Consider the following 1,153,433-nt stretch of genomic DNA (forward strand, 5'->3'; position numbering starts at 1 on the left):
CCAGGAGGGACCTTACCTGCCTCCTCGGTGTCCGATCGGCCACTGACTGCTCCATGCCTGAGATCCAGGCAGGAGCAATCAAGCGCTGATAACACTGATCACAGGCGTGTTAATACACGCCAGTGATCTGTGTAAAAGATTAGTGTGTGCAGTGTTATAGTCCCCTATGGGGGCTATAACATTGCAAAAAATAACTAAAAAAAAGTGTTAATAAATCATTTAACCCTTTCCCTAATAAAAGTTTAAATCACCCCCCCCCTTTTCCCATTAAAAAAATTAAAACTGTGTAAATAAAAATAAACATATGTGGTATCTCCAAGTGCGTAAATGTCCGAACTATAAAAATATATTGTTAATTAAACCGCACGGTCAATAGAGTACACTTAAAAAATTCCAAAGTCCACAGAAGCTACTTTTTGGCCATTAAAAAATGAATAAACAATGATCAAAAAGTCAGATCAAAACAAAAATGGTACCTCGTAAAAACTTCAGATCATGGCGCAAAAAATGAGCCCTCATACATCCCCGTATGCGGAAAAATGAAAAAGTTATAGGGGTCAGAAGAGGACATTTTTAAACGTATAAATTTTCCTGCATGTAGTTATGATTTTTTCCAGAAGTACGACAAATTTAAACCTATATAAGTAGGGTAACATTTTAACCGTATGGACCTACAGGATACTACTGTGTCATTGTAATCGAAATATGCACTGTGTAGAAACGAAAGCCCCCAAAAGTTACAAAATTGCGTTTTTTCTTCAATTTTGTCGCACAATGATTTTTTTTCCATTTTGTCGTGGATTTTTGGGTGAAATGACTAATATCACTGCAAAGTAGAATTGGTGATGCAAGAAATAAGCCATAATATGGATTTTTAGGTGGAAAATTGAAAGGGTTATGATTTTTAAGGAGGAAGGAGGAAAAAACTAAAATGCAAAAACTGAAAAACCCTGCGTCCTTAAGGGGTTAAATTACTCACCCACCCCTCTCAGGTATGAATAGAGAGCAGTTTTCATTTGGTGTAATCACTCTCACACTCACACTCTCTGGTCACTAGAAGTTCAACATGGTGCCTTATGGCACAGAACTCTCAGAGAATCTGGAAAAATACTTCTTGTTCTACATAAAGATATCCTAGAATAAAAGAAAATTGCCAAGACCCTGAAACTAAGTTGCAGCATGGTAAGCAAGACCATACAGTGCTTTCACAGTACAAGTTCCACTCAAAACAGACCTCATTATGGTCAACTAAAGAAGTTGAGTGCACATTCTCAGTGTCTAGGAACATAGATTACTGGAACCATATCCTTTAATTTGCTGAAACAGAAATAAATATATTTGGTTCCGATGTTGTCAAGCATGTGTGGTGAGAACTAGAAATTAGAACAAATACAAGTGTGTCTTGCCTACAGTCAAGCATTAATGATGGGAGTGTCATGGTCTATTCCTGCAAGCTGGCAATGGGGAGCTACATTTCATGAATGGAACCATAAATACCAACATGTATTGTGACATACTGAAGCAGTGCATGAACAAAGCATGATTGTGAGCGTCTATAGTGGACAGCAAAAATGTATTTTGAAACAAAAACACTCTCTAGTTTTTTTTTTATTGTTGCTTTCTAATAGGCCTTTTCTTTGTATTATATATATACTACTATTCATTTTAGTGACAATATTGTCTTGAGAAGCTCCAGTTGTTCAAATGATGTGGTAGCTCATTAGCTTGTCAGTTCTAAAAATGGATACTGCTTTGAAAAAATATGCTACTACTTTTTGCATATGCTTTACTACCCTTGGCTGCTAATGTGCATCAGGATCCTCTCACACTACTGACATAAGAGTATCATACAAGCCACCAGTTAAACAACACAGTTTCCTTTTGGAAAAAAAAAAGGCATAGGCCGGCATTTATCATTGTAGGTGTAAGTGAAGCATTTTTCTACACCTTTTTGTGTGCTGGTAATGTGTAGGAGCACCAAATGTATTAACCCCTTAACGACGCAGGACGTATATTTACGTCCTGCGCCCGCTCCCGCGATCGCGATCCCACATCATATTGCGTCGGTCCCGGCGCTCATCAACTGCCGGGACCCGCAGCTAATACCACACATCGCCGATCGCGGCGATGTGCGGTATTAACCCTTTAGAAGCGGCGGTCAAAGCTGACCGCCGCTTCTAACGTGAAAGTGAAAGTGACCCGGCTGCTCAGTCGGGCTGTTCGGGACCGCCGCGGTGAAATCGCGGCGTCCCGAACAGCTGACCGGACACCGGGAGGGCCCTTACCTGCCTCCTCGGTGTCCGATCGCCGAATGACTGCTCCGTGCCTGAGATCCAGGCAGGAGCAGTCAAGCACCGATAACACTAATCACAGGCGTGTTAATACACGCCTGTGATCTGTGTAAAAGATCAGTGTGTGCAGTGTTATAGGTCCTATAACACTGCAAAAAAAAATGTAAAAAAAAAGTGTTAATAAAGGTCATTTAACCCCTTCCCTAATAAAAGTTTGAATCACCCCCCTTTTCCCATAAAAAAAATAAAACAGTGTAAAAAAAATAAAAATAAACATATGTGGTATCGCCGCGTGCGTAAATGTCCGAACTATAAAAATATATAATAAATTAAACTGTACGGTCAATGGCGTACGAGCAAAAAAATTCCAAAGTCCAAAAAAGCGTATTTTGGTCACTTTTTATACCATTAAAAAGAATAAAAAGTGATCAAAAAGTCCGATCAAACAAAAATCATACCGATAAAAACGTCAGATCACGGCGCAAAAAATTAGTCCTCATACCGCCCGGTATGTGGAAAAATAAAAAAGTTCTAGGGGTCAGAAGATGACATTTTCCTGCATGTAGTTATGATTTTTTCCAGAAGTGCGACAAAATCAAACCTATATAAGTAGGGTATTATTTTAACCGTATGGACCTACAGAATAATGTTAAGGTGTAATTTTTACCGAAATATGCACTGTGTAGAAACGGAAGCCCCCAAAAGTTGCAAAATGACGTTTTTTTTTTCGATTTTGTCGCACAATGATTTCTTTTTCCGTTTCGCCGTGCATTTTTGGGTAAAATGACTAATGTCACTGCAAAGTAGAATTGGCGATGCAAAAAATAAGCCATAATATGGATTTTTAGGTGGAAAATTGAAAGGGTTATGATTTTTAAAAGGTAAGGAGGAAAAAACGAAAGTGCAAAAACGGAAAAACCCTGAGTCCTTAAGGGGTTAAATGATTGCAGTGCATTTCATAAATTTTGTGCAGGTCACATTTTCAGAAATTTTACTCTTCACATACACCAAAAAGCTAAGCTAAGTCTGGGCTGGTGTAGTTTAGAGATGTTTCAGTAGCTTTGTGCCTTTTTTTTTTTGTGCCTTTTCATAAAAAGGTGCAGTTCATAAAACCCTTCCATATCATATGTATTGCCAAAATCAGTGGATTATAACTCAAAATCAGCAGAAACATGTAAACCAAAAGGCGCAAAAAAGGTGCAAATAAACCCTGCTTGCTCCTTTTTGTGCCTCTTCTAGACACAAAAAACTGTCTAAAGACAATGATAAATGTCGGACATTGTTCTTTTAAGGGGATATTATATTTAACTTGCAACAGCACTATATATATATATATATATATATATATATATATATATATATATATATTACATTACATCTTACTTTCACTCTTTCGTAGAAGGAGATTCATTACAAATAACCTTTGTTTTGGTACACAAGAAGAGTGATAACTCTTTAAGGCTGGAATTCCACTTGGTTTTGTTTACAGCAAAAAAGCACCAGAAAAAATGGCGTTGCAATTTCCTGCATCTGACATTTTTTCTGGCATTTTTGCATTTGAGTTGAAATTGCATTTTTTGCCCCTTTGGCATATTTTTTTTTTTTTTTTCAAAATGTGTTGGGTACAAAAGAAAAAAAAAAAAAAGGATGTAGTAGGGATGGGAAAAAATTTTAAGGACATTTTTATTTTTTATAATAAACTTGTAATTCATTTTTAATAAAGTGTGTATGTGTGTTTAATTTTTTTTTCTCTATTTTTTTAAAAAATATTTTTAAGGTAGTACTACCACTCCCAGCATGGAACAGACTGTTCCATGATGGGAGTAGTAGTACCTGTACTAATAGACATATCGCCCAGGGTACCAATCCTGAGACCCGATGCGATCTTCCATAATATACAGAGATGCGGAGCGGCTCTATAAAGCGCTCTCATCTCTGCTTTGTGCCAGCCAGTGATGTGAATAGAACATCACTAATTCATATTTTCCGCCCAGAGTGGGGATTGGCAGAATGATGGCAGCCAATCACAGCTCTCAGCGGGAAATATGAATGAGCGATATTCTATTCACATCACTGGCCGGAGTATAGTGCAGAGATGTGAGCACTGTATAGAGCCGCTCCACATCTCTGCAATAGATAGGATGATCACAGCGGATGTCAGCAGTGATACCTGCTGTGATCTGTCCTAAACTGCAGGTACTACTACTCCCATCATGGAGCACGCTCTGCTCAATGTTGGGAGTTGTAGTACCTGCATTAATAGACAGATCACAGCGAATGTAACTTCTGACACCTGTTACGATCTGTCTATTAACCCCTTCCCGACCTATGACATACCTGTACGTCATGGGTGGCAAGGTGTTCCCGACCCATGACATACAGGTACGTCATGAACATTACTGCCGCTACTCACGGCATCCCGCAGCGCCCGGAAAGATGGTGGCTATCACTGATAGCCAGCCATCTTACCGTGCGACCACGGGGGGTTTCATCCCCCACCCCCCGCAGCGATCGCTGCTATCAGCTGGTCAAATCTGACTAGCTGATAGCAGCGTTTCCCTATGAAAATACTTAGCAGCGCGGTGTGTGAGTCCTGATCACGGGGATCGGGACACACACCGCTCTGCTAAGTGTCCCTGACCCGTCCCCCGGCGTCACTTACCCGTCCGAGCGGTGTCCCGAGCGGTCCCGGCGTCCTCCATGCGGTCCCGGCGGCGCTGCTTCCCGGAGGTGAGTTTCCGGCAGCAGTGCGGCATCTTCATTGGCAGCAGTGAGATCGCCGTAAAGCGATCTCACTGCTGCCTCTGGGAGTTTCAAAACTGCAACTCCCAGCATGCCCAGACAGCCTTTGGCTTTCTGGGCATGCTGGGAGTTGTAGTTTTGCAACATCTGGAGGTCCTCAGTTTGGAGACAACTGTATAATGGTCTCCAATCTGTGCTCTTCCAGATGTTGCAAAACTACAAATCTCAGCATGCTCAGTCTGTCCAGGCATGCTGGGAGTTGTAGTTCTCTAACATCTGGAAGAGCACAGATTGGAGACCATTATACAGTGGTCTCCAAACTGTGGACCTCCAGATGTTGCAAAACTACAACTCCCAGCATGCCCAGACTGCCCAAGCATGCTGGAAGTTGTAGTTCGGCAACATCTGATCCTTCAGATATTGCCGAACTACAACTTCCAGCATGCCTGGGCAGTCTGGGCATGCTGGGAGTTGTAGTTTTGCAACAACTGGAGGCACACTAGTTGGGAAACATTGTCCGTTTCCTAACTCAGTGCCTCCAGCTGTTGCAATTGTTGCAAAACTATAACTCCCAGCATGCACTGACAGACCATGCATGCTGGGAGTTGTAGTTTTGCAACCGCTGGAGGCACACTGGTTTGGAAACACTAAGTTTGGTTGCAAAACACTTGAAAGTTTATTACTTAACTTAGTGTTTCCAAACCAGTGTGCCTCCAGCTGTTGCAAAACTACAACTCCCAGCATGCACGGACCGCCAAAGGGCATGCTCGGAGTTTGCAACAGCTGGATGTTTGCCCCCTCCCCCCAATGTGAATGTACAGGGTACCCTCACATGGGCGGAGGTTTACAGTGAGTGCTGCAAGTTTGAGATGGCGCAAATTTTGCGCTGCAGCTCAAACTCCCAGTGGCAAACTTGCTGTGAACCTCTGCCCATGTGACTGTACCCTAAAAACACTACACTACACTAACACTAACCTAAAATAAAAAGTAAAAAACACTACATATACACATACCCCTACACAGCCCCCCTCCCCCCCAAAAAATGAAAAACGTCTGGTACGCTACTGTTTCCAAAACGGAGCCTCCAGCTGTTGCAAAATAATAACTCCCAGTATTGCCGGACAGCCATTGACTGTCCAGGCATGCTGGGAGTTTTGCAACAGCTGGAGGCACCCTGTTTGGGAATCACTGGCGTAGAATACCCCTATGTCCACCCCTATGCAAATCCCTAATTCAGGCCTCAAATGCGCATGGCGCTCTCTCACTTTGGAGCCCTGTCGTATTTCAGGGCAACAGTTTTGGGACACATATGGGGTATCGCCGTACTCAGGAGAAATTGCCTTACAAATTTTGGGGGGCTTTTTCTTCTTTAACCCCTTATGAAAAGGTGAAGTTGGGGTCTACACCAGCATGTTAGTGTAAAAAAATAATTTTTTTACACTGACATGCTGGTGTTGCCCTATACTTTTCATTTTCACAAGAGGTAAAAGGGAAAAAAGACCCTCTAAATTTGTAATGCAATTTCTCCCGAGTACGGAGATACCCCATATGTGGGTGCACAGTGCTCTGAGGGCGCACAACAAGGCCCAGAAGGGAGTGTGCACCATGTACATTTGAGGTGATTTGCACAGGGGTGGCTGATTGTTACAGCAGTTCTGACAAACGCAAAACAATAAATATCCATATGTGACCCCATTTTGGAAACTACACCCCTCACGGAATGTAATAAGGGGTGCAGTGAGCATTTACACCCCACTGGTGTATGACAGATTTTTGGAACAGTGGTCTGTGAAAATGAAAAATAAAATTTTTGATTTGCACAATCCACCATTTCAAATATCTGTCAAACGCCAGTGGGGTGTAAATGCTCACTGCACCCCTTATTAAATTCCATGAGGGGTATAGTTTCCAAAATGGGGTCACATGTGGGGGGTCCACTGTTCTGGCACCATAGGGGCTTCCTAAATGGGACATGCCCCCCAAAAACCCTTTCAGAAAAACTCACTCTCCAAAATCCCATTGTCGCTCCTTCCCTTCTGAGCCCTCTACTGCGCCCGCCGAACATTTTACATACGCATATGAGGTATTTCCTTACTCGAAAGAAATTGGGTTACAAATTTTAGGGTGATTTCTCTCCTTTTACCCCTTGTAAAAATTCAAAAATTGAGTCTACAAGAAAATGCGAGTGTAAAAAATGAAGATTTAGAATTTTCTCCTTCACTTTGCTGCTATTCCTGTGAAACACCTAAAGGGTTAAAACACTTACTGAATGTCATTTTGAATACTTTGGGGGGTGCAGTTTTTATAATGCGGTCATTTATGGGGTATTTCTAATATGAAGACCCTTAAAATCCACTTCCAACCTGAACTGGTCCCTGAAAAATTACGATTTTGAAAATCTTGAGAATTATTGGAAAATTGCTGCGGAACTTTGAAGCCCTCTGGTGTCCTCCAAAAGTAAAAACTTGTCAATTTTTTTATGCAAACACAAAGTAGACATATTGTATATGTGAATCAATATGTAATTTATTTGGAATATCCATTTTCCTTTCAAGAAGAGACTTTCAAATTTAGAAAAATGCTAAATTTTCAAAATTTTCATGAAATTTTTAGATTTTTTACCAAGAAAGGATGCAAATATCAGTGAAATTTTACCAATAACATAAAGTAGAATATGTCACGAAAAAACAATCTCGGAATCAGAATGATAAGTAAAAGCATTCCAGAGTTATTAATGTTTAAAGTGACAGTGGTCAGATTTTCAAAAAATGCCCAGGTCCTGAAGGTGAAAATGGGCTGGGTCATGAAGGGGTTAATGCAAGCACTACAGCTCCCAGCATTGAGCAGAGTGTGCTCCATGTTGGGAGTAGTAGTACCTGAAGTTAAGGAAAGATCAAAGTGAATGTCACTCCTGACACCTGCTGTGATCCTTCTGTATAATGTTTAGATGTGGCTGGCCGTTCTTCTATGGTCCCGTGCACTGACGTATATATACACCTATTCAGATTTCCCACAGAGTTGTGATTGGCTTGAACCATCTGGCCAATCACAGCTCTCTGAAGGAAATATGAATAGGTGTATAAATACAGCAGTGCAGGGGACCATAGAAGAGCGGCCGGCCGCATCTATAAATTATACAGAAGGATCGCAATGGAACCCGTCCTTTTCCCTTAATATGTAACATACACATTATGGGGAACACTACAGGTGAGCCCTAAGGTCATACAGGGACTTAACCAGAAAGGACTGTAGGAATGTTTCCCATACTAGGACATCACAGTACATTGCCACACTGAGAGAACATAAAGGTAGCACATGGAGTGTTTGTCCTGTATTTGTGCATAAAGTACTGCCTTGTGCAAGACAGACAACTCTTGGCAACTTCCAAAACCTGTTCCAATTCTTCATTGCAAAGGAGGCTGAGAGATAAACTACACTGACAGATTTCTATCATTATCATGTTAGCCTTAAGTAACTCAACTGCAGAAAAAAATAAAAAAAAGTAAATCAATAAATGTATTACTTCTGTCTGCTTAAAAATAACTTTAATACGGTTTAGCAATGAATTGGCATGCAAATAAAGAGCTAAAGCAAATTGAGAATTAAGCAGATGAAGCATCACTGCCCAGCAGACAAGTAAAGACGTATAAAAAGTAATTGTGGCATTCACATGTCCATATAGAGAAACAAATCGACTATTTCCTGAAGAAAAGAAGCTTGAATGATTAACAGTGAAGCGGCCTTTGTTGTATTCTTCTACAAAAGCTGCTTTTCTCCGGTGAGAGACTTGCATATGTATAATACATCTCCTAATACACTGTAATATCACATTAAAAAGAGAACATTTAATCTACACTTTTGAAGTGCACATCAAAGAACACTGATCTTAATACTTCAGAATTTATTTCCCTTGACGTGTGTGATAGTGTGAGCTAGTTCAGCTTGACAAATGTACTTTGGAAAAGAAACAATTTACAATGAATCTTGTGTTCCTATTTATGATTTGAATGTTAATAATCTACTCTGACAGAAATGCATTGATTTCTTTCCATTCCAACAAACATATAAATTACACTTTACCAAGGCCCTGAACACCAATGCAATTATGATATAATGAAGCATATAATGTAACCAGACACAGTATTTGAAACAATACTTTCTATTTTAATAATATGTTTCTAAATGGATTGCAGAATTCAATAGAAGAACTGTTAGAGCATGACGGTAGTTAGTACAGCTTGTAGGATTTTCAAATCATTTTATTTAGATTATTTTTCAGAATTACATTCTTTTTCACAATGCCTAAATGTATGTAGGTCATGGTAATTTGGAGTTTCTTTTTGAACTTCAGTAGGTCAAATTACATAATTGTCTCATCATAACATTATGACATACTTCTAGGATATGCCACCAATGTTCAACTAGTCTGACCACTTTGACCTCCTTCTCCCAATTACTTAAATAAAGTAGAAGAGTTAAGAAAGTGTGTATCACTTTACCTTCTGTATTTTTATATTTTTTTTTATTAGTTGTTGAAGGGTTTTTAAGAGTTCACTGAGTGATCCTATCATTGACACTGTCTGCTAGACCCCTAAGAATAAAAAGAGAAAGGATTTAAATAATGTCAACAAAATAATATATATCATTTTTTATATTTATCAAACTATAACATGATACCCATAGAGAGAATTGGCATTAGATTAGGCGTTTTCATGTCCTTAACACTAGGAAAAAATATTTTTATAGCTTTCTATACAAGGAGAACTGCAGGGATATCAGAAAAAATAACAACGAATATCCACAATCATCAAAAAATAATAAGACAAGTGACATGATTTCAGAAAAGAGCTGCATTCTGCTGACTGGATGCCTTTTCATTTCATTAAAATTCTACTGTCTGTCTATCTATACTTATCAAATAAAGCTTGATACCCTACAGTTATAATTCTCGGCTGCTGTAAAACAATAAAAGAAATAGAATCTACCTTTCTTCTTAATTTAGCTGGTAGTTACATTACAGCTGTCAGAAGGGAATATCATACAGCTAGTAAACAGGAAAAGATTGATCAAAACTGAACTGAACACCATGAAATCAATATACTCAACTATGTCCTTGGTTATTTTTCGCAGAATTTAAAAATACACTATGTGCCCTATACAGTATTTCACGTTAGTTTTTATTGAGGACCTTATTTTCACGCAGTTGTGAAATAAAAAAATAAAACATATCATGCTTACTTGGTTCCTTATCTTACATGTCAGGGATCTTATGGACCGTTCTCATTTCCTTAACCCCTTCCGGCAAATGAACGCATATTTACGTCCACTGCAGGCTTTCAATGTATAACGCACGTTCAGCAGCTGAGCACGCGTCATACCAGGTGGGTCCCGGATAATTCCGATGTCTGGCAAGTTGATTTCGGCATCTAAATGCTGTAAATCCTATTCCCGGCTACCTCAGTGGGCTGATCGGGCTGCCACGGCGAAACCGCAGCATCCCGATCAGCTGAAAGGACAACAGGAGGTGCCTTACCTTCCTCCTCGCCGTCTGATCACTGCTCTAATGCTCCAGTCAGCCATGGCAGGCTGGAGAAATAGAGCACCGATAACACTCATCAATGCTATTCTATGGAGCAACATTGATCAGTGTATGCAATCTAAAGATTGCATGTTATAGCCCCCTATGAGGACTAAAAAAAAGTGAAAAGAAAAAATATATTAAAAAATATAAATATGCATTAACCCCGTCCCTAATAAAAGTTAAATTCACCCCCCTTTTCCCATTTTTCTAAATATATATATATATATATATATATATATATATATATATATATATATATATATATATAAAAACTCAATGTGTGTGTGTATGTATGTATGTATGTATGTTCCACAAAAACGTCCTAACGGCTAAAGATATTAACATGAAACTTGGCACACATGTTACTTATATGTTAACAACAAGCATAGGATAGGTAATTTAACCCTTACTCACCCCCATTTGCCAGGGGCAGGGTTTATGTTTAAAGTCCCATACAAGTCAATGGGAAATATATATTACTGCATAACTTCCAAATGGCTGGATATATTTCGATAATACTTGGTCACATGTGACTTATATGTCCACTTAAAATATAGAATTGTTAATTTAACCCTTAACTACCCCCATTTGTGAGTGTCAAAGTTTTTGTTTAAAGTCCCATGCAAATCAATGGGAAATGTATGTTCTCACATAACTTCTGAATGGCTGGAGATATTTCAATACTGGTACACATAATACGGGTCGAGATAGGAGGTCGGGATAGGAGGTCGGGATAGGAGGTCGGGATAGGAGGACGGGATAGGATGACCTGGATAGGAGGACGGGATAGGAGGATGGTATAGGAGATCAGGATAGGAGGACGGGAAAGGAGGACGGGATAGGAGGTCGGGATAGGAGGTTGGGTTAGGAGGCCGAGATTGGAGGTCGAGATTGGAGGTCGAGATAGGAGGTTGGGATAGATGGATTGGATAGGAGGACGGGATAGGAGGACAGGATAGGAGGACGGGATAGGAGGACCGGGATAAGAGCATGGGATAGGAGGACGGGATAGGAGGACAGGATAGGAGGACGGGATAGGAGGACCGGATAGGAGGACAGGATAGGAGGTTGGGATAGGAGGTCGAGATGGGAGGTCGAGATAGGAGGTCGAGATAGGAGGTTGGGATAGATGGACTGGATAGGAGGACACGATAGGAGGATAGGGTTGGGGGGACCGGGATAGGAGGATGGGACAGGAGGACGGGATAGGAGGACTGGACAGGAGGTTGAGATAGGAGGTCGGGAAAAGGAGGTCAGGAAAAGGAGGTCGGGATAGGAGGATGGGATAGGAGGACGGAATAGGAGGATGGCATAGTAGGACGGGATAGGAGGTCAAGAAAGGAGGACAGGATAGGAGGACAGGATATGGGGTTGGGATATGACAACAATATATGAGGACGGGATATGAAGTCAAAAGCTTCCTCCTTTGTTTATTTTCCTCCCCAACAAGGATTAGAAAGGAACAAAGAAGTATTAAGCTAGTAAAACATAAACGTGGTGCATAAATGTCTGAACTATTAAAATGATTATTATTTAACCCGATAACGACCATGGACGTCAATGGCCCTTAACGGGGTATGATGCGGGCTCCCAACTCGAGCCTGAGTCATACCGGCCGGCGATCACCACGATCAGCTATTAACCATTTAGATCGCTGCTGTCAAAGTTGACAGTGGCATATAAAGGTGCCTTTATCCTGTCCCTGGTGGTCCAGTGGGGTGGATCGCCCCCCCACACCGCAATCGTGGTGGTGATCCACTGCTGGTGGCTCCGATGCTCTGAAGGAAAGAAATTAATGAAACACGATCAAAAGATAGTAGAAAAACAAAAATGGTTAAAAAAAAACTAAAGATCACGGCACAAAGAATGAGTTCTCATAAATCTCTATAAGCGTAAATATAAAAAAGTAATAGGGGTCCGAATTTTTGTTTTGATCGGACTTTTTGATCACTTTTTATTCATTTTTTAATGGTATAAAAAGTGACCAAAATAAGCTTTTTTGGACATTGGAATTTTTTTTTACGTGTACGCCATTGACCGTGCGGTTTAATTAATGATATATTTTTATAGTTTGGACATTTACACATACAGCGATAGCACATATGTTTATTTTATAACCAGGATAAGGACAGATCTGTTACGCCGAGCACTCCGGGTCCCTGCTCCTCCCCGGAGCACTTGCGGCGTTCTCCTCTCTGCAGCGCCCCGGTTAGACCCACTGACCGGGAGCGCTGCACTGACATTCACGATGGGGATGCGATTCGCATAGCGGGACGCGCCCGCTCGCGAATCGCATCCCAAGCCCCTTACCCGTCCCGGTCCCCGGCTGTCACGTTCTGGCGCGCGCGGCTCCGCTCTCTAGGGCGCGCGCGCGCGCGCCAGCTCTCTAAGATTTAAAGGGCCAGTGCACCAATGATTGGTGCCTGGCCCAATCAGTCTACTAGCTTCCACCTGCTCCCTGTCTATATAATCTCACTTCCCCTTCCCTTACTGGCCGGATCTTGTTGCCTTGTGCCAGAGAAAGTGTTTAGTGTTGTCCAAAGCCTGTGTTCCAGATCTTCTGCTGTTGCCCCTGACTACGACCCTTGCTGCCTGCCCTGACCTTCTGCTACGAACGACCTTGCTCTTGCCTTATCCCTTGAACCGCGCCTATCTCAGCAGTCAGAGAGGTTGAGCCGTTGCCGGTGGATACGACCTGGTTGCTACCGCCGCTGCAAGACCATCCCGCTTTGCGGCGGGCTCTGGTGAATACCAGTAGCAACTTAGAACCGGTCTGCCGACACGGTCCACGCCAATCCCTCTCTGACACAGAGGATCCACCTCCAGCCTGCCGAATCATAACAGTAGATCCGGCCATGGATCCCGCTGAGGTGCCGCTGCCAAGTCTCGCTGACCTACCCACGGTGGTCGCCCAGCAATCTCAGCAAATTGCCCAACAAGGACAGCAGCTGTCGCAGTTGACCGCCATGTTACAGCAACTTCTGCCACTGCTACAGCAGCAACCATCTCCACCGCCAGCTCATGCACCTCCTCCGCAGCGAGTGGCCGCTCCTAGCCTCCGCTTGTCCCTGCCGGACAAATTTGATGGGGACTCTAGACTCTGCCGTGGTTTCCTGTCTCAATGTTCCCTACATATGGAGATGTTGTCGGACCAATTTCCTACAGAACGGTCTAAGGTGGCTTTCGTAGTTAGTCTTCTGTCTGGAAAGGCCTTGTCTTGGGCCACACCGCTCTGGGACCGCAATGATCCTGCCACAGCCTCAGTCCAGTCCTTCTTCGCTGAAGTTCGTAGTGTCTTCGAGGAACCAGCCCGAGCTTCTTCTGCCGAAACTGCCTTGCTGAACCTGGTCCAGGGAAATTCTTCTGTAGGCGAATACGCCATCCAATTTCGTACCCTCGCCTCAGAATTATCTTAGAATAACGAGGCCCTCTGCGCGACCTTTAAAAAACGCCTATCCAGTAACATCAAGGATGTGCTGGCCGCACGAGAGATTCCTGCCAACCTGTATGAACTTATCCATTTGGCCACCCGCATTGACATGCGTTTTTCTAAAAGACACCAGGAGCTCCGCCAGGAAAAAGACCTTGATCTCTGGGCACTTCTCTCACAGTATCCTTTGCAATCTACCCCTGTGCCTCCCGCCGAGGAGGCTATGCAAGTGGATCGGTCTTGCCTGACCCATGAAGAGAGGACTCGCCGTAGGGATAAAAATTTATGTCTGTACTGCGCTAGTACCGAACATTTCTTGGTGGATTGCCCTATTCGCCCTCCGCGTCTGGGAAACGCACGCACGCACCCAGCTCACGTGGGTGTGGCGTCTCTTGGTACGAAGTCTGCTTCTCCACGTCTCACTGTGCCCGTGCGGATTTCTCCTTCTGCCAACTTCTCCTTCTCAGCTGTGGCCTTCTTGGACTCTGATTCTTCTGGAAATTTTATTCTGGCCTCTTTGGTTAATAGGTTCTGCATCCCGGTGACCCGTCTCGTCAAGCCGCTCTACATTTCTTCGGTCAACGGAGTGAAGTTGGACTGCACTGTGCGTTACCGCACAGAGCCCTTGCTTATGAGCATTGGTCTGCATCATGAGAAAATTGAATTTTTTGTTCTGCCCAACTGCACCTCTGAAGTCCTCCGCGATCTGCCATGGCTCCAGCGTCAATCTCGTACCCTTGACTGGACCACCGGGGAGATCAAGAATTGGGGTCCTGCTTGTCACAAACGATGCCTCACATCTGCTCATCATAGCCCTCTTCCTGGTGACACTCTGCCCCGTGACAAGCTTTACCCTCTGCCCCCCCTCCCCATTCCCACTTCTTCTGGATTACCGGCCGCTGATGTAGCTACCCAGGACTTCTTTTTGTTCCGGAAGGAAACTCAAGACGCGCCCTTATGTTCTCGTCTCATTTGAAGGGACAAGGAGACAAAAAGAGGGGGAGACCTAAGGGGGGGGGTACTGTTACGCCGAGCGCTCCGGGTCCCTGCTCCTCCCCGGAGCGCTCGCGGAGTTCTCCTCTCTGCAGCTCCGCGGTCAGACCCGCTGACAGGGAGCGCTGCACTGACATTCACGATGGGGATGCGATTCACATAGCGAGACGCGCGCTCGCATCCAAAGGCACTTACCCGTCCCGGTCCCCGGCTGTCACGTTCTGGCACGCGCAGCTCCGCTCTCTAGGGCGCGCGCGCGCCAGCTCTCTAAGATTGATTGGTGCCTCAATGATTGGTGCCTGGCCCAATCAGTCTACTAGCTTCCACCTGCTCCCTGTCTATATAACCTCACTTCCCCTTCCCTTCCTGGCCGGATCTTGTTGCCTTGTGCCAGAGAAAGCGTTTAGTGTTGTCCAAAGCCTGTGTTACAGATCTTCTGCTGTTGCCCCTGACTACGACCCTTGCTGCCTGCCCTGACCTTCTGCTACGTCCGACCTTGCTCTTGCCTTATCCTTTGTACCGCGCCTATCTCAGCAGTCAGAGAGGTTGAGCCGTTGCCGGTGGATACGGCCTGGTTGCTACCGCCGCTGCAAGACCATCCCGCTTTGCGGCGGGCTCTGGTGAATACAAGTAGCAACTTAGAACCGGTCTGCCGACACGGTCCACGCCAATCCCTCTCTGACACAGAGGATCCACCTCCAGCCTGCCGAATCATAACAAGATCCCAGTGGGTGTCACTCCTGCAATCATGTTTCATCCCTGAGATGCAGAGTGGCTTTCTCCTGCACTCGCATCTCTGCTCTGTACTCCAGCCAGCCACTCACCATTCATACTTACCACTGAGAGCAGGGATTGGCTCTCACCATCCGGCCAATACCCACTCTGGACAGAAAATATGAATGAGTGATTTGAATTTCTATTCACATCACTGGCTGGCCCGGAGTTTAGTGCAGAGATGCAAGCGCTGTATAGAGATGCTCCACATCTCTGCTATATTATGCACAATCACATGACTGTTCCCCTGACTGTTCCATGATGGGAGCTGTAGTACCTGTACTAATAGACAGATTGCCCCGGGTGTCACTCCTGATGCAATCATCCTATCTTTTGCAGAGATGGAGCGGCTTTCTCCTGTGCTCACATCTCTGCACTATACTCTAGCCGGCCAGTAATGTGAATAGAATTTACATCACTTATTCATATTTCCCGCAGAGAGCTGTCATTGGCCAGATGGTTCCAGCCACTCACAGCTCTCTGCAGGAAATATATATATATATATATATCGATGTGACCTATCTATGCTCAATCCCTTTCTGGTTTTTGTGATTTGCTCTGATTCTTGCATGGACTTGGTATTCTGATAAGCGGCTATACTATTAAGATGTCTTTACCTCCGGTGGGAGGTACTGCGCCTCAAGGTGCTGCTGCTACAAGCACCTTTACATATTCTGAACAGGATGCCACAAGAATTTTGGGTACGGTGCACAGAACAGCCACGTTCCTGAGTGTTCCATGGATTGAATTATTGCGGAAGAAATGGGATGGAGAATCCAGATGCCTAGTGACTCTAGAGTTACATTTGGTGACTATTGGCAAATATTTTTGTGAGCAAAGAATCCCGAGAGGAATGCGCTCTCACCTCAGCCCAAATTTCCGCATAATGACTCTTTTCACCATAAATTTATCCAGATATCAAATAAATATGCTTTCAATGTCATGTTACTTAACATGGAATTTCTGCAATCTGAAATTGAAAAAACCCAGACGAAATGTGGAGTGGAGGAACAACTTAAGACTCTCCTTACACCTCAAGATTACCAAGATTCAAAAGAGAGGCTGGCAGCTAGACTTCTGAAACATCAGCAAGAGCTAGAGGAAGCCAAGAGAATCAAATGGAAAGGGCTACGCCTGGCAATCCCAAGTCCACCAACAACAGGACCAGAGAGGAAGGAGACGTCGCCCTAGAGCAGCACAGTCCAACACAGCCCCCCAGTGTTTTGCTTCATCTGGGGCAAAATGGACAGAGTCAAGAGGACTGTGATGTACAAGGAGCCCCGGAAGGGTGGGAAGGGAATACCCGATATCCCCACTTTGCTGAGGGCTTCCTTTGCATGTGTCACCGTGCAGCGGACTCTTGTTGAAAAGACTGGCTCAGCGGGCAGGTCCATGTCTCGCTTATTTCTCATGCCCCTCTGGAGACAGCTGGGCTGGGACAAGTGGGACAGCTCCATCCCTTACAACTGGAACACTCCCTAGTTCTACGGGGATGTTGTCCGGTTTGTGAGGGAGCACCAGCTGGAAGGACTGAAACCCGACCTATGGAAGCCGAAGACAATCTACAAGCTCATCCGAGCTAAGGACTTGACCGAGCTGGTTCCGGGACTCCCCGCAGCCACTGCAGAGACAGTTTGGAATAATGTGGCCTCAAAGCGGCTTACCAATGGACACAAGGACTTGTCGTGGATGTCCGTCAAGGGAGGACTCTCTCTCAGATCATTCATGCATGCCCGCAACCTGTGCCCAACCCGGTACTGCCCCGGTGCCCCTACGTGGAGGAAACATCTTTTCACGTGTTTTGGCAGTGCCCCTTTGCACAGGGTCTGTTGGACGCCCTGGAACATGAACTCAGAGACTCTGTACCCAGGAGCTGCCTATCGTACCATTCGGTGCTTTACGGTCTGTTCCCTGGGACCCACGACGTGGAGGCCATCCAGGAGGCCTGGCGCCTTATGAACTGTTTTAAGGACGCAGTGTGGCTTGCCAGGAACCGCCTCGTGATCAACAGGGAAAACATGTCCGTCCGGGACTGCCGCAGGTTCATCAAGAGCCTGCTTAGAGACTATTCCATCTTGGACAGCCCGGCCGTTGATGAGGAAGAAGAGGAGTGAAGACCCCTCTCCTTCTCCCATGTCTCCCTGAAGATACAGCCCAGCAGTTTTGCCCTGTGATCTGCCCCCTCCCCACCCCCACATAGTCGCCCACACCCCTACCCCGATCACAGATTGTATTGTTTTGTTGTTCGATCTCTTGTACTTTTTATTACAGGATTGAGCGGAGTGTTAGAGTAGCATGATGTGCGATGTATAGCTTAGGGAACCTTTGCTGTGTATTGTACTGTCATGCTTTGTGTGACTGTAATTTATTGTATGACTTGTAATGACTGAACGGACAATAAAGCTCTTTCAATCCACGCACACCAGTGTTTTATACACAACCGAAAATTCACAAAAATCTGCAGAGTCCCCCCTGGGGGACCAATTGTCTCCAGGAGGGACTCTATATTTTCCCCTATTGCAGTGTATCTCGATAAAGTGTTACGTGACTTTGCTATCAATGCTCAATCCCATGTAAAGGTTACTACAGATTTTCTCCACAAGATTATGTCACTAGAGTGTCCTGCGAACACTATACTAGTATCATTTGATATAGTGAACCTATATACCTCGATCGATCACGATGAGGCATGCAGGCGGTAGCCAAAACTCTGCAAAAGACTGATATGACGGAGGGAGCCCGTTCCTTTGTTCTGGACTTATTGGGAATCATCCTCAGACAGAATTATTTTCTGTTTGGGGATGACTTCTATGTCCAGAACAGGGGAACGGCCATGGGCTCTAACGTGGCACCTAACTACGCTAACATCTACATGACCGAGGTGGAAAAAGCACACATCTATCTGTCCCCCCTGTTCAGACATGTCCGGACGTGGCTTTGTTATATCGACGACACGTTCGTGGTCTGGACGGGGTCTGAGACAGAGTTAGATGGGTTCTTTGAGGCCTTAAACAATATCTACCCAGAATTGAGATTCACCATGGTACATTCAGTCAATTCCTTACATTTTCTAGACACCAAGGTTGTCCTTCGTGGGAATAGACTTACTACAGATCTATTCACGAAGGAAGCATACAGGAACAACCTATTGGCCTATGATAGTTTTCATCCTAGGCCAATGATACGTTCCCTACCCTGGAGCCAGATGTTGAGGGTGAAACGTATCGTTTCGCCCCCCGAAAATCCGGAGGGTAGACTTGATGAGATGTGTGGTAAATTCCAGAATAGAGGGTATCCACAAAGATTGTTACAACAATATCGGTCTAATATGGAGGTAAAATCTAGAGAGGAGACATTTCAGATCAAGGAGAGGTATACCTGCAGATCCTCGTTTGTAGGCTACCTAATACAGTGCCCTTGTGGACTGTATTACTTGGGGGAAACCACAAACGAGTGTCGGATCAGATTGAATGGACATAAATCGTCTATCAGAACAGGCAAAGTGGAATTCCGAAGCATTTCCTTGAATTGGGACATAATGTTAGTCAACTAAGATTCAGGATTATAGACCATGTCCCTCCCCTTAGGCAAGGAGGAGACAGAGAAACAATTTTCAGACAAAAGGAACTTAGATGGATCCATAAGTTGAATACGTTACAACCACATGGCTTGAACATCGATTTCAATTTGAAACCGTATATGTAAATTTATTCTTGTTATTTTTCATTTTTTTCTTTTCTTCTTTCTTTTTTCATTCAGTTTTTTCGTTCTCTTTTCTTTTTCTGTTTTCGGCACTTTTCTCGGCCTCCCCTTTTTCATTTGTGTTTATTATTTTATTATTATATTTTTTTCACTTCTATTTTAATTTTTTATTTATAATTTTTTATTTTTTATTTTTATTTTGTATTTTCTTATATTTTATTTTTTATTTTTCATTTTTTTATTATTATAATTTTTTCTATATATATTTTATTTTTCATTTTTATAATTTACAATTTTTTTTTATTATTATTATTTTATATTAATTTTTGTTATTTTTTATATTGGATTTTTATTTTTTATTATTAAATTTTTTATTAATTTTTAATATTTTTTATTTTTGCATTTATATTATAGATTTTTTATCATTTTTATCATTTTTTCTTTTATTCTTTTTTCCTCTCTCTCTCTCTCTCTTTCACTTCTATTTTTATTTTTTATTTATTATTTTTTATTTTTTACTTTTTATTTTCTTATATTTTATTTTTTATATATTTTTTTATTTTAATAATTTATAATTTTTTATTTAATTTTTTAATTTTTTATTATTATTTTTTTATATTCATTTTTGTTATTTTTTATATTGGATTTTTTTTATTTTTTATTATTAATTTTTTTATTAATTTTTAATATTTTTTTTTTATATTTTTTTATTTTTGCATTTATATTATATATTTTTTATCATTTTTTATCGTTTTTTCTTTTGTTCTATCTCCCTCTCTATTCTCTCTCTCTCTCTCTCTCTCTCTCTCTCTCTCTCTCTCTCTATATATATATATATATATATATATATATATAACTACATTCTTATTTGGCCTTGGTCTACTCTCTAGCCAAAAATTAGTTAAATCACCTGAAAAGACCTAAAAAAAATTGCTATCCACTGACAAATCCCATCCAATATGGGATTTCTTTTTTTTCCTTATTCTTTTTCCTCTTCTCTTTCTTCCTCTCTTTCTTTCTTTTGTTTTCTTTCTTTCTCTCCTTTCTTCTCTCTTTTCCTTTTTTTCTTTCTTTTTCCCTTTTTTTCTTTATCTTCCCCCTTTTTTTTCTTATCTCTCTTTTTTAAGTGTATATTCTCTCCCCCTTTTTTTCTCTACTGCTTTCTTATTTTATACTTTAAAACCGTATCCTGTTCAGATATTAATATTAACAACATCAAAGACGTGAGGTGTTAATTTTAACTATGTTTTTAATCTTTTTTAGCTACTGCACTTTGACACTCCAAACAACTGGAGAAGCCTGGACTAAGGGGACTCCGAGGATTGAAACAATATCCATTGTCCACGTTCACACTAAGAGGCGGTTTTGTCCTGGAGTCTTATTTCCGGACCCTGACAGACATAACAGGGGTTTTTCTGACACGGGTGTTAGCCGTATGCCAGCAAGATCTCCCTGTCTGTTTCAGCACGGCTGCACGGAGCGCTGGTTAGCACGCGCACGGTGAGTCATAGGATGACGTGAACTCCGGGCAGCTGCGATCATGTGAATACATGATGCACAGCCGCACTAGGAATATTTATTAGCAAGACCACGATATACGGATCCCGGAATTTTACATGAAAACCCGCAAGTGAGTGAACATCGATCTATAAAGAAATGATATCGGAGTCCCCACCTCTCTGTCACTCCATTTGTTTGGTTCCTTTTTTCACTGTTTATACTATTTTATTTAGATGTTTATAGCTGTTTGACAGTTCAGTGTCACATGATCTTAATTCCAGCCTATGATAAGTAAGAGGCTGGCTTAGCAATGATGATGTCATAGTATACACCTGTGTTTTCACCTATCACGTATCTGTGTTACCTATTTAAGGCATTTGTATTCACATTTATATCGTGCTTGAGAAAGGCTTTACAGCCGAAACGTCGCATTGTAATGCTTGTATGCAATAAAGACTTTTAGCCTGCAAATTAACCGGAGCTTGTGACGGGTGCTGTTTCCTGGAGGGAGAGGTTGTTCTTATCCAGCATAGCAAGCTGGGGGAGACCAGGCACCGCACATGTGACCTATCTATGCTGAATCCCTTTCTGTTTTATATATATATATATATATATATATATATATATATATATATACGGCATATACTCACACTCCAGTGGGACCAGAGAAGAGCGATCGGCAGCCCTCATCTATACATTATAAAGGACGATCACATCGGGTGTCAGAAGTGACACTCGCTGCGATCTGTCTATTAATGCAGGTACTACAGCTCCCAACATGGAGCAGAATGTGCTCCATGTTGGGAGCAGTAGTACTTGCAGTTAAGGACAGATCACAGCAGGTATCACTCCTGACATCTGATGTGATTGTCCTATCTAGATGTGAGAAAGCCGCCCCGCATCTATACCTTATACAGGACAATCGCAGCTGGTGTCAGGAGTGACACCCGGGTGATCTGTCTATTAGCACAGGTACTACTACTCCCATCATGGAATCATCTATTCCTTGCTGGGAGTAGTAGTATTACCTAAAAAAAAAAAAAAAAAATGAGAAAAAAAAGTGAAACACACTCACACTTTATTAAACACATTATTAAAATACATTACTAATAAAAATTTGCCTTTATTCGGATCAAATCAATTTTTTTTTAATTATGCGATTTTTCAAAAATTCACTCATCTCTAATGTTCATGTTTTCTTTTTTCTTTTTACATTTTTTTATTTGAAAAATGGGAAAAGGGGGTATATTTAAACTTTTATTAGGGAAGGGGTTAATGCATATTTATTACCTTTTTTTAAACACTTTTCTTAGTCACAATAGGGGACTGTAATATGCAATCTTTAGATTGCATACACTGATCAATTTTGCTCCATAGATAAGCATTAAAGGGGTACTCCGGCCCTAAGGCATCTTATCCCCTATCCAAAGGATTGTGGATAAGATGCCTGATCGCGGGGGTCCTGCCACTGGGGACTCCCAAAATCTTTCATGCAGCATCACACGATCATCAGCCTCCGGAGTGAACATCGCTCCGGGTCTGATGACTCACGATGACGGGATGGAGTATAGTGACGTCACAGCTCCGCCCCCGTGTTATGTCATGTTCCACCCTCTGAATGCAAGCCTATGGGCGGGGGCGTGGCGGCTTTCATGCCCTCGCAGTCCTTTCAGTTTTGCCACGGCAGTCCCAATCAACCTGCTGAGCTAACCGGGAACTGGATTTACAGTATTGAATGAGGCATCTAATGGGTTAATGCCAGACATCGGGCCGATCGGCGATATCCGGCATTAGCCAGACATGCTAATAGCAACCGGGACCCACCAGATATGAATGATACTAAGCTGCTGAGTGCGCGTCACACCCAGAGAGCCTGCGGTGAACGTAAATATACATCAATTTGTCGGAAGGGGTTAAACCTTCCTGACATGTTTGTTTTAGCAAAAACTGTACAAACATACAATATCCCAACTCCACCTCTTCCATTCATATTTTGGGAGATGGTGAATCTTGAAAGAGCTGATAATAAGTCCCCTGCTTTTACGTACTGTCTAGGAATTCATGGATGGTTTCAGAGGAATAGCAACCCCCCTACCCTCACCCCCCCCAACAAAAAAAATCAAAAAATAAAAAAAAAATCATTGAGCAAAGAGGAGCTTAATGGTCAAGAGACAGCTGTTTTGCAGTTTTCAGTGATATCAGATATTTTATAAGATATGTGGACAATAAATTCATAATTTGGACCAATACAAAAGAACATTTTAACGTAGGGGTTTCAAACTCAAGTTATCTGGGGGCTACTGGAGGTAGCGGCTGGGTGAGGCTGGGCCGCATGCTTCCCTCACATATAATGCCCCCATCATGCGCCCCTCACATATAATGCCCCCATCATGCGCTCCTCACATATAATTCCCCCATCATCCGCCCCTCATCATCCACCAGCAACACCACCCCCACCAACAGTAGAACCCCCATTATCCACCAGCAACAAGCTTTAGCACAGATTTCTCACATTAGGTAGCCTTAGCACAGATTCCCCACATTAGGTAGCCGTAGCACAGATTCCCCACCTATACTGCGCTACTTAGAGTGCCTGCGGGAACTTCCTGGCAGAGGTGTGCGCTATAAGGGACGTCACTCCCTGTGCGCACCTCCTCCAGGAAGCTACCGCTGGCAGATGTAAGTGGCAGTTTAGTGACGGGGCAAGACTGGTTGCCCTGTCATATGTGCAAGGGGTCCCATGCAGCAGTGTTTGCCAAAGTGTGTGAAGCCTTCTGGCATTTAGCCCTGATAATTAACATCTGTTCTTAACTGCATGTCCTGGGCGTGGGGCGATACAAATTCCAGGTCTCCCGTGCGGGCCACAAAATGTCATTTCGTGGGCCGCAAATGGCCCATGGGCCAGTAGTTTGAGACCCTGTTTTAAGGAATTTGTTTTTATCTAAATACCCAGAATTCTGCAAATATATCCCTTACCTCCTGTTTCAATAAATCTGGTATTGATTTTTGAAATATCACCATATTTGTGGAGACTAATACTCAATACGAGGTTGCAAAAACTCTTCTTTGTACCTTCACCAGGACAGTTGTGAAAACTAATTTACACGAGGTTATGCTGTACATACCCTGAAAGAGAGAACCCTGAAAAAAAGAATGAAAGATACTTTACTTTTTCTTTTAAAAGGTTACTCTACCAAAAAAACATCTTATCCCCTATCCTTTGGATAAGATGTCTGATCACGGGGGTTCCACCGCTGGGGACCCCCGCAATCTCTGGGCCGGCAGAGGCGATGTCCAGAACACAGAAGCTTCTGGCTTCTGTGTCTGTGACATCACGCCATTCCCCCTCCATTCATGTCTACGCCTTCTCCCATAGACATGAATGGAGGGGTGGTGGCTGTAGTTGCCAGTAATCCAGCATGGAGCATTACTAGGGTGCCGCAGCAGAAATCGCTGGATAAGGGGATAAGATGTTTTCCGGCGGAGAACCCCTTTAAGTATAATGTCATGGTAGATGTAAAAAGAAAAATTCTAAAACATTGGCCCTCATTGACTATTGTAAACCCGACATGTTTTGTCGGGTTGTGTACCAGAGATTCTGTCTGCGCCAGATTTTGCGCCAGAATGGAAAAAACCCCGACTAACTCTCCATTTTGATAAGAAAACCCAAAAAATGGGCGTGGCTGCCGAGAAAAGTGGGCGTGGTCACTGAAAGGGGCATGTTCCTGACATTTTCACAAAAACACAACATATTTACTAAGGTTTCCACAGAAAATGTGGTGGATTTGAGCTGAGGAAAACCCTACAGATCAGAGCATGTGTAAAAAAAAAAGCAAAGTGTAGGGAAAGTGCCAAATGTAGGGAAACTTTACTAAATACCGTGGAAAATAAATTGTAGGGAATTAAAACCTACAAAGAAACCTGCACTCCACTCTTAGTAAATAAGCGTCATTGTCGCCTGTAAGAAGCTGATCCTGCTGTTCCTGAAACAGCAAACTTGGATCCTATGGTCTACTTTAGGAGAAGTACCTCTATTAAAATATTCTACTTTGCAGTTCATTTTCAGATAGAACAACTAAAAAGAGATGGCATCATAAATGTGTTAGATGCCTGTATTTTAAGAATTTTTTGCAAGGAAAATGACTTTCTATAGGTGGGGAGATGGTTTATATTGAATGGCTCATCACATGTAGGTCTGATCACATAATCTATTGCATCACTTGGTGATTTTATGTAGGTTCCACCATCAGGAAACTGTTTATGAGATTTCAAGAGCACTTAAGATCTGTATGCATGCAAGTGGGAGCATTTTAACTCATAGAACATTTATGTTTAGTACTTGGTGGCTATATTAGTAGCCTCCAATTATTTGTCATTGAATATTACATCATTCAAATATCCCCAATAGAAGAAAAGAATTGCTTAGGAGAGAATCCATGTGGATTTTTGCTTTTGTGCTACACTGGTTTAGGCTGAAACTAGGGATGAGCGAATTTTGGATAAAATTACTGATATCATTACAAAGTAGAAATGGTGGCACAAAAAATAAGCCATCATTTGGCTTTTTAAGAGTTATGATTTTTTAAAGGTAAGGAGGAAAAAATGAAAGTGCAAAAATGGAAAAACCCCTGGCCTCAAGGGGCTAATTCCCTTCTTGGCAAGTGTCACTTGCACTAAAAAGGGTGGCCCGACACAGGAACCTCTCCCTATTTCCACCTACAAACACTGCCATTTCCCAGGGTTTTTAGGTGGAAATATTGAGAGTTTCAGTGTGGGGATGCCCTTTTTAGGGCAAGTAACACTTGCCAAGAAGGGAATTAATAGGGCGAGAGTAGGGCCTTATAGGGGAATTTTTTACCCCACCTGCTGCAATGGACAACACATTGTTCCCTTCCACCTTTTCGAGGAAAGTGTTACTAAATTCAAAAAGGGTGGCGCCACACAGGAACCTCTACCTATTTCCACCTAAAAACCCTGAGAAATGGCAGTGTTTGCAAGTTGTAATAAGGAGAGCTTCCTGTGTGGGGTAGCCCTTTTAACAGGCGAGTAACACTTTCCAAGAAGGGCCTTACAGGGGAAGTTTTTACCCCCGCCGTTTACAATGGACCATACGGTGTTCCATTTCAGCTTTTAGAGGTCTTTGCATCACATCAATACTTGGTGGTGTAGATGGCACATGGTGTTTTTTGCACACCTTTCCTTTTGTATGATTTCAAAAAATTTGGGGTCCATATATTTTATCCTAACAAAATTATTTAAAGTTTTGTTTTACGTAATGCATATCCTCAATACTCACTTGTGCACATAAACACTTTTACAAAAGAGACCGTTTATTTTTTGCCTACCTGCCTAGGCTACTGTTCTGATCCTGCCACCCGCCTGATGACAAGTTCTCCTTTTTTTCAGCCACCTTCGTCACTGGGTACTGGTATTTCCACTCACCGCCCCACTATGTCCCCGGGTCACTTTCAGGACTCCATGTGCTACCATATGTTCTCCTCATTGTGCTGCCAGCTCCAGGCTGTCTCATACTGCAACCATATATTCTCCTCATGCTGATTCCACCTCCAGGTTGTCTCATACTGCCACCATATGTTCTCCTCATGCTAATGCCAGCACCAGGCTGTCTCATACTGCCACCATATGGTCTCCTCATGCTGCTGCCACCTCCAGGCTTTCTCATTCTGCAACTATATGGTATACTCATGCTTCCGCCACCTCCAGGCTGAGTCATTCAGCCAATATATGGTCTCCTCATGCTGCCACCAACTCTAGGCTGTGTCATTCAGCCACTATATGGTTTCCTCATGCTGCCGCCAACTCCAGGCTGTGTCATTCAGCCACTATATGGTCTCCTCATGCTGCCGCTAACTCCAGGCTGTGTAATTCAGCCACTATATGGTCTGCTCTTGCTGCTGCCAACTCCAGGCTGTCATTTAGCCACTATGTGGCCTCCTAATGCTGCTGCCAACTCTAGGCTTTGTCATCCAGCCACTATATGGTCTCCTCATGCTGCCGCCAACTCCAGGCTGTATCATTCAGCCACTATATGGTCTCTTCATGCTGCCGCCAACTCCAGGCTGTGTCATTCAGCCACTATATGGTCTGCTCTTGCTGCCACCAACTTTAGGCTGTGTCATTCACCCACTACATGGTATCTTCATGCTGCCATAAGCTCCAGGCTGTTTCATTCAGCCACTATATGGTCTGCTCTTGCTGCCGCCATCTCCACGCTGTGACATTCAGGCACTATATGGTCTGCTCTTGCTGCCGCCAACTCCAGGCTTTGTCATTCAGCCACTATATGGTATCCTCATGCTGCCACCAGCTCCAGGCTGTTTCATTCAGCCACTATATGGTCTGCTCTTGCTGCTGCTAGTGCTGGGCGTGAATATTCGCATTTCAAATTTTTATTGCAAATATTGCAAATTCGCGAATTTGCGAATATTGCGAATATAGCAAATATATTCGCTATATTTTCAGAATTACGAATATTCGCATATTCCTTCTTTTAACTTGTGGGCCAATTAGAATAATGCAAATACACTTGTCAGAGTTTACCAACAACATCTATAGCAACCAATAGTAAAGTTGCCCACCCCCTCACTGTTTTCTTCCTCGAATACGCAAATATAACGAATATGTGAAATTTGCGAATATAGGAGGAATATTCGTCTATATATTCGCAAAATATCGCAAATTTGAGTATGGCCAATGCCACTCATCACTAGTTGCCGCCACCTCCACGCTGTGTCATTCAGCCACTATATGGTCTCCTCATGCTACCAACACCTCCACGCTGTATCGTTCAGCCACTATATGGTCTCCTCATACTGATGCCACCTTCAGGCTCTGTCATTGTGCTGCTCTGCGACAGTGATTCTAATAGCGATGCCGGTAATCTGCATGTCATACTGAATAACAGTATTATTTCACTAACCCATCACACACACCCTATGCGTGTTAAAGCAAGGAAAAGTGTTCTACACCCCTATTGAGGCTCTCTGTAGGTTTTTAATACAGATTTGATGCAAATAAATTTGGACCGAAACAAATAAAAATTTTCTAAAATTCGCTTATCTCTAACTGAAACCACTGGAATGAATGTGTTGCTTTTCTACACTAAGGGGGAGATTTATCAAAACCTGTTCTGAGGAAAAGTTACACTGTTGCCCATGGCAACCAATCAGATTGCTTCTTCCATTTTTCAGAGGCCTTTTCATGAGTGAAAGAAGCGATCTGATTGGTAGCTTTGGGCAACTTAGCAATTTTTTCTCTGGATAGGTTTTGATAAATCTCCCCCTATGTGAGTATATTTGTGTTGGAAGTCAACACAGTTTATAGTTATGTATTGCTAAAGCTTGTCTTTAACTATTATAAATGTACCTTATTGTTGCCTATTTTTTTGTATTTGCTCTTATAGAAAAGGTTGTGTGATCAAGCAGCATAGCTGTGAAACAGCTGTCACCAGACCAGCGAGATGTTCAGAGATCCTGTCTCCCTATACCTTAGTCCCCCATTTAAATGGTTGCTAAATAAAAGTCTTTAACATTTTTACTCAATAATCTGATAATCACCACGGTGATTTGTTTTTGTTTATTATACAATAAAAGATTATGGTGGTCATGTGATTTATCATGACCACTTCTTCGACTTCCCTTAACTTTTGCACAGGTAAGGAAAACACACAATCTTTGTGCAGATTTAACTACTTGTATTCACAAAGAAATGGGGCAGCAGTCAAAATAATGTGAACACAATCATTTTGCATCCTGTGGACATTGTGATGAGGGTATCTATTGTTTACACTGTGTATACATGGGCAGCCAAGGGACCTTTAAGTGCACTGTTATAGTTTTGTTAAAGGTTTAATGGCATAACTTCACAGTTTAATGTCTTTTAGCATTTTTGTCTGTAAAGCAACTATAAAAGGGTACTCCACTGGAAAACATTTTCTTTTAAACCAACTGGTGCCAGAAAATTAAACAGATTTGTAAATTACTTCTATTAAAAAATCAGCCGATGTATACTACAGAGGAAGTTCTTTTCTGTTTGAATTTCCTTTCTGCCTGACCACAGTGCTTTCTGCTGACACCTCTGTCCATATTAGAATCTGTTCAGAGCAAGCGAGGCTTGCTATGGGGATTTGCTCCTACTCTGGCCAGAGGAGTCAGCAGAGAGCACTGTGGTCAGACAGAAAGAAAATTTGAAAAGAAAAGAACTTCCTCTGCAGCATACAGCAGTTGATAAGTACTGGAAGGATGTTTAATAAAAGTAATTTACAAATCTGGCACCAGTTGATTTAAAAGAAATTGTTTTCCAGTGAAGTACCCCTTTAAGGGCCAGGATTTAGCCCCTTTAACCCCCATTCCACACACAAATAGACACTGCTGTAGAGACATAAATGACTGGGATGTACGAGTGCTGAGTGGAATTAAAGAAATAACGATTGGTGACCCACAGACTCCATATTGGCTCCCTCATCTGTCTCCATTGGATTTACACCACTAGACAATAAAAAACTCTAAGTTTACTCTAGATATAAGCATAACTACTAGGAATCATTTTTACATTTTTCTATCATATTCAATGGAACAATGTACAATGTTAACTTGAAGCAATACATTTCATGCATGTGTTTGCATAATTGTCGAGAAAATAATGTTCGCTTTTGTGCATGGGAAATGCCCCCCACACACTGTTTATGATCGCAAGTAAATTTATTTTTCTATTATATATTGCTTCATCCTTTGCGTCGATCACTAGAGAATTTGTAAGATACGTTAACCACCATATTTCTTACAATGAATCATTTCAGTTAGATACAGTACACTGAATTGAAAATGTCCTGCTTGTGAATATATAGGCCTGAAAGACAGACAACTACAAGGTGAATGTAAAGAATGTGTTTTATGCTGGGCAACATGACATTTGTAGCAAATCTTACAGGTTTCTAATTAACAAAGGCACTACATGTGTCATAGGGCACAGATCTCTAAAAGACCCCCTCTTTAAGAAGGTCATCGCTTATTCAGACCAGATTTGTTGTGACAGATTTTCAGGTCATTTATATACAGCAGGTGAAATAAGTACTGAACACATCACCGTTTTTACTAAAGAATGTTTTTATGAAACAACACTACATAGGAATTCCAGGTCTTTTTGATGTTCTCCACAAGTGGTCCTTGACTTTTGAACAACTCTAGTATTATTATTTTCACTCCTCTTGTCAGAAATTGTGTGAAGAGCACTGGTTGAGGCCACTTTATGGTGAAATTATTGATGTTCCACTCCCATATTATGGCCAGAACAGTTCTTACTGGAACATTCAAAAAACTTAGAAATGTGCCTGTAGCCAATGCCAGTGTTATGTTTTGCAACAATTAGGTTGAGAGGGTCTCGACATTTTTGCTTTTACCCATCATGAGATGTGTCTTGTGTGACACCATGGCAATAAAACCTTTTTGTAGACCATCAGTTGGGACTTAAACAGCTGATATTAATTTGCACCGATAAGGGACTGGACTGCGTTTTAATTACTGATAAATTTCAGCTGTTTTTTGCACCTCCCTTTCTTCATGTGTTTAAGGCCACACCCATAGAAGACTACTTTTCAGGGTAACTTTAGGTGGTCATTTCAAAGTGATTTCACTGTATTAATCAAAATATACTTCATTGAAATAATTTCAGCAGAATTAATTCAGGATAGAAATTAATTCATATACCCATTATATTCAAAATCTATTTTTACAAAAAAAATATGTATAATTGTGACGTGCAACTATTTATGAGATAGGGTTCGCTTGTCAATGGTCATTAAAAATATAATGCTCAATTTAGATTCCCAGTGGAGCACACACTAAAACTTGCAATAAGGGGTTATATAGTAGCTTCTATAGAAAAGAGGAGATTAAGGCGAGAGCTTCTAGCCAAGGGCATTAGTGAACAAAGGCTAATAAACTCTAAAATCCTGCATTTGAACCCCATAGTTACTACATGTTCCTTTAGAGTGAAAGCTTTAGTTTTAGAGCAGATGCCTCTAACATTGAAAGAGCAAAACAATCCCATAAGGTGGTGGGTGGTTAATGAGGCAGTGGGTGACAATAGCAGGGAGAAACGGAAGATGCCTAATAGGAGATTGAAGGTAAAGTCAGGGTCAGTCTGTGCTAGGTCTTGTATGACCGATAAGGTGGCATATAGAAGGAGGGAGTGTAAAGCTAAGAGTTTCAGAGAGATGTTAAGAAACAATAAGGAGACCCAAACATCTGGTGGAAGGAGTTGTTGAATGTTAAAGTGAGGTGGTAACTTCATGTGGCTAGTAGTAACAAAAGCAAGCCATATTGTCAGTATCTTGTCTTGTAGTAGGTCAAAAGGTCTGGCAATGCAAATCTTCCATCTATTTTTTTAAAGGTGATTTGGCTTTAAGGAGTACTCTGGTGGAAAACACTGTTTTTTAAATCAACTGTTGCCAGAAAATTAAACAGATTTGTAAATTACTTCTATTTTAAAATCTTAACCCTTTCTAGTACTTTTCAGCTGCTGTATGCTCCACATGAAGTTCTTTTCTTTTTTTATTTATTTTCTGTCTAACCACTTTGCTCGCTGCTGACACCTCTGTCCATGTCAGGAACTGTCAAGAGCAGGAGTTGTTTTCTAGGGGATTTGTTCCTGCTCTGAACAGTTCCTGGCATGGACAGAGGTGTCATTAGAGAGCACTGTGGTCACACTGAAAATAAATTAAAAAATAAAAGAACTTCCTGTGGACCATACAGCAGCTGAAAAGATTTTTAAATAGAAGTAATTTTCAAATATGTTTAACTTTCTGGCACCAGTTGATTTAAAAACATTTTTTTTCCACCAGAGTACATTTTTTTTATTCCTCCATAGAAACATAGAGAAAAGTCATCTATCAGAATGTATTACAATGCATCTAACATAATGCTTCCATTCTACCAATACACACAATATATGATAAATATAGTTTGTGCAGGTGTTTTTTTTTTTTTTTTAAGTTGTCCTAAATACATCATTGGGGTTAGACATAAGCCTTATACCTAGACACTTAATGCCATTTGATGGTCATAAGAAAGCGTGAGAAGGTCATACTTTTTTGGAGTTCGTGTGTTTTGTTTGTGTAAGCCTGGCTGGTGGTATTGCCACAAGTTGTTGATTGGTGGTAGTTTTAGCCAGCGAACAACTGCCTATGGTGAGCTGGATGAAGTTGTAGTAGCCAGTGGAAAGCAGGTAATAGTGGACTAGTAACAGTTGTAGCCAGCGGACAACAGGTAGTGGTGGACTGGTGGTAGTTGTAGTAGCCATTAGACAGCAGGAATTGGTGGACTGAAAGTAGTTGTTGTAGCCAGTGGACAGCAAGCAGTGATGGACTGGTGATAGTTGTAGTAGCCAGTGGAATACAGGTACTGGTGGACTAGTGACAGTTCTAGCCAGCAGAAAGAAGGCAGAGGTGGGCTGGTGGTAATTGTTGTAGCCAACGAACAGCAGGGGATTGAATTAGTGTTTGTTGTATCCAGCGGACAACAGGTGATTGAAATAGTGCTGGTTGTAGACAGCGGACAGCAAGCATTGGTGCTTGCATAGAGTTGTATTTCCTAAACTTGGATCTGGTAAGGTAGAAAATACTTTCCACAGAATTTCCGCAGATTACCGGATAGATACAGCACCACCTGACTGTACACTTTACCTTTTGAGCTTACAAATGCAGCAGAGTTGCCGTCATCTGCGCCTAATTATACAAGCAAGCCTATATCTCATACATTTGACATGTTCTGGCCCTACCTCAGCTCCACTCTACATCGCTGACAGTACCACTGCCCTCCCGATCTGTACACACCACCATATTGTCACCTGGTTTCCACATCCTGTCCAACACAACATCATCATCAAACTCCTCCTCATAGTCTCACCACTCCTCTCAGCTCCTTGCTTTTCCTGAGCATATTCACCATGATGCCTTATAATATCACCATCAGGCCTACCACCAACAGTCCCACTATTGCTATACTTGGCTATTGTTTCCATCACCTCTGCAACACACTGCAAAGGCTGACTGTCCTCACACAACTCCTCCTTGTGACAATTATTTCACTTATCACTAGGTGAGTAAAGCAATTATAGACATAATTGAACAGACCATCTAGAAAGGCTACTTGCACAGCACCATAGAACTGTAAACAATAAGGAATCCACTGACATTTGGTTCAACTTCAAATCATCAGACTCCTTGTCCTGAGATGAACGAGAAAGGGCCAAATAAGTCCACAGTGGTGGTATTTTTCTCCAAAACAGTACAACTTCTGAATGGAATACTTTTGCTTGCTGCTTTTATTACCAACAGGCACCTGGCTGCTGGTGCTACCTGTACTAGGAATGACCAAATGGGTGGTGCCCATAGTGTTGGTTCTTCCACTAACATGCTTATTGGCAAAGGACATGGCAGTAGTGCTCTTTCCTCTACCCTGTCCTTGTGCAACCATTCCATTACCTGATTTTTCTTGATTTTTGAGGTTAGTTATCACTCACCAACTAGTCAAAAGGTAAAGAGACTACCAGTCAAATTTCACTCCCACTACTAGAAATGCAGATTTTTGTTAAACCTAGCTAAAATGCTCTGTTTTAGTAAAACCCAGAAAATACAGGTACCATGACATAAATGGACTAGTTAAATTTAACTCACACAGCTAGAAATGCTCTGTTTTTGCATAAATCCTGAAAATACCGGTAACATGCAGGTCAGCCAACCACACAATGCTTTTCTTAAATTGCTTACTGTTGTAATGTGCTAACTCTTTATGGGCTTCTTAGTGCAGTCACACTGCTGGGATTTGTAGTACAGCAGAATCACTAGACACAGTAATGCAAACCAGTCAAGGCCACTGCACAATGTTTTGCTCAAATTGTATTCTATTGCTGGGCTACAGTGAGTTATGTGTGTTCTTACTGCTCATCTTGTCTTATTTTTCCCTAGACCAACCCATTGCTGTCTCCTAATTGGCCTGGGAGCCTGATGCAAGCAATGATTGGCTAACCTGCAGTCATGTAATTTTGCTAGAAGCTGCAAAGCATTCTGTGCTACTCTGATGTCATCTTAGTGTTCCTGCTTTCTCATCTTATGCATTCAGGCATCAAAGCACTATGGGGGAGATTTATCCTGGGATTTAGAGTTGTTGTTTTATTTGCTAACAAAAATTGCACAAAAAGTTGCACGTGCACCCAAGCAAATATTTGTGTGACTTTTGTGGGTATGTATAACATATCAATCAGCCCTACCTAAGCAATTTTCAGTTTTCACTTTGCAGTGGTCAGGAATTTATGAAGTGCGAATGTCGCACATAGGCCAAAAAAGTCACAGACTCCCCTTAAAAAGTTGCAAGTCAAAGCCAGGTCATACCTGGTTTACAATATAGGTAAAAGTAGATCCCAGCACACAAGAATCTTGATGCAAATCTTGATAATTTTTATTTAACCCCTTAAGGACATAGGGCATATCCATACGCCCCCGTTTCCAAGTCCTTAAGGACCGAGGGCGTATGGATACGCCCTGAGCATTTCCGGCCCCCACCGCTAGCCGGAGGGGAGCCGGAGCCGGATGCCTGCTGAAATCGTTCAGCAGGCATCCCGGCATATCGCCCAGGGGGGTCATTATGTCCCCCCATGTCGGCGATTGCCGCAGATCGCTGGACAATTCAGTCCAGCGATCTGCGGCGGATTCCGGGTCAATCGGGTCTCCAGTGACCCGATGACCCGGAATTACTGGCTGATCGGGGCTGTCATAGATGTCCTCGAACAGCCAGAGTCTGCAGGGGTGAGGTGGCACTGGTCCCCCCCCCCAATGTGAACGTACAGGGTACACTCACATGGGCGGAGGATTACAGTAAGTATCTGGCTGCAAGTTTGAGGTGCGGCAAATTTTCTGCTGCAGCTCAAGCTGCCAGCGAGAAACTACTGTGAACCCCCGCCCGTGTGACTGTACCCTAAAAACACTACACTACACTACCACAAAATAAAATAAAAAGTAAAAAACACTACATATACACATACCCCTACACAGCCCCCATCCCCTCCCCAATAAAAATGAAAAATGTCTGGTACGCCACTGTTTCCAAAACGGAGCCTCCAGCTGTTGCGAAACAACTACTCCCAGTATTGCCAGACAGCCACTGACTGTCCAGGCATGCTGGGATTTTTACAACAGCTGGAGGCACCCTGTTTGGGAATCACTGGCGTAGAATACCCCTATGTCCACCCCTATGCAATCCCTAATTTAGGCCTCAAATGCGCATGGCGCTCTCACTTTGGAGCCCTGTCGTATTTCAAGGCAACAGTTTAGGGTCACATATGGGGTATCGCCGTACTCGGGAGAAATTGGGCTTCAAATTTTGTGGGGTATTTTCTGCTATTACCCTTTTTAAAAATGTTAAATTTTTGGGAAAACAAGCATTTTAGGTAAAAAAAAAAAAAAATTACATATACAAAAGTCATGAAACACCTGTGGGGTATAAAGGTTCACTTAACCCCTTGTTACGTTCCCCGAGGGGTCTAGTTTCCAAAATGGTATGCTATGTTTTTTTTTTTTTTTTTTGCTGTCGTGGCACCATAGGGGCTTCCTAAATGCGGCATGCCCCCAGAGCAAAATTTGCTTTCAAAAAGCCAAATGTGACTCCTTCTCTTCTGAGACCTGTAGTGCGCCAGCAGAGCACTTTTCACCCCCATATGGGGTGTTTTCTGAATCGGGAGAAATTGGGCTTCAAATTTTGGGGGGTGTTTTCTGCTATTACCCTTTTTAAAAATGTACAAATTTGGGGAAACCAAGCATTTTAGGTAAAAAAAAAATATTTTCACATATGCAAAAGTCGTGAAACACCTGTAGGGTATTAAGGTTCACATTACACCTTGTTACGTTCCCCGAGGGGTCTAGTTTCCAAAATGGTATGCCATGTGTTTTTTCTTTGCTGTTCTGGCACCATAGGGGCTTCCTAAATGCGGCATGCCCCCAGAGCAAAATTTGCTTTCAAAAAGCTAAATGTGACTCCTTCTCTTCTGAGACCTGTAGTGCGCCAGCAGAGCACTTTTCACCCCCATATGGGGTGTTTTCTGAATCGGGAGAAATTGAGCTTCAAATTTTGGGGGGTATTTTCTGCTATTACCCTTTTTAAAAATGTAAAAATTTTGGGAAACCAAGCATATTAGGTAAAAAAAAAATTTTTTTTTTTACATATGCAAAAGTCGTGAAACACCTGTAGGGTATTAAGGTTCACATTACCCCTTGTTACGTTCCCCGAGGGGTCTAGTTTCCAAAATGGTATGCCATGTGTTTTTTTTTTGCTGTTCTGGCACCATAGGGGCTTCCTAAATGTGGCATGCCCCCAGAGCAAAATTTGCTTTCAAAAAGCCAAATGTGACTCCTTCTCTTCTGAGACCTGTAGTGCGCCAGCAGAGCAATTTTCACCCCCATATGGGGTGTTTTCTGAATCGGGAGAAATTGGGTTTCAAATTTTGGGGGGTATTTTCTGCTATTACACTTTTTAAAAATGTAAAATTTTTGGGAAACCAAGCATTTTAGGTAAAAATTTTTTTATTTTTTTTACATATGCAAAAGTCGTGAAACACCTGTGGGGTATTAAGGTTCACTTTACCCCTTGTTACGTTCCCTGAGGGGTCTAGTTTCCAAAATGGTATGCCATGTGTGTTTTTTTGTTGTTCTGGCACCATAGGGGCTTCCTAAAGGTGACATGCCCCCCAAAAACCATTTGACGCTCCTTCCCTTCTGAGCCCTCTACTGGGCCCGCCGAACAATTAACATAGACATATGAGGTATGTACTTACTCGAGAGAAATTGGGTTTCAAATACAAGTAAAAATTTTCTCCTTTTTACCCCTTGTAAAAATTCAAAAATTGGGTCTACAAGAACATGCGAGTGTAAAAAATGAAGATTTTGAATTTTCTCCTTCACTTTGCTGCTATTCCTGTGAAACACCTAAAGGGTTAATACACTTACTGAATGTCATTTTGAATACTTTGGGGGGTGTGGTTTTTATAATGGGGTCTTTTATGGGGCATTTCTAATATGAAGGCCCTTCAAATCCACTTCAAACCTGAACTGGTCCATGAAAAATAGCGAGTTTGAAAATTTTGTGAAAAATTTCAAAATTGCTGCTGAACTTTGAAGCCTTCTGGTGTCTTCCAAAAGTAAAAACTCATAAATTTTATGATGCAAACATAAAGTAGACATATTGTATATGTTAACCCAAAAAAAAAATATTTTGAATATCCATTTTCCTTACAAGCAGAGAGCTTCAAAGTTAGAAAAATGCAAAATTTTCATTTTTTTCATCAAATTTGGTGATTTTTCACCAAGAAAGGATGCAAGTTACCATAAAATTTTACCACTAAGTTAAAGTAGAATATGTCACGAAAAAACAATCTCGGAATCAGAATGATAACTAAAAGCATTCCAGAGTTATTAATGTTTAAAGTGACAGTGGTCAGAATTGCAAAAAACGCTCCGGTCCTTAAGGTGAAAAAGGGCTCGGTCCTTAAGGGGTTAAGCATGCTTAAATAAAAATTATCAAGATTTGCATCAAGATTGTTGTGTGCCGGGATCTACTTTTACCTATATTGATCTACTTCGATCCACGAGCACCTCTAGTACCAGTGCCGACCTCCTCTTTACTCTTATATCTGGTTTACAAACTTGCCTTTTGACAGAATTTTTTTTTAAAGTCACAACTGCAACTTTGGGCAACTTTTTGCAAAGCTCCGCTCCCCGGCCACCCGCCCGCATCTACCTCCCACCCGCTAGAAGGACTACAACTTTTAGCATGCCCTTACAGTAAGGACATGCTGGAAGTTGTAGTTGCCACAGCTGGCTGGGGGGTGGGGGTTGTGGGGTAGATGCGGACGGGTGGCTGGGGAGCGGAGCCAGCCGGTTGACAGAAATATGTAGCTACGGCATAGTAATTTCATATTTCCCTGGCAGAGCCGTGATTGGACAGGACCATGATTTTGTGGTATTTTTTTGCATTCTTCCTGCAACATCCTTGAATGACATGATCATAGAATTTCATGATTGACAATTGTGGCAGGTAATGTAGAACAGAATACAACTCAAACAAAGAACACATACACTAAAACTTACTATTTTGGACAAAAAATACATGTTCAATAAACGTGTGGCTTTTTCTGTAGTACTTTTCCAAGCCAAAAAAATCCACAAAAAAGAATGTAACAAATCCCTAGTACTCTATGTCTTCATAGCACACCTCCACAATTGTTCATAAATCATATGTAATCCTTTCTGTTTATTTAAATCAGCTGTCGGAGCCTGTACTCTTACACAAAAAAAATGAAATCTCATTTTTATCTAAAGCTTTTGTTCCTTCATGCCCCATTTACCTTTATTTCCCATTTAACTTAAGTATGCATTTTCAACTTTCTCTAGGGTGTGCTAAAAGAATAGCTTTAGCTTCCTAACAAGGTCTATTACACTCCAGTTTAATGGTTCTTACTATTATTCACACTGTATTTACCTTTTAGGGCAGCCAATAAAAATGTTCTATTTTACTAATTGTTCGTGCAAATTAAATATCTAATGTACCAATATATACAGAGTAAAATATGGTGCAGTGTCCTTTGAGGGTGTTTTAGAAAATTGTACAAATACTTATTTAGATGTCCTTGATAAAAAATTCAAAACATAAGGCCAAATTACTAAATATTCTTTAATGCAAACTACAGTAATGAAAGCAAAAGGCAAACAAGGTGCTGGTGAATTGGCTCAAAACCATAATAAAGGTCAAAGTGGGTGAAACAAACCCACAGCACCCCTTTTTCCCCCTCTCTGCACACTGACCTCTGCACAGATCAAAGTGTTTAGAAAAGTTTCCCAAACAAGAGTAAGCCCCAGACTACATCTATATCTACATATGTAGCTGCTGTAACACACTTACTGAAGTTTTGTTAAAAGCAGCTTGGAAAAGACGGCTGCCCCAATAATCATGTGTAATACATAGAATAAAAAAATCCACAATCAGAAAACAAAAAAGCAATATGTATCAGATATTTGGTCAAAGTACACACTTTGACCAAATATCTGATACATATTGCTTTATTGTTTTCTGATTGTGGATTTTTTTATTCTATGTATTACACATGATTATTGGGGCAGCCCTCTTTTCCAAGCTGCTTTTAACAAAACTTCAGTAAGTGTTTTACAGCAGCTACATATGTAGATATAGATGTAGTCTGGGGCTTACTCTTGTTTGGGAAACTTCTCTAAACACTTTGATCTGTGCAGAGGTCAGTGTGCAGAGAGTGGGAAAAAGGGGTGCTGTGGGTTTGTTTCACCCACTTTGACCTTTATTATGGTTTTGAGCCAATTCACTAGCACCTTGTTTGCCTTGTGTACTAAATGTGTTAACCAACCAAGTCTGACTGCTTACTCCGCTACATCTATATATTCCATTAACTCCTTTTATTTAACCCGTTAAGGACCCAGGGTGTACAGGTACACCCTGACATCCTGCGACTTAACCCCTTAACGACAATGGACGTAAATGTACATCATGGTGCCGGGTTACTTAATGCACCATGACATACATTTATGCGCCCCCATGACCGCGAGCACCGGTCCGGTGCTCGCGTCATGCGCGGCAGGTCCCGGCTGCTATCCCGCCATTAACCCCTCAGATGCCGTGATCAATACAGATCACGGCATCTACGGCAGTGCGGTACTTTGAATGGATGATCGGATCACCCGCAGCGCTGCTGCGGGGATCCGATCATCCAGCATGGCAACCGGAGGTCCCCTCACCTGCCTACGGCTGTCTTCCGGGGTCTTCTGCTCTGGTCTGAGATTGAGCAGACCAGAGCAGAAGATCACCGATAACCCTGATCAGTGCTACTGTATGCTCTATGCATAGCACTGAACAGTATTAGCAATCAAATGATTGCTATAAATAGACCCCTATGGGGACTTTTACAGAGTAAAATAAAAGTAAAAAAAATGTAAAATAAAAATGTAAAAAAATTAGAAAAATCCCCTCCCCTAATAAAAAAGTAAAACGTCTGTTTTTCCCATTTTACCGCCCAAAAAGTGTATAAAAATAATTAATACACATATTTGGTATCGCCGGGGCATAAAAGTCTTATCTATTAAAATATATTGTTAATTATCCCATATGGTGAATGGCGTAAACATTAAAAAAAAAGTCAGAAATTGCTGCTTTTTTGTCACATCTTATTCCAAAAAAAATTGTATAAAAATATTTAAAAAAGTAAAACCTGAGCAAAAGTTGTACTAATAAAAACTACAGATCATGGCGCAAAAATTAGCCATTATACCGCCCCATATACGGAAAATAAGAAAGTTATAGGTGGTCAAAATAGGGCAATTTCAAACATACTCATTTTGTTAAAATGGTTTGAGAATTTTTTTAAGCGATATAATTATAGAAAAGCATATATCATGGGAACCATTTTAAAGGAAAACTGTCAGCCTGTTCACCCACACTAAACCTATACACTGTGTTATAGTGCGGGTAAACAGGAGTCCAACAAGGGGTCACTTACTTAAATATGTCCAGTAGGTCCTGAGATATGTCCCCCAGAAGATCCTCTACTGAATTCAGCGAATCTTGCACAGGGGATGGGGCTCCACCTACACAATTTACATATTCATTGTCTGTAACTCCACTTCACCAGGATGTGGAGTCACAGACAATGAATATGTAAATTGAGCGGGTGGAGCTCCATCCCCTGTGCGCGATTCACTGAATTCTGTAGAGGATCTTCTGGGGGACATATCTCAGGGCCTACACCCTTGTTGGACTCCTGTTCATCCACACAATAAGCAAGTTATTAGGTTCAGTGTGCGTGAACAGGCTGACAATTTTCCTTTAATCGTATTTACCCACAGAAGAAAGAAAATATGTAATTTTTACCGGAAAGTGTACAGCGTAAAAACAAAACCTTCCAAAATTTGCTAAATGTCATTTTCTTTTCAATTTTCCACCATAAATAATATTTGTTTGGTAGCGCTGTACATTTTATGGTAAAATAAGTTATGTAATTAAAAAGTACAATTGGTGACAAAAAAACAAGCCCTCATATGGGTCTTCGGATGGAAATATAAAAGAGTTATCATTTTTAGAAGGCGAGGAGGCAACAACGAAAATGCAAAAATAAAATTGTCTGGTCCTTAAGGCCAAAATGGGCCTGGTCCTTGAGGGGTTAAGGACCCAGGGCATACCTGTATGCCCATGGCAATTCTGGTCCCCGACCCTGAAAACCCCTGGGACCCCCATGTCGGCAATCACCACGAATCGCCGATCAATTCGATTCCAGGTCAATCGGGTCCCCGGTGAAATGGAAAAATGGGTGATAGGTGCCGTTAGACACGGCACCTATCACCCTTTAGCAGCAGGAGATAGGTGGCACTGGTTCTTTGGCCGTTAACGGTCGATGAATATGGACGCTTGCTGTGGGGGTGTCCCTAATGGCACCCGCTCTACCGCTACTCCGGATGGCGAGAGCGGGTGCCGGGAGTGTATACCTGTAGAGAGGGCCCCTGATCCCCAGCATCGGCAGTGGGTTCGGGGCTACCGGAGAGGAAACAGCAGCGGCAGGCAGGATCCGGCGTGTGCAGCAGGAGGAGGTAAGGTTGGCCTCCTGCTGTTGCTTAGCAACAACTCCCAGCATGCAAAAAAGGGCATGCTGGGAGTTGTTGTTATGCAACAGCAGGAGACACAACTACAACTCCCAGCATGCATTTTGGTAGTTTGTGCATGCTGGGGGTCGTAGTTATGCAACATCTGGAGGCACATTTTTGCTATGAATATGGTAAAGGGTAAAACACTACATATACATATACCCCTATACAGTTAAAATGAAAAGCATCTGGTACGGTACTGTTTCCAAAACGGAGCCTCCAGCTGTTGCAAAACAACAACTCTTAGTATTACCGGACAGCCATTGACTGTCCAGGCATGCGGAGAGTTTTGCAACAGCTGGAGGCACCCTGTTTGGTAAACACTGCTGTAGAGTAATTTGGGTATCAGAGGCAAGTCTAATTCTTGCATCTGGGTCCGTCCCTATGCAAATCCCTAGTTTAGGCCTCAAATGCGCATGGCGCTCTCCCACTTCATAGCCCTGTCGTATTTCAAGGCAATAGTTTAAAGCCCCATATGGGGTATTTCAATACTCGGGAGAAATTGCCTAACACATTTTGGGGGTCTTTTTTTCCTTTCACCCCTTATGAAAATGTAAAGTTGGGGTCTACTCCAGCATATTATTGTAAAAAAATTAAATTTTTTACACTAACATGCTGCTGTTGCCCCATACTTTTCATTTTCACAAGAAGTAAAAGGGAAAAAAGACCCCCGAAATTTGTAACAAAATATCTCCTGAGTACGGAAATACCCCATATGTGGACATAAAATGCTCTGAAGGCTCACAACAAGGCTCAGGAGTGAGAGCACCATGTACATTTGTGGTGATTTGCACAGGGGTGGCTGATCATTACAGCGGTTCTGACATTTTGGAAACTACACCCCTTATGTTACATTCCTTGAGTGGTGTTGTTTCCCAAATAGTGTGCCATGTGGGGCTTTTTTTTGCTGTTCTGGCACCATATGGGCTTCCTAAATGCGACATTCCCGCAAAAACCATTCCAGCTAAATTTGCTTTCCAAAAGCCTGATGTGACTGCTTCTCTTCTGAGCATTGCAGTGCGCCAGCAGTGCACTTGACGTCCACACATAGGGTATTTTCATACTCAGAAGACATGGGGTTACAAATTTTGGAGGGCATTTCTCCTCTTACCCCTTGTAAATTAAAATTTTTGTGAAAAAGCAGCATTTTAGTGAAACCTAAAAATTCATTTACACACCCAACTTTTGCGAAAAGTCATCAAACACCTGTTGCTTTCCTCGAGGGGTGTAGTTTCCAAAATAGTATGTCATGTGTTTTTGTTTTGCTGTTCTGGCACCATAGGTGCTTCCTAAATGTGACATGCCCCCCTAAAACCATGTCAGAGAAACTCACTCTCTGAAATCCCATTGTCACTAGTTCCCTTCTGAGCCTTGTAATGCACACACAGAGCACTTGACATACACATATGAGGTATTTCCTTACTCGAGATAAATTGGTTACAAATTTTAGGGGGACTTTTCTCCTTTTACTCCTTGTAAAAATTCAAAAACTGGGTCCAAACGAAGATCTTGAATTTTCTCCTTCACTTTGCTGCTATTCCTTTGAAACACATAAAGGGTTAACACTCTTTCTGAATATCTTTTGGAATACTTTTAGGGGTGCAGTTTTTATAATGGAGTCATTTATGGGGTATTTCTAATATTAAAGGACAACTGCAGTGGTAAATATTTGTATATGCCCGTGCCCGGGCCTCAAAAATAAACAAAATAAACTCATACATACCTTCCTATGAGCCCCCGTTGGTTCGGCACAGGCCACACGATCCGGCAGTGCTGACGTAATTCCACTTCCTGGGGACGGGGATGCCGCAAAGCCGTCGGCGTATCACCGGTCGTAGCGATGTCCCGCCCCAGTCGGTGATAGGCTGAGCCCACTGTCATGTAAGAAGCTCTGGCCGTCTCCTTACATGACAGTGGGATCAGCCTATCACAGGCCGGGGCGGGACATCGCTACGACCGGTGATACGCCGACGGCTCTGCTGCGTCTCCGTCCCCAGGAAGTGGAATGACGTCAGCACTGCCAGACCGTGAGGCCTGTGCCGGATCAATGGGGGCTCGTAGGAAGGTATGTATGAGTTTATTTTGTTTATTTTTGAGGCCCGGGCACAGGCATATATAAATGTTTACCGCTACAGTTGTCCTTTAAGGCCCTTCAAATTCCCTTCAATACTGAACTGCTCCCTGAAAAATTCAGATTAAAAAAAAACTATTTTGTGAAAAATTTGAAAATTGCTGCTGAACTTTGAAGCCCTCTGATGTCTTCCAAAAGTAAAAACATGTCAATGTTATGGTGCAAACATAAAGTAGACATAATGGGGGAGATGTATCAAAGGATTTAGACTGGTATTTCCTGTCTAAATTTGTCTCACAGAAAGTCGCAGTCTAAATATGTGCGACTTTTCTGCGACTTTTGCTGTAGAGGATTTTTAGAACATGATGCATGCAAGTCTATTTTAGACAGAAATGCATTGGAAAATGCATTGGTGCTGAATTTATCAAGTGCGACTTTTGTGCGACAAGTCGCATCTGTCCAAAATACGCTGAAATGTCAGACCATGTTGGAGCAGGTCTAAATGCAGTTAAAGCTGTAGACCCTGAAGTCTGAGCACAGAATTTATCAAGGGCTGTGAGACCTTTGATAAATTAGGAGCACAATAGGCAGGAGACTACCACATACGCTGGTCTATAAGCATACCCAGAATAGACTAGATTAGTAAATGTCCCCCAATGTATATGTGAATAAATAAATAATTTATTTGAGATGTCCATTTTCTTTATAAGCAGAGAGTTTCAAATGTTAAAAAATGCTAAACCTGTCATCAAATTTTTTAATTTTTCACAAAGAAATGATGCAAGTATCGACAAAAATGTACCACTAACATAAAGTAGAATATGTCATGAAAAAACTATCTCAGAATGAGAATGAAAAGTAAAAGCATCCCAGAGTTATAAGTGACAGTGGTCAGATGTGCAAAAAATGCTTGGGTCCTTAAGGTGAAAAAGGGCTGGGTCCTTAAAGGGTTAAAGATCAGTTTTATTAATAAATGGGCACTGTCAGATTCAAAAACTGTTTATATATAGTACATAACATAATATCGGCAAAACATTAACCTTAATAATGTATTTCATTTAAAAAGATATCCTTTCTCTTATTTCTAGAAATCATGGCTTATAAAAAACACCACTAGAGGTCTCCATAAAAATAAGAATATAATACTGTCTTGCTGTAGCATCATCTTTGTCCCAACTGGAGCACAGGCTGGGACAAAGACTTGTAAATGGGGTCAAGTGCACAATCCTGTTCTTGTCTAGCAGACTCCTGTATAAAATATGAAAGGAGGGGGTTACAGAGCAGCCTATAGTGATTGAATATATAGAGCCAACACAGCACACTCTAGGAGGAAGTGAATATGTGGTGAGTGAGGGTGGGCACAATGTTTTATGCTGTATGCTTTAAAGAGTACCTGTCACAAAACTAAACTTTTAATATATTGTTCCTTATGTAATTATAAAACACTTTACTATTTACTTGCTGTTAAAATTGTCAACCTTTATACAGTATGTTTTTAATGTGATTTAAAAAACTGCCACTAGGTGGCTCTGTTCTGTTCCCTGCTGCAAGTCTAACAGTTAATTTGGTCTCCTCCCACCCTGGCAGGAGACCAAACTTAGGAAATGTGTGTGGGGCATTGGCAAGCCACAGCTCTCGCAGGCTTCATTGACGTGATGCCTGCTGGGGAATGTCCATTTTCTCCTGCCGCAAGCTCACACAATGTAAGCAAGGGGAAAGGTAAAATATAAAAAAAATTAGAATAATAAAAAAAATGGGGCTACAAGAACATGTTAGTGTTCAAAAAGGATGTTTTGAGTTTTTACCTCCACTGTGCTGCTATTCCTGTAAAACACCTAAAGGGTAAACAAATTTCTAAATGTCATTTTAAATACTTTGAGGGGTGCAGTTTTCCCAATGAGGTAAATTATGGGGGATTTCTAACATAAAGACCCTTAAATGCACTTTAAAACTGAACAGGTCCCTGAAAAATTCAGATTTTGAAATTGTCTTGAAAAATTGGAAAACTGCTCCTAAACTTTGAAGCCCTCTCATGCCTTCAAAAAGTAAAAACATGTCAACTTCATGATGCAAACATAAAGTAGACATATTGTAAATGTGAATAAATATATAATTTATTTGGCATGTCCATTTTCCTTACAAGCAGAGAGTTTCAAAGTTCAATAAATGCAAAATTTTCAAATTTGTCATGAAATTTTGAATTTTATTTATAAAGAAATGATGCAAGTATTGATGAAAATGAACAACTAAAGTAGAACATGTCATAAATAAACACTCAGAATTGGAATGAGAGGTAAAAGCATCCCAGGGTTATTAATGCATAAAGTAAGACAGGTCAGATTTGCAAAAAAAAAGGCACTGGTCCTTAAGGTCAAAATGGGCTTGGTCCTTAAGGGGTTAAAGGTCTTCCATTTAAGAGAAATGGATTACTGGAAACTATAACTATGCCTACATGTTCACAAAATACATGCTTTTCATTTATGGATCACCTCTGTAGAGCCAATCAAATCACAGAAAATAGCAGTCAGAGAGAAGGACATTCCCAGAGGACCCACAATGTAGGTCCAATGTAGGTCATGGTGTCCTAGGACTTAGCGCACCATGGCATACATTTACCTCATGTACATGAAGCAAACGCAAGAGCTGCACTCATTTCATGCTCGGTGGTTCCTGACTTCAATCAGTGGCTGGAAGCATGACACTAGAGATGTCACGAATTGTTCGCCGGCAAACAGTTCCCAGCGAATTTAGCATGTTCGCGTTCGCATCGCCGGGCGAACATATGTGAAGTTCGATCCGCCCCCTATACTTTAACATTGCAGTAAAGTTTGACCCTGTGAGTCAGAGTCAGCAGACACATTACAGCCAATCAGCAGCAGTCCCTCCCTTCCCTATCCTCATTCAGCATGCTGCAGGCTTAGGAAGTGGAGGGTCAGAGAAGCTGCTCCTGCTGTATAGGGAAAGCGATAGCTAGGTTGCTGCTAGGTGGTGTATTTACTTTACTTGTATTTACTTCTAAAGCACTAGTGTAACATCTGCTTTAAGGACAGCACCCAAAAAAGCCCATTTTAGGGCTGAAAGATATCAGTCCGTGTGTCTTGCAACAGCTGGAGGCACCCTGGTTGGGAGGGAACCGCTGGTTAAAAGGTGTACTCCAGTATAAAACTTAAGTTCCTTCAAGCAACTAACTACTACAGTATTCAAAGGGCTGAAAGATATCAGTCCGTGTGCTTTGCAACAACTGGAGGCACCCTGGTTGGGGACCACTGCTTAAAAGGGGAACTCCGCTGGCAAGCTTTTTTTCTTTAAAGCAACTAACTACTGCAGTATTCAAAGGACTGAAATATATCAGTCCGTGTGTTTTGCAACAGCTGGAGGCACCCTGGTTGAGGACCACTGCTTAAAAGGGGAACTCTTCTGGCTAGCTTTTTTGCTCATTGTCACACTAGTGCAAATCACATTTGGTGTGACAGTTGTGAAAATAAAATAAAAAACACCTTTTTGCTGTTAAATAAAACCAGTCGTCACTGTCAGTTCACGTCACAGTTGCCAGTTTTTTTGCCTGCAGGGCAAATTGTGTCACCCTAGTGCAAATCACATTAAGTGTGACAGTTGTGCAAATAAAAATAAAAAAAAACCTTTTTTGGCTGTTAAATAAAACCAGTCATCACTGTCAGTTCACGTCACAGTTGCCAGTTTTTTTGCCTGCAGGGCAAATTGTGTCACCCTAGTGCAAATCACATTAGGTGTGACAGTTGTGTAAATAAAAAAATAAAAAAAAAACTTTTTTGGCTGTTAAATAAAACCAGTCGTCTCTGTCAGTTCACGTCACAGTTGCCATTTTTTTTGCCTGCAGGGCAAATTGTGTCACCCTAGTGCAAATCACATTTGGTGTGACACTTGTGCAAATTTTACCAAAAAAAATGACAGGCAGAGGAAGGCTACCCCGCAGGGGCCATCGTGGTGCTGGGATTCCCTTTGGCCATAGAATGGCCAGTGTTCAGAGGCCACATACCCTGAGGACTTAGTTGACTGGCTATCACAAGACACCCAATCTGCTACAGCTTCCATTCGTAACCTTGACGCACCATGCTTCTCCACCTCTAGCTTAGCTTCGGGCACCTCTCATGCTACCACTTGCCCGCCTGCCGCCACCACCAACAGTAGCACCACAGGAGCTTTACTTGATCTGTCAGAGGAGTTATTTACACATCAGTTTGAAGACATGAGTGATGCGCAACATTTATTGCCAGAGGATGTAGTTAACAGGAGTATGTCTCAGTCAGGCAGCATTACACACATGGACGTACGGTGTGATGATGATGTTGTACCCACTGCTGCTTCCTTTCTTGAGGTGTCAGATAACGGTGAAGGTGTTGATGATCCAAGAGAAGAGAAAGAAATCGGCAACTCACCATTCAGCTGTTATGTTCTTCTTTTATTGAAGCATACTCACATGAATATAACAAAGGGAGAGGGCAGTGGGGGGATAGTGATATGCGACCGAGCTCCTGTTTCGCACACTAAGTGTGCTTCCTCCGGCCATGTCTATTCCTATCTGTGCTCCATATATATACACAGGTGAGTGCAATGATCATCCAATCACGTCTTCGGATCACAGTCATGTGTCCGACTGACGTGAATAGGGTGAAGGTGTGCTCTGACTAAAAACATGCTGATAGTTCAGTCCTATCGTTTAACCCTATGTTGCCTGTTGCGTGCGTCTTTAGTATCCATAGAGTTTCTGCACGCAATAGTTTTTGGTCGGTGCGCTCAAATTTATTTGATTTTACTCGCTCCAAACCCAAAAACCGCAGGACTTCTGCATTATTACCATGCGTTTCTTTTACGTGGGCTTGCAGACGTGATGCGCCTGGTCTCCCAGTACGTATTGCATACATATGTTCTCTAATACGTATCTGGAGTTGGCGTTTTGTCTGCCCTATGTAAAAGAAATCGCAGGGACATAGGATAGCATAAATAACATTTTTGGTGCGACAGGTAATGAGGTCCTGTATTGTGTGTTGTACGGGTCCCAATCTTATATGTTTAGTTTCATGGCTATATTTGCATTGATTGCAATTTTTGCATTTATAATTACCTTTTGGTGTGATTTCATTTAGCCATGTATTTTCTCATGTTTTTTTACTGTTTGTTCTGCCTTTATTAATAGTGTCTCCTATAGTGATGTTTCTTTTGTATGTTATACAGGGTTTATGTTTAGCTATCTCTTTCAGATCTTCATCTGCCTCGATCAGAAACCAGTTTTTTCTGATTGCTCTTTCCACTGTGGAGTTCATTGGTGAGTTCTGGAATGCAAAAGTGAATCTTTCCCTTGTTACTACTTCTTTGTTTTGTGATTTTTTTATCTTTTAGTAACTCTGCTCTATTTAGATTATCTGCTTTCTCTCTGCCTTTTTTAATGATATATTCTGGGTAGGCACGTTGTCTAAACCTGTTCTCTAATTCCTCTGCTTTCTTTTTAAAGGTGGTCTCATCACTATTATTACGTTTTAATCTGACAAATTGTCCATAGGGGATGTTGTGTTTGACACTATGCTTGTGTGAGCTGTTAAAGTGTAGCAGTGTATTCTTAGCTACAGGTTTTCTATAGCTTTCTGTGACTATAGTTCCTTCCTTATTTATCAATTTCAAATCTAGAAATTCTAAACAATTTCCACCATAGAGGCTGGTGAATTGCATGTTCACTGTGTTGTTATTTAAATAAGCGACAAATTGATTAAACTCTATTTCTGTCCCATGCCATGTAATTATGATGTCATCCACATATCTGTGGTATGATTTAATATGATGGAGAAATGGATTATCGTTACTGTACACATATGTATTTTCAAAGATTCCCAGAAACAAGTTGGCATAAGTACAGGAGACCGGGGTGCCCATCGGGGTCCCGGTCTCCTGCTTGTACCACTGTTCCCCTGATAGAAATGTGTTGTTATTAAGAATAAGCGCTATGCCTTCTGCAATGAACTCTATTATACTTTCTGACACTCCTGCCAACTTCAATATTTCTCTGATAGCCTGTATACCCGCATTATGTGGGATACGGGTATACAGGCTAGTGACATCTATGGAGCATAGCTTGTAATCTTTTTCTATATGCATGCTATTAAGGATCTGCAACAAATGTTTAATGTCTTTTATCTGTGACAATAAAGATCCCTGTAAGGGATTGAGCATCCAGTCGAGGTACTGGGACAGGAACTCCGTCGCTGAGCCGATCCCGGCAACTATTGGCCTTTCTGGGGGTCGGCTCAGCGACTTGTGTACCTTAGGTAGGTGGTACCATCGTGCAGGCTTTACATTATCTGGTAATAGTTTCTCAGCGTTTTTTTGTGACAGCACATTTTTGCTTACATATTTGTGTAAGAATGATTTAAGTTTGGTGAGGGTCTTAGATGTGGGGTCTGCCGGCAAGGGGGTGTACGTGGTGGCATCAGCTAACTGTCTAGCAGCTTCCTCATTGTATTCTTTGGTGTATTGTACCACCACACTACCTCCCTTGTCGGCACGTATCACAGTAAGGTCCTCTCTTTTCTTCAATTTTTTAAGGGCTAGATTTTCCTGTTCTGTGAGGTTACAGGGTGGAATAGGATGGATGATGGCTTGTATATCATTCATGACGGCTTTAGTGAAGGAATCAATATTGCTACCCTGTATCACAGGGGAGGAGAATCTTGATTTTTTGCCTTTCCTAAATTGCCTATCTTTCATAAATTCAAAGGATATACTCTCACTGACATTGTCATCAAACTCAGTAGCCATCATTCTAATATTCTCACAATCCTGTTCACTCAAGTTAGGAGGGAAGAAACCCAGGGGGCCTATAGTGATCTGACTATCACCATCTGTAATATGTTGCTGGTGCTGAAAAGATTTATTAGCAAAAAACTTATGCAAGTTAATGTCCCGAATTCCTCGAGCCAGATCAATTTCAAATGCCACTTCATTGAAACATTCTGTGAGTCCAAAGTTCAGTCCTTTAGATAATAAAGAAATGGTGGCGGCATCTAATGGATCATCTGTAAGATTAATCACATTGGAGGTCAGTTCTTGGCTCTCCAGTTGGCTGCTCTCTTCTTCTTTTGTTCCTGTATAGGGGGGTCTGAGTCCACATCTTTTAGTGTTAGTTCTCCCTCTCCTTGTACTTTTCCGTCTAAAGGGACCTTATTGTCTAGATTTTTGTTCTGCTCAGGCAAATTATTCGTTCCAAATCCTGTAGCTTGTTGTCCCTTATCTTCACTGTTAGCACTTCTTGTCTTTTTATTTCTGAATTTGTTCTTTCCTGGTTTATTGTCAAATATTTTATTCTGCCATGTAAACTCTTCTCCATTGTCATAGTCTCGTTTGTCCCTTATGAACTTATCTCTTTTCTTAATCTTAAGATCCTCTTGTGTAGTTGTTAATTTTTCTTTCAGTTTGGCTAGATAGCGAGTAGCTTGAGCTTGTGGGGACCTCTTAATATATTCCATCTTGGCTTTGTGCAGTTGCTCTTTTATACCGTCATGTTCTATGCGGTTGCGTGTAAGAACTATTTGTAATAGTTTGGAGGCATGCTCATGATGGGCCTGTGTCCAGGCTTTGACAAAAACTTCGTCATCTTGAAACACAACAGGTGGCTTGAACGTACGTAAACCCCATGGGACTCTGTCACACTGGACATAGGACTGTAGTGAGTGTATTGTCCAAAAAGATGCTATCTCTTTTTCAGACAGAGTAGTGATGCGATATTCTAAGGACTTGATACTGATCATCTCAAGATCATCCTTCATATTGCAATCAAGGAAATATCCCCCCACATTTTCTCTCCCTGTGAGTAGTGCTACTTCCAACTCTTCCAACATTCCGTTCTCGTCCGTTTCCATGTTTTGTGGCTTTTTCTGCTCACTCAAGCTGACTGGCAGGTCAGCTACGCGTGCTCTGTGCTTAGAGTAAAAGATGCAAGTAACAGTTCATATAAGAAGTAGCACGGCACTGCGGTATTAGTGGAAATAAACGTGTTGGATATGCGTTGGTGTAGCTAGATGCTGCTGGTTGTGCTCTGACTATGTGTCCGTGGATGCCACGTGGGTGCCCGCTAGAAGAAGTTGCCTGATGAAGCTGCGCATGCGCAGCGAAACGCGTTGCATCTAATAAATCCATTGATTTTACTTGGCTGCCTGATGGTTCCTCTCTGCGCCAGACAAACTCCTGACTCCCTGGTCATTCGGTTTTGATTTTACTCTTACCTAGGAGGGATGCAGTGGACCTTCTTCTATATCTCTTCTGCACTTTACCTTGTTGTGTGTGGGCGCACAACCAACTTTGGTAAGCGGCTTGGGAATTACCGTCCCCTACCCCCACCAACAAGATCTACTGATCCCGCACATGAGGCGCCTTCCTCCCTCTCGCTAGAAGAGGGGGAAAGTTCAGATGGGGAGACAGAGAGGAGGAGGAGGAGGAGACGAGTTGGAAGCAGGGGGAGGTCGTCACAAGGAGCTAGTGGCACAGTTAGACAGCATGCATCGGCACCCGGGGTAAGCCAGACGGGACGCCAATCAACTCATGCTGTTGCCACCACCAGAATGCCGTCATCGCAGAGCTCAGCAGTGTGGCATTTTTTTTGTGTGTCTGCCTCTGACAACAGCGAGGCCATTTGCAACCTGTGCCAGAAGAAACTGAGTCGTGGGAAGTCCAACACCCACCTAGGCACAACTGCTTTGCGAAGGCACATGATGTCACATCACAATGGTGACACCGCCACAACTTGCAGGCAGGCCTGCTGCCACCTCCTCTACTCCTCCTACTCTTCCACAGCTGCGTCTTGTTCCACATCACCGGCACCCCCCCAGCTCCCCAGGTGCTATTCCACATCCCGGATACGGCAGTGTCACGCCATCTTGGGGTTTACTTGCCTCAGAGGAGAGTCACACCGCACCAGCGCTCCTGTCGGCCCTGAACACACAGGTGGGCCAGTGGCTGACTCCGCACCAACTGGAGACCGGCAAGGTGGTTTGTGACAACGGAACAAATTTGTTGGCGGCATTGGGGTTGGGCAAGTTGACACATGTGCCGTGCATGGCATATATGTGTAATCTGATTGTACAATGCTTTGTGCTCAAGTACCCAGTACAGGATGTCCTGAAGCAGTCCAGGAATGTGTGTGGCCATTTCAGGCGTTCCTACACGGCCATAGCGCACTTGTCAGATATCCAGCGGCAAAACAACATGCCAGTGAGGCGCTTGATTTGTGACAGCCCGACACTCCTAATGTTCGACCGCCTGCTCCAACAAGAAAAAGACGTCAACGAATATTTGTATGACCGGAGTGCTAGGACATCATCTACGCAGCTGGGAATTTTTTTGCCACATTACCGGAGGCTCATGCACAATGCCTGTAGGCTCATGCGTCCTTTTGAGGAGGTGACAAACCTGGTCAGTCGCACCGAAGGCACCATCAGCGACATCATACCGTTTGTTTTCTTCCTGGAGCGTGCCATGCAAAGAGTGCTGGATCAGGCAGTAGATGAGCGTGAAGAGGACGAGTTGTGGACACAATCACCACCAGAAACAGCCTTATCAGCATTGTTTGCTGGACCTGCGGCAACGCTAGAAGAGGATTGTGAGGTAGAGGAGGCAGAGGAGGAATGTGGCTTTGAAGAGGAGGAGGAAGACCAACCACAGCAGGCATCCCAGGGTGCTCCTTGTAACCTATCTGGTTCCCGTGGTGTTGTACGTGGCTGGGGGGAAGAAGATTATACCTTCCCTGACATCAGTGAGGACGAGGAAGGGGACATGAGTAGCTCAGCATCTGTCCTTGTGCAAATGGGGTCTTTCATGCTGTTGTGCCTGTTGAGGGACCCTCGTATAAAAAGGATGAAGGAGAACGACCTGTACCGGGTGTCCACGCTAGTGTTGCTCACGAATATTTGCATTTCGAATATTCGCAGCGAATATCGCATATTCGCTAATTCGCGAATATTACTAATTGCGCGCTAAAAATTTGCTATTACGAATATTCGTCTTTTTTTTTTAAACTGAGCACATTGTAGGGATCTCCTTCGACTGATAAATGCAATGCTTGTATCATTAAAGACCCAGGGATGAGACTGTGAGGCGAAAGGTTTATGCATGCGAATATTCACATTGCGAATATTCGCAATACGAATATTCGCAATGCGAATATTCTTTGAAATTCCGCCCTACTTATGCCTGTGAGCCAATGAGAGTTCTGCAAGCACAGTTGTCAGACCTTAGCAATGTCCCTAGCAACCAATAGAAACTTGCTGGCATGACCAGTATATAACATCACTCCCCACCAGCATTCCTTTGTAGATTCACATGGTAGTTTACAGAGGAGAGTGTTTCTGTGTTTTTGCTTGCGTCCTTTGTGCCTTGTATCCTCTGACAACCAATTGCTTTTTTAAAAGCAGAAGAAAACCCAATCGTTTTTTTTTTAAACAGAAGAAGCACAACAGAAGAAGATAACACAGTGATAACTCTCTGAGTACAGATAATGTAGTAGATGTGACCTGCAGTCCTATGTAACACCACATATAACACAGTGATAACTCTCTGAGTACAGATAATGTATAGATGTGACCTGCAGTCCTATGTAACACCACAGATAACACAGTGATAACTCTGAGTACAGATAATGTATAGATGTGACCTGCAGTCCTATGTAACACCACAGATAACACAGTGATAACTCTCTGAGTACAGATAATGTATAGATGTGACCTGCAGTCCTATGTAACACCACAGATAATAGTGATAACTGAGTACAGATATTGTATTAGAAATGACCTGCAGTCCTATGTAATACCGCAAATAACACAGTGCTCCTAAGTGAGAGCGCCATGCGCATTAGAGCACTAAATTAGGGAATTGCATAGGGGTGTACATAGGGGTATTGTACGCTAGTGATTCCCAAACAGGGTGCCTCCAGCTGTTGCTAAACTCCCAGCATGCCTAGACAGTCAATGGCTGTCCGGTAATACTGGGAAGTTGTTTTGCAACAGCTGGAGGCTCCTTTTAGGAAACAGTGCCGTACCAGACGTTTTTAATTTTTATTGGGGAGGGGAGGGGGGCTGTGTAGGGGTATGTGTATATGTAGTGTTTTTTACTTTTTATTTTGTGTTAGTGTAGTGTAATGTAGTGTTTTTAGGGTACAGTCACATGCGCGGGGGTTCACAGTAGTTTCCCGCTGATAGTTTGAGCTGCAGCACAAAATTTGCTTCAGCTACAAACACATTGTAAGCCCCTGCCCATGTGAATGCACCCTGTACATTCACATTGGCGGAGGGGGGGGATGCAGCGAGTTGCATGCAGGGAGTTGTAGTTTAGCAACAACTGGAGGCACAATGGTTGCAAAACACTGAGAGTTTGTTACTCAACTCAGTGTTTCACAACCAGGGTGCATCCAGCTGTTGCAAAACTACAACTCCCAGCAGGCATGGTCTGTCAGTGCATGCTGGGAGTTGTAGTTTTTCAACAGCTGGAGAGACACTGTTTGGGAAACACTGCTATCTGATCTTATATCATAACTTTTAAAATAGTCTAAAATGCAGTTAAATATAATGAAATAGTGGTGAAATTACTTACACAAAACAGCAGTTTTTCCTCACTTGGTGAAAAGTTACTCCCCACCATCTTCGCTTCGCAGGGTAGCAGAAAATCGCGATGCGAAAAGCAACTGGCAAAGATCCAGGAAATGATCTCTGTTTTCGCATGATGTCATAGCACGTATGCGCAGACGAGAGAAATTTCACAATGGCAAAATATCGCAATGGCAAAATTTCGCAATGGAAAAAAAACTCACAAATATCACGAATATTCGAATTTCACGAATATGGGACGAATATCGCGAATTTGAATATGGCATATGCCGCTCATCACTAGTCCACGCTACTAAGACCTCCGGTATCAACATAAAGTGCCTGACATGTTACCGCATAACAGCAAGGCGGAAAGGATTCAGCAGGTCCAAAATAAATTAAGAAGTATGCTGTACACAGCGTATAAGGGTCATGTCACAGCACAACAAGGATCTAACAGGGGAAGAGGTGAAAGTAATCCTCCTCCTACCACGAACACGCCGGCAAGGACAGGAAGCTGTACAGACATGCTGTTGATGGAGGACATGCAGAGCTTTTTAAGTCCTAAGCATCGCCACAGCCCTTCAGGGTCCACCATCAGAGAACGACTTGACCAACAGGTAGCAGACTACCTGGCCTTAACTGCAGATATCGATACTCTGAGGAGCGATGAACCCCTTGACTACTGGGTGTGCCGGCTTGACCTGTGGCCTGAGCTATCCCAATTTGCGCTCGAACTTCTGGCCTGTCCCGCTTCAAGTGTCCTGTCAGAAAGGACCTTCAGTGCAGCAGGAGGTATTGTCACTGAGAAGAGGAGTCGCCTTGGTCAAAAAAGTCTGGATTACCTCACCTTTCTTAAGATGAATGAGGGATGGATCCCGAAGGGACTGACACTGGGCGATACATTTGACTGAACAAGGCCTGATCAGATGAGCTGCTTTGGGCTAAAAATGGTCCACACGCTGCTGTATTTGAACTCTGAATGCCGGATGACTTGCATGACTTATCCGCCACCAACTAGGGTTCAAGCTGCAATGTTTTAGAGCACTTTCTGCATGGCGAAACAAAGAATTTTTTATGGCCGCTGCTACAGCAGCGGCTGCGACAATACCAAACTTTCCAGCCAGGTGTACATGCCTAATTTTTCTGGCCTCTGCTGCTGCACTTGTTATGGTGCTGCAATTTTTATGGCCGCTGCTACAGCTGCAACAATACCAAATATTCCAGCCAGGTGTACATGCCTAATTTTTCTGGCCTCTGCTGCTGCATTTTTTCTGATGCTGCAATTTTTCTGCCCGCTGCTACAGATGCGGCTGCGACAATACCCAATTTTTCATCATTCATGTGTATATGCCTAATTTTTCGGGCCTCTGCTGCTGCACTTGTTATGGTGCTGCAATTTTTCTGGCCGCTGCTACAGCTGCGGCTGCGACAATACCCAATTTTTCATCCATGTGTACATGCCTAATTTTTCTGGTACTCTCTGCTGACATCTCTGTCCATTTTAGCAATCATGGATATTAGATGTATGCTAAGGGTAGCTTGGTGGCTCAGAGTTTAGCACTGCTGCCTTGCAGCGCTGGGGCATTGGGTTCAAATCCCACTATGTGCTGCCTAAAGGGGAATCTTATGTGCTGCCTAAAGGGGAGCTCTAACTATGTGCTGCCTAACATGGGGGAATCTGTGTGCTGCCTAAAGGGGGGATCTAACTATGTGATGCCCAAAGGGGGCTAAAGCACATTATTCCAAACCATTGAGGAATGTTAGGTGATTTATGCCCTTTATGGATTAAAACCAGACTCTGCATCAACTATGTAATTTTCCATGGGAGTTTGGATCCCACTCCGGCACGCCATAGTCCAGGTGTTAGTCCCCTTGAAACAACTTTTAAATCACTATTGTGGCCAGAAAGAGTCCCTGTGGGTTTTAAAATTCGCCTGCCCATTGAAGTCAATGGCGGTTCGCCCGGTTCGCAAACTTTTGCGGAAGTTCGCGTTCGCGGTTCGCGAACCGAAAATTTTATGTTCGCGACATCACTACATGCCACCAATGGCAGACATCAACGTTCATGCTGTTGTGTACTATAAACCCTATAGATTCCATGAGCAATGCTGATCACTGAATTTATGGGCAACATGTAGGTGTAGACGGGTTTGAGTGGGCTCATCGAACCCCAAAATGCAATTACTCTGATGAGTACAAGTGGCTGCCAGAGGTCTCTGTCCGAGCTTCTGGTGTGCAGGATGGCCGATCATCTTGTGCAGCCTGCAAAGCTAGGCTGTACAAAAAGATTGACGATAGTACTGATCAGTACTATGATATTACCTGGTACTAAACAATACATATTATACACAGGAAAAAAAATTAACTGGGGTCAGAATAGGGACATTTTTAAACATAAATTTGTCAAAAAAGTCTGACTGTTTTAAAAATAGAACAAAAATAGACAAGCATGTAAACACATATTTTGTTTTAATTGTATTGACCCACAAACAATAAAGTTAACAAGCTATTTTAACCATAAAATGCACTTAGTAAAACAAAAAAAAAATCTAAACACAAAAAATGTGCAATATTGTACTTTTAATATCTTTTTTTTTCTATCTTGTCTCTCTTTTTTTTTTTCCCTTGGCTATACATAAAACTTCTTTGTCTATACAGGGGGCTTACTACCAGCCACCCAGCACAACAGTCAACATTTGTGTTACTCACATAGGTTACAATGCCCCCTTTAAAGGCTAAAATCCTCTAGATTCAAACTCTCATTAATGATGCAAGTTTCTCAGAAGCTCCCTTGCAGACTCTCACCTAATTTAAAGATAAGTGATAATCTGTCTTCAGCACCAGTGCTGATCTGGGCTAGTCTTAAACCAAAGAGGACGGAGATGAAAAGTCTTACTTCCAAACCTGCCTTTCATCACACAAAAATCCAGTTCCAATAACAGTACTTACCAATATCTCTAGCAAGCTATGTATTGCCAGAGATTTTACCCATTTTCCAAATTTTCCATATTTTACCCGATCTTCTCTGGATGAGATATATTCTTGCTAAAACCTTTTATCCATATATAAAAGGTACCTTGGGGTAATATAGAAATCCTTGATGACCATTACTGTCACTGACTCACAATATATGTACAGTTATGTTGTAAGAAGACATAAAATGAAACTAAATTACTTATTTCAACTTATTTTAAACTATTTCAATAAAATGCAATATTTCATTTTTTTTTTTTTTATAAATAATTTACCTTGCTCCATTAGGTCACTACTCAAAATGATTGCTCTTTGTGTAAAGTTGTACTACAGTGTCAAGTGCATTAATTTGGCAGAAACGTTAATGGCAAAAATTGGATCTTTTTATATAAAAAAGGTAATAACTGTAATTTGCCCCAACTAATAATGAGTTATGACTAGCAATCAAGTATATAAGTGCAAAGTTAAATATTCTTATTTCTGGAGTGCATCACTGAAGTACTCTCATACCAAAATAGATGTGTAAAACCCAGAGGTGCATGTGCCAATCACTGTTCTTGAATAAGATAAATGTTCATTTTTCTGTATAAAATCAAGATACTGCTATATTTTTGTATCAGTGCTGTAGTATTGCAACAAAGTAGTAATGAGTTTACATGGTAAATGCTAGGGGCAGTGCTTCGGCCATCCATCCTGGCCGTGAGTGCCCCCTCTCTCCTGCCTCTACTGGTCCCGGGACTTGCAGTGCGGACCGCACCCACACACGTGTCCCGGGCGTTGTCCCAGGCATTGTTCTGTTCGGCCATGAGCGCTCCCCGTCTAGTGTCTGCGGCGGCTCCGGGACTCGATATCCGGGATGCGCCCGCATGCAAGTCCTGGGCATCCCCTTTCCTTCTTGTTGCCCCTTCTGTTCTACTGCTCTGCTTCACCAGTGTGTGCATCCCCTTCCCTTAGAGCATGCGCCCACCGGCATTGCCAGATTTAAAGGGCCAGTACACCCATAATTGATTGTCTGCTGGGCGGACTCTATATTAGTACGCTGCCTCCCTGTTATGGTGCCGGATCTTTGTGCTTAGTGCCCTAGAGAAAGCGTTACTGTGAATGTGCCATTTAGTGTTCCAGACCTCCAGCTTGTGACCTGACTTTGCTCCTTTGCCGCCTGCCTCCTGACTCGTGTTTCAGACCTCCAGCTTCACCTGACTACACTTCTTTGCTGCCTGTCTGCTACGTCTGACTACGCTTCTTCTCTGTGCCAAGTTACATCTGGGCAACCTGTGTGGACGGATTGTGCCAGGGGTAGAGACCTGGGTGTCGCCTGCCGCAGCAAGACCATCCCGCTTTGCGGCGGACGCTGGTGAAAACCAGCGGCACCTTAGACTCCGCTCCCTGGTACGGTTCAGTCATTGTCCACACAGGTCAGCGGATCCACTTCTCAGCTGATCACGGTAAGACCGTTACAGCATAGATTTGTAGTAAGAGGTTGACATACTGTATGTACATTAATTACCAAACATATAAAAAGTTAAAGAAAATAGTATATAAAAAAAATACATAAAGAAGTATTCATATGTGAATTTTTCCGGCATACTCAAGTGTTTCAGGTGCTAATGAAAGCCTCTCCACTATGTTCTCTAATCCATCAATGTAATCACCTATTTAGGAAGTTCAAGACTCCTGGGCAAAGCTTGCTAGGCAAAATGCGTCGTAGGTGTGGTGGGTAACTGGAGTTGGGGGCAATACCATTGTTGGCTGTGAAACTCTCCAAGCTGTTTCTCCCAACTTTAACCCCTTAACGACCATGTGCCGTTAAGGTGGTATGGTGCGGGCTCCCAACTCAAGCTTGGGGCCAGCATTAATAGCCAACATGCGGCGATCACCACGGCTGGCTATTAAACGTTGACGGCGGCATCTAAAGGTGCCTTTATTCCATCCCTGGTGGTCCAGTGGTGTGGATCACATCCCCCCGCAGTGCTATTGCGGGGGGGGGGGGGGATCCACTGCTGAGGTTGCTTGAGGGCTTACCTCATGTCCTGTGCCGGCTCCGGCGCTCTGAATGATAAAGCCAGTCAAGCACAGAGCACACAGATCAATATGGTTTTATACAACCACATTGATCTGTATGAGGAATCAAATGATTCCTCTTAAAAGTCCCCTAAGGGGACTAAAAGTGTAAAAAAAAAACACCCTTTTCCCAAATTCCAAATAAAAAATATATAGAAAAGTGGAGCGGATGATCCGATCACAAAAAGTGGAACATCTGAAGGAGCGCAGACCTAGTAAATTCGATTCATCACAAACTTCTCGGCTTGGCAACTGCCGAGCCGAGAAGTTTGTGACAAATTGAATTTACTAGGTCTGCGCTTCTTCAGATGTTCCACTTTTTTGTGATCGGATCATCCGCTCCACTTTTCTATTGATGTGCTGGACCCTGCTACCCAGAGCCCAGAGGAACCTGGATGCTGCGACTCCTCTCTAATTTCTAAGTGACTGCAGGTGTTATGCTCTGAGCATAACACCGTAAGGTAAGGGACCACCCTGCTGGCCCATTTATCTAACCATTTACACACAAAGTTATCTTGTTTACCTGCACGAGGTGCGCACCGTTCTCTTTCTTGTATTCTAAATAAAAAATATATAAACATAATAAAAATAAACATATGTGGTATCGCCGCATGCGTAAATGTCCGAACTATAAAAATATATTGTTAATTAAACCGCACAGTCAATGGCGTACCCGCAAAAAAATTCCAAAGTCCAAAATAGCGTATTTTTTATCACTTTTTATACCATAAAAAAGTAATAAAAAGCCAGATCAAAACCAATTTAAACTTCAGATCACGGTGCAAAAATGAGTCATCAAACTAACCTGTACGAGGAAAAATAAAAAAGTTATAGGGATCAGAAAAGGACAATTTTAACCCCTTAAGGACCAGGCCATTTTACACCTTAGGACCAGAGCGTTTTTTGCCCATCTGACCACTGTCACTTTAAACATTAATAACTCAGGAATGCTTTTAGTTATCATTCTGATTCCAAGATTGTTTTTTCGTGACATATTCTACTTTAACATAGTAATAAATTTTGTTGTAACTTGCATCCTTTCTTGGTGAAAAATCCCAAAATTTGATGAAAAATTTGAAAATTTTGCATTTTTCTAACTTTGAAGCTTTCTGCTTGTAAGGAAATTGGATATTCAAAATATTTTTTTTATTCACATTTCTAATATGTCTACTTTATGTTTGCATCATAAAATTGACGTGTTTTTACTTTTGGAAGACATCAGAGGGCTTCAAAGTTCAGCAGCAATTTTCCAATTTTTCACAAAATTTTGAAACTCGCTTTTTTTCAGGGACCATTTCAGGTTTGAAGTGGATTTGAAGGGTCTTCATATTAGAGATACCCCACAAATGACCCCATTATAAAAACTACACCCCCCAAAGTATTAAAAATGACAATCAGTAAGTGTTTTAACCCTTTAGGTGTTTCACAGGAATAGCAGCGGCTCAGAAGCGAAGGAGCAACAAGGGGATTTTGGAGAGTACGTTTTTCAGAAATGGTTTTTGGGGGGAATGTTGCATTTAGGAAGCCCCTATGGTGCCAGAACAGCAAAAAAAAAAAAAAAACATGGCATACCATTTTGGAAACTGTACCCCTCAGGGAACGTAACAAGAAATAAAGTGAGCCTTAATACCCCACAGGTGTTTCACAACTTTTGCATAAGTAAAAAAAAAAATGTTTTCACTAAAATGTGTGTTTCCCCCCAAATTTCACATTTTTACAAGGGTTAATAGCAGAAAATACCCCCAAAATTTGTAACCCCATCTCTTCTGAGTATGGATGTACCCCATAAATTGGCCTTAAGTGCACTACGGGCGAACTACAATGCTCAGAAGAGAAGGAGTGATATTTGGCTTTTTGAGAGCAAATTTTGCTCGGGGGGCATGTCGCATTTAGGAAGCCCCTATGCTGCCAGGACAGCAAAAAAACAACACATGGCATATCATTTTGGAAACTAGGCCCATTGAGGAACGTAACAAGGAATAAAGTGAGCCTTAATACCCCACAGGGGTTTCACAACTTTTGCATATGTAAAAAAAACTTATATTTTTTTCACTAAAATGTGTGTTTCCCCCCAAATTTCACATTTTTGCAAGGGTTAAATAGAAAATACCCCCAAAATTTGTAACCCCATCTCTTCTGAGTATGGAGGTACCCCATAAGTTGACCTGAAGTGCACTACGGGCGAACTACAATGCTCAGAAGAGGAGGAGCACCATTGAGCTTTTGGAATGAAAATTTGTTTGGAATGGTAGTCAGGGGCCATGTGCATTTACAAAGCCCCCCGTGGTGCCAGAACAGTGGACCCCCCCACATGTGACACCCATTTTGGAAACAACACCCCTCAGAGAATTTAATAAGTGGTGCAGTGAGCATTTACACACCACTGGCGTTTGACAGATCTTTGGAACAGTGGGCTGTGCAAATGGAAAATTAAATTTTTCATTTTCACGGATCACTGTTCCAAAAATCTGTCAGACACCTGTGGGGTGTAAATGCTCACTGTATCCCTTATTATATTACATGAGGGGTCCCTTTTTTCCAAAATGGGTGTCACATGTGGGGGGGTCCACTGTTCTGGCACCACGGGGGGCTTTGTAAATGCACATGGCCCCTGACTACCATTCCAAAAAATTTTCATTCCAAAAGCTCACTGTATCCCTTATTACATTACATGAGGGGTGCAGTTTCCAAAATGGGTGTCACATGTGGGGGGGTCCATTGTTCTGGTACCATGGGGGCTTTGTAAACACAAGTGGCCTTCAATTCCGGACAAATTTTCTCTTCAAAATCCCAATGGCGCTCCTTCTCTTCTGAGCATTGTAGTGCACCCATAGAGCACTTTACATCCACATATGGGGTATGTTCTTACTCAGAAGAAATTGGGTTACAAATTTTGGGGGGCTTTTTTTTTTTTTTCCCTTGTGAAAATGAAAAATTTAGGGTGACACCAGCATTTTAGTGAATTTTTTTTTTTCATTTTCCCATCCAAATTTAATGAAAATTTGTCAAACACCTGTGGGGTGTTCAGGCTCACTATACCCCTTGTTACGTTCAGTGAGGGGTGTCGTTTCCAAAATGGGGTCACATGTAGGTATTTATTTTTTGGGTTTATGTCAGAACCGCTGTAAAATCAGCCACCCCTGTGAAAATCACCAATTTAGGCCTCAAATATACATGGTGCGCTCTCACTCCTGAGCCTTCTTGTGCGTCCGCAGAGCATTTTACGTCCACATATGGGGTATTTCCGTACTCAGGAGAAATTGCGTTACAATTTTTTGCGTTACAACAGGCTGGTGTAGACCCCAACTTTTCTTTTCCATAAGGGGTAAAAGGAAAAAAAGCCCCCAAAATTAGTAGTGCAATTTCTCCCGAGTACGGAGATACCCCATATGTGGCATTAAACTGTTTCCTTGAAATTCGACAGGGCTCTGAAGTGAGAGCGCCATGCGCATTTGAGGACTAAATTAGGGATTGCACAAGGGTGGACATAGAGGTATTCTACGCCAGTGATTCCCAAACAGGGTGCCTCCAGCTGTTGCTAAACTTCCAGCATGCCTGGACAGTCAGTGGCTGTCTGGAAATGCTGTGAGTTGTTGTTTTGCAACAGCTGGAGGCTCTGTTTTGGAAACACTGCCGAACAATGCGTTTTTTTCTTATTGGGGGGACAGTGTAAGGTGGTGTATATGTAGTGTTTTACCCTTTATTATGTGGTAGTGTAGTGTAGTGTAGTGTTTTTAGGATACGTTCACACTGGCGGAAGTGTACAGTGAATTTACCGCTAGGAGTTTGCGCTGCGGAAAAAATTTGCCGCAGCTCATACTTGAAGCAGAAAACTTACTGTAAACCCGCCAGTGTGAATGTACCCTGTGAATTTCCAAAAGTATGACAAAATCAAAACTATATAAGTGGGGTATCATTTTAATCGTATGGACCTACAGAATAAAGATAAAGTTTCATTTTTACCAAAAAATGTACTGCGTAGAAACGGAAGCCCCCAAAATTTACAATTTTTACAATTTTTCTTTAATTGTGTTGCAAAATTTTGGGGTAAAATGACTGATGTCATTACAAAGTAGAATTGAAGGCACAAAAAATAAGCCATCATATGGATTTTTAGGTGCAAAATTGAAAGGGTTGTGATTTTTAAAAGGTGAGGAAATTCTTTTCTTTTTGAAACACAAAGCTGTCTGCTGACATCATGACCACAGTTCTCTCTGCTAACATCTCTGTCCATTTTAGGAACTGCCCAGAACAGCATATGTTTGCTATGGGGATTTCCTTTTACTCTGGACAGTTCCTAAAATGGACAGAGATGTCAGCAGAGAGCACTGTGCTCGTGATGTCAGCAGACAGCTCTGTTTTTCAAACGGAAAAAAATTTCCTCTGTAGTATTGAGCAGCTAATAAGTACAGGAAGGATTAAGATTTTTTAATAGAAGTAATTTACAAATCTGTTTAACTTTCTGGCACCAGTTGATTTAAAAGAAAAAAAGTTTTTCACCGGAGAACCCCTTAAGGACCGAGGGTTATTCTGTTTTTGCATTTTCGTGACACCTTATCTTTATCCTGTAGGTCCATACGATTAAAATGATACCCTACTTATATAGGTTTGATTTGTAGTAATCATAACTACATGCAGGAAAATTAATACGTTTAAAATTGTCATCTTCTGACCCCTATAACTTTTTTATTTTTCCGCGTATGGGGCGGTATGAGGGCTCACTTTTTGCACTGTGATCTGAAGTTTTTAGCGGTACCATATTTGCATTGATAGGACTTATTGATATATAAAAAGTGACCAAAAATGCACTAATTTGGACTTTGGAATTTTTTTGCACGTACGCCATTGACCGTGCGGTTTAATTAACAATATATTTTTATAATTCGGACATTTCCGCACGCAGCGATACCATAGATGTTTATTTTAATTTTTATTTACACTGTGTTTTTTTATGGAAAAAGGTAGGTGATTCAAACTTTTAATAGAGAAGGGGTTAAATGACCTTTATTCACTTTTTTTTTCCACTTTTTTTGCAGTGTTATAGCTCCCATAGGGACCTATAACACTGCACACACTGATCTTTCACATTGATCACTGGTTTCTCATAGGAAACCAGTGATCGATGATTCTGCCGCTTGACTGCTCATGCCTGGATCTCAGGCACTGAGCAGTCATTCGGCGATCGGACAGCGAGGAGGCAGGTAAGGACCCTCCTGCTGTCCTGTAAGCTGTTCGGGATGCCACGATTTCGCCGCGGCTATCCCGAACAGCCCACTGAGCTAACCGGCATACTTTCACTTTCACTTTAGACGCGGGGTTAATAGCGCGCAGAACCGTGATCAATGCCGCACGCTATTAGCCATGGGTCCCGGCCGTTGTTAGAGGCCGGGCTCGACCCACTATGACGCGGGGCCACAGGGGTTAAGGACACATGACGTACTGGAACGTCATGTGTCCGCTCCCAATCTATAACGCGAGGCCACGGCCTCTAACAACGGCCGGGACCCGTGGCTAATAACGCGCGGCATTGATCGCGGTGCCGCGCGCTATTAACCCTTTCAAGTTGAACGCCGTGTCTAAAGTGAAAGTGAAAGTATGCCGGTTAGCTCAGTGGGCTGTTCGGAATAGCCGCAGCGAAATCGCGGCCTCCCGAACAGCTTACAGGACAGCAGGAGGGTGCCTACCTGCATCTTCGCTGTCCGATCGCCGAATGACTGCTCAGTGCCTGAGATCCAGGCATGAACAGTCAAGCGGCAGAATCATCGATCACTGGTTTCCTATGAGAAACCAGTGATCAATGTAAAAGTTCAGTGTGTGCAGTGTTATAGGTCCCTATGGGAGCTATAACACTGCAAAAAAAAGGGGAAAAAAAGTGAATAAAAATCATTTAAGCCCTTCCCTATTAAAAGTTTGAATCACCCCCATTTTCCCATAAAAAAAACACAGTGTAAATAAAAATAAAAATAAACATATATGGTATCGCCGCGTCCGGAAATGTCCGAATGATAAAAATATATCGTTAAAGGGGTACTCCGGTGAAAACCTTTTTTCTTTTAAATCAACTGGTGGCAGAAAGTTAAACATATTTGTAAATTACTTCTATTAATAAATCTTAATCCTTCCAGTACTTATTAGCTGCTGAATGCTACAGAGGAAATTCCTTTCTTTTTGGAACACTGATGACATCACGAGCACAGTGATCTCTGCTGACATCTCTGTCCATTTTAGCAACCATGCATAGCAGATGAATGCAAAGGGCCTTGGGTTCAAATCCCACTAAGGACAACAATAATTAAAGTGTTATTATTATTATAATAACGTCAGCAGAGAGAACTGTGCTTGTGATGTCATCAGAGAGCATTCCAAAAAGAAAAGAAGATTCACAAAACAAGATTCACAAAACACAGCTTGTTGATTGTACAAAACATTGCTGAGATCAGGGATAGGCTGCCCACTCCTAATCGATCACATCAGGAATGATTATTAAGGCGAGGCTAGCATGCTTCTCCTTTCTGGCATAGAGAGAGTCATCCCTGGATTATACAAGCATCATAAGATGTTATTGAAAAAAGAAAAAAAATAATGATTCATCAGGCATAATGTTCTAGGTCAGGTAGAATTAAACTTACATATAGTAGCACTGGATAAGCACCGCTCTGCTATTTACATCAGCCGGAGTTTACATGTGGAGACGAATACTTGAATATATGCAACAATGACCGGCACACAGTGTATGCCAAATATAAGAGATGAAAGCCCTTACAGTAGCAGAATCAATCGCACTATCAAGGTATCATGGGGAAGATGTAACCACGTCTTTAACCCTCAATTGACCAACAACTTTAAAGCACAACACTAGTACATAGAAACATAATACAAAATACAATGACCAAGTCATAGACCTATATAAATATATGTATCTCTTATAAAAAAAAAAGAGTACAAATGATTCACATGATTCACACCTGAGACAATCTTTAATGATGATCCGTTCTACTACCTGACTGCATCACTCTTTGTAGACCCCAAAAGGGGTACTACGGCGCAAAGACATCTTATCCCCTATCCAAAGGAGTATTGTGACATCCCAACTCCTCCCCCTTGTGACATTACGCCCCGCCCATGAAGTCGTGACTTCACGATACTCAGACCCCCATGGTTGTGAGGCTACAGAGATGGAGCGATCATCGCTTCATGCAGCTGAGACAGGTGGGTGCTCCTTAGAGATTGCAGGGGTCCCCTGCGGCGGAACCCCCGGAGATCAGACATATTATCCCTTATAAGGGCTGGAGTACCCCTTTAACCCTTTACCCTCTTCTATAACATTAGAAGTGATGGAAGAGGTTTAGAATGACATGTCAATCCTTTAACAGTCTGTAGCAATGCCTTGGTAATGGCCAGAAATGCATGTATTTATATAGGTCTATACATTTGTATATTTGTTTTGTATTATGTTTTTGTTTCTCTGGAGTAGTGTTGTGCTATAATGTATTTGGTCAATTGGGGTTAAAGATGTGTTTGGGTCTACTCCCAAGAAACCTTGACAAAGTGTCATACGACACAAAACAAATGCGGTGTTCTCACTAATCCTCCCATCTAAGATCCTACTATTGAGCAATAAAGAAGCTGTTTTACTTCCAACTATCATCTCCGGGTGCCGTGGATTTATTTACTGTAAGTAAGGTAGGATTAAAGGGGTACTCCACTGGAAAACATTTTTTTTTTTAATCAACTAGTGCCAGAAAGTTAAACAGATTTGTAAATTCCTTCTATTTAAAAATCTTATTCCTTCCAGTACTTATCAGCTGCTATATGATCCACAGGAAGTTCTTTTCTTTTTGAATTTTTCTTTCCTTCTGTCTGACCACAGTGCTCTCTGCTGACACCTATTATCCATTTTAGGAACTGTCCTGAGCAGGATAGGTTTGCTATGGGGACTTGCTTGTACTCTGGACAGTTCCTGACATGGAAAGAGGTCTCAGCAGAGAGCAATGTGGTCATAAAGAAAGGAAATTCAAAAAGAAAATATTTTCCTGTGTACTGATCAGTACTGGAAGGATACATTTTTTTTTAAATAGAAGTAATTTACAAATTTGCTTAACTTTTTGGCACCAGTTGATAAAAAAAAAAAATGTCTTTCAGTGGAGTAGCCCTTTAAATGACAGCAATTAACCTGTCATTGCCACTTTGAAAAAAAAAATAAATAAAAAAATAAAAAACCTAGAGACATGTCAAAAGTTTTTAATTGGTCTGTGTGTCAGGGCTGTGACTCATCACAATCAGGAGATTGAGTGGGGAGAAATACATGGCAGACCTTTTTACTTCCCGGCTCGTAGCAATCTTTGCCTCACGGCTTCATAATCTCACAGCTTCTCATAACTGTGATTGGTTGTTTCAAGGCAGACAGTTTTGGTTTCAAGCTGATTGATAAATCTGGGCCAATGCCTTTTCTGATGAATGCATTCTTCTATATTGCATTTTCATGGTAGGGCTAACTGATTTCACTCGGAGGGAGTGGCATTTTCAGATAGTAAATCAAGTCTGCGGCTTTTGACACTGTGAATCACCAACTCCTCCTCAGTAGTCTCCGCTCCATCGGTCTCAAGGACTCTGCTCTCACCTGGTTTTCCTCCTATCTCTCTGGCCGCTTCTTTAGCGTCTCGTTTTCTGGCTCTACTTCTTCTCCTCTTCCCCTTGCTGTCGGGGTTCCCCAGGGATCAGTCCTGGGTCCTCTACTCTTTTCCCTCTACACATCCCCCATTGGAAAAACAATCAGTAGATTTGGTTTCCAGTACCACCTCTACGCTGATGACACCCAACTCTATACCTCCTCCGCCAACATCACCCCTGCACTCCTACAGAATACCAGTGACTGTCTCTCTGCCGTCTCAGACATCATGTCCTCTTTATATCTGAAACTAAATCTTTCTAAAACAGAACTTCTTGTCTTTTCTCCATCAACTGATACTGTACCTAACCCTGACATTTCCATCTCGGTATGTGGTACTACCATAACTCCCGGGCAGCAGGCTCGTTGTCTTGAAGTTATACTTGACTCTGATCTGTCTTTCACTCCCCATATTCTGTCTCTTTCACGTTCTTGTCACCTGCATCTCAAAAACATTTCAAGAATCTGCCCGTTTCTCACTACTGAAACTGCTAAAACTCTCATTATTGCTTTGATTCACTCCCGCCTCGACTACTGTAACTCCTTACTAATAGACCTTCCTTTCTCCAAACTCTCTCCTCTCCAGTCCATTCTTAAAGCCACAGCCAGACTCATCTTCCTCTCCAGCCGCTACACTGACGCCTCCTCCCTGTGCCAGTCACTACACTGGTTACCAATTCAGTCAAGAATACAGTACAAAATCCTCAGTCTCACACACAAAGCTCTCCACAATGCTGCACCTCCCTACATCTCCTCTCTCATCTCTGTCTACCATCCTACATGTTATCTCTGATCTGCTAATGACCTCACACTAACATCTTCTATAATCTGAACTTCTCAATCCCGTCTCCAAGACTTCACTCGTGCTGCACCGGTTCTCTGAAATGCTATCCCTCAATCCCTCAGACTCAACAACAACATCCATAGTTTCAAATGTGGCCAAAAAACACATCTCTTCAGACAGGCCTATAACAGTCTCTAATTGGCCTCAACATATCCCCAACATATCCTCAACATATCCCCAACATATCCCCAACATATCCTCAACATATCCTCAACATATCCCCAACATATCCCCAACATATCCCCAACATATTCCCAACATATCCTCAATATATCCCCACACCTCTTGTTTGAATAGTTATTGTGTAATTTTATGTCTGATACTTGTCTTTGTTTGTACCCCATAATTGTAAGCGCTGCGGAATCTGTAGGCGCTACATAAATAAAATAAATAAGTCAGAGATAGTGCTCAGCTCGCATGCGAGACAGTTGTCAGCTGGACACCACTGTATATAATAGGTTACATATGTCTGTCTGTATCTTTGTGTAATAAATAATATTTTCACATATTGTTCTTTCATATATTGGGTTTTACAGTAGTGAATGGTTATGTACCAATATAATTTATGGACAGGGCCTGTCCCATTTACATTAATTGTAGATACTACTGGGCATTCTCTGTAACATTTTCAGAGGTCATTTTACAAGCAGGGAAGATGCTGATCTTTGCTGTAAATAGTGGTGGATTTTGTGTTTTCTTTATATTGGCGTTACCTTTCCCCATACTCATTGGTTGTGTTTAGAATAAAGGGATTACTGGGCAATTATCTGTACAGAACAGTAATTCTCAGCTTTGTTGTAGGCCTAGTGACTAGAATAGAAACTGCAAGATGTAAGGATTATACTACTTTATGTTAGTGGTAAATTTTTGTCGATTCTTGCATCATTTGTTGGTGAAAAATTCCAATATTTGATGAAAAAATAGAAAATTTAGCATTTTTCTAACTTTGAAGCTCTCTGCTTGTTAGGAAAACAGACATTCCAAATAAATTATATATTGATTCACATATACAATATGTCTACTTTATGTTTGCATCATAAATTTGACATGTTTTTACTTTCGGAAGACATCAGATAGCTTCAAAGTTCAGCAGCAATTTTCACATTTTTCACAAAATTTTCAAAATCGGAATTTTTCAGGGACCAGTTCAGTTTTGAAGTGGATTTGAAGGGCCTTTGTATAAGAAATTCCCCATAAATGACCCCATTATAAAAAAAATGAACCCCTCAAAGTATTCAAAATGACATTCAGAAAGTTTGTGGTACCCTTTAGGTATTTCACAGGAATAGTAGCAAAGTGAAGGAGAAAATTCAAAATCTTCATTTTTTACACTTGCATGTTCTTGTAGACCTAGTTTGGTAATAGGAGAAAAAGCCCCCCAAAATTTGTAACCCAATTTCTCTAGAGTAAGAAAATACCTCATATGTGTATGTGAAGTGCTCGGCGAGCACAATAGAGGGCTCACAAGTGAAGGACCAACAATGGGATTTTGAAGTGTGAGTTTTTCTGAAATGGTTTTTGAGGGGCATGTCACATTTAGGAAGCCCCTATGGTGCCAGAATAGCAAAAAAAAAAAAAAAAAAAACACATTTCAAACTATTTTGGAAACTACACCTCTCAAGGCACATTACAAGGGGTCCAGTGACCTTAACCACAGGTGTTTGATGACTTTTCATTAAAGTCTGATGTGTAAATGAAAAAAAAAAATCACTAAAGTGCAGTATTTTTTCCCCAAATGTACCATTTTTACAAATGGTAATGTGAGAAAATGCCCCCAAAATGTGTAACCCCATCTCTTCTGAGTATGGTAATACCCCATGTTAGGGCGTAACATTATCTGTGGGCGAACTACAATGCTCAGAAGAGAAGGAGTCACATTTGGCTTTCAGAAAGCAAATTTTGCTAAAATGTTTTTTGGGGGCATGTCGCATTTAGGAAGCCCCTATGGTGCCAGAACAGAAAAAAAAAAACATGTCCTACTGTTTTGGAAACTACACCCCTTAAGGAACATAACAAGGGATACATTGAGCCTTAACACCCCACAGGTGTTTGACGACTTTTCGTTAAATTAGGATGTGTAAATGATTATTATGATTTTTTTCACAAAAATGCTGGTTTTCACCCAAATTTTACATTTTTACAAGGGGTAATAAAAGAAAATGCCCCCAAAATTTGTAACCCCATCTCTCCTGAGTATGGAAATACACCATGTATTGACGCCAAGTGCTCTGCTGCCGCACTACAATGCTCAGAAAAGGAGGAATGCCATTGAGCTTTTAGAGAGAGAATTTGTTTGGAATGGAAGTCAAGGGCCATGTGCGTTTACAAAGCCCCCCATGGTGCCAGAACAGTGGACCCCCCCACATGTGACCACATTTTGGAAACTACACACCTCACAGAATTTAATAAGGGGGGCAGTGAACATTTACACCCCACTGGCGTTTGACAGATCTTTGGAACTGTGGGCTGTGCAAATGAAAAATTACATTTGACCACTGTTCCAAAAATCTGTCAGACACCTGTGGGGCGTAAATGCTCACTGTACCCCTTATTACATTACATGAGGGGTGTAGTTTCCAAAATGGGGTCACATGTGGGAGGGTCCATTGTTCTGGCACTATGGGGGCTTTGTAAACACACGTGGCCTTCAATTCCCGACAAATTTTCTCTCCAAAATTTCAATGGCGCTCATTCTCTTCTGAGCATTGTAGTGCACCCGCAGAGCACTTTACATCCACATACGGGGTATTTTCTCACTCAGAAGAAATGAGGTTACAAATTTTAGCGGGCATTTTTTTCCTTTTTTCCCTTGTGAAAATGAAAAATTTAGGGTAACACCAGCATGTTAATGTAATTTTTTTTACACTAACAGGCTGGTGTAGCCCCCAACTTTTCCTTTTCATAAAGGGTAAGAGGAGAAAAAGCCTGCAATTGCTCTTGAGTACAGAAATTCCCCATATGTGGCCCTAAACTGTTTCCTTGAAAAACGACAGAGCTCCAAAGTGAGAGAGCGCCATGCACATTTGAGGACTAAATTAGGGATTGCATAGGGTGGACATAGGGGTATTCTACACGAGTGAATCCTAAACAGGGTGCCTCCAGCTGTTGCTAAACTCCCAGCATGCCTGGACAGTCAGTGGCTGTCCAGAAATGCTGGGAGTTGTTGTTTTGCAACAGCTGTAGGCTCCGTTTTGGAAACACTGCAATACGATATGTTTTTCATTTTTATTGGGAGGGACAGTGTAAGGGGTGTATATGTAGTGTTTTACCTTTTATTATGTGTTAGTGTAGTGTTTGTAGGATACATTCGCACTGGCGGGGGTTTACGGTGAGTTTCCGGCTAGGAGTTTGTGCTGAGGCAGAAAATTTGCCGCAGCTCAAACTTGAAGCAGGAAACTCAGTGTAAACCTGCCCGTGTGAATGTACCCTGTACAAACCTACAACTGTTTCAAAACTACAACTCCCAGCATGTACTGACAGACCGTGCATGCTGGGAGTTGTACTTTTGCAACAGCTGGAGGCACAATGGTTGGAAAACCTTCAGTTAGGTTATGTTACTTAACTCAGTATTATCCAACCAGTGTGCCTCCAGCTGTTGCAAAACTACAACTTGTGGGATTTGTAATCAAGAAAAGAAAAGTCAAATAGGAAATACTAGTTCACAGAAAGCTAGCCACAGTATTATGGTAATCTTACAACATAGCCATTTAGCCCCAAGACAAGCGCAGACCCTTTCTACGCATGCCCATTACTGCCTGCCAGGTACGTACTAAAATCACCTTATGGTAAATAACACCTTTAAGTGATAAGACCTGAGGGCGTAGCCATACGCCCTCCATCCCCAACAAGTTAAACAATAGGTAATTTCCTCATGACACTTTTTCTTTTACCCGCCCCCCTTCTCTACGGGGTATGCTCAGTTTGTAGACCCCAGAGTAGTCTTCAGTTGGCAGCAAAGTTCATATATAGAGTAATCATCTATATTAACAAGAGGTACTGCTTTTAAAAATGCTGAAACAAAAGTATATATACTGCACACTATAAATAGCTGCTATGCTACCAAAATCCACAAATTAATATTTTATACACACAGTGATAATAACCAAAAACTGTACTGAAGCAGACCTGTTGTACAAACAAAAACAAAACAAATACATATTAGAAATTGGAAACCACGGGAACAAGAAGGAAGATTCATCAAAACGTCTGCAGAGAAAAAGTTAACCAGTTGCTTATAACAACCAATCAGTTTGCTTCCTACACTTTTTTTAAAGGCCTCCCCCCAATGTTTGCATGCAAATTCAATTGGAGATTATTAGGGAAATTTTTCCTGTGTAGAGGAAAAGTGGTGCAGTTGCCAATAGTGACCTATTGGAAAGCATATTTTATTGTTTAGAGGTTGTTTTAAATGAAAGAAGTGATCTGATTGGTTGCCATGGGTAACTGGACTTATCTTTCTTTACACAAGTTTTGATAAATCCCCTTCTATCTGTGTAGATCATTTTCTATCCCCTAAACTGGCGCAATCTAATTGGTTGCCATGGGCAACTGAACCACTTTTCCTCTATACAGGTTTTGATAAAACTCTCCCTATACTGTTTCCTTATTCCCAATTCTGGTCGACATAATTAGGCCTAATTTGGCAATTTACTGCACCCAGCACTGATTTATAACTGTGGAAGCTCGGAGATGAAATAATAGGAAACTCCATTCAGAAGTGATCCAATTTAAAAAGCCTAAATACCTCAAGACATTCATGTAAGAATATGTTCACATGATGGAACATCTGTACAGAAAAATAGAACCGTTCTGAAATGCGCCGTCTCATAGATAGCAATGCATTTCCTTGCAGAATCTGCAAACATAATACAGTGGGGCAAAAAAGTATTTAGTCAGCCACCAATTGTGCAAGTTCTCCCACGTAAAAAGATGAGAGAGGCCTGTAATTTCATCATAGGTATACTTCAACTATGAGAGACATAATGAGAGAAAAGATCCATAAGATCACATTGTCTGATTTTTTAAGAATTTATTTGCAATTTATGGTGGGAAATAAATATTTGGTCACCTACAAACAAGCAAGATTTCTATCTCTCACAGACCTGTAACTTTTTCTTTAATCTGTTGGGGACAGAGGACATACTTGTACGCCCTCCGCCTACTTCCTTTCTATAATGCAGGGCCATGCCGTGGCCCCGCATCATAGCGGGTCAGATCTGGCATCTAACAGCAGCGGGGACCCGTGGCTAACAGTGCGCGGCACTGATTGCGGTGCCGCACGCTATTAACCCTTTAGATCATTTAACCCCTTCCCTAATAAAAGTTTGAATCACCTCTTCCATTAAAAAAAAAAAAAAACTGTGTAAATAAAAATAAACATATGTGATAATTCTGCGTTCAGAAATGTCCAAATTTAAAAAAATATATCATTAATTAAACCGCACAGTCAATGGCGTACGCGCCAAAAAATTCTAAAGTCCAAAACAGCATATTTTTGTTCACTTTTTGTATAATGAAAAAATGAATAAAAAGAGATCAAAAAGTCAGATCAATACAAAAATGGTACCGATAAAACCTTCAGATCCCATAGGCGGAAAAATAAAAAAGTTATAGGGGTCAGAAGATGACAATTTTAAACGTATACATATTTCTGCATGTAGTTATGATTTTTTCCAGAAGTACGACAAAATCAAACCTATATAAGTAGGGCATCATTTTAATCGCTTGGACCTACAGAATAAAGATAAAGTGTAATTTCTAACCGAAAAAGTACTGCATAGAAACGGAAACCCCCAAAAGTTACAAAATTGCATTTTTTTCTTCAATTTTGTTGCACAATGATTTTTTTTTATTCGTTTTACCGTAGATTTTTGGGTAAAATGACTGATGTCATTACAAAGTATAATTGGTGGCGCAAAAAATAAGCCATCATATGGAATTTTAGGTGCAAAATTTAAAGGGTTATGATTTTTAAAATGTAAGGAGGAAAAAATGAAAGTTCAAAAAATGGAAAAACCCTCCGTGCCCAAGGGGTTAAGAGTCTCCGCTATCCTCCACTCATTACCTGTATTAATGGCACCTGTTTGAACTTTTTATCAGTATAAAAGACACCTGTCCGCAACCTTGAATAGTCACGCTCCAAACCCCATTATGGCCAAGACCAAAGAGCTGTCGAGGGACATGAGAAACAAAATTGTAGACCTGCACCAGGCTGGGAAGACTGAATCTGCAATAGGCAAGCAGCTTGGTGTGAATAAATCAACTGTGGGAGCAATTATTAGAAAATGGAATACATACAAGACCACAAATAATCTCCCTCTCTCTGGGTCTGCACACAAGATTTCACCCCGTGGTTTTAAAATGATCACAAGAAAGGTGAGCAAAAATCCCAGAACCAGATGGGGGACCTAGTAAATGACCTGCAAAGAGCTGGGACCAAAGTAACAAAGGCTACCCTCAGTAACACACTACGCCACCAGGGACTCAAATCATGCAATGCCAGACGTGTCCCCCTGCTTAACCCAGTACATTCAATCGGTCTGGATTCAAGGAGAATGCCAGCTCCATGTGGAGCAGGATACAAAAGGAATGGAGATCAGATCAAATCTGATATTTATATATATTTTATATATACTAGGGATGCACCGATATATCGGCGGCCGATACATATCGGCCGAAAATAGCTGTTTCGGGGAAATGCCGAAACAACAAAAAATGTGCCGATAATGACCCACCTCCCCTGCCCGCCCACAGCACAAGTTGCAAACACTGCCAGTGGAAGAGGAACTCGTGGGGGGTGCAGGGGGGGCCGGGCGCAACATCTGGGGGGGCGCGCTCTCCGGGATAGGAATACTTCTTTTTATGTGCCCGGGCCGGCTCCCGTGTGTGGCTGCAGGCGGGGGCCGGCCAGCGCATATAAAACCTAATACTGTATACTAAAAACCAGGGGGCCTCCAGCTGTTGTGAAACTACAACTCCCAGCATGCCCGGACTGGCAAAGTATGTTCGGGCATGCTGGGAGTTGTAGTTTCACAACAGCTGGAGGCCCCCTGGTTTTTAGTATACAGTATTAGGTTTTATATGCGCTGGCCGGTCCCCGCCTGCAGCCACACACGGGAGCTGGCCCGGGCACATAAAAAGAAGTATTCCTATCCCGGACATCCCTGTGTCCCGAAAAATCTTTTCGGGACATAAGGATGTCCGCCGGTCACTCACCATTCCCCGGCGTCCTCCTGCGATCCTCCTTCGGTCCTTCGCTTCTCCGCTTCTATGGTCGTACGCACGGGACGTCACTGACATCCCGTGCGTACAACCATAGAGACGCAGGAGGACCGCAGGATCGTCGCAGGAGAACGCATGCCGGCCGGGGCCTAGTAAGTGACCGCAACATCTTCTTCAGTGTTCCGGTCACCGCTCCTCTGGTCCCGGCACCTACTGCTATGGTACATAGGCCATAGCAGTAGATGTGACCCCGGGCCGGAGGAGCGGTGACCGGATCACTGTGGGGACAGCAGTACAGACATACAGCCTCCAGCCATACACTGTATATGGCTGGAAGCTGTATGTCTGTGGGGTGGGGGGAAGCTGCCTACTATTGTGGGGGAACTGCTGACCTAATGTGGGGGGAGCTGCCTAATATTGTTGGGGGGAGCTGCCTACTATTGTGGGGGAGCTGTCTAATATTGTTGGGGGGCAGCTGTCTACAAATGTGGGGGGGCTGCCTAATATTGTTGGGGGGGGAGCTGCCTACAAATGTGGGGGGAGCTGCCTAATATTGTGGGGGGAGCTGCCTAATATTGTTGGGGGGAGCTGCCTAATATTGTGGGGGAACTGCCTACTATTGTGGGGGAGCTGCCTATTAATGTGGGGGAGCTGGCAATCTAATGTGGGGGAATCTAATGAGCGGAGCGCTGCATTTTACCAGAAGACGGGGAGAAGTCATTTTCGGTTTCGGTATCGGTTTATATACAACTTGTTTCTTTTCTGTTTATTGGTATAATCTTTATGTATTTTATTCATTCCAATGTATTTAATTTTTTTTCCATGCTATGGATGCACTTCTCGTGTATGTTATGGTGACTATATCGTTATAGATTTGCATGCATTTGCATACATGCATGCACACCTATTTTCGCACGTGTGCATGTATGTATGCATTTCACTCTGAGTAAATACAATTCATTACTTTTTGTATTTTTTTTTATATTTGTCTGTCCATATATGTTTTTGATTTATGTTTTTGATATGTTTCTCCTGTAATTGTTATATAACATTACTTATTCCAAATGTTTCCTCTCCCTTTCTTGTACCGACGTAACAAACTAGCACTCCTATAAAATACCAATTCCCTGTCATGCCTGATGAAGCTGTTTTCCTGCAGCGAAATGCGTTGAATCTTGGGAATTAAAGTACATTTATTTTGTCTAATCTCCATTCTTTTTGTATCCTGCGCCACGTGGAGCTGGTGTTCTCCTTGAAGCCAGAACGATTGAACACCTTGCCTAGTCATATGGTCAGATGAAACCAAAGTAGAACTTTTTGGTAAACACTCAACTCGTCGTGTTTGGAGGAGAAATAATGTTGAATCCAAAGAACACCATACCTACTGCGAAGCATGTGGGTGGAAATATCATGCTTTGGGGCTGTTTTTCTGCAAAGGGACCAGGACAAATGATCCGTATAAAGGAAAGAATGAATGGGGCCTTGTATTGTGAGATTTTGAGTGAAAATCTTCCATCAGCAAGGGCATTGAAGATGAAATATGGCTGGGTCCTTCAGCATGACAATGATCCCAAACACACCGCCCGGGCAATGAAGGAGTGGCTTCGTAAGAAGCTTTTTTAAGGCCTTGGAGTGGCCTAGCCAGTCTTCACATCTCAACCCCATAGAAAACCTTTGGTTCTTAAAAAATTCTTTTATGTGATTGATGGATTTTTTTTCTCGTTATGTCTCTCATGGTTGAAAATTAAAAAATGAAAAAAAAACTATGATGAAAATTACAGGCCTCTCTCATCTTGCACAATTGGAGGCTGACTAAATACTTTTTTGCCCCACTGTAAACATGTCTATTCTTTCTGTGAGAATTATATAATAAAGGAATTATATAACCAGTCCTCAAGGATAGTGAAAAGAAAAAAAGAAAAAGAAAAAAGGGAGAAATAGCAGGGAAAAATAGCAAGGGGGAAAAGAAAAAAGAAGAAAGAATAGTAATTGACAGATAAAAAATAATAATACACCAGATAAAATGTCTAAAATAGTTACTAGAATAACTAAAATTATTAAAATATAGATAAAGAATACCTGCAAAATTAATAGCTTAAACAATGATATACAATGATACCTATATAAAAATATAGTTTGGCAATTATTTGTACTTATTTTTTTATAAAGCATAAGCATTTAATACCTGAGCAAGGGCCCTGCCCAGGTGTTTTAGTATTTTTCCTATCTAATTAATAAATGTATATCATTGTTTAAGCTATTTATTTTGCAGGTATTCTTTATCTATATTTTAATAATTTTAATTATTCTAGTAACTATTTTAGACATTATATCTGGTGTATTATTATTTTTTATCTGTCAATACTATTCTTTCTTCTTTTTTCTTTTCCCCCTGCTGTTTCTCCCTTTTTTCTTTTTTTTTTTTCTTTTCACTATCCTTGAGGACTGGTTATATAATTCCTTTATTATATAATTTTCTATAGATTTCGTGGTCTTGGGGTAATTAGACCATATCAGTTAACCTCAGGCTAGTTATTGATTGAGCTGCGCTGCCCTTTATTCCATTTTTTATTCTTTCTGTGAATCAGAATTTCTGTGGGAGAAACATCTGGTGCTGAAATTTTGCCATGTGTTCAGTGCAGCAGAATCCCCTTGAAATCAATGGGACCCTGCAGCAGCGGAATTCCGCAGAAGAATTCCTCTCCGAAATTCCCCTGTGCAAACATAGCCTAAGGGTATAGTTGGTATTTTGACCTCATGGGTGTTTTCCAGAAATTTGGGTGCAGAATTCATTTAAATATTCTCACCATAAACTGTATGTATAAAAATAATACAACCATATATTATACACATAAATAATGTACCTATAAAAGTTGCATCTAAATAACTAGGTTACCCTTAGCAGTATCATGGTTCACATATGCTTTTTTTTTTCTTTGTTGACCTGTTCAATGAAAACAGAAGCATCAAAATGTCAGGGATCTATTTTTAGGTAATTTAAAGCTTAAGAGAACATATAGATGAAGAAATATTTTACTTGCCATTTTCAAGGCATGTGATGTATTAAATGTCAGTTTAAAGTTTGTTCATGGTATATAACATCTTAAATGTCAAGTTAAAGTTTACTATATCTGTATTTATAGGTTTTTTGTTTAATTCAAAGAGCAAAAAACAAGATTCCAACATTTTTGAGTAATCTACAGTAAATATATAATAGTTGGTTGCATGTGTCATGTAAAGAAGATTATGACGCACACTTGAAAAAGACAAACAGTCAACAGAAACAAAATGCTTTTTTAACTAGATATTTGCACAATCTAAATATCCTGTCATTTATTTTATTATATCTCGTCTTTGTGTATTTGTTACTTCTTCTAATAAAGGAATGTAATTGATAATGGACACATGCCCCTCAGACATTCTGGCACTCTCTATCAGTACTGACTGTATTAATGTGTTACAACACACCCTATTGACAAGGGTGATGATAAAACACAGTGGTCAAATTGGGAAATAATAGGGTGATTTGTGTTATACGTTTTTTCTTCCACTACTAAGCTGAAAATAAGTAATAAAAAATACACTTTTTTTTTTTTTTTTTTTTTTTTTTTTTAGAGAACTCTGCACTAGCTTACCAATGAAGTGGATTCCTTGGGGCTGGCACATAGCACCGCTCCTGGGGAATCTAAAGGGGTTCTCCACTGCCCTGTCTTCCGGAGCTCTGCTGGCAGCATCCGGAAGTTTATTACTCCGGACGCTGTGTGCGGGCTTCCGTGTTCTAGGCCGCCCCCTTGTGACGTCACGCCCCCTCAACGAAAGTCTTTTGGAAGGGGGAGCGACCGCCCCATATACTTTCGTTGAGGGGGTGGCCTCGAACACGGAAGCCCGCACACAGCGTCCGGAGTAATAAACTTACAGATGCTGCAAGCGGAGCTCCGGAAGACAGGGCAGTGGAGAACCCCTTTAACAGTATGCTTGGGATGCATAAGGTATCTTTAACTTAGTGTATCTGTGGCATGAATTACCACAAGAATCTACAGTACACAGCTCTACACAACCTACATTGTTGTGCCAGTATGACATTTTTAAAGGAAAACTGTCAGCCTGTTCACCCACACTAAACCCAATGCACTGAGTTATAGTGTGGGTAAACAGGAATCTAAAGATGGGTCACTTACTTATATATGTCCAGTATGTCCTAAGATTTGTCCCCTAAAAGATCCCCTGCTGAATTCAGTGGATTGTATGCAGGAGGTGGAGCTTTACGGGTCAATTTTCTTATTCATTGTCTGTGACTTTACATCCTAGTGAAGTGGAGTCACAGATAATGAATATGTAAATTGGCCTATGAGGTTTCACCCTCTATGCATGATTCACTGAATTCAGCAGAGGATCTTATGGGAGACATATCTCAGGATCTACGGGACATATTTAAGTAAGTGACCCCTCGTTGGATTCATGTTCACCCACACTATAACCCAGTTTATTGCATATACAGGCAGGTAGTGCAGGTGACACTTATCCCAACCATACTTACCTGGCCCCGTTCCATTCTGGTTCTCCCGCCATCTTTCCTGTTTTTTCCGGACCGACTTGGAGCATGGGAGGAGCTTCGTGAGGTCACTGCTGTTGTTTGCTAACAGCGGGACCCAGCAGAGAAGCAGCAGCGGATACGTCACCAAGCTCCATCCATGTTCCAAGTCTGCCCGGGAACGAAAGATGCTGTTAAAGATTGTGGGAGAACCTGAGCACGGAATGGGACTAAGTAAGTATGGTTGTCATCAGTGTTACCTGCACTACTGACAGGTTAGTGAAAGCATAACTAATGACAGATTTCCTTTTACACTTGCTACTTTCAATAAAGTAGCAGCACTGCCATGCGGAGAGGAGTAATTGAGAACTAGAGATTGTGAGGGCCCCCGAGATTATTAATGTCCTTTATGAGAAACGCAAAGTAGTAAGGAAAATAGTTAGACCATTTTCTGTGGCTTGGCATGTGCTCAGTGGAAATAGCACTAGAGATGAGCGAATCGAAGCTGACGAACCCAAATTTGTTACGAATTTCATGAAAAATTTGATTTGCAACAAATACGAATATCGCCGTGACTCTATCACGCAAATCGCTTCATTAAATTTCATTTACTGTGCTCCAGGCTCCAGGGCATCTAAAATGGCAGATCCACATGTCAGTACATGGGGCAGGGAACGCTGGGAAGGCGGGAAGGCAGATAGGCAGGATGACCCTGAATCACATGCAGGATGCAGCCTATCAGCAGCCAGTCACCGCTGTAATGTCACAGCCCTATATATATTTGGCAGCCATATTCCAGCTCGTCATTTCATTCATTACACTGCAGAGAAATAGGACGGACATCAAATGTTTTTTAAGCGTACTGTAGAGCATTTTTCTGCCCTGTTGGTTCCACCACAAATGGTCTGCTGGTTATACTACTGTGTAGACTGAATAATACATACCCTGTAGTCCATTCCTTATAGTCTGTGAAAGAAGGCAATTTTGTGTTTAGTACACAGTGACTGTGTGCTGCCGCACTGTTGTGTACTGCTGGTGTTGTGCAAAAATAATTTTTTTATGAGTACTGTAGTGCATTTTTCTGCCATCATAAGTGCATACCACATACTTACATCTAAGGAGTGTACTATTTTGTGCCTGTTAATCTGTCAAGTGCCTAGATACTGTGAAAGAACAGTCAAAAGTAAACACCTGCTGCTTTTCTAGACAAACACTGTTTTATGCATAGTGAAGCGTTTTGTACTCCTCTCATATACAAACTAAGTATGTCAGGCAGAGAAGTGCCAGGACGTGCACAGAGGAGTGGCAGAGGCCTAAATTAATCAGGCAGAGGTCACAGTAGACTAGGGGCGAGTGGCAGTCAGAGTCGCAGCTAGAGGCATGCTGCAGCCAACTCCAGGCTGGGCCATTCAGCCACTATATGGTCTTCTCATGCTTCAGCCACTATATGGTCTCCTCATTTTGCCACAAACTCCAAGCTATGCCATTCAACCACTATATGGTCTCTTCATGCTGCCACAAACTCCAGGTTGTGCCATTCAGCCACTATATGTTCTCTTCACGCTTCAGCTACCTCCAAGCTGTGCCATTCAACCACTATATGGTCTCTTCAGGCTGCCACAAACTCCAGGCTGTGCCATTCAGCCACTACATGATCTCCTCAGGCTTCAGCCACCTCCAGGCTGTGCCATTCCGCCACTATATGGTCTCATCATAATTCAGCCACCTCCAGGCTGTGCCATTCAGCCACTATATGGTCTCCTCATGATTCAGCCACCTATAGGCTGTGCATTCAGCCACTATATGGTCTCCTCATCATTCAGCCACTATATGGTCTTCTCATGATTCAGCCACCTCCAGGCTGTGCCATTCAGCCACTATATGGTCTCCCCATGCTTCAGCCACCTCCAGGCTGTGTCATTAAGAAACTATAGGGTCTCCTTATTCTGTCACAAACTCCAGGCTTTGCCATTCAGCCTCTATATGGTTTCCTTATGCTTCAGGCAACTCCAGGCTGTGTTATTCACCCACTATATGGTCTCTTCTCATGCTTCAGCCAACTCCAGGCTGTGCCATTCAGACACTGTATGGCCTCCTCATACTGATTCCACCTCCAAGCTCTGTCATTGTGCCACCATGTGACATGTGACTCCTTGTTATATTTGGTCCTTTGTACCCACACGCCGGGGCCCCAGACACTAAAACTTGGGAGTTAAAATTTCTATTTCAAAATCTTAAATTTCTATTTCAAAATCTTAAATTTCAATAATCTCCTCATGTGCCATTCAGCCACTATATGGTCTCCCCATGCTTCAGCCACCTCCAGGCTGTGCCATTCAGAATCTATATGGTCTCCTCATTCTGCCACAAACTCAAGGCTGTGCCATTTAGCCACTATATGGTCTCCTTATGCTTCAGCCAACTCCAGGCAGTGTTATTCAGCCACTATATGGTCTATTCTCATGCTTCAGCAAACTCCAGGCTGTGCCATTCAGCCCCTATATGGTCTCCTCATGCTTCAGCCACCTCCAGGCTGTGCCATTCAGCCACTATATGGTATCCTTATGATTCAGCCACCTCCAGGCTGTGTCGTTGAACCACCCCTGAGAAAGTTGCCCCTGTGTGGCAACGGAACGCGCGGGGACTCTGGTGACCCCATCCAACCTCCATCTGGCCTGAAATGTCTGTTTCTGTATGGTAACTTAGGTTTATGATTTTCCATCCCCATAGATTCATTGTCAGTGACCACCACATGGTAGTATATAGCACTTGCATTGGTCCTGAATTGCATGGGCACATTATGTATTGATAATTATTTGGTTGCTACCTACATGTGGTATACAGACCTGACATACAGTTGATTATTGTATTACTGAGGACGGGTGTCTGTTTAGGAGAGGGGGTTCATGGCCCATCCCCTAAGTTGTGTGCTGGCTTTAGTAAGCCAGGGATTTTTATTAGACATGTGCAATTCGGTTTGGCACGAATGTCTAATTTACCAAATTTTACCGTTTTCAGGCATTCGGACCGATCCAAATGCACGAAAACATATTTTGAACATTCCCGAATAGCCACGATAATACGAATAGCAAAATAATGAATGCATTCATTATTTCCCGAATGCATGCGGTAAATAACGAATGCATTTGTTATCCATAAACGAACGTAAAGAATTCATTCTAATAACAAAGATAATAAAAAGGATACATATACAGTTTGATTTTTCGGATACATTCGGTATTCGGGTACATTCGGTAAATCTTTTTATTCTTTTTTGGACTTTAGCGATCCTAAAGAATTACGGAGCTACCTTTTTTATAAAAATTTCGTAGGGTACCATAAAAAAATAATAATAAAAAAGATACAGTAGTGATGGAAAATATTGTATCTAACGAAATGTATCTTTTTTATTATGAAATGTTTATTAATTTTTAAACAGGGATCAATTTATGTGAGCGGGTAAATCACTAAAAATGTAGCCGGCAATAATAAAAATGTAGTGTGTCTGTGTTTTTCACTTTATTTATTTTTCATTTTTTTAGGTAGTACTACTACTCCCAGCATGAAACACACTCTTCCATGATGGGAGTAGTAGTTACCTGTACTAATTGACAGATCTCCGGGGTCACTTGCGATCCTCCTGTATAATGTATAGATGCGGCGGCAGCTCTTCTATGGTCCTCTGCACTCACGTATATATACACATATTCATATTTCCTGCAGAGCTGTGATTGGCCAGATGGTTCCAGCCAATCACAGCTCTCTGTGAGAAATAGGAATATGTGTATAGATACGGCCGTGCAGGGGACTATAGGAGAGCAGCCGCCGCATCCATACATTATACCGGAGCATCACAGCAGGCGTCAGGAGTGATACCCACAGTGATCTTTCCTTTACTACAAGTACTACTACTCCCAACATGGAGTACACTCTGCTCCATGCTGGGAGCTGTAATACCTACACTAATAGACAGATCGCATCGGGTGTCAGAAGTTACACTCGCTGCGATATGTCTATTAATGCATGTACTACAGCTCTCAGCATGGAGCAGAGTGTGCTCTATGTTGGGAGTATTAGTACCTGCAGTAAGGGACAGATCCCAGCGGATGTCACTCCTCCTGACACCCGCTGCGATCGTCCTTATGTGAATGTCAGGATCAGCTGTTCTCAGGGCTACAGAGCCAGGAGAACAGCTGACACTGAGCCGTAGGTATTCATCGTATATCTACTGCCCAGCAAGAACTTACAGTGAGCCTGCAATGTGTATACAGTATACACATTGCTGGCTCACTTAACCCCTTGCTGAGCTGTGCGCTATGCGCAAGCCCAGCAAGGAAAGAGTTAACTTACACTGCTGGACAGTGTAGGTTAACCCTTTGGGCGGTATACACTATATACAGCTATCTATAGATAGCTGTATATAGTGTACACAGAAGACGAAGTCCGCTTACTTCCCTCGAATCCCGGGCAGGTCCATGTAGCTCTGCCCCCTAGCGATGATGTAATTAGGGGCGGAGCTACAGAAGGGAACAAGGCTAGTTAATCTGAAGCTCTGTTTTCATTCTCAGCACAATACCAACCAAACAGCAACAGCCTGACATTACCAGGGTGGGCGAGGACCATTGTTACTGGCCCTCCCCAGCCTAAATAACGCCAGCCTGTTACCGCCTAGGCCCAGGAGCGCCATTTTTGACTCTTCGGGCCTGTTGGTACCGGCTCTTCCCGGCACCCCTGTGGCTGTGGGTACTGGGGTAATAATTGGGGGTTAGCGCTAGCTGTTTTTGGGGCTAACGCTAAGCCCTGGCTTAGTAATGGATTCAGTGAATAAGACCAGCTTCCACTACTAAGCCTGAAAATTCTATAAAAAAAAACACAACACATTGGAAAAATTATTTTATTTAAAAAAAACACTCCCCCACAGCCCTCGTTACCCATTTTATTAAAAGAAAAAATAATAATAATCCGCCGTAATCCATCGTATCCGCAGTAATCCTCTGCATACACGGATCTGAAACGAGAAGAAAAAAAAACTGAAAAAATTGGTTATGACTTTTTTGGTGCTATCCGCTGGGGAGAGCACACATGATGCAATGTCTACCCAAACATGGAGCCACCAATTGGTGCAAAACTACAACTCCCAGCATGCCCAGACAGCCTTTGGCTGTCTGGGCATGCTGGGAGTTGTAGTTTAGCAACAGCTGGAGTCTCCCTGTCTGGGTAGACACTGCCAGAAGGGTCTGTTCACATTATACAAAACGGACAATGTGAACAGAGCTTCAGATTAACTAGCCTTGTTTCCTTCTGTAGCTCCACCCCCTAATGACGTCATCACTAGGGGGCGGAGCTACACTGACCTGCCCGGTACTCGGGGGAAGTAAGCGGACTTCGTCTTCTGTATACACTATATACAGCTATCTATAGATAGCTGTATATAGTGTATACCACCCAAAGGGTTAACCTACACTGTACAGCAGTGTAAGTTAACTCTTTCCTTGCTGGGCTTGTGCATAGCGCACAGCTCAGCAAGGGGTTAAGTGAGCCAGCAATGTGTATACTGTATACACATTGCAGGCTCACTATCAGTTCTTGCTGGGCAGCAGATATACGATGTATACCTACGGCTCAGGGTCAGCTGTTCTCCCGGCTCTGTAGCCCTGAGAACAGCTGATCACGACATTCACATCAGGACGATCGCAGCAGCGGGTGTCAGGAGTGACATCCGCTGGGATCTGTCCCTTACTGCAGGTACTAATACTCCCAACATGGAGCACACTCTGCTCCATGCTGGGAGCTGTAGTACATGCATTAATAGACATTAATCGCAGGGAGTGTAACTTTTGGCACCCGCTGCAATCTGTCTCTTAATGCAGGTACTACAGCTCCCAGCATGGAGCAGAGTGTACTCCATGTTGGGAGTAGTACTTGTAGTAAAGGAAAGATCACTGCAGGTATCACTCCTGACACCCGCTGTGATGCTCCTGTATAATGTATGGATGCGGCGGCCGCTCTCCTATGGTCCCCTGCACGGCCGTATATATACACAAATTCCTATTTCTCACAGAGAGCTGTGATTGGCTGGAACCATCTGGCCAATCCCAGCTCTGCGGGAAATATGAATATGTGTATGTATACGTGAGTGCAGGAGACCATAGAAGAGCTGCCGCCGCATCTATACAAGAGGATCGCAAGGGACCCTGGAGATCTGTCAATTAGTACAGATAACTACTACTCCCATCATGGAAGAGTGTGTTCCATGCTGGGAGTAGTAATACTACCTAAAAAATAAAAAAAAAAGTGAAAAACACGCACACTATACATTTTTATTATTGTCGGCTACATTTTTAGTGCTTTACCTGCTCACATAAATTGATCCCTGTTTAAAAATAAATAAACATTTCATAATAAAAAAAGATACATTTCGTTAGATACAAATTTTTCCATCACTACTGTATCTTTTTTATTATAAATTTTTTAAGATACCCTACGAAATTTTAATTAAAAAGGTATCTTCGTAATTTTTTAGAATCGCTAAAGTCCAAAAAAGAATAAAAAGATCTACCGAATGTACCCGAATACCGCATGGATCTGAAAAATCAAACCGAATACCGAATGGATCCGAAAAATCAAAACCGAAAATATTACCGAATCGAATAAATTTTCCAAAACGAAAAAACGCAACGAAACTAAACGAAAAATGTTCTAGTGCACAAGTCAAATTTTTATGTTTTTAACATATCTTTTCATGCTTTAACATATTCTCCTGTGCAATTGTTTGTTTTTTCATGTATTTTGTACCAATAAAATTTCTAAGCATTTACATTGGGTGTGCTGCCATTTGTCAGTGATGGCTTTTTCTTTTTCTAGTGTTCAGCCACTATATGGTCTCCTCATTATTCAGACACCTCCAGGCTTTGCCATTCAGCCACTATATGGTTTCAACATGCTGCCACAAACTCCAGGCAGCCATTGAGCCACTATATGGCCTCCTCATACTGATGTCACCTCCAGGCTCTGTCATTGTGCCGCCATGTGACATGTAACTTCTTGTTACATTTGGTCCTTTGTACCCACACGCTGGGGCCCCGGACACTAAAACTTGGGAGTTAAAATTTCAATTTCAAAATCTTAAATTTCTATTTCAAAATCTTACATTTCAATAATCTCCTCATGCTTCTGCTTCAGCCAACTCCAGGCTGTGCCATTCAGCCACTATATGGTCTCCTTATGCTTCAGCCAAATCCAGACTGTGTTATTCAGCCACTATATGGTCTCTTCTCGTGCTTTAGCCAACTCCAGGCTGTGCTATTCAGCCACTATATGGTCTCCTCATGCTTCAGCCACCTCCAGGCTGTGCCATTCAGCCACTATATGGCCTCCTCATACTGATTCTACCTCCAGGTTCTGTCATTGTGCCGCCATGTGACTCGTTGTTACATTTGTTCCTTTGTACCCACACGCCGGGGCCCTGGACACTAAAACTAGTGAGTTAAAATTTCAATTTCAAAATCTTAAATTTCTATTTCAAAATCTTTAATTTGAATAGTCTCCTCATGCATCTGCAAACTCCAGGCTGTGCCATTCAGCCACTATATGGTCTCCCTATGTTTCAGCCAACTCCAGGCTGTGTTATTCAGCCACTATATGGTCTCCTCATGATTCAGACATCTCCAGGCTTTGCCATTCAGCCACTATATGGTCTCCACATGCTGCCACAAACTCTAGGCAGCCATTCAGCCACATTATGGCCTCCTCATACTGATGTCACCTCCAGGCTTTGTCATTGTGCCGCCATGTGACATTTGACTCCTTATTACATTTGGTCCTTTGTACCCACTCGCCGGGGCCCCGGACACTAAAACTTGGGAGTTAAAATTTCAAAATCTTAAATTTCAATTTCAAAATCTTTAATTTGAATGGTCTCCTCATGCTTGTGCTTCAGCCAACTAATTGTTACTAATATTGTTTCTAATAGTGATGCCGGTAATCTGCATGTCATACTGAATAACAGTATTATTTCACTACCCCAGCACACTCCATATGCATGTTAGAACAAAGCAAAGTGTTGTACACCCCTATGGAATCTCTCTGTAGGCCAGAAATAGCCATTTTTTTTCTGATAGATTCACCATGAATAAATTCAACCCGAAGCAATTTTTCAAAAGTTCTCTCATCTCTAAACAGCACCATAGGCCTGATATGACATAAATATGTAAATCCACAATATATACACAGAGAACTATAGTCCCTTTTCACTGCTCAAATCCATATAAGAATTGCGAGCCCAGCCATCAAACACAGGTACATAAACTATATCATGAACTACAGTAATTTTACAGCCTCTGTAGCATAGTAAAAAAAAAAAAATGGAATACCCTTTCATTCCTTAACCAAAGATTATTAATCCAATGGAGTTCAAACAGTCCTTCTCCATGTTAGATGGTGAACCTACCTTGAAATTACCTCTTGGAACTGCCTCTTATTCAATATGTACACATTCAACCCTAATTTACTATGCAAACACATCCTGGGTAGACTTCATTGCAATGACCAAAGAGATGCTTCTGCAAAAATCTTCAATTATTTTAAAACATTCCAGTCCATTTTGCAGTCTTACACATGACCCATTTAACCCCTTAAAGAGGTATGCCAGTGGAAAACATAAAAAAAAAAAAAAAATCAACTGGTGCAGGAAAGTTAAACAGATTTGTAAATTACTTCTATAAAAAAAAATTAAAAAAAATATCCTTCCAGTACTTATCAGCTGATGTTTGCTCCACCTTTTCCTTCCAGTACTTTTTAGCAGCTGTATGGTACAGAGGAAATTATTTTCTTTTTGAATTTCTTTTTTGTCTTGTCCAAAGTGCTCTCTGCTGACACCTGATGCCCATATCATGAATTGTCCAGAGCAGGAAAAAATCCCCATAGCAAACATGTGCTTCTCTGGACAGTTCCTGATACCGACAGAGGTGTCAGCAGAGAGCACTGTGGAAAAGACAAAAAAGAAATTAAAAAAGAAAACAATTTCCTCTGTAGCATACAGCTGCTAAAAAGTACTGGAACGGTAAATATTTTTTTTTATAGAAGTAATATGCAAATCTGTTTAACTTTCTGGCATCTGGTTAATAAAAAAAATAAAAAAAAAAGGGTTTCCACCAGTGTACCCCTTTAAGTACACAGCACATTTTTGCCTTGAAGACACATCCAGGTTTCAATTTTGCATTTTTGTTCTTTCTTCCTTGCTTTTAAAGAAACATTATGATTTTATTTTTTTCATCCACCGAGCTATATGAGGGCTTTTTTTTTTTTTGACCAATTGTACCTGTAATAACACCTTTCATTTTATCATAAGATGCACAACAAAGCCAAACATTTTTTTTATACTTTTTGATTTATTGGGCTGTATGAGGGTCCACTGTTTGAGCTGTGATGTAAAGTTTTTATCGGTACCATTTCTGATTTTATAGGACTTTTTGATTGCCTTTTATTCAATTTTATCTGGCATTTGATTTGACCAAAAATTTGCAGTTTTGGCATTTGGTATTACTTACGTCTACACAGTTCCCATGCGGTATCATAAACATAATATTATTTTAATAGTTCACACATTTCTTCATGGTTATATGATTATACCAAATATGTTGAGTTTCTTTTATTTTTTTTTTATTAGAGAGGGGAGGGTAATTAATATTTTTTTAGAAGGATAGGTTTTTGTAACTTTTTAAAATATACATTTTAGATGTTTTAAATCCCCATAGGGAGATCTTAAAGGGGTTGTCCAGAATTTCAAAAAAAATGGGTGTCCCCACGGTGTGTGTGGGTGGTATTGCATCTTAATTCGAAGTGAATGGAGCTGAGTTGTAATTCCACACACAACCTGAGGAGAGAGGTGGTGCTGTTTTTGTAAGAAATGATGGGCACCTGACCTCCCAAATTCTACCTGTGATCCCATTTAGTAATTTAATCAGGAATCAGTAATAATCAGGAATTTACACTGTTTAGCTTCATGTCAAAAGATCGCCTCAGTGGAGTCTTTGCAACTTAAACACCAATGATATTCATAAGTAAAAGTTTACAGTAAAACGAAAATGTGCTATTTTCTTCAGTAGCTTTAAAAGAATAAAAAAAAAAATTTGTAAGATATTTTTTATGTGGATTTCTATTTTAATAATTTCTTTTGAATTCAGTGATATGAAGCTAAACTGGGAAAGCCAAAGTGGGAAACACAATGTAAAATTATTGTTAAGTAAAAAGGTGGTACTAGTTGAAATATAAGAAAGATAGATTGCTTTTCTCATTGATATTATTCTTTTTCTCTGTTATGGCTTATATCATGTAGTATGAGACCAAAGGGGTAATGTTAGTCCTTGAGGAGAGCTTCATAATGACGTGTGAAGGCTTATAGACTATTCATGCTCTATTGGAAATTCTAGGTAGAGAGCTCTTTCACTACAATTTTCACTTAAAGTCAGTGTTTCATTCCAACTAGGAGTGTTAAAAACTGATTGGGAATGTATGCTAAGTCAAAAATCTGTCTTACAGTAAAGAATACCCATCTGCAGAAAGCTGTTTCTGAGTTATTGACCCTGGTCTGTAAAGAACATGGTGCTGGATGGAGGCTTAATCGGTGTGGGACCTACATAGAAGTGTGGGGGCTTCAAAGGGGTTATCCAGGAATAGAAAATTGCAGGTAATTTCTTTCCAAAACTGTTCCCTGTCTGTCTCCATTTTGGGTGTGGTATTACAACTTGGCTCCATTCACTTCAATGGAACTGAGCTGCAGAACCACACCTAACTTGGAGACAGACGGGGAGGAGTTTTGCAAATAAATTGCTTGTGTTTTTTGGATAACCCCTTTAAGGCCAATAATTTTGAAAAGAAAGATTATGAATAGCAGTTCTCTCTTTACTGGTGAAAGGTAATAACCCTGAATCAGCTTGGCACAAATTCCCTGTCACATTCTAATACTTACTATAAGAGACTGGAATAAAACACTTACTATAAGAAAAAGCTACCTGGGAAATGTGGCATGGGAGATCTGCTTTACATACCTTTTCTTCCCATGTAGTATGGAGTCACATGGCCTTTATATGTCCTTACAGCTGCCTTTGCAAGGTGTTGCCATACATATAAGCATTTGTCAGGAAGAAAGTGTTTCCAGGCACCTTAGTTGTTTTAAAAAAAAATGTTTTGTTTCCAACATAATATCAGTACATGAAATGTATCCTTAGAATCATTTCCGTAACTTGTATTGTAGATGTCACACCTCAGTTTTCTTTAAATAAAAATATTAAAAAACATTTGTTTTATTTCATTACATAGTCTTCCAGCTGTGAAACAAACAGAAACTGACAGTATGATAAATATTGTAGCATTTTAATATAAAATGTTTCTTTTTACATAGTCTAGATAAAGCTTTTCGATTGCTTGCCATTTGTGTAAAGTTAAGTGAGTTTGTCTGTGTTGAAATTTTCTCCTCCGAACATTTCTGCCAAGCTTTTAAATTGCGGGCCCCAGTCACTTAGGAAATCATAATCCTGATCTAGCTCCATACTTGGCGATTCTATAGAGCTGAGTGATTCAGCTACAGATCCAGAACCTTCATATGCATATGTTGCTAGTGAGTCATATGGTGGAGCATTTGGGTCAATATCATGCTCTTGCAGCCTTTCATTGATGAAATCTCTGATGTCACTATTGTATTCTGCTTGTGGTTTATGACGAGGTAAACACAAAGGTTCAGGCTTTATGTCTCTACGCCCCTTATTGTCTTCAATTACCTTTGGATTTCTTAGGGCACCAATGTCAAAGGCCTGAGTGTCTTCTTCTCCACCTCCTTCATCGTCATAATGGATTACGTTATCTCTTATGTCTTCTTTTGAGGTCATCAGAGCATCTTTCTTCTTCTGCCTTCTTAATGCTACATAAAGTACCACTATAACTAAAGAAAATGAAAACTTGTTCTATTAATTATGTTTTGTCACTAAAACAATGTTTAAACTTACATAAAGTAGAAATGCTTTAAATAGTTTTTTTTAGTCTTAAAATGGGCTGGCATTCTAATAGCATTTAACTCCCATCATCAGAAAAGCTGATAAATACAGTATTGCTGTGGATATGACCACTGGGATTCCCTAAATTCTCAAAAATAGCTAGCTACCTAGCTACACATTGTAAAGGAGCATTATTGCTTTAGTATGTTCATTGCTCTACCCACTTCGCTGGCATTCCCATTACAGTAAATGAAGTGGTAACTACACAAGCAAACTATTCCTCCATTTAAAAAGGACACTTGGCAACCCCCATTCTTGAGATAATTGGAGGTCTCAGCAGTCAGACCATCACAATTTTTTCACCCAGCTTGTGGATAATAATTTTTTTTTTAAATAAATTGTCAGCCCATTAAAATAAACAAAGCCTAATCATTGTATTATTAATAGAAATCTGATATATTACAAATATACTGCCATGGTTTATCGCCTGATCATTATAAAGACTTTTACTCTGCTTGTCACAGGAACAGTCCGAAGCATTAGAGGTTTGCTATGGGGATTTGCTCCTACTCTGTAAAGTTCCTGAGCCAAGCAGAGGTGTCAGCAGAGAGCACTATTGTCAGACAGAAAAGAACAACTCAACTTCAGCAGCTGATAACTACTGGAAGGATTAATATTTTTTAATTGAAGTACTTTACAAATCTGTTTAACTTTCTGGAGCCAGTTGATATAATTAAAAAAAAGTTTTTTTCCTGGAATACCCCATTAAGTGTTTGGCACATTATTTACCCTGACACTTGATACCCCTACTCTGACTTTCCCGCCTGACACTTAACTCTGAAAACTGATTTTGATACCTGAATCTGCCACCTGACATTGACCCCTGATGCTGACATGTAGCACTAACAACCTACCTCTGTGCAGTAAAGTAAGTCAAAGGTGAAGGTCAGACATTATGTCAAAGGTGAGAGTGTGTCAAAGGTGAGAGTAAGACATCATGTAGATTTGTAATCCAAACATCTTGCAGTTTATATCTGCTATTTAGATTACAAACTCAGATGATTTCTGACTTTTACATCTGGTTTTCTTTGTTGGTCAGAATCTGTATAAGTATAAGATACACTGTAAACAAGCTAGCTATGTTTCAAATTACAAATTCAAATGATGTTTGACTTTGACTTTTGGCATTCCTCAGTGGTGAGATGTCCGCATAAGTTGTCAGAGTCAGGTATAAGTGTCAAATGTAAGTGCCAGGGGTCAGTGTTACTCATCAGAGTCAGATGTCAGTTTTAGGCGTCAGAATCAGATGCCATAGTCACATGTCAATGTTAGCTATCAGATTCAAAGTTACATGTGATCTTCAGAGATCAGATTCAGGTATCTAAGTCAGGTGTCAGGTAGCTTAATTCTGACATTCAGGGGTCAGAATCAGATCAGGTGTTGTCAGCATCAGGGTGAAAGTTAAGGATCTGGGTCAAAAGTCAGTCTTAGGTGGCAGCATCAGGTATATATATATATATATATATATATATATATATATATATATATATAGGCATCTTTAAGTGGTCCTCCTGCTTATTAGCAGCTTACAATGGGTCACTACTTTTTGGGGGGACCCAGCTTGACTTATGCACTACATGATCTACTTTTCAATTGACTGTCTAATATGTAATTCCACAAAGTCTTTTTTGCCAGACCGAAATTTACGGTCAGTCACAGCTTTCTCTAAAATTGTATAGGGAGTTTCTGAATTCAAACTTTTTGGTGATCAGCAAAATAGAAATAGATAAATATAGTATACTTTTTTGTTAGGAGAGAAATCTTACCTAAAAGAATAATAATGCACAACAAAATAGCTATCAAAGCACCAGTGCTTAAACCAACAGGTAAAAAAATTGCTTCCACATTGCAGGAGAGTATAGCCCCTCTTGAGTCACATCTGCATACTCTAATAGTCAATGTGCTTGTACTGCTTTGGATAGGGTAACTGCTGTCCTCCACCACCACTGGAAGGAGATAAAACTCTTTATCTTGTCGACTGTATCCATGTCTCTGTGCTTCTATACCGGCTGAGTTATCTATAAAATAAGAAGACAACAAATTCAATAACTTCTACACTGAGATAAAAAAAATATAACTAAACCATCTATGATGTATATTATACATTTAGCATATAACTTAAAACTTTGTAGTTGTCAATTGTAGCAAAAATCCCATCTTATTTATTTCAATTTCTTTTCATTTATTAGAACATTTCTACACCTTTATTAACCCTTTAAGGACACAGCCCATTTTGGCTTTGAGAAGGAAATTTTCATTTTTGTGTTTTTGCTTATTCCTTCTTGCCTTCTAAGAGCCATAACACTTTTATTTTTTCAGCTACAGACCCATATACGGGATTGTTTTTTGTGGCACTACTTGTTCTTTGTAATGAAACCTTTTATCATAAAATCTACGGCACAACCAATAACTTATTATGTATGATGGGAAATGAATAAGAAATTTAGCATTTTTTATATTTTGCTATTTTTGTTGTTTTGTTTTTACACAGTGCACTTTATGGTAAATCTGACATGCTCTCTTTATTCTGTGGGTAAACATGACGAAAATGATATCCATGTTTAAAGATTTACTATTATTGCACTACTTAAAAAGAACAAAACAAATTTTTTTTTACAAAATTTGTATGTTTAACCCCTTGCCACAAAACACCATTTATAAACGGTGCTGTGGCATGGAAGGGTTATAAAAGCGAGCTTAGGAGCTAAGCGCACATCATACCCGCATGGTCCCGGCTGCTATCAACAACCAGGACCCATCGCTAATACCGGACATCACTGTTTAGGCAGATTGCTAACATTAACTCTTCAGACGTGGCGATCAAAGTTGATTGGTGCGTCTAAAGTGAAAGCGAAAGCTTCCCGGCTTCTCGGGCTGATCAGGACCAATGCAGTAAAATTGCGATGTTCTGATCAGCTAGGACACATCAGGAGGGTACCTTACCTGCCTCCTGCACGTGTGATTGACAATTGATTTCTCCAAGCCTGAAATCCAGGCTTGAGCAATCAACCGCCAAAACACTGATCAATGCATTGCAATGCAATGGCATTGATCAGTGTACTGAATCAATGTACTGCATGTTATAGTCCCCTATTGGGGCTATAACATTGCAAAAAAAAAAAGTTAATAAAGATGATTTAACCCCTTCACTAATAAAAGTTTGAATCACTCCCTTTTCCCATTAAAAAAAAAACCTGTGTAAATAAAAATAAAAATATGTGGTATCCCCGTGTGCGTAAATGTCTGAACTAGAAAAATATATCATTGATTAAACTGCACGGTCAATGGCGTACGCGAAAAAAATCCAAAATAGTGTATTTTTGGTCACTTTTTATACCATAGAAATGAATAAAAAGCAATCAAAAAGTCTGATGATTAAGAGAAATTAAACCGATAAAAACTTCAGATCACAGTGCAAAAAATCAGCCCTCATACCGCCCCGTACGTGGAAAAATAAAAAAGTTATAGGGGTCAGAAGAGGACAAATTTAAACAAATAACTTTTCCAGCATGTAGTTATGATTTTTTCAGAAGTGATGCAAAATCAAACCTATAAAAGTAGGGTATCAATTTAATCGTATGGACCTACAGAAAAAGATAATGTGTCATTTTTACTGAAAAATGTACTGCGTAGAAACGGAAGCCTCAAAAGTTACAAAATGCCAAGTTTTCTTCCATTTTGTCGCACAATGATTTTTTTTTTCATTTTGCCGTAGATTTTTGGGTAAAATGACTGATGTCATTACAAAGTAGAATTGGTGGGAAAAAATAAGCCATCATACGGATTTTTAGGTTCAAAATTGAAAGGGTTATGATTTTTAAAAGGTAAGGAGGAAAAAAACTTAAGTGCAAAAATGGAAAACGGCTATGTCTCTAAGGGGTTATAGTTGTCCTCTTCTGACCCCTATAAATTTTTCATTTTTCCATATGTGGGGTGGTATGAGGGCTCATTTTTGCACCGTGATTAGAGATGAGCAAATTTTAGAAAAATTTGATTCGGACGATTCACAGAAATTTCCCCAAAAATGTGTTTTGGTCCGAATTTATTCTTGAATCCCTATTAAAAACGTATATTTCTGGCCTACTGAGAGCCTCAACATGGGTTTAGAACACTTTGCCTTGCTGTAACACACATAGGGTGTGTGCTGGGTTAGTGAATTAATACTGTTATTCAGTATGACATGCAGATTAGAGGCATCACTATTAGAATAACTGTAGCAGAGCATTAAAATAACAGAGCCTGGAGGTGGCATCAGTATGAGGAGACCATATAGTGGCTGAATGAAACAGTCTGGAGTTGGCAGCAGGATGAGGAGACCATATAGTGGCTGAATGACACAGCCTGTTGTTGGTGGCATCATGAGGAGATCATATAGTGGCTGAATGACACAGCGTGAAGGTGGTGGCAGCATGCAGAGACCATATAGTGGCTGAATGACACAGTGTGGAGGTGGCGGCAGCATGAGGAGACCATATAGTGGCTAAATGGCACAGCCTGGAGTTGGTGGCAGCATTAGGGGGGCCATGTAGTGGCTGAATGACACATAGTGGAGGTGGCGGCAGCATGAGGAGACCATATAGTGGCTGAATGACACAGCCTGGAGTTGGCAGCAGAATGAGGAGACCATATAGTGGCTGAATGACAGCCTGTTGTTGGTGGCATCATGAGGAGATCATATAGTGGCTGAATGACACAGCGTGAAGGTGGTGGCAGCATGCGGAGACCATATAGTGGCTGAATGACACAGCGTGGAGGTGGTGGCAGCATGAGGAGACCATATAGTGGCTGAATAACACAGCCTGGAGTTGGCGGCAGCATGAGGAGACCATATAGAAAAAAAATTACACTTTTTAGGGGTAAAATGGGGAAAAGGGACAATTTACATTTTTATTGGCAGAGGGGATTTTTCCTATTTTTTTTTACTTTTTTTCCTTTTACTTTTACACTTTAATAGTCCCCATGGGGGACTATTTATAGTAATCATTTGATTGCTAATACTATTCAGTGCTATGCATAGGGCATAGAACTAAACAGTGTTATCGGCTAACTTCTGCTCTGGTTTGCTCGATCTCAGACCAGAGCAGAAGACGCCGGGAGATAGACGGAGGCAGGTGAGGGGACCTCCGTCCACCATTACAGATGATCGGATCACTGTGGCAGCGCATGCATTTTTCTGATTGCACTCGCAGATGCCGTGATCTGTATTGATCACGGCATCTGAGGGGTTAATGACAGACATCTGCATGATCGCGGATGTCTGCCATTACCGGCGGGTCCCTGGCTGCTATCAGCAGCTGGGAACTGCCGTTCATGAGCCGAGCATTGCTCCGATGCTCGCGGTCATGTACAGGACATAAATGTACGTCCTGGTGTGTTAAGTACCACCGCACCAGGATGTACATTTACGTCCTGCATTGTGAAAGGGTTAACAGGAACTAAATGGTACACCACTTAGATTTATGTATGTGGTATGCACTTATGAGGGGAGTTCAAGGCACTCCAGTATGCCGCTTAAAACAGTATATGTCTACAACACCAGCAGGTGTGCACTTTTGGCTGGCCTTGCAATGTACTAGGCCTTTTAGACTTTAACAGGAACTAAATAGTACACCACTTAGATTTACGTATGTGGTATGCATTTATGAGGGGACTTCAAGGCCCTCCAGTACACTTAAAACAGTATTAGTCTACAACACCAGCAGATGTTTACTTTTGGCTGGCCTTTCACAGTTTCTCACTCCCTTCAGTGCTTGTAGGCTGGATTTGGGCTTGAGGTGAATCACTGCTGTAATACATCCAAAAATGCACTTTCTCTCTCACTCTCTCTCTTTTCTATATCAGTGCTTATAGGATGGACTTGGGGTGAATCGCTGCTGGCAGCCTGCTGTAATACACCCACTGGTGAATGTTCTCTCTTAATCTCTCTCTCTTCCCTATCAGTGTTTGTAGGCAGGAATTTGGCTTGAGGTGAATCGCTGGTGTAAAAATGTTTTTCTGTGTCTCTCTCTGTCCCACTTTCTCTGCAATAGAATGCTGGAGTCACTATCTGGAAGGTGGCTGCCGATTATATAGGGCTTTGACATCACAAGGGCGACTGGCTGCTGATAGGCTGCATGCTGCACGTGATTCCGGGTCATCCCGCTGGCCCTTGTTCCCGCCTTCCCATAATTCATTGCCCCATGTGCTGACATGTGGATCCGCCATTTTAGATGCCCTGGAGAAATGGAGTTTAATTAAGCAATTTGCGCAATAGAATCGTGGCAATATTCACATTCGTTGCGAATCAAATTTTTCCTGAAATTCGTAACAAATTCAGATTTGTCACATTAAATGCGCTCATCCCTAATTGACATCTCTAGTATTCATTGGTACCATTTATGCATAAATGACTTGACTTTTTGATCAATTTTTCTATATTTTTTTCTGGGATATGATGTTGACTTTGCAATTTTGGACTTTGTTTTTTTTGTTTTACGTTTACGCTGTTCACCATATGGAATCATTAACTTAATATTTTAACATATTGTACATTTCCGCACGCGGAGATACCAAATATGTTGATTTATTTTTTACTTTTTTATTTTGAAAACTTGGAAAATAGGGGAATTTCTTTTTTGTTGGGGGAGGGGCTTATTCACTTTTATTGAAACTTTTAAAACTTTTTTCACTTTTTAAGTCTTTGCAGGGGACCATTTTTTAAAAATCTTTAGATTGCAGATACTTATCAGTGCTATGTATTTGCAGATTCCGCAGAAGCTGTGATCAGTATTGATCACGGCATCTGATGGGTTAATGGACGACATAAGCATGATGTCCCTGGCTGCTGAATGTAGTTGGGACCAGCAGTTTATGGTGTGAGCACAGCTCCTGTGCTCGCTTCATAACCACTGCAGGACTCAGTGTACAGATATGTCCTGGTGCACTAAGTACCAGGTGCCCAGTACCCTCTATGAGTTAAATTATATAACATTTTATATAATCAAATTTGTCATGCTCAATAATAAGTACTATCAGTTTAGGTCCTCATGCAAGGATTTTCCTTATCCGCAGTATAGCTTTTGGCTCATGATTTTGGCTCAGATTTACTTCAGGTTTCTCCTGTATAAATTGGAGGGGTGAAATCTGCAACATAAACACCACAGGTCAATTGTAAGGTCATATTCTGCTACATATGGATAGAAATGAGCAAACCAAACACATAGAACCCGAGTTTGGTCAGAACTTTTCTAAAAGTTTGATTTGGCTAGAATGTAAAATTTGGGCTGTTTGGTTTTGCAGAACCTGGTAAAATAACATCAGCCACTTAGCAGAAAGGAGGAGGAAGGATCAGATGACCTCAGAAAATGTATTTTAAATAGCTCTCTCAGTCAATTAGGAGGCAGTATAGGGGTGATGTCAAAGTCACTGTAAAAGTCTATGCTAATAACTTCAGCGCCCATTTTAGAGATAGCAGGTGTTAGGTGAAGATCTCTGTGAGGGACACTAAGCAGTGAACAACACAGATAGGAGTAGGACCACACATATGCAAACATTTATTAAAGCAGCACTGCAGAGATCATTCTGCATCTGTTCTGTTAGTGTGAACTATTTTTAATTGGAATAACTGTGCCAGTTGTTTTGACTTTTGTGTGTAGAGAGGGGTTTGTTTAATTTTTGTGCACTTTCTAGAATGTCAATCATGTTGCCATGCCCAAAAAGGGGAATATTTTTTCACAACCTGTAAAAAGTCATTGCTTCTTCAATTTCCAGGCATAAAACCTATTGCTCCTCCCAAAGAGCGATCATTTTTGGACCACTTGGAAAAAGCCAATGCATCTAAACACTGACATGCATATATCTCCAAAAGTGGATAATTTTGTGTCAATTTCAAAATAATTTCAAAAAGCATAATCCACTAGTGCAGTATTTTTGTCCCAACTGTTAGTTACCACCAGGTACCATCCGTTTACCCATAGCAATATATGTTTACTTAACTTTAAAATAATTTAGCCATTAAACAGCTCAGAGATACATATATACACTCCTAGGTGACTTAACAGTGTTATCCAGTGCTTCTAAGGCTCTTAGACAGTGTTATATTTAGTTTTTTTTCGGCGATTGGTGAAGTACAGATTCAGACAGAACTAGTTCAACGAACCAGCAGAACCAAAGTTTTGAAAAGATCCCTTATCTCTACATAATGTTTTCCTAATTTTCCTGGATTGGGCTTTAACAGTAAGCAGCCTAAACCCAAACATGAAACATGCACCTCTGGGCATCAGCAGGAAGCACATATCCACAAATTGATTCTAGAGAAGTACAAATGCCTCAGGAGTCTGAATAATACTTCATGACCTTGACCATAGTACTACTTCAATAAAAATCCTCTATGCTTAGAATGTTAAGTTATTTAGGACATAGTCCTTTAGCCCTCATCTTTGAGCAGTTTGTCGTGTACCATAATAATCATAAGCAAAGGCAGTTTTTTATAAACCCTAAAATTCCTTTTATTTTACACACTGCAGTATAAACTTATATGAAAGATATCTAGGCATAAAACATTTTATGATCGATATCTAGACATAAATTTTTTTTGGAAAGAATGGACATTGTGGAATTTTATTTATCAGTTTATTATCTTTCATGATTCAAAAAGAATCCCCATTAAAAAATAATTGTATCACCATTTTGTATCTTTTCCTATTATTTCTATAAAGTATATTTATTTGTCAAAATTTGAAATAAAGATTCAAGTCTATAGATTTTGTTGAATGCATTAGATGTGCTGTGTTAGGGAATAAATCTGACATCACTCCAGCAGTGTGTGGAACCATCTGTTATTTGTTTGTTCCGTCAATTGCTAATGCAAGTGGCTCTTGCAGAATATAAAATGTATGTAATCATGAGGCTTACTTTTATAGTCATGGATGGTAAAATTGGGATTTGTCAAACCATCAGGTGGCAGTCTGAAGGAAAATTTCTGCCCTGTAGGTGACATATCTCTGTCAACAGCACCAATAATTTGGATGATCTGAAAGGAGACAAGTAGACAGAAATTATATACTGGTCACAACATTTTTTATGTAAACACTTTGCACAATAGGGTTCTGCACACAAAAAGAATATTTATGCTAGGATTTATAAGCTTTTAGAGGATGAAGAAAATGACAAAGAAGAAAGACAAGTCAGTGGAAGTGAATTTAAATTCCATTTACAGAACAGCCTTGATCTTCAGTGAAACCAATAGCCATAACACCTCTAAAAACAGAACAGCCGGTCACCATTTACAATAGAAGAAAGCAGATCAAATCTTTAAAAACAACTGTTATTTGTCTCATTTATTCTTATTAATAACTATCACTTATATTCATTTAAAGGTTTATGATTTGATGAAAATACATTTGCAATATTTCAAAGTTTAGTACCACAAAGGTAACATGCAGTATCTAACATAAGTGACTTTTTTTGTAAATATTTTATTATATATTTTCATGTGACAACACTGAGGAAACAACACTCTGCTACAATGTACACCGGGCGGGGACCGTAGTGGGATGCCTACTGAAATCATTCAGCAGGCATCCCGTGCAAATGCCTGGGGGGGGGGGCCCTGAGATCATGTCATCAATTCAAATCGGCGATTTGGATAATAGGGATGACAGAGCTGTCAGAGACAGCCCCGATCATCCTAAAGGACAGGAGCGAGATGGCAGGGGTGCCACCTCCTCCTATATACTGCGATTGGCCGGTGAATCGCAGGGCAGGTGCGCAGGGGGGGGGGGGTTGACAGTTCATTTCCCCTGTTCTGCCCGCCCCGAGAAGTCCAGGCAGAGCAAGGGAATATGGAGGCGACGGCTTCAGGGGAGGCGTGGCGGGGGGACTGGCAGCAATTACCTGAGATCACGTGGGGACCGGTGGCAGGCAGCGGGGAACGACGCATGCAAGTGGATGCAGCTGCGGCGGTGGTGTCAGACGCAGCAGGGAAGTTCGCCGTAAAGTAATCTTCACTGCTGCTTCTAGGTGTTTCAAATCTACAACTCCAAGCATGGTGGGAATTGTAGTTTTGCAACATCTGGAGTGCTACAGTTTGGAGACTACTATACAGTGGTGTCCAAACTTTAGCCCTCCAGATGTTGCAAAACTACAAACCATGCCAGGACTGTCCAGGCATGCTGGGAGTTGCAGTTCAGCAACATCTGGCCCTTCAGATGTTGCCGAAGTACAACTCCCAGCATGCCTGGACAGTTTGGGCATGCTTGGAGTTGAAGTTTTACAACATCTGGAGGGATACAGTTTGGACACCACTATAAAATATTTTGCAACAACCGGAGGAACACTGGTTGGGAAACATTGTCTGTTACCTAACTCAGTGTTTCACAACCAGTGTGCCTCCAGCTGTTGCAAACTATAATTCCCAGCATGTACTGACAGACCGTACATGCTGGGAGTTGTAGTTTGTAGTGTGCTGGAGGCACACGGATTGGGAAACACTGAGTTAAGTAACAAATTCTCAGAGTTTTGCAACCAGTGTTCCTTCAGCTGTTGCATAACTACAACCCCCAGCATGCACCGACAGCCAAAGGGCATGCTGGGAGTTGTTGTTTTGCGACAGCTGGAGGTTCCCCCCAAGGGAATGCACAGGGTACATTCACATGGTCGGTGGTGTATAGTGAGTTTCTCGCTGCACGTTTGAGCTGTGGCAAATTTTCCGCTGCAGCTCAAACTCACAGCGGGAAACTCGCTGTAAACTCCTGCCTGTGTGAATGTACCCTAAAAACACTAAACTACACTACACTAACACAAAGTAAAAAGTAAAAAACTACATATACCCCTACACAGTTACATCTCCCACCTCCAATACAAATTTCAAACGTATGGCACGGCACTGATTCCAAAACGGAGCCTCCAACTGTTGCAAAACAACAACTCCCAGTATTGCCGGACAGCCATTGACTGTCCAGGCATGCTGGGAGTTTTGCAACAGCTGGAGGCACCCTGTTTGGGAAATACTGCAGTAGGATAATTTTGGTATCGGAGGCAAGTCTAATTCTTGCATCCGGGTCCATCCCTCTGCAAATCCCTAATTCAGGCCTCAAATGCGCATGGCGCTCTCTGACTTTTGGAGCCCTGTTGTATTTCAAGGCAACAGTTTAGGGCCACATATGGGGTTTTTCCGTACTCGGGAGAAATTTCCTTACACATTTTGATGAAAAGGTAAAGTTGGGGTCTACTCCAGCATGTTATTGTAAATAAAATTACACTTTTACACTAACATGCTGGTGTTGCCCCATACTTTTCATTTTCACAAGCGATAAAAGGAAAAAAAAGACCCCCAAAATGTAATTACACCCCTCATGGAATGTAACAAGGGATATTGTGAGCCTTAACACCCCACAGGTGTTTGAAGAATTTTTGTTAAAGTTGGACGTGAAAATGAAAAATTTAATTTTTTTAAATAAAATGCTGGTGTTATCCCAAATATTTCATTTTCACAAGGGGTAGAAGGAAAAAAAATCCTCCCAACATTTGTAACACCATTTCTTCTGAGTATATAAATACCCCATATGTGGACGTAAAGTGCTCTGCTGGTGAACTACAATGCTCAGAAGAGAAGCATTTGGCTTTTGGAGAGAGAAAGTGTCTTAAATTGAAGGACATGTGTGATTACAAAGCCCCCATGGTGCCAGAACAGTGGACCTCCCCCACATGTGACCCCATTTTGGAAACTACACCCCTCATGTAATGTAATAAGGTGTGCAGTGAGCATTTATGCCCCACAGGTGTCTGACAGATTTTTTGAACAGTGGTCTGTGAAAATGAAAAATAAAATTATTCATTTGCACAGCCCACTGTTGCAAAGATCTGTCAAATGCCAGTGGGGTGTAAATGCTCACTGCACCCCTTATTACATTCTGTGGTCACATGTGGGGGGGGGGGTGTTCTGGCATCATGGGGGCTTTTTTTTAAACGCACACGGCTCCCGACTTCTATTCCAAACAAATTCTCTCTCCAAAAGCCCAATGGCGCTCCTTCTCTTCTGAGTATTGTAGTTCACCCGCAGAGCACTTTACGTCCACATATGGGGTATTTATATACTCAGAAGAAATGCGGTTACAATTTGTGGGAGGATTTTTCTCTAATTACCCCTTGTGAAGATAGTACATTTGGGGTAACACCAGCATTTTAGTGAAAAAAAAATAATTTACACATCCAACTTTAACGAAAAGTTGTCAAACACCTGTGGGGTGTTAAGGCTCACTGTACCTCTTGTTACATTCCTTGAAGGGTGTAGTTTCCAAAATAGCATGCCATGTGTTTTTTTTGCTGTTATGGCACCATAGGGGCTTCCTAAATGTGACATGCCCCCAAAAACCATTTCAGCAAAATTTGCTTTCTAAAAGCCAAATGTGACTCCTTCTCTTCTGAGCATTGTAGTGCGCCTGTAGTGCACTTTATGTCCACACATGGGGTATTTACATACTCAGAAGAGATGGGGTTACAAATGTTGGAGGGCATTTTCTCCTATTACCCCTTGTAAACATTAAAAATTTGGGGAAAAACCAGCATTTTTGAGAAACAAATATTCATTCACACATCCAACTTTAACGAAAAGTCATTAATGTCTAAACCTTGGAAACAAAAGTGACTACACCCCTAAGTAGAAATGTCCAAATTGGGCACAATTAGCATTTGTTTTCTCCTCAGTGTCGTGAGACTCATTAGTGTTACAGGGTCTCTGGTGAGAATGGGGAGCAGGTTTCTTAAATTTCTCAATTCACACTCTATACTGGTCACTGGAAGTTCAACATGGCACCTAATGGCACCTGACTCTAAGTGTCTAGAAAAAAATAAAAGAATTTTTGCTCATTATAAGGTTGGCCTCGGCTATAAGAAGATTGCTAAGACCCTGAAAGGAATCTACAACACTGTGGATTAGACCATATAGGACATGGTCATGTCAAAACACACCACACCACGGTTGACCACAGATATTGAGAGCACATGCTCAGCATATGACATATGACTGTTGCCAGCATTGCTGCAGAGCTTGAAGGGGTGGAATTAGGGAGGTGGGGGAGTCAGCCTTTCAGTGTGCAGACCATATGCACCATATACTTTTAATATCGTTCTGATGGTGTCAAGTGTGTGTTGCAGCAACCAAATGAAGAATACAAAGACGTGCGTGCCTTGCCAACAGTCAAGCATAATGGTTGGAGTGTCATGGTCTGGGGTAGCATGATATTTGCAATTTAGATTGGGAGCAACATTGGGGGTACAGGCCAGTGTGAGTGAACCAACTGATTTCCTGCTGTATGACTGGTAAAATGTACACATTACTAGTCACCAACACGATAGTTGTTTGTGGCACCCAAATCTAATGTTGTAGAGCCCAAGTAAAGTCTTTTAGTGGAGAAGGGACTCCCATGCTCTAGTTACTAAACAATTAGCCAGTAATGCTTATGGCAGTAGATTTTTTGGACCAGCAAATCTGTCCGACCTGTTGAAAGTAACCCAGTATATTCATCACCAAATTACTTCTGAATACTTGTTGGTCTGAGTGGTCTGTGTCTGGCTAAGAGTCATTCAGGCCAGCAACATATGTTACAGGAGCAATGACTATATTCTGTTTCTATGGAAAATATGCATTGAGCTCCTTTTAAAGGTGTCCCTGCTCCTTGCAAAGGGTACTGATAGCATAGGGTGCTTTGCATTAGACATAGTGCGCTAACAATAAAGTTGGTGCATGCTACATCTTTAGGTAAATGGTTTTAAAAGAGTCAGTAATAGGACCATGAATCCTTTTGTAAATAATTACCTGTTACTGTTAATAGTCAGGGATAGTTATGTATACACTGCATGTTTAACATACTATATAAAAGCATATGATATATGCACTATACATAAGTCAACCGTTTTCTTGTTACAGAACTCCTTTATGGTGAGCCACAATACCTAATAACATCACCATTTTGAGCAGGCAGCCACAGTGGGAGGTGCAAGTTTGTCATTTTGAAGAAAAAGTAGAGGAAATGTAGACTACTGAAGAGATTTAATCCTCTGTTTCTCTTCTCACAAAGATAATGTTAATGTACACAACTCATCCAGGATGACATTTTACGAATGCAGTACCTAGTGTCACTAACTAACAAAGGAGTTATGACACAATTGAGCAATATTTACCATCTCCTCTGCTCACCAGGCACAACAATACATTTCTGAAAAGTGCGATACAACAGAACATCAAAACTTTGTCAGGAGGAAAATCTGTGTACTTACAGATAAATAAACAAAACACAGACAAAGCACCCTAGCTGTGGGGAGGGGGATTACTGTGAATTTGCCCCTATGTGCTCCCGAGGTATAAGTAGTGGACCTTGTACTGCTATTACAGCAAATAAACTACACATTCCAAAATAGAAAAAGGCTTTAGCAGATCATGTAATCAAAATATCACTTTATTGTTGACAAATACAATAAAAATTACACACATCATTTTTATTGGCATTTTTTTCTGATGTTTTTGCATTTGAGTGGAGATTGCATTTTTGGCCCCTTTGGTGTTTTTTTCAAAATGTGTTGGGTACAAAAAAAAATGCAGTAGAAATGGGAAAAAATTTATTTAACGAAAAAAAAAATAATAATTAACTTTTAATTAATTTTTAATAAAGTGTGTATGTGTGTTTCACTTTTTTTCTAATTTTTTTAGGCAGTACTACTACTCCCAGCATAGAACAGACTGTTTCATGATGGGAGTAGTAGTACTAATAGACATATCGCCCCTGGTGTCAGTCCTGACACCCAATGCGATCGTCCATAATATAGCAGAGATGCGGAGCGGCTCTACACAGCACTCGCATCTCTGCTCTGTACTCAGACCGCCCAGAGTGGGGATTGGCTGGATGGTTATAGCCAATCACAGCTCTCAGAGGGAAATATGAATGAGCGATGTTCTATTCACATCATTGGCTGGAGTATAGTGCAGAGATACGAGTGCTGTATAGAGCCGCTCCGCATCTCTGCAATAGATAGGACGATCACAGCGGATGTCAGGAATGATACCTGCTGTGATCTGTCCTTAACTGCTGGTACTACTACTCCCATCATGGAGCACGCACACTACATTTTTATTATTGTTGGCTATAAGTTTGGTACCCTACGAAATTTTATTAAAAAAGGTGTCTCCATCATTTTTTGGGATCGCTAAAGTCCAAAAGAGAATAAAAACTGCCGGAAAAAAAAAACGCCAAAGTTGAAACCCACATGGCGTTTTTCTTGCCGTTTTTTTACTCCCATAGACTTAAAAGAGTGGATAAAAGCCACGATTTCAGGGGAAAAAACACCATAGGCTCAACATGCTCTGATTTTGAAAAACCGCTAAGGAGCTGAAAAGTTTCCAAAAAAGAGTGAAAAAACGCCAAAAGGATAAAAAAAAATGCCAAACTGGAAACGCCAAGGGGGAAAAGAATCTTGTGATTTCTCATTGATTTACAGCTAACATCTGGCCGCAGCATTTTTTGCCCAAAAAAATGCCATGCGGCAGAATTGACGTTTTTCTTGGCATTCCCCCCCCACCCCAAAAAAAAAAACAATTGGAATTTTAGCCTAAAGCCTTTTTTTGTCGGTCTTCTTCCTGATTTTTGTGGTCACACCGCAGCTAAGCTAATTGCCGATTACAGCAATATCCTGCATCTTTCAGTGATAACCTAAGCAACAGTGTGATGTATTGGGCCCCAGCACAAGGAAAAAGATCTGGTGCCACTGGCTGAGGCAGGACATCAATGTGGCTGGTGATTGGTTGAGTTACAGTGTACCAAGTTGAACCAGGAAGAAGCTAGAAGTAGAGGCTAGGATAAAGAGGCATCGGGGAGCACGAGGAAATATATATATTATATATATATATATATATATATATATATTTTTTTTTTTTTTTTTATGTACTTAACATGCATTATTTCTATGTTCAGTCAGTAAAAAAAATGGTTTTCCATCAATTTTGTTTAGATTGCATTTCACTGTAAAAGACTTTCTGTAGAAAAAGTAGAGTTCGGTGAAAATGATTATTCATTGTTTAAGTATAAATATTCTATAAATAACTACTTAAATCTTAATGAAATTTACATTACCTGTCTTGGCTTGGCATTTTCACATACTGATGTTTCATATGGCACTGTAACTTCAGGGGCAAATTCATTAACATCCAGAACATTTATGATGACATTGACTGAACTGGTTAACTGGGGATTACCTGTAGAAGACAATTCAAGTATAACGAAATGAAGAAAAAAAAATTCCTTTTTCAAATAACATGTTATTGCATATTTGACACACTGAATGATTGTTTACCTGATCCCAACACACACACACATACTGGCACTAGATATGTTTTCAGAACCCTGATAACTGCAATAATGTCTTACTATAACATTTTTTTCTATCATTCGAGTTTTAATGGATAACTGAAAGTGATAAGAAATATATAAGAAATATGCTAAAGTGTATTAAAAGCTGGGACAAAGTCCAATAAGAGAGAGTGGGACTTGCTCACTCCTGTCTGAAAACAGAGAGGAGGGGGTTACAGAGCAGCCTTCAGGGATTGGTTGAAGGGACCCAGCACAGCAGACTCAGGGAGGAAAATGAGTCATGCAGAGTAAGGGCAAGAGACATGACCCCTTCAAAGCACAGGATGAAAAACAAAGTAAGCATCAAAAAGAAAGTATCCATGATACAATTATAGGTGCTAGACACATAAAAATGGCATATATATGATCTGGATTAAGTAATAAGTAACATATAACTTTTTGTAGGATATGACAGGTACTCTTTATCAGCATATATTTTATAGTGGGGATCAAAAGTTTGGGCACAAAGGTAAAACATGTTATCAATGTGCATAAAGAAGCCAAGGAAAGATGGAAAAATCTCCAAAAGGCATCAAATTACAGATTAGACATTCTTATAATATGTCAACAAAAGTTAGATTTTATTTCCATCATTTACACTTTCAAAATAACAGAGAACAAAAAAATGGCATCTGTAAAAGTTTGGGCACCCTGCAGAGTTAATATCTTGTACTGCCCCCTTTGGCAAGTATCACCTCTTGTGAACGCTTTTTGTAGCCAGCCAAGAGTCTTTCAATTCTTGTTTGAGGTATCTTTGCCCATTCTTCCCTACAAAAGTCTTCCAGTTCTTTGAGATTTCTGGGCTGTCTGTCACGCACTGCTCTTTTAAGGTCTATCCATAGATTTTCAATTATGTTGAGGTCAGGAGATTGTGAAGGCCATGGCAAAACCTTCAGTTTATGCCTCTTCATGGATGTATAGTGATGTCAATTCATAATGTGACTGTGAGGTGATATAAAATAAAATGGAATTTGATCTCACTGTAATAGTTTTTAGAACATTACACAGCATGATTGTTGAAACAATAGAGAATAGGTCTAATGTTGTTATATTTTATGTAAGGTCCTGTTTTTCCAGATATGGAATAGGATAATAGATTAATGATGATGTTAATAATTAATTTTCATATATAATTCCTTGATATACTTACCTTGGTTACTAACCAATACTTACCTTAGTTCTGTTGATGAGTGATATGGTTTGATGAGTGGAAAGAGGCAGTGAGAGTAAAAATATGACCGGAAAGCCATAATACTGTCCCTGCTCCAACAGACTACTATGCAGAAATGAAGAAAAAAATGAAACATCATTGGTTTCTCAAAGATGAGTGGAAAAAAAGTGTTCACAAACCTGCTATGTCTATTGGAGTATTTTTCCTTATATCTATAAGACAGCCGGCAGACAAATCTAGTTTGCAGAAATTTAGACTAACACTTCGCGCAGCGTAGTCTGCACAGTCAGGTATAGTGACAAATTTTAATCTAACAGTTCGCGCAGCAGGATCTGCGCAGTTAGATATAGTGGCAGTATTCTAGACTAATAGTTCGCGCAGCTTAATCAGCGCAGAAACTGTATATTATTTACTAACAGGTTGCGCAGCCTAGACTTGCACATATACGTCACTGTAACTCAGCCAATCAGTACCTTAAATGCCCGTTTTTAGACTATCAGTTTGCGCAGGGTATTCTGCGCACATACGTTATTCATTGTGCTCAGCCAATTACAGTACTGAACTCTCTCAACCAATCAGCTATGGAATAGAGTGTCCATTGCATTATTAACTTACGCAGCTGTTACTGCGCAGCTACGTCATCGCTATTCCAACCAATAGGTTAAAAGGTAAATAAAACATAGCACCGGCGCATGGAGAAAGTGTTAGTGCCGGGTAGATCTATCAGCTCATGCAAGTAGGTTTGCGCAGCTACGTAGAGGACATCCCAACCAATAGTAAAGGTAAGGGTATACATCTGAGGATTGATTGGAGATAAAAAGTGTCCATCATTCTGACACAAATGATTGTTTTATTGGACCTGATGACACTTAAGTTTGTGATTGGATCAATGAATGCCAATCATGCTGAGCACCAATGGAATGTTTGGTGAGATCATTTCCTGTGATGACATCACTAAAATAGGAGGTTATAAATACCCAAACAGAGCTCTATCACACGTCATTGACCCTTTAGTCCTTGATAAAGCCACAGCTTGTGGTGAAACGTCGGGGAGGGTGATGTGTGTTAGGTTTTAATCACTAGTGGACACTCCAGTACATTGTTGTGGACTGCAGCCATAACAAGATAATAATATAAGCATGCAGTGACGTGCAGCACAAAAGATCAATACTGGCTGGAGATATGTCCATTATATTTTAACTTTTTTAAGTTGGCAAGAATAAAAGTTATGTTTTAGGTACTCTAGTTATTAGTGGGTGGTAAACCAGGGTTTCAGGGATCACTCAGTGATCAATTGTAAATAATATTTGTGGAAATTAACCCTCCACCGATAGGTCCAGTCCTTATAACCTACTCTTCATGGGTGAAATCCCCCGTGGATTTCGAGGTGGGTTTAGGATCATTATCCATTTGTAGATTCCATCCTCTCTTTAGCGTCAGCTTTGTCACAGATGGCATCAAGATAGCATCCAAAATTTGCGGAAATTTTATTGAATCCATTTTTCCTTCTACTCGTGAGATGTTCTCTGTGCCACTGGCAGCAATGCAACCCCAAAGCATGATTGATCCACCCCCATGCTGAACAGTTGGACAGAGGTTCTTTTCATTAAATTCTGTTCCCCTTCTTCTCCAAACGTACCTTTGCTCATTCCTGCCAAAAAGTTCAATTTTAACCTCATCGGTCCACAGAAAGTGTTTCCAAACTGCATCATTCTTGTCTCTATGTTCATTTGCAAAGTTCAAAAGCTGATTTTTGTGGTGAGGACGTAGAAGAGGTTTTCTTCTGATGACTCTTCCATGAAGACCATATTTGGACAAGTATCTCTTTATAGTGGAATAGTGTACCACAACTCCAGTGTCTGGCAGATCTTTCTGGAGGGGTTGTGCAGTCAAACGTGGGTTTTTAATAGTTTTTCTCACAATCCTGCGAGCTGTTCTGTCTGATATTTTTCTTGGTCTTCCAGATCTTGCTTTAACTTCCACTGTTCCTGATGACTGCTATTTCTTAATTACATTCTGAACAGAGGATATTGACATCTGAAAACATTTTGCTATCTTCTTATAGCCTTCTCCAGCTTTGTGAGCGTGAACTATTTTCAGTTTCAGATTTCTAGACAACTGCTTAGAAGAACGCATGGTGCTGATTGTTGGGGCAAGGTCAGATGAGTCTGGGCATTTAAAACCTTTGAGATTGACATCACCTGGTCTTCCCAGATGATGATTGAGAACAATCCATGACACTGGCAGGTCTCAGCTTTGCAAAGGGGGCAGTGCATGCTATTAATTCTGCAGGGTGCCCAAACTTTTGCAAATTCCATTTTTTTGTTTTCTGTTATTTTGAAAATTTAAATGATGGAAAAAAAATCTAACTTTTGTTGACATATTATAAGAATGTCTAATCTGTAATTTGATGCATATTGGAGATTTTTTCCATCTTTCCTTGGCTTCTTTATGCACATTAATACAAATTTTTACCTGGGGTGCCCAAACTTTTTGATCCCCACTGTATACTGGTAGACGGAACATGTTCTATTCATTTCCATGGGAGCGTCGATGATGCCCGAGTGCATCTTCGGCGCTCCCATAGAAATAAATGAAGCATGTGCCATCTATCGCACGCGCGCCTCAATGAGAGCTGGAGTGCCATACCGGAGATCATGCAGGGGGACCAGCGGTCTTACTACTTGTGATCAGTTACTTATCCCTATTCTGTGAATATGGCATAAGTTAATTTTGGCTGGAGTTCCCCTTTAATTACTAGTGCTTGGGTGGCAGTCTAGATTTCATTTTCAGATAAAAGTGGTACTCCGGCGCTTAGACATCTTATACCCTATCCAAAGCATAGGGGATAAGATGCCTGATCGCAGGGGTCCCGCCGCTGGGGACCGCCGTGATCTTGCACACCGCACCCCGTTTAAAATCTGTCCCCGGAGCGTGTTCGCTCCGGGTCTGATTACTGTCGATCACGGGGCCGGAGCGTTGTGACATCAAGGCTCCGCCCCGTGTGACGTCACACTCTGCCCCCCTCAATGCAAGCCTATGGGAGGGGGCGTGACAGCTGTTAAATGGGGTACGGCGGAGTACCCCTTTAATTGACTTTGGTGAATTATTTTTCACCCTTATACACTTTAATTCTATTTAAAGGGGTATTCCAGGCAAAAAAAAATGTTATATATCAACTTGCTCCGGATTTGATTTGTAAATTACTTCTATTAAAAAATCTTAAACCTTCCAATAGTTATTAGCTTCTGAAGTTTTCTGTCTAACTGCTCAATGATGATGTCACGTTACGGGAGCTGTGCATGATGGGAAAATATCCCCATAGGAGTTGCACAGCTCCTGGGACGTGAGTCATCAGAAAGCAGTTAGACAGAAAACAGCAACTCTACTTCAGAAGCTAATAACTATTGGAAGGATTAAGATTTTTTAATAGAAGTAATTTACAAATCTGTTTAACTTTCCGGAGACAGTTGATTATATATATATATATATATATATATATATATATATATATATATATATGGATATATATTAAAAAAGTTTTTGCCTGGAATACCCCTTTAATTTACAAATTTCTAATAACATATATAGGGTTAAAAATTATTTTCAGAATACAGTGCCTAAAATGCAGTATTTCACACTCTGTTGCACCACAACTCCTAGGTGTGATAATCTGAAGAAAAAAAAGGATTCACAATATTTACTGAAGAGGCTAGAACCTGGCAAGTGATAACGTCTGACAGAACCAGCATACCACTGCGCTGTCGCATGCAGATGAAGCTACTGCCTGCAGGAGTCTTTAGTTTTCTATGACTGTTTTGCCTTTTCTGTATATGTGATTCTAATAGGAATCAAATGACACCTCCACAGACATCTAACATTGCATAAAGAGTAAATCCCATCTGTCATAATCATGAATATTTTATAGTTATGAAAATAATTTCAGTCTGTGACTGTCAAGTATGGTTTGTGAACAGAAAGTATGTCAGTAAAACACTTGGCAAATCCATACTAAAACTTCTGACACATGCAATAATATCTTCATCCGGAGGCAAAACATTGCATTAATATTTAGTTGGAAGTGTTGTGTTAGAATTGCCTTTCAGCTGTATTTTTAGAAGGATTACATTCTTTTGTCAAGTAACATTTGTGTCAAGGATCACTTAAATGTAACATTTCTCTCATTGTAAAACAAGTTCTAAAGTTCATGCAAAACTGCAATAGTAGTTTTCCAAAACAAATGTGATGAAATAGCATTTACCGTCAATCATAGATGCCCTACAGCAATACAAGATGCCTAGGCAAGGCAGGCCTTTGAACATTAGGCACTCAAGTCTATGTTTGTTAGAGGCTGTAAGATGTGTGCTTGTTTATGGTGCTATTTTCATAGTTGCAAATGAAGCTCTGAGAAGATGAATTCTCACATTGAAAAACAAGATATAAGAAGCATCTCGCATTTCAATACTAAACTGTCAGAACAAGCCATCATTTCATAATAAACAAATTTATGAGATGTTTCTATCCTTATATTTTCAATCTGTTGGTCTATTTAAATAGCATGTAGTCTGAAATGAAAAAAATAAAATAATAATAAAAAAAAAATACTAATACTTTAACTTTAAAAGGGTTTCCTATTAAAAGTTATTTCCTATCCAGTAGATAGGGGAAAGGTTTTACCACTGTCTGGTCCCTATGGCTAGGCAATAACTTGTAGCCTTTGGGTAAGCCTTTGGTATAAATTACTAGATATAACAGAAGGTCTGAAGTGTTTAAAGGGGTACTCCGCCTCTAGACATCTTATGCCCTATCCAAAGGATAGGGGATAAGATGTCAGATCGGCGGGGTTCCATTGCTGGGGACCCACGGGATCTCCGCTGCGGCACCCAGCTGTCACGCCCCCTCCCATAGACTTGCATTGAGGGGACGGGGTGTGATCTTCAGCCCCCGTGGTCGGGATGGACTTAGCTTGAGGACCTCCAGCGGTCCCCAGCAGCGGGACTCCGGCGATCTAACATCTTATCCCCTATCCTTTGAATAGGGGATAAAATGTCTAGGGGCGGAGTACCCCCTGCTAAATTCTTTAAGAGCTGGAATTAGCACAAAATAGAGGAAAATAACTCTGGTGTTGTCCGCTGGGCCTGAAGTGATGATGTTGCATTTTTCTTTAAGACTAGTCGCTGGCTTCAGAGGTCTCTATTTGCATTATCACATGTGATTGGTTAGGCCAGTGACTTGCTGCATAGTCCTGTGAACAATGATCTATCAAACTGTCTTAGGGCCCATTCACACAATATATTTTCCAATTAGAATTCTACTCCGGAATTCTGCTTGAAAATTCTGATGCAGCAGACTTACAATGTTGTTAAAGGGGTGGAAAACTTTATTTTTTTTTTTTAATCAACTAGTGCCAGAAAGTTACACAGATTTGTAAATTACTTCTATTAAAAATTCTTAATCCTTCCAGTACTTATTAGCTGCTGAATACTACAGGGGAAATTATTTTGCTTTTGGAACACAGAGCTCTCTGCTGAATCATGAGCACAGTGCTCTCTGCTGACATCTCTGTCCATTTTAAGAACTGTCCAGAGTAGGATAAAATCCCCTTAGCAAACATATGCTGCTATGCAAAATTCCAAAAATGGACAGAGATGTCAGTAGAGAGCACTGTGTTCCAAAAAGAAAATAATTTCCTCTGTAGTATTCAGCAGCTTATAAGTACTGAAAGGATTAATATTTTTTAATAGAAGTAATTTACAAATCTGTTTAACTTTCTGGAACCAGTTGATTAAAAAAAAATAAAGTTTTCCACCGGAGTACCCCTTTAACCCCTTCCCGACCTATGACATACCTGTACGTCATGGGTGGCAAGGTGTTCCCGACCCATGACATACAGGTACGTCATGGATATTACTGCCGCTACTCGCGGCATCCCGCAGCGCCCGGAAAGATGGTGGCTATCACTGATAGCCAGCTATCTTACCGTGCGACCACGGGGGGTTTCGTCCCCCACCCCCCCCAGCGATCGCTGCTATCAGCTGGTCAAATCTGACTAGCTGACAGCAGCGTTTCGCTATGAAAATACTTAGCAGCGCGGTGTGTGAGTCCCGATCACGGGGATCGGGACACACACCGCTCTGCTAAGTGTCCCTGACCCGTCCCCCGGCGTCACTTACCCGTCCGAGCGGTGTCCCGAGCGGTCCCGGCGCGAGCAGCATCCTCCAGGCGGTCCCGGCGGCGCTGAGTCCCGGAGGTGAGTTTCCGGCAGCAGTGCAGCATCTTCATTGGCAGCAGTGAGATCGCCGTAAAGCGATCTCACTGCTGCCTCTGAGAGTTTCAAAACTGCAACTCCCAGCATGTCCAGACAGCCTTTGGCTTTCTGGGCATGCTGGGAGTTGTAGTTTTGCAACATCTGGAGGTCCACAGTTTGGAGACCACTGTATAATGGTCTCCAATCTGTGCTCTTCCAGATGTTGCAAAACTACAAATCTCAGCATGCTCAGTCTGTCCAGGCATGCTGGGAGTTGTAGTTCTCTAACATCTGGAAGAGCACAGATTGGAGACCATTATACAGTGGTCTCCAAACTGTGGACCTCCAGATGTTGCAAAACTACAACTCCCAGCATGCCCAGACTGCCCAGGCATGCTGGAAGTTGTAGTTCAGCAACATCTGATCCTTCAGATATTGCCGAACTACAACTTCCAGCATGCCTTGGCAGTCTGGGCATGCTGGGAGTTGTAGTTTTGCAACATCTGGAGGCACACTAGTTGGGAAACATTGTCCGTTTCCTACCTCAGTGCCTCCAGCTGTTGCAATTGTTGCAAAACTATAACTCCCAGCATGCACTGACAGACCATGCATGCTGGGAGTTGTAGTTTTGCAACAGCTGGAGGCACACTGGTTTGGAAACACTAAGTTTGGTTGCAAAACACTTGAAAGTTTATTACTTAACTTAGTGTTTCCAAACCAGTGTTCCTCCAGCTGTTGCAAAACTACAACTCCCAGCATGCACGGACAGCCAAAGGGCATGCTCGGAGTTTGCAACAGCTGGATGTTTGCCCCCTCCCCCCAATGTGAATGTACAGGGTACACTCACATGGGCGGAGGTTTACAGTGAGTGCTGCAAGTTTGAGATGGCGCAAATTTTGCGCTGCAGCTCAAACTTCCAGCGGCAAACTTGCTGTGAACCTCTGCCCATGTGACTGTACCCTAAAAACACTACACTACACTGACACTAACCTAAAATAAAAAGTAAAAAACACTACATATACACATACCCCTACACAGCCCCCCTCCCCCCAAAAAATGAAAAACGTCTGGTACGCTGCTGTTTCCAAAACGGAGCCTCCAGCTGTTGCAAAATAATAACTCCCAGTATTGCCGGACAGCCATTGACTGTCCAGGCATGCTGGGAGTTTTGCAACAGCTGGAGGCACCCTGTTTGGGAATCACTGGCGTAGAATACCCCTATGTCCACCCCTATGCAAATCCCTAATTCAGGCCTCAAATGCGCATGGCGCTCTCTCACTTTGGAGCCCTGTCGTATTTCAGGGCAACAGTTTTGGGACACATATGGGGTATCGCCGTACTCGGGAGAAATTGCCTTACAAATTTTGGGGGGCTTTTTCTTCTTTAACCCCTTATGAAAAGGTGAAGTTGGGGTCTACACCAGCATGTTAGTGTAAAAAAATAAATTTTTTACACTGACATGCTGGTGTTGCCCTATACTTTTCATTTTCACAAGAGGTAAAAGGGAAAAAAGACCATCTAAATTTGTAACGCAATTTCTCCTGAGTACGGAGATACCCCATATGTGGGCGCAAAGTGCTCTGAGGGCGCACAACAAGGCCCAGAAGGGAGAGTGCACCATGTACATTTGAGGCGATTTGCACAGGGGTGGCTGATTGTTACAGCAGTTCTGACAAACGCAAAACAATAAATATCCATATGTGACCCCATTTTGGAAACTACACCCCTCACGGAATGTAATAAGGGGTGCAGTGAGCATTTACACCCCACTGGTGTATGACAGATTTTTGGAACAGTGGTCTGTGAAAATGAAAAATAAAATTTTTGATTTGCACAGTCCACCGTTTCAAATATCTGTCAAACGCCAGTGGGGTGTAAATGCTCACTGCACCCCTTATTACATTCCATGAGGGGTATAGTTTCCAAAATGGGGTCACATGTGGGGGGGTCCACTGTTCTGGCACCATAGGGGCTTCCTAAATGGGACATGCCCCCCAAAAACCCTTTCAGAAAAACTCACTCTCCAAAATCCCATTGTCGCTCCTTCCCTTCTGAGCCCTCTACTGCGCCCACCGAACATTTTACATACGCATATGAGGTATTTCCTTACTCGAGAGAAATTGGGTTACAAATTTTAGGGTGATTTCTCTCCTTTTACCCCTTGTAAAAATGAAAAAATTGGGTCTACAAGAAAATGCGAGTGTAAAAAATGAAGATTTAGAATTTTCTCCTTCACTTTGCTGCTATTCCTGTGAAACACCTAAAGGGTTAAAACACTTGCTGAATGTCATTTTGAATACTTTGGGGGGTGCAGTTTTTATAATGGGGTCATTTATGGGGTATTTCTAATATGAAGATCCTTAAAATCCACTTCCAACCTGAACTGGGCCCTGAAAAATTAAGATTTTGAAAATCTTGAGAAAAATTGGAAAATTGCTGCGGAACTTTGAAGCCCTCTGATGTCTTCCAAAAGTAAAAACTTGTCAATTTTTTAATGCAAACACAAAGTAGACATATTGTATATGTGAATCAATATGTAATTTATTTGGAATATCCATTTTCCTTTCAAGCAGAGACTTTCAAAGTTAGAAAAATGCTAAATTTTAAAAATTTTCATGAAATTTTTAGATTTTTTACCAAGAAAGGATACAAATATCAGTGAAATTTTACCGATAAAATAAAGTAGAATATGTCACGAAAAAACAATCTCGGAATCAGAATAATAAGTAAAAGCATTCCAAAGTTATTAATGTTTAAAGTGACAGTGGTCAGATTTTCAAAAAATGCCCAGGTCATGAAGGTGAAAATGGGCTGGGTCATGAAGGGGTTAATGTTATTCTGCTGCACCATTTAGACTATTGTTTCCAAGACTTTAAAAGCTGAACTGTGTGGGTGCTTTGGTGATAAATCTGCCCAATTTATGTGACATCATCACTTGCAGTCCTAGCAGGAAACGTAGCTGGTTTCTGTTTGTTCCACCTCTTGCACAATTTTCTTCAGACAACCCTTTTAATATGTAATATCTGCACAGCTCAGCTTTTGTATCTTCACAAACTCTGGTAAAATGTAAACTGAGGTGTTATGAGCGAAGGAAACTGTTTTTATTTGAGGCAGATTAAAAATTCTGGGACATTGATGTAAGAAAACCTATAAAAGTAAAGGTCAAGATAAAAGATTAGACCAACTGGCAGAAATAACATTGTGGCTCCATTTAGTTCTAAGTCAATCTGGCATTTTAGTTGTTGGTTGAGTTGCTCCTGCTCCGACCTCTCGTTTAGAAGCAGGGAGAAAACATTGCAATGGGGGGACCAAAAGGAGTGACATGGAAGCTGTGGAGGACCTGTTAGGTAAGCATTAGTTTTTTTTTTCCTTTTTTTTTACGGCAGCCCCAGCATGATAGATAGGTAGATAGATAAATAGACAGATAGATAGATAGACACCAAACTATTACTCTTCATGTGCAGCAACTTACAACAAAGCATTGTGGTAGTATAATTCCAGAATGTACTATTTTCTTAATGTGATTATCTATAAATCTACAGTTTCACTGGTAGGTTGACATGTGCCATATATACTCGAGTATAAGCCGAGTTTTCCAGCAAGATTTTTCGTGCTGAAAACGCCCCCCTTGGCTTATACTCGAGTGAACTCTCCGCCTGTCAATCCCTTTCAGTAGTCTTCAACCTGCGGACCTCCAGATGTTGCCAAACTACCACTCCCAGCATGCCCGGACAGCCATCGGCTGTCCGGGCATGCTGGGAGTTGTAGTTTTGAAATATCTGGAGGTCCAAAGGTTGAAGACCACTGCGGCCTTCGTCATCATCCAGACCCCCCTTTAGTTTTCTACTCACCTCCCCTCGGTGGGAAGGAAGGGTGAGCTGGTCCGGGCCATCTATGCTGCAGGGACCGTCCGGTGGGGAGGGTTAGTCGTTCCGGGCTGAACATTTTCACCGGGAGGCCTTCTTCTCCGCTCCGGGCCCGGCCCCGGTCTAGTGACGTTGCCTTGATGATAACGCACAGGGACGTCCCTGCACATGAATGTCCCTGTGCATCGTTGTCAAGGCAACATCACTATTCCGTGGCCGGGCCCGGAGCGGAGAAGAGGGCCCCCCCCCCGGTGAAAATGAACAGCCCGGAACGACTGACCCTCCCCACCGGACGGTCTGGATGATGACGAAGGTCGCAGTCGTCTTCAACCTGCGGACCTCCAGATGCTTCAAAACTACAACTCCCAGCATCCCAGGACAGCTGATGGCTGATCGGGCATGCTGGGAGTTGTAGTTTTGCAACATCTGGAGGTCCGCAGGTTGAAGACCACTGAAGGGATTGGCAGGCGGTGATGATGAAGGGGGGGATGATGACGAGGGTGATGATGACGGGGGTGATGATGACAGGGTGATGACGACAGGGTGATGACGATATGGTGATAATGATAAGGTGATAATGACAGGGTGAGGATGACAGGGTGATGATGACAGGGTGATGACAACAGGGTGATGACGATATGGTGATAATGACAAGGTGATAATGACAGGGTGATGATGACAGGGTGATGATGACAGGGTGATGACGACAGGGTGATGATGACATGGTGATGATGACAAGGTGATAATGACAGGGTGATGATGACAGGGTGATGATGACAGGGTGATGATGACAGGGTGATGACAACAGGGTGATGACGATATGGTGATAATGATAAGGTGATAATGACAGGGTGATGATGACAGGGTGATGATGACAGGGTGATGATGACAGGGTGAAGATGACAGGGTGATGATGACATGGTGATGATGACAAGGTGATAATGACAGGGTGATGATGACAGGGTGATGATGACAGGGTGATGATGACAGGGTGATGACGACAGGGTGATGATGACAGGGTGATGATGACAGGGTGATGATGACAGGGTGATAATGACAGGGGGATGATGACAGGGGGATGATGACAGGGTGATGATGACAGGGTGATGATGACAGGGTGATAATGACAGGGTGATGATGACAGGGTGATGACGACAGGGTGATGATGACAGGGTGATGATGACATGGTGATAATGACAAGGTGATAATGACAGGGTGATGATGACAGGGTAATGATGACAGGGTGATAATGACAGGGTGATAATGACAGGGTGATGATGACAGGGTGATGATGACAGGTTGATGATGACAGGGTGATGATGACAGGGTGATAATGACAGGGTGATGATGACAGGGTGATGACGACAGGGTGATGATGACAGGGTGATGATGACAGGGTGATGATGACGGGGGTGTTAATGACGGGGGTCTGGATGATGACAGGGGGAATGATGACATGGGGGTATGATGTATTTCCCACCCTAGGCTTATAGTCGAGTCAATAATTTTTCCTGGGTTTTTGGGATGAAATTAGGGGCCTCGGCTTATATTCGGGTCGGCTTAAACTCGAATATATACAGTAAATGTGTATTGCTGTTAGGATGAGTTATTTTATTATAATAGGGCTACAATATCCCATACAACCGGTAAAGTGGGGCACAATTGTTCTTTGTAATCTCTTAAACATTTTCAGATACCTTTACATAGATGGTGTAGTAAGAATCATTTAACAAACAACTTATTGTGCATTTGATGATATAATACTTACTAATTTTACTTGCAACTATTGATATGTTAAATTGTGCAGTGCTTTCTCGGTCTAGTAATTCATTTGTTGCGATAGTTCCCTCAATTGTGTCAACAGCAAAAGTATTTTCCATATTACTTTTTTCATCAATATAGTATCTGTCAAGTAGAAATAGTTAATTCAACATGTTAGTCCTTACATCTGAAACTACTGTACATAACAAAACATTATAAATTAATGCATCACAAAAGGGAAAATGAAGCATTACATGTTCCTTTTGGACTGTCATGTAATTTAGGCATGCAGTGTCATTCAGAGATGGAGAGGTGACATAGCTACATAGCAAATAAGGTTGGAAAAATACAAAAATCCATCAAGTTCAACCTATAAACCTACTTGATCTTGGGGGAATGAAGCAGATAACAATTCCCTCAAATGCTTTATATTTCAATTCTAATGTTGCCAATATAGGAGGGTCCTAACCAAGGAACCTTTTTGTTAAAACTAATCTAAAAATGGTTTTCCACGGATATGTTTACAGTAAAGATTCTCCACCATTCACTGGGACTGCACGAAACTTCACCATTATCATTAATTACAATGTAGCCATGGGAAATTCTGCCAAAGAAATGAACGTGTTAATTATTTTAGGAAGTCTGGAATCCTGAATTTTTAAGGCAGAAAATGTATCTGTGGGAATGTGTTCAGTGTACATGTACACTAAAGTTAGAATCGTGCAACAGAATCTTTGATTCTGTAGTGTGTACATACTCTAACTGATAGCAAATACTGATCAATGCTGTGGTCTATGAAGTGAGCACAGCTCCTGCACTCGCTTCATAGCCAGGACAGGACTCAGGACGTATGCCAAGTACCTGGCAGCCCTGTGTCCTCTTAGGATTTAATTTAGGTGAAAAGTATGGACAGATGCATTTTCCTTTAATTATTAATGTGTTCCCATGTATTAAATAAATCCAATCTATGCAAACTTATGACACAGCTAGTCTGCAGTTTGGCTACCAACAAAAATACTAAATCCTTTAAAAGGGTGGCTCTCACTTAACCCCTTAAAGGGGTACTCCGGTGGAAGTTAATTGGTGGCAGAAAGTTAAATAGATTTGTAAATTACTTCTATTAAAAATCTTAATCCTTCCAGTAGTTATTGGCTGCTGACTACTACAGAGGAAATTCTTTTCTTTTTGGAACACAGAGCTCTCTGCTGACATCTCTTTCATTTTAAGAATTGTCCAGAGTAGGAGAAAATCCCCATAGCAAACATGTGCTGCTCTGGATAAAGTGACAAAGTGACCAAAAATACACAATTTGGGATCTTTTTTTATGTGTACGCCATTGACATTGCGGTTTAATTAACATAATGTTTTTATGTTTTTTTTATGGGAAAAGGTGGGTGATTCAAACTTTAATTAGGGAAGTGGTTGTTACGCCGAGCGCTCCGGGTCCCCGCTCCTCCCCGGAGCGCTCGCTACACTCTCCTCACTGCAGCGCTCCGGTCAGATCCACTGACCCGGGGCGCTGCGATACCGCCTCCAGCCGGGATGCGATTCGCGATGCGGGTGGCGCCCGCTCGCGATGCGCACCCCGGCTCCCGTACCTGACTCGCTCTCCATCGGTCCTGTCCCGGCGCGCGCGGCCCCGCTCCCTAGGGCGCGCGCGCGCCGGGTCTTTGCGATTTAAAGGGCCACTGCGCCGCTGATTGGCGCAGTGGTTCCAATCAGTATCTTCACCTGTGCACTTCCCTACTAATACCTCACTTCCCCTGCACTTCCTTGCCGGATCTTGTTGCCATTGTGCCAGTGAAAGCGTTTCCTTGTGTGTTCCTAGCCTGTGTTCCAGACCTCCTGCCGTTGCCCCTGACTACGATCCTTGCTGCCTGCCCGACCTTCTGCTACGTCCGACCTTGCTTCTGTCTACTCCCTTGTACCGCGCCTATCTTCAGCAGTCAGAGAGGTTGAGCCGTTGCTAGTGGATACGACCTGGTCACTACCGCCGCAGCAAGACCATCCCGCTTTGCGGCGGGCTCTGGTGAAAACCAGTAGTGACTTAGAACCGATCCACTAGCACGGTCCACGCCAATCCCTCTCTGGCACAGAGGATCCACTACCTGCCAGCCGGCATCGTGACAGTAGATCCGGCCATGGATCCCGCTGAAGTTCCTCTGCCAGTTGTCGCTGACCTCACCACGGTGGTCGCCCAGCAGTCACAACAGATAGCGCAACAAGGCCAACAGCTGTCTCAACTGACCGTGATGCTACAGCAGCTACTACCACAGCTTCAGCAATCATCTCCTCCGCCAGCTCCTGCACCTCCTCCGCAGCGAGTGGCCGCTTCTGGTCTACGACTATCCTTGCCGGATAAATTTGATGGGGACTCCAAGTTTTGCCGTGGCTTTCTTTCCCAGTGTTCCCTGCACTTGGAGATGATGTCGGACCAGTTTCCTACTGAAAGGTCTAAGGTGGCTTTCGTAGTCAGCCTTCTGTCTGGAAAAGCTCTATCATGGGCCACACCGCTCTGGGACCGCAATGACCCCGTCACTGCCTCTATACACTCCTTCTTCTCGGAAATTCGAAGTGTCTTTGAGGAACCTGCCCGAGCCTCTTCTGCTGAGACTGCCCTGTTGAACCTGGTCCAGGGTAATTCTTCCGTTGGCGAGTACGCCGTACAATTCCGTACTCTTGCTTCAGAATTATCCTGGAATAATGAGGCCCTCTGCGCGACCTTTAAAAAAGGCCTATCCAGCAACATTAAGGATGTTCTGGCCGCACGAGAAATTCCTGCTAACCTACATGAACTCATTCATCTAGCCACTCGCATTGACATGCGTTTTTCCGAAAGGCGTCAGGAGCTCCGCCAGGATATGGACTTTGTTCGCACGAGGCGTTTTTTCTCCCCGGCTCCTCTCTCCTCTGGTCCCCTGCAATCCGTTCCTGTGCCTCCCGCCGTGGAGGCTATGCAGGTCGACCGGTCTCGTCTGACACCTCAAGAGAGGACACGTCGCCGCATGGAGAATCTCTGCCTGTACTGTGCCAGTACTGAACACTTCCTGAAGGATTGTCCTATCCGTCCTCCCCGCCTGGAAAGACGTACGCTGACTCCGCACAAAGGTGAGACAGTCCTTGATGTCTACTCTGCTTCTCCACGTCTTACTGTGCCTGTGCGGATATCTGCCTCTGCCTTCTCCTTCTCTACTATGGCCTTCTTGGATTCCGGATCTGCAGGAAATTTTATTTTGGCCTCTCTCGTCAACAGGTTCAACATCCCGGTGACCAGTCTCGCCAGACCCCTCTACATCAATTGTGTAAACAATGAAAGATTGGACTGTACCATACGTTTCCGCACGGAGCCCCTTCTAATGTGCATCGGACCTCATCACGAGAAGATTGAATTGTTGGTCCTCCCCAATTGCACTTCCGAAATTCTCCTTGGACTACCCTGGCTTCAACTTCATTCCCCAACCCTGGATTGGTCCACTGGGGAAATCAAGAGTTGGGGGCCCTCTTGTTTCAAGGACTGCCTAAAACCGGTTCCCAGTACCCCTTGCCGTGACTCTGTGGTTCCTCCTGTAACCGGTCTCCCTAAGGCCTATATGGACTTTGCGGATGTTTTTTGCAAAAAACAAGCTGAGACTCTACCTCCTCACAGGCCTTATGATTGTCCTATTGACCTCCTTCCGGGCACTACTCCACCCCGGGGCAGAATTTATCCTCTGTCCGCCCCTGAGACTCTTGCCATGTCTGAATACATCCAGGAAAATTTAAAAAAGGGCTTTATCCGTAAATCCTCCTCTCCTGCCGGAGCCGGATTCTTCTTTGTGTCCAAAAAAGATGGCTCTCTACGTCCTTGCATCGACTACCGCGGTCTTAATAAAATCACGGTAAAGAACCGCTACCCCCTACCCCTCATCTCTGAACTCTTTGATCGCCTCCAAGGTGCCCACATCTTTACCAAACTGGACTTAAGAGGTGCTTATAATCTCATCCGCATCAGAGAGGGGGATGAATGGAAAACGGCATTTAACACTAGAGATGGACACTTTGAGTATCTGGTCATGCCCTTTGGCCTGTGCAACGCCCCTGCCGTCTTCCAAGACTTTGTTAATGAAATTTTTCGTGATCTCTTATACTCCTGTGTTGTTGTATATCTGGACGATATCCTGATTTTTTCTGCCAATCTAGAAGAACACCGCCAGCATGTCCGTATGGTTCTTCAGAGACTTCGTGACAATCAACTTTATGCTAAGATAGAGAAATGTCTGTTTGAATGCCAATCTCTTCCTTTCCTAGGATACTTGGTCTCTGGCCAGGGACTACAAATGGATCCAGACAAACTCTCTGCCGTCTTAGATTGGCCACGCCCCTCCGGACTCCGTGCTATCCAACGTTTTTTGGGGTTCGCCAATTATTACAGGCAATTTATTCCACATTTTTCTACCGTTGTGGCTCCTATCGTGGCTTTAACCAAAAAAAATGCCGATCCCAAGTCTTGGCCTCCTCAAGCGGAAGACGCCTTTAAACGGCTCAAGTCTGCCTTTTCTTCGGCTCCCGTGCTCTCCAGACCTGACCCATCTAAACCCTTCCTATTGGAGGTTGATGCCTCCTCTGTAGGAGCTGGAGCGGTCCTTCTACAAAAAAATTCTTCCGGGCATGCTGTTACTTGTGGTTTTTTTTCTAGGACCTTCTCTCCGGCGGAGAGGAACTACTCCATCGGGGATCGAGAGCTTCTAGCCATTAAATTAGCACTTGAGGAATGGAGGCATCTGCTGGAGGGATCAAGATTTCCAGTTATTATTTACACCGATCACAAGAACCTCTCCTACCTCCAGTCTGCCCAACGGCTGAATCCTCGCCAGGCCAGGTGGTCTCTGTTCTTTGCCCGATTTAATTTCGAGATTCACTTTCGGCCTGCCGATAAGAACATTAGGGCCGATGCTCTCTCTCGTTCCTCAGATGCTTCGGAAGTTGAACTCTCTCCGCAACACATCATTCCTCCTGACTGCCTGATTTCCTCTTCTCCAGCCTCCATCAGGCAAACTCCTCCAGGAAAGACCTTCGTCTCTCCACGCCAACGCCTCGGAATCCTCAAATGGGGTCACTCCTCCCATCTCGCAGGTCATGCAGGCATCAAGAAATCTGTGCAACTCATCTCTCGCTTCTATTGGTGGCCGACTCTGGAGACGGATGTCGTGGACTTTGTACGAGCCTGCACTGTCTGTGCCCGCGATAAGACTCCTCGCCAGAAGCCCGCTGGTTTTCTTCATCCTCTGCCTGTCCCCGAACAGCCTTGGTCTCTGATTGGTATGGATTTTATTACTGACTTACCCCCATCCCGTGGCAACACTGTTATTTGGGTGGTCGTTGATCGATTCTCCAAAATGGCACATTTCATCCCTCTTCCTGGTCTTCCTTCAGCGCCTCAGTTGGCTAAACAATTTTTTGTACACATTTTTCGTCTTCACGGGTTGCCCACACAAATCGTCTCGGATAGAGGCGTCCAATTCGTGTCAAAATTCTGGAGGGCTCTCTGTAAACAACTCAAGATTAAATTAAACTTTTCTTCTGCATATCATCCTCAATCCAATGGACAAGTAGAAAGAATTAACCAGGTCTTGGGTGATTATTTACGACATTTTGTTTCCTCCCGCCAGGATGATTGGGCAGATCTTCTACCATGGGCCGAATTCTCGTATAACTTCAGAGTCTCTGAATCTTCCTCCAAATCCCCATTTTTCGTGGTGTACGGCCGTCACCCTCTTCCCCCCCTCCCTACCCCCTTGCCCTCTGGTCTGCCCGCTGTGGATGAAATTTCTCGTGATCTTTCCATCATATGGAGAGAGACCCAAAATTCTCTCTTACAGGCTTCATCACGCATGAAGAAATTTGCGGATAAGAAAAGAAGAGCTCCTCCCATTTTTTCTCCTGGAGACAAGGTATGGCTCTCCGCTAAATATGTCCGCTTCCGTGTCCCTAGCTACAAGTTGGGACCACGCTATCTTGGTCCTTTCAAAATTTTGTGCCAGATTAATCCTGTCTCTTACAAACTTCTTCTTCCTCCTTCTCTTCGTATTCCTAATGCCTTTCACGTTTCTCTTCTTAAACCACTCATCATCAACCGTTTCTCTCCCAAACTTGTTTCCCCCACTCCTGTTTCCGGCTCCTCGGACATCTTCTCCGTCAAAGAGATTCTGGCATCCAAGAAGGTCAGAGGGAAAACTTTTTTTTTAGTTGATTGGGAGGGTTGTGGTCCAGAAGAGAGATCCTGGGAACCTGAGGACAATATTCTAGACAAAAGTCTGATCCTCAGGTTCTCAGGCTCTAAGAAGAGGGGGAGACCCAAGGGGGGGGGTACTGTTACGCCGAGCGCTCCGGGTCCCCGCTCCTCCCCGGAGCGCTCGCTACACTCTCCTCACTGCAGCGCTCCGGTCAGATCCACTGACCCGGGGCGCTGCGATACCGCCTCCAGCCGGGATGCGATTCGCGATGCGGGTGGCGCCCGCTCGCGATGCGCACCCCGGCTCCCGTACCTGACTCGCTCTCCATCGGTCCTGTCCCGGCGCGCGCGGCCCCGCTCCCTAGGGCGCGCGCGCGCCGGGTCTTTGCGATTTAAAGGGCCACTGCGCCGCTGATTGGCGCAGTGGTTCCAATCAGTATCTTCACCTGTGCACTTCCCTACTAATACCTCACTTCCCCTGCACTTCCTTGCCGGATCTTGTTGCCATTGTGCCAGTGAAAGCGTTTCCTTGTGTGTTCCTAGCCTGTGTTCCAGACCTCCTGCCGTTGCCCCTGACTACGATCCTTGCTGCCTGCCCCGACCTTCTGCTACGTCCGACCTTGCTTCTGTCTACTCCCTTGTACCGCGCCTATCTTCAGCAGTCAGAGAGGTTGAGCCGTTGCTAGTGGATACGACCTGGTCACTACCGCCGCAGCAAGACCATCCCGCTTTGCGGCGGGCTCTGGTGAAAACCAGTAGTGACTTAGAACCGATCCACTAGCACGGTCCACGCCAATCCCTCTCTGGCACAGAGGATCCACTACCTGCCAGCCGGCATCGTGACAGTGGTTAAATCACATTTATTAACTATTTTATTACACTTTCTTTTTGCAATGTTATAGCCCCCATAGGGGACTATAACATGCAATATCTTGATTGCAGACACTGATCAATGCTATGCTATAGCATAGCATTGATCAGTATTATCAGTGCTTTGCTGCTCCAGCCTGGATCTCAGGTGTGGAGCTGCAGAGCGACGATCAGATGGCGAGAAGCAAGGTTAGAAGTCTCCCGCTGTCCTCTTAGCTGTTTGGGATGCCGCAATTTCACCATGGCGGTCCCGAACAGCCCACAGAGCTAACAGTTTTCTCCCGTTTTAGATGCTGTGATCAACTTTGACAGTGGAGTCTAAAGGGTTAATACCGGACATTAGCTCGATCGGCGATGTCCGGTATTAGCTGCGGGTCCTGGTTGGTGATAGAAACCGGGACCTGCTGGATATGAAGCGTGCTCAGCCCCTGAATGCGCTTCACATAGCAGGAGCCGGTGCAGGACGTAAATGTACACCGCCCTTAGACATCTTATCCCCTACCCAAAGGATAGAAGATAAGATGTCTGATCGCGGGAGTTCCGCCGCTGGAGACCCCTGCAATCTCAGCTGCGTCACCCCAGACATCCGGTGTACAGAGCGAACTTCGCTCTGTGCCGGATGACCTTTGATGTGGGGCGGAGGCTTGTGATGTCATGGCCATGCCCTCTCAATGCAAGTCTATGGGAGGGGGCGTGACATCCATAGACTTGCATCCCCCTTGCCCCCTCCCATAGACTTGCAATGAGGTGGCATGGCCGTGAAAACACGAGCGGGGCATGACTGTGATGTCACGAGCCTCTGACACTGCACCGACACTCTAAACGAATGCCGGGTGCAGCAGGGAGATCGTGGGGGTCCCCAGCAGCGGGACCCCAGTGATCAGACATCTTATCCCCTATCCTTTGAATAGGGGTTAAGATGTCTAGGGGCGGAGTACCCCTTTAAGCATCAAGCTATCCGTAGAACATATTAAAAAGGCAGAAAGTGGAATACCCACCCAGCGAATCTTCAGAATTTCAGCTTTATTTCGTAACTAGCAACACAGATGACACATTGATATGTGCAGGGTAGCAATGTTACAGGTGAGGCAGGGAACGAACAACAAGAGTGGGCTACAAATGTTTGACATCGGACTGACACTTCCTCAGGTAATTGTAGCCTGCTCTTGTTGTTTGTCTCCAGCCACAGCTGTTACATTGTTCCCCTACACATAAACTCAACATTCTGAAGATTCACTGGGCAAGTGCTCCACTTTCTGCCTCTTTTCCATATTTTCGATGACAAATAAACAACCACCAAAAGTTTCACGACAGGTATAAAACCATTCGTACATGTCCGGATAAATGACTAAAAATTCATTATGAAAAGTGGAATAAAATGGAAAACATAGTACATGAAGTCCAATGTATTAGGCAAATATATTACTAGCAAATTAGCCCAGAAGATATAAATCCTAGCTACAAGTAATTTGTTCCAACTGGCCTTATCTGTTTGTTGGCCCACGAGTCTTTCTGTGTATGGACTTACCAATTATTCAAATGACTGTCTATAGATACCTTGGATTTTTTTTTATTTTTGTATTATTGCATTACTCTTATTTTGATCTATTAGGTATATGTATTGAACAAAAGGTCTTTAGCTCTGAGTGCTTCTTCAGCTTTCATGTTTTTCTTATATATTGCAGGCGGCTCTGTCTTGTTCAGTCTAGCAGCATCTCTCTTTTCCTGAACAACCTTCTAAGCCAATTCATGACCACATCAAAGGTCAACTTCAGAAGATGTTTTGGGGAGTAGAAAGAGGAGCTGGAGACTGAGACATCAGACAGTCTGCTGGTTTTCTCTCAGAACAGGAAAGAGCAAACTGTAATGTATATGAAAACTTACAGTCTGTAGAAGAACAATGGAGCAGATATTTTACACCTTTTACATCTCAATAAGTGCAACGCAATAAAAATGCATTCATATGTGTCCATAACCATTACGTCTCCTTATTAAATAATTATTTTTTTCCTGTGAATTGTTAAGCATCAACCCAGATGTTTTTGTAATATTAAGCAGCAATACCAGCACATGGTTTTCAAGTCTTTACAGTATGCCACCTATATTCACAGTAAGGCTGTATTCACACATGGCAGATTTGTAGCAGAACATCTGCAATAGAAAATTAGTACCATACATCTAAGTGGGGTTGTCTGCAGAAAGCAGATGGATGGAGATGCCCTAAGGGCTGCTGATGTGTTTTGATATGATATGCCGGATCCTTTAGCACTGGGAAAAGAATATATGGAAAAGTACTGTCTTCTTTCTACTTTTTTCCGGTTTCCTTTTTTATTTTAGATTTTTTATAAACTTTAATGTATTAAACTATTGTGTTTTCCAATGACTTGAAGGTCGGTTCTGAAGTTATTGAAATATAAAAAGCGTATAAAAAGTAATTCTTTTGAACATATTTTTATGATAACCTTCAGCCAGCACCAAGCGCGCTTCAGTACAGTAAGCATTATTTCTTATTGCTCTATTTTTATAACAACATTTTTTGTTTCTAGGCTGCAATTTTCTCAGCAGACTTTTAAAAATAGATTGTATTTGAACTTTAATTAAAAAGGTTCTCGGTAGGTGACCATCACTCTGAAGAATAATCATTAGAAGGAGCCATTATTGAACTCGGGGCTCCTCTATATGCTCGGAGTCTAAGCAGTCTATATTTTTCTCTTGTGTAGACTATTAATTGTATTCATTTATCTAGCTAGCTCTATTTACTTGGAGGATGGAATATAATGGTAATTTTTTCTTTTTTTTAAAGTCATTTGGTCAATTGTTTGTTTTAGTCGGTACTATTCAATCAGTTCTATGTCTCTTAGATTACAACTGTTCTAAAGACATATTACACAGTTAAATAACCATTATCATATAATTGGTAATTCCCCTTTAGGCCGATCTCACACGAGTGTAGCACGAACGCATATCTATGCCTATATTACAGCCACAAATACCAATCTGACTGTGGGTCCAATGATCTTTACAAATGACATCATAGGGATCTAGAATACTGTTAGGTTGTGTCATAGTTGGGCTGGGACATAATACGGACACAGAAATATGCTCTTACTGCAGCTGTGTGGGGCAAAAATTGTAAGAAGAAATCATAAGTCTAACATATGGATGTATGTCTTCATGGACGTATGTCTTTTTTCAACCATACTAACTATGTAACTATGTATATATTACTCTTTGCAATTTTTAGTTACATATATATTCATTTATTGTTTCTCCTCATGGAAGTAGGGATTGAAAAGTATACTGTATTTATATATTGTAGTAGAACTGGATGTAATTTATTCTGAAGAATAGTGAGATATAGTGTGTATTTCTTCACAGCTTTATAGAGTAATTTTAAAACATACAGTATAGAAAAGGTGATCAGAGAAATAGATATAAGAATGAAAATAGGGCTACTCTTTGCTATACTGTATGTCATCTAAACCCAGTAGTTTATGAACCAAGATAAAAAATATGACAACAAATGTAATCTATAAAATGCTGTGCTCCTTGAATCTTTACTAGCAGAATATTAAGCACCAATAAGCCCATTGGAATGAAAACATAGCTCTAGTCGCAGCTGAGATGTGAATATATCCTGTTTTCACAAGATAGATTTGCTTTGCTCAATATATTGTTAAGTAGAAGTTACCACGGTGGGCACCCCAAAAAGGACTTAGACTGTCCATGTCTAGAACTCCACATTTCACCTGGACTATTTTGACATCTTTATCTCCTCCCAGGAGCCTATTTAAGACTTTTCTTACAATGCAGCACCATGTGGCTCTAGATCTGGCCCCCCACAGCCAGCACCATCTTCCTCCTGGCCTGATTTTTTTCTGTGGCCAGATGGAGCCCTCCCACCTGCCATCTTGCTTGCCTGGTACATGTGCCCCTGCTCTCCCAATACACATTGGCAGTCTATAACTAGTAGAGGAGAAAGCCTACTACTGTCTGCCTCTAGTTACTAGCTACCTGCAGTACCTGCATTGCATTTACTCACTCACACGGGTCCAGTCCTCTGCTTGTTGCCAGCTCTCTGTACCACCATGTGATTCCTGATTTCTTAATTTTACAGACAAATAACTTATTCTCATGAAGTGGATTCCTTCCAGTATGATTCCTTCCAGGGAAGTGGATTCCTTCCAGTATGATGATTCTCGTGTGACATTTCAGAGTGAAGAAACGAAAGAAGATCCCATTTGGTTTGATGTTTCTACACTCGGGCATACATATCACTATTAAGGATAATACTGATCATAAAGATAAATGCTCTGACCTGGACATTTTATTTCTGAAATAGAGAATTGGGACTTCAAGTTCAAGAAATGATGTCCCTACCGACAATTTATTTTCCATCTCTGTTGGAATGCAACATTCCGAAGAAACAACAAGCCAATAAAATAAATAGATGCCTCAAACCTAAAACTATCATTAGAGAACCTGCTTAAACCCACTCTCCCCAGGGGGAGAACACTTGTCTCCTTTCTATTAAATGGTCTAATTACCACCATTATGTTCTCTGAAGAGAGTGATACTGCTCTGTACTGTACTCTGTTTGGAGGTACTTTGCTAAGGTTATACTTGTTGTCTGACATTATTAGGTTACTTAATGGTCATACTAAGGGATTTCTCTGTCCCTGCATAGCTGGAGGGGAGTATTTTTCTTCTCATCATTTATCATAAGAAACTATAATTATGGTAACTGTTACTTTTGACACATAACTAAGCTAAATGGTGTCAAATCTTCGCTAATTTCAAGATGAAGTATGCTTAGCTGTTTAGCTTAGCTGACCTAATAGTCAGTGCTTTCATTTTTGTTAGTCACTAATGTTTGTTACCAGACCTTTATTCTGGGTCTTGGGGTTCTAGGACTTACCAACAAAATATCTTTCTTACCATATCTCTAGGACAATGAAATGTTTTTTTTATAGCACTCTACTGAAAATGTGATGTTTAAGCTGTGGCATGAATCCTATACTTGCGCAGTAAGTCTGCCGACACTGGGCCTCATTTACTTAGAGTGTTGGGTTTTTACTAGTGGGAAAAGTTGTTTCAGACTTGCAGGATTCCTCTCTATTCACTATTGGGAAAAGTCGGGAACATTTTCCGACCAGCATTTTCCAGGTGGATATTTCCAGCCATTTACCCAAAGGATTTTCTGAGAATTCAATAATAAATCAGTCAGGTTGTGAATCCGCACCCCTTTTTGGGCCAGGCACGCCCCCTTTGTGACAGGCCATGCCCCGTTTTCGGCTTTTCACAGTGCAATGTCGGGTTTGTCAGATTTTCCAGGCGCACACTGGCGCACACTGGCGCAGACATGTCTCAAACACTCTGAGCCAAAATAACCAGACAAAAACTGGTCGGATTCAGCTTAGTAAATGAGGCCCACTGAGTTTCTGTTTCATTACTTAATCAGCTTCAGGAGCAGGAGCCTACAGGAGGATATTTACATAAAAAATTTGGTGCAAATTTCACACCAGCTCTTTTAAACATAATACTATATATATATTATATATATATATATATATATATATATATATATATATATATATATATATATACACAGGTTGGGCCATTTATATGGATACACCTCAATAAAATGGGAGTGGTTGGTGATTTTAACTTCCTGTTTGTGGCACATTAGTATATGTGAGGGAGAAAACTTTTCAAGATGGGTGGTGACCATGGCGGCCATTTTGGAGTCAGCCATTTTGAATCCAACTTTTGTTTTTTCAATAGGAAGAGGGTCATGTGACAAATCAAACTTATTGGGGATTTCACAAGAAAAACAATGGTGTGCTTGGTTTCAACGTAACTTTATTCTTTCATGAGTTATTTACAAGTTCCTGACCACTTATAAAATGTGTTCAATGTGCTGCCTATTGTGTTGGATTGACAATGCAACCCTCTTCTCCCATTCTTCACACACTGATAGCAACACCGCAGGAGAAATGCTAGCTAGCACAGGCTTCCAGTATCGGTACTTTCAGGTGCTGCAGAATGGGCAAAACAAAAATTGGAACAGGACCCTCAGTTTATGCAGAAGATTTTGTTCAGTGATGAGGCAAACTTTTATGTGAATGGTGAAGTTTTTTTGGTGAAATTTTTTTTTAAATCAAACAAAAGGAAAGGTATGCAAAAATCACCATGTGCCACCTACACCACCAAGTATTGATGTGATGCACAGACATCTAAAAGGTGGAAGGGAACAATGTATGGTCCATTGTAACTGGTGGGGAGGAAAATTTCCCCTGTAAAACCCAACTCTCGCATTATTAATTTCTTTCTTGGCAAGAGAAAAAGAGTCGCCCCACACAGAAACCTCTCCTACACTGCCACTGGAAATAGGGAGCTTTTCCTGTGTGGGGCTGATCTTTTTAGAGCAAGTAACAAGAAGTAATAGTGCAAGAGTGGGGCCTTACAGGGGAATTTTTTACCCCCACCTGCTACAATGGACAATATGTTGTTCCCTTCCACCTTTTTGAGGAAAGTGTTACTCGTCTTAAATAGGGTGGCCCCACACAGGAACCTCTCCCTATTTCAACCTAAAAACCCTGGGAAATGGCAGTGTTTGCAGGTGGAAAAAGGGAGAGGATTCTGTGTGGGGCCGCTCTTTTTAGGGCTAGTAACACTTGCCAAGAAGGGAATTAATAATGGGAGAGTTTGGCCTTACAGGGGAAGTTTGTACCCCCACCTGTTACAATGAACCATAGATTGTTCCCTTCTGCCTTTTAGAGATCTTTGCATCACATCAATACTTGGTGGTGTAGGTGGTATATGGTGTTTTTTTTGCACACCTTTCCTTTTATTAAAAAAAAAAAATTGGGTACGTATATTTTATCCTTAGAATATTATTAAAAGTTAAAGGGGTACTCCGGTGAAAACCTTTTTTTTTTTTTTTTTTTTTAATGAACTGGTGCCAGAAAGTTAAACAGATTTGTAAATTATGAAGAAAGCAGGTAGATGCCAGCGATTAAGAAACTTCACCTTTATTGGAACCATATAAAACCATCGACACGGAGAGACTTCAATATGACAAACATTTAAAATTCCAGGAGTCAGCGCCAAGCATGACGCGTTTCAGGTCATGTGACCTTTCATCAGATGCATGGTGGGAAGCAGAAGGGTAGGGGAATAAATACCAGCCTCCTAATGGAACAGGTGAGTAGCTTGTAACACAGGGATTAACCATATCCGTTCCAGAAACAATGTGGAATGACGCTCTGAGTGAATGTTCTGCTAAATTGATTAACGTCCTGGTTTTATCCCAAAAGGAATCACTTGTGCAAGTGAAATTGGATAGAAAAAAAAACGTAGGAATTTCTTTCTCCGCATGCTGGTACCACTCTGCTGTGTGAACATGACTCTAAACTAAAACAAAATATAGCGAATCTCGAACAAATCATTAAGGAAACCAAGAAAAGTACATTTCAAAGGGACTTGCATGATCATCAGTCGAATAAAGTCTACGCTTGGGGAGTTGGGACAAGTTCCTTCCATCCCGTTCGATTTTGAAAAAAGGTGATAAACCTGGTTATCACCACAAGAGATATCATCCTAGAAACCAACAGGTTACCTTCAGCTCAGCAGAATCGGAGGCTTCCGATACACAATCCGATGCTTTGGATCTTACAGCTTCAGACGAACGTCCTGTCTCTAATTTAAGTGGCTTCACCAATGATTCTAAGAGATCAAAAAACGCAGGCGGAGGGGGGGCCACAAACACAAATCCAAGAAGGTCCGCCAGAGAGTTCAAGAAGCGTCACAAGTAAGCCAAAATCTGGATGTGATTGTTTTGAATTATATATTAACTCAGAATTTCTTTAAATTTCAGGATCAGTATTATGTTCAGAGGACGGGCGCCTCAATGGGGGCTAAATCCTCCCCTTCAGTGGCAAATATCTTTGTCCACTGGTGGGAGATGCAATATATATTTTCTGACATCAACCCTTTCTTTTCCAACATTGTTTGGTATGGAAGATACGTTGACGATGTCATCATAATTTGGTCGTCGTCAGAGCATAATGCTTCCTGTTTTGTTGATTATGTTAACAATAATCCTCATAATTTATTTTTTACATCAACCTGGCACAGATCCGTCACTCCATTTTTGGATATTTTACTTGACAGCAGACAAGGACGTGTTCACACTTCCACATACAGAAAATCGACTGCAGGCAACACCATTCTGCGCGCAGAGTCATGCCTCCCAAAACACACGGTTTTAGCCGTTCCGGTGGGAGAGCTGACTCGTGCTCGCAGAAATTGTTCCACAGACGAATCTTTTCAAATTGAATCGGATAACATTTTCCATCGTTTGGGTCAGAGAGGCTACCAGCCCTGGTGTCTGAACAGAGCCAAACGGAAAGTTTTACAAAAATCTAGAGATAGTCTTCTCACACCAAAACCCAATCCAACATTTTCGAATATGTTATCGAAGCCTACCTTTACAACTACTTATAGTCTAGAATTTAACAGTGTTAAATCCATTATCAACAAATATTTACCTATTTTATGTCAGGATACTATCCTTAATAAATATTAAAAAAATGGCATACATTTTTGGAGCAGACGGGCCCCCAATCTAGGTAATATTTTATCCCGGAGTGCTTTGCCACCTGCCTCTGTTGCCAGCTCTCGTTCATGAATTAAATTAAATGGGTTCTTTAAATGCGGTTTACCCAGATGCGTTGTGTGTGTGCATGCTGCCAAGACTTCTACGATTTCAATTCCCGATTCGAATTCTATACCGATTAAATAATTTATCAATTGCGAATCTACTCACGTAATTTATAAAATAGATTGTAATAGCTGTAATGTCTTTTACATCGGCAGCACTAAAAGAACCTTGAAAAAACGCATCCAAGAACATCTTAGAGCCATTGGCAGCGGTTCTTACACTAACGCATCAAATGTTTCTAAACATTTTAAAAATGTCCATGACGGTAATGTAGCTAATTTTTCTTTCTCGGGTATCAAAATAGTTTGTTCGCATGACAGAGGTGGAGACCGCATCAAATCATTACGCAATAGGGAAATCTTTTGGATTTACTCTTTGCGTACATTTCAACCACATGGGTTAAATTTAAAATCAGACGTCATTCTTCATTACTAAATAGTTTTAGGTTGCCATTGATATTTCATACATATTTGTTAATTAAGTGTTTTTTGCAACCTTTTTTTCTCCCAATTTACATTTTGTGTCTCCCCAAAAATATATAGGTTTCATATATATTATTTGCATTTATTTTATAACTATGTTATATGTGCTTTACAATTTATGATTTAATACCGGTTATGTTTAGCAGAAGGGTGCCTCTACTTCTGGAACGGATATGGTTAATCCCTGTGTTACAAGCTACTCACCTGTTCCATTAGGAGGCTGGTATTTATACCCCTACCCTTCTGCTTCCCACCATGCATCTGATGAAAGGTCACATGACCTGAAACGCGTCATGCTTGGCGCTGACTCATGGAATTTTAAATGTTTGTCATATTGAAGTCTCTCCGTGTCTATGGTTTTATATGGTTCCAATAAAGGTGAAGTTTCTTAATCGCTGGCATCTACCTGCTTTCTTCATATCCTTGGAGGATTACATTGCCGTGCGGTGGCCGGGTGAGCTGACTACTTCTCTACTTTGCTCTTTAGATTTGTAAATTACTTCCATTAAAAAAATCTTAATCCTTCCTGTACTTAATAGCTGCTGAATACCACAGCGGAAATTCTTTTCTTTTTGAAACGCAGAGCTGTCCTCTCTGGTGACATCTCTGTCCATTTTAGGACACCGGAGTACCCCTTTAAGTAAGTACCCCTTTAAGTTTTACCTAATGCATATCCTCAATACTTACTTGTGCACACTAACATTTTTACAAAGATACTGTTTTCTGCCTACCTGCTTCAGCTACTATTCTGATCCTGCCACCCACCTGATGCCACACATCTGATGCCAAGTTGTCCTTGTTTCACCCACCTTTGTCACTGGGTATTGCCACCCACCACCCCACAACGTCACCGGGTCACTTTAAGGACTCCTGATGCTGCTGATGCCACCACCAGGCTGTCTCATTCTGCCACCATATGTTCTCCTCATCCTGATGCCAGCTCCAGGCTGTCTCATTCTGCTACCATATGTTCTCCTCATGCTGCTGCCACCTCCAGTCTGTCTCATTCTGCAACTATAGGGTCTCCTCATGCTTCTGCCACCTCCAGGCTGTGTCATTCAGCCACTATATGGTCTCCTCATGCTGCTGCCAATTCCAGGCTGTATCATTCTGGACTATATGGTCTGCTCTGACTGCTGCCAACTTCAGGCTGTGTCATTCAGCCACTATAGGTTCTCCTCATGCTGCCGCCAACTACAGGCTGTGTCATTCAGCCACTATATGGTCTCCTCATGCTTCTGCCACCTCCAGGCAGTGTCACTGTACCACCATGTGATCTCCTCATGCAGCTGGAACATTAAATAAAACTTTTTAGGTTCATCTATTTGAAATCTTAAATTTAAATGTAAAAAAATATCTTTAAACCTTAAAATTGTTAGGCCCTATGGTCTCATCAGGCTGTTGCCACCTCCAGGCTGTGTCATTCAGCCACTATATGGTCTACTCATACTGATGCCACCTCCAGGCTCCTTCAGTGTGCCGCTCTGTGACAGTGATTCTATTAGCGACACCTCTAATCTGCATGTTATACTGAATAATAGTATTATTTCACCAACCCAGCACACACCCTATGCGTGTTACAGCAAGGCAAAGTGTTCTACACCCCTATTGAGGATCTCTGTAGGCCACAAATAGCCATTTTTAATACAAATTTTCAGTGAATAAATTTGGACCGAGCCAAATTTTCCAGAAAATTTGGTGAATCGGCTGAATAGAATGTTTTCTAAAATGTACTCATCTCTATTGGCTACTGTACCTTGGGCCTGTGGTCAACTTAATCTGCAATTGACTGTGTCCCATATTCGTTTCTGAAAACCTCTGAAACAATCATACATTTTTAATTATATGATATCTGCAGGGCTTTTAGAAGGTATATGCTTAACTTTGATATTCAGCATTTTGGCAGCCTCTGATCTCACAGAGCCCAATTGCACTGTTCTAAACACCCTAGACCTACATCACATGACATTGCCAATACTGCTCAAAGTGGGACACCAGTACGGCTAGTGATTGGCTGGGCACAAAGGGATGTACAATCTGCAGCATCGAGAAGTTCAGCGGAGAACAGGTCCTGCAATATTGGAGGCTGCAGGGGAGTGAGGGAGGTAAATTTTATTTTATCAGGCATCCTGAACACATTTCTTAAAAAAAAATAAAAATGTTAATTAATTATATGTACAGCCTACAAGTAGTGATAAAAATAACTAAAAAATCCTGTTGTTGGTGTTTAATCTGTCTGTGTGATTTGCAGAACACCCCTATTTTCTCATCATAAAGACGACTTAGCTTTCACACAGATACTCATACAGGTCATATGCATTATCTGACAGTGGGCATTATTGTGGTAATTCCCCGTGTACCCCATCAGGCTCTCCGTCCGTCTGTGAACTTCACATTCATTCAAAGAAAAGACACAACAAACAGCTCAGTCTTCTCCATGGTAGCAGATTAGCCCAGCTCCCACTTGAATGCGGCCAATGCTTTTTATTATTATCCATAGTAGTATGTCAAATCCCCTCTAATGTGTATATTAAATAAAACAATAGGTGACATTTAGGTGGTTATGTAAAATAACATTATTTTATAAAATCATGGTTATCACATTTTTATATTCTCTTTTTGTTTTATTTTATTTATTCCTTTGGCCAAACTTCTTCTATTTTTTTTTTCTAAATATAAATATCTGGCTTCTATTCTGCACAATCTGTGGAAACAATCTTATGAAGAAATTAAATAAATATAGTCAAACAACCTTAATACCACGTGGTTTTCTTGTTTCTATATGCCAGTTTAAAATAATCCCTTTTTTCTCATGCATTTGTCTTCTGTCAATCACTAATTTAACCACTTAAGGATCAATGACGTCCCAGGACGTCATGGCGTTTTCCGGTCACTGCCACTCGCCGGGCAGAGATCGGAACTGGATGCCTCCTGAAATGCTTCAGCAGGCAACCAGGGCAAGTGCCGAGGGGGATCATGTAGGCCCCCCATGTCGGTGATTGCCGCAAATCGCAAGGGAAATCGCCCTTGCGATCTGAGGTCATACCGGGCTGATCGGGTCTCTGGCACCCGACCCTCCGGTAATTTTGCATGATCCCGGATGTCACAGACAGCCAGGACCATGCTGGAGGCTAGAAGTGAGGTGGCAAGCCTGCCACCTCCTCCTATCCCCTGCGATTCTTCGGTTAGCTAACCGACCAATCGCAGGGGGGGTTACTTCCTCCCGCCCTGCCCGACCCCTGGAAGTCCGGAGAGGACGAGAGGAAGACCAGAGGATGCAGCGGGGGAAGGGGGAGTGCTGGGGCCCGGCCCTGGTACTTACCTCGTCCTTGAAGACCCGGATCCCGGGGATGAAGACGGCGGCGACAGGTGAGTGGATCTTCAGCCGCGGTCGGGCCCTTTACAGCAATGCATGTCGCCATAAAGCGACATGCATTGCTGTATTGGGACCCTGTATACTACAACTTCCAGCATGCCCAGACAGCCCTTGGCATCTGGGCATGCTGGGAGTTGTAGTTTTGCAACATCTGGAGGTCCACAGTTTGGAGACCACTGTGCCCTTCCAGATGTTGCAAAACTACACATCCTCAGCATGCCCTTACTGTCCAGGCATGCTGGGAGTTGTAGTTCTGTAACATCTGGCCCTTCAGATGTTGCAGAACTACAACTTCCAGGATGCCTGGACAGTTTTGGCATTCTGGGAGTTGTAGTTTTGCAACATCTGGAAGGGCACAGATTGGGAACCACTGTATTAGTGGTCTGCAAACTGTAGTCCTCCAGCATGCTGGGAGTTGTAGTTCGGCAACATCTGGCTCTAAAGATGTTGCTGAACTGGCTCTAAAGATGTTGCCGAATTACTACTTCCAGCATGCCTGAGAATGTTTGGGAGTTGTGGTTTTGCAACAACTGGAGGCACACTGGTTGGGAAACATTGTCTGTTTCCTAACTCAGTGTTTCACAACCCATGTGCTTCCAGCTGTTGCAAAACTATAACTACCAGCATGCATTGATAGACTGTGCATGCTGGGAGTTGTAGTTTTGCAACAGCTAGAGGTTCCCCCCCCCTAGTGAATGTACAGGGTACACTCACATGGGCAGGGGGCTTACAGTGAGTATCAGGCTGCAAGTTTGCAATGCAGCAAATTTTGCGTGGCAGCTCAAACTCGCAGGGGAAAACTCGCTGTAATCCCCCGCCCGTGTGACTGTACCCTGAAAACACTACACTACACTACACTAACACTAAATAAAATAAAAAGTAAAAAAACACTACATATACACATATCCCTACACAGCCCCCCCCCCTCCCCAATAAAAATGAAAAACGTCTGGTACGCCACTGTTTTCAAAATGGAGCCTCCAGCTGTTGCAAAACAACAACTCCCAGTATTGCCGGACAGCCGTTGACTGTCCAGGCATGCTGGGAGTTTTGCAACCGCTGGAGGCACCCTGTTTGGGAATCACTGGCGTAGAATACCCCTATGCAAATCCCTAATTCAGGCCTCAAATGCACATGGCGCTCTCACTTCAGAGCCCTGTCGTATTTCAAGGCAACAGTTTAGGGTCACATATGGGGTATCGCCCTACTCGGGAGAAATTGCCTAACACATTTTGGGGGGCTCTTTCTCCTTTCACCCCTTATGAAAAGGTAAAGTTGGGGTCTACACCAGCATGTTAGTGTTAAAAAAATAGTTTTTTTTTTTACACTAACATGCTGCTGTTGCCCTATACTTTTCATTTTCACAAGAGGTAAAAGGGAAAAAAGACCCCCAAAGTTTGTAATGCAATTTTTCCCGACTACGGAGATACCCCATAATGTGGGCGCAAAGTGCTCTGGGGGCGCACAACAAGGCCCAGAAGGGAGAGTGCACCATGTACATTTGAGGTGATTTGCACAGGTGTGGCTGATTGTTACAAAAAAAAAAAAAAACACATGTGACCCCATTTTGGAAACTACACCCCTCACGAAATGTAATGAGGCGTGCAGTGAGAATTTACACCCCACTGGTGTCTGACAGATCTTTGGAACAGTGGGCTGTGCAAATTAAAAATTTTGTACAGCCCACAGACACCAGTGGGAGGTAAATGCTCACTGTACCCCTTGTTACGTTCCTCAAGGGGTCTAGCTTCCAAAATGGTATGCCATGTGGGGGTTATTTTGCTGTCCTGGCACCATAGGGGCTTCCTAAATGCGACATGCCTCCCGAGCAAAATTTGCTCTCAAAAAGCCAAATATGACTCCTTCTCTTCTGAGAATTGTAGTTCGCCCGTAGTGCGCTTCAGGTCAACTTATGGGGTACCTCCATACCCAGAAGAGATGGGGTTACAAATTTTGGTTGGTATTTTCTGCTATTGACCCTTGCAAAAATGGGAAATTTGGGGGGAAACACACATTTTAGTGTTTTTTTTTTTTTTTTACGTATGCAAAAGTCGTGAAACCCCTGTGGGGTATTAAGGCTCACTTTATTCCTAGTTACGTTCCTCAAGGGGTCTAGTTTCCAAAATGGTATGCCATGTGGGTATTTTTTGCTGTCCTGGCACCATAGGGGCTTCCTAAATGCGACATGCCCCCAAGCAAAATTTGCTCTCAAAAAGCCAAATATGACTCCTTCTCTTCTGAGCATTGTAGTTCACCCGTAGTGCACTTCAGGTCAACTTATGGGTTAACTCCATACCCAGAGGAGATGGGGTTACAAATTTTGGGGGGTATTTTCTGCTATTAACCCTTGCATGAATGTGAAATTTGGGGGGAAACACACATTTTAGTGAAATTATTATTATTTTTTTTTACATATGCAAAAGTCGTGAAACACTTGTGGGGTATTAAGGCTCACTTTATTCCTTGTTATGTTCCTCAAGTTGTCTAGTTTCCAAAATGGTATGCCATGTGTTTTTTTTTCCTGTTCTGGCACCATAGGGGCTTCCTAAATGCAACATGCCCCCCAAAAACCATTTCAGAAAAACATACTCTCCAAAATCCCCTTGTCGCTCAGACATACACAGACATATGAGGTATGTGCTTACTCGAGAGACATTGGGCTACAAATAGAAGTATACATTTTCTCCTTTTAACCCTTGTAAAAATTTAAAAATTGGGTCTACAAGAACACGCAAGTGTAAAAAATGAAGATTGTGAATTTTCTCCTTTATTTTGCTGCTATTCCTGTGAAACACCTAAAGGGTTAAAATGCTGACTGAATGTCATTTTGAATACTTTGGGGGGTGCAGTTTTTATAATGGGGTCATTTGTGGGTTATTTCTAAGATGAAGACTCTTTAAATCCACTTCAAACCTGAACTGGTCCCTGATAAATTGTGATTTTGGAAATTTTGTGAAAAATTGGAAAACTGCTGCTGAACTTTGAAGCCCTCTGGTGTCTTTCAAAAGTAAAAACACGTCAATTTTATGATGCAAACATAAAGTGGACATATTGTATATGTGAATAAAAAAAATGATTTGGAATATCCATTTTCCTTACAAGCAAAGAGCTTCAAAGTTAGAAAAATGCAAAATTTTCAATTTTTTCATCAAATTTTGGAATTTTTCACTAAGAAACGATGCAAGTATCGACAAAATTTTACCAATAACATAAAGTAGAATATGTCACGAAAAAACAATCTCGGAATCAGAATGATAGGTAAAAGCATCCCAGAGTTATTAATGTTTAAAGTGACAGTGGTCAGATGTTCAAAAAACGCTCTGGTCCTAAGGTGTAAAATGCCCTGGTCAAATACGTACATCACATGACTCCCAGGAATCTGTTGTCAATCACTTAACTCAAATTAATGCAGTTTACATCACATTCAGACCTGGAAATGTATGGCCAAAACCCGGTGAGTACAATTTATTTTTAATTCATTTTCTGCTATTTTAACGCCTTAAAGGGGTACTCCGGTGGTCAATGTGTTTTTCCGTTTTTGACTTACCCTATTTGTTTTGTTTCATTTCTATTCTTGTTGTTTAGCCTACTCTATCTCCGTTCTTTGTTGTCTTTTTATCCCCCACTTTGTTTTCCTATTTTTGCTTCTATTTCCTGTTTCTTGCTGTGCTGAAAACTACAAATCCCAGCATGCCACATGCCTTGTAGGTTTGGGGCGGCTCCTTTTTTTTTGTTTGTTTGTTCCGCCCTTTACCCACCCTACTATTTTCCCGGGTCAGCCACCTTATACACAGCACACTAATATAATCAGCCTTGGTTGGGATACACTGGCATACCCAGCATGTGTCATTAAGGAGTCTTCAGTCTGTGGTATAACACCAGCATGCTGCCCCTGTAGTCTCCTGGGGGTTGTAGTTCACCACACCTCTGTAGGGCATACATTAGTGTTTCCCAACCAGGGTGCCTCCAGGTGTTGCAAAACTACAACTCCCAGCATGATCTGACAGCCTTTGGGCATGCTAGGAGTTGTAGTTTTGCAACAGCTGGAGGCACACTGGTTGGGAAACACTGGTGTAACATGATGTGTATGCTGAATAGGCTAGAACAGTGTTTCCCAACCATTGTACCTCAAGCTGTTGCAAATCTACAACTCCCAGCATGCCCAAAGTCTGTCCAGGCATACTGGGAGTTGTAGTTTTGCAACAGCTGTAGGCACACTGGTTTGTAAACTCTAGCATACACACACACACACAAAACAGGGACTACAACTCCCAGCATGTGTCATTTAGGAGTCCCCCCCTCCCCCTTCACATATAGGGGAGATTTATCAAAACCTGTGCAGAGGAAAACTTGCCCAGTTGCCCATAGCAACCAATCAGCTTGCTGCTTTCAGTTTTATGAAGGCCTGTGAAAAATGAAAGAATTAATCTGATTGGTTGCTATGGGCAACTGGGCAAGTTTTCCTCTGCACAGGTTTTGATAAATCTCCCACATAGAGATCATTCCCAGTATGAGATTTATTCCCCTGCAGTCCATACATCCCCAGCCCGTGCACCTTCTCATCCTCCCCTTCAGATAACACTTATCTTCTCTGTGAGGTCCTTCTCCTGTGCAGACCTGCGTCCTTAGAATACAGAGCATGGGGGAGGGGAGGTGAGGAGCTGTGTACTCAGCTGGATGAGATGAGGGGGCGTGGCTTATTCCTCTCATGCCGAGAGAGAGAAAAAAAAGCTGTTACATCTTGTCCACAACAGACTCAGAACTGTGGACAACAGTAAAAGAAAACCCTTTGAACTACAGAACTTCCCGCCTTACAAACAGAAAAACACACACATGCTGCCAAAACATATAGCACATGTATATTGCAAAAAAACTAAACTTACAAAGAAGATGCCATATAGTCAAAAAAATTAACCACCCATTTTGGCCTTAAAAGGGTATTCCAGGAAGAAACTTTTTTTTTTTTTAACCACCTCCCTCAGAAAGTTAAACAGATTTGTAAATTACTTCTATAAAAAAAATCTTAATCCTTTCAACAATTGTCAACTGCTGAAGTTGAGTTGTTGTTTTCTGTCTGGCAACAGTGCTCTCTACTGATATCTCTGCTTGTCTCGGGAACTGCACAGAGTAGAAGAGGTTTGCTATGGAAATTTGCTTCTAAACTGGGTGGTTCCCCATACATGTGTCATCAGAGAGCACTTAGACAGAAAAGAACACTTAACTTCAGCAGCTCATAAGTACTGAAAGGATTAAGGCCCACATTTATAATTGTAGGTGTAAGTGAAGCATTTTTTTACACCCTTTTTTTGTGTGCTGATAATGTGTAGGAGCACCAAATGTATTAAATGTTCACAGAGCATTTGATACATTTTGTGCAGGTAAACACTTTCTGAAATTTTTCTCTTCACATACACCAAAAAGCAACTCCAGGTCTGGGATGGTGTAGTTTTAGACACTTTTCAGTGGCTTTGCGCCTTTTTTGCGCCTTTTTACAAAAAGGTGCAGTTTATAAATTTCAGTCCACAGCATACGCTAAATTGTTTTCGAAACGGTGGGTTCCTGGCCGCTGATAGCAGCCGGTACCTGCCACGCATGACGCGAGCACCTGCCGCACATGGCGCTTAAATGTACGTCATAGCGCGTTAAGTACCACGGCATCATGACATACATTTACGCCCATTGTCGTTAAGGGGTTAATGTTAGTTACATTTTGTTGTACTAGATTAGAAAACATTGCATGCTTTACATGCAACCATTATTGCTACAGTAGTGATCTTATTAGTCTAAATGGGGATTTTTTTTATTTTGATGTTAATTTATTTAAAATCTATATTTCTTAATACATTACCAATACATACCAATGCTTTAATTCAGATCTAATTATCTTCTCTGTTTAACATTCACCAACACAGATCATATAGCTTCACCAACAAACAGCCACACAGCTTTTCTAAACTACAGACACTTTACTTTATTCAGTCCCATTGATTCATACAGTAGGAAAACTACTCTCCTTCTCACCTCTCTTTATTAACTGGATAATACTTTGAGCTATATACTTTTGTTCACCACATCAGGATATTTCTGTCAATTACCCTAGACATTCCATAGACTATTTTAACTACCCATCCCCCTATTAGGTTCCTCTTACTTGAAGGTATTTTTCTAACTTTTAAATTAACTTAACATATTAGCTTTCTGGACAACAAAATACTTACAGTTATTTGTCTACTTAAGTTACAATATCCAAACCAGAGTTAGAAGTCTAGATATTTAGAGAGATAATTGACAATCATACTCAGCAACATGAGTTGTAATTCCCAGGCAATAAATCACTTTACTAATATCATATTTCACACTTTGTGCAGCAGTCCCCTTTTTCCCATACCTCACTGGATGGTTCCCGTCCAACTCTTGGACACCTGGATCCATGTATACCCTCATAGCTCCAAAAACTTCAGGAGTTGATCAATCTCCCAACTATGTTTATCAAACTTTCGCAAAAAGTCCTGACAATGTTTGTATTGTCCACCAGACTTCCCAAAGTTCCAATAATCCCACCTGCCAGACACAGTCCCGGCATACCTAAAGTACCCTGTCAACTTTATAGTTTGATGCTATAGTACCCACCAGACACAGTCCCGATAATCTCAACCGCCAGACATACATTATAGTCCCAGTAAACTCTACACTACCCTGTAGACTCCATAATTCTGGTTGACGCTATAGTACCCGCCAGATATTGTAGTCCTGGTAAATTCTTTTTTCCAATTGCCCACCAGAGGGTTAAAAGCATCCTACCATGGCAATCCCCTTAAAATTCTTTGTTTTATAGACCTGCTACACCTCTCACTCAATTATTGTAAACCAGAGCTTATTGTGAAATCCTTCCTGTACATTCGACTGCATTCAATCATACAATTTCATACACATCATACCATGGCACTAAGCACACTACACATACATATACATCAAAGACACATATCACATTTATACAGCATCACAGAACAGACATCCTAATCCCATTGTGCTATATAAAAACAATACAGAACCCAACATGGACAAGGAGGAAACTATTTGTTACAAGCATTTGCCTTACCGATACACTTCCTATGCCGTTCCAGGTCATCCATATTGGGGTTCCTTATCGATTGCCCCTATAAACACAATGAAATCCCGGTATGGCCCCCTCCGAAATGTTTTGACAATTCCCTGTGTACCCCATCAGGCCCTTCATCCGTCTGTGAGCTTCACATTCATTCAAAGGAAAGACACACAACAAACCGCTCAGTCTTCTCCATGGTGGCAGATTAGCCCAGCTCCCACTGACTGTGGCCCATGCCATTTATTAATGTCCACAGTAGTATGTCAACCAATGGGATGATGGTACAATGACATGATGTGTTCCCATTAACAATACAGCAGATTAAGCAGTTTAGACAAAACCATCTAAGGACAGACAATACATGTGTAGCATCTTCTCTTATTGGAAAGACAAACACAGCTTTTACGATAATGTCTCAATACAACAGCAACAGACAACTCTGGAACTCAGAAGAGTGGACAAGACTATTCTTGGAGTGATGTATCAGCTCTTCATCTCTCTAGGTGTAATTACACAGAGCCCATTGTGTATTTATATAATGAATTATTGTTTAAACATAAATATACAAAATTACCATGTAATCATGACCTGCTGGTAAGAGACATAATCATTTGCATAATCATTTCTTACATACAACTCTTATATTTCATAATCCTAGTGGGAGCTTTCACTTTCAAGTGTGAACTGGAAGTAACAGGATGTATTCTTATGATACCATATTTATACTAGAAGTAGAAAGTAAAGCAACAGTTAATAGCACATTGGTATGTAAGAACTAATCATAGTTACCTAACAGGACTGGATCCTATGTCTAGATCCTGTGCTGTCACAGCTCCTATGATGGTGCCAATAGGTGTGTCCTCATACACTTCCATGGTGTAGGATGGTTTACTGAACACCGGAGGCTCATCAACATCCAGAACGTTTATTTTTACAGTAGCAGTGTCTTTAAAGGGTCCCACTGAGTTAAAGTGATAATCTAGATGGACATTGGAAGCCTCGACTTTAAATGTGTAGGCTTTTTTTGTTTCAAAGTCCAGAGGCTGAAAAATAAAATATAGTATTCAATAGCATTCCTTTTAAGCTGTAAAACCTGACTTGACTCATTTACAATATAGAAGGAAGGATGATTTCTGTCACTGTACGCAATCACAAAACTTTAGAACAATCACTTTGATTACTAGTGCAATGGAAAAACACAAAATATTCTTATATTAGCATTAGGAAGCACAATGTTCCCAAAGTGTACTGTGGAAGGCAATGCAAACATTAAACCAACATAAATAATTCTTATCCAAGAGGGACATCTAGTGGCGATTATAAAAACTACATACTGACCCTTTTCAAGTTCTAATCCTTTTAAAAAGAACAGAAAACAATACTTATTACACTTCTTTTTGACATATGAATCATAATGCAGAGGTTTCAGAATAGAACCTTGACATACTTTCTGGCATTTTGGTTAGTTATGTCAAACCATAATCTATCTCAAAGAATTTTCTTTACTGAATCAAAAATACAAAAGAAAAAAAATCCGGGAGCGGCCTCATTTTTCTTAGTTAAGTAAGCGTATTCACTTATGTCATTAAAAAAGGAATGTGTATAGTTTGAAGATGAATGGAATGTCCTCTCTCTTGTTTTTCCTTTTTGTATCTTTTGTGTTCTGAATCAAAGTATGTTTTTCTGGACAAGCAGCTCAAGATGTGACGCAAAAAATATTCGATATCAAGACCCCAAGCAAAAAATCTGGATTTATCTTACTAAGAGAATGTTCAACCATCTTTTTTACATCATAATAAATCCACATATAGAACAAAATACAATGTTTTATAGCGGAATATACTGGCTTCATAAAACAACAATCCACAATTAATGGACTATATTTCCCAAATAAAGCAAAGGATAAAAATATGGAATCACTCACTAAGGAAACTGAGATAGTACCAGAGTGATGTACTATAACATTGTGTGAGCGTGTTCAAATGTGCTGTTACATTTTCTATGAGATTTACCTTTTTTAGGATTAAAATTCCTTCTTGTGTATAATTATCTGTTATGATATCAAATAGATTCCCACCGTCTCCAGGAACAATATTGTACTCAATTTCGGCATTTTTTCCAAAATCAGGGTCCACTGCCCGTATTCTCCCAATGGGTGACCCAACATGTGAACTCTCTGGTACTTTTAAATGAAATATACCTGGCAAGGACAGATTACAGGAGAAAGAACTGTTAGACATTACACAAATATTTAATATTTAATATTATTAATTGCTACAGAGGAAGGACTCCGAGCCCTCAAATCGTTTTTACTGCTATTAAGAAGTAAGCAAATTCCAGGAGTTCCCTTACCTGGTAGAGAGTTCCACTTTACTTGTCAAGTACACTTGGAAGTTGGTCATAGAACCAAGAAACAACCTCATGGAATTGGCTAAAATATTGCACTCAACCCCTAGACATCTTATCCTCTATCCAAAGAATAGGAGATAAAATGTCTGATTGCGGGGGTCCTGCCACTGGGAACCCCCATGATCTCCCCTGCAGCACCCTGTGTCATCTGCTGCATGGAGTGAACTTTGCTCCATGCCTGATGAGGGGCGATACAGGGGACCGCCCCCTGGTGGTGTCACACCCTTCACCGTCTTTGCAAGTCTATGGGAGTGGGCATGATGGTTATGTGATGTCATGAGGGGGCGGGACCGAGACATCACAATACTCCGGCCTCTGTATTGCCCATCATATGGCACGGAGTGAAGTTCGCTCCATGCAGCAGATGGAACAGGGTGCAGCAGGAGAGACCCCCGTGATCCAAGATATCTAGGGGTGGAGTACACTTTTAAACTTCCAAATAAATTCCTAAAATGAACAGTGTGGTCTAGAGCAGCATTGTTCAAGATGAGAGTTACAACTACCAGCCCGTAAGTCATTGCTATCTGTTTTGGGCATTGTTGGAAATAAAGAAGCTGATTCATCCTGGCTAGCTAAGAGTATGTTCAAACAGGCAGATTACCTGCCGGTTTTGCTAGTTTTGACTTCAATAGGTCAGCAGAAAATCTGCAATAGAGGCAGATTTTCAGATTGTTCTTCAGACGCATTGAAGTCAATGGTAGCAAAATCCACCCGTGTGAACATACCCGTAAGTGTAAAAATGGACCAGCTGCATAAGATGCCTCAATGATAGAGCATTGTGTCCCTTCCCACTGTTTCTTTTCCCACTATGAATATATATATATATATATATATATATATATATATATATAATGGCAGTGCTGTGATAGAGACTAAGAAAAGTCAATAAGAATGGTTGTCCCTTTTTCCCACTTTTTATCAAGCCTTTCCAGTCTAGCCAAGCCTTTTTCCTGGTGCTAAGCCTGGCTGACCAGCTTTTCTTCCCTGCTATCTGATGGAGGGCAGGATCTGTTTTCTACACATTGGGGGATATTTATCAAAGTTGTCTATGTCCCGCATCAATATAGACCAAACTACAGAGGGTTAGTCTGGTCTATTGTGCACCTAATTTATCAAATGGCGCACGGCTCTTGATAAATTCTGTGCACAGACTGCATGATCTATGCTTTAGTCTATATTTAAACCTGCTCCAGCATGGTCTGACATTTCGGCGTACTTTCAGCCTATGCGACTTGTCGCTGAAAAGTCGCTTTTGATAAATTCAGCACCAATGCATTTTTCAATGCATTTCAGTCTAAAATAGACAAGCATGCATCATGTTCTAAAAATCCTCTAGAGCAAAAGTCGCAGAAAAGTCGCACAGATTTAGACTGCGACTTTCTGTGCGACAAATTTAGACAAGAAAAACCAGTCTAAATCCTTTGATACATCTCCCCCATTGTCTGGTGAGGCCTTAGTAGAGGAGTTATAGAATCTAGATTTACTTTATAAGGGAAATAAAATTTGCTCATTTGTTAATCAAAACCTTTTATCTATGACCAATTAACCTTCAGTACCATGTTTCAGCATAGGTGGAAAATAATAGCAAGTTTTTTAAGTGGCAAATTTGTTTAAGGAAATGTATTATATTTAATAGAGTATATCTATATTATTGCAAGTGCTTTCAAACATGTATTTATTTATTTTTTAGCCATAGTACAGGCAGAATCATTATATTTGACCTGTATATTGCAATAACCGTCTGATTCCATGTAAACTGAAGGGTTTGTTCACATGTTAGAATTCCCGTGCGGAATTCCACATTGGAATTCCGCATAGCGATTAATTTTAGACATTGATTTCAGTGAGATTCTTCTGCACTGTGCACCAGGTGTTTCTAGTGAGGAAATTCCGACTCCGGTGTCCGTAGGAAGAAAGTCCATTCTTTCTGCGGATTCCGAATGCATTGCTGTCTATGAAGCTGCGCATTTCATGCCGGTGCCCACCGTCTGCAGAATTTCCGCATATAGATTTTCCGTGTGGACATTCTGGGGTATGAACATAGCCTAACTATTCACCATTCTCCGTCTCCACAGCTATGAATCTGAGGGATGGGTCCTCAACACTTGCTCAACCTTATTTACAATGAACAATGGGATATTTCCCACCATATTCATTTTAAAAAACAGTATGACTCTAAGGGCTCATTCACAATACAGAATCTACACCCAGAGATTTTCCAGGCAGAAATTCCATCTGTAGTGGACATAGGACTGGTTAGAAATGCACAGTCTCCATAAACAACAATGCATTTCCAAGTGGTCTCCAAGTATGAACATTTTTACTCTTTTAGAGGAGTCTCCAACAGGCAAATTCCGTAGTGTGAATTGTGCAGCAGAATCCCATAGAATCCCATTGAAAACAATTAGTGGCTGCTGCACTGCATTTTCTGCAGAAAATATGTACTGTGAATGGGCACTATGTTACATTATAAACATACTTTCATCTGAATTAAATAACTAGTGTTAATTTATTTAGGTCTATTTTGAAGGCTTTATTGCTTTAGAGAAATCAATGGACATATACATTCACCATTGCACATGAGGACCTTAATATAACTTACCTAATACTATCTTTTTCATGCCAAGAGATGGAAGATGGTCCAGCACTTTGTAAAATGCAGCTTTATTGTAGATCACAATAATCTGATCAACAATAAAGCTGCATTTTACAAAATGCTGGACCATCTTCCATTTCTTGGCATTGCTGGATGCTTAGCCAGGTAGAGCACAAAGAGGTGAGCTGGACTTTGTTCTCACATTTGCATTATCTTTTATATGACCTGGAGACATTTGAAAAAAAAAATCTTAGAACCCAGAGGTTGAGGCCTCATCAAATGGCAAAACAAAGGGGCTGCAGTCTAAATGTATACTGAACTTGTGCACAATACACCCATTTGGCATATCCACAGGTATGATATAAGTGTTAGATAAACGCAGGTCCCACCTCTGGAATCCTCAACTATGTCAAGATGGGGAACCCCTGACCCTCTCCATCCTGTTTGTGGTGCCAAAGGTGGTTAAGAGGCTGAAAACAGTTGAACAGAGCTGTTTTACTTTAAAGGGGTACTCCGCTGCCCCAGTGTTCGGAACATTTGGTTATAAATGCTTGGAGCGAGCGGCGGAGGTCGTGACATCACAGCCACGCACATTATGACATCACACCACACCCCCTCAATGTGAGGTGTGATGGCCACCAAGCTCCCTCCCATAAACTTGAATTGAGGGGGCGTGGTGTGACATCACGAGTGGCGTGGACCTGATGCACGACCCCCCTCCGCCCGCACACAGCGTTCTAAATGAATGACGGGTGCTGCACTGAGATCCCAGCTGTGGGACCCCCCACGATCAGACATCTTATCCCTTATCCTTTGGATAGGGGATAAGATGTCTGAGGGAGGAGTACCCCTTTAAGTGTGCATAGAAGTCCCCTAGGGGGGGCAAATAAAGGGTTAAAAAAGCCAATAAAACTTACAGATAACTAAGAAACAAGACAAGGCTTAAAGCTACACAAACAGGTCAGAACCACAAAGGCTATGGCTAGAACAGAAAAGATACAATTGTGAACAGAGACACAGATAGGACTAATACTAGAGCAAAGCTGAATGGAACTGAAACTGAAAATCAAGGGCCAGACTAGAAGGCTGAGGAGGATAGAAATACCCCTCTTTAACTGCTGATTGGCCTGGGCCTGTAACTCTTACTTGACCAGAGAGAAACATGCATAGTCTAGCCAGGTGCAATTGTTACAAAATTAAGAGCAATAAATAAAAGTCTGACTGATACAAAAACTAAACCAGTAAAACCTACAGATCACAACACAAAACATTGCCATCATACATACCTGTTTATGGAAATATACAAAAAGTTATAGGGATCCGAAATAGTAAAAAATAAGTTTAAATAAGTAGTATAAATAAGCAGTATAAATAGCAGTTTAAATAAGTTTTTTTTTGTTCTGCTAAAAAAAACTGGAAAATAGGAGGGAAACTATACAATTTGGGTATTGTTGTAATTGTATAAACATATATCATGAAGAAAAAACATGGAAAACAATAAAGTTATAGGGGTTATAGGAGTAAAAGAAAAAAAAACTAATAAAACTAATAAATAAAGAGTGAAACTATATAAATTGGGTATTGTATGATCAGATTGACTGTACAGCAAATTGTGAAAAAATAAGCTACCCGCTAATTTACAAAATTGCATCCTTTTTTATTTTATTTTGCACCACAATTATTTATTAATTTTTAATGTAAACATTAGTATAATGAGTGATGCCATTATAAAAGGTCATGCAAAAAATAAGCCCATACATGGACCTGTAGATGAAAAATGGAAAAAGTTGTGCATTTTAAAGGGCAAGGAGGGAAAAAAATGAAAATGCAAAAACAAAAATTTTCGGCATCATTAAGGGGTTAATGGGAGTTGTGCATGTAGTGTAGAAGCATTAGCTATAAAATCCCCATCATTCCTTGAGTTATGTAAACAGCACTGCTCAGGGTTTTGAAACTCTCATTAAAGTGAAGTGGAGTTTCGGGTTTCCCCGTCATCTCAAGCTGCTGCAAGCAAGTTGGATAGGGTTCCTTATTCTTGGGATATGTACCACAGGAAAGGGGATAAATGTCTGATTGTGGGTGGTCCGATCGATGGGACCCCCTGCAATCTCCTAAACAGGCCCGTTCAGGAGATTGTGGGGTGTCCCAGTGGCCAGACCCCCTGCGATCAGACACTTATCCCTATCCTGTGGATAGGGGATAAGTTACTTTCCGCTGCACAGCCACTTCAAGCCAATTTCCTGCATAAATCATAGCAATTGTTTCAGTTGCAGCGGCCACCCCATTCTGCTAAGTCCCAAATACTTATATGGGTTTCCAATTTATAACAAGATAGGGGCTAACTATTTGATCATAGGGTGTCCTACCACTGGGGCCCGGCAATCTGAAGAACATGGACGCCAATCTCCTGTTCAGATTGCTCCACTGCTCCATTCATTATCTACCGGAAATAGCCTAGTACAGTGTTCAGCTGTCTCCACAGCTTCCATAAAGAATATATGCAGCAGTGAAGTGCAAGTGCAATCCGCTGCTTCATTCTAGTGGGAGACTTGTTTCCCTCTTCTCGAGATTGCAAAGGGTCTCAACAGTAGAACGTCACATAATCAGATTCTCTCTCTCCTGTGATAGGGGATAACTTTGCAAATTGGGAAAACCCCTTTACATGTAAATTGTAAACAATTTGTTAGAAGCTCATAGTATCATGATGGTCTCATATTCTCATATACTGCATTTATTTGTTAGTGTATGGAATAGTGTGTGAAATAATACCACATTCTGCAGTGGCCATATACGTAGGAGGACTGAGTCTTTTTAGGTTTTAAAGTAAGTAAATTCAACATCCATATATTATTTAAAAAGTCTGGAAACTACCCTGATAATTCACTAAAGGGTGAAATTAACAAAGACACAGATGGTTGTGTCAGCCAAATAGTATACTATTGATTCCAGAGAAAAGGCGAATATCCGGCTCCCAGTTAAAGATAAAATCCAAACATTAATGAAAATTCCTTAAAAGCATAAAGGTGGAAAAATAAAGAAAACCAACAAAAGGTAAAAGCACAAACGGAACTCCAACGCGTCTCAACTTCTCAATAAGTCTTACTCACATTACTCTGGCACAGCATCAAGTTTAAATATACCGGCACTGGACACGTGACACACATTCTGAAGTGTATGCCCCTATAATGATGTCATCATTAATTATCAACATCAACACTACAGAATGTGTGTCACGTGTCCAGTGCCGGTATATATAAACTTGATGCTGTGCCCGAGTAATGTGCCATGAGTACGACTTGTTGACAAGTTGAAACGCGTTGGTTTTTGTTTGTGCTTTTACCTTTTGTTGGTTTTTCTTTAATTTATTACCTGTATGCTTTTAAGGGATTTTCAATAAAGTTTGGATTTTATCTTTAACTGGGAGCCAGATATCCGTTTTCTCTGGAATCCCTGCACCTAGAGAACCTGGCTCTGGTGCTTTCCTCCGTGCTTCCAACATGAGATGTGTGCTGCTACCACTGATTGATCCATGCTGGAGGGGTAAGCTGATCTATTTATATATTTTTACCGTGTGATTTAGTATACTGTTGTATAAGACATAAAAAATATTGAAAAGTGTTGAGCTAAAATATTTTAGTATCTTCCCCTTTACTATACTGAAGATTTATATCATTCTTGATCAACTTGCAATATACACTATATTCTTGATGCAAACCATGTCAGCTTCTTAAATATTCCAGGCAGACATTGCACCAAGTATATGTTAACCTTGAGGATCTTACATCCTCATACATCATACGGTGCGACCTTGGTTATACATGCTGATATTTAATTTGGTATTCTGAGGAAATGGAGCATGGGATGTCATTAGCCAAGCAAAACCCTGAAATAGAGGGAATTGGAACATATGTGAATGATAATGAAGAATCTGATCATTATTATTAGTATTGATATTAGTAATGTATAGAATACATTTGTTTTTGCAAAATGGATTGATTTACTTTATAGGCAAATTATCCCTTATTGTACAGAACAAGGAAGCAGGGAAACCAGTCATAGAAATTTAGAGACTTTAAAAGGAGTCTGTCTGTATGTGATAAGGTGTCCAACCCTACTCACCAGATCACCAGAATAAAAGGTCTGCTTCATCCCTTTCATTATTATTAGACACACTGTGGCCCATCTATATGACTGTCTGTGTAGGATATTGCAGCTCATTCCCTTTTAATTGAATTGAACTAAGCTGTATGGCCAGACACAACGAAGATTGCGCGAATGGACTATGCATGTGTAAGAAATGAAGTGGATATGGCACTACAGACCCTTCATTTTGCTAAGTGACAGGGGCCCTGGTAACCAGACCCTCACCAATGAATTAGGATAATATTGTTGCTTTATGGCACTGAGGTCTATGGTTTAAATTGAAACCTGGGCAACAAATGGATGGAGTTTGTATGTTGCCTCTATGTTTTCATGAGTTTCCTCCCACAACCCAATTAACATACTGGTAAATAAAGCTGGCCAATCTGTGAAGGTGTTTTATATAGAAAATTAATATTGGGAATCTCATATAGGACAAAGACTCACATGAGTGATGGCAATATCTGTACATTGATGAGGAATGTGTTGGTTTTATGCATGCAACAGAATAGATAAAGTGCAAACAGCAGGCATCTATTTATCAGCTGAAGCTGCCAAGTAAATTTCTTACACATTCTGTACCACCAACTTAAAAATTATTTACTGAATTAAAGGGGTACTCTGGAAGCTGAGCTGCAATGTCAAATATTGGGCCCTGGCACCAGAAAGATGGAGGCCATGGCTCTATATGTTATAATGCTGCTCACAAAATGCATGTCTAAGGGGCTGTTGCTGTCCTTTAAATACATAATGGGGAGAGAAATGTTCAGCCACATGCTTCTCTCCCGGACATGCACTTAACAGGGTTATAAATAAGGACTGAGACCTGGAGCCATCTGTAACATGTCAAAAGCTATTCTAAATCACAGTAACACTTTAAGTAATAAGAAAGTATTCAGGTCCTTATCTTCAGTGGTTGGGTTGTATAGTAAAAGGTGACATCTGAAAGATTACATGGTGAGGGGCTAGTCAAATATAAGACAGTAAATGGTTGTGTGGGTAAGAATGCTTAATGTACACTACTGTCAATCAAATTGTTCAATTTGCTAAATTTGAGATACGTACAGTAGCAGTAGAGTCTTAATTGTCTGTTATACAGGAAATAAGTTTTAGATCACTGGGGCCCCCTGTGATCCCCTGTTCAGAGCCCCGGCTCTTCCTTGGAGTGGTGCATCATGAACCCTGCATGAAGCGGGGGCTGCAAAGCCCTCTCCATATATCTCTATAGGAAAGCGAAAGAAAGCCAAAGGGGGGGCATGGCGGCCCCTGCTTCGGTCAGGGGTTGTGACGGGGAGAGCCGGGCCTCCATACAGGAGATCGCGGGGGGCCCCAGTGCTCCAACCCCCCACATTTTAAAACTTATCCCCTATCCTTTGGATGTGGGATACGTTTTTTTTGTATGGCATATCCCCTTTAAAGAGGTATTTTATCTCCCAAAAAATTAGTCATGTGCCCCAATCTCCTGCAGCTCCTGGTTACCACTGCTCCCCTGTGACATTTCATTCTTACTGAAACTGCCCACTTACCCAATCTCTGGCCACAGAGGTAATGTGCCTTAGCTAGTAATTAGCTGATCACACAGTTCCTGCAAGGAACCATCTAAACAGCAGCTGCATGCTGTCAGAGCAGGTAAGTATGGGTTCTTTTTTTTACCATCCTGAATCACTTACAAAAAAAATGGTGCTAGAATACTCCTTAAAAGCTGGACATAAACATGATATTTTGTTTTCTATAAACATGATTTTTACTGTTTTCCGACAAGCTAAAAATAATAATAATCAGATATGTTGCATATTAGTTGTGTTTTGAAGACTATGCGATAAACACCTGTTTGGCTGTTATAACATGACACCTTCAGGGGGGGTTTCATATTTGTGGCTGATTTAATTTTCAAATCTGTTTAATAAAAATCACAGTAGGGATCCTATTGGTTGCTTGTGGTGACACCTCTAGTGTTTGTTTGAAGTAGCTTTTATACATTAGGGCCTTTATACATCTAAACTGAGTGTAAATGTTCATTTTTTGGGTGTAAAATAATGCTCAGTTTATATCCATGAGCAAAATTTCTAAAGGTCTGCCTACACGATTGGTCAATGAAGCCTATCCATCCTATCCAAATTCACAAAAGATAGAAATAATGCTATGTGAAATACTAGCCAAGAGTTGCAATCATACTGGGCTAAATAAGCCATTAATTTAGAAAGTATCATTGTTATACTACAATAATGTGTTCAGACATATCATTCTGACTGAATAGTGTCACAGATATCGTCAGGGGAAAGTTCTGATCTGCGGGTCTTTGAGGTGCATAAAATAAAAAAGATGAATGTAGTTTCAAGAAAAGGGCCTCAGGTTATCAATGATTTTGAAGTAAACTAGATAATCAAGAATTAAAGAAAACTTCACATCTATTCCATTAGTGCCTAATACATGCACCATATAAAGGGCGCATTGTATCTCACTTTTCTCCATATAAAAGGTCATTCAAATATGGCTTATGTCACGCTCCAGCACAAATTATGTTTTTTTTTTATCATTTGCATTTTGAAAAGGAGTAAAAGACAAAAAATACTATGTACACTGTGTGATAGCCTGGGGGATGTAGGGTATGGGGAGTGTAGCTGTGCAGTAATTAACGGGTGCTTGTTAACCCTTGCTATTCGTGATGCCAGGGTGGGGGGTCCTCAGTAATACTTGTCTTACCACCACCCTTCCCAAGAGCGATAGGGAGGTAGAGAAGAATAGATTGTCCACAAGCGGAGAGTTTTCTGAAACAGTATTAACTTTTACTGAAGGTTTTCTGCAAGCTCCAAAACATAACAGTCTTTAAGCATAACAACGGCTTTCCTTGGAGATTGACAAAGGTTGTGACTTTAACATTTAGAGTCTTTTAGTACTGTGCGTTGTTCCACTGGATTTAGGGGATCTAGTTGCGGTCCAGTAGTCACGCTAGCATTAGCGGGGATCAAGATTTGAACTCACGGTTTTGGTTCTGCTGAGGCCGGCAGGTTTTTGAGGCCTAGTGGTCTTTGAAAGTTGTGCAGAACCATCCTGCTAGTCCGGCATCCACGAGAGCAGCAACCCAAGAGAGCCATAATTGTACGCAGCTCCCTTATATGGGCAGGGGCTGGACTAGTGCTAATTGGTCCATACTGATGTCAATCACCATTACAAAGATTTGTGGGTAACACGTGACCCAAGGACCTCCTAAGGTCCTCCAACATACCATAGAGGTGACTAGCATGGTCACATGACCGAAGGTCCTGCGAGGCTAAACAAGGTAAGTACTATACATTACTATAAAATATATATAATTATTAAATATATACACATATTATCATTAGAGATAGACTTGAGGAGAGGCAACTAGGGGCTGTACCACCTGAGGAACCCTACCTGAACGTAGTTACTCTAGTTACTCTGACTTTGGGGACCTCTACGCTAGGTATGGTATGCAATACGGTACCGGGACACCACAACTGCTTATCCCCCTGCAGTTTATGTCACTATTACACAGCAGTAGTTTGTGTTAGTATTTGTACGAAGATGCTGCTATGTGAAAGTGGTCTCAAAAAGGATTGGCCTACAATGAAATATTGCATTACTCTTTTAGATTGTGAAAAACATAACAATATTACATTGAAATCATTAAAAAAAAGCTTGTGATTATTGAAGTTCTTTGAAAATAGAGGAATCATTTGCAACATCTAAACCAAGGGGATGGCTTGAAAATGTGTTTTGATGTTCTAATGGTGCTCCTGCCAGCAGGATATGGCCGAATATATCGGGACCGCTTCTCCGGTGACTTGTTTGCAGACTATCATGATCTGAAGTCCCAAAGACTTGTTTAGGACTTTCAACAACTCTGTCTAAAGATTGTGATAGTCTGTAAGCAATTAGAGAGATCAGAAGCAGTCCCGATTTTTTGGTCATATCCTGCCGCCAGGAGCAACAGAATTTTAATGGAGCAGAAGTCTCTGTCTTTTTTTTCACACATCTATTCCTGGGTATATACTGTATTTACTCGAGAATAAGACGAGTTTTTCAGCACAATTTTTCGTGCTGAAAACACCCCCCCCCCCCCCCCCTTGGCTTATACTCGAGTGACCAAATATAAACGTTTCTGGCTTTAGCTGTGAAGGGATGGTCCCGGCTGTCCATCTCCGCCTGTCAATCCCTTCTCAGTGGTCTTCAACCTGCGGACCTCCAGATGTTGCAAAACTATAACTCCCAGCATGCCCGAACATCCAATGTAATACATTTGGTGCAGGTACACAGTTTTCAACATGTGAATTAATTGAGTGAAAAGTCGTGCACCTCCTCCACTTTTCATGAATACCCCCCATTGTGTTTAAAGGGTATACTATGGGGCAGGTTTCTAAATTTATAAACATACCAATTTGCTGAGAGTTCAGTGTAAAGTGTGTTGCACAGATAATTAGGCTTGTGTTTTATTAAGAGGTCTTGTACCCGTCATTTCAAAGGATTCTTAAAATGCATAGTGTTGTTAGATTAACCCTTAAAGAGTGATTGCAAGGTAGTTTTAGTTCTGTAGTGATGAGCGGCAGGGGCCATATTCACATTTGCGGTATATCACAAATATATGGACGAATATTCGCATATATGCTATTTTCATTCCCTTTTATCTATTTTCGTTCCCTTTTATGCCATGCAAAAATTTGTAATGAAATTTGCATAGTGCGCATGTGTGAGTATATCTTTCACCTAAAAGAAGAGAGGGATCATTGTCCTCTAGAAGTGCCGATATTTGCAAATATTTGCATATATAAAATATTCGTGCTCCACACTGACTCACACAGTAAATAATATTGAAGCCTTCTTTGGACCACAAGCTGGAAGCAGGGAGGGATGATCACTTTTTTTTTCTTTTTTACACGGGACACATCATTGTTGTGATGTGTACCCTGAAGAAAAAAAAGAATATTCACCATCACAAATGTATATTGCTATATTTTAAATATTTGCGAAATCACAAAGTGCCGATATTTGCTGTAAAAAATTGCATTTCGAATATTTGCGCTCAACACCACAAAAAGGTTAAAAATGAAAGTGTAGCCCCTTTAAAAAATGAGGAGGAAGAAATTATAGACAGGGATCATAAAAAGAAGCAAATATATTAAACAAATTCTTCTCCATTGTATTCACCGAGGAAAATGAAATGCCAGGTGAAATACAGCAAGATAAAGTTAACTCCCCCGTACAGGTCACCTGTCTAACCCAGGAAGAAGTACAGTGCCACCTACAAAAAATCTAAATAGACAAATCACCAGGTCCATATGGCATTCATCCGCCGTGTTCTAAAGGAATTAAATGGGCACTGTCAGATACAAAAACTTTTGAGATGTTGTTAAGCATGCCAATAGGTTTTGCAATTGCTTTTATTAGAAAATGTTCAGTACTTCCTACTGAAAAAGCCAGTAAAACAACTGCCCCTCCCCCTGCCTGCTTGGACACATACTAGTCCTGCTGTGTCCATGCATCATCACCTATGTCATGGACACACTACCTTGAAATCCTCCCACTGTTAGCTTGTGTCCTGTTACTTTCAGTAAGGACAAGCTGGGAGTTGGAGTTTTGCTAATGCTAGGGGAGATGTGAGCAGACAGCATACTGAGGGAGGGAGCAGAGACCTGCACAGTGAGGCCACTCCCCATTCCTTTGAGAGGAATTCAGACTAGTGAGCTTAATTAAAAATGTAATAAAAAAAAAAATAAAGGTGCTAGACACATATATAAAAATTTGATGTACATAGTCAGGATAAGGTACTGAATGATGTATTTAAAAAAAAGGTAGTTTTTTTGGCTCTATCAGGTACTCTTTAAGTAATGAAGGTTCCCCAGGACTGGCGCATAGCAAATGTGGTGCCAATATTTAAAAATGGGTCTAAAGGTGACCTCGGTAATCATAGGCCTGTTAGTTTAACCTCTGTTGTATGTAAATTGTTAGAGGGTTTTCTAAGAGATGCTATTTTGGAATATCTTGATAAAAATAAATGTATGACTCCATATCAGCATGGCTTTATGAAGGATCGGTCCTGTCAAACTAACCTGATCAGCTTTTATGAGGAGGTGAGCTCCAGACTGGATTAGGGGGGAATCGCTGGATGTTGTTTATCTGGATTTTTCCAAAGCATTTGATATGGTTCCACATAAAAGATTGGTGCATAAAATGAGAAGGATTGGGCTGGGGGAGAATGTGGCAAGTAGGTAAGTAACTGGATCTGTGATAGGAATTGGGTCCTGTTCTATTTAATACAATTATTAATGACCTTGTGGAGGAATTGTATAGTAAAGTAGCAATCTTTGCAGATGATACTAAACTGTAAAGTGGTTAAAACAATAGAGGACAGTGCACTGTTACAAATGGATATGGATAGGTTGGAGGTTTGGGCTGGGAAATGGCAGCTGAGGTTCAACACTGATAAATGTAAGGTAATGCACATGGGGAGGAAAAATCCAGGGTAGAATTATGTATTAAATGGGAGAACACTTGGGACGACTGATATGGAAAAAGACTTAGGAGTCTTAGTTAACAGTAAATTAAGCTGTAGTGACCAGTGTCAGGACGCTGCTGCCAAGGCAAATAAAATCATAGGGTGCATCAATAGGGGGCAGAGATGCCCATGACAAATAAATAATTCTACCACTGTACAAATCACTAGTCAGACCACACATAGAATACTGTGTACAGTACTGGGCAGAAAGATTATCCGAATTAGGGTTATTTAGTTTAGAACAAAGAAGGTTTATGGGTGACCTAATAACTATGTATAAAGATATCAGGGGACAGTGCAGAGATGTTTTTTTTTTACTGTAAGAGCAGTGAGACTATGGAACTCTCTGCCAGAGGAGGTGGTCATGGCGAACTCTGTAAAATAGTTCAAAAGGGGTCTGGATGGATTTGTGGAGAGTAATAACATTGTTGGTTATGGATACTAGATTTATAGGGACAGAATCAGGAAGGAATGTTTACCTCTAGTATGAGGTTTTTTTTTTTTGCCTTCCTCTGGATCAACTCAGTAGGAACTCATTAGGGTTATAGGTTGAACTTGCTGGCCTCTGGTCTTTTTTCAACCTTATGAACTATGTTACTATGTTAATAAGTAGAGGACATGTGGAGGGAGAAGAGTTTGTTAATGCACTTGTTTTGTAAGGTGCTGTTTAAGTAGAAATAAAAGAACTAGCATCAATATAGCAAGGAATAGGTTACACTGAGTACTGTGCTGCAGCTAAAGACAAGCCTGCAAACTAAAGTAAGTGGAGAGCAAAAAATTAGAAGCAGCACATTGTGCATACACCAGCAGTTTCAAATCAGCAGCATCAAATATGGACAGGATACTGTATGTGTGAATATACCCTTAGGATGTGCAAACAAAGAGAAAGTGTGTACACACTCAACGCAAGGAACATGTCGAGATGCTCTGGGATCCTGGGATGGACGCATGATAATAGCGCTCAGAGGCAAAGACGGCAGTTGCCTCTGAGTGCTATCATCATGCGTCCATCTTAGGGTCCTGTTACCCGTGACCAAGTCCCTGTAGCATCTAGACACGTTCCTTGCGGTGAGTGCGTACACACTTTCTCTTTGTTGCATATTGATTCTTTATCTTAGCGTATGCACCCCGCAGGTGTCATTGATATTGGATTGCTGAGGCTGACTGCTGATCACTATCTGTGTACTTATGTGGATTCCGTTCAGTGTGCCCTCCTGTTTCCTCTTTGATGTTGTAATACCCTTAGGATGTGTTCACATGTTGCATATACGTTGGAGATTTGTTGTGGATTTTCCCAATTAAATTCAATAGGGAAGTTGAAATCTGCGGCAAATCTGAAGTTAATCTGCAATATATAAACATACCCTTCAGAGAGTCCTACACCTCTTATGAGTGCATACAAAAGAGGCATGGATGCTTGTGACAATAAACTAGTTTTGATTCTACACACCAGACCACCAGACCATACACAAAAACTGAAAATGATTTTAGATATCTTAACATAAGGAGAAATTAGAGCATATGAAGAAGATTGCCATATTAAAACAGTTATAAAACTTTGAAGAATTCAGTTTTGGATCTAATTACAATGTACAATTATATTAATGGAGATCAGTCTAATATCATATTAAATTAATCAACTTAAAAACCCAATGAGACTATGAATAGGATATTATATACAACAATTAGTTTCCTAAAGTCACCTTCTGATTCCTAATAGTCCTGGGGATCGATAGCAATAAAACTTAAAAACAAAAATACTGTTTTATTTTGAAGAGGTTTTGTGAATATTGGAGTGGTTTTTTGGTGCAGAAAAGGGCCAAAAACCCTTCATCCCCACATATTATTTTGAAACCCCTGGTTGTGCATTTTAACCCCTTAAGGACCGGGGGTTTTTCCGTTTTTGCATTTTCGTTTTTTGCTCCTTGCCTTTAAAAAATCATAACTCTTTCAATTTTGCACCTAAAAATCCATATTATTGCTTATTTTTTGCACCACCAATTCTACTTTGTAATGATGTCAGTCATTTTGCCCAAAAATCTACGGTGAAATGGAAAAAAAAAATCATTGTGTGACAAAATTGAAAAAAAAACCCACTGTTTTGTAAATTTTTGGGGCTTCCGTTTCTACGTAGTACATTTTTGGCTAAAAATGACACCTTATCTTTATTCTGTAGGTCCATACGATTAAAATGATACCCTACTTATATAGGTTTGATTTTGTCGGACTTCTGGAAAAAATCATAACTACATGCAGGAAAATTAATACGTTTAAAATTGTCATCTTCTGACCCCTATAACTTTTTTATTTTTCCGTATATGGGGCGGTATGAGGGCTCATTTTTTGCGCCGTGATCTGAAGTTTTTAACGGTACCATTTTTGCATTGATAGGACTTATTGATCACTTTGGAATTTTTTTGCGCGCACGCCATTGACCGAGCGGTTAATTAATGATATATTTTTATAATTCGCACATTTCCGCACGCGGTGATACCATATATGTTTATTTTTATTTACACTGTGTTTTTTTTTTTATTGGAAAAGGGGGGTGATTCAAACTTTTAATAGGGGAGGAGTTAAATGATCTTTATTCACTTTTTTTTTTCACTTTTTTTTGCAGTGTTATAGGTCCCATAGGGACCTATAACACTGCACACACTGATCTTCATCATTGATCACTGGTTTCTCATAAGAAACCAGTGATCAACGATTCTGCTGCATGACTGCTCAGGCCTGGATCTCAGGCACTGAGCAGTCATTCGGCGATCGGACAGCGAGGAGGCAGGTAGGGGCCCTCCCGCTGTCCTGTCAGCTGTTCGGGATGCCACGATTAGCCGCGGCTATCCCGAACAGCCCGACTGAGCTAGCCGGCAACTTTCACTTTCACTTTTAGCCGCGCGGCTCAGCTCTGAGCGCGCAGCTAAAGGGTTAATAGCGTGCGGCACTGCGCGCTATTAGAGGCGGGTCCCGGCTTCACTATGACGCTGGGCCCGCCGTGATATGATGCGAGGTCACTGTGTAACCCCGCGTAATATCAGGAGAGCAGGACCAAGGACGTACCGGTACGTCCTTGGTCCTTAAGGGGTTAAATACCATAATAAAAACTGCTATACAGTGCCTTGGAGCTGTATGTCAAATAAATGCAAGCAATGATTGAAGAACCAAGGGTCATGTGATCTTGCTGCTAACTGAAAGGTATGCTGGGCTTCCCGGACATCAGCTCAGTGGTCCTAGTACTTCTTCCAATAATTTAGGTGGCAAAACTTTATGTGTTCCTCATCCCTTCTGCTATTATTACTGCCATTGCCAGGCAATATTTTAAAAGCTCGGTTAGCCGCTGTCATTCCAAAGTTTTGAGCGAGACTTGGTTTGCTCATCTCTAATTTCTTGTGTGATGTGCATCACAGTAAAAAATAAATAAATACATAACATATTCATGTATGGTTATTATAAACATAGCTATGGGGGGTGGGATACTATTAATGACATCCACACATATTGATTAAAGAGGGTGCTGGTAGGTAAAGGATCCTTGTACAGATTCTGCACCACATTGTAGTATGCTGATATCTATGTCTCAGAATACACCACCTAAATAAATCCATTAAAACAAAAAAAAGAGGAAAAATAGGTTTGGACTTAACACTTACTTTTGGGAAATCTGGGTGGATTGTCATTGACATCAGTAAGCGTTATATTTACAGTTGTAGTGCCTGCCAAGCCACCCAGTTGTCCTCCCATGTCCTTAGCTTGGATAAGAACTTGGTATTGTTCCTTGACTTCTCTGTCCATGTTTGGTAAAGCTGTTCTGATGACACCTACCAAGGAAAAGTTAGGAAATATTTAATTCAATAACCGCAGTAAGACGCTATAAGAATCATTCTTATTAAACAGTAGGTATTCTTTAACTCCCATGGAAAACTTTTTTTTTTCTTTTTTTTAATAAACTGGTGCCAGAAAGTTAAACTTATTTGTAAATTACTTCTATTAAAAAAATATTAATCCTTCCAGTACTTTTTAGGGGCTGTATAGCACAGAGGAAATGCTTTTCTTTTTGGATTTATCTTCTGTCACAACCACAGTGCTCTCTGCTGACCTCTTCTGTCCATTTTAGGAACTGTCCAGAGCAGCATATGTTTGCTATGGGGATTTTCTGAGGCTCTGGACAGTTCCTAAAATGGACAGCAGAGGTCAGCAGAGAGCACTGTGGTCGTGACAGAAAAGAAATGCAAAAAGAAAAGCATTTCCTCTGTAGTATACAGCCCCTAAAAAGTACTGAAAGGAATAATATTTTTAAATAGAAATAATTTACAAATCTGTTTAACTTTCTGGCACCAGTTGATTTAAAAAAAAAAAAATTATACGTTTTCCACGGGAGTACCCCTTTAAAGCCGGAAAACTGTGTTATAGTGTGCTATAAATTTAAATAGATTCAATGATTGTCATTTACTCATATAGTAAAAACATATTGCAGTTCTCTGTTTTGACTTATTGGATCCCTCTACATTCTCGCCATGAGTCAGTCTCTTTAAGTTCTGATTTTGGATGGCTTGTTTTAAATTTGAGCTGATATGAGCTGAATGCTGTATTTAGCTTATAAACTATTTATTATTATTTTTTTTCTTTTATAACCATGTAATGAAATGATATGGCATAAGAAAATGAATAAAAAATGAAAGCAAGCTGTATTTGGCAAAATATATTTTGAAGGCAGCAAACTCTCTCTCATTCAGTATAAACAGTATGTATTCATAATAATGAAGCTTATTCATTGGAAATGGAGGTATAAAAACCTGTCATTTTAATATTAAATATAGCAATGTAAAAAAAATCATATGCTTATAAATGAGATTGAATCTGATACGGAGCTACTGATAGTTTGTGTGAGGATTTAAAAGAATGTTTACACATATTTGGAGGATTTTAAATGCACTTTTTATTCAGAAATGAAATCGTACTGACTCACTGAATGAGGTTAATATATAATTTCTACTGCCAAAAGACTGGGGGGGGGGGGGGGGTGTCAATCTGCTAGGGAGTAAAGCTTGTTTTGGAAGTAAAGCTTGTTTTGGTAAATGGTGGGGGTCTCTGACTAAATGTCTAAAATAAGCTCTGACTAAATGTATGTGTGAGATATAAATAGTTTTTTTTTAAATGACAGTCAGGGTCCAAAGGATAGGGGATATGTGTCTGATCATCGCAGGGGGTCTGATCGCTTGGACCCCCGGGATGATCAAACACATATCCCCTATTCTTTGGATAGGGGATAAGGTGTCCTGCACCACATAACTCCTTTAAGACCTTTAAGACCCTGGTGTGGTTCTCCGTGGTGGCCATTGTTTCTGTGGTGCTTTGTCTGTGGGGTGGGGTGGCCCAGAGCCAGGGGCTTGGTCGGGCAGCAGTGGGGCTGCTTGGCCACTGGGTCGCTCCCCCTGTGGGCATGGTGTCTCAGAGGCAGTGGTTGCCGCCCGGTGCTACGCCAGTGTCAGGTTAGGGACCCACTCTGAATAGGTGGGCTTGATGTGGCGAGTGGGCTTGCACTTTTTGATCAAAATGTATACTAACAACCTGTTAGTTTTTTTAAATTATTCTGAAAAGCAATTAAATCAAAATACAAATGGTGGATGTGCAGCTATGTTTCTCTATTTGTGTTGCACTTACATTTTTTTTTCACTTTTTGTTATTTTGTAGACTTAAAATCAAGTTTTTCCCCATCATTCTGCCCTCGAAACCCCATAATGACAACAGTAAAAAAAACAGCTCTGTACGTTTGGCGGCAATAACAGCTTCAAGTATTTTAGAATGCAATGCCACAAAGTTTGTACACTTGGATTTGTGGATTTTCAAAATTTTTCAGAAAGTAGTATAGAAGAATTCCGCACTCTTCTGCATTCCATACAAGACATTTCACTGCAGCGAAGTCCGATTGATTTCAATGGGATTCTACTGCACTGTTCACATGGCAGAATTTCCACGCCAGATGTTTATGTCACGGAAATTCCAATGCCAGCATCCGCAGAAAGAATAGACATGTCTATCACACAAGGAAATGCATTACCGTCTATTAGATGGTGCATTTCTGAGCGGTCTTAGCAGTTCCACTCTCAGTGGAAGGTCTTTACAGAAATTTTCCATGCGGACAATTCACCATGTGCCCGGAGCCAGGGGCTTGGTCGGGCAGCAGTGGGGCTGCCTGGTCACTGGGTCATTCCCCCTGTGGGCTTGGTGTCGCGGAGCCAGTGGTCGCCGTGGGACCCACTCAGACTAGGTGGCCTTGACGTGGCAAGTGGGTTGTACTTTTTGATCAAAACGTATACTAACAACCTGTTAATTTTGGAAATTATGCTTAAAAGCAAGTATATCAAAATACAAATGGTGGATGTGCGGCTATGTTGCTGTTTCTCCATTTTTGTTTCACATTTGTAGTCTCTCTCCCTTTTTATAGCCAGCACTCCACTCCACCCATTTGGCCCTGTTATTTTTAATTAGCAGGAGACTGCATATGGGATTCCTCCTAGCATTTTCCCAGCCCTCTGGCAGGGAGCACATGGTAGGTGTTCACACTTGACGTTGCTAGTGGGCTTGTACTTTTTGATCAAAATGTATACTAACAACCTATTAGTTTATGAAATTATGCTGAGAAGCAAGTAGATCAAAATACAAATGGTGGATGTGCAGCTATGTTTCTGTTTCTCAATTTTTGTTTCACCATGTGAACATAGCCTAATAATCTTTAATGTTGCTGTCATCTCAAAATAACTCAATACACAGCTAGTAATGTCTAAACCTTGAATACAAAAGGGAGTATACCTCTAAGTGGAGATGTGAAAAGTGGGCCAAAAGTATCAATATTTTGTGTGGCCACCATTATTATCCAGCTCTGTCTTAAGCCTCATGGGCAAGAAGTTCACTGAAGCTTCACAGATTTCTACTAAAGTCTTCTAGCACTTGATGATGATGGCACCACAGAGCTAATGGATGTTAGAGACCTTGCACTCCCCATCTTCCATTTCTGGATGCCTCACATATGCTCAGTAAGGTTTAGGTCTGAAGATGTGCTTGGTAGTCCATCACCTTTACCCTCAGCTTCTTTAGCAAGGCAGGAGTCAACTTCAAGTTGGAGTACTGCCCTGCAACCCAGCCTCCCAGGGGAGGGGATCTTCCTCAGCTTCAGTATGTCACAGTACATGTTGGTATTCATTGTCCCCTCAATTAACTATAGCTCCCCAGTCCCAGCAGCACTCATGCAGTCCCAGACCATGACACTCCAAACAACATATTTGACTGTACGCAAGACACACTTGTCTTTGTACTCTTCTCCTGGTTGACACTACACACATTTGACGTCATTTGATTCAAATACATTTATTTTGGTCTTATCAGACCACATGACTTGGCTCCAGTAATTAATGTCCTTAGTCGAATTGCCTTCAGCAAGCTGTTAACAGGATTTCTTGAGCTTTATCTTTACAAGAGGCTTCCTTCCCGGACAACAGCAATGCAGACCAATTTGATACAATGTGCAACAAATGTTCTGAGCACTGGCAGGCTGACCTTCCACCGCTTCAACCTCTGCAGCAATTGTGGCATCACTCATATGTCTATTTCCTAAAGACAACCTCTAGACATGACACTGAACATGTGAACGCAACTTCTTATCCATGGCAAGGCCATTTCTAAATGGAATCTTTCCTGTGAAACTGATGTATGGTCCTGCTCACTGCAACTCAGATTTAGGGTATTGACAATCATCTTATAGCCTAGGCCATCTTTATGTAGAGAAACAATTCTTTTTTTTATTTTTTTATTTTTTTTGATCACCAGAGAGTCCTTTCAGTGACCAGTATTAAAGAGTAATAAAACCATTTACACCTGAGATCTTGTAAAACTAACAAGTCACATGACATCGGGGAGGAAAAATGTCTAACTTGGTCCCATATGAACATTTCCCCTTAGGGGTGTACTCACCTTTTTGCCAAGGTTTAGACATTAATTTCTTTGTGCTAAGTTATTTTTAGGGGACAACAACATTAAACACTGTTATACAGTCTGTGCACTCACTATTTTTCATTGCAGAATAGTGTCATTTCTTTAGTATTGTCACATGAAAAGATATAATAACACATTTACAAAAATGTGAAGGTGGAGTCACTTATGTGAGATACTGTATATGCACCATATGTAATGCACCACATTGTTTTCTTTTTTACTGTGCCTTTCTACAAAGGAATGCTATATTTATATTTATTAATACTATAATGCATTTTATTTAAGTGGAATGCAACTTCCGCATTTGTGACATGCCCCCTCCATTCATGTCTATGGGAGGGGAGCGTAACGGCTAGTACATAATCATCACGTCTCCTCCCATAGAGGTGAATGGAGGGGGTGTAGCTGCTGGCATCGCACCAATTGACTGGGGTGTCGTAGCGGAGATTCCAGTGGCGGGACCCCCGCGATCTAACATCTTATCCCCTATCCTTAGGGGATAAGATTTGTGCAGCAGAGTACCCCTTTAACCTCTTGGGGACCCAGGGCATACCTGTACGCCCTGCACCTGCTCGGGTCTGTCCCGGCGGTTAACGGTAGCTTGAACCCATGACTAATACTGGACATCACCAATCGTGGTGATGTCTGACATTAACCCTTTAATAAAATGTAAAAAAATACATCCTGGCAGCTCAGTTTGTCTAAAACCATGATGTCCTGATCAGCTGAGGACCCTACCTTCCTCCTTGGCATCCTGAGATCCAAGCTTGAGCAGTCGACCACTGATAACACTGATCAATGCAATGCTATAGCATAGCATTGAACAGTGCTGGCAATCAGGCAATGCATGTTAAGTCTCCTATAGGGCTATAACATTGCAAAAAAAAAAAAATTTAATAAAGATGATTTAACCCCTTCCCTAATAAAAGTTTGTCACCCCCTTTTCCCATTTATAAAAATAAACTGTGTAAATAAAAACAGAAATAGAAACATATGTGGTATTGTCGTGTGTGTAAATGTCCAAACTATCAAAATATATTGTTAATTAAACGGCACGGTCAATGGCGTACACATCAAAAAAATTCCAAAGTCCAAAATAGGGCACTTTTTATACCATTAAAAAATCCATAAAAAGCGATCAAAACAAAAATGGTACCGATAAAAACTTCAGATCACGGCACAAAAAAAGGAGCCCTTATTCATTACCGTATGCGGAAAAATAAAAAAGTTATAGGAGTCAGAAAATAAATTTTTAAACGTATACATTTTCGTGCATGTAGTTATGATTTTAAGTTATGACAAAATCAAACCTATATAAGTAGGGTATCATTTTAACATTATGGACCTACAGAATAAAGAGAAGGTGTCATTTTTACCTAAAAAATGCACTGCGTAGAAACGGAAGCCCCCACAGAAAAGTTGCTGAGAAGAGGAGGAATCATACAAAATGGTGTACAGAAGTGATTTACTACTTTTTTGCTATGATGAATGTGTTGCAAAAAAACAACGCAAAATAAAAATTTAATAACTTTAACCCCTTAAGGACTGAGCCCTTTTTCACCTTAAGGACGCAGCCCTTTTTTTTGCAATTCTGACCACTTTCACTTTATGCATTAATAACTCTGGGATGCTTTTACCGATTATTATGATTCAGAGATAGTTTTTTCGTGACATATTCTACTTTAACACAGTGGTAAATTTTCGCCATTACTTGCATCCCCAAATTTCATGAAAATTTTGAAAATTTTGCATTTTTCTAACTTTGAAACTCTCTGCTTGTAAGGAAAATGGATATTCCAAATAAATTATATATTGATTCCCATGTACAATATGTCTACTTTATATTTGCATCATAAAGTTGAATTGTTTTTACTTTTGGAAGACATCAGAGGGCTTCAAAGTTCAGCAAAAATGTTCCAATATTTCACAAAATTTTCTAAATTAGAATTTTTCAGAGACCAGTTCAGTTTTGAAGTGGATTTGAGGGGTCTTCATAGTAGAAATACTCCATAAATGACCCCATTATAAAAATTGCACCCCCAAAGTATTCATAATGACATTCAGATGTGTGTTAACCCTTTAGGTGTTTCATAGGAATAGCAGCAAAATGAAAGAGAAAATGCAAAATATTCACATTTAGGAAGCCCCTATGGTGCCAGAACAGCAAAAAAAAAAAGAAAAAGGAAATTACATACTATTAACACCCCACAGGTGTTTGACGACTTTTCGTTAAAGTCGGATGTGTAAATGATTTTTACATTTTTGCAAGGGGTTATAGGAGAAAATGCCACCCAAAATTTGTAACCCCATCTCTTCTGAGTATGGAAATACCCCATGTGTGGACATCAAGTGCACTGCTGGTGCACTACAATGCTCAGAAGAGAAGAAGTCACATTTGTTTTTGGAAAGCAAATTTTGCTGAAATGGTTTTCCGGGGGCATGTCACATTTAGGAAGCGCCTATGGTGCCAGAACAGCAAAAAATAGATGTTTGACATATTTCCGCTAAAGTTGGACAGGAAAATGAAAAAGTAGATTTTTTTCACTAACATGATGATGTTACCCCAAATTTTTTATTTTCACAAGGGGTAATTGGAGAAAAAGCCTCCCAAAATGTGTGACTCCATTTCTTCTGAGTATGGAAATACCCCATATGTGAATGTAAAGTACTCTGTGGGCGAACTACAATGCTCAGAAGAGAAGGAGCGCCAGAATTTGGTGAGAGAATTTGGTTGGAATAGAAGTCGGGGGCCATGTGCATTTACATAGCCCCCAATGGTGCCAAAACAGTGGACCCCCCACATGTGACCCCATTTTGGAAACTACACCCCTTACAGAATTTAATAAGGGGTGCAGTGAACATTTACACCCCACTGGCGTTTGACAGATCTTTGGAACAGTGGGCTGTGCAAATGTAAAATAATTTTTTTTATTTACACGGACCACTGTTTCAAAAATCTATCAGACACCTGTGGGGCGTTAATGCTTACTGTACCCCTAATTACATTAAGTGAGGGGAATTGTTACAAAAACGGGGTCACATGCGGCGGGGGTCCACTGTTCTGGCACTAAGGGGGCTTTGTAAACACACATGGCATTCAATTTTGGACATATTCTCTCTCCAAAATCCCAATGGTGCTCCTTCTATTCTTAGCATTGTAGTGCGCCAGCAGAGCAATTTACATCCACATATGGGGTATGTTCTTACTCGGAAGAAATGGGCTTACAAATTTTGGGGGGCTTTTTTCCTATTCTCCCTTGTGAAAATGAAAAATGTAGGCTAAGACCACCATTTTAGTGAAAAACATTTTTTTTTTCATTTTCACATCCAACTTTAACAAAAATTTGTGAAACACTTGTGGGGTGTTAAGGCTCACTATACCCCTTGTTACATTCCATGAGAGTGTAGTTTCCAAATATGGCCACATCTGGTTATTTATTGTTTTGCATTTATGTTAGAACTGCTGTAAAATCAGCCACCCCTGTGCAAATCACCAATTTAGACCTCAAATATACATAGTGCGCTCTCACTCCTGAGCCTTGTTGTGCGTCCGCAGAGCATTTTACGCCCACATATGGGGTATTTATGTATTCAGGAGAAATTGCGTTACAAATTTTGGGGGTCTTTTTTTTTCCTTTTACTGCTTGTGAAAATTAAAAGTATGGAGCATATTAGTGTAAAAATATATTTTTTTTACACTAACATGCTGGTGTAGACCCCAACTTTACCTTTACATAAGGGGTAAAAAGAGAAAAAGCCCCCCAAAATTTGTAACACAATTTCTCCTGAGTACGGAGATACCCCATGTTACGCCGAGCGCTCCGGGTCCCCGCTCCTCCCCGGAGCGCTCGCTTCACTTTCCCCGCGGCAGCGCTCCGGTCACGTCCTCTGACCCGGGGCGCTGCGATTCCGCTGCCAGCCGGGATGCGATTCGCGATGCGGGTAGCGCCCGCTCGCGATGCGCACCCCGGCTCCCCTACCTGACTCGCTCTCCGTCTGTTCTGTCCCGGCGCGCGCGGCCCCGCTCCCTAGGGCGCGCGCGCGCCGGGTCTCTGCGATTTAAAGGGCCACTGCGCCGCTGATTGGCACAGTGGTCCCAATTAGTGTGTTCACCTGTGCACTTCCCTATATCACCTCACTTCCCCTGCACTCCCTTGCCGGATCTTGTTGCCTTAGTGCCAGTGAAAGCGTTCCTTGTGTGTTCCTTGCCAGTGTTTCCAGACCTTCTGCCGTTGCCCCTGACTACGATCCTTGCTGCCTGCCCCGACCTTCTGCTACGTCCGACCTTGCTTTTGCCTACTCCCTTGTACCGCGCCTATCTTCAGCAGCCAGAGAGGTGAGCCGTTGCTAGTGGATACGACCTGGTCACTACCGCCGCAGCAAGACCATCCCGCTTTGCGGCGGGCTCTGGTGAAAACCAGTAGTGGCTTAGAACCGGTCCACTAGCACGGTCCACGCCAATCCCTCTCTGGCACAGAGGATCCACTACCTGCCAGCCGGCATCGTGACAGTAGATCCGGCCATGGATCCCGCTGAAGTTCCTCTGCCAGTTGTCGCTGACCTCACCACGGTGGTCGCCCAGCAGTCACAACAGATAGCGCAACAAGGCCAACAGCTGTCTCAACTGACCGTTATGCTACAACAGTTACTACCACAGCTTCAGCAGTCATCTCCTCCGCCAGCTCCTGCACCTCCTCCGCAGCGAGTGGCCGCTCCTGGGATACGCTTATCCTTGCCGGATAAATTTGATGGGGACTCTAAGTTTTGCCGTGGCTTTCTTTCCCAATGTTCCCTGCATCTGGAGATGATGTCGGACCTGTTTCCCACTGAAAGGTCTAAGGTGGCTTTCGTAGTCAGCCTTCTGTCCGGAAAAGCCCTGTCATGGGCCACACCGCTCTGGGACCGCAATGACCCCGTCACTGCCTCTGTACACTCCTTCTTCTTGGAAATCCGAAGTGTCTTTGAGGAACCTGCCCGAGCCTCTTCTGCTGAGACTGCCCTGTTGAACCTGGTCCAGGGTAATTCTTCCGTTGGCGAGTATGCCGTACAATTCCGTACTCTTGCTTCAGAATTGTCCTGGAATAATGAGGCCCTCTGCGCGACCTTCAAAAAAGGCCTATCCAGCAACATTAAAGATGTTCTGGCCGCACGAGAAATTCCTGCTAATCTACATGAACTTATTCACCTAGCCACTCGCATTGACATGCGTTTTTCCGAAAGGCGTCAGGAACTCCGCCAAGATATGGACTCTGTTCGCACGAGGCGTTTCTTCTCCTCGGCTCCTCTCTCCTCTGGTCCCCTGCAATCTGTTCCTGTGCCTCCCGCCGTGGAGGCTATGCAGGTCGACCGGTCTCGCCTGACACCTCAAGAGAGGACACGACGCCGTATGGAGAACCTCTGCCTGTACTGTGCTAGTACCGAACACTTCCTGAGAGATTGTCCTATCCGTCCTCCCCGCCTGGAAAGACGTACGCTGACTCCGCACAAAAGTGAGACAGTCCTTGATGTCTACTCTGCTTCTCCACGTCTTACTGTGCCTGTGCGGATGTCTGCCTCTGCCTTCTCCTTCTCTACAGTGGCCTTCTTGGACTCTGGATCTGCAGGAAATTTTATTTTGGCCTCTCTCGTCAACAGGTTCAACATCCCGGTGACCAGTCTCGCCAGACCCCTCTACATCAATTGTGTAAATAATGAAAGATTGGACTGTACCATACGTTTCCGCACGGAGCCCCTTCTTATGAGCATCGGATCTCATCATGAGAGGATTGAACTTTTGGTCCTCCCCAATTGCACCTCGGAAATTCTCCTTGGACTTCCCTGGCTTCAACTTCATTCCCCTACCCTGGATTGGTCCACTGGGGAGATCAAGAGTTGGGGGTCCTCTTGTTCCAAGAACTGTCTAAAACCGGTTCCCAGTAACCCTTGCCGTAACTCTGTGGTTCCTCCAGTAACCGGTCTCCCTAAGGCCTATATGGACTTCGCGGATGTTTTCTGCAAAAAACAAGCTGAGACTCTACCTCCTCACAGGCCTTATGATTGCCCTATCGACCTCCTCCCGGGCACTACTCCACCCCGGGGCAGAATTTATCCTCTCTCTGCCCCAGAGACTCTTGCCATGTCCGAATACGTCCAGGAGAATCTAAAAAAGGGCTTTATCCGTAAATCCTCCTCTCCTGCCGGAGCCGGATTTTTCTTTGTGTCCAAAAAAGATGGCTCCCTACGTCCTTGCATTGACTACCGCGGTCTTAATAAAATCACGGTTAAGAACCGCTACCCCTTACCCCTCATCTCTGAACTCTTTGATCGCCTCCAAGGTGCCCACATCTTCACTAAATTGGACTTAAGAGGCGCCTATAACCTCATCCGCATCAGAGAGGGGGACGAGTGGAAAACGGCATTTAACACCAGAGATGGACACTTTGAGTATCTGGTCATGCCCTTTGGACTGTGCAACGCCCCTGCCGTCTTCCAAGACTTTGTCAATGAAATTTTTCGTGATCTGTTATACTCCTGTGTTGTTGTATATCTGGACGATATCCTAATTTTTTCTGCCAATCTAGAAGAACACCGCCAGCATGTCCGTATGGTTCTTCAGAGACTTCGTGACAACCAACTCTATGCCAAAATTGAGAAATGTCTGTTTGAATGCCAATCTCTTCCTTTTCTAGGATATTTGGTCTCTGGCCAGGGACTACAGATGGATCCAGACAAACTCTCTGCCGTCTTAGATTGGCCACGCCCCTCCGGACTCCGTGCTATCCAACGCTTTTTGGGGTTCGCCAATTATTACAGGCAATTTATTCCACATTTTTCTACCATTGTGGCTCCTATCGTGGCTTTAACCAAAAAAAATGCTGATCCCAAGTCCTGGCCTCCTCAAGCAGAAGACGCCTTTAAACGACTCAAGTCTGCCTTTTCTTCGGCTCCCGTCCTCTCCAGACCTGACCCTTCCAAACCCTTCCTATTGGAGGTTGATGCCTCCTCAGTGGGAGCTGGAGCTGTTCTTCTACAAAAAAATTCTTCCGGGCATGCTGTCACTTGTGGTTTTTTCTCTAGGACCTTCTCTCCAGCGGAGAGGAACTACTCCATCGGGGATCGAGAGCTTCTAGCCATTAAATTAGCACTTGAGGAATGGAGGCATCTATTGGAGGGATCAAGTTCTCCTGTTATTATCTACACCGACCACAAGAACCTCTCCTACCTCCAGTCTGCCCAACGGCTGAATCCTCGCCAGGCCCGGTGGTCTCTGTTCTTTGCCCGATTTAATTTTGAGATTCACTTTCGTCCTGCCGATAAGAACATTAGGGCCGATGCTCTCTCTCGTTCCTCGGATGCCTCTGAAGTTGAACTCTCTCCGCAACACATCATTCCACCTGACTGCCTGATCTCCACTTCTCCTGCCTCCATCAGGCAGACTCCTCCAGGAAAGACCTTTGTTTCTCCTCGCCAACGCCTCGGAATCCTCAAATGGGGTCACTCCTCCCATCTCGCAGGTCATGCGGGTATCAAGAAATCTGTGCAACTCATCTCCCGCTTCTATTGGTGGCCGACTCTGGAGACGGATGTTGTGGACTTTGTGCGAGCCTGCACTATCTGTGCCCGGGATAAGACTCCTCGCCAGAAGCCCGCTGGTTTTCTTCATCCTCTGCCTGTCCCCGAACAGCCTTGGTCTCTGATTGGTATGGATTTTATTACTGATTTACCCCCTTCCCGTGGCAACACTGTTATTTGGGTGGTCGTTGATCGATTCTCCAAAATGGCACATTTCATCCCTCTTCCTGGTCTTCCTTCTGCGCCTCAGTTGGCTAAACAATTTTTTGTACACATTTTTCGTCTTCACGGGTTGCCTACGCAGATTGTCTCGGATAGAGGCGTCCAATTCGTGTCTAAATTCTGGAGGGCTCTCTGTAAACAACTCAAGATTAAATTAAATTTTTCTTCTGCATATCATCCCCAGTCCAATGGACAAGTAGAAAGGATTAACCAGATCTTGGGTGATTATTTGTGACATTTTGTTTCCTCCCGCCAGGATGACTGGGCAGATCTCCTCCCATGGGCCGAATTCTCGTATAACTTCAGGGTCTCTGAGTCTTCCTCCAAATCCCCATTTTTCGTGGTGTACGGCCGTCACCCTCTTCCCCCCCTCCCTACTCCCTTGCCCTCTGGTCTGCCCGCTGTGGATGAAATTTCTCGTGACCTTTCCATCATATGGAGAGAGACCCAAAATTCTCTCTTACAGGCTTCATCACGCATGAAGAAGTTCGCGGATAAGAAAAGAAGAGCTCCCCCCGTTTTTTCCCCTGGAGACAAGGTATGGCTCTCCGCTAAATATGTCCGCTTCCGTGTCCCTAGCTACAAGTTGGGACCACGCTATCTTGGTCCTTTCAAAATTTTGTGTCAAATTAATCCTGTCTCTTATAAACTTCTTCTTCCTCCCTCTCTTCGTATCCCTAATGCCTTTCACGTCTCTCTTCTCAAACCACTCATCCTCAACCGTTTTTCTCCCAAATCTGTTCCTCCCACTCCTGTTTCCGGCTCCTCGGACATCTTCTCGGTCAAAGAAATTTTAGCTGCCAAAAAGGTCAGAGGGAAAAATTTTTTTTTAGTGGACTGGGAGGGTTGTGGTCCTGAAGAGAGATCCTGGGAACCTGAGGACAACATCCTAGACAAAAGTCTGCTCCTCAGGTTCTCAGGCTCTAAGAAGAGGGGGAGACCCAAGGGGGGGGGTACTGTTACGCCGAGCGCTCCGGGTCCCCGCTCCTCCCCGGAGCGCTCGCTTCACTTTCCCCGCGGCAGCGCTCCGGTCACGTCCTCTGACCCGGGGCGCTGCGATTCCGCTGCCAGCCGGGATGCGATTCGCGATGCGGGTAGCGCCCGCTCGCGATGCGCACCCCGGCTCCCCTACCTGACTCGCTCTCCGTCTGTTCTGTCCCGGCGCGCGCGGCCCCGCTCCCTAGGGCGCGCGCGCGCCGGGTCTCTGCGATTTAAAGGGCCACTGCGCCGCTGATTGGCGCAGTGGTCCCAATTAGTGTGTTCACCTGTGCACTTCCCTATATCACCTCACTTCCCCTGCACTCCCTTGCCGGATCTTGTTGCCTTAGTGCCAGTGAAAGCGTTCCTTGTGTGTTCCTTGCCAGTGTTTCCAGACCTTCTGCCGTTGCCCCTGACTACGATCCTTGCTGCCTGCCCCGACCTTCTGCTACGTCCGACCTTGCTTTTGCCTACTCCCTTGTACCGCGCCTATCTTCAGCAGCCAGAGAGGTGAGCCGTTGCTAGTGGATACGACCTGGTCACTACCGCCGCAGCAAGACCATCCCGCTTTGCGGCGGGCTCTGGTGAAAACCAGTAGTGGCTTAGAACCGGTCCACTAGCACGGTCCACGCCAATCCCTCTCTGGCACAGAGGATCCACTACCTGCCAGCCGGCATCGTGACACCCCATATGTGGTTCTAAACTGTTTCCTTGAAATATGACAGGGCTCCAAAGCGAGAGAGCGCCATGCGTATTTGAGGCCTAAATTGGGGATCTGAATCCGCCACAAAAATACCCTACGGCAGTGTTTCTCAAACAGGGTGTCTCCAGCTGTTGCAAAACTCCAAGCATGCCTTGACAGTCAGTGGTTGTCCGGCAATACTGGGAGTTGTTGTTCTTCAACAGCTGGAGGCTCTGCTTTGGAAACAGTGCCGTAGGGTATTTTTGTGGCGGATTCAGGAACATTGGTTGCGAAACACTTAGCATTTGTTACTTAACTCAGTGTTTCGCAACCAGTGTGCCTCCAGCTGTTGCATAACTACAGCTTCCAGCATGTACAGTCTCTCAGTGCATGCTGGGAGTTGTATTTTTAATTTAGCCAAACAACAATACGGCAAACAATAAGCGCCGTATGTAGGTCCCGGGGGTACCAATATATAGCCAAAAACAAAGAGACCCACAATACTAATATTATTTCAAAAAGTATAACAATCTTTATTAGACAATAAAAAGACAGACAATTTAAAAATAATTTAAAGGCAGAGGATGACCTTACGGAGGAGACAACAAGTGCCAGTGGACCTGGTATGGGTGATGTAGGTATTCAGTCAAGAGCATACATAATGTAAGACTTGCACGGCTGCACACTTATAATATCGTAAAAATAGATATAATATCTAACATATATTGATATAACATAGGGAGCAGCAATGCGATATCACAAACATGAATAGGGACCCAAAATGGGTGATACCTAAAGAGACTACCTGTCATATACCCAAAGGCCAGGAACACCAAGCACCAACACCCCAACGCACGTTTCGCGTATGGGCTTCGACAGGGGGCGTGTGACTGAATACCTACATCGCCCATACCAGGTCCACTGGCACTTGTTGTCTCCTGCGTAAGGTCATCCTCTGCCTTTTAATTATTTTTAAATTGTCTGTCTTTTTATTGTCTAATAAAGATTGTTATACTTTTTGAAATAATATTAGTATTGTGGGTCTCTTTGTTTTTGGCTATATAGAGTTGTATTTTTGCAACAGCTGGAGGCAGGTACGTGCACACATAGGGTTCAAAGGGGGCTTCAGCCCCTGCCCTTTTTCGCCCTTGCTTCTTTAATGCCGTTTTTTTTTCCCCCAAAACTGGTAGACAAATTGAGTCTGCTCACTCTATAGAGGTGCTACCTCTCTGCAGGGGTCAATTGTATAGCGCTGGCACTGGCAGGGAGATGGTCAGCTCCTTTAACAAGCCACCCCCCCCCTCCTCCTGTTCTGTTGCTGAACGATCTCGCACAGTGTAACTTTGTGTCGGCTGAGTCTGCAGGGACCAGGAAGCAAAGTGTCCTGCCGAATAATCCATTTACTAAAGTATTCCATGCACCCAGCCAGCTTCCTATAAAAGTGAGTGTATTCATATATAGTGTGCAGATGTATTGTGTGAACATGTCTGTGTAATGTCTGTTACAAGCCTTTGTGTATAGTGTGGTGTGTGCACTGCATGTATATACACATGTATGATATATGTGTGAGTATGTGTATGTAAGTGTGTATATGTATAGTATTTTATGTATGTTATATGCAGTGCTGTATCTGTCACTAGGCCAACAAGGCCCAGGATTGATGCAGCACTTATTGCAGTCGTGGTCACAAATCGCATGGCGCCCCTGAAGTACACTAATGTTTGTGTATATAAGTTTTTATATTTGTCTGCAATCAGTGTTTCCCAACCAGTGTGCGGCCAGCTGTATTGGCTGTCTGGCCATTCTGGGAGTTGTAGTTTTGCAACAGCTACAGTCACCCTGGTAGTGAAACACTGATTTATGCAGGTATGTGTATTTATCAATGTCTCACAACCAGAGTGCCTCCAGCTGTTGCAACTGCTGAAAGCACTCTGGTTGGGAAACACACAGACACACACACACACACACATACATACATATTTATATTCAGGGATGTGGGACTCCTATCACCCGACACCAGGGACATACTACTAGTGGTTGTAGTAGAGCTATGTTTCTTTACATACTGGTGGTTGTAGTAGAGCTATGTTCCTTTACATACTGGTGGTTGTAGTAGTGCTATGTTCCTTTACATACTGGTGGTTGTAGTAGTGCTATGTTCCTTTACATACTGGTGGTTGTAGTCATGCTATATTCCTTTACATACTGGTGGTTGTAGTAGTGCTATGTTCCTTTACATACTGGTGGTTATAGTAGCGCTATGTTCCTTTACATACTGGTGGTTGTAGTAGTGCTATGTTCCTTTAAATACTGGTGGTTGTAGTAGTGCTATGTTCCTTTACATACTGGTGGTTGTAGTAGTGCTATGTTCCTTTACATACTGGTGGTTGTAGTAGTGCTATGTTCCTTTACATACTGGTGGTTGTAGTTTAGCTATGTTTGGGTGGAGGCGGGGGGGGGGGAGTATGATTTTGAGGAGATCAAACATATAATGGCCTATAACCAAACCAGTGTTTCCCAACCAGGGTGTCTTCAGCTGTTGCAAAACTATAACTCCCAGCATGCCCAGACGAGTTTTGCAACAGCTGAAGGCACCCTGGTTGGGAAACTCTGAATCAAACATTCCCAGAACAAAATAAAAGAAGAATAGAACTACAGAAGTTATTTTTTTCACGTTTGTGTTTTCCTCCTCACATTCTAAAAATCATAACGTTTTCAATTTTCCACCTATATACCCATATAAGGGCTTGTTTGTTTGCATCAGAAATCGTACTTTGTAATGACATCAATCATTTCACCACAAACTCTATGGCAAAACCAGAAAAATATTTGTGGGGCAAAAGAAAAAACAAAACAGCAATTTTGTAACTTTTGGGGGCTTCTGATTCTACACAGTGCACTTTTCAGTAAAAATTACACTATATTCTGTAGGTCCATACGATTACAAGGATAAGATAATTTATATAGGTTTTATTTTATTTTTCTACTTAAAAAAAATTATATCTACATGCACCAAAATTCATGGTTAAAATTGTCATCTTCTGACCCCCTATAAGTTTTTTTATTTTTCAGCATATAGGGCGGTATGAGGGCTCATTTTCTGCACCGTGATCTGAAGTTTTTATCGGTATCATTTTTGTTTTGATCGCTTTTTATTAAAAAAAATTATATTATAAAAAATATGCAGTTTTTTATAGTGCCTTTTTTTATTTGAGCCCCTGCCCTCCAAAATGTGTGTGCACGTCCCTGGCTGGAGGCACACTGGTTGCGAAACACTGAGTTAGGTAACAAACTTGGTTTCACAACCAATGTGTCTCCAGCTGTTGCAAACCTGCAGCAATCAGCATGCATTGACAGTCGAAGGGCATGCTGAGAGTTTTAGTTTTGCAACAGCTGGAGGCACACTGCTACAACTCCCAGCATGCCCTTTGGTAGTCTGTGCATGCTGGGAATTGTAGTTATGCAACAGCTGAATGCACACTTTTTTATGGGAAAAAATGTGCCTCCAGCTGTTGCACAACTACAACCCCCAGCATGTACAGACTACCAATGGGCATGCTGGGAGTTGCAGTTGAAACTCTAGCTGTTGCAAAACTACAACTCCCAGCATGCCCTTTGGCTTTGCATGCTGCACGTGTTGCTAAGAAACAGTAGGAGGTGAACAGGCCTAACCTCCTGCTGTACCCTGTCGCCGGGACCGATCCTGCTACTCCTGTCGCCACCACCGATGCTGAAGGGACCTGCGCCGGACCAGGGCAAGGTAGGAGACCCCCGCCGGTGCCAATCTCCGCTCGCTGTCCCAATCACCACCCAGCAGGTCCGTGATTGGTTGGTCATTCCGACTGATCAATCACGTGATCATGAGGTGGCACCCGTGCCACCTCACTCCTGCTGGGTAAGGGTGAATGGGACTGTCTCGGACAGCCCCATTCACCCTTTTTTTCCAGGTCACCAGAGACCCGATTGACCCGTAATAGCGGCAAATCGCAGGTCTGAATTGACCGGCGATTTGCCGCGATCTCTGACATGGGGGAGGGGTCTCAGGACCCCCCTGGGCGATATGCCGGGATGGCTGCTGATAGATATCAGCAGTCATCCCGTTCCGATCACCGCGTCCGGAGACGCGGTGATCCAGGGAAGTTGCGCCGTAAATGTACGGCACTGTGCGCTAAGTACTTCTTAGCAGTGCCATACATTTATGGCGCTGCTCCTTAAGGGGTTAAAACTCGTTTTGTAAAGACAACAATGATAAATCCCATAGATTTTGTCAAATAAATGACTTTATTTAATATGCCATAAAGAATATAAAAACATGCAGTAACATTGCTGTACCTGTTTTAGGATCAATAGAAAAATATGGTTGTCCCTGAAGAATACTATAAACCACTCTGGCACTGTTTCCATATGTAGGATCATCTGCATCAGTTGCTTTAACCTGAAGTACGTAGGCACCTGGAATGAGGAAATAATATTAATATATGCAGAGTTGTTATTTTACATGATTGTAGATTAGCAGAAAATTGCATAAAATTATATAAAAAGAAAAAAAAATAAGGTTAAAGCATTTCTTTTTATGGCTACTTTGTGCAGCCATGCATTTTCAGGAAAAAAAAAAGAAAAATAAACAGTATACACTCTTTCACATTGCATTTGGCACATTGAAATGAATGGATCACGTGAGTGTACGTTTTTTCTCTTTTTTTTTTTTGGGGGGGGGGGTATATACAACATGCATAGCTTACTTTCAGGTGTGAACCAAGCCTAAAAATAGACATGGGTCTGCACAGAAATCAGTCAAACAAATTATTACCTGTATCAATAATGTGCTACAATGGTGAAAATTAAGGCTTTATTTGCATAATGTCTTTTTATACGCTTTTCTCTATAGCAACAAGCCATGTAATTAAGTGTAGTGTTGGACGCAATTGTTAAGTTGAAGTGTGAAATATTTTTAACACCTAAATCATTGTACTTTACACGTTGATACTGTGTTAATATAATGATCTGAGAAAGCTGCAAACACTAAACTAGGCATTATTTTCCGAATTATGCTACAGTAGCTAAATGCAACATAATATATGGCTATACCAAGTTCTGTGTGCATTTTTTTTTGTTTATTACAGTTTAATTAATTTGTCTTAACATGAGGATTAAAATGTAATTATAGAAATTGCTTACAATAAGAGCATTTTTACAGTCTACACAATTTATCAGTTCTTTAGTATTTTCCATTTCATTCACTATTTTAATTTGAAGACATTAAATAAACAATAAATAAAAGAATATAGGGGAGATTTATCACAACTTGTGTAGTGGAAGAGTGGAGCAATTGCCCATAGCAACCAATTAGATTGCGTGTTTCATTGTCAGAAAGGCCTTTGAAAAAATGAAAGAAGCAATCAGGTTGGTTGCTATGGGCAACTGCACCACTCATTCCTCTACACAGGTTTTGATGATATTCCCCTATCTGTTAATAATCTAATGTATGTTATCCCAGGCACACATGCACACACACATATATACAAACACACATATGCACACATACATACACACACACTAGCACACATGAACATACTTCTATTTAAATCAGTTAGCATTTGACACCAAGTTCAGACTACGGAATTTCCGCCTGCAATTCCGCTTTGAAATTGCAGGCGGAAATTCCGCTTGCTAAAATGTATAGTGTAGTGAATGGGTTTCCGTTCACAAATTCACACTTCGGAATTTGTGAAGCCGAATTTGTGAATGGAAAATCAGCTTGGCAATTTCTGCCTGAAGAAAGGGGTTGCTCTTTCTTCAGGCGGAAATCCGTACAGAACACATTACAGTCTATTGGAGACTGCAGTGTCCGCGCGGTCCTAGCGCTGACTGATTCATTCAGTGCTTGCCGCACTCGGAATCTCCTGGCGGAAATTTTCTGCCCGGAGATTCCGTAGTCTGAACCTAGCCTAAGAGGAAGGTGATAGTCTACATGACAACACTTCACCCAACAGTACAGGAAATGTCATTAGTCATCTTAATAAATGTTTTACCTCAGGCTTGTTTTTTTTACCTCAATCTCATGGAAATAAGATCTAAATAAATGCTATACTATACAGTAGAATCTTCCAAATAGCGGACACTCACAGGAATAAAAAAGTTCCACTATTGGGAGATGTCCCCTATTGGGAAAAAAAGCTTAAACATTTTTCTAAATTACAGAATATTGTTCTGTACTCACTCCAGAGTGGAATTACCTAGAAAACATGATAAAAAGCTAAATATAAATAAATAATTTTGCACTGTAATAAGGCTTTAAAAAAAATCTCAACAATATAATTAGTTTGGAAAAGTTATGCCAAATCATTCCCCCCACAATGCCAAATCATTATGTTCTTCTTACTTCTTACCTGGCCAGCAGGCAGTGATGAGTGACGCTCCTCTGCACTTCACTCAGTGAGGACAGTGACGGCCATGAGCTGCGTAGCTGCCCAAAGTGACAAGTGACGCTCTTCTGCGCTTCACTCAATGAGGGCAGCTTCTGCTGCTGGCAGTGATGAGTGATTCTCCATGCATCACTCGTCATTTCGGGTAACTGCCGCTGCTTACAGCCGTCACTGTCCTCACTGAGTCAAGCGAAGAGGAGGATCACTCATCACTGCCTACTGGCCAGGAAAGAAGTAAGAAGAACAGGAGGATAAGGGAATGGAAAAATGATTTGGCATGGGGAAATAATTTGGCAAGGGGATGAGGGAATGGGGGAATGATTTGGTATGGGGGGGGGGATGATTTGGCACGGGGAGGGGATGATTTGGCACAAGCGGTGTGCTGGGGCTGCTATAGGGGGGTCCAGCAGTGTCCAGGGCCCCCTGGAAACCTGGGGCACTTACTGGGGTATTGGTTTTACCGCCCTGATGGCAGCCCTTTGTACAAGGTAGGGCAGCACATAAGCCTGTTTGTCTCCTATTGGGTGTGTTTTGTCCCCTATTGGGAGTGTTTTGTCCCCTATTGGGAGTGTTTTGTTCCCTATATGCTGTGTCCATGACCTCTTTTGGCAATGTCCTCTATTCAGAGGGTGCAAATATATTAAGTCCTATGGGACTCTGCCAGGGAATTAAAAACTGTCAGCTATTGGGAGGTGTCCCCTAATGGGAGGTGTCTGCTAAGGGAGATTTCACTGTATATTGATTTGTTTGTTACGTAAAATGGTGAGGCATGAATATAACAAAATAAAAACTTGCCAGGAAAATGAAATACACAAGTGAAATCCACTCCAGGATAAAATCAGACAAAGGATAAATCATAATAACCTGTGATAAGTTAGAAATCAGACTCATCTTGACCCACATGTGTACTTTTTGTGGGCACATGGCCTTTATTAGGTTTTACATTGTGTTTTTAATGCTTAAATTAGTTATCTCTCCAAAATCAACTTTGTATAAATAAATAGCCTGTGTAAGATAAGCAGCTATGCCTTTTACTTGCATTTTTGATTCTACCTGTGTTGTCCTAAAAAGTCTTTGTGTGATCTGTAACAGCAATATAATACAGACGACACATCGCCATGGGGGGATGTGGGTATGGGGGCGCAATTTGCTTAGCCAGCTTCAGTGTATGAATTCAGGCCCATCCCCAGAGTGGTGACTTCTTCAGCACCCAAACCATGGTCCAGTCCCTGTCCTGTGATGGGTCAGACATGTTCACTCCCCTTCATTGAATTATGTTATATATTCAATTCGCAAAGTGGCCGCAGCCTTGAGTGGTGACAGGTGGACACATTCATACACCAATAGGTAAGCACATATGGGGGAGATTTATCAAAACCTGTGTAGAGGAAAAATTGACCAGTTGTACATAGCAACCAATCAGATCGCTACTTTTATTTTTTTTCCAGAGGCCCTTTTCAAAATGAAAGAAGTGACCTGAATTTTTTCATGTATGCAGTCTTCTTCTTTATTTTTAGGTTAAAAAATAGATATATATCTCTGGTATATAAGAGAATAATTAAATGTGTTTAAAGAAATTGAAATCTAGACTGTATTCATATTCAACTTTAATATAAAAATATTAAGGAAAAGTTAATGTGACCGATAACATCGTAAATTCTCACATTCAATTTTCTGAATGAATAATGGATTTAAACTTAAGGAAGACTTGAGAAGTCTTGACAAAGTTTAACTAATGTGACTATTGTTTTATGAGCAGCCAAAAAAAAAAAAAGTAAATAAGCATTAGCTTTCTAAAGAAAAATGTCCATGGTCATAATTCAGATGTGGTCTAACATTTTGTTCTGCTTGGTTTTATTTACTGCATAAGAAGAAGTTGCATGAATCAGGGTACCAGCTCATTAGTTTTCACGTTTCATTGAACGGGAGGCCTTGCTCACGATCCATTGCCTTAGTAATGTCAATGGTAATTTCATCTTTGGTTTAGTGCACTATATATGTTCATGGTTTTATGCATCTATAAAGTAAGATTTTGACATTGCCCTTGTAGGCCTTAACATAAAAATATGAACCATGAACAACTAACAGTAATATTGTCTGATGGAACTGTTGCTTAAGCTTGTTCTGTTGGAATTGTAAAAGGGAAATTTTTCACCTAAGAATAATGACCTAGTTTAAGGTTTCCTCACCATATTGTCCTAGTAACACAGGCCTGTCTGCATCATTAATATCTTTAGAGACAGACAAAATCACAAAGCTATATCACTCAATGACTCAGAGCTCTACATAATGATGATGCTTTTCTTTGCCTCCACAGAAGGCCAGCCTGAGCTATTGAGTTATTTATTTTAGTTTTACACTCAATTGGTACATTACTTTTTATTTTCTTATTAACTTTGTCTTGTAGTAGTTTACCTTAGAGAAAATGCATGAAATGCAAATGCAAAATAAACACAAGCAACCGTACAATATAGAAGTGTTAATCATTTTTTTTCCTACGCATGCAAAAACACAAGTTACAATGGGAAATTGTAGTGTCCTGGGAGCATCTCGGAGTTGCAAAAGTAAATAGTTGTCATGTGAATGAGGAGTAAGTGTCTAAATTTGTACCTGAATTTCATGAGTAAAACTTGTATAGCCTCCTATTTTCTGTGACACATACCTCTGCATACATTTTGTTATTATGGATGTGCAAGGGTTAACATTTCGCAATTTACTGCCACCTCTGGTGTACTATATATGTAAGGATGCATAGAACATTGGTCACATGAGTCTCCTCAGCTATATTATGTAACAGACAATAGGTGTAGATACGCTGTGTCACTAAACCAGTTTGGCTCTCAGACCTAACTTTGATCTTGACTTCTACTGTTAGAGGGTACCAAGTCACTCCACAAATGAGGTACTGGTGTTGATTGCTGCTAGCCCAATGGATCAGATGGTACAAGTGCATGTCACCTGTGAATCAGACAGGTAGTCATAGTCCAAGTCATATACAGTGACAAAGGTACCCAGGGATAAGGTAGGTATGTAGTCAAACACAGGTGGATGGTCAAGGCAGGTGGAAAAGGATAAGCAGCTGTCGTCAACAATAGAAACACAAGTAACACACACACACACATATATATATATATATATATATATATATATATATATATATATACACACACACACATATAAGTGGGCTAGGTATAGGTATTAAAGGCCAGCAGTAGAGTCAGCGAAACAGCAGGGGTAAGTGCTGAGAAGCATTACAGTTTACATGCAGAAACTACAAGGAGCTTCTAAGAGAGGAGGTTTACAAGTCCAACCCCTTTGCCCAGAGGGCTCATAATAGTCTGGTCTAGTTTAGGATAGAGTACAGACTTGCCTGTTTGCTCTCTGCTAGCAGTGGCGGATCCAGGGGGGGGGCAACGGGGCAATTGCCCCCCCCCCGAGATTGCTGCCCCCCCCCCCCCGCTCCCTAGCATGGTGGAGCCGAAGCTGTAAGCTCCGGCTCCACCATTCACTAGCCTTACACACACGCTGTGCACAGTGTGTGAGCTGCGGGGACGAGATCCACTAAAGGCCGGCGCGATGACGTCACATCATCGCGCCGGCGCCTGGAAGACCCGTCCCCGCGGCCTGCATACTGTAAGTAAGGGTATGCTCAGGGCCCAGGGGATTAGGGAAAGAGGATATGCGCCACTGTTTGGAGGAGGGAGGAGGAGGAGGAGGGGGGGGGGTCAGAGAAAAGGGAATATTTAATGAGGGTCTGCAGGGCAAAGCACAGGGGGCATTATATGTGAAGAGCACATGACAGGGGGGCCCCCTGTCCTGTGCCCTTCACATTTAATGTCCCCTGTGCTGTGCCCCTCACATAGTGCCCACTGTGCTGTGCCACACATATAAATTATATGTGTGGGGCACAGCACAGGGGGCATTATATGTGTGGGGCACAGAACAGGGGTCATTATATCATATAATGCCCCCTGTGCCCCTCACATATAATGCACCCTGTGCCCCTCACATATAATGCCCCCTGTGCTGTGCCACACATATAAATTATATGTGAGGGGCACAGCACAGGGGGCATTAAATGTGTGGGGCACAGCACAGGGGGGCATTATATGATATAATGCCCCCTCTGTCCTGTGCCCCTCACATATAATGCCCCCCTGTGCTGTGCCCCTCACATATAATGCCCCCTGTGCTGTGCCACACATATAAATTATATGTGTGGGGCACAGCACAGGGGGCATTATATGTGTGGGGCACAGCACAGGGGGGGCATTATATGATATAATGCCCCCTGTTCTGTGCCCCACACTTAAAATGCCCCCTGTGGTGTGCCCCTCCCATATATTGCCCCCTGTGCTGTGTCCCTCACATATAATTCCCCATCATGCGCCCATCATATATAATGCCCCCATCATGCGCCCCTCACATATAATGCCCTCTGTGCTGTGCCCCTCACATATAATGCTCCTGTCATGTGCCCCTTACATATAATGCCCCCATTCTTTGCCCCTCACATATAATGCCCCCATCATGCGCCCCTCATATATAATGCCCCCTGTGCTGTGCCCTTCACATATAATGCCCCCATCATGTGCCCTTCACATATAATGCCCCCTGTGCTGTGCCCCTCACATATAATGCCCCCATCATGCGCCCCTCACATATAATGCCCCCTGTGCTGTGCCCCTCACATGTAATGTTCCTGTCATGTGCTCCAAACATATAATGCCCCCTGTGCTGTGCCCCTCACATATAATGCCCCCTGAGGGGACAGGACATGGGGCTTTATATGTGAAGGGCACAGCACAGGGGGCATTATATGTGCGGGACGCATGATGGGGGCATTATATGTGTGGGACGCATGATGGGGGCTCTATATATGAGGGGCGCATGATGGAGGCATTATATGTGAGGGGCAAAGAATGGGGCATTATATGTGAAGGGCACAGCACAGGGGTCATTAAATGTGTGGGGCACATGACAGGAGCATTATATGTGAGGGGCACAGCACAGAGGGCATTATTATGTGGGGGGAACAGGACAGGTCATAATTATTATATGTAGGGGCACAAGATGGGGCGTTATTACTATATGTGAAGGCACAGAGGGTTTTGCCTTTCAGAAGTATAGTGTATATTATGAGGAATTTCTGGGGTGGTAAGTTTTTTAGGGGCCACAATACATTACGGTATTTTACTCAAGAGGGTGCACTGCACAGCAAGTTATATTCAGAGAATGCACTGTGTGGTAGTATTAGATTTAGAGGGCACAGTGTGTGGTAGTATTATATTCAGTGGGTACAGTGTGTGATAGTATTATATTTAGAGGGTGCAGTGTGTGATAATATTATATTTAGAGGGTGCAGTGTGTGATAGTATTATATTTAGAGGGTGCAGTGTGTGATAGTATTATATTCAGAGGGTGCAGTGTTTGGTAGTATTAAATTTAGAGGGCACAGTGTGTGGTAGTATTATATTCAGAGGGTGCAGTGTGTGGTAGTATTATATTCAGAGAGTGCAGTGTGTGGTAGTATTATATTTAGAGGGCACAGTGTGTGATAGTATTATATTCAGAGGGTGCAGTGTGTGATAGTATTATATTCAGAGGGTACAGTGTATGGCGGTATTGTATTCAGAGGGTACAGTGTGTTGTATATTCAGGGGGTACAGTGTGTCAGAATTGTATTCAGAGGGTGTGTGCCAGTATTATATTCAAAGAATACAGTGTTTGGCAGTATTATAATAATTATTGTTTTCATATAGAGGATCAGAATGCGCTGACATAGTGAGGAGACATCTGGGCATCAAGTTCTGCAGAGAGAAGATTTAGCTGGAACAAATCCTGGTGGTATGTACCAGCTGAATTAGATAAGGAAAGACTATAGAGAAGATGTCACCTGTAATCACTGATATCATTGTGTATTCTCCTCACTATAGAGAAAACGTCACCTGTAGTCACTGATATCATTGTGTATTCTCCTCACTATAGAGAAGATGTCACCTGTAATCACTGATCTCTATAGTGAGGAAAATACACAATGATATCAGTGATTACAGGTGACGTCTTCTCTATAGTGAGGAGAATACACAATGATAAGACGTCACCTGTAGTCACTGATATCACTGTGTATTCTCCTCACTATAGAGGAGATGTCACCTGTAATCACTGATATCATTGTGTATTCTCCTCACTATAGAGAAGACGTCACCTGTAATCACTGATATAATTATGTATTCTCCTCACTATAGAGGAGACATCACCTGTAATCACTGATATCATTGTGTATTCTCCTCACTATAGAGAAGAGGTCATCTGTAATCACTGATATCATTCTGTATTCTCCTCACTATGTCCCATCAGAGCTGGAGTTACTTGTAAGTTCTGCAGTTATGTTGGGGGAAACAACAACTCCCAGCATCCCCTTACCACTGTTTAGGTCATACTGGGAGCTGTAGTTTTAAATGGTAAAAATTTCTTTAGCACTTTCCCATTCTGTGGTAATTGGTATATTTGATTATTATTCTGACATATGAGCATGGCCTAAGAGTCTTAAACAAGGTTAGGACTGTATGATATATTTAATAATATTGTAAGTTCCGTAATCTTATTTTCTGTCTGCCAACACAAAATACTCTAATAGTGCCCCTCCCGAGACTCGACTCTGGATCCGCCCCTGTCTGCTAGGTTACACAAGAAGAAAGAGGGAATGGCCTGGTCCAAGACATGTTTCCAGTTAAATAGTTTATCCACTATAATGTGATTTTAGTATGTACCTGCCAGACAATAATGGACATGCTCAGGAAGGATCTGTGCTTGTATTGGGGTTAAGGGTTGTGAGATTACCATAACGCTGTGGCTATCTTTTTGTGAGCTGGGTATTTCCTGTTGGATTTCATTTTCAAACTACACATCCCATATTTCCTTGTTTGCAAGTTTGAGGTTACTTTCCTCCCTCCCACACATCAGCCACCCCACCTATTGAAACACAAATGAGTTGCATTCCATTCAAAATGCCAGTGTTTTCTAACCAGGTGCCTACAGCTGTTGCAAAATTATCTCTCTTCCACCCAGCGGTCGCTCCACCCATTGAAGCAGGACAGGCTTCCATTGCACACCGAACTAGTAATGTCACATCTCAACATACTGCAACCTGGGAAAACCCGAGACCTGAGTAATTTTGTATGCAGTTAAAATAAATATTGGGGTGTAAATCGCATAAGAATTGTGAGACCACAGTCACACAGGTACAGATACTATATTATGAACTACACTAACTTTACACCCCTGTAGCAGAGTCAAATAAAAAAAATTGTGGAATACCCCTTCAAAGCCTGCTACAAGTGCTTAAACAAATATTGTCTATGCCAGTGACCCTACATCCAATTCCATTTGCTAGAATTTAACCTTAGTCAGCTCTGGGTTAGTCACTGTGATCTGGACACCTTGTAGTGCTCAGGAGGTTTCACACAAGAGTGTCTGCAGTCTACAGTGAAAGGACATTCACATTCATCTCTTAAATCCTGTTCCTGCTCAGAAGATGGAATAGATGAGCAAGGACTATTTTGCAAACATTTAACTCTATGTGGGCTTTGAGTCAGAATTGGTGTTGTGCGGCACATCACAGTCAATTTCAATGTGTGTTCTGTGATAAGGCATTGTGTAGCACTTAACCATGGGTAAAGTCTGTTTAAAGAGTACCTGTCACCAAATTAAACTTTTAATATATTGTTCCTTATGTAATTTTACGACACTTTGCTATTTACTTACTGTTTAAAATCTCAACTTTTATATGTTTTAAATGTGATTGAAAAATGGCCACTAGGTATCTCTGTTCTGTTTCCTGCCACAAGTCAAACAGTTAGTTTGGTCTCTTCCTGGCCTGGCAGGAGACCAAACTCAGGAAGTGTGTGAGGGACTTGGTGAAGCACAACTCTCACAGGCTTCAGTGATGTCGCGCCTGCTGGGGAACGCCCACTTTCTCCTGCCAGGAGTTCACACAATGTGAGCAAGGGGAAAGGTATGATACAGAGCTTTTTAAAGCTCGGAAACATGTTTAATGTCATAGTGAACAGTTTTACCTGTGTGCTGTATCGAGTGAATTCACAATAAAGGTGTTAATACTTTCAAGTGCGGGATCATCTGTTGTGTTTCTGGTCTTGTGTGCACCAAGCTGAGTGCAGATCTGCACAAATCAGTGGGGAAGGTGAGCTGAACTGTGTATATATTGTGCCTATTTAGCAGTATGCAACCATATGCCTGTCCTGTAGCATCCTGTTGTTGTCCAGATCCTTTTTTTCTTTATGGAACAGAAAAATTTGACATTTTACATTTCCCAATTTGGTTAAAAGAAAATCCTGGAAATTGTCAAACAAGCAAAAATTGATACTCTTAATCATGACAGATGTCCCATTAGAAAAACTAATAGATGGAAACATGATATATTGCTTATCTATTAATGATATTACTCAATCTATAATGAATTATTTTAGTATACACTGTATTATTTATTACAAAATTCAATCAAAAAAATATTGGAAAAAAAAAAACAATGGATGGAAAAAAATAATCAAGCAGAACTTTTTATAGGATAACCAAAGATGATGTGAACAGACCCAAATTGCCAGAAAAGACCTTTTGGCTATTTTGATCTAATTTGTATTTTCCTCAATATGTGCTGCTTGATTTCATTTTAGATGCGCTCCTCTGTCATAGCTAAAAGGACTGTAGGGAGTCCATATGTTTACAAGGTCCTCTAACATGTAAGTGAACAGCAATGTATGTAGGGGTTTAGTGATGTCTCAAAACAATAACATAAGAAACATCTGCTAGACAGAGATATCTCATAAAAAAGATATACACTTTTGATTGGAGGTTAAAAAAACAAAAAAAACTGGCTTGGGCTAAGTTCACGCTGCCTCTGGGCTCTGCTAAAGGAAGCTTTGTCACTTTTTTTACTAAGAGTCGAGGAACGTGCTCTCAAATCACCCAAAGTGCTTGAAAAAGTGCAAAAGTGTTAAACAAAAAAAAAAAAAAAATAATAATAATAATAATAATAAAGTGCTATTGCAAGCCCTTCTCCGACAGGAGAGAGGCCCCCCAACAAACCTTACCCTTCGCCTCCAGACCAAAAGGTGCCTGCAAGGTTCTAGGTTCGATGTCCCTTTTTGCCAAAGCTACTAAGGGACCACAAATGCTCCCGGCATCCCCCTTGGGGTTAGCCAAGGTATTTGCCTGCAGAGCCGAAAACGGTCGGTACCCTGCCAAAGCAGGAGTACCTGGGGTTTTTACAGGGAGGTGAGGAACCTTATGGCCACACACACCTCCCCTAGACCACTAGGAGGGACACCCAGAAGGGTTACAGCATCCTAACAATCCTGTGAACACACAGCACACAAAAAGTGACACAGTGACAAAAAAATAAATAAGTTAATGTGTGCAGAGTGGCATGGCTTAACAGAGCCTGGTATGAATTTAGGAGAAAGACGGCATGAATTGGGTGACATGTGCAACAGAAATGGTGCCACTTTATTGAGACCTGCAAAGTAAGCAGTCACTAGTTGACTATGTTCTGGTCATCAAACTGAATAGCATATATACATCAAGCACAGTGCACTTTGAAAGTGTGAAAGAACTCTAAGGTGTTGTCTAATGGTGTGGCATCATTTGAAATCTATCTTGCATGTGGGACAAAATGACATACAGATGGTGGAAACGTTGTGAAACGGCTGTAACTGCAGCTGGTTATGCTTGCCTGGCATCCCCATCTTTTATTTTCTGCACCTAAAATAAAAGAAGTAGCCATGGATTGTTCAAGCTGAAGTGAGTGCCTCCCCCTTTTTTCTTATCAAATGATAATTTGAAATCTACCTGTTTCATCCTCCATACTTTATACTGCAGTTATGATTGCTTAGTTTGGCTGATCAGTATGAGCAGTATATCTACTTTTAAAGACTTATTTTTGGGAGAGTACATTTAAATCTATTATATACTTCTTATCCATATATTCAAACAAAAAATCACAATAAAGGAGCCTTGAAATTCTTTTTACTAGTGGAAATGTCAGGGCTGAATAAAACTACTCAGAACGTGACATTTTCTTAGAGTGACCTCAGAATAGTGAGTCATTTTAAGCTTAACCTTATATTTTACGGGTTAAATTAGAACAAAAAAAAATATTTATCCAAACATTAATGTTACACCCAATGGAATTACATCTAGTTGTTGTGGTAATGGACAACATTTATAAACCCAAAATGGAATATTTACCCTTTTCAGCGTTTGGAAGTCTATTTTTATTGAAGGCTTTATCTGAATAAATGATAGCAGATTATTGTAATTTACTTCTTTCTGTCATAGTGTACTCGGAATGTCATCTGTTCTGACAGCGTTCAAGGTTACAGAAATGCCCTGCCTTTTATCAATTGTTTGTATTATTCTACAGTACTTTATAATCTTTATTTGCATGTGGTATTTTGTTCCTACATTCATTGGCCCTGTCAATGCTCTGCTGACAATGTGCCCTTTGTAAAGCATCAGCCTCAAAACAGCTCAAGCATTTGTAACACTTGATAAATCATTTAACATTGTATAAAATCAGAGAAATGTGCTTTCTGGCAGTTTTATGTTTGTATCTATGAGTAAAGGACATGACATTTTATGAAACGATAAACTGTTTTACAGAAACGGCTCAACTACAGCAATGAATTATCAGGGAATTAACCAGCAGAGCACTGTTAGATATTCAATAGTACATTAGTGCAAAGGGGAATAAATAGTAAGAAACTTCGTGAGTCTGTAATGAGTCTGTATTAAATGTATAGCAATGTAAGACCAGCAGATGGCAGCAATCACCTTTATAGGCTCTGTGCTACAATACATTCACCATTATCAAACCATTCTTACAGGGTCATTACAGTAGACTAGTTATTGGTATAGTTGTTAGGATCACTTAGATAGGTAAAAAGATTTGTAAGATTTAATATAGTCATACTCACAATGAATATAAGATAGGCATTCAAATAAATAATAAAGTTGATAGATAAATACATAGATAGATAATATGCAAAGAAGCTAATTAATATTACACCTGGTGTATATATATATATATATATATATATATATATATATATATATATATATATGACAAGTAAAGGCGACTGAAGTACACAATTTTAGTGCAAAATAGAACTGTGGTTTATTCCGTGAACAGAAGCACTGGCTTCTGTTCACGGCATAAACCACAGTTCTATTTTGCACTAAATTTGTGTGCTGCAGTGGCCTCTACTTGTTGGATTTATCTTGCACCCGGGACCAGGGCCCCTGAGACGTGCTTGCACCTACTGGACGTTTTCTTGGCCATGCTGCTTCCTCCCTATATATATATATATATATATATATATATATATATATATATATATATATATATATAAGGAAGATCAGGGCAGCACTCCAATAACGTGAAAAAAGGTGAATATTCCATCAAAACAATGTGCAAAACAGCAGCGACGTTTGATCCTCTCCAGGATCTTTTTCCTGGAGAGGATCGAAACGTCGCTGCTGTTTTGCACATTGTTTTGATGGAATAAAATTCACCTTTTTTCACGTTATTGGAGTGCTGCCCTGATCTTCCTTTTTTATATTTGGATGGATCGTTGGACTTGATCCTTTTACAGGTTGCCTGCACCTTTTCTTTTACATATTTTGGATTTTAGAGTGCTGTTGCTTTTCTGCTTATATATATATATATATATATATATATATATATATATATATATATTTTTTTTTTTTTTTACAAGAATGAAAAAAACAAATGACTAGAGTTAATGGTTCCATTGCATAAAAATACATTATAGGAAGTATATATAGAAGTGGTGGACAACATAGTGTATTCTTCATAGGCCATTTAATGGGTTATAATATTTGTTGTAAAATAAAAAAATATATAAAAAAAAATTAAAAGAAAGAAGAAATTATCAAGCATTAAAGGAGAACTCCGGAATATAAAAATTGTCGCCCATACTGCCGGCAGTAAAACAATAAAGATGTACATACCTTCATCCGTTCCCCCGGGGCCTCCGGTAACCGGCTCCGGGCTCCGCCGCGATCCACTTTCTGGTTGCTGGTGGTCGGATGAATCAAACTGCGCTCAGCCAATAACCAGCCGCAGCGATGTCCCGACTCGGCCGGCGATAGGCTGAGCGGCAGTGTGAAAACGTTTCAGGACACAAAATTCTTCACTACACCGACACCTGCTCAGCCTATCGCCGGCCGAGTCAGACTTCGCTGTGGCTGGTGATTGGCTGAGCGCAGTATGATTCATCCGACCACCGGTAACCAGAAAGTGGATTGTGGCGAAGACCAAAGCCGGTTACCAGAGGCCCCGGGGGAGCGGAGAAAGGTATGTACATCTTTATTTTTTTACTGCCGCCACTATGGGGGATAATTTTTATGCTCTGGAGTTCTCCTTAAAAAATTTTTCTTTAACACGAAGAGTGCCAAATCACAGAGCAATATCCTGCAGAATGAAGAATTACAAGCCAACCTTTATCTTACCTCTGTTTGCTGTGAATTTGAATATGATCTAATATAGTCTAGACTGTTCTAGTTAAAATCAGGTTTGAGGTTTCCAGTTCAATACAAAGAAGCATACTTTGCAGAATGAGGCGATAAGCTGCATTGTAACTTTGTGCTTACACACTATATTATTTACAAGAACTTTGCTTGTTGTTGACAAATCTAAACAATATTTAAAAAAAAAAAAAGACTTTCCAGAAAAAGGCTCCTTTCTTCCAAAAACAGAGCCATACTTGCCTGTGGGTGGTGTGGAGCAAAGCAGCTAAACCCCATTGACGTGAAGCAGGCTGATCTGTAATATCTCACATATGAGGTGGAGATGTGTGGTGCTATTTGGAAGAAAACATCCATGTCTTCTTCAAAGTGTACTCCGGTGGAAAACTTTTTTTGTTAAAATGAACTGGTGCCAGAAAATTAAACAGATTTGTAAATGACTTCTATTAAAAAATCTGTATCCTTCCAGTGCTTATTAGCAGCTGTATGGTACAGAGGAAATTATTTTCTTTTTGAAATTCTTTTTTGTCTTGTCCACAGTGCTCTCTGCTGACACCTCTGTCCATGTCGGGAACTGTCCAGAGCAGCATAGATTTGCTATAGGGATTTTCTCCTGCTCTAGACAGTTCCTGGTACGGGCATCAAGTGTCAGCAGAGAGCACTGTGGACAAGACAAAAAAGAAATTCAAAAAGAAAAGAATTTCCTCTGTAGCATACAGCTGCTAAAAAGTACTGTAAAGGTAAAGATTTTTTAATAGAAGTCATTTACAAATCTGTTTAACTTTCTGGGACCAGTTCAGTGGTGTCAGAAACTCCACCGGAGTACCCCTTTAACCCTTTTGAATCCCTTTAGAAAGCCAGGAGTGGTTTTGAGAGAAATGGGAAATATTAAATGGTCACTATGATTTGTAACTTTTTTTTATTTGATATAGTAAAGGTAAAATTGAGCAACTTTCTAATGTATTTTCCTAAGACAATGATATTGTACGATATTTTTGGGGATCAGAAGTCTTCCTCCTGTTGAAAATGCCATCTACCCCCTGCGGAATATCTTCAGTAACAGATAAAGAGGGCAGAATGTAGAAAGATGGGGAAGTGAGAGCTGTTCTTTGTGCATGCTCCTGATGTGCTCTCACTGTCTGAGTAAGGCTATGTTCACATAGCGGAATGTCCGTGCAGTATATCCCAGTGGAATTTTATTGCTGCCAAGTCCCATTGATTTCAATGGAATTCTGCTGCACTGTGCACGTGGCAGATTTTCCACGGCAGATGTTTCTGCCACGGAAATTCTGATTCCGCTGTCTGTGGAAAGAATAGACTTGCCTATTCTTTCTGTGGATTCTGCTTGAAAATGCATTGCCGTCTATGAGATGGTGCATTTCTGAGGGGTCCTAGTGACCATTGGATCACTGAAATGTATGGAATGTTTGCAAATGTTTTGCTGTCTAAACATATCCTAAAGCAGAGCAGCAGAACATGTGGCTGACAACCCCTAGTGCACCTAGTGATCACCTAAACACTGCAAGAAACAGGTATAGGCCTATGTACTGAAAAAAAAAATGTCAGTAGTGGAAAAGCTGGGTGAGGTGGCAGTGATAGATACTTTTATAGCTGGGGTGCTGTACATTACATTAGTTTATCTTGTCAGCTGCCACATAACTAAAGCCCTCCTCTCTAAACAATCATATGGATCTACCAAATCTATATAAGTTTGGACACACTTGAGGGACAGTAAGGGCCATGTTAGCCCGAGCCAAATTGTAACGTGGCACTAATTTACAGAGCTTGGTAACCATGTAGTGAGGGCCGCATGAACGATCACTGGATTACAGCCCTTTGCTCTAAGTCTACAAATGAGCATTTGCTTGTTTACTGGCTGGTCACGGGACCCATTACACAGGGCAATGCCGACCTGTTTGTCTGATAATTGCCCTGTGTCATAGGGCTCCAAAAAATTAGAGAAAATAGGCCATACTTACTGGTTACTGGTACAGGGCAGTTAAGGCACCTGTTCCTATTATGATGCAGATCAGCCACAATGTTATATAAGGGGAGGCAGCACAAGTACAAAAAAATGGTGAACAACCACTCACACCCTACTATTCATGAGGGGGGTAGCTGCTTAGTATTATAGTTTCACAGAGATAAGGCAATATATAGGTTGCCAATTACATGATAATGTGTAGTGCACCATGCTGGATCATATCCTATTAATAATGTCCATAATATTCGATCAGGCGGGCTGTCCAGCATCTACTATGTGTACCCCACAAAGCACTGGCCCTTTGGCTCCCCTAGCATCACAGGCCCAGACCACATCATAAAAACATATACGCTCCATATGATAAACATTAGTGATGAGCATATTTGTCCTATATTCGTGAAATTTGCACATTCAATATATTTGTGGTTATTTTCACTTTGCGTTAATGCGCACGTGCGTACGTGCATGCGGGACTGCGTCATGTGACATTCGTATTAAAATGTGACTATAACTATCTACCTATCTATATTATCTATCTATTTATTTCATATCTATCTCCTAATATTCTTGGTCTATACAGAAGTGATAATGGGTCTAGGACACTTTGCATTTTGGATATTGTCATGTCATATTCGCAAATATTGTCACTATTTATCTAATTTTAGTGACGATATTTGGGAAAATTCGCTCTCCAGTCTAATACAGTAAATAGTATAGGAGCCTTCTTTAGACCACAAGCTGGAAGCAGGGAGGGATGAGATCACTGTGATGTGTTCTGTGGGGGGAAAAGAATTATGAATATTCGTAATTGCAAATATATAGCGCTGTATTCGCCATATTTGCGAATATAGCGAATAGGCGAAATTCGCGATCAATATTCGAGCTGTGAATATTTGCGCTCAACATTAATAAACATGAGTTACTAGTTGATATTTTGGCCAAAATACGCAAGCTCACAACCCACATCAAGGGTCCTCAGTCTCTTAAGAGTCCCTATACAAACATTACAAAAATTCACAGAAAAACTTACAAAAATCACCCAAAAAAATTATAGGAAATAGGGCCCTAAAGAAACAGATTGTCTCTACTGTGTAGTGATGGCATTCTCCCGAGGCTTAGGAAATAATTAAAATAACAATACCAAAACAAAAAAAATGGTAGTGCTTAGTATCAGTGTACAGCATTGTTTCCCAAGCCTTCGGCTGTCCGTGCATGTTGAGAGTTGTCGTTTTGCAACAGCTGGAGGCACCCTGCTTGGAAAACACTGCTGTACAGTTTTTTTCTTCTTCTCAAATTACAGGTATACATTAATAAGGAACTTCTTCCTGATTCTCCCTGCATGATTTACTTCCAAATATGTTTCAAAAAATTTCCTTCAATAGCTGTGTGTGTGAGAAATGACTCTAAGGGTGCGATCACACGCTATTACTAGCAGCGTGTTTTATGCTGCGGGAAACCTGCTGCGAGTCACACTACCATTGATTTTAACCCCTTAATGACGCAGGACGTATATTTATGTCCTGCACCGGCTCCGGCAATATGAAGCGGGGTTGCGCTGCGACCCTGCATCACACCGCGTCGGTGCCGACACTCATCAACAGCCGGGACCCGCAGCTAATACCACACATCGCCGATCACGGCGATGTGCGGTATTAACCCTTTAGAAGAGGCGGTCAAAGCTGACCGCCGCTTCTAAAGTGAAAGTGAAACTATCCCGGCTAGTCAGGCGCCGATAACACTGATCACAGGCATGTTAATACACGCCAGTGATCAGCATAGGAGATCAGTGTGTGCAGTGTTATAGGTCCCTATGGGACCTATAACATTGCAAAAAAAAGTTTTAAAAAAGTGTTAATAAAGGTCATTTAACACCTTCCCTAATAAAAGTTTGAATCACCCCCCTTTTCCCATAAAACAAATAAAACAGTGTAAAAAAATAAAAATAAACATATGTGGTATTACCGCGTGTGTAAATGTCCGAACTATAAAAAATATATCATTAATTAAACTGCACGGTCAATAGCGTACGTGCAAAAAAATTCCAAAGTCTAAAAAAGCTTATTTTTGGTCACTTTTTATACCATTAAAAAATGAATAAAAAGTGATCAAAAAGTCCGATCAAAACAAAAATCATACCGATAAAAACTTCAGATCACAGCGCAAAAAATTAGTCCTCATACCGCCCTGCACGTGGAAAAATTAAAAAGTTATAGGGGTCAGAAGATGACATTTTTAAACGTATAAATTTTCCTGCATGTAGTTATGATTTTTTCCAGAAGTACGGCAAAATCAAACCTATATAAGTAGGGTATCATTTTAACCATATGGACCTACAGAATAATGATAAGGTGTCATTTTTACCGAAATATGCACTGCGTAGAAACGGAAGCCCCCAATAGTTACAAAATGGCATTTTTTCTTCGATTTTGTCGCACAATGAATTTTTTTTCCGTTTCGCCGTGAATTTTTGGCTAAAATGACTAATGTCACTGCAAAGTAGAATTGGTGACGCAAAAAATAAGCCATAATATGGATTTTTAGGTGGAAAATTGAAAGGGTTATGATTTTTAGAAGGTAAGGAGGAAAAAATGAAAGTGCAAAAACTGAAAAACCCTGAGTCCTTAAGGGGTTAAAGGGTCCACAGACAGTCCGCAATAGTGTCAGATTTGCCGACTGTCTGCGGACCCATTTAAATCAATGGTAGCATAACTCACAGCGGGTTTCCCACAGCGGAAAACTCTCTGCTAGCTACTAGCATGTGAACGCACCCTAAGGCTTAGTTTTTACATAGGATTTTGGTTAGCATTTTAAGGCAAAACCAGGAGTGGATTCAAAACACAAAAGTGTGGGGGTCATATTCAAAATTTTACATAAAAAAAATGTCGCGTTTTGTGCCAAAATCTTGGCGCGAAAAGTTTACATCAGTTATTTAAAGTATTTTACATGAAAATTATCCAAGGTTCATGCTAGTGATAAATTTGTAAATTTGATGTTTTACATGATATTTTCAAAAGGGGAGAGTCCATTTTACATAAAACATTTCACACCAGCTTTATGCAAGTGTAGAAATCACAGAAATGGTTGTAGTTTATTTATTTATTTATTTATTGGGGAAAGGTGTTATTTAGTCAATTACTGAAAAAGAAATAATTATTATTGGAAAATGTTACTTAAAAAAAGAAAAAAAAAATCATGGTCACTGTAGCTGAACTCACCTTTAAGCCCTAGAAATGTTTTATTTATAAAGTTATCATTTGTATGAGCACTAGTAATCAGGGAATATTACATGAGATGCTTCAGGCAGAAATTGTCGATTTTGGCGCCAACCTCAGCAACTTTGGCGGAAGAAAATTCAATATGGCGTCAACAAAAGAAAACGGCATAAAATTTGGCAATTTTTGGAGCAAAAAAATTAAAATAAATCTAAAGTGGCATGAAAATGAACTCCCACATATTTTCATATTTTCAAAGTTTTAGAAAATTTCCCCTGGTGTATGTGTGTTTACAATACAGCGCCTGAATATCTATAGAATTTGCGTTGCTATTCCAAATGTAGCTTAATGAATGTGTTTTTCTTCTTTCTAGATGTCCAAAATGCTATTAAGCAACTAGTATCTTCCGAGGGTTACACAAGGTTAAATATTGCAGCCCACGTTGTTATATCATACAATTTAATTGAGTCAATGTCCACAATGTACTTCAATATCCAGTAATTATGTTTCAAGGAGAGAGCAGGGCTCTGGTCCATCTCTATTCCAGGATGTGACTCCAGCACAGGCTCTTATGTATAGATGTTGTGTTTCTGTCATGTATACATGTATACATTCACAAGGCTGTATCAATAATGTAAGTTTAGCAAGCAGCTGATCTTTCTGCCACATGAGATGAAATATTAAAATACTCTATGTACTATAGCAAATGTAACATTTTGTTGTTTTACCTGCCTTCTATTATTTGTGTTAAAGGGGTACTCCCACCCTAGACATCTTATCACCTATCCAAAGGATAGGGGATAAGGTGTCTGATCTAGGGGGTCCCACCACTGGGGACCCTCGCAGTATTGCATGCGGCACCCACCTGTTTTTTGTCCGGAAGCGCTGGAGGGTCTGAGTCGCGACTATGGAAACGGAAGTCCGTGACGTCAGGACTCCGCCCCCATGTGATGTCACGCCCAATCCCTCAATGTGGCCACGCCCCCTCCCATAGACTTGCATTGAGGGGACGGGCATGACATCACATGGGGGCGGAGTCCTGACATCACGGACTTCCGTTCCCGTAGTCGCGACTCAGACCCTCTAGCGCTTCCAGACAAAAAACTGGTGGGTGCCGCATGCAATACCGCAGGGGTCCCCAGCGGCGGGACCCCCGAGATCAGACATCCTTTGGATAGGGGATAAGATGTCTAAGGTGGGAGTACCCCTTTAAAGGAGTACTGCAGCCATAGACACTTATCCACTATCCGCAGGACAGGGCCTGTAAGTGTCTGATCACCTGGGGTCCAACCGCTGGGACCTCCTGCGATGTCCTGTACAGGGACCTGGCATTACTATGGCTCTGTACAGCTTCTGTGCATGTCCATACAGCTCTATGGGAGAGGCAGGGATGGAGGGGGCGTGTAGGCCGTGGCGTCATCCTGTGGCAGATATGCCTCCTGCATGGGAGAGCTGCTGCACTGCTGCAGCGCCGGAGCCCCGTACAGGAGATCGTGGGACCCCCTCCCCCGTGCTTGGGACACTCATCCACTATCCTGCGGATAAGTGTCTATAACTGCAGATATCCTTTAATAGTTATTGTTGTATAATGTATAGGTTATTATTCTATTACTATGATCATCAGAAACTATCTTGTTATGATTATAGATAGAAGAGAATTAGAATGTGAAAGATGACCGTAGGAATAAAAATAAATAAATATAAGCAAGAAGAAAGCGTTAGCTTTAAATATAGTTTAACCTATTCACCGACAACCCCCCCCCCCCTTGCAAAATATTAAAACAGTTAAGGATCCATATAGTTCCTGTTCACCATTAATGCGCAGCCTAAGTAACTGTGCCTATACCATCACCTGCAGGTGCCAGCTATGTCATACTGTTGACACCCGCCTGCAAAAGCTGGATGATAATTCTAACCAATTAAACCCTTGGTAAATAGGGTAGGAGTAAGACACTACATTGTTTCTAAAAAAAGGAAATAAATAACAAAAACATAGCTGCACTTACTGTTGTAAAAAATACTAATATCTCTGTAATTAACGCAAACATCGTTATCCAACTATTATTCCTATTTCTGATATGCTAATATATGGCTCATTTTCCGTTTGGGTGGAAATCTACTTTTAAGTTCCTATAGACATTTCATGCAATCTTCTGCCAGGTCACCTTGAACTCTATGCTTTTTTAAACAGATGAGTCTCCGCTTTCATCCCTGTACTTAAATTTTAGTGGTAGTCCTGCATTTTTCTGGCTCAGTTTCATTCAAGTTATCAATTATGTAAACTTAAAATTTTATCTGAAAACATCAAAGTTTCTTAGATATTCTTAAGGTGCATGTTTTGGTATTTTTAAGAGGTCGTTGGTTCAGCTATCTTTTCTGAGTAAAAGGGTGGCTTATTATTTGGTGATGTTCTGTGAATGAGACCTCCTCTTTAGTGAGTGTACATATTGTTTATTTTTTTTTATTTTTTTATACAAACACATTTAGTATTATATTTTGTTAAGAGCAATGTTGTTTTCTTGGAAACTAGGGATGCAACTTAAGTTGTTGCAGAAAATGCAAATACATGCCCCAGGGAAGGAAAGCCTGCCAGTGGTATTCCTAGCCCTAGGAATGGTTGAAAACCATGGTGGCAAAACAATCTATTGACTTACTGCCCTACCACATGATCAGTAGCTAAGCCCCAGATCCTATTGTAAATTTGATGTGAATTTATTCTTGTCAATGTGCATGCTGTCCAATAAGAATCAGATTTTAACAAGCATTCAACATATTAAAGCATATCTGTCAGATCCCACAAAGAAAAGAAAAAAAATTATGTTACTCAGTACCTAATCCTGACCATGTTCATCTAATTTCTATGCCTCTATTATATATATATATATATATACATAGTGATGCTCGCAAATATTCACAATGCAAATTTTATTCGCGAATATCGCATATTCACGAATTCACGAATATTCGCGAATATAGCACTATATAATCGCAATTACGAATATTCGTTTTTGTTTTTTTTAACAGTACAAATCACAGTGATCATCCCTCTCTGCTTCCAGCTTGTGTGGTGTAAAGAAGGCTCTAATACTACTGTGTGAGACTGGCGTACGAATTTTCGCATATGCAAATTTTCATTGATGCAAATTTTTGCATATGTAAATTTCCGCATATGCAAATTTTCATTTATGCTTAATTTTGCATATGTTAATTTTCGCATATGCAAATTTTCGCATATGCGAAAATAAAACGCGACTATTACGAATATGCAAATTTAGTGAATATATGACGAATATTTGTCCATATATTTGCGAAATATCGCAAATTCGAATATGGCCTTTGCCGCTCAACACTATATACAATAACTGAAGAGAATTTACTTGCACTCACCGGTCTAGTGGTAGTCTGTGTTCCAGATTATCCGTGTGCTGGGAGATGCATGGATGAGGGTGCTCAGAGGCTAACAGACATTTTTGCGCACAGCCGCGTGCGTCTTCCGGCCTCACTAACATCACTGCACCTTTTGATTATATCCGGTCTGGAGGAAACGTCATCCAGGTAGGCGTATTATATAAAAAAAAACATATATACTTTATTAAATCTCAATATATTATTTAATATTGAAAGAAAAGGGTTACTATAATTCTTATGAACATATATGGACTGAGTTGTGTTCATAAGAATTATAGTAACCCTTTTCTTTCAATATTAAATGATATATTGAAATTGAATAAAGTATATACATATTTTTTTATATAATACGGCTACCTGGATGACATTAGCGAGGCCAGAAGAAGCGCACGGCTGTGTGCAAAAACGGCTGTTAGCCTCTGAGCACCCTCATCCATGCGTCTCCCAGCACACGTATAATCTGGAACACAGACTACCACTAGACCGGTGAGTGCAAGTGAATTCTCTTCAGTTATTGTATAAGAAACACTGTTACTTTGTGTCACTTAGCACCACGACAGTGAAGAGTAAAATAAGCAGCTATGGCCACTGACACTGCATATATATTCCACCACCCAATATTATACGAATGGTAGGAAATTGAGCAGTGCCCTCCAAATTTTTGACAATTATAATATATATATATATATATATATATATATATATATATATATATATATATATATATATATATATATCTTATACTTTATGTAGAGATACGTCACTCTCAAATAAAGTTGTGGGTGCAGGAGTAGGAATCCCAATCATTAAACTGTTATGTAGATAGGACTTCGCACACCATTTTTTGAATCTAAATCAAGGTAGCTTTTATTTGAAATCCAAGACAAAGATATGATGTTTCGGTCCACACTGGACATTCCTCAGACCGGATTGCTGCGGAGGTATAAGCATAGAGGTCGGCATATAGCCGTGCAAAGTAGGTATCAGGAGGTGCGACCTATAGTCGCTGGCCAAAACGTCATATCTTTGTCTTGGATTGCAATTAAAAGCTACCTTGATCTAAATTCATAAAGTGGTGTGTGAAGTCTTATCTACATAACATGGGCACAGGAAGTTCCTTTCTTATTGAATTTATTTTCTGTCTCACCACAGTGCTCTCTGCTGACACCTCTGTTCATGTCAAGAACTGTCCAGAGCAGGAGAAAATCCCCATAGCAAACCTCTCCTGCTCTGGACAGTTCCTGACATGGACAGAGGTGTCAGCAGAGAGCACTGTGGTCAGACAGAAAATAAATTAAAAAATAAAAGAACTTCTTCTGTAGTATACAGCAGCTGATAAGTACTGGGAGGATTAAGATTTTTTTTTATTTTTTTTATAGAAGTAATTTACAAATCTGTTTAACTTGCTGGTACCAGTTGATAAAAAAAAAATCCACTGGAGTACCCCTTTAAATGTCATATTTTACAATTGTATCTGTTTTGTAAAGTGAATCAGCTTTTTTTGTGGTTTTATCTTTAGTTTTTTGACTGCAGCAATGTAGACAAAGTAATCCCAGAAGACGGTAATAGGTTGTCTCTTCATAAAATCGTATCAATTATATATTACGTTTCATCCGTAACCACATATATATTTAAAACAGAATCTCTTGAACATATGCACAGAATACAAGCCAAGGTTAAAGGAACGTGTCTGGCAAAGAAACATTAGCCCTATGTACTCTGTATAAATGTGTACATCAACATCTGCTGCATCTAACATATTGGCTAAACAGGCTCAGCACTAATAATATAGTAGCAGAAAAGGAAAAAGAAAAAAAAAACTAACAAGGGTAAAGAGGAACAGAATGTATATATAGTCTGTCAAGGGGAAAAAAGAAAAAGCTTTTTATCAAATGCAGGAAGGTAGGAGGGTCAGACGAGAGCCATTCTCACTATACATACATATATATATTTTTTTTTTTTTTGTCAAAGTAAAAATGAAGTGCACTATAGGTGGAAGATGGCAATATGAAGCAAAAAGTATGCAGACACCCCCATGTGAAACAAAGCCTCATAATGCCTAAATGTAGAGTTATAAGAACCAACCTGGCGTATGAGTTTAGAAGATTGCCAAAAGATTGGATGGTACATTGGTACCTTACAAAGTGGGTGGGCACAGGAATAAGGGAGGTTGAAAGCATAAATGGTAGAATCAATGAGTTTTAAGTGTAAGTTTCTTTCCATTTCTCATTATGGACATGGGTCTTACCAGAATATGTTTTGGGGCATTAACCCCTTAAGGACTCGGTGTTTTTCAATTTTTGCATTTTTTTTCCTCCTTACCTTTTAAAAATCATAACCCTTTTAATTTTCCACCTAAAAATCCATATGATGGCTTATTTTTTGCGCCACCAATTCTACTTTGTAATGACAAATCTACCATGAAGTAAAAAAAAAAAAAAATCATTGTGCGACAAAATAGAAAAAAAGAGCAATGCCATTTTGTCACTTTTGGGTCCTTCCGTTTCTACGCAGTGCATTTTTCGGTAAAACCTTCCCTTTTTTCTGTTGGTCCATATGATTAAAATGAAACCCTACTTATATAGGTTTGATTTTGTCTTACTTCTGGAAAAAAAAAATCATAACTACATGCACAAAAATAAAAATGTAAAAAAAATCCTCTTCTTACCTCTTTAACTTTTTTATTTTTCCGCATACGAGGGCTCATTTTTTTGCGCGGTGATCTGAAGTTTTTATCAGTACCTTTTTTGTTTTAATCTGACTTTTTGATCGCTTTTTATTCATTTTTTATGGTACAAAAATTGACCAAAAATACTCTATTTTGGACTTTGGACTTTATTTTACGTGTACGCCATTAACCATGCAGTTTAATTAATTATGTATTTTTATAGTTCAGACATTTATGCAAACTGCGATACCCCATGGCCCAGATTTATCAAAGAATGTCTACGGCAGAGCTATTTTCTCACGTTTATTTGGGTGGTGGGTTTGATTAGCGTGCCTCTTATTTATCAAGAAGGTGCAGCAGGATGATGAATTTTGCTCAGTTCTGCTGTGGGTGGGAAAAGCTCTACCACATACACTTTTTCTAGGCACTTGTGAGGGAGGGAAGTAGACACTTTCCCGGGTCCTGAATTTGGCAGGCAAGGAGTTTTTACTTACTTTCACAGAGCTGCCTAGACATTTTTACTTGCTTTTTAGACGCTACAATCAAATTTGATTGCGGTGTCTAAGGGGTTAAAGCCAGGCATCACTGTGATCGGTGATGTCTAGCATTAGAGATGGGTCCTGGTGGCAGATAGCCACCAGGACCACCCAGCTATGACCTGCGTTTAGCTCCTGAGCGTGTGTCATCGACGGGGAGAGGGACGCTGTCATCAACAAGAGGTTAAAGGTTGAATTATAGAAGGTAGAAATTATTCTCATGCCTACTGGTCGGTGGTGTAGCTTTGCATCTAAAAAAGTATCTTTGCGCTCAAAATAGCAACTTTTGACAAAAGTCGCAAATGATAAATACGTGACCACTGCATGGTCAAAAAGAAAAAGTTCTACGGGTAGGCAAAAAGAGTAAAACTGTCTATATCAAAAGGCACATAAAAGTCTCAAAATATGCTGCTTTTGCCTGAACTGCGCCTAAACATGGACAAAAAAATGCTCTAAAAGCAATGATAAATCTCCCCCCACCCCATATGTTTATATTTATTTTTATGTACATAGTTTTTTTTTTTTTTTTTTTATGGGAATTCAGTGGTTCTGACTTTTATTAGGGAAGGGGTTAAATAACATTTATTAGCACTTTAACATTGCACACACTTATTTCCTACACTGATCACTGCTATGCATTAGCATAGCAATGATCAGTGTTGTCGCCGCTCTACTGCTCCTGCCTGGATCTCAGGCACGGAGCAGTCATTCGGTGATTGGACAGCGAGGAGGCAGGTAGGGACCCTCCTCATGTCCATACAGCAGATCGGAACACTGTGGTTTCATGGCAGTGGTCCTGATCAGCCCGGCTGAGCTGCAGGGAAGGTTTCACTATTGATCACAACATCTAAAGGGTTAAAACAGGGCATCGCCGCGATCAGTGATGTCCGGTATTAGCCGCAGGTCCTGGCAATTGTTGGCCACTGGGACCAACCTGATATAACGCGGGAGACTGCGCAGGACGTAAGTACACGTCATTAAGGGGTTAAGTTAAAAAAAAGTCTTAGACAATGTTATCCCTATTGGCTTATTAGTAGATGGAAGGAGTAAGTACTTAAGAGAATAATAGAGAATAGCTATGGAAATAGTCTCTTGGAGAAAGCAAAAAGGAGTCCAAATAATTAGGATAAGCTTACTTTGTGATGTCATGCAGCTTAAAAGCAGAGTAAGATTGGAAAAATGGAAGGAAGAAATCCCATAGAGTCCCTAGTTCTGAAAGATGATACCATCAAAATTGAGTAGGGTGTAATAGATCACCAAGTTTTTAACACTCAGTCAGTTTTCCCCTAAATAAAAAAGTTTGCGTGTACACTCTAGAATGTCTGGGTTATTCCATAAAAGAAGATGTTTGGAATATTGGTCAAAAAGATCTTTGAGCTTCTTTTTGTACAAAAATACTTGATGGATGGCGGCAAGAAGGAAAGTTGTCCATGTAAGATGGTAATAAGATCCCAAGGATGGGCTAAGGTCTTTCAACATTTTCTGAAATAAATTAATAAATGTGGTATGTAAATCGAATATATACACAGACATTATTATATCTATCCATGTTAATTGTATATTGGGAAAATTGAAAAGGAGGGTAATAAAACGTATGGGGTGCTCTACCTAAAAAAAAAAAAATAATAATAATATAGTCAGCAAACATGGCAATTGAAATCTCTTTTAAACCAAGTAAAATACACCCCAAAAAAATATCTGAGGTAGTAAGAAATCTTGTTCAAGGTCCCAGTGCTATAAAGGTGCAGTAAAGGTGATGACATACATCTTGAGCCCTCTCTTGTAAGTGAATGACAGATGGTCACCAGATGACTGGTGTATAAATCCTCGTCTTGGCCAAAGTAGAAATGTGATTTAAAAGGGTATAAAGACTTCTGGAATTTGGATGGCAGCAAGCACCAACCCCAGAAAGGCCAATTTACATTATCAAATACATTTTTAGTACAAAGAGTAGAGCTGTGAGCGGTTGTCATGGTTAAATCCCTCCAGTTTCTATCTCACATAGTTTTGCTCGCGAATATTCGCAATACAAATTTTATTCGCGAATATCGCATATTCACGAATTCGCGGATATAGCACTGTATATTCGTAATTACGAACATTCATTTATTTATTTTTTCAGTACACATCACAGTGATCACCCCTCTCTGCTTCCAGCTTGTGTGGTGTAGAGAAGGCTCTAATGCTACTGTGTGAGACTGGCGTGCGCATTTTCGCATATGCGAACATTTGCACATGGTAATTTTCGCATATATACGAATTTTCGCATATGCGAAAATAAAACGCGAATATTACGAATATGCGAATTTAGCGAATATATGACGAATATTCGTCAATATATTCGCAAATATTCGCGAATTCGAATATGGCCTATGCCGCTCAACACTAATCTCACACAGATTGATAAATCTGGACCAATTTGTCTGCCTGCTGTTCTTGAAGAAATATGAAAAAGCCTCCAGGAAATCCATCTGGTTCCTGGACCCTTGGGTTTTTTTAAATTACAAATGGTATCTTTAATGGTGTCTGGGGAAAAAGATGCATTAAAGGTCTATTCATAGGTGCAGTATTCTGAGCAGATTTTATGCACAGGATTTGAAGCTTAATTCAGGAGGGACCCTCCGGCTGTCTTGTAAGCTGTTCAGGATGCCGCGATTTCGCCGCAGCTATCCCGAACAGCTCCCTGAGCTAACCGGCATGCTTTCACTTTCACTTTAGACGCGGCGTTCAAGTTTGAACGCTGCATCTAAAGGGTTAATAGCGCGCGGGACCGCGATCAATGCCGCACGCTATTAGCCACGGGTCCCGGCTGTTGTTAGAGGCCCCGCATTATAGATCGGGAGTGGACTCATGACGTAACGTTACGTCATGGGTCCTTAACAGGTTAAATATCATATTTTACAATTGTATCTGTTTGGTAGAGTGAATCAGTTTTATAACTTTATGGAGCCAGTTGATATGGAAAAAATATTGTTTTTCATTAGAATAATCCTTTAAGGAAGTGTTATTGTTCTGCAGAAATTTGCGGGAGAGTGACATGCTGTAAAAGAACTGAGTATAGCAAGGAGAAGGTGACCTTCATATAGGCTCCCAGGTATACAAAGGAATTGGATACCTGGGTGACTATATGGAAATCATCTTCTCCTCTTCTTTATACGCTCCAGGTAACTGGCTAATCTATAGATTCTACATCTGCCCCCACTTTTTGTGGGGGAACTAATTGTGTTTTTTAGGGTAACGCACAAGGCGCCTTTCTGGACCTTCTCTTCTTCTACTTCTAGACATGCTGTAAAAGAGTTTGACCTACAGAAGAATAAGGAGGAACAGAATAAAGCTAGAAATGAAAGTGGCCTTGTCAGGATTCGGCAAGCTGGAGGTGGATCCTCTGTGCCAGAGAGGGATTGGCGTGGAGGGAGCGGCGGTAGCAACCAGGTCGTATCCTCCGGCAAAGGCTCAACCTCTCTGACTGCTGAGATAGGCGCAGTACAAGGGATTAGACAAGAGCAGAGTCGGACATAGCAAAAGGTCAGGGCAGGCAGCAAGGATCGTAGTCAGGGGCAACGGCAAGAGGTCTGGAACACTGGCTAGGGATACACAAGAACACTTTCACTGGCACAATGGCAACAAGATCCGGCAAGGAAGTGCAGGGGAAGTGAGGTAATATAGAGAAGTGCACAGGTGAACATGCTAATTAAAAGCCATGCGCCAATCAGTGGCGCACCGGCCCTTTAAATCGCAAAGAACCGGCGCATGCGCGCCCTCGGGAGCGGGGCCACGCGCGCCGGGACAGCACAGAATGGGAGCGGGTCTGGTAAGCGTATCGGAATGCCCATCGCGAGCGGGCGCGTCCCGCATCGCGAATCGCATCCCGGCTAGGGACATTATCGCAGCGCACTCGGTCAGCCGGTCTGACCGGGGCGCTGCGAGTAGGAGAACGCTGTGAGCGCTCCGGGGAGGAGCGGGGACCCGGAGCGCTCGGCGTAACAGTACCCCCCCTTGGGTCTCCCCCTCTTTTTAGAACCTGAAAATTTATAGATAAGGTCCTTGTCAAGGATGTTGTCCTCAGGTTCCCATGACCTCTCCTCTGGACCGCAATTCTCCCAATTTACAAGAAAAAATATTTTACCTCTGATCGTCTTGGATGCCAGAATTTCTTTAACCGAGAAGATGTCAGAGGACCCGGAGACAGGAGTAGCAGTAACAACCTTAGGAGAGAAGCGGTTAAGGATAAGTGGTTTAAGGAGAGAGACACGAAAAGCATTGGGAATACGGAGAGAAGGAGGAAGAATTTTTCTAAGAGTACAGCTCCAGCTCCCACCGAGGAGGCGTCTACCTCCAGTGAGAAGGGTTTAGATGGATCAGGTCTGGAGAGTACGGGAGCAGACGAAAAGGCAGTTTTGAGGCGGTTGAACGCCTCTTCCGCTTGAGGAGGCCAGGACTTAGGATTGGCGTTTTTCTTAGTTAGGGCCACAATTGGGGCCACAATGGTGGAAAAATGTGGAATAAATTGTCTGTAGTAATTCGCAAACCCCAAGAAACGTTGGATAGCTCGGAGTCCGGAGGGGCGTGGCCAATCCAACACGGCTGAAAGTTTGTCCGGGTCCATTTGGAGTCCCTGGCCAGAGACTAAGTATCCTAGGAAGGGAAGAGATTGGCATTCAAAGAGACATTTCTCCATCTTAGCATATAGCTGATTGTCCCAGAGTCTCTGAAGAACCATGCGGACATGCCGGCGGTGTTCTTCTAGGTTAGAAGAAAAAATCAAAATATCGTCCAGGTAGACCACAACACAGGTATATAGTAAATCACGAAAAATTTAATTTACAAAGTCCTGGAAGACAGCAGGGGCGTTGCAAAGCCCAAAGGGCATAACCAGATATTCAAAGTGTCCATCTCTGGTGTTAAACGCGGTCTTCCACTCGTCCCCTTCCCTGATGCGGATGAGATTATATGCACCTCTTAAATCCAATTTGGTAAAGATGTTGGCGCCACGTAGGCGATCAAAGAATTCCGAGATAAGAGGCAGGGGATAGCGTTTTTTTATAGTGATTTTATTAAGACCGCGGTAATCAATGCAAGGTCGTAAGGAACCGTCTTTTTTGGAGACAAAGAAGAACCCTGCTCCGACAGGGGAGGAAGACTTGCGGATAAATCCCCTTTTTAAATTCTCTTGGATGTACTCCGTCATGGCAAGTGTTTCCGGAGCAGACAGAGGATAGATCCCGCCCCGGGGTGGAGTGGTACCAGGGAGGAGATCAATAGGACAGTCATAAGGCCTGTGAGGAGGCAAAGTCTCTGCTTGTTTTTTGCAAAAAACATCAGCATAGTCCAGATAGGCCTTGGAGAGACCTGGTATCGGAGAAGACATAGGGTTTTGACTGGCAGGACTGGGAGCAGACATAAGGCATTTTTTTGTGGCAAGAAGTACCCCAGTTCTTGATTTCCCCGGTGGTCCAGTCAAGGGTAGGGGAATGGCGTTGCAGCCACGGTAGTCCAAGAAGAATTTCAGAGGTGCAGTTAGAAAGTACCAGAAATTAAATTTTTGGGGTCCGATGCACATTAAGAGGGGTTCTGTGCGGTACCGCACGGTACAGTCCAATCTTTCACCATTAACCGAGGCGATGTAGAAGGGTCTGGCGAGACTGATGACTGGGATGTTGAACCTGTTGACAAAAGAGGCCAAAATAAAATTTCCTGCAGATCCGGAATCCAAGAAGGCCACAGCTGAGAAGAAGTTAGAAGAAGAAATCCGCACAGGCACAGTAAGACGTGGAGAAGCAGAGTTCACACCTAGAGCTGTCTCGCCTTTATGCGGAATCGGAGTGCGTCTTTCCTGACGTGGAGGTCGGATAGGGCAATCTTTCAAGAAGTGTTCGGTACTGGCACAGTACAGGCATAGGTTCTCATTGCAGCGGCGTGTCCTCTCTTGAGGTGTCAGGCGAGACCGGTCTACTTGCATGGCCTCCACGGCGGAAGGCCCAGGAACAGATTGCAGCGGACCAGAGAAGAGAGGAGCCGGGGAGAGAAACCGCCTCGTGCGAACAAAGTCCATATCCTGGCGGAGCTCCTGACGTCTTTCGGAAAAACGCATGTCAATGCAGGTGGCAAGATGAATAAGTTCATGCAGGTTAGCAGGGATTTCTCGTGCGGCCAGCACATCTTTGATGTTACTGGATAGGCCTTTTTTGAAGGTCGCGCAGAGGGCCTCGTTATTCCAGGACAATTCGGAGGCGAGAGTACGGAATTGGATGGCGTACTCGCCTACTGAAGAATTACCCTGGACCAGGTTCAGCAGGGCAGTCTCGGCTCGGGCTGGTTCCTCGAAGACACTTTGAATCTCCGCAAAGAAAGAGTGTACAGAGGCAGTGATAGGATCCTTGTGGTCCAAGAGCGGTGTGGCCCATGACAGGGCTTTCCCAGACAGAAGGCTGACCACGAAAGCCACCTTTGACCTTTCAGTTGGAAATTGGTCCGACATCATCTCCAAATGCAGGGAACATTGCGAGAGAAAACCACGGCAAAGTTTAGAGTCCCCATCAAACTTGTCCGGCAATGATAAACGGAGGCTGGATGCGGCTACTCGCTGCGGAGGAGGTGCAGGAGCTGGCGGAGGAGATGGTTGCTGAAGCTGTGGTAGCAGCTGCTGTAGCATCACAGTCAGTTGAGACAGCTGATGACCTTGTTGCGCTATCTGTTGCGACTGCTGGGCGACCACAGTGGTAAGGTCAGCGACAACTGGCAGCGGGACCTCAGCGGGATCCATGGCCGGATCTACTGTCAGGATTCGGCAGGCTGGAGGTGGATCCTCTGTGCCAGAGAGGGATTGGAGTGGACCGTGTCGGTGGACCGGTTCTAAGTTGCTACTGGTTTTCACCAGAGCCTGCCGCAAAGCGGGATGGTCTTGCAGCGGCGGTAGCAACCAGGTCGTATCCATCGGCAACGGCTCAACCTCTCTGACTGCTGAGATAGGCACGGTACAAGGGATTAGACAAGAGCAGAGTCGGACGTAGCAGAAGGTCAGGGCAGGCAGCAAGGATCGTAGTCAGGGACAACGGCAAGAGGTCTGGAACACTGGCTAGGGATATACAAGAACGCTTTCACTGGCACAATGGCAACAAGATCCTGCAAGGAAGTGCAGGGGAAGTGAGGTAATATAGGGAAGTGCACAGGTGAACATACTAATTAAAAGCCATGCGCCAATCAGTGGCGCACCGGCCCTTTAAATCGCAAAGAACCGGCACGCGCGCGGTCCCGCTCCCGAGGGCGCGTGCATGCCGGTTCTTTGCGATATAAAGGGCCGGTGCGCCACTGATTGGCGCATGGCTTTTAATTAGTATGTTCACCTGTGCACTTCCCTATATTACCTCACTTCCCCTGCACTTCCTTGCCGGATCTTGTTGCCATTGTGCCAGTGAAAGCGTTCTTGTGTATCCCTAGCCAGTGTTCCAGACATCTTGCCGTTGCCCCTGACTATGATCCTTGCTGCCTGCCGGGACAGCACAGACGGGGAGCGGGTCTGGTAAGCATGTGGAATGCGCATTGCGAGCGGGCGCGTCCCGCATCGCGAATCGCATCCCGGCTAGGGACATTATCGCAGCGCACCTGGTCAGCGGGTCTGACCGGGGCGCTGCGAGTAGGAGAACGCTGTGAGCGATCCGGGGAGGAGCGGGGACCGGAGCGCTCGGCGTAACAGGCCTAAATAGTCTGTATTTAGGGTTAATCAGAATATGACCATGCGCATCACAACGAGACTAAATATGGTGAGGAGGTCGTTAAGTTGGCTAGTGGTCTACTGGTCTTTTGTCTGAACTGAACCAAAAATGTCCCATTTATTAATTAAAAAAATAAACCTACACATCCATACTGATCAGTAAACCTACCACACTTCTTATTCATCCCACACGGATGTAACTGAAATATTTGTACATCTCACCTCCCAAAAAGTGATCAAAGGGTCACATGTGCCCCACAAATCTACTTGATAGGGCTTTGTAGAACAAAGCTTTACAAATGTATTTAAAAAATATATAGCACTGGCGCACTGTAAGACTTTTTTTTGCAGCCTAGATACAATGGAGTGGATCCCTGTATTTCCACCCAAAAAGAAAGTTAAAACTTATAAGAAAAAAGTATGTATTGGTGCATTTGGAGGTGTGTGAAATAAACTAACTAATATATCACTTATAAATAGAATATAAAAGGTTCCTACCAGATCAATATTAGAGGTACGGCACTGTGTATTCCACCTTCTTGATAGCGATAGTTGTACCACTTCAGTGTGAAGTTCCGTTCACTTCATAAAACTCTGGTATCCTGCAGTGATTCCGATAATTGAATGAAGCTTTAGTAGTCCTGTAACATGTGCGGAGTATCGGGAGAGCAGGGAGCCAAACGCTGGGAGATCTTGCTCCGGCCGGAAGCGTCTCACCGGTTTGCTTCCCTGCTAATACAGCGCAAAGACGTGACCCAAAGAGCTAATAGTGACATCACTACTGGTAAAGCCTAGGGCCAAAAAAGGATCTGACACGTTTCTGATAAGTACGCTTTCTTTCCTTAGAGATCAATGGCTAAGCTGGGTCACGGCTATTTATACTCAGTTCTTCTCTTTTCCATCAATCATACAGACAAAGCTCTATATCTTCCTTTCATTTCATCAATTCCACTAACTGGTAATTATACCTTATATAGAGAAATTAAACAGCAGTGACTGCAAAAAAGCGCACCTAAAATGCACCTATATTGAAATGAAGACTGAACAGCCTCCAGTCAAAGTTATTTCCAAAATTGAAAAAATATAGATATAAAAAAGAGGTTGCCAAAAATTACAAAAAATGGCTCCAAAAATATTCAGTTTGTATATTTAGACATATGCAAATAGTTCAAAGTCAGTATTTAGACCGAAGGGGACCAATGAATTTAAATGAAAAAGCCCCATTCACAGGAAATTTTAATAAAGTTATGTGTTTCAGAATATGGCATTGAAAAAATTACAGCACAATTGATGATGCAAAATTGAATTAATAAAACCACAACTTCCCTGCTGACCTCTGTATTCTCAGGTTCTCTTTAAGCACATAAAATCCTTTAGGCATTATATATATGACTCAATGGGGTCCATACTAGTGTCTTTGTTGCACGCATGAACCCTAACTTGGACAAAAATACAATTTTTAATTTTTTGTCCTCAGTTTGAAAAATCACTTATTTTCTCATCTGTCACTTGCTATACTGACTGTAAGCATCAACTATGATATACTGCATCATGTATTGTTACATAAAATATACTTCTTTGCAGTCTTAATACTCTGACGCTAATGTATAATAGTAGATGAACTCTGGCTATATTTTGCTGATTCTGAATCAGTGTAGCCAAAAGCTAGAGTCCCCTATACTCTCTGTACTGATAAAGGCAAGTTCCTAATTGCTATATTCTGCTTATTAGAGACTAAGGTGTCAGATCTGCATCAAGATCCATGACAAAGTCAGTATGTAATTGTTCCCTTACTTTTGCCTGTAGAAAAGTAACTTGAGGTCAGTAATCAGCAAAGCAAGTAAATCATTCTGTGAAGGGTGAGTACCAGAAAGTTCTTGGGGACATTTATAAATGTTGGTGTGAGGTAGTATAGATTTTAACCCTGTTTGCTTGGTGTAATTTTTTAAGATCGGCAAGACCCTTTAACTTAGCTGCAGTATGATGGGCCACACTTAGAGTGTGTGGCAGCAACCAGGTGAGAAATACAAAGACAAGTTTGTCTTACCTACGGTCAAGCATGGTGGTGAGAGTGTCATGTCTGGGTCTGCATGAGTGCTGCTGGTACTGGGGAGCTACAGTTCATTGAGGGAACCATGAATGCCAACATTCCTTTAGAGACTGGGTCACGGGGCAATATTCCAATATGATAACAGCCCCAAGCACACCTCTAAGATTACCATTGACTTGCTAAAGAATCTGCAACCCTATTGCTAAAGGTAACCCTATTGAGCATCTGTGGAGCATCCTCAAATGGAAGGTCGGGGGGGGGGGGTGCAAGGTCTCTCTGTGATGTCATCATGAAGGAGTAGAAGAGGACTCCAGTGGCATCCTGTGGATTCTGAGGATTAAACATCAATGGCTGTGTGTTATTTAGAGGGTGTAGCTACAGGACAACACTGTTATACAGTCTGTGCACTCACTACTTTACATTGAAGCAGAGTGTCATCTCTTCAGTGTTGTCACATGAAAAGATTTCATAAAGTATTGACAAAAATGTGAGGGGTGAACTTACTTGTGTGACATACTGTATCACAATTATACCTAAAGAGGGCAAAGACCACTCTTAATGCACTACAGACCCATATCCCTACCGGACCTTGATTTTAAACTATTTGCAAAACTATTAGCAGCTGGAATGAAACACATTTTGCTGACTCCAGACCAAGTCATATTTGTAGCATAAACACACCACATCCAAGCTCCTCCATATACTCTATGCTACCACTGGACAACCCCCCCCCCCCCCCGGTCCTTCTCAGAACAGATGCTGAGAAGGCATTTGATTGGTTAGATTGGAACTTCACTGGAAGTTGCCAATAAAATTTGGTTTTCCTGTGAATGCATGAACTCAGTGCTATCATTCTATTCATGTCCTACTGCAATTCATGTCCTACCGCAAGAGTGGTGGTAAATAATGTTATGTTCCGTTCTTTTCCCATATGTAATGAGACTAGACAGGGGTCTTCCCTTTCTTTACTCCTGTTTGTGATTGTTATGGAGATCCTAATGCAATATATCTGACAAGATACTTTGGTACCCGGAGTATGGAAAAAGGGGAAGGAACATAAATTGTCAGCCTTTGCTGACAATCTGTTGGTAATGATGTCTAATCCCTTAGAGTCTCTCCCGAAATTGCAGTCTGTCCTGTCCTACTTTGGTCGTCTGTATGTCAACTGGCTCCAGATAGTTAAACAGATTTGCAAATTACTTCTATTTAATAATTTTAATCCTTCTAGTACTTACCAGCTGCTGTATGCTCCAGAGGAAGTTGTCTAATTATTTTCTGTCTGATCACAGTGCTCTCTGCTGACACCTCTGTCAGTATCAGGAACTGTCCAGAGTAGGATCAAATCCACATAGCAAACCTCTCCTGCTCTGGACAGTTCCTGACATGGACAGAGATGTCAGCAGAGAGCACTGTGGTCAGACTGAAAAGAATAACTCAACTTTCTCTGTAGTATACAGCAGCTGATAAGTACTGGAAGGATTAATATTGTTTTTATTGAAGTAATTTACCAATGAAACAATTTTTTTTCCACCAGAGTACCCCTTTAATACTTTCAATCACTTTATTATTATATAATTCAGAGGATTTATTGGGTATAGATCTGGCATGCACATGGATGCAAACCTGCACTTTTTCAGGATATATAGGTCCAATTTGCTTCTTTTTAACTCTAGATCCTAAACAACTGATGCACCCTTGTCATCAGTTGTGGCATCGGTTGCAGCGAGTTTAGTTTGGGTTCCCTGAGCCAGAGGCCAAACATATGTGAACCCAGCCCCAGCCCCACATCACCACAAAAAAGTAGAAGCCCTGATCTAAACATTACTGCAATAAGTTATATGTGTGATAAACTACAATACATAACATACATTTTCAAATACTTAGTAAGATATGTTTGCCTGCACCTGTTTTTACAAATGTCTGTATTTATGTGTAAAATGAATAGCTATTGATTAGGACAGGATTGACAATAACTGCTGCACAACTTGTTCAATGCTTTATTAAGTGCAATTTTCTTCTAATAATATAGTGTGTGCAAAACTGTTGTAATTGGTTTGAATAAGTCATTTACATAAAATTTTGGATTTCGAAAAAATATATCCTTTTTTTATTCTTCTTATAGGATCAGGTATATCCTTCTATTAATATTTATTTATTCATATATATTTTTTATAAGTCTGTGTTATTTGTAATTGCTATTACGAGATTATCCATTCTAATGATACTTTAGCAAGTGATAAGGCGACATCTATTGGCCATCTGGTGAACAACTTAGATATATGTTCTATGTTGAACAGATTATATGCACACGGGATTCATCTGTGTGCTGACGCTTACCCTCCTGGTGCGCGCGCGCCAATACTCCGGGCGGAAGTTGTGATCCCTACGTGCTTCATATGGGCGGAAGCTGTCATGTTTACATGTCAACGGCAGCCCAATGGCGCCGCAGGATCGTGATTCCGGTTCAGGTGATCGGCTCGTGCGCCGATAGGTGGACGGATATATAAATAGCAAGCTTTGGTGAGCACACATTACCTTCTGATGAAGTGGGGAAACCCACGAAACGGCATTTGTTGAGGTTGCATGGGGTCCCCTGATGGTCATTTTGATCTTATAGGGTCTATGGTTGACATTACCTTAAAATGTTGTATGGAGGAGGTATCTTTGTTATTTGGCATACTCCACTATTATGTTTGATGTTACCTGGGATCCCATGCAAGTTTTGGGGTATATGTATTTTATGGGTTAGGGGTTGTCTGTCCAGTTGTTATTATATTTTTTCTCTATTTTTTCTATTAATAAAGTTTATCTATTTTTGGAATTTATGGTAGTCATTTTTTTGGTGACAATTATAGGTGCATATATTAATATTTACCACCTGTTACATAAAACATACTTTTGCTAAGTCCTATAAGCAGAATTTAACCGGAAAAATGTGCTCTGGGAGCTTTAAATATTTATTGAAATATAATGTTCTGAATCATGGGCATGGAACAAAAATGACAACTCAAGTAACGTGTTTAAAATGAAACTACAAGCCTGTGTTTTTATATTCCCTATATATACAAGGTTCCCTAGGGTCACAGAAAATGTTCACTTTTCAATCCTTTTCTATAAATGTATATTATTATGGCATGTTTCTAAACCTACTTGACTTCAGATTTTGCAAATCAGGTACTTAACATGCAGCACAACAAGCAGTCGTAAAGATTAACAAACTGTCAGCCCAGGGTACAAAGGTTTTAAATATATATTCAGTAATGCATTTGTTATTGTGCTCCTCCAGCATCTTGCAGAAGTAGTTACAGATTCAGCAAAATTTCCCATTTAGATAGGCCTGTTTTCTTCTGTTGATATAGCAGCATATTTTTCAAAGGAACAGACAGCATACACTGTAAGCCACGAAATGGAGGTTTATCTATATTTCATTTCAAATGCATTAGGGTTGCTATAGAAAATAAGCTCAACTTGACCGTTATTGCTTTTTTTAGGGGAAAACAGGAGTGCCAATTCTGCTAATTTTGTTTTTTATATACAGTGGTTCCTCAACATACAATATTAATCAGTTAGGGAGGATCAATGAAAGTTGAGAATTTTATGGAAAACGGGAACCCCTAAAATGTCATCCCAAAATAACTAAACATGAACAATGGTAAGGAATATCAGCAATGCCCTCAGACTCCCTTGTTTGATGACACATTTACTACTTTAATCACTCCCCCAATGTCCCTTCCTCAATGCCCTCTTGTCCCTTCAATCATCTACCTGTGAGTCTTTCTCACTCATCTAGTTACATCCCCATACCTTTTAAAGTGTGGCATGCCTCTCGTCTCCCCTGTGGTCCCAGAAGTTGTCCCTCCCTCTTCTATTTGACTCCAGTTGCTTTGTTTATTCGTATTATTGTTATCAATGTTTCTGTTTCATGGCAGTTCTGTATGTGATGTCTCTTCTACTTTCAGGTCAAAGTGAATAGTCAATTAAAGAATAGAACATATAGGCCCTCATTTACTAAGCTAAAACTGACCAGTTTTTATCTGGTTATTTTGGGCAGAGTGTCTGCGACATGTCTGCGCCAATCTGTGCCAGTGTGCGACAAACCCGACACTGCACTGTGAAAAGCCAAATAAAGGGGCATGATCTGTTGCAAAGGGGCGTGGTTTGCACAAAAAAAGGCATGATCTCACAACCCGACCTATTTACTACTGAATTCACAGAAGATCCTGTGGAGAAATGGCTGGAAATTTACACCTAAAAAAATCTGGTCAGAAAATTTTCCCGACTTTTCCACATAGTAAATGCAAAGGAATTCTGCAAGTCTGAAACAACATTTCCCACTAGTAAAAACCTGACACTCTTAGTAAATGAGGCCCATTGTGTGGGCCAATGGCAGACCAACGGAGCTGGTCCTAGCATAACGCTCTGACCTTAATGAACCCCTTAAAGGGGTACTCCGGTGAAAACCTTTTTTCTTTTAAATCAACTGGTGGCAGAAAGTTAAACAGATTTTTAAATTACTTCTATTAAAAAAGCTTAATCCTTACTGTACTTATTAGCTGCTGAATACTACAGAGGAAATTATTTTCTTTTTGGAATGCTCTCTGATGACATCACAACCACAGTTCTCTCTGCTGACGTTATAATAATAATAATGCTTTATTTATTGTTGTCCTTAGTGGGATTTGAACCCAAGTCCCCAGCACTGCAAGGCAGCAGTGCTAACCACTGAGCCACCATGCTGCCCTTAGCATACATCTGCTATGCATCTGCTATGCATGGTTGCTAAAATGGACAGAGATGTCAGCAGAGAGCACTGTGTTCGTGATGTCATCAGTGTTCCAAAAAGAAAGGAATTTCCTCTGTAGCATTCAGCAGCTAATAAGTACTGGAAGGATTAAGATTTTTTAATAGAAGTAATTTACAAATATGTTTAACTTTCTGCCACCAGTTGATTTAAAAGAAAAAAAGGTTTTCACCGGAGTACCCCTTTAAGTACAATGGGCATAAATGTTCATCTGGTTCCTTGGTACTTAATGTACCAGGATGTACATTTATGTTCTGAGTGGTGGTCTGACTATGAAGCCATTGCAGGAGCTGTAGGTAGTGGCTGATATATATATTTTATTGTACTTTTTGTTGCCATCAATCTGGGGCTCATGTGTCTTTTTTAATTTTGTTTAAATGTTTTCCTTTTTTAATTTATGCTATACATCTTACATCAGATCCCTGGTTTATTATATTGCAGTAATAGTGGTAGTGCAGTGTATTGTGGGGGACTTTTTTTTTCAGTATTGCTTATTAGTAAACTAAAAAAGAAATACCACATTGTATTTTATTTTTATTTTTTTACCAACATTAGTGATGCATCTCCCTTTATGCCTTTCATTGGGGTATATATTAGGAGATCCTTAAGCCATATACATTCATTGTAGGCTTTGAAAATTGTGTGAGCAAAGCCCTTAATGGTTTGTTTCAAGATTGATAGGATAAATAGTAAATGTTTGATCACAACATGTTTACACGGGAGGATGTGCGGCCGATAACCATGATTTTATTGGCTGCAAAAAAATATATAAAATCAGCCCAGAGCTGATTACTGGCCCTTTTACACAGACTGAGTATAAGAATTGCCCCACTGTACGTTTAGTAACTTAGTGACAGTATCATATAGATCAATATGATACTGTTGTAACATGAGGGCGAAAATGCACCAATAATTCACTATTATAAACTGACCATTGGTGTGACTAAAAAATGTGGTCCTTTCACCAAACAAATGAGGCCACATATAGTATCAAATGCATATGTCAATCGTTTTTAAACACAAATATTAAAAGAACATACATAAAATTGCTAGACAGAAATTGATAAACAGGAAAAAACATACTGATAAAATGCAGCTGAAATAAATACATGAATTGTCCAATCCAAAGCATGTCACATGAATGAATGCTATATAGCAACCTGTATTATGGTAGATGTACAGGTATATATAAGACATGATAGTTAGGTGGAACCACCTGTAGGTGGGTCACAAAATATAGGCAACAATTTAGGACAAAGAATGATAGATGGAAATCAATGCAATGGAAGGGGAGGCTATAACAGGTAATGAGGTAGTTGACAAACAACAAAGAACCTAGCCATGCACCCTATCACAGGATATCTCACCTAACCCGAAACGTGTTTTTGCCTGTGGCTTTGTCAGGGGGGCATGTCTCCTAACGGACTTAATGACCACGCAAGTTTTGCACCATTTTTGCAGGTAATATATCTTATAGTTGCAGTCATTATCTTGGTCTAGTGTCTCTTATCCCCAGAATTTCAGGGATATTGGTTTTATTGGTTTTTATGGTTTTCACTGCCCTTTTAAGTGTCTGTATTTCTCATGATGTTTGCAATATTTTTCTTTCCTTTCTCTCTTTTTCCCCCCCAGATTCTGCAGCCATCTGGTTGGAGCTCGAAAAAAACACATACATCTTTTTGTAGCTCTATGTAACGTTACCCAGAGTTATGTTTGCCGCGCATCTACTATGCCAGAACATGCATTTTTATATATTATAATTTAGTTTTTTCTTTTATTGTTTCCAAGTATCTATTTGCCGTGCCATGCACCTTATACATATAATTTCTTCCCAGGTTTATATAAAAAAATATTTTTCTATTACCTTTTATTATATTGGACAATTTATATTATATTTGTTGCAATTAGAGATGAGCGAATTTACAGTAAATTGGATTCGTCACAAACTTCTCGGCTCGGCAGTTGATGACTTATCCTGCATAAATTAGTTCAGCTTTCAGGTGCTTCTGTGGGCTGGAAAAGGTGGATACAGTCCTAGGAGACTCTTTCCTAGGACTGTATCCGTATCCACCTTTTCCAGCCCACCGGAGCACCTGAAAGCTGAAATAATTTATGCAGGATAAGTCATCAACTGCCGAGCCGAGAAGTTTGTGACAAATCGAATTTACTGTAAATTCGCTCATCTCTAGTTGCAATACGTGTATTGTTTACAACTGGCACTTTCATATAGCACTCTCATCAGGATGGCATTCCTTAATTTTTAATATTCTTCTATATATTTTTTTTACTGTTTCTGCATACCATCCCTAAAGATTTTTACATCACTTCATATATACCTTTTTTTACACACACCTTTTCGCACTTTTTTGTGAAAGATTAAATATATTTGTTTTCATAATACTTTTCATGCATGCACATAGCACTTCATTCATGTTGTATAACACATATACATTCACACAATGCACTGTGACACCTGTTATAAATATATATTTTATGCTTCTATTTATGTGGATTTGATATTCTTTATGACCATTACACTTATCTGAGATTCACTCACTGTCCAGAGTAGGAGAAAATCCCCATAGCAAACATATGCTGCTATGGATATTTCCTTAAATGGACAGAGATGTCAGCAGAGAGCACTGTGCTTGTGATATCAGCAGAGAGCTCTGTGTCCTAAAAAGAAAAGATTTCCTCTGTAGTATTCAGCAGTTAATAAGTACTTGACGGATTACGATTTTTTTAATAGAAGTAATTTACAAATCTGTTTAACTTTCTGGCACCAGTTGATTTTGAAAAAAAATAAAAGTTTTCCACCGGAGTACCCCTTTAAGTTGGACCAAAGAGATGGGAAACAGATGGAAGCTGATCATCTCCAAGAGTATGGTAGGACAACGTTCTTTTACCTTTCCAAAGTGCCACTGTCTCCCCCGTTGGTTTATCTTGGTGCCTTACGTCGACTGTCTTGTGACCAACAAAGGCAGGTAACCTCTTGCCCAGAGTCTGTTAACTGAACCTGCCATAAGAAACTATCTGCTACCCAAGTGTGCATGAAGTTTGAGTGAGTGAATAAGCGGAACAGGGATATTGGGTCTCTCGGGGAATTGAGTTTTGGGGTAAACTAATGATCCAGAGAGAGGATATTAGTGGAGTTTTGGTGCAGGATGCCGGTTATAATGTCATAAGTAGACACTGCGGGGAGGCGTGTCTTGGACAGTGTGTATACCAGAGGGTATGACATGGGACTCTCCAACAATAACATATTCCCAGGACCTGTCCCATTGCAACTGATTATATATGTGTCATGTTAAGTCTAAATGTGTCCATGGATTGATTTTAGCTATTTTAGAAGAAGAGAGGGAGTAGATCTTTCCTTTCTAGTACCAGACTTTTAAATGTGTATTTTAAATGAACCCTAATGTTTTAGAGATATCTCCTAAGAAAAGGAGGGGTTGAGAGGGGTTTGTAGTTTGCAGATAGCAGAGCAGTTTGTGCAGCAGCTGGAGGTCCCACAAATAGGTACCACCTTGAATAGCCCAGGGGGGGGGGGGGGCTGTGCGCCAGATATTAGACAGTGAGAAGCAAAGGTCACAGAGCTGCAGTTTAGAATGACCTCGCTGGTAGAGTTGTTGAAAGGAAAGAGGAAAGGGGGGCCAGACCTGAGGGGGATAGAGTGTGAAGCACGTAGCTGTGTCACAAATGTCAAATGGGTGACTGAGCTGTAGGAAAATGAGCACAAATGCCAAGGCAGGGATGTCTGAGTGTGCAAAGATTGGAAATGCATAGAGATGGTAGTGAAAGCTGGAGAAACTGAAGGAGTGTGTGTATGTGTGCGTGTGTGTGTGTGCAAGGATGAATAGAAGGTATGATGGGAGTTGTAGTACCCTCAGATATTTCAAAACCTGAGTAGGATTGCCCAATTATCTCCCAAAGAAAGTTCCTTAGTGGTTTTGGATATAGTATATCTAGTTTGAGTAGACAAATAACTGTTTGCATTGTGTTGTTGAGAAAGTCAATGATATATACAAGGGATAAGACAAGTAAAAGATGAGCAGATTGGTGTTAGCAGCTGAATAGGGTTAGAGAAACAAAATGGAGACTCAAGGTTTTGATGAATACTATAGAAACAAAATGGAGACTCAAGATTTTGATGGAAAAGCATGTGGTGAGTGAATAATGGACAATGGATATTAAGGCAGTTGAAAATTTGAAATATACTGTTGGTTGATGGACAAACGTATTCATGTAAAGCACTGTTATATACAGTCATATACAGCAGTCTGATTCTTGAGAGCAAATTATGATTTGATTTAGTTATATTGTAGTGTATAGTTAAGTCAAAGATAAAGGGGATTGTGGTTGGCTAAAATTATAATTAACATAATTAGGCAATTAAATTAACACTGATGTGCAAACATACATTTGTGTAGCTTGTTGATGGGATGTTAAATAGAGAGCCTTTGTTTCAGGGTGTGTATTATAACTTCCAGATGTGTGAGTGTTTCCATGAATGGGAGTTGTTTGATGTTTTTCCCAATGGTGGGGGTAAAAGTGAAGATAATGATGAAGAGTGCTAAGGCTATGGAATTCAGAGGGAGTGGTAGTTCTCTAGGAAAGCTGTGTGATACATACATGATTGTTATTTTGATTTTGCGTATGTAGTTATATGATGATGTTCATAGGATGGTTATTATGATATAAAATATGTTTTATATGTGTGATGTGTATTAATGAATCAGGAATACATGGAATATGACCCGTGAATGTTTTCTTTGTGACACTATTTATGTAAGTGTTTGTGTTGTTATGGATCCTTTTAGATTGGTGAAGAACAAAAGAAAATCCACGTGGCATTAATTGAGCCTATTTGATGCTATTTAATAAATTTCCAAATAAGTTTTCTTTTCACAGTTGCGCAGGATGAATGCCAAAAATGAAGTGTATAAGGAAATGTGATTAATTGTCTGATTATATTAGAGTAGAAGAATGGCCAAGAAAACTAAAATAAATGATATAAAAAAATTGATCACTATTAAATTGATAAATATTACCTAAGCATTTAAAATGATCTATTGGATTATAAACAATGCGCGTTGAAGGTGATTTTTTCCAATTTTTTAAAAAGCTCTGTATATTTTTTATTCCTTTACATTTTTAGTGAGAATGTGTGTTGGGCCCTGTGTGTTGCACGTTGAGTATTTGTACATGTCGGTATTGTTATTGTATGTCTTCTAGTAAAGTGACACAGGAATCCACCTTACAGTCCTCTTCTGGTAAAACTGCTTGTTTCTGTTTCTGAGTAGAGATGTCAAAGCAGGACCTGCTCAGCCAGTGACCAGAGATTGTCTGAAAAGACTTGTCTCAGAGGTAGCAACAAACACAGACTAAAGGGAGACCAGTGTTTCCACTGGAACAAAAGCTGTGTTATGAAAATGGGCACTGTATGGAGTACTGTATGATGCATTTATTTATTTTTTTTGATACTAGAGTAACCTTTGAGGTGAAGCCTCATTAGATTGGACTTGCATTTGCAGCACATCACACCTTTTTTCCTTGTCCCATGGTCCAGTTCTATTGCTTACCCTCTTTTTTGAAACATTAGCGTGCCCACCTCATATCTTTTTTGTGCACTGTGTTCTGAAACCTTTTTATCTTAGCCAACATTAAAAGGTTTCCCATGATAAAGTTCTCAAGGTTGCTGCTTAGAGACTTTTTATTGTGACTTTTGCTTTAGAAGTTTTTCAAAAAGAACATAACAAGTGGTGATTTCAGTTGATATAATGCAGTGGTCAGAAATTTTTGATGTGAGACTTTTCAGTTTGGCTGTTGGCTCAACTGTGCTAAATAATCGTACATCTACACCCCCCCCCCCCACCCCCCCCCCCCCCCCCGACTTGGCTTACAAATCTGGCTGGGGCCAGCATTATTCTAAAGTCACATAGGTTAAAAAAAAAGTCACCCAAAGTCGCAGATAAGTCACCACATACAAAGTGAAATACTGAAGAAAGAAAAGTGATCAGCACCAGATTTATGACATGACCTGCACCATGTAATACATTTGGTGCAGGTACACACTTTCCTCAACACAAATAATTGTACAAGTAAAATAAAAATAAAAAAATATATATATATATACAAATTATAGTAAAGAGATGTGCACCTACACCACTCTGGATGAATATACATATATATATATATATATATATATATATATATATATATATATATATATATATATATATATATAACTCAACGTGTGTATGTATGTATGTGTGTATATATGTTCCAGCATCATGTCCAAACGGCTAAAGATATTAACATGAAACTTGACACACATGTTACTTATATTTCAACAATAAACATAGGATAGGTGATTTAACCCTTACTCACTCCCATTTGCCAGGGGTGGGGTTTATGTTTAAAGTCCCATACAAGTCAATGGGAAATATATGTTACTGCATAACTTCCAAACGGCTGGAGATATTTCGATAATACTTGGTCACATGTTACTTATATGTCCACTTAAAATAAAGTATAGTTAATTTAACCCTTAACTATCCCCATTTATGAGTGTTGGGGTTTTTGTTTAAAGTCCCATGCAAATCAATGGGAAATGTATGTTCCCACATAACTTCCGTACGGCTGGAGATATTTCAATACCTGGTACACATATTACAGGTCAGTATAGGAGGTTGAGATAGGAGGACGGGATAGGAGGACGGGATATGAGGTTGAGATATGATGACGGGATAGGAGGTCGGGATAGGAGGTCAGGATATGAGGACGGGATATGGGCTTGGGATATGACAACAATATATGAGGACGGGATATGAAGTCAAAAGCTTCCTCCTTTGTTTATTTTCCTCCCCAACAAGGATTAGGAAGGAAAAACTTGGCAAAGCCGGGTATTAAGCTAGTATCCTCTATTTTTCCCAAATACTCTTAATCCTACCATTTATTTGAGCAGGTTGTCACTGGTTAAATTTTGCAGTATTTCTTATTCTTACAGAACAAGCACATGCAGATTATTTTCAGGCAAACAATGTGAGTTTACCCTGTAAAGCATATGTACTTGCCCCACCCTGACAGTAGACGTGTGGCACATATAGAAGTATCTTCACAGACATATCAGCACGGAGGAGGAACAGTGTTTATAATGCTTATTTCCTCACAAATATTTTATCCTTTGTAACTCATGTTCCATTAACACGGACTCTGGCTCCTGTGACATATCCATCTTAGACTTGTTTCAGATATGCAGAGGAGAAGTGTTTTGGCATTTTTCTACACTGTGGCATAGACATTATCTACGGACAGTCTGACAATCTGCCGGCAGTCGGTCAGGTTATCTAAATTGCAGGCCTGTGCTCACATTTTCCACTCCATTGGCTTCTTTATACTCAATTTTCATTATCAGCAGCACAAAAAAATCCCACCGTATAACACTTTTTGAACCCAGCAACACATGAGAGGGTAGAAATTGTTCTTTTTCACAGATTTGTTCCAGACCTTCAGTGGGGAAGTTTAGGGAGTTCATAGGTAATGCAGTTTTTTACCTTTTAGAATGGGGGGCACAAAATCCTTCTGGACTGCCCATTTTATGCACAGGAAACAGGATGGAGCCTTTGGGGTGGGAAAAGAAAAATAGCATTTGGTAAGCATGCTTATCCAAGATTTAGGAAGTGGAAATTTGGGAGTAAGTTTTGTAAGTAAGAAAACCAAGTTACTTTTCCAGTAATCTGTATTATGGGTAGAGAAGCTGTTTTTTTGGGATTGAACCAGCTTATTTTTGCTCAACATACGCATCAGTGAGCCCTAACCACCCATGACTCACCATTTTATCATTTGGCCTCTCTTGAACTACTTTGTGTAGGTAGGAAAGCCCTAGGAAAGAGCTTCTCCACTAACACCTCTCAAGACAAGCCATTTGGAGATGGTCTAACATACCCATCTAGCCATTACAATTTAGCACTTGTCAAAGTAATTTTAATCATATGTTTTCCTACATTTCATGCTTTTAACACTTTAAAAACAAACCTTTCTTTTGCTGCTTACTTTATTCTTTAACTTGATAGATGCCATTGCCACTTGACCTGACCTGTTAGTTGTTTGAACCATGCTTTTGTCACTAGTGTTTGCAGCAAAAAAAAAAGTCCTTCTTTGCAGTGCAATGTGTTGACAATCTGGAGGAGGGTCTAGGTTGAACTAAGCAGAGAAGGTCTCACTCCAGTCACTCAATGCAAGATGCAAGACAGCCTGTGCACTCATCTAATTAGGTTTACTAGGAGCATTGGGAAGGACAGGCTGAAAGAGGTCTATAGTGCTGTTAAATTACAATTTTTTTTTTTTATTTGCAACCATTATTTCACTATTTAATACAATGACAATGGCCCTGATTTACTAAGAGTGGAGTGGAGTTTTCTTTGTGGGTTTTAATTCCCTACAAAAAATTTTTTCACAGTATTTACTAAGGTTTCCCTACATTTTGCACTTTTTCCTACATTTTGCTTTTTTTTTTTTTACACATGCTCTGATCTATCGGGCTTTCCTCGGCTCAAATCCACTACACTTTCTGTGGAAAACTTAGCAAATATGTTGGGTTTTTGTGAAAAATGCCGTGGACACGACCCCTTTCTCACTTTTCTCAACTGCCACTCCCTTTTTTGGTGTTTCTCAGTAAAATGGAGAGTTAGTCAGGTTTTTTTTTTTCAATACTGGCACAAATCCTGGCGCACATTCTGGCGCAGACAGAATTTCTGGCCTAATGCACCAGAATCTGGCGCACAACCCAAAAAAACATGTCTGGTAATGTATCCATTATTTCACTATTTAACCCCTTAAGAACGCAGGACGTAAATGTACGTCCTGGTGCGGTGGTACTTAACGCACCAGGACGTACATTTACGTCCTAAGCATAACCGCGGGCATCGGAGCGATGCCCGTGTCATGCGCGGCTGATCCCGGCTGCTGATCGCAGCCAGGGACCCGCCGGCAATGGCCGACGCCCGCGATCTCGCGGGCATCCGCCATTAACCCCTCAGGTGCCGGGATCAATACAGATCCCGGCATCTGCGGCAGTTCGCGATTTAAATGAACGATCGGATCGCCCGCAGCGCTGCTGCGGGGATCCGATCATTGATAACGCCGCACGGAGGTCCCCTCTCCTTCCTCCGTGCGGCTCCCGGCATCTCCTGCTCTGGTCTGTGATCGAGCAGACCAGAGCAGAAGATGACCGATAATACTGATCTGTTCTATGTCCTATACATAGAACAGATCAGTATTAGCAATCATGGTATTGCTATGAATAGTCCCCTATGGGGACTATTCAAGTGTAAAAAAAAATTTAAAAAAATGTAAAAGTAAAAGTAAAAAAAAAGTGAAAAATCCCCTCCCCCAATAAAAAAGTAAAACGTCCGTTTTTTCCTATTTTACCCCCAAAAAGCGTAAAAATTTTTTTTTATAGACATATTTGGTATCGCCGCGTGCGTAAAGTTCCGAACTATTAAAATAAAATGTTAATGATCCCGTACGGTTAACGGCGTGAACGAAAAAAAATAAAAAAGTCCAAAATTCCTACTTTTTTAATACATTTTATTTATAAAAAAATTATAAAAAATGTATTAAAAGTTTTTTATACGCAAATGTGGTATAAAAAAAAAGTACAGATCATGGCGCAAAAAATGAGCCCCCATACCACCGCTTATACGGAAAAATAAAAAAGTTATAGGTCATCAAAATAAAGGGATTATAAACGTACTAATTTGGTTAAAAAGTTTGTGATTTTTTTTAAGCACAACAATAATATAAAAGTACAAAATGGGTATAATTTTAATCGTATTGACCTTCAGAATAAAGAACACACGTCATTTTTACCATAAATTGTACGGCGTGAAAACGAAACCTTCCAAAATTAGCAAAATTGCGTTTTTCGTTTTAATTTCCCCACAAAAATAGTGTTTTTTGGTTGCGCCATACATTTTATGATATAATGAGTGATGTCATTACAAAGGACAACTGGTCGCGCAAAAAATAAGTCCTCACACTAGTCTGTGGATGAAAATATAAAAGAGTTATGATTTTTAGAAGGCGAGGAGGAAAAAATGAAAACGTAAAAATTAAATTGTCTGAATCCTTAAGGCCAAAATGGGCTGAGTCCTTAAGGGGTTAATACAATGTAATCATTATTTCACTATTTAAGATAATTTGATTATGTAACGTGAATGGGCACTATATTATTGTCATTATCTTCCTTTTACAGTGAACTTATTAAATAATATGGTTAAAAAAATACACATTCATTCAGTTTAACAAAAAGAAAAAAAGAAACTAGAGTACTAGGAAGTTTTTTGTTTCTAACTGCTAACTGGACTGATACAAGCAGTCTTATAGAATCATAATGGTACTGGTAATTGGGCTAGTAAAAGAGAACTCTCTGTAACACTTCTATTGAAAGAGGCAAGAGTTTAAAATGTATTGCTACTGAAGAAGGAGCCACGGAAAAACTTTGAAACACGTCCAGCCAAACAAATACTACTTAACTATCACAATTTATACACTCCACATTCAGCACAGATACACCAAATATCCTATAGGCAAAAATGGATCCCCAATATTTTAACTCCTCAATGACCATGGATGTATATTTACGTCCATGGCCAGCTCCAGATCTGTGAAGCGCGCTCAGAAGCTGAGCGCACTTCATATCTGCGGGGTCCCAGTTGCTATCTGCAACCAGGACCGCGGCTAATACTGGACATCGCCGATTGGGTTGATGTCCAGTATTAACCCTTTAGACGCTGCAATCAAAGTTGATTGCAGAGTCTAAAATGGGAGAAATCCATACCGACTAGTTCAGCAGAGCTGTTTGGGACCATTGCAGTGAAACTGCGGCATCCTGAACAGCTGAGAGGATCGGTTGTCTGATTGCCGTTTGATTGCTCCATGCTTGAAATCCAGGCTTGAGCAATCAAGCTCAGAAAACTACTATGGTACTGCATTGAACAGTGTATGCAATGTTACAGCCCCTAGAGGGGGCTACAACACTGCAAAAAAAAAAAGTAAAAAAATAAAAAGAAAAAGAAAGTTAATAAATGTGATTTAACACTTTCCCTAATAAAAATCTGAATATCCCCTTTCTCGTTTAAAAAAAAGTGTGTTAATTAAAATAAAAACAAACATATGTGGTATCGCCGCGTGCGTAAATGTCCGAACCATAAAAATATTTATACACAATTTATACACTACACATTCAGCTCAGATACACCAAATATCCTATAGGCAAATGTTTTCCCAATATTTTAAACCCGTAAAGGGGTACTCCACCCCTAGATGTCTTATCCCCTATCCAAAGGATAGGGGATAAGATGTCTGATCGCCGCAGTCCCACTGCTGGGGAGCCCTGGGATCCCTGCTGCGGCACTGTGCTATCATTACAGCACAGAGCGAGTTCGCTCTGCACGTAATGACGGGCAATACAGGGGCCTGAGCATCGTTACCTCTCGGCTCCGCCCCTCATGATGTCACGGCCCGCCCCTTTCTATACAAGTCTATGGGAGGGGGCGTGGCGGTCGTCACGCCCCCTCCCATAGACTTGCATTAAGGGGACGGGCTGTGATGTCACGAGGGGCGGAGCCATGATGTCACGCTGCTCCGTCCCCCGTATCGCCCATCATTACACACAGAGCGAACTCGCTCTGTGCTGTAATGATAGCGCAGTGCCGCAGTGGGGATCCGGGGATCCCCAGCAGCGGGACCGCGGCGATCAGACATCTTATCCCCTATCTTTTGGATAGGGGATAAGATGTCTAGGGGCGGAGTACCCCTTTAATGACCACAGACTTATATTTTTATGTCCATGGCCTGCTTCCGATCTGTGAAGAGCGCTCAGCTTCATATCTGCAGGGTCCCAGTTGCTATCAGCAACTAGGACCCGCGACTAATACCAGACATCGCCTATCAGGCTGAAATCCGGGCTTGAGCAATCAAACGCAGAAAACACTGATCAATGCATTCCTATGGCAATGCATTGAACAGTGTATGCAATGTTACAGCCTCTAGAGGGGGCTATAACACTTCATAAAAAAAGTTTTAAAAAAAGTTAATAAATGTGATTTAACCCCTTCCCTAATAAAAATCAGAATCCCCCCCTTTTTTTTCATAAAAAAAGTATGTAAATAAAAATAAAAACAAACATGTGGTTTCGCCGCATTCGTAAATGTCTAAACCATAAAAATATTTCATTAATTAAACCACACGGTCAATGGCGTATGCGAAAAACAAATTCCAAAGTCCAAAATAGCATATTTTTGGTCACTTTTTATACCATAAAAAATGAATAAAAAGCAATCAAAAAGTTTGATCAAAACAAAAATGGTACCAATAAAACTCATACCGCTTTGTTTGTGGAAAAATAAAAAGTTTTAGGGGTCAGAAGATGACAATTTTAAATGTATTAATTTGCGTGCATGTAGTTATGATTCTTTCCAGATGTATGACAAAATCAAACCTATATAAGTAGAATATCATTTAAATCCTATGGACCTACAGAGTAAAGAGAAGGGGTCATTTTTACAAAAAAAAATGTACTGCACAATGATTTTATTTCACCGTCGATTTTGGGGTAAAATGACTGATGTCATTACAAAGTAGAATTGGTGGCACAAAATAAAAAAAAAACAATCATATGGATTAGGTGGAAAATTGAAAGTTTTATGATTTTTAAAATGTAAGGAGATAAAAACGAAAGTGCAAAAACTGAAAAATTCTTGGTCCTTAAGGGGTTAAATTACTGCCAAGCATCTGTGATGCATAGTGGTCCCTCAACATATGATAGTAATTCGTTCCAAATGAACCATCGTTAGTTGAAACCATCGTATGTTGAGGAATCCGTGCAATGTTAAGTATAGGAAGTTATACTCACCTGTCCCCGCCGCTCCAGACCGTCACCGCTGCCCTGGATGTCACCCTCCATCGCTGTCGCTGTGTCCCCGGGGTGTCCTAGCCGGGATCGTTGCTCTTCATCATCGTCATCATGTCGTTGCGCATGCCGCTCCTATTGGATGACAGGATGGTGTGCGGCGACGTGATTATGACGAAGGAGAGCGATGGCGATGTAGCGGAGCCCGAAAAGGATGGTCCGGAATGTCGGGGACAGGTTAGTGACCTTCACCGGACCAAACGGGGCAGCTTAAACGGCTATCCGGCAGCAGCTGAAGCAGTCTGCGCTGCCGGATAGCCATTCATGCGATGTCCCGACATACAAAAGCATACAAGGCCATCGCAAGTTGAAATCATCGTATGTTGGGGCCATCACAGGTCGGGGGATCACTGTACTAGCATTCCTCACAACTCACCACTCATGCGTGAGAACAATCAATACCAAGCAGACAGCATGGTTGCCACATGCACTTCCAGCAGCCAAAACTCTAGCATCAGCAGAGGCCAAGAACTCTGCAAATAACAATAGCCAAGATTTCTGCAGCTATCTCTCCAGGTACCAGCCTGTTATCAGAGTGGTGGGCTAATACAATTGCAAACGAAGACCAATATATTTTTTGCCTCAATATATTACTTCTCTACATTATCTGGACATACGGACTACGATTTGTAACATTTTATTAAAGGGGTATTCCGGGCAAAAACATCTTATCCCCTATCGAAAGGATAGGGAGTAATATGTCTGATCGCGGGGGGCCTGCCACTGGGACCTCCCGCTATCTCCCTGCAGCAACCAGCATTCTATGCGTAGCTGCGTCTTAAGTTTCGGAAACTGCTGGGCTTCTGAGACGGGGACGTGATGTCACACCACGCCCCCTCCATTAATTTCTATGGGAGGGGGCATAACGGCTGCAACGCCCCTTCCTATAGACATGAATGGAGAGGGCGTGGCGAGACGTCCCCATCTCAGAAGCCCAGGAGATTTCAGAAACTTCAGACGCAGCTACGCATAGAATGTGGGCTGCTGCAGGGAGATCGCGGGGGGTCCCAGCGGCAGCCCCCCCCCCCGTTCAGACATCTTATCCCCTATCCTTTCGATAGGGGGTAAGATGTTTTTGCCCAGAATACCCCTTTAACTTCCAAAATACATGTTCTCAAAATTATAATTATATGACCTCAAAGTGTACTTAGTGGACTGTATATAAAGGCACAGTATACTACCAACAATTTTTTATGAACATGCATGATCTTATGAATTTATATATGAACAAGAATATAAACTTCTACATGTGGCTTGAATAATTTAAAATAATATAAAATAATTTGAAATGTACATAACATCTTGACGCTATACCAGATTGTGTATACCGAAAGGGCCCTGGGGTGAACATTGTTCATGTAATATCCAATTTACCTTTTAACTAGTTTTTTGACACAATAAATATTACTACATCTTGTAAAACATCAGTAGCCTAGGGGAGTGAAGTTCCTTGTACAAATAATGTATTTACTAAACTCTGACGATGTAGCCATTGATTTCGGTAACCTCAGCTAGCGATCATTTGGCCTTTGCAGTCAACTGCACAACACCTGATTTATGTATTCTTTATAATGTAAATTAAAGGGTATACCAGGATTTTTTTCTTATTTGACTGTGCTACAGAGGCTGTAAAATTAGTGTAGTTTATAATATAGTGTGTTTACCTGTATTTGATGGAGGGTTTCACAATTCTTATGTGATCTTTGCCCCTCTGTTTATTTTTAACAGCATACAAAATGAGTGTCATGTCAGGTTTTCCTAGGTTGCAGAGCGACCCGAGACATTATATAACATTATAGTCATATGTTGAAAGGGAGCCTGTCTGCTTCAATAGGTGGAGTGACTGATGGGTCATTTTCCACAGGGCTGCAGAAAATGTTCCCGGGTGTGCTGAAATGGGTGGGGTGGCTGATGGGTGGAAAAAAAGTGACTTCACACTTACAAACAAGGGATCTTGGGACTTGTAGTTGGAGGGAGGGAACTCCAACAAGAATTTCACAAAAAGAAAGCAGCAGCATTATGGTGGACTCACAACAAAGTCATTTAGCCCTAAGACAAGCAGGGATCCTTCCTAAGCATGCCCATTACTGTCTGGCAGGTGCTTACTAAAGTCGTCTTATGGTGATTAACCCCTTTAAGCTTTTTGAGCATCAGGAATGATAACATGTTGAATTGGTTTCATGAAAAAAAATAAAGTTCTTAACTAAAGGAAAGATAAAGCTAGAAATCTGTAAAGCACATTACATAATACTTCAGCCCCATTTCCTTCACCTCTTTTTGACTTTTTTAGAATATGCAATAAAAAGTGTGACATTTTCTTTTCTGCAAAAAACATTCTGATAATAAAATGTCACAACAATATGCCCCCAGTTTATTTCCAAAGAATTCCATAATTTTCAAAATACAGCACTAGGTGGTGTTAGAACTAACCTGATAGCACTTCAGATTCCTTTCATTGCAACAAATAAAACACTGCACATTTATCCATTATATAGGGTTAGGAAATATCATGTATCATATTTTTCTAGCTTTCTCTGGTTTCATTTACTCCTCAATTTGTCTATATACAACAATAGGAAAGGGCAACTTGCAGAACCTGGCACATTCAACTTTCATTGTTCCATTTCTCTTCTGCAGCAGAAGCAAACCATTAAAAGCGCATCTGAGAGTCACAACTTGTGACTCTGCTGATGCAAGTGTTACGGCTCAAAGAGAAACAATTCTGGGCTTAGATAAAATGGTGTCTTTCCTTGCTGTACTCTCAAAAGCAGCATATAATCCAAGTCCTTGAAGGAAACTTATGAAAGCTGCAAATGTCTTGTTTTAGGATTTATTAAGCCGCAATCGGCATGGAGATATGCCGACAAATGAAACTTTTACTGGCAGAATGGAGGAACAGTCTGGAATGTAAATCTCTCAAGAAAACATATTAACCCCTGTACATAAAGTATAAGAAGCGCCTCATATATTGTACATCCAACTGGGACTGCAGCTGCTTATTCTTTACCATCTGGGAGGGTCTAATTAGAAACCACCTAGAGTCGATTCTCAGAGAAGCTATTAAAGAACATGTTCAACATCAGATGCCGTACTAATTCCCTGAAGACTTACAGACACAGCAGCATAAAATAGAGATTCACTGAACAATGGGACTATTATATTACAGCTAATGCTTTTTATGCAACAAAATATTCTTTGGGAGGAAATAAATATCAACTGTGCCTCAAACCGTTTTGAAACTTTAGTAAGATCAATGTTGATATCTTGAAGTCATATTTTTGCACTGTATCTTATGGAAAATAGACATAGAAAGAAATCTGATATCTCCTTTGCTGCTGCAGCTAACATGAGAATTTTTTCCCCACATTGTTACCACAATTTTATTTTGAATTGTGACATTTATTGTGGCTATGCAGGCAAGTTAGAAAAGTAGACAGCGAGTTGATCTAAGGCTAGTTTTATAGAATTGTGAAATTTCTCCTTCTACATCATGTCCCATCAACAATTTTTTTTTTGCCAGTATGGCGCCAAATTTTGAATCACGGAAAATGCTGGCGGAAGCCTCTCATAGGATGTTCCGTGATTACTAGTGCCCATACAAGAGTTAACTGTATAAATAAAACATGTCCAGGGGGGAAATGTGAGTGCAGGTGCAGTGACCATGAAAAAAAAATTATATTTATATATAAATATATATATATATATATATATATATATATATATATATATATAGAGAGAGAGAGAGAGAGAGAGAGAGAGAGAGAGAGAGAGAGAGAGAGAGAGAGAGAGAGAGAGAGAGAGAGAGAGAGAGAGAGAGAGAGAGATTTTCCAATAATAATTATTTATTGTTCTATAATTGATTTAATATCAAATCCCCCCCCCTCCCGAAAAAAATATATATATAAATTACAACCATTTCTGTGATTTCTACACTAGCAAAGAGCTGGTGTGAATTTTTTTATGTTAAATGAACTCGCACCCCTTTGAAATATCATGTAAAACACTTTTGCTAAACTGGCATGATTAGCATAAACCTTGGATAATTCTCATGTTAAACACTTTGAATATCTGTCAAACCTTTTTGTGCCACAATTTTGGCGCGAAACACAACATTTTTGATGTGAAGAGTTTTGAATATGACCCCTATTGTGTATGATCCGACCATGATGCATTGATTGTGGAATTGGATTTTACTAGTAAAATTTAAACCTTATTTCTTTGACACCTCAATGTTATCTGTTATCTAAACCTGTTATCTAAACAGAGCAGAGGCCCTTTTGGATTTAAAAAACAAAACCTTGGGAGATGCTAACCCAGAGTGGATGGCTCATAAGGCCTTTAACAGAAGGAAATTTATTTTTCTTGCATCCAATCACAAAAAGAAAGAAACAGAGCACAGGCAACCCTGTAAAAAATGTAGGGATGTCCATTGATTGACAAGAAAATGATAATTGTTATAGTAAAAAAAAAAAAATAATAGGTTATTTTGGAGGAAAATATAGGGCAGACTGCAGGGCCCTTGCAGCGGCACCAATTGATTAATAGAGATAAATAGGATAAAAGCAATACGTGAAAATAAAAAAATAAAATGCCAGTATTTGTAGTTAAAATATGTTAAAGAAAAATAGATGAAAATTTGTACATACATCAGTACATATGGACTAATATGTTCATAACAGATGGTAATCTCATCCTAGGCGGTAACAGAGACCAATTGCAAAATACCAAAGTCTGTTCAAATTTTTATACTACTAGTAGTTTAAATATAAACAAGCAAAAAATCTCTGTAGCTTTGGACAAAGTTACTGAATTCTATGATGGTCATGTGGAATAAAAGTAAAAATGTAAGTAGTTAATTTGTTTTCCCTTAGTCTGTCAGCAGCACAATGATGGGGGTGTATCTCCACCCCTGTGAGCTGCAGGACCTAGGAATTTTTAATAGTAAACTCAAAGACCCCCCCCCCCCCCACAGGGCATAAAACACCCCTAACACAGAGGTACTATGAGTTATATATAGCAAAAAAAATACAGAAAAGGGAGGCACCTTGTGCTGCTGAGAGACTAAGGGAAAACAAATTAACTACTTACATTTTAACTTCCCTGTTGTCTGATCAGCAGCACAATGATGGGGATTTACATTGCATATAAAAAAAAGGGTGGGATTACAAGTTAGCAAAATCAATAACAGAAAAATACTCAGAAGATATATCTAATTTATAATGTTTAAAAATAGTTAAGGGAGTGCTCCATGAGGCACTCTGACTTATATGGTCTAGAGGGACTGAGCCTCACTCAGCATTAGAGGTAGATAAAGCTCTAGTAGGATGTGCCGTAAATTCCAGAGGCACATATGTATGTTTTATTCAGATTCTTAATGCTCAGTTCACACAATGGCACATATTAACATTGGAAACAAAGGGATTTGCATCACTACATGAGTTTCACATCTATTCTGTTTCAAATACACATAATTATCAGCTGTGTGAACACAGTCTAATGCTCCCCTTTAAAACGTGTCTTTCTCTTTAGCTTAACATTCTTTAAACTCTTGAAAATTCTTTGGAGGACTTAACTCTGGTCCTACAGCAGTGGTAACATATAGTTTCTACTCTACCATCTGTTTTAAGCTTCAGATTATTAAATTTCCACATGCACAAAAAGAATAGAGAAACTGCACTTGCTCCTGTGGGCTTAACTTTTTTTTTTTTTTTTTTTTTTTGCATATGCTCTAAAGCACAGGAACAAAAGTGATCCTCCCAAGAAGTGAAGATAATCAGCTGTTAATGCAAAGTATTTTCTTATGTGCTTGTAATGAACTGAAAGGCTTATTTCTGTTGACTAACCTATAAAATATATGCAAAAAAGGCAAAAGTAAACAATTTTTTTTAAAAACAGTAAAAAAGTATGTGAATCCATAGCATTATTATGGGTGCGATGGAATTCCCTTTGATGTGTCATGTCACTGCATTACGAAATGCATGCTGCCTAATCTCAAAACCGGTAAGAACCTAATGAAGGAATCATAAAGTGACAGCTTCTTCTCAGATAACCAAATGTGTTTCGAACAATTGACACTTCTCACTTCCTCCAAAGAGAACTAAAAAGAATTCCAACAACTCTAAAAGACAGAGCTTTGTCCACAGAGAAACACAGACAGCTAGTTTCTTTACATTATCCTCTCAGAGATGTTCTCATGGCTGCTAGAGTTTTACATTAGTAAATTCTAGTAAAATATAAAAGACAAATATGATGATAGGTCTTTTTTCTGATTAGATAGAGAATAATACATTTACATCTGAAATATTCTAAGTCTAAAATATCCATCAAATATGCATCAAATCAATGTGAACACTTAGGAGAGATGGCAGAGTCATTAGTCCTAAATGACTAATAAATACATTTACTTTGTTATTAACCCCTTAACCCCTTAAGGACCTTTTTTCACCTTAAGGACTCTGCCCTTTTTTGCAATTCTGACCACTGTCACTTTATGCATTAATAACTCTGGGATGCTTTTACTGTTTATTCTGATTCCGAGATTGTTTTTTCGTGACATATTCTACTTTAACATAGTGGTAAATTTTCTGCATTACTTGCATCCTTTTCTTGATGAAAAATCCCAAAAATTTCATGAAAATTTTGCATTTTTTTTTACTTTGAAACTCTCTGCTTGTAAGGAAAATGGATATTCCAAATAAATGTATATATTGATTCACATATACAATATGTCTACTTTATGTTGACATCAGAAAGTTGAAATGTTTTCACTTTTTGATGACATTAGAGGGCTTCAAAGTATAGCAGCAATTTTCAAAATTTTCACAAAAATTTAAAAATCTTAATTTTTCAGGGACCAGTTAAGTTTGAAGTGGATTTGAGGGGCCTTTCTTTGAGAAATACCCCATAAATGACCTAATTCTAGAAAATACACCCCTCAAAGTATGACATTCAGAAAGTTTGTTAACCCTTTAGGTGGTTCACAAGAATAGCAGCAAAGTGGAGGAGAAAAATCTAATTCTAATTTTTTTACACTAACATGTTCTTGTAGCCCCATTTTTTTTTCATTTTTAAAAGTGGTAAATGGAGAAAAAGCCCTCAAAATTTGTAGCCCAATTTCTCTCGAGAATGGAAATATGTTGACCTAAAGTTCTCTGCTGGCTCACAACATGGCTCAAGAGGGAAAGAGCAACTGTGGGATTTTTTAAAACAAAAGTTGTGGTTTTTATATTGCCCACATCTGTTACTTGCTCCAGGGGAGTTTAAAGGAGCATCACATGCTTGAAACAATCTTATTTTTCCACAATTTTGAAAGGGTGCCAATAATTTTATCCAGCCCATTTTTGGAGTTTGGTGTGACATTATGTCCAATTTGCTTTTTTTTCCTCCCTTTTTTGGTTTAGTTCCAATACACACAAAGGGAATAAGCATGTGTACAGCAAAACATGTTACTGCAATCCTTTTCTATGAGAACATTTTCGGCCATGGCTGTATATAGTTTATTAGTATGTTATGGTTATTATAGGAAAATGTCTTGTAAACATTGTATATATTTGTTTGTGTGGAGGAATGAGTGTGGGGTGGACCGGTGTTGTATTTTATGCTATGGTGTTGGTTTTATGATTCATTATGTTGTTATATTCTGTCAGATATGGTATGTTTCTGTCTGTAATTATTTATTGTTATGTTTAAAATTATAACAAAATATTTACAGGATATAACTCAGGATCAGTACAGGATAAGTAATGTAAAGTATGTACACAGTGACCTCACCAGCAGAATAGTGAGTACAGCTCTGGAGTATAATACAGAATATAACTCAGGATCAGTACAGGATAAGTAATGTAATGTATATGCACAGTATATGCCTCCCAGGGCCCCCGTCCATGCATGCAGTCTGCTCTACACATGGGGTGGCATGTGCAGAGTAAACTGCAGACAGAGCATTGCACCCTAGTGTCATCTACAGACCTTAGGGTGCAATGTGCTACAGTCTGCACATTGCATGTGTACATTCCTATACAGTACAGGTAGGGGTGTACTACAGACAAGGGTGCAATGCTCTTTACATACCCCTGAAATAGATCCTGGCTGTACCCAGTGAAGATTTGCCCCCTTCCTGATTAGTTCTATCAGAAGCGGTGTTCCTGTATAGGAATGTGCATACACACACACACACACACACACACACTGCTATACACATGGGGGTATGTGCGGATTGTAGAGCATTGCACCTAAGGGTCTTCTACAGACCCTAGGGTGTAATGTTCTGCAGTCTGCACATACCCTATGGGAGCTATAACAAAAAGTTAAATAAGTGTCAAAATAGGTGTCAGCAGAGAGCACTGTGGTCAGACAGAAAGGATATTCAAAAAGAAAGGAACTTCCTGTGGAGCATACAACAGCTGATAAGTACAGGAAGGATTAATATTTTTAAATAGAAGTAATTTACAAATCTGAAGGTCTCCCCCTGACATTGCACTAGGCTATACCTACAGTAACTTTTCACTCTTCTCAGTTTGCTACACCAATTTGCCTAGCCTAGTTTAACGAATGTTAAAATGGTCACAATAACATGATATGACGGTATTTGTATTTAGAACTGCAGAGGATGAACTTGTGAGTCATCTTAGACTACATGCTATATTTCTGATTAAATTTTCTGTATCTTTGTACAACTTGGAAACCAAGGAGACAGGTAGATCAGCTCACCGGATAGGCATCCTTTCCACAGCGCGACTGTGGAAAGGTGTGTGGCTACACCAAACAACGAAGAAGAGAACAGATTACCAGCGTGGAGTATGCAGTTGATCCCTTTATAGAATAAAATCAGAAACACAGGAACGGGAAAGCATAACGTATTTCAGGCGTGTCCCGCCCTTAGTCGTATGAACAAAGTAAGGTAAACTCACCTTTATATATCAGTGGAAGTGGTTCAAAGCAGGGGGCTACAGATGTGTGGCCAAACGTGCCCCCCCTCTGGGTCAATTATTATCCCCGAGTTTATTATCTAGTACACATAAACCTACCCCGACATGGTTGAGGCACCTTGGCACTTTTAAATGTGGACACTCCAAATGCATTTGTTGCACAAAAATCCAGGCTAGAACAAACTTTACCTCTTACGTAACGGGCAAATTGTACACTACGAAACATTATATAAACTGCAATACTTCGTATGTAGTGTATCTCATTTCTTGTACCAAGTGTAGTCTGCAATATGTAGGTTGCACGACCACACCATTCAAGGTGATATTCAGGAAACATTTGTCTGATGTCTCACATTTTAATTCTCGTCAAGTTTAAGCAGTATCTAGTCATTATGCACAGAAGCATTCGGGGGACACATCTACTTTAACCTAATAGGGCATTGAACGGGTTACTCCACCCCCCCAGAGGGGGGGATCACAGTAAAAAACTTTTGTCCCGTGAAGTCTTTTGGATTATTACATTAGCCACTCGCAACCCAACAGGTCTGAATAAAAGGCAGGATGTTTTACTGCATTATTAATATTTATGTCGACCGCTGGTTGAAGAATTAACTTGTATGCTATAATATATTAAGTATATATTTATTTAGCATTCCCCCTTTTTTTATGCATTTACATTTCTTCTTCATTATGAGTGGTATATGGAATTTCAGTATCTCTACTATTTTAGCAACTGTAAAAAGTCCAGTTTTTCCTTATGAGTTGTACACATTTTTTGCTGTGTTATATAATATGCAGCCTGCACTTACTAGTGCATAGCGGTCTGATTCATGTCCTGCAGATTATTAATATTTCTATTTTTGTAATGAAATTAGGTGCTATTACTTTGTTGATACATTTCATCTTGTATTTTATTCTCTGTATTACATGTATACTGGCAGTGTGATGTTTTAAACATGTGCTACACAAATGTCTTGAGTGTAAGGGGTTAAGTGTTTCTTTGCAGATGGGTTCCTCCCCCTGCTTTGAACCACTTCCTCTGATATATAAGGTGAGTTTACCTTACTTTGTTCCTACGACTAAGGGCGGTACAAGCCTGAAACGCGTTCTGCTTTCCAATTCCTGTGTTTGTGTCATCTGCATACTCCACGCTGGAGGAAAGGAAAGAACGGATTCAGCTGAGCATCATTCTTTGTTGAGTCCTCCAAAAAAAGCCCCATAAAATCATCCTGTATTAAATTAAGAAACTTTGTTCCCTTTGCCATGACTCAGTTACTATCTGTATGATGCATATCCCCCATTCTCAACACTCTACCCTTCTGAGCAGCCCTCTCTTTTGAGTATTTAACTCTCATTGTAATTCTATCCATTATCTACCCACAACAATGTTTTATATCTCTATATCTCAATCTCTACATTTTATTAAAAAAATTATAATTATATATATATATATATATATATATATATATATATTCAATATTTATTAATCACTTGTATTCAATAGCTTATGCTCTCATTGTAAATGAAAGTGGGTGATTTACAGCATTATTTATGATTATATTATACATATATTTTTGATGATGTGGAAATATGTTTTTTTTTAATTTCAATATGTCATTCTTAATAGTTTGTATTAATATATCTAACATCTGCAATAATTATCAAAGTAATAAAGTGGTATGGAATGTGTTGGTGCTATATAAAAAAAGATTTTTATTATTAGTAATTACACTTTTTTTATGTAAGTGAACATCGGCCTTGAAGCAAAAAGTTATCAGCAAGCTTGAACTTTCTCTTTATACTCTGAAGTGTGTTTCATATCTTGTCTTACTTCTTATCATACAAATATTTCAAGGTGACATTTTACATTAATTTCTTACATTTTTCTATGAAATGTTTTTAGATACTTAGAAGAAGACTACTTAACAAACCCAAATTACATGACATGACATTTTTTTCTCTTTGATTTTACTCTTCAATTTAGTAAATGGACAGAAATAATCACTTCTACTGGAAAATAAAATTACTTGTCCTTGTAGGAAATTGTGTGCAGTAAATTCCTATTTTCTCATATTTATAGTATTTTTCAACTATAAAACACACTTATTAGAAATTTTTTTACATATATATATATATATATATATATATATATATATATATATATATATATTTATATATATTTAGTTACATTTTCTAAATATGAAGGGTAGTTTAATTCAATTCTGGCTAACCCATGCATAAATTGATACGATCTCTGACTTTAGTCAGACTCCCTCATACATGAGTATATAAGTGAACTTTATGCAGTGTAGCAACTGTATGCTGCGGTCTGTGTGGTTGTATATTCACTGTGTGAGGAGAAATGAACAGATGACCAGAAGCGGCAACTGCCTACAGGAAGTACCCCATGGCAGCAAGCAAAAACAAGAGAGCATCCAGTCTATAGTCTCTGCCTTTCAAAAACAATTGTGTTCTGATAATTACATCGGAAAATATGTTTAATTTCACAAAATGCATCAGTTTAGACTTATTTATCTTCATCGGGTGATTTGACAAATATTTATAAAAAATTTTTGTTCAGTCTGAATTTATTTGCGGCAAATCTGTATTAAAAACAACAATTTCTGGCCTACAGAGAGCCTCAGTAGAGGTGTAGAGCACTTTTCCTTGATGTAATACTCAGGGTGTGTGCTGGGTTAGTGAAATAATACTGTTATTCAGTATGACATGCAGATTAGAGGCATCGCTATTAGGTGGCATCAGTATGAGGAGACCATATAGTGGCTGAATGACACAGCATGGAGGTGGCGGCAGCTTGAGGAGACCATATAGTGGCTGAATGACCCAGCCTGGAGGTGGCAACAGCCTGATGAGACCATAGGGCCTCACAATTGAAAAGATTAAAGATATTTTTTAACATTTAAATTGAAGATTTCAAATAGATGAACCTAAAAAGTTTTATTTAATGTGCCAGCAGTGTGAGGAGACTACATGGTGGGACAGTGACACAGCATGGAGGTGGCGGAAGCATGAGGAGACCATATAGTGGCTGAATGACACAGCCTGTAGTTGGCAGCAGCATGAGCAGACCATATAGGGACTGAATAACACAGCCTGGAGTTGGCGGCAGCATGAGGAGAATATATGGTGGCAGTATGAGACATCCTGGAGGTGGCATCAGCAGCATCAAGAGTCCTGAAAGTGACCCGGTGACATAGTGGGGTGGTGGGTGGAAATACCAGTACCAGGTGACGAAGGTGCGTGAAAAAAGTAGAACTACATTTTAGCTAATGCATATCCTCAATACTTACTTATGGTCTGATGTCGAAGAATGTCTGTAACTGGGGAGCAGTGCCATATGTTTTGCATATTTAAGTTAAGTTTATGTTATGTGTTGGTGCTGCACCATGGCCAATCTACTCTGATGCATCAGGCATTGGTGGGTGGAAATCCTGGCTGATCCATACCTGATTCAACTTCACAAAGGTCAGTTTCTCCACATTTTTCGTGAACAGAAGAGTTCTCCTTGGGGTGACTATGGCCGCCACCGCACTAAACACCTGCTCTGATGGCACACTACTGGCCGGGCAGGATAGCTTTTCCAGGGCAAACTCTGCTAGTTGTGGACACAAATCAAGTTTGGCTGCCCAGAAGTCCAGGGGATCTTTAACCCCTTAATGACCATGGACGTGTATACAAGTCCAAGCAGGATGAACGTTCTCGCACCAGGACCTCTGTCACACCTGCATCGCGGGGTGCTGTGTGTAATCCCTGGCAGGGACCTGCTGCACTGCTGGGACCGAAGAAAACTTCGGTCCCGGCAGTTTAACCCTTACAGCCGTGGTCGGAAGCGACCGCGAGCTGTAAGGAGTTTTGACAGAGGGAGGGGGCTCCCTCTGTCTCTCTCCTGTAGCACCCGCAACGATCGCGGGGTGCTGCTGCTTACCTGGGCAGCCAAGGGTCTTTACAAGGACCCCCAGGTCCTTATATGCTGCCTGCTAGTGTAAAACTAGCAGGCAGCATATATCTGCAATGCTTTGGAATACTTAGTATTCCAAAGCATTAAAAAAAGTGAAAAAAATATGAAATAAATAAAAGTGTATAAAAACAATAAGTATATAAAAAAGTGTAAAATAGGGAAAAAAAAGTGTTAAAAAAGGAAAAAAAAGTGTAAAAAGTGTAATTTTTTTTAATAAAAACACATTTATTAAATAAATATAATTAAAAAAATGTATAATGTGTAGTATCACACGGCGCACATCCGCAGCATATTGCATGCTGCGGATGCCTGCCAACAGTCACAGTAATGAGCTCCCCCCTGCGGCTTGGTAGCTTTGTGTGTCCACTATTAGCGGCGGATTCCCCGCCGGCAGTCATGAGCGGGGAATCCAAACCTCCCCCCCCATCCTTCCCCTTCCAAACACCCGGTGACCTGCCATTTCGGGGAAATCTCCAGCCTTACGTGATTGTCCCTCCCCTCCCCATCCCCCCCCCCCCCCGCGGGCCTTAACCACTGTTTTTCAATCCCCGTGTGTCCACCCAGTCCACCGCATCTACTGCGCTTGAGAAAAAGAACGTCTCATTGTTGTAAAAAACCTTCAGCTTGGCTGGGAACATTAAAGCAAACTTGATTCCATTATGTGCCAGTCTCTTTTTAACTTCCCTGAAAGTATATCTCTTCTGTGTTTCAATTGCATAATCTGGGAAAAGCATAATTCTATTTCCATTGTATTCTATCTCCTTTTTTTTCCTCATTATTCTCAAGATGTTGTCACGGTCATTATCATTCAGGAGTTTAAGTATTATGGTACGTGGTCTGCCCCCTACTGGCGGGGGGTTGGAACGGAATTCTATGCGCACGTATCACACTAAAGTGTTTAGAGAGGTTTTCCTCCCCACACTGCGCAATCAACCATGTTTGGATAAAAGTTATCACATCTTTACTTTCCGTTCCCTCTGGGAAACCCAAGATTCTAAGGTTCCCCCATCTGGAGCGGTCTTCGAATTCTTTCTCTTTTTGATTTAATAACTTTAAAAAGGAAGAAATCATTTTTGTTAAATATTGTATTATTCTTTTTTTTGTAATATGTGGTGGTAATATAAAAAAAAAAAAAAAAAAAGACAGACATCCCTGATTTGAAAAAACAGGCCTGGTCTTTCAGGGGTGTACAGGTTTATTTGGGCTGGTCCTTAGGGGTTAAGGTGTGTTGGCATGGTCATGTCAAGGTATGCCACCACCTGCTGGTTCAGGTCCTGCTCCAGGTCAACCTGCTGCTGATGAGTTGCTTCACTATGCAGGTGAAGGAAGGTACTCAGCAGCGACTGTAGACTCAGGCTGCTGCTGATGGAGCTGCTCCTGCCACCCCATCCCTCCTCAGCAGCCATGGCAGTGGAAGGTGAGCACAGAGGGCCCCTCGAGACAGACTTGCGAGAGGATGGACAATGGCGCAGTTAGGCATCGGCCACCTGACTACGTAGGATGTCTCTGTGGTAGGTCAGTTTGTCCTTCCTCTCTGTGGGTATAAAAAAGGCCCCCATTTTGTGCAGGTAGAGAGGGTCCAATAAAAGTGAAGAGCCAGAAGTCATCCCACTGTCGAATGGTAACGATTCGGTGGTCACTACGCAAGCGAGAATGCACCGTGCTATTTGTGCAAGTGACTCGGAAGAACTCCCTGACTTCATCTCCATTGCATACTGCCACGATGTGTCTGGTGCCACTGTCTCGCCTTCCTCATAACCTTCTCTCTCCTCTAACTGCTCCTGCTTCTCCTCTCCTGTCAAATAACTAGACAAACCGCCCATCTCGTGAAACCTAAACTGTGCTCCACTGTGCCCCTCCTCCTCCAGTTCAGCCACCAAAGGGCTCATGTGGCCATGAGATGTAGGCGCCACGTCTCCAGGTCCCTGACCAGCCATCGTTTTCAACACGTGTTTTAGTAAATGAAGCAGTGGGATTACGTAGTTCATCCCGTAATCCTGACAACTCACTAATAATGTGGCTTCCTCAAAGGGCCTGAGCAAACGCCATGTGTCACGTATGAGCTGCCTCTGGTTCAAATTGAAGTTACACAGGGGAGTCCCCCTATCTGCTTGGATCATCAAGAAATTGGTGATGGCTTTTCTCTGTTCGTATAGTCGGTCCAACATTTGGAGGATGGAATTCCAATGTGTGGAAACATCGCAAATCAGACTATGTTGGGAGATACCTTTCTGATGAATCACTTAACAACCAGATTGAACACGTGTGCTATCTCAGGCTTCCTTGTCGCAGTGCAGCAAGATGTTCTTTCCGTTGTTGGTCACCATTTTCAGTTTTTGTGGAGCAAGCCATGATTCGATTTATCGATGAATGACTTTTAGCAGTTCCTCCCCTGTGTGACTCATTTTGCCAAGGCAAACCATGTGAAGAACAGCAATACACCACCGTGCCCTGCACACATGGAATGCTGTAGGGGCGCTGAGACTTGTCTGTGCAGTGGAGGCTGAGGACACGCTGGAGGATGAGGAGGCGGAGTCGCACACTGCCACAGGACCAATGGCTTGAGAACGTGGAGGCGGAGACGGCGTGACCTGTCCAAGTTGTTGTTGTGGCTGTGCAGGAACCACATTTACCCAGTGGGCCGTAAAGGACTTGTATTGTCCTTGACCGTAGTTACAGCTCCACACATCGGCGCTGTCATGCACTTTGGTACACACCGACAGGCTCAAGGACTGGCCCATTTTCTGTTTCACAAAATTGTGCAGGGCTGGAACTGCCTTCTTCACAATGAAATGAAGGCTTGGGACTCTCCACCTCAGCTCAGCACAAGCCATCAGTTCTCTGAAAGGTGCAGAGTCCACCACTTGAAAAGGGTGGGACTGCAGCACCAGCAACTGGACAGGAGCGTAATTCAGCTCCTGCGCCGTTGGATGAGTGGACGCATACTGTTGTCTCTTGGACATGGCTTTGCCGTTGGATTGTTGGCGGAATGACTGACTCGTAGTAGGAGGATCAGGAGCATCTGGAGCAGCAGAAGATGGGTATTACACATAGCTCCCTTTGGCTGAGAATATGGAGCCTTGACTGGCTGAAACAGGGAGTGGTGTGCCACTGGGTGATGCAGCAGGCTGGACCACCGCATTGGAGCCACGGTTCTCCCAGGCCGCTGTATGGTGACGCTGCATATGTTGACGCAGGGCCGTGGTGTTGCATATTCGTGCAGACCGACACCTAAAAGGAGCTCCATGGTGTATCCAACTAATACTAGATCATTTACAAATTCCTGCCAGTTAACCCAAAGTCTCTCATCTGCTGACTGTGATCATCCCGGTCAGCTTTTATCATGGAGAGAGTGCATGTGCCATGATTTATAGCTGCATAGTCTCCCTTTCTTCCTGCTCAGTGTTCACCTATCTAATCAGTGTCAGTCAGTGGGAGAAGCAATGTTCTCCCTAAAACATACAGTGGCATCAGCAGACTTGTAAATTCGGTATATGCATCTCTCAGGGATAGCTCAGGCTTCTCTGGGATGGGAAAAGTACCCATTTAACCCCTTAAGGACCCAGACAATTTTCTCTGTAGGACACAGCCATTTTTTGCACATCTGACCACTGTCACTTTAAACATTAATAACTCTGGGATGCTTTTACCTTTCATTGTGATTCCGAGATTGTTTTTTCGTGACATATTCTACTTTATGTTAGTGGTAAAATTCCCAAATTTTATGAAAAAAATGAAAATTTAGCATTTTTTTTTACTTTGAAGCTCTCTGCTTATAAGGAAAATGAATATTCCAAATAAATTATATATTGATTCACATATACAATATGTCTACTTTATGTTTCCATCATAAAGCTGACATGTTTTTACTTTTGGAAGACATCAGAGGGCTTCAAAGTATAGCAGCAATCTTCCAATTTTTCACAACATTTTCAAAATCAAAATTTTTCAGGGATCAGTTCTGTTTTGAAGTGGATTTGAAGAGCCTTCTTATTAGAAATACCCCACAAATGACCCCATTATAAAAAGTGCCCCCCCCCCTCAAAGTATTCAAAATGAAATTCAAAAGCTTTGTTAACCCTTTAGGTGTTTCACAGGAATAGCAGCAAATTGAAGGAGAAAATTCAAAATCTTCATTTTTTTACACTGGCATGTTCTTGTAGACCCAGTTATTGAATTTTTACAAGGGGTAAAAGGAGAGAAATCTTCCTAAAATGTGTAACCCAATTTCTCTCGAGTAAGAAAATACCTCATATGTGTATGTCAAGTGTTCGGCGGGCGCAGTAGAGGGCTCAAAAGGGAAGGAGCAACAGCGGGATTTTGGAGAGTGAGTTTTTCTGAAATGGTTTTTGGGGGGCATAAAATGCTAGTTTTCGCTCAAATTTTTAAGTTTTACAAGGGATAATAGGACAAAATGACCCCCAAAATTTGTAACCCCATCTCTTCTGAGTATGGAAATACCCCATGTTAGGACGTAAAATGCTTTGTGGGCAAACTACAATGCTCAGAAGAGAAGGAGCCACATTTAGCTTTTGAAAAGCAAGGCACGTAACAAGGGGTCCAGTGAGCCTTAACTCCTCACAGGTGTTAGATGACTTTTTGTGAAAGTTGGATGTGTAAATGTTTTTTTTTTTTTTTTTTTCACTAAAATGCTAGTTTTCCCTCAAATTAATTTTTTTATAAGGGGTAATAGGACAAAATGCCCCCCAAAATTTTAAACCCCATCTCTTCTAAGTATGGAAATACCCCATGTGTGGACGTCAAATGCTCTGCTGGTACACTACAATGCTCAGAAGAGAAGAAGCACCATTGAGCTTTCGGGAAAAAAAATTGTTTGGAATGGAAGTCAGGGGCCATGTGCAATTACAAAGCCCCCCCCGTGGTGCCAGAACAGTGGACCCCCCCCCAAAAAAAAATAAAACCTATATGTGACCCTATTTTGGAAACTACTCCCCTCACAGAATTTAATAAGGGATGCAGTGAGTATTTACACCCCACTGGCATTTGACAGATCTTTCGAACAGTGGGCTGTGCAAATGAAAAATTAAATTTTTCATTTTCACGGAGCACTGTTCCAAAAATCTGTCAGACACCTGTGGGGCGTAAATGCTCACTGTACCTCTTATTACATTATGTGAGGGGTGTAGTTTCCAAAATGGGATCACATGTGGGTATTTATTTTTTTGTGTTTATGTCAGAACCGCTGTAAAATCAGCCACCCCTGTGCAAATCACCAATTTAGACCTCAAATGTATATAGTGCACTCTCTCTCCTGAGCCTTGTTGTGCGCCCACAGAGCATTTTACACCCACATATGGGGTATTTCTGTACACAGGAGAAATTGCGTTACAAATTTTGGTGGTCTTTTTTTTCCTATTAACGCTTGTGAAAATAAAAAGTATGGGGCAACACCAGCATGTTAGTGTAAATTTTTTTCTTTTTTTACACTAACAAGCTGGTGTAGCCCGTAACTTTTCCTTTTCATAAGGGGTAAAAGGAGAAAAAGCCCCCGAAAATTTGTAGTGCAATTTCTCCAGAGAACGGAAATACCCCATATGTGGCCCTAAACTGTTTCCTTGAAATATGACAGGGCTCTGAAGTGAGAGAGCACCATGCGCATTTGAGGACTAAATTAGAGATTGCATAGGGGTGGACATAGGGGTATTCTACACCAGTGATTCCCAAACAGGGTGCCTCCAGCTGTTGCTAAATTCCCAGTATGCCTGGACAGTCAGTGGCTTTCCGGAAATGCTGGGAGTTGTTGTTTTGCAACAGCTGGAGGCTCCGTTTTGGAAACACTGCCATACAATATGTTTTTCATTTTTATTGGGGAGGACAGTGTAAGGGGTGTATATGTAGTGTTTTACTCTTTATTATGTGTTAGTGTAGTGTTTTTAGGGTACATTCGCACTGGCGTGTTACGGTGAATTTCCCACTAGGAGTTTGTGCTGCAGTGAAAAATTTGCCGCAGCCCATACTTGAAGCAGGAAACTTACTGTAAACCTGCCCGTGTGAATGTACCCTGTACGTTCACATGGGGGGCAAACCTCCAGCTGTTTCAAAACTACAACTCCCAGCATGTACTGACAGACCGTGCATGCTGGGAGTTGTACTTTTGCAAAAGCTGGAGACACACTGGTTGGAAAACCTTCAGTTAGGTTCTGTTAAGTATTTTCCAACCAGTGTGCCTCCAGCTGTTGCAAAACTACAACTCCCAGATGTAGTTATGCAATAGCTGGAGGTACGCAACTACAATTCACAGCATGCCGAGACAGCTGTTTGCTGTTTGAACATGCTGGGATTTGCAGTTTTGCAACATCTGGAGGGCTACAGTTTTAGAGAACACTGCAAAGTGATCTCCAAACTGTGGTCCTCCAGCTGTTGCAAAACTACAAATCCCAGCATGCCCAGACAGCAAACAGTTGTTTGGGCATGCTAGGGGTTGTAGTTTTGCAAGATCTGGAGGGCTACAGTTTAGGGACCACTATATAGTGGTCTCAAACTGGAGCCCTCCAGCTGTTGCAAAACTACATATTCCAGCATGCCCAAACAGCGGTCTGGGCATGCTGGGAGTTGTAGTTTTGCAACATCTGGAGGGCTACAGTTAGAGACCACTGTATAATGGTCTCAAACTGTATCCTCCAGATGTTGCTAGGCAACTCACCGGCTTCAGTCGGATCCAGCCGCACGTCATCGCCGCCCGCCGATCTCCGTCGCCCGCAGCCTCCGACGCCAGCCTGGATCGGTAGGTGGATCTTCGGCACCGGTCCCCGCCGTTTCCCCATCCTGTCCCACCTATTGTGGGTGGGCAGGACGGGGAAAACAAAAGTTAACCCCTCCGCCCCCGATCTGCTATTGGTGGTCGCGTCTAGAACACCAATAGCAGGTATAGGAGGGGTGGCACCCTGCCACCTCACTCCTATCACTTCAGGGGGATCCTGGGTGTCTTAGACAACTGCGATCCCCCTTATATTCCAGGTCACCGGGTCACCATAGACCCGTAATGACCCTGAATCGCGCAAATCGCAAGTGTGAATTCCCTTGCGATTTGCCGCGATCGCCGACATAGGGGGGTCTGATGACCCCCCTGGGCGTTAGCACGGGATGTCTGCTGAACGATTTCAACAGGCATCTCGGTCTGATCTCCGCCCGATGCGCGGCAGGGGCCGGAATTCTCCATGACGTATGCGTACGTCATGGGTCCTTAAGTACCAGGGTGTCATGACGTACGCGTACGTCAAGGGTCCTTAAGGGGTTAATGGATAACTAACTGTTTAACTATTCACACACTTCTTCAAGCTGTGAATAACAAACCCTAAATTTATTTTAACTGATATTTTACCTGTCATGTCCCACGCTCCGGCCGCCTGCACCGGCCGCGAGTGCATTGTCCCCTTGTCCCCGGCTGCTGGTGGAGCTGGTATTTGCATTGCGGGACAGGCCCGCATGCGAATCATAGCCGTCACTCACCTCTCTCCCTTGCTGCCTCCGCTCTGTCTTAGCTCCGGCCGTCCCCGTCCCTTAGGTCACGTGTGCGCAGGAGCTCAGAAATTTAAAGGGCCAGTATGCCCATAATTATTGTGTACACCTGACACTGTCGTATAAGTCCATGCACCTCCCACACTTCCCTAATGGATCTTCAGTGCCCCTAGCCTGAGATTAAGAGTTCCAAAGTACCTTCCGCTACTTTATTTGACTTTGCAACTTTGCCGCCTGCCTTGACCTTCTGCTACGTTTGACTACGCTACTGCCTTATCCTTTGGTACCTTGCCTTGCCCAGCTACCTGTGTGGTCAAGCCGTGTCGGGGGTAGCGACCTGGGTGACGCCTGCTGCAGCAAGCCCATCCTGCCTTGTGGCGGGCTCTGGTGAAGACCAGCAGCACCTCCACTCCCCGATACGGTCCGAGTCATCAGCCACACAGGTTAGAGGATCCACATCCAGCTCCGTTACATTACCTCAACTGTGTAAAAATAATTACTTTGCATAATTTCTTCTATGGTGTATAATTTCAAGGTTCCCTTGCCATGTTCACTGTATTAATTCATACCGTATATAGAAAAATGTATTTCTGTTTACAAAGGAAATGATTCAATCATCATTTATGCAATGGAAATTTACTAATATTCCATAAGCTATCTAGGCCTATAATTCTAGTAATGTTTCTTAAATAAGCATTTTTTATTCTAAAGTTATTTGCTTTAATATGTTTTTAACAGTGGAGTTCTCTATGGATTACATTAGTTTCTCCAATACATTCCACAGTCAGTATTTGTTTTTCCAAAAACAACATCAGGAAGCAGTGTACTTGGTTTGTAATAATGATTATGTAGTTTGTACGTGTCAAAGAATCCTCTCCATGAATGCCAGAATCCAAGATTTACTAGCAGGACATTGTGCAAAGTGCCATATTGACTCTTTCCATTGCACATCCTGGTGTCATCTTTCCCCATGTAAGCAATTTACACACATACTCTACATGAAAAGTAAGCATAACTAATCAGACTAAGCCACCTTCTTTCACTGCTCTGCAGTCACATGATAGGCGCTAGTGGTGGTCTGGTGTCTTTATGATCCCAAGATCACATTATGAAGAAATTTGCTGTTCACCCACCAATGATTTTAATCCTATGGCTGTACAGGATCTGAACAAAACAGGTGACTACACTCCAAGAAAAATTACCTGCAGATGCCTTTTGTTGTCAGGTATAAAATAATTAACCTGAAAGTATCACAAAATCCCCTTCGCTTTCAAGGCTAATGATTGCTTGACAGTTCCATAACATTGTTTTTTTATAACATAGGGGCAAAATTATAAAATACTGTAACCAGAACCTATTATTTAGACACGTGAAAAGGTTTTACGGTAGTTCTTTTGATGCTGTCTAGCAAATTACATTTTGCTCCAAAGGGCTTGCATTTTCCTTTTTCCAGGAAACCAGAACCAGGGAACAAAAATAGATTTTGATGTCAGGAAAATTGCTGAGCAGATGGAATGTATCTTCTAAGAGAAGCTATGTTTCACAGATATTCACTGGGATGGAAATACAGCAAGGGGTGTGTATATATATATATATATATATATATATATATATATATACATATACACGCACAATTGGACTCAAAGTTTGCACACCTTTGGAGAATTGGTAATGTATCTACCATTTTCAAAGGAAACATGAGTGAGCGGGAAAAATGCATTACTTTTATTTCTTATGGGATTCATAACTTTAGGTTACAACTGAATAACACAATCATAAAACAAAATACAACAAAAAAAGTCACTCTATTATGTCATCTATTATTATATTTGTGATGTGTGTATATGCTGAAAATTATACAGCTGAGTGACCATCCTCTAATGGGGTATGGCTACTTGCAGCCCTGTGCTCACCCAAAGCCACCTTCCTTGCCTACTTGAATATCTAACAGATCCTCAACTTGATGACGGTCCTTACTCTGAGCAAACACTGGGTCTCAGAATGGTCAGACAAACCAGATCAGTAACTATCAGACATGTCTGAGATATAGTCCACAGAGGTGCACAGGGTAACCAAAGAAAAGCCAAAGTCCAAATAATCAGGAGAGTAAACTGAGAACATGTTGACATGTTATAAAGATATGTGAACAATTTTCATTGGTGGCAATCTGAGTACCAAGAGCCCCACCAAGTGTTAAAACAAGCAGGGAGAAAATCTTAGCTGAGGGCTGTTATTCATTGCTGTTTCCATTAGTGTTGAGCGGCATAGGCCATATTCGAACTTGCGATATTTCGCAAATATATGGACGAATATTCGTCATATATTCGCTAAATTCGCATATTCGTAATATTCACATTTTTCTGCATATGTGTAAATTCGCATATGCGAATATTCGCATATGCGAACATTCGCACATGTGAAAATTTATGAACTTTATAGCAAGTACAGTATACCAGTGTAACTTGATAGAAGCAGCAGAAGGGAGGGATCAATATTCACGAATATTCGCATATGCAAATATTTGCATATGCGAATATTCGCCCGGCGGTCTCACACAGTAGTATTGGAGCCTTGTTTACACCACACAAGCTGGAAGCAGAGAGGGATGATCACTGTGATGTGTACTGTGAAAAAAATAGCAAATATTCGTAATTACGAATATATAGTGCTATATTTGCGAATATTCGCGAATTCGCGTTATGCGATATTCGCGAATAAAATTCGAATTGTGAATGTTCACGAGCAACACTAGTTTCTATGCTGCTGAGGATTATAGGCATCTATGGACCCATTTTCAGTCAGCACCGAGAAGCTGGGGGAAAACAGTGCTCAGCTGAGATCCCTCCCTACAAATTCTAACAATTGGTTGCACCTAGACCCCCACAAATAAAAACTTTTGACATGTCTCTATGACATGTGAAAAGTTTTCTGAAATAATAGTTACAGTTTAGCTGTTTATAATTGCGAGATAATTCTGTATAATGCTAAACTATATTCCAGCAATAAAGATCTAATGTCAAAACAAAACATGCCGTATTTTTCGCTGTATAACACGCACTTTTTCTTCCCCAAAACTGTGGGGAAAAAGTCGGTGCGTCTTATACGGCCAATTAAACCCGTATCGCGGCGGTCCCTGCGGCCATCATCGGCCGGGACCCGCGGCTAATACAGGACATCACCGATCGCGGTGATGCCCTGTATTAACTCTTCAGATGCGGCGATCAAAGCTGACCGCCGCGTCTAAAGGGAAAGTGACACTAACCCGGCTGTTCAGTCGGGCTGTTCGGGACCGCCGCAATTTCACCGGGTTAGTGCTTACAGGACACCGGGAGGGACCTTACCTGCCTACTCGGTGTCTTCTCCGTTCAGGGATCCCCTGTATGGCCGGCGCTCTCCTTCCTCGTCATCACGTCGTCGCGTACGTGCGTCGGCGTTCGTAATGACGTGATGGCGGTGACAGAGAGCGAGGATACCCGGCCGGTAGCAGAGACGTTCCGGAGCGACGGGGACACGGCGACAGCGATGGAGCGACATCCAGGGCAGCGGTGACGGGTCCGGAGCGGCGGGGACACGTGAGTATTACCTCCTATGCAGTGGTCTTCAATCTGCGGACCTCCAGATGTTGCAAAACCACAACTCCCAGCATGCCCGGACAGCCAACGGCTGTCCGGGCATGCTGGGAGTTGTAGTTTTGCAACATCTGGAGGTCTGCAGATTGAAGACCACTATTGGGTTCAAAATCTTTATTTTTTTAGATTTTGCACCTATAAATTGGTTGCGTCTTATACGCCGGTGCGTCCTATAGGGCGAAAAATACGGTAACTATGTCAGTGGGCTAGAAGATGATTTTGTATTGTAAAAATATACCACTATTTCCCAACTTTTTTATGGTATGTTTTATATTTTCTATATTTTAAGGACAGCAATGGGCCTTCATATACAATCAAGGTAATATGATGTGTTTCTCCCTGTCAAATTCACAAGAGTGCTGTACCAGTTTATGTAACTTGGTAGAACATACAAGAAAATCAATAGATACATTATTTATTTCCTCCGAATTGTCATTTGTCCTGCACTTTATGAATGAGCCTGAGCACACAGCTGTGGGCAATCACATTAATCTGTCTGCGGCCTGCAGCTATATAGCTCTAAGTATCAAAATTAGTTTTACTTGTACTAAATTGCATATTTTATGTATCAATTCACACAGGCCGGCATAACATTTAACTTCCAGTAATGATTCATTTATTATATTTGTAAAGTAATTTAACCCCTTCTTACATCTATTACTTTAATCCCCATTCATTATTCTGGAAGAAAAAGTTATGCTGTAAATATGGTGTTTAATTTATAGAAGCTACATTGGCAAGAGTTCTACATTGGCCACTAAACCCTCTCTAAAGACATACAATGCATTTGTAAAGTCGTCAGACCTTTTTATTTTATTTTATTTTTTTTGTTTTTTAAAAATGTTGGTATGTTGAGGCCCTTGGGAAAAAATGTAAAAAATAAATAAATAAATCCAATATTAGTATTCCTCAATCATTCAGCATTAAATACCCATTAAGAGAAAATAGAATTTTAAAAATGTGTGTTTTTATTCTGTAAAAAGTCATGTTTATTCTATGTCCCTCTGGGTCAGTGTGCCAAGGGGTCTTCTGTGTAACTCTGGCTAAAACAACCTCTCTCCACTACCTGACGCCACTTTGATTGACACACGCCACTTTGATTGAGCTCTCATGCCAATGACAGCCCTGTGTGTTTTTCCGCACATGCAACACCAATAAAGACTGTCACTAGAGGCAGGAATTGAGCTCTATGCCTTTAGGGATTGTGAAGCTTACCACGGCTATATTGACAAAACATACAGGGCTGACATTGGCAGGAGAGACCTGTGTGTCAGTCAAAGTGGTGTTAGATAGTGGAGAGGGGTTGTTGCAGTGTACTGGTTGTTTCAGGTGACCTTTCAGGACAAGCTATACTGTGTAGTGTTGAGTGGCATAGGCCATAATCGAATTTGCGAATATTCGCGAATATATGGACGCATATTCGTCACATATTCGCTAAATTTGCATATTCGTAATATTCTCGTTTTATTTTCGCGTATGCAAAAATAAACATATGCGAAAATTAGCATATACAAAAATTTGCATAAGTGGAAATTTGCATATACGGAAAATTAGCATATGCTAATTTTCGCATATGCAAAAATTCACACTCCAGTCTCACATAGTAGTATTAGAGCCTTCTTTACACCACACAAGCTGGAAGCAGAGAGGGATGATCACTGTGATGTGTACTGTGAAAAAAAAATGAATATTCGTAATTATGAATATATAGTGCTATATTCGCGAATATTCACGAATTTGCGAATATGCAATATTCACAAATAAAATTTGCTTTGCGAATATTCGCGAGCAACACTAATACTGTGTTTAAATGAAAAGTGTCATTGTTTCAGGCCAATATGTAACTTGTAAATGCTATTTTTCACCAGGTTTGCAGGCTTTATTTATTTTATTTTTTTCAATTGTTCCTGAGATGGTGGAAGGAACCTGTCCTCTATAATGGCTTTTGTTTCTCACTACACAGCATAAGAAGCAGCAGCACAAAGGACTTTATAGAGCATTACTGAAATATGATTAGTCATTTGATTGTATGTACATAGAATTAGTGTTAAATTATTCCATAAAATCTAATTTATCCTAAATATTATTTTTTGTATTGGTCTGAAAGCTGTAATGAGCTGTAGGAATCAAGATAGCCTTCACCTCTAAAATCTTATTTTTGTGAATACTTCCTAGTTTGATGGGTTCCCAATATTCAGCAAATTTAACAGTAACCCTCCTAGCAGCTGCAAAAATGCATATGCCTATACCATATGAAAAATGAATGCAATCATATTTACAGAATAAATCGACTGTGCCTTGTTATATTAACCCCTTCAGGACCAAGCCCATTTTGGCCTTAAGGACCAGAGCGTTTTTTGCACATCTGACCACTGTCACTTTAAACATTAATAACTCTGGAATGCTTTTAGTTATCATTCTGATTCCGAGACTGTTTTTTCGTGACATATTCTACTTTAACATGGTGGTAAATTTTTGTGGTAACTTGCATCCTTTCCTTGTGAAAAATCCTAAAATTTGATGAAAAATTTGAAAATTTTGCATTTTTCTAACTTTGAAGCTCTCTGCTTGTAAGGAAAATGTATATTACAAATAAAAAAAAATTTTATTCACATATACAATATGTCTACTTTATGTCTGCATCATAAAAGTGGCGAGTTTTTACTTTTGGAAGACACCAGAGGGCTTCAAAGTTCAGCAGCAATTTTCCAATTTTTCACAACATTTTCAAACTCACTCTTTTTCAGGGACCAGTTCAGGTTTGAAGTGGATTTGAAGGGTCTTCTTATTAGAAATACCACACAAAAGACCCCATTATAAAAACTGCACCCCCCAAAGTATTCAAAATGACATTCAGTCATCATTTTAACCCTTTAAGTGTTTCACAGGAATAGAAGCAAAGTGAAGGAGAAAATTCACAATCTTCATTTTTTACACTCGCATGTTCTTGTAGATCTTGTTTTTCCGCACATGCAACACCAATAAAGACTGTCACTAGAGGCAGGAATTGAGCTCTATGCCTTTAGGGATTGTGAAGCTTACCACGGCTATATTGACAAAACATACAGGGCTGACATTGGCAGGAGAGACCTGTGTGTCAGTCAAAGTGGTGTTAGATAGTGGAGAGGGGTTGTTGCAGTGTACTGGTTGTTTCAGGTGACCTTTCAGGACAAGCTATACTGTGTAGTGTTGAGTGGCATAGGCCATAATCGAATTTGCGAATATTCGCGAATATATGGACGCATATTCGTCACATATTCGCTAAATTTGCATATTCGTAATATTCTCGTTTTATTTTCGCGTATGCAAAAATAAACATATGCGAAAATTAGCATATACAAAAATTTGCATAAGTGGAAATTTGCATATACGGAAAATTAGCATATGCTAATTTTCGCATATGCAAAAATTCACACTCCAGTCTCACATAGTAGTATTAGAGCCTTCTTTACACCACACAAGCTGGAAGCAGAGAGGGATGATCACTGTGATGTGTACTGTGAAAAAAAAATGAATATTCGTAATTATGAATATATAGTGCTATATTCGCGAATATTCACGAATTTGCGAATATGCAATATTCACAAATAAAATTTGCTTTGCGAATATTCGCGAGCAACACTAATACTGTGTTTAAATGAAAAGTGTCATTGTTTCAGGCCAATATGTAACTTGTAAATGCTATTTTTCACCAGGTTTGCAGGCTTTATTTATTTTATTTTTTTCAATTGTTCCTGAGATGGTGGAAGGAACCTGTCCTCTATAATGGCTTTTGTTTCTCACTACACAGCATAAGAAGCAGCAGCACAAAGGACTTTATAGAGCATTACTGAAATATGATTAGTCATTTGATTGTATGTACATAGAATTAGTGTTAAATTATTCCATAAAATCTAATTTATCCTAAATATTATTTTTTGTATTGGTCTGAAAGCTGTAATGAGCTGTAGGAATCAAGATAGCCTTCACCTCTAAAATCTTATTTTTGTGAATACTTCCTAGTTTGATGGGTTCCCAATATTCAGCAAATTTAACAGTAACCCTCCTAGCAGCTGCAAAAATGCATATGCCTATACCATATGAAAAATGAATGCAATCATATTTACAGAATAAATCGACTGTGCCTTGTTATATTAACCCCTTCAGGACCAAGCCCATTTTGGCCTTAAGGACCAGAGCGTTTTTTGCACATCTGACCACTGTCACTTTAAACATTAATAACTCTGGAATGCTTTTAGTTATCATTCTGATTCCGAGACTGTTTTTTCGTGACATATTCTACTTTAACATGGTGGTAAATTTTTGTGGTAACTTGCATCCTTTCCTTGTGAAAAATCCTAAAATTTGATGAAAAATTTGAAAATTTTGCATTTTTCTAACTTTGAAGCTCTCTGCTTGTAAGGAAAATGTATATTACAAATAAAAAAAAATTTTATTCACATATACAATATGTCTACTTTATGTCTGCATCATAAAAGTGGCGAGTTTTTACTTTTGGAAGACACCAGAGGGCTTCAAAGTTCAGCAGCAATTTTCCAATTTTTCACAACATTTTCAAACTCACTCTTTTTCAGGGACCAGTTCAGGTTTGAAGTGGATTTGAAGGGTCTTCTTATTAGAAATACCACACAAAAGACCCCATTATAAAAACTGCACCCCCCAAAGTATTCAAAATGACATTCAGTCATCATTTTAACCCTTTAAGTGTTTCACAGGAATAGAAGCAAAGTGAAGGAGAAAATTCACAATCTTCATTTTTTACACTCGCATGTTCTTGTAGACCCAATTTTTAAATTTTTACAAGGGGTAAAAGGAGAAAATGTATACTTATATTTGTAGCCTGATTTCTCTCGAGTAAGCACATACCTCATAGTTCTATGTAAAGTGTTCGGCGGGCGCAGTAGAGGGCTCAGAAGGGAAAGAGCGATAAGGGGTTTCAGTTTTTCTGAAATGGTTTTTGGGGGGCATGTTGCATTTAGGAAGCCCTTATGGTGCCAGAACAGCAAAAAACCCTCACATGGCATACCATTTTGGAAACTAGACCCCTTGAGGTACGTAACAAGGAATAAAGTGAGCCTTAATACCCCACAGGTGTTTCACGACTCTTGCATATGTAAAAAAAATTTTTTTTTTTCACTAAAATGTGTGTTTCCCCCCAAATTTCACATTTTTCCAAGGGTTAATAGCAGGAAATACCCCCCAATATTTGTAACCCCTTCTCTTCTGAGTATGGAGGTACCCCATAAGTTGACCTGAAGTGCACTATGGGCGAACTACAATGCTCAGAAGAGAAGGAGTCATATTTGGCTTTTTGAGAGCAAATTTTGCTCGGGGGGCATGTCGCATTTAGGAAGCCCCTATGGTGCCAGAACAGCAAAAAATATCCACATGACATACCATTTTGGAAACTAGACCCCTTGAGGAATGTAATAAGGAATAAAGTGAGCCTTATTACCCCACAGGTGTTTCACGACTTTTGCATATGTAAAAAAAAAAAAAAAAAAAAAATTCCACTAAAATGTGTGTTTCCCCCCTAATTTCACCTTTTTGCAAGGGTTAATAGCAGAAAATACCCCCAAAATTTGTAACCCCATCTCTTCTGAGTATGGAGGTACCCCATAAGTTGACCTGAAGTGCACTATGGGCGAACTACAATGCTCAGAAGAGAAGGAGTCATATTTGGCTTTTTGAGAGCAAATTTTGCTCGGGGAGCATGTCGCATTTAGGAAGCCCCTATGGTGCCAGAACAGCAAAAAAAAAACACACATGGCATACCATTTTGGAAACTAGACCCCTTGAGGAACGTAACAAGGGGTACAGTGAGCATTTGCCCCCCACTGGTGTCTGACAGATCTTTGGAACAGTGGGCTGTACAAGTTTTCATTTTCATGGACCACTGTTCCAAAGATCCGTCAGACACCTGTGGGGGGTAAATTCTCACTGCACCCCTCATTACATTCCGTGAGGGGTATCGTTTCCGAAATGGGGTCACATGTGGGGTTTTGTTTTTTTTGCGTTTGTCAAAACCGCTGTAACGATCAGCCACCCCTGTGCAAATCACCTCAAATGTACATGGTGCGCTCTCCCTTCTGGGCCTTGTTGTGCGCCCCCAGAGCACTTTGCGTTCACATATGGGGTATCTCTGTAGTCGGGAGAAATTGCGTTACAAATTTTGGGGGGCTTTTTTCCCTTTTACCTCTTGTGAAAATGTAAAGTATAGGGCAACATCAGCATGTTAGTGTAAAAAATAAAAAAAATTTACACTAACATTCTGGTGTAGACCCCAACATTTCCTTTTCACGAAGGGTTAAAGAAGAAAAAGCCCCCCAAACCTTGTAACGCAATTTCTCCCGAGTACAGCGATACCCCATATGTCGCCCTAAACTGTTGCCCTGAAATACGACAGGGCTCCAAAGTGAGAGCGCCATGTGCATTTGAGGCCTAACTTAGGGATTTGCATAGGGGTGGACATAGGGGTATTCTACGCCAGTGATTCCCAAACAGGGTGCCTCCAGCTGTTGCAAAACGCCCAGCATGCCTGGACAGTCAACGGCTGTCCAACAATACTGGGAGTTGTTGTTTTTCAACAGCTGGAGGCTCTGCTTTGGAAACAGTGGCGTACCGGACGTTCTTATTGGGGGAGGGGGGGTGTGTAAGGGTATGTGTATATGTAGTGTTTTTAACTTTTTATTTTATTTTGTGTTAGTGTAGTGTAGTGTTTTTAGGGTACAGTCACATGGGCGGGGGATTACAGAGAGTTCCCCAGCGCAAAATTTGCTGCATCTCAAGATGCGAGAAACCCACTGTAAAAGCCTCGCCCATGTGAATGTACCCTGTACATTCACGGGGGTGGCGGGGCGGGGGGGGGGGGGGCTTGCTGCAGCTGTTGCAAAACCACAACTCCCAGCATGCATGGTCTGTTAGTGCATGCTGGGAGTCATAGTTTTGCAACAGCTGGAGGCACACAGGTTAGGAAACACTGAGTTAGAAACAGACAATGTTTCCCAACCAGTGTGTCTCCAGTTGTTGCAAAACTACAACTCCCAGCATGCCCAGACAGCTGAAGGGCATGCTGGGAGTTGTAGTTCGGCAACATCTGAAGGGCCAGATGTTGCTGAACTAAAACTCCCAGCATGCCTGGACAGTCAGTGCATACTGGGAGTTGTAGTTTTGCAACAGCTGGAAGAGCACAGATTGGAGACCATTATACAACGGTCTCCAAACTGGGGCCCTCCAGATGTTGCAAAACTACAACTCCCAGCATGCATGGTCTTTTAGTGCATGCTGGGAGTTATAGTTTTGCAACAGCTGGAGGCACACAGGTTAGGAAACACTGAGTTAGAAACAATGTTTCCCAACCAGTGTGTCTCCAGCTGTTGCAAAACTACAACTCCCAGCATGCCCAGACAGCTAAAGGGCATGCTGGGAGTTGTAGTTCGGCAACATCTGAAGGGCCAGATGTTGCTGAACTAAAACTCCCAGCATGCCTGGACAGTCAGTGCATACTGGGAGTTGTAGTTTTGCAACAGCTGGAAGAGCACAGATTGGAGACCATTATACAACGGTCTCCAAACTGGGGCCCTCCAGATGTTGCAAAACTACAACTCCCAGCATGCCCAGACAGCCAAAGGCTGTCTAGGCATGCTGGGAGTTGTAGTTTTCAGACTCCTAGAAGCAGCAGTGAAGATCTTCACTGCTGCCTCTGAGGACCCACATACTTACCTGCTGGTCCCGTCGCTGCTCGTCCACGTGGCCGGTCCTGCCGCTGATCCTCGGTCCTGCCGCTGCTCCAGGTAAGTCCGCCGGTCCCCACGTGTTCCCCCCGTGTGCCGCAGGTCTCCGCGAGCCCCTGCAGCCTTCGTCCCCCGTTCTGCCCGACTTCCAGGGGCGGGCAGTGCGGGGGATCTGAACTTTCACCCCAGATCACTGTGATTGGTCCACAGGGACCAATCACAGTGATCGCTGACCAGGACCATCAATGGATGGTCCTGGGGGTGAAGCAGAAGTTGTCCCCTGCTGGAAACAGCGGGACTTCTGCCAGTTAACCCGTGCGATGCTGCGCATCGCCGGGTTAACTGCATGTCATTTATAAACGCCGGGATGCGCGAACGCACTGCACAACCCGGCGTTTATATATGACATTCTGCGGGAAGGGGTTAAAGGGGTATTCCAGGCAAAAACTTTTTTTTAATATATCAACTGGCTCCGGAAAGTTAAACAGATTTGTAAATTACTTCTGTTAAAAAATCTTAATCCTTACAATAGTTATTAGCTTCTGAAGTTGAGTTGCTGTTTTCTGTCTAACTGCTTTCTGATGACTCACGTCCCGGGAGTTGTCCAGCTCCTATGGGGATATTCTCCCATCATGCAAGGGATATTCTCCCATCATGCACAGCTCCCGTGACTAGACATCATCATTGAGCAGTTAGACAGAAAACTTCAGAAGCTATTCAGAAACTATTGGAAGGATTAAGATTTTTTAATAGAAGTAATTTACAAATCTGTTTAACTTTCCGGAGCCAGTTGATATATAAAAAAAAGTTTTTGCCTGGAATACCCCTTTAAACATAGTTGTAACTTGTACAAGGAACAGGGCTCTGAGCATTGAGGCAGTCTGCCGGCCCTGAGTAACAGATTTCTCTCTATTTACCTATAGGGGGAGACCTTTTAATCAATGACAGGTGAACCTCCACAGTATATTCTGAAATGTATGGACTCTCAGTCATGTGATGTATATACCTTGCTTGTCTACGTCTAGACACTCAAATATTTTTATGTAAAGAAAGCCTTTTGACTGCGCTGAAAGCATGTTGTGATATTGTATTGGACTAATGTCATGATAAATTGCAATAGTTATACAAATTAAAGGAAAGTTAAGGGTGGATACATGTAAATAAAAAACTTGTTCTGCATGGTATATACAGTAAGTGTAGGTGAGGTTTACATGTAATATAGAGGGTTTATGCCAGGGGTATTCAACAACTTTTAGTAACTCGGATGAGCGGCCATGGAAGAAAGAGGTGCTGTTTGCTGCAGAACATTATTAAAGGGGTATTCCAGGAATAAAAAAAATAAAATAAAAAAAACAGGCATTTTTTCTTTAAAAGAATCTACAGGTTCCAGGATGACCTGAATATTTCCACACACTGTGCCCCTTGAATTTTATATTGCTGTATAGTGTGCCCCTAAATATTATACTGCCGGAGACCATGCCCCTGAATATTATACTGCAACACAGTTTGCCCCAAATATTATATTTCCATGCACTGTGCTCCTAAATATTATACTGCTGCACCCCATGCCTCTGAATAATATACTACCTCTGAATATTATTCTGCTCTACACTGTGCCCCTGGGTATAATACTGTCACATGCTACATACTGTGCCCCCAATATGTAATACATTGGTCCCTCAACATATGATGGTAATCCGTTCCAAATGGACCATCGTTTGTTGAAACCATCGTATGTTGAGGGATCCGTGCAATGTAAAGTATAGGACAGTGGTCTACAACCTGCGGACCTCCAGATGTTGCAAAACTACAACACCCAGCATGCCCGGACAGCCAACGGCTGTCCGGGCATGCTGGGAGTTGTGGTTTTGCAACATCTGGAGGACGCAGGTTGAAGACCACTGGTATTGGAAGTTGTAGTTACCTGTCCCCGCCGCTCCGGACCGTCACCGCTCGTCACTGCTGCCCTGGATGTCGTCCTCCATCGCTATCGCCGCGTCCCCGAGGTGTCCCTGATGCTCCGGCAAGGCCTCTCCTCGCTCTCCGTCGCCGCCATCACGTCGCTACGCACGCCGCTCCTTTTGGATTACGGGACGGCATGCGCAGCGACGTGATGACAACAATGGAGAGCGCCGACGATGGAGGGGATCCCGAAGAGGACACACCGGAGCCCCGAGGACAGGTAAGTGATCGTCAGCGGACCACATGGGGCACCGTAAACAACTATCCGGTGGCAGCTGAAGCAGTCAGCGCTGTCGGATAGCCGTTTATGCGATGGCCCCGACATAACAAAGCATTGTATGTTGATGTTGCCTTCAACATGCGATGGCCTCTGAGAGGCTATCATATGTTGAAATGATCGTATGCCGCTACCTACCTACCTGCCCTTTTACTGTGCAGGACACCAAGGAGGGCATTATTACAGTTTGTGGGCCTATAGATGGGCAGATTGTGTATAGGAGGGGAGGGCACTAAAAAATGCAGAGTCTGACATGTTTTTCCTGCAGATGTTAAGAGATCCACATGGCGGTCGTATCCGGACGGAGAAGAAAAGGAAAGAGGACGCTGCTGATCAGAAAAGACATAATTGTGCGTCCCAAAATGAAACTGTAATCACTTATATGGTATACACATCCTGCGTACAGCTGATATCTACCGCCATATGGTCCTGTATATAATCACTTATATTGTATACAGATTCCTTATAGTATACTGGTGTGTGTACAGTGGTTTTATTCAGTACAGTATGGAGATATTATTCAGTTATTGTGTGGTGGTATATATTTACTCCTTGTATACCAGTATTATTGGTCATTGAAATTTACCTACTTTAAAGTGTTTCTTACATACCGTATTTACCGGCGTATAACACGCACTTTTAAAACTTAAATTTAAGGCAAAAAGTCTGCCTGCGTGTTATACGCCGATAAGTTTTCTGGTCACTGATTTAAAGCGGCCGCAGCAGCGTCTGCTTGTTAAGCATTAACAGCACGGCCGCAGCCACTTTAAATCAGTGACCAGCGGCGTCTCCTCCCCGCTCTGTCACTTGTTTTCTCCCACACTATCCACAGGTACTGGTGTGGTGGATAGTGCGGGAGACGCTGATTAAAATTAGCCCTACCTTGTCTGGATCTGCCCTACCTTTTAATCAGCGTCTCCCGCACTATCCACCAGTACCTGTGTATAGTGCGGGAGAACCTCCCCCCTCCCTCATCATTCCCCCTTTTCCTGCTTTTTATAGTTTTGTTTATTTTCCTTACCTGGCTGCGCTTCGGCAGGTCAGGCAGAGGATCTTGCAGGGTCAGTGAAGCAGATGAGTTACGTCCTCTGCCGGCTTCTCTGTGCGGCATCACTGACGTCACTTTTCATTTCATGTAGTCGCTGCTGAAAAGTGACATCCCTGATGCCGCACAGAGAAGCCGGGAGAGGACGTAACTCATCTGCTTCACTGACCGCAGTCCGCAAGACAGCCGAAGCGCAGACAAGTAAGAAAAGGGGAAGAGTGGTCTTCAACCTGCGGACCTCCAGATATTGCAAAACTACAACTCCCAGCATGCCTGGACAGCAGTTGGCTGTCCGGGCATGCTGGGAGTTGTAGTTTTGCAACATCTGGAGGTCCACAGGTTGAAGACCACTTGATGCCATAGGAGGAACATGATGAGAGGATGATGAGAAGGGGAAATGATGAGGGGGGGGGAATTATGGGGGGATGAGACAGGGGGAAATGATGAGGGGTGGAATGATGGGGGGATGATGAAAGGGGGAAATGATGAGGGGGGGATGATGGGGGGATGAGACAGGGGGAAATGATGAGGGGGGGATGATGAGGCAGGGTGGGGGGATGATGGGGGGGGGATGATGAGGGACATGATGAGACAGGGTGGGGGGATGATGAGGGGGGAATGATGGGGGACATGATGAGACAGGGTTGGGGATGATGAGGCAGGGTGGGGGGATGATGAGGGGGGAATGATGGGGACATGATGAGACAGGGTGGGGGGATGATGAGGGGGGAATGATGGGAGACATGATGAGACAGGGGGAAATGATGGTGGGGGAGGCACTAAATGCTTAATGTCTGTATGGCTAGTGGTGGTCTATGACAGGGGGAAATTATGAGACATGGAGGGATGATGAGACATTGGGGGTGGCAATGAGAGGGGTTAAATGTGGCACAGGGACTGATAAAAGGGAAGGAATGATGTGGCACTGGAGGGGAAGGGACCAAACAGGTGTAGAAGAAAACAAAGTTGGGGGGATGATGTGGCATTTAGTCCAAGTCATTTATTTTACATTTAATTTTTTTTACTTACATTTTCCTGTTAAAATTGGGGTGCATGTTATACACCAATGCGTGTTATGCGCCAATAAATACGGTATATAAATTTAAATTTATTGTGTGTGGGATTTGGGTGGAATAGGAGCGTGGCAGAAGATTGATGAGCTGCAGAGCCTAGCAGGGGCCCTTGCCTTTTTTTTTGGCCCGGGGGCCTCAAGTATTGTCAGTCTGCCCCTGGGGGGAGGGGAGGGAGGGGGTGTAATTAAGGGGGGGGCGCGTGTGTGTGTGGGGGGGGGGGAGGGGGGGGTGCCAAACAAAGGGTCCGCCCCGGGTGCCAAATGCTCTAGGTACGCCCCTGGGCTACAGCTCGGGGAAACGACTGTTCACCTAAAGCTTCTCCCCTGCCCTAGGCACTGTGCTTATCCATTGCTCTGGCCTCTTCTTGTTAGGTCTGGCCAGAACAAAATACATCAAGCAGCATTAATTGCTGAGTTGCTGTCTCTTTTCATCCATTCTCTGAACCAGCTAGAGGTCGGGGCAATTGACAGCCGTAGTCCAGATCTGTACTGCGGTCTGCCAATTGAGTACCACTGGTCCATACTATAGCAAAAATAAATACATAAATAAAATCAAGCAACTAATAATAAGCAAAATAAATATGCAAACTCTTCATACAGCTACGCTTACTGCATTGCCATCCATATCTGAAAAGTGCCTCCCACTCAATATTATCATCATTTCTCAAAGGGTTTTTAATGTTATTGCTGTGTGTTGCCAAAGGCTAATCCCACCTGTTCTACATTCTGGAGTCTCCGAGCATAAATATTTAGTATCTGCCCACTTTACATAAATATGTGTGCTATTAAAGTAAAAAATAAATAAATAAAAGGTTCAGAATTCTTTGTGCAATTCATTACACTGTATAATATTATACTGTATAAATAAGTTATAAAAATTAGTATTACCGTATTTTTTGCCCTAGAGGACGCACCGGCATATAAGACGATTTTAAAGGTCCAAAATCTAGAAAAAAAAGATTCTGAACCCAACAGTGATCTTCAACCTGCAGACCTCCAGATGTTGCAAAACTACAACTCCCAGCATGCCCGGACAGACAACGGCTGTCCGGGCATGCTGGGAGTTGTAGTTTTGTAACAGCTGGAGGTCCGCAGGTTGAAGATCACTGGTATAGGAGGAGATACTCACGTGTCCCCGCCGTTCCAGACCCGTCACCACTGCCCTGGATGTCACCCTCCATCGCTGTCACTGCGTCCCCGTGGTGCCCCTGATGTTACAGACATCTTCTTCCCCGGGATCCACGCTCTCCGTCGCCGTCATCATGTCGCTATGCACGCCGCTCCTATTGGATGATGGGACGGCGTACGCGACGACGTGATGGCGTTGAAGGAGAGTGCCAGCCATGCAGGGAATCCCGTCACGGAGCAGACACCGAGGAGGCAGATAAGGTCCCTCCCGGTGTCCTGTAAGCTGTTCAGGATGCCGCGATTTCACCGCGGCGGTCCCGAACAGCCCGACTGGGCAGCCGGGTTAGTGTTATTTTCGCTTCAGATGCGGCAGTCAGCTTTGATCGCCGCGTCTGTATTAGCCGCGGGTCCCTGCCATTGATGGCCGCAGGTATTCGCCGTATAAGACGCACCAACTTCCCCCCTCCCCAGTTTTGGGGAAGAAAAAGTGCGTCTTATACGGTGAAAAATACGGTATTATGAATTGCTGTGAACATGGGAAAATAAAGCACATGTTTTTACTTCAAACTTCTGAACTGCTGCAACTATTTGTTTCTTTGATATAGTATTTTTATGATATACAGTTCCTTATTATAGGTAGCAGTGGTCTCCTCAGATAATTCTTCAGATGTTGCCAAACTGTAATTCTGAGTAAATCACAAGCTGCTTATTTATTTTTTTATACCAGTCAACTAGATGCATGAAGCTTTTGTTGTTTGTATAATATACTTTTTTTCCAATGAATACATTGATGAGTACAGAGAATCCAGCAAAGCAGATGAGTGTCATATGATTTACTACTATTCTGCAGTCCTGTTAGGCTGATTAAAATGTTAATATCTGTAAAAAGTTAAAGGGACACTCCGGTGGATTTTTATTTTTTTATTTATTTATTTATTTATTTTTTATCAACTGTTGCCAGAAAGTTAAACAGATTTGTAAATTACAGATTTGTCAAAATCTTAATCCTTCCAGTACTTATCAGCTGCTGTATACTACAGAGGAAGTTGTTCCTTTCTTTCTGACCATAGTGCTCTCTGCTGACACCTCTGTCCATGTTAGGAATTGTCCAGAGCAGGAGCAAATACCCATAGCAAACCTACCCTGCTCTGGACAGTTCCTGACATGGTCAGGGGTGTCAGCAGAGTGCACTGTGGTCAGACAGAAAAGAAATTCAAAAAGAAAATAACTTCCTCTGTAGTATACAGCAGCCAATAAGTACTGGAAGGATCAAGATTTTTAATAGAAGGGATTTACAGATCTGTTTAACTTTCTGGCATCAGTTGATTTAAAATAAAATGTTTTCCATTGGAGTGCCCATTTATGGCTTGACTTTTTTTTTTGGTTTATTTGTTTGATTTTTGGGGACTTTAGGGGTTGTACTGTACCGAAGGACTAGTCCAGTTAACAGGGCTTTATACAAATATTATAATTCCAAGAGAGCGTGTTCTGTTAACAATTTCTTTTCTTAAAGTGTCCCTGTCATTGGAAAAAAAACTTCTCAGACATGTCAAACATTTTGATTGGTCGGATGTTCTGGGTACGTCTCCTGCAGTGAGATTGAAAATGTTGCAAGATGGGGAGAGAAATACTCAGCCGGGCACTTCTCCTGACTTATTCTAGTGATTGGTGGGGGCCTAAACACCCAAAACCCGACCAATCACATTTTTTTTACGTATCTCTGTAACACAGAGGTCTCAAACTGTGGTCCTCCAAATGCTGCAAAACTTCAACTCCCAGCATGCCCGGACAGCCAACGGCTGTCCTGGCATGCTGGGAGTTGAAGTTTTGCAGCTCCTGGAGGGCGACAGTTTGAGACCCTTTCTGTAACATGCAAAAAAAAAAAAAAGTTTTTTATTAAATGACGAGGGCACTTTAATATAAAGAAAGTTTTTTTTTTGTTTTTTTTTTTAACTAGTTGCCCTGATTTGCTATTACTGTGCTAAAGTGGACGTAAAACTAGATCAGACAGACAAAATCTCTAAGAAATGTGCATATTATGTAATAAAATTGGGGCATTTGCTGGACATTTTAGATACTTTACTCTTCCTTTTGAAGCCTCTTGACTCGCACTCATTTTTATGCCAAAATAATGGTTCATGCCATTTATTAGTATATAAAAATATATATATATATATATATATATATATATATATATATATATATATATATACCAGCCACACCTCTTTTTCTAGAATTTTTTTTAAACTTTCTGTGCAAAGTTGGATTTTTTCCCCCTTTACTCATAAAATATAATTTCATTGTGATAATTGTTATTATAATAAAGCTCAATGCAGGCCATATACATAGTTCTCTATTATTTTTTTTCATTACTCACCGACTGGAGACATTTCAGGAACACTGGCGACATATGGGCCGTCCAAAAACTTTGGTTCATTATCATTAATGTCCTGAACTTTGATAATGAATTCCGATTCTGGCTCCACTGGTTTCCCAGTAACTATATCCACAGCTTGAGCGCGCAGTGTGTAGAATGGTTTTTCTTCTCTGTCCAGACTTCTAATAGCATGGATGTCACCTGTAGTGTCATCAATTGTGAAAACTGTTCCAGCTCCATCACCTAAGAGGGTATATTTCACTGATCCAATACCCTTGTCCAAATCAGAGTGAAGCTATAAAACACAAAGGAAAGAGGTCGGCTGTTTAATAGCCTGTCTGACAAGATGATGTATTTGTTACCAAAGCCTCCTTGATATTATACGCTTATCAACACCAGAGTTTAATTGTTGAAACTATAAACACAGATTCTGGCATATACAGTGTAACAGTTAACTCTTCCATGAAAATAGACCTTTATTGAGATTAAAGTAGAGACGATGGTCTGCAATGCTTTGTCATAGTCCTTTACACTCTGCAGAAATAGAGTCCCTTGCTTTATACCTACCACTGATCATGTGATTCATGTTTTACACAATGGATAATTAAACACAATGCATGCCAGAGGGTTACATATGCTATATGTAAAAATAGGGGTTCTCCGGTGGAAAACATTTTTTTTTGTTTGAATCAACTGGCGCCAGGAAGTAAAAAAAAAATTGTAAATTACTTCTATTTAAAAATCTTAATCCTTCCAGTAGTTATCAACTGATATATGCTCCTCAGGGAGTCATATTTCTTTCTGAAATATTTTTCAGTCTGACCACAGTGCTCTCTGCTGACACCTCTGTCCATGTAAGGAACTGTCCAGAGTACAAGCAAATCCCCATAGTAAACCTATCCTGCTCCGGACAGTTACTGATATGGACAGAAGTGTCAGCAAAGAGCACTGTGGTCAGTCTGAAAAGAACTCCAGAAAAAAATACAATACAAATACAACTTCCTGTGGGGCATAAAGCAGCTGATAAGTACTGAAAGGATAAAGATTTTGAAATAGAAGTAATTTACAAATCTGTTAAACTTTTTGACACCAGTTGATTTCAAAAAAAGAAAATTGTTTTCTACCGGAGTACCCCTTTAAAGGGTTACTCCACCCCTAGACATCTCATCCCTTATCCAAAAGGATAGGGGATGAGATGTCTGATCATGGGAGTCCCGCCACTGGGGACCCCCACAATATAGCATGAGGCACCCACCTGTTTCTTTTTTCCGGAAGCACTGGAGGGTCTGGGTCCCGTCCATGGGAACAGAAGTTCGTGACATCATGACTCCGCCCCTGTGTGACATCATGCCCCGTCCCCTCAATGCAAGTCTATGGAAGTCTACGGGAGGGGGCGCCCCCTCCCATAGAGTTCCATTGAGGGGACGGGGCGTGATGTCACACAGGGGCGGAGTCGTGGCGTCACAAACTTCTGTTCCCATGGACGGGACCCAGACCCTCATGCGCTTCAGGACAAGAAACAGGTGGGTGCTGCATGCTATATTGCGGGGGTCCCCAGCGGCGGGACCCCCGTGATCAGACATCTTATCCCCTATCCTTTGGATAGGGGATAAGATATCTATGGGTGGAGTACCCCTTTAAGCTTCTTTTTATTTTATTAATAGGTATACTGTAGGATGAAACATGCAATACATTCTATAACAATTAACTTATCACTTGCATTACCTGGTCTGATTAATTAAATGCAAACAGAATTGCTTTTATTTGTATAATAGCTGTGATAATTTAAGCAAGAACCTGGTTTCACAAGGTTTATGAGAGGACAGAAGGTCTAAATATATTTCTTCTGCTATATTCTTCTATTCTGAATAGCCCTTTCTATATCAGTGGCAATGGCATTAGCATATGTATGTGTTGGAAACTAATTTGCTGAGCAGATTAATGTAATTCCTGTAATTTGCTCACTACACTAGTTTACCTGCAGAATCTTTATTTCTTCTTTCTACATTTTCAACAGTACATATATTTAATTACTAAAGTAAAATGAGCCAAGCAACAAATAGAGTTTAGTGCCTGATTTTTTTAACCTTTCATTTTAAAAGAGTTGTTATACTTCAAATACCTGGTCATCTGTCAACTGTCGATAGGAATCTGCAAAAGGCTCAACCCCTTAATGACACAGCAATTTTCTTAGTTTTTGTGTTTTCATTTCTTCCTCCTCATCTTTTAAAATCTATAATCAATTCTTCATGTATAGAGCTTGTTGTTTGCAGGACTTATTGTACTTTGTAATTACATCACTCATGTTACCACAAAATGTAAGGTGAAGCAAAAAAGAAAAAAAATGATTTGGGGTAAAATTGGAAGAGAAATTCAGCAAAAATGACACATTGGGCCTCAATTACCAAGCCAAACCTGCCAGTTTTTATCAAGTTTTGTGGACTAAATTTAGGCGCACACCTGTGCGACATTTTTTGTGACATGTTTGGACAATAAATTGTCTACATTCTCACAAATCACTCGGAGTGTTATAGAAAACCCTACAAAGGGGCATGGCTTATCAAAAATGGGAGTAACCCGACATTTTTCAAAAATCACTCCATTTATTTGTCCAAAACCCGACAAAAAAGTGGTGAAGAGTGAATTTTGAAAACCTGCCTGCTAGAGGCTGGTGTAAAAACAGGTAAAATGGTTAGTTTTTCCCCCAGCATGGTTCTTATGGGCAATATGCATAAACTGGGTAAGCCAAAATTAAAAACTGGTTTACTTAACTCTAATTTCATTGGAATTTATATTCCTGACTTGATGGGATATATGGACAAATATTAAATTTTTATACCCTAAATGTGGGGAAAATTTACTGTTTACTTTGATGTTTGCATTGTTACATGGTAGTACTTTCTTACTTTATCTGTGATTTATTCAATATTTATTGCACAACTTTTTTTGTAGGATTGCTAACATAATCCACTTTTAGCCTTTTCTTCCATCTGTTCTGTAGAATATTGTTTCTATGGCTCGCAGCCTCAGTGTCAAAATGCATGGTCAAATGGTATTCCCAAATTGTGAAAGTGTGTTATTTCTTAAATAAAATTGTTATGGTTCAAAGAGCAGATTTTACGCCCAACTCAATTTCTCAGGAATTTGGCAAATGCTTTGGAAATGTCATGCTTTTGCATGGCTGGTTGTTGGGGTGGTGTCTCTTGCCTCAGATTTTCACAGACCTTAAGAGCCACTGTTGTTTATTCTCACAATTGTTTGTACCTTCCGATGTCGACAAAAAGAAGCCCTTGTGTGCCAAAAAAGGCCATCTTAGTAAATAACACACAAAAAAAAGAAGAGGACAAAAAAAAATAAAAAAATTACAGACAAAAACCCTACACTCCTAGTAAATCAGGGCCATTGTCTTTATTCTGTATGTCAATACGATTACATCAATACCCAATTTATGTAGGTTTTGTTTTATTTTGCTAGTAAAAAAAAAAAAAAAAAAAATATAAGAAAATTTGTATATGAGGGTTCATTTTTGTGTTGTGATCTGTAGTTTTTAACTGTAACATTTTTGTTTTTAATTGACTATTTGATCACTTTTTATGTTTTTTTCTTCTGCTTTGTGAAGTGACAAAAAAATGCACATTTCTGGACTCTGGCATTTTTTTGTGTTTACTCCATTGACTATGCGGTTTAATTATTAAATTTTAATAATTCAGACATTTATGCATGCTGCAATACCACATACCATATTTATCGGGGTATACCACGCACCGGCCTATAACACGCACCCTAATTTTACCAAGGATATTTGGGTAAAAAAAGTTTTTTACCCAAATATCCTTGGTAAAATGAGGGTGCGTGTGTGTGCATGTGTATACCCCGATACACTGTTTCTGACCCCGCAGAAGCCCCCAGGAAAGGCAGGGGGAGAGAGGCCATCGCTGCCTGCTTCTCTCCTCCGGCCTTTCCTGGGGTCCAGAACCCTGCTGCCGCCGCTTCTCTCCCGCTGGCTATCTGCGCCGCTGCCCGTTCTCTCCCCCTGACTATTGATGCCCCATTGCCGGCGCCGATAGCCAGGGGGAGAGAAGTGGCGCCGGCAATGAGGCAGTGGCGCCGATAGCCAGGGGGAGAGAAGGGGCAGCGGCACTCATTGCCGGCGCTGCTGCCTCGTTGCCTCCCCCATCCCCGGTTGTATAATTATCTGTTGCCAGGGTCGGGTCCGCGCTGCTTCAGGCCTCCGGTGTACGTCCCCTGCTTCATTGCTATGCACTGCACGGCGCGGCGCAATGAGGAGTGACGTCATTGCGTCTCGCAGCGCATAGCAACGACGCAAATTCAAATATGGGCAATACTGCTCATCACTAGTCCACATATGGGGTATTTCAGTACTATTGTGAAAATGAAAAGTATGGGGCAACAACAGCATGTTAGTGTACATTTTTTTTTATTTTTTTACACTAACAGGCTGGTGTAGCCCCTAACTTTTCCTTTTCATAAGGGGTAAAAGGAGATAAATCCCCCCAAAATTGGTTTCACAATTTCTCCCGAGTAGAGTGCTGAGTGAGGGCCATGTGCATTGGAGGCCTAAATTAGGAATTTGCAGACCCAGATACAAGGATGGCACTCCACCAAATCCCTATGGCAGTGTTTCCCAAACAGAGTGCCCCAGCTGTTGCAAAACTCCCAGCCTGCCAGGACATTCAATGGATGTCCGGCAATACTGGGAGTTGTTGTTTTGCAACAGCTGGAGGCTCTGTTTAGGCAACACTGCCGTATGAGATGTTTTTCATTTTTATTGGGGGGGGGGAGGTAGAAGAGTGTAAGGGGGTGCAAATGTAGTAAATGTAACAAAACATATGAAGATTAGCTCACTCACTGTTATATGAGTCCCGGTGTCCAGCACAACCTCTCCTCATGGAAGCTCGGGAATGTAACTCTGGGGCTGGGTCCCCAGGTGGTATGATAGCAGACAAAAGTACAGAATTTCCAGCTCCCAACTCAGATAAAATTCCAGGCTTTAATTTAGATCATATTAAAATACAAAAACAGCATGCAAAAAAAGAAAAAAAAAAAAAAAAGAACACTAACGAAACACACCAACTCGATTAGACTTATTAATAATTATTAATAAGGCAGAACCTACACCGCCCATCATCCCTGGCTGTCTGGACATGCTAAGAATTGTAGTTTTGCAACATCTGGAGGGCTACCGTTTGGAGACCACCGTATAGTGGTCTCCAAACTGTGCCATTCAGATGTTGCAAAACTACAACTCCCAGCATGCCCAGACAGTCAGTGCATGCTAAAAGTTTTGCAACATCTGGAGGACCACAGTTTGGAGACCACTACACAGTCGTCTTCAAACTGTGGCCCTCACGATGTTGCAAAACTACAACTCCCAGCATTCCCAAACAGCCTTTGGCTGTCTGGGCATGCTGGGAGTTGTAGTTTTGAAACTTTTTGAATGCCACAGTGAAGATCACTTACCAGCAATCTTCACTGCAGCCTCCTCCACCACTGCACTTTCCGGCCGCATTTCTCCTGCCGCGCACGATATCTCTGCGGCCGCCGCTGCTCCATGCCGCCACCGCCGCTGCTCTGCCGGTAAGCCGGCCATGCTCCCCCCGTTGCCGCACTTGTTCCCCCCGCTCTGCCCGGACTTCAATCGGTGGGCAGAGCGGGGGAAATTAACTTTAACCCCCGCCCCCAACTGCCATTGATCGGTTAGACCTGACCGACCAATAGCAGGGCATAGGAGGAGGCGGCACCACTGCCACCTCGCTCCTATCCTTTAGCATGATCACTGTTATTTTCCGGGCAATCAGGTCACCAGTGACTCGATTGGCCCGGAATCGCCGCAAATCGCCAGTCTGAATTGATTGGCGATCGCCGACATGGGGGGTCTCAGGACCACCCCCTAGGCATTGCCACGGGATGCCTGCTGATAGATATCAGCAGTCATCCCGGTCAGATCACCGTCTGGCGAGCAGTGATGATCGGAAATACGGAGGGTGTACAGGTACACCCTCTGTCCTTAAGTACCAGGATGTGAGGGCGCACCTGTACGCCCTCCATCCCCAACAGATTAAATAGAAGTAATTTACCAATCTGTTTAACTTTTCTAACCTCAGTTGATTTAAAAAAAAAATCCACTGCAGTACCCCTTTAACAGTTATTTTAAAGTGATGGATGAGTTTAGAGGGATAGAAGGAGAAAATTATACATTTAAAAAAGTAATATATTTGTTTTTAATGATGTTGTCCAGCATTAGAAAAGAGCTACTTCTTTTTTGCAAAAGCAGCACCACTCCTGTCCACAGTTTGTGTGTAGTACTGCAGCTCAGCCTTATTTACTTCAATGGAGCCGAGCTGCAGTACCATAGACAACCTGTGGAAAAGAGTGGCACTGTTTTTGCAAGAAAGCAGAGTTTTTTTCTTTCTTTTTTAAAAATCCTGGATAACCTCTTTAATGGTTGTAGCTAAAATGATAATACTAGGAGTGTACTAAGTCCCATTGCACATCATGTTAGAGAGATCAACTATAAATGCAAAAAAGGATTGTATCATGACAGCACGGGAAAAACGAGAAAACAAAAATTTAGCATGGACCTAAATATTTAGACCTTTTGCTATGGCACATGAAATTTATCTCTGCGCTGCTCCAATTTTTCTTGATCATCTTTGAGATGTTTCAAGATAATTGGAGTCACCTGTCCTAAATACAGATGATTGGACAGGATTTTGAAAGACACAGCCCTGTCTGTATAAGGAGAGGGATAAAAAGAAAAAAGGAGGGCAGCGCCTCGTATAATCCTGCGAGTGAACAGGAGATAGCTGAGCAGCTTTCTGGGAGACTCTCACCTGATGGATGCAGATAACGATCACATAACCCCTGGTAACGGGGTGGTCTGTTTAGGAATGGCAGCCCTTGCTATGTTACCATCTACTCCGTCATTTTGTTTTCATTCACATAATCCAGTACTGTGTCGTCCTAGTAACCGATCCCCTGACATCATTGAACTACTTCCTCTTCTCACTCCATTCATAAAAAACAGTGGTAACAGCAATATAGCTATTGCTTCTGAATCCCTTGAATAGGGCACGTTGTAGCATTAAATTGCTATTACATGTTAAAGATATTAGCACTAACAACTTCAAGTGATCCTGTATTTAAAAAATAGTAATAAAATAGTATCTGATATAAAATATACAAAAAATTCCACTCTACGGAGTCAATGCAGGAACTCGGGCTATCAACATCCGGGTGACATTATATAACCTCATGGTTTTACTTATATAACCCTCTGTAAATTTCTAGAATTTTTAACTTTTTCTCCTTGTATCTTTGCACTGCTGTAATTTATTATGTATTTGTGCTTAGTGGGGTCCATATTTGGTTTTAAATATTCATGTACTATGTCGGGCCAATTGCCCCCTCCCTTTCTGTTTGTCTTTTGGCGGTCTTTTTAACTATAAATAAGAGCCGTCTCCTAGACATACTGTACATCTGCAATTGAGAAAGGGTAATATCATACCCGAAAGGTGTCTTGCGTTGCCCATGGATGTACATGCAGACTACTTTTATGCAAATAAAGTCTAAGTTCTGCTTTATCCACTGAGCCATCCATTTTTTTATTCTTCATTTTAAAACTTTTAATTTTATTTATTGCATTTACTCAATATATGCTATAAGGAATAGCGCCCTCAGTTGGAGCCTGTTTTTTCCTTTCTGCCTGTCTGTATAAGGTCTCACAGCTGATAATGTAAATCAGCAAAAAACAAGCAATGAAGCAGAATTAATTGCCAGTAGAGCTCAGAGACTTTTGGAACAAATAGGACTTTTTCTAAAGCTGACTGCTCCACCAAACTAAGTCATTGGGGGAAAAGTAAGAGACACCAAGAACACAATAGTCACTCCAAAGATGCTGTGTACAGATGGGAGAAACTTCCAGAAGCTCAACCATCACTGTAGTACTCCACCAATCTGGGCTTTGTGGCTGAGTGGTCATCAAGAAGTCTCTACTAAACTTTGCAAAATGTAACTAAAGGACTCTTAGACCGTGACATCAAGATTCTCGCGCTTTATCAAAACAAGATTGAACTTTTTGGTCTTAATTTTTAGTGTCATATCTTGCTATAAGCAGCCATTTTTTGACTTGCTCTATGTCATCCCTACAGTGAATATTAGTGATGACAGGATGAGGAAAGGCTGGGACACAAACACTTTGGGGTTAAGGAAAAGCCAAATGGAGTAAAGTGTAGACATATTCTTAAAGAGTACCTGTCATTGAAAAAGTTTTAATAGGTTGCACATTGACCCTTACCCAACAAGTTCCTAAATATATTTTGTTTAAAAAAATGTACATTTAGATGTCTAATTTCATCACTAGGGGTCTCCCTACATAGGCCATCAGCTATTCTCTGATAGATTTCAGATTCATGCTGGCCTGGCATGAGTCCGAAATCCCAGACTGCATCTGGCACACGTAAGGAGCACAATCAGACAGGCAGAAGCAAGCGCTGTGCCCGCAGCAGCTCCGGACATGGCCGGTTGCTGGAGACAGGTAACAGAATGGTCTCACCTTCTCCCGGATGGACTTCAGCTGCAAGCTCCCCTGCTCCTCCTCTGTCCAGACTCCAGAGTGAAGTGAGAAGCGGTCCCCCCGTCCCCCCACATCCTCCTGCTGGCAGCTAACACTATGTGAGCAAGAAGATAGGTAAGATAGTAAGATACAGAGCTTTTTAACCCCTTAACGACACAGGACGTATATTTACATCCTGCGCCGGCTCCCGCGATATGAAGCGGGGTCGCTCATCAACGGCCGGGACCCGCGGCCAATACCACACATCGCGGCAATGTGTGGTATTAACCCTTTAGAAGCGGCGGTCAATGCTGACCGCCGCTTCTAAAGCGAAAGTGAGAGTATCCCGGCTAGTCAGTCGGGTTGTTTGGGACCGCCGTGGTGAAATTGCGGCATCCCGAACAGCTTACAGGACACCGGGAGGGCCCTTATCTGCCTCCTCGGTGTCCGATCGATGAATGACTGCTCCGTGCCTGAGATCCAGGCAGGAGCAGTCAAGCGCCGATAACGCTGATCACAGGCGTGTTAATACACGCCAGTGATCAGCATAGGAGATCAGTGTGTGCAGTGTTATAGGTCCCACAGGGACACTGCAAAAAAGGTTACAAAAAAGTGTTAATAAAGGTCATTTAACCCCTTCCCTAATAAAAGTTTGAATCACCCCCCTTTTCCCATAAAAAAAAATAAAACAGTGTAAATAAAAAAAAAAATAAACATATGTGGTATCGCCGCGTGCGTAAATGTCCAAACTATAAAAATATATAATTAATTAAACCGCACGGTCAATGGTGTACGCGCAAAAAAATTCCAAAGTCCAAAAAAGCGTATTTTGATCACTTTTGATACCATTACAAATGATCAAAAAGTCTGATCAAAACAAAAATCATACCGTTAAAAACTTCAGATCACGGCACAAAAAATGAGCCCTCATACTGCCCTGTAAATGGAAAAATAAAAAAGTTATAGGAGTCAGAAGATGACATTTTTAAACGTATAAATTTTCCTGCATGTAGTTATGATTTTTTCCAGAAGTACGACAATATCCAACCTATATAAGTAGGGTATCATTTTAACCTTATGGACCTACAGAATAATGATAAGGTGTCATTTTTACCGAAATATGTACTGCGTAGAAACGGAAGCTCCCAAAAGTTACAAAATGGTGTTTTTTCTTCGATTTTGTCACACAATGATTTTTTTTTCCGTTTCGCCGTGAATTTTTGGGTAAAATGACTAATGTCACTGGAAATTAGAATTGGTGACACAAAAAATAAGCCATAATATAAATTTTTAGGTGGAAAATTGAGAGGGTTATGATTTTTAAAAGGTAACGAGGAAAAAACGAAAGTGCGAAAACGGAAAAACCCTGAGTCCATAAGGGGTTAAAGCTCTTAAAAAAATGTAAGGGTGGGGGGGGGTGTTAATTCTAGTTAGGGAACATAGCCTGAGTTAGTTTAGAAAAGTCTATTTAGTGACAGGTAATATTTAATGAAAATCTGATTCAGAGTGGTCTGGATCTCAGACTGGGCCACGGATTTTCCTTCCAACAAGACAATGATCAGAAGCACACAGCTAAGACAACACAGGAGTGGATTTGAGATATATTTGTGAATGTCCTTGAGTGGCCCAGCCAGATCCCTGACTTGAATCCAATTGAACATCTCTAGAGAGACATGGAAATGGCTTCCACAAATGATCCCCATACAAGCTGACAGAGCTTGAGAGGGTCTGCAGAAAAGAATGGCAGAAAATCCCCAAATCTGGATGTGGCATCAAAGCCGAGAAGACCAGAGGCTGTTATTGCTGTCGTCTGAGTACCGAGTAAAGGGCCTGAATAGTTTTGTCAATGCAATATTGTAATGTAATTCAATAAATAAGCAAAAACATTTCCATTATCATTATAGGGTATTACATTTGAAAAAAGTAAAAGGGTTTGAAGATTTTCCAGATGCATTGTACATATTAAATAGTATAGTTTTTAATTTTGTCAATACATATCTTTGTCCTTATCTTTATTCACTCATGTGCCATCCTTAGCTAAACCTTGTTAAAATAATCCTAATATTATTACCACCATGTACAATTTTCAGAGGACTTGGTGAATGGAGAACACAAATGTAGGATCATTTATAAGTTTTACATTTCACGCAAAGATTTTACAACATTTATTTTAATAATAAAAAGACATAAAAATAGCAATAAACTTTCCTTTTTCAATTACTTTTGTGAGCAAGACTTGGGAAGAGATGTTATTTTCTCCAAATAGGCTTTTTATTTGGTATTTAATGCATGGCTTTATACTTGAAAGTTATATTCCCCTGCATAGAAAATAATTTATCATGCTAACCTAACTGACAAGCAGTAAATTCAATTTAAATACATAACTGATAGGTGATAAATGCTCTAATATGGGAGAAATTGCTTCATCATTCTGGAATACACTGTCACTTTGATAGGTGATGCACTCAGAGTTGCCATGCTTGGATCTTATCATTTGTTGTATGTATATCACAAGATTTTTAAAGGGTGTACTTCGGAGGAAACAAATTTTTCCAAATCAACTGGTGCCAAAAAGTTAAACATATTTGTAAATTATCTTGATAGAAGAAAGAATGGAAAAAAGTCGGCAAATCACCACGCTGGTTCTTGTGAGATCCTTCTTTATTTACGGCATACTCACATGCAACAAACAGGAGAGAGACAGATTACGGGGAGTACAAAGTAGGCAACGGAACCGTTTCTCGGGCCTTCTTCGGGCCTCTAATGCAGAATGAGGCACGGAAGCCTTAAGTGCAGGTAACAATACACCTGGACCTGTCAACAGTGGCTACGTGCATGGTGATGTAATGGGTGGGTGGCAACCAGGCTCGGTACTGACCAACCCATAACACAAGGTAATAAAAAATATTAAAGTGCAAAAATTAAAAACAAGGGGCCAAATCGACCTTATCATTAAGGCCCAAAGGACCGCAAGCATCAGTTTTCAAAATTCAATAGGTTTCTCTTTGTAAGAGAAACTTATCTAAGGAAATACCTGGTTTAGACTCCACTTTTTCAATACCTGCAAAGGTTAATACATCAGGATTCGCACCGTGAGATTCAACTACATGGTTTATAAGATGGGGCGCTCCCTTTCGGGGCCGCAGGGAGTACATATGTTCTCTGATACAGTTAAAAAGCTGTCTAATCGTTTTACCAATGTAGAAGAAACTGCACGAGCAAAAATGACGTACACCACGAACTTTGATCTACAAGTAATTAAAAAATTCACTGTGTGTATATAAGCGCCTAGACACATACTTTTGCATCGAGTATTACATCTGCAGAAGTTGCAACTGTTGCAGGGATAGTTCCCTTTTGGAGCTTCACTACTTAACTACGTTTCTTCTTTTTTCTTTTTTATGGCATTTTCGTTACTTTTGAGCAGATCACTTAAGGTTTTGTTTTTTTATAAGCTATCAACGGCTTCCTTGCTGCAATCTTTTTAATGTCCTCATCATTTTCCAATATGAACCAGTTCCTCCTGATAGCCTGGTTAATAGTGTTATTGATAGGGGAGTTTTTAAAAGCGAAGACAAAACGCTTCTCATTTTTAGTGCTTTGACTTTTTGGTTTTCTATTTTTGCTGACTAGGAGATTCTCTCTCTTACACCTGTCAGCTCGCTGTCTGGCTGAACGTATAAGTTCCTCAGGGTACTGCCTCTCTCGTAATCGGGTTGACAATTCATCCGCCTGCATATTATACGTCTCTTCTGACATGTTATTTCTCTTCAGGCGGATGAATTGTCCGTAAGGGATACCCTTTTTAACGGCCTCAGGATGTGAACTGCCGTAATGCAAAAGGGTATTCCTTGCTACTGACTTTCAATATCCTTCACTGATGAGGTGGTTGCCACTAGCAACCAGTTTGACATCGAGAAACTCAATCGAGTTTCCTCCAAACTGGTATGTGAAAGACATATTGGCGGTGTTGGTATAATTTAAATAAGTGACAAAATTAGAAAACTGAGGCTCTGAACCTGACCACACCACCAATATGTCGTCCACAAACCGGGAATAAAATGTAATATATTTCAGAAAAGGGTTGTTGACCGTGTAAACCAGATGTTTCTCTAAAATTGCTAGGAATAAATTGGCGTACGTGCAGGTCACCGGCGTCCCCATGAGGGTCCCGGTGTCCTGCCTGTACCACTGCTCTCCGAATTTAAACGTACTGTTAGTAAGAATAAACTTTAGGGCCTCACTGACGAATTCGATAAATGAAGGGGACTTATCAGAACTGGTCAGGTATTCTCGGACAGCCCCCACACCCGCATCGTGGGGGATGCGGGTGTAGAGGCTGACCACATCAATGGAACATAAATTCCAGCCCAGCTCCCAACTTAATTGGTCAATCAATTGCAAATGATGTTGGGTATCTTTAATGTAAGCAGGGATGGAGGTAAGTAAGGGACGGAGGAGCCAGTCTGTATAATGGGACAAATGCTCAGTATCAAAGCCCACCCCAGAGACTATTGGTCTTCCAGGGGGTGGGCTCAGTCCCTTATGAACCTTAGGGAGATGGTACCACTTGGGGGCTTTAGGTGTTTCATGGATTAATTTTTCAGCGTTTTCTTTAGACAAAATACCTGCAGACATTTTTTTCTGTAAAAAAGAATTTTAAATCACTCAATATTTTTAGGGTGGGGTCCTTACTCAGAGGCGTATAAGTCTGGACATCACTCAACTGCCTTGCGGCTTCTTGTTCATACATCTCTTTATGCATATAAACGACACTCCCTCCCTTATCAGCTCTGATAATGTGAATATCATCTCTGGATATCAACCTGTCAAGAGCTGATTTCTCCGCTTGACTTAAATTGAGATGACTTTTCTTGTACAGGATGGACTTAACGTCTTTCAAAACGGCATTTTGAAAGGGATCAAGGTGACTTCCCGGCTGGATGGGCGGGTGGAACTTGGACCTGACTCCCTTTGTGAATCTCTCTATTTCTAGGACATTATTCACATTATCAGCGAATTCAGTGGCCAAAAAACCTATGCACTCTCTCTCTTGCAAAGCGCATCATGACCACGCTAAGAATCTGTTGCAAATAGTTCTCACCAGGAATTGTACCGAACACGATAAGGTCACGGAAGAGCTAAAGCAGGCCAAAACTGAATATGTTAAGAGAGCAACATCTGAACAGTCACATGCATTTTTTGTGAAATTGCAACAAAAAACTATCTCGCTGCAAGAAGAGACCAAGTCCAAGAAAATAGAAAAGTTCCTCAGGGACAAACGTGACTACACCAATTTTTTTAAATCTACCTTGGGTAGAGGACCCAGTCAGAGAGGAAAACCCCCCCCAGAAAAAATCACAGTTTAATCCACATAAGCCCTCGGGTTCAACAACCTCTCAAAGATCAATTGATGTGAGACCGGATCCTAGAGTCACCGATGCCCCTTTAGCAAAAAATGCACCCGAAGAGGGAGAGGAAGGAAACGGAAAAGAACAAAAGAAGAGAAAGTTTGCCCCATGGAAACACCTGGACAAGTTTCCAATGTCTTTAATCTGACTCAGGAGAAATTGGACACTGCCACTGTCACACTCCTTTCTAAAGGACTGAATTACGGAATGGTCGAGGATTTTGACATAGTCCAATTTGGAATTGACTTAGCGAGGGCAGTGAGTGACATTAATTTACACAAATTCTTTTTGAATAAAGTCACTTATGAGCATGAAATATGTGAAGGGGATGTGTCAGCCTCTATAGGGGCTTGTTTTTTTTTCCAGGGGATTGCACTTTACAAGAGAGAGAGAGAGAGAGTGCAAAGGTTTTTTGGCCACTGAATTCGCTGATAATGTGAATAATGTCCTAGAAATAGAGAGATTCACAAAGGGAGTCAGGTCCAAGTTCAACCCGCCTGTCCAGCCAGGTAGTCACCTTGATCTCTTTCAAAATGCCATTTTGAAAGACGTTAAGTCCATCCTGTACAAGAAAAGTCATCTCAATTTAAGTCAAGCGGAGAAATCAGCTCTTGACAGGTTGAAATCCAGGAATGATATTCACATTGTCAAAGCTGATAAGGGAGGGAGTGTCGTTTATATGCATAAAGAGATGTATGAACAAGAAGCCGCAAGTCAGTTGAGTGATGTTCAGACTTATACGCCTCTGAGTAAGGACCCCACCCTAAAAATATTGAGTGATTTAACTTCTTTTTTTTACAGAAAAAAAGCCCCCAAGTGGTACCATCTCCCTAAGGTTCATAAGGGACTAAGCCCAACCCCTGGAAGACCAATAGTCTCTGGGGTGGGCTCGGTCGCTGAGCATTTGTCCCATTATACAGACTGGCTCAGCCGTCCCTTACTTACCTCCATCCCCGCTTACATTAAAGATACCCAACATCTTTTGCAATTGATTGACCAATTAAGTTGGGAGCCGGGCTGGAGTTTATGTACCATTGATGTGGTCAGCCTCTACACCCACATCCCCAGGATGCGGGTGTGGGGGCTGTCCGAGAATACCTGACCAGTTCTGATAAGTCCCCTTCATTTATCAAATTCATCAGTCAGGCCCTAAAGTTTATTCTTACTAACAGTATGTTTACATTCGGAGAGCAGTGGTACAGGCAGGACACCGGGATCCCGATGGGGACGCCGGTGTCCTGCACGTACGCCAATTTATTCCTAGCAATTTTAGAGAAACATCTGGTTTACACGGTCAACAACCCTTTTCTGAAATATATTACATTTTATTCCCGGTTTGTGGACGACATATTGGTGGTGTGGTCAGGTTCAGAGCCTCAGTTTTCTAATTTTGTCACTTATTTAAATTATACCAACACCGCCAATATGTCTTTCACATACCAATTTGGAGGAAACTCGATTGAGTTTCTCGATGTCAAACTGGTTGCTAGTGGCAACCACATCATCAGTGAAGGATATCGAAAGTCAGCAGCAAGGAATACCCTTTTGCATTACGGCAGTTCACATCCTGAGGCCGTTAAAAAGGGTATCCCTTACGGACAATTCATCCGCCGTCAGCGAGCTGACAGGTGTAAGAGAGAGAATCTCCTAGTCAGCAAAAATAGAAAACCAAAAAGTCAAAGCACTGAAAATGAGAAGACTTATGTCTTCGCTTTTAAGAACTCCCCTATCAATAACACTATTAGCCAGGCTATCAGGAGGAACTGGTTCATATTGGAAAATGATGAGGACATTAAAAAGATTGCAGCAAGGAAGCCGTTGATAGCTTATAAAAAAACAAAAAACCTTAAGTGATCTGCTCAAAATAATGAAAATGCCATAAAAAAGAAAAAATAAGAAATGTGGTTAAGTAGTGTAGCTCCAAAAGGGAACTATCCCTGCAACAGTTGCAACTTTTGCAGATTTAATACTCGATGCAAAAGTATGCGTCTAGGCGCTTATATACACACAGTGAAATCTTTAATTACTTGTAGATCAAAGTTCACAGTTTATGTATTTTTTTGCCCGTGCGGTTTCTTCTACATTGGTAAAACGATTAGACAGCATTTTAACCGCATCAGAGAACATATGTACTCCCTGCGGACCCGAAAGGGAGTGCCCCGTTTTATAAACCATGTAGTTGAATTGCACGGTGCGAATCCTGACGTATTAACCTTTGCAGGTATTGAAAAAGTGGAGTCTTAACTAGGTATTTCCTTAGATTCTCTTACAAAGAGAAACCTATTGGATTTTGAAAACTGATGCTTGCGGTCCTTTGGGCCTTAATGATAAGGTCGATTTGGCCCCTTGTTTTTAATTTTTGCACTTTAATGTTTTTTATTACCTTGTGTTATGGGTTGGTCAGTACCAAGCCTGGTTCCCACCCACCCATTGCATCACCATGCACATAGCCACTGTTGATAGGTCCAGGTGTATTGTTACCTGCACTTAAGGCTTCCGTGCCTCATTCTGCATTAGAGGCCCGAAGAAGCACGTTCACTGTGAGAAACGGTTCCGTTGCCTACTTTGTACTCCCCGTAGTCTGTCTCTCCCCTGTTTGTTGCATGTGAGTATGCCGTAAATAAAGAAGGATCTCACAATAACCAGCGTGGTGAGTTGCCGACTTTTTTCCATTTTTTCTTCTATCAAGATATATTGAACTGTTGCTATTCAGTTTGAGCACCACCCGAGTTCATACAGCAGTCTACCAGTGATCTCCTCCTTCACTTATCTATCCGCAGTACAGTCTCCGAAGTGCCGAGTTGCCTTTGTCTTCCTATATTTGTAAATTACTTCTATCTAAAAATCTTAATCCTTCCAGTACTTATTAGCTGCTGTATACTACAAAGGACATTGTATTTCTTTCTGGAGTTCTTTTCTGTCTGACCACAGTGCTCTCTGCTGACACCTCTGTCCATGCCAGGAACTGTCCAGAGTACAAGCAAATCCTCATAACAAACCTCTCCTGCTCTGGACAGTTCCTAATATGGACAAGTGTCAGCAGAGAGCACTGTGGTCAGACTGAAAACAACTCCAGAAAAAAAAATACAACTTCCTCTGTGGTATACAACAGCTGATAAGTACTGGAAAGGTTAAGATTTTTTTTAAATGGAAGTAAATTATAAATCTGTTTGACTTTCTGGCACCAGTTGATTTTTTTTTTTTCCCCACCGGAGTGACCCTTTAAGCTATACTAATATGTTATTACCAACCCATTATTATATATATATTTTGTTTACTGATCTATAGGAAGTCATAACTTAGATTCAGTCAAACAGTATATGTGTAGCTACAGTTTGCATGAGCTTAAAGGGGTACTATGGTGGAAAACATTTTTATAAGTTCTTTTTAAGTCAACTGGCTCCAGAAATGTAAACATATTTCTATTAAAAAAATGTTAATAATTTCAGTACTTATTAGCAGGTGTATACTACAGAGGAAATACTTTTTTTTTTTGGATTTCATTTCTGTCTGTCCAATGTGCTCTCTGCTGACACCTCTGTCCATGTCAGGAATTGTCCAGAGCAAGAGAACATCCCCATAGCAAACCTATGCTGCTCTGGAAGTTCCTGACATGGAAAGATGTTTCAGCAGAGAGCATTGTTGTCAGACAGAAAAGGAATTAAAAAAGAAAAGACTTTCCTTTGTAGAATACCATTTTAACAGAAGATTAGAAAATATGATATGACAGGATATTAGTTATGTGGATAAAATGCGTGTGTCCAAAAGGTATGTCCCCTATATTATCATGGGTTCTTAAAAATAAGAAATATAGGATATAGGAATGAATATTAACTTTTTTTTTTCCTATATTTCCATTTGCAATTATTTTAAATATTTAACAAAAACAAATCCACTATTATTTTTTAATGAGAAATTCCATGAACCACCTTACAGTTTACTTGACATTTTGCTCAACACTTCAGCCCAAGCAGAGGGTAGATCGTGGATGCCTTGTCAGTGTTATGCACAGCTTGGACCTTGCTGCAAAAGCAGAGGACGGAGATAAGTCAGTCATGATAGTTTAACCCATTACATGCCATGGTCAATAGTAACCACACCATGTTATGACAAAGGTAAGGATCTCCCATTGTTGCTGTGCATGATGCTATGCTTAAAGGGGTATTGCAGGAAAAAAAAAAAAACTTTTTTTATATATCAACTGGCTCCAGAAAGTTAAACAGATTTCTAAATTACTTCTATTAAAAAATCTTAATCCAATAATTATCAGCTGCTGAAGTTGAGTTGTTCTTTTCTTTCTGGCAACAGTGCTCTCTGCTGACATCTCTGCTTGTCTCAGGAACTGCACAGAGTAGAAGAGGTTTGCCATGGGGATTTGCTTCTACTCTGGACAGAAAAGAACAACTCAACTTCAGCAGCTCAGAAGTACTCAAAGGATTAAGATTTTTTAATAGAAGTAATTTACAAATCTGTTTAACTTTCTGGAGACAGTTGATAGATATATAAAAAAAAAAAAAAAAAACACTTGCTGCTGCTTCTAGGAACTGAGGTGCGATAGAATTCCATGGCAATCCCAAATGGCAGATGCATTTTTCTTTTATTGACTATTAAAGTGGATGTAAATGATGGATGTGGAGACCAATGGTGACTACATGAATTTGGTGCTTAAAAGGGGTACTCCACTGGAAAACATTTTTTTAAATCAAAAAAGGAAAAAACTGTGTATGCAGCTCTCAACCAGATATTTGAGGTTAATGTGGATAAAAAAATCGGTCCCCACCGATCACTCGCCTACTGAAGAAGGGGTCAATTTCAGCACCCTGAAACGCGTAAATCAACTGGTGCCAGAAAGTGAAACAGATTTGCAAATGACTTCTATTAAAAAATTTTAATCCTTCCAGTACTTATCAGCTGCTGTATGATCCACAGGAAGATCTTTTCTTTTTGAATTTCCTTTCTGTCTGACCTCTCTGTGCTCTCTGCTGATACCTCTGTCCATGTCAGGAACTGTCCATAGCAGGAGAGTTTTACTGTGGGGATTTGTTCCTACTCTGGACAGTTCCTAAAATGGACACAGGTGTCAGCAGAGAGAACTGTGGTCAGACAGAAAGGAAATTCAAAAATAACTTCCTGTGTATCATACAGCAGCTGATAAGTACTGGAAGGATTAAGATTTTTTAATAGAAGTCATTTACAAATCTGTTTAACTTTCTGGCACCAGTTTATTTAAAACAAAAAAAATGTTTTCCAGTGGAGAACCCCTTTAAATATTTTTTCCAGACTGTATGTAGATAACAGACCAGCAGAGGTAATGGTAGTAGCCGATATAATATGTAACATTTCGGTCCACACTGGACTTTTATGAAGCCATATCGGTCAGGAATGGGATTCTTTTTCAGCTACACCAGCTTAAGCTTGTTGCCTTATTCCTGACAAAAAGGGCTTGATGTGTGGCCTGAAATGTTTGTTTAGTGTGGACTGAAAAGTGTCATATTATATCTGCTGTTTCTTTTATGTCTGGTCATCTGCACCCGCTTCCAAGCTCTGAACACGCTGCAATGCTCGGAAGCGGGTGCAGTGAGTAAATATACCCTGCGTGATACCTGCTGGTGGGAGAACCGCTGGCAGGTGTCGGATTAGATATCGGGGGCTTGTACTCGTGCAAATGTTCAGTATCGGTCCCAGTACCGATACCAGTATCAGTATCGTGACATCCCTAGTAAATTTGCTCTTTAAAGGATGTGGGAGTAGGTAAGGGGGTTCACTTTAAGGCCTCCATGATGCTCTTATCATCCTCAATAGCCTCAGTGTCCTCACTCCTCAGCCTTCAAATCAGTGTTTCCTAACCAGAGTGCCTACAGCTGTTGCAAAACTACAACTCCCAGCATGCCTTTTTCTGTCTAAGCATGCTGGGAGTTGTAGTTTCACAACAGCTGGAGGCACACTGGTTGGGAAACACTGTTCCATGCTCGCACCCTTCTTAGACTCCATATCCTTCTTCTCCTGAGCCTCAATACTCTCACCCCCTTTCCCCTATATCATCTTTCCCCCTAAGCCTTCATGTTCTGCCTCGTCCTCAGCCTCCATGCCCTCACTCCCCTTAGCCTCCGTGTTTCCTTACTTTAGCATGCCCAGACAGCCAAAGGCTGTGTAGGTATGTTGGGAGTTGCAGTTTTGAAAAAGATGGAAGCACCCTGTTTGGGAAATACTGCTCTATGTCCTCACCTATTTAAAGGGGTACTCCGCTGCTAGACATCTTATCCCCTATCCAAAGGATAAGGCATAATATGTCTGATCGCGGGAGGCCCGCCGCTGGGGACCCTGCGATCCCCCCTTCAACAGCCCGGTACCTCTGCAGCCTGGAGCTAAGTTTTCTCCGAGGCTGATGACAGGCGGTGAAGGGGATGGGGCATCGTGATGTCACAGCCCGCCCCCTCATGACATCATGCCCTGCCCTGCCCCCTCAATACAGGTCTACGTGATGCCCCTTCCATAGACTTGCATTAAGGGGTGGACATAACATCGCAAAGGGGCGGGCCGTGACCCATCCCCTGCACCCCCTGTCATCAGCCTCGGAGAAAACTTAGCTCCGGGCTGCTGAGGTACCGGGCTGCTGCAGGGGGGATCGGAGTTTACCATCAGATTTTCTTGTATGTGATCTGACTAAAAAATCAGCAATTTGGGTGTAGGATATATATATATTTTTTTAAAATAATTTACACCATCCACCTTATGTGATTATTAATGTTATATTTTAAAGGGGTTATCCAGGAAAATTTTTTTTTTTTTTTTTATGTGTCAACTGGCTCCAAAAGTTAAACAGATTTGTAAATTACTTCTATTAAAAAATCGTAATCCTTTCAGTACTTCTGAGCTGCTGAAGTTGAGTTGTTCTTTTCTGTCTAAGTGCTCTCTGATGACACCTTTCTCGGGAACTGTCCAGAGTAGAAGCAAATCCCCATAGCAAACCTCGTCTACTCTGTGCAGTTCCTGAGACAAGCAGGGATGTCAGCAGAGAGCACTGTTACCAGACAGAAAACAACAACTCAACTTCAGCAGCTGATAATTATTGGAAGGATTAAGATTTTTTAATAGAAGTAATCTACAAATCTCTTAAACTTTTTGAATTTAGTTGATATATATAAAAAAAAAGTTTTTTCCTGGAATACCCCATTAATAGTTTGGACATCTTTGTATGTGATGATAACAAATTTTTGGGGAGTTTAGACTTCTTTTTACTTGAAAAATAGAAAAATGGTGATGTAATTTTTAAATTTGCAAATTATATTTTTAAAAACAACAGCTTAGATCTACTAGACAAAGCAACCAATCGTAGCTGCAACACAACTACTGCATTCAGGTGTTAATCGGCACTCTACTGATTGCAGCCAGCCCCCACCATGTATGAAGTGCAAGACTACTGTAAAAAAAAAAGTTGAGTGGCAGTCCTTAAGGGGTTAAAAAGAAGAGTTAATGACTACTGTAAGGCTCCAATTTAAGTGTTTGTATTTCTGCAATACCAGACGGGTTTTTAATTTCCACTAATTAAAATAAAGTATAGTATTCTTCTAAAGATTCTACTAAATGGTAAGTGCTCTGAATAAATCTAAGCCATCTTTCAATTCATTGACTTAGATAACGCACCTTTGTTGCTAATTACATATAAAACAGAATGCTTCCCTGCGGTGATGAAAGTCCCACTTATTATTTTGTTTGAAGTAATGTTCCATCTACACATGATCAATATTATTCATAATGTACAATGAAAAGTAGAACTAAAATGTGTTATTTATTAGTAATAGGTTTTTTTCTACTTTACACCTGGTGGGCAGCAAAGCACTTTCTTCCATTACAATGTGAAACACTCAACAATATGCAACATAAATAAACAAAGTATAGGGGATGGTCGTCTGTTTTTCTGTGAGTAGAATGTTTCGAAATAGATTTTTTTTTTTGTGTAAAAGAAATAGAAACCTCAGTAATCCATATGCTGGAAATCCAATGCCATAGGCTGAATGCAATGCACCTTTTGAGCAATTGCTTCATAATTACAGCTATGCCTGTGTGATGTGTTCCATTTGTTCCTAGTAAAAGTCAACCTCCATATCAGTGCCCAATATAATTTACAAAGTCAGATTTGATTTTTGTTTTCACCCAGAAAACAAATACCATTGATCGGAGAAAGTAATTTAAACATCCCATGTGTAACAACCTATAGCTCTGCAGAAGAGTTATTTAGACCTAGTTACGTTGGTTCTGAATTGTAACTACTGGTAGGCAGCTATTTCAAATTGAATCTAATATGATGAGATTGGTAGGATAAGGTCTCCAAAGTGACTGCTTGACAGAAGCCCCAGCGCGTTTTTTTTTTAATTGATTATTAATAGTTGCTTGGTTCTCCAAGTAAAACTAAGGTTTACCTGCGAAATCATCTCAATCATTTACTCTCAAAACTATGCAGAAACTGCATGATCATAATGTCCATGTCATTTCCGAGGCATCTTGGCTTTACAGTGGACGCTTCTAAGGTTTTCACTATGTTTTATCTCCTAATTACAAGAAATCTGTCCCCAGGTTTGTGCTACCGTATCTGGACAAAACATGGATCCTGATTCCGGGACTATCATATGGCACAGATCACAGATCACAGCTGCATTTTTGAGTCCATATTATGACAGCAAATATCGGCCTGAACCAAAGCCTGTCAGCTGTCATTTCTGATCTCTGACCCAAATTTGCTAAAGGTACTCTGGTGGTAAACTTTTTTTTTCAAAATCCAGAAACTCAGAATAAAAAAAAAAATAGCCTCTACTCACTTCCCACCGCTCCTCTGCTACCTCTGATATACCTGCCCCGGCCTCTACTATGATCCTCTTTCTGGTGCCAGGAGTTGATGCATCTGACCGCTGCTTAGCTAATCGCTGGTCACAGCAGTGTCCTGCCTTGGCCAGTTATTGGTTAGGCAAAATCGTGATGTTTTAGGCACACGCCAGGCCCTATATGAGCCAATTAGTTAAAGGAAATCTGTCATCAGAATCACCCGCACTAAACCTGTGTAAGGATTCCTCCTTGGGGATTAGCTCTGGGATCGTCCTGGACCACGCCACAGGATGCGTTTCTTCTCAATAAACCAGCAAACAAACGCTTATAATGCAAATCTGGCACCTTGCCAGTTTTATTAGACAGGTTGCAGGGAAAGAAACAAACAAAAAAAGCAGGAACAAAACAAAATCCTAGACCGTCTGGTCACTGACTAAACAGATCAGTTTGTCCTGACTAACAACCGCTGAACTTCCCTCAGCCAGTTAAACATATGTCCCCCTGCAACCTTCTACTCACATTTCTTATCACTTTCTTTGAGCCACTCATAGCTCGGGCTGTGTACTCCTCAGCAGCCTCTGTCTCTTCCCTACAGCCCACATGCTGTCTCCTAGGAAGAGCCCCAACTATTCTGTTCCTTTTCCTTTTAAACACACACTTTCCCTTCCTGATACCTCATTAATCAGGCCACAGGTGGAGCATTCTGCAGAGATAGCAAGGGAAATGCACCCTTTCCTTGCCACACTGCCACATATCCCCCCCCCCCCCCCCCTCTGCTCAGACCACCGGGAAGGAGCACTTGTATTCAAAAGGCAGAGTCCAACTGCCTTTCCTTTTCCTTGAACAACTACGTCCAACAGATTTTGAGGCACTTGGCTTCTTTCATCAGTAGATTTTATCTGCACCACTTCAATGGTGCACCCTTCTTTCATTCGCACTTTCATCAGCCACCTAGCACAAGACTTTTGGTCACCTTTGACAAATTCCTTGTAAAAAGCTCCATTCATGTCACACCTTTCCAACACCAGGTTCTTCATCTTGGTCTGTGCAGTGCTCTGGACACTAGGTGCGGACAAGGCAGATGCTCTAGGCCATTGTCTTCTTCTGTCACTGGTATGACCATTGCACGAACTTTGCTGGTGGCCAACCGAGCCTGTATCACCCATTTGCAGGTCTTCTAAGTCATCCTCCACAATTTCAGGAGGCTTCCTTTTAATGCACCTGTCCATCTTCTCCTTGAGACGGACTCTTCTTCAAATTCTACTTCTGCGGACTTTCTTCCAGTGTTTTCTAATCCAGTGCCTCTCAGGGTTTCCACCACGACCCAGTCTTCTATCACAGTGACTTCTTTTTAAGGACTCTGCTTTCTTATTAGCCCTTTCTTTAGGGACACCGACTTTCACAGGCTCATTTTTAGGCTGAGAACTCTTGGCTCCTTTAGCCAGTTTTTCACCTGCACCTTCAGATGTGTCACTGACTTTACTTGCAGCTTCTGCAGTTATCTCTGGTTTAACTTCTACCTCAGAGAACTTCTCTGCCTCAGAATTTTCACCATGCAATGTCAATATCTCTGCAGCTTCAGAGGACTTCCCATATGGTTTCACCTCAGTCTCAGCTTCAGAGGACCTTTCACATGTCTTCTTCTCATGGTCTTCAGACTCTACTGTTTCTTGCGTCCATTGTTCAGACTCCGCCTTTTTTAGAGAAAGCATCCCTGTCTCCAGTAGCTTTTGCCCAACAAGCAGTTTTTCTTCTTTTACACGGACGGCTGTGGCTTTGGCCTCAGTTTCCATCTGAGACACTTTTAACCTCTCGTTAGCCAGTTCTGCTATAACTTGGTCACGGCTTTCTTTTAGGACCTTCATGTCCCCTTCCAGCTTTAAATATTTCTGCTGCTCACTCTTGAGCTTAGCAGAGTTCTTCTCACTTTCCAGCAATTCTGTCAAGTTTTTGACAGTATACTCCAGGGACAGCAGTTCTCTCATCTGCTCATTGTCTTTATTCAGTTGCGCCATCTGACACTTTCTGCTCATAGACTTTTAGCTGAGCCTCTTGTTCAGAGAGCTGAGTACCCAGTGAATCCAAGGCAGCTGCGCGAGACTTAATATGCGTTTCGTTCTGCGCCTCCAGGCTCTGCACCTTATGAGCCATTACCACTTTCTCCTTCTCCAGCTCTTCCATGGCTACCAACCTAGCCTTGTGATCACTTTGTTGAGCCAGATATGCCCCACACAGGACATTCACTTCTTCATCCTTGAATGAGATCTGCTTGGCCAGAATCTCCAATTCTCTCTCCTTGCTGGTCATAAGACCCTGGGAGCGGGACAGTTCCTCCTGCAGAGCCGCACACTCACTTTTGTGAAGCTCCATATCTTTCTGCAGCTGAAGCGTCGCTTCCTTCTCTTTATTCAAGTCTGCAAGCGTTTTTTCTTTCTCCTCTGTCAGGTGATGAACTACTTCTTCCTTTTGAGACAATTTAGCAGAAACCATCTGTAAGGTTTCTTCAAGGTTCTGGATCTGCTCCCTTTTTTTACCAAGACCAGCGCGTTTTTTCCGAGATCTCTTACTTACAGCGGTCTCCTTACTCTCGCTGCTGGACCTTGTGACATTCTCTTGTCCTCTGACAGTCACCTGTGCTTGGCCTGTCTCTTCCTTCAAGCCAACTCGTTCAGACTCTTCTCCACCTTTAGGAGTAGTCTCCCCCTTTTCAAGGGTCTTGGCCACTTGGGCTTCAGGGTAGTTCCTGGACAGTCTCTTTGGACTGTCTCTCTGCTCACTGGCAGACTTCTCTTTCACTTCAACACTGTCTCTCTGCTGCCCAGCAGAAAGGTCTAGGGCTCCTGGGTCTGCAACAACATCTGGTCCAGTGGTTCGACCTTCCTGGTCACGATCCATCTCTGGTCCAGACATCACATCTCCTTCACTCAGGACTCTGTCTGTGACAGTAAGCGCAGCACCCAGCTCCACATGTACTCTCTTCAGTACTTCTGCATTATCCACAGACATCTCTGTAGCTTCTTTTCCAGTCACCTCTTCCAGATGACCGCACAACTCTAGCCCCACCTTGGGCTCATCTTCAGATGGCGGATGGAACCCATGTTCCTGTACCTGATCCGTTTCTGGTTTCACTGAAGATTCTGTTTCAGTCAGAGGCACACTTGTCACTTGAGTCACTGGATCCTCTTGGACTTGACTCAGGGTCTGGTCTTCAGCTCCCCCAGCAGTCTGGCAGACCCCTATCTGACCTACATCTAGTGACTGCTGACACTCCCCGTCCTCAGCCTCTGCTGATTAATTCTCCTCTAGTGTGTGATGCAAGTCAAGTGTTGTGGGCCTATCAGATGTACCTGTTCTAGTTATCCGACAGTCTTCCCATAATTGCTGAAAAAATTGAAAATCCGTCCCCAGTACTACATCACACTCCAAGGAGGGCTCTATTGCAACCTTGTGACCTATAGTACCATAGGGAGTAGAAATACAGACATTAACCATTTTATAACCCCAAATACCAGCCTGCATAGACATTATAGCGGGGTCTGGCTTTCTCCTGCTGGACTTTACCAGACTTACTACACATCTAGGGTCTAACAAAACCATCATCTTTTTACCTTCTATTGCCAGCTCACACAGGTTTTCTTTTGTCCTGTCAGAGGTGGCAGCAGTTCTCTTTACATCTGAACACATTAACATAAGTTTTTCAACAAAAACATTATCAGATTGCACATGTTCAAAATTTACAGGATAGTTCATAGCACTAGGACCTAACTCAGGCAAAGTGTGTTTTGTTACATTTTCTCCCAGTCCTGCATTCAACATTTTCTGTTCACCAGATTTTTTCAATCCGATCTGCACAGTGTGAACAGTCCCATCAGTCTTCATGAGGGGTTCCCCACTCTCACATGATTTTGCAACTGGACATAGGTTGGTACCACCTTGAACACTGTTCACACAGTCAACTAGGGAAACACCACCCTCCGACTCAGCATTTTTATGCACAGTCTCATAGTCACTAAACATGGCCCCCATAACCCCTGGAACAGTCTTACCAGAATCTCTTGCCGTCCAGTCAGTTAAGGGCTGGTGCTGGACACCTCTCACCAGCTTCTCTGCTGCAGAACATCGCTCCACTTGCTCTTTAAGTAGCTCTGCAACCTTAAACCCAGCATCACTGTTAGGCTGCAGTGCACACTGTAGTCTTGCAGCTTGGCTTACTCCCACTTTAGTCAGGATCTCTGTCTTGACTTTCTCATATTCCCGTAAGATCTTTGGATCCAGTTCACAATGAACTTTTTGGGCATCTCCTCCAATGAATCCAAACACCAAGTTTCCCCAGTGTGTCTTAGGCCATGCCTCATGCGTAGCAATCTTTTCAAACTCTGCAAAGCTTGCTTCCTCCTGCGCTGCAGCAGTCTGCAACAAAGCACTTATCAGGACATCCATCTTGCAACACTTCAAACCTTGCAAACACAGTACAGTCCTCTGCCGAAATGTCAGCCGCTTGCCAACAAAATTTTTCCGTTGCCCCTAGCAACGCCTTTATACACAGTCTCAAAACGTAATCTGCACTCTGCAGGTGGCCCGTCCACCTGTCTCCTTACTTGAGAGAGAGCGCCCACTCGCTTGATGCGATCTGTTGCCCCTAGCAACAACTTCACCACAGGCGCAGTCCTGCTCTTGTACTCCACAGCTGGGCTCGTCCCACTGTCTCCTCTCTGAGAAAGAGTACACCCTTGCAACATGCACAGTAGTTTTCTCTTGGCAACATAGTCACTGCAACTCGACCACTGGTTGCTCCTAGCAACGTGTTTGCCTGCATCCGACACCAATTGTAAGGATTCCTCCTTGGGGATTAGCTCTGGGATCGTCCTGGACCACGCCACAGGATGCGTTTCTTCTCAATAAACCAGCAAACAAACGCTTATAATACAAATCTGGCACCTTGCCTGTTTTATTAGACAGGTTGCAGGGAAAGAAACAAACAAAAAAAGCAGGAACAAAACAAAATCCTAGACCGTCTGGTCACTGACTAAACAGATCAGCTTGTCCTGACTAACAACCGCTGAGCTTCCCTCAGCCAGTTAAACATATGTCCCCCTGCAACCTTCTACTCACATTTCTTATCACTTTCTTTGAGCCACTCATTGCTCGGGCTGTGTACTCCTCAGCAGCCTCTGTCTCTTCCCTACAGCCCACATGCTGTCTCCTAGGAAGAGCCCCAACTATTCTGTTTCTTTTCCTTTTAAACACACACTTTCCCTTCCTGATACCTCATTAATCAGGCCACAGGTGGAGCATTCTGCAGAGATAGCAAGGGAAATGCACCCTTTCCTTGCCACACTGCCACACCTGTTACACAGGCTTGTAGTGCGGGTGATCCTGATTAAAACGCTTCTTACCTGGTTAAAAATGGTTCAGCGGTTCTGCAGATATCTATATTTTTAGTTTTCTGTTATTCCCTGGCTTGGGACTCAGTGGGAGGTGTTATCATCTGGGACTCAGCCACACGTCATTCTAGCTGGGCGGAGCTGCCGCCCGGCTCATGAATATTCATGACCTTATCCTCATGTGCGGTCCTCCCCACCAGACCTAGAAAAAGGAGTTAGACTACGCGGATAAGGTCATGAATATTCATGAGCCGGGCGGCAGCTCCGCCCAGCTAGAATGACGTGTGGCCGAGTCCCAGATGATAACACCTCCCACTGAGTCCCAAGCCAGGGAATAACAGAAAACTAAAAATATAGATGTCTGAAGAACCGCTGAACCATTTTTAACCAGGTAAGAAGCGTTTTAATCAGGATCACCCACACTACAAGCCTGTGTAAGGCTGGGTCCACACTACGTTTTGTCCCATACGGGAGCGCATACGGCAGGAGGGAGCTAAAAGCTCGCGCTCCCGTATGTAACCGTATGCGCTCCCGTATGTCATTCATTTCAATGAGCCGACCGGAGTGAAACGTTCGGTCCGGTCGGCTCATTTTTGCGCCGTATGCGCTTTTACAACCGGACCTAAAACCGTGGTCAACCACGGTTTTAGGTCCGGTTGTAAAAGCGCATACGGCGCAAAAATGAGCCGACCAGACCGAACGTTTCACTCCGGTCGGCTCATTGAAATGAATGACATACGGGAGCGCATACGGTTACATACGGGAGCGCGAGCTTTTAGCTCCCTCCTGCCGTATGCGCTCCCGTATGGGACAAAACGTAGTGTGGACCCAGCCTAACAGGTTTAGTGCTGGTGATTCTGATGACAGATTTCCTTTAAGTATCGATGCTTTTGGGTTATTTTAATGTCTGAAAATATATGTAATCATAAACGTTATCATAGTGTGCTAAATACTTGGGCAATAGTGATGTTTTCTTTATGCTTTGGCCGCAATTACCCTGGGCCAGTGGTTCAATAACTCTTTTAACTGTATAGTCATGTCATCTTGAAAATCCCTTGCACCCCTCCCCCATCCTGAAACAATACTTTATCTTTAGCATGTCTCTGGGGGCTCGGTTTGAGCTTCACAGCCATCGGCCTGTTCCTTCAGTTATATTCTTACACTCTGTATACTGGGTGGATGTGCTAGAGAAGCAACACCGCTAAGGGAGTGGACTTAAAGGGGTACTCGGGTGGAAAACTTTTTTTTTTTTTTTTAAATCAACTGGTGCCAGAAAGTTAAACAGATTTGTAAATTACTTCTATTAAAAAAATCTTCATCCTTCCAGTACTTATTAGTTGCTGAATACTACAGAGGAAATAGTTTTCTTTTTGGAACACAGAGCTCTCTGCTGACATCACGCACACAGTGCTCTCTGCTGACATATCTGTCCATTTTAGGAACTGTCCAGAGTAGGAGAAAATCCCCATAGCAAACATATGCTGCTTTGGACAGTTCCTAAAATGGACAGAGATGTCAGCAGAGAGCACTGTGCTCGTGATGTCAGCAGAGAGTTCTGTGTTCCAAAAAGAAAAGAATTTCCTCTGTAGTATACAGCATCTAATAACTACTGGAAGGATTAAGATTTTTTAATAAAAGTAATTTACAAATCTAAGGGGAAAAAAAGAGACTGTGTGTTCAGCTCACAACCTGGGATATTCGAGGTTAATGTGGATAAAAATCAATCCCCACCGATCAAATAATGAAAAATCAAGTATGCAAATTTAACCACACCTCAAGAATATCACCCTACTGGGTACACAATGAATAAAAAATGAGACAGATGGTTTCTGAAAAAATGCAAATTTTAATAAAAAACAGAAATATCAATATAAAATAGTAGTTAACAGATCAGAGCATTAGTAATAATAAACTGTCACTGGGCCCTAATGACAGATAGATGTTGAAGCAACTACCTAAAGAATTCTAGAATAGTCCATGGATATTGCTCCGAATTGGACTGTTAGTCCGGCAAAAAAATACAGTAGATGTTTCAAATGATGGCACAATTGTTAGAGTGGCATTAGATGGATTCGCTCACAGTTTGTATAGAATGAATGGAACAGTCTCACCCTGGCTGCTGGTTCCGCACTGCGGCGGGCCAATGGAAACAAGTGCTGTATTCTCTGCGATGTTCTCGGCGTGAATGCCTTGGCAGTTGGAGGGTTCCGGCAAGGAGCTCCCTCGTAAGCGGTCCGTGGTGTCAGCAAACACCGATGTCAGTAACAGACTCACACTAGAAGCAGCAGACTTGTGGTAGGCTCAGTGAGCGAGATCAGTAGTTTGCAGCAGGTGGTTTGGGTTGCGAACTTCCGTGCCGGCTAAAGTTCAGATGTTGTTGGTAATTAAGGTAGTGCTTGTATATCGCTCTGTTCAGATGAAACGGCCTAGACGTGTTTCAGGGTGCTCAAATTGACCTCTTCTTCAGTAGGCAAGTACTATCTGAACAGAGCGATATACAAGCACTACCTTAATTACCAACAACATCTGAACTTTAGCCGGCACGGAAGTTCGCAACCCAAACCACCTGCTGCACTAACTACTGATCTCGCTCACAGAGCCTACCACAAGTCTGCTGCTTCTAGTGTGAGTCTGTTACTGACATCGGTGTTTGCTGACACCACGGACCGCTTATGAGGGAGCTCCTTGCCGGAACCCTCCAACTGCCAAGGCATTCACGCCAAGAACATCGCAGAGAATACAGCACTTGTTTCCATTGGCCCGCTGCAGTGCAGAACCAGCAGCCAGGGTGAGACTGTTCCATTCATTCTATACAAACTGTGAGCGAATCCATCTAATGCCACTCTAACAATTGTGCCATCATTTGAAACATCTACTGTATTTTTTTGCCGGACTAACAGTCCAATTTGGAGCAATATCCATGGACTATTCTAGAATTCTTTAGGTAGTTGCTTCAACATCTATCTGTCATTAGGGCCCAGTGACAGTTTATTATTACTAATGCTCTGATCTGTTAACTACTATTTTATATTGATATTTCTGTTTTTTATTAAAATTTGCATTTTTTCAGAAACCATCTGTCTCATTTTTTATTCATTGTGTACCCAGTAGGGTGATATTCTTGAGGTGTGGTTAAATTTGCATACTTAATTTACAAATCTGTTTAACTTTCTGGTACCAGTTGATTTAAAAAAAATAAATAAGAACATTTTCCACCGGAGTACCCCTTTAAACTCAGAGAGGAGCTCAAGACAAATTCCCTGAGAAATGCTTATGATACAACATTTTCTCAGGAGGTGGGATAAACCTCTGTACATATTTTTTGGTTATATATGTAATGATATGTACTGTAATATATATGATATATAATATAATTTTCAGGAACTAGAATGCACCTTTTAAATGAAACTCTCTTTAAAGGGGTATTCCAGGAAAAAACTTATTTTCTTATATCAACTGGCTCCAGAAAGTTAAACAGATTTGTAAATTACTTCTATTAAAAAATCTTAATCCTTTCAATAATTATCAGCTGCTGAAGTTGAGTTGTTGTTTTCTCTCTGGCAACAGTGCTCTCTGCTGACATCTCTGCTTGTCTCGGGAACTGCACAGAGTAGAACAGGTTTGCTATGGGGATTTGCTAGTAAACTGGGCGGTTCCCGAGACATGTGTCATCAGAGAGCGCTTAGATAGAAAAGAACAACTCAACTTCAGCAGCTCATAAGTACTGAACGGATTAAGATTTTTTAATAGAAGTAATTTACAAATCTGTTTAACTTTCTGGAGCCAGTTGACATATAAAAAAAAGTTTTTTTCCTTGATAACCCCTTTAACACTGCTTTAATCACCAGTCAGCAGGGCAGTCCTTGGTGGCATCTGCCTGTGCCACCTTGACTGATAGATTTCTTCTTATTCCCAAACAGGGAATAATACATCAAATAAAACTAGTGGGATGAGAAGAACCCAATAAAAACAACTTTGATGACTCTTGCTTCAGGCAGCATGAAAGTGATGAGAGGTTCCCTTTAACCCCTTACATTTTTTTCAGCCAGATACTCTTGGCCCCTGGCTTAGAGGGTGCAGGGCCAAATCTGAATTGGTGCTTTATCCAAAGTGAATTTGAGCAAAATCTCCCAAAATGAATGTAAGGAGGTTCAGTCATCTTTATCATGCAGTCATAAAATACCACATGCTGGTACTAAAACACAGACAACCACTATAAAAGCCTTGTTACTTGCATATCACACTCATAAGCAGTGAACTTGTCTTCAATTTCAAACACAAAGGATTTATGATAGACGGATGGAAATATTGTTTTTGTAAGACGTCATTCTGAGTAGTGTGGTTTTTTTCCAGGTAGGCCAAACTAAACAACAGAATAAACCAAACCCAGTCATTTAGTATTTGACTATATTTAGATTTCTAAATTTACAGTAATGTGGGCAGTATCCACTGTCAATCTATTTCCTCAGTACTTTTCTGGTTTTACTTCTCTCATTTTGCATTAACAAAATTGGTCTTTAATGACTATGCCCCAATGACATTTAAATTGCTAGATAGTTCATTACCATGGGAATAAATTAGCCATCAACAGCTGCAAGCAGAGTGCTATTAAAGCTACAAGAAAAAGAACACATTTGCTGGACACAGATTATAATCTTAGACATTTCACATATTTTCTTGCATAGCTACTGACTTTTATTGGAACATTTAAAAAAATCAATTTTGGGTTACATTGTTTTTAAATCTAATGCTAAATACAATAACAGTTCTTATGATTATTCTTTGAATTTACTTTCCTCTAAAATTGTTTATGGATTTATGAAGATTTTATATGAAATAAAATGCATACAAGAATGCTGATCAAATGGAGAAGGTCAGGCAGTTCTGTTTCTGCGGTTTTGTTTAGTTCTATGTTGGAATACATACATTGGGGTCATATTCGAAACTCTTCAAGTCAAAAATTTTGCTTTTGCACCAACATTTTGGTGAAAAAAAGTTTTCATCAGATATTCAAAGTGTTTTACATGAAAATGATCCAAGGTTACTAACTCATAGACTACCAAACAGGGTAGCCCAAAAAAACCCTTTATTTCCCATATATCAAGAAAATGTGAATTTAAAAGTGCAATCTTTATTGAAATCGGGTCGCACTTAATGGTGTTTTAAAAATATAGAGCACCATATCGTCCTACTTGTTAGATTCTATATGCATATAAATTGGACCAACTGGTCTATGGATTGAATGAACACTGGAGCGGAGAAGAGGTGCCTGCAGATCACCTGCATTCAGCGCTATTGTAGGACAATGGAGCTCAAAGTTAAAAACTTAACATGGCCCCCCTCGACATGTTTCACTGCCTCAGCAGCGTTATCAAGAGGTAGATAGGCACTGAGTTAAAAAACGCCGTGCAGGGGGTTATAATACCTCCCTTAATGATGTCACAGGATGTCGGGATTCACACATAATAAATTCTCCACCAATGCCTCTCATGTATTAAGAAGTGACACTTAAATCGACCAATCCACATCTCTGTATTGGATCAGCCAATCTCTGTTTGTGTTTCTTGTGCCCAATCGCAATTCCGGAGCCTTGACTGGCACGTACATCGGCGAATCCCCGTAGGGTAAATCGCCAATGACGTGCTGCGCCAGAATCTCGTGCGCGAGGTGATAGAATGAAGGAGCCGGATTCGACTCATCTGCGCATGCTCCGTTCTCCGACGGCTAACAGTAAACTTCCGGTTGCGCGTCTCGATCTGCGCGAGAACTTAGAAATCCTTCATATGCGCGGAAAAGATGCGCGAGAACATAGAGAATTTAGTGAAAACTCATGTCTATTGATTGGTATAGACTTTCAATTCAACAGACTTAATGGACTGAATTGTATATATTGTTATACATATTATGGATTTATTCGGCAAAGGAATAAAGTGGAAAGGTTTATTCTGATCTCATCTATGTGAATAGATATGATGAGATTCTGGTAAATCAAGCTAAATGAGTCAGTAGACTGATAAAAAGGAGAGGAGAATTCGATAATGAAAATTTGCATCCCAGAGGAAGTGTGATAGCTGTGACACCAATAAAAGGCTTAAATGCGACACTCACGTAATGGGTATATGAAATACCATAATTATAGGTTGTTATAAATAGTGTTATATTTTATTTAAGGCAGGTAAACTTAATTAGATAAATGGGCTGAAGGTGAACCCTTCATTCAGGCCCAAAGGAGACATAGATTTCAGTCGGTAAATCCACTTAGCTTCTTCTTGTAGAAGCTTTTTATCCAGATTGCCACGTCTTGGTCCTAAGCGTGGTCTGGCCAAGCCAAAAAATCTCAAACAGGACCAATTCCCCCCATGGTGGGACCAAAAATGTCTTGCTAGAGGTGTATCTGCTCTAGTTCGTATCGTGCTTATATGCTGAGAGATCCTTCTTCTGAACTGTTGAGTGGTTTTTCCTACATAAATCATAGGGCATCCACATTGAGCTATATAGACAATACCGGAGGTTTGACAATTGATAAATTCCCTGATCACATATCTTCGTCCATCAATGGGATTCGTAAAGTCCTTTGTTTTGGGGACTCTCTGACAAAAAGAGCAACTTCCACATGGATAGGAACCAATAATGGTGGACCTCAACCACGTTTCTTCCACATGGTCAGAGTAGTGGCTCTTTACTAGGTGCTCTCTAATGTTTCTCCCTCGTCTGAATGTGACAGACGGATAGTCGGTAAGTACTTCTCTCAGATCGCAATCTGCCATCAAAATGGGCCAATATTTCCGCAAAACGTCCATTACCCGGCGATTGTTTTGATCAAAGGTACCTATACATCTCACAATCTTCTGCCCCGGTACTGTCATAGATCTTTTGTTAGTGGTGAGTAATTCATTTCTCGGAGTGTCCCTAGCACGGGCAAAAGCCCTATGTAGAACTTTCTTTGGATATCCTCGAGATATAAATCTCTGATATAGCAATTTACTCTCTGCCAGAAAGGCTTCATTAGATGAGCAATTGCGTCTCGCTCGCAAGTATTGCCCAACTGGGATGCCTCTCTTTAGGGCTACCGGATGATGACTTCTCCATTGTAGGAAACTATTGGTGGAAGTCGGTTTCCTAAATATCTTTGTATGAATACTGCCACTCGGGTCCAGAGTGATTTTTAGATCCAAGAAGTTAAGAGTGTTTTCATGTATTTCGTGTGTAAAGTGCATACCTATATTATTTTGATTGAGTGCCGTGACAAACTCATTGAATAAGGTGATAGTGCCATCCCAAAATAATAAAATATCATCAATAAATCTACCCCAAAATAAAACGTGACTAGTGTACTTGTGTAAGGTGTCAGAAAAAACTATAGTGTCCTCCCACCACCCTAGAAAGAGATTAGCGAAATTAGGTGCACAAGTAGTGCCCATAGCGGTGCCTTTACATTGTAAATAAAAGTGGCCATCAAATAAAAAGTAATTGTGAGTGAGAAGGAAATGAAGTAAACATAAGACAAATTCATTGTGACTGGTGTATTGTGTGCCTCTTGTGGATAGAAAGTGTCGAACTGCCTCCAAGCCCAAATCATGCTTTATATTGGTGTATAGCGCCTCAACATCGAGGCTTGCTATAAGGGTTTGGGGCGGAAAAGAAATTTCCTGGAGTCGAGTGACAGCATCTCCTGTGTCTTTGATGTACGAAGGGAGGGCCACCACAAAGGGGGCCAGAATCTGGTCCACATACACACTTATCCCCTCTGTCAAATTTTCATTCCCTGAAACGATAGGTCGTCCAGGGATAGGGGTTTTCTGTTTATGTACCTTCGGTAGTGCATATAGAGTAGCTATGGTTGGTTTAGGGTTAAACATAACCCGGAATTCATCCTCTGTTATCAAACAGTTTGTCTTAGCATCTGTCAAGATGGTTTTAAGCTCCGTCACATACACCTCAGTGGGATTGTTGTCTAATTTCTTATAGGTGGAAGGGTCCTTTATTAGTCTCAATACCATATTCTTGTAATCAATCTTATCCATAATTACGACATTTCCTCCTTTGTCAGAGGGTTTTATAATAATTTGCTGATTTTGCTCCAATTCTTTTAAAGCCTTGGACTCCGCCACTGTAAAATTCCGAGATCTACTGGAATTCTTGATTTTCCCTAAGTCATTCGTAACCATATCCACAAAGGTTTGTATGTTTCCATATTGGCTAAGGGGTGGTGTGGTCCTAGACTTTGGTCTTAAATCCGAAAAAGGGGGCTCCATCCTTCTGACTCCTGTGTCATTCTCCTCTAGAAGATCTACAAGATCCAACATAGCTCTTTCATCACGCTCCCTATTTGTAGACAGATTAGATTCTCTGTTCTTATGCATCTTATGGAGGGCTAATTTTCTAGCGAAGAGGTTTATGTCTTTTATCCAGGTGAAGGAGTCATAGGAAGGTGTTGGGACATATGATAGACCTTTCTTTAAAATATCAGTCTGAGAGGATGTTAATTCATGAGAAGACAGGTTAATAACCTGCATTTCATCCCTTTTTATCTCGACTGGGAGGGATAAGCCCATTTCTCCCGGTCTCGAAGTTGGACTCCTCCCCCTAAAAAAGTTGCTGGTGTTGGTAAATTTAGTGTTCCAGTAGTCATCATTGGGACAGCTGTGGTCACCACTGGCTGTTGGGCTAAAGGCACAGAATGAGTAGAGGAGGAGAAGGTGGACACAGGGGGAGAGACCCCCATCATATTTATCCCTTCTAAATTTCCTTGAGTTGTGCCAGAATAGCATGTCGATTGGGGATGTACTCCCATCATATTTGTCCCATCTGGATTTCTTTGGGAGGGTCCAGGATGGCATGTTACTTGGGGATGAGTTCCTGCACTGTGGAACTGGTTCACAGAGTGATTTCCCTGGGTGGATCCTTGAGCGTATGCTGTGGTGCCCTTTTGGTAGGGACGTCTATTAGGATTTCTACGTTTGTTTTTGTATTTAGGTTTCGTTGTCGGATTAAATGCTCGTGTGGGCACGTTTGAGGTCTCGTCAGATTCAGATATCTCAGACTCCGAAATATCTGTATATTGGTTGATATAATTGTTTTGTGGTCTTTTGATGTAAATTTGACCAGTATCAAAGTCTCTCCTGTCTCTAATATATTTGTTATGTTTCCTTTCTTTAATATCTGATTGAAAATTTTCTATGTGTTTCTGTAACCTTTGTTCCAAATTCGAGAATTCAGGATTGCTTTTGAAAGCTTGTATTTCTTCAATCTGACTCTCCAGATGAGCACCGACAGCAATAAAGGCCTTTTTTTCATATGTTACTAAATAATCAAGCATACGTAATGAATTTTCGGTCAGAAGTTGTTGCCACCCATGTATAAACTCCTTATCCTCCTGATGTGAATTGGGCAAAATGTTGATTCGTAGACCCCTATATACTATCTTTTGTTGGAGGTAGGTCTCTAAGCTCGCTATCTCCCACCAGGAGCGAATGTATTTTTTATAAGTTTTTTGCAGATTACGAAAAGCTGATTGTATATCAATCTGATTCAGTGGTAATTCATTGGCTGAGAATACATGTTGGGCTTGTGCCAGAAAAATATCTGGATTTAATTTAGTGGAAAGAAATCCTGCCATAATATGGACAGACCTTAGAGGTACGGTCTCAGATGATGGGGATTTGACCCAAAAAAAGCAGAAAAAAACATATGTAGTAGAGACCAATATATGGAGGGTGGAATTTGACCACTAACTCATAGACTACCAAACAGGGTAGCCCAAAAAAACCCTTTATTTCCCATATATCAAGAAAATGTGAATTTAAAAGTGCAATCTTTATTGAAATCGGGTCGCACTTAATGGTGTTTTAAAAATATAGAGCACCATATCGTCCTACTTGTTAGATTCTATATGCATATAAATTGGACCAACTGGTCTATGGATTGAATGAACACTGGAGCGGAGAAGAGGTGTCTGCAGATCACCTGCATTCAGCGCTATTGTAGGACAATGGAGCTCAAAGTTAAAAACTTAACATGGCCCCCCTCGACATGTTTCACTGCCTCAGCAGCGTTATCAAGAGGTAGATAGGCACTGAGTTAAAAAACGCCGTGCAGGGGGTTATAATACCTCCCTTAATGATGTCACAGGATGTCGGGATTCACACATAATAAATTCTCCACCAATGCCTCTCATGTATTAAGAAGTGACACTTAAATCGACCAATCCACATCTCTGTATTGGATCAGCCAATCTCTGTTTGTGTTTCTTGTGCCCAATCGCAATTCCGGAGCCTTGACTGGCACGTACATCGGCGAATCCCCGTAGGGTAAATCGCCAATGACGTGCTGCGCCAGAATCTCGTGCGCGAGGTGATAGAATGAAGGAGCCGGATTCGACTCATCTGCGCATGCTCCGTTCTCCGACGGCTAACAGTAAACTTCCGGTTGCGCGTCTCGATCTGCGCGAGAACTTAGAAATCCTTCATATGCGCGGAAAAGATGCGCGAGAACATAGAGAATTTAGTGAAAACTCATGTCTATTGATTGGTATAGACTTTCAATTCAACAGACTTAATGGACTGAATTGTATATATTGTTATACATATTATGGATTTATTCGGCAAAGGAATAAAGTGGAAAGGTTTATTCTGATCTCATCTATGTGAATAGATATGATGAGATTCTGGTAAATCAAGCTAAATGAGTCAGTAGACTGATAAAAAGGAGAGGAGAATTCGATAATGAAAATTTGCATCCCAGAGGAAGTGTGATAGCTGTGACACCAATAAAAGGCTTAAATGCGACACTCACGTAATGGGTATATGAAATACCATAATTATAGGTTGTTATAAATAGTGTTATATTTTATTTAAGGCAGGTAAACTTAATTAGATAAATGGGCTGAAGGTGAACCCTTCATTCAGGCCCAAAGGAGACATAGATTTCAGTCGGTAAATCCACTTAGCTTCTTCTTGTAGAAGCTTTTTATCCAGATTGCCACGTCTTGGTCCTAAGCGTGGTCTGGCCAAGCCAAAAAATCTCAAACAGGACCAATTCCCCCCATGGTGGGACCAAAAATGTCTTGCTAGAGGTGTATCTGCTCTAGTTCGTATCGTGCTTATATGCTGAGAGATCCTTCTTCTGAACTGTTGAGTGGTTTTTCCTACATAAATCATAGGGCATCCACATTGAGCTATATAGACAATACCGGAGGTTTGACAATTGATAAATTCCCTGATCACATATCTTCGTCCATCAATGGGATTCGTAAAGTCCTTTGTTTTGGGGACTCTCTGACAAAAAGAGCAACTTCCACATGGATAGGAACCAATAATGGTGGACCTCAACCACGTTTCTTCCACATGGTCAGAGTAGTGGCTCTTTACTAGGTGCTCTCTAATGTTTCTCCCTCGTCTGAATGTGACAGACGGATAGTCGGTAAGTACTTCTCTCAGATCGCAATCTGCCATCAAAATGGGCCAATATTTCCGCAAAACGTCCATTACCCGGCGATTGTTTTGATCAAAGGTACCTATACATCTCACAATCTTCTGCCCCGGTACTGTCATAGATCTTTTGTTAGTGGTGAGTAATTCATTTCTCGGAGTGTCCCTAGCACGGGCAAAAGCCCTATGTAGAACTTTCTTTGGATATCCTCGAGATATAAATCTCTGATATAGCAATTTACTCTCTGCCAGAAAGGCTTCATTAGATGAGCAATTGCGTCTCGCTCGCAAGTATTGCCCAACTGGGATGCCTCTCTTTAGGGCTACCGGATGATGACTTCTCCATTGTAGGAAACTATTGGTGGAAGTCGGTTTCCTAAATATCTTTGTATGAATACTGCCACTCGGGTCCAGAGTGATTTTTAGATCCAAGAAGTTAAGAGTGTTTTCATGTATTTCGTGTGTAAAGTGCATACCTATATTATTTTGATTGAGTGCCGTGACAAACTCATTGAATAAGGTGATAGTGCCATCCCAAAATAATAAAATATCATCAATAAATCTACCCCAAAATAAAACGTGACTAGTGTACTTGTGTAAGGTGTCAGAAAAAACTATAGTGTCCTCCCACCACCCTAGAAAGAGATTAGCGAAATTAGGTGCACAAGTAGTGCCCATAGCGGTGCCTTTACATTGTAAATAAAAGTGGCCATCAAATAAAAAGTAATTGTGAGTGAGAAGGAAATGAAGTAAACATAAGACAAATTCATTGTGACTGGTGTATTGTGTGCCTCTTGTGGATAGAAAGTGTCGAACTGCCTCCAAGCCCAAATCATGCTTTATATTGGTGTATAGCGCCTCAACATCGAGGCTTGCTATAAGGGTTTGGGGCGGAAAAGAAATTTCCTGGAGTCGAGTGACAGCATCTCCTGTGTCTTTGATGTACGAAGGGAGGGCCACCACAAAGGGGGCCAGAATCTGGTCCACATACACACTTATCCCCTCTGTCAAATTTTCATTCCCTGAAACGATAGGTCGTCCAGGGATAGGGGTTTTCTGTTTATGTACCTTCGGTAGTGCATATAGAGTAGCTATGGTTGGTTTAGGGTTAAACATAACCCGGAATTCATCCTCTGTTATCAAACAGTTTGTCTTAGCATCTGTCAAGATGGTTTTAAGCTCCGTCACATACACCTCAGTGGGATTGTTGTCTAATTTCTTATAGGTGGAAGGGTCCTTTATTAGTCTCAATACCATATTCTTGTAATCAATCTTATCCATAATTACGACATTTCCTCCTTTGTCAGAGGGTTTTATAATAATTTGCTGATTTTGCTCCAATTCTTTTAAAGCCTTGGACTCCGCCACTGTAAAATTCCGAGATCTACTGGAATTCTTGATTTTCCCTAAGTCATTCGTAACCATATCCACAAAGGTTTGTATGTTTCCATATTGGCTAAGGGGTGGTGTGGTCCTAGACTTTGGTCTTAAATCCGAAAAAGGGGGCTCCATCCTTCTGACTCCTGTGTCATTCTCCTCTAGAAGATCTACAAGATCCAACATAGCTCTTTCATCACGCTCCCTATTTGTAGACAGATTAGATTCTCTGTTCTTATGCATCTTATGGAGGGCTAATTTTCTAGCGAAGAGGTTTATGTCTTTTATCCAGGTGAAGGAGTCATAGGAAGGTGTTGGGACATATGATAGACCTTTCTTTAAAATATCAGTCTGAGAGGATGTTAATTCATGAGAAGACAGGTTAATAACCTGCATTTCATCCCTTTTTATCTCGACTGGGAGGGATAAGCCCATTTCTCCCGGTCTCGAAGTTGGACTCCTCCCCCTAAAAAAGTTGCTGGTGTTGGTAAATTTAGTGTTCCAGTAGTCATCATTGGGACAGCTGTGGTCACCACTGGCTGTTGGGCTAAAGGCACAGAATGAGTAGAGGAGGAGAAGGTGGACACAGGGGGAGAGACCCCCATCATATTTATCCCTTCTAAATTTCCTTGAGTTGTGCCAGAATAGCATGTCGATTGGGGATGTACTCCCATCATATTTGTCCCATCTGGATTTCTTTGGGAGGGTCCAGGATGGCATGTTACTTGGGGATGAGTTCCTGCACTGTGGAACTGGTTCACAGAGTGATTTCCCTGGGTGGATCCTTGAGCGTATGCTGTGGTGCCCTTTTGGTAGGGACGTCTATTAGGATTTCTACGTTTGTTTTTGTATTTAGGTTTCGTTGTCGGATTAAATGCTCGTGTGGGCACGTTTGAGGTCTCGTCAGATTCAGATATCTCAGACTCCGAAATATCTGTATATTGGTTGATATAATTGTTTTGTGGTCTTTTGATGTAAATTTGACCAGTATCAAAGTCTCTCCTGTCTCTAATATATTTGTTATGTTTCCTTTCTTTAATATCTGATTGAAAATTTTCTATGTGTTTCTGTAACCTTTGTTCCAAATTCGAGAATTCAGGATTGCTTTTGAAAGCTTGTATTTCTTCAATCTGACTCTCCAGATGAGCACCGACAGCAATAAAGGCCTTTTTTTCATATGTTACTAAATAATCAAGCATACGTAATGAATTTTCGGTCAGAAGTTGTTGCCACCCATGTATAAACTCCTTATCCTCCTGATGTGAATTGGGCAAAATGTTGATTCGTAGACCCCTATATACTATCTTTTGTTGGAGGTAGGTCTCTAAGCTCGCTATCTCCCACCAGGAGCGAATGTATTTTTTATAAGTTTTTTGCAGATTACGAAAAGCTGATTGTATATCAATCTGATTCAGTGGTAATCCATTGGCTGAGAATACATGTTGGGCTTGTGCCAGAAAAATATCTGGATTTAATTTAGTGGAAAGAAATCCTGCCATAATATGGACAGACCTTAGAGGTACGGTCTCAGATGATGGGGATTTGACCCAAAAAAAGCAGAAAAAAACATATCTAGTAGAGACCAATATATGGAGGGTGGAATTTGACCACTAACTCATAGACTACCAAACAGGGTAGCCCAAAAAAACCCTTTATTTCCCATATATCAAGAAAATGTGAATTTAAAAGTGCAATCTTTATTGAAATCGGGTCGCACTTAATGGTGTTTTAAAAATATAGAGCACCATATCGTCCTACTTGTTAGATTCTATATGCATATAAATTGGACCAACTGGTCTATGGATTGAATGAACACTGGAGCGGAGAAGAGGTGCCTGCAGATCACCTGCATTCAGCGCTATTGTAGGACAATGGAGCTCAAAGTTAAAAACTTAACATGGCCCCCCTCGACATGTTTCACTGCCTCAGCAGCGTTATCAAGAGGTAGATAGGCACTGAGTTAAAAAACGCCGTGCAGGGGGTTATAATACCTCCCTTAATGATGTCACAGGATGTCGGGATTCACACATAATAAATTCTCCACCAATGCCTCTCATGTATTAAGAAGTGACACTTAAATCGACCAATCCACATCTCTGTATTGGATCAGCCAATCTCTGTTTGTGTTTCTTGTGCCCAATCGCAATTCCGGAGCCTTGACTGGCACGTACATCGGCGAATCCCCGTAGGGTAAATCGCCAATGACGTGCTGCGCCAGAATCTCGTGCGCGAGGTGATAGAATGAAGGAGCCGGATTCGACTCATCTGCGCATGCTCCGTTCTCCGACGGCTAACAGTAAACTTCCGGTTGCGCGTCTCGATCTGCGCGAGAACTTAGAAATCCTTCATATGCGCGGAAAAGATGCGCGAGAACATAGAGAATTTAGTGAAAACTCATGTCTATTGATTGGTATAGACTTTCAATTCAACAGACTTAATGGACTGAATTGTATATATTGTTATACATATTATGGATTTATTCGGCAAAGGAATAAAGTGGAAAGGTTTATTCTGATCTCATCTATGTGAATAGATATGATGAGATTCTGGTAAATCAAGCTAAATGAGTCAGTAGACTGATAAAAAGGAGAGGAGAATTCGATAATGAAAATTTGCATCCCAGAGGAAGTGTGATAGCTGTGACACCAATAAAAGGCTTAAATGCGACACTCACGTAATGGGTATATGAAATACCATAATTATAGGTTGTTATAAATAGTGTTATATTTTATTTAAGGCAGGTAAACTTAATTAGATAAATGGGCTGAAGGTGAACCCTTCATTCAGGCCCAAAGGAGACATAGATTTCAGTCGGTAAATCCACTTAGCTTCTTCTTGTAGAAGCTTTTTATCCAGATTGCCACGTCTTGGTCCTAAGCGTGGTCTGGCCAAGCCAAAAAATCTCAAACAGGACCAATTCCCCCCATGGTGGGACCAAAAATGTCTTGCTAGAGGTGTATCTGCTCTAGTTCGTATCGTGCTTATATGCTGAGAGATCCTTCTTCTGAACTGTTGAGTGGTTTTTCCTACATAAATCATAGGGCATCCACATTGAGCTATATAGACAATACCGGAGGTTTGACAATTGATAAATTCCCTGATCACATATCTTCGTCCATCAATGGGATTCGTAAAGTCCTTTGTTTTGGGGACTCTCTGACAAAAAGAGCAACTTCCACATGGATAGGAACCAATAATGGTGGACCTCAACCACGTTTCTTCCACATGGTCAGAGTAGTGGCTCTTTACTAGGTGCTCTCTAATGTTTCTCCCTCGTCTGAATGTGACAGACGGATAGTCGGTAAGTACTTCTCTCAGATCGCAATCTGCCATCAAAATGGGCCAATATTTCCGCAAAACGTCCATTACCCGGCGATTGTTTTGATCAAAGGTACCTATACATCTCACAATCTTCTGCCCCGGTACTGTCATAGATCTTTTGTTAGTGGTGAGTAATTCATTTCTCGGAGTGTCCCTAGCACGGGCAAAAGCCCTATGTAGAACTTTCTTTGGATATCCTCGAGATATAAATCTCTGATATAGCAATTTACTCTCTGCCAGAAAGGCTTCATTAGATGAGCAATTGCGTCTCGCTCGCAAGTATTGCCCAACTGGGATGCCTCTCTTTAGGGCTACCGGATGATGACTTCTCCATTGTAGGAAACTATTGGTGGAAGTCGGTTTCCTAAATATCTTTGTATGAATACTGCCACTCGGGTCCAGAGTGATTTTTAGATCCAAGAAGTTAAGAGTGTTTTCATGTATTTCGTGTGTAAAGTGCATACCTATATTATTTTGATTGAGTGCCGTGACAAACTCATTGAATAAGGTGATAGTGCCATCCCAAAATAATAAAATATCATCAATAAATCTACCCCAAAATAAAACGTGACTAGTGTACTTGTGTAAGGTGTCAGAAAAAACTATAGTGTCCTCCCACCACCCTAGAAAGAGATTAGCGAAATTAGGTGCACAAGTAGTGCCCATAGCGGTGCCTTTACATTGTAAATAAAAGTGGCCATCAAATAAAAAGTAATTGTGAGTGAGAAGGAAATGAAGTAAACATAAGACAAATTCATTGTGACTGGTGTATTGTGTGCCTCTTGTGGATAGAAAGTGTCGAACTGCCTCCAAGCCCAAATCATGCTTTATATTGGTGTATAGCGCCTCAACATCGAGGCTTGCTATAAGGGTTTGGGGCGGAAAAGAAATTTCCTGGAGTCGAGTGACAGCATCTCCTGTGTCTTTGATGTACGAAGGGAGGGCCACCACAAAGGGGGCCAGAATCTGGTCCACATACACACTTATCCCCTCTGTCAAATTTTCATTCCCTGAAACGATAGGTCGTCCAGGGATAGGGGTTTTCTGTTTATGTACCTTCGGTAGTGCATATAGAGTAGCTATGGTTGGTTTAGGGTTAAACATAACCCGGAATTCATCCTCTGTTATCAAACAGTTTGTCTTAGCATCTGTCAAGATGGTTTTAAGCTCCGTCACATACACCTCAGTGGGATTGTTGTCTAATTTCTTATAGGTGGAAGGGTCCTTTATTAGTCTCAATACCATATTCTTGTAATCAATCTTATCCATAATTACGACATTTCCTCCTTTGTCAGAGGGTTTTATAATAATTTGCTGATTTTGCTCCAATTCTTTTAAAGCCTTGGACTCCGCCACTGTAAAATTCCGAGATCTACTGGAATTCTTGATTTTCCCTAAGTCATTCGTAACCATATCCACAAAGGTTTGTATGTTTCCATATTGGCTAAGGGGTGGTGTGGTCCTAGACTTTGGTCTTAAATCCGAAAAAGGGGGCTCCATCCTTCTGACTCCTGTGTCATTCTCCTCTAGAAGATCTACAAGATCCAACATAGCTCTTTCATCACGCTCCCTATTTGTAGACAGATTAGATTCTCTGTTCTTATGCATCTTATGGAGGGCTAATTTTCTAGCGAAGAGGTTTATGTCTTTTATCCAGGTGAAGGAGTCATAGGAAGGTGTTGGGACATATGATAGACCTTTCTTTAAAATATCAGTCTGAGAGGATGTTAATTCATGAGAAGACAGGTTAATAACCTGCATTTCATCCCTTTTTATCTCGACTGGGAGGGATAAGCCCATTTCTCCCGGTCTCGAAGTTGGACTCCTCCCCCTAAAAAAGTTGCTGGTGTTGGTAAATTTAGTGTTCCAGTAGTCATCATTGGGACAGCTGTGGTCACCACTGGCTGTTGGGCTAAAGGCACAGAATGAGTAGAGGAGGAGAAGGTGGACACAGGGGGAGAGACCCCCATCATATTTATCCCTTCTAAATTTCCTTGAGTTGTGCCAGAATAGCATGTCGATTGGGGATGTACTCCCATCATATTTGTCCCATCTGGATTTCTTTGGGAGGGTCCAGGATGGCATGTTACTTGGGGATGAGTTCCTGCACTGTGGAACTGGTTCACAGAGTGATTTCCCTGGGTGGATCCTTGAGCGTATGCTGTGGTGCCCTTTTGGTAGGGACGTCTATTAGGATTTCTACGTTTGTTTTTGTATTTAGGTTTCGTTGTCGGATTAAATGCTCGTGTGGGCACGTTTGAGGTCTCGTCAGATTCAGATATCTCAGACTCCGAAATATCTGTATATTGGTTGATATAATTGTTTTGTGGTCTTTTGATGTAAATTTGACCAGTATCAAAGTCTCTCCTGTCTCTAATATATTTGTTATGTTTCCTTTCTTTAATATCTGATTGAAAATTTTCTATGTGTTTCTGTAACCTTTGTTCCAAATTCGAGAATTCAGGATTGCTTTTGAAAGCTTGTATTTCTTCAATCTGACTCTCCAGATGAGCACCGACAGCAATAAAGGCCTTTTTTTCATATGTTACTAAATAATCAAGCATACGTAATGAATTTTCGGTCAGAAGTTGTTGCCACCCATGTATAAACTCCTTATCCTCCTGATGTGAATTGGGCAAAATGTTGATTCGTAGACCCCTATATACTATCTTTTGTTGGAGGTAGGTCTCTAAGCTCGCTATCTCCCACCAGGAGCGAATGTATTTTTTATAAGTTTTTTGCAGATTACGAAAAGCTGATTGTATATCAATCTGATTCAGTGGTAATTCATTGGCTGAGAATACATGTTGGGCTTGTGCCAGAAAAATATCTGGATTTAATTTAGTGGAAAGAAATCCTGCCATAATATGGACAGACCTTAGAGGTACGGTCTCAGATGATGGGGATTTGACCCAAAAAAAGCAGAAAAAAACATATCTAGTAGAGACCAATATATGGAGGGTGGAATTTGACCACTAACTCATAGACTACCAAACAGGGTAGCCCAAAAAAACCCTTTATTTCCCATATATCAAGAAAATGTGAATTTAAAAGTGCAATCTTTATTGAAATCGGGTCGCACTTAATGGTGTTTTAAAAATATAGAGCACCATATCGTCCTACTTGTTAGATTCTATATGCATATAAATTGGACCAACTGGTCTATGGATTGAATGAACACTGGAGCGGAGAAGAGGTGCCTGCAGATCACCTGCATTCAGCGCTATTGTAGGACAATGGAGCTCAAAGTTAAAAACTTAACATGGCCCCCCTCGACATGTTTCACTGCCTCAGCAGCGTTATCAAGAGGTAGATAGGCACTGAGTTAAAAAACGCCGTGCAGGGGGTTATAATACCTCCCTTAATGATGTCACAGGATGTCGGGATTCACACATAATAAATTCTCCACCAATGCCTCTCATGTATTAAGAAGTGACACTTAAATCGACCAATCCACATCTCTGTATTGGATCAGCCAATCTCTGTTTGTGTTTCTTGTGCCCAATCGCAATTCCGGAGCCTTGACTGGCACGTACATCGGCGAATCCCCGTAGGGTAAATCGCCAATGACGTGCTGCGCCAGAATCTCGTGCGCGAGGTGATAGAATGAAGGAGCCGGATTCGACTCATCTGCGCATGCTCCGTTCTCCGACGGCTAACAGTAAACTTCCGGTTGCGCGTCTCGATCTGCGCGAGAACTTAGAAATCCTTCATATGCGCGGAAAAGATGCGCGAGAACATAGAGAATTTAGTGAAAACTCATGTCTATTGATTGGTATAGACTTTCAATTCAACAGACTTAATGGACTGAATTGTATATATTGTTATACATATTATGGATTTATTCGGCAAAGGAATAAAGTGGAAAGGTTTATTCTGATCTCATCTATGTGAATAGATATGATGAGATTCTGGTAAATCAAGCTAAATGAGTCAGTAGACTGATAAAAAGGAGAGGAGAATTCGATAATGAAAATTTGCATCCCAGAGGAAGTGTGATAGCTGTGACACCAATAAAAGGCTTAAATGCGACACTCACGTAATGGGTATATGAAATACCATAATTATAGGTTGTTATAAATAGTGTTATATTTTATTTAAGGCAGGTAAACTTAATTAGATAAATGGGCTGAAGGTGAACCCTTCATTCAGGCCCAAAGGAGACATAGATTTCAGTCGGTAAATCCACTTAGCTTCTTCTTGTAGAAGCTTTTTATCCAGATTGCCACGTCTTGGTCCTAAGCGTGGTCTGGCCAAGCCAAAAAATCTCAAACAGGACCAATTCCCCCCATGGTGGGACCAAAAATGTCTTGCTAGAGGTGTATCTGCTCTAGTTCGTATCGTGCTTATATGCTGAGAGATCCTTCTTCTGAACTGTTGAGTGGTTTTTCCTACATAAATCATAGGGCATCCACATTGAGCTATATAGACAATACCGGAGGTTTGACAATTGATAAATTCCCTGATCACATATCTTCGTCCATCAATGGGATTCGTAAAGTCCTTTGTTTTGGGGACTCTCTGACAAAAAGAGCAACTTCCACATGGATAGGAACCAATAATGGTGGACCTCAACCACGTTTCTTCCACATGGTCAGAGTAGTGGCTCTTTACTAGGTGCTCTCTAATGTTTCTCCCTCGTCTGAATGTGACAGACGGATAGTCGGTAAGTACTTCTCTCAGATCGCAATCTGCCATCAAAATGGGCCAATATTTCCGCAAAACGTCCATTACCCGGCGATTGTTTTGATCAAAGGTACCTATACATCTCACAATCTTCTGCCCCGGTACTGTCATAGATCTTTTGTTAGTGGTGAGTAATTCATTTCTCGGAGTGTCCCTAGCACGGGCAAAAGCCCTATGTAGAACTTTCTTTGGATATCCTCGAGATATAAATCTCTGATATAGCAATTTACTCTCTGCCAGAAAGGCTTCATTAGATGAGCAATTGCGTCTCGCTCGCAAGTATTGCCCAACTGGGATGCCTCTCTTTAGGGCTACCGGATGATGACTTCTCCATTGTAGGAAACTATTGGTGGAAGTCGGTTTCCTAAATATCTTTGTATGAATACTGCCACTCGGGTCCAGAGTGATTTTTAGATCCAAGAAGTTAAGAGTGTTTTCATGTATTTCGTGTGTAAAGTGCATACCTATATTATTTTGATTGAGTGCCGTGACAAACTCATTGAATAAGGTGATAGTGCCATCCCAAAATAATAAAATATCATCAATAAATCTACCCCAAAATAAAACGTGACTAGTGTACTTGTGTAAGGTGTCAGAAAAAACTATAGTGTCCTCCCACCACCCTAGAAAGAGATTAGCGAAATTAGGTGCACAAGTAGTGCCCATAGCGGTGCCTTTACATTGTAAATAAAAGTGGCCATCAAATAAAAAGTAATTGTGAGTGAGAAGGAAATGAAGTAAACATAAGACAAATTCATTGTGACTGGTGTATTGTGTGCCTCTTGTGGATAGAAAGTGTCGAACTGCCTCCAAGCCCAAATCATGCTTTATATTGGTGTATAGCGCCTCAACATCGAGGCTTGCTATAAGGGTTTGGGGCGGAAAAGAAATTTCCTGGAGTCGAGTGACAGCATCTCCTGTGTCTTTGATGTACGAAGGGAGGGCCACCACAAAGGGGGCCAGAATCTGGTCCACATACACACTTATCCCCTCTGTCAAATTTTCATTCCCTGAAACGATAGGTCGTCCAGGGATAGGGGTTTTCTGTTTATGTACCTTCGGTAGTGCATATAGAGTAGCTATGGTTGGTTTAGGGTTAAACATAACCCGGAATTCATCCTCTGTTATCAAACAGTTTGTCTTAGCATCTGTCAAGATGGTTTTAAGCTCCGTCACATACACCTCAGTGGGATTGTTGTCTAATTTCTTATAGGTGGACACTCCGAGAAATGAATTACTCACCACTAACAAAAGATCTATGACAGTACCGGGGCAGAAGATTGTGAGATGTATAGGTACCTTTGATCAAAACAATCGCCGGGTAATGGACGTTTTGCGGAAATATTGGCCCATTTTGATGGCAGATTGCGATCTGAGAGAAGTACTTACCGACTATCCGTCTGTCACATTCAGACGAGGGAGAAACATTAGAGAGCACCTAGTAAAGAGCCACTACTCTGACCATGTGGAAGAAACGTGGTTGAGGTCCACCATTATTGGTTCCTATCCATGTGGAAGTTGCTCTTTTTGTCAGAGAGTCCCCAAAACAAAGGACTTTACGAATCCCATTGATGGACGAAGATATGTGATCAGGGAATTTATCAATTGTCAAACCTCCGGTATTGTCTATATAGCTCAATGTGGATGCCCTATGATTTATGTAGGAAAAACCACTCAACAGTTCAGAAGAAGGATCTCTCAGCATATAAGCACGATACGAACTAGAGCAGATACACCTCTAGCAAGACATTTTTGGTCCCACCATGGGGGGAATTGGTCCTGTTTGAGATTTTTTGGCTTGGCCAGACCACGCTTAGGACCAAGACGTGGCAATCTGGATAAAAAGCTTCTACAAGAAGAAGCTAAGTGGATTTACCGACTGAAATCTATGTCTCCTTTGGGCCTGAATGAAGGGTTCACCTTCAGCCCATTTATCTAATTAAGTTTACCTGCCTTAAATAAAATATAACACTATTTATAACAACCTATAATTATGGTATTTCATATACCCATTACGTGAGTGTCGCATTTAAGCCTTTTATTGGTGTCACAGCTATCACACTTCCTCTGGGATGCAAATTTTCATTATCGAATTCTCCTCTCCTTTTTATCAGTCTACTGACTCATTTAGCTTGATTTACCAGAATCTCATCATATCTATTCACATAGATGAGATCAGAATAAACCTTTCCACTTTATTCCTTTGCCGAATAAATCCATAATATGTATAACAATATATACAATTCAGTCCATTAAGTCTGTTGAATTGAAAGTCTATACCAATCAATAGACATGAGTTTTCACTAAATTCTCTATGTTCTCGCGCATCTTTTCCGCGCATATGAAGGATTTCTAAGTTCTCGCGCAGATCGAGACGCGCAACCGGAAGTTTACTGTTAGCCGTCGGAGAACGGAGCATGCGCAGATGAGTCGAATCCGGCTCCTTCATTCTATCACCTCGCGCACGAGATTCTGGCGCAGCACGTCATTGGCGATTTACCCTACGGGGATTCGCCGATGTACGTGCCAGTCAAGGCTCCGGAATTGCGATTGGGCACAAGAAACACAAACAGAGATTGGCTGATCCAATACAGAGATGTGGATTGGTCGATTTAAGTGTCACTTCTTAATACATGAGAGGCATTGGTGGAGAATTTATTATGTGTGAATCCCGACATCCTGTGACATCATTAAGGGAGGTATTATAACCCCCTGCACGGCGTTTTTTAACTCAGTGCCTATCTACCTCTTGATAACGCTGCTGAGGCAGTGAAACATGTCGAGGGGGGCCATGTTAAGTTTTTAACTTTGAGCTCCATTGTCCTACAATAGCGCTGAATGCAGGTGATCTGCAGGCACCTCTTCTCCGCTCCAGTGTTCATTCAATCCATAGACCAGTTGGTCCAATTTATATGCATATAGAATCTAACAAGTAGGACGATATGGTGCTCTATATTTTTAAAACACCATTAAGTGCGACCCGATTTCAATAAAGATTGCACTTTTAAATTCACATTTTCTTGATATATGGGAAATAAAGGGTTTTTTTGGGCTACCCTGTTTGGTAGTCTATGAGTTAGTGGTCAAATTCCACCCTCCATATATTGGTCTCTACTAGATATGTTTTTTTCTGCTTTTTTTGGGTCAAATCCCCATCATCTGAGACCGTACCTCTAAGGTCTGTCCATATTATGGCAGGATTTCTTTCCACTAAATTAAATCCAGATATTTTTCTGGCACAAGCCCAACATGTATTCTCAGCCAATGAATTACCACTGAATCAGATTGATATACAATCAGCTTTTCGTAATCTGCAAAAAACTTATAAAAAATACATTCGCTCCTGGTGGGAGATAGCGAGCTTAGAGACCTACCTCCAACAAAAGATAGTATATAGGGGTCTACGAATCAACATTTTGCCCAATTCACATCAGGAGGATAAGGAGTTTATACATGGGTGGCAACAACTTCTGACCGAAAATTCATTACGTATGCTTGATTATTTAGTAACATATGAAAAAAAGGCCTTTATTGCTGTCGGTGCTCATCTGGAGAGTCAGATTGAAGAAATACAAGCTTTCAAAAGCAATCCTGAATTCTCGAATTTGGAACAAAGGTTACAGAAACACATAGAAAATTTTCAATCAGATATTAAAGAAAGGAAACATAACAAATATATTAGAGACAGGAGAGACTTTGATACTGGTCAAATTTACATCAAAAGACCACAAAACAATTATATCAACCAATATACAGATATTTCGGAGTCTGAGATATCTGAATCTGACGAGACCTCAAACGTGCCCACACGAGCATTTAATCCGACAACGAAACCTAAATACAAAAACAAACGTAGAAATCCTAATAGACGTCCCTACCAAAAGGGCACCACAGCATACGCTCAAGGATCCACCCAGGGAAATCACTCTGTGAACCAGTTCCACAGTGCAGGAACTCATCCCCAAGTAACATGCCATCCTGGACCCTCCCAAAGAAATCCAGATGGGACAAATATGATGGGAGTACATCCCCAATCGACATGCTATTCTGGCACAACTCAAGGAAATTTAGAAGGGATAAATATGATGGGGGTCTCTCCCCCTGTGTCCACCTTCTCCTCCTCTACTCATTCTGTGCCTTTAGCCCAACAGCCAGTGGTGACCACAGCTGTCCCAATGATGACTACTGGAACACTAAATTTACCAACACCAGCAACTTTTTTAGGGGGAGGAGTCCAACTTCGAGACCGGGAGAAATGGGCTTATCCCTCCCAGTCGAGATAAAAAGGGATGAAATGCAGGTTATTAACCTGTCTTCTCATGAATTAACATCCTCTCAGACTGATATTTTAAAGAAAGGTCTATCATATGTCCCAACACCTTCCTATGACTCCTTCACCTGGATAAAAGACATAAACCTCTTCGCTAGAAAATTAGCCCTCCATAAGATGCATAAGAACAGAGAATCTAATCTGTCTACAAATAGGGAGCGTGATGAAAGAGCTATGTTGGATCTTGTAGATCTTCTAGAGGAGAATGACACAGGAGTCAGAAGGATGGAGCCCCCTTTTTCGGATTTAAGACCAAAGTCTAGGACCACACCACCCCTTAGCCAATATGGAAACATACAAACCTTTGTGGATATGGTTACGAATGACTTAGGGAAAATCAAGAATTCCAGTAGATCTCGGAATTTTACAGTGGCGGAGTCCAAGGCTTTAAAAGAATTGGAGCAAAATCAGCAAATTATTATAAAACCCTCTGACAAAGGAGGAAATGTCGTAATTATGGATAAGATTGATTACAAGAATATGGTATTGAGACTAATAAAGGACCCTTCCACCTATAAGAAATTAGACAACAATCCCACTGAGGTGTATGTGACGGAGCTTAAAACCATCTTGACAGATGCTAAGACAAACTGTTTGATAACAGAGGATGAATTCCGGGTTATGTTTAACCCTAAACCAACCATAGCTACTCTATATGCACTACCGAAGGTACATAAACAGAAAACCCCTATCCCTGGACGACCTATCGTTTCAGGGAATGAAAATTTGACAGAGGGGATAAGTGTGTATGTGGACCAGATTCTGGCCCCCTTTGTGGTGGCCCTCCCTTCGTACATCAAAGACACAGGAGATGCTGTCACTCGACTCCAGGAAATTTCTTTTCCGCCCCAAACCCTTATAGCAAGCCTCGATGTTGAGGCGCTATACACCAATATAAAGCATGATTTGGGCTTGGAGGCAGTTCGACACTTTCTATCCACAAGAGGCACACAATACACCAGTCACAATGAATTTGTCTTATGTTTACTTCATTTCCTTCTCACTCACAATTACTTTTTATTTGATGGCCACTTTTATTTACAATGTAAAGGCACCGCTATGGGCACTACTTGTGCACCTAATTTCGCTAATCTCTTTCTAGGGTGGTGGGAGGACACTATAGTTTTTTCTGACACCTTACACAAGTACACTAGTCACGTTTTATTTTGGGGTAGATTTATTGATGATATTTTATTATTTTGGGATGGCACTATCACCTTATTCAATGAGTTTGTCACGGCACTCAATCAAAATAATATAGGTATGCACTTTACACACGAAATACATGAAAACACTCTTAACTTCTTGGATCTAAAAATCACTCTGGACCCGAGTGGCAGTATTCATACAAAGATATTTAGGAAACCGACTTCCACCAATAGTTTCCTACAATGGAGAAGTCATCATCCGGTAGCCCTAAAGAGAGGCATCCCAGTTGGGCAATACTTGCGAGCGAGACGCAATTGCTCATCTAATGAAGCCTTTCTGGCAGAGAGTAAATTGCTATATCAGAGATTTATATCTCGAGGATATCCAAAGAAAGTTCTACATAGGGCTTTTGCCCGTGCTAGGGACACTCCGAGAAATGAATTACTCACCACTAACAAAAGATCTATGACAGTACCGGGGCAGAAGATTGTGAGATGTATAGGTACCTTTGATCAAAACAATCGCCGGGTAATGGACGTTTTGCGGAAATATTGGCCCATTTTGATGGCAGATTGCGATCTGAGAGAAGTACTTACCGACTATCCGTCTGTCACATTCAGACGAGGGAGAAACATTAGAGAGCACCTAGTAAAGAGCCACTACTCTGACCATGTGGAAGAAACGTGGTTGAGGTCCACCATTATTGGTTCCTATCCATGTGGAAGTTGCTCTTTTTGTCAGAGAGTCCCCAAAACAAAGGACTTTACGAATCCCATTGATGGACGAAGATATGTGATCAGGGAATTTATCAATTGTCAAACCTCCGGTATTGTCTATATAGCTCAATGTGGATGCCCTATGATTTATGTAGGAAAAACCACTCAACAGTTCAGAAGAAGGATCTCTCAGCATATAAGCACGATACGAACTAGAGCAGATACACCTCTAGCAAGACATTTTTGGTCCCACCATGGGGGGAATTGGTCCTGTTTGAGATTTTTTGGCTTGGCCAGACCACGCTTAGGACCAAGACGTGGCAATCTGGATAAAAAGCTTCTACAAGAAGAAGCTAAGTGGATTTACCGACTGAAATCTATGTCTCCTTTGGGCCTGAATGAAGGGTTCACCTTCAGCCCATTTATCTAATTAAGTTTACCTGCCTTAAATAAAATATAACACTATTTATAACAACCTATAATTATGGTATTTCATATACCCATTACGTGAGTGTCGCATTTAAGCCTTTTATTGGTGTCACAGCTATCACACTTCCTCTGGGATGCAAATTTTCATTATCGAATTCTCCTCTCCTTTTTATCAGTCTACTGACTCATTTAGCTTGATTTACCAGAATCTCATCATATCTATTCACATAGATGAGATCAGAATAAACCTTTCCACTTTATTCCTTTGCCGAATAAATCCATAATATGTATAACAATATATACAATTCAGTCCATTAAGTCTGTTGAATTGGAAGTCTATACCAATCAATAGACATGAGTTTTCACTAAATTCTCTATGTTCTCGCGCATCTTTTCCGCGCATATGAAGGATTTCTAAGTTCTCGCGCAGATCGAGACGCGCAACCGGAAGTTTACTGTTAGCCGTCGGAGAACGGAGCATGCGCAGATGAGTCGAATCCGGCTCCTTCATTCTATCACCTCGCGCACGAGATTCTGGCGCAGCACGTCATTGGCGATTTACCCTACGGGGATTCGCCGATGTACGTGCCAGTCAAGGCTCCGGAATTGCGATTGGGCACAAGAAACACAAACAGAGATTGGCTGATCCAATACAGAGATGTGGATTGGTCGATTTAAGTGTCACTTCTTAATACATGAGAGGCATTGGTGGAGAATTTATTATGTGTGAATCCCGACATCCTGTGACATCATTAAGGGAGGTATTATAACCCCCTGCACGGCGTTTTTTAACTCAGTGCCTATCTACCTCTTGATAACGCTGCTGAGGCAGTGAAACATGTCGAGGGGGGCCATGTTAAGTTTTTAACTTTGAGCTCCATTGTCCTACAATAGCGCTGAATGCAGGTGATCTGCAGGCACCTCTTCTCCGCTCCAGTGTTCATTCAATCCATAGACCAGTTGGTCCAATTTATATGCATATAGAATCTAACAAGTAGGACGATATGGTGCTCTATATTTTTAAAACACCATTAAGTGCGACCCGATTTCAATAAAGATTGCACTTTTAAATTCACATTTTCTTGATATATGGGAAATAAAGGGTTTTTTTGGGCTACCCTGTTTGGTAGTCTATGAGTTAGTGGTCAAATTCCACCCTCCATATATTGGTCTCTACAAGATATGTTTTTTTCTGCTTTTTTTGGGTCAAATCCCCATCATCTGAGACCGTACCTCTAAGGTCTGTCCATATTATGGCAGGATTTCTTTCCACTAAATTAAATCCAGATATTTTTCTGGCACAAGCCCAACATGTATTCTCAGCCAATGAATTACCACTGAATCAGATTGATATACAATCAGCTTTTCGTAATCTGCAAAAAACTTATAAAAAATACATTCGCTCCTGGTGGGAGATAGCGAGCTTAGAGACCTACCTCCAACAAAAGATAGTATATAGGGGTCTACGAATCAACATTTTGCCCAATTCACATCAGGAGGATAAGGAGTTTATACATGGGTGGCAACAACTTCTGACCGAAAATTCATTACGTATGCTTGATTATTTAGTAACATATGAAAAAAAGGCCTTTATTGCTGTCGGTGCTCATCTGGAGAGTCAGATTGAAGAAATACAAGCTTTCAAAAGCAATCCTGAATTCTCGAATTTGGAACAAAGGTTACAGAAACACATAGAAAATTTTCAATCAGATATTAAAGAAAGGAAACATAACAAATATATTAGAGACAGGAGAGACTTTGATACTGGTCAAATTTACATCAAAAGACCACAAAACAATTATATCAACCAATATACAGATATTTCGGAGTCTGAGATATCTGAATCTGACGAGACCTCAAACGTGCCCACACGAGCATTTAATCCGACAACGAAACCTAAATACAAAAACAAACGTAGAAATCCTAATAGACGTCCCTACCAAAAGGGCACCACAGCATACGCTCAAGGATCCACCCAGGGAAATCACTCTGTGAACCAGTTCCACAGTGCAGGAACTCATCCCCAAGTAACATGCCATCCTGGACCCTCCCAAAGAAATCCAGATGGGACAAATATGATGGGAGTACATCCCCAATCGACATGCTATTCTGGCACAACTCAAGGAAATTTAGAAGGGATAAATATGATGGGGGTCTCTCCCCCTGTGTCCACCTTCTCCTCCTCTACTCATTCTGTGCCTTTAGCCCAACAGCCAGTGGTGACCACAGCTGTCCCAATGATGACTACTGGAACACTAAATTTACCAACACCAGCAACTTTTTTAGGGGGAGGAGTCCAACTTCGAGACCGGGAGAAATGGGCTTATCCCTCCCAGTCGAGATAAAAAGGGATGAAATGCAGGTTATTAACCTGTCTTCTCATGAATTAACATCCTCTCAGACTGATATTTTAAAGAAAGGTCTATCATATGTCCCAACACCTTCCTATGACTCCTTCACCTGGATAAAAGACATAAACCTCTTCGCTAGAAAATTAGCCCTCCATAAGATGCATAAGAACAGAGAATCTAATCTGTCTACAAATAGGGAGCGTGATGAAAGAGCTATGTTGGATCTTGTAGATCTTCTAGAGGAGAATGACACAGGAGTCAGAAGGATGGAGCCCCCTTTTTCGGATTTAAGACCAAAGTCTAGGACCACACCACCCCTTAGCCAATATGGAAACATACAAACCTTTGTGGATATGGTTACGAATGACTTAGGGAAAATCAAGAATTCCAGTAGATCTCGGAATTTTACAGTGGCGGAGTCCAAGGCTTTAAAAGAATTGGAGCAAAATCAGCAAATTATTATAAAACCCTCTGACAAAGGAGGAAATGTCGTAATTATGGATAAGATTGATTACAAGAATATGGTATTGAGACTAATAAAGGACCCTTCCACCTATAAGAAATTAGACAACAATCCCACTGAGGTGTATGTGACGGAGCTTAAAACCATCTTGACAGATGCTAAGACAAACTGTTTGATAACAGAGGATGAATTCCGGGTTATGTTTAACCCTAAACCAACCATAGCTACTCTATATGCACTACCGAAGGTACATAAACAGAAAACCCCTATCCCTGGACGACCTATCGTTTCAGGGAATGAAAATTTGACAGAGGGGATAAGTGTGTATGTGGACCAGATTCTGGCCCCCTTTGTGGTGGCCCTCCCTTCGTACATCAAAGACACAGGAGATGCTGTCACTCGACTCCAGGAAATTTCTTTTCCGCCCCAAACCCTTATAGCAAGCCTCGATGTTGAGGCGCTATACACCAATATAAAGCATGATTTGGGCTTGGAGGCAGTTCGACACTTTCTATCCACAAGAGGCACACAATACACCAGTCACAATGAATTTGTCTTATGTTTACTTCATTTCCTTCTCACTCACAATTACTTTTTATTTGATGGCCACTTTTATTTACAATGTAAAGGCACCGCTATGGGCACTACTTGTGCACCTAATTTCGCTAATCTCTTTCTAGGGTGGTGGGAGGACACTATAGTTTTTTCTGACACCTTACACAAGTACACTAGTCACGTTTTATTTTGGGGTAGATTTATTGATGATATTTTATTATTTTGGGATGGCACTATCACCTTATTCAATGAGTTTGTCACGGCACTCAATCAAAATAATATAGGTATGCACTTTACACACGAAATACATGAAAACACTCTTAACTTCTTGGATCTAAAAATCACTCTGGACCCGAGTGGCAGTATTCATACAAAGATATTTAGGAAACCGACTTCCACCAATAGTTTCCTACAATGGAGAAGTCATCATCCGGTAGCCCTAAAGAGAGGCATCCCAGTTGGGCAATACTTGCGAGCGAGACGCAATTGCTCATCTAATGAAGCCTTTCTGGCAGAGAGTAAATTGCTATATCAGAGATTTATATCTCGAGGATATCCAAAGAAAGTTCTACATAGGGCTTTTGCCCGTGCTAGGGACACTCCGAGAAATGAATTACTCACCACTAACAAAAGATCTATGACAGTACCGGGGCAGAAGATTGTGAGATGTATAGGTACCTTTGATCAAAACAATCGCCGGGTAATGGACGTTTTGCGGAAATATTGGCCCATTTTGATGGCAGATTGCGATCTGAGAGAAGTACTTACCGACTATCCGTCTGTCACATTCAGACGAGGGAGAAACATTAGAGAGCACCTAGTAAAGAGCCACTACTCTGACCATGTGGAAGAAACGTGGTTGAGGTCCACCATTATTGGTTCCTATCCATGTGGAAGTTGCTCTTTTTGTCAGAGAGTCCCCAAAACAAAGGACTTTACGAATCCCATTGATGGACGAAGATATGTGATCAGGGAATTTATCAATTGTCAAACCTCCGGTATTGTCTATATAGCTCAATGTGGATGCCCTATGATTTATGTAGGAAAAACCACTCAACAGTTCAGAAGAAGGATCTCTCAGCATATAAGCACGATACGAACTAGAGCAGATACACCTCTAGCAAGACATTTTTGGTCCCACCATGGGGGGAATTGGTCCTGTTTGAGATTTTTTGGCTTGGCCAGACCACGCTTAGGACCAAGACGTGGCAATCTGGATAAAAAGCTTCTACAAGAAGAAGCTAAGTGGATTTACCGACTGAAATCTATGTCTCCTTTGGGCCTGAATGAAGGGTTCACCTTCAGCCCATTTATCTAATTAAGTTTACCTGCCTTAAATAAAATATAACACTATTTATAACAACCTATAATTATGGTATTTCATATACCCATTACGTGAGTGTCGCATTTAAGCCTTTTATTGGTGTCACAGCTATCACACTTCCTCTGGGATGCAAATTTTCATTATCGAATTCTCCTCTCCTTTTTATCAGTCTACTGACTCATTTAGCTTGATTTACCAGAATCTCATCATATCTATTCACATAGATGAGATCAGAATAAACCTTTCCACTTTATTCCTTTGCCGAATAAATCCATAATATGTATAACAATATATACAATTCAGTCCATTAAGTCTGTTGAATTGAAAGTCTATACCAATCAATAGACATGAGTTTTCACTAAATTCTCTATGTTCTCGCGCATCTTTTCCGCGCATATGAAGGATTTCTAAGTTCTCGCGCAGATCGAGACGCGCAACCGGAAGTTTACTGTTAGCCGTCGGAGAACGGAGCATGCGCAGATGAGTCGAATCCGGCTCCTTCATTCTATCACCTCGCGCACGAGATTCTGGCGCAGCACGTCATTGGCGATTTACCCTACGGGGATTCGCCGATGTACGTGCCAGTCAAGGCTCCGGAATTGCGATTGGGCACAAGAAACACAAACAGAGATTGGCTGATCCAATACAGAGATGTGGATTGGTCGATTTAAGTGTCACTTCTTAATACATGAGAGGCATTGGTGGAGAATTTATTATGTGTGAATCCCGACATCCTGTGACATCATTAAGGGAGGTATTATAACCCCCTGCACGGCGTTTTTTAACTCAGTGCCTATCTACCTCTTGATAACGCTGCTGAGGCAGTGAAACATGTCGAGGGGGGCCATGTTAAGTTTTTAACTTTGAGCTCCATTGTCCTACAATAGCGCTGAATGCAGGTGATCTGCAGGCACCTCTTCTCCGCTCCAGTGTTCATTCAATCCATAGACCAGTTGGTCCAATTTATATGCATATAGAATCTAACAAGTAGGACGATATGGTGCTCTATATTTTTAAAACACCATTAAGTGCGACCCGATTTCAATAAAGATTGCACTTTTAAATTCACATTTTCTTGATATATGGGAAATAAAGGGTTTTTTTGGGCTACCCTGTTTGGTAGTCTATGAGTTAGTGGTCAAATTCCACCCTCCATATATTGGTCTCTACTAGATATGTTTTTTTCTGCTTTTTTTGGGTCAAATCCCCATCATCTGAGACCGTACCTCTAAGGTCTGTCCATATTATGGCAGGATTTCTTTCCACTAAATTAAATCCAGATATTTTTCTGGCACAAGCCCAACATGTATTCTCAGCCAATGAATTACCACTGAATCAGATTGATATACAATCAGCTTTTCGTAATCTGCAAAAAACTTATAAAAAATACATTCGCTCCTGGTGGGAGATAGCGAGCTTAGAGACCTACCTCCAACAAAAGATAGTATATAGGGGTCTACGAATCAACATTTTGCCCAATTCACATCAGGAGGATAAGGAGTTTATACATGGGTGGCAACAACTTCTGACCGAAAATTCATTACGTATGCTTGATTATTTAGTAACATATGAAAAAAAGGCCTTTATTGCTGTCGGTGCTCATCTGGAGAGTCAGATTGAAGAAATACAAGCTTTCAAAAGCAATCCTGAATTCTCGAATTTGGAACAAAGGTTACAGAAACACATAGAAAATTTTCAATCAGATATTAAAGAAAGGAAACATAACAAATATATTAGAGACAGGAGAGACTTTGATACTGGTCAAATTTACATCAAAAGACCACAAAACAATTATATCAACCAATATACAGATATTTCGGAGTCTGAGATATCTGAATCTGACGAGACCTCAAACGTGCCCACACGAGCATTTAATCCGACAACGAAACCTAAATACAAAAACAAACGTAGAAATCCTAATAGACGTCCCTACCAAAAGGGCACCACAGCATACGCTCAAGGATCCACCCAGGGAAATCACTCTGTGAACCAGTTCCACAGTGCAGGAACTCATCCCCAAGTAACATGCCATCCTGGACCCTCCCAAAGAAATCCAGATGGGACAAATATGATGGGAGTACATCCCCAATCGACATGCTATTCTGGCACAACTCAAGGAAATTTAGAAGGGATAAATATGATGGGGGTCTCTCCCCCTGTGTCCACCTTCTCCTCCTCTACTCATTCTGTGCCTTTAGCCCAACAGCCAGTGGTGACCACAGCTGTCCCAATGATGACTACTGGAACACTAAATTTACCAACACCAGCAACTTTTTTAGGGGGAGGAGTCCAACTTCGAGACCGGGAGAAATGGGCTTATCCCTCCCAGTCGAGATAAAAAGGGATGAAATGCAGGTTATTAACCTGTCTTCTCATGAATTAACATCCTCTCAGACTGATATTTTAAAGAAAGGTCTATCATATGTCCCAACACCTTCCTATGACTCCTTCACCTGGATAAAAGACATAAACCTCTTCGCTAGAAAATTAGCCCTCCATAAGATGCATAAGAACAGAGAATCTAATCTGTCTACAAATAGGGAGCGTGATGAAAGAGCTATGTTGGATCTTGTAGATCTTCTAGAGGAGAATGACACAGGAGTCAGAAGGATGGAGCCCCCTTTTTCGGATTTAAGACCAAAGTCTAGGACCACACCACCCCTTAGCCAATATGGAAACATACAAACCTTTGTGGATATGGTTACGAATGACTTAGGGAAAATCAAGAATTCCAGTAGATCTCGGAATTTTACAGTGGCGGAGTCCAAGGCTTTAAAAGAATTGGAGCAAAATCAGCAAATTATTATAAAACCCTCTGACAAAGGAGGAAATGTCGTAATTATGGATAAGATTGATTACAAGAATATGGTATTGAGACTAATAAAGGACCCTTCCACCTATAAGAAATTAGACAACAATCCCACTGAGGTGTATGTGACGGAGCTTAAAACCATCTTGACAGATGCTAAGACAAACTGTTTGATAACAGAGGATGAATTCCGGGTTATGTTTAACCCTAAACCAACCATAGCTACTCTATATGCACTACCGAAGGTACATAAACAGAAAACCCCTATCCCTGGACGACCTATCGTTTCAGGGAATGAAAATTTGACAGAGGGGATAAGTGTGTATGTGGACCAGATTCTGGCCCCCTTTGTGGTGGCCCTCCCTTCGTACATCAAAGACACAGGAGATGCTGTCACTCGACTCCAGGAAATTTCTTTTCCGCCCCAAACCCTTATAGCAAGCCTCGATGTTGAGGCGCTATACACCAATATAAAGCATGATTTGGGCTTGGAGGCAGTTCGACACTTTCTATCCACAAGAGGCACACAATACACCAGTCACAATGAATTTGTCTTATGTTTACTTCATTTCCTTCTCACTCACAATTACTTTTTATTTGATGGCCACTTTTATTTACAATGTAAAGGCACCGCTATGGGCACTACTTGTGCACCTAATTTCGCTAATCTCTTTCTAGGGTGGTGGGAGGACACTATAGTTTTTTCTGACACCTTACACAAGTACACTAGTCACGTTTTATTTTGGGGTAGATTTATTGATGATATTTTATTATTTTGGGATGGCACTATCACCTTATTCAATGAGTTTGTCACGGCACTCAATCAAAATAATATAGGTATGCACTTTACACACGAAATACATGAAAACACTCTTAACTTCTTGGATCTAAAAATCACTCTGGACCCGAGTGGCAGTATTCATACAAAGATATTTAGGAAACCGACTTCCACCAATAGTTTCCTACAATGGAGAAGTCATCATCCGGTAGCCCTAAAGAGAGGCATCCCAGTTGGGCAATACTTGCGAGCGAGACGCAATTGCTCATCTAATGAAGCCTTTCTGGCAGAGAGTAAATTGCTATATCAGAGATTTATATCTCGAGGATATCCAAAGAAAGTTCTACATAGGGCTTTTGCCCGTGCTAGGGACACTCCGAGAAATGAATTACTCACCACTAACAAAAGATCTATGACAGTACCGGGGCAGAAGATTGTGAGATGTATAGGTACCTTTGATCAAAACAATCGCCGGGTAATGGACGTTTTGCGGAAATATTGGCCCATTTTGATGGCAGATTGCGATCTGAGAGAAGTACTTACCGACTATCCGTCTGTCACATTCAGACGAGGGAGAAACATTAGAGAGCACCTAGTAAAGAGCCACTACTCTGACCATGTGGAAGAAACGTGGTTGAGGTCCACCATTATTGGTTCCTATCCATGTGGAAGTTGCTCTTTTTGTCAGAGAGTCCCCAAAACAAAGGACTTTACGAATCCCATTGATGGACGAAGATATGTGATCAGGGAATTTATCAATTGTCAAACCTCCGGTATTGTCTATATAGCTCAATGTGGATGCCCTATGATTTATGTAGGAAAAACCACTCAACAGTTCAGAAGAAGGATCTCTCAGCATATAAGCACGATACGAACTAGAGCAGATACACCTCTAGCAAGACATTTTTGGTCCCACCATGGGGGGAATTGGTCCTGTTTGAGATTTTTTGGCTTGGCCAGACCACGCTTAGGACCAAGACGTGGCAATCTGGATAAAAAGCTTCTACAAGAAGAAGCTAAGTGGATTTACCGACTGAAATCTATGTCTCCTTTGGGCCTGAATGAAGGGTTCACCTTCAGCCCATTTATCTAATTAAGTTTACCTGCCTTAAATAAAATATAACACTATTTATAACAACCTATAATTATGGTATTTCATATACCCATTACGTGAGTGTCGCATTTAAGCCTTTTATTGGTGTCACAGCTATCACACTTCCTCTGGGATGCAAATTTTCATTATCGAATTCTCCTCTCCTTTTTATCAGTCTACTGACTCATTTAGCTTGATTTACCAGAATCTCATCATATCTATTCACATAGATGAGATCAGAATAAACCTTTCCACTTTATTCCTTTGCCGAATAAATCCATAATATGTATAACAATATATACAATTCAGTCCATTAAGTCTGTTGAATTGAAAGTCTATACCAATCAATAGACATGAGTTTTCACTAAATTCTCTATGTTCTCGCGCATCTTTTCCGCGCATATGAAGGATTTCTAAGTTCTCGCGCAGATCGAGACGCGCAACCGGAAGTTTACTGTTAGCCGTCGGAGAACGGAGCATGCGCAGATGAGTCGAATCCGGCTCCTTCATTCTATCACCTCGCGCACGAGATTCTGGCGCAGCACGTCATTGGCGATTTACCCTACGGGGATTCGCCGATGTACGTGCCAGTCAAGGCTCCGGAATTGCGATTGGGCACAAGAAACACAAACAGAGATTGGCTGATCCAATACAGAGATGTGGATTGGTCGATTTAAGTGTCACTTCTTAATACATGAGAGGCATTGGTGGAGAATTTATTATGTGTGAATCCCGACATCCTGTGACATCATTAAGGGAGGTATTATAACCCCCTGCACGGCGTTTTTTAACTCAGTGCCTATCTACCTCTTGATAACGCTGCTGAGGCAGTGAAACATGTCGAGGGGGGCCATGTTAAGTTTTTAACTTTGAGCTCCATTGTCCTACAATAGCGCTGAATGCAGGTGATCTGCAGGCACCTCTTCTCCGCTCCAGTGTTCATTCAATCCATAGACCAGTTGGTCCAATTTATATGCATATAGAATCTAACAAGTAGGACGATATGGTGCTCTATATTTTTAAAACACCATTAAGTGCGACCCGATTTCAATAAAGATTGCACTTTTAAATTCACATTTTCTTGATATATGGGAAATAAAGGGTTTTTTTGGGCTACCCTGTTTGGTAGTCTATGAGTTAGTGGTCAAATTCCACCCTCCATATATTGGTCTCTACTAGATATGTTTTTTTAATGATCCAAGGTTCACACGAGTCAAGACAGTTTTGCAAAAGTGGACAAGGTTATGTAAATTTCACGTTGTACATCATATTTGAGGGGTGAGAAACCATTTTACAAAAAAATTCACACCAGCTCTTTGCTAGTGTAGAAATCACAGAAATGGTTGTAGTTTATTTTTTTCCCTTTATGTATTTATTTTAAATGTGTTATTTAATCAGTTGTTGAAATCTAAATATTATTGGCAAACATTACTTTTTTTCCCCTTCACGGTCACTGCCCCTGCACTAGCATTTAACCCCTGGACATGTTATATTTATACAGTTATAGCTAGTCTGGGCACTAGTAATCATGGAATTTTACATAATTTCCCTGGTATTTTGGTGCAAAAGGAATTCAAAATGTTGGGAAAAAAACATTTTGACACCAGATTCTACAATTAAAGGGGTACTCCGGCACTTAGACATCTTATCCCCTATCCAAAGGATAGGGGATAAGATGCCTGATCGCGAGGGTCCCGCCGCTGGGGACCCCTGTGATCTTGCACGCAGCACCCCAGTTTAAATCAGTCCCCGGAGCATGTTTGCTCTGGGTCTGATTACCGGAGACTACGGGGCCGGCGGCGTGTGACGTCACGCCGCCACCCCCGTGTGACGTCATGCTCCACCTCTCAATGCAAGCCTATGGGAGGGGGGCGTGACATCTGTCACGCCCCCTACCATAGGCTTGCATTGAGGGGCGGAGCATGACATCACACGGGACGGAGGCGTGATGTCACACGCCGCCTGCCCCGTGGTCATCGGTAATCAGACCCGGAGTGAACATGCTCCGGGGACTGATTTAAACTGGGGTGCTGCGTGCAAGATCACGGGGGTCCTTTGGATAGGGGATAAGATGTCTAAGTGGCGGAGTACCCCTTTAAGGTGCAAAAATCAAGAGTGACATGAGAATGAACTCTCACATATTTTCATATTTTCTAAGCAGCACAAGAGACCTTTGAAAATGTTAGGAGAAAAAAAAAGTTGACAGAAATTAAAGTAGTTTTTTTAATATGTCCCCCAGTATGTTTTATTTATTATTATTATTTTTTTTTTACTTTTAAGCATATGGGAGAGATTTGTCAAAACTTGGCAGAAGAAGTGTGGTGCAGCTGCCCATGGCAACCAATCATATTGCTTCTTTTATTTTAAAGAGACCTGTGAAAAATGAAAGAAGCAATCTGATTGATTTCTATGGGCAACTGGGCAACTTTTGCTCTCGACAGGTTTTGATAAATCTCCCCCATAAAGTGAAAACAACCATGAAGATTCACACTTTTGCAGATTCATTCAATTGTCATTTATTCTCCTTACTCCAAGTGGGTTCTTGGAGCACTATAATTTACTACGAAAAACTACTGCATTTCAGAAAAATAATAGATTAAAAAAGCCACTGGGATGCCAGTAACTAATCATTGGGTGCAGTTCCATATGGCTGCTTCCAGATCCCCAGCCCTGAGTGACGTGCCTCTCTCAAAACACACAAAAGGAGTGCCGCTTCTGTGGGAACAACCCTCAATGACTACTTACCCACTTATGATTGCACTCAGGTTTACCAAAACTATTACCCAGTGTATTTATTGAGTTAAGTGCGGGTGAAGGGGCTGCCAGTTCCTCTTTAACATCAGTAATAGTAGATAGTAAGACAGGCGCACTCACCTGGCTTTTCCAATATTCTTGCTTTATTTAGAAACAGTAGTTTATTTTCAGGTTGTTCGGTACAGAGTTCCCCTCGTGCGCTGTGCAGACCAGCATAGCACATGAGGGGAACGCTGTACCGAACATCCTGAAATTAAACTACTGTTTCTAAATAAAGCAAGAATAGCGGAAACGCCGGGTGAGTGCGCTTGTCTTACTATCTACTATTGCTGATGTTTAATGTGCACCTGTCCAGAACCGCAGCACCTCCCAGCTCAGAGACCCCAGTATAAGCCTATCTACATCATATACATTTGGTCATAGCAGGCGGTGCCAAGATAGTCACTTCCTATTGCATTCATAACACTTTAAATTTTGCACCTACAGACCCATGTAATGCCTTGATTTTTGCATCACCAATTGTTCTTTGTAATGACATAACTTTTTTATAACATTATAACTGCGGTGAAGCAAAAAAAACGTATTTGTAGGGTAAAAAAAAGCCATTTTGTAACTTTTGTGGGCCTCCGTTTCTACGCAGTGCATTTTTCGGTAATAATGACACCTTATCTTCATTCTGTAGGTCCATACGGTTACAAGGATACCCAATTTAAGTAGGTTTTATTTTACTACTTAAAAAATTATAACTACATGCACCAAAATTTGTATATTTAAAATTGTCATCTTCTGACCCCAATAACTTTTTTCTTTTTTCGCATACGGGGTAATATGAGGGCTTATTTTTTGAGCCATGGTCTGTAGTTTTGACCGGAGTTTTAGTTTTGATGGGACTTTTTGATTACTTTTTATATTTTTATTTTTATTTTTAGTGTGTATTCAGTGATCAAAAATGCACAATTTTGGACTTTTATTACGTATATGCCATCGACCGTGTGGTGTAACTAACATTATATTTTAATAGCATGGACATTTATGCACGTGACAATACCACATATGTTTATTTTTTATTACATTATTTTATTTTAAAAAATGAGAAATGGGAGGTGATTCAAACTTTTCTTAGAAAAGCAAAGGAAGAGAGACAAAAAGAGGACGGCGCCTCGTGTAATACTGTGGGCTAATAAACCCGGTTGCCCTTAGAAATATGCTCACCTGTGGCAAGTCTTGTTATAAACGTGTCACCCGTCACATGGGGTAGTGGGTGGAAGATGCTGTGGTATCGCCGGCTGCAGCCTGCAGGAATGGCCGGTCTCTCCAAGAGGGTCGGCAAATACGAGCAGATAGGATAAAAAGAAAAAAATATCCTGCGGTGGCCCTGCCTTGTGGATAGCACAATTATGATCGGACAATGTAAAAAGGTAACAATGTATTTATTTAACACACAAAACTCTTTTTACATGAATAGCAAGACGCGTTTCGAAGGCATGTTCCTTATTTGTCAATTGCTGGGGAAATACAGACATACAGACATATAACTGTGTTTTTGGGCGCCCAAAACATCTGGGCAGGTCAGAGATTCAAAGAGGTGGGGCCACAAAACGTCACACATTTGCAGTATAAAAGAGGAGAAAAAATAGCATGTATATTCACAATGGAGTGTATTTGGAACATAAAGGAATTGAGAACTTAGTGTCAAGAGAAAAAAATGTGTTTTATGTATTTTGTATTTGCCACTATTCGGGCTGTAGATGGAGCGACCAATAGGATAATTTGTCTCCTATTGCATCATCTGTTGCTATGGGACAAAGTAGTCGAGGATCTCGGGTTCAAAGAGACCGCTGAAGACATATAGAGCGGCGACCAATGGGCGGCCACAGAATAGTAGCATCATCTGTTGCTGTAAGCAGGATGAACCAATCAGAATTCTTCTTGATGATGGGAAAGGGACCAATCAGCTACATGCCGGTATGTGGTAGTGGGAGGAATATACAAGGTATTTGACCAATAAGCTGTGATTGTTTGGTGTCAGTACAACCAATGAGAAAAGCGCCGACTATTATTTTATGTCTGGAGCGAAGGTTGAATAAACCAATAAGATGGTGTTCTTTTATAGTAAATACAGCCAATCCGCTGGGTGCCGACTTTCGGTGTTTTGATGAAATTGTAAATGCTGTGAAAACATCAAGAACCCCTGCAAAGAAATAACATTGAAAACTACAGGAGACACCTTTAAGCTGAAGAGCCGCATGTCCTGTAAGTCGTCCTATGTCATCTACCTCTTGGAATGCCCCTGCGGCACCCAATATATTGGAAGGACCACACAGATGCTGAGTAGCCGCATGAACAAACACGGGTCCAATATAAAAAATGGATACCTACTACATAGCGTGTCAAGACATGCAGCATCCCACCATAATTGCTCCATCACTGGCTTCACAGTAACTCCTATCGAAGAAATCCTCGTAACTGTTAACAGAAGATTTACTCAGTTATGCAGGAGAGAGAGAGCTTTTTGATCTTTAAAATGAAAACTTTGACCCCCATGGGATTTAACGAGTATATAGAACACACAATCTGAATAGATCCACTTTCAAAATAACCTGCTTACTCCACTAAAAAGTAGGCACCTCTGTGATTGGCTCCCCACCATCATAGAGGTAGTAGGCGAATATGTGATTGGCTCCATTGAAAAGACCTATAGCTCATCCGTAATATGGACTTTTTAAGTTGCAATAGTCGACAGGTCTCTGATTGGCCCACTAAGTATCATGGACCCACAGTTCATTGGCCGCCACAGATGTTTCATAAATCCCGCATCAAAACACGAATGTCGGCACCCAGCGGATTGGCTATATTTACGATAAAAGAACACCATCTTATTGGTTGATTCAACCTTTGCTCCAGACATAAAATAATAGTCGGCGCTTTTCTCATTGGTTGTACTGACACCAAACAATCATAGCTTATTGGTCAAATACCTTGTGTATTCCTCCCACTACCACATACCGGCATGTAGCTGATTGGTCCCTTTCCCATCATCAAGAAGAATTCTGATTGGTTCATCCTGCTTACAGCAACAGATGACGCTACTATTCTCTGCCCACCCATTGGTCGCCGCTCTATATGTCTTCAGCGGTCTCTTTGAACCCGAGATCCTCGACTACTTTGTCCCATAGCAACAGATGACGCAATAGGAGACGAATTATCCTATTGGTCGCTCCATCTACTGCCCAAATAGCGGCAAATTCAAAATACATAAAACACATTTTTTGCTCTTGACACTAAGTTCTCAATTACTTTATGTTCCAAATACACTCCATTGTGAATATACATGCTATTTTTTCTCCTCTATTATACTGCAAATGTGTGACGTTTTGTGGCCCCACCTCTTTGAAACTCTGACCCCTGCCCAGATGTTTTTGGCGCCCAAAAACACAGTTATATGTACCCACCATGTCTGTTTTTCCCCAGCATTTGACAAAGAAGGAACATGCCTTCGAAATGTGTATTGCTATTCATGTAAAAAGAGTTTTGTGTGTTAAATAAATACATTGTTACCTTTTTACATTGTCCGATCATAATTGTGCTATCCACAAGGCAGGGCCACCGCAGGATATTTTTTTCTTTTTATCCTATCTGCTCGTATTTGCCGACCCTCTTGGAACAGCTTTTTGCAACATTTGACAAACTAAAGAGTCTTTCAAGGATGCTAATTTTATACAATGTTAACCCCTTGGGAATGGGCAGAGTGGTACCAGGTACCTGCTTTTTGCAGAAAATATCAGAAAAGTCTTGGTAAGCCTTGGGAGGGCCCGGTAAGGGTGTAACCTCAGGAATTAGACAAGTGGGAGCAGATGTGAGGCATCGTTTGTGACAAGAAGGACCCCAATTTTTGATCTCCCCGGTGGTCCAGTCAAGGATAGGAGAATGACGTTGGAGCCATGGCAGACCGTGGAGGACTCAGAGGTGCAGTTGGGCAGAACAAGAAATTCAATTTTTTCGTGATGCAGTCCAATGCTCATAAGCAGGGGTTCTGTGCAGTAACGCACAGTGCAGTCCAATTTTTCTCCGTTGACAGAAGAAATGTAGAGCGGCTTGACGAGATGGGTTACTGGGATACTGAACCTATTAACGAAAGAGGCCAAAATAAAGTTTCCTGCAGAACCTGAGTCCAAGAAGGCTACTGCTGAGAAGGAGGAGTTGGCGGAAGGAGAAATCCGCACAGGTACAGTCAGACGTGGAGGGGCAGAATTTATGCCAAGAGACGCCACTCCCACATGAACAGGGTGCGAGCGTGCGTTTCCCAGACGCGGAGGAGGAATAGGGCAGTCCACTAGGAAATGTTCGGTATTGGCGCAGTACAGGCACAAATTTTCATCTCTGCGACGAGACCTCTCTTCTTGGGTCAGGCGAGACCGATCCACTTGCATAGCCTCCTCGGCGGGAGGCACAGGAGTAGATTGCAGAGGATTCTGGGAGAGAGGTACCCAGAGATCAAGGTCCTTTTCCTGGCGGAGCTCCTGGCGTCTTTCAGAAAAATGCATATCAATGCGAGTGGCCAACTGGATAAGTTCAGATAGGGTAGCAGGAATTTTTCGTGCGGCCAGCACATCTTTGATGTGACCTGATAAGCCTTTCTTGAAGGTCGCGCAGAGGGCCTCATTGTTCCAGGATAGCTCAGAGGCGAGGGTACGAAACTGGATGGCGTATTCACCTACGGAAGAACTCCCTTGGACGAGGTTCATCAAAGCAGTCTTGGCTGAGGAGCCCTGGGCTGGCTCCTCAAAGACACTACGAACTTCAGCGAAGAAGGACTGGATTGTAGCAGTGGCAGGATCGTTGCGGTCCCAGAGCGGTGTGGCCCATGCCAAGGCCTTTCCAGACAGGAGACTGACCACGAAAGCCACCTTAGACCGTTCAGTGGGAAATTGGTCCGACATCATCTCCAAGTGCAAAGAACACTGGGACAGGAACCCACGGCACAATTTAGAGTTCCCATCGAACTTGTCAGGGAGGGACAAGCAGAGTCTGGAAGTGACAACTTGCTGCGGAGGAGAAGCAGGAGCAGGCGGAGGAGATGGTTGCTGCTATAGCATGGCGGTCAACTGCGAAAGCTGTTGTCCTTGTTGGGCGACCACGGTGGCGAGGTCAGCGAGACTTGGCAGTGGCACCTCAGCGGGATCCATGGCTGGATCTACTGTCAAGATTCGGCAGGCTGGAGGTGGATCCTCTGTGTAAGAGAGGGATTGGCGTGGACCGTACCGGTGGACCGGTTCTAAGTTGCTACTGGTTTTCACCAGAGCCCGCCGCAAAGCGGGATGGTCTTGCTGCGGCTGTAGCAACCAGGTCGTGTCCACCGGTAATGGCTCAACCTCACTGACTGCTGAGACAGGCGTGGTACAGGAGGACTAGACAGAGGCGAGGTCAGACGTAGCAGAAGGTCAGGGCAGGCGGCAAGGTTCGTAGTCAAGGGCAACGGCAGAAGGTCTGGTAGCACTGGTAAGGGCACTCACAGAACGCTTTCACTAGGCACTGAGGCAACAAGATCCGGCACTGACCGGAAGGGGAAGTGGGTTTATATACACCTGGAGCAGGGAAGCTAATAGACACTGATTGGGCCAGGCACCAATTAGTGGTGCACTGGCCCTTTAAATCTTAGAGAGCCGGCGCGCGCGCGCCCTAGAGAAAGGGACAGGTGAGTAGATCGCATCCCCGCCGGCAGTGACAGTGCAGCGCTCCTGGTCAGCGGGTCTGACCGGGGCGCTGCAGAGAGGAGAACGCCGCGAGCGCTTCGGGGAGGAGCAGGGACCCGGAGCGCTCGGCGTAACAGCAACATGGACTTTCAACTCCCTCCAAAAGATTTCTATGGGGTTAAGATCTGGAGACTGGCTAGGCCACTCCATGACCTTGAAATGCTTCTTACGGAGCCACTCCCTCATTGCCCGGGCGGTGTGTTCGGGATCATTGTCATGTTGAAAGACCCAGCCACGTTTCATCTTCAATGCCCTTGCTGATGGAAAAAGGTTTTCACTCAAAATTTCACGATATATGGCCCCATTCATTCTTTTGACCGCCGCTTCTAAAGTGAAAGTGAAAGTGACCCGGCTGCTCAGTCGGGCTGTTCGCGACCGCCGCGGTGAAATCGCGGCGTCCCGAACAGCTTGCAGGACACCGGGAGGGCCCTTACCTGCCTCCTCGGTGTCCGATCTGCAAATGACTGCTCCGTGCCTGAGATCCAGGCAGGAGCAGTCAAGCGCCGATAACACTGATCACAGGCGTGTTAATACACGCCTGTGATCAGGATGAGAGATCAGTGTGTGCAGTGTTATAGGTCCCTATGGGACCTATAACACTGAAAAAAAAGGGAAAAAAAGTGTTAATAAAGGTCATTTAACCCCTTCCCTAATAAAAGTTTGAATCACCCCCCTTTTCCCATAAAAAAAATAAAACAGTGTAAAAAAATTAATAAATAAACATATGTGGTATCGCCGCGTGCGTAAATGTCCGAACTATAAAAATATATCATTAATTAAACCGCACGGTCAATGGCGTACGCGCAAAAAAATTCCAAAGTCCAAAAGAGCGCATTTTTGGTCATTTTTTATACCATTAAAAAATCTATAAAAAGTGATCAAAAAGTCCGATTAAAACAAAAATCATACCGATAAAATCTTCAGATCACGGCGCAAATAATGAGTCCTCATACCGCCCTGTACGTGGAAAAATAAAAAAAGTTATAGGGGTCAGAAGATGACATTTTTAAACGTATAAATTTTCCTGCGTGTAGTTATGATTTTTTCCAGAAGTGCGACAAAATCAAACCTATATAAGTAGGGTATCATTTTAACCGTATGGACCTACAGAATAATGATAAGGTGTAATTTTTACCGAAATATGCACTGCGTAGAAATGGAAGCCCCCAAAAGTTACAAAATGGCGTTTTTTCTTCGATTTTGTCGCACAATGATTTTTTTTCCGTTTCTCTGTGCATTTTTGGTTAAAATGACTAATGTCACTGCAAAGTAGAATTGGTGACGCAAAAAATAAGCCATAATATGGATTTTTTGGTGGAAAATTGAAAGGGTTATGATTTTTAAAAGGTAAGGAGGAAAAAACAAAAGTGCAAAAACGGAAAAACCCTGAGTCCTTAAGGGGTTAATGGTATAGGGAACTATGACTAGTGCATTAACTCTACGATTTTATGCCCATTGAATCCAATAGGTCAATTGTGGTCTATGGGGATCTCACGGCATGTAAAACAGTAAGCTAAGCAGGACTGTCACAGCAGCACGGTGGATGGGACACCACCACTGGTTTGAGTCCTGGGATGGGACAGAGTGTTACAGTGTTGTGGTTAAACTTTACTTTCCTGGAAAAGCTGCTGAGTTGCCCATAGCAACCAATCAGATTTCTTCCTTCATTTTTCAGAGGCCTTTTCAAAAATGAAGGAATCAATCTGATTGGTTGCTATGGGCAACTCAGAAACTTTTCCTCTGGACAGGTTTTAATAAATCTCCCTCTATGGGGGAGATTCATCAAAACCAGTGTAAAGGAAGAGATGTGCAGTTGCCCATAGCAACCAATCAGATTGCTTCCTTCATTTTTCAGAGGCCTTTTCAAAAATGAAGGAATCAATCTGATTGGTTGCTATGGGCAACTCAGAAACTTTTCCTCTGGACAGGTTTTAATAAATCTCCCTCTATGGGGGAGATTCATCAAAACCAGTGTAGAGGAAGAGATGTGCAGTTGCCCATAGCAACCAATCAGATTGCTTCTTTCATTTTTGAAAAGGCCTCTGAAAAATGAAGGAAGCAATCTGATTGGTTGCTATGGGCCACTCAGAAACTTTTCCAGGAAAAACTGCTGAGTTGCCCATAGCAACGAATCAGATCACTTCTTTCATTTTGCAGAGGCCTTGTGAAAAACGAAAGAAGCAATCAGCAGCTTTTCCAGGAAAGTAAAGTTAAACCACAACACTGTAACACTCTGTCCCACCCCTGGACTCGAACCAGTGGTGGTCTCCCATTCCACTGTGCTGCTGAGACGGTCCTGCTTATCTTACTGTATTACATGCTGTGAGATCACCATAGACCACAATGGGCCTACTGGTTTCAAAAAATCACAGAGTTAATGCACCAGTCATAGTGCACTATACCATTAAAGAAGGGAGGGCTCAATATTCGCAAATATGCGCATAAATTTTCACATATGCTCAAAAAAAAAGCAAATATAATGAATATGCGAATTTCGCGAATATATGATGAATATTCGTGAAATATCGTGAATTCGAATATGGCATATGCCGCTCATCACTAATACTGGCTTAAGCAGGGGGTTATGTCTAGCACTGCATGATTTGAGTCCCTGGTGGTGTAGTGTGTTACTGATGGTAGCCCCTGTTACTTTGGTCTCAGTTCTCTGAAGGTCATTCACTAGGTCCCCCTGTGTGGTTCTGGGAGTTTTGCTCACCATTCTTGCGATCATTTTGACACGACGGGGTGAAATCTTGTGTAGAGCCCCAGATAGAGGAAGATTATCAGTGGTCTTGCATGTCTTCCATTTTCTAATAATTGCTCCCACAGTTGATTTATTCACACCAAGCTGTTTGCCTATTGCAGATTCAGTCTTTCCAGCCTGGTGCAGGTCTACAATTTTGTTTCTGGTGTCCCTCGACAGCTCTTTGTTCTTTGCCACAGTGGAGTTTGGAGTGTGACTGTTTGAGGTTGTGGACAGGTGTTTTTAAAACTGATAACAAGTTCAAACAAGTGCCATTAATACAGATAACGAGTGGAAGACAGCGGAGACTTAAAGAAGAAGTTACAGGTCTGTGAGAGCCAGAAATCTTGCTTATAAATAAATATTTATAAATAAATACTTATTTTCCACCATAATTTGCAAATAAATTCTTTAAAAATCAGACAATGTGATTTTACGGATTATTTTTTCTCATTATGTCTCTCATAGTTGAGGTATACCTATGATGAAAATTACAGGCCTCTCTCATCTTTTTAAAATGGAGAACTTGTACAATTGGCGGCTGACTAAATACTTTTTTGCCCCACTGTATATGCACTATGTTTGGCCATTATATCAGCAGGCAATGTGCAGCCAACAATTATGAAAGTGAAGGGTTTGTGTTGCCCTATCTGTACAATAATCAAGCTGTGTAAAGGCACTTTAACCCCTTAAGGACTCAGCCCCTCTTGGCCATAACAGCTAGTTCACCAGCACTCAACCCAGTATACTGGGTTATAGTGCAGATGAAGAGCTGTAAAATGAGGAGTTAATCACTGAAATACATTCATCAGGTGCTTCGTTATTCTTCTAAATAGTTTCATTCCAAATACGCCCCAGCACGCATTGGAGGGGGGAAGCTGACTGTCCGAGTTCCCCTGTCTTCTACATAATCCCCTGTCAGCCCCAGCCCCGCTCTGCCTCACCCGCAGCCTTCATTAGAAAAATTTTAAAGGAAGTGGGGCTGATGGGGGATTATGTAGAAGGCAGGGGAACTCGGACAGTCGTCTCCCCTCCTCCAATGCGTGCTGGGCGTATTTGGAATGAAACTATTTACAAGCATAACAAAGCACTTAGTGAATGTATTTCAGTGAGTAACCCCTAATTTTACAGCTCTTCACCTGCACTTTAACCCAATATACTGGGTTTAGTGCTTGTGAACTAGCTGTCAGATTCTCTTTAAGGACACCGGTAGCTTTCCTTTTTGCATTTTCATTTTTTTCCTCCTCACCTTTTAAAATCCATAGCTCTTTTTTCCACATGAAGGTCCATATGAGGGCTTGTTTTTTACATGACCAATTTTACTTTGTAATGACACCTTTCATTTCACTATAAAATGTACCGCAAAACCAAAAATTTTTTTGGGGGGGGGTTGTTTTTACGCAGTGAACTTTATGGTAAAATTGATGCATTATCTTTATTCTGTAGGGCAATGCGATAAAAATTATACCCAATTTATATAGTTTTTCTATTATTGTACTACATTATACAAATGCTGACTTTTATTAAACTAAATTGGTATGCATAGTCCTTTTCTGATCCCTATAGCTTTATATTTTTATGTATGAGGGCTCATTTTTTGGGCGGGGATCTGCAGTTTTTATTTTGGTTTTGATGGGGCCCCTTTAACCCCTTAAGGACTCGCCTTCTAAAATCCATAACTCTTTTATATTTCCATTCACAGACCCTTATGAGGGCTTGTTTTTTTTGAGTGACCAGTTGCACTTTGTAATGACATCACTCATTTCACCCTAAAATGTATGGTAAACTAAAAAAAGAAAAAAATTGTGTAAGGAAATCTTACACAAAAAATGTTGTGTTCATGCTGTACACTTTACGGTAAAAAATTACATTTTTTTATTCCCTGGGTCAATACGATTAAAATGATACCCATGGTTACATACATTTTTATTATTGTACTGCTTCTAAAAAATCTCAAACTTTTTTTTTTACTAAATCAGTACAAATTGCCCTGTTTTGACTACCTCTAACTTTCTTCTTTTTCCGTATTCAGGGATGTGTGAGGGCTCATTTTTGCGCTATGATCTGTAGTTTGTTTTAGTACCCCATTTGCGCATATGTGACTTTTTGATTGCTTTTCATTTTTTAAAAATTGCAGTTTGAAGCTGAAATGTTGGACTTTTTTTTTTATTACGTTTACAAAGTTCGCTGTACGGGATCATTAACATTATATTTTTATAGTTCGGATATTTATACCTGCGGTGATACCAAATATGTTTATTATTTGGCTATTTATAGCAATCATTAGATTGCTAATACCATTCAGTGCTATGCACAGGGCATTGCACTGATCAATATTATAGGCGATCTTCTGCTCTGGTCTGCTGGAAGGCAGATCAGTGCAGAAGACCCCGAAGGCAGGTGAGGGACCTCCGTCTGCCATCTTGGCTGATCTGATCCCGCAGCAGTGCCGCTGGCGATCAGATCAACCATTTTAAGTGCTGCACTGCCACAGATCCTGTGATCTGTATTGATCATGGCATCTGAGGGGTTAATGTCAGTCATCAGCGCGATCGCTGATGTCTGCCATTACCGGCAGGTCCGCGGCTGATGACAGCCCCGAGACCCGCCATGAATGAAGCAAGCGCTGCTCCTGCACTCGCATCACAGCCGCGCTGTAAATGTAAGGTGATGTGCGCTAAGTGACGCTATTCGGCGCAGTACATTTATGGCGCATGTTGTTAAGCGGTTGAATTAAAAAATATCTCACCTTACACTGACACTAGGGCCGCTCTGGATGTCTCTATGCTGCACGGCGCTCTGCTTGCCCTACATGCCGCGCATTATGTTGTCATCACAGCATGCTAGGTAAGCATAATGCCACCTGTGTACAGTACAGCAGCAGGGATTCATGCTCCCTGCTCCTGTACAGTATTGTGTGGCGATGCGTATATGGCATACCTTCTTGGGGGGAGACTTCTGATCTAAGTCGCCTGCCAGTGGCTGGGGATTCAGATTTTTCCTCCATGACCAAGGCCCTAAGGTAGCTGCCATAACTGCTTTGTGTTGCGTAGGCCCTGAGTTTATTGACAGGGGACAGTGTCTGACTATTGGTCCCAGTCCCAACTGTGACCCTTGCAACCCCTATAGTGCAAATATGTTAATAATCATGTCTTTCTGTGTATTTGGACCATGTCTAATAAAATGCATGTACAATGATCAACAAAACCTTGTGAAAGCATTTCATATTTTACAAATGTGCAGAAAGATACTATATTGTCATTTGTGCTATGATAAATGTGAGTTCAGCCAGTAATAGTCTAGTAGAATTATGTACATTTCTACAACAGTTATTTCAGCAAAATTACTTTTTTAAAGCATAGACAGAATATTGAAAATAAAACTTTAGATGACATTTAGGTTCTGTTGAGATAGTTTTCTTTTGAAGCATTTGCTCCAAGTGATTTCCTGTTGAGTTGTCAAAAAGGATGATCTAATTAGTCCCTAGACAATCATTCTTCCCTTCATGCTCTGTCCATACAGCAATAGATCAGCTTCTATGAAAAGATATTGTATAACATGCACAGCGACAAGTCTGATCCATGGGTGGTAACCCAGTAAACACTTTATTAGCACTCCTTGATAGATAAATAAATAAAACATATATTCTGCAGCAATATAAACAATTATAGAATGTAAAATAATGGGTATTCCAATGTATAACATTATTTCCCTATCCAGAGGATCGAGAACAAGTCTGATCACCAGGGGTCCCACTGTTTATGAGATCATAATCTTGGGAAAGACATCCAAGTCTCACCTAGAATGGGGCAACAAGACACGCATATGCTCCACCACTCTCTATAGAGGGGCCACTGATATCAAAGCTCTGTACTCTGGCAAGTCTATAGACAATGAACAGAGGTGACAAGTGACAACTTGCTGCTTCATTCCAAGGTCAGACTTGGGTGTCGGATATTGAGATTACAGGGGCTGTGTGGTTGGAACCCCAGTGATCAGACACTTATTTCCGAAGGGATAAGTATCATAAGGGCAAATCTACACCAAATTCCCCTCAAAATAAGTACCTATTTGCTGTGCATTTCCTTGAACTTCCACGTCAATTTTCTGTGTAAAATTTTCACAGCATCTTAGGGCCATGGTCTAACGACCTGAACTAATAGCCACATAGATCCCTATGACATTGTGAGTTCGGGTCAGAATTCTACCTGCAAAATTTGTGGCCATACTAGGGGTGCAAAACTTCTCTCATCTTGCCTTATTTCAATATTTAACACTATCTCTTTTAACTTGAGTTGACATATCCAATGACAGTACAGTACGAACACTCTGATGTTTGTTACGGTTGTTGCTGATTGAGGTCTTGTTGGGCCAAGCAGCAATAATACATATGATAATAACCTAACATAATAATGGATTCTGCACTCATTAAACATTGTACAGACATCAAAAATGGTTCTAATCTCTATCCTGGGCTTCAGGCTGTCATTGGCAGGGGCCTCCAGTTTGCAACTATAAGACACTGTAAAACTGATACATTCTTTGTTGCCCTTTAAAAGACAAATTCAGTTCTTCCGTAATAAGCACACTTTACATTTATGTGATTGTGTTCACAATTCTATTATTGTCCAGACGTAATGAAGACAAATAGCTGTCAGAAATATGTTTAATTCATTTTCCATCATTGTAAAAACTGAAATGCTTCCTTGCCATCACTAATTCAATACAAATGATCCTTCTCTACCCCACAGCAAATAGTCATTTTATTAATTAGGTCAGAGACTAGTTACTATTCTAAGCACATTACATCAACAATAAGTGATCTTTGTTAAGCCATGCAAACTGTAATTTACTCCAACATCATACAACAATAGTGGAGATGATTAGGCATTTCAAAATCCTTTTTCTAAATGACAATATTTATACAACAAGCTGCCGATACAACGTGTCGCCTGAAATCTATACCATTATTAAAAAGCTTGATGAAATATGCTCTTGTGTCAAATATAATAGGATCATAATGAATGCCTACAAAATATGAGCCTATTATGCAAATTGCACAGCTTGGTTGTCTTTTCTAAAATAAATAACCACTAATTATTAGCACAATGGAAGCATGACAGCAAATAAATAGTCATTCATTCACAATTCATTTGTATCTTCTTTATGACCGTTTGAAAGGAAAATAAAGAAATCTTGTTTAATGTAGGACTGATTTATAGATGTTAGTTGTTTTTTTAATGATGTTTCAGCTTAGTAAAAAAATTAAATAAAATTAAGGTACAGCCTTAGGCTTTTTGCAAATGGAAAAACCTATGCGAGAAGACTGTATGGGGGCACATGGAATCCCAAAATGTCAACGGTTCAGTATAATGAAGAGTATAATGAAGCGACAGGCACCATGTACTCACTATTATTCCATAATATATAATGTGAAAACAGCTTTTTTTCATATACCGTGGGGCAAAAAAGTATTAAGTCAGCCACCAATTGTGCAAGTCTCCCACTTAAAAAGATGAGAGGCCTGTAATTTTCATCATAAGCATACCTCAACTATGAGTGACATAAGGAGAAAAAAAATCCATAAAATCACATTATCTGATTTTTAAAGAATTTATTAGCAAATTATGGTGGAAAATAAGTATTTGGTCAATAACAAAAGTTCATCTCAGGGGTGTGGTCTGGCCGCCGTGCAGTATGGCCACTTGAACAGAGAGCTCCCGCTACAACACCATTAAAAACCCGGTCAGCTCTGCTGCCAGCATCCTTTGCTACCAGGTCCTCCAGGAGATATGGACCCCATGAGCCTGATGGCACACCATGGCTGCCTGCGGATGGTGTGAGGAAGCCGAGACTTAATCACCGTCTGTCTTTTGACGTTCCTGAACAATGGAGCTCCACTGATGCTCTGCAATTATCTCTTCCTGGTGAGTCAGTTACCACGGTGAGACACGGCTATTACTCCGCAGCTACTGCTGAGAGGGGAAATGGCTCGCTCACCCCTGCATTTGTGCTATCAGCTACAGCTCCTCCCCAGGTCAGCCATAATAAACAGTGCCCTCGGCTACAGACGCCAAGGTGAGCAAGGTGATACCACAGACCTTGAAGACATCCTTCCAGATCTGGACTCAGATCTGTTTATTACCTACCCTACCTCGGATACTGTGGTGTCCGACACTACACTTAAGTACATGCTGCTTATGTTCCGCAGCACACTGCATAAGGATATCTACCAAATTATCCTGCCTTTGAAATCAACAGTGCATTTCCTAGAACAGAAAATGTCCTACACTGAATCTAAAATGGTGTCCTTTGCTGAGACCCACAATGAACTAGCCAACGCTCACGATAATCTAGAGGAGAAAGTGTAAGCTCATTGATTCTGAGGATAGAAACCACCACAATAACGTGATATTTGGGGAATCATGAATCAGTGGTGGGTTCACAACTCCTTTGCTATGTCCAGGATCTCACCCACATATTGCTGCCTGGTCTAGAACCATATGATTACAGTATTAATTGGGCCCATAGAGTCTGGTGGATTGCCGAGGAGATGTCCTGGCAATTCATCTGATTCTGATTCACCTTTTTCCAGACAAAAGATAAATTGCTGCAATACTCTAGAAAGAACTCTCAGCTCCCAGCTCCATATGATGACATAAAACTCCATGGACTTGTCAGCTGCGACACTCCAAGCTAGAAGATCTTTTGGTACCCTCACAGGACTGCTTCGTGAACTGGAAATGCCTTATCGCTGGGGATTCCCAACTAAGCTTCTTATTGTGAGGCAAGTAAAGACCCATGTTTTTTTTACAGTGGAGGAAGGCCTAGACACCATGCGCTCCTGGGGTTACCTGGAAGATGAGCCTCCTGACCAGCGCCACCACACTAGGCATAAGGAGGATCCTGCACAACCTGATGATTTCAGGCCTTCTGTGGGTTGAAGTCCAGAATAGACAGAATATTTGTACAGTGTGACCTGTTTGCTTTGCTGTAATATTCTCTTTTATTTCACGCTTATCTAAGCGTTGGTTACCAAACTTCCTTAGGTCTACCATTGAGTTGCTATTTCTTTATATATTTTCTTCTATTTACTGCTTTACTTTTGTGTTAATTTTATGCTTTAACGTTCCTTTTGTAGACTGAGCATTGTGACATCCCTGTCTGGTGTCTCTAGGCACCAGTCCAGTTTTTAAATCTCTGGATACAGAGTTTATTGTATTACTGCCTGGTTTGCACATATAGCCTATTATTTGTCTAGGGACATGGGTATCGAGATAGTCTCACTTAATGCCAATGGCTTAAACCCCAGATCGATGGAGATTATCAGTGGTCTTGCATTTTGTAATAATTGCTCCCACAGTTAATTTCTTCACACCAAGCTGCTTGCCTATTGCAGATTCAGTCTTCCCAGCCTGGAGCAGGTCTACAATTTTGTTTCTGGTGTCCTTTAACAGCTCTTTGGTCTTGGCCATAGTGGAGTTTGGAGTGTGACTGTTTGAGGTTGTAGCAAGCAAACAAAGCTTCCAGTAGGGGATGGGATAGAGAGCGCAGGACACCCAGGTAAAGGAAATGAGGTTTATTCACGCATGATGCAACGCGTTTCACAGATAGACTGCTACATCAGTCATCATCTGATGCCTGATGAAGCAGTCTATCTGTGAAACGTGTTGCATCATGGGTGAATAAACCTCATTTCCTTTACCTGGGTGTCCTGCACTCTATCCTGTCGCCCTACTGGAGGATTCGTTGGCTTGCTGTCTGCTTTTTGACGTGGAGTAGCTGCAGATGCCATACCATTTATACCAATACCCATTGTTACACTTGGCTGAGTGTAACTAATCACGGTAAGTGCTTCTTTTATTTAGCCCTTGCCGTGTATCAACGATATCACACCACGGAGCGCTGTCTCTCTTTTATCTTTTATTTTTTATGTTTGAGGTTGTGGACAGGTGTCTTTTATACTGTTAACAAGTTCAGGTGCCATTAATACAGGTAACGAGTGGAGGACAGAGAAAACTCTTAAAGAAGAAGTTACAGGTCAGTGAGATCCATAAATTTTGCTTGTTTGTAGGTGACCAAATACTTAGTTTCCACCATAATTTGCAAATAAATTCTTTAAAAATCAGTCAATGTGATTTTACAGATTTTTTTTTTTTCATTAGTTGAGGTATACCTATGATGAAAATTACAGTCCTCTCGCCTCTCTCATCATTTTAAGTGGGAGAACAGCACAATTGGTGACTGACAAAATACTTTTTTGCCCAACTGTAAACCCTTTAAAATATTCAGCCACGTACACCTTATACAGTGTATACAAATGCAACTAAGTGATTTTCTCTATATTCAGTAGTGCAGTAACATTCCCTTAACACTGCAGAAAATTTTCTTTTTTTTGCATTTTCCTTTTTTTTTCCTTGCCTTTTAAGAGCCATAAAGTTTTTTTGTTTTTTTTTTTTGCAACTTTTTGGGTCTTTTGTTTTTATGCAGTGGAATTTATAGTAAAAATCTAATTTTTTTTTATTCTATGGGTAAATACAATTTCATTTTTTTTTTATCATTGTACTGCTTTAAAACAAAGTCACACTTGTTTTAACGAAATTGGTTTAAAGTTGCAATATTCTGACTCCCTTTAAGTTTTTTTGTTTTTCCATATGTGTGGCTGGGTGGAAAAGATGGAGATTTGATAAATGAAAAACGGGAAGATTTCATATTTTTATTTATTTTTTTTTAATTGAGGAAGAGTTTAGTCCTATAGGCATAGCACTAATAAGTGTAGTCGGTGATCTACTTCTATGATTCATGTTACAAATTGCTGACACTGTCAAACGGCTGTTAGGACTAAGACACACCTTTAATATATCTGCCTGTTATTCCCATAACATAGAAAAATGGTGCCATGTATCAAAGATCCATTCTCAAGACCCTAAAGTGCAGAGGGCTGAAACAAATTTTATTTCTACACTGTGTATGCAAATTGTGTGCATGTTGGGTTTGGAAACAGGTCTTGACTTCCAGCTGTCATTCAATAAATGTTTAATGGTTGTTGGTTTTAACTGCTGAAATCAGATATTTATCTGATCTCAACCTTTAACATGTCATTCTGCCTATTATTCACAACCATTCTAATTGTGATAATGGTTGTGACCTATCACTTTGACTATTATAATTTTGCTCGCTATTATTTTGACAATGAGTATCACTTTATCTCCCTTCAATTTTTTTTTTTTTTTTGGCAATCATTCTCAGGCCCGCAGTGTGTCCTTGGAGTAGCTCAGCACCATCTAGGCATAACACATTGGGCTGTGTGATGTCAGGTTGGTGAGCCTAGGTGACACCACTTGAGTTACCACATTCACGTCATTCACCACCATTTATACCGGCGTGCCCGGTTTTTCCTTCGTAATCCTTGTAGGGGAGGAAAATCAACCAAGGAGGAAGCTTTTGACTTCATATCCCATCCTCATATATTGTTGTCATAGCCCAACCCCATAGCCCGTAACCATATCCCGTCCTCATATCTCAACCTCATATCCCATCCTCATATCCTGACCTCATATCCCATCCTTATTTCCCGTCCTCATATCTCGACCTCACATCCCGACCTTCTATCCCGACCTCATATCCTGTCCTCATTTCCCAATCTCCTATGCCAACCTCATATCCGATCCTCATATCTCGACCTCGTATCCCATCCTCATATCCCGTCCTCATATTTCGTCTTCATATCCCAACCTCTTATCCCGACCTCCTATCTCGACCTCCTATCCCGACTTCCTATCTCAACCTCATATCCCGTCCTCATATCCCATCCTCATATCCCGACCTCATATCACGTTCTTTTAGCCCGTCCTCATAGCCCAATACCATATTCCATCCCCATACCCTGACCTGACCTCATATCCTGTCCTCATATTTTGACCTCATATCCCATCTTCATATCCCGTCCTCCTATCCTGTCCTCCTATCTCGACCTCATACCCCATCCTTATATCTCGACCGTATATCCCGTCCTTATATCCCGACCTCATATCCCATTCTTTTAGCACGTCCCCATAGCCCAACCCCATATCCCATACACTGACCTGACCTCATATCCCGTCCTCATATTTTGACCTCATATCCCATCTTCATATCCCGTCCTCCTATCCTGTCCTCCTATCTCGACCTCATATCCCATCCTCATATCTCGACCTTATATCCCGTCCTCATATCCCGTCCTCATATCCTGTCCTCATATCCTGACCTCATATCCTGTCCTCATATCCTGACTTCATATCCCGTCTTCATATGCTGTCCTCGTATCCCGACCTCATATCCAGTCCTCAAATGCTGCCCTCATATTCCTTCCTTATGTCCCATACTAATTTCCTGTTCTTATGTCTCATCTTCATATCCTGTCCTCAGGTGGGACTGATTTGTGATGAAGATATTGTAAGCTGAAAATAGAAGGGGACGTGGCTTTGTGAGACTAGGTGTGATTTGCAAGGCAGACCAATGCACAAAAAGGGTAGATAATAAAAGGGGTGGGGCTTAAACAGTGGGCGAGTCTTTGTGAGATGGGGTGTGGCTTGCAAGCCGGACTGAAACATTCACCAGGAGATGCAGAGCGTAGTTTTAGAAGTAAGGTACTGGAAGTCCCATATACTTGCATGGTACTTGAAACAAAAACCCATCTTTTATATAAGGGTGTAGGTGAGGGTTAATTTAACTATCTTATATTTTAATTTGACATATAAGTAATATGTGTACCAGGTATTATTGAAATATCTCCAGCCATACGGAAGTTATGTGGGAACATACATTTCCCATAGATTTGCATGGGACTTAAAAAAACAAAACCTGACCCTCACAAATGGGGGTAGAAAAAGGGTTAAATTAACTATCCTATATATTAAGTGGACATATAGGTAACATGTGACCAAGTATTATCAAAATATCTCCAGCCATTTGGAAGTTATGCAGTAACATATATTCCCATCGACTTGTATGGGACTTAAAACAAAAACCCTGACCCAAATGGAGGTGGGTAAGGGTTAAATTACCTATCCTATGTTTGTTGTTGACATATTAGTAACATGTGTACCGTTTTATGTTAATATCTTTAGCCGTTTGGACATGATGCTGGAACATACACACACATACATACACACACACACACATTGGGGGGAGATTTATCATTAGGTGTCTATTGTAGACACAGATCTACCCCTTTACACTGCTTGCCTAATTTACACTCTTGCTCAAAATTTACAAAGGCTGTGTACGTCCATGATAAATCTTCTGCAAATATAGAAATGCCCTCTCTTGCTCTACCCTGCACTCCTTCTCTACCTCACAGGAAAAGTGGATGTATGGATTTTGTTCCACCTGCAAAACACCAGAAAAACTGTACCAGCTTTTTCCTGCGTTTTGTCAGTTTTTCTTGCATTTTTGTGTGGAAACATTCAATTTTGGATCCTGTGACAATATATTTTACTGTCTTCACGGTACCACTCTATGGGTTGGATGCAGAGTGCCCAGTCGACAAAGTGTAAGGAGGTGAGGAGTGATGTACAGCATATACAGGGTACAGAGCATCACTACTTACCTCCGCCGGCTGTGGGGTGCATAGTGTACCCATGTATACCACACAGGAGCCCAGCAAGGAAAGAATTAACCCACGCTGCTGCTGAACAGTTCTGGGTTAAGTCTTTGTGCGCTATCCTGTATATACAGCCATCTATAGATAACTGTATATACAGGATACAGTAGGCTCCCTGTTTAGGAACATCCCAGGGGAGAGCGCCAAAAATGTATTAAACTTTTTGTTGTGTTTTTTTCTTTGAATTTTAGATACGTGAATGCAGAGGACTGCGTCAGATTTGGTGGATTGCGACGATGAACAGCTTTTTTTTAAATGTCAATAAAAGGGTTAATGAGGGCTTGGTGGAGTGTTTTTTTAAATAAAAAATTTTTTCAATGTGTTGTGTTTTTTTATAATTGAATTTTCAGGCTTAGTAGTGGAAGGCATATTGTAGACAGAATCCGTTACCAAGCCGTGGCTTAGCGTTAGCCTCAAAATCAGCTAGCGCTAACCCCCAATTATTACCCCTGTACCCACTGCCACAGGGGTGCCGGGAAGAGCTGGTACCAAAAGGCCGGGAGCATCAAGAATGGCGCTCCTGGGCCTAAGCGGTAACAGGCTGGCATTATTTAGGCTGGGGAAGGCCAGTAACAATGGTCCTCGCCCACCCTGGTAACATCAGGCAGTTGCTGCTTGGTTGGTATCTGGCTGATACTGAAAAAATGAGGGAAACACACACTTCATTTGTTTAAAAAAACTAAAACGCATAGGGTTCCCCCTATTTTCATTATCAGCTAGATACCAACCAAGCAGCAACAGCCTGATGTTACCAGGGTGGGCGAGGACACTTGTTACTGGCCCTCCCCAGCCTAAATAACGCCAGCCTGTTATCGCCTAGTTCAAGGAGCGCCATTTTTTTACGCTCCGGGCCTGTTGGTACCGGCTCTTCCCGGCACCCCTGTGGCGGTGGGTACCAGGTTAATAATGGGAGGTTAGCGCTAGCTGATTTTGGGGCTAACGCTAAGCCCCGGCTTAGACAGCTATAAGACAGCTTCCACTACTAAGCCTGAAAATTCAAATATAAAAAACACAACACATTGAAAAAAAATGTTATTTAAAAAACACTCCCCCACAGCCCTCTGGCTTTTACAGTTAATAAATGCAGATCGCAGCGGATCTCCGGAGAATGATCTGCTGCGATCTGCACCTCAGCCCCTGAACTATAACTCCCATCATGGGCAGAGTCTGTCCATGATGGGTGTAGTAGTCCTAACTGTCCCAAAATAGACACTTTGGTACAAGTCTTCCGAGGTGGTGTATATTTGCGCAAGAAAAGTGCTTTTGCACATTTTTTTTTGCGTAAAAAAACAAAAGCGCAGTTACTAAATTTGATTCTACAGCAGAAAGTGCTCTATGGAAAATGTAACCGTAGACAAGGCTATGAATAATTATATCAGATTTCACGCCAACAAAAAATGTGCAAAACACCTCTTGTACACATTTTTGCCTTAAAAAATACACCAAAAAAAGCTCTATATACAATGAAAAATTCCCCTACTTGAGTTTTATGTATAAAGATAATGGGGGAAGTGTGTACATGCTCCTGCAATGTGTACTTTGGGTGATCAGTACCCTACATCTGTAGTTGATATGGGATCTCTTGTATCTCTGTGGTTGAACACATTGGCTTTACCTGTACCTGTATGAATACCGCACTTTGCTTTTGGATCAGCAATAGATAGAATATACAGGTCTCCTTTGGTATTTCATATTCATATTATATAGCAGCGATGGCGAACCTTTTTGAGCCCGAGTGCCAAAACCGTAATGCATGTGCAACTTTTTTCCCCTCAAAGTGCCAGCACAGCAATTAAATCAGAATACTGAGATTTAAGTTTAAAAAAAAACTCCTACAGTTGCCATAACTAATTAACATCTTTTGTTTTAAAATAAGAACACAACAACAGAGTTCAATGATCTAAACTTTTTTTTTTAAATTGATAGTTTATAGTTCCCCCACATTAGGTTGTAGTTTCCCCACATTAGGTTGGCAGTATAGTCCCCCCACATTAGGTTGTAGTTCCCCCACATTAGGTTGGCAGTATAGGTCCCCCCACATTAGGTTTGCAGCAAAGTTCCCCCCATTACGTTAGCAGTATAGTTCCCCCACATTAGGTTGTACTTCCCCCACATTAGGTTGGCAGTATAGGTCCCCCCACATTAGGTTGGCAGTATAGGTCCCCACACATTAGGTTGGCAGTATAGGTCCCCCCACATTAGGTTGCCAGTATAGGTCCCCCCACATTAGGTTGGCAGTATAGGTCCCCCCACATTAGGTTGGCAGAATAGGTCCCCCCACATTAGGTTGGCAGTATAGGTCCCCCCACATTAGGTTGGTAGTATAGTTCCCCACATTAGGTGCAGTATAGCTCCCCCACATTAGGTGCAGTATAACTCCCCCAGATACATGCAGCCTTCAGCCATATAAAGTGTATGGCTGGAGGCTGTATGCCTGTGTACTGACCACCTTCAGTGCTCCGTCCGCCGCTCCTCTGGTCAGGGGTCACAATCTACTGCTATGGCCTACAGGCCATACCTGTAGGTCCCGGATCCGGAGAACCAGTGGTCGAAGCACTGAAGATGATGTACATACAGGTAACTTACCATGCGCGCACATTCTCATCCTCCTTGCTGCTCCGCTTTGCTCTGCTGTTGCTATGGGCGCACGCACGGGACGTCAGTGACGTCCCTGCGTGCGCTACCTCCAGACGGCCCCCTTTTTTTTTAAAGTTAACGTGGGGCCGCAGAAAGGTAACAGGGACATCCTTGTGTCCAGAAAAGATATTTCGGGACACGGGGATGTTCTGAATGGGCTGATGGCGAACTATGGCTTCGTGCCCACACAGGGGGCTTGGCGTGCCACCTGTGGCACACGTGCCATAGGTTCGCCATCACTGATATATAGTGTTCTTGGTATCTTTCTTGCAGATTATATGGTATATATTGTATCTAATTCTACATTAAAAGTTAAGTTTTAGAACTGCTTGACAGTGACTATAGTTTTTTTTTGTTTTGACACAGTATCTTTTTTGTAGTTATCTAAGAGATCCCTTTTTCTGTGACTGATAATGGGAAACACTTGCTAAACATACTGTACATGCACATTGAAATGAAGAACTTCCACATAATGTAGATATATATGTTCAGAGGTGTTAAAAATGTGCTGGAATATTTCTGCGGAGATACTAGTTTCTCCACTCTTTAGCTGCCTCATTTGGTCAGTGTGTGCTTATTGCAGTGTTCATTTCCTGTTTATTAGTGACAAAAATGGAACCCAATCAGTCTTCTTCCTCTATGGATTATCAGTTTCCACTGCAGAGGACTTACATTACATGTTCACTGTGGAGAGAGCTCTAAGCACTACTGCTGGGATAATCTGTATTGGTAAAGGACATGCCCTCAGGGACCCTAAGAGGCATGTACTGTAGGTTACAATAGAGGAGTGTCTCGGCATGGACATTTGGTGTTACCTACAGTGATGATCTAGTCCTTTAAGCATTGGTCTACTGATCTATAAGATCAAAAAAAAAAATGTAAGTAAAAAGATTGTGTTTTATGTGTGCAGAGTTCGATGCATTTTACTTTTCTATGAATAACCTCCAAATACTAATTCAACATTTAGATTCAACTCCCAACAGCATCATTAAAAATTGAAGTAACCATCCACACTGGACCATGAAGATGTTTATCAAACAATTGTCCAATTACTTTTGAGCCTATAAAATCGCAGAGAAATCCTAATTGCTAAATGGTTAATGTAATATATTTGTTAGACTCTTCAATAAAAGCTGAAAGTCTACACTTCAGACACATATTGATGGCTTTGTTTCAAATCCATTGTGCGGGAGAACAGAGGCTAAAGTCTGAAAATTGTCTTACTGCTTAAATACTTCTGGAACCAACTGTAATTAAATCTATTTAATTACCATTTAATTAAAAAATCAGGAAGTCATATGCATTTTATTTGTTATTCACCCATTTTTATGTTACTCCAGTATATTTCAAAGGTTCTGTATTGTGAGGCTTAAAATCTCATTTTCCTACCTCAAGCACAGATTCTCCAGGGTCAATATCGCAGAAAGCCAATTAACCTAAGCATGTTTATGGAGTTGTGGGAAAGAACTGGAGCACAGAAAGAAGAAGGCATATGCAAATAAACAGATTATGGACTGGTTAGGTCTTGATCCCAGATATGCAGAACACTAAGTAACATAAGCAGAATACTTTAATGAAGAACTATAAATATTAGTAACATAATTTAGTCCTCAAATACTATATTTTTGTGACTAATATACCTTTAATTATCAGGGGTCTAATATCCATAATTTATCAGGTTTGTCATAATGGCTCAAAAGACACAATATGCATAATATTAAAAATAATGCCAAAATAATAAGATCTGTTAGAAAATGTATACACTATTTGTGTGGCCAAAGAGTAGATGTAATGTGTATTGCAGCCTTTTGTTTGCATGTTATGATATCTGTATTATGAAAAATATGAGTCCTTATCTAAAGTTGTGAAAAGGTAAGCATGGTTATATCTGTATTATGGCTCTGTTTTGCCATGGGCCATAAAACAGCTGAGATGGATGTCAATGAGGCACTTAATGCATCCACTTCAGACCCCACATAGTAGATAGAACCTCTATAAGGTGGAGCTTTTTTTTTGCTTACTCCAGGTGCACAAAATGTTGCACATGCACCTTTTTTTGTGATCTTTGTGGGTACGCATTAAGTAGCTAACAGCCTTTCCTCGGTTTCACTTTTCAGTGGTTGTGAATTAATGAAGTGTAAATTTCACACAAAAGTACAAAAAAAATAGCAAAACCTTTGGAGAGCACTTTTAAAAAGTCTCATAAAATTTTTTAACTGAGACTTTTTTGTTCAGAAAGTAGAGGAGGAATCATAAAAAATGGTGTTCAGAAAATATATTTTTTTTATTATTTTTTTTGCTTTTATGCACCAGATTTAGCAACCCCCCTTTGATAATATGATAAATATGCCATACATAAGCAGAATTGAGCAAAAAAATGACTTCCAAACTCCCTTTCCAAAGACAACAATGGTAAATGTCCCCTATGTGTTTCCAATATTAAAGTTAGCCCTTCTGTATCCTATATAGTAGTTAGACCACACAATGTTTCCCAAAAAAGTAATCTGACTCTATGTGCCCACATAAAGTAGTTGGACCTCCTTTATATCTCCATATCGTATTAGGTCCCACTCTGTGTATTTATATAGTATTGAATTAATCAACCTCCCAATACTACCTCATTCAGGGAATAATAGGACACTGCCAGGATCCAACAGAAATGAATAAAAATAATAATAATAATAATAATAATAATAATAAAACATACCTTTAAAAAAATGAATTAATTCATCTCTACCTCGATCCTGCTGATCCCCTATTATATGCAGGAGGAGGTTTCAGGAGGTTGATTCATTTGCTATATATGCTTTGAGAGTTGGAATGAGCAGTAACCATTTGGATGATCCAATATGTTAGGCCTACATAATTATTATGCCTGCATATGCTATCTGGTGAGTCACCCAATTCACCTGTTCAATACCTGTGGAGAATTTTACACAGGGGAGTGCTCTGTTGTGTTATTTTGCTTAGCTAATATACTTCCCCACATTTAGGGAAAACATCTCTCTTCTCTCTATGTTCCAGGAACAGGCAGCATGGCCAAGTGATGCTGCGTTCACCAATAGTCCCAGGCTCCCTCTGAAGTGATCCCAAAGGTTGAAATCCTACAGTCAGTGAGGGGTATGTATGAAGGATTTTACCCTGTTTTTTGACAAACAATTGCGCCAAATGGTTTAGAACAAAATCACTGATTTCACTTTGTTAGTCGTGATTTCAGTTACAATCATTCTTTGGTCTGGAATTCATTAATTGTGACTTTTCGATTTGGCAAAATTTTAGGCGCAAATACCTTCATTTAGGTGCAAATCTACACCATGAATAAAGTGACAGAGAAAATAGCTACAACAAAAGAATGTCCCAAAGTCAGATTTACTGCCTGGTGTAGGGCTACATTTGTGCCAAAATTACAAACTTGCATATGACAATTGATAATTTTGGTGCAAATATGCTCCATTTGATGCAAAAAAAATACATAAAATCACACATTGCTACACCATTATTGATACATGTCCCCCAGTGTCCTGAAAGTTGAAATACTAAAGTTCACGGTGCATTTCCACCAAGTAGTATATGATATAATTGTCTTAATTATTTTATATTAATATAGTAGCCTATTGGTTTCTAATAAAACCTGCAAGTAGAGATGAGAAAACCAAATCTGTAGAATTGGAGTTCAGTCTGAACTCTGCCAAAAGTTCAGTTCGGCAATATCTGGAACCTCAGGTTGCTCATCCGAACCTGCTAAAATACCAACAGCCACCTGGCAGAAATTTGAAGGAGATGGGATAAAATGATCCCATGGTAGCCAACAATACCCTACAAACATTTCTACCAGCTAATCAGGAGGCAGTTTAGGGGTGGTGTCAGATCCACCATTAAAAGTGATGTACAAAACTTCAGCTGTCATTTTAGAGATAAGAAAGGAGTCTAGTTTTTAGACGAGCTTTTAGTTACCATCAGGTACTATACATTTACCCATAGCCATTTGACAAAATCTGAATTTTTCCAGTTCAGTTTTGAAGTGAATTAAAAGGTGAAAATGCCCCCCAAAATTTGTAATTCAATTTCTTTTGAGTTAGAAAACACTTCATATGGGGATGGTACATGCTCTGTGAACACACTACAGTGCTCAGAAAGGAAGGAGCGACAATGGGATTTTAGAGAGTGAATTTTGTTGTTATGGTTTTTGGGGGGCATGTCACATTTAGGAAGCCCCCTTGGTGCCAGAACAGCAAAAAACAAAACAAAAAAAAATCACATGGCATACTATTTTGGAAACTACACACCTCAACGAACATAGCAAGGGGTAAAGTGAGCCTTAATAAACCAGAGGTGATTGACAAACTTTCATTAAAGTGGGATGTGAAAATGAAATATTACATTTTTTTTTCAATAAAATGCTGGTGTTACCCCAAATTTTTCATTTTCACAAGAGATAATAGGAGAAAAACCCACAAAAATTTGTAACATCCTTTCTTCTGAGAAAGGAAATACCCCATGTGTGAATGTCAAGTACTCTGCGGGCAAACTACAATGCTCAGAAGAGAAGGAGCGCCATTGAGCTTTTGGAAACAGAATTTATAAAGTTCCCGTGGTGCCAGAACATTGGAACCCCCCCCCCCCTCCCCACACACACGTGTCCCTATTTCGGAAACTATACCCCTCACAGAATGTATTAAGGGGAGCAGTGAGCATTTACACTGGCATTATATTTATAATTTTTACGGTCCACTGTTCCAAAAATCTGTCAGACACCTGTGGGGAGTATATGCTCACTGTACCCCTTATTACATTACGTGAGGATCGCTTGCAGAGCACTTTACATCCACATATGGGGTATGTCCTTACTCAGAAGAAATGGTGTTACTCATTTTGGGAGGCCTTTTCTTCTATTACCCCTTGTGAAAACGAAAAATTTGTGGTAACACCAGCATTTCAGTGAAAAAAATCGAATTTTTCATTTTCACGTCCAATTTTAACGAAAATTCATCCAAGACCTGTGGGGTGTTAAGGCTCACTATACTCCTTGTTACATTCCATGAGGGGTGTAGTTTGCAAAATGGGGTCACATGTGGGTGTTTTCGTTTTTGTGTTTATGTCAGAACCACTGTAATGATCAGCCACCCCTGTGCAAATCACCAATTTAGGCCTCAAATGTACATGGTGCACTCTCACTTTTGAGCCATGTTTTGCACCCGTAGAGCACTTTACTTCCACATATGGGTATTTCCGTACTCGGGAGAAATTGCCTAACAAATTTTGGGGGTCTTTTTCTCCTTTCACCTCTTGTGAAAATGAAAAGTATGGGGCAAGATCAGTATGTTCCCGTAAAAAAAAAAAATAAAATTACACTAACATGCTGGGGTAGCCCCTAACTTTTCCTTTTCATAATGGGTAAAAGTAGAAAAAGACCCCCAAAATTTGTTAGGTAATTTCTCCCGAGTATGGAAATACCCCATATGTGGCCCTAAACTGTTGCCACGAAATACGACAGGGCTCTGGAGTGAGAGTGCGCCATGCGCAATGCAAGCCTACGGGAGGGGGCGTGATAGCTGCCATGCCCCCTCCAATCGGCTTGCATTGAGGGGGAGGAGCGTGATGTCACACGGGGGCGGGGGCGTGACATCACACGCCGCCGAAACTGCGGTCGACCATAATCAGTCCCGATTACAAACGGGGTGCTGCGTGCATGATCACGGGCGTCCCCAGCTGCGGGACTCCCGCGATCAGGCATCTTATCCCCTATGCTTTGGATAGGGGATAAGATGTGTGAACAACGGAGTACCCCTTTAAGGATTTGCATAGGGGCAGACCCGGCTAGAATTAGACTTGCCTCCTCCACCAAAAATTTCCCAAACAGGGTGCCTCCAGCTGTTGCAAAACTCCAAGCATGCCAGGACAGTCAATGGCTGTCCGGCAATACTGGGAGTTATTTTGCAACTGGAGGAACTGGAGGCTCTGTTTAGGAAACAGTGCTGTACAAGACATTATTTATTGTGGGGGGGGGGGGGGCAGGAAGTGAAAGGGGTATATATGTAGTGTATTACTCTTTATTTTGTGTTAGTGTAGTGTAGTGTTTTTAGGGTACATTCACACAGGTGGGGGTTCACAGCGAACGAATTTCCCACTGGGACTTGAGCTACGGCAGAGAATTTGCCACAGCTCTACCTTGCATTAGAAACCCACTGCAGGATTCCTCCAGCTGTTGCAAAACTGGTGTAGGCACACTGGTGAGGAAACACTGAGTTAGGTAACAGACTAACTCAGTGTTTCCCAACTCGTGTGCCTCCAACTGTTGCAAAACTACAACTCCCAGCATGCACGGTCTGTCAGTGCATACTGGGAGTTGTAGTTTTGCAGCAACTGGAGGCACACTGATTGGGAAACATTGAGTTAGGAAATAGACTCTAGCTCAGTGTTTCCCAACCAGTGTGCCTACAGATGTTGCAAAACTGGATAAGAATAGTTTGGAGACCACTGTGTAGTGGTCTCCAAACTGTGGCCCTCCAGATGTTGCAAAACTACAACTTCAAGCATGGCCAGACTGTCCAGGCAAGGGCCAGATGTTGCTAAACTACACCACCCAGCATCCCTGACTGTCTGGGCATGCTGGGAATTGTAGTTTTGCAACATCTGGAGGGCTAGTGTTTGGAGACAACAGTATAGTATATTCGTTTTATTTTTCTTCACAGTACACATCACAACAATGATGTGTTCTGTGTCAAAAATAAAAGTGATCATCCCTCCCTGCTTCCAGCCTGTGGTCCAAAGAAGGCTCCAATATTATTTACTGTGTGAGTCGGTGTGCAACGCAAATATTTCATAAATGCGAATATGCAACTATTTGCAAATATCGGCACTTCCAGAAGACACTGGTCCCTCCCTTCTTTTGGGTGAAAGATATAATTGCACATACGCACTATGTGCCATGAGAGTGGATTACTCCCATGGGATGTGCCAGACAAAATTCTCTTGCAGAGATATCAAACTTTTAAAGAGTTTGCTCATCTATACCTGAAATTATCAAGCAGAAAATAATTTTGTAAGCGTTAAGACTTATAGATGTAGCTATAGTTATCTTAAATGTGTTAATTTAACACAACAATTTGGTGTGTTGTGATATCCTGATATTTATTATTATTATTATTATTATTATTATTATTATTATTATTATTATTATTATTATAGATTTTTATAGTGCCCCTGGTTCCAGTCATTGGGGAGTAATTTACAAATAAGAATAACTTATCTGAACTTCAGGAGTACAGAACAATATTTTAACACACACCAGGTATTAAGATGTGGCTGGCTACATCTGTATGCTAACAGAATACAATAAGTGGAAGCAGTTATGAGTGGTTATGCAATATTGTTTCATTAAAAGTATTTTAATACATGCATTATTATGACAGTAATCCTACAGCAAACAACTTATTATGCCCAATATATTAAAATGGTTCCGTAAAAATACTTATACACTACAGAAAATTGCTATGGTACTATAATCCCAGTACAAGGTTTTCAGTTTGCGCTTGTTCTCCCACAATTAATGTTGTATTAAAATTCAAAGCTGACTGAATTTCTTACAGTCTAGCGCCTTAAAAATGTGGAAGTATTTTTCAGTGGTTAATGATTCATTGTGTGAACATTTATGGTGTTTAGAATATATTAGACTAATTTGCCTGTGACTTAATTCATCTCTACTACACAAAGGCAGTAGATTTGAGTAGCTGTATTAGTCCAATGATGCAGATGCAAATCAAAAAAAATGTTGCAGTATCTTGTAATACCTTTTTTTCTGTTAGTCCAATAAAAAAGGTATTACAAGATACTGCAACATTTTTTTGATTTGCATCTACACAAAGGCAAAGGCATAATAAAATTAGCAATCTTTTAAATCTAATGGAAGTGTATATATATATATATATATATATATATATATATATATATATATTGTGAGAAGGTGAAAGGCATGGTGGCTGATGGGCGATATGTGTCACCAAGGCTCCTGGCCTTGGTGAAGTAAGAGTCCGTATTTATCCAGTGTCTGTGCTGCGGTGCTATAGTTTGGCTGGAAGGCCAATCCGGGACAGCTCTTACTTGGAATGGTCAAGAGCTGAGTGGGGGCCATTCCCCACAAACCAGGCAACCTTTTGTTGGCCTTAAAGGCAGCCTGCTTCACTAGCTGAGGGGGATTTGCTAGTTCAATAGTTCCAGCTCACACTGCCAGAGAGAGCTGAGAGTGGAGTTCTGCCCTGAGAGTTTGGAAGCTGGTCAGCAGTCTGCCAGGAGGCTTGGAAAAGACTTTCTTGATGCTGCATGGCCTGGACTCAGGTATGAACAAACACCTAAGGAATACAGGTGGACTTTTGTTATGTTTTCCTTGGTTCTGCATTTAAAGACTGTTTGCTGTTTGCCAAGTGTGAATAAAACACCGAACTTTGATTTGAAAAGTTCTGTTTCCTTGCCTCTATACTGCAACCGCACCTATCTGCAAGATCGAGTCATCACATTTGGTGGAGGATGCGGGCATGTAATATGCATCAAACTTGGAAACCTCATTAAGTTTGTGGAAATTGTTACAGAAACGCAACATACCGTCTAGCTTGGGTATTAAGACTATCGGACTGGCCCACTCACTCTTTGACTCCTTGATGATATCCAATTTTAACATCTGCTGTACATCTTCCGAGATAGCTTGTTGCCGCAATTCAGGTACCCGTAATGGTTTCAACCGTATTTTTATCCTTGGGTTCAGTGACAATATCATGGTGGATGACAGAAGTACACCCAGGAAGGTCTGAGAACACATCGGTGTTCCTACTGACGAACTCCCTGGCCTCCTGAGTGTGTGCAGAGGAAAGGCTGTCAGCAATCTTTACTGTGGCAACTGCTTCCCTCACCCCAGACTGAGGGACGGGAAACTCTACCCCTAACAAACCTGGTCGGGGGCTGTTATCCACACTAGTCTCCCTATCTCTCCAGGGTTTCGACAAGTTTACATGGTACACTTGCTCTGGCTTCCTCCGCCCGGGCTGGTGGAGGAAACTACTTCGTAGAAACCTTACCACCCAGCCAGAAACTTACTATCGACCGTTGGTACCAGAACCAAAACCCGATCCCCCGGTTTAAAATTCCGAACCATCCATTCCTGCAACTGAGTGACATACTCAACTACACTTTTGTGTGGCATGGGCTGTTGTTCCCACGCCTCTTTGGCAATGTCTAACAGACCACGTGGACACAGTAGAGCCTGGGGCACTTCTCGCACTGCAAACATGAGATAGGGCAGCAAAAGATCCAAATTCTTTCCATCTCTAGCCAAAACCGACTTCAACACATTTTTTTATGTTTGGTTAAACCTTTCTACCAGGCCGTCCGTCTGCGGGTGATACACAGAGGTCTGTAGCTGTTTTACCTGCAGCATAAGTGGGGTGCCCTGATCAGTCAATACCTCTTTAGGTAAGCTCACTCGGGAAAACATCTCCATTAGCTCCTTAGCTATGAGTTTGGCCGAGGTATGTCACAGAGGCAGCACCTCTGGATACCCAGTCGCATAGTCCAGGTCCATAGCGATCCGTTCAAACGGGAACTCAATAATCTGGAGGGGAATCAGGGGACTACGGTAATGTGGCTGGGACTAGTTATTTGGCATGTTGGGCAAGACTCACAATACCTCTCGACCTCTTTATACACACTGGGCCAGTAAAAGCCCTGCAAAACTCAGTCCTGCATCTTCTGCTTGCCCAGGTGCCCACCTAGAACACGTTGATGGGCTAACTCTAACACTATTCTTCGATATGCTTTAGGTACCACCAATTGTTCCACATTCTCACCCCAAACCTGATTTACCTGGTACAGCATCCTTTGGTGGACCACAAAACAGGGGTACACAGTCTCAGCCCCCAGTTGTTGTGGTGCACCTTCTACAATTAAGACATTTTCCCAGACCGGAGATAATGTCAGGTCCTGGTGATGTGCTGTACCGAAATTTTCTCCAGAGACATTGAGGTCTGCCAACTCGGGTCCTGACGGCAGCTCCTCCACATCTCCTACCCTTACATTCAGTGGAGATGACTCCTTCTCTTCCACTGTAGTGGTGCTAACCCCCAAAAATGTGCTATAGGGCTGGAAGAGACCAAATACCTGGGGTATGTCAATGGGCGGGGAGTTGTCAAACCCCAGGTAAGCAAAATAGAGGCCATCCAGAATTTGCCCCGACCGGTCACTACCCGACAGATGAAGTCATTCCTAGGAATGGTGGGTTACTATATGAGGTTCATTCCCCATTTTGCTGTGATGGCTGCACCCTTAACAGACCTCCTGAAGGGACAAAAGTCTGTAATGGTACGTTGGAACAAACAGGCATAGCAGGTGTTTCCCACTTTGAAAATTTGTGATACAGACCAATGCCTCTGAGGTAGGTCTCGGTTCCTTACTCTCCCAGGAAGTCAATGAAGAAGAGCATCCCGTTGTCTTTCTCAGCCGCAAAGTGACCCCAGCCGAGACCAGGTAAAATATAGTGGAGAGAGAGTCCCTGGCCATTAAGTGTCTCCTTGTCTTGGGGAAGTAAGAGCCGGTATTTATCCAGTGTCTCAGTGTCTATGCTTCGATGCAATAAGGCTTCTTTTAACGTAAGGACATTATATAAAAAGTTTTACTTGATGACAGGTACTCTTTAACAACTGTTCACTGTCTCTGGCTCAATGAACTAAAGCTGTCACTAACAGCTTGAGTTCTTACAGAGGCCTCCTTAATAAGGCTGAGATGAAAAGAAGCTTCAAACCTAGATGCTTAGCCCTTTGGTTACTAGATCTGAGGTACTCCCCTTTTCATTCAGATCACTGTGTTACAGTGAAATTTCAAAATCTATAATATTATATTGAAATCACCATTTACAAGGCAGAAGAAAACAACCAACCATGATATATATATATATATATATATATATATATATATATATATATATATATAAAAGTACAAAAATCCTTGAAAACTAACACATCAAAACTTGTATTATGGAATATCTATGCTGGTAATAAGTGTTTGGGTTTGCTACTGCTAGTAAGCCATACTATTGCAAAACTATGTGCGACCTATTGATTGACCCCAAATAAAAGTGAGTGAAACTTACTCATTTTGGGAGGTTTCACTCCAAGTGGCCAATGATTTCCTATTAGTTTCAATGTTGATTTGATTAGCAAAGCATCATCACTTACCTCTTTGTTATGCATAGAATCCTTTCTCACTGTAATAGAGCAGGAGCCCCTGCTCATCTGCCAATACAGTAAATACACTAATCTTCCACCCACTCCTGTGTTCAGACCCTTATAGTGTAAGCCCTACAGCCTCTAGTGATCACTAAATGATCACTAGATGATCTAGTGGATCTAGAGGAATTTGTAGGCGCTATATAAATAAATAAAATAAAAAAATATAAAAAAGAGGAAGACTCTGTTCTGGACCAGAGGAGGGGAAGGAGTATATTTACAGCATATATCACACCACTAAGGAGCTCAGTGGGCAGATGTAAAACATATGCCTAGCTAATTGGCAACGACTGGGCAAAAAAAATGGACACATTTGAAATCTTACTCGGTCTGAAATTATTTGACCATCACTGGTCCCAAACAAATCGCAATGAAATTTTATTTTGTTGGCTACTTGTATGGTTATTGTCCAATGAAAACATGTCCACGACTACCTGTCTGTTTTGCTGGCTTGTGCATATACTTTATATATATTAGCAATGTTTCATGGGCTGTAATGTAGTACTGCCACAGAACATCTTTTATGTAAGTTGAAGTTTTCAGTAACTAAAATCCTAGTACCAAGGAAGTGATGTGTGGAAGATTTCAACTAGATCTGAAGGTAACTGTTCACTTTAATGAACATCACAGTTGCTTTGTAATGGAAATTGTATGGGTTCCAGCTCAGAAACACCTGTTGATATTCTTTTTTTTCCCATCCCTATACTAGCACTTCATAAAGTGTAAGGAAAATAAAATACTCGTTATCTCGTTGACTAGTAAAGTGCAGGTCCCAACCATGTAATGCATGGGCACAATATCATATAGTCAAAACAGCAATAATGGATTTAAAAGAATTCTTGATATCTGTTAAGGTATAGCACTTTTAAATATCTTACTGTCCCTGGACTTATTGATTTTTTGTTTATCTGACATCCGTAAGCCACAGCCATTGTGTCCACATGCTTATACTGACTGCATAGTGGTGGTTCTAATGCAACAGGTAGACATGGAAGAGCTGGATTCTCCAAGTGATGTCTGCGTTCTTATTTTTCTACACTGGGAAGCTTTGGGAACTTATTTGGAGTTGACTCTAAGATATATGGATAAGTGGTCTAATAAAGCCATTTTCCCTCCCATTATACTGTTCTACTAAGCTTCATATTTTAGGTAAACTTGTGTGAAATAATAATAAATAATACTGATGTTAAATAATAATGATTATGCTGCATAATTTAATAAAATCTTTATATAAAAAAAAAACAGAAAACATTGTGAATATAAAAAGATGAAGCCTTGTGTAACCTGTGTGGAGCTTAAATAGGCACTGTCATTAAAATTGTTTTTTTGCATATGATCTAACAGGTAAAATAAAGGTAAAAAAAAATACACACTTTTATGTCACTTTCATTGCCTTATAAATGTGGCCACTGGGGGTCTCCCTTCTGGTACAGACTGCATTTTGGTGTTCAAAAGCACAGACTTTGGTCTCCTGTCAGGAGACCAAACTGCCATAGGCAGTGAATAGCACTCACTCTCCCTGTTTCAGAGAGAGAGGGATTGCTATTCACGTTCTATGGCCAGACCGCTCTTTCTGAGTTTGGTCTTCTACCAGTCCAGCAGGAGACCAAAGTCTGTGCATTTGAGCAGACGGAATGCAGTCTGGACCAGAAGGAAGACTCCTAGAGATTAAAATTTTAGCGCCATGAAAGTGACATAAAATTTATATATATATATATATATATATATATATATATATATATATATATATATATATATATTTTTTTTTTTTTTTTTTACAAATAGTATTTAGTATTTAATATTTAATAGTATTTTACAAATAGTATTTATTTTACCTGCTGCATCATATGCAAAAATTAATTTTAATGGCAGTTTCCGTTTAAATCCACCACCAATAGAGTTCTATGGGGACTTATTGTATCCTATTTCATACATATGCATACAAATATATATTTTTTAAATGGTCCATATAGATAAGACAGAAAAACACAAAAAGCATTATACATCCATTTCTTTGCTTCACTGTGACTTTTGTTGACAACAGTAACTGAAATCTTTTTCTTTGTGTTTTGTGTTATGAGTTGCAATTTGTATTATTTTGTCATCATTTTGATGCATTCCAATGCATTATTGACTGTCCATAAAATAAACAAACATCTGTTACAGCTTGCCAAAGTCATTCTTGAACAGATATTAATACATTACTACCATGGGGATATTTGTTAGGTCCAAGGTTGTCACTATAGAATGTCAACCTCAATGATCACAAATGTCCTGGCTTACTGTAAAGCCAAAATGAGAGATCCCACTTTCCTTAAAGGGTACCTCTCATCAAATAAACTTTTGATATATTTTAGATTAATGAATGTTGAATAACTTTCCAATAGCATGTTAATGAAAAATATGCTTCTTTCTATTGTATTTTTCCTGATCAGTCCTGTCAGCAAGCATTTCAAACTCATGCTGGAGTCCTAAACACTACGAGCTGCCAGTCTGCTTTGTTCACAGCCAAACAGGCTGTGAACAAAGCAGGCTGGCAGCTCTGAGTGTTCTCCTTTGTGAACAAAGCAGACTGGCAGCTCGTAGTGTTTAGGACTCCAGCAGGAGTCTGAAATGCTTGCTGCCAGGACTGGTAGGGAGACCCCTAGTGGTCATTTCTTCAAAGTGGAAAATTAAATAGAAAGAAGCATATTTTTTAATAACATGCCATTGTAAAGTTATTCTGCATACATTAATCTATAATATATCAAAAGTTTTTTTTTTGATGAGAGGTACCCTTTAATATTTTTAGAGAGAAATATTCAATTTCAGAGGATAAATCAGGATTCTAACATAGCTTCACATAGACAATGTAAAAGAAATAGTGCTTGCCTTTCAGCTTTTCAAGGAACAAAAAAATACAGTGGCTCTAGAAATCATGACAGACCTACAATGCCCCCAGGAACAGTGGCAGCCACATGGTACCGTCCAGAAATAGTCCACAGAAGAAAAGATAGGTGCTACAATGAATCTTGTGTCATGCCAACAGCAAAGCATCCTTCCTGAAACTAAACATGTGTGGATGCTTTTCATCCAAGGAAGTCAGCTCAATCACAATTTTGAAGAACTGTGTCATGAATAAAGAATGGTAGAATTGGTCGGTGAACAAAACATTGGCATTTCCAGTCCATGACCACAAAACTCCCCAGATGTAAATCCCATTAAGAACCTGTGATCAATACTCAAAAAGTGGGTGGACAAGCAAAAAACACAGCAATTGTGACAAGCTCCAATTACTGACTAAGCAAGAATGGGTTGCCATCAGGCAAAGAAGCTGATATCATGCCCAGCAGAGTGAATTACAGAAGTCTTGAAAAAGAAGGATCAACTATTAAAGGGGTTATCCACCATAAGGGGATTTTACAATGTACCTGCCAGAAAATAATGGAAATGCTTAGGAAAAATCTGTGCTTGCCCTCGGGCTAATGGCTATGTTGTGAGATTACCATAACACTATGACTATCTTTTTGTGAGCTTGGTATTTCCTGTTGGAGTTCATTCTCTCAAACTACAAATCCTGTAATTCCTTATTTGTAAGTGTGACGTCACTTTCCTCCCTCCCACACTTCAGCCACCCCACGCATTAAAACACAGATGAGCTGCATTTTCTAACAAGGATAACTTTAGCTGTTGCAAAATGATCTCTCTCTCCCACTCAGTGGTCATTCCACCCGTTGAAGCAGGACAGGCTCTCTTTGCACACCTGACTAGTGATGTCATGTCTCAGCTGTACTGCAACTTGGGAAAACTCAAGATCTAAATCATTTTGTATACCCATTAAAGTCTTATAATTGTACTTTAGTATGCCATACAAACATCTGACTCATTTTTTTTTTAAAAAACACTACAGCTGCAAACTTTGCAAAAACAAAATGTATGTCAGTCAGAAGACATTTGGCCATGGCTGTACAGTATCATCAGAGATATCATGTCACATATTGTGCCCAAAGAAATAGTGACAGTAGTACAGTGCCTCAGGTAATAATGCATAACATACGGTGCCCAATTATCATTTATACAGTGATCTAAAATATAATGGCAACTCCCAGAACTTTTGCTAACTATACAGTCCTTCCATGACTATAATAGTTGCCATATAGTGACATAAAAATAGGTGTTTTACTGTATACAGTTTTACTGTTTACTTAATACGGAAATCTGCAACAAAATCCACATGAAAATCTACATGATTTGGTGTAGATTTGGCTTTTGGTTTTTTTTGTGAACTCATTTATTTCTTACAGAGATCATTATAACCTCAAATATCATAGAATCACTTTGCTAAAGTCAGTCTTACCAAATGTACAGACACATTTTTAATTTTTTCATTCACAAATTTTGAGAGCTATCATTTTTACCCAGTACACTTTATAGTAAAACTGACACTGATCTTTATTCTGTTCCATATTTACATATATCTTCTATTATTTACGTACTTCTATTATGCACTACTTGTGGAACTTAATTTAAACAATATAGGTGTGCTTTCAATTGCCCTGTTTTGATCCCCATAACTATCACTTTTTCTTCTTTTTTTTTTCCTTCTGATATATCATGCAACCAAAACAAACAGCAAGTTTGGTAGTTTGCTTCTACCGTTATACTGTTCACCTAAATGAACAATAGACTAAAAATGATATTTTAATGGTTTGGACCATTCCACAAGCAGTAATATCAAATATGTGTTTTTTTTTTATCATAAAAAAAAAAATATTTGTAAAATGTAACTTTTATTAGGGGGGGGAGGCTTTTATATACTTAAGGACCAGGGCCATCACTCACTTTTTAATCATGTTTTAAAATGCAGCAATTTTGGATTTATTTTTTTTTAACTTTTATGCCGTTCACCATATGGTATAATTAACATTATATTTTGACAGTTCGGACATTTACGCATGCGGAAATATCAAATATGTTTATAATTATATATTTTTTATGTTGGGCTTTTTCAAATAAAAAAAAATGTTCTACTTTATTTTCTACACTTTTTATGTCCCCATAGGGGACTATTTATAGCAATCACTTGATTGCTAATACTGTTCATAGCATGCCTAACACTAATCAGTGTTACAAGCGATCTTCTGCTCTGGTCTGCTTGATCTCAGACCAGAGCAGAAGACCCCAGGAGATGGACGGAGGCAGGTGAGGGGACCTCCGGCCACCATGCTGGATGATCAAATCCCCACGGCAGCGCTGCCGCAGGGATCCGATCATCCATTTTAAGTGCCATACTGCCGCAGATGCTGTTTACTGTATTGATCATGGAATATGAGCGGTTAATGGCAGACATAAGCACAATCGTTGATGTCCACCATTACCGGCGGGTCCCTGGCTGCTGATAGCAAACCAGTGCTCGCAGTCATTACAGAGAGTAAATGCATGTTATGGTGCGTTCAGTACCCCGGTACCATGACATACATTTATGTCCATTGTCATTAAGGGGTTAAAAACATTTTTGATCATTTATTATATGTATGTTTATGTCCTCATAGGGGTCTTTTATATGTAACCAATAGATTGTATTCATGCTACAGTGAATTCAGCACTCTACCACTATATTTTTATGTCCCCATAGAGGTCATTTATATGCAATCAGTAGATTTTATTTATGGTACAGTAAAATCAGCACTCTGCTACTATATTTGGAGAAATGATCCTGTGTCAAAGAGGTGAGTAGGAGAGATCAACTGGGGGTCCAATGAATACCTCAAACCCACTATAACCCATTTCATTGTTTGGATGCCATGATCATTGTTGATCACGGCATCTAAAAAGTTAATGGCAGAGATTGACATGATCACTGTTGTCACTCATGTTCTATGAAGTAACTGCAGCTCTTGCGTTCACCTCATGTACAATAAACACTTTCTGTGTCATCTAGGGGTTAATAGCTTAGCATTCATAGCATATGTTTTTACAGATCATGTTAAGGAAAACATTGTGGAATGATTTAGTGTTAAGAAAAAAACTGGAACAATCACCTTGTAATTTCCATTTTTACAACAAATACAAAAAAAAGTCTAAAAATGCTAATTACTCTGCAACTAAAAGGGAAAGAGTTTATGAACCTGACCGAACTGTGGGACGTGGCTAATAAAAGAAAACATGACCATAAGAAGATTTTCTATTGTAACAAAAGGATTATACATCTCTATCAAGATGGAAATACAACATAATGTTTGACAAAAAAAAGTTCCCAGTTAACTGTGTGTAAAATTAGAGAAAAGAATAAAAAATATTAAAATGATAAAACTATCATGCATGAGCACTCTATCTCTTATCTCTATACTAGCAGAAACTAAGAAATACAACTAATAATAATAATTATAACCTCTTGCATCCCCGATCCTTAAGGACTCAGGGAGTACCTGTACGCCCTGGTCCGGTATAACGGTTTTAAACCGTTCTCACCGGTAGAGAACGGGTTAAATCCGGACCAGGACCCATGGCTAATGCCGAGCATGGCCGATCGGGCCAATGCCCGACATTAACCCTTTAGAAGCCGCAATAAAAGTTGCTCACGGCATCTAAAACGAAAGTAAAAGAATCCCGGTAGCTCAGCGGAGCTGATCGGGATTATTGCGACAAAATCGTGATGTCCCGATCAGCTTACCGGACGACGGGAGGGTCCTCACCTGACTCTCCGTTGCCCCATCGGCGATCTACTGCTCCATGCCTGCAGCAGATCGCCGGTTACACTGATCAGTGCTTTGCAATGGCACATGCAGTGTATGCAATCAGAAGGGGCTATAAAAAAAAGGGTAATTTTTTTTTAATTAAAAGTTAATTAACCCCTTCCCTATTAAAAGTTTTAATCACCCCACTTTTTTTTATTAAAATTATGTAAAAAAGAATAAAAATAATCATATGTGGTACCGCTGCATGCATAGATGCCCGAACTATTAAAATATTAGGTAAGCTAAACCACACGGTCGATGACGTACATGTAAAAAAATACCAAAGTCCATAATTGTACATTGTTGGTCACTTCATATACCATAAAAATATTATTAAAAATCGATCAAAAAGTCCCATCAAAACAAAAATTGTACAGATAAAAACTACAGATGACGGCGCAAAAAATGAGCCCTCATACCGCCCTGTGCACAGAAGATGCCAATTTTAAATTAACTCATTTTGGTGCATGTAGTTTATAATTTTTTTAAAGTATTAAAATAAAATAAAAACTATATAAATTGTATATCTTTGTAACCATATGGACCTACAGAATAAAGATAAGGTGTCATTTTTACATAATATTGCACTGCGTAGAAACTGGAGCCCCCACAATTTACAAAATTGCATTTTTTTTTATTTCATCCCACAAATATATATTTTTTGTTTTGCCACAGGTTATATTATAATAAGAGTGATGTCATTGCAAAGTACAATTGGTGACGCAAAAAACAAGCTCTTATATGCGTCTTTAGGTGCAAAACTTAAAGTGTTATGATTTTTAGAAGGAAAGGAGGAAAAAGAGTCCTTAAGGTGAAAATAGGCTCAGTCCCTATGGGGATAATAATAATAATACTACTAATAATAACAAGAATAAATAAAACAGTATTTTGTCCCCAAGCATTTGGTATCCCTTATTTCTCCCAGGTAAGTATAATTTGCATAAAAAATCTTGTCTGCTAACCACTCTTGAAATTAGTGATGCATCTTAATAGTGGACTACTAAACAAGATCTGAAAAACTATGGATCATAAATCTAAATATTCATTTATTTTATAAAGTATGTTTGATAAAACCAGAATGTTCAGCCTTTATGCCAACATTGTTTTGTATCATATCTGTGATTTTTGTAGTTCCTACTGGGTAAAATAGCTGGGTGACTGGTTAACTCTGCTGTAGGGGTAAGGGTACACAAAATTGTGCAATCATTGGCCGACAACTTTCATTCCCATGTGGCTGACAAGTCATGCCGCTTCACCTCAAGGGTATGTTAACACGGCAGAATTTCCACAAGGAATTCTACATGAAAATTTGATAGAAATTAATTGCCCATTCACTTCAATGGGATTCCGCTGACCAATTCAAACAGCAGAATTTAAGCATTCTGCAAAAATATAAGTCTTGTCTCTTTGCAGAAATCGCACAGTGGGGGCTTACCCTAAGTGTGGTGATTACACAAATTTTTTACGAGGAATTATGTTTGTTACAGTAATCAGAGAAGCCAATATATTAAGAAATAATCACCACTAATCTGCATCCTGTGTCCTGTAAAAAAAAATATATATCACTAGCCTAGTTTATAAACTGTAGTCAGAGATCTTGACTATTGTGAAAATTATCCTGAAAATGTACTAGTGTCTCTTGTATTTAAAAAAAAAAAATAAAAAAAAATAAAACTTTTGACGTGCCACAGAGACATATGAAAACTTTTGATCTGTTGAACATTAAAATGAACAAGAAGTGCACATTGTGACCTTTACACCTGAACCTCGAATCTCCTGACACTGGATGGAGATTATAGAGAGTAGGGGAGTGAAATGTATTATATTATATTTAATGTATTAGTATTTATATTAGTATATATATATATTTTACATATATTAGCTTTACCCTTTAAGTTGCATTACTGAAATAAATAAACTTTGCACGATATTCTAATTTTTCGAGTTTCACCTGTATATTACGGTAGTATATTCATTTAATTTAGAAGCACAGCAAAGCTAAATAACATAAATAAATAAATAATACATTTTTTACATGTCTTTATTCTATGGTCAGCAACTCCATTTGGACTTGATTACATAAAACTGGTAGTGAAGCACAACTAATCTAAAGACACTTTTGTATATGCAGTAACACGTTTCAAACCTTTTAGTCTGATTCAGTGGATCAGAATAAAATATTTCTTTTCTGCTCTGTTGATCCTGTATGGATGAGTGAATCTTCAGCAACTGCTTTCAGATCATTAGGATTTACTGGACCCCGGTCTCCACTGAACAAATATCAACATTAATTATAACCGTGGGAGAAGCAAATTATCTAAAGGTTCTCTACCATGAATCATTTTTCTGCTGCTATAAATGCTGATACCGTAGAATAAATTAAATGAAGTAAAATAAAATTAAAGGAGTTGTCTGTGAGTGTGATATTTTTCTTCACTTAGCTTTTCAAAGTAACCATGGACAGTCAAGTTCAAAGGATTTGGATCTCCTCTGGCTAAGCAATTATTGCACTGCCTAACCAAATATGTCATTGATGTCAATGACAAGTCCACATTAGACAAGAATAGATACTTTTTATTACTTTGATTTACAGAAAAAACTTCTTATATCACTTACCATAATGGTAGGGTTAGGAAGGAAAATGTCATATTAACCTCTAACTGAAAAAAAAAATAAAAAAAAAAAAATAAACATACTAATATTCTAACTGCAATCTCCTCACCTCAATTGGATGTACGGTATATATTTGTTGTTGAAAATATGGAGGCACAGAATTTTGGATGTCAAATAAAAAGACAAATAAAAAAATGTAAATTTTTAAACAGGGATCAATTTATGTGGGCGGGCATGGACTTAAAAATGTAGCCAACAATAATGTAAAATAATAATGTAAAAAATATATATATATTTTTATAGCAATTTTTTTTTATTAGTAATGTATTTTAATATTGTAGTTAATAAAGTGTGTGCATGTATGTTTCAATGTTTTTTCTCTATTCTTTAAATTTTTTAGGTAGTAATACTATCAGCATGGAACAGACTGTTCAATGATGGGAGCTGTAGTACCTGTACTAATAGACAGATCGCCCTGGTAGTCACTCCTGACTCCCGATGCAATTGTCCTTTCTATTGCAGAGATGGAGTGGCTTTCTCCTGCGCTCACATCAATAGAATTCACATCACTTATTCATATTTCCCGCAGAGAGCTGTGATTGGCCAGCCACTCACAGCTTTCTGCAGGAAATATGAATAATAGGTACAGTACAGACCAAAAGTTTGGACACACCTTCTCATTCAGAGTTTTCTTTATTTTCATGACTATGAAAATTGTAGATTCACACTGAAGGCATCAAAACTATGAATTAACACATGTGGAATTATATACATAACAAAAAAGTGTGAAACAACTGAAAATATGTCATATTCTAGGTTCTTCAAAGTAGTCACCTTTTGCTTTGATTACTGTTTTGCACACTCATTCTCTTGATGAGCTTCAAGAGGTAGTCACCTGAAATGGTCTTCCAACAGTCTTGAAGGAGTTCCCAGAGATGCTTAGCACTTGTTAGCCTTTTTGCCTTCACTCTGCGGTCCAGCTCACCCCAAACCATCTCGATTGGGTTCAGGTTTGGTGACTGTGGAGGCCAGGTCATCTGGCGCAGCACCCCATCACTCTCCTTCTTGGTCAAATAGCCCTTACACATGGAATAGCATGCCGCTGCAAGACGCTGTGGTAGCATGCTGGTTCAGTATGCCTTCAACTTTGAATAAATCCCCAACAGTGTAACCAGCAAAGCACCCCCACACCATCACACCTCCTCCTCCACACCAGCACACCTTTGAAGTGAAAACCATTTCAGGTGACTACCTCTTGAAGCTCAACAAGAGAATGCCAAGAGTGTGCAAAGCAGTAATCAAAGCAAAAGGTGGCTACTTTAAAGAACCTAGAATATGACACATTTTCAGTTGTTTCAAAATTTTGTTATGCATATAATTCCACATGTGTTAATTCATAGTTTTGATGCCTTCAGTGTGAATCTACAATTTTCATAGTCATGAAAATAAAGAAAACTTTGAATGAGAAGCTGTGTCCAAACTTTTGGTCTGTACTGTATATATATGACATATACTCATATTACAGTAGGACCAGAGAAGAGCGGCCACTCGGCCGCATCTATTCATTATACAGGATGATATCATGAAATTTCGCTCATCTCTAGTCAGAGCAGCAGCCTGGCTGTCAGCCTGTTGACACCAGATGGAGCTAATGGATTACCATGGCCATTGGTGCTTGTCCTCGTAAATCACCTGAGAGCCCTTACAGGTGCTTGTCCTCGTAAATCACCTGACAGTGATATACTGACAGAAAATAACACTTTGAAATGCAGGTCAATAACAGTAAATAAATAATTACATAGAGTTAATAAATAAATGATATGCATAATAAAATTATGTTTTTGAAATATCCATTGACGGGAAATAAAACTAATTGTTTGAAAAGGTCCAAAAAGGCCTATGCAGAATGCACATTTGTTAATAATATTATCCGACATAATTCCTCACTTCATCCATGTTAACTTAAGTTCTTTAAGACTATCACTTCCTTTGCATTATATTTAAAAAGGAACATAGTTCTAGGTATGAAAATTTAGATTTAAAAAAATGCTTATATTTTCATAAAATGATATCCTGATGTTTAATCTCTTAAAGGGGTACTCCACTGAAAACATCTTATCCCCTGCAATCTCTGACACGCCACACCAGTCATTTGGGCACAGAGCGAACACCACCTCCATTCATGTCTATGGGAGGAGGTGTGACAGCTACGTACTAGCCGTTATACCCCCTCCCATAGACATGAATGGAGGGAGCGTGGCATGATGTCAAGAAAATGGGAGCTCCAAGCTTCTGTGTTCTGGAATTAGCCGCTGCCAGGCCAGAGATCGAGGGTGTCCTCAGACATATTATGCCCTATAATTTGGATAGGGGATAAGATGCTTTTTGGCAGAGCACCCCTTTAAGGGTATGGCCCATTTTGGCCTTGAGGACATGGCAATTTTTTTGCATTCATGTTTTTGCTGAAGGCCTGCAGCAGGTACTGAGAGACACAGAGTGAGAAAGTGAACACTGACAAAGTTTGCTCATGGATACGCCCCATGCTAGAGAGAGGATTGTAGGAAAAATAAGCAGCACAACTAGGCTGGTAACCAGTTGACACACTTAAAAGTGGCGGGAACACAATCCTAAATACAGTGTGAGGAACGTCCTTTTTTATTTATTTTTTTTATTTTCCTTAGTACACTTTTCCTTAACAGGTAAATTTTTAAGTATGAATTCATAACATATTTTTTTACACTGTGTATTTATTATTACGTGTGTACCATAGCTAAATAAATAAATAAACAGATCATCTTCAGTATTTAAAAATAACTAGGTTCTTTAAAAAAAAAAAAAAAAATAACAGACCATGTCTGAGAAATTTGAGCTATCTTACTAGCTAACACAGTAACAAATCCATGATAATTTTAGCAGATAGTAAAACTTTCAATAAGGGACTCTGAATGTTAAAAGCACAATGGCTATTGAAAAATATCTTTAACATTATTGAAAAAAATCTTGAGCACAGTATGCAAAACTACTTCCCTTACATTAGCAATCGAACCTTGTTAATAGCAGCCTGCAGTTGGAATGAACAGTGGCTGAAGCCTGCTTTGTTTCCTTGTATTGGCTGAGCACAGGCACAAATAACTCAGCTTGGGTGTGAAATACTGACAAATAATATTGACTTCATGAATGTTGTCTTTATTCTGCCTTTTATCTCCTACTGAGTGATGATAAAATGCTATAGTTAAAATACTATGGTAACCACTTTTGATGAAAATTTAGTTATCATTTCGTGTAAAATGCTCATGGCCTTTGTCAGATAAACTGGCAAGAAATAGTATAATTTCTGTGCTAAATCCAGCTGTGCGCACAAATTGTGTGATTATTTGCCCTTTATCAATGCCCACACTGAGTGGCTTCACTAAAAGGGAGCATGGTTTTGGTTGAAGGGGGCGTGGTTCCCCCCACTTGCCAAATTTAATACAGTTTATGCTTACTAGCAAGTGTTGGAGGGCACACAGGCTCGCTGGATTTATATAGAAACTTGCATTTCTACATAAATCCAGCAAGCCTGTGCACTGGAGGGGGATTTATTTAAACCAGCATGTGAGATGCCAATCTTGAAAAATTTCCCCCACCAACAATTGTCTGCATCTAATTCTGTGTTTACTGTATATCTGTTTTGTGTCAGCATTTTATTTTATTTTGAATGAGACATCATTATACAAAAAATTCTGTTCTGATTTACAGGGTATTCCCAAATCAAATTATGCCCCATCCAAAGGACAAGGAATAACAAGCTGATATGTGAGGATCCGGCGGAGGAGATCTCCACCTATCCCAAGAATGGGGACAAAATTGCGTCCATAATTAACCAAGTACAACTAACATGTGAGGCCAGTGATTCATTTATTCTTTATGGGGCTTACTAACATTGCCCAGCTCAGCGTTTGGCTAATGTTGGAATCCGCCTAGAAAATATAAAGAGAGCTGGCCTCTCACTTACTGTGGACTCACCAACAGAGGTCCCAGCGATTGCACCTCCACCATTATACAACCCTAGAGTAAAACAATAGAATTGTGGCTGCCTGCAGAAATGGGAGCTAATTTAAGACAGTTTTGTTATTGCACTCAATAGAAGCTGTATACATTTATATGCAGTAGGCTTCTAGTGTTGCCTGCAGGCAGCAAATATTTAACCTTTTAAACAACCGATCACAGAGGACACTGAGTGTTGGTCTTTCAATGCTCAAAACAATAATGGCCTATCCTAAAGAAAACCATCACCAATGTGATCCTGGTAAAACCATTTTATACTGAAATAAAAAAACAGAGCATATAGAAACATCTTGACATAAAAAGGAACACATCTATTCTCCACTTACAGTATTCTTTTAGAAATAACATATTTTTCTTACAAAATAACAGAATAATGTTGTTTTAGGGTAAATGTCATTATGCCTTAGATATGTTGCATGCTGTATTTTCCCCTGGGACCATTCAAAAGTACATGTCAAGTTTGTCTGATTTGTTTAAAAACACTGTACTAACCCTGCAGTCATGTGCCTCCAGCAAACTGTACATGTTACCTGGAGAGGGACAATCTGTTGTGTCCCAAACCAAGACCTCCACAAGGACCAGCTCCCTTAACATTCCGTACGAGTTCGTTTTGCCTGAAGCAGCCTTCACAAAGACATTGGCTCCAATTCAAGGCTATTTCAAAGTGGTTGCAATTGTGTTAAACAATATAACTTATGTATGGAAAAGCCAAGTGTTAGATTAAAAATAAACAAAGGTCAACACTGATAGAATCTGTACATCTGTGCTTAAAAAACCAAACAAATAATGAAAAGCCTGCTTATACATATTGCTGTAGCTGTATGAATTTTCAAGATGTCAAAAATAGAAAAAATGCCCCCATTTTATCAACATAGTGCCAATGGCATAACAAATGTGGCACAGTCTGCTATACATGGTATGATACATTTATTTTCTTTATATCACCTCTTGACTGTTTCCTTTCTTTATTACCCGTACCTTATCATGACTCAGTTTATCCTTAAAGGGGTACTCCACCCCTTGACACGTTATCCCCTATCCAAAGAATAGTAGATAACATATCTGATCGCGGTAGATTCGGCCACTGGCACCCACCGCAATCTTTTTGGCTGGCCCTGCAGCATTACGGACATGGAAGCCTGGAGCTTCTGTGATCGTGACGTCACGCCATGCCTCCTCAACTCATGTTTATGGAAAGGAGAGAGACAGCCGAACCGCAGCCATCATTCCCTCTCCCATACACATGAATGGAGGAGGCGTGGTGTGACATCAATGCTGCTTTGCAACAAAAAGTAGTCCTGTATAGTGATGTCGCGAACATAAAATTTTCTGTTCATGAACGGCAAACACGAATTTCCGCAAATGTTCGCGAACGTGCGAACCGGGCGAACCACCATAGGCTTCAATAGGCAGGTGAATTTTAAAACCCACAGGGACTCTTTCTAGCCACAATTGTGATGGAAAAGTTGTTTCAAGGGGACTAACACCTGGACTGTGGCATGCCGGAGTGGGATCCATGGCAAAACTCCCATGGAAAATTACATAGTTGATGCAGAGTCTGGTTTTAATCCATAAAGGGCATAAATCCCTTAAAATTCCTAAATTGTTTGGAATAACGTGCTTAAGGTGTGTTAAGTAGTACTATTACTATGAGTTTAATCCCTGGTACGTCCCCTATCAGGGGACGTGTATATGGCTTTGATTTTAGGAACCAGGAGATGGAAAAAGATGCTTGGTCGGACCTCCTACTTCAAATTTGGGGCACTGCAATCTAATGTGCCACCACATAGGAGTGGTGTGTTAAGTAGTTCTATTCTTATCAGTTTAATCCCTGTTACGGAGTACCCTTTTTAACCAGTGGTTCCTAACCAGGGTGCCTCCAGCTGTTGCAAAACACACGGGTGAAAGAAACTGACAGCTATATTACTGCTATATTGCAAGTTATTGTGACAGCAGATATGATTGGTGCCACTGGGCAAGTGGGCACAATATACCCTGTGAGCGTGCCTGCCCTACGCTGCCAGGCAGGCAAATGCAATTAGAGTACACAGGGGGAAAACAAAAAAAATACAGACTGATGTTTGAGCCCTAAAAAGGGCTTTTTGGGTGCTGTCCTTACAGCAGAGATGAGATTTGTGCTTCAGGAGTGTAGTGGACCCTGAATAAACCACCTAACTATCGCTTTCCCTATTAAATCAGGAGCTGGTTTACTAGCCCTCCTCTCTCTAACCATGCAGCTTCAGAATGAAGCTAAAATGGAGTCCATGCAGGAGGTGGGAGGGTCTGGAAGGGAGGGTCTGCTGCTGATTGGCTGTAATGTGTCTGCTGACTGTGCAACACAGGGTCAAAGTTTCTTGCAATGATGACGAATAGGGGGCAGATCGAACATTGCATATGTTCGCACGGCACGGCAAACGCGAACAAGCAATGTTAGCAGGGAACCGTTCGCCGGCGAACAATTTGCGACATCTCTAGTCCTGTAGTATCTTTTTCACACACTGTATTTTCTGCCATTTTAAGTGTCTTTTAGTCCATCTTTTGGGGAGAAAGTGTAAACAAAGCCTTACTTTAAGAACTTTTTAGATCAGTTCAAATGCATAACAGAATAAAACCCACAATGTCTGCTGAAAGATCTACTTTAGTAAGCTCAAATTTCACCAGTTAAAAGGATTCCATACTATGTTATAAGAAGAGCTTTGAAACACTGTAATATATTGGGTAACTAAGCCCATATCATGGTGAAGATAATATAGCACCCCACCCTCCAGTAGAAGCCCAATGCTTAGGATCAACCAGTAAGATTTGTTACTGCAATTCAGAACAGTATGATCTAGTTTCAAAAAGGTAGATGACTGAGACCTGTCTAGTTTTTGGAGTGTGCCTCCTATAGGCATTGCTTGTAATCACATAGACAATCATATATTGTTCAAATAATCGTTGGCTCTGCTTTCCCCTTCCAATAAGTTTGATAAATTTGCCAAATAAGTTATGTTATATAACAAACTAACTTCCTATTAACCAGTTTAGTTCTTCTACGTTTGCTACATTGACATAATAATCTAAACAATCATATAAAACAGTACCTTTCCCACATATTGTGGTTCAGATCCCATATATTCTTCCAGCACAAAGAACTGATTCCACACCCATCCACGTTTAACTCTTTGTGCTGCTGATCTTCTTCCTGACATTGTGATGATAACATTTTCTCTTTGTTTAGATGCTGAAGTTTGTGGCGGCTGCTGGGAATGCAGTGGTGTTAAAAGACCTCCATCAAAAAGGAACCAAAGAAGCAGCGATAAGCAGTTCCTTGTAAGCATTGGAAAAGACGTCCCTACAGCCTGGTAGTTAAAACGCCAACACTTGCTGTAAAACTGTAGGATCCAGCTTGATGTGCACCTTTTCCTCACCATACAAGTTCTACTGTTGTAAAATGTGCATAAAAAGTATTTCTTCAGCTGGCAATTTTATCCTCACATTGAAATTCACCAATGGATTCCTGTAATAACACAAAATAAATGTTATTCTTTGCATAGACTGTAGAAAAATGTTGTAAAGTAGATATAGTGGCAGGACAGATTTATTTTTCTCCCCATAACCAATGGAGTGAATAAAGATAAATAACACGAAATGCATTTTAATGAGTTATATAAAGATATAGGTGAGAAAATACAACATAAACAATTGAAGGTGTAATGTTGCTGTGAGAATGCAGAGGAGTCCCAAGTGACTCAAGCACTAATGTTACCAGAATACAAAACATTAATATGTATGTCAAATCAGGATTGTGCTTCTGTTATGATGTTTTTTTTTGTTTAATCCAAAGACATTTAATTGAAAATATTATCTGTTTTATCTACTAAACAAATAAAATGAACCATAGTGTTGTGCGTACAGTAATTATTCATAAGTGGCATTCTGGAGGGGAAAAATGCTTTCAAATCACAGATTTACAAATAACTTCAATTTAAAAAGCTGAAGCCCTCCAGTACTTTTCAGCTGCTGTATACTACAGGGGAAGTTGTGTAGTCTTTCCAATAATACATGGTGCTCTCTGCTGCCACCTCTGTTTGTGTCAGGAACTGTCCAGAGCAGTAGAAAATCCCCATGGCAAACCTATCCTGCTATGCACAGTTCTTAGCATGGAAAGAGGTGGCCCCGGAGAGCACAATGCCTGACTGGAAAGACTACATGACTTCTTCCAGGACAAACAGCAGCTGATAAGTACTAAAAGGCTTGACATTGGGCTTGACATTGTAAAAAGATGACATTTGCAAAGCCAGTCGAAATAAAGCATTCCTTCAGATTACCCCATTAAAGACGTCTTCATACTTCAATGAAAAAGATGAAGGAATTGATTGAGAATGAATCAAATTATTTCTGAATAAAAAAAAAGTATAATCTAAAATCTGATTTTATTGTCATTTGCTTTGGGCTAATAGTTAGAGGAGCAGGGAACTCTGTCAAAGACAGGAGTCCCTGTTCCTGTACTTACTGAGCTGCAGGGATATACTGTATACATGCTGCTGAATTCACCATCATTGGGCTGGATGCACAACAAGTTGAACAATGAATGTGTATCACCCAGAGGTAAACAGCAATGTTGTGAATATCGCATCTAAAACTGACTGGGTCAGGCACTTTGCTTATGCCAATTGTTAGCCAATGACTGGCTGAGGTGGCAGGACCTGCTATGACCTTTTGTCTAAGAAACAGATAGACACAAGTTCAGTGGAGGGCCTGAAGCAAACTAAAAAACAGCTGCTACAAGCAGATGACAAAATGTCCCACTTTTAAGCTCTCAAGAAATCATCAATTATATTTCAGGAAACATTACACTTAGTATTTAACCGGTTGGGGACAGATGGCGTACAGGGACCCCCTTGCGTCCCTGTACTTAGGAACGCCCCCGTCCCAGTTCTGTGACACCCACTGAGATCTGTCTAGTAATGCAGGTACTACAGCTCCCAGCATGGAGCGGAGTGTGGTCCATGTTGGGAGCAGTAGTACCTGCAGTTAAGGACAGATCACAGTATAGATACTGGCCGCTCTTCTCTGGTCGCTTGCACTGCTGTATATATACACACCTATTCATATTTCCCGCAGAGAGTTGTGATTGGCTGAAAGCATCTGGCCAATCACAGCTCTCTGCGGGAAATATAAATCTGTGATGTGAATAACTTCACATGACAGAATCCAGTGCAAGGGACCAGAGAAGAGTGGCAGTGCCGCCCACTTCTATACATTATATAGGAGGATCGCGACAGGTGTCAGAAGTGACAACCGGGGCAATCTGTCTATTAGTACAAGTACTACTACTCCCATCATGGAACAGTCTGTTCCATTCTGGGAGTAGTGGTACTACCCAATTTTTTTTTATAAAATTAAGAAAAAAAGTGAAAAAAACACACACACACACACACACTTTATTAAACACATTATTAAAATACATTACTAATAAAAAGTTCAACAAAATCAATTATAAAAAATATATTATTTTTACATTTAAATGGCCACTTCCTTTATTTTTATTTTTGTCAGCTACATTTTTAGTACTCTGCCCGCCCACATACATTGATCCCTGTTTAAAAATGTATTAAAATTTCCTTATAAAAAATATAAATTTCGTTAAATACATTTTTTCCATCCATCCTTTCTTTTTTTTTTTTTTTTGGTAGCCAACAAATTTGAAAAAAAGGGCCAAAAAAGGCAATTTCCACTCAAAGGCAAAAATGCCAGAAAAAACGGCAGAAAAATCTCCAAAACGCAGGGAAAATCAGTGGCAGTTTTTATGGCAGATTTATGTAAAAAAAAAAAAAAAAACACAGAAAAAAACCAGTGTAAACCTAACCTTAATCCAATAAAACATGTAGAAATCAGCTGGCACTGCTGCAGTTTCAAAGCAAGCTCACTCCCTTTGCCCTCCAACCTTTCTGTCGCTGCACAGACACTCACTTAAGCCTGACAGTCGGTGGTGCTCAACACAATAGAAGACCAGTATCACTAGCAATGTAGCTTAGAGAAGAACATGCAGCAACTCACCGATACTTTTGCAATCAGGCTGGTTTATTCATCAACCATGGGGTACAATAGAAGTTCAGGGTGCAAACAAACACAAATGAGAAACGTCCGTTTCACATGTGTAGTGCTTTATCCGGCTCATACATGTGACGTGTAAACATTCTCTTATGTGCAACTAACTTGTGATGTCAGCTGGGGAGGGCACCAGCTAACATACTGACATATCTGCCCCAAATACTCAGCTGACACCACGTAACAAAAAAAATAAGCAATTTGCTCTGTTGCCGTGGACATGGGCTAAAAGTGAAATAACCCCTTCCTAATAAAAGTTTGAATTTCACCCCCCTTTCCCATTTGTAAATAAAATAATGAAATAAATCATAAAAATAATCATATATGATTATTATGTACGTAAATGTCCAAACTATTAAAATAGTTAGTTTAAACGCAAGGCCGTACACGTAAAAATAAAAATACCAAAGTCCAAAAATGTGCATTTTTGGTCACTTCAAATACCATTAAAAATGAATGAAAAGCAATCAAAAAGTCCCCAAGGGGTAAAAGAAGATGTCCAGTGCTAAGAAATGTATCCCCTATCTACAGGATAGGGGATAAATGTACGATCATGGGAGGTCCGACCGCTGGGATCCCCACAATCTCCCCGCGATCTCCTGTACAAATAGAGATGAATGAAGGGGACGTGTTTCCACAAGCTGATATGCTGAGTACGAAACGCGGTCCAACAGCAGAGCTGGGGCAGAACCGAGGCCCTGTACAAGAGATGGCAGGGGGTCCCAGTTTATGCCCTATTCTAGGCTTAGGGGATACTGTACATTTCTTACAATGGACTTCTTTATTTTCCCAGTAGTAAAACCTGTGTAATGAAACCGGTTGTCCAGGAGCAAGATCTATTTTTGTACATTATTCCCACTGCATAAGGATACTTAACATTTATTCCACCCTATTTCATCAATAAACCTTAATTGGGTTTATGAAAATGCGTTTCTTAAACTTTATAAATGAGGATTTTTTTTCATTGGATTTTTAAGACAAGGTTTACCGTTTACCCTTCTAGACTTGTGTTTTATGTTGCACTCAATTATCCACTTATTGCTCTACATAATTCTATTGAACATTGATGATTTCTTTAAAATATTTATTAATTGTGAAACATTTCGAGAATACTTTAGCAGGCCTAATTTTCTTTTTAATGAACTTATAAGTCAAGCTAAAAAGATACTAGAAGCTGCACCAGACTATGCAATTGCTGAATAGTACAAAGCAAGAGAGCACTGCAGGATGTACTGTAAAAGTGTTTTATTACATATGAAATAAAACAATATAGCATTTATGTATGTGCAACATGGAAAACAAACCCATAAAGTTTTATGAACCCGATCATGACAACTCAATAATGAGATTCCAATTACAAAAAATGAACACCATAAAAACAGAATAAGATGGTATTAATGTTTATTTCCAAGTAATACTTTGTCAGCAGCATGCTACTCTAAACAATATTTTGTAAAGTGAGATTAAGCTAAGTGTGTACGAAAACATTTTCTTGCAGTTGCATCATTAGTTTTTGGACATATAATCCAGTGAGACCATATTTACTACAAGTACAAGCCTTGCAAGAGGATTTTGTCTCTAAAAGCTGTGCATCCTTTTGTAGTGCACCAAGAGACCAATACGCATCAAAGTGAAGAAACCAACCTTGATTAAAGTTATTGGAGCATAAAAATGGTCAAAGCTTCCAATTGTGCACATTGTTGCTATAATAAATGTATCAAAAAGGTTTTTTTTTTCTGCAGTTGAGACTTATTAAAGATTAAAAGGCTGATAACATAAAAATGTTATTCTCCGCCTCATAGAACAAAAAGGTTGAGCCTGTTTTGAAGAAATAGGTTCCCAGCTTCTGAAAAACAAGCAATAATAAAGGCTGTTTTTCTGTATAATATACAATAGTCAGCAAATTCTAAAGTCAAAATTAAGTCCAACCCCCTCCTGGAGTCTTACTGTTCCTCTTGTTGTAACAGTGATGACATTTTTATTTATTCTCAGCAGTATCCAGAACATGTTGGTTAGGTATTTAAGTAAATATGAGGCTAGAGAAATGGGATCAGGAACACATTTAGTGCCACAGATTTGGTGAAATTTATATTTAAAATAGATAGGGGGAGGGGGCGTCACTTAAAGGTAAACTGAGTGGCCAATATACTAGTTATAATGTGAGTGAACAGAATTAAAAAGAATGGTCAGTTAAGTGAATTGATGAAGTATTGCCAGATTTATGCAACTTTTTTCTTCTATTTCTATCACACAGCTCTGTGCAGTGGAGGCGGGAGGTACGCTCACCATTCTCCCCTGCCTCCTTAATATTCCCCGCTCTGCCCACCCTTGTAATGAATATGCAAAAGTATTCACTCTTGTGTCACTGCTCAGAGCAAAGCGCAGCCAGGCTCTCCTATCCTAGTGACGTGAGAGTGAATACTTTTGCATATTAATTACAAGGGCATGCAGAGCGGGGAAAATTACGGAGGTAGAGGAACAAGGTGAGTGGGCTCCCTGCCTTAATTGCACAGAGCTGTGCAATAGAGAAATAAATAAAAATCTGCATAAATCTGGCAATACTTCACCAATTCACATAAGTGACCACTCACTGTCCACCTACAAGGTGAACAGCCTTTCAGTTTTGCTTTAAATTCTGTCATAAGAGTAGGAAGACAATTCAGGAGGTGGAAGACAAAGAACAGGAGGATATCAGCATAATTGGTGACCTTGTGTTTACAGCTTTGCTTTTTGATTAGCTTTTCTAGAAAAGGATTATATGTCAGGATAAAGATAAGGAGAAAGAGAAGACAGTCCTAGTGGATATCACTAAAGAAGGGAGATAGGAAGGGGCGGAGATAACAGACCATTAACTTTTAAATAAACCGATAGTTTCAAACAAAGTGACTTTGTGCAAAGGAGCCAAAAGACACAATATCAACATTTGAACATTTAAGACTATTTAACTTTTTTCACATTTTGTTATGTTGTAGATTTTTGCTTAAATAAAATGGCAAAAAATCAAATTGTCCCCCATTGTTTTTCAGGCAATTCCAAGATATATTCAGTTTAGTTTAAGTCAGGTCTCTATGCCAATTCTGTGTTAGCCTGGCTACATGCCCAGTCTTGTTGGAAGGCAAACCTTTTTGCCCAGTTTGAGGTCCAGAGCACTCAAGATCAAATGTCTCTGTACTTTGCTCAATCCAGCTTTCCTGAACAGTTACCCTGTCCCAATCACTGAAAAACATCCCCACAGCATGATGCTACCATCATCATTCTTCACTGAAGACATTGTATTGGGCAGGTGATGAACAGTGTGTAGTTTTCTCCATACACTTAAAATTTTGGTCAAAAAACATTCATCTTCGTTTTATCAAACCAGGGAATATTTTTTCTCACAGTCCAAGAGTCCTTTAGGTACTTTCTTGCAAACTTCTGGCAAGCTTTCTTTTATATTTTTCTGGTAAGAGCCACTCTACTATTAAGGCAAAATTAGTTGCAAGAGTGTTGCAGTGATGGCTGACCTTCTGGAAGTTTCTCCCAATTCCACATAGAATCTTGCTCAGCAGAGTGACCATTGGATTATTAGTCATCTCTCTTACCAAGGTCATTCTCCACCAATTAATTAGTTTGATGTGGTTGCATAGCTCTAGGAAGAGTCCTGGTTGTTCCAAACTGCTTGTATTTCAGTGCAGCAGATTTTTTTTTTAACATTCCCTTCTCTAGATTTGTGGCCACACACATTTATGTCTTCTTGAGCACTATAGAGCAGTTTCTATCCCCTCATGGCTTGGTTTTATCTCTAAAATGCAAGAGTGAAACAGCACCACCTCCAACTTTGCATGGGACTTCAGGCAAATCCATATCCTGATCGCTGTAGTCTTTTGCAAGTCTTGAACTAAGAAGTTGATGAAGATTTTCACAGACATCTTGATGTTGGAGCATGATTACCATTGCATTTTAATACTAAGCACACCCAGAGGCAAGGATGGTACTATTTCTAAAAGAAAACATCTATGTTTTCCGAATCTAATACACATCCTTTTCTGTCTTAATAGAACACCATTTTTTGTCTCTGTCCCTTATTTGTTTCTCTTTGTTTAACTATGTTTAGGGTAGGGTCACATGTAGCGTATAGGCTGTGTATTTCATGCTACACAAAAATGGGAAATACACTGCATATTCTCCTATGAGCAGACACAAAGGGCCTTGTATGCGCAGTGAGGTTTGGAGGTGGGCCTGTACATCCCAGTCACGTTGCACACTGGCCCTGCCTCAAAAGGTTAATACACTGCTGAGGTCTGCTCATAGGAGAATACATAGCATATTTCCTGCTGTACAGATTTGGCCCAGCATGAAATACGCTACATGTATCGTATGAGGAGCTGCACAATCTTCCCCTCCCTGATGCCAGGAGTCTGGTGATGACATCACTCCAGCCCCAGCATCAGCACAAGTAGAACACAGCATTTCAATATATGGGCCTCTAAAATACATAACGTACATAATGTCCCTTCCAAACTCAGGATTAACCCCTCCCCGACTCATTACATATATGTACGTAAAATGGTGCAGGCCCGTGCAGATGATCATTGCTATCAGCAGCTGACATCTGCCTGTAATGACGGACATTGGAGATCAATCCTATGTCCATCAATTAAATGGTTAAATTCTGTGACCAATAGAAATAACGGCATTTAAACACTAACTTCTCCTATTCCCTGAACTGTATTGGTTCCATCGCCCTCTGCAATGTAATTTTGGGCAGACGATGGGTTGCTGGGGAAGCCTGGGGCCTAACCTAGCCTGCGGCATCTTCCCCGGCTCTGTGATTGCTTAAGGCTGCCTTAGGCAGCCTTTAGCAATCGAGCGCAGATAGCATAGATCATTGTTATGCAATAGCATTACATAGATCTTTGTTAGTCATAAAATGTGTAAAAGAGTAAAAAAAAAAAAAGAAAACAATAAAATATCCTCTAATAAAAATGCAAATCACCCCCCCCCCCTTTCCCACATAAATAAAACACTGTAAAAAACATATTTGATATTGCCATGTGTGTAACTGTTCAAACAATTAAATTATACCGCTACTGATCCTGCACAATGTAAAAAAGGAGAATAAAAAAGTTATAGGGGTCAGAACATGGCAATGGACATTTTTTTCATTTTCAAGTTTCCAAGTCATTTATATTCAATGAATTATTTTTTTTACTCAAATTTCCTTGTTAAATGAGGGTGCGTGTTATACACCAGAGGGTGTTATACGCCAATAAATATGGTATACGCTACGTGTGACCCTAACCTAAATCATCATAAATCTTTCTCATTCACTTGTGTAATAAATAAATCTTATATTTATGCATAAAAATGTCTCAATATACTTACATAGTTACAAAGATTGATTCCCTTTTGGTAAAACAATACAGGGTATTCTGCTTCTCCACATTAAGAGCATCATATGTGTGCTGAAAATAAAGAAAGATATGCTCATGTTATATACTACGGAATTCACACACGCACCCTCCAAATATAATGCAGCTGTTCAACCGCTATCGAGCTGAAGGTGAGTTAGTATGCCAGGCTGTTCTCAAGTAAGATTGTCTGTTGATGCAGTATGAGGTAGAGAATTTCTGATGAAAATACTTGCAGGAAAGCGGTTATTGTATTACTGTTCTACGTATGAGTTTCAGCCAAATATATCAATATGTATTTGTCACCAGGGAGTTGGAACAGACTGATGATCTGCACTGCACTAGAGAAGATAATAAACTGCATGTCTTCAAGTATCTGTTGCTCAGAATCAAGGGGAATGTAAGTAATAATGGGATTATAAGGTTCTTCATGGTACAAAGCCTCTGTTTAGCATTGTGCACTGATGAATGCAGCTAAAAATGTGGTCAACAAAAGACTCCAGTAATTTATTTGTAAAGAGTAGGATAAAAAGCAAAAGTAAAAACTTCTAAAGTTGACCCTGTTTTATTATGTATAATATTCCAGTTCATGAACAGAATGCTATTTTTAACATATGCCTAATATTACTCTAATCACCAGTTCTATTGCAGGGAACAGATGGAGTTGTTAATAAGGAGGGTGAGGAATTAAATTGAAGACATGTTTTCTAATCCCACACCATGTCCTAAGGAAACAGAAATGCCTGTTTGTTTACTTTAAATGCTTCTCCTCTGTCTCGGCAGAGTTAATGAGCAAGCATACTTAACATGATCATTTTACCTTCATATCAGGAAAGAAACAGCAAACTGACTTAAAGGGGACCTGTCACCTGTTTTATCCTGGCTAAACTGCAGGCGGCATCGTAGGGTGGTTTCACACCACATTTTTCAAGTACGGTTCCCATATACGTTTTCATTATAGAAAACATATGGAACCGTATTGAAAACCGTATACATAGACAAACAATTGAAAACCTGGAACTGGAAGCATCCGGTTGCATACGGTTTGCTTGCAATACGTTTTTTTCCCGTACTCAAAGCCATGGTTGACCACGGTTTTGTCGCTGGGTTTAAAATCGTATTGCAACCGCATATGTTTTTTTTTTTAACATGGAGGTCAATGGGAAACGTACATGTATATGGTTCTATACGGGAAACCTTATACGATTTTTACTTTGCACATGTGCATTTGCATCCTAAAGTTATCATTTAAAAAAAATGAATTTATTTTAAATAAAATTTTCAAAAACCTATGTTTTTAAAAAAATAAAATAAAAACGGATGGAACCGTATGCACTTTTACAAACAGTGTACGGCTTAAAAATGTATACGGTTTACTTTTTACCATACATTTCCTTCTGTTTTTTTTTTTTTTGCCATACGGTTTTCTTTAGAAAAACTGATTGAATACAGTATGCCAAAAACGTAGTGTGAATGCACCGTAATATGATTTTTCAAAAACGCCCAAGCGTTTGCAGAATAAATCATAGTGTTCTGAGATCCCACTCCCTGCATTTGCTTCGTGCACCCTGCAGTTTTGGCAGTATAAAACATGTTCCATTTAAATAAACATAATAACCAAATAAATCAAGGTAAGAGAGGACACCTGAAAGTAATATATACGTAATACAGTAGAATTAGTGCAGACAGATGTATAAAACAGTAATCATTTTCCCAGCAGGTGGCACAAACAAAACTAGTAGCTAATGGCTCCAATTTTTCTAATTTACATTTTAATAATATTAAAAGGAAACAGACTATTTTGTTTGTTTTGATGCATAAAATTATGTTTCCAATTTCGATAAAACCTTTGCAATGCTATTCAACTTACAAGGACATTCCAGGCAATATTAAAAAATTCAGCTTGTGTGCCCCACAACCCTTTTTCTTTTATTACTCTCTCACCATACCACAGGGATCCATGAAGCTGTCTATTTGTGTCATTAGACATGCGGTCAGGCAGGGACTTTGCAGACAAGGTTCGGACAGAAATGTGTCCATGTTACATTTGTCTGTAACTGGCCCAGTAAATCATAATAATAAAGAATCATATTTGAGTAGTCAAGGGAAGTTGGGGGAACCACAAACATCTAAAATATAACTTTTTTATAAATATAATTTCTGCTTCCAATAATCCTTTAGTTGACTGCTCGGGTGTTATCTTATTTTCTAAATGCAATTTAACTATTGCTCCTTATCATGCAGTGACACTTGTTGAAACATTTTTAAGTAGTGTATTATACAGATTAAAATGTGTCAATTGTGCAAATCAAAATTCAATCAATCAATACATTTTAGCATTGGAAGTGTCATTCCCATAATAAAGGATGTATCTAGCTCGATCCGAGATCTAGAAGGGGAAGTAGGTAAAGTTTCAAGAAGGGCTAGTTCTGTGAGTCCATTTAGTTACATGGACTGTCTGTCACTCAATGACTATGAGAAAGTAATTACCATGCTAAGCCGTATTGCCTTGACCCCATCAGGCTAATTGCTAGACATGTGCAATTCGGTTCGGCACGAATGTCTAAATTAACGAATTTTACCGTTTTCCTGCATTCGGACCGATCCGAATGCACGAAAACATATTTTGAACATTTCCGAATAGCCACGATAATACGAATAGCAAAGTAACGAATACATTCGTTATTTCCCGACAATAATGCTGTAAATAACGAATGCATTCGTTATCCATAAACAAACGAATATAGATAGTTTGATTTTTCGGATACATTCGGTATTCGGGTACATTCGGTAAATCTTTTTATTCTTTTTTTGGACTTTAGCGATCCTAAAAAATTATGGAGATACCTTTTTTATAAAAATTTCGTAGGGTATCATAAAAAAATCATAATAAAAAAGATACAGTGGTGATGGAAAAAATTGTATCTAATGAAATGTATCATTTTTATTATGAAATGTTTATTCATTTTTAAACAGGGATCAATTTATGTGAGCGGGTAAAGCACTAAAAATGTAGCCGACAATAATGAAAATGTAGTGTGTGCGTGTTTTTCACTTTTTTTAAAAACATTTTTTAGGTAGTACTACTACTCCCAGCATGGAACACACTCTTCCATGATGGGAGTAGTAGTTATCTGTACTAATTGACAGATCACCGGGGTCCCTTGCAATCCTCTTGTATAGATGGTGCGGCAGCTCTTCTATGGTCCCCTGCACTCACGTATATATACACATATTCATATTTCCCGCAGAGCTGTGATTGGCCAGATGGTTCCAGCCAATCACAGCTCTCTGTGAGCAATAGGAATATGTGTATATATACAGCCGTGCAGGGGACCATAGAAGAGCGGCCGCCGCATTCATACATTATACTGGAGGATCGCAGCGGGTGTCAGGAGTGATACCTGCAGTGATCTTTCCTTTACTACAAGTACTAATACTCCCAACATGGAGCACACTCTGCTCCATGCTGGGAGCTGTAGTACCTGCATTAATAGACAGATCGCAGCGGGTGTCAGAAGTTACACTCGCTGCGATATGTCTATTAATGCAGGTACTACAGCTCCCAGCATGGAGCAGAGTGTGCTCCATGTTGGGAGTATTAGTACCTGCAGTAAGGGACAGATCCCAGGGATGTCACTCCTCCTGACACCCGCTGCGATCCTCCTTATGTGAATGTCAGAATCATCTGTCCTCAGGGCTACAGAGCCGGGAGAACAGCTGACACTGAGCCGTAGGTATACATCGTATATCTACTGCCCAGCAAGAACTTACAGTGAGCCTGCAATGTGTATACAGTATACACATTGCTGGCTCACTTAACCCCTTGCTGAGCTGTGCGCTATGCGCAAGCCCAGCAAGGGAAGAGTTAACTTACACTGCTGGACAGTGTAGGTTAACCCTTTGGGCGGTATACACTATATACAGCTATCTATAGATAGCTGTATACAGTGTATACAGAAGACGAAGTCCAGCTTACTTCCCTCGAGTCCCGGGCGGGCTTCGTGTAGCTCCGCCCCCTAGTGATGACGTCATTAGGGGCGGAGCTACAGAAGGGAACAAGGCTAATTAATCTGAAGCTCTGTTCACATTGTACGTTTTGTATAATGTGAACAGACCCTTCTGGCAGTGTCTACCCTGACAGGGAGACTCCAGCTGTTGCTAAACTACAACTCCTAGCATGCCCAGACAGCCAAAGGCTGTCTGGGCATGCTGGGAGTTATAGTTTTGCACCAATTGGTGGCTCCCTGTTTGGGTAGACATTGCATCATGGGTGCTCTCCCCAGCGGACAGCGCCAAAAATGTCATAACCAATTTTTTGTGTTTTTTTCTTCTCGTTTCAGATCCGTGTATGCAGAGGATTACTGCGGATTCGATGGATTACGGCGGATTATTTATTTTTTCCTTTAATAAAATGGTTAACGAGGGCTGTGGGGGAGTGTTTTTTTTAAATAAAAGAATTTTTCCAATGTGTTGTGTTTTTTTTTTTTTTTATTGAATTTTCAAGGTTAGTAGTGGACGCTGTCTTATTGATGGAATCCATTACTAGGCCAGGGCTTAGTGCTAGCCCCAAAAACAGCTAGCGCTAACCCCCAATTATTACCCCGGTACCCACCGCCACAGGGGTGCCAGGAAGAGCCAGTGCCAACATGCCCGGAGCGTCAAAATGGCGCTCCTGGGCCTAGGCGGTAACAGGCTGGCGTTATTTAGGCTGGGGAGGGCCAGTAACAATGGTCCTCGCCCACCCTGGTAACGTCAGGCTGTTGCTGTTTGGTTGGTATCTGGCTGAGAATGAAAATACGGGGAACCCTATGCGTTTTTTTTTAAAATTTTTTAATTTAAATTTAAAAAAAAAAACGCATAGGGTTCCCCGTATTTTCATTCTCAGCACAATACCAACCAAACAGCAACAGCCTGACGTTACCAGGGTGGGTGAGGACCATTATTACTGGCCCTCCCCAGCCTAAATAACGCCAGCCTGTTACCGCCTAGGTCCAGGAGCGCCATTTTTGACGCTCCAGGCCTGTTGGTACCGGCTCTTCCCGGCACCCCTGTGGCGGTGGGTACCGGGGTAATAATTGGGGGTTAGCGCTAGCTGTTTTTCGGGCTAGCACTAAGCCCTGGCCTAGTAATGGATTCCGTCAATAAGACAGCTTCCGCTACTAACCCTGAAAATTTAATAAAAATAAAAAAAAAACACAACACATTGGAAAAATTATTTTATTTAAAAAAACACTCCCCCACAGCCCTCGTTAACCATTTTATTAAAGGGAAAAAAAATAATCCGCCGTAATCCATCGAATCCGCAGTAATCCTCTGCATACACGGATCTGAAACGAGAAGAAAAAAAAACACAAAAAATTGGTTATGACATTTTTGGCGCTGTCCGCTGGGGAGAGCACCCATGATGCAATGTCTACCCAAACAGGGAGCCACCAATTGGTGCAAAACTACAACTCCCAGCATGCCCAGACAGCCTTTGGCTGTCTGGGCATGCTGGGAGTTGTAGTTTAGCAACAGCTGGAGTCTCCCTGTCTGGGTAGACACTGCCAGAAGGGTCTGTTCACATTATACAAAACGTACAATGTGAACAGAGCTTCAGATAAACTAGCCTTGTTCCCTTCTGTAGCTCCGCCCCCTAATGACGTCATCACTAGGGGGCGGAGCTACACGAACCCGGCCCGGGACTCCAGGGAAGTAAGCTGGACTTCGTCTTCTGTATACACTGTATACAGCTATCTATAGATAGCTGTATAAAGTGTATACCACACAAAGGGTTAACCTACACTGTCCAGCAGTGTAAGTTAACTCTTCCCTTGCTGGGCTTGCGCATAGCGCACAGCTCAGCAAGGGGTTAAGTGAGCCAGCAATGTGTATACTGTATACACATTGCAAGCTCACTGTAAGTTCTTGCTGGGCAGTAAATATACGATGTATACCTACGGCTCAGCGTCAGCTGTTCTCCCGGCTCTGTAGCCCTGAGAACAGCTGATCCCGACATTCACATCAGGAGGATCGCAGCGGGTGTCAGGAGAAGTGACATCCCTGGGATCTGTCCCTTACTGCAGGTACTAACACTCCCAACATGGAGCACACTCTGCTCCATGCTGGGAGCTGTAGTACCTGCATTAATAGACATATGGCAGCGAGTGTAACTTCTGACACCCGCTGCGATCTGTCTATTAATGCAGGTACTACAGCTCCCAGCATGGAGCAGAGTGTACTCCATGTTGGAAGTATTAGTACTTGTAGTAAAGGAAAGATCACTGTGGGTATCACTCCTGACACCCGCTGTGATGCTCCTGTATAATGTATGAATGCGGCGGCAGCTCTCCTATGGTCCCCTGCACGGCCGTATATATACACATATTCCTATTTCTCACAGAGAGCTGTGATTGGCTGGAACCATCTGGCCAATCACAGCTCTGCGGGAAATATGAATATGTGTACATATACGTGAGTGCAGGGGACCATAGAAGAGCAGCCGCTGCATCTATACATTATACTGGAGGATCGCAAGGGACCCCTGCAATCTGTCAATTAGTACAGGTAACTACTATTCCCATCATGGAAGAGTGTGTTCCATGCTGGGAGTAGTAGTACTACCTAAAAAATGTTTTAAAAAAAAGTGAAAAACACGCACACACTACATTTTCATTATTGTCGGCTACATTTTTAGTGCTTTACCCGCTCACATAAATTGATCCCTGTTTAAAAATGAATAAACATTTCATAATAAAAAAGATACATTTCATTAGATACAATTTTTTTCATCACCACTGTATCTTTTTTATTATGATTTTTTTATGATACCCTGCGAAATTTTAATAAAAAAGGTATCTCCATTATTTATTAGGATCGCTTAAGTCCAAAAAAAGTCTAAAAAGATTTACCGAATGTACCCGAATACCGAATGTATCCGAAAAAAAACAACACGAATACCCGAATACCGAATGTATCCGAAAAATCTAAACCGAAAATATTGCCGAACCGAAATTTTTTTCCAAAACGAAAAAACGAAACAAAATTAAACGAAAATTTTTCTAGTGCACAAGTCTACTAATTGCCTTATAAAGAAAACCTGTGGTCCACCCAAAATAATAAAGATTGCATTATCATTAAAGGGTTACTCCGCCCCAAGACATCTTATCCCCTATCCAATGCATAGGGGCTAAGATGTCTGATCGCAAGGTCCCGCCCCAGGGGACCCCCACGATCTCCCTGCGGCACGGGCGTTCGTTTAAAACATCATGTGCAGCGCTGGAGGCTTGTGACCGTGACATCACGAGCCACAGCCCAGCATTGCCAGTCATTTGTCATGTTCGCTCCATGCACCGGATGTCTGGGGTGCCGCAGCCGAGATCCCGGGCATCCCCAGCAGCAGGACCGCCGCATCAGACATCTTATTCTCTATCCTTTGGATAGGGGATAAGATTTCTAGGGGTGGAGTACCCCTTTAAATAACTTAGCGTGCCCTGATCACACACATTGACAGTTTCTTGATACAGCCTTCCGATTAAGAGATATGTACCTCTATAGTTCGACAATTCAGGGAATCAGACAGATGGGCTTGAACTTAATTTTAATAAAAATGAGTAAATATCTGATGATGGGCTAGATAATACTGTCAGGGGGTGTGTAAATGGCATATACACCCCTCATTGTACAACATTCACACCCCCCCTGACTGTATAATCCAACCCATCACCTGATATTTACTCCTATTATTATTATTATTATTATTATTATTATTATTTTATTTATTTATTAACTAAGGGTTGTGTAGGGTCCCATTAATGGTCAAATTAAGTGAATGGTCAAATGAGATCTTAGAAAAACTCATCAATTGACATCTGTTTGTCTTCTGCTTTATGCAGATCAACTACAGATGTGTTTTTAAGGGGACGTTAAAACCTTTTATCTTTCAAATGGAAGCAGTTCAGAATAGGAAAGACATGTTAAGTATATACCTTATGAGCAAACAGATGGTACTCAGCTGGGAGAATCACGTTTAGAGATAACTTTTTGTCAGCAGGGAAAACTAATCCCAGCAACAAAATAGTTTGGTTTCCTACAATGGTATGCCAATGCATACAAAAAACACAAGGCAGAAGATGCAAGTTTATTTGTGAATAAGCAAAAATATGATTCATTTAATTGTAAATTTTTATCTGATAGCTATTTGTGTAAAAATATATTCAAATACTTTAATGAGATTTAATAACATTTAGTTTGGAGCTATTTTACCATTAACTATGGCAACTACAACTTAACTAATTCCCTATTATTATTCTGTTTATGTGCAACATAACGGTTTCTGTACAAACTTCATTCACTGGGTATAGGCCCTTGCAAGCAGCTATCCTATTCTGTTGGCATTGCCTTTAGGAAATTAGTGACAAATTTGATTTCCATGCAGCCCTGCAAGATTTTGCAGAAATTGTTCATGTTAAAAGGGTTCTGCTGCTGGGGACCCCCACAATCTGTCTATTGTGCTGGCTATTTGTGTTTTTTGTTGTATGCTACTTTGAGGGAATGGCACCCTCTCCAGCCATGCACCCCTCCCCCTTTTCCCAGGAGGGAGTTTAAATGTTTAAATTGATGGTTGATCTAGCATGTCACCCAGTCAAGAGGCTATATGCACAGCAGAGGTGAGAATTGTGAGTATTAGACTCATAATGTATGTTAGGGACCATCCGAAAATGGCCTCCTCCACGTGGCGGATGGGGGACACGTTTTAATCAAAAAGTGCGCCAAGAGCCTTTAAATTTAAAAAAAAAATTTTTGATAAAATGTGCTGCTGCAAGTTTTGTGTTTGTAGACCCCCACAATCTCTCCTGCAGCCACCCGAGTCATCAGCTGTATGGAGCTGTCACTTTTTGAGTGTTTTTATTTTCTTCACACATGTTGCACTTCAGACAGGAATTTTAAAATCCTGTTATGTGTAACTGCCATATAACAACCCGGTATGTGTTCAGTAACATCTCCTGCATACAGAGATTCCACCCATGAACATGTATTTTGGATTATTTGGTGGCTAAAAGACCTTATTTAGGAAGGTGCGCAAATCAGTTTTCCAGCTTGGAATTTTGGAAATCTGGGGACCCATGTCCTAATGGGGAAATTTTTTAGCGTGGCCAATGTATTTTACACCATCAACTCACATATTTTTATAAACTAGATGCCCTAGGACAGGGGTCTCAAACCCCCGGCCTGCGGGCCATTTGCGGCCCGCGGAACGATAGTTTGTGGCCCGCGCTAGGTATGTACTGAAGAAAACTGTGTCTTGAAGCAGTTCTGTGTCCTGAGCAGAGACTGCACATGCCCCCCCACAGTGACTCAGCACTTTCCTCAGCTATTCGGGACACAGAACGCTTTAAGACACAGTTTTCTTCACTACTCCAGAGAGAAGTGCAGTACAGGTAAGGTTGTCTATGTGTGTGTGTGTGTGCATGTGTGCCTGTCTGTCTGTCTATGTGTGTGTGTGTCTGTCTGTCTATGTGTGCATGTGTGTGTGTGTGTGTCTCTGTCTATGTGTGTGTGTGCATGTGGGGTTGTCTGTCTGTCTGTCTGTCTATGTGTGTGTGTCTGTCTGTCTGTGTGTGTGCATGTGTGTGTGTCTGTCTGTCTATGTGTGTGTGTGCATGTGTGGGTGTCTGTCTGTCTATGTGTGTGTGCATGTGTGGGTGTCTGTCTGTCTATGTGTGCATGTGTGTGTGTCTATCTGTCTATGTGTGTGTGTGTGTGTGTGTGCATGTGGGGTTGTCTGTCTGTCTGTCTATGTGTGTGTGTCTGTCTGTCTGTCTGTGTGTGTGTGTGTGTGTGTGTGCATGTGTGTGTGTCTGTCTGTCTGTCTGTCTATGTGTGTGTGTGCATGTGTGTGTGTGTGTGTGTCTGTCTGTCTGTCTATGTGTGTGTGCATGTGTGGGTGTCTGTCTGTCTATGTGTGTGTGCATGTGTGGGTGTGTGCATGTGAGGGTGTCTGTCTGTGTGTGTGTCTGTCTGTCTATGTGTGTGTTCATATGTGTGTCTGTCTATGTGTGTGTGCATGTGTGTGTGTGTGTGTGTGTGTGTGTCTGTCTGTCTATGTGTGTGCACATGTGTTGGTGTCTGTATGTGTGTGTGGGTGTCTGTCTGTGTGTGTGTGAGTCTGGGGGGAGGGGGTTAATCGGCAATGCTACCTAATGTGGGGAACCTGCTTCTACCTAATGTGAGGAACCTGCTTCTACCTAATCTGGGGAACCTTCTGCTACCTAATGTGGGGAACCTGCTTCTACCTAATGTGAGGAACCTGCTTCTACCTAATCTGGGGAACCTTCTTCTACCTAATGTGGGGAACCTGCTACTACCTAATGCGGGGAACCTGCTTCTACCTAATGTGGGGAACCTGCTTCTACCTAATGTGGGGAACCTGCTACTACCTAATGTGGGGAACCTGCTTCTACCTAATGTGGGGAACCTGCTTCTACCTAATGTGGGGAACCTGCTACTACCTAATGTCGGGAACCTGCTACTACCTAATGTCAGGAACCTGCTACTACCTAATGTCGGGAACCTGCTACTACATAATGTGCGGAACCTGCTGCCTACCTAATGTTGGGAACCTGCTGCCTACCTAATGTTGGGAACCTGCTACTACCTCATGTGGGGAACCTGCTGCCTACCTAATGTGGGGAACCCCCAGAAGTAGCACCCACATCATCCGTCAGCTCATGCTATTACCACACGGGATAGGGGGAATGGGGGGTTGTTGGTGGGTGATGGGGGTGCTACTGCTGGTGGAGGGTGTTGCTGGTGGATGATGAGGGCATTATATGTAATGGGCGCATGCGGCCCAGCCTCACCCAACTGCTACCTCCAGTGGCCCCCGGATAATTTGACTTTGAGACCCCTGCCCTAGGGTATTTCAAATGGTGGTATTTTTTAAACTTTCTGTGCATTTTTTCTATCGCTGGTCTTTGTCAAACTTTTGGACAGCCATTTTTGGGTGTTTTTTTATTCTTATTTCATTGTTATTTTTGCAGATGCCACTAAACTGGATTATGTAAGGGAAAAGGGGGCGTGTTCCCAACATATTTGCTGAGGTTTCTACAGAAAATGTTGTGGATTTTAGATGAGGAAAACCCGACATCTCAAAGCATGTGTAAAATGTAAGGAAAAGTGTAAAATACAGGGAAACATTAGTAAATACTGTGAAAAAATACTTATAGGGAATTAAAACCCACAAAGAAAACTACACTCCACTCTTAGTAAATCAAGGCCATTCTGTTTAGGCATATAAGTCTCTGCAAACAGGCAGATCAGCAGGCAGATCTTGTACAGCCTGTGAAACTGAGGGTGCCCTCTAGGGGGGCACAGGCTATTGTCAATAAAATGCATGAAATGAAGTATGGTTTCATACCTCTGCCTATTCATTGAGTGGGCATAAATGAGGGTACAGCAGATGGAATTAGTGCTCCAATATGAGCAAATGGAAGACTTAAAGGAGTACTCCAGTGGGAAACTTTTTTTATTATTATAATTTTTTTTTTTTTTTTATGAACTGGTGACAGAAAGTTAAACAGATTTGTAAATTATCCAATATGAAGGAAAAGACAGTGGAGCACTCACCAGGTAATCTTCAGTCTGAGGCCTTTATTGTAGAAGATGCAGGTACATGCAGGGAAAGATGGTGAGGATGCGGAGGTACACTGAACAGCGACGGACCGTTTGCGCGCCGAAGCGCTTCGTCAGGCCGGTGTAATTTAGTTCTATTTAAAAATCTTAATCCTTCCAGTGCTTGTTAGTAGCTGTGTGCTACAGAGGAAATTCTTTTCTTTTTGAATTTCTTTTTTGTCTTGTCCACAGTGCTCTCTGCTTACATCTCTGTCCGTGTCAGGAACTGCCCAGAGAAGCATAGGTATGCTATGGGAATTTTCTCCTGCTCTGGATAGTTCCTGATACGGGCATCATTTGTCAGTAGAGGGCACTGTGAGCAAGACAAAAAAGAAAATTAAAAAGAAAAGATTTCCTCTGTAGCATACAGCAGCTAATAATTACTGGAAAGGTAAAGATTTTTTAATAGAAGTAATTTACACATCTGCTTAACTTTCTGGCACCAGTTGATTTAGAAAATGTTTTCCACTGGAGTACACTTTTAATATTGTCTATTAGCATTGTGAGTGGCCAGAATTTGAGGAACTCTGGCACATCAATGGGGGTCCCTGGCTGTTTCGTCAAAAAAAGAACAGGGGTTAGCAGCATGAAACTCCTAGGCCATAATGTCATCTCCCAGAAATTTTTTTACAAACTGCAAATGGGTATATCTTTGGACATCAATATTAATGCCAGGATTTGCAGGGAGGGATATCTGGCATGTAGCGATTAGCTGCGACACACTTCTCAGCCACACTGTCAGCCACAGCAACACATTTCCCTCTGACAGGGGGCCCAGCAGTTTCAGATACATCGCTGGATGATGTACCTGAGAACTGACCAAAATCAAAATTTGATGCTGTGTCGGTAGCATAGGATTCAAAGTCAGCCAGGATGGCATAAGCCTCCTCCGCAGAATACATGCATTCTCATTATAAGATCTGTCATTTTATTTATGGCAATAAAGGTGTTAAGTGATTTTGAAGAAGATTTATGAAGCTCCATAGTAGATTGTTTTTCTGTAAAAAAGTTACACGTACTTGCGCACGTGCAACTTTTCCATACATGCCGCGACTTTCTGATTTTTGCTTATTCTAAAGCACATTTCTGAATATTTGCTCACATACTATTTTTTTTTTTTTTTTACTTTGCACTGGTCATGTATTTATCAAATGCAATTTATGAAGAAAAAAATTGCATCTCTATTTAAAATTTGCATATGTATTCCAGGTCCAACCTGGCATTCAGAAAGTGCATACGTGTGCAGAAAAGGACATTAACACCCACTTTAACAACTGGTCCTGTTCTGCATCATGAAACAAAGCTACTACATTAATGCTAATGTTAATTATAGAAAAAATTAATTACATAACTAATAACTCTATTATAACTCCTTGTTAATTTTAGGACACGTAAATGCTGGCGTACCCTCTACATTTTTTTATTAATGTTGTGTTAAAATAGCATAAGGCACAAAATAATTGTGTAAGAATTTTTAGAGACTACGTAAATAACTCATGTGTGGCACTAAAAATTTTTCCTTACAAAAAATAAAAATCCATTGTAATACAGCTTCATGCACATTTTGGGGTGGGTAACGTACCAAGCCATCACATCCATTGTAATAAACCTTCATGCACATTTTGGGGTGGGTAACGTACCAAGCCATTTTTTTTATTTGTGGCTTCACTATTGTTTATGTATAGAGATAAGCAAACTTTTTAAAAACTTTGATTCGGCCGATTTGCTGAATTGTGGCTGATTTGCTCAAAAAAATGTGGTTCGATCCGAATTTATTTGCGGCTAATTTATATTAAAAACGGCTATTTCTGGACTACAGAGAGCCTCAATGGGGTGCAGAACACCCCTAGCAGCATCAGTAATTCATATGCTGGCTGAATGATACAGCTTGGAGGTGGCTGAAGCATGAGGAGCCCAAATAGCGACTAAATGACACAGCCTGGAGTTGACTGAAGCATGAGGAGACATATAGTGTCTCAATGGCACAGCCTGGAGATGGCAGAAGCATGAGGAGACCATATTGGCAGCAGCATGAGTACACAAGAGGGCTTCACAACCCCTAAGATAAAATTATGAATTTTGACATTTCCATTGAAGATTTATGGTACCTACTGCTACCATAAACATATATAGGTAATGTTCCAGGCCCAGCAGCATCACTAAATCATGGAGTTGCTGAATGACACAGACTGGAGCTGGCTGAAGCATCAGTAAACCATAAATTTGGATGAATGTCACAGCCTGGAGGTGGCTGAAGCATGATGAGACCATATAGTGTCTGAATGGCACAGCCTGAAGTTGGCAGAAGCATGAGGAGACCATTGAAATTTAAGATTTTTAATTAGAAATGTAAGATTTTGAAATTGAAATTGAGGATTTTGAACTTTTAATTTTCACTCTCAAGTTTTAGTGTCCTGGGCCCCGGCGCGTGGGTGCAAAGGACCAAATCTTACAAGGAGTCACATGTCACCACAACGACAGAGCCTGGAGGTGGCATCAGTATGAGGAGAGCATATAATTGCTGAATGACACAGCCTGGAGCTGGCAGTAGCAAGAGTAGACACTAGGGCTTCAATATCTCTAAGACTAAAATATGAATTTTGAAATGTAAATTGAAGATTTATGGTAGCTAGTGCTACCATAAAAAATGTTTTAGGCCCAGCAGCATCAGTAAACCATATATTAGCTGAATGATACAGTTTGGAGGTGGCTGAAGCATGAGGAGCCCAAATAGCGACTAAATGACACAGCCTGGAGTTGACTGAAGCATGAGGAGACATATAGTGTCTCAATGGCACAGCCTGGAGATGGCAGAAGCATGAGGAGACCATATTGGCCGCAGCATGAGTACACAAGAGGGCTTCACAACCCCTAAGATAAAATTATGAATTTTGACATTTCCATTGAAGATGTATGGTACCTACTGCTACCATAAACATATATAGGTAAAGTTCCAGGCCCAGCAGCATCACTAAACCATGGAGTTGCTGAATGACACAGACTTGAGCTGGCTGAAGCATCAGTAAACCATATATTGGATGAATGTCACAGCCTAGAGGTGGCTGAAGCATCAGTAAACCATATATTGGATGAATGTCACAGCCTAGAGGTGGCTGAAGCATCAGTAAAACATATATCGGATGAATGGTACAGCCTGGAGGTGGCTGAAGCATGATGAGACCATATAGTGTCTGAATGGCACAGCCTGAAGTTGGCAGAAGCATGAGAAGACCATTGAAATTTAAGATTTTTAATTGGAAATGTAAGATTTTGAAATTGAAATTGAGGATTTTGAAATTTTAATTTTCCTGGGCCCCGGTGCGTGGGTGCAAAGAACCAAATCTTATAAAGGAGTCACATGTCACCACAATGACAGAGCCTGGAGGTGGCATCAGTATGAGGAGAGCATATAATTGCTGAATGACACAGCCTGGAGCTGGTAGTAGCAAGAGTAGACACTAGGGCTTCAATATCCCTAAGACTAAAATATGAATTTTGAAATGTAAATTGAAGATTTATGGTAGCTAGTGCTACCATAAAAAAATGTTTTAGGCCCAGGCCCAGCAGCATCAGTAAACCATATATTGGCTGAATGACGCAGCCTGGAGTTGGCTGAAGCATGAGGAGACCATATAGTGGCTGAATGACACAGCCTGGAGTTGGCTGAAGCATGAGAAGAGACCATATAGTGGCTGAATGAGACAGCCTGGAGGTGGCAGCAGCAGCATCAGGAGTCCTGAAAGTGACCCGGTGACAGAGTGGTGCAGTGGGTGGCAATACCGGTACCCGGTGACGAAGGTGGGAGAAAGAAGGTCTGATGTGGAGGAATGTTTGTAACTGGGGAGCAGCCCCTTTAAATCTGTTTGGCACTATCCATATTTGTGAAGTGTTGATGTGGTACAATGGTCAATCTACTCTCATGCATGCAGGCATTGGTGGTTGGAAATCCTGGCTGATCCATGCCTTATTCATCTTCACAAAGGTCAGTCTCTCCACATTTTTCCTGGATGAGTTCTCTTTGGGGTGACTATGGCCCCCGCCACACTAAACACCTGCTCTGAAGGCACACTACTGGCTGGGCAGGACAGATTTTCCATGGCAAACTCTGTTAGTTGTGGCCACAAATCAAGTTTGGCTGCCCAGAAGTCCAGCAGATCTTCAAGGTGTGTTGACATGGTCATGTCAAGGTATGCCACCACCTGCTGGTTTGGGTCCTGCTCCAGGTCTACCTGCTGATGATGAGTTGCTTCACTATGCGGGTGAAGAAAGCTACTCATCAGTGACTGTAGACTCAGGCTGCTGCTGATGGAGCTGGGACTGCTCCTGCCACCCCACCACTCCCCATGGCAGTGGAGGGTGAGCGCAGCCCCCCCCCCCTCCCAATTCAGACCTGCAAGAGGATGGACAATGGTGGCAATTGACTACGTAGGATTTCTCTCTAGTAGGTCAGTTTGTCCTCCCTCTCAGTGGGTGTAAAAAAAAGCCCCTATTTTGTGACGGTAGTGAGAGTCCAATATAGTGAAGATCCAGAAGTCATCCCGCTGCCGAATAGTGACAATTCGACTGTCACTACGCAAGCAAGAGAGCATGCATTGTGCCATTTGTGCAAGTGACTAGGAGGGACTCCCTGCCTCCATCTCCACTGCATACTGCCACAGTGTGTATGAGTCCTCTGTCTAGCCTTCCTCAAAACCCTCTAGCTCCTCTGGCTGCTCCTGCTCCTCCTCTCCTGTCATATTACTAGAAAAACTGCCCATTTGAGGAAACCTAAACTGTGTTCCACTGTGCCCCTCTCCTCCTCCTCCAGTTCAGCCCCCACAGGGCTCATGTGGCCATGATATGTAGGCACCATGTCTCCAGTGCCCTGACCAGCCATTGCTTCCAAAACATGTTGTGAGAAATGAAGCAGTGGAATGACATTGTTCATCCCATAATCCTGGCGACTTACCAACAATGTGGCTTCCTCAAAGGGCCTGAGCAAACAGCAGGTGTCACGTATGAGCAGCCACTGGTTCACATTGAAGTTACACAAGCGAGTACACCTATCCACTTGCATCATCAAGAAATCAATGATGGCTTTTCTCTGTTCATATAGTCGGTCCAACATAGGGAGGGTGGCAACGTCGCAAATCAGACTATGTTGGAGGATACCGTTCTGACGCTGCGGCTCAAGTAGGGTGTACTTTGCGGTGTACGAGTACCTGAAGTGCATGCAAATTTTCCTTCCCATTGTTTGGATGTCTTGCAAATGTGGCAAACAATTCAGGAACTGCTTCACAACCAGATTGAACATGGGTGTCATGCAGGGCGCATGGCTCAGCCTTCCCAGTCACAGCGCTTGCAAGATGTTCTTCCCGTTGTCAGTCACCATGGTTCCGATTTCCAGTTTTCGTGGAGTCAGCCATGCTCTGATTTCTTTATGAATTACTTTTAGCAGTTCCTCCCCTGTGTGACTCCGTTCGCCAAGGCAATTCATGTGAAGAACAGCGTTACACCGCCGTGCCCTGCAAACATGGTATGCTGAAGGGCCACTGAGACTTGTATGGGCAGTGGAGGCTGAGGACACGGTAGAGGATGAGGAGGCGGAGTCGCACACTGTCACAGGACCAACGGCCTGAGAGTGTGGAGGAGGAAGCGGCGTGACCTGTCCAAGTTGGTGTTGTGGCTGTGCAGGAACCACATTCATCCAGTGAGCCATAAAGGACATGTATTATCCCTGACCATAGTTACAGCTCCAGATGTCGGCACTGTCATGCCCTTTGGTACACACCAACAGGCTCAAGGACTGTCCCACCTTCTCTTCTACAAAATTGTGCAGGGCTGGTACTTCCTTTTTCGCAAAGAAATTACGGCTTGGCACTCTCCACCTCGACTCTGCACAAGCCATCAGTTCTCTGAAAGGTGCAGAGTCCTCCACTTGAAAAGGGAGGGACTGTAGCACCAGCAACTTGGACAGTAGCACATTCAACTTCTGCGCCATTGGATGAGTGGGCACATACTGTTGTTTCTAGGACATGGCTTCACCAATGGATTATTGGAGGAATGGCTGCCTAAAAGTAGGAGGAGCAGGAGTATCTGGAGCGACAGAAGGAGGGTATGACACACAGCTCCCTTTGGCTGAGGTGGTGGAGCTTTGGCTGGCTGAAAGAGGGAGCGGCATGCCACAGGGTGATGTAGCAGGCTGGACACAATATCGGAGCCACAGTTCTCCCAGGATGCTTTATGTTGGCGAAACATATGTTGATGCAGGGCTGTGGCGCCAACATTGGGACGCTGGCCACGCTTCACCTTCTGCAGACAAATCTTGCATGTGGCTATGTCAACCTCCTCTGGATGCTTGATGAAAAACTGCCACACTGCCGAATAGCTGATTTTCCCACCAACAGTCTTCACTAATTGACTGCTATTGCCGCCGTCTCCAGGAACCCCTGTTCCACTACCTCCCAGGAAGGTAGGCAGGTGGTCACCCCCGGGCCCATTTGGCTCCAGAATTTCAACTTCTGCCACCATGCTGACTGCCAACTATGCTACCATCTTGCTGGCTCAGCTGCTGCCTCATGGGCAACCTGCAACTCTCTTCTCCTGATGATGATAAAGCCCCTTCTGCACCTGACTCCCAATTGTGATCATCATCATCAACAAGTGTCTACACGTCACTGATGTCCTCCTCAGGTTCCTCAACAGTGTCTGCTTCAGGACCCTGAACCCTGGCAACATCGCCTCCCATGTCACTCTCCTTATCACTAATTGCCTGCCTAGCAGGGGGAAGTGGCATATGTCTCCTCCACTGGCTGGGCAGTAGCTGCTGACTCTCCTCTATGAGATCATCCTCACTGAATAGTGGAGCTGAACCCACAGCATAAAATACTTATTTAGGGGAGGGAACAGCATTGGACAGAGGCAATGTGAGGGACTGCTCCTGGGCCATGCCAACTGAGGGTTGTGTCTAAGGAAAGCACTAACTGTTGACTGGGGGCATCAGATGTGACTTGTGATGAAGTGGATGACAATGTTAACAATCGATGACTGCAGATGGGTTGCTGGTTGAGACACTACCGCTAACTGAAACCGGGAGCTCAGACCTCTCGCTGAGACTCCTGCTGCCACTCGCCTCTAGTCTGCTGGGACCTCTGCCTGATAAATTTAGGCCTCTGACACTCCTCTATGCACGTCCTGGCACTTCTCTGCCTCACTACGCTTAAAACAGTATTTGTCTAGAACAGCAGCAGGTGTGTATTTTTGACTGTCCTTTCACAGTATCTAGGCTCTTGACAGATTAACAGGTTCAAAATAGTATACTACTTAGATGTACGTATGTGGTATGCAGTTATGTACTTACGAGGGCAGAAAAATGCGGTATAGTACGCTTAAAAAAACATATTTTAGTAAAACACCAGCCGGTGATTACTTTTGAATGGACTTTCACAGTATCAAGGCCCTTGACAGACTAACGGGTACAAATAGTACACTACTTAGATGTACGTATATGGTATGCGCTTATGAGGGCAGAAAAATGCACTACAGTACACTTAAAAACTTCATATTTTTGTAAAACACCAGCCGGAGATTACTTTTGCCTGAACTTTCACAGTATCTAGGCCCTTAACAGATTAACAGGTACAAACTAGTACACTACTTAGATGTACGTATGTGGTATGCACTTATGAGGACAGATAAATGTGGTACAGTATGCTTAAAAAAACATATTTTAGTAAAACACCAGTGGGTGATTACTTTTGCCTGGACTTTCACAGAATCTAGGCCCTTGACAGATTAACAGCTACAAAATAGTACACTACGTAGATGTACATATGTGGTATGCAGTTATGCACTTATGAGGACAGAAAAATGCGGAACAGTACACTTAAAAAAGTGTATTTTAGTAAAATACCAGCTGGTGATTACTTTTGCCTGGACTTTCACAGTACCTAGGCCCTTGACAGATTAACAGGTACAAAATAGCACACTACTTAGATGCAGGTATGTGGTATGCAGAAAAATGCAGTACAGTACGCTTAAAAAAAACTTATTTTTGCACAACACCAGCAGTACACAACAGTGCCAAAAAGCTGTGTACTAAACGCAAAATTGCACTCTGTCAAAGACTATTAGGAATGGACTGCTGGGTATTACAGACTAGTACAACCAGCAGATGATTTGTTGTGGAACAAAAACACAGAATTGCACTGAAAAATTATGCCTGCCTCCTCTGCTAAGGTTTATGAAGTTGAGGCAGCTTGTTGATATGTATGAGGCAACACACAGCTCTCTGCCCCTCTCTGTAATACAATGCTGAAGAAAGTGACTGGGAGGTTAATGGCTGCAGTAAAAATCCTTTTCAGTGAAAAAAAAACCCACTGCTCTCTGTCCACCAGAACGCTGATGTGACTAGGAAGTGAAATGCTGCTGGAATGAGCTTTTTTGTGTAACACACACACACACACAACAATGTCTGTCCTATCTGTATTTAGTGTAATGAATGATATGACGAGCCACAAAATGGCTGCCGAATATACATAGGGCTGTGACATCACAGGGGTGACTGGCTGCTGATAGGCTGCATCTTGCATGTGATTCAGGGTCATCCTACCTGCCTTCCCGCCTTCCCAGCGTTCCTTGCCCCATGTACTGACATGTGGATCCGCCATATTAGATGCCGAAAAAGCGATTTGCACAATGCGGTACGCCCCCCTCCCAGTCACTCGCTAGCAACGATACTGGTAATAAAGGGTAGTTAAAGCACTTCGGCTATTAACAGAAGGGAAAACTTTTCTGCTTTAAAAAATGCTTTTGTAAGCGAGTTTCCCGTGTTTTGCTCACGTGTGATTTATTTATCAAGGTCATGTGACTATTTGATAAATAGGTTGCATGTAAGCAAAAGTAAGTTTAAAAAATTGTCATGTAAAAGCCATATGTTTGAAAAGAATGATAAATCTCCTTCTTTATTTTTTACTGAGTGGTGATCTATGGGATCAAACAGAGATCTATGGCAATGACAGGTTAATAGCTCTTAAAAGAACTTTTGGGTCTCACCAATTTAACTCCTTTAAGGCTGGAATTCCACTGAGTTTTTTTTGCACAAGCACCATAAAAAAAAACGCCAATTTTCCCGCGGTCCAGATGTTAGCTGCAGGTCAACAGTAAACTGCAAAATGCCAGATTGACTTGGCGTTTTTCAGTTTGGCGTTTTTTTTTTTTTTTTTTTTTATCCTTTTGGTTTTTTTCAGCAATTTTGGGCTCAGAGGCTGGTTTTTCAAAACCTAGTTTAGCGTCTTTTCAGGCAGTTTGTATTCTTTTTTGGACTTTAGCGATCAAAAAAAGTGATGGCGCTACCTTTTTTTATTAAAATTGTGTAGGGTACCATTAAAATTTTTTTTTTTTAAAGATACAGTAGTGATGGAAAAAATAGTATTTAACAAAATTTATCTTTTTTATTACAAAATGTTTATTAATTTTTTAACAGGGATCAATTTATGTAAACGGGTAAAGCACTAAAAATGTAGCCGACAATAATAAAAATGTAGTGTGTGTGTGTGTGTGTGTGTGTGTGTATGTTTTTCACTTGTTTTAAAAAAAATTTAGGCAGTACTACTACTCCCAACATGGAACACTCTGTTCCATGATGGGGGTAGTAGTACCTGCACTAATAGACAGATCGCCCGTTGCGATCCTCCTGTATAATTTATAGATGCGTCCAGACGCTCTTCTATGGTCCCCTGCACTGACATATATATACACCTATTAATATTTCTCGCAGAGAGCTGTGATTGGCCAGATGGTTCCAGCATATCACAGCTTTCTGTGGGAAATAGGAATTCTCTATGGGGGACATATATCAAAGATTTTACCCCAGTTTTGTGTGTATTTTTTTGCGCAAAATTTTGCGCAAGCCCTTTTTTGTGCATTTTTTGGGCGCATGTTTTGGTAGAGCATGTCCTCCAGATGTGGCCGAATCGGGGTACCTTGGAGTGACATCTATAGTACACATGGATTTATTAACTGCGTACTTTTCCTTTACACCAAAAATTTTGCCGCAAGAGCTGGTTTTTTTGCGCAAATATAAGCCATCTTGGACTTAACGTAGCAAGATGCTCTAAATCACCTATTCTATTTTCCAAAGAGTGGATTGAGGAGATTACTATATTTACCCGCAATTTATGAAGCTTATTGCGCTTGATTGATAAATTTAGCGCTTCTGCGCATAATTTAGAATTCAGGAAAAGGGGTAAACTGATTCTACCATACACAAATAATGATACATGTCCCCCTATGTGTATATATACGTCAGTGCAGGAGACCATAGAAGGGCGGCCGGCCTCATCTATAATTTATACAGGAGGACCACAGCTGTTATCTGTTCTTAACTGCAGGTAATACTACTCCCAACATGGAGCACACTCTGCTCCATGCTGGGAGCTGTAGTACCTGCATTGATAGACAGATTGCAGTGGGTGTCAGAAGTTACACTTGCTGCGATCTGTCTATTAATGCAGATACTACAGCTCCCGAACTGGGCTACCTGCTTGTCGGCATATCTTCAAGCCACACTACTGAAACAGTCACTAGAGTGGCTGAAGCCTCCCATTGAAAAAAAGCCATGGGTCCTTCTAGAGGAATCTTTATGCGGTATCGAAGACTGGACACCACTATTAATAAACTCTAATGAAATAAACAAGACTAAACTTAGAATAAACAAAATAGTCTCAGACAACATAAAAATTGTGGAATAGAAAGCCCACTGCAAACAATGATACTGCTACTGATTGTTCAATCAACCTGACCATACAATCTGTTCTACTCCATACTCCACTCTCCGACCTTCAAACTTGGACAGACAGAGGCATTACTATACTAAAACATTTGTACAGAGATAGTAAACAAATTTCTTTTGAAGAACTCCAATCTATATACGGTTTACCAGATGCAGAGAGAAGAACATATAACACCACTGTCAAACATTTGAAACAATTTCCCCAACCCACAGTATCCATTCCTCAAACACTTACAGATCACATGAACCTATCCTCTGACTCCATCTTGAAAATGACCCTTAAGCCATTATATTAGTTCTACAATAACAACATATATATAAATAATGGGCCACAGCATTCCAAGTGGGAAAACAAATTAAACCTGACAATCTCTAACTATGAATGGGCTCAGGCCCTTAAATCTTTATTAAAAAAAATTATAAAAAAACACACATCGTGTTATGGCCATTGAGAACAATTTTTCAAGATGGTATCTATGTGGTACTATAACCCGGCTAAATTGCATTACATGATCCCCTCATGTTCCCAACTATGTTGGAGGGGATATGGGTTGACAGGCACCATAAGTCACATTTTCTGGTCATGTCCTGTACTTCACACATTGAAAAAAGGTGTGGAGGAATTAGTACAACTGGTTTCACACAAGTCATTACCCATATCCAGCAAACTTGTACTTTTAAATATAGGCCTTCACACAGCAGACACCACTTATAGAATTTATTTATTTTATTTATTTTATTTATATAGCGCCTACAGATTCCGCAGCGCTTACAATTATGGGGTACAAACAAAGACAAGTATCAGAGATAAAATTACACAATAACTATTAAACACCTATAACTATAGAACACCTTCATGCCATCCTAATAGCCTTCAGATCCCAACTTGCAGCTAGGTGGAAATCCTCTTCTGTCCCTTCTACAGCTGATATTATAGAAGCAATCAAGTCCAATTGTTTCTACGAAACAACTTACGCCTGGAAGCTAAACAACAGACGGACCTGCAAGTAGAGATTGAAGACATGGACGAAACACTATCCACTGGCCTAGGTGTTGCTATTTAACCATGCACATCACTTCTATCATGGTGTAATTGGGTTTCATGCTGTTCGGGGATCCATTAAACTAAATTATGTTCATCCTATATTATTAAATGGTACTACTCTAACCACCCATTACTACTTATGATTACTCTGTGTCACACTTTGCACATATTTCCGGTGAGTCGTCCTGTGACGAGAGAGGGGAGGACTACGGGACCTAGTCATGAAAAATCCTATTCTTCGCTGCAGAGTTTTAGGTATGACCATAAAATACTTTAAAACTGCTTATGTGACGTTCTTACTTTTCAAGATGACCTATAAAGATGTATCGGATATGTCTATAATATCCGCAACATCCAAAGACATGATTCTGCAAATTAATATTTCTACATACAGCTGAGTGATAGCTTTAGTAACATTTATATAACTGTGTTATATTTGTTATGTATTGTTCCTTGGCCACATTGTTTTTTTTTTGGCCAATCTTTCCTTTGTTATAAATTTCTCAAAAAATCCAATAAAAATCATTTAAACCAGATACTACAGCTCCCAGCGTGGAGCAGAGTGTGCTCCATGTTGGGAGTAGTAGTACCTGCAGGTAAGAACAGATCACTACTGACACCCGCTGCGATCATCCTGTCTATTGCAGAGATGGAGCGGCTGTATACAGTGCCACTCTGGCCACTCACTCATTCATATTCCCCTCAGAGACCTGTGATCAGCTGCAACCATCTGACCAATCCCCACTCTGGGTGGGAAATATGAATGAGTGATGTTTTATTCACATCACTGGCTGGCCTGGAGTACAGAGCAGAGATGCGAGTGCTGTATAGAGCCGCTCCACATCTCTGCTATATTATGGACGATCGCATTGAGTGTCAGACTGACACCCAGGGCAATATGTCTATTATAACAGGTACTACTATTCCCATCATGGAACAGTGTGTTCCATGCTGGGAGTAGTAGTGCTACATAAAAAAATAAAAATAAAAAGAGAAAAAAGTTAAACACACAATCACTCTTTATAAAAAAAATTATAAAAATTTTGATATAATTTTTTTTTGTTAAATACATTATTTTACATCCCTACTGCATCCTTTTTTTTATATATATATTTTTTTTTGGTACCCAACTAGGTGCCCCCTGAGGAAGGAGCGAAAGCGTGCTCGGGGTTCGGTGTGTTGCCACAGAATCAACATGGATGAGTGTTAATTTGGTTTAATATCTCGCATTGATAGGATTTAGTTAGCTCCGCTTTGGAGCACTCTGATAGGGAGCTACAGATACTATATCCACTTTGGAAGATTGTAACTGTGACTATGCATTGACTTGGTCCCCATGTTATGTGATGGAATATTAGATATATGTGCCTACAAACTGAAGTTTATCTGATGTACCTGTTTTTGTATCATCTCATATCTTAAAAGTAATATTGTTTTTTTATGTGGTAAATGTGATAAAAAGGAGTTTTATGGGACATAGTTGCAACTTGTCTGTTTGTGTAAAAGTAGTTCATCTATACAAGTTGAAAAAAATGTGTATGATTGTATATCCATGATTAGTCCCAGCACTATGCATGTCACAAGTAAGTGACGCATTTGGCGTGGCCAGTTGGAATTTTTTTGGTATAAAAAAACCAACAAATTGTGTACCAAAAATTATTGAAAAATTTTATAAAAAAATATAGATTTGTATTTTTTTTTACTGGCTCCAGAAAGTTAAACAGATTTGTAAATTACTTCTATTAAAAAAATCTTAATTTTTCCAATAATTATCTGCTGCTGAAGTTGAGTTGTTCTTTTCTGTCTGGCAACAGTGCTATCTGCTGACACCTCTGTCTGTCTCGGGAACTGCCCAGAGTAGGATAGGTTTGCTATAGGGATTTGCTTCTACTCTGGACAGTTCCCAAGACAGGTGTCATCAGTGAGCATTTAGACAGAAAAGAACAAGTTAACTTCAGCAGCTTATAAGTACTGAAAGGATTAAGATTTTTTAATAGTAATTTACAAATCTGTTTAACTTTCTGTAACCAGTTGATGAAATCCCCATAGCAAACATATGCTGTTCTGGGCAGTTCATAAAATGGACAGAGATGTCAGCAGAGAGCACTGTGCTCGTGATATCAGCAGACAGTTCTGTGTTTCAAAAAGAAAATCATTTCCGTGGTAGTATTCAGCAGCTACTAAGTACAGGAAGGATTAAGATTTTTTTTATAGAAGTAATTTACAAATCTGTTTAACTTTCTGGCACCAGTTGATTTAAAAAAAAAAAAGTTTTTCACCGGAGTACCCCTTTAATATCCCTGGAACAGAAACGACAGTAGTTTTTGAGAATATCCCCCTTATTTTTGTTTTTTAGGTCCATAGGGTTACAAGAATACCTAATTTATATAGGTTTTATTTTATTTTACTGCTTAAAAAAATTATAACTACGTGCACCAAAATTAGGATGTTTAAAATGGTCATTTTCTGAACCCTAATTTTTTTTTTCATGAATAGGGATGTATGAGGGCTATTTTTTTGTGCCATGATCTGAAGTTTTCTTAGGACCATTTTTTTTATCGAGAGTAATTAATTTTTTTCTAGTATTTGAAGTGACCAGAAATGCACATTTCTGGACTCGCTTGCGCCTTTGAGTTTAATTTAAAATGATATTTTAAAAGCTTGGACATTTACACACGCGGCACTACCACACTTGTTAAAGTTTTATATTTTTTTATTTGGAAAATGGCAAAATTGGGGTGATTTAACTTTAGTGAAGGGGTTAATGCATATTTATTGCTTTTTTTTTGTCCTGTTTACAATTGTTTGCTGCTATGTATATGCTGCATGTAAGCCTTGTTACATACTATGCACTAGGCACTTTTTGTAGGATACCTCAGTGACACCCTTGTTTGATTCTTATTCCCCCCCCCCCCCCCCCCCCGGGTGGACATTCTCCTATTTTAAATGTAATTACATGTTATTATTAATAACATTGTGTACTATCTCTTATAAAATAATAAGTGACTCCAGTTTTTTCTTTGTGTGCAATCAGACCACTGAGCTAGCTGGAAAAGGAATTAACCGGTTTTAGATGCCACAATCAACTTTGATTTCTGCCGGACATCAGCCCAATTAGTGATGTTCGGCATTAACCGTGGGTTCTGGTTGCTTATTGCATACGGGTATGATGCACGCTCACCTGCTGAGCATGCGTCATGCAGTGGGAGCCCGCAGTGGACGTACATATACATCCATTTTAGGGAAGGGGTTAAAGTTTGTTCTCTGACCAAGACAACCCTAAAGCTCTATTGATCAAAACTTACATCATTGATAATCTGGGCTCAGTCCAGAAGAACATCAGAGACATACAACAATTGGTCACATTTTCAATATGCTATGTGTATATATCAGAATAGTCCCAACAAGACATTCCCATAAACCTTAACAAAACATGACTGCATTTGGTTTGGTTTACTGAGGTATACATTTTATTTGTAGATGGATCAATGCCGACTACTATGTCACTCTATCATACACATGAAAATGCATTTATGCTTTAAAGGGTTGTTTCATGATAAAACTACTTTAACTATTTAGTGCATAAACACATAGTGGTAAATAAAGTTATATCCCTACCTTTCCGTGGTATTTAATGTTTTCTTTCTGCTTTTGATATAAACTATCTTCTATCTTACCTTTATTAGTCTATTAACACCCCCCCACCCCCCCCCCCCACCCCCACTATGGGATGGAGGGATAGGATTCCAGCTGTAGTGGGATGGTAACAGAGTTGGTTAAATATCCTAGAGTGTACACGGCAACAGAAAGTATCTTATAAGATGTACACTAAAAAGGTAGTTGGCCTACTGAAGATAGCAGAGCCAAACAATTCCATCTTAAAGGAGTAGTCCAGTGGTGACTCAGTGATGAGCAACTTATCCCCTATCCTAAGGATAGGGGATAAGTTGCAGATCGCGGGGGGTCCGACCGCTGGGGCCCCCTGCGATCTCCTGTACGGAGCCCCGACAGCCCGCGGGAAGGGGGCGTGTCGACCTCCGCACGAGGCGGCGGCCAACACTCCCCCTCAATACAACTCTATGGCAGAGCCGAAGCGCTGCCTTCGGCAATCTCCGGCTCTGCCATAGACATGTATTGAGGGGGCGTGTCGGCCGCCGCTTCGTGCGGGGGTCGACACCCGCTATCTGGGCTGAAAGCCGGGGCCCCGTACAGAGAGATCGCAGGGGGCCCCAGCGGTCGCACCCCCCGCGATCTCAAACTTATCCCCTATCCTTAGGATAGGGGATAAGTTTTTCACCACTGGACTACCCCTTTAAGGACCAATACAAGTAAACCCCTACGCCCCTAAAGACCAGGCCTGTTTTTTCAAATCGGGGATGTCTGACATTAATAGAGAATAACTCTGGTAACGTTTTGCCAATCACAATATTTCTGACTTAGTTTTTTTGTCACAAGTTGTCCTCCAAGTACATAGTAAAAGTAAGCCGATATCATTTATAGTTTTATTTTTTTTACAATGCAAAAAATCATGAAATTATTATTTATTTATTTTTGTTGCTATTTTAACACTAATAGGTTGCATATATTTATACTTTCTGGCCAAATAGTTTATGAGTCTTATACTTTCAAAAGTCAACTTTATTTTGAAAGCATTTCTTTTGCTTTTAATAAACATTTTAAAGGAATTAGAAGCCTAACAATTTAACTAGAAATTTAGAAAATTTTGAAAATTTGAAAAGTACTTTTTTTTTATGTGCTATGCAAGATTTGCAGAAGTTTGAAGGTAGTAGAACATAGGAACACCCCCCCCCCCCCAAATGACCCCATTTTGAAAAGTAGACCCCTGGAGGTATTCACTAGGGGGTACAGTGAGCATTTTAACACCATCGTTTTTTGGCAGGAATTATTACAAAGTCAGTGTTAAAAATTCCAAATTCACTTTTTTTCACAAATGCATCATTTGTGGGACATATTTTTTGTACATCACTTCTGATATTGAAAGGTATGCACCCAAATTTTATCGAGCTGCTCGGCCCGTGTTTGGAAATACCCTCGCTTAGGCCATATTTGGTTCCTTGGCCGCATGGTAGGACCCAGAAGGAGAGGAGCACCATTTGGCTTTCAGGGCATCATTTTAGGTCGAATGGATGCAAAGGGTTTTAGCTGCAAGAACCATACAGAACCCCCACAAGTGACCCCATTTTGAAAACTACACACCCTAAAGTATTCACCTAGACCAAAAGTGAATACTTTGAGTCCTTTTTGTGTGGCTTGAATGGTTACAAAATCAGTCAGTTTCTTTTTTTTTTCCACAAATACGTCATTTTTGGAACATATTTTTTTTAAATTGCATCTGAAAGTAGAAAATCCGCCCCATATTTTATTAGGCTGTTTGTCCCATGTTCAGTAATACCCCCGCTTAGGCCATGTTTAATTGCATGGCCACATGATGGGACCCAAATAGAGATGAGCACCATTTGGCTTTCAGGATATCATTATACAAATTATAGGCCGCACTTCATCTTGCAAAGCATGCTAGCTGTCAGAACAATATCACACCCCCAGAAGTGACCCCATTTTCAAAACTACGCCCCCTAAAGTATTCACCTAGGGCAAAAGGGAGTATTTTGAGCCCTTATTGTGTGGCTAGGATTATTTCAAAGTCAGTGGAAAAAAATAGCAATTAGCTTTTTTTTCCCACAAATTCTTTATTTGTGGGACATCATTTTGGTAAGTCGCTTTTGAAATGGAGGAAATGCCTGACCGCCTGGTAGGACCAAGAAGGAGAGGAGCCCACTTGTGCTTTCAAGGCATCATTATATGAATTATAGACCCCACCCCATGCCTGCAAAGGATCGGAGCTGTCAGAACAATACCGCACCCCTACAAGTGTATTGGCTGGACCAGGGAACCCCTGATCGGTCTCTGGTCGGCTAGATGTGACGTGAGGCTATCTGTGACAGTTAAAGTTCCTGTTGGATATATCTGTCATGTTGTGGGAATAAGCACCGACTCATGGCCAATATATCCATCACTGGGTGTTAAAAATAAATAAATAAATCTTGAAAGAACTGGCTTATTTTGTTGGAGGGAGACGGGGGGTTGGGTGATAGTCCCCATTCATACTGCATTTCTGCAGTATATGTGTCCGTTGTAATGTCAAAAAAGGAATGCCAATGTATACTGTAGCAGTCTCATTCAGAAATGAATGGAGCTGCTACAGTATACGTCAGCATCACTTTTTTGACATGATGCTGACAGATACCTTTAACATACTGCTGAAATGCAGTATGAACGGGATGCAGTGTAGGGTCCCATAGAGCAGATCTGCAGCACATTGCACACTGCCCCTGGCAGTTACAAGGGTGAGATCACTGCTGTGGCTGGGTAGCTCAGTGTGTCCGCTCATGACTGCCGGCGATAAAAATCCGTCGCTATGAGTGGACACACAAAGCTACCCAGCTGCATTAGGGAGCTCATTATTGGGACTGCTGGCGGGCATCCACAGCATGTGATATGATGCAAATGTACGCCGTTTGACCCTACACATTGTGCATTTCTATTTTTCATTATATTTATTTAATAAATTTATTTTTATTTTATTTTTTTATACTTTTAAAAAAAATTTAAACTTTTTTTACACTTATTGTTTTTACACTTTTATTTATTTTATATTAGGTTTTACACTTTTTTTGAACCCCTTAAGGACCAGGGGTTTTTCCGTTTTTGTAATTTTTTTTTCCTCCTTACCTTTGAAAAATCATAGCTCTTTCAACCTTGCACCTAAAAATCCATATGATGGCTTACTTTTTGCGCAACCAATTCTACTTTGTAATGACATCAGTCATTTTACTCAAAAATCTACGGTGAAATGGAAAAAAAAATCATTGTGAGACTAAATTGAAAAAAAATTCATTTTTGTAACTTTTGGGTGCTTCCGTTTCTACACAGTAAAATTTTCTTTAAAAATGACACCTTCTCTTTATTCTGTAGGTCCATACAATTAAAATGGTGCCCTACTTATATAGGTTTGATTTTGTCATATTTCTGGAAAACATTCCAAGTACATACAGGAAAATTGCCATCTTCTGACCCCTATAACTTTTTTATTTTTCCACATATGAGGCGGTATGAGGGCTAATTTTTTGCGCCGTGATCTGATATTTTTAGCGGTACCATTTTTGTATTGATCGCCCATTTAAGCTACTTTTTGATCGCTTTTTATTCATTTTTTCATGATATAAAAAGTGACCAAAAATAACTTTGGATTTTGGAATTTTTTTGCACGTACGCCATTGACCGTGTGGTTTAATTAATGATATATCATTTTTATAATGATACCACATATATTTATTTTTATTTACACTGTTTTTTTTTTATGGGAAAAGGGGGGTAATTCAAACTTTTATTAGGGAAGGTGTTAATTGATCTTTATTCACTTTTTTCCCCACTTTTCTACTGCAGTGTAATAGTTCCCATAGGGGGCCATAACACTGCGCACACACTGATCTGTTACATTGATCAGTGGTTTCTCATAAGAAACCACTGATCGATGATTCTGCCGCTTGTCTGCTCATGCCTGGATCTCAGGCACTGAGCAGTCATTCGGCGATCGGACGGCATGGAGGCATGTAGGGATCCTCCGGCTGTCATGTAAGCTGTTCGGGATGCCGCGATTTCGCCGTGGCGATTCCGAACAGCTCCCTGAGCTAACCGGCATTGTTTTACTTTCACTTTAGACGCAGCGTTCAACTTTGAACACCACGTCTAAAGGGTTAATAGCTAGCGGCACTGCGATCAGTGCTGTGCGCTATTAGCCATGCCGTGGCCCCGCATTATAGAACGGGAGCGGACTCATGACGTACCGGTACGTCATGGGTCCTTAAGTGGTTCATGCTTTGGAATACTTAGTATTCCAAAGCATTACAGTGCCTCTGGCACGTCCTGACAGGCAATAACCGGGGCAGACCTGGGGGTCCTTGTAAAGACCCCCAGCTGCCCAGGTAACTAACAGCACCCGGCAATCATTGCGTTGTGCTACAGGAGAGAGACAGAAGGAGCCCCCGCCCTCTGTCAAAACTCCTTACAGCTTGTGGTCATTTCTGACCACAGTTGTAAAGCTTAAACTGCTGGAACCCGAAGTTTACTTCAGTCCTGGAAGTACGGCAGGGTCCCGCCTGCCAGGGATCACACACAGCACCCTGCAATCGTGCTGCGGGGTGCTGCAGGGAAGACAGAGGGAGCTCCCTCTGTCAAAACACTTCCGACCGCGGCTGTATGGGTTAAACTGCCGGTCCTGGCAGTGCTGCAGGGTCCCGGCTGTGTGTTCCAGCCGAGTCCCTGCCGCGATCTCGTGGGTGCACTGGGCAGCACCCACGAGAACCATGGATGTGTATACTCATCCTGGTGTGGGAACATGCATCCTGCCTGGACGTGTGTACACGTCTATGGTCATTAAGATGTTAAAGGAAATCTGCAGTGTAAGACACTTATCCCCTATGCTCAGGATAGGTAATAAGTGTCTGATCGCTGGGAGTCTGAACGCTGGGACCCCCCACTATCTCCTGTACGGGGCCCATGTGTCTTATGGGAAAGGCAGAGATGCAGCGTTCATGCATCCCTGCCTCTCCCATGGATATGTATGAGCAGGGGGCATGTCGATAAGTGTCTTACACTGCAACTGCAGTACTCCTTTAAAAGCAGAATGAATGCTTGAAAGTCCATAAAAAAGCAAAATATCCTTATTTAGCAAGATATGCAAATTTATTAGACATAAAGAAAGGTTTCATCGTTGAGACACCCTGATCTGTTTGTTGATCTCTATGGGCATACTACTGGTATGCTTCAGTATGTTTGCATACATTTTGTTTTCCAATGCATGTATGTGTGTGTGTATATATATATATATATATATATATATATATATATATATATACATATATATAATGGCCGGAGGAAGCACACTTAGTGTGCGAAACAGGAGCTCGGTCGCAGCTGAGATGGTGAGTTGCTGATTTCTTCTCTTCTCTTTGAATATCATATATATATATATATATATATATATATATATATATATATATATATATGGTACATTGACAATTTTTGATGCTAACATTTCCTTACAGTTACCTGAAACTAAACTGAGAAGGAAAAAAAAAATATTCAATTGAACTAAGTTTAGATGTTATTATTATGAATCTGCCTAAAAAAGTCAATGGAGTCTATAATATGCAATAAATATTTTCTCCATTTAAGTCTTATCATGAGTCTGTATTTTTATCTAACAATGCCTTTTAGATTATATGTATACATAGTATGGATCTGAAGTATGATAATACAAAGCAGTAATTCTTCTCATGCATGCCAGTGACATATATAGAGATAACATGGATCAATAGTTTATCCACAATAGGCCAATCTTGTTTTGTTCACAAATTCAAGATATTGAGTGTTTATCACATAGCCCGAATTCAGCAAACTTCTTTACTTATCTCTAATGATTAAGCATGGAATGTAAATATGTCTCTGTGATTCAATAAGCTTTTTACTCTGTCTATTTGTCTCAAATATTGTTTTCTGTAAAGCTTTATTTACATTTCAGCTTCATAGAAGGTTCATATTTCTATAATATAATTATATAGAAAATATACATTATAATAGTTAATAAGAATAAAATAGAATAGAAAAGCAGGAATATATATCCACTCTATACAACATTGCTTATTTGTAGTAATAAAACAGATTTTATTGATTTATTTATATATATTTTTAACATTTTCTGCTCAATATATTATGTTAATTCATATATTGGATTGCAAGAAAGGGTTTTAATTGTCTATAATTTTACAGAATCAGATTTAGAATTGAAAGCAGGAATGTCATGGGTTTGCATAATTGTATATAGGAAGAATTTAATGGCTTCCAAACTATACTATATTGTCATTTTTGCTTAGCAAACACATTCTTTAACGTCTCTTACCTGTTTTAAAGAAAGTTTCTTTCCAGATAGGCAATGAATTATCTACTAACACAAAGACTCTGAGAAACCCATCATAACTGACAGTTGCAACAAGACCGCGGTCCGTCCCTTGAAGTGTTTATAGTTTCATATAGTCCTCATCAGATATGGAATTACACAGCTTCATATTTATCTGACACACAGGTTTTAAGTAAAAAGACATTTTCAAGCCCCGGTTTTCTGGATTATTTAAAAATAGATCAAACTGCAATAATATAATCTGAAAAAGAAAGAAAAAAATATATTTTCTAATTATATTAAGATGCATTATACATAAAGTGCAAGTATTTTGATTAGGTTATTTTTATGCACATGTTTCTAAACCATTTCCTCACCATTTCCACTTAAAAAGACCCAATTCCTTCAATAACATTTTTCAAATTATTTTCAGGCAATGTAACTGCTTAATAAAGCGAGTGTATATGAGAGGCATAATGTGAAGCCCCTTGGCCTTAATTCAAAATATGTGATAAAGCCTCTTATCTACCATGTAATATTTATATAAGAACAGTATTTTTTTTATAGAGCACATAGGCTTGTCAATAAATAGACAAGAAATGTTAATGCCTAATCAGGCTATACAATCAAAACAAAAACTGCTTCATAATGGATATCAAATTGTAATTTTTTTATCCAATGATGTGTCATATTAAAGTTTATGGAAAATGAATGCTGAGCTGTGATGGGTTACTCTGAGCACTTTTTGTCTCAGACAGATTAATAAATCTGGGCCAATGTGTGCACTAATAGATGCTTTTACATTGACTTTAATAGAACACACTATTAGGCTGGGTTCACACTACGTTTTGTCCCATACGGGAGCGCATACGGCAGGAGGGAGCTAAAACCTCGCGCTCCCGTATGTGACCGTATGCGCTCCCGTATGCCATTCACTTCAATGAGCCGACCGGAGTGAAACGTTCGGTCCGGTCGGCTCATTTTTGCGCCGTATGCGCTTTTACAACCGGACCTAAAACCGTGGTTGACCACGGTTTTAGGTCCGGTTGTAAAAGCGCATACGGCGCAAAAATGAGCCGACCGGACCGAACGTTTCACTCCGGTCGGCTCATTGAAGTGAATGGCATACGGGAGCGCATACGGTCACATACGGGAGCGCGAGGTTTTAGCTCCCTCCTGCCGTATGCGCTCCCGTATGGGACAAAACGTAGTGTGAACCCAGCCTTAGATAAAAAAAAATAAAAAAAGCTTTTTTGTTTTCATTATGTTTTGAGTTCAGCTAAACAATTGTGGATACTTTTCATGAATTAAAATCACTAACTGCAATCTTTTGTAGTGGGCCAGGAGCAGAAAAGTGTCTCATTGAGGAGACCATCAAAATGCTTGTGGAGATATATGGGGGCCATTCATTGTTTATTGGGAATTTTGTGAAAAAAACATTGGAGCATGAATGTCCTATAGGTCTCCAAGTGCATTTTAATAGATCCAAGAGAGATGGTCTGAGCAGTGCTCAAAAATCATCTAGGGAAAACTGGATGCTCACCTGGGCGGCGATTGGTGATGTATTGGGTGGATACAGAAGAGTCCTGAAGTGTAAACTGAAATGTTATTTTATTCATTTTATAAACGACAATGTGCTTCAAGGGGCACATCCCCTTTTCGAAAGGTCCACTCTTTGATGACTTGACAAAGAGGGGGATATGCCTTTTAAAGGCATTTTCTTTTATAATATTAATAAAATAACATTCCCATTTACACTCTGCAACTGTTCTTTATTCACCCAATACATCACAGATTGTCGCCCAGATGAGTATCCGGTTTAACCTAGAAGATTTTTTGAGTGCACAAACTGTTCTTTATCCACCTAATACACTACCGATTGGCACCCAGACAAGTTTTCCCTGGATACCAGCAGCCATTGGCACCCCACAAGCACCTGTGGAACCCTCAAAAAACATCTGTTCGTTCTACATGCAAGTGGAGATGTACTACTCATGGTGCAACACTAAGAGGGGAGTGCATAGCACATTTCACTTTCTTGCCAGCTATTGGTATGATAGTAATGGCGCTCCTTAAGGAGAAATATACAAGAAGAAATATACTGATAGGGGGTAAACAATCCCCAAAAAGTGGTCTACAGATGGGTAACATTCCCTTTTGTTGCTATTAAAATCTCTAGACATCTTTTAAGGCTTTGACTTGCAGGAATGTTTTCTCCTAAAGTTGGCACTAAAGAGCAAAGGGTAAAGTAGTCATCTGAGATACAAGACATTTCTATGGTAAAGAGAAGGAGTCACAGGATTTATAGCACATTTGTGTTCATTTGAATGAGGTAGAGAGGAAATCAAATTCTTGGGGCACAGTCAAGAATGAAATGTGGCTAGTAAAGTTTTGGAGGGTGCATGGTATTGTATGGATCCTTAATTTATATATATATATATATATATATATATATATATATATATATATATTTTTTTTTTTTTTTAAGCATATTTAGTTTGAAGTAAATAAATGTTGTTGACCATCATACTACCATCTGAAGCGAAAAAACATACATACATAATGATGTCATCTTGGTTCTAGATGTAGTCTATTTTTCATAATTACTCTATCTATCTGTCTATCTATCTACCACCCTTTTCCCTCTGAGAACAAGCAGAAATGTTGCAATCTTTTTTTCTGCTTGACATATGATGGAATAAAACCATTTTATTGTTGACTATTCCTGGAGGGTTGTGGTTGCTCCTCTGATATATACTTTGTACCCTGATAAAGGCCACCTGTTGGCACCTGCCTATTAACATTTTCACACAGTAGTGCTGCTTTCCTTGCGCATATTTCTTACTATATTTCTATATATTAACTATAATCTTTAAATAACTGGTAATATTGGTTGCACATGCTATATTTACTGCCTTAAGCTCTTCACACCATCTAGAAGTGTGAATTAAATTTTATTACATTTATATAACAGTACTAAAATTATGTTTCTAACACAACATTTTTTTTTCCATTTTTCACATTTTTACATTACAGAGGACACTAAAATAGGACACATAGGTTATTAACACAATAAAGTATGTCTACGTGAGAACTCTTTTGGACAAGAGAAAGATGTTTATACTACATATCTGACACACATAGACACTTGTCAAAAGTCTCACTTTTTACAGGACTGCTGAATCACACTCAACATTTAAAAATAGGATACAAATGATGGAGCATTCAAGGATTAAAGGGGTATTCCAGGATTTTTTTTTTATTTGACTATGCTACAGGGGCTGTAAAGTTAGTGTAGTTCATAATATAGTGTCTGTACCTGTGTGTGATGGTTTTCTCACAATTCTGTGATTTTCACTCCAATATTTATTGTTATAAGCATACAAAATGACTGGTGTCTCAGATTTTCCCTAGCTTGCAATGAGGCCGAGACTTGACTCACTAGTCAGCTGATGACAGGGAGCCTGTCTGCTTCAATGGGTGGAGCGATCGCTTGGTGGTAGAGAGATCAATATGCAACTAATACAACAGCTGTAGGCACCCTGATTGAAAACCACAGGTCTTTTGAATCGATGGAGCTCATTTATGTTTCAAAGGGTGGGGTGGCTGATGTGTGGGAGGGAGTAAAATGGAATTATGGGATTTGTAGGCAAAAAAGAAAAACTCAAACAGGAAATACAAGTTCACAAAAAGCTAGCCACAATGTTATGGTGGACTCATAACATAGCCATTTAGCCCAAAGACAAGCACAAATCCTTCCTATGCATGTCCCTTACTTTCTGGCAGGTATGTACTAAAATCACCTTATGGTGGATAACCCCTTTAAATGTGATAAGGCTTACAATGTCTTCTTAGTTTGTGATTTAATAGTTGGCTGGAATGGTCTTATCACCAGTATTATAAGTACAAAAGCTTTAAAGACCTTGTATAAGTACAAAACCTTTAAAGACACATTTTCCCTATAACAGGGTGTACAAGGACTACTAACACAGCAGACCTATGAGCTTTCATTAGTTACCCAGCTGCAATGACAGAATGAATGGAGAGGGATAGGGTAAAAAAGGACGCTCTGTTTAATCTAAAAGGCTAAAAAGCCAGGATCAAGGTTATTAAGGCCTCATTCGCACTGCTGAAATTCAGCCGATGGAATTTCACAGTGAAATTCTGCTTACAGTAAATGCTGCTTCAATGGAATGCTGCTTCTCTGTGCACACTACCGAATTTCCCTGGTGGAACTGATGTCTGCCCAACGATTGAACATGTTCCTTCTTTGGGTAGAATTTCACCAGACTGCATTCTCTTTGAAGATTTTGGCAGCGCCTGCCCCAGACAGACTCTCCATTTGGAATATCTCCAGGCAGAGATTTAGCATAATTGTTGTAGATAGGTGTCAGTCATATAACAAGGCTAGCTTTCTTTTTATTTTCTCCTTTTTTTCTGTTTTCTGTTAATGCTGCCGGCCAATGAAAGTCGGATGTGCGGTATGTGCATTATGAGGTCACTTCTGTATGACAATTTCTGTAAAATATTGCAATACTCAATACTTGCTTTATATACTTGTACTGTTGGCTGTTTTTTATTTCAATGAAACAAATAAAATAAATAGTCAAAAAATAAGACTGGCACAGGCTGTGTATGGAGCAGTTGCAATCCCCTGAGCTTGCTCTGTATAGCTCGCCCAACATCAAGTTGTACATGTACATTAAGTATAGGTAAGGGGTTAATAAGCATTTAGTGTTTTTAGAACCCTTTTGCTTCTTTGCATAGGTATTTGAATAGATATTTTTTTCAACTGTAAACTGTAAACAATTAGGTGTGGACATACACCTACAAGTATAGCAAACAAAAACAATATGGAAGAGAAAAGAATAGGTCGCAATACACTTCAAAAAGCAAAACCAAAATATGCCATGGCTGAAAGCAATACTCAGGGTGATCCCCATCCACTCCTGGAAGGGCAAACACCTTCACTCAATATCAAGAACATGGGGTAGGTGGAACGGGGTGAGAAAGGAAGAAGAAGAAGAAGGAGGACAAGAAAATTGGAAGAAGGAAGGAGGAAATTCAAGGAGGTTTAACCATCAATAAATCTGTCCCATGGCTCCCACACGGAGAGAGAAAGAGCCACACAGTTATTCAGAGAGGCGGTGAGGGATTCAAGGGATTGTATTTTCCGTATCCAGGCCAAAAGGTCCACCTCAGAAGGAGGGAGAGGACTCTTCCAACATTTAGCTATAAGGGTCTTGGCTGCAAGTACAATATGCAGAAATAGTTTAAATGGTCTCTTGGATAGAACTCTGTGAGAAAGATACAGAAGATAAACTAACAGGTCCAAGGGAATAGAGACCCCAAGACATCAGAAATCCGATGTCCCACAAACCTCCAGTATCCTACGATGAGTGGACAAGACCAAAATATGTGAAAGACAGTCCCAAGACCCACTCCACAGTGCCAACACTGGGGAGGAATGTTCAGGCGTATGGTACCAGTCCATCAACATCTTGAAATGGGTTTCCTTGTAGGCCGTACATATAGAGGCCTTTGCAGCCCGGTCCCAGATTATCTTCCACTGAGGAAGGGTGATAGTGGTGTTCAAATCTTTCTAACAATGGCCATGTATCAATGGGAGGGGGTACCTCCGTTAGGGGGAGCATTGAGAACAGAATAGATATCTGAAAGAAGCCCCTTCACCTGCGGGCAAGAGCAGCATAGTCACTAGAACACCGTGGGAAGGGAAGCCACAGTAGATCCTAGCTTAGAAGACATAAAGTGAAGTAGCTGTAAGTAATGGAGCCGTTTGGAGGTGTGAAGACCATACCGGGAAACCAGCTTTCAAATGAGTAGTAGAGAGCGGGAGAGGGGTCAACAACATCCGCCCAACAAAAAAGCCCCCTAAAGCCCCTTTCTCCAACCATAATGGAAATTAAGCCAGAGGGAAAGTCAGGGTGGTGAAGAAAAGAGTGTAAAGGAGAGGCCAAAGAAAAAAGTCCGAATTTCCAAGAGCAATAAAGACATAGTGAGAAAAGGACATAGGTCCCAACAAAGGGCCTAAAGAACTATGAGAAGAAGAAGGACACCATAGAAAGGCATTAGGGTGTATGGCATCTAATCACAACTTCTTGAGCTCCATCCAGCGGCTATAGGCGTGATAGGTGGACCACGCTGCCAGATGTCACAAATGGACAGCCCAATAATATTTAACCACATCAGGAACAGACAACCCCCCCCCCATCATCACATTCATAGGTAAACAAAGTCTCTTACCATCCAAAATGAAGCGAAAGTTAGCAGTTTGTAGCGAGTGGAGAGCAGACAAGGGGACACGTACTGGCAGGGTTTCAAAAAAAATAAAGTAGCTTAGGGAGGAGTGTCATCTTCACCACCGCTTTACGCCCAAAAACCGATATATTTTGAGACCCCCACTTCTCCAGAAGAGATCGGAGATCCCGAAAGAGAGGGAGAAAATTAGCAGTGTAAAGACAGGAGTAGCGGGGAGTAAGAAGAACCCATAGGTAGCGAATTGCAGAGGTAGACCACTTAAAAGAGTAATTAGCATGTATGAGAGTAGATAGAGGAAGGGGGAGATTCAAAGGTAGGGCCTCAGTTTTAGAAAGATTAATCTTATAGCCAGAGACAATCCCAAAAGAATGTAAGACCTTGCAAAGTTTAGGGAGAGAAGATAGAGGACAAGTAAGGGTAAACAAAATATCATCTGCAAAAAAGACAGATTTTAGACTCACTATCATGTAAGGTTATGCCAGAGATGTATGGGTCCCCTCGGATCATGGATGCTAAAGGTTCAATACATAAGGCAAAAATCAGATGGGACAACAGACAACCCAGTCTGATACCATTAGACAGGGGAAAATACGGAGAAGTAGCATGAGGGAGCTTAAGGGAGGCAGTAGGTGAGGAATAGAGTTACCAGTGATCCAAAACTTCTGAAGAGTAGCAAAAAGGAAAGGCCAACCCAGCCTATCAAAGGCCTTTTATGCATCCAAACTAAGAACAACAGCCTGCCTGTAACACTCACGTTTCAGTAGACAGGAACACTGGTGGTAGTGGATCCGCTGGACCTGTGTGGCTGACGATACGGACCGTACCAAGGAGTGGAGTCTAAGATGCCCCTCGTTTTCACCAGAGCCCGCTGCAAAGCGGGATGGATTTGTTGCAGCAGGCGGCACCCAGGTCGCTAGCCCTGGCACGGCTCGACCACACAGGAGGCTGAGGAAATTCGAGGCACAGGTATGATATGGCAACTCGTGGTCAGGATAGCAGAAGGTCAGGGCAGGCGGCACAGTAGCATAGTCAGGAACGTAGCAGGTGGTCAGTAGGCAAGCGGCAAAGGAGCAAGGTCAGGTCAAAGAACAAAGGGTGCGATGCACGGCAAGGCAATGCTCAGAAACACTTTCTCTCAGGCACAAGGGCAACAAAGATCCGGCAGGGGAGTATGGGAAGTGGAGGAATGTATTAACTGAGTCACAGGTTTTACTTAATTAATGGGCACACTGGCCCTTTAAATCTCAGAGCACCGGCACGTACATGCCCTAGGAGACGGGGACACGCGCGCCAGAGCAGGCAGAGGAGGAGGCAGGAAGAGCAAGAGGTGAGTTGCGGGCTGGGATTCACATGTGGGCACGTCCCGCGATGCGAATCCCAGCCCCACCGGCAGCAGAAGGAGACGGGACCATGCTCTCATGGCCAGCATGTGCGGCCGGAGCACAGATCATAACACTGCCTATTGACCAAATTTATCAGATAAACCACCCGTCTCATATTGTCACACCTCTGTCGACAGGGAATAAAGCCAACTTGATCCTTATGAACAAGGGATGGGAGGAAACAACCAAGACAGGGCTGCCAACACCTTGGAAAACAATTTAAAATTGTAATTAAGCAGTGCTATGGGTCTGTAGCTGGAGAAGTCATGCTGGTCCTTGCCCGGTTTAGGTATGTGAGTGATTAAAGAGTGCATCAAAGACTGCGGGACAGTAGGGCGGTTAACCCGCCAAAGATCATAGAGAAAAGAATATTGAATAAGACGGCAAAAAAGAGAGGAGTAATTGGACAGAAGAGGGAGGACAGACAAGAGTAGAGTGGCAGCCCAAGGAGAGAAAATGAGATTAAATTGCCCCCCTAAGAGCCATGCAGAAGAAGGGTACCTATGGAGTCTAGTTGGGATTTGGGATTTGGAAGGAGTTGAGAGCGTAAACATTACAGAGAAGAAGAGGCTTACCACCTAAAGAACCCTCAACAATAACATAGCACCCCAGGAGGTCAGCATAAGAGGAGGAGACCTGAAGGGGACAGGATGGAGAGATCAGGATAACTACACCCGCAACTTTCCTACCAGAGAAAAGGTATGGGGATAGAGGGGAAGGAGAAATTGAAATTTTGGTCGAAGGTTGTCTCCTGAAGAAAGACATTATCAGCCCATTGTGTAACCAACTCCCGTTGCAAGAGACACCTCTTTGCGGGAGAGTTGAGCCCCTTCACATTCAAGGAGACACACTTGGCCATAAGGTATTAAAGTAAAAGAGAACAGCATAATAAAAAGGTACTTACTCAGAAACCAGAAAGAACCACGTGGAGACAGGAAAGGTAGTAAAAGATGGAACCAGGACAACCCAGGGTCAGGAGCACAGAAGCTAGGGAGGAATAGAAAAGAAAGAGGGGGGAGCCAAGAGGGAAAGGGAACGATAAACCAAACACGATCAAACAGGACAAGGGAGACAAAGTCACAAAAAACAAGACAGCAGACAAACAGATCCAAAAACAAACCAAGGACCAAAGGCTCCAAGAGGAGACAGAATCAATTAACAGAGATGAGACACCAAGGCGTCTCGAGGACATCTGTCCAGTTGTCAAGGCCTCAGTGGGGAGATGAGAGACCATCATACGGGAAGAGCAACACCAGATCGAGTCGGCTCCACCCATTAGGTCCTGTTAACAGAAACACAGTTAAGTAACACGAGTACCAGCACTATGAGTCAATAACATCAGCAAACAGATTAAAGGCTAACAAATCTAGCAACAGAACAATACACAGTTCGCTCCAAGGATAAAGCGAAAGACAATTAAATCTCTCAGGTAACAGAGATCAAGCCCAGTATCTGGGGTGAGCCACCATTTCAGGGGGGTGGCTGATTGAGGACTCTGTCATCCAGGGGGAGCAGACTTCCTACCCCCACCAGACCGTCGATTACGGACAGGCTGCCACACTTGCGGAAGGGGAGGGGGTGGGAGAAGAGAGCTCCCAATCCAGTAGTTGAGGGGCAGGAATGTCCAGAGTAGAGCAAAAGTTCTGGAGATCTGAGTGGGAACGCAGTATTGCAGAGCGTCCATCTTTACAAGCATGAAGGGCAAATGGGAAGCTCCAGCGGTAAGGAATTTGATGACTCCGTAGAGCTGCTAGAAGGGGTTGAAGCATCCGCCTCCATGTTCCGCAGGGAATGAGCTTTCGCCATATTCGCCTCCTTAAGCTGGAAGTCATTAACACAGCAGATGACGTCCCTGACGTCGCTGCGCTCTATCCAGCTCGATCTTGTGGGAGGGGGATTCATCAAAGATCATATTGAAGATGGCTTCCAGGGTGACATGGAGATCTTCATCCTGAGTGGCCTCCGGGAGGCCCCGGATATTATTGCGTCTCCCCCTACTGTCAAGGTCTTCAACATGATTATGGAGATCACAGAGGAAGTCTGACTGAGAAGCAATGGTGGTTTGCCGCTGGGCGATGTATCCCCTGGTAGAATCATGAGCCTCCTCCAAGCTCTCAACCCAATCAGAGACATGTTGTAAGTCCTGAAGGAGGGAGGAGATCTCTGCTCTGCAAGTGTCCTTAACCTCTGAAATCAAGGAGCGAAAGTCCTCTTTAGTAGGAAATTTTGAGAGGGCCTGATTCCAGTCCGGTGGCACAGGAGAGGAGACCCGTACCCCCGAGCAGTCGAGCCTAACATCAGAAAGAACATCCCAGGACACAGAGCCACTAGCAGGAGGCAAAGTAGCCAGGGCCCCTCTGTGATGTAGATCGAGGGGTCCCAACAGTCAGACAGCCCTTTGAGGCTTAGGGGGACAGGTCTCAGAGGGTGAAATTGGCGGAGGTGGACAGGTCTCAAGTGGCAGGTGAGCATGTGAGTCAGGGATAGAGTACCAGTCTCCAGTTAGTGTGGAAGGGTCAGAGACAGGGGCTGCAGGTTGTATGGCAGTATACTGGGCAGGAAGTCTCTGCACTGGAGGTGAGGGAGATGGCAGGCCCAGCACCACAGATGCCCAAGATGGCTGCTGAGGGACCAGGGATCCCAGGGTACAGCAATTCAATTCGGCAGGGGGAGGTAGGTCACTGAGAGGGTTTACCAGCACCATGGAGTCCTTTGGGCAAGCAGGAGACGAGTGGCTTAGACTTGCTGCGGCAGGCGCCTGTAGCTGCCGGTCTGCCTGCGCCATTTCTGAGTCATCTGGCCCAGCAGGGGATGCGGCCGTAGAAGGCAGAGGCAGGGGAGCTCCACCCAGGTCTAGGAACGCTGCTGCAGGAGGAGATTGCTGGGCTAAGCTGGCTGCAGCCACCGGGGAGCGCTGGAGAACGGCAGCAGTAAGATCCCTGCCAGGGGAGGAGGAGGGGCCCATGGAGCAGGAACGGAGTTCCGCCATGGTGCCTTTAATGGCGGGCTGGCCTCCTGCGGCCTGTGAGGAGAGGGGCTGAAAGTAGCGCTGGATCCTCCGAGGTGAGGCAGGAGGTTGTCAGAGGGATAAGGAGCGTCGGGGAGTCCTTCGGGAGGTTCTCCCCATCAAGTGCTGGGCTGCTACTGCATATGATAACTGGCAAAAGGCCTCACAGGACAGGAGCCCTCTTCTCAAGTGGCTATCTCTGTCAGCGCCTCGCCGCACCCCCTGAATAGATATTTCAAAAGTGTTTCCCTCTTTTTCAAGCTGATTGAAAATCACATGTCAAAATGCAGACAACCCTGTACTATGTAGAGTTTTATTTTAAAATTGAGTTTTTCAATAAATGCTTAGTAATTGCTAATCAGAAAATTAGGCATAAAAAATAAGTAAAACGTTTTCAGTGGCTGCATATTTGTAAAATATGTTAAGGCATATGGATCTGTGGTAGCATGGGAACATCTGTGTGATTTGTAAAGGGAAGAAATTCCCTTATGCATTATGTTCTAAGCTTGGAATTAATTTACAACTCTACCTTGAGTGATAATGCAATTTTAGAATTAAATATCTCACATTAAAAGCTGTAATGTTCTAATTTATGTGTTGCCAGCTTATTAAAAGACCATTATTTAAAAAACTGATACTGTACGGAAAATAATTCAAATAAATATCTGCCTCGCTGGCCACATTTTTAAAGTTGGTGACAGTGGAAATTTTGTGCTCCTGTGTGTGCAGTTTGCAAATTATTTGGAATCCAAATGTTAACAGTGCCACAAATTTATGAGACTGCAGTCGACTACCAAATGTTACAGAAGCGAAAATACATAAAGCTGGTGCAAGCTAAGTCTATAAAATACGGCAGTGACTGTCTTATATTTAATCCAGAAAATAGCTAGTTTTTATTGGTACATTTATTATGTAGGGGATTGCAAGCATGCATCTCTACAATATTGTGTAAAATCTCAAATGCAGCCCTAAAAAAAAATGTAATAAAACATGCATGGGAAGTGAAAATAAACTGAACATAGATCATGTCATCATTTCATAGATTAAAACAGCATTATGCATTCTAGAAAAAGAATTGAATGATTGATGGAATAAATTAATTATTTAAAACTGTTTTTATTTTGGGATTTTTGTAGTTTTTTGTTGTTTTTATGGCATTTACCATAGGGTATAAAATGACATTAACACTATTCTGCAGATTGATTGGTACAGTGATACCAAAGTTATTGAGTCTTTGTTGCGTTTACTGATCTTACATTAAAAACGTGGGGTACATTCAGCGTTTTAATGTTTTATTCATGTTTTTTTGGAAGTGGTATGAACAAAAACAGTAATTCTGGCTTTGTTTTTTAAAAATATGGTGCTGACGAAATAATGTGTTCATTTTATCAAATGGTTTGTTACAGATGCAGTTTTGTCAATTATTATTTTTTTATTGTTTTAGTTTTTGTCATAATAACAAACAATCTTGTCTGGATTTGTTTTGTTTTTAAACTGTTTTCTGCATTCAATTAGGGGACTTACTGTTAACATGTAATCCTCTAAACATTTCTATAGTAGAGTGCAATACTTTTCGATTGCAAGGTAGTATGTCTGTCAATGTGGGAAGGTGTTAAAAAGACAAATTTGCTTTGGAGTGTTCCTTACTTAGTCTTAATTTCTTAACAATATAAGGTTGTATTCATATTATGCTTGCAATGCGTTTGTCGAAAGTAATTGTAACATATGGGCAGAGAAGGAGTGCAGTACTGATCTCACCACTCCCTCTGTCCCTGCCTACTTGTCTATTCGCCCTAAGTAGAGGATCAACAGACACGGTGACAGTCCCCCCTGAAATATGTGATGAAAGTCACTGTCAACAAAATAAACTACAATACAGACACAGGTCAGGATACAGTAAGGGAGCAAACAGACTAACACAAATAATATCTAAACAAAAACACACAATAAGTAACAGTCCACTAGCCGAGTCAATATCAGGAGTTATCAGAAATGCCAAGTTGCAAAAACAGTAGAAAGGTCAGAATGCCAAGCCAATATGTCAGAAATGCCAGAAGATCAGGAAGACAAGAAACAATGCCAGCTACTAGAGAAAACTCTTTTGCAGGCAAAGCCTGGATGAAAACTGCAGGTTTAAATAGAGAGTACACAGGTGAAAGCTAACAAGGTCAGCTGACCATCCCAGAGAGCTAGGTGTAACCACAGTAACCAGAATAAACAAAAGCTCTCAGTGCAGATTAACCCTTCAGGTTTTTACAGTAATAAGATAAAATTTGCCTAGATCATAAATCTGTTGACAACATTCTTTAGAGGCAATCCATTCATATCTGTCTTCAAGTAAAGAAGACGGCAACCTTCTTGATGCTGTCATCGTATGTGATTGAGGCATTTGAGTGGACTTTCTTATGGACATATTTAGATATAAGAGCCCTGAAGGTAAGTATACATATTAAAAGAAGGCACAAGACAGGATTGATTCCTTTCCCCTAGGTTACCCTCAGTAAACATTGGCAATCCTGGTGAGGGAAGAAATGCTGCTTTTAAATACAGTAGGTATGAGCAAAATAACCCATGAATAAGTCATCACTCCATTTAAAACAAAAAAGTCAGAGCCACTTCATGTCCCTTGTACATGTCCAAGTCCTGCAAGGAAGTCTGTAACTTTAGAACCAGTGTTTCTAATATATTTATTTATTTATCTTAAGTGATCCCATATTCTGTATACTGGGGGCCCTTCGCTGCCATCACATGTTGAAGAAGCTATGCCACTGTGCAATCATGCCTGCCTGTGAGGACCAATGGCCGTACAACGTTGTTAAAATTTTAGCAACCTTGTGAGCCCAGTAGTTACATTGTGTCTTTGTCCACATGTGATGTGGTACAGGTTTGTATTGTGGGCGACATCTCACCAAAAGCAGATCTGATTCTCCATTTGCCCATTATGCTTCTAATTCGGTTGGGGCATTTCAGCACGCTTAGTGCTCGCTAACTTCATGGCTGCTGTTTCCTCAGTTTAGCTGTATCCACTCCTCCCTTCAGCTCTCCCAACATCTCTGAACATACAGCTGAGAACTCTGCATAGTGTGATTGTCCCTGAATGGCAGAGACCACACACATCTCACTCAACACTCGGAAGGGTAGGCAGGTCCTCTCCACAGCCCCTTTCTGCAGATAAAGGGGCATAAGTACACAGCTCTTAGCTCTGTGTATCCAAGCATAATATGTATAATACTGCATGAAAGCTATTATGTGTGAAAAAGTGTGGAACAGTGTATTAAAGTAAAGTGTATCTAAGCATAATACAGGTGAACCTCGAAAAAAAAATAAGAATATTGTATTGTTAATTTATTTCAGTAATGCAACTCGTGTGCGGAAGGAAGCATGAATCCTCCAAAATCTCCTGGTAGATGGATGCGTTGACCCTGGACTTACTGAAGCACAGTGGACAACACCAGCAGATGACATGGCTCCCCCAATCATATAATATGTTGGGTATTTAGGGTTTTCATGAGCTGTAAGCCATCATCACAATTATGACAAATCACGGTTTGAACTATCTTGCTTTGCATGTAATGAGTCTCTCACATATATTAGTTTTACATTTTAAGTTGCTTTACTGAAAGAAATTAACTTTTGCACAATATTAACCCCTTAAGGACCAGGCCATTTTACACCTTAAGGACCGGAGCGTTTTTTGCAATTCTGACCACTGTCACTTTAAACATTAATAACTCTTGAATGCTTTTAGTTATCATTCTGATTCCGAGATTGTTTTTTCGTGACATATTCTACTTTAACTTAGTGGTAAAATTTTATGGTAACTTGCATCCTTTCTTGGTGAAAAATCCCAAAATTTGATGAAAAAAAATGAAAATTTTGCATTTTTCTAACTTTGAAGCTCTCTGCTTGTAAGGAAAATGGATATTCAAAATATATTTTTTTGGGGTTCACATATAAAATATGTCTACTTTATGTTTGCATCATAAAATTTATGAGTTTTTACTTTTGGAAGACACCAGAGGGCTTCAAAGTTCAGCAGCAATTTTCCAATTTTTCACAAAATTTTCAAACTCACTATTTTTCAGGGACCAGTTCAGTTTTGAAGTGGATTTGAAGGGTCTTCATATTAGAAATACCCCATAAAAGACCCCATTATAAAAACTACACCCCCCAAAGTATTCAAAATGACATTCAGTAAGTGTATTAACCCTTTAGGTGTTTCACAGGAATAGCAGCAAAGTGAAGGAGAAAATTCAAAATCTTCATTTTTTACACTCGCATGTTCTTGTAGACCCAATTTTAGAATTTTTGCAAGTGGTAAAAGGGAGAAAATTTTTACTTGTATTTGAAACCCAATTTCTCTCGAGTAAGCACATACCTCATATGTCTATGTTAATTGTTCGGCGGGCGCAGTAGAGGGCTCAGAAGGGAAGGAGCGACAAATGGTTTTTGGGGGGCATGCCGCATTTAGAAAGCCCCTATGGTGCCAGGACAGCAATAAAAAAACAGATGGCATACCATTTTGGAAACTAGACCCCTCAAGGAACGTAACAAGGGGTAAAGTGAACCTTAATACCCTACAGGTGATTCACGACTTTTGCATATGTAAAAAAAAATATATATATATTTTTTACCTAAAATGCTTGGTTTCCCAAAATTTTTAACATTTTAAAAAGGGTAATAGCAGAAAATACCCCCCAAAATTTGAAGCCCAATTTCTCCCGATTCAGAAAACACCACATATGGGGGTGAAAAGTGCTCTGCTGGCGCACTACAGGTCTCAGAAGAGAAGGAGTCACATTTGGCTTTTTTAAAGCGAATTTTGCTCTGGGGGCATGCCGCATTTAGGAAGCCCCTATGGTGCCAGGACAGCAAAAAAAAAACACATGGCACACCATTTTGGAAACTAGACCCCTCGGGGAACGTAACAAGGGGTAATTTGAACCTTAATACCCTACAGGTGTTTCACGACTTTTGCATATGTAAAAAAATATATATATTTTTAACCTAAAATGCTTGTTTTCCCAAAAATTTTACATTTTTAAAAAGGGTAATAGCAGAAAATACCCCCCAAAATTTGTTAGCCAATTTCTCCCGAGTACGGCGATACCCCATATGTGGCCCTAAACTGTTGCCTTGAAATACAACAGGGCTCCAAAGTGAGAGCGCCATGCTCATTTGAGGCCTAAATTAGGGACTTGCATAGGGGTGGACATAGGGGTATTCTACGGCAGTGATTCCCAAACAGGGTGCCTCCAGCTGTTGTAAAACTCCCAGCATGCCTAGACAGTCAACGGCTATCTGGCAATACTGGGAGTAGTTGTTTTGCAACAGCTGGAGGCTCCGTTTTGGAAACAGTGGCGTACCAGACGTTTTTCATTTTTATTGGGGAGGGGGGTTGTATAGGGGTATGTGTATATGTAGTATTTTTTACTTTTTATTTTATTTTGTGTTAGTGTAGTGTAGTGTTTTTAGGGTACAGTCACACGGGCGGGGGTTCACAGTAGTTTCTCGCTGGCAGTTTGAGCTGCGGCAGAAATTTTGCCGCACCTCAAACTTGCAGCCGGATACTTACTGTAATCCTCCGCCCATGTGAGTGTACCTTGTACATTCACATTGGGGGGGGGGGAGGGGGGGAACATCCAGCTGTTGCAAAACTACAACTCCCAGCATGTACGGTCTATCAGTGCATGCTGGGAGTTGTAGTTTTGCAACAGCTGGAGGCACACTGGTTGTGAAACACCGAGTTTGGTAACAAACTCAGTGTTGTGCAACCAGTGTGCCTTCAGCTGTTGCAAAAGCTAAAACCCCCAGCATGTACGGACAGCGGAAGGGCATGCTGGGTCTTGTAGTTATGCAACAGCTGGAGACACACTGGTTTGCTACTTAACTCCGTGTGCCTTCAGCTGTTGCAAAACTACAACTCTCAGCAGTCACCGACAGCCAACGGGCATGCTGGGAGTTGTAGTTATGCAACCAACAGATGCACCACTACAACTCCCAGCATGCACTTTAGCTGATTGTGCAAGCTGGGAGTTGTAGTTATACAACAGCTGAAGGTACACTTTTCCATAGAAAGAATGTGCCTCCAGCTGTTGCAAAACTACAAGTCCCAGCATGCCCATAAGGGAATGCTGGGAGTTGTGGTGGTCTGCCTCTTGCTGTTGCATAACTACAGCTCCCAGCATGCCCTTTTTGCATGCTGGGAGCTGTTGCTAAGCAACAGCAGGAGGCTGTCACTCACCTCCAACGATCCTCGCCGCACAGGTCAGTCCCTCGTCGTCGCCGCCGCCGCTGCTCCTGGGGCCCCGATCCCAACAGGGACGCCGGGGATCGGGGTCCCCAGCACCCGGGGTGCACGTCCCGCACCGGCTCACGTCCTCCGGAAGAGGGGCGGAGCGGGTTGCGGGAGTGACACCAGCAGCAGGCGCCCTTGATTGGTCGGCCGGTAATCCGGCCGACGAATCAGGGCGATCGTGAGGTGGCACCAGTGCCACCTCACCCCTGCTGGCCCTGGCTGTTAATAATCAGCCAATAATTCCGGGTCACCGGGTCACTGGAGACCCGATTGACCCAGAATCCGCCGCAGATCGCTGGACTGAATTGTCCAGCGATCTGCGGCCATCGCCGACATGGGGGGTCATAATGACCCCCCTGGGCGATATGCCCCGATGCCTGCTGAACGATTTCAGCAGGCATCGGGCACCGGCTCCGCTCCAGATGGTTGCGGGGGGCCGGTAAAACACATGACATTCTCATACGTCATGTATCCTTAAGGACTCGGAAATGGAGACGTATGAGAACGTCATGTGTCCTTAAGGGGTTAAAACTTTTCGAGTTTCACTTGTATGTGTGATACTGCCTGTAGCTTATAATATGTGATACACATTACTTAGATGCACAGTTCTAGAGTGTATCACACATAATAGACTGCAAAGAGTATCACCCATATAATGCTTAGATAAACACTAACTAGATATTATCTATAATGTGTCACGCATAATAGGCTGCAGGCAGTATCACATATATTATGCTTCGATACACAGATCTTTTTCTGTAGGGAGGAGGTGGTGCAGACACTGTACATAAATTTTTTTCCCCTCTCTGCTTGGGACTGCGGGGGGAACTTTCTTCCCTGGCGAGTGTTGAGAAAGGTGTGTGCGGCGTGAGTCAATTAGGGACAACCACAGTCTGCCGAGCTCTCAGCTGTGTGTTTGGAGATGTTGGGAGAGTTAAGGGAAGAAGCGGACACAGGATTCTTCAAGGCAAACAGAGCTAGCTGGAGTGAGTAAACAGCAGCCCTGATGTCAGCGCACACTAAGGTTTCTAAAATGCCCCAACCAAGTAAGAAGCATAATGGACAAATGAAGCGATGGATTGGCCCATGGTAAGTATGATTTTTATCAGTGTCACTCGCACTACCTGCCTGTATCAACAGGTTAGTGGCGGCCCTGTGCCCGTTCACCTGCTATGACGGGGTGGTCCCTGCAGTGATGCCCAGAATTAACCTCTTAGATGTGGCGATCAACTTAAATGAAAAAAAAAAAAAGCATTCCTGGCGGCTTAATTGGGCTGATTGGATCACTGCGGTGAAAACAGGGTGTCCCAATAGGCTTAGAGGACGGCGGGAGGGCCCTTACCTGCCTCCTCGCCGTCCGATCTCTTCTGCGATGCTCCAGACTGGCTCAGCAGGGTGGAGCAATCAAGCACAGATAACACTGATCAATGCTATTCATAGCGCTATAATAAAAAAAAAAGTTGTAGGGATCAGAATATGACAATTTTAAACAAACTCATTTTGGTGCATGTAGTTATAATTAAATTAAATAAAACCTACATGAATTGGGTATTCTTGTAACTGTATGGACCTACAGAAAACATATACATATACGTGCACTGCGTAGAAACAGAAGCCGCTAAAAATACAAAATGGATTTTCTTTTTCAATTTTGTCCTACAAATATTTTTATATCTTGTTTCGCCATAGATTTCAAGGTGAAATGATTGATGTCATTACAAAGTAAAATTGGTAGTGCATAAAACAAGCCCTCATATAGGTCTGTAGGTGGAAAACTTGTGTTTGGCAATTTTCATATGCACCCGCTTTACAGATGTAGAAAAAAAAACAACATAAATATTTACAGCAAAAGGAATTCCAAACATTGGCTAACTATGAAAACATTTTAAGTAATTTATGTTCATAATATACTGTGATAATGTCCTGACCAATACACCAACATACCTATAAGGATCAGTAATGTTGTTTCAACACAAGTTTTAGTATGTCTGTATATTGAGGATGATATTATACACATTATTGTTATCCAGTACTTCTTAAGGTTGAAAAAAAAAAATATAAAATAAAAAATACAACATTATACTAAATTCTGTCCAACAGTTTTGGCATGATATAGTGTGGAAAAGGAGGTACTCCTCTGATGTGTTTCCAATCCAAAATGGTTCATAATCATACCTGAGGATGATACCTACTGAGAAGGATGTAGCTGTGTACCACTTGGGTTCCTATCAGTTTTCCTTGTCTCTTCTCAGAAAGATATGAACTATGTGTTTGTATATGACATGAACACGTCTGACCCTATATGACATTTAGAATTGGATAAAACTGCATAATTGTGTTACAAAAGATGTTTTAAACACATTTTTGGATGGAGGATAAGACGTCTGATCTCTGGGGTCCCGCCGCTGGGGACCCCCCGCAATATAGTATGCGGCACCCACCTGTTTCTGGTCCGGAAGCGCTGGAGGGTCTGGGTCCCGACCACGGGAACGGAAGTCGGGACCCAGACCCTCCAGCGCTTCCGGACCAGAAACAGGTGGGTGCCGCATGCTATTTTGTGGCGGTCCCAAGGGGTGAGACCCCCGCGATCAGACATCTTATCCCCTATCCTTTGGATAGGGGATAAGATGTCTAAGGGTGGAGAACCCCTTTAAAGCCTATAGTGGTTTTTTGAAAGGCATAGATTTTATGTAATGTAATAGTAATATTGTTAAGGCTTAAGATCTTCAAATTTTTTTTTAAATATGAAGATACATGAATAGTAATGTGAATGTAGAAGTCCACTACTTTTGTGCCCTTCAGAAAAAGGATTGAAAGCAGCTAATCTCTGTAATTCTCGGTTGTCCTCACTTACGCAACAGCAGGTAACAAGTAGAAAAAAGTGTGGATCACAAGGTTAAACTTGTAAATATGTAACTATTAGGCGGAACAGAGCAGTACGTTCCTTGTATTAAACATTTCTGCATTTAAACTAATGAATACTTTTATTGCACGCTGAATTATTTAAGTTGCCTGAACTTGTAGGTGTCAATAGTTTATGATGTAAAAAGAGTTTAATATTACATTATTTTTTGTTTCACTTGAATTATTCAGAGTAAAACTTAAAGGGAAACTGTCATCAATTTCACTGTAATGCGGGTGACAATGATGATATCTATACTTAATTGTCCTCGTTCCGTAGTCCTGTCTAGGTGTGTGGGCGGAGCTTCAAGAGCACGGTGATGTCACTGCTGCTGCTTCTTTGCTGGGTCCGGCTATGAGCAGGCCTGGGGTTGAAGCAGTGGTGATGTCACCATGCTACTGAAGTTTCGTCCACGCACAAAGCCTGCTGTCCGAAAAAGGAAGTTATTTCTCAACCTCAGGTAGCCATTTGGTATTTAGAGAGTACAATGCTCAACGTAGAGTTGTAAAGCAAGGAAAGGGATTATTGGGCAATGTATTTTATTCATCCAATATGCCCAGGCTGATGTAATTAAAATGATAAACTTTGACTTATCTTCTGACACTCCCCTGCCTCTTAGCCTATTGGTTGAGGTAAGACATTGCAGCAGTTGGTGATTAGTTGAGCAGCAGTTTGATGTGTCAGGCCCCAAAAGCAGGAAGAAGACCACTTTGGAGGATGAGAGAGTGATACCAGCAGTTCTGGCGAAGCAAATGGGAGGTAAGTCAAAGTAGATTTTTTCATTGTGGCAGCCGGGCATAATGGACAAATAAAAATTTGAGCAGGATAACTCTTTGAAGATTTACAATAGTAAACCTAGGGACGGTATACAAGTTCATACCAAAAACCGAAATTTTTTGCTGCACGATATGAATTTTAACCCATGCCGCAATACCGGTTTGGCCCCTCCCCCTCTGGAATGAATTATCAGCCCAGCGATGCCCTGTCCCCACATTGGGGAACTGATCATATGTGGCCCGCGAGCGCTGTTCTGCCCCCCCCCCCCAATTAATTATCAGCCCAGCGCTGCTGCCATCGGGTAACTACTCACATGTTGCCCGCGAGTGCTGTTCTGCCCACCCCCAATTAATTATCAGCCCAGCGATGTCCCCATTGGGGTAAATACTCACATGTCACCCGCAAGTGCTGCCCTCCTCTTCCTCCTGTTTGTTGCAGTTGCCGGCACTGACACTCTATACTGTGCGGAATACTTATGCCCGGGCTGCAAAAAATAAACAAAATAAACTTTAACTCACCTCCCGTTGGTCCGGTACCGGCCTCATCTGCTTCTTGGGGACGGGAACTTCGGACAGCTGTCAGCCTATCACCGGCCGCAGAGATGTTCCGCCTCGGCCGGTGATAGGCTGAGCCCACTGTCATGTAAGAAGCCGGCCAGAGCTCCTTACATAGGCTCAGCCTATCACCGGCTGAGGTGGAACATCGCTGCGGCAGGTGATAGGCTGACGGCTGTCCGACGTTCCAGTCCCCAGCGTAAGGCCAACGTAGGAACATGCGTTAGTTTATTTTGTTTACCTTTTGCAGCCCGGAACTAGGGATAGCGCACAGTATAGAGTGTCAGCGCCGGTGGCCCGCAACAAACAGGATGAGGAGGGCAGCTCTTGCCGGTGACATGTGAGTATTTACCCCGATGGGGGCAGCGCTGGGATGATAATCAATTGGGGGGGGGGGGAGGAGGAGGAAATACAGTCATATACCATGGAACCGCCAAAAGTTACAAAAATACCATGATACACACATTTGGTCATACCGCCCAGCCCTTAGTAAACATTCACCAGAACATGCTTCTGAAATTATGTCATGTCAGATAGGAATAGTACAGCCATAAACTGAATGTAGGTTCAGTCATTACCTGCTTAGACAATCTGCCCTAAATGGTAGCCCCCAACAGGGTGACAGTCCTTACACTGGGCTAAGTACACAGGATTAAGGGAAGTCAGACAAGCTGGGCCAAAACCAAACAGACATATAATAATTCAGAACCAGAGACAGAATAATAAACAAACAGGGAACAGACAGTCAGAATCCTGGGAAAATTGAGTAACAAAAATGATGGGAAAGGCATACAGGACACTGCTTACTGACACTGCAAAAATACAGCTGTCCGTTTATATCTCTCACCCTCAGGAGGTGTAAGTGCTGGTGTTGAAGCTGGCATGGTGCTCTCATGCCCTGATTGGCTGGTTGGAACAGTAGGTTTGTCCCAGTGGTGGCATAGGGATGCTTCTAGCGGTATCTTGCCAGGATCTGACATGGCACTGGAGAAAGGCATGGTAAATTACTGACACATGACTTCTAAGTGTTTATCTATGATAGGCCTGGGAACTTTTATTAGGCCCTTGTCCCATATACAGCAAACTAGGATGCACTTAGTGTTCTGTCACCTTTCTACAATAGCTCTTTAGTGGGATAAGACCAGACAAAAAAGACATTACTTTTTATCATCCCTGGAAACCTTTCTCGAACATTTGTTCACCAATTTTGGTAGGTGTTTACCAATGAAAATCAAGAATCAGTCCACAAGACCTGCCATTTTTTAAATGTTCTGTCCCAGTTGTTTTTCATTACAGTTGGGCCCTTGTCAAAGTCATTCAGATCCCTAAGCATGTCAAGTGCTTTTCCTGCACTGTTATCCCATATTGTATTACATGAAATATTTAAGCAGTTATGTCATCTCTGGGGTTTTCTACTTAACAATTGTGAAGATGAAATTCTAACATTAAATACTTCACAATTATGCTAAATGTTAAGCATTTTACCTAGTTTTATGTAATCGAAAAAAAGAAGTAAGAGCTGTATTCTCGCATTACTGTATTCCTCCAGAGACGGCATACACATGTTTAAAAATATAATCATGTCTACTCGACAAGTTCAGATTTCACCTGGTATTGTTCACTGCCCATAAAAAGTTGGGTTGGTAAAAGTTGCAGAGTTATTTGTATATATGGTGGTCTTAGTGAACATGTTTTACATGGTGCGACTTAACAGGTATAGCTACACTGATACTTGAACCATTGAACCAGTATGTACTTTAGATTTTTGTATTATTTTCCTTACCAACATAAATGTAATGTATTTAATAAACATAAAAACAATGGTGGGAACCTATTCAAAATTATTATTTTACATGGCAGTCTTGAAGCAGAGTGGCTCACACCTCTTTTGCGCATCTGTGACTGTTTGCATTCCAAAGTCTAACATCTATGAGCTGGTGTAGACGTTCGCTATGATTTACACCAGTTTTAGGGGTAAACTGTGTTGGAGGGTGGAGGCCACACCTCATTTACATTAAACCCACCTGCTTTATAAAAAAGTGTTGAGAGCTGTGTAAACCAACCAAAAATTTTTTGGGAAACTTAACTGTATGCAAGAATGTGTGACTTTTTTTTTTTACTCCATTAAACTGGTATACATAAGTTAGTAATTACCCCCTTAAATATTTTTAAAATCTGAAACCTCAATAGATTTTAGGAACACACAAACCATTTAGTAAAACATTAGCTTTATTATATAGAACTAACTACTTTTACATCTGACATGTCTAAAATATAGAAGAAACTAAGCATATAGATACAGACTGCTTCAGTGTAAATATTTAAAATGCTGGCATGAGAAACGCTGCTCTTACACTGTGAAGATTTAATTCACTATGTGTGCCTACATAAAGCACTGTACATTATTGGATGAAAAATGCAATATGGTATCATACTGATGAAAATAATAGAGTTACAACTATTGGCCTTAATCCATTACAAAAATAACAAGCATCTACAAAGCTTTATTTGTACTCCAGATGTATAAGTGACACTAGAGAAAATTGTCCATTTGGTAATGAGTTTGAAATATAGAATCGTAAACTCTATTTTTAGTAAGATAGAATTGTGTCTCTGTCTAGGATGGAATTTTCTTGTTACATAGTAATTAGGCTGTTATATAACAAAATGGTTCTTTAAGTAGTTTTGAGCTGTTCCAGTTGCGTTGTTTCTCTTGTACAACTTGGAACTTAATACACGATACAACTGAATTAGAGAGTTACATTTTTTGGCTAACATGTATAAATATTTAATGGTAACTTACTCCATAACTTAAACATGATTAATATATTACGTCGTTTTACAGACCATTAGGACCAGATTGGTTTTACATTAATGCATGTTTTTTATTTGTATGCCATGTTTTCCTACAATTTGTTGTATATAGCATTAAGGCTTCCTTTAACAATAGAGAATTAGGCTGCATGCAGACTCATATTAATTCAAGTCTGACTGTCTCTATTTTAAATGTAACATATGGACCCCTCACAGTTTTAGCAACCCTAATTTACAACACCCAAAATCCCTATGGATCTTTCATTTTGATTTAGTACAACCACACAACTCTTACCAAATTCACATCTGTCATAGTGGAAAAACAAATTTGAAACAATATTTTATAGAAGCATTATTGCAGCTGGAGGCAGGTTGCGGGTATCACTGGCCCTGGCACGGGATGGTCCCAAGTCCAACTTGCGGTTCGGCACTTCACCTGAGTAGCAAGCAGTTCTTGCAGACAGTATGCTGTGATAACTTTTTATTTACTGAAGTAAAGATTATACAATGTAATAGCAGTTACACAGATAGCTGGGTGTTCAGGACAATGAGATTCAAGAGAGGATTCCTCTCTTCATCAGGTGCACTATTTTATTCTGAAGTGTGGGTATTTTTACAGTGGAGAGAACTTCAATATTTTCAAATTTTGGCGGGTTTCTGAGGTCACTTGGGGCTGGTGTGTGACTTTAGCCTCTGTGGCCACGAGGAGGAGTTTGCTGTAATTACTTTGTATTGTACCTAGGACATTATCAAAAACTGCCCATGGAAACCAATAGCCCTTTGTGGTCTATGGCTTAGTTGGTTAGTTGTCCTTATAAGCTTAGCAACTGTGTGCTCAGCCAGGCTTTGGATTAGAGACAGAGAGTGTACAGTGATAGAATACATTTTGGGTATGACTTTAACTGTTGGTGGAGGCAAAGATCAATGGGTAAAGTGAAAATGGCTTGGGGAAGTTATTAATGTAGTTTATGGTTAGACTGATAAAGTTTGTGGTTACATTAGAACATTGGCTTAATTGTGATTGACTTTGAGTACTGATAAGCGAATATTTGAAAAATTTGATTCGGCCGATTCAGCAAATAAAAAAATAAAAAAATAAATTTGATCCGAATAAATTCTCGGCAAATTTTTATTAGCAATGTATTTTAAGAATGTGATTGATAAAGTGTGTGTTTCACTTTTCATTCTCTATTTTTTACATTTTTTAAGAAGTATTACTGCTCCCAGCACGGAACAGACTGTTTCATGATGGGAGTAGTAGTAACTGTGCTAATAGACAGATCGCCCGTGCCACTTCTGACACCCGCTGCGATCGTCCTGTATAATGTATAGATGCGGGGCGGCTTTCCTTGCATCTAGATAGGACGATCGCATCAGGTGTCAGAAGTGATACCTGCTGTGAACTGTCCTTAAATGTAGGTACTACCGTTCCCAACATGGAGCACACTCACGCATGTCACTTCTGACTCCCGATGCGATTGTCCTGTATAATGTATAGATGCGGCTGGCCGGCTGTAGTATGAGTATATGCCGTATATATACCTACTATTCATATTTCCCAGAGAGTTCTGCCAGTGGCTGGAACCACCTGGCCAATCACAGCTCTCTGTGGGAAATATGAATAAGTAATGTGAATTCTGTTCACCTCACTGGCCGGTTGGGGTATAGAGCAGAGATGCAAGAAAGCAGCTCCATCTCTGCAATAGATAGGACGATCCTATCGGGTGTCAGGAGTGATACCTGCTGTGATCTGTCTATTAGTACAGGTATTACAGTTCCCATGATGGAACAGTCTGTTCCATGCTGGGAGTAGTAGCACTACCTAAAAATTTTAAAAAATAGAGAAAAGTGAAACACACATGCACACACACACTTTATTAAACACAATATTAAAACACATTACTAATAAAAAATAAAAATAAATTAATTATAAAACATACATTATTTTTAAATTTAAATTGCCCCTTTCTACATTTTTATTATTATCAACTACATTTTTAGGTCCCTTCCTGCCCACATAAATTTATCCCTGTTTAAAAATCAACATTTAAATTTTTTTTTTTTTTTTGTCTTTCAATTTTTGGGAGCGGGTAGGGACCAGAAAATTCAGTGCTCAATATAAAAAATGGGGCTAAAAAAGTAAAGTGAAAATAAAAAATAATTATGATTTAGAATGAAAACCAGAAAAAAAAAAAGATGAAATGCACTCCTCATTCATTTTTAATATTGAGCCCTGAATTTTCTGGTCCCTGTCCGCTCCCAAAAATTGAAAGACAAAAAAAAAATAAAAAAATGTTAATGTTAATTTTTAAACATGGATCAATTTATGTGGGTGGGCAGGGACCTAAAAATGTAGCCGACAATAATAAAAATGTAGTGTGTGTGTGTGTTTCACTTTTCTTTATTTTTTTATATTTTTCAGGTAGTACTACTACTCCCAGCATGGAACACACTGTTCAATGATAGGAGTAGTAGTTCCTGCACTAAAAGACAGATCACCCCTGGTGTCACTCCTGACACTCGATGCGATCGTCCATAATATAGCAGAGATGTGGAGTGGCACTATACAGTGTTCGCATCTCTGCACTATACTCTGGGCCGGCCAGTGATGTGAATAGAAATTGACATTACTCATTCATATTTTCCACCCAGAGTGGGGATTGGCCGGATGGTGGCAGCCAATCATGCTCTCAGCAGGAAAAATGAATGGTGAGTGGCCGGCCGGAGTACAGAGCAGAGATGTGAGCGCAGGAGAAAGCTGCTCCGCATCTCAGGGATGAAGGATGATCACAGTGGGTGTCAGGATTTGTCCTTAACTGCAGACACTACTGCTCTCAATATGGAGCACACTCTGCTCCATGATGGGAGCTTTAGTACCTGCATTAATGGACATATCCCAGCGAGTGTCACTCCTGACACCCGCTGTGATCCTTCTCTATATTGTATAGATGTGGGCGGCCATCCGCTCTAATATGGTCCCCTGTACTGATGTATATATACACCTATTCATATTTCCCACAGAGAGTTGTGATTGGCTGGAACCATCTGTCCAATCACAGCTTTCTGCGGGAAATATGAATAGGTGTATATATACGTCATTGCAGGGGACCATAGAAGAGCGTCCAGCTGCATCTATACATTATACAGGAGGATCGCAACGGGTGTCAGAAGTGACATGGACAATCTGTCAATTAGTACAGGTACTACTAATCCCATCATGGAACAGTAGGTTCCATGCTGGGAGTAGTAGTACTACCTAAAAAAAAAAAAAAGTGAAAAACACACACACTACATTATTATTATTATTTGTCCATTATTAAACATCCTTTTTTTTGTATTGTATAATAAAAAAAAACAGATCTATAATAGTGCATGAAATTACGGCTGCTAACGGCTGAATAACGTCCGTCAAAATAACGGACATATTCATCCATTAAGACCCGTTATAACATCCATCATGTACCGTTATTTTATGGCCGTTTTAACACTTCTGCCTACAGACTCCCACATCTGGGACTACTACTACTCCCATCATGGAACAGACTTGTTTCCATGATGGGAGTAGTAGTTCCCCAGCTGTGGGAGCCTGCCGGTGGCTGGTGAGGCAACATTAGTGTTCCACTCTGTTCCATGATAGGGGTTGTAGTACAGGGGCTGAGGGATTAATTGCACCGTGTCTCACTTCTGAGACCTGATGCAATCAGAAATTATTAAACAGGGGAACGGGCGGCATGCTCCACTCCCCTGCGATGTACAATGTATTTTTACTTTCATTTTTAATTTCCCCGCTCGGCAGGGTTTTCAGATTTCCCCCATATGTATATGTATGATTCCCTGTCACAGCACAAAGCAGAGACATGCCATTTCATTCCCTGCTGCTCATCTCCGTATCTGACAGAGTGGAGCAGCAAAGAATGGAGGGACCTGTCTCTCCTATGCGATGCTTCATTCATTCATCGACAGGTCCCTCCATTCTTCGCTGCTCCTCTCTGTCAGATACGGAGATGAGCAGCAGGGAATGGAATGGCATGTCCCTGCTGTGCGCTGTGACAGCGCTAGAAGATGACCGTGCAGCAGGCAGGGGGGGAGGGAATCATACATATACACATAGGGGAATAAAATAAATATACATAAGTCAGGGGGAATGTGATTATACAGTATTTAGGCACACTGTAAGTTTAAAAACCCCACCGGGAGCTCTGAATGGCTCATCTGTACCGGCCATTCAGGGCTCCCGATACAGAGGAGCCATTCAGATGCGATCAACAGTTATAAAGCAGGGGAGCGAACGGAATGCTCCGTATATACTACTGTGTAAACTTTCATTTTTAAATCCCCCACCGGGAGCCCTGAATGGCCGACACTGAGGAGCCATTCAGGGATCCCGGCAGGGTTTTTAAAATGCAACTTTGTCACCCAAATTTATGCCCCATGCATGTTTATAATAATTCATTGGCCCCAGTGTGTTTATAATAATTATTTGGCCCCAGTATGCTTATTCCCCCTCCCACTGCCTGCTCCTCATCTTCTTGGAGCAGGGAAGCAGTGGGACATGTTGGAAATCGGTGGCAGTGAATGAATGAAGCCGACACATCCCGCTTGTAAGATTCATTAGTTCATTTGCTGCCGACATGTTCCCGCTGCCGCCCTGTTCCTAGTGCAATCAGCGCACCGCCGGGACAAATCTATTCTCTGCTGCTCATCACCGTTGGGTACAGAAATGAGCAGCAGAGAATAGACATGTCCCGGCAGTGCACTGATTGTGGTAGGAGCAGGGCAGCAGTAGGGACATGTCGTCTGCTGCGAATGAATGAAGCCTACATGCAGGACACGTCGGCTTCATTCATTCACTGCCACCGGTTTACGACATGTCCCACTGCTGCCCTGCTCCAAGAAGATGAGGAGCAGGCAGTGGGAGGGGGAATAAGCACACTGGGACCAATTCATTATTATAAGCACACTTTGAATTATTATAAGCACACTGGGGCCAATGAATTATTATAAACACACTGGGGCCAATGAATTATTATAAACATGCATGGGGGTTTAAATTTGGGGTACAAAGTAGTAGTTTAAAAACCCCAGCGGGTGCCATGAATGGCTCCTCAGTGCTGGCTATTCAGGTCTCCCGGTGGGGGATTTAAAAACTAAAATTACACAATAGTTTATACATTGCAGGAGAGCGGAGAATGCCGCTCGCTCTCCTGTTTTATAACTGCTGATTGCATTGAGTTTGAGAAGTGAGACCCGGTGTTATCAATAGCTATCCCTTATACTACTACCCCCAACATGGAACAGACTCTGTTCCATGATGGGGGTAGTAGTACAAACACTAATGTAGCCTCCTCAGCCACCGGCCGACTCCCACAGCCAGGGAACTACTAATCCCATCATGGAAAGAAGTCTGTTCCATGATGGGAGTAGTAGTAGTCCTGGCTGCGGGAGTCTGCTTATGGCTGACATTAACGGATGAAAAACTGAAGCAAACAGATGCCACTAAAATAACATCCCTTTGCCTCAGTTTGCATCTGTTATTAGAATGGTCCATTTAGGAGGCAATACCGGAGAAATATGAACTTTAGCGATCCAAAAAAAGTGATGGAGATACGTTTTTTTTTATAAAATTTCGTAGGGTACCATTAAAAAATATAAAAAAAGATACAGTAGTGATGGAAAAAATTGTATTCAATGAAATTTGTCTTTCTTATAATGAAATGTTAACACATTTTTAACCCCTTAAGGACACATGACGTACTGGAACGTCATGTGTCCACTCCCGATCTATAACGCGGGGCCACGGCGTGGCCCCGCGTCATAGCGGGTCGGGCCCGGCCTCTAACAACGGCCGGGACCCGTGGCTAATAGCGCGCGGCATTGATCGCTGTGCCGCGCGCTATTAACCCTTTAGACGCGGCGTTCAAAGTTGAACGCCGCGTCTAAAGTGAAACCGAAAGCATGCCGGCTAGCTCAGTGGGCTGTTCGGGATAGCCGCGGTGAAATCGCGGCATCCCGAACAGCTGACAGGACAGCGGGAGGGCCCCTACCTGCCTCCTCGCTGTCCGATCGCCGAATGACTGCTCAGTGCCTGAGATCCAGGCATGAGCAGTCATGCGGCAGAATCATCGATCACTGGTTTCTTATGAGAAACCAGTGATCAATGTAAAAGATCAGTGTGTGCAGTGTTATAGGTCCCTATGGGACCTATAACACTGCAAAAAAAAAGTGCAAAAAAAAAGTGAATAAACATCATTTAACCCCTTCCCTATTAAAAGTTTGAATCACCCCCCTTTTCCCATAAAAGAAAAAACACAGTGTAAATAAAAATAAAAATAAACATAAATGGTATCGCCGCGTGCGGAAATGTCCGAATTATAAAAATATATCGTTAATTAAACCGCACGGTCAATGGCGTGCGCGCAAAAAAATTCCAAAGTCCAAAATAGTGCATTTTTGGTCACTTTTTATATCATGAAAAAATGAATAAAAAGCGATCAATAAGTCCTATCAATGCAAAAATGGTACCGTTAAAAACTTCAGATCACGGCGCAAAAAATGAGCCCTCATACCGCCCCATACATGGAAAAATAATAAAGTTATAGGGGTCAGAAGATGACAATTTTAAACGTATAAATTTTTCTGCATGAAGTTATGATTTTTTCCAGAAGTGCGACAAATTCAAACCTGTATAAGTAGGGTATCATTTTAATCGTATGGACCTACAGAATAAAGATAAGGGGTCATTTTTACCGAAAAATGTACTACGTAGAAACGGAAGCCCCCAAAAGTTACAAAATGGCGTTTTTTTTTTCAATTTTGTCTCACAATGATTTTTTTTCCCGTTTCACCGTAGATTTTTGGGCACAATGACTGACGTCATTACAAAGTAGAATGGGTGGTGCAAAAAATAAGCCATCATATGGATTTTTAGGTGCAAAATTGAAAGAGTTATGATTTTTTAAAGGCAAGGAGCAAAAAACGAAAATGCAAAAACGGAAAAAACCCCGGTCCTTAAGGGGTTAAACATGGATCAATTTATGTGGACAGATAGGGCACTAAAAATGTAGCCAACAATAATAAAAATGTAGTGTGTGTGTGTTTTTCACTTTTTATATTTTTTATTTTTTAGGTAGTTCAACTACTCCCAGTGGTAGTGGTGGTAGTACCTGTACTAATTGACAGATTGCCCGTGTCACTTCTGAAACTCGTTGCAATCCTCCTGTATAATGTATAGATGTGGTCTCCTGCACTGCCGTATATATACACCTATACATATTTCCCGCAGAGAGCTGTGATTGGCTAGATGGTTTCAGCCACTCACAGCTCTCCGTGGGAAATATGAATAATAGGTATATATACGGCATATACTCATACTACAGTGGGACCAGAGAAGAGCGGCCGGCCGGCCGCATCTGTACATTATACAGGACAATAGCATCCGGTGTCAGAAGTGACACTCGCTGCAATCTGTCTATTAATGCAAGTACTACAGCTCCAAGCATGAAGCAGAGTGTGCTCCATGTTGGGAGCAGTATTACCTGCAGTTGAGGACAGATCACAGCAAGTGTCACTCCTGACACCCACCGTGATTGTCCTCTCTATTGCAGAGATGCGAGCACAGGAGAAAGCCGCTTGCATCTTTACATTACATTACAGGACGATTGCAGGGGTAACGCTAATGAAGAAATTCAGTATTTAGAATCGAGTGGAAGTTAAGATTCGGTCTGAATAAAAATTTTCATGAAATTCTGAACGAATTTGACTTTGATTTGTTCATCTCTAACTGTGAGGATGAACTGAGGTGAACTTGTGGGGTTGTAATAGCTAGAAACAGCCAGTAGATGTTAGTATTGTACAGGACTAGATGTTTGTGTGTTAGCAGATTAGCTGAAAAAAGTTATGTGGTGGATGTAGAATAATGGTTTTGATGGAATTGTTTTTAATATATATATATGACAACTTCTTTTTAAGTTACTTGTGATTATAATGACAACTACTCTTCTTATTATTACTAGTTGTCCGGGGGGGTGGGGGATGAGGGGTAGGCTGGAGGGTAGGGAGGAGGCGGGGGATGTTTTGGAAGGGGGAGAGAATAGGCCAATGCTGAGTTAAGAGGCATTTGTACTTGTATGGGAGGCCACATTATGAGTTCAGTGGCATTGTTTAGACCCTGGGGTTGGAACGTCCCAAAGCAGTAAATCCAGTACATCTCATGTTTTTTCAGAGCTGTAAAACTGTCGTTTCTGTGTGCTATGGGGCATATGGTAATTGGATTGGTTACGTCAGGATGTTTTTTGGAGCAGTGTCTTGATTGAGCCAGAGGTGAAGTTCTCGGGTGGTTCTTCTGATGTATTGTTGGTTGCAGATGCAGGTGATTAGGTAGATAACAAAGCTTGATTTGCAGTTTAAAGGAAATTTGACATTGAATGTTTCTTTGGTTATTTGGTTAGAGAAGGTTTTTTTGTTGTGGTTTATGGTGGTACAGCACAGGCATTTTATTTATTCCACATCTGGATGCTCCTTTTGGTTTCTTGCTTGTGGTTGTGTGTTGACCAATTGTCTGGCGTCTAAGCCTGCTGGGGGCTAGTATGTTTTTTAATGTGGGTGCTCACCTGAAAGGGAAGCCTGGTTTGACGGGGAGTGCTTGTTTTAGTATTGGGTTGGTTTGGTGTATTTGCCAGTGTTTTTGAAGGACAGAGTGGATTGAGTTGTGAGAGGAATTGTAGGTGGTGATGAACCACAACCAAAAAACCTACTCTAACCAAATAACCAAAGAACATCCAATATCAAATTTCCCTTAAACTGCAAATCAAGCTTTATCATCTACCTAATCACCTGCATCTGCAACAAACAATACATCGGAAGAACCACCCAAGAACTACAACTCCAACTCAACCAGCATCGAAACATGAAACAAAAATTCCCCCTTCATAGTCTATCAAGACACTGCTCTGAAAAACACCCTGGCGTAACCAATCCTATTACCATATGCCCCATAGACCCGATCCCAGCACACAGAAACAATAGGTTTACAGCTCTGACAAAATGCAAAATGTACTGGATTTCCCGCCTTGGGATTTCCCGCATCGATATAGACCAACCTACAGAGCGTAAGGCCGGTCACTTGTGCGCTTAATTTATCAAAAGTCGCACGATTATTGATTAATTCTGAGCACAGACTTCGGGATCTACGGTTTAGACTGTATTTAAACCTGCTCCAGCAGGGTCTGACATTTCAGCGTACTTTCGGCCAATGCGACATTTCGCCGAAAAATCGCTATTGATAAATTCAGCACCAATGCATTTTTCCATCTAAAATAGACTAGAATGCATCATGTTCTAAAAATCCTCTAAAGCAAAAGTCGCTCGTATTTAGACTGCAACTTTCTGTGCGACAGTCTAACCACAAACTACTTTAATAACTTTCTCAAGCCGTTTTCCACTTAACCTGTTGATCTTTGCCTCCACCAACAGTTAAAGTTGTACCCAAAATGTCTTCTATCATTGTACACTCTCTATCTCCCATCCAAGCACACAGTTGCTTAGCTTACAGAGACAACTAACCAACTAAGCCATAGACCATGTGCAGTTTTTGATAATGTTAAAGTACAATACAAAGCAAATATAGCAAACTCCTCCTTGTGCCTGTGGAGGCTGATGTCACACACCAGCTCCCAGGGACCTGAGAAACCCACCAAAATTTGAAAATTACCTCCGTTGTGTAAATACACACACTTCAGATAACAAACCTGACGAAGAGAGGAATCCCCTCTCGAAACGTGTTGTCCTGAGCACCCAGCTATATGTGTAACTGCTATTACCATTGTATAATCTTTACTTCGGTAAATAAAAAGTTATCACAGCATACTTTCTGCGAGAACTGCTTACTAAGACCTGGTGAAGCACCGAACTGCAAGTTAGACTTGGGACCATCCCCCGCCAGGGTTACCCTCAACCTGCCTCCAGCTGCAATAATGCTTCTATAAAATATTGTTTAAAATTTGCTTTTCCACTATGACAGATGTGAATTTGGTAAGAGTTGTGTGGTTGTACTAAATCAAAATGAAAGATCCATAGGGATTTTGGGTGTTGTAAATTAGGGTTGCTAAAACTGCAAGGGGTCCATATGTTACGTTTAAAATAGAGACAGTTAGATTTGAATTAATACGAGTCTGCATGCAGTCTAATTCTCTATTGTTAAAGGAAGTTTTCATGCTATATACAACAAATTGTAGGAAAACATGGCATGCAAATAAAAAACAGATGCATTAATGTAAAACCAATCTGGTCTTAATGTTCTGTAAAACAATGTAATATATTAATCATGTTTAAGTTATGGAGTAAGTTACCATTAAGTATTTATACATGTTAGCCAAAAAAATGTAACTCTCTTATATAGTTGTATCGTGTATTAAGTTCCAAGTTGTACAAGAGAAACAATGCAACTGGAACAGCTCAAAACTACTTAAAGAACCATTTTGTTATATAACAGCCTAATTACTATGTAACAAGAAAATTCCATCCTAGACAGAGACACAATTCTATCTTACTTAAAAATAGGGTTTATGGTTTTATATTTCAAACTCATTACCAAATGGACAATTTTCTCTAGTGTCACTTATACATCTGGAGTACAAATAAAGATTTGTAGATGCTTGTTATTTTTTGTAATGGATTAAGGCCAATAGTTGTAACTCTATTATTTTCTGTGTGTTGATTTCATCAGTATGATACCATATTGCATTTTTCATCCAATAATGTACAGTGCTTTATGTAGGCATTCATAGTGAATTAAATCTTCACAGCGTAGGAGCAGCGTTTCTCATGCCAGCATTTTAAATATTTACACTGAAGCAGTCTGTATCTATATGCTTAGTTTCTTCTATATTTTAGACATGTCAGAAAAGTAGTTAGCTACCATTCTATATAATAAAGCTGGAAGCCTGTGCTAGCATTTCTCCTGCGGTGTTGCTATCAGTGTGTGAAGAGTGGGAGAAGAGGGTTGCATTGACAATCTAACACAATGGGCAGCACATTGAACACATTTTATAAGTGGTCCGAAACTTGTAAATAACCCATGAAAGAATAAAGTTACGTTAAAAGCACATACTTGTTTTTCTTGTGAAATTCCCAATAAGTTTGAGGTGTCACATTACCCTCTTCCTATTGGATTCAAAATGGCCGACTTCAAAATGGCAGCCATGGTCACTACCCATCTTGAAAAGTTTCCCCCCTCACATATACTAATGTGCCACAAACAGGAAGTTAATATCACCAACCATTCCCATTTTATTAAGGTGCATCCATAATTCCTAATGCAATGAGGAGGGTGTTTCTATTTATTTCTCTTCTTTTCTCTCTTAATTCTTCTTTTGCTTTATCTTTAATTTCCATAGCGGTCCACGGTTCCAGTACCCCTAATAGAATAGGGTGCAGTAGGGTATAATAGGGAAAGGTTCCGGATGGGGTCGTCCTTATTAGGGCGAGTGCTCCATGGTTAGGTTTTTAGGGCATCCAAGGGACCATTAGGGTATACAGCCCCAATTATCTAGTGGGACCGAAAGGGATGTTTCAGATATAGGGTTAACACCTTGTGGGCTAGCACCCCCCACAAGGACAGTAGGGCAGACTAGTCCTTAGGGATAGTAGGCTAAGCTGTCTCTTCCTATTTAGAGCCCACTCATGTTTGGCATTATATCTATTAAATACATCTGAGATTTAGTAATCTATATGTAGGCTGTTTGTTAATTCAGTAAATATCTGTCAATTATTTCTTTGTGGTGGACTTCTCCCTAAATGCCGTGACTCAGGAAAAATAATCGAAGGCTGATAGTGCCCTCATGACAGAGTGCACTATTAATTAATTGTTCGGTTTGACTTTGTTTAAATTTAAATTTCTATTATTATATACCCGGTTCATTTCAAATAATAATTTCTATTATCATGTGTCCTTATTGGCCCATTATTATGGTCTTAATTTATCTTAATTAGCCTATTATCTAAATATTCTGGTCCCATATTAAATTAAATACTAACATTGCATATTATTTTATGCCGTCATATTATCATGGTTATATCTTCGATTGGGATCTATATATATTTAATAACTTATATTGTTACTAACCTTATATTTAGTGTAGCGCTTGCATAATTGGGCGCATGCGCAGCCTGGCGAACCGTAGCTATAGACAGCTCCGGTATCTCTATCAGCGCTGTTTAAGGTGCCTGCGCGGACGTCTCTGCCGGATCGGAAATTGTCACATATACACCTCCGATGCTTCGCACATTCCGGAGCCTCGGCGGGACATCTGCGCAGACGCCAGGTGAGTACTAAGATGGTAGGAAAACGCCGCCTTTTATTCTATTTTGGCGCCATCCAGCTGTATTTAAACCAGGGATTGCGAGTCAGACCGAGCCTCCATCCGATCATCATAGACGCGGGGTCTCGTGAGTGCTCCATTATGGGAGCGTCCGCTTATCTTTATTTGCACTGAGCGCAGCTAATACATGTTTGGGGTATTGTCCCCGCTGACGCTTAAGTTTTAATCTGTCATTTTGCATTAATATACTGTATATGTCCGGTGTCTCTCCTGAGGATCCCCGATAATAGAGGGGTGAAACGCGTTGAGAATTGATTTTTCTTCAAATAGCATTTATTATTTGTGGGTGCATTTCACGAGTTCGAGGCCAAAAATGGAGAAACAGGGGCAATCAAGGAAGACAGAGGGGTGGACAGGGGGGTTCATATACTCAACCCTCTATCTCTTCCTATTATGGACAGCCTACCATCCCCCGAGTCCAGACAGAGAGGGGAGCTATGGCTCAGCAGACCCAGGGTGCTAATTTTTTAATGAGAGAGGACGCTCCCTCATACCAACTGGGGGAGCGTACCCATGCTCCCAATTATGGGAATCAGAGGAGGGGACAGTACAAGACCTACAGATAATTAATCTGTCTAAACGCTCTCTGTCTCCCTCTGAAATATCAGTACTTAATAAGGGTTTATCATTTGTTCCCACCACAAAATTTGATGAATTTAATTGTATGAAAGACTTACATCTTTTTATACGTAAACTCAAATGGAAGACATTTTTTAAACAGCAGGATGCGAGGCTGGGAGCAGAATTAGGGGTAAATGCATGTGACATGGGTGATGTTCAGCTATTAGCCTCATTATATGAGGAGTCACAAAGACCAGAAGGAGAGGGTCCATTTACCAACCTAAGAGTACAGAGCACCCGGATGCCCCCAGTGGATAATCAATCGCATGCTGATATATTTCTAGAGCTAGTCACTACAGAATTAAGAACTATTGATGCATCTCATTCCTATTATCCTAACCTTACTAAGGAGGAAATGCAGGCTTTGATTAATCTTGAGAAAGATAACACCATCATCATTAAGCCCTCCGATAAGGGGGGCAATATTGTTGTGCTTGACTATACTCAATATACCAGAATGTGTAGAAACTTACTTGATGATAGGGACTGTTATCATATTCTTGATAGGAATCCATTAGACTGCTTCTTTGTACAGCTTAAGGACATACTTGACAATGCTTTTTCATCTAAAATTATTTCTGAAGTTGAGCGAGAATTTCTCCTCCCAAGATCCCCACAGATTGCGACGTTTTACAGACTCCCTAAGGTCCACAAAGGAACCAATCCACTGAAGGGCAGACCTATTGTGTCTGGGGTTGATTCGTTAACCCAGAATATAAGTACTTATGTGGATGTGGTCCTTTGGGAGTTTGTGACGTCGCTACAATCTTATACCAGAGACAGTATGGATCTATTATTGAAAATTGAGTCATTGGAAGTGGACAACAATGTCCTACTAGCTAGTATTGATGTGGAGTCTTTGTACAGTGCGATTCCACATCGTTGGGGTCTGCATGCTGTACAATACTACTTAAGTTCTCGGGGCAATCAATTTCAACATCACAACCGTTTTATTTTGCAGTTGCTTGAATTTATTTTGACTCACAATTTTTTTTTTGACTCACGGTACTTCCACCAGCTCAGGAGGACCACAATGGGGAGCCCTTGTGCCTCCACTTATGCAAATCTCTTCCTGGGCTGGTGGGAGGATACCATCATTTTTCCGGTTAAGTCATTGGATTGGTCAAATAATATTTTATTTTGGTCCCGTTATATTGATGATATTTTTGTTTTATGGTCAGGCACAAGTTCAGACTTTAACACCTTTATGAATTAGATTAACATTAATGAGATCGGTCTTACATTTACCTCAGAAATCCATGATGATTCCACTAATTTCTTGGATTTACGGATTTACAAGCAAAGTAATAAGCTTATGTCATCCTTATTTCGTAAGCCAACGTCGACTAATAGTCTGCTACAATGGTCGAGTTTTCATCCACCGGCCCTTAGACGAGGTATACCTAAAGGGCAATATCTACGTGTAAGAGGTAACTGTTCGAATGAGAACGAGTTTCATAAACAGGCACGTAATCTGTATGATAGATTTGCCCTAAGAGGGTTTCCTGACAACTTACTTCGTAATTCATTTAAGTATGCGTGTAATCAAGATAGAGGGCAGTTACTAGTTCCTAAACCAAGAGTAAGTGGTCCCAAAAAATTGAGAATAATAGGGACATATGACAACCAAGCGAGCAAGATATATGAGATTCTTGGTAGATACTGGCCAATTTTGAAAAATGTTCCTGATATTGCCCCCTTTCTTGATGACAGACCAGCTGTTACCTTCAGAAGGGGACGAAATATCAAAGATCGGCTAGTACATAGTCACTATGTTCGCCCCACGACTAATACATGCTGGCTTGGTCGACGTGCAAAGGAATGCATCCTTGTGGTAATTGTAGGGCCTGCTCATATATCAAAACTGGCTCTACACTCGTGTCCTCAGCGACACAAACAGCATATGAGATAAGAGACTTTGCCAATTGTAAGACCAGGGGTGTAGTTTATCTATGTCAATGCACATGCCCCCTGGATTACATTGGCAAGACAAAACAAGAGCTGAGGAGGCGGGTGCTTGAGCACATCAATGATGCATTGAATGGGCGAGATACGTCAGTAGCCCGACACATTAATAGTGTACACACCGGTAATATCAGTGCGCTAACATTTTTGGTGTTGGAAGTAATCAGACCAACAGTAAGACTAGGAGATCTAGATAAGAACATTCTATGTATGGAGGTTGCGTGGATCTACCGGTTTGATTCGCAGCAGCCCAAAGGTCTCAATGAGAGACTGAATTATATGTGCTTTCTGTAAAATATTTACTGGCTCCATAGTATTTTTATTATATCATTAGGATACCATACCTGGCAAGGGGATATCTCTATGAAATTATAGTAACCCCGATAACTAATCTAATATAGACCATTTTCTACCCGCCTTGCCATGAGCCGTGGTAAGTTTGGGGGGAATGTCCACCATGATAGCTTTTCTAGATAGTAATAGCCTTTTTGATATATGAATGATGTTGAACACATCCTAATGTCTATTGATTTCCTAATACAATGAAGAGGGTGTTTCTATTTATTTCTCTTCTTTTCTCTCTTAATTCTTCTTTTGCTTTATCTTTAATTTCCATAGCGGTTCCCGTACCCCTAATAGAATAGGGTGCAGTAGGGTATAATAGGGAAAGGTTCCCGACCGGGTCGCCCTTATTAGGGCGAGTGCTCCGTGGTTAGGTTTTTAGGGCATCCAAGGGACCATTAGGGTATACAGCCCCAATTATCTAGTGGGACCGAAAGGGATGTTTCAGATATAGGGTTAACACCTTGTGGGCTAGCACCCCCCACAAGGACAGTAGGGCAGACTAGTCCTTAGGGATAGTAGGCTAAGCTGTCTATTCCTATTTAGAGCCCACTCATGTTTGGCATTATATCTATTAAATACATCTGAGATTTAGTAATTTATATGTAGGCTGTTTGTTGATTTAGTAAATATCTGTCAATTATTTCTTCGTGGTGGACTTTTCCTTAAATGACGTGACTCAGGTAAAATAATGGAAGGCTGATAGTGCCTTCATGACAGAGTGCACTATTAATTAATTGTTCGGTTTGACTTTGTTTAAATTTACATTTCTATTATTATATGCCCGTTTCATTTCAAATAATAATTTCTATTATCATGTGTCCTTATTGGCCCATTATTATGGTCTTAATTTATCTTAATTAGCCTATTATCTAAATATTCTGGTCCCATATTAAATTAAATACTAACATTGCATATTATTTTATGCCGTCATATTGTCATGGTGATATCTTCGATTGGGATCTATATATATTTAATAACTTATATTGTTACTAACCTTATATTTAGTGTAGCGCTTGCATAATTGGGCGCATGCGCAGCCCGGCGAACCATAGCTATAGACAGCTCTGGTATCTCTATCAGCGCTGCTTAAGGTGCCTGCGCGGACGTATCTGCCGGATCGGAAGTTGTCACATATACACCTCCGATGCTTCGCACATTCCGGAGCCTCAGCGGGACATCTGCGCAGACGCCAGGTGAGTACTAAGATGGTAGGAAAACGCCGCCTTTTATTCTATTTTGGCGCCATCCAGCTGTATTTAAACCAGGGATTGCGAGTCAGACCGAGCCTCCATCCGATCATCATAGACGCGGGGTCTCGTGAGTGCTCCATTATGGGAGCGTCCGTTTATCTTTATTTGCACTGAGCGCAGCTAATACATGTTTGGGGCTATTGTCCCCGCTGACGCTTAAGTTTTAATCTGTCATTTTGCATTAATATACTGTATATGTCCGGTGTCTCTCCTGAGGATCCCCAATAATAGAGGGGTGAAACGTGTTGAGAATTGATTTTTCTTCGAATAGCATTTATTATTTGTGGGTGCATTTGAATGGTTTTTGGTGTATAGCCGAATATTGTGTGTTGGGATCCTACCAGTCCATTGTTCCATTTATGTTGGACTGGGGGCTCCACACACTCCTTGTACATTTGATGTAGATATGTTACCTTTATCTTGAGTATCATAATTGATTATATATACACGGGGCTTTTTTCTTTGAACAATTTTAATAGTAGAGAATAAAAGTTAAATTTTAATATAAAGGGTATTTTTCAGTGAAAATGTATCCATATAAATGGCCCACCCTGTACAATGTATCCTGCAAAAAACAAGCCTCAATGCAGATAGTTTCTTGAAGGAGTTACCTCTATGATTTGTATGGATTATTGTATATTTTAATATTATGGGTCATTTTAGTATTTCTATTGAATCTAGTAAAATCAGTCAGGCCCTTAGAAAATGACCAATGATAGCACACACAGGTAGAATTGACATAGGTGGTGATTTACAAGTGGTGCAATAATTCCCATTTTTTTCTACATTTTAAACAAAACAAAATAAATTATGACCTATTCCTTTTTATTTTATTTTATTTTTTTCAAACAAATTTTTTGTATCCATTGGTTCTCAAAGGGGCATCCATCTATTGGAAATGGTCACTGACTGGGTCAGCCTGGGAAAAAAAGGGGCATGTTGTATATTCCTTGAGTGTTGCCTCAATGCTCGTTAATTTCTACTGGGAACTTCAGCATCCGGACTCAAGCTATTAATTACTGTCTTACTGTAACGAAGCTGGATGTGGATCCTATAACCTGTGTGGCTCATGACTCGGACCGTATCAGGGAGCAGAGTCTAAGGTGCCACTGGTCTTCACCAGAGCCCGCCACAAGGCAGGACGGGCTTGCTGTGGCAGGCGACACCCAGGTTGTTACCCCAAACACGGCTTGACCACACAGGTAGCTGGGCAAGGCCAGGTACCGAAGGATAAGGCAGTAGCGTAGTCAAATGTAGAAGAAGGTCAAGGCAGGTGGCAAAGGTGTGGAGTCTAATAATGTATCGGAAGGTCTGGAAACACGGGTAAGGCTAACAGGCTATAAGGGTCACTTAATCTCAGTCTAGGGACACTGAAGATCCGGCAGGGAAGTGTGGGAGGTTCAGAGACTCATTATGTGGTGTCAGGTTAAATTTCAGAGCTCCCATGTGCGCCCTAGGAGACAGGGATGCGCACGCCGGAGCTGAGACACAAAGGCAGCGCAGCGAGTTGAGTGACGGGCTGGGATTCACATGTGGGCACGTCCCGCAATGCGAATCCCAGCCCCGCCGGCACCCGGGGACACTGGGACACTGCGCTCAGGGCTGGAGCTTCCGGCCAGAGCGCAGAGTGTAACACATACACTGCCTGCATAGTGTAACACCATCAGGTTTCACATATGTTTTTACCAAAACAGCTTCTTAAAAAATAAAAATACAAATTTTTATTAATATTATTAATTTAAAAAAAAAAGCTTCTGCTCTTCCCTGTCTGTAAAAAACATACATGTATTTTATTTATTTTTTCCTAAACTAAAATAAGGAGGTTTCAACATGATGCAAAGACTCGATGTAAATCTTCTTTAGGGTTGCTTTCAAATTTGTATAATAGAAAGCATATCCGTATAGCACACGTGTAAAAATGGCCTTATTAAATCAAGAGGATCCAATGTGACACTCATTTCCAAAAAAAGTGGAAATGGTTTAGAAAAACTGACTGGTGTGAAGAGTCCAAGAGAACAGTGAAGATCACATCATCATCAATGATTATTCACTAAATTGGGAATTCCTAATTCCTCTATTGAGGTCATGTTACCAAAAGAATGCAACTAAATGCATTGGGGAATTTGTAATTATGAAACTACACCACCCATAATAGTACAAAACCTTCTTTAAAAGTCTCTTTTTTTTTCAGTCTCACTTTTTATTATTGCCACAGGGGATTCAGGGGCTTCCAAATTAAAAGAACAGATTTACCCACAGATAGATGTTGCTCAGTCAACCTACATTTTGGGACCGTTGGACATTCTGACTATAAAAATGATTGTAATTGCTGCTTGTAAGTAACTGATGGTTTTATTTCTAATTGTTCTAGGCTGCACAAACAGCTGGGGTAACATTTGCAAGATGACTCATATCTACAATTACATTTCCTGGCTAGTTGGAGATTTTACATCATACAATATTGCTTACATTAATTCATGCAAACTTTTGTTGAAATGGACCACATCTAAAACGTGCTAATCTCAGCAACTTCATGCCAGTAATTCATAATGCTAACATTTGCATTATAAATATAAAATGTGTTAAGTGATTCTGTCTCCGATTTGGAATTACATTTTACAACTAACTAGATTGCATTTTGTCTTGTGATTTAACTTTTTTGTTATTCCAGAATAAACATCTTCATTATGTTACCTCATAAATTTATAATCCTGCGCTTATAAAATGGATGGGGTTGTTTGGCAAAAATTTTAAGGCCCACCACACATATTTATTAACCCCTTAAGGACGTTTTCATTTTTTCCACCTCTCCTTCAAAAAATCATAACTCTTTTATCATTTCATCCACAGACTGGTATGAGGGCTTGTTTTTTGCGCGACAAGTTGTCCATTGTAATGCAATCACTCATTTTACCATAAAATGTATGGCGCAACCAAAAAAAAAACTATTTGCGTGGGGAAATTAAAAAGAAAACCCGCAATTTTGCTAATTTTGGAAGGTTTTGTTTTCACGTCGTACAATATACGGTAAAAATGACATGTGTTCTTTATTCTTGGGGGTCAATTAGATTAAAATGATACCCATGATAATATAGTTTTCTATTACTGTTGTGCTTAAAAAGAATCGCAAACTGTTTGACCAAAATAGTACGTTTAAAATCCCTCTGTTTTGAAGACCTATAACTTTTTCATTTTTCCGTATAAGCGACGGAATGAGGGCTCATTTTTTCGTGCCGTGATCTGTACTTTTTATTGATACCATATTTGCTTTTATAAAACTTTTAATACTTTTTTAATAACATTTTTTGGGAATAAAATGTTATAAAAAAGCAGCAATTTTAGATTTTTTTTTTACATTCACGCCGTTCACTGTACAGTATCATTAACATTTTATTTTAATAGCTGGGGTATTTATGCACACAGCGATACCAAATATGCATATAAAATATTTTTTTTACACTTTGTGTGGGTGAAATAGGGAAAATGGGACAATTTACATTTTTACTTTTCTTTTTTACTTTTTTAGGGGACTATTTATAGCAATCATCCGATTGCTAATACTGTTCAGTGCTATGCATAGGACATAGCACTGAGCAGTATTATCAGTCGTTTTCTGCTCTGGTCTGCTCGATCGAGATCTAGACCAGAGCAGAAGTCCCCGGGAGACGGCCGGAGGTGAGGGGACCTCCGGCCGCCATGCTGGATGATCGGATTATCCATTCAAAGTACCGCGATGCTGCAGATGCCGTGATCTGTATTGATCGCGGATGTTCGCCATTACGGGCGGGTCCCTGGCTGCTATTAGCAGCCGGGACCTGCCGCGCATGACGCGAGCATCGCTCCGATGCTCACGGTTATGCATTGGATGTAAATGTATGTCCTGGTGCGTTAAGTACCAGCTCACCAGGACGTACATTTACGTCCTGCGTCGTTAAGGGTTAAACAAAGGGATCTACAATTTTTTTTTTTATTGCTGCACAAACGCCACAATAGTCTGGGCCTAGACTACATTGGTGCTCTTTTATTATAGTTCCGCATATTTATTTATTTATTTTTAAGAAAAAAATGTGTACATCAGAGAAAGAGGCATTTTACTTTTAAAGGGGTTATTCACCATAAGGGGATTTTAGTACATACCTGACAGACAGTAATGGACATACTTAGGAAGGATCTGTGTTTGTCTTGGGTCTAAATGGCTATGTTGTGAGATACTGTGGCTTTCTTTTTGTGTACTTGGTATTGCCTGTTGAAATTTGTTCTCTCAAACTACAAATCCCATAGTTCCTTGTTTGTAAGTTTGAGGTCACTTTACACATCCATCCCACCCATTAAAACACAAATGAGTTGCATTCCATTCAAAAGACCAGTGTTTTTCAATCAGGGTGCCTACAGCTGTTATGAAATGATCCCACCCAGCAGTCGCTCCACCAATTGAAGCAGGACAGTTTCCCTTTGCACACCTGACTAGCGATGCCATGTCTTGGCCACATTGTAACCTAGGAAAAACTGAGACCTGAGCCATTTTGTATGCTGTGAAAAATAAATATTGGGGTGAAAATCTTAGAAGAATTGGAAGACCACAAAGGTATAGACACTATATTATAAACTAACTAACTTTACAGCCCCTGTAGCATAGTTAAATAAAAAAAAAAATCCTGGAATACTCCTTTAAGATCCAAATGTCTGCTGTGTAGTGTAGGCAAATATATCTATTTTCCAAAGACTACCAAGTCTGAAATTGAGCAGACCAGAGCAGAAGATAGCCGATAATACTGATCAGTGCCATGCTCTATGCATAGCACTGAACAATATTAGCAATCAACTGATTGCTATTGATAGTCTCCTATGGGAACATAAAAAGTGTACAAAAAAGTTGAAACAGGTAAAAATTAAAAGTAAAAAAAAGTGAAAAATCCCCTCCCCCAATGAAAATGAAAATTGTCCATTTTTCCCCTTTTACCCCCAAAAGCTTTATTTTTTTTTAAATAAACAAATTTGGTATAGCCGCGTGTGTAAATGTCCAAACTATCAAAATATAATGTTAATGATCCCATACGGTGAACGGCGTTAACTTAAAAAAAAAAAAAAAAGTCCAAAAATGCTGCTTTTTTGGTCACATTTTATTCCAAAGAAAAATAATAAAAAGTGATCTAAAAGTTTTATATATGCAAATGTGGTATTGATAAAAAAGTACAAATGATGGCACACAAAAGGAGCCCTCATACTGCCCCATATGAGGAAAATTTCAAAAGTTATAGGTGGTCAAAATAGAGCAAATTTATAGTACTGATTTTGTACAAAAAGTTACGAGCGGTACAAAAATAGAAAAGTATATAGCCATGGGTATCATTTTAATTGTATTGACCCACAGAATAAAGAACACATGTCAATTTTACTGTAAAGTGTACAGTGTGAAAACGAAACCCTCCAAAATGTGCAAAATTGTTGTTTTCATTTAATTTACTTGGATTCGCCATACATTTTTGGTAAAATGAGGTTTCATTACAAAGTACAATTGGTCATGCAAAAAACAAACCCTTATATGGGTATGTAAATGGAAATATAAAAGAGTTATGAATTTTAGAAGGCGAGGCCTGGTTATTAAAGTCAAAATGGGTTTGGTCCTTAAGGGGTTAATAGAAATCATGGCTCTTAAAAAAAAGACCACTAGGGGTCTCCATACCATCCAGAACATAATCCTGTCTGGCTGCAACATCAAGCTGGGACAAAGTCCAGTAAGGCCTCTATATATCAGGCGTCCGGTGGCGTTTCCCTCCAGCATGCACTGGAGGGAAACTGATAGCAGAACTGGTCCCATTCATTTAAATGGGACAGTTTACAATTATCCGGCATCTCAGCTTGGACGCCGATGGTTAAACTCGCCGGACCGGCACCAGACAGGGGAATGCAACTTGCTGCATTCCACCATCCGGCGTTAATAAAAATTGATGCCAGATGTTACACAACTGATGACAACTGATGCATGTTGTGGCGTTTCACCACTGCAACTCCCAGCTTGCCCTGACATCTATTGGCTGTCAGAGCATGCTGGGAGTTGTAGTGGTGAAACAACTGGAGGCACCCTATGTTGAAAACAATACCTTTGTTACAGCCATGGCCGCGGCCGCCACGCAGCCCGCTGCCCCGAACCCTGGGGCGCACAAAACGCCCCCCCCCCCCTCCGCCTGCCCAGCCGGCTGGCCAAATTTCAAAAGCAAAATAAAATGTTTTAATGACCAAAAAAATGATTGAAGTATATTAGAAATATGTTGTAGTATATAAATACTACAACATAGAAAAAAAAAGTTATTGACAGTGCTCATTTGATAAAATAGCTGCTGCGGCCTTTGCCCCACAATTAAGTTTCTATAGTTATGTCAGTATATGCAACCTGATCATAGTTGAAGTTACAGTATATCCTATAAGTCATAAAAGAATAGCTTTTTATTCTTATTCTAGTCTATGCTGTAATGTTTTTCAGCCACCATTACAACACTATCTGCTTTTCGGTAGACTACTGTTTTAGGATGAATAAAAAATTAATATGTTTTTCCTTTTAAAGACATAACAATCTCTGAATGTTTTCTAGATTATAGAAAACAGTGTGAAACAGATGCATGCCTGATATGTAAAGCAAATTAAAGCTGTTTTCTTAGTGCTTTGTTAATAATACAATGGGAAGACAAAACCGAATATTTCTACTTTTGTTTACTGTATAATCTTCTGTTGTAATTTATTTAAAATGGTGATGAGGCGTTTGATAACACACCACAAAAATACAGTTTTGGAAGATTCTTTTGCGTGCTAAAAACAGATTGGCTGTCCTATATATGAATAGTGTTGAGCGCGAAAATTCAAAATGCTAATTTTTACCGTGAATATTGGCATTTTGCGATTTCACGAATATTTAGAATATAGTGATATATGGTAAGGCCTGCGCAGCTGGCCTGTAATTGTGGGAGGAGCGGGATGACCATAAGAACCCACGGCTCTCCCCCCTTCAATGACGCTGTGGGTTCTTCGGTTGAGGGTTTGTCACATGGTGTCGGCAGGAGGTGGAGTCACGTTCCCACCGGTCAGCTGACTGCACGAGTCAGCTGACTGGAAGGTCGCTTCAGCCGGCATGGTGGTGGTAAGTGGCCGTGGCTGACCGGGGGTAACGCTGGCTGTTCCCGGACTCCGGAGGTAAGCCGGAGTTCAGGGAAACCCTTGGTCAGCCCGGCCCCAGGTTATTGTATTACATATCGGCATTCGGCTTCTTGCACATGCATATCATTACCGCACTATGTGAACGGCTTGCTGCGCATGTATATGATTACTGCACTGTGTGAACAGCCTCCTGCACATGCATATCATTACCGCACTATGTGAACAGCCTCCTGCACATGCATATCATTATCGCGCTATGTGTTAGGCTTCTTGCACATGTATATGATTACCGCACTATGTGTTAGGCTTCTTGCACATGTATATGATTACTGCACTATGTGAACAGTCTCCTGCACATGCATATCATTACCGCACTATGTGTTAGGCTTCTTGCGCATGTATATGATTACCGCACTACGTCAACAGCCTCCTGCACATGCATATCATTACCGCACTATGTGATAGGCTTCTTGCACATGTATATGATTACCGCACTATGTGAACAGTCTCCTGCACATGCATATCATTACCGCACTATGTGTTAGGCTTCTTGCACATGTATATGATTACTGCATTATGTGAACAGCCTCCTGCACATGCATATCATTACCGCACTATGTGTTAGGCTTCTTGCACATGCATATCATTACCGCTCTATGTGTTAGGCTTCTTGCACATGTATATGATTACCGCACTATGTGAACAGCCTCCTGCACATGCATATCATTACCGCACTATGTGTTAGGCTTCTTGCACATGTTTATGATTACTGCATTATGTGAACAGCCTCCTGCACATGCATATCATTACCGCACTATGTGATAGGCTTCTTGCACATGTATATGATTACTGCACTATGTGAACAGCCTCCTGCACATGCATATCATTACCGCACTATGTGTTAGGCTTCTTGCACATGCATATCATTACCGCTCTATGTGTTAGGCTTCTTGCACATGTATGTGATTACCGCACTATGTGAACAGCCTCCTGCACATGCATATCATTACCGCACTATGTGTTAGGCTTCTTGCACATGTTTATGATTACTGCATTATGTGAACAGCCTCCTGCACATGCATATCATTACCGCACTATGTGATAGGCTTGCTGCGCATGTATATGATTACCGCACTGTGTGAACAGTCTCCTGCACATGTATATCATTACCGCACTATGTGATAGGCTTCTTGCGCATGTATATGATTACCGCACTATGTGAACAGTCTCCTGCACATGCATATCATTACCGCACTATGTGAACAGTCTCCTGCACATGCATATCATTACCGCACTATGTGATAGGCTTCTTGCACATGTATATGATTACTGCACTATGTGAACAGTCTCCTGCACATGCATATCATTACCGCACTATGTGTTAGGCTTCTTGCACATGCATATCATTACCGCACTATGTGAACAGTCTCCTGCATATATAACATTACCGCTCTATGTGAACAGTCTCCTGCACATGTATAACATTACCGCTCTATGTGAACAGCCTCCTGCACATATATATCATTATCACATTTTGTAGTTCTGTGCTGCTGGGAGGATCTATATGTGTCTCCGGTATACTGAGACTCGCACACCTTTACACTCAATCGGACTCACCGCTCCGCCCCACCCTGTGGGCTTATGCTTCACCCCCACAGCTGCCAATCTGGTCAGTCTAAGGCACGCTACACCAACAGCTGCGCTCACTTCCAACCTTTGTCTCTTAAACTAACTTCCTCACAGTTTTCTTTTCATTTATTTTATATTTATACTTCTGTGTTTCCGGGCGGTGTGCCTCCAGCTGTTGTGGAGCTACGATTCTCACTTATAGGAATCATGCCGTAGGATTCATGCTGTACACATCCTGGTACCCATGCACATTGGTAGGATTCATGCCGGTAACATTTATACGCCACACACGCTTATAGGGTTCATTCGTTCTCTACGCGCTTGTAGTTTTATACCGTACACACGCTTTTAGGGTCATACTGTACACCCCCTTTGTAAGGTTTATACTGCACACACGCTTGTAAGATTCATACAGTACACACTTGTAGAGTTTATGCCGTTTACTTGCCTACAGGTTTCATACTGTACACTCGCTTGTAGGATTATATTGTACATTCACCCTTAGGATTCATGCTGTACGCTTGCTTGTAGCATTCATACCGCACTCACGCTTGAGCATATTTGTGGGGTGCATGCTTGTAGCATCTACTCTATACACACGCTTGTACATATTTGTAGCATTATGCTGCGTACATACTTATAAGATTCATGCCGTACACAGTACACACTGGTAGGATATCCTGTACACACGCTTGTTGGATTCTTACTTTACACGCGTTAGGATTATGCAGTACATTGGCCGGTAGCATTTATACGGTACACTCGCTCGCATAATTCATAAAGTTCATGCGGTGCATACAAATGTAGCATTCATACTGTACACTTGCTCGTAGGTTTACGTGGTATACACGCTTGTACTCGCTTGCAAGGTTCATACTACACACGCTCTTGTAGGAGTCATGTTGTACACACTCATAGGAATCATACTATGTACACGCTCATACGAGTCACACTGTACGCACGTTTATAGTATTACATGGCCCCCACGCTCGTAGGATTACTACTGAATATGCACTCATAAGGATTGTGCTGCACACCCGCTCGCAGGACTTGTATCACGCATGTTTGTAGGGTTATATTACTCGGGTGCACGCGGGAATCAGGCTGCGTGTGCACTCGTGGCATGTGTTCTGTACATGCGCTTGCGCTATTTGTGAAGTTCGTACGCCCGCAGTTTCGTGCAGCACACATGCTCATACAGCACATGGGGTGTGGCCCCGTACGCAGGTATGTGGTCACAATAGTTACTACTTGCCGGCATATTCTCTGCCATCGGTCGTGGTTAGCTTCAGGCGTTCACTGGTGGTCTATACGCGTATATGGTTGGCCCGAGTATAGGTTCATCAAGTTGGTGGTACAGCCATGCATAGCGGTTCACGACAGTTTCACACGTAGTCATTCTGCACGCATCTTTATATAGGCAGGGTGATACATAGCAGTTGTCGCTGCTGACACATATTCAGAACGACAACTACACGACGCACAGGCGGGGCTTACCCAGTAAACCGTTGCAGACGGGGTATGTTTCATTATCATTGCTACTGACATGCCTTCTGAACGACACTGACATTACGCATAGGTGGTGTTTACCTGTTAAGCCTGTCATGTTGCAGAAAGGGTATGTCGCATAATTGTTATTACTGACACGCCTTCAGAGCAGCAATAACACCACACATAGGTGAGGTATACCCATTATGCCTGCCACGCCTGCAGGGGGTACGTTGCACGGTTGTTACTGACACGCAGTCAGAACAGCAATAACGCCACACATAGGTGATGTATACCCATCATGCCTGCCACGCCTGCAGGGGGTACGTTGCACGGTTGTTACTGACACGCCTTCAGAACAGCAATAACGCCACACATAGGTGATAAGATTTGTTTTATTATCCAAGTAATCACCTCATGAACCTGACACGTCTTCAGGTTGTGTTTACTTGTGTTGTCGGTGCACCTCTTTTACGATATAGTCACGTTCTCAAAAAACGGAATTCACGATGTTTTGGGTTGTCATGGTACTCGTATGAACTTTCGCACTTACCACTGGGCACACACTTATCTAGACTCAGTTACGCATACAATTCTCGTCCGACACGCCTTCGGATACTTTCCCTCTGTCCTGGTTTAAAGAGTTGTTTATTGTTGTCCAAGTAATCACCTCATGAACCTGACACGCTTTCAGGTTGTGGTTGCTTGCGTTGTCGATGCGCTCCTTTCTCTGTGTAGTCATGTCCCAAAAATGTACTTCATGGTGTTCTAGGTTGATATGTTACTCGTATAACGCTTCGCACTTGTCACCGGGCGCATACTCGTCTAGGCCCGGTTACGCATACGATTCTCGTCCGACACATCTTCGGATACTTTCCCTCTGTTCTGGTTTAAAGTGTCGTACATTGTTCTCCAAGTAATCACCTCATGAACCTGACACGTTTTCAGGTTGTGATTGCTTGCATTGTCGATGCACTCCTTTCTCTGTGTAGTCTCGTTCCTAAAGATGCTCTTCAGGGTGTTCTAGGTTGTTAAGGTACTTGTATAACGTTTCGTACTTGTCTAGGTCCAGTCACGTATACAATTCTCATCCGACACGTCTTCGGATACTCTCTCTCTGTCCTGGTGTTAGATGGTCAGCTATGTTATAGATAAATGAGCTTGGCTAGACGGTTAGTTTGGCTGTCCCTACAACATACATTTACTTTCACATGTGCTCACATTGAAGCAGTCCAGAATATTGCAGCAGATGCCTTATCTAGGAACAATCTGTCACAATTCTTTCAGGTGATGCCAGAAGCCGATTCCATAGGGGCGCAAGTTCCCCCATTCCATTCACTAGTCATGAACTGAACCAGCACCTTCGGATAGCCAAACGTTTGGTCAGTGATTCCTTGTCCGCAAATACACGAAAAATTTATGGTACGGCGTGGAAGGGCATCCTTAAGAAGGAAGTCCCTCGCAGCCCAGTCAGACAACCAATCACAGGCAACATGTTCAGGCAGTTGTCCGACTTGTTAGACTTCGCACCATTGGGTATTCGTGATAGCCTCACATTGATAGCGGCCATGTACCTTGCCTATTATGGGTTTCTCAGACCGGGTGAGTGTACTGCTCGGACTGTCAACGCGCCCTTTCTTAAGGTCAGTCAGCTGTCACATGTCTCTGATCATTTCGAGCTGTCCCTCAGTCAGACCAAGACCTCGTCTCCGGGTCAAACTGTGGTTGTCCGGTTTTCCCCACCGCGCACAAATGGTGTCCTGTCACAGTCCTCCGTGAATTGTTGAATGCCTGTGTTAACCTATCAGCTGACGACCCTTTACTCCATTTCAGATCCAACCCGCTAACTACTTCTCAATTCATCAAACATTTACGCATTTCGGTCAGGTCGCTGGGAGGAGACCCGACTTCATTATCCGGTCACTCCTTCCGTATTGGCGCAGCTACAGCCGCTTCTAAGCACGGGGTCCCAGCCCACGTAATCATGAAATTAGGATGTTGGAAATGCGGATGCTACATGCAGTATATCCCTAACCCTCACAAAGAAATGGCTAGCGCATTCCAGTCTCTTGTGTTGTAATCTGCAATAAACAAATGTTTGTTTAAATCCGGGTTTTGCCCTCTTTTCCAGGCATATTCTTTACGCCGCAGTTATGGCACACTTCAGACTGCTTAGTTGAGGTTGATAGGTTATTGGTTACAGTTGGTTGTTAGGTTAGTACTAGGGTTGTACGCATATCAGTCATGTAGCAACGACCACAAATGGTAAGGCCTGCGCAGCTGGCCTGTAATTGTGGGAGGAGCGGGATGACCATAAGAACCCACGGCTCTCCCCCCTTCAATGACGCTGTGGGTTCTTCGCCCCCCCCCCCCCCCTTCTTTTCATTCCATCACACTTACCACAGGGTATGCCCTCTTTTCCAGGCATATTCTTTACGCCGCAGTTATGGCACACTTCAGACTGCTTAGTTGAGGTTGATAGGTTATTGGTTACAGTTGGTTGTTAGGTTAGTACTAGGGTTGTACGCATATCAGTCATGTAGCAACGACCACAAATATGGATAATGAAGAATATTCCTTTTAATTTTTTTTACGAATATGCAAATTTTTGCATGAAAAAAAAAGGAACGAACATAGAGAATATGTGAATTTCGCAAAGATAGGACGAATATTTGTCCACATTTTTGCAATATATCGCAAATTCGAATATGGCCCCTGCCACTCATCACTATATATGAATGATCTTAGTCCATTATCAATCTTTTATTGTGTATCAGTGTCTCTGGGGACTCCTTCATAACACATTATCCATGTAAATTTATGAGCCTTCACACCTTGCACTACCTTTTGAAACTATGCTAGGAAAATACAATGTAGCTCTATGATAAATAATTGTTAGGAGAGTGTATTGTAATTCATATTGATGTGCTTAAAGGGGTTATCCCATGAATTATTTTCATGTGAAAAGTACTTGAAGGCTATGCGATGTCACAGATGAGCCCTAGTAGCTTGCATGACATAGGTGTGATCATAAGGGGCAGTTACCACATCAGAGTTTAATTTAACACTTTCCACACAGTCTACACTTTGACCATATCACAAACCTCAAATAGTCAACACACCCAGATATGCACAAATTAGAGTTGAGCAATTTTTTCAAAAGTTTGGTTCAACAGGCTTGCTAAACTTTCCAAAAAAGTTTGGTTCGCGACGGATAGGTTCTCTGCAAACCGGCAATGAAATTAGTCTCAAAACCTGTGTATAACACTGCCTAAGAGCACCTAAATAAAGTTACATAAAGTATTCCTTTTTTGGCAAATGCCTCCCTGTGTTAACATGCACATGGAGGTATCAGAAGATGCAATAGTTTTTCCAAGCATTCCAAAATTATTTTGGGTGTTGTAATAGGACTCGTGTCCCAAATGGAGAAGAAATAGGTTTTGCGTGACAAGCTAGAAACGTATCAACTTTTTGGGATCAGGGATTGTCCAAAAATTCTCCCCTTATAGGATTTGCAACAGGATTGGTGGCCTGAAATAGTAAAGCAGAAAAAAATATTCTTTTTTGGGGAATTATGGATTGTTTATGTGTAGACCTGGTAGTAGCAGCAACATGGGTGATGACTGGTGGTAGTTGTAGTAGCCAGCGGAAAGCAGGAAGAGAAGAGCTTGTGCTAGTTGTAGCCAGAAGACAACAGGCAGTGGCGCGTCTGGTAGAATGGAAAATAATTTCTACAGAAAAGGATACCCCAAAATGATACACCACTATCCGACTGTGCCCATCCTCTGAAATGATTGTTTCTAAAGCCTGAAAGTGCAGCAGTGCCACGGTCACCTGCTTCCGATCTGATCAGACCAACAGGCCCGCTGACATCATCATCATCAAACTTCTCTTCATCATTCCCATCTTTTCTTTTAGTATGAACTTCTGATGTCTGATCATGGACTCCTTAGCATATCCACCATGATGCCTTACAATCACATCACCACACATGCCAACACCAGTGTTCAGCCACAGCTTCCACCTCCACCACCTTTGCTACACACTTGAAAGGCTGACTGCGGCACAACTCCTATTCATGGCTAATGACATCATTCTGTCACCATGTGACTCTAGACAATGAGGAATCAACTGATACCTAGCTCAATGTCATATTCTGAGACTCTGAAGACTCCTCCTAAGAAGACCTTGAACAAGTCAACCATTCCACAAGGGCTGTACTATTCTCCAAACTACAAACTCATAAGAGACAGTGACAACTTTTGCTTGCCGAACACCCACCACCATGCACCTTGCTGTTACTGCTACTTGTACTGGTGCTGGTACTGCCATCAATATTCTTACTGGCAGAGGACACGGCAGCAGTTTTCTGTCCTTTACCCCGTTCTTGTCCTTTACCAGATATTTTTTACTGAAATATTTAGAGGTTATTGTTGTGTTTAAAGGAATTTTGTACTCATCAAGTAGTCAAGTGGGGGGAGAAACTGCCAGTCAACTATTATTATCAATGCTTTCAATGTATATGTACACTGCTCAAAAAAATAGAGGGAGCATTAAGATAACACATCCTAGATCTGAATGAATAAACTAATCACATGATATACTTTCGTCTTTACATAGTTCAATATGCTGACCAACAAATCAAAAATTATACATGGAAATCAAATTTATCAACCCATGAAGGTATGGAAATGGAGTCACACTGAAAATCAAAGTGGAAAACCACTTGCGATGTAATGTCGTTAAAACAAGTCAAAATGAGGCTCAGTAGTGTGTGTGGCCTCCACATGCCCGCATGACCTCCCTATAACACCTGGGCATGCTCCTGATGAGGTGGCAGATGGTCTCCTGAGGGATGTCCTCCCAGACTTGGACTAAAGAATCCACCAACTCCTGGACAGTCTGTGGTGCAACGTGGCGTTGGTGGATGGAGCGAGACATGATGTCCCAGATATACTCAACCGGATACAGGTCTGGGGAATGGGCGGGCCAGTCCATATCATAAACACCTTCCTCTTGCAGGAAATGCTGACACACTTCAGCCACATGAGGTCTGGCATTGTCTTGCAATAGGAGGAACCCAGGGCCAATCACACTAGCATATGGTCTCACAAAAGGTCTTAGGATCTCATCTCAGTACCTAATGGCAGTCAGGTTACCTCTGTCAAGCACATGGAGTGCTGTGCGGTCCCCCAAAGAAATGCCACTCCACACCATTACTGACCCACCGCCAAACCGGTCATGCTGGAGGATGTTGTGGGCAGCAGAACGTTCTACACGGCGTCTCCAGACTCTGACATGTCTGTCACATGTGCTCAGTGTGAACCTGCTTTCATCTGTGAAGAGCACAGGGCCCCAGTGGCAAATTTTCCAATCTTGGTGTTCTCTGGCAAATGCCAAATGTCCTGCATAGCACCCTCATGGAGTCTGTTTCTGACTGTTTGAGTGGACATGCACATTTGTTGCCTGCTGGAGGTCATTTTGCAGGGCTCTGGCAGTGCTCCTCCTGCTCCTCATTGCACAAAGGCAGAAGTAGTGGTCCTGCTGCTGGGTTGTTGCCCTCCTACAGCCTCCTCCATGTCTCCTGGTAGTGCCTCAATGCTCTGGACACTACACTGACAGACACAGCAAACCTTCTTGCCACAGCACACATTGATGTGCCATCCTGGATGAGCTGCACTACCTGAGCCACTTGTGTGGGTTGTAGACTCCGTCTCATGCTACCACTAGAGTGAAAGCACCGCCAGCATTAAAAAGTGGCCAAAACATCTGCCAGGAAGCATAGGAACTGAGAAGTGGTCTGTGGTTACCACCTTTATTGGGGGTGTCTTGCTAATCCCCTATAACTTCCACCTGTTGTCTGTTCCATTTGCACACCAGCATGTGAAATTGATTGTCAATCAGGATTGCTTACAGAGTGGACAGTGTGATTTCACAGAAGTGTGATTGACTTGGAGTTACTATGTGTTGTTTAACTGTCCCCTTTATTTTTTGAGCAGTGTATTAAACCAAGATAGAAATCTATATGTCTGAATACACCCAGAACATACAGGCAATTTGGCCTTTGCTGATTCTGCGTTCACTCTCTACGCTTTCAATTTATGTATATATGTTAAGCACAGATAGAAAACTATATGTCTGATTAAACCCAGAACTCCATGTTCACTACACACGGCTTAAGGGTAGGGTCACACGTACTGTATCTTTCTTCAGCTGATTTTGCTGCCCAATGACTTTTATGGGTGGGAAAATATGCAGCAGCAAATATGCTGCAAAATTAGCATGTGACCCTACCCTTAAAACGTATTTATGTTGAAATATTGGTTAGTCCATTGTTTTGCTTGGCTTGCTTTTTATTGTAATGTAATCTCTTTTATAGGATCATTCTGCAGTGATGATGATGATGGGAACTGTAGAGAGGAGGTTACAGTCTAAGGTCAGCCCACTGCTCAATGCTTTGCTCAGCTTGCTTTGTACTGATATGTGATAGCTTTTATGGGTTCCTTCTGCAGTGACACTGCTGGGATCTGAAGCCCACCAACGGCCCACTGTTCAATACTTTGTTCTGCTTGCTTTCTATTAGATTTGTATAGGCTTTTTTGGGATCAGTAGTTTATCTCTACAGTGTTCTCTTCCTCTCTTCAAGATAGCAGCCTCAAAACAGTGCATAGGGTTTCATCGACATCCTAAACCCACCCCTATGCTATTTCCTGTTTGGCCTTGGAGATGTATGTCACATAATTCAAGCAATGATTGGATAACCTGGGGTCATGCAATCTTGCTGCTAGCTGCAAGGTATGCTGGGATACCCTGACATCATCTCAGTGGTCCTAGTATTTTCTCCATTCATTCATGTGCCAACATTCTTTCTTCATTCCTTCTGCTGATAATAGCTCCGAAGTGTGGCCCTGGGCAAAAATGAAAAATGGTGCCCCCAGATTGCCTGACCAAAGATCACAATGTTGTTCCCCCTGAATTGTGCTGCATTTCAGCTAATGTGAGCAAATGACATTGAGCTGCAAACCACTAATGGCTTTGACTACAACATGAGAAACATAATAATTCCATCCAGGATGAATTTGTGGCTGCGGTAATTTGGGGGTCGCAATGTGACCCCATTTAGTGTAGATCAGCTCCCCCCTTTGCAAGAACGAAGTGCATCAAAAGCTGTGGAGCAATGGCAACTTGTAAGGACACACATAGAGAAATCCAGTGCAAAACAGCATCATAAAATGTATGGTCACAGGGAACCACAGGGTCACAGGAAACCATACATTCTATGATGCTGTTTTAAGGATTTAATAAACCCCCTAAAGAGCAATAACTGATTTGTGCTGGATTTCTTTAGGTGTGACCACATTTACTTACATCAGCTGAGATTCAGCACGATTCAAGGAGAACAACATGGTGATCTTTGACAGTGCAACCCATTTTTGTCATATAGCCCTAACCTAATACTGTCACCTTGTCCTTGCAATAGTCACCGCACACAGATAAAGAGTGATCTTCTCAATGCTGCCTATCAGTAATAGCGCCCACATATACTATAAGGCTGTGTTCACAGACAGAATGTCCACAAGGAGAATCTCCGTGCAGATATTCCGCAAACTCCAGGGCACCAACATAATATGCCAGCACTAGGACTGCACAGGAATGTGCTGTCTTATAGACAGATGTGCATTCTGTGCGGACTCCACACAATGAAAGAATGTGCTCTTTCTTTGTGCGGACAAAGAAAATTTAATTTCTGTGCCAAAAATATCTGTGGATCCCCCACAGTTCCCCCCACATTAGGCTGGCAGCACAGTTCCAATAGTTTGGGAGTATAGTTCCCCCCCACATTAGGTTGGCAGTATAGTTCCCCCACATTAGGTTGGCAGTATAGTCCCCCCCCACATTAGGTTGGCAGTATGTTCCCCCACATTAGGTTGGCAGTATAGTTCCCCCACATTAGGATGGCAGTATAGTTCCCCCACGTTAGGTTGGCAGTTTATTTCCCTGACATTAGGTTGCCAGTATAGTTCCCCCACATTATGTTGGTAATTTAGTTCCCCCACATTAGGTTGGCAGTATAGTTCACCCACATAAGGTTGGCAGTATAGTTCCCCCACATTAGGTTGGCAGTATAGTTCCCCCACATTAGGTTGGCAGCATAGTTCCCCCACATTAGGTTGGCAGTATAGTTCGCCCACATTAGGTTGGCAATATAGTTCCCCCACATTAGGTTGGCAGTATAGTCCCCCCCACATTAGGTTGGCAGTATAGTTCTCCCCACATAAGGTTGACGGTATAGTTCTCCCACATAAGGTTGGCAGTGTAGTTCCCCCCACATTAGGTTGGCAGTATAGTTCCCCCCACATTAGGTTGGCAGTATAGTTCCCCCACATTAGGTTGGCAGTATAGTTCCCCCCATTTTAGGTTGGCAGCATAGTTCCCCCACATTAGGTTGACAGTATGTTCCCCCACATTAGGTTGGCAGTATAGGTCCCACCACATTAGGTTGGCAGTATAGTTCCCCCCACATAAGGTTGGCAGTATAGTTCCCCCACATTAGGTTGGCAGTATAGTTCCCCCCACATTAGGTTGGCAGTATAGTTCCCCCACATTAGGTTGGCAGTATAGTTCTCCCCACATTAGGTTGGCAGTATAGTTCCCCCCACATTAGGTCGGCAGTATAGTTTCCCCCACATTAAGTTGGCAGTATGTTCCCCCACATTAGGTTGGCAGCATAGTTCCCCCCACATTAGGTTGTAGTTCCCCCACATTAGGTTGGCAGTATAGTTCCCCCACATTAGGTTGATACATACACACATCATAGATACACACATTATACATACACATCTAACACACATACACACATAATACATACACATGGATCTATCATGCACACATAATACATATGCACACATCATACAAAATCATACACACACATATACAATACATATCCCCAAACCAAACCATCTGCTTACCCCCAGGAGATAATTGCTGGAGATTGAGTTGGCTGAGGCTGCATTGCTTCTGCGCCAGGGTCACGTCAGCAGGGGCTCCCAGCAGCCCCTGGCCTTCTCAGCCCTGTGGGGCCACACATGAAAGTAGTTTAAAAAGAAGTGCTGGCATTGATCACCCAGGCCCCCGAGCAGTGCAACACATATAGCGGCAGGGGAGGGATCTGCCACTGGCCAGCGCAAGCAGCGTTCCTCCACGAAGTATGATAAGAACATGAGGGGGGAGATTTATAATTAGGTGTCTTTTGTAGACACAGATCTACCCCCTTTACACTACTTGTCTAATGTACACTCTACCTCAAGATTTACTAAAGTTGTGCACTCCTTTGATAAATTTTGTGCAAATATAGAAATGCCCCCCCCCCCCTCGCTCTACCGCACACTCCTTTTCTACCTCACAGTTCACAGAGCTGGGGCATTTTCCCGCAGTATACTGCTACCATAGCTAGAAGTGCCGGAGCAGCACTTTATAAAGTACACAGAGGGGGAGATTCTCAAAGAATTTTGCACCAAAAAAATTAAATTTTGGCGCAAAAATTATCGACCACATTTTCAAAGAGCTTTGTGCCACGGTTTACACTGTTCACGTCAGTTTTGTAAAAGTGGGCATGTCCACGTATATTGCCTGCTTTACATTATATTTTCAAAGGGGTGGGAGTCCAGTTTACTTCCAAAATTTCACACCAAGTTTTTGATAGGTACAAGTACCGGATATTGCATATGTCCTCCCTGTGCATAGAGTTCTGCTGACAATGTAATTTCTTCACTATCTAAGGAAGTGTATGTTGACATTATCAGAGGAACTTGCTGGAAACCAACCAGTGTGCGCTAAATACCCCATTAGGAAAAGAGAGACACAGTACTTTTAGTATCCTGATCTACAAAAAGAATAATCAAGTGACCCTCAGGTACCGAACACCACAATGTGACATTCCATCTGGGCTGTGTCAGTTGGGTGTGCTGCATTTGTGTCTGTGTATAAGCTTGAATGGGCCGGAAGAAGTGTGTTAATCACATAAAACTACGGATGTTTGCCTCTTAGCACTCCGTGTAGTCATTCGTCTCCTGACCTTCTAACCCGGCTGATATGAAGATTTAAAGCAACACATTAATTGCGGTGAGTGCGGGACTTTCTATTACTTTCTTCAGCATTGTACTAAGCTTGAATATGCACTTATTCCTTTGTGCATGCATTTGTAATATACATTGATTAAAAAAAAAAGTGTATATTTTTGGGTGAAAAAATGCTGTCCCTGCAGCTATTTCCTGTGTGTCCCAATACAGGAACTGAGGGCTGGACAAGTGCACAGAGCCCTGCTTGTCCTCAGTGTACAGAGCCCTGCTTGTCCTAAGTGTACAGAGCCCTGCTTGTCCTCAGTGCACATAGCCCTGCTTGTCATAAATGTACAGAGCCCTGCTTGTCCTCAGTGTACAGAGCCCTGCTTGTCCTCAGTGTACAGAGACCTGCTTGTCCTCAGTGTACAGAGACCTGCTTGTCCTCACTACACAGAGCTCTGCTTGTCCTCAGTGTAAAGAGCCCTGCTTGTTCTCAGTGTACACATCCCTGCTTGTCCTCAGTGTACAGAGCTCTGTTTGTCCTCACTGCACTGCACAGAGCTCTGCTTGCCCTCAGTGTACAGAGCTCTGCTTGTCCTCAGTGTACAGAGCCCTGCTTGTCATCACTGTACAGAGCCCTGCTTGTCTTCAGTGCACAGAGCCCTGCTTGTCCTTAGTGCACAGAGCCATTCTTGTCCTCAGTGTACAGAGGCCTGCTTGTCCTCAGTGCACAGAGCCCCGCTTGTCCTCGGGTTACAGAGCTCTGCTTGTCCTCAGTGTACAGAGCCCTGCTTGTCCTCAGTGCACAGAGCCCTGCTTGTCCTTAGTGCACAGAGCCCTTCTTGTCCTCAGTGTACAGAGGCCTGCTTGTCCTCACTGCACAGAGCCCTGCTTGTCCTCAGTGCACAGAGCCCTGCTTGTCCTCGCGTTACAGAGCCCTGCTTGTCCTCAGTGTACAGAGGCCTGCTTGTCCTCAGTGTACAGAGGCCTGCTTGTCCTCACTGCACAGAGCCCTGCTTGCCCACCCATACTTCCTGTATTTGGTCTCCTCACACTGGCAACATACAAGATATACATACAAATATATTTATATTACAAGCCATGCATAATTACTGTGTGTACACTTAATGGGGGAGATTTATAATTAGGTGTCTATTGTAGACACAGATCTACCCCCTTTACACTACTTGTCTAATTTACACTCTACCTCAAAATTTACTAAAGTTGTGCACTCCTTTGATAAATTTTGTGCAGAGCTGGGGCATTTTCCTGCGGTACACTGCTACCATAGCTAGAAGTGCCAGAGCAGTAGTGTGTCCCGAACAAAACTCTCCACAATAGTAAAATCATAAATCTTTATAAAGTACACAGAGGGGAGATTCTCAAAGAATTTTGCACCCAAAAAAATAAATTTGGGCACAAAAATTATCGACCACATTTTCAAAGAGCTTTGTGCCACGGTTTACACTGTTCATATCAGTTTTGTAAAAGTGGGCATGTCCACGTATATTGCCTGCTTTACATTATATTTTCAAAGGGGTGGAAGTCCAGTTTACATCCAAAATTTCACACGAAGTTTTTCATAGTAGAAATCACAGAAATGGTTGTAGTTTTATTGTTTTTGTTTTCTTCTCAGTTTAGATACGTGAATGCAGAGGACTACGTCAGATTTGGCAGATTGAGATGATGAAGAGCGTTTAAAAAAAATTGTTTTCAATGTGTTTTTTATAATTGAATTTTCAGGCTTAGTAGTGGAAGCCGTCTTGTAGACAGATTATTGCAACAAAAGAGGAAGGGCTCAACCAATGTATTACAACAATAAGGTAGGGGTGCTACTTGCAGCAAAAAAAAACACAATATCTATTCAAGAGAAAGCGAGCTGCAGACAGTGCACACCCAAAATGAATATAAATACAAAAAACTTTATTCATAGAAACCACAAGGGGAGACACATACATCTAAAACCATTTAAAAAGGCTCCTAAGTGAGCCTGATAACATCACTGGGGAAGGGGACATGACCCTCAACCCCTACCCTGACCTAATACCAATAAACAGATATAGCTAGTGCTCCAAAGTGGTGTATAAAGAGTAACAAAAAATCATATTATAAGTAAATTGAATAAATATAATATAGATTAGGCAATAACATAAATGCAGAAATAAGCAAACCACAGACGAAGGAGCAGTATTAGGATACCAAAAGGGCAGGGCTCCGGTCTCCCTGCCCTTTTGGTATCCTAATATTGCTCCTTTGTCTGCTCCTTCGTCTGTACTGCTACTTCGTCTATTCACCAATCAGAGCTCCTGTCAGCAGCGATAATGAATTATAACAGTGTATACAGGAGCCTTGAGCTGGCGGTCATCATTCATAATCCCCATGACCGGGAGACAGGAGCTCTGATTGATGAATAGCTATTCACCAATCAGAGCTCCAGTTTCCCGCTAGCAGGGATTATGAAATATGAGAGCTGTATACAGGAGCACAGTGGAGCCGCATGTACCACCGGCTTGTTAACTTAATAAATGCGGATCTCAGCAGGTCTCTGGAGAATGACCTGCTGTGATCTGCACCTCAGCCCCTAGACTATAACTCCCATCATGGACGGAATCTGTCCTTGATGGGAGTAGTAGTCCTAAAAGTCCCACAGCCGGGGGATGTGCAAGTGCCATCCCTCAGTGCTGTGGAACTACAACTATTCCCATCATGGGACAGACTCTGTCCATGATGGGAGTTATAGTACAGAGGCTGAGGGGCTGATTGCAGCAGGTCATTCTCCAGAAACCCGCTGTGATCCGCGTTTATTAACTCTACAAGGTGACGGCTATACTGCGCTCCCTGCTGGCTCCTGTACACAGCTCTCATTATTCATAATCCCCGCTGCCGGGAGACAGGAGCTCTGATTGGTGAATAGCTATTCACCAATCAGAGCTCCCATCTCCTGGCGGTGGGGATTATGAATGATGACAGCGTATACAGTATTGTCCACCAGGAGCACAGTGTGGCCCATTTGTCACCAGCTTTAACAGTTAATAAATGCGGATCGCAGCCAGTCTCTGGAGAATGTCCCGATGTGATCTGCCCCTCAGCTCCTGGACTATAACTCCTATAATGGGCAGAGTCTGTCCATGATAGAAGTAGTAGTCCTAACTGTCCCAAAACAGTTAATATATTATGTTTCCAAAATACAAAGGGGAAGTACACTAGTTTACAATTCACATTCTCACAAGTTTACAATTAACATGTAAAATTTACAAGTTTCACATTCTCAGATGCTTTCTGACACTTTGGTACGTGTCCTCCAAGGTGGTGTATATTTGCGCAAGAAAAGTGTTTTTGCCATTTTTTGGTGTTTAAAAAAACACAGTTAATAAATTTGATTTTACAGTAGAAAGTGCTCTATGGTAAACTTAACTATAGACATGGCTATGAAGAATTCTATCAGATTTTTGCGCAACAAAACTGCAAAAAAAACCTCTTGCGCAAATACACAAACAAAAGCTCTAAATACAGTGTGAAATTCCCCTCAATGTGTATATTTTTTCTATATTTCATCCCAAGGGGTCGTGGTTTATTACTTGCCATTACTTTTCATTGGCAGGGAAATGCTAATAGTATCATAGAGAAGAATATTCTCATGATATTCCATCAAATAGTATTTGCATAAAGCAATATGCAAAATAACTCTTGGGAATCTGTTGTACATTTTTTATTCAGTGAGAAACTTGCTGCACTACATTTTGTCCAAATAAAATATTATTATATGTTGAAAGTCTTCTTTAAACTCTACATGTAAACCAAGTGATAGGAAAAGGAGGATGGAATTCCAATTTGCAGCTATATTTTGTGTCTAACTGTGGGAATTTATCAAAGACACAAATATGTAATTTTTACTACATGACGGTATTTCATCTAAGAACTAGACATGCCTTAGTATAATTTAGGTAGGATGATTTATTTGCATTTAAATGAAGTATAATGGGTCACCTTTATGTGAGGGAAGCAGATTGTTCATCAAAGTCAAACTTTTTTTTTAGGCTAGGTTAATACCATTTTTAGTCATTTCTTTTCACACTCCTTCAATGAAATATGTTAACTTTTCTAACGTTTTAATTGTAATGTTTTTTGCACATGAGCATTTATCAGAGTAGACCTAAAGAGTGGCTTTAGGGTCAATAGTACCCTGTGTAGTATCCTCTGTTGATGCCCACATACAGTATACTATTTATATTATTCGGTTATGCAAGATTATAAGAACTATACAATTTTTATGATTTGATTAACATACATTAACTCCCACATTCACTTTGCCTTCAACTAGTTAAAATATGCTAAATGAAAACTGATCCCACAGACAATGCATGCCAAGTTGTTTATCCAACTATGGAAACCAGACGGGTGCACATAGGTACAATTCTTAAATCAGATATGTTGCAATGTGTTGTAGTTTGGTTCAAATCTAAACTTCACCAATTGTCCTTAGGCTATGTTCACATGACAGAATTTCCACATGGATTTGCGCATAGAAATTAGCATGGAAATTCTGCATATGCTTATACAGTGGGGCAAAAAAGTATTTAGTCAGCCACCAATTGTGCAGGTTCTCCCACTTAAAAAGATGAGAGAGGCCTGTAATTTTCATCATAGGCATACCTCAACTATGAGAGACATAATGAGAAAACAAATCCAAAAAATCACATTGTCTGATTTCTAAAGAATTTATTTGCAAATTATGGTGGAAAATAAGTATTTGGTCAATAACAAAAGTTCATCTCAATACTTTGTTGGCAATTGTTGGTATTTTGGCTCATTCCTCCTTATTCTTTCCTCTACACAGATCAGTATTCCTGGTTCCTTAGCAGAAAAACAGCCTCAAAGCATGATGTTTCCACCTCCATGCTTCACAGTAGGTATGGTGTTCTTTGGATGCAACTGAGCATTATTTCTCCTCCAAACACGATGAGTTTAGTTTTTACTTTGTTCTACTTTGGTTTCGTCTGACCATATTACATTCTCCCAATACTCTTCTGGATCATTCAAATGCTCTCTAGCAAACTTCAGACGGGCCTGGACATGTACTGGCTTCAGCAAGGGGATATGTCTGGCACTGCATGATTTGAGTCCCTGACGGCGTAGTGTGTTACTGATGGTAGCCTTTGTTACTTTGGCCCCAACTCTCCTCAGGTCATTACGTGGAGCCCCAGATTGAGGGAAGTTATCAGTGGTCTTGTATGTCTTCCATTTTCTAATAATTGCTCCCACAGTTAATTTCTTCACACCAAGCTGCTTGCCTATTGCAGATTCCGTCTTCCCAGCCTGGTGCAGGTCTGCAATTATGTTTCTGAAGTCCTTCAACAGCTCTTTGGTGTTGGCCATAGTGGAGCATGGAGTGTGACTGTTTGAGGTTGTGGACAGGTGCCTTTTATACTAATAACAAGTTCAAACAAGTGCCATTAATACAGGTAATGAGTGGAGGACAGAGGAGACTCTTAAAGATGAAGTTACAGGTCTGTGAGAGCCAGAAATTTTGCTTGTTTGTAGGTGACCAAATACTTATTTTCAACCATAATTTTCAAATAAATTCTTAAAAAATCAGACAATGGGATTTTATGACTTATATTTTCCCACTATGTCTCTCATAGTTGAGGCATATCTATGATGAAAATTATAGGCCTCTGACATCTTTTTAAGTGGGAGAACTTTCACAATTGGTGGCTGACTAAATCCTTTTTTGCCCCAATGTAGCCTTTTGTGTTTAATAGGATTCAGCAGTCTCATTCACATTACAGAATTTTCACTGCGGACGTTCTGCAACTAAAATTTTTCATTCTGCATTGTGCAAAAATATAACAAGCAATAAATTAAAAGCACTTTATTCATTTAATTCAATTAATGTAGAAAGTTTGCATGAATTATACAGAACTTCTGTGTAGATGTGGAAAGATAAGGAATTTCCGTCAAATTAATGCAGCCACGGAATTAATACATCTATGCAGAATTTCGGCTATCTGTACATAGCTTAAAAGTTATGTATAACACTGTCTAAGAGCCATAAAAGTCCTGTATAACACTATTAGGTCACCTAGGTCACCCATTTTCTATATGCTTGCTGGGTAATAAGCAACTGATCTCACTAATCCCCAGAAGTATCTATATCATAAGTGTGGAAATAAGTCCATCTCTATCAACCAGACTTGTAGAACTGCCTCTTTTTTTTGTATCCTACATGTTTGTGAACTTTTACAGGCTGGATATCAGATAATCCGAACAACCAGCCTTTAGTAGAGTGGTACTACAGTCTGCGGTTCAAAATTAGCCCCTATAATGGATAAGTGCTTAATTCACATTGGTGCTGCTGCAGGACGTAAAGGAAAGTGTTATTTTTTACTCACTGTAAATTCTCTTTTCATTTAGTTCAAATCAACAGCATATATATTTCCCATCCAATAAAATTAATATACCTTGAGGATTGTTTATTGTAGTCATTAGAAGTACACAGGGAGGCTAAGGAATATAAGGCATTTTATAGTCTGCACAATTAAATAGTATTGTGTGAAATAGAATCTTACCCTATTGGTGCTGCTATGTTGCTCTAAAAGAAGAAGAATTACATTTTCTGGCAACAAAAAAGTGCTTAGTACTAGATGACTAAATACTGTGTCATGGGGAAAATAAAGCAGATTGAAAAACTGATTTGGTTACCTAGTTTCATTTTTTTTTAAAGAAATATATATCTCTATTTGTATGAGAAATATAACAATAATAAAATTATATTAAGATGTAAATATATTGCAGTTAAACAAGTTGACAGTAATAAAAGTTCACAATGTTACCATACCAAAATATGTTCTTTAAAAGTATATTATAAAGAATAATATTTTAGATCTTGAAAACATCTTGTCCTTCTTTTGCTTTGTTACAAGTCTTATTTTTTTTTCTTTTTACCTTTTACATAATAATAGTGAACAATGAAAGTTATCTGAGGTGTGAACAGAATGTACTTTATTTGACCCAGAATGTCACATGTACAATATTGGTACATACAGAAAAGTCTGTTATAAGTTAAGACAAAAGACACACTTATTATTATCTTTTCTGTAAGAACTGCTTTTTGGAATATTTGTTTCAGTTACAGTTTGAAGCCCAGTAACACAACTGTCATGTTTGCTGTAGACAAAAGTGCTGAAACATAATAGATCTAGGTTAAAAGTAAGAGTGTATTGCTATGGTGCAGTTAAAACCATATCAAAAGAACATCTGGAAAAATAATAGCATACTGTTTTACCATGGTTTTGTGATGTGGTAACTGGGCATTTGGTTTTGACAAGTGAACATTCATTTGTTTCACAATTTTCACCTGTGGACACCATATGGCTGATTTTTGTGGTAAAAAGTTAAATGGTTTTTCAGATGTACTTTGAAAACAGTTTTAACTGCACCTTAACTGAGCTTTATGAATAGATTTAAAAGACTTTCCTTGTACTAACTATTGTATCTGTAAATGGGCTATACTAGTATAAAATACATTTTGAATTTGATAGTATTCTGTGCAATTCCGATTTTAGTTCAAAATACAGAAATATATGTATGTATATATATATATATATATATATATATATATATATATATATATATATATATATATATATAAAGCCAAAAAAGTATTGCAGCACTACTCAGCCTCAATGTGTGGGTGCCAGCGTCCAAAAACTTCTTGACCAAAAGTCCTCGGTTTAAATAGGATCCAACAATAACGCAGCACTCCAAGAACGGTGAAAAAAGTGTTGATTTATTCCTGTAACATCAGTACAAGCAACGTTTCTGCTCCTATGGAGCCATTTTCAAGCTTTGCAAGCTTGAAAAATGGCTCCATAGGAGCAGAAACGTTGCTTGTACTGATGTGACAGGAATAAATCAACACTTTTTTCACCGTTCTTTGGAGTGCTGTGTTATTGTTGGAACCTATATATATATATATATATATATATATATATATATATATATATATATACATGCATAGAGAGAGAGAGAGAGAGACAGAGAGAGAGAGAGAGAGATGTAAACTGGACTCTCACCCCTTTGAAAATATCATGTAAAGCAGACAATATCCACTTAAGGACCTAGGGCGTATGGATATGCCTTGACGTCCTGGTACTTAAGGACCCAGGGCATATCCATACGCCCGTGGGAATTTCGGTCCTGGGCGGGGACCGGACCGGGATACCTGCTGATATCGTTCAGCAGGCATCCCGCACAAATGCCCAGGGGGGGTTATCAGACCCCCCCATGTCGGCGATCGCGGCAGATCGTTGGTGAATTCACACTAACGATCTTCCGCGATCCGGGTCATACGGGTCACGTGTGACCCGCTGACCCAAAGATACAAGGTGATTGGGGGTGTACAATACACCCCCTATCACCCACTGTATCTATGGGGAGGTGGCAATTTCATCACCCCCCCAGGAGCACTGGTCCAGCCAATAGCAGCCGGCGGGGGAGGGGTTAACTGCATCTTTTTGCAGCTCTGCCCGTTAGCTAAGTTCAGTCAGCGGGCAAAGCTGCTCGAAGGTGTGAGGATTGGAGCCCCCTCAGGACCGACGATCCCCCATAGAGCAGGGAGAGAAAACCCCCCAGGGAAAGGTAGGAAAAAATAGTGTCAAACAATAAAATAAAAGTAAAAAAAAACTCCCCCCCCCCCGACCCCCTAATAGGTCCCCAAGGGTCTGCCGGAGATTTTTCAGCTTGACCCAGGCCCTATTAGGGGTTCAGGGCGCTGCATTTGCCCCCCCCCCCCCCATTTTTTTGGCTGCAGCTTTTTATTTTTGTTCATATAACGGTGTGTGATTTCTAATCACAAACCGTTATATATAGTATACACCAAGCACACACACTATATACATTCCCGCCACCCCCCACAAACCCCCCCCCCCCCGCCACCGTAGAAAAAGGGGATGGCTCGCTGGGCATTTTCAGTAGCGTAGGCATACGCTTTTCTTGCCTCCGACTCCGAATCTGTCAGTCAGGACGATGAAGATCCAACATTCCTGTGTTCTTCATCGTCCTCCTCATCATCTAGTACTGATGATGAGCCCCCTGCACGTCGGCGGAGATGCCGCCAGGCGAGGCCACGCACCCCCCATGAAAGTGCCCCAGTGGCTGGCACTAGTGCGACTGGTGATGCCGCTCGTACTAGGAGTCCGACTCGGAATCCGGATTGACACCGCTGAGTTCACTGAATTTGACTTTTTCTGACAGCCTGGTCAATCACATGGTGAAGCAGACAAATCTGTATGCCAGGCAGTTCATCGCCCACCACCCTGATTCTTTTTTGGCCAGGTCCAATGAATGGTACGATGTCAGTGCAGCCGAAATGAGGACATTTTGGGGCCTCGTGCTGCACATGGGCCTGGTCAAAAAGCCAAGTGTCAGGCAGTACTGGAGCGGGGACGTCCTATACCAGACCCCGCTGTACAGTATGGCCATGGCACGGAAGCGGTTCGAGGCCATTCGGAAATGCCTGCATTATGCAGATAATGTGGCTTGTCCACCACGAAGTGATCCCGCCTATGACCGGCTTTACAAAGTGAGGCCGGTCATCGATCACTTTGGGGCCAAATTTTTGGAGGCCTATGTACCGCTTAGGGAGCTCTCTGTAGATGAGTCTCTCATCAGTTTTAAGGGGAGACTCATCTTCCGCCAGTATATTCCCTCGAAGCGGGCACGATATGGCGTGAAGCCATATAAACTTTGTGAGAGTACATCCGGGTACACTCTCAAGTTTAGGGTGTATGAGGGACGAGATTCCCGTATTGAACCCCCAGATTGTTCCCCCACTCTGGGTGTTAGTGGGAAAATAGTTTGGGACCTTATGTACCCATTGCTGGATAAGGGTTACCACGTGTACGTGGACAACTTTTATACCAGCATCCCTCTCTTCACATTCCTTGCCGCCAGATCGACGTCCGCTTGTGGGACCGTGTGGAAGAATCAGAGAGGCCTCCGTCAAAATTTTGTTCAGACACCTTTGCCCAAGGGTGAGTCCCATGCCCTTACCCATGAAAACCTGTTGCTGGTCAAGTATAAAGATAAGAGGGATGTCCTTATGCTGACCACTATTCATGGTAACGGCAGTTCACCTGTCCCTGTGCGAGGTACCGCAACAACATCCTCAAGCCTGATTGTCTTCTGGACTACAATCGGTATATGGGGGAGTTGATCTTTCTGATCAAATCCTGAAGCCATATAACGCCATGCAGAAAACACGTATATGGTACAAGAAAGTTGCAGTCTACTTGGTACAGGATGCCATGTACAACTCTTTTGTACTGTACCAGAACGCTGGCAACACAGGGACATACCTTCAGTTCCAAGAAGAAGTCCTAAAGGTCCTGATCTTTGCTGACCGGGAAAGAGCATGCCGGACTTCCCAAGGAACTGAAGTTATAGGTGCCAGGTTCGTCCCAGGCCAACACTTTCCAGGTGAGGTCCCCCACACTGGAAAGAAGGGACAATCCCAGAGAAAATGCAGTGTGTAACAGGAGGGGGATTCGGAAGGACACCACCTATCAATGTGACACTTGCCCTGATCATCCGGGCCTCTGCATTAAAAACTGCTTCAGGGAGTATCACACTTCCATGCAGTACTAAATTTTCCCTTTTCATTTTAATTTTCCATAATTTGACCCCAAGTCCAGAGTACATTCCAAGTTTTAACCCCATAAAACCACTAAATTGCCCAAAAACTCTCATAAAAAAAAAAAAACTGATAAGACCTCTGGGGGTATATTTTTTCTCTGGGTCATGGGCCACTGAGTCACTATCATCGGGGACTTTTTATGTTGCCTCAAATGCGCAGCGCTCTCTCTCCATATGAGCGGGTGCGCATTTGAGGCAACAGTTTAGGGACGGCCACACACATCACATTCCCAGAATGATGATTCAGAGCATAGGGTTTGGGGTGGACATATTTTTTAGTTTTGGCTATGCTCTGGGTCATCATTCTGGGAACATAACCTGTTTTATCCTTTTATGTCCCACTGTACCCCTTGTTAGTTATTAGTGTACCCCATATAATGCCCCTTGAGGGGGGGGGGGTGTCCCACTGTTCTGGCTCCATAGGCAAAAGCTCAAGGCCCCCGACTGCCCTCCTGTTCCTCCGTGACCAGTGTGCACCCGGAGATCCGTTTTACGTCCAGATATGAGGTACGTCCTTTTTCCAAAGAAATGTATTTACAATTTTTTTAATTTTTTTGCTTTCCTAGCAGTAAATGCGACATGACCCCCCCCCCCCCCCCCATTTCAGCAAAATTAGCAAATGTAACTCCTTCTCTTCTGAGCATTGTAGCGCTCCTGCAGTGCAATTGACATCCACTTCTGGGGTACCTCCATACTCAGAAGAGATGGGGTTACAAATTTTGGGGGGTATTTTCTGCTATTAACCCTTGCAAAAATGTGAAATTTGGGGGGAAACACATTTTTTTTTTTTTTACATATGCAAAAGTCGTGAAACCCCTGTGGGGGAATTAAAGCTCACTTTATTCCTTGTTACGTTCCTCAAGGGGTCTAGTTTCCAAAATGGTATACCATGTGTTTTTTGTTTTTTTTTTTGCTGTCCTGGCACCATAGGGGCTTCCTAAATGCGACATGCTCCCCGAGCAAAATTTGCTCTCAAAAAGCCAAATATGACTCCTTCTCTTCTGAGCATTGTAGTTCGCCCGTAGTGCACTTCAGGTCAACTTATGGGGTACCTCCATACTCAGAAGAGATGGGGTTACACATTTTGTGGGGTATTTTCTGCTATCAACCCTTACAAAAATGTGAAATTTGGGGGGAAACACACATTTAAGTGAAAAAAATATATATTTTTTTTACATATGCAAAAGTCGTAAAACCCCTGTGAGGTATTAAGGCTCACTTTATTCCTTGTTACGTTCTTCAAGGGGTGTAGTTTCCAAAATGGTATGCCATGTGTTTTTTTTTTTGCTGTTCTGGCACCATAGGGGCTTCCTAAATGCGACATGCTCCCCGAACAAAATTTGCTCTCAAAAAGCCAAATATGACTCCTTCTTTTCTGAGCATTGTAGTTCGCCCGTAGTGCACTTCAGGTCAACTTATGGGGTACCTACATACTCAGAAAAGATGGGGTTACAAATTTTGGGGGGCATTTTCTCCTATTTACTATAAAATTTACAATTTGGGGGAAAACTAGCGTTTTAGTGAAAAAAAATTACACATCCAACTTTAACGTAAAGTCGTCAAACACCTGTGGGGTGTTAAGGCTCACTGGACCCCTTGTTACATTCCTTGAGGGGTCTAGTTTCCAAAATAGTATGCCATGTGTTTTTTTTTTGCTGTCCTGGCACCATAGGGGCTTCCTAAATGTGACATGCCCCCGAAAACCATTTCAGAAAAGCTCACTCTCCAAAATCCCACTGTTCCTCCTTCCCTTATGAGCCCTCTACTGCGCCCGCCGAACACTTGACATGCACATATGAGGTATTTCCTTACTCAAGAGAAATTGGGTTACACATTTTAAGAAAATTTCTCTCTTTTTACCCCTTGTAAAAATGCAAAAACTGGGTTTACAAGAACATGCGAGTGTAAAAAATGAAGATTTAGAATTTTCTCCTTCAACTTGCTGCAATTCCTGTGAAACACCATAAGGGTTAACAAACCTTTTGAATGTCATTTTGAATACTTTGAGGGGTGCAGTTTTTATAATGGTGTCATTTTTGGGGTATTTCTTATAAGAAAGCCCCTCAAATCCACTTCAAAACCTAACTGGTCCCTGAAAAAATCAGATTTTGAGAATTTTGTGAAAAATTGGAAAGTTGCTGCTGAACTTTGAAGCCCTCTGATGTCTTTCAAAAGTAAAAACATGTCAACTTTATGATGCAAACATAAAGTAGACATATTGTATATGTGAATCAATATATAGTTTATTTGGAATGTTCATTTTCCTTATAAGCAGAGAGCTTCAAAGTTAAAAATATGCAACATTTTAAATTTTTTCATCAAATTTTGACATTTTTCACCAAGAAATGATACAAGTATCGACAAAATTTTACCACTAACATAAAGTAGAATATGTCACGAAAAAACATTCTCGGAATCAGAATGAAAGGTAAAAGCATCCCAGAGTTATTAATGCTTGAAGTGACAGTGGTCAGATGTTAACAAAATGGCCGGGTCCTTAAGTTATATTTGGGCTGGGTCCTTAAGGGGATATACGTGGACATGCCCACTTATACAAAACTGACGTGTAAACCGCAGCACAAAGCTCTTTGAAAATGTGGTCGATAATTTGCACCAAATTTTTTTGGGAGAATTCTTTGAGAATCTCCCCCTCTGTGTACTTTAGAAATATTTATGATTTTACTATTGTGCAGAGTTTTGTTCTGCGCACACTGCTGCTTCGGCACTTCTAGCTATGTGGGCAGTGTACAGTGGGAAGTAGAGAAGGAGTGCACGGCAGAGCGAGGGGGGGCTTTCTATGTATAGCAAGAGTGTAAATTAGACAGCAGTGTAAAGGGGTAGATCTGTGTCTACAATAGACACATAATGATACATGTCCCCCTATGAGTAGGTTCTTAATAAGTATTCCAGAATTAATGTGATGTGCAAGCTAAAACTCATGAAGGGGATTTCATAGAGTAGAACATTTTTCTATTTTCTTCAATAATGTTTTTGCAAACTCTTATAAATATGCCTGTGGACCAAGTAAATAAACTTATTTTCAGGGTCTTCATCGATGATTTCTCAATGACCCTTACATCTATATCTGCCTGTTGTAGAGGAATCCTAGTGCATGTATCTGTGTTTTCTTCTCTGACAAGCAGAGAGAACCCCATGCACATCCAGCAGCATCGGATCAGACACCCACATGAGACCATACTTTTACTTCACTTGTACTTTAGAGGGGAATCAGTCATTGAGGCTGAAATTGAAAGGACAGCATCATTAAGTTCAGAGGATCCAGAAGAAATGTAATCTATCTTGGTGATACGAATTGCAATATCATGTTCCATCACTGTTGCCTAATACTAAATCATTTTCCATGACTCTTTAGGTCCTTTTTGGTCATTTTAGATTGTACAAGGAAGTTGTTGTAGACCCGTAATAAAATAAAATGATCATAATTTGAACTTGCTATTACCAGTTGTGACCTCATTAAGTAAAATTAATGCTGGGCTACTTAATTGTTTAGTTAGTTTATATTCATTGATTAAAAATGCTAGACTTCTACAACTGTGGTACATTTATTCTTTTAATGTATTCTTCAATTCTTCAAAAGTAATAATAGATTCTGCTGTAAACAGGTGCAAGCTCTATATTATACATTAAAAATTATATTACTCTGTTTCTTTGGTCTCCAAATTATGGGCACAGTTTATATTCTTTTTGTGCAGATACCATATGGCTATCACTATGTGAAAGCAATGTTCTTTTTCTAACTGTAGAGAACAACATTGTCTTGTGCGTAGCACTGATACTGGACCTCATTTTCTTTCTAATGAAATCACTCTTCTCATATTTAGTATTAATGGCATCAGACTAAAAAATTTACAAAATTAAAAATGATAAAAAAAGGGAAACTAGGATGTTGTTGTGTAAATAAAAAAGAACATAAAAAGCTATATAAAATGGGTATCGCCATAATTGGACCAACGCACAGAATAAAGATAATGCCATTTTTACCATGCAGTGAATGCCATAAAATGTAATTTAAAAAAGGCCAGAAATTTTGTAAAATGAGGAAATGACTGCCATAGACTAATTCATTGCAATCAGTTGATTGCTAATACTGTGCAGTGCTATGTATAGGACACAGCACCGCTCAGTATTATCGGTGATCTTCTGCTCTGGTCTGCTGGATCTCAGACCAGAGCAGAAGACCCGGGGAGACGTCCGGAGCAAGGTGAGGGGACCTCCGGCCGCCATGCTGGATGAGCAGATCCCCGCGGCAGCGCAGCCGGCGATCCAATCTTCTGTTCAAAGTACTGCATTGCCGCAGATGCCGTGATCTGTATTGATCATGGTATCAGAGGGGTTAATGGCGGACATCCGCGCAATCGCGGATGTGCGCCATTACCGGCGTGTCCCTGGCTGCTGATAGCAGCCGGGACCTGCTGGGCATGAAGTGAGCACCGCTCCGGTGCTCGCGATCATGTCGGCACGTAAATGTACGTCATGGTGCGTTAAGTAAATACATAAACAACGTTAATTACATAAAATGTAATTTAAAAAAGGCCAGAAATTTTGTAAAATGAGGAAATGACTGCCATAGACTAAGCTGATGATCTCATCAGACCTCATAGGCTTCAGACTATGGAAGCTGAAATGGCTTAAACTTCAAATGTGCACATCTAAAGTGCATGTAAATGGCCACAGCTGTTACAATGTGAACTGAGAATTATACCCTATAAATACAATGCATAGTACCCCCTTATATCTAGTAAAAAAAACAGCTGAAGGCATGACAGTTATATTACTTAACTAAAGACCCCCTCCCTTCAGACTCTCTAAACCTTGATTCTTCTATGACTCAATTTCTTAAACACCTTCCCACTTCTTGATCCTCTTTCCTGATCAGGCCATTTACATATGACAATCTAGATATAGCTATTAGAACCTCTACTAAAGGTAAGAGCCCTGGTCCTGATGGTTTCCCAATTATGTATTATTCCACCTTCAAATCTGTTTTAATACCCAGCTTACTTCCCATCTTTAATGTGGCCTTAGAGGGTAGCCTGATGTCTAAAGATATGTCTATGACTTAAATCACTGTTATCCCAATGGAGAGGAAAGACCATGTCATCCGTGCCAACTATAAATCTATCTCACTTCTAATTTTAGATTTGAAACATTTCGACAAAATGCTAGCAGTTATACTTTGCTCAAATGAAAAAAATGCCACTTTTCCTTCTCAGCACAGATGCTGAGAAGACATTTGACATGATTAAATGAGGCTTAAAGATGGAACTCACTGGAATACGATTTTTGCAATATACTTTGCCCATGCTTTTAATATGTCCCCTACAGTAGTGGCATAACTCTCAAGGGTCTTCCTCCTGAACTGGCCTTCTTCAAGTATCACCTGTTAACCCCTTGGGGACGGAGCCCATTATGACCCTAAGGACAGGAGCATTTTTTGCAAATCTGACCACTGTCACTTTAAGCATTAATAACTCTGGGATGCTTTTACTTATAAATTTGATTCCGAGATAGTTTTTTCGTGACATATTCTACTTTATGTTAGTGGTAAATTTTCGGCGATACTTGCATCCTTTGTTGGTGAAAAATTCAAAAATTTCATGAAAAATCTGAATTTTTCAGGGACCAGTTCAGGTTTGAAGTGGATTTGAAGGGTCTTCTGGTTAGAAATACCCCATAAATTACCCCATTATAAAAACTGCACCCCTCAATGTATTCAAAATGACATTCAGTAAGTGTGTTAACCCTTTAGGTGTTTCACAGGAATAGCAGCAAAGTGAAGGAGAAAATTCAAAATCTTCATTTTTTACACTGGCATGTTCTTGTAGACCCAGTTTTTGAATTTTTACAAGGGGTAAAAGGAAATAAATCCTCTCAAAATTTGTTACCATTTTTTTTCGAGTAAGAAAATACCTCATATGTGTATGTCAAGTGTTCGGTGGGTGCACTAGAGGGCTCAGAAGCGAAGGAGCAACAATGGGATTTAGGAGAGTGAGTTTTTCTGAAATGGTTTTTGGGGGGCTTGTCCTATTTAGGAAGCCCCTATGGTTCCAGAACAGAAACCCCCCCCCCACATTGCACACTATTATGGAAACGACACCCCTCAAGGAATGTAACAAGGGGTACGGTGAGCCTTAACACCTCACAGGTGTTTGACAACTTTTTGTTAAAGTCGGATATGTAAATGAAAAAAAAAATTTTTCCACTAAAATGCAGTTTTTTCTCCAAATTTTACTTTTTTACAAAGGGTAATGGGAGAAAATGCCCCCCAAAATTTGTAACCCCATTTCCTCTGAGTATGGAAATACCCCATGTTTGGACGTCAAGTGCACTGCGAGCAAACTACAGTGCTCAGAAGAGGAGGAGCGCCATTGAGCTTTTAGAGAGAATTTGTTTGGAATGGAAGTCGGTGGCCATGTGCATTTACAAAGCCCCCCGTGGTGCCAGAACAGTGTACCCCCCCCCCACATGTGACCCCATTTTGGAAACTACACCCCTCACGGAATGTAATAAGGGGTACAGTGAGCATTTACACCCTACTGGCGTTTGACAGATCTTTGGAACAGTGGGCTGTGCAAACAAAAAAATTGCATTTTTCATTTTCACGTACCACTGTTCCAAAAATCTGTCAGACACTTGTGGGGCGTAAATGCTCACTGTACCCCTTATTACATTCCGTGAGGGGTGTACTTTCCAAAATGGGATTACATGTGGGTATTTATCTTTTTTGGGTTTATGTCAGAACCGCTGTAAAATCAGCCACCCCTGTGCAAATCACCAATTTAGGCCTCAAATGTACATGGTGTGCTGTCACTCCTGAGCCTTGTTGTGCGCTCGCAGAGCATTTTACGCCCACTAATGGGGTATTTCCGTACTCAGGAGAAATTGCGTTACAAATTTTGGGGGTCTTTTTTTCCTTTTACCTCTTGTAAAAATAAAAAGTAAAGGGCAACACCAGCATGTTAGTGTAAAACATTTTTTTTTTACACTAACAGGCTGGTGTAGACCCCAACTTTTCCTTTTCATAAGGGGTAAAAGGAGAACAAGCCTCCCAAAATTTGTAGTGCAATTTCTCCCGAGTACGGAAATACCCCATATGTGGCCCTAAACTGTTTCCTTGAAATACGACAGGGCTCCGAAGTGAGAGAGCGCCATGCGCATTTGAGGACTAAATTAGGGATTGCATAGGGGTGGACATAGGGGTATTCTACGCCAGTGATTCCCAAACAGGGTTCCTCCAGCTGTTGCTAAACACCCAGCATGCCTGGACAGTCAGTGGCTGTCCGGAAATGCTGGGAGTTGTTGTTTTGCAACAGCTGGAGGCTCCGTTTTGGAAACACTGCCATACAATACGTTTTTCATTTTTATTGGGGGGGGGGCAGTGTAAGGGGGTGTTTATGTAGTGTTTTACTCTTTATTAGGTCTTAGTGTAGTTTAGTGTTTTTAGGGTACATTCACACTGGCGTGTTACAGTGAGTTTCCCGCTAGGAATTTGCGCTGCGGCGAAAAATTTGCCACAGCTCATACTTGAAGCAGGAAACTTGCTGTAAACCCGCCTGTGTGAATGTACCCTGTACGTTCTCATGGGGGGGGGGAACCTCCAGCTGTTTCAAAACTACATCTCCCAGCATGCACGGTCTGTCAGTACATGCTGGGAGTTGTAGTTTTGCAACAGCTGGAGGCACACTAGTTGGAAAACCTTCAGTTAGATTCTGTTACCTAACTCATTATTTTCCAACCAGTGAGCCTCCAGCTGTTGCAAAACTACAACTTCCAGCATGCACGGTCTGTCAGTACATGCTGGGAGTTGTAGTTTTGAAACAGCTGGAGGCACACTGGTTGGAAAACACTGAGTTAGGTTCTGTTACCTAACTCAGTATTTTCCAACCAGTGTGCCTCCAGCTGTTGCAAAACTACAATTCCCAGCATGACTGATCACAGTAGGGCATGCTGGGAGATGTAGTTATGCAACAGCTGGAGGTACGCAAATACAACTCCCAGCATGCCGAGTCAGCTGTTTCCTGTGTGGGCATGCTGGAATTTGTAGTTTTGCAACATCTGGAGTGCTACAATTTAGAGACCACTGAACAGTGATCTCCAAACTGTGGACCTCCAGATGTTGCAAAACTACAACTCCCAGCATGCCCAGACAGCAATCAGCTGTGTGGGCATGCTAGGAGTTGTAGTTTTGCAAGATCTAGAGGGCAGTATAGAGATCACTGTACAGCTGTGGTCTCAGACTGTAGCCCTCTAGATGTTGCTAGGCAACTACTCACCGGCTTCCGTCTTATCCGGGAGCCGTCCTCTTCTGCCGCACGCCGCCACAGATCTCCGTCGCCGCCCGCCGATCGCCGTCGCTCCGCTGCCTCCGGAGGGGTAAGTGGACTCCGGCACCGCTCCTCTTCGTTTTCTGCCTATTGTGGGAGGGCAGGATGGGGAAAACAAAAGTAAACCCCTCCGCCCCTGATCTGCTATTGGTGGTCGCATCTAGACCACCAATAGCAGGGATAGGAGTGGTGGCACCTATGCCACCTCACTCCTATTGCTTTAGGGGGATCCTGGGTGTCTTAGACACCTGCAATCCCCCTTCTATTCCGGGTCACCATAGACCCGTAATGACCCGGAATCGGCTCAAATCGCAAGGGTGAATTCACTTGCGATTTGCGCCGATCGCCGACATGGGGGGGTTTAATGACCCCCCTGGGCATTTGCACGGGGTGCCTGCTGATAGATATCAGCAGTCACCCTGGCCCGGTCCCCGCCCAGCGCGCGACGGGGACCGAAATTCCCACGGGCGTATGGATACGCCCTTCGTCCTTAAGTACCAGAACGCAAGGGCGTATGCATACGCCCTTCGTCCCCAACAGGTTAAGGAATTAAAGGGATTATCCAGGGGAAAAAAAAAAAAAAATATATATATATATATATATATATATATATATATATATATATATATATATATGTGTGTATAAGAAATTTGTAGAGCAGCACTCCGAGGTTGAAGTGAAGTGAAGTGAAGTAAATGGGTGCAAGCGGTCTCAGGGATCCCGGTCCTGGATCCAATACTTGTAGGTACAATAGAAGGCAACTACAGCACACCAACTTAAATCACTTCCTTGCACTTTAAGTTGGTGTGCTGCAGTTGCCTTCTATTGTACATATATATATATATATATATATATATATATATATATATATACATGTTTTTTTCTGTACCTTTGTGTACAATGGAAGCACAAATAGATTTGGATATGGCTCATTTGTCGTCCTATGCTGATGTTGAAGTTGAGAGGATTTTGAATGGAGTGAAAGGAGATGCCACGTTTCTTGCTACACCTGCTATTACGGACATTAAACGTAATTTTGAATACGAGTCTAGAAGATGTATTACCCTTGAATTGCATTTGATTACACTAGGAGAATATTATAAAAACAAAAGGATTCCTAGAGGAATGCGCTCTAGACTTAGGACTTAGACCAGCTTTGCAGACCGATAATGTGGAATTCAAGAGGAAATTTGAAGCTATCTCAGATAGATATGCTCTTGACAAAATATTGCTTAACCTTGATTTTTTGCAAAAAGAATTGGAGATGGCTCGGGCTAAGGTGAATGAGTTGGAAAAGAATCTGCAAGAGATATTGTCAACGGACGATTGTACATTGTATTTTGAACGATTTAAAGGCTTTTCTGATAAATACAAAAATGATGTCATAGAGGTAAAGAAAAAGAAATGGCATAGGGATGCAGGAGATTATGTAAAAGGACGTGTATACACTTGGCATCAACAGAATTTTTATGTGCCTAATCAACAATATGCCACCCCCAAACCAGGGAAGAAAAAAACGATTCAAAAGGATTCTGATTTTCATGTTTTTCCCACTAATGATTTTTTAGGGGAGGACTCTGCCTCGAACCCATCTCCAGGAAACCCACAAGGAGAGGGAGGCGAAAACACCATAGGCCAAGGCAGAACCAGAACACAGAGAACAGGCAGGAACAACAATCCCCGTCCACAACAGAAGAAGAAATAACAGACACGGTTATCAACATCTCATCTCATACTCTGACAGAGACTCAGGTACAATTGCTCTCTAAAGGACTGTCTTTTTGCCCTATGACTAATACAGTTTGGTATAAAATTGAATGTGATTTGCAGTATTTCTTTAGAAATCTCAAGTTAAAGATTTGGTTTGACACCCATGTCGATATTTCGACTGGGTCTCAGGCCAATACTTGTATGTTACAGCTTAATAAGTTTGATCTTAGAAATAAGAGCACATTCAATCCTGTCTTGATTTCTCATTCTTTAGAGACCTTTATGCCCTTAGTACGACAAGATATTGAAATATTGAAAGAAAGGCCTTCCAGTAGAGAGCATCCTAATTTAACTAGGGCAGAGAGGATTGCCCTTGATCAGCTTGTCCATAACCACGATCTCACCATCAAACCTGCGGATAAGGGTGGTGGGATCGTGGTTATGGACACAGCTGATTATAGGAAGGAGGTGTACAGACAACTTATGGATGTTGGTACATATCAACTGTTGGATAGAGATCCATGTCCTGATATACAGACACGTTTTACTAGTCTTGTTTGTGAATCTTTGGCAGCAAGTATTATTGATGAGCCACTTAAGGAATTTCTTTTGATACAATATCCCAAAACACCATCACTTTATATCCTGCCAAAGGTTCACAAATCGTTGTCTAATCCACCTGGCCGCCCGATCGTTTCGGGTAGGGAGGCGGTATTGAGTCATGCCTCAATTTTTCTGGACAGAGTTCTACGACCATTGGTCTTTAGGGCCCAGTCGTATATACGTGATACTAATGATTTTTTAAGTAAAATACACAATACCAACATACCTGCAGATACAATCCTGGTTTCACTTGACATTTCCAGTCTTTATACATCTATTGATCACAACAAAGGGATTGCAGCAGTTCAAAAGAAATTGGCGACAACAGACTTCCCCATAGCAGCCCAACATTTTATGTTAGATTTATTAAAATTAATTTTGACTAATAATTATTTTATTTTTGATGATAAATATTATTTACAGTTAGTTGGGACCGCTATGGGGACGAATGTTGCGCCAATGTATGCAAATCTATATGTTGGTTCATTGGAGGAAGACGTCGTCTATGTGTCCCACCACTTCAGACATTGTCTGGGGTGGTGGCGATACATCGACGATGTCTTCCTCCTTTGGAGTGGCTCCGAGGAAGAGCTGCACACTTTTCATGAGTTCTTAAACAATATGGAGGACAACATCAAATTCACCTTGACCTATTCCAAACAGGAAGTGAGCTTTCTTGATGTATCTAAATACTACACAATACTCTAAACCTACAGATAAAAATACCCTGCTCCATTTCCGGAGCTGTCATCCGCGTAAAATGGTTAACTTCTTGCCCTACAGCCAGATGCTGAGGGCAAGGAGGATCGTGGATGACAGTTCCAAGTTAATGGAGACACTAAATGTTATGTCAAGAAATTTCCAACAAAGGGGTTATCCTGACGATATCATTAATGCACATAAAGAGGAGGTACTAGCGCTAGATAGACAATCTATTTTACAACCCAAGACTAGAGCTAAACATACTAGGATTCCTTTCATTTCTACTTACTCTGCACATAGTAATCATATTTCCAATATTCTGAACAAACATTGGCCTATTATGCGAGACAGCTTTAAAAACATCAGTGAGTTCAGAGTGAACCCTCTGATGTCTTATAGAGGATCATATAATCTAAGAGACAAACTAGTAAAAACAGAAGTTCCTTCACAGAGAATCAGTCACCAAACTTTCCTAGGATCCCAAAGAAAAGGATCCTTTCCTTGCCTTACGTGCATCAATTGCCCCTCAATGTTGAAGGGAAACACGTTTACTCATCCCACAACACATAAAAAATATCAGTTGAGACAGTTCCTGACTTGCGACTCCGGTTGGGTGGTCTATGTGTTGGTATGCCCATGTGGACTGCTTTATGTGGGTCAAACCACGTGCAGTCTCAAGGTGCACATCAACAATCATAGATGCAGCATCCGTAAGCGCAGGATGGATCTTCCTGTTTCAAAGCACTATACTGAAGTAGGTCATACTGACAAGGATTTAAAATTAATGGCACTAGAATCTGTTCCCAAGCCCAATAGGTGTGGTGATAGGTTGGCAAGGTTAAAACAGAGGGAATTTTGGTGGATTCATCAGTTGAATACACTTCGCCCAACCGGTCTTAATGTCGACTTTAATATAATATAATATGAGTGGTGAGCATATTTCCTCTACTCTATACATACCTCTTGACAATTTCCAACAATTACATCTGTTGATAATTTTATACAACTTCAGCTAGGACTTTTTTGACACAATTTAGACCTGTATTATCATGATTATGGATATGATTATTGTTATATATTGCAACTATTGGTATATTTATTAATTTTTTCCCTTTTTTTCTCTATTTTTTTGTTTCAGTTTACAGAACTCCAAAGTGGAAGACACCTGTGCGACTGCTCATATATTTTTTATTTAATAATCTCATGTTCTTACAAGTATATGGATGTATATTTAGATGGAGATATGGTCAACAGTGAGAAACAAGACCCTGAGTGGGTACTAAATAAATCCCGATATACTAACTATATGCTTTACTGGCTTCAATTCTCAATATAATTCCTTTTTTGTTTATCTTTTTACTTTAGTTTTTTATTTTATTATTATTTTATTATATTTTTTTACACAATCATTATTTGTTATGTTTATTATTATTTTTTAATTTTCATTTACTTTTATCATCTCGACATCTGTATGTTGGCCTAAATATAAATATATATGCATGAGTCTATGGTGCTACTTAAATGTTAGCACACTCCCAATTTGGCTGTAGTGGGAACTCCGGCGAACCGGGGATTCCTAACAGAACCTCGTGTTCGTTGGATGAACCTTTGGCGTCCTCGGGTGACGACCGGGTTTCTGGGTACATCCGGGGTCGCCCTACAAACCAGGGAGGGACTTTGGTAGATGGCCTTAATCCTCTTTTCCCTAGCCTAGAGGAGAAAACATTAAAAAATAAATAATTATATCTGTTTATTGTATTAGTACCTTTTCATTTCATTTATTTATTTATTAAATTTTATTTATTTAATATCATTTTTTATTTTTATCATCATTTTTTTTATAATTTTTTTTCTATTTATTTATATGTACTTTTTATTTAACTCTATTTGTATGATTTTACCCGATTTGATTTCATTTTTATTTCATTTTTTCCAATTTTCATTAGTTGTTCAATATCCTTTATTATTTTATACATTGGGATTGGTTGTGTGCCAACTTTCGGGCGCTGTTCACACTCTAGACCATCCTCCATCTGATTTATATGCTTCTCACGGGTGCAAGTTCAGGCGTCTGTGCGTTCCATGACTACATCATCATGTGATCGCCGGCGGTCATGTGACATGTTCACCTGACCGAAACTTGGTTGCTCGCAATGGGAGACGCTGAGAACGGCGTCCCACGTTGCAAGCGCCATACTGCTATGCTTAGGAGCATCTCACAGGTATCTCCACCTACTATATATATATATATATATATATATATATATATATATATATATATATATATATATATCAACTGGCTCCAGAAAGTTAAACAGATTTGTAAATTACATCTTTTAAGAAAATCTTAATCATTTCAGTACTTATGAGCTGATGAAGTTGAGTTTTTCTTTTCTGTCTAACTGCTCTCTGATGACACCTGTCAAGGGAACTGTCCAGAGTAGAAGAAAATCCCCATAGCAAACCTCTTCTACTCTGTGCAGTTCCCGAGACAAGCAGGGATGTCAGCAGAGAGCACTGTTGCCAGACAGAAAAGAACAACTCAATTTCAGCAGCTGGTAATTATTGGAAGGATTAAGATTTTTTAATAAAAGTAATTTACAAATCTGTTTAACTTTCTGAAGCCAGTTGATATAAAAAAGTCCAGAGCGTGTTCGCTCCAAGATTGATTACCGGCTATTACAGGACGGGCGGCGTGTGACGTCATGCCCCCGCCCCCGTGTGATGTCACGCTCCGCCCCTCAAGGCAAGCCTACGGGAGGGGGCGTGATAGCTGTCACGCCCCCTCTCGTAGGCTTGCATTGAGGGGCAGAGCATGACATCACACGGGAGCGTGACTTCACACGCCGCCCGCCCTGTAGTCGCCGGTAATCAGTCTCGGAGCGAACACGCTCCGGGGACTGATAACAAACGGGGTGCCGTGTGCAAGATCCAGGGGGTCCCCAGCGGCGGGACTCCCGCGATCAGGCATCTTATCCCCTATCCTTTGGATAGGGGATAAGATGTGTAAGCACCGGTGCACCCCTTTAAGATTAGCTCTCAACTACAGGATTATATTCTCTGAACTACCTTTTCCACCAACATTTGAAGGAACATTTTTAAGGAAAACAAAGGGGAAAAAATGGATACTCCCTACCTCTCCTGGTTTGGCAGAAAGGACATGGTCATGTCTCTGATCCTACCAAGACTTACTTATTTGATGCAAATTTCCCCCATTCTTCTTGCGCTTGCTTTAAACTTGTACACCCAATGTCCGCAATGGGTGAACCTGTATCTGCATAGCCTGTTCATTATATTAAAAAATACTAACTTAAATTCTTTAGAAAGACATCTTGGCCATATTAACCTGTATAGAGGCACACCTTGTCACATTATGTAATGTGTTAAGCTGTAAGGGCTGACATCAGCCATTACATCATAACTACAGTGCACAGTTCATAAAAAAAAATGTGATCTATAATAACAAAAATAAAATCAATATGTAAGGGACTACCGCTTTATGTAAGATGGGTGTTATAAGAGGCCAAAGACAGTGAGCTTGTACTGTGGCAGGCTCAATAGAGCATAGGTCTGATGGATCAATGAAGGACATATATTTTGCATATATCTGTATAGGTCTGGTTACTTATACAAGTCACAGCAGCTGAAAATAACCTTTTTCTAAAACATATATACTTTAATGGTATGCTTTAAAATGAGTATAACTAAAGCAAAATAAACTATAATTTGTGACCTAAAAGTGAAAAAATCATATCAAATAACGAGACAAAGGTCCTATTGTTAGATAGACAGCACCCTAGGAGAGAGATAATGTACCTTTTACCACAATTGTCAGTCACTGCGGTTATATCAGTGGTACAATTAATAATGCATTCTCATATATACTCCATGGTGCTACTCATAATCTAGGACCTCTCCCCACACTATGTGAGAAAGGTGATAAGGTAAAATGTTACAATTTGGCACCTACTGCATCAGAGACAATCTAAAAGCACCAGAGACAAGTTATTTTTATGACTGATGATTGTATCCTATTAGTTCCTTTAGAAACCCCACAAGTTGGGGGGAAACGCGTCTGAACGGATACCAAATTGTAATATTTTACCTTATCACCTTTCTCACGTGGTGTGGGGAGAGGTCCTAGATTATGAGTAGCACCATGGAGTATATATGAGAATGCATTATTAATTGTACCACTGATATAACCGCAGTGACTGACAATTGTGGTAAAAGGTACATTATCTCTCTCCTAGGGTGCTGTCTATCTAACAATAGGACCTTTGTCTCATTATTTGATATGATTTTTTCACTTTTAGGTCACAAATTATAGTTTATTTTGCTTTAGTTACACTCATTTTAAAGCATACCATTAAAGTATATATGTTTTAGAAAAAGGTTATTTTCAGCTGCTGTAATTTACTAGAGAGGAACTTTTAATTTGATAGTTTTTTGTTGCTGTGATAAAAAAAAAAAACTTATACAAGTCCCCTAGGGGGCTAAATAAGTGTAACAAAAATCAAAATCCAAGTTTTTACAAATATAAATTATCTCCTTCCATACCAAAAGTTTTAATCACCCCTTCCACTTTTTTCCCATAAAAAAATACTACAGAATAATACCAGAATAGTGTTTTGTTATCACATTCCTGAAAAAAAATTGAACAAAAAGTAATCAAAAAGTCTGATCAATGCCAAAAATGTATTAATTATTAATGATAAAAACTACAGATGAGCCCCCACACACATTTGTAGACACACAAGTAAATAAGTTATGTAATTTTAGATTTTTTTTTCGTAGTAAAACATAATGGAAACGATACCAGTTGGGTATCATTGTAATCATACCGACCTAAAAAATGTAGAAAACATTTCAGTTTAACTGCACATTGAACAGCATAAAAAAGAAGCCCCTCCACACAAATTTGCTACATTTTTGTTTCCAATTTTACCTCACAAATATTTTTTTTCCAGTTATGCAGCATATTTTATGAAAATATAAAGGATGTCATAACAAAATACAATTGGTCTTGCAAAAATAAGCTCTTCTATGGGTCTACAAATGGAAAAATAAAAGAATTATGGCTCTTAAAAGTATAACTCTGAGAAAAAACTATGCAATTGCAAAAATGTTTGTATCTGTGCAAGACTCTTACAAATGTTAACAGTGCCAAGAAAGAATGATATCATTTGTTGGAAGTAACTGAGGCCGGCCTAATGAAGGCATTCACGTAGTCCTAGAAACCTAATATATTCATTATCTGATAAACTGTATTAATGTTTTTCTATTTGGTCCCCTAACCTAAACAAAGCCTTTTTGTGTTGACATAACCTTCAATCTATGCAGAAACTTGTGGAAGCAGAAAAGATAAAGCAGAAATGATAATAGTGCTAGGAGGACTAGCATTTTATTTTAAGACATTAAAAGAGATAAATGCACTAAATAGAATCACTTGCTCTGTAGAAGAAACACATATTGTTGTACCTCTTTTCATAATAATTCTCCGGGACTTCTGATGACCACGAGTTTTCATCCAGTCTTTATTTTATTATTTTAAACCAAAGTGCATCTTCCTTCTAGCTACATAATAAAACATTCATTGAAACGCAGACACGGATGTTTCCAATTTCATCTTCCATACCGATGTAAACAGAACATATGGCTGATATATATATAATATTCTCTGTTTACATTATTTTTATTCCAACCAACCATTTAGGTTATTTTAGCAGATATGGGTATGAAATACGAAATATTAATAGTTCTATACATTTATGGCTCCATATATTATATCCATGTGAGCGGCAGATGCTTAGTACTATTATCTTTTTTGAAAAAACAAAACAATGCGTCAGACTTATAGGAGGAGAATAAGGCCAATGATATCATTTAGATAGAGTTTTGCCAAATTCTCTTATGGCTGACAGCTGTTTATTTTGACTCCATTAACATGTACGTTTGGCTTGGCCAAGAGTTCATGTTTATTTCAATAGAAGGAGCTAATAAGCCACTGCCAGACACCTCTGGCATTGTTTATCTGCAGGGGGAACAAAGGATTGAGCATGTTGAAATCCAACATGTTTGATCTTGTTTTCCTTTGAAGTATGTCGCCAGGGAATTGTAGGGCGGCACGCGCAGCTCAGCTTCTATAACTGTCACATAACTTTCATTACACTTGTGCACAACATCATTCATCTTATATCTTCCTTATAGATATGTGCAATATAGACATGATAATCTCTTGAATGTTGCAGTAAATTTGATTCCATGCAAATGTTAAGGCTTATTCACATCACATCTATTAGCTAGGTTTGGTTTTTTGCTGGGGAAGTCTTCCTATGCCTATAGTGAATTGGTTCACCAAAAATGGTGTGACTAGAGCCTAAAGAGACATTTTATAATCCACCTTTTAACAGCCTTCACCACGTTTTTATTCCCCAGGCTTCAAATTCAAAGTTTTTTTTTTTTTTTGTAAATTTAGTGGCTGGTGTCCATCAACAGCAGATTGTATTGGGCACTAAAACCTAGCACCCTCATGATCAGCTATTTGACAGAGCTGTGGACTTACACAATCAACAGAGTTGGAAGCCCTGACTCTGTTCATTGTCTAGTGGTCATATCATGCTACTGCAGCTTAGAAGTGAACAGAATAGGGTTACAGTAAGCTGATACAGTAAGTATTATGGTGCAGTGACATTGTATCTTAACATGGTGGTGGGGTTTGAAGTACATCGATAATAGAGTGTGTATAGTGCCAATCGAGTAAGTGTGTTCACAGTGAGGACCATGGCAAGTACAGAGACTTGATGTAAAAGCATTCAGAATACTATGCCTTAACCAGACACTGAGACCTTTGCTGGTGGGTAGAGAGAGACTGTGACAAAAAATTGTATGCCAATTTATATACCACAAACCAGCCATGGTAAGGCCTGGTGTATGCTGTTGATCCTGTGTAACTGTAAAAGAGAGAGTCTTGGAGACAGGTTGAAGCGAGTAAACAAAGTTATTGGAGAATGAGATATATACAATATTTGGCACATTAGTGAACATGCGTTCTGAGGACTGGTTGCCAGGTGGTCTAGTCACAGGACATTGCACATTACATCAGCTGTGTGTGCAACTAAGTGGGCAATGTTTGCGTGAAGTGGTGCAGTTCTATCTATCTATCTACATCTCTCTGTACACTGCTGAAAATAGAATAAATGCCCTTTTGCTTTGTCCAATGCATGTCTGCTGATGCTTCTTTGGATATTGAATTTTGAGACCTCCAACCAAGGCTTGTATTCTTTCTGCACTTTTATCGTTATTATCTGGTTGGAAGTGCTTCTCTTCTGGATTACTTTATCTATTTATCTGTTATACATCTATCTGTCATCTATCTATCTCTCTATCTATCCAATATTAAGAGCCCGTGTTTCGATCTACCGCATATATGTAAAAGCAGAGCAATGAGGATAAGGATTAGTAACTTTAGAAAAAAAATTATATTGTATTTGTTAATGCTGATTAAAAAGGAACTTCAATATTGCTTAGCAGAAGGGAAAGTAATTACATGGATTTGCATGATAATTTTTCCCTATGGTCCAGAAAATCCTTAAACACTGTGTTTACAATGCATCTCATGCATACAGATGATTTACTGGAACCATTTTCTCTAGACCATTATTATTTCAAGTGGTCTGTTAAAATGTTTCCTGAACCATAGAGTAGCCCTTTAATTTATCTTTTTTAAAGAAAGATTCCTCCAATTTAGTTTTGTTTTTATTTTCACAAAATATAAATAATAACTAAATCATAACACATTTGTATAACAGGACATTCAATTTCACAGCACTGTTAGTATTAATCTACAGTTGTGCTTCCCTTCCAGAGTACATACCTATCACTCTTCATTCATTCTGCAGAATCTGCCCAGTTATAAATTGGTGTCTATGGAGACACAGTATATCTGAGCAGTCCTAGTGTTGATTCAGTCAGTGCCCACAGCAGACAAAATCTCTACCAGGAAATATTTCTAGTGTGAACCTGGCCTTGGGATACATTCACAGGTAACTATTCCACAGTGGATTTCCCTCTGCGGAAATTCCATAAGCGGTTGAAGTTACTTCCCATTGATTTTAATGGGTAGCAACATATTCTGCCGATGGAATTTTGTCATGCCAACTGATGGTTGTGTCTGAGGGACCAACCGACTGTTGACTGGGGGTGCAGATGTCACTTATGATGAAGAGGATGACCGAGTTATCCAGTGAATGACAGCAGATAGGTTGCTGGTCGAGACACGACCACTAGCTGATACCAGGAGCTCAGGCCTCTTGCTGCGACTCCTGCTGCCACTCGCCCCTTGTATGCTGCGACCTCTGCCTGCGCCTGATGAATTTAGGCCTCTGCCACTCCTCTGTGCATGTCCTGGCACTTCTCTGCCTGACATACTTAGTGCATATATGTGGGGAGTACTATACGCTCCACTACACTTAAAACTGTATTTGTCTAGAACAGCAGCAGGTTTTACTTTTGGCTGGCCTTTCACAGTAACTAGGCCCTTAAGATTTTAACAGGAACAAAATAGTACACCACGTAGATGTACGTACATGGCATGCACTTATGAGGAGAGTGCAATACGTTCCTCTACGATTTAAACAGTGTTGTGAATATCAGAAGCAGATGTGTACTTTTGACTGGCCTTTCACAGTAACTAGGCCCTTAAGGCTTTAACAGGAACAAAATGGTACACCACGTAGATGTATGTATGTGGCAATCACTTATGCGAGTAGTACAATACGCTCCACTACGCTTGAAACAGTATTTGTCTAGAACAGCAGCAGGTTTTACTTTTGGCTGGTCTTTCACAGTAACTAAGCCCTTAAGACTTTAACAGAAACAAAATGGTACACCACCTATGTACGCACAGGTTACACTTAATAGAGGACAATACGCTCCACTACGCAACCTGTGTTAGGCACTAATAGCAGGTGATTATGGCTTTTAGTGCTCTGCTCACCCTAACTGGCTGGCTATTAACAGCTTTTCAGTTGTTATACACACCACTACTGCAGCACACAGTAGCTGTGTACTACACCCAAAATTGCACTTTCTCTCAATCTCCCTCCCTTCCCTATCAGTGCTCCTAGGCTGGATTTGGGCTTGAGGTGACTCGCTGCTGTAATACACCCAAAATTGCACTTTCTCTCTCAATCTCTCTCCTTTCTCTATAAGTGCTTCTAGGCTGGATTTGGGCTTGAGGTGAAATGCTGCTGTAAAAATGCTTTTCTGTGCAACACACACTGCTCTTTGTCCCTCTCTCTATACAATAGAATGCGGAAGTGACTGGCCGCAAGATAGCTGACGATTATATAGGGCTGTGACAGGGGTGGCTGGCTGCTGATAGGCTGCATGCTGCATGTGATTCATGTCATCCCGCCTACCCTTGTTCCCGCCATCCCAGCATTCCTTGCCCCATGTCCTGACATGGGGAACTGCCATCTTAGATGGCCTGGAGCCTAGACCGCACTAAATGGAGTTTAATGAAGCGATTTGTGTGATTCGTGGATTCGTAACAAAGCAAATTTATCCTGAAATTCGTAACAAATTCGGATTTGTCTGAATAAATTTGTCTCATCCCTACCTGAGACGTAGCGCTGCACCAAATATGAGACAAATCTATGCACAAAAACAGCTCTAAAGACAACGATAAATTCCCCCTATAGAGCTTTGTATGAGAATATAAGAGAGCTCAGACTACTTTAAAGGTGCATAAAAAAAAATTTGCACACAATTTTGCACCTAAAAATGGTAAGATAAAGATTTACTTTAATAAATTGCATATTTAAGATTACTTTAGTTAATTTATATTATGTTGTTTCTACTCCAGATCAGAAAATAGTATTATTAGATAACAAAGCCTCCCCTGACTTTCATGTTGTTGTAAGATTTTAGTATCAAGCTAGTATTTCTTTAATTGATTCATGATTTCCCTAATGCAGATTCCAAATACATTATTTATGAAAAAATAAATAAATGACGGTTATGAAATTATGTTTTAAAAAAAGGTTCTTTGACAGGTTTTTTTTAGACATGACACATGGCCTTTTCCTAAGGTTTGTTTCACTGCTTGCAATACTTCAAAGTAAATTAAATCCTCTGATATATTTATCTAGGAATTGTATATTGTGTAAAGACTTTTGGAAAGTTAACAGAAATCATTACTGTTTCCATGAAGCATACTAGATTTACACATTAGCTAACCTCTCTGCTTTTGAAAAATTTTCTTTGAAATTACTGCACCCGTAAAAAAAAGTACAGCTTTAGTTCTTCTAATAGTGAAAAAAAATCAGAAAACCAAATATAATATTGAATCAAACTCTGTAAGAAAAGATGTCTTTTTGTGGTGAAAACAAAATAGAACACTGCAATGTACATCATGCCAATCTTTACCGACATGATTGCTATATATCTATATTCAGAGACGTAACTATAGGGAGTGCAGAGGTAGCAGTCACCCCTGGGCCCTGGTGCATAAGGTGGCCTCATGGCACATCTGCCCCATAAGATATCAATACTATAAATGGCACATGGGACCCCGCTGTAGATTTTGCATTGGGGCCCAGAAGCTACAAGTTACACCTTTGTCTAAACTGAAACCTACATGCATGGGAAGCTATTAACAATTTCATGTATAAATGAGACATTAACAGTTAATAACCATGTGAGGCCAGATTCACATGACTTTTTTTCATGTACTGCATATTTTGAAGCAGAATACGTACAGTTTGATCACAAACCATATACCACTGATTTTAATGGTAGATATTGACCATTGTATGTTTTTATAGCTTGTTTTTAGCAAGTAAGAAAATAGACGTGCCAATGGAAGGCTGCTGCTCGGTTCACACATAGGAAGTTCTGCAGTAGAACTTCCGACAAAAAATTGGATCTTGCAGAAATGTAACATGTTTATTCTCTTGACAGAATTTGCTCATGAAAGTCCATTAGTCAGTGAGACTTTAGATTTGGGTACTAATGTTCACTGCACACAAAAGCAAAAATACATGTGCAGATCCATTTAGAAACTCTCCCTGTGTGAACATATCTTCACACTCCAATCCTTGCACTCAAAGCAATGGTAGAATTAAAGAAACACTTCTAACATACATGCTTTAAATAAGCATACACACAGCTAATGCAATCTAATTATTGCATATAATATTCCCCTATGGGGACTTAAAAAGTGTAAAATAAAAAATGAACTTTTACCTGGAACTCTGAGAGGGAACGTTTCTGTAGAGTCGGGTGAATTTATTTTGTTTTATTTGGCTTATGCAGAAGAGTTTAATGTCCTTGTAGATTTAAAATTAACACTCATATTTGCAAAGTACTGGCACTGGGTAAAGACATATGCAAATTAGGTAACACATACAAGACCAAGACAAAAAATTGCTAGTGTAGATTGATGATGTGATAAATATTACTGAAGATATGCAAAGTGAGTTAGCAGGTAATGCAATGAAAAATACTCTGGTGCCAAAAGATTAGAATGTAGTCAATTTACAATATAATGTTTAAAAAAATGCTATCAGGTACCTGATAATTTGTTAATTGATTATTTAATTAAATAAAAAATTACAGAAAAAAAAGAAAAATGTCATTAGTAGGATACTACACCGGATGACATATTGTGTAGAGGACAGGGGGGTTTGTGTTTTTATTTTCTCTCTCGTTATAGGATAAATGGCACTTAAAATAATTCTATGGAATGTCCGTGGGATGGCAGAGACACGTAAGAGACAGGCAGTCTTTGACCGCATAGAAAAATGTCTTCCTGCAGTGATGGACCTAGTTGAAATGCATGTAACTACTGAAACAGAACAATCACTGAATAGGAAGTGGGCAAAAATAGTTTTACACTTAAAATTCTCTAAGTTCTCCTCAGGGGTGTCTTTGTACTTTCATATGACTCTTCCAATTGAAATAATTGATAAATGGTACAAATTATGATGTTGGCATTCCTCTACATTCCCCCACCATTTCAGGTAGGGCCATTGAATTCCTTCTTAAAATTCTTAAAGGGAAAAGAGGATATTCTGATGTTTATTTGGGGTAATTTAAAAATGGATAAGGATAGAGATAGGAGGAGTGTTGGGGGTTGTAAGGTAGAAGTCATCCCAAACTCATTTGGCTAAATTAATGGGAGAACTAGGATGGAAAGACATTTGGAGGCAGTTATACCCTGCAATAGATGTGTTTTCATGTTATTCAACCTCCCATCAGTCAGCCTCTCGTATAGATTTCGGGTTTTGTAATGATAGTGGTCTTCCAATTGTTAAAGATATGTCATAAAAATCAAAATCAGATCCTGGATTAGTAGTAACAGAAATTTTGATTAAAGGGGATTTGCTGGGAAGGTTGCAGAACTTCAGGCTAAATCCCTAATGGTTAGGTATTATTGATAGAAAAAATTTAATTGAAACTCAACTTGAGGAATTTTTAGATATAACCTATACATCAGCATCGGTACAAATAGTGTTAGATAGTAAGAAGGAGTTTGCAAGAAATCCTGTACAAAAACATTATGACCACTTGAAAAAAATCACAAAATAGTTTTACAAAATTTTTGCAGGAGAAGACTCAACATAAAGCCTTCTTTCGGGGACAGGAACAGTTCATTGAAGGGGGTAAACAGGGAAGTTTGTTGGCTAAGTTACTTAAAGTACAAAGGGGTAGTATGGATATTGGAAGTATCGTAACCCAACCTCAAGAAATATGGCAGAAGGTTGATGAATTTGTCTCTAATTTATATAAATCTGAAATTAAATTTTCGGAAAATAAGTTGGAATTATTTATGGGGCGGATAAAATTACCAAAACTCCCGGAATTGTTAAGGGAACATCTGGATAGACCCATTAATTTGGAGGAATTGAAAACAGCTCTCTATTCTTTATCTGAAACCTCCTTCCCGTTCCTACCTGTCATTGGATGCAATGAAAGCCTTTGACAGGGTGGAATGCGATTTCCTATGGTGAACTTTGCACCGGTTTGGGTTTGGTGAAGGGTTTATCAAATGGGTGAAATTGTTATATAATGATCCAATTGCCAGTATTATAATAAATAGAAGATTGACAGACCTCTTCCCCTTTTCTAGAGGAACAAGACAAGGTTGCCCCCTTTCCCCGCTCCTTTTTGTATTATTTGTAGAACCATTGGCGGAACCAATTAGGTCAGCAAATATAAACGACTTTGGTTTTAAAGGAGAGAATAATAAAATACTTCTATACGCCGATGATATGAAACTATTTTTAGATAACCCAAATGATATGATACCAATAGTTATGAAAATTGTTAATGAATTTGGAGAAATTTCTGCAATGAAGGTACATTAGGAGAAATCCTTTTTATTACCAGTAGCGGAATGGACAAAGGTATCAACTATGGGGATAACATGTTTAAAGGAGTAGTCTGGCACACACTTTTCTTATTTTATCCGGTCCGGGCTGCAAAAAAAAAAAAAAGAAAACAAACTTTCTCTTGCCTGCCTATGCACGCACTTTTTACCCTTTAGACACGACATTCAAAGTTGATCACCACATCTTAAGTGAAAGTAAACTACTCCCGGCTAGCTCAGTCAGCTGTTCAGGACCGCTGCAGCAAAATTGCGGCATCCCGAACAGCTGGAACAGACAAGGAGGGCCCCTACCTTCCTCCTATGTGTCCGATCGCCAAATGACTGCTCAATGCCTGAGATTCAGGCATGAGCAGTCAAGCGGCAGAATCATTGATCAATGTTATCCTATGGGATAACAATGATCAATGTAAAAGATCAGTGTGTGCAGTGTTATAGCCCACTATGGGGGCTATAACATTACAAAAAAAAAGATGAAAAAAAAGTTAGTAAAGTGGGCATTACCAAATTTTAAGTTCTACCTCTTAGCTGCAAAAGTACAGGATATAAAGCAAGGTAGTAACAATAGTATCCTGGAATTCATGAGAAACTTTTATTCAAGGGACTGAGAATATTTTGGAAATTTTAGAATCAAAACCGATGGAGCACTCATTTAAATGTTTTTCTTTTTTTTTTTATATGTTATAAAGTTTAGAATGAAATCAAACACATTTGTGGAATAATACACAGTTTTGGGTGCAGGAGGATTTGGGGGAATTACAAATTTATCGAATTTAATAGAGACTTGGTAAAGCAATTTTGGGCACAAGGGGGTTTTGAATTTGTACATATGAGACCATTTGAATCATTGAGAACAGAATTTAAAATTGGAGAGAGAAAGGAATGTACAATTAAAGGAAGCAGATAGATACACAAGGGATAGAGATACATTTTTTATAGGCAGACATAAGCTCTTCACTTATATCATGCAACCAAAGAGCACAAAGAAGTCCCTGAGGAATATCTATAAAGGTTTAATTCATGAAACTTCAATTACATTTCAAGATCAAATTAAAATCAGATGGGAGAGAGAGATAGGTCCCCTGGAAGGTTCTACCTGGGAAAAAAATTTAATAATGTGCTAGGATCCTTGAATAAAAAGTTCCAGTATTTACAGTTAAGGATTGTTTATAGACTATATTATTCCCCTATATTTTTTGAATCAATTGGTTGTAGGCAAGATTCTATTTGTCCTAAGTGTTTTGGAGGATAAAGCAAATTTTATACATTTGCTATGGAGCTGTAGGGAGGTGAGGGGTTTTTGGCCGAATATAGAGGAATGCCTGGGAATTTTTTTAAACAAAACTATAAATTTGGATATTAGATCGGCTATTTTGGGAGACATGAATGAATTTGGGAATTTGAAAGGTATTTTGCTGAAATTAGTGGTGCTTGCTAAATACTTGATAATACAGAGATGGTTTGACACTAACCCTCCTAATTTTGAACAGTGGTTAGGTCTGGTGGAGAGGATTAAACTATATGAAGGATTCATAATAGGGAAGTCAAGGAAGAAACAAAGAGAATTTGATAAGACATGGGGCAAGTGGAAACGTTATTTTGGTACATGAGACAAGCAATGTTGCTATTGACAAGAATGTTACATGTTTTGTTTTTTTGTTTAGTTTTTCTTGCTTCTGCACACAGGGAGGGGGGGTGGAGGGGACAGAGAATGGGTATTTTTATATGTGTTGGAATTGAATGTATATGGATTACATAAATCTTAAAAATAAAGGAATTAAAAAAAAAAGAGAGTAAGAGGAAGGGAACCCCTCAGCAAGCATATTACACAGACTCTTTCTGGTTATTTATATTGGAGTATAAAGACAGTAAAGATACAAGCAGCAGCTAAATCTGTCCAGAGGTATGCCTTAGAAGCTATGTACAGGAGCAGGGACTTCCCATGCTGTTTAATGCTAGGATCTTTGCTCTAGTACATACTGATACTGTATTGTATACCTCACTACTCAGTGAACCTTCATTGCAACTATTGCTGTGAAAACACAGCATTGCCATTCATCTTCACCTGGCAATGTTCAAAGGCCCCATAGAGAATAAATGGAGAGCTGCCTAAAACTGTCTTATTCCTAAATATTGTAAACCTATAGTAAAACAGTCTTTAAATGTGCAGTTGCTCAGGCTGTGTGATAACGCTGTCACAGCTGATGACTGCCCAGACTAAGCTTAAATCAACTTGGATTACTTTACACCAGAATTGTGCATCCAAATTTGGTCACATTACGACATGCTCCCTTTTCACCACAGCACCACAGCCAGGTCCCTTTTTTTTTTTTTTTTTTTTTGCAAAACGCCTCGACTCCTTCTTTCAGGTGAGCCAAAGACAAATAATAAATGCTGCACCAGTCATGTAAGAAAGTTTTTGGCACAAAATACTTTATTGACTATGTCTAAAAGATGTAAAAAAATTATAATAATTGATCAAATAACTCACCTTCTTCCATTGCTTCATGACCCAGCTCTGATGGTAACATGCCCATTGTAAGCACTCTTGGCGGTGGGCATGGGCATTTATGAACCTAAAGTACAATGCAAACAGTTTGTATTCCCTATAATATTTGATATTATAGGAGCTATAAACTGCATGCTAGGAATGCCCTACAAAACCTGCCTATTCACCATTTACCAAAATTAAAAATGAAGCGAGCAAAAAGACGGTGTTCATTACTGCGTTGTTCATCTCTTTATATCCACAGACTTTAGTATGGAAACAGGTATTTATTCTCTTTTTTTGTATACTGAAGGGTGCTTGGTTCTGCTCTGTAGGTAAAGCTACAAATTTGCCCAACATGTACATTTTAATAATGTATTGAATGCCATTACACTGAGTGGTTCTGTCTTATACTTATTTTAACTTCTCTCCTTACAAAATAATATGGAAAAAGAAAGAAAACTGCTAATTTTCCAATTCATTGATTTTGACAGTGTTCCAGGGTGAAAAATTCCTCACACTGTGTGGCTGTCTGGTAATTTACTTTTTAGTAGCTATTTCAATAGCAATGACAAAAAGTAAGAAACTGCAGTTCTATCATTGCTGAAATACTGTAGATGGGAAGGTAATGTAGCAGAGATGCTGCTTATCTACAGCAGGATACAAGGGAGATAATGCTAATAGAAAAAGGTCAATGTGCAAAGCCACTCGAAATAAAAACCGGAGAGCAGTTTACAAAATGTTTGTTTGCATAAAGCAGAAATAAACAGTTCTTTTGCTATGTATTTCTTCTGCAAACCCTTATGTCAATAATAGATCTCTTTCTTAGTGAATATTTTAAGCTAAAGCCATATTCAGTTCTATGCCAGCCTTGCACGTGCCACCACCAATAGAGGGTAGTAACTCAAAGAAGGAGATGAGGAGAAATGAGACAGCTATTGATATTAAGATAAGTAGAGGAACACACTAGGAAGTCTAGAGAGAGCAATAGTGAATGTGTGCAGAATGTAAATGGCCATAAAGAAAAGGCACACTGGGGAAGACGCATAAGACAAATTACATTCAGACTGTAAAGCCTTGCTGGATTAGAGACGGAGTCGCTAAGACTTTATATGGAAAAAAAACTGTTTGAAAGAAAACTTAATGTCTTCTAACTTATGAATTATGAATTACCAAATATGGAAATATACAATGCATTTCTAGGGGTTTGCAATTGAACTAGATTGTACTGTGAAACATGATTGTTGGATTGTTGGAAACACTATATAAAAAGCATTACTCTGCAAAACTGTTCATATTTTATGTTACCATAAAAAATATGGGTAAAACTATTATCTTTTAAATTCAGTGGATAACTTGTTGTTCCATTTTTTCAGAGGAAAATAAGTCCATTTACATTTGAGGCAGTTTTGGTACAAGACACACCCGATAATTAACAATATGGAGGTACAAGGGATTTTATATGTGCTGGAGTCTTTAACACCAAGTTTCCAATGTGTTATGTACATTGTAGTTCCTTTTCATTACTGGAAATAAGAAGATGTTGCGTGTGATAAGGCTACATAAGAAAAGTTGCCAAAACAATGGGAGAGATTTAGCAAAACATGGGTAGAGGAAAATGTAACCAGTTGCCTATAGCAACCGATCATATTAATTCGTTAATTTTTGGAAAGGTCTCTGAAAAATGAAAGAAGCGATCTGCCCTGAAGGTATAGGCCCCTCAATGCACATAAAACAGGTAACACTTCAAGCTAAAGGACCCAGGCTGACCAATTTTACAAATTGTGAAACTTGCCTAACATTCTTTTAAAACACATTAACTAAATCAAGGCCTGGTTAAACAAAAAAAAATAAAAAATCACTGAAATACTTAGTAGTCAAACTTAAGACAGTGCATACAAAAAAAAAACCTCAAACATCACTGAAGAAACATCCACATAAGGGTCGAAAAACCTTTTCTTAAGTCAGAGCAAGACCAAGATCTAATGTCCTTATTATTGCTGCTTTTACCTTTAAATTCTGCTTGAATTAATTTAGCAGCCCAGGTGGAGCACAGATGTTGCCATGGGGGAAAAACACCTATTGGATGGCTGGGAGCGGTGATCCAACACCACTCTTTGTTACTACAACTCTGATCACAGGAGCAAGAGGGCTTCCATAGGGTTGTCCTGTGCCACATGGGCTGGCATAGTGGCTGCACACTAGATGTTGGTCATAGTAATTTCCCTGATGGTGTTTGAGTTGCACTTCATGCAGAAAGGAGGCTCGACACTTAGGTAGAACGTGAGGAAGGCGCAGCTTTACTATAGCTTGGGTAACCCAGAAACTGAAGTACAACAAGATTTGTGGAACTGGCATTTTTTCTCTTGCCTATGTTGTGTTGCTAGTTCCTTTTCTTGATGTATTTCCAAAATTTATGCCAAAAGTCTTTCTTAGCTGCAATGCTCAGCTGTGGAATACATGTCTTTTGGAGTGTTATAGCTTGGTAGCCCCAAGGACATAGGCTTAGCCTGAAGCCCAGTAAAGTCCTGAAGTAATACTATGGGGCACTTGTACATCTTTGCCCACAGTTTGTGTATTTCTTGCTCTCAGAAAAGATAAGCATAAGATCATCAAGTTAGGAGTCTTCAAAGGAATAAAAATAGCTCAAGCAGTCCTGAATATTGGACTTAAACTTGGCAATCTCTCTCCTTCTTCTTCTCCTTGTGGGTATGTGTGAATGTATGCATGTGTGTTCCAGCATCACTTCCAAACAGCTGAAAATATTAACATGAAACTTGGTACACTATCTGACACTATTGCGGACTGTCTGTGGACCCATTTAAATCAATGATAGCGTAACTCGCAGCAGGATTCCCACAACGGGAAACCCACTGCTAGTAATAGCGTGTGAACACACCCTTAAGAGGTACTCCGGCCCTAAGACATCTTATCCCCTATCCAAAGGATAGGAGATAAGATGTCTGATCGTGGGGGTCCCGCCACTGGATATCCCCACAATCTCTCATGCAGCACCCACCTGTGTGCGCTACATGCAGTGCTGAAAGCTCCGAGTCTGAAGCCTCACGACCACGGGGCCGGAGTATCGTGACATCATGCCCCCTCCCATAGGCTTGGATTGAGGGGGTGAGGGTGATGTCACATGGGGGTGGAGTTGTGACATCACGATACTCCAACCCCGTGGTCATGAAGCTTCAGACTCGGAGCCTCCAGCGCTGCATGCAGCTCCCACAGGTGAGAGATTGCGGATCCTTTGGATAGGGGATAAGATGTCTTAGGGCTGGAGTACCCCTTTAAAGTCCCATACAAGTCTATGGGAAAAATATGTTACTGCATAACTTCCAAACAGTTGAAGATATTTCGATAATACTCGGTCACATGTTACTTATATGTCCACTAAAAATATAGGATAGTTAATTTAACCCTAACCTACCCTCATTTGCGTCGGTCGGGGTTTTTGTTTAAAGTCCAATGCAAATCTATGGGAAATGTATGTTCTAGCATAACATCCATACAGATGGAGATGTTTTGATAACACTTGGTCACATGTTACTTATATATCAAATAAAAATATATAATAGTTAAATTAACCCTAACCTACCCCTTGCAAGTATATAGAACTTTTGGTACCTTACTCCACAAGTTCTGCTCTAAATATCCTGGTGAACACATCAGTCCGGCTGGCAAGCCACGCCCTCCACGCATTCCATGCCCCATCTTGAAAATACATGCCCACCCTTTAAGCCGCACCCCATTAATTTTCATCTTACAATATCTTCATCACAACTCAGCCCCACCTGAGGACAGGTGATGAGGATTGGAAATGAGGATTAGATATGAGGACAGGATATGGGGACGGGATATGAGGATGGGATATGAGGTCGGGTTATGGGGACGGGACATGGGGAAGGGATATGGGGACAGAATACAGGGAAGGGATATGAGGTCTGGATATGAGGTGGGATATGGGGACGGGATATGAGGATGGGATATGGGAACAGGATATGAGGACGTGATATGAGGTCGGGATATAGGTACAGGATATGGGGATGGGATATGAGGACAGGATATGGGGATGGGATATAAGGACAGAATATGAGGTTGGGATCTAAGGATGGCATATGAGGACGGGATATGAGGTTGAGATATGAGGTCAAGATATGAGGTTGCGATATGGGGAGGGGATTTGGGGTCAGGATTTGAGGACCAGATATGAGGACAAACATTTTCTCCTTTGTTACTTTTCCTCCCCCACAAAGACTCTAGCTAGTATTTATATATAATAAGCACTGTAAATTATGTATTGCCTTCACACAATAAAAATATATTGGCTGCCTTAGTATCACTACATTTTCACTAGATTTTTGTAGTTAGTAAGATTTTGTGCAGACTTGCTGCATAATAAATTCTACAATCCTCTTGATATCATTCTGGAATTCAGTAAAGCTTGTTTTTGTATGAAAACAAAAGACCAGCTGATCCAGCAAACACAAAAGATACATTATTTATAGTATGTACTGTATTGTACTCTGCTAAAGACAAGCATATTCAATATATAACAGAACTGCTACAAAACAGATCTTTGTACAGAAAGTGGTCATTGGTCATATTTTATTTCCAGTCATTTGATTGACTCTGAGGCCATGTTTACATGTAATTTCTGTGCCATGTTCCACATTGGATTCTGCTGCACTGTGCACACGGCAGAATTTCCATACCAGATATTTCCGGCAAGGAAATTCCATTTTCCGCACAAAAAATTAACACATTTACATTTATTGTGCACGGAATGTATAGCCATCAATGAGCATTCATTGCATTCATGTGCATTCCTAGCAGCTTGAGGAACGTCTGGACGGAAATTTTCCGTATGCACATTCCGTTGTGTGAACATAGCCTAAGCCTTTAGTGCTTTAAGTGAGAACTTTGAATTAGCTGCAGAAATAAACACAATATAAAAATAAATACTGTATGACATTCATGTAATCCCACATGGAAATGCTGCTAAAGCCATTGTATATTTTGTTAGAGCAACCTTTACATTTAGAGTACATGGGTCGGGTGAAAAGACAGCAAACAGAGTGTAGGAAGTTAAGTGGTGACACATAGCATCACCATTTAAAGGGGTACTCAGCATTTGGAACAAACTGTTCTGAACGCTGGAGCCGGTGAAAGGAGGTTGTAATATCATAGCACTGCCCCCTCATGACTACACGCCCCACCCCCTCAATGCAAGTCTATGGCTCCCATAGACTTGCATTGAGGGGGTGGGGATATGACGTCAAGAGCTCCCAGTGCTGGCTCCAGCGTTCGGAACAGTTTGATCCAAATGCTGAGCAACAGAGTACCCCTTTAAGTCTCCCAGTCATACACTAAGCAGCAGTGATAACTGTACAGGGGCTAGACTCCTTTCATTTTAATGTCATAAGTCCCTGTTTCCCACTCAAGGGCAGAAAGTTCACCAAATTTGGTGCACCTTATACTCTGCAGTTGGGCCCATGGCTATACAGCCAAAAGACCAGGAATGCAGCGGGGAAGAAACAGGGAAGAGCACAGCAGAAAAGAATGCATGTAAACTGCTGAAATACTATGTTCCTACATCGCATACTTAACATGTAAAATATGGAAACACAGTCTTAAAACTCACCCCTTTCCACTTCTGGTTGTGTCCTTGCCCCTCTGTACTGCATCCTCTAGGTACCACTAGGTAACCTCCAAAAGCTACAGAGCAACTGAAGATACCAGGACAAAGCCAAGAGAGGGGTAAATGTTAGTTTCCATAGAGGAGCAGAACACTCATCATTTTGAAAGGTGTTCTGCTTCTCTACAGTAAGCAGTGATCTGTATAAATCCCCCCAAAGAAGTGAAGTATCAATAATGTGTATTGTTCCCCTCGCCCCTCCCTTGCTGGGCTAGGCATGGAGCGCTTGGCCCAGCCAGTGGGGGAAACAATAAGCATATAAGTATATAGATCACTACTTAGTGTCTGGCCCTAAAGGAGTTAAATGGTGACACACAGCATCACCACTTAACTCCTTCCCGGCTGTCTAGGCAGAAGGCATGTATTGTATGTCTCCTGTTCAGCCATGCTGAACCTGCAGCTGTATAGATTTGGTGCACATTGTGCTCTTGAGCGGGAAATCCCATTCAGAGCAGGAACTCCTGTCATTAAAATATAGAGAGTACAGCAGAAGTACAGTTAACAGCAATGTGCTATACGCCTCTATTTAGTATACGGCCGGCAAAGGTAAGGGTTGATGCCATACTCCTTAATCTCTGTGGGTTATAATTGTTTATTTTACTATATAGAAAATGCATTAGCTAATAATTTTTTAACATTAGATACTAATTAGATATTAATTAATTAGATAATAATTAGATACTAATTAAATATTGCAATGGAATTTACAATAACATTTTATGGGAGAACACTAACCTACAGAAAATTTTCTACAAAGACCCTACATTTTATTATTACAGATGAACATTTTAAAATATAACTAAATAAAAAGTTTAAGTACATTTCTTTAGGTTTGAACAGACTTAATTCTGACTTAAAGTCTGGTTTAAATATATTCATCATATATTATTAGGCTGCTTGGACATTTACAGAGTGTTTGACAACTAAATCCTTAATATATAAAAATATCAAAGGATTTCTATATGATTGGACATTTTTTTAAACAAATGCAGGAACATGAAAAGTCTAAGCCAAAAATTACACATTTTAATATGTAATGTCACATATGAAACTTACATGTAATGATAAAAAATTTGAAATGTCACATATTTAAAAGTATATATTTTTTTGTTTCTTAATGACCTTACAATTTGAAATGTTCATATAACTATAATTCTTAAATTTGAAAAATAAATAAATACATAAATATTAGCACTGGTTCAATCTCTACTTAATTTTGGTCTTAAATTGGTGGGCACAAATGAACATGAAGTTATGGTTAAGATAGATACCTTTTTTTAATGTCCACAATTATCTGCCTTCCCCTTTGATCCCCCTTTCTGATGTCCCAGTTGAATATCTCTTACATCCACTACATAACACCCTATGGAGGAGTATGTGACTATTGAACATCAGTCAGTCACCTCCGCTGAGCCTGCACTAGTTTCTTGTGTGCAGTTTCTATGGATGAGGGTGATGCTATAGTCACATGCTCTTTTATAGGGTGTCATCGTATAAGGCTGGGTTCACATATGTCCGCCATTCGGCATAGGTGAACTCAGCCTAAATCTCGACGTAACTGATGCCACAACTGATGACAACTTGTCATCAGTTGTATGGCATGCGGCGTCTATTGTTTCTGGGCAGCAGACAGGGGGACGCAGCAAGCTGCGTTCCCCTGTCCGTTGCCCTCTGGCATGTCCAACCATCCGGCGTCAAAATTGAGACGCTGGATGATTGTGAACTGTCCCATTCAAATGAATGGGATCAGTTCTAGCATCAGTTTACCTCCGGTGCACGCCGGAGGGAAACTGTGCCGGATGACTGATATATGTGAACCCAGCCTTAATGGGAGAGCCAGCTGGGGTATCAAAGTAGCAGAGGATTTTCACTAGGCAAAATAGTGTGGCTAATTTATAAAAATGTAATGCATAATTATATTCAGCTGATATACTGTTATTAATCACAAAACCACTGTCACTTTGTCTATCTGTTATATTAAATAGTCTTTCTACTTTTAGCTCTGTATCCAGTATAACAGGTAACCCTAATAAATCAGTAGAGATTAGAATTTGCCTATGTATACCTCTGTCAATACCTTAAACATTCACCTCACTTAGAAAATTACTGGAAGGGTGGATGAATGCCACATTTAATGGCCAGAATGCCTACCAGCTGTCATAAGGATAATTTTTCCACAATATTGTATTTATTCAGAGCACTCCTGTAAAATCTATCTCTTGATTTCAGCACTAAATCACGAAAATCACTTAGGCAGGCCACGGGGCATAATAAGCCAACTCTATAAAACTACCAAAGCTGGATAATGTAAACCTGTCTGGACCCTCATTCAGTTAAATAAGTTCTTTTTAAAACCCTCACTAATTCCCTATCACCCTTAGGGCACTAATGTGGTATCACCTAGGTAAACATCTGGAAATTATCTCAAGTAGTTCAATACCATCTTACCGTATGGGATGATATATTTACAGAACAAAATATAAATTATCTTTTGACTTTTTTCTACAGATTTTATTACTCATTCTAGATTATCCGACTGGCATGTGTCCTTAAGTTTTTGTGAAATGCCTCCACTGAATACTTTCATGAGCAGATTTGTTGTATACTAATTTACCATTTCCTATCATTTCCCATATACTAGATATATCCAACAATTTTCGAATTATCTTTGTTGAAGTTGTTTGTCATAATTCACTTAGAGGTTAATGTGTTCTTTTTATCTAATATAGTCAGTTTAGATCTGTATCTCACACAGTATCAACTCCATACATGTGAGGATGTCAGAAAACAACCTTTTAGCCCTTCTTGAGGCCTGCACTTGGCATCAATTTGTAGTAAATGTTAGTACAAACCAATTAAATATCTCTGTCCAATAAGATTAAATAAAATATATATATATATATTGTCACCCTACTTTGTTAATACAATTGGGGCACATATCATTCAAGCAACTACGCTCTATGGGGGAGATTTATCAAAACCTGTGCAAAGGAAAAGTTGTCCAGTTGCCCATAGCAACCAATCCGATCGCTTCTTTCATTTTGCAGAGGCCTTGTTAAAAATGAAAGAAGCAAGCTGATTGGTTGCTATGGGCAACTGGGCAACTTTTCCTTTGCACAGGTTTTGATAAATCTCCCCCTATGTCCATCATGGCTGACTCTGCCATTCCATTTTTTCTACTACTCAGCATGGCTGTTCTTATAAACGTCAGCACTGCTATATTGCTGACCCCACCAAGCTGCTGTGAAAAGCCTATTCAGGACCCTATTTTCACAAATACCTGAACAATATGTTTACTTATCTTAATTTCCACCTACTCTTATGGTACAGCACCTGGATATGTCAGCTGTAACCCTGGAGATTCCCTGAGGCAATGCACATACTGTCTTGTAGGGGTTTAAAGGTGAAGATTCATACAATCATTTAGACTTCACTCCCAGGTGTATCCACAAGACAAAATGAAAATGGTAATTTATAACCACAGCTAGGTAGGCTTGTAAGGTGGAAACCATAACTCACCATTGGTGGTTCCTGCTTGCTCCCAATGGGAGAAAGTCAAATACCTTATTAAATCTTGATTGAACATTAATATATTTTTTATGCCTGTTCCCATATAATTCTGCATCTAAATGGCTTCTAGTTCTAAAATGAAATTTCTTTATCATGGGGATAATATTAACTATAAAAGATAAATTATTCAAAATATAAAACAAAATGGCCACTTTGGAATCCCTCTTTATATGCACTAGACACCATCATTTACATTCCTGTACCAGACTTAAAGGGGTATTCCAGGAATTTTTATTTTATTTGACTATGCTACAGGGGCTGTAGTTCATAATATAGTGTCTGTACCTGAGTGTGACGGTTTTCTCACAATTCTTCTGTGATTTCCACTCCAATATTTATTTTTACCAGCATACAAAATGACTGTTGCCTCAGATTTTTCCCAGGTTGCAATGCGGCCAAGACCTGACTCACTAGTCAGCTGATGACAGGGAGCCTGTCTGCTTCAATGGGTGGAGTGATCGCATGGTGTGAGAGAGATCAATCTGCAACTAATGCAACAGCTTAAGGCACCCTGATTGAAAACCACAGGTCTTTGAATGGATGCAGCTCATTTATGTTTCAATAGGTGGGGTGGCTCATGTGTGGGAGGGAGGAAAATTGAATTGTGGGATTTGTAGTCAAAAAAACAAAAGTCAAACAGGAAATACCAGATCACAAAAAGCTAGCCACAGTGCTATGGTAATCTCATGACATAAACATTTAGCATCTAGACAAGCGCAGATCCTTCCTAAGCATGTCCATTACTGCCTGCCAGGTACGTACTTAAATCACCTTATGGTGGCTAATCCCTTTGAGATACACCTTCTGTTTTTTTTGTTTGGTTATAAAATTATGTGTGGTCCTGGAGCACTGCAACAATTAAATATAAACAATTTGCATTGTTAACATGCCCTAGGGACTATTGCTTATTTGTGGTGTGACATTATTTACAGTATTTGGTAGATGTTTGTATTCAATATTTTTCAAAAAATTCTGAAAAATATTTAAAACTTGTTATAGAATTTGAATCATACAAATATAAAGGAAATAAAATAAAAACAAATCAAAATAGATAATGCATGTTTCAATTATTTGACAACATAAAGTTGACAATTCAGCAGTCATTAGTCTCCCAATGGTTGTAGTCACACATAACAATTAGTAGTTAACAGGTAATGCTATTGACAGCAATATCCATTGTGTCCAAAATGTCATCATTACGGTGGGTGACTCGCTTGTCACATTCTCCAAATAATTATCGTCTATGATTGGGTCACCTATCAACAGTGTTTTTTTTTTTTATATGACATAGTGGTATTAAAGCAATCTCTTATCAACATATGAGTAGCAGAGGGTAAAAGCATTAAAAACTATCCCAGAACTGGAAAAATTGCTGTACTCTTTTGTTGTTTTGGAATGAAGCGTCTAACCATAAAAGAAACAGAAACAATCCTGCTAATAATTAAAAGGACGGGGGACTTGATCTAGCCAAGTATGTAGAATAGTTTTGGAAGCTGCTGCTGCTGCTGCTACAATATGGGAGTTTTGTTTTGCACAGTTGTACTTATAAGCAAATTACCCAAACAGTGGCCAGATTGGGCCTAGAGGTCCAAAATTAGTTGGGTGTGTGAATATGAACTGTTTGGCAACCAGACCAGTTTGGTGAAGTAAACAGACCAATTCTATTGCCCCATTAGAGTTACATAAGACCTGTGAAATAAGGCTAGGCAATACAATGCAAATAGATATACCCACATTTAGTTGTGGTTGGTGTAGCATATGATAAGGGATTCTGGGGTGGCTCTTGTTTCAAATAAAATTTCTTTAAAGATGGTTTAAAAAGAGTATTTGGTTTGCTAGACTTTGGGGCATGGGGTCCTTGCCCATTTTTTCCAGGAGAATTGCTCAAGAATCTAAAAATAATTCCACTGGATGATTAGCAATGTAAAACATATTTAACCCCTTAAAGGGGTATTCCAGGCCAAAACATTTTTTTTTATATATCAACTGGCTCCGGAAAGTTAAACAGATTTGTAAATTACTTCTATAAAATCTTAATCCTTCCAATAGTTATTAGGTTCTGAAGTTGAGTTGTTGTTTTCTGTCTAACTGCTGTCTGATGACTCACGTCCCGGGAGCTGTGCAGTTCCTATGGGGATATTCTCCCATCATGCACAGCTCCCGGGACGTGACATCATCATTGAGCAGTTAGACAGAAAACTTCAGAAGCTAATAACTATTGGAAGGATTAAGATTTTTTATTAGAAGTAATTTACAAAGCTGTTTAACTTTCCGGAGCCAGTTGATATATGTAAAAAAAGGTTTTGCCTGGAATACCCCTTTAATTACACAGCCAATTTTGGCCTTTAGGATGCAGCCAAATTAGTTTCATCCACAGTAGAGTATGAGGGCTTGTTTTTTGCACGACTAGTTGTCCTATGTAAATACATCACAAATTTTACCATAAAATGTATGGTGCAACCAAAAAATACTATTTGTGTAGGGAAATTGGAATGAAAACCACAATTCTGCAAATTTTGGAAGGTTTTGTTTTCACGCTGTACAATTTATGGTAAAAATGACATGTTTTCTTTATTCCGATTAAAATGATACCCATGATTACATACTTTTCTATTTTTGTACCTCTTTAAAAAAAATCTTAAACTTTCTAACCAAATTAGTATGTTTAAAATCCCTCTATTTTGACGACCTATAACTTTATAAATGTTTCCATATAAGCGGAGGTATATGGGGCTCATTTTTTGCGCTGTGATCTGTACTTTTTATTGATACCACATTTGCATATATGAGACTTTTAATAATTTTTGGGAATATAATGTGACAAAAAAGCTGAAATTTTTGACTTTTTTTTAAGCGCAGGCCATTCACCGTACGAGATAAATAACATTATATTTTGATAGTTCGGACATTTATGCACGCAGCAGTACCAAATATGTTTGTTTTTGTTTTTTTACACTCTCTGGGGTAAAATGGGAAAAATTGACAATTTATATTTTTATTGAGGGTGGGGATTTTTCCCATTTTGGAAAAAAAAATGTATTTTTTTTACACTTTTTATGCTATCATTTGATTGCTAATACTGTTCAATGCTATGCTTAGGGCATAGCACTGATCAGTATTAGCGACGATCTTCTGCTCTGGTCTGCTCCATCTCAGACTAGAGCAGAAGACCCCTGGAAATGGCTGCAAGCAGGTGAGGGGACCTCCGGACGCCATGCTGGATGATCGGATCCTTGTGGCAGTGCTGCGGGTGATCCGATCATCCATTTTACCGACCATACTGCCGCAGATGCGTGATCTGTATTGATCATGGCATCTGAGGGGTTAATGGCTTATGGCAGCCGGGACCTGCCGTGCATGACACGAGCACCACTCCGGTGCTCGCGGTCATGGATAGGATGTAAATTTACATCCTTGTGCATTAAATACCACCACACCAGGATGTACATTTATGTCCTGTGTCATTAAGGGGTTAAAGGGTTCATTAGCATGGGCACAATATCGTGACGTAAAAGTATGGGCATGGTTGTGTTTGTGTGTGTGTGTGTGTGTGTGTGGAGGGTCAAGGGTATGACATTCTGACTAACAGGGAGCCTGGTTTGTTTCTATGTAAATTTCAACTCTGTATAGCTTATTTATTCCACAAAAGTTCTCTCTTGTTTTATGACATTTGAAAAAACCCAAAACATTTTGATTTAAAGATATAGGCCACCTTGTTAATATAAAACATAAACGGAGACCTTTAAGTCTTAATTTAGGTTTTAACATGCTGTGTTACACCAATGCTCAAATGAACAAAAGTGTGACATTTAAGTAGTGTCCCATATCATGGTGGAATGCATTTGAACTTATGTACATTTTAATGAGCAGAAATTGTAGAAATTTAGAAAAATTCTTCAGGAAGGCTAAAATATAATGCCCAAATGTGACTATTCTGTATCTACTTAATCCAGGAGTGCAAAGTGTAGAGCAGGAGGAAATGTCTTTAAAGGTCTTTTTGCTACACGTATAATTATATTTACTTATTGGACTCTATTTGAAATGTTACTTTTCATTTAAATAATATGAGAACCAAAATGTATAATGCAACAATTATCAAAAAAGTCCAATAAGCCAAAAAGATTTATTTTTACAGTTATAAAGTGCTATGAGTATAACAGCAGGTTGTGTTTAAAGTCCAAGCAATATGTATTTATGTCACATGAACGCACACAACTGACATATTAAGTTGTAGATGAGTTATATGAAGAAGCTATAAAATCTGTCTTTGGGAAAAACTGGAAGCATGACATTTGTGCAATGAAACTTTAAATTGCTAGGGTGATCATGTATTAATCATGACGTGAGCAACATACATCAAAGTCATTATTTAAATGTACATATAATAAAAACACACAGAAACAATCCAGGCAAATGATACATAGTATTATGCATAGTTTAGGGGGTGTTATAGGGATTCAAAGAACACTAAAACAGAGGTCATGCACCTTCCCCTTGGGCCCTGCACCAGACACAAAACAATGGGGCAGATTCTATTGGAGACCAAAACTATAGTGATTAGCCAACCAATCACCTCTTAGTGTTCATTTCATGACAAACTCTGGTAAAATAAAAGCTGAGCTGTGATTGGTTGCTGTGGCCAAAACTAACAGATTTTGTTTTAGGACGTGGATAAGTCTAGGCCAAATTATTTGTTTTGGCTAAAGAGGTTGTTTTTTATTTTTCCTCTTTTCCCTCCAGTTTTCCCGAGACACTAACTCTTCCAAAATCAACAGGCGTTTATGAAAATGTCAGGTAAAGGTTTCTCGTATCCTTTTCAAAGACTGCACTGTAAATCTATACAAGAATCTTAAGACACAATTGGGTTTTTCCTCCTAAGAGCCATTTTCCAATGAGATTGCTTCAATAAGAACTAGCTAACTACATTCTATCTCTATGATAATATGACCCAAAGGACCAATACATATATGAACACCAATGGGTGCAGGTTTATATTAGTCACACTCTAAGGTAAAACATAATAACGTTGACTTACATGATAAAATAGGCAGTTTGGCGATAGCTTTGCAAGGGGATTTTTTGAATTACATTGCAAAGTAATGTGCTTGGCTCTGTTTTAAAGGCATATGCCCAAACAAAATAAAGAACATTTCCATTAAATATTACCCAAAGGGCATAGCTTACACCCCTCCTTATTTCTGTCAGTTATGCCATTTTCATTGGTAGTAATAATGGTTCAGTGTGTCATGTCCATGACTAGATTATTCCCACAGGCCTTCTCTTAGTATATTGTACTTGCCCTCCCCCCCCCTTTACTTCTCAAGCACAGTACATAACATTATAACATTTTCTTATTTCCAGGACAGCATATTCTACCGTATTTTTCGCCCTATTGGACGCACCGGCATATAAGACGCACCCTATTTTAAAGGTGCAAAATCTAGAAAAAAAAGATTCTGCACCAAACAGTGATCTTCAACCTGCAGACCTCCAGATGTGGCAAAATTTCAACTCCCAGCATGCCCGGACAGCCGTTGGCTGTCCGGGCATGCTGGGAGTTGTAGTTTTGCCACATCTGGAGGTCCGCAGGTTGAAGACCACTCCATAGGAGGTAGTACTCACCTGTTCACGCTGCTCCGGACCCGTCACCGCTGCCCTGGATGTCGCTCCATCGCTGTTGCCGCGTCCCCGTGGTGTCCCCGACGCTCCGGACGTCTTCTTCCCTGGGATCCACGCTCTCCGTCGCCCTCATCACGTCGCTACGCACGCCGCTCCTAATGGATGACGGGACAGCGTGCGCGACGACTTGATGACGTCGAAGGAGAGCGCCGCCATACAGGGGATCCCGAAACGGAGCAGACACCAAGGAGGCAGGTAAGGTCCCTCCCGGTGTCCTGTAAGCTGTTTGGGACGCCGCGATTTCACCGTGGCGGTCCCGAACAGCCCGACTGAACAGTCGGGTTAGTGTTATTTTCACTTCAGACACGGCGGTCAGCTTTGATCGCCGCATCTGAAGGGTTAATACAGGGCATCATTGCGATCGGTGATGTCCTGTATTAGCCACGGGTCCCGGACGTTGATGGACGCAGGTATTCGCCGTATAAGATGCACCAACTTTTCCCCCCAGTTTTGGGGAAGAAAAAGTGCGTCTTATACGGCGAAAAATACGGATTATGCTTATTTGTCATCAAACTGTACTCTGTATGTCCTTATACAGCATTATAAACATGCCTCATATAGGTCATGCAGATGCTATATTCTGCTTTTTCTCTGCAGAGCATTATTGACCAATATGAGAAATAAATATTTTTCCTTCTTATGAGAAATAAAAACCTCATCTGCCACAGGCTGAGAAAATCAGCTACTGATTTCAGATATATATGATTAAAATTGAAATATGGTGCAATAAGGACAGTTTTACATGGGTCAATGAAAGGAGCATCAACTTTGGTTATTGGCGCTTGTTTGTTGAGCCTTCACAAACCCCGGTCAATTGTGAAGCCGGACGGCAGGAGTGATCGCTTGACTGTTTGTGCTGCCATTTAAATTCAACTTTATTGGCTGTACATTACTTGTTTACACAAGGTAACAATGATTTTATTGGCCTGCAAAACATCCAATCAGCTGACCAGTGTTCCTAGAATTCTGCTATCAGCTATCTAGATTTAGACAACAAAACTTCCGTTCAAAATCCAGATGTCCTTTCCCGTGTATACTTTGCCAAAGAGTAGGAGCACACAGTGAATAATTAATAAAAAAAAGACAGTGGATGATATAGTGTGAAAGTTCATATTGTGACCTTCACAGGTCCATATGTAAAAGTTCTCAAGCTGTGACAGTTTCACATTGTAAGTAACCTTGTTATTTACTAAATGGTAAGCCATTTTCCTTTTTTTATGTCATTTTAAGCTCCAAAGTGTTCCCTGGAGATTTATTCAATAGATTTACTTACCGAAAGTCTGATGTGAGTGGGAAAAACCAGCCATCTACTGCTCGCTGCAGTAAACCACAGGGTGTAAGCTTACGTTTGATTAATGCTTATCGCCGGACCACCAGCTGTTTAGGAAACTACCCCTGTGATGAGGGGAAATCAACTGTTGGTACTTACTGCTTTTTAGTAGCTGCAAAGTGCTTGGCTTATAACATTAGACTGGAATGGAACATTATGTGTGAGCTTATTTAAATATGCACAGCAAAATGATCAGTGTTTAAGACAGCACATTACTATTTATGGTTTATGGTGCAAAAGGAAAGTGCAATGGAACTGGCCTTCTTAGATGAATATATAAAATGATATGAAATAAAATTTAAATTACTTCTTTTTTTTAATTATTATTAGTGTTCATAGTCAACATAGTTTTGATTACGAGGAGCCATGCAGTTTTCCTTAAGCATATTTCAATAGCAATATAAATCCAAATTGTGGCCTAGATCAGTGTTATAAAACACAAGTATAATAGTAACAGAGCAAATAAAGCCCCTACCATTACTCTTTTATCTGTCACCCTTCTCTGAAATTAGCTCCTTTACTGAGTCCTGATTACCATTGTTGCTGTACAGTCAGCCGGTAATTTTCACAGTTGTCCTTGTTGAGTTGCGTAATTAAGAAACGGTTGGTAGATACTTATCGTGGTTATATTTATGGAATAAATATAACTTTCTTATCAGACTTCCTGAAATAGACAGAGTAGGCTATCTATCAGATTATACCTGGATCGATAGTTACAGAGTGTGTGGGTGCTGCTTGTGGTCATGGATGACAAGATTAACATTTACCTATTTGCTCATTCAGACCCTCCACGAATCCATGAGCTCGATAAGTGCTAGAAAATTAGAAATCATTTAGCCATATCCTTTTAATTGTAGACCAGTTACCATACAGAAATGTATGTTTATATATATATATATATATATATATATATATATATATATATATAGATATGTTATTATTATTAATGCTTTATGCTTTACTAATTTGAAAAATTTTATATTAGACAAGGATGAACAGATAATTTTATTTCATGTTTTGGCTATAAGTTAATTTTTTTTTATTTTTTTTTATTAATAAATATGCACATGCAGAAACCATATAGAACCATTTGCCAAACTGCCATAAACTTTCACTGTGAAAAAAAATATATATAAATATTTTTTATTTTTTTTAATTTTTTTTTTTTTTTTTTTTTTTTTTTTGCTGTGATGTACAGAGTGGATTAATATGTTTTTTAATATTGTCAAAAACAGTATTCAGATGTGATACACTTGATATGCTGACACATAGTTGCCCATAGTAAATGAGGGTTATGTTTTTTTAGTTTTCAATAAACCGCTATATGTATTGAAAATAACAGTGGTGTATTGTATATTCCATGGATAGGCAGCTTTCCATATGAAAAGATAAGATATTCCATGAATATTTTTATATTTATTGTACAGTCATGCATTCTTATTTTACTATGCAATATACCTATAGGTACAGCATGAATTTAGAAACAAAGATTTGTGCTTATGAGAAGAGCCTGTCACCAACAGACCTAGTTATATGATAATAAGTGACTTTCTATGGCACATGTTAATTAACTTAAGTCAGCCATATTGCATTATTCATATTAGAATATAGAATCTAATAAAAAATCAAGATTCTTAATTAACCTTTAATAATACATTAAGTAATCCTAATTATACATATAAGTGAACGCCACTGTCTCTCTCTTAGCAGTCTTAGTAGTTAGTGTTACAGTAGTAATACTAGTATATCATTCCTACTATTACTTCGTCCGGAATGTATAGGAATACACTTACAGTAAATATAGGAAAACAATGTCTGTGCTATTACAAAAATAGAAGGAATGAAGAAAAAAATCTGCAACTGATAACAACGTGCATCAGTTTTCATCAGTTGTATGGCATCTGGTGTCCATTGTTTTTGGCACCAGACAGGGGAAAGCAGCTAGCTGCATTCCACTGTCTGGTGCTCTCCGGCGTGTCAAATTTGAGACGCTGGATGATAGTGAACTGTCCAATTTAAATAAATGGGATCAATTCTAGCATCAGTTTCCCTCCGGTGCACGCCGCAGGAAAACTATGCAGAACAACTGATATATATGAACCCAGGCTTATAAAGGTTAGAATAGGGCAATTTCAAGCATACTTAGTCTGGGTTCACATATGTCCAGCATCCGGCTCAGGTGAACTCAGCCTAGATCTCGACACAACTGATGCCACAACTGATGACAAGTTGTCATCAGTTGTATGGCATCCGGCATCCATTTTTTCTGGACGGCGGACCATCCAACGTCAACATTGAGATGCTGGATGACTATAAACTGTCCAATTCAAATGAATGGGATCAGTTCAGGCATCAGTTTCCCTCCATTGCACTCTGGAGGGAAGCTATGCTGGATGCCTGATATATGTGAACCCAGCCTTATTTAGTCAAAAAATGATTGCAATATCTGCCCTGGTCTCGTTGGTTGGGATGATAGCTGTTCCTCGCTAGGTAAGGCTGGGTTCACATATGTCCGGCATCCGGCATAGGTGAACTCAGCCTAAATCTCGACGCAACTGATGCCACAACTGATGACAACTTATCATCAGTTGTATGGCATGCGGCATCCATTGTTTCTGGGCAACGGACAGGGGAACGCAGCAAGCTGCGTTCCCCTGTCCGTCCAACCATCCGGCATCAAAATTGAGATGCTGGATGGTTGTGAACTGTCCCATTCAAATTAATGGGATCAGTTCTAGCATCAGTTTCCATCCGGTGAACGCCGGAGGGAAACTTTGCCGGACGACGGATATATGTGAACCCAGCCTAAGTAGTCCCGTTCAGGATTTGTCCTGCCTTCTGTTGTTCCCTTTCCTCTCCCTACCCTTGGCCCTACCCCCCTTTCCATCTTCCCTCCCTATCCCCCCCACCCTTATTGAGGCTCTCTTATTTTTCTTCCCAGTTTCTAAGGATTGTGAGAAATATTGCACGTCATATTGTTGAGATCTCTTGATATACGCTAATATGGCTCAGACTTGCTACCTTTTATGAGACCTCAGCTCCATCCTTATGTTATGTCTCTTTACCATTTTTCACTTGCGTTTTGGATTTGTAAACTGCTATTTTTTAATAGCTAATAAAAATGTATATTATAAAAAAAAATTGCAATAATAGAAAACCTATATACATTGGTTATTGTTTTAATATTATTTACCCACAGAATAAAGATAACATGTCAGTCTTAAACTAAAGGGCACTGTGTAGAAACTAAACTCACCCACAAATTGCAAAATTAATTTTTTCCAATTTCACTTCTACAAAAAATATATTTACTTTTTGTTTTGCCATATATTTTTTGTTAAAATGAAAGGTTTATTTGCAAAGAAAAATTGGTCATACAAAAAAAAGCTCTCACATGGCTCTCTGGCTTGTAAAATAAAAAAAATATATGTCTCTTAAATGGGGACAAGAAAAAAAAAGTGCAACAATGAAAATTGGCTAGGTTCTTAAGAGATTAAAGGGAACCACTCATCATATTTTACCCTATATAACGCTTGGCAAAGCATTATATATGGTAAAATCTTTATCCTCAGCATCCCCAGGGGACTCTCCTGCCCCCAGGGATGGTGAAGATATTAAGTTATAAACTAGTCACTGCTGTGGCCGTAAGTAGTCCCCTGGGCAGGGAGCTATACACACCTAGTCCCGTTCTTTGACTGGCAGCAACGCCCCCTCCGCTTGATTGACGGGCTGCATCATTGCTCTGCTCCGTCTGTTCAGTAAGCAGATGGCGCGGCCCATCATTCAAGCAGAGGGGGCATCGCTGCTGGCCGAACAGCGAGTAGGTGGATGGAGCTGCCCGTCCAGAAGATTACTTACGGCCGCGGCGGTGACTAGTTTATAACTTCATATCTTCACCATATGGGATGGTGAGGATAAAGATTTTACCCTATATAACGCTTTGACAAGCGTTATCTAGGGTAAAATCTGATGATTGGATAATTTTAAAAATAGCAGTGTGTCTTGTAAAATTTTATTGTTAAGTTACAGACTATGCAGATAGGCATCTGAGGCAGTTCAGAAGGTCAGGCTTATTCCTTTTTATCCTACTTCTCTTTACCTTTTATAGTGATGTCATTACTTAAGCATGATGATGCTGGACCTGGCATTTTCTCTTACAACACATTGTAGATCATACTATCAAGCTCAGAAAGTAATTTATGACAGACTCTAAAATTAATAAAAATACAAAATAATAATCAGACCTCAAGGAACAGATAGCCAAGTTGTAATTAGAAGTAGTAATTATTCTATGGTATATTAAATGGAGGGCTAGGGATGTAGCTGGTAAAATTACATGGTGTATTTAAATATACAATATAAAATGGAATAAAATGGTATGGTATAATCTGGTTACTAAGCAGAGCCCTTGCTGTAGTGCCAGTACACTATTAATACAAATAATGCAATGTGTATTTTAAAACATATTAAATTTCACAAATCTATTATCAAATAAAATTCTAAATGAAATAAGCCATTATGTATGTCCAATAACCAATGTGATGAGTTTTAAGCGCTGATATAGCTCTGGGAGAGAATTCAAAGTCTTGGTTAAGTACTGTATCAATTAGTACTGTATGTCCGTATGTTAGTGGATTATACTCATAGGTAAATAGTGATGCGTGATACAAGCTGCTTGGCATGAGTCTGCACCCGGCCTGTTAACAGGGTTACCTGCGGTCCTGCGGTCGCGATGCTGCTTGCTGTCCTGGCGTGGAGGCTGGTAAATGTCAGCAGTAAAGGTCTGTCGGGTAGATGGTACAGCTGTTCTACGATCCCTATGCTAGGGTATGAATAGTCAATTATATAAGTGGCAGATTATATCAATATGTGCTGTATGGAGGCCAGACGCAACTTGGGGAGGTCCCCCTTTCTCAATGGCTGTATATCAGCCTATACAGCCATTGAGAAAGGGGGACCTCCCGGAAACGCATCTGGCCTCCATAAAGCACATATTGCTATAATCTTCCACTGATATCATTGACTAGTTATACCCTAGGAAGCACTGCAGTCCCTTGCAAAGGTACCACCGCACCGTGTGATATGCGCTCAAAATAACAACTGCCACAAGTGGATGCTGTTATCTGCAGCACTGCACTCCCCTCGATACCTGGACTTACCACCTCTGAGCCGGATGCCGCTCTGTGCCATCTATACAGAAGACATCTAAGATCAGGATCATCGGGCAGCTGTACCATCTACCCGACAGACCTTTACTGCTGACATTTACCAGCCTCCACGCCAGGATGGCATAAGCATCGCGACCGCAGGATTGCAGGTAACCCTGTTAAAAGGTCGGGTGCAGACTTGTGCCAACCAGCAAACTTGTATCACGCATCACTATTTACCTATGGGTATAATCCACTAACATATGGACATACAGTACTAAGTGACACAGTACTTAACCAAGACTTTTAACTTTCTCCCAGAGCTATATCAGCGCTTAAAACTCATCACCTAGGTTATTGAATATACAGAATGGCTTATTTCATTTAAAATTTTATCTGATAATAGCTTTGTGAAATTTACTATGTCTTAACCGCTAAACGACAATGGACGTAAATGGACGTCATGGTGCACATGACGTACATTTACATGCCGCCATTATCGAAAGCACCGGAGTGGTGCTCGCGTCAAGCCCGGCAGGTCCCAGCTGCTATCAGCAGCCAGGGACCCGCCGACGCGTTTCGGACTAACTAGTCCTTAGTCATGGCCATGACTAAGGACTAATTAGTTCCAAACGCGTCGGCATTGAGGATTTTTTATCTGCACTGGGGGTTTTTGTTTGGATTTTAATCTGGACTAATTAAATTTTGGACTTTTAATTTTTTCATGAATACCTTATGATTTTCCGGGGAGCTGGAACCCTTTTCTCTTCTACTGAACAGTATAAGCAATCAACAGATTGCAATGAATAGTCCCCTATGGGGACATACCAAAGTGTAAAAAAAAAGTTAAAAAAATGTTAAATAAAAATGTCAAAAAAAAAAAGTGAAAAATCCCCTGCCCAATGGAAAAGTAAAACGTCCGTTTTTCCCATTTTAACCCCCAAAAAGCATCAAAAAAATTATTTATACACATATTTGCTATTTCCACATGTGTAGAAGTCTGAACTATTAAAAGATATTGTTAATGTGAACGGCATAAACGTAAAAGAAAAAAATCAAAAATTGCTGCTTTTTTCCCCACGTTTTATTCCAAAAAAAATATAAATAAAAAATTAATAAAAAGTAAAACCTAAGCAAAAGTGATACTGATAAAAACAACAGATCATGGCGCAAAAAATGAGCCCCAATATCGCCCCATATTCGGAAAAATTTGAAAGTTATAGGTGGTCAAAATAAGGCAATTTCAAACATACTAATTTTGTTAAAATGGTTTGAGATTTTTTTAAGCGGTACAATTATAGAAAAGCATATAACATGGGTATCATTTTAATTGTATTGACCCACAGAATAAAGAAAACATATCATTTTTACCGGAAAGTGTACAGCGTGAAAACAAAACCTTTCAAAATTTGCTAAATTGTGGTTTTCTTTTCAATTTTCCCACATAAATAATATTTATTTGGTTGTACCGTACATTTTATGGTAAAATAAGTGATGTTATTACAAAGTACAATTGGCGACCCAAAAAACAAGCCCTCATATGGGTCTGTGGATGGAAATATAAGAGAGTTATGATTTTTAGAAGGCGAGAAAGAAAAAATTAAAATGCTAAAATAAAATTGGTCTGGTCCTTAAGGGGCTAAAATACACATTGCATTATTTGTATTGATAGTGTACTGGCACTACAGCAAGGGCTCTGCTTAGTGACCAGATTACGCTATACCACTTTATTCCATTTTATATTGTATATTTAAATAAACCATGTAATTTTACCAGCTACATCTCTAGTCTTCCATTTAATATACCATACAATAATTACTACTTCTAATGACAACTTGGCTATCTGTTCCTTGAGGTCTGATTATTAATTTGTATTTTTATTGGCTATTGGCACTATGGGTATAATGCATCTCAGTACCTCGGCACAGATTAAGCATCACAATCTTAGATTTTTAGTGTTTAGCCATCCACATCTCTAGTTTTTCAGATACAAAAATTTAATTGTTCAAAATTCTATATCAAAATTCAGCTGCAGCTAATTTCTCATGTAGGCTGACAGAAAGTTCCATGGTGGTGTAAGCCATATATAGATATATATATATATATATATATATATATATATATATACCTTTATAATAGTAAAGTCAAAAGCTCAGGTTAATGCAGACCCCTGTCATAAACTCTGTAATGTACTCTGCTTTCTAGAATTTTGGTAATGTACCAAATTCATCTAATTTTCCTTTCATGCTATTTGATTGGTTCTGTTTTCTATTCTAAATTTGTTACATGTGTTACAGCATGTACCATATGTGCCTAAAATGTTTTGGTACCCGTATATGGGTCTCAATATTATCTAAACATAAACTGGAAACAGTTGATTTGAAAAAAAAAAAAAATCCACTGGAGTACCCCTTTAAAGTGACATAACGGAATTCAAGCGTTTGCCATAGCATTTTTTACTAGCATGTAATGTTTCTAGAAAAAAGTCTTGAGCAAGCTGTTGCATAAAAAAAAAAAAAAAAAAAACTTTCAACAAACCACAAAACACCATAAGAAAATAATATATATATATATATATATATATATATATAGATTGTTTAATATTTTGCTATAGATTTTAAAGTAGCACCTTGCAAAAAAATCCATTAAAACACCAAGGGCTATGAAAAAACCTTGCAAAATGCTGTATAAATCCAGCCTTATGTGACTAAGTTGTCATCTGCAAGCATACTCCTTACTATGCTTATCTACTGCAGCAAACAACTTAATTTTATCTGCTGCTGAACCCTACATAATAGTTTGCCATGCTTCATGCTGATCTGCCTTGCACTGTAAATCACTAAAGGGCTCACGGAAATATATTAGGAAGGTCTAATATAGCTGGCCTAGTCAGAATCAGAAAAACAAAATTAGTGTTATTCTTCAATTGCTAATAATCAGACAAACACTCCAATTGTTAAATGATGTGCTCCGCTCCGTTACCTGCTGCTGCCGGCAGGGCATGTGAGCCCTGGTCCGTCACTCACCTGATGCTTCTGCTGCCCCTGCCTCTCTGCTCTGGCGAGCGTGTCCCCGTCCCCTAGGGTGTGCGCGCCGGAGCTTCAAGATTTAAAGGGTCAGTGCGCTCATTAGTGTAATTCACCTGTGGCTCATTGATAAATTCCTCCACCCTCCTAGCTTCCCTGCAGAATCTTTGTTGCCATGAGCCTAAGAGAAAGCATTCCTGTTATTGTCTTGCTGTGTATATGATTTTTGCTCCGTGACCTGACTTTGCTCCTTGCCGCCTGCATACTGAGCATTTGCTACATTCCTGACTACGCTACTGTGCCACCAGCCCTGACCTTCTGCTATCCTGACTACGAGTTGTCTTATTCCTCCTGTGCCTCGCATCTCCTCTGCCACCTGTGTCGTCGATCCATGCCAGGGGTAACGATCTGGGTGCCGCCTGCCGCAACAAGTCCATCTCGCTTTGCGACAGGCTCTGGTGAAAACCAGCGGCACCTTAGACTCCGCTCCCTGGTACGGTCTGAGTCATCTGCCAGACAGGTCCAGCTGATCCACATCCTCCAGGGTTCCTGGCTTCTGAAACGTGAGTGTTACAGTAAGATCCGGCCATGGATCCCACTAAGGTACTCCTGCCTAAAGTTGCAGATATTCCCCCATTGTTGTACGTCAGTAGCAGCAGTTGGCCCGACTAGCGCAGCAACCTTCTCAACCTTCTGCTATGATGCAACAGCTTTTGACCTTACAACAGCAGCAGGTACCGCAACCTGGCCCACTCCTACCACTGGTTCCTGCAGTGTCTTCTGGTTCCCAGCTACGTCTACCGTTACCTTCAAAGTATGATAGGGATTCCAAGTCATGCCAAGGCTTTGTTACACAGTGCTCCATGCACTTGGAGCTCATATGTGAACAGTTTCCGACGGAACGTGCTAAGGTGGCCTTTGTCATTAGTTTACTGTCCGGTAAAGCCCTGGCCTGGGCTACACCCCTTTGGGACTGTGGTGATCCGGTATCCTCCAATTTGTCAGCCTTCTTGACAGAATTTTGCAGTGTCTTTGAGGAACCTGCACGTGTCTCTTCTGCTGAGACGGCTTTGCTGAACCTCTGTCAAGGGAATTATTTCGTTGGCGACTACGCGGTTCAATTCCGCACTCTTGCCTCTGAACTTACATGGAATGATAAGGCCTTGTGTGCCACATTCAAAAAAGGAATGACAAGCAGAATTAAAGATGCCCTTGCAGCATGTGATTCCCTATTCTCTTTGCCTGAACTTATCCACTTGGCGACTCGCATTGATGTGCGTTTTTCTGAGAGACAAGAGGAACTGCGCTTAGAGATGACACCTGCCCAAACAAGGAGATATTCTCGTCTAGCACCTGTGTTTCAACGTCCACCTCTTCTGTTTCCTGTGCGGAAAGGCTATGCACGTGGATCGTTCTCGTCTTACGCAACAGGAGAGGTCACAACGACGTAGTGAGAATTTGTGCTTGTGTTGTGCTAGCCCAGAGCACTGTACTGGACTGTAAAGCTCGCCCACAGCATTTGGGAAACACTTGCACCTAGGATTTATAGGAGAGGCGCCCCTGGGTGTGAATACTACCTCTCCACGCTTAACTGTTTCTGTACAAGTCTTCGCTTCAGCCAAGTCTTCCTTCAGTGCTACAGCATTTTTGGATTCTGGATCAGCAGGTGACTTTATTGATGCTTCTTTGGTCCACAAGTATCATCTTCCTCTTACTCGGCTTGCGAAGCCCTTGTTCATCTCTTCTCCTAATGGACATAATCTGGACTGTATTGTTCACTTCCGTACTGAATCTCTTGTCATGCAAGTCGGAGTATTGCCATGAAAGATTGAATTCTATGTTATGCCACACTGTACTTCTTGGCCTTCCTTGGCTGCAATGCCATTCTCCAACTGGATTGGAGAACAGGAGAGATAATTCATTGGGGACAATCCTGTCAAAATATTTGCCTCCAATCAGTTCAGTCTAAAGTTGTTTTTCGTCCTCTTCCTTTACCTGGCCTGCCACCACCTTACCAAGATTTCTCTGATGTTTTCTGCAAGAAACAGGCCGAGTCTTTGCCTCCACATCGCCTGCCAGATCTTTGCTCCCTTGAGCCTGAGAGAAAGTGTTCCTGTTATTGCCTTGCTGTGTATCTGATCTGACTTTGCTCCTTGCCGCCAGCTCTGACCTTCTGCTATCCTGACTATGAGCTGTCTTATCCCTCCTGTGCCTCGCATCTCCTCTGCCACCTGTTTGGTCGAGCTGTTCCAGGGGTAGCGACCTGGGTGCCACCTGCCGCAGCAAGTCTATCCCGCCTTGCGGTGGGCTCCGGTGAAAACAAGCGGCACCTTAAACTTCACTCCCTGGTATGGTTCGAGTCATCTGCCACACAGGTCCACGTCCACCGGGGTTCCTGTCTTCTGAAACGTTAGTGTTACACCAATGAACACTAATTCTGAATTATTTTAACCCATTAAGGACCAAGATCATTTTGGCCTGAAAGAGTACCTATCATCAAACCATATTTTCTAAACTAACTCAGATTATATTCCCTAACTCCTCCTAACACCCCTCCTGTCTTAAAAAAAAAAAAAAAATCTGAGCTTTGAAAAGCAGTGTACCATAACTTTCCACTTGCTCACATTGTGTGAGCTCCCAGCAGGAGAAAGTGGGCTATTAAAAACAGCTATTTCTGTGCTACTGAGAGCCTCAATATGGGGGTGTAGAACACTTTTCCTTGTCGTAACATGCATAGGGAGTGTGCTGTGTTAGTTAAATAATGATGTTATTAAGTATGACATGCAGATTACAGGCATCGCTATTAGAATCACTGCCGCAGAGCGTCTTGATGTGGCAGCAGGGTCGGGAGACCATATGGCGTCACAATTAAAGAGGTTAAAGAGATCTTTTAATGTAATTTTTATTTAATTTAATATGAATTTATTTACATTTTTTTAAAATCATTTTATGAGGACCTATTCTGGTGAACATTGAGCTGGCAGTCCGCCGCGAGGCGAGCTACCACCTGTTCCAGCCCCTGCCTCTCAGTGCAGCCCCATGCTCTGAGTGTCCACTTGAAAAGGGAGGGACTGCAGTATCAGCAACTTGGACAGGAGTACATTCAGCTTCTGTGTTGTAGGATAAGTGGGCTCATAAAGCTAGAAGTGGCTGCAGTGAAAAAGCTTGTACTTGTATCTTAAATTGTGGCTTCCTCAAAGGGCCTGAGCAAACGGCAGGTGTCACGTATGAGCTGCCACTGGTTCACAATGAAATTACACTTGGATCCTCAAGAAATCAGTGATGGCTTTTCTCTGTTCGTATAGTCGGTCTAACATATGGAGGGTGGAATTCCAACGTGTGGAAACGCCGCAAATCAGACAAAGTTGTGGGATACCATTCTGGTGCTGCTGCTCAAGGAGGGTGTGCTTTGTAGTGTATGAGTGCATGAAAAGTTTTTTTTCCCATTGTTAGGATGTCTTGCAGATGGGGGGAACACTCCAGGAATTGCTTGACAAGACTGAACACATGTGCCATGAAGGGCGCATGTCTCAGGCTTCCTTGACACAGCGCAGACAAGATGTTCTTCCTGTTGTCGGTCACCATGGTTCCCATTTCCAGTTTTCGTAGCGTAAGCCATGATTCGATTTCTTGATGTATGACTTTTAGTAGTTCCTCCCATGTGTGACTCCGTTTGCCAAGACAAACCATGTGAAGAACAGCGTGGCATCGGCGTGCCCTGCAAGCATGGTATGCTGGAGGGGCACTGAGACTTGTCTCTGCAGTGAGCGCTGAGAACAGGGTGGAGGATGAGGAGGCGGAGTCGCACACTGTCGCAGGACCAACGGCCTGAGAGCATGGAGGCGTGACCTGTCTAAGTTGCTGTTGTGGCTGTGCAGGAACCCAATTCACTCAGTGGGATAAAGGACATGTATTGTCCCTGACAGTAGTTAAAGCTCCACACGTTGGCGCTGCCGTGCACTTTGGTACACTTTGGTAGAGTGGAGTGGTGGGTGTTAATACCAGTATCTGGTGAAGGTGGGTGAAGGAAGGAGAACTTGGCATCAGATGTGTGGCATCAGGCGGTTGGCATGATCAGAATAGTAGCTGAGGCAGGTAGGCAGAAGAAAACAGTCTCTTTTGTCAAAGTGTTGGTGTGCAAGTATTGAGGATATGCATGACTTAAAACTTAACTTTTAATATTATTCTTAGGACAAAATATATGGACCAAATTTTTTTAGGAAATCTAACAAAAGGAAAGTGTGCAAAAAACACCTTGTGCTATCTACATCATCAAGTATTGATGTGATGCAAAGATCTCTAAAATGTGGAAGGGAACAACGTATGGTCCATTGTAACAGCTGGGGGTAATAACTTCCCCTGTAAGTCTCTGTTCTTGCTCTATTAATTCCTTTCATGGCAAATGTCACTCGGCCGAAAAAGGACAGCTCAACACAGGAACCTCACCCTATTTTCACCTGAAAACACTGCCATTTCTCAGGGTTTTTAGTTGGAAATAGGGAGAGGTTCCTGTGTGGTTCCGCACTTTTTAGGACGAGTAACACTTGCCTCCAAAAGGTGGAAGGGAACAACGTATTGTGCATTGCAGCAGGTGGGGGTAAAAACTTCCCCTGTAAGGCCCTACCCTCGCCCTATTAATTCATTTTTTGGCAAGTGTTACTCACCCTAAAAAGGGCAGCCCCCCACAAGAACCTCTCCCTATTTCCAACTAAAAATCCTGGGAAATGACAGTGTTTTTAGGTGGAAATAGGGATAGGTTCCTATGTGTGGCCACCCATTTTAGGCCGAGTAACACTTGCCAAGAAGGGAATTAATAGTGCGAGAGTAGGGCAGGGGAAGTTTTTACCCCCACCTGTTACAATGGATTATACATTGTTCCTTCTACCTTTTAGAGGTGTTTGCATCACATCAATACTTGGTGGTGTAGGTGGCACGTGGTGTTTTTTGCACACCTTTCCTTTTGTTAGATTTCAAAAAATCTTTGGGTCCATTTATTTTATCCTAAGAAAAGTTAAGTTTTAGCTAATGCATATCTTCAATACTTACTTGTGGAGGAATTTCTGTAACTGGGGACCAGCACCTTAATTATGTTTTGCAGTATCCATGCAGCACAATGAGAGAGCCTGGAGATGGTAACATAAGCATGATGAGACCATATGGTGGCACAATGACAGACCCTGGAGGTGGCAGCATCAGCATGAGGAGACCATGTGGCAGAGCAATGAGAAAGTCTGGAGGTGGCAGCATCAACATGAGGAGACAATATATCAACGCAATGTGAAAGCCTGGAAGTGGTAAAAACTAGTGTTGCTTGCGAATATTCGCAATATGAATTTTACTCGTGAATATCACATATTCGCAAATTCGCGAATATTCGCGAATATAGCACTATATATTCGTAATTACGAATATTAGTTTTCTTTTTTTTTTCACAGTACACATAACAGTGATCATCCCTCTCTTATTCCAGCTTGTGTAGTGTAAAGAAGGCTCTAATACTACTGTGTGAGACTGGTGTGCGATTTTTTGCATATGCGAAAATTTGCAATGCTAATTTTTGCAGATGCAAATTTTTGCTTGTACGGGTTTTTGTATATGCAAATTTTTGCATATGTTAATTTTCGCACACGTGAATATTTGCATATGCGAAAATAAAACGCGAATATTCGCGAATATATGACGAATATTCGTCCATATATTCGCGAATATTCGCGAATTCGAATATGGCCTATGCTGCTCAACACTAGTAAAAACAACAAGCAGGAGACCATATGGCAGCACAATGAGGGCCATGGCAACTGAGGGTTAAGTCTAAGGAACCAACCGACTGTTGACTGGGGATGTCGGATGTCACTTGGGATGAAGGGGATGACCAAGTGAACCAATCAATTATGGCTGCTGGGTTGCTGGTTGAGACACCACTGCTAGCTGACACCATGAGCTCAGACCTCTTGCTGCGACTCCTGCTTCCACACGCCCCTATTCTGCTGTGACCTCTGCCTGTGCCTGATGAATTTAGGCCTCTGCCACTTCTCTGTGCACATCCTGGCACTTCTCTGCCTGACATACTTATACACAGGGGTCAAGTCCTGGGGGAAAAAAAGGGTGGGAACTCACCCAAGATTTCCACTCAAGGGCTGGTTCTGCTAATGGGAACAATGTTCCTGCTGTAGAAAAAGTGCAGGAACACAGTTCGCACTAGTTCATGCAGGGCTTGAGCCCTGCTTTTACACCAGCTGAGTGTGTATATGTTACACTTATGAGAGGAGGACAATGAGCTCCACTACACTAAAACTGTATTAGACTACAGAAACAAGTGTGTAGCTTTGGCTCGCCTTTCACAGTAACTAGGCCCAAATTAGTTTAACAGGAAAATATGTAAAGGAAACCAAGTAGGTGTACAAACAGTTTACACTTATGAGAGGTGGACAATATGCTCCACTACAAACTGTATAAGGCTACAAAAACAAGGGTGTAGCTTTGGCTGGCATTTCACAGTAAATAGGGTCAGGATCCGGACTGGTATGCAGAAAGGACACAGGAGGTGGATCCTCTGTGTCAGTGAGGTGATGGCGTGGGCTGTACCAGGGGAACGGAATCTATGGGGTTACTGGTTTTCACCAGAGCCCGCCGCAAAGCGGGATGGACTTGCAGCGGCAGGTAACCCCCAAGTCGTTCCACCCGATAGCGACTCAACCCCACTGACAGCTGAGACAGGCGCGGTACACAGGGACAAGGCAAGAGCAAGGTCGGACGTAGCAGAAGGTCAGGGCAGGCAGCAATGGTTCGTAGTCAGGGGCAACGGCAAGGGTCTGGATACACAGGCTTGGGATACACAAAACGCTTTCTCAGGGCACTAGGACATCAAGATCCGGCAAGGACAGGAAGGGGAAGTTGCTTTTTATATGGAATGGGAGTGATTACAACTGATTGGGCCAGGCACCAATTAGTGGTGCACTGGCCCTTTAAATTTTAGAGAGCCGGCGCGCGCGCCCTAGAGAGCGGGGCCACGCGCGCCGGGACATGATAGCAGGGGAACGGGACATGTGAGACGATTGGGATGCTCCGCTACGCAATTTGTATTAGGCACTGTATTCATGTAACTATGGCTTTTCGTGCTCACCCTAACTGGCCACTGTTAGTTTCACAGTTGTTGCATAGCCAACTGCATCATTACAGAATGGATGTGTAGTAGAGCCCAGTACAGTATTATTAGGCACTAATAGAAGGTGACAATGGCTTTTAGTGCTCAGCCTAACTGGCCCCTATAAGCTTTAGAGTTGCTGTACACCACTGCAGCAGTACAGAATCGCTGTGTAGTAGAGCCCAGTACAGTATTATTATGCACTAACAGCAGGTGACAATGGCTTTTAGTGCTCATCCTAACTGGCCCCTATAAGCTTTAGAGTTGCTGTACACCACTGCAGCAGTACAGAATTGCTGTTTAGTAGAGCCCAGTACAGTATTATTATGCACTAATAGCAGGTGACAATGGCTTTTAGTGCTCAGCCTAACTGGTCCCTATAAGCTTTAGTGGCCATTGCAGCAGTACAGTCACTGTGTATTACACCCAAAAGTGTACTTTCTCTCTCTTTCTGTCAGTGCTTTTATGCAGTGATTTGGGCTTGTGGTGAATCACTGCTGTTAAAGGGGTACTCCGGTGGAAAACTTTTTTTTTTTTTTAAATCAACTGGTGCCAGAAAGTTAAGACAGATTAGTAAATTACTTATTAGTTGCTGAATACTACAGGGGGAATTATTTTCTTTTTGGAACACAGTGCTCTCTGCTGACATCATGACCACAGTGCTCTCTGCTGACATCTCTGTCTATTTTAGGAACTGTCCATAGCAGCATATGTTTTCTATGGGGATTTTCTCCTACTCTGGACAGTTCTTAAAATGTACAGAGATGTCAGCAGAGAGCACTGTGGTCATGATGTCAGCACATATCTCTGTGTTTAAAAATGAAAATAATTTCCTCTGTAGTATTCAGCAGCTAATAAGTATTGGAAGGATAACAATTTTTTTTATAGAAGTAATTTACAAATCTGTTTAACTTCCAGATACCAGTTGATTTAAAAAAAAAAAAGTTTTCCATCGGAGTACCCCTTTAAACAGTTTTTCAGTGCAATGCACACTCTGTGACATCACAGGGGTGGCTGGATGCTGATGCATGTGATTCAGGGTCATTCCACCTACTCGCCTTCCCAGAGTTTCTTGCCCCATGTCCTCACATGTGGATCTGCCATTTTAGATGCCCCGGAGCTTGGACCGCACTAAATGGAGTTTAATAAAGCGATTAGTGCAATCAAATTGCGGCGATATTCGATTAGCTCATCCCTAATAGAGACCTAGTGGTCATTTTTCAATTACATTAAAAACATATAAAGGCTGAGAATTTTAACAACAAATAAAGAGCAACGTGTCTTATTATTACATAAGGAACAATATATGAAAAGTTTAGTTTGGTGACAGGTACTCTTTTTCGTTTTTTCCTTCTTCCCTTCTAAAAATCATAATGCTTTCAATTTTGTACCTACAGACCCATCTAAGGGCTTTTTTTCTCCCATCATTTCCGATCCTACTTTTGAATGACAAAATCTTCGGCGAAAAATATTAGTGGGGTAAAATTGAAAAAGAAGAAAAAAACAACTCAATTTTGGAGCATTTGGTGGCTTCCGTTTCTACACGGTTCACTTTTCCGTAAAAGTGACACCTTATCTTTATTCTGTAGGTCCATATGGTTACAAGGATAGCCAATTTTATTTTACTACTTTCAAAAAATTATAACTATATGCACCAAAATTAATATGATTAAAATTGTCCTCTTCTGACCCTGAAAATGTTACATTTTTTGCATATGGGGCTAAATGAGGGCTAATTTGTTGCTCCAAGATCTTTTTTTTTTTTTTTTTATCGCTTTTTATAATTTTTTTTATGGTAAATGAAGTGACCAAAAATGCACAATTTTGGTATTTGGTATTTTTCTACACGTACGCCATCGAACTTGTGGTTTAACTAACCTTATATTTTAAGAGTTCGGACATTTACACACACGATGTTACCACATATGGTTATGTTTATTTTTTATTCTAATATTATATTTGAAAAAATGGGAAATGGGGGGGGGGTATTCAACTTTTATTAGGGAAGGGGTTAATTAACTTTTATTAACTTTTTTATTAACTTTTTCATTTTTTTTACTCTTTTTCTTTTTTAGTCCTCATAGGGGGCTATAACATGCAATCTTGTGATTGCATACACTGTTCAATTGTAAGATAGGTAAAGAATAGAACATAATTCATGTCTTTGCTGCACATGTAAATTTATTCGGACAAACTGGATTCACATGCAACATTGTGACCGACGGGTCGGTTTTGCACTACACAGAGCGCTAAGACGTGACCTATACATAGGTTGCAAGGAAGGGTCTCCAAGGATTGGACTTGGTTTTCCAACACATCCAACAAATGCTCCTTTGGATTAGGATCTGAGAAAGTTGGGGGCCACATCAACATTTTGAACTGTTTTACATGTTTGTCAGACCATTACTGAACAATTTCTGCAGTGTGAGGCCACTGCCATTATGGATTACTCTTAAAATAAAGGGATGCACTTGATTTTTAACAATGACTGGGTAGGCAGTACATGTCAAGGTGACATTCATATGAATGCTTGAACCCAATGTTTTCCAGAAAAACATTGCCAGGGCATTACACTGCCTTGTCTTTTCCCATCAAGCATCATTCGGTGATCTCTTGTGAAGTTATACAACAAACATGCACTAAGCTACCCACATAATTTAAACAAAACATATTTGTTCATGGTCTAGTTCTTGTGTGCATGTGTCCTCCGTGGTTAACAAGGGCACTCTGACCAATCTCAAGTTACCCAATCCCTTAAAAATCTATGTATTGTTTATTCTAATACCATTAATTTAAAGCCAGGATTAACTTTTTAGTAATTTTTTACTACAATAGCTCTTCTGTGAGATCAGACCAAAAGATTCAGCCTTCACTTGTCAATGATCCTTGGCTACCCATGATCTTGTAACCGCTGTTGTCCTTGCTTAGAGCTCTTTTGATAGATACTAAATTCTGGATAACAGGATTATGCTGGTTAGACAACCATCATAATTTGGTTCTTGACATAGTCACTCAGATCCTTACACCTGTCCATTTTTTCTGCTCCCAACACATCAGCTTCAAGAACTTACTGTCCATCTACTGCCTAACATATCCCACTTCTAGACAGGTGCCATTGTGGAAAGTAAATCAATGTTATTCACTTCACCTGTCAGCAGTTAATGCTAAGGCCGATCCATTTAATTGACATGGGGTTTTGACTCTGTAGACTAGAGAAAAATACAGTGACAAGAAATAAAAGTTTTTTTTCTGTAAAATATTCTGAGGTTCTGTGTCTTTAAAAAAAAGTAGCTAAAACATAATATACAGAAGTAACAAAGAAAACTGTTTAGTCTTTTGAGAACAGAACATTCAGTAATAACAATTCTTAACCCAGCGGGAAATCGTAATGCCTTTTGAAACACTTGGGCTATCACATATATGTTTTTTCATGTTCATAATATTTCAGATTCTCTCCAGTAGATATACCAAGATACAGTATGAAATCTTCAAACTGCAGAATAAATAATAGAAGATGATAAGAAAAAGAATATGTTACATTATTTCACTCTAACATTTGCTGCCTTAGGAGATATTGCACATTGATACTTTGTAAGTAAAGAATGGAAAATTTAGTGCCAATTATAACAATCACAGAAAATGACAATTAACATATTGATTAGAAAAATGTAATGAGATTTAGTGTTTGACATTATACTGTAGACTTAGAATGAATTATTCAGGTTTAAAAGACACACTACAGTAGGATAAAAATTTGTCTAAACTTTACCTCAATCATCAGATACCTCAGAGTCAAACAAACCATAAAATTGATGTGACAGGTTCTTTAGGTTGAGTTTTTGCCGTGATTGCTCTAAATTAGGTAAAACCGTGTCATTTTTACTACAATTTTGGTCATTCATTCATGGCAAAAGCACAATTTGATGGCGATGTGGTAAGGTCTTTGTATGATCTACCTATTACACTGATCATATACTATAAATAGACCTTTGTGGGTATTTAAAAAAAAAAAAAAAAAAAAATTAGGTTAAAAAGCCCCTCCCCAACATAAAATTAAATCACCCCCTTTTCCCATTTTACTAATAAATAAAAAAAAAAAAAGAAATAAACATATTTGGTATCATCAAGCAATGCGGAAACATTGTAACTATTAAAATATATTGTTAATGATTCTGTACAGTGAACAGCATAAGTGTAAAAAAAAATACAAATGTCCATAATTACTGATTTTTGTTCTCATCATATCCTAGATAAATGGAATAAAAAGTGACCCCCGAAATCTGCAAAATTGTTATTTTCTATTTAATTTTCAACCACAAATATATATTTTTATATTGTGCTGTACATTTTACGGTTAAATCAAAGGTGGCATTACAAAGTACAAATGGTAGTGCAAAAAAAGCCCTAATATGGTGAAAAAAACTAAAACACAAAAATGAAAATTGTCCATAAGGCTAAAATGGGCTGTGCCCTTCAGGGGTTAAAACCTGAATGGGGACCTGTCCGAGGCAAGGACTGAGCTTGCTGTCACTCACCATACATTCACTTCCTCCCTGAGTCTGCTGTACTGTGCTTGGTCTTTTCTTTGAATCACTTCAGGCTACTCTGTAACTCCTTCCTCTCTGTTTTCAGACAGTAGTCTGTTACACAGGACAGAAGTGAGCACAGAGGATTTCTAGTCCTGACCTTACATCCTGGACATTGTCTCAGCCTCTGTTTCAGCTGGGACAAAGATGATGCTGCAGCCAGACAGGATTATGTTCTGAATGGTATTGGAACCCCTAGTGGTCTTTATTTTTATAAGCCATCATTTCTATATAAAGGAGATAAAAATTAGGAAGCATATTAGAAAAGTGAATGTTTTGCCAAGATGTACAGCATTAAAAAAGTTTTTTTTTAATATTAAAGTGCCATTTTTATTGGACTAGATTGTCAATGCATTTGTAACTATTTGTAGTTGATGATAGTCTTCTAGTAGACCACAAAGTACAGTACAATCTCAATTTACTGTTCATTCTGAAAAACTCAAAAGCATACTATGCCAACTTGCACCAAGAACCCAGTATTTAGTATTCAGTATACTGTACAAATCATTTTCAAATGATACATTAAAAATCTTTTAACAATTTATGACTACCAGGCCACCAGGTACATAACCAACTGCTCGAGTCCCACAAACCAGAACATAAAGATGCCTGTGCATATCCAGTAGTCAAAGCCAATGGCAAATGTAAAACTATGTCAGTTTACTGTCTATTTAAATTAAACCAACGAGAGTGAGTTATGCTGCTAAACAAGAAATTGATGCTATAAAAAATATAATCCATACAACATATGATCACTTCTATGTGCCTCCATAGTACGAACCTCCCCAGTAAGGACCATCTCACAGTTTGAGAAGCCTTGGATTAGTGTGTTGTCATTCCCGAGGTCAATGCTCATTGATTTGAGGTCGATCCCAGACACTTTAGACAGGTTTTGTTAAGCACAAAAGTGATTATCTCCATAGGAGAACACAAAGAATACTGCTTTCCAGCATTTGGATTCAAGAGTGACCTCCACCTTTACTGAATATCCTTTTTTTTTTACATGGAATTACAAGTATGACTTAAAGATTTCTTCATCATTGTCCACTTGGTCATGACTTAGATATAAAATAGCTTTGCATTCAGATCTTGGCATTAAAAAAGGGTTATAAATTAAATAAGATTCAAAACCTGAAGTCAAAAAGTCATAGTTAGCTATCAAGTGGGGGAATGATCAATGTTTTCACCAGAAAACTAGTGTAAAAAAGTGTGATATTTGTGTCAAATTCCCCCATAGAGGGGGGGTGCATAAAAATGGGAAATAGTGGTAAGGTGTACTTGTGCTCTGCTCCCTCTCCATGTGCCCTGTTCTGCCCCCTATACATAGTCAATTCTTCCCGCCATATGTGACCCACTGTTCCCCATATGTGACCTGTCCCTAATACAGTATGTGGCCTGCTCTACCCCCCCCCAATGTGTACCCTTACCACCTGTTTACCACCAATAATGTGTAACTGCAGTTTATGTGTGTAATACGTGTGTACAATGTGTGCACTGAATGTCTATGCAGATGGTATGTACATGTGTGCATAAAGTGTATATACAGTGGTGCTTAAAAGTTTATGAACCTGAATTAATCATATCATTTCTGCATATTTTTGACCATAACCCTTTAACAATTTTTCTTGAATCAACCGGTACCAGAAAATTTAACAGATATGTAAATTACTTCTATTTAAACATCTTAATATTTCCAGGACTTATAAGCTGCTGTGTGCTCAGCTTTATTTTTGAATTTCTTTTATTTCTGACCACAGTGCTCTCTGCTGACACCTTTGTCCATATCAGGAACTGTCCAGAGCAGGAACAAATTTCCATAGCAAACCTATCCTGCTCTGGACAGTTCCTGACACAGACAGAGGTGTCAGCAGAGAGCACACAGTGGTCAGACAGAAAAGAAATTCAGGAAGAAAAGAACTTCCCCAGGAGCATACAGCAGCTGGTACTGGAAATATTAAGATTTTTAAATAGAAGTAATTTACAAATCTGTTTAACATTGACTTAAATTGTTTGACTTAAAAAAAATGTTTTTCCACCAGAGTACCCCTTGAAGGACAAAGCCCATTTTAGTCTTAACCCCTTAAGGGTACGGCCCCCGTTCCCGAGTCCTTAAGGACTCAGGGTGTACCTGTACGTCCTGTGTCCCGCTAATGGGGTTTGAACCATTCTCACAAGGAGATGACTGATGTCATTACAAAGTAGAATTGGTGGTGCAAAAACTAATCCATCATATGGATTTTTAGGTGCAAAATTGAAAGAATTATGATTTTTTTTAAGATAAGGAGGAAAAAACGAAGGTTAAAAATGGAAAAACTCTGTGTCCTTAAGGGGTTAAGGTGTTAAATTTATATTAAGTCCTAAAATATATATTTTATTTATAGAGGAAAATGATCAAATATCACATATTGGTGAGTGGCAAAAGTAAGGATTAACAAATAATTTCCAGGTGTTTTTAGAGTCAGGTGTTTTTAATCAATGGGATGACAATCAGGAATGAATGGGCAACCGTTTATTTAGAGAACAAGTATCTTCTTGACATATGTTTGTTGAAGTGTATAACTGCACAAAGGACTTAGAAATCCAGATGCATGATTATTTTATCTCCTGACATCTTCCATCAGGAAGTCAGGGGGCTCAATACACATTACACTGTGTACCGGATCAAAAAACTTTGGGTTTGGTCGACAATATTAAATAATGTACATGGTCAATGTAAGACTACAGTGAATATTTACCAGTGGTTGTTAGCCCACTGGTTACCTAATCATTTTAGCTTTTGGCCACTACTGAGGCATTGTTAAAGGGGCTCTCTTGTTTTGATAGTTAACCTCTGTATAGAGATCTAGTATTCACCATAGAGCAGTGTTTCTCAAGCTCAGTCCTCAAGCACCCCCAACAGGTCATGTTTTTAATATTTCCTTAGTCTTTCACAGGTGATATAACTGTGTTGATGACTGATTCACTGGCCATAATAATTACACCTGTGAAAGACTTGAGGAAATCTGGAAAACATGACCTGTTAGGGGTACTTGAGGACCGCACTTGAGAAACACTGTCGTAGAGGACCCCAAAGTTGCTACCTCAAGAAGTGATTCTGGTGTAGGTAACAGGTGGCCTTGGGGCCAAGAGACATTGTGCAAAACACCAATAGTCAGGCAAGAGAGGAGTGTGGGTAAGGACCTAAGCAAGCAGTGTTTATTCATAGTCTGTGTTTGGTGAACAGGGCATGGTGGGTGCAAGTATGCAGCAGGCATCAAGATGGCAGGTAGAGATGGATTAAGAAAACAGACTAAGGCAATGCACAGTAATGGACCATTGTACACAGGAAATTATTTGCAGGATATAATAACCTTATTTCTCAGACAGGTTGATAAAGGTAGAGCTGCCTAATATACCATGAGATAGATGGTGATAGGTGGAGGAGATTTAATGTGTGCTCTGGCCCTTTAAGATGCAGGAAAGATGGTGGAGGAATTTATCAATGTCTTTAGAGCTGTTTTTGTGTTTATATTTTTCGCACAGTTGATGCTGCACAGGATTTCAGGCTCTTTTTTGTTTGCTCAATTTATACCTTTTGTGTACTTTGAGCTGTTAAGATTAGTCTTTTGCAGTGGTAATGAATTTATTAACTGCAATAAAAAAAATATATAATAATAATAAAATAAAAAAATAATATATATATATATATATATATATATATATATATATATGCACATTTTTGCACTAAAACCATCAAACAGTTGAAAAACTACACCAGTCCCCAAGTAGCTTATGGTATGTGTGTGTGTGTGTGTGTGTGTGTGTGTGTATGTGAAGAGTGAAATTTCAGTGGATGTGTACCTGCACAAAATTTACCAAATGCCCTTTGACCATTTTTATGAATTTGGTGCGCCTACACATTACTAGTACACAATAAAATGCTTCACCTATACCTACAATGATGAATGCACCCCAATGTGTGCACCCTATGGGTAGAGCCAGCAACAGCAGTAAAAGTAACAGAAGAAACATGGCAGTGAGAGGAGTGGGAGTAGATGAAGGGAAGTGGCTGTGACAGCTGGGAGGCGTAGTATACCAACAGGAGCAGACTGCCAATGTAAAACAGTGTTCACTAAAAACAACTTTTCCCAGCTATAACTTATCACTCATACTGAACATCATTTCCAACTCTACTGTTTTATTGAGGTTTATCTGTATTCAATCATCGTAATACAGTATATCTTTTCAAGCTCCAGGTGAATAAAAAAACATGATGAATTCCAATACTTAGGTACAGAGCTGTTTGTTTATTTTGTGAGAAATGGAGAAATTGTGAAAACTTGTTGACAAAAAAAATTAAATATTTATTTACCATAGGTCAATGGTCAGAATAATGTTTGTGCCAAAATGTCAACCATATATAAATGGATCATCTTGCTATGAGACCAACATGAGATTATCCCATTTATCTTTGAAATACAAATGGATAAAAATTTATGAAATCCATTTTTTTTGTCATTTTTTTATATGCATATTAAATCTTATTTTGGACCCTACAGCACTTCTTCCCGCCTGCTGTAGACTATTTGTATCATTGTTTTATCTCACTCTATCTTCTGAAATCATAGACAGAAATGTTATTCTCTTCTAGGATATATTTAATGATGGGGGAGAAATGTTTGGCTCATCTAAATGATTTCTGCTCAGCTAACCTAATTCCATTATCCGTTAGTCATGTTTATAGCGTACTGACAGCTAATAACTCAGGCGGAACTCTGTAACCATTTTTAATCTTCCTCTTCATCCAAGTCAGTGCTCAAAGTGCTCAGCGTTCTTGATTATTAAGGATCATGCGCACGTATCCTGTCAGCTTTCAGTTCATGGAATCCGAATAAGCCACAAGGTCAAATTTTTCAAACCAACGTTGCAGATTGACATATGATAATTACAAGCACCTATCAAAAAGCATTGGAGTTATCTGAGACACAACACCTCAGACATTAACATTTGCTCTTCAAGCTTATGAAGAAAAAACACTGAATGACATAATCTTTGCTGTTAATGTTAGAGCGCTGCCTGAATGACAAATCGCTTCTTTTTGTCTTGCTTTAGACTTATAAAGGTTTGATAAACATGGAAAAATCGCCTTGTGATGCACTTGTTCTCATCTTTTATTACAAATACATTGAGATGAAGGAACATAGAGAATAACAAATGGATACATTCTTTATTTAGCCTGGAAAAAATGAGTTCTATGGCCACAAATAGATATGTCTTAAAAAAACAGAATCAACGTACATCTCAGATAAACTTGAGCATTAAATGAAATCCCAATACTACAGGTCTGAAGGGCTGTAGCTGCTTGGTAGGGGATATATCCAAATACTGTAAGTGCATATTCCCTGCATAGGGAACAATATATTAAACAAGAACTGACATCGTCTCAGTATCCATAGTCCCAAAAGGAACTAGGTAGACCATGCTTGAGCAATTTTAGGCAATCTATAAGATACAGTTAAATAGTTTATTGCCTATGATGCAGCACTGATTTGTGGACTATTACCTCTTAGTATGCACAAAATATATATATATATTTGCATTCTACAACACAAGAACAAAATAGAAGAAATAGATTATATTAAGGGTGAGAAGAAAAAATTATGTACATATTATTTAATTTCTTTTTGTAGTCCCCCTAGGGTACTTGACTATGCAATGGCTTGATCTCTTGTACAGTACACTGTAACACAAATGAATTGCAGTGTGCTGTCAAACTGTCAATCTATTGTGATAGCCTCATATGCTGGAGAGAAGACCGGTATAGGTCTGGGACCCCTGCTAATCCTTGGAATGAAGTTAAAATATTGGCCCAAATGAACAGAGCAGAGTTTCCGCCATGGCTCCATTCACTCTCTATGGGATTTCCAATAGTTGCTGATTACTGTACTCAACAACACCCAGAAGGCCCATTAGAGATAAATGGAGCAGTAGCCGCTCATGCACAGCTAGATTTGTTCATTTCACTCAATTTTGGGGATTGGCAGGGCTCCCAGCAATCGGACACCCACCGATCTGAAAGTTTTCCCCTTATTTTGTGGGGATAACTTTCCCAAATGAGAAAACCTGCAGGATTCCCCCACAATGCATAAAAAAACATCATGCAGGGATTGAACAAAACATTACCACACTACCTTTACCATTAAAAATTGAAAGATGTGTGACAGTCGTTATAATTACCATAATTAGTATTAACAAATATTATCATTATAACATATTATACAATAGAAACTGATTTTTTAAACAGAGACAAAATGTAATTTTGTCACAACCAGTAGACCATTTAATTACCAATATTACCTATATTTTTATTTTACATTTTAACTTTTATGGAGGTTTTTACATTATAATTTATTCAGATATATTCCCCAAATCTTCATTTACCCCTTCCAGCTATAGGACGTTTGATTACGTCCCAGCATCCGACACGTTCGCGCGCTGGATTGTGTGCATATGTCCTAGATCAGCGGCGGGACCCAGCTGTCAATCACAGCCGGAGTCCCGCCTCAGCTGCTGGAGCCGTGATCACGCCAGTCCCTGCAGCATTAACCCCATAGATGCCATGATCAATCCTGATCACGCATTTAAGGTGTTGACAGGGGAAGCGCACAGGTCGCAGGTCGCCGTTGGTTGCTATGGCCACAGGAGGTCAGATCACACAGGCTGTACAGTGTGCAGCTGATTGAGTCATACTGTGCTGCAGTAGAAATGTATTGCAGCATAGTATAACATGTAAAAAGTGTAAAAAATAAAATAAAAAGTTCTTCAATAAAAGTGCGAAGTGTAAAAAAAAAAAAAAAAAAACTTTCCCAATAAAAGCCCTGTATTATCACCAAAAAAGATCAAGAACACAAATCATACATATAATAGGTATTGCCACATGCATTATGACTTGTAGTATAAAACTATAATGTTAATTATCCCGCACAGTGAACGCCGTAAAAAAGAAAAACAACAAAAAAAGCGCTAAATTCGCCAACTTTGGTACAAATTGCAGAATAAAAAAGATCAAAAGTAGCACGTTTAAAAATGATACCAATAGAAAGTACAGCTCATCCCACAAAAAATAAGCCCCCACTCATTGGCTTCAGACAAAAAAAAAAAAAGTTACGGCTATTGGAAAATGAATGTCAGAAATATAATTTTGCTCAGAAAAGGAAAAAGAACATAGAAAGCTAAATAAAAATGGGTATCACCATAATCGTACTGACTCACAGAATAAATATAATATCACTTTTCCGCACAGTGTACACCATAAAATAAGATTTAAAAAAAACGCAAGAAATTTTCCAGTTATTCACAATATTTTGGAGCTTTTCACAAAAAATGATGCTTGTGTCAACAAAAATGCACCACCATTAAAGTACAATATGTCACGTAAAAACAATCTCAGAATTGTTCTGCTCAGAAAAAGCCTTCTAAAGTTATTACCATTTAAAGAGATACATGTCAAATAAAAAAAAAATAAAAAAAAAAGAGCCTGGTTAATAAGGTAAAAAAAATGGGCCCGACCTTAAGGGGTTAACAATTCTTCTATAATTCTTCTCAAAATTTTTGATAGATTAGTGAATCAATTAAATTAATTCTGCTCCTTGCTTCTTATGACAGTATCTCTTCCAATATTGTCACTTGGCACTTACACACATATCACTGAAGCAGCTTTCACGATAACACTTGTGAGATACTTGTTTTTCTATGTTAATAATGCCTTTGTTAAAAGTCAAGTGGCAAACAATCAGAAGAACATATGAAGTGCCCGACCAATCACAACACTAAATCTAATCATTGTGGCTTAAGCTCATGCTATCAAGACAACTTTAGCATCTGAAAATTCCAATATAAGAGGTAAACAAATTAATTTAACACATTTTCTATTTGACCCCAATTTGCACTGTGTAAATCAATGAAGGCTCAATCTATTATCACATTAAAACTTCAAGAAGGTAAAAAATCATGTACAAATGGGAACGGGAGATGAAGAGATTGAAAGAGATTGAAAGTAGAGAAAGTGAAATATAGGCGAACAATCAATGGGCTAGATTTCCATTTTATCACTCAGAATTCCTTACAACCATAATGAGATACAGCCACTCTCAAGAGATAAAGTTCTGGATGTAAGGAGACTCTATTATCACCAAAGCTTTGGGGTGGTTATATGCTGCCTCTACTAACTTGATACAGGGTCTTAAATGGAAATAACTGTGTCAGTCACCATATGTAAGCCAATAGTATAACTAGATATATTCTCAGCAAAGCAGATTGGCAGGACACCTTTCATAATTATTCTGCAAGGTGGATGCCAAACATAGTATACATAATCCCTTATTCTAATATTGTGAATTGCCTTAGTATAACAACCCCTGTCCAGTTAGATACTTGGGTAGATCCACATGATGTACCACTTATCATCCCATGATATACGCTTACTAGAGTTGTGCCTACTATAGGCACAACTATAAAAGGTTAGTGCATTTCCTGGTGGTCCTTCTGTGATCCTTTGGGAGTCTTATGTTTTGTTCTCTATGATAATACGTAAGGAAGTGTCCTGTCTCCTTCCTCTTGTTTTTTACCAATTATAGTTTTGGAGTTGTATAAAGGAAACTTTTTGTACTTATAAGTTTAACCATTTAATTACATTATGACCTACTGTATGTTTAAAAAGCCCCTCTTTTGTTTATTAAAGATATAATAAGATTACATAGGTAATTTTCGAGCTAGGTTTAAAGTGTACCTGTCTTTAGAAAATACATCTTTATTTTCGGCAAATCTGTATTAAAAACGGCTATTTCTGGCCTGCAGACAGTCTCAATAGGGGTGTAGAACAGTTTAATTTGTGTTAGGGATTGTGCTGTGTTAGGGAAATAATACTGTTATTCAGTATAACATGCAGATTACAGGCTGCATGATAGAATCACTGGCGCAGAGCGTCTGAATGTGGCAGCAGGGAGACCATATGGCGTCAAAATTGAAGAGAGTAAATAGATTGTTTTATGTAATTTTTATTTTATTTAATTTGAATTTATTTAAATTCTGGTGGAAATCGAGCTGGCTGTTTGCTGTGAGGCGAGCTCCCACCTGTTCCAGCCCATGCCTTTCACCGCCCCCGCTACCCCCTCCCACTGTCTTACTCGTTTGTGGAATTGCAAATGTTTCATCTAAAGGGGTACTCCACTGGAAAACATATTTTTTTAAATCAACTGGTGCCAGAAAGTTAAACAGATTTGTAAATTACTTCCATTGAAAAAATCTTAATCCTTCCAGTACTTATCAGCTGCTGTTATGATCCACAGGAAGTTGTTTTCTTTTTGAATTTCCTTTCTTCCTGACCACAGTGCTCTCTGCTGACACCTCTGTCCACCTTTAGGAACTGTCCAGAGCAGGATAGGTTTTCTATGAGGATTTGCTCCCACTCTGGATAGTTCCTAAAATGGACAGAGGGGTCAGCAGAGGGCACTGTGGTCAGGCAGAAAGAAAATTCAAAAAGAAAAGAACTTCCTGTGGATCATACAGCAGCTCAAAAGTACTGGAGGGATTACAATTTTTTAATAGAAGTAATTTACAAATCTTTTTAACTTTTTGGCACCAGTTGATTTAAAAAAAAATGTTTTCCAGTGGAGTACCCCTTTTATCAGTAATAGTTCATTGTGATCGCTCCAACCTGTTTCATAGGATTCTTGTGGTAATTCCACAGCTACTTTATGATGTCGACAACCATAGGGCCTCAGTCTTGAAAAGATTACATCAATTTTTTTTATTGAAATTTAAGATTTTGGCATTGAAATTTAAGATTTTGAATTTGAAATTTAAGATTACACTCCCAAGTTTTAATATCCCGGGACCCGGGGTGTGGTTACAAAGGACCAAATCTAACAAGAAGTCACATGTCACAGGAGGCACAGGAGACACAATGATGTGTGGCATCAGGTGGGTGGAAGGATCAGAATAGTAGGTGAGGCAGGTAGGCAGAAGAGAACAGTCTTTTTTGTCAAAGTATTGGCGTGCATAAGTAAGTATTGAGCATATGCATTATGTAAAACTTAACTTTTCTTAGGATAAAATATATGGACCCAATTTTTTTTTTAAATCTACCAAAAGGAAAGGTGTGCAAAAAACACCATGTGTCACCAATACCACCAAGTATTTAGGTGATGCAAAGACCTCTAAAAGGTGGAAGGGAACAACGTATGGTCCATTGTAACAGTTGTGGATTAAAACTTCCCCTGTAAGGCCCTACTCTTGCACTATTAATTTCCTTATTGGCAAGTGTTACTCGCCCTAAAAAGGGCGGGCCCCACATATTAATTGAATTAATAATGCGAGAGTAGAGCCTTAGAGGGGAAGTTTTTACCCACACCTGTTACAATGGACCATGCATTGTTCCCTTCCACCTTGGAGAGGTCTTTGCATCGCATAAATACTTGGTGGTATTGGTGGCACATGATGTTTTTTGCACACCTTTGCTTTTGTTAGATTTAAAAAAAAATGGGGTCCATATATTTTGTCCTAAGAAAAGTTAAGTTTTACATAATGCATATCCTCAATACTTACTTGTGGTCTAATGCAGAGGAATTCCCTAAACTGGGGACCGGCACCGTAATTATGTTTTGCAGTATCCATGGCAGCACAATGAGAGAGCCTGGAAGTGGTAGCATCATCATGAGGAGACCATAGAGCAGCACAATTAGAGAGCCTGGAGGTGGCAGCATCAGCATGAGGAGACCATAGAGCAGCACAATGACAGTGCCTGGAGGTGGTAGCATCAGTATGAGGAGACCATAGAGCAGCACAATTAGAGAGCCTGGAGGTCGCAGCATCAGCATGAGGAGACCATATGGCGTCACAATGACAGAGCCTGGAGGTGTTAGCATCAGCATGAGGAGACCATAGAACAGCACAATGACAGAGCCTGGAGGTGGCAGCAGCAGCATGAGGGCTATGCCAAGTAAGGGTTGAATCTGAGGAACCCACCGAGTGTTGACTGGGGGTGTCAGATGTCACTTGGGATGAAATGGATGACCAAGTGAACCAAACAATCATGGCTGCTGGGTTTCTGGTCGAAACTGCTGTGTTTTGTTGTGGAACAAAGAAGGCAGAAAAATGTGCGACAGTATGCTTAAAAAAGGGTATTGGAGTAAAACACCAACCGGTGATTACTTTTGCCTGGACTTTCACAGTATCTAGGCCCTTGACAGATTAACAGCTACAAAATAGTACACTACTTAAATGTCTGTGTGTGGTATGCACAGAAAAATGCGCTACAGTACGCTTAAAAAAATTATATTAGTAAAACACCAGTCGGTGATTACTTTTCCCTGGCCTTTCACAGTATCTAAGCCCTTGAGAGATGAACAGGTACAAAATAGGACACTACTTAGATGTAAGTATGTAGTATGCACTTATGAGGGCAGAAAAATGCACTACAGTACACTTAAAAAAGTATCTGAGTACAACATCAGCCGTTGAGTACTTTTGTCTGGACTTTCACAGTATCCAAGCCCTTGACAGATTAACAGCTACAAAATAGTACAATACTTTTATATAGGTATGTGGTATGCACTTATGTGGGCAGAAAAATGTGCTACAGTACGCTTAAAAAAAACGTATTTTTGCACACCAGCAGTACTCAACAGTGCTGCAGCACACAAAAGCTGTATACTAAACCCAAAATGGCACTCTGTCAAATACTATTAGGAATGGACTGCTGGGTATTATACCGTCTACAGATTAGTATAACCAGCAGATGATTTGTTGTGGAACAAAGACACAGAATTTCTGAAACTGAAAAAATTATTCCTGCCTCCTCTGCTAAGGTTTATGAAGTTGAGGCAGCTTGTTGAATGAGGCAACACACAGCTATGTGGCCCTCTCTGTAATTCTATGCTGAAGAAAGTGACTGGGAGGTTAATGGCTGCAGTAAAAATTATTTTCAGTTAAAAAAACTTAACCAGAACACTGATGTGACCAGAAGGTGAAACGCTACAACATTTTTTCACCCAAAAATATACACATTTTTTTAACCAATGTATATTACAAATATACATATCATAATATTATCTACATTACATAAAAAGTTTTTGCTAAAGACAGGTACACTTTAATTCTGAGGTTTTATCTTTGTATAACAACCACTGTCTGGATTTTATAAATAAGCTTTTTATACTGTAGAATAAGATAAATTGACCAGTACTCATCCCCTTGTTCTGTCATTAAAATGTTGGCTGCTGTAGTGCAAAAAAATGTGGTCCATCGCCAAAGATAATCTGAAGAATTATGGTGAACATCCAACACCATGAATAAAACTATTCCTTTCTAAATTACATTTCATTAAAAACACATCATGTGAAAATAAGTCCAGATAATATAATGTATAATATAGTGTTCAGACACCACCGTGCTTCAAGCTTCACTGAGCTATTGTTCACAGCATTATTAACGTTACGCTACAAAACCAAATTTAAAAACAATGCAGATCATAACAGCACTGCTATAATCCAAATAGCAACAGTTGTGCACAAAGATATGAGGAAAGCCTGCTGAGGTAAGTATATGGATCCAGCACTTGTTGTTTTAGGCAAAACTAACAATCTTTCTTTTAATCCATTAAAAACAGATGGTGGAAAACCTATGTGTCTTGAACTGCTTATTGTCAGGCACTAAAAGATTTAAAAAGCATAGATTTTTAACACACTCCTGGGACATGTTGTTTTTAAGTACTTTTTTTTTTTTTTTTAAGATAAGAATTAGAAATAAAGATTGCTGGTTTTACCTAAAACATGTGATGGATCAATTTAGTGTACTTACCTCTTCAAGTGTTCATCACAGCTGGCGTAAGCTTGTTCCTCATGCATCCTGTGGGCCAAATGAAGGGTTTCAATTGACCTACTGTATAATCAATGGCTGACTAGCAGAGATGTTTCTTTATATATATATACCGTATTTATCGGCATATAACACGCACTTTTTAGGCTAAAATTTTTAGCCTAAAGTCTGTGTGCGTGTTATACGCCGATACACCCCCAGGAAAGGCAGGGGGAGAGAGGCCGTCGCTGCCCGCTTCTCTCCCCCTGCCTTTCCTGGGGTCTAGAGCGCTGCTGTCGGCCCTTTTCACCCCCTAGTTATCGGCGCCGCTGCCCGTTCTGTCCCCCTGACTATCGGTGCCGGCGCCGATAGCCAGGGGGAGAGAAGCGGCGCTGACAGCCAGGGGGAGAGAAGGGGCAGCGGCACCCATTGCCAGCGCCGCTGCCCCGTTGCCTCCCCCCATCCCCGGTGGCATAATTACCTGAGTCGGGTCCGCGCTGCTCCAGGCCTCCGTCGTGCGTCCCCGGCGTCATTGCTATGCGCTGAACGTGCATAGCAACGACGCTGGGGACGCACGACGGCAGCGGCGCCGATAACCAGGGGGTGAAAAGGGCCGACAGCAGCGCTCTAGACCCCAGGAAAGGCAGGGGGAGAGAAGCGGGCAGCGACGGCCTCTCTCCCCCTGCCTTTCCTGGGGGTATATCGGGGTATACACGCGCACACATGCACCCTCATTTTATCATGGATATTTGGGTAAAAAACTTTTTTTACCCAAATATTCTTGGTAAAATGAGGGTGCGTGTTATAGGCCGGTGCGTGGTATACCCCGATAAATACGGTATATATATATATATTTCCTCATATATATATATATGAGGAAAGTCAGCTCAGAATTTGATAATCCATTATAGAATGTGTGCATTATTACATCATTTTCATATGGCAACAGAGGATACATTATTTGATTGGATCAGAGATAATCACTCCATAGTTGGTCTTAGAGTGCCGCATAGTAACCAGTGAATTAAACATGCATGTGTAACAAGCACTCCCACCCATAGTATAATAACTCCTGCAATCTCCTGAACGGGGCCATATATGTAGAAACCCAAGAGAATGAATTTTGAGAACAATCTTCTAAAATTTATATTAAACGAGTTATGCAGTGAAATATAACTTATCCCCTATCCAAAGGATAGGGGATCAGTTTTAGATCGCGAATGTGGCCCCAACAGTCTGCAGCAAGTGGTCCGGCCCCGCAGGACTCCTCAGCCGACAGGCTGTTTTGTATATCTGATACATGCTCAGCAATTCTCATTTTTTATTGTTTGTGGTGTAATGTATGCACATTATACAACAAGATGGACGTCACATTCAATAAAACTTTGTATAATAAAACTCCTATCACTGTTACTAGTACAAAAGCACTATGTTTGATGTCCGTACATGCACACATTACAAAGAGATTCCCTCCACAGATAAAAAATTATTCTGGGAGACCTATGTCCTTTTAACTTATTGTTAGCTTTTGAGCGTACTACGGGACACTAGTCCCTATAGTCCAAAAATTCCAAATAAAATGAGCTAATCAGTTCTGGTGTCAATATTGTTATGTTACCATGGTCTTGGAAAGGCACATCAGGTGGCTTTGTCAGAACCTATAGGGTAAAAAGGTTCTGACAGGTTTTTTGTTTGTTTTTGTTGCTGGGTTACACTTAGCTGTTTGGCTGGTCAGCTGACCATTTGATAAGGGCACCTGTGAATTTCCTATTTAACCTGGCAGTTTGCTCTCATTCAGAGCCTGTGAAAGAGTCTCAACTCCAGTAACTAGCGATTTATCCCTGTTTATTCTTGTTAACCCGGCATCTTTGACTTTTTGCTTATCTTCTCGACTTCTCCCTGATTTTAGCGATTTTGTACCTTGACATCTCCTGGCTTTTGACGCGGATCGTGAACATTGACTCATTGTGTGAGTGTGTTAGTTTTGTTTTGTTAGTCTGTCTGTTCCCTGCTGTTCCTTGACCTGAGTCTGTATTATTGGATTTTATTATTTATACATTCTATGTCCCTCACTTGTCTAGGGAGGGACTGTCACCATGGTTACAGACCTGTGGTTTAGGGCAGGTATGTAAGTAGGCAGGGACAGGGCAGTGGGCGAAAATAGTGTGCACTCCTTCCCTGCCCATACGTGACAAGCTTTTTGTTCAATCCTACAAGCAGCCCTTTCTATCATCTATTAGTTATACCCTCTTTTGTTTAATCTATATTTTATAAGTGAGTTGAATTTTATCATGTTGAAACCACAGTACTGGTGCACACACAGACTGCACAAACTGACAGCCGGGTAGCTCTGTGTGTCAATGCAAAGGCTGTGATGTTGTGGCAAGAGGTGTGCAAGCTTGGTGCCGGATTGGACCCTCTTACCAAGTCTAGAGGATCATCACAATAGGATTACAAAGGGCATACTTTTTGGGCACAAAACTACTTAAAAGTTATGTAGCGAATGAAAACAATTATGAGTATATGGGCATAGTTTGCATTGGTCAATTCACTTGACAGATGCCCTTTAATATCAGAGGCTGTAATACCATGCTCACCCAGGTATTGAGTCTTTTCTTAATTGACCCAATGCCTGTAATAGTAGGACACAAGGAGGGAGAAAATGTATTCTGTAGTGTTTTTGGCAGCCCTTAGAACATGAGCATGACTGGAAAATCAGGAATTAAATATTGTTCCTGTTTTTGAGCAGATGTACTTGAAGAAATTAGTGCAACCACTGCCCCCTGTGCCCCACCCAACCTTTCTTGGCAAATACCACAAAGATAATTGTTGTTTGGTGTGCATATAACTATACACTCTACGGAGTTACACTAAAGTGTACTACTTGTAAAGATGAGCTCCCTTCTGTTGTTTAGTAGTGTTGATCGCAAATATTCGAATAGCAAATTTTTATTGAGAATCGGCACTTTGCGATTTCGGAAATATTTAGAATATAGCTAAATATATTCGTTATGCCGAATATTCGTTTTTTTTTTCCACAGTACATATCACAATGATGTGTACTTTGTAAATAAAAAGTGATCATCCCTCCTTACTTCCAGCTTGTGGTCTAAAGAAGGCGAATATGCGAAAAATTGCGAATATCGGCACTTCCACTGGACACTGATCCCTCCCTTCTTTTAGCTTGTGGGCCAATGTGAAGGATGCAAATACAGTTTCCAGAGGTTAGCAACATCCCTAGCAACCAATAGGAAAGTAGTTAGTTGAAAGAAATAACTGTGCATGCGCATTTTGCTAATTTTTATTACGAATTTCACATGGGAAAAACTGAATGAATATGTGAAATTCGCGAATATAGGACAAATATTCATCCATATATTAGTAAAATATCTCAAATTCGAATATGGCATATGCCGCTCATCACTATTGTTTAGATTGGGCGTCGAGACTAGTGTTGAGCGGCATAGGCCATATTCGAATTCGCAAATATTCGTGAAAATATGGACGAATATTCGTCATATTCGCGAATATTCGCATATTCATAATATTCTCGTTTTATTTTCGCATATGCGAATATTCGCGTGTGCGAAAATTTGCATATACGAAAATTCGCATATTGGCATTTTTCACTCCTTTTTGGCATTTTTCAGCATATTTGGGTGAAATTGCAACATGTTAAAAGTATGGAGGTTTTTTTTGGCATTTCTTGTAATTGAAAATGCAGTGTGAGGTTTGCATTGGCACTTTTATATCTTTTTGATATTAATTAAGAGTAAAAAAAAAAAAGGTGTCAACACAGGAACAGGATAAACTACCAAATGAGAAAAAATGCAATTTCCACACAAAGGTAAAAATAAAAAAAAAGGCAGAAAAAAACGGAAAACCTTGGAAGATTTTTGGACCAAAAAGCCAAGAGGGAGATTTTTCGAAGCCTGCACAGAGAAAAAGTAGATCAGTTGCACAGAGCAACCAATCAGATTGCTTCTTTTATTTTTAGAAGCCATTTTAAAAATAAAATAATCAATCTGGTTGGTTTCTATGACTAACTGGTCAACTTTTTCTCTGCACAGGTTTTGATAAATTTTTCTCTAAGAGCTTTTGTGATTGAAAAATCTCATCCTTAACCACTTAAGGACGCAAGGCTTACCCATATGCCCCCGTTTCCGAGTCTTTAAGGACTCAGGGCGTACAGGTACACCTTGCGTTCTTCTGGCCTGGCCCCTGCCCCTCGCTGGGCGGGGACTGGACCAGGATGCCTGCTGATATCATTCAGCAGGCATACCGGCACATTGCCCAGGGGGGGTCCTTAGGTCCCCCCATATCGGCGATCGCTGCAAATCGCTGATCAATTCAGATCGGTAATTTGTAGCAATTCCAGGCTGATTGGGTCTCTAATGACCCGATTGCCCGGAAAATAGGGATGATCGGAGATGTCAGAGACATCTCGATCATCCTGAAGGATAGGAGCGAGGTAGCAGTGATGCCACCTTCTCCTATCCCCTGCCATTGATTGGTTAGGACTAACCAACCAATGGCAGTTGGGGACGGGGGGGTTACAGTTGAAATCCCTGCTTTGCCCGCCCCTGAATGTCAGGCAGAGTGGGGGGGGGGGGGAGATGGTGGCGGGTACCGGAGTCATCATGGAGGCGGCGGTACCGGCGATCGCGGCAGGCAGGAGCGGGGTCGGCGACGGGATCTGCGGCAGTGAGGAGGTGGCGGAGCAGCGGTGAAGGCAGCAGTAAAGATCCGTGGTAAATGACCTTTACTGCTGCCTTCTAGGAGTTTCCAAACTACAACTCCCAGCATGCCCAGACAACCAAAGGCTGTCTGGGCAGGCTGGGAGTTGTAGTTTGGAAACATCTGGAGGGCCACAGTTTGGAGACCACTATACAGTGGTGCCCAAGCTGTAGGTAGCCCTCCAGATGTTGCAAAACTACAACTCCAAGCATGCTCAGACTGTCCAGGCATGATGGGAGTTGTAGTTCTGTAAAATCTTACCCTTCAGATGTTGCAGAACTACAACTCCCAGCATGCCTGGACTGTCTCAGAATGCTGGGAGATGTAGTTTTTCAACATCTGGAAGAGTACAGTTTGGACAACACTATACAGTGGTGTCAAAACTATAGCACTCCAGATGTTGGAAAACTACAACTATGGCCAGACTGTACAGGCATGCTGGGAGTTGTAGCTCGGCAACATTTTGCTCTTCAGATGTTGCCGAACTACAACTCCCAGCATGCCAGGGCAGTCTGAGCATGCTTGGAGTTGTAGTTTTGTAACATCTGGAGGGCTACAGTTTGGACACCACTACACAGTGGTCTCCAAACTGTTCTTCTGCAGTTGTTGCATAACTACAACTCCCAACATGTCCATCGGCTTTCTGGGCATGCTGGGAGCTGAAGTTTTGCCATAACTGGAGGCACACTGGTTGGGAAACATTGTCTGTTTCTTAACTCAGTATTTCCCAACATGTGTGCCTCCAGCTGTTGCAAAACTATAACTCCCAGCATGCACTGACATCATTGTTTTGCAACCAGTGTTTTGCAACTCAGTGTTTTGCAACCAGTGTGCCTCCAGCTGTTGCATAACTGCAACCCCCGGCATCACGGACCGCCAAAGGGCATGCTGGGAGTTATAGTTTTGCAACAGCTGGAGGTTTGCGCCCCCCTCCCCCCATGTGAATGTACAGGCTCTAATCACACGGTCGGGTTTACAGTGAGTTTCACGCTGCAAGTTTGAGATGCAGCAAATTTTCCGCTGCAGCTCAAACTCCCAGAAACTCGCTGTGAACCCGCCCATGTGATATAATAAACAAAATAAAGGGTAAAACACTTTATATACATATACCCCTACACAGTTACCCCCCCCCCCCCCAATAAAAATGAGAATCGTCTGGTACAGCACAGTTTCTAAAACGGAGCCTCCAGCTGTTGCAAAACAACAACTCCCAGTGTTTCTGGACAGCCATTGACTGTCCAGGCATGCTGGGAGTTTTGCAACAGCTGGAGGCACCCTGTTTGGGGAACACTGCTATAGGATATTTTTGGTATCGGAGGCAAGTGTAATTCTTGCATCCATGTCAATCCCTATGCAAATCCCTAATCTAGGCCTCAAATGCGCATGGCGCTTTCTCACTTCGGAGCCCTGTTGTATTTTAAGGCTACAGTTTAGTGCCACATATGAGGTATCGCCATACTCTAACACATTTTGGGAGCTTTTTCTCCTTTTACACCAGCATGTCATTGTAATAAAAAATATTTCGGTGTTGCCCCATACTTTTCATTTTCACAAGAAGTAAAAGGAAAAAAAGACCCCCAAAATTTGTAACACAATTTCTTCTGAGTACGGAAATACCCCATATGTGGACGTAAAATGCTCTGCAGGTGCACAACAAGGCTCAGTAGTGAGAGTGCCATGTACATTTGAGGTGATTTGCACAGGGGTGGCTGATTGTTACAGCGGTTCTGACATAAACGCAAAAAAATTAATACCCGTATGTGACCCCATTTTGGAAATGACACCCCTCATGGAAAGTAACAAGGGGTATAGTGAGCCTTTACACCGCACATGTGTTTGAAGAATTTTCGTTAAAGTTGGATGTGAAAATGAAATTTTTTTTTTTTTTCACTAAAATGCTGGTGTTATCCCAAATTTTTAATTTTCACAAGGGGTAATAGGAAAAAAGCCCCTCAAAATTTGTAACCCCATTTCTCCTGAGTATGGAAAGGCCACATATGTGGATGTAAAGTGCTCTGCGGGCGCACTACAATGTTCAGAAGAGAAGGAGTGCCATTGGGATTTTGGAGAGAGAATGTGTCTGAAATTGAAGGCCATGTGTGTTTACAAAGCCCCCCGTGGTGCCAAAACAGTGGACCCCCCCACATGTGACCCCAATTTAAAAACTACAACCCTCTCATAATGTAATAATGGGTACAGTGAACATTTACACCCCACTGGTGTCTGACAGATTGTTTGAACAGTGGTCCGTGAAAATGAAATATTTAATTTTTCATTTGCACAGCCCACTGTTCCAAAGGTCTGTCAAACGCTAGTGGGGTGTAAATACTCACTGCACCTCTTATTAAATTCTATGAGGGGTGTAGTTTCCAAAATGTGGCACTATGGGAGGTTTGTAAATGCACAGGGCCCCTGACTTCAATTTCATCAAAATTCTGTCTTCAAAAGTCCAATGGCGCTCCTTCTGTTCTGAGACCTGTAGTGCACCAGCAGAGCACTTAACATCCACATATGGGGCATTTTCTTAAATGGGAGAAATTGTGCTTCAAATTTTGGGGTTTATTATTATTATGCAGAAATCTCTAATTACCCCTTGTGAAAAAGAAACATTTGAGGTAACACCATCATTTTAGTGTTAAAAATCTAATTTTCCATTTTCATGTTCAACTTCAACACAAAGTAGTCAAACACCTGTGAGGTGTCAAGGCTCACTACACCCCGTGTTACTTTACTTGAGGGGTGAAGTTTCCAAAATAGTATGCCGTCTGGGGTTTATTTTGCTGTTCTGGCACCATGGGGGCTTCCTAAATGCAACATGGCCCTCAAAAGCCATGACAGCAAAATTTGGTTTAAAAATTCCACAGTTGCTCTTTCTCTCTTGAGCCATATTATCAGCCCGCAGAGCACTTTATGTCAACTTATGAGGTATTTCCATACTTGAAAGAAATTGGGCTACACATTTTGGGGGGCTTTTTCTCCATTTACCACTTTTAAAAATTAAAATGGGGCTACAAGAACATGTTAGTGTAAAAAATGTATATTTTGCTGCTATTCTTGTAAAACACCTAAAGGGTTGACAAACTTTCTGAATGTCATTTTAAATACATTTATGGGTGTAGTTTCTATAATGGGATTAATTATGGGGTATTTCTCACAGAAAGGCCCCTCAAATCTACTTCAAACTTAACTGGTCCCTGAAAAATTCAGATTTTGAAATTTTCACAAACATTTTGAAAATTGTTGCTATACTTTGAAGCCCTCTGATGTCTTCAAAAAGTAAAGACATGTCAACTTTCTGATGCCAACATAAAGTAGACATATTGTATTTGTGAATCTCAATTAATTAGACAATGTGTATCAGTAAAGATTTTTAAACTCTTCACGGAAATTTGATGTGTGATTTAAGATGCTCCATTTTTTTTGAGTAATATACGTTTTGTCTACCGTACGTTTTTCTCTGCTTGAAATGCCCCTTCAATTGTACTACACTGTAGTAGACCAGAGGTTAAAACGTTGGCTACATTTTAGCTGTATAAGGTTTGTAGAATTATTAATTCCTAAGCTTTGCAGAGGATGTCAAACCCCGGGGAACTAGTGTCAAATCCCCAATCAAGTTTGCACAGGTCATTTGAGGCTATAGAATACAGAACGGTATATAAAATACAGAAACACATCAACATCATTTGAAATATTGGTCATCTTTTGTGAAATTATATATATATATATATATATATATATATATACAGCATAACACATAATCAGTACCATATTCTCTGTAGGATACTTTATAGTTTCTTGTATAGTTTATCATTTTTAGGCAAACATGCAAACAGTTGCATATATTTGGTGCAAATATTCAGCAGAGCATTTCAAATATTCTAGTACAACAGTGGTCTCAAACTGTGTCCTTCCAGATATTGCAAAGCTTTAAGTACCAGCATGCTGTTGGCTGTCCGGGCATTCTGGAAGTAGAAGTTTTCCAATATCTCGAGGGCCATATTTTGAGACCACTGTAGTACACTGTATACCTAGCCGAAGACAGTGAGCTTGACATTTATGGCAATTTTATAAATATTTTGAATAATTACATAAATGATTAAGTTAATAAATAAGCGATGTAGCTCCAGTTTTGACATCCATAGAGATTCAGTCCTTAATATTTGTACATCTCAATTAAAGGGTTTTTCCAGGATTTAAATAAATACACACAGTAAATAAATAAATACATAAATAAAAACATAGCTGCTTTCTTCCAAAAAAACCTGTCCTTATTTGTGTGTGGTATTACAATTTAACTCCCTTCACTTCAAAAGAACTGTGCTGCAATACCACACAAAAAATGAGGACAAGAGTGGTGCTATTTCTTAATAATCCAAGATAACACCTTTAAATGAGTACATATTGGTACACCAAAGTTTGTACTATACATACCAGTACGTTCATACAGGAAAGTGACTTCAACTTAAAATTCTTTTAATATTGAAAGGCAGCTAGCTTTGCTGTTTTCAGTACTTTACCTGTACAAATGCTTAAAGGAGTACACTGCAGAAAAACATCTTTGGATAGGGGATAAGATGTCTAATCAGAGAGGTCTAGCCGATGGGGACCCCTGCGATCTCTGGCGCCGCACTTCAGTCATCCGTCCACGGAGCGAACTCTTCTTCGTACCAGGTGACTGGCAACTACAGCCTCCACACCCTGTAATTGCGTGGCGGCTGTAGTTGAAGTGTAATTGTAACATCTATGTACTAACCACCATGCCCCATAGACATGAATGGAGGTAGCGTGGCTATTATTTGGACAGGATTTAAGATGTTTTTCGGCGGAGTACCCCTTAAATGGTTCTCATGTAAAGTATCAGCAGAGGATAAAAACTTACAAGAGCTTAATTCCTTAAGGACCCGGGATTTTTCCATTTTTGCATTTTCGTTTTTTCCTCCTTACCTTTAAAAAATCATAACTCTTTCAATTTTGCACCTAAAAATCCATATGATGGCTTCTTTTTTGTGCCACCAATTCTACTTTGTAATGACATCAGTCATTTTACCCAAAAATCTACGGCGTAAATGTTGTAAATTTTGGGGGCTTCCGTTTCTACACAGTACATTTTTCGGTAAAAATGACACCTTATCGATTAAAATGATACCCTACTTATATAGGTTGGATATTGTCGTACTTCTGGAAAAAATCATAACTACATGCAGGAAAATTTATACGTTTAAAATTGTCATCTTCTGACCCCTATAACTTTTTTATTTTTACGCGTATGGGGCTGTATTAGGCTGGGTTCACACTACGTTTTGTCCCATACGGGAGCGCATATGGCAGGGGGGAGCTAAAAGCTCGCGCTCCCGTATGTGACCGTATGCGCTCCCGTATGTCATTCATTTCAATGAGCCGACCGGAGTGAAACGTTCGGTCCGGTCGGCTCATTTTTGCACCGTATGCGCTTTTACAACCGGACCTAAAACCGTAGTGTGAACCCAGCCTTAGGGCAATTTTTTTGCGTCGTGATCTGAAGTTTATAGCGGTACCATTTTTGAATTGATAGGACTTATTGATATAAAAAGTGACCAAAAATGCACTATTTTGGACTTTGGAATTTTTTTTGCGCGTACGCCATTGACCGTGCGGTTTAATTAATGATATATTTTTATAATTCCTATTTTTATAATTACATTTCCACACGCGGTGATACCACATATGTTTATTTTTATTTACACTGTTTTTTTTTTTTTTAAATGGGAATAGGGGGGTGATTCAAACTTTTATTAGGGGAGGGGTTAAATGAACTTTATTCACTTTTTTTCACTTTTTTTGCTGTGTTATAGCTCCCATAGGGACCTATAACACTGCACACACTGATCTTTTACATTGATCAGTGGTTTCTCATAAGAAACCACTGATCGATGATTCTGCCGATTGACTGCTCATGCCTGGATCTCAGGCACTGAGCAGTCATTCGGCGATTGTACAGCGGGAGGCAAGGTAGGAGACCCTCCTCGTGTCCTACAGCTGTTCGGGATGCCGCGATTTCGCCACAGACATCCCCAACAGCCCCCTGAACTAACGGCAGTGATTTAGTTTCACTTTAGACGCAGCGTTCAACTTTGAGTGCTGTGTCTAAAGGGTTAATAGCGCGCGCGGCACCGCGATCAATGCCGCGCGCTTTTAGCCACGGGTCCCGGCCATTGTTATAGGTGTTTTTTTTTTTTTTTTATAGAAGTAATTTACAAATCTGTTTAGCTTTCTGGCACCAGTTGATTAAAAAAAAAGTTTTCCCACGAGAGTACCCCTTTAACAGAGTAATGGTTAAATTAGCCAGTTAAGTTACACCCACATTCTGTTGTCGTTAACACAGTCTTTTACATATCACACTGTTTTTTGATATGTGGGCTAGCCCACCTCAACTTGGTCCAGGTTACCTTGCCCTTCCACAGTTGCTTTTACAGCTGGGACATGCCAGCCTTGCCCAATGTCCCAGAACTGTCTTTTCACTTGAACAGCTCTTGCTAAACAAACCCTGCTCTGGGTTACATATGACACATTTCTAGATGTCACAGGTCAACAGTGGGTTCCACAGTCTCTGGCATCCATCTGATGTTTCTGTAATACTACAGTTGCCCAGCAACCACATTGGTGGGAAACCCACCAGTTTTTACAAGATTGAGGACTACTCCTCCACACACGGTGGCACAAATGCAGCACCTGTCACCCGTTGTTTATGGGGCTTCCCAACATAAGTTACATAATCCAGTAGCATCCCACATGGGATCCAAAAGTCTATGTTGCCACCCGCACATCCAACTGCCAACCTGCCAACAATGTGAACAGCCTCAACAGAAGAACACAAAACAAATAAAACTTATAATTAATTCTACAAAAATAAATATTCCTTAACTATAACAAAAAAGGCACCAATATTATACTACAATTCATGCTGTGCAAGAACAAGATTCTAAAGCATACTAAAACAATCTCTATACAGACTAATGTTAACATGTCATCCTATCATAGGTTTACAGATAGATCATAGGAAAGTACCAGAACATCATGACAGGAAGTTCCTTAATGTCTTATGATGTACTGGTTCTGTATATGGCGATTGGTGGGCTCAGAAGCTGAACCAACATGATCAGTAGTGGGCGCCAGCGGTAAAACATAGCCCTGCTTCCATTGCATTCCCTTAGTAGTTCCAGGGGTTAACATACTGTCTATAATGTCAGACGCTATGGTGTAACCATATTGCAACTTTGCTCAAAATGATGCTCTTATTTAATCATTCTCCAATGTAGTTTAACAAACATGATCCAGATAATAAGAACATCTTCCAACTCTTGCTGCCTTCAAGCATCATTTTATTGTGTCTAATAATAAATATGTCCCATGCTGAATTAAAATTCCTTTAATCTGCCATCTGTACAGAAATATTAATAGTCTGGAAGTTGTTTCTAGCACAGAACAGCAAAGATGATTTCTAATTTTATAAGACTTTAGGCAGAAGACAGAGCAGAAAGAATACATTATGAGAGTCAATTTTACTGTCCAGTAATCCAGTACATTGGATAAATCACAATCAGTTTACTGTAAATCCTGATTGAATGGCTTTAACTTGTTAGTATAGTTATCTGTATAATCAGATATATTCAGATTTACTAAGTGTTCTATGTGGTGTTAAAGGGATATTCCAGTTTTAACATACAACGGTCAAACTTTGTTTTATGAAATCGTATGTAATATTCCAACCTGCATGCATTCTTTATGAAGTTCTCATGGCTTTCATGATCTTTTTGAGCTATCATTTAAAAAGGACTTTTATTATCTTGGTCATGTGATATTTACATAGGTGAAAGCTTCCCTAAAAAAGGTACAGCACAGGCAAAAGAGCTTTTAAAGCATTATCGTGTATTGCGCTAACAAATCACAAAACCCCAAGTCACCAGGAAACCCTGGAAGATGGGATTAAAAAAAAAAAAACTTTATGCCATGCCCCCCCCCCCCATTCTAAAGGGATACTATTATTAAACTTACCGTATATACCCAAGTATAAGCCGACCCAAATATAAGCCGAGGCCCCTAATTTCACCCCATAAACCCAGGAAAAGTTATTGACTATAAGCCTAGGGTGGGAAATACATCATCCCCCCTGTCATCATCCAAACCCCCGTCATCATCTCCCTGTCATCATCCAGACCCCCGTCATCATCACTCTGTCATCATCCAGACCCCCGTCATCATCACCCTGTCATCATCCAGACCCCCGTCATCATCCCCCTGTCATCATCCAGACCCCCGTCATCATCACCCTGTCATCATCCAGACCCCGGTCATCATCACCCTGTCATCATCCAGACACCGGTCATCATCACCCTGCATCATCCAGACCCCCGTCATCATCACCCTCTCATCATCCAGACCCCCGTCATCATAGCCCTGCGTCATCCAGACCCCCGTCATCATCACCCTGTCATCATCCAGACCCCCGTCATCATCACCCTATCATCATCCAGACCCCGGTCATCATCACCCTGTCATCTACCAGACCCCCATCATCATCACCCTGTCATCATCCACACCCCGGTCATCATCACCCTGTCATCATCCAGACCCCCGTCATCATCACCCTGTCATCATCCCCCCCCCTACATCATCACCGCCTGTCAATCCCTTCTATCAGTGGTCTTCAACCTGCGGACCTCCAGATGTTGCAAAACTACAACTCCCAGCATGCCATCGGCTTTCTGGACATGCTAGGAGTTGTAGTTTTGAAACATCTGGAGGTCCTCAGGTTGAAGACCACTGCCGGGCCTTCGTCATCATCCAGGTTTTCTACTCACCTCCCCTCGGTGGGAAGGAAGGGTGAGCTTGACTTTAGCCAAGAATAATAGTGTAATAGACAATAAGTTTATTTGTTACATGTTCGAATGGTGCTTTATATTCTAGACAACCCTGTGAGTGCATGATGTAGAAGTATATTCATTAAACACTCCAGAGACAGTCAATTTGTAATCATGTGCATCTTCATTTAGTTATGAACAATATCAATTTCACTGTCAATTCACACTCGTGTCTTGTTTTTGCCAATTCATTAATACCATCTTACATCAATAAGTCCTTTATAGCAAGCACTCTAGTTGGTGAGCACCCAATATGTTCAATACCTGGTTGGATGAGACCTTTCTAATAGGTACTTACAGGCGTTTTCTCGTTCCTTCAGTTCATAGTTGTTAAGTTTGAGCGCATGAACTGGGGGTCTGAGATATGTGGCACTAATGATACGATCAATTAATTTTGCGCAGGGTAGACATCATGGAGCGCACCATGAGCTGCGCTCTGAGTAAAATCAGTACAAGAAGGGTTCACATGCTAATTTTCTTATGGGACCCTTGTTATCTTCCAGTGCCAGACCGCTGACCAGTTACTAGTTGACCTCTTACAATGTGTGCGATGATTGACTTGTTCTTTTCACATTGGTTTTTTCTGTTATGTGATTGGTCAAACATCAGTAAAAGGTAATTTGGGAGTTTATAAAGCCGAATCAGATGAGCCCGCGTTGTCACTTGTCTCTATACCCCTGATGACATGGAAATATGTAGGGGGGGGCCAAAGTACTGGAGACACTGTCTATAAATGTTGTTCTCTGTGGAGAGCCACATACATATATGGACCCGTAGTAGATTTTTAATCATGGTCTTTTTGGAATCATTAAGGTTTTAATATATTCTAATAAAAGTGAAGTTTTATAAAAGTTACAGTTTAGGAGGAGGGAATAGCATAAAGGTTTTTTTTTTTTTAATCTGTCAACTAGGTTTTCCTGGTGACTTGGGGTTGTGATTTGTTTTGTTTTCTTTCCCCAGCTCCACCTTGCGGCATTGCGGTATTGCGTTATGCACCATATGCGAACATAACATGATCAGGGGATATAATAAATGTTTCTTTTAAATTACAGTATAGCTTAAAATATCTTAAATCATACCATCTAATGTGGATTTTTTCCTTCAGTTTTTTAAGATTTATCAATACTCTGACCCCCAACTAACTAGTGTTTGGATTGGTTGGTACAACATTTTAAAATAAAGAACATACACAGAATATTGTTAATAATTTGGCTGAGACTTCATGGGGTTCTCCACTGGTCACAGTTTTGACACAATGACTTGAGGACTTTAACCCCTTAAGGACTCAGGGTTTTTCCGTTTTTGCACTTTCGTTTTTTCCTCCTTACCTTTTAAAATTCATAACCCTTTCAATTTTCCACCTAAAAATCCATATTATGGCTTATTTTTTGCGTCGCCAATTCTACTTTGCAGTGACATTAGTCATTTTACCCAAAAATGCACGGCAAAACGGAAAATAAATAATTGTGCGGCAAAATCGAAAAAAACAAAACGCCATTTTGTAACTTTTGGGGGCTTCCGTTTCTACGCAGTGCATATTTCGGTAAAAATTACACCTTATCATTATTCTGTAGATCTATACGGTCAAAATGATACCCTACTTATATAGGTTTGATTTTGTCGCACTTCTGGAAAAAATCATAACTACATGCAGGAAAATTTATACGTTTAAAAATGTCATCTTCTGACCCCTATAACTTTTTTATTTTTCCACGTACAGGGCGGTATGAGGACTAATTTTTTGCGTCGTGATCTGAAGTTTTTATCGGTATGATTTTTGTTTTGATCGGACTTTTTGATCACTTTTTATTCATTTTTTAATGGCATAAAAAGTGACCAAAATACGCTTTTTTGGACTTTGAAATTTTTTTGCGCGTACGCCATTGACCGTGAGATTTAATTAATGATATATTTTTATAGTTCGGACATTTACGCATGCGGCGATACCACATATGTTTATTTATTTATTTTTTTACACTGTTTTATTTTTTTATGGGAAAAGGGGGGTGATTCAAACTTTTATTAGGGAAGGGGTTAAATGACCTTTATTAACACTTTAAAAAAAAAAAAAATTGCAGTGTTATAGGTCCCATAGGGACCTATAACACTGCACACACTGATCTCTCATCTTGATCACAGGCGTGTATTAACACGCCTGTGATCAGTGTTATCGGCGCTTGACTACTCCTGCCTGGATCTCAGGCACGGAGCAGTCATTCGTCGATCGGACACCGAGGAGGCAGGTAAGGGCCCTCCCGGTGTCCGGTCAGCTGTTCGGGACGCTGCGATTTCACCGCGGCGGTCCCGAACAGCCCGACTGAGCAGCCGGGTCACTTTCACTCTCACTTTAGAAGCGGCGGTCAGCTTTGACCGCCGCTTCTAAAGGGTTAATACCGCACATTGCCGCGATCGGCCGATGTGTGGTATTAGCCACGGGTCCCGCCCGTTGATGAGCTCCGGGACCGACGCGATATGATGCAGGATCGCGGCGCGATCCCGCTTCATATCGCGGGAGCAGGCGCAGGACGTAAATATACGTCCTGCGTCGTTAAGGGGTTAACAAGGACATATTTTACGTTGTGGCTTGGCACAGAAATAAGGAAACTGCATTCTATTTAATGCTAGTTGTAGTACCCTAGAACACATGATGCAAAGTGTCTGGCAGGATTGCATTTGGTGCCCCATTAAGGTTCAGCACTTAAAGAAGACTGAGGTAACATAACCCCCTAACGACGCAGGACGTATATCAACCCGGCGACTATCAACGGCCAGGACCCACGGCTGATGACGGACATTACCGATTGCTGTGATGTCCGGTATTAATCCTTCAGACGCGCCGAGCAAAGTTGATCCCCGCTTCTGCAGTGAACCTAAAAGCTTTCCGGCAGCTCAGTCGGGCTGATGGGGACCACCGCAGTGAAACCATGGTGTCCCGATCAGCTGGAACACATTAGGAGGGTCCCTTACCTGTCTCCTGCGTGTTCGATTGGAGATTGATTGCTCCAAGCCTGAGATCCAGGCTTGAGCAATCGACCATCGAGGACACTGATCAATGAAATGCTATGGCATAGCATTGATCAGTGTACTGAATCAATGTACTGCATGTTATAGTCCCCTATAGGGGCTATAACATTGCAAAAAAATGTATAAAAACAAGTTTATAAATGTGATTTAACCCCTTCTTAAAAGTTTGAATCACCCCCTTTTCCCATGTAAAAAAAAAAATAACTATGTAAACAAAAATTAAACATATGGGGTATTGCCAAACTATAAAAATTAATCATTAATTAAACTGCACAGTCAATGGCGTGTGCACCCCCCAAAAAAATCAAATTCCAAAATGGCGTATTTTTGGTCACTTTTTATACCATAAAAAAAAAATGAATAAAAAGCGATCAAAAAGTCAGATCAAAACAAAAATTGTTTAGATCACGGCGCAATAAATGAGCCCTCACACATCAACGTATGTGGAAAAATAAAAAAGTTATAGGGGTCAGAACAGGACATTTTTAAACGTATTAATTTTTGTGCATGTATTGTATTGTCATGATTTTTTCCAGAAGTTAGACAAAATCAAACCTATATGAGTAGGGTATCATTTTAATTTTATGGACATACAGAATTAAGATCAGGTGTAATTTTTACCAAAAAATGCACTCCATAGAAATGAAGGCCCCCAAAATTTACAAAATGACGATTAGTTTTTTTTTTTTTCAATTTTGCCACACAGTGATTTTTTTTTTTTTTTTTGTCATAGATCTTTGAGTAAAATGACTGATGTAATTACAAAGTAGAGTCGGAGGTGCAAAAAAAAGCCCTCATGTGGGTCTGTAGGTACAAAATTGAAAAGATTATGATTTTTAAAATGTGTGGAGGAAAAAACGAAAGTGCAAAAACGGACAAACGCTGAGTCCTTAAGGGGTTAGAAAGGTCATAGTCAGAAGATTTTATGGAAAAATGAAAGATGTATTTACAAAGTAAAATTGGTCTTGTAAAAAGCAAGCCCTCATATGGCTCTGTAGGTGGAAAAAATTAAAATAAAAACTATGAGGGGAATTTATCAAAGCTGGTAAGGGACTTTTTTTTCGTAATTCTATGCGCATATATTGTCGCATGTGTGCCAAAGCAACTTTCCTTGTGACTTTTTGAAGGCAGTGGCTGATAAGCAACTTTTGTTACAAACCCTAGGTAAGCAAGTTTCCCTTTGCAGTAGTAGTGAATTTATTATAGCGACATTCTCAATAAAAGGTGCATGGAAGAAAAACATACCACACAGCAAAGCAAATAAAATCCGGTCTTTTGAAACTTGCTTTGTGAGGTGATTTTAAAAGTTTGACTTTCATGCGCAAAATTTACCACTGCCGTGCGACATTTTGATAACTTTTGAGCAAGAAAGAAAAACCAAAGCAGAAAAGAAACTACTTATATAATTACTTTCTGAAGCAACCTTTGATGAATTCCCCCCTATGTCCCTTAAAAGTGGAGGGGGGAAAATTGAATTAAACTTTACTAAAGGTATTTCCTTACAATACTGTGTGTAAAAGCAGTTGGGATGCATGATTTTCAAGAAAGCACACTGCAATGCTTGGCCGTCTTATCTGTTCCACCTCAGCGGTGTCTGCTTCAAGCTCTCCTGATGCTTCCCCTATAGCTGCAGCTACTGCTCCACCCTGTAGGGATTGAATTTGTGCACCGGCATTTTAATTTGCTGCCCTTTCTTACTATGTCCTTCACCTATTCTGGCCTGCATTACATATTTAAAACAATGCCATCCAGTCACCTGTGTCTGAGTACTTTTGTGGTTTTGCAACAACAAAAGTGTGTGTGTGTGTGTGTGACTGTACTGTAGCTGACCTGTGCCTGTGTACCTGATATCACCTCTGCCTGACCCTTTTGTACCTCGCTGATTCTCCTGTGCACAACCTAGATTGTCAACACTGAGCCCCGATCCAGCCAGTAATTAATCCTGCTCCTACCAGAACATCTTCAGCACAGCTACATGAATACCTTCTAGCTTAATTAACTATCAATAAATATCCTGCTGTTTACCAGCACACTGAAGCTGTTTTCTGCTACTGACTGTATCTGTATTGTACTGTGTTTATGTACTGCATATCCAACTATTACCACCAGGCTAAAGATCTATTGCACCAGCTTCAACTCTGCCTGTATCCCTGGTGCCTGGCATCGAGGCTGTCCTGTCTTCCTGAAAAGCCATTTTTACTCTATTGGGAGCAACCAGGTATCCTCTAGCAGCAGAAATTCAGCTTCCATGTCCAGGAATCGAATAGAGGGTTAAAATCTAACAAATTATTAGATTAAAGAACTACCAAAGTAAAGACAAACTGCCTTGTCTGGCACTAGGGAACTTTTATTGAAGAGATTGGACTGGCTTAAAAAAGAAAAAAAAGGGGGGGGGGAATCACCTATCTATTCCGATTGAAGAGATTGGACTGGCTTAAAAAAAAAAGGGGGGTGGGGTCACCTATCTATTCCGCTGATCCTGCTGTTCTGTGGAGCATTGTCCACACTGTTCAGAAATACCTGGTCCTGATAACAATACATATGAAATGCCTGATCAGCGGTCTCTGGCCAGTGGTAAGCTGTGTGCTGAGACATGGACCACAAATCAATGAACAGAGGGGATCAAGCACTGTCAGGGGATCAGGTAAAGTCATTGAAACTTACTAGTCTGGAAAGGGTTAAAAAACAAACAAAAACAAAAAACCTTTACTAAGACTTTGGAACTTCACCAGACCACAGTGAAAGCTGTAGAAAACATGGAACTGTGGTGAACCTTCCCTAGAAAGGCTAAGTTACCAAAACTGTGTCAGCAACTCATCGTGGAAATCCCAAAAGAACCCAGGTGGACATCTAAAGAGCTACAGGCCTCACTTACCTCAGTTTAAGTCAATGTGTGTGATTCCAAGTAAGACCCTGGGTAAAATGGCATGATGCAAACCACTGGTGACAAAAGAGAACACAAAGGATTTTCTCACTTTAACCCAAAATTACCTAAAAGCTCCCCAAGATTTTTGGGGTGATATTCTTTGGACTGATTGATGGCATTGATGGAATGATGGCATTAATGGTGCCATAGAAGCTCATCACCACCCTTAATGCATTTCACAAGAGTGTGATACAGAAGAATGTATTAATAAACAGTAGAATATATTGATATATATATGGTATTTTCAATTCTCTAAAGGAGTCTGATAATTTACACATTACATTTGTTTGGTTTGTTTGGGAAAATTCTTTACTTCTCTCTTGTCTTAGTTTTGATAAATACCCACAATAAAATTTCAGTCATAATGCAAATTAACCCCTTCAGGACCAAGCCCATTTTGGCCTTAAGGACCGGAGCGTTTTTTGCACATTTGACCACTGTCACTTTAAACATTAATAACTCTGGATTGCTCTTAGTTATCATTCTGATTCCGAGATTGTTTTTTCGTGACATATTCTACTTTAACATAGTGGTAAATTTTTGTTGATACTTGCATCCTTTCTTGGTGAAAAATCCGTAAATTGGATGAAAAATTTGAAAATTTTGCATTTTTCTAACTTTGAAGCTTTCTGCTTGTAAGGAAAATTGATATTACGAATACATTTTTTTTGGTTCACATATACAATATGTCTACTTTATGTTTGCATCATAAAATTGACGTGTTTTTACTTTTGGAAGACACAAGAGGGCTTCAAAGTTCAGCAGCAATTTTCCGATTTTTCACAAAATTTTCAAACTCGGTATTTTTCAGGGACCAGTTCAGGTTTAAAGTGGATTTGAAGGGTCTTCATATTAGAAATACCCCATAAATAACCACATTATAAAAACTGCACCCCCCAAAGTATTCAAAATTACATTCAGTCAGCGTTTTAACCCTTTAGGTGTTTCACACGAATAGCAGCAAAGTGAAGGAGAAAATTCACAATCTTCATTTTTTACACTCACATGTTCTTGTAGACCCAATCTTTGAATTTTTACAAGGGGTAAAAGTAGAAAATTGTTACTTGTATTTGTAGCCCAATTTCTCTCGAGTAAGCACATACCTCATATGTCTATGTAAATTGTTTGGCGGGCGCAGTAGAGGGCTCAGAATGGAAGGAGCGACAAGGGGATTTTGGAGAGTACGTTTTTCTGAAACGGTTTTTGGGGGGCATGTTGCATTTAGGAAGACCTTATGGTGCCAGAACAGCAAAAAAAAAAACACGTGGCATACCATTTTGGAAACTAGACCCCTCGGGGAACGTAACAAGGGGTAAAGTAAGCCTTTATACCCCACAGGTGTTTCACGGCTTTTGCAAATGTAAAAAAAAAATTATAATTTTTACCTAAAATGCTTGTTTTCCCAAAAATGTTACATTTTTAAAAAGGGTAAAAGCAGAAAATACCCCAAAAAATTTGAAGCCCAATTTCTCCCGATTCAGAAAACACCCCATATGGGGGTGAAAAGTGCTCTGCTGGGGCACTACAGGTCTCGGAAGAGAAGGAGTCACATTTGGCTTTTTGAAAGCAAATTTTGCTCTGGGGGCATGCCGCATTTAGGAAGCCCCAATGGTGCCAGGACAGCAAAAAAGACCCCACATGGCATACCATTTTGGAAACTAGACCCCTCGGGGAATGTAACAAGGGGTTAAGTGAACCTTTTTACCCCACAGGTGTTTCACGACTTTTGCATATGTAAAAAAAAAAAAAATTTTTTACCTAAAATGCTTGTTTTCCCAAAAATTTTACATTTTTAAAAAGGGTAAAAGCAGAAAATACCCCCCAAAATTTGCAACACAATTTCTCCCGAGTACGGCGATACCCCATATGTGACCCTAAACTGTTGCCTTGAAATACGACAGGGCTCCAAAGTGAGAGCGCCATGCCCATTTGAGGCCTAAATTAGGGACTTGCATAGGGGTGGACATTTTATGGTGGGGTGGGAATTCTATGCCAGTGATTCCCAAACAGGGTGCCTCCAGCTGTTGCAAAACTCCCAGCATGCCTGGACAGTCAACGGCTGTCCGACAATAGTGGGAGTTGTTGTTTTGCAACAGCTGGAGGCTCCAGATGTTTTTCATTTTTATTGGGGAGGGGAGGGGGGCTGTGTAGGGGTATGGGTATATGTAGTGTTTTTTACTTTTTATTTTATTTTTTGTTAGTGTAGTGTAGTGTTTTTAGGGTACAGTCGCCTGGGCGGGGGGTTCACAGTAGTTTCTCGCTGGCAGTTTGAGCTGCGACAGAAAATTTGCCGCAGCTCAAACTTGCAGCCAGATACTTGCTGTAAACCTCTGCCCATGTGAGTGTACCCTGTACATTCACATTGGGGGGAGGGGGGGGGACATCCAGCTGTTGCAAAACTACAACTCCCAGCATGCGCTGACAGACTGTACATGCTGAGAGTTTTAGTTTTGCAACAGCTGTAGGCACACTGGTTATGTATCACTGAGTTTGTGACCTAACAACCAGTGTGCCTCCAGCTGTTGCAAAACTACAACTCCCAGCATGTACGGTGCATGGTGTACATTGACTGCTGAGAGTTGGAGTTTGCAACAGCTGGAGGCACACCGGTCGTGAAACACTGAGTTAGGTAAAAAAAAAATCTAAGTTTCACAACCAGTGTGCCTTCAGCTGTTGCAAAACTACAACTCTCAGCAGTCACCGACAGCCAACGGGCATGCTGGGAGTTGTAGTTATGCAACCAACAGATGCACCACTACAACTCCCAGCATGCACTTTAGCTGTTTGTGCAAGCTGGGAGTTGTAGTTATACAACAGCTGAGGGTACAATTTTCCATAGAAAAAATGTGCCTCCTGCTGTTGTAAAACCATAAGTCCCAGCATGCCCATAAGGGAATGCTGGGAGTTGTGGTGGTCTGCCTCCTGTTGTTGCATAACTACAGCTCCCAGCATGCCCTTTTTGCATGCTGGGAGCTGTTGCTAAGCAACAGCAGGAGGCTGTCACTCACCTCCAACGATCCACGCCGGAGAGTCAGTCCCTCGCCGTCGCCGCCGCCGCTGCTCCTGGGGCCCTGATCCCAACATTCACGCCGGGGTTCGGGGTCCCCAGCTCCCAGGGTGCACGTCCCGCACCCGCTCACGTCCTCCGGGAGTGACACCCGCAGCAGGCGCCCTGATTGGTCGGCCGGTAATCCGGCCGACGAATCAGGGCGATCGTGAGGTGGCACCAGTGCCACCTCACCCCTGCAGGCTCTGGCTGTTCGGGGCAGTCAGAGCCGACCCCGAACAGCCAGTAATTCCGGGTCACCGGGTCACTGGAGACCCGATTGACCTGGAATCGCCGCAGATCACTGGACTGAATTGCATAATGACCCCCCTGGGCAATATGCCGGGATGCCTGCTGAATGATTTCAGCAGGCATCCGGCACCGGTCCCCAACCGGCTAGCGGTGGGGATCGGAATTCCCACGGGCGTATGGATACGCCCTCGGTCCTTAAGGACTCGGAATGCAGGGCGTATCCATACGCCCTATGTCCTGAAGAGGTTAATATTGTAATGGAAGGGGAGACAAGGGGAGCTGTATATAAGACAGGGATTGCAGGAAGAACTCAGAGCCAGATGATGCGTGGCTAGACGCGAAACATGTGTCGCTCCTGTACAGCACCCGCATGTAGTGTCCCCCACTGTTTATGGATGGAACAAAGGACCTTATGAAGATTTGGTGAGTGCAGCCTTTTCATTTCTTCCTTGAATGAATTCATTTTAGAAAGTGCTTCAACATGTAAAATTGCTTCACATTCATACATAAAGGCATTTATGATACCTGGAAGGAAAGACAGGCAACATAGTGACGTACTCAAACAAATGCAATGTATCAGACAAGAGATTCATTCATCAATTTTCATAACTTTTATAACTTTATATGCCTGGATCCTCCACCTTAGGGATGTTGGCCTTACCATTGACATTCTGCTCTAGTGTGCAGTGGTGTGTTTAGTATCCTAATAAGGCACTAGCCTTAGCATCAGCTTCTTGCTAGGTCTACCTGAAGGCAAACCCCCTCCAAATCTCTAGCATCTTAAATACCTGAGTGGGAATGCATCTCAGGCAGTTTCTAGATGGCCAACCCTAGATCCTGCTCCAGTCAATATTTAGGGGCACAGAAGGGAGTGTCTACATCATAAAAATTGTCAATCACAAGAAGTGCTCTATCATTTAGGCTTTATATTTGGTGTTTTCTGCTGTTATCGTTGTCTGTGTCAAAAGCTGTCCAGAGCAGTACATAATTCCCATAGCAAACCTCCTCCTCTGGACAGTTCCTGAAACAGACAAAGGTGGTAGCAGAGAGCACATGTCTGACTGGAAAGATGACTTCTTCCAATGCTACAGCAGGAAAATAAGTACAGAAAGGCTTGAGTTTTTTGCACCACTTGATGCAAAAAATAATAATAATAAAAAAAAAAAAAAAAAAATAAATAAATAAATATATATATATATATATATATATATATATATATATATATATATATATACAGTGGTCCCTATATGATATTAATTGGTTCCAGGAGAACAATCATATGTTGAAACCATCATATGTCGAGTACATATGTCTATGTAAAAATGGTAATTGGTTCTGGGGCCTCGGAACCATTGTATGTTGAATACATATCTCTATGGGAAACTGCTAATTGGTTCTGGGATGACCATTGTATGTGGAGTGTATGGGGAGTGTTTAACAAACCAGGGTGCCTCCAGCTGTTGCACAACTACAACTCCCAGCATGCATGTACAGCCATTGACTGTCTGGGCATGCTGGGAGTTATAGTTTTGCAACAGCTGGAGGCACACTAATAGGGAAACATTGATGTATGGGGTGTATAGTGTGTCTATGTATTGTATGTGATGTGTGACATCGCATACAGTACTGTACAGTTCTTTAAATACCTTCAGGGGGGGACAGAATGTCCTCCATTACGATCCTGCCGACTACAGCTCTATAGGAAAGGAAGGGGAGCAGCTCATTGGATGCCTGCAGCAAGATGCTGCAGGCTATTGGCTATGGCTGCTCTGGGGGGCGGGGCTTACACAGAGCTCACAGTGGAAGCCTCCGTGAGCTAGCAGGACAGCATGTGAGTGACAGGAGGCAGAACGGGGCACACGGGGCACATTATACAACTATCTGTCATTTGCTGAAGTTGTCTGCGCTGTCAGATAGCTGTTTGTACGATGGACCCGACACACAGCAGCATCATATATCGAGGCTGCCTTCAACATACGATGGGCTCTGAGAGGCCATCATATGTTGAAATGATCATATATCGGGGCCATCATAAGTCGAGGGATCACTATATATATATATATATATATATATATATATATATATATATATCAGCAATAATAATTCTCCACACTACCCCTTTGACAAAGAAATCACCTCCTCCATGTAAGAATTTTCGGCTTATTAAATGATTATGTAAATCTGTTTATTTAGTAATGTTTTTTTATATACAGTTCTAACATAATGTAATGTAGCTACAAACTTTTTAGACAATTTCCAATCGTCACTTTTAAGCTGCTTTTTATGCTTTGTTACTGAAGCCTGTTTAGTGCCTGACATTTTACTCTTGGCCAAAACTGCCCTGCTGCTTTGCACCACTCTGTGTGTCTTGCATGTGAACTTACAGTTTTTTTTTTTATTTTTTTATACGATTAATTGTGGCAATAACTTCTGCAAAACACCAATAACCCGATGTCCTGGGTTTCAAACAATCACTTGTAAACAAGGTAAAAAAAATGCTGATAAAGAATCCTGTTAGTGATCTGGCTTGTATTATCATAGGTCTCCACACAGGTTTTTTTTTCTGCCACTTAAAAAAAAAAAAAAAAAAATGCCACTGTAATTTTTGAGCCAAAGTCAGAAGTGGATCCAGCAGGAAGGAGACGTATAAGTCCTTCTTTTATATTTCCCATTACTTTTGAATACATGTCTGACTTTAGCTCAAAAACTGTAGCAGCAAAACAAAACTGTCTGGTTTTGCCCATAACAACCAATCACAGCTCAGCTTTTATTTATAAACATCAAAGAAAAACCAAGGTATTCTGGTGTATAAATAGGTGGCAGACCCACAGTAAACTACGCCCCGGAAAAAGCATTTAATTGCGAAACGTTGGGTGACGGAGGTCCTGGTGTGTCCTTAGAAGGTGAAGTTAACAACCTCTTGCTATGTGTATAAATGTATAGGGCTGTTACCTTACTGGGTGCAGCCACTAGTTGGGACACTTTTGTTATTGCAAAGTAGGCCTTTTTAGCTATCTGTATATACAGGTATTTTTGGGGATTAACCCCTTGTTCTATGGACCTCCGGTTGTGTATTTGTAGGACCATCTTGGTATTCTGTGCCTTTTTTAAATGTTTTTAAATATATGTCTTTTTTGCTAAACAATAAAGATTGAAATTTGTGTCCCAGAATACCTTGGTTTTTCTTTGATGTTTATAATTTTGCATGGTATGGGAACATACACATAGATGTTGGCATTTTGTATGCAAAAAAATCAGCTTTTATTTAAACAGAGCTCATTAAGAGTTGAAAGCTGAGCTGTGATTGGTTGTAATGGGAAAATCAGACAGTTTTGGTTTCAAGCATATAGATAAATCTGGTCCCTTGAGATTATATATCGGTAATGATATCTCTAGTTTAGTCAATTTAAAATATGAGGGATAACTTCTCTAGTACTCTGAAGGTACACTGCGATTCAAGGGTGGACATTCAAAATAAACTACAGAATATATTAAAAAGATCCTGATTTCTATAGTCAGCAGATGCGTTCATAGCATAATTTGTGAAAACTAGCAAAACATCCTCGCAATTATAATCCTCTTTCTTTGCTATTGAGAGCTGGAGACCAGAAATGTTTATAAATGGTAAAAGGTTATCTATTGCAGCTGAAATATGAGCATGTGTGCTTTTGCTGTTTTCAAGCATTAGAGTCTATAGCTTTGAACTGTCTTTCAAGCAAACAACTTTGAAACATAATGCATAGGTTTGAAAGCATAAAAGTGAAAAGTGGCTCATGTACACTGTTGCTGCATTACACACTACATGTACTGTATTTTCAGAATATCTAGGGACAACGGAAACGTATTTCATTAGACATATATAGAAACTAATGACAAATATATAAAGATGATTGTATTCTATACAAATAGTTAGATGCTTATCAAGATAACTTGATTTTCTGTTTGACTACTGTTTCTCTTAGGGCCCTATTAGATGGCCTGATCCTCTTTAGTAAACAAACACTGATCTTGTAGATAGGCTCTCAATTACAGAGTCTTGAATGTTGGGTGAGGAGGGCTGCAACAAATGTTCGATGTATCATAGGAAGATATAAGCCAACAGTCAATAATTTTTTGACATATCAAAATTATGGGTATCTGATTGTTTGCCTTATTACACATAGCAATAGTGGTTTGTTAGGCAGATAAGCGTGCCATGTAATAGGGTCCTTAGACTTAAAGCATACCTATCAGATTCCACAAAAAAAATCTATTTATATGTTACTCAGTACCTAATGCTGACCATGTATATCTAATTTGTATGTCTCTAGCACCTATATTTATTAGAAAAATATCTATTTTCATTGGCTCACAGTGTAAGAAATCCTCTCAGGGGAAGGGGGCGTGTCCCTCCCTTGTGGTGGTGGGAGGTGATTGGTTTGTCTGCTCATGCAGCTTTGTCCATGAGTCACATCTTGTCCATGACTAATGGACAAGCCTCATGCAGCTGCAGGAATGGTCAGTGTCCCAGTAGGTATGGGGACACCTAGGATAAAACACTACATATACACCCCCTTACACTTTCCCCCACAATAAAAATTAAAAATGTATTGTACGGCAGTGTTTCCAAAACGGAGCCTCCAGCTGTTGCAAAACAACAACTCCCAGCATTTCTGGACAGCCACTGACTGTCCAGGCATGCTGGGAGTTTAGCAACAGCTGGAGGCACCCTGTTTGGGAATCACTGGTGTAGAATACCCCTATGTCCACCCCTATGCAATCCCTAATTTAGTCCTCAAATGCGCATGGCTCTCTCTCACTTCGGAGCCCTGTCGTATTTCAAGGAAACAGTTTAGGGCCACATATGGGGTATCTCCGTACTCGGGAGAAATTGCACTACAAATTTTGGGGGGATTTTTCTCCTTTTACCTCTTATGAAAAGGAAAAATTGGGGGCTACACCAGCTTGTTAGTGTAAAAAAATAAAAAAAATTACACTAACCTGCGGGTGTTGCCCCATACTTTTTATTTTCACAAGCGTTAAAAGGAAAAAAAGACCCCCAAAATTTGTAACGCAATTTCTCCTGCATACAAAAATACCCCAGATGTGGGCGTAAAATGCTCTGTGGGTGCACAACAAGGCTCAGGAGTGAGAGCGCACAATGTGCATTTGAGGCCTAAATTGGTGATTTGCACAGGGGTGGCCAATTTTACAGCGGTTCTGACATAAACGCAAAAAAAATAAATACCCACATGTTACCCCATTTTGAAAACTACACCCCTCACGGAATGTATTAAGGGGTACAGAGAGCATTTATGCCCCACAAGTGTCTGACAGATTTTTGGAACAGTTGTACGTGAAAATGAAAAATTTAATTTTTCATTTGCACAGCCCACTGTTCCAAAGATCTGTCAAACGCCAGTGGGGTGTAAATACTCACTGCACCGCTTATTAAATTCTGTGAGGGGTGTAGTTTCCAAAATAGAGTCACATGTGGGGGGGGTCCACTGTTCTGGCACCACGGGGGGCTTTGTAATTGCACATGGCCCCTGACTTCCCTTCCAAACAATTTTTTCCCCAAAAGCTCAATGGTGCTCCTTCTCTTCTGAGCATTGTAGTGCACCAGCAGAGCATTTAACGTCCACACAAGGGGTATTTCCATACTCAGAAGAGATGGGGTTACAAGTTTTGGGGGTCATGTTGTCCTATTATCCCTTGTAAAAAAAAATTAATTTGAGGGAAAACTAGCATTTTTGTGAAAAAAAAAAATCATTTTCACATCCAAATTTAACGAAAAGTATGCCATGTGTTTTTTTTTTTTTTTGCTGTTCTGGCACCATAGGGGCTTCCTAAATGTGACATGCCCGCCAAAAAACATTTCAGAAAAACTCACTCTCTAAAATCCCACTGTCACTCCTTCCTTTTTGAGCCCTCTACTGCGCCCGCCGAACACTTGACATACACATATGAGATATTTTCTTACTCGAGAGAAATTGGGTTACACATTTTAGGAAGATTTCTCTTCTTTTACCCCTTGTAAAAATTCAATAACTGGGTCTACAAGAACATGCAAGTGTAAAAAATGAAGATTTTGAATTTGCAATTTGCTGCTATTCCTGTGAAAAACCTAAAGGGTTAACAACCCTTTTGAATGTCATTTTGAATACTTTGAGGGGTGCAGTTTTTATAATGGGGTCATTTGTGTGGTATTTCTAATAAGAAGGCCCTTCAAATCCACTTCAGAACAGAACTGGTCCCTGAAAAATTTCGATTTTGAAAATTTTGTGAAAAATCGGAAAATTGCTGCTATACTTTGAAGCCCTCTGATGTCTTCCAAAAGTAAAAACAACTTTATGATGGAAACATAAAGTAGACGTATTGTTTATGTGAATCAATATATAATTTATTTGGAATATTCATTTTCCTTATAAGCAGAGAGCTTCAAAGTAAAAAAAACAATGCAAAATTTTCAATTTTTTCATCAAATTTTTGAATTTTTCACCAAGAAATGATGCAAGTATCGACAAAGTTTTGCCACTAACTTAAAGTAGAATATGTCACGAAAGAACAATCTCGGAATCAGAATGAAAGGTAAAAGCATCCGAGAGTTATTAATGCTTAAAGTGACAGTGGTCAGATTTGCAAAAAATGGCCGTGTCCTGAAAATTGGCTAGGTCCTTAAGGGGTTAATTTACATCAGTACAAACATGTAAAACGTTTTTGGATCTGACAGTGACTATTTAACTCTGACCACTCGTTCTCTGTTGGCCCATAATTTTATAGTATAGAAATCTTCCCAAGTTGTATTAACTGAATTATTGGAATAAAGAATCAAAAAAAGGTTTATTTACAGTAGCATGCTGTTGCGCATAAAAATCAAAACATGAGATGTTCAGGTTGGACCGTCAACAGGAAATCACAAGAGATTGAAATAGAATTTGTAAATAAACTATATAAAATTATTGGCCCTCCAAGGACATAATGAATGGCACATCCATCAAAACATTAAGATAATTTATTAGCTGCTGAAATTGACTTCGGGAGGGGGGGGGGGCAGACAATGCTGTAATGCTGAACACTCTCTTTGATACTTCACTTAAGGGTTAACAAGACAGAACACACATGGCAATCTGGGCACATTATGGGCAATAATCTATCTAGTGACCCAGAAGTCCATAGGATCTGGGCTCATGGTGTCTATCAGAGAAGGGGCACAGCTTAGGTATGCATCAAGCTGGTTGTTCAAATGGGGGTGTACATCCCTTTGGTGACATCCCTTTGGTCATATCAGGGTGGAATACCTGATGTAAATACTTTATCATCATGTACTCCTCATAATTTGGCCTTAGATGGCTGTTCCATATCCACTCTCAATGCTTTCAAACCATAGTAATATGACTTACAGGTAGAAATACTATATAATTTATTAAATCCAGAAAATACACGTAAATTGGCCTTAGATGGCTATTATGCATTCTCTTTCAATATTTTGAATACATTGTTAGGTTTGACACATGCAGAAATACTATATGTTTGATTAAACCTAGAAAATATAAGCCAAGCATGGTACTCTAAAGTTCTAAGTGACATTGTGTTTGTCGGCTTGACTGAACTTGTTCTGTCTGAATCTGCACTTTACCATTAGGCCAAAAACAAATGGATAACACTGTTAGGTGCTTTTTTCACAAGCTACAAAACATTATTCCCATTTTAAGAGAATAGCAATGGGATTAGCACGACTTACACACAATTAGTCTAAAACAAAAAGAAACAGCAACACTTAATTTCAATTAAAACATATTTTGCACTGACAGAACAGATACAGAACACTCTCTCCTGCTTTACTACAATTATTATATATGTGTGATCCTACTCCTATCTATGTTGTTCACTGCTTAGTGTCCCTCACAGAGATCTTCAACTAACACCTGCTATCTCTAACACGGCTGCTAAAGCTATATGCATAGGCCTTTATAGTGAGTGACTTTGACATCCCCCTCTACTGCATTTTGGGTGCCTAGGGAGCTGTTTGAAAGGCATTATGGGATTCCTTGAGGTCATGTGATCCTTTCTCATCACAGTTTGTTTGCTCATCTCAAGTAGCAGCTATAAAATCAAACCAGTAGTTTGATCCAGAACATAAACCAATGCCAGATGATGTAGAAGAAGGTGTAGAACTATAGTCAGAACAATAGTCATTACATTCATAGAGTTAGAGTTCTGACCACTACTGTATGACTAGAACTATGAAGTTCTGAAACTATGGGATATACTGTGAGACTGAAGATTTGTAAATGGCTAATGTCAGTATTGTCTGACTTTCGCTTATTATTGTAAGGCCAATTTTAAGACACACCTTCAAGTGTCAATTGTATTGATAATAATTACAAATTTAACAAAAGTGTCAATTGTATTTGTAAGAATTACAAATTTAACAACATTTTTGCGCAAAATTCCGGTTTAAAGTGTAGTTGGTCCAAACGTAGACTAGACAGTCTTTGGATACACTTTGATAAATGCCTGATACACTTGCACTGTCTAACAATTAGACAGTTTTATTAATAACATTAATACAATTCATTTTGTTAAAAAGTAAAACTATAAAATTGTAAGATCATAATATTTTTGGACACTGCTTGTCTGGTAGTATTAGTGCCTGAGATGCAATTAGTGTCCTTTACCTTATTTAAGTATCTATGGAATTTAAGAATAATGCTACTAAAAATAATCTTCATGTACCTTTTCCTTCATTGACCCCCCAGTGTTTCCATTTCTTAAGATATTTTTATACTGCAACATGATGTAACATTTGCTATTAATTCACAACAATAACATAAAAAGTCCAAGATTCAGACACAACGTCATGTCTTCATACCTTTTCATATCACACAAAAGGAAAGGAAAATGCATTGTTGAAATTTCCTTTTTTTTATCTATATGAGTTATAGAAAAATTCACAGTTTGGATCTAATATAAAAAAATATATATATATTATACAAAAGACTAGCTATGCTAAGTGCAAGGACTAGTTCGGCTAGGTAAAAGAAGATTTCATAAACAGATAATAGCACTACTTTACTGTAGCATTTTTAACAGTTATTTTTACTTATTTTGTTACAATGTTACATTCAAGTCTATTTCAACTCCTATCTGAAATTTTAAGTACTAGTTCCTTATATTGTCAAGCAGGAAGTGTGGACTAGGCTGGGGTATTGAGCCTACTCTATACACCACAGTGCCAATAGTGACTACAATAAAAATGTGCTATAATAAGATAATAAGTATAATAATTTTTCTTTTTTTTTTAAATAAATGAATAAACATTCAAAACTCCACCCTTTGTCCATTGATAATATAAAACTTGCAAAGGAATAATTTAATTGATATTACTGCATTTGGAAATGCCAGAACTTTTCATGTATAACATCCCATATGGAGAATCTGGAAATAAAAATACATTCAGTGCTTACTTACTATTTTTGTTCATATCTATCCCAAAGTGGTACAATACACACTTTAAGAAATAAACAAATAATCATTTGTTTAGGTCAAAAACTGCATAATTATCACCATAATTATACTGAATAAATTCTGTAAAAATAAAACACTAAAAAAGACATAATATCTGTCTTTCTATCTATCCATCTTTCCCAATTATGCTACAAAAAAAAAAAAAAAAAAAAACATGCCCTCATACAGCTAGGTCGAAAATTTAAAAAAGTTGTGGCCTTATGACCTTGTGACCTTAAGATGGAGAACCCCTTTAAATATATCACCTACAAATATTTTTTTTATTCAAGGCATTTCTGGTGGATTTGTTTTTTGGAAGGATCTGACGTTGGCTATGGACTGCAAAAACCGGATCATTAAAATACATTTTAAAATGTTGTTTTATCATGCATTTAAAAATGCCAGAAAAGAACACTATGTGAAGAAAACAGAACATAACTTCCAGCTATGTTTTTATGCACACTAAAACTTCAGCTAAATATCTATTATCATGATTGTTTATCACCTTAGATAATATTTTTATGAGACTTGTAGTCCTTGCGCATAAAATGTTTTGTCTTGACCGTAATTAAACAGCCAATGCTCAAAATCTCTTGCTCCGGTAAATAATAAAACAAAGTGATTGCTCTGGCAAAATCAACTGTTCTGCGCGCTCCTCAATGCAGTAACAATGTTTAAATTAACGAATAGTACAGGGGTGCTATGCACCTCTCACCTACCCCACCGAGAACACTGGGAGACAGGAGTTCGGATTGCATCAGTCTGATCCTACAGCTCCTGGAGTTGGCGGCACAACTCCAATATCACGGACTGTATTGTGTCATAACGTACCCCTGCTGCTGAGGAAAGGATATCCTGAAGCGATCCTGAAACACGTCCAACTTGCTTAATAACCTGACTATATCATTATACATTTGGATCTGCTGCTGCCCAGCTTACCGCTACTTGCCCGAATTGAGTGCCCTTGACAGACAGTGCCCTTTCCATCAAAGAACTTGTCGTGCCCAAAGAAAAGAGGACACCGGTGTTCCATATACCTGCCACAGAGCAGAGGTCCATAATCTTCTATCAGGAGGAATACACAACTGCCAGTACCTGCATGCACTCGCAGAAGGTGGAGCATGCAGGTACTGCAAGTGATTTATTATTTGCCGGAGCAAGTGATTTTGAGCATTGACTGTTTAATTACTGACAAGACAAAACATTTTAAGCAAAAGGACTACAAGTGGCACAATGCCCTATTAACTTTCTGTACTTTTCAGTCATTGAAGCATCATTATTGCACTTTATTGCACTTTATTACAGCAGCAGTTGCCACTGTATTTTATTATACTAAAATTGTTATTATTGTATAGCTAGAAGTTAGCTATGCAAACAGCTATTTTTCATGTGATTATTATTGTGATTTTTTTATGTAAATGTATCACTGAGATAGCATATCCATTTAACTTTGAGCACCGTTATTCTTCTTTAATTTTGCATTATTTATTAACACCTAGGGTATAGGTTTTTTGCTCAGTTTTTGGTAGCAAAAGTTAGGTGAGCGCCTTTTATTTTCTTTATATATTGAGTATTTTATGAGGTTTTCTTTTTCTTTTACTAAAGTTAGTAAATAGAATGTAGTATAGAATCAATATATTTCTATTTTGTGGGTTTTAAAGTGAACCTGTCAATAACAAAAATGTTTTATATAATGTAGACAATACCATTATATGTATATTTGTAATATGCATTGGCTACAAAATGTGTATATTTTTTGTCCCTGCAGCTTGTGTGTCTCTGTGAGCAGTCCAAATATAGAAAGTGTGGGCAGATAAGCAGGGCTCTGTACGCTGAGGACAAGCAGGGCTCTGTACGCTGAGGACAAGCAGGGCTCTGTACACTGAGGACAAGCAGGGCTCTGTACACTGAGGAAAAGCAGGGCTCTGTACACTGAGGGCAAGCAGGGCTCTGAGCACAGGGGATAAGCAGGGCTCTGTACACTGAGGACAAGCCGGGCTCTGTACACTGAGGACAAGCCGGGCTCTGTACACTGAGGACAAGCCGGGCTCTGTACACTGAGGACAAGCAGGGCTCTGTACACTGAGGACAAGCAGAGTTCTGTACACTGAGGACAAGCAGGGCTCTGAGCACAGGGGATAAGCTGGGCTCTGTACACTGAGGACAAGCAGGGCCCTGTACACTGAGGATAAGCCGGGCTCTGTACACTGAGGACAAGCCGGGCTCTGTACACTGAGGACAAGCCGGGCTCTGTACACTGAGGACAAGCTGGGCTCTGTACACTGAGGACAAGCAGGGCGCTGTACACTGATGACAAGCAGGGCTCTGTGCAGTGAGGAAAAGCAGGGCTCTGTACACTGAGGACAAGCATGGCTCTGTACAGTGAGGACAAGCAGGGCTCTGTGAAGTGAGGACAAGCAGGGCTCTGTGCAGTGAGGACAAGCAGGGCTCTGTACACTGAGGACAAGCAGGGTTTTGTGCAGTGAGGCTCTGTGACATGCCCCCGGCTAACACAGCAGGGTGATGGACAAGCCAGGAGCCTGCACAGAGCCTTGCTTTTCCTGCCCTCACTGCAATCACTGCTTTTACATTATTAAAGGTAATGCCCAGGCATAAATTAGTATTTTTTTTTTTTTATGTGAGGGAGGTAAGTAAAAAAAAAAAATCTTAAGAAGAAGGGGGTTAATATAAAAGAACACTGCCCTTCCCCCTTCCACCCTCGCTCCCATGCCGACAGTATTGTGCTAATTCAATTAACAGCCACACTGGTGTCCTGCCTCAGCCACCGACTGACTGAGCAGTCATGTGATGTCCCCAAACTTAGAGGCACCGAACAGCTGGGGCCAGAGCTTTAAATTACCTGCAGTGATGTGGGAGCTAGGAAGGTAAGTGAATGTTCTTTCTTTTAACTTTCTCCCTCCCTAACCACATTTTACAATTTTAAGCTAATATCTGTGTATCTTTGGTCAGTTTAAAAAGTTTAAGCACAGAACTATACATTTTATTTACTAGTTTTTAGATGATTTATTTGAATATCTGTATCATGTAGATCTGTAAAAACTATGGCAATCAAACCCATAACAATGAACGTGTTTATTTTCGTTTGTCTTTATTGTCCTTTTAAGGTTATCTAAATATGACACCTATGAGAAAATGTAACTACTCCTTTGAATGTAATAATAGGTTTTACTGCCAACAGAAAGGGTATAGTTACGTGATACAGATTTGTCAGATCGAAACTCTTACAACTAAAATTCAGTCCCATATATCTGCATAGGGTTGTTTAGGTGAAAAGCATATACATTTATGCAAGTCATAGTCAGTTAAATGAGACCATCGCACAAATTTCTGCATAAAAATCTGCCTTGTGTAAACGTACCCTAATGATACCTGCACATGCGGCATAAGCTGTAAAAAGTTGAAGTTTATGCTACAGCTTTGACATGATCATAGTCAAAACGTTTTATAGGGACAGTTGTAGAATAAAAAAAAAACTGTAGTAAAAAAAAAAAAACTAACCAATTTCAAAAATGTATTTTACTTCAGGATACATTTAATTGTTGCAGAACCTTTCTGTCAACCCTAGCCACTACCTGCTTAAATGGTGTGCTCTAAATGGCAGCAAACAACTGTGCAATGTTCCCACTCCCTACACTGGAATAAGTGTTTAGGGATACAGGGGAGGTCAGACAAGCCAGGTCAATACTAAATGGACATTCAAATCCAGAATTTTGGCTCTAAAAGGGAAAAACAGAAAACAGGCCAAATAGTCAAAACCAGGAGAGCAACACAGTACAACATCAGAATCAGAGACAGAAAACAGGCAGAGGCCAAACCAGGAGAGGAATCTCAAGTTCAAATTGGCAGGCAAAAATCCAAGTCAGATAACTGGGCAAATGTTCATCTTTCATTCACAGCTCATCTCCTCATGCAAACAGGGGATGTGCTGCTAACAATGATCTAAAAAGTGTCCGCTGGAATGATCTATTGATTATTCATGCAGCTCTTCACCATCAATTATCTGCCTGTCTAGAGGACTTTTTAAATGAGTGTCAATCAACTTGTACATCATATGTCAGAACCCGTGTGGTTAATCTGCTCTGAAAGTTCATTTGTTTATTCTTGTTGCTAGGACTACGCCCCTCTGTGTCTGGGTTTTGATTAGTTCCTGCCTCCTGCAAGAAACAAAGGTGTATTTAAGGAAGCCTTTCATATCCAGGCTTTGCCTGTGAGTTTGACTCCAGTAACTAGCATTTATATCCTGTAATTCCTGTTATTTGTTATTTTATCTCGGCTTGGCTTTCTTACCTCAACATTTCCTGTTACAGACTTGGCTAGATGACTTTGACTTTATTATGTGTTTGTTTAGTATATTTCTGTTAGTTTGTGTGCCTCCTGACTGTTCCAGACCTGTGTCTGTTTTTGTAGTTTATTGTGTTGACTGTTGCGGCCATCACTTACATAGAAAGGGACTGGCACTGTGGTTACGGACCCATTTCCTAGGGTGGGTACGTAAGTAGGCAGGGACAGAGGCTCTGGGTGAGTTCAGGGCTGAACTTTTCCCTGCCCAGATGTGACATCACCCATATATTCTTGTATAGGACAGCCCTTAGTCTCCAAATTCCCCAAAATGCAAATAGATTTTGCAGCTGTAGGATTTACTGAAAAAACAAGTCCGATCCATGGAGGCCCCACTTTGCAGCTTCCAGGAATTATAGGATCTATTGCTAAATTATTGATGCCAAATATCACTGAGCACTTTAGAAATCTTTAGGAGTCTATGCCTTTATATGTCAAAGCTGTTTAGGCAGCAGGAGAGAGGCCTACATAATATTAGATTGATTTGTGCATATTGGGAAAATAAATTTGCTCACCTTTAGCTGGGACCTAAACAATCTTTCAAAAATTTAAAGCTGATTGTCTATCCCTATTCTTTAAAAACTGTTTTTCCATTCAAGTGAATAGGACAGTCCTGTAATACTAGGCAGAGCAGCTACTAAAAGTATGGAAACTATGTTGTAAGAAGCAGTGTAAACATTGTAGGTGATGCAGTACTCAAAAGAGTCTTACTGGCATCTTCATTAAGCTTTTCCAACAGTATTTGTTGTGGTATCAAGGGTGCTCTAAATATTTATACTTTCAATAAGCTTTTTATAAAAAAAAATTGATAACACATATTGTACTTATTTACAGATACTTTGATAACATTGAAGGCTTTGAGAAAGCATACATCTGACGTGAAACGGCATGTAAGCCTTGAAGAGGGAGATAAAAACAGTTTTCAATGAATGTTCAGGTGAATGCCACATTTATTCTCAATTACCAGTGGCTATTTTAAGCAAGAATTACTCTGCCTAGTAGTGGGTTGGCCGGCAATGATTACACCAACTTCTGTCACAATTCAGAAGCAACTAAATCAACCTTAAGTCATATTATTCCAAAGACTCATGATGAGTAAGAAGTGAAATTCTTCAACCAACACAATTCTCATTATGATTCATATAATGCAAATTCTGCACTTCTTACTGAGAACATACCAAAAGTCAAACATTGCCATTATCAAAAGAACCAAGAATTATGTATTCTAGGAAATTCTTACTGGAATACTCTTGGCAAACCTGATATACCGTTTTAGAACTAGTACAGGACCTGAGGGAAATAATATCAGTTCATCGCTCTGTATTCTAAAGCTATTAAGGGTCATTTTACTATATAAAAGGGCCATTCAGCAATTAAAGACATGAGCCCAAATGAGGTCGTGTGGCAGGACCAAAAATATAAAGTTTATTAAAAAAAAATTAAAAACCCAAAACAATAAACTTACAACATATGTTTATGCTATCTGCAACATAAATGAATAAGTAAATAAAAAATTATCCCAAATATTACAATTATGTTAAGAAAACAAACCATCTAGTGTCATAAATATATTTTTTAGACTTTTTTATGTGAGAGGGTATTATTCTTATTTTCTCTAAGGGCACTAGAAAGGACATGACAGACTGACACTTTCTGTTTTCTGTAGCTTACTTGTCAACTTGGGTTTATAGCTTTAGACAGGATGAGAAAAGTCATATCATTATTAGATAGTGGACAAGTTAATGACAGGTTTACTGTACTGCTGATGGTCTACATAGCAACAATTTTCACTATACACACATACAGCGTCCTGTATGTATCCCCCCTGCCACTCAGTGATCTCCAAGGAAGAGAGTTGTACATCTTTTTCTGAAGACCATGAAAGTCTATGTAATTTCTCTGTCAATTGACTCCCATTGATTTTGGCTATCATAAGGCACACTGCTGAACTGTCTATGCAGACAATAAAGAAATACATTGTATATCTCAAATATTAAAAAAATGGAATAGCTTTAATGCATGAACATTATATATACTTTGTTGTTTTGAAATATTATACATAGGACATTGCTTGTAAAGATCTATTTTAAGTTATGTTCACACACATGTTTTAACCTGTTGGGGATGAAGGGCGTACGCATACGCCCTTGCGTCCTGGTACTTAAGGACGAAGGGCGTATCCATACGCCCGTGGGAATTTCGGTCCCCACTGCGCGCCGGGCGGGCACAGGACCAGGGTGACTGCTGATATCTATCAGCAGGCACCCCGTGCAAATGCCCAGGGGGGTCATTAGACCCCCCCATGTCGGCGATCGGCGCAAATCGAAAGTGAATTCACACTTGCGATTTGCGCCGATTCTGGGTCATTACGGGTCTATGGGGACCCGGTGACCCGGAATAGAAGGGGAATCTCGGTTGTCTAAGACAACTACGATCCCCCTACAGCGATAGGAGTGAGGTGGCAGGGGTGCCACCCCTCCTATCTCTGCTATTGGTGGTCTAGACGCGACCACCAATAGCAGATCAGGGGCGGAGGGGTTTACCTTCGTTTTCCCCGTCCTGCCCACCCACAATAGGCGGGGCAGGACGGGGAAAACGACAGGGACCGAACGCCGAAGGTCCACTTACCCCTCCGGAGGCTGCGGGCGACGGTGATCGGCGGGTGGCGACGGAGATCGGCGCGGGCGGCGTGCGGCAGAAGAGGACGACTCCTTGGATCCTACGGAAACCGGTAAGTTGCCTAGCAACATCTGGAGGGCTACAGTCTGAGACTGTAGCCCTCCAGATGTTGCAAAACTACAACTCCCAGCATGGTGAGACAGCTGTTTGCTGTTTGGGCATGCTGGAATATGTAGTTTTGCAACAGCTGGAGGGCTGCAGTTTGAGACCACTATATAGTGGTCTCTAAACTGTATCCCTCCAGATCTTGCAAAACTACAACTCCTAGCATGCTCAAACAGCTCTTTGCTGTCTGAACATGCTGGGATTTGTAGTTTTGCAACATCTGAAGGGTCACAGTTTGGAAATCACTGGGCAGTGGTCTATAAACTGTAGCCCTCCAGATGTTGCAAAACTGCAAATCCCAGCATGCTGAAACAGCAAATAGCTGTCTCACCATGCTGGGAGTTGTAGTTGCGTAACCTCCAGCTGTTGCATAACTACATCTCCCAGCATGCCCTTCGGCGATTAGTACATGCTGGGAGTTGTAGTTTTGCAACAGCTGGAGGCATACTGGTTGGAAAATACTGTTAGGTAACAGAACCTAACTAAAGGTTTTCCAACCAGTGTGCCTCCAGCTGTTGCAAAAGTACAGCTCCCAGAATGCACGGTATGTCAGTACATGCTGGGAGTTGTTGTTTTGCAACAGCTGGAGGCACACTGGTTGGAAAATACTGTTAGGTAACAGAACCTAACTGAAGGTTTTCCAACCAGTGTGCCTCCAGCTGTTGCAAAAGTACAACTCCCAACATGCACTGTCAGTGCATGCTGGGAGTTGTGGTTTTGAAACAGCTGGAGGTTTGTCCCCCCATGTGAACGTACAGGGTACATTCACATGGGCAGGTTTACAGTAAGTTTCCTGCTTCAAGTTTGGTCTGCGGCAAATTTTTCACCGCAGCGCCAACTCCTAGCGGGAAACTCACCGTAACACGCCAGTGCGAATGTACCCTAAAAACACTACACTACACTACCACAAAATAAAGAGTAAAACACTACATATACACCCCCTTACACTGTCCCCCTCAATAAAAATGAAAAATGTATTGCACGGCAAGGTTTCCAAAACGGAGCCTCCAGCTGTTGCAAAACAACAACTCCCAGCATTTCTGGACAGCCACTGACTGTCCAGGCATTCTAGGAGTTAAGCAACAGCTGGAGGCACCCTGTTTGGGAATCACTGGCGTAGAATACCCCTATGTCCACCCCTATGCAATTCCTACTTTAGTCCTCAAATGCGCATGGCGCTCTCTCACTTCAGAGCCCTGTTGTATTTCAAGGAAACAGTTTAGGGCCACATATGGGGTATTTCCGTAATCGGGAGAAATTGCACTAAAAATTTTGGGGGGCTTTTTCTCCTTTTACCCCTTATGAAAAGGAATAGTTGGGGGTTGCAGCAGCCTGTTAGTGTAAAAAAAAAAAAAAGGTTTACAATAACATGCTGGTGTTGTCCCATACTTTTTATTTTCACAAGCAGTAAAAGGAAAAAAAGCCCCCCAAAATTAGTAACGCAATTTCTCCTGAGTATGGAATTACCCCATATGTGGGCGTAAAACGCTCTGCGGGCGCACAAAAAGGCTCAGGAGTGAGAGCGCACCATGTATATTTGAGGCCTAAATTCGTGATTTGCACAGGGGTGGCTGATTTTACAGTGGGTCTGACCTAAACGCAAAAACATAAATACCCACATGTGACCCCATTTTGGAAACTACACCCCCCATGGAACGTAACAAGGGCTATAGTGAGCATTTACACCCCACAGGTGTTTGACAAATTTTCATTAAATTTGGATGGGAAAATGAAAAAAAAATGTTTTCACTAAAATGCTGGTGTTACCCTTAATTTTTCATTTTCACAAGGGAAAATAGGAACAAAGCCCCTCAAAATTTGTAACCCCATTTCCTCTGAGTAAGATCATATCCCATATGTGGATGTAAAGTGCTCGGCGAGCGCACTACAATGCTCAGAAGAGAAGGAGCGCCAATGGGATTTTGAAAAGAAAATGTGTCCGGAATTGAAGGCCACATGAGTTTACAAAGCCCCCATAGTGCCAGAACAATGGACCCCCCCCCACATGTGACCCCATTTTGTAAACTACAACCCTCGTGTAATGTAATAAGGGGTACAGTGAGCATTTATGCCCCACATGTGTCTGACAGATTTTTGGAACAGTGGTCCGTGAAAATGAAAATTTTTATTTTTCATTTGCACAGTCCACTGTTCCAAAGATCTGTTAAACGCCAGTGGGGTGTAAATACTCACTGCACCCCTTATTAAATTCTGTGAGGGGTGTAGATTCCAAAATGGGGTCACATGTGGGGGGGGGGATCCACTGTTCTGGCACCACAGGGGGATTTGTAAACGCACATGGCCCCTGACTACCATTCCAAACAAATTCTCTTTCCAAAAGCTCAATGGCGCTCCTCCTCTTCTGAGCATTGTATTACGCCCGCAGAGCATTTTACGTCCTAACATGGGGTATTTCCATAGTCAGAAGAGATGGGGTTACAAATTTTGGGGGGCATTCTCTCCCATAACCCTTTGTAAAAATGTTAAATTTGGGGAAGAAACTGCACTTTTTTTTCATTTACACATCTGATTTTAACGAAAAGTCGTCATACACCTGCGTGGTGTTAAGGCTCACTGGACCCCTTGCTACGTGCCTTGAGGGGTGTAGTTTCCAAAATGGTATGCCATGTGGGGTTTTCTGCTGTTCTGGCACCATAGGGGCTTCCTAAATGTGACATGCCCCCCAAAAACCATTTCAGCAAAATTCACTCTCCAAAATCCCATTGTTGCTCCTTCCCTTCTGAGCCCTCTACTGCGCCTGCCGAACACTTGACATACACATATGAGGTATTTCCTTACTCGAGAGAAATTGGGTTACAAATTTTTGCTCCTATTACCACTTGTCCTATTACCACTTGTAAAAATTCAAAAACTGTGTCTACAAGAACATGCGAGTGTAAAAAATGAAGATTTAGAATTTTCTCCTTCACTTTGCTGCTATTCCTGTGAAACACCTAAAGGGTTAACAAACTTACTGAATGTCATTTTGGATACTTTGAGGGGTGCAGTTTTTGTAATGGGGTCATTTGTGGGGTATTTCTAATAGGAAGGCCCTTCAAATCCACTTCAAACCTGAACTGGTCCCTGAAAAAGTTCCCTTTGAAAATTTTGTGAAAAATTGGAAAATTGCAGCTGAACTTTGAAGCCCTCTGATGTCTTCCAAAAGTAAAAACATGTCAACTTTATGATGCAAATATAAAGTAGACATATTTGTTAATCAATATATAATTTATTTGGAATGTCTATTTTCCTTACAAGCAGAGAGCTTCAAAAAATGCTAATTTTTCAAATTTTTCATCAAATTTTTGAATTTTTCACCAAGAAATGATGCAAGTATCGAAAAAAATTTGCCACTACCATAAAGTAGAATATGTCACGAAAAAATAATCTCAGAATCAAATTTATAAGTGAAAGCATCGCAGAGTTATTAATATTTAAAGTGACAGTGGTGAGATTTGCAAAAAAAACCTCCCGTCCTTAGGGTTATAATGGTCTCCGTCCCCAAGGGGTTAATGCTGATATTTTTTCCTGTTATTTTTGGTATAAATGACAGGGAGAAAATGAAGTGGAAACATAGCCTTACTTATACAGGAAATTTAATAAGTGGCAAAAACATTCAAAGTGTTGTGAAATTTGTGAAAATGCACTGATACAGAAAACCAACTATATGTAAATGTAGTAATGATATTTAATTTAAAAAACAAATTGTAAACGTTATTCAGTATTTAGTCTCAAATAACCCTAGCATTGTTTTTGCAATTCCATTTGGAGTTAAAGTGTTTTACACTAAAACAGTATGTAGGCTACTACTTACTTAAAAAACTGAACCTCAAATGGAAACCTAATGAGCATAAGTGAGTACAGACAGATTTGTTATTACTGTCATGACTCTAGTGTATGTACATAATATAAATGAGACATATTTATATGGTTCTTTTTTAAGATCATTTACTGTACAATGATGAGAAGTATTTCCATAAAGTTTCCATTGTCTTCATTAATTCAACTAAAGGGTTATTCCCATCTGAGCATGTTATTTCTTATCCATAGGATAGGGAATAACATGCTGATCAGTGGATGTCCAACTGCTTTGACCAATCTGGACAACTGAATGGCCAGCATCCCATTCATTCTCAATGGGGCCATCAGACTTTTTCAAGTTCAGCACTCAGATATGGTCTACAGCCTAAAAGATAAGGAAAAGAGCACTGGCCATCCAAGGGCAGTGCTCATTAATCACACCAGAAATAATTTGGTCCCGGTCTCATTATTGATCAGGTCCCAGTGGTTAGAGCCCACTGGACCCTGTGGATTAGCCATGACATATTCAGATGGGAATACTCCCTTAATAAAATGAATAATTTAAAATGAATTTTGTTTGAGCTCTTACATTAAATGTTGTTTAAACATTTGAAACAGAAAAAGAAAAAAGTTAGGCAAACAGGTTTCATGACACACTGTCGGTGTCTTCATATAACTGTAACATTTTACAGCTTTTCGTTCCCTCTTATGTATTGTAAGGTAATTGTAGTTAATGTATGAAACACCTGTATATGAGACTCTTGTTTGCAATTTGCTTCTTTTTAATTAAAGCTTAAGTCTTCTAATGACAATACCAACCTCATTCCTCGTGTAACTTTACCAGGATATTAAAATACACAAATCCAAATTTAGCAATAACATCTATAATTTTTTACATGTTTGTGTTTTCACATAAAAAGTCTGTAGCATTCCTTTTACAACTGAGTTCTTTAGTGATTACTTGTTTAGAAAGTTTAGAATATTTATTTTTATATCTAGCCAGAGGCCAACCATTCATTATAGCCTCGAAAACACAAGTTGTTTTTGTTTAAAGCAAATGTTCCACCTAAATGTTTGCTTATAAAAAACAGATATGTTATACTATTTATTGTAATCTTATGTTGTTTTCTGTATCAGATTATGGGACCAGTGATCTTACTTGAACAGCTATTTTAATCTGTTAACAATCAATGAAAGATATCTATTGTGGTGGGTTCACACCAAGTTGTTTAATTTTACATCACAAATTTGCATTATAATGTTACGAGAAAAAATCTGCAACAAGTCTGTATTTAAATTCACATGAAATTTTTTTTATAAGAGATATCCTACTGCATAGTCTTTGGCTAAAATATAATAATGTGTGAGTCTACACTTGCAGCCACATGGGCACAAAAAACTCATGTTTGGTAATGCCTCATTGATTTCTTTAGGAAACTGTTCTATGCATGACCGGTGACCTGTACAAAGGTCTCTGTGTAGGGATAGGGAGGAAATGAGCTGTGACTATCACCTGTTAATAGTGTCTCCAGTGTTACCTTCTCCTAATGTTACTGGTGTTACTGTTCATTGTAATCCCTCCTGTAATGACAAGGAGATGGCAGCTGAGAAGAAATCTCCAACGGAGCAGAAAGTATCAGCCTATGGGGAATCTCACTGGCCAGTGTGAAAATAATAATGTTTCTTTATATATTTAGATATATTATAAATGACATTCAAAATTATTTAAAAAAAACTAAATACTCTCCGCCCCTAGACATCTTAGCCCCTATCCATAGGATAGAGGATAAGATGTCTGATTGCAGGGGGTCCGAGCTGGCACACAGAAGCTTGGATCTTCTGTGTTTGTGATATCACGCCTATGAATTGAGGGGGCATGATTGCGGTGGTCACCAGTCATCAGGCATGGAGCGCAGTTCGGTCCGTGCAGCGGATGACTGGGATGCCTTGGCCGAGTTCACGGAGTCCTAGCAGCAACCCCCCCCCCCCAATCAGACATCTTATCCCCTATTCTTTGAATAAGGGATAAAATGTCTATGGACAAAGTACCCCTTTAACATTAAAGGTAATTTATGTCAACATCAGTTAAGCTTTTTGGTTCTTTCATAATGCTGTTCATGAAATAAGTTTAACCCATCTTTCATAACACGACACATTGGGGGAGATTGATCAATCCACACAAGTGGCACACATTTTTTTGCCCAAAATGGTGTTCTGTAAAAAATGTGTGACTTTTAATTTGGGACACCCTCGCCAATGGGGCCCTAAGGGGCATGTCTTCAGAGGGAGGATGGCCCTTAAATATGCCGCATTTATCACAATTTTTGCCTGCAAGAATATATTGTCACAGAATTTTAAGCCAGCTCCAAGCTGACTATGATTTCTATGCCTGGTGCATGGCAGTCTCATAACCGCTAGAGGCATGCATTTCTAAGTAAATTCTAGTGTAGCGGACTCAGGGGGGGAGTTTTACATAGGGTCAGAGTATAAACATGCTGCTTTAAGTAAATCTCCCCCTTTGTCTTTATAAATGTAACCAATTTCCTTAAAGAATTTTCAATTTAATTTATTAAAATCTTTTAGGAATTATGCTCATGAATTATTCAAACCTACTTGTGCAGTGTATGGAACCATCGATGATTTAGTGCAGTTTAAATTTGAACTCAGCAGCTTGAACTGAATTTTAACTAGTTCAGACATCAGTGCTAAGCTGGAGACTTCTATGTGATAACAGTCATCCATCACAACATGATTTCTGGCTAGAAAAATTTAGTAGTAATCTTCAAAGATAACAAGAATAAACACTGGTGAAAGCACAATGTTAGATGAAACATTCACTAGCAGTTTACAGAAAAACGTGAAGCATAATTCCAGTCACAAATAATATTAACATTATTGATACCAATAATTATACATACACTATATTGTTATATTCTGAAATGTTTCTTGATTATAAATAATAATAATAATAATAATCTGCATAATTTTGTCCCGAAAGGCGTCTTCATATGTTTTTTATCATTTTGATTACATTACTTGCATTACAAGGTCCAAGAGGTGTAGGGATGTATATTTCTTATTGATGTAATTGACAACTCAGCTCAAAGGAAAATGTAAAAGCACATTTGTCTTTACAGGTGAGAAACATTTCTTATCAAATATGCTTATGAGTTACACACTGGAATATAATATATACATTTTTTTTGTTGGACTTCTGAACAAACCCTTCAGCCTTGTAGCTTGTGTTGCTAACTCTTGCTTTGTCGTCTTACATCCTTCCTTCCACTGGATGCTTCTATGTAAGGTCATCTCTGACTGCTATATAGCTCTGTTAGGCTGGGTTTACTTATGTCCGGCATCCGGCATAGGTGAACACAGCCTAAATCTAGACACAACTGATGCCACAATTGATGACAAGTTGTCATCAGTTGTATGGCATCCAGCAACCATTGTTTCTGCACAGCAAAAACAATGCTGCAGCAAGCTGTGTTCCCCTGTCCATTGCCCTCTGGCATGTCCAATCATCCGGCATTAAACTTGAGATGCTGGATGATTGTGAACTGTCCCATTCAAATAAATGGGATCAGTTCTAGCATCAGTTTCCCTCCGGTGCTCGCCAGAGGGCAACTGTGTCAGACACCTGATATATGTGAACCCAGCCTAACACCTCTCATTACTTCCATGAAAGTCAAGTCTGTGTTCTTTGCCTGCAGTTCTCAGTTAGGCTGGGCTCACATATATCAGTCGTCCAGCAAAGTTTCCCTCCGGCGTGCACCGGAGGGAAACTGATGCTAGAACTGATCCCATTCATTTGAATGAGACAGTTCACAATCATCCAGCATCTCAATTTTGATGCCGGATGGTTGGACATGCCGGAGGGCACCAGACAGGGGAACACAGGTTGCTGCGTTCCCCTGTCCGTTGCCCAGAAACAATGGACGCCACAAGTTGTCATCAGTTGTGGCATCAGTTGCGTCGAGATTTAGGCTGAGTTCACCTATGCCGGATGCCGGACATATGTGAACCCAGCCTTACCGTTTTAGCACTGTTCTCTGCCTTTGCCTGACACAATGAGTTGTCTGTATGTTACCTTTTGTTCTGGCATTGACCTTCTGCCTTGCCCTCCTTTTACCTCATCTAGGACTTCTGGTTGTGACCCCCGACTATGAGTGCACTCAAGTCTTTTGACTATGTTCTAGTTTTGCTGCTGTAATTCATGTAGCAGTCCTGTTGCTATGATCCACACTCCAGTCCTTCTGGTCTGACTCACTTTCCAGTCCAAGTGTTGTTACTCTGTTGTTACATGTATCAATGTTGCTGATGTGACTGTGTCTCCTTATTTTCCAGCCATGCGCCTGCATTTCCGTTCTTGTTATTTAGTATGTGCCCAGTTGTTGATACAGAATCCAGCCGCCTGCTGCCCCACAACCTAGGGATACTCAATTTCCAAACATCCTTGCAAGGGTTAAGACCTGGGCTCCTGTATACTCTGCATCGCCGTTTAGCCAGTCCCAAACGAGTTGCAGCAGGTATCCACTATGTCAGTCTTGAGAAGCATTATACATCTACTCTCTTTTTAACTTAGAGTTGGAGAAAAGTTCCTGCTAGGTAGACTGTAGGGCCTTGTGCACACAGTTATTTTATTCAATCCAAAGGCCACATCAGAATTTCTGTAAAAATAACATAGATTATGTATTTTATTGTTTTATTAAGAATTCCTGCTGTAGTTGCAAGGGATGACAGAACAGCAGGGCCCAGTGATCAACTCATTGTGATCTGTCCAGATAACCAATGAAGAGCATACACAAGTAAGAAGCTGTGGAACAGGCTATATGACTTTCCTGTGCCCAGGGACCCACTGGCAAGTTTGACAATCGGCACCTTAAAAGCCTATGTGGAATACTTTACAGTTGAAAGTAAAACAGGAAACTGGGCTACCCCTCACCATAGGCAATGTCACAGTCCTCTCATGGAGCTAAGGATAACATTGCGGAGGTTTGGTTAGCTAGCTAAACTAAATGAGCTATTTGTGAGGGCTTTTCTAATGCTAATTTTGAGCTCTGGATCTACCATATGTGGGTCAAGAGTTGCATCTAGTGCCCCATATCAAAGACATACCATTATCCCGTATGCCTGCCTGAGGATTCATAGACTGAACATTAGCTAATCCTGCTGTCAAAGGAAGAACACACCAATTTCTCTCCAACAGATAATTCATGGTAGAGAAAATCTCAACAGCTATTCCTCTTTTTCTTATTACTGTCTGAAGAAGTTATGACATATTCTGAGCTGAAATAGTACATCACTTCACCCATTTGCTACCATCTCGTGATCATGTGTGATACACAACCCATTTCCTAACCAACAACAGTAATTCCTGGGTTTCTCATATCAACAGACCACAGGAATCATCATTACTTGCAAAGCTACTTTACCCTTCCCTGAGAGACTCATCCTAAGACTCGCTTATGGCGATTTATTTTCTTCCACTTTGGATCCAGCTTCCTAAGCAATTTGACATCCATTTTGCTCCTCTTCTCTCCTCCAATGTTTGTTAATGGTCAATAGTTGGTAAAATATCCCTATGCTTATACTCTCTTTTGCCATAACCGTAATTTGAATCTCCACCTTTTTACTCAGAGACACGGCCAATACTAAGGTGGACATTTTCCTATGCTGCCATTGCTCACAGGACTGCAACATACCTCGTTCTCTCTTCCTCGTTCCTTCTGGCCCTAGCTCAGCACTTAAGGGGTCCGAAATAGACTCTTTCATTGCTGTCTTCCAATATCTTGCTCACATTACATTATCCAATAGAAACATTTAGACCTTTGACAACTAACCTATGCTCAAAAAACATAACCTATTCAGACTTTCTTTCCTCGTGGGTGGAAAAATATTTGTCACCCAATTCCACTATGGTTCAGACAAAACTCTGACAACCCTGGAGATCAAGATGTAGATTCCTGACGGTTCTTCTGCAGTCACCAACCTGACAGATCTCCCAGTCATCACTCCTCCTACCTTTAGAAAAGTTACCTAAGCACCTAAAACACACAAATCTTGCTAGAGATTATGGAAGTTAAACCCCAAACAAATTAACGTGGAATCTTCATGTTCTCCCTGGAAATTTTTCCTTCTTGTTTTTTTCTTTTTTTTTTTGTCTACCCAGGAGATCCACCCAATCAGAAGACTAGGTTCTACAGTGGAAATACTTTAGATGGCTTCTATTTTGGACCTTGGTGAACCTTCATTCAACCTTCACTTCACTTGATTTGTGCTATACCACCATACCATGAGGCTTTTGCTCTTACAGGTAAAAATGACTGCCTCTTGCCTATATATGAGTCTCCATGGTGGTAAAGTAGCTGTTAAATAGCTATTCTTTACTATATCTACCATGCAGGGTCTAAGGTCATCCCTGCCGATTAAACATATTCATTAAGCAATATTTTTGTAAGTAACATAATGACCTCTATAGCTTACAGTTCTTTGAGTACTTCTTAATTATATCTGTTGTTGCTGTTAAGTCTGGTATGACAGCCCCTTCACATACTTAAGTGACTATACATTTTCTTTAAGTAGTTGTTATCTGTAGACATTAAAGTTCAGTGTAACATATGGGCAGGGATACAGTGCCCTCTAGCTCAAGAAAAAACAGTCAGAACACAATAAATATGCATGCACTAAAAAAAAAAGAAATACCAAGGAGACAAACTAACAGAAAGGATTGCCAGCGAGCCGAATCAGAGAGCCAAGAAGACAGCAAATGTACAGAATTGAGTATCAGAGGTTAAACCAAATACAGAACCGAAGTCACAAAACCAGGTAAACATGATAAGGTGCAGGGAACACTAGCTACAGAGACAAACTCTTTTCACAAGTAAGATATAAAAGAACACTGCAGGCTTAAATAGGCAGACCTAGCAAGATATGGTCACACAAGACAATTAATTATCCAAAGAACCCAAACATAGGATAGCCTAGGGTGTGACTACAGCAACCACAAGCTCTGCACACAATCAGGAAAACCTATAGAGATACACTTCTTACAGTCTGTCTTCTTATTTTTCTGAATGAACTATAGCCCTGACACTTTTATTACATATACTCCTGTCAGGCAAAAGTGGCACATGTTTGGGGCCCCTTGTAGCAGCTAACTTAATACATATACCAGATTTGTTATACATTCTTCACTTATCCCATTCTGCAGTCTTTGATAACACCAGTAAGAGGTTTTCTTATATATGGGAGGTCTGTAAAGTCCTCCCAACAGGGTTCACAAGCATCTTAAATTTTTGGGTTTGATATTTTATAATGTTCCACTTAACCCCTTCCCAACCCATGATGTACCTGAACATCATGAGTCAGGAGAGGGGAATATGGTGCAGGCCCGCAGGTCTGGTCCCAACATAACAAGCAGATGCCCACTGCTTTTAACAGCTGACATCTGCTGGTAATGATGGACATTGGAGCTGGCTCCAATGTCCGCCATTTAAATGGTTAAATGCTGCGTCCAATAGCGTCCCAAGATGCAATCACATGCTGCCGATGGGTTGATGGGGAAGAACAAGGACTTACCCATCTTTCCTGATGCTCTGTGGATCGACGATTGCAGCTCTTAGCAATCAAGCCTAGAAAACATTGATCAGTGTAATGCAATGGCATTATATAGCGTACTGACCCACACAAAATGTGTAAAAATTGGCAAATATATGCTAAGTGCACTGATATGGCAAACTCTCAGTTTCATATAATAAAATGTTAAGCTTCTCCATTTAAACTTACATTTTTGACGTATTTTTTTAATTTAATTAAAAAAAATGCTACATTTAGAGTTATGTTATATTAGCTCTTTAACCCCTTAAGGACTTGAGCATTTTTGGCACAACTGTATAGGGGTATATGTATATGTAGTGTTTTACCCTTTATTTTGTGTAGGTGTAGTATAGTGTAGTGTTTTTAGGGTACATTTACACAGTCGGAGATTTACAGCGAGTTTCCCACAGGGAGTTTGAGCTGCCGCAGAAAATTTACTGCATCTCAAACTTGCAGCGAGAAACTCACTGTAAACCCCCGTCTGTGTGGATGTACCCTGTACATTCACATTGGGGGGGGGGAACTCCAGCTTTTGCAAAACTACAACACCCAGCATGCGCTTTGGCTGTATGTGCATGCTGGGGGTTGTAGTTATGCAACTGCTGGAGGCACACTGGTTGCAAAACACTAAAACTAAAACTCCCAGTACATGCTGGGAGTTGTAGTTTGCAACAGCTGGAGGCACACTGATTGCGAAACACTGAATTAGTTAACTTAAGTTAACCTTCAGCTGTTGCAGAAGCTACAACATGCACGGACAACATGCAAGGACAGCCAGTATGCACGGGCAGCCGAAGGGCATGCTGGGACTTGTAGTTATGCAACAGGCATACTACTAACACTCCCAGCATGCCCTTTGGCTGCCCATGCATGCTGGGGGTTGTAGTTATGCAACAGCTGGAGGCACGCTGGTTGCAAAACACTCAGAGTTTGTTACTTAACTCAGTGTTTTGCAACCAGTGTGCCTCCAGCTGTTCCAAAACTTCAGCTCCCAGCACGTACGGTATATCAGTGCATACTGGGAGTTGTAGTTTGCAACAGCTGGAGACACACCAATTGCAAAACACTGAGTTAGGTAACAAACTCTGTGTTTCACAACCAGTGGGCCTTAAGCTGTTGCAAAACTACAACTCTCAGCATGCATGGGCAGCCGATGAGCATGCTGGGTAGTTATGCAACAGCTAGAGCCACACTACTACAACTCCCAATATGCCCTTTGGTAGTTTGTGCATGCTGGGGGGTAGTCACTATGTAGTTATGTTGATTAAGTAGTTATGTAGTTAGCTAGGTTGGAGTTATGCAATTGCTGGAGGTACACTTTTTCATAGAAATAATTACAAACCCCAGCATGCACAAACTACCAAAGGGCATGCTGGGAGCTGTAGTTGTGGCTTCTGCTGTTGCATAACAACTCCCAGCTTGCCCTTTTGTGCATGCTGGGAGTTGTTGCTAAGCAACAGCAGGAGGCCAGCCTTACCTCCTGCTGCTGCACACGCCAGATCCTGCCTGGTGCCGCCACCACTGTCTCCGCTCTGCCGATGCAGGGGATCGTGGGCCCCCACTTCAGGTATATACTCCTGGCACCTGCTTTCGCCCTCTGGAGTAGGGGGCGGAGCAGATGCCATTAGGGACACAACCCACTGCAGGCGTTCGGATTCATCAGCCAGTAACACTCACTCGTGTTGCTAAAGGGTGATAGGTGCCATGTCAAACGGCACCTATCACCCTTTTTTTCTAGGTCACCGGGGTCCTGATTGACCCGGAATAGCCGCAAATTGCCTCTCTGAATTGATCAACAATTTGGCGACATGGGGGGGTCTCAGGACCCCACCAGGGGTTTGCTTGGGATGCCTGCAACGCATCCCGGTCCGGTCCCCGCCTGCTGCACAGCAGGGACCGGAATTCCCATGGGCATACAGGTACCCCCTGGGTCCTTAAGTCCCAGGATGTCAGGGCGCACCTGTACATCCAGGGTCTTTAACGGGTTAATAAATGTTGTCTATTGGACAAAAAACTCACTTTATAAAATACTAAAAGAATACCTTGAGGGAAATACATTGATGAATTCATCAATTAGCACGCATATCTATGAACAAGGGACAGATTACTATTTCAACACTAATTACTCATATACAGTATTTATCACATCAGCACGTGGTCAATTAGGAATCACACATTAGCAATTAGCTAATTGAACCACATCTGCAGAGGATCAAAATAAATACATTATGATACACAACCTGATGTATGGTTGTGGTATTATACAAGTTTTCATGTTTTGCCTAGTCTTGCTTTTCTTTAAACAAGGAATAATTAGGCCTTTAAAAAATGTGCATCCAGTGTCCCTTTACCACATATGCTGGGAACATCATTATAAGAATTATAGACCCCTCTCCATGCCTGCAAAGGAATGGAGTTTCTGGAACAATACTGCCCCCCTAGAAGTGACCCCATGTGGACTACAAGGTTTTTAACTTAGAAAGAAATATATTTTAGTAGAACTAAGGATCACTCCTGTTCAGCTAGCAGTGACAGTCACTGTTTTCTAATAGGGACATTAGGGACCCACTCCACTGGTTGGCTTGCACATTATTATAATGTACATGAACAATCTGTTAGCTTTTTAGTGGCAGATTTGCATGTGGACAATGCATCACATATATTATAGCAGCAATGAAGATTACATTTAATTAAATCTCATTCACAAGATGCATAAAATATCTTCATGGAATCCAAGCAGAAATCCGCCTGCTGTACAGATTTTATATGCAAATCTGCCACAAGTGATCTCCCTCCACTATCTCAGCTCTTCATCTCCTCCTCAGAATTGATTGACAACCATCTTTGTCATCCTAGCGGAGTAGAAAGTGAGCACTTGCGGCAATCCAGCTCCCCCAATGGGCTCTTGTGTCTCATATTTGTATCAGATAAAAGTGGACCTAATTTCAATGCACAAATGGTATGATTGCTATTGTCCTTCACCTGTCCAAGGGATGTAGTTATTCTAAAGGTGACAATGTTTCAGACCTCTTTAAATTCTTCAATGGAATATAATCTAGCACAATTTTTGCAGAGGTATTTTTCACCTTGTGTGAAGTCTATTTTGACACTTTTGTTGCCTTTGAAAATCAAGCATCAATTTAAGTGTTTGTTTTTCTGTTTTTGGTTGTTGTTTTTCTTTTCTTTTTTTTTGTAATAGAACTAAAGAAGTGATATACTGTTTATTTTAGAAGACCTTGAACTCTTCAAAAGTATTGTCACACTATTATTATTGTCAGCAGCAGTAACAGAAGGAAAGAACAAGTGCTTGAGTTTTAATATAAGTGAAATGAATAGACTATGTCCAGACATCATAAAGATTTTTTTTAGCTAATTGAACAGAAAAAAATAGTTCTAGTATATTTAATCACATGGAAAATAATCAATTTATTTCCAATACAAATGGTGGGAAGGGCCTACAAGTGTCTATCTGGCCTTGGAAGAGAAGTGCAGCTACTGGTACAGAAGAAATTGGAGGAGAGGTAGCCCCAGTAATTCTAATGAAAAGAAGAGGGGGGAGGAGAAGATACAGTAGTGACCTACATAACCGATACTGCTACAGCCAAAATACATGGAGGTATTTTTTCTTTCTGTTGTTTTTTCACATATAATAGGGATAGGAAAGAAAATACACTGCTCAAAAAAATAAAGGGAACACTTAAACAACAAAATGCAACTCCTGGGAAATGGGAAATCACACTATCCACTAGGAAGCAACACTGACAATCAATGTCACGCTGTTGTGCAAATGGAACAGACAACAGGGGGAAATTACAGGCAATTAGCAATACACCCCCAATAAAGGAGTGGTTCTGCATGTGGTGACCACAGACAAGTTCTCAGTTCCTATGATTCCTGGCTGATGTTTTGGTCACTTTTGAATGCTGGCGGTGCTTTCACTTTAGTGGTAGCATGAGACAGAGTCTACAACCCATACAAGTGGCTCAAATAGTGCAGCTTATCCAAGATGGCACATCAATGCAAATTGTGGCAAGAAGGTTTGCTGTGTCTGTCAGCATAGTGTCCAGAGCATGGAGGTGCTTCCAGGAGACAGGCCAGTACATCAGAAGACGTGGGAGGGAAACAAGCCAGCAGCAGGACCGCTACCTCCGCCTTTGTGCAAGGCGGAGCAGGAGGAGCATTGCCAAAGCCCTGCAAAATAACCTCCGGCAGTCCACAAATTTGCATGTGTCTACTCAGACTGTCAGAAACAGACTCCATGAGAGTGGTATGAGGGCCCGACGTCCACAGGTGGGGGGGTTGTGCTTACAGCCCAACACCGTGCAGGATGTTTGGCATTTGCCAGAGAACACCAAGGTTGGTAAATTCGCCACTTTCGCCCTGTGCTCTTCACGGATGAAAGCAGGTTCATACTGGGCACATGTGTGAGACATGAGAGTCTGGAGACGTTCTGCTGCCTGCAACATCCTCCAGCATGACCAGTTTGGCGGTGGGTCAGTAATGGTGTGGGGTGGCATTTCTTTGAGGGCCTTACAGTCCTCTATGTTCTTGCAAGAAGTAGCCTAACTGCCATTAGGTACCAAGATGAGATCCTCAGACCCCATTGTGAGACCATATGCTGGTTCGGTTGGCCCTGGGTTCCTCCTAATGCAAGACAATGCTAGACCTCATGTGGCTGGAATGTGTCAGCAGTTCCTGCAAGAGGAAGGCATTAATGCTATGGACTGGCCCGCCCGTTCCCCAGACCTGAATCTGATTGAGCACATCTGGGACATCATGTCTCGTTCCATCCACCAATGCCACATTGCACCCCAGACTATTAACAGACCTCATCAGGAGCATGCCCAGGCATTGTAGGGAGGTCATATGGGAACGTGGAGGCCACATACACTACTGAGCCTCATTTTGACTTGTTTTGAGGACATTACTTCAAAGTTGGATCAGCCTGTAGTGTGGTTTTCCACTTTGATTTTGAGTGTGACTCCATATCCAGACCTCCATGGGTTTATAATTTTGATTTCCATTGATAATTTTTGTGTGATTTTGTTGTCAGCACATTCAACTATGTAAAGACGAAAGTATTTCATACAATTAGTTCATTCATTCAGATCTAGGTTCAAATGTTTTTTATTGAATTGTTCAAGAATTTTTACAATACAATAAACAAGGCCATTACAACAGTATGACCAAAAAGAAAGCAGTATAAAACAAATAAAATTATAACATATGTGTGTACTTAAATATATATAATAGTATGGAAACACCACTCAGTTTATTCATTCAGATCCAGGATGTGTTATCTTAGTGTTCCCTTTATTTTTTTGAGCTGTGTATAAAGTCTAGCCTAATAGTGAAGACAGAACTCCAAAGTTGCAGTACACTAAAGATTAGTGCCCAACACTCTGTAAACTATATTTACACATGGCAGATTTGCTGCAAACCAATTTTCACATGTGAATAAACCCTTATTATGTTAAATCACACAAGTATTCAAGTTTTCTCCCCATCATGAGGGTATGTTAACTCAGTACTGTACAAGTGAACATACCCTAAAATTGTGTGACTCCACCTTTAACCCCTTAGGTACTCAGGTGTTAGCATATTTTCACCTGAAAGGAGTATTCCAGGATTTTAATTTTTTTTTATTTGACTATGCTACAGGGGCTGTAAAGTTAGAGTAGTTCATAATATAGTGTCTGTACCTGTGTGTGATGGTTTTCTCACAATTCTTATGTGATTTTCGCCCCAATATTTATTTTTAACAGCATACAAAATGACTGTTGTCTCAGATTTTTCCCAGGTTGCAATGCGGCCGAGACCTGAATCACGAGTCAGCTGATGACAGGGAGTCTGTCTGCCTCAATGGGTGGAGTGATTGCTTGGTGGGAGAGAGTTCAATCTGCAACTAAAGCAACAGCTGTAGGCACCCTGATTGAAAACCACAAGTCTTTTGCTTCAATGGGTGGGGTGGCTGATGTGTGGGAGGGAGGAAAATGGAATTATGGGATTTGTAGTCAAAAACGAAAAGTCAGTCAGGAAATACAAGTTCACAAAAAGCCATCCACAGTGTTATGGTAATCTCACAACATAGCCATTTAGCCCCAAGACAAGCACAGATCCTTCCTAAGCATGTCCATTACTGCCTGCCAGGTAAGTACTAAAATCACCTTATGGTGGATAACTCCTTTAAGGACTCAGCCCTTTTTTCAATTCTGACCACTGTCACTTTATGGATTAATAACTCTGAGATACTTTTACCTTTCATTCTGATTCCGAGATTATTTTATCGTGACATATTCTACATTAACATGTTGGTAAATTTTTGTCATTGCTGGCATCGTTTCATGGCGAAAAATCCCAAACTTTCATGAAAATTTTGAACATTTTGCCTTTTCCTAAATTTGAAACTTTCTGCTTGAAAGGAAAATGGACATTCCAAATAAATTATATATTGATTCACAAAAACAATATGTCTACTTTATGTTGGCATCATAAAGATGACATGTTTTTACTTTTTGAAGACATTAGAGTGCCTCAAAATATGGCAGCAATTTAAACAATGTTCTCAAAAAATTCAAAATCTGTCAGGGACCAGTTAAGTTTTAAGTGGATTTGAGGGGCATTTCTGTGAGAAATACCCCATAAGTGACCCCATTATAAAAACTGAACCCATCAAAGTATTCAAAATGACATTCAGAGAGTTTATTAACCCTTTAGGTGTTTCACAGGAATAGCAGCAAAGTGAAGGAGAAAATTCGAAATCTTCATTTTTTACACTCGCATGTTCTTGTAGAGCCATTTATTTTTTATTTTTACAAGGGGTAAAAAGAGAGAAATCCCCCTGAAATTTGTAACCCAATTTCTCTCAAGTAAGGAAATACCTCATGTGTGGATGTAAAGTGTTCTGCAGGGGCAGTAGAGGGCTCAGAAGGGAAGGAGCAACAATGGGATTTCAGAGAGTGAATTTTGCTGAAATGGTTTTTGGGGGGCATGTCACATTTAGGAAGCCTCTATGGTGCCAGAACAAAAATAAAGAAGAAAAAAAACAACTACATGGCATACTATTTTGGAAACTACACCGCTCAAGGAATGTAACAAGGGGTACAGTGAGACTTAACACCCCACAGGTGTTTGACGACTTTTCGTTAAAGTCGGATGTGTGAATGATTTTTTTTTCACTAAAATGGTGTTTTTTCCCCAAATTTTACATTTTTACAAGGGGTAATAGGAGAAAATGCCCCCCAAAATTTGTAACACCATTTCTTCTGAGTATGGAAATTACTTATATGTAGATGTAAAGTGCTTTGCGGGCAAACTACAATGCTCAGAAGAGAAGGAGCGCCATTGAGCTTTTGGAGAGAGAATTTGTTTGGAATGGAAGTCTCAGAAGCCTAAATAGGTACTGCTTGTACCAGGGCCTGAGGAAGAAACCTGAGCAACTTCTCTCGACTGGAGGTAGCCGAGAGGATATCCACAGATCAGTCCTTGCTGATGAAGTGCCAGTACGACAGACACCCATCTTTGGTATTTGAGAGGGATTATGCGAAGTACAGCTTGCCTGACCCTTACAGAAACTGCAAGGTGTCAGTGAATAGTAAAATAGTCTCAGAACTGATTGATAGTACGGGATCCTTGAAAACGTTCAGATCATGGATCCTGGAGGTCGTCAGATCCTTTTATTCACACCTCTTGGGAAGGAAGGATCTAGATCAAGATAAGGTATCAGCTTTCTTGATTGAAACCATCCCTGAACCAGGAGTAGACCCCTCTCTTGACATTTTGACAGAGTTTGTTAATTCAGAGTTAACTTAATTCAGTGTTTCGCAACCAGTGTGCCTTCAGCTGTTTAAAACTACAACTCCCAGCATGTACGGTCTATCAGTGCCTGCTGGGAGTTGTAATTTTCAAAAGCTGTAGGAAGACTGGTTGCGAAACAGTGGGTTAGGTAACAAAGTCAGTGTTTTGCAACCAGTGTGCCACCAGCTGTTGCAAAACTACCACTCCCAGCATGTACAGTCTATCAGTGCATGCTGGGAGTTGTAGTTTGCAACAGTTGGAGGCACACTGGATGCAAAACACTGAGTTAGGTAACTCAGTTGTAGCAAAACTACAACTCTAAGCATGCACTTACAGCTGAAGGGCATGCTGGGACTTGAAGTTATGCAACAGCGTGATGCACACTACTCTGAGATAACTCTGACCCTCAGACCCCTCTCTTACCCTCAGACCCCTCTCTTGACATTTTGACAGAGATGATCCAGGAAGAGGAAGTCAGGATGGCAATTGATGGGCTTCCCCTCAAGAAGTCACCCGGTCCAGATGGCTTAACATCTGAGTTCTATATGACCTTTAACCCCTTAAGGACTCAGCCCATTTTGGCTTTAAGGACAATTTTATTTTTACGTTTTAGTTTTTTCCTCCTCGCCTTCTAAAAATCATAACTCTTTTATATTTTTCTCCACAGACTAGAATGAGGGCTTGTTTTTTGCGCTACCAGTTGTCCTCTGTAATGACATCACTCATTTTACCATAAAATGTATGGCACAACCAAAAAAGTTCTATTTGTGTGGGTAAATTGATAAGAAGAATGCAATTTTGCTAATTTTGGAAGGCTTTGTTTTCATGCTGCACACTTTACGGTAAAATAGACATATCTACTTTATTCTGTGGGTCAACATTATTAAAATGATACCCATGATTACATACTTTTATATTATTGTACGGCTTGAAAAAAATTGCAAACTTTTTAACCAAATTAGTGCTTTTAAAATCCCTCTATTTTGCTAATCTGTAACTTTTTCATTTTTCCGTATTAGCGACAGTATGAGGGCAATTTTTTTTGCACAGTGAGCTGTTCTCTTTTTTTGATACCACATTTGCAGATATAAACTTTTAATACATTTTTTATAATTTTTTGGGAATAAAATGTTATAAAAAAAAGCAGCAATTTTGGACTTAAATTTTTTATTTTTTTTTACATTCACCGTACGGGATAATTAACATTATATTTTAATAGTTCTGATATTTATGCACGCAGTGATACCAAATATGTCTATAAAAAAATAGTTTTACACTTTTTGGTGGTAAAATGGGGAAAAAGGGAAAATTAACATTTTTATTGGGAAGGGGATTTTTCACATCCCCATAAGTGACCATTTGTAGCAATCATTTTATTGATAATACTGTTCAGTGCTATGCATAGGGCTCTGGTCTGTTCGATCTCAGACCAGAGCAGAAGACGCCTGGAGACGGACTGATGCAGGTGAGGGAACCTTCGTACGCCATTACAGATGATCGAATCATCGCGGGAGCGAAGCGGGCGATCCGATCATGCATTTTTCTTACTCTACTCCCCCAGATGCCGTGACCTGTATTGATCATGGCATCTGAGGGGTTAATGGCAGACATCCGCCTGATCGCGGATGTCGGCCATTACCGGCAGGTCCCTGGCTGCTATCAGCAGCCGGGAACTGCCGCGCATGACCCAAGCATCGCTCCAATACTCGCGGTCATGTTTAGGATGTAAATGTACATCCTGGTGCGTTAAGTAACACCGCACCAGGAGATACATTTATGTCCTGCGCCGTTAAGGACACTTTGGTTCCCCTCTTGACTGAGGTATTAAATGAGTGTCTATCCTCGGGCACTCTGCCGAAGTCAATGAGCAGGTCAGCAAGGATCATTCTGTTAAAGGATAAAGACCAGTACCGCATTGAGAATTGGCATCCCATAGCGCTTCTCAATGCAGACAGAAAGATTCTGGCAAAAGGGCAGTTTAACCGGCTGATGGAGTTTGCACCCCGGCTCCTTTCGGGGGCTCAGCATAGCTCTGTTTCGGGCCGCAGTACATTTAGTGCTTTACTCAGTGTCCAGGAGGCTGTGGAGCAGAGTAGGGCTGGCAACTGGAACGGGTACTTGCTGTCCTTGGATCTGGCAAAAGCATTTGATCGGGTCAACTATCAGTACCTCTGGTCTGGTCTTCTGAGATATGGCCTGCCGGGGGGGGGGGTTGTTGATTTGCTTAAGACATTGTATGTAGGGGCAGAGAGTTTCCCGCTTGGGAATGCTTGGATTGGCCACTCTATTGAGGTTGGGTCTGGTATCCATCAGGGTTGACCTTTGAGCCCTTTGCTTTATGTGTTTGCAATTGATCCTTTCCTTAGGAGGATTGATTGTGGACTGCTGGCAGGTGTGAGAATGGACCTGGCGGTGCCAAACTCAGCGCTGAGGGCAGTAGCCTATGCTGATGATGTCACCATGTTTGTGTCCTCACAAGAAGAGGGCAGATGGGTGATGTCAGAGGTGGACCACTACTCGGAGGCATCTGGGTCCAAGATCAACCAGGATACGTGTGAGAGTCTCTGGATGGGAGGAAAAGATCCTGGTTTTGATCTCCCAGACACCCTTCTAGAGCCCCAGGAATCTGCCAAAGTCCTTGGCATCAAATTTAGTCAAGGGGATTACCCCAAACAAAACTGGGACAGCAAGCTTAAGATAGACGCTTAGAAGGTGGATTAGTTGAATGGTTGGTCTTTGACCCTCCGGGAAAGGGTTAACCTGATCAGAACATCCCTGCTCCCTTTGCTGATATATCTGGGCAGTGTATGTATGTTGCCAGAACCTCTCTGCACTCGAATCTACAGTGTGTTCTTTCAAATGTTATGTGGAATAGACTGAACCTAGTGAAGAGGGGGGTTACTTACCGTACAAAGAGACTAGGGGGGTTGTGTATGGTCAACCCTGTGGTATTCCTAGTGAATACCTTTCTCAACACCAATATAGCAAACCTCTGGAAAGAGAGGGCTCCTCCGTGGGTATCCTCCTGTAGGGGATGGTTTTGGCCTTTCACCCAGGAATGGGAGACAGGAGGGCAAGTGAAAGATCTCCACACACAACATGGGCATCTCTCAGCTTATGCTACCCTGGTTCTGAAGGTTATTCATTGGTGGGGTCTGGGGATGTGGGAGATTAAGACTCTGTCGAGGAAATTCCTTCACAAGAGGGTCCTGTATTCTCATTTCCAGAGGCCATTGGCTCTCAAGGATTGCTGGAGGATGGTTTAGGGCTTTTGAATTCTATCAGGATCCCCTTGAAGTTTTGGGTCTTGACTGCTTCCATGGGAAACTGTGTGTGAGGGACAATATGAAGCGCAGGAGCTCAGAGGAAAGCATGGAGCATTTTCAGCTTCATTGTCCCTTTAACACAGAGGCTTACAACAGGGTGGGAGCTGCCATTGGTTGGCCTAGGTTGGCCAGTCTCTCCTATGCGGAATTAACCTATGGGGCATTCAGAAACCTTGGAGGGTTGGACTGAAGCACTTTTTTCCTAATTAGCTCAGTGGTCAGGTACTACACGTGGAACGCACGGTGTTTAGTGTCGACACAGTGTAAAATCCTTCCTGTGGGTGAGGTGGTTAGGAACATACTGGGTGACCTGGTGAAAGTGCGTTCTCTGGTGTACGAAAGGCTGGGTGTTGGCAGGGCTTCGTGTTTGTGGAGGGGGCTCTGCCTTTAAAGTGCCTTAGCCTGTTGTCTCCTTCCCTGGTGGAGGGCTCATGTGGATACATTAGTCTTTTTTTGTTTTGTCCTGTAGGTATAAAGTAATATAGGGCTTGTAGGCGCTAAACTTGAGCTTTAGGGGTTTGTGTTGCTGAGAAGCCTGATTGTTGTTTGGTTTATAGTGTTATATATATTTTGTTATTGTTGTAGTCTATGTGTATACTTATGTACTGTATATATTGTTAGTCTGTGTATATTCTATGCACTGTATATACTGTATTGTATATATTGTGTGATGCCACTTGGGGTTTGGGTTTAGGTTGGGTGGTGGGTTAAAAGGGGGGAGGGGGGTTTCTATGGGACCTTTATATATATACAGAAAATCCTGGACTGGATCATGGACGTCTAGTAACATGTACTGGGGGCATGGGATGTGGGACCAGCTCAGGGCCAAAAAAAACTAAGAGGTGTTATTTGGTTTGTGTTGGTTTGTATTATTTTGGTATATATTATTATTATTATTATTATTATTAGTAGTAGTAGTAGTAGTAGTAGTAGTAGTAGTAGTAGTAGTAGTAGTAGTATTGTTGTAATTGTTGTTCTTATTGTTCATTTTGCTATTGGGTTTTGCTTAATTATTAGATTTTTTGGTATTGCAACTGGGCCAGGGAATTCACGTTTAATATTAGTGTACATAGTTTATTAGTATATTATGGTTATTATAGGAAAATGTCTTTTAAATATTGTATATATTTGTTTGTGGGGTGAACCGGTGTTGTATTTTTTGCTGTGGTGTTGGTTTTATGATTTATTATATTGATATGTTCTGTCAGATATGGTATGTTTATGTTTGTAATTATTTATTGATATGTTTAAAATTTTGCTAAAAGATTTACAGCGAGTTTCCCACTGGGAGTTTGAGCTGCAGCAGAAAACTTGCTTCATCTCAAACTTGCAGCGAGAAACTCACTGTAAAAAAAACCCCGCCCGTGTGAATTTGCTCTGCAAAACTACAGCAAAACTACAACTCCCAGCATGCCCTTTGGCCATCTGTGCATGCTGGGGATTGTAGTTAGGCAGCAACTGGAGGCACACTGGTTGCAAAAAAATGAGAGTTTGTTACTTAATTCAGTGTTTCGCAACCAGTGTGCCTTCAGCTGTTTCAAAACTACAACACCCAGCATATACGTCGATCAGTGCCTGCTGGGAGTTGTAATTTTCCAAAGCTGTAGGAAGACTGGTTGCGAAACAGTGGGTTAGGTAACAAAGTCAGTGTTTTGCCACCAGTGTGTCACCAGCTGTTTCAAAACTACCACTCCCAGCATGTACAGTCTATCAGTGCATGCTGGGAGTTGTAGTTTGCAACAGTTAGGTAACTCAGTTGTAGCAAAACTACAACTCTCAGCATGCACTTACAGCTGAAGGGCATGCTGGGACTTGAAGTTATGCAACAGCGTGATGCACACTACTGCAAATCCCAGCATGCCTTTGACTGTCAGTGCATGCTGGGGGTTGTAGTTATGCAACAGCTGGAAGCACACTTTTTCATAGAAAAAATGTGCATCATGCTGTTGTATAACTAAAACCCCCAGCATGCATAAACTACCAAAGGGCATGTTGGGAGTTGTAGTTGTGCCTTCTGCTGTTGTACAACAACAACTTCCAGCAAGCCCTTTTGTGCATGCTGGAAATTGTTGCTAAGCAACAGCAGGAGGCCAGCCTTACCTCCTGCTTTTCCTCCTCCTTCCGCCCCTGACTCCACTCCTAGGGCCCTGATCCCGCCGCCTATGCCGGGGATTGGGGGCCTAAGCCTCAGGTACTTACTCCCGGCACCCGCTCTCGCCCTCCGGAATAGGGGCGGAGCGGATGCCGTTAGGAACACCCCACAGCAGGAGTCCTGCTAATGCGCTACGTGTAACCCTAATCTTAAGTTTTTTTTTTCCTACAGCTTATTAACCTAGTTTGGAGGTATAGTTGTATAATTGCTTTTAGAAAAAAATTTTTGTCTATGTTTAGGCGCAGTTCAGGCGCAAGCAACATATTTTGAGACTTTTATGCACCTTATGATATAGACCGTTTTACTCTTTTTGCCTACCCTTAGAACTCTTTCTTTTTGACCATGCAGTGGTCACGTATTTATCATTTGCAACTTTTGTCAAAAGTCGCTATTTTGTCCGCAAAGGTACTTTTTTAGGGGCAAAGCTACACCACCTACCAGTAGGCGTGAGAATAATTTCTACCTTCCACAGTTCAACCTTTAACCTCTTTTGGACTACAGCGTCCCACTTCCCTTTTATGACACACGCTCAGGAACTGAGCGCAGGTCATAGCTGGGTGGTCCTGGTGGCTATCTGCCATCAGGACCCATCTCTAATGCCCGACCTCACCGATCGCGGTGATGCCCGGCTTTAACCCCTTAGACACTGCAATCAAATTTGATTGCAGCATCTAAAATGCAAGTAAAAATGTCTAGGCAGCTCAGTGAAAGTAAGTAAAAACACCTAACCTGACAAATGCACGACCCGGGAAAGTGTCTATTTCCCTCCCTCACATGCGTCTAGAAAAAGTGTATGTGGTAGAGCTTTTGCCACCACAGCAGAACTGCAAAAAATTCATCATCCTGCTGCACCTTCTTGATAAATAAGATGCACGCTAGTCAAATCTACCACCCAAATAAAAGTGGGAAAATAGCTCTACCATAGACATTCTTTGATAAATCTGGGCCAATGTGTGTATGTGTGTATGTTCCAGCATCATGTCCAAACAGCTAGAGATATTAACATGAAACTTGGCACACATGTTACTTATATGTCAACAACAAACATAGGATAGGCAATTTAACCCTTCCTCACCCTCATTTGCGAGGGTCTGGGTTTTCCTTTAAAGGGGTACTCCGGTGAAAACCTTTTTTCTTTTAAATCAACTGGTGGCAGAAAGTTAAACATATTTGTAAATTACTTCTATTAAAAAATCTTTTTCCTTCCAGTACTTATTAGCTGCTGAATGCTACAGAGGAAATTCCTTTCTTTTTGGAACACTGATGACATCACGAGCACAGTGCTCTCTGCTGACATCTCTGTCCATTTTAGCAACCTTGCATAGCAGATGTAAGCTAAGGGCAGCATGGTGGCTCAGTGGTTAGCACTGCTGCCTTGCACTGCTGGGGACTTGGGTTCAAATCCCACTAAGGACAAAAATAAATAAAGCATGATTATTATTATTATAACATCAGCAGAGAGAACTGTGCTCGTGATGTCATCAGAGAGCATTCCAAAAAGAAAAGAATTTCCTTTGTAGTATTCAGCTGCTAATAAGTACAGGAAGGATTAAGATTTTTTAATAGAAGTAATTTACAAATATGTTTAACTTTCTGCCACCAGTTGATTTAAAAGAAAAAAGGTTTTCACCGGAGTACCCCTTTAAAGTTCCATACAAGTCTATGGGAAATTTATGTTACTGCATAACTTCCAAACGGCTGGAGATATTGCGATAATACTCTGTCACATGTAACATATATATCCACTTAAAATATAGGATAGTTAATTTAACCCTTAACTACCCCCATTTGCCAGGGTCAGTGTTTTTGTTTAAAGTCCCAAATCAATGGGAAATGTATGTTCCCACATAATTTCTGTACCGCTGGAGATATTTCAATAATACCTGATACACATATTACTTATGTAAAATAGAAATATATGATAGTTAAGTTAACCCTTACCTACACCCTTATATAAAAGATGCATTTTTGTTTCAAGTCCCATGCAAGTATATGGGACTTCCAGTACCTTACTCCACAAGCTCCGCTCTGGTTCTCCTGGTGAATGTGTCGGTCCGGCTTGCAAGCCAGACCCCATCTCATAAAGACATGCCCACATTTTAAGCCCCACCCCTTTTATTATCTACCCTTTTTGTGCATCGGTCTGGCTTGCAAATTACGCCCAGTCCCAAAAAGCCATGTCCCCTTCCATATTCAGCTTAGAATATCTTCATCACAAATCAGTCCCACCTGAGGACAGGATATGAGGATGGGACATGAGGTCAGGATATGAGGACAGGATATGAGGAAGGTATATGAGGTCAGGATATGAAGATTGGATGTGAGGACTGAATGTGAGGACTGAATGTGAGGACTGAATGTGAGGGCTGGATATGAGGAAGATATATGAAGACGGGATATGAGGTCGGGAAATGTGGTCGGGATATGAGGACAGCATATGAGGACGGGATATGAGGTCGAGATAGGAGGACGGGAAATGAGGTTGAGATAGGAGGTCGGGATATGAGGACAGGCTATGAGGACAGGATATGAGATTGAGATATGAGGACGGAATATTAGGATGGGATAGGAGGTCGAGATATGAGGTCGGTAAATGAGGGCGGGATATGAGGACAGGATATGAGGTCGAGATAGGAGGACGGGATATGAGGTTGAGATAGGAGGTCGGGATATGAGGACGTGATAGGAGGTTGGGATATGAGGAAGAGATAGGATGACAGCATATGAGGTTGAAATATGAGGATGGGATAGCAGGTCAAAATACTAGGTTGAGATATGATGACGGGATATAAGGACGGGATATGAGGACGGTATAGGAGGTTGAGATATTAGGACGGGATATGGGGTTGGGATATGACAACAATATATGAGGACGGGAGATGAAGCTTCCGTCTTTGTTGATTTTTCTCCCCAACAAGGATTTGGAAGGAAAAACCGGGCATTGCCGGGTACTCAGCTAGTAACTCAATAAAGCTGCAGAGAGGTAGATGGGCAGGGAGCTCCCAAGCATGCTCTACTTGTGCTATCCCATGATCCCAGATATCTGCTTTATAAAAATAAAAGGAATATTGTGCTATATCGTTGTGGTGGCCACAAACAATTCAAAAGGAGGTTGGAGTATATAATTCGTAAGTGACATCTTTTCACATTTTTTAAATTTTTATAGTGGTTTATTGCAATGGTATATCCATTTAAAGAAGATCATCTTTGGTCAGATATAGTATTGTATTCTTTGTATTTCCCACTTAATTGTGGATTTCTTTGCAAGTTAAAACTGGAGATATCTATTAATATTAAGTACTGGCAGAGTGGTTGTTAGAGATTACTTTAAGTAAGATATCAGATTTTATTTATAATAGTTTGGAAGGGAAATGAATAGAGAACAAAATATATTAAATTACTACAATGGTAACTTCAAGTGTGTGATACTTGACATGAAAAAAAAAATCAGAGCTTAAATATAAACCATAAATATACATCATTCTCTAACTCAGCAAAATGCTAAAAATTCTATAAGCTACATAAAAACATACATTTTCTCTATCTAAGAATATTTTATAATTCTTTCTGCACAGCACTTCATAGTTAATAGAGTGATGTTTTATTCAATATCAATCATTTCCATTGGGTAACTCAAAATCGAAATATGTATTTTCTTTATTTTTTATATATATATATATATATATATATATATATATATATATATATATATATCTCACTCATTCCTTATAATTTATTATTCATTGTTGGTGGAGGTCTATACCATCTTAGTTTAGTCAATATAAGAGAGTTATAAAGAAATATTTAACCGAGAAAAATCCATGGTTTTCTTTTATATACCTTCTTGTTAAAGCATCTGACATAAGGCATAATGCACAGTCGCAAACTGTTTTCATACAACTAAAGTAAAACTGCTGAGCTTTCTTAGAGCACGCCACCAGTGAAAAATAAAAACTTCACACTGCTCTTAGATTCTCCTGTTCAATGGCTTTGTGAAGGCTTTATGTTTAAAGCTCAGTCATTTGTGTTGCATAGCTGTTCTTACTGGCAGGAATTTGCTTATATCATCTACAATGTTACAGATACAGTGGAACTAGGGTCCAGTCATGGTCATTGTCTACACCCCTGCTAGCTTACATACAATACCCCTTAACTTTCTCACTCAGCAAAGAGAAAAAAGACAGCTTGTTTGAAGGGGAACTGAAGTGGCGTTGGAAGCAGAACTAGTACTGACTACATTCTCCCTAAAGACACATGGACATCTTGTAATGTATTGTTTGTGTAAGAAATTCAACTTATTTTTTTATTTCTATTAGCAGCAGATATTTAAGGCTCTGTTCCCACATAGTATTATGGGTTATATTTTGAACTGTAAACTGCTGGAGAAAACAGACCAAAAGCAAAAAATAAAGAAATAAATAAAAATAAAAAGGCTGAAAATACAGACAGAAAAATTTTATAGGAACATTGCCTGAATCCTGAAAGTTGTTCATCCATGGATTGGACTTTTTTATTTTTTTTTAGCACACAGATTTTTAAGATGTTAGTATGCTGGTACATTAAGGACACATGGTTCTACCTTAAAGGGAACCTGTTAGGCTGCGTTCACATATATCAGTTGTTCAGCACAGTTTCCCTTTGGCGTGCACCAGAGGGAAAGTGATGATAGAACTGAACCCATTCATTTGAATGGGACAGATCACAATTATCTAGTGTGTCAATTTTAACACCAAAAGGGTGGACATGCCTGAGAGCATTGGATAGGGGAACGCAGAAACAATGGACGCCAGATGCCATGCAACTGATGGCAATTTATAATAAGTTGTGGAATCAGTTACGTTGAGATCTAGGCAGAGTTCGCCTATTCCGGGCATATGTGAACCCAACCTTACTTGTTATATGCTGCCCAGATCATGGACGACATGTAACACTGACAGGCTCCATCATCATAGAGTTGTAATATTTATTTTGAACAGGTTTACATTTTCAGAGCAAATGCAGATGTAAATTTGGCCAATAATAGGGCTCTGAGTCACTGGGGTTATCCCCGGTCATGACTGACAGATCTGTCCCTGTTTGTGTATATAGAGAGAGCTATCAATCAAGGCTGGTGGATCAACACAATGGCGCAGAGCCCTATTCCCCGCAGACATTACATCAATTTTTATCCTGGAAAACCGTTTACAATTAATCATATATTACTGTGATTAGGAAGCCTGTCAGTATTCCATGCTTACCTTAGTTTGGCTGCATAAAATAAGCATTAGGCTCCCTTTAGGGTAGACTGCATTCTTTCATCTTAAAGGGAAACTGACAGATAGATCAACGCCACCAACCTGAATATACAGTTTGTTAATGTGGGTGATCCAGAGTGAAGGGATGTATTATTTAAGCCAATCTGTTCAGCCATTCCAGAGATATATCACAATGTTTTGATATGCAAATGAGCCCTTGACTGTACCAGGTTGGGTATGAAGTCTATGTGCAACGCTGACGCGGGTCCTGTCCACATCACCTCTCTTATCAAGGAGAAGGAGATTAATAATGATGAGCAGGATGGCATTATAGGTGTAGGAATCTTCACACCCACACCTGGTGCAGTTTACAGGTCATTTGCATATTGCTAATTTGTGCTATATCTTGGGAACAGCTGAATGGATTGTGGTAAGAAATATATTGCTTTACACAGGATCCCCTACCCTAATCACTTGTATATTCAGGTTAGTGGACTTGATCCATCTGTCAGTTTCTCTTTAAATATGTTGGATGTGCAATCATACTTTGTACTTTATATTGTACTAATAATAAATAAATGTGCAAATGTTCTTTGTCATTTTATTGCTTTTTTTATATATAAAAAAAAAAAAAAAGTTTGAAAAAAATTAATCTGTGGGATGTTCTGGAAAGAAAACAAGTACAACAAGATCTATTAACCAGAGCCAGGGACCACCCCAATGAATCAGGGCCTTGTTCCTGGCTTAAGTTTAGTAAAATTTGGACAGGAACAGGTCTGATCAATCTGCAATAGGCTGAATCTTATGTCATTTTATTAAGGGAGCCTGTCAGTGTTATATGTTACCCATGGCTTGGACAACACGAAACAGGTTCCATTTAATAATATGCATCAACTAACTTTACTTTATCCTGATTAAAATTTTAACATTCTAAAATATGTAATTCCAATTCTATTGAATCCTATTTACTCTATTTTGTATGGAGATGCTGAAGTAGATGTCCATAAAAAGAAAGAATGAATATAGTGTATTTAGAACATCCTTGTGTATTGTCTCGAATAAAACAATAGTTCAGAAGGGCATCACATGGTGCCATACTTATTGCTTACTGGTCTGTGTCACAAATCCATAGTGTAATCCATCTATTGCTCTAAAGGGTCTGTGCACACAGGGTAGACATGTGTATGAGTCTCAGCAAAAACTGATTTGAGGGTGATTACATTAATTAATCTCCCCAAATGTTTACTAAGGCATGCTATCTCATTTCATAGGAAGCCGTAAAAACACTTTATTGTTCTTTTCTTTTTAACAAATATAACAAAACAAAGAGCTGATAGCATGATACAAAACTAATGACTGTGTCTGGGAATATTTCATTTTAATGTAAAACAAAATCAAGTGATTAAAATGCAAGCATTATATTGTTTGGAATTTCCATATTTTATAAGGCTTTTCTTGTCGACATTCAATTCTATAGCATCATTTCCCAATTGACTTAATGTGCTATTATCCAACAACTGTTTATTGTGTTGTTGTTTTTTTTTTTTTTTTTGTATGTTTTTTTCCTTACATTGTCTTCAGGGAAATGATGAGATCTTCCTAAACAAATGCTTCATACTAATCTCAATACCCTGTGTTACTGAGTCTGAAAACATTCTCAAAAACAGAGAAAAGTACTATGCACATAAATTAAATACTATAAATTGTTACAGCTTATTGTAACACAACCCAAAATTAATTTTTATGAACCGGAACACAGGCTAGTACGTCTAGGGGAGGTGCACAACTACAAGGCTAAGCATGCCAATAACAAATATGCAAAAATGAAAAATAGCTTTGGCACTCACCCCCTTGGATATAAAATGTGACTTTTATTTCATCTTTAGAAACATGCCTGCTGGTTGGGAAAAACTACTCCAGCCAAAGCCAAGAAAGCAACAGCCTGGCCAGAATAAGTGGGGAATCCATGAAACAGGCTGTTTCTTTCTTGGCTCCGGCGGGAGTCGTTCTTTCCCGACCAGCGAGCATGTTTTTAAAGATTAAATGAAAGTCACATTTTATATCCAAGGGGGTGAGTGCCAATGCTATTTTCCTTTTTTGCATATTATTTTTTTAAGATCTATAAAGTCTGAAGGAGAAAACTCAACCAAGGAGTTACAGTGGTGAGAAGTACCCAAATGTCATAAGTGCTGATCAGTCATGAATTTGAATAGCTCAGAATCTTTGACACAGTAGTGCCATGGGATTAGTATAGCTGTAGGGCTAGGTGCTAAGGCTTTCCAAGCTGGCACAGATATCACTTCAAAAGTACTGAGCACTACCACCCTTTGTTCTGGTACTCAGTAGAGGCCCAAGATTCCAGATGCCAACTAATGTTGCAATGACTATATCACCGATAATTTATCATGCATAAAAGCTTATATAAACACTATTTATATCAAAGTAGTTCATTTTTATAAAACATCCAACACATATTGATAGAATATAAGGCTAGTCACTGTTTCCAAAAACGAATGTAGAACTCACCCAGTCTTGATAAGCATGTACACAGTTGGTAAAAGGGTGTTTCTGTAAAACAGAAAAAAAAAATGATGGTCATTATTACAATTATAATTATATAAAAGTGCTCATGTATATGTCCAATGGAGGTTACAGGATAAAAAAAGGGAAAGCCTATACATAGCTACAATCTAAAGGACTAATAGGAGGTTAGGTAAGATATAAACTAAGTCTAAAATAGAAAAGAGACCGTGTTTTGCAAGATGAGAAGTTTTAATGAAGAAACCTGAAAGAAAACATCCAAGATAGATTCTAAAGATATATTTTGCCTAAATAGGTGATTTTTGAATGTTTTAACTCCTTAACGACGAAAGACGTAAATTTACATCTTCTGCCGGCTCCCGCGATATGCCGCAGGGTCACGCGGTGACCCTGCGTCATATCGGGTTGGCCCCGGCGGCCATCATCGGCCGGGACCTGCGGCTAATACAGGACATCAACGATCGTGGTGATGCCCTCCATTAACCCTTCAGACACGGCGATCAAAGCTGACTGCCGCGCCTGAAGTGAGACTATCCCGGCTGTTCAGTCGGGCTGTTCGGGACCGCCGTGGTGAAATTGCAGCGTCCCTAACAGCTTACAGGACACCGGGAGGGACCCTACCTGCCTCCTCGGTGTCCGATCGGCGAGTGACTGCTTCGTGCTTGAGATCCAGGCAGGAGCAGTCAAGCGCCGATAACACTTATCACAGGCGTGTTAATACATGCCAGTGATCTGTGTAAAAGATCAGTGTATGTAATGTTATAGGCCCCTATGGGGGCTATAACATTGGGGGGAAAAAGTAAAAAAAAAGTGTTAATAAAGATCATTTAACCCCTTACCTAATAAAAGTTTGAATCACCCCCTTTTCCCTTTAAAAAAATTAAACAGTGTAAATAAAAATAAAAATAAACATATGTGGTATTGCCGCGTGTGTAAATGTCTGAACTATAAAAAATATATCATTAGTACAAAAAAGCGTATTTGTTGTCACTTTTTATACCATTAAAAAATGAATAAAAAGTGATCAAAAAGTCAGATCAAAACAAAAAGGGTACCCATAAAAACTTCAGATAGCGGCGCAAAAAATTAGCCCTCATACTGCCCTGTATGTGGAAAAATAAAAAAGTTATAGGATTCAGAATAGGACATTTTTTATTGTATAAATTTTCCTGCATGTAGTTATGATTTTTTCCAGAAGTATGACAAAATTAAACCTATATAAGTAGGGTACCATTTTAACTGCATGAACCTACAGAATAATGATTAGGTGTTATTTTATTGAAATATGCACTGCGTAGAAACGGAAGCCCCCAAAAGTTACAAAAGGGCGCTTTTTCTTCGATTTTGTCACACAATATTTTTTTTCCGTTTCGCCATGGATTTTTGGGTAACATGACTAATGTCACTGAAAAGTAGAATTGGTGATGCAAATAATAAGCCATAATATGGATTTTTAGGTGGAAAATTGAAAGGGTTATGATTTTTAAAAGGTAAGGAGGAAAAAATGAAAATGCAAAAACTGAAAAACCCTGCGTCCTTAAGGGGTTAAAGGTTTATAATGCAAGAGATTGGTGAATACATTTGGTGGGGAGTCCCAGAAAGGGGAATGGCTTACAAGTCCCTAAGAGAACATAGAAAGAAGTAGGAATTGGTGACAATTATAGTTGAGATTATTCAGTAAAGAGCAACCAGTGCAGAGACTGGCAGAGGGCCTTCAATGATATGAGGAGTAGTGTTGAGCGGCATAGGCCATATTCGAATTCGCGAATATTCGCGAATATATGGACGAATATTCGTCATATATTCGTTAAATTCGCATATTCGTAATATTCTTGTTTTATTTTCGCATATGCGACAATTCTAAACAAGGAAGAACCAACAAAGTCATTTATACAAACAAGTACAGTGTCCAATGGACACAAATTTTATTGAAATGACAGCAACAATACAAGTGAAGTAAAAACCATTTTTAAAAAGAGGAATACAGCAAAAAAGGGTGATATCACCGCTTCTGCCCACTAAACTGGGTATGAGTTCCTTAATTATGTAGATAACATATGGATTGTATCTAGAGGCAACCAGAGACAATAGTCAGGTTGCAATATGTAAACATACACAATGTATAGTATATGTATTGCACCTATATATTCATAGCAGCAATGGCAACACACCTCACAACGAGGTAAAAAGGTGCTACAGAAGACAAAGTGTTATGTGCATAGACATACAGTAATGGGAACAGATGCCAGATACAGAAAACCATAAGATTATTACCAAATAAGAGCAGCAAGTGGGCAGACACCGGGATAGCACCACTCCAATGTACGTTTCGGTACGTCACCTTCAACACTCCCAGAGTGTATTGTTGCTGTCATTTCAATAAAATGTGTCTCCATTGGACACTGTACTAGTTTTTACTTGAGTGACTCAGTTGGTTCTTCCTTGTTTTGCATTTAATTTTGGAGTTCACAATACAATGGCCCATATTCTTATCCTGGGGGTACATTTCTACATAGATATATAAATCTACCCAGTTGTCTTTACCCCAGTGTGTTGTCCTTATATAATAATATGCAAAAATTCGCATGCCAGTCTCACACAGTAGTATTAGAGCCTTCTTTACACCACACAAGCTGGAAACAGAGAGGGATGATCACTGTGATGTGTACTGTGGAAAAAAAATATTCGTAATTACGAACATATAGTGTTATATTCACGAATATTTGTGAATTCGTGAATATGCGATATTCGCGAATAAAATTTGCATTGCGAATATTCGCAAGCAACACTAATGAGGAGAGGAAGCTGAGGCTCACAGACAGAAGATAATAGGCATGTGATAGGTATCTATAGCATGATCAATATATGTGTGAATTCTCATCCGTTCATTTAATCTCTCTTTAACCTCTAGTAAAAAACTCTCTGAAAGAGATAAGTCAGAATCTTATCAATAGGCAGATCTCAATATAATTATTGGCAGGATAAATCATTGTACATGACTAGGTTGAAGCTGGCCATCTATTGTAGAATTTTTACTATGTTCAATTAAGTCTAGGAGTCTGATGAGTGAAAATCGTTAGAGGTAAATGGAAAATTGTTAGAGGTTAATGGATAATTTTTTGACTGGTCACAATTTTATATTCTGAAAATTTTATATGAATTTGTATGGTCAATTGAGACCTACCATATTATTATCTCCTGTCTATTAGTTTTTGTAGTGTCTGATTTTTGCTAGAGAAAATAATCCATGCCACATTTTGGTGCTGTCTGGCTTTTGATGGGGTTTGTTCCTCCCTAAACTTAATGTACTTCTGTGCACCTGCTGTAAGATATTTCTTTGCTTTCAGTTTGGTGCTTAGACAATAGTGTTATTTGGTGCTTCTTAAGGGTGCTCCGGGATTGAGGTTAGGGCCACCAATATTATTTATCTCCAAAAATTGTAAGCACCAATTGTAGTTCTTTTGTGTCTGACAAATGAAACATGTGCAGCACTCTCTCATCATGTTTCTAGTGCAGTACAAGAATGCCATGTTGACGATGGTGAGTAGGCACTTTGATGCATCAGTATACTGAATAGGTTCTTGAGTATTAGATCTCTGATGCCATTTAGTAGAATAGCCAGAACACACAGCATGGATTAGCATCACCATATTGAAGACCACAGTAATACAGAAGAGATAGGAAAAACAAGTACATGGACACAAAACATAACTGGAAAAATTATCTATCGAATAACTAATGAACATGAAACAGTGCAGAGTCCTGGTGAATTAATGTATTGACTTGCCAATTCTACAATGAAATGACATAAATATTGTTTAGATCTGCATTCTGTTGCTATGTTTCTACTAACAACCAAGCATGTATAGCAACATTTTGTTAGTTATTATGAATAAGTTGATAACTGGGCAGTGTAAAATTGTAGAGTGCTTCTAAGGATCAAAGACATTTTCAAAATTCCTTTTTTTCTAAACTAAAATCCTTTACCTAGTTTCTAGTATTACTCATTCAGCAGGGGTGTCACGAACATGTAGATGTCTGACCAAAATTTTACACCAGCAAAACTTTTGGCATTTCATAGCTGCCTTAAGAAATTATTTGGGCATATTTTGCTAAGTAAGGGCCCATGCTGACTCGGCAAAATACCACTGCTGTCAATAGGTATAGTGTATTTTTATGCGGTCATAGTGATGATTCATTATGGCGCCACCTGCTGCACATCAACTGTTCACCCAGATTTTCTCTTTGCAGACATTCTGTAGTGTGCATGAGTTTTCCTATAACGAAAGACAATGTCAAAATGCCCCATGACACATACATAATGAGTGTCCTCCACTTAAGACTCCCTTCTATGAGCCAGAAGAGACAGCCACTACCAATCAATGGCTCTTGCTCTTCAAACTTGAACTTTCCATCTATTACAGGGACAATAATTTATGTAAATAGTTATCATGCCATTCCACATGGCCCCTGCAGTCGCAACAACATCAGATGAAGACAACTCACAAAGACAGCTGGGACTTTCAAATTAAAATGGTTGTCTATAAAGAAACCATTTTGATAAGAAGGCAATACATTACAAACAGTGATTTATTTGATGCAAGGATCAGTGATTACACTTGATAAAATATGTCATGGTTGGAGAGGAAATAATCATAATATATCTTTAATATTAAAGGTACTTGCTATTTGTTTAGAACTTTGCTATTTAAAAAGATTGCTGAAAGGTAAGTCATCAAAAAATGTGTCTCTCATCAAACCATTCTTAGACAGTTTGATTTAAGAACAAGTTAAATTGATGTAAATTCCCTAGCCAAAATCTTAAAAGTAATTTCGGGGTTTGTGCTGACTATTATAAATTGGTATTGTCTTGTCATCCCTCATTGTGCCAATCACGTTGACAGAACAGCAATTTTACATACTGAATGAACCTTTCAACTGTTTCTCACTTTTTATACTTACATAATCTTTCTTTCTCCCCCTCTGTCATTATTTCATGTGATTATGTGGCACATTTCTTCTTGGCAGGTATACCATTAAAATGCAAAAAAATGATGGACCGAACTATTATAATTGTATGCTTTGCTTAAATGCCAGTCATTCTGCAGCTTTCAGATGACATAAAAGTAACTTTACATTTTAAAGGGCTGCCATTGCTCACCAGCAGCAGTTATTTTAAGGTTAGATATCGTTCATTACATTGTAAATTATGTTGAGTGGTGGCAATGTGGATGTCTATAAATGTCCACTATGTTTTAAAATACAAATCTTAAAGGAACAGTGTTGTATAATAGCACTTAAATAGCAATATAATAGACCAATTTTTTTTGCTCTAATAAGTTGCACAATAAAGGCCAATGGAAAGTGGCACACACTGTTTAAAAAAGTGGTCATAATGCCAACATTAAAATTAGGGCCATATGTTTAAACACTGTGTGCACTGACAGACACTTTTCCATAGACTTTTACTTTGCACATTTTTAGATTTAAAATACAGACATATTTTATTGCTATTTTATGGACATATTTTTGCTTTAATTTTACACTGTGTAAAACTTAATACATGAAAGTATGGACCAGTATGGTCCTGATCTCGTTCAGCACTTTGGGGTGACAGCGGCACACCAAGCTTTAGAACTTTGCCGGCTTGCACAAGCTATGCATGAAAGTAATGTGTAGGAGCACCACATTTATTAAATGGTCACAGAGCATTTCTTAAATTTTGTGCAGATAAATATTTTCAGAAATTTCTCTCTTCACATACACCAAAAACCTAAGCTAAGTCTGGGCTGGTGTAGTTTTAGAGACTTTTCAGTGGCTTTGTCCCTTCTTTGTGCCTTTTCACAAAAAGGCCCAATTTATAAAACCCTTCCACATCATGTGTATTGCTAAAATCAGTGGATTGGCGTAAAAAAGGCGCAAATAAACCCTGTGTGCGTCTTTTTTGCGCCTTTTCTAGACACAAAAAACTGTCTAAAGACAATGATAAGTGTGGCCATAGAATTTCTACCTGTGTTTAACATAAATATGCATTGAAAACATTAAAAGTGGATGTGAAATATGATTTTTTGGCCAAGCTTCTCTGTAGTTGGTTTAATAATAATAATAATAATAATAATAATAATAATAATAATAATAATTTAAAAAACATAGCATTTGTAGCTGAGTTTAACATACATACACATTTCAAGCAACTAGTGTGCCAGTTGACTAGTAGGTGAGTGAAAATAACTATTCCACATGATGAACAGTGTACAAGTAAAAAATACCACTGTATGAAAACAAAACTCCCCTAAAGTTGCAACAATTTTTATATTTATAATATAATATTTTTTGGCTTTTCCATACATTTAAAGGTAAAACAGTGTAACCACAAAGTAAATGTGGTCATGCAAAAAACAAGACATTATATGGGTATGTAGATGGAAAAGACTTATGTCTCTAAGAAGAGGAGGAGAAAAAAAATGCAAAAATTAAAATTTGTTGTGTCCTCAAGGCCAAAATGGGCTGTGCCAATGCATAACACTGAATAGTAATATAGTAGCAATCAAAAGATTGTAGCAAATAATCCCCTGTGGGGACATTAAAAAAGGCGGGGAAAAGTTATAAAAAGTTGTTGTTGTTGTTTACATAAATATGCCCTCCCCCTCAAAAAATAGCCCCTCCCCCTCTTTACATTTTAAATGATTTTTTTTTTAAATTTGGTAAATACTTTTCTAAATTATTATTATAACTTGTATGATCTATATCATGTTATGACAATGTCTGAAATAGCACAACAAAGAAAACTACTGTATCTTTATAATAAAATTATTTGATTGCAAGGATTAGATAGGCTTGCATTGAGGGGGAGGAGCGTGACGTCACATGGGGGTGGAGCCGTGACATCACTATGCTTCGTTCACCGTGATCACCAGTAAACAGACCCGGAGCAAGCATGCTCTGGGGGCTGATTCTAACGGGGTGCGGCGTGGAAGATAATGGGAGTCCCCAGCGGCAGGACCCCCGCGATCCGGCATCTTATGCCCTATCCTTTGGATAGGGGATAAGATGTCTTAGCACCGGAGTACCCCTTTGAATCAAGTTTTTATGTTAGACATATTTTTCAATTTTATTATCCCTGTTTTAGAATAATCCTGAAATCTTGCATTTTTTTGTCTCACCACCTAGTCTTATAAAATTTCTAGTTCTGTAAAAAACAAACAAAAAAACTTTCCAGCTGTCTTTTTATGATTATATGCTGGGTTACTATATTATACTAAATATATTGTATAAATATAAAACAGGATCAGGCCATTCACAATAAATTATGGTCACCAGCTCTTTGCACAGGTAAGAGATCATGCCTAGAAATCTTTTTCTTAGAGGTTAATGAGTCCCTTCCAGCCTATATGCTATGTCAATGCAGCTGCTAAAAGCATACTGTATCTCTAATTGTTGTTAACAGTGTAGATCAGACACTCCGACAATGTGGTTGGCCTATAACAATGTAGAAGTAGTTTCACTGTCTGTCTCTGACAGTAAAAAAAACATCTAGGTGGTACACTCCCTTTAAGATGGAATTTGAACATTAAAATAAATTAAGCTATAATCTCAGAAAGTTTCTACATTACATGCTTGCTTTCAACCACATTACTAAATTATTTCATATTCCAGATAAAAATGTTACAAATCCTTACAACTTTGAAACAAAAATACAATGAAGTGTAACACCTGAATAAAATCATACTTTTATTGATTATATCAATTAAAAGTAATATAACCCCGCAAACATCATGAAGCCTTACCTAGGAAAAGAAAAAAGGAACCATACTACATACTAAAACATTCACCTAGATGGGTCAGCCAACAGTGGTCGTATGGCACAACAGCACAAAAAAGTGAAGAGTAGAGAGTAACCAGTGTTCAAGATAAAAACAAATCTAGGGTTTTTGTCTTCGACCTTATGCTGTCACATGATCCTGGGACATTTGTGTGGTCAATCCTAAGGTGTAGAAGTCTAGCAAATTAGTAGAGAGGATACAGAGATGTAAGAGCAAAGGAGAGTCCCTGGAAATCCTTGGGTGTCAGTGGTCTCACAAGGAAACAGTGGAGAAGCTACCCTAAGAAGGGCGACCCCTGTCCCAAAGTAGCACTTTGTAAAATCCCTAGAAGGCCTTATTGTAGAAATCCACACGCCTTTCAAGCTGCGTAGGTAACTAACATCAGGGGACTAAATGGAATGAAGAATAATTGTACATGTAGGGATAGCACAAATAAGCAATTATTGTTGTGGTTAGAAAATGATTGAAAATACCCTGTGTATTCAGGTTAGAAGAGCGTTCCGAAGACATAGGATTTGGCTCTCCTGCAGTCTACTCCTAGGTGTGGGGTGACGAATGCTGGTAACATGGACAGTGGTCCAATAATCTGGGGACAATCGACAAGGCGTCTTTTCCAAACAAGATGGCTCCCAGCTTTTTATAGATGGTTTATAAATGCCACAACGTCTTTCACAAGAATCTTTCACAGTACTTTAAAGGGGGTACTCTGGTGGAAAACCCATTTTTTTCTAATTGACTGGTGCTAGAAAGTTTAAAAGATGTGTCTATATAACAATATTAACCCCCTCCAGAACTTATCATCTGCTGTATGCTCCAGAGGAAGTTGTATAGGTCTTTTCTGTTTCACCACAGTGCTCTCTGCTGACAACTCCATGAACCGTCCAGAGCAGGAGAGGTTTGCTATGGGGATTTGCTCCTACACTGAACAGTTCCTGACACAGACAGAGGTGTCAGCAGAGAGCACGGTGGTACTTTCTCTGTAGTATACAGCAGTAGATAAGTACTGGAAGGGTTAAGATTATTAATAGAAGTACTTTACAAATCTGTTTAACTTTTTGGCACTAGTTGATAAGAAAAAACATATATATAGTTTCCCACCCCTTACGGACGCAGGGTTTTTCCATTTTCATTTTTTCCTCATCACTTTCTAAAAATCATAACGCTTTCAATTTTGCACATAAAATTCCATATGATGGCTTATTCTTTGTGTCACCAATTCTTCTTTGCAGTGAAATTAGTCATTTTACCCAAAAACCACAGCGAAACAGAAAAAAATTTAATTGTGCGACAAAATTGAAGAAAAAATGTAATTTTGTAACTTTTGGGGGCTTCCGTTTCTACGCAGTGCATTTTTGGGTAAAAATAACACCTGATCTTTATTCTGTAGGTCCATACGGTTAAAATAATATCCTACTTATATAGGTTGGATATTGTCGAACTTTGGAAAAAAATCATAACTACATGCAGGAAAATTTATATGTTAAAAATTCTCATCTTCTAACCCCTATAACTTTTTTATTTTTTCGCGTACGGGCCGGTATGAGGACTCATTATTTGCACAGTGTTCTGAAGTTTTTATCGGTACCATTATTGTATTGACTGGACTTTTTATTCATTTTTTCATGATATAAAAAGTGACCAAAAATACACTAGTTTGGACTTTGGAATTTTTTTGCGCGCACGCCATTGACCGTGAGATTTAATTAACGATATCTTTTTATAGTTCGGACATTTTTGCACGCAGGGATACCGCAACATTTTTATTTTTATTTACACAGGTTTTTTTTAATGGGAAAAGGGGGGTGATTCAAACTTTTATTAGGGAAGGGGTTAAATGACCTTTGTTAACTTTTTTTTTCACTTTTTTTTTGCTCCCATAGGGCTTGGAGCAATCAATCGACAATCGGACGTCGTGGAGACTGGTAACGAGACCTCCACCTGCGTCCCAGCTGATCAGAACATCGCAATTTTATTGCGATGTCCCGATCAGCCCGACTGAGCTGCCGGGAAGAGTTTACTTTCATTTTCAGATGCGGCGGTCAACTTTGATTGCCGCGTCTGAAGGGTTAACAGCACGCGGCACAAAGATCGATGCTGCGCGCTGTTAGCCCAGGGTCCCGGCTATGATTAGCAGTCGGGACCGACCCGGTGGGATGTGGGGTCACTCCGTGACCCCGTTTTAAACACCGGGACCGGGCGTAGGGCGTACAGGTATGCCCTACTTCCTTAAGGAGTTAAATATATTTTGGTCTCTAATTAGTGTTGATCGTGAATATTCGAAATGCTAATTTTTACCGCGAATATCAACACTTTGCGATTTTGTGACTATTTAGAATATACTGATATATATTTGTAATGCCGAATATTCATTTTTATCATTTTTTTCTCGAATATATGCAAATATTTGGGAGTATGTAAATGTTCGTGAATATGCGAATATCGGCACTTACTGATCCCTTACTGATACTGATCCCTCCCTTCTTTTAGGTGAAAGATATAATCGTGCATGTGCACTATGCGAATTTCATTATGAATTTTCGCATGAAAACAAAAGAGAAAACAAACGTAGCGAATATGTGAATTTCGCAAACATAGGACGAATATTCGTCCATATAGTCTTGAAATATCGCAAATTCGAATATGGCTGCTCATCACTAGTCTCTATACATTGAGATGGTTATGTAATGTCTGTTACGCCTAGCGCTCCGGGTCCCCGCTCCTCCCCGGAGCGCTCACGGCGTCCTTCTCCCTGCAGCTCCCCGGTCAGCGCTGACCGGGAGCGCTGCTCTGCCATGGCCGTTGGGGATGCGATTCGCACAGCGGGACGCGCCCGCTCGCGAATCGCATCCCAGGTCACTTACCCGTTCCCGTCTCCTGCGGTCATGTGCTGGCGCGCGCGGCTCCGCTCTCTAGGGCGCGCGCGCGCCAGCTCCCTGAGACTTAAAGGGCCAGTGCACCAATGATTGGTGCCTGGCCCAATTAGCTTAATTGGTTCCCACCTGTTCCCTGGCTATATCTAGTCTCCTCCCTTGCACTCCCTTGCCGGATCTTGTTGCCTTAGTGCCAGTGAAAGCGTTCCTTGTGTGTTAAATAGCCTGTGTACCAGTACCTTTGCTATCTCCCCTGACTACGAACCTTGCCGCCTGCCCCCGACCATCTGCTACGTCCGACCTTGCTACTGCCTACTCCCTTGTACCTCGCCTATCTTCAGTATCTTCAGCAGCCAGAGAGGTGAGCCGTTGCTAGTGGATACGACCTGGTCACTACCGCCGCAGCAAGACCATCCCGCTTTGCGGCGGGCTCTGGTGAAAACCAGTAGTGGCTTAGAACCGGTCCACTAGCACGGTCCACGCCAATCCCTCTCTGGCACAGAGGATCCACTACCTGCCAGCCGGCATCGTGACAGTAGATCCGGCCATGGATCCCGCTGAAGTTCCTCTGCCAGCTGCCGCCGACCTCCCTACATTGGTCGCCCGACAAGAGCACCAGCTGTCGTACTTGACCTCCATGACACAGCAACTCCAGTCGCAGCTACAGCAGCTCCAGTCACAGCAACAGCAGCAACAGTCGCAGCTACAGCAAGTTCAGTCTCAGCTACAGCAGCAACAACCATCTCCTCCGCCAGCTCCTGCACCCCTTCCGCAGCGAGTGGCCACTCCTAGCCTCCGCCTGTCTTTGCCGGACAAATTTAATGGGGACTCTAAGTTTTGCCGTGGCTTTCTTTCCCAATGTTCCCTGCATCTGGAGATGATGTCGGACCTGTTTCCCACTGAAAGGTCTAAGGTGGCTTTCGTAGTCAGCCTTCTGTCCGGAAAAGCCCTGTCATGGGCCACACCGCTCTGGGACCGCAATGACCCCGTCACTGCCTCTGTACACTCCTTCTTCTCGGAAATCCGAAGTGTCTTTGAGGAACCTGCCCGAGCCTCTTCTGCTGAGACTGCCCTGTTGAACCTGGTCCAGGGTAATTCTTCCGTTGGCGAGTATGCCGTACAATTCCGTACTCTTGCTTCAGAATTGTCCTGGAATAATGAGGCCCTCTGCGCGACCTTCAAAAAAGGCCTATCCAGCAACATTAAAGATGTTCTGGCCGCACGAGAGACTCCTGCTAACCTGCATGAACTCATTCATCTAGCCACTCGCATTGACATGCGTTTTTCTGAGAGGCATCAAGAGCTCCGCCAGGAAAAAGACTTAGATCTCTGGCCACCTCTCCCACAGTCTCCACTGCAATCTGCGCCTAGGCCTCCCGCCGAGGAGGCCATGCAAGTGGATCGGTCTCGCCTGACCCTGGAAGAGAGGAATCGCCGTAAGGAAGAGAATCTTTGCCTGTACTGTGCCAGTACTGAACATTTTTTGGTGGATTGCCCAATCCGTCCTCCACGTCTGGGAAACGCACGCTCGCACTCAGCTCTCGTGGGTGTGGCGTCTCTTGATGCCAAGTCGGCTTCTCCACGTCTCACGGTACCTGTTCGGATTTCCACTTCAGCCAGCTCTCCCCTCTCAGCCGTGGCCTGCCTGGACTCTGGAGCTTCTGGGAATTTTATTCGGGACTCCTTTGTGAATAAATTCCGTATTCCGGTGACCCGTCTTGTCAAGCCACTCCACATTTCCGCGGTCAACGGAGCCAGGTTGGACTGTACCATACGTTTCCGCACGGAGCCCCTTCTTATGAGCATCGGATCTCATCACGAGAGGATTGAACTTTTGGTCCTCCCCAATTGCACCTCGGAAATTCTCCTTGGACTTCCCTGGCTTCAACTTCATTCCCCAATCCTGGATTGGTCCACTGGGGAGATCAAGAGTTGGGGGTCCTCTTGTGCCAAGAACTGTCTAAAACCGGTTCCCAGTAACCCTTGCCGTAACTCTGTGGTTCCTCCTGTATTCGGTCCCCCTAAGGTCTTTAAGGACTCTGCCTGCCACAGGAAATGCCCCTCCCCCCCTCCCAGTTCCATCAGGCAAGCTTCTGTGTCCCCTCATGGCCCTCGTCCTGGTGTCACACTGCCCCGTGCCAGGTCTCGCCCTCTGCCCTCTCTCCCCATTCCTACTCCTGCGGTTCTGCCTGCCGTTGAGGAATCCCTCCATCCTTTCCCGGTGTCCTCATCCCAGGGGAGGCAGTTACCCGATAAAGAGAAGGGGAGACCTAAGGGGGGGGGGTACTGTTACGCCTAGCGCTCCGGGTCCCCGCTCCTCCCCGGAGCGCTCACGGCGTCCTTCTCCCTGCAGCTCCCCGGTCAGCGCTGACCGGGAGCGCTGCTCTGCCATGGCCGTTGGGGATGCGATTCGCACAGCGGGACGCGCCCGCTCGCGAATCGCATCCCAGGTCACTTACCCGTTCCCGTCTCCTGCGGTCATGTGCTGGCGCGCGCGGCTCCGCTCTCTAGGGCGCGCGCGCGCCAGCTCCCTGAGACTTAAAGGGCCAGTGCACCAATGATTGGTGCCTGGCCCAATTAGCTTAATTGGTTCCCACCTGTTCCCTGGCTATATCTAGTCTCCTCCCTTGCACTCCCTTGCCGGATCTTGTTGCCTTAGTGCCAGTGAAAGCGTTCCTTGTGTGTTCCTTGCCTGTGTTTCCAGACCTTCTGCCGTTGCCCCTGACTACGATCCTTGCTGCCTGCCCCGACCTTCTGCTACGTCCGACCTTGCTTCTGCCTACTCCCTTGTACCGCGCCTATCTTCAGCAGCCAGAGAGGTGAGCCGTTGCTAGTGGATACGACCTGGTCACTACCGCCGCAGCAAGACCATCCCGCTTTGTGGCGGGCTCTGGTGAAAACCAGTAGTGGCTTAGAACCGGTCCACTAGCACGGTCCACGCCAATCCCTCTCTGGCACAGAGGATCCACTACCTGCCAGCCGGCATCGTGACAATGTCATTCATCTGTTTGTGACTAAATACATACTACAAAGAGACTGTATAGAGTTTGCATGGTGACCAAATGTGGCATTGTCTTTCAATTGTCCTTTTATTGTATCCCATACTTTAATGGTCACTAGCTATAGTAAAGTTGGATAATAGAAAAAACACAAGGCCTAATTTCTTAGCTAAAATTCTGGAGAAAGTTCATCACAACTCTATTATGGAACATTTGAGATCAGGCCAAATGTACCAATTAGAGACTTATCTGCATTTCCAAACTAAATAGCTTCATTATACAGGTTACATGGGTCAACAGTATTGGTTTCAGCATGGTGAAGATATGTATGTTTATATGCTTAATGCTGCAATGGTCTTTTCAAGGTGTTAATGTCATCCTCACTGTAATATTCAATAAAAAGCAAATTCTTTGCCATTTTGGTGTATTTTTTATGTTAACTTTATATTAAAGGGTTACTCTGGCCCTAAGACATCTTATCTCCTACCCAAAGGATAGGGGATAAGATGTCTGATTGCGGGGGTCCCGCCACTGTCAACTCCCGCAATCTCTCATGCAGCACCTACCTGTGTGAGCTGCAGCCAGCACTGGAGGCTCCGAGTCTGAAGCCTCATGACTACAGAGCAAGAGTATTGTGACATCATGGCCCCGGACCCTCAATGCAAGTATATGGGAGGGGGCGTGATGCGTTGGCATGCAGCTCACACAGGTGGGTCCTGCATGAGAGATTGAGGGGGTCCCCAGCAGTGGGACCCACACGATCAGACATCTTATCCCCTATCCTTTGGCTAGGGGATAGGATGTCTTAGGGCCGGAGTACCCCTATGATGCTATAAAGAAAGGTTGTCTTCATTGCATTGCTTAGCATGAGAAAATCATAATGCTTTTTATAAAATGTTCTTTCTTGTATACTTGGCATCTATATTATTGTTTGTATACAAACAATATTGCTACATAATAGGTTTTTATTACTGTAAATTGGTTCTCATCTAAGGCCCTTTTGGTTGAAAGTTGCATTTCTTGACCAAAACTAAATAAATAATGTTTTATAAAAGGCAATTACCGGCAAAAAAAATGTGTTAATGTGATGTTGGCATCAGAACTGTAAGATATTAGCAAAAACATTTTTGTGTATTTGCTTAGAAAAAAAAACAGCTCAGTGAACATCTTCCAAGTGTTATTTCCTACTTTTTCATTATGGGTTGTAGAGTCAGATGTACCTTTCCCCAGCTTGTCTCTTTTATGGCATGTTTTACTATCCCAATAAGAAACCTCCTTCAACAAATAGAAATACGACCACACAGATCTATAAGTCAGTACTAGAGAACCATATTCTCTTAAGACTGAAATAATCAGACGATAACACCAGTAGAAAATCCACCATTTTTCAACCCATACATCTACTTTTTTAGAGTTATTTTGTTTCATTATAGCATCTGTTTCGGCTTTTTGGATTCCCTTGAAATGAGATTTAAGCAATTATGTCTCCAGGGGCCACAAAAACAATGAACTTTAGGAAGGCAAAGTTTGATCAACTCAGAGAACCCATTAACAATATAAAATGGGATAATGTCCTCAAAAAAAAGAATACTGACACTAAATGGGAGACATTTCAAAATATCTTAAATTGTAAGATGTACATACCTTATGTAAGATGTACGTACATTATGGGAATAAAAGGGTCAGAACTAAAAGAAAAGCAATATGGATGAATGAAAATGTTAAGGGGCAATAAATGACAAAAATGAAGCATTTAGCCCTTTCATGACCCAGCTAGTTTTGGCCTTTGTCCCAGTCCATTTTTTTCAAATCTGACATGTATCTCTTTAAGAGGTAATAACTTTGGACTGCTTGTACCTGGCAAAGTGATTCAGATATTGTTTTTTCGAGACAAATTGTACTTTATGTAAAAGGAGGGATAGAGTATAGACCAGGCACTGCTCTGAAAAAAGTGATCCCAATGTAAGGCTCATAGTCTCTTCGGTGTATACTGCAGATGGCTGAATTATTTGGTGTAGACTTCAATGGTATAAATAGCATATACAGTGAAACGAGAAGAAAAGAATGAAGTCGCACTTATCCGAATAAATTTTCAGCATGGTAAATTCTTTTATTCAAACATGAATAGCAGTGAAGAAAGGAGGTTACAATTCCTTTGTGGGGAGCGAGAGCTGGCAAGCTCTCAGATGCGGGGCACACCACTGATAGGCTTCTAGTTTCGCATCACCTGCGGATGCTTCTTCGAGCCAAGGTGTACACAGCTCGGGACGGGTAAGGGACACCAGGGAGAGGGGGACTGGTAAGGGACACTGCGGACTCCTAGCGGAGCAGTGTGTGTGTCCCGATCCCTATGATCAGGACACACACACTGCTGCTCAGGATTTTTATGTACGAAACGCTTCCATTAGCTGGTCAGATTTGACTAACTAATAGAGCGATTGCTGTGAGGGGGGGGGGTGCGAAACCCCCCTAATTCCCGATGCAAGATTGCTGGCTATTAGTGGTAACCACCATCTTACCGGGCGCAGCGGGATGTAGTAGTGGCCAGTATCTGCATTACGTACATGTACGCCATAGGTCGGGAAAACCTTCCCGGTCATGACATGTATATCATGGGTCGGGAAGGGGTTAAACTATTAAACAGGACGGCAGTGAAGCAGCATTAAAAAGCTATAGAGAAAATTGGTCCTGTCAAACTAACCTGATCAGCTTTTATGAGGAAGAATTGCTGGATGTCGTATATCTGGATTTTTCCAAATCTTTTTCATATGGTGCCACATAAAAGGTTGGTGCAGAAAATTTGAAGGTTTGGGCTGGGGGAAAATATGTGCAAGTGGGTAAGTAACTGGCTCAATGATAGGAAACAGAGGGTGGTTATTAATGGTACTTGTTCTAATTGAGTGACTTTTACTAGTGTGGTACCACAGGGGTCCGTCTTGGGTCCTGTTCCATTTAATACGTTTATTAATGACCTTGTAGAGGGGTTGAAGAGTAAAGTAGCAATCTTTGCATATAATGCTAAACTCTGTAAAGCGGTAAACACATTAGAGGACAATGAACTGTCACAAATGGATCTGGATAGGTTGGAGGTTTGGCCTGGGAAGTGGCAGATGAGGTTCAACACTGATAAATGGAAGGTTATGCACATGGGGAGGAAAAATCTGGGCTAGGATTATTCATTAAATGGGGAAACACTTGGGACGACTGATGTGAAAAAGGACTTGGGAGTCTTAGTTAATAGTAAATTTAGCTGTAGTGACCAGTATTGGGCAGCTGGAAATAAAATCATGGGGTGCATCAATAGGGACATAGATGCCCATGACAAGGAGATAATTCTACCGCTGTACAAATCACTAGTAAGACCATACATAGAATACTGTGTACAGTACTGGGCACCAGTGTACAAGAAAGATATAGTGGAGCTGGAGAGGGTTCAAAGACGGGCAACCAGGGTAATACGGGGAATGGGAGGACTACAGTACCCAGAAAGATTATCAGAATTTGGGTTATTTAGTTTAGAAAAAAGAAGGCTTAGGGGAGACCTAATAACTATGTATAAATATATCAGGGGACCATACAGAGATCTCTCATATGATTTATTTATACCCAGGACTGTTTCTATAACAAAGGGGCATCCTCTACATTTAGAGGAAAGAAGGTTTCTACACCAGCACAGACGGGTATTCTTTACTGTAAGAGCAGTGAGACTGCTGAATTCTCTGCCTGAGGAGGTGGTCATGGTTAACTCGGTGAAAGAATTTAAAAGGGGTCTGGATGCCTTTTTCTAGAATAATAACATTATAGTTATGGATTCTAGATCTACAGGGACAGAAGGTTGATCCAGGAATTTATTCTAACTGCCATATTTTGAGTAGGGAAGGAATTTTTCCTCGAGTATGAGGGTTTTTGCCTTCCTCTGCATCAACTCAGTGGGGACTGAGTTGAACTTGATGGGCTCTGGTCTTTTTTCAACCTTATGAACTATGTTAAAATGTTAAAATGTCCTATAACAAAGAAAGTTGAAAAGATTAATATCCAATTAAGTTTGTTTTGCAGTTATTTCCAACACTAATCATGCGTGGAATATATTGTTTAAGTCTAACAACATACCAGCATTTGGCTGAACAAGGACGTATTTGCATAAGTGGTGTATTGTTTTGAAAGCTAAACCATCTGAAAATCTAAAGAGTAATCTTTGTTTTCAAAATTCCATTATGCTCACTTATTACATTATTTAATGCAGCATAGATAGTCATGCATTGCATTCAGTGACATATTTGCTTGTGCCTTTTCAAAAGCATTTGTGAAGAACAGCACTATTAGTGTTGTAAGTAAACTCTTGTCATAGTCAGAAGTATTTAAGTAGATTCATCAGTAATGTTATAAAAACAGGGCTAGCCAATATGGTAAAGCAATTTACCTAAGGCAGTTCTCACTTCTAAATTACCACACACATCAATACATTTTATCCATTTTGTTCATTATGTATTACGCAGTCTTAGTTATAAAACCTTATGAACAGGAAAAATAAGGAAAGGAGGGTTCAGTAGTTTATCCACAGTATAGAAAACAACCTGGCGAACATAGAGTAAAAACACAATAAAATAAGAAAACACACAAAGGAGAGAAAAATGGGATGAGAAGCCACAAATAATAGCCTGGATCTCAGGGCCCGCAACATCTAAGAGGTAAAGGCAACACAGAGATCCACTCTGTCCATAGGCCCCAGACTAGTTAAAAAGGAAAGAAAGAAGAAAAAATGAGAACAAGGAGGCAGGGGAAATGCAAGAACAGGGAGGCAGAATAAACAGGAGAGAAACCAGATGGTGGGAGGAGGAGAAAGGGGAAAGGAAAGAAGAAGAGAAAATGAGCAGAAAGAGCAATTCCGGACTATTGCACGATTTAACTGTCACTCCACAAAAGGAGACTGTAACACAGCATGCATAGGCAATATCACCCAGGTCCAGCAATATTCCTCCTTTCTTTATAGTATCTCCTGAGCCTCTTGACCTCAAGGGGTAGGAATGGGAGTTAAACCGAAATTGAAGACATAATGGAAAACCCCATCTGTATTGTATCTGTGCAGACTGAAAAGCCAGTGTCATAAGCCTTTTTGTTTCTCCAGTGTGGAGGGGATCAGGTCTGCGTAGATATGGACCGATGGTGGCATGTTCGGCAAGACACCAAGGTTACATGCAGCAGAGAGTATTTGGTTGCGTACCTCCGAGTAATGCAGTTACAGTGACTTCAGCATAGGTACTCACTGATTAAGGTGGACCCCTTACTGTAAGATTAGCCCTCCCTGACCTGTTCTTGAGGTCTTCTAGTTTTAGCTCCCAAGCCTCAATCTTAGAAGAGTGTCCATTAAGGTCCCAACAGTCATTAGCAATCACATCAGCCAATTTGTCCACCTTAGTTTCAACATCCCATCAAATATTCTAATGATACATATAGTATCCTGCACATATTTGATGCTGCAAATTTCATTGTAAACTGAATGACTAAACACAGCTTCAAATCTGCAGCATCAAATATATACGCAGGATACGGTACATGTAAGTTTTGAAAAAATTTACTCTCGGCCTGCTCTCTTCAAAATGACCAAGACAGTCTTATAATGTAAATCTATAGGACAATAGTTAGAAGAAGCCACTTTGCCATATGTTTTCCCTCGCTAATTTTAGTGATTGGTCAGGGTCATGATATCTAGACCCCAACTAAATAAAACTGTAACTAAACAAGGACATGTCAAAAGTTTTTGAGCATTTAGGTACCTTTAAAATGGCCACTGTTGTTTCAACAAACTTTGCACAAATCAATAGTATAAGTAAATCTAAGAAACTGTGTGTCACTCCGGGTCCCGCTGCTTCCATGTTCCCGGAGGAGACGCGATCCGAGGTACGGGACGTGCCCGCTCTCGGATCGCGCCCCGTGTCTCTCACCCACCACGTCCTCGTTCACTGCCCTCTCGGCGCGCGCGGCCCCGCTCTCCAGGACGAGCGCGCGCCGGCTCTATGAAATTTAAAGGGCCAGTGCACCACTAATTGGTGCCTGGCCCAATCAGTTCAATACATATAAAAGCCCACTTCCCCTTCCTTTCTTTGCCGGATCTTGTTGCCCTAGTGCCCTGAGAAAGCGTTTTGTGTATCCCAATCCTGTGTATCCAGACCCTTGCCGTTGCCCCTGACTACGAACCATTGATGCCTGCCCAGACCTTCTGCTACTTCCGACCTTGCTCTTGCCTTGTCCTTGTGTACCGCACCTGTCTCAGCTGTCAGTGGGGTTGAGTCGCTATCGGGTGGAACGACCTGGGGGTTACCTGCCGCTGCAAGTCCATCCCGCTTTGCGGCGGGCTCTGGTGAAAACCCCTTATATTCCGTTTCCCTGGTACGGCCCATGCCATTACCTCACTGACACAGAGGATCCACCTCCAGTGTCCTCTCTGCATACCAGTCTGGATCCTGACACTGTGTATATGTTAGCAGAGAAAGGTATTCTTTCTTCTCTACCACAACTAAAATTTCAAAAGAAAAAAAAGAGAAAACATAAGTTTATGTTTTAAAAGATTGGCTAGCAACTCACTAAGGAATGAAAGTACTGTATATACTGCCCATACACAAAAGTGTGGGCCAATGAGAGAGGTTGGAGGAAGAGTGAGTTGAGAGAACAAGAAGCTGCAGGGACTGCAACAAGACTGCCTACTGTGTTTATTTTGATTTATTTATCATACTATTATCCATATCCATAACCATTTTTTTTTGTTTGTTTTTTTTAGTAAGGGAACCAAGTACTGAATTGCAACTTTGCAAGTCAGTACTAGTAATCAATTTGAATTTATTTCTGCATAGTGTAGCCGTCTGAGGTACTTTGTTTGAAATACTGGCTCTCACATCCAGTGGAATGCTTAGGAGGAAAAACCTTTGAACTTACAAGTCTATGTAGTGACTCGCCAAGACTAAGTCAAAGAAATGGTTTCTTTACAGCCTGATTATTTTAGACAACTTGGAAACTTCAGTATTGCTACAATCTGACAGATGCCCTAAACTAACAGTAGAGATCAGGAATCTAAACACAAAATCTTTAACTGAATGGTACTTGTAACTATTCATCTGTACTATAATGAAAGAACAGTTTATCTGTATCAGCTCTGGTCATAGGGGAATTAAAGTTCATATGAATTGCATGGTTTGAATGCTACAGAGAGGGTAAACTGTTTTTATTATCCCAGGTCGCTATGGACAAAATGTGTTATGTTTTGAAATACTGAATACTAGGCTATGGGCTATGTATAGAACTATGCAGGCCTGTAGTAGGCCAACAGTGAAAAACACTGTATGTCAGCAAACCATTGGGGTCTGTGTACAATACTGTTTTTCTGCCTCAAAGATTATAGGCCTTTAACACCTTAAAGACCAAGGACCAACGGCGTACCTATATGCGCTGGTCCTGTTACCGTTGTTTGAAGCATGCTCATGAGTGGAGCATGCTTCAAACCTGGTGTGTCCCGACTGCTATCAGCAGCCCAGACTCATGGTTAATGCCGGTCATTGCGATCCGGCCGATGCCCGGCATTAACCTTTTAGATGCAGCATTCAAAGTTGACAATGGCGTCTAAAATGGGCGGTTAACTATCCGGCAGCTCAGCGGAGCTGATCGGACCATTGCAGTAAAATTGCGATGTCTTGATCAGCTGAGTGGACGGGGGGAGAGCCCTTATCTGCCTCCTCACATCCAATCAGTCCTCTGCTCCTCCAGGAAGCTGATATCTATGGCATAGCATTGAACAGTGTATGCAATCAAAAGATTGCATAGTATAGCCCCCTATGGGGACTAAAAAAAATAAAAAATAAAGTGTAAAAAATAAGTTAATCAAAGTGAATTTAAAAAAAAAACAAGCCCTTATATGACTCTGTGGATATGAAAAGAAAAATAATTGTGTCTCTTTGAAAGACAAGGTGTAAAAAATGAAAAAGCAAAAATTAAAACAGGCCATAAGGGGTTAAAGGGGTACACTGGCCCTAAGACATCTTATTCCATATCCAAAACATAGGGGATAAAATGTCTGATCGCGGGTTCCTGCCACTGGGGACTATATTTCTCTCATAAATACTTTCCATCTGTTGCTTACACAGTTTGTCATTCTGTGCTTTGGAGGGGGTGTTTCCTTACTCTACATGACTCGTCTTCCACCCTAAGTACTGGGTCTCTCATTTAATCACTGCATGCTATTCTGTAACCCCATCCTCCCTGCTGCAGTCTGATAGGACAAGAGTGAGCACAGAGGAGTACTTTTCTCACCCTCACTTACTGGACTTTGTCCCTGCCTGTAGACAAAGGTGATATTGCAGCCTGGCAGGATTATGTGGTCTTTTTAACAAGCCATGATTTCTATTAAATGAAATAACATTTTCTCAAGAAATATATTAGAAAGGTTAATAGTTTGCCAAGATGTATAACCTATAAAAAGTTTTTGTATCTGAAAGTGTCCATTTAATATTTTCAGTGACCTCAATGATTATTAGTAAACATGCAGTGTTAAAAATTATTTAAAAAAAACAACATGTAGTAGAATTATAAACATTATAGACAATGCATGTACATCAATTTAATCATTTATTGGTGTGGGTATTCATAATAGAGAAAGCTATGCTGTTATCATGCACTTTTAATTCTTGCCCCCTACATAAAGATACTCTGCTGACTGATGGTAAAGGGACAGATCGGACAGATAGGAGTATGAATATATTGAGAATCCCTTTGGCTTTTTTCCATTCGGCAGCACCTGTAGCACAAAAGGTCTTATTTCTCCCATTGCTACCTTCCCTGCTGTGAATCTGCACTAAGCAGTTGTCCTCATTACTTATGGTAGACGGTAACCTGATATTCACAGGAACACTTGACTTTCTAATATAAAATCAACCTAAATATATTTCATATGAGTTCAAAAACAATATTCCATTCTTCTAGAGAGAGCATCAGTCTTGTTCACGTACTGTGTTTTCCCTTAGTTTAGGGACTTTCTTTTAAGGTGGTTATCCCTGTACTAAAACGCATCACCTATCTACAGAATATATATTGGAAAGTTGAATAGCTATTGTATGGAGTAACAGCTGGATATGTACAGTGCTATTTCAATTCTATCAGAGGACAAGGGGCCCCTGTTCTCATAATCAGTGGGGGGTCTCAATGGTCCAACCACTACAACCTAGCTCATGTTCTTTTATTGTGTGGCTAGGTTATATGCTTTTATCTTAGGATAACCCTTTTATATAGCAATTAGCTTCAAGAGCAAATATAGGCAAAGGATAAAAATGGAACTGATCTTGAAAAAAAATCACAAACTTTTTTCTAATCCTGAACATCACCTATGAGGATTTTGCAAATATTTTTTTTTTTTTATAATTATTTATTTTAAATAGGTTTTCCCATTGTTTAACAATAGATACAGTGCAGAAAAAGCACAAAATATAAAGGGAAAAAAAGAGAACACATGTTAGAAACATATATCCAGTGTAATAATAACAATACATTATAAGCATCTAGTAGCACAGTCCGCAAGTTCTGTACAATAACAAGAAAAATAGGCTTTTCTGAGTTTCAAGTTTCATATGACTAATATCTATAAGATCTCCACAGATTATCATAGGTTACAAAATAACTATTTTGGGGATGTTACCCAGAAGGAGACAAAAAGAAAGAATCCCCATGATGTACACATAAATCATTGTAGAATGTGATATGCAATTAGAATTTGTAAAGAATATATGTAGAAATAAAGAACAGAATAATAAGAAGAGTAAGACAAGAAAAGAGAAAAAAACTAAAATGGAAGAAGGAAATAAATAAAGGAGATATTCAGACCCGCACGGTCAGGTTTGAGAGAGAGATATGAAATCTATCTAGATCGCATCTGGTCCCTCTTCCCACAAGTCCCAAGGTCGTCAAGTTGACTGAAGTTGAGACATGGTATGGTCTATGAGGGCAGACAGATATTCCATCTGTTTCACCTCCCTAATTCAGTCTAGTATTTCTGAGATGGGAGGAGTCTCGGTAGTTGCCACCATTGGGCAATGAGGCATTTAAATGCGGTAAGGATATGAAGACATAACTTAATCTGGAATTTGTTAAGGTAGTTCAGGAAGAGATTCAGGAGGAATATTGCTGGGTGTAATGGGGCAAGTTATCCCTTCAATTTGTGGATCACATTACGTACCCCTAGCCAATACTGTTTTAGTGAAGAACATTCCCAAAATATATGTGGGTGGGTCCCTCTAGCTATTCCACATCGCCAACAAGTTTCAGAGACTTGGGGGAAGAAACAATTTAACATGTCAGGAGTATGATACCAAAACATTAGGATCTTAAATTAATTCTCCCTATGTTTACAATTACAATTACTGATATCACAGCAAAGTAGAATTTGTGGCGCAAAAGAAAAATCCCTCATAAGGGTCTGAAGGTGCAAAATTGAAGGGGTTATGATTTTTAAAAGTTGAGGAGAAAAAAAATGAAAGTGCAAAAAACTGTCCCCAAGGGGTTAATTTAACCATTATATATATTTATTTGACATATAAGTAACAGTTGACCAAGAATTATCGGAATATGTCAAGCTGTATGGAAGTTATGCTGGAACAAACATTTCCCATAGATTTGCATTGGACTTTAAATAAAAACCTTGACCCTCCCAAATGAGGGTAGGTTAGGGTAAAATTAACTTTCCTATATTTTTAGTGGACATATAATTAACATGCGACTGAGTATTATCAAAATATCTTCTGCTGTTTGAAAGTTATGCAGTAACATATCTTTCCCATAGACTTGTATGGGACTTTAAACAAAAACTTAGACCCTCGTAAATGGGGATGGGTAAGGGTTAAATTACCTATCCTATGTTTGTTGTTGACATATAAGTAACATGTGTGCCAAGTTTCATGTTAATTAGACTTGTGCACTAGAAAAAATTTCGTTTAATTTAGTTTCGTTTTTTCGTTTTGGAAAAAAATTTTGGTTCGGCAATATTTTCGGTTTAGATTTTTCGGATACATTTGGTATTCGGGTATTCGTGTTGTTTTTTTCGGATACATTCGGTATTCGGGTACATTCGGTAAATCTTTTTAGTCTTTTTTTGGACTTTAGCGATCCTAATAAATAATGGAGATACCTTTTTTATTAAAATTTCGTAGGGTATCATAAAAAAATCATAATAAAAAAGATACAGTGGTGATGAAAAAAATTGTATCTAACGAAATGTATCTTTTTTATTATGAAATGTTTATTCATTTTTAAACAGGGATCAATTTATGTGAGCGGGTAAAGCACAAAAAATGTAGCCGACAATAATGAAAATGTAGTGTGTGCGTGTTTTTCCCTTTTTTTTAAAACATTTTTTAGGTAGTACTACTACTCCCAGCATGGAACACACTCTTCCATGATGGGAGTAGTAGTTACCTGTACTAATTGACAGATTGCAGGGGTCCCTTGCGATCATCTTGTATAATGTATAGATGCGCCGGCTGCTCTTCTATGGTCCCCTGCACTCACGTATATGTACACATATTCATATTTCCCGCAGAGCTGTGATTGGCCAGATGGTTCCAGCCAATCACAGCTCTCTGTGAGAAATAGGAATATGTGTATATATACGGCCGTGCAGGGGACCATAGGAGAGCGGCCGCCGCATTCATACATTATACAGGAGCATCACAGCGGGTGTCAGGAGTGATACCCGAAGTGATCTTCCCTTTACTACAAGTACTACTACTCCCAACATGGAGTACACTCTGCCTCATGCTGGGAGCTGTAGTACCTGCATTAATAGACAGATCGCAGCGGGTGTCAGAAGTTACACTCGCTGCCATATGTCTATTAATGCAGGTACCACAGCTCCCAGCATGGAGCAGAGTGTGCTCCATGTTGGGAGTATTAGTACCTGCAGTAAGGGACAGATCCCAGGGATGTCACTCCTCCTGACACCCGCTGCGATCGTCCTTATGTGAATGTCGGGATCAGCTGTTCTCAGGGCTACAGAGCCGGGAGAACAGCTGACGCTGAGCCGTAGGTATACATCGTATATCTACTGCCCAGCAAGAACTTACAGTGAGCTTGCAATGTGTATACAGTATACACATTGCTGGCTCACTTAACCCCTTGCTGAGCTGTGCGCTATGCGCAAGCCCAGCAAGGGAAGAGTTAACTTACACTGCTGGACAGTGTAGGTTAACCCTTTGTGCGGTATACACTTTATACAGCTATCTATAGATAGCTGTATACAGTGTATACAGAAGACGAAGTCCAGCTTACTTCCCTCGAGTCCCGGGCCGGGTTCGTGTAGCTCCACCCCCTAGTGGTGACGTCATTAGGGGGCGGAGCTACAGAAGGGAACAAGGCTAGTTTATCTGAAGCTCTGTTCACATTGTACGTTTTGTATAATGTGAACAGACCCTTCTGGCAGTGTCTACCCAGACAGGGAGACTCCAGCTGTTGCTAAACTACAACTCCCAGCATGCCCAGACAGCCAAAGGCTGTCTGGGCATGCTGGGAGTTGTAGTTTTGCACCAATTGGTGGCTCCCTGTTTGGGTAGACATTGCATCATGGGTGCTCTCCCCAGCGGACAGCGCCAAAAATGTCATAACCAATTTTTTGTGTTTTTTTTTCTTCTCGTTTCAGATCTGTGTATGCAGAGGATTACTGCGGATTCGATGGATTACGGCGGATTATTTTTTTTCCCTTTAATAAAATGGTTAACGAGGGCTGTGGGGGAGTGTTTTTTTAAATAAAATAATTTTTCCAATGTGTTGTGTTTTTTTTTTTATTTTTATTGAATTTTCAGGGTTAGTAGCGGAAGCTGTCTTATTGACGGAATCCATTACTAGGCCAGGGCTTAGTGCTAGCCCCAAAAACAGCTAGCGCTAACCCCCAATTATTACCCCGGTACCCACCGCCACAGGGGTGCCGGGAAGAGCCGGTACCAACAGGCCCGGAGCGTCAAAAATGGCGCTCCTGGACCTAGGCGGTAACAGGCTGGCGTTATTTAGGCTGGGGAGGGCCAGTAACAATGGTCCTCGCCCACCCTGGTAACGTCAGGCTGTTGCTGTTTGGTTGGTATTGTGCTGAGAATGAAAATACGGGGAACCCTATGAGTTTTTTTTTTAAATTTAAATTAAAAAATTTAAAAAAAAAACGCATAGGGTTCCCCGTATTTTCATTCTCAGCCAGATACCAACCAAACAGCAACAGCCTGACGTTACCAGGGTGGGCGAGGACCATTGTTACTGGCCCTCCCCAGCCTAAATAACGCCAGCCTGTTACCGCCTAGGCCCAGGAGCGCCATTTTGACGCTCCGGGCCTGTTGGTACCGGCTCTTCCCGGCACCCCTGTGGCGGTGGGTACCGGGGTAATAATTGGGGGTTAGCGCTAGCTGTTTTTGGGGCTAGCACTAAGCCCTGGCCTAGTAATGGATTCCGTCAATAAGACAGCGTCCACTACTAACCTTGAAAATTCAATAAAAAAAAAAAAACACAACACATTGGAAAAATTATTTTATTTAAAAAAACACTCCCCCACAGCCCTCGTTAACCATTTTATTAAAGGAAAAAATAAATAATCCGCCGTAATCCATCGAATCCGCAGTAATCCTCTGCATACACGGATCTGAAACGAGAAGAAAAAAACACAAAAAATTGGTTATGACATTTTTGGCGCTGTCCGCTGGGGAGAGCACCCATGATGCAATGTCTACCCAAACAGGGAGCCACCAATTGGTGCAAAACTATAACTCCCAGCATGCCCAGACAGCCTTTGGCTGTCTGGGCATGCTGGGAGTTGTAGTTTAGCAACAGCTGGAGTCTCCCTGTCTGGGTAGACACTGCCAGAAGGGTCTGTTCACATTATACATAACGTACAATGTGAACAGAGCTTCAGATTAATTAGCCTTGTTCCCTTCTGTAGCTCCGCCCCTAATGACGTCATCACTAGGGGGCGGAGCTACACGAACCCCGCCCGGGACTCGAGGGAAGTAAGCTGGACTTCGTCTTCTGTATACACTGTATACAGCTATCTATAGATAGCTGTATATAGTGTATACTGCCCAAAGGGTTAACCTACACTGTCCAGCAGTGTAAGTTAACTCTTCCCTTGCTGGGCTTGCACATAGCGCACAGCTCAGCAAGGGGTTAAGTGAGCCAGCAATGTGTATACTGTATATACACATTGCAGGCTCACTGTAAGTTCTTGCTGGGCAGTAGATATACGATGTATACCTACGGCTCAGCGTCAGCTGTTCTCCCGGCTCTGTAGCCCTGAGAACAGCTGATCCCGACATTCACATCAGGAGGATCGCAGCGGTGTCAGGAGAAGTGACATCCCTGGGATCTGTCCCTTACTGCAGGTACTAATACTCCCAACATGGAGCACACTCTGCTCCATGCTGGGAGCTGTAGTACCTGCATTAATAGACATATGGCAGCGAGTGTAACCGCTGCGATCTGTCTATTAATACAGGTACTACAGTTCCCAGCATGGAGCAGAGTGTGCTCCATGTTGGGAGTATTAGTACTTGTAGTAAAGGAAAGATCACTGTGGGTATCACTCCTGACACCCGCTGTGATGCTCCTGTATAATGTATGAATGCGGCGGCCGCTCTTCTATGGTCCCCTGCACGGCCATATATATACACATATTCCTATTTCTCAAAGAGAGCTGTGATTGGCTGGAACCATCTGGCCAATCACAGCTCTGCGGGAAATATGAATATGTGTACATATACGTGAGTGCAGGGGACCATAGAAGAGCAGCCGGCGCATCTATACATTATACAAGATGATCGCAAGGGACCCCTGCAATCTGTCAATTAGTACAGGTAACTACTACTCCCATCATGGAAGAGTGTGTTCCATGCTGGGAGTAGTAGTACTACCTAAAAAATGTTTTTTAAAAAAGTGAAAAACACGCACACACTACATTTTCATTATTGTCGGCTACATTTTTAGTGCTTTACCTGCTCACATAAATTGATCCCTGTTTAAAAATGAATAAACATTTCATAATAAAAAAGATACATTTCATTAGATACAATTTTTTCCATCACCACTGTATCTTTTTTATTATGATTTTTTTATGATACCCTACGAAATTTTTATAAAAAAGGTATCTCCATAATTTTTTACGATCGCTAAAGTCCAAAAAAAGAATAAAAAGATTTACCGAATGTACCCGAATACCGAATGTATCCGAAAAATCAAACTATCTATATCCTTTTTATTATATTTGTTATCAGAATGAATTCTTCACGTTCTTTTACAGATAACGAATGCATTCGTTATTTACAGCATTATGGTCGGGAAATAACGAATGTATTCGTTACTTTGCTATTCGTATGATCGTGGCTATTCGGGAATGTTCAAAATATGTTTTCGTGCATTCGGATCGGTCCGAATGCACGAAACCGGTAAAATTCGTTAATTTAGACATTCGTGCCGAACCAAATTGCACATGTCTAATGTTAATATCTTTAGCCGTTTTGAAGTGATGCTGGAACATACATACATACTCTTCTGCCCAGAAAGTTTGAGTAGCATTTACAATTTGCTTTCTGCCTGTCACTATATTTGAGAGTTCATTAGTGTAGTTATAGCACCATCTAGTGGTGTTAAGTTGTATTACACCTTGTTTTTCTTGATATAAGAATTCTACCTTGTGGGTGGTGCTATGCATTGTGGGTTGTTGCAAGGCATTCTAGGAAGAAGGGGCAGTCCTTAGTCTCCTGGACACAAGTACAGAGCTGCTCTACATCTCTCCCTTCTAAAGCTCTACCATCTGTGTAACAGTATATCTTTTTTTATCACTTACTAGCTGAGTACCTGGCGTTGCCCGGTTTTTCCTTCCTAATCCTTGTTGGGGAGGAAAATAAACAAAGGAGGAAGCTTTTGACTTCATATGCAGTCCTCATATATTGTTGTCATATCCCAACCCCACATCCCGACCTCCTATCCCGTCCTCCTATCTCAACCTCCTGACCCGACCTCCTATACTTTCCTCCTATCCGGTCCTCCTATCCTCACCTCCTATCCCGATCTCCCATCCCGTCCTCCTATCCTGTCCTCCTATCCCATCCTCCTATCCCATCCTCCTATCCCGTCCTCCTATCCCGACCTCCTATCTCGACGTCCTATCCCGTCCTCCTGTCCCATCCTCCTATCCCTTCCTCCTATCTCGACCTCCTATCCCGTCCTCCTATCCCATCCTCCTATCCAGTCCGCCTATCTCAACCTCCTATCCCGACCTCCTATCCCTTCCTCCTATCTTGACCTCCTATCCCGTCCTCCTATCCCATCCTCCTATCCAGTCCTCCTATCTCAACCTCCTATCATGACCTCCTATTCCGACCTCCTATCCTGCCCTCCTATCCCAACCTCCTATCCCGACCTCCTATCCCGTCCTCCTTTCCCGTCCTCATATCTCGACCTCCTATCTCGACCTCCTATCCCATCCTCCTATCTTGACCTCCTATCCTGACCTCCTATCCAGACCTCCTATCCTGTCCTCCTATCCCGACCTCCTTTCCCGTCCTCATATCTCGACCTCCTATCCCGTCCTCCTATCCCCTATCTCGACCTCCTATCTCGACCTCCTATCCCGTCCTCCTGTCCCATCCTCCTATCCCTTCCTCCTATCTCGACCTCCTATCCCGACCTCCTATCCCATCCTCCTATCCAGTCCTCCTATCTCAACCTCCTATCCCGACCTCCTATCCCAACCTCCAATCTCGAGCTCCTATCCCGACCTCCTATCCTGACCTCCTATTCCGACCTCCTATCCTGCCCTCCTATCCCAACCTCCTATCCCGACCTCCTATCCCGTCCTCCTTTCCCGTCCTCATATCTCGACCTCCTATCTCGACCTCCTATCCCATCCTCCTATCTTGACCTCCTATCCTGACCTCCTATCCAGACCTCATATCCCGTCCTCCTATCCCGTCCTCCTATCCCGACCTCCTCTCCCGACTGCCTACCCCGACCTCCTATCCCGACCTCCTATCCCGACCTCCTGTCCCGACTTCATATCCCGACCTCCCATCCCGTCCTCACATCCCGTAATATGTGTACCAGGTATTGAAATTGCTCCAGCCGTACGGAAATGATATGGGAACATACATTTCCCATTGATTTGCTCGGTTTTTCCTTCCTAATCCTTGTTGGGGAGGAAAATCAACAGAGGAGGAAGCTTTTGACTTCATATCCCGTCCCCATATATTGTTGTCATATCCCAACCAATATCCCATCCTCATACCCCGACCTCCTGTCCCGACCTCCTATCCCGGCCTCCTATCCAGACCTCCTATCCTGTCCTCCTATCCCGTCTTGCTATCCCGTCCTCCTATCCCGTCCTATCCCGACCTCCTATCTCCACCTCATATCCTGACCTCCTAACTCGACCTCCTATCCCACACTCCTATCCCAACCTCCTATCCCCTCCTCATATCTCGACCTCCTATCCCGACCTCCTATCCTGTCCTCCTATCCCGACCTCCTATCCCAACCTCACATCCCGTCCTCATATCCCGATCCCGACTTGTAATATGTGTACCAGGTATTGAAATATCTCCAGCCGTATGGAAATTATATGGGAACATACATTTCCCATTGATTTGCATGGGACCTTAACCCCTTAAGGACCAATGCAAATAAACCTGTACGCCCCTGAAAGACCAGGCCTGTTTTTTCAAATCGGGGATGTCTGTCATTATTAGAGAATAACTCTGGTAAAGTTTTGCCAATCACGATAATTCTGACAATGTTTTTTTGTCACATGTCGTCCTTCATGTACACAGTAAAAGTAAGCCGATATCATTTGTAGTTTTTTTTTATAATGCAAAAAATCATGAAATTTTTAAAAAAAATTAAGATTTTTTGCTATTTTAACACTAATTGGTTGCATATATTTATACTTACTGACCAAATAGTTTATGAAACTTATACTTTCAGATGTCTACTTTATTTCGACGTCATTTTTTAGTTTTTAATTAACATTTTAAATTAGTTAGAACCCTAACAATTTAACTTGAAATTTAGAAAATTTTGAAAATTTGAAAAGTACATCTTTTTTTATGTGCTATGCAAGGTTTGCAGAAATTAAAAGGTAGTAGAACATAGGAACACCCCCCCAAATGACCCCATTTTAAAAACTAGACCCCTCATGGTATTCGCTAGGGGGTACAGTGAGTATTTTAACACCATAGTCTTTTGGCAGGAATTATTACAAAGTCAGTGTTAAAAATTCGAAAATTGCAATTTTTCACAAATGCATCATTTGGGGGGCATATTTTTTGTACATCACTTCTGATATTGAAAGAAATGCACCCTATATTTTATTTAGCTGCTTGTCCCATGTTCGGAAATACCCCTGCTTAGGCCATATATGGTTCCTTGGCCGGGTGGTAGGACTCAGAAGGAGAGGAGCGCCATTTGGCTTTCAGGGCAGAACAGTACCCCCACCCCCGCAAGTGACCCCATTTATATACCGCACCCCTACAAGTTATTGGCTGGTCGGCTGGCAGTATAACGCATCTGTCTGTGACAGTTAAGGCTCCTTATGGATATATCCGCCATGTTGTGGGAATAAGCACCCGCTCATGGCGAATATATCCATTACTGCTGCGGCTGGGTAGCTCAGTGTGTCCGCTCATGACTGCTGGCGGAAAATCCGCCGCTATGAGTGGACGCACAAAGCTACCCAGCCACAGCAGCGAGCTCATTACCGTGACTGCTGCATAATGTGTAGGATCACGTGGCGGACATCCGCAGCATATTACATGCTGCGGATGTCCGCCAATGCGATCCTACACATTATGCTTTTTTTTTTTAATTAGATTCATTTAATAAATGTATTTTTAATATATATATATATATATATATATATATATATATATATATATATTTACACTTTTATTACATTTTTATTTATTTTTACACTTTTATTTTATTTATTTATTTATTTTTACACTTTTTAATGCTTTGGAATACTTAGTATTCCAAAGCATAGCAGTTATATACTGCCTGCCATTTTTCATTTCACTAGCAGGCAATACCCAGGGCAGACCTGGGGGTCTTTGTAGGACCCCCGGCTGCCCAGGTATGCAGCAGCACCCCGCGATGAGAGAGACACCCCTGCAGGAGAGACAGAGGGAGCCCCCTCCCTCTGTCAGAACTCCTTACAGCGCGCGGTCACTTCTGACCGCATCTGTAGGGGTTAAACTGTCGGGAGTGAAGTGAACTTCACTCCCGGCAGTGCGGCCACACACAGCACCCCGCGATCGCGCTGCGGGGTGCTGCAGAGGAGACAGAGGGAGCCCCCTCCCTCTGTCAGAACTCCTTACGGCGCGAGGTCACTTCTGACCGCGGCTGTAAGGGTTAAACTGTCGGGAGTGAAGTGAACTTCACTCCCGGCAGTGCGGCAGGTCCCGACCAGCCGCGTATTACTAGCTGAGTACCCGGCGTTGCCCGTTTTTTCCTTCCTAATCCTTGTTGGGGAGGAAAATAAACAAGGGAGGAAGCTTTTGACTTCATATCCCGTCCCCATATATTGTTGTCATATCCTGACCTCCTATCCCGACCTCCTAGCCCGACCTCCTATCCCGACCTCCTATCCTGTCCTCCTATCCCGTCTTGCTATCCCGTCCTCCTATCCCGTCCTCCTATCCCGTCCTCCTTTCCCGTCCTCCTTTCCCGTCCTCCTATCCAGTCCATCTATCCCGTCCTCCTATCTTGTCCTCCTTTCCCGTCCTCCTTTCCCGTCCTCATATCTTGTCCTCCTTTTCCGTCCTCCTATCCCGTCCTGCTATCTAGTCCATCTATCCCGTCCTCCTATCACGACCTCCTATCCCAACCTCCTATCCCGACCTCCTATCCCGACCTCCTATCCCGTCCTCCTATCCCGTCCTCCTATCCAGTCCTCCTATCTCGACCTCCTATCTCGACCTCCTATCCTGACCTCCTATCCCAACCTCCTATCCCGTCCTCCTATCTCGACCTCCTATCTCAACCTCCTATCTCGACCTCCTATCTCGGCCTCCTATCTCGACCTCCTATCCCGACCTCCTATCCCGGTCCTCCTATCCCGGTCCTCCTATCCCGTCCTCCTATCCCATCCTCCTATCCCGTCCTCTTATCCCGTCCTCTTATCCTGTCCTCTTATCCCATCCTCCTATCCCGACCTCGTATGTTGACCTCCTATTCCGAACCTTAATATGTGTACCAGTTACTGAAATATCTCCAGCCGTACGGAAGTTATGTGGGAACATACATTTCCCATTGATTTGCATGGGACTTTAAACAAAAACCCCGACCCTCACAAATGGGATTAGTTAAGGGTGAAATTAACTATCCTATATTTTAAGTGGATATATAAGTAACATGTGACCAAGTATCATCAAAATATCTCAATCCGTTTGGAAGTTATGCAGTAACATATATTTCCCATTGACTTGTCTGGGTCTTTAAACATAAACCCCGCCCCTGGCAAATGGGGGTGAGTAAGGGTTAAATCACCTATCCTATGTTTGTTGTTGACATATAAGTAACAAGTGCCAAGTTTCATGTTAATATCTTTAGCCGTTTGGACGTGATGCTGGAACATACACACATACATACATACACACACACGTTGAGTTTTATATATATATATATATATATATATATATATATATATATATATATATATAGATTACAACCTGTTGACCAATAAACCTGTAGACCTACAATGAACAGTCCTCTTATTTGGAAGACAGGAATGGTTTATGCTGAATGTCAGACTACACACTGGCCCTCATTTACTAAGAATATCGGGTTGTAAGTCTATGTTGCTTTCTTACCCGACTGCTTTTTTCCCCTGGTATTTATTATTATGCTGCATCCTGTTTGTCGCACTGGGTTTTGTTGGTTTTGGCTTCCAACTCCTCTGAGCTGTCGGGAAAAAATCCACAACAATACAACAAATTCGGGTTGGAAACCTTTATAAATACGTGGGAAAGCTCAGAAATGTCGGGTTACGCCCCTTTTTCGGGTTTGGGAGAATCCACATCGGGTCCGTCGGGAAAAAATGTTGCATCGTGTCACAGACTGGCGCATGATGTCTGCGACATGGCGCAGACAAAGATGCAACAAAAAAACCCGACAAAAGAGGTCGGGTTTACAATAGTAAATGAGGGCCACTGTGTGAATGTGTAGGAAGACAGAACACATACACACACACACACACACACACACACTTTAGCCCTCATTTACTTAGGCAATCCCTTCACTTTTTGTCAGGTTGTGCAACTAAAATTGTGTTGCACAGCTCGTGTGACACTTTATGCGACACATTTTACCAACATGAACCAGCATCTCTCCGAGTAATTTTTAAACCTTACAAAAGGGGCGAGGTTTTTGAAAAAAGGGGTGTGTTCACGACAAAACTAAAAAATCACTCCGAGTGTGTGAGAAAATACACATAAAAACGTGTGAGTTTGTTGAAGAAAGTATCTGCAAAACATATCAATGGCTGGAATGGGCATTTCATGGGTAAAACGCCTGTATTCCCAAAAAGTGCATGCACGGACTGTCTGTCTGGTAGTGCCCCCTACAGTACAGGGAGGTACTAAATGTTCTGTACTACTCTTTACCTGTGCCAGGGATAGCTGCTTCAGGTGGGGGCAGCTCCATTTTACTTTTTTTGGGACACTGTATGTCCTGTACAGGACCTTGAAGAAGCTCCTGTCCTCTACATAGACAGTGATTTACAGCTCCCAGCAGAGCGTTCCTTTATGTTTATATTTTTTGTATAAGGACTTGCCTTATCTGGATTAGTTATCTCCTTATTGTTCTTTAATCCTCACTTTTTTCTATTTTTGGATGACATTTTGGTGGCTTCAGAATCAATTACCAGGTTTCCATAGAGTTATTGTCTCCCCATACAATGGTTTCAACATACAATGGTCATCCTGGAGCCAATTAATATTATGACTTGAGGGACCACTGTATATCTGACATTCCCTCTCTGTTGTGGTGGATAATTTGGGTTTATTATTTGCACTAGCAAAGACTGTGTGTGCCATATATATATTGACCCAAAATTTGGCTAACTTTAAGCCTTTTATCCATGCAAGGAAGAACATTCAGTAACATGAACTACAACAATATTCTTAAAAAATTTTAAGAACCTCAATTTATTATTTTTTTAATTCCAGCTAAGATGAATAACGCAGTTTAATCATTTGATCATAGAATGTCGGCTGTGGGAAGCAAAACATTTGGGATGATCAACCTTCTACTTAGTCAATAAGTCTTATGTCACATGAGCGTTGTAAAGGAGATGACTCTGTGTGCAGTTTAATGATAGAAAAAAACTTTAGGATGGACCTTTCTACAGTAAGCATCCATCACAAATATAGCTCATTGCTTTTCTGTTGCGGATAACAGTTTTTTTTCACTTGTAAGTTCCCTTGTGATATGTTGACTGTACAGAGAAATCTTAAAAGCTTCTTCAGCTCCAACTATCTAAGCGAATCACTGATCTGGAACATTTTTATGCCACTGGGACAATTGGGCTCTGCCTGTTATAATTGAGGAATGCATACTTTCTGTAATAATGATAAAATATTTTTTTAGCTCAAATCTTTAAGAATGTTAAGCCCCTTCAGGACACAGTGATTTTTTCACTTTTGCACTTTTGTTTTTTCCTTTACACATATTATTAGCCATAACCATTTCAAGTCTCCATCTACAGACTCACATGAAAGCAGTTTTTTTTTTCTATGGTAAAACAAAACAAAAAAAATGTGGGGCAAAATTGAAAACCGTAATTTTGCGACTTTTGATGGCTTATTTTTCTACTCAGTGCACATTGTGGTACAAATGACACAGAAGGAGATTTATCAAAACCTGTTTAGAAGACAAGTAGTCGAGTTGCCAATAGCAACAAATCAGATAGCTTCTTTCATTTTTAAAGAGGCCTGGGAAAAATGAAAGAAGCAATCTGATTGGTTTCTATAAACAACTGTGCCCCTCTTCCTGCGCTCAGATTTTGATAAATCTTCCCCATAATCTTTATTCTGTAGCTCCATACTTTTCCTGCACTCCTTTGCCCACTGGGGTCTTGCCTATCTTTTTTCTCTAAAACAGCAATGGCAATTGATCTGGTCTTCTGTTACAGCCCATCTGTGCTAAGAGATGACAAGTTGTGCATTTCAATGCATTAATTAGAACATTGGCTATGTATTTGGCTGCCATTCCCTTGACCCTACAGACTCTTTATCAGATTTTTTTTCCCTCTAATCCCTTTTACTAACAAGATGGTTACATCCCCAGGGTCGCCTTTCCCTAAACATTTTAAGTCAGTCACACCAATATTGGCATACTGTCCACATCATTGCATGGGACAACGCCCACAAGGTTGGCTCCAGGTTGGTTTAGCACCAGTGACAGGGCTTTATTTGAACATGTACAAACAGAGAAACAACAATATCCAGTGCTCAGAGGGGAGAGGGTAAAACAATATACTGCAATGAGAAACAAAATAAATAGCAACTATCTTATTCCACAGTAGGGGGATATAACCTATGAAGCAAACCTCCCTTCCAGGAAGGCCTTGATAATCCTCTTATGGGCAATATAACAACTTGCATTAACCCCTTTATGACGAGTGTAACGAGTTGGACTGAGTTGGACTTATTCACTTTTTTTTTTATCATACAATCTATTACAAAGCCTGAAAAAAATGATATGCAGGGTAAAATTGAAAAAAATATGGAATTGCATAAATTTGTAGGGCAATATTTTTTTCGGAGTTCAGATTACGGTAAATCTCACATTCCATCTTTATTCTATGTGTCAGTACGATTCCAATGATACAAAACTTTTATAATTTTTGTTTTGTTTTATGGTTAAAAAAAATTAAAACCTCATTACCATGTTCTCACGACTATAACTTTTTTTTCTCCACCTACAGATGTGTGTTAGGATTTGTTTTTTGCGCTATGAGCTGTAGTTTTTAATGGTTCCACTTTTGTGTAATTCTGGTTTTGATCACGTTTTATTACAATTTTTTTGGAGAGATGATGTAATTCTTGTTTGTACAGTATTTTATATAAAAAATGGGAAAAGGGGGGTGATTTGAATTTTTATTACAGGAGGGATTTTTTAATATTTAAAAAAAAAACTGCTTTTTTTATACACACTTTTTGGCCCCCCTAGGGGCCTATCATAAGCCATTATCAAATGGCTTACATAGATCAATGTAATGCTATTGCATTACATTGATCCATGAAATCTGTGCTCGATTGCTAAGGGCTGCCAAAGGGAGCCCTAAGCAATCTTAGAGCCAGGGAAGATGCCGAGGACCAGGTAAGGCCTCAGGCTTCCCTAGCAACCCATAGCCCCCACGCAATTACAATGGGACCAGTAGACACCAGGGAATAGGGGCATTTAATGTTTAAATGCCATGATCTGATGTCCATCACTACCGGCAGATGTCAGCTGCTGATAGCAGCGGACATCTCCCAGTCATGACCTGCGGGCCCCCGTCATGTCCACCCACCGGACCCATGATGTACATGTATGACATGGGTTGGTAAGGGGTTAATCTTCTCACAAAGACGAGTGGCAAAAGGCTTCCATGATTTTATAAAAGCTAACATTGCGTTTGTGAGTTCAAAAACCAACCTCCTTTATCAGGCAGATAATACAATGGTGAACAAAAGACATATATGTATGTATATAAATATATATATATATATATATATATATATATATATATATATATATATATACATTATTACCATATTCTCCCACCGGTATCACACTGAGATGTCTCCAAATGCGTCAGATTACTTAACTCAGCCTTACTTGATTAGCAAAACATCCACCTAACTGAAAAAATAAATGTATATCTTTCCTACTGATTTTTTTTTATTTTTTAGAAGCAATTCATGGATCTTTTTATCCTGGCCATATATATTTTATTTCTTTATTTCTTTTTTTTTTGTGTGCCAATAATGGGTCACGGCAGGTGGTGGATCCTCTGGGCTTGTGTGGATGATGATGTGAGCCGTGCCAAGGAGCAGAATCTAAGGTGCCGCTGGTTTTCACCAGAGCCTGCCATAAAACGGGATGGTCTGGCTGCGGCAGGCGACACCCTGGTCACTACCCCTGGCACGACTCGTCCACACAGGTAGCTGGGAAGTGGCAAGGCACAGAAGGAGACTGGAAGGACATGGCAAGATGGCAGTAAGTCAGGGCAGGTAACACATGTGCAGGGGAGGTAAGGTAGCAAGGAACAGGTACACAGTAACAGGGACACAGGACTTTCACTATGGCACAAGGTAACCAAAGATCCGGCAGGGAACCAAGGGATGAGCTGATATTTAAGGACAAGGGACAGGTGTAGACACATGATTAATTGAGCACTGGCCCTTTAAGAGAAAGAGCTCCGGCACACACGTCCTTGGAGGCGGGGGCACGCACGCCAGGGCTTCTAGGACAGAGAGGTGGAAGATGAGGGAGGTGAGTGACGGGCTGGGATTCGCATGTGGGTGTGTCCCGTCATGCGAATCCCAGCCCCGCCGGCAGCGGGGACATAAGTAGAGAGCGCTCACAGCCGGAGCACAGGTGTTACAATAATTATTCCACTTGTTCCCTCAAGATACAAAGTTTAAAACATGATATTTAAAGGCAAGAGTTGATAATCCCTTGTACAGAATTATAATAATTGTGTCTTAAATTTTCCACCTCTACTAATTACTTATTACTTGAAATCGCTAGAATGTATGTGAGAATATGTTGCTATATCTGTTATATAGACCTGTTATACATCTGTCAAAGCCTGCTAACGATACTGAATTTATACTGAGGCATAAAGATTTTAATTTATTTTAAGTGTCATGTTCACGTGAAAGCATTCAATAAAGAGGAGAATACAGTACATCACACAGACATCATAAGCAATACCCTATTGGTGTAGAATAGACCAGTAGGGACTTTGCATGCTTCTAAATATATCTGTTCCCTTTAACAAAAAAAGATTGTGAGCTTTTGATGTTTAATTATTTGGGCATATTATTCCTTCCTGTAAGTCATGACTTGTTATGAAGGGTGTCTTGATACTAACTTCAGCAGAAAGATCATTTCTAAGAACAGCAAGCACTGTTGTCCACGAGCCATGTCCTGTACAGTAGCTCAACCCCATTCACTTCACAGCTGCAATACCAGACACATTCCATGGACAACCAATTTAAGAGCTCTTCAGGATATATCTTAGCCACTTTAACAGCACCGTACATGTGCGTGACTGGAGAGGGAGGATGAGGCTGGCAGAGAATGCGCCCTGGGTGCTGACAAAATATCAAAACATAGAGAGGTATTTCAAAGACAAGTTTCAGTCATTCAGAATTCCTTTTTTTATATCGAACAATGTGTTGACTGAAACATTATAAAAAGCCTAAGCAAAGATGAAGGATTCTGTAAGTGCCAGGACCTGCTTCATTAGAGATGACAGAAAAGGTCCTTATATATGCTGCACTAATGAATTCAATCCGCTGAGAAAATGTTTGTTGAAAGGGGAACACTTGTTTGAAGTTTGGAACACAGGAGTCTGTTATGCTATTCTTGCACAAGGGAAAGTTTTATCGATTCATACATATAGCTGCCAGTTTGAAAGACCATTATTAATTTAAAGCCACTACAGGTTTCTTCCACCCTGATTCACCCTATTTCCTCATTTAAAGCTGCTGATGCTAGCAGACCATTGACAGTGCATTTATCTCAAGGGACAATAATATGAATAGAAAGACATATAATATACAATGGCAAGCACATCTATACCTTCTCATAGAATGTAATCATCAGTTTCTCCATTGAGTTGTCAGTATAGGTTCACATTAGGTTTTTGTCACTACTTTTAACTGAAATATTTACAATATGTCAAATTATTGGGGGGAAAAGGTAAGTGTTCTATAATATAGCTGCACACAACTGCCATTGACTTTTTCAAATCTCAAACAGGATCCTTGAAAAATGATTAAAGCCGGTCTTTAACCCCTTAATGACAATGGACGTAAATGGAGTGGTACTTAACGCATCATGACGTACATTTACGTGCCACCATGACCGCGAGCACCGGACCAATGCTCGTGTCATGCACAGCAGATCCTGGCTGCTATCAGCAGCCAGGGACCCGCCTGTAATGGCGGACATTCACGATCACGCAGATGTCCGCCATTAACCCTCAGATGCCAACATCAATACAGATCACGGCATCTGCGGAAGTGTGGTACTTTGAAAGGATGATTGGATCCGCCTGCAGCGCTGCCGCAGGGATCCGATCATCCAGCATGGTAGCCGGAGGTCCCCTCACCTGCCTCTGGCTGTTTCCTGGGGTCTTCTGCTCTGGTCTGAGATTGAGCAGACCAGAGCAGAAGATGACCGATAATACTGAGCAGTGCTATGCCCTATGCATAGCACTGAACAGTACTAGTAATCAAATGATTGCTATAAATAGTCCCCTATGGGGACTATTAAAGTGTAAAAAAAAAAGTTAAAAATGTAAAATAAAAAATTTTTAAAAAATTGAAAAATCCCCTCCCCCAATAATTAAGTAAAACAACCATTTTTCCCATTTTACCCACAAAAAAAGCGTAAAAAAATTATTAATACACACATATTTGGTATCGTCGTGTGCATAAAAGTCTTAAATATGAAAATATATTATTACTTATCCCTTATGGTGAACGACGTAAACGTAAAAAATGTTTTTTTTTAAAGTCAAAAATTTCTGCTCTTTTGTCACATTTTATTAAAAATAAATAAATAAATAAAAATGTATAAGAAAATGTGGTACTGATACAAACTAAAGATCATGGCGCATAAAATGAGTCCTCATACCGCCCCATATATGGAAAAATGAGAAAGTTATAGGTGGTCAAAATAGGGCTATTTCAAACATACTAATTTTGTAAAAAAAATGGTTTGAGATTTTTTTTCAGCGGTAAAATTATAGAAAAGCATATAACATGGGCATCATTATAATCATATTGACCCATAGAAGAAAACATGTCATTTTTACCGCAAAATGTAGAGCATGAAAATAAAACCTTCCAAATTTGATAAATTGCGGTTTTCTTTTCAATTTTCCCGCGTAAATAATATTTGTTTGGTTGTGCCGTACATTTTATGGAAAAATAAGTGATGTAATTACAAAGTACAATTGGTGACACAAAAAACAAACCCTGATATGGGTCTGTGGATGGATGGAAATATAAAAGAGTTAAGATTTTTAGAAGGCGAGGTGGAAAAAACAAAAATGCTAAGATAAAATTGGTCTTTTAAGGGTCTATTCACATGTACAGAATCCTGTGCATATATGATGAGCAGGATTCAAAGCTGCAGATTTCAATGTGGATGATCAGAAGAATTTAGTAAACTGCTTTGATATTTTGCTTTGATAATTTATTACACTTTACATTTATTACACTAAATTTCATTTAAAAAAATAAATACAGAATTTATTTGTGTTGCTTTTATAGAGCCATCATATTCTGCATCAGTCTCTGTTCTCAAAAGAGATCACAATCTAATTGCCTCTCAAATTTGCAGTGGGTGGGGTAAATCACATTATCCATATGAAACACACAGTAAGAACTTACTAATTACATGCAGATGTTGTCCATGTTTGGATTCAGTTTTAACCACTGACCCATTGTGCTATATGTTGCTTTCTAAAAAGTCTCAGTAGAGTGTTTAACCCCTTAAGGACCAAGCCCATTTTAACCTTGAGGACCAGGGCAATAACATTTTTGTGTTTTTGTTTTTTTCACATGTGACATGTGTTCTTTATTCTGTGTGTCAATATGATTAAAATGATACCCATGGCTAGATACTTTTTTATTTTTGTACCGCTTAAAAAAAATCTTAAACTTTTTGTACAAAATCAGTAATCTAAAATTGCCCTATTTTGACCACCTATAACTTTTTCATTTTTCCGTATATAGGGTGGTATGAGGGCTCATTTGTTGTGCCGTCATCTGTAATTTTTAAGGATACCACATTTGCATATATAAAACTTTTAGATAATTTTTTAGTAAATTATTTGGGAATAAAATGTGCCAAAAAAGCTGCATTTTCAGTTTTTTTTTTTTTTTTTTACGTTTACGCTGTTCACCGTACGGGATCATTAACATTATATTTTCATAGATCGGACATTTACGCACGCGGTGATACCAAATATGTTTATTAAAAAAAATTACGCTTTTTGGGGGTAAAATGGGAAAAACTGACAATTCTCATTTTCATTGGGGGAGGGTATTTTTCACAATTTTTTTTACTTTTTATTTAAATTTTTTTTTCCCTTTTTTTTTTTTACACTTTTTATGTCCCCATAGGGGACTATCTATAGCAATCATGTGATTGCTAATACTGTTCAGTGCTATGCCTAGGACATAGCACTAATCAGTATTATTGGTCATCTTCTGCTCTGGTCTGCTCGATCTCAGACCAGAGCAGAAGACCCAAGGAGACGGACGGAGGCAGGTGAGGGGACCTCCGTCTGCCATTACAGATGATTGGATCACCGGGGCAGCGCTGCGGGCGATCCGATCATCTATTTTAACATGCACATTGCCGCAGATGCCTTGATCTGTACTGATCACAGCATCTGAGGGGTTAATGGCAGACATCCGCACTATCGTGGATGTCAGCCATTACTGGTGGGAACCTGCCGTGTATGACGCGATCACCGCTCCGATGCTCGCTGTCATACACAGGACCTAAATGTACGTCCCGGTGCGCGAAGTACCGCCAAGCCAGGGCGTATATTTACAGCTCTGTGAGCTGCACTCAACAACAGCACATAACCTTCTCATCTTAGACACTAGAGCTTTTAAAAGCTTTTGACCAATACTGAGTTGTATGAGCAAGATAAAAGGGCTTCTGCTTTAAATTTAGACATGAATACTTAAAGGGGTATTCCAGGAAAAAAATATATAAATCAACTGGCTCCAAAAAGTTAAACAGATTTCTAAATACTTATATAAAAAAAAAACGTAATCCTTCCAATAATTATCAGCTGCTGAAGTTGAGTTGCTCTTTTCTGTCTAGCAACAGTGTTCTCTGCTGACATCTCTGCTTTTCTTGGGAACTGCACAGAGTAGAAGAGGTTTGCTATGGGGATTTGCTTCTACTCTGGACAGTTATCAAGACAGGTGTCATCAGAGAGCACTAAGAAAAGAACAACTCATCTTCAGCAGCTCATAAGTACTGACAGGATTTTTTAATAGAATCATTTACAAATCTGTTTAATTTTCTGGAGCCAGTTCATATATAAAATAAAAGCTTTTCCTGGATAACCCCTTTAAAGGGGCCATTCACTTTAGAACAACTTATCCCTTCTCCACGGGATAGGGAATTAGAGCTTGCTTTCCTAAACAGAGCCCTGGCTCTTGCAGCTCAACTCACCAGTCCCACTGCATCTCCCCTGAGCACTCTGGTTCCACATACAGTAATGCACTTGTGCTAAACAGTAGTGATAGCTCGCTCAGCCAATTACCAAACAGAAGACATCAAAAAAACTTTGTAATGTATCTCTAGAACAAAAAGTTCTGATTTCCCTTCTTCTCAAGCATTTCTTTAGCTTAATCCCATTCTGAGTTTACAAGCAGTTCACTGAAAGATAAGTTTACATGCTGACAATACAAATATATAAAAAGTGGAGGGGGGTTTGAGTTCTGAGAGAAAGGTAGAGAGACTGCAAAGAGATTAATCAAGCTGACTTTAAGTAGTACTCAGGCTGGTAGAACAGTGTCTGACCCAAGAAATCATTCCCCTGCACCATACAGTAACCAAAGATTCTATATACAGTGTTAGCTTGCTGCCAACTGATGACTGTCACAGGGTTTCCCAGGCAGTAGCAGAAAGGTTTGGTCTCTAAATTAGAAGCTATTTGCTTCTGTCTAGCAACCCCTGTTTCAGAAAGCACAGATAATGCTGGAGAGGAGAGGTAAGTATGTTCTTTTTTGCTTCATTATTTTATTTTATGACTACTTCAAATCAAGAACCAAAGAAAAGTTTTTTTTTCTATTTTTTTATTTTAACTTAAACATGTTAAATGATGTACCTCATGGACTTTTTTATATTAAAATTGGTGTGTGTGTCTTTTTTTCTTACTTACTTTTTGGCTCAGTAGTGGAAGCCGTCTGTAAGGGGCTTTATTTCTGTCAATACTCCTTACAAGGGATTGCAGAAATAGGCTGACTTGTTGTACTGAATGCTCACTACACATCTGGCCACCTGATTTAATTATCATGATCAATGAAAACTCTTATCTAGGCCATTTAACCCATTAAATGTCACAGTCAATTAAATCTGAGGCATTTCACTAGCTTCAGTTAGAGGGGATTTTACTATTATACCCTAGGCATCTGATGGGTTTCTAAGACAGCTGAAGTTGTATTAATCTGAAAATTATACTACAAATCATAACACAAAAAAATAACCCCTTATATGGCTATTTGATGGCAAAAAACAGGTCTGGCTTTTAAAAATGCAACAATTAACAAAATAAAATATTTAAAACTTAAATAGGCATGTCACTAAGGGAATAATGCATACCTAAAAATAGTGCAGCATAGGCTATTATTACTAAATCACCTGATTACAGGGATAAAAACTATGGATGAGGCTGTGCTGGAATGAAACAGATGGCACTGTAGAACTAGTGATAATGCGTGTGCATGATATGGTAAAAAATTGGCTGCTGTTTTAATCTGTTTGATTACATGTTGCTCATCACTGAATTTCTTCACTTATCTATCATTCTGGGCATGTACTGCTCCTAATGGTGACCTTTGCCTAATACCAGACCTTCTTTTAGATAGTCTCTAAGGGTACGTTCACACAAACAGGATCCTGTGCAGATTTGATGAGCAGGATTTGTAACTCCTGATTAGAAGCTGTGCTCAGTCATTTAGTTTACATTGAAATCTGCCGCAGAAAATCCTGTGCATCAAATCCTGCACTTTAAATCTGCGTACGTGTGAAATTACCCTTAAAGAGAATCTGACAGCTTGTTCACCAGCATTAGACCCAGGATACTGGGTTATAGTGCAGGTGAAGAACTGTAAAATTATGAATCACTTGCTTAAATTTGTCCCTTTGGTGCAGCACTATAGTAGTAAATAGCTTTAGTCCTAATGCACCCTAGAGCGCATTGGAGGCAGATCTGGCTGGCCGTGCTCATCTATATGCACTTCCAGCCTCGCCCTCATCTTCAATATTCAAATTATTTACTCTCATGTCACTAATTCGTGAGAGCCAGCCAAGGGAGGTAAGCGCTTTGTTCTCTGAGCAGAGCACATGCATTGCCTGGAAGTCTGGTGTAGGGAGACTTCAGTGGCACAGGTAAAAAGATGTGCTTGCCTCCCTCTGCCGTTTCTCACACCCTTGTGATATGTGGGGGAACAATTTGAATAGTGAAGCAGGGGCGGCAGAATATATATGAGGCAGGGGAGCACGGCCAGCTGGCTCCCCACCTTCTTTGTTTGCTGGAGCACATTAGGAATAAAGCTATTTACTACAATAATGCTACATGTAAGGAACGGATTTGAGTAAGTTGTCAGATTCTCTTTAATCTGTTTGAATACATAGTAAAGACCAGTTGATAGCTTGACTTATCTATTGCCTTTCATTCTGGGATGTCTTACTGACTATTCATGCTTTTGTCCCACACCCAGTTTCTTTTTCTCTATTAGCTCTCCTACTTGCTTTTCCAGATGATAACGAATCTGCAATCCCTTAGACTTTGCTAAGTATAGGTTTCAGAGCTGAATTGTTTTAAGTATGCAGGTTGATCATACCAAGCTCTTTGGATAATACAGTGTAACAGTTCATAAACTCTGCATTTACTCTAAACCCATGTGTCAATAAAAGTGTCAGTAAACATGATGCTTCAAGTAAATCATCATTTATCAGTATTTATGTGTAAAATTATAGCTATACTTCTACTTCTTTGTCTGCTGGGGAAGAGGTGGGGCTGTCTACTGTCTTTTTGGGGAGCCAATAATTGATCTAGCTGACACAATATTGAGACTGGGATAACAGTTTATTAAGCATACTGATCAGAACATCTAACTGGAAGCAGAAACAGGTTGAAGGTTAAAAGACAGGTTGTAGTTCTGAAATAGCAGAGATTTTCACAGCAGATTTCCCCTCTTCAATGTATAAGGGTGAAATTCCCCATAAACCTACAGCAAAATTCACAGCAAAATTACCATGTAACACATGCAATTGTTGATAAAAAATTACTGCAGATTTTCAGGGAAAAAAATCATTACAAGTGGACAACAATGTAAACTACATAGGACAGCCACTTTATAAACAAATATATGAAAGAAACCTACATACAACAATAATAGAAAATTCAGCTCACACTCTGATCATGGCTTTATTGACTTCTTTTAAAATAGCTCAGCATAGCTCAGCTTGACGCATTTTGTGTTGTCCCACTTTATCAAAAACATGCTTTTGATAAAGTGGGGCACCACAAAATGCATCAAGCTGAGCTATGCTGCATTGGTACATGTTGGTCAATAATTTTTAAAGAAATCAATAAAGCCATGATTTTATTCCACATCACCGGAAGTGCTGGATTTGTTTCTTTGTACATATAACAATGTAGGAAAGCCCCAAAGCCAGGCAGCTCAAAATATATACAAGGGGGTAATGACTGTATAAAACTTCACTTTTAATAATTCAGTCTTACAAAGATACAAATACCCCCACAGACAAAAAGGAAAACATAACAATGACGTAGTACCAATCTGGAAGCCAAACATAGGGGACAATGGACTCACAGCCAATGATCACAAAACAAATAATCAATTGAAAGTGACTTGAGAATCAGTGCAATAAAAATGTTTTATTCTCACCTTGTATGTTGTTTTGTTGTCACATGAGTGTCAATAGTGGTGGTCCTAGAAGGTGTGCCCAAGTCCAGCAAAAATAGTAGCATACCATAACAGGTAGAGGTAAGGGGAATAAGTGACAGTCCTTGGTAAGCCCTATGCGTGCTGTTGTGTGGGCTAGACCTACTTGCACAGGGAACCAGCGGGGCACTCACCCCAAAAAGGGCTACCTCTGCCCCTACCTCCCACTTTAAAAAGGCCCTAGAAGTCTATAACCGTGTGAAGTCTCTATGTGTTTTAAGTTACATTGGCAACACTCATCAGGGGAACACCTTGGTAAGGTAAATCAAACAGTTAATATTTCAAATAAATGAAAGGCCAAAATATAAAGGAGGATAGAAGAGGTACATATAAAAAAAAGTGATAATAGATACCCCAGTAGAATGGGTCCGGCAATCAACAGGTGCCCGATCTACGTCTCACCTAAGGTGTAGGAGGATGATGATAGGCTGGAAACAGGGAAGGAAGGACAGAGCTACAGTATGTCTGGTCCACAATCTCATAGCGTGTGGTTACAAATTATATGCAATCTAGATGAAAATGTAATGCCATACTCAAAATTTTGGTGGACTATCAGACATGAATGCATTTATATTTGAACATATCTTGACCATTCTCTAATCTGGGGTTTTTCATTCACCAAACTAATAAAAAGCATGCTGTATTTTTTTTTATGGGAATAGACTATTGACTGAAAGCATTAAAGGGGTACTCCGTTCTGAACACAGGAGCAGGTGCGAGGAGCTCATAACATAATAGCCCCGCCACTTCATGATGGCACACCCCATCCCCTCAATGCCAGTCTATGAGAGGGGGCGTGACAAACACTGAGCAGCAGAGTACCCCTTTAAAAATATAGCCTGCAACATATTGTATGTAAAATTTATAAATAAATAAATAAAACCAAGATTTATACATTACATAAGCATTGCAAGTTTATTTAAAAATAACTGCTCTTGTGTGACCATCGCACCAAGGCAACATACTGTTACACCATGCAATTTTGCCGTCTAGCTGCCACCAAGGTAAACTTTTTTAACCTGCAACTCTATCAAGTTCCCTGAGAACTGTTTTGAGAAACATGCAGGAACTGTTGACTACATCATTGTTTGCTGCCCTGATGTGCCTTCTGTACATGTTTATCTGTATGCTCTTATGTTTTTTTGTGCCGTGTACAGTAGTATGTGATTGAGCTTGTGGTTCATTGTTCCATATTTGTTTGTGGCTAATGTCTTATATTAAGAAATTGTGGGGGTTGTAGTTCCATCACATGTCCAGTTGTAGTCATACTTGCTCAATTTTCACTTTCCCTATTAGATGTCATATATGGGAAGAAGTATAGGTCCCAATGATAATGGACATCATTGGGACCTATAATAATACTTGTAGTACTATTTCCATTATAGCAAGCCATGGTATTTGAAAGTGCTCTGTTGTACAACAAAGTCCTCTGTTTGCAGTAGATATTTTTTCACTTTAATGTCATAAGACATATAGGACCTGGAAATTAAGCTATATGAAGGGAAATTCTCATATTCACTACTTGTCACTATACATTATCACTTATATTATATATGTCCACAATCTACAGATAGCAATATTTAGTGAGTCAGTGCTCTCCCTTAGCCTTTAGGGTCTGTACTGGAGAATAAGGGATAGACTCCTATGCTCTCCTTAGGACGACCCCCCCACCTATACTTGAGGTAGATATGGTGCTTCTTGACTGGGGAACATTAGGCTCCCTAGCCTCACGCTGTATCCATTGTCATCTACTCACCTAGGCTATCTCCCAGACCCCCTCACTCTCTCCACTGTCCTATGTGGTAGTTTTCATTTCTTCTGTTATTCAAACTATGATTGTGGTGGTACTATTGTGGTTCCATCTGTCAGCAGCACTAGAGTCCAGGCAGCAGCCCTGCCAGCACAGCCTAGGCAGATATGAGATGTCAAAGAGGAGGCTTACTAGGTAGTGAGGATGTGAACCAGCCCGCCCCTCACCCTTCCGGGTAGTGAGGGTGTGCAGTACCGTAGTCCAGACTGCAGCACTAGCAGCATGGACCAGGCAGGTAAGAGAGGTTAGAGAGAGAAATATACATGTTAGAGACCGAGTAACATATACATTTTTTTGTGTGTGTTGTGCTGGTTCTGACAGGTATGATCCAGTACAGGAATTATCTTTAAGCAGATGTTGGCATGTTGCTAGAGTTCATTTAGAAATTAAAATAATTGTCTGTTTCTTATTTTGTAATCTAAAAGCGCGGAAAAAAATACCTTTGAGTTCAAGGAAATCATGCAAACTGTGTGTAAATGTACATGTGCAGGTGAGATAAAAGTTAAAGAAAACAAACAAAAACAAGTAAATTGTCCTTAATAAACAAATACACTTTTTCATGTAGAATACTTTTCATTGTTTCTTTATATACAAAATGAAATGTACATTTTAATTATTTAAAAGAATGAGAATAAATAAAAAAATAAAACCCAAAAAATTTATAACGCTAAATCATTCCACTGCTGCCAGACAATTCATCTAAATTGACTCATTCTAAATTGCTAGCAGTCTGCAACGTAAAGCTGAATTATTTTGCTGCAGTTTAATATCCAAAAAGCTTAGAAGTTTTCTGTATTGTGCCAATATTGACAATTCTTTTTTTTTCTATAGAATATCAAGGTATGAAATATAAAAATATATTTTCCATTATGATGGGATGATCCTTTAGCATGTGGATTATTAATTAATAAAGTTATGTTAATGTTGTACAATTTTCTTAATATATTAGCTACATGAGAAGACCTGTTTAGACCTTAAAGGGGTACTTCGGTGAGAAAAAAAAAATATATATATATAAACTGGGGCCAGAAAGTTAAACAGATTTTTACATTACTACTGTGGTGTCCCAGCACCAAGGGCTGTCCTGTGGGCTGCGGATATCCTCGGGCAGACCTGCGGCACAGGTGTTGGGCCCACTAAGTGACTGTCTGCTGTATTTCTATTGTTCAAGCACTTTATCATATGTTTATTATGTTTCTACGGTGCACTGTAAAATATGTTATTTATGTGTGTTGTACCTTTAAGAGCGGAGGAGTAGTGTAAACTATGTGACCCTGCCTGCTCAATGGGAATCCCTAAATTCTTAACTACATAGTGTAGTGGAAGAAGAGTTACGCTAGTTTCAGCTGAGCTCAACTGTGGTAAAGAAGTGAAGTGGTGTGTGGAGAAGCTCTGAAGAAAGTCCAAGAACCAATCTCTTCTCAATCCTATCCAGCCATTCTGCAAGTGATCCCCTGTGGCGGAGAAAACTATTGGACCTTGTCAGAACCTTAGCTGGCCTAAATAATCTTTAGTCTCATATCAAGTCAGTATTAATCAAGTAGGTGAAAAGCACCATAAGTCCCAACAAGGCAACAGAGCTCCCAAAGGGATACACTGCTTCCGCTCCATACTGTTGGCGTGTAATAACATCTGCACCCTACTCAGTAAAAGGCAGTTATCCATAACCCAACGTCAGTGTGTTTCTTTACTCACCATGTCTGGTCCAGGAGAATCACCCCCCCCCCCCCAAAAAAAAAATAAAAAATAAAAAGTTGGATTTTATTACATTTGAATTTGTGTTAATTTATACTCTGCCCTATACACTCTGTGACTAGACATACACTGTTGCCTTAATGCTCAGTTATATTCACTCGCTCATTATAACTGGTAACTTAAAGGGGTAGTCCAGTCCTGAAAAATGTATCCCCTATCTTAAGGATTGGGGCTAAGTTTCAGATTGCGGGGGGTCTGACCACTGGGACCCCCTGCGATCTCCTTTATGGGGCCCCGGCTCGCTGGCCAGATAGCGGGTGTCAACAACTGCACGAAGCGGTGGCTGACACGCCGCCTCAATACATCGCTATGGCAGAGCCGGAGATTGCCGGGGCCCCATACAGGAGATTTCGGGGGGCCCCAGTGGTCGGACCCCCCCATGATCTGAAACTAATGCCTTATCCTTAGGATAGTTGATAAGTTTTTCAGCACTGGATATCTCCTTTAATAAGGATACCACTGTATAAACAAAGAATCATGAGCAAAATATATAAGTATAGAAAATGACATGCTAATTGCAACAAAGTTAACAATTAAGAAAGAACTTGCCTCTTAGGCAAGGATAAATGTTATATTACATGCTCTTCCTAGATCTTATTAAGCATTTACAGTATAAATATCATGCATGTATGGAATAGATGCTAGATGGAAGAATAGATTTGCTTTAGAAAAGCATTGTGGGACATCATCACTTTTAACATTAAAATGTGTAGTTACTGTACATGTAAAACTGCATCAGGTAACTACAACCAAAGCAAAATAGGTGAGAAAAATAAATATTTTTTAGTCTAATTTAAAGTGTATTCATTGTTAAATAACAAATTGTACAATTTTGGGTCCCTTGAAGGAAACCTCACCTTACTTTGTGCTAGCTCATTGGTTCTTTTTCTTCTGCACTCCAGACTAATATCTCTTTGGCTGGTTTTATACAATGTTTGAGCATTTCAGTGGTAGTTTGAAATAGTCAGTAGAACGTATCCCCCAGATGAGAACAATTGCATGGCTATACAGTTGTATATGTCTGCTATTGACTGCATCACAGATGATGCACTTTTCAATAGACATTGTGCAAAGTATACTTATGTATATTGACCAAACATATAGCAAAAGAAAGGTATAGTAAAATAAAGCAGACTGCAGTTTGAAGAGAGAAGGAACATTTTGTTCATTCTGCTTGACAGTAAAAATGGCATGTGTTGATGTATAAAGTGCCTGGATATGAATATATTCAGAAAGGCTTTTTTTTTTATATATAATAATGCTATCCCACATTCTGATGTACTCTTATATTGGTATAGCAAAGAAAGAGGAAAGTCGATCCAGCAATTCCACTAAAACATCGATTTATTGGTTATTCAATGTGAATGACCAATAAATCGATGTTTTAGTGGAATTGCTGGATTGACTGGATTGATTGCTGGATCCTCTTTCTTTGCTATGCATATTAAGCCAGGCCAGGCTGAGGATCCGTGCAAGACAAGTGGGAGGTGAGCTGAAGATTACTATTTACTCTTATATTGGACATATATGTGGACTAATATTGGGATGCCTACACATTTATACCTGCAATCAACCCATAGGTATTTATATGGGATTGATCCCCCTGGGCAGTTATAACAGCCTCCACTCTTCTGGAAAGACTTTCTATAGGAAATTGAAATGTGCCTGGGGGAAATTTTGTCAAAAGTGTTCAATTAGGTCAAACAATTGTCCAAAATGTCTTGGTATGCTAAAAACATAACATTTAGCTTTACTGGAACTAAGAGGCCTTGGCCAAACTCTTAATAACTTATAAAAAATATCCCTTTTCCACCAAACTTTACAGTTAACACAATACAGTCAGGCAGGTAACATTCTCCTGTCAATCTCCAAACTCCACCATCAAATGGAGAAAAGTGTCAGAGGAAAACTGATAGTAGAATGGATCGAATTTATTTATGGATCAGTTCACATTTATCTAGCATTTCAATTTGGATGCTAGTTCGCCAGGCAAGCTGCCCAGTGCCGGATGGGAGAACTAATCTTGCACCTGCATTCCATGCAGAAATAATGGGGGCTGAATCCTTCAGGGCCAAAAACTGTTGCTAACTGATGCACTGATACACTGACATTACTTATGGCAACAGTTGCAGATGGTTTTAGGGTGGGTTTCAGCCATGTAAGCCCTTAACCCCTTGCTGCAAAAGGACGTTGCAGGACGTGAGGAGGATCCCTACCTGCCTCCTCGTTGTCTGATCGCCGAATGACTGCTCCATGCCTGAGATACAGACAGGAGCAGTCAAGCGGCAGAAACACTCATCAATGTTATGCTATGGGATAGCACTGATCAGTGTAAGAGATCAGTGTAACGCATGTTATAGTCCCCTATGGGGGCTATAACATTGCAAAAAAATGTGTAATAAAAAGTTAATAAATGGGATTTAACCTCTTCCCTAATAAAAGTTTGAATCTTCCCCCTTTTCCCATTTAAAAAAAAACCTGTGTAAATAAAAATAAAAGTGTGGTATTGCTGCGTGCATAAATGTCCAAACTATAAAAATATATCATTACTTAAACCGCACGGTCAATGGCATACACGTAAAAAAAAATCAAAGTCAAAAATAGCGTATTTTGGTCAATTTTTATACCATAAAAAATGAATAAAAGTGATCAAAAAGTCCGATCAAAACAAAAATGGTACCAATGAAAACTTCAGATCACGGCGCAAAAAAATGTGTCCTCAAACAGTTATGGGGTCAGAAGAAGATATTTTTCAACGTATAAATTTTGGTGTATGTAGTTATCATTTTTTTTTGTAGTAAAATAAAATCAAACCTATATAAATTGTGTATCCTTGCCACCGTATGGACCTACAGAATAAATATAAGGTGCAGTTTGTACCAAAAACTGCACTGCATAGCAAAGAAAGCCACTAAAAATTACAATTTATAATTGCAAATTATAATTTTTTTCTGGTTTTGCCATAGATTTTGTGGTGAAATTATTAATGGTATTACAAAGTAAAATTATTGGCCTTAAGAACAAGCACTCATATGGATTTTTAGGTGGAAAATTGAAAGTGCTATGATTTTTAGACAGTGAGGAAGAAAAAACAAAAGTGCAAAAATGAAAAATCACCAACAAGGAAAGGGGTTAAAGGGGTATTCCAGAATTTTTTTATTTGACTATGCTACAGGGGCTGTAAAGTTAGTATAGTTCATAATATAGTGTCTTTACCTGTGTGTGATGGTTTTCTCACAATTCTTATGTGTTTTTCATCCCAATATTTATTTTTATCAGCATACAATATGACTGCTGTCTCGGATTTTTCCCAGCTTGCAATGCGGATTGAGACCTGACTCACTAGTCAGCTGATGACAGGGAGCCTGTCTGCTTCAATGGGTGGAGAGAGCAATCTGCAAGTAATGCAACAGCTGGAGGAACTCTGATTGAAAACCACAGGTCGGCAGATCATTTATGTGTCAATGGGTGGGGGGGCTGATGTGTGGGAAGGAGGAAAATGGTATCATGGGATTTGTAGGCAAACAAGAAAACTGAAAACAGAAAATACAAGTTCACAGAAAGCTAGACACAGTGTTCTCACAGCATAGCCATTTAGTCCAAGACAAGTGCAGATCCTTCCTAAGCATGTCCATTACTGTCTGCCAGGTATGTACTAAAATCACCTTATGCTGGATAACCCCTTTAACGCCTTAAAAGGTCAATTAGACAATTTCATTGGGACCAATATTTCCAAACTTTTTCAAACAACCATTAGGGTTTATTGTGTGTGATTTCAAAACCATCTATTATTTAGTATAGATACTTTAGAAACTGTGGGTAAATGGCAGTCATACCTGCATAAAAATGAAGATGAATTACATCCTTAGCTTTATCTTATATTGCCATCTGCTCCTAATTAACATTTAGGAAAACAAACATTGAAAGTGTATTTTCATCTTAATACATTTATCAAACTTAAGACCTAACCAAGTATGTTTGAAAGCTCTACATTATAATAATGTAACAGTTCTTATAGAATGTCAATCAGTATCTAACAATTAACTGAAGAAGTGGAAATAAGGGTTATTTCTTTTGAAAAATGATCCATTGTAAAGTACACCTTATGTCATCCCAATAGCACACTTAAACACTATACAAAAGGTAAAATTCTTGGGAATTTCCATTTGTGAAATGGTATAACGAAATGTAAAACTTTTAATATATGCATTAAGTATTAGACTCTTTTTTTAAAGGAAAAAGCCACTTAACTTATTAAAGGATTTTAAGGATTTTACTATAATTATGCGCCCACAGTAGAATATGTAGAAGCCTTAAATATTGCCATATATTAAACAAACTTAAGCTGGAGCAATAGTTAAAGTTTAGTAACTGTTTTAACCACAGTATATGCTGAGAATTTAACAGTTTGTCATCGGCAGCTCACTAATTCTTAAGTTACATGGCGAAGGTATGGACCTTATAAATATTTTTATTGCAAATCCCTCCAATGAATTTTTCTGTTAATCTATAGTATGAAATGTCAAAAATCCCAAACATGAAATATTGTTTAGATAGCAACTAATTCAATGATATATGTGTTTTTATTTTACATCTTTACATTTACATCTTTGTGAGTGGAAAACCCCTTTGATTTTAGTGTATTTTGAGTAAAATTTTAAGTATTTTTGGACATTTAGGAATTGCTGTGTTAGAGGGGCACACAAATTTCCCTGTTGTACCTCTTTATTTGTGGTCATATTTTCTGGTCCTTATCAGAATATCGGAGCTCACTGTGTATAGACCATGGCATTTCTATAGGTGGATGTAAGCAGGGAAAGGGATTTCAGGCCACAAAAGGGCAACAGTACTTTTTGAATAACTCCTTTTAACATACTGAAAAACAATTGAGGAGTTTTCTGGGATTTTAATATTGAAAGCCTGCCCTCAGGTAGGCCATAAATAATAAATTTGTACAGGTCAAACTTCATCAATCTTAAAATTAGGTGGGATTATGTGTGATTGACAGCCCCGGCATGGCAGACTTCTTAGGTCCTCTTCGCCAAGTCTTTTACAGGACCAGATGAGGAGCGGAGAAGTCCTAAGTAGGCATGATCAATCACAAGACAGCAATGCAGGAGAAGTCAGTTCCCACTGGGCGCGGGGCACTGGTCAGAAGAAATCAATATAAGCCTGCACATAGCTTTTTGGCAGACAGGTTAAAGGGGTATTCCAGGGGGAAAAAAATAATCAACTGGGTCCAGATAGTTAAACAGATTTGTAAAGTACTTCTATTATAAAATCTTAATCCTTCCAATAATTATCAGCTGCTGAAGTTGAGTTGTTCTTTTCTGTCTGACAACAGTGCTCTCTGCTGACATCTCTGCTTGTCTTGGGAACTGCACAGAGTAGAAGAGGTTTGCTATGGGGATTTGCTTCTACTCTGGACAATTCCCGAGATAGGTATCATCAGAGAACACTTAGACAGAGAAGAACTCAACTTCAGCAGGTCATAAATACTGGAAGGATTAAGAGTTTTTAATAGAAGTAATATAGAAATCTGTTTAACTTTCAAGAGCCAGTTGATATCTAAAAAAAAGTTTTTTCCTGGATAACCCATTTAAACATAACAGCTGTGCAAAATTCACATAAAAACTAGTAGCTGAAAAAACATGATGTAATTAACGCATTTTGGATCAGCTGATCCTTTAATGAAAATTTACATCAGATATCATTAAAGGATCAGACGATCCAAAATGCGTAAACTACATCATGTTTTTTTTTAGCTACAGTGTTTTATGTGAATTTTGAACAGTTGTTGGCTGACATTTATTAATGGATGACTAGTGTATTTATTTTTTCTCACCATATTTTTACAGTGATTTTGATGTTTATCAAAAAGTCACAATGACAATGATAAATTTGATTTTAATCAGTGCTTTCTTTAATGTAGATGGTTTAGATTTGTTCCTCAATATTGCTCTTGGCGCAAAAGAGTTCACATTTTTATTAAAGTTGCAATTAATAAATGTATGACCACTGCATGGTAAAAAAAAAAAAAAAAGATAAATGATGTTCTGCAAGACAAAATATTTGAAAAGTTCCACAACGGCACAAAAAAATTCCACTGCCCCTAAACTGTGCTAAATATAGACAAGCAAAAAACATCTCTAAATGCAATGATACATGTCACTTGTTATGTTTTACTTGTCTGCAATAAAGCTATGATATATATATATATATATATATATATATATATATATATATATATATATATATGAGTTCTGGTTTATGAGGACCAATGGCAGTATAGGTATGAATACAGCCTTGGAAGTGATGACTAGTTCCCAGTGCAGAACGCCCTGTTGACTACTTCTTCCAGATTTAAATTCCACGTGGGAAAGTTTTATCACTTAATTTATCCACTTTACCAGGATCCAGGAAGGATATGGAAGCATTGTAGGGAACATCATCACAGGTCTAAAATGTGTTTGGACAGAGGGTCAAAAGTGATTTTTTTTTACATTAGGCCATTTTCTTTTAAATTGTATTTGTATTTATTTTTGTAATGCAGGTGTTACCGATATGATATTATACTGAGGAAACATTTGCTATGATTTTTGCTTCCTGAACACAGTTTTATTTAATAAAAATTGTATTAGTTTCATTTACTGTCATGTTGTTTTATGTCATGTCTTTGAATTTTATGAATATGTTGAAAAGTGTTCTCAGGATCTCCAGGGTGGTTAAATGCACATTGGAATTCAGCGCACAATTCTTTATTCCTACAAAGACAAGCGACATTGTCTCCCAAATTGTTAGCACCAAGTGACCTTTAGCGCTTGTACAAACTGTCAGAGATACATGACTCAATAACTTCCTACAGCCACTCGTGTATTTCTGAATACCTAAAGGTTCTCACATTTCTGATTTATTAAAAATTTCCATGTAATAACTTGGAAATAGAAAAAAGTAAAAAATGAAGCCCAGTATTGAGCTACCATAATGATTACATTAGGGAATTATGTAAGCAGATTTTTTATAATAATGTAATTATTAAATTTACTCTCTTTACTGATGAGAATGATCTGATAATTAAATAAAAATTCCTACACATTTTGTGCATGAAATATAAATGTTCTTTACTACGTGCTGTTTCCAATATCACCGCAATACAGATGAGCAAATCAATTCTGAACTTAGAATCTGAATAGTTTTAGATTGGTTTTAGATTTGTTTTGAACCCTGCTTCCATACACTGAGTAATTCTGAGATAGACAGTGATGCTGTATACATCATGGCTTCCACTTTCTCAGCTATTCACTGTACTGTGCAAGAGCAGGGACTCCTCTCTATGATTGGAATCCCTGCTTCTGTACAATTGCAGAGCAATCCAAATTGGGATCTGTATCTGAAAATAAGATTTTCCAAATGAGACAAGAAACAAATTCCGAGAGATTTGTTCAGCTCTACTTAACAACCAACTCTTAGAAACCCAGGATGACATTCACAGAAACTGTATTTTTGCTTATTACTCTGACAGAGGCAGTTTAGATTTAACTGAACTTAAACCAGTATTCTAAGCATTGAAATGTATGTTCTTTGTGATAAAACTCTTCTTGGTGAGTGTACCACTTCTTATAGCTGTTTACCCATACTTTAAGTTGTATATAGATTGGTCTGGATGCTTCACTAGCGCTCCTATGGGATGAGTAACTTCGGATATATCAGATGGAAATATATCTATGTGTGTGTGTATATATATGTGTGTGTGTTGCTGCCCTGTATAATTATGGGTCCCTGTCTCCCATTTATAAATAGATATAAATATATAAATAAGTAAATACTGGTGCAACCAATGTAAAAAACTGAAACAGTGCACAATGCCAAGGTGAAAAATCCTCCCCCTCAGGGTTACTGAATAACGTTGTATGCTTCCTCTATTCCTATACCGCCAAAAGGAAATGTATATGTGTAAGTTTATACAATGTTCATATATTTAAAACAATGTGTACAAAAGTACAGGATATGTAATGAATACCTATCACTGCTCAACTTGATAGTGATCTGAGATATCTGTGTTTGGATCATATGTAGAGCTGTATGTAGATAATGTGCATCTATAGGAAATGGACAATGTTAGTAGTTATACGCACACAGGGTAACATTTTTAGGGGATACTTTATTCTCGGTATCTCACCCTGATATTGTATAGTCCATATAGGTGTGCTGGTATCAAAATCCTATTTGAGCAACGGGTGCAGTTAAATTCTGAATTTTGGATTAGATGGATTGTACCTTCTATATATTAACATCTATTTTATGAGAAATACAAAGGTTTCTTAAGTGTCCCCCTCCTATATGCCCAGGTGTTTCATTTAGTACCTGTAGATTGCAGAATGTGCTCTGGTCCTGATGAACAGGGGTTCAGGTCCTTGCGGGTCTGGTATGAAATGTCCTAGTGTTCATTTCTTTAATGGAGCAGGTCGGGAGACTGCCCCGGCTGGAGGCATCTCTACCGTACCTGGTTCCTCTAAGCTGCACGTTTGCAAACTAGTTGTTGTTGATGACGTCACTACGGTAGTACGGATTGTCAAAAAAAAAAATGACGCGTTTTGAAGGCAGTGTCTTCATCCTTTGTCTGGGATAGGTACATCTTGGACACTCCGCTCTTCTTAAAAGGTTTACAAGTTTTGAGTGACATTTCTCCAGTTCTGCCCCATTCCGGTAAGGGTTTCCTTCTTTTACGTTTCTTTAATTTTACGTTCCTTTAACCCCTTAAGGATGCAGCTAATTTTCACCTTAACGACGCAGCCCTTTTTTGCAAATCTGACCACTGTCACTTTAAGCATTAATAACTCTGGGATGCTTTTACCTATCATTCTGATTATAAATCCAAAGAAAGGGCAAAATAATACCAATATATTTAAAGTCGAGTGTGTTGATGACTAACAATAAATCCTATATACACACTGGAACACCAATTTTATACATAAATAATAAACTTTATTAAGAACATCATTTAATAAAAACAATTAAAAGGGACAGTATAGCCAGACAAAAAAGGAGTTGGTAGGGCAGGTAGTATATTGTTGGTTAGTATAAATGCAGAAGTGCAAAATATGACATAGTTATTCTTAACTATAGAGTAGAGCCACCAGTATAACAATAATTATAAGTTACACATCACAGTCATATAAAAAATTGCACCACAAAGCAAACCTAACCTAAAGAAGAAGGTCACTGCATATATAGCCTCCAGCGAGTGGTCAGGAGAAAGGGGAAAGACAAGTAATGGTGTGCAATTGAAGCACAGAGTATCAACATTACCATAAAGCTTCCCCACTCACAAAGCACAGGCTGGGAGACATAGACAGTGTACCTACCTACACAACACCAGTACCCAAACGTCGTTTCGCCGTTTGGCTTCCTCAGGGAGTATGACCTAGTCTAGTTTGTGGGGGTATATATACAACATATCAGCCAATAGGGATTTATGAGTAAATAATTAGAATATAGTTCACCTGGATCGGTGACATGGTCCCGGTATCTGGCGCCATCTTGGTGCGCATCGCGCATGCGCGATGACAAGGTGCGTCCACCATCGTCATCCCGCGAGACAGAGGGAGTAATCCGCGCGTGCGCGGTGCGCACCAAGGATAAAGGTATTAGCATCCGAAAAGACACGAGCGGATATCATAGCATATCCTACCCAGAATAATCAAGTAATAGTAAATAAAGGAAAGAGGCGCCATTAAGAAACAAAAAATAGAAGAAAAGAAAATGCAGAGAACAAAACTCAGAAGGGAGCGCACCGCATATGTATGCATGTGTCAGGCTACAAGATATATCCAGGCCACTCATAGAGTAGAGGCAGTGCAACGGCCAGGCACATACACACTCACACCCCGTTGGGGGTTCAATCCCCATTCCAGGAGAAAAATTTTTTAATATATATTTTTTTATTTTTTCTCTTTGTTACAATAAAATAGTGAGGAGTGCCACTAAAAGTGCAAGTGAGTATGGGTGAGACATGCATAAGAAAAGTGTGAAAAAAGTGAAAAGACTGTGCAAAAAAGGTGACACATTCAAGATAATAAGCATATTATTGCTATGTTGCTGACTAAAACCTTCGCTAATAAAAACGAAAAAAGAAAAAGGGGGTTATGTGATAAGTGTATATAAGTGAAAATATGTGGTTGGTTGTAGTGTATGGTGAATGATTGACGTATATAAAAAAAAGTTGTATAGTAGATACAGATAATATATGTGCAAACATAAGTGTTAGTGATACTAAGTGGGAGAGGTGATGTACCCCATAGCATACCGTGTACTAAAGGTGTATGAACAATATAAACATTTTTTATATAAAAATTAGATAATTAATGACTATATGTATAAATGTCAAAGTGTATCAGACAAAACGACTGTTAATCAACACCTCAAAAGACAGAAGATATATCAATAATTTTATTCAACAATACTATGTATGACAGTAATTCATATAGTACCCGGTTACTGGTGGCCCTACTCAATAAAGTGACAAGTGCTTTGCTGCTGATGGTCATCAATGCTCTCTTCAAATTTCCAGACTCTTATGGATACGAGACCAATTTTCAAACCCTATAAAGTGTGAAAAAGATGTATATGTATATATATATAATAAAAAGAAAACAAGAAAAAAGTAAAAAATAAAGAAAAATTCTTAAAATTTTTTAAAAATAATTAGGACCACAAAACTAAAAAGGATCAGATAGCAATAACTGGTATTGATAGAAGAGATAGTAGAAGGTCATACTATCACGAAAAATCACAAGTATGAGGCAAAACTATTATATTCATTAAGGCCAAAAGGAGTAGTGGTTCTCAACTTGTAGATCCACATAGTTTCCTTCTGTGCCAAAGTCTTTCTCCAATTCCCCCCCCTTGGTCCAGGTACCACTCTATCGATGCCTCTCACCTTGAAGAGGGTGCTGTTACAATCATGATACTGATGAAAGTGGCGGGGTATGGTCTTTAGCTTCTGTAGATCTATTTCCTCCTTGGCTGCTTCAATTCCTAAAACATGTTCCCATATTCTCCGACGGAATTCCCTGCAGGTAAGTCCAACATAAATCATGTTACAAGGACAGGTGGCGTAGTAGATTACTCCTGTGGTAATACAAGTAATAGGGTGTGTAATCACATATCTCTTGTCTGTACTCGAATTCCAAAATTCATTTGTGGTTTCTACATTTGGACAGGCTACACACCCCCCACAGGGTTTACAACCCCATTTTGGTCCCTTTGACCCAAATAATCGCCGCACTGGTTGTCCTCTATGATGGCTGTGGACCAGCATGTCTCTAAGGTTCTTTGATCTCCGGTAGGTAATTGAAGGTTTGTGTGATATATATTGAGACAATATCGGGTCCATTTGTAAGATTGGCCAGTGTTTGCACAGGGCTCTTTGTAGTTGACGCCACCTGGTGTTGTAAGTAGATATGTATCTTACCTGATCATTTCCCTTTTTCCTCTTGGACTGGGTAAGCAGATTGCCTCTTGGTGTGTCCTTGGCTCGTGCATAGCCTCTGGTGATATCCCTTTCTTGATATCCCCGTTCCTTAAAGCGTAGAGACAGATCATTAGCTTGTTTTTCAAAATGTTCATCCGTCGAGCAAATCCGTCGGATTCGCAGAAACTGACCTGTCGAGATATTGGAGACAAGTGCATGGGGGTGAGAAGAGGAAGCGTGAAGAAGAGTATTGGTAGAGGTTTTTTTACGATACACATCTGTTGAGATATAGCCATCTTGATCAACATCAAACAGTACATCCAGGAACTCCATTTTCGACCTCCCCCATTTATAGGTCAATTTTATGTTTATGACATATCTGAATACTAATGAACTAAACATAAAATTGACCTATAAATGGGGGAGGTCGAAAATGGAGTTCCTGGATGTACTGTTTGATGTTGACCAAGATGGCTATATCTCAACAGATGTGTATCGTAAAAAAACCTCTACCAATACTCTTCTTCACGCTTCCTCTTCTCACCCCCATGCACTTGTCTCCAATATCCCGACAGGTCAGTTTCTGCGAATCCGACGGATTTGCTCGACGGATGAACATTTTGAAAAACAAGCTAATGATCTGTCTCTACGCTTTAAGGAACGGGGATATCAAGAAAGGGATATCACCAGAGGCTATGCACGAGCCAAGGACACACCAAGAGGCAATCTGCTTACCCAGTCCAAGAGGAAAAAGGGAAATGATCAGGTAAGATACATATCTACTTACAACACCAGGTGGCGTCAACTACAAAGAGCCCTGTGCAAACACTGGCCAATCTTACAAATGGACCCGATATTGTCTCAATATATATCACACAAACCTTCAATTACCTACCGGAGATCAAAGAACCTTAGAGACATGCTGGTCCACAGCCATCATAGAGGACAACCAGTGCGGCGATTATTTGGGTCAAAGGGACCAAAATGGGGTTGTAAACCCTGTGGGGGGTGTGTAGCCTGTCCAAATGTAGAAACCACAAATGAATTTTGGAATTCGAGTACAGACAAGAGATATGTGATTACACACCCTATTACTTGTATTACCACAGGAGTAATCTACTACGCCACCTGTCCTTGTAACATGATTTATGTTGGACTTACCTGCAGGGAATTCCGTCGGAGAATACGGGAACATGTTTTAGGAATTGAAGCAGCCAAGGAGGAAATAGATCTACAGAAGCTAAAGACCATACCCCGCCACTTTCGTCAGTATCATGATTGTAACAGCACCCTCTTCAAGGTGAGAGGCATCGATAGAGTGGTACCTGGACCAAGGGGGGGGAATTGGAGAAAGACTTTGGCACAGAAGGAAACTATGTGGATCTACAAGTTGAGAACCACTACTCCTTTTGGCCTTAATGAATATAATAGTTTTGCCTCATACTTGTGATTTTTCGTGATAGTATGACCTTCTACTATCTCTTCTATCAATACCAGTTATTGCTATCTGATCCTTTTTAGTTTTGTGGTCCTAATTATTTTTAAAAAATTTTAAGAATTTTTCTTTATTTTTTACTTTTTTCTTGTTTTCTTTTTATTATATATATATACATATACATCTTTTTCACACTTTATAGGGTTTGAAAATTGGTCTCGTATCCGTAAGAGTCTGGAAATTTGAAGAGAGCATTGATGACCATCAGCAGCAAAGCACTTGTCACTTTATTGAGTAGGGCCACCAGTAACCGGGTACTATATGAATTACTGTCATACATAGTATTGTTGAATAAAATTATTGATATATCTTCTGTCTTTTGAGGTGTTGATTAACAGTCGTTTTGTCTGATACACTTTGACATTTATACATATAGTCATTAATTATCTAATTTTTATATAAAAAATGTTTATATTGTTCATACACCTTTAGTACACGGTATGCTATGGGGTACATCACCTCTCCCACTTAGTATCACTAACACTTATGTTTGCACATATATTATCTGTATCTACTATACAACTATTTTTATATACGTCAATCATTCACCATACACTACAACCAACCACATATTTTCACTTATATACACTTATCACATAACCCCCTTTTTCTTTTTTCGTTTTTATTAGCGAAGGTTTTAGTCAGCAACATAGCAATAATATGCTTATTATCTTGAATGTGTCACCTTTTTTGCACAGTCTTTTCACTTTTTTCACACTTTTCTTATGCATGTCTCACCCATACTCACTTGCACTTTTAGTGGCACTCCTCACTATTTTATTGTAACAAAGAGAAAAAATAAAAAAATATATATAAAATTTTTTTTCTCCTGGAATGGGGATTGAACCCCCAATGGGGTGTGTGTGTGTATGTGCCTGGCCGTTGCACTGCCTCTATTCTATGAGTGGCCTGGATATATCTTGTAGCCTGACACATGCATACATATGCGGTGCGCTCCCTTCTGAGTTTTGTTCTCTGCATTTTCTTTTCTTCTATTTTTTGTTTCTTAATGGCGCCTCTTTCCTTTATTTACTATTACTTGATTATTCTGGGTAGGATATGCTATGATATCCGCTCGTGTCTTTTCGGATGCTAATACCTTTATCCTTGGTGCGCACCGCGCACGCGCGGATTACTCCCTCTGTCTCGCGGGATGACGATGGTGGACGCACCTTGTCATCGCGCATGCGCGATGCGCACCAAGATGGCGCCAGATACCGGGACCATGTCACCGATCCAGGTGAACTATATTCTAATTATTTACTCATAAATCCCTATTGGCTGATATGTTGTATATATACCCCCACAAACTAGACTAGGTCATACTCCCTGAGGAAGCCAAACGGCGAAACGACGTTGGGGTACTGGTGTTGTGTAGGTAGGTACACTGTCTATGTCTCCCAGCCTGTGCTTTGTGAGTGGGGAAGCTTTATGGTAATGTTGATACTCTGTGCTTCAATTGCACACCATTACTTGTCTTTCCCCTTTCTCCTGACCACTCGCTGGAGGCTATATATGCAGTGACCTTCTTCTTTAGGTTAGGTTTGCTTTGCGGTGCAATTTTTTATATGACTGTGATGTGTAACTTATAATTATTGTTATACTGGTGGCTCTACTCTATAGTTAAGAATAACTATGTCATATTTTGCACTTCTGCATTTATACTAACCAACAATATACTACCTGCCCTACCAACTCCTTTTTTGTCTGGCTATACTGTCCATTTTAATTGTTTTTATTAAATGATGTTCTCAATAAAGTTTATTATTTATGTATAAAATTGGTGTTCCAGTGTGTATATAGGATTTACTATCATTCTGATTGCAAGAATGTTTTTTCATCACATATTCTACTTTAACATAGTGGTAAATTTTTGTCGCTACTTGCATCCTTTCTTGGTGAAAAATCCCCAAATTTCATAAAAATTTAGAAAATTTAGCATTTTTCTAACTTTGAAACTCTCTGCTTGTAAGGAAAATGGATATTCCAAATAAATTATATATTGATTCACAAATACAATATGTTTACTTTATCTTGACATCATAAAGTTGAAATATTTTTTACTTTTTGAAGACATTAGAGAGCTTCAAAGTATAGCAGGAATTTTCAAAATGTTCACAAAAATTTCAAAATCTGAATTTTTGAGGGACCAGTTAAGTTTGAAGTGTATTTGTCTGACCTAGCCAAAAAAAACTGTCGGGGTTTTGGGTCATAAATTGTTGGGCGTAAATATTTGTTTGTGCAACCATCAAATTGACAGTCTTCACAGAAAAAAAAAAAAAAAGTCTATTTCAGTGAGGCCTGTTGTGTCAATTTGGATTCCTAGATGTCCCACAAACCCAGGAATCCATGGCTCATAATTGTTCGGAACTGAGGTCCAGACGGAGTAATCTGTAAGCGGGACAGGGTCACTAGCATGGGGACAGGGAAACTGGTACTGGGAAGAGGGATGCTAGTTTTGGGGCCTCTACTGGCATTGCCCTGCGGTGCTGCCTTCTTGGGGGCTCATCATCACTTGATGATGAGGGGGAGGAGGTAAAAATAAGGTTCTTCCTCTTCTCCTTCACTGGCGGATGCAATAAAAGCGTATGCCTCCTCCACCGAATATACCCATTGTAATGGGAAGGGGTTAATGTAGGTATCTACGGGTATGTGTGTTTTGCACTTCATTTCAAAGAGTGTAGTGTAGTGTAGTGTTGTGTTTTTAACATTTTTAACAATAAAAAAAAATGCCAAAAAATGAAAAAAAAAACACAAAAAAAAAAGGAATACACCCCCAAAAAGCTGATTAGTAAAAAAGATTACTGATCAGCAATCAGGGTCCGGCCACGCAACACCAAAAACTTATTGGTGGCACGGACCACGGTCACCCAAAAAAAAAGCAGATAAAAATTGAAAGAAAAAAATGCTACACCCCCCCAAAAAAATGGGGTGAGGCAGCTGCACCCTAAAGTACTGTCTGGGTCAGTCAGGTGACCCCCAGACAGTGCAAAGGTGGAGCTGCAAACTGAAATTTTTTTCTCCCTGCCTAACCTCTTCCTGCCTCCTGTAACGTGTCACTCACCACTCACCACCAATCTTGCTGGCGCACTGCAAGTCCCAACGTGCCCGCAACAAGTCGGGGTCCTGTAGCTCCGCTCTGCTCACTGATCCAAATTGCAATGAGTGCGCAATGAGGAACGAGATTTCATATTCCCCGCAGATGCAGTGATTGGACGGTCATTGGGACCGTGCAATCACATCGATCGGGAGGTGGATCCCATGCCACCTCCCTACTGAAACTCAAGGGTGATTGGCGCTGTCTTAGACTGCATTAGTGACCCTTATCTTCTGGGTCGCCAGGTCTCCAGAGACCCGATTGGCCGGAAGATCGGTAATTCGACGGTCAGAATTGACTAGCGAATCACAGCGAATCACGGCGTTACATAACAGCAGCCATCCCGGCCCGATCACGTGTCCGGTGATGGGGCGATCTCAGAACACTGCGCCGTAAATGTACGGCGTTGTGCGCTAAGATGTGCTAAGCAGCGCCGTGCATTTACAGTGCATGTCCTTAAGGGGTTTAACATACACACCTAAGTTAAAATCCTAAGGAATGTATTCTTAGTGTTAATCCTCCAGGAAACCAAACATTTCAAAGTCAGTATTGAGCCCATGCGGGGCTCCCGTGTTGAATTCAAAGAAACATTTAGCCTCCTCTCTGGCCATACGGACAATATAATTTCCTCCCCAGCAATGTGATGTAATTTTCTCTATCCCACAAAAAACTTTCATTTAGATTCATGTTTATCCCTATAATGTACAGATAATTGGTGTCCATCACATCCTCTTTTGAGGATATTGTGGAGATGCTCAGAGATAGTCTCTTTGTTCAACCAATATACAATTTTTTGCATATAGTTTGCTTATAGTTTTCTTTATGTCACCATTTTCTATGAACAAGATGGGTTTTGAATTATCCATCCAATATTTTTCTCCAATTATATTATAATTTTTCAGAGTGTCCCAATATCTCCTGATTATTCATTTAAACAGATAGCGTTGATTTGAGTAGGGTGTAATGATTGGTAGTTTGATATTTATTTTTCCTCTTCTTTCTTTTCCTTGTTTTTATTTCTATTTTTAAATAGTGTTTCCCTTTCTAGTGATGCCACTTCCCTACTTATTTGGTTAAGTGTTTGTTCTTCATATCCTCTGTTTTGGAATGTTTCTTTTAGATTTTTAGTTTTTAGTTTTTTTTTTTTGATTTTTGCTTTTTGTTCATATTCCTCCATTCTTGTGCAGTTTCGGTGTGCCCTGATAAATTGATTACGTGGGATATTTGCCAACCAAATTGGCACGTGGCAGCTCATTTTCCTTATGAAACTGTTACTATCTGTGGGCTTGTGGAATATTTTGGTCTCAATTTTATTGTCCTTGATATAAATTTACAAGTCTAAAAAATCTGTTTTGCTAAACGTAGCAGAAAATTCTAAAATGAAACCCAGCTCATCCCCCCCCCCCCTGGATATATAACTAAATTTTCCCCGTGTCCTACATATAGATTAGAATAACCGACGGCAACTAATTTACCAACGTACAACTTAGAGGAACCAAGTATGGTAGAGATGCCACCGGCCGGGGCAGTCTCACGACCAGCTCCATTTATGAAGTGAACATTAGAACATTTCATACCGGACCCGCAAGGTTTGAATACCAGACCTGCAAGGTCCTGAACTCCAGTTCATCAGGAGTACATCAGGTACTAAATTAAACACCTGGGCATGTTGGAAGGGGACACTTAAGAAACCCCTGTATTTCTCATAAAATGTATCTTAATACACAGAAGGAACAATCCATCTAATCCAAAATTGGGAATTTAACTGCAAATAGGATTTGGATACCAGCACACCTATATGGACTATACAATATCAAGGTGAGATACCAGGAATAAAGTATCCCCTTACTCTCAAAAATGCTTACCCTATTTGCATATGACTACTAGCATTGTTCATTTCCTATAGATGCACATTATCTACATACAGCTACACACAGATATCTCAGATCACTATCAAGTTGAGCAGTATTAGGTAGGTTCAATACATCTCCTGTACTTTTGTACACATTGTTTTAAATATATGAACACTGTATAAAACCTAATACTTACACATATGCATTTTCTTTTGGCGGTATAGGAATAGGGGCCGCATACGACGTTATCCAGTGACCCTGAGGGGGACGATTTTCCCCCTTGGCTTTGTGCACTATTTCAGTTTTTAAGAAAGAATTACAAACAAACACACCATCTTTTATAAATTGGTAGCACCAGTACTTATTTATTTATTTATTTATATTTTTGTATATAGATTGATTGGCCCAGGGCAACAAATAAAGAGAGGAGAAACAGAGACAGATAGAAGAGAATGTGAGTGTCAGTAACACTTGGCCTGTCCCATAATTTATTAAGGCTTGGATACTGAAATTTAGCAAACATTTTAGACTTGCCCTTTCCTATAGGGACTAAATCTAGTCTTTGTGATGATCTTAAGGGTATATTCACACGTAAAGTTTTTTTAGTGTGATATGTTTGCACTTTTTCTTGCACTTTGGGTGATAGAGAGCACTTGCCTTGGCTCTTTAAAAAAAATGTCTATGTATCTAAATTAGGAAAATGTAAACTGTGATATTTTTTTTATTGGAAATTGTTGGTTATTTAATTCCATAATATATGGTAATGAGTAAGAGCATTTGTAAATCAGTTAATTAATTAATTAAATATTACAAGGATATGTTTACAACAATGATGTCTAAAAACAATCACTAAATGAGCCAGCAAGGTTACAGTATATGAATTTAAAGGGTTTAAAAGCATAAACATTTTTTTTTTACCATGGTTACAGGTAGTATAAAATAAAACAAAAGTCATACTAACCTCCCCTGCTCACCCACAATGCCTGATATGACATTACCCTGTCCCAGCTTGTCAGCATTTCTCCCTTCTTTCATGACGAGCAGTCTCAGCAGGTACTGCCTGCTAAGTGAATCCTGCTAAGTGAATGATTAGCCAAAGTGGTGTCCCCCAATGAGTGGGCGGTTCCTACTGAGATGGCTTATCTTAGAGGCATGAAGAAACAGACATGAACAGAGACATTTGTGCGGTATTTGATATGGTAGGTGTAAAAGCTTTTCTTTTATGACTCCATCTCTCTCATTTTATGCATGCAATGTTAAAACTTACGCTACTTTATTCCAATAGAAGTGAACTTGTATGAATTATATGGGCCAATATACAGGAGGATTTTTACTGTGCCTTGGCTGTCTTCCTCCAAACGAAATCAATGGTACAGTAAATATTTTGACTAAAGTCATTATTGTACAGAATTTCTTTGTCAACACATTCATATTTTTTCAATCTTTTTTCCATAATAAATCATAAGGAACTGAAATAAACTAGCTGTATTGAAGAACAAAGTTAAAAACATTTATATACTGGATCATAAAGAACTTAACTTTCTGAAACAATTAACTATTTTCAGTTTTGGCAATAAATGTTTCAAAGGTTTTCAGCAATGTGCAATGTGAAAAAGGTAAATGTATTCTCCGTATGTAAATACTAGAGATTTGCCGAATTAAAAAAAAAACAAAAAAAAAAAAACATAGTTTTGGTCCGAATTTATTTGTGGCAAATTGTTATTAGAAAATGACTATTTCTGGCCTACAGAGATCCTCAATAGGGGTGTAGAACACTTTACCTTGCTGTAACATGCATAGGGTGTGTGCTGGGTTAGTGAAATAATACTGTTATTCAGTATGACATGCAGATCAGAGGCGTCTCTGTTAGAATCACTGTCACAGAGCGGCATCAATGACAGAGCCTGGAGGTGGCATCAGTATGAGGAGACCATATAGTGGCTTAATGACACAGCCTGGAGTAGGGGGCAGCATGAGGAGACCACACAGTGGCTGAATGACAAAGCCTGGAGTTGGCAGCAGTATATAGTAGCTGAATGACACAGCCTGGAGTTTGCGGCAGCATGAGGAGAACATATAGTGGCTTAATGACATAGCGTGGAGTTGGCGGCAGCATATAGTGATTGAATGACACAGCCTGGAGTTTCTGGCAGCATGAGGAGAACATATAGCGACTAAATGACGCAGCCCGGAGGTGGCAGTAGCATGAGGAGACCATATAGTGGCTGAATAACACAGCTTGAAGGTGGCGGCAGCATGAGGAGACCATATCACGGCTGAATGACACAGAGTGGAGGTGGTGGCAACATGAGGAGACAATATAGTGGCTGAATGACACATCCTGGAGTTAGGGGCAGCATGAGGAGACCACATAGTGGCTGAATGACACAGCCTGGAGTTGGCGGCAATATATAGTAGCTGAATGACCCAGCCTGGAGTTTGTGGCAGCATGAGGAGAACATATAGTTGCTGAATGACACAGCCTGGAGATGGCGGAAGCATGAGGAGACCATATAGTGGCTGAATAACATAGCCTGTAGCTAGCGGAAACATGAGGAAACCATATAGGGGGACATTTATCAATGTTTGCTTATGTATTCCTTTTTTTTAGTTATTTTTTTTCTTACTATTTTTTTTTCTTACTACTGCTTTCAGCCTGTTGATAAATTTCTTTCACTTAAACACATTTTCTTTTTTCGCTTTGGTAGTGGCTTTTCTGCTCCATGTCTGAGCTGGAGTAAATTTAGTAGGTTTTTTCATGTGATGCAACTTTTTCGCAACTTTCACACTTGATAAATCTCTGACCACTGCAAGTCAAAAATCACTTTTTGCTTTGGTAAGCAAGATTTTTTTTTTTTGCTTAGGACACTGAACATGCAAAAAGTCGCAGAAAAAAGAGCGTAGTCGCACTTGCGACTTTTTTGCGACAATTTTAAGCAAAAAAAAAAACCTATGAAATGCTTTGATAAATGTCTCCCATAGTGGCTGAATGACACAGCCTGGAGTTGGACAGAGCGGGCTTCTGGTTCAGGAATTAATTGGCGCTGACCGGGATAAGGACACCAACCAAGTAGGATACCTTCAAGGAGGGATTTATTGTAGGTAATGCAACGCGTTTCACCACGTATGCGTGGCTTCCTCAGGCATGCAAATCAGCAGTAACAGCTTGGTTTTATACACCGGGATTAACCCTTGCATATCACAATTAAAATATAGACAAAAACACATGGATCACTACAATATATACACTTATAAGGGGTAACAGAAAAAATATATACATAGGGATAAACATATCTATACGGTAACAAGGTAAAAAAGCACATTTTTAAAATTATATGTATGGAACACGTATAAAACTGTATGTAAAGAGGAGTAAAAAGAAGTTCTTACTCAGGACACTCAATCTAGTTAAAAAGTTATAAGTACGGGACATATCTAAAAAGATGAGTTATATTATGATTTCCAATTTTGTAGTATATATTTTTGGGGAAACTCAAAATATTAAATTATTATTTTGCTATATTATTATATTGCCAAATATTATGTTATAATGTATATGACATCATACACACCACAACATCATATCATATTATTTATTTAAATTAGTATATGCATACAGATATATACATACCAACCATCTAGTTTATTACATTATTTGCAAAAAATAGAAAAATAGTAGGTATATAATTCATGGGGCGATTCGAGTCCCTGATAATGGCACAGTCCCCTCTTTTTTGTTATGTTAGTTATTTTCGTCTTTATGAAGACGATCTTTTCATTTTATGGTCTGGTACCGAAGCCCAAGCGTTTGAATTCGTGAACAACCTGAATGCTAACAATTGGGACATTCGTTTTACTATGCACTTTTCTACTGCCTCTATTCAGTTCCTTGACTGAGAACTTTGTAAAACTATTGAAAATAAGATCATCAGGAAAACCTTTTTTAAAAAGGTGGACGTGAATAGTTAAATCAACTATGACAGTGCACATTATCCCAGTTGGCTCAGGAGCGTTCCCTACGGGCAGTACCTGTGTATACGCAAGAACTGTTCCACCGATTAAGATTTTCATGCGCAGGCTGCTGTCCTTAGGGAACGTTTCCTTGAAAAAGGTTACCCCAAAAGACTTCTTACCCAGGCGGCTTACAATAAAGTTAAAAATAAAGATCAATCAGAACTAGCAACTCCCCGTATAAAATCAGAAACATCTGTAGATACATTTAGGTTTAATTTTATAACCAATTTTAACAACGAATCTTCCAATATTAAACAAATAAAAATCTAAACATTGGCCCATTATTAGTAGTGATCCTATTCTCAAAACATCCATTCCACACACTCCTCAGATTACTTATAGAAGAGCCCGTAATTTACAAAATCTTCTGGCACCTGGTAGATTCCATGGCTCCGGGTTGGTCCCAGTTCAGACAACATCCTCTTGCAGCTCCTGCGGCAAGAGTTGCTGCCTCTGCTGTGGCCTAATTAAAGAGACTTCTATGGAATTTAAATCATCACAAACTGGAAAAACCTTTCCTATTAAAGGTACAGTTTCATGCGATTCCATCTTTGCAGTATATTTGATTACATGCGGTTGTCATTTACAGTATGTGGGCCACACTGTGCAGACAGTGCGGTCACGCATAAACAAGCATCATTTTAATATTACTCACGGTTTTATGTTCCACGGAGTCTCGAGACATTTCTCGGTCGTACATAATAACTCCATGGACTCTTTCAAATTGACTATTATTGAAAGTATTCCGCAGAATACTCCGAATCGCTTCCAACGTTTAGTTAACAGAGAATCCTACTGGATACATAGACTCTCTACTTTGGTCCCGGGTGGTCTCAATGAGACCACAGAGAATGTACGTTAATTGATTGCATCCAGATATTATATAACTACTATTTTTTTGCAAATAATGTAATAAACTAGATGGTTGGTAAGTATATATCTGTATGCATACACTAATTTAAATAAATAATATGATATGATGTTATGGTGTGTATGATGTCATATACATTATAACAATATATTTGGCAATATAATAATAAAGCAAAATAATAATTGAATATTTCGAGTTTCCCCAAAAATATATACTACAAAATTGGAAATCATAATATAATCACCTTTTTAGATAGGTCCTGTACTTGTAACTTTTTAACTAGATTGAGTGTCCCGAGTAAGAACTTCCTTTTACTCCTCTATACACATTATGCGGTTTTATACGTGTTCCATACATATAATTTTAAAAATGTGCTTTTTTACCTTGTTACCGTATAGATATGTTTATCCCTATGTATATATATTTTTTCTGTTACCCCTTATACGTGTTTTTGTCTATATTTTAATTGTGATATGCAAGGGTTAATTCCGGCGCATAAAACCAAGCTGTTACTGATGATTTGCATGCCTGAGGAAGCCACGCATGCGTGGTGAAACGCGTTGCATCACCTACAATAAATCCCTCCTTGAAGGTATCCTACTTGGTTGGTGTCCTTATCCCGGTCAGCGCCGATTAATTCCTGAACCAGAAGCCCGCTCTGTCCATTACTGTTCACATCAGGAAGGCTGCAGATCGCGGATTGTTAATCTATGCCATCTCCATTGTTTTGTATGGGCTATACAACTATGTCGGGTGAGCGGTGATCTTTCCCTCCATTCTTCCCTCCATATTGAAGTGATTTTACTCCACAAGGATCGCCTCCACCTCTTTTCTTTTTTTCTATAGCCTGGAGTTGGCGGCAGCATGAGAAACCACATAGTGGCTGAATGACAAAGCCTAGAGTTGGCGGCAGCATATAGCAGCTGAATGACATGGCCTGGAGTTTGCGGCAGCGAGACTAGAACAAATAGTGGCTGAATGACACAGCCTGGAGGTGGTGGCAGCATGAGGAGAACATATGGTGGCAGTATGAGACAGCTTACAGCTGGCATCAGCATGATCTGAACATATGGTGTCAGTATGAGACAGACTGGAGCTGGCATCAGCAGCATCAGGAGTCCTGAAAGTGACCCGGTGACAGAGTGGTGCGGTGGGTGGAAATTCCAGTCCCTGGTGATGAAGATGGGTGAAAAAAGGTTTGATGCGGAGGAATGTTTGCAACTTGGGAGGAGTGCCATAAATCTGTTTGGCACTATGCCTATTTGTGAAGTGTTGGTGTGGCACCATGGTCAATCTACTCTGATGCATCAGGCATTGGTGGGTGGAAATCCTGGCTGATCCATGCCTGATTCATTTTCACAAAGGTCAGTTTCTCCACATTTTTCGTGGACAGACGAGTTCTCCATGGGGTGACTATGGCCCCACCACACTAAACACCCGCTCTGATGGCACACTACTGGCCGGGCAGGACAGCTTTTCCAGGGCAAACTCTGCAAGTTGCAGCCACAAATCAAGTTTGGCTGCCCAGAAGTCCAGCGGATCTTCAAGGTGTGTTGGCCTGGGCATGTCAAGATATGCCACCTCCTCCTGGTAGTGGAAAGTGAGCGCAGAAGTATGCCACCACCGCAGCCATGGCAGTGGAAGGTGAGCGCAGATAGCCCCCCAAGTCAGACCTGCAAGAGGATGGACGATAGCGCAGATAGACATTGGCCAACTGACTACGTAGGATGTCTCTGTAGTAGGTGAGTTTGTCTTCCCTCTCAGTGGGTGCAAATACGGCCCCCATTTTGTGCTGGTAGCATGGGTCCAATAATGTGGAGAGCCAGAAGTCATCCCGTTGCCAAATGGTGACAATTCGGCTGTCATTACACAAGCAAGCATCGTGCCATTTGTGCAAGTGACTCGGAGGGACTCCCTGACTCCATCTCCACTGCATGCTGCCACGGTGTGTCTGGGTCCTTTGTCTTGCCTTCCTCATAACCCTCTAGCTCCTCTAGCTGCTCCTGCTCCTCCTCTCCTGTCAGATGACTACAAAAATTGCCCATCTCACTAAACCTAAACTTTTCTCCACTGCGCCCCCCACCTCCTTCTCCAGTTCAGCCCCCACAGGGCTCATGTGGCCTTGAGATGTAAGCGCCATGTCTCCAGTGTACTGACCACATATGGGGGAGTGGCTACCTGCACATACGGGGGAGTGGCTACCTCCATGTCGGCCTTGCACCCCACCCACCTCTATCAGGTGTGTATATAAGGTGTCTTGGATGTTCCAGACCCTGCCATGCTTACTAAACTGTTCACAGAGAGGCATATTCACAGTGTAGGGTCCGTCCCAATGAGGCCACCTTATCGCGGTGGGACGGTCCAAGCTATTTGACCGCCGGCAGAGACAAATTTGCAAGCTAAGTGCCTCACTATTTCATAGTTTCACATTTGCATCTATTACACCATAGCTGTATAGCTCTCCATGTTTTAACTGCATATTCATGTTTCATCTATATCTTTGTGCTGGCAGTGTGCTGCTTCATTCTTCTGTTGCTGTATATCTAGCCTAGTAGCGTGCACCAGTAGGCCAGGTCCATAAAATAGTTTGGTATCAACTAAAGTGCTGGCTGACTTATTCTTTGTCTGTATTGCACATACGGGGGAGTGGCTACCTCCATGTCGGCCTTGCACCCCACCCACCTCTATCAGGTGTGTATATAAGGTGTCTTGGATGTTCCAGACCCTGCCATGCTTACCGAACTGTTCACACAGAGGCATATTCACAGTGTAGGGTCCGTCCCAATGAGGCCACCTTATCGCGGTGGGACGGTCCAAGCTATTTGACCGCCGGCGGAGACAAATTTGCGAGCTAAGTGCCTCACTATCTCATAGTTTCATATTTGCATCTATTACGCCATAGCTGTATAGCTCTCCATGTTTTAACTGCATATTCATGTTTCATCTATATCTTTGTGCTGGCAGTGTGCTGCTGCATTCTTCTGTTGCTGTATATCTAGCCTAGTAGCGTGTACCTGTAGGCCAGGTCCATATAATGCTTTGAGGTGTATGAATGGCTGAAGTGCATTTCCTTCCCATTGTTAGGATGTCTTGCAGATGGAGGGAACACTTCAGGAACCGCTTGACAACCAGATTGAACACGTGTGCCATGCAGGGTGCATGTCTCAGGCTTCCTTGATGTTCTTCCCATTGTCGGTCACCATGGTTCCCATTTCCAGTTTTAATGGAGTAAGCCATGATTCGATTTCTTGATAAATGACTTTTAGCAGTTCCTTCCCTGTAAGACTCCATTCACCAAGGCAAACCATGCGAAGAACAGCGCTTCACCGCTGTGCCTTGCACACATGATAAGCTGGGGGGGCACTGAAACTTGTCTGTGCGGTGGAGGCCACAGTGGAGGATGAGGAGGCAAAGTCGCACACTGTCGCAGGACCAATGGCCTGAGAGTGTGGAGGCGTAAGCGCCTTGACCTGTCCAAGTTGCTGTTGTGGCTGTGCAGGAACCACATTCACCCAGTGGGCCGTAAAGGAGATGTATTGTCCCTGACCATAGTTACAGCTCCACACGTTGGTGCTGCTGTGCACTGTGGTACACATCGACAGGCTCAAGGACTGACCCACCTTCCGTTCCACAAAATTGTGCAGGGCTGGTACTGCCTTCTTTGCAAATAAATTACGTCTTGGGACTCTCCACCTCGGCTCGGCACAAGCCATCAGTTCTCTGAAAGGTGCAGAGTCCACCACTTGAAAAGGGAGGGACTGCAGCACCATCAACTTGGACTGGAGCACATTTCGCTTCTGCGCCATTGGATGAGTGGGCACATACTGTTGTCTCTTGGACAATGCTTCACTGATGGATTGCTGGCGGAATGACTGACTCGAAATAGGAGGAGCAGGAGCATCTGGAGCGACAGAAGATGGGTATTACACACAGCTCCCTTCGGCTGAGGTGGTGGAGCTTTGGCTGGCTGAAACAGGGAGCGGCGTGCCACTGGGTGATGCAGCAGGCTGGAACACCACATCGGAGCCACGGTTCTCCCAGGCCGCTTTATAGTGACGCTGCATATGTTGACACAGGGCAGTGGTGCCAATAATGGGACCCTGGCCACGCTTCACCTTCTGCCAACACATCTTGAATGTGGCCAGATTAACATCCTCCGGATACTTGATGAAAAACTGCCACACCGCCGAGTGGCTGATTTTCCCACCAACAGTCCGCACTGACTGACTGCTACTGCCACTGACTCCAGGAACCCCTGTTCCACTACCTCCCCAGGAAGGTAGGCTACCACGGACACATTTGACTCCAGACTTTCCACTTCTGCCACCATTCCAACTACCAATCATGCTACCAACTTGTTGGCTCAGCTGCTGTCTCACGGGCAACCTGCAACTCTCTCCTCCTGATGATGATGAAGCCCCTTATGCACCCAGCTCCCAAGTGCCATCAGCTTCATCAACTTCGAGTTTTGTCTGAACGTTACTGATGTCCTCCGCAGGTTCCTCAACAGTGTCTGCTTCAGAAGCCTGAACACTCACAACACCACCTCCCACGCCACTCTCCTCATCACTACTTGCCCGCCTAGAGGAGGAAGCAGCGGATGTCTCCTCCACTTCTTGGCTGGGCAGTAGCTGCTGACTGTCCTCTACTAGACCATTCTTACTAAATAGTGGAGCTGAACCCACAGCATAAGATACTTCTGTGGGGGAGGGAATAGCATAGGGCATTGGCAATGGGAGGACAGGGACTGCTCCTGGGCCTTGCCAACTGAGGGTTGTGTCTCAGGAACCCATCGACTGTTGACTGGGGTGTCAAATGGCCCTTGTGATAAAGTGGATGAACGTGTTAACCAATCAATGATGGCAGATGCGTTGCTGGTCGAGACACATCCGCTAGCTGACACCAGGAGCTCAACCCTCTCGCTGCGACTCCTGCTGCCACATGCCCCTAGTTTGCTGTGACCTCTGCCTGATGAATTTAGGCCTTTGCCACTCCTCTGCGCACGCACTTCTCTGCCTGACATACTTAGTACGTATATGATGGGAGTACAATACGCTTCACTACGATTAAACCAGTATTTGTCTTCAACACCAGCAGGTGTGTACTTTTGGCTGGCCTTTCACTGTATTTAGGCCCTTAAGACTTTAACAGGAACAAAATAGTTCACCACTTAGATGAATGTACTGTATGCAGTATGCACTTATGAGGGGAGGAAAATGCGCTCCAGTATGCTTAAAACAGTATTTGTCTACAACACCAGCCGATGTGTACTTTTGGCTGGCCTTTCACAGTATCTAGGCCCTTAACCCCTTAAGGACGCAGGGTTTTTCCGTTTATGCATTTTCATTTTTTCCCTCATCACCTTCTAAAAATCATAACGCTTTCAATTTTGCACATAAAATTCCATATGATGGCTTATTTTTTGCACCACCAAGTCTACTTTGCAGTGACAATAGACATTTTACCCAAAAATCCATGGCGAAATGGAAAAATAATTAATTGTGCAACAAAATTGAAGGAATAATGTAATTTTGTAACTTTTGGGGGCTTCCGTTTCTACGCAGTGCATTTTTCTGTAAAAATAACACCATATCTTTATTCTGTAGGTTCATTCTGTAGGACCCTACTTATATATGTTGGATATTGTAATACTTCGGAAAAAAATCATAAATAAATGCAGGAAAATGTATATGTTAAAAATTCTCATCTTCTAACCCATATAACTTTTTTATTTTTCTGCGTACGGGCCGGTTTGAGGACTCATTTTTTGTGCCGTGTTCTGAAGTATTTATCTGTACCATTGTTCTATTGATCGTACTTTTTGATCGCTTTTTATTCATTTTTCACGATATTAAAAATGACCAAAAATACGCTATTTTGGACTTTTTTTTCACACGTGCGCCATTGACCGTGCGATTTAATTAACAATCTATTTTTATAGTTCGGACATTTCCGCACGCGATGATACCACATATGTTTATTTTTATTTACATAGTTTTTTTTTTTATGGGAAAAGGGGGGTGATTTGGGTGATTCTAACTTTTTTTTTTTCCAGAATAACGTTTTTAGTCAGCAAATATCAATCCCAACAATGACAAAGAAGCAAGAAGAAGTCTTGCCAGCAAATAAAGGTACATACAACATTGAAAATAACTAGCTAAGCAAGAATTGCACAATATAGTCACAGGTTACAGCTTCGTCGCTTTACATCCGAGATGAGCTTCCACAATTAGTGCAATCAAACGGAAACTACGCATTTCAGTGGGAGTGGCAGTCATGAGAGACAAACTCTATCTAAGTTATCAATTTCCACCGAAGCATAATGGAACCAACATACATATCACTTATACTTAGCTGGGGAGCGAGTATATAAATAATGCAGAAGCATATCTGAAGCAGACCTGAGTCTAAGGTGATTCAAACTTTTATTAGGAAAGGGGTTAATTGACCTTTGTTAATATTTTTGTTTTCACTTTTTTTTTTTGTACTATAGCTCCCATAGGAAGCTATAGCACTGCACACACTGATCTCTTATGCTGATCCCTGCAAAGCCATAGCTTTGCATGGATCAGCGAGATAGAGGCTCGATTGCTCAAGCCTGTAGCTCAGGCTTGGAGCAATCAAACCCCGATTGAACGTGGGGGAGACAGGTAAGGGGACCTCCGCTCGCGTCCTAGCTGATCGGGACATAGTGATTTTATCGCGATGTCCTGATCAGTCCGACTGAGCTGCCGGGAAGCTTCTACTTTCACTTTCAGACGCGGCGGTCAACTTTGATCGCCATGTCTGAAGGGTTAATAGCCCACAGCACAACAGTCGGTGCCGTGCGCTGTTAGCCCAGGGTACTTCATCCAAAATTTCACTTTCTCTTTCAATCTCACTCCCTTCCTTATCAGTGCTTCTAGGCTGGATTTGGGCTTGAGGTGAATCGCTGCTGTAAAAAAGCTTTCCTGTGCAACACACTACTCTCTGTCCCTCTCTGCAATAGAACACTGATGTGACTGGGAGGTGAATCTCTGCTGTAAAAATGCTTTTCTGTGCAACATACACTGCTGTCGGTCTCTCTCTCTCTCTCTCTCTCTCTCTCTGCAATAAAAGTCTGAAGTGACTGGCCGCAAGATGGCTGCCGATTATGTAGGGCTGTGACACCACAGGGGTGACTGGCTGCTGAAAGGCTGCATGCTGCATGTGAATAAGGGTCATCCCGCCTACCCGCCTTCCCAGGATTCCTTGCCCCATGTCCTCACATATGGATTTTAGATGCCTTGGAGCCTGGACCGCACTAAATGGAGTTAAATGAAGCGATTTGTGCGATCCAAATTTTGTTGCAAATCAAATTTTTCCTGAAATTCCTAACGTATTTGGATTTGGCAGATTTGATTCGCTCATCCCTAGTAAATACAGTATAGAATACTTTTTTCTTCATTATATGTAAAATCATTACCATCAAGGTATTTACAAAAAACTGGCAAGCATTTCAGTTATTTGTGCACATACATCTACAGTACATGCAGGTTTAATTTAGCACCTTACTGTGCTTGTTCTTTTGAGGAAAAATGCAAAGAAGTCTCATGCTAAGCAGACAGAAAACTATTTCTGTACTATGACAGAAGTGAAATAGCATTGTCAAGTGATCCGTAATAAAACAGTGTAGTTATACATTCATCATTAATATTGTCATTTATCTTTTTTATTGTATTAGTGCCATCAGAAATTCCTTGGGATGAGGGTAATTAGGTTTTGTGTGCAAAGTTAATAGCAATAATGTTAACCTAAATTAAAACACAACACATCTGTGAACTGTATTGCTGAACAATTTGAGTGAGTTGTAATGCTTTAAATCCATGTTAATACAGATTTTTTGAAAAATAGGCATTGTTCTAATTCATTGTTTTGCTTGTAAATCTATAGATAGATAGCATATCTATCTATCTGTCTGTTTATCGATCTATCTGTTTATCTATCTATCTATCTATGTATTGATGTGAAGATGGCCATGGGGTATTCTGAGATATGACATTTCCTTGCCTATATTTTAGACACTATTAAACCCACTCACCCAGAGCAGTGGAGTTATGAAGTTCTCCCCATTGTAATTAACGGTTGTCTCCTGCTTTTTCTTACATCCATTGCGGGCAGAGACAACATTGTGTTATACATGTCAAGATACAGGGCTTGGCTTAACTTTCTCCCAGAATTTAAGCCAGCCCCTTGATGACATAAACATTTCCTCGTTAAGTGCCTCCATCATTAAAGGGGTATTCCGACCCTAGACATCTTATCCCCTATCCAAAGGACCATCCACGATCTCCAACCTGGCGCCCCTTCCATTCCAGCGGCCGGACTCCACATGATCAGACATATTGGGCCTCATTTACTAAGCGGAAACTCACCAGTTTTTGTCAGGTTATTTTGGCACAAAGTCTGCGCCAGTGTGCGTCAGTGTGTGCCAGGAAAATCGGACAAACCCGACATTGCACTGTGAAAAGCCGAAAAAGGCGTGTTCTGCAAAAGGTCTTCTGCAAAGGGGGAATGGCAGACCCAAAAAGGGGCATGGTTTCCCAACCCGACCTATTTACTATTGATTTCACAGTAAGTCCTGTGGATAAATGGCTGGAAATTTTCACCTAGAAAAAGCTGGTCAGAAAATATTCCCGACTTTTCCCAATAGTAAATAGAGAGGAATCCTGCAAGTCTGAAACAACATTTCCCACTAGTAAAAACCTGACACTCTTAGTAAATGAGGCCCAGTATTCCCTATCCTTTGGATAGGGGATAAGACGTCCAGAGGCGGAGTGTCCCTTTAAGCATCTCTCCATCACTGCTGTCACAGAAGTGGAGGTAGGGATCTGTTGTGCTTGGCATAGAGTCACGAGGAAAGTCAGGAAATGTAGTTCATGGCAGAGTGCAATGTGGAAGTAACCAAATCAGCCACAGGGGCCCCAGAAGCATGAATTTTACATAGAAAAAACCAGAGTAAGCATGTCCTGAACATTATAACAATGTTTGTTTTAGCTCAAAAAGTTAGATAACTCCTTTAAACAGTAGTTTTACTTCCGGCGCCGTACCGTCAGCCAGGAGGGATCCCACCTATCAGTCCTCCAGGGGTTCTGGTGCTCTCAGGGAGCATGTGAAGACCGCAGCTTCTCTGCAACTTACAGGAGGAGTCGCGGAGCTCCGGTGGCCATGAGCTGCCTTGCTGAAGGGGCTGCGGGACCAAGCAGTGGCAGCAACACATCTCCCGTCCGATGCCGGCACCCACAAGGTACACAGATGGGTCAGCACAGGGGCAGTGATAGTCTGTTCTTCATCAGGCAGCTCCAGGTGTGATAAGGGGCTGCCTCTCTCCTGCTATGCTACAGAGAGGAACAGGCAGCTTATCTGACAGGTCACATCGCGTGACCCCTGCAGCTGCATCCTTCACAGCCCCTGAACAGCACTGTGCAGACTGCATTGTTGTCCCAGAACTGCTGAGAGTTTCCAGGGACTTCTCTCATCTCCCCTACTGCTGCAGATAACTTCCATCTGCACCCCCAGACTCAGCTTCTTATGGACCATTACCTAAAAGGTTCCAATGTGCGGGTCCCCCAGCTGTGGCACTCCCCACTGTACCTACACTCCAACCAACCCCAGCTTCTAATCCAGTTCCCTCTAAGGGGCACAGTTCCATCCCATTGCTATGGATACCGCCAGCAGCCAGCCATTGTTAACTCCTGAGGTGCCCAGATGACACCAGTACCCATTCAGCCCCTTCCCTTGGTGGGAGCCTTGGAAGTCTCTTTTTCTTCTCCCATGGATTTTCAGACCTTGGCGGCAACTCTGGTCAAGCTGATTACTCCTACTATACAGACAACCCTTGAAAACACCATGTGCTCAACGTTAACACGACTGGAAACAGATTTGGGGGCTCAAGCCAGTCGTCTGGATGAAGCAGAAAAGCTTATCATCGCACTAGAAAATAAAAACAGTGGTCTTGCCACTAGGCTTCGTCAATCTGAAGCAGACCTCTGTTATGTCAGTGAAAAACTAGAAGATCTGGAAAACAGATCCTGCCGTAACAATTTGTGTATAGTGGGGATTAGTGAATATATTCCTCCCTCAGATCTGCAGAACTTTTGCGAAAGTGATTTACCTAAGGCTCTAGGGCCCGCGCATAAATGTAGAGTGGAGAGAGCACATCGATTGGGATGGCTTCACTCAGGTCAATTCAACTGATTCAACAGGGTGAGGATTCGCATCCCTGGAAACACCTATTCAAACTGCTGAACTATAATAATAAAGTGGAACTCCTGAGGGCCTAAAGGAAGACATTTCTGGGGAGGTCTCCAAACGCCGGAGGGCCTATAGTAAAACATTTTTGAACTGTTCAAGGTCAAACAACACTTTCAAATCCAGTATCCAGCTACCCTGAAATTCTTCATATCAGATGACTCCTCTTCTTCTTATTAAACCATGGCCGAGGCAAAGGCCGCCTAGCCAGAGTTCTTGAGGGACTCTATCCGTACCACATGCTCTCCCTCTCATCTTTGTCCTTCTCCCAGAGACAGGGGTGGCTTTTATTCTTCCAGACACAGGAACAGCAGCACGAGATCACCAGGCAACTCAAGGAAACGTCGCAAATCAGCAAGGAGACATAGCAGGAGTAGAAGCAGCCGATCATCCTCTCCAGACTGAGTATCATCTATGTGACTTTTCCTGTTTTCCTAATATGGGAAACGTGCTACTGTTGAATGGTTTCAGTTAATGTTGACTCACGGAGCAGCTCTTGCTCACTTCCAGGGGTTTGTTGTGTCCTGTGCCTTAAGGGGTTCCAGTCATGTATTATCCATTGTTACAAATATGCTACCCTTTGTTGTTATTCTGTACCACTGAATGTGTTTCACTACACCTCTACTGTTCTTTCAAGGGATTGACCGGAGTTGCAATGTTCTGCTGATAGGGGTAGAGGTTGGATACTCTCCTACCGTCATATGTTTCACTGTGTTTCACTGAAGGCTCTCCTCCTTATATGTCCCCATTTAGTTATTGCTGATGTATTCTTCCTCTGGAGGCCCCTCTTTACTTATATGTTAAAAATGAAAGAAGTGAGCTTATTGGTTGCTATGGGCAACTGGGCAACTTTTCCTCTGGACAGGTTTTGATGAATCTCCCCCAAAGGTTCTAGTGGTCCATACACAATCCTGGGAGGCGACTTGAATACAGTGAACGACACATTAATAGACCATAGACGTTTGGCCCCCACATCAGAGTAACAGAGTTCTCCCCCCTTTCCTGGCACAAACGGGATTACTTGATTCTTGGCGACATCTACACCCAGACGGTCGTGAGTACACACACTTCTCACACGTACATGGTTCTTGGTCTCGCATTGACCATTTCCTAGTCAGTCCTCTAGTGTGCTCTCGCTTGGGAGCAGTGGACATACAAGACCTGGTCATTTTGGATCATGCACCGTGGTTTTGGAGCTTCTGCCATCATGCCTCAAGGGTTCTGATATCTTGTGGCAGTTTCCATCTTATTTAATGAAAGATTAAGCTTTTCTAAGGCTTCTCAGGGGGTGGTCCAAGGTAAGTGGTCGGCACTACCAAAAAACAGGTGCACGAGGGAAATGTAGAAACTTAGAGGCTAATTACAATTCATTAGTAACCATGACTACAAGCATAAACAAAAGAAGAGAAAAGGGGAAAATGCTATTACAAAGAGATACAAAAAGCAAAAAAACCTAATTTGGTTTGGGTTTTTTACTTTTTGTATCTCTTTGTAATAGCATTTTCCCCTTTTCTCTTGTTTTGTTTATGCTTGTAGTCATGGTTACTAATGAAATGTAATTAGCCTCCATGTGTTATATACCAGTCATGTGATGCTTTTGCTTTGTGCATTTGAGAAAGGCTTTTATGCCGTAACGCGTACTGTGTCTCACTCTATGTGATATTGTGAATATTCAATAAATAAGAAGAAAAGAAAGATTTATTTGAGTGCCGGGACTTCTACTTTATTAAGTTTCTACATTTCCCTCGTGCACCTGTTTTTTGGTAGTGCCGACCACTTACCTTGGACTACATTCTATTGGGTACGTGCACACCAAGCATTTATAGTATGTTATCCTACAGCGATGAAGAGGCTAATAGGATTATTTCTCTGACACCTACTGCTGCAGAATTTCTGAAAACCCCGGTGGATGAATTGAAACGCCGGGAACTTGAGAAAGAGAGCCGTCGCCTTGTTGCATATGAGCTACATAATGTAACTCTGGCTGAATACCATAGAACGAGTCGTATCCCTCGCGGCCTAAGGGTTAACCTGAGACCGACTTTGTTTGCCGAGGACGAAGCCTTTTGCAAAGACTTTGAACGCATTCTGAACAAGTGCTCCTTAGATATAATTGTCCTGACGGTACAACGTTTGCAGAAAGCAATAACGGACCTGAAGGAGGAAATCGCGGCTTCTGAACAGCAGCTTAAGGACATTTTGCCAAGCGAGGACTTCACAAAATTCAAGGAGAATTTGGATTCAAAGATCGATACTTTGCGCAAGGATCTGGAACAGCGTAAAAGGAAGAAATACCTACGTGACAAGGAGGACTATCTGGCCAATAGAGTGTACCGATGGCGGGAGCAGCCCGGATTCTACAGGCGGGGTGGAGCATTCCCCCGTGGCGGCTATTCCTCCTCGAGTTCCGGCAGTGAGCAGGGAGCTCGCAGAGCTGGGCGTCCCGCTTTTCGCGGACCAAGGCGAGGACACCAGGACGCCGAGCCGGCAGAAATCATCGGCACTCTGGCAGGACCGATTGTCACGAGATCGCAGGTATGGACTCCTTAGTTATCAATATCTCCTCATGCACTTTATCATCTGTGGAGACCTCGGTCTTACAAAAGGGATTATCCTTCAGCCCGATTGAGAGACTGAATACCTTCCAATTAGACTTGGATTTGGAGCGTTTGTTCAGACGCATTAGATTGAAAACGCATTTTTCTATTAACCCGATAGAGAGACAGCCTGAAATTGGGAATACGGAGGTTATTTCTCTTGATAACTATGATCTACGTAATAAAAGTGTTTATATGCCTCCTAAGTGTTATCATCCGATTGAGACTTATTGTACAATTGTGAGAAATCAGGTTAGTGAAGTCACGAGGAAATTGTTAAGGGGGGACTATTGCACATATGGAAATCTCACTAAAATGGAAATGTCTGCTGTAAAATCTCTGTCCGCTGATCGCTCGATAACTATTAAAGCTGCTGATAAAGGCGGTTCTATAGTCGTCATGGATACTATGATGTATAGGAATTAAATATTGAGGCAACTAGCGGACAGGGATACTTACATGCAGGTGGAAAGGGACCCCTTAACTAGGATACAGAAAGGAATTAAAACACTCCTAGATAGATATCTGGAGGAGGGGGTTATAGATACGAAAATGCACAAATATTTACAGAAGGTAGATCCCATTACCCCGGTGATATATATACTTCCGAAGGTGCATAAGAGCTTGAGGGATCCACCGGGTAGGCCGATTGTGGCGTCGGTGGACTCGGTGCTATCCCCTCTTTCTATAGTTTTGGAAAAAACTTTAACCCCGTTTGTGAAACAGACTCCAGCATTTCTGTTAGATACCACGGACTTCCTAAATTCTGTTGGGAATATCACTGATATCTCAGAAACCACATTATTGGCCACGATTGATGTAACTAGCTTGTATACAAGCATTACACATGTGAAAGGTTTAGAGGCAGTTGTATGGTTACTACAAAAGAGTTCACATACGGAGAAACAGAAGGAATTTTTTCTAGATTTATTGAAGGTGGTTCTATATGAAAATTATTTTCTATTTGAGGATAATTTTTATATTCAATGAAGAGGATCGGCGATGGGGGCGAACGTGCCCCCCCCCCCCCCCCCTATGCAAATGCTTATATGTCCTGGTATGAAGAACAATTCGTTTATAATAATGATTTATTTTTACGACATGCCAAAATATGGCGTTGATTCATTGACGACATCATTTGCATTTGGGAGGGGCCACGTTCGTCCTTGGAGGAATTTTTTCAATATCTGAACAACATCTGGGATGAATTGAAATTCACGATAACTATAGATGACAGACAGGTCAGTTTCCTTGATATTCTCTTGATTAAGAATGACATGGGTGGTTTTGTCACGGATATTTATCAAAAACCCACGGATAAAAATAGTTTGCTTCATTTTCACAGTGCCCATCCGGCCTCTATCAAAAAATCTATCCCTTTCTCCCAAAAGAAGAGGGTACAGAGAATTGTTACTGACCCCTCTTTGAGAGAAAAACATACTTTCGAGCTAGTGGAGAAATTTAAAGCTAGGGGATATCCGGAGAGGATTATTAATGCCATCCCCCAGAATAGACCCCGAGATACAACCAAAAAATGTGATAGAATACCATTTGTCAGGACTTTTCATCCCCAGATTAACCTAATTGATAATATAATCCGAGAGAATTGGTCGATTCTAAGTAATGCATACCCCGATATCTCAGAATTTCACACTGCCCCTTTGATTTGCAATAAAAGGCTCCCGAACTTACGTGATAGGCTAGTTAGGGCAGATTTGGGATCCAGTAAGAGAAGCAAACAAACGTTTTTAGGTTCCCGGAAAAACGGGACATATCCATGCCTGAATTGCGCCCAATGTTCTAATGTATTGAAGGGGGATAGGATTGTACACCCGCATAGTGGTAAGATTTTCTACTCAAAGGGCTTTTTCACCTGTAAGACTAAAAATGTGGTGTATTTGATTAAATGTCCATGCGGTCTCCTGTACGTTGGAGAGACTACCCAGCGTATAGGAGACCGGATCAATAGACATAAATCCACTATACGGTGTGACATTCTATTGTTCCCGATACCTGCACATTTAAAAAAAATGGGTCATAATATTGCACAATTACAATATCAGGTATTGGAGGAGATAGTGCCTCCTCGTAGAGGGGGGAGTTTGAAGAAACTCCTCCTGAAACGGGAGGCCCACTGGATCCACAAATTAGGGACCCTCGAGCCGAGAAGGTTGAATCGCGAATATGAAATAGCGAGATTACTTTGAAAGTTTCTTTATGTTTGCTCATTTTTGTCGGTAATATAATATATTTTCCTGATTTTTTTAAAATTTTATTTCGAGAGACCAATGTGAATGAATTTTTTACAAGGCGAGGACATGAAAAAACTTAAGAAAAAATATAAGAAAAATATAAGTATTTGGGTTTTTTGCTTTTTGTATCTCTTTGTAATAGCATTTTCCCCTTTTCTCTTGTTTTGTTTATGCTTGTAGTCATGGTTACTAATGAAATGTAATTAGCCTCCATGTGTTATATACCAGTCATGTGATGCTTTTGCTTTGTGCAGTTGAGAAAGGCTTTTATGCCGTAACGCGTACTGTGTCTCACTCTATGTGATATTGCGAATATTCAATAAATAAGAAGAAAAGAAAGATTTATTTGAATGCCGGGACTTCTATTTTCTCAGGGGGTGGTGACTGGAATTCCAAACAGACAACATATCTCATATTGACAAATCCCCCCTATACTGGGAAACTGCTAAAGCCGTAATTAGGGGTAAAATTATGTCCTAAAGTAACTCGGTTAAAACGGAAAACTCTGGAGGGTCGTCATGCAACAGCAAGTGCAGCACAAGTTTATTCCCACTTTTTAGAGTTCCCCACCACAGATCTTAAACTCAAATGTCAGGCAGCAAAATCCTCGTATTAACTCTGGATAGGAAAGGAAAGAGAAAATCTATAGGTCTCACTTTGAAGTAAATCTCTTTCGAAAATAAGGTGGGATGACTGATATAAGGCGGGATGACTGAGCGCGTATAGTGAAGGGGTCACTCATGCCAGCACATGTACTGGCACTGAGTGACTCATCGGGGTAGGTCACTCATGAGCCACACTCCATTAACAATGTTTTGGGCTCCTATTATGCTGCTCTTTATTCTTCTCCCCCTGCTCTGACTGACGAAGGGGCACGGTTTCTGGAGGGACTGACCCTACCATCATTGTCTGACAAGCAGCAGCGGGAGTTATTGTTACAACGGCAGAAGTAGCGGCTGGTATCCGTGCTTTGGCTAATGGGAAAGCATCAGGGCCAGATGGCTATTCTAGCGAGTTTCACAAACCCCTGATTGACCAGGATGTTCCCCCCCCCTTAACGGCGTATTTTAATGAAATATTACGCACAGGCGTACTCTCCTTGGCTGCGAAGCTTGCGTATATTAAGGTATTCCCCAAGCCCGGCAAGGATCTTTTAGACCCTGGCTGCTATCTGATCAACCAGGATGTGAAGTTACTATCTAAGATCCTGGCAGATCCCCTGGCCAAATTTTTACCTTCCGTGGTTGGCGACCACCATGTGGGGTTCGTGAAGACCCGCTCGGCGGTCACGAATATTAGAAAGGTACTAGCAGTGCAAGACAGTGTTCAGGGCCAGTCACAGACAGTTACCCAACCCACTTTATTCATTCTAGATGCTGAAGAAGCTTTTGATAATGTCCGTTGGGACTGGCTGCGACTGGTCCTGTCAACGTTTGGGATTATAGGTCAATTTAGAAGGCCTATATAGATGGCCTATAGACAGTATATGACAGCATATGTCTTATGGCTAGGGTACCCAAGGCATCTTGTCGACTCCCCTCCCGTTAGCGAAAGGCACACGTCAGGGTTCTCCCTTATCGCCTTTATTGTTCGATCTGGCAATTGAACCTCTGGCCCGCTATTTGACCTCCTCTAATATCTACATGGGTATAGTTGTGGGCACACAGGAGATCAAATTGTCCATGTTTGCCGATGATGTATTACTTTACCTAACTAACCCCAGGGAAGCTATCCCTAGAATTCTAACCTTTCTATCCTATGTGGGCAGTTTCACGGGCTATAGAGTCAATGCCGCCAAGAGCATACTTTTGCCTTTGGGTGCGACCCCTCCCAGATGGCTTCATAATGTGAACACGCTGGGTGTCACCGTGGCTCCTTCCTTCACAACATATTTAGGCATTCACATAGGGAAAATTATCAACACGCTGTATTTGCTCAACTACACACCACTCTTTCAGCGCATCTTGGCAGAATTGAAGCGCTGGGAGCCCTTGCCCTTATCTTTCCTAGGTAGAAGCCATCTTGTTAAAATGATAAGTTTCCCTCATTTATTGTACCCCTTGCAAACGTTCCCGCTTTTACTTTGACATGTCGATGTTAGACGCCTCAACGTGGCCTTTCAGCGATTCCTGTGGCAGGGCAAGCGCCCGCTCATAGCGTTACAGAAGCTCATGCTCAGCACGGTAGGGGGGAGTTAATTTCCCCAATGTCAGGGGCTATAATTTGTCTTGTTTGTTTCACCATGTGCTTGATTGGCTGCATTCCTCTGACTACTTCTCCAACCTAGCGGTGGAAGCAGTGCTGGCATCTCCATGGTTGCTACTGGTGCTGCTGCACACTTCTTATGCTAAACTTCCGGTAGAGATCAAGGGCTCAGTACTACTGCGAGATACTATAGTGACCTGGAAGGAAGTGCGGAAGGTTTTTGGCCTTCCATTTCTTTTATCAAAACGGATGCCCTTGCTTGACCATCCAGAGTCCCTGAAGGGTTAATCTTCTCTGTGGTTGCGATTTTGGCTTTCTAGAGGGGTTCAAACAGTGGGGTAACTGATTCATAGTGATGACCATAGATGGCTAACTCCAGGAGAAATGCTCTGTCCGTTTGACCTCACCCCGGTCACACACTTTATATGCCAATCAGGTCCACGCCTTTTGTTCTTTTTAGACTACATAATCTGTCAAAGGAATCCCTGACCCACATTTTAGATTACATAATTGGCAATGAGCCCCAGAGACGGTTTATCTTTGATTTATATGCAGCCTACCATAACCGCTTCCTCAAACTTGACCCTAAACGTGTGTTCCAGACTTGGGAAAGATTGACTGGGGACACAGACATCTCTGGCGCAGTGTTTAGAGGTTGGACTGCTTTATGGAAACATTTTATCAATGAGAGATAGAGGGAGACATACTTCAAGGTCGCTGATGCAGCCTTATATGGCTTTAACATATTGCCCTCTCCGACTTTACCGGATAGGATTACTCACTTCCCTAAATGTAAAACCCCACTTACGAACATGTACCTTGGGATCTGGGAATGCTCACACTCTGAGGCGTACTGGTGTCTCATACAGTCATACATATGGGACCATTGGAAGATGCGGGTCTCTTTTTCACCTCAATCATATTTCACCAATTACGCCCACCAGAGGGAAGAGGGGAGGGGGAGGGGAGATTTCTTTGGTTTGTCCATATTGTCCTTTTAGTTGCAATGCATTGTCTATTTGCCAAATGGTTGGATACTGGCGCTCCAGATTTGTCTATGCTGATAACCCAATTGAAAGCATTTCTGAAGATAGACTGCTTAGATACTGAGCCACACTCTGAAACTGGCACTAAACGGTTTTTCAAAAAATAAAAATCCTTTATTGTTACTCACTATGACTCTCAGGGGATCATTGAGATTGTAAGACCATTTAGATATAACCCTTGGTATAATGTGGAATCGCTGAGAGGCTCTCTGGGAGTGTTGCGATTACCAGATACGTAATGCTGCACATAGCTTGTCCATTTATTTGGAGCACTATAGCTCTCTGGTTGGATCCCCAGGTAGTCAGAGGAGCACCCACAGAGGTTGAGTCGGGTTCCCGAAGTGAGGGACTGCACTCTATTCCAGTCTGTATGGTTTGGGACCAGATGAATTCTACTGTATCTCTGTCTCTCCATCGACAAAACCTAATTTTCATCAGCTGATTGCTTCGTGGTGACTGAGGTCGCTTTCTCTCGAGATACCTTTAGGCACATCTTATGGATGTCGAGAGACCAGGATATTTTCTTCTATTTCATTTGGGGAGGGGGGGATTTATTGTAGGAGTTGCTTTACTTGCCATGGGTGCAGAAGTTTCATGCACTCTTTGCACTTTTTTGGTGATGCCATGATTTCTACCTATTTTGATTTATGTCTACTGTTTATTAAAACTTGTTAAATAAAAATATAATTAAAAAAAACAGAAGTAGTTTGATGCTTGAACAACAATTCAGAAAACATTAGTCTAAGGAATGATCATTTTGCAAAGACAGCCATTTCCATTATTGTCCATTTGGCTGTTACAGTTGTTCAAACTGGTCATATATGATCAATGAAATCAAGAAATTGAGCTAAGGATGAAATAGGATCAAATATTGTTCTTGGACAAAAGATGTTTTTTAAACAAAAGATCTGTGAGCTAAAAAAATGATTTTAAACAGATAATAACTGTTCTGCACATTTCAGCTGAATGTACTGTAGGAAATTATTATTATCATTATTGCTTTCCTGCATTAAAAGTTAAGTAACTTTTTAAATAGTTTTCAGTAAAAATGTTCTATCATTAAAGGAGTTATGCAACATAAGGTGACTTTAGTAATTAGGTTTCATACAGTAATGGACATGCTTACCAATGATTTGTGCTTGTTTTGTGGTAAATGTCCGTGTCCCGTGTCCACATCATGCTGCTGGCTTGTTTTTGGCTACTTCTGGTTTCTGCGGCCTCCCTCAGACTACAATCCACAGGATCATTGTTTCAAGTTGGGTGGTGACTTATTTCCCTCCCACACATCAGTTACTCCACCCATTGCAGCACAGCACAATCTGACACACAAGCTGTGGATTTTCATGATGACAAATGCACACACGTGTGTCGATAACGTCATCAGGTGTCTGGCTTCACACACAACAGACAAAGTATCCAAGCCCCCTTTCAGCACCTGACTTGTGATGTATTGTCTCGGGCCGCACAGCAAGCGGGCAAAGGTCCGAGACAAGACTCTTTTAGTCTGCATATGAACTTCTGAGAAAAGAAAGACAAAGAAATTCAATACCAGCCACCAAAGGTAAGTGAAGTATATTAGTAACTAGATTTTGCTGCCTCTGTGTTATATTAAAAAAATCCAAAATCTGGTAATACCTTTTTAATACGTTAAGAAAATGGCCATTTTTGGCTTTTAGTTTTTTTTGTTCTTGCCTTCTAACAGTATCCGCCACTCACTGCTCTGAAGCATTTTTTTCTACAATCAAAACACTTTACATACTTTAAGTAATGGTGTACTCATTAGCTTCTTTAATAAAAAAAAAAAATATATATATATATATATATATATATATATATATATATATATATATGATTGCTTACATATTAGGGTGTTTTTATAAACAAAAAAGTGATTAAAATTGGGAAAAGAGACATAAATACTTGAACTTTATTTAAAAGGTGTACTCCTTCACCCCCTAAACTAGACATCTCATTTCCAAAGCATAGGGGATAAGATGTCTGATCTGATCTCACTATTGCACCCGGCGTTCATATAGCGCCATCACGCCTCCTCCCATAGACTTGCATTGAGGAGGCGTGGCTGTGACATCATGGGCGAGGTGTGGCCATGATGTCACAAGTCTCCGGCACTGCACCTGACACTCTAAACAAACACCGGGTGCAGCAGGAAGATCACGGGGGTCTCCAGCGGTGGGACCCCCGCAATCAGACATCTTATCCCCTATCCTTTGGATAGGGGATAGGATGTCTAAGGGTGGAGTACTGTTATTTATAATTTTTTTTTAAGTAAAAGTCTTATTGTGAAATTGCCGAAGCAAGTGGAGAAACATCTGATGGTGGATTTATTAGTAGTTTCTTCTGTGGTAATATAAATGGAAAAAATATTGTATGTGATGTGAAAGTTTAATGAAAAATCACTGTTTTTGATGTTGTAATGTAAAAATCTAAGCATACAGCAACAAAACATTGGCCAAGAAATGGCCTGCAGCAGGCTCAACATTTTACGCTGTGACAGGTGGGACTTCTATAAAAAAATATATAGCAAAGAAGAAAATGCATCCATTCTATGTATGCTCATTGCATCTGCTATATAAAAATAAAAACAATAATAACATTCTACTAAAGGTTTACATTGTAATACAGAGGGTAATCATTTTAGACCATGCATATTCACACACAATGAAAAAAAAATAAAAATAAAAAAAAAAACACCTGCATAGTGATCTTTTTAAATCTAGGACAATTAGTTATGTACAGCTATATAGTATATAACACTCTTCCCAAGCAGGACAGATTTACATATGAAAGAACAGCAGATACAAGGAAATCTAATTCCCTATGGCTCTCAACCAGCTGTCACCAGCAGAAAACAGCCACCTATTACTATTATTTGACATATTAGGGAATTAATTTTTCATAAAATAAAAAAAAATAAAAAAAGAGCAGGCTTTAGACCTAGACAGAACATACAGAGTAGTGATAATTTAGGTTGGTGTTTATAAAATTTAGGTGTCTCCTGTACTCCATATGCTCAGCATAACCCTATGATAGTGTAGCCTTATTTTGGGGTTAACAAGGCAGCAACTCCTCCTTTTTTGCATTTCGTTTCTTTACTCTTCCCTTTTTTTAAATTATAATTATTTAAATTTTCCACCTACAGGGTCATATGAGGGCTTATGTTATGTAGGACCAATTGTACTATGTAATGATATCACTCATTGTACTTCAAAATCTACAATAAAAAATTTAATAAAAAATTGGAGAAAATTTACATAAAAAAGCAGTTTTGCTACTTTTTTCCCCTTAGGTGGGTTTGTTTTCATACAGCGCATTTTACAGATAAAATGACACGTTATCTTTATTCTGTAGGTCAATCCACTTACAATGATACACAATTTATATCACTTTTGTTTTATTTACTTCAGAATTATAAATATTAAAACAGTTTGAAAGAAAATCAGTATTCCTAAAATTCTTAAAATCTGACCCCTTCTTTTTTTCCATATTCAGGGCTGTATGATGGCAATTTTTTTTAACCATGATCTTAAGTTTTCATCAGTACCATTTCTGTTATGTTGGTACTTTTTAATGGCTTTTTATTATTATTTTTTTCCTGGTATATGAAGTGACCAATAAATCGGGGCACCCCAGTCATCTGGAGCACAAAGTGAACTCTGCTCCATGCTGGATGACAGGTGACCACAACCCTCACGCCCCCTCCATTTATGTTTATGGGATGAGGCATGATGGCTGTGTACTTGCCACCACGCCCCTCCCATAGACATGAATGACATGTGGCATGACGTCACAAACATGGAAGCTCCAAGCTTTTGTGTTTAGAACGCAGTGGTGTCGGCTCTCCGTGAGCAGACATCTTATCCCCTGTCCGATAGGGGATAAGATGTCTATGGGCGGAGTACCCCTTTAAACTAGTTTTAACTTTAAAATATTGAATGATACAATAGAAAGCATTACATTTACAGCATACCCTTCCTCTGCCCCATCCTGCCCAACATATAGTAGCAGAGGAGACCTGACAGATACTCTTTATTGTGCATATCTGGTAATCAATAAAAAAGTTAGTTTTTAGCTTATGCTTCTAAACATGTGTCTAGATTTTTATTGGCTGTTACTGGGTTTTGGCCCTTTTTTTGGTTCTATGCTGAAGCATATTCGACGCAGAACCTAAATACACATTCAGTCAATGCCTTGATTTCTCAGTCCACAAAGGACAACTGAGGGAGATATATACTGTATAGTTTCATTTGTCACATAATACAAACTACAACAATTTCACTTTGAGTCTTGAAGCTAAAGAGTGCTTGCCAACAAGCATATGCTACTGTCACATGACCATATTGTTACAGCTGATAGATAGCTTTGGTTTGTGCTCTGAATAATGTATAATTAATACATCACATCCTATAGTTTGTGGTTTGCTTCCTGTAACATTTTGTTTTGTGGGATATAAATCCCCCCCCCCCCCGCTAGGAGTTAACTTTCATTGATCTGCTTTACAAAATATAAAAAAAAACATTACCCCTGTGTTTTTACATTTCCTGGAACACTGTCATATACAATCTAGACTATATAACCTAGAAATGTTGACCTTGAAAAGAAAAGACAATAAACAGCATACCGGGCTGAGATCTAGGCTCTGTCAGAATGATTTCTTATTCCATTTTATTCAAGCATTGCCAAGCTTTATCACTTCTGTGTTCAACTCTTACAGTGGTGGCAGCCCACTCGAAATGGTAAATAGCTTGGTTAAAGCATACATATGCTTTCTGAATTGTCACCGGGATTTAGATTATGTCTGTACTAAAAATATAATGATAACAATCACTTGGATTAAAGCATGACATTTCCGGAAAATGCCTTTGACAGCTGGGATATAATAAAAAAACTATAATCTTTACTATGTCAAGTTATGTTGTAAATTGAAGTCCACAGTCCAGCAAGTCAGGTAAGGGTTTGTTAGAAAAGGTGTTCCCCGTTGAGGGTTGGGTGCATTATAAAGTGCAGACATAGTAGGGGCACAATCAAGTGTGCAATGGAATACACGAAATGTACATCAGCAGAGCCAAATGTGCAACATAGGGGGAATCATGGCCGACAGCTGTGACTTTAGGGATTGTCCATGTGACAGTGATCTTGTTTGTTCAGAGTATACCTTCTATCTGTTTTTTCAGATATTAGTATTAAACTGTTTGCCTATAAAATATTAGTTGTGTCGACTGTGACTTACATTATTTTTATTAATGAAGGCACCATGTATAAAAAGTGGAGTACCCCTATAACATCTGTCACAGGCCACAGCTATTGCTGGCATTTTATAAAAGGTAAGACAACATATTTTATTAAGGATTAAGCAGATGTGCTGTGTGTTATCTTAACCTCAGAGAGGGAAACAGGGGTACAAAAGTCAGGGGCACTTTCATTAAGCAACCCAGTGCCTTTCATTTCTGCAACAATATTTTCACCATGCAAATTCACCCAGATAGAGTCTCATTCATGGGGAAACAGCCACAAACTGCTACAATTATTACAAATAACACACATACCTGTATAATCCTTAATAAAATATGTTGTCTTAACTTTTATAAAATGCCAGCAATTGCTCTGGCCTGTGACAGATGTTAAAGGGGTACTCCACTTTTTATACATGGTGCCTTCATAAACAATAATTATACTAATATAAGTCACAGTTGACACAACTAATATTTTATAGGCAAACAGTTTAATAAAACTAATATCTGAAAAAAAATGGTTTACTCTGAACAAGCAAGATCACTGTCACATGGACAATCCCTGAAGTCACAGCTGTCAGCCATGATTCTCTCTATGTTGCACATTTGGCTCTGCTGATGTGCATTCTGTGTATTCCATTGCACATATGATTGTGCGTCCACTGTGTCTACACTATTTAATGCACCCAACCCCCACCGGTGACTGTGACTGCTGGCAGTTCATCTGCAGCATCAAATATGCTGTGGATGCGCTGTGTGTGACCCTACCCTAAGGGCATAAACTATCCGTATGGCCTTATTTTACTCCTCATTCTTGTGACACCTCACCTTGTTATGTATGCTGGCCAATAACAGGGCTAGTGAGTTTGCCAATCATGAATATTACACCCACCAATATGTGAGCGCTGTTCCTGGGTCTTTACCAGTTTTAGCACTAACTTGGGAACAAGTTTACATTGTCTGTTTGTTATGGATATTATTTTCTGTTTTTGCTGCATTGTATTTAATGTTCATCTCTTGAGTAATAGCAGCTGGTCAGAGAGAACTTAAATTCCGGCTGAGTAGGCGTACTTGTTCCATAGGAGTCTTAGGTGGCATATTGCTACAAGCCTTCTCTTTGCAATAGTTTTATTTGACATCTGTTTCATTAAAAGATGACTAACATAAACCCAACAAAATCTTGTGTTTTTATTTCAAACCTTGTTTTTGAAGGGTGTTTTCTTTTTATTTTTATGTCATGGAGATAATAGTTGACATGTTTCTGTTATGTGTGACTAAACATTTTTTTTTAGCCGAATGTGGTTATTTTGGGGGTATGGATTTCTGCAGATGAATAGAACAGTCACAGAAATTTGATCCACATTGAATTAACCCTCAAGAACCTCTACCAATGAAAAGCCATTATTGTAATATGAAAAATATGTTTTAACAGAATAGGTAACATACTTGTCAATAAGAAATCTCACCTTGTATGTCTAGTTATAGAGGTTATAGAGGCTTTCTACATGGAATATATATATATATATATATATATATATATATATATATATATATATATTCTTTTAAACAGTTAATTACCTTATTATATTTAAATGGGCACTGTCACCAAATTTATTTTTTGATATGTTGTAGTACTTATGTACTGCAACATATCTCTAATATACTTTTATTATTTTTTTTTATATTAAAATGCTTTAATTTACATTTGAAAACCAGTCACTAGGGGTCTCCCTCCTAGTTGCCGGCTGCAGCCTGGTGTGACATCACGCCTGAAAAAGGACTGATGCAGCCGGGCATCGGTCCTTTTTCATTCAGCCTGCGCTCGCTCCCTGCCTGTCAATCAGACAGGCAGGGAGCGAGCGCATTGGCTCCCCGGCCACTGGCTGGGAGGCCACTCCTCCCGCACATCCTCGTCACCGCCACTGTCCCTGCACGCCCGCTGCCGGACTCTGCAGTAAGTGTAATTAGGGAACAGGGTATGCGGTAGGGGGGTTGTGATGGAGGGAACGGGGTATGCGGGGGGGGTTTGTGATGGAGGGAATGGGGTATAGCACGGGGGGAGAGAGACCGAGGGTACAGGCTAGCGCCGCATGTAACTAACTAATAGTTTATCTACACAGGGTGCCTCCAGCTGTTTCAATACTACAACTCCCAGCATGCCCTGACAGCCAATATATGCCAGGGCAAGCTGGGAGTTGTAGTGGTGAAACAGCTGGAGGCACCCTGTGTAGATGAAGTATTAGTTAGTTACATGCGGCGCTAGCCTGTACCCTCGGAAGTCCCCCCCAGCAGGCATCAGTGACGTGGTGCCTGCAGGGGAAGTCTGCCTGGTAGTGAGCACACTGCCAGGCAGACAAAAGGCATTTTTAATATAGTAAAAATAAAAATTAAAAGCAGGGAGGGGGTTAGGGATAGATTGGCAATAGGCAGGGACAGAAAAAAAAGAATAGGATGGTGGGTGCTACTCTTTAAGTATTTATTGTAAAGATCACCATAGAGTTGAATATTAATCTTGACCTCTGATCGCGGTGCCGCGCGCTATTAACCCTTTAGCCGCACGCTCAAAGCTGAGAGTTATGATTTTTTAAAGTTAAGGAGGAAAAATTGAAAATGAAAAAAGGGAAAAAGTCCGGGTCCTTAAGGGGTTAAAGTGCCTCTGTCATTTAACATATGACGTGTCACAGAGACATGTCAAAAGTAATGATCTTTCGTGTCTGGGTGTTCTCCTCCATAGACGTTTTTAGCATGTTTCCTGCACTTGAATGGAGATCACAGTGAGCCGTGGAGTGAAGTGTGCAAATGCACACTTTTCCTGGCTTGTTTTTAGAATCCTCAACCATGTAGCCTGTATACTAAACTATAACAGTATTTATAATAGCATACACATAAAGTGTGTTGTAATAATAAAGGATAGCTCATATAAACAATGGAAAAAGGTTTATTATTTGTCCCTATATTGTAAGTATAAAGGCATATGTGTGTTGTGTTTTTCCTTTTTTTTTTTTTTTTTTTTTTTTACTAGGACCAAGGCATATTTCATGTTTCCCTTGGACTGTACTAGAAATGGCACCATCTGGCCTGTAAAAGGATGCTGACTTTATATTTTTTCATTGCTTATGCTGGTTAACTGTACACATTCACCCATAAAATGACATTGCCCATAGCAGCGCACTGCCTATCGGTATGTCACAACAGCCTACAGCTCATTGGCATCTCATGGTGAACTACATACAAGCCATTGGCTACTCTCTTATTTTTGTTATGTTGTTGAGTTGTTTATGATGTTTAAAGGGACATTCATAATGTGTCAAGAATGTTAAAATAATAAATGTACTTTGCATAAACAGGTTTAAAGCAAATACACTGAAAAGCATTTATTCACAGGGGTAACGTGACACTTTATCTGCTTCATTATTTTATCTTAGTCAAGTTCAATTCTAGTGAATTCCATTTTACATATTTTATTAAAGAAAACCCAGTATGCTGTTATTTCTTACACTGACTTTGTTGATTTAAAATAATAGTATAAAAACCTGTAAGTTATTTTGAACTAAAAACATCTGTTATCAGGTTACCCAATTACAAATCTACAGGGCTGCTCCAAAGCGGGTGTACGGAGAGAAACAGAACCGACTGGCAGGCATCTGAGAAGTAGAGGAGCACTAACCATAAACTTGAGTTAAAATGTTCTCTTCTGAAACAGAGTCACTAGTCAGGTCCAGACAACTGCAGGCTTAAATGCTGCCAAATAACATAAGTGCCATAGTGACTACTACAGTGCACTGTTTTAGCCATAAAATTGGCACTGGCGTGGCTTTCATTTGGCACTTGGCTTTATCGATAAGGAGACAGCAGCTCATGATGAATTCTGATTAGATCATTCAGTATGGTTACTCCATTTATCTGGTGACATCAGACATCTGCCTTTGCACCAGAAACGGGAAGTGACCAGTGTGGCAGCAGGAGTCCAAGCAGCAAGCAGACATATTGTAAATAAGTGGACCCAGTACTGACCTCTGTCTTATCCCACTTGTAACTGTCACCCAATCAGAGTAAGTTCCAATAATGCCCACCCTCTTCTTCACTGAGCCAGTTGCTAACCCATTCACATACAGGTGAAAAATTGAATATAGTGCAAAAGTCCATTGTATTTCATTAATGCAACTTCAAAGGAAAGGAAGCATGAAGTGCTCCAAAATCTCCTGATACAAGGATGTGTTAACTTTGGACTTAATAAAGCAAAGTGGACCAACACTAGCAGATGACATGGCTCCCCAAATTATATAATATATTGGGGATTAGGGGTTTTCAGGAGCTGTAAGCCATAATCATTACAATTATGACAAATTATGCCTTGAACCATCTTGCTTTGCGTGTAATGAATCCCTCTCATTTATTAGTTTCACCTTTAAAGTTGCATTATTGAAATAAATGAACTTTGCACAATATTTACATTTTTCGAGTTTCACCTGAATATCCTCAATAGTTCGGGCATCCTCATTTTATGTACTAACTTTTTGTGTGGCACAGTATCAAATGCCTTAGAAACTTCCAGATATATAACATCCACAGCTTTACCCCGGTCCAATCTATAACTGACCTCCTCATAGAAGCAGATCAGATTAACGTAAAAGAACCGATCCCGCATAAACCCATGTTGTTTCTGTGTAAGGCTGGGTTCACATATGTCTGGCATCCGGCATAGGTAAACTCAGCCTAAATCTCGACGCAACTAATGCCACAACTGATGTCATCAGTTGTATGGCATCCGACATCCATTGTTTTTGGGCAACGGACAGGGGAATGCAACAAGCTAGGTCATTGTTATTCAGCATCTCTGAATTTTGGTATTGTTTTGCATTTACACCATACAGGATTAATAATGTTATATTTTAACAGTTTGGACAATTACATGTGCAGCAATGCCAAATATTTATATTTCAATAAAAAAAAATGTATTTGAAAAATAGAAAAAGTAGGTGATTTGGGATTTTAGAAAAAGTATTGAAAAATATGGAAAAATAAGCTGCGAAATTTGGGAAAACCTGAGCATGTGAACACAGCCTTAATGGCTGAATATTCATTGCACCTGTGCACCATGAAAAGACATCATTTGAAAGTAAAACAAATTAAGTAGCTTACAAGAAATATCAATACAATTATAAGCGAGGCCAAAAGTGTATGCCTTAATGCTCGGTCGATATAACTCTATCCCAAACTGCAACATGCCCTTCTTTGTTCTCTCTTGTTAATTGATTACCATTTACAGAGCTTTGTATATTGTAGTTCCACAAGAATAATGTACAAAAGGTCGGTCACTCACTCACAATGCTGCAGCAGTGATGTGTATAAGCAAATTTGAGTTTTATTTATTTATTATTATTTTATTTTTATTTTTTTGAATTTCAAAGGGAGGAAAAATGTTTCAATGGAATACTAAAAAGTCTACTTGAGAAGGGTAAAGCCCCAAAGTGTACCAATACTCCAAAACAACAATTATCCACAGCTATACTGTGCACAATGTACTATATTCATACAGTTTAACCCCTTATGGACACACAACATTCTAGCCTTGAGGAAACAACTAATTTTCATTTTTGCATTTTCATTTTTTCCCTCCTCCCCTTAACACATCTGTACAGGTCATGCAGCTGTTAATGAGATATATTCGGTAGCTAGGGTCCGCCACTAACACCCTTCATGCAGCGATCACCACAGTCAAAGCTGATAACGATATCCAAAACGATAGCTTAAACAGTCCCTTGCAATCTAGTGGAGTAAGGTATTCGGAGGGTTGTTGAGGTAGTCAGAAGGTATAAAAAAAACATGGGAGGTGTTGAAAGCAGTTTGCAAGTTAAAAATCTTCAAGTTTGTTTAAAGCCTTTTTAAAACATATCGCCGAAAGCAACCAATGTGTTTCAGGGGATCAAACACCTTTCATCATGGCATGTCAGAAGGTATACCTCTCTTTTACTTGTGTCCATGACTCTTCAATTGATAGAGTCGGACTGCAACAGCCTCTGTCAATCGAATGTGGAGCACACAAATCAATGCAGTTCAATAGAATAATATGGTGTACCATATAAAAAAATATGTAAAAATAATAAAAATTTAACTATTTGGTATCATTGAATTGTCCAAAATATTACAATTTAACACTATTTATCCCATATGGTAAATGGTGTAAATGTCATATACTAAACCCCAGAACAGCTTTTTATTTACCACATGATATCCCGGGAAAAATTAAGTAATAGCAATTATAAATGGTACCGATTAACCCATTAAAGACCACAGACTTAAATGTACATCCTGGTGAGGAGGTACTTCATGCACCAGGATGAACATTTACATCCTTTGTATCTTTGCATGACCGGGAGCATCGGAGCGATGCTCGTGTCATACACGGCAGGTGCCGGCTGCTAGCAGCAGCCGGGGACCTACTGGTAATGGCAGACATCAGCAATCGTGCTGATGTCCGCCATTATCCCCTCAGATGCCGTGATCAATACAGATCACGGCATCTGCGGCAATGCGCATGTTTAAATAGATAATCGGATCACCCGCAGCGCTGCCAGTAGAGGTTCTTTCACCTGCCTCAGGCCGTCTTCTGGGGTATTGTGCTCTGGTCTGAGATCGAGCAGACTAGAGCAGAAGATCGCCAACAACGCTGATCAGTGCTATGCCCTATGCATTGCACTGAACAGTATTAGCAATCAAGTGATTGCTATAGATAGTCCTCTATGGGGAAATAAAAAAGCGTAAAAATTTAATGTAAAAATAAAAAGTAAAACAAATTTAAAAAATCCTCACCCCCAATACAAATGGAAATTGTCCCTTTTTCCCATTTTACCACCAAAAAGCGTTAAAAAAAATATATAAACATATTTGGTATTGCTGCATGTGTAAATGTCCAAACTATAAAAATATATTGTTAATGATCCTGTATGGTGAACAGTGTGAACGTAAAAAAATTAAAAAAGGCCAATATTGCTGCTTTTTTGTCACATTTTATTAAAAAAAATATATAAAAAGCGATTTAAAAGTTTCATTTACGCAAATATGGTATTGATAAAAAGTATAGATCACAGCTCAAAAAATGAGCCCTCATACCGCCCCATATACAGAAAAATGAAAAAGTCATGGGTGGTCAAAATAGGGCGATTTTAAACATACTGATTTTGCACAAAAAGTTTATGATTTTTTTTAGTCGGTATAGAAAAGTATGTAGCCATAGGTATCATCTTAATCGCATTGACCCACAGAATAAAGAAAATATTTTTACCATAAAGTATAGAGTGTGAAAACAAAACCCTCCAAAATTCGCAAAATTGGTGTTTTCATTTAAATTTCCTCCCTAAGAAAATTACTTTTTGGGTTCACTGTACATTTTATGGTAAAATGAGAGCTGTCATTACAAAGTACAATTGATCACGCAAAAAAAGAAGCCCTTATATGGGTCTGTAGAATGAACTATAAAATAGTTATGGATTTTGAAAAAAACTAAAAGGCAAAAATAAAATTGGCCTGGTACTTAAAGGGATACTCCACTGCTCAGCATTTGGAACAAACTGTTCCGAACGCTGGAACCGGCGCCAGGAGCTTGTGATGTCATAGTGCCGCCCCTCATGACGTTACGCCCCATCCCCTCAATGCAAGTCTATAGGAGGGGGTGTTACAGTTTGTTCCAAACACTGAGCAGCGGAGTACCCCTTTAAGGTCAAAATGGGATTGGTCCTTAAGGGGTTAAATAAAAAAGTCAGAAAAAAATGTGAATTTTTTAAAATAAGTAAAACATGAGGACACTACACAAGTTGAGTATTGTTGCATCTTGCCAAACTAACGTATCAATTTCACCGCAAGCATAAAAAAGAAGACGACAAATCAGCAAAATTACATTTTTATTTTCAACTAGCTGAGTACCTGGCCTTGCTTGGTACTTTCATTTATATATATATATATATATATATATATATATATATAGACTAGAGATGAGCGGCATTGGCCATATTCGAATTTGCGATATTTTGTGAATATATAGACGAATATTCGTCCTATATTCACGAATTTCACGTATTCGTTGTATTCGCATATTCACGGAAGAAAACAGTGAGTGGATGGGCAACTTTACTATTGGGTGCAAGGGATGTTGTTGATAACCTCTGACAAGTGTATTTGCATCATTCTAATTGGCCCACAAGGGGAAAGAAGAAATATGCGAATATTCACATTGCGAAAAGTGAATATTCGTAATTTCGAATATATAGCGAATATATTCTCAATACACTATTATAGACCCATAAGAGGGCATGTTGTACTGTCATTGTACTTTGTAATGACACCATTTATTTTATTGTAAAGTGTATTGCACAAAAAAAAAAAAAAAAAAAATATATATATATATATATATATATAATAATTATTATTATTATTATTATTTTATTATTGTACTGTTTATAAAATAAGAACATAAAAAAAGTATGATTCATATTTGCCCAATTCTGACTCCCTATAATGTTCTAATTTTTCTGTACACTTACATTTTTTTGTGCCATGATCTGTAGTTTTTATGAATATCACGTTTGCATACAAGTACATCCTGCTACTTCTATGGGTTAAGCTGGTGACGTGTGTACAGAGAGTCAAAGGCAATCCACGTTCTGCCGTGTTGAGCAATATTACAAAGTTATTCTCCGCTACGAGGAATGTTTCTAGCTGTGAATAGCTTTGTAATATTATATCACATCTAACTTTTGATCCATTGAGGCATGGACTCCACAAGACTGCTGAAGATTTCATGTGTCCTTTAAGGGGTACTCCGGTGCTTAGACATCTTATCTCCTATCCAAAGGATAGGGGATAAGATGCCTGATCGCGGGAGTCCCGCCGCTGGGGACCCCCGTGATCTTGCACGCGGCTTGTAATCAGTCCCCAGAGCGTGTTCGCTCTGGGTCTGATTACTACCGACCACAGGGTCGACGGCATGTGACGTCACGCTCCGCCCCTCAATGCAAGCCTTCGGGAGGGGGCGTGATAGCTGGAGGGTTAGCATAAGCATTAGTAAGCCATAGGCATAGCACTGATCACTGTTATTGGTGCTCTATTTAAACAGGCTGCTGAGGCAGCCTGTATTGCTGGAGCACCTATCAGATGGCATGGAGGCAGGAAGGGACCCTCTGGCCATCATCCGGATGATTGGGACCCTGCAGTGGTCCCAATATGCACCCCTGACCCCTATGCACCAGAAATGTTGTCCTTTAGATCCCTGAATTACCTTTGATTGCAGGATTTAAATTGCAGCTACCCAGCATTAGAGGTGAGTCCTGACTGCTAATCGCAGCCATTGCTCAGCACTCCTGCGCTGTCTTCATAGAAGGCTAATGTTAAATTATGGAAATATACGTCATTTTACACTAGAGTGTTCCCACCCTTGATGTAACTATACATAGGGCGGGAAAGGGTTAATCTTTATGGATTTAGAATGAAATGTTTTAAAGGCTACAATAGTTGTAATCTGTAGGTGTAATTAATCATTACCACAATGTTAGCGTAAAATACGTTTTTCCAATGTAGGACACATTCTATATAAAAAAAAATGACGCAGGGTAATATTATTTTCTCTGTTTAGAGTAGTGCCCCCAAATAAGACACAGCCAGAGCTATCTGGTACGGATTATATTGAAAGCATAACATATAATGGAAGTGACTACGGATGCCAGACTGTTGTTGTCTTAACAGCATGAAAAACAAACTTTCTTTTCTTGGCACCGTAAAATGAACTCAACTGCTGGAAGTTAAATGAAGATCATATTAACAGGAATCCCCCTGTTAAGGCTCAATTGTCTCAGATTATGTATGTCAAATGCCTAGCAGTCTGGTTTTCTCAAGTATGATTTAGTTGTTTGTAGTTTATAATCCTTTAACCCTTTATGTAACAGAAATAAGCTTTCAATTCCCTAACTTTCTCTTGCATATGTGTTCATTTAGAATATGTGTACATGGGCAAAACCTACCCCTGTGTTCAATGCTGTGGCTTTTATTTTCTGAACAACGGTCAACATGGGTGTTAATTAGGGGTAAGTCATCTCATATCTATTTATCTATCTATCTCATATCTATTTATCTATCTATCTATCTGATCTATCCTATCTCATATCTATCTCATATCTATCTCATATCTATCTCATATCTATCTCATATCTATCTATCGATCTATCTCGTATCTATTTATCTATCTATCTCATATCTATTTATCTATCTATCTCATATCTATTTATCAATCTATCTATTGTATCTATCTATCTATCTGATCTATCCTATCTCATATCTATCTATCTCATATCTATTTATCTATCTATCTTATATCTATTTATCTATCTATTGCATCTATCTATCTGATCTATCCTATCTCATATCTATCTATCTCATATCTATCCTATCTATTGTATCTATCTATCTGATCTATCTATCTTTTCTATCTATCTCACATCTATCTATCTCATTTCTATCTCATATCCATCCTATCTATCTATCTATCTATCTGAGCTATCTATCTGAGCTATCTATCTCATATCTATCTATCTATCTATCTATCTTTCTATCTATCTATCTATCTCATATCTATATATCTCATATCTATCTATCTCATATCTATCTATCTATCTTTCTATCTATCTATCTATCCATCTATCTCATATCTATATATCTCATATCTATCTAACTCATATCTATCTATCCATCTATCTCATATCTATCTAACTCATATCTATCTATCTCATATCTATATCATATCTATCTATCTATCTATCTATCTCATGTCTATCTCATATCTATCCTATCTATCTATCTATCTATCTCATATCTATCCTATCTATCTATCTCATATCTATCTATCTATCTATCTATCTAGCAAAGTTGAAAACACGGCAGAACTCCAGAGAGTATGGTGAAATAGTGGCTTTATGATCACCAAAAATGTACAGCGACAATGTACTACGGATATTGGTGCTACTCCAATTCCCTAACTTTCTCTTGCATATGTGTTCATTTAGAATATGTGTACATGGGCAAAACCTACCCCTGTGTTCAATGCTGTGGCTTTTATTTTCTGAACAACGGTCAACATGGGTGTTAATTAGGGGTAAGTCATCTCATATCTATTTATCTATCTATCTCATATCTATTTATCTATCTATCTATCTGATCTATCCTATCTCATATCTATCTCATATCTATCTATATCATATCTATCTCATATCTATCTATCGATCTATCTCATATCTATTTATCTATCTATCTCATATCTATTTATCTATCTATCTCATATCTATTTATCTATCTATCTATTGTATCTATCTATCTATCTATCTGATCTATCCTATCTCATATCTATCTATCTCATATCTATTTATCTATCTATCTTATATCTATTTATCTATCTATTGTATCTATCTATCTGATCTATCCTATCTCATATCTATCTATCTCATATCTATCCTATCTATCGTATCTATCTATCTGATCTATCTATCTTATCTATCTATCTCACATCTATCTATCTCATTTCTATCTCATATCCATCCTATCTATCTATCTGAGCTATCTATCTTCTCTATCTATCTCATATCTATCTATCTATCTATCTTTCTATCTATCTATCTTTCTATCTATCTCATATCTATATATCTCATATCTATCTAACTCATATCTATCTATCCATCTATCTCATATCTATCTAACTCATATCTATCTATCTATCTCATATCTATATCATATCTATCTATCTCATGTCTATCTCATATCTATCCTATCTATCTATCTATCTATCTATCTCATATCTATCCTATCTATCTATCTATCTATCTCATATCTATCTATCTATCTATCTATCTAGCAAAGTTGAAAACACGGCAGAACTCCAGAGAGTATGGTGAAATAGTGGCTTTATGATCACCAAAAATGTACAGCGACAATGTACTACGGATATTGGTGCTACTCCATCATTTGTGATTATCTATCTATCTATCTATCTATCTATCTTTCTATCTCATCTATACTATCTATCTCATATCTATCTATCAATCTATCTATCTATCTATCTATCTATCTCATATCAATCAATCTATCTATCTATCTCATAACTATCTCATATCTATCTCAAATCCATCTCATATCTATCTATCTATCTATCTATCTATCTATCTCATATCTATCTGAAATCTATCTCATATCTATCTATCTAGCTCATATATATCTATCTCAAATCTATCTATTTATCTCATATCTATCATCTATCTATCTCATATCTATCTCATATATATGTCCTATTTATCTATCTATCTCATATCTATCTATCTATCTATCTATCTATCTCAAATCTATCTCACATCTATCTATCTATCTATCTATCTATCTCATATCTATCTATCTATCTATCTATCTATCTGTCTCATATCTATCTATCTCATATCTATCTCATATCTATCTATCTATCCATCTATCTTATATCTATCTATCTCATATCTATCTATCTATTTCATATCTATCTATCTCATATCTATCTATCCATCTCATATCTATCTATCTCATATCTATGTCATATCTATATCATATCTATCTATTTATCTCATATCTGTGTCATATCTATCTATCTATCTTCCTCAAATCTATCTCATATCTTACAGTTTATTTTATCTGCTTCAAGAACAACTTCACAAATGTAGAATGTGAATAGAAACATTGGGCTATTTGATAAACAGTCTGGGTGAGTTGTGGAGGTTGCAGACCTGTCAATCACTATGTTGCGCCACAATAAACAGACAACTTTTTATGAATATAGAATTGGTAAGCAAATTTTGATTGACTGTTTTTTTTCCTTTCGATGAGTCAAGAAACAACGCTAACCTTTTGTTCTGTGAATTATTGAGATGTTCCAAACACAATGCAAAACTCAACACCAAACTTGTACTTCCAAAGGGACTAAGGATTATCAAACAGAGTACTGGGTAGAGATTGGAATACAATTACATAGTTATTAACTATAAAATTACCAGCATTAATGTAATGTATAAGGATACATGAATTCCATAGCAAGGACCAAATTAGTGACCCTCATGAGTTCAATTTTTATTGCAATCATGATCAGAAGGGATTTTTCTTAACTATATAGGTGCATTGTTTCACATCCTCCATGAAAATTGGCAAAGGGTGTAGCCGCCTCTTTCCAAAAATATTTTCTTCCTCTCTAGGGCATGTGCGCCCTTGTTACTATCAAATAATATTAAGCAAGTTATTTATCACTACATCCTGAAGCTGATAGGAAACAAACAGTGGCGTCGCTAAGGGGGGGCAGAGGGGGCCATGCCCCCCCCCTAGATCAGGCCGTGCCCCCCCCCCAATTTAAAATAAATAGGGATGTCCCGATACATTGATGGCTCCGCCCCCAGCACAGGAGAGGACGGGCCGAGAGCTGACAGGTCACACAGCAGAGCGGCCGCTTCATGTGAGGTGAGTGATGTCCCAGTGTCCTGCCTCTCTTCCCCCTGATCAGCAGTATAACCCGGGGCTCAGAAATGTGTATGGTAGCAGTCCAGAGGGGTCACTTTCCCTCCTCCAGTGTCCACAGGTCACCAACAGGCCAGATTATCACAACAATTTTTGGAAAAAATCGCAGCTAAAATTGCGCGACAATGGACCCTACAGTGCTGCCTCTATCTGTGCCTGCTCATAACGGCAATCCTCCGCTACGAGCAGACACGCTTTGATGTGTATACTCGCGCACATCATGGCCGCTCCTCCTGCTCTCTGAGCTAGGCCGAGAGCAGCCGCGATGTGTGCGGCCCATCAAAGCGTGTCTGCTCGTAGCGGAGGATTGATGTTTTGAACAGGCACAGATGGAGGCAGCACTGTAGGGTCCATTGTTGGCAGATCCGTAGTGTAAAATATGCTGGGGATCCGTCCGTGTAAATGAGCCCTAAGGACACAAGGCGTATGTGTACGCACAGTGCCTGCTCCCACTGTGTTGTATAAATCATTAGCTAGAACCCTCGGCTAAAGCCAGACATCACCAATCAGGCTGATGTCCGACATTAACCCTTTAGATGCCGCTATCAAAGTTGATGGTAGTGTCCAAAAGTTTTATGTGGTCAGACAGAAAAGAACAACTCAACTTCCTCTAGTTGGTTTCACACATAGTATGCTGTGGTAGTTTTCATGGCAGTTTTTTAACCAAAGCTAGAAGTGGATTCAACAGGAAAGTAAATATGAAGATTTACTAGATTTACTTCTTTCTTTGGAACAAAAACTAAATGAAAAGTTGCCATGAAAACCACCAAAAAGCACCCAATCAAAGTTCTTCTCATGCCTCTTCTTGCAACACTCCTTGCTTACTATAGCTAAAAAAGGAGTTTCTACATGGAGCTCAAAACTTAAAGGGTAATTCCATGAATTTTTTTTATTTGACTATGCTACAGGGGCTGTAAAGTTAGTGTAGTTCAGAATATAGTGTCTGTACCTGTGTGTGACGGTTTTCTCACAATTTTTCTGTGATTTTAACCCCACTATTTATTTTTACCAGCATACAAAATGACTGTTGTCTCAGATTTTTCCCAGCTTGCAATGTGGCCGAGACCTGACTCACTAGTCAGCTGATGACAGGGAGCCTGTCTGCTTCAATGGGTGGAGTGATCGCTTGGTAGGAGAGATGAGAGCTCAATCTGCAACTAATGCAACAGCTGTAGGCACCCTGATTGAAAACCCCAGGTCTTTTGTTTCAATGGGTGGGGTAGCAGATGTGTGGGAGGGAGGAAAATGGAATTGTGGGATTTGTAGTCAAAAAAGAAAAGTCAAACAGGAAATACAAGTTCACAAAAAGCTAGCCACAGTGTTATGGTAATCTCACAACATAGCCATTTAGCCCCAAGGACAAGCGCGGATCCTTCCTAAGCATGACCATTACTGTCTGCCAGGTACGTACTAAAATCACCTTATGGTGGATAACCCGTTTAACAATAATGGTAGGTGACTAACCAGGACTGGGGCCATCCATATCCAACAGACACCACAGGACAATGTCACCTCAAGCCGTTTTATAAAATCTTTGAAAACAATTATGTTTTTTTTATATATTAAAAACATACTTATAAAGAAATTTAGATTCCCCAGTACATAACATGGTTGTCCGTAAAAGCACCAGAAATCTTTTGTCTTCATGTAATATAACAGTGTATGGAATGCTAAAGTTCCAAGCACATGGTCATTGGGTATAATTGCATTGTATCATGAGATCTAATTTATCAAAGCACTAGAGGTTTCTATACACACACCTGTTAGCACTGAGGTACATGTGTGCATTGTCATGTAGTTGCTTAAGTAAAGTTATGACTTAGCAGCTGGGATTTTGACATTTTTCATTGCTCTTCTACTTGGCAACAGATGTCTGGAGGATTTGCACAGATGCTTCCCAAAATGCTGGTATAGTGATGTCATGTAATTGGTCAGAGTTGAATATAATTACTAGTGTTGCTCACGAATATTCAAAATTCAAATTTTAATCGCGAATATTGCGAATACAGCACTATATATTCGCAATTACGCAATTTTTGCAATTTTCTTTGTTCACAGTACACATCACCGTGATGTCTAGTGGTACGCCCCCCGCACCTGATAGCTTTGGCTCTCGCTCCCCGCACCTCCAGCTATTGACTTGCCGTCTGCTGTATGGACCTGTGGAATAAAGCATCGTTTTGCAAATACTTCTCAGTGGGTGAGTGCAGCTTTTTTCAAGTCATCATGTTTTACACATCACAGTGATCACTGCATCCCTCTCTGCTCTTTGCATATGCGCATATTCGACAATATTGAGCCCTCCCTTTTTTAATGGTATAGGGAACTAATGGGCTAGTGCAGTGGTCTCCAATCTGCGGACCTCCAGATATTGCAAAATTACAACTCCAGCATGCCCGGACAGCCAATGGCGCCATGCACGCCGTACCGTCATCCAATAGGAGGGGCGTGCGTCGTGACGTGATGGCGGCGACGGAGAGCGATGATCCTCGGGAAGCAGAGACGTCCAGAGCAGCGGGGACACTCCTGGGACGCGGTAACAGCGATGGAGGGCAACATCCAGGGCAGTGGTGACGAGCAGTGACGGGTCCGGGGACAGGTGAGTGTTACGTCCTATACTTTACATTGCACGGATCCCTCAACATATGATGGTTTCAACAAACGATGGTTCGTTTGGAACGGATTACCATTGTATGTTGGGGGACCACTGTATTTGGTGGCTTTTGTGCAGGTGAGTAAATTCTTCATGTTTCAAAATTGATAGAAATTATACCTTTGCAAAAAGGCTGCAAATAATAGTTAGGATAGCGTAAAGAAACAGTCAGATTAATCAAAAAGAAAATAGACCTGGAAGGTTTTATATTGCGCTGCCATACTTGATCTTATCCCGGGCTTTGGTAAAAAATTTAAAATATGAATAAAGTACACCATATTGTATAATGTTAAATGTCCATTTGCTTGTCTGCACTGTTTGTAAGCTGACATCTCATAGTCCTGTTCTAGTACACCTGTATAGCATGCCACAGGTCTGACAAATAAACTTGGTTTACCATTAAGAAAACAGACTACCTTCCAATACACGGGTCAGCCAGGCTGTAGGACTGCTACAGGCAGCTGTATAAATCACTTTTATATAAATAGAAAGTTAAAAAATTCTCAGTGCAGCACATTATATTTTCATGTGTCATTTTCTTATGGGAGATGCCCTTTGGTCAACCAATGACTATTTGTCAGTGTTGACTAGTTTTGCCAGAAGACTCTATATGGTGTACAAGCCCTGCTTGATTACCAATTACACCTAGCTGCCCTCCGTGCTCTGTAATCTCTGCTATTGTGTTAACCTCAGCTTTACCTTTTAGATTTTGTGTACAGTACTGTTGATTTCTTTTTTTTATATTTCATATTGTTCCCCTCCATTCCAACTTAAGACAATATAGCTATTTTATAACAAAGTCTGGGTTATAAGCATCATATTGATAAACTAATAGGATATGATTATTTAATATTCCCTTTGAAAAATGTCAAATCCTGTTACTTTAATGTAAATGTAATCCCCTACGTGCATCATAACTTAAAGACTGAACACAAAAGCATATTATACCACTATTACTGCAATTTCTTCTTTTATTATTATTAATATAATACTATAAATTGCAGTAACAATAATAATAATAATTTAGTAGTTATAGTAGTAGTAGTAATACAGTCTTATCCAAAAGTTTAGGCACCCCTGACACTTTCCATGATTTTTAGTTTTAAATAATTGGGAGTTTGGATCAGCAATTAAAATTTTAGCTATCAAGTAAAAGTAATATTTTAGTAGTGACATTAGGTTTATTTGATGAACAGAAAATGTACAATCTGCCTCAAAAAAGCAGACTAGATCATAAATGTTGGCACCCAAACAGAAATATCACTTCAATATTTAGTTGAGCCTCCGTTAGCAGAAATAACGGCCTCTAGACATTTCCTATAGCCTATAATGAGTATCTAGATTCTCGATGAAGGGATTTTGGATCAGTTCTCCTTCCATCTCCAGTTCAGTTACGTTTGATGGTTGTTGAGCATGGACAGTCCGCTTCAAACCACACCACAGATTTTTAATCATATTCAGGTCTGGGGACTGGGGCGGCAATTCTAGAACATTGTACTTGTTCTTCTGCATTAAATGCCAGAGTAGATTTCGAACAGTGTTTTGGGTCGTTGTCCTTTTGAAATATTCAGTCCTGGCATAATTTCAACTTTGTGATTCTGCTACATTATTGTGAAGTATCTGCTCATATTGAGTGGAATCCATTTGACCCTCAACTTTAACAAGAATCCCAGTATTGGCACTGGCCACACAGCCCCACAGCATGATGGAACCTCCACCAAATTTTACTGTGGGTAGCCGTTGTCTTGGAACGCTGTGTTCTTTTAATGCCATGCATAACACCCCTTGTTATTACCAAATAGTCTCATTTTCTGTTCATCCAATAAGCCTAATTTAAGTACTGAAATATTACTGTGTCTTTCATATATTTGATAGCTAACAATTAAATTGCTGTTCTAAACACCCGATTAGAAATCAAAATTTTTTGCATAAGACTGTAGTAGTAGTAGTAGTGCTTTTAATCTCAGCTTGTTACCCATATACAAATACACTTGGGAGTCAGAAATCTTGCTAATTGATAGTGGATCAAATACTTATTTCATTAAGTTAAATACTAGAAAAAAGTCCAAGAGAGCAGCACTCGCAGGGTAGGTGCAATGGTGATAGGGTGCGTTCAGTTGCTGCAGAGCCAGGCACAAATATCTCAAATTAGTAAACAAAAGGCAACCGCAATCCCATAAGATGCAAAAAGTTAGGTCTTTATTCACACAAGCGTGAAGGTGGCGACGTTTCAGCTAGCTCACCTAGCCATTATCAAGCAATACAATGAGCAAACTTGTGAGTATATATGGCCGCACAGGGCCAATCAATTAGTGACGTCATATTACAACAATAAAGTGAAAACAGTACATCAAGCATAAAAAAACCGTGATTCATATACAGTAAGTGTATTAATAGGGCCTCCAAGTTAAATACTAGAGATGGGCAAATTTTTTCAAAAATTCGATTCGGCCGATTCGCCAAATTATCCGAAAAAATTTGGTTTGATCCGAATATGTTTGCGGCAAATTTCTATTAAAAACAGCTATTTCCAGGCTACAGAGAGCCTCAATAGGGGTGTAATACACTTTGCCTTGCCATAACACAGAGAGGGAGTGTGCTGGGGTAGTAAAAATATACTTTATTCAGTATGACATGCAGATTACAGGTGTCGCTATTAGAATCACTGTCGCAGAGGGGCACAATGTCTGCATGTGGCAGCAGGGTTATGGTCACAATTGTTGCTTGCAGTCTTTGATTGGAGAGTGCTTCCTGTGATGATCTCAATAAGCAGATTATGAAATGACTTCTAAACTCTCCCTGCCTGCCTTCAGTGATGCAGGCTTGAGGTCAATTTATTTCCCCTGTACTGATCTGTATTGTCAGTAACGCTGATTAGTGACCACACAGTGCCTGCTCTTTCTAACCAGAACAAATGCGGGCTTGAGGTGAATGGATTAGCCGCTGTAAAGATCTGTATTGTCAGTAAATACTTTCTGAAATGATAAAATTATGGTGAAAGTTTTTCCCTATTATTTGAACAATAAAAACTCAGATCGCTAGTTGGGTTTTTTGGCAAAAATTTGACCATGATCAATAAAATCAGGAAATCAGCATGGAAAATTTTATATGCATCCAAAATTTTAAGTTGTGTTTATCCAGCCTAAGACTGAAAACTTTTTTTTCTTAAAATGAAGCTACATAAGGGCTTATTTCTTGCCAGAGTTACATTTCTAATTAACAGAACTTTAGGGTCTGATTCTCTGATTATTCCATCTTTGGGAGGAGAGATGTACCTTAAAACAGGTATGGCATGGGATTGTGTGAGATATAGAACATAATCATTTTATTGTTTGCACCCTTGCAGATACAGGATACAAATTATGTGTCATTGTTAAAGGGGTTATCAACCTTAAGGTGATTTTAGTACGTACCTGGCAGACAGTAATGGACATGCTTAGGAAGCATCTGCACTTGTCTTGGGGCTAAATGGCTATGTTACGATATTACCATAACACTGTGGCTAGCTTTTTTTGAACTTGAATTTCCTGTTTGACTTTTCTTTTTTTTTACTACAAATCCCACAATTTAATCTTCCTCCCTCCCACACATCAGCCACCCCGCCTATTTAAACATAAATGAGCTGCATCCATTCAAATGACCTGTGGTTTTCAATCAGGGTGCCTACAGCTGTTGCATTAGTTGGAGATTGATTTCTCTCCCACCAAGCGATCCCTCCACCCATTGAAGCAGACAGACTCCCTGTCATCAGCTGACTAATGAGTCAGTCTCTGCTGCATTGCAACCTGGGAAAAATCGGAGACAACAGTCATTTTGTATGCTGTTACAAATAAATATTGGGGTGAAAATCACAGAAGAATTGTGAGAAAACCGTCACACACAAGTACAGACACTATATTATGAACTACACTAACTTTACAGCCCGTGTAGCATAGTCATATAGAAAAAAAATCCTGGAATACCCCTTTAAAGCTATTTTACATAATAAATCATTTTTTTTCTTTTTTTTAATACAAATTTTATTCCTAAACATAAACCATTCAGATGCCAAAGTTGTTCTTAACTGTGGCATGCTAAATGTTAGACATGGATTTGAAGGTTACATTTAAGTCTGCTGCCAATAGAAGTTGGAACAGTGAAATAAAGCACATTGGTGGCTCATAATAATAAAAGATGTATGTACACTTATTAAAGGAGATTTATCCTCTATTTGTAGGGGAAAGGGTTTATAAGTTAAATTTTTTTTTTGGGGGGGGTCCGACTACTGGGACCCCCCATGATCTCCTGCACAGGCCCTCTACTCTTCCAGGTAATGGGGTGTGCCGAACCCCACACAAAGCGGTGGCTGACATGCCCCTCCATGTATCTCTAAGGGAGAGCCATCTCCGGCTCTCCCATAGAGATATGTCAAAAGGCATTTTTGCGGTGGGGGGGGCAATACTCCCGAGGAGAGCAGAGAGCCCATGCAGTAGTTGAAGGGGAAGGGGGGGGGGGTCCCTGCGGATAGGGGATAAGATTTTAAGAATAATATTTCTCCTTAAAAGGGTTAATTAGTTAATTAGGTTGTCAATTTTCAATTGAAATTGGCTGTTTAGTACAAAGTAGTCTAGTGTAAAGTAGTTGACTTTATAGCTAAGATGGTTAATTTGGGTTGCTAAATCACCACAGAGGCAGATCATGTGGCTACTGTTATGCTCTTAGAGGACCCTTTTGATGACAAGACTAGCTTTCCTGATGGACTAAAACTAATTAATGTTCAGGGTAGAAGATTTTTTTATTTCTCTATAAAAAATAACTGCAAAAAAGTCTGAACATAAAAGTTTTCTAAAGAGAATAAAAAAAGCTGAAGTAACTTTCTAAGCCAATTACGTCAACTGTAAGCAACAAATCTGCAGTCCCTGATTGAAAATAGTAACATGGAAAGGATGTTGAATGAAAACATCACAGGAAGCAAGAGTTAGTACTTGCCTTTTACCATTAACCTCTGCTGACTGGAATCACATTAAGCCTCTTTATTGCATATCAACCACAGTACAATGTTCGATAGTTTAAAACATTTATCTTGATTGGAAAAAAAAGTGTAGAACATTAAAGTAACATAGCAAAACAGACTGAAAAGCTCCGTTATATCCAACCTATATTAACATTTAATCAGATAAGATCCTTATTCTCTATATACAGTGATATAATTGCTTCCTGGAAAAGTCAAACAGAAACCTCAGCTAAATGTTTTCCTGTTATAAGGCTAAGACGTGCACAACCTCCGTCAATTTGGCAACATTTTCCATATAACTTACAATGTATACACAATGCACTAATCTTTGAGTGTCTATATTAATACAACAATATTGACACAAAACACTATAAACATTCTATATAGTCTATGTTCATAACACTTCTGGAAAATATGTTTAGTTTGGCCATTTTAAGAAAAGTTACACAACTATATCCCTATGTAATAAAAATGTAAAAGTATGTAGGGTGTATAGTTGCATTAACCTCTTAAGGACACAGCCCAAGTGTTTTTGTTTTTTCCTCCTCTAGGGCTGTCAATTTTGCCATTTTTGGCTTTTTTTGTGTGTGTTTGAGTGCACTTAACACTAAAAATGACATGCTATCACTATTCTATGGGTCAATATGATTAAAACGACTTGCATGTTTGCATGGCTTCTTCTAATATTATACTGCTTTAACCCCTTGGGGACGGAGCCCATTATAACCCTAAGGACGGGAGCATTTTTTGCAAATCTGACCACTGTCACTTTAAGCATTAATAACTCTGTGATGCTTTTACTTATAAATTTGATTCCGAGATTGTTTTTTCGTGACATATTCTACTTTATGGCAGTGGTAAATTTTTGTCGATAATTGCATCATTTCTTGGTGAAAAATTCCAAAATTTGATGAAAAATTTGAAAATTTTGCATTTTTCTAACTTTGAAGCTCTCTGCTTCTAAGAAAATAGACATTCCAAATAAATTATATATTGATTCACAAATACAATATGTCTACTTTATGTTTGCATCATAAAGTTGAGATGTTTTTACTTTTGGAGGACACCAGAGGGCTTCAAAGTTCAGCAGCAATTTTCCAATGTTTCACAAAATTTTCAAAATCGAAATTTTTCAGGGACCAGTTCAGGTTTGAAGTGGATTTGAAGGGCCTTCCTATTAGAAATACCCCACAAATGACCCAATTATAAAAACTGCACCCCTCAAAGTATCCAAAATGACATTCAGTAACTTTGGTAACCCTTTAGGTGTTTCACAGGAATAGCAGCAAAGTGAAGGAGAAAATTCAAAATCTTCATTTTTTACACTCGCATGTTCTTGTAGACCCAGTTTTTGAATTTTTACAAGTGGTAATAGGAGAAAAAGCCTCCAAAAATGTGTAACCCAATTTCTCTCAAGTAAGTAAATACCTCATATGTGTATGTCAAGTGTTCGGCGGGCGCAGTAGAGGGCTCAGAAGGGAAGGAGCAACAATGGGATTTTGGAGAGTGAATTTTGCTGGTTTTTGGGGGGAATGTCACATGTAGGAAGCCCCTATGGTGCCAGAACAGCAGAAAACCCCACATAGCATACCATTTTGGAAACTACACCCCTCAAGGCACGTAACAAGGGGTCCAGTGAGCCTTAACACCAACCAGGTGTTTGACGACTTTTCATTAAAATTGGATGTGTAAATGAAAAAAAAATTTTTTCACTAAAATGCAGTTTCTTCCCCAAATTTACCATTTTTACAAAGGGTTATGGCAGAGAATGCCCCACAAAATTTGTAACCCCATCTCTTCTGAGTATGGAAATACCCCATGTTAGGACGTAAAATGCTCTGTGGGCGAAATACAATGCTCAGAAGAGGAGGAGCGCCATTGAGCTTTTGGAAAGAGAATTCGTTTGGAATGGTAGTCAGGGGCCATGTGCGTTTACAAAGCCCCCTGTGGTGCCAGAACAGTGGACCCCCCACATGTGACCCTATTTTGGAAACTACACCCCTCACAGAATTTAATAAGGGGTGCAGTGAGTATTTACACCCCACTGGCATTTAACAGATCTTTGGAACAGTGGACTATGCAAATGAAAAATAAAATTTTTCATTTTCACGGACCACTGTTCCAAAAATCTGTCAGACACATGTGGGGCGTAAATGCTCACTGTACCCCTTATTACATTACACGAGGGGTGTAGTTTCCAAAATGGGGTCACATGTGGGGGGGGTCCATTGTTCTGGCACTATGGGGGCTTTGTAAACTCATGTGGCCTTCAATTTCGGACACATTTTCTCTTCAAAATCCCAATGGCGCTCCTTCTCTTCTGAGCATTGTAGTGTGCCCGCCGAGCACTTTACATCCACATATGGGGTATGTTCTTACTCAGAGGAAATGGGGTTACAAATTTTGGGGGGCTTTTTTCCTATTTTCCCTTGTGAAAATGAAAAATTTAAGGTAACACCAGTATTTTAGTGAAAACATTATTTTTTTCATTTTCCCATCCAACTTTAATGAAAATTTGTCAAACACCTGTGGGGTGTAAATGCTCACTATAGCCCTTGTTACGTTCCGTGGGGGGTGTAGTTTCCAAAATGGGGTCACATGTGGGTATTTATGTTTTTGCGTCTATGTCAGAACCACTGTAAAATCAGCCACCCCTGTGCAAATCACGAATTTAGGCCTCAAATATACATGGTGCACTCTCACTCCTGACCCTTGTTGTGCACCCGCAGAGCGTTTTACGCCCACATATGGGGTAATTCCGTAATCAGGAGAAATTGCGTTACTAATAATTTTTTTTTTCCTTTTACTGCTTGTGAAAATAAAAAGTATGGGGCAACACCAGCATGTTAGTGTAAACAGGCTGGTGTAACCCCCAACTTTTCCTTTTCATAAGGGGTAAAAGGAGAAAAAGCCCTCCAAAATTTGTAGTGCAATTTCTCCCGATTACGGAAATACCCCTAAACTGTTTCCTTGAAATACGACAGGGCTCTGAAGTGAGAGAGCACCATGCGCATTTGAGGACTAAATTAGGAATTGCATAGGGGTGGACATAGGGGTATTCTACGCCAGTGATTCCCAAACAGGGTGCCTCCAGCTGTTGCTTAACTCCTAGAATGCCTGGACAGTCAGTGGCTGTCCAGAAATGCTGGGAGTTGTTGTTTTGCAACAGCTGGAGGCTCCGTTTTGGAAACCCTGCCGTACAATACGTTTTTCATTTTTATTGGGGGGGACAGTGTAAGGGGTGTATATGTAGTGTTTTACTCTTTATTATGTGGTAGTGTAGTGTAGTGTAGTGTTTTTAGGGTACATTCGCACTGACGTGTTAAGGTGAGTTTCCAGCTAGGAGTTTGCGCTGTGGCAAAAAATTTGTCGCAGACCAAAAGATGAAGCAGGAAACTTACTGTAAACCTGCCCGTGTGAATGTACCCTGTACGTTCACATGGGGGGACAAACCTCCAGCTGTTTCAAAACCACAACTCCCAGCATGCACTGACAGTGCATGCTGGGAGTTGTACTTTTGCAACAGCTGGAGGCACACTGGTTGGAAAACCTTCAGTTAGGTTCTGTTACCTAACAGTATTTTCCGACCAGTGTGCCTCCAGCTGTTGCAAAACTACAACTCCCAGCATGTACTGACATACCGTGCATGCTGGGAGTTGTACTTTTGCAACAGCTGGAGGCACACTGGTTGGGAAACCTTTAGTTAGGTTCTGTTACCTAACAGTATTTTCCAACCAGTGTGCCTCCAGCTGTTGCAAAACTACAGCTCCCAGCATGTACTAATCACCGAAGGGCATGCTGGGAGATGTAGTTATGCAACAGCTGGAGGTTACGCAACTACAACTCCCAGCATGCCGAGGCAGCTGTTTGCTCTTTCAGCATGCTGGGATTTGCAGTTTTGCAACATCTGGAGGGCTACAGTTTATAGACCACTGCCCAGTGATTTCCAAACTGTGACCCTTCAGATGTTGCAAAACTACAGATCCCAGCATGTCCAGACAGCAAAGAGCTGTTTGAGCATGCTAGGAGTTGTAGTTTTGCAAGATCTGGAGGGATACAGTTTAGAGACCACAGTGGTCTCAAACTGCACCCCTCCAGCTGTTGCAAAACTACATATTCCAGCATGCCCAAACAGCAAACAGCTGTCTGGGCATGCTGGGAGTTGAAGTTTTGGAACATCTGGAGGGCTACAGTCTCAGACTGTAGCCCTCCAGATGTTGCTAGGCAACTTACCGGCTTCCGTAGGATCCAGGGAGCCGTCCTTCTGCCGCATGCCACACGCCGCCTGCGCCGATCTCCGTCGCCGCCCGCCGATCACCATCACCCGCAGCCTCCGGAAGGTTAAGTGGACCTTTGGCGTTCGGTCCCCGTCGTTTTAACCGTCCTGCCCCGCCTATTGTGGGAGGGCAGGACGGGGAAAACGAAAGTAAACCCCTCCGCCCCTGATCTGCTATTGGTGGTCGCGTCTAGACCACCAATAGCAGAGATAGGAGGGGTGGCACCCCTGCCACCTCACTCCTATCGCTGTAGGGGGATCGTAGTTGTCTTAGACAACCGCAATCCCCCTTCTATTCCGGGTCAACGGGGCACCATAGATCCGTCATGACCCGGAATCGGCGCAAATTGCAATTGTGAACTCACTTGTGATTTGCGCCATTCGCTGACATGGGGGGGTCTAATGACCCCCCTGGGCATTTGCACGGGGTGCCTGCTGATAGATATGAGCAGTTACAACGGCCCGATCCCCGCCCGGCGCGCGGCGGGGACCAAAATTCCCACGGGCGTATGGATACGCCCTTCATCCTTAAGTACCAGGACGTAAGGGCGTAAGCATACGCCCTTCGTCCCCAACAGGTTAAAAAAAAAAAGTCAAAAACAAATTAATTATGTTTATTCCCTTCCCTCCCCAGGACATATGGATACATCCTAGGAAGGCGGGGTGGATGTGGATTGTGACATCATCCTGCTCCAGCATTGTGCGGTCCGTACCTGCCTCCATGCTGTCCGGTCTTCTCTGGTTTGGTAGGTTAGAGCAACAGTGCACAGATAACGCTTATCAATCTTGTGCAATAGCACAGCATTAACGAATGTTAAGAATTTTTGGTCACTTCATATAGCAGAAAAATTAAAAAAACAATGATCATAAAGTCCCATCAAAACAAAAATGGTTTAGTTAAAAACTGCAGATCAGAGTCCTAATGCAGAACCGAATACGGAAAAATTAAACAGTTATAGGGGTCAGAAAAGGACAATTTTATGTATGCTTATATTCTTTAAAAAAAGTTATATCTTTTTTTTACTAGTAAAAAAAAAAAAAAAGAAAAAAATGGGTATCATTGTAATCGTAGGGCCTACAGAATAAATATAATTAGTCATTTTTACCAAAAAGTGCCCTGCATAGAAACAAAACCTGCTAAAAGTTGCATAATGTCTTTTTTTTTTCAGTTTCACCGTACATTTTGCGGTAAAATGGGTGATGTCATTAAAAATTACAATTAGTATTGCAAATAACAAGTCCTATAAATGGAAAGTAGATGGGAAATTTGAATTGGAATTAAGTTATGACTTTTAAAAGGTGAGGAGGAAAAATGCTGTGCCATTAAGGGGTTAAATATGCTGTATTCCATTAAGGGGTTAAATATGCTGTATTCTTACCATTTTAGCGTGTTTTATACCTGGCTGTATAAGAAATAATTTGTAGTGTCGTAATTTTTAATTTTTCTTGGTACCAGTTTTGCTCATATATGAATTTTTGATTACTTAATCTCTTCTGGGATGTGATGTAACCAAAAATTGGGCAATTTTGGACTTTCAGATTGCTTACACTGAATAATGCTATGCTGTGAAATAGCATTTTTCAGTGTTATGGGCGATCTGCTGGGAGAACCTGGTTCAGCAGGCTCTAGCAGCAGAAGTTAATCATAGTCTGGACCCATTCAGAGCAGGTGCGAAGACCTTTGGTGGCAAACAAACCAATCGGATCCCTACATACATGTTGTGAGGGGAACAGTGAGACACTGTCACCATAATTAGTTTTGATATGTAGCAGATAATACAAAATTAAAACAAATATTAATGTATTTCTGTTAAAAAATGTGCATTTATTATCCAGTATTTGGCTGTTATATTTCTGACCACTAGTTCTCATGCAGGTCAGTTTGCAATCCCCAATATGGCCATGTCATTTGGATGTCTGCAGCATGTCATCTGTGTCCCTGCAGAGAGACACACACCTAAGAAGTGTCTGCAGAAGATCTGATTGCACATTTACCTTCTTACGCAGAGACATTCACCCTGCTATAGAGAAATTAAGGAGACATGAGCAGATGCTTTTACCTGGTGAGGACTAGTCAACACAGATAAAAGTAACATGGACAAGATTCTAGTTACCGTGTAACATCCTTATTATTATTTTTAATTTTCCTTGATGGCAAGTATGCTTTAAGTGCCTTGATCACTATTTTTGGAGTAAGGTAGGATAGCCGTTCTCCGTCATTGACGCTGATAGCAGCGGTGACTTACAATATGCACTTTGCTGGTATGCACTTTGATGCTTTCACATTACCTTTATTTTAATGCATTATTGCATTAGTATTCAAGTCCTGGCTGGACTGCAGGTCTGACTGGTGGTCAGGCCGGTATATATAGCTGTAGTACGGGTACAAAAATAAATCTGCATTATAGATGTGTGAAAGGGGCTTATAACTTGCTGAAAAACAGTACACAGAACACCCAGGGTTGAGGCTAAGCATGGTACTGTAGCTCACTCTTTAGTAAGAACCACAGAACCATCAAGTAAAGCATTCAATAATAACCCATTTGTGTATGTGGACTGCATATATTTTACATTCCTTGAACTGTTTTCTAGTTTTTTTAGTGCTTTTTTTAACAGGCTTTATTTAACATTTTGCAAAATAAACAGATAAATAGTACGGAAAAAGAAGTTACAGGTCTATTGGATCAACATGCTGATCAAGAGAGTATTAGTAAAGTGAAGTCCATAAAAATCGAGAGAGTATCTGTGTTCCGATAAATTCCCAATCCAGAAGAAAGTACAAGTGACTCAAACCATCAAGACAATGAAAAAACACACCCACTCACACATTCTTGTACCTTCATCTCCACCCAAAAATCACAACAAAGTACACCATTCAGGACTTTAAAGGGGTAGTCCGGTGAAAAACTTTTTTTTTTTTTAAATCAACTGGTGCCAGAAAGTTAAACAGATTTGTAAATTACTTCTATTTAAAAAATCTTAATCCTTCCAGTACTTATTAGCTGCTGAATACTACAGTGGAAATTCTGTTTAACTTTCTGGCACCAGTTGATTTAAAAAAATAAGTTTTTCACTGGAGTACCCCTTTAAAGGGGTACTCTATTGGAAACATCTTATCCCGTGGGGGTCCCACTGCTGGGGACCCCCCGCAATGTCCAGGCTGGCAGCGGCAGCATCTGGAACACAAAAGCATGCAGCTTCCATGCCTCCCTCCATACACGTGAATAGTTCGCTCCGTGCACTGAATGACAGGAGTGCCGCAGTGGAGATTGCTGGGGTCTGCAGCGGCCGGACACCCGCAATTTAACATCTTATCCCCTATCCTTTGGATAGGGGATAAGTTGCTTCCAGCGGAGCACCCCTTTAAGGATCCGAAAAGAGGAGGACCAGTACACTTAACCTGTTAAGGACATAGGACGTTCTCTAACGTCCCCACTACCTGGGTTTTAATGCCCAAGGACGTTAGAGAACGTCCTGTTGTATTTCCGATCTCTGCCGCGCGCCGGGCAGAGATCGGAACTGGATGCCTGCTGAAATCCTTCAGCAGGCATCCAGGGCAAACGCCGAGGGGGGCCATGTAGGCCCCCCATGTCGGCGATCGCCGCAAATCGCAAGGGAAATCGCCCTTACGATCTGCGGCGATACCGGGCTGATCGGGTCTCTGGGACCCGACCGCCCGGTAATTTCGCATGATCTCGGCTGTCACAGACAGCCAGGACCATGCTGAAGACTAGGAGCGAGGTGGCAAGCCTGCCACCTCCTCCGATCCCCTGCGATCCGTCGGTTAACTAACTGATCAATCGCAAGGGGGGGGGGGGGCGGTTACTTCCTCCCGTCCTGCCCGGCTCCTTGCGATTGGTCGGTTAGTTAACCGACGGATCCGGAGAGGACGGGAGGAAGACCGGAGGACGCGGCGGGGGACGGGGGAGTGCTGGGGCCCGGCCCCGGTACTTACCTCGTCCCTGAAGACCCGGATCCCAGCGAGGAAGATGGCGGCGGCAGCGACAGGTGAGTGGATCTTCAGCCGCGGTCGGGCCCTTTACAGCAATGCACGTCGCCGTAAAGCGACATGCATTGCTGTAATGGGACCCTGTAAACTACAACTCCCAGCATGCCCAGACAGCCCTTGGCATCTGGGCATGCTGGGAGTTGCAGTTTTGCAACATCTGGAGGTCCACAGTTCTGAGACCACTGTGCCCTTCCTGATGTTGCAAAACTACACATCCTCAGCTTGCCCTTACTGTCCAGGCATGCTGGGAGTTGTAGTTCTATAACATCTGGCCCTTCAGATGTTGCAGAACTACAACTCCCAGCATGCCTGGACAGTTTTGGCATACTGGGAGTTGTAGTTTTGCAATATCTGGAAGGGCACAGATTGGGAACCACTGTATTAGTGGTCTGCAAACTGTAGTCCTCCAGATGTTGCAAAACTACAACTCCGAGCATGCTGGGAGTTGTAGTTCGGCAACATCTGGCTCTAAAGATGTTGCGGAACTACTACTCCCAGCATGCCTGAGAATGCTGGGAGTTGTGGTTTTGCAACAACTGGAGGCACACTGGTTGGGAAACATTGTCTGTTTCCTAACTCAGTGTTTCCCAACCGTGTGCCTCCAGCTGTTGCAAAACTATAACTACCAGCATGCACTAATAATCTGTGCATGCTGGGAGTTGTAGTTTTGGAACAGCTGGAGGTCCCCCCCCCTGTGAATGTACAGGGTACATTCACATGGGCAGGGGGCTTACAGTGAGTATCAGGCTGCAAGTTTGCGATGCAGCAAATTTTGCGAGGCAGCTCAAACTCACAGCGGGAAACTCGCTGTAATCCCCCGCCCGTGTGACTGTACCGTAAAAACACTACACTACACTAACACAAAGTAAAATAAAAAGTAAGAAACACTACATATACACATACCCCTACACAGCCCCCCTCCCCTCCCCAATAAAAATGAAAAACGTCTGGTACGCCACTGTTTCCAAAATGGAGCCTCCAGCTGTTGCAAAACAACAACTCCCAGTATTGCCGGACAGCCGTTGACTGTCCAAGCATGCTGGGAGTTTTGCAACAGCTGGAGGCACTCTGTTTGGGAATCACTGGCGTAGAATACCCCTATGTCCACCCCTATGCAAATCCCTAATTCAGGCCTCAAATGCGCATGGCGCTCTTACTTTGGAGCCCTGTCGTGTTTCAAGGCAACAGTTTAGGGTCACATATGGGGTATCGCCGTACTCAGGAGAAATTGTGTTACAAATTTTGGGGGGCTTTTTCTCCTTTAACCCCTTATGTAAAGGTGAAGTTGGGGTCTACAACAGCATGTTAGTGTAAAAAAATATTTTTTTCACACTAACACGCTGGTGTTGCCCTATACTGTTCATTTTGACAAGAGGTAAAAGGGAAAAACGCCCCCCAAAATTTGTAACGCAATTTCTTCTGACTACGGAGATACCCCATAAGTGGGCGCAAAGTGCTCTGGGGGCGCACAACAAAGCCCAGAAGGGAGAGTGCACCATGTACATTTGAGGTGATTTGCACAGGGGTGGCTGATTGTTACAGCGGTTTTGACAAACGCAAAAAAAACTCCACATGTGACCCCATTTCGGAAACTACACCCCTCACGGAATGTAATGAGGGGTGCAGTGAGAATTTACACGCCACTGGTGGCTGACAGATCTTTGGAACAGTGGGCTGTGCAAATTAAAAATTTTGTACAGCCCACTGTTCCAAAGTTCTGACAGACACCAGTGGGGGGTAAATGCTCACTGTACCCCTTGTTACGTTCCTCAAGGGGTCTAGTTTCCAAAATGGTATGCCATGTTGGGGTTATTATGCTGTCCTGGCACCATAGGGGCTTCCTAAATGCAACATGCCCCTCGAGCAAAATTTGCTCTCCAAAAGCCAAATATGACTCCTTCTCTTCTGAGCATTGTAGTTCGCCCTTAGTGCACTTCAGGTCCACTTATGGCATACCTTCATACTCAGAAGAGATGGGGTTACAAATTTTGGGGGGAATTTTCTGCTATTAACCCTTGCAAAAATGTGAAATTTGGGGGGAAACAAACATTTTATTGAAAAAAATATATATATTTTTTTACATATGCAAAAGTCGTTAAACCCCTGTGGGGTATTAAGGCTCACTTTATTCCTTATTAAGTTCCTCAAGGGGTCTAGTTTCCAAAATGGTATGCCATGTGAGGGTTTTTTGCTGTTGTGGCACCATAGGAGCTTCCTAAATGCGACATGCCCCCCGACCAAAATTTGCTCTCCAAAAGCCAAATATGACTCCTCTTCTGAGCATTGTAGTTCGCCCGTAGTGCAATTCAGGTCCACTTAATGGGTACCTTCATACTCAGAAGAGATGGGGTTACAAATTTTGGGGGGTATTTTCTGCTATTAACCCTTGCAAAAATATGAAATTTGGGGGGAAACACACATTTTAGTGAAATTTTTTTCTAATTTTTTTTACATATGCAAAAGTCGTGAAACACCTGTGGGGTATTAAGGTTCACTTTACCCCTTGTTACGTTCCCCAAGGGGTCTAGTTTCCAAAATGGTATGCCATGTGGGGATTTTTTGCGGTTCTGGTACCATAGGGGCTTCCTAAATGCAACATGCCCCCCAAAAACCATTTCAGAAAAACGTACTCTCCAAAATCCCCTTGTCGCTCCTTCGCTTCTGAGCCCTCTACTGCGCCCGCCGAACACTTTTCATGGACATATGAGGTATGTCCTTACTCGAGAGAAATTGGGCTACAAATATAAGTATACATTTTCTCCTTTTACCCCTTGTAAAAATTCAAAAATTGGGTCTACAAGAACATGCGAGTGTAAAAAATGAAGATGGTGAATTTTCTCCTTCACTTTGCTGCTATTCCTGTGAAACACCTAAAGGGTTAAAACGCTGACTGAATGTCATTTTGAATACTTTGGGGGGTGTAGTTTTTATAATGGGGTCATTTGTGGGGTATTTCTAATATGAAGACCCTTCAAATCCACTTCAAACCTGAACTGGTCCCTGAAAAATAGTGAGTTTGAAAATTTTGTGAAAAATTGGAAAATTGCTGCTGAACTTTGAAGCCCTCTGATGTTTTCCAAAAGTAAAAACACGTCAATTTTATGATGTAAACATAAAGTAGACATATTGTATTTGTGAATAAATATTTTTTTTATTTGGAATATCCATTTTCCTTACAAGCAGAGAGCTTCAAAGTTTGAAAAATGAAAATTTTTCAATTTTTTCATCAAATTTTGGAATTTTTCACTAAGAAACGATGCAAGTATCGACAAAATTTTACCAATAACATAAAGTAGAATATGTCACGAAAAAACTATCTCGGAATCAGAATTATAGGTAAAAGCATTCCAGAGTTATTAATGTTTAAAGTGATAGTGGTCAGATGTTCAAAAAACGCTCCGGTCCTAAGGTGTAAAATGGCCTGGTCCTTAAGGGGTTAATGCACCAAGGCTACCAAGGTCATCTAGACAAGCTATGAAGATTAGATTTTTAGAAATTGACAGGATATCTTCATGACATATTATGACATATATAACAGTATATCAAGCAATTTCCAGGTCATTAGAACATTTTTTCTAGCACCATAAAGCAAAAAATACAAAATTATGAATTTGCCTAGGTCCCTGTGACAAATTTCTCAAGAATATCTAAAAGGCATACATGGGGAACTGCTCACAACTAAAACAGTTTAGGGCTTCAAAACATTAATACCTAAATAGAATGAATATACATGTAAAATATCAAATATTTAATGCAAACAATCTCCCAGAATTCCTACCGTGCCATCTGTTTCAGCCCAGATGTGGCTTTATGTGTCACAAGAAATCCTAGTGTCAGAGCAAGTGGTCTGTCCTGGATCTACAGAATTATCCCATCACCTAACACACCCCTCCTGGCAGTCCCCATCCCCATCCAGCTCTACCTGTATGCTGCTGCCCCTATCTCTATGACACAGGATTGTAGTAGCATTTTAGAAGGGAAATAGGAATCAAGATGGCAGCAAACCTATGAATGCTACTTCAACTAAAATAGGCATACACAGGAACCTTTATTCATCTATTTCATAATAGCTTGTGCTGTAATACTGGAATGTTTCTTTAATATATTTTTATTATATTGAATTTTAATCTGATTAAGGGTTTGCTTTTTAACTTTTTTATAGTATGCTTATACACATCGTTCTTTTAGTAGCTAATATATTATGCTGTGTGTGATGTGAGAGGATCCTCCAGTACTAGTCATGAGGGTAGGATAGTTAAACAGTTTTGTAAATTACTTCTTTTAAAAAATCTTAATCCTTTCAGTACTTATGAGCTTCTGAAGTTAAGGTTGTTCTTTTCTGTCTAAGTAATCTCTGATGACACGTGTCTCGGGAAACGCCCAGTTTAGAAGCAAATTCCCATAGCAAACCTCTTCTAAACTGGGCGGTTCCCGAGACACGTGTCATCAGAGATTACTTAGACAGAAAAGAACAACCTAAACTTAAGAAGCTCATAAGTACTGAAAGGATTAAGATTTTTTAATAGAAGTAATTTACAAATCTGTTTAACTTTCTGGAGCCAGTTGATATATAAAAAAAAAGTTTTTTCCTTGATAACCCCTTTAATTGTGTCCATAATTTCCTATACAAACCTGAAATGCTAAAACATACAATTATGAAAAATAGAATAAAGTGGAATATATAACCTGTGAAACTCGTATTTAAAATATAAAAATAGCTACTAAGAAAAAAAGAATATAACACAATATTAGTAGCAACAGAGGAAAATAAAATCCTATAAACTTAGTCTAAGCTTGTCATGCTAATCCCATTAGCCCATGTAGTCTGAGTAGGCATTTGACACTGTAAATGCTCCAATTTTCATATATTTATGGACACTGAAGAAGTTAATACGCATGTTACATCTTTTTTTTAACTATTTCTAGCACGAAGGCTTCAATATACTACCAAGGAACACCGATAAAGACTTGTTTTCCATTTTGACATCCATGAAATACTTCCCTGTTGAATTGAGATAAGGCATGACCCTGAAGCATATATGTTTAGCAGGAACTGGAAAGCGAGAGATATTGGCTCACAAAGCAAACTATTGCTATGAAAACTGGCCCGAAGACCTACAACATTACTTACAAAGATAAGTGTAATCTGCTTGTAACTTCTGAATGAACTGTTACAAAAGTTGAGGGAAGTGTATTGATAAAACTAGCTCATATAAGCTTTATATGTACCATATTTTCAGAGTAAAGGATGCACTGGACTATGTGACACACCCATTTCCAAAAAGTAATTTAAAAATAAATTGGTTACAGTGGTTTATCTTGGTAACATTTTATGTTCTTCTGTATTTTTTTTATATAAAATTAAATAATTAATCATACTCCCTAAAGATAAAATATGCTACTAAATATACTGCAGAAATTCTGAGGAAAGGAAGGACTTAAACTTCTCCTCCCTTATGGATCCACTTCTGGCTTTGGCTCAAGAACTGCAGTGGCAGTATTCCAAAAACTACCAGAAAAAGACCAAGTGGAAACTTAGCCTTACAGTGTGAATTGTAGATGTGTATAACCATTTATTATGGTGCTATAGCGTATCAAGATACATAATGAAAAACTAGCCTTATTAATTTTAAACTTGTGGCCACAAAATTGCAGAATTTTTGGATCCGCAATAATGTGCTCAATGAAAGTCAAAACAGCTCAAATGTGCACATTTTATTTTATTGTTCACAAATGGAGAATTATTTTTTTTACTCAGCAAAAAAGTATCAGGATGTCTGTGATGTTGATTTTCTAATGAGGTGGGGGCGGCTAATTGACCATGGGGCCAGATTTAGGCCTCATTTTAACAAAAAAAAACATGTCTAAAAGTCTGTAAATCTATAGGTCTGAATATTTACGTGAAGACATTAGCAGCATTTACTAGTGAATTGTGAGCTATGTATAATATGTATAATCATTTGTCCCAAGCTCCTTCCCAATAAATGGATACTGACAGCAGTGTCATCCACCCTAACCTAAATAAACAGGTATATAGTGTGGGTGATCCTGTTTCTATCTTTTCTTAGCGGGGAAGAATCAGTGCAATTGTTCAGGAGATATTCAATTTGTTGTTAATATGGTAATTTCCTCTAATCTTCCCTGGAGGGTTGCTGCTGTATGTGCAATGCTTTCTCCCGTTCCCTCTGGCTGATAACCCCCCCCCCTCCCTTTGGCCAATAACTAAGCCCCTTCACTGACCTTCTAAGAAAGAAGGATGGATATTTATGAAGGGTCGGGGCTTTCACCGGTGTCGGCAGGAGAAAACATTGCACATACAGCAGCCGCTGTCTCCAGGGCATTTAAGAAGAAAATACCATATTAGCAACAAGAGGAATATTTTCTGAACAGCTGCACCGGTCTTTACCTGGTAAGAAGAGTTAGAAACAGGGTCACCCACATTATCTACCTGTATATTTAGGTTAGTGTGGGGGATCCTACTGTTAGTTTTATTTTAAAGCAAACCAAAAAAAAAGTCCATCTCTCCTTGTCTCCCTCTCCGTCTCTCTATCTGCTTGCCATAGACACTGTCTAGTAGTATGAGCTGCACATCATCTAGTATTTCCCAGAAAAGATGCCTACAATGCCTTTTATATCATCTTCAATATAAAGAGAAATCATATTGCAATTATCTATCATTTTTTTCCACTGTAGTTTTTGCAATAAAATTGTCCAACACTTATATAACAAGCAACAAACAATTACATTTTCATTCTGACCCTCTATATATACTCTACTAGTGCATCATATTATGATGTGATTTCCTGCTGAGTGAGAAATAAAGAGCTGGTACATTCAGTATTGGACACAGATGAATAAAGGGAACGTGCGACAATGTGTGTACTACAAAAAGAAGAAAAGAAGGAAAAAGGTTTCAAGTGGATTTTTGCTTTAGTATTACTCTTTATCATGCTTACTGATGTTATCAATGAGTTTATATTATTGAGTTCTATTGTTAGGGTTAGTGATGTCCAATCTGGTTGTCTTTTAATTTGCTAATCTTTTGGGCGATTGTTTGTCAATTTATTTATGCTCTGTAGGTTTGTGTAGTTGTACACCAGGAAAATGATCTACCTGTACTGAAAATTAACCTTATATTAACCCTTTAAGGACATTGGATGTAAATGTTTGTCCTGTGCCCTGATATTTAACACACCAGGATGTACATTTATGTTCTGAGCACCATTCTATGAAGCACGTGCAGGAGTTGCGAGTTGCGCTCACTTCATAGACTGTAAGTGACAGCTGCTATCAGTAGCCATGCACTTACAGTCATTGACGGACATCAGAGGGACATCATGTTCGTCATTAATCTCTTAAGTACAGTGATCAATAACTATCACAGCACCAAAGAGCATCAAAAACTGTCCCACTGCCCCATCGGCACCCTCGCTACAGATATGTGGGAGTCCCATCCACTTACATGCCTGCTGCCTAGGCAGACTCCATCAGTAGATTGCCTATGACACTTAGTAATGCTATGCATTAACGACTAAATATTCATCTAATAACTGCATATTTAGAGACTAAGGCTGGGTTCACATATGTCCGGCATCCAGCATAGGTAAACTCAGCCTAGATCTGGACACAACTGATGCCACAACTGATGACAAGTTGTCATCAGTTTTATAGCATCTGTCATCCATTGTTTCTGGATGGTGAACAGGGGAACGCAGCAAGCTGCACTTCCCTGTTCAGTGCCCTCTGGCGTGTCCAACCATCATGCATCAAAATTGAGATGCTGGATGATTGTGAACTGTCCCATTGAAATTAATGGGATCAGTTCTAGCATCAGTTTCCCTCCGGTGCACGCTGGAGGAAAACTATACCGGACGCCTGATATATGTAAACCCAGCCCTAAAAATGGTTAATAAAATAATTTAAAAAATCACATTAAAACATTAAATAAATTAATAACATAATTAAAGACTTTGTTCTTAATACTATTAAATGAAGACCCCCCCTCCTTTTTCCATAAAAATGAAAAAAAAAAAAAACATTTGGTATTGCCACAGAAATGTGTGAACTATTAAAACATAACTTTCATGATCTAGTAGGATGAATGATGTAAACATAAAAAATACCTGAATTGTTGATATTTGGTCACATCATATATCAGAAAAAAATTATAAAAAAGTGATCATCAAAAGTCCCATTAAATCAACAAATAAAAAATAAAAAAAAGATAAAATAAACCAATAAAAATTACAAATTACTGCAAATTAAATTAGCCCTCAAATAGGCCTACATACAAAACACTAAAATAGAGTGGTCAGAAAGGGGAAATTTTAATCACTCTTTTTGGGCAAAAAAAATAAAGTAACTATGGGTATAATTTTAATCATTTTGATCTACAAAATCTAAATAACATGTCAGTTTTACCATAAGGTGCACAGCATAAAAAACAACTCCCCCCCCCCCCCCCCAAATTAGCAAAATTTGGTTGAGCATAAAATAAGCTCTCATATGGCTTTGAGGTTGGAAAATTAAAAAGTTATGTCTCTTAGAAGGCAAGAAAGAGTAAGAAATGCTAATATTAAATTTGGCTGTGTTCTCAAAGTCAAAACCCACTATGTCCTTAAGTGTTTAAAGAGGTTATCCAGAAATAGAAAAACAGTTCCACGTCTGTCTCCAGGTTGTGTGTGGTTTTACAACTTGGCTCCATTCACTTCAATGGAACTGAGCTGCAGAACCACACCCAACCTGGAGACAGACAGGGAACGTTTTTTTAAAAGAAAGGAGTTCTGTTTTTGTATTCCTGGATAACCCCTTTAAGGGGCAAAATTGTAATAAAAAAATGTATAGATTGTGTGATTTTTTTTATTATTATTTGAAACAACAATTGCATCAAACGTAATATGATAAAATACCGAAATATTGTCATACATAGAAAGAGTAGAAATTGAAAATGCCATTTCAAAATTTCTATTGTAAATAAATGTGTGTACAGTATATTGGTACTCTAGAAACTAATTTACGAGCCATTCGTAATTACCTTGCGGGCATGTACTGTGCTTCATCTGCATCTAAAGTATAAATACAGAATTCATGTGGCATATTCAGCTCAGACCTCATGTCTAAAGTCACCAGATTTTCACACATGACATGACATCTAATTTACTATTCACTGCAGGCACCATCAATTAAATCTAACACAGTACATAAAATTTTATGTTACTTTATAGTTATACATTCTATCTCATATTAAAAAGGTGTCTTTGTAATACGCCAAATCCTCACTCTTTGTCTTATCTATGCCATTCATAATATGACACCAAGCCTATTCCTTGTAGAATTATTAAACCGGCTAAACTATACTGCACGGCTGAACATTTAATCATGCCCCATTACCTCCCTGGATGGTTCACTTCATAGAACGTCTGATTTACAATATGTATTTTTTAGAATAGATTGTTTTTCTTAACTTGCCTATAGTAATTAGGAAAGAGATCCTTCAAACTTATAGTAAACATTGCTTCGATGATAAAAATTGATCCGTTCATATGAGATGCTTAAATCATTTTGTGAGCTTGACGCACTGCATGATTTATGGGCTGCATCAGACTGATTTAGTAACTAAACGTCTGCTACTGTCTAGTACTTTGTGAAATGCTTCTTTATAGTTTTTTTTATTGTTTGCTTTGTTTGTTTTTTATTCATCCAAGAAAAGATTTCAGGTATCCACAGGTAAAAAAGAATATATATATATATATATATATATATATATATATATATATATATATATATATATTATTTTTATTTATTTATTTTTTTTACCTACACATGCTACCTGAAAAGAGTAGCAACTATGTTTCCATAAAATATATTACTTTATTAAATGCCAATATCAAAAAAATTCAAACAACGTAACTGATATTAACAAAAACCCTAACCCATAAAAGACATATACCCCAGAAAAATAGCACAGGGAATATACCATGCGATCACACTACTTAGACGGCTATATTATACCACATTCTAATACCAGTAATAATCATCACTAGACCTCACAAAAAGCATAATATACCAAATAAATGTTATATTACAAGTTCATTACCTGAATTGGACATGGTGATTTGTCATATGGGGACCCTTGTGCCTCCTTAACGCCATTTTGTACTGTTAACTACTTCATCAGGAGGTTATTTTTTTTCTACCTCATTTGACCAATATTTAAAGGGATGCTCCACTGGAAAACATTTCTTTATTTATTTTTATCAACTGGTGGCAAAAAGTTAAACAGATTTGTAAATTACTTCTATTTAAAAATCCTAATCCTTCCAGTACTTATCAGCTGCTGTATACTACAGAGGAAGTTCTTTTCTTATTGGACCTCCTTTCTGTCTGACCACAGTGCTCTCTGCTGACACCTCTGTTCATTTTAGGAACTGTCTAGAGTAGGAGCAAATCCCCATAGCAAACCTATCTTGCTCTGGACAGTCCCTGACATGGACAGAGGTGTCAGCAGAGAGCACTGGGATAAGACAGAAAGGAAATTCAAAAAGAAAATAACTTCCTGTGGAGCATACAGCAGCTGATAAGTACTGGAATGATTAAGATTTTTTTAATAGAAGTCATTTACAAATCTGTTTAACTTTATGGCACCAGGTGATCTAAAGAAAAATGTTTTCCAGCAGAGTACCCCTTTAACCCCTTAATGACCACGGACGTAAATGTACATCCTGGTGCGGAGGTACTTAGCGCACCAGGACATACATTTACTTCCTGTGTATGACCGCGAGCATCATACACTGCAGGTCTTGGCTGCTAGCAGCAGCCGGGGACCCGCCGGTTATGGCATTCATCCGCGATCACGAGGATGTCCACCATTAACCCCTCAGATGCCGTAATCAATACAGATCACTGCATCTGTGGCAATCCACATGTTAAAATAGATGATTGGATCACCCGCAGTACTGCTGCGGGGATCTGATCATCTGTAATGGCAGCCGGAGGTCCCCTCACCAGCCTCCGTCCATCTACCGGCGTCTCCTGCTCTGGTCTCAGATTAAGCAAACTAGAGCAGAAGATCACCGATAACACTGATCAGTGCTATGCCCTATGCATATTGCTATTGATAGTCCCCTATGGGGACATAGAAAGTGTAAAAAAAAAGTAGAAAAATTTAAAAATAAAAAAGTGAAAAAAAAGTGAAAAATCCCCTCCCCCAATAAAAACAAAAATTGTCCCTTTTTCCCATTTTACTCCAAAAAAGCGGAACATTTTTTTTATAAACATATTTGGTATTGCCAGGTGTGTAAATGTCCAAACTATCATGATATAATGTTAATGATAAAAATGATAAAAAGTCCAAAAATGCTGCTTTTTTGTCACATTTTATTCCCCCAAAAATTAATAAAAAGTGATCTAAAAGTTTTAGAAATGCAAATGTGGTATCAATAAAAAGCACAGATGATGGTGCAAAAAAGGTGCCTCCATACCACCCCATATACGGAAAAATTAAAAAGTTATAGGTGGTCAAAATAGGGCAAAAATAGAAAAGTAGAACACGCTCCGGGGACTGATTACAAACGGGGTGCCGCGTTCAAGATCACGGGGGTCCCCAGCAGCGGGATTCCCGTGATCAGGCATCTTATCCCCTATCCTTTGGATAGGGGATAAGATGTCTAAGCACCGGAGTACCCCTTTAAGGACGCAGGGTTTTACCGTTTTTTGCATTTTTAGTTTTTTCTCATCACCTTCTAAAAATCATAACGCTTTCAATTTTGCACATAAAATTCCATATTATGGCTTATTTTTTGCACCACCAATTTTACTTTACAGTGACATTAGTCATTTTAATAAAAATATCCATGTCGAAATGGAAAAAATAAATAATTGTGCGATAAAATTGAAGAAAAATTGCAATTTTGTAACTTTTGGGGCTTCCATTTCTACGAAATGAATTTTTCAGTAAAAATGACACCTTATCTTTATTCTCTAGGTCCATACCATTAAAATGAAACCCTACTTATATAGGTTTGATTTTGTCTTACTTCTAAAAGAAATGTACACGTTTAAAATTGTCATCTTCTGACCTGACCCCTATAACTTTTTTTAATTTTTCTTCATACGGGGCGGTATGTGGGCTCATTTTTTGTGCCATTTTTATATTGCTTTTTATTCATTTTTCATTATATAAAAAGTGACCAAAAATATGCTATATGCTTTTTTTTGCGCATACGCCATTGACCATGCGGTTTAATTAATGATATATATTTATAGTTCGGACATTTCCACATGCGGCGATACCACATATGTTTATTAAAATTTTTATTTACACAGTTTTTTTTTTAAATGGGAAAAGGGGGTGGATTCTTACTTTTATTAGGGAAGGGGATCTTTATAGACTTTTTTTTTTTCACTTTTTTTTTGCAGTGCTATCGGGACGAGCCAGTATGATGCGGGGTCACAACGTGTCCTTACGTTTTATACCGGGACCGGGCGCAGGGTGTACAGGTACGCCCTGCATCCTTAAGAGGTTTAGGGGTTAATAAAAAAAACATTATAATAAAAATAATAATGATAGTACTATAACAATAGTGTTTATAGCAGCTTACAGTCATAGATTTCTACATTGATATTTTGAGGTACACCAGCATTTCACAGCATTTGTGTTGTATTTAGTTGTCAGGAGCTTTAATTATGGCATCTGTAGTCTTCTCTGGGTCCTAATGTACTTCTATATGAAATTGCTGTCATATGGAGGAATAAACATGCCAAGACCAATGTAATACCCTTTACACTTTAAGGCAGTTCAGGAACTGTTAAATGGTAACTAAAGGTACGCCTTATATGTATGCTTTCTTATGAAATCAGAGGCATATAATGGTACAGTGTCTCCCAGAAAGGGGTATATAGATTCTTCTCTTAAAGCAAGGTAGAGCATTTCTATAGCACAGTCCTGAACAGAGTTACCACATGGTAGCATAGTATCCATGAGATTCGGCTAATCTGTGCCCTGGATTTTTGCTATTCAAACACTAAGTTACATGTCATTTATTCTAGTACTCATGAGTAGGTGCTAAATAACATATGTGTCACAGATTACATTGTGAACTATGCTTATCCCCATTGAAAACAATCAGAAGTGCATTGAAAGTGCACAAAAATCATGTGTGAACTTGTTTCAAAGAACAGCAACTTTAAACAATGGTCTTCAGTAATAAAGGGGTACTCCGGTGGGGGGGGGGGAAACATCAAGTGGTGCCAGAAAGTTAAACAGATTTGTAAAACTCTTTTAACCCCTTAAGGACTCAGGGTTTTTCCGTTTTTGCACTTTCGTTTTTTCCTCCTTACCTTTTAAAAATCATAACCCTTTCAATTTTCCACCAAAAAATCCATATTATAGCTTATTTTTTGCATCGCCAATTCTACTTTGCAGTGACATTAGTCATTTTACCCAAAAATGCACAGCGAAATGGAAAAAAAAATCATTGTGCGACAAAATCGAAAAAAAAAACGCCATTTTGTAACTTTTGGGGGCTTCCGTTTCTACGCAGTGCATATTTCGGTAAAAATTACACCTTATCATTATTCTGTAGGTCCATACGGTTAAAATGATACCCTACTTATATAGGTTTGATTTTGTCGCACTTCTGGAAAAAATCATAACTACATGCAGGAAAATGTATACGTTTAAAAATGTCATCTTCTGACCCCTATAACTTTTTTATTTTTCCACGTACGGGGCAGTATGAGGACTCATTTTTTGCGCCGTGATCTGAAGTTTTTATTGGTATGATTTTTGTTTTGATCTGACTTTTTTTATCACTTTTTATTCATTTTTTAATGTTATAAAAAGTTACCAAAATACGCTTTTTTGGACTTTGGAATTTTTTTGCGCGTACGCCATTGACCCTACGGCTTAATTAATGATATATTTTTAGAGATCGGACATTTACGCACGCGGCGATACCACATACGTTTTTTTTTTTTTTTTTACACTGTTTTATTTTTTTTATGGGAAAAGGGGGGTGATTCAAACTTTTATTAGGGAAGGGGTTAAATGACCTTTATTAACACTTTTTTTGAACTTTTTTTTTGCAGTGTTATAGGTCCCATAGGGAACTATAACACTGCATACACTGATCTCTCATCCTGATCACAGGCGTGTATTAACACGCCTGTGATCAGCATTATCGGCGCTTGACTGCTCCTGCCTGGATCTCAGGCACGGAGCAGTCATTCGTCGATCGGACACCGAGGAGGCAGGTAAGAGCCCTCCCGGTGTCCGATCAGCTGTTCGGGATGCCGCGATTTCACCGCGGCGGTCCCGAACAGCCCGACTGAGCAGCCGGGATACTTTCAGTTTCACTTTAGAAGCGGCGGTCAGCTTTGACCGCCGCTTCTAAAGGGTTAATACCGCACATCACCGCGATCGGCGATGTGTGGTATTAGCCGCGGGTCCCGGCCGTTGATTAGCGCCGGGACCCAAGCGATATGATGCGGGATCGCGGCGCGATCCCGCTTCATATCGCGGGAGCCGGCGCAGGACGTAAATATACGTCCTGCGTCGTTAAGGGGTTAAAGATCTTAAAAGGGGTATTCTAGGAATAAAAACTTTTTTTTATATATCAACTGGCTTCAGAAAGTTAAACAGATTTGTAAATTACTATTAAAAAAATCTTAATCCTTCCAATAATTATCAGCTTCTGAAGTTGAGTTGTTCTTTTCTGTCTGGCAACAGTGCTCTCTACTGACATCTCTACTTGTCTCGGGAACTGCACAGAGTAGAAGAGGTTTACTATGGGGATTTGCTTCTACTCTGGACAGTTCCCGAGACAGGTGTCATCACAGAGCACTTAGACAGAAAAGAACTATTCTAATTCAGCAGCTCATAAGTACTGAAAGGATTAAGATGTTTTAATAGAAGTAATTTACAAATCTGTTTAACTTTCTGGAGCCAGTTTTTTTTTTTCTGGATAACCCCTTTAAGCCTTCCAGTACTTATCAGCTGCTGTATGCTCCAGAGAAAGTTGTGTAGTTTTTTCCAGTCTGACCACAGTACTCTATGTTGCCATCTATGTCTGTTTTAGGAACTGTCCAGAGCAGAAGAGGTTTCCTGATGTGTACAGAGGTGTCAGCAGAGAGCACTGTGGTCAGACTGACACTTTAAGTATGATTTATAAAGATAACAATGTATGTGGATATATTTTAGGACAGACAAAAAAATATATTCCTTTATCTTTCAATCTAGACCTAACATAATTAACTTTGTTTTTCCCTGGCATTTAGCCACTCTTCCCCATCCTTCCCCACACTCTCATGTCGTCCTACATTGCACTGGGAAGCCTGAGGAAGCTGCACCTGCGCAGTGAAACGTGTTGCACCTTTACCATTAAAGGAGATTTATCTTGATGTACGCACCGTGTTTGACTTTCCCCGATCAGCGCCACGAAAATTCCCGGTCTCTCCGAAGTTCCATGGTCTCCATAATCTTCATGGGAAGGCTGCAGATGGGTCCATGAATATTTTGTCATTCATTACGTGCTGTCCATTGTTGTGTATGCCGGTACACAACCGGAGCCGGTAAGCTGCCATAGTGCCCCCCTCTGTATAATTACCATCCAGCACGTGTGATTCTCCACAAGGAGCGCCTTTTTGTTGCTTTTATATCTCACATTCTACATTGCACTGTAGAACACAAAGCTTGTGGAAATATTTGCCCTTGGATTAATTTTTTTTTTTAACAGATGCATTGGGGAAACGGGGGGGGGGGGGGGGTATAATTTAAAAAAAAAAAAAACACTACCCTGATCCCCAGCAGCTGTTGCGCCATTACTCCGAGTGCCTGGTCCTTTCAGCTACTTCCATGGTTTCTGTTGATATGTTATCCCCATGGCTACTGCCCTGCTTTGCCATTCACTGATCACAAATGTATTTCCCTTCAGTCTTGGAATGGCTGAGCAGGGCAATTCTGTGGGGATGAGGTATTATCAGGAAGTAGCCAGGAAGGTTGTGCAATGGCAATGGTTAATGTGGCAGCTGCATGGGATTGAGGTAGGTACGTTTACCATCTGTAAAATAAAATGGTTAACCCTTTAAACCTTGTCTGGTTGACTGAGCTCAACCCCATCTATTTTTCTCAGTCGAAAAGGAACAAATCAGGAGGAGGAGATTACTCTCTGTGTTGTCTGCAAGATCTCTACAGAACAGTTTTAAGTGTTTTAACTGCTTATGTACACTGACAAAATTACCTACAGTTTATTTTTTATATTAATCTCTAGCTTTTTAGATCATTTAAAGTGTTTAATACCTAAATTTATTTATATAAAAATCTAATAATGGTCAATTGGCATTCTGTGAATAATGAACATTTTCCCATCTGCTACATACAAAAGATGCATTTTCTACAGCCACGTAAATAAGTGACATGTCACTTATTTACGCAGCTGTAAACAAATGTGTAACTATTTTTAAATATTGTGTGCAAAACAACCACCTTTCCATAGACTTACATAGGCACATTTATGTTAAAAATGCAGACCCAATCTGTCCGCTATTTTGTAGGCGCATTTTACAAATGAACTATGCCTGAAAAACAATGTGTGTGTGTGTGAAAAAACTCTATGTGCACATGGCCTAACACTAAAGAGACAGAATGTTACAGTTTAATCTAATTTGAAATAACAGACAGGCTACATTCACACTACCATTGCACGCCGTCAAAAACGGCCGTCAAACTCTTTTTGGGGGGGGGAGTTTGACGGCCGTCATTTTGACGGGCGTAACAGGCAAAAACGGGTCCTGATGGACCCCTATATAGTCAATAGTGTCTGTCAGGCGCCGCTATTTTCAGAGAAAATAGCGGGAGAAGAAGACGCTGCAAGCACTATTTTTTCTCCCGCTATTCTCCCCGGCGGTCCTGACAGCCGTCACACTACCGGGTCATCACGATAGTGTGAAAGGGGCCTTATGTGAAAGACGGAGTTAAAATTTCCTACATGCAATAACCACTTTCCTTGGTACTATCATCGCTGGACTAAAATGTCCAACAGGTACTTCACTAGAAGCTATCAATGACTGTTTATATATTATTTAATGGGTGCTCAATATGCTTATGCATTATTTAGGTGCTTTATATATATTTAACTGCTTGTACAATTGTATAAGTCATATTTATATTTATTATATGTTGCATTGATTTACACTTTGGCATTGTTCACGCCCATGATAAAATTTAAATGGTTATATAAGTATTTATCATTACCAAAGGTTATTTCATTTATTAGGTTCCAGTAGTCCCTTTTGTTGTTGAAAATAAATCAGGAGAGTCATAGGAAGGCTAAGGATTCTGCCAAAGGGTTAAACAGGTTTGCTGCCTGAGCTCACCCCACAATTTGATATTAGCCATTGTACTTAGATTATTGTTAGGTTATGAGTCTAAGGCTCCAGGCCATACTCTATTGCTACGTATGAAGAGCAGGGACAGAAGGTTTGTGGAATATGCTGGGAGGACGAGTAAGTAGCTCCTTCTGTAGATAAGACAGGTATTCTGTGTCATTTCTACCTCATTTTTGGGAGATTATTTAAAAAGTGGTTTAGCAGTGTGAAAGGAATTATCTTGTTTTAGTACAACTCCATTCCATGATGAATAAAGATTGGTTTGTAATAAAATATATTTAATAAATATTGAACTGAAGTAAAATATAAACCTTTGCTTTAGATACAAAACTGGAATGGAATTGTACCATGTATTACTCACTCTTTGCTTATCTGTATTGTCAATAATAAATTCTGTATACATGATGATGACGCCAAATGACCTTGAATATAACTGTGCATCAGCAAACAGAAAATATATAAAGCTACGCCATTCTGCTTTAATGAACAGAATCATATACAGAATTATAATGGTTTGCATTATCCGAGTATCTTCTTAATAATCTTATTAACTAATTTGAAGCCTTGTGTCATACAGACAGGAAGTTTTTTCCTTATAAGATCATGATTGATCAGATTGTCAGGGATCGCTGGGCACAAGACCATAATGGGGCCTCTCCTGTTTATCAACCACAATTTCAAATTGTGGAGCAGCTGAGATTGTTTTTGCCTGTTGGTTGATTGGGAGCCCATAGAAAGGTGAGCTTTTGAGATCTGTTCACATAGTGTGGTGCTTTGCGGCAGCCATTGTTGCTTTGGTGTTGTGCCTGTGAAGTGGTATGGCCCAAAGTCACAAGGCTTAGTCTGTCAACAGACTAGCAGGCCACTCACTCTGTGAATGCTGGTGTTTTGGCAGTGGTGGTTGTGTCACAGCTCTTTCCCTTTTATGTTAGAGACCCATTTGAATGTGGTGGCTGAAAACAGAGATGAGCAATTATTATTATTTTTTTTTTATTTGATTTGGATGATTCGCCGAATTTTCCCAAAAAATTTGGTTCGGTCGGAATATATCTGCGGTAAATCGCTATTAAAAATGGCTGTTTATGGGCTACAGAGAGCCTCAATAGGGGTGCAGAGCACTTTGCCTTGACATAACACGCATAGGGAGTGTGATGTGTTAGTGAAATAATACTGTTATTAAGTATGACATGCAGCTTAGAGGCGTCACTATTGGAATCACTGTCGCAGAGTGGCACAATGACAGAGCCTGGAAGTGGCATCAGTATAAGGAGACCCTATAGTGGCTGAATGACACAGCGTGGAGGTGGTGGCAGCATGAGGAGATCATATAGTGGCTTAATGACACAGCGTGGAGGTGTTGACAGCATGAGGAGACCATATATTGGCTGAATGACACAGCCTGGAGTTGGTTCCAGCAAGAGGAGACAATACAGGACGGAATGACACAGAGTGGAGGTGGCTGCAACATGAGGAGACCATATAGTGGCTGAATGACACAGCGTGAAGGTGGCAGCAGCATGAAGAGACTATGTAATGGCTGAATGACCCATCCTGGAGGTGGAAACAACCTGACGGGACTATAGGGACTAACAATTGAAAAGATTAAAGATATTTTTTTACATTTAAATTGAAGATTTAAAATAGATGAACCTAAAAAGTTTTATTTAATGTGCCAGCAGCATGAGGAAACCACATGACAGCACAGTGACACAGCCTGGAGGTGGCAGCAGCATGAGGAGACCATAATCTGGCAGAATGACACAGCCTGGAGGTGGCGGCAGCAAGAGGAAACCATTTAGTGGCTAAATGTCACAGCCTGGAGCTGGCGTCAGAAAGAAGAAAGCACATGGTGGCTGAATGAGACAGTCAGGAGCTGGCATCAGCCTGAGGAGAACAATGGTAGCAGTATGAGACAGCCTGGAGATGGAATCAGCATGAGGAGAATATATGGTGTTAGAATGAGACAGCCTGGACCTGGCATCAGCATAAGGAGAACATATGGTGGCAGTATGAGATAGCCTGGAGCTGGCATCAGCATGAGAAGAGCATATGGTGGCAGAATAAGACAGCCTGGAGGTGGCATCAGCAGCATCAGGAGTCCTGAAAGTGACCCAGAAACAGAGTGGGGCAGTATGTGGCAATATCAGTACCCAGTGACGAAGGTGGGTAAAAAAAAAGGAGAACTTGGCATCAAATGTGTGGCATCAGGCGGGTGGCAGGATCAGAATAGTAGCTGAGGCAGGTAGGCAGAAGAAAATGGTCTCTTTTGTAAAAGTGTTAGTTTGCACAAGTAAGTATTGAGGATATGCATTACGTAAAACTTAACTTTGAATAATTTTCTTAGAATAAAATATATGTACAAAATGACAAAAGGAAAGGTGTGCAAAAAACACCATGTGCCACCTACATTTTGATGTTATGCAAAGACCTCTAAAAGGTGGAAGGGAACAATGTATGGTCCATTGTAACCAGTGGTGGTAAAAACTTACCTGTAGGGCCCTACTCCTGCACTATTAATTCCCTTCTTGGCAAGTGTTCCTCGCCCTAAAAAGGGCAGCTCCACACAGGAACCTCTCCCTATTTCCACCTACAAACACTGCCATTTCCCAGGGTTTTTAGGTGGAAATTGTATGTCAAGTATGTCAGGCAGAGAAGTGCTAGGACGTTCACAGAGGAGTGGCAGAGGCCGAAATTCATCAGGCAGAGGTTGCAGCAGACTAGGGGTGAGTGGCAGCAGGAGTTGCAGCAAGAGGCCTGAGCTCCCGGTATCAGCTAGCGGTCGTACCTTGATCAGCAACCCATCTGCCATCATCGATTGGTGAACACGGTCATTCACTTCATCATAAGTGACATCTGACACCCCCCAGTCAACAGTCGGTGGGTTCCTCAGACATATCCTTAGTTGGCATGGCCCGGGAGAAGTCCCTGTTCTCCCATTGCCTCTGTCTATGCTGTTCCCTCCCCCACAGAAGTATCTTATGCTGTGGGTTCAGCTCCACTATTTAGTGAGGATGATCTACAAGGGGACAGTCAGCAGCTACTGCCCACCCAAGAAGTGGAGGAGACATCCATTAACTCCTCCACTAGGCGGGTAAGTAGTGTATGGTGTCCATTTTAGGACAGCATCAGCCGTCAAGCTGTACCTCGCTCATCCTTCAGGTGTCAGGCAAAACCTTTTTCCTGCCTCCTCCCCTCTTCCGTCAGGCGTCAGGCAAAACCTTTGTCAACTGTACCTCACTCATCCTTCAGCCAAAACGGCGTCCCGCCTCCTCCGTCAGGCAAAACCTTTGTCATCCTTAAGTCTGTCAAACCTCAGATGAAAATGAAAGTGCTGAGTCAGCAGAGCTTCGGCAGACCTGCTAGCACAGACAGTGTGTGATTGGCTGCTGCCAGCAAAGATACTGTGATTGGTTGATGGGAGCGTAGGTGTGTGCAGTCCCGCTCCACTGTTTAGACACATTTCTTTACAAACCCTAATCCTCTCATGTACCCAGCTGACAGGAGAGGAGGAGCAGGAGCAGCCAGAGGAACTAGAGAGTTATGAGGAAAGCGAGACAGATGACCCAGACACACTGTGGCAGTATGCAGTGGAGATGGAGTCAGGGAGTCCCTCTGAGTCACTTGCACAAATGGCATGATGCATGCTCACTTGCTTGCATAGTTACAGCCGAATTGTCACCATTCTGCAGCGGGATGACTTGTGGCTCTCCACCTTAGTGGACCCTCGCTACCGCCACAAAATAGGGGCCTTTTTTACACCCACTAAGAGGGAGGACAAAGTGACCTACTACAGAGGCATCCTATGTAGTAAGTTGGCCGATCGGCGCCATCGCCATCGTCCATCCTCTCGCAGGTCTGAGTCGGGGGGCCCCATGTGCTTACCTTCCACTGCGATGGTTCCTGGGGAGGGGAGGGGTGGCAGGAGCAGTTCCAGCTCCATCAGCAGCAGCCTGAGTCTACAGTCGCTGATGAGTAGCTTTCTTCACCCGCATAGTGAAGCAACTCATCAGCAGCAGGTACACTTGGAGCAGGACCTGAACCAGCAGGTAGTGGCATACCTTGACATGCCCATGCCAACACACCTTAAAGATCTGCTGGACTTCGGGGCAGCAAAACTTGATTTGTGGCTGCAACTAGCAGAGTTTGCCCTGGAAAAGCTGTCCTGCCTGGCCAGTAGTGTGCCATCAGAGCAGGTGTTTGGTGCGACGGGGGCCATAGTCACCCCAAGGAGAACTCGTCTGTCCACAATAAATGTGGAGAGACTGAACTTTGTGAAGATGAATCAGGCGTGGATAAGCCAGGATTTCCAACCACCAATGCCTGATGCATGACAGTAGAATGACCGTGGTTCCACACCAACACTTCACAAATATGGATAAAGCCAAACAGATTTAAGGCGCTGCTCCCCAGTTACAAACATTCCTTCGCATCAGACCTTTTTCAACCACCTTCATCACCGGGTACTGGTATTGCCACCCACCGCACCACTCACCGGGTCACTTTCAGGACTCCTGATACTGCTGCTGCCACCTCATTAAGCCACTATATGGTCTCTTCTCATGCTTCAGCCAACTCCAGGCTGTGTCATTCATACAGTGTAGGGTTTGCTGATGCTTCAGCCATCTCCAAGCTGTGCCATTCATCCAATATATGGTTTACAGATGCTTCAGCCACCGTCAGGCTGGGCCATTCTTCCAATATATGTTTTACTGATGCTTCAGCCACCTTCAGGCTGTGACATTCATCCAAAATATGGTTTACTGATGCTTCAGCCAGCTCCAGTCCCTGTCATTCAGCAATTACATGCTTTAATGATGCTGCTGGGGCTAGGACTTTACCTGTATATGTTTATGGTAGTACTAGGTACCATACATCTTCAATGGAAATTCATCTTTTATTCTTAGAAATTGTGAGGTCCTATTGTCTCCTCATCTGCCGCCAACTTCAGGCTGTACCATTCTGCCACTATATGGTCTCCACATGCTTCAGCCACCTCCAGGCTGTTCCATTCAGACACTATATGGTTTCCTCATGCTTCAGCCAACCTCAGGCTGTGTCATTCAGCCAATATATGGTTTTCTGATACTATTGGGCCTGGGCCTAAAACAATTTTATGGTAGTACTAGCTACCATAAATCTTCAATTTAAATTCCCAAATTCATATTTTAATCTTTAGGGATTGTGAAGCCCTAGTGTCTACTCATCCTGCTGCCAGCTCCAGGCTGTGTCATTCAGTAACTATATGGTCTCCTCATACTGATGCCACCTCCAGGCTCTGTCATTGTGTTGCCATGTGACATGTGACTCCTTGTTAGATTTGGTCCTTTGTACCCACATGCCGGGGCCCAGGACACTAAAACTTGGAAGTTAAAATTTCAATTTCAAAATCCTAAAGTTCAATTTATAAATCTTAAATTTCTATTTAAAAATCTTAAATTTTAATGGTCTCTTCATGCTTCTGCCAACTCCAGGCTGTGCCATTCAGACACTATATGGTCTCCTCATGCTTCAGCTACCTCCAGGCTGTGTCATTCAGCCAATATATGGTTTACTGATGCTGCTGGGCCTAGGCCAAAAAATTTTTATGGTAGCACTAGCTACAATAAATCTTCTATTTAAATTTCAAAATTCATCTTTAAATCTTAGGGATTGTGAAGCCCTAGTGTCTACTCATGCTGCTTCCAGCTCCAGGCTGCGTCATTCAGCAACTATATGGTCTCCTCATGCTGACAACACCTCCACGCTATGTCATTCAGCCACCATATGGTCTCCTTGTGCTGTGAGCACCTTCACGCTGCGTCATTCAGCCACTATATGGTCTCCTCATGCTTCAACCCCATCCAAGCTGTGTCATTCAGCCACTATATGGTCTCCTCATGCTGCCGCAAACTTCAACCTGTGTAATTCAGCCACTATATGCTGCCGCCAACTCCAGGCTGTGTCATTCAGCCACTATGTGGTCTCCTCATGCTGCCGCCAACTCCAGGATGTTTCATTCAGCCACTATATGTTCTCCTCATGCTGCCGCTACCTCCACGCTGTGTCATTCAGCCACTATATGGTCTCCTCATCCGGCCGCCAACTCAAGGCTGTGTCATTCAGCCACTATATGGTGTCCTCATGCGGCCTCCACCTCTTAGGCAAATTCGATTCACTCATCCCTACTTAGGACTATAACAGGAACAAAATGGTACACCACATAGATGAACGTACGTGGTATGCACTTATGAGGGGAGAACAATATGCTCCACTACACTTACAACAGTATTTGCTCATCCCTAGCTTTAAAGGGAAAAGAAGGCTAATACTATTTGATCAAAATATGTACTAATATGTTTTTTTTTTCTCTGAGAAGCAGTAACTCATTGTATAACATTTGGATGTGCTGCCATGTATTCCATTTTTCTCTCTCCATAGAAATACACTCAATAACCCGCCCAGATTTATCTATCTATCTTAACCAAAAATGAGTAAAATTTTGTCTCAGACTGATATCAACCAATCACAGCTCAGCTTTAATTTCTCAAATTGCTCTGGTGAAAGGAAAGCTGAGCCATGATTGGTTGGTATCTGTGTGAGACAAAGCACTGATTTATACAGCTATTACTATTAAAGGTTCTTTATTAGATCATTTTTTTCTTTGTATTCCATTACATTAAAGTGTAACCTTATTATGATTCTGAAGCAACATCTGCCACAGAAATCCTGATTTTGGCATCCACAAAAACATTGTACATGTTCAATGTTTTTGCGAATTCTGCAATGAAATGCATTGCCGTTGTCATGAAAGGGGGCGTCAGGAGTTAATGCACCCTAACTGTCCCTAAAACCTTTGGCCCTTCATATTGCCCATCAGCCCTATGTGATGTATCGACAACCATGAAGACAGTCCCTATGGGCGTCAAGTCAAACAAAACAAATGGAACATTACATGTCGAGGAACAAGTCAGGAACATAACAGTAATGCTACAAAGCAACAAACAGATAATACAAGGCAGGTTATAGCAAACTAAAAAAGGACAGGATAACAAGCACAATCCACACTAGACCAAAAACACCACACTCCATAAAAGGAGTGGACAGCAATAATAACTCTAAATGGACTTCTTGCTACGGGAACACTAAACAGTGTGGAAGGGATACCAGCCAAGGAGGAAACATAAATAAAAAGACATGAAACACGGGCATAGACTTCAGCATACTCCTAGATAGATACAATAGCACAAAGCTCAGAACAGGTTCTATCCTAGGAGATCTAGGATCCAACAAGGCCAAACTGGACTGATAGAAAGGCATAATGTAAACACAGACTAAGATTCACAAAACTCATGCAAAATAGAATACAATCTGAACACGGGTATAAACAAGGAACACTAAGGCCCTCATTTACTATTGTAAACCCGACTTGTTTTGTCGGGTTTTTTTGGTGCATCTTTGTCTGCGCCATGTCGCAGACATCGTGCGCCAGTCTGCGACACGATGCAACATTTTTTCCCGACGGACCCGATGTGGATTCTCCCAAACCCGAAAAAGGGGCGTAACCCGACATTTCTGAGCTTTCCCACGTATTTATAAAGGTTTCCAACCCGAATTTGTTGAATTGTTGTGGATTTTTTCCCGACAACTCAGAGGAGTTGGAAACCAAAACCAACAAAACCCAGTGCGACAAACAGGATGCGAGATAATAATAAATACCAGGGGAAAAAAGCAGTCGAGTAAGAAAGCAAGATAGACTTACAACCCGATTTTCTAAGTAAATGAGGGCCTAAATGTATGCAATGCAAGAATACTAAAACCTTACAAGGTACTAAACAAAGCAGTCTAAAATCCAGATATCAAAAACATAGACAGGACAGATAACCATGGTAAAAATCAGGAAATGTGCTCAGACAGACAAAGGGGAATTAAGAAACAGGGTCAGAGAAACAGGTGAAGTTACCAGCCCAGAGCAGCACCTGAAGAGGCCTTATATACCCTCCTAGTGCTGAAGGGCTGGAAGCTTTAACTCTCACATTACCAGAGAGAAGTTAACACAGAAACTGTCCAGACATAAACAGCACAAAAACGAACATCACAGCCGTCTATGAGCGCATCCTCAAGTGGTCCTCCCCTATTGGTGGAATGTCTGCACAGAAATTTTCCACACAGACATTCCACCATTTGAACATTGCCTAAGCCAGTACTTCTTCACTTTGGTTCTTAACACTGAGATCTAGACTGATCAACACTTTTAATATGTCCGGGCATGCTGGGAGTTGTAGTTTTGCAACATCTGGAGGTCCGCAGGTTGAAAACCACTGCACTAGCCCATTAGTTCCCTATACCATTAAAGAAGGGAGGGCTCAATATTCGCGAATATGTGCATAAATTTTCACATATGCGCAAAAATATGCGGGAAAAAGAAGCGAATATAACGAATATGCTTATTTCGCGAATATATGATGAATATTCGTCCATATATTCATGAAATATCACAAATTTGAATGTGGCCTATGCCGCTCATAACTATTTATAATACCCAAACAGTTTTACCTTTTTCCTAATTGACAAATCTTACAAGTCAAGTAATTATGTTTATACACTGTTTCCATACTACAAAATCCCTAATATAACTGCAGTATTTATTTTAGGTTGTAATGCTGTTTATTTGCTGTGCAAATACAATTTCGATGAATCGGCATTAACAGGATATAGAAAATGACAATGAATGCTTGACATGTTTTACATCTATTTTACTGTCATTAAGTAAACTAATTAAGTGTTAATCAAAAGCTAAAATTGGTGCTGAAGTGCAACAAAAATATGCTAAAAGTTATAAAATGTGGTTTATGTTAACACTAGATAAAATAATCCATAGGCTCTGCAGTTAGATGTGTGATTGCAGACACTGTCAGTCGCCATAATACAGTATATAAATCTGTGTCTTCGCTTGACACCTGAGCAATATGTCACGGATTCTTATTTGCCATTCCATCTGCAGCAAAAGTGATCCACAAGTTCATGAAAATGACAGTTACTTGCTGCACAGCAATTTCAATCAAACATTTTTTTAGCATTTTTAATACAGTCATCTTGTTTGATGCGTATGTATGAATTGAAATAAGCATATTTTGAAATAAATAAAAGCAATATACAAAAAGAACAGCAAACTCTTGCTACAGTACCGCCAATTTACCAAAAAAGGATTTCTGGCTTTAAAGGACATCTGTAGTGCTCAGAACTTACCCCCTATCCAAAGCATAGGGGGAAGTTATAGATTGCGGGGGGGGGGTCTGAGTGTTGGATGATGCAGGATGTTGCATTGGAAACATGTCTGTCCATCACTGCTTGATGGTATTTAGATCTACCTCTATGTATCCAAATGTCTGAACATCTTGGGAGAGATTTATCAAAACCTGTCCAGAGGAAAGGTTGCCCAGTTGCCCATAGCAACCAGTCTTTTTTATTACAGTTTGGGTTGGCCTAATGGGATGTCAACAATTGTTTAACATCTATTAATGAGGAGGTCTACAACTGTTTATTAGGTGTGTTCTTTTAGCATTAGTCCAAGCGTGGCAGGTTTATTGGTCACTAGTGTTGCTCGCGAATATTCGCAATTCAAATTTTATTCGCGAATATCGCATATTCGCGAATTTTATTCGCGAATATCGCATATTCGCGAATTCGCGAATATTCGCGAATATAGTGCTATATATTCGTAATTACGAATATTCTTTTTTTTGTTGTTGTTTTTTCACAGTACACATCACAGTGATCATCCCTCTCTGCTTCCAGCTTATGTGGTGTAAGAAGGCTCTAATACTACTGTGTGAGACTGGTGTGCGAATTTTCGCATATGCTAAAATATAGATATACTAATTTTCGCATATGCGAACTTTTGCATATGTTAATTTTCGTATATGCTAATTTTCGCATGCGCTAATATTCGCATATGCGAAAATAAAACAAGACTATTACGAATATGCGAATATTCGCGAATATGACGAATATTCGTCCATATATTCGCGAATATTCGCAAATTCGAATATGGCCTATGCTGCTCAACACTATTGGTCACAAATCAATGCAAATATGCAGCAAGGGGAAGATTTATCAAAACCTTTGCAAAAGGAACAACTGTCCAGTTGCCCATAGCAACCAATTCAACAAAATGAAAGAAGAGAGCTTATTGGTTGCTATGGGCAATTGGGCAACTTAACAACTGTGAGTCGGACCTAATGCTGCTGTAATCTCCCACTGGCCCCTGGTTTTGCTTATCATGCACAGGTAGGTTAGTTTTAGGTCCCGTGCCACTTGAGAAACCTTGGCATTGGTGTGCGGCTCAGTTATGTCCTTCATCTAAGGATTTCCTGGCTAATGTCTCAATTTAACATCAGTGTTGAGGGTTAGCCAATGTCATTGTTCACATCAACTACAGTAGTGCACCTAAATTCCTGTATTGTATTATTCTAATTGTTACACATCTACACCATTTATCTCGTGTAGGATGCCATTGCGGCAATTGAGGTCTGTTGCAGGCTACCCCCATTGTATGTATTTTTATGCTGGGGATCAGCCTTAGCAACAGACCACAAGGGCAGGATCTGCTCCCCCAGCATATATGCACAACAGCATTTGGGGTTGAGCACCTCCTGCCCACCATTTGAGACCAACTCTTTTTTGTTGTTTAAATTATAACTGTTATATACCAGGCAAGGCTAAGAGAATTTGAATGTTTAACCTGCACATGCAGGTAGGAACCTTTAAGAAGGGAGTGCAGTGTCCTTGAACCCGTGTTTCAGCTACACAAATGTGAAGTTGTCATGTGGTGGAGGAATCTCTTGCTAAGTGCCTAAATCTGCTTGGCAACTACAATACAGAATGTGCTCCGTTGTGTGATCTCCTCAATAGACGGACACACGCTAACTAAGTCTGTGCTTACCGAGGATGGTTGAACCGACCACTTACAACATTGGATAGGGGGAGATTTGTAAGGGTCAAAGATTTGCATTCAAATTATATAAGATGAGTGGATCATTTAGTCACATGACACACACTTCTCAGCCAGTTTCTATATATAAACTTCTGAAAAGGCTGAGGGAGGAGTCCCTAGTCCAATCCCCTCCCTCCATGGGGCTAGAGCTAAAATCCAGTTTAGCCTGGCTGTATCCAGGGTAGTGCGAACACCTCTCCTATCTCCTACCAGTCAGTCAGAGAAAAGTGTTTACACCTAGTCAGAGTTTTCCTCCAAGGTCAAGTCAGTAAAGTAACTAATTTAAGCAAAAACGTGTTTTATGCAAGAACTAACACTGTTCCAGTTGCAAGAATCACTTGACCTAAGATAGGTCTGGGTCATGTGTGCAGTGATCACAGAACTGTGTAGACTAAACTGTAAGTTGTTTGCAAATTAAACCTGTGTATGGCTCCTTTTTTGCACATGACCACCAAGACTAGATATCCCACCTTTAGTTAAGCGCAATGCCACTTTCACTCTGCCATCTCAAACAGTGTTAAGAGTCCCTGTGGAATGCCTCTGCCTATTGTGAATTTAATGACCCAGACCATGACCAACATGAGGACTATAAGCTCATACTTCCCACAGGTGTCCTGACACTATTCAATCTGCGCTGCTTGTGGTCTGTTGCACATTTGTTTTTTGTTTTTTTGTTTTTTTAAGTCCTAGCATTACAATCAGCACAGTTTACCCTTTTAGGGTGGGGTCACACGTGCCATATTTTGCTGCATATTTTCTGCAGCTGATTTTGCTACCCATTGACTTCAATGGGTAGGAAAATATGAAGCAGCAAATAGGCAGTAAAATACTCAGCAAAATATGGCCAATGTGACCCTATCTTGACATGACAAATTGGGGTTTAAGCCCCTAAGAACTGTTGAGTAAGACTGCCTGTTGAACACCTTAGGTTTGTCTGAGCTGCTGTTTGTCAATTTTAATTACCAGAATAGGGGAAATATATAGGAGGATGATAATGTTGTGCATAAAGGGATACTTCAGTGGTAGGGTGTCTTACCCCTTCCAGCATCCTAGCTGAGTTTGAATGCTTTGTAATCTGAAAAGATTTGCAATTAAAGTTGATGAACAAAGAAACACAATTTGGTGAGTGCTATCTTTTATTCTCTTTTGTGGCATTTGATGGTAAGGTCTGCCTTTGCTTGACATGTAGCATGCCAAGGTCACTCTGTTAGTAGTGGCTTTGAAGGACAATTCAGTGTGTACACCTACTGTGCCAGAGTAAACTCTTGCTTGTTGTCTATTAATTATTTATACCTAGGATGTAGGAATAGTGCTGGTGTTCTGTGACATTTTCTTTTAATGTTGTCTGAATTCCAGAATAACAGAATAACCCTTTAAACCAAACACAAGAAAAAAAAAAATCTGGATGAAATTAGATAAAAAGTGCAAACAACCCCATACACTGCTATGGAGGCTATATTCGGCTTGTGTATGCAGCCTTATGGAGCCATAATATGTGCATAAGATGTCACAATTAATCTCTATCGATTAGCTCTAGATGTTCTAAGCTACTACTATTTTAATAAACAGATGCTTTAAATGTGTGGGAATCTTTTCTAAGGTAAGGTTTGTATTCAATTAAAATCTGCGAGTCACTGATATGAGTGGAAGAAGGTATGAAGACTGGTAGCCAGGTGATAGATGTGACCATCAATCTTTATGGGAAGAACATGAGCTACAAACAGTGGAGAGAAAAAAAAACCACACTACGACGGAACAGGAAGATTGATGTATACTGTGTTATATGGAAATGTATCGCATTCAGGCACAAACAGGTGACTGCAAAGACATGTATCAGGGAGGCAACTGTATACTATATCTGTAGGAAAGAAATGTAATGAACAATTTATATAGATCAAAGACATTTATGACATTTCATGAATTTCAGAATCAGTCCTAACAATGCTGCAGTGCACAATAATTCTACAACAAAAGGAGAGACCTACGTCAAAACATCCCTGTGCACATACAGTATGACGTTCATGTCTAAAGAAACTGACTGTCAAGGTTAACAACTTCTGTGTAGAGAAAAAAATGGAGCAGTTGCAATGCCCATAGCAACCAATCAGATTGCTTCTTTAATAAAAAAAAAAAAAACTGAAAAATAAAAGAAGCAATCTGATTGAACTGGTAATTTTTTCCCCCTCTGCACAGGTTTTGTTAAATCCCCCCATGAACTCTATGAAGTCAGAGTGGAGGTTTGTTCACAAAGAACAGATGTCTCTCTGGCTGACTGGACTATCCACCAATTACATGATTATTCATTTATTTAAATTGCCATTATATAACACTACATTTCATCTAAAGAGGCTTAAAGGGGTACTCCTGTGGAATTTTTTTTAAATCAACTGGTGCCAGAAAGTTAAACAGATTTATATATTACTTCTATTTAAAGATCTTAATCCTTCCAGTACTTATCAGCTGCTGTATACTAAAGAGGAAGTTATTTTCTTTTTTTATTTCTTTTTCAATTTCTGACAACAGTGCTCTCTGATGACATCTCTGTCCATGTCAGGAACTGTCCAGGAACTTAACGCAGACAAAAGTGTCAGCAGAGAGCAAGATAAGACTGAAAAGAACTTCAAAAAGAAAAGAACTTCCTCTGTAGCATACAGCAGCTGAAAGGATTAAAGGGTTACTACCGTGCTGACATGGTAAAGGATAGGATAGGGGATAAGTTGCCTGATCGCACGGGGTCCTGCCGCTGGGGACCCCCGCAATCTCACACGCAGCACCTGCTCTCATCAGGCCCCGGAGCGAACATCCACTCCGGGTCTGATGACGGGGCCGGTGATCGTGATGTGACAGCCCCGCCCCTGTGTGACACCCCGCCCCGCCCCTCAATGCAAGTCAATGCAAGCCCCTGCCATAGACTTACATTGAGGGGACGGAGCGTGAAGTCACATGGGGGCGGATACTCACGATACTCCAGCCCCGTGATCGGCAGTCATCAGACCCGGAGCGATGTTCGCTCCAGGGCCTGATGAGAGCGGGTGCTGCGTGCGAGATCACGGTGGTCCCCAGTGGCGGGACCCCGTGCGATCAGGCAACTTATCCCCTGTCCTTTAGATAGGGGATAAGTTGTCAGCACGGTAGTACCCCTTTAAGATTTCAAAATAGAAGTCATTTACAAATCTGTTTAATTTTAAAGTGCTAATCCCAAATGATAAGATAAGAAGACCATCAAATAAAATAAGCCATGTACCCACATTGATCAGTTGATCACTAGTCTTGCTTCAATTTACAGAGGGTTTGTCTTTGTGAAATAGCAGCAGTAAATGAGCTCTTAAAAGAGGTATTCCAACACTTATTAATATCCCCTATCCACAAGATCACTGGGGGTCTGACCACAAGGACCCTGCAATCTTCTGGCTTAAAGAAAAGGCAATATGACCTTGTGTAACGCCACTTTATTCATCCTCTATGGAGCCACCAGAAATAGCTGAGCACTCAGTTTACCTTTTCTTACTTATATTTACATCATTTTTTTACTTTATTGTACTTATAATTATTTAAATCCATGTTCACACCAACAAATGTAAGCGATCTTTTGCAAATTTTGGTAAACTGTGAGTTAAAATATTAAACTTTAGTTCAAATAAAAACAGATTAAATAAAACAGTCTTCAAATCCTTTATAAAATAAAATAAAAAAATAAAAAAAATAAATGTAGGCTGTTTCATTTGCAGGTTGCCGGGAAACTGACCACCTTTCTGAAGTAACTTGTGGACTTCATATTAAATCTTACATTTTTGCAATATAATATTTGGTAATACATATCTGTGCATTTTTGTTTTGAATAATTTTTAGAGATATGTAAATAGAATTTCTTATTATAATTCAACAAGGCACTATGGCTACATTATAATAAACCTGTGTGCAAATGATGAAAAAAAAAAGCTGAGCCCTGTCCCAGAGAGAATGAATGGAGTGATGATGTGAATGTAAATATTGGTAGATTTTACATCAGAAGGAATGGTAATGTAACTGTAATGCAGCTACTATCACATCTACATGTTATACTGAAACACACAAACATATATGGGGGAATTTATCACGGATTTATCATTTTTCTACACCTTTAATTTTTCTGGTGTCAATGAGTACAGGCATCAAATTAATTAAAACGTTAAATGGCATGTGATAAATATGATACTCGCATACTTTGTATGGTTCCTTCTATGTAACTTTTTAACCATTGTGGCAAAATATGTGACAAACACTGCCCACAAGTAGTTTTGCAAGCCAGGTCTTGGATAATGAAGATATGCCACAAATGAAGGGCTTTTGTGACAAAATGTGCAACAAGACACACATGATAAATGTATGACCACTGCAAAAAGTCAATAACACTATGACATAGCTATACAGGTTTAAAAAAGCATCTTAAAACAAAAGTTGCAAAGAAAAGTCTCTTAACAGCAACTGCGACAAATCGTGCGACAGATCAACACCACAAAAATCGTCAAACTAATGATAAAAAAATTTCCCCCATAGAGTCAAAAATAAAACAGAAGAAAGGTGGGTAACTTGGAAAATACTTAAATATACAATAAAGTGCAGCATAAAGTAAGATTTATTTTGTAATATTCTATCAAAAAAAAAAAAAAAACAATGATCAGTATCTCCTAGTGCTGTAAACCATAAGCACATAGTAGCAATGTCACATTAAACATTGTGGCCCTTATTTACTAAAAGTGTCAGGTTTTTATTAGTGGGAAAAGTTGTTTCAGACTTGCAGGATTCCACTCAATGTACTATGGGGTCGCAGATTTACAAGTAGGAAACATTTTTTGACCTGCTATTTTTAGGTGGAAATTTCCAGCCATTTATACACAGGATTTTCTGTGAATTCAATAGTAAATAGGTCTGGTTGTGAAATCACGCCCCTTTTCAGACAGACCAAGACCCCTTTGTGACAGACCCCACACCCTTTTCTGCTTTTCACAATGCAATGTTGTTTTTTTTGGATTTTCCTGGCGCACACTGTCCCACACTGTCCCACACTGTCCCACACTGTCGCAGACTGGCGCAGACACTGGGGGATATTAGCAATCAGCCTAAAACCCTAATTGTCTGTTTTTTCACATAGCAACCAATCACAGCTGTGATTTGTTGTTATGGGAAAAAACAGACAATTAGGGTTTCAGGCTGATTTTGGCCACTATGCGCCAAATATTACCCGACAAAAACTACTGTGATTCAGTACTTGGTTTCCTATGTCGCAATTGTGTGTCTGTGTTGGTATCTATGTGACAAATATACAAGTACTAGAAAAATTACATTCATTTGTATATGGACTTTGGATCAGGATATCTTATCTCGGACTAAACCCATTAAAAAAAAGTCCTATCAGCATGTAATCGGCTTCAAATAGTTTAATATGGCTCTAAATATTTGCTGTTCTGTTATTGTGGAAGACAATTATTATATCCAATGTGGATTGGTGTTAGAGAGTATAAAGCTGAGCATCCTATGTTCCCTCAGGGATGTAATCCAAGGGGCAAACTAATATTTCTTTAGTATTATTAAAGGAAAACTGTAGTGGTATATACCTTATACCCTATCCAAGGATAGGGAATAAGTTATAGATCGTGGGGGTCTGACCATTGGGACCTCTGCGATCTCCTATATGGGGCCCCAGCAGTTTGCATGAAGGGAGCGTTTCGTCCGCATATGACTCGGTGGCTGATACGCCCCCTTCATGTATCTTTATGGGATATATGGGAGGGCATGTTGGCCGCTGCATCATGCTGGGGACAGACACGCCCCCTTCCTGCGCACTGCCGGGGCTCCATACAGGAGATTGCAAGGGGCCCCAGCGGTCGGTCCCCCCGCAGTCTATAACTTATCCCCTATCCTTAGGGGATAAGTTATACACAACTACAGATTTCCTTTAAAGGGGTACTCCGGTGAAAAACTTTTTAAACAGAAAGTTAAACAGATTTGTAAATTACTTCTATTAAAAAAATCTTAATCCTTCCTGTACTTATTAGCTGCTGAATACTAAAGCGGAAATTCTTTTCTTTTTGAAACACAGAACTGTCTGCTGACATCAGGAGCACAGTGCTCTCTGCTGACATTTCTGTCCATTTTATGAACTGCCTAGAACAGCATATGTTTGCTATGGGGATTTCCTTTTACCCTGGGCAGTTCCTAAAATGGACAGAGATGTCAGCATAGAGCACTGTGCTCGTGATTCAGCAGACAGGCTCTGTGTTTCAAACGGAAAATAATTTCCACTGTAGTATTCAGCAGCTAATAAGTACAGGAAGGATTAGGATTTTTTTTTATAGAAGTAATTTACAAATCTGTTTAACTTTCTGGCACCAGTTGATTTAAAAAAAAAAAAAAGTTTTCCACCGGAGTACCCCTTTAAGCTGTTGATGTTTTTGAGAAATTAACAATGGTTAGAGATGAATGAGCCGAATCAGGATTCAACCCGAACTTTATGATTTTTGAGGCACGCACGACAAACAATCAAGCTTTTACCAGTTTGGCTCACGCGCAGGGGCGTACCTAGAGCATTTGGCACCCGGGGCGGACCCTTTGTTTGGCACCCCCCCCCCCCCGCCCACCACACACATGCACCCCCCTTAATTACACCCCCTCCCTCCCCCCAGGGGCGGACTGACAACACTCGGGGCCCACGGACCAAAAAAAAAAGGCAAGGGCCCCTGCTAGGCTCTGCAGTTCGTCAATCTTCTGCCACGCTCCTATTCCCCCCAAATCCCACACACAATAAATAAAAATTTATATATGTAAGAAACACTTTAACGTAAGTAAATTTCCATGACCAATAATACTGGTATACAAGGAGTAAATATATACCACCACACAATAACTGGATAATACCGCCATACTGTACTGAATAAAACCACTATATACAGACCAGTATACTATAAAGGATCTGTATACAATATAAGTGATTATATACAGGACCATATGGCGGTAGTTATCAGCTGTACACAGGATCTGTATACCATATAAGTGATTACAGTTACATTTTGGGACTCACAATTACGTCTTTTCTGATCAGGGGCGTCCCCTTTCCTTTTCTTCTCTGTCCGGATAAGACATCTGCAGGAAAAGCATGTCAGACTCTGCATATATTCAGTGCCCTCCCCTCCTCTACAATCTTCCCATCTATAGTCCTACAAACTGTAATAATGCCCTCCTCGGTGTCCTGCACAGTAAAAGGGAAGGTAGGTAGCCAGGAAACCCCCTCTTTCCCATAGGTAAATGCAGAGTTACACCCCCCCCCTGTTTCCCATAGGTATATGCATAGGTATATGCAGAGTTACACCCCCCCTCTTTCCCATAGGTATATGAAGAACTACCCCCCATCTTTCCCATAGGTATATGCAGAGCTACCCCCCCCTTTCCCATAGGTATATGCATAGCTACCCCCCCTCTTTCCCATAGGTATATGCAGAGCTACCCCCCTCTTTCCCATAGGTATATGCAGAGTTACACTATATACCTATGGGGAAGGGGGGGGTGTAGCTCTGCATATACATATGGGAAAGAGGGGGGGTGTAGCTCTGCATATATTTATGGGAAAGAGGGAGGGTAGCTCTGCATATACCTATGGGGAAGAGGGGGGGTGTAGCTCTGCATATACCTATACAGAGCTACACCCCACCCTCTATACATCTATATAATAATAAAATAATAAATCTAAAAAAAAGTGGTTCTGTTTCACAGTGATCTCACCAGCAGAATAGTGAGTACAGCTCTGGAGTATAATACAATACTCTGGGTCCTAAGGCAGTGTTTGCCAACCCAGGCGCCTCCAGCTATTGCAAAACTACAACTCCCAGCATGCCAAGACAGCCAAAGGCTGTCCGGGCATGCTGGCAGTTGTAGTGTTGCAACAGCTGGAGGCTCCCTGGTTGGGAAACACTGGGTTAGGCCTTAAAGGGGTAGTCCAGTGGTGAAAAACTTATCCCTTATCCTAAGAATAGGGGATAAGTTTGAGATCGCGGGGGGTCCGACCGCTGGGGCCCCCTGTGATCTCTCTGTACGGGGCCCCGGCTCTCCGGCCAGATAGCGGGTGTCGACCTCCGCACGAAGCGGCGGCCGACACGCCCCCTCAATACATCTCTATGGCAGAGCCGGAGATTGCCGAAGGCAGCGCTTCGGCTCTGCCATAGAGTTGTATTGAGGGGGCGTGTCGGACGCCGCTTTGTGCGGAGGTCGACACGCCCCCTTCCCGTGGTCTGTTGGGGCCCCGTACAGGAGACCGCAGGGGGCCCCAGTGGTCGGACCCCCCGCAATCTCAAACTTATCCCCTATCCTTAGGATAGGGGATAAGTTGTTCACCACTGGGTTCACCACTGGACTACTACTTTAAGGCAGTGTTTGCCAACCCGGGCACCTCCAGCTGTTGCAAAACTACAACTCCCAGCATGCCTAGACAGCCAAAGGCTCTCCGGGCATGCTGGCAGTTGTAGTGTTGCAACAGCTGGAGGCTCCCTGGTTGGGAAACACTGGGTTAGGCCTTAAGGCAGTGTTTGCCAACCTGGGCGCCTCCAGCTGTTGCAAAACTACAACTGCCAGCATGCCTAGACAGCCAAAGGCTCTCCGAGCATGCTGGCAGTTTTACTTTTGCAACAGCTGGAGGCTCCCTGGTTGGGAAACACTGGGTTAGGCCTTAAGGCAGTGTTTGCCAACCCAGGCGCCTCCAGCTATTGCAAAACTACAACTCCCAGCAAGCCTAGACAGCCAAAGGCTCTCCGGGCATGCTGGCAGTTGTAGTGTTGCAACAGCTGGAGGCTCCCTGGTTGGGAAACACTGAGTTAGGCCTTAAGGTAGTGCTTGCCAACCCAGGCGCCTCCAGCTATTGCAAAACTACAACTCCCAGCAAGCCTAGACAGCCAAAGGCTCTCCGGGCATGCTGGCAGTTGTAGTGTTGTAACAGCTGGAGGTACCCTGGTTGGCTAACACTGTCTTAGGCCCTAAGGCAGTGTTTGCCAATCTGGGTGCCTCCAGCTGTTGCAAAACTACAACTCACAGCATGCCCGGACAGCCAAAGGGGTTGAAGGGGGAGGTAGAAGGGGGGCAGGCAGGTGGGGGGGGGGTTACCTATATGGTGGTGGGTGATGGGAGGGAGGCCATGCAGGTGGGGAGCTGGTTACCTGTACGGCCACAGTAGCGGGAGGCCTGGTGCTTCAACATTCTGCTGGAGGGCGCATGCTCACCTCCAGCGCGCTCCTCTCTGCCGGCACCATGACTCACGCGTCATCACTAACGTGATGACGCTTCTCCTAGGCAGCCACAGCGGTGCTGTAGGGCCGCAGGCTGCTTGGGTGGTAAGGAAGGGGGGGGCACGGCTCTGGGGGGGGGGTTGCGGGCGGACACAGAGCGCGAGCGGCGGCAAACAGCGCGGGCGGCGGCAGAGTGTTAAAAAAAAAAAACTTTCATTTTGCGGAGGCGGGTCAGTCCCCTGGCACCCCCCTTGAGAGTGGCACCCGGGGCGGGCCGCCCCCTGCGCCCCCCCCTAGGTACGCCACTGCTCACGCGAGCCTGTAAATAGCGCAAAAGAACGTGAAAGCATGCTTTTTTGGCGCATGGCTTCAGTAGCAAGTGAGGTGCAGTGATCTGTATCTAGCCTGTAGTGCAAATCCAGTTCTGGTGCATTTTATATTGTTTCACAAAGACCTTCAATACTCATGTGTTATCCTGCCACGCAAAAAGCATGTTTAAGTTACACGTATCTAAACTGTAGTGTTAATACCGTTTTAATACATTTAATATTGTTCCACAAACACTTTTAATACTCATTGTACTGTTATCTCTGCCATCTCTGTCATGCAAAAAGCGTGTCTAAGTTACATTTATCTAGCCTGTAGTGTTACTACAGTTCTGGTGCATTTCACATTGTTCCGCAAACATCTTCAGTGCTCATTGTACTGTCATCTCTGCCACGCAAAAAGCGTGTTCAAGTTACACGTATGATCCATAGGAGACCAATATATGGAGGGTTAATCCAAGTAATTCACCAAAAGATCACTGCAGTGATCCACTAGTTCCCTAATTCCCTATATATTAAAAGATATAACTTTATTAATTCATATTGGTTCACACACAAAATAAATGATTAAAAAGTCAGGGTGTCACTCTTTCCATATATTGTATGTTCAAGGAGTACTGCTGTAACTCAATTATTGAAGTACTGTATGCACCTGCAGTGTGCCATACAGGTAGGAAAGGACACTGCTGTGTTTAAAATCAATTTACAGCCCCCCTCAACATGTTTCGCCGTTCACACGGTTTTGTCAAGAGGTAATAGGGCGGGAATACAGTTCTGGTGCATTAAATATTGTTCCACAAATACCTTCAGTAGCTTCACATGCAAAAAGCGTTCAAAGCATTGAAACTTATATTTGACAAATAGGTTGGTGAAAATTCACCTAAACAGGAAAAAAATAAGCAAAAAACATGTCCGTAAAACGAGTTGGTGGACAGGGTAGAGGGCAGAAGACCCCTCCATGTACTCTGCCAGTAATAATGTTTGTGGCAGTACTAGTACAGGTAGCGACAACAGCAGCCAGGTGTGGTGTGGTAGTAGTGGCAGTATGGGATGGAGGTAGAACAAGCTGGGTCCTCAGAAAAGCCAGCAAGGATGGTTAGGTGTATGCTTTCCTGCTTGCACAATAACAAGCATATTGTGGGCTTGAAGGTAAGGGAAGAGTACTGGATAGCCACACTCTTAGACCTTTGGTATAAACCCAAAATGGGTTAATTTTTCTCTCCTTCTGAGGAGGCTAAATTGGATTTGTATAAAGAGTAGATACACAGCCAGCTTGCCACAGCTTTCCAGCAACAAACACCTGATAAACGGGGGTCCAGTCTCTGCTCTCCGCAGAGTCAATGCTCCACTACCTCTGCTGGCACTACCCCAACAAGAAAACACTGCTCTAGAAAACAGATCTAAACTGCTACCCTGTAGAATTGATGGATTACATTTAGACTTCCTTCCTTTTGGAAAATATGTTGTATCTTGGGCATTTCCCTCTGATATTACTGCATCTTTAAAGCCCATTGCTAGCATGCTAACGCATTCTTTTTCTATTGTAGTAAACGTGCTGGGAATAAACCCTAAGGGACCGATTACAGCAGGGCTTTCACCTTCTAATTTTTCTTGCTCAATATTGGTTTTATTGGAAAAGAATTTGTACAGTCCAATGTCCCGAATAGCCTTTATCAGATCCAGTTCGAATAGAGTCTCATCAAAACCTTCCGTTAGGCCGTAATTCAGACCCTGTGACAGAAGGGAAACTGTTGCTGAATCCAATATTTTATCTGTTAAATTGATGACGTTGATGTTTAGCACGTCTGTTTCCAGTTGGTCACCTTCCTTTTCTTCTTTTGCTCCTGTGTAGATGTTTAGTCTATGTTTATTGTTTCTGCTTCTTCTTGTGTGTTTCTTTTTATTTCTAAAGGGATCTCGGTAGTTTTCGCATCTTGTATAGTAAGCTGTTGTTCACACTGGTTTAATTCAATCACTATGGTATTTTATGTGAGTATTTATTTCAATAAAGAAGTCGAAAGAAGTATACATGGTGAGTTGCCGGTTTTTCTATATTCTCCTTGTAATGTTATGAAGATTCCACTGCCAAGTTAACCAGAGCAATACCATACACCCGCACCCAGCAGTATATGCCTATCTCCACCCACCTCCGAACATCCTCGTAGTGCCGGACTGCCTAACGCATATTTCTATTTCTTCTTCAGTTTTCCCTATTTTAGAACACCAATTCTGTTACTATCAATTGTCTTTAGAATGTAACAAATCTGGATCCTCTATGCAGAGGGCTCACTGTTGGAGACACAGATTAGTTTATGTGTTTTAAAAACCATATTTTATTTTAATAACCCTTTTTATTTGCCATGATTTAAATTTTATTGTATTAACCATTGAAAAACCATTTTGTGTTTCTGTTGATTCACAAGGGCCCTGTGATTCACAGTTCACAAGTATACAAACTCTATACATTACGTTATAAATAAAATATGAAATGAATGAAATAAACATACATTATCCTAATATACACATTCCTAACAGTGTTAGACAGGGATTTAGAGCTGTTAGGCAGTGTTACAAATGTGTTTAGGGGCTTATTTCATTGCCGGTTCAAATTGAACCCAGCCGAACCAAATTTGCGATTTCCGAAAAGATTGGCGAATCCCGGACACCAAATTTTTCAAAAGTTCACTCAACTCTAATAATGGTATTGTATGGGAAGTATATGGTAAGTATATGGTACTATTAGGAATTATGGGAGTATTATTTAGAAGCTATAAGTTGTTTGGGGACAGAAGTGCCATAGTAAACTTAGTATAAATGAAGGGTTTTATAAAAAAAAAAAAAAAAACTTAAATACTTTTTATATCTGAAAGTGGAAGGTTTTCTGGGGTCAAAAACAGACTACTTATAATATAACATTTCATTTCTGTACCGTCAATAATGTAGGTCAATTTTGAATCCAACAAAAATCCTGCAACTTCCTCAACTCTAGTTACAGCCTTACTAAAGAGCACATTTGCATTCTGTGACCTCGTAAACAAATGTTCTTACTGACTCAGCCGAACAGAGGGTTGCTTACTCATTTAACATAAGTGAAGCAGCTTGACTTGGGTAAATCAGAAATACATTATTAAAGACCTTAAGTTCAAGGCCTCTCATCACTGTCACATTGTGTGACTTTTTAGCATAGGTCCTTATTTCATTCTTGATATCTTAATTCCAGCCTTTGGTCTTGGTTAACCCCTTTAGAGCCAGGCTTATTTTCAATTTTGCATTTACATTTCTCCATCCTTGACTTTTAACAGAATTTAATTTTACATCTAAAAACCTGTACACTCTAGGAGGATATATGCAGTAATTTAGGCTAAGGTCATAACTGGACTTTTTATAGTATTCTATATAGTAATCAAAACCTCAATTTTCAAGAGATTCACAAATGAATTTCATTGTGCTCTATGGAGAAGAAAAAGTATCTACCACTGTACTTTTTAAAATCACTTAGAAATCCCAGCATGTAGTGATTAAAATCGGAATTGCTGGTTACTTACATGACTGCAGTGATTCTGAAGAGATTTTTAAGCTGCCTAAAAGGAACCGGTCAGGTCCATAAAGCCCCAGAAACTGACCCAGTGCCTGATGTGGTGAACAGTGTTCATATGTCATGTGCTTTCTGCGATGTCAGTTTCTAAATATAAAAAAAAAATATTTTGACCAGCGCTTGTGATGTGTTCTTATTACCAGTGGTAAATTATGGAAGAGAAGAGATGGCTACTTCTAGTTAGTGATGTCGCGAACATAAAATTTTCGGTTTGCGAACCGCGAACGCGAACTTCCGCAAAAGTTTGCGAACCGGCGAACCGGGACTTCAATGGGCAGGCGAATTTTAAAACCCACAGGGACTCTTTCTGCCCACAATAGTGATTTAAAAGTTGTTTCAAGGGGACTAACACCTGGACTGTGGCGTGCCGGAGTGGGATCCATGGCAAAACTCCCATGGAAAATTACATAGTTGATGCAGAGTCTGGTTTTAATCCATAAAGGGCATAAATCACCTATTATTTCTAAATGGTTTGGAATAACGTGCTTTAGCCCCCTTTAGGCATCACATAGTTAGATCCCCCACTTTAGACAGCACATAGATTCCCCCATATTAGGCATCACATCATTAGAGCCTCTCTTTAGGCAGCACATAGTTAGATCCCCCCTTTAGGCATCACATAGTTAGATTCCCCCATATTAGGCAGCACATCATTAGAGCCTCCCTTTAGGTAGCACATAGTTAGATCCCCCTTTAGGCATCACATAGTTAGATAACCCCTTTAGACAGCACATATATTCCCCCATATTAGGCAGCACATAGTTAGAGCCCCCTTGAGGCAGCACATAGTGGGATTTGAACCCAAGGCCCCAGCGCTGCAAGACAGCAGTGCTAACCTCTGAGCCACCATGCTACCCTTAGCATACATCTAATATCCACGGTAGCTAAAATGGACACAGATGTCAGCAGAGAGTACCAGAAAAATTAGGCATGTATACATGCCTGAAAATTTGGTATTGTTGCAGCCGCTTCTGTAGCAGCAGCCAGAAAAATTGCAGCACCATAACAAGTGCAGCAGCAGAGGCCAGAAAAATTAGGCATATACACATGGATGAAAAATTTGGTATTGTCACAGCCGCATCTGTAGCAGCAGCCAGAAAAATTGCAGCACCAGAAAAAGTGCAGCAGCAGAGGCCAAAGAAATTAGGCATGTACACCTGGCTGGGAAATTTGGTATTGTTGCAGCTGTAGCAGCGGCCATAAAAATTGCAGCACCATAACAAGTGCAGCAGCAGAGGCCAGAAAAATTAGGCATGTACACGTGGATGAAAAATTGGGTATTGCCGCAGCTGTAGCAGCGGCCAGAAAAATTGCAGCACCATAACAAGTGCAGCAGCAGAGTCCCGAAAAATTAGGCATGTACACCTGGCTGGAAAATTTGGTATTGTCGCAGCTGCTGCTGTAGCAGCGGCCAGAAAAATTTCTGTTTGTTTCGCCAGGCAGAAAGTGCCCTAAAACATTGCGGCTTGAACCCTAGTTGGTGGCAGATAAGTCACGCAAGTCATCCGGCATTCAGAGTTCAAATACAGCAGCGTGTGGACCATTTTTAGCCCAAGGCAGCTCATCTGATCAGGCCTTGTTCAGTCAAATGTATCGCCCAGTGTCAGTCCCTTCGGGATCCATCCCTCATTCATCTTAAGAAAGGTGAGGTAATCCAGACTTTTTTGACCAAGGCAACTCCTCTTCTCAGTGACAATACCTCCTGCTGCACTGAAGGTCCTATCTGACAGGACACTTGAAGTGGGACAAGCCAGAATTTCGAGCGCAAATTGTGATAGCTCAGGCCACCGGTCAAGCTGGCACACCCAGTAGTCAAGGGGTTCATCACTCCTCAGAGTGTCGATATCTGCGGTTAAGGCCAGGTAGTCTGCTACCTGTCGGTCAAGTCGTTTTCTGATGGTGGACCCCAAAGGGCTGTGGCGATGCATAGGACTTAAAAAGCTCCGCATGTCCTCCATCAACAGCATGTCTGTACAGCATCCTGTCCTTGCCGGCATGTTCGTAGGAGGAGGAGGAGGATTGCTTTCACCTCTTCCCCTGTTAGATCCCTGTTGTGCTGTGACATGACCCTTATACGCTGTGTACAGCATACTTCTTCATTTATTTTGGACCTGCTGAATCCTTTCCGCCTTGCTGTAATGCAGTAAAATGTCAGGCACTTTATGTTTATACCGGGGGTCTAGTAGCGTAGACACCCAATACAGGTCATTCTCCTTCATCCTTTTTATACGAGGGTCCCTCAACAGGCACGGCAGCATGAAAGACCCCATTTGCACAAGGACGGATTCCGAGCTACTCATGTCCCGTTCCTCGTCCTCAGTGATGTCTGGGAAGGTATAATCTTATTCCCCCCAGCCACGTACAACACCACGGGAACCAGATAGGTGACAAGGAGCACCCTGGGATGCCTGCTGTGGTTGGTCTTCCTCCTCCTCTTCAAAGCCACATTCCTCCTCTGACTCCTCTTCCTCACAATCCTCTTCCAACGTTGCCGCAGGTCCAGCAAGCGATGCTGATAATGCTGTTTCTGGTGGTGATGGTGTCCACAACTCTTCCTCTTCATGCTCATCTACTGCCTGATCCAGCACTCTTTGCAGGGCACGCTCCAGGAAGAAAACAAACGATATGATGTCTCTGATGGTGCCTCTGGTGCAACTGACCAGGTTTGTCACCTCCTCAAAAGGACGCATGAGCCTACAGGTATTGCGCATGAGCCTCCAGTAACGTGGCAAAAAAATTCCCAGCTCCGCAGATGATGTCCTACCACCCTGGTCATACAAATATTCGTTGACAACTTTTTCTTGTTAGAGCAGGCGGTCAAACATTAGGAGTGTTGAATTCCAACGTGTCGGGCTGTCGCAAATCAAGCGCCTCACTGGCATGTTGTTTCGCCCCTGGATATCTGACAAGTGCGCCATGGCCATATAGGAACGCCTGAAATGGCCACACACCTTCCTGGACTGCTTCAGGACATCCTGTAAGCCTGGGTACTTGAGCACAAAGCGTTGTACAATCAGATTACATACATGTGCCATGCACGGCACATGTGTCAACTTGCCCAACCTCAATGACGCCAACAAATTTGTTCCGTTGTCACAAACCACCTTGCCGATCTCCAGTTGATGCGGAGTCAGCCACTGGTCCACCTGTGCGTTCAGGGCCGACAGGAGCGCTGGTGCGGTGTGACTCTCCGCTTTGAGGCAAGTCAACCCCAAGATGACGTGACACTGCTGTATCCGGGATGTGGAATAGCACCTGGGGAGCTGGGGGGGGGGTGCCGGTGATGTGGAGCAAGACGCAGCAGTGGAAGAGGACTCGGCTGAGGATGTTATGGAAGAGGATGGAGTAGGAGGAGTAGAGGAGATGGCAGCCTGCCTGCAAGTCGTGGCGGTGTCACCAACTCCTCTGCAGAGCCACGCATTACATGCTTAGCAGCCTTCACCTATGTGCAGTGTAGGTGATATACCTGCCCTGACCATGCTTTGCACACCAGGTATAAGTGGTCAGATGGACCCTTGCCCCTACACTGTGTGCCAGACATGCCATAATTTCCTTTTGCACAATGGAGTAAAGGTTGGAGATTGCCTTTTGTGCAAAAAAATTTCGGCCGGGTACCTTCCACTGCGGTGTCCCAATGGCTACAAATTTTTTAAAGGCCTCAGACTCCACCAGCTTGTATGGTAAAAGCTGGCGGGCTAGCAGTTACGTCAAGCCAGCTGTCAGACGCTTGGCTAGGGGGTGACTTTGAGACATTGTCTTCTTGCGCTTAAACATCTACTGACAGACACCTGACTGTGGGCAGATGAGCAGGAACTGCTCAAGGCGAGAGACGGAGAGGCGGATGATTGAGAGGGGGCAAGGAGGGCAACAGTGGTTGACCTGGCTGAAGATGCTGGACCAGGAGGAGGATGGCGGCTTTGACTTTGTGTGCTGCTTGTACTGACGTGTTGATCCCATAGGCGTTTGTGATGTGACATCATGTGCCTTCACAAAGCAGTTGTGCCTAGGTGGGTGTTGGAATTCCCACGACTCAGTTTCTTCTGGCACAGGTTGCAAATGGCCTCGCTATTGTCAGAGGTAGACACACAAAAAAATGCCACACTGCTGAGCTCTGACGGCATTCTGGTGGTGGCAACAGCATGCGTTGATTGGCGTCCCGTCTGGCTGACCCCGGGTGCCGATGCATGCTGTCTGACTGTGCCACTAGCTCCTTGCGACAACCTCCCCCTGCTTCCAACTCGTCTCCTCCTCCTCTCTGTCTCCCCATCTGAACTTTCCCCCTCTTCTTCTCTTCTAGCGGGCACCCACATGGCATCCACGGACACATCATCATCATCATCAACACCTTCACCGCTATCTGACACCTCAAGAAAGGAAGCAGCAGCGGGTACAACATCATCATCACACCGTACGTCCATGTGTGTAATGCTGCCTGACTGAGACATATCCCTGTTAACTACATCCTCTGGCAATAATGGTTGTGCATCACTCATGTCTTCAAACTGATGTGTAAATAACTCCTCTGACGGATCAAGTAAAGCTGCTGTGGTGCTAGTGTTGGTGGTGGCGGCAGGTGGGCAAGTGGTAGCACGAGAGGCGCCTGAAGCTAAGCTAGAGGAGGAGAAGGACGGTGCGTCAAGGTTCCGAGCGGAAGCTGTAGTAGATTGGGTGTCTTGTGTAGCCAGTCAACTAAGTCCTCAGAACTTTGGGGGTTCAGGGTACGTGGCCTCTGAACACTGGCCATTCTAGGGCCAATGGGAATCCCAGCACCACGACGGCCCCTGCAGGGTGGCCTTCCTCTGCCTGTCATTTTTTTTGTTAAATTTGCACAAGTGTCAGACCAAATGTGATTTGCACTAGGGTGACACAATTTGCCCTGCAGGCAAAAAAAACTGGCAACTGAGACGTGAACTGACAGTGACGACTAATTTTATTTAACAGCCAAAAAAGGTATTTTTTTTTTTAATTTGCACAACTGTCACACCTAATGTGATTTGCACTAGGGTGACACAATTTGCCCTGCAGGCAAAAAAAATGGCAACTGTGACGTGAACTGACAGTGACGACTGATTTTATTTAACAGCCAAAAAAGGTATTTTTTAATTTGCGCAACTGTCCCACCTAATGTGATTTGCACTAGGGTGACACAATTTGCCCTGCAGGCAAAAAAACTGGCAACTGTAACGTGAACTGCCAGTGACGACTGATTTTATTTAACAGCCCAAAAAGTTTTTTGTTTTTTTTCTATTTGCACAACTGTCACACCTAATGTGATTTGCACTAGGGTGACACAATTTGTCCTGCAGGCAAAAAAAATGGCAACTGTGACGTGAACTGACAGGGACCACTGATTTTATCTAACAGCCAAAAAGTTTTTTTTTTTTTTATTTGCACAACTGTCACACCTAATGTGATTTGCACTAAGGTGACACAATTTGCCCTGCAGGCAAAAAAACTGCAAACTGTGACGTGAACTGACAGTGACGACTGATTTTATTTAACAGCCAAAAAAGGTATATATTTTTTTAATTTGCACAACTGTCACACCAAATGTGATTTGCACTAGTGTAACAATGAGCAAAAAAGCTTGCAAGCGGAGTTCACCTTTTAAGCAGTGGTCCCCAGCCAGGGTGCCTCCAGCTGTTGCAAAACACACGGACTGATATATTTCAGCCCTTTGAATACTGTAGTAGTTAGTTGCTTGAAGGAACTTACGTTTTATACTGGAGTACCCCTTTTAACCAATGGTTCCCTCCCAACCAGGGTGCCTCCAGCTGTTGCAAGACACACGGTTTGATATATTTCAGCCCTTTGAATACTGTAGTAGTTAGTTGCTTGAAGGAACTTAAGTTTGATTCTGGAGTACCCCTTTTAACCAGCGGTTCCCTCCCAACCAGGACTGATATCTTTCAGCCCTAAAAAGGGCTTTTTTGGGTGCTGTCCTTAAAGCAGATGTTACACTAGTGCTTTAGAAGTAAACTGGACCCTGAATATACCACCTAGCAGCAACCTAGCTATCACTTTCCCTATACAGCAGGAGCAGCTTCTCTGACCCTCCACTTCCTAAGCCTGCAGCATGCTGAATGAGGCTAAAATGGCGTTCGTGCAAGAGGTAGGAGGGTCTGGAAGGGAGGGACTGCTGCTGATAAGCTGTAATGTGTCTGCTGACTCTGACTCACAGGGTAAAAGTTTACTGCAATGTTAAAGTATAGGGGCGGATCGAACTTCACATATATTGGCCCAGCGATGCGAACGCGAACATGCTAAATTCACCGGAAACTGTTCGCCGGCGAACAATTCGCGGCATCTCAAATTCTAGTCACCCTGGTTATGCCCTTCTCCCTCCCAGTCAGGCTTCATTGATATCCTGAGTATTGAGCCTTGAATGATGTTCCCTTGTTGTCAATCAAGCTAGACTTGGAGGGAGAAGTGCAAGGCCAACATGGCTAGGAGTGACTGCCTCTACTCCTTTTGGACTAGTTACCAGTGACAAGCACATGGTACAAGCACCAAAGTTGTTGTAACCATCGATTTCTGCAGTTGGGCCTGTCGCTAATAACCAACATGCGTCGATCACCATGGCTGGCATTTAAGACTATAAGAATATATCACCAAATACCCCCGCACTAACCAGAGGTACTGGCTGGTAGTGCGGAGGACGCTGATCAATATGATGCCTACCATGCCCAGATCCATCCAGCCGTTCGCATGTTATCTTTATTATTCCAGATATGCAAATAATCTTTTAACTGGCACGGGAGGGGTTACTGCCTTCATCTTGCACTGTGACGTCACCGCCGCTCATCCCGCAGCACCACACGGCTTATGAATATTCATGCCTTCCCGCAGTATCTCCCTCTCCTCCCCGCTCTGTATGGGGCTCCACTGCGCATGTGCCGGCTTCCCATGTACATCCGGAAGCTGCCTCAGTGCAGTGGAGTCACATACAGAGCGGGGAGGAGAGGGAAGGCATGAATGTACATAAGCCGGGTTGTGCTGCAGGCCGAGCGCTGGTGATGTCACAGTGCCAGATGAAGGCAGTAACCCCACCTGTGCCAGTTAGAAGATGATTTGCATATCTGGAATAATGAAGATAACGGGCAAACGGCTGGATGGATCTGGGCATAGTAGGCATCATATTGATCAGTGTCCTCTGCAATACCAGTCAGTACCTCTGGTTAGTGCAGGGGGGATTTGGTGACAGATTTCCTTTAAAGTCTTAAATGCCAGCCATGGTGATTGACGCATGTTGGCTATTAGCGACAGCCCCCCACTACTGAAATTGATGGGTACAATAAATTTGGTGCTTGTACCATATGCTTGTCACTGGTAACTAGTCCCAGAGAAGTAGAGGCAGTCACTCCTAGCCATGCTGGCCTTACACATATCTGGAATAATGAAGATAATGGGCGAATGGCGAGGCGGATCTGGGCATGGTAGGCATCATATTGATTAGCACCCCCGCTCTACCAGCCAGTAGCTCTGGTTAGTGGGGGGGGGGGGGGGGATTTGGTGACAGTTTTCCTTTAAATGCTAATGGGAATGTTGACAGCAGAATTTAAGTGCATGTTAACATAATTGTTGATGGTGTAGTGGGTCGAATCTCCTTGCCACAGTGCTGTTGCGGTCAGGAGATCCATTGCTATGGCAGCAAGAGCACTTACCTGATGCCCTTTAGCTGCTAATTTGCTTACATTGATGGAGCGTGTCTGTGGCAGCCTCTACCAATAGAACGCAGATTTTATTGATCAATACGGTACATAAGTACTGCATTGATCTGTATAAGCCATATAATGATGGCTTATACAAGTCCCCTATGGAGACTAATAAAGGGATTAAAAAAATATATAAAGTGTTAACCTTAATACAAATTAACCCCTTCCATAATAAATTTTCAAATCACCACATTTTTCCTTTTTAAATAGAAAAGCTTAAAAAACAAAACAAAAAAATAAACATATTTGGTATCACCCCATGTGGAAATATCTGAACTAAGCGTAAAAAAATACCTAACACCAGACTTGTGTTTTTTTAAAATTATATAACATACCAGAGAAAATAGAATTCAAAGCAATCAAAAAGCCTGACCTATACAAAATCTACAAATCACAACACAAAAAATGTAAGCTTTAAACAGCCTGGAATATGGAAAAATAAAACAAGTTATAGGGACAGAATTGTGCATTTTATTTTATTTTATTTTATTTTTTCAATTTTACCTCACAATTTTTTTTTCGGTTTTGTTATGGACAAATTAAGGAAGCCATTACAAAGTAAAATTGGTCCCACAAAAAGAAGCCCTCATATGTGTGTGTACATAAAAAAAAAGTGTACTGGCTTTTAACCCCTCAAGGACTCCATTTTCATTTCTTCCTCATCACCTTCTAAAAATCATAAATAAATAAATAATTTTGCACATAAAATTCCATATGATGGCTTATTTTTTGCGCCACCAATTCTACTTTGCAGCGACATTCATTTTACCAAAAAATCCAGGTGAAACAGAAAAAAATGTGCGACAAAATTGAAGAAAAAACGTCATTTTGTAATTTTTGGGGTCTTCCGTTTCTACACAGTGCATTTTTCGGCAAAATTTACACCTTATCTTTATTCTGTAGGTCCATATGGTTAAAATGATTTATATAGGTTTTATTTTGTCGTTCTTCTGAAAAAAAATCATAACTACATGCAGGAAAATTTATATGTTAAAAATTCTCATCTTCTGACCCCTATGACTTTTTTTATTTTTCTACGTACGGGCCGGTATGTGGGCTCATTTTTTGTGCCGTGTTCTGAAGTTGTTATCGGTACCATTTTTGTATTGATCGGACTTTTTGATCGCTTTTTATTCATTTTTTCATGATATAAAAAGTGACCAAAAATACGCTATTTTGTACTGGAGCAATCAAACGCCGTTCGGATGTGACAGAGCAAGGTAAGGGGCCCTCCGCTCGTGTCCTAGCTGATCGGGACATCGCAATTTTATCGCGATAGTCCAGATCAGCCCGACTGAGCTGCTGGGAAGCTTTTACTTTCGTTTTAGACGTGGCAATCAACTTTGATCGCTATGTCTAAAGGGTTAAAAGCGTGTGGCCCATCGGTGCCGCTCACTAATAGCCCAGGGTCCCGGCTATCATAAGCCACCGAGACCTACCCGGTATGATGCGATGTCACGGCGTGACCCCGTTTTAAATACCTGGACCGGGCGCAGGACGTACAGGTTTGCACTACGTCCTTAAGAGGTTAAAAGGCAAGGAGGAAAAAACAAAAAGTGCAGAAACAAAATTGTGCTCTTCCTGAAGGGGGTTAAAGGGAAACTCTGTCAGCTGCAATTCACATTCCAAACTGTTGACACTGTTAGATAACTGTAAGGACAAGGAGACACATGGTACCTTTCAAGTATCTTGGTACCTTCCACAACATAGAAAAACTATGGTGCAAAAAGTCAAAGAGGAATTCCCAAGACCCTGAAATTCTGATGCCTAGAATGCCTCCTTGTTCCTCTCTGTTCCCTGTCTTAACCATCATATAAAACTCAGCATTCATTCAGTATACACCATGCAGAGCTGCAGGAGTAAAAATGGGGATTTCAACAGCGCAAACCAGGGGTAACTGTGGCCTATTCATTTGGCAGTTATATGACCATGGACATAAGATAAAATAATAAAAGGCTATATCTTTCAAGGGATGATGTTGACCTGATGAAGAGAGAGTCCCTTGAAATGTGTAGTCCATGTGTTTAGTAAACTGATCCTTTCCTATTTTATCTGTAGTCCATAATTAATAATGTTCTGACTGTAAATGAACGGGTCCACAGTTCACTGAGGTTTACACTGTTGGAATCACCATTTTTACACCTGCAGTTCTGCATGGTGTTTCTTGTGGAAGAAGATATACATTACCTGTGGACATTCAGACAGATAAAGGTGGCATTTGGTGGGATTTAAAGGGGTTCTCCAGTGGAAAACTTTTTTTTTAATAAAGCAGCTGGTGCCAGAAAGTAAAATGTATTTGTAAATTATTTCTATAAAAAAAATAATCTTAAACCTTCCAGTACTTATTAGCTGCTGAATACTATAGAAGACATTCTTTTCTTTTTGGAACACAGAGCTCTCTGCTGACATCACGAGCACAGTGGTCTCTGCTGACATATCTGTCCATTTTAGGAATTGTCCAGAGTAGGAGAAAATCCCCATAGCAAACATATGCAGCACTGGACAGTTCCTAAAATGGACAGAGATGCCAGCAGAGAGCACTGTGCTCATGATGTCAGCAGAAAGCTCTGTGTTCCAAAAAGAAAAGAAATTCATCTGTAGTATTCAGCAGCTAATAAGTACTGGAAGGATTAAGATTTTTTTAATAGAAGTAATTTACAAATCTGTTTAACTTTCTGGCGCCAGTTGATTTAAAAAAATAAATAAATAAGTTTTCCACTGGAGTACCCCTTTAAACTCTTCAAAGCATTAAGAGGTGTTATGTTCTAAGCATGACCGTTTAAAAAGTACCTGTCATCAAACCCTGTTTTCTAAACAATCTTAGTTTATATTCCCTAACTACTCCTAACACCTCTGCTGCCCTTAAAAAAATTCTGAGCTTTAAAATGCTCTGTATCATACCTTTTCTCTTGCTCACATAGTGTGAGCTTCTGGCAGGAGAAAGTGGTTGTTCCCCAGCCGACGCAATGTCACTGAAGCCTGTGAGAGCTCTGCCTCGCCATGCACTTCCTGAGTTTGGTCTCCTGCCAGGATGGTAAAAGACCAAACTGTTTGTCTTGGGGCAGGGACCAGAACAGAGACACCTAGTGGTTGTTTTTTTCAATTACATTAAAAACATACAAAGGTTAAGAATTTTAACAGCAAGTAAATAGCAAAGTGTCTTATAATTACATTAGGAACAATATATTAAAAGTTTAGGTTGGTGACAGGTACTCTTTAAGGTGAGAGTACATCTGTAACTCATAAACCACCTTTGTATTGGTAGTAAAAGCACATGTAGCATTATCTTGCGTTCCTTTTTCTTTATCTATCATGGTGCAATACGTGAGTCCATCAGCATATATTACGCAATCAGAATAATATAGCTACAGATAATCCCTAAATATTTATATATTAGACAACTAATGTTATCTGTAGATATTCTCACGACACATGGTAAAAGGCAGGTAATAAAATATTTGATCTTATCATTATACGTATGAGGAAAATTGCCCGTGAATTTAAATTATAAGAATAAATCACCCAGATCCAGCAGGGACATCTTAACCGGTGACTTCCCAACCCTATTTATAAAATGAATTGTGACACTATGAAGTTAAAAACCGCATCATAATCATATCTACTGTATATGTATTCACATAGGAAAACTATAAAAAATTATATGATGCATCTGAAATGAGGTGCTGCCAGCATATTTGACAAGCATCATTTGTTAAGTTTACCTCTGGTGAACCCTAGCACAACCCTTACTTGTATTCATTCAGTTAGTTGCTCATATCACTGTTAAAAAATAGTATCCAAATTGTTTATCCTCTCTATTTCATACATTTTGAAGGAAACATGTATTTGTAGGACAGGATGTATTTTTAAAGCTGTACTTACATTGGGAATAAACATTTACACAAAAACTAGATTTAAAATGAATGCAATATCCAAAAGTAAGGTCCAGGCTTAATCTTATTTTTTTTCCCATCACCTTTATAAAAGTCATATTATTTTATTTTTCACATTTTTTTTTTATTTATTTATTTTTTTCCCGGACCAATGGTAATTTGTACTTTGCAATATTCCCTTATTTTTTTTTGAAAAAGTATCAATATTAGGTGAAATAAAATAAAAACATTGCAAATAAGGTCAGCATTAACAACAGCATTTGAAAATATAGATATTTGACTCAGAACTATCTGCTTAACCCCTTAAGGACTCAGGGTTTTTCCGTTTTTGCACTTTTGTTTTTTCCTCCTTACCTTTTAAAAATCATAACCCTTTCAATTTTCCACCTAAAAATCCATATTATGGCTTATTTTTTGCGTCACCAATTCTACTTTGCAGTGACATTAGTCATTTTACCCAAAAAAGCACGGCGAAACGGAAAAAAAATCATTGTGCGACAAAATCGAAGAAAAAAAGAAATTTTGTAACTTTTGGGGGCCTCCGTTTTTATGCAGTGCATATTTCGGTAAAATTGACACCTTATCATTATTCTGTAGGTCCACACGGTTAAAATAATACCCTACTTATATAGGTTAGATTTTGTCATACTTCTGGAAAAAATCATAACTACATGCTGGAAAATTTATACGTTTAAAAATGTCCTCTTCTGACCCCTATAACTTTTTTATTTTTCCACGTACAGGGCAATATGAGGGCTCATTTTTTGCATCGTGATCTGAAGTTTTTATTGGTATTATTTTTGTTTTGATCTGACTTTTTGATCACTTTTTATTCATTTTTTAATGGTATAAAAAGTGACCAAAATACGCTTTTTTGGACTTTGGAATTTTTTGGCGCGTACGCCATTGACCGTGTGGATTAATTAATGATATATTTTTATAGGTCGGACATTTACGCACACGGCGATACCACATATGTTTATTTTTATTTACACTGTTTTATTTTTTTTATGGGAAAAGAGGGGTGATTCAAACTTTTATTAGGGAAGGGGTTAAATGGACTTTATTAACGCTTTTTTTTTTACTTTTTTTTTGCAGTGTTATAGGTCCCATAGGGACCTATAACACTGCACACACTGATCTCTCATCCTGATCTCAGGCATGTATTAACACGCCTGTGATCAGTGTTATCGGCGCATGACTGCTCCTGCCTGGCTCTCAGGCACGGAGCAGTCATTCGTCGATCGGACACCGAGGAGGCAGGTAAGGGCCCTCCCGGTGTCCTGCAAGCTGTTCGGGACGCCGCGATTTCACCGCGGCGGTCCCGAACAGCCCGACTGACTAGCCGGGATACTTTCACTTTCGCTTCAGAAGCGGCGGTCAGCTTTGACCGCCGCTTCTAAAGGGTTAATACCGCACATCGCCGCGATTGGCGATGTGTGGTATTAGCCGCGGGTCCCGGCCGTTGATGTGCGCCGGGACCGAAGTGATGTGATGCGGGGTCGCAGCGCGACCCAGCTTCATATCGCGGGAGCCGGCGCAGGACGTAAATATACGTCCTGCGTCGTTAAAGGGTTAAAGCAGCTGAGTGTTGCTAGGTATGAAACAGGCTTTGCTCCCAAGCCTACTTCATACATCCCAAAGGCTTTTTTTTCCTGGTTTTTTTCACTGAAACAAAACGCCAGAAAAAATGCCAGTGCAATTTATTGCGTCTGACGTTTTTTTTCTGGCATTTTTGCATTTGAGTGGAAACTGCATTTTTTGACCCCTTTGGCGTTTTTTTTTTTTTTTTTTTTTTTTAATTTGTTGGGTACCAAAAAAAAAAAAAAAAAAAAGGATGAAGTTGGGATGGGAAACAATGTATTTAACAAATATTTTTTATTTTTTTAAATTAAATTTTAATAATTTTTTTATAAAGTGTGTGTGTTTTACTTTTTCTTCTCTATTTTTTTTAAGTAGTAGTACTACTACTCCAAGCATGGAACTGAAATTCACCTCACTCATTTATATTTTCCGCCCAAAGTGGGGATTGGCCGGATGGTGGCAGCCAATCACCACTCTCAGAGAGAAATATGAATGAGTGATGTTCTATTCATATCACTGGCGTATAGTGCAGAGATGCGGAGCGCAGGAGAAAGCTGCTCCGCATCTCTACAATAGATAGGACGATCTGTAGGTACTACTACTCCCAACATGGAGCATACTCTGCTCCATGCTGGGAGCTGTAGTACCTGCATTAATAGACAGATCGCAGCGAGTGTAACTTCTGACACCTGTTGTGATCTGTCTATTTATGCAGGTACTACAGCTCCCAGCATGGAGCAGAGTGTGCTCCATGTTGGGATCAGTAGTACCTGCATTTCAGGAAAGATGACAACGGGTGTCACTCCTGACACTGGCTGTGATCCTCCTGTATAATGTATAGATGCGGCTGGCCACCCTTCTTTTGTCCCCTGCACTGAAGTATATATACACATATTCATATTTCCCACAGAGAGTTGTGATTGGCTGGGATCATCTGGCCAATCACAGCTCTCTGCGGGAAATATGAATAGGTGTATATATACGGCAGTGCAGGGGGCCACATCTATAAATTATACAGAAGAATCACAACGGACTTGGGGCGATCTGTCAATTAGTACAGGTACTACTACTACCATCATAGAACAGTGTGTTCCATGCTGGTAGTAGTAGTAGTAGTACTACCTAAAAAATGTAAAAAAAAAAACACACACACACGCACTACATTTTTATGTTGCCATTATTTTTTGTGCCCTGCCCGCACACATAAATTGATCCCTGTTTAAAAATTAATAAAAATGTTGTTGTAAAAAGATACATTTCATTAAATACAATATTTTTCCATTACTACTGTATCTTTTTTTATTTTTTTTTTAATAGTACCCTACGAAATTTTAATAAAAAAGGTATCTCCATCACTTTTATGGATCGCTAAAGTCCAAAAAAAGAATAAAACCACCTGCAAAAATGTCAAAGTTAAAACCCACATGGTGTTTTTCTTGGCATTTCTTCACTCCCATAGACTTCTATGGGAGAAAAATGCCACAATATCAGAGAAAAAAACACCAAAGACTCAACATGCTGCGACTTTGCAAAACCGCCAAGGAACTGAGAAAGAGGGAAAAAATGCCAAAAGGAAAAATGCAAAGTGGAAAAAAAAGAATTGTGCGATTTCTCATTGATTTACAGCTAACATCTGGCCGCAGCATTTTTTGGCCGAAAAAACGCCATGGGGCAGAATTGGCATTTTTCTTGGCGTTTTTCCCCCCAAAAATTAAACAAGTGCAATTCCAGCCTAATGGTGCCATGATGTACAGTTACATAATGGTGGGTTAATGGGTTCATGTAGTTCGATATATATATATATATATATATATATATATATATATATATTTTTTTTTTTTACAGTATTTAAAGATGTATCACCATCTTGGGAAGTGATGGCATATTACTAGGACATGCTATCACTTAATAATCATTGGAGGTCTGGCCCGCACCAGTGAGAATTAAAGGGACCCAGAATGACTTAATGCTGTACCTTCTTCACTGTTTTTAGTCTGCATTCTTTGTGTAGAGACTACACAAAATGCATAGCCATCTATCAGTTGCCGCATTTCCATGCGGGGCCCGCACTTTCCAGAATGTCCGCACAGAGATTTTCCATATGGACGTTCCAGTGTGTGAACATAGCCTTATCCTTCTTCCTCCCAACATCTGCCTTCATGGGAGAATTAGGACATTACCATGCCCATTAGATGGCTGGCCGGACCCACTGAAATTTGTTGGTTTGGCTATGGTTCTAAAATGTATGTGTACTGTATATTTAAAGTCTATTCTATTTAACAGATTAATTGCATGCTTACATTTTTTAAATATTATTTAATGCAGAAGTATTATGCCTGCATTTCCAATAAATGAAATCATTACTAAAGCATTATGTATTTCTTTAGTTTTTTTGACATTAATATTAAACCTGTTTTTGTTATATTACACTTTAAAGATGGTAAACGGAATTCACATTATCTTCACAGTCTCTCAAGATGAAAGGAGAAGAAAAAAGATGCAGGCACAAGCCATACAAAAAGGATCATACATTTTTTCTCACACTAAAAAAAAAAAGAAAAATCAAAACAGCAATAATATAATTTATAGTAATAGAGATTGGCAATAAAGGACAATGAATTTAACCATACGTCTTTCCTTTTGTTTATAACTCACAGCTGCTTTTACTTTTCAAATCATTTTTTGTAAATATTGAAACCTTATTTTTAATCCAAAGAAAATGAATTACAGATCAGTGCCAGGAAACTACAACACAATGCCTGCCAAGAAAAGTTAACAGATCAATCATGTCCATGAATCTTGACCGTCTACAACCATTATTTTCTAGAATTCAAAGAAACAGTGACTCCTGTGTCTAATCAATTTATATGAAAGAAAAAACCGGGGATGCTGTATACACTGTTTTCATCCAGGCCTTCCCCTTTCTGTAGTATATCACTGCCTCTTCTATTTTTGACTTGGCCCTTGAGAAGTCAAGGGCACAAAAAATAACTCAGTCTAGCATTAGCCAGCCTTTGGTGTGTGCAGGGCTCTGAGCACAATTCATAACAGAGAATTCTACTCCGTAATGCTATTGTCTGCTTATAAATAGAAAATGCTCTTTTATTCAAAACTAAAGCAAAAATAAAAATGTGAAAACATGTCCAATTCAATTAACTTTCTTCCCTACAAAAACAAGAGCAACGAGAAAATAATCCCATGCATGACTAAGTACCAATAACAACAACAACAACAAAAAACTAAGCATATAAAGAGGAGCATTACTTATGTTATTTTTAGCCTCAAAGCAAATTGGTGACCTCAGACATGAAGATATTAAAGGACTCGGCCCATGATAGTCTGAATTCCCTGTTTCTAGTCATCATGTTGTGCTTCCAATTACTAATTGAAATTTAAGTGCAAGTACTCTGGCAGATGGTATGGCAAAAAATCACTCAATTATCAAGGTTAATGATATTCAATTAAGTGGAAAATCTTCTGGTGTGGATACATTGTTTAATTAGCATTATCATTCATGTTTTGTACACCAGACATATGTGTGCAAATAAAACTTAAAGAGAAACTTCAATTTTCTCACAAAGTGAATCTCAAAATAATTTCATTAGCCTTTCATTACTACAAATGATTTTGTTACCAACACATCAAAAGCCATATTCTCCTAGTCTTTTCTGACATCTCTTTCTCACTAAGTTGTTCTGCGAGAAAGGTGTCCCAGTTTGGCTATGTTCACATGGCACAATATTTACCTACTATCTGCACGGAAAACACAAACATTCCTGGCTCAGAAATGCGCCATCTCCATAGACGGATTGCGCTAAAAGAATTGACATGTCAATTCTTCGAGGGTGGCTGGAACTGGGATTTTTTTTGCTTTATACCACATGTGTTCCTGATGTACAACACAAATTTTGTTATTCTACAATAACAGATTCAGTCACATGACTTTTCTAATATTTCTCTGTTAACCCACTAAGGTGTATGCATGAAGGCAGGCCCTTTGTTTGAATACACACAGTACTCATGTACACATATGTACAAACCAGGATGTTCAAGCAGTTGTTTATTCAAAATTATACTGCAAAATGTTAAATTCTATTGTAAATTCTAAAGCAACAGCCATAGGAGGTACAGGAGTAATAGTACACTTGGACTCTGCAGCGTAAAAGGATCTGCCACATATATCAAAACTGGTATTATATTTTATACACTACTATGAATAAACCCTGTTAAAGATTTTGTATTGAGGAAGAGGAAGTGTGTCATCGCACGAAACAGTCTGTCCCGGAGTGCCCCCTGTCTGCTCTGCCGCCATCAGTATACTAATCCTAGTAACGTAGCTGCCGGCTCCTCACTGCTTTGCAAGCACGATTTTGTATTGAGGCCGCATATTTACAACTGATGTGTTTCAATCATATTAATGGAAACCTCTCATTAGATTTGACCTAATCTAATGGGTGGTAACTGATTATATAGGGTAAAATCTCACCATGTTCTCGGGTCCTGCTGCTGGTCCTTGCTCATGAAAAAAGTGCATTTAAAATTTGTCCCGTGCTGTATTCTAATGTCCCTGAAATAGTTGCAGAGGCATGTGGCTTTTTGTAGTAGTCACCGCTTCTACTAGTCATGATTGAAAGCCCAGGCACCTCTGCCATGACAACTCTGCTCCCTGCCATCCGTTACATAGGATAAAATATTTAGGAACAAAGCAGACTTTGTTTCTCCAGAACACAAGCTAGATTTCTGTATTTGTTCAATAATGTAGGTTTAATCATACCTGAACTATCAACAGATTTTTAAACACCTGCATGGTTTTGTTATATTATATGTTGAGTTCAGTGACAATGGGATTTTACTTCTTTAACTGCTGTAATTCAGCCCTTGAGAGACCCTTTAATGGTGCACAGCTCTTTCCCATTCCCGCCATTTCTGGGGGCAGGGCTTTTGTAAGCAGTACTAACTTCCTTTTCTTTACTTATCTGGCCAGTCACAGAATGGCATTATTCCTCTCTGTAATACCATGGCACAGTGCGGAAGAAAGTGCACTTTAACAGGCTAACACTGTTCTGGGGGGATTAACAATACACTATCATAGCTGGCATGTAGAAAAAGAAGGGGGGTTTCTATGTAGTGAGTTTGAAAGGTTCAAAAAGGAGAGAAGTACCACAGCAAAAAAGGGGTTAAACTAACAAATGAATTAATGCTACCTATAGACTAAAGGGATTGGAAAAGAAGGGTACATATGGCATTAACCCCTTAAGGACCCAGCCATAGCTTTGAAGCTCTCTGCTTGTAAGGAAAATAGACATAACAAATAAATGATATATTTATTCACATATACAGTATGTCTACTTTATGTTTGCATCATAAAGTTGACATGATTTTACTTTTGGAAGACACCAGAGGGCTTCAAAGTTCAGCAGCAATTTTATAATTTTAAAATAAATTTTCAAAATCTGAAATTTCAGGGACCAGTTCAGTTTTGAAGTGGATTTGAAGGGCCTTCATATTAGAAAGAGCCCATAAACTACCCCATTATAAAACTGCACGCTTCAAAGTATTCAAAGTGATGTTCAGCAAGTGTTTTTACCCTTTAGATGTTTCACAGGAATAGCAGCAATGTGAAGGAGAAAATTCAAAATCTGCATTTTTTTACACTCGCATGTTCTTATAGACCCAGTTTTTGAATTTTTTTACAAGTGGTAAAAGGAGAGAAATTCCCACAGAATTTGTAACCCAATTTCTCTTGAGTAAGGAAATACCTCATATGTGGATGTAAAGTGTTCAGCGGGCACAGTAAAGGGCTCAAAAGGGAAGGAGCGACAATGGGATTTTGGAAAGGGAGTTTTTCTGAAGTGGTTTTTCGGGGGCATGTCACATTTAGGAAGCCCCTATGGTGCCAAAACAGCAAAAAAAAATGCCCCCCCCCCAAAAAAAAAAAAAAAAAATGTAATTCCATCTCTTTTGAGTATGGAAATACCCCATATGTAGACGCCAAGTGCACTGCAGGCGAACTACAATGCTCAGAAGAGAAGGAGTCACATTTGGCTTTTGGAAAGCTGAAATGGTTTTTTGGGGGCATGGCACATTTAGGAAGCCCTTATGGTGCAAGAACAGCAAAAAGCCCCCCACAAGGCATACTATTTTGGAAACTACACCCCTCAAGGAACGTAACAAGGGGTACAGTGAGCCTTAACACCCCACAGAAGAAATGGGGTTACAAATTTTGGGGGGGCTTTTTTCCTATAACCCCTAGTGAAAAAGAAAAATTTGGGATAACAGCAGCATTTTAGTGATAAAATACATAATTTTCATTTTCCATTCCAACTTTAATGAGGATTCGTCAAACACCTGTGGGGTGTTAAAGGAGAACTCCAGAATATAAAAATTGTCCCCCATACTGCTGGCAGTAAAAAAAATAAAGATGTACATACCCTCCTCCGCTCCCCCAGTCTCCGCCGCCATAATCTTCCTAGTTGCTGGGGGTCAGTGAGTCATACTGAGCTCAGCCAATCAACGGCCGCAGTAAAGTCCCGACTCGGCCGGCGACAGGCTAAGCAGTAGTGTGAGAACGCTTCAGGACACAAAATTCTTCACTACACCGGCACCTACTGCTGGGGCCGAAAATGTCACACTGCCGATCAGCCTATCGCCGGTTGAGCCGGGATTTCACTGCAGCCAGTGATTGGCTGAGCGCAGTATGACTCGCCGACCACCAGCAACCAGGAACGGGATTGCGGCGGAGACCAGAGCCGGTTACCGAAGGCCCAGGGGGGAGCGGAGAAAGGTATGTACATCTTTATCTTTTTACTGCCGGCAGTATGGGGGACAATTTTTATATTCTGGAGTTCTCCTTTAACCCCTTAAGGACCCACCTTAGGACCCGGCCATTTTTTGCACATCTGACCATTGTCATTTTAAACATTAATAACTCTGGAATGCTTTTAGTTATCATTCTGATTCCGAGAATATTTTTTCGTGACAAATTCTACTTTAACATATTGGTAACATTTTTTGGTAACTTGCATCCTTTCTTGGTGAAAAATTTTGCATTTTTCTAACTTTGAAGCTCTCTGCTTGTAAGGAAAATGGATATTACAAATAATTTTTTTTGATTCACATATACAATATGTCCACTTTATGTTTGCATCATAAAATTGACGTGTTTTTACTTTTGGAAGACACCAGAGGGCTTCAAAGTTCAGCAGCAATTTCCAATTTTTCCCAAAATTTCCAAAATCCCAATTTTTAACGGACCAGTTCAGGTTTGAAGTGGATTTGAAGGGTCTTCATCTTAGAAATGCCCCACAAATGACCCCATTATAAAAACTGCACCCCCCAAAGTATTCAACATGACATTCAGTCAGCGTTTTAACCCTTTAGGTGTTTCACAGGAATAGCAGCAAAGTGAAGGAGAAAATTCACAATCTTCATTTTTTACACTCGCATGTTCTTGTAGACCCAATTTTTGATTTTTTACAAGGGGTAAAAGGAGAAAATGTATACTTATATTTGTAGCCCAATTTCTCTCGAGTAAGCACATACCTCATATGTGTATGTAAAGTGTTCGGCAGGCACAGTAGAGGGCTCAGAAGGGAAGGAGCGACAAGAGGATTTTGGAGAGTACATTTTTCTGAAATGGTTTTTGGGGGGCATGTTGCATTTAGGAAGCCCCTATGGTGCCAGAACAGCAAAAAAAAAAAACACGTGGCATACCATTTTGGAAACTAGACCCCTTGAGGAACGTAACAAGGAATAAAGTGAGCCTAAATACCCCACAGGGGTTTCACGACTTTTGCATATGTAAAAAAAATCACTAAAATGTGTGTTTCCCCCCAAATTTCTAATTTTTGCAAGGGTTAATAGCAGAAAATGCTCCCCAAAATTTGTAACCCCATCTCTTCTGAGTATGGAGGTACCCCATAAGTTGACCTGAAGTGCACTACTGGCGAACTACAATGCTCAGAAGAGAAGGAGTCATATTTGGCTTTTTGAGAGCAAATTTTGCTCGGGGGGCATGTCACATTTAGGAAGCCCCTAGGTGCCAGGACAGCAATAAATACCCACATGGCCTACCATTTTGGAAACTAGACCCCTTGAGGAACGTAACAGGGAATAAAGTGAGCCTTAATACCCCACAGGGGTTTCACGATTTTTGAGAGCAAATTTTGCTCGGGGGGCATGTTGCACTTAGAAAGCCCCTATGGTGCCAGGACAGCAAAATAACCCCCACATGGCATATCATTTTGGAAACTAGACCCCTTGAGGAACGTAACAAGGGGACAGTGAGCATTTACCCCCCCCCCCCCCCCACTGGTGTCTGTCAGATCTTTAGAACAGTGGGCTGTACAAAATTTGTAATTTGCACAGCCCACTGTTCCAAAGATCTGTCAGACACCAGTGGGGGTGTAAATTCTCACTGCACCCCTCATTACATTCTGTGAGGGGTGTAGTTTCCGAAATGGGGTCACATGTGGGGTTTTGTTTTTTTTGCGTTTGTCAAAACCGCTGTAACAATCAGCCACCCCTGTGCAAATCACCTCAAATGTACATGGTGCACTCTCCATTCTGGGCCTTGTTGTGTGCCCCTAGAGCACTTTGCGCCCACATATGGGGTATCTCCGTAGTCGGGAGAAATTGCATTACAAATTTTGGGGGGCTTTTTTCCCTTTTACCTCTTGTCAAAATGAAAAGTATTTTTTTACACTAACATGCTGGTGTAGACCCCAACTTCACCTTTCCATAAGGGGTGAAAGGAGAAAAAGCCTCCCAAAATTTGTTAGGCAATTTCTCCCGAGTACGGCGATACCCTATATGTGGCCCTTAACTGTTGCCTTGAAATACGACAGGGCTCCGAAGTGAGAGCGCCATGTGCATTTGAGGCCTGAATTAGGGATTTGCACAGGTGTGGACATAGGGGTATTCTACGCCAGTGATTCCCAAACAGGGTGCCTCCAGCTGTTGCAAAACTCCCAGCATGCTTGGACAGTCAACAGCTGTCCGGCAATACTGGGAGTTGTTGTTTTGCAACAGCTGGAGGCTCCATTTTGAAAACAGTGGCGTACCAGACGTTTTTCATTTTTATTGGGGAGGGGAGGGGGGCTGTGCAGGGGTATGTGTATATGTAGTGTTTTTACTTTTTATTTTAATTTGTGTTAGTGTAGTGTAGTGTTTTTAGGGTACAGTCGGGGGATTACAGCGAGGTTCCCGCTGCAAGTTTTAGCTGCCGCGCAATATTTGTTGCATCACAAACTTGCAGCCTGATACTCACTGTAAGCCCCTGCCCATGTGAATGTACCCCGTACATTCACAGGGGGGGGGGGGGGAATCTCCAGTTGTTGCAAAACTACAACTCCCAGCATGCACGGTCTATCAGTGCATGCTGGTAGTTATAGTTTTGCAACAGCTGGAGGCACACGGGTTGGGAAACACTGAGTTAGGAAACAGACAATGTTTCCCAACCAGAGTGCAAAACCACAACTCCCAAACATTCTCAGGCATGCTGGAAGTAGTAGTTAGGCAATATCTTTAGCCAGATGTTGCTGAACTACAACTCCCAGCATGCTTGGAGTTGTAGTTTTGCAACATCTGGAGGACTACAGTTTGCAGACCACTAATACAGTGATTCCCAATCTGTGCCCTTCCAGATGTTGCAAAACTACAACTCCCAGTATGCCAAAACTGTCCAGGCATGCTGGGAGTTGTAGTTCTGCAACATCTGAAGGGCCAGATGTTACAGAACTTCAACTCCCAGCATGCCTGGACAGTAAGGGCATGCTGAGGATGTGTAGTTTTGCAATATCTGGAAGGGCACAGTGGTCCCAAAACTGTGGACCTCCAGATGTTGCAAAACTGCAACTCCCAGCATGCTCAGACTCCAAGGACTGGGAGTTGTAGTATACAGGGTCCCAATACAGCAATGCATGTCGCTTTAGGGCCCCCCCCCCCCCATGTGATTGTTCGGTTAGCTAACCGACAGATTGCAGGGGATAGGAGGAGGTGGCAAGCTTGCCACCTTGCTCCTAGCCTCCAGCATGGTCCTGGCTGTCTGTGACAACCGGGATCATGCAAAATTACCGGGCAGTCGGTTCCCAGAGACCCGATCAGCCCGGTATCGCCGCAGATCGCAGGGGCGATTTCGCTCGCGATTTGCAACGATCGCCGACATGGGGGGCCTACACGGTCCCCCTCGGCGTTTGCCCTGGATGTCTGCTGAAGCATTTCAGCAGGCATCCGCTTCCGATCTCTGCCCGGCGAGCAGCATGGACCGGAATACGCCAGGACGTCACAGGACGTCCTGGGTCCTTAAAGCCCAGGGTGCCAGGATGTCACGTGTCCTTAAGGGGTTAAGGCTCACTGTACCCCTTGCTACGTTCCGTGAGGAGTGTAGTTTCCAAAATGGGGTCACAGGACGTCCTGGGTCCTTAAAGCCCAGGGTGCCAGGATGTCACGTGTCCTTAAGGGGTTAAGGCTCACTGTACCCCTTGCTACGTTCCGTGAGGAGTGTAGTTTCCAAAATCGGGTCACATGTGGGTGTTTTTTTGTTTTTTGCGTTTATGTCAGAACCGCTGTAACGATCAGCCACCCCTGTGCAAATCACCTCAAATGTATAGTACATGTCGCTCTCACTCCTAAGCCTTGTTGTGTGCCCACAGAGCATTTTACATCCACATATGGGGTATTTCCGTAGAAATTACGTTGCAAATTTATTTATTTTTTTTTCCACTTACCTCAAGAAATGGGGCAACACAAAAAAAAAATTTACAATAACATGCAGGAGTAGACCCCAACTTTACCTTTTCATAAGGGGTAAAAGGATAAAAAGCCACAAAATTTGTTAGGAAATTTCTCCCGAGTACAGAAACACCCCATATGTGGCCCTAAACTGTTGCCTTGGAATACAACAGGGTTCCGAAGTGAGAGAGTGCCATGAGCATTTGAGACCTAAATAAGGGATTTGCATAGTGACGGACCCGGATGCAAGATTAAGACTTGCCTCAGATACCAAAAATACCCTACAGCAATGTTTTCCAAACAGGGTACCTCGAGCTGTTGCAAAACTCCCAGCATGCCTGGACAGTCAATTCCTGTCTGGCAATACTGAGAGTTGTTTTGCAACAGCTGGAGGCTCCGTTTTGGAAACAGTGTCGCACAAGACATTTTTATTTTTATATCTGTGTAGGGGTTTATGAATATGTAGTGTTTTACCCCTTATCATGTGTTATAGTATAGTGTAATGTAGTGTTTTTAGGGTAAATTAACATGGCGGAGGTTTACAGCGAGTTTCCCGCTGGGAGTTTGAGCTGCTGCGCAAAAATTACCTGCAACTCAAACTTGTAGAGAGAAACTCGCTGTAAACCCCTGCCTGTGTAAATGTACCCTGTACATTCACATGGGGGGGGGGGGGAACACCTCCAGCGGTTGCAAAACTACCACTGCCAGCATGCCCTTTAGCTGTCCGTGCATGCTGTGGGTTGTAGTTCTGCAGCAGCTGGAAGCTCCCCGGTTACAAAACACTGAGAGTTTGTTTCTTAACTCAATGTTTTCCAACCAGGGTGCCTCCAGTTGTTGCAAAACTACAACTCCCAGCATGCCCAGACAGCCAAAGGACATGTTGGGAGTTGTAGTTTAGCAACAATTGGAGGAGACAAGTTTGGAGACTACTGTGTAGTAGTGTCCAAACTGTGGCCCTCCAGGTGATGCAAAACTACAACTCCATGCATGCCCAGACAGCCTTTGGCTGTCTGGGCATGCTGGGAGTTGTAGTTTGGCAACTCCTAGAAGGCAGCAGTGAAGATCACTTACCACTGATCTACACTGCTGCATCCACTGCTGCCTCCGCTGCTGCCGATCCCGATGCTGCCTGCCGCAGGTTCTGCTGCGATCGCCGGTTCCTTAGCCTCCTCCTGCACTCCGGTACCCGCCTCCATCTTATCCCCTGCTCTGCCCGGACATCCGGGGCGGACAAAGCGGGTATTTCAACTTTAACCCCTCTGCCCCCAACTGCCATTGGTCGATTAGTCCTAACAGACCAATGGCAGGGATAGGAGGAGGTGGCACCCCTGGCACCTCGCTCCTATCCCTCAGGATGATCAGGGATGTCTCGGACAGCTCCAATCATCTCTATTTTCCAGGTGATCGGGTCACCAGAGACCCGATCAGCCCGGAATCACCGTGAACCCCGCAAGTCGCATGTCATTGGTCAGTCACTTACTGACTGGCCAATGACAGCGATCAGTAGCAGAGGACCATTCTGATTGGTCCCCAGCTGCATAGTTACATCTTTCAGATGTTTAGAACAGCTGCGATAATGTTTCTATTACCATGCCACGGGACATGGTGATAGAAAATGTATTGGACGTGTATGAACGTCCATTTGCGTTAAGTGACAGGAAAAATGGATGTTCATACACGTCCATTTGCGGGAAAGGGTTAACTTGTTGGGGACGGAGGGCGTATGGACACGCCCTCATGTCCCGTCACTTAAGGACGGAGGGAATACCTGTATGCCCTCCGCATTTCCCAACACAGCCACTTGCCGGGCGGTGATCGGACCGGGATGACTGCTGATATCTATCAGCAGGCATCCCGTTGCAATGCCTAGGGGAGTCCTGAGACCCCCACCCCCCCCATGTCGGCGATCGCCACAAATCGCCGGTCACCCCATCGCCCGGAAAATAACAGTGATCAGAGCTGTCACAGACATCTCCGACCATGCTACAGTATAGGAGCGGGGTGGCAGTGCTGCCACCTCCTTCTATCCCAGTTGGGGGTGGGAGGGTTAAAGTTAATTTCCCCCACTCTGCCCACCGATCGAAGTTCGGGCAGAGTGGGGGAGAAACAGGGGGGGGGGGCAGACTTACCAAAGCGGCATCGGCATCGGTGGTGGTGGCGGGAGAGACCAACGGGCGGCGGAGACATCAGGAGTGCGGCCGGAAATTGCGGCGGAGGAGGCTGCAGTAAAGATCACCGGTAAGTGATCTCTGTGGCCTTCTAAAATTACTACTCCCAGCATGCCCAGAGAGCCAAAGGGTGTCTGGACATGCTGTGAGTTGTAGTTTTGCAACATCTGGAGGGCCACAGTTTGGAGACAACTGTGTAGTGGTCTCCAAACGGTGATCCTCCAGATGTTGAAAAACTACAACTTTCAGCATGCACTGACTGTCTGGGCATGCTGGGAGTTGTAGTTTTGCAACATCTGAAGTAGCACAGTTTGGAGACCACTATGCGGTGGTCTCCAAACTGTAGCCCTCCAGATGTTGCACAACTACAATTCCCAGCATGCCCAGACAGTCAGGGATGCTGGGCAATGTAGTTCTGCAATATTTGTCCCTTCATATGTTGCAGAACTACAACTCCCAGCATGCCTGGACAGTCGGTGCATGCTTGGAGTTGTAGTTTTGCCACATCTGGAGGGCCACAGTTTGGAGACAACTGTGTAGTGGTCTCCAAACTGTGGTCCTCGAGATGTTGCAAAATTACAACTTTCAGCATGCACTGACTGTCTGGGCATGCTGGGAGTTGTAGTTTTGCAACATCTGAAGTGGCACAGTTTGGAGACCACTATACGGTGGTCTCCAAACTGTAGCCCTCCAGATGTTGCAAAACTACAATTCCCAGCATTCCCAGACAGTCAGGGATGCTGGGCAATGTAGTTCTGCAATATTTGTCCCTTCATATGTTGCAGAACTACAACACCCAGCATGCCTGGACAGTCTGGGCATGCTTGGAGTTGTATTTTTGCAACATCTGGAAGGCTACAGTTTGGAGACCACTACTTATCGGTCTCCAAACAATTCTTCCCCAGTTGTTGCATAACTACAACTCCTAGCATGCCCAGACTGTCCAGGCATGCTGGGAGTTGTAGTTCTGCAACATCTGAAGGGCCAGATATTGCAGAACTACACCGCCCAGCATCCCTGACTGTCTGGGCATGCTGGGAATTGTAGTATTGCAACAGCTGTAGGGAAACTGGTTGGGAAACACTGAGCTAGAGTCTGTTTCCTAACTCAGGGGTTCCCCACCAGTGTGCCTACAGCTGTTGCAAAACTACAACTCCCCGCATGTACGGTCTGTCAGTGCATTCTGGGAGTTGTAGTTTTGCAACAGCTGAAGATTTGGGGTGCCCCCCTGCTATGTAAATGTACAGGGTACATTCACATAGCTGGGTTCATAGTAGGTTTCCTTCTACAAGTTTGAGCTGCGGCGGAAAATTTGTCGCAGCTCAAACTCCCAGAGGAAAATTCACTGTGAACCCCTGCCTGTGTGAAGTTACCCTAAAAACACTACACTACACTGACACAATATAAGAAGTAACACACTACTTATATTCCTACACAGTTACCCCCCAATAAAAATTAAAAACGTCTCATTCGGCAGTGTTTCTAAAACGGAGCCTCCAGCTTTTGCAAAACAACAACTCCCAGTATTGCCGGGCAGCCATTGACTCTCCTGGCAGGCTTGGAGTTTTAGAACCAATAAAAGGAAAAACCACCAAGCGGACTGTATAAGATTAAATATCACACTTTATTGGTTTATAAATTAAACAACTTTTAAATCTGCAGCGAGACATGGACAGAAATAGTGGTGGGGACCAGGTAGGTAGGGAGGACAAATGAGAAAGTAAGTTGATAATCCAAGATTATGGTAAAAGATTTTGTACACCCAGAAACATATGTCGCTAGTAAGACAAATTGCATCAAGCTGTGATAAAAGTCATGACAATAGTAAGGCAGAAAACCGGTGCAAGTGTCAGAAATAGACATACCAAGTAGTTGTAGTATAGAGGAAGCCGGAAAACAGTGCCGACTACCTCATACAAAAAGACAACCGCAGGGTCAAAAACGGAATACAACAGTATTTTGGTCCCCGCCGAGTGTCGGGGTGGGGACCGAACTGGGATGACTGCTGATATCTATCAGCAGGCACCCCATGCCAACCCCTGGGGGGTCCTGAGACCCCCCCCCCATATTGGCGATCGCTGACTAGTCAATTCAGACCAGAAATATGCGGCGATTTCGGGTCATACAGGTCTCCGGTGACTCGGAAAGTAAGGGGGATTGGGGCTGTCTAAGACACCCACGATCCCCCTGAAGGGATAAGAGTGAGGTGGCAGGGGTGCCACCCCTCCTATCCCTGCTATTGGTCGGTCAGAAGCGACCAATCAATAGCAGATCGAGGGAGGGGGGTTAAAGTTTGGTTCCCCTGTTCTGCCCACCCACGGTAGTCAGGGCATAACGGGGGAACTGTGGTGTGACCGGAAGCTGTGGTGGAGGTCACTTACCGGCGGCGATCGTCGGCGGCGATCCTCTCTCTGGTGTGGCGATCCTGTGACTACGGAAGCCTTGTTGCCTAGCAACATCTGGAGGGCTACAGTTTGGAGACCACTACACAGTGGTCTCAAAACTGTAGCCCTCGAGATGTTGCAAAACTACAACTCCCAGTATGCCCAGACAACTGTTTGCTGTTTGGGCATGCAGGGATTTGTAGTTTTGCAACAGCTGGAGGGCTACGGTTTTGAGATCACTGTGCAGTGGTCTCTAAACCAATGGTTGTTAACCTTGTTGGCGGTACTGAACCCCACCAGTTTCATATGCGCATTCACCAAACCCCTCTTAATAGGAAAAATTAAAATAAGATTTCAAATTCAAAACATAGGAGGTATATATTTAAGTATATATTTATACATAGGAGGGACAAAATGTACAAACCCATTAGGAACAAAGAACAAAACCATGAAAGCATGATTTTCAAACAAAAACAAAAACAATGAATATTTACTGCAAATCAGTGTGACTTCTGCTGTTGTCTTTCAGAGACCAGTTCAGAAATGCGCGGCTTTACCTTTACCACTCTCATGTCATTTCCGCAACAATGGCAGTGTTCCCCCAACATTAGGCAGGCAGTGTTCCCCCCACATTAGGCAGATAGTGTTCGCCCACATTAGACAGGCAGTGTTCCCCCACATTAGACAGGCAGTGTTCTCCCACATTAGACAGGCAGTGTTCCCCCCACATTAGACTGACTATGTTCCCCCACATTAGGCAGACAGTGTTCCTCCACATTAGGCAGGCAGTGTTCCCCCACATTACACAGGAAGTGTTCCCCCACATTAGGCAGGCAGTGTTCCCCCACATTAGGCAGGCAGTGTTCCCCCACATTAGGCAGATAGAGTTCCCCCACATCAGGCAGACAGTTCCCCCACATTAGGTAGGCAGTGCTCCCCCACATTAGGCAGGCAGTGTTCCCCCACATTAGGCAGGCAGTGTTCCCCCACATTAGGCAGACAGTTCCCCCACATTAGGTAGGCAGTGCTCCCCCACATTAGGCAGGCAGTGTTCCCCCACATTAGGCAGGCAATGTTCCCCCACATTAGCAGATGAGGTTTGGAACTCTACAGTTATTGATTAAGCAGGGGCTTGGTGACATTACAATGCAGCCTAAAATATGGTGACACCATTCTGTAACTTTACCTGGTCTGCAACTTTGTGTTATTGTTCCTGAACACTTCTAATTTCCAATAATATCCTTCATGAGAGAAGAAACGTCATGAACTGACTTGTTACAGCAGTGGAATCCTATTACAGTACACATTTAGTAAACCTTTAGAACAACTTATTATTACAGAAGTGTTTGTAAAGGCAGACTGCATTTATACATTGAATGCAATAAAACTGAATAACACAGCTGAATTCAATGATCAAAAAGAGTGTTTTGATACTTTTGTCCCTATAGTTTAAATTGCACTTTTTTTTCCCCCTCTATCGTCTGTAAACATATTGAAGAGAACAGTTATTGAGGAACATGGCAAGAAAGCTTGTTTCTAACTATTTAGGAATAAAGGCACAAATCCGCTGTTATGATAAGCATGCTATTTTCTGTATTTTAGTTGTTATATAAACGAACTGACTAACACTCTAACTCCTTGTAGTCATTCTTTATACTTCACAGTGGCACATTGACATTCTCACTATAGAAGCTAAATTGTATGCTCAGTTAGAGCTTTGTAAACTTGTAATTTTCCACTTTTAGTTTTAAAAAATTACATATACATTTTTTTAAATATTTAAATATTTTTAATTTGTCCTTAATGAACCAAGCGTTTATAACCTCATCCTTAATTTCTGTTCTGAGACCTTGGATTATTATAGTAGAATATTAAACTGTGATCATATAAATATTTTTATATTCAACACAAAATTATATATATATATATATATATATATATATATATATATATATAGATAGATAGATAGATAGATAGATAGATAGATAGATATAGATAGATTGATAATGAGGTTACAAATTCTTAGATCAGGGACCAGTAAAAAATGTACAAATGTAGTGTGATTACATTAATTAACCTATAAAGGTTTAATACACAAGAGCTGCAAACAAAAGTTTGTTAACCCTATGACTCTGCATTTCTCCAGCAAAGTTCTCCTTAACCCCTTAACGATACAGGACATAAATGTATGTCCTGGTGAGGTGGTACTTAATGAACCAGGACGTACATTTACATTCTATACATGGCGGCGAGAATCGGACAGATGCTCGGGTTATAGGTGGCAGGTAGCAGCCAGGGACCCGACGGTAATTGCCGACATCCGCGACCCCTCAGATGCCGTGATCAATACAGATCACGGCATATGCGACAATGCGGTCACTAAAATTGATGATTCGATCCCCCGCAGCACTACCGCAGGGATCTAATCCTGTGTAGTGGTGGACGGAGGTCCCGTCACCTGCCTCCATCCATCTCCTGGGGTCTTCTGCTCTGGTCTAAGATCGAGAAGACCAGAGCAGAAGATGACAGATAAATACTGACCAGTGCTATGCCCTATGCATAGCACTAACCAGTATTAGCAATCATATGTTTGCTATAAATAAATAGTTCACTATGGGAACTATTAAAGTGTAAAAATAAAAGTTAAAAAAGTCTTAAATAAAAGTTTTTAAAAAATTGAAAAATCCCCTCCCCGATAAAAATGTAAATTGTCTCTTTTCCCCCATTTTACCCCCAAAAAGTGTACTTCACTGGAAAACTGTTTTTTTTTTTTTATCATCTGATGCCAGAAAGTTATACAAATTTGTAAATTACTTCTATAAAAAAAAATCTTAATTCTCCCAGCACTTATGAGCTGCTTTATGATCCACCGGAAGTTCTTTTATTTTTTAATTTATTTTCTGTCTGACCATAGTGACCTCTCTGCTGACACCTCTGTTCATGTCAGGAACTGTCCAGGGTAGGAGCCAATCCCCATAGCAAACCTATCTTGGTTAGAAATAATTTACAAATCTGTTTAACCTTCTGGCACCAGCTGATAAAAAAAAAAATAGTTTTCCAGTAGAGTACCCTTTAACCTGCTCATTCTGTCTTCCTACTACTCCTTATACAGATTGCAGCTTTAAAATACAGCAGAAATCCCTGGTTCATGTAATGCACTTTTCATAGTCATAATCCCAGCAGCAGTCACTTATTTAGTCATTCAGAATCTTTAGTTTCAGCAGGATTACAACACTGATAGTAAACCCACCTGCTTTTTTAGCTTTAGCCTCCTACGCCCATATAGTGGTGTGAATGTACCACCTCCCACTTACTGTTTTCTATAGGGTTCCCATTCCAATCTGCTTAATGCCATGCCGTGCAGCCACACTGTATTAGCCTCCAACCTCACAAGCATCAATTGGAATATTCATAGAAAAATCCATACAGTGATCCCTTTCACCTTCTCCCTCACCCACCATGCTATACATGAGCTTTTTAACTGCTCCCTAACATAAAGAATATTGGCTTCTACCTCATGTTTATTTTTCCTTTCTTCCCTTTCCTTACCTAACAGAGTAGCCCAAGACTAATGCCAAATTCCATCCCACATAAGTTAAGATACACAACTAAATAAATAATTTACATAGATGTATTCCCTACAAATGCTCAAGTAAAGGCTCACATGTGTGAAGACACTGGATCACCAGAATAGAAAAATCTAAGAAAAGAAAAAAAAATAATTAAATTGCTACTTGCCACAAAGGTAGCTACAGTTTAACTCCTAATTTGCCTCAATTTTGTATTTTTTTATTTATTTATTTATTTATTTTTTTGCGCAAAATAAATTGAGCTTTTTTTTTTCCTGACGATCAGCTATTTCTGATGATAAAATTCACCCATATCTCAACAGATGCTGTGGTCACTACTGAATTTGGCATTTAACCCCTTAAAGATGCACGGTTTTTCCGCTTTTGCACTTTCGTTTTTTCCTCCTTACCTTTTAAAAATCATAACCCTTTCAGTTTTGCACCTAAAATTCCATATTATGGCTTATGTTTTGCGCCACCAATTCTACTTTGCAGTGATATTAGTCATTTTACCAAAAACTCGACTGTGAAATGGAAAAAAAAATAATTGTGTGACAAAATTATAGAAAAAATGCCCTTTTGTAAATTTTGGGGGCTTCTGTTTCTACGCAGTGGATTTTTGGTAAAAATTACACCTTTTCTTTATTTTTTAGGTCCATACAATTAACCCCTTAAGGACACAGCCCATTTTCACCTCTAGGACGCAGCCCTTTTTTGCACATCTGACCACTGTCACTTTAAACATTAATAACTCTAGAATGCTTTTACTTATCAATCTGATTCCGAGATTGTTTTTTCGTGACATATTCTACTTTAACATAGTGGTACATTTTTGTGGTAACTTGCATCCTTTCTTGGTGAAAAATCCCAAAATTTGATGAAAAAATTGAAAATTTTGCATTTTTCTAACTTTGAAGCTCTCTGTTTGTAAGGAAAATGGATATTCCAAATATTTTTTTTTTTGGATTTACATATACAATATGTCTACTTTATATTTTCATCATAAAATTTATGAGTTTTTACTTTTGGAAGACACCAGAGGGCTTCAAAGTTCAGCAGCAATTTTACAATTTTTCACAAAATTTTCAAACTTGGACCAGTTTTTTCATGGACCAGTTCAGGTTTGAAGTGGATTTGAAGGGTCTTCATATTAGAAATACCCCATAAAAGACCCCATTATAAAAACTACAACCCCCAAAGTATTCAAAATGACATTCAGTAAGCGTTTTAACCCTTTAGGTGTTTCACAGGAAAAGCAGCAAAGTGAAGGAGAAAATTCAAAATCTTCATTTTTTACACTTGCATGTTCTTGTAGACCCATTCTTTTTAATTTTTACAAGGGGTAAAAGGATAAAATTTATACTTGAATTTGTAGCCCAATTTCTCTCGAGTAAGCACATACCTCATATGTCTATGTAAATTGTTCGGCGGGCGCAGTAGAGGGCTCAGAAGCGAAGGAGCGACAAGGGGATTTTGGAGAGTACGTTTTTCTGAAATGGTTTTTTGGGGGCATGTTGCATTTAGGAAGCCCCTATAGTGCCAAAACAGCAAAAAAAAAACATGGCATACCATTTTGGAAACTAGACCCCTTGAGGAACGTAACAAGGAATTAAGTGAGCCTTAATACCCCACAGGTGTTTCATGACTTTTGCATATGTAAAAAAAATAATAATAATTTCACTAAAATGTGTGTTTCCCCCCAAATTTCACATTTTTGCAAGGGTTAATAGCAGAAAATACCCCCCAAAATTTGTATCTCTTCTGAGTATGGAGGTACCCCATAATTTGACCTGAAGTGCATTACGGGCGAACTACAATGCTCAGAAGAGAAGGAGTCATATTTGGCTTTTTGAGAGCAAATTTTGCTCGGGGGGCATGTCGCATTTAGGAAGCCCCTATGGTGCCAGGACAGAAAAAAAAAATGACATGGCATACCATTTTGGAAACTAGACTCCTTGAGGAACGTAACAAGCGATAAAGTGAACCTTAATACCCCACAGGTGTTTCACTACTTTTGCATTTGTAAAAAAAAAAAATTTTTTGACCAAAAATGCTTGGTTTAGCAAAAATTTTACATTTTTAAAAAAGGTAATAGCAGAAAATACCCCCCAGAATTTGAAGCCCAATTTCTCCCGATTCAGAAAACACCCAATATGGGGATGAAAAGTGCTCTGCTGGCGCACTACAGGTCTCAGAATAGAAGGAGTCACATTTGGCTTTTTGGAAGCAAATTTTGCTCTGGGGGCATGCCGCATTTAGGAAGCACCTATGGTGCCAGGACAGAAAAAAAAACCACATGGCATACCATTTTGGAAACTAGACCCCTTGGGGAACGTAACAAGGGGTAAAGTGATCCTTAATACCCCACAGGTGTTTCACGACTTTTGCATATGTAAAAAAAAAAAAAAATTTACACTAAAATGCTTGTTTTCCCCCAAATTTTACATTTTTACAAGGGATAATAGCAGAAAATACCCCCCAAAATTTGTAACCCCATCTCTTCTGAGTATGGAAATACCCAATAAGTGGACGTGAAGTGCACTGGGGGCGAACTACAATGCTCAGAAGAGAAGGAGCATCATTGAGCTTTTGGAAAGAGAATTTGGCCATGTGCATTTCCAAAGCCCCCCCGTGGTGCCAGTACAGTGGACCCCCCCAACATGTGACCCCATTTTTAAAACTACACCCCTCTAGGAAGGTAATAAGGGGTGCAGGGAGAATTTACACCCCACTGGCATTTGATGGATCTTTGGAACAGTGGGCTGTGCAAATTAAAAATGTTATTTTTCATTTTCACAGACCCCTGTTTCAAAGATCTGTCAGACACCTGTGGGGTGTAAATGCTCACTGTACCCCTTGTTACATTCCGTGAGGGGTGTAGTTTCCAAAATGGGGTCACATGTGGGTATTTATTGTTTTGCACTTATGTCAGAACCGCTGTAAAATCAGCCACCCCTGTGCAAATCACCAATTTAGACCTCAAATTTACATGGTGCACTCTCCCTTCTGAGCCTTGTTGTGCGCCCCCAGAAAACTTTGCGCCCACATATGGGGTATCTCCGTCCTCAGGAGAAATTGCGTTACAAATTTTGGAGGCTTTTTTTCTTTTACCGCTTGTGAAATTTTAAAGTATGGGGCAACACCAGTATGTTAGTGTACAAAAATGTTTTTTTTTTTACACTAACATGCTGGTGTAGACCCCAACTTTACCTTTTCATAAGGGGTAAAAGGAGAAAAAGCCCCCCAAAATTTGTTAGACAATTTCTCCCGAGTACGGAAATACCCCATATATGGCCCTAAACTGTTGCCTTGAAATACGCCAGGGCTCCGAAGTGAGAGAGCGCCATGTGCATTTGAGGCCTAAATTAGGGATTTGCATAGGGGTGGACATAGGGGTATTCTACACCAGTGATTCTCAAACAGGGTGCCTCCAGCTGTTGCTAAACTCCCAGCATGCTTGGACAGTCAATGGATGTCCGGAAATGCTGGGAGTTTTTGTTTTGCAACAGCTGGAGGCTCCGTTTTGGAAACACTGCTGTAGGATACGTTTTTCATTTTTATTGGGGGGGAAGGGGTGGTGGGGGGGGCAGTGTATGTGTGTATATGTAGTGTTTTACTCTTTATTTTATGTTAGTGTAGTGTTTTTAGGTTACATTCACACTGACGGCGGATTACACTAAGTCTCCCGCTAGGAGTTTGAGCTGCGGCTGCAGCTCAAACTTGAAGCAGGGAACTCACTGTAATCCGTCGCCAGTGTTAATGTAACCTGTACATTCACATGGGAGGGGGGGGAACTACAACTCCCAGCATGCACTGACAGAACTTGCCTGCTGGGAGTTGTAGTTTTGCAACAGCTGGAGGCACACTGGTTGGAAAATACTGAGTTAGGTAATAGAACCTATTACCTAACTCGGTATTTCCCAACCAGTGTGCCTCCAGCTGTTGCAGAACTACAACTCTCAGCATGTACTGATTGCCAAAGGGAATGCTGGGAGATGTAGTTATGCAACAGCTGTAGGCACGCAAGTACAACTCCCAGCATGCCGAGACAGCCATTTGCTGTTCCTGAATGCTGGGAGTTGTAGTTTTGAAAGATTTAGAGGGGTTCAGGCTGGAGATCACTGACAGTGGTCTCTAAACTGTGGCCCTCCAGATGTTGCAAAACTACAGCAAACTGCTGTCTGGGCATGCTGGGAGTTGTAGTTTTGTAATATCTGGAGGGCTACAGTTTAGAGACCACTGTCAGTGATCTCCAGCCTGAACCCCTCTAAATCTTGCAAAACTACAACTCCCAGCATGCCAACACAGCAAACAGCTGTCAAGGCATGGTGGAAGTTATAGTTTTGCAACATCTGGAGGGCGACAGTTTAGAGACCACTCTCTAAACTGTCGCCCTGCAGATGTTGCTAGGCAACAGACTCTGGACACGCGGCGTCATACTTACCTCCACCGCCGCCGTAATCACAGCCGCCGCCGCCGGGTAAGTGACCGCCGCTGCCGCCGCCGCTATTACACGGTTCCCCCCGCTGTGCCCGGACACCGATGGGTGGGCATAGCGGGGGGGGGAACCGAACTTTAACCCCCCCGCCCCCAGTCTGCTATTGGTCGGCCGCTCCGCCGATCAATAGCAGGGATAGGAGGGGTGGCAACCCTGCCACCTCACTCCTATCTCTTCTAGGGGGATCGAGGGTGTCGTGGACACCCCCGATCCCCCTTATTTTATCACGGCACCGCGATTGATGGGCAGGGGGAGAGCGCTCCTCCTGCAAACACCGTAGATGCCGTGATCAGAACTCATCACGGCATCTATGGGGTTAATGCTGCCGGGACCGGCGCGATCGCGGCCCCGGCAGCTGCGGTGGGACTCCGGCTGTGATTGACAGCTGAGTCCCACCCACGATCTCCTGCGCTGCCCGCGGCAGAGCAGGAGATCGCTTGGACGTATGCATACGTCCATTTGCGCGAACGTGTAATTCGCCTGGACTTATGCATACGTCCAATAGCGGGAAGGGGTTAAATGATACCCTACTTATATAGGTTTGATTTTGTCGTACTTCTGGAAAAAATCATAACTACATGCACAAAAATGAATACGTTTAAAATTATCTACCTATAACTTTTTTATTTTTCCGCGTATGGGTGGTAAGAGGGCTCATTTTTTGCAACATGATCTGAAGTTTTTAGCGATATTAATTTTGTATTGATCAGACTTTTTGATTGCTTTTTATACATTTTTTCATGACATAAAAAGTGACCAAAAATACTAGAGGTGCACCGAAATGGAAGTTTCAGAACTGAAGCGAAACTGAAAAAAAAAAAAAAAGGTCCGACCGAAACCGATACTGAAACCAAAAATGACTTCTCCCCGTCTTCTGGTAAAATGCAGCGTTCTCTGCTCTCTATCCTCCGGGAGGGGGGATGAGGGTGTGTGGCTTCAACTCGGGCTCTGCCCTCGCTCCTTCCCACTCTCTCTTCGGCAATTTTCACCCATCACCGCCTCTCCTATTTAACTAAGGTAAGATCGTACTGCAGTAATTGAAAACAATAGCAAACCTGCTATTGGCTATTTCAAAATGCAACAGCCAATCGCAGGTTGGCTATTGGACCCGCCCACTATCTGCAGAGGAGTGGACCTGAAGGAGAACTTACTCCTTCAGCAGGCAGAGGGCGGGTACAAAAGCCAACCTGCGATTGGCTATTGCATTTTGAAATAGCCAATAGCAGGTTTTTCTATTTGGTAAATGGTATACGGGAAGCGGAGCTTGCAGAGGCCCCGGAGCGGCCCGCGGGAGATGGTGAGTTGGGATGGTCTTGGGAATGGGGTGGTGTGGGGGAGCGGATCGGCCAGCGGGAAATGGTGAGTTGGGATGGTCTTGGGAATGGGGTGGTGTGGGGGAGCGGAGTTACCTCTGCAGTGCCTCCATCCAGGCTGGATTCAAGTCAAAAGACAGCTGCCGGCCGCAAGATTATGCCGCCGGGAGCTGATTGTAAGCACGGGAAATAAATGGATTAGAGGTGCGGGGCGGGCCTGAAGGTATTTAGCCGTGCCGATCCCCCCACTCCCTCCTTCATTTTCAATGTGGCCATCTATACCTGCACTGTACGGGAGAATTTTCGCCGCTCGCAGAGAAGGTCAGTCTGAGTGTGGTCTTGGCAGAGTGACAGCAAGTGGCGGGGGCTTCAGATTGGTGGGCACTGGCAGTGTTTATAACTTGAGCTGTGGGCGGGCAGGGGAGGTGGGTCATTATCGGCAATTTTTTTGTTGTTTCGGCATTTCCCCAAAATAGCTATTTATATCGGTGCATCCCTAAAAAATACGCTATTTTGGACTTTGGAATCTTTTTGCGTGTACGCAAATGACCGTGCGGTTTAATTAACTATATTTTTTTATACAAAAAAGAAAGGTTACAACAGCACTCTTGGTCAAAAAATGTAGGCTCTCAGCACACTTTTTGATCAAAACGTGTCCACCATCCACCACGCGGAGGTGCATGTGGCCCTGATATGTTGGATCCACTATCAATTTAAAAAAACCTCCTGTGAAAAAGGGGAGGCGTGCATGGCTAGAGAGGGTGCCACTCCCCCTAAATTGCACAGCAAAAAAATGTTTTTGATATTTTTATAGTTTCTGCATTTCTGCACATGGCTATACCACATATGTATTTTTTTTTCATTTACAGAGTTTTTTATATTTTTTTATGGGAAAAGGGGGGTGATTCTTACTTTTATTAGCGAAGTTGTTAAATTATCTTTATTACCGTATTTTTAGCTGTATAAGACGCACTTTTTCTTCCCCAAAACTGCGGGGGGAAAGTCGGTGCGTCTTATACGGCGAAAACACCCCTATCGCGGCGGTTCCTGCGGGAACCGCGGCTAATACAGGACATCACCGATCGCAGTGATGCCCTGTATTAACCCTTCAGACGCGGCGATCAAAGCTGACCGCCGCATCTGAAGGGAAAGTGACACTAACCGCGGCGGTCCCGAACAGCCCGACTGAATAGCTGGGTTAGTGCTTACAGGACACCGGGAGGGACCTTACCTGCCTCCTCGGTGTCTTCTCCGTTCAGGGATCCCCTGTATGGCTGGTGCTCTCCTTCCTCATCATCACGTTGTCCAGTACGTGAGTCGGCGTGCGTAACGACGTGATGACGGCGACGGAGAGTGAGGCCAACGGCTGTCCGGGCATGCTGGGAGTTGTAGTTTTGCAACATCTGGAGGTCCGCAGGTTGAAGACCACTATTGGGTTCAAAATCTTTATTTTTTTAGATTTTGCACCTATAAATTGGGTGCGTCTTATACGCCGGTGCGTCCAATAGGGCGAAAAATACGGTAACTTTTTTTCCCACCTTTTATTTTGCAAATTTATAGCCCCCTCTAGGGGCTATAACACTGCACACATTGATCACTGCCATGCATTAACATAGCAATGATCAGCGTTATCAGCGGTCGATTGCTCAAGCTTGCATTTCAGGCTTGGAGCAATCATTCGCCGATTGGACATGCCGGAGGCACGTAACGGACCCTCCACTCGCATTTTAGCTGATCGGGACATTGCGATTTCACCGCGATGGTCCCGATCAGCTCGACTGAGCTGCCAGGAGTGTATTTTTGTTACTGTAGACACAGTGATCAACTTTAAACACAGAGTCTAAAGGGTTAATAACGCGCGACACAACGATCGGTGCCACACACTATTAGCCCAGCTTTCATTAGTCACCAGGACCGACCCGCTATGAAGTGGGGTCACAGCGTGACACCACGTTATAGACCTACACCGGGCTCAGGGCGTACAGGTATGCCCTGTCTCCTTAAGAGGCTAAGGAGTTGAACTGCTGGATTCAAATTACCAATGCCAGCTGTTGCATTAGGGTTAAGGCTGTGTATTTAAAGAGGAACTCCAATATTAAAGGGGTATTCCAGGATTTTTTTATTTTATTTGACTATGCTACAGGGGCGGTAAAGTTAGTTCATAATATAGTGTCTGTACCTGTGTGTTACAGTGGTCTCACAATTCTGTGATTTTCACTCCAATATTTATTTTTAACAGCATACAAAATGACTGTTGTCTGAGATTTTTCCCAGCTTGCAATGCGGCTTAGACCTGACTCACTAGTCAGCTGATGACAGGGAGCCTGTCTGCTTCAATGGGTCGAGCGGTCACTTGGTGGGTGAGAGATCAATCTGCAACTAATACAACAGCTGTAGGCACCCTGATTGAAAACCACAGGTCTTTTGAATGGATGCAACTCATTTATGTTTCAATGGGTGGGATGGCTGATGTGTGGGAGGGAGGAAAATGGAATTATGGGATTTGTAGTAATAAAAAAAGAAATGTTAAACAGGAAATACCAGTTCACAAAAAGCTAGCCACAATGTTATGGTAATCTCATGACATAGCCATTTAGCCCAAAGACAAGTGCAGAGCCTTCCTACAGCCCATTACTGTCTGCCAGGTATGTCCTAAAATCACCTTATGGTGGAAAACCACTTTAACCTTTCCATCTCCTATCGACCTGATAAGTGTTGATCGCAGGGGTCCAACCACTGAGACCCCTCCTGATGTATGGTGCAAAACTCGAGTACAGGGTACAATCATACGGGTGGGTTTACAGTGAGTTTCCTGCTTGAATTTTGCACTGCGGCAAATTTTCCGCCACAGCGCAAACTCCTAGCGGGAAACTCACCGTAAACCCCCGCCTGTGTGAATGTACCCTAAAAACACTACACTGCATTAACACATAATAAAGGGTAAAACACTACATATACACCCCTTACACTCCCCCCCCCCCCCCCCATAAAAATGAAAAACGTTGTACGGCAGTGTTTACAAAATGGAGCCTCCAGCTGTAGCAAAACAACAATTCCCAGCATTTATGGACAGCCACTGACTGTCCAGGCATGCTGGGAGTTTAGCAACAGCTGGAGGCACCCTGTTTGGCAATCACTGGTGTAAAATATCCCTATGTCCACCCCTATGCAATCCCTAATCTAGTCCTCAAATAAGTATGGTGCTCTCTCACTTCGGAGCCCTGTCGTATTTCAAGGAAACAGTTTAGGGCCACATATGGGGTATTTCTGTACTCAGGAGCAATTGCACTACAATATATTTTTATTTTATTTTTTATTTTTTTGAGGGGGGGGGGGGGATTTTTCTCCTGTTACCCCTGATAAAAAAGGAAAATTTGGGGTTTACATCAGCCTGTTAGTGTAAAAAAAATGTAAAAAAATTACACTAACATGCTGGTGTTGCCCCATACTTTTTATTGCACTACAATATTTTTTTTTTGGGTGGGGGGGGGAGCTTTTTCTCCTGTTACTCCTGATAAAAAGGAAAATTTGGGGTTTACACCAGCCTGTTAGTGTAAACAAAAATTTAAAAAAGGACACTAACATGCTGGTGTTGTCCCATACTTTTTATTTTCACAAGAGGTAAAAGGAAAAAAGCCCCCAAAAAATTATTAACGCAATTTCTCCTGAGTATGTAAATACCCCATATGTGGGCGTAAAATGCTCTGTGGGCACACAACAAGGCTCAGGAGTGAAATTATTTTGATGTATATTTATAGTGATGTATATTTGAGGCCTAAATTGATTATTTGCACATTTGGTGGCTGATTTTACAGCGGTTCTGACATAAACACAAAAAACTAAATACCCACGTGTGACCCCATTTTGGAGACTACACCCCCTCACGGAATGTAACAATGGGTATAGTGAGGTGTACAGGTGTTTGAGGAATTTTCGTTAAAGTTGGATGGGAAAATGAAAAAAAAATGTTTTTAACTAAAATGCTGATGTTACCCTAAAATGGGGTCACATGTGGGGCCCCCCCCACATGTGACCCCATTTTAGGGTAACATCAGCATTATTCTGGCACTATGGGGGCTTTGTAAATACACGCTGCCTTCAATTCAAAAAAATGTATCTCTCCAGAAGTTCAATGGAGCTCCTCCTCTTCTGAGCATTGTAGTTCGCCCACAGAGCACTTTACATCCACATATGGGGTATTTCCATACTCAGAAGAAATGAGGTTACACATTTTGTGGGGCATTTTCTCCTATTACACCTTGTAAAAATGTAAAATTTGGGGTAAAACTAATTTTTTTTTTTCATTTACACATCCAACATGAACAAAAAGTCATCAAACACCTGTGGGGTTTTAATGCTCATTGTACACCTAGTTATGTTCCTTGATGGGTGTAGTTTCCAAAATATTATGCCATGTGTTTTTTATAATTTTTTATTTTGCTGTCCTGGCACCATAGGGGCTTCCTAAATGTGACATGCCCCCCAAAAACCATTTCAGAAAACTATTCTTTCCAAAAGCCAAGTGTGACTCCTCTTCTGAGCATTGTCGTTTGCCTGCAGAGCATTTTATGTCCTAACATGGGGTATTTCCATACTCAGAAGATATGGGGTTACAAAACATGGGGGTGCGGGGGGCATTTTCCCCCATTACCCTTTGTAAAAAATTTAATTTGAGAAAAAAACTTGCACTTTAGTGAAAAAAAAATTATAATTTCATTTACATATCTGACTTTAACGAAAAGTCATCAAACACCTGTGGGGTGTTATGGCTCACTGAATCCCTTTTTACATGCCTAGAGTGAAAAAGTTTCCAAAATAATATGCCATGTTGGTTTTTTTATTTTTTGCTGTTACTGCACCATAGGGCCTTCCTAAATGCGACATGCCCCCCAAAAACCATTTTAGCAAAATTCACTCTCCAAAATCCCATTGTTGCTCCTTCTCTACTGAGCCCTCTACTGCACTCACCGAACACTTTACATACACATATGAGGTATTTCCTTACTCGAGAGAAATGGAGTTACAAATTTTGGGGGCTTTTCTCCTTTTACCCCTTGTAAAAATTAAAAAACTGGGTCTACAAGAACATGCAAGTGTAAAAAATGAAGATTTTCTCCTTCCCTCTGCTGTTATTCCTGTGAAACACCTAAAGGGTTAACAAACTTTCTGAATGCCATTTTGAATACTTTGGGGGGTGCAGTTTTTATAATGGGGTCATTTATTAGGTATTTATAATATGAAGGCCCTTCAAATCCACTTCAAAACTGGTCCCTGAAACAGTCTGATTGCTGCTGAACTTTGAAGCCCTCTGATGTCTTCCAAAAGTAAAACCTGTCAATTTTATTATGCCAACAGAAAGTCGACATATTGTATATGTGAATCAATATAACATTTATTTGTAATGTCAATTTTCCTTACAAGCAGAGAGCTTCAAAGTTAGAAAAATTCAAAATTTTCAATTTTTTCATGACATTTTTGCATTTTTCACTAAGAAATTATGCAAGTATCGACAAAAATTTACCACTATGATAAAGTACAATATGTCACAAAAAAAATTCTCAGAATCAAATTGATAAGTAAAAACATCCCAGTTATCAATGCTAACAGTGGTAAGATGTGCAAAAAATGCCCTGCTCCTTAAAGTGAAATTGGGCTTGGTCCTAAAGGGGTTAAAGGGGTTGATTAAGAAAAAAAAAAGGTTTACACCAGAGTACCCCTTTAAACTTATGATTAAATAAAGACTCTCATTGTTATAGGATGAAGGGAGTGTTCACACGTTCAGGTTTTCAATAGAATTACTGAAAACAATGCCAAGAGCAGATCATAAATGCAGAACACCTATTAAATAAAGATGGAGATGTTGCCTCTTTTCAAATATATTCCTGGATCTGTAATAAATATTTGCTATTAAAATCCTGAGGTCGTGTTCATGTGTGGTGTTTAATTGGCTTTGCTGTTGCAATTATACTTCTGTTTTCCGAAAAAGAGGCAGAAATAGTGCACTTTTACCACGATTTGCATAATCACACAATCGCAATCCTTATCACAGAAAATAGTGGTAAAATTGCAGCGGTACCATAATGTGGTTTTGCCAGAATGTGTGAACACACCCCTATAGAGCAGCCTTTATTAAATGATTAAGCTTTACTTGCTAATAAATAAATGTCATTAAACTACAGTCATTCTTTTAATGTGGTAATTCTATAACTAAGGAGTTACCATATTTGGCAAATAGATTTGGACACAATTTTTGCAATAGAATTGTTTAAGAATTAACCCTTCCCACTATAGGATGTATGCATATGTCCCAGCACCCGACACGCAGGCAGCGCAGGAGATCGGCGGCAGGATCTGGCTGTCAATCACAGCCGGGGACCCGCCAGAACTGCTGGTGCCGTGATCGTGCCCGTACCGGCAGAATTTACTCCATAGATGCTGTGATCAATCCTGATCACGGCATCTATGGTTTTGACAGGGGAAGTGTACTCCCCCTGTTCACTAACGGCAGCACCGCGATACGATCGTGGGTTGCCATTGGTTTCCATGTCAGCAGGAGGCCAGATCATGGATCGCACAGGTTGTAGTGTATGCAGCTCATCAGGTTATACTGTGCTGCAGTACAAATGTATTGCAGCATAGTATAACCTGTTAAAAGTTAAAAATGAAATAATAAAAGATTGTTCAATGCTCATGTTGTTCCATGTATGAAGTGAAAAAAAAATTAAAAGCCCCTTTCCCAATGTTGTCATCAAAAAAGATTTAAAACAGAAATCATATACAGTACATAATAGGTATTGCCACGTCCGTAATGACGTGTACTAAAAAACTATAATGCAAATTATCCTGCAAAAGAAATTACGGTAAAAAAAAAAAAACAACGAAAAGTGCAAAATTCACCAATTTTGGTACAAATAGCAGAATAAAAAGATCAAAACTTAGCAGGTATGGCAAACATGATAGCAATAAAAAGTACAGCTTTACCCGCAAAAAAAGCTAAAACCTAAAAACCCATAAAAAGCCCATAAAATGTTACGGCTGTTGGAAAATGAATGGCAGGAAAATAATTTTGCTCAGTAAGGGAAAAAGAACATAGAAAGCTATATAAAATGGGTATCGCCATAATCGTACTGACTGACAGAATAAATATAACATCACTTTTACCACACAGTGAACACCATAAAAAATAATTTAGAAAAAATGCCAGAAATTTTCCAGTTTTTCACAAAAAATGCTGCATGTGTCAACAAAAATGCACCACTTATATAAAGTAAGATATGTCCCGAAAAAACAATCTCAGAATCTCTCCGCTCAGAAAAAGGGTTCTTAAGTTATTACCATTTAAAGAGACTCGGTCAAAGAAAAAAAAAGAGCCTGGTCATTAAGGTAAAAAAATTAGTCAATCCTTAAGGGGTTAATATATTGTGTGTGTCCTTCACATATTACTTATTCAGTGGGTATTTTTAGCTGTAATGCAAACACCACGGAAGTGTAAAAAAATTATCTGAATGCTCTGCTATCCCACGTGTAAAAGTCCAAGGTATCTGCATTTAATAAAAAAAATTAAAAATAAACTGGAATTTAAACTGTTGATTGAATAAAACTCACAATTATTGTGCTAATGCATTATATGCCATAGGGAAATTGTGACGATAGCAACCAATCAGTATTCACTTTTCAGTTTTTTTAAAATGCATTGTAAAAGTAAAACATTTATTGTGAGTAGTAGGCATGAGAACTAAAAAATAAAATTAAAATAAGTATACTGTAAATACTATAAAGAAATAATGTATCTACTCACTGAAGCAGAAATTAGACAAAGCTGTAATAACATGATATATATATATATATATATATATATATATATATATATATATATATATATATATATCACATCACAGTATAACATCAAGTCAATAAAACTTTAGGGACATCAATCTGTCCGGGTAGGCATCTTTCATAGAGCATATTTTGCTATTGTATTTTACCTATATATATATATATATATATATATATATATATATATATAAAGCTAGTGTTAAAGGGAAACTCCGGTGGAAACAAGTGGAAAACAAATGTTTTCAAATCAATTGGTGCCAGAAAGTTAAACAGATTTTTAAATTACATGGCGACGGGGCCCACTCATGTCCAGATCTCTGTCTTTCAAAACCAAAAATTCAGTTTTTTATTCCGGTTAATTTGAGAAGTCTGGTTATGGACACTTTTCAGGACCTGGTAATGAAAGAGTTAATTGAGTTGAAAAAGATTGACAATTTGACGAAGTTCCGAAAGAATTGCTCTCAAGGAACTTAGGGATAATGACAATTGGACAATACGTGCTGCAGACAAGGGGGGGTGGATACAGAATTATACTGTATACTTAATAAAACTATTTTGAGCGACATCAGGACCTACACACCTTTTGCTAATAATCCTACAGTTAAGTTCAGCAAAAAATTGGAATTGCTCTTGAGAGAAGGTTTATCTCTTGGTGTAATTTCTCAGAAGGAATATGACTATATGTTGGTTAAAAATCCCATCCCTCCAATTTTCCATTCATTACCAAAAGTACACAAGGACCAATTCCTGCGCCGATGCGACCCATAGTTGCGGGAATCGGTTCCTTGAGTGAACCTCTCTGTGAATGGGTTGATTCCCTTTTACAAGCCCTTGTCACCACGTGTCCTAGTCACATCAAAGATTTGAAGCATCTATTGTCCATTATGAATACCATCAAATGGTGTCCATTATATTCATGGCTTACAATGGACATAGAATCTCTTTATTCTTCCTTACCCCATTCATTATCCTTGAAAGCAGTTTTGGATATCATGTATAATTTTTCAACCTATAGCTATGATTTGTGTAACTTTATTCTGGATGCATTGTCTTACATCTTGTCACACAATTCTTTTACCTTTCAAGAACAATTTGATGTCCTCTATGGGAGCTAAGTCCTCCCCATCAGAGGCAAATATTTTTGTCCACTGGTGGGAACTGCAATATATTTTCAATGACGTCAATGCCTTCTCCTCTCATATTGTATGGTATGGTCATCGTCTGAGCATGAAGCATCTTCTTTGGTTGAATATGTCAATAACAATCCTAACAATTAGTTTTTTACACATTACTGGCATAAATCTACTATACCTTTTTGGAATATTTTGCTGCAGGCTAGTGAGGGACATGTTCACACCAGCACTTTTAGAAAGCCTACTGCTGGCAGCACTATTCTCTGAGCGGAATCGTTCCACCCTAAAAAGATGAAGAGTTATATCATATCGAATCTAACATGTTTTGTCATTAATTGCGTGATAGAGGCCATCAGCCATGGACCTTAATAGAGCCAAACACAAGGTCCAGTTGAAATATAGGAATAATTTTCTTAAAGCTAAATCCAAATATAAAAAAAATAAAATAAAATACCTGAAATACCCTCCTTCAAGCCCACATTTGTTATCACATATAGTGTGGAATTCAATACTATCAAAAACATTATCATTAAATGTTTACCTGTTTTACAGCAGGATCCTACTTTAAACAAATATTTACAACATGGTGTAAATTTTTCCAGTAGACGAGCTCCAAATCTAGCAAATTTGTTATCTCCTAGTGCACTTCCTTCTCCACACAAATCTAACACTTGCTCATCTTGGTTAAGTCTGAAAGGATTTTTTATGTGCGGGCAAACTAGATTGCTATTCAACAGTTCATCAACTGCCAGTCCACATATGTAGTATATAAGATCTGCTGCAGAAGTTGCAACATTTCCTATATTGGCAGCACAAAAAGATCTTTGGAAAAAAAGGATTGAAGAACACCTGAGAGGGGTCAACAGTACGTCTTACACCAATGCCTTGAATGTGTCAAAACGTTTTAGAACTGTACATTCAGGTGATGTGTCTGATTTCCAATTTTATGGTATCAAAGTAGTTCAGCAACCAGAAAAGGTGGTGACCGTATAAAAATATTGCACAATAGAGAAGTTTTTTGGATCTACCCATTACATACATTCCAGCCATATGGTCTCAATTAAAGGTCTGATGTTATTCTACATTATTAGATGTCTTTTCTTTATTATTTTTTATGTATAAAGTTTTTTTTGCAAGTGGATTCTGTAGGATTTGACTTTGTTCGATTTCAAGATTTGTAGTGGCAAAATGTTTGGAACTTGGAACTTATGGGGTTAAACCCTCACCTGCGGTACTCACGCCTCTTCCATTTAGCTCTATATATCTCTCCATCTCCCCACTACCCATCATGCATCTGATGAAAGGTCACATGACCTGAAATGCATCATGCTGGACATTTCCTGAGTTTTATGTTATTGCCATTGTGTCTGAGACGAATCCTTGTCGATGCTTTAATCTGGATGAAAATAAAGGTGAAGTTACTTTTATCACTGGCTTATGCTGTTCTATATCACAATTGGAGGTTTCTTTGCTGTGCGAAAGGATTGGGTGAGCTGACGTCTTCTGCTCCATATAAGATTTGTAAATGACTTCTATTTAAAAAAAAATATCAGCTGCTGTATACTACAGAGACATTTGTGAAGTTCTTTCCAGTAGGACAACAGTACTCTCTGCTGACACCTCTGTCCATGTTAGGAACTGTCCAGAATAGAAGCATATTCGTATAGAAAACCTTTCCTGCTCTGGACAGTTCCTGACATGAACATAGGTGTCAGCAGAGAGCACTGTGGTCAGACTGGGGAGAGCTTCACAAATTTCTCTGTAGTATATCTGTAGTATAAAGCAGCTGATAAGTACTAGAAGGATTAAGATTTTTAAATAGAAGTAATTTACAAATATGTTTAACTTTCTGGAGCCAGTTGATTTGAAAAACTCCCCTCCGGAGTTCTTCTTTAATTTATAGGACTATTTATATGGCCATATGATATGTGCATATTTTAAAACGCATGTGCTATTTTCATTCATTTTGTAGATTAAATATTCCAGTTGAAATCTACGGAGAGGAATTAAGATACATACGGTATATAACTATACTTAATCCCTATTGCATCTGTATTTTATCAGCATTTTTTAGCTAGCCCATTAGCATTTATTATGCAAAATAAGGAGGCAATACTAAAGCCATACTAATGACATATTGATTTCATTTAATCTGTAATACATTAAAGGAGTACTCCGGTGGGAAACTTTTTTTTTTTTTTTAATGTACTGGTGCCAGAAAGTTAAACAGATTTGTAAATAGTTTCTATTAAAAAATCTTAATCTTTTCAGTACTTTATAGCAGCTGTTTGCTTTAGAGAAAAATCTTTAGTTTTTGAATTTCTTCTTTGTGTTGTCCACAGTGCTCTCTGCTGACACCTTATGCCCATATCAGGAACTGTCCAGAGCAGGAGAAAATCCCCATAGCAAACCTATGCTGCTCTGGACAGTTCCTGACACAGACAGAGGTGTCAGCAGAGAGCACTGTGGACAACACAAAAAAAAGAAATTCAAAAAGTAAATAATTTCCTCTGTAGCATACAGCTGCTAAAAAGATTTTTTAATATAAGTCATTTACAAATCAGATTTTTCAGTTTTTTACTGTTGTGGCACATTCTTAAACTGTCTAGTCTAAATTTACATTGTCTCAGAATTACAGTTTTTGATCATCTACCCTATAGTTCACAAAACTGTAGAGTTGTAGAGTTGGTCTTCTTTTACTATGTAGTACATGGATGGCAGAGTGTTAGATTTCTAAGAACAGGCAGGCAGTAGTCTAGGAGCTGCTATTAGAAGTCTGATTGAAGATTTTATTCTTTGGTTATAATGGTCTGGTAGGATGTGTAGTATTTAAGTCTCTGGAGAACATGGTCAATAATTTTAGTGATGGCATTAACCATCTCAGGCCAAAAGTTGTGGACTATCTTAACGTGTCACCACATATGAAATTGATTGCCACTTACTATATTCTCCACACTTTCAACACATTTATGGGTAATCTTTGCTATTTTTGTATAGCTTTTAGGATGTGATATACTACCTGGAAATTGTTCTAATTCTCTTATCCTTCTTGACTGACACTTCAATTTTGTTAGTGTCCTTGCCACTTCTATCAGGAAATAGAACATTACCTAAGGAGTACTAGACAGACTGCATTAGGGCTGGTATCTTTGTGAGAGGTTAAACATGAAGAATAATTCCAGAGTTATCAAAAAGCGACCTGTATGCATGTTTTTTTTTTTTTTTTTTTAAAGACATCTAAACAGACGCCATAAGGGTGGAATATATATATACAGTATCCTCTATTTAGATCTGTGCTAACAGCCCAGTACTGTACAGTACGATTGCCATTTACCAAAAGACCCTAAGATTGGTGCCCTATGCTCTTCAGGTTTACACTAAGAAAATGTAACAGACATGAAAGAGTCTGGAATATTACATATTGAATGTCTAATCCTTTGAGGGTTGCACAAACCTCCATGAGCCAGGATGACTGCTGTTAGGTACCAGGATGAAAATCCTCAGTGCCATTATGTGACCTTACACTGGTGCAGTGGACCCCGGATTCTTGCTGGTTTAGCCTTTTGTCACCAGAGTGTGCTGGCAGTCGCTAGATTATGAAGACTTTGATGCCATTGACTGCATTGACTGGTTAACACATTCCCCAGACCTCTGGGATGTTATATTTCACTGGGAACTGACCCTCCAGGATACCATTCAATGTCTGCTCAGGAGCATGATCATATCAATGATTTTATTAATGATTTTGTTTTCCATTGACTATTAATATGTCATTTTGTTCCCCATGAATAACACAATTTATTTCAGTAAAATCAATGTTTCATTAGAATGTGATGTTTGATTTAAGTGTTTTGAGCAATGCATGTACTATAATACATATTTTACACCACAGTGAATCCAGCACTCGTGGATCTTTCAAACCATGCTGAAGCTAGCTTCTATCAGAGCCTATTTGGAGCATACGTATGACACATAATTCAAACCAGTGCCTCAAAGGTATATGAGATGTGAGACTATAGGGTGAAAAAATTGTAGATAGAATGATTAGTCCAAAATGAATACCGTAATCAGAATAAATGCATAAAAATAATATAACCACATTGAAATATATATATATATATATATATATATATATATATATATATATATATATATATATAATGTAATATGAGAACTATCGCAGGGCCCTTGCAGCAGATAAATAAAAAAAAATCAATAGCATAAATAAAAATACGATGAAATAAAATGGAAGGTGACAACCTCAATACTGTTTCCCCAATGGGAGTATCAGAGTAAAGGGTCTATATGCCGCAATTGCATCTTTCTTTATACGGCTGCTGAAGAAAAGACTTGTGGCCTTGAAATGCATCAAGCCCTTTTCAGCCATCTGATCCCTACCCCCATCCCCAATGTGAACTGTTCTCTATCCTTATATCAAGCCTACCACGAGGATGCTACTACAAGCAATTTTCTACTGAACCGCGTCCACCACTCAGTACATTGGACCGCATTTTGGTTATCCACACATCTGTTCTATATGATACAAGCTAAGCAGCCCTCGCTCCAGGGATTTTTCACCGCTGATGCAGCTACATCAGAAGTCTGCCAGCTGCCAGACTTTCCAGTGATCATCTCTCACTTTAAACTCATTTCTGAATCTGCTCACATGGTAACTACGCTTCAAGAGCAAATCATCTTGTCTTGCTGACAATCTGCCTTACACCAACAGGCCTGCCGAGAGGCTGGAGCCGGGTTCCGAGGTCTGAGCTCTATATTGCATATATCTCCCTGGATTGGGTGAGCGGTGCTGTGCACCACAGTCCTATTCATGTGACTATTATTCCTATTGACTGTGTTATTTGACCATTTGATGCCATCGAAAGTGGTTTACAACATATGGACACTTTATTTATAACAGACACTTTACTCTGATATTACCATTGGGGAAACAGTATTGTGGTGATCACATTCCATTTTATTTCATTGTATGTTTATTTATGCTATTGTTTATTTTTTATTTTTATTTTTTTTGAGTCTGCAGTAAGGGCCCAGACTCAAAAAAAATATTATTTTTATACATTTACTTTGATTATTCATATTGGACTACTCATTCTATCTACTATTTTTTTCACCCTATATTCTCATATCTCATATACTTGATTTGAATTATATATTTTTATATAATTTTATCTCTTAGTATATTGTAGACCTATTGGGGTTGTAGATAACACCAGCTACCTTGGGTATCTCTTTCACCACAGTGAGCTACACTATTCCTTTTTGTTTCCACATATTACAAATACCCTTAGAAATCTTGTGCAAATGGACAAGCTGGTCATTCTTAAAATGTAACCTCTTTTAACCTCAGGCTATTGCAATTAAACAACAATCAATTCTTTGCTACACTTTAAAGGGAAAAAGTTGGTTCACCCACATTAAAATAATGTATTTCTCAGCCGGAATGATGCTGCTCTTCTGGAGATATACAATGTATCGGCCTATATTATTAATATGTTAATCACCAGCTTTGCACGATGGAGGCAGGACTTGGTATGCCCAGCATCCCTGCCTTTGTACCCTCTGCCTCCGCACCCCCTGCCCACCTCGCAGTCCCATGGGCAAAGGAGGTCTCATGACTATTTATGAGATGGGCAGGCATATCTTAGTAGAGAGGATGGAGACTGCCCTGAAATGCTGCAAATGTGGATAACTAGAAACACTTAGGAGAAGTTGTTGAAAAGCTTTCAAGAATAGGAGTAGATATTTTTTACATTTAAACATTCCCCATTAAAAAAAGGTGATTAGTAATGTTATCTATAGGTCCACCATAGAGCGAGACCCCGATCTAGAAAGAATTGTTCATCATAAACCATTGGCCATCTATAGACGTTGTCCTACTCTTACCAGCACAAGATTCAGATCTTTGTCATCCTTGCTTGATAAATTCATGCCACAAGACAAAATATAAATGTGGGCATTGCAAATATTGCCAATATTAAACATGTGCCAAGTCTAATTTCATGGTGTATGTTATATTTTGTCCATGAAAAAATTGTACATCAGTAACACTATAAGGGGATTACAACTAAGATTCAAGTAACACCTTTACATGATAGAATCAAGACAGGGTTTAACTAGATAATTTAACACATCAGAACCATGCATTGAGGGGACCCCTCCATTTTAAAATTTGCAGGGATCAAGAAAGTCGACCACCAAAAAATGGAGTGGACCACCATAACTGTTGACTTTTCTTTAGTGCCAGCTTTATGTGGAATGGTATACTTATGGGATGGTTTATCTATGTTATTGATGGATAAGCTTTCTAAAATAAAGTGGGTATATTTAATATCTGGCCAAAATTTTGGAGCGCAGTTTACTGCTGTATACTTTATGTAATATCTATGCAATTTTATGAATCTGTATATTTTCTTCTTTTGTAATTTTAATATATATTGTACGCTGTCTCTTTTGTTGTCAGTGTTGCCAGGGCGCCAACGCTTCGAGCAGCTTATGAGGCCAAGCACCAACATCATCAATCAGACAAATAGAAGCACTAGTACATGTAAAACGGCCATCGCCGGTGGAACTTGTCTGTGTCCAGCTATCCCTTCCCTGCACATGGAATAATTAAAATGAAGTGAACCTCAGTGGTAAGTGCCTTTTATTGCATCTTTTGTACTTAGGCACTGGAAGACAACGCAATTTTTAAGTTTTTGCATTTTTGTTTTTTCCTCTTTGTCTTTTAATAGCCATATGTTTTTACATTTTTCACTTACAGGGCCATATGAGGACTTTTTTAATGTGGCAACACTTGTACTATGTTATGACTTCACTCATTTTATCACAAAAACATACAGCAATGCCATTAAAAAAATACCATAAATGTGTGGGGTGAAAAGAAAAAAAGTAATAATAAAAAAAAAATTATGCAACTTTTGGGGGCTTTTATTTCTATTTAGTAAACTTTATAGTTAAAATGGCATGTAATATTTATTCTGCTGGCCAAAACTTTTACAACACTGTCCAATGTTTATAGGTTTTGTTTTATTTTACTACTTCAACCCCTTAAGGATCCGACCGGGAATTTTTCCATTTTTGCATTTTAGTTTTTTCCTCCTTACCTTTAAAAAACCATAACTCTTTAAATTTTTCACCTAAACATCCATGTGATGGCTTATTTTTTGCACCACCAATTCTACTTTGTAATGACATTAGTCATTTTACCCAAAAATTTACGGCAAAATGGAAAAAAAAACATTGTGAGACAAAATTTTACAAAAAACCTCCATTTTGTTACTTTTGGGAGCTTCCGTTTCTACACGGTACATTTTTTCATTAAAATTACACCTTCTCTTTATTCTTTAGGTCCATATGATTAAAATTATACCCTACTTATATAGGTTTGATTTTGTCGTACTTCTGAAAAAAATCATAACTACATGCAGGAAAATGTATGCGTTTAAAATTGTCATCTTCTGACCACCTTTAAGTTTTTAATTTTTCCGCGTATGGGGAGGCTTGAGGGCTCATTTCTTAGCGGTACCATTTTTGTATTGATCGGACTTAGTGATCACTTTTTATTCATTTTTTTCATAATATAAAAAGTGACCAAAAATATGTTATTTTGGATTTGGAATTTTTATGTTCATACACCATTGACCGTGCGGTTTAATTAATGATATATTTTTATAATTTGGACATTTCCGCACGCGGCGATACCACATATGTTTATTTTTATTTACACAGTTTCTTTTAACGGGTTAAATGATCTTTATTAACTTTTTTTTTCACTTTTTTTTGCAATGTAATAGCTCCCATAGGGGACTATAACACTACACACACTGATCTTTTACATTGATCAATGGTTTCTCATAGGAAACCATTGATCAATGATTCTGCCGCTTGACTGCTCATGCCTGGATCTCAGGCACTGAGCAGTCATTCGGCGATCGGACACCAGGAGGCAAGGTAAGGGACCCTTCTGCTGTCCTACAGCTGTTCGGGAGGCCGCAATTTCACCGCAGCGATCCTGAACAGCCCGCTGAGCTTGCCGGGGGTAGTTTACTTTCACTTTAGGTGCGGCATTCAACTTTGAAAGCCGCTTTTAAAGGGTTAATAGCGTGCTGCACAGCGATCAGTGCCACGCTATTGGCAACGGGTCCCGGCCGTGGCCCCGCGTTATAGAATGGGAGAGGACTCAGGACGTACAGGTACGCCCTGGATCCTTCAGAGGTTAAAAAAATATAACTTATTGTAAGAAAATAAATATACTTTAAATTGTCCCTGTCTGACTCCTATAACACTTTTACTTTTTCAAATACGGGGCAGTAAGAGGGATTATTTTGTGCCATAATCTGTAGTTTTTATTGGTACCATTTTTCTTCAGATTGGACTTTTCGATCACATTTTATTCATTTCATACATATACACCCTGTGTTGTTAACATGTTAACCTCTACTAACCTTTTTGTACTAAAGCTGTCACGATTCGGCTTACAGGTAGTGGATCCTCTGTGTCAGCGAGGGATTGGCGTGGACCGTGCCAGTGCACCGGTTCTAAGAGGCTACTGGTGTTCACCAGAGCCCGCCGCAAAGCGGGATGGTCTTGCTGCGGCGGTAGCAACCAGGTCGTATCCACTAGCAACGGCTCAACCTCGCTGACTGCTGAGAAGGCGTGGGACAGAAGGACTAGGCAGAGGCAAGGTCAGACGTAGCAGAAGGTCGGGGCAGGCGGCAAGGTTCGTAGTCAAGATGGATAGCAGGAGTTCAGGTAACACAGGCTTTGGACAACACTAAACGCTTTCACTGGCACAAGGCAACAAGATCCGGCAAGGGAGTGCAGGGGCAGTGAGCAGATATAGCCAGGGAGCAGGTGGAAGCCAATTAAGCTAATTGGGCCAGGCACCAATCATTGGTGCACTGGCCCTTTAAGTCTCAGAGAGCTGGCGCGCGCGCGCCCTAGAGAGCGGAGCCGCGCGCGCCAGCACATGACAGCAGGGGACCGGGACGGGTAAGTGACTTGGGATGCGATTCGCGAGCGGGCGCGTCCCGCTGTGCGAATCGCATCCCCGATGGCCATGTCAGTGCAGCGCTCCCGGTCAGCGGGACCGACCGGGGCGCTGCAGGGAGAGAGACGCCGTGAGCACTCCGGGGAGGAGCAGGGACCCGGAGCGCTCGGCGTAACAGTACCCCCCCCCCCTTAGGTCTCCCCCTTTTTTTGTCCGACAACTGCTTTACCTGGGACGAGGACACCAGGAAAGAATGGAGGGTTTCCTCAACGGCAGGCAGTACAGCAGGAGTGGGAATGGGGAGGGAGGGCAGAGGGCGAAGCCTGGCACGGGGCAGTGTGTCACCAGGACGGGGGCCATGAGGAGGCACTGAGGCTTGCCTGACGGGACTGGGAGGGGGGGAGAGGCACTTCCTATGGCAGGCAGAGTCCCAGTTCTTGATCTCCCCGGTGGTCCAGTCAAGGGTGGGAGAATGAAGCCGGAGCCATGGCAGACCGAGGAGGACCTCAGAGGTACAGTTGGGAAGGACGAAGAACTCAATCACTTCGTGATGGGGTCCAATACACATCAAGAGGGGTTCTGTGCGGTAACGCACGGTGCAATCCAATCTGACTCCGTTGACCACGGAAATGTAGAGCGGCTTGACGAGACGGGTCACCGGGATGCGGAATTTATTCACCAAAGAATCCAGAATAAAATTCCCAGAGGCACCAGAGCTCGCCGCAAAGCGGGATGGTCTTGCTGCGGCAGTAGCAACCAGGTCGTATCCACTAGCAACGGCTCAACCTCGCTGACTGCTGAGAAGGCGTGGGACAGAAGGACTAGGCAGAGGCAAGGTCAGACGTAGCAGAAGGTCGGAGCAGGCGGCAAGGTTCGTAGTCAAGATGGATAGCAGGAGTTCAGGTAACACAGGCTTTGGACAACACTAAACGCTTTCACTGGCACAAGGCAAAAAGATCCGGCAAGGGAGTGCAGGGGCAGTGAGCAGATATAGCCAGGGAGCAGGTGGAAGCCAATTAAGCTAATTGGGCCAGGCACCAATCATTGGTGCACTGGCCCTTTAAGTCTCAGAGAGCTGGCGCACGCGCGCCCTAGAGAGCGGAGCCGCGCGCGCCAGCACATGACAGCAGGGGACCGGGACGGGTAAGTGACTTGAGATGCGATTCGCGAGCGGGCGCGTCCCGCTGTGCGAATCGCATCCCCGACGGCCATGTCAATGCAGCGCTCCCGGTCAGCGGGACCGACCGGGGCGCTGCAGGGAGAGAGACGCCGTGAGCGCTCCGGGGAGGAGCAGGGACCCGGAGCGCTCAGCGTAACAAAAGCTTTTACATATGGCCGTGTTATATAGCTTATTATTGTTTTTTTGGTTTGTTTGTTTGTTTTTTCCCCCATCTAATTATAATAATTACTTTAACTAAATTTCTTTTTTTTTTTTTTCTGGAAAGCTTCAAATGCTAAATATTGTATTTTCACAGAAGCACTTTATAAAAATAAAGAAATTATAGATATAATATTTAATGTGTTTATGAAAATACTTAACTCCTTTTTGCCCCAGGGCTTATGCATATGACCACGTCGCTAGCGTGTTAGCGCAACTGGACGTATACATACATCCTGGAGATCTCCTGCAGATGCGATTGCGGGTCGCCATTGGTTGCTATGGCTTCCTGTCTGCCTGCTACGGAAGCCTGTGAGATCCAACCAGAGGCTGGATCGCACAGGCTGTAGTGTGTGCAGCTCATCAGGTCATACTGTGCTGCAGTACAAATGTATAATAAAAGGTTCTTCAGTAAAAGTATAAGTGTAAAAAAAAATGCACCTATCTTAAAAAAAGCCATGAATTATCATAAAAAAAACACAAATCATATACATACTTGGTATTGCCACATCCGTAATGACGTGTACTATAAAACTATAATGTAAATTATCCCGCATGGTGAACGCCGTAAAAAAAAAAAAGGTGTAAAATTGTCCAATTTTGGTGCAAATAGCTAAATAAAAAAGAACAAAAGGTAGCATGTATCACAAAAATAATACCAATATAAAGTACAGCTTGTCTCGCAAAAAATAAGACCACATTCAATGGCTTTGGATAAAAAAATAGAAAAAGTTACGGCTGTCGGAAAATGATAACACAAAAAAGGAAAAAAAAAAACGTTTTGCTCAGAAAAGGCAAAAGAACATAAAAAGCTATATAAAATGGGTATCGCCATAATCGCACAGACTCACAGAATAAATATAGCATTACTTTTACCGCACAGTGAACACTATAAAAAAAAAGCCAGAAATTTTCCAGTTTTTCACAATATTTTGAAATTTTAATAATTTTATATAAAGTACAATATGTCACGAAAAAACAATATCAGAATCATTCTAAAGTTATTACAATATAAAGAGACACAGGTAAAAAAAAAAAAAAAGCCTGGTCATTAGGGTAAAAAATGGGTCCATCCTTAAAGCGTACCCGTCAGATCCAACAACATATATATATTTTTAATATATCACTCAGTACCTAATCTTGACTATGTACATCTAATTTTATGTGTCTAGCACCTTTATTTATTTTTTTATTAAACTTTTAATTTAGCTCACTGGTCTGAATTCCTCTCAAAGGGAGGGGGCGTGACCTCACTGTGCAGGTCTCCGCCCCCTCCCTCAGTATGCTGTCTGCTTATATCTCCCCTAGCATTAGCAAAACTGTAACTCCCAGCTTGTCCTCACTAACAGTAGCGGGACACAAGCTGACAGTGGGAGGATTTTTCCTCTAGCTGTGAGCCCTGCGCTCACAGCTGTCAATCAAGGAAGTGTGTCCATGACATAGGTGATGACGCATGGACACAGCAGGACTAGTATATGTCTAAGCAGGCAGGGGTGGCAGTTGTTTGACTGGCTTTTTCAGTATGAAATGCTGAAAATTTTCTTATGAGAGCAATTGAAAAACCTATTAGTTTTGCATGCTTTACAACATATCAAAAGTTTTTGTATCTGACAGTGCCAATTTAAGGGTTAAAGGGAACTTGTCACATAGGCATTTCACAGTGTATAAATTATTGCACTAATACATTTGACAACCAATATGTGCCACAGCAAGTCATTACTTATTCACACTCTATAACTTTCTTTTTCATGCAGTTAATTTATTTTTGTATCTGTGAAAACCCTTTAGTATAAATGAAGTTCAGAGAGTTTTATTGTAATGGATGCATTAATACTGGTAACCACACTGCACAATTCTTTGTCCTCTAGTCTGTGGGTCTATTTAGAAAATGACATTAGAACCATTTGCCTGATGTTGTGTATTCCCCCTTCATGCTGACTTAACCCCTTAACGACAATGGACGTAATTGTACGTCATGGTGACGTGATACTTAGCGCACCATGACTTACATTTACACACCGCCATGATCGCGAGCACCGGAGTGGTGCTCGCATCATGCCCGGCAGGTCCCGGCTGCTATCAGCAGCCAGGGACCCACCGGTAATGGCGGACATCCGCGATCACGTGGATGTCCGCCATTAACTTCTCAGATGCCGTTATCAATACAGATCACAGCATCTGCAGCAGTGAGGGTACTTTGAATGGATGATCGGATCGCCCGCAGAGCTGCCGCGGGGATCTGATCATCCAGCATGGCGGCCGAAGGTCCCCTCACCTGGCTCTGGCCGTCTCCCGGGGTCTTCTGCTCTGGTCTGAGGTCGAGCAGACCAGAGCAGAAGATGAGCGATAATACTGAGCAGTGCTATGTCCTATACATAGCACTGAACAGTATTAGCAATCAACTGATTGCAATGAATAGTCCCCTATGGGGACATAAAAAGTATAAAAATAAAATAAAAAAAATGTAAAATAAAAGAGTTAAGAAATGTGAAAAATCTCCTCCCTCAATAAAAAAGTAAAACGTCCGTTTTCCCATTTTACCCCCAAAAAAGCGTAAAAAAATTATGAATACACATATTTGGTATCACCGCGTGCGTAAAAGTCTGAACTATTAAAATATATTGTTAATCATCCTGTACGGTGAACGGAGTAAACGTAAAAAAAATAAAACATTTCCAAAATTGCTACTTTTATGTCACATTTTATTCCCACAAAAATGTATAAAAAATTAATAAAAAGTAAAAGTTGTACTGATAAAAACTAAAGATCATGGCGTAAAAAATTAGCCCTCATACTACCCCATATACAGAAAAATGAGAAAGTTATAGGTGGTCAAAATAGGGCAATTTCAAACATACAAATTTTGTTAAAATGGTTTGAGATTTTTTTTAAGTGGTACAATTATAGAAAAGCATATAACATGGGTATCATTTTAATCCTATTGACCCACAGAATAAAGAAAACATGTCATTTTTACCGAAAAGTGTACAGCGTGAAAACAAAACCTTCCAAAATTTGCTAAATTGCGGTTTTCTTTTCAATTTTCCCACATAAATAATATTTGTTTGGTTGCGCCGTACTTTTTATGGTAAAATAAGTGATGTTATTACAAAGTACAATTGGTGACGCAAAAACAAGCCATCATATGTGTCTGTGGATGGAAATATGAGAGTTATGATTTTTAGAAGGCAAGAAGGAAAAAACTAAAATGCAAAGGGTTACTCCCACCCTAGACATTTTATCCCCTATCCAAAGGATAGGGGATAAGATGTCTGATCTCGAGGGTCCCGCCGCTAGAGACCCCGCAGTATCACATGCGGCACCCACCTGTTTTTTGTGCGGAAGCGCTGGAGGGTCTGAGTCGCGACTACGGGAACGGAAGTCCGTGACGTTAGGACTCCGCCCCCATGTGGCGTGACACCCGTCCCCTCAATGCAAGTCTATGGGAGGGGTCATGACAGCAGTATGCTACAGAGGAAATTCTTTTCTTTTTGAATTTCTTTTTTTTCTTGTCCACAGTGCTCTCTGCTGACACCTGATGTGCGTATCAGGAACTGTCCAGAGCAGCATAGGTTTGCTATGGTGATTTTCTCCTGCTCTAGACAGTTCCTGAGATGGGCATCAGGTGTCAGCAGAGAGCACTGTAGACAAGACAAAAAAGAAATTCAAAAATAAAAGAATTTCCTCTGCATCATACAGCTGCTAATAAGTACTGGAAGGGTAAAGATTTCTTAATAGAAGTCAATTACAAATCTGTAAAAATAAATGTGATTGCGTAGCTCAACAACAAAAAATGGACGAGGTTAACTGAATACCTCTCACCCAAAAGAGGAAAAGAAGAAAATGTTCAAAAAGAAAAGGTGTGTCAGTCCTCAGTGCATTAACTCCACAAAAAGTTAAATGGCCAATGTCTGGTATCGCCAAGAATGGAAATAAACGTAATAAATGTACCAATAGGTATAGATTTATTATATATAAAAACTCATATAAAAAATGTTATTGACAAAATATAATGGTAAAAATATTGTGCCTTACATGGGGCCCCACGTGGGCACTAATAAAATAATAAAAATCGGATGCCACAGATCTGTGTAGAGTCTGTGGTCACAACTTCACACAAGAGTTGAATATCTCACAATATATGACTGAATTCAGTTATCCCCTGTAACAAAACATTAACCTGCAATAAAGAAACAACCTGTAATAAACAATCACCTGCAAATGAAAAATATAAATAGATGCAAATAAATTGTAAATTTTTATTGGTTGTGATTTCCTGTAGGTAAATAAATCCCAATCTTAGTGCATAGTCCTGTGTGAGAATGTGGCCACATTCATATATCCCGTATATACTGTTGCAGTCTCTCAGTCTTTTAGTTATAATCTGCCAATTTCATCCACTTTGTAATATTATCTCATATATCAGTGTTCATTCCGTGTGCTGTGCTCTTTAAGTTCACTGTATTGACATGCAGCGTAATGGCTGTTAATAAAGTTGTCGGCACTTTTGTGCCAGTGACCGCTCCTGGGGTCTGGCTGGCTATATCAAGCTCGAGATGGGGCGGCGATACACGGCCGAGTCTCCCTCAGCGAGCTCCGAGAATAGCAGTACTCGGCCGGTCAACGTGGTTCCCAGTGGCGTCTGACGTCAGTAGTCAGCTGATTGCAGGTCAGCTGACCGTTTAGTTGTGACGTTCGTTCCAAAAAAGAGGTTTAAAGTCCTTTTCGGCCTCAATGGGGTACATAAGCTTGTAGTCAGCATACGGTCAACGTTCTCAGGTGGATGTATGGCATACAGTTCGTTCCTACAACGTTGTTAGCAATTTCTTGTAGATGAAAAAACGTGTTTCGGGGTATGGCAAATGAACACCCCTTCTTCAGTGGTGTACACTGACGAAAGGGTGTTCATTTGCCATACCCCGAAATGCGTCTGGTGTCTATTTGCAAGTCGGATGCCACTAAACTTCATTCACACTTAGCACTTATCCCGGTGCGTTTTTTCATCTACAAGAAATTGCCAACAACGTTATAGGAACGAACTGTATGCCATACATCCACCTGGGAACGTTGACCGTATGCTGACTACAAGCTTATGTACCCCATTAAGGCTGAAAAGGACTTTAAACCTCTTTTTTGGAAGGAATGTCACAACTAAACGGTCAGCTGACCTGCAATCAGCTGACTACTGACGTCAGACGCCACTGGGAACCACGTTGACGCGAGGGAGACGCGGCCGTATATCGCCGCCCCAGCTCGAGCTTGATATAGCCAGCCAGACCCCAGGAGCGATGAGTGGCACAAAAGTGCCGACAACTTTATTAACAGCCATTACGCTGCATGTCAATACAGTGAACTTAAAGAGCACAGCACATGGAATTAACACTGATATATGAGATAATATTATAAAGTGGATGAAATTGGCAGATTATAACTAAAAGACTGAGAGACTGCAACAGTATATACGGGACATATGAATGTGGCCACATTCTCACACAGGACTATGCACTAAGAATGGGATTTATTTACCTACAGGAAATCACAACCAATGAAAATTTACAATTTATTTGCATCTATTTATATTTTTCATTTGTAGGTGATTTTTTATTACAGGTTGTTTCTTTATTGCAGGTTAGTGTTTTGTTTCAGGGGATAACTGAATTCAGTCATATATTGTGAGATATTCAACTCTTGTGTGAAGTTGTGACCACAGACTCTACACAGATCTGTGGCATCCGATTTTTATTATTTTATTAGTGCCCACGTATTTGTCAATAACATTTTTATATGAGTTTTTTATATATAATAAATCTATACCTATTGGTACATTTATTACATTTATTTCCTTTCTTGGCGATACCAGACATTGGCCATTTAACTTTTTGTGGAGTTAATGCACTGAGGACTGACACACCTTTTCAATTACAAATCTGTTTAACTTTCTGGCACCAGTTGATTAAAAAAAAAAGGTTTTCCACCAGAGTACCCCTTTAATACCTCTTGCCCTTTAAGGCACAGACTCAAAACATCTTAAGGTGCCCTGTGGTATCTGTCACAAAGACATTAGAAGCAGATCATTTAAAGTGTACCTGTCACCTGATAAAGAAAAAAAAATGCTTGAGGCTTACTCATTAACTGGTGCTGATTCAGTCTGTGTTCTTAAATCCATCTTTTTATCTTTAGATGGCTCATCATCCCCTTGTTTAAGGTTGCTCACACTGCATGTATAAGGGAATTAGGAGGAGGAGGCATTCCCTTTCTTGCCCTTACATCTCATGTGTGAACATCCTACCTCACTCCCCAGACCTGACAACTGGCTTTGCACTGAGGCTATATGACACACCCCTGACTCACATAACAGGCTAATTGACAAGCTGGGAGCCTGCACAGAGCCCTGCTTGTCCGTCCCACACTGACTGCATTTTGCCTTAGCACAGCTGCTGAATGAGACATACAGGCAATAGCTGCAGGGACAAGACAGTGTTCTGGACAATTAAAATACCCTAGCATTAAGAAGTATATAGTAAGTATATTACATAAAATGTTATTAAGCCATTACAGCTTACTATGACAGGAGTCTCTGTTCTCCTACATAGTTTGCATGGCACTCTACACTAGGAAGCCATGGACACTATGTACTTAAATGGGTACTCCGGTGCTTACACATCTTATCCCCTATCCAAAGGATAGGGGATAAGATGCCTGATCGCGGGAGTCTCGCAGCTGGGGACGCCCGTGATCACTCAGTACCTAATCCTGCCCCTCAATGCAAGCCTACGGGAGGCTTGCATTGAGGAGTGGAGCGTGACATCACACGGGGGCGTAGGCGTGACATCACACGCCACCGGCCCTGCGGTCAACCATAATCAGTCCCGGAGCGAACACGCTCTGGGGACTGATTACAAACGGGGTGCCGCATGCATGATCACGGGCGTCCCCAGCTGCGGGACTCCTGCGATCAGGCATGTTACCCACTATCCTTTGGATAGGGGATAAGATGTGTAAGCACCAGAGAACCCCTTTAACAGCAAGGCATACACTGCATGCCTTTCTGCTCATTGAACATTAGCTGGATCTGGTGAAGCCAGCTTAGCAAACATGGAGTGTAAATGACAATATATCAAGCATTACAGCTTATCTCTGGGTGGCTCAAATGTGTAAGACTGGAGTCTCTTCTCCCTATGGGACTGGAGTCCCTTCTTCTCATTTTCCCTGCAGCAAATCACAAAAAAGTAGATACTAACTATAATATTGCATAGATACTTCCCAGTGCATGCTAGGAACACACTACACCATTTATTATTTTACAGATGCTCTGACCCAGGTTTCTAGAAATCAAAATTTGGCTCTAGAAAAAGTTGGTGAGATAATCTTAAATTTTTACTGTTTTCCTCATAGTAAAGGGGTACTCCGGTGGAAAACATTTATTTATTTATTTATTCAAATCAACTGGTGCCAAAAAGTTAAACAGATTTGTGAATTACTTCTATTAGTAAAATATTAATGCTTCCAGTTCTCATCAGCTACTGCATACTTTAGAGGAAGTTGTGAAGTTCTTTTCAGTCTGACCACAGTGCTCTCTGCTGACACCTCTGTCCATGTCAGGAACTGTTCAGAGCAGGAGAGGTTTGCTATAGGGAAATGATCCTACTCTGGAAAGTTCCTGACATGGACAGAGGTGTCAGCAGAGAGCAACTTTGGTCAGACTTAAAAGAACTTTGCAACTTTCTGTGGAGCATACAGCAGCTGATAAGTACTGAAAGGATTTTTTTAGTAGACGTAATTTACAAATCTGTTTAACTTGATTTAAAAATGTTTCCACCAGAGTACCCCTTTAAATTCAAAAACTTACCGATAATTTGCAGCCTATTTAGTATATACATGCGTATCAGACCAAGAAATGATTTTGTTCAATCCATGCATAAAATGTACAGATTCTTTGAGCCTTCTTTAAAAAAGCAAACAAACAACAACAAAAATACTCTGTACTAATTCCCTTGAACATTCTATGCCTTAAAAATATTTATATTACAAGACCAAATACTGCTGTACTATACTGTAAACTCCTATTGTTTCAGACAACCCACATTTCTCTTGTTTGAGATAACAAAAACAATTTGAAATAGAAAAAAAAAACTACAAATAGACATTATAGATATTATAATAATTTTCAAAATGCTAACACACACCAAACTTCGGGATACTATGATGAAAAACACCATAGTCAGAGCTAGGATATTAATTATTAAAATAGTAAACAATTGTAATATTTTATAAAAATATTAAAATTGAAAAAAAAAAACTTATTAAAATAAACAAAAAAAATACAAATAAACATTATAGATATTGTAATAATTTTCAAAATGCTAACAAACACAAAACTTGGGGATACTATGATCAAAAACAACATAGTTAGAGCTAGGATATGAATTATTATTATTCCTGCGGTGATCTAGAGCGCACATGCGCTCAAAACGTGTCTGACTGCTGATGTTGTTACAACTAGGTGGTGTGCTGTCCTGCTTCATGGACTTTTAAGTAAATACAATGACATTTGGAGTTTTACTTGGAGTGCTGTACAAATCCATGCATACTTTTGGGGATTATTCCTACACCTCATGTACCACAAAGAATACAGAATGCTATCTGGCGTTCCAATTTATTTCCAAGATATTTCTGCAATGAAATGAAAATTTTGGGATCAGATATTGGAAACCTAGTATAGATGATCTGCTCATCTATAAATAATAACTCAACTTGCCAAGAAAATAAATAACAAATAAATAGAGTAAAATAACTATAGAGCCAATGAGTAATGATCTATTATTTTTAATTCTTTAAAAATGTATATACATACAATCTGTCCAACCTCCTAAAAGATCCTCTTCTCTTTTTTGTGCCAATGTTCACCTCTCATTTAATGCAACTATAGGTTTTTATTGCTATTCTTGATCATTGCTTTCAAGTTCGTTATACTTTGAGCTACATCACAGTAGGCTTAAACATTATAGATATTTGATTGATCTCATCAGTTCATTGGTTTATTTGTAAGATCAATCTAGGAAAGTACTACTTAAAAATGAGAACACAATTTGTAATTTGCTTCACAAAAAAAGTTCAGACTCCTTTGTAATCTAAAATATTGGCAATAACAATCAATCAAAAAGCAACATTAAACTTTTTGCCAACAAGGTATACACGTTTTATTGCCAATGTCAAACAAAAGAAATAATAGAAAATCTCAAAAACCAATCATACTGTAAATCACACCCAACTGCTAAAGCAATCCTTCAGATGCCTCTTCCAAGAACAGCAAACCACGGGGAGTTAGCTGACTGTGGAGTTTTGTTTCTTTGTCATTTGCTTGGTCTTAAGAAGATCTTTCATTTTCCAGTCAAGTGAGAAGATGGACTAAGCAATATCATAATGTTAAATTAATTATTCTAATGTGCACTGAACAAAATAATTATATACAGTCTATAACATAGATAGAATACATTTGTTGGGCAATGACATGCTCCTAAAAGGATCCTCCAACGTATAAATAAAAATGACAAATGACCTTACTCCTAGAATAATTACAGGCAAAAGGAAATTGCATTTCATTTATCAGAAATCCATATTTAGCTTATCTGATTTTGTATTTGGATTTACACTGATTTTCATTTAAGTTAAATTATATATTTTAAAACAATGTTCTTCTCATCTCAATGATGTAAACATTGTTCTATTCAATAGATTGAGCTTGTAGAGCAGATTGGGGTGACACCAACCCCATTAGTGTCAAGAGCTGAGTCAAGTGCAGATCTGCTTACTGGAGGACGTCCAACATCCATAGAAATAAATGAATTCTCACTGGCATAAAAGGCCACCCTGCAAAGTAACACTTGTAAGGGGCATGCAGGGAAACCCAACTCTAAATACAGTTTACAGCAGCAGAATAAGCTACTCTACTGTTTTTTCAAGAGCAGGTTGTTTAATCTAGACAACCTACTTAATGTAACTCACATTTACGTTATGGCTTTTCAATATTATGTATGTAGGGAAAATGACATACAGCTTATATGACTTGACACACAGGCCAAGTCATACAATCAATACTAGTCTATTACAGGATAAAAATATTCATGGATATGTGTTTCCCAGATGTGTTAAGCTGATTAGCAATATCAGAAAATGACTGACTAAGGATTAAGGTGTCCTGAAATGCATGTGCTATGGATCGGCAATAAAAGGTTAATTTATTTATAAGATACAGTACATGCTGGAAGTCGGACCTTTGCAGATTTGTACAAACTCACAAGTTTCTATAGAATAAACACAAAGAGAGTGTGTATATATATATATATATATATATATATATATATATATATATATATATATATATATATATATTTGACATTTTCTATCACTGCAAGCAAAATGATAGTGTTGTATTAACAGATGGTATCCCATCATATACGGTGTTCATGTATTTACAGATATTTGCATGGTTGTCATAAGTAAACAGAAATCTTTCAATGTTATATAATAACATATCACACAAAGTAGGAAAAATCTTTATACATGAAGATGAGAGAGTCTCAATCTTTTTTAGATTGGCCTAACCTTCCAAAATGTAAGGCAGGAGATCATGCCATATTTTATTTTCTGAAGGCAAAAATATAGTGTAAAGGGGTATTTCCAGCTTAGGAACTTACAGCCTACTTAAAGAATATGCCTAAAAAGCCTTGAAAGTAGTAAGTAGTTAAGTTTCACCCCTCTTCACCATGTAGTTCAATAGAGAGGTGTATGAGCTGACCTGCTCCTTCTCCAATCTAAAGAGAGTTTATGAAAAAAAATTCAAGCAAGCAGAAATACACAAAATAAAAATGCACCTTTAGAGTACAGTATGTTCACATATACAGGATCTGCTGCATATTTTTACTGCATATTTTGTGCAGCTCATGTTGCTACCCATTTAATTTAATGGGTAGCTAAATCAGCAACAAAAACATACAGCAGATCCTGTACGTGTGAACATACCCTTAAAATTAATCCAATAATGCATTTACTGTGAAAGCCAGATATAAACTCCTGTGCAGCATATCAGTCAAATCTGCTGTACCTCACCAATGAGACCTGCCTCATAGCTTCAGAAGCCCAGGTCTAGATGCCCTGCTACTTATACATTGTACTTGTGTTACTATTTTTATTGTTAGTATTATTTTCTATGTTGATTTTTGTTTTAGCAGACCTTAAGTAAGAGAAGTTAGAGATGAACCTGCAAAGGACTAGATAAACTAACCATTATTTCTTAAGACTAATCAAAATTCTGGTTTAGTAGCTGGGTACATGAACAGAGATCGGAGTATTTTTGCATCGGGCCTTATTTACCAGTCGCTTGCTGCTGGTTATATCAAATCATATTTAATTAAAACATTAGAATGTACAAACTGCATATGTGCTGTATAAATTGTACAAAGTGCATATGTACTGTATAAATTCAATTTATCCCCACAACCTTATGTCTTCTATGTGGGCAATTGTATGATGGTCCAGTAAAGAGCAGAGCAAACTGCATTGTGTTGAATATATTCAGTTATACAATATGAGCAGAAGTATCTAATAACAGTGACGCTGTGGGGATTTCTAGTTCCATTTCACCTTGTCAATAAATATCTTGTATCTGCTGTACCATATGTAGCATGTCATTCGGAAGGTTGTAAGGGAATTAATGGGGGCTTGGTTCAACTGCTACTGCTGCTTTCTAAATTTGTTAATGGAAAAATATTTGATATATTTCATCATAGATAACATACACTTTTCAGTTTTACTAATATTAATAAGCTTATTCCAAATATTGAATAAAATAAATAACATAGTAGAATGTCTGGGTTGCCTAAGGAAGACTGACTAAATGGCATCCAAATCACATAATAGAATTCTGTAGATTGTATTATGTATTATGGTCATGTATATCATAGTTGGATAGAAACCAAATCGTTTTATCCAATAACTGATGAGTTCTAGTGTTAAACTATGTTTTATTCCAGCTGGCTTTTATTATGCGTGGCCCCAACCACCTCACTTACAAGGGTTTATCTCTATTGGCATGATATATTAGCAGTTCTCTCTGAGCCCTTTTCACTATACACTTGCAGTACAATCCAAGATATTTAAATGATTGCTTAATTCGACTGCAATTTTAGGATATGCATTTCTATTGCTAACCAAACTAAGCTATATCATTGAAAACTGAAATAGCCTCCCCAAGCTAGGCACGATCTATTACAGTAAATGAGCATGGTATATATTTCTCCACTGATATCCAGTCGATAATGGGAGCTGCACATCATTAATCACTTCAGCAGCAAATGTCATGACTGTTGCCTAAAATGTATCTTTACTGAATAGTGAATACCATACAGAAACCCCCATGTCTATATCACTCATTGAGAAAATGAGCATTTGTTGGGAGGAGAACATTATCTGATATCAGCTAGAAAAATAGGATTCTATGTAGCACAGCAGGAACGGCAAAGATTATTCTCCTCCATATATACCAGCTGATATAGCAGATAGATACCCATGACTTTACTTTAAAGGAACTGTAATAGCTAAGACATATTTTTCATGGCAGCATCTACTGTATAGAAACCAATTAAATAGTAGTGTAGATCTGACATTTGACTGTTAGGTAATATGGGAAAGCTGCAATATGTTCCTACTCCTCTTGTTCTATGAATACTGTTGACATTTTACCAATTACAGATATTTGGGTATGTTCACACATGGTTGATATTCTGCACATTTGTTGTAGATTTTGACTTGAACATAAGTGGGAAAATCCACAGCTAATCTGCAGTGTATCTGCAACATGTAAACATAACTTTTGGACACAAATCCATTGAAAGTAATCTGTTTCAGAGGCCCTTATAAACAGAGTTCAAACTTCCAGTTTCAGTAGAAAGAGAAATAGTCTAATGATAAATGTATAAAAACATGTAGGGATCACTTAACAAATTATGGTCCTGACTGGGACAGAAAATAAATATTTCTTGTTTTTATGGAGTACGGGGACAAATCGGCTTCTTATTGCCCATAAAAGGGGTACTCCGCCTCTAGACATCTTATGCCCTATCCAAAGGATGGGGGAGAAGATGTCTGATCGCGGGGGTCCCGCTGCTGAGGACCCCCGCAATCTCTCCTGCAGCACCCACTTGTCATGAGCTGCAGGGAGCGAAGATGGCTCCGATGTCTGATGACTCATGATACAGGGGCCGGATTATCGTGATGTCATGGCTCCACCCCCTTGTGATGTCACACCCCACCCCCTCAATGCATGCCAATGCATGCCTCCCATATGCTTGCATTGAGGGAGTGGGGTGTGACATCACAAGGGGTGGAGCCATGCCATCACGATACTCCGGCCCCTGTATCGTGAGTCATCAGACATTGGAGCCATTTCCTCCCATAGACTTGCATTGAGGGACGGGGCATGACGTCACTTGGTGCGTCACTGTACTCCAGCCCCTGTATCGCGAATCATCAGATACGGAGCGATCTTCACTCTGTGCAGCTCATGACAAGTGGGTGCTGCAGGAGAGATTGCGGGTGCTACGGTAGATAGGGGATAAGATGTGTAGGGGCAAAGTACCCCTTTAACAACACATACACTTATTTCAATAGGAAGAATAAAATATGCTACTGCTAGGCATTTATGCCAACAGTTTTCCTCCAGTGCTGCACAGAGATTGTGGGGGTCCCAGCAGCGGGACCCCCACGATTAGACATCTTATCCTCTATCCTTTGGATAGGGGATAAGATGTCTAGGGGTGGAGTACCCCTTTAAGCACAGCATGGGCCCTCTGGAGGAGAATGACAAGCACAATTTGCAGAAACACAGTGATTAGCACAGCAAAGATCCTGGACTAGCAAAGCACATCCCTACCTTCACGTGTTGTGTCTTTGTGCTCTGATTTCCCTAATAACAGGCAGAGGACAACTATTTCAAAGGATGTAAAATACTTAGTTGCCAAAACTTTAGCATTTTTTCTGGGGTAAGGAGTCATTTTTGATAAATTGATTGAATAAAAATCACATAGGTTATTGAATGAAGAGAACTTGTTTGAATGGGCAGTGACCATTTAAAAGTGGTGCAATGCTTCTTAGTACAATAAGACTGTAAAGCTTAGAACAACTTGTTATGATAATACCATTAATATCAAAACTACATGGAAATTTTGAAACTGGTAGTTAAAGGCAAAGCATTAAAGCAGGTAAATAAAATAAATTTGCTATTATTGGGGTGCTTTAGAAAAGTCCTAGGTCATACATTTAAAAGCCCCCTAGTAAGCACAACTGTAAACTCTATATATTAGTAGTTCCATAGTTACACTGCAAGGACATAGCATGATACACATGTGAATAATATTTCTCCACATGATTTCTAGAAAACCAAAGCGTTACATCAAAGGGCCACAAGAGATTCTTTAAAGAAAGTGCATAATGACAGAAAAAGAGGAATATAGTGCTGACACTATCTTAGTAGCTATTTCATGCATAAAGAGGCATCACTGTCACCAGCCAATTCCCCGCAGTGTTACTGTGAATAATTATTGGGGGGTAAAGCTTCCACTATTATACCATGGCACACATGACTTTATCTTAAGTGTGATTTTGGATACCTTTAACTTTAAAGTGACATTGCTGTGATTTAAATTAACTTGACATATCAACTGTTTAGATCAGTTAGGTTGCCAGTGCTGAGACCCCCTCAGATAACAGGCAGAAGAAGAGTGCAGCAGCACACTTCACTCCCCAGTATGCTCCCAATGCTGGAGATGGGCTATAGAGACTTTAATGGATCCTCTACCCCTTAAGGACCAAGGATGTACTAGTACGTCCTTGGTCCTGCTCCCGTGATATAACGCGGGGTTACACGATAACCCCACATCATATCCCGGCGGGCCCGGTGTCATAGTGAAGCCGGGACCCGCCGTTAATAGCGCGCAGCGCCGATCGTGGTGCCGTGCGCTATTAACCCTTTAGCCGCGCGCTAAGAGCTGAGCCGCGCGGCTAAAAGCGAAAGTGAAAGCTGTCGGTTAACTCAGTGGGCTGTTTGGGATAGCCGTGGCAAAATCGCGGCATCCCGAAGAGCTTACAGGACAGCGGGAGGGCCCCTACCTGCCTCCTCGCTGTCCGATCGCAGAATGACTGCTCAGTGCCTGAGATCCAGGCATGAGCAGTCATGCGGCAGAATCATCGATCACTGGTTTCCTATGAGAAACCAGTGATCAATGATAAAGATAAGTGTGTGCAGTGTTATAGGTCCCTATGGGACCTATAACACTGCAAAAAAAAGTGAAAAAAAAAAGTGAATAAATATCATTTAACCCCTCCCCTATTAAAAGTTTGAATCACCCCCCTTTTCCCATAAAAAAAAACACAGTGTAAATAAAAATAAAAATAAAAATAAACATATATGGTATCACCACGTGCGGAAATGTCCGAATTATAAAAATATATCATTAATTAAAATGCTCGGTCAACGGCGTGCGCGCAGAAAAATTCCAAAGTCCAAAATAGTGCATTTTTGGTCACTATTTATATAATTTAAAAATGAATAAAAAGCGATCAATAAGTCATATCAATGCAAAAATGATACCGTTAAAAACTTCAGATTACAGTGCAAAAAATTAGCCCTCATACCGCCCCATACACGGAAAAATAAAAAAGTTATAGGGGTCAGAAGATGACAATTTTAAACGTATTAATTTTCCTGCATGTAGTTATGATTTTTTCCAGAAATACGACAAAATCAAACCTATATAAGTAGGGTATCATTTTAATCGTAAGGACCTACAGAATAAAGATAAGGTGTCATTTTTACCGAAAAATGTACTACGTAGAAACGGAAGACACCAAAAGTTACAAAACTGCGTTTTTTTTCAATTTTGTCGCACAATGATTTTTTTTTCCGTTTCACCGTAGATTTTTGGGCAAAATGACTGATGTCATTAGAAATTAGAATTGGTGGTGCAAAAAATAAGCCATCATATGGATTTTTAGGTGCAAAATTGAAAGAGTTATGATTTTTTAAAGGCAAGGAGCAAAAAACGAAAATGCTAAAACGGAAAACTCCCCGGTCCTTAAGGGGTTAATCAGATTGCATGCTGAACCATGGAATAAAATGCTCAGCCATCAGAGGGGGTGAGACCCTGACCCATCTAAACTTTGACATGTCTGTGTTTTTTAATGAGAGCAACGCAGTATACACTTTATGTATGCAGATAAAAATGTCCTGGTATATACAATTAACCTCCCATTGGCTAATAGATTATCATTTCAGCTTTAGTTTGGTTGGTATACAACAGGTTTATTATTATTTTCTGTATGGAATAACACAGCAGCCGGAAAAAATCCGTACAAAGGCATTTTTTTCTAATAGGAACCTAAGGGGTAATGGATTCATCTATATTGCATCTGCCTGAGGCACAAGCTAAGTTAGAAGCTTTACTTGGTGAATGCGTTTAAAAGGAAGCATTTAACACTGAGCAATGCTTCTAAAACTTTCCAAGGTTCTCCATGCTGCAATAGTTTGATATAATACTCTCTGATTTATACAATAATTTTGGCTCTTTTGCTTAAGCTTAAATTAAACTCTTCAAATGTACTTCAACGTACAGTAACCTAAAGTCTCTTAGCTTTCCTAGTAATCCATTTAGGTGAATTATCACTTTTGCATAGCAGTTATTTCTCACCATTTGTAACACACAGTCTCATAACTCACTTTTCTGCCCAATAGACCACTTATATTGATTCATTCTCTTTCTTTAGCTGTAGCAAATGTGTAGATAAATGCCCAATACTTGCCTCATTTTCTCTCTAATTCTTCGGTCTGTACAGTTCCTTTGATTCCCTTGCAGAGCTCCACTTTAAAAATGTATTTGCTAATATTTTTTTTTATGAATATTGCTTAATATCTTTGTAACAAAACAAATAAAAATGTCTTCCATAAACAAATGCTGATAATTGTTGCAGTATGTTGCTGACTTGTTTACTCTTGTGGTAGGCCGTCTCCTGGTCTCTGTGGTAATTTACATAGGTATAGTACAGTAGTTCAGAATAATCATATTAGTATAGTGATGTGGAAGCAAACTCATACAATGTTGCCATATCTTGTAATACCTTTTTTTTTTATTGGACTAACAGTATTTTGGAGAAACAAGCTTTCAGGAGTCCTCCCTTTAAGAAATGCTTTTGACTTGATAAAGGGAGGACTCTCGAAAGCTTGTGTTTAGAAAATACTGTTAGTTCAATAAAAAAAAGCATTTCAAGATTCTGCAACAGTCTATGATTTAGCATCCATATAGTGATATAGATATATAAAATTGATAAGGTTGACACTCAATATGTTTAAGAAAGACATCATTGTGCCTCTTTAAAAGAGTTGAGTGAGCAGAGCCCCCAAACACAGATTTGATCAGAAATTCAGGGGGGTTTGCGGCTCGACGAAATTTCAAACATTGCCAGGATCGGCTCATGCAAACCTGTAAATGTTACGGCTGAGCTGTGCCCACAACTGAGCAGCATTAGTTAACTCCTTGGGGAGAAGGGGGTGTATACATTATAAAGTCATCATTGTGGCTGTATAATGTATACATTGAAGAGAAGGATATTTACCATCTTGTAGCTGGTCTGGGCATTTTCTTGTGTATCTCTGCCCCTCTCGTGACATTGCTAAAGGTATAGCTACACAAGAAGATTCCCAGAGCAGCGACAAGAAGGGTAATCTACTGGAAAGCAAGTTTTTTTTCATTCATATCAACTGGTCTCATAAAGTTAAACAAATTTGTAAATGTACTCTATTAAAATCTAAATCTTTCCAGTACTTATCAGCTGTTGTATACTACAAAGGAAGTTGAGTTGTTCTTTTCTGTCTGATCACAGTGCTCTTTGCTGACACCCTTGTCCATATCAGGAACTGCAGGAGAGGTTTGAACAGAGGGGACAGTAGAGAGCACAGTGGTCAGACAAAAAAACAACAACTCAGCTTCCTCTGTAGCATGCAGCAGCTGATAAGTACTGGAAGGATTAAGATTTTTTAATAGAAGTCATTTACAAATTTGTTTAACTTTCATGTACCAGTTGATATGGGAAAAAAGTCTTCTGTGTCTTTAAGGGGTTAAACAGAAAATCCCACAAAAAGTTAAAGGAGCTGCCGAACACATCAAAATATAAGAAAAAAAACCTCAAACACTTAAAACTGCTGTTTTTTATTTTATTAATTAACCAAAGCCAGAAGTGGGTACAAAAGGAACGGGAACTATAAATAAATAAAAGATATATACTTTTCCTTCCTGCTGGATCCACTTCTGGCTTTGGCTCAAAAACTAGCAGTTTAAAAATAAAAAATAAATAAATGCAATGTGTGACACCAGCCAAAAAGTAATATGTGTGAGTGAAGATGATCAAATACTTCAAAAGTCTACATTTTCTTCTGTTATTTTCTATAATTTTAATTGAAAAGAAATTGGCTTTATCCTTGAATATTCAATCAGTCTGGCTTCAAAGAGAATGCCGGCTCCATGTGACGCAGGATACAAAAGGAATGGAGATCAGATAAAATCAAGGTAGTTTATTTCCAATTGATGCAACGCGTTTTGCTGCGGGAAAGCAGCTTCATCAGGCATGCCTGATGAAGCTGCTTTCCCACAGCGAAACGCGTTGCATCTTGGGAAATAAACTACCTTGATTTTATCTGATCTCCATTCCTTTTGTATCCTGCGGCACGTTGAGCCGGCGTTCTCTTTGAAGCCAGACCAATTGAATACCTTGCCTAGCCGGAGGGCTGCGAATACACTACCTCTTGATGCGCTTACCATTGTTGTGTATGGTTGAGTATGACGTTACACAACCTAATCTGGTGAGCTGCTGTCTAATTTCATTTTTATACTGAGTATCTCTCTTTTATCACCCCAAGAAGCGCTCTCCCTTTTCTCCCCTTTATCCTTGAATAGACAAGCAATTGTAAAATCTCTACCGCCATGCTACCAATTTTGTTTTTCTACACCATACTGCCAAACTCCAGCCTGCAGAAAACATTCTTAAACAGAAAATAAAAATGACAATTAAAAAATACGAGTTCCTTCTATACTTTTAATGGAACTTGGATCAGCAAATCCCATGTGCACTAATCACAGTATTTACTCTGCTCAATATACAGTGTCACAGTCTTTCAGGAATCACCGGTCAAAGGCTTCACAGAAGTATATTAACTTGCAGATTTACAGACGGCAAAGCTTTTCATATTCCCTTCTAGTAAGAGGCTGTCTTGGGAGCAGATATCTCTATAACTTGTAAGAAATTGAGCTATGAAAGACAATATGAACAAAGTATATATGATAATGATTATTAAAATATGCATTTACTTTTACTACCATGAACAGCTGCAGAGCTACTAAACCAAAGATGTTCACCATTTCCATTCACTTTCAATGATATATAGTTCAGAGTGCTTCCATATATACCACCATTGCTATACCACCATATACCAAGGTTACTGGTGTGTTCCTATACCCAAAGGAGCCAAATATATAGACCATAGTATAATGACACAAACAACAGTCCTCAAGGTATAAACATGAAATTTTGACCAGTCCTCAAGATGTCAGTATAAATATATGAATTTTAATTAAACAAACATAAAACACAATTACACCATCTGTAGCCTTTCAAAAAAACAATACTGCAGTGCCCTTATGGTCCTATTAGATATACTCTCAGAACTGCATAAATTGATAAAACGGAAGTTGTTCAGGATGCTGCAGATTCGAATAAATCTAATGTTGTAATCTGTACATATAGTGCGGAGAAAAAAGTATTTGCCTCTTTTTCCTTTTTACACATTTCAGGTAATAAAACGTTTTTTAATATTACAAAAGATAACTCAAGTAAAGCCAAATAGCAGTTTTTTAAGTGATTATTTTATTTTTTATCTGAACTCTCACGGTCCTATATGGAAAAAAAAATACAATAATAATTGCCCCCTCCTTGTTTAATTATGAATGCATTGTGGTTAATTACATTGTTTGGAGAGCTGAGTTCAATTTCACTAGCCAAATCCAGGCCTGATAACTGATGACTTAAAGCGGTACTCCGCTCCTAGACATCTTATCCCCTATCCAAAGGATAGGGGAAAAGATGTCTGATCATGGGTGTCCGGCCTCTGGGATCACTGCAATCTCCATGCAGTCACCTGAAATTCTCGTGACGGCCCCATGGATTCTGCTCTCTACCAAAAACCCTGATGGAAAATGTACAGTCATCAGTTCATGACCTCAAGCTAAAGTGCACTTGGGTTTTGCAGCAGGACAATGAATCAATATACACCAGCAAGTCCACCTTTAATTGTATCTAAAATGAAGGTCTTGGAGTGGCCTTGTCGAAGTCTGGACTTAAAGGGGTTATCCACCATAATGTGATTTAGGTACTTACTTGCCAGGCAGTAATGGACATGCTTAGTAAGGATCTGTGCTTGTTTTGGAACTAAATGGCTATGTTCTGAGTTTACTATAATGCTGCTGATCTCTTTTTGTGAAATGGCTATTTCTTGTTGGAGTTCCCTCCCTCCAACTACAAGTCCTAGGATCCCTTGTTTGTAAGTAACTTTTCTTCCTCCCACAAATCAGCCACTCCACCCTCTGAAACACAGATGAGCTGCCTTCCATGCTTTGCTGTGAACAAAAGACCGGTGTTTTCTAACCAGGATGTCTCTAGCTGTGGCAAAACTCCAATTTATTGCTGAGTGATCACCCAGCAGTCGCTCCCACTATTGAAGAAAACAGGCTCTTTTTAACACCTGACTAGAGATGTTATGTCTCAAGTCCCACTGCAACCTGGGAAAACCTGAGACAACACTCATTTGAGCTCTCTGAGACTTAAAGGGCCAGTGCACCAATGATTGGTGCCTGGCCCAATTAGCCTAATTAGCTTCCAACTGCTCCCTGGCTATATCACCTCACTTCCCCTGCACTTCCTTGCCGGATCTTGTTGCCTTGTGCCAGTGAAAGCGTTTAGTGTTGTCCAAGCCTGTGTTACCTGATCTCCTGCTATCCATATTGACTACAAACCTTGCCGCCTGCCCCGACCTTCTGCTACATCTGACCTTGCCTCTGCCTAGTCCTTTTGTCCCACGCCTTCTCAGCAGTCAGCGAGGTTGAGCCGTTGCTAGTGGATACGACCTGGTTGCTACCGCCGCAGCAAGCCCATCCCGCTTTGCGGCGGGCTCTGGTGAACACTAGTAGCCACTTAGAACCGGTCCACCGGCACGGTCCACGCCAATCCCTCGCTGACACAGTGGATCCACAACCTGTAAGCCGAATCGTGACAGGTTACATCCTACTTACACTATTGATAAAGCACCAGTTACAGTAGAACATGCTACTATAGGTGCAAAATGTCCACATTAGAGACAAATGAGGGGTTTGTGAGACAAATGTAAGGATTACTCTAAGGATTAACCTGAGGTTACTAAGGGGAGGGGTGTAAACCTGAGGTTATTAGAGGGAGGAAAACCTGAGGTTACTAATGGGGGCACACCTGAGTTTATAAGAGGGATGAACACCTAAGGTTACTAATGGGGGCTCATCTGGACTTACTAATGTGGGTACACTTGGAATTTGTAATGGGAGACTGACCCGGGGATAATAATTGGAGAGTAGCCTAAAGGAGACAAACCTAGGTTTACTAATGTGAGACACAATTGAGGTTACTAATAAAATGCACACCTGAGGTTACTGATGAGATGCACACCTTATGTTACTATTGTGAAGTATGCCTTGAGTTACTAATGGGAAGCACACCTGAGATTTACAATGGAAGACACACCTGAGTCTACTAATGAAGGCATACCTGAGGTTACTTAAGAGAAACACAACTGAACTTCCTAATGGGGGCACACTTGGGGTCACTGATAGGATACATACCTGGGGCTACTAATAGAAGACACATCTGAAGATTGTTATGGGAGACATACTTAGGGATAATAATTGGAGGTGAATCTGGGTCTACTAGGAGCAAACACACCTGGGATTACTGATGAGAAGCCCCCATGAAGGATGTAGGTGCAGTGACAGGGAGGGGGAGATATGTTGCTGCCTCCAGTGTTCTATTACTTTATCAAAATGTGAAATTTACAGCAACACAACTCAATATTGCTACATAATTTTCTCCATATTGCTACTTTTGTCTGTTGTGCATGGGAGACATCATAGGAACTGACCTTTGTCCACTTTGGAGCTGAGCTCAGGTAGAACTGACAATAATAGGCTACTTTTACACCAACATTCACATCCATCCCGTTTAGAGTCCATTTGGCACTTTTTTTTTCTTGCACTGAGCGGACTGGAGTACAACAGAAACTGCTGGGTCCTGATGAACCCCATTCATTTGAATGGGGTCTGTCAGGGATCCAGTAGTTTAGCGGAATTTAGCAAAGAAAAAATTAGTGTATGCACTCTTTTTTTCTCTGCTAAACTCCTGTCATTCTGAATAGCGGAGTCCAACAGCAGTGTGAAGGTAGCTATGGTTAGATAAGTGGCAAAACTGCTGAAAAATGCCTGATAACAAGTCACATAACAGCCTGTACTGCTGTTATTCCTCCAATACATACTCAACAACTTATTCTGAAAAGTCACCTGAACCAGTAGTAACTGCTTCATTAATTTTGAAGAAAATATAAGCCATGATCGCTTGAATTTCGGAAGGAAATTGCCTGCACGGCACACATGACTAATTAGTACACTCCTCTGTGCTAATGTCAACTGAAATATGCACTGTACAGGAGAACATTAAAGAGAGTGTCTCATCGAAAGACTGTCAGGACTTGCCATACTTTATGTAGCAAGATACAGTGTGGAAATAAATTCTTGCAGAACATCAAATGAGAAGCAATCTTGTATATAACCGTGTTTCCAATAATGAACTTCTTCATTGGAATCACAGGGATGCTATCATAATATCCAATACATCAACATTTGTGTCACTTTGTACCATTGACAGCTCATTTCCATTTGTAGTTAGCACTTTCTGCCAGGCAAGGATTTATTATGCTAATGAATATGTACAGAGGTAGCATATGACTTTGTCCTCAGTAATAGAAGTCGTCTCAGAAAATGCACGCATTTTCATTACTACTAGGTTAAGCGTACTGGTAAAATGTAGAAAACACTGTATAATAAAATTATTAAATACTATATTACTGTGATAAAATTAAAGCAAAGGAATAGTCTGCAGTCTTTGCAGAACTTAATATAATTTTTTTTTCTTTGAAGTTGTACTGTTTGTACTGTAAGTTGTGAGGAAGAAACTCCATGGTTTAGACTTAGCAGCTGAGCCTGCTCTATACCCTGCATATGCCAATTGCAATCTAGCTGACAGTCATGGGCACCAACCAGTATCGGAGATAGGTCCACTGCTGATCATTTAAATGTCTGCAATGCAGAAGTTAATGTTGGCTGCTGCATTTTGGGGTTTTAGAAGCTGTGTGCTGTGTTTGTGGTGTTCCGATTGGGTGTCCTTGCAGCTGAGGGTCTTCTGAAGACCTCCGTGGCTATCATGAAAGGACTTCTATTGCTGTCTGCAATATTTATGTGGTGCAGTGAACTAAACAAATGACCAAATAGTTTACATTGTAAACTAGGGCAGCATGGTGGCTTAGTGGTGTGTATTGTTACCTTGTAGCACTGGGGGTCCTAAATCCTCATATGAAGACAACATCTGCAATGAGTTTGTATGTTTTTCCTGTGTTTGTGTGGGAATTCGGCGGTTAGAGTTCAAGCAGCAATGGTGACAAACACCAATCTCAATGATGACAAGCTCTGTAGAATAAGATGGCTCTATATAAATAAAATAATCATTATTATTATTGTGTCCCCTAGGGAATGTAGTAAAAATAATTAAAACATCATTAATGGGTTAAGAAAGGTTTAATCTATTCACAGGACAGGTGATGCCAGCCTAAAGAAGTCATGACATATGACAGACAAAATGGAAGCTTAGAATAGACACTCTAAAAAGCAATATAGACTGTATATTTAACATTTAGCTGTTGAGTACAGAATACATATATTATATCGTAGTACCAGAATTTTTTCCTTCTTTTTATCTTCTCTATTCTTTTCTCTGTTTATTGTTTTTTTCCCTTGCACTTTAGAGGAGAAGGAGAAACTGTTCGCATTGTTGAGGCCACCATGTTAATGAGGAGGGCACCCTCAAATGGCAGGGCATGGAGAAAGGTACTAGAATAGGATTGGCACTGATCTCCTTTTCCATCATATTATCTTTACTTTTATGTATCGATGTACATTTATAATTCCATTTGTGAAAGATTAAATAAAGGTTACTTTTTAGTGGTAGTTACTACTGCATAATTTGTGGTTTATTTATACTATGATGTTTTACTGTAAGAATGCATCAGATTTTTACCATCTATTTAAAATCTGTCGCATCTTTCCACTGTCTAGTTTAAGTTTGTGCCATGTATCAACAGGTTTAGTTTTATGGCAAAAATGTCTGTGGCTTTCATAAGCCACTCCCCTTACTTTCTGGTAAGCCCCTTGTTCAAAACTAATGCAAGTGTCTCCAGATTTTTTTTTTTTTGTGTGCAGGCAGTTTATCTCCCTGGTATGTATTGCTTTTAGTGTTGATCAGTAGGCCTGTACTGAACAGCTTGGGAAACTATGATGTATAGTTAGTATCTAAACAGTTAAGGATGTTTTTTCTCTGCACTGTTGATGTGGATTGCTTTTTCTGGATGAGAGTCAAATTAAACCGCTTCAGGTCAGTTTGAAAGAAAGGACTGTGCTTTGGGATGAAATTGCTTTTGTACTATACTGGTTTGCCAAAGTGTCTAATTCCTTACAAAATCTATCATCTATCTATCTATCTGCATATTATTCTAATATGCATTACCGTAAAACATTAAAAAATATATGAAACTAAATTCTCAACTCACCATGGAATCTATGTCTTACATCTTGTAAGATACTGTTTACATCACAACAACCTATTGCCTATAATGTGAAGCTGTATGATTTCTTGACATTTATGTGATATTTCACATGGTATAGGACTTAGATAACAGATAATATTCTTCACCATGTGAGCCATTTAAAGTCAAATGATGTGCTTTTTCAGAATGAATGAAATGAGATGTATCATCAGTAATGGGCACATATGTTATAGCTTTCTTCGTTTTTAATGTTTCACCACCATCTTAGAAATGTAATGTGAGTCACTGCATAGCTGCAATATGTTAATCACACGGTAAGGCTGGCTATATCCAGATCTCATTTGTAAAAATATGTCCAGTTGTAAAAAAAAAAATTACCTAATTGCCTACCTGTATTGTAAACGATGTGCCTTAGGGAGTATGAGATGTTTCTTTTTTAACTAAAAGGTCTGCTGTTAAATGGGCACTGTAAGATTAAAAACACTTTTTATATATTGTGCAAAGTCCATTAGGTGAGGACAGGACTCCTCTGTGCTCACTCCTGTTCTATCAGACTGCCACATGAAAATACAGAGGAGGGGGTTACAGAGCAGCCTGCAGTGATTGGATGAAGAGTCCCAGCACAGCAGATGAGTCATGTGAAGACACACACTCTCCAAAGCACAGGATGACAAACTAATTGAATAACAGAAATAATGTATTTGTGAGGGAAATATAGGTGCTAGACGCACACAAATATTATGTACATTATCACAATTAGGTACATATAACTTTTTTTGTGGGATATGACAGGTACTCTTAAAGTATAAGCTGAAGCTCATCAGGAAGTCAGTACATACAAAGCTTGTTTCCATTTTACAAAGGGAAGAATAATAAGAAACCAGAAGCAACTGACCTATCAGTCATAAAAATCTAGTAGCAGTCATACATAGACCATATTGAATAGGACTCCATAGTCTAGACTAATTAGAGCAACAAACTCTTATTAATACCACAGCTCACTTATTATTACCACTTTAGATTACTGTTTTTCTATTTTAATTGTCATCCAAACAGGATCTTCCACCATATTGTTTGACGATTTTGAATCATCAGAACCAAAGATGACATCCAAGGAGGCCAATCCTACTTCAAAGACTGCCTATACAAGCAATCCAGTAAACTGCCTTTAGTTATTGCTTTGCTGTAATAATTCTGGTCAGTTTATGGATGGAAATGTTCTTAAAGCTAATGAGCCCTCATCCTTCCATTGTATCCACTATCATCCTTGATTTGCTCTATTGTCAATAAATATTTAAAAATTTTATGTATCCTAATTCTTCATTATTAATATTCTTTATTATTAAATCAATACAACTGTTCTGTTCTTTTAATTAGCTTGCAATTAATATGCTGTTAAAATACATGCTCATTTTGATGCTAAGGTACAGTACATCTTCAGTATGGTTAGGTAAAAAAAGGAGCCAAATTTAGTCTCAAACATTTTTTATTATATAATACTTAGGGTCCTTATGGGAAAATGGTTCTAAATGTACTGTTCTCTTTAACTAGCAGGCATTCACAGCAAGAAAGTTGTGTGATGTATTGGCAGTTGGCATGAAGTGGAGCTTACAGAAGCCTGCAAGTTCAGAATGCAAATCAGCTTGAGGACTAGAGAGTTTGTTCTTGGTCCTTCTTTCTTTTCTTTATTACATATGGCAGATGACAATATGTATTTAAGGAGAAAATTAACTTTAAAGAAAATGATTCAGAAATAGGTTAAAATAATGATATGAGAAAGTTTCTACTAGAGACTGTGACTAAAAAGATAATTACATAGTTACATAGTTACATAGTTAGTACGGTCGAAAAAAGACATATGTCCATCATGTTCAACCAGGGAATTAAGGGGTAGGGGTGTGAGATTTTATATTTCTTCATAAGCATTAATCTTATTTTGTTCCAGGAATGTATCTAATCCTGTTTTAAAGCTGTTAATTGTTCCTGCTGTGACCAGTTCCTGTGGTAGACCGTTCCATAAATTCACAGTCCTCACGGTAAAGAAGGCGTGTCGCCCCTTGAGACAAAACTTTTTTTTCTCCAGACGGAGGGAGTGCCCCCTCGTCCTTTGGGGGGGTTTAACCTGGAACAGTTTTTCTCCATATTTTTTGTATGGGCCATTAATATACTTATATACGTTTATCATATCCCCCCTTAAACGTCTCTTCTCAAGACTAAACAATTGTAGCTCCTTTAATCGCTCCTCATAGCTAAGATGTTCCATGCCCCATATTAGTTTAGTCGCGCGTCTCTGCACCCTTTCCAGCTCCACAGTGTCCCTTTTATGTACAGGCGACCAAAACTGAACAGCATATTCAAGGTGAGGCCGTACCAATGCTTTATAAAGGGGGAGTATTATGTCCCTGTCCCTCGAGTCCATGCCTCTTTTGATACATGACAATATCCTGCCGGCTTTGGAAGCAGCAGCCTGACATTGCATGCTATTCTGTAGTCTGTGATCTATAAGTACACCCAGATCCTTCTCTACCAGTGACTCTGCCAGTTTAATCCCCCCTAAGACATACGATGCATGCAGGTTATTAGTACCCAGATGCATAACTTTACATTTATCCACATTGAACCTCATTTGCCAAGTGGATGCCCAGACACTTAGTCTATCCAAGTCATCTTGTAACTTATGCACATCCTCTATAGACTGTACTGTGCTACAAAGCTTGGTGTCATCTGCAAAGATAGAAACAGAGCTGTTAATACCATCCTCTATATCATTGATAAATAAATTAAACAACAGCGGTCCCAGTACTGAACCTTGGGGTACACCACTAATAACCGGGGACCAATCAGAGTACGAATCATTGACCACCACTCTCTGGGTACGATCCATGAGCCAGTGTTCAATCCAGTTACAAACTAAAATTTCCAAACCCAAAGACCTTAACTTACCTGTCAGACGTCTATGAGGGACAGTATCAAATGCTTTAGCAAAATCCAGAAACACTATATTCACAGCCATTCCTCTGTCAAGGCTTCTACTAATTGTGTGATATTTTGCAGCTATGACTTCAGTAGCAATCCCAAAAAGTTTATATGGACACTGTCATTTTTTTAAATATATATATATATATATATATATATATATATATATATATGTAGATAATTTTATGTTTGTTAGACACATTGGTTTAAAAATGTGTATATTTTTGGGTTAGAAAATAGTTTTTTGTCCTTCTAGCCATTGCCTGTGTGTCTTGGTTGGAACAAAATACAGGAGATGTAGGAAGAATGTCCTCAGTGTACAGAGCCCTGCTTGTCCTCAGTGCACAGAGCCCTGCTTGTCCTCAGTGCACAGAGCCCTGCTTGTTCGCTTACACTCCCTGTATTTTTCCCCAGACAAGACACACAGGTAATAGCTACAGGGATAAGACAGTTTTTTTTCATCCAAAGAATAATCCTTTTTAACCAGTGTATATTATAAATATACATTTATTGTCCTAATCAACATTATATTTAAAAGTTTTTCACAAACATCAGGGCCCTTTTAAGTGTAGATTAGTAAATCAAATTTTAAACATTGTCTTATAAAGGCAACAAACAAATACAAACTTTAAAGGGATTCTATTCCCCAAGACATCTTATGCTCTATTGAAAGGGTTTAGAATGTCGGGGTGCCTTCACAGAGACCGCAGGGGGTTCCAACAGCTGGGTCCCCGCCATCAGACATCTTATCCCTTATCTTTTGGATAGGGGATAAAATGTCTAGGGGTGGCATACCCCTTTAAATTTTAGCCAAAAACAAATACAAAACAAATCCTTCTTGTCCATTGCTAACAACAAAAACTCTTCCTCCTCTGTACAGGTACATGCTTGAAGGATTCTACTCAGTTGATTAGGGAAATTGGCACGTTAGATCTCCCCACAAATTTTTATTTTCTTACTTTAGATGTATGTGCACTGTACTCTAATATCACCCACACTATTGGTTTGGAGGCCGTTCTAACGATTTTCAAATGTGAACCTAGTTTATCTATCACACAATCACTATTTTTTATAGAATCTATGTTATTTATTTTGGAGCACAATATATTTGAGTTCGACAACACCATCTACAGACAGAGGAGGGGCTGTGCGATGGGGACTAGATTCGCCCCCAGTTATGCCAATTTGGTTTTATCGGATGCTTTCAATAGAGTTAAAGATAAACAACAGGTTTCCTTAGTACAACCAAAATTAACAAATAGTACAGTTTCAAATATTACAAAAGTACATTCAGAAGAAATTAATGATAATACATTCAAACACAACTTTATTACAGATTATAATTGTGCCACTGATAATATCAGGAAAATCCTGACTAGGCCCTGGAGCATCCTTCTGACTGCTAAACATTATGATATAACTCTCAAAAGAGCCATGGACAAAGCAGCACCTCTCACTTCAAAATTTCCAACAACAATGAGAGCAACCTTGGAAAATACTGCAGTGTTTAGCAATGTTCTAGAAATATCTGGGGAAAAACATCTCTGGGGGAAAAAAAATAACATTAGCAAAAAAAATCTCTTGCTACAATTGAGGTATTCTAGGCTGGGGTTAAGACACTACAAGGTTTAAATCCATTCTTGAAGTTATTTTTCAAATTAAGGGTTTTGTCAAAGTCTACACATTACACAAAAATACTAATTACTTTTTATTACTTGTTGCATATATCGAACCAGCATTTTCAGCATCATTGTAGAGAGACCTCTATAAGCATCATCACATCATACATAGATTCCCAGTCTCCTCAATCTTTTCCAGCGAGAATTTGTAAAACATGTTATTTGAGTAAAAATTGGCCTCATTCATCAACATGATCTAATAGAAAAACTGACCTTGTATCCCGTAGCAACTTATCAGAGTGAAGGTTTAATTTTTTTCAACTGTTGTAGGAAAATTGAAAATGCAATTGGTTGCCATGAGCAACAAGGATATATATATATATATATATATATATATATATATTATTTATGTATTTTTTTTTATAAATGAGGTATATACTGTACTATATAATGTATACACTATTCACTGAACACAATATGTATTTGACTACAAAAACTACACTTGATGGTCATGTGAGATGTTGATGATATAGTTATTACTATTATTATTATTATTACCACTACAGTGAAATACCCTGTATCAATCTATATATTTATATCTATTTATTTTCTGTAATTGCAAATGAGAAAAAAATAAGATGATGCAACGACAAATGTACGTTCCTACACTATTACTGCACATCGGACAGGAAGTAAATTGAATATTTTTATCTTGTCTGTAGTGAATAAACATCAGTCTGTTAGCAATTTATTTTCTCCTTAGCATTCTGCTACAAACATGTTTCTCACAAAACATAGAGTAATGTTTGCGCTGTCTGCCCTTTAACCATTACATGATTTATCTCTGGAGCTGTCACAATACTGTAAATGTGGCTATACTGCTCCATAGAGATATATGCAGCTGTGCTCAATGGTGGAGCTAGAAAACAGCTGTAACACAATGTAATTTTCCATATTAGAAATGTGCAAACTACAGCACCTAAATGAATCGGATGTCCTCTATCAGGCACATTTATTAACACTGCCATATAGACAGATATTGCCACAGTAAAAACATCAGCTCATGAGGAAAAGCCAATGTACAAATAGTGCAGGGTACAGCATAATAATAATAATAATAATAATAATAAAGGAATAATATAGTAGGGATGATTAAATTCTATTTCTAACAGGGAAAAGTCTATCAAAGTAAATTTTAATGTTAAAGATAAAAGTCAGAAAAAACAAGAACGATAGAAGTACCACAAGTATAGATGCGGATCTAAAGTAAAAAAGCAGTAAGAAACAAGCCAGGGTTAGGAACAGACAATTGAATAAATGCAATTGCAACAAATAAACAAACCTGGAAAAAAGTACTTTCATCATAAATGACATCCAACAGCAGAAGCTCACCTTAAATAGGCCATCAAGTCCAACATCACCTTCTAATTTGTTATTCTAGGAATAAAATGTAGAGTGGCGCCGGCATAGAGTGCACAATAGGAAGGCAACCATTGAGGGCAATGCTCTGGGTAAAGTTCTGTTGAACAATCTTTTTGACATGTCACCTACCAAAGCGTTGCTACATACTAAGTAAAACCCTTTTAACTTATGGCATTGGCCTTTTTCAAAAGAATAATGCACCCAGTCACACTATAAAAAGGTTCCAAGAAGGTTAGAAGAACACAAGTTGACATGACATAAAAGCTTAAGTATTGACTTAGCCTTCAACTTCCCCAAAGTCAGATCAATGAAGGCTTTATCTTGCTGGACTTAAATGATTTGCTGCTGACATCTTGGTGAAAGATACCATATGACCACATGACATCTTCAGAGGTTTTGTGAAGAACAAAGCTGTTTTGGTGGTATGAGATCAGGCTGACACACTATTAGGTGGGTATTTTACTAAGGCAGTCCTACTTTCTAAATAACTGCATTTTTTTGCATACCTTTGTGAGCGCATTATTGAATTTGTGGATGCTCTCTGCTTCTGGCTGGCAGGTTTTGGTTAAAAGAGATACACTTCACCAGGAGTTTTTTGCAGTTAGATGCCTAGTTTGCTATGCTAAAATAGTCTTCTATAGGTAGAATGTCTCATGGTGATACAGAATCAAAAGGTTTAATTTTAGTAGGAAGTAGGAATGCACATATCAACAAATAGCAATTGCTAAAATACAGTCCAAGGTGTAACTAGAAGATGAAATAGTACTATGAATTTGCAGAAATTGTTGACACATAAGAGCTTCAGAGAAAAAAGGCATCTTGTAAGATTTTGTCAAACCCTTAGTGAGGTTAATTTCTGATGGATTTCACTGATACTAGGGCCCTTTTATTGATATTGTTGCCCTTAAACTTGCATTCAGACACAAAGAAGAAAGAGGACTCAACTAATATAGGTCAAAAGCAGTGCATCCAGAGAAACTAGATATAAGCGAAAAGTGGAGACTCTATAGTTCAATGCAAACCCATGAAAATGGAAGCAAATAATCTGTGTTAACATGTAAGCAAATCTGGTACAAAGTAGTAAAAAAGACACAAAAAGGGTTAACCCCTTAAGGACTCAGGGTTTTTCAGTTTTTGCACTTTTGTTTTTTCCTCCTTACCTTTTAAAAATCATAACCCTTTCAATTTTCCACCTAAAAATCCATATTATGGCTTATTTTTTGTGTCACCAATTCTACTTTGCAGTGACATTAGTCATTTTACCCAAAAATTCACGGCGAAAGGGAAAAAAAAATCATTGTGCGACAAAATCGAAGAAAAAACCCCATTTTGTAAATTTTGGGGGCTTCCGTTTCTACGCAGTGCGTATTCCGGTAAAAATGAAACTTTGTCATTATTCTGTAGGTCCATACAGTTAAAATGATACCCTACTTATATAGGTTTGATTTTGTCGTACTTCTGGAAAAAATCATAACTACATGCAGGAAAATTTATACGTTTAAAAATGTCATCTTCTGACCCCTATAACTTTTTTATTTTTCCACTTATAGGGCGGTATGAGGATTCCTTTTTTTGATCACTTTTTATTCATTTTTTAATGGTATAAAAAGTGACCAAAAATACGCTTTTTTGGACTCTGGAATTTTTTTGCGCGTACGCCACTGACCGTGCGGCTTAATTAATTATATATTTTTATAGTTCGGACATTTACGCACGCGGCAATACCACATATGTTTATTTTTTTTATTTACACTGTTTTCTTTTTTTTTTTATGGGAAAAGGGAGTGATTCAAACTTTTATTAGGGAAGGGGTTAAATGACCTTTATTAACACTTTTTTTTTAACTTTTTTTTGCAGTGTTATAGGTCCCATAGGGTCCTATAACAATGCACACACTGATCTCTCATGCTGATCACTGGCGTGTATTAACACGCCTGTGATAAGTGTTATCGGCGCTTGACTGCTCCTGCCTGGATCTCAGACACGGAGCAGTCATTCGTCGATCGGACACCGAGGAGGCAGGTAAGGGCCCTCCCGGTGTCCTGTAAGCCGTTCAGTAAGCCGCAATTTCACCGCGGCGGTCCCAAACAGCCCGACTGACTAGCCAGGATAATTTCACTTTCACTTTAGAAGCGGCGGTCAACTTTGACTGCCGCTTCTAAAGGGTTAATACCGCACATTGCCGCGATCGGCGATGTGTGGTATTAGCCGCGGGTCCCTGCCGTTGATGAGCGTCGGGACCGACGCGATGTGATGCAGGGGCTTCATATCGCGGGAGCCGATGCAGGACGTAAATATACGTCCTGCGTCGTTAAGGGGTTAAAAAGATATGAAGCTTGAAAATTAGCAATCACCTACTAAACATGAGGGGGACAAATACTTTCACCCTCAAGTGGGCACATGTACACAAAATACATAGTACTCTTTCTGTCCCAAGCATCAATTCAACATGCAGAAAATACCTATGGCAGCAATTAAAGAATTTTAAAAAGCGTAAAAATATACAGTGAAATTATTATAGATGCTACCTCATGTATATGTGCACGGGCTGGGCAGGCTATCCCTAAACACAATAAAGCACTTAAGGAGAGCCTAAAGAAGTGCTCTCTGATGACACGTGTCTCGGGAACCGCCCAGTTTAGAAGCAGATCCCCATAGCAAACCTCTTCTACTCTGTGCAGTTCCCGAGACAAGCAGAGATGTCAGCAGAGAGCACTGTTGCCAGACAGAAAACAACAACTCAACTTCAGCAGCTGATAATTATTGAAAGAATTAAGATTTTTTAATAGAAGTCATTTACAAATCTGTTTAACTTTCTTGAGCCATATATAAAAAAAAAAAAAAGTTTTTTCCTGGAATACCCCTTTAAACTGGCATTCAACTCTGCAGTGATTTAAAGCACCATGATTGTGGACTTTTCTACTACAATTTGACAAAATGTTCACCTTTATGACTTTCGACCACAACTACTTCTGGTTGCAGATGTTGCAGCATACTGAGCAAGTCTTGAGAGTCTTGGCATACTGAGATGTGAACAAGAAAACCGCAAACCTTGACATACCCATCAATTTAGCAACACAAGTTCCAGACATACACCGGTAATCTTTCGCTTTTAAATCTTCGTTAGGTTTGACATATAGAACCCCTAATCATAAGAAATAAAGTCAATCAACAGTGATATACTCTATAAATCGAGAGAAAAGTAAATAGATAGATAGTATCCATATAATTGGTAATTTGGTGCTAAAATATCTTAAAATCTTGCCTATTTTTCATCACTATGATATGATGATCTTAACCCCTTAAGGACGCAGGATGTAAATGTACGTCCTGGTGAGGTGGTACTTAACGCACCAGGACGTACATTTACGTCCTAAGCATAACCGCGGGCATCGGAGCGATGCCCGTGTCATGCGCGGCTGATCCCGGCTGCTGACCGCAGCCAGGGACCCGCCGGCAATGGGCGACGCCCGCGATCTCGCGGGCGTCCGCCATTAACCCCTCAGGTGCCGGGATCAATACAGATCCCGGCATCTGCGGCACTTCGCGATTTAAATGAACGATCGGATCGCCCGCAGCGCTGCTGCGGGGATCCGATCATTCAGAACGCCGGACGGAGGTCCCCTCTCCTTCCTCCGTCCGGCTCCCGGCGTCTCCTGCTCTGGTCTGTGATCGAGCAGACCAGAGCAGGAGATGACCGATAATACTGATCTGTTCTATGTCCTATACATAGAACAGATCAGTATTAGCAATCATGGTATTGCTATGAATAGTCCCCTATGGGGACTATTCAAGTGTAAAAAAAAATGTAAAAAAATGTAAAAGTAAAAAAAAAGTGAAAAATCCCCTTCCCCAATAAAAAAGTAAAACGTCCGTTTTTTCCTATTTTACCCCCAAAAAGCGTAAAAAACATTTTTTATAGACATATTTGGTATTGCCGCGTGCGTAAATGTCCAAACTATTAAAATAAAATGTTAATGATCCCGTACTGTGAACGGCGTGAACGAAAAAAAAAAAGTCCAAAATTCCTACTTTTTTAATACATTTTATTAAAAAAAAAATTATAAAAAATGTATTAAAAGTTTTTTATATGCAAATGTGGTATCAAAAAAAATTACAGATCATGGCGCAAAAAATGAGCCCCCATACAGCCACTTATACGGAAAAATAAAAAAGTTAGAGGTCATCAAAATAAAGGGATTATAAACGTCCTAATTTGGTTAAAAAGTTTGTGATTTTTTTAAGCGCAAAAATAATATAAAAGTATATAATAATGGGTATCATTTTAATTGTATTGACCCTCAGAATAAAGAACACATGTCATTTTTACCATAAATTGTACGGCGTGAAAACAAAACCTTCCAAAATTAGCAAAATTGTGTTTTTTTGTTTTCATTTCCCCACAAAAATAGTGTTTTTTGGTTGCGCTATACATTTTATGATATAATGAGTTATGTCATTACAAAGGACAACTGGTCGCGCAAAAAACAAGCCCTCATACTAGTCTGTGGATGAAAATATAAAAGAGTTATGATTTTTAGAAGGCGAGGAGGAAAAAATGAAAACATAAAAATTTAATTGTCTGAGTCCTTAAGGCCAAAATGGGCTGAGTCCTTAAGGGGTTAAACAGATGTAGTTCAAAAATTGGAACTTCTGAAAGCCAAGGATGAAAATAAATCTTTTTTCACAAGCCTTAATCATCTCTTGATGGTCATTAGAAATCAGCGGAGGTGACTACACATAACTTATATGGTATTTTGTTATTAAGCTGACAGCTTTTTACACATATTAACGAAGAAGTGTCAAATGTGCTAAAATGCTCACATTACAAAACTAAGGCTTCAAACCACCCAGGATCTCGAGCCTTCTCACAAGATAATTACCTTTTATACTTGTCTTGCATTAAATTTTCAATGGGTATTACCTTGTTAAGGCACCTTCACAAGATAGCACAAAAAGTAAATGTCACTTACTAGCACATGTGTACTTTGGCTTAACTGTGAAAGTCACCCATACAGACATTTCAATGCTTGTTTTAAGATGATCAAGGACACTGTATTTATTTATTTTTTTTTTTTTTTGTTAGCTCAAAATACTTCTTGAGTTCTGGATATAATTTTCCTTCGTTTTTTAGTTCATTTTAATATATGAGAAAAATGTTTACATTTTCCTTTATATATATTTTTTTCTTTTATCTGTGTCTTGTTTTATAATGGATTAGCCCAAAGAAGAAAAAAATCTTGGATTAAATGGTGGAAGGTTTTTCCTGTCAGCCTTAATAATCGTGCTTCAGGCACAGCTTTAACTAGTTCAAAAAACTAAACCGATGAATCTCAATTGCCGCTGATGACTAGGTAAAGTAAATGTGCTTAACCTTAACATTTTACAGCATTAAATCCAAGTGCCAGGTTAAATGAAAACAAGGTAATAGCTGGCAATTAAAGATGTTGATGAGTAATTCAGGCATTAAAAAGAAATTAACTCAATGGCTCAATTGCTTGTCTTTGCAAACTGTATGTTGTAGCTGAACATTTACTGTCCTGATCCCGTTCTTTTGCTAACAAGGTGTTTCCTAATTTACTGTATGCTACTGTATGAAAGCCTTAAAGACCAATTTAAAAAGGATTTTTAGCCTGAGAGATTGATGCCGTCCTTCAGAACTTTTAATTGAAATGCTTTTAACAATGTTATCTTTCGATCCCCTAGAGTGTTACCTTTAACTGGAAACAAATACCATATTTTTTGCCCTATAGGACGCACCGGCATATAAGACGCACCCAATTTTAAAGGTGCAAAATCTAGATAAAAAAGATTCTGAACCCAACAGTGATCTTCAACCTGCGGACTTCCAGATGTTGCAAAACTACAACTCCCAGGATGCCCGGCCAGCCGTTGGCTGTCCGGGCATGCTGGGAGTTGTAGTTTTGCAACATCTGGAGGTCTGCAGGTTGAAGACTACTGGTATAAGAGGTAATACTCATGTGTACCCGCCGCTCCGAACCCGTCACCGCTCGTCACTGCTGCCCTGGATGTTGCTCCATCGCTGTCGCCATGTCCCCGTGGTGTCCCCGTGGTGTCCCCGATGCTCTGGACGTCTTCTTCCCCGGGATCCATGCTCTCCGTCGCCGTCATCCCATCACTACGCACGCCGCTCCTATTGGATGACGCGACGGCGTGCACGACGTCGTGATGACGTCGAAGGAGAGCGCCGGCCATGCAGGGGATCTCGGCACGGAGCAGACACCGAGGAGGCAGGTAAGTTCCCTCCCAGTGTCCTGTAAGCTGTTCGGGATGCCGCGATTTCACCTTCCCGAACAGCCCCGACTGAGCAGCCGCGTTAGTGTCACTTTCCCTTCAGACGCGGCGGTCAGCTTTGATCGCCGCATCTGAAGGGTTAACACAGGGCATCACCGCGATCGGTGATGTCCTGTATTAGCCGCGGGTCCCGGGTCGTTGATGGCCGCAGGGACCGTCGCGATAGGTGTGTATTCGCCGTATAGGACACATCAACTTTTTCCCCACAGTTTTAGGGAAGAAAAAGTGCGTCTTATATGGCGAAAAATACGGTAAATAAATAGAACTCTATTGATGAGTAGTGTTGAGGCTGAATATTCACAATTTGAATATTTATTTTGAATTTCGCATATTCGCGGATATGGCATATACAGCATTATATATTCGCAATTACGAATATTCATAATTTTTTTCCCCACAGAACACATCACAGTGATCTCAACCCTCCCTGCTTCCAGCTTGTGGTCAAAAAATTTCTCCTATACTATTTACTGTATTAGACTGGAGAGCGAATTTTCGCAAATATGTGAATATGCGCATATGCGAATATTCGCGAATATCCTCATATTCGCAAATATCGTCACTAAAGAATATTAGGAGATAGATAGATAGCCGAAACGTCGCTATTGATGTTTGATGAATAAAGCCACACATCCTTTCACCTTGACACCCGAGTGCTGCTACTTCTTTTGTTTAGATAGATGGATAGATAGAAAGATAATATAGATAGGTAGAGAGTTATTCGCATGTGCACATGCGCTTACGAAACAAACCGCAAATATTTTGAATATGCGAATATTCGTCCATATATTTGCGAAATATCACAAATTCATATGTGGCATATGCCACTCATCACTATTGATGAGGACTAGAGATGAGTGAACTTACAGTAAATTTGATTTGTCACGAACTTCACGGCTCAGCAATTGATGACTTATCCTGCATAAATGAGTTCAGCTTTCAGGTGCTCCGGTGGGCTGGAAAAGGTGGATACAGTCCTAGGAGACTCTTTCCTAGGACTGTATCCACCTTTTCCTGACCACCGGAGCACCTGAAAGCTGAACTCATTTATGCAGGGTAAGTAATCAACTGCCGAGCCGAGAAGTTCGTGACAAATCGAATTTACTGTAAGTTCGCTCATCTCTAATGAGGACCAACAAAAAGACAATTGTAGCTACACATAATGCAAAAGGGCAAAAACAAAAATTAATAAATAAAATGGTATTAACCCCTTCAGGACGGAGCCCATTTTGGCCTTAAGGACCGGAGCGTTTTTTGCACATCTGACCACTGTCACTTTAAACATTAATAACTCTGGAATGCTTTTAGTTATCATTCTGATTCCGAGATTGTTTTTTCGTGACATATTCTACTTTAACATAGTGGTAAATTTTTGTCGATACTTGCATCATTTCTTGGTGAAAAATCTGTAAATTTGATGAAAAATTTGAAAATTTTGCATTTTTCTAACTTTGAAGCTCTCTGCTTGTAAGGAAAATGGATATTACAAATACATTTTTTTTTGGTTCACATATACAATATGTCTACTTTATGTTTGCATCATAAAATTGACAAGTTTTTACTTTTGGAAGGGACCAGAGGGCTTCAACGGTCAGCAGCAATTTTCCGATTTTTCACAAAATTTTCAAACTCAGTATTTTTCAGGGACCAGTTCAGGTTTGAAGTGGATTTGAAGGGTCTTCATATTAGAAATACCCCATAAATGACCCCATTAAAAAAACTACACCCCCAAAAGTATTCAAAATGACATTCAGTCAGCGTTTTAACCCTTTAGGTGTTTCACAGGAATAGAAGCAAAGTGAAGGAGAAAATTCACAATCTTCATTTTTTACACTCACATGTTCTTGCAGACCCAATTTTTGAATTTTTACAAGGGGTAAAAGGACAAAATTTTTACTTGTATTTGTAGCCCAATTTCTTTCGAGTAAGGACATACCTCATATGTCTATGTAAAGTGTTCGGCAGGCGCAGTAGAGTGCTCAGAAGGGAAGGAGCGACAAGGGGATTTTGGAGAGTACGTTTTTCTGAAATGGTTTTTGGGGGGCATGTTACCTTTAGGAAGCCCTTATGTTGCCAGAACAGAAAAAAAAAAACACATGGCATATCATTTTGGAAACTAGACCCCTCGGGGAATGTAACATCGGATAAAGTGAACCTTAATACCCCACAGGTGTTTCACGACTTTTGCAAATGTAAAAAAAAAAAAAAATTTTTACCTAAAATGCTTGTTTTCCCAAAAAATTTTTATTTTTAAAAAGGGTAATAGCAGAAAATACCCCTAAAAATTTGAAGCCCAATTTCTCCCGATTCAGAAAACACCCCATATGGGGGTGAAAAGTGCTCTGCTGGCGCACTACAGGTCTCGGAAGAGAAGGAGTCACATTTGGTTTTTTGAACGCAAATTTTTCTCTGGGGGCATGCCGCATTTAGGAAGCCCCTATGGTGCCAGGACAGCAAAACAAACCCACATGGCATACCATTTTGGAAACTAGACCCCTCGGGGAACATAACAAGGGGTTAAGTGAACCTTTATACCCCACAGGTGTTTCACGACTTTTGCATATGTAAAAAAAAATTATATTTTTTTACCTAAAATGCTTGTTTTCCCAAAAATTTTACATTTTTAAAAAGGGTAAAAGCAGAAAATACCCCCCAAAATTTGTAACACAATTTCTCCCGAGTACGGCGATACCCCATATGTGACCCTAAACTGTTGCCTTGAAATACGACAGGGCTCCAAAGTGAGAGCGCCATGCGCATTTGAGGCCTAAATTAGGGATTGCATAGGGGTGGGCATAGGGGTATTCTACGCCAGTGATTCCCAAACAGGGTGCCTCCAGCTGTTCCAAAACTCCCAGCATGCCTGGACAGTCAACGGCTGTCCGACAATACTGGGAGTTGTTTTGCAACAGCTGGAGGCTCCGTTCTGGAAACAGTGGCGTACCAGACGTTTTTCATTTTTATTGGGGAGGGGAGGGGGGCTGTGTAGGGGTATGTGTATACGTAGTGTTTTTTACTTTTTATTTTATTTTTTGTGTTAGTGTAGTGTAGTGTTTTTAGGGTACAGTCGCACGGGCGGGGGTTCACAGTAGTTTCTCGCTGGCAATTTGAGCTGCAGCAGAAAGTTTGCGGCAGCTCAAACTTGCAGCCAGATACTTACTGTAATCCTCCGCCCATGTGAGTGTACCCTGTACGTTCACATTGGGGGGGACATCCAGCTGTTGCATAACTACAACTCCCAGCATGCCCGTTGGCTGTGGGTGACTGCTGAGAGTTGCAGTTTTGCAACAGCTGTAGGCACACTGGTTATGTATCACTGAGTTTGTGACCTAACTCAGTGTTTCACAACCAGTGTGCCTCCAGCTGTTGCAAAATTACAACTCCCAGCATGTACGGTGCATGGTGTACGGTGACTGCTGAGAGTTGTAGTTTGCAACAGCTGGAGGCACACCGGTCGTGAAACACTGAGTTAGGTAAAAAAAAACTCTGAGTTTCACAACCAGTGTGCCTTCAGCTGTTGCAAAACTACAACTCTCAGCAGTCACCGACAGCCAACGGGCATGCTGGGAGTTGTAGTTATGCAACCAGCAGATGCACCACTACAACTCCCAGCATGCACTTTAGCTGTTTGTGCAAGCTGGAAGTTGTAGTTATACAACAGCTGAAGGTACACTTTTCCATAGAAAGAATGTGCCTCCAGCTGTTGCAAAACCATAAGTCCCAGCATTCCCATAAGGGAATGCTGGGAGTTGTGGTGGTCTGCCTCCTGCTGTTGCATAACTACAGCTAAGCAACAGCAGGAGGCTGTCACTCACCTCCAACGATCCAGCCGCACAGGTCAGTCCCTCGTCGTCTACGCCGCCGCAGCTGCTCCTGGGGCCCGATCCCAACAGGGGCGCCGGGGATCGGGGTCCCCAGCACCCGGGGTGCACGTCCCGCACCCGCTCACGTCCTCCAGAAGAGGGGCGGAGCGGGTGCGGGAGTGACACCCGCAGCAGGCGCCCTGATTGGTCGGCCGGTAATCCGGCCGACGAATCAGGGCGATCGTGAGGTGGCACCAGTGCCACCTCACCCCTGCAGGCTCTGGCTGTTCGGGGCCGTCAGAGACGGCCCCGAACAGCCAGTAATTCCGGGTCACCGGGTCACTGGAGACCCGATTGACCCGGAATCGCCGCAGATCGCTGGACTGAATTGTCCAGCGATCTGCGGCGATCGCCGACATGGGGGGACATAATGACCCCCCTGGGCGATATGCCGGGATGCCTGCTGAACGATTTCAGCAGGCATCCGGCTCCGGTCCCCAACCGGCTAGTGGTGGGGGCCGGAATTCCCACGGGCGTATGGATACGCCCTCGGTCCTTAAGGACTCGGGATGCAGGGCGTATCCATACGCCCTATGTCCTGAAGAGGTTAAACTTTTCCCTGGTTTTGTTTACACTACAGTTCTTCCCATTTGACATAGAAACATAGAATTTGTCGGCCGATAAGAACGATTTGGCCCATCTAGTCTGCCAAATATTTGGAATATTATGAATACTCCCTGACTCTATCTTATATGAAAGATAGCCTTATGCCTATCCCATGCATGTTTAAACCCCTTCACTGCATTTTCAGCTACCAATTCTGCAAAAAGGTTATTCCATGCATCCACTACTCTCTCAGTAAAGTAATACTTCCTGATACTTTTGAACATTTGTCCCTCTAATGTAAAACCATGTCCTCTTGTGGTAGGTTTACTTCCTTTGAATTTACTCTCCTCCTTTACCGTGTTTATTCCCTTTATGTATTTACAAGTTTCTATCATATCCCAGTATTTTGTCAGGGGTGGTAGTAGTTTTAGCGGCAAGAGTGGCAACCTGCATTGCTTGTCTTAAAGGGGTAATCCTGTGGGAAACTTAAAAAAAAAAAAAAAAAAAAAACTGATGACAGAAAGTTAAACAGATTTGTAAATTACTTCTCTTATAAATGTTTTACCTTCCCGTTCTTTTTTAGCAGCTGTATGCTACAGAGGAAATTCTTTTCTTTTTGAATTTCTTTTTTGTCTTGTCTATAGTGCTCCCTGCTTACACCTCTGTCCGTGTTAGGAACTGTCCAGAGCAGCATAGGTTTGCTATTGGGATTTTCTCCTGCTCTGCACAGTTCCTGATACGGGCATCAGGTGTCAGCAGAGAGCACTGTGGACAAGACAAAATTCAAAAAGAAAAGAATTTCCTCTGTAGCATACAGCTGCTAAAAAATACTGGAAGGGTAAATTTTTTTTAATAGAAGTCATTTACAAATCTGTTTAACTTTCTTGCACCAGTTGATTAAAAAAAAATGTTTTAACACTTTAATGTTGAGCTTGAACCTAACCAGGTCAACTTCTTCTTAGATTTAATGGGTTTTCTCTGTGAATGGGTTTCATATGTTTTCATACTCAACTTCTAAACTTAACAAACATGCCAATGGATAAACTAGCTTTAGTGATAATTGATACGGACAATCTCTAATGTTATTAAATTGTTAACCAGCAATCTTATTGCTGAGCCAGATTTAGTTTATCTATGTAAATCAAAACTGAGTTTCAGATTTGTATTTTAGTCTCCGCAAGGTAAACAAAAACAATGATTCAGATTTAGAGGTGTTAAAATGTGAGGTGTCTTATTTGAAGTTAAATATTGGATTAAGGAATTGGCTTCCCACGTATAAATCCTTTTTCACTGCATGCAATAGATGTTGCTTCTTTGCTATTAAAATAGTATTAAAAGAAGACAATATGTTCCCTCCCGTTAAAGGATTTGATCTTTGGTCCAGTACTCTGTATGACTTGTGTGTTACACAAATCTTTCAAGTGACCTCTAAGATGTTTGCAGACATTAATGAAGTTACTGCTAAGAACATTTTCACTGGGTAATAGCCCAATATATCACGTTTCTTTTCAGTGTCATTCCCATTTTTTATTTCCTTTGTCAATTAATTAAATTTATTCTAAACCTTCCAAATTCTCCATTTACACATGGATTTAAATGCATCATGTTGCTCATTGAAGTATGGTTTTATTATGAATTGCTAGCTTTTCTTTCTTATTTAACTACACTAATTCCTATTTCTTTATTTATTTCGTATTAAATAGACAGGAGCAACACTAACCAGCTTTGCCCACTTGGCCAAGTGGAACAGTGGCTGAATATTTACACTGTCATTCCATTTAAATGGGCAATGTCAGGAACCTTTTTTTTTTATGTTGGAGTACTTATGTACTACAACATATCTCTAATAAACATCCATTATTATTATTTTTTGTTTAAAACATATTATAATAATATAATAATAATATATTAAATATTTTATATTTGAAAACCGGCCATTAGGGGTCTCCCTCCTAATGGTCGGCTACAGCCTGCCATGACGTCACTACTGAATTCGGACCGATCCCGGCAGGGCAATTGGTCCGAATTCAGTCAGCCTGCGCTCACTCCCTACCTGTCAATCAGACAGGTTGAAGCAAGCGCTGTGAATGCCGGGGCGGCACAAATTGGCTCACTGGCTCACAGTCAGAACTGGCAATTCATTATGTCTCACAAAAAATTTACCAAAAACCTACAGTAAAAATCAAATCTTTTTTCCAGAAGGACACTTCTATTTATACAGGGCCAAGTGCTGTTCACAGTGTTGTGAAAACTGAATAGTTACACATCACTTGTCACTAATATATCGGGTACCACAGGCCCTGATAAGTAGAAATAATTATACCCTATATCTTATAACTGGGTGCTAAAAAAAAGGGCAGTTCCATAGTATACTCTCAAGTTCTTTGGATTGGCAGCATTATTTGGGTGTGGTACAATGTATTACTAAAATAGGCCATGGGCTCTGCATAGTGCAATATTCAGCCTAAAGCTGGTCCGAATTGATCATTGAACATATTCATGATGGAGGGAAATATTTGTTTATGATATGATTTTAAAGGCATTACAGACAGTACAAAGCACCAAACTACACACTGCATAACCATTTATAAATCAGATTGCGTAAAAATGCCAGTCTGTTGTAACCCCCCCACCCCCAATAAGAAAATGTAATGATCTCAACTAATTCACAATTTTTTTGAAATTACAGTTAGCACATTATTGATAATCTTCAGTTGAAACAATATATTCCTCTTAAATTATAAATTGAGGAAATCACATTAACATAATAAAGAAGCTGTACAGGTTTAAAGACTTTTGGAAATAGTTTACTGAAACAAAAGAAAACAAATTGTTACCATGAAAAAATAAAGTCTAATCTTCAAAACAACATTTATAAGTTTTATTTTCCATTTTCTACGCAAGTAAAATAATACATCTGCATTTGATCAAAGAAACTTCATGCATATTTTGTGCCACATTAATTTATGCAACCTCAAATCAGGAAGTGTTTTTGATTGCAGAAATACATTTTCAGCAGCACTTGATATTTTATTGATGGCAGAGATCTCCTCCCAAATGCCTCTCAATTTCCCAAATCAAAACCAGCACCACCTGGAGCAAAAATGGAAATGATTATATCAAGATACAATGTCATTGAAAAGGCAGCAAAATCTCAGTGCCCGAGCTTTGTGATGGTGGTACAACTTTTTAAAAAAATATGATACATTTCTAATAGTTTTTACATTAGAAAGGAAGAAAATCATTATGTAGAAGACTAATATAAATGTAGCACCTTTTCCACACACAGGGGAATCTGACTATATCTTCTTGAAAGAGGTTACCTGGGAACCTAACAAAATTAATATAGTGCTGGGGGATTGGGGGATGGGGGGATGGGGGGGGGGTTAAAGAAAAAAACAGTCATATTCATTTTTAGTTCAAAACAGCCAGTGTGGTATTATCTGGTACTCCGCTTATCAATACTTCTTCCTGCTTCTGCTATGTGCTTTCTCAGGGGGAACTGACCTGTCAGCCAATCACTGACCATGGAGGTGTTCCACCCTAGACAGTGATTGGCTGAATGGGCAGTTCCTGTCTTAGTAGTATGAAAAGGTAGTGACATGTGGGGGACTAAATAGCATCAGATTGGGAGCAGTAGGGGATCAGGAACAGTGTGACTTCTTTTTTTTTATTTTTAAACTACGCCACAGCAATGCAGTATATAAAAAGATCATGTCCCTGAGCAACCACTTCAATGGAGTTGTACAAACCTGAGAAATAAAACAAAACAAACACAAAAAAAAATAATTATAATTATCCACTAGTATTGCAGCTCCACTCCACTGAAGTGAATTAAGCACGCTTTTTTGGACTGGTGTAGCATGTGGTGCTGTTTTTGGAAGAGAGGATATATTTTTCTTATTTTGTACAAACCCTTTAAGTTTTCATTCTTTAAAGTCTAATGTCTTGTGGTTCAACTAAATGCGATGGAGACTTTTTTTAAGCTTGCAAAAGCCCTTTATTGCTGTGGGCTTTAACATAAAGGCTGGATAACAGTTTAAACCCATAAGGATTTACGGTTAACTAGAAAGCAATTACGACTGCTTGCAGACCACTGGAAGAAATCTTCAGAGTCCTTAAAACTATACCCTCTGGTTTTCTTAGTACTGAAAATGACTGTTTTGGTGTTTACAATAACTAATCAGATCTAACTACTGCTATCCCAAGACTCTTGTCTCACCCAGCTCAACAGCACTCAATCCTGCTCTCAGGGCTTGGCTACAGCTATAACTCTAACCTTAAATATAAGAAAGTGAAGAAAAGAAGACAAAGGTGCAGATTTAGTAAAGGGTGTTTAATTTGTACAAATATGTGATTTTCATATGACTTTGCTTACGACCCGAGTCTCAGTGATGTAAAAGATCTATATGCCAACCAAACCAATGGGAACCAAAAGAGGAATTTGGCTGCTAGAAAAGGTGCCTAGTGATGAGTTTTCAAGAGCTCGGCTCCCTTCAAAGGAACAAGTACTTTTAGTTTTTATTTACCATCACAATGAAATGAAAGAAACACTTTCAGATGCTGCTAAATCTACCCGTACTAATCTACAGGAAGTGTGGAGGAAGGCAAATATCCCTGTTAAGATAGAGGATGACATCCGTGCGGGTCCCAGAAGCTGTACTAAGAATACCAAAATCTGGGTAAAGAGAAATTGAGAAACACGGATAAAGCACATGTGAAACGGCAGATTTGGAAAGGCGATCTCGTCGAGTTATTTGACATTTCCCAGCAAAATGTGATGGACATAACTAGCGTATTACAAGAAGATAAAGAATTTCTTAGGTCACAAAGAGAAGTTCATATGAGTTCGTCAATGAGTAGAGTAGACAAGGTTTTTGTATCGAAATTAGAACTAAGGGCAAGATTTATTAAAACCTGTCCAGAGGAAAAGTTGCCCAGTTGCTCATAGCAACCAATCATATCGCTTTTTTAATTTTTAACAAGGCCGCTGCAAAATGAAAGAAGCCATGCTGATTGGTTGCTATGGGCTACTGGACAACTTTTCCTCTGGACAGGTTTTGATAAATCTCCCCCTAAGTGTACAAAAGAAGACAAAAATTATTCATATAAGAATAAACATTACAAAGCTATGGCTGAAATCAATAAGACAGTTATACTGGAAGACTCATCATCATCATTAGCACCTAGTGATGAAGAGGCCGCATTTTCAGCTCCAGCAATAAAAAAGTTATGTTCAAGTCTTAGATTAAAACCTCTTGATCAGACACTCACGTCTACTTGGGATCTAGAACAGCCATGTGAAAGCTCTTAAGGTGGTCAATGATACCGCAGACAGGGGAATTGCTCTGATAAAAAAGTTTAATGAATCGGTCAGGGACGAACAACAAAAGCAATTCTTGTTGAGGGTAGTCGAGCATCACAGAAAAGTCATCACCAAGCGAACAAAAGAAGGGATTGCATCGTAACACACGTTTTGCCATACTACTAATTATTCCTAGTGTCTAATTTTAATATTATTTTGAGTTTGTTATTTCTAGTTTTCGTATGTGTTACCTACTTTTACAAAACTGATCAAAGTGTGCAACCTATAAATACTATCCGATCTTCTTGATATTTGGCATATATATATATATTTTACATTACTGAGACTCGGAGCGTAAGCAACGTCTGCAATAATTTTACATTTTATTTTCTGCCTTAAAAAATGAAACACCCTAATGTGGCATTAACAAGCTATCTCTAAGGTGCATGTCTAGTATTAACAAGTTATATCTAAGGTGCATGTCTAGTATTAACAAGTTATATCTAAGGTGCATGTCTAGTATTAACAGGCTATATCTAAGGTGCATATGTAGTATTTACAGGTTATATCTAAGGTGCATATCTAGTATTAACAGGCTATATATAAGGTGCGTGTATAGTATTAACAGGCTATATTTAAGGTGCATATCTATCTAGGATTAATAGGCTATATTTAAGGTGCATATCTACCCTCTTCCATGTGTTAAAGCAATGTCCTAAACAAAATAACTACTGGATGACATGCAGGCAGGTTATTCAGAATGCTATGGATATGCAAACAGAATGGTCACACCAATTAATATTATTATTTTAAGGAATAAATAAAGTCCAATCAAAAGATAGATTGATTAGATTAGATTGATAGATTTTGTATCATCTGCACCATAATTAAATTATTGCTGCTATGTCAATGTAAATCAATAGACGTCCTGCAAGGAATTAAATCAAATTTATTAACTTTTTAAAACTTTTTTTACACTATTTTTTTTTAGTCCCCATAGGGGACTTTTACATGAAATCCTTAGACTGCATGCATTGAACAATGCTATCCCATAGCATAGCATTGATCAGTGTTATTTTTGCTCGACTGCTCCATCCTGCCACGAATCAGTGGAGCATCGTGGCACAGATTGGATGGCAAGGAGACAGGTAAGGGCCCTCTCACCGTCCTCTCAGCTGTTCGGGATGCCGCAACTTTACTACGGCGGTCCTGAACAGCCTGTTGAGCTAGCCCGGATTACTTTTCTCCCTTTTAAGACATTGCAAATAACTTAGCTTGCGGTGTCTAAAGGGTAAATACCAGATGTCAGCAATGCCCGGGATTAGCCACGGGTCTTGGTTGCTGATAGCAACCAGTACCCAACAGGTATGAAGCGCTTCATATAACGGGAGCGGGCAATGAATGTAAAAAATTTCCATTGTCCTTAAGTTAAATATTAATGGGAAAAAAAAGGTGCATTTCCAGTATTAACAGGTGATATCTAAGGTGCATATTTAGTATTAACAGCTCTTAAAACAGTCTAAAATTGACAGTCTAAAACTCATAATAAGCAATCATACTAAATTATCGCCTTGATAAAAAGCAGGATGGATAAGTTGTTTTCTCTCCTGCACCACAGTGATTTCAAGCATCAATTTCCATTACTGTGGAAGAGCCTTCATAAAATGTATTGTTCTTTCCGCACCAAACCATGGCCTTCTTAAGTGTGTAATATACATGGTTCATCTAAAATGATTTTTCATATATTTTTTGTGTTTTATTAGAAAACTAGCTGAGTACCCGGCATTGCCTGGTTTTTCCTTTCTCATCCTTGTTGGGGAAGAAAATCAACAAAGGACGAAGCTTTTGACTTCAAATCCCATCCCCATATATTGTTGTCATATCTCAACCCCATATCCCGTCCTCATATCCCGTCCTAATACCCCGGCCTCCTATCCTGACCTCCTATCCAGTCCTCCTATCCTGTCCTCCTATCCCGTCCTCCTATCTCGACCTCCTATCTCGACCTCCTATCTCGATCTCCTATCCCGTCCTCCTATCCCGACCTCCTATCCTGACCTCCTATCCCAACCTCCTATCTCGACCTCCTATCTCAACATCTTATCCCATCCTCCTATCTCGTCCTCCTATCCCATCCTCCTATCTTGACCTTCTATCCCGACCTCCTATCTCAACCTCCTATCTCAACCTCCTATCCGTCCTCCTATCCCATCCTCATATCTCAACCTCCTATCCCGACCTCCTATCTCGACCTCCTATCCCATCCTTCTATCCCGTCCTCCTATCTCGACATCCTATCCCATCCTCCTATCCTGTCCTTCAATTCTGTCCTCCTATCCCGACCTCCTATCCCGTCCTCCTATCCCTACCTCCTATCCCGACCTCCTATCTCAACCTCCTATCCCATCCTCCTATCCCGTCCTCCTATCCCATCCTCCTATCTCGACCTCCTATCCCGACCTCCTATCCCGACCTCCTATCCCGACCTCCTATCTCGACCTCCTATCTCGACCTCCTATCCCGTCCTCCTATCCCATCCTCCTATCTTGACCTCCTATCCCGACCTCCTATCCCGACCTCCTATCTCATCCTCCTATCCCGTCCTCCTATCTCGACCTCCTATCCCGTCCTCCTATCCCAACCTCCTATCCCCTCCTCCTATCTCAACCCCTTATCCCGTATTCCTATCTCCACCTCCTATCCCGACCTCCTATCTAAACCTCCTATCCCGTTCTCCTATCTCGACCTCCTATCTCGACATTCTATCCCATCCTCCTATCCCATCCTCCTATCTCAACCCCCTATCCCGACCTCCTATCCCGACCTCCTTTCTCGACCTCCTATCCCGTACTTCTATCCTGTCCTCCTATCTCGACCTCCTATCCCATCCTCCTATCCCGTCCTCCTATCTCGACCTCCTATCCTGTCCTCTTATCTCAACCTCCTATCCCGTCCTCCTATCCCATCCTCCTATCTCAACCCCCTATCCCGTCCTCCTATCTCCACCTCCTATTCCGACCTCCTATCTCAACCTCCTTTCCCGTCCTCCTATCCCGTCCTCCTATCTCAACCTCCTATCTCGACCTCCTATCCCAACCTCCTATCCCATCCTCCTATCTCGTCCTCCTATCTCCCCCTCCTATCTCCATCTCCTATCTCCACCTCATATCCCGTCCTCATATCCCGACCTCCTAACTCGACCTCCTATCCCGACCATCCTGTCCTCCTATCTTGACCTCCTATCTCGACCTCCCATCCCCTCCTCATATTCCGACCCATAATATGTGTACCAGGTATTGAAATATCTCCAGTCGTACAAATGTTATGTGAGAACATACATTTCACATTGATTTGCCTGGGACTTTAAACAACAACCCCGACCCTCACAAATGGGGGTAGTTAAGGGTTAAATTACCTATCCTATGTTTGTTGTTGACATATAAGTAACATGTGTGCCAAGTTTCATGTTAATATCTTTAGCCGTTTGGAAGTTTTTAGGGAATACACACACACGTTGAGTTTTATATATATAGATTACTAGCTGAGTACCCGACGTTGCCCGGTTTTTCCTTCCTCATCCTTGTTGGGGAGGAAAATCAACAAAGGAGGAAGCTTTTGACTTCAAATCCCATCCCCATATATTGTTGTCATATCCCAACCCCATATCCCGTCCTCATATCCTGTCCTCATACCCCGACCTCCTATCCCGACCTCCTATCCCGTCCTCCTATCCCGACCTCCTATCCCTTCCTCCTATCCCGTCCTCCTATCCTGTCCTCCTATCCCGTCCTCCTATCTCGACCTCCTATCTCGACCTCCTATCCCGACCTCCTATCCCGTCCTCCTATCTCGACCTCCTTTCTCGACCTCCTATCCCGACCTCCTATCCCGTCCTCCTATCCCGACCTCCTATCCCGACCTACTATCCCGTGCTTCTATCCCGTCCTCCTATCTCGACCTCCTATCCCGTCCTCCTTTCTCAACCTTCTTTCCCATCCTCCTATCTCAACCCCCTATCCCGTCCTCCTATCTCAACCTCCTATCCCGTCCTCCTTTCCCGGCCTCCTATCCCGACCTCCTATCTCCAACTCCTATCTCCACCTCCTATCTCCACCTCGTATCCCGGCCTCCTATCCCGACCTCCTATCTTGACCTCCTATCCCGTCCTCATATCCTGTCCTCATATCCTGACCTCATATCACGTCCTCATATCCCGACCTCCTATCCCGACCATCCCGTCCTCCTATCTTGACCTCCTATCTCGACCTCCCATCCCGTCCTCCTATCCCGACCTGTAATATGTGTACCAGGTATTGAAATATCTCCAGCCGTACAGAAGTTATGTGAGAACATACATTTCCCATTGATTTACATGGGACTTTTAACAAAAACCCTCACAAATTTGGGTAGTTAAGGGTTAAATTAACTACCCTATATTTTAAGTGGACATATAAGTAACATGTAACCAAGTATTATATCGAAATATCTCTAGCCGTTTGGAAGTTATGCAGTAACATATTTTCCATAGAGTTGTATGGGACTTCAAACATAAACCCCGCCCCTGGCAAATGGGGGTGAATAAGGGTTAAATCACCTACCCTATGTTTGTTGTTGACATATAAGTAACGTGTGTGCCAGGTTTCATGTTAATATCTTTAGCCGTTTGGAAGTTTTTGTGGAATATACATACATACATATATACATACACACACACACACGTTGAATTTTATATATATATATAGATAGCAATTAAAATCCTATGATTTTATTTTTTTTTTGAGAAAAATAGCTTGTAAATTCCTTTACTATAAAGCACGTACAACCATGATCTATTTTTTATGTATAGAGGTCACAGCCTAGAGATTCTTACTACTAGACTTTTTCCAATGTAATATGCAAATGACTGACCTTTTATGTCAGTCTTGTAAGATGTTACATAATAAATATGCAGATCTCTAAATCTTTATGTACATAAAATAGGTTATTATTTATTTATAACACATATAATTGTAACCATAATGAATGATACAGCTGAAAAACGTAGTAGTATGGTATGTAAACGTATGTAAATAGTGTTTTATTTTTTTTTTCCGGACATGCACCTTTAGGGACGTAATATTCTGTGCCTTGTATTCTTTTGTAGAGCTAGAAGAGTGGTAAACTCAGCCTTATAACTATTTTTGTCCTACAATGTATTATTTATTTAGTCAGCTGTAAACATTATATTGTTCACTTTGTTTATTACTTGGTTAGTGGTTTTCTAGAGAAGCTACTCAGCATGATGGCTTGGAAACTTTTCCCTTGTGCCTCACACTGCTGGGTTACGTAGTGCAGGGTTTGACTGGGAAGCTTTGTATGGGACAGTGGGATGGGAGGCACTACATTTATGTCTTGAATAAGTAAATGTGGTTGACAAAAATAGGCATGTTTCAATCAAGGTTCTTCTGCTGAAATACTGCTAAATACACAGGGGGAGATTTATCATAACTTGTCCAGAGGAAAAATGGCTGAGTGGCCCGTGGTAACCAATCAGATTGCTTCTTTTATTTTTAAGAGGCCTTTTCACAAATGAAAGAAGCAATCTGATTGGTTGCTATGGGCAACTCAGCAACTTTTCCATCTGGAAAGGTTTTGATAAATCTCTCCCACAGTGTTTTCAGAAGTGACTCAGACTGGATAGCCATTGTGTAAGAGAAGGAGCATGCCTTGGCCACAGGAGTTAAGAACTGCCAAGGATGTTTACTGTAGAGAAAGCATTGGGGACTACAGAGGGTCAAGACTGACGGAGCTGTGAGAAGTTGGGTGGTGACTAGAGTGGGTTGAGTTTCACAATGTTTTTATTGAATTTTATAAACATAAGAAATGTAACATATAACATATTATGACATCAGATATGTCAGAGTTTACATATGATCATGCATAATAACCTTGACTGGTGGGGCATAATCGTTCATCCAAACAGTGTTACGCATATTCACAAAGGATCTATTAGGTCCAAAGGGACCTTAATTGATTAGAAAATCCTAACATGACAAGAAGTAAAAACTGTGAGCGAAACAGTTAACTTTTTTCCTACAACTGAGGAATAGTGATAACACAAAAATCAGTGATGGCTTTTCTCTGTTCGTACAGTCGGTCCAAAATATGGAGGGTGTAATTCCAACGTGTGGAAACATCGCAAATCAGACTATGTTGGGGGATGCCATTCTGATGCTGCAGCTCAAGGAGGGTGTGCTTTGCGGTGTACGAGTAGCTGAAGTGCATGCAAAGTTTTCTTCCTATTGTTAGGATGTCTTGCAGATGGGGGGACACTTCAGGAACCGCTTGACAACCAGATTGAACGTGTGTGCCATGTGGGGCACATAGCTCAGGCTTCCTTGAAGCAGCGCAAACAAGATGTTCTTCCTGTTGTTGGTCACCATGGTTCACATTTCCAGTTTTCGTGGAGTGAACCATGATTCGATTTCTTGATGCATGACATAGCCTGAAGAAGGCAGAAGCATGAGGAGACCTATAGTGGCAGAATGACCAAGCCTGGAGATGGCTGCAGCAAGAGGAGACCATAGGGCCTCACAATTGAAAAGTATAAATATATATTTAAAAATTTAAATTTAAGATTTTAAATAGATTAACATAAACATTTTTATGTAATGTGCCAGCAGCATGAGGAGACCACATGGAGGCACAGCCTGGAGCTGGAACCAGCATGAGGAGACCAACATGTGGCAGACTGACCAAGCCTGAAGGTGGCAGAAGCAAGAGGAGACCATATGGTGACAGAATCACACAGCCTGGAGGTGGCGGCAGCCTGACGATAACAAAGGGCCACGCAATTGATAAGATTTAAGATATTTTTTTAAATTGCATGTGGCCATGTTAACATCCTCCGAATACTTGATGAAAAACTGCCATACCCCCGAGTAGCTGATTTTCCCCTAACAGCCCATACTGACTGACTGCTACTGCTGCCGACTCCAGGGACCCCTGTTCCAATACCTCCCAGGTGGTCTACCCCGGGCACGTTTGGCTCCAGACTCTCCACTTCTGCCACCATGCTGACTTCCAACCATGTTACCCCATTGTTGGCTCAACTGCTGCCTCATGGGCAACCTGCCACCCTCTTCTCCTGATAATGATGAAGCCCCTTCTGCTCCTAGCTCCGAAGTGCCATCGGTTTCATCATCATCAAGTTGTGCCTGCACGTCACTGATGTCCTCATTAGGTTCCTCAACAGTGTGTGCTTCAGGAGCCTGAACACTCCTAACACCACTCTCCTCACCACTACTTGCCCGCCTAGCAAAGGAAGTGGGGATGTCTCCTCCACTTCTTGGCTGGTCAGTAGCTGCTGACTGTCCTCTAGTAGAGTGTCCTCACTAAAAAGTGGAGCTGAACCCACAGCATAGGATATTTCTATGTGGGAGGCAACAGCATAGGACAGAGGAGATTGGAGGACAGGGACTGCTCCCAGGCCATGCCAACTGATGGTGGCATCTGAGGAACCCACCGACTGTTGACTGGGGGGTGTCAGATGTCATTTGTGATGAAGTGGATGACCGAGTTAACCAGTCAATGACAGAAGATGGACTGCTGGTCGAGACACAACCGCTAGCTGATACCAAGAGCTCAGGACTCTCGCTGTGACTCCTGCTGCCACTCGCCCTCAGTCTGCTGCGATCTTTGCCTGCGCCTGATGAATTAAGGCCTCTGCCACTCCTCTGTGCACGTCCTGGCACAATACGCTCCACTATGCTTAAAACAGTATTTGTCCAGGACAACAGCAGGTGTGTACTTTTGGCTGGACTTTCATAGTAACTACGCCCTTAGGACTATAACAGCAACAAAATGGTACACCACGGAGATGTATGTATGTGGTATGCACTTATGAGGGGAGTACAATACGCCTCACTATGCTTAAAACAGTATTTGTCTAGAACAGCAGCAGGTGTATACTTTTGGCTGGCTTTTCAGAGTAACTAGCCCCTTAAGATTTTAGGAACAAAATGGAACACTACCTATGTACGCACAGGTTACACTTAATAGAGGACAATACACTCCGCGATTCAACCTGTATTAGGCACTAATAGCATGTGATTATGGCTTTTAGTGCTCTGCTCACCCTAACTGGCTGGCTACTATTGGCTTTTCAGTTGTTCTACACACCAGTGCTGTAGCACACAATCACTGTGTACTACACCCAAAATTGCACTCTCTCTCTCAATCTCTATCACTTCCCTATCAGCTTTTCTAGACTGGACATGGGCTCGAGGCAAATCGCTGTGTACTACACTCAAAATTGCACTTTCTCTCTCAATCTCACTCCCTTCCCTATCTGTGCTTCTAGGCTGGATTTGGGCTTGAGCTGAATTGCTGCTGTAAAAAGAATTTTCTGTGCAACACACACTGCTCTCTGTCCCTCTCTCTGTGAAATAGAATGCCGAAGTGACTGGCCGCAAGATAGCTACCAATTATATAGGGCTGTGACATCACAGGGGTGTCTGGCTGCTGATAGGCTGCATGCTGCATGTGATTCAGGGTAATCCCGCAAACCCTTGTTCCTGCCTTCCCAGCGTTCCTTGCCCCATGTCCTGACATGTGGAGCCACCATCTTAGATGCCCTGGAGCCTGGACCGCACTAAATGGAGTTTAATGAAGCGATTTGTGCGATGGAATCACGGCGATATTTGGATTTGTTGCGGAGCCAATTTTTCCTGAAATTTGTAACGAATCCCTAGTTAAATTGATTAATGTGTATTTATTTTATATTGCAATGTGTTACTACTTGATGTTTTTAATATGTTTGTCAACACTTACCGCTGTGTTTAAAAGTCTGACATACACAGATGGGATTAGTTTGAAGAAGCATATTACTCGCATGAAACAGCAGTGATGTTGTGTTTGAATGTTCTGCTGTTTTAACCTGTCTTTCCTAATCTTGTCTATATGGCAGTAAATAAAATAAAAAACAAATTGCACACTTACAGTGGTAAGTGCCATCCGTTTTTCTTTTTCTTCTGTCAGTGTAATACAACATAACTTTATACATTGTTAGTTTTCAATCCTGTGAAATAATGAAGCTAGCTTTCAGTTTAGGTCATGGATAGAGATAAGACAAACTTTGAAAATTCACTGATGGGTGGATTTTGTTAGGAAGCTGTGAATGCCGTACAGACGCCTAGAACGGTTGAAATGATAAAGCATGGATCCATATTTTAGCCTTCGTTGTCTTATAAGAGGCAAAGAGAATTTTCAAAGCTTCATAGCTTCATTCATGTATAGTCATGGGGAAAACAGATGGAGACTTTCTATTTTTTTTAAAGAATAGAATCCATCTACTGTAGCAAAACTTAGTATGACGATGGAGTGGATAAAAGCTAGGACTGAGTATACTAGAAAACGGAGTCATTTGCCACTATGCTATTAGCAGAGGGCACCTACCTAATATGTCATCATAACAAAAAGTCCTCATGCTCGCTGTTAATAATCCCTCTATTTTGTAATACTAGAGGATTAGAGTGTTAGATTTGAGGGCTGTAATAAATGCATGCCTGTTGCATTTATTTTACCTTAAATACACTGTTTTCCTTCATTAATAAAGGCAAACAGACAAATGGCTATATATTTGGCGCTGCCACGTATCCCCACAGCAAGTGCTGTTTAGTAAAAATGAATTAATTTAAATAAAGGCAAATTCCTCAGTTGCAAAAAAATCTGTAGCAATTCCGCAGCATGCAAATAAACTGTAATATTTGACAAGATTTTACTTTAGAAGAAAGTAAGAATACACGGAATGATTTAATACACAATAAATGATTTTTTATGAAACAAATACAACACCTAATTGAACGACCCCTCTCTTTGTGCTACAGCAATGCATAAACCCTTTGTTGTGTATTCAAATCAATAAATGAAAAAAAAAGTCATCCATTAAAACAAACAAAAAGGTACCTTCTTTTGATCACACAAAGAAAAAACATTTTATCGAACTAGTAAAGTGGAGCTTTCCCGATCAACGTCAATAATAATTATAGTACCACCTTTCATTTCTTTGAAATATTTCTCTTCTGTAACTAGTTCAAGATTTATTTTCCTGTGTTCCCCAGTCCACAACCACAAAAGCTATTCACTTCTTGCCTGATGCAGGGTAGGTATTCAATAAGAGATTTATTGATCTGGACAATGGCCAGTAAGTGGTGTTTTAGTTCAGACACAAAGTGTAACTTCAGACAATTGAGAAGAGATAGCGTATTGTAAAATGTTATCATATAGAATTGTTGCATTGTTTATTGTGGGATAAACGTAAATATGTCAAGATGCGTCAACATTCCTTCATTTCTGTAGAGTAAATTTCTACAATAAATCTTGTAATTTACTCTGGACTTGCCAAAAGTGGATGTCTGCACTCTCCTTTTGTTATGAAAGTGGATGGGAAGAATCAATTCTAGTTTTGGAGGGATGATCAATGGTAATTGACAATGTGAATATCCAGTATAAAAAGAAAGCCAGGGGAAATAAAGATTGTATCAAGTTAGGTAAAGAAATGGAAGGACAACAGACAGTCTGTTCATACTCCGGTCAATGTCATGTACTTGATGTAACTTTTGGTGAAGTAAACACTGTGTAAGTTAGAAAGTCAAATGCTGATAATTGCGTGTTTACCAAAAAAAATAAAATCCTCCAATGTCAAAAGGAGAATTTTCCTCTTGAATGGAGCAGTGCTATTGTGACATATGAATTTATAGCCTGATATTGTATGTCAGCCAAGAATTTACATTCAGTTCAACCATTTCATTGCTTGACTGGCTTATTTCATGCCCTCTTCTTCAGAGTGATGTGTGGAACATCACAAAATGAACATAAGTCTCCTTTCCATCTATGTGCATATACAGATAATAGAAATATACACCTGCATGCAGAAGCGATGATGTGGCTGAAGTGTGCCAAATATTAAAATAACTCAAAAGTCTGACAGATAAGAATACTAATTATTGCCCAATATTGCAATTTGCAGTGCTGCATCAATCTGTTCCGTTTAAATTGATGATGCAGGTCATCGCTGTAATATGCCTTTTATGATATTCATTAGTTTTATCTTAGCGCAACATGGAGTGAATAAATTTCTACTATCATTACAATATGTTAGTGGAATATCAGCTGCATATTAATATTGAAGTGAAGTTGTTTCCTGGATTTCATATCTAGAACTGAACTATTAAAAGTGAGAACATTTTCATATAATATTTTTAAAATGAATTTGGAATTAACATTTCAAAAGAAATGTACAACACAAATAGAGAAACACATCCACCATTTGGCTCCAGGCAACACCACCCCACAGACAAAGCATCACAGCAACAATGACCGCCACAGAGCATCACATCAGTAGTTCCCCCTGTGGACATGGTGTCTCGGAGGCAGTGGTCACCGCCCAGCACTACGCCAGTGTTAAGGTAGGGACCCACTCTGCCTAGGTGGCCTTGACGTGGCGAGTGGGCTTGTACTTTTTGATCAGAATGTATACTAACAGTTTTTTTTTATTATGCTGAGAAGTAAGTAGGTCAAAATACAAATGGTGGCTGTGCGGCTATGTTTCTCTATATGTGTTGTACATTTCAAAAAAAAATTTTAAAAGAAGATTTAGACTCAGTTCGCATGCATTCCTGCAGGACTTGAGCCCTGCTAGGGTACCTTTTGATAAAAACGTGCCATGTCAAGGCCTCCTGATGAGAGTTGCTCTGTAACCTAACACTGGTGTAACGGCAGACAGCGATCACCATCAATGCAACACCAAGCCCACAGGTGGAATGACCCTGTGGCCAGGCAGCCCCACTGCTGCCCAACCAAGCCCCTAGCTTTGAGCTGCACCACCCCACAGACAAAGCATCACAGCAACAATGGCCACCACAAAGCACCACGCCAGTGTGAAACCTACCATGTGCTCCCTGACAAAGGACTACGAGGAAACCTATATGCAGTCTCCTGCTGATTAAAAATGCCTGGGCCGAATGGGTGGAGTGGAGTGCTGGCCATAAGAAAACAAGATAAAGGAGTGGACAGAATACAAATGTAACTGGGGAATCATCTGAGTCTTTACAACCCAAGGCTCACTGATGTTCATGGACAGAGAAAGCTGGCCTGTGTAGTCTGATCCCACAGAGGACCTTCAGTAATACAAGTTGATGAAAATGTAAGTGCTCTAAAATGGAGATCAATATAACACATTCATTAAAGTTTTCCTAATGGCATCCTGCCACACTGCAAAAATTGTTCAGAAATGGTTTGAAGAGTTCACGGAGGTTGACGCGGCATCCAATTCTTCAGATCTTTGCCTGTGGGATTTGCCAGAAAAACAACTTTATGATTTCCTATGGCCCAGATTCATCAATCTGCATGAGAGAAAATGTGTCATATTTGCTCAAGCAGCCAATCACACTTCAGCTTTCATTTTACCAGAGCAAATTAAAAATGAAACCTGAACTGTGATTGGTTGATATGGGCAAATCAGACAAATTTTTCAATCATTCAGATTGATTGATGCAAATAATGCATCAGAAGTTAAGTGTGCCAATCTAGTTTAGAGTAATCATAGACAAGACAGTATTCAGATAAAAATCATTGGGGTGATCCCCCATTGTTTCCCCCACCCTGCCAACCTTAATTGATAGATCTCTTCTGAATTGTACATAGGGAGTGATCTATTGATCAATGCTGGAGGGGAGAAGCTGCTGCTGCATTTAAGAGTGTATTATACACCATTGTAATAACTGTGCCTATACCTGTGTCACGTTGCTAGTGGTTTGGGCAGTGTGAAACTGATGAGAGATTCCCTTTCAATGACTTACAATATCCAGTTGCACAACTTAGTTTTCTGTTTTCATGCCTCTTTCTGTTATGCTATACTGGCTATACTGGTGATAGCAACTTCACAACAATATCAGCAACCCTACTTAACTAAGGTTTTCACCCACTGAAGAACATATGAAAAGGAGCATATTACCAGTCAGGTTATTACCCTCCATAGCCTAATGTAGCCACATGAACTGGTGACCTCTGAGATCACGAGGTACCAAACCGGGGAAGGGAATAGCTCAGACAACAGCTTACATAACTGTAAATGATTATGGAAGAATATGTGCAAGTCATCTAGTAGCTTCTACTTACTAAAAGAATAGTGCACACTAAATAATGATGATTTTTTTTTTCTTGCTTCTTTTTCTCTTTTTTTCCTTTCTCTTTTTCTTTTCTTTTTCATTTCAGGTACCTGGCATGTCTGCGGATTTTGAGTTCAGCGCTGGACTATATGCACCAATTCAATACCACATTATGATTATTTATTATTATTATTATTATTAATATTTTTGTAATATACTTCACTATTCACCCATTCATTTTACACATATATTTGAATAAGTACACCCAACATGGATACACTTACATGCACTTATTTGCATATGCACATATGCACTTTATTTACTATATATTTATGTCATTTTTTTTTTTTTTTTTTATAAATTTATTCCTCATCATGTAATATTACTATTACATCTTACTCTGTGTTTTTTATTACGTTTCACGTCTTCACGAGCATGATCCCTTTATTTTATTTTGGGCACGAGCACTTTGCACATTTTTGTCATCACTACATGTGGTTTGTGTTGTCTATGTTCTTAATATAGCGCTCCCCATATTACTACTACTAGGTTATATGCGCCCGTTGAATACAGGCTTACCTTCTCCACGCACGCGCAGCTTATCTATCTGTCTGCGCAAGCGTTGGATTTTCCCTTTCCAGCTTTAGCTTCTTGTGTTCACTGCGCATGCGCCCGCTACCATCATGATGACGTCAACATGTACGCACTCCGGTGGTGCCGTGCGCATGCGCGGTTGAAAACAAGATGGCGCAGACCATTACATGCCACGCTTACAGCGCGCACAGCTGTACCAGGTATTTAATTCATATAGAACTTGTTTTATTGGTCGATATTATGTATATAAACTTCCGTTTACCCTCCATATGACACTCCCTGAGGAAGTGAGTGAGCGAAACGACGTAGGGGTTCCTGACCTTTGTAAGTATAGCTGGGTGTCAGTTGGCTAGGTGCATGGACAGTCTTATATGTTTACTTTTTTTTTACAGGGACAACCGATGCTCCAACTTTTACTGAGGTGGTTTCTTTCCCCTCAAATATGTATGGTTAACATCCCTGTCTCCCTGCATTTATACTGCCGATAGCACTGGGCAAATGACACTTTACTAGCTATACTTCTTTATATGTCCTTTCTGTTTACATTAGTGTACTGGGTTTACTGAGGCATCTTTAGATGTATCCTTATATATATGTACTGTGGCTTGCTTTTAAGTCCACTTTTCATTGAGTATTGTATGCCTATACTTATGTGCCATTCCATGTGCCTATTGGACATTATCTGATATCTGTGTTCGGAGTCTTTTTCTTTCTAACTGCTGCTGATTTTTTATCATGTTTTATCTTATCTGATTATAATAAAGATTTATATTTATTCATAATACTGTGTCAGTTTGGTGCATCTCTATAGGTTTTCTACTAAATATTGATGTGTAACAAAGTTCAGTTAACATAAGTACAGCTTAGATATATTAATCCTAGCTCAAGGTTACATGACTTAAACTAGTTGTATGGCAACAGTGACCCTACACATGACCAAAGGGGCATAATGTCAGCCAATCTAAACAAAAAGACAGATAACACTCCAGTCTTAGGGCCATAAAAGCACATATTCTTTTTCTAAAGGAAAAAAAAAAAACATTATTAAAATTTAAGGGGGCCATTACACTGTACAGCAGGCTCCTCCATAGCCTTACACTTTGAGGAATTTTAGGGGCATGGTTATGCACAAAACTTTGTGGATACTTTATCTTTGAGCTCAGCGGCCTGTGGTTTGAATCCACTGCCAACTTTGGCCCACACCTCCCCAAAGTACTTTAGCCACTCACAGTAGCATTCATCAGAAGCCATAAACAAGTAGAGGGGTGTAATATCCTAATCAGTGGACTTTATTAATTGCAGTGTATTGCCGAGAGTGAAGCTGTGGCCTCAATTTCCATCATTCTCAATTCCAGAACTGCACAGAAGCTATTATTCCCCGATCATCCAGCCAACTGGTTTCTTAGGCACTTCAGGGGACTCAGCTATCAGCCTACTTGATACACTGGGAATAGGCAACTTTCAGAGACTTCTCTGAAGTACAGAACACTAGACTAAACCTCTTATATGATCTCTTGACTCCATGTGACCTCAAGGTCACCAGTGGCTGCTTGTTGCACGTTAACCTGCTTGAGCGTTGATAGGGGAGCCCTGCAGCTCCATTCCCATGTAACAATTTATTTTTTAACTATTTGTTTCTTTTCTACCAGTGCTTACTTCTTCTTGTTTTTTGTGCACCACTCTTTTTAAAAATCACTCTACTGGCCACTGTACCACCTATGGAGTTCCTATTGCTTTACTGACCTCACCATTTTAAAATTTTAGTCCTGCTTTTATTTCCAAATTTTGGAAAATGTTCTCTCAAAATGTTAACAGCTTAAACTAACCATTTAAATGTCAATGCTGTAGAGCTTTAATTGTTTATAGCAAACATAGATATGAAATGACATTATCGGCATTCAGGAAACCCACTTCTCCCACAACAACACAACACATTGTGTGCACAATGCAACAGACTCCAAGGGAAAACAGTGGAAGGCTGCCACAATTAAATTTAGGAGCAGGATTTTTACAAAGGATTCCATTTTAAAATGCTGGCATGTGAATGGACCCTTAAAGTAAAAAAAAAAAGTCACCTCTACCACAGCTCTCTGGCTTAATAGTATTCTCCCTTCCTTGGTTCAACTGGACCAGGAGGGATTCATCTTCAATAGAGGATAATACCTAGGGTTGCACGATGGCTCAGTGGTTGGCACTGTTGCCTTGCTGTACTATATTTCTACCAAGTCCTTCCAAATGCCACCAAAGAAAACATCTGCAACAATTTTTTTTATGATCTCCACATGGGTTTCCACTGAGTTCTATGATTTCCTCCCACACTCCAAAACCTACTGATTTAGATCAAATTTGGATTGTGAGCCCTAATGGGGGCAGGAACCATGAGTGAACAATGTACAGTGCTGCACAATCTGTGTGTGCTATATTAATAAAGAATTATTATTATTTTTTATTACTATTGTTATTATTATTATATCTAAAGAAATCTGAATCTTATTCCCCATGCTCATGCCTATCGGAAAGGGTACTACTCCAAGGGGATCTTGAAAATAATTTGCCCCATTTAGAACAGGTTTATCAACTTTTCCCCTCCAGTTATGTACATAAGCTAATTTAAGATATTAAACTCAATTAGAAAAGTGTTATGTCACATTTTCCAGCAGTTCTGATAATGCTATATTCAATGTATGTACACCAAATGACAGTAATAATAATTGTTTCTGCAATTATCAGTTTCTGTTGAATTTCTCAATTATATGGTAAAGTTTTGAAGTCTTTCATTTTTATTTCGACTAAGCAACATATCTGTGAATAATGAGGTTGACATTGACATTTGTGACCTTTGTATCTGGCAATTTTACACCTACGAGTTACAATACTTGCAAACATGCTAATTTACAGTGGAACACCGTGCTATTTCCCCAAGTTACACTGAATCTCACTATATAGGAAAAGTACAAAATGTTACTTTTTAGCAGTGTCCTATAAAAGCATGATGATTTCTATGTATGTAAACATACTTGTGAGGTTATCAAAGCAAAACAGGTGCTGGTACAAATATTTCCTAAAAGAAAAAAAAATATGGGATGTGTAATAATATGGCTTTGATCTTCTTCATCTTTGACTGGATTGAAAGGTAAATATATGTTTTGTAACATCAAAGACTTTCACATACCTGACATAGTACATCTGTTTATTACTATTTCTCTGGCTGCAAAAATAGTCTCTGCGGCTAAGCTGCTTTGTTCCCATTGCATTTTCTCTTTACCTTTCTTTTGGTGTATAAACTGAGAGATACAGTATACAGGCCATATGCCGCTGTATACCTTACAGTCTTCCTGTACACTCTTTTTTTTTCTTTTTATAGTTATCCATGGTAGGAGAACCCACAGAGGACTATTCTTTTATATACAATAGGTTCAGTGAATGGGGCCTATGGATACAATGGTTATAAATGCCATTTGTTTTCCTAGTGCAAAAGCTCAACACAAACTCATTTTAATCAACATTTGTAACAAATTTTTCAGCTGAATTCAGCTACCTATATAAGGGAAAATATTGGAGAGAAAAAAGGCACTGCAGTGGCACCTCCACCCAGATAGGATCCAGTGAGTTGTAATTATAGGTTTTAAAAGCTCCTTGATTGACAGCTTGTAATAAAACCATAAAAGCAATGTATACAACAACAGGCAGGAAAAATGCATTTCGGGAGGGTAATCTCCCTTTGTTAATTGCAGATAAAAAGATACAACTTTTTATCTGCAATTGACTAAGGGAAATTACCCTCCTGAAACGCGTTGTGCCTGCCTTTCGTTGTATACACTGCTTTTACGGTCTTATTACAAGCTGTCAATCAAGGAGCTTTTGAAACTTATATTTACGACTCACTGGATCCTATCTGGGTGGGAGCGCCGATGCAGTGCCTTTTTTTTCCAATATTTTATCATTCTCTACGGACCTCTGTCAAGGTTCCATCACCATCACTGCGGGCTTGCATACCTCCCATCCCGACATCACTACTAGTGACAACATTCCTTACAGAGGAAATCTACATTTACCACCTTCACCGGGATACAAGGCGCTGCCTTCTTAAATCTCTTTTTTTCTGTGTAATCACCTGTATATAAGGGAAAGGCACTCAAGGTAGAAAACTTGCTTTGGGAAAAGATTTTCCCCACTCCATAGGCTACAATCCACATCGATCCAAATATCTGGCTCTGATGCATACAGTCATAATACAACCATAATCAACATTAACCTCATATTCCAGCATAATTCTTTAGGGTAAAGGGTATTCTATAGCTCAATCCCAACAAATGAGCACTATAATGCAGATTTACTGTTTAACTAAAGATTATGAAAATAATTTTAATATTGTTTATGCATAAATCTATAGTATGCCTTGTAGTTGGGAAACCTTCAATATGACACCAATTAGAAATGTTGAATGGTATGTTTTCTATAAGTCACATCAAGGTTAGCTGCCTAAGAGCCCATGAGTAGTGTTGCTCGCGAATATTCGCAATACAAATTTTATTCGCGAATATCGCATATTCGCGAATTCGCGAATATAGCACTATATATTCGCAATTACGAATATTCGTGTTTTTTTTTTTTTCAAAGTACACATCACAGTGATAATCCCTCTCTGCTTCCAGCTTGTGTGGTGTAAAGAAGGCTCTAATACTACTGTGTGAGACTGGTGTACGAATTTCAATTCGCAATGCAAATTTTCGCTTATGCTAATTTTCGGATATGCAGATTTTCGCATATGCTAATTTTTGCATATACGAAAATAAACGCGAATATTACGAATATGCAAATTTAGTGAATATATGACGAATATATTCGTCCATATATTCGCGAAATATCGCGAACCCGAATATGGCCTATGCCGCTCAACACTACCCATGAGAGAGACCTAAAGTACAATATATGTATTTTCTTTTCTTAAAGTTTACAATTCTAAACCATTCTGATCTATGCACTTCTAAAAGTGGGATGTTTTACTATACACATCTTAATAGCACTTTTCACAATCTATGTCTCAGCGTGTAGGTATAAGCCAAAGAAACTGTAGATGTAAAAAAAAATATGTGTTGGCCTAACCTACCGAATTCAGTGGGACAGTTTGAACATCTGATGTGAATTGTGACCTCATCCTTTTCCTCAACAGAGAAGGATTAGACATGTGGATTTTTAACATCCCAATCCTTTTGTCCTCTGGGAGATACACTGCTGACAGAAGAGACTGGCAGTGGTCTTCTGCCCTATACCCATTCAAAGCACATGCATGCTTGGCTGAGTATACACGTGTATGGTGGTGATTATGAAGGATAAAACATCATGCTGACAAACATTTTGCCCATAGCTGTCTTATGTATAGGTCTATAGTCATCCACATTGTTCCTATCAACTTTAGTTCTTTCTTCTCCAACATTGGCTACATAAATCAGTTCCAAGATTGACTGTAATCTAATGTCTATGGTTGTAGCCTAACAGGGTCCTGATGTCTTCTTTTGGCCAAAAAGTATAAGACCGATCCCCTGTTTCCCTGGAGAAATGTTTTCTCTACCAGAAGCTTATCACTCCACAACACGTGAACATGGCCTGAGTGTGCATGTTTATGGGAGAATTGGGAGAGATGGCTATCTTATGTATGGGTGAGGACTTCCAAGGGGCGTGGGGGGTATCGGCGCTGGCCAAGATCGGACACGTCCGGCGAGTAAAAGATTCCCTATTCAAATGCAACGTGTTTCACCGCATGTGGTGAAACACGTTGCATTTGAATAGGGAATCTTTTACTTGCCGGACGTGTCCGATCTTGGCCAGCGCCGATACCCCCCCACCGCCCCTTGGAAGTCCTCACCTGTGGAATATTGCCCAGGTCAGGGAGGCTGCAGACCAGATGGACTCTCTCATCCACACAGACCATTGTTGTGTGTGAGTTCACACAACCGCCTTCGGTAAGGGTTTTTTACCACTTGGATCCTGGAATGGCGGTTTTACGCTATGGAGCGCTCTTCTTTCTTGTTTTAATCTTATGTATGGAACTGCATCAAGTAAGCCTATGAACTACAGAATCTCTAGTCATCCTTATGTGACTAGTCTATCTAATGATATATTACAAAAATGACTAATACAAATATGAATTGTGGCATAATAATAGAGTTTTACATTTTTTACTACTTTTCAATACAGGGAGGTTTCTTTTTCTTAAAACATGATTTTTTATTTTTTTTATTTTGAGCCTGAGTGCTAGAGGTCACAACATTTCATGTTATCATAAAAGTTACAAGAAAAGATCAGTCTAAACTTCTGTACCATCAATTCAGAGCTTTTCCTTAGTAAATTGTCTTCAGGAAGGATCTAAATCCCCCTTTATTTATTGAACGGTCTCCCGAATCCTTATTTAATCTGCTCACATTTCCCTGTTCATTATTATTCTTTACTTAACATCTCCTAACACATTGAACTAAATAAAAAGCCATTTTCTCATTTACCTAACCTAGCAAAATGTAGTATGTAGCATTGCTCAATATGCAAAGAAAAGTTCATTGGAATTAGTCTGCATCCTGGAGAATCTGCAAGAAACCAGCTAAAGCTTATGATGGTATATGATGTTCTGATATTATGAGGACTCTATTAACTGCTCTGTACTGTGTATCTTCAGCTCTTCAGATATTAACAGAGGTACATTCAATTTTTACAGATCACTTTATCACCAACACACAGGTAGGATTAATATGCTTCTATGTCTATTCCATTAAATCTCTTATTTAGTAGATGGAAATATATTTATTGACAGCTATTTATATTTAAAAAAATAATAATAATACACTATCATGTCTCAGGTATATATATATATATATATATATATATATATATATATATATATGTATAACATATACGGCCAATAAATATTCATCCAGTTTATTCTAAGACTCAAAATGAACATATAGGCAAAACGACATACATGACAAGACATTACACATGTATTTAAACAACCATATTACAAAAGGTCTTTCATTTTCATCAGTAACAGCATAAACACATAAAATCCACAATATAGGCATTGATTTTGTACTGTTTAACTATAGCGATAAGTGGCCCTACTTCTTTGACACTATAATGACACATATCTTAAGGCAGTCACTAGAGGACAATGGACTCTTGTAAACTTAAATATGTGACCTTAACCTGACAAAAAGAGTCCTTGACTATCATCCGCCAACTTCCAATGAAGAGTGACAGGATGAAATACCTGATTCCTAATCTGACTTGGCTTCTTGATTTAACACTTTCTTTGTCATATTTCTTTCTCCTTCTTAGTTGATGGGGGGCTGGGAGAACAGATTCACCTGCCTTGAAATAACCTAGAAATGATTTATTCATTTTGCTTTCTCTGTAATTTAATGTAACATTGATCAAGGTGCTGAGATATATGGGGGAAAGCTTACAAGCTGTTGTCTTTGTAACTCATATCATCCAGCATTCTAAATGTTTTATCTGCAATAAACAGATATCTTGCCTCTTCCACACTGTCTCTTAGGTCCTGTAGACCTATTAATACAGTCGACTATTCTATAAATAAGACCATTCTTGGAGAAAGATGGAAACATAGTACAGTGTTGACATTAATGGCTTGTTTTATGCTCTAGATATCCACAAAGCTAGAATCCTATTTCAATGCATGTTCCCCTGATGCAAACCCTGCAGTTGGACACATAACCAGATTTAGCTTGGTTCCTGACCAGTCAGCGGATTAATCTATTAGCCCCCCTCGTCCCCCCATTAACACCCAATTAATGGTTACGTTACTAGTTCTTTAACTCCGGCCATAAAGCCTTCTTCATGCCAATTCTCTTACACTCCAAAGTTTCTGTGCAAAGTAAGAAAATAGAAGACTACAGAAAATCATCCTGAGCATGCATTAGTTCCCATAGTCTGCTAAAACACATTAACATTTCCTTTAAAGACTATGACTCAATCTGCTTAGCAAAGCTTAGAGACAGCCTTCAAGCCAGCATACCGGCAACACGAAAAGGTCAAAGAAAACAGTTCACTCCAGAAATTGACAGCATAGTATCAAGGAAATAGTAAAGGGAGAAATAAAAGCTTTTTTTATTGACAGAGATAGAAGACTGATTTGCTGCAGTGCAGACTGCCAGTTTACTCCGAAGTTTCAACGCACGCACTTAGAAGGATGCATTCACCCAGATAAAGGATCACTTACCTTAATTGAGATGCTTTTCTGTCCTACAGTCCGAGAAGCCAAACCAACACCCAGCAGGTAGAGAAAGTGCTGGTCGTGCTGTCTCTTTTCCTTCTGACTACAGCCCAGCTGAAATCCTGAGAGCTTCTCTTGTACAGAGTGGTATTGTGTCACTGATCTCTGTATAATATTTCCAAGCACTGTACCCTGGACAGAGAGAGAGATCTTCTAACTAGGGCAATAGGCTCCTGTCAGGTCCCTTGAGACTTAGGATGATCATTGACCTGATTAGTGTTGAACACTCCCTACATACAGAGAGAGCATACAGAGGATTGGACGGTGACAGGAGAATTGGGGGGAAAATGCTCGGGAGCCACTTGGGGATGCTGTCTTTTCCAGACTAATGGATGTGTTGCTGCTGAAGCTGTGCAATTTGTGAGGAGGTTATGTACAGTGTTAACCAATGTGCTACTGCTTCCCAGTGCTGCTGCTGCTGCTGCTGGAGGAGAGGATACAGTAGCTATACGCTGTGTTAGGGAAGGTAGCACAGCCTCAGCCTGCATGTAGAACACATTCATTAGAGACTGATGGAGCTCTTTCATAACAAGAGACCTAAATATGCAATTTTCCGTAAGCTTTTAGATAAAGTAGATTAACACACTTCCCCTGACCCCAGAGACTGATTCTCCATTGCAGCCTTAGCACGGTGAAATGAATCTGGTGGTCCTACTGAGCCTCAGTCTGATGCTTGTCTGTCATTTATTTTACAAAAAATAAATAAAAAAATAAATGATCTCATACAAAATAGTCCTATTTAACTCTACAGCGAAATGCTGAATTATTTTACAGGAAGCCATTCAATGGCCAGAAAAGTACAAAGCAGCTGTAATCTGACAGGGAGAGAAATTAACTCCTGCTCCTACAGGGATGGTGTTTTTTTTTTTTTTTTCCTTCTTAGCTGGGGAAACAGCGCTATGTTAACATGAGCTACAGAATCCGATCAATAGATGATTTTGTATGCTAAAACAAAGAGGCATGGAAGCAGTTCACTATACCGTTTCATGAAACATATAGAAATCTATATTTAGCCTCTTTATAGAAAATGGAAGCTTAACTCGAAATAGGAAAGTGAGGGTGATGCATCCCGGAGTGGGTACATTTTAATTAGTATGGGATTGATGGTATGGATCGCTTTAAGATGCAATAACGGTGGAAATATTACATTACAAATACAAATGTTGTGTATTATTTCATGCCCAGGGACCTTCTATATGGTGTTTCTTTGTATCTGATGCAGCAGGTAAAAAGGTAAATATGGTATTAGAGCAGATCACTTGCCATCTTGTATTATATAACAGAACTGTATGGATACAATTACCAGATAGTTGCCTCGTAGTTATTGCCATTGTACCCTTTATGAGCAGCAGAAATATGCTGGAGTGTCAAGTCACAGAAAAATTAAGTTACCAGTGCCTCCATGCATCATATCAGCAGGCACAGGCTCCCCTGCCATGGGCAGAATACAGGCTGCCATAAGCACCCACATATATTATGCTGCAGGATTTACTGATATTGGAGTGATAGCACTCCTGAAGGAACTGGTCTCAAAATAAAAAGACATTAGGGAATGTAAATGACATATCATAATTTACACATTCAAACTGATCATCAGATCCTGCCAATTCTCTCTCTCCCTCTCTCTCTTTATATCTGTCTTTCTCTCTCTCTCTCTTACTATCTCTCTCTCTCTCTCTCTCTCTCTCTCTCTCCCTCTCTCTCTCTCTCTCTCTCTCTCTCTCTCTCTCTCTCTCTCTCTCCCTCCCCCTCTCCCTCTCTCCCTCCCTCTCTCTCCCTCTTTTTCTATCCGTCTCTCTCTCTCCCCCTATCTCTCTCTCTCTCTCTCTCTCTCTCTCTCTCTCTCTTTCTCTCTCTCTCGCTCTCTCTCTCTCTCTCTCTCTCTCTTTCTATCTGTCTTTCTCTGTTTATCTCTCTCTCTCTGTCTGTCTGTCTATCTCTCTCTCTATCTCTCTCTCTCTCTCTCTCTCTCGTCATCACTTTATTTCTCTCTCCTTCTCTGTCTGCCTCCACCTTTCTCTGTTTCTCTCACTCCCTCTTCCTTTTTCCTCCCTCTCTCTTTCCCCTCTTCATCTCTCCTGTATTCCTCAGTATTTCAATGATGCAAGCGTACAGGCTGTAGATGTACATTTAGATGTGCACAGGGAGGAGACGTAGTGATGAGCATTAATGAGCCTTATAGCCGCATCATGTTTTATCCTGTTTCCATGCAGCTTGCATGACAGTCGTAATGTATGTGTGAACAAGCTTTATGAAACTGTTGAGAAAAGTACTCTGAGAAAATGTGCTCACACTGCATTTCAAATGGAACATGACATATTGAAATCATGCTGAAATATTAAAGGCAGAAGGGTTATTGTCCCAGGTGTCTGATGCAGTTATCTGTTATGAAATATTCTATAAAGTGAGTAAATCCTCTGAAAGCTTTTGTATGAGTCTTTAGACTAACTCTCTATAAGAGTGCATGTGTATGTGCCTCTCATGCACTACAATAGATCAGAGGTTAGACTCACATCAGAAGTGTCAGTTCTACTTCAGAATGAAGTGAGTCTCATCTTTTCCATACTCACAAAGGTCAAATGTGCAAAAATATTCCTCCTTTCCTCATAAATCAGCCATTGAGTTCGATATACAGTACAATTAAAAATCAATTCTAAATCAAAAAATTCCCATTCCAGCATTTGGTAGTGTCAATTGGTGCTATATTACCGTTGCTGAAGCAAAATGTACATCATTATTGTTGCAAAAGCCACATAATAGTAGACTGACAACCATATAAGCCTCCATGCTAATAGCATGTTATGGAGTATAACCCAACATAAATTTAAACTCCACTATATGTCTTGTAACCTTCTTCTAACTGTATGTATTGCCCTAAAGCCCTTGGTTTTTATTACAAACTTGTAATACATATACTTCATAACATGTTATTGTCACGATGCCGGCTGGCAGGAGGTGGATCCTCTGTGCCAGAGAGGGATTGGCGTGGACCGTGCTAGTGGACCGGTTCTAAGTCACTACTGGTTTTCACCAGAGCCCGCCGCAAAGCGGGATGGTCTTGCTGCGGCGGTAGTGACCAGGTCGTATCCACTAGCAACGGCTCAACCTCTCTGGCTGCTGAAGATAGGCGCGGTACAAGGGAGTAGACAGAAGCAAGGTCGGACGTAGCAGAAGGTCGGGGCAGGCAGCAAGGATCGTAGTCAGGGGCAACGGCAGGAGGTCTGGAACACAGGCTAGGAACACACAAGGAAACGCTTTCACTGGCACAATGGCAACAAGATCCGGCGAGGGAGTGAAGGGGAAGTGAGGTATAAATAGGGAGTGCACAGGTGAACACACTAATTGGAACCACTGCGCCAATCAGCGGCGCAGTGGCCCTTTAAATCGCAGAGACCCGGCGCGCGCGCGCCCTAGGGAGCGGGGCCGCGCGCGCCGGGACAGGACAGACGGAGAGCGAGTCAGGTACGGGAGCCGGGATGCGCATCGCGAGCGGGCGCCACCCGCATCGCGAATCGCATCCCGGCTGGAGGCGGTATCGCAGCGCACCGGGTCAGTGGAGCTGCCCGGAGCGCTGCGGTAGCGAGAGTGAAGCGAGCGCTCCGGGGAGGAGCGGGGACCCGGAGCGCTCGGCGTAACAGTTATCATATTACGCCTGAAATCTTATGATTATTAACGTGATACAACATAGTGAATGCATCACATTTGGCTCTCAGATCATGGGTAGACCTCTTGTCTGCTCTGCAGAAGGTATTATTCATCTGTGATAGTTAAAGGAGGTGACTTGTGTGTGTTTAATGGCAGATAGATTGTTTGGGCCCCGGAGTGTGGTGACTTGCTGGCTGTTCCCAAACCAGGGTGTTAAACGTGTACGAAGACTGGATGCGCAATGAACAGACAGAATATTACACATCGGGTGACCACTTGTGGTTAAATGAGAGACAATAGTTGTGTGGCATGATTGGAATCTCAGCAGTGATGTACCACAGTGGACCAGCTGACTAAGTAGTACAATAACCATGTGGTAAACTATGTGTCAACTGGGGTTTAAAGGGGTACTTTTGTGGAAAACTTTTTTTTTGTTAAATCAACTGGTGCCAGAAATTTAAACAGATTTGTAAATTACTTCTATTAAAAAAAAATCTTAAGCCTTCCAGTACTTTTTAGGGGTTATATACTACAGAGGAAATGCTTATCTTTTTAGATTTCTTTGATGTCATGACCACAGTGCTCTCTGCTGACCTCTGCTGTCCATTTTAGGAACTGTCCAGAGCAGGAGAAAATCCCCATAGCAAACATATGCTGCTCTGGACAGTTCTTAAAATGGACAGCAGAGGTCAGCAGAGAGCACTGTGGTCATAACATCAGAAAAATCTAAAAAAGGTATTTCCTTTGTAGTATATAGCCCCTAAAAAGTACTAGAAGGATTACAATTTTTTAATAGAAGTAATTTACAAATCTGTTTAACTTTCTGCCACCAGTTGATTAAAAAAAATTGTTTTCCACGGGAGTACCCCTTTAAAAGCAAAGAACACTACATAATTTAAAACAATGCCCTCCATGGGCCAAGAAAAGAATGGTTGATGGACCTTGGACACATAGCAGAAGGTCACCTAAAGTGATAAGTCTAATTTCCTGCTTAGCTCCCCTGACATGCCGTAGTCTTCTTAGTCATTATTTCACAATCCTTAATGGTAAACACTTTAAGAAATAGCTGACCCTCTGCACCCAAATCTTCAGGTGGTCTCCTATGACCAAAGTATCATCTTTCAACAATGCCATGCTACCTGTCATCAAGCTCTGATAACTAGGAAGTGGTTAAAGGAAGATGCCAATAAGTTATCTACACTGCTTTGGCTTCAAAACTTACCAGAAGTAAGGAAGCTGAATCTCAGAACACAGATAAAGCGAGTAGGTAAGGTGAACACAATCCATTATAGCAGTATTCACATGGAGAAAATCATGCCAAGACTTAGTTCATTTAAGAATAACGCTAGTTATAATTTTTGTTGCTTGATATATTCTGATGAATTGCCAAATTAAGATTACTAAAAGAAAGTTATACTGAAATTTCCTCTATGTGTACCTTCACAAGTACGCAGATTTCATGCGCAGGATTTGATGCACAGCATTTTCTGCTGCAGATTTCAATGAAAACTAAATGAATGAACACAGCTTCCAATTGGCAGTTACAAATTCTGCACATCAATTCTGCGCAGGGTCCTATATGTGTGAATGTACCCTATGTGAATATTCTAAACTTACCAGACTAACCCAACTGAATAAGCTAGAATGGGCTGTAAGATGTGTTTCTACTTGCAAAATGTGCACCAGCTGACAGAGCTTCTTAGTGGGCATGGATCAAGTTGGGTATGGAGGATATTTGCTACCATGTAAAATCTGTACCCTGATGTCTGCAGGCCGTGATCACCCAAAACGGTGCACCAACCAGATAGTGCCTCACAAAGTTATGCAATTTTTTTTGGCAGTACTTGTTATGAGACTTGTTATGAACTGTTGGGTATGGAGCCCACCGAGCAGTATCTTGAGGATTTAAAAGCTATTGTCAAGAAGGCCCACATGGCTCATCTTGTCAATGTGGATGAAAAATATTTTTTTAATACCTATACACTCCCCAAAATGCACAAGGAGAAAACACCCCTCAAGGGGTGCCAAATTGTAAACAAAAACAATCCTCTAAAATGCTGGTGTTTATGAAGATCAAGTACTGAAACACTTTGTGTTAAAGAATACATTGGGAAGACCAACCATAGTATAGAATATTTCTTCGGAAAGAAGCATAATGGATATTCTGCATGGATATATTTGCTCCCAGTGGTTTAAATGAGCAGCTGAATTTCACATGTTTTCTGTAACATGATTATGTCATAGTTTTCTTGCTAGATGTTGGCCCTGCTTCTTCTATTGTTTGTTTATAGGGCATTATCTGGACTGCATCACTTTGTATAATATATATGTTAATCCCCTTGTGTTTGACTATGAATTGGGAATAGGGATATTACACTCTAATACCCTCTCTCCCCCTTGATATGGCACCTATTAATCACTTGGGGATGCAGGGCATACAGGTACACCATGTGCGCCTGGGACTTGGCACACCAGGACGTACATGTACATCCTGAGTCACATCACAGCTATGTAGCAAGTGGAGGAGCGGCAGACACATCCTAGACCATGGGTTACAGCTGCTACAGTATATGCAGCCAGGAACCTGCCGGTAATGGCGAACATAAGCGATCATGCTAATGTCGGCCATTAACCCCTCAGATGCTGTGATCAATATTGATCATGATATCTGCACCAATGTGGCAGTACCAATGGCTGATTTGATCCTCTGCGGCATGACTGCAAGGATCAGGTCAGCCAAGATGGCAGAAGGAGGTTTCCTCACTTGCCTCCTGCCGTCATCACGGTGTCTTGTCTCTGGTCTGGCAATACACATATTAGGGCTATTTTATTCAGCTGAACGCTGCACAGTTACATATATCAATAAATAAAAAAATCCACAAAGAATTTGACTTATGATACCGAAGAAAGTGTTTCAAGTTTTTTTTCTTTCTTTTTATTCTTTTTTCTTAATCTGAAGTCATCATACAAGACAAATAAAGTGCTTAAAGGGGTACTTTGCCCCTAGACAGCTTATCCCCAATCCATCGGATAGGAGATAAGATGTCTGATCGCGGGGGTCCTGCTGCTGGGAACCCCCGCAATCTCTCCTGCAGCACCCTGTGTCATCTGCAGGAGAGATTGCGGGGTCACCACGCTCCCTCCCATAGACTTGCATTGAGGGGGCGGGCTGTGGTTTCACTAGGGGGTGGGGTCATGATGTCACAACACTCAGGCCCCTGTCTAGGGGCGGAGTACCCCTTAAAGCATTGTTATCGGAAGCTTCAACATAAACTGTTACTCCCATGTCATTGCAAATGGTTGGTATAGGTAAGAATTTCCTGTGTACTAAAGGCCAAAATGGGCTGTGTTCTTGAGGGGTTAATTGCTAGTTTCTTGATATTGTCTTTTTCAGCACCTCATCCCCTTTTTGAGACTAACTTTAGAAAGGTGTATTAGCCTGATCAAGCTTCACTTTATCTCTGCCATTAACTGCGCTTTTGAAACAAGATATTGCTAGGTGACGGCAGGTTTGACATAGCTAGTCATCTAAAAACAAACAGGACATGATGTCATGAGCACAGGCCTGACAGGAAGCAGTAGGACCATACATTTTGTTTACAGGAAGTAGCATGGCCATGCATTCAATGGACAGGAATTAGTATACAGGAAACAGTAAGACAGTATGGCTCAGTATGCAGAACTGAGGCTTTGCTACTAAGTTTAAAGGGAAAAGCTGCATAGTCATATGCTAACAGTAAGGGGCACCACTGTTTAGGACTAAGATGACTATCTGTTACTCCTTTTATGCTGCTTTTCATCTACTATTTGATTTAAGATGCACATTTTATTAACTGATCCTCTTTTTGAATACTGTGTATGTTAAATGCATCAACACTCTTGAAAATGCCAGGGTGCTCGAAACGCCATGTTGGTTGTATTTTAGGAGTGTTAGGGAAAGTTTAGGTTAGTGTGGAACAGGGGGTAACCCTTTTTAGGTCAAGTGCCCCGATAGTTCCCTAAGCAAGCAGGACTAGTGCTGGCCAATGTGAAGGTGAGTTTGGGTTGGGGATTGCCTCTATCAGGGATAGAGCTAGCTGTATGGATACTCAATTATACAATCCTCAGGCTGAACCCAGTTTTTGCCTTCTGGTACCTTTTTTATGTCATCATGTTTGGACCCTTGTTTTGTGGAAGACACAAGATATATGGGCATCTTCTCTTTTATTTATGTGGTAAGGGAATTCATGTTTGCCTGTCTAGAATCGAGCATATATGCAAAGACATTGAAGTCCAGATATATGTACATTATGACCCTTTCTAGGGTACCTGGTACATCACTTTATGTACTTATTGGTGTGGGATTTCCAATTTTGTTTTTTTTATAGAGTACCTGTCGCCAAACTAAACTTTTAATATATTGTTCCTTATGTAATTATAACTTTGCTATTTACTTGCTGTTAAAATTATCAACCTTTATATATTTTTTTATGTAAATGAAAAAACAGTCCCTTGGTGGCTCTGTTCTGTTCCCTGCGCAAGTCAAACAGTTAGTTTGGTCTCCTCCCGGCCTTCCAGGAGAGAAAATTCAGGAAGTGCATGCAGGACATGGTGAGGCACAGCTCTAGCAGTGATGTCGCGCCTGCTGGGGAGCACCCACTTTCTCATGCCCAGAGCTCACACAATGTGAGCAAGGGGAAAGGTATGGTACAGAGCTTTTTAATGCTTGGAAAAAAACATTTAAGGGCAGGAGGGGTGTTAGGAGAAGTTAGGGAAAATAATCTGAGTTTAGAAAGTATGGTTTGAAGGCAGGTACTCTTTAAAAAGCATTGAGCAGAGATCAGATTGCATCTGTTTATAGTGTTAACAATTTGTTGTACTGGATTCTTGTACTGCAAAAAGTGTGCATTTCCAATTTTCTCTAGATTTTTCCCTAGTTTTTCCCTGGTTCTATTACACATTATTTGGCAACATAAAAAGTACAGTAAAATAGTACAACTTGTCCTGCAAAAATAAGCCCTTATATGACACTGTCAATAACAAAATAAAACTGTTATGGGTGTTATACTGTATGGGAAAAAGAACACATAAGACAATTTGGGGAGGGGGGGGGGTTCAAAAAGGGGATAAACAGAGGCTGCCTTAATTAGAAAACCCTTTCAACAATATTGAAAGCATGGGAAGATTGAGAATAATCTTTGTGCTATAGGTTCAGCCAGTAATGGAGGTAATGAAAATACAGTTTTAGCGCCTTTTCCAGCCTAGTAATATGCAGTAGCTTTATTTTATGTTTGCTGGACACCTTGTTACTTTATTTTTTTTCCAGGAATTTCTTATGTGACTTGGTTTTCTACATGCTGTAGGCTAAATTACATTGCTGAAAAGAAATCCTTTTAAAGTGTAACTGTCATTTCAAACAACTTTGCATAAATCAACAGTACAAGTGAATGAGAAATTCTGTAATATATCTTATTACAAAAAAATCCTTATTTCTCAAATTATCAGGCTTTCATTCCACCTCCCTGTTCATTGTTAAGGAAAATCCTCACAGGAGAGTGAGGCAGGGTGTGTAGGGTAGGTGGGATGAAGGAGCGTAATGTAGAGGAAATACAAATAGTGCAGTCTGTTCACTACTATGGAGCAGGATTTATAGATTAGACTGTTTTGTAATATCCTCTATGCTGCTGATACTTCTTAGGATTGGGATAACAGAAGTTATAAGAGTCCTCATAGAGGATAGTCTATATCCACTCTGAGGTTGAGCACAAGCAAAGCTAACACTTAGAGTTGGAGCATATATAGAAGTTATATTATGATCATAAATAGAGCTAGTCCTCATGTACCCATACAAGACAGCTTATACTGAAAAGTTAACTGAAATGACAAGTACACTATAGATCCTGTTTGGCTTCAACTAGGCGGCTGATAGTAAAAATGTTGGGTGAACTGGTCTTATTAAACAAACTAAATAAATTAAATAATTTTCATGAGCAATAAAATGGGGGGGGGGATTTTAAACTTTAGCTGAATAGTAAGCATCTTTCAGTTACAGATCATTTAAATTTATATTTTGTCTTTTGATTTAATAATTCATATTACTACTCAGGTTAGCAAATTTCAAAGACATACTATACTTTTTTTTTTAAATCCTATCTTTGTTTGAGCAGTATTACTGGGATAATATAGTATGGTTGGGATGTCCTCTGCCTCTAAATTTATTACAATTTTGACCCAAGAAGAGCCTTGGACACTGAAACAAGTTCATAATGTGCATTGTTTATAATCCCAATTACACTATGCCTGTAGGAGCACATAACATCATCAAATTACCAAACGCTGAGAGGCCAATAATTTCCTAAAGTAAACATCAAGCCCAGAAGATGATAAATTGCTTCATTACACCTAGAACATTATTTATTAAATGTGCAATTGCTCATCTTCTTACCCCTAAAGAAATCCCCCTAATGTGATGATGAAGGAGCATTTATCCTCTCGACTGGTAAGGTAGGTGCTAACATGAACACATGTATGTATCACACATCCATAGGTCACTGATGGCTGTACAGATGGATAAATGCCAGGATCAGATAGTGATCATTAATTTTATCACTTGTTACCTAAACCTCTGCCCCATTTCTCTTCTGGACAGTTTTTCAGTATTGATCACGGCATCTAAAGGGTTTATGGTAAGCACTGGCATGATTGCTGATGTCCGCCATTAGGGCCGGGTCCTTGGCTGCTTGACAGGGACCTGTGGTCGCCTCATTGTCCAGATACCTCTTAGGACAAAAATGTATGTACTGGTGTGCCAGTAGCATGCAGCCTGGGCATACATGTCAGGTGGCCCAGTACGGGAGGTGTTACCCCGTACCCTTGCTTCCCTGTCAGGCAACCTCCTGCCGTGTCCGCTGCTCACCCCTGCATCTGTTTATTGTAATTGTATATAATCCCTATGGTATATAATAACACCTTATGGACTGAGGGTGTACCCGTATGCCCCCTTTTAGAGTCCTTAAGAATTGAGGGCATATGGGGTCACCCGTGGGAATTTCGGTCCCCACCGCTTGCTGGTCGGGGACTGGACCGGGATGCCTGCTGAAATCATTCATCAGGCATCCCATGACAATGCCTGGGGGGATCCCGAGACCCCCCCATGTCAGCGATCGACGCAAATCCCCAATCAATTCAGATCGTCTATTTGTGGCAATTCCGGGCTGATCGGGTCTCAGGTGACCCGATAGCCCTGAAAATAGGGATGATCGGAGACATCCCCAATCATCCTGAAGGATAGAAGCAAGGTGGCAGTGGCTCCTCCTATCCCCTGCCATTGGTCGGTTAGGACTAACCGACCAATAGCAGTTGGGGGGTTAAAGTTGAAATCCCTGGATGTCGGGGCAGAGCGGGGAGAAGATGGCAGCGAGTACCGTAGTCCAAAAGGAGGCTGCGGGATCGGGAGTAGTAAGGAGGCGGCGACAGAGGCAACAGTGAAGATCAATGGTAAGTGATCTTCACGGCGGCATTCTAGGAGTTGTCAAACTACAACTCCCAGCATGTCCAGACAGCAAAAGGCTGTCTGGGCATGCTTGGAGCTGTAGTTTTGCAACATCTGGAGGTCCAGTGTTTGGAGACCACTACACAGTGGTGCCCAAGCTGTAGCCCTACAGATGTTTCAAAACTACAACTCCAAGCATGCCTAGACTGCCCAGGCATGTTGGCAGTTGTAATTTTGCAACATCTGGAGAGATACAGTTTGGATACTACTACATAGTGGTCTCCAAACTGTTCTCCAGTTGTTACATAACTACAACTCCCAACATGCCCTTCCGCTGTCTGGGCATGCTTGGAGCTGTAGTTTTGCAACAACTGGAGGCACACTGGTTGGGAAACATTGTCTGTTTCCTAACTCAGTGTTTCCCAACCCGTATGCTGTTGCAAAACTATAACTCCCAGCATGAAGTGACAGACCATGCATGCTGGGAGTTGTAGTTTTGCAACAGCTGGATGCACACAGGTTGGAAAACACTGAGTTAAGTAACAAACTCTCAGTATTTTGCAACCAGTGTGCCTCCAGCTGTTGCATAACTACAACCCCCAGCATGCACGGACAGCCAAAGGGCATGCTGGAAGTTGTAGTTGTATGCCTCCAGCGGTTGCATAACTACAAATCCCAGCATGCCCTTCAGCTGTCACTGCATGCTGAAGGCATTTCACTAAAATGCTGGTGTTACCCCATTTTTTATTTTACAAGGGGTAATAGGAGAAAAATCCTCTCAAAATTTGTAACACCATTTCTTCTGACTATGGAAATATCCCATATGTGGATATGAAGTGCTCTGCAATGCACAGAAGAGAAGGAGCGCCATTGGGCTTTTGGAGAGAGAATTTGTTTGGAATGGAAGTTGGTGGCCATGTGCGTTTACAAAGCCCCCGTGGTGCCAGAACAGTGCCCCCCCCCCCCCCCATGTGACCCCATTTTGGAAAATACCCCCCTCACGGAATGTAATAAGGGGTGCAGTGAGCATTTACACAGTGGGCTGTGCAAGTGAAAAATTTAAATTTCATGTTCAAAAAATCTGTCAGACACCTGTGGGGTGTAAATTGCTGTAACAATCAGCCACCCCTGTGCAAATCACCTCAAATGTACATAGTGCGCTCTCACTACTTAGCCTTGTTGTGCGCAGGCAGAGCATTTTACGTCCACATATGGAGTATTTCCGTACTCAGGGGAAATTGCGTTACAAATTTTGGGGGTCTTTTTTTCCCTTTACCTCTTGTGGAAATGAAAAGTATGGGGCAATACCAGCATCTTAGTGTAAAAAATAAATTCTTTTTACAGTAAAATGCTGGAGTAGACCCCAACTTTACCTTTTCGTAAGGGGTAAAAGGAGATAAAGCCCCATAAAATGTGTTAGGCAATTTCTCCCGAGTACAGAAATACCCCATATGTTGCCCTAAACTGTTGCCTTGAAATACGTCAGGGCTCCGAAGTGAGAGAGCGCCATGCGCATTTAAGGCCTAAATTAGGGATTTGCATAGGGGCAGACCCGGATGCAAGAATTACACTTGCCTCCGATACCAAAATTACCCTACGGCAGTGTTTCCCAAACTGGGTGCCTCCAGCTGTTGCAAAACTCCCAGCATGCCTGGACAGTCAATGGCTGTCCGGCAACACTCGAAGTTGTTGTTTTGCAACAGCTGGAGGGTCCGTTTTAGAAACCGTGCGGTACCAGACGTTTCTCATTTTTATTGGGGGGGGAGAGGGAAAGGGGGTAAATGTTTAGGCGTATGTGAATCTGTAGTGGTTTACTTTTTATTTTGTGTAGTGTAGTGTACAGTAGTGTTTTAACGGTACATTCACACAGGTGGAGGTTTACAACTTGGAGTTTGAGCTGCAGCAGAAAATTTGCTGGGAGTTGTAGTTTTGCAACATCTGGAGTGCACCACTGCATAGTGGTCTCCAAACTGTGCTCTTCCAGATGTTGAAAAACTACAGCTCCCAGCATGCTGAGACTGTCCAGGCATGCTCAGAGTTGTAGTTCTGCAAAATCTGAAGGGCAAGATTTTACAGAACTATAACTTCCAGCATGCCTGGGCAGTCTGGGCATGCTTGGAGTTGTAGTTTTGCAACATCTGGAGGGCTACAGCTTGGGCACCCCTGTATAGTGGTCTCCAAACTTTGGCCCTCCAGATGTTGCCAAACTACAAATCCCAGCATGCCCAGACAGTGTTTAGCTGTCTGGGCATGCTGGGAGTTGTAGTTTGGAAACTCCTAAAGGCAGCAGTGAAGATCACTTATCACTGATCTTCACTGCTGCCTCCACCGCTGCAGGGATTTCAACTTTAACCTCCCCCGCCTCTCTCAGATACCCGATCAGCCTGGTTTCGCCGAAAATCACCAATATGAATTGATCGGTGATTGGTGGTGATCACCGACATGCGCCTCAGGCATTGTCACAGGATAGACAAGGAGTGGGCAAAAAAGCACGGACCTCCAGCTGCTCCACTTGAGAGGTGAAAAATAATCCATCAGGTTAAAAACATAGGATATCCATGGACATACGACACACAAAGAAGAAGAAACCGACGCGTTTCGAACCTAATCTGGCTCTTAGTCATGGCACAAGAATGTATGGACATGTGCCCCTTATATAGTGTGTATTCTAAATGAGCCCAACCTACTAAGAAACATGGAAACCGGAAAATGAATGACGTGTCCAGTCCGTGCTTCTGCTGAGAAAAAGCCACAAAATCCGAACCAGTGTTTATATAGCCCCATGAGCACAATCGCATACAAAGAAGAGTGAAGTAGCAAGATAAAAAAGGAACTGAATAAAATGACAAGCATTGGTTCAGGTTCAATAGTTAAATGGGTCTATATTCACACCATGCGTTTATTGCGCAAACCCATTCACAAGCACATGCGTTTATTACTTCTTTAGTGGTGTGATATATATTCACCAATTTAATGTATGGTTGACAGGTATATTCACATGTGCCCTCATGTTTTTATATGAGTCTATATATATTGAAAAAGGTTATACTGTATTCAAATAATCAGGTATATACTAATATTTTTGCATTGGTTGTGCTATATGTAGTAACCTGCGTGCATACATGTCACGGTTTATTTTGCAGATGGGAACCTATTGCTGACAATGTTGATAGTTACTTTAGTGTTCACATTACTTTGAATATGCCTTTTTTCTTATTTTTGTTTAAACATTCAGCTTGAAATTCCTCAACAAAATACAGGGTCTTACCCGTGTACGCCACACTTGTGCTTAATAGTGTATTTAACCAATATTGTCAATGTGTGTGTACATGTGCCCCCTGAACCAATGCTTGTCATTTTATTCAGTTTGTTTTTTATCTTACTACTTCACTCTTCTTTGTATGCGACTGTGCTCATGGGGCTATATACACACTGGTTTAGCCGCCTATGCAAATTTTGCTGACGAATGTCCAGTCCGGATTTTGTGGCTTTTTCTCAGCAGAAGCACGGACTGGACACGTCATTCATTTTCCGGTTTCCATGTTTCTTAGTAGGTTGGGCTCATCTAGAATACACACTATATAAGGGGCACATGCCCATACATTCTTGTGCCACGACTAAGAGCCAGATTAGGCTCGAAACACGTCGGTTTCTTCTTCTTTGTGTGTCGTATGTCCATGGATATCCTATGTTTTTAACCTGATGGATTAAAAGTCAAGTTTTACGTATTTTTCACCTCTCAAGTGGAGCAACTGGAGGTCCGTGCTTTTTTGCCCACTCCTTGTCTATTTATTCCGGGACCCGGCCCGCTATTTGCCTGCCCTGCTCTCCGCACTTTACAGGACTTCTCATCTTCCTGCATCGCAGAGTGGTGAGCTGAAATAGTTTTCTTCCCTTTTCTCTTATTGTCACAGGATGCCTGCCGAATGATTTCAGCAGGCATCATGGTCCGGTCCCCGCCCGGCAAGCGGCAGGGACCGGAAATACTCAGGGCATACAGGTACGCCCTGAGTCCTTAAGGTCTTGGGGGCGTTCCCATACACCTTGTGTCCTTAAGTGGTAAACAAAATGTAAAATGATATTCATCAAATTACATCATTTGATATTTGTCAAATTATTGGTCAAGTTTTTAGGCCCATGGGTTTTAAAAAAAATGTCTATGAATTTTGCTACACTGCCCCCCTGTATCTTCTTGATGACATCCTTTCATTGGTGACCTACTAAGCAACAAGTGTGTATCACATTTAGAAAAAAAAACTACAAGAAATAGAGATGTGTGCTAATGAGGTACTGGCTAACAGAGGTTAAATTGGTACTCCAATAAAAAAAAAAAAAAATAATATGTTTTCAGATCAACTGGTGCCAGAAAATAAAAAAAGATTTGTAACTTACTTCTATTTAAAAATCTTAATCATTCCAGTACTTATCAGATGCTGTATGCTCCACAGGAAGTTGTATAATTCTATATAGTTCTTTTCAGTCAGACCACAGTGCTCTCTGCTGACACCTCTTTGCAACTCTTTGGAACTGCCCGGAGCAAGAGAGGTTTGCTATGGGAATTTGCTCCTACTCTGGACAGTTCCTGACATGGGCAGAGGTGTCATCAGAGAGCACTGTGGTCAAACTGGAAAGAACTTCAGAACTTCCTCTGTGGTAAACAGTAGCTGATAAGTATTGGAAGAATTAAGATTTTTAAATAGAAGTAATTTACTAATCTGTATAACTTTCTGGCACCAGTTGATTTGAAAACATTTGTTTTCCACAGGAGAACCCCTTTAATGTATCTCTATGCCATCAATTTGTTAACCCCTTAAGGACACAGCCCATTTTCACATCTAGGACGCAGCCCTTTTTTGCACATCTGACCACTGTCACTTTAAACATTAATAACTCTGGAATGCTTTTACTTATCATTCTGATTCCGAGATTGTTTTTTCGTGACATATTCTACTTTAACATAGTGGTAAATTTTTATGGTAACTTGCATCCTTTCTTGGTGAAAAATCCCAAAATTTGATGAAAAAATTGAAAATTTTGCATTTTTCTAACTTTGAAGCTCTCTGTTTGTAAGGAAAATGGATATTCAAAATATTTTTTTTTTGGATTCACATATACAATATGTCCACTTTATGTTTGCATCATAAAATTTATGAGTTTTTACTTTTGGAAGACACCAGAGGGCTTCAAAGTTCAGCAGCAATTTTACAATTTTTCACAAAATTTTCAAACTCGCTATTTTTCATGGACCAGTTCAGGTTTGAAGTGGATTTGAAGGGTCTTCATATTAGAAATACCCCATAAAAGACCTCATTATAAAAACTGCACGCCCCAAAGTATTCAAAATGACATTCAGTCAACGTTTTAACCCTTTAGGTGTTTCACAGGAAAAGCAGCAAAGTGAAGGAGAAAATTCAAAATCTTCATTTTTTACACTTGCATGTTCTTGTAGACCCAATTTTTGAATTTTTACAAGGGGTAAAAGGATAAAATTTATACTTGAATTTGTAGCCCAATTTATCTCGAGTAAGCACATACCTCATATGTCTATGTAAATTGTTCGGCGGGTGCAGTAGAGGGCTCAGAAGCGAAGGAGCGACAAGGGGATTTTGGAGAGTATGTTTTTCTGAAATGTTTTTTTGGGGGCATGTTGCATTTAGGAAGCCCCTATGGTGTCAAAACAGCAAAAAAAAAAACATGGCATACCATTTTGGAAACTGGACCCCTTGAGGAACGTAACAAGGAATTAAGTGAGCCTTAATACCCCACAGGTGTTTCATGACTTTTGCATATGTAAAAAAAATAAAAAAAATTTCACTAAAATGTGTGTTTCCCCCCAAATTTCACATTTTTGCAAGGGTTAATAGCAGAAAATCCCCCCCAAAATTTGTAACCCCATCTCTTCTGAGTATGGAGGTACCCCATAAGTTGACCTGAAGTGCATTACGGGCGAACTACAATGCTCAGAAGAGAAGGAGTCATATTTGGCTTTTTGAGAGCAAATTTTGCTCGGGGGGCATGTCGCATTTAGGAAGCCCCTATGGTGCCAGGACAGCAAAAAAAAACGACATGGCATACCATTTTGGAAACTAGACTCCTTGAGGAACGTAATAAGGGATAAAGTGAACCTTAATACCCCACAGGTGTTTCACGACTTTTGCATATGTAAAAAAAAAAATTTTTTTTTTACCAAAAATGCTTGGTTTAGCAAACATTTTACATTTTTAAAAAAGGTAATATCAGAAAATACCCCCCAAAATTTGAAGCCCAATTTCTCCCGATTCAGAAAACACCCAATATGGGGATGAAAAGTGCTCTGCTGGCGCACTACAGGTCTCAGAAGAGAAGGAGTCACATTTGGCTTTTTGGAAGCAAATTTTGCTCTGGGGGCATGCCGCATTTAGGAAGCCCCTATGGTGCCAGGACAGAAAAAAAAACCCACATGGCATACCATTTTGGAAACTAGACCCCTTGGGGAACGTAACAAGGGGTAAAGTGAACCTTAATACCCCACAGGTGTTTCACGACTTTTGCATATGTAAAAAAATAAATACATTTTTACACTAAAATGCTTGTTTTCCCCCAAATTTTACATTTTTACAAGGGATAACAGCAGAAAATACCCCCCAAAATTTGTAACCCCATCTCTTCTGAGTATGGAAATACCCAATAAGTGGACGTGAAGTGCACTGGGGGAAAACTACAATGCTCAGAAGAGAAGGAGCATCATTGAGCTTTTGGAGAGAGAATTTGGCCATGTGCATTTACAAAGCCCCCCGTGGTGCCAGAACAGTGGACCCCCCCACATGTGACCCCATTTTTAAAACTACACCCCTCACGGAAGGTAATAAGGGGTGCAGGGAGAATTTAAACCCCACTGGCATTTGACGGATCTTTGGAACAGTGGGCTGTGCAAATTAAAAGTTTTATTTTTCATTTTCACAGACCCGTTTCAAAGATCTGTCAGACACCTGTGGGGTGTAAATGCTCACTGTACCCCTTGTTACATTCCGTGAGGGGTGTCGTTTCCAAAATGGGGTCACATGTGGGTATTTATTGTTTTGCACTTATGTCAGAACCGCTGTAAAATCAGCCACCCCTGTGCAAATGACCAATTTAGACCTCAAATTTACATGGTGCACTCTCCCTTCTGAGCCTTGTTGTGCGTCCCCAGAACACTTTGTGCCCACATCTGGGGTATCTCCGTCCTCAGGAGAAATTGCGTTACAAATTTTGGAGGCTTATTTTCTTTTACCGCTTGTGAAAGTTTAAAGTATGGGGCAACACCAGTATGTTAGTGTACAAAAATGTTTTTTTTTTACACTAACATGCTGGTGTAGACCCCAACTTTACCTTTTCATAAGGGGTAAAAGGAGAAAAAGCCCCCAAAATTTGTTAGGCAATTTCTCCCGAGTACGGAAATACCCCATATGTGGCCCTAAACTGTTTCCTTGAAATACGCCAGGGCTCCGAAGTGAGAGAGCGCCATGTGCATTTGAGGCCTAAATTAGGGATTTGCATAGGGGTGGACATAGGGGTATTCTACACCAGTGATTCTCAAACAGGGTGCCTCCAGCTGTTGCTAAACTCCCAGCATGCTTGGACAGTCAATGGCTGTCCGGAAATGCTGGGAGTTTTTGTTTTTCAACAGCTGGAGGCTCCGTTTTGGAAACACTGCTGTAGGATACGTTTTTCATTTTTATTGGGGGGGAAGGGGTGGTGGGGGGGGCAGTGTACGTGTGTATATGTAGTGTTTTACTCTTTATTTTATGTTAGTGTAGTGTAGTGTTTTTAGGTTACATTCACACTGGCGACGGATTACACTGAGTCTCCCGCTAGGAGTTTGAGCTGCGGCTGCAGCTCAAACTTGAAGCAGGGAACTCACTGTAATCCGTCGCCAGTGTGAATGTAACCTGTACATTCACATGGGAGGGGGGGGGAACTACAACTCCCAGCATGCACTGACAGAACGTGCATGCTGGGAGTTGTAGTTTTGCAACAGCTGGAGGCACACTGGTTGGAAAATACTGAGTTAGGTAATAGAACCTATTACTTAACTCGGTATTTCCCAACCAGTGTGCCTCCAGCTGTTGCAGAACTACAACTCTCAGCATGTACTGATTGCCAAAGGGAATGCTGGGAGATGTAGTTATGCAACAGCTGGAGGCACGCAAGTACAACTCCCAGCATGCCGAGACAGCCATTTGCTGTTCCTGAATGCTGGGAGTTGTAGTTTTGCAAGATTTAGAGGGGTTCAGGCTGGAGATCACTGACAGTGGTCTCTAAACTGTAGCCCTCCAGATGTTGCAAAACTACAAATCTCAGCATGCTAAGACAGCAAACTGCTGTCTGGGCATGCTGAGAGTTGTAGTTTTGTAATATCTGGAGGGCTACAGTTTAGAGACCACTGTCAGTGATCTCCAGCCTGAACCCCTCTAAATCTTGCAAAACTACAACTCCCAGCATGCCAACACAGCAAACAGCTGTCTCGGCATGGTGGGAGTTGTAGTTTTGCAACATCTGGAGGGCGACAGTTTAGAGACCACTCTCTAAACTGTCGCCCTGCAGATGTTGCTAGGCAACAGACTCTGCACACGCGGCGTCATACTTACCTCCACCGCCGCCGTAATCACAGCCGCCCCCGGGTAAGTGACCGCCGCTGCCACCGCTATTACACGGTTCCCCCCGCTGTGCCCGGACACCGATGGGTGGGCATAGCGGGGGAACCGAACTTTAACCCCCCCGCCCCCAGTCTGCTATTGGTCGGCCGCTCCGCCGATCAATAGCAGGGATAGGAGGGGTGGCAACCCTGCCACCTCACTCCTATCTCTTCAAGGGGGATCGAGGGTGTCTTGGACACCCCCGATCCCCTTTATTTTATCGTGGCGCCGCGATTGATGGGCAGGGGGAGAGCGCTCCCCCTGCAAACACCGTAGATGCTGTGATCAGAACTGATCACGGCATCTATGGGGTTAATGCTGCCGGGACCGGCGCGATCGCGGCCCCGGCAGCTGCGGTGGGACTCCGGCTGTGATTGACAGCTGAGTCCCACCCGCGATCTCCTGCGCTGCCCGCGGCAGAGCAGGAGATCGCTTGGACGTATGCATACGTCCATTTGCGCGAACGTGTAATTCGCCTGGACGTATGCATACGTCCAATAGCGGGAAGGGGTTAAAATAAAACTTTATAAAATAGCCAAAAGATCTGCCTTAGGCAGGGTTATCACATCGTAAAACGATACAAATAATATGGTGGTAAAAATGGAATAAAAAACAGCAGTATTCGTAGTCTAATAATGTGTTTTATGTAAGTCTATGGAAAAGTGGCTGTTTAAAAAAAGGCTGTTTAAAAACTCCAATGTTAGTTGCTCTTCCATAGACTTTAATAAAGCACATCAAACAAAAAATACTGCCATTTTGTATCCCTATCACACAGCCATATTTGTTATATGGGTTTATACACTGTAAGATAAAAATCAAAATACGTCTGTAAAAATCGTTATGAAAACAGCTATATCTTAATGTAACAATTGTTTTTTAGGGAAAGGCAGCCATCAGTGGCCAAACTGTTTCAATAACATGTTATTAATATTATTTTTATTTTAACAGTGGGTGCACTCACAGCAGTCAATACAGCCCTTTTCTTTGTTTTAATATCTATTTTACAGCGATAATTTTCAAGTAATTTTTTGATGTGTAAACCTAGCCTAAATGGTAATATTGTAGCAATACATTTTTCAACCATATTACAATACTAGTGATAAGCTTGGTTAATTTACCTTTAATATGTAGTATACATCTAATATTAGAAAGCCTTTTAGAAAATTCAGCTCTTTTTTCAAGGGATAAAAAATGAAGGTTGACTCAGAAATTAACATTAAGTATCTGTAAGTTGCAGGGCAGGGGTAAGGTATTCATATAATAATTTTACTCATAGGAAATATGTTTAATTCTTGGATCCTGCTATAGATCAGTGTAGTTTAAGTGGTTTCAATTGTTAGCACCACAGTGCAGGCTATTCTTTAAGCATGAACAGAAAGGTCATGTTTAATGATACCAATAAAGTTTGTTTTATACTCCAGTAGTGAAAGGCTTGTCATATCTACTGTACCTCACTCGTACACTTCAAATGATACGCTCAGTTTACTGAAAAACTATGTTTGCTACACAAAGTTCATAAGACTCCGACAGACAGCACGCTTAGTCTCTTACATCTTAAAACAACACAAACAAAAGCGGCGGGAGATTTGTTGAGTAAAAATACGGCTGAATTCTGTCACAAAATGCATCTAAAAGTAGAGTTGATGTTATATTATGCTGAACTTCAATGACTGAAGGTGGCGGGGACTGGAGTGTATTCCGAAACAACTGCATTGGGTGCCAATAGAGCTTGACCTGCTCCTGTATTAATGAATCCTGTATTGTAATCTTTATAGTATTAATAATAAAACACTGGGCACTTTATTACTATAAACAAAACGATTGTGATTTTGATCCTAACTAGTTTTTAGATTCTTCCCCCCATCCTCATGAGGATTCCTCAAAGTATTCCAATAACTTCCTAAACTCATGCAAAAATAAATAAATAAATGTTATTAGTATTAGATAGTATTGATACCAACAGAGTTTTACATTGTATTGTGATTTTGATGCCAGATGGAGATAAAGATATTTTAGAGACATGTTTATAGCAATAACATCAGATCAAGTTTTGTCTGAGAAGTGATTTATTCCAATTAAAAAAAGATGCAAAGTTAAAATTATTGGAGATAAATATGTGGACAAGTTCCTCTCAAGAAGGTGCTGGTACCCGGAGATGGAAATAAACTTCTTTATTAGCAACGCGTTTCGATCCCGAACCGGGATCTTCGTCAGGCAAGTTAAAATTATTGGTATACCTGGAATTTGAGTGTGGTCTGGATGTTTTAATTGGTTTGACCACTTATACAGTAGTTTTAAGGAAGATAAAGAGCCTGATGAGAACCCCACTGACATTCTATCAAAGAGGGTTACTCCTAGAGATGAGCAAACTTTTGAAAAATTAAATTGGGCTGATTCGCCAAATTTTTTGAAAAAATTGGGTTTGATCCTAATTTATTTGCAGGGAATTTATATTAAAAATGGCTATAGGGGTGTAGAACACTTTGCTTTTTTCTAACATGCATATGGAGTGTGCTGGGGTAGTGAAATAATACTGTCATTCAGTATGACATGCAGATTACAGGCATCACTTTTAGAATCACTGCCGCAGAGCGGCACAATGACAGAGCCTCGAGGTGGCATCAGTATGAGGAGACCAAATAGTGGCTGAATGACACAGCGTGGAAATGTTGGCAGCAGGATTAGACCATATAGTGACTGAATGACACAGCATGGAGGAGTTGGCAGCATGAGGAGACCATATAGTGGCTGAATGACACAGCGTGGAGGTGTTGGCAGCATGAGGAGACCATATAGTGGCTGAATGATACAGCGTGGAGGTGTTGGCAGCATGAGGAGACCATATAGTGGCTGAATGAAAAAGCTTGGATTGAAGCATGAGGAGACCAAATAGTGGCTGAATGACACAGAGTTGAGGTATTGGCAGCATGAGGAGACCATATAGTGGCTGAATAACACAGCATGGAGGTGTTGGCAGCATGAGGACACCATATAGTGGCTGAATAAAAAAGCTTGGATTGAAGCATGCGGAGAACATAAACATATATTGGCTGAATGATACAGTCTGGAGGTGGCTGAAGCATGATGAGACCATATAATGTCTGAATGGCACAGCCTGGAGTTTGCAGAAGCATGAGGAGACCACTGAAATTTAGGATTTTTAAATAGAAATTTAAGATTTTTAAATTGAAATTGAGGATTTTGAAATTAAAATTTTAACTCCCAAGTTTTATTGTCCTGGGCCCCGGTGTGTGGGTACAAAGGATCAAATCTAACAAGAAGTCACATGTCACATGGCAGCACAATGACAGAGACTAGAGGTGACATCAGTATGAGGAGACCATATAGTTGCTGAATGACACAGCTTGGATGTGGCTGAAGCATGAGGAGACCATATAGTTGCTGAATGACACAGCCTGGAGCTGGCAGAAGCATGAGTAGACACTAGTGCTTCACAATCCCTAAGATTAAAAGATGAATTTTGAAATTTAAATTGAAGATTTATGGTAGCTAGTGCTACCATAAAGTTTTTTAGGCCCAGGCCCAGCAGCATCAGTAAATCATATAATGGCTGAGTTAAACAGCCTGGAGGTGACTGAAGCATAAGGATACCATATAGTGGCTGAATGACACAGCCTGGAGTTGGCTGAAGCATGATGAGACCATATAGTGTTTGAATGGCACAGCCTGGAGGTGGCTGAAGCATGAGAAGACCTTATAGCGGCTTAATGGCACAGCCTGGAGTTTGTGGCAGCATGAAGAGACCATATAGTGTCTGAATGACACAGCCTGGAGGTGGCTGAAGCATGATGGAACCATATAGTGTCTGAATGGTACAGCCTGGAGGTAGCTGAAGCATAAGGAGACCATATAGTGTCTGAATGGCACAGCCTGGAGGTGGCTAAAGCATGAGAAGACCATATAGTGGCTGAATGGCACAGCCTTGAGTTTGTGGCAGCAAGAACAGACCATATAGTGTGTGAATGGCACAGCCTGGAGGTGGCTGAAGCATGAGGAGACCATATTGTTTTACTGAATGGCACAGCCTGGAGTTGGCATCAGATGAGGAGACAATAGAGCCTCACAATCTCTAATAATAAAAGATGAATTTTGAAATTTCCATTGAAGATGTATGGTAATGTAGGAATATGATATTTAAGCAGAAAATGTGTTCACTCTCAATATAACAGCTGGATGCGTTTTAGAACCTCCTTAGGTTCTTTCTTCAGCAGCAATAATAAGGTTACAGTGGAATTATCTTGTCTTTTTATATACAATGATCCTCCCACTGATTGAAGCAGTAAAGGTTAGTATTAACCACTTAAGGACAATGGATGTACTCCTACACCCCCGTTTCCGAGTCCTTAAGGACCGAGGACATAGGAGTACGTCCTGTCCATTCCCGGCCCCCTGCCGCTAGCCGGAGGGGAGCCGGTGCCCGATGCCTGCTGAAAATGTTCAGCAGGCATCGCGGCATATCGCCCAGGGGGGTCATTATGCCCCCCCATGTCGGCGATGGCTGCAGATCGCTGGACAATTCAGTCCAGCAATCTGCGGCGATTCCGGGTCAATCGGGTCTCCAGTGACCCGGTGACCCGGAATTACTGGCTGATCGGGGCCGTTAGAGACGGCCCCGAACAGCCATAGCCAGCAGGGGTGAGGTGGCACTGGTGCCACCTCACGATCGCCCTGATTCGTCCGACCAATCAGGGGGCCCGCTGCGGGTGTCACTCCTGCAACCCGCTCCGCCCCTCTTCCGGAGGACGTGAGCGGGTGCGGGAAGAAGACCCCGGGAGCTGGGGACCCCGATCCCCGGTGACAATGTTGGGATCGGGGCCCCAGGAGCAGCGGCGGCGAGGGACTGACCAGATGCGGCGTGGAGCAGCAGCAGGAGGTGAGTGACAGCCTCCTGCTGTTGCTTAGCAACAGCTCCCAGCATGCAAAAAGGGCATGCTGGGAGCTGTAGTTATGCAACAGCAGGAGGCAGACCACCACAACTCCCAGCATTCCCTTATGGGCATGCTGGGACTTATTGTTTTGCAACAGCTGGAGGCACATTTTTTCTATGGAAAAGTGTACCTTCAGCTGTTGTATAACTACAACTCCCAGCTTGCACAATCAGCTAAAGTGCATGCTGGGAGTTGTAGTGGTGCATCTGCTGGTTGCATAACTACAACTCCCAGCATGCCTGTTGGCTGTCGGTGACTGCTGAGAGTTGTAGTTTTGCAACAGCTGAAGGCCCACTGAGTTAAGTAGCAAACCAGTGTGTCTCCAGCTGTTGCATAACTACAATCCCCAGCATCCCCAGCCAAAGTAGTATGCCTCCAGCTGTTGCATAACTACAAGACCCAGCATGCCCTTCCGCTGTCCGTACATGCTGGGGGTTGTAGCTTTTGCAACAGCTGAAGGCACATTGGTTGCAAAACACTGAGTTTGTTACCAAACTCGGTGTTTCACAACCAGTGTGCCTCCAGCTGTTGCAAAACTACAACTCCCAGCATGCACTGATAGACCGTACATGCTGGGAGTTGTAGTTTGGCAACAGCTGGAGGTATCCCCCCCCCCAATGTGAACGTACAGGGTACACTCACATGGGCGGAGGTTTACAGTAAGTATCCGGCTGCAATTTTGAGCTGCAGCAAATTTTCTGCAGCAGCTCAAACTGCCAGCGAGAAACTACTGTGAACCCCCGCCCGTGCGACTGTACCCTTAAAACACTACACTACCAAAAAATAAAATAAAAAGTAAAAAACACTACATACATACATATACCCCTACACAGCCCCCCTCCCCAATGAAAATGAAAAACGTCTGGTACGCCACTGTTTCCAAAACGGAGCCTCCAGCTGTTGCAAAACAACTACTCCCAGTATTGCCAGATAGCCACTGACTGTCTAGGCATGCTGGGAGTTTTACAACAGCTGGAGACACCCTGTTTGGGAATCACTGGCGTAGAATACCCCTATGTCCACCTCTATGCAAGTCCCTAATTTAGGCCTCAAATGCGCATGGCGCTCTCACTTTGGAGCCCTGTCGTCTTTCAAGGCAATAGTTTAGTATCACATATGGGTTATCGCCGTACTCGGGAGAAATTGTGTTACAAATTTTGGGGGGTATTTTCTGCTATTACCCTTTTTTAAAATGTAAAATTTTTGGGAAACCAAGCATTTTAGGTAAAACATTTTTTTTTTTTTTTTTTACATATGCAAAAGTCGTGAATCACCTGTGGGGTATTAAGGTTCACTTTACCCCTTGTTACGTTCCCCGAGGAGTCTAGTTTCCAAAATGGTATGCCATGTGTTTTTATTTTGCTGTCCTGGCACCATAGGGGCTTCCTAAAGGTGACATGCCCCCCAAAAACCATTTGTCGCTCCTTCCCTTCTGAGCCCTCTACTGCGCCCGCTGAACAATTAACATAGACATATGAGGTATGTACTTACTCGAGAGAAATTGGGTTTCAAATACAAATAAAAATGTTCTCCTTTTTACCCCTTGCAAAAATTCAAAAATTGGGTCTACAAGAACATGCGAGTGTAAAAAATGAAGATTTAGAATTTTCTCCTTCACTTTGCTGCTATTCCTGTGAAACACCTAAAGGGTTAATAGTTTTTATAATGGGGTATTTTATGGGGTATTTCTAATATGAAGACCCTTCAAATCCACTTCAAACCTGAACTGGTCCATGAAAAATAGCGAGTTTGAAAATTTTGTGAAAAATTTCAAAATTGCTGCTGAACTTTGAAGCCCTCTGGTGTCTTCCAAAAGTAAAAACTCATCAATTTTATGATGCAAACATAAAGTAGACATATTGTATATGTGAACCAAAATTTTTTTTATTTTGAATATCCATTTTCCTTACAAGCAGAGAGCTTCAAAGTTAGAAAAATGCTAAATTTTCATTTTTTTCATCAAATTTGGGGATTTTTCACCAAGAAAGAATGCAAGTTACCATAAAATTTTACCACTAAGTTAAAGTAGAATATGTCACGAAAAAACAATTTCGGAGTCAGAATGATAACTAAAAGCATTCCAGAGTTATTAATGTTTAAAGTGACAGTGGTCAGATTTGCAAAAAACGCTCTGGTCCTTAAGGTGTAAAATGGCCTGGTCCTTAAGGGGTTAAAAGATGGACAGGATTGGAGAAATAATGTTAAAATAATACCAAAACTTATATGAAACTCAAGACCCGTAGGGTACCTGTGAAAAAGCATATATCCAAAAAATCATTTATCTAAAAAGAGCATAAAATACAATGTCCCTAAAAATGCATGCGCATGATATGAAATAATATTAAAAATAAATCTCAACACAACTAATGAAAACCTGCATCAGTTGTTATCAGTAGTGTAGCATCTGGTGTCCACTGTTTCTGAATGCCGGACAGGGGAATGCAAAAAGATGCATTCCCTTGTTTAACCATCCAGCATCCAATTTGAGATGCCAGATACATGTGAACTATTCCATTCAAACGAAATAAATGTCCCTCCAGTGCAGTTTCTACAGTGCCGGAGAAGAAAAATGCCGGTCGCCGGACATATGTAAAGGAGGCCTTACTGTGTTCCCTTATTTATATCTATTGTCTTCTTATGGGATTAACAGCTATCTCTGCCCTTCTATAGCTGTGCCCCTTTAAACCAGGAACTATTTACTGACTCTAGTCTCAGTGGCCTCTAAAAAACTAGTAAAGATCATCTGGCCACCTAGCTGAACCTCACAGATCATCAGATATTATGTTCTAGTGAGAATTAATTTTGTTTTCAAGACTCCCCAAATCTTTAGAGAGTTGTTTATATTACATTATACACATTCCTGGACAATAACAAGTTGACCACAGACTGTGCTCAGCAAAGACTTTAGTTTAGACCAATAAATTGCTTTGCTATATTGACGTACATAGCAGGTCTACACAAAAGGGGGTTACATTTCCCATCCAACAGAGAGATTTCAAACTGTGTTTCTGAGTGGTCAGAAACAATGCTGATCAAGGTATCAGTTGCTAAAAATGTATTACAGCTATACCCGGTCATTTTGCGCTGAAGCAGAAAATAACTGATGTTGAAGATCATTGCTGTTGCACAAAGCATATTAAAAGAAAAAATAACTGGAGAACAAAACCCTTGCGAGAATTACTTTAATTAATCATTTGGTGAAGATCTATAAAATAGCAGTGATTAAGCTGTAGAAATACCCAGCGGGACTTTCTTAGCACTTACTACTATCTAGATATATTGCTCGAGAGGAAAAATACAGATATTGTGTGGGTGATCTGGTGAATTGTTAACATGATATTGGTAACGTAGTCTCCACTAACAATATATCAAGCTGTTCTGTTAATGTGGAACATACTACCTGGCACTTTGCAATGCTCCAGCAGATAGAATAACTTTTGCTACACTACATCAGCAGTCCAGAAGCAATTTAACTGTCAAGTACAGATGTAGGAAACATTATTGTGCCCACTGATGTGTAACAATGTGCAAAAGGACATGTTAGCATAGCAGTGAAGGCTGGTGTTTTAACTGCCCAGAGCTGTACGGTTTTAAATGAATCCATTAGTTTGGAAAAAGGTAACTCAAAGATAACTGGAACACTGAACTTGGAATCGGTAGTCCTAGGAGAAATGGTGTGTCAAGGGATTAATAAAGGATGAATTATACATCAACTGGCTTTTATGAGTCAATTTTAGGATCCAGGGTAGGATCAGAGTTATTAACAGAAGCAACTGTTTAGAACTTCTCCAAACCACCCCTTCAGTGCCACCCAGAACAGGCAGACACACATCTTTAGGGTTATTACACAGGGACAAGACAAGGTGTTTTTGACCCATTTGAATTCACTCAAAGGGAAACATATTTTTTTTTGTTTCTCTTCAGATCACAGCATGGCGACAGCAACTATATTCAAATTATTTAACATGTTTTTAACTCACTTCTGCAACCCTTAAAGGTTACAGGTTCCTCCGGCCCTAATACATCTTATCCCCTATCCAAAGGATATGTGACTGGGGACCCCCTCAATCTGTCATTCCGCACCTACCTTTGTGAGCTCTCCACAGCGCTGGAGGCTCCGAGTGTGAAGCGTGACAACCATGGGTCCTGAGTATTGTGACGTCACGACTCCGCCCCGTGTCACATCACGTCCCACCCCCTCAATGCAAGTCTATGAGAGGGGGTGTGATGGCCGTAATGCCCCCTCCCATAGACTTGCATTGAGTGGGCGGGGCACGACGTCACACGGGGCGGACGTCACAAACACTTTAGTCTCCTCACTTTGTCCAAGATTATCCTCTAGTCCCTGCTGACCAATTATGTTGCCTCTTCGAAAAGGCCTGTGCACACGAGTCTCTGATTAGCTGTGAAATGCCTGAGCTGAAAGTCACACGTGTTCCAATAACTGTTTTCTGCATTAGGAAAGCAGTCATTGCTTTCCACTGCTGGTGCTGGTGGTTATAAATATAAAAGGTGAAGTTCCACATCAAATTAGGAGGAGATGAGGAAGACCATTTTGGCACTGTAAGATTATATAAGATGTGTTTAAATGCTAAAACAAACACAAACTAACAGCTAAAGTAAACACAAACTCTCTAGACTAGACATGTCCAACATATCATTCAGACACATGTTTTAAAGAAATGTTTTGCAACCAGATTTAGCATATTTGCCATACACAGAGGATGTGTCATACAACCTAGATGCAGCATAGCCACACTTTTATTCCAATACCAGCAATCACTTCAGATTACAAAGACACAACTCGTGGGGCAATTCCTCCTGCAGACAGGGCAACAACTCGCCAAGGCTTAGCAGATGTAATACAGCATGGCAGTGCTTCACTTTGCACTGATGGAAGGAGGAAGGAGGGTAAACTACATTCTTCTCTGTTATGGACTGTAAGATGTCCAAAGAAGAGAACCTGGATGAGGAATACGGATGACAGGACACAATCACTGAGGTGTCACTAATGGCTGGCCTCTTTGTTTACTGCAAGATGTTGACTCAGTGGGCCATATAACACATAAAAAATCATGGCCATAGCTACTTCTCCAAGTATCTATTTTTGCATGCAGTGTGCTGCATACTGACAACTGTATAAAGTTGCCCACCCTCTTCTCTCCATGACGGTGCAATGCAGGGGCATGCATCGCCTGCGCTGGGCCAACCCATCAGTTGCCTCACAGTGAAACGAACTAGATGGTACAGCAGCAACCGTACCACCTTCGACTTAACCAGGTGTAAATTTAGCCACATGACAACATACTGTTGTTTGCAGGATATGCATTATAGATTCCATTAGGGAGAACAGATGTGATGGAGTAGGAACACTAGATGACAATGACAACATGAGCACTGCACTGTAGATGGGTACTGGCTACCAGACATATGACAGCGACCGGAAGCTGCAGCAGGTTATGATTAAAATTTGGATGATTTTTACCAACAATACATGTACTGTATAAACTGGTACAGTTAAAACAGTGACAATTAGACAATGTATTTTCTAAACTAATGACAATATACAATAATATATTTTTTACCAACTAATATAAACATGTGCATACCCTTGATTCTGCTGCAATTACTACGCAATATGTTGTCCCAACCTAAATGTGTTTGTGGCACTAGCAAACATTAGCACTTAAATCTTCGCTTGAACAACTGTGACACAAAATGTGACACAAAACCCTAATTTGAACACCTTTTCCCCAAAGTGTCGAACACAAAAAAACTGGCACACTTTACACAGTTTTTGCCTGCACCTGACAATGCAAATGCAGCTCTCAAGTCCACCAAAATCCAGCTGCTATAGTGCTTTGGTATTGCACAAAGAATACAGCAGTGGTTCTGTAGCTAAGCTCTGAACACACGCACTGCCCCGTACTGAGATGTTAATTATTCAGCTCATTCTCTTGAAATGGTGGCCACAGCCCCATGCATAGTCTTTTCTGGTGCCTCTGACCCACCCCTATACTGCCTCCTTATTAGCTGGGAGCTGTGTGAAAGCCATTATTGGCTAACCTAAGGTCATGTGATATTGCTAGAAGCAAAGTATTGTGGGCTACCCTGACATCACATCTGTGTTCCTACTTTATGTAAAGCAAAAATAGAGAAACAGAAACATAGCCGCATATCCACAATTTGTATTTTGATCTACTTGCTTCTCAGCATAATTTCAAAAACTAACAGGTTGTTAGCATACATTTTGATCAAAAAGCACACGCCCACTCCCCACATCAAAGCCACCGAGTCAGAGTGGGTCCCTAACCTAACACTGGCATAGTGCCGACCACTTCCTTAGGACACTAAGCCCACAGATAAACGACCTAGTGGCCAGGCAGCCACACTGCTGCCCAAGCAAGCTTCTGGCAGCTCCACCCCACATACAAAGCATCACAGCAACAATGACTGCCACAGAGCACCACATCAGCAGTGGGGCTGCCTGGCCACTGGGTCGTTCCCTCTGTGGGCTTGGTGTTACAGAGGCAGTGGTAACTGCCCGGCGCTACACCTGTGTTAAGTTAGGGACCCACTCTGGCTAGGTGGCCTTGAAGTTTTTCATCAAAATGTATACTAACAACGTGTTAGTTTTTGAAATTATGCTGAGAAGCAAGTAGATCAAAATACAAATTGTGGATGTGCGGCTAGGTCATTCCTCCTGTGGGCTTGGTGTTGAGCAGGCAGTGGTCATCACCCAGCCCTACACTGGTGTTAGGTTAGGGATGGGTCTTTCTAGGTGGCCTTGACATGGCGAGTGGGCTTGTACTTTTTTGATCAAAGTGTATGCTAACAACCTGTTCTTATACTGAGAAGCAAGTAGATCAAAATACAAATTGTGGATGTGTGGCTATGTTTCTGTTTCTCTATTTCTACTTTCTGCTGCTATGCTTAAATAATGTCAATGCCTGTGTTCCTTATTCTTTCTCCTATCCTCACATGGTATTTGCACAGTGTTATCAGGTTTGGCAGAAACAAACCAACGAAACCAAGTCTAGCATGATAAGTTCCCTCAACACTACCCAAGACTTTGCACGGTACACTTATGGCACATGGTTATTGTCAGGTTAAAACCATGAGGGTGGATGTGAAAAATATGAAAAATTCTGTGTTTTTTATTATTATTGTCATTCCTTTAAGAACTGTACAATTACATCCCTATAGTTTGAGTATTTGTCTTATTTTTTTTTATTTTTTTTTATATCTGAGACTTCTATAACCATAATCATAACTATAACCATCTAAGACCAAGTTATGAAGTGGACCTAAATATTCTGTCCAGCTATAAATGGGGTCTCAGCATGTTAAAGTTTCTCTCCAACCTGTCCGCTGATTTGGCCCACTGGCCCTCCCATGTACAGTTATATGTCATACCGTTATTTCATGAATAAGAAGGGTAATGTTCCTCACAGTGAATGTGAATAAACAAATTATTACTGCATTGTGGGTCAGAGCTTATGGCTGAACCTTTATTTACTGGTTAGATATTTAACTTTTAGTAACGTAGTGTTTGTGCACAAAGTCTATTTAGCATTGGTTTTAATTTTATGTAGCTTAAATAAAATGACCACAGCCTAGGTTACATTGCCCTTTTATGATATGTTCTTTTGTTTGCAAAACAGGTACATATTTAAAATACCATCAAATTGTCAACATATAATCACAGATTGTGAAAAGTTATGACATAAATGCCTTTTCTATTTGGGTTAATTCAAATTTAATCTGTCACAGGTTTATTTACCATTTTAAAGATTAAAGGAGATAGGCATAATTTTATCAGGTTTTACTGCTATTAGGGGGGTTATCCAGTGGAAATAGGTAATTTGTTATTGTTCCCAGGCTGCATTAAAAACACTTTAAGGCTATGTTCACACAGGGGAATGCCTTCATGGAAAATTTAGGTGCAAACATTCCATAGACAGCAGAGTAGCAGCAAAACATGCAGGAGCTACTAGAACCACTGGGAAATGTACCATCTCATAGAGCAGACTACTCAAAAACATTGATCAGGTTCAATGTTTTGCGAACGCCTGAATCAGGATTTTGCCATTTAAACAAAGCAGCAGAATCTCATTGAAATCAATGAGACTCTGCTGCTGTCAAATGTCCGTACGGAATATTCATGCAGAATTCTGCATGGATATTCTGCCCTGTGAACATAACCTAATTAACCTTCCTCTACTTCTGAGTAGTTCCCCAGCCAACAGCGCCGGACTGGGTGTGAAAACCAGCCCTGGAAAAAATTACATACCGGCTAGGAATCGACCGATTATCGGTTTGGCCGATATTATCGGCCGATAATCACGATTTTGGGCATTATCGGTATCGGCAATTACCTTGCCGATAAACCGATAATGCCCCGCCCACACCGCACCACGACCGCCCCCCCCGACCAGCTGCACCGCACTGCGACCACCTCCCCAACCCGCCGCACCGCGTCCCACCCCCCAACCCACCTCCCCGGCCCCATTGCCTTCCCCATCCCCGGTTTTATAATTACCTGTTCCTGGGGCCCGGGGCGGTGCGGCGGCGGTGGGGGGACCGGTGCGGTGGCGTGGGGGGTGCGGTGGTGGTGATAGGACTCAGGACCCCCGGGCAGGGAGAGAGAAGCGGGTGGCGGCGGCCTGTGGCACCGCAAAAGCCACTGTAGTGCATTGATTTAAAGCGCCCGCTTTAAATCAATAATCTGCAGCAGTGTCGCGGGGGGATAAATAGCCGATAACTATAAGTTATCGGCTATCGGCCCTAACCTCCACCGATTATCGGTATTGGCCCTAAAAAAACGATATCGGTCGATCCCTAATATCGGCCCCATAGTGTTGCGTCATTATACCAGCACGTCGTCATGTTCATAAAAGGTAAAATCATGCATTTTAAAGCATATTAGTTTCCCCACATTAGGTGCAGTATAGTTCCCCACATTAGGTGCAGTATAGTTCCCCCCCACATTAGGTGCAGTATAGTTCCCCCACATTAGGTGCAGTATAGTTCCCCCCACATTAGGTGCAGTATAGTTCCCCCCACATTAGGTGCAGTATAGTTCCCCCCACATTAGGTGCAGTATAGCTCCCCACATTAGGTGCAGTATAGCTCCCCACATTAGGTGCAGTATAGTTCCCCTATATTAGGTGCAGTATAGTTCCCCCCACATTAGGTGCAGGACAGTTCCCCCACATTAGGTGCAGTATAGCTCCTCACATTAGGTGCAGTACAGTTTCCCCACATTAGGTGCAGTATAGTTCCCCCACATTAGATGCTGTAGTTTTCCTACATTAGGTGCAGTATAGTTCCCCCCAAATTAGGTGCAGTATAGTTCCCCACATTAGGCGCAGTATAGTTCCCCCACATTAGGGGCAGTATAGTTCCCCCACATTAGATGCATCACAGTTTCCCCACATTAGGTGCAGTACAGTTCCCCCCACATTAGATGCAGTACAGTTTCCCCACATTAGGCGCAGTACAGTTCCCCACATTAGGTGCAGTATAGTTCCCCACATTAGGTGCAGTATAGTTCCCCCCACATTAGGTGCAGTATAGTTCCCCCACATTAGGTGCAGTATAGTTTCCCCCACACTAGTTGCAGTATAGTTCCCCCCACATTAGGTGCAGTATAGTTCCCCCCACATTAGGTGCAGTATAGTTCCCCCCACATTAGGTGCAGGACAATTCCCCTACATTAGGTGCAGTATAGCTCCCCACATTAGGTGCAGTATAGTTCCCCTATATTAGGTGCAGTATAGTTCCCCCCACATTAGGTGCAGGACAGTTCCCCCACATTAGGTGCAGTATAGCTCCCCACATTAGGTGCAGTACAGTTTCCCCACATTAGGTGCAGTACAGTTCCCCACATTAGGTGCAGTATAGTTCCCCCACATTAGATGCAGTAGTTTCCCCACATTAGGTGCAGTATAGTTCCCCCCACATTAAGTGCAGTATAGTTCCCCACATTAGGTGCAGTATAGTTCCCCCACATTAGGTGCAGTACAGTTTCCCCCACATTAAATTAAGTACAGTTTCCCCACATTAGGTGCAGTACAGTTCCCCCATTAGATGCAGTACAGTTTCCCCACATTAGGCGCAGTACAGTTCCCCCCACATTAGGTGCAGTACAGTTCCCACCACATGAGGTGCAGTACAGTTCCCCCCACATTAGGTGCAGTACAGTTCCCCCAAATTAGGTGCAGTACAGTTCCCCCCACATTAGGTGGAGTATAGTTCCCCCACATTAGTTGCAGTATAGTTTCCCCACATTAGGTGCATTATAGTTTCCCCACATTAGGTGCAATACAGTTCCCCACATTAGGTGCAGTACAGTTCCCCACATTAGGTACAGTATAGTTCTCCCACATTAGGTGCAGTCACTGAGGACAAGCGGGCCTCTGTACACTGAGGAAAAGCGAGGCTCTGTACACTGAGGACAAGCGGGGCCCTGTACACTGAGGACAAGCGGGGCTCTGTACACTGAGGACAAGCAGGGCTCTATACACTGAGGACAAGCGGGGCTCTGTACACTGAGGACAATTGGGGCTCTGTACACTGAGGACAAGCGGGGCTCTGTACACTAAGGACAAGCAGGGCTCTGTACACCGAGGAAAAGCAGGGCTCTGTACACCGAGGACAAGCGGGGCTCTTTACACCAAGGACAAGCGGGGCTCTGTACACCGAGGACAAGCGGGGCTCTGTGCACCGAGGACAAGCGGGGCTCTGTGCACTGAGGACAAGGGGGGCTCTGTACACTGAGGACAAGCAGGGCTCTGTGCACTGAGGACAAGTGGGGCTCTGTACACTGAGGACAAGCGGGGCTCTGTACACTGAGGACAAGCGGGGCTCTGTACACTGAGGACAACCGGGGCTCTGTACACTGAGGACAAGCGGGGCTCTGTACACTGAGGACAAGCAGGGATCTGTACACTAAGGACAAGCAGGGATCTGTACCTGAGGACAAGCGGGGCTCTGCACACTGAGGACAAGCGTGGCTCTGCACACTAAGGACAAGCGGGGCTCTGTACCTGAGGACAAGCGGGGCTCTGTACACTGAGGACAAGCAGGGCTCTTTACACTGAGGACAAGCAGGGCTCTGCACACTGAGGACAAGCGGGGCTCTGTACACCTAGGACAAGCGGGGATCTGGCCGAGGTGGGACACTGCTATGGTCAGTGATAGTCAGAGTGGTGCTGTGAAGTCACGACTACAGCTCAGGCTGGCTCCTCTTTCAGCAGAGATCAGCTGGAGATGGGGCACTCTGATCCTTCAGCTACAAGGGAGTAGGGGAAAGTGAGTAAATTGTTTATTACTTTTGTAGGCAGCCTGGGGACAATAAGAAATTACCTTATTCCACTAGATAACCTTTTTAAGGTCTAAGAAAAATTAGAGAGACCAAGAGTTGGAAATATAACCCTAGGACAGCCAGCAGACATGATTTCATGCTTCTTAAGTCTAAAATTTTACATTTTAGAACACATTGTATAGCTTTTAGGCTCAACGTTTTGTTCTGACAAATAACTTGATTTTATTAATTATTATTACTGCTTTAGAGTAATAATAATTTATTATTCATATAGCGCTAACAGATTCTGCAGAACTCTACAATTTTGGGGTACAAATAAAGACAAGCATCAGACATTACAATATTACACACTAAATATTTAAACAGTGAGTGAGGGCCCTGCTTGTTAGAACTTACAGACTATGAGGAATGGGGTTGAGACAAAGGCATAAAGTGCTTTACTTAAACAATAGTCCAGCCATATTTTATAAATAGAAGGGGTTACATAAAGGGGAGTGACCCAGTCACTAGCTAATCTCTGAATGTCTAAAGTGCATAGAAAGTGGGGGAGGACATTGCCACATATGGAGCTTTTAATATCGCCAAAACCCAGAGATCTGAAAAGGGGCAAAGTGGTAGTAGTGGAGACCAATTAGGGGATGCTATAGGCTTGCTAAAAGAGATGTGTCTTTAGGGCATGTTTAACCACTTAAAGACGGATCATTTTTCCATTTTTGCACTTTTGTTTTTCCTCCTTACCTTTAAAAATCCTAACCCTTTCAATTTTGCACTTACTGACCCATATGATAGCTTGTTTTTTGCACCACCAATTGTACTTTGCAATGACATCAGTTATTTTACCAAATAATCTACAGCAAAACCAGAAACAAAATATTTGTGGGACAAACCCTTTTTGTAACTTGGGGGCTTCTGTCTCTATGCGGTGCATTTTTCTGTAAAAATGACACCTTATCTTTATTCTTTAGGTCCATACGATTAAAATAATACCCTACTTATATAGGTTTAATTTTGTTTTACATCTGGAAAAAATCATAACTACATGCACAAAAACTTGTGTTTAAAAAATGTTTAAAAATGTCCCCTTCTGATCCCTATATCTTTTTTATTTTTCCGCATACAGGGATGTCTGAGGGTTCATCTTTTGTACCATGATCTGAAGTTTTTATCGGTACCATTTTTGTTTTGAACTGACTTTTTGATCGCTTTTAATACATTTTTTATGCTATAAAAAGTGACCAAAAATACACTATTTTGGACTTTTAATTTTTTTATGTGTACGCCATTGACCGTGCGGTTTAATTAACAATATCTTCTTATAGTTCAGACATTTATGCACCCGGCGATACCACATATGTTTAGATTTATTATTATTTACATAGTTTTTTTTTTTATGGGAAAAGAGGGGGAGGTGATCCAAACTTTTCTTAGGGAAAGGGTTAAATCACATTTATTATCATTTTTCTCATTTCTTTTATGCAATGTTAAAGCCCCCATAGGGGACTATAACATCCAATTCATTGATTGCATACACTGATCAATGCTATGCCATATCATTGCATTGTTCTGTGTTTTTGGCGCTCGGTTGCTCCAGCCTGGATCTCAGGCTTGGAGCAATCAATCACCGATCGAGGAAGATAGGGGCCGATCAGCCCGACTGAGCTGCCGGGATGTATTTTTTTTTACATTTTAGACGCAGCTATCAACTTTGATCGCCACTTCCAAGGGGTTACCGGACATCACCGCGATCAGTGATGTTGAGTACTAGCCATGAGTTCCGGCTGTTACTAGGTGCTGGGACCCACCCAATATGATGCGGGGTTAGCCCATGACCTTGCCTTATATCGCAGCAGTGGGTGCAGGGAATACAGGTATGCCCTTCGTCCTTAATAGGTTAAAACTGTGGATGTTCGGGTTAAGTCTGAGGGTTTGGGATATCGGATTCAAGAGAACTGGTGCAGCATGAGCAAAGACTTGGAGATGAGTGTAAAAGGCTCGAAATATAGTTATTAGTGTAGATCATTGGCAGAGCAGAATGCATGTATGGGATAGTAGACAGATATGAGGGAGGAGATATAGGTAAGTGCAGCAGTGTGCAGAGCTTTGTGGGTGAGAGTTAGGATTTTGTACTGTATTCTGGACTAAATAGGTAACCGTGTAGTGACAAGTACAGGGGTGAGGCATCAGAGTTTTTGATAGAGAAGGAGAGAAGGTTGTGGCTGGCCATGGAGGAGCTATCTCATTCTCAGAACATGTAGGTTAACGTTGCCCTGGTGTCATAAACTGATCTATAGACCCTGCATACAGTTAGTAGTCGCCATCCTTGTGTGTGGGAGACTCAGTAAGCTTTGGAAGGCCAAAGGAGAAGGTTAGAAGATAGAAGCTAAGAGGCAGCTTAGGAGATTGGGGTGACAATGGGGTTGTTAAAATCACCCACGATGAGTTTAGGTGTTTCCAAGGAGAGAAAGTAAGGGAGCCAGGTAGCAAAATGATCAAGAAACATTTGAGGTGAACCAGGAGGTTGATAGAGGATTGCCAGTTTGAGACAAAATAGGTGCAAGAGAGAGTCTGAGGGTATATACCTCATAAGAGGAAAATATGAGTGTAATGAAGGAATGACCTGGAAAGTGCATTGTGGAGAGAGAAGCACGCCAACTCCTCCACCATGCCTGGTGTCAGATCTGGGGGTATGGGAAAAGTGAAGGTCACCACAAGTTAGAGCAGAGGGGAAGCAGTGTCGGAAGGTTGTAGCCAATCATCAGTTTGTAGTCAATGATGATACAATATGCAGGAGGCTCTCAAGCTCCCTCTAGTGATGAGAAATGTATAATTTTTCCTGATGGATTCAAACTTTGGGGTTCACACTGTATCTACAATGTATGTTTTAAAGTATGCACCAAAATCTTTCCTGTAACAGTGTTAAATACAGATCACATATATTTTTCCTTTGATAATTAATCAGACTACATTCATTACAGCAATGAAAGGGTGACATTTTTTTTTTTTTAAATGACAAATTTCCTTTGAAAGTGGATGGCAGATGTTTTCTATTTGTGATTTATCATGTTTTCAAATGTGTGTTTTTGCCAATGTTGAAAAAGGGAAATTGGTGCCAAGTATATACTGTGCTTTTATGTATTGCTGAATATTTGTAGATGGAAAAAAATATAATTGAGTTGCCTTTTTAATGATAGTTTTATTTAATTTTTACAAAGCCTTGAATAAGTTCTGTTTCTTTAAAAATAAAAATAAATTTTCCCACTGGAATTTAAAAAAATAGACAATTTTACATTTAATTGTAGCAATTTGTAGTGACCTTTAAGTATCCTAAAGGCTATCCTAAGAAGTGATCATTTAATTAGTCCAAATGTATTCAAGTAGCTAAGTCAAAATAAATATTTCCCTACAGCTGCATAGATCATTTTGTTTTTATGGTTGTACTATATATATATATATATATATATATATATATATATATATATATATATATATATAACTCAACGTGTGTGTGTGTGTGTGTGTGTGTATGTATGTATATATGTGTGTATGTTCCAGCATCACGTCCAAACGGCTAAAGATATTAACATGAAACTTGGCACACATGTTACTTATATGTCAACAACAAACATAGGATAGGTGATTTAACCCTTACTCACCCCCATTTGCCAGGGGCGGGGTTTATATTTAAAGTCCCATACAAGTCAATGGGAAATATATGTTACTGCATAACTTACAAACGGCTTGAGATATTTCGATAATACTTGGTCACATGTTACTTATATGTCCACTTAAAATATAGGATAGTTAATTTAACCATTAACTACCCCCATTTGTGAGGGTCGGGGTTTTTGTTTAAAGTCCCATGCAAATCAATGGGAAATGTATGTTCCCACATAACTTCCGTACAGCTGGAGATATTTCAATAACTGGTACACATATTACAGGTCGGGATAGGAGTTCGACATAGGAGGTCAACATAGGAGGTCGGGATAGGAGGACGGGATAAGAGGACGAGATAGGAGGACACGATAGGAGGACCGGGATAGGAGGACCGGGATAGGAGGACCGGGATAGGAGGTCGGGATAGGAGGTCGCGATAGGAGGACGCGATAGGAGGACGGGATAGGAGGACGAGATTGGAGGACGAGATTGGAGGATGGGATAGGAGGTCGGGATAGGAGGATGGGATAGGAGGTTGGGATAGGAGGATGGGATAGGAGGACGGGATAGGAGGTCGAGATAGGAGGACGGGATAGGAGGTCGAGATATCAGGACGGGATAGGAGGTTGTGATAGGAGGACGGGATAGGAGGTCAAGATAGGAGGACAGGACAGGAGGACGGGATAGGAGGGCGGGATAGGAGGTCAGGATAGGAGGATGGGATAGGAGGACGGGATAGATGGACTGGATAGGAGGATGGGATAGGAGGATGGGATAGGAGGATGGGATAGGAGGACAGGAAAGGAGGACAGGAAAGGAGGACGGAAAAGGAGGTCGAGATATGAGGACGGGAAAGGAGGACGGGAAAGGAGGACCGGATAGGAGAACGGGAAAGGAGGACGGGATAGGAGACGGGAAAGGAAGTCGAGATAGAAGGACGGGAAAGGAGGTCGAGAAATGAGGACGGGATAGGAGGACGGTATAGGAGGTCGGGATATGATGACGGGATAGGAGGTCGGGATATGACAACAATATATGAGGACGGGGTATGAAGTCAAAAGCTTCCTCCTTTGTTGATTTTCCTTCCCAACAAGGATTATGAAGGAAAAACCGGCAACGCCGGGTACTCAGCTAGTATATATATAAAACTCAATGTGTGTGTATTTGTGTATGTGTGTGTGAATGTTCCAGAATCACGTCCAAACAGCTAAAGATATTAACATGAAACTTGGCACACATGTTACTGATATGTCAACAACAAACATAGGATAGGTCATTTAACCCTTACTCACCCCCATTTGCCAGGGTCAGGGTTTTTGTTTAAATTCCCATACAAGTCTATGGGAAATATATGTTACTGCATAACTTCCAAACGGCTGGAGATATTTAGATAATACTTTGTCAAATGTTACCTATATGTCCACTTAAAATATAGGATGGTTAATTTAACCCTTAACTACCATTTGTGAGGGTCTGGGTTTTTGTTTAATGTCCCATGCAAATCAAAGGGAAATAGATGTTACCACATAACTTCCGTACGGCTGGAGATATTTCAATAATACCTGGTACATATATTACGCGTCGGGATAGGAGGTCGTGATATGATGTCGGGATATGAGGTCGGGATATGAGGACGGGATATGAGGATGGGATATGAGGTCGGGATATGAGGACGGGATAGGAGGTCGAGATAGGAGGTCGGAATATGAGGACGGGATATGAGGATGGGATATGAGGTCGGGATAGGAGGTCGGGATAGAAGGTCAGGATAAGAGGTCGGGATAGGAGGATGAGATATGAGGTCGGTATATGAGGAATATGATGACGGGATATGAGGTTGAGATGGGAGGACAGGATAGGAGGTCAGGATATGGGGATTGGATATGAGGTCGGGATAGGAGGTCAGGATAGGAGGTCGAAATATGACGTTGGGATATGAGGACGGGATATGAGGACAGGATATGAGGTCGAGATTGGAGGATGGGATAGGAGGTTGGGATATGAGGACAAGATAGGAGGTCGGGATATAAGTACGGGATAGGAGGTCGGGATGTGAGGTTGGGATATGAGGACGGGATATTAGGATGGGATATGAGGTTAGGATATGAGGATGGGATATGAGGACGGGATAAGAGGTCTGGATATGAGGTCGGGATATGAGGATGGGATATGAGGTTGAGATAGGAGGTCGAGATAGGAGGATGGGGAATGAGGTTGAGATAGGAGGTCGGAATATGAGGACGCGATATGAGTAGAGATGAGCGAACTTTTCAAAAATTTGATTCGGCCGATTTGCCGAATTTTCCGAAAAAGTTTGTTTTGTTTTGAATTTTCGCGCAAATCTATATTAAAAAAGGCTATTTCTAGCCTACATACAGCCTCTATAGGGGTATAGAACACTTTGCTGTGTTCTAAAACGCATATGGAGTGTGCTCGGTTAGTGGAATAATACTGTTATTCAGAATAACATGTAGATTACCGGCCTCGCTTTTAGAATCACTGCCGCACAGCAGCACAATTACAGAGCCTGGTGGTGGCATCAGTGTCAGGAGACCATATAATGACTGAATGACACAGTGTGGAAGTGTTGGCAGCATGAGGACACCATATAGTGGCTGAATGACACAGTGTGGAGGTGTTGGCAGCATGAGGACACCATATACTGGCTGAATGGCACAGCGTGGAGGTGTTGGCAGCATGAGGACAACATATAGTGGCTGAATGACACAGCTTGGATGAAGCTGAAGCATGAGGACACCATATAGTGGCTGAATGACACAGCGTGGAGGTGTTGGCAGCATGAGGACACCATATAGTGGCTGATTGGCACAGCGTGGGTGTGTTGGCAGCATGAAGAGACCATATAGTGGCTGAATGACACAGTGTGGAGGTGTTGGCAGCATGAGAAGACCATAGAGTGGCTGAATGACACAGCGTGGAGGTGTTGGCAGCATGAGGAGAGTATATAGTGGCTGAATGACACAGCTTGGATGAAGCTGAAGCATGAGGACACCATGTAGTGGCTGAATGACACAGCATGGACAGGTTGTCAGCATGAGGAGACCATATAGTGGCTGAATGGCACAGTGTGGAAGTGTTGGCAGCATGAGGACACCATATAGTGGCTGAATGACACAGTGTGGAGGTGTTGTAAGCATGAGGACACCATATAGTGGCTGAATGACACAGCATGGAGGTGTTGGCAGCATGAGGAGACCATATAGTGGCTGAATGACACAGCTTGGATGAAGCTGAAGCATGAGGACACCATATAGTGGCTGAATGACACAGTGTGGAGGTGTTGGCAGCATGAGGAGACCATATAGTGGCTGAATGACACAGTTTGGATGAAGCTGAAGCATGAGGACACCATATAGTGGCTGAATGACACAGCATGGACAGCTTGTCAGCATGAGGAGACCATATAGTGGCTGAATGACACAGCGTGGCGGTGTTGGCAGCATGATGAGACCATATAGTGGAAGAATGGCACAGCCCGGAGTTGCAAGCAGCATGAGTAGGCACTAGGCCTTCACAATCCCTAAGTTTAAAAGATAAATTAAGAAATTTAAACCGAAGATTTCGGATAGCGGGTGCTACCTTTGAGAAAATGTAAAATTACCAGACCCAGGCCCAACAGCGGCATGAAAACCAGTAACCTCTTAGACTCCGTTCCCCTGGTACGGCCCACGACATCACCTCACTGACACAGAGGATCCACCACCAGTGTCCTCTCCGCATACCAGTCCGGATCCTGACAGCTACCTATGAGAAAATTTGAAATTACCAGACCCAGGCCTCACCACAGCGCCATCAGTAACCCATATATTGGCTCAAGGACACAGCCTGGAGTTGGCTGATGCACCAGTACACACAGGGCTTCACAATTCCCCCCCAAAATCAACAAAATTTTATATTTTTTTTAAAAAATGTATACCTTTGTGTAAAAACAAGCGCATATCCAACAGTTCAGAAGACTCTATAATGCAGGACGGTGGACCACCCAAAGACTTTCTTCTCAAAAATAATAAACCACACAATGTTTGAAATAAAAAAAAAAATTATGACATATGTGTGTAAGCACATCTGTCTCCAAAAGATCAGATCACCAAAGGATGTTTCTCGCCAAAAATGATTAAGCAGAGTTAATCCCTCTCCGTATTTTTTTTATTTATTTTTTTCCATTAAAAAATCACACGCAACAAGCGTTCCGTTGTGTAACGGTTTGCATTCTGCAAAATTCTATTTTATTACTGATAAAATTATCAGTAAATTAAAAAATAACACAACCCAAGAGTGTTTAATTACCCCATACATTGCACCAGGAACAGTCAGGAGTAGACCTCAGCAGTACCCAAGAGGCTTTAATAACCCCTTACATTGCACAATCAATTGCGAGATCGAGCAATAACAGGTGTGTTATGGCCTCAGATGTCTGGGCCGACTAGCGCTCCACTGAACGGATTAGCGTGTCTCTATCTTTCACTGACAGGTGCGGGTAACCCACTACCTCTCTGAAAGGTAAGCTGCCTCGAAGCAGGTGGTCTCCCCTGGGCACGTTTGTCTCCTGAATTTCCACTACTGCCACACCACTCTGACTGCCAACCGTGCTACCGCCTTGCTGACTCAAGGGCGACCTGCAGCTCTCTTCTCCTGATGACGATTAAGCCCCTTCTGCACCCGGCTCCCGTTGGCGATAGGGATCATTTTTGCCAGGAAAGAAGAATCACAACTAAGTGCGGGTCATAAACTAGGGTTCACTAAGTCCCTGCCCCTTGTACACATCGCAAGTCTCTACTAACAATTGGATGGTTTAGTGAGGTCCTCGGATCGGCCCTGGCGGGGTAGGAGAAGGCCCTGGCAGAGCGCCGAGAATTTAACGATCATTGTGGAAATTTGCATTAAGCATGTATTTAGCTACTGCTAAACTTCAAAAAATTATAGGCCCAAGGCCTGAGGCACCAGGGAGGCAAGTAGTTCCTGAAAGACACAGAATGATTCTAGAGCAGTCATTCGCAGTACCCAAGAGGCTTTCTTAACCCCTTACATTTAAAGATCAATGTTGACATTTGCATTAAGCATGTATTTAGCTACTGCTAAACTTCAAAAAATTATAGGCCCAAGGCCAGAAGCATCAGTTTCCCCCATATTAGGAGCATAGTTGTCCCCCAGAGTAGGCAGCATACATGTCCCCCAGATTAGGCAGCATAGATGTCCCCCAGATTAGGAGCATAGTTGTCCCCCAGATTAGGCAGCATAGATGTCCCACAGATTAGGCAGCATAGATGTCCCCCAGATTAGGCAGCATAGATGTCCCCCAGATTAGGAGCATACTTGTCCCCCAGATTAGGCAGCATAGATGTCCCCCAGATTAGGAGCATAGTTGTCCCCCAGATTAGCAGCATAGTTGTCCCCCAGATTAGGCAGCATAGATGTCCCCCAGATTAGGCAGCATAGATGTCCCCCAGATTAGGCAGCATAGATGTCCCCCAGATTAGGCAGCATAGATGTCCCCCAGATTAGGAGCATAGTTGTCCCCCAGATTAGGCAGCATAGATGTCCCCCAGATTAGGCAGCATAGATGCCCCACAGATTAGGCAGCATAGATGTCCCCCAGATTAGGCAGCATAGTTGTTCCCGCAGTCAGCGCGGGCCGGTCAGAGCCAATCAAAGGGCCATATATGGCAAGCGGGCCATACAATGCCCAGGTCTGCCCCAGAGGGTTTCATAACCAACCATAATTGAGAAATTTTTGTTGTAGGAGCATGGTCAATCTACTCCGAGCCATCTGGCATTGGTGGCTGGAAATTCTGGCTGATCCATCCCTGATTCATCTTGACAAACGTCAGTCTCTTCACATTTTTAGTGGACAGACGAGTTTGCCTTGGGGTGACTATGGCCCCGGCCGCACTAAACACCCGCTCTGATGGCACACTACTGGCCGGGCAGGACAGCTTTTCCAGGACAAACTCTGCTAGTTGTGGCCATAAATCAAGTTTGGCTGCCCAGAAGTCCAGCGGATCTTCAATGGTTGTTGGCATGCCCATGTCAAGGTATGCCACCACCTGCTGTTTCAGGTCCTGTTCCATGTCTACCTGCTGCTGATGAGTTACTTTACTATGCGGGTGAAGAAAGCTACTCATCAGCGACTGTAGACTCAGTACTGCTGGTACTGCTCCTGCCACCCCTCCCCTCCCCAGCAGCCATGGCAGTGGAAGGTGAGCACAGAGGGCCCCCCGAGTCAGACCTGCGAGTGGATGGACCATGTGGCCGATAGGCATCAGCCAACTGACTACGTTGAAACTCTCTGTAGTAGGTCAGTTTGTTATCCCTCTCAGTGGGTGTAAAAAAGGCCCCCATTTTGGGACGGTAGCGAGGGTCTAATAAGGTGGAGATCCAGAAGTCATCCCGCTGACGAATTTTGACAATTCGGGGGTCACTACGCAAGCAACTGAGCATGCATCGTGCCATTTGCGCCAGTGACTCGGAGGGACTACCTGCCTCCATCTCCACTGCATACAGCCACGGTGTGTATGGGTCCTCTGTCTCAACTTCCTCATAACCCTCCAGCTCCTCTGGCTCCTCCTGCTCCTCCTCTCCTGTCTGAAGACTAGAAACACCGTCCATCTCATCCAACCTAAACTGTGCTCCCCTCTGCCCCTCATCATCCTCCTCCTCCAGTTCAGCCTCCACAGGGCCCATGTAGCCTGAAGATGTAGGCGCAACGTCTCCATTGCCGTGACCAGCCATGGTTTCAATCATTTGTTGTAGGAAATGTAGGAGTGGAATTACGTTGTTCATGGCGTAATCCAGGCGACTGACAAATAATGTGGCTTCCTCAAAGGGCCTCAGCAAACGGCAGGTGTCACGTATGAGCTGCCACTGGTTCCCATTGAAGTTACACAGGGGAGTACTTCTATCTGCTTGGATCATCAAGAAATCGGTGATGGCTTTTCTTTGTTCGTATAGTCTGTCCAACATATGGAGGGTGGAATTTGTGGCAACGTCACAAATAAGACTATGTTGTGGGATACCGTTCTGTTGCTGCAGCTCAAGGAAGGTGTACTTGACGGTGTACGAGTGGCTGAAGTGCATGCACAGTTTCTTTGCCATTTTCAGGATGTTTTGCAAATGGGGTGAAGACTTGAGGAAGCGCTTGACAACCAGATTCAACACGTGTGCCATGCAGGGCGCATGTTTCACACTTCCTTGTCACAGCGCGGACACAATGTTCTTCCCGTTGTCGGTCACCATGGTTCCCATTTCCAGATTTCGTGGAGTAAGCCATACTCGGATTTCTTTACGAATGAACTTTAGCAGTTCCTCCCCTGTGTGACTCCGTTTGCCAAGGCAAACAATGTGAAGAACAGCTTGACACCGCTGTGCCCTACACACATGGTACGATGAAGGGCCACCGAGATTTGGCTGTGCAGTGGAGGCCGAGGACACGGTGGAGGATGAGGAGGCGGCGTCGCACACTATAACAGGACCAACTGCCTGTGAGCGAGAGCGTGGAAGAGGAAGCGGTGTGACCTGTCCAAGTAAGTTGCTGTTGTGGCTGTGCAGGAACCACATTTACCCAGTGAGCCGTAAAAGACAAGTATTGTCCCTGCCCGTAGTTACAGCTCCACACGTCGGTGCTGCCGGGCACTTTTGAACACACCGACAGGCTCAAGGACTGGCCCACCTTCTCTTGTACAAACTTATGCAGGGCTGTTACTGCCTTCTTCGCAAAGAAATGACGGCTTGGGACTCTCCACCTCGGCTCGGCACAAGCCATCAATTCTCTCAAAGGTGCAGAGTCCACCACTTGAAAAGGGAGGAACTGCAACACCAGCAACTTGGACAGGAGCACATTCAACTTTTGCGCCGTTGGATGAGTGGGCGCATACTGCTGTCTCTTGGACATGGCTTCCCCGATGGATTGTTGGCGGAATGGCAGACTAAAAGCGGGAGATGCAGGAGCGACAGAAGGAGGGTTTGACACACAGCTCCCTTCGGCTGAGGTGGTGGAGCCTTGGCTGGATGAAGGAGGGAGCGGATGGCCACTGGGTGATGCAGCAGGATGGACCACTACATCAGAGCCACGGTTCTCCCAGGCCGCTTTATGGTGGCGAAGCATGTGTTGACGCAGGGCCGTGGTGCCGACATTGGGACCCTGGCCACATTTCACCTTCTGCCTACAGATCTTGCATGTGGCTACGTGAACCTCCTCCGGATGCCTTATGAAAAACTTCCACACCGCCGAGTAGCTGATTTTCCCACCCGCAGTCTGCATTAATTGACTGCTACTGGCGCCATCTCCAGGAACCCCTGTTCCACTACCTCCCGGAAAGGTAGGCTGCCGCGAAGCAGGTGGTCTCCCCCGGGCACGTTTGACTCCTGAATTTCCACTACTGCCACTACGCTGACTGCCAACCGTGCTACTGCCTTGCTGCCTCAAGGGCAACCTGCAACTCTCTTCTCCTGATGATGATGAAGCCCCTTCTGCACCCGGCTCCCAATTGCGATAGGCTTCATCATCATCAACAGTTGTGTGCACGTCACTGATGTCCTCCTCAGGTTCCCCAACAGTGTCTGCTTCAGGACCCTGAACACTTGCAACACCGCCTCCCGTGTCACTCTCCGCATCACTACTTGGCCGCCTAGCAGAGCAAGCAGCGCATGTCTCCTCCCCTTCTTGGCTGTCCAGTAGCTGCTGACTGTGCTCTATTAGATCGTCCTCAGTAAATAATGGAGCTGACCCCACAGCATAAGATACTTCTTATGGCAATGGGAGGACAGGGACTGCTCCAGGGCCATGCCAACTGAGGGTTGTGTCTGAGGAACCCACCGAGTGTTGACTGGGGGTGTCAGATGTCTCTTGTGATGATGTGGATGAGCGTGTTAACCAATCCACAACAGCAGATGGGTTGCTGGTGGAGACACGAACGCTGGCTGAAAAAGGGAGCTCAGGCCTCTCGCTGCGACTCCTGCTGCCACTCGCCCCAAGTCTGCTGCCAACTCTGCCTGAAGTATTTAGGCCTCTGCCTCCCCTCTGTGCACGTCCTGGCACTTCTCTGCCTGACATACTTAGTGCGTTTATGAGGGTATTACAATACGCTACACTACTCTTTAAACAGTATTTGTCTAGAACAGCAGCAGGTGATTACTTACGGCTGTCCTTGAACAGTATGTAGGCCCTTGACAGATTAACAGGTACAAGATGGTTCAATACTTGGATGTACCTATGCGGTATGCACTGATGAGGGCAGTAATATGCCTAACTATTAGCAGAAAAAAACTCTGTATTTTTGTAAAACACCAGCCGGTGGATACTATGGTTTGGACTTTGACGGTATGGAGCAGCTTGACAGCTTAACAGGTACTAAATGGTACAATACTTGGATGTACCTATGCGCTATGCACTGATGAGGGCAGTAATATGCCTAACTATTAGCAGAAAAAACTCTGTATTTTTGTAAAACACCAGCCGGTGGATACTATGGTTTGGACTTTGACAGTATGGAGCACCTTGACAGCTTAACAGGTACTAAATGGTACAATACTTGGATGTACCTATGCGCTATGCACTGATGAGGGCAGTAATATGTCTAACTATTAGCAGAAAAAAACTCTGTATTTTTGTAAAACACCAGCCGGTGGATACTATGGTTTGGACTTTGACAGCATGGAGCACCTTGACAGCTTAACAGGTACTAAATGGTACAATACTTGGATGTACCTATGCGCTATGCACTGATGAGGGCAGTAATATGTCTAACTATTAGCAGAAAAAAACTCTGTATTTTTGTAAAACACCAGCCGGTGGATACTATGGTTTGGACTTTGACGGTATGGAGCAGCTTGACAGCTTAACAGGTACTAAATGGTACAATACTTGGATGTACCTATGCGCTATGCACTGATGAGGGCAGTAATATGCCTAACTATTAGCAGAAAAAACTCTGTATTTTTGTAAAACACCAGCCGGTGGATACTATGGTTTGGACTTTGACAGTATGGAGCACCTTGACAGCTTAACAGGTACTAAATGGTACAATACTTGGATATACCTATGCGGTATGCACTGATGAGGGCAATAATATGCCTATTAGCAGAAAAAAATCTTTATTTTTGTAAAACACCAGCAGGTGGATACTATTGTTTGGACTTTGACGGTATGGAGCACCTTGACAGCTTAACAGGTACTAAATGGTACAATACTTGGATGTACCTATGCGCTATGCACTGATGAGGGCAGTAATATGCCTAACTATTAGCAGAAAAAACTCTTATTTTTGTAAAACACCAGCCGGTGGATACTATGGTTTGGACTTTGACGGTATGGAGCACCTTGACAGCTTAACAGGTACTAAATGGTACAATACTTGGATGTACCTATGCGCTATGCACTGATGAGGGCAGTAATATGCCTAACTATTAGCAGAAAAAAACTCTGTATTTTTGAAAAACACTAGCCGGTGGATACTATGCATTTGACTTTGACGGTATGGAGCACCTGGACAGCTTAACAGGTACTAAATGGTACAATACTTGCGTGTACCTGATGAGGGCAGTTATATATGCGTAACTATACGCAGAAAAAACTATAAAAAAAAAAAAACAGCCAGTGAATAGTATTGTTTGGACTTGCACAGTATGTAGCCAGCCCCTTGACAGATGAACAGGTACAAAATGGTACAAATGCACTACAGTCCACAGAACAATCACGTATTTCTGAACAGCAGCAGGACCCAAAAAAAAAAAAAAAAAAAAAATCCAGGGATTAAACCCTAAATTGCACTTTGTCACACAATTCTGAGCAGCAGAAAATTTGTGGAGCAAATAAAAAAAAACTCAATTGGGCTGAAAAATGAGGAGATAAGATGCTTCAGAAAGTTCAGGCAGCTTGGAGATCTGTATGAGGCAGCTGACAGCTATCTGCCCCTCTCTGCTGCAATGCTCAATAACATGAATAGGAGGTTTAGCTATCAATGATCCTTCTCAGTGTAACAGCACAGCACTCTGCACTCCTGCCTTCCCCTAATGCTGATGTGACCACTGACTGGCAGTTGCAGTGTAACGCTGTGGTATGAGCTATTCACACACATGCAGTCCCGTCCTCTCTATCTGACTGCATAGATGAAATGAAGAGAGGCAAGATAGCCACCGATTATATAGGGCCTGTGACATCACAGGGGTCAGTGAACACTGATAGGCTGCATCTCACATGTGATTCAGGGTCAGCCCGCCTACATTCATTCCCGCTGCTGTTTCCCGCCCTCCCATAATCCCCTGCCCCATGTACTGACATGTGGATCCACCATCTTAGATCTCCAATAGCCTGGAACGCTGTAAAATGGAGTTTAATGAAGCGATTTGAGCGATAGAATCGCGGCGATATTCGCATTAGTTGCAAATTGAATTTTTCATGAAATTCGTAACAAATTAGGGTTTGTCAACTTCGATTCGCTCATCTCTAGATATGAGGATGGGATAGGAGGTGGGGATAGGAGGTCGGGATAGGAGGTGGGGATAGGAGGTCGGGATATGAGGACGGGATATGATGACGGGATATGAGGTTGATTTAGGAGGATTGGGATAGGAGGCCGGGATAGGAGGATGGGATATGAGGTAAAGATAGGAGGTCGGGATATGAATATGGGATAGGAGGACGGGATAGGAGGTCGGGATAGGAGGATGGGATATGAGGTCGAGATATGATGACGGGTTACGAAGACGGGATATGAGGTGGGGATATGAGGACGGGACATGAGGTTGATATATGAGGACGGGATATGGGGTTGGGATATGACAACAATATATGAGGATGGGATATGAAGTCAAAAGCTTCATCCTTTGTTGATTTTCCTCCCCAACAAGGTTTAGGAAGGAAAAAACGGGCATGTACTCAGCTAGTTTACTATAAACATGGAATTCTTACAAAATATTGTAAATTATACAATGTGTGTCTGTAGTGACATTACATAAACGTTTTTATTGGGCTCGACAGCTTCTAATTACCGTTTTCACATGTACCCTCAAAGTCACCCATCACCATTCAAATGTATTTGTGACCTTTCCGTAATGCCTATCAACTTTTGTATTTCTTCTTAGTCTCAGAGCAATATCAGCAGTCAACAATGTTTAGTTTTCTTGCCACAGATTACAAGGCAGTTTTATTTGATGTTGCATAGAATACTTTGATATCCTGTGTAGTTGCCATCATATGGGGTAAAGAACTATAATGGGCTTGGGATCTGTTTAATAGACTGAATATAAACATGTAAATACTATGCATATAGCAGGAATGGGAAAAAATATTGCATTTGATAGAATGGAAAATACAGAAGTTTTGGAAAAGGTTTACTAAAACAAAAAAAACATGACAGATAGGGCTGATTTCTCCTTAGGGCAAACAATGCAGCTGCACTTGACCCTTTCAACAAGGCCCAAATGTAGGGTTTCACTTTGTCTGGGAGTCGGGATTATCTATTTATTTATTTATTTTTTAATCTTTGATGGCAACCCCCATCTTCAGACAACCCCCTTTGGTGGGAGTAAAAGTACTAGTGACACTGTGACAGTAGCCTGATGATACTTAAATTTTTACTCACACATATACACAATGTGACACATCTATACATACATTCACACACAAATGATCACGCTTACAGTATGCACACATTTACACATATATACAAAAACCCTTTCTGTCTTTCTTTCAAGGTTACTATAGAAGAGTTGGGCAGAGCATGACATATGGTACCCATAAGGAGTATGGGGAGCATAGTCCAGGGAATCTGAGGGTAGTTTTCCCTCGGGAAAAGTCTATTGGAGTGTCACAGATGTCTTTGTGGCTTGCTGATTCTGTAGGTACCTCTGTGAGCCTATGCAACTTTTGTAAATGGAAGGTCTGCAAGATAGGAAGTCTTTTACCCAGAGGTACACCCGTGATGGTGTGTGTGCCACAAGAATATACCAGACACAAATCTAACTTGCAAACTGGCGTAAACTGTTTTGAAGCCCTCTTGGCAAAATCCAACCAATATACACTTCTTACTGCACAGGGTTGCAAAGTTACAGTACTTTAGGATAGATGTTCGAAAATGTACCCCATTTTCCTTTAAGTTGCTTTGCCAGCAGTTGTAATGATAGAAAGTCTCTAGACTTGCCTGCTAATATATATATATATATATATATATATATATATATATATATATATATATATATTATACAGTCCAGTTAAATAATTATTTACTTAGGAAGGCCTACACAGGCTGCTAACTGTGGATGTAGATATTTGAACAGACTGGCTCTAAACACCATACACAGAGTTATAGTGCAGGTGAACATGAGTAAAATAATGTTTTACTCACCGCGATTGGTGGTCCCGTTGCAAATATGAAAATAAGCTATTTTGCGCAATAGGCAGGAGCCGGTGAGAATAGGGGAGAAGAGGGGATAGAGACAGGGATGCTTGCAATTCTGGCTCCTGCCTCCATTGCTCTAAAGAGCATATTTGCATGTTAGCAAACAGGTGACCAGTAAGGGGGAGAAACACATAGTTTTACTCCTGTTTATCCGCACTGTAACCCTGTGTATGGGGTATAGTGAACAAGCTGTCAGATTCCCTGATTGTGACGTGAATGCCACACAGCACTGACTAAAAAGCCACAAATATTTTTTTGTCCTTTCTAAGCTATTGCCTCCTCTGTCTTGACAATTCATTCACTTAGTCCAGGAACAGGATTTTAGAGATCATTGCCCATATCAGACTGGTTCCCGTCCCCTGGGAGAGAGGGTTATACTTGGGAGACTCCTCAGTTTAGAAGCTGATAGCAGTATCTGAATAGAAACTTGCTAAGGGGAGTCATGTGACCAATGTTCGATGTTTAGGAGAAAAATGAAAATTAAACTGAACCTTATTTTAAATTTTGCTACGGATGTCTTTGGCTATGGCATATTTCACATTGCGCAAAATGTGCTGTGCAGCAGGAAATATGCTGCATATTCTGCACTGAGCATACAGTTCAGAGAAGTTTGGGGTTAGGGCTGTGCATCACAGGCTTGCCGGCACAGACCCACCCCCAAACCTCACTGAACATACAGGGCTGCCGCCGGCTAGCCCTATGTGTATGCTCAGTGCAGAATACGCAGCATATTTCCCACTGCGCAGCACATTTTGCGCAGCATGAAATATGCTACATTAGTGCTACATGGGACCGTAGCCTTTGATTGTAAGTGGTGAAGCCCAGCCACCCCAGGTTCTAGCTAGAAAGGCCACACTAGAAAACTTTTATGAAGCCTTATTTTAGAAAATTGTATGTGTACTTAATGTTTATGTGCAAGAAGCAAAGGATGTGCATCTGCTGTGCTACTCAACTGGTTTGACTTTAGGTAAACCTTAGGAGTGGATTCAAAGTATCCTAAGCCTACATCCCACTTTAGGACATGGGAACTGAACTTAGTTTCTAGAGGGTACCAAGTTGCCTCCCAAGAGTGGTCCCAGTGTTTATAGTAGCTGGCCCAGGGGACCAAGAGGCACCAGAGTATGGCGCTGAAGGCTCAGGCAAAGACAGGTCTAGATACAAGCGTAGGTCATAGGAAGGCAGCAGACATTGTAGGTAATGTAGGACCAGAAGAAAGGCAGTACAAATTTTGCACTAGGTTGCAGAAAGAGCAAGCACCGTTTATACCAGACAAAGAAGCACAGAAGGAGGAGAGGCAGCATGGTAGTGGCCTGAGTGGGAAAGCAGGACGAACATATGGACAAGGAGGCAGCAGTCAACTGCTGGCATTATATTTCGTATTGTGTTACTTACTGAAAAAGTTAACTGGTGATGAACAGACTCAACCTGCAGAACTCAAATTTCATCGAAACTGTCCTAAAATTGGACTAAACTGCTAAAATAACCTCAGCCCCATGGCAGAATGGTGAAGGAAAAAGGATCATATGACCTCAATAAATCCGATAATGCCTTTTAAACAGCTCTCCCAGCCAATCAGGAGGCAGTATAGGGTTGATGTCAGAGACCTATAAAAGGTTTACATTAATTGTGAAAAAGAAGAATAGAGGGTTTTATGTCACTTTCTAGCACACCAATTTTATAATATGTCAAATAATATATATATATATATATATATATATATATATATATATATATATATGTATATATGTTAAAGGCAGACTTAGGTGTACTATATACTAAGGCAATAAAGTATGTAGATTTAAACTAGTGACCCCCATAATCCTGTAAAGAAATCTTTAAAAAAGTCATAAACAAACAGAAAAAATATTTAAAAAAACAAAAATGAGTAGAAGAAACCAATATATATAAAATAATGAATTAAAGATTTTTCCATAATTATTTTGAAATGATAGGTTACTAGTTCTTGTTTTTAGATATTTATTTTCAGAAGTTATCTTATTCCAACAAAAGCAAAACCTGTGGTAAATTTAGGGACAGAAAACATAGAACCATATCACTGACACGACATGATTAGCGTTGACCTTCTCTATCTTACCTTCCCCTGCACAGTGACCTCTGCACAGGTCACAGAACATGCTCACAACCTTCTGTCCTAGAAGTCAATGAATCATTTTCTGGCTGAGATTGTTTTTTACTACTCTGAGCAGCAACTAAGGCGGGATGGAAACTCCATAATCATGTAAGGGATGCAAAAAACACATATAATAAGAATATGAAAAATAAATACATTTTGTGTGTATAATTTTAATTAAATAAATGCTAATATTAAGGTGATATATTCAGGTTCATTTCCCATCACACTTCTGCAACCTGTTGTAGAAACAATAAAGGGACATTTAAATGGGCTCTCTAACTAAAACATTTTTTTGCTATTGCACTCCTTATGGCAAATAAAACATATTTCTAATGTACTTTGTTTAAAAACAATGAAGTTTTCTTTGTTTTATTTGTGTTTAAAAAAAACTGCCACTAGGTGTCTCCCTACTTGTCCAGAGCACATTTCCCCTCCATCTCAGACTTTGGACTTCTGTTGGCCTGGCAGAAGTCCAAAATGAGGAAATACAGTCTGGAGTGCTGATGGGTGTGTGCAGCCTTAGCCAATCATAGTTCATCTCACACACTGAACTGCTCTGGGCTGTGTAGCAGAGTAAGGGAGGAAGTTCTCACCTGTATGCTGGTAACGCCCCTCCCCAGTCTGTGAATCTGACTGAGACTGAACAGAAACTATAGAGCAATATCAAGGTAGAAAACTTAAAAATAATAAAAATAAAGGCAGATGGTGGTTCATTATGATGGGGGCAGCGAACTGGGAGCATTATTATTTAACATGATCATGAGAGGTACTTTTTAAGCAATAATTTAAAGAATCATCCACACAGGACATAAATGCTGTAAATTTTATTGTCTGGATTTTCTGCGTGAAAAATCTGCAGCATTTACAGTAACAACAAAGGGGATGCAATTTTAACAAACCTCATGCAGTACTTAGTTGGCTTCTCCCCACCTTCTTGTCATTATTTTATAAGTTGTGGCAACCTCATCAACACTAACAAAGGTCTGCTTGATATTGGTTCCCTGTCTGCAGCTCATATCATCAATATGAACTGACAGATTCACTTTAAGGCTGTGTTCACACGTTCAGATTTTTCATTGCAGCTATTGGATACAAAACCATGGACAATTTATAAATGAAGGCTCCTATAAAGGAAAGACTACAAGTTATTATTTTTTTTTTATTCCTGACTTTGAATTCAATAATTGCAATTAATAACCTGAACGTGTGAACATGGCCTAAGTATTACCAAAATAATTATAATACAATAGTAATACACTGCAACTCTAAATGAATTTGTACATAAAGTAATTTGATTTAAAAATATAGCACAGCTTACTATTACATTGCCCATTCAATTTTATTGTTATTAGCTCTAGGTGAAACAAGGAGAAAAGTTCAGCTATGTCTTCCCTCAGCTGCTGGCAAAGCAGTTACAGATATGGTCAATAGAGAACTGCTAATAATTAACCATTAAGCAACTAGACAACATTTCAGCCAGGTCTAGTGCAGTATAAGTTTTGCCTACATTTTTGGTCAAAGTAAAAGAAAGGGTAATCCTCACTAAAGTATTTTTTTTTTTTTTTACTGTCAATTTTTATTAGGGTTTTACATAAACAAGGAGGCGAACATAGTCAAAGAGAACAGGGGGAGTAAAGACCCCCCCCCCCATGCCAATGACCAACAAGTAGCCATCCAAAAACAAAATAATACAATAGAAGTTTCGTTCAAGCATGTGAAGTTATGTAAAGGCAATAAGAGTAATTCCAATCGAATATACATCAAGGGAGGAAATCACAAAGGATGGAGAATCGGTGGGAGGGGTAGAGGAAACACAAAAGGGCAGACCAACAACATGAAGAAGGGAAACAATAGGGAAGAAAATCAAAAAAGGGGAAGAGAGAGATAGAAAGGGGAAAACAAGAGGTCCAGATGAAAATGGGGCAAGAGGGAAGAAGATCACGGAGGCTGCCTATCAGTGAATCTATTCCACGGATCCCATGTGGTCAAAAACATTGGGAGGGTGTTGTTGAAAGAGGCGGCAAGAGATTCAAAGGAGCAAATCTCATGTACCCGAGCGGTGAGCTCGTCTTTCGACGGAGGGAAGGTCTGTTTCCAATGTTTGGCAAGAGGGTTTTGGCCGCAAGGACAATATGCAAAAAGAGCTTAAATGTTTTTTTGGGATAAAACACTGGTGGAGAGGTGAAAAAGGAAGACCATAGGGTCAAGGGGAAACAAAATACCTAAAACTACATGGAATCATCTCTGCACCTGAGCCCAATAAGTAACTATCAATGGACAGGACCAGAATATGTGGAAAACAGTGCCCAGGCCCACACCGCATCGCCAGCACTGGGAAGGGATGTCATGATTTAACCTGATAGGACTGGTGTGTGATACCAGTCCATGAGCATCTTAAATTGCTTCTCTTTTGTAGGACGTGCAGATAGAAGCCTTAGAGGCCTAGAGATAGAGAGAGGGATAGATATAGTAGTGTTAAAAGCCTCTTCCCAACAGCTCATATAGCTATGGGAAGGCCGAGGACCGTCCGGAGGGGACAACAGGAAGAAGTAAATACTAGAGAGTAGTCCCTTCTTCTGAGGACCGCCCCTACACAACGGCTCCAAACCTGTGGGTAAAGAAATGGTCAGCAAGCACGGTTTACAGGGAAAGGGAGTGGAAACGTCCACAGGGTGGAGTTAGGATGAAGAGGGGCCAGCCACAATTTCTCCAACGCCATCCATTTGCTATAGGCATGGTAAGTAGACCAAACTGCCAGGTGGCGTAAATGAGCCGCCCAATAATATTTAGTCACATCAGGAACTCCAAACTCCCCTGGAAAAGCATGACCGACATGGGGAGCCGATGGCGCTTAGTATCCCAAATAAACTGGAAAATAGCCGACTGACAAGAGCGTAATACAGCTAAGGGGACCTGTACTGGTAGCATCATAAAAAAGTAAAGCAATTTAGGAAGGATAGTCATCTTCACTGCACAATACATCTAAAAAGGAGATGTATTGAGACCTCCATTTTTCCATCAAGGTACACAGCACACAAAAAAGATGAGGAAAGTTAGTACAAAGAAGAATAACAAAGGAAAAGTGACACAAACAAGTACTTTATAGCAGAGGGGGACTATTTAAAGGAGTAGTTAGCCTGCAAAAGAGAAATCAAAGAGGAAGGGAGGTTGAGAGGCATAGCTTCAGATTTAGAGAGATTAACCTTATAGCCAGAGATGAGGCCATAGGTATGCAAGAGTTTATACAAAGAAGGCTAAGACAGGAGAGCAATGGTGAGGGTTAGCAAAACATCATCAGCAAATAGGCAGATCTTGAAGTTTCTACAATGAATGGCTATGCCAGAAATGTCCAGATCCCCCTGGATCAGTGCAGCAAGGGGATCTTTGCACAGAGCAAAGATCAGGGCGGATAGTGGGCAACCCTGCCTAGTACAATTATATAAGGGAAAGGTCGGGGAAGAACCATGAGGAAGTTTAAGAGAGGCAGTGGGAGGGGAGTAGAGACCCTGCAGTGTAAACAACAACCTACAGGTGTGGAAGACCACACGACAAAATTGTGGATATACCCCGGTTAGAAGTAACTTGTGACAAGTGTAATCATATATAAAAGTAATTTTATTGGAATATATAGTTGAAAAAATACACACACACACACACACACACACTCACACACACACACACACACACACACACACACACACACACACACATATATATATATATATATATATATATATATATATATGAAACCACAGAATCAATTCATAAAGGGTAGTATAAGGATAAAAAATACATACATATATATATATATATATATATATATATATATATATATATATATATGAATAAAATATAGGGTGGATACTGGGGTGAGAAGACCTGTATGCCAATAGAATGGGTGGAGAGATAAAAAGTTGCTTGGGAAGTCACAGTGCTGAGAGAGAGCTGCAATTCATACATATGAATAACTTAATATATACGGGGGTTGCATGCACAAGGCAAGGGAAGAGGGGCGTCGTGTAGGATATGCGCAAGCAAAATGTGCAATGCGTGTGGGGATTAAATACCACACAGTTGCCAGTGAAAACAGAAAATATGTGATGAAATAATAAGAATTATTAGTTAATAACCAAAGCAAAAACAAATAAAGCACAGCACTCAAGTGAGTTAAAAAAGGTGCAAAAAATACCGTGCAGGTGAAATAGGCAAAGACAGGAACATGCAACCCAAAAGGGGAAAATACTGCCTGGGTCACCCAATATGGTGCTAACAATGAGCAATAACAAACAGCAGGCAGATAGCAGCAATGATATGGATAGCAGCAAATAGATAGCAGCAAAATTGAGTAGTGACTAGCAGCAGAAAATGATATACAAAGGAAGAACGTTTGGTATAGGCTGGCACAGGACTCACCCCAGTACACCTCCACAACTTCGACGCATTTCGCCAGAAGCGGCTTTGTACTCCTCGACAAAGCCGCATCATATCGCGTCGGTCCCGCCGCTAATCAACGGCCGGGACCCGCGGCTAATACCACACATCGCCGATCACAGTGAAGTGCGGTATTAACCCTTTAGAAGCGGCGGTCAAAGCTGACCGCCGCTTCTAAAGTGAAACTGAAAGTGACCCGGCTGCTCAGTCGGGCTGTTCAGGACCGCCGCGGTGAAATCGCGGAGTCCCGAACAGCTGACCGGACACCGGGAGGGCCCTTACCTGCCTCCCGGGTGTCCGATCGACGAATGACTGCTCCGTGCCTGAGATCCAGGCAGGAGCAGTCAAGCGCCGATAATGCTGATCACAGGCGTGTTAATACACGCCAGTGATCAGCATAGGAGATCAGTGTGTGCAGTGTTATAGGTCCCTATGGGACCTATAACACTGCAAAAAAAAAGTTAATAAAAAGTGTTAATAAAGGTCATTTAACCCCTTCCCTAATAAAAGTTTGAATCACCCCCCTTTTCCCATAAAAAAAATAAAACAGTGTAAAAAAAAATAATAATAAACATATGTGGTATCGCCGCATGTGTAAATGTCCGAACTATAAAAATATATAATTAATTAAGCCGTACGGTCAATGGCGTACGCGCAAAAAAATTCCAAAGTCCAAAAAAGCGTATTTTGGTCACTTTTTATAACATTAAAAAATGAATAAAAAGTGATCAAAAAGTCCGATCAAAACAAAAATCATACCGATAAAAACTTCAGATCACGGTGAAAAATATGAGTCCTCATACCGCCCCGTACGTGGAAAAATAAAAAAGTTATAGGGGTCAAAAGATTACATTTTTAAACGTATACATTTTCCGCCATGTAGTTATGATTTTTTCCAGAAGTGCGACAAAATCAAACCTATATAAGTAGGGTATAATTTTAACCGTATGGACCTACAGAATAATGATAAGGTATAATTTTTACCGAAATATGCACTGCGTAGAAACGGAAGCCCCCAAAAGTTACAAAATGGCGTTTTTTTTTCGATTTTGTCGCACAATGATTTTTTTTTCCATTTCGCCATGCATTTTTGGGTAAAATGACTAATGTCACTGCAAAGTAGAATTGGCGACGCAAAAAATAAGCCATAATATGGATTTTTAGGTGGAAAATTGAAAGGGTTATGATTTTTAAAAGGTAAGGAGGAAAAAACGAAAGTGCAAAAAAGGAAAAACCCTGAGTCCTTAAGGGGTTAAAGTCTCTCGAACAGCAGCCAAAAAGGTAGGTTACAACAAAAAAGAAAAGAGTCAAGCGATGCAGCGAGCTCACCCGGGTCTGAGAGGAGTTGAGAGGGAAGCAAGTAAAGTTTAGAATAGTAGTCAAAGAAGAGGCGAGAGATAGATTCAGGATGATGTTGGAGGGTACCAAAGGGGTCCCTTAGAGCGGAGGGGGCAGCACAATCCCGTAGGCACCTAGCTAGCATAGTGTGAGCCTTGTTACTCTTCATATAGAAACACTGCTTAGCATAGCGCAGTTGACGTTCAACCTTAGAGGGGGCCAAAACACTCAACTGGGACAGCACCACAATCAGGCGCCTCAGCACCGAGAGAGAGGGAGAAGATAAGAGAAGAGCTTCTAAACCTGTTATCTGAGCCCTAATATCCCAGAAGCGAGCCATGGGTTCACGTTTCAGGTGAGAACCCAAAGCAATACAGTGGCCTCTAACCACCGCTTTATGGGCCTCCCATAACACTGCCGAAGAAGACACAGAGCCTTCATTGTCGGCAATATACTCAATTATGCTCGTCTAGATAGAGTCCCAGGAAGGGGGGGATCTAAGCATAGTGTGGTAGCCCTTGTGTATGGTGGTGGTGGTATGGTATGGGTATATGAGGGGTTAATATTAACCCTGTCACCCGTGACGCCAGGGTGAGGGCTGGTATTATTGAGGTATAGCTTCGGCCTATCGCCGCCCTTCCCAGAAACGACAGGTGTATGCAGGTGATGACTGAAGGTCCACACTGGAGTTAAACTTGAACTGAAGTAAACTTTACTCTTGAACTTGCAGTATATTCAGAATACAGTTACAGTCTCTGCAATACACTTTTATAGACTTCAATGACTGACAGTTGCTGCAGACCTTGCGTCTTTTGCAGGTTAATAGAATCAAGGTAATTGGTGCGTGGATCCGTCTGGATTTAGGGGTAGATTAGGTCCAGTGGTCCCTCAGAGTGTTTGGGGATTGATACACTCTATATTTGCTAAGGATTGGCCGTTGCTGCGAGGCTTGGGCCTAACTCACGGTTTTTAGCAGCGCAGGTTCTATAGGGAGATGTTGCTCGCTTGGCAACCCAGGAACAAAGATAACTAAAATGGCTGCCGAGTCCCTTATATGGACAGGGGGCGGTGCCTAATTTGATAGGTCCAAGGTCAGCTGTCACTCACCGTCACACAGGCTTCTGGGTGATCATCTGACTTCCTATACAGGTCCTATACACATAATAAAACGAAAATGAGGCTAGAAATACCAAAGTGAGGCCTGGAATGCATCCATTGTGAGGCTTGGAACGCATCACATGACCCGAAGGCCCCGCAACGCCATGGAAACAAGTAATTAACCATTTATTTACATATACTATCCAATTTACATTAACCTATGCATAAATTAGAGATTGATACACTAGAATAGAGGTGACTAGGGGTAGACTGGCTAAGAGGGATCCCTAAGTCCTAGGGACTCTGGCTATGGGGACCCATAAATAAACAAGTACCGTATAGAATGCGGTACTGGGACACCACAATAGAATCAGTGGGAAGCCAGTGACAGTGATGTAAGGAAGAGGGAAAAGGGGAGAAAGAAAGGAGGATAGGGCTATGATCAGACCAGGAAAAGGATCCACAGAGAAGTGGAGGAAAGCATTGGAAGGTTACAAAAAAATAATGAATACGGGTATGGAATTTGTGAGGGTGAGCGTAAAAGGTAAAAGAACGATCAGAAGGGTGGTTAATGCGCCAGAGGTCATGAAGCGCTGCCGAACGTATCAAACGCCTAAAAAGCATGGACAAGTGCAACTGAGAAGCGGACGGCAGTGTACCCATCATAGAATGGCGATCTACACAGGGGGAGAAAACTAAGGAGCCTTTGACAATAACAAACCGACCCATTGGGTCTGCGTAGGAAGAAGAAACTTGTAGAGGACAGGATCTAGAAATTAAGATAGCTGAAAAGAGGGTAGAGGTGATGGAGAAAGGGAAAAGTGCCCGTCTTGTCAAAGTGTGTCTACTGGAGAAAAACAATATCAGTCTTCAGGGCTACCAACGCTCTCTGCAGCAGACACTGCTTAGTTGGGGAGTTAAGTCCCTTTACATTAAAGGAGACACACTTAGGCATGAGAGAGTAGGTAAAGGAAAAAATGCATAAGCACCAGAATACTCACTCAGACCAGCGAGGGTGCCAAGTCAGGGGAACCACTGCGACAGCCATCCGGACCTGAAAAAAGGAGAAACCAGCAGAGAAGACAAACTAAAGAGAAGACCAACGGAACAAGAGACAAGAAGAGGGAGCAGAAGACGGACAGACAGGTACACAAGGAAGGGTACAAAAAGGAAACACAACCATAGAAAACAGAGAGAAGGAACAACATGACCAAGGGCAACAGAGGAGAGTGAGAGATGAGCCAAAAAAGATACAGGGGGAAACACAAACCTGAGACACAACCATAAATGAACCAATGGCTCGTAAGCAAGAGAGAAGACCATAATAGCAGAAGTTAGCAAAACTATCAAAAGTCTTACTAACAATCCTTCAATTGCAGTGGCCCCAGAGGGGGAAGTAAAAGAATGCATCAGAAGGGACAACCCAACATTAGAAAGGTCCTGTCCCGAGGCCAGGCAAGAAAGAGAGGAGACCTAGAATTATAACCAGGTGGCATTGTTATAGCAGATACAATACTTTAGAAACTTAATAAAGTGAACATTAAGCATAATACAATGAGGAAAGTAAATGGAGACAGTCCCTGAGAAGTGCAATATTTAAACAACAAAAGTCACAGAGGGATCCCTCAAGGGGGATCAAAGAGGGAGCCCCGGAGGATCGGGGAGGATGGCTTCCAACCAGCTCGGGAGCGTTAGCCCCGGGCAGGTTGCCACACCACAGGCAGGGGAGGTGGTGGAGGAGTCAGGCCCCAGTCCGTGCGCTGAGGAATAGGTAGGTCCAGGGCATCACAGAACGCCGTCGGGTCAGCAAAGGAGCAGAGTTCAGCAGAGCGTCCATCCCAGTGTGCTTAAAGGGCAAAAGGGAAAGGCTACCTGTATGGTATTTGGGCGGAACGCAGAGGCTGCAAAATCCGTCTCTTGCCTAGGGTGATCCAAGAGATGTCTTGAAACAGTTGGATGGGGGCTCCGTCAAAGTCAAAGTGCTTGAGGGAGCACAATTTCACCATGATACGCTCCCTCAGTGGGAAATCAGCAATACAGCAGATAAAATCTCTTGGAGGGCCATTGGTAGGGCGAGGACGGAGAGCTCTGTGAGGCCGATCCAGCTTGATCTTGTGAGATGGGGATTCACCCAAAATCATGTTGAATATAGCTCCCAAAGTGGTGTGTAGATCCTCTGCCTGAGTGGCCTCCGGGAGCACACAAACCCTGATGTTGTTATGCCAGCCCCTATTGTCTAAGTCCTCCATGTGGTTATGCAGGTCACCAAGAAAATCAGACTGAGTGGCAATGGTGTGATGAAGTTAAGCAATGTAAGGCCTGGTAGAGTCATGGGCCTCCTCCAGACTCTCCACCCTGTCCAAGACATATTGTAGGTCCTGGCGGTGCATAGAGATTTCAGCTCGGCATGGGACCTTGACCTCTGAAATAAGAGCCCTGAAATCCTCCTTAGTAGAAATTAGGGAGAGGAGTTGCCTGAGGTCCGGAGGGACCGGAGTGGGAGCAGGGACCCCAGAACAATCCAGGTGCGAGTCCAGACAGGAGTCCCAATGTGAGGCAACAGGAGCAGAGCGGACGGCCCAGAGGGTCTGTGAGATTGTAAATGGACCCTGCATAGATGCTGCCCAGAGGGCCCCAGTGGCAGGCTTTGTGGCAGACATCTGTTTCTGGGGTTTAGGAGGTGCACACGGGGGGAGGGGGACTTTGTGCCCCAATGGAGACACCTGGTAGAGGGTAGGAAGGCTGGGTCAGCATGGCAGGCCAGTCCTTAGGGGTCCCTGTGGAGAACACCAGGGGCTCAAGGTGTTGGCAGGAGGAGGTATAGCGGTCAGGAGAGGGAGCAGTCCTAGAGGAAGAGTGTGCGCCCTGTACCAGAGCTGCCCAAGATGGCCGCCCTCTCTCTGGTGGAAGGAGAGCCGGAGGGCCTAGTGAGGCCTGAGGTGGGGACAGAGGTGAGCTATGCCCAGGTGAGGTAGGGTCTGATGAATCCCTCACCAGATTCCTGTCTTCAGGGGGAGAAAAGTCCAGCTCACTGTTACACAGGGATAAGGTGCAGGAAGGAAGCGCTGGAAGACCCCAAAGATGGCGGCCGCGAGGCAGCACGGCTCGTAAGATGGAGTCTGGGGCAGGAGTCGTCGGCTCCGGCAGCTGCAAAGGGTCCCTCTGGACCACGGGAGATCTTATCAGCGAGGCAGCGCATGAGGCAATCTTCACTGCCGTGGCTCCAACAGAACGCAAGCAGAGGCAGCACACGGGACCCGGTGAGTCTGGCGGGGAGCCAGGGGCCGAGGAGGGAGGTGGACAGAGGAATTTTGTGATGCTCCCAGGGGAGAAAAAGGGATTTGAGCCGATGGGTGGGTACCTCCATCTATTCCTGGTGCCTTTCCTCATTTGGTGCTGGGCTAATGGAGCTGATTAAAGCAGTTTTAAGGCCACAAGAAACAGGAGCCCAAGGATCAGACAGCCATCTTCATCCATGGCAAGCCACTCCCCCACTAAAGTGTTTTTTTTATTTATTTTTTTAAGATGCACAGCTTATCCCTTCTTCTACCCGGTGCCAGGGCTCAACATGTTTTATTGCTGCTCAGACAATCACTTGCAAAGACAGTGACCTGCTGTGTTGCAATTTAGAAGATTGATGCCTGGCACTAGAAAAAGGATTGTAACAGGACCAGAGTGTGATACAAAGACTTCAAGGGAGAGCAGAAGGTGGGACATTGTTTTTTTTTTTTTCCTTTTTTTTTATAGGAGACAGGCTGGGCATCTTAAAAATAAATAAACAAATGAATACATATAACACCATTGTGCCAGAGTACCTCCCTTATATCTACATCCCTAGTGGTCTTGGGCAGTAAAAAGGTTACTGTTAATATATATATGGTGGTCTTGGACAGTGAAGATGATAATACTAGAGTCCCTTTAATTCTAAGGCTCGTGGATCAGATGCCATGCCCTTATGCGGTGCAGCTAATGGTCAACACACGAGGCTGTGGTATTATTTGCATGTGGTCAGCTCATGTGGCTTCACTTTTAATCCAAGCATTCCTGGTGGAGGGCAGTGCAAGAGTTAATGTTGCAAATCTGAGGTCTAGGGTTTAGTTTGGACCTATTCATAATTTACTTTTTCCTCCTTGCAAAAAAATGTGTGCAAGGGAGGAATAGGGATCTACGGTTGAAATTATACATCTGAAGAGTTCTGACTATAATTGAGCAGAAAGAATTAGGATCCCTCTGTGCAATCACTGAGCAGAGAGTCAACTTTAGTGTGGTGAGGAAGGTCTGTGGGACCTCTTGACTTGTTGTAACTGTGATTGTTTTTACCAAGATACTACACAACTGGATGTAGTATTCTTGGCTTAGTCGCTGTCATGCAGAAAGTCTGAAAGTTAGGAAAATTACTACACACAATCTCAAGCACAGAATGCAGCTTTATGGTTTTTTTTTTACTATTAGAGGCAAAGTATTACAAGATAATAAAATGGAATGCTTATAATGAAATTTGTATGTAAAATTTTCAGACATAATATAGGGAGACAGAAGCTAGAGTGATTTCTGGTGATGTGCTCTGTCCCCATGTGGCAGAGACAATCCACTTGGCAGGCACACATAGGCACACAGCAGGAGTGTTCCATGTCATGCATGATAGAGTTTGTTTAGTTCTTTCAAGCATGACACAAACCTGCTCCTGCCGGGCTCGTAGACCTTGCAGCTTCACAGAGATAGTTGTCTTCTTAGTAGGATGAGACTCACATACATATACAATGGTGATTTACAACAAAATGGAATAATTTTAGATTTGATATAACTAGTGGAAAACTTTCATAATGGCTTTTAAGACAATTTTTAAAGCAATCTAATGCTTGGAAGCGTAAGCATAATACAAGGCTAAATATTTTGTTTCATCTTTCTAATAAAGGTGTCCTGTGTTAATAACAAAGATTCAATATATGTGTGTGTATATATATATATATATATATATATATATATATATATATTTATTTATTTTTCCCAAATGAAGCTACTTTACAAGCAAATGCTGTGTACTCATTTGTGTTTAACATTTGCGTTTTTGTGTTACAAAACATACATCTGGTGTGTCAGGAGGAAAAGGGGACACATGAGAAGGAGGCTTGAAAGGGGTACTCCACCTCTGGGACCCCTGCGATCTCTTGCAACACCTGGCCTACTGAATGCTGGGTTCTGGTGGCAGTGGTCATGATGTCACGACACACCTCTTCTATGCATGTCTAAGGGAGGGGGCCTTATGGCTAAGGAGATATCCCTTGGAGTATCCCTTTAAGGGACTATCCTGAGAGCAAAACAGACATTTTTTCTCTTGCCCCTCCAGAGCTCTACTTCTTCCATTTATGTCTCAGTATTATACCTCCTGAGATGAGAGAGGTTGGGGAACAAACCATGCCTGCATGCGATGTCCAATAGCCACATATATATATATATATATATATATATATATATATATATATATATATATATATATATGTAGTGTCCCAGTACAGGAATTGCACCCTTGTACCCTTGATGTTCTGTCTGATGGACTCTATTGCATGAGTTGAAAACCACAGGTCTTTTGTTTCAATGGGTGGGGTGGCTGATGTGTGGGAGGGAGGAAAATGGAATTGTGGGATTTGTAGTCAAAAAAAGAAAAGTCAAACAGGAAATAAAAGTTCACAAACAGCTAACCACAGTGTTATAGTAATCTCACAACATAGCCATTTAGCCCCAAGACAAGAGCAGATTCTTCCTAAGCATGTCCATTACTGCCTGCCAGGTACGTACTAAAATCACCTTATGGTGGATAACCCCTTTAATGTCTATTATTTTCCTGTACATCGTGTACAGGGTTCTCTTGTGGCCAAAGATTTCCCCTGGAGGTGTAAGTAACACGTATACGTAACTGTCAAAATAGAAAAAAAAATGTAAAAATGTATAACTACTAGTCTAATGTTATGGGGAGAAGTAGCTAAAGGCCAAAGGGCCCCATTAGCACAGGCATCAGGGTAGAGAGCCTCAGGCGGCCCAATCCAAACTCATCTTTATTCACAAAAAAGCAGTTACAAGACTAAAAGGATATCATATTTTTGTCTCAGTTGTCCCAGTTGTCAAACCCTCAAAGATGGAGCATGTAAAGATGTTAATTGTAATGCCACATAGACTCTTCCCAATTTCATCAGCCCTGTGAAGGACTTTGGTTCAAATGCCCCAGGAACTGTTCTGTTGCTTCATGGTCCCCAGTGGCCACTTTATAATCATCCGCCCTCCAGGACTGGGAGCCGAGGACGGCTGTTGTTAAGAGGGGGAGTTTGTGGTATCCCAGTACAGGAGTTGCACCCCTGTACCCTTGCTATCCTGTCTGGCTAACTCAATTGCAGTGTCCCCTGAGTCCCCCCTTAAGCTAAGTATGTTAAATGGTTAATAAGTGACTATATTATCTAATGCAATGTATACATGATGTAATGTACCTTAAAATGTTGTTACCAAGTCTTATAACCAAGGAAGGTACCAGTGATCAGGTGACTTATAGGGTGAACTATAGGACCCCTCCAGAGTCTCCCCCATATAAACCCTGGGAGGAGCTAGCTAGGGAGTTATAGTTTCAGTTTAGAGCATGCTGAGGAACAGTCAAGACCTGGAGATATTGTCCGGTGTCCTGAAGAGACCCAAGGCCTACCATGCAGCAACGCTTCTACCAACCAAGTGCTAAATAGGTTCATATATTTGAAATCTTCAATTTAAATGTTAAAAAATATCTTTAATCTTTTCAATTGTGAGGCCCTGTAGTCTCGTCAGGCTGTGTAATTCAGCCACTATATGGTCTTCTCATGCTGCTGCCACTTCCAAGTTGTGTCACCCAGCCACTATATGGTCTCCTCATACTGATGCCACCTCCAGGCTCTTTCAATGTGCTGCTCTGCGTCAGTGACTCTAATAGCAACACCTCTAATCTGCATGTCATACTGAATAACAGTATTATTTCACTAACCCAGCACACACCCTATGCGTGTTACAGCAAGGCAAAGTATTCTACACCCCTATTGAGGCTCTCTGTAGGCATAGCCATAGCCATTTTTAATACATTATTAAGCCATTTTTTGGACCAAACCAAATTTTTTCGGAAAATTCGGCGAATCGGCCAAATAAAATTTTTCGAAAATTTGCTTATCTCTAATTATGATGACCTGAGAAAGGGGTGAATTCACAGTAAAATTATTGGGCTGACAATAAAAAGTAAATCTGTCTGGTGATTTGCTACATATCATCCTTACAAATAACCCTTTGTATTACATAATCTGTGCAACACAGAAAGGAAATCTATTTGGAGTGCTTTTCTTGTCCATTTTTCTCTTTCATACTTTACTATGAAAGCAGGACCAGACTAGTCAGATTTGTTTGTAGTCTGTAACTATGAAGACACGGACTAGAAGTCATAGAAACTGTAGACACAAAATATACGATTTTTTTAAATCAATTTTTTTTTCATTCAAGGCTAAATACCTCAATTTGCAGAATAGATTCATGTTTTATTTTAGATATATTACCCCCAATTAAAGGCACACGTAAGTAATCGCACAATTATCTATTTCTATTTCGGTAGAAACTCCAGTAATGGCCCAATGAACCATATTTAATTTCTGGCAGTGTAATATGAAATAAAGGCCATTTATAGCTGATAATTACAACTATTGCTTTTATTAAATAGCATCAGGGATATAAAAAGAAGAAGGCACTTGAGACCAGACTATAAGACTAATAAAATAATAAAATAACTAGCAAGCATTGCACTGCTTTGACAAAAATGTTAAATGTAAATAGTGATAGATATATTTTCTATATTTACATATATGTATATTTTGTTTTTCCATATGAGAAACAATAAAATTAGTTTTTTTTTAAAACCCCAGTAGCGCTCATCCAGAATCATACAATAAAACCAGTTAGAATCAGGGGTTGACTTACCTGGTGCGATGGAGGGTCACCATAATGTTAGGCGGCTCTCCACAGCACCGTCAGCCAAGTAAGCGTATCAAAAGTAGCTCCTATCTCTTCTCATGCAAGATCCCCAATCCCTGAGGAGGGTGCAGCTCCAAAAACCCCCGAGTGACTGTTACATTCGAGCTCAGTACATACAAAGAAAACAAGAATAAATAGGGCTAGTGCTCAAGAGATAGCACATCAATAGGTAATGTAAAAGGACTCAGGGTGTACACTTGTTATTACTCACTCCTCTTTGGGGGGACCAAAAATCTTAAAACTTGGTACCCCCCTCCACGTCCGCTTATCACGGGTTCTTAGCACCGGATCAATCCAAGCTCCAGTGTATAGATGGATAGTGATCACCGCAGGCGTCCGTAGCAGAGGATATTTATTACTGATTTAAAACGATAAAAGTTACAATAAAGTGCTGTGGCAACGCGTTTCTGGGAGATTAAGCAGGTAGACTCCCCTTCCTCAGGCCATTAGCAGTCCAAATGGTTTACAAACATTTTATACATATTCATTACTCACGTGATGTATCCGTTTCCTGTGGGTTCTGCCGGTGTGCACAGAGTGGACTCACTTCCAGCTTCCCCAACCTCCATGCGATGCTCCATGCGTCACCGGAAGTATCCCGCTTGCTCAGTGTATTGGTCGAATCACTGGTTTCCTGTGCGCCCTCCTGGACCGCACTCTGCACTCCACGGTCCCCCATTTCCGGTCCTCCGTAAACCATTTGGACTGTAAACCATTTGGACTGCTAATGGCCTGAGGAAGGGGAGTCTACCTGCTTAATCTCCCAGAAATGCGTTGCCACAGCACTTTATTGTTACTTTTATAGTTTTAAATCAGTAATAAATATCCTCTGCTACGGACGCCTGCAGTGATCATTATCCATCTATACACCGGAGCTTGGATTGATCCGGTGCTAAGAACCCGTGATAAGCTGACGTGGAGGGGGTACCAAGTTTTAAGGTTTTTGGTCCCCCCAATGAGGAGTGACTAATAACAAGTGTACACCCTGAGTCCTTCTAAATTACCTATTGAAGTGCTATCTCTTGAGCGCTAGCCCTATTTTTTCTTGTTTTCTTTGTTTGTTCATATGAGATAGTTGCAAAATACAAAAAAAAAATTTGCCCTTGGGAATAGCCCTACAAGGTTCAATATACGGACAAAAGTATTGGGACACCAACACATTACACCTATTGTAAAGGAGATTTTAGGACATCCCATTCTAATGTCCTCTCCCCATTTGCAGGTATAAAAATTTGAGGGTCTGGCTGTCAGTTTTCACTCTAGTTTATCAAAAAAGCGTTAAATGGCGAGTCAAGCTCATCCACAACATACACACCTAACTATGCCTTTCTGGACTTTGTTTTGTGTGCTGTAGCACAGTCATAGTTGGAACAAGAACAGGTCAAACCCAAGCTTTCCCCACATAGTAAGAAGCATAGAAATGTCCAAAATGTCTTGACATTATCTTGAAGTATTACAATTCCCTTTAGTGTTACAATCACTCCATGCAGTTGTCTGTGTCCTGCACAGTGCATGTAATGGTGGATATTTGTAATAGTAGCTATGCCCAAGGTCAATACATCATGTATCACAATGCTCCACCGCAATGAGGCCAGGCATTAGTGAAACCTCCATGGTTGTGGGCTCAACTTCAGACACCTGCCACCTATCCTGCTCCCTATACACATCATCCTCAGCTGATTTTAGAGTGTAGTTTACCTTTCTCATCCTCTCTCCTTTCATGGGTGCAATGTGAGGCTTTGCCATGCTGTATGACATCTACAAGAAAAGCTATACAGCCGAAAAGTTGTCATGTCTACAGGAGAAAATCTCAATCTAAGATTGGACAAAGTGGTCATGGTAAAGGGAAGAACATTGTGACTGTGCTGTGTTTTTGTGTGGCTAAATTTGTAGTCGGTCTAACGGATGTGCTGACCATGTCCAGGAGCGTTTACATCCCTTCTTATGCCTTTATAATCCAAAGCCCGGGGTGAAAAACCCTAATATGTACACCCTTTTAAAATGTAACTTTTATTAATGTAAATCTAAAAAATTTCCCCAAATGGGGACATTTTTTAGATTTACATTAATAAAAGTTACATTTTAAAAGGGTATGTATATTGGGGTTTTTCACCCCGGGCTTTGGCCCTGGGGTTTGGATTATATTGTGTTTTTGGCCCCTGACTAACTCTGGGTCTTTGGTCTTGTAAACAATCTTATGACTTTAAGCACACCCTTTGAACACCACATAATCTGTGAAGTTTTTAACAAACTGATACTCAACCGTATACATGTTGGACTGTCTAGAATAGCAATGGAAAGTGATGACTGATTTTTTTCATGGAGCAGATGGACAACTATTGAAGCCAGTGTGATAATGTGTAGTGATGAGCGGCATATGCCATATCGGGATTTGTGATATTTCACGAATGCATGGACGAATATTTGTCTCATATTCGCGAAATTCGCATATTTCATATAGTCGCAGTTATATCTGCATGCTCGTGTGCGCATGCGGATAACTTTCTACCTATCTATCTATACAAAAAAGAAGGTTGCAGCAGCACTCTTGGTCAAAAATTGCAGGCTCTTAGCGCACTTTTTATTCAAAACGTGTCCCCATCCACCAGGCGGAAGTGGCCTCATTTCAGATGGGACCCTTACACTCATTTCACTCACCTCTGCTGGGCATATGGCCTCTGACTGGGTGACATGCTGGATCCACTATCAATTGAAAAAACCTCCTGTTAAAAAGGGGAGGGGTGCATGGCTAGAGAGGGTGACACTCCACCTAAATTGCACAGCAAAAAGAAATATAGCCTGCATAACTACCTAATTACACGTGTGCACGCTGCTGTGGCAAATACAGAGCATTTAGAGTATCTATCTATATTATCTATCTATCCATCTATCTATCTCTTAATATTCTTTAGTGACGATATTCGCAAATATTTGCATATTGTCATATTTGCAAAAATTCGCTCTCCAGTCTAATACAGTAAATACAATAGGAGCCTTCTTTAGACCACAAGCTGGAAGCAGGGAGGGATGAGATCACTGTTATGTGTTCTGTGGGGGGGGGGGGGATTACGGATTTTCGTAAATGCGAATATATAGTGCTATATTTGCCATATTCGCAAATATGTGAATATGTGAAATTTGCTATGATTATTCAAATTGTGAATATTCACGTTCAACACTAATAATGTGAGACAAATGTGTGCTGGGGCAACAATGGTTGTCAGCAGGGAAATCAACGGAATAAACAACATTATGCCACTGATATTTCTTTTAGGATAGCTAACAGTAATGGTTGGGGAAGGGATTTAATAAAGTTCATACCTGGTTCTCAACTTTATGGATGTTTGTTGGATGAGGAAGTGGGACCTGAAAAGGATTTGGAGATGGAATCAGTTGAGTTATCAAAGGAAGGGATAGAGGACGAGGTACCCACACAACATGACAGTGATGATGACGACAACCATAAGGATGACCAACCCATGACAGTATGGAATGGAGACAGAACCTACTGGGCAAGGATAGCATCTGTATGCTTCACTGCTTATTGCGAGCATGAAGGAAAGAGATGAGTACTGAATAGCCTTACTCTTTGACCCATAGTATAGTACAACAGGGAGGCAAAATAAAAATTTTACACAGAGAAGCTATGCATCTTGTTTGCTATGGCTTTACAATGGCAAACACCTGCCAAATGGGGAGCTACTCTTCACTCCCCCCACTCCACTGCCCCTGCCACCAATACTACTTCAAGAGGTAGCAGCAGCAACATACATATGTTTACAATGGAGTATTTAATTACCATGTTTTAAATCCAGTATGCCAACATGACATTGACCACTATCTGAACAACCAGGTTTAATAAGGGTTGTGTCCAAATAGTTATGTCTATATAACATAGGCAGGAATCCTTTTTATGCTATGGCTAGTCATACACATAAGATTGATGTAATCTGAATCTGATAATTTTGGTGGAACCATATAATGTGTATGGGTGCTTTAACCAGTTGCCAATGAAGGATGAGCTGGCTCGTCCTGAGACGGTAAGCGGTATATGACGTGGGCTCTCGACTCAAGCCCGCTTCATACCACGCGGCACCCAGCTGATTCCTGTAGCTGAGGGCTGGCGTTAATAGCCGGCATGCGGCGAATGCCGCGGGTGGCTATTAACCCTTTAGATTGCAGCTGTCAAAGTTGACAGCGGTGTCTAAAGGGATATTTAAATGCTCTCTGGTGGTCCAGTGGGGTGGATCGCCCCCCCCCCCCCCCCCCGGCAGGGCCAGGCTTTCTCAATCGAGCGCAGAGCACACAGATCAGCGTGGTTTTATGAAACCGCATTGATCTGCATGAGGAATCTAATGATTCCTCCTAAAATTCACCTAAGGGGACTAAAAGTGTATAAATAAAAAGTTAAAAAAAAGTTTAAAAACACACACATTAAACCCTTCCTTAGTAAAATTTTAAATCACCACTCTTTTCCCAAATTCCATATAAAAAAATATGTAACCATAATAAAAATAAACATTTGTGGTATTGCCGCATGCAGAAATGTCCAAACTATAAAAATATATCGTTAATTAAACTGCACGGTCAATGGTGTACGTGCAAGAAAAATTCCAAAGTCCAAAATAGCATTTTTTTGGTCACTTTTTAGAGCAAGAAAAAATGAATACAAAGCTGTCAAAAAGTCCAATCAACACAAATATGGTACCGCTAAAAACTTCAGATCACGGCGCAAACAATTAGCCCTCATATTGCCCTGTACACATAAAAATAAAAATAAATTATAGGGATCAGAAGATGACAATTTTAAACATATTCATTTTCGTGCATGTAGTTAGGATTTTTTCCAGAAGACAAAATCAAACCTATAAAAGTAGGGTATCATTTTAATTGTATCAACCTACAGAATAAAGATGAAGTGTCATTTTTACTGAAAAATTTACTGTGTAGAAACGGAATCCCCCAGAACTTACAAAATGGTGTTTTATCTTCAATTTGTCGCACAATTATTACTTTTTTTTGTTTTGCCGTAGATTTTTGGGTAAAATTACTGATGTCATTACAAAGTAGAATTAGTGGCACAAATAATAAGCCATCATATGGATTTTTAGGTGCAGAATTGAAAGGGTTATGATTTTTAAAGTAAGGAGGAAAAATACAAAAGTACAAAAATGGAAAAACCCTGCGTCCTTAAGGGGTTAAACTGTACCTCAGAGGTCAGGTAAAAGAAGGATAGGGAAGTTGAATCCTAATATGCTCTTTGTTCTTAGGAAATATCAGCTTTTACTAGAGGTGTTTTGCAGCATCTTTCTTTCCTCCTAAATTGTCCTAGCCTATGGGTCAAGAGAAATAGCTTTTGGCCTAATACACATTCAGCTGGCAGCAGTATGCAATGTATGGCCAGCTTAAATCTGCTAAGTCTGTCTTTTGCATTGTGTAGGGTGAGGACTACCTTTTTTTTATTGTTTCTTGTTTCTTTAACTTTTTCACTTTTACAAAACCGTTAGGACAGAATAAATATGGTTCTTAGCTATCATGAAATCATTGTAAAGCCAACGCTCAAGAGAGAACAATAAGTATCCTATTATAGAAATAGACTGTTAAGTTTACTTTTATCCAGTCGTTGAGACAGCTGGGCTCATACAATTTCATCAAAATGTGCTTTAGGAACCTAAAATGTAAACATAGTAAATGTAGCAGTAATGCATTATAAAATAAAAAAAATAAAAAATACATGTTTGTACTGCATCTTTATTATAGATAGATAGATCGATAGATTATAAAAATAATAATAATTATAGAGAGAGAGAGAAAGGGAAAAAGAAAGATAAATATATAGATTAAAAACAGGAAGAACAGCACTCCAACTGGGTAAAAAACACAGAATGTAGGTGGTGCCCGCAGGTATAGAAACCCAAGTCAGGAGCTCACCACTAAGACAGATGATGAAAACCGCAGCACAGGAAATTCCAGGTGAAGAAAAGCTTGTAGTTTGTTCCATCATAGCAGTGTACAAAGCAATGTTTCCGCTTGCTCTCCCAGTTTGAGAAAGGTTGGTTGAGCTGCTGAAACGTTGCTCTGAACACTGCTGTGATGGAATAAACTGCAAGGTTTTCTTCACTTGGAATTTTCTTTGCTGCTGCCTTTCAATAGATAGATAGATAGATAGTTAAAATAGATAGCAAAGATTGAGTGAAGTTAAATATATAAGTGTGTGCATATATATATATATATATATATATATATATATATATATATATATAGATAGATACATATATATACACACACACAGGTATATATATATATATATATATATATATATATATATATATATATATATATGTTACATGTAACAAAATAATGTTTATTTAACCTTAAATTTAACATGTACAGAATTTAGACAGCCTTTTTTTTTTTTGCTCAAAGGTTCACAAAAGCCGAGGCACTACCCTTGGAAATTCTTGCCAAAATGGCAAGTCGATAATGCACCGAGATTGTAGATGTTTGAGTCTGTAGAGAGATTTTAATCTTCTAGGACTAAAGATTCAATTTCCTTATGTTGAGCACCACAAAAAATTTAAAATTGCTTCACTGGGTTTTTTTTTTGCTTGCTTTCCACTAGATCAATAAAAAGGATATATATCTAGCACAGATTAAACTTGAGAAACCTAGGCCCCTTTTCAATCTTAAAAGTCACAGATGTAGTAAGCGTAATTGTGTATTTTGCTCGGTTTCATTTGTTTGTTTTAATAAAAAGTGAAGAAAATGATATAATATAGTTTGAGTTATTCTCTTATGAAGTCCATTCTTTGATGGAAACTGATTTTTTTCAGGTTAATATAAGATTGTTTTGGCAACAATAGGTTAACAAATGACTGTACTGAGGGAATTATATGAGGTAGATTGCACTGATGTAGAAGGGTAAGTGACTGATTACTTATCTTGGAAAGTATAGTGAACAAAACCATTGGATTCAATTCCATTTCTCTGCTATCAAGTACAGATTAGTTTTATACTAGATACAAAGTATAATGCCCCATTATTGTCATATAAACTATTGTGTAAAAAGTATCATTTAAAAATATCTGAACACTTTATTTAAAAATGTTTAACCCCTTAAGGACCTGCACCGTAAGAAGTTCTTAGCACACAGTGCTGTACATTTTCGGAGAAACGTTCCTGGATCACCGTGTCCCCCGCTGGGGAATTCTGACTGGCGAATCATGGCTTTTCCAGGTCAATTGGGTCACTGGTGACCCAGTGACCTGGAAAATAATGGTGATTAGTATCAATCACCCTTGCCCATCAGGAGTCAGGTGGTACTGGTGGCATGGGGTTGGCAAGTCTGGAGGAGAAAGGCGGCATGATCCGGCAGCAGCAGGAGCCTGCTGTTGCTTGGCAACTACTCTAAGCATGCACAGCCAAAGGGCATGCTTGGAGTTGTAGTTATTCAACAGCAGGAGGCACATATTTTCTATGAAAAATTGTGCCTCCAGAGGTTGCATAACTACAACTCCCAGCATGCACAGACAGACAAATGGCATGCTGGGAGTTGTAGTTGTGCCTCCAGCTGTTGGATAACTACAACTCCCAGCATACCCTTTGGCTGTGCATACTAGTAGTTGTGTTATACAACAGCATGAGGTCAGTGCTGTGTACTTCCAGCTGTTGTATAATACAACTCTCAGCATGCAGTGCCAAAGGACATGCTGGGAGTTGTAGTTATGCAACAGCTGGAGGCCCATTTTTTCTATGATTACAACTCTCAGTCATGCTGAGAGTTGTAGTTGTGCCTCCAGCTGTTGCATAACTACAACTCCCAGCATTCCCTTCGGCTGTCAGTACATGCTGAGAGTTGTAGTTTTGCAACAGCTGAAGGCCCACTGGTTGTGAAACATTGGGTTAGGGTTTACCTAACTTGTGTGTCCCAACCAGTGTGCCTTCAGCTGTTGCATAACTACAACTCCCAGCATCCACGGTCCATCAGTGCATGCTGAGAGTTGTAGTTTTGCAACAGCTAAAGGCTTGCCCCCACCCACTGTGTGAATGCACAGGGTACATTTAATTGGGCGGGGGTTTACAGCGAGTTTCCCGCTCCAAGTTTGAGCAGTGGAAAAATTTTCAAACTCCCAGCGGGAAACTCGCCCATGTGACTGTACCCTAAAAACACTACACGACACTTACATAAAATAAATATTAACCCTTAAGGATCAAGCCATTTTACACCTTAGGACCTGTCCATTTTTTGCACATCTGACCACTGTCACTTTAAACATTAATAACTCTGGAATGCTTTTAGTTATCATTCTGATTCCGAGATTGTTTTTTCGTGACATATTCAACTTTAACCCCTTCCCACAGAATGGCATATATAAACTCCGGGTTGTGCAGTGCGTTCGCGCATCCCGGCGTTTATAAATGACATTCATTTAACCCGGTGATGCGCAGCATCGCACGGGTTAACTGGCAGAAGTCCCGCTTTTTCCAGCAGGGGACAACTTCTGCTTCACCCTCAGGACCATCCATTGATGGTCCTGGTCAGCGATCACTGTGATTGGTCCCTGTGGACCAATCACAGTGATCTAGGGTGAAAGTTCAGATCCCCCGCACTGCCCGTCCCTGGAAGTCGGGCAGAACGGGGGACGATGGCTGCGGGGGCTCGCGGCCTAGCAGGGGGAACACGCGGGGACCGGCGGCCTTACCAGATCCAGCGGCGGGACCGAGGAGCAGCGCGGGATCGGCCACGTGGACGAGCAGCGACGGGACCGGCAAGTGAGTATATGGTCCTCAGAAGCAGCAGTGAAGAACTTCACTGCTGCTTCTAGGAGTCTGAAAACTACAACTCCCAGCATGCCTAGACAGCCTTTGGCTGTCTGGGCATGCTGGGAGTTGTAGTTTTGCAACATCTGGAGGACCCCAGTTTGGAGACCATTGTTTAATGGTCTCCAATCTGTGCTCTTCCAGCTGTTGCAAAACTACAACTCCCAGCATGCACTGACTGTCCAGGCATGCTGGGAGTTTTAGTTCAGCAACATCTGGCCCTTCAGATATTGCCGAACTACAACTCCCAGCATGCCCTTCAGCTGTCTGGGCATGTTGGGAGTTGTAGTTTTGCAACAACTGGAGACACACTGGTTGGGAAACATTGTTTCTAACTCAGTGTTTCCTAACCTGTGTGCCTCCAGCTGTTGCAAAACTATAACTCCCTGCATGCACTAACAGACCCTGCATGCTGGGAGTTGTAGTTTTGCAACATCTGGAGGGCCCCAGTTTGGAGACCATTGTATAATGGTCTCCAATCTGTGCTCTTCCAGCTGTTGCAAAACTACAACTCCCAGTATGCACTGACTGTCCAGGCATGCTGGGAGTTTTAGTTCAGCAACATCTGGCCCTTCAGATGTTGCCGAACTACAACTCCCAGCATGCCCTTCAGCTGTCTGGGTATGCTGGGAGTTGTAGTTTTGCAACAAATGGAGACACACTGGTTGGGAAACATTGTCTGTTTCTAACTCAGTGTTTCCTAACCTGTGTGCCTCCAGCTGTTGCAAAACTATAACTCCCAGCATGCACTAACAGACCATGCATGCTGGGAGTTGTGGTTCTGCAACAGCTGGTGCACCCCCCACCCCTGTGAATGTACAGGGTACATTCACATGGGCGAGGCTTTTACAGTGGGTTTCTCGCTGCAAGTTTGAGATGCAGCAAATTTTGCGCTGGGAAACTCGCTGTAATCCCCCGCCCATGTGACTGTACCCTAAAAACACTACACTACACCTACACAAAATAAAATAAAAAGTTAAAAACACTACATATACACATACCCCTACACAGCCCCCCTCCCCCAATAAGAACATCCGGTACACCACTGTTTCCAAAGCAGAGCCTCCAGCTGTTGAAAAACAACAACTCCCAGTATTGCCGGACAGCCGTTGACTGTCCACGCATGCTGGGAGTTTTGCAACAGCTGGAGGCACCCTGTTTGGGAATCACTGGCGTAGAATACCCCTATGTCCACCCCAATGCAAATCCCTAATTTAGGCCTCAAATGCACATGGCGCTCTCACTTTGGAGCCCTGTCGTATTTCAAGGCAATAGTTTAGGGTCACATATGGGGTATCGCCGTACTCGGGAGAAATTGCGTTACAAGGTTTGGGGGGTATTTTCTTCTTTAACCCTTCATGAAAAGGAAATGTTGGGGTCTACACCAGAATGTTATGTAAAAAATTTACATTTTTTACACTAACATGCTGATGTTGCCCTATACTTTACATTTTCACAAGAGGTAAAAGGGAAAAAAGCCCCCCAAAATTTGTAACGCAATTTCTCCCGACTACGGAGATACTCCATATGTGGGCGCAAAGTTCTCTGGGGGCGCATAACAAGGCCCAGAAGGGAGAGCGCACCATGTACATTTGAGGTGATTTGCACAGGGGTGGCTGATTGTTACAGCGGTTTTGACAAATGAAAAAAAACAAAACCCCACATGTGACCCCTTTTCGGAAACGACACCCCTCACGGAATGTAATGAGGGGTGCAGTGAGAATTTACCCCCCACAGGTGTCTGACTGATCTTTGGAACAGTGGTCCGTGAAAATGAAAACTTGGACAGCCCACTGTTCCAAAGATCTGTCAGACACCAGTGGGGGGCAAATGCTCACTGTACCCCTTGTTACGTTCCTCAAGGGGTCTAGTTTCCAAAATGTTATGCCATGTGTTTTTTTTTTGCTGTCCTGGCACCAGAGGGGCTTCCTAAATGTGACATGCTCCCCGAGCAAAATTTGCTCTCAAAATGCCAAATATGACTCCTTCTCTTCTGAGCATTGTAGTTCGCCCATAGTGCACTTCAGGTCAACTTATGGGGTACCTCCATACTCAGAAGAGATGGGGTTACAAATTTTGGGGGGTATTTTCTGCTATTAACCCTTGGAAAAATGTGAAATTTGGGGGGAAACACACATTTTAGTGAAAAAATATTTTTTTTTTGTTTTCATATGCAAAAGTCGTGAAACACCTGTGGGGTAATAAGGCTCACTTTATTCCTTATTACGTTCCTCAAGGGGTCTAGTTTCCAAAATAGAATGCCATGTGTTTTTTTTGCTGTTCTGGCACCAGAGGGGCTTCCTAAATGTGACAAGCCCCCCGAGCAAAATTTGCTCTCAAAAAGCCAAATATGACTCCTTCTCTTCTGAGCATTGTAGTTCGCCCGTAGTGTACTTCAGGCCAACTTATGGGGTACCTCCATACTCAGAAGAGAAGGGGTTACAAATATTGGGGGGTATTTCCTGCTATTAATCCTTGGAAAAATGTATAATTTGGGGGGAAACACACATTTTAGTGAAAAAAAAAATTTTTTTTTTTACATATGCAAAAGTCGTGAAACACCTGTGGGGTATTAAGGCTCACTTTATTCCTTGTTATGTTTCTCAAGGGGTCTAGTTTCCAAAATGGTATGCCATGTGAGGGTTTTTTGCTGTTCTGGCACCATAGGGGCTTCCTAAATGCAACATGCCCCCAAAAACCATTTCAGAAAAATGTACTCTCCAAAATCCCCTTGTCGCTCTTTCCCTTCTGAGCCCTCTACTGCGCCCGCCGAACACTTTACATAGACATATGAGGTATGTGCTTACTCAAGAGAAATTGGGCTACAAATATAAGTATACATTTTCTCCTTTTACACCTTGTAAAAATTCAAAAATTGGGTCTACAAGAACATGCGAGTGTAAAAAATGAAGATTGTGAATTTTCTCCTTCACTTTGCTTCTATTCCTGTGAAACACCTAAAGGGTTAAAATGATGACTGAATGTCATTTTGAATACTTTGGGGGGTGCAGTTTTTATAATGGGGTCTTTTGTGGGGTATTTCTAATATGAAGACCCTTCAAATCCACTTCAAACCTGAACTGGTCCCTGAAAAATAGTGAGTTTGAAAATTTTGTGAAAAATTGGAAAATTTCTGCTGAATTTTGAAGCCCTCTGGTGTCTTACAAAAGTAAAAACTCGTCACTTTTATGATGCAAAAATAAAGTAGACATATTGTATATGTGAATAAAAAAAATTTTTTATTTGTAATATACATTTTCCTTACAAGCAGAGAGCTTCAAAGTTAGAAAAAGGCAAAATTTTCAAATTTTTCATCAAATTTTAGGATTTTTCTCAAGGAAAGGATGAAAGTTACCACAAAATTTTACCACCATGTTAAAGTAGAATATGTCACGAAAAAACGATCCCGGAATAAGAATGATAACTAAAAGCATTCCAGAGTTATTAATGTTTAAAGTGACAGTGGTCAGATGTGCAAAAAACGCTCTGGTCCTTAAGGCCAAAATGGGCTTTGTCCTGAAGGGGTTAAAATAGTTGTAAAATTGTGTGGTAACTTGCATCCTTTCTTGGTGAAAAATCCCAAAATTTTATGAAAAATTTGAAAATGTTGCATTTTTCTATCTTTGAAGCTCTCTGCTTGTAAGGAAAATGGACATTCAAAATATTTTTTTTATTCACATATACACTATGTCCACTTTATGTTTGCATCATAAAATTGACAAGTTTTTACTTTTGGAAGACACCAGAGGGCTTCAAAGTTCAGCAGAAATTTTCCAATTTTTCACAAAATTTCCAAACTCACTATTTTTCAGGGACCAGTTCAGGTTTGAAGTGGATTTGAAGGGTCTTCATCTTAGAAATACCCCACAAATGACCCCATTATAAAAACTTCACCCCCCAAAGTGTTCAAAATGACATTCAGTCACCCTTTAGGTGTTTCACAGGAATAGCAGCAAAGTGAAGGAGAAAATTCACAATCTTCATTTTTTACACTCGCATGTTCTTGTAGACCCAATTTTTTTATATTTACAAGGGGTAAAAGGAGAAAATTTATACTTATATTTGTAGCCCAATTTCTCTTGAGTAAGCACATACCTCATATGTCTATGTACAGTGTTTGGCGGGCGCAGTAGAGGGCTCAGAAGCGAAGGAGCGACAAGGGGATTTTGGAGAGTACGTTTTTCTGAAATGATTTTGGGGGGCATGTTGCATTTAGGAAGCCCTTATGGTGTCAGGACAGCAAAAAAAAAAAAACACATGCCATACCATTTTGGAAACTAGACCCCTTGAGGAACGTAACAAGGAATAAAGTGAGCTTTAATACCCCACAGGGGTTTTACGACTTTGGCATACGTAAAAAAAAAAATTTCACTAAAATGTGTGTTTCCCCCCAAATTTCGAATTTTTGCAAGGGCTAAAAGCAGAAGATACCCCCCAAAATTTGTAACCCCATCTCTTCTGAGTATGAAGGTACCCCATAAGTTGACCTGAAGTGCACTACGGGCGAACTACAATGCTCAGAAGAGAAGGAGTCATATTTGGCTTTTTGAGAGCAAATTTTCCTCGGGGGGCATGTCGCATTTAGGAAGCCCCTATGGTGCCAGGACAGCAAAAAAACAAACACATGGCATACCGTTTTGGAAACTAGACCCCTTGAGGAACGTAACAAGGAATAAAGTGAGCCTTAATACCCCACAGGCGTTTCACGACTTTTGCATACATAAAATTGCATTAAAAAATATATTTTTGTACATTATTTGGCTTTTTGAGAGCAAATTTTGCTCGGGGGGCATGTCGCATTTAAGAAGCCCCTAAGGTGCCAGGACAGCAAAATAACCCCCACATGGCATGACATTTTGGAAACTAGACCCCTTGAGGAATGTAACAAGGGGTACAGTGAGCATTTACCCCCCATTGGTGTCTGTCAGATCTTTGGAACAGTGGGCTGTACAAAATTTTTAATTTGCACAGCCCACTGTTCCAAAGTTCTGTCAGAGACCAGTGGGGTGTAAATTCTCACTGCACCCTTCATTACATTCCGTGAGGGGTGTAGTTTCCGAAATGGGGTCACATGTGGGGTTTTGTTTTTTTTGCGTTTGTCAAAACCGCTGTAACAATCAGCAACTCCTGTGCAAATCACCTCAAATGTACACGGTGCCCGTCTGGGCCTTGTTGTGCTCCCCCAGAGCACTTTGTGCCCACATATGGGGTATCTCTGTAGTCGGGAGAAATTGCATTACAAATTTTGGGGGGCTTTTTTCCCTTTTACCTCTTGTCAAAATGAAAAGTATAGGGCAACACCAGCATGTTAGTGTAAAAAAAATATTTTTTTACACTAACATGCTGGTGCAGACCCCAACTTCACCTTTTCATAAGGGGTGAAAGAAGAAAAAGCCCCCCCAAAATGTATTAGGCAATTTCTCCCGAGTACGGCGATACCCCATATGTGGCCCTAAACTGTTGCCTTGAAATACGACAGGGCTCTGAAGTGAGAACGCCATGTGCATTTGAGGCCTGAATTAGGGATTTGCATAGGGGTGGATATAGGGGTATTCTACGCCAGTGATTCCCAAACAGGGTGCCTCCAGATGTTGCAAAACTCCCAGCATGCTTGGACAGTCAACATCTGTCCGCCAATGCTGGGAGTTGTTGTTTTGCAACAGCTGGAGGCTCCAGTGGCGTACCAGACGTTTTTCATTTTTATTGGGGAGGGGAGGGGGGCTATGTAGGGGTATGTGTATATGTAGTGTTTTTTACTTTTTATTTTGTGTTAGTTTAGTGTAGTGTAGTGTTTTTAGGGTACAGTCACACGGGCGGGGGATTACAGCAAGTTTCCCGCTGCGAGTTTGAGCTGCCACGTAAAATTAGCTGCATCGCAAACTTGCAGCCTGATATTCACTGTAAGCCCCCTGCCCATGTGAATGTACCCTGTGCATTCACAGGGGGGGGGGGGGACCTCCAGCTGTTGTTAAACTACAACTCCCAGCATGCACAGTCTGTCAGTGCATGCTGGCAGTTACAGTTTTGCAACAGCTGGAGGCACACGGGTTGGGAAACACTGAGTTAGGAAACAGACAATGTTTCCCAACCAGTGTGCCTCCAGTTGTTGTAAAACCACTACTCCCAAACATTCTCAGGCATGCTGGAAGTAGTAGTTTTGCAACATCTGGAGGACTACAGTTTGCAGACCACTAATACAGTGGTTCCCAATCTGTGCCCTTCCAGATGTTGCAAAACTACAACTCCCAGTATGCCAAAACTGTCCAGGCATGCTGGTAGTTGTAGTTCTGCAACATCGGAAAGGCCAGATGTTACAGAACTACAACTCCCAGCATGCCTGGACAGTAAGGGCATGCTGAGGATGTGTAGTTTTGCAAGATATGGAAGGGCACAGTGGTCTCCAAACTGTGGACCTCCAGATGTTGCAAAACTGCAACTCCCAGCATGCCCAGACGCCACCGCCGCCGTCTCCGCCGCTGGGATCCGGGTCTTCAGGGATGAAGTAAGTACCGGGGCCGGGCCCCAGCCATCCCCCGTCCCCCGCTGCGTCCTCCGGTCTTCCTCCCGTTCTCTCCAAACTTTCAGGGGCCGGGCAGGGTGGGAGGAAGTAACCGCCCCCCCCCCCCCCCCTGCGATTGGTCGGTTAGCTAACCGAGGAATCGCAGGGGATAGGAGGAGGTGGCAGGCTTGCCACTTCGCTCCTATACTTCAGCATGGTCCTTGCTGTCTGTGACAACCGGGATCATGCAATATTACCGGGCGGTCGGGTTCCAAAGACCCAATCAGCCCTGTAATGTCGCAGATCACAGGGGCGATTTCCCTCGCGATTTGCGACGATCGCCGACATGGGGGGCTGACATGGCCCCCCTCGGCGTTTGCCCTGGATGCCTGCTGAAGCATTTTAGCAGGCATCAGCTTCCGATCTCTGCCCGGCACGCGGCAGGGACTGGAAAACGCCAGGATGTACGGGGACGTCCTGGGTCCTTAAAGCCCAGGGTGCGGGGACGTCCCCGTAAGTCCTGGGTCCTTAAGGGGTTAAAACACTACATATACACACCCTTACACAGTTACAACCCCCCTTACTCCAAAAAAATGTAAAATGCCTTGTATGGCACTGTTTCCAAAAGGGAGCCTCCAGCTGTTGCAAAACAACAACTCCCAGCATTGCCGGAAAGCCAATGACTGTCCAAGAATGCTGTGAGTTTTGCAACAGATGGAGGCTCCCTGTTTGGGGAACGCTGTTGTAGGGTATTTTTGGTGGAGGAGGCAAACACCATGCTTGCATCCGGGTCCGTCCCTATGCAAATCCCTAATTTAGGCCTCAAATGAGAATGACGCTCTCTCACTTCAGAGCCCTGGCGTATTTCAAGGCAACAGTTTAGGGCCACATATGGGGTATTTCCGTATTCGGGAGAAATTGTGTTACAGATTTTGGGGGGCTTTTTCTCCTTTTACCTTTTAGAAAAAGTTGGGGTTTACACCAGCAAGTTAGTGTAAAAAATTACATTTTTTACACTAACATGCTGGTGTTGCCCCATTCTTTTAATTTTCACAAGAGGTAAATGGAAATAAAGATCCCCAAAATTTGTAACGCAATTTCTCCTGAGTACAGAAATACTAAATATGTGGACGTAAAGTTCTCTGTGGGTGCACAACAGGGCTCAGGACTGAGAGCGCACTATGTACATTTGAGGCCTAAACTGGTGATTTGCACAGGGGTGGCTGATAATTACAGCGGTTCTGTGGTTCTGGTGATTTGCACAGGGGGGGCTGATAGTTACAGTGGTTGTGACCACATTTTGGAAACTACACCTCTCAAGGGGTACAGTGAGGCTTAAAACCCCACAGGTGTTTGACACATTTTTGTTAAAGTTGGACATGAAAATGAGAAAATAAGATTTTTTCACCAAAATGTTGGTGTTACCCCCAAAGTTTTCATTTTCACAAGGGGTAATAGGAGAAAAAAAAATTGTAGCACCATTTCTTCTGAGTAAGGAAATACCCCATACATGGATGTAAAGTGCTCTGCAGGCACACTACAAGGCTCAGAAGAGAAGGAGCACCATTGGGCTTTTGGAGAGATAATTTGGCTGGAATTGAAGGCCATTTGCATTTACAAAGCCCCTATAGTGCCAGAACAGTGGACCCCCCCTCTCCCCCCCACATGTGACACCTATTTTGGAAACTACACCCCTCACAGAATGTAATAAGGGGTGCAGTTCGCATTTACACCCACAGGTGTCTGACATTACCCCTTGTAAAAATGACAAATATGGGGTAGCGCCAGCATTTTAGTGAAAAAAATCAAATGTTTCCTTTTCACGTCAAACTTTAGCAAAAATTTGTCAAACACCTGTGGGGTGTTAAAGCTCACTTTACCCCTTGTCACGTGCCTTAACGGGTGTAGTTTCCCAAATATGCCATGTGGTTTTTGTTTTGCTGTTCTAGCACCATTTGGGCTTTTTAAATGCGACATGCCCCCCAAAATCCATCTCAGCAAAATTTGCTCTCCATGTCGCTTCTTCCCCTTTGAGCCCTCTACTTCACTCACAGAGCATTTTACGCCCCCATATGGGGTATTTCCATTCTCAAGAGAAATAAGGTTAAAAATTATGGGGGGACATTTTCACCTATTACCCCTTGTGAAAAAAAAATGGGGTAACACCAGTATTTTGGTGAAAAATATATTTTTTTTTAATTTTTGCTTCCCACTTTAATGAAAGTCTGTCAATCACCTGTAGGGTGTTAAGGCTCACTATATCTATTGTTACATTCCTTGAAGGGTATAGTTTCCCAAATAGTGCGACATGTGTTGTTTTTTTTTCTTTTTGTGCTGTTCTGGCACCATGGGGTTTCCTAAATGTGACATGCCCCCCATAAACTATTTCAGCATCATTTGCTCCCCAAAATCCCATTCTCGTTCCTTCCCTTCTGAGCCCTGTAGTGCGCTCGCAGAGCACTTTACATCCATATATGAGGTATTGACTTACTCAAGAGAAATTGGGTTACACATTATGGTGGCTTTTTCTCCTTTCACCCCTTGTAAAAATGACAAAAATGGGTCTACAAGAACATGTTAGTGTAAGAAATTAAGATTTTGAATTTCTCCTCCACTTCGCAGCTATTCCTGTGAAACACCTAATAGGTTAACAAACTTTCTAAATGTGACATTGAATACATTGATGGGTGCAGTTTTTATAATGGGGTCCATTATGGGCTATTTCTAACATAAAGACCCTCAAATGCACTTCAAAACTGAACTGGTCCCTGAAAATCTCCGATTTTGAAATTGTCGTGAAAAATTGGAAAATTGCTGCTAAATTTTGAAGCCCGCTAATGTCTTCAAAAAGGTACAACATGTCAACTTGGTGATGCAAACACAGACATATTGTATATGTTAATCAATATATAATTTATTTGGAATGTCCATTTTCCTTACAAGCAGAAAGCTTCAAAGTTAGAAGCCTTTAGATGTGGCATTCAAAGTCATTCAATGTCTAAAGTGAAAGTAAAATGTTACCTGTTAGCTCAGGGGACTGTTCAGGATCACCGCGGCGAAATTGCGGCATCCCAAACAGCTGTAGGACAGCAGGAGGGTCCCCTTACCTGCCTCCTGGTGTCCGATCGCTAAATGACTGCTCAGTGCCTGAGATCCAGGCATGAGCAGTAAAGCGGCAGAATCATTGATCAATTGTTTCATATGAGAAACCATTGATCAATGTAAAAGATCAGTGAATGCAGGGTTTAACCCCCTATAGGAGCTATAACTTTGCAAAAAGTAAGTGAAAAAAATTTGAATAAAGATCAACTAACCCCTTCCCTAATAAAACATTGAATTACCCCCCTTTTCCGATAAAAAATAAATAAATGTGTAAATAAAAATAAACATATGGGGTATCGCCCCATGCGGTAATGTCCGAATTATAAAAATATATCATTAATTAAACTGTGCGGTCAATGGCGTGGGCGCAAAAAAATTCCAAAGTCCAAAATAGCGTATTTTTGGTCAATTTTTATATCATAAAAAAATTTATAAAAAGTGATCAAAAAGTCTGATCAATACAAAAATGAGTCCCGTATGCAGAAAAATAAAAAAAAAGTTATAGGGGTCAGAAGAGGACAATTTTAAACGTATAAATTTACCTGCATGTAGTTATGATTTTTTCCAGAAGTACGACAAAACCAAACCTATATAAGTAGGGTATGTAGTCATTTTTACTGAAAAATGCACTGCGTAGAAACAGAAGCCCCCAAAATTTTAAAAATAATTTTTTTCCCCTTTCGCTGTAGATTTTTGGGTAAAATGACTGATGTGATTACAAAGTAGAATTGGTGGCACAAAAAATAAGCCATCATATGGATTTTTATGTGCAAAATTGATAGAGTTATGATTTTTTAAAGGTAAGGAGGAAAGAATGAAAGTGCAAAAACTGAAAAATGCTCAGTCCTTAAGGGGTTAATGCTTAAAATGACAGTGGTCAGATTTGCAAAAATTCTCTAGTCCTTAAGGTCAAAATGAGCTTCGTCCTTAAGGGGTTAAGGAAGCTTCTGGGCTGCCTATTGTGGACCTTCTGAAATGTTATTTACACATATTACTGCCCTCATCAGTGCATACCGCATAGGTACATCCAAGTATTGTACCATTTTTTACCTGTTAATCTGTCAAGGGGCTAAATACTGTCAAAGTCAAAACAATAGTATTCACCGGCTGGTGTTTTAAAAAATATAGAGTTTTTTCTGCGTACAGTTGCGCATATTACTGCCCTCATCAGTGCATACCGCATAGGTACATCCAGGTATTGTACCATTTTGTACCTGTTAATCTGCCAAGGGACTACATACTGTCAAATTTTTTTCTACGTATAGTTGCACATATTATTGCCCTCATCAGTGCATACCGCATAAGTATTTCAAAGTATTGTACCATTTTGTACCTGTTAATCTGTCAAGGGGCTGCATACTGTCAAAGTCCAAACAATAGTATTCACCGGCTGGTGTTTTTAAAAAATGCAGAGTTTTTATTGCGTATAGTTGCACATATTACTGCCCTCATCAGTGCATACCACATAGGTACATCCAAGTATTGTGCCATTTTTTACCTGTTAATATGTCAAGGGGCTACATACCGTCAAAGTCCAAACAATAGTATTCACTGGCTGGTGTTTTACAAAAATACAGAGGTTTTTCTGCATATAGTTGAGCATATTACTGCCCTCATCAGTGCATACCGCATAGGTACATCCAAGTATTGTACAATTTTGTACCTGTTAATCTGTCAAGGGGCTACAGACTGTCAAAGTCCAAATAATAGAATTCACCCTCTGGTGTTTTACAAAAATAGAGATTTTTTTCTGCGTATAGTTGTGCATATTTCTGCCCTCATCAGTGCATATCGCATACGTACATCCAAGTATTGTACCATTTAGTACCTGTTAATCTGTCAAGGTCCTACATACTGTGAAAGGACAGCCATAAGTATTCACCTGCTGCTGTTCTAGACAAATACTGTTTAAAGAGTAGTGTAGCGTATTGTAATACCCTCATATACGCTCTAAGTATGTCAGGCAGAGAAGTGCCAGGACGTGCACAGAGGAGTGGCAGAGGTCTGAGCTCCCGTTATCAGACAGCGGTCGTGTCTGCCAACTCTGGCTCTGCCATAGAGATGTATTGCGGGGGCGTGTCGGCCGCCGCTTCGTGCGGAGGTCGACACCCGCTATCTGGTTGGAGAGCCTGGCCCCCGTACAGAGAGATCGCAGGGGGCCCCAGCGGTCGGACCCCCAGCGATCTCAAACTTATCCCTATTCTTAGGATAGGGAATACGTTTTTCACCACTGGACTACCCCTTTAATTTTTGGATGTTTAGCAGTAGCTAAATACATGCTTAATGCAAATTTCAACATTGATCTTTATATGTAAGGGGTTATGAAACCCTCTTGGGTACTGTGAATGCCTGCTCCTGGCTCATCCTGTGTCTTTCATGAACTACTTGCCTCACAGATGCTTCGGGCCTTGGCCCTTTAATTTTTGGATGTTTAGCAGTAGCTAAATACATGCTTAATGCCAATTTCAACATTGATCTTTACATGTAAGGGGTTAGGAAACCCTCTTGGATACTGCGAATGCCTGCACCTGGCTCATCCTGTGTCTTTCAGGAACTTCTTGCCTGACTGATGCTTCTGGCCTTGGGCCTTTAATTTTTGGAAGTTTAGCAGTAGCTAATACATGCTTAATGCTAATTTCAACAATGATCTTGAAATTCTCGGCGCTCTGCCAGGGCCATCGCCTACCCCGCCGGGGCTGATCAGAGCACCTCACTAAACCATCCAATCGGTAGTAGAGACCGACGGTGTGTACAAAGGCCAGGGACTTAATGAACCTGAGCTTATGACCTGCACTTAGTTGGAATTCTTCTTTCACGGCAAATAATTGCAAGCCCCGATCCCTATCTTGAACGGGGTTGAGCGGGTTACCCGTACTTATCGAGGAAGGATAGACACACTCTGGTCCGTTCAGTGTAGCGCACATTCAGCCCCGGACATCTGAGGGCATCACACACCAGTTATTGCTTGATATTGTGATTGATCGTGCTATATAAGGGGTTATGAAAGCCTCTTGGGTACTGCTGATGCCTACTCCTGACTGCTCCTTGTAACGCCGAGCGCTCCGGGTCCCGCGGCTTCCCCGTAGCGCTCACGGCGTTCGGCTTGTAGCAGCGCTCCGGTCACTGTCCCTGCCTGCGGCGGGGATGCGATTCACGTGGCGGGACGTCCCCGCCCGTGGGTTGTATCCCAAGTCACTTACCTAGTAAAAGCATTTCCAGTGTGTCCTTTGCCTGTGTTTCCAGAACCTTTGCTGTAGCCCCTGACTACGAACCTTGCCGCCTGCCCTGACCTTCTGCTACGTCTGACCTTGCTTTGCCTTGTCCTATTGTACCGCGCCATCTCAGCCGCCAGAGAGGTTGAGTCGCTATCAGGTGGAACGACCTCGGGGTTACCTGCCGCAGCAAGTCCATCCCGCTTTGCGGCGGGCTCTGGTGAATACCAGTAACCTATGAGACTCCGTTCCCCTGATATGGCCCACGCCATCACCTCTCTGGCACAGAGGAACCACCTCCAGTGTCCTCACCATCTGCCAACCTGGATCCTGACACTCCTGTGTCTTTCAGGAACTACTTGCCTTCATGATGCTTCTGGGCTTGGGCCTTTAATTTTACGATGATGTGAAATAGAAAGATACATGCTTAATTAAAATGTCAACATTTATGCATGGGGTTAATAAACCCTCTTGGGTACTGTTTTTTAAAAAAATTTATGATTTTCTCAGTAATAAACTTGAATTTTTCAGAATACTAACCATTACACCATTGAACGCTTGTTGTGTGGGATTTTTTAATAAAAATTGTCAAAAATAATACGGAGATGGATGAACTCTGCTTCTTTATTTCAGAAAACATTACTTTAGAGAAGAATGTCTTTTTGTGGTCCACCGTCCTACATTATAGAGTCTTCTGGACTCTTGGATATGCGCTTGTTCTTAAACAAAGGAAGAAAAAAAAAAAAGTCCGGTCAGGGCAATGGAGACGTTGCGCCTACATCTCACGGCCACATGAGCCCTGTGGGGGCTTGTTGGATTTGGTTCTTCGTACCCACACGCTGGGGTCCGGGACACTCAAAGTTTGATTTAAATTTCAAATTAACAAATCAGACATTTCCATGGTCTCCTCATGCATCAGCCAACTCCAGGCTGTGTCATTCAGGCAATCTATGGTTTACTGATGCCGCTGTAGGTTCTGGGTCTGGGAATTTCAAATTTTCTCATAGGTAGCACCCGCAATCCAAAATCTTTTTCAAAAATTTCTAAAATTGTTGTGTTTTTTGGGGGGGATTGTGACACCTAGCTGTGTATTTGTGCATCAGCCAACTCAAGCGGTGTCCTTCAGGCAATATATGGTTTACTGATGCCGATGTGGGGCCTGGGTCTGGGAATTTCACATTTTCTCATAGGTAGCACCCGCCATCCAAAATCTTTTTCAAAAATTTCAAAAATTGCTGCAATTTTTTGGGGGGGATTGTGAAGCCCTGCTGTGTACTCGTGTATCAACCAACTCCAGGCTGTGTAATTGAGGCAATATATGGTTTACTGATGCCGCTGTGGGGCCTGGGTCTGGGAATTTCAAATTTTCTTATAGGTAGCACCCGCTATCCAAAATCTTTTTTTAAAAATTTCAAAAATTGTGGTGTTTTTTGGGGGGGATTGTGAAGTCCTGCTGTGTACTCGTGCATCAGCCAATTCCAGGCTGTGTCATTCAGGCAATATATGGTTTACTGATGCCGCTGTGGGGCCTGGGTTGGGAATTTCAAATTTTCTCATAGATAGCACCCACTATCCGAAATCTTTTTCAAAAATTTCTAAAATTGTGGTGTTTTTTGGGGGGTATTGTGAAGCCCTGCTGTGTACTCGTGCATTAGCCAACTCCAAGCTGTGTCATTCAGGCAATATATGGTTTACTGATGCCGCTGTGGGGCCTGGGTCTGGGAATTTCAAATTTTCTCATAGGTAGCACTCGCTATCCAAAATCTTCGGTTTAAATTTCTTAATTCATCTTTTAATCTTAGGGATTGTGAAGGCCTAGTGCCTACTCATGCTGCTGGCAACTCAGGGCTGTGCCATTCATCCACTATATGGTCTCCTTATGCTGCCAACACCTCCACGCTGTGTCATTCAGCCACTATATGGTCTCTTCATGCTGCCAACATGCCATCACTGTGTCATTCAGCCACTATATGGTGTCCTTATGCTTCAGCCTCATCCAAGCCGTGCCATTCAGCCACTATATGGTCTCCTCATGCTGCCAACAACTCCACGCTGTGTCATTCAGTCACTATATGGTCTCCTGACACTGATGCCACCAACAGGCTCTGTCGTTGTGCTGCTGTGTGGCAGTGATTCTAAAAGTGACGCTGGTAATCTGCATGTTATTCTGAATAACAGTATTATTTCACTACCCCAGCACACTCCATATGCGTTTTAGAACACAGCAAAGTGTTCTATACCCCTATAGAGGCTGTATGCAGGCTAGAAATAGCCTTTTTAAATATAGATTTGCCGCAAAAAAAGTTCGGATCGAAACAAACTTTTTCTGAAAATTCGGCGAAGCGGACGAATCAAATTTTTCCAAAGTTCGCTCATCTCTAATTGTGAACAGTCCCATTTAAATTAATGGGATTAGTCCTAGCATCAATTTCCCTTTGATGCTTTTTAGCAAGCAATGAAGGGAAAAGATGACCAAGACTGGACATATGTAAATGAGCCCTTACATACTGATGAGGTGAGTTTATATTGTGAGTCCAATCAGGACAGGGACCAATTTCAGTGTACAGCTCTGCCGAATCTGTGTGTGTGTTATATGACTAAAGAAAATAATAATAATAATAATAATAATAATAATTATTATTATTATTATTATTATTATTATTGTTGTTGTTGTTGTTGTTGTTGTTATTATTATTATCATTTGTTTTATCAAAGAAATTATTATTATTACATGTACAGTGCAAATTAAGGTTTGTGTTCACTATTGTGGATAATTTGAAATATAAAAACAAATAGTCCTATAATGTCCCTTGGTTTCCACAACAACCACAACAGGGAAACACAACATTCACACAGAGGCAGAAACATATTGTAATAACTGTACAATACTTTTGAAAGTTTTCTATACATCTTCAGATTAATAAAATTTAATTGAGTGATCTTTGAAAATGAATCTATACATTGGTAAACCTTGTATTTTGTGCATATACTATTTTCTTGTTTTTATTGAATTTATGTTACAGAATAAAGTAGATGCTCATTTTTACATAAATAAAACCCAAACTTTTGTAAGCAGGTCAAATCTCTATCCTTCTAAATCATTTGTAGCAATGTATTAGGTGAAATATGGTATAGTAGCCTGCATTTCATTCTGCTTAGCTCAAAGAGCATTGAGTAAATTGGATACAAAATGAACAAAGTGATTGAGATTGTAGTAAGAAAAAGAAGACTTGTCTGTAAACCAATACTTTTCCCCAAAAGAGTGCCCAGTGTTTATTCCTTACCCATCCTCTGTAGGTGAGTGGATTGATAGATGCCTGAACTTCTCCTCATTTCTTCTTCTTCTTGTTTTTTTTTTTCTTCCCTAAAGTTGCATGGCCTGGAAAGAGGGACAGCAGGAGATGACCACTTAATCTCGGAGCTCCATCTACTAGTGACCATATAAGCAACTAGAGCCAATGGACAGACACCTACCGGCAGCTTTCTACGCTCGGAAACCCTCCTCCTCAGGATGTTTACCCGACGGAGAGGTAGAGTGGCTAACAAGCCGAAAAAAACTCACTGACTTCTATGTTCCCCTGGGCAGACACTCTCCAAAAAATTGCTCTTTCATCCTCCGGGGTGCGCGCATCTCCACAAGCGCCAGTCACGTGGCAACAAGCGCCTGCTCATCGGTGCAGCTCCTCTCTGCCCCGAGCTCCTACTGAGGAAAGGGATCTGGACACTGTTTTAGAGACCCTTCAGCGAAATAGCCCATCTTCCCACCGCTCCACTCAGCACAAACATGGCGTCTGTGCTTCGGCTCCCAGCTTCCCTGCTTCCACTGAAGCAGCGCCCAAGGCTAGAGATCATCAACGGAGGTGACGGCTTTCTCACAGGGCCTGAGGAACTTTTAAAGGGGTGCTCCGGTGGAAAACTTTTTTTTTTTTTATCAACTGGTGCCGGAAAATGTTACTGATTTGTAAATTACTTCTATTAAAAAATCTTAATCCTTCCAGTACTTATTAGCTGCTGAATACTACAGAGGAAATTATTTTCTTTTTGGAACACAGAGCTCTCTGCTGACATTTTGAGCACAACGCTCTCTGCTGACACCTCTGTCTATATTTAGAACTGTCCAGAGTAGGAGAAAATCCTCATAGTAAACATATGCTGCTCTGGACAGTTCCTAAAAATGACAGAGATGTCAGCAGAGAGAACTGTGCTTGTGATTAAGCAGAGAGCTCTGTGTTCCAAAAAGAAAATAATTTCCTCTGTAGTATTCAGCAGCTAATAAGTACTGGAATGATTAAGATTTTTTAATAGAAGTAATTTACAAATCTGTTTAACTTTCTGGCACCAGTTGATTTAAAAAAAAAAAAAGTTTTCCACCGGAGTAACCTTTTAATTCTCACTGCAGACCTCTTTGGATCTATTCCTGCCTCTGATGTGCCAGTGACAGAAGTCACACTTAAACGCATGATGCTGACACTGAAAACTTCTATAACAACTCACCTGGCTCAGACGAGCCAACCTCTCTGCTCTGCTATAGCTGAAGTGAAAACCAGGGTGGATCATACTGAGCATAAAATTGAAGAATTTGCATCTTCTCAAAACAACTTATTAGATGCACATTACGACCTAGAAGCAGACCTCCTTGATCTTAACCCCTTAAGGACTCAGCGTTTTTCAGTTTTTGCATTTTAGTTTTTCCCTCCTTACCTTTTAAAAATCATAACCCTTTAAATTTTCCACCTAAAAATCCATATTATGGCTTATGTTTTGCGCCACCAATTCTACTTTGCAGTGACATTAGTCATTTTACCCAATATTCCACGGTAAAATGGATAAAAAATCATTGTGCGACAAAATTGAAGTAAAAACGCCATTTTGCTAATTTTGGGGGCTTCCATCTCTATGCAGTGCATTTTTTCGTAAAAATGACACCTTATCTTTATTTTGTAGGTCCATACGGTTAAAAGGATACCCTACTTATATAGGCTTGATTTTGTCGTACTTCTGGAAAATATCATAACTACATGCAGGAGAATTTATATGTTTAAAAATGTCCTCTTCTGACCCCTATAACTTTTTTATTTTTCCATGTATGGGGCAGTTTGAGGGCTCATTTTTCATAGGTATCATTTTTGTTTTGATCTGACTTTTCGATCGCTTTTTATTCATTTTTTTATGGTATAAAAAGGGACTAAAAATACGCTATTTTGGACTTTTGAATTTTTTTTACGAGTACGCCATTGACTGTGTGGTTCAATTAATTATATATTTTTATAGTTCGGACATTTACGCACGTGGCGATACAACATGTTTATTTTTATTTACACTTTTTTTTAATGGGAAAAGGGGGGGATTCAAACTTTTATTAGGGAAGGAGTTAAATCACATATATTAAACTTTTTTTTCACTTTTTTTTTGCAGTGTTATAGCTTCCATTGAGGGCTATAACACTTCACACACTGATCTTTTACACTGATCACTGGCATGTATTAACATGCCATTGATCAGTGTTATTGGTGCTTAACTGCTCCTGCCTGGATCTCAGGCACGGAGCAGTAATTCGCCGATCGGACACCGAGGAGGCAGATAGAGATCATCCCGATGACCTGTAAACTGATTTCATTACGGCAGTCACAAACAGCCCGACTGAGCTGTCGGGATACTTTCAGTTTCACTTCAGACAATGCAGTCAACTTTGATCGCCGTGTCTGAAGAGTTAATACAGGGCATCACCGCGATCGGTGATGTCCTGTATTAGCCACGGGTCCCGGCCATTGATGGTACCGGGACCGACCCAATATGATGCGGGGTCACCGCATGACCCTGCATTATATATCGCGGTAACCGGCACAGGACGTAAATATACGTCCTCCGTCATTAAGGAGTTAAAGCCAAAGTTTTAGATTTTAAGACCGCTCTAGATGCAATAACATAAAGTTCAGGAGAATTCCTGAGAATTTTACTGCCAAAGACCTCTCTTCCTATCTGGGAGACTTCATGAGCACCTTTTTACCTGATTCCTCTCCTGAGGACTTGCTCCTAGATAAAGCTCACAGAGTGCAATGGCCTAAACACTTAGCTGACAATGTTCCACGTGACGTCCTTGCAAGGGTGCACTTTTTTCACATTAAAGAGGCCATAATGGCAAAAAAGGTAGAAGTCCCGGACATATACCATATAATAAATGAATTAAACAATAACTATCTCATGGAACAGTCTATGACAGCTGCCCAGTACCAACTCGCAAAATGTTTGAATTTATGGTGGAAATGGGCCCAATTTATGGATAGACTAACAACATAGGAAGGTTAAATTAATATATATATAAAAAAAGAGAGAGAAAAGCGCGGTATAAGTGAGTAATGTAGAGGCACGCATGGGGACTTAGAAACAAAAGTCATATGAAGAACTGGGCGATTCAATACATTAACCCCTTAACCCCTTCCCGCAGAATGTCATATATAAACGCCGGGTTGTGCAGTGCGTTCGCGCATCCCGACGTTTATAACTGACATTCAGTTAACCCGGCGATGCGCAGCATCGCACGGGTTAACCAGCAGAAGTCCTGCTGTTTCCAGCAGGGGACAACTTCTGCTTCACCCCCCAGGACCATCCATTGATGGTCCTGGTCAGCGATCACTGTGATTGGTCCCTGTGGACCAATCACAGTGACCTGGGGTGAAAGTTCTGGAAGTCGGGCAGAACGGGGGAAGATGGCTGCGGGGGCTCGCAGGGACCTGCGGAATGGGGGGAACACGCGGGGACTGGTGGCCTTACCTGGAGCAGCGGCGGGACCGAGGAGCAGTGCGGGACCGGCCACGTGGACGAGCAGCGACGGGACCGGCAGGTAAGTACATGGTCCTCAGAGGCAGCAGTGAAGATCTTCACAGCTGCCTCTAGGAGTCTGAAAACTACAACTCCCAGCATGCCTAGACAGCCTTTGGCTGTCTGGGCATGCTGGGAGTTGTAGTTTTGCAACATCTGGAGGGCCCCAGCTTGGAGACCATTGTATAATGGTCTCCAATCTGTGCTCCTCCAGCTGTTGCCAAACTACAACTCCCAGCACGTACTGACTGTCCAGGCATGCTGGGAGTTTTAGTTCAGCAACATCTGGCCCTTCAGATGTTGCCGAACTACAACTCCCAGCATGCCCTTCAGCTGTCTGGGCATGCTGGGAGTTGTAGTTTTGCAACAACTGGAAACATTGTCTGTTTCTAACTCAGTGTTTCCTAACCTGTGTGCCTCCAGATGTTGCAAAAGTATAACTCCCAGCATGCACTAACAGACCATGCATGCTGGGAGTTGTGGTTTTGCAACAGCTGGTGCACCCCCCCTGTGAATGTACAGGGTACATTCACATGGGCGAGGGTTTTACAGAGAGTTTGAGATGCAGCAAATTTTGCGCTGGGAAACTCACTGTAATCCCCCGCCCGTGTGACTGTACCCTAAAAACACTACGCTACACTACCAAAAAATAAAATAAAAAGTTTAAAACATTACATACATACATACCCCTACACAGCCCCCCTCCCCCAATACGAACATCCGGTACGCCACTGTTTCCAAAGCAGAGCCTTCAGCTGTTGAAAAACGGCAACTCCCAGTATTGCCGGACAGCCACTGACTGTCCACACATGCTGGGAATTTTGCAACAGCTGGAGACACCCTGTTTGGGAATCACTGGCGTTGAATACCCCTATGTCCACCCCTATGCAAATCCCTAATTTAGGCCTCAAATGCACATGGCGCTCTTTCACTTCGGAGCCCTGTCGTATTTCAGGGCAACAGTTTAGGGCCACATATGGGGTATCGCTGTACTCCGGAGAAATTGCGTTACAAGGTTTGGGGGGCTTTTTATCCTTTAAACCTTCATGAAAAGGAAATGTTGGTGTCTACACCAGAATGTTAGTGGAAAAAAAATTAATTTTTTACACTAACATGCTGATGTTGCCCTATACTTTACATTTTCACAAGAGGTAAAAGGGAAAAAAGCCCCCCAAAATTTGTAACGCAATTTCTCCCGAGTACGGAGATACCCCATATGTGGGCGCAAAGTGCTCTGGGGGCGCACAACAAGGCCCAGAAGGGAGAGTGCACCATGTACATTTGAGGTGATTTGCACAGGGGTGGCTGATTGTTACAACGGTTTTGACAAACGCAAAAAAACAAAAACCCCACATGTGACCCCATTTTGGAAACTACACCCCTCACGGAATGTAATGAGGACTGCAGTGAGAATTTACACCCCACAGGTGTCTGACGGATCTTTGGAACAGTGGTCCGTGAAAAAAAAAACTTTTGTACAGCCCACTGTTCCAAAGATCTGTCAGACACCAGTGGGGGGCAAATGCTCACTGTACCCCTTGTTACGTTCCTCAAGGGGTCTAGTTTCCAAAATGGTATGCCATGTGGGGGTTATTTTACTGTCCTGGCACCATAGGGGCTTCCTGAATGCGACATGCCCCCGAGCAAAATGACTCCTTCTCTTCTGAGCATAGTAGTTTGCCCGTAGTCCACTTCAGGTCAACTTATGGGGTACCTCCATACTCAGAAGAGATGGGGTTACAAATCTTGGGGGGTATTTTCTGCTATTAACCCTTGCAAAAATGTGAAATTTGGGGGATAAACACACATTTTAGTGATTTTTTTTTTTACATATGCAAATGTCGTGAAACACCTGTGGGGTATTAAGGCTCACTTTATTCCTTGTTACGTTCCTCAAGGGGTCTAGTTTCCAAAATGGTATGCCATGTGTTTTTTTTTTTTGCTGTTCTGGCACCATTGGGGCTTCCTAAATGCAACATGCCCCCCAAAAACCATTTCAGAAAAACGTACCGTATATACTCGAGTATAAGCCGAGTTTTTCAGCATGATTTTTCGTGCTGAAAACACCCCCCTCGGCTTATACTCAAGTGAACTCTCCGCTTTCAGTGGTCTTCAACATGCGGACCTCCAGATGTTTCAAAACTACAACTCCCAGCAAGCCTGGACAATGGCTGTCCGGGCATCCTGGAAGTTGTAGTTTTGAAGACCACTGTCCGGACCTTCTTCATCATCCAGCCCCCCTCCCCCTTTAGTTTTGTACTCACCTCCGCTTGGTGGGACGTTAGGGTGAGCTGGTCTGGGCCAACTGTGCTGCAGGGACCATCCGGTGGGGAGGGATAGTCGTTCCGGGCTGTCCATCTTCACCGGGGGTTGCTCATTAACGTCCCTGTGCATCGTTGTCAAGGCAACGCCATTATTCCGGGGCCGGGCCCGGAGCGCGGAGAAGAGCCCCCCCCCCCCCCGTGAAGATGGACAGCCTGGAACGACTTTCGCTCCCCACCGGACGGTCCCTGCAGCACAGATGGCCCGGACCAGCTCACCCTTAATTTCCTGCTGAGCGGAGGTGAGTACAAAACTAAAGGGGGGAGTGGGTCTGGATGACGACGAAGGCCCGGGCAGTGGTCTTCAACCTGCGGACCTCCAGATGTTTCAAAACTACAACTCTCAGCATACCCGGACAGCCGATGGCTGTCCGGGCATGCTGGGAGATGTAGTTTTGGAACATCTGGAGGTCTGCAGGTTGAAGACCACTGTTAAATCAGACATTGACAAGCGGTGATGATGACTGGGTAATAAAGACAGGGTAATGATGAATGGGGGTGATGATGACAGGGTAATGATGACAGGGTAATGATGAAGGGGGGATGATGACAGGGTAATGATGAAGGGGGGATGACGACAGGGTAATGATGATGAAGGAGGGATGATGACAGGGGGATGATGATAAGGGTGTTAATGACAGGGGTCTGGATGATGACGGGGGGGTGATGTATTTCCCACCCTAGGCTTATACTCGAGTCAATAACTTTTCCTGGGTTTTTGGGGTGAAATTAGGGGCCCCGGCTTATGTTGGGGTCAGCTTATACTCGAGTATATACGGTACTCTCCAAAATCCCCTTGTCGCTCCTTCGCTTCTGAGCCCTCTACTGCGCCCGCCGAACACTTTACATAGACATATGAGGTATGTGCTTACTCGAGAGAAATTGGGCTACAAATATAAGTATAAATTTTCTCCTTTTACCCCTTGTAAAAATTCAAAAATTGGGTCTACAAGAATATGCGAGTGTAAAAAAGGAAGATTGAGAATTTTCTCCTTCACTTTGCTGCTATTCCTGTGAAACACCTAAAGGGTTAAAACACTGACTGAATGCCATTTTGAATACTTTGGGGGAGTGCAGTTTTTATAATGGGATCATTTGTGGGGTATTTCTAAGATGAAGACCCTTCAAATCCACTTCAAACCTGAACTGGTCCCTGAAAAATAGTGAGTTTGGAAATTTTGTGAAAATTTGGAAAATTGCTGCTGAACTTTGAAGCCCTCTGGTGTCTTCCCAAAGTAAAAACACGTCAATTTTATGATGCAAACATAAAGTGGACATATTGTTTATGTGAATAAAAAAAAATTTTTTGGGAATATCCATTTTCCTTACAAGCAGAGAGCTTCAAAGTTAGAAAAATGCAAAATTTTCAAATTTTTCATCAAATTTTGGGATTTTTCACCAAGAAAGGATGCAAGTTACCACAAAATTTTACCACTATGTTAAAGTAGAATATGTCACGAAAAAACAATCTCGGAATCAGAATGATAACTAAAAGCATTCCAGAGTTATTAATGTTTAAAATGACAGTGGTCAGATGTTCAAAAAATGGCCGGGTCCTAAGGTGTAAAATGGCTGGGTCCTTAAGGGGTTAAAACCTCTCTCTCTCTCCTTTTTCTTCTTTATCTTTTGCTACTTTTCTTTCTTATATGTTTTTTTTTTTACTGCTCTCACCTTCCTCATCTACCCATAACTTATCCGCGTAGGTTAGGCAGTCTAGAGTTGAGATGGGAGATGCAGGAAGGGGAAATATAGATCTAGGTGAAGTAGGTGAACTGCTTGATTTCATTGTAAGATGTTTTGTTAAAAAAAAAAAAAAGGCCATAATGGCAAAATCAAGGGACCATGAAGCTTTCTTTGATCGTTATCGCATTATCTCCTTATTTACAGATCTGTCAGCTGCCACATTGCAACTCAGTGGGAAGCTGGCTCCTGTCACATCAGTACTACACAACAAAAAATTGATGTACAAATGGGGCTATCCAACGCATCTCATTATTCAGCGTGAAGACACCTCTGATGTCATCCAATCCTTGGCCGATCGTGTCAAAATGCTCAGATCATGGGGTATTATGGCAGAAGTACCAGACTCCCACTCATCTTCTCCACCTGCTAAAACACAACCGGAATGGAAGGTAGTTAGGGGAACAGAAGAGGCTACCGCTGATGGCTGGATGGACTCCTGTTCCAATATTTCTTCACTGAGGGCTCAGCTTACAAGTGACAGTTCATCACCTTTTCCAGAACTGTTCCCCCTGTACCTATTTGGAGCGTTGTTGTTTTGTGTTGTTTTTTTCTTTCCCCCCTTCCCTTAGTTAGTGTAGTTCATAATATAGTGTCTGTACCTGTGTGTGACGGCTTTCTTACAATTCTTATGTGATGTTCACCCCAATATTTATTTTTAACAGCATACAAAATGACTGTTGTGTCAGATTTTTCCCAGGTTGCAATCCGGCCGAGACCTGACTCACTAGTCAGCTGATAACAGGGAGCCTGTCTGCTTCAATGGGTGGAGGGATCAATCTGCAACTAATGCAACAGCTGTAGGCACCTTTATTGAATCCCACAGGACTTTTGAATGGATGCAGCTCATTTATATTTCAATGGGAGGGGTGGCTGATGTGTGGGAGGGAGGAAAATGGAATTGTGGGATTTGTAGTAAAAAAAAAGAAAAGTCAAGCAGGAAATACCAGTTCACAAAAAGCTAGCCCCAGTATTATGGTAATCTCACAACATAGCCATTTAGCCCCAAGACAAGGGCAGATCCTTCCTAAGAATGTCCAATACTGTCTGCCAGGTACGTACTAAAATCAACTTATGGTGGATAACCCCTATAAAATATTGTTGATCAATGCCAATGGTCTTAATGCTCCTCAAAAACGGTCGTATGTATGGTCTGAGGCTAAAACAGTTACGTGTAATGTGTTGTGCATGCAGGAAACGCACCTGCTGCAATCAAATGCGTTTCGCATAAAACACAATAGTTTCCCTCACATATTTCATGCACATTATACCTCTAAGTCTTGAGGAGTTTTCATAGCAATCAAGAATAATATGGCTTTTCAGCTAGTTAGTATTAAGCCTGTTAAGGCTGTATTTGTGCGAGGGGCGTATGTATTGAAAACCCCTCCACCTCTAGGTGGAGTTTACAGGAGTTACTGCAGGAGGGTGTGAGTATATAACACCCCCTGTACCCTAAGGCGGGGCGTACGTGGCATTTTGCGGAAGACACTGCATCCACCGTTTGAATCTCCCGCCACTTTTGGAGTTACGGCAGCCGCACACTGCACTGGATAATCGCTGTGTCTGAATTAATGGTAGGTGTCGGGGCATCTCTTTTAGCCTGCTCCCTGCCTCATAGTGGGATGCTGGGTCACCTGTCTTCTGCGTGGTAAAGTATCCGAGTTGCGTCTGCTTTGGACTGGTAAGGGACATTTTGCAGATTCAACCCCACAGCTAGAGCATTCACAGCGAGACACCGGAGACCCGTAGTTGTTGTGCACATCCTCCCATTTCCAGGTTGCAGCATGTTTCCCGGCAATTTCCCAGTGACCCGGCACGATCAGCCAGGTATATATAATGGCATTGAGTGGGTCACAGAGCTTAGATGATGCGGCTGGGGTATGCGGATAACTTTTCAGAGTACAGAGCATGGCTGAAGGGTGTAGGGGGGCCTGTAGGAGTAAGTAACTAGCAGTGCTGTGTGACTCATGATGCGAGGAGTGCCAATAACTACAGTAGTGTGAGCAATGTCCCGTTACATCCTCCATCTTTGTTCCATAGGTTCATATCCCAGACAGGTGCTGGTTGTGTAACCAGCTAAAACGGCATTCTGATGTATACTGTACTGTAATTTGCCTATTTCAGTCCATGGCCATGGCAGTGCATCTTGACTATATGTGGTGTACTGCTTTACAGTATGTTTAATGTTAGAATGGCATAATGTGGTAGGAAACAGCTCATGCACAATCAATCCATTACACTCAAGCAGATCAAGAAAGCCACATAAGGACACGTTTCACACACATTTTCTGACACATACCACAAACATATGTACGAAACAAGATACATTTTGTTAATTATCGTTTACACACATATGGCATGGCTTTCATACTGTTTCATATGCTCATGGCATTTATACTGTTCATACGCTAATGGCATTTATACTGTTCAAACGCTCATGGCATTTATACTGTTCATACACTCATGGCATTTATACTGTTCATACGCTCATGGCATTTATACTGTTCATATGCTCATGGCATTTTATACTGTTCACACATTCATGGCATTTTATACTGTTCATACGCTCATGGCATTTTATATTGTTCATACGCTCATGGCATTTTATATTGTTCATACGTTCATGGCATTTATACTGTTACGTCTCCACAAGCAATATCCACATGACACACAGGCGATGGTTACTTTACATGCCTAACATGTCTACTCAGGGGGGAGGGTGTGCGGCATAGTTATTGTCACTGACACATTTCACAGCAATTGGGTTGTGACACATATTGGTTATGTACCCGCCAGGTCTTCCTCGGCGGCAGGGGATGCTCTAAGACTGACACAAAGTAATGGTATACTGACAAAGGTAGTTGTTTTCCTGTTCTGTCTTCCATGTCTGCAGGGGGAGGCCCCACACAGATCATTGTTACTGTCATGCCTTCAGAGCAATAACCTTACAACACACAGGTGGTTGTTTACCCGTTATGCCGGCCACATCTGTATGGGGGAGGCACCACGCAGGTTGTTGTTACTGACACGTCTTCAGAGCAATAACATTATGCCTGCCACGTCTGCAGGGGGATGCACCATGCAGGTTATTGTTAGTGACACACCTTTAGAGCAATAACATTATGACACATAGGTGGTTGTTTACCCGTTATTCCTGCCACGTCTGCAGGAGGAGGCACCATGCAGGTTATTGTTACTGACACATCTTTCAGAGCAATAACACCATGGCACATACATGGTTGTTTACCCTTTATGCCTGCCATGTCTGCAGGGGGATACACCACGAAGGTGTTGTTACTGACACGCCTTCAGAGCAACAACATTACGACACACAGGTGGTTGTTTACCCGTTATGCCTGCCATGTCGACAGAAAGGACACACAATGCAGGTTATTGTTAATAACATGCTTTCAGAGCAATACCATTACTACACATAGGTAGTTGTTTACCCGTTATGCCTGCCACGTTCGCAAGGGGATACACCACATAATTTTTTGTTACAGACACACCTTCAGAGTAGTAGCTTTACTACACATAGGGGTTGTTTACCTGTTATGCCTGCCACGTTTGGGGGGGGGGGGGATGTACCACACAGGTATTGCTACTGACATGTTGATTCAAAGCACAACATCTCAATATCAAGTGCTTACATATTCGTAGTACCTGCCACGTCTGCAGGGGGATTAATTACCTAGGTTACTACTGAAACTACTCCCAGCTCCCAGCTAAGGGTATGGTCAGGTCTCATCCTTAGGTAAGCTGTTACATGAGTCTCGTTTAATCTACAGGTGAACTTGCATCACAAGGTCATCATCTTCAAAGGTCTGTCATGTCAGGTTTTATCATTGGTCTAACAATATATGTTTGCCTCTTAATGGCAGGTCAACACTATGTTAATGCATGGCAAGCATTTAACAGTTTCCCTCTTGCCGTGTTAATAAAGGTAAGTTGATTAATGTGTACAGAAGCGGGTCTGGTACAGTGGCGGTTTGTTTTATTTCAGTGTGGTCATGATTAACAGAGCTTCTCAGTACTAGGTATCAGCTTACGTGGTGATTAATGGATAGCTGCATTCTGTTTTGCGCGCTATAGCCCAGCATAGGGTATGTGAGGTGGCTAGGGTGGGAGGTGTTACTAAATGATAATTATTATCATTGTTACTCATCCTACCAGGTTGACTTTTTGCCCACTAAAAGCGTGCCCTTGGACATGGTTTATGGCACACCTCTGAAAGCTTTGCTAAGGTTATTGTATTTCTCACAGGTAGGTATGCCACGGTTGCCACAACAAGCACGAGTGTGAAGCCCTGAGTACAAGTATTACGCCTGTTAAGGCTGTATTTGTGGCAGGGGCATAAGTATTGAACACCCCTCTACCTCTAGGCAGAGTTTACAGGAGTTAGTGCAGGAGGGCGTGAGTATATAACGCCCCCTGTACCCTAAGACGGGGCACACGTGGCATTTTGCGGAACCTGCCCATCCCTTCCTTATATTTATTCATTCCTTATAGAGTATGGCCACTAAAAGTGTGCCCTCGGACACTATTTAAGACACACCTCTGACTGTTAAGATTATTGTATTTCTCACAGGTAGGTATGCAATGGTTGCAGCCACAAGCACGAGTGTGAAGCCCTGAGTACAAACTCAGTTATTGACCCACAGGACGATATGTGCTTTTGATCTGCTTGCTTAATAATGTCAAATATATTGTTATGTTTGCACATGCCTCTTATCGGGGAAAAGTCAGCTTCCTGAGGAATGTTTTTAGGAACGTGCATAAATACCAGTAAGGTCATCTGCTTTTAAAAAGAGACTTTAATGTGGTCCCTGATGCCAATTTTGATTGTTCCTCCTCAACACCTGGACAACCTGTTTCGTTCTATTCTATCTTTAGGCATGAAGATGTATATGATGTCTGGCGCATTGTACATGCTAATAAACAAGATTTTACTTTCTATTCGGCTGCTTTGAATAGCTATTCTAGAATAGACTTATTTCTTGTTAACAGGTCTTTGATAGATATGGGCAGTTCTTCCACTATAGCTCCTCTAAAATAGTCTGATCATGCCCCTATTTTAATGGAGATATGTGAAAGAGATGTTCCACTGCCTTCTTACTTTTGACTTTGCAACAACTTTTTTCTCCGACATCCCACATATAAAACCGAATTAGCTACGGGTCCCTCCTATTTCTCCGACAACGTCACCCCGGACATCACAGCAACGACTTTATGGAATGCCCATAATGCTGTGATAAGAGGCACATTTGTAAAGTTTGGCTATATTTTGAAAAGAGGAGAGAACTATGTGTCTGAATGCCCTACTGGCGGAACAAAAAATAGTGGAAGATCTGAACAAGAGTTCTCCTACTGCGACATTAGCTCAAAAGCTACGCATCATCGGCTCAAAGATACATGCCCATTTCTATGATAACTATGCAAGAAAAATGGGCTAATTAAAGTCCCAATTCCATGCTTTTGATAATAAAGCAGCCAAATTCCGCCCAACTGAAAGCCAAACACAATGGAGAAGACTAATGAAAACATGTGCAGAGGAAAAGTTGCCTGGTTGCCCATAGCAACCAATCAGATTGCTTCTTTCATTTTGAAGAGGCCTTGTTAAAAATGAAAGAAGAAATCTGATTGGTTGCTATGGGCAACTGGGCAACTTTTCCTCTGCACAGCTTTTGATAAATCTTCCCTATAAGTATATTCCCTACCTGTGGGCCTCCAACTCTACCCACAAATTGTTTAACCCTCAATCTATAGCTAATAGATTAAAAAAATATTATTCAGAATTATATAACCCATCCTGAGACACAAACACGCCTCAACCCACACAATCTGATATTTCTGCATCGCTTAGGTCCCGCCAGTTTTTCTTTCCCTGGACGCCAACAATGCATTTGCATTCAGTGGTTATTTGCTTTCTCGGTGCTCCAGGGAATGGGATTTGGTGATCCAATTATGTCGGCCATGCAGTGATGCATTTAGTCGGGACCAACTGGCTATCTAATCAGACATTGAAAGGTAACCGCCCCTGCCGGTCTCGCCCTCATTGCACACACATGTATACAGGCAATACTGTTAATTTAGGTGGTATCAGCCACATGGTCACAAAACTTATAACTTGCAGATCCACATTTATTGTATATGCTCTTCTGTGTCCATGTGGCAGGTTCTACGTGGGCATGACCATACGGCAGCTCCAGGTCTAGTTCAGGGAGCATGTTCGCTCCATCCGGACCGGAGCTGGAGCTCCCAGATTCATTGCTCACATGAGTTAAATGCATGGAGGAGCCCATACCGATTTGAAATTCCTAGGGCTTCGAAATGGAGGTGATCGACATAGGGTCCTCCTCCAGAGGGAAGCCCGATGGATTGCAAGATAGATTAATAGAGTTCCGGCATGCACAGTCATCAGATCCGGCTAGAGGAAAACGAAACAACTTGTTCCAGCAGCCCCGTCCTCCACCCCACTCCCCCGCCTGCTATCAGAGTCCTGTCACAGATGTGTGAATATAGCAATCCATGGTGAGTGCCGCCTTCTGTGTTTCTTCACTTTTGGAACATTCAGGCCTTATATTCAGCTCCTAATGCGAAGGTCTTCACTAATGGCATAATATCTGACAAGTTCTATATGACCAACGGGACCCGCCAGGGATGCCCTTTGTTTCCCTTAATATTTTTCCTCTGCATAGAGCTACTGGCTTTGGCGTTTCTGCATCACCCGATGATCAAAGGCATAACAGTGGGTCCCACCTTGCATCTTAACTCATTATATGCTGACGATGTTATTTTAACTATAAAGGACCCGGAGCAGTCCCCGGCGGAATTCCTGTTGTTGCTAGCCAAATACGGTAGAATGTCCTAGTGCAAATTAAACACTACCAATTCACAAGTCTTACCGGTGCATATACCCATTAGACCCACATCTACACTTAAGACTCAATTTCTTCTAGACTGAAGATCAGACTACATCACTTACTTAGGGGTAAAGATCACTCCTACATTCTCCCGACTGTTTGACTGTAATTATGCCCCTTTCTTGCAGATATTGAAAGGTTACATTGAAGCCTTGGGGAAAAATAAGATTTCCTGGATAGGTAGGATAGCTTCTTTTAAGATGCTTTTACTTCAAAAGTTATTGTATTTTTATAGAACCAAGCAGGCAACAAGACTAATGTCTATATTTCGAGAAATGGTAGATGCAGGGTCTCCCTTGAATTGTTGTTACGCCACCAAGACAGAGGGAGAGTACGTCTCCCTAACCTACACAGCTACTATAGAGCTACGCTACTATCCCAATTGTAGGTCTTTTGGATTACCGATTCACCTCCATCTTGGATACAACTAACAGCTTACCTGTGCTCACCTATTGATTGTAGGTCTCTTTGTTCTTACTCCCGTGGAAATTAAAACTTTCTCCAGACATCTCCCCTTTTACAAGCACAGGCATACATTGTTGGTCATTTCTACATGAGATGACTGGCAAACAACATCCAAGATTTCCTCCTGGTTCTCTCTTACACATGTTGATGTGGGCCATCCTTGAGTTGGACCTGTCTAATTGGACAGCACTGGGCCTCACAACTATCACACAAATGTTTAATATCGATACAATCCATTCATTTAAACACTTATGCAGCAAATACTGAATAAAACTTACTCAGGCACTGGCCCTTCTATTGGAGAGCTTGAAGGCCATACCCTCCTCCCTCTGGCCTATGACATGTAAGATTTTAATGCTAGCTAAGTTGATCATCACTAGACATTGGAAGTTGGGTATCCTCCTCCAATATAACAGAGCTCATCCATTTGCTACAACAATCCTTTATTTGCGAAAAGCCAGTGGTTTTCAATACCGATAGCAATTCTTGTATTTTAGCATATTGTCAACCATGGGCTGACTCTCAGTATTCTACAATTAACCTCTTTAGGACATAGGACGTTCTCTAACGTTCCCACTACCTGGGCTTTAATGCTCAAGGACGTTAGAGAATGTCCTGTTATATTCCCGGTCTCTGCCGCTTGCCAGGCAGAGATCGGAAGCGGATGCCTGCTGAAATGCTTCAGCAGGCATCCAGGGCAAACGCTGATCGGCGATCACAGCAAATCGCGAGGGAAATTGCCCCTGCGATCTGCAGCGATACCGGGCTGATCGGGTCTCTGGGACCCGACCGCCCGGTAATCTTGCATGATCCCGGTTGTCACAGACAGCCAGGACCATGCTGGAGTATAGGAGCGAGGTAGCAAGCCTGCCACCTCCTCCTATCCCCTGCGATCCGTCGGTTAGCTAACCGACCAATCGCAGGGGGGGGGGGGGGGGGGGCGGTTACTTCTTCCCGCCCTGCCGGGTCCCTGGAAGTCCGGAGAGGACGGGAGGAAGACCGGAGTACGCGGTGCGGGACGGGGGAGTGCTGGGGACCGGCCCCGGTACTTGCCTTGTCTCTGAAGACCCGGATCACGGCGATGAAGACAGCGGTGGAGGCGACAGGTGAGTTCCTCTTCAGCCGCGGTCATAAAGCGACATGCATTGCTGTAATGGGACCCTGTATACTACAACTCCCAGCATGCCCAGCCAGCCCTTGGCATCTGGGCATGCTGGAAGTTGCAGTTTTGCAACATCTGGAGGTCCAAAGTTTGGAGACCACTGTGCCCTTCCAGATCTTGCAAAACTACACATCCTCAGCATGCCCTTACTGTCCAGGCATGCTGGGAGTTGTAGTTCTGTAACATCTGGTCCTTCAGATGTTGCAGAACTACAACTCCCAGCATGCCTGGACAGTTTTGGCATACTGGGAGTTGTAGTTTTGCAACATCTGGAAGGGCACAGATTGGGAACCACTGTATAAGTGGTCTGCAAACTGTAGTCCTCCAGATGTTGCAAAACTACAACTCCAAGTATGCTGGGAGTTGTAGTTCGGCAACATCTGGCTCTAAAGATGTTGCCGAACTACTACTTCCAGCATGCCTGAGAATGTTTGGGAGTAGTGGTTTTGCAACAACTGGAGGCACACTGGTTGGGAAACATTGTCTGTTTCCTAACTCAGTGTTTGCCAACCCGTGTGCCTCCAGCTGTTGCAAAACTATAACTACCAGCATGCACTGATAGACTGTGCATGCTGGGAGTTGTAGTTTTGCAACAGCTGGAGGTCCCCCCCCCCCCTGTGAATGTACAGGGTACATTCACATGAGCAGGGGGCTTACAGTGAGTATCAGGTTGCAAGTTTGCGATGCAGCAAATTTTGCGCGGCTGCTCAAACTCGCAGCGGGAAACTCGCTGTAATCCCCCGCCCGTGTGACTGAACCCTAAAAACACTACACTACACTACACTACACTAACACAAAATAAAATAAAAAGTAAAAAACACTACATATACTATTACCCCTACACGGCCCCCCTCCCCTCCCCAATAAAAATGAAAAACGTCTGGTCTGCCTCCAGCTGTTGCAAAACAACAACTCCCAGTATTGCCGGACAGCCGTTGACTGTCCAAGCATGCTGGGAGTTTTGCAACAGCTGGAGGCACCCTGTTTGGGAATCACTGGCGTAGAATACCCCTATGTCCACCCCTATGCAAATCCCTAATTCAGGCCTCAAATGCAACAGGCATCAGTTTAGGGTCACATATGGGGTATCGCCGTACTCGGGAGAAATTGTGTTACAAATGTTGTGGGGCTTTTTCTCCTTTAACCCCTTATGAAAAGGTGAAGTTGGGGTCTACAACAGCATGTTAGTGTAAAAAAAGGTAAAAGGGAAAAAAGCCCCCCAAAATTTGTAATGCAATTTCTCCCAACTACGGAGATACCCCATATGTGGGCGCAAAGTGCTCTGGGGGTGCACAACAAGGCCCAGAAGGGAGAGTGCACCATGTACATTTGAGGTGATTTGCACAGGAGCTGCTGATTGTTACAGCGGTTCTGACAAACGCAAAAAAAAAAGACCCACATGTGACCCCATTTTGGAAACTACACCCCTCACGGAATGTAATGAGGGGTACAGTGATAATTTACACCCCACTGGTGTTTGACAGATCTTTGGAACAGTGGGCTGTGCAAATTAAAAATGTTGTACAGCCCACTGTTCCAAAGATCTGACAGACACCAGTGGGGGGGTAAATGCTCACTGTACCCCTTGTTACGTTCCTCAAGGGGTCTAGTTTCCAAAATGGTATGCCATGTGGGGATTATTTTGCTGTCCTGGCACCATAGGGGCTTCCTAAATGCGACATGCCCCCCGAGCAAAATTTGCTCTCCAAAAGCCAAAAATGACTCCTTCTATTCTGAGCATTGTAGTTCGCCCGTAGTGCACTTCAAGTCCACTTATGGGGTACCTTCATACTCAGAAGAGATGGGGTTACAAATTTTGGGGGGTCTTTTCTGCTACTAACCCTTGCAAAAATTAGAAATTTGTGGGGAAACACACATTTTAGTGAAACATTTTTTTTTTACATATGCAAAAGTCGTGAAACCCCTGTGGGGTATTAAGGCTCACTTTATTCCTTGTTATGTTCCTCAAGGGGTCTAGTTTCCAAAATGGTATGCCATGTGTTTTTTTTGCTGTTCTGGCACCATAGGGGTTTCCTAAATGCGACATGCCTCCCCCCCCCCCGACCAAAATTTGCTCTCAAAAAGCCAAATATGACTCCTTCTCTTCTGAGTAGTTCACCCGTAGTGCACTTCAGGTCAACTTATGGGGTACCTCCATACTCAGAAGAGATGGGGTTACAAATTTTGGGGGGGTATATTCTGCTATTAACCATTGCAAAAATGTGAAATTTGGGGGGAAACACACATTTTAGTGATTTTTTTTTTTTTTTTACATATGCAAAAGTCGTGAAACACCTGTGGGGTATTAAGGTTCACTTTACCCCTTGTTACGTTCCCCAAGGGTCTAGTTTCCAAAATGTTATGCTATGTGGGGATTTTTTGCTGTTCTGGCACCATAGGGGCTTCCTAAATGCAACATGCCCCCCAAAAACCATTTCAGAAAAACATACTCTCCAAAATCCCCTTGTAGCTCCTTCGCTTCTGAGCCCTCTACTGCGCCCGCCGAACAATTTACATAGGCATATGAATATGTGCTTACTCGAGAGAAATTGGGCTACAAATATAAGTATAAATTTTCTCCTTCTACCCCTTGTAAAAATTTAAAAATTGGGTCTACAAGAACATGCGAGTGTAAAAAATGAAGATTTTGAATTTTCTCCTTCACTTTGCTGCTATTCCTGTGAAACACCTAAAGGGTTAAAACACTGACTGAATGTCATTTTGAATACTTTGGGGGTGCAGTTTTTATAATGGGGTCATTTGTGGGGTATTCTAATATGAAGACCCTTAAAATCCACTTCAAACCTGAACTGGTCCCTGAAAAATAGTGAGTTTGAAAATTTTGTGAAAAATTGGAAAATTGCTGCTGAACTTTGAAGCCCTCTGGTGTCTTCCAAAAGTAAAAGAACGTCAATTTTATGATGCAAACATAAAGTAGACATATTGAATATGTGAATAAAACATTTTTTTATTTGGAATATCCATTTTCCTTACAAGCAGAGAGCTTAAAAGTTAGAAAAATGCAAAAATTTCAAATTTTTCATAAAATTTTGGACATTTTCACTAAGAAACGATGCAAGTATCGACAAAATTTTACCAATAACATAAAGTAGAATGTGTCACGAAAAAGCAATCTCGGAATCAGAATGGAGAGTAAAAGCATCCCAGAGTTATTAATGTTTAAAGTGACAGTGGTCAAATGTTCAAAAAACGCTCTGGTCCTAAGGTGTAAAATGGCCTGGTCCTTAAGGGGTTAACGTCTGATCTTCAATGTGATAACTCTGTATTCTGAAGAAATAAAGCGGATCCCTCCAGGGAACAAACCAGGATAGAGGCAGCGCACAGGACTTCAAAGGTAAAATGGTTAATTTACCCGGCATGCAACGCGTTTCGCTGGATAACCAGCTTCATCAGGCCTGCTTGATGAAGCTGGTTATCCAGCGAAATGCGTTGCATGCCGGGTAAATTAACCATTTTACCTTTGAAGTCCTGTGCGCTGCCTCTATCCTGGTTTGTTCCCTGGAGGGATCCGCTTTATTTCTTCGCCTGTGTGTCCAGGAGCAGCTGCCGCTCTTCGCCCGTTGCAGGGTCACTTCACGCCTTCACCATAGTTGTACTTGGTCGCAGTACAACTAGATTTGGTGAGCAAGTTCTCTTGTCTATTATCTTTGCCTTTACATTACGCTATCACACTAGGAGCGCTCTCCTTGTTTGTCTAACTCTGTATTCTGTTATATTGTTATTTGCGTTCCTACCTATTGCCATTACAAATAGAGATTAGCGAACTTACAGTAATTAGATTCGTCACAAACAAGCTCGGCAGTTGCTGACTTTAGCCTGCATAAAATTAGTTCAGCTTTCACGCGCTCCGGTGGGCTGGAAAAGGTGGATAGGTTCTTATTGTATGCTACTAGATATTTTATGTTTTTCCTTTGCTGTATTAGTGGGAAAGTCTTAACCTGAGTTTACAATGTTTTTTTGGCCATTGTGTAGTAATTCCATCATATATGTTAAACAGCAGCTTTGATAGGTGCCCATTAGTAGCATTCATTGCCTATAAACTAATATAAGATCTGTTTAATGAATATGATGTGAGATTTTCCATGACATATACATGCTATTATGGCCTATAGGTGATAGGTGCTAGCATTGCTAGGCAACCATTTAATACAGCTGCCCCCATAGGCTATATTTATATTCAAAAAGCTAATGGAATATCCATTAGATGAGGGCCTCCCACACAGTGACAGTGTCACCCATATGCTATTATCTATTAAGTGAATATATGTGTGTGTGTATATATATATATATATATATATATATATATAATTTTTTTTTTCTTTTTTTCTTTATAGACAGAATGCTGTGTATAGAAATACTGTAGTCTACTGTGCTATTCCATGGTTCATTTTAATGGTGTACATCAATTGGATCTAAAATGAAATCTCAATGAAGCTAATCTACAGTAGAAATCTGAGGTTCAGCAGCAGATTTCCATCATGTATTAACTAAAAAAACTGAGCGGATTTGTCTGTGGCAAATCCATACTCTGTGAACATGGTGCTAAGATTACTCCTAAATCCACTCATAAGTATAATGTAACAAAAAAAATGAAAAAATGACAATATTATTGAAGCAAGCCATTTATAGAGCCAATAAAAACAAAAGCATCAGTGCTGTTCTGACAAACACTTCATAAACAATACACCCTCCTTTTTACACACACAGACTGATAATCTCTTTAAAAAAGTAAAAAGAAGACCATCATGCAGATTGATAATGATTCACAAACTTTGTGTAGACATGAAGAAGTATTTGTCTTGTTTAAAGCAACAGAACTAAAGCAGAACAGGTTAATAGAAATTAGACAAAGAATATAGGACACCATTTTATTCTGTATATTTGTTAGAATTTAAGCAACCTTTGAACTATAAAACACCTATAAAAACTTTTAAAATATGTAGGAGGGGGGGGGCACCTTCCATCTTCCGACTCCTCCATCCTAAAGAGCCTAGCAGTATACTTATTGTTACTGAATCAGCGTCTCACTGCAACTCTTTCCCTCAGTCTCCTTCACTTGACTGGATGCTGGATATTTTATCAACCTATTGTTGGGGTAAAAACATAAAACAGGAATTAAGTCCAACATGTATCAGGGATAAATTGCCCTTCTTCAGGGTCAACAAACTATCCATTGCACATTTCTTTAACATTAAATATATATGTAAAAAAAAAAAAATATATATATATATATATATATATATATATATATATATATATAAATATATATATATATATATATATATATATATATATATATATATATGTTTACTGAACTGTTCACACAGAGGCATATTCACAGTGTAGGGTCCGTCCCAGGAGGCTACCTTATCGCGGTGGGACGGTCCAAGCTATTTGACCGCCGGCGGAGACAAATTTGCGAGCTAAGTGCCTCACTATTTCATAGTTTCACATTTGCATCTATTACACCATAGCTGTATAGCTCTCCATGTTTTAACTGCATATTCATGTTGCACCTATATCCTTGTGCTGGCAGTGTGCTGCTGCATTCTTCTGTTGCTGTATATCTAGCCTAGTAGCGTGCACCTGTAGGTCAGGTCCATATAATAGTTTGGTATCAACTAAAGTGCTGGCTGACTTATTCTTTGTCTGTATTGTACATACGGGGGAGTGGCTACCTCCATGTTGGCCTTGCACCCCACCCACCTCTATCAGGTGTGTATATAAGGTGGCTCGGATGTTCCAGATCCTGCCATGCTTACTGAACTGTTCACACAGAGGCATATTCACAGTGTAGGGTCCGTCCCAGGAGGCTACCTTATCGCGGTGGGACGGTCCAAGCTATTTGACCGCCGGCGGAGACAAATTTGCGAGCTAAGTGCCTCACTATTTCATAGTTTCACATTTGCATCTATTACACCATAGCTGTATAGCTCTCCATGTTTTAACTGCATATTCATGTTGCACCTATATCCTTGTGCTGGCAGTGTGCTGCTGCATTCTTCTGTTGCTGTATATCTAGCCTAGTGGCGTGCACCTGTAGGCCAGGTCCATATAATAGTTTGGTATCAACTAAAGTGCTGGCTGACTTATTCTTTGTCTATATATATATATATATATATATATATATATATATATATATATATTATAACAAGTCATGAAATATAATCCGCCTCAAATGGGATCTGTCTCACAAGTGACATAATGTATAACTGTTCTATTTTTACACACAATTCAATAACTTAAAGTGTGCCCTCAAATGCTACTATATAGTACCAATGATTAACCTATATCTACAGATAATATATTGAACTTAAAGGGACACTTAAATTGCATGTCTATACTGTTTCTAGCATTTCCTTCATGCCTATTGATATATACCGTATTTATCGCCGTATAACACGCACTTTTAAAACTTAAATTTAGGGCAAAAAGTCTGCCTGAGTGTTATACACCGATAAGTCTTCTGGTCAGTGATTTAAGGCGGCCGAAGCAGCGTCTGCTTGTTAAGTATTAACAGCACGGCCGCGGCCACTTTAAATCAGTGTCCAGCGGCGTCTCCTCCCCGCACTGTCACTTGTTTTCTCCCGCACTATCCACAGGTACTGGTGTGGTGGATAGTGCGGGAGACGCTGATTAATATGAGCCCTACCTTGTCCGGATCTGCCCGGCCTTTTAATCAGCGTCCCCCGCACAATCCACCAGTTCCTGTGGATCGTGCGGGAGACAAGTGAGTTTCACTTTTCATTTTCCCTCCCTCCCCTTCCCTCATCATTTCACCTTTCCCAGCTTTTTATTGTTTTGTTTATCTTCCTTACCTGTCTGCGCTTCGGCAGGTCAGGTCAGGCGGAGGGGGGGGTTTCTTACGGGGTCAGTGAAGCAGATGAGTTACGTGCTTCTCTGTGCGGCATCACTTCACTTCCTATAGTCGCCGCCGAAAAGTGACATCCGTGATGCAGCACAGAGAAGCCGGGAGAGGACGTAACTCATCTGCTTCACTGACCCCGCAAGACAGCCGAAGCGCAGACAAGTAAGGAAAGGGGAAAACTGGTCTTCAACCTGCGGGCCTCCAGATGTTGCAAAACTACAACTCCCAGCATGCCCGGACAGTAGTTGGCTGTCCGGGCATGCTGGGAGTTGTAGTTTTGCAACATCTGGAGGTCCGCAGGCTGAAGATCACTGGATGCCATAGGAGGAACAGGATGGGAGGATGATTAGATGGGGAAATGATGAGGGGGGGGGGGGGACTTATGGGGGGGATGATGAGGGGGGTGGGATGATGGGGGGATGAGACAGGGGGAAATGATGAGGGGGGGATGAGACAGGGGGAAATGATGAGGGGGGAATGATGGGATGATGAGACGGGGAAATGATGAGGGGGAATGATGAGGGACATGATGAGACAGGGTGGGGGGATGATGAGGGGGGATGATGAGGGACATGATGAGACAGGGTGGGGGGATGATGAGGGGGGAATGATGGGGGACATGATGAGACAAGGTGGGGGATTGATGAGGGGGAATGATGGGGGACATGATGAGACAGGGGGAAATAATGGTGGGGGAAGCACTAAATGCTTAATGTCTGTATGGCTAGTGGTGATCTATGACAGGGGAAAATTATGAGACATGGGGGGATGAAGAGACATGGGGGGTGGTGATGAGAGGGGTAAATGTGGCACAGGGACTGATAAAAGGGAAGGAATGATGGGGGACATGATGAGACAGGGGGAAATGATTGTGGGGGAGGCACTAAATGCTTAATGTCTGTATGGCTAGTGGTGGTCTATGCAGTGGCGTTGCTAGGGTTGGTGTCACCCATTGCGGTAGAAAATGGTGTCACCCCCATACCTCCCCCCCCCCTCAGTAAGTTTTTAGCCTGTTGTGACAGACACCACTGTTGTAGCGCATTGTGAGAAATTCCAGTATAATAATCAGATATACCAGTTGCCACAGAATAAAGAAGTTTTCACCATTTAAATATAAAGCTCCCAGAATTACTTAAAGGGGTACTCCACTGGAAAACATTTACTTTTATATCAACTGGTGCCAGAAAGTTAAACAGATTTTTAAATTGCTTCTATTTAAAATCTTAATCCTTACAGTACTTATCAGCTGCTGTATGCTCCACAGGAAGTTATGTAGTTCTTTCCAGTCTGACCACAGTGCTATTTGCTGACACCTCTGTCCATGTCAGGAACTGTCCAGAGCAGGATAGGTTTGCTATGGAGATTTACTCCTACTATGGACAGTTCTTGACATGGACAAAGGTGTCAGCACAGAGCACTGTGGTCAGACAGAAAATAAATTAAAAAAGAAAAGAACTTCCTGTGAATCACATATACAGCAGCTAATAAGTACTGGAAGGATTAAGATTTTTAAATAGAAGTAATTTACAAATCTGTTTAACTTTGTAGCACCAATTGATAAAAAAAAAAAATGTTTTCCAGTAGAGTACCCCTTTGAGCAGTGGTGAGGTTATGCTGGGAGTTGTAGTTTCACTCACCATAACTGTAGAACTTACAAGTGACTACAGCTCTGATAGGACATAGAGAGGAGAATGTACAATGACATCAGTGACTACAGGTGACGTCTTCTCTATAGTGAGGAGAATACACAATGATATCAGTGATTACAGGTGAAGTCTTCTCTATAGTGAGGAGAATACACAATGATATCAGTGACTACAGGTGACATCTTCTCTATAGTCTTCACTTATCTAATTCAGATGGTACATACCGCCTGGTCCAGCTAAAACTTCTGTCTGTAGAATGTGACGCCCAGACGTCTCCTCACTATGTCAGCGCATTCTGATCCTCTATATGAAAACGAGTATTATTATAAACCTGTCAGACACTGTATCCTCCAAATATAATACTACTATACACTATACTAAATATATATATATATATATATATATATATATATATACTTATTTGATTACAAACCTTCCATACACCATACCCACTGAATATAATACTACCACACACTGTACATTCTGAATATAATACCAACACATACTGTACACTCTGAATATAAATCTGCCACATACTGTACCCCTGAATATAATACCGCCACACACTGTACCCTCTGAATATAATACTACCACACACTGTACATTATGAATATAATACCATCACATACTGTACCCTCTGAATATAAATCTACCACACACTGTACCCTCTGAATATAATACTACCACACACTGTACATTCTGAATATAATACCATCACATACTGTACCCTCTGAATATAAATCTACCACATACTGTACCCCTGAATATAATACCGTCACACACTGTACCCCTGAATATAATACTACCACCCACTGTACCCTCTGAATATAATACTAACACAAACTGCGCCCTCTGAATTTAACATTACCATTCAGTGCACCCTCTGAATATAATACCACAACCGCAGTAACACCCCCTCAACATCCGTTAGCTGATGCTATTACCACGGGAGGGGGGTTTTGGTGGTGTTGCTAGTGGATGATGGGGGTGCTACTACTGGGGGGGGTGTTGCTGGAGGATGATGAGGGTGCAACTAGCCATCCCCCCTGGCAGTATCACCCCCATCATCCATCCGCAGGATCATCCTCCTGGCAGGAGCACCGCCATCATCCACCATCAGGATCTGCTGATGGAGGTGCTACTGCAGGGGGGAGCATTAGGTAGGCAGCAGTTCCCCCACTTTAGGTAGGCAGCAGTTCCCCCACATTATGTAGCATATTTTCCCCACATTAGGCAGCATAGTTACATAGTTACATAGTTACATAGTTAGTACGGTCGAAAAAAGACATATGTCCATCAAGTTCAACCAGGGAATTAAGGGGTAGGGATGTGGCGCGATATTGGGGAAGGGATGAGATTTTATATTTCTTCATAAGCATTAATCTTATTTTGTTCCAGGAATGTATCTAATCCTGTTTTAAAGCTGTTAATTGTTCCTGCTGTGACCAGTTCCTGAGGTAGACCGTTCCATAAATTCACAGTCCTCACGGTAAAGAAGGCGTGTCGCCCCTTGAGACTAAACTTTTTCTTCTCCAGACGGAGGGAGTGCCCCCTCGTCCTTTGGGGGGGTTTAACCTGGAACAGTTTTTCTCCATATTTTTTGTATGGGCCATTAATATACTTATATACGTTTATCATATCCCCCCTTAAATGTCTCTTCTCAAGACTAAACAATTGTAACTCCTTTAATCGCTCCTCATAGCTAAGATGTTCCATGCCCCACATTAGTTTAGTCGCGCGTCTCTGCACCCTTTCCAACTCCGCAGTGTCCCTTTTATGGACAGGTGACCAAAACTGAACAGCATATTCCAGGTGAGGCCGTACCAATGCTTTATAAAGGGGGAGTATTATGTCCCTGTCCCTTGAGTCCATGCCTCTTTTGATACATGACAATATCCTGCCGGCTTTGGAAGCAGCAGCCTGACATTGCATGCTATTCTGTAGTCTGTGATCTACAAGTACACCCAGATCCTTCTCTACCAGTGACTCTGCCAGTTTAATCCCCCCTAAGACATACGATGCATGCAGGTTATTAGTACCCAGATGCATAACTTTACATTTATCCACATTGAACCTCATTTGCCAAGTGGATGCCCAGACACTTAGTCTATCCAAGTCATCTTGTAACTTATACACATCCTCTATAGACTGTACCGTGCTACAAAGCTTGGTGTCATCTGCAAAGATAGAAACAGAGCTGTTAATACCATCCTCTATATCATTGATAAATAAATTAAACAACAGCGGTCCCAGTACTGAACCTTGGGGTACACCACTAATAACCGGGGACCAATCAGAGTACGAATCATTGACCACCACTCTCTGGGTACGATCCATGAGCCAGTGTTCAATCCAGTTACAAACTAAAATTTCCAAACCCAAAGACCTTAACTTACCTGTCAGACGTCTATGAGGGACAGTATCAAACGCTTTAGCAAAATCCAGAAACACTATATCCACAGCCATTCCTCTGTCAAGGCTTCTACTCACCTCTTCATAAAAGCAAATTAGATTGGTTTGACAACTTCTATCCTTAGTAAACCCATGCTGGCTATCACTTATAATACAATTATCCCCTATGTATTCCTGTATGTAATCCCTTATAAGTCCTTCAAACAATTTACCCACAATGCACGTTAAACTTACCGGTCTATAGTTTCCTGGGGAAGACCTAGAGCCCTTTTTGAAGATTGGCACCACATTCGCCTTGCGCCAGTCCCTTGGCACAATACCAGACACCAGAGAATCTCTAAATATCATGAACAGGGGTACAGATATTACTGAACTTACCTCTCTAAGAACTCTTGGGTGTAGTCCATCCGGTCCTGGGGATTTGCTTACATTTATATCACTTAACTTACCTTGTAACATCTCTACATTAAGCCAGTTCAGTACATTACATGATGTGTTACCAGCACTGACCTGGCCAATGTCAGCTCCTTTTTCCATAGTGTATACAGAACTAAAGAACCCATTCAGTAGCTCCGCCTTCTCTTGATCGCCTGTGACAACCTCCCCATTATCATTATTAAGGGGTCCTACATGCTCTGTCCTTGGTTTTTTTGCATTTATATATCTAAAAAAATATTTAGGATTAGTTTTGCTTTCTTTGGTCACCTGTCTCTCATTTAGAATTTTTGCTGTTTTTATTACATTTTTACAGATTTTATTAAGCTCCTTGTACTGTTTAAATGTTATAGCTGACCCATCAGATTTGTATTTTTTGAACGCAATTTTTTTGTTGTTTATTGCTCTTTTAACATCATGTGTCAGCCATGTAGGATTTAGTTTTTATCGTTTATATTTGTTCCCCTTTGGTATATATTTAGATGTATAGTTATTTAGAGTTGATTTAAAGATGTCCCACTTACCTTCTGTATCAGTATTTGAGAACACCTCCCCCCAGTCTATGTCCTGTAGTGCAGCCCTCAGCCCAGGGAAGTTTGCCTTTTTAAAGTTATATGTTTTTGCCTTCCCCGCCTGTCTTTGTTTTCTACATTTTAAGTCAAAAGTAACTATATTGTGGTCGCTATTACCAAGGTTTTCCCGCACAGTTACATTACCAACCAGCTCTGCGTTGTTGGAAATGATTAGATCCAACAAGGCATCACTTCTTGTTGGGTCCTCCACAAACTGGCCCATAAAATTATCCTGCAATAAATTTAGGAATTGTCGCCCCTTTGTAGTTTTAGCCAACCCCGGACCCCAATCTATATCTGGATAGTTAAAATCTCCCATTATTACCACTGTACCTGCCCGGGCGGCCCTCTCTATTTGCTTATGAAGCCGAACTTCTATCTCTTCAGTGATATTAGGGGGTCTGTAGATTACACCAAATACTATTTTTTCAGTATTTCCCTCCTTTTGTAATTCTACCCACAATGATTCCACATCCTCAGAATCATCACACACTATGGCATCGTTCACACTGACTTTCATACCACTTCTTACATACAGACAGACTCCACCACCTTTTCTGTTCATTCTATCCTTGCGAAACAATGTGAACCCCTGCAGATTGACAGCCCAGTCATGCGAGGAGTCCAGCCATGTCTCAGTGACCCCAACTATATCAATATGTTCCTCCAGTATCAAGGCCTCAAGCTCCCCCATTTTATTTGCCAGGCTTCTGGCATTTGTGAACATACACTTTACATTTCCATCCTTTATGCTATTGGGGTTAATGGGATTCAAGGGTGTAAGTTTTATTTTCCTATGAAGCCTAATCCTATTAACTATTCTAACCCCTCCCTCCGCTCCACCCCCAGGTACATTTATAATTCCCACCTCTCTATCTACACTATCTTCCCCCTCTTTGCTGTAGGTTCCCTCCCCCCAAGTCCCTAGTTTAAACACTCCTTCACCCTTCTAGCCATCTTCTCCCCAAGCAAAGCTGCACCCTCCCCATTGAGGTGCAGCCCGTCCCTACGGTAGAGCCGGTAACCGACAGCGAAGTCAGCCCAGTTCTCCATGAACCCAAACCCTTCCTTCCTACACCAGCTTCTGAGCCACTTGTTTACCTCCCTGATCTCCCGCTGCCTCTCTGGTGCGGCTCGTGGTACTGGTAGTATTTCAGAAAAGACTACCTTGGAGGTCCTTGCCTTAAGCTTGCGGCCTAAGTCCCTGAAATCATTTTTAAGGACACTCCACCTACCTCTTACTTTGTCATTGGTGCCAATATGTACCATGACTGCTGGGTCCTCTCCAGCCCCGCCCAACAACCTGTCAACCCGATCCGCGATGTGCCGAACTCGTGCGCCAGGCAGACAACACACTGTTCGGCGATCCCGGTCTTTGTGACAGATTGCCCTGTCTGTCCCCCTAATAATTGAGTCCCCCACCACTAGTACCTGTCTGGCCTGCCCTGTACTCCTCCCTCCCTCCTTACTGGAGCAGACACCCCCCTGGCGGTCAGAGGCGGTATCCTGCTGCAGTTCTGCTAGCTCTGTAATGGCATCCCCCTCATCTGCCAAGCGGGCAAACTTGTTGGGGTGTGCCAGTTCAGGACTAGCCTCCCTGACACTTTTTCCCCTACCCCTCTTTCTAACTGTAACCCAGCTAACTGCCTGACTGTCCTGCAACTCCGTCCCACTGTCCTCCCCCACCTCTATTCCCGAGAGTGCCTGCTCAGTGAGCAGGAGACTCCTCTCCATGTTGTTAATGCTTCTCATTGTTGCCAGTCGCCCCTCTAGATGCAGGATCTGGGCTTCCAAACGGACAACTAGCACACATCTCGCACAACAATATGCACCCTCAAACTGTTGTTCAAGGATTGCATACATTGAACAGGATGTACATTGGACTGCATTTTCCAACATGGAGGCCATCTAATTATGGGGATTTCACCAATGTATAGGAAAAAACAGACAGTCAAAATTACACTTAAAATTTTTTGTAGACCTTGTGGGTTCAAAAATTAAAACTCACAGCGATCTCAACCTCCTGCTTTCAAACTCCAGTTTTTGAAACTCCTCTTTCACGCCCCCTCTTACACAGCAACACTCAGAAAGAGCAAGCTCTCAATAAGAGTCCCAAGCTAAGATTTATACACCTGTGCCCAATCTACTCCTCCTCCCCCTAGAGGTGGAACAGAGAAAAAAAAAAAAAAAATGAAAAAGGGTGTTTAAACTCTAACAGTTATCCCACTATGTGCAAAAGAGAAAAACTTACCCACAATATGAATGTGGGCTATAGGCAGTCGCACCCACTCCACAGATTCACTCCGCACAACAGATAATCACAGTTTTTGAAACTCCTCTTTCACGCCCCCTCTTACACAGCAACACTCAGAAAGAGCAAGCTCTCAATAAGAGTCCCAAGCTAAGATTTATACACCTGTGCCCAATCTACTCCTCCTCCCCCTAGAGGTGGAACAGAGAAAAAAAAAAAAAAATGAAAAAGGGTGTTTAAACTCTAACAGTTATCCCACTATGTGCAAAAGAGAAAAACTTACCCACAATATGAATGTGGGCTATAGGCAGTCGCACCCACTCCACAGATTCACTCCGCACAACAGATAATCACAGTTTTTGAAACTCCTCTTTCACGCCCCCTCTTACACAGCAACACTCAGAAAGAGCAAGCTGATTCCCCACATTTTGTACGTGTTCCCCCACATTAGGTTGCAATTTCCCCACATTCGGTAGCACAGATTCCCCACATTAAGTAGCAGTTTCCCCACATTAGGTAGCATAGATTCCCCATATTCGGTAGCACAAACTCCCCACATTAGGTAGCATAGACTCCCCACATTTGGTAGCACAGATTCCCCATATTAGGTAGCAGTTTCCCCACATTAGGTAGCATAGACTCCCCACATTAGGTAGCATAGAATCCCCACATTAGGTAGCATAGACTCCGCACATTTGGTAGTAGTTACCCCACATTAGGCCGCAGGTTCCCTCGCAGGTTCCCCACAATGGGTCAAAGTCTCCCCACATTAGATCGCTGTTTAACCCCCCCCCCCCCAAAAAAAAAAAAAAAACACATACAACACAGAGAGACACACACACAAACACACACACAGTCAGAGAGATACACACTCACAGACAGACACACACACAGAGTCACAGTCATACACACAGAGTCACACACACACAGAGTCACACAGTCATACACACAGAGTCACACACACACACACAGAGTCACAGTCATACACACACACACACTCACAGACAGACACACAAAGTCACAGTCATACACACAGAGTCACACACACACAGAGTCACACAGTCACACACACACACAGAGTCACACACACACACACACACACACAGTCAGAGAGACACACACTCACAGACAGACACACACACAGAGTCACACACACACAGAGTCACACAGTCACACACACACACAGAGTCACACACACACACACACACACAGAGTCACACACACAGAGTCACACACACACACAGAAAATAAGGCATACTTGGCATACCAGAAGGCCTCCTACATAATTCCAATACAAGAAATGATTGTGGGCAGGGGTGTAGCTTAAAGCTCCTGGGTCCCCCTGCAAAACACACACACACAGTCACATACACACACACACAGTCACATACACACAGAGTCACATACACACACACACACACAGAGTCACACACATCACATACACACACACACAGAGTCACACACAGTCACATACATACACACACACAGAGTCACACACAGACAGAGATGGCGATAGACAGACACACACACACTCACCCATCCATCCAGCGCAGCGCTCCTTCTCTCCTGGTGCCCTGCGAGTGACGTCACTGACGTCCCATGTGGTGGTGCTGATGGACGGGCGCACAGCGGCGATGAAGGCCAGGGGGGGGGGGCAGCTGACGGACGGGCGCACAGCGCAGGTGAATGCCGGGGGGGTGCTGTCGGACGGGGAGAAGGGGGGGTGCGGGGGGTGCTGCCGGTCGGGTACAGGCGGGGGGGTGTCGGTGTAGCTGGGGGGGGGGGGTGCTGCGGAGCGTCTTGGTGTCACCCCATTAGGTTGGTGTCACCCGCACCCGGGTCGCAACGCCACTGGGTCTATGATAGAGGGAAATGATGAGACATGGGGGGATGATGAGGCATGGGGGGGTGGCGATGAGAAGGGTAAATGTGGCACAGGGACTGATAAAAGGGAAGGAATGATGTGGCACTGGAGGGGACGGGACCAAACTGAGGTGCATAAGAAAACGAAGTTGGGGGGATGATGTGGCACTTAGTCCAAGTCATTTATTTAACATTTAATTTTTTTTACTTATATTTCCCTGTTAAAATGAAGGTGCGTGTTATACGCCAGTGTGTGTTATACGCCGATAAATACGGTAATTTAAAATAATATCTCTCTTACTTTAACCCCAGTAATTTATGGTCTCTTGCATTGTGTGCTGCAAAATAGCAGGATACACCATGTTTCTCAAAATGATCAGATGCAGAAGACGTGTGACAACGTAAGGAGTTTGCTCCCAGTTTGGTAATTGTTGGATCAAGTTTTTTTTTTTTTTTTTGTGGATCCAGTAAATGCACAGTGGATCCAGTGTGGGCCCCTGCCTGTTAAATTTATGTTGTACAATTCTCTTGTTCAATGTTTTGGACATACAGCCCACACACTGGATGCCAGAAGGGCACTCTAAAACATATATTACGTAATTACTTTTACAATTTACATTTTTTTCATTTAAATTGTTTCCCTTGTTACTTTGCTCACAAATCCTTATTTGCTATGTTAAGAAAAATCAGAAACCTTCAACATTTTAATATCTCTTATCATGGTCAACATTGTTGCCTTCTTTTTATTCAACTAAGGCAAGATCCACTTCTGCGTCTTAGCTCCATTAGCAGAATCTATGACATCCAGCCCTGAAGCTAAAATACCTCTATCTAATTTGCCAAGTGCACGACCGTGCTCACCAGATTTGCCCCAGTGGATCTTTGGGGACGAGCCGGGACTCATCGAGTATATGCACGCAGTTCTACAACCTATACCTGGGAAGCCACTCCCCCCAATTCGAGCCGTACAAACGGAAAGGGCCCGTCAAGAAGCCGAGCTGGCTGAACTGATGGAAAGATTAAAGGCCCGACACAGAGAACTGTATGTCCCTAAGCATGTGCATTTGCCTCCTGAAGAAAGAATCTGCTACCAGGAGAATACTAAAGAAATGGAAGCTTTATTTATCCGCAAGTGGGACCATCCCTGAGAAGGGGAGGAGCCTCTAGAACGACAAAGAGCAACTGTGGCCAAGTTCGACAAGGTCATAGGTTATGGGACACTTCTTGATTGCCATACTGGGCAAACCATCCTCGTAAACCGGCGAGCAGTACAGAGGCCATATCTTCATAAAAAGTTCTGCTCCTTGGAGGTGGGTGAAATTGTGGAGTACACCCCCGTCCAAAGCCTGCGTGGAGAATGGGCTGCAGCGGTCACAAGACCAACAGCCCCAACACAGCTTTCCTTCAAATACTTTCCGTCTACAGATTGGAAATTGGATCCCCTCAACCTGAGGCCGAAAGGGTCTGCTCCTAATGCCTCCACCAACGTACTCAAGGAGGAAGAGCCTCTACAGCGTCAATCATCTTCTGTGTACAGTAATGGGCCAAGTCTTGTTCAAGTTCAAGAAAGTAAGCCTAAATTGCGGGCACCAAAGACCATACCTAGGCCCTCTCGGAGCAATGAAAGTTTGCCTCCTGCACAGGTACCAAAGTATGTACCAAGGCCCTCTTCTGACATGGAGAGTTTGCCTGCTTCCAGGGTACCGACGAAAGTGTTTTGCCCCACTCCTAATTTGCTCAAGCCCTATTGCCCCACCAACATACCGGCCAGTAAGCATTTGGCCACTCTAAATCCTACTGTTAACCATTCTACTCTCACCAATGTGGTGTGGGAGAGTTACATTAATTCCATACCTGCCCCTGACATTGGGAGGTACAGAGGAACCAGGAGAGGCACAACAAGAGTGAGTAAGAATATCCTCTAAAGAGACTCTAAAGTAATGTCTTGTTGTTTTATTAACCACTTTTGTTTTACAGCAACCAAGTTCAAGAATTGTGCCTAGCAGGACTGTGCTAAGATTGTTCCAGTTCAAAGTTCAGCAACGTAACCACTAAGCTTTGTGCCTGACTATTAAGTCAATAGACTCCTAGCCAATAGGAGATTCATAAGGACTGTACCCGGCTGATTTGTGGTATGGCCGTGTTTCCCTTCCCATGAACTCTTAGTGTAGGTGGACTGCTGATCCTTACACGTCCGTTTTATGTACATAACCCTATATTTATAGGACTTTCTCGCCAAAATGTTGCACTTATCAGGTGTATGCACCTGACTCTTGTTGGAGTGTTGATAGATGTATAGTAAAAATGTATATGGTTCTTGTACACAAGAATGCTTTGTGTCTGTGTACATAAAAAGTAAGTAAAAGTTGTACACAGAAAATTGTCCGTTATATGCACGTGTACACCAAACACACAAAATGTAAATAACTCTTGTACCCATGTACATATAAAGATATAAAAAAAATATGCTAGAATTTGTTTTAGTAGTTACTCAACAGGTGACACCCCGGCTCCTCCGAGGGTAGTATTGCTGCTGTCGCCAATCGCTAGCACCTTTCTAAAAAAAAACAGTAGGGTAACTTACCCTCAAGATAGTACTTGCACACATAGTACAGTGGTCCCTCAACATATGATATTAATTGGTTCCAGGAGAACCATCATATGTTGAAACCATCATATGTCGAGTACATATGTCTATGTAAAAATGGTAATTGGTTCTGGGGCCTCGGAACCATTGTATGTTGAATACATATCTCTATGGGAAACTGCTAATTGGTTCTGGGATGACCATTGTATGTGGAGTGTATGGGGAGTGTTTAACAAACCAGGGTGCCTCCAGCTGTTGCACAACAACAACTCCCAGCATGCATGTACAGCCATTGACTGTCTGGGCATGCTGGGAGTTATAGTTTTGCAACAGCTGGAGGCACACTGATAGGGAAACATTGATGTATGGGGTGTATAGTGTGTATATGTATTGTATGTGATGTGTGACATCGCATACAGTACTGTACAGTTCTTTAAATACCTTCAGGGGGGACAGAATGTCCTCCATTACGATCCTGCCAGCTACAGCTCTATAGGAAAGGAAGGGGAGGGCAGCCAGCAGCTCATTGGATGCCTGCAGCAAGATGCTGCAGGCTATTGGCTATAGCACTATAGTGCAATATTGGCTATTGCACTCGGGGGGCGGGGCTTACACGGAGCTCACAGTGGAAGCCTGCGTGAGTTAGCAGGACAGCATGTGAGTAACAGGAGGCAGAACGGGGACATTAAACAACTATCTGTCAGTTTGTGAAGTTGTCAGCGCTGTCAGATAGCTGTTTGTACGATGGCCCCGACACACAGCAGCATCATATGTCGAGGCTGCCTGCAACATACGATGGGCTCTGAGAGGCCATCATATGTTGAAATGATCATATGTCGGGGCCATCATAAGTCGAGGGGTCACTGTACTTAAACTACTGACTCAAATGTACTACCTCAGTCTATTTCAGTACATAAAAAAAATAGAATATATCTCACATTCAAGAAACTCTTAGGAATTGTAGCCTATTGATATCTAATTCCTGCCACTGTTAGGTACACTCATATTTCTTTTCTCTATATTACGTGTGTGAGATGCTCTACCTGGCCAGTAGGTGCTCTTGCAAGTATAGAATTAAACACGTATTCCTAAAGGTAACCTAGGTAGGTTATTTGGAAGTGCTCTAGGGGTAAGTAGCGTGTAGCCGATAGACCCTAGCAGCCAATCTTACTGTGACCTAGCTTCTGGCTAGCCAGTATAACCTTGGCAAAAAGAAAAAAATGTGTGAGATTTCAAAATGTATAGTCAGCTTGAAGCTAAATGTATAGAGAGCTGTACTAATGCCTAGTTAGCCTCATATGTAATCCTGTATAGTCCTAGTTCCTATGCCTTAGGGGACAGGCGTCGAGGTCGACTTATTTTAAGTAAGGGGGTTTGTGGTGTCCCGGTACCGTATCCTATACGTTACCTGTATAAAGGTCCCCATAGTCAGAGTCCCTAGGACGTCGGGGTCCCTCTTGTTAAGTTTTCCCCTTGTCACCTCTCACTTAGTCACTAGCTATATAGCAGTTCTACTTAGTATTTATATCATTATAGGTATAGAAATGTATATATTTGGTTATTTACCTGTACGGAGCGTAGCAGGACCTGCGGGTCACGTGATCAGGTAAGCTCTATGGTTTTGCTTTAGGACCCTTGGAGGTCCCAGTGACGTGTTCACCCACCATGCATTGTGGCGGTGAGTGACAGCTGGCATGGACCAATCCAAAACGGCCCTGCCCATATAAGGGAGCGGCGGACATTAATCTCTCTCTTGTTCCTGCGCTGCTGATGAGGATGGATCTGCGCAGCTATCTTCAGCAGTGAATAGGTCCATGCCTTGTGGCAACTGCCATCCATACAAAACTGTGAGTTATCTCAATCTCTGTTAACACCGCAAGATCACCGGACCTAAATAGACTAAATCCGGACGGATCTCTGTATAAATCCTAATTCTGCTAATCCTTGGATAATTCAATGGTCCGCAGCATCTGTCAATCATTGCTGAGCTTTATAGATACTGTATTACTAAGACTGTTGCTGTAAATTTGATGTATCGCAAGTACTTCAGTAAAGTTTATGCAAGTTCAAGTTCATCCCTATTGTGGACCTTCATTCATTTAATCACGCACCTATCGTTTCTGGGAAGGGTGGCGATAGGCCGAAGATTTACCTCAGCGTATTAACCCTAACTCTGGCATCACGAGTGACGGGGTTAAATTAACCCCTCATATACCGAAGCAACACCCCCACTACATTATATCCCCCCAAGGGCTACCACAATAACAATAGAAATAACTCACGGAACTCGGTATGGATGCAGTTAAAAAGCCTTTAATCCCAGTGGAGGCACATACAGGCGTCGGGAGGTGGAGTTTCGCAGCTCACGGCGCTTCCACAGGTCCCCCTCCCGATGCCTGTATGTGCCTCCACCAGGATTAAATGATTTTTAACTACATCCATTCCGAGTGCCGTGAGTTCTTTCTATTGTTATATCATTATTAAATTAGCACTGACAGTGTAAGACTGTGTAGGGCCCACCCTATCAACCAGTAAAATGGCAATGCTCAGCAGTCACCAAATTCATATATTTTCAGGAAAAGTAGCAAAGGAACAGCCCAATGCCAATTTTAAGAAAATATTCTCATATTGCTACTTCATGGGTAATACAAATATTTACTAAAACACACATGAGAGGTCCTTTTTAACTATATGTTGTTAGGGCCAAAGAGCAGTACCTAACTGCCCTCTTTCTAGAACTTTCTATGTTCTATCCAATTTACATGATTTTATAAGAAGTACATCAGCATGCTCATCACATAATATCAGGAGCTTAATTGTTTATAGATGGTAAACAAGAAGGGTTGTTGGCAGATTAGGACAGACAAGGCAAATTGAATTATTCCCAAGCTGTAGCCCATTTAAGACTCCTTTAGTAGTGTTGAGCGCGAATATTCGAATAACAATTTTTTTTCGCTAATATCGGCACTTTGCAATTTCACGAATATCGCAAATTATATTCAATATGACAAATATTTTATTTTTCGTTATTTTCACAGTACACATCACTATGATATGTACTGTGTAAATAAAAAGTGATCATCCCTCCCTGTTTCCAGCTTGTGGTCCAAAGAAGGCGAATATGCAAATGCAAATTTTATTCGGAACTTATGCGGATATTGGCACTTCCAGAGGACACTGATCCCTCCCTTCTTTTAGCTTGTAGGCCAAATGAGAAGGATGCAAATACAGTTGTCAGAGGTTAGCAACATCCCTAGCAACCAATAGGAAAGTAGTTAGTTGAAAGATATAATCGCGCTTTTGCATTTTTCTAATTTCATTACGAATTTCGTATGGAAAAAAAAGTGAACGAATATGCAAAATTTGTGAATAAAGGATGAATATTCATCCAAATATTCACAAATATTGCAATATGTTGACACATTGTAAAATGTTGCTATTTGCACACGTAAAATAGATAAGGTGACTAAACTTAGATGAAAGATGATATAAATTAATATTTTATTAATCCTATATGATTTAAATATATAACAATATGAGATATTGTCATTCTCAGACTGTTTCCTGACCCCTCACTTGTATTTAATCCAAGCATCATTACATATGCTAGATGCAGCATACAAAACAACAGCCCAGTGAAATCTACCTTCTAGCTCAAGCTTAATGTATTGTTAATGCACACTGCATCTGCTCGCCCATTCAGCATATTTAGTTAATGTTCCAGCTGGGACATTCACTGTATTTCTGGTAATTCTTACATAGAACTTTAAGACATTGATATATCACAATATGTTGAACATGTGAGCTCTATACTGAGGCATTTATATTACACATTTTATCAAGCCACTTTTATTATCATTCGAAATGATATGCAGTAAAGTAAAACCATTAAGGAAGAATTGTTTTCTACTTCTAGTTCTGCTTTATGTTATGAGAATATTTTAATTAAATAATGGTCTCTTTAGCTATTAATTGTTAATGATGCTGTCAAGACAATGAATAATATAATACTCATTTCAAGAGAATACTTTGCTTGATAAACAGTTTTCCTGTTTGAAATGGATAAATGTTTTGAATACTAAAAAAGAACAGGGTTTATTCACACAGGCAACAATGATGAGCTGGTAAAACTATTCCATAATGAGAAAAATAGAAAAAGTGATTTAAGGTTGGCATGTTTAATACCAATGCCAAGACAGTAAAAGAATCACCTTTCAATCTTCTTGTTATTTCTCTAATTACAAAAGTGCCGGCCAATTTGTCTGTTTTATGGCTTTATCAGTATAGGTCCTGCCATGAAAAGAATGAAAAGGATGCGGTTCACAATTAGTCCTTTTTCAAGTATTGATAAGTTTAAATAATGAGTCCAAGTTGTGTGGGACTTGTCATTATTGACAGTACAACTGCAAAGCATGCACAAAAAAGGATCATAGAAATACAATAAACAAAAGAAAGAAAATAGGAGGGAATTCATTAATGTTTTCTCCAGAAAATTGGTGTAAAAAAGTCGCAATTGTTTGTACAAAACACTTAAAAAGTTGTAAATTCTTGTAAAAAAAAAAATAAGCAAATGATTAAAAAAAGGATAAAAAGTTATTGCTAAACCCTACACAAAAAACATTGATAAATGATTATTTTTGACTTACATTTTTTAAATGGTACCTGTCATTAGTAATACAAATTAATATGTTATAGAGTAGCCTATTTAAATATACTTCTTATTAAAAAAAATAAAGTTTATGTGTTAAATTAACCGCTAAAAGTTTGGCCACCAGGGGTCCTCCATCTGATCCTACCTGCAATCCTGCATGCAGATTATGTACTGTAGCAGCCTGGCAGAGACAAAAGTCAGGAAATGCAGGTAGAAGCTCAACCCAGCACAGTGTATAGAGTGTATAGTAGAGTCCAGAGAGTGCAGTCTCAGCAGATCCCAGCCCATCTCACACTGAACTGCTCTCAGTTGTGTCTGGCAGAGTGAGGGAGGAAGTTCTCCTCAGCAGGGCTTCAGATTATGTCACTCCTGCTGGGGAATGCCCCTTCCCATTCTGTGGAGCTAGAAAACAAAGGAAAAGTGCTCCATAGTGCAATACCATTGTTGTTCAGCTTAGTGTGAACAGGCGCTTACCCTGGGTGGTTGTGCAGATCCAAGCATAACTTTGACAGTATAATTAGGCCATCTGCAGCCTTCTCATCAACAACATTGCGATACTCCAAATTTCTTCCAAAAAAATGGGAACTGAGAGAACTTCAAGACAACCGCGGACAGGCTAAAGTTTGTTTAATACCCAGCATGCAATGCACTTTATGGGCTAATCCTGCATAGAAGCCTGAAAAAGTGGGATTGATCCATGAAACCAGTTGCATGCTGGGTATTAAACAAACTTTTACCTGTCCATGGTTGTCTTAAACTTCTCTGTGCCCAAGTAATCCCATTTTTGTTGGAGTATCACATTTGTGGAGCTGACTGAGAATAAGATACAGGACAATATCAAGGTAGAAAGCTAAAAAATAATCAAAATAAAGGCATGGAGGGGTTTATCATGATGAGGGATTGTAATGGGAGGATAACAAAAATTATCAAGATCATGACAGTTACTCTTAAACACAAAACACGATAAGGGCCCATTCACATAACAGAGGTTCCAAGCAGAATCCAGCATAACATTTTCACTTGGAAATTCTGGTGCAGCAGCCTCCCATTGTTTTCAATGGTATCCTGCTACTAATCCTGGACTAATTCTTTCTGTGCAATTTCTTGTGAAAATTCATTGCTGTCTCCATTTTTGAGTGATCCCAGTGCAGACTGATTTAGTCAATGCCTACCACACACAGAATGTCTGTCCAACATTTTTCTGGCTGGATATTCTGTCATGTGAACGAACCCTTTAGGGGGATATTACACATATTTTTTTCTGGTAAATGCCATAAATATAATTTTTTTTGTGAAATAAAAAAAAGTCAATAAGGGAATATAAAATGATACACCTACACTGCTTAATACTTGATGTCTTTATTTCCATACACCAGGTTGTAGTTATGTAATTTTTTCATCCACTTTGTGATATTTTTCAGGAAAATCTCTGCCAGATAACAACACTTTCTTGGCCTATCTAGTTTCCAGATTTATTGCCAATTGAACATTTCTAGGACTAGCTGGTATGCCAAGTGTGCATGATCTACAGGTCCAACTGCAACATCTGTGGGCAAATGTGCCTCAAGATGCCATATGGAACCTTTATTGTTTCATGTCAGGTTAAAGGTGGTAGTGATAGAAAGATAGATAGAAAGAGAGAGAAAGAGAGAGAGAAAAATAGAATTTTGTTACCTGTGTACATTTCAATTTTATGCTGGTATGGGCCTATCAGTATCCTTCCTTTCCTAATGGACACCATCACATAAGTGGTAAGAGTTGGCATCCCTGCCAGCTGGAAGCCAGAGGACAAAATTGTGAAAGACTGGATGATATATAGGGATGAAAATCCAGTTTTATTTAAACAAGAGTCTAAAAGTATGCAATTCAGGCTTTCACAATATAGCCTTTAAAAAGAGTAAGATGGCCAACAAGTCTTGGCATCAGGAACCATTTTTGCCACCTCACCTTCCTCCATCTGGGTCCCGGCAGCCTGCTTGGTCTTTTTTTAATGACAGGTATTGGGGATATTTATTTATATTTTTTTTTAATTACAGGTATTGGGGATATTTATCAAAACCTGTGCAAAGGTAAAGTTGACCAGTTGCCCATAAAGACCAAAATGACTTTAAAAAGAAGCAAACTGGTTGCTATAGCAACTGGTCAACTTTTTCTCAGCACAGGTTTTGATAAATCTCCCCAAATTTGTGTAAATCTATTTGCATTGCATTGTAAGATATACATTGTAACAAAAGTCTACAGGTAAGATAAGTGGTTTACAAGGCTCTGAAAGAGTAACTTTGGTGGCTGGCAGCATTTCAGCAGGAAATTTTCCAGAAGTTGTTTCTTTATTAAAAAGATCTTAACGCATCAGTGCTTAAAGGGAGGTAAATTGTTGGTAAAAAAAAAACTGCTTGTGAAGCCTTCAGGGCCAGGGCATTTTCCAACTTTCAGAGTTTAAATGACTTCATTAATCTCAGAAACAGTGAAAGGATTAGATAAGGATACAACACCTGAGTGGTGTAAGGAAAGGAAATTGAGAGAGATAAGAAACTTAGTTTCATTATATAGTGAGTAATATTATTTCCTAAACTGGGCACTAATCTTTTGAGGTTGTTTTTTATGCCTATTTGTATCCAGTACATAAGCTATTCTTTATGTTTTAACTGTTAAGTGAACAGTGCCCTTGATCCGATGCTAAGAGCATAGCAGCTGATGTAGAAGTTATTCACTGTGTGCTCATATTAGCCATGAGAATTGTTTGAAGTTTAATGTTCAGTCAGTAAGTTCACTTAGAGTAAGAGAAGATTTATTTTTTCTTCTTATTGTTGGCTTTCTCTAATTGTTGAATTTTCTGTAGTAATTTTCTGATAGCATGCTCTCTGCTGACACCTCTGATCATGTCCAGAACTGTCCAGAGAAAAAGCAAATCCCCATAGCAAACCTATCCAGCTTTGAACAGTTTCTGAAATGGGCAGATGTGTCAGCAGAGAGCACTGTAGTCACTGGTGTCATCATTGGGCAATGTAAGCCCAGGCTACACCCGTAAGGCATAACCTGGAGGGGATAACAGCTGATGCCTGCATGCAGGAGGTAGGCGATTGTGTCAGGCGCAGTGAGCCCCTTACCAGTGCGTGGAATAAATAGACATTGTTGTCATTGCAGCGATTATTATTATTATTATTATACTAACATTTGGCAGGGAGAACCCCACTTTCTCTTTCGGAATGCACATATAGATCTGTTTTAATATGATTTCTTTTTTCTGCTTTAAATCTAAGTTTTTTTCTATAAACTTTATTTATTTATTTATTTTAAACAACAAATTGTATTAGCAGCTCGTAAGAAACATAATAGAATACATGTGAGGGTGAATTATACACTCCAATAAACTGCTAACCAGAACCACTAACACCATTGTAAGAAATCATCAGACATCATCAGAAAGTGCCATGGTAGCCCCCTGTACAGATAGGAAATCTAATCAATCTTGAGTATGCCTAGTGATTAATTTGGTATAGAGAAAAAAAGTCATCAATAACCTGTTCAGACCTCCACTGATCAGTAGAACAAGCCAGGAGAAGTCTGTGCTGCCACACAGTTCTCTCCCTGCTTTGTGTCATGTGATTGAGACATGCTCATAGACTGACATTGCCTCTGGTGATTGTCTCCAAAATGTAACATGTAAAATGTAAAGACAGGAGAGACTGCTTTCAATGCGAACTTCTCCAGACTCATTCTCTTGATCGGTGGAGGTCTGAACACTCTGACCCTGCCGATCCAAACTTTTGACATGTTGCTAGGTCAAACATTTTTCAAATGACTGTGACCATTTAAAGAAAGTCCAGTATGGCTGAACAAAAGGCTTAAATAAAGTACAAGATGCACAAAAATGTATTTCTGAGGCTGAATTGTGTGCATTTGACTTCAATATCTTTCAGTCTAAGGCTAACTTGCCCCATAGTGTTTAAGATGGAAAATGTTATTATCGTTTCTTATGAATTGTAATTCTACCTAATGTTTGTTCATACAGCATACAAGGGATAGTAAATGAAGCACGACGGCTGCTAATGGAACCTCACATTAATGTGGAGTGTGTATTCCATGGTGGTGCTATTGATTGTTGTATTGAATTGTGGTTTCAATGACTGTGTTATTGACTATTTTTGCTATTGATTGTTAATGACTTGTGGTTTTGTTAACTGTGACGGATATATAAGTGAAAGTTTTTACTGTTTATGTGGAAAGAATTACAATTAAACATGGCGCAATAATTCTGGTAAAAGCTCATTATGTTAACCTACACATAGAATGTTTCTACAAATTGACAAAACTATTTGTTCATGCTTCCACAGTATAAAATGAAATATAGAATATATATACATATATATATATATATATATATATATATATATATATATATATATATATATTTTTTTTTTTTTTTTTTTTTTTATTAGTAACATTGTGGAATCGTACATAGATATAATTAATCAAAACATTATAACCACAGTGGGAAATAGTCATAATTGGGAACATGAACATTACAAATAGTGGCAGTGGCTGAAACAAGCTGCACATATAATACTTAGCACTGATTTATACTGCACCAACCACTGCATATTGATTTTTTTTAACTACCTAGCCTAATACACCTACTAGCATAATGCCTTAACCCCTGAAGGACATGCAATGTAGATGTTCGTCGATGTGCCCTGGTACAGTGTCTCCCTAAACTATGATTGGAACAAAGTAGCTGTTATCAGCCTCCAGGACCTCATGGATAATGGTGGACATCAAGAGAACCATCTTAACGGTTTCTTGGGGGGAATAAGATGGGTACAACATATTGGGCACTGGAATGTCATAACTGTAAAAAATCTGCAAATCATTCTGCACTGTCCTCGGCAAAACTTTTTTGGGATCAAAAGGGGCCCATTTGCTTCTAAGCCCTTGCAAGTGGTTAAAAAGCCCTTCATGATAACATATGGGGCACTGTGTAGCACATTTTGTAATATAGCGGAGGACTACACCCATGCTAGTATTTCTCCTCCTTGGTTTACAAATTGATATTTATATGATGTTTTTTATATTGACTATGTATTTGTAATCATCCTTGGTGGGTTTACTGTGTTGATACTTATTATGTGATGTAATCCCCCTAGCCTTACTATGCTGTGTGCACTTTGGGGGTTATTGGTGCCTCTGTTTTTCTACGATTTTTTACAATTGTATTTTTTCAATAAATTTTTCTCATGCTTGTAATTAATATTGGTGAGTGTTTTTTTTTTCTAGCTTGGGTTCAACCTGCAGCACTCCCAAAACCTGGTCTTATGTCACTGAGGCAGCTGCTTACTTTTTTTTCTAGGATGAAACATTTACACATTGTACACCATTTATTTACAAAGGAAATAAGTCATATTAGTTGCAGCTATAAATGTGTTATTACATAAAGGAGATCATTTTCATCTGAAAGTAAATGAAACGTGGTTCCAGTAGGTGCAGCCTCTGTCTCCCGATTGTAGACCATGATTTTGACAGAAAGCAATCAGTTTGTGAATAAAGGCACATAAAGATACAAGTATGTTCTTCAGTTAAATGGAAATTACGAGGATGCGGTCAATGTATTTATAGCATGCAAATGTAAACGTTCAGTGCGTGCCTTTCATTGCTTATCTATCACTGTTCTTTTATTTTTTTTATTCAGAAAAGAGGCTATTTTCAAAATATAGCTAATGATACACATTTACCTTTTATGTATTGATCAAACCTTTCTAAAATCATAACCTTTTATGTCCTTCAGTGAAAAATAATTTGTCTCTGTAGCTTAGCCAAGTCAATTAGGCTGTGTTAGTCAGTAGACGGGCTAATTGAGTAGATTGTGTCTATGCATTACCACAAAACCTTCAGGGGACAAGCTATAGATTCTTGTTACAGAAAAACTGAAACCTATTTTCTAGTGCAGTTCTTAGGATGCATACTGTTTCCTATGTCACCAAAGTTTTCTGAAAACATAGACGTATTGCATTATTATCTACAACTATGTTTTTTTGCTTTTTTGTTCTGCGGTTGATGCTGTTTCTATTATCAACAGAATAAAATGAACAAACACCAATAGACAATAAGAAGAAAAGAATTTCCACATCACTGTTCTTTATTTCCTCTAAGAAATATTTCTATATGGTATCGATGCCACACTGCCTTCTGTGCAAATCAGCCTATTAAAAAACAACTTGCTGTGTTCAGTATCCAGATATTCTTCCCTTGCGCTAGATCTTCTCTTATGTATTGAAATGGGGAATAAAAGGCTAAACACAGGCAGATCTGAATGGCATACCCAGTGAATGTCATATAAAAGGCAAAATCAAATGAAAAATGAGTTCTTTTCCAAGTAGTAAATATTTTGAATTGCTCTTTTACAGAGGCACATAAAGGTATCATGTAAGGCATATGTACAGTTTAAAATAATTGTTTCCATGTCACTTAATGGTTTGCATTCCGGCTCATTGTGCCGGAATGTGTAGATATTGTGTAGATATTGAATCATACCTTAGCCGATTAAACCTGATCAGCCCTGTACACATAATGAGCTCCAATGTATTATACATTAGACAAATATACTTTTTGTAAATTGTATTGGTATAAAATGTTTAAGGATTTATGTCATGTAGACATTAAATATTTATAAATGCATATGCTTGTCTGGTTTAACATTTTTTGGTTGACTCCATGTCATCAAATTAGAAAGAAATAATGAATAGGATACAAAACAGCATGCAATGCAAATGTTCTATTTATTCACCCTTCACAACATTTCAGCTCTCATTGGAAACTTTTACAAAAAAAAAAAAAAAAAAAAAAATAAATTGTAATGTTATTATATTGGGGAGTCCTAAGCAAATCTATTACGCTAAATGCTGCAATGTATCTAAATAAAGATAAGTTATTAGAAAAAAAAATGAAATTGTCATACAGCTTTCTGCTTACAGCTTTTATGCAAAACTATGTATCATTACAAACAAATTCAGCTTCTACAGTCATACTCCCATCTTTCCCCTTGTTTATGCTAATGTACTGAATGTAGTGGGAGTGATGCAAGAGGCTATGACTGTAGGTTAAACTACACAGATTCTGTTTGTAATGTGTTACTAAAGAGAAACATAGGGCAGCATAGTAGCATTGGACACAAATATAGTATTAGAGAAGAGCTAAACTATTTAGCACAAAGCAGATTTCATCTGAATTTCATAAGAAATCTAAGTTTTTTTGTTATTCATTTTGGATGTGTTTTGCCCCTGCTACTGTATATGAAGCGGCCCGGAGGTGAGCTGTAATGCTGTATGCATGGCAGCCTTCACTTACATTTCCTTGGTCAGCTGCTTTGTGTACTAAACAGGTGCAGGGACTCCTACCTTTGACAAGAGTGCCTGCTCTTGTTCATACATTGTTTTGGCAATTAGGGCACTTCTGAATCTAAATCTGGATTTGAATCTGAAACAAATCAGACATAAAAAATAAATCAAACCTGAAATATTTCTAAATAATCTATAACCTAATATTTCTAAAGAATCCTCTATAGATCTAAAATGATATAGTTGTTTTGAATTAATAAAAGCAACAATACAATACTGAAAAAGGAATGTAGACTCATGTACTGTTTTTTTTTATCATTATACCAATGTATATCAATATCAAACACTAAAAAAGAAGCAACTTTAAAGATGTTAAAAGTATTCAGCCACACTGTATTTATAACTTCTTTGCAGTCCTAAAGTATGAATATAAATGCAGTATAAATGCATATGTAATGACAAACAAACCCTGTGTAGTCTGATTTTCTGCCATACTCTAAACTGTCTCATAAGTCAAGCTAACATACTCAATGTAGTGGACAGATAAAAAGAATTATGACTACAGGATCAGACTACATGTGCTTGTTTGTAGTCTGCAACCTTTAAGACACAAAAGTCTCCATAGGAACCTTAGAAACATCATTACAATATATTTTCAATTCAGAATGTTTACAAGGTTGCTTATACAGGCTTCCTTATCAATATATAAAGAATCAAAAATATATCATAATTGTAACTCAAACATGTGTATCAATGTCAATATGTATTTTATAAACTATACGATAAATGTGACAAGTGAATCAAATCATTCAAGAAGTCAGCACAAAAATTAATATAAAGGAATGATGATCATTTGATCTAATAAATATGCCTGGCTTGTGCATTGGTACTATTATTATTCAGTTGAAGTAAGCAGTGTCACTGGTGTTTTACTGTTTTTCAAGGACTGTCAGCTACAATTAAAGTGTCTGCTCAGCAAATCCTTAATGAATTGTTGATAACATGACATGAATGATGTTGATGAGAACCTCACCCCTGACAACATGTAAGGTCATAGTGAAATTTGACAAAAGCCACTGATTTGTATCCAGTTATCAAATATTACATTGACATGAAACCTGATCAACTATACTCAATAATAGTAAATAAATTGCTTAATTTGTAGACTATGTGAACTGGTGGATTCCATTGTTTTAACTTGTGTTTTTTGCTGTTGGAGTTTTCTTCATGAGCATTAATTATTATGTATTGTATTATAAACCATGGCATAAAGGCATTATCTGGACAGCAAATTTATAATATGATCAGTCTATAATTTTAATGGTAGGTTCATTTGATCAGTGAGAGGCAGAATAACAACAAAAAAATGGGGAAAAAAACATATTTCAAATAAGTTATACATTGACTAAACCGACTGATACATTTATTTACTCAGGGAAATAAATTTGCATGATCAGGGAAATGATCTGCGTGATTGCTGACTCCCAGGTTTGTTTTTCTGTACAAGTAACAAGCTGAGATAAATGCTACTCTCTTAAAGGGAGTGCTTTTGGGAGTCCTTTCTTTATCAAGTCAAAAGCATTTCTCAGCACATAGGGGAAAATCCAAAGGTTACATCTCAAAATATGCAGGGGTTAAAGCAAAGAATTCACATTAAGTTGTGCTAACAATTGTGCAGCTATAGGATAATAGACTACATAGATGAGGATCAAAAAGGGGATGGGACATGAAAGGGGTACTCCGGTGGAAAACTTTTTTTTTAAATGAACTGGTGCCAGAAAGTTAAACAGATTTGTAAATGAATAACCTACAAAATTAGCCCAAAGATATAGTCAAAAAAATTTCTCTTTATTATGTATACAAAAACAGGTAGAAAAAACACCCATAAAATAACCCACCCTTAAAAACCCCCAAAACAAAGCTAAGCAGGATATCACTAGGAAATATACAGTAATCAGTAATGCCATATAAGTCTAACAGTATTAGTTGGGTCAGCACATGAAACATAATAACTTAAATCAACACAATACCTAGTTGTGACATGCTGACGGCTTCCCAGTCATAATCCTGCAACCTCGACACGTGTTTCGGATGATTCCTTTCTCAAGAGGCGCTACATGAGGTAGGAACCACCGGCTATTTATATGGTCGCCCTCCAATGGCGCATGTAGCGGAACCGGACGCCGGCCGACTTCCGGGTGGCGTCACCGACGGATGCGCGTCATAACTTGAAGCACATCCGCCCGTACTGACTGCCCTCCGAAAGACGGCATAGCGCCACGGATCCGCGCATGCGCTCCGAGCGTAACCATTCTCAGGTATCCACTAGGGGAGCCGCATCGCATATCACAACAAGGGAAAGGTATACAAGATTATAAATTGTTTGCACTGTATTAACAAATATATATGTATATAGAAATAATGATCATATATCTACCATCAAAAAGAAGGAATACCATGCCATTCGATCCTAAATATGATCACTCTTTACAACATAATTTCAATACCCTCATTACCTATCAGAGCAAATATAAATCAATTTTGACAATACAATTTAATACCCTCATTGTCTATCAAAGCAAGAATCATGAGGACATATGAACCATACCACTATCCATATTATCATATAATCACTTAATGTCTCTTGTAACTATGTAACCTTATCTAAAGAGAACCCCCTTATATACTATATGAAATCCACACAAGAGTCCCACAGCCTACATCTAATATCCCATATCCCATGACATTATAACTAACCATCCATTTACACTTATCATGAAGACAATATAAACAATGATTGAAAAAGTGAGATAATATAATGTTAAATTTATTTCTCCTCTATATATGTAAGGAAATTATTATATATATATATATATGTGAAGTGAATGCACATGCACAATTACACACACACACCCATGTGTGCACATGTATGCATGCACAGACACCCACATACATACCCATGCGTGCACAACCCAACACTATAATACCCCAAAAAATGGAATGATATGTCATACAATTATGCAATTGATATTATTCCCATAAGAGAGCAAAACTCAATGATACACCCAGTGATAATTCCCTGTTAAGTGTACTTGTGATCATATAAGTGCTAGTAAACATAAAGTGAAGAATAAATAACCTAAACTAATTGTAGTGCAAGTGTAATTGTGATTAATTAATACATTATTCGTGTAATGATAACGACAAGCCCCCCCCCCCCCATCCCCCATCTCCCCTTCCTAATGATATCCATATCCATGGAGCTAACAACCCATACATCACACACACACACAAATCATAACCCCCCCACACCCCCCACCCCCCCCCAAAAAAAAATCTAATACCAAACCTACATATATACACACCTACACCCCATGCTGCGTGATAGTACACTGTGACCCATCACCTACAATCCACACCACATTCACAACACAACCTACACGTTTGCCTATAACCACATAATGGAACTTCCCAAAACCTGGACACAACTTTGCAAAATGCATTAGACCCAATTGGTCCATAGGACAAAAAGATTCCTATCCATTATTATATATATCAGTCCCATGTTTTGAGAGTCCAAATTCCTTTACTGTCGGATAAGCACGTGGGTCCACATCCTTCAATTGCTATTCTTCCATATGGGTGAAAAATGATTCTTGCAATGATGCCAATCGACTCACTCCTCCTTATGTCATATACGTCACTTCATCATAAAGAGCACAGTAGTACCTCAATAAAAGAAACAATCATTAAAAACAAGTCCCAAATTATAGGAAGGGAGAGAAACTCACATATTCATTTAGCCCTTTAGGGGCCATAGTATCCAATGTCACAATCCATTTAGTCTCCTTACGTAGGAGGGCCCTTGTGGCATCACCTCCTCTATTCCCCATATAGATCCTATCAATGCCCTTGACCTTCAGTAATCTCCAATTGGATTGGTGCATGATCTTAAAATGTCTAGCTAGAGGTTTCCCACGTGATCCACCCTCATCTATCCAATCATCGCGTGCAGAATTTTTGATGTCCCTGATGTGCTCCATCACGCGCGCTCTCATTTCCCGTGTGGTCATGCCCACATAGATTTTATTGCATGGGCAGCGCGCGTGATAAACCACACCAGAGATACCACAGTTGATAGTGTGGACGATCTTATATTCCTTCGTCCTGTCAGAATTGGCAAAGTTCTGAGTCCTTTCCATAACGGAACAGGCTCCACATCTACCACAAGGGTAGTTGCCCCAGGGCGGTCCCCTTGATCCAAATAAATATTGTCCTGACCTGGGAGGGACATAATGGCTGGTCACCAATAAGTCCCTCAGGTTGGGTGCCCTCCTGGGTGTCATAAGAGGCCTATCCGGTAGTAGGTGTCTTAACTTGGCATCACTGTGTAAGACGTGCCAATGGCGCGTCAAGATCCTCCGCATCCCTGACCATTGTTTGTTAAACTGGGATATGAATCTCGTATGTCCAACTCCCTCATCCTCCTTTTTCTCCTTCTTGTTCATAAGTGTCCTCCTCGGTATTTGTTTAACTTGTAACCACTCCTGCACTACCTTATCACGTGGGTATCCCCTGCTAGAAAATCGATTCACCATATCATCCGCTTGTCTATCAAACAAGGTATCATTAGAGCATAAACGTTTAGCCCGTATGAGTTGCCCCCGGGGTATTCCCCTAATAACATGGGGAGGGTGAAATGAGCTAGCCAATAGATAGGAGTTGACGGAGGTCTCTTTCCTATGAATGTCAGTCGATATTGACCCATCCATTTCAACTATCAACTTGACATCCAAGAAGTCCATATTGGACCTACTCCACTTACTGGTCAACCTGACATTCATGGAATTGTCCTGTAAATAAACTAAAAATCTTTCCAAGTCATCTGTCGGTCCCTGCCATACGAAGATGATGTCATCAATATAGCGACGCCACATGATGACGGACTGCACGCACGCATGCTCACCATCCTGGATCATTGCTCTCTCCCAGTATCCCATGAATAAGTTTGCATATGGGGGCGCACAAGGCGCCCCCATAGCAGTCCCACTGATCTGTAAATAAAATTTGTCACAAAAAATGAAAAAATTATGTCTCAGAACAAATTCCAACAGTTCTAACAGTAAATCAATAAGTTGTAATGAAAGATTACTGGTACTGAGAAAGAATTTGCATGCGCGCAGTCCGTCATCATGTGCGATAGAAGTATACAGCGATCAAGGACCTTCATCTCTTTGCTAGGAAAATAATGCTACGTAGGTACCATGGTAGCGGAGAGATGACGTCCTTGATCCCGGATGATTTACAGGTTCTGGCCATGCTGGAAGAATTATGGAGTGAGGCCCAAGGTGAGAGTAATGACCCAATACCAGGGGGTATACAGAAAAAGTCCACGACCTTCCCACCCTTTGCGCTTTGTCCGCAGGTTGAAGTATTTGTCAAATTGGTCTCTGAGGACCTTAAGATGCTACAGGGCCAACGTTGGGATAACCTCACTGGTAGCGAACGCATAGCACTTAAACAACTGAGGAATATTAAAGATGTCATCTATAAACCTGCGGACAAGGGTGGCAACGTGGTGGTTTGGCCGTGTGACATGTATGAGAAGGAGGCCAGACGCCAGCTTAATGATGTTAGAGTGTATCGCCAATTATCTAGTAACCCCATGACAGTATTTCAGGGTAAATTATGTAGAATTTTGGACAGGGCTGTGGACGAAGGTATCATATCAAGAAAGGTCCGGGATGGTTTGGTTGTGACTCATCCGAGGGTATCAACCCTATATCTCCTGCCTAAAGTCCATAAGAGTGTAACTTGCCCCCCGGGACGTCCCATAATATCTGGGATAGGGAGTTTGACGGAGGTGGTATGTCAGTTTTTGGATTTTTATTTGAAGCCACTTGTCGAGTCCCTGCCATCATACTTACGCGACTCCACTGATGTCCTTAAATGTTTTGAGGAGATTAGATTGGAGGAGGATATGGTCATCGGGACAAGTGATGTGGAGTCGCTGTATACTTCTATCGCACATGATGACGGACTGCGCGCATGCAAATTCTTTCTCAGTACCAGTAATCTTTCATTACAACTTATTGATTTACTGTTAGAACTGTTGGAATTTGTTCTGAGACATAATTTTTTCATTTTTTGTGACAAATTTTATTTACAGATCAGTGGGACTGCTATGGGGGCGCCTTGTGCGCCCCCATATGCAAACTTATTCATGGGATACTGGGAGAGAGCAATGATCCAGGATGGTGAGCATGCGTGCGTGCAGTCCGTCATCATGTGGCGTCGCTATATGGGTCAATATCGACTGACATTCATAGGAAAGAGACCTCCGTCAACTCCTATCTATTGGCTAGCTCATTTCACCCTCCCCATGTTATTAGGGGAATACCCCGGGGGCAACTCATACGGGCTAAACGTATATGCTCTAATGATACCTTGTTTGATAGACAAGCGGATGATATGGTGAATCGATTTTCTAGCAGGGGATACCCACGTGATAAGGTAGTGCAGGAGTGGTTACAAGTTAAACAAATACCGAGGAGGACACTTATGAACAAGAAGGAGAAAAAGGAGGATGAGGGAGTTGGACATACGAGATTCATATCCCAGTTTAACAAACAATGGTCAGGGATGCGGAGGATCTTGACGCGCCATTGGCACGTCTTACACAGTGATGCCAAGTTAAGACACCTACTACCGGATAGGCCTCTTATGACACCCAGGAGGGCACCCAACCTGAGGGACTTATTGGTGACCAGCCATTATGTCCCTCCCAGGTCAGGACAATATTTATTTGGATCAAGGGGACCGCCCTGGGGCAACTACCCTTGTGGTAGATGTGGAGCCTGTTCCGTTATGGAAAGGACTCAGAACTTTGCCAATTCTGACAGGACGAAGGAATATAAGATCGTCCACACTATCAACTGTGGTATCTCTGGTGTGGTTTATCACGCGCGCTGCCCATGCAATAAAATCTATGTGGGCATGACCACACGGGAAATGAGAGCGCGCGTGATGGAGCACATCAGGGACATCAAAAATTCTGCACGCGATGATTGGATAGATGAGGGTGGATCACGTGGGAAACCTCTAGCTAGACATTTTAAGATCATGCACCAATCCAATTGGAGATTACTGAAGGTCAAGGGCATTGATAGGATCTATATGGGGAATAGAGGAGGTGATGCCACAAGGGCCCTCCTACGTAAGGAGACTAAATGGATTGTGACATTGGATACTATGGCCCCTAAAGGGCTAAATGAATATGTGAGTTTCTCTCCCTTCCTATAATTTGGGACTTGTTTTAAAGGATTGTTTCTTTTATTGAGGTACTACTGTGCTCTTTATGATGAAGTGACGTATATGACATAAGGAGGAGTGAGTCGATTGGCATCATTGCAAGAATCATTTTTCACCCATATGGAAGAATAGCAATTGAAGGATGTGGACCCACGTGCTTATCCGACAGTAAAGGAATTTGGACTCTCAAAACATGGGACTGATATATATAATAATGGATAGGAATCTTTTTTCCTATGGACCAATTGGGTCTAATGCATTTTGCAAAGTTGTGTCCAGGTTTTGGGAAGTTCCATTATGTGGTTATAGGCAAACGTGTAGGTTGTGTTGTGAATGTGGTATGGATTGTAGGTGATGGGTCACAGTGTACTATCACGCAGCATGGGGTGTAGGTGTGTATATATGTAGGTTTGGTATTAGATTTTTTTTTTGGGGGTGTGGGGGGTGTGGGGAGGGGGGGGGGGTTTGGGGGGGTTATGATTTGTGTGTGTGTGTGATGTATGGGTTGTTAGCTCCATGGATATGGATATCATTAGGAAGGGGAGATGGGGGATGGGGGGGGGGGGGCTTGTCGTTATCATTACACGAATAATGAATTAATTAATCACAATTACACTTGCACTACAATTAGTTTAGGTTATTTATTCTTCACTTTATGTTTACTAGCACTTATATGATCACAAGTACACTTAACAGGGAATTATCACTGGGTGTATCATTGAGTTTTGCTCTCTTATGGGAATAATATCAATTGCATAATTGTATGACATATCATTCCATTTTTTGGGGTATTATAGTGTTGGGTTGTGCACGCATGGGTATGTATGTGGGTGTGTGTGCATGCATACATGTGCACACATGGGTGTGTGTGTGTAATTGTGCATGTGCATTCACTTCACATATATATATAATAATTTCCTTACATATATAGAGGAGAAATAAATTTAACATTATATTATCTCACTTTTTCAATCATTGTTTATATTGTCTTCATGATAAGTGTAAATGGATGGTTAGTTATAATGTCATGGGATATGGGATATTAGATGTAGGCTGTGGGACTCTTGTGTGGATTTCATATAGTATATAAGGGGGTTCTCTTTAGATAAGGTTACATAGTTACAAGAGACATTAAGTGATTATATGATAATATGGATAGTGGTATGGTTCATATGTCCTCATGATTCTTGCTTTGATAGACAATGAGGGTATTAAATTGTATTGTCAAAATTGATTTATATTTGCTCTGATAGGTAATGAGGGTATTGAAATTATGTTGTAAAGAGTGATCATATTTAGGATCGAATGGCATGGTATTCCTTCTTTTTGATGGTTGATATATGATCATTATTTCTATATACATATATATTTGTTAATACAGTGCAAACAATTTATAATCTTGTATACCTTTCCCTTGTTGTGATATGCGATGCGGCTCCCCTAGTGGATACCTGAGAATGGTTACGCTCGGAGCGCATGCGCGGATCCGTGGCGCTATGCCGTCTTTCGGAGGGCAGTCAGTACGGGCGGATGTGCTTCAAGTTATGACGCGCATCCGTCGGTGACGCCACCCGGAAGTCGGCCGGCGTCCGGTTCCGCTACATGCGCCATTGGAGGGCGACCATATAAATAGCCGGTAGTTCCTACCTCATGTAGCGCCTCTTGAGAAAGGAATAATCCGAAACACGTGTCGAGGTTGCAGGATTATGACTGGGAAGCCGTCAGCATGTCACAACTAGGTATTGTGTTGATTTAAGTTATTATGTTTCATGTGCTGACCCAACTAATACTGTTAGACTTATATGGCATTACTGATTACTGTATATTTCCTAGTGATATCCTGCTTAGCTTTGTTTTGGGGGTTTTTAAGGGTGGGTTATTTTATGGGTGTTTTTTTTACCTGTTTTTGTATACATAATAAAGAGAAATTTTTTTGACTATATCTTTGGGCTAATTTTGTAGGTTATTGATTAAATTATTAGCCGCGTTGGGCTTGTAGGTAATATATAGATTTGTAAATGACTTCTATAAAAAAAATCTTTATCCTTCCAGTACTTATTAGCAGCTGTGTGCTACAATATTTTTGAATTTCTTTTTTGTCTTGTCCACAGTGCTCTCTGCTGACACCTCTGTCCGTGTCAGGAACTGTCCAGAGTAGCATTGGTTTGCTTTGAGGATTTCCTCTTGCTCTGGACAGTTCCTGATATGGACATGTAAGATTTTGATTAGGTTCACAAGTTTAATGTTTGAGTCACATGGCGGCACAATGGCAGAGCCTAGAGGTGGCAGCAGCCTGACGAGACCATAGGGCCTCACAAGAGAAAAGATTAAATATATTTAAAAAAAAAATAATTAAAGATTTTAGATAGATTAAAAATGTAAAAGTTTAATTTAAGGTGTCAACAGCATAAGGAGACCATATGGTGGCACAATGACACAGCCTGGCGGTGGCAGCAGCATGAGGAAACCATAATCTGGCAGAATGACATAGCTTGGAATTGGTGGCAGCAAGAGGAGACCATATAGTGGCAGAATGACCCAGCCTGGAGGTGGCAACAGCCTGACAAGACCATAGGGCCTCACAAGTTTAATTTAAGGTGCCAACAGCCAACAGCATAATAAGATCATATGGTGGCACAATGACACAGCCTGGAGGTGGCAGCAGCATGAGGAAACCATAATCTGGCGGAATGACATAGCCTGGAGTTGGCCTCAGCAAGAGGAGACCATATAGTGGCAGAACGATCCAGCATGGAGGTGGCAACAGCGTGACGAGACCACAGGGCTTTACAATAAAGAAGATTAAAGTGGTATTCCAGGAAATATTTTTTTTAATATAAACTGGCTCCAGAAAGTTAAACAGATTTGTAAATTACTTCTATTAAAAAATTGTAATCCTTCCAATAATTATCAGCTGCTGAAGTTGAGTTGTTATTTTCTGTCTGGCAACAATGCTCTCTGCTGACATTTCTGCTTGTCTCGGAAACTGCACAGAGAAGAAGAGGTTTGCTATGGGGATTTGCTTCTACTCTGGACAGTTCCCGAAACAGTTGTCATGCGAGAGCACTTAAACAGATTTGTAAATTACTTCAATTAAAAAAATCTTAATCCTTTCATTAGTTATGAGCTGCTGAAGTTGAGTTGTTCTTTTCTGTCTAACTTTCTGAAGCCAGACAGCAAGATGAAGCCATATAGTGGCAGACAAACCCAGCATTGAGGTGGCAACAGCCTGAAGAGATCATAGGGCCTCACAATTAAAAGGATTAAATATATTAAATAGATTAAGTTTCATTTAATTTGCCAGCAGCATGAGGAGACTACATGGCCACGGTGTGTCTTGGTCCTCTGTGGGGTCTTCCTCATCACCCTGTAGCTCCACAGCCTGCTCCTCCTCTCCTGTCAGATGACTATAAAAACCACCCATTTCGCAAAACCTTGCCTGTGCTCCACTGTGCCCCTCCTCCTCCAGTTCAGCCCCCACCGGGCTGATGTGGCCTCATTATGTAGGTGCCAGGTCTCCAGTGCCCTGACCAGCCATCGCTTCTAACACGTGTTGTAGGATATAAAGCAGTGGAATGACGTCATTCATCATGTAATCTTGGTGAGGAATCCTGGTGGAATTCCAACGTGTGGAAATTTTGCAAATCCGACTATGTTCAGGGATACCGTTCTGACGCTTCAGCTCAAAGAGGGTGGGCTTTGCGGTGTACATGTGGCTGAAGGGTATGCAAAGTTTTCTTCCCATTGTTAGGATGTCTTGCAGATGGGCTTCCTTGAAGCAGTACAGACAAGATGTTCTTCTCGTTGTCGGTTACCATGGTTCCCATTGACAGTTTTCAAGGAGTACACCATGATTTGATTTCTTGATGAATGACTTTTAGCAGTTCCTCCCCTGTGGGACTCAGTTCACCAAGGCAAACCATGTGAAGAACAGTGTGACACTGCCATGCCACACATGTTTTGCTGGAGGGGAATTTTTATAAAAATTATTTATTAAAGTAAATTAAAATTAATTTATTAAAATGAATTACAATTATTTATTATTTAACATTTTTTTGTAATGTGCCAGCAGCATGACGAGACCACATGGCGGCACAATGACCCATGTCTGGGGGAAAGCACTGACAGAAGAAGGTAAAGCTGGGAATGGGGATATTACACCCCATAGCACTAATATGCCCTCTGATATTTCTCACTTGTTAAGCAGCTATAGATGAATACTTAAAGGTATCTTGTGCTCTCCAGACTTGCTTCATTGGAATCTGAATGTGCAGAGCTCATTAGTTGTTTGATGGGAGCTTATGGAAAAACTCCTAAACGTGGACTGCTTGCAGTAGTGATATTCAATTCTGACTCTTTTGAGCCACCATTGTAGGTCTGCACAGTATATCCCTAAATGAGTTAAACAGTCTTCTTATTTGCTGACCTGCTTACTTGATATATAGCTCTACAGGAGCATATGAAATACACTGTGTAACGCAGACTTGCCACACTGGAATTTGAATGGGCAGAGTCTGATGAATTATTCAACAGCAGCTGATATACTGGTGGTTTGTGATACACTACCTACTGAGACTCTATAAACATTTTTTTTTTTTTTTTTTTTGGGGGGGGGGGGGGGGGGGAATCCCTTAATGTGACGTGAGGAGTGTCTGGGTAATGACATCTTATACTAAAGAGTGTTTGGATTTAACGCCTGTATAGCATATACATTTGAAAAGAAAAAGCTTGAGAAGTCGCCCAGTAGTAGGAGACACACATGTGGAATGTGCTATCCTGACTGGTGGAGAGCCTGTATCTGAGAATTGTTTGCTGGGAGCTACTGGGACACAAAAGGTTGAATCAAGAAGAAAAAAAAAACACACACGCTTAAATAAAATGTAATACCTCTTGGGAAAAATCCCTGCTGCGGATGGTGGAGTTTTATAACAAAGTTGATTGATGGACACTAAAAACGCTGGGAGCTAAACCCTACTCAAATAAGTTAAAGTATCTCCACCCGCTGGTCTGTTTACTTGACTTGAAGCTGTATATGAGAAAATAAAACACCTTGTGTATCCCATATTTGAACTGGGCGGTATGTGTGATATATAATCCTCTGGAGAGATTGTAAATAACTACTGACTGGGAAGCTTTTAGTAGTAATATTTATTGGAGATTGAAAAGTGTTGGAATTATTTAACATCTATGATCCAACTGCGGACCAATATATGGAGGGTTATTTAAACCAATTCACCAAAAGATCACCGAAGTGATCCACTAATTCCCTATATTTCCCATATATTTGTTAAAAGGTATATTCTTTATTAATTTCAAAACACCAACAAAAAAGGAGTTAAAAATTGCAGTGTATCTCTCCTCCTGTATTATTAGTAATTATCTGTGCCAGCCAGGCATCACCTATTATCTACCTGTGTGTACCTGCAGTGTACACACGGTTGGTGGGGGAGTCCGCACTGTATATTAAAAAACCTATCCTATGCCCCCCTCGACATGTTTCGCCGCAGGACGCAGCTTTGTCAAGAGGTTTTAGGGCACTGAATGAAAAAGCACCAAAACAGGGGTTAAATAACCTCCTATTGTGACATCATGGTGGGGTGATATTCACTTCTGATTGGTGGGACGCCATCCCATCCAATCATCCTCTATTTAATTTGATGGACATTTCCATGCACCTATTGCTGCTCTCATAGTTCAACCAATCCGCATAGTTGTTTATTGGTTGCCTCGGTAATCTAAAGATTACATCACGCAGCCCTTATATAGAAAAAATTCTGGCGCATATGAAACTACATAGTGACTGACTATTATATCTATTTGGAAATGCCCGTGGAGACTAAGTCCCCGCGCATATAGAAATGCGCAGCTCCGACAGCAAGGTACGCTCGCTGGTGTAAGAGCTCGCGCAGGGGTCACGGCGCAGGAAGCGGATGTGAATATCGGCGCTGGTACAAGAGCTCGCGCAGGGGTCATAGCGCAGGAGGCGGATGTGAACATCGGCTCTGAGATCATGACGCAGTAATCATGTGATGCATTACCGAGGCAATTGAATACTTGATGGCATTTCTATATAATCCTTCTCCGTTCTCCACAAAAATTATTGTAGAATTTGTCAATTTCTGTAAAGGAAAAGGTGATCTTCCTACCTTGGCAATAGGAGACTTTAATGGGGTGATGGACGAAAATGTTGATAGATTTAGGGTAGGGAGACCTAACCCAAAAATGGGTTCAACCCCACTGGTCGATTATTTGTCAGGAATTGGGATTAATAGATTTATGGAGGGTACGTAACCCTGACGATCAAGTATTCTCCTGTTAGAATAAAAGCCATCAGATATTCTCAAGAATAGACTTGGCTTTAGGAACGTCCACATTTAATAAAAAAAATAGTGGAAATTTAATATCTGAACCTTAGTATATCCGACCTTAACCCCTTGTGGGGAAAATTAAAAGGGAAAGCAATAGAAGGGCAGAAATAAAAATAAACGCCCATTGGTTTAATTTGTTAGGAAGAACTGGAGATCTTGAAGGGAGGTTAAAAAATATGATTGAAATTAACAGGGGGTCAGCATCAGATGGGATTGTATGGGAGGCCATAAAAGGGTATCTAAGGGGCAAATTATTTCGAACCATTTGTATATTGAGGAAGAAAAATCAGGAAGAAGAGAAAAGGCTGTTGAGTAGGGTAAAACAAGCGGAAAAACTTTTTCTTAACTCGTCGACAATAAAAAATAAAGAGCAGTGGAAAAGGTGTCAGGGGGAAATAGACATGTTTAATGAGGAAAACATTAGGAATAAAATATTTTTAGCAGGGAAGCAAAGGTTTTGGGAGTTGGGTGGAATGAACAAATGCCTCATATCTTTGATCAAAAATGAGAAAGATAGGAGAACACTGATAATAAAATATATGCTAATAGGCTTAAAAAAAATAATTAGTAAAATAATTCATAAATAGGTTTATTCCAGAACGTATGGGCAAATTTAATCTTAGGAGATTATACACAAATATGCAAATGAATGGAGAGAAAGGGTCCCACTCCCTCCTGTCTTTGGATGCTGCAAAGGTATTTGACAGGGTGGAGTGAGGATACTTGTGGGGAACAATGAGATTGCTTGGCATAGGGGACGAATTTATTAAAATGGTGGAAATACTGTATAAGAACACAGAAGCAAATGTGGAGGTGAATGGAGACTCCTCAAGATGGTTTTCTCTCTCTCAGAGGACCCGATAGGGTTGCCCATTGTCCCCTCTTCTGTTCGCCCTGTTTATTGAACCCCTAGTAACCCAGATAAGGGACAACCCAAAGATAGAAGGTTTTGGAGCGGAGGGATAAAATATCTCTATATGCGGATGACCTTCTGCTCCATCTTAAAGACCCTTGACTATGGAAAAAATCTAAATATTTGGAAAAATACTCCGGATTGACTATAAATTGGGAAAAATCAATTTTGATGCCATATGGACCAGGTATAGATTTGGGTAAACCCGTAGTAACATTTTTAAAAGAGAACGAAAAATGTAAATACCTGGGGATACAGATGTCGAGGAGTGTACAGGAGTTCCATCAATTAAATACCTTCCCTGTGATAAGGGAAGTGGAAAGGAAAGCTATAGCCTGGAATAAGCTACCAATCTCTAAAGCAGATAAAATAGTGCTTATAAAAGCTATAATAATTCTGAAACTGCTATATTTGTTCTGTGGGACTCCCATATGGTTTGGAGATCAAATATTTAAGCAAATAATTGCTATTTTTAACTCATTCATTTGGGGGGATAAGCATACAAGAATAAAGGTGGAATACCTTTGTGTACCAAAAGATAAAGGTGGATTATCGTTCCCAGATATTAAAAATTATTTTTTAGCCACCCAACTTGCTTGATTTATAGATTGATGGAAAGATTGATTGTTGATATATGTATTTGAAGATTTCCACAGGAAGTTTAACAATATATTCGAAATTTTGGAATCTGATGTAATGGAAGAGGGGGAGTACAGGAAAAACCCAGGGGTGGATTAAAAAGGCAAGGCTTAAAAAAGATCGAGAGAGTCCAACATAGTTTGGAAGTATCTACGATATGGCACAATAAAAAGATAGAGGTACTTTATTAATTAGGATCATTAAAAAATATAGAAAATAAATTTTTGGTTTTGCTAATCTGCATAAAAAAATAAAAAAATATATATATATTATAAAGAAAGTGACCTACTTGGGTGAAATGGTGTCTGGGGTTCAATAGGCTTTTTCTTTATGGTTGTTGATGGAAGATCTGTGTAGGTACATCCTTTTATTGAGTTTCTGGCTGGTTTCAACAATGTAAGATTCTATGTCTCAATCATTAGGGGGACAGACAGGGCAATCTGTCACAAAGACCAGGATCGCCGAACAGTGTGTTGTCTGCCTGGCGCACGAGTTCGGCACATAGCGGATCGGGTTGACAGGTTTCTGGGCAGGGCTGGAGAGGACCCAGCAGTCATGGTACATATTGGCACCAATGACAAAGTAAGAGGTAGGTGGAGTGTCCTTAAAAATGATTTCAGGGACTTAGGCTGCAAGCTTAAGGCAAGGACCTCCAAGGTAGTATTTTCTGAAATATTACCTGTACCACGAGCCACACCAGAGAGGCAGCGGGAGATCAGGGAGGTAAACAAGTGGCTCAGAAGCTGGTGTAGGAAGGAAGGGTTTGGGTTCATGGAGAACTGGGCTGACTTCGCTGTCGGTTGCCGGCTCTACCGTAGGGACGGGCTGCACCTCAATGGGGAGGGTGCAGCTTTGCTTGGGGAGAAGATGGCTGGAAGGGTGGAGGAGTGTTTAAACTAAGGACTTGGGGGGAGGGAACCCACAGCAAAGAGGGGGAAGATAGTGTAGATAGAGAGGTGGGAATTATAAATGTACCTGGGGGTGGAACGGAGGGAGGGGTTAGAATAGTTAATAGGAATAGGCTTCATAGGAAAATAAAACTTACACCCTTGAATCCCATTGGCCCCAATAACATAAAGGATGGAAATGTAAAGTGTATGTTCACAAATGCCAGAAGCCTAGCAAATAAAATGGGGGAGCTTGAGGCCTTGATACTGGAGGAACATATTGATATAGTTGGGGTCACTGAGACATGGCTTGACTCCTCGCATGACTGGGCTGTCAATCTGCAGGGGTTTACATTGTTTCGCAAGGAAAGAATGAACAGCAAAGGTGGTGGAGTCTGTCTGTATGTAAGAAGTGGTAGGAAAGTCAATGTGAACGATGCCATAGTGTGTGATGATTTTGAGGAGGTGGAATCACTGTGGGTAGAATTACAAAAGGAGGGAAACACTGAAAAAATTATATTTGGGGTAATCTACAGACCCCCTAATATCACTGAAGAGATAGAAGTTCGGCTTCATAAACAAATAGAGAGGGCCGCCCGGGCAGGTACAGTGGTAATAATGGGAGATTTTAACTATCCAGATATAAATTGGGGTCCGGGGTTGGCTAAGACTACAAAGGGGCGTCAATTCCTAAATTTATTGCAGGATAATTTTATGGGCCAGTTTGTGGAGGACCCAACAAGAAGTAATGCCTTGTTGGATCTGATCATTTCCAACAACACAGAGCTGGTTGGTAATGTAACTGTGCGGGAAAACCTTGGTAATAGCGACCACAATATAGTAACTTTTGACTTAAAATGTAGAAAACAAAGACAGGCGGGAAAAGCAAAAACATATAACTTTAAAAAGGCAAACTTCCCTGGGCTGAGAGCTGCACTACAGGACATAGACTGGGGGGAGGTGTTCTCAAATACTGATACAGAAGGTAAATGGGACATCTTTAAATCAACTCTAAATAACTATACAGCTAAATATATACCAAAGGGGAACAAATATAAGCTATTAAAACTAAATCCTACATGGCTGACAAATGATGTTAAAAGAGCTGTTACGCCGAGCGCTCCGGTTCCCCGCTCCTCCCCGGAGCGCTCGCAGCGTCCTCTCATTCGCAGCGCCCCGGTCAGACCTGCTGACCGGGCGCGCTGCGATATTACTCCCAGCCGGGATGCGATTCGCGACGCGCCCGCTCGCGATGCGCATCCCGGCTCCCGTACCTGACCCGTTCCTCGTCTGTGTTGTCCCGGCGCGCGGCCCCGCTCCTTAGGGTGCGCGCGCGCCGGGTCTCTGCGATTTAAAGGACCACTGCGCCACTGATTGGCGCAGCAGGCCTAATCAGTATCCTCACCTGTGCACTCCCTACTTATACCTCACTTCCCCTGCACTCCCTCGCCGGATCTTGTTGCCATTGGGCCAGTGAAAGTGTTTCCTTGTGTGTTCCTAGCCTGTGTTCCAGACCTCCTGCCGTTGCCCCTGACTACGATCCTTGCTGCCTGCCCTGACCTTCTGCTACGTCCGACCTTGCTCTTGTCTACTCCCTTGTACCGCGCTTATCTCAGCAGTCAGAGAGGTTGAGCTGTTGCCGGTGGATACGACCTGGTTGCTACCGCTGCTGCAAGACCATCCCGCTTTGCGGCGGGCTCTGGTGAATACCAGTAGCAACTTAGAACCGGTCCACGCCAATCCCTCTCTGGCAATGAGGATCCACCTCCAGCCAGCCGAATCGTGACAGTAGATCCGGCCATGGATCCACTGCCAGTTGTCGCCGACCTCACCACGGTGGTCGCCCAGCAGTCACAACAGATAGCGCAACAAGGCCACCAGCTGTCTCAACTGACCGTGATGCTACAGCAGCTACTACCACAGCTTCAGCAATCATCTCCTCCACCAGCTCCTGCACCTCCTCCGCAGCGAGTGGCCGCTTCCAGCCTCCGATTATCCTTGCCGGATAAATTTGATGGGGACTCTAAGTTTTGCCGTGGTTTTCTTTCGCAATGTTCCCTGCATTTGGAGATTATGTCGGACCAGTTTCCAATTGAAAGGTCTAAGGTGGCTTTCGTAGTCAGCCTTCTGTCTGGGAAAGCCCTGTCTGGGACCGCAATGATCCTGTCACTGCCTCTGTACACTCCTTCTTCACGGAGATTCGAAGTGTCTTTGAGGAACCTGCCCGAGCCTCTTCTGCCGAGACTGCCCTGCTGAACCTGGTCCAGGGTAATTCTTCTGTTGGCGAGTAAGCCATCCAATTCCGTGCTCTTGCCTCCGAATTATCCTGGAATAACGAGGCCCTCTGCGCGACCTTTAAAAAAGGCCTATCCAGTAACATTAAAGATGTGCTGGCCGCACGAGAAATTCCTGCTAACCTACATGAACTTATTCATCTTGCCACCCGCATTGACATGCGTTTTTCCGAAAGGCGTCAGGAGCTCTGCCAGGATATGGACTTTGTTCGCACAAGGCGGTTTCTCTCCCCGGCTCCTCTCTCCTCTGGTCCTCTGCATTCCGTTCCTGTGCCTCCCGTCGTGGAGGCTATGCAAGTTGACCGGTCTCGCTTGACACCTCAAGAGAGGACACGACGCCGCATGGAGAACCTTTGCCTGTACTGTGCCGGTACCGAACATTTCTTGAAGGATTGTCCTATCCATCCTCCTCGCCAGGAAAGACGCACACTGACTCCGCACAAAGGTGTGACAGCTCTTGATGTGAACTCTGCTTCTCCACGTCTTACTGTGCCTGTGCGGATGTCTTCTTCTACCTTCTCCTTCTCTGCTATGGCCTTCTTGGATTCCGGAGCTGCAGGAAATTTTATTTTGGCCTCTCTCATCAACAGGTTCAACATCCCGGTGACCAGTCTCGCCTGACCCCTCTACATCAACTCTGTTAACAATGAAAGATTGGACTGTACCGTGCGTTACCGCACGGAACCTCTCTTAATGTGCATCGGACCCCATCACGAAAAAATTGAATTTTTGGTCCTCTCTAACTGCACTTCAGAGATTCTTCTTGGATTACCGTGGCTTCAACGCCATTCCCCAACCCTTGATTGGACCACAGGGGAAATCAAGAACTGGGGTACTTCTTGCCACAAGGACTGTCTTAAACCGGCTCCCAGTACTCACAGTCGAGACCCTGTTGTTCCCCCGGTATCTGGTCTTCCTAAGGCCTATCTGGACTAGGCTGATGTTTTTTGCAAGAAACAAGCAGAGACTTTGCCTCCTCACAGGCCTTATGACTGTCCTATTGACCTCCTCCCGGGTACTACTCCACCCCGAGGCAGAATCTATCCTCTGTCTGCTCCAGAAACCCAAGCCATGTCAGAATACATTAAGGAGAACTTAAAAAACGGGTTTATCCGCAAATCCTCCTCTCCTGCCGGAGCTGGATTTTTTTTTGTCTCCAAAAAAGATGGCTCCCTACGCCCTTGCATTGATTACCGTGGACTTAATAAAATCACGGTAAAAAAACGCTACCCCCTACCTCTTATCTCGGAACTCTTTGACCGCCTACAAGGTGCCCACATCTTTACCAAGCTGGACTTAAGAGGTGCTTATAATCTCATCCGCATCAGGGAGGGGGACAAATGGAAGACTGCATTTAACACCAGAGATGGACACTTTGAGTATCTGGTCATGCCCTTTGGCCTTTGCAACGCCCCTGCCGTCTTCCAAGACTTTGTAAATGAAATTTTTCGTGATCTTCTATATACCTGTGTTGTAGTTTACCTGGACGATATTCTGATTTTTTCTGCCAACTTGGAAGAACACCGCCAGCATGTCCGCATGGTTCTTCAGAGACTTCGGGACAATCAACTTTATGACAAAATGGAAAAATGTCTCTTTGAATGTCAGTCTCTTCCTTTCCTAGGATACTTAGTCTCTGGCCAGGGACTACAAATGGACCCAGATAAACTATCTTCCGTATTAGATTGGCCACGCCCCTCCGGACTCCGTGCTATCCAACGTTTTTTGGGGTTCACCAATTACAGACAATTTATTCCACACTTTTCCACTATTGTGGCTCCTATCGTGGCTCTAACCAAGAAAAATGCCAATCCTAAGTCCTGGTCTCCTCAAGCGGAAGACGCACTCAAACATCTCAAATCTGCCTTTTCTTCTGCTCCCGTACTCTCCAGACCTGACCCATCTAAACCCTTCTTATTGGAGGTAGACGCCTCCTCGGTGGGAGCTGGAGCAGTTCTTCTACAAAGAAATTCTTCCAGGGCATGCTGTTACTTGTGGGTTTTTTTCTAGGACCTTCTCTCCGGCGGAGAAAAACTACTCCATTGGTGATCGAGAATTACTGGCCATAAAATTGGCGCTTGAGGAATGGAGGCACCTGCTGGAGGGATCCAAATATCCAGTTATTATATACACTGATCACAAGAATCTCTCTTATCTCCAGTCTGTCCAACGTCTGAACCCTCGCCAGGCTAGGTGGTCGTTGTTCTTTGCCCGTTTTAACTTTGAAATCCATTTTTGCCCTGCTGACAAGAACATTAGGGCCGATGCCCTCTCTCGTTCTTCAGATGTCTCTGAAGTGGAAGCCTCTCCGCAACACATCATTCCTCCGGACTGTCTGATCTCCACTTCTCCAGCTTCCATCAGACAAACTCCTCCAGGAAAGACCTTCGTTTCTCCAGCGCCTCGGGATTCTCAAGTGGGGACACTCCTCCCACCTCGCAGGCCATGCGGGCATCAAAAAATCCTTTCAACTCATCTCTCGATTTTATTGGTGGCCTACTCTGGAGACTGATGTTGTTGATTTCGTGCGGGCCTGTACTGTCTGTGCCCGGGATAAGACTCCTCGCCAGAAGCCTGCTCGTCTCCTTCATCCTCTGCCTGTTCCTGAACAACCTTGGTCACAGATTGGTATGGACTTTATTACTGACTTGCCCTTATCCCGTGGCAACACAGTTGTTTGGGTGGTCATTGATCGATTTTCCAAGATGGCACATTTTATCCCTCTTCTAGGCCTTCCTTCAGCGCCTCAGTTGGCAAAGCAATTTTTTACACTCATTTTTCGCCTTCACGGGTTGCCCACGCATATTGTCTCGGATAGAGGCGTTCAATTTGTGTCTAAATTCTGGAGGGCCCTCTGTAAGCAGCTCAAGATCAAATTAAACTTCTCTCCTTCTTATCATCCCCAATCCAATGGGCAAGTAGAAAGAATTAATCAGGTCCTGGGTGACTATTTACGACATTTTGTTTCCTCCCGCCAGGATGACTGGGCAGATCTTCTACCATGGGCCGAATTCTCATACAACTTTAGAGTCTCCGAATCTTCTGCTAAATCCCCATTCTTCGTGGTGTACGGCTGTCACCCTCTTCCTCCCCTCCCCACTCTCATGCCCTCTGGTTTGCCCGCTGTTGATGAAGTGACTCGAGATCTTTCCACCATATGGAAAGAAACCCAAAATTCTCTTTTACAGGCTTCATCCCGGATGAAAAAATTTTCTGATAAAAAAAGAAGAACTCCCCCCATTTTTGCTCCCGGAGACAAGGTAGGGCTCTCCGCTAAGTATATCCGCTTTCGAGTCCCCAGTTATAAACTGGGACCACGCTATCTTGGTCCTTTCAAAATCTTGTGCCAGATCAACCCTGTCTCTTACAAACTCCTTCTTCCTCCTTCTCTCCGTATTCCCAATGCCTTCCATGTCTCTCTCCTTAAACCACTCATCCTTAACCGCTTCTCTCCCAAAGTTGTTTCTCCCACTCCTGTTTCCGGTTCGTCTGATGTCTTCTCGGTGAAGGAGATTCTAGCATCCAAGACAGTCAGAGGTAAAAAATTCTTCTTGGTTGATTGGGAGAATTGTGGCCCAGAGGAGAGATCTTGGGAACCTGAGGACAACATCCTAGACAAAAGTCTTATCCTCAGGTTCTCAGGCTCCAAGAAGAGGGGGAGACCCAAGGAGGGGTACTGTTACGCCGAGCGCTCCGGGTCCCCGCTCCTCCCCGGAGCGCTCGCAGCGTCCTCTCATTCACAGCGCCCCGGTCAGACCTGCTGACCGGACGCGCTGCGATATTACTCCCAGCCGGGATGCGATTCGCGACGCGGGACGCGCCCGCTCGAGATGCGCATCCCGGCTCCCGTACCTGACCCGTTCCCCGTCTGTGTTGTCCCGGCGCGCGCGGCCCCGCTCCTTAGGGCGCGCGCGCGCGCCGGGTCTCTGCGATTTAAAGGACCACTGCGCCACTGATTGGCGCAGCAGGCCTAATCAGTATCCTCACCTGTGCACTCCCTACTTATACCTCACTTCCCCTGCACTCCCTCCCTGGATCTTGTTGCCATTGTGCCAGTGAAAGCGTTTCCTTGTGTGTTCCTAGCCTGTGTTCCAGACCTCCTGCCGTTGCCACTGACTACGATCCTTGCTGCCTGCCCTGACCTTCTGCTACGTCCGACCTTGCTCTTGTCTACTCCCTTGTACCGCGCTTATCTCAGCAGTCAGAGAGGTTGAGCCGTTGCCGGTGGATACGACCTGGTTGCTACCGCCGCTGCAAGACCATCCCGCTTTGCAGCGGGCTCTGGTGAATACCAGTAGCAACTTAGAATCGGTCCACCGACATGGTCCACGCCAATCCCTCTCTGGCGCAGAAGATCCACCTCCAGCCAGCCGAATCGTGACAAGAGCAATAAACAACAAAAAAATTGCCTTCAAAAAATACAAATCTGATGGGTCAGCGATAGCATTTAAACAGTACAAAGAGCTTAATAAAATCTGTAAAAATGTAATAATAACAGCAAAAATTCAAAACTAGAGACAGGTGGCCAAAGAAAGCAAAACTAATCCTAAATATTTTTTTAGATATATAAATGCAAAAAAAACAAGGACAGAGCATGTAGGACCCCTTAATAATGATAATGGGGAGGTTGTCACGGGCGATCAAGAGAAGGCGGAGCTACTGAATGGGTTCTTTAGTTCTGTATACACTATGGAAAAAGGAGCTGACATTGGCCAGGTCAGTGCTGGTAACACATCATGTAATGTACTGAACTGGCTTAATGTAGAGATGGTACAAGGTAAGTTAAGTGATATAAATTTAAGCAAATCTCCAGGGCCAGATGGATTGCACCCAAGAGTTCTTAGAGAGGTAAGTTCAGTAATATCTGTACCCCTGTTCATGATATTTAGAGATTCTCTGGTGTCTGGTATTGTGCCAAGGGACTGGCGCAAGGCGAATGTGGTGCGAATCTTCAAAAAGGGCTCTAGGTCTTCCCCAGGAAACTATAGACCGGTAAGTTTAACGTGCATTGTGGGTAAATTGTTTGAAGGACTTATAAGGGATTACATACAGGAATACATAGGGGATAATTGTATTATAAGTGATAGCCAGCATGGGTTTACTAAGGATAGAAGTTGTCAAACCAATCTAATTTGCTTTTATGAAGAGGTGAGTAGAAGCCTTGACAGAGGAATGGCTGTGGATATAGTGTTTCTGGATTTTGCTAAAGCATTTGATACTGTCCCTCATAGACGTCTGACAGGTAAGTCAAGGTTTTTGGGTTTGGAAATTTTAGTTTGGAACTGGATTGAACACTGGCTCATGGATCGTACCCAGAGAGTAGTGGTCAATGATTCGTACTCTGATTGGTCCCCGGTTATTAGTGGTGTACCCCAAGGTTCAGTACTGGGCCCGCTGTTGTTTAATTTATTTATCAATGATATAGAGGATGGTATTAACAGCTCTGTTTCTATCTTTGCAGATGACACCAAGCTTTGTAGCACGGTACAGTCTATAGAGGATGTGCATAAGTTGCAAGATGACTTGGATAGACTAAGTGTCTGGGCATCCACTTGGCAAATGAGGTTCAATGTGGATGAATGTAAAGTTTTGCATCTGGGTACTAATAACCTGCATGCATCGTATGTCTTAGGGGGGATTAAACTGGCAGAGTCACTGGTAGAGAAGGATCTGGGTGTACTTGTAGATGACAGACTACAGAATAGCATGCAATGTCAGGCTGCTGATTCCAAAGCCGGCAGGATATTGTCATGTATCAAAAGAGGCATGGACTCAAGGGACAGGGACATAATACTCCCCCTTTATAAAGCATTGGTACGGCCTCACCTGGAATATGCTGTTCAGTTTTGGGCACCTGTCCATAAAAGGGACACTGCGGAGTTGGAAAGGGTGCAGAGACGCGCGACTAAACTAATATGGGGCATGGATCATCTTAGCTACGAGGAGCGATTAATGGAGTTACAATTGTTTAGTCTTGAAAAGAGACGTTTAAGGGGGGATATGATAAACGTATATAAGTATATTAATGGCCCATACAAAAAATATGGAGAAAAACTGTTCCAGGTTAAACCCCCCCAAAGGACGAGGGGGCACTCCCTCCGTCTGGAGAAGAAAAAGTTTAGTCTCAAGGGGCGACACACCTTCTTTACCGTGAGGACTGTGAATTTATGGAATGGTCTACCTCAGGAACTGGTCACAGCAGGAACAATTAACAGCTTTAAAACAGGATTAGATACATTCCTGGAACAAAATAACATTAATGCTTATGAAGAAATATAAAATCCCATCCCTTCCCCAATATTGCGCCACACCCCTACCCCTTAATTCTTTGGTTGAACTTGATGGACATATGTCTTTTTTCGACCGTACTATGTAACTATGTCACACTTGGTGCATTGTATCATATAGACAACATTCTCAGTTGTGCAGGAGTATGTCCAGTTGTTGTGGGTTGCCTCAGACTTTATACAGATGGATTGGCAGAGTTTACAGCAAGGTTTGGTGCATGGTTTGGTCCCACTATCTGTGTGTGAAATGCATTTTGGTCCACTACCCTTGTGAACAGGGAAGGTAGTGTACACTTACACTGCTGTTCACTGGCTATTTTTTCCATTAACATTGTTCCTATGTGGCTCCTGCTCCTTCTGAAACCGATTTTAAGCTGGTACTTTTGCCACATTCACGTAGAACAGTTTATTTCTTGCAGCACTGATTTATCAAACTGTGTGGGAGAAAAATGTAAGAAAATTTGCCCCCAGCGACCAATCACAGCTCAGGATAAGATATAGGAAAGCTGAGCTGTGATTGTTTGCAGTGGGCAAAATGTCTTCTGTTTTTCTCTCTCACTTTTTGATAAATTACAGCCATTGGCTGCTTTTAGAATTTAAACGATTAATAGTCTTTGCTGGTATAAAGCAAACATACTCCCAGTGTCAAAATGGATATATCATCTGTATGCCATAGGAAATCTTGGTTTTAAGGAAAACTGACATCCTGTTCACCCACACTAAACCCTGCTCACTCAATTAACATATACATTGTCTGTAACTCTTCATCCTAGTGAGGTGGAGTCATAGACAAAGTATATAAGAATATGTAAACTGAGTTGGTTGAGCGCCACCTCTTTCGTATGATTCACTTAATTTAGCAGAGAATTTTCTAGGGGACATATCTCATGACCTACTGGACATATTTAGGTAAGTGACCCCTCACTGGACTCCAGTTCATCTACACTATAAGCTAGCATATTTGGTTTAGTGTGGGTGAACAGGCTGACAATTTTTCTTTAACCTCTTGGGGACCTAGCCCATTTTGACCTTAAAGGGGTACTCCGCCCCTAGACATCTTATCCCCTATCCAAAGGATAGGGAATAAGGTGTCAGATCAATGGGGTCCCGCTGCTGGGAACCTCCGGGATCGCCGCTGCGGCACTGCGCTCTCATTACTGCACAGAACGAGTTCGCTCTGCGCGTAATGACGGGCAATACGGGGGCCGGAGCATGGTTACCTCATGGCTCCGCCCCTCATGACGTCACGGCCCGCTACCCTCAATACAAGTCTATGGGAGGGGGCATGGCGGTCGTCACGCCCCCTGCCATAGACTTGCATTAAGGAGGTGGGTCGGGATGTCACAAGGGGCAGAGCCATGATGTCAAGCTGCTCCGCCCCCTGTATCACCCGTCATTATGCACAGAGCGAACTCGTTCTGTGCAGTAATGATAGCACGGTGCCGGAGCGGCGATCTTTGGGGTCCCCAGCAGCGGGACCCAGGTGATCTGACATATTATCCCCTATCCTCTGGATAGGGGATAAGATGTCTAGGGGCTGAGTACCCCTATAAGGACCAGAGCATTTTTTTTTTTTTATTCTGATCACTGTCATTTTAAGCATGAATAACTCTGGGATGCTTGTACTTATGAATTTGATTCTGAGACAGATTTTTTTGTGACATATTTTATGGTAGTGGTACATTTTTGTCAATACTTGCATCATTTCTTGGTGAAAAATTCCAAAATGTCATGAAAAATTTTAAAATTTTGCATTTTTATAACTTGGAAGCTCTCTGCTTGTAAGGAAAATAGAGATACCAAATATATTATATAGCGATTAAAGGAGTTACAATTGTTTAGTCTTGAGAAGAGACGTTTAAGGGGGATCTGATAAACGTATATAAGTATATTAATGGCCCATACAAAAATTATGGAGAAAAACTGTTCCAGGTTAAACCGCCCCAAAGGACGAGGGGGCACTCCCTCCATCTGGAGAAGAAAAAGTTTAGTCTCAAGGGGCGACACGCCTCCTTTACCATGAGAACTGTGAACTTATGGAACAGTCTACCTCAGGAACTGGTCGCAGCAGGAAAAATTAACAGCTTTAAAACAGGATTAGATACATTCCTGGAACAAAATAACATTAATGCTTATGAAGAAATATAAAATCCCATCCCTTCCCCAATATCGCGCCACACCCCTACCCCTTAATTCCCTGGTTGAACTTGATGGACATATGTCTTTTTTCGACCGAACTAACTATATACAATAAATCTACTTTATGTTGACATAATAAAGTTGACATGTTTTCATTTTTTGAAGACATCAGAGGGCTTCAAAGTATACCAGCAATTTTCCAAGTAAATTTCAAAATCTGAATTTTTCAGGGACCAGTTCAGTTTTCAAGTGAATTTGAGGGTCTTTATGTTAGAAATACCCCATAATGGACCCCATTATGAAAACTGGACCCTCAACGTATTCAAAATGACATTTAAAAAGTTTGTTAACCCTTTAGGTGTTTCACAGGAATAGCAGCAAAGTGGAGGAAAAAATTCTTAATCTTAAAAGGAGAAAAAGCCCCCCAAAATTTGTAACCCAATTCCTCTCGAGTAAGGAAATACTTCATATGTGGATATAAAGTGCTCTGTGGGTGCACTAGAGGGCTCAGAAGAGAAGGAGCGACAATGGGATTTTGGAGAGCAAATTTTGCTGAAATGTTTTTTTGGGGGCATGTAGCATTTAGGAAGCCTCCATGGTGCCAGAACAGTGAAGAACACCCCACATGGCATACAATATTGGAAACTACACCCCTCAAGGAATGTAACAAGTGGTACAGTGAGCCTTAACCCCACAGGTGTTTGAAAAATTTTCAATAAAGTTGGACGTGAAAATTAAAAATAATTTTTTTTTCACTAAAATTAGAGATGAGCAAAGTTACAGTGATTTGATTTGTCACAAACTTCTCGGCTCAGCAGTTGCTGACTTTAGCCTGCATAAATTAGTTCAGCTTTCAGGTGCTCTGGTGGGCTGGAAAAGGTGGATACAGTCCTAGGAGAGAGACCTTTTTCAGCCTACCGGAGCACCTGAAAGCTGAACTAATTTATGCAGGCTAAAGTCAACAATTGCCGAGCCGAGAAGTTTGTGACAAATCAAATCACTGTAACTTCGCTCATCTCTAACTAAAATGCTGATGTTACCCCAAATTTTTCAATTTCACAAGGGGTAATAGGTGAAAATGTCCCCAAAATTTGAAACCCCATTTCTCTTGAGTAAGGAAATAGCTCATATGTGGATGTAAAGTGCTCTGTGGGTGCACTACAATGCTCAGAAGGGAAGGAGAGGCAATGGAATTTTGGAGAGAGTATTTGGTTGAAATAGAAGTCTGGGGGCCATGTGCGTTTACAAAGCCCCCATGGTGCCAGAACAGTGGACCCCCCACATGTGACCCCATTTTGGAAACTACACCCCTCACGGAATGTTACAAGGGGTGCAGTGAGCATTTACAACCCACTGGCGTTTGACAGATCTTTGTAAAAGTGGGCTGTGCAAATGAAAAATTAAATCCCCCCCCCCCCCCCGCTCTGCCCGGGATTCACTGATTCGCCAGTCAGTACTGATTGGCCAATAGCAGGGAATAGGAGGAGGTGGAACCCCTGCCACCACTCTCCTATTCTTCAGGATGGTCGGAGCTGTCTCTGGAGCTGCCCGGAATCGCCGCAAATCGCTGATATGTCTTAGGAACCCCCCCCAGGCAATGTAACGGGATGCCTGGTGACTGATTTCAGCAGGCTTCCTGCTCCGGTCCCCGCCGGTCACGTGGCCAGGACCTAAATTCCCACAGGCGAACAGGTACGCCCTTGGTCCTTAAGGACCAGGGAGCAAGGGTGTACCTGTATGCCCTTGGTCCCCAATAGGTTAAATGTATGTAATGAATTTAATATTCACATATTTATACAGTTTTTTAAAGGGTGTTCATGATGTTTGGTCTAGTTCTTCCAGTGCTCCATTTGTCACAGTAGGCATGACCAAGCAGTTTGACCACAAAACAGCCTGTTGCTCCCATGAGCTCCAGAGAGCTTTGATTTAATCTACCCTTGACATGCTGGACATTTTTATGCATAATAAGGTGTGATTGGTTTCACAAGAATACCAGGTGAGCACTGCACTACCAATTCTTTTTCCAGTTGCAATATTCAGTCTATTTTCAATTTCTGGAGCATCTTCAGATATTTCTGTCTCTGCACCACAATACTCTATTATCGGCTTGGCTGACCCCTCTAGCACTGAGTGGGGATAACATCATTTTGTGCTTTCACTTCTGTTATTGAGCCTTCATGCTCCACAGCTTGTTTTCGTTCTCTCTATTTCAGGGATAAAGGTAAAATATGTAGTTCACAGACAGATACTCCTTAGTTGTTTGGTCAATCACATATTCCTCTCTGCTATGACATGAAAAAGTGCTGCTGAAAGAGTATTATAGTGAACATCACTATCATGTGAAATCCCTAACAGTACTGCACAATAGTTGACATGTGGAGGGAGAAGGGGTTACTTACTAATGCACTGGATTAAGTAAGTAACAAAAACAAAAAAACAGCAGCAGCTTAGCAATAAAGGGGTTAAATTGACCACTAATCTGCTGCTTAGATGTGATGGAAGCCTTGATTTACCTTCTGGAGGATTTTTTAGAGAATGGATAAAGCCTCAGCTTGCAAGCACACAGCCCAGGGTGGTTCCCTCTTCTGCGATCATTAGTACATGAAGGGAAGTTGCTTGTAATGACAATAACCATTTAAGATGAAAGGTTTCTTATAGTGAAACAATGGAAACCACTTTTTTATTTTATAGAATTCTGTATGGAACTGAAAGTATACAGAAATACTGGGGACCATACATTGCAGCTTAAACCCATAATATGGTTGTCTTTGTGCATAATCTAAAATATTTTGACCTAGGAAAACCTTAAGAGGTTATGACGTATCTAAAAACGTGTCCCCTATCTGCAGGATAGGGGATACATGTCAGATCGCGGGGATCCAACTGCTGGGACTCCCCGCCATTTCCCATATGGTGCCCTGCTCTCCTCAGGAATGGAGGCATGTCAACACGAAGCGGTGGCCAACACGCCTCTTCTAGGAATCTCTATGGGAGAGTCGGAGATACAGAATTCAGGTATCTCCTGCTCTGCCATAGAGATGCATGAAGGGGTTGTCTCGGCCACAGCTTTCTGCTGTGGTCGACAGATTCCATTGGAGCGCTGGGCGATCCGACCCCCGCAAGCTGTCACATATCAGGACTACTCCTTTAATTCAGCTTTCTGTTCTGTAACAAAAACAAAATTAATTCAATTTCATTTTGAATACACATGTGAAGAACTGTAAGAAAAAACATAAATTGATATAATAGATTAAAAAGGCTGAAAATGTTTGTTCAAAAAATAAAGATACCTTTGCAGTAAAAGTTAATGAGACAGAAAATAATGGCTGTTTCAGTGGTTTCTCAGAATTTTGAACCTATTACAAAAGTAGGTAATTAGATTTGTAATTCCTCATAATGGTCGGTCTCTATGAATGAAAGCAGACCTTTGAGTACTTTAAACTTAATGCACTAGTCCGCTCAAGTAGCTTCCTTGGAGATTTCAAATATAAGTTTTTTAGCTAAGCAATAATTGCTAGTCACCTACTACAAATAACTGTTTTGTACATTTGACACATTTTACAAAACAAAAGCCGTTGATCACAGCAGGTGTTCCCTTGAAGTGATGCATATGTAGAGCCATTCCACAGTAATTTGCATATCTTCATCGGCAACTTGCTGCGCTCACGGCCAGGAATCAGATACTGGGCAAGTAGTCAACTGTAGTAATAAAGAGCTTAACCTGGATATTATGTAGTCGCTATAAAAGTATCAATAACAGCTGGTGTAACCAAATTAGCATAGCTTCATGAATCTACATAAACCATACGTCATTATATCATATTTGCAATTAAAATTAGAATGAAACCACAAAATGGTAAATATAAATATTTACTAATGGCATATGACTTTCAACTAGAGTAGATAAAAAAACTTTGAAACTTACCTAGGAAGGCATTCTGATATATCTGCATAATTCTGTATAACACATCATAGGAAATAACCCCAATGGGCTTTGATGTTATGAGAATTTATAGTAAATGAGTAACATTGTGAAAATGATGCTGAAGGGAAATTACAGATCCAATCTTGGCAGCTGATTTTTTTTTATATGTATAAAAATGCCAGAATATGTTGCATAATGAGAATAATATGTATATATATATTTTTTTTTTTATCCATGCTGCTATATAGTGTTACAGAATAAAATTATATATATATATATATGTATATATATATATATATATATATATATATATATATATATATATAAAACTCAATGGGGGAGATTTATCAAAACCTGAGCAGAAGAAAATGTGCCCAGTTGCCCATAGCAACCAATCAGATTGCTTCTTTCATTTTGCAGAGGCCTTGTTAAAAATGAAAGAAGCGAGCTGATTGGTTGCTATGGGCAACTGGGCAACTTTTCCCCTGGACAGGTTTTGATAAATTTCCCCCTATGTGTGTGTGTGTGTGTATGTATGTATGTAAGTATGTGTGCATGTTCCACAAAAACTTTCAAACGGCTAAAGATATTAACATGAAACTTGGCACACGTTACTTATATGTCAACAACAAACATAGGCTAGGTAATTTAACCCTTACTCACCCCCATTTGCCAGGGGTGGGGCTTTTGTGTCAAGTCCCATGCAAGTCAATGGGAAATATATGTTACTGCATAACTTCCAAACGGCTTGAGATATTTCGATAATACTTGGGCACATGTTACTTATATTTCCACTTAAAATAAAGGATAGTTCATTTAACCCTTAACTGCCCCCATTTGATGCAAATCAATGGGAAATGTATGTTCCCATTTAATTTCCATACATCTGGAGGTATTTCATTACCTGGTACACATATGACGAGTCGGGATTTGAGGACGGGATGGGAGGTCGGGATAGGAGGTCGAGATAGGATGTTGGGATAGGAGGACGGGATATGAGGACGAGATATTAGGTTGGGATAGGAGGTCGGGATAGGAGGACAAGATAGGACAAGATAGGAGGATGGGATAGGATGTCTGGATAGGAGGTAGGATAGGAGGTCGAGATAGGAGGATGGGATAGGAGGTCAAGATAGGAAGTCGAGAAATGAGGACGGGAAAGGAGGTTTGGATAGGAGGACGGGATAGGAGGACGGGATAGGAGGTCTGGATAGGAGATCAGGATAGGAGGTCGAGATAGGAGGATGGGATAGGAGGACGAGATATGAGGTCGGGATAGGAGGTCGGGTAGGAGGTCGGGATAGGAGAACAAGATAGGAGGACAAGATAGGAGGACTGGATAGGAGGTCGAGATAGGAGGTCGGGATAGGAGGTCGGGATAGGAGGACGAGATATGAGGACGGGATATGAGGACGGGATAGGAGGTCTGGATAGGAGGTAGGATAGGAGGTCGAGATAGGAGGACGGGATAGGAGGTCAAGGTAGGAGGTCGAGAAATGAGGACGGGAAAGGAGGTTGGGATAGGAGGACGGGATAGAAGGACGGGATAGGAGGTCTGGATAGGAGGTCAGGATAGGAGGTCGAGATAGGAGGATGGGATAGGAGCACGAGATATGAGGACGGTAAAGGAGGTCGGGATAGGAGGACGGGATAGGAGGACGGGATAGGAGGTCGGGATAGGAGGACTGGATAGGACGACAAGAAAGGAGGACAGGATAGGAGGTCCAGATAGGAGGACGGGATAGGAGGACGGGATAGGAGGACAGGATAGGAGGACGGGATAGGAGGTCCATATTAGACCAATATATGGAGGGTTAATCCAAACAATATACCAAAAGATCACCGTGGTGATCCACTAATTCCCTAAATTTACCATATATTAAGAAAAATGTTTATTGTTTCATATTAGTTCACACACAAAAAAGATTAAAAAATCAGGGTGTCTCTCTATCCAGAAATATTGGGTGTAAAGAGTACTGCCAGGACTCAATAGTATTGCAGTATGCACCTGCAGTGTGCCATACTGAGGGAAATGACATCACTGTGTTTTAAAATCAGATTCTAGCCCCCCTCGACATGTTTTGCCGTACACACGGCTTTGTCAAGAGGTAACAGGGCTATGAGCAATTTGCATTGGCGTTTTTTGCTCATAGCCCTGTTACCTCTTGACAAAGCCGTGTGTACGGCGAAACATGTCGAGGGGGGCTAGAATCTGATTTTAAAACACAGTGATCACTGCAGGTGCATACTGCAATACTATTGAGTCCTGGCAGTACTCTTTACACCCAATATTTCTGGAAAGAGAGACACCCTGATTTTTTAATCGGGATAGGAGGTCGGGATAGGAGGTAGGGACAGGAGGTCGAGATAGGAGGTCGGGATGTGGGGTTGGGATATGAGAACAATATATGAGGACTGCATATGAAGTCAAAAGCTTCCTCCTTTGTTTATTTTCCTCCTCAAAAAGGATTAGAAAGGAAAAACCGGGCAACGCCGGGTACTCAGCTAGTATATATATAAAACTCAATGTGTGTGTGTATGTATGTATTTTATTTATTTATTTATTTATTTATATAGTGCCTACAGATTCTGCAGCGCTTACAATTATGGGGTACAAACAAAGACAAGTATCAGACATAAAATTACACAATAACTATTCAAACAAGAGGTGTGGGGATATATTGAGGATATGTTGGGGATATGTTGGGGATATGTTGGGGATATATTGGGGATATGTTGAGGATATGTTGAGGATATGTTGAGGATATGTTGAGGATATGTTGGGGATATGTTGAGGATATGTTGGGGATATGTTGGGGATATGTTGAGGATATGTTGGGAATATGTTGGGAATATGTTGAGGCCAATTAGAGACTGTTATAGGCCTGTCTGAAGAGATGTGTTTTTAGGCCACATTTGAAACTATGGATGTTGTTGTTGAGTCTGAGAGATTGAGGGATAGCATTCCATGTATGTGTGTGTGTATGTTCCAGCATCACATCCAAAGATATTAACATGAAACTTGGCACACATGTCACTTATATGTCAACAACAAACATAGGATAGGTAATTTAACCCTTACTCACCCCATTTGCCAGGAGTGGGGTTTTGTTTAAAGTCCTATACAAGTCTATGGGAAATATATGTTACTGCATAACTTCCAAATAGCTGGAGATATTTTGATAATACTTTGTCACATGTTACTTATATGTCCACTTAAAATATAGGATAGTTAAAGGGGTAGTCCAGTAGTGAAAAACTTATCCTAAGGATAGGAGATAAGTTTGAGATTGCGGGGGGGTCCGACCGCTGGGGCCCCCTGCGATCTCTAAGGAAAAGGGGCCAGGCTCTCCAGCCAGATAGCGGGTGTCGACCCCCGCACGAAGCGGCGTCTGACACGGGATAGGAGGTTGGCATAGGAATTCAAGATAGGAGGACGGGATAGGAGGATGAGATAGGAGGATGGGATAGGAGGTCGGGATAGCAGGTCTGGATAGGCGAACAAGCTAAGAGGACGGGATAGGAGGACGGGATAGGAGGTCAGGATAGGAGGTTGGGATAGGAGGTCGAGATAGGAGGTCAAGATAGGAGAACTACAAAAAAGACAAAATGGAGCACTCCATGGTGCAATAAATAACATATGTGGGAACACTAATAATGATAGAGCGCTTACCAATGTAAGTTGTGCAAATGCCAGCACAACTTGGATGATAGTATGAAGCAAATCCCTCTGCTGCCACTCCACAATAAAAGCAATTAAAAAAACCAACGACCTCCAGACCAGTGGATAGTAGGGCGCTGAGGGACCAGTCAACAGTTGAAGCAATCAGCTTTATTCCCAACATGCAACGCGTTTTGCGCTAGTGCGCTTCATCAGGCATGATGAAGCGCACTAGCGCAAAACGCGTTGCATTTTGGGAATAAAGCTGATTGCTACAACTGTTGCCTGGTCCCTCAGCGCCCTACTATCCACTGGTCTGTAGGTCATTGGTTTTTTAAGATAGGAGAACAGGATAGGAGGTCGGGATAGGAGGTCGGGACAGGAGGCCGGGATAGAAGGTCTGGATAGGAGGTCAGGGTAGGAGGTCAGGGTAGGAGGTCGAGATAGGAGGTCGAGATAGGAGGTCGAAATAGGAAGTCGAGATAGGAGGTCGAGATAGGAGGTCGAGATAGGAGGACGGGATAAGAGGATTGGATAGGAGGATGAGATAGGAGGTCGGGATAGGAGGTCGGGATAGGAGGTCGTTGTTTGAGGACGGGATATGAGGACAGGATATGGGGTTGGGATATGACAACAAAATATGGGGATGGGATATGAAGTTAAAAGCTTCCTCCTTTGTTGATTTTCCTACCCAATAAGGATTAGGAAGGAAAAACCGGGCAACACCAGGTACTCAGCTAGTATATATAAAACTCAATGTGTGTGTTCCAGCATCACGTCCAAAAGGCTAAAGATATTAATATGAAACTTGGCACAAATGTTACTTAAATGTCAACAATAAACATAGGATAGCTAATTTAACCCTTACTCACCCCCATTTGCCAGGGTCGGGGTTTTTGTTTAAAGTCCCATACAAGTCTATGGGAATTTCTGCACAACTATGGGAAGTTACTGCATAACTTCCAAACAGCTGGAGATATTTTGATAATACTTTGTCACATGTTACTTATATGTCCACTTAAAATATATGATAGTTAATTTAACCATTAACTACCCCCATTTGTGAGGGTCGGGGTTTTTGTTTAAAGTCCCATGCATGTTCCCACATAACTTTTGTACGGCTGGAGATATCTCAATATCTGTTACACATATTACGGGTCGGGATATGAGGTCGGGATAGGAGGTCGAGATATGAGGACGGGACATGAGGTCGGGATGGGAGGATGGGATAGGAGGTCGGGATAGGAGGTCGGTATAGGAGGTCGAGATAGCAGGATGGGATAGGAGGACAGGATAGGAGGTCAGTATAGGAGGTCGGGAACGGAGGATGAGATAGGAGGTCGAGATAGGAGGACGGGATAGGAGGTTGGGATAAAAGGTTGGGATAGGAGGTCGGGATAGGAGCTCAAGATTAGAAGACGGGATAGGAGGTCAGAATAGGAGGTCGAGATAGGAGTACTGGATAGGAGGATGGGATAGGAGGTCGAGATAGGAGGTCGGGATAGGAGGACGGGATAGGAGGACGGGATAGGAGGACAGGATAGGCGGTCCAGATAGGAGGACGGGATAGGAGGTCGGCATAAGAGGACGGGATAGGAGGACTGGGATAGGAGGACGGGATAGGAGGTCGGGATAGGAGGTCGGGATAGGAGGACATGATAGGAGGACGGGATAGGAGGTCGGGATGTGGGGTTGGGATATGACAACAATATATGAGGACTGGATATGAAGTCAAAAGCTTCCATCTTTGTTTATTTTCCTCCCCAACAAGGATTAGGAAGGAAAAAACGGGCAACGCCGGGTACTCAGCTAGTATATATAAAACTCAATGTGTGTGTATGTGTGTATGTTCCAGCATCACGTTCAAATGGCAAAAGATATTAACATGAAACGTGGCACACATGTTACTTATATGTCAACAACAAACATAGGATAGGTAATTTTACCCTTACTCACCCCTAGTTTCCAGGGTGAGGGTTTTGGTTTAAAGTCCCATACAAGTTAATGGGAAGTATATGTTACTGCATGACTTCCAAACGGCTGGAGATATTTCGATAATACTTGGTCACATGTTACTTATATGTCCACTTAAAATATAGGATAGGTAATTTAACCCTTAACTACCCCCATTTGTGAGGGTCGGGGTTTTTGTTTCATGCAAATCAAAGAGAAATATATGTTCGCACATAACTTCCGTACAGCTGGAGATATTTCCATAATACCTGGTACACATATTACTTATATGTCAAATAAAAAGATATGATAGTTAAATTAACCCTTACCTACACCGTTATATAAAACATGAGTTTTTGTTTCAAGTCCCATGCAAGTATATTTGACTTCCAGTACCTTACTCCACAAGCTCTGCTCTGCATCTCCTGGTGAATGTGTCAGTCCGGCTTACAAGCCACACCCCATCTCACAAAGACATGCCAACATTTAAGCCTCTTCCCTTTTATTATCTATCTTTTTTGTGCATCGGTCTGGCTTGCATATCACGCCCGGTCCCACAAAGCCACGTCCCCTTCTATTCTCAGCTTACAATATCTTCATCACAAATCAGTCCCACCTGAGGACAGGATATGAGGATGGGGCATAAGGATGGGATATGAGGTTGGGATATGAGGTCAGGATATGAGGTCGGGATATGAGGACGGAATATGAGGACGGGTCATCAGGTCGGGATATGAGGACGGGATATGAGGTCAATATAGGAGGAAGGGAAATGAGGTTGAGATAGGAGGTCAGGATATGAGGACGGGATATGAGGATGAGATGTGAGGTTGAGATATGAGGATGGAATATGAAGACAAAATATGAGGACGGCATAGGAGGTCGGGATAGGAGGTCCGAATATGAGGACAGGATATGAGGTATAGCTAGGAGGACTGGATAGGAGGTCAAGATATGAGGACAGGATATGAGGTTGAGATAGGAGGTTGGGATAGGAGGTCGGGATAGGAGGTCAAGATATGAGGACGGGATATGAGGACGGGATATAAGGACAGGATATGAGGTCGAGATAGGAGGACGGGATAGACGGTCAGGATATGAGGACAGGATATGAGGTTGAGATAGGAGGTCAGGATATGAGGACAGGATATGAGGTCGAAATATGAGGACGAGATAGGAGGTCATGATATGAGGTCGAGATATGATGACAGGATATGAGGACAGGATATGAGGATGGCATATGATGTTTAGATATGAGGACGGGATATGGGGTTGGGATATGACAACAATATATGAGGATGGGATATGAAGTCAAAAGCTTCTTCCTTTGTCGATTTTCCTCCCCAACAAGGATTAGGAAGGAAAAACCGGACAATGCCGGGTACTCAGCTAGTTATAAATATATAAACAACATTTTTAGAAGATTTAAACTTGACTTCTTATGCTCTAATTCTAAATGTATAATGTAAATGTATAACAGGCAATGAAATACATACTTTAAGGGGTTTCGCCTATAAATACAAGTCTTTCCCTATCCTCAGAATAGGGGATAGCTATCTTTCTAGGGCTGTCTGTTGGGTACCACCAAAGATAGTTGAGTATGGTGTTCAGCTATCTTTGCCAGTTTCCATAGAGAATTATTGGTATGGCGGTGCACACACACACACAACTAATACTCCATTCTCAGCAGTGATCCCCTCTGGGTTTTTATAAGAGAATCTGTTTATTATTGTGGAGATCACGAGGGAACACATATTTTATTTTATTTTTAAAGGAAAAGTAAGTGATTGTGTGGTGTCCCGGTACCGTATTGCATCCAGTACCTAGTGTAGAGGTCCCCAAAGTCAGAGTAACTACGTTCAGGTAGGGTTCCTCAGGTGGGACAGCCCCTAGTCACCTCTCCTTAAGTTTAACTTGTATAGTAATAAATGTATATATTAGTAATTTTATTTGTATTATATAGGACTGTATAGTACTTACCTTGTTCAGCGTCGTAGGACCTTTGGTCATGTGACCAAGCTAGTAACCTCTATGGTATGTTAGGATGTCCTTGGGTCACATGATACCCTGCATTCTCTATAATGGTGATTGACATCTGTATGGACCAATTAGCTTTAGTCCAGCCCCTTCCCATATAAGGGAGCTTCGTCCAATTATCGCTCTCCAGCTAGTTTTGCATCAAATGATGCTTCTTCCGGTATATATATATATGTATATATATATATATATATATACACACAAATAGAAAAAACTGAGGGCACAGTCAAAATTAAGCAGACTTGATCAAAATAATATAACACAGTCCCATTCGTGTTCAGTAGCCGAAGCTGCTAAGTGTAGCTACTGCCGGGGTGCTAGGTTACAAAAAAAGCATAGCATCCAATATTTTAAATGGAAAGAGGTGAACTTGCACTCACCGTCCATGTCGTTCATTCATTCACCTCAACTCTTTCCATTATATATCTATCTATATATATATATATATATATATATATATATATATATACATATACAGTGATCCCTCAACATACGATGGTAATCGGTTCCAAATGAACCATCGTTTGTTGAAACCATCGTATGTTGAGGGATCTGTGCAATGTAAAGAATAGGAAGTTGCACTCTCCTGTCCCCGCCGCTCCGGACCTGTCACCGCTGCCCTGAATTTCGCCCTCCATCGCTGTCCCCGCGTCCCCGTGATGTCCCCGCTGCACCGGAATGTCTCTGCTGCTGGGTACGTCGCCGTAATCACGTCACTACGCTCCTATTGGATGACGGGACGGCATGCGCAGCGACGAGATGATGACAATGGAGAGCGCCGGTGATTGAGGGGATCCCGAAGAGGATGCTCCGGTGCCCCGAGGACAGGTAGGAGACCATCACCGGACAACATGGTGCCCCGTAAACAGCTATCAGGCGGCAGCTGAAGCAGTCTACGCTGCCGGATAGCCGTTTATGCGATGGCCCCAACATACAAAAGCAACATATATTGATGCTGCCTTCAACATGCGATGGCCTCTGAGAGGCCATCGCATGTTTAAATTATTGTATGTTGGGGACATCGTAGATCTTGGGGGTCACTATATGTATATATATATATATATATATATATATATAGATAGATAGATAGATAGATAGATATGTTTAGCACCTATATTTCTCTCACAATATTTTTCTCTGTTGCTCACTTGGTTTTACATCATGCACAAAGCTAAGGGAGAGATACCCTAAAAGACCTTGCAAGTGTAATTGAAGTGAGAGGTGGCTCTACCCAGAATAAATACTTCATCCAACATCAAACAGATGTTGACTTTTGTGTTGTATCACAATAAAATATATTTAGCATGTTTTGTTAAACCAATAAATGTTTAATTAAATCTATTTGAATTTTAATCTGTAACATTAGCAAAATGGGCACATAGTCCAAAAGGGTTGAATACTTATGCAAGGCACTGTATATATCTTATCCTTCAAAATAACAATAGGTTCAATAGGCCATGATGGCCACTTTATTGTTTATCCAGGAACAATGTCAATACCCCACCAGACATCAATGAATTATGCTACCAATAGGCCATCAATGTTTTAGCCTTTCAAAAGCCCTTACTTTACTATGTGTAAGGTCTAAAATGTGTACGGTCTAAAAGATCAGTATACTGACATCTTTGTTGGTATGTTCACAGCAGAATGCATGTTACTGTTACATGTTACAATTATATTATTCTGATCCTTACATCGAAACCTCCTGTGTGTGATTGACAGAATAAAAAAATAGTTCATGTGAACCTTTACTTTCATATTGCTTTTAATTATATTAAGTTAACATTTATCTTCAATTAAATGCAATTCATCTAATGTATTTAAGAACTGCATAATACCATTTGGAATTACCTACAGCCCTGTAGATGCTTATTGGAATGTAAATCTTATTAGAAAATGTGTGTTTATGCAATTATCAATTAAGATAATTAAGGTAGCTTTTAATATAGAATATTCCTTTTGGAATGGCCATAGTAATGCATTTTACATCAATTGACCCCTGAGAGCATTGTTACCACCATGAACTCCAGAGGGGGATAAAAACTGGAGGATTGCAGATCGTTGTACAACACTGTTCAATATGCTGATGCTATAAAATACATATACAGTGTTTATTAAAATGTATGAAAGCTCCATTATGTATCATGCAGATATCTAGGTGGATACAAATGTTGTCTGATTAGACACTGAGTTTAACCACAAGAGGGCATAAAAAAAGATCTACAGACTCAGTTGCAATATTTATGGACAAATGTGCCGCAGGATGATATATATAACTTTTATGTCCTACTGTATATTGTGTCTTGTATCCAGGCTTGAAGAGGCCCAAGAAAATGCTGGAAACTTCTTTCAATTGTACAGTTTTCCCCATATTGTTATCACTTACATATATCATCATTACATTCATACACACAGGTGGGAATTTAGAATACTTTTCGCCTGCATGAATACTTTCTTCGGTATAAAGAAGTCACAAACCTTTTGTGGAACCCACGGCTAGGGTTTAATAGTGGACGGGGCTTTGCAATATGCAGTCACTAGCACATTGTAAAAGGGGACCCAGACTTGAGGGAGATAGCCATCAGACAGCCACTGTTCTCTTATCACAGAAATCCCACATTAACTAATGTATTTGGAAGAAATCTATTAAGGGTTAATAGAAGTGACTGGTTAGAAAAAACTTTACCTGAGAGCACCCAGTAAGTTTAACAAGTATATAAGTTTAGGAAATACTGTTCTACAGAGGGTAGTAGTGGTAAGTGCCACCTCCTCTATACTAATAATTAGGGGGAATTCATCAAGCTGTGCTTACGTACATGACTTAAGTACACTGTTTTCCATGGTGTAAGTGTTTCTTACGTGTGACACATTTATTATACTATCACAGGGGCGGTTGATAAATTTGGCATACATAAGCAAAAACACTTTTTTAGCATATATAAGCTAAAACCAAGATCTATTTATACCCAGGACTGTATCTATAACAAGGTTGCATCCTCTACGTTTAGAGGAAACAAGGTTTCTACACCAGCACAGATGGGGGTTCTTTACTGTAAGAGCAGTGAGACTGTGGAATTCCCTGCCTGAATGGGTTGTCATGGTGAACTGTGTAAAAGAGTTCAAAAAGGGTCTGGATGCATTTTTGGAGAATAATAGCATCACTGGTTATGTATACTAGATTTATAGGGACAGAACGTTGATCCAGGGATTTATTCTGATGCCATATTTGGAGTCCAGAAGGAATTTTTACTTCCTCTGGATCAATTCAGTATGGACTCATTAGAGACATAGGTTGAACTTGATGGACTCTGGTCTTTTTTCAACCTTAAGAACTATGTTACTATGTTACTAAGTAAATTACTTCAGAACACCACTTTGTAACACCAACATTCTTCTCTGAGACTTTTCTGCTCTAAAGCCGCATTCGTGACAAAAATGTGCAATAAATATGTATTTATTCACATTTTTTTTACCACTTTTTCCCATAAATGTACTAACCCATTTTTTTTTCTCATTTCAGTTCCGTGTATGCAAAGCATTACTTTGGACTATGATGACCAGCATTTTTTTCTTTTGTTTCATATTAATAAAATTGTTAACGAGGGCTTGTGGTGTTTTTCAGAATAACATTTTTTTAAACGTGTTTTTTTGTTTGTTTTTGTTTTCTTGACAGTAGTGGTAGCTGTCTAATAGACGGAATCCATTACTAAGCCTGGCTTAGCGTAAGCCCCAAAAACATCTAGCGCTACCCCACAATTATTATTACACCGGGAAGAGTCAGTACCAACAGGCCCAGAGCATCAAAAATGGCGCTCCTGGGCCTAGGCGGTAATAGGCTGGAGAGGGCCAGTAACAATGGTCCTAGTCCATCATGGTAATGTGAGGTTGTTGCTGCATGGCCCTTAAGATTTTAACAGGAACAAAATGGTACGCCACTTAGATGTACATATGTGGTATGCACTTATGTGGGGAAAACAATGCTCTCCAGTATGCTTAAAACAGTATTTGTCTACAACACCAGTAGGTGTTTACTTTTGGCTGACCTTTCACAGTATCTAGGCCCTTAAGACTTTAACAGGAACAAAATGATACACCACTTAGATGTACGCACAGGTTACACTTAATAGAGGACAATACACTTTAAGTGCTCTGATCAACCTAACTGGCTGGCTACTATTAGCTTTTCAGTTGTTGTACACACCAGTGCTGCAGCACACAGTCGCTGTGTGCTACACGCAAAATTGCACTTTCTCTCTCAATCTTACTCCCTTCCCTTTCAGTGCTTTTAGGCTGTATTTAGGCTTGAGGTGAATCACTGCTGTAAAAAAGCTTTTCTGTGCAACACACTGCTCTCTGTCTCTCTCTGTAATAGAACTGATGCGACTGGCCACAAGATGGCTGCCAACAGGGGTGGCTGGCTGCATCCTGCATGGGATTCAGGATCATCCCGCCTTGCCTTTCACCCTTCCTTGCCCCATGTCCTCACACGTGGATCCACCCTTTTAGATGCCCGGCCCCTGGAGCCTGGACAACACTAAATGGAGTTTAATTAACCGATTTGCACAATCGAATCACTGCGATATTCACATTCGTTACGAATAAAAATGTTCCTGAAATTTGTAACAAATTTGGATTCGTCAGATTAGACACTCATCCCTAATAGGTACCTTCAAATTTACACTGTGCAAGAAACAGGCCATTTGGTGAATCTGCCCCATTTGACATAAACATTTTTGGCCGCCAAGTTTAGCCTGCTTTAACCTGACCTTATCTACTTTTACTATCTTAAAAAAATGAAAAATAAAAGTACAACTGCTATGTCTAAAGCTAAAGGAGGCAGATACACTTAAAACTACAAATGTTTTTTTTGTTCCTGACACAATAGTGGTACACAGTGTACGCATTGTGGACAATTCTAATAACACTGTATTATTTACACAGTTTTCTGATATAATCATTAAAGCTGTTTTAAAATGGTGCTTAAGTTTTAAATCTGAAAAGTTCTTGCTTTGCATGAAAAATACATTAGCACAGAATTTTCTAAGATGTAGACATATCATCTGCCACCTTAACTGCTACTGAAACTTTCAAGTAAGACAAATTGTATCCATACATTTTAAAGCCAAATATCTTTATACTCTTTCCATTTGAATTACTGATGTCACACGAATAAGTCTGAATGCTGTCTAATCTTTTGTTAGTGTGATCTACTATCCAACTCATATAGATTTACTCTGTGTGTATGTTTTGTCATAACCTGAAAACTTCTCGATAGATTTGTCTCAAATATAACTTTATAACATATTGGGAGATGATATACAAACCGATAACATTTTGATGAAATTGGTCGATGGGGATGAATTCACATGTTCTAGATATAAGCTTATGTGCTGCTGTGCTGTATAAGTCCATTATTGTAGGTAGTGACTATGTATTGGTTTGGTCCACAGTTAGCTAAGATACAGTTTGGACAGGACATTGGATCAGTCCATTATTGTAGGAAGTGAATGTGCATTGGTTCGGTCCACACTTAGCTGAGAGCAGGATGTGACAAATGTACTTTAAATCTAGAAACCAGCAAAAAAAGTTAGAAACCAGGATTTTTTTTTAAACAACCAGTGCAATTTTTCAGTTTTTCTGTAGTGAGCTGTTGTTTTTATCAGCACCATTTTTCTGTTCTATTGACTTTTTGATCACTTTGTATTTATTTATTTTTCTGGGGTATGATCAAAATGTTTTCTCTGTTTATAATTTGGGATCATTGCTGTGATAATTTAATAGTGTGGACCAAGGAGTTTTTTTATTTATTAATGAATGACTGAATTAATTTATTTTTCACGCTTTTGGTGCAGTGACAGAAGATGTAGCAGGGAGGAGGGTGACAGGAGGTACAGCAGTAAGGATGGTGACAGGAGGTGCAGAAGTAAGGATGGTGACAAAATCTATAGCAGGAGGTTGGGTGACAAAGGTGTAACAGGAAGGGGGATGATATGAGGTGCAGCAGGAAGGAGGGTGACAAAGGGGTAACAGGAAGGGATTTAGTATCTTTTTATCGACACATTTATACTAATTTGTTCTATATTAAATTGCAACTTCATGGTATAAATGTTCTTTCTGCTTAATTATTTGAAAAAAAACCCAATAAAAACCACGTGAAACAGGAAGGGGGATGACATGAGGTGCAGCAGGAAGGAGGGTGACAATAAAATGAGAAAAGGGGTGATTTAAATTTGGATTTTATTTTTAAAAATGTATTTCTTTGCTTTTTTTCACACGTTTGGAGAGAGGGTGACAACAGTGACTGAAGGTGAAGCTAATGGAAGGATGGCAGGAGGTGCATCAGGAGGGGGGGGTAACAGGAGCTGTAGCAGAAGGGAGGGTGACAGCAGTGACAGGAAGGGCAGCAATAGGGAGAGTAACAGGAGGTACAGCAGAAGGGAGGGTGACAGCAGTGACAGGAAGTTCAGCATGAGGGAAGGTGAAAGGAGGTGGACAAAAGACCTGGGGCTGACTATTAGCACTGCAGGCGGCAACAGAGTTATCACATGTGCCACTTGAGAAGGAGCAGTGTACACTCACCCCCACAGCAACCTCAGCACCAAACTGGTTGGAAGCAGCAGTGCAGGATGCTTTTCTATGGCTGCCTCCTGACTGTCTAATTCGATTCTGACAACTGCTCTCCTGCAGGCTGAAAGGACAAACAGTGACTGAGTCTCATGTTTTCAGGAGTTTTACAGGAGCCTCTAAATTAGAGAAGGTGTGGGAGGAGCTACTGCCAGCCACCGCCAGGGACAGCACAGAGCAATATCTTTTTTTGACAAAGGCGCTTTAAACTGCTGGGTCAGACTGACAAAGACGTAGGCACTAGCATGAAATACTTAGTCCCTATGGCGACCTGGCTGAGAGACAGTTGTGAGTTAAAGAGGGGAACAATAGGTTAAATGCAAAAACAATCTCATAAACAAATAGTAAAAAAATGTACAAGAAGGCGAGCTGAAAAATGTAAAGAAGAAATGAGAAACCAAAATGCCCTAAAAACTGCTTGTGAGAGTTGTCCAGAAAAAAATGCTGAATGACTAACCAACAACAAATGGCCAGTCTATGAGAATAACTGAACTCCTTACTTCATACATTAAAGAGTACCTATCATCAACTAAACTGTCCCTAATCCCCTCCCCATCTGTCCTTGACTCTCGCTGACTCTACCCCTCTCTCGCTGAGTCTATATTTTTACCCAAAACCCCATATAAATACCATTTTTAGATCCCCTGTGGCTGCTCAGGCTCCTGCCATGAGCGAGGGAGGGAGGGGGCATGGCCCGGCTGGCGAGACGTCATCTGAAGCTTGTCAGGCCGCACTTCCGCCCTTTTCCCTCTACAAAATCACAGTGTAAACATAAATACAACTGATCTCCATGGCAATGGGGAGCTAGCATAGCAGCATGAGGTCCATAAGCGGGTTAATAAGACCTTGATCAGACTCAGAAGAGGCAAACCTGATCCTCTTCTGTGCAGCCCTGCGCGACACTGACATTTTGCCAGCCGGATGAAGAGGCTGGCCATTTAGGAAGCGCCTGTGCTGTAGGCACAGCGCTCGCTCCTGCCGGCATGAGTCCGAACTCTATGCACCGGGACGTGTAGGGAGACCCCTAGTTAGTAAAAAAAAATAAACATTTTTGCTAATCACATATAATTAGAAAGTTTTTTCTAATACATTGATTAAAAAATATTAAAAGTTTGTTTGGTGACAAGTAATCTTTAAGCATCTGAATGGTAAGAGGTCTACTGTTCACTGAACTACTAGTTTATGTTATTCATTTTGTCTAAGTCCTTCACTGGAAAGCCTGTACAAAATAGGTATTTTCCCAGCACCAATGTAAAAATCACTTTTGTCATGAGTGCTTCAGTTAGTTCCAATGAAAGCATGCATAAAAACTAAACACATTTAAGATAAGTATGTTCTTTCTCTAAATAATAATTTTCTCTCTGTGTATTTATTCAAAGTCACACAAAGTTCCAAAAGCTTCTTTTTGATAATCTGGTGATCTGGTGACTGTGGAGGCTATTCGAGTACATTGACCTCATTGTTATATTAAAAAAAAAAAAAAAAAAAAAAACTGTTTTAGATGCTGTGAGCTTTGTGACATGGAACATTATTTTGATGGAAGTAGTCGTCAGAAGATGGGTACACTGTGGTCATAAAGGGAAGAACATGATAAGTAACAATACTCAGGTAGGCTTTCATGTTTAAATATTGTCAATTGGTACTAAGGGGCTTAAAGTATGCCAAGAAAATGTCCCCAATAAACTTCAAGGGTTTTTATTGCCACTGGCAGGTGAATCTACCCATATATATATACATATATATATATATATATATATATATATATATATATATATATATGTGTGTGTGTGTGTGTGTGTGTGTGTGTGTGTGTCATTTATGCAGACAAGGGGACCAATTTCCCAGTGACATGGGAAGTAACAACGACAATGTTTCTTTAAAAGTAAAACATAAGCTTTATTAAATTCACTCCCAAAAAATGTATCCTACGGAGTCTTTTCAAATTCCACTACCCTGTCTTTCCATAGCTTCAGTAAGGTCATGTTTAAAACTTGTGCTGTAATAATAGTTCACTTTACCACAATTTGTGGTCCCTAAACTAAAACAACTCTAGCCACAATGCTGGGGACCTCCCCCCAATTTACAAAGTCATAACAGTGGACTGAGTTACCCCACGGCGAGACATATATTCCATAAAGAAATTAGTAATAAATAGCTATGTAATATAAAAAGACAACTACCACAGGGTTGTGGGCTGTGTCTATGTATATAGAACTGCATGAAGAGACTGACATGTATGACAGACTTGTATGTATATATGAAGAAAATGTCGAACACACCATAACTCCACCACTAGCTTGACCCCGTTAGTACAAGGCAGAATAGATCCATGCTTTCATGTTCTTTATGTCAAATTCTGATCCTGCCATCTGAATGTTGCAGATGAAATTGAGTCAGGGGCCTGAGGAAGCGCACATTTGCGTGAATATGGTCCGTCGCCCTACCCCCCACGCTACAGCACCTGTCCGCTCTCCCGTATCGCTCTGGTGATCCGATGTACATGTGAAATAAAGAATTAAGTTTTAAGCCGCAACTACAGGGTGAGTGCTCCATTCTTCTTTTTTGCCTCCAATACAGACTCTCATATATTCCACGTGTAGCACCACCCATATGCTAGGCACCTAAATCAGGATCACAATATACCGCAAGACAATAATGGGACATTGAGTAAGAGGCTGCAGCAGTGCCAAGGATTTTTTGTTTCTTTTTGTCTATTCTCATAGTTATTAGGTCGCCCCAAGCCTTCTTTTTTTTCTAAATAACTAACCCTAACTAAATAACCCTAATTCTGATAAATTTTTGGGTACTGTAGTCCTCCCATTCCCCGTATTACTCTGGTTGCCCTTCTTTGAACCCTCTCCAGCTCCATTATATCTTTCTTGTACACTGGTGCCCAGTACTGTACACAGTATTCTATGTGTGGTCTGACTAGTGATTTGTACAGCAGTAGAATTATTACCTTGTCGTGGGCATCTATGATGCACCCCATGATTTTATTTGTCTTGGCAGCAGCGGCCCGACTCTGGTCCCTACAGCTAAGTTTACTATTAACTAAGACCCCTAAGTCCTTTTCCACGTCAGTTGGCCCAAGTGTGCTCCCATTTAATATATAACCCCGTCCTAGATTTTTCCTCCCCATGTGCATTACTTTACATTTATCAGTGTTAAATCTCATCTGCCACTTCTCAGCCCAAACCACAAAACCATCCAGATCCATTTGTAACAGTGCACTGTCCTCTATTGTGTTTACCTCTTTACAGAGTTTAGTATCATCTGCAAAGATTGCTACTTTACTATTCAACCCCTCTACAAGGTCATTAATAAATATATTAAATAGAACAGGACCCAAGACGGACCCCTGTGGTACCCCACAAGTAACAGTCACCCAATCTGAATAAGTACCATTAATAACCACCCTCTATTTCCTATCACTGAGCCAGTTACTTACCCACTTACACACATTCTCCCCCAGACCAATCCTTCTCATTTTATGCACCAACCGTTTATGTGGCATTGTATCAAATGATTTGGGAAAAATCCAGATATACGACATCCAGCGATTCCCCCTGGTCCAGTCTGGATCTCACCTCCTCATAAAAGCTGATCAGGTTAGTTTCACAGGACCGATCCCTCATAAAGCCATGCTGATATGGTGTCATGCATTTATTTTTATCAAGATATTCCAAAATAGCATCTCTTTGAAAACCCTCAAACAATTTACATTCAACAGAGGTTAAACTAACTGGTCTGTAATTCCCAGGGTCACCTTTTGTCCCCTTTTTAAATATTGGCACCACAGTTGCCATGCGCCAGTACTGGGGAACAGTCCCTGTTACTATAGAGTCCCTGAATAATAAAAATAGTGGTCTGTCTATTACAATACTTAATTCCTTTAGAACTCGGGTGTGAATGCCATCTGGACCTGGTGATTTGTCTATTTTGATTTTTTGTAGGCAGCACTGTACTTCTTCCTGGGTTATACAGGTTACCTGTACTGGGGAGTTTACCTTATCACACTGTATTGCACCTGGCATTTCATTTTCTTTGGTGAATACAGTGGAGAAGAATTTGTTTAGTATATTTGCTTTTTCCTAATCCCCGTCTATAATTTCTTCCTCATAATTTTTTGACCTTTTTGCTATTTATATATTTAAAGAACATATTGGAATTAGTTTTACTCTCTTTGGCAATGAGTCTTTCTGTCTCTATTTTTGCGGCTTTTATCTGTATTTTACATATTTTAACTTTTTCTCCATAGCTTTTTATATTTAATGCTTCTTCACTGCCATCCTGTTTTAATTGTTTAAATGCTTTATTTTTGTCATTTATTGCCCCCTTAACATTTTTATTCATCCATACTGGTTTTCTTTTATTTCTGACCCTTTTATTCCCATAGGGTTTATACATCTTACAGTGAGAATTTAAGATATTCCTAAAAGTCTCCCATTTAGTGTCAGTATTCATATTTTTGAGGACATTATCCCATTTTATATTGTTAAGGGCTTCTCTGAGTTGGTCAAACTTTGCCTTCCTAAAGATCATTGTTTTTGTGGCCCCTCGAGAGATTCCCTTATTGAAGTTATAATGTATTATATTATGATCACTATTTGCTAGGTGCCCTTCTACTTGCACATCAGTTAGGGTGGGTTCACACTACGTTTTCTCCCATACGGGAGCGCATACGGCAGGGGGGAGCTAAAACCTCGCGCTCCCGTATGCCTTCGTATGCGCTCCCGTGTGTCATTTATTTCAATGAGCCGGCCAGAGTGAAACGTTCGGTCCGGTCGGCTCATTTTTGCGCCGTATGCGCTTTTACGACCGGACCTCAAACCGTGGTTGACCACAGTTTTAGGTCCGGGGGAAAAGCGCATACGGCGCAAAAATGAGCCGACCGGACCGAACGTTTCACTCCGGCCGGCTCATTGAAATGAATGACACACGGGAGCGCATACGAAGGCATACGGGAGCGCGAGGTTTTAGCTCCCCCCTGCCGTATGCGCTTCCGTTTGGGAGAAAACATAGTGTGAACCCAGCCTTACTCTGTCAGATCTGTTGGTTAATATTAAGTCTAGTAGGGTGCCCACTCTGGTCAGACCCTGTACCATTTGGGACAGATAATTGTCTTTAGCTATAGTCAGAAACCTGTTTCCTTTATGAGATTCATAGGTCTCAGTCTCCCAGTTTATATCAGGAGAGTTAAAGTCCCCCATTATTATCATCTCATTTTGATTTGCTACCTTGTTTATTTGCTTCAGTAATTGATCTTCTGCCTCTTCCATTATGTTTGGTGGCTTATAACAAACCCCTACCAGAATATTTTTTTTTATTTTTATCTCCATATATTTCTACCCATAATGACTCCACATAATCGTTTTCCTCCCAGATATCCTCCCACAGTGCGGCCTTCAGACTCGATTTCACATAAATACAAACCCCTCCCCCTTTCCGTTTTGTCCGATCCTTCCTGAATAGACTACATCCCTGTGTGTTGACCGCCCAGTCACAGTTATCATCCAACCAAGTCTCTGTTATACCCACTATGTCATAATTTTCTTCAGACAACAACCACTCAAGTTTGTCAGTTTTATTGGTCAACATTCGAGATGAGCGAACTTTTCAAAAATTCGATTCGGCCGATTTGCCGAATTTTCCCAAAAAGTTTGTTTTGATCCGAATTTATTTGCGGCAAATCGATGTTAAAAAAGGCTATTTCTAGCCTACATACAGCCTCTATAGGGGTATAGAACACTTTGCTGTGTCCTAAAATGCATATGGAGTGTGCTGGGGTAGTGAAATAATACTGTTATTCAGAATAGCATGCAGATTATCGGCATCGCTCTTAGAATCACTGCCGCACAGCAGCACAATGACAGAGCCTGGTGGTGGCATTAGTGTCAGGAGACCATATAGTGACTGAATGACATAGCGTGGACATGTTGACAGCAAGAGGAGACCATTTAGTGGTTGAATGCCACAGCGTGGAGTTGGCTGATGCACTAGTACACTACACACCAGGGCTTCATAATCCCCCCCAAAAAAACAACACAATATATGACATTTTTGACAAAGATTTCTCATTGGTAGCACCCGCTATCCAAAAATGTGAAATTTCCAGACCGAGGCCCCACCTCTGCGGCATCAGTAACCCATATATTGCCTGTCGGACACAGCCTGGAGTTGGCTGATGCACCAGTATACACCAGGGCTTCACAATCCCCCCTCCAAAATTAACACAATGAGAAATTTTTGTCAAATATTTCTCATTGGTAGCACCTGCTATCCAAAAATTTGAAATTTCCAGAACCAGGCCCCACCCCTGCGGCATCAGTAACCCATATATTACCTGCATGGCACAGCCTGGAGTTGGCTGATGCAAGAGTACACACCAGGGCTTCACAATCCCCCCCCCAAAAAAAAAACAACACAATATATGACATTTTTGTCAAAGATTTCTCATTGGTAGCACCCGCTATCCAAAAATTTGAAATTTCAAGACCCAGGCCCCACCTCTGCGGCATCAGGAACCCATATATTGCCTGTAGGACACAGCCTGGAGTTGGCTGATGCACCAGTACACACCCGGGCTTCACAATCCCCTCCAAAAAATAACAACATTTTAGACATTTTTTAAAGAAATACCTTTGTGTAAGAACAAGCGCATATCCAACAGTTCACATGACTCTATAATGGAGGACGGTGGACCACCCAAAGACATTCTTCTCAAAAATAATAAACCACACAATGTTTGAAATTTTTTTTACAAAAACTAATTCAATATGTGTGTAAGCGCATCTGTCTCCAAAAGATCAGATCACCAAAGGACTTTTTTCCCAAATGATGAAGCAGAGTTAATCCCTGTCCGTATTTATTTATTTATTTTAAATTTTCATTAAAAAATCACACGCAACAAGCGTTCCGTTGTGTAACGATTAGCATTCCGAAAAATTCAATTTATTACTGATAAAATTATCAGTAAATAAAAAAAAAACACTACCCAAGATTAATTACCCCATATAATTGCACCAGGAGCAGTCAAGAGTAGGCCTCAGCAGTACCCAAGAGGCTTTAATAACCTTTGCACGATCAATTGCAAGATCAAGCAATACCAGGTGTGTTATGCCCTCTGATTTCCGAGGCCGCAGGCACGCTCCACTGAACGGATTAGCGTGTCTGTATCTTTCATCGACCGGTGCTAACTCCCGGAAAGGTAAGCTGCCGAGAAGCAGGTGGTCTCCCCCGGGCAGGTTTGGCTCCAGAATTTCCACTACTGCCACCACCACGCTGATTGCCAACCGTGCTACCGCCTTGCTGCCTCATAGACAAAGAGCAAATCTCTTCTCCTGATGATGATGAAGCCCCGGCTTCTGCACCCGGCTCCCAATTGCGATCGGCTTCATTATCATCAAAAGATGTGTGCACGTCACTGATGTCCACCTCGTGTTCCACAACAGTGTCTGCCTCAGGACCCTGAGCAATTGAAACACCGCCTCCCACGTCACTCTCCGCATCACTACTTGGCCGCCTTGCGGAGCAAGGGACGCATGTCTCCTCACATTCTTGGCTGGCCCATTAGATGCTGACTGTCCTCTATTACATCGTCCTCGCTAAATAGTGGAGCTGAACCCAAAGCATGAGATACTTCTTTGGGAGAGGGAACAGCATAGGACAGAGGCAATGGGATTACAGGGACTACTCCCGGGCCATGCCAACTGAGGGTTGTGTCTGAGGAACCCACTGACTCTTAACTGGGGTTGTCAGTTGTCGCTTGTGATGATGGGGATGAGTGTGCAAACCAATTGACGAGGAGAGATGGGTCGACGACACGACCGCTGGGTGTTAACGGGAGCTCAGGCCTATTGCTGCGACTCCTGCTGCCACTCGCCCCAAGTCTGCTGCCAACTCTGCCTGACGTATGTAGGCCTCTGCCCCATCTCTGTGCACTTCCTGGCACTTCCCTGCCTGACATACTTAGTGCGTTTATGAGGGTATAGAACAGCATCAGGCGATTACTTACGGCTGTCCTTTCAAAGTATATAGGCCCTAGACAGAATAACAGTTACTAAACAGTACACTCCTTTGTTGTATGTATGCCCTTTGCACTGATGAGCGCACTGTTAAGCATATTTATACGCAGAGAAAAACTATTTTTTTGTTGTATACACCAGCCAGTGTATACTAATGTGTGGAATAGCACTGAATTTAGCACGGAGACATAAATACAGGTACTAAATAGTACACTACTTGGTTGTATGTATGCCCTTTGCAATGATGAGCGCACTGTTAAGTGTATTTGTACTCAGGAAAATTTTCTTTAACCCCTTAACTAAGCAGGGCGTATATTTACGTCCTGCGCCGGCTCCCGCGATATGAAGCATCATATCGCGTCGGTCCCGGCGCTCATCAACGGCCGGGACCCGCTAGCCACACATCGCCGATCGCCGAAGCTGACCGCCGCTTCTAAAGCGAAACTGAAAGTGACCCGGCTGCTCAGTCGGGCTGTTCGGGACCGCCGCGGTGAAATCGTGGCGTCCCAAACAGCTGACCGGACACCGGGAGGGCCCCTACCTGCCTCCTCGGTGTCCGATCGGCGAATGACTGCTCCGTGCCTGAGATCCAGGCAGGAGCAGTCAAGCGCCGATAACACTGATCACAGGCGTGTTAATACACGCCTTTGATCTGTGTAGAAGATCAGTGTGTGCATTGTTATAGGTCCCTATGGGACCTATAACACTGCAAAAAAAATGTAAAAAAAAAGTGTTAATAAAGGTCATTTAACCCCTTCCCTAATAAAAGTTTGAATCACCCCCCTTTTCCCATAAAAAAAATAAAACAGTGTAAAAAAATATAAAAATAAACATATGTGGTATCTCTGCGTGTGTAAATGTCCGAACTATAAAAATATATCAATAATTAAACCGCACGGTCAATAGCGTGCGCGCAAAAAAATTCCAAAGTCCAAAAAAGCGTATTTTGGTCACTTTTTAAAAAATGAATAAAAATTGATCAAAAAGTCCGATCAAAACAAAAATCATACCGATAAAAACTTCAGATCACGGCACAAAAAATGAGTCCTCATACCGCCCTGTACGTGGAAAAATAAAAGAGTTATAGGGGTCAGAAGAAGACATTTTTAAACGTATACATTTTCCTGCATGTAGTTATGATTTTTTCCAGAAGTGCGACAAAATCAAACCTATATAAGTAGGGTATCATTTTAACCGTATGGACCTACAGAATAATGATAAGGCGTAATTTTTACCGAAATATGCACTGCGTAGAAACGGAAGCCCCCAAAATTGACAAAATGGTGTTTTTTCTTCAATTTTGTCGCACAATGATTTTTTTTTCCGTTTCTCCGTGCATTTTTGGGTAAAATGACTAATGTCACTGCAAAGTAGAATTGGCAATGCAAAAAATAAGCCATAATATGGATTTTTAGGTGGAAAATTGAAAGGGTTATGATTTTTAAAAGGTAAGGAGGAAAAAACGAAAGTGCAAAAACTGAAAAACCCTGAGTCCTTAAGGGGTTAATACACCGGCAGGTATATAACATGTGGTATAACACTGAATTTAGCACAGAGACAGAAAAAAAGTGGTATATGGTACGCTATATGCTTGTATGTAGGCCCTTTGCAATAATAAGGCCACTGTTAAGCGTATTTTTACTCAGGAAAAACTTTTTGTTTCTTTCATACACCGGCAGGTGTATAACGTGTGGTATAACACTGAATTTAGCACAGAGACAGAAAAAAAGGTAGTATATGGAACGCTATTTGCTTGTATTTAGGCCCTTTGCAATGATAAGACCACTGTAAAGCGTATTTGTACTCAGGAAAATGAAAAATTTCTTTAATACACCGGCAGGTGTATAACATGTGGTATAACACTTAATTTAGCACAGAGACAGAAAAAAAGGTAGTATATGGTACGCTATTTGCTTGTATTTAGGCCCTTTGCAATAATGAGGCCACTGTAAAGCGTATTTGTACTCAGAAAAAAAAATGTTTTCTTTAATACACCGGCAGGTGTATAACGTGTGGTATAACACTGAATTTAGCACAGAGACAGAGTAACAGGTGAAAAATGGTAAAAAGGCACTAAAGTCCACACTAATATAACTTAATTCTGAACAGCAGCAGGACCCAACAGTGCAGCACCACCCAAAAAAAAATCCAGGGATTAAACCCTAAATTGCACTCTGTCACACAATTCTGAGCAGCAGAAGATTTGTGGAGAAAAAAAAAACTCAATAGAGCTGAAAAATGAGGAGATGAGATGCTTCAGAACGTTCAGGCAGCTTGGAGATCTGTATGAGGCAGCTGACAGCTATCTGCCCCTCTCTGCTGCAATGCTCAATAACGTGAATAGGAGGTTTAGCTGTCATTGATCCTTCTCAGAGTAACAGCAAAGCACTCTGCACTCCTGCCTTTCCCTAATGCTGATGTGACTAGCAGTTGCGGTGTAACGCTGTGGTATGAGCTATTCACACACACACAGTCCCGTCCTCTCCATTTGACTGCATAGATGAATAGAAGAGAGGCAAGATTGCCACCGATTATATAGGGGCTGTGATATCACAGGGGTCAGTGAACACTGATAGGCTGCATCTCCCATGTGGTTCTGGGTCAGCCCCCCTACCTTCATTCCCGCCGCTGTTT

At 41.1% G+C, this 1,153,433-nt stretch overlaps 1 protein-coding gene across 3 annotated transcripts; it reads right to left on the reverse strand.

Moving 5' to 3' along the window:
• Window positions 1–93,067: 93,067 nt before the first annotated feature.
• CDH12 (cadherin 12) lies at window positions 93,068–956,425 on the reverse strand. 3 transcript variants are annotated; one of them, XM_056520960.1, is made up of 16 exons: window positions 955,832–956,425; window positions 660,888–660,929; window positions 459,396–459,495; window positions 441,091–441,349; window positions 407,615–407,694; window positions 399,241–399,656; window positions 280,981–281,275; window positions 187,367–187,486; window positions 169,263–169,430; window positions 151,966–152,153; window positions 150,743–150,996; window positions 123,192–123,328; window positions 109,864–109,985; window positions 102,653–102,770; window positions 95,527–95,778; window positions 93,068–93,648 (listed from the first exon to the last, which is right to left on the reverse strand). In XM_056520960.1, the coding sequence occupies exons 6-16, from the start codon at window positions 399,568–399,570 to the stop codon at window positions 93,152–93,154; spliced, it is 2,481 nt and encodes an 826-aa protein (XP_056376935.1). In that variant the 5' UTR covers window positions 399,571–399,656; window positions 407,615–407,694; window positions 441,091–441,349; window positions 459,396–459,495; window positions 660,888–660,929; window positions 955,832–956,425; the 3' UTR covers window positions 93,068–93,151. The 3 variants fall into 3 exon arrangements, with proteins under 3 accessions (XP_056376935.1, XP_056376936.1, XP_056376937.1); XM_056520961.1 differs by lacking the exon at window positions 459,396–459,495; XM_056520962.1 differs by lacking the exons at window positions 459,396–459,495; window positions 660,888–660,929.
• Window positions 956,426–1,153,433: the final 197,008 nt, after the last annotated feature.

The sequence above is a fragment of the Hyla sarda genome, chromosome 5 (assembly GCF_029499605.1).
Source record: "Hyla sarda isolate aHylSar1 chromosome 5, aHylSar1.hap1, whole genome shotgun sequence".
NCBI lineage: Eukaryota > Metazoa > Chordata > Amphibia > Anura > Hylidae > Hyla > Hyla sarda.

Bases quoted from the DNA above. Each gene is read 5' to 3' on its own strand.
- CDH12 (XM_056520962.1), bottom strand. From the start codon at position 399,570: ATGGTGAGGAAAAGGTGCACATCAAGCTGGATCCTACAGTTTTACAGC. The intron at 123,329-150,742 runs GTAACTATGATT...TCTACTTGACAG, and splicing joins ATAGGATCCAGTCCTGTTAG to ATACTATATTGATGAAAAAA. The intron at 95,779-102,652 runs GTAAGCCTCATG...CTTATTTTATAG, and splicing joins TACCATCCATGACTATAAAA to ATAACTCAGCCGGTATAGAA.